Genomic DNA, 1,153,433 nt, shown 5'->3' with positions numbered 1-1,153,433 from the left:
GTACTGCGCTCGGTATATGTCGGCGCAGTGGTTCAAACACAGCGCGGGAAGCGGGTATTGGCGTATATCGCGCACCCACGATTTTGCCCTGATTTTCAGAGCAAAAAAGTGCGCGGTATACGCCGATAAATACAGTAGTTCTGTTATTTCCAAAAGCCCTTTTTCTTCTCCCCCTCTGTTTGAGACATTTTTTTTATATGCTATTTAGGGCTAAATAACAGGTATAACTTTAGATAAACATCGTGGTCTCTTCAAGCCTCTTTTACTAGTCCTTTAAACATTCAGACACTGGGTGGTAGGGTGGGGTGTACAAATTGCTACAGATACTTTTAACTGCTCTTTATCCATAGAACTATGCATACTTCCCAACTTTTTGAGATGGGAATGAGGGACACCTCTCAGCAAAAGTATGCAGGCATAAGACACATCCCTTGCTACGCCCCCTTAACCACTTAAGGACTGCCTCCTGCACATATACGTCGCCAGAATGGCACGGCTGGGCACAAGCACGTACAGGTACGTCCTCTTTAAGTGCCCAGTCGTGGGTCGTGGGCGCTCCCGCGACCCGGTCTGAAGCTCCGTGACCGCGGGACCCGCGGACCCGATCGCTGCTGGAGTCCCGCGATCTGTCCCCGGAGCTGAAGAACGGGGAGAGCTGTGTGTAAACACAGCTTCCCCGTTCTTCACTGTGGCGCCGTTATCGATCGTGTGTTCCCTTATATAGGGAACCACAATCAATGACGTCACACCTACAGCCACACCCCCTACAGTTAGAAACACAGATGGTCATCACCCCCTTGTGGTTAACTCCCAAACGCAATTGTCATTTTCACAGTAAACAATGCATTTTAAAAGCATTTTTTGCTGTGAAAATGACAATGGTCCCAAAAATGTGTCAAAATTGTCCGAAGTGTCCGCCATAATGTTGCAGTCACGAAAAAAATCGCTGATCGCCGCCATTAGTAGTAAAAAAAATTAAAATAATAAAAATGCAATAAAACTATCCCCTATTTTGTAAACGCTATAAATTTTGCGCAAACCAACCGATAAACGCTTATTGTGATTTTTTTTTACCAAAAATAGGTAGAAGAATACGTATCGGCCTAAACTGAGGATTTTTTTTTTTATATATATATATATATATATATATATATATATATATATATATATATTTTTGGGGGATATTTATTATAGCAAAAAGTAAAAAATATTGCATTTTTTTCAAAATTGTAAATGTTTATAGCGCAAAAAATAAAAACCGCAGAGGTGATCAAATACCACCAAAAGAAAGCTCTATTTGTGGGGAAAAAAAGGACGCCAATTTTGTTTGGGAGCCATGTCGCACGACCGCGCAATTGTCAGTTAAAGCAACACAGTGCCGAATCGCAAAAACTGGCCGGGTCCTTTAGCTGCCTAAAGGTCCGGGTCTTAAGTGGTTAAATGAGAATTGTAAAAAAAAAAAAAAAAAAACGAGATTGGTTAAACCTACAAGTGCTTTTTTTTTTACCATTTAGAAATCAGATGAAAGGTTTAGCAATTGGGAACACTTTTTGATAGATAAAAAGTGCATATTATATACAACTATATAGATCAGACCAAAATGAGGGACAGAGGGAGATTGCTTCAAATCAGGGACAGTCTCTTAAAATCAGGGACAGTTGGGAGCTATGACTATGTTGTATATCCCACTTGATGATTGCTGTTGGTGAAACTTACCTCCTTCTTTTCTCTCCATGAGAGGTATGTCTCATCGCTTGCTCCTTTACTTTTGTCATCCATTAGCATAGTAGGAGGAAGCAGAATGTCAGGTTTCCTGTATGATGTCAGCTCAGCTCGCAGGGTTTTAAGCTCAGTTTTTAAAGCAAACACATTATAAAGGAGTACAGCAGTAAGAGCTGTGAACATGAGCATGATGAAAGGTAGGAATGCCATCAATAAAATGCCTTTTGGGTAGATGTAATGGTAGTAAAAATAAATCCTTTTTCTTTTAATAGCAGAAGGAAAGTAATCCTTTGTCATAATTTCTGATTTCATTGTGTAGTTTCTTCCAAGAATGAGTACACTATGCTTCAGTAGTTATGCCAGAAATCTTGAAAGAGAGCATACCGATAGTATTTCCAATATCACCCAGCTCAGTGCAAAGTTCAGAACTCAGAAGTCGAGAAGTGTTTCATTTAAATGTTCACTACATTTTATCATAATCTGCTTTTTATATGGTTGCTTTCTTGCATTCACTTTCAATCACAATCATTCTTTGTAATCTATGTACAGTTAGCTAACACTCATGACTTCTTCTTTTTAGGAAGGAAGTAAAGTTTGTTAATAGAACAAGTTTATGCATGCCATGCATAGACTGTTCTATCACTTTTGTTTAGTCATTTGTGGACCTATAATAATGCAATAAGAGCTCATATATCTCCTGGCACCTATGCTGTCCAACTTGTGTAAAAAAGATGTATAAACGTACCTATTTTCAGACTGTTCCAGTCCAGACTCATGATCTCCTGCATCCGCCAGCTAAGCTGCAGGGGACATGAGGTTGTGCTGACAATGGATGGGCAACAAAGCCTATCTTGGTACTTGGATAGGTAGATTCAGAAAGAGTTAGGCCGGCTTATCAGTAGATAAGCCGACCTAACTCAGAATCTACGCCGACTTATGTTTAAGCGTATGCTCAAACAGAGATACGCTTAAACATATCTAAGATACGACGGCTTGCGCCGTCCTATCTTAGATTGCAATATTTCGGATGGCCGCTAGGTGGCGCTTCCATTGCGGTCGGCGTAGAATATGTAAATTAGTAGATACGCCGATTCACGAACGTACACCCGGCCGACGCAGTATTTTTATGCCGTTTACGTAAGAGATAGGCTGTGTAAAGTTAGAGCTAGGCCCTATTGGAATAATAATGTCAAGTATGGTCGCCGGTCCCGCGTCGAAATTCTAATTTTTTACGTTGTTTGCGTAAGTCGTCCGTGAATCGGGATTTACGTCGTTTACGTCCACGTCTAAATCAATAGGCCCGTGCGGCGTACTTAGCCGCAATGCACACTGGGAAATGTAGGCGCCCGGCGCATGCGCAGTAAAAAAAAAACGTAAAAAACGTGAGGTCAAGCCTCATTATCATAAAACACGCCCCCCTCAAACACATTTGAATTAGGCGCCCTTACGCCCGCCGATTTAGGCTACGCCGCCGTAACTTAGCAGGCAAGTACATTGTGAATCATGTACTTTCCTTGCTAACTTACGGCGGCGTAGCTTAAATTCCTTAAGCTACGGCGCCGCAAAGTTGCGGCAACGTACGTGAATCTACCCAGTAGTCTATTCATTCACAAAATCCTGTGAATGAATGATGCACCCGTGTGTGTGGAGCCCCGCACAGCTGCGCTCTTTTAAAAATGTGACAGTTGGTATGGGGAACTTCTCTTCGTACTGCTGTCACACACAGGGCCTGAGCCTCTGCAGGAGCTAGAACATGTTCCACCCTAAAAACTAGTGGGACATGCAACATGCTCCCAAAGCTAAACTTATCCTTTAAAGTGGATGTAAACCCACTCTCATCCTTTCTAAACTACTGCCATAGTGCTGATCTTTAAGGATACACATGCCTCCTGCATGTATCCTTACCTGTCAAATGTTTCCCCTCTGTCTGTTATAAGAACTGAAAAACTACAGATTCTGTGGGTAGATCTGTTGTCTGGAGATCGGTGGGTGGAGTCGTGATGTCAGTAGGCTCCCCGCCCCACCTCTACACTCCCCTTGTCAACTTGCATTTTCTCCTGTGTATTCCTTACACTAAATTCTGCTATGATCACTAACATCCAGTCAAAATCCAGAAAAGTAACCACATGACTTCAGAAAAGGAATGGGGGTGGGAATTAAAAAACAATGCCTGTCTCAAGCTAGTGCATGAGATATGTAAATAACCTGTCATTCACAGCAAGGGGGAAGAACGGACAAAAGTTTTCTCCTGTTTGTCCGTTTATCTCACTGAAAAAAGAAAAGAGGATAGCTCAGAGCTGGATTAACTCTTTGTGGCAAGACTGGGCACAGATGATAGGAAATCTTATTCTCTACATTGTGACAGCAAAAAAAAAAAATGGTCGAATCCAAAAGAAAAGTGAGACTCATAGTTGTTACTCGCAATATCACACAGAACTGCATGCTGTGTTGACCACGCATTGGTCACTGTTACAGGAGGATCCTGTTCTTGCTAAATATGTCGGCCCTAGGCCTGATATCACTTTCAGAAAGTCAAGATCCCTTCGTGATAAACTTATGTCAAGTTACTATTCTAACCATGTTATCTCTAAACGTCCCCAGAACGGCATTACCAAGTGTGGCAAATGTGCATTTTGCCCATGGGTAAATGCTGGCACCAAATTTAAACTCCCGAACGGTGAATCTATTGTCCCTAATTTTCATGCCGATTGTGACACTCAAGGTGTGGTATTAACTACAAGGGGGAAACAAGGGGAGGGAGTTGGCCTAAGAAGAGGCCTAAAGGGGTTACTATTAGCAACAATGAATGATCTGAATGAAGTTCTGATACAAAAGGATTTATTATAGTATCAAAAGATTAATAAAAAAAAGAGTACAGTAATATATGAACTACATGGAGAAAATGGTACCATTTAAAAGAATAATTTAACCATAAACATGTATAACAGACGGGACTCACAATGGACAACATAAATACACGACACTAGCCCGGACATACATTGGTTCAGCCACGAGTATCATGCACTGGGTGCAATCAATTAGTAAATTTGACTATCAAAGAGATGGGGGCTATAAGTAATCAGGAATAGACACATATATAGACCGATAGTCCCTTCTAAGTTGGGCCAAAATGAGTGCTATAACAAGTGGCTGGACCCTGTGTGTGGAGGGAGGAGTGGGGAGCAAAGCAAGGGTATCAACAAGGCCTAAATAAATACTACATTATCATGAATGGATAATGAAAGACAACATTTTTGTCCAGTTGGGCCGAGTTGAATGATGGTAATTCTAAAATGTAGGAGGCTGGGGAACTGTTTTGTCAGTTTGAATAGTTCAGCAAGGGTACATAATGATGTTAGCCAAAGCAATAGTGGTAAGCAAGCTTCTGTAAAGTCCTTAGTGCACGTCAAGCAGAAAGAGTTAGACAGCTTTAGATAATTGTCGCCATGCATAGATAGTCCTTTTGGTAATAAAGACAGGGGTACCGTTTCATTGGCTAGTCAAGACTGAATAGTCAGACCCTTTATAACTTTCCTAGGGAGATAAGCGGGCGCTAGTGGCAATAATATTACCAGAATCATAGGCAGAGCGCTATTGCATTTATAGATTTGCCATCTGTACTTTACCGGCCTCCGTCTTTGTCATCGAGGCGGGGACATCAAATCATACTGTTGGTAGAATGATTTTCCGCTGTTTACAGACCATTAGGAAAGTAGCTGTAGTGGATGTCCATAAAGTCCTTGTGTGGACAACAAATGGGAGCAGATCCAGGTTATGCGCTCCTCACTGCCTGCACTGTATAGCTGTGCTTACAATTGCAATGTGTTCCTCGGCTTCCCATTGCTCGCTCACTGCGGAGTATCTACATCCCACACACACGAGGAAGACGTCACGCGACTGCGCCAGGTGATGACGTCAATGCGTTTCGCCGTACTCAATGGTGTTGCTTCATCTCGTGTGGTATACCTGATGTCCTGCAAATGCAGTGCTTTCTATGTGGGCAAAACTGCTAGACACTTTCGATCTCGCATTAAGGACCATGTCTATTATTCTGCAAGTGGTAAAATGGTCACAACTGTGAGCAGACATCTTGATTTATACCTCAATTTTGATACCTCATTAATATCTTTTATTGCCCTTGCCGTGGTCCCTAAAAGACCCATGCGGTGGAGAATGGGACAAACAGATCCTCTGTAGGGAGACTCTGTGGATTGATCGTCTTAATGCCATTCATGAAGTTCAGTCCTGTAAAAAAAATTTAACTCGATCTGGTTTGTTAGTTTATTGGTTTGGTCTTATAGAGGTCTTTTGATAGGCTCGTAATTTCATGACTATATTACAGCATTCTTGTATAATTTAGTCTGTTGCATTCCTTCCTTTTCCCTGTCCACCTTACTAGGTCCATTATCTGTTTCTCTATTTGTACATAGTGTATATTTTTTTTTATTTAGCCGGTTTCTAATAACCTGGCATACATTACTAATTTTTTATTATGCTTACTTATTTAATTATGTATACTACTTTAGTGCTCTTTTTGGGCAGTCTGCTGTGTTTCCACATATGCTCTATTTATTTGTTCATGTTGGCCATTTAGGGACTTTTTTCATGGCATCATGCGGCCGCCCAGCTTTGCACCTTGCAGACTCTGCGGATGCAACGCAGACATTAAATAGCAGGGGAGCTTCCCTTTCTCCGCTGCTAATCGATGCACATCACTGTGCTGCCCATCCTCTCCCCGCTTCAGTGTCACTATGCCAACTGAGATGCTTGCGTGATGTGGGCACCGTGCGAATGCGCAGTGATGCTTTGGCCGGCCCGGATGACGTCACATCGACGCTGCCGTTTTGCTCATGACAGAGCGGCACGTGCATAAAAATAGCATGCTGTTTTAGCGTGTTCCTTCAGCCGCCGTTCAGGGCGGACTCTGATCAGATGAGTTGTCTATGAGGGGTCTCATTTTTCTCTGCCCCCTGGACTAACAGCTGATACCTTTATATTTTATTCCCTTTCAGGCTTTGGTTACTAGACATCTCTTGCCTACCTTATCATTCCAGTATTGATTTGTTTGAGCTTGATGATAACGCTCTAGGGCTACATTTACTATATCCCTTTATGAACCATTGCCCTTATTATACGGCTTGTGTACCCATAGTATCATCGCCTACCATAGCATTCATCTATATCTTGCTTCATTACTGGTTAGTTTTGTATATAATGTGTTTACTGTCTCAGCCTTTTACAGCTACTCTCAGCAATTGCCATTATTAAGCGAAGCATTACATCATTATTCTATAATTCTCTATATATGTTCCGATTTAGGCAATACATTTCCAGTTGCCGACCTGTTTTGAAATGTATACAATATCTACTACCCCCGTTTTGCCAACTGCTCATTCCCCTCCCTGATACTTTTATCAGGCAGTTGGTTTTATTTGGTTTATTTTCACTATATTTTCCACATCATGCAGTAAGTACCCCTCATGTTTATTTATTATAACTTAGTTCTGTTTCTTTTCAATGCTATATGAGCATAGTTACTAGGTTTCTACCATACATTGTCTGTTTTGGACTTTTTTTTTATATTGGCCATACACTGTTGGTTTATAATTTGTTGCTACTTATATGATGTTATGCACGCCCCCATGGTGACCTGATTTGTTCTCTTTTGGCCTTTATCATGATCACTTAGACCTTGCCTATGTGGTCACAGCTTCGATAGCTTATTATGTATACCTAATTTTTGTATATTTATCTGTATTTGTTGTATATATTATTAATTTGTGATTTCTCTTTACCCTTCTTGATAGTTAAATTTGTAAATGCTCCTGAGAAAGCGTGTCTGCATGCGTAACATGTTAAGCTTCTTGATTTTGCCAAAATCGTTTCACTGTTCATTCTGTTTTTCAACTACTCTCTTGGACTCTTCTTCTACTATGGATACTCTGGACAATTTTGAAAGGGTGCCGAGAATTTTGACCAGCCCATTTTTGGAGTTTTGTGTGACATTATGTCCAATTTGCTTTTTTTCCTCCCTTTTTTTGTTTTGTTCCAATACACACAAAGGGAATAAACGTGTATAGCAAAACATGTTAACACACAGTTTTACAATACTTTTCTGTGAGAAATACTTGATTTTCTGGAAAAATTTCTGGGGTGCCAACAATTTCAGCCATGACTGTAACACTCTAAAAAAGTATTAAGCATATTGGAATATATTTTGTCCGTAGCTTCAGGTCGCTATTGTTTGGCAAAACTGGGTAATAGTTTGCCATGTTGCCTAGATCCTTTTCTGGATCATGCATGTATCATGCAGATGTGGGCTCTATTGGAGTCTGCATCTCAAGAGGCACACTGCACCAAAGGGTGTTAAAAAAACTTAAGTAAATGGGGCACTAGAAAGGCCGAAATGCCATCAGGACCTGGGAATTTCGAGATAAAAGAGACAGGTTTGCTACAAAATCACCTATTTTACATGGCACCAGTGCCTCTGGGTATTATATAGTTTAGAGTAATAGGAATAGAAAAGACACAAGATCACATGGGAGTTTTGTGTAAAAGAACCACCAGGCTTACGAATTTAGGTTCCAGGTCAACAGTGTACCCAGGTGATCCGCTTGGGTGTAGAATTTCTCACATATCAGGCGAAGACTCTTCCTCTTTTATCATCAAAAATAAGTTTCAGCCTAGCAGGATTCTCTCATCTCTGAGGTCTAAGCCCGGGGCTTTGTTTGTGCATAGCCTTAAGTCAAATAACTTGTGCTTTTCTGCTTTGGAAGATTTTTTCAGTTGAGCTGCTATCTGAATAAGATAACCCCTTTCTGTGGCCTTGTGAGCCGCCCAGTTAATTACTTGAAAAGTGGCCAGGTTGTTCTGTGCAAAGAATTATTTAATTTGGTGTTAAATATCAAAATGTATGGAAGGATTGCTAAGGAGGGAATCATTCAGCCCTCCAAGGATATGAACTGAAGTGGCAACTTAGAAAGTCGCAGATCTAGGGAGAGTAGGTTTTGTGTACATGGGAATAAAATGTGTAGTCTTTACTGGATGGGTTAATTTCTCTCCAAATGTCTACTAAATCATAGTAGAAAAGCATTTTAGCAAATTTGGTTCAAATCTTAGGCAAATGTCTATATTGGGCTAAAGGTTGTTGAGTTTTGTCAAGAAACAGGTCCAAAGCTGTATTTGAGACCCCTTCAAGATCAGCAACTCCCTCAATCTCTGGGAACATCATATTTGGCAATTTTCAGAAAAAGGGTAGTTGGCCAGTATTCAGAGCATAATAGGAAATAAGAGTGACCAGAGATCACTCCAGATAGCCTTTCAGTAAAATGTATAATCCTTCAGACTCACTTGGAGAAACAAATCACCAACACCCCATTTTCCCTGGACCGTTGGCCAAAGAGAATTGAGGGTAGTATTTATACAAGAATTTAGAGTTATAAGAAGGTGGGAAATGTGTTTCCTGGAGAAGGAGGACATCTGCCTGTAAGGACTAATAATGCTTAAAGGCCTTAAATCTTTTAATAGGTGAATTCAGCCCCTTAAAGTGGTTGTAAACCCTTGTTTACAACTTTATGTTACAGGTAAGCCTATATTTAGGCTGGAGGGGGAGACCTGAACAGCTGTGGGGGCCTTGATCTGAGGTAAGGAATACATAATCAGCCAGTATGCTATGCATACTAGCTGATTATGCCTTTGCCTTGCAGGGTTTTTTGTCCATTCGGTTTCTTTTGGAGGGTTTACTTCCTCTTTAAGATTATGAGTGCAGAGTTTAAGAGGGAAATTGGTAAATTGATCAGCCATGGTGCACAATGGTAAAAACGGTCACTTATAAGCCAGTGGAAATAGGGTACAAGACTTCTCTAAACTAGTAAATCTTGTGGAGGAGACTGGGGGCCAAACAGGCAGCAGCAAGATAAAGGAAAATGTGAGCAGAGAGAGAGAGCAGTAGAACAGAAAAACCAGGAGCGGAGAGAGCTCCAGACAAATAGGAAAATAAAATGCCACTCCAGGTGAGTGATGAAACCAGGTAAGCTGGGGAATGGACTGGACTTGCCATTTGGATAAAAAAGAATGGATGACTGCACACCGAGGTAGCGATAAATCTCTTTATTGTAAAATCTGTAACATGAATAACACCACAGGACAGGCAAACAAGTACAGGCAGACACGTTTCACGCAGCGACGCTGCACTTATTCATTACCTCATTAGCTCCAGGCAGAGATAGTCCTGTAAAAACAACAGAACATAAGTTGAACATATTTAATTCAGCAGCAAACTAGAGCTTACAGTATTAACCTTGGGTTTCATACCCATACTTCACTGTATACCAGCGTAGGCACAAGAGCTAACATGAAAATTGAGTTCAGTCTCAACATCGAGAAGAGAGATCGAAGTCAAATAGGGTACATGGTTCGTCACTGCTTGCCTTAGCTGATGCCTATTAAAGAACTATATAATATGGTACATTGAAACATCAGCCAACTGGAAAAAATGCCTTCCAATGGTAAACCCAAAGTACTTCGGAACCATATCACAAACAAAATAACAGTGGTCTAAAGCAGGGGTCTCCAAACTTTGCCCCGCCAGCTGTTTAGGAACTAAAACTCCCATCATGCCTAGTCATGTCTGTGAATGTCAGAGTTTTACAATGCCTCATGGGATGTGTAGTTCCGCAACAGCTGGAGGGCTGTAGTTTGAAGATCCCTGGTCTAGAGGATAGAATTTATTTGGTCAGCTGCATATACTGAAGATACTTAGTCCCCTCCTTATATGGAGAAGTGAGTGATCCAAGCCATTACAGGTTCAAAGAGTCTATGCGACTAATGAGCAATCCCTTGATTTTAAGGTTGGTGTCACCCAGGTCATCCAAATAGCCAGTAATGTGGAGGTATACTCAATGTTTGGTTCCAAAACAATTATAAATGTAGGATCAGCAAGTCCAGCGACATCAGAAAAAATTGTAGCTAAACAGAACTAAAAAAAGTTTCTGTAGAAGGTACTCATAGTGATTCAAGTCAGGAACCTGCCCATAAGAAGAAAGCGTACACAGTCAGGTCGCAGGTCTGTTTTTACTATAATGGAGTTTGGCACAGCTTCTAGTGGTTCTTATGGTCATTGATCTTGTTAAAAGCATACACTTATTGCTGTGGCAGGTCCTAGATACAATTATTGCTCTGACTGGTTTTGTTTATAGTCTCATTTAGTTTCAATAGTCCCTAAACGGGAACCAATTGCCTTAAATGCATTTTTCAACTCAGATGTAATATGTTTACTGGCTTTCTCAAGGCTCTGTTCCAAGAGGGTGGAAAACCTGGCCAAAATAATTGGGTTCCCTGAGTAATTCAGAGGTAGAGCAGCCTGAATGCTAGGGGAAGAGAAAGGGCACACTATCGTCTATGCTCCCCTGAATAATCACAATTTCACATAGAGCATGGTCAAAGTTTTGTAAATGAAAAAGGCCTAGTTAGACTTACCGGTGACGGTATTTCTAAGAGCCTTTCAGGACAACCTTGGAGAGAGCGCAGCTCCGCCTCTTCTGTAGGAAACACCCACAGGCTTTAAATCCCTCCTCTTCCACCATGGCTTCAGTTATTGTGTGGCCTCCGGCACTGGAAAACAAAGCACAGAGAACCACAACACCATGATAGATATATACTTTACTTTTTTATACACATTTAGGGAGGGAAATAGCGGTTGTCCTGAAAGGCTCTTAGAAATACCGTCACCGGTAAGTCTAACTAGGCCTTTCTCAAATCGCCTTTCAGGACAACCTTGGAGAGGATAACCAAGTAACTTACCCTAGGGTGGGACTACTGCCTGCAGTACCTTCCTGCCGAAGGCTTGATCTGCGGCCGACAGCAAGTCCAACCTGTAGTGCCGAATAAAAGTTGAGAAACTGGACCAAGTAGCAGCCTTACAGATCTGATCAGGCGTAGCACCGGCCCTTTCGGCCCAGGAAACTGCGGTTGACCTTGTAGAGTGAGCAGCGATCCCAGAAGGAGGAACTTCTCCTTTTGCTTGATAGGCTTCAGAAATTGCTTGTCTAAGCCATCTACCGAGCGTACTCTTAGAAGCTTTTTCCCCTTTACGGGAACCAGAGAATACCACAAAAAGAGCGTTTGATTTCCTGAACTCCTTGGTGACGGAAAGGAACTGTAACAGACATCTCCTTACATCCAGTGTATGGAAAGCTTCTTCTCCTGCATTAGCCGGAACTGAGGAAAATGTTGGTAGAATTATTTCTTGCGACCGATGGAAAGTTGAGGCCACTTTCGGTAGGAAGGCTGGATCCGTTTGAAGGACCACTCGGTCTGGTAAAACTCTAAGGAAGGGTTCCTTAATTGCTAGAGCTTGGAGCTCACTGATTCTCCTTGCTGATGTAATGGCAACTAAAAAAATTGTTTTGAGAACTAAACTTTTTAACGATGCACTCTGTAAAGGTTCAAACGGAGCTCCCGTGAGACCTTGCAAAACAATAGATAAGTCCCAACAAGGGAAAACTTTGAGGGCTATCGGTCTATTTCGAGCCAGAGCCCTAAAAAATCTAGAAATTAAAGTTTCTTTGGATAAAGATCTTTCAAGATAAACTGAGAGAGCCGCTACCTGTGTTTTCAGGGTGCTGGCGGCTAGACCTTTCTCCATTCCTTCATGGAGAAATTCCAGAACTGAAATAGTACTCTTGATTTCGAAACTTTTGGAAGAACACCAAGAGTTAAATTTCTTCCATACCTTGAGGTAGATGGACCTAGTTACCTCTTTTCTACTTGATAGTAGAGTTTTAACTACTTTATCAGAAAGTCCTTTAGATTTTAGAAGGTCTTCTTCAGAAACCAAGCAGTTAGATGTAGCCTGCTTGCTTCCGGATGGCACACAGAGCCCTGTGTCAATAGATCCTTCCTGTATGGTAATCTCCAGGGAGGTTTTGAGGCCAGGTTCAAAAGTGTTGCAAACCAAGGCCTTTTTGGCCAAAAAGGAGCGATCAGGAGCAAGTTGGTGTTCTCCTCCCTGAATTTCCTTAGGACCAGAGGGATTAGTGGAAAAGGGGGAAAGGCGTAACACAGCCGGTAATTCCATGGGTGTGCCAGGGCATCTATCCCCACTGCCTGATCCATTCTGTGAATTGAAAAGAATTCCTGGACCTTCGCATTTTGTTGACTTGAAAATAGGTCCACTTGGGGATGTCCCCATTCCTCCGATATTATATCGAACACCTCCTGGTTCAGACTCCATTCTGCTTCCACCACTCTTTTTCTGCTTAGCAGATCTGCTAGGAGATTTTGTGATCCCTTCAGGTGGACTGCCGATAGGGAGGCCACATTTATTTCCGCCCATGACAGAAGTTGATTGGCTAAGTCCATGAGCCCTTGGCTCCTGGTTCCCCCTTGCTTTAACACATAGATCACTGCTGTCGTATTGTCTGACAGAATCTGTACATGATGTCCTTTGACCTCCTGTTGAAAAGCTATCAGACCCAAATGAATGGCTTTCAATTCTCGCCAATTTGACGATTTTCTTGCCTCTATTTTTGACCACTTGTCTTGAGCGGTTTGACCCTCCAGGTGGGCTCCCCAACCCCAGGAGCTTGCGTCGGTTGTTAGACGCTTGTCCAGGGGAAAAAACCATGGGAGACCCTTCGTTAGATTGGAAGGGTCCCTCCACCACCATAGTGCTCGTTTCACTTTCGTAGAAAGTCTGAAACGCTTCTCGAACGGCACCTGGTGTGACCAGACCTGCAAGATGTTTTTCTGAAGTGGTCTGGAATGCAGTCTTGCCCACTGGACTGCCGGAATTGTAGGTGTAAGAAGGCCCAGAACTGACATAACTGTTCTGACTGGTACTGAAAGGTTCGTCTGGATCTGACCCACTGCTGAAAAGATTTTGTCTATCTTTTCCTGAGGCAGGAACACTTTTTGCACTACTGAGTTTAGGGTGTAGCCCAGAAACCTCATCTCCCGAGAGGGATCTAGATGCGATTTTTCTAAGTTCAAAATCCAACCTAGATTTTTGAGATGAGTCTGTGACGTTTGGAGGTTCGTCACAAGCTGATCCCTGGAATCTGCGAAGAATAATAGGTCGTCCAGGTATGGCACGACCGAGATCCCCCTCAGTTTTAGAGGCTCCAGGGCTTCCGCCATAATCTTTGTGAAAACTCTGGGGGAAGATGACAGGCCAAATGGTAGGGCCCTGAATTGGAGATGCCATACTGATGTTCCCAGATTGATGGCTAGGCGAAGGAACTTTTGGGAGGCTGGTGCTATTGGCACATGTAAATAGGCATCCCTTAGGTCCAGGGATGCCATGAAGCAACCTGGAGACAACAGTTTTGTGATGGAGTAAATTGTGTCCATACGGAAGTGTTTGTACCGTATTGATCTGTTCAGGATCTTTAGATTCAGAATCAACCGGTATTTGCCTGAAGGTTTTTTTACAAGAAATATATGGGAATAAAACCCCCGAGCCTCCTGCTGTTTCGGGACCTGGACAATGACTTCTTGTTGAATCAGATCCTGTAAAAGGTTCATCATGGCCGAAGCCTTTTCTTGGTCTCTTGGAAGGGCTGTAATGTAAAACCTGCTTGGCGGACATTCCGAGAATTCCAGTTTGTAACCTTGTGAAATGATGTTCTTCACGAAAGGACTTGTGGATATTTGACTCCACTGAGGGAGAAAGGATGACAGTCTTCCCCCTACTGGAGTAGTTACGTCATTTGTCTTTAGGGTTTTGATCTGGAGGAGATCTGAAGAGAACCCCACCTCTTCCCCTACCCTTTTGAGGAATCCAACGTTTTTTGTTGACATCTTCTCTATTTTTGTAGGGTTGTTGAACAGCACGAAAATTCTTTTTAAACGTCTGTTTCTTCTTGGCTGGGAAAGCCTTCTTTTTATCGGCCGTTCTATCTAAGACTGTTTCCAGGTCTGGCCCAAAAAGAAAATCCCCTGAAAAAGGGATGCCACAAAGTTTAATCTTTGAGGCTGTATCCCCTGACCACGTTTTTAGCCAGACTGCACGCCTAGCTGAATTGACAAGTGCTGAGGATCTGGCTGCCATTTTAATTGATTCGGCTGATGCATCAGCCATGTATTTAATTGCATTAAGGATTAGAGGAAAGGAGTCTAAAAGGTCTTTCCTATGGGTGCCTGCTTCAATGTGGCCCTTCAGTTTCTCTACCCAGCATTCCAGGTTTCTTGCTACCACCGTGGAAGCCATGGCTGGTTTAAGGCTGGCGGATGCGGAGTCCCAAGCTTTTTTAAGGAGAGCATCTGCTCTTTTGTCCATCGCATCTTTCAAGACCCCCATGTCTTCAAAGGCCAGATCTGTCCTTCTAGAAACCTGTGAAAAGGCAGCATCCACTCTGGGTTTCTTATTCCAAACCTCAGTTTCTTTGTTTTCAAAGGGAAATCTTCTCTTAAGAGATTTAGGAAGGAAGGGACCTTTTTCCGGGTCTTTCCATTCTTTCTTAACTGTGTCAGATAACACTTTATGGACAGGAAAAAAACTATGTTTGGAGTCATCCATACCCTGGTACATTTTATCATGGACTGATAGTTGTACTCTTTCCTCCTGAATGTCAAGGGTAGTGTAGATTGCACCTAAAAGTTCATCCACATCCTCCAGGGATAATTTATATTTAGAGGTTCTGCCTGCATCCTCTTCTTCCTCTTCCTCAGAGTCTACAAGTGAGGGAAGAGTACTTGTCCCCTCATCCCCAGAGTCCACCACTACCGGCCTGGAGGTGGAAGCTCTTGGGCTTGCTGGTGGTTGCTGGGGCTCAGTATGGACCGCACTCTGCACTAGCATGGATTTCACTGAACTAAGTGAGTCCGAGAGTTCCTTGACAGATGAAAATAATTCTTTAATTTGTTGAGAAGATTCCTCTTCAACTAGGTCTTTAATACATGATCTACACATGGCTTTCTGCCAAGAGTCTCTCAAAGGGTTTTTACAGGAAGGACATTTCCTTTGGCTTGGTGGATTTGCTGGTTTAGATTTACTAGCAGTTTTCTCCTGAAACGAGAAATTAAACTGACTTAAATCAAAGCTCTCTTAGCTAAGCAAGGGAAACCACCACCGTGCTAATACCACCACCAGAGTGAAAAAAATGTCCCCTTTAATAAGAAAGATAGAACATAGCAACCACCAGAGTTTCTGCTAGATGGCCCAGCATAGGCTTCCATCAGAGCAGAGCAGGCTCCCATAAGGAGGAAAACAACCAAACACAATAGAAAGCCCATAAGGATAAGAATAAAGGCACCATTGTACCCCTCTTACCTGGGCCTGACCGGTGCTGACGGCGCCTGCATCCGCCATCGCTGTAACTCTTTCCTCCATTGCAGAGAGACAGCTGTAGAGGAAAACGCTGGGCTTTTGAATTTCCCGGGCTCCGCGTCATCAGTAGGAGCCGGAAACGGAAGCGCCGGTCAGAGAACCCGCCCTCCAGTCCCTGCGTTCCAGGCGCCAGGAGCCACGAGCGCCACGCCTCCACAGGAAACGCCGCGTCGCCGGCGTGACGTCACCCGCCAGACCGGGACCCGGAACCGACATGCAGGACATGTTTCTTGAAAGAAACGGTACCTGCCCGACCACCGGGGTCAAACCTGCGGACTCCGGGCACCAGACGCAGCGTCCCCTATGGATCCTAAAGCTCCCGTGAGCAGGCGAGACCAGAGGACTCCGGAGCATCCCCCCTTAAAGGTACAGCGGAGGAGCTGGGATGGTTCAGTCACCACCTTCAAAAAAGGTAAAACAATGAGGGAAAAGCCTGTCTCCAGCCTTGGAGAGAACGCAGCTCCCTGGCTCCAACCTGATGCTTCCACCATGGCGGAGGAAACACAATAACTGAAGCCATGGTGGAAGAGGAGGGATTTAAAGCCTGTGGGTGTTTCCTACAGAAGAGGCGGAGCTGCGCTCTCTCCAAGGTTGTCCTGAAAGGCGATTTGAGAAAGGTCTCCCCCCCCTGGGGACACAGGCATAGCTTGTGAAGCAGTTGCTTACCCTCCTGAAGCTGTAAAGAGCTTTTCTGGGTCTGCATCTGTGGATCAGGCTGTAGCTGTTGCAGTGGTAATGGAGATGGCACCATATTGCCTGCCTGTATGCTGTTCCAGTGGTCTTCCAGCAGTGGCTGTGGGGTGACTTTCCGCTTTCTTCTGGCCATGGAAATGTGCCCAAAAGATGCGAAAGTTGTATCAAGTGTTTGGGGAGATAGGGTGGGACCTGTATTGGTGGAAAGCAGCAATTTCAGACCAGCATGGAGCAGAGCTAAGGCCTCACACGTCTGCCATCTTAAGCTGTGCACATGTGCCCTCCTCCCATCCTGACTTATTCTCACCATGCCACCTAATGGCTAAAAAGGAGCATGAATGGGACCCAGAAGAAGATAGCATAGTGGGCAATAAATAAAGCCTGGTACTGTCACTGCTGCACATTGAGAGCATACTTGCAAACTGTAGCAATAAAACTCCTTAACCAGCAGAATTTAATTCTTCTTTAACCACTTCCTTACTGGGCACTTAAACCCCTTCCTGACCAGAGGACTTTTTGCGATTCGGCACTGCGTCGCTTTAACTGACAATTGCGCGGTCGTGCGACGTGGCTCCCAAACAAAATTAACATCCTTTTTTCCCCACAAATAGAGCTTTCTTTTGGTGGTATTTGATCACCTCTGCGGTTTTTATTTTTTGCGCTATAAACAAAAATAGAGCGACAATTTTGAAAAAAAAAAACATTTTTTTACTTGTTGCTATAATAAATAGCTCAATTTTTTTTTTACTTTTTATTTTTTATCCTCAGTCTAGGCCGATACGTATTCTACATATTTTTAGTAAAAAAAAAAAAAAAAAAATCGCAATAAGCGACTGGTTTGCGCAAAAGTTATAGCGCCTACAAAATAAGGGACAGAATTATTATTATTTTTTTTTTTTTTACTAGTAATGGCGGCGATCTGCGATTTTTATTGGGACTGCGACGTTATGGTGGACACTTTTGACACATTTTTGGCGCCATTCACATTTATACTGCAATCAGTGCTATAAATATGCACTAATTACTGTATAAATGTGACTGGCAGGGAAGGGGTTAACACTAGGGGGTGAGGAAGGGGTTAAATGTGTACCCTAATTAGTGTTCTAACTGTGGGGGAAGGGGGGTGACTGGGGGGGGTGACCGATCTGTGTCTCTATGTACAAGAGACACAGATCCGTCTCCTCTCTCCCCTGACAGCACCGCTGTCTGCGAGAGCCGGGAATGAGCGATGATCTCATATGTAAACATATGAGATCATCTCTCATTGGCCGCACAGATCGCCTAGGAAACGGCCGCTCCGATTGGCCGTTCACGGCGATCTGTGACTGGCTGTGTCCAAGGGACACGGCCAGCACAGCAGTTCCCCGCTGCGCGCTCGGGAACGTGCAAAGGGGAGGCCGTAAAAAGACGGCCTGTTAGAGTTTGGGAGCCGCGCTGAGGCCGTACAAAGTCGTACGGCCGTCAGCTAGTGGTTAAGTAATACAAATTATATAGGTGGGACACCACGCTCACACGCTCTGCGCATATGCGATCTCTTCTACACGACTTATTGAGGATTTTTTCAATTTGTAAGGAAGCTCCTTGTTTTTACCTTGTTTTATGCGAATTGGAGACTAGATGGAGTCAGATTACCTATATGCAGTATTCACATGTAGCATTGCACCTGTTTTATGTCATTAAATCTACTTAAAGAGAAAATATCGCACTATTTGGAGTTTTATTTTTTTTGCATGACTTGCACTTCCTTTGGATATTCGAGACTCTTGCTTTGAATACCGCCCAGGATATGGAGGCTCGTGGTGGGAGATGCTCAGGAGTTGTCACGTTATGTGTACCCCTGCATCTATTTACTTGGGGAGCAGCAAGAGATTAAATGTATTTACTAGCATAAGAACCTGAAGTTATGTTTAAAATACTCTTCAGTAATTCCCGACTGAGCAGGGCCAAGAGAGGGATTACTGGGCTTTAAACATTCTTAAATGAGGGGAGAACACTTGTGCTGCAGTTCTTTTACCCAAATATGGACTTGGATAAGCCCTTAATTGAGCTGAATGGCTTATCTGTATTTTAGTCAGCAGGTCTTTGACCTGGTTGTGCTGTCAGTGAGGAGTGCCTCGATTACCAGACCAGCTGAAAATAATTAACTGGTTCGACAAGTTTTACAGTTCATATATGTGTATTCCTGCTGGGTATTTTGCTGGTAGCCTAGTTGCATAAACACCCTTTGCCTCATTCATATATTTAGGCAATCTGATGCAAACAGAATTATTTTTTTTAAAGGCATCCAATATACTATTGATATATACCGATTTTGCAGAAAAAACAAAGTTACTTACTGGTAACGTTCTTTCCCGGAGTCTTTTAGGACAGCCACCTGAGAGACCTTGGCTCCTCCCCTCTGTAGGAAACACCGCGCCAGCCTTCTATAAATTTCCTCCTCCCCTGCTGGCTCCTCAGTTTCTTAACGAGCACCTCCAGTCGCTGGGGAGACACAACAATATATGATACAAATAGTTAACTATATCACATTTCCTGCAAGGAAATTATGTTTTTTAATATACCTTTGGGCGGGTACCCGGCTGTCCTGAAAGACTCAGAGAAAGAACGTTACCCGTAAGTAACTTTGTTTTTCCCCTAATCGTCTTTCAGGACAGTCACCTGAGAGGATAACCGAGCACGTAAGTAACGTAGGTAACCTTAGGGCGAGACCACAGCTTGTAAGACATTGCGTCCAAAGGTCTGATCTTTAGCTGACAAAAGATCCACCCTATAGTGTCTTACGAAGGTGGCGAAGCTGGACCATGTCGCCACTTTACAATTTGTTCCGGCGTTGCTCCAGCTCTTTCTGCCTGTGAGGCTGCCATTGATCTCGTGGAGTGCGCTCTGATACCCTCTGGGATCTGTATGCCTCCTAATTTGTAAGCCTGTTCAATGGCTTCTCTTAGCCATCTCGCTATGGTGCGTCTAGTGGCTCTGTGCCCTTTCTTAGCTCCAGAATGTAAAATAAATAAGGAATCCGTCTTTCTCAGTGTTTTTGTTACCTCTAAATAATGCAAGACGCATCTCCTGACGTCTAAATTATGAAACTTTACTTCTTGTTCTTTAGAAGGGTTCGTACAAAATGGAGGTAACACAACTTCTTGTTTCCTATGGAATCTCGAGACTACTTTTGGCAGGAATCCCGGATCCATTAAAAAAATTATGCGGTCTGCAAAAATCTGACAAAAGGGGGGTCTGATTGATAAGGCCTCTATCTCACAGACCCTTTTGGTTGTGGCAATTGCTACCAGGAAGACTGCTTTAAGTGTCAGCGTCTTTAGGTTGCAATTTTCTAGTGGTTCAAAAGGATCTGCTGTCAGAGTTTGCAGCACTAATGACAGGTCCCACTTTGGAATGACTGCACTCTGTATAGGTTTTTGGTCTGCTCAGGGATCTGAAGAGTCTTGTTATCCATGGGTCGGATGCTAATCTTTTTTTCTGAAAAACCGAAAGTGCCCACACTTGACTCTTTAAGGTACTGAGGCTTAATCCTTTCTCTACTCCACTCTGTAGAAATTCTAAGACTGCCACTGAGCTCTGTGTGTTGAGGGTGTTTTCTGTGCACCAATTGTTAAATCACTTCCACACTCTGATAGATGTTGCATGTCTCCACTTTCCTGCTTTTTAGCAGAGTCGCTATTAAGCGGCTTGAGAACCCTTTTGCTTTCAGCAGATGCTCCTCAGATATCAGGCGGCCAAGTTCCAACTTTTCACTTGGGGGCAGTATATTGGGCCCTGAGAGAGTAGATCTTCCTGGACTGGAAGTAACCAGGGGGGCTCTATAGCGAGTTCTTTCAGCATAGAGAACCACGGTCTCCAGGGCCAGTGAGGTGCTATGAGAATCAATGTTGTGTTCTCTATGAAGAGTTTTCTTATTACTGCTGGTATTAGTACTGGTGGAGGAAAGGCATAATATATTTTGAATGTCCATCTCTGTGCCAACGCATCCACCTCTAGCGCTCCATCCTCTTTTCAGAGAAAAGAACGCTCTGACTTTTTTGTTTTCTCTAGAGGCAAATAAGTCCACCTGAGGTGTTCCCCATCTTTGCGTAATTTGTTTGAACACCTCTAGGTTTAACGCCCAGTCGCCTTCTTTCACTTGTTTCCTGCTGAGAAAATCTGCCACTATGTTTAAATCTCCTTTTAAGTGGACTGTTGATAGAGAGAGTGTGTTTTTCTCTCCCCATTTCGGGATTTTCTCTGCTAACGCCCACAGGGTTCCACTTCTTGTTCCTCTCTGTTTGTTTATGTAGGCGATGACTGATGCGTTGTCGGACCTGGTCTGTAAGTGATGTCCTTTTAACTCTTTCTGGAAGGATTGGAGCGCAAGCCCCACTGCTTTCAATTCCTTCCAGTTGGATGATCTCATCCTCTCTTCCTTTTACCACATCCCTTGTGTTATCTGGGAGCCTAGATGCACTCCCCATCCTACGCCACTTGCGTCTGTGGTAAGGGTCTGGGAAATGGGAAGTGTCCACAGCCGTCCTTTGGTTACATTTTCTACTGTCCTCCTCCACCATAGGGTTCTTTTTACCTTTGCTGGTATTGGAACCTGAGTGTCCAAGGACTCCTGCTTGTGATCCCATATTTTTAATAGGAACATTTGCAGTGGCCGAAAATGTAGGGCTGCCCATTGTACTGCTGGGATTGCAGACGTTAGTAACCCCAGCATTGACATCACCTTTCTGATGGTGCATGGTAAGTTTGCCTGTATTGCACTTCTTTTTGGATTTTTTCTATTTTCTCCTTGGGCAGGAATATTTTTTGTTAGACTTAATCTATTACATATCCCAAGTATGGCATCTGTTGAGTGGGTTGTAGGTTGGATTTTTCTATATTTATTAGCCAACCCAGATTTTTTAGGAACGCCTGTGTGATCTTAAGGTTCTTTTGTAACTTTCCTGGAGATTCTGCAAAAAGAAGCAGATCGTCTAAATAGGCGATGATGGATATGCCTTGGACTCGCAAGGGTGACAAGGCCTCCGCCAGAACCTTTGTGAAGATTCTGGGTGAAGAGGAAAGGCCGAAGGGTAAGGCTCGGAATTGCAGGTGCATGTTTTTTTTTTTTTTTCTATTGCTAACCTTAGGAATTTGACAATTTTGTTGTATTGGGACATGTAGATATGCATCCTTTAAGTCTAAGGAAAATAGAAAACAGTTTGGGGGTAGTAAGGCCTTGACTGAGTATATTGCGTTTTCCCTAGTATCCAGGCACCTCTCTAACCCTTTGAACTTGGACCTAGAGAGACCGTGGGTCTATTAAGACTCCAACAGGGATTCAGGGTACTTTGGATTTGGGCAGGACGCACACTGGTATCATTACACCGGAAGGCCCTGGGCCCATCTACTCCTCATCTCCCTGGGCTGGAGGAACGCTCAGATGTAACCCTATCTCTATATATACCTGCAGCCAGGAAGGGTGTATATCCATGAAATGATTTCGTTCGTGTAAAAAGAACAACAATTGTACTACTCTTCACCTGTGGCCCCTGATGACGGTCTATTACCAGAAACGCGTCAGGGATTTGTGGATCATCAACTAGTAGAGTTTTTGTCTGTCACTTTTTGTGGCATATGTGCTGTTTTGTATTTGTACATTTGTCTTATTTATATATGCACACTGGGTGCTTGCTGCGTGTTTTATCATATCACAGCATATGCAGCTCCCTCCAGCCTCTGCCTGGCTCCGTTTTCATGATTCTCGCCTGAAACCGGAAGCCGCAAACCCGGAAGTGCACGCCCCCGTTTGCCGGACATGACGTCACCCGCCGTCCCGATACCCGGCGTGGCTGCGCTTTCTGGAATCGCCTTCCTGCTGCAGCAACACGCTGCTGAGGTATGTGACAGCTGGCTGTGCACCTCTCCTCACCGCACTCGGTGCTGAAAACCGGAGCCCCCCCGACCTACACCTGCACTCAGGGATGTGAGGGTGGTAATCTTCACCAGGTTAGTGACCTCGCCTGTCCCAGGCGCCTCTGCTCTCTTTCAGGACATGTCTGCCTGAGCCTCCCATGGCTCTCCTAGCTTGCTTCCTATGGTGTCTCCCCTCTGGAGGAAACACAAATAACTGAGGAGCCAGCGGGGGAAGAGGAAATTTATAGAAGGCTGGCGTGGTGTTTCCTACAGAGTGGAGGAGCCAAAGTCTCTCAGGTGGCTGTCCTGAAAGACGATTAGGGGAAATAAAAAGCTTTATATTTGTTCTAGGCTAGGCTTAACCTCAGTGTCCAGATTATTGTATAAAAAAAACTCCTCCATTACTTCCTGGAAGGCCTTTAGGTTATGAAAACCATTAAGACACAGGAAGAAGTTTACCAGCTGACCTCATTAACACACACCATGCAGGAAATCACTCTCACCCCCTTCTGTAGGTGCATGGTTTTCCAATACAATCAGCGATCACTGTTCTCACTAAATACACAGCCATCAATTTGAATATATCTTTCTTTCATCTTGCATAGATTGTTTATTTGCCAGAGTGTGCAGAAGCTGATTGATCAGATAACAGTCCATGTGGAGCAGAGCTTTAGTATTGAAAACAGAAATGCGTCATGGAAGTCTGTACAGCTCACCATAAACTATACAATCTGATTATACAATCTCTGTACAATTTTTTTTCGATTTACCAAAACCATGGAATAGGCGGACACACCTATACAATCCATTCAATTTGTATCAAATCAGACAGGCTCTTGCACTACATGATAGTAGATATAAAGGAGATTGTGCAGTTTGTACAGAAAGTGGGTGGAAATAACACTAGAGGTTGTGTAGTATTATGGGACATATAGTCCAGAGTGTAGAACACACAGCATCATGCCCTCTTCGGAGATGCAGCAAGCCAGTGATTGCTGGAATATGATCTTCAGGAAGTGATGGAATCAAAAAGCATTTTTAACAATCCAAATAGACAGATGAAAATGTAAAGCGTCTAAAGAGGAGGTATGTGATAGATAAGCAGATTGGGGTGGTTTGGGCTGAAATTACATTAAAAAAAGGCTTCTATTTATTATGAAAATGGAAATTCTGCTCGAAAGGGTAAATTTAGTCTTTAAAAAAAAAAAAACACTCACAGTAAACGTATATCATATGTAATTCAAGTCCTTTCCTATTATCAGTTACAAATCAATTAGGACATGATTATTTTGAGAGTGAAGTACTTTGTTTACCTGTTAGAAATGTTATTGACCGCTTTTATAGAGACACTTATAATTAGGTTTAAAATGATTTCCCCCCCTTACAATACATTTAGGACAATCATTTTTCATTAAGATGTCATTTTTGTGTAGTTGTTTACATACCATAATGGCAGAATCGATTCCCACATACCAGATTTTCATTACCAGGATGTCCAGCTGATTATATTTAAATAGAAAAATTACCATCTGAGTTATCCTTGATCCTGCATTAATAATGACAAGCGATGATAAAACCAGAGCAGTGAAATACAGAGCAGAACACATGCAAAAAAATTGGAAGAAACTATAAAAATATATATTTATTTAATATTATCTATAAAAGGGGTCTTTGCTCGCCTCCCCCTCCCCACTTACTGGGTGGTCTGTTACTTCCATTACCCACTCACCCAGAGGATCCAGGGTTTTCCCGCTGAGATTCTCTGCCACCTCTTGGTCATGCGCTGCCATGTTGCTTATGACATCATCAAGAAGCCTGCCAGCTCCTCCTGGTTCAGCGGGCACATCTTCTAATGCGGCACTGGTTACTCCCTCCTCATTTGTGAATGAAGAACAAGGCCTCCTGGGATATGTGACATTTAACTCCCTGGAGGCAAAGGGAGGTAAATGACTTGCCGGGGGTGGGGGGTCCCACATTCTTTAAAAAATATATAGATAGCCATAATGGTGTTAAGTCAACAATCACGACATGTGTATACTCCCTTTTGGCTGCCTTTGCAGCTTAGGAGTGGCGGGGCAGGGATAAAATATATATATATATATGTCTCAACTGCCCTAACCACAAGTGTAAACGAGGCCTTACTGAGTGTTAACAGCTCTACAATTAAGCTCATTTACCAAGTTAAATATCTATATTCACTTCAATTATCAAAGCATGTACAGATTAAATGAATAAACAGAAATTTGCTTTTCACATGACTGGATCATTTAAATAAATTAGTCACAGTTGGGGGAATGTTTATAAAAAATGTGCTTTAACATTTCATGTAACATTCCCCAACATTAAATTCTTAGAGGGAAAATAGCCTCAAGAACATTTAGCTGGCTGAACACGGTAACTGCTAGTGGCTATAGCCGCTGGCAGTAATCGCATGTAAAATATCTGACAGGCTGGTTGCACCCAAGTCAATCGATGGATCACCTTGAGTACAATCAGCCTTCCCATATATGGATTGAAACTTGACCAGTCCCTGCTGAACGGGCTGAATTTTGATCGAGGTATGGCTGGCTTTAGTCCAGTTTCACAAAGGAAGAATTCGATGCCCTGCTGATCAAAGCAGAGCGGGCAGATGACACCTTTGTGTCTGCTCAATTTCTGCAGAGATTGCTCTGCTCAATGGGCGGCCTGGAGTAAACGGACTCCACCTGACTACCCTCCAATCCATTCTAAATTCTGCCTGCACACAATGGTTGATTTACTAAAAGTGGAGAGGGCGAAATCTGGTGCAGCTGTGCATAGTAGCCAATAGGCTTCTAGCTTCAGCTTGTTCAATTAAGCTATGACATATGACTATGCAGAGCTACACCAGATTTTGCACTAGTAAATCAACCCCAATGTGTGTGAAAAGCAGTGGCTGTCAGAATTGTACCCTAGATCCAGGCAGTGGGTTTCCAGAATCGGCATGTCTGCACAGCTCTGGCCACACACAAACTGACCACAGCTAACCATACCGTTTACCCACATTTGCATGCAACAAACCCTGTGGCCCTGCCATCCCATGTAAACATAGTCTTAAAGTTGAAGTTTATTTTTTTATTTCTTGGATACAGCACCAAACACATTAGTTGTGTGTAATCGTGTATATTTCATTACCTGCAGGTGTTTGTTTCTGACAAAAGACTGCTCTAAACATTGGTCTTCCGGCACCGTGAAGGTTAAAGTGATTGTAAAGCTATGATCCATAGACCCTTGGTCCTGACAGTGATGGCCAAAGTAATTTGCATTTTATTTGTCCATTCCTGGGACGTACACTGCTAAGAGGGCTGGACAGTATTTCTCCTGCCATTGGATGATCAGACTCCTCTGAATTTCAGGATGTTGATAGGGAGCTTAGCTTTCTTGGGTGACTATGCTCCCTGAAGTGAGGGATTGGAACAGTCTGCTTTTATGACCCTCCAAGGGTGTGGTAGAAATGACTTGCCCATTGTTCGATATTTCCCCCAAATGATCAGATCTTCTACCTGCCAGACATATTTATAAAAACTAAATTTAAAGCCTCTGCTAAATTTGGCTCTAGAAGAACTTTTGATAAATCTGAGCAGAATATAGAAAAATTATATTTTCACTGTGAAAATATCTGGCATACTAAAGTCATTGGGGCAGATCCACATACAATTAGATGGGCGCAGAGTATGTGAGATACGCTACGTCTCTGTAACTTACTTTTGGCAGCTTTGAATCCACAAAGAATTGGCGGCGTAAGTTACGGCGGCGTAGTGTTTCTCTCGCGGCGTAACGGCGCCTAATTCAAATCGGCGAGTAGGGGGGCGCGTTTCATTTAAATGAAGCACGTGCCCGCGCCGAACGAACTGCGCATGCGCCGTCCCTAAATTTCCCACCGCGCATTGCGCTAAATGACGTCGCAAGGATGTTGCGACTTACGCAAATTTTTAAATTATACGCGGGAACGACGGCCATACTTAACATTGAGTACGCCATGAAGTAGCAGCTTTAACTATACGCCGAAAAAAGCCAACGTAAAAAAATGCGACGGCCGCTCGTACGTTCGTCGGAAATAGCTAATTTGCATACTCGACACGGAAAACGACAGGAACGCCACCCAGCAGACGCCGAAGAATTGCATCTTAGATCCGAAGACGTACAAAGACGTACGCCTGTCGGATCTAACCCAGATGCCGTTGTATCTTGTTTTGAGGATTCAAAACAACGATACGACGCAGGAAATTTTAAAGTACGCCGGCGTATCAGTAGATACGCCGGCGTACTCTCTCTGTGGATCTGCCCCATTGACTCCTGAAGAATGTAGGCTTCAGTGTATGAATTTCAGCAGTGCAATTATACTTTACTGAAAAAGTTTGTCATAGTCAGGGAGACTTCAAAAGCAGAAAAAACTCTTCAGTAAGCAGTTTGAAAACATGAATAATTTATTCTAAATATGTACATTGTCACATGAATAAAAGTGTGGAGTTAAAACAGCTTTCATACAAAGTGAACATTCTTACAATTATGTATAAGCCCTTGCAACTTGTTTATGACTACAGATTGACTTCAGCCATAATACTTCTGTTTTTCTGAGAGTGTGGTATAGGAAGGTATCATCAGTTACGTATAACTACAGGCAAACCCCCCTCCCGCTTGCTTCCCATTGAGTCTATTGGACGGGAAGGTAGGAAAATCTCCCTCGTGAGACATAAATTGCAAAAAACTCTCTCCTATTCCTTCCAAAATAGGAAAAGAAAAGTACTGTCAGTATCACATATAATTATATACCTTGCATATAGTGCTGGTATTCTTGATTTACTACAATGCCATGTGATTCACCATAACGTTAAATAATTATGAGATACAGATTAACAGTATAATAAACAAATGAATGAGACATAACTATGTAATGTAGAAAAAGTAATGTTCAATACTAAATCTCTATAACTGGTACACAGTTGAAAGGAAAGCCCACCTAGATTTGTAATTCAGTACAGCCAGTTTTGAGGTCGATCCACCCACCCCTGCCAGACAGCACCTATGCAAATTGGTTGCGGCCTAAACCGCATCCAATTTGCATAGCATAAAATACATTGATTTCAACGAGGCTGGTTCACATACGTGCGATGCATTCGCACTGTGCATTGCCGAAAAAACATGTGCGTTTTCTAGGCATTGCGGTGCAGCTCAGGTGCGAATTCAGGCCCATTATCTTCTATGGGCACGCATCTGATTCGCAGATCTGTTCATTTCTCTTCAGGATTTCTCTCATTCACCTCAATACACTCCCCCCCCCCCCCCTCTCCCAGGTCTCCAAATTCGCAGCTAAAATGGAGATGATCTGCTGAACAGTTCTCTTATCTCTCTACAGAGATAAGAGAGCTGAAATTCGCACCACACAAGTGTGAATCCAGCCTAAAGCAGGCCATACACGGTCGAATTTCGAACAAATTGTCTTTTCAAAATCAGAAAGTTCGTTTTTTGTGATCCGATGATGCCACCATTGATTTTCGAAATTCGGTCGACCAAACCTTCATGTTGCCGGGAAAATTTGTTTCTCTCTGGGAATATTCTTTTCTTGCACATGCGCATTTTTTTCTCTAGTACATTTCTCGCACGATTTTCCCATCATTGATCAGAAAAACGTTTGTTTTCCAAAAAATTTTCAACGTGTCGGATTCCTCAAATTTGTTTGCCGCATGAAAATGGGCTGTTGCTGCAGCCCACGAACGGTGCGAAATTCGTACGAAAATTCTTTGATACGATTTTCGAAAGAAAATTCGTTCAAAATTCGAACCGTGTATGGCCGCCTTTACTGCTGCATCAATAGCAGAGCTGTTGGACGACGAAAGAGCAGCACATGTGCATGCACTTGATTCTGATTGCCTCCTAGTGCTGGCCTCATATTTCACAGAGGAGATTGCAGAAGTTGATAAATAATTTGATAGCCCGGGATATTTTTATCGCAGTCTGGAGTTTTGGTTTAAGCTTGGAAAACAATGGGCTCATTGATTTTACAGGAATCTCCCCTATTTAAAAAATATGTTGCGTGTATGTATATATTTTTACGTGGATCAGAGCGGTGCATGCAAGAGGTTACCTAAAATTGCAAACTGTGTTAGTTCCAAACATTAACCTGGTGTAATAAAGAGCAATTTTCTTTACTGCATAATAAATAAGGTCTCACAACTCAGTTTGGAGTCCTACGCGTTGCACACTGCTGGCTGAGACTTCTCTATGCCTTCAAGTGTATTTAAATGTCGTAGTCTGCATATATTTATTTTACACAAACACAAATTATTGTACTATAGCAGTAAAGTAAAAAGCTGAATTCTTAAAGCAGTATTTTTTTTACATTTATTAGGTTGTACTTTGTCCCATCTTTCTAGGTGCTCTAATGTCATACAGGGTGCTGCCCTCCTCCATGGCGCATGGCACTACAGCTAGCAAGGAGATGGCTTCTTTGATAGCAGGCATCTGTCTCCAACAGCCAGCTCTTGCAGGAGGAATGCAGATGGAGGCAAGACATAGTCAGCCTCCAGTCTCCCTGCATTCCTCTTCCTGGTGCTTGCCTCAGACAAGTGTTGGAAGCTGAAGATGGGCACTCGCTATCAAAAAAGCCATTTGTTAGGCTTGGTTCACACATATACAAATTAGATGTGTTTTGAACCGCATCCAATTCGCATTACATGTGAAAGAACATTGCTTTCTATTGTGCCTGTTCACATATGTCTGATGCAGTGAAACTTGAAAAAGTTTTCTGAGCCGTGCGGTCCGGCTCAGGTGCGATTTCAGGCCCATTGAATTCCATGGGAACCCTTCTGAATCACACATCATTCAGTTGTGAACAGGATAAAATCCTGACCTAATGTAAACCTGACCTTATACTGATGCAATCCTGACCTGAACTGCTTAACTACCACCTAGTCATTTAGCTGTGAAAACAAAGCTTCAATTCACACTGCACATGTGCGAACCCAGTCTAAGCAGCAGTGCTGGGCAGCAAAGGATGGTACCCTGTCTGACATCAGCAGCTAGTGTTATGCCGCGTATACACGATCAGTCCATCCAATGAGAACGGACCGATGGATCGTTTTCATCGGTTAACCCATGAAGCTGACTGATGGTCCGTCGCGCCTACACACCATTGGTTAAAAAAAACGATAGTGTCAGAACGCGGTGACGTAAAACACAACGACGTGCTGAAAAAAATGAAGTTCAATGCTTCCAAGCATGCGTCGACTTGATTCTGAGCATGCCTGGATTTTTAACCGATGGTTGTGCCTACTAACGATTTTTTTTTCCCATCAGTTAGGAATTCATCGGTTAAATTTAAAGCAAGTTGGCTTTTTTTTTAAACCGATGGTTAAATAACCGATGGGGCCCACACACGATCGGTTTTGACCGATGAAAACGGTCCATCTGACCGTTGTCCTCTGTTTAACCTATCGTGTGTATGAGGCCTAACAGGACACTACATTTTGTTCTGTGGCAAAATCAATGTAAAAAAAATATTGATACTTGTCAGTAAATGTCAAACACATTTGCAAAAGAACTACACAGAGATTTTAGCAACCCCTTGCTGCTTCCCAACACTTTTTTCTATTGTCCACAAATGCAGGATATGCATAACAAAATTCCTTTTTACAAGAGAAAAGCATTTTAAAAGTAGAAATTAATTTGAGACCTCTGCAGACATTTTCTAAGATCTCAAGTTCAGTTTCTGACATTTCCTTTTTTTTCTAGAAAGGTTTAACTCGCGGACCATAGGTTCTCTCTTTTGAAGAGAAACATGTGTATTACATTTTTTCTTAAATCACCCAATGTAAAATAGGGGCAATAGGGGATTGCCGTGGACTGTTATCACCTCAGCTTACAATCTAGTACGGGGATATGCAATTAGTGGACCTCCAGCTGTTGCAGAACTACAAATCCCATGAGGCATAGCAAGGCTCTGACAGCCACGAGCATTCTAGTTCTTTAGATTCTAGTGCTTTAACACAGTAATGAATCCTTTCAGTGCCTGAATACATTTTTGTAACAGGGGTACACATCTCAGGACCTGTGCATGCATGCTAATAGGTAGAAGTAACTATTGCTTAAATTTCGGGATTTGGCCATTTATTGCAAGGGATAAAATAAAAAACAAAAGTTGTAACATACAAGTCAATTTAAACCACTTTATATTGTTCCAAAAAAATTCTAAATTTAACTCTTAAGAGGACATCATTAAACCAGCCCAGATAATCCCCAGGTAAATAGGTCCACACATGGATGAGGTGAAGAAGTAAGTTGTACAACAAAAACAAGGAAACCTGAAAATAATATGGAGCATGCATCATAACAGTTGGATGGATAGCAGACATAATATTATAACTGAATGGATGGCTTCCACAACACGTTGAAGAATGCAAAACGGTAGATAGATTTCACAAATTTTTAAACATTAGCTTGTCAACCTTGCGTCAAATAAATTATAATGCATACCTGGAAGTTCTAAAGAAGCATTGTTGTCACAGATTTGTTTTATTGCCATTGTCCTTTTATGATGTACGCATTTACAGAAAAAGTCTGCTTGGCTTCCCCCCCTCCCTTCCCAGGGCACAATTTACTTAATCTCAATACCTAAGCTCATGCATATGGGCGTAGAGGGCTGCTCAGCAAACAAAAATGGCTGTATTTTGCACAATGGGATTTACAGGCATTACATGCAACTAACAATAAAAATCAATGACAGGATGCAGCTATACGCTGGTAAAAACAGACGAGAGATTGTCTGAATCCAGGGGTGTTACATTTAGATCTGCTCTTACCAGAGCACAGCTGCAACTTGTCATTGATTTGTGCAAACGTCGGTTACTACCCAGCCCAAAATTACAGCTTTTTTTTTTTTACACTGTATGACCCTCTGTGCTCGAGCCTTAAGGGTGTACTATGTTTTGGTATAAGCTACCAATTTCTATTGAATATTGCACCTGTTATTTATTTTTTTAGTGTTTTATTTTTTCGGGCTTACTTAAAACGGAACCTGGCAGAACAGAGAAAAAAAAACTGCAAATTCCAGATGTTTTTTTTTTTTTTTTTAAAAAGGTACACGCACCAGGGCTGTCATCTTTAGGCTTGTTTCACTACAAAGAGCTGGAGGAAAGCAGCTACAGACACAGGTAATCAACATATATGGGAATTGGTTTATCTTTGCAGCCACTTTGACCTTGGACCAGAACACTGCCACGCACACCCATGCAAGTTGGGAAGCAGCACATTAAAGAGGCCATCTTTTCCTGTTAGCACGTCCACTGTAGGCACACATATTGGGCTGCCAACAGAGTTCAAATTGCTCTGGGGCTTCACTTCTATCTCCAAGTCTTAAGCCTCATACACACGGTTGGATTTTCCGACAACAAATGTGTGATGGCAGGGTTTTGCCGGAAAATCTGACCGTTTGTATGCTCCATCGGACAATTGCATGCTTTAAAATTATCCGATCGTGTGTCAGAAAACAAACCAAAAGTACAAACACGGAAGCTCAGAAGCAATGCTAGCCATAGCACAACATTAGCAGAAGTTACATACAAAAGAAAAGGTACAGCGCTAATAAATATGTGAAAATCCAAAATGTGTGAACAAATAAAAAAAGGATGAATACCAAATGAATGAATATTCAATATTAATGAGTGATGATAAAAATATAAATGTATAAAAATCCATAAAGTGTCCAATAGTGAAAAAACGAAATTGATAATCTTCCACCAAGAGAAAACACCCGTGTGGTAAAAATCCAATCTGCTTACCAGATCCACTGACCGTTTATTACAGCGGTCAGTTGAGCCCAGAGATATTTAAAGTCCTCTCAAGCAGACTAATATCCAGCAGGTGGAAAGAGGAAGAGTCAAATCATCAGCTTCAATCTCCAGTGAATAACAAATGAACGCTCATATGTTTAAGGGAAAAAAGAACAAGAATCCTCCATGGTGAAGTACTGCGAGTAAAAGGACTTTAATGTAAAGTATTGCACTTACAATTCAGTAGATGTAGAATGGCTTGTAAATAAACACAGCGTGTGCGGTCAATCGGATCCTAACAGCTGTTCTCCGTGTGTGTAGCTCTCTTCCGCACAAGCGATGACGAGATGCGAGTGGTGGAAGATTATCAAATTTCGTTTTTTCACTATTGGACACTTTATGGATATTTATACATTTATATTTTTATCATCACTCATTAATATTGAATATTCATTCATTTGGTATTCATCCTTTTTTTATTTGTTCACACATTTTGGATTTTCACATATTTATTAGCGCTGCACCTTTCTTTTGTATGTAATTTTTTTGCTTTAGGTATTTTGAGCAATAGGTACCAGCTGCTTTGTCACTTATTATATTTTAATATATTTATCGCTAGTTAGCGCAGTGTTTTTCCTAGGGTTTTTCCCAAGGTTTTTTCCATTAGCAGAAGTTACCCAAAGGGTGGCGCTAAAGAGCAGAAAAATGTTGTTTCTATTTGTTAGCCGACAACATTTTTGCCGTTTGTATGCAGAACAAGTTCATGGCCAACGCCCTTCGGCCAAAATTCCACGGCTTTGTCCAACGGAAATCAGATCGTGTGTATGAGGCTTTAGGGTCCATACACACTGGGCGTTAAAATAACGTTATAAAAACACCAAGCTTTGCAGTGAGTCTTTCAAAGTTTAATGTTTTTTTTCAAATGGATCAAAAGACTTAAAAAAAAAAAAAGAAAAAAGAAAACATTGGCGAGACGAGTTTTTTTGAGCGTTTGTCGTTTTTTGGTGGTGAGAAAAATGACTCCTGTACGCGATAGTAGGGCGTTCAGAAAACAGCCCATAAATGTCGAAAAACATGGACACAGGATAACAAGGGGGGGGGGGGGGGGGGGGGGGGGGGGGGTTTTATGGGCTGTTAAAAAAAAAAAAACACACAAAAACTGCGGTTTATGAACTTCAGAGTGCATGGAGCCTAAAGCCCACACACGATTTGTGGTACGAATGGTACAAAAATGCTTGGACAAAGTTTTTTTTTTTTTTATATTTGTTGTTTATGGTTTCTATCACAGGCTCTGGTTGGTATGAATTTGCATACGAAAAACAGTATACATTAAACAAAAATCATTAGTTCTGTTGACATGAATTTTTTTGGGCTGTCCCTGCAGAAATTTTCATTTGGAAATGCTGAATCTGATCTTGAAAGTTGTGTACACACTATACGAAAATTGTACCTCGTACAAAATTTGTTTTTCCGATTTTCTCATAGTGTGTACCACACTGTCTTTAAAGGACAAAATCATGACAAACTTAGGTACTAACCCTAATTGCATTAAAAAACTAAAATTTTTTCAACAGATGGATAACTACATGAAGCACATTTTTATAACTGCCTGAAGTTCAGTTTTAAGGAGTCTGAGCCACAACATGCATGTAGGAAGAAAAAGGATGTTCTTCCAACAAGCACAGTTTAAGGCTCAGCGACACACCAAGTACTAAAGCAAGGCTGAGGATGCTGATGATTGCAACATTTAACACTTACTAGTTAATATTTTTTTTATCTGATATGACAAAAATCTGGAAAGTTTTTACAATAATCTCATGGATAAGTAGCAAACTATGTCAATACATCTCTTTACAAAAGACAAAAATCATCAGTAAAAATTGAAAAAAATAATAATAATAACAAAAAAAAAAAAAAAAAAGCTACCGTAGGATTATTTAAAAGCACCAAGTAGCAAGAGTCACACTTTTTTGCAAGAAAGGAAAAAAAACAAAAAAAACGCAACATGCCTTCTATCTGGTCCTCACTGAAAAGGTGACTGAAGAAACAAAAAAAATACTGTTGCCCACAAATATCAGCAAGATGCTCCCTTTCATTTCTCCAGCATGGTGTAGAGCAATCAAAGGAAGTTTTCATGGTTTCCCCTGAAAATAAGCAGTTCCCTTAAACACTTTGGGCCAGATTCAGGTACCTTGGGCGTATCTCTGCGGCGGCGTAACGTATCCGATTTACGTTACGCCGCCGCAAGTTTTTCAGGCAAGTGCTTTATTCACAAAGCACTTGCCTGTAAAGTTGCGGCGGCGTAGTGCAAATCACCCGGCGGAATTCAAATTCGGCGGGTAGGGGCGTGTTTCATTTAAATGAAGCGCGTCCCCGCACCGAACGAACTGCGCATGCGCCGTCCCTAAAATATCCCAGGGTGCATTGCTCCAAATGACGTCGCAAGGACGTCATTGGTTTCGACGTGAACGTAAATGACGTCCAGCCCCATTCACGGACGACTTACGCAAACAACGTAACTTTTTAAAATTTTGACGCGGGAACGATGGCCATACTTAACATTGTCTGCGCCTCATATAGCAGGGGCAACTTTACGCCTGGAAAAGCCTAACGTAAACGTCATAAATTTACTGCGTCGGCCACGCGTACGTTCGGGAATTCGCGTATCTAGCTAATTTGCATACTCGACGTGGAAATCGACACCTAGCAGGCAAAAAAAAATTGCAGTTTAGATACGACGGCGTAAGAGACTTACGCCTGTCGGATCGAATGGATATCTATGCGTTTAAGAATCAGTCGCATAGATACGACGGCCCAGATTAGGACTTACGACGGCGTACATGGCGCTGCGCCGTCGTAAGTCCTTTGAGAATCTGGGCCTTTCAGTCTTGAGGCCATCTGCAGAATACCAAAATGAAAAAAAAAATAGCCATTTAAGTTAGCAGAAATATAGAATAAGCCCAATGTCAGCTTTTCACCTGGATCTGGGGCATTTACATTTAAGAATGTGGAACATAAAAAGACAACATTTGAGGGCATTCCAATGCTATCTTTGAAAACCAAAAGCAGCATTCTGGTGACAATGAAGGATATTATAAAACAGTGCATGCACTGAACATTAGTTTATGTAGAGGTCTATAGGGAAGTAGAAAAACCTCTAGGGAGTCGAAGCTGAAAGGTATCAGCTACCTCCTGGATGCACTCCCTCCTCTTCTGTTTAGATAACAAACAGTACAAATGACATTCTTTTCATCACTCAAAAACTTTATATACAACAAACAGTGCAAAGGAAGTTGGCATTCATATTATCGTCACATTTGAGGTCTTTGTATTTTCTTCTGGACAGTGATTACTGGTCAGTTCTTTTATAAATTGTTCAAGTGCAGCAAAGTAGCCTTGGCACTGCCAGGTATCGTTATGAGTCCCGTCAGGAAAGATGGCCAATCTTTTAGTCCGCGATGGGGAGAGTTCATAGAGCTGTTTCATCATAAAAGGAGGAATTAACTGGTCTGATAAGCCAGAGATAAACAAAGAAGGCATTCGGCATTGAGAGATTTTCCTGTAAGACAAGAACTTATTCTTGTAGCACCATAATGGAAGATAGCGCATGGGAAGAAAAGAAAACAGAGTGCTGGCCATATGAGGAATGCTAAGAAATGTATTTTCTAACATGACTCCTGAAATCCTGTGTGCATTTTCTGAGGCCAAATGAACAGCAACAGCTCCCCCTAGTGACCGTCCAAATAATATGATCTTTGTTTTATCAATGTCTGGTCTGGTCATGACATAGTCCAGCACAGCTTCAGAGTCGAGGTAAATGCCTTCTTCGCTTGGCTCTCCTTCGCATTTTCCATACCCTCTGTAGTCAACTAAAAGCAAGTTCACCTTAAGATTGACCAGCATTAACAATGCATTGGGTAACCTATGACCAATATTTCCAGCATTACCATGAAAATAAATGATAGTTGGAGAAAAGCTTGAGTTATCACCCGTGTATCTCAGAAGGATAAGATTGAGATGCAAGCCATCTTTTGTTTTAATGAATATATTTTCATGTGGTATTCCTGTGGGCATCGGGACATAAAGTCGTGATGAGGAAGGCTGATCAGGAAAGTACAGCAAAACATCCTGAAATTTAAATAATATTCCAGCTATTGAGACAAATATTAGGAGGAGCAAAATAATGCCACCATACATATTAAAAGTTAATATTAATGGCAGAAGACATATCCTACACAGTCCCCACGACCAGGATCCCAAAGTTAATAGCCATTTCTCTGCACAAGCCCAAAACACCCAGTGCTTTTCCATCTTTTTCTTCAATAGTTTACCTGTAAAACACAAAAAAATAAATAGATGATGACAACATACTGTATATATAAAAACACATTTACATAAGACTTACCGTAAGCCCTTGTGTGTATGTACACGAGAAGAGTTGCATCATCTGAAGCATACAGGTTGGCCAATAAACAAGGCCCTTATTCCTTCAGAGGACGCCATGTACTGTTAAACATTTTGGCATCCCAGCAGCCACCTTGTGTAAGAATGCATGATTTTAGTTACAGAAGTAAATGGTTGCCATCGGGTGCCAGCAGGTATCGATGCAGCAAGTTACAGTACATCGCTTCGCAAATTCAACTTTACCATTGGACGTGAGCCTTTAGAACAGGGGTCTCAAACTGGTGGCCCACCAGTTGTTGAAAAACTACAAATCCCACGAGGCATTGCAAGGCTGACAGTTACAAGCATGACTCCCACAGGCAGAGGCATGATGGGACTTGTAGTTTCACAACAGCTGGAGGGCCACCAGTTTGAGACCCCTGCTTTAGAAGGCACTCTACATTTGTGAGCTGTCATATCTCATCACCTCTTCCCATGCTTGTCTACAGGACTTTTCCAGAGCCTCTCCAAGCCTATGGAACTCCTTACCCCAAACTATCCGTCTATCTCCTTCTCTTTCAGCTTTTCGAGGATCCCTGAAAACCTTCCTCTTCAGAGAAGCCTATCCTACCCACATCTAACAACTGTATTTTAACTTTGCCCACCTGATCACCCCCCACATCTACTACCCTCTGTTCCACTTCACCCTCCCTTCTAGATTGTAAGCTCTAACGAGCAGGGCCCTCTGATCATTCCTGTATTAAATTGTACTGTAACTATAATGTCTTCCCTGATGTTGTAAAGCGCTGCGTAAACTGTTGGCGCTATATAAATCCTGTATAATAATAATACCTCTGCATGTGCACACTGTAGACTAACTGTACCCCATTTGTGGCTTTTAAGTCCCTTTGAAGATGCGTACTCTAGCCTCTGAGTAACTGGCTGTTATATGGTTACAATATGCATAAAGCCACACAGGGGTTGGGGGGGGGGGGACTAAAGGTTTATAGCCAAACAGCTGGCAATCCTGCTTTAGGGAAAAGCTGGACATAGGGGGCTTGATACAACTAACTCCAGGGTTTATGCTTATACAGTATATACACATACATACCCAATGCTGTATCTTGGCCCAGGCCTAGGGCAGCACGGAAAGTGTCCCCGCCGGCTTGCGCTACACTGTTTGTCAAGTTAGTCTAGTGCCCCCTTAAAATTGCCCGCACTGCTTCCAGTATGTGGGCGGTTAGCATTCCCCAACCGTGGGGGGGAGGGGCGTCGCTTCAATTTTTTTTTTTACCATCCCTGTCCCATTACAGAGATTTCCCTTCACTTCCTGCCCCATAGCCAAACAGGAAGTGAGAGGAAATATATTAAAATTAAGGGAAGCCATTGCGCCCCCCCCCCCCCCCAGGCCATCAGAACTAGTGTCCCCACTTGAACATTTCAGGGCGGGGTGTGACCTTGACAGGATAGGATGGGTCATATTTAAATTAGGGGGTAGTCAGGCCTAGGGCAGCACAAAACCTAAATACACCACTGTACATACCTACCTACACACCCCCACCCAGACACCTCGCTACAGACATTTGCCTGTATGCATGTTTGTATGTATGTACGTACGTACGTACGTACGTACGTACGTACGTACGTACGTACGTACACTCACATACGTTATTAAAAATAGCCTAGAAGCTTGTCTCATTTCTTAACTTACTGATAGCTATAAAAAGGGAAATCACTGACTTAATAAATAAACCAAAAAAGTATGCTGAATGTTTAATTGTATCAACATGAATGACAATACAAAACAAATAAAACACTTTTTAAATTTTAAAATGTGCTGGGTTATAAGGGGGATAAGTTGCATGCCACCTTGTGTATGTACCTCTTGTTATTTACAATTTCCTTCAGGTCTCCTCCACAGAAGCTGTGAAGTGATTTTAGGCTGCTCTGCCTGCCTCTCCTCCTATTCAATCATAGGGCAGTTTGTATTATATCAACCCATTGGCAAAATTCAAAGTATACTGTAAATGGACAACAGAGAAAAGGGGTGGGCAGAGCAGGTGCTTGTATCACAATGAATGAGCTTCTCCCTTCGAGAATCAGGCACATAAAAGGTATTTGGTGGGTTATAGGCAGAAATTTTGATTGCGAGAATTTAGGAGTGAAACACTGCCTTCTAAAAAGTGAATACTCAATCTAAAGCACAACGTAACAGTGGGAACTTGTAAAACTCATTAAAAAAAAAGATAAAAAAAACTAATAAAATAAATAATAATAATAATAATAATAATAATAATAATAAAATAATAATAATAATAATAGCGCCCATGATTATAAAAATGTGTATTTATAATTATTTTTGCATTGAGTAGATCTTGAGTGCAATGCTCTGGTTCCTGCAGATTCTTTCTACAGCTTAAAGCGGAGTTCCACCCGAAAATTGAGCTTTCGCTTTTCAGAACCCACCCCCGCCCCCCTCTAGTGTCACATTTGGCACCTTTCGGGGGGGGGGGAGGGGAGCCGATACCCATCTAATCCAGGTATTTGCTCCCACTTCCGGGCATAGATCGCCGCAGTATATCCACAGAGTTCTACGCTATGTCCAGCCACTCCGCTGTCTTCTGGGAGACACACATGTCCCAGAAGACAGCAGGGACCAGTGGGATCATGGAGCGTGACTCTCACATGCGCTGTAGGGAACCAGGAAGTGAAGCCACAAGGCTTCACTTCCTGATTCCCTTACCAAAGATTGCGGTGCCTCCACCCAAGAGCCAAGGGACAGATCGGCTTTGGGTGCCAACATTGTGGGCGCTCTGGACAGGCAAGTGGCCATGTATTAAAGTCAGCAGCTGCAGTATTTGTAGCTGCCGACTTATTTGTTTTCTGCGGAACTCCGCTTTAAGGTCTGTATCAAAATATGGACCATCGGTGATGAGGCTGGCGGAAGTATCAATGAACAAGTGCCCCACTGTTATATCTGTGAATGAATGATGTGGCTGTGTTGAGCAACGTTAAAGGGGTTGTAAAACCTCTTTTTTTTTTAAATAACAAACATGTCATACTTGCCTCCACTGTGCAGTTCGTTTTGCACAGAGTGGCACTGATCTGCCTCTTCTAGGGTGCCGGTGGCTCCTCCCGGCACCGAGTGCCCATGTTGGAGAAGGCTCTCCTAATGTGGACACCCGTGCGGGTGCGCTCCAGAGTCCTGCATCTGAGTCCATTCACACAAAATGCAGGACTCGCCCCCCCGCATCATTGGATTTGACAGCAGCGGAAGGCCAATGGCTGTCCTGCTATCACCCTATCCAATAAGGACACAAGACACCAGCTAGAGCTGGTGTGCTTGTTCCTGGCCAGAGAAAGATCGGGGTCAGGTAAGTAAAACGGGGGCTGCAGCACCACAGGTTTTTCACCTTAAAGCATAGAATGCATAAAGGTGAAAAACCATGAGGGTTTACTACCCCTTTAAAATGTAAATAAATGACAGGTTGGAACAAAACATGGATTCCTTAAGGGGAGAAGGGGAGCTGCAGACTGTAACTATGTTTCACGTTACACCCTGAATATGGGTGTAATATGAAACACTGACAGAAAACGGACGTTACTTACCGGTAACGGTGTTTCTATGAACCTTCCAGGACGGCACCCGAGAGATGATGGCTCCTCCCCACAGGAAACACAATCACTTAACAATTTAAAAGTCCCCACCCTTCCCCTTGATCCTCAGTATGAATTAGAGTAGTCCTGAACTGGTTCACAAGGGACATTGTTCCGTATAGGTACTTACCACCTAGCGTTTAGCTTATCTTTTCCCTCCATATAGGGCGGGAAGTAGGCCTGCCGTCCTGGAAGGTTCATAGAAACACCGTTACCGGTAAGTAACGTCCGTTTTCTCTCATCACCTTCCAGGACGGCACCCGAGAGGATAGACGAGTGACCAACAGGCCTACTTTAGGGTGGGACCCTTGCCTGCAAGGTCTTTTGCTAGATGTCAGAATCTGATTTTATTTCACCACTTCCACTTCCTAGTGTGTGATGAGGGTATCCTAGCTGGATCATGAAAATGACCTGCAGGTCTGCTCCACCTATGCTCCTGTCTCCTCTTTGGATGCAGAGTCTAGGTGGCACGTGCTCTTAAAGAAAAAAAATTCTGAGAGCTTGAGTATTCTTTAGGATAGAAAGGTTGGCTGCGCCAATATTCTAGCCATCATGGTTGATAGTGTCTGCAAAGCTGCATAAGACCATCCAAAGTTTAGTCAGAGATTTGTTCTGTGAAACAAAGACCTACTTTGATCAACCCAGAAAAAAAAACATGTGGTTTTAAGCCACTAGTCTGTACAGGAGAATGGTTTAGAAAGAAACAGGGTCTCCCGACGTACAATCCTTGTGGGTCCCCCTTTTTTGTTTGCCATAGTCCTGGTGAAACAAGGAAATAAACCCACTCAAGGATACTAGATTAAGGGAAGTCTATTCCCTTCACTCAAATGACTGGACAGGTATGTGACCAAGCAGGGCGTTTGGTGTGCTCCTGCACTCCCTTCAGTCCACCTGTCCACCTCCATTCATTGGAATGCATGTGACTTTATAGCGAGGACACTTATTGGTCAGTGTCAGGACCACAGGATGCCTTGGCGTGGCTCGTTCGTGCGTCCGCCAATACGCGTGGACAAACTCCTGTCTCCAACGTACACTGCTAGACCGGACAAAACAGCTGCTCTGCAAGCCGGTTGACAAGCAGGTCCCATCCTGGTCATTCCCCATTTCTGAGTTCCTTCCCATCTGAATACCGACATGTCAGATGTGAGATTGTTCTATATACCCTAGGCTCCTTATAACCCTGCGAGTCGATCATTAAACTACGCAGAAAAGAAGCCTGTTACAAAATTGCGAGTAACCACTGCATTCATTGGTATATAACAGAAAAGAACAAAGGTGTCGGGGAAAGAAAACTTTTCACCGCCCCCCGCGTATAATATGCAGATACATTTTACCCTATAATCTCAGGGTAAACCCATGAGTGCCACACGCCAACAGAATACAGTATTCTGTAAAAATCCAGTGTTTGAGGTCATGATCCACTCCACGCACCAAGGAGTGTTAAGTTAAGCAGATCCCTACCACAAGGGACCAATGCCATAGTAGGAGTAAAAGATGAATATTGGTTATTCATATCCAGTTCGTCCGAGGGGGTGACATGAAGGACATACACTGAGCTATAAAGCTCGGATCGGATCGGGAGAACCAGTCAGAAAAAATCCTGATGCTGAATTTTTTCAGGCAAACAGCCCCTAACAGCGTAACCCCTTTCCTACTAAAAAGAACCTACTAGGTGATTTTATGACCTCCTTCCAGTGTCCTATAACCCTACTGGGTTCAGGTCTAGGGAATGTCTCTGGCATGCCTAGAAGTAAAGGCCCGCAATCAGAAATCCTGTTCCTTCCATGTGAATGGAAAATAAGGTCTGAAATAAAGTGACCAAAATGTCCCAGATATACAGGTCCTAGATCTTGTATTTCCGAAGGACAGCAAGCTCAGACTTAATATGGAAAAACAGATAGACACCCCCAGCCTCCACTGCTGTGTTTTCTGATATACAGACACCTGTAGGATAGAGAAGACACAACCAACCTTAGGTGTGTATTTCTCATATGTAGTAAGATACCATATAACCTAAGCCCAGAGAAAGGACAGAAGCTCCAAGTGTGAGCTTCTGATGCTTAATAGGTTTATAGGTCCTACATTCAACAGAGAGGCCACTAGCCAATATGGTGTTTTTTCTGAGTAATAAAGAAAGCAGAGGACACAGACACCTTCTACTGCTGTGTTTTATTTATGTGCAGCGACCCAAGGTAATAGATTCAGGACAGGAGGACAAGAACCACTATAGTGTTGTCTATTCCTGACTGACCGCAGTACGGTCTTCCAATCAACAGAAAATAATACTAGCACCTATAGTATATCTCTGATGATCATAGAAAAAAGCAGTCGCATGGCCAGTATGACCAAAAGGACATATGCGGCCTCAACCGTGTATTGCTGGTGTTATACTCCCTGCAGTCATAACTAGCAGAGAGTGGTATTAGCATACTTCAGATAAACAATAGGGTATAGGACAAGGGACCGAAATGTTACAGACAGTAACATTGTGTATTCCAACACCCACAGTCATATACCTGATAGAAACGTCACTAGCAAGAAAACTCAATGCTGTGCGTTTCTGGATAGTAACAGTATACCGTCATGAACCCACAATACCAGTTGTGCATTATTTTGATTAGAAAAAAAAAAAAACTTGGAAAGTTTATATGACCAACAGCATGTTGTCGGCAACCCAATGTGTTACTTAATGCAACCTTGTCGGGTCATCTAATCAACAGAAATGTCACTAGCAAAAAAAGGACCCTTAAAGCAGTGCATATCTGAATTTATAAATATCCTTAACAATAATACAATGCTATGCGTTTCTGATCAGCAAAATTGTATAGTCATATAACCAGCAGAAGTGTCGCTATCAGTAACTCAGCGTCATGCGTTTCTGATAAGTAATAGTGTACCAACATGTAACCTCCAGAAATTTTTACCAACAGTAACTCAGTGTGGTATGTTTCTGAATAACCATAGTGTGCGGTTTATATAATAGAGGTGTCACCGACAAATCAATGTCATGCTTCTCTGATAAGCAATAATATACATGCATGTATCCGACAGAAATTACACCGACAGTAACTCAATGTGGTATGTTTCTGAATAACAATAGTGTGCGAATATACCATAGAGGCGTCACCACCATTCAGTGTTATGCGCTTGATAAGGAACAGAGTACCGTTATCTAATCAATTTTAGGCATTTCTGGTGAGTCATAGGATATCCCTTGATCATCAGTCTACATATATACACACAAATTATATTTATATATATATATATATATATATATATATATATATATATATATATATACACATACATATATATATATATATATATATACATATATATACATACACACACACACACACACACACACACACACACACATATATCTCAGAAATGACCCAAGATAAACCCATGTTGTGCATTTCTGATGTGCGGACAGACCAACGCTCTATCCTAGCATAACCTGAGTTTCAGATATTGATCCTTCATCCCAGTGAAGGAACATGGTAGTTCCAAATACTGGAAATCCGAGGTGTGTGACTATACCACAATAGTGGTAGCTGCTATTCTGCTATTGCAAAGGTCTGAGTAGGTGTAGCTGGTCCACACACAGGTGGGAGCTAGTCCAAGCCTTAAAGGTCTTAACGAGCACAGACTCAGAAATCAATTAGGTTTCTCATGAAGAGGTGACCATAGTCTCAGGCTGGAGGCAATCAGACACCTGTATGGCTGATTTTCATAGCTTTAACACAGGGGTTTGTACCAGAGAAACTCCCAATTAAGGGTTGCAGGCTAGCATTTTCAGCCTACAGCACCTGGTATTCCCAGGCGGTCTCCCATGCAGGTACTAACCAGGCCCGACACTGCTTAGCCTCCGAGATCAGACGAGATCGGGCGCTTTCAGGGTGATGTGGCCGTAGGCTTTATGCTTCTCACACCACCTAAATGGTTTGTTGCCTGAGCCACAAGAGGTTTAGATTAACTCTAACACACTGACAGATATACCAGCAGTGTAAGGAGGAAGTGATCGGTTGGAACTTGGGAGATATTGTAACCAATAAACAACCCCCACAAGGGTAATAAACCCACTAGTATGCCCCCTGTTGGGCCTATCCTAAGAGTTTAGGCCTGTGCTGGCTGGCTGGCCCCAGAGACTCAGACCCTGAAGACCAGGACTCTCACTCCCTTTCCTCGGGGGAATGTCCCTTCCGGGTTGCGCTGTGAGGCAAAAGCCCCACCTTCACTCAGAGAGGCTTGGAGCGCCATGTTTCCAAAAGTAGGAAGCAGTACCCGGGAAGAGAGAGCTCTTCAAATGGCGGCGTTTCTTCTGCACCCTAGCGATGGCAAGCCTCCCCGCAGCTCAGAGCGCTGGTGCACGCCTGGGGCGACCTGTGAGTTAGACCCGAAGGCCTACAGGTTAGTTCAGCCCTCCCCGGCCTCCCTAAGGCCTGTCTCAACAGGGGTACCTTCGACCCTCCCCGGTCTCTAGGTATTCAAACAAAACAAACGTGACGATGTGTTCGGGAGAAACACAATCAATACTGAGGATCAAGGGGAAGGGTGGGGACTTTTAAATTGTTAAGTGATTGTGTTTCCTGTGGGGAGGAGCCATCATCTCTCGGGTGCCGTCCTGGAAGGTGATGAGAGAAAGATGGACTTTTCTTTGGAAAAAAAAACTATACGATATGGGGCCAACTGAATGTTTGTTTTTTCGTTTTAGAAATAAACATTTGACATAAAGTATTTCCAGAACACTCATGTATGTAAACACTGGATGTTTTGCAACAAAGAAGAAAAGGAAAAAGGATGAAAACCAGAGTTAGACCTACCACAAACTATATTTCGAGTAGTCTTCCAGTACAGCCCATGAGACAAGAGTTTTACCCACTGGGACAGAAAACACACCATCATCAAGCGTTAAAAGTAGTTCCTTCAGGTGCACAACTCAAACTACTCAAGAACCAAAAGACGGTGCTACAGAAAACACAGCACAGAAGCGTAGAATCACGAGAACAGGGTGGGAATCCGGCTGTCCAGGAAGACTATTGTAGCCAACTTCAGTTTTCCCCAAGTCGTTTACCAGGACAGCACATGAGTCCATAAGCAAGAATTCACCAGGTTAGGGAGGGATCACCACCCGGAGGACCTTTCTGCCAAACGCTTGGGGCCAAATTCACATAGAACTGCGGCAGCGTAACGTATCGTAGATACGTTACACCGCCGCAAGTTTTCATCGCAAGTGCCTGATTCACAAAGCACTTGCAATGAAAACCTACGCTGACAGCCTCCGGCGTAAGCCAGCGTAATTCAAATGGGCGTGTGCCATTTAAATTAGGCGCGCTCCCGCGCCGGACCTACAGCACATGCTCCGTTTAGAAATTCCCGCCGTGCTTTGCGCGAAGTGACATAATTTTTTCGAACGGCGACGTGCGTAGCGTACTTCCGTATTCCCGGACGTCTTACGCAAAAGACGTGAATTTTTAAATTTCGACGCGGGAACGACGGCCATACTTTAAACAGCACATACGTGTGCTGTCTAAAGTTAGGGCAGGTCAAACGACGACTAAAATTGTGACGGGAAACTAGAGTAGCGGCGACGTAGCGAACGCGAAAAACCGGCGTGGATCGCCGCAACTGCTAATTTGCATACCCGACGCTGGAATACGACGCAAACTCCACCCAGCGGCGGCCGCGGTATTGCATCCTAAGATCCGACAGTGTAAAACAATTACACCTGTCGGATCTAAGGGCTATCTATGCGTAACTGATTCTATGAATCAGTCGCATAGATACTCAGAGATACGACGGAGTATCTGAGATACTCCGTCGTATCTCGACTGTGAATCTGGCCCAAGGTCTTTACTTGGTAATCCAACTGGTAGTGAAGACCATGCTGCTGCCTTAAATATCTAGTTAGAAAGTACCTGCAGCTCACCGACTGATGTAATAGCAATTTAAAAGGCATAAGAAGACTAATAGAAGTCTCTTCCAAATATTAAAAGAGAGCAAGCACAATGTCCTGAATAACTAAGGTTAGATCCCAAGATGGACAAGACCTAGATGGTACTGATCCGATTCTGATTTTTGGAAACGGCCCAAAAAAAAAAAAAAAAAAAAAAAAAAAAAAAAAAAATCGCACAACTCTAGAATCCTCTAAAAGCGATTTTGAAGAAATTCACCATCAAGCCGTTGAACCTTCAGCATACTGGGAGCAAAACCCCGACCAGCACCATCTTGAAAAAAAAAGTGTTAGCACAGGTCTTCTCATGTTCCCTCATCCACGAGATACATTGTTTCCAAATCTTTCCATCGAGTACTATAATAATGGACATGCTACTGTTTAGCAGAACACAGACTACTCTGTCAGTAAGTGCTCTAGATTTCTAAATCTGCCTTTCAAAAACCATGCTGAAAGATTCAGAGAGGAGACTCTGGCATACAGGACTGACCCCTGGAAAAATCAGGAGATGTCGAGGATATAGACTGTAAAAGGGAGAACCACAGCATTTTCCAGAAGAAGCCTAAAAGGGGGGGGGGGGGGACATGACACACAACTGTATTTAAATGTCCAGGGATTGTCTAGAGCACAGGTGTCAAATTGGCAGCCCTCCAGCTGTTGCAAAACTACAAGTCCCACAAGGCATTGCAAAGCAGACAGGCAGTGGTATGATGGGATTTGTAGTTTTGCAAAAGATGGAGGGCCACCAGTTTGATACCCCTTGTTTAGAGCATCTACTGCCACTGCTGAATCCCATGTACTTGGCAAAAATAAATTTTCTATCATTTTTTTTACCCGAGAAGCAAAATGATTTATCCTTGGCTGACCCCACACTGCTGTTAGAGAAGAGGGTGCTTCCTGATTTAAAGTACCATCCTGACGCACTTGGTGGCAGAGGAGAAATTCTGGCAAGGTCATCATAGTCGCTTTAAGGCAGTGGTCATCAACCCTGTCCTCAGGGCCCACTAACAGGCCAGGTTTTATGTATTACCTTGGGGAGATGCAGACTAGAATACTGCAATCACTGAGGCGCAAATGATATCACCTGTGCTGTATCTTGCAAACCTGGCCTGTTAGTGAGCCCTGAGGATAGGGTCGATGACCACTGATTTAAGGTGTATCTCAAATATTGAAGCCAGAATGTACTCTGCTCAAGATAGAAGAAATCTCTCTCCCACCTTCTGCAAAGCTAGACTCCTTGATTATTCCCATAAGTATCGGAAAGTATCTTGAGATGTTGACACTCTCTCGATAGAATTTGGCTTATGGTCGTTAGCTCCCTCTAGTTTGGCAAAACTCTGGCCTCTGGCCAGGGCTACCTCTTTTCTTTTTCTGGCCTCTTTCCAGGACCACTGACCCAGTGCCACTTGGTCTCCTAGATGAGCTCCCCAGACCCAGAGCGCCTACATCTGCGGTCATGCTTAAAGAAATGGACCAAACCATAGAGAAAGCGCCTTGAGAGAGGAGTCTGGAATCTCCACAACCACAGAGTGCATTTCACCCTGGTGGAAACACAAACCAGACTGTCTAAATAATCTCTGGAGCGGTCCTAAACTCTCAGCAGGAACAACTAAAGTGGTCCCTGATGTTTCAATAAAAATTGATTTTGTATAAAAAATAAAAAAAAATCTATCTCAAGTGTGGTGTCATTAAAGTCCCAGTTACCCAATATTAGGGATGGGGCACAGAATACCCATATATGTCCGCAGTACCACTCTGCGCTGACATGATATTTTGAATGATGCTGTTCGCAAATTGTCCACGTCTTCTATGGGATAACTTGTATTTAGACACCTTGGAGAACACATCCTCATCCCTGGATTCAGCTTCTCTATATGAATCTGCTTGTGAGGATGAGAAGGCAACGGATGCCTCTTCATCATTCTTACTAGACAAAACTTCCTCAAACACTGACAACGTACCAGCTATCAAGGACTTGGGCACTATAGATGGCTAGGAGGAATTGAAGGGGGTCTTCAAATCCACAAGAAAAGACCTGAAGGCATGGAATGTGGAGGCCAAGTCTTCCTTTACTGAAGATCCTAGCTTGCTACAAGCTTTAGTCATTTTCACTTGAGAAGACCACTTATTCAAGAGTGAAAAAGTGTGTCCTGTCTCATTGGGTGGAACTCTGTCTCATGGGCTGTCCTTAAAAGACAACTTGAGAAAACATGCAGAGAAGCCCCATTTGACATCTACAGGTCAAAAAGACGAATAAATGTTTATATGCAATATGATTACCCAACTAAAAATTATTATTTAGTCCACACCATTATAAAGAAAGAAAATATGAACACAGCCTATTCTCTTCTCCATCAACACATACCTGATAAGCAAAAATCCAGTATGGAAGAGTTTGTAATAGACAGAAATAATCTGGCTGTACAGGTCTTCAGCTTTGTGTAGTTACAATGATCGTTCTGAAGAGTTGTTTGCTCTGCAGCCTCAAAAGAATCAACTGCCACGGCGCCAGAACAGTTAACGGGACCTGTATTGATTAATGGAAAACAAGACGATATGAATAATATAACATTAGCTAGATATTTAGATTTGTAATATTACTGCATTGCATAGGTTATAAAACAAAAAGAGGAAAGCTGAAAGATAGCTCTGGACCTGTAGGTTTATATTTACTGTTATCTTAAAGTGGTTGTATACCTGTTTTTGTAACTTTTACCTACAGGTAAGCCTATAATAAGGCTTACCTGTAGGTATAGAGAATATCTCCTAAACCTGTACGGTTTAGGAGATATTCCCCCCCGCAATGTGCCGCTGATTGCAGCGGCGCATGCACAGCGGGGATCCTCGGCTAAAGGACCAGCAGCCGCCGGCCCTTGCCGGTTTGAAGTCTCCCGCAAGCATGCACGGGAGTGACGACATCACCACTCCAGCCAATGTTGGTGTAAATGATCTGGTTCCTGGGCAGGCAGCTTCTACACCCCAGAAGATCTCCACAGTCTCTGAAGCCCTGTACACACGATCGGTTTGTCTGATGAAAACGGACCAATGTACCGTTTTCATCGGACAAACCGATCGTGTGTGGGCCCCAATCGGTTTGTTTTCCATTGGTGAAAAAAAATAGAACATGTTTTAAAATTGTCCTATGGATGAAAAACCGATAGAAAAAAAAAAAAAAAAACAATCGTCTGTGTGGAAGTCCATCGGTTAAAAATCCACGCATGCTCAGAATCAAGTGGACGCATGCTCGGAAGCATTGAACTTAATTTTTCTCAGCACGTCGTAGTGTTTCACGTCACCGCGTTTGGACACGGTCAGATTTTTGACCGATGGTGTGTAGGCAAGACTGAGGAAAGTCAGCTTCATCGGATATCCGACGAAAAAATCCATCGGATTAGATTCCATCAGATATCCGATTGTGTGTACAGGGCTTTAGGCTTGTAGTGTAACGTAAGAAGGGTTGAAATTTAAGTGCCATACCACGCAACTGTCATGGTCAATGAGCCTGTGAAATTATAGCTAGGGGATATAACACCTTTTAAGCACATTATGTAAACATTTAGGCCTCATTCACACTGGCATTGTCAAACCTAGAGGACATTTCTAAAATGCATGTAATGATTTTTCAGTGGTGTCATTCACACTGAGCATTTAAAGGAGTTGTAAAGGCAGAAGGTGTATTATCTCAATGCATTAAGAGAAAAAGTCTTCTGTGTGCAGCAGACGCCCCAGTACTCCCCAATACTTACCTGAGCCCCATCTCTGTCCAGCGATGTCCCTCGGCTGTCCAAGACTCTCCCTGCTGATTGGCTGAGACACATCAGCGGCGCCATTGGCTCCCGCTGCTGTCAAAGTCAGCTAGCCAATCAGGAGAGAGAGGGGAGGTGAATGGGGCAAGGCCGCAGCTCTGTTACTGAGTGGAGACACATACCTGTGACTCGGCTCGGGTGCCCCCATAGCAATGTGCTTGCTGTGGGGGCATGCAACAGGAGGGAGGGGCCGGGAGCACCGAAGAGGGACTTGAGAAGAGGAGGATCCAAGCTGCTCTGTACAAATCCACTGCACAGAGCAGGTAGGTATAATTATTTTATTTTTTTCCAATAAAAATAACAAACAAGAGACTTTACAATCACGTTAAGTGCATTTAGGTGTAGGGCTGCAACTATTATATTCATAATCAATTAGTTGGCCGATTATTGTTTCGATTAATCGGCTAATAACCTTAAGAAAAGTGTGGTGTATAATTTAGTTAAAATGAAAAATATAAAATAAAAAAGTTAGACTGTTTTGCAGATTTTCAAACAGAACGGTAATATGTGTTATACTGCCCATACAAAAACAATATATTCTTTAAAAAAAAAAAAAAAAAAGGAAGACGTTTTAAGAACGTTCGTTCGATTTTCTAATCGTTAGTGGGGTCAAATCAACGTTCATTTTCAACCACAGTGACAATTTTTTTTTGAAATAATAGAAAACTTTTTGGTCAAAGGAATTTTCAGACAGTGTATGTGGTTTTCGTTCAGAAATCACATTCATTTTAAAAATAGAATGTTAAAAGCAACATTCTTTCATTCAGCGAATGTACAAAAAAAATTCGTATGAATATTCTCTTCTGAAAATTGATCCGTGTGGCCAGCATAAGGCTTGCTTCACACCTATGCAGTTTGCTTTTGATCTGTTTATGCCGTGCTTTTTAATGTGCGTTTTGATTTTTGCGCACGTGATTTTTCGGCGATTTGCTTTTTTGCATTTTGTTTATGCTTTTTTTTGCCAATTTGTTGTTGGGCAGATTTTGCTTTGAAAAAAATCCTTGACCCTTATCAAATACACAGCAGCTGAAAAAAGCATACATGTGAACGTGTGTGCCATAGAAAACCACGATAAGTGGAATGTAGTGCGTTTCTGCAAAAAGCACCAAAAAACGCATAGGCGTGAACCAGGCCCAAGACATTTAGTAACATAATGGGGTTAAAAATAAATAAATAGCCCTTTATAGTACAAAAAGAGAAAGTAATCGCTAATGTAAAGGCTTTATTTTTTTTTACTGTGGAACAGTGAAAGTAATATTTACAGTAGCGATTATTTGTTCTATTTGTACTATAAAGAGCTCATTTTAGTTTTTTTAACCCCATTATGTTTCTGCTAGGGTTGTCCTGTCCCGATACCACTTTTTTGAGACCGAGTACAAGTACCGATACTTTTTTTCAAGTACTCGCCGATACCGATTACCGATACTTTTTTTTAATGTCATGTGACAGTATTTTTTTTAGAATATTTTTTTACATTTTTTTTTTTTTTTTTTTTTTTAGGAGGGAGGGTGGATTGTTAGTGTGTGTTTTTTTTATTTATTTATTTACATTTAATTTTTATTTTTTTTTAAATATTTATTGCAATTTTTATTTTATTTTTTAATCAGCCCAGTTGGGGGTCTTTGGAGAGATATCAGGGGTCTTAACAGACCTCTCACATCTCCCCTTTAAGACAGAGAAAGGGACTAAGGACACAGATTCCCCAGTCCCTTTCTCTGCAGCCTCAGCTGAAATGAATGGAGGGAAGCTCCTCTCCATTCATAAACTGAAGCATCGTAAACACAGGTTACGATGCTCAGTTATATAGCACAGCGTGGGACACGGGGGGGGGGGGGGGGGGAAGAAGAGCACAGCGCGGGACACGGGGGGGGGGGGAAAGAAGAGCACAGCGCGGGACACGGGGGGGAAGAAGAGCACAGCGCGGGACACGGGGGGGGGGGAAGAAGAGCACAGCGCGGGACACGGGGGGGGGAAGAAGAGCACAGCGCGGGACACGGGGGGGGGGGGGGAAGAAGAGCACAGCGCGGGACACGGGGGGGGGGGGGAAGAAGAGCACAGCGCGGGACACGGGGGGGGGGGGGAAGAAGAGCACAGCGCGGGACACGGGGGGGGGAAGAAGAGCACAGCGCGGGACACGGGGGGGGGGGGGGGGGGAAAGAAGAGCACAGCGCGGGACACGGGGGGGGGGAGAAGAGCACAGCGCGGGACACGGGGGGGGGAAAGAAGAGCACAGCGCGGGACACGGGGGGGGGAAAAGAAGAGCACAGCGCGGGACACGGGGGGGGGGGAAAGAAGAGCACAGCGCGGGACACGGGGGGGGAAAGAAGAGCACAGCGCGGGACACGGGGGGGGGAAAGAAGAGCACAGCGCGGGACACGGGGGGGGGGGAAAGAAGAGCACAGCGCGGGACACGGGGGGGGGGGGAAAGAAGAGCACAGCGCGGGACACGGGGGGGGGAAAGAAGAGCACAGCGCGGGACACGGGGGGGAAAAGAAGAGCACAGCGCGGGACACGGGGGGGAAAAGAAGAGCACAGCGCGGGACACGGGGGGGGAAAGAAGAGCACAGCGCGGGACACGGGGGGGGAAAGAAGAGCACAGCGCGGGACACGGGGGGGAAAAGAAGAGCACAGCGCGGGACACGGGGGGGAAAAGAAGAGCACAGCGCGGGACACGGGGGGGGGGGGGGAAAGAAGAGCACAGCGCGGGACACGGGGGGGAAAAGAAGAGCACAGCGCGGGACACGGGGGGGGGGGGAGAAGAGCACAGCGCGGGACACGGGGGGGGGGGGGGAAGAAGAGCACAGCGCGGGACACGGGGGGGGAAAAGAAGAGCACAGCGCGGGACACGGGGGGGAAAAGAAGAGCACAGCGCGGGACACGGGGGGGGGGGGGAAGAAGAGCACAGCGCGGGACACGGGGGGGAAAAGAAGAGCACAGCGCGGGACACGGGGGGGAAAAGAAGAGCACAGCGCGGGACACGGGGGGGAAAAGAAGAGCACAGAGCGGGACACGGGGGGGGGGGGGGAAAGAAGAGCACAGCGCGGGACACGGGGGGGGGGGAAAGAAGAGCACAGCGCGGGACACGGGGGGGGGAAAGAAGAGCACAGCGCGGGACACGGGGGGGGAAAGAAGAGCACAGCGCGGGACACGGGGGGGAAAAGAAGAGCACAGCGCGGGACACGGGGGGGAAAAGAAGAGCACAGCGCGGGACACGGGGGGGGGGGGGGAAAGAAGAGCACAGCGCGGGACACGGGGGGGAAAGAAGAGCACAGCGCGGGACACGGGGGGGGAAGAAGAGCACAGCGCGGGACACGGGGGGGAAAGAAGAGCACAGCGCGGGACACGGGGGGGAAAGAAGAGCACAGCGCGGGACACGGGGGGGAAAGAAGAGCACAGCGCGGGACACGGGGGGGAAAGAAGAGCACAGCGCGGGACACGGGGGGGAAAGAAGAGCACAGCGCGGGACACGGGGGGGAAAGAAGAGCACAGCGCGGGACACGGGGGAAAGAAGAGCACAGCGCGGGACACGGGGGAAAGAAGAGCACAGCGCGGAACACGGCGGAAAGAGAGCACAGCGCGGAACACGGCGGAAAGAGAGCACAGCGCGGAACACGGGGGGGGGGGGGGAGAAGAGCACAGCACGCCCCTATTTCAGCTTGCGTATCGCAGTGCGAACCGATGGTTCCGACATGAATCAGATCACATATGTGTGAACACACATGCGATCCGAACAGAAAAAAGGGTCCTGTGCGTCTTTGGACTGAATGCGTTGCGATATCAGCCATACTATCTGTATGGCTGATATTGCACCCCACAGACATCGCATGTAATGTGAACAGCAATGCACTGTGGATTACATCCAAATTACATGCAATGTCTGGCATCACACAAGTGTGAAGCGGGCCTAATACGACATGAACAGCTACCCATAAGACCTCATGCACGCCTACATTATGGGCCGATTATGATTTCTTGTGGGACACTCTGCAAATTCTCCTGCACATGAGTGAGTTGACCCAATATACTGGCTGTTCTGCCTTGACCAATATGGATAATCCCTTGAGTACCTTGTGCCCTCTAGGACTGGGGCCATCCTGCAGAAATACAAGACAAGAGGCCCACAGGCCTAGTGCATTATCCAACATAAATGTATTATAAAACAAAAATGTATGAAGTGTCTACTCACAAACATAAATGTTAAAATCAGGCCACAAGCTTGGCTACACTCTCCCAATATTACTGGTGTCTCAATCCGGGAAAGGGAACCAAGCCCTGGTTCCTGCTGGTTGACGCATTTCAAAGGACAATCCTTCAGAGCCTCATTTATGTTTGTGAGTAGACACTTCATACATTTTTATTTTATAATAAATTGTGTTGAATAATGCACTAGGCCAGTGCACCCTCTTGTCTTAGGCCTCATTCACACAGGCAGACTCCGTCGATACGGAGTCCGCCTGCTCCCGTCAGCTCAGCGGGAGATCTGTCCGCAGATCTCCGCTGAGCCGACGGATGACAAGCTCTTCTCTGCTCACTGAGCGGGGAGGGGCATGTCGGGCACCGCTGTCTCCTATGGAGCGATCTGATGAAAACAGACAGCATGTCCGTTTTCATCAGATCTTACCCGATCCGATATGGACGGATGGGGACGTGTCCCCATACGTCTGTTTTTAGCAGATCGGAAGTCAGCGGACAGGTCTCCGTTGACATCCAACTCTCCATAGGGATGCATAGAGCGGCCGTTCAGGTCCGCCGTCAAAACTGACAGGCGGACCTGAACGGTCCGCCGTCAAAACTGACAGGCGGACCTGAACGGTCCGCCGTCAAAACTGACAGGCGGACCTGAACGGTCCGCCGTCAAAACTGACAGGCGGACCTGAACGGTCCGCCGTCAAAACTGACAGGCGGACCTGAACGGTCCGCCGTCAAAACTGACAGGCGGACCTCAACGGTCCGCCGTCAAAACTGACAGGCGGACCTGAACGGTCCGCCGTCAAAACTGACAGGCGGACCTGAACGGTCCGTCCGTGTGAATGAGGCCTTATATTTCATCAGAACTAGTGTCTCCATTGGAAGATTCCCCCTCTATTACCTTTCTGAGGATAGCCCAAAATTTGAGATTTTCTTTTAGTGTCAATGATAAATGGTAAACAGGACAAATAGAGAGAATGAATATCCCTAATGGGGACACAGACCGTAACAAAAAAAAAAAAACCTGACAGGGATTCTACTCTATCTCCTCTCTATCTAAAACTTAAAAAAAAAAAAAAGTTTTGCCTTTAGTTATACTTTAAAGTCTAAAATATTAAAACACGTGACGAGTTAAAAATGACCCACTAGATGTCGGTATGTAGCAAGCGGATGAACTCCAGAGCTTTGGCGATGGATTACATTTGTTTCAGACCATGCTAAATAATTGAAAGGTCTACAAGGGATGCTTCAGCCAAAGAATGTCAGTCAACTGTACCACCCGCCGCATAAATTAAGAACAATCAATGAAAAGGAAATAGAATAGAATTCATGGTCTTATCCAAGGTAAACAAACATGAATACAAATTCCCTGTAATGCATATCTACTTAACCGCTGTGTGTTCCTGTTACACTCATATTTAGGGTGTGACGTGAAACATGGTAACGCTCCCTGACATGAAACCGCCGCCCCCCCATCTCCCTACAGCACACGGTTTCTGTTTATTCAGTTTGGCTGTGCACATCTCACTCATTCACAGAACTAGTCACAGGAATCTGAATGGAAAGAGTACAAATCCACTCTTCCACCATGGCAGATGGAGTTGGAGCTCTCAATGGAGTACAATGTGGAGACACACACTGCTCACTGCACTTGTAGTCCACTGTGAGGCCCTTCAACCCCATAACAGAAAAGTCCAAACCTTCTGGAGCTGGAGGAATAGTCTGCAGAAGCCTGCACACTGCACCAGTGATGTACCGATCATACTTGCAATGCTTTGCACTAGAGCTGCATGATTAATCCTCAACAATTGTTATTGCAATCTTTTGCTGTTGCGATCTTGACAATGTATTTCCCTTTCTTTCTATGCAGAGAATAAAAAAAAATAAAAAAAAGACTAACCGGTAAAATTAGCCCATTTTTTTTTGTATAATGTGAAAGACTTAACGCAAAAAAAAATTGATTCTCAATTTTGCCAGAATCGTGCAGCTCTACTTTGCACACTGCAAAGCAATTTTATTTTAAAATTGGTGTATTTAATATTTATTTTTTAATGGTGGGCTGTGCCTTCAACCACTTGCCTACAGGCCACTTTTACCCACTTCCTGCCCAGGCCAATTTTCAGCCATCAGCGCTGTCGCACTTTGAATGACAATGGCATGGTCATGCAGCACTGTACATATGACATTTTACTCATTTTCTTTTTCAGACAAAAAGAGCTTTGGTGGTATTTAATCACCACTGGGGTGTTCTTTTTTTTTTATTATTCTAAGCAGGTGAAAAAATACCAAACATTAAAAAAAAAAGGAAAAAGTTTTTCTTAGTTTCTATTATATAATTTTGCAAACAGGTTATTTTTCTCCTTTACTGATGTGTGCTAATGAGGCTGCACAGATCGACACTGGTGAGGCAGCACTGATTATTAGGACACTGATGACCGGTACCCTGATTATCAATACAGATGTCCCCTTTCACACAAGCCGGTTACCTCCTCTCTCCTTATGCTGTGACAGCCTGAGGAAAGGAATGCTGATAACTGGCAAGTATATTTACATTGTGATTAGCTGTGATTGAATACCACTAATCACAGGGTAAAGAGCCGATTTGATTAGCCCTTTACCCCGATCTGTGATCAACTGTGTCCAATGGACACAGCGATCACAGAGTGCGCCGTGTGTGTGATCAAGGGTGGATGTTATACCACACCCTTCCAGAACTGTCCAACCACGCTGTAGCTGTCATTTTGCTATAGCGCGGTCGGCAAGTAGTTAAGAGCGGACAATGCTCTGACTGAGTTTCTATTGAGCTGAAATACCCAGTCCATTCAAAGAATAGATCTGCACATACCAGCACAACCAGTCTGTTCATATTTCTAGAACTTGTTTGAGTAAACCCCTACAAACGGCCCCTATGGCATCAGCATGACATAAAACATCTTAGCTTCTGTTTGATTTGCAACTGCCATGGTGTTGCACATATGAGCAGTTATGACACCAGACATTTGATGGTTTGACAGTTTTGTTGAGGACACAAGCAAATGTTACACAGTTAGCATTCCCAGCATGCCTGGAATGTAACCATTTTTTAAAACTGTTAAATCGATGGGTTTAATTCCACTTTAAGGGCTCATTCACACCATACGTGCATGAAAACGGAAGAAAACTGATGCGGAAAACCAACACCATGTCAGTTATGTGTGCTATTCACACCAATGTTAATGTCATGTCAGTTTTTTTTTCCTGTGCAGAAAAAAATCTGCAGGTGATACCAGTGTTGGTGTGAACAGGGCACCTAGAGAACAATTTTTTTTTGTGCCCTTCCAGATGGTCACCAGTCATCTCTATGACCGTCGGAGGTACCCGGAAGTAAACAAAGCCGCAATTGCGGCTGTCAGCATGTGATCGATTAATTTTTTTTCACCGATTTCATGCTTGTAAGCCTGGAGGAGAGATGTGGGGTCTTATTGACCCCACATATCTCCATAAAGAGGACCTGTCACAGTGATTCCTATTACAAGGGATGTTTACATTCCTTGTAATAGGAATAAAAGTGATAAAAAAAAAAAAAAAGTGTAAAAAAAAAAAATGAAGTAAAAAAAAAAATTATAAAAAAAAAATATGTTTTTATTAATTTTAACGCCCCTGTCCCGCAGAAGCGAACACGCATGCAAGTCCCGCCCACATATGTAAACGCCGTTCAAACCCCACATGTGAGGTATTTTCGCGTGCGTTAGAGCGTGTGCAACAGTTCTAGCACTAGACCTCTGTAACTCAAAAATAGTAACCTGTAAAAAAATGTAAAGCGTCGCCTATGGAGATTTTTAAGTACCGAAGTTTGGCGTCATTCCATGAGTGTGTGCAATTTTAAAGCGTGACATGTTGTTAGGTATCTATTTACTCTGCGCAACATCATCTTTCACATTATACAAAAGAATTGGGCTAACTTTACTGTTTTGTTATTTTTTAATTCATTAAACTGTTTTTTCCCTAAAAAATGGCGTTTGAAAAATGATTGCGCAAATACCGTGCAAGAAAAAAAAGTTGCAATGACCGCCATTTTATTCCCTAGGATGTCTGCTAAAAAAAAAAAATATATAATGTTTGGGGGTTCTGATTAATTTTCTAGCAAAAGAATTGAGATTTTTACATGAAGGAGAAAAGTGCCAAAATAGGCCCGGTTGTCAAGTGGTTAAAACAATAAAGACGTATTCAATAGCGTTTTAAGTTTGTGATGACCAGACACAGTTAAAGTAGTAGCAAACCTACTTTTTCCATCTTTCACCTACAGATAAGCCTGCAATAAAGCTTACCTGTAGGTACTGTGAATGAATATCTTCCTAAACTTGCACTGTTAAGGAGAAATTCAGAGTGCATGCAGCCGATGACATCACTGATGCATACGCTCTGAAGGTCCGGCATACTTTTTCGGATCAGAGTCCATCCTGTAAATGGTGGGGATACTCGTGTATCTGAAGGACCCAAACCCAGAAGGAAGACCTATCAGCGGTGACAGCACGACCTTGGAGGGCTCAGTTTTAAGGCAAGTCTCTCATAACGTGGTAGTATGCAATGCATACTAGCACATTATGACATTGCCTTACAGGTTTTTTTCCCCCCCTTTAACAGGCAGTTTACTACCACTTTAAGGGAATCCCTTGGGGACCCCCAGGTCACCAAAACTATGTCCCCATTGGAAGATTCCCCCTCTATTACTTTTCTGGGAACAATCCAAAACTTGGTATTTTCTTCTACTTTAAATGACAAAGGTAAAACGATGGCATGCACGGGATTGACGTTATCGCGCCCCAGGCCATTCATGTAGCTGGAGGCCGTGAACCTAGAAAGAAGACCGGGTAAAGACTAAGGATGACCTCTGGCGTGTTCGCATAGAACACGCGCAGAGCCCGCCAGGAAGTGAGCACGACGCTGTGCTAATCACAGCCAGGGAGACATTGTCCCGATGCTCGGCTGCAGGGATCGTGAAATGTCTCCCTGGCTGTTATTAGCGCAGCGCCGTGCACACTTCCTGGCGGGCTCTGCACGTGTTCTATGCGAACACGCCAGAGTTCATACTTAGTGAAGACAAAAGCCCTCTAAGCGGTGACAGTGCGACACTGGAGGGCTTTGTTTTAAAGGTAAGTCTCTCACAATGTGCTAGTATGTGATGCATAATAGTGCATTATGACATTGCCTTGCAGGGGATTTTCCTTCCCCCCCTTAACTGTGGTTTACTACCGCTTTAAGTTCCACTTTTAAAAGACTGCGCTTTCCAGACCCATATCAGATCTTGGACTGCACTTGCAGTCAGGTTACATCCGATTACCCTTGATCTGTCATGTTTAGGCCAAAAAAAAAAAAAAAGGGAAAGAGACCTGGACGTCCGCCTAATCAGGTCTGCCTTAAAAACTGTTCTGATCAGACCGCCGCCATAAAAAGGAGCCCTTGGGCCTCATTCACACAGTATTAATGCCAGCTTTGGCAAACAATCCAGCGTATTCCCAAGGCCGGATGTGCAGATGGATGTGGATAGTTGTCATTCTGCAGAAAGCAATGACTGGCTGACAGCAGTCCACATACACACATGGAACGATCATCTGCAATTAGGACAGACGATCGCCTCTGGATACAAACAGCTTGCAGATGTTGGTATAAAGAAAGCTTTTATTGTTATTTCTATACCTTTCCACTGATCTCCTGTAAATGGAGCATTAGCTGAGATCCTGCACACAGAACACTGTATAAAATGAAGGAAGCAGTGACAAAGCATGAGCCCAATGCCATCCTCAGTAGACCGGGGCCCGTGCACAGACATACACAGAGCTCGTGGGTGATCAGTGTGCCCCCACTATTACCCCCTCTCCCCACCCGGATCAGCTCACGTGACATGAAGGGTCGGCTCTGCGGCGTTCTCTCATCCCATCGCGCTGTATCTCGCCCCGATATCACGTCCCGCTGCTCTTCCGGGATCCGGATCCAAACGTCACTAAAGCTCAGCTGTCATCCACGCCACGTGATTCGCTCCGCGCCGCCATCTTGGTTAATGGATACTGCCAGCATTAATGATATTAACGCACGTCATATTAATATCCAATAAAGAATGTACTGGTTATATACACCATGTATGGTGACAACTATGTCCACCAGCCACCATAGCCTGATACAACAAGTTCCATTTTAGAGTAGGTCAGGATTTTCAAAGGTGGCCGAGTTGGGTGTCGCACGGGTGACGTCAGGAGGGTAAAGGTTGGCGGCCTAGGTGGGTGTTGGCGCTTAGTGAAAATGTAGTCTTCCGGGTTGCTCGTGTCAGTGATGAAGTACGGCCCTCTAGTGTGACAGATAAGAGAAGGGCAGCAGGTGAGAGGCGGAAGATGGGGGATTGGAATGGAAGCTTAGGGGGCGAGCCTGGGCATGTCTGTGTTCTATGTCATGCTGGTTGTTACCATAGTAACTGCTCCATCACATTCCTATTGTCTAATATTACCGTTCAGGCTGCGATTGGAGTTTTACTACTGCCACTTCATTCTGCTATATATTTATTAACCGCTTAACCCCCGGACCATTTTGGTGGTTAACCATTTAAGACCCGGACCACTACGCAGGTAAAGGACCTGGCCAGTGTTTGCGATTTGGCACTGCGTCGCTTTAACTGACAATTGCGCGGTCGTGCGACGTGGCTTCCAAACAAAATTGGTGTCCTTTTTTTCCCACAAGATGAGCTTTCTTTTGGTGGTATTTGATCACCTCTGCGGTTTTTATTTTTTGCACTATAAACAAAAATAAAGTGACAATTATGAAAAAAAAAAAATATGTTTTACTTTTTGCTATAATAAATATCCCCAAAAAAAGATATAAATTTTTTTTTTTTCTCAGTTTAGGCCGATACGTATTTTTGCACATATTTTTGGTAAAAAAATCGCAATAAGCGTTTATCGATTGGTTTGTGTGCAAAATTTATAGCGTTTACAAAATAGGGGATAGTTTTATTGCATTTTTATTAATATTTTTTTTTACGTGACTGCGGCATTATGGCGGATACATCGGACAATTTTGACAAATTTTTGGGACCATTGTCATAGCAAAAAGTGCTATAAAAATGCATTGTTTACTGTGAAAATGACAATTGCAGTTTGAGAGTTAACCACAAAGGGGCGCTGAAGTGGTTAATTGTGACCTCATCTGTGTTTCTAACTGTAGGGGGGCGGGGCTGGACGTGTGATGTCATTGATCACCTTTCCCTATATCAGGGAACAGACAATCAATGACAGCGCCACTGTGAAGAACAGGGAAGCTGTGTTTACACACACCTCTCCCCATTCTTCAGCTCCGGGGCCAGATCGCGGCACTCCGGCGGCGATCAGGTCCGCGGTCACGGAGCTTCGGGCGCGCCCACGGCTGGGCACTTAAAGAGGACGTACAGGTACGTGCTTGTGCCCAGCCGTGCCATTCTGCCGACGTATATGTGCAGGAGGCTGTCCTTAAGTGGTTAAAGACCATGCCACTTTTTGCGATTCGGCACTGCGCTGCTTTAACTGACATATGGGCGGTCGTGCGACGTGGCTCCCAAACAAAATTGATGTCCTTTTTTTCTCACAAATAGACCTTTCTTTTGGTGGTATTTGATCACCTCTGCTATAAACAAAAATAGAGTGACAATTTTGAAAAAAATCAATATTTTCAACTTTTTGCTATAATAAATATCCCTATATATATATATATATATATATATATATATATATATATATATATATATATATATATATATATATATATATAACAAATTTCCCTTAGTTTAGGCCGATACGTATTCTTCTACATATCTTTGGTAAAGAAAAAACGCAATAAGCGTTTATTAATGGGTTTGCGCACAAGTTATAGCTTCTATAAAAAAGGGGACTGTTTTATGGCATTTTTAATAATCTTTTTTTTTTTTTTTTTTTTTTTTACTAGTGATGGCGGCGATCAGCGTTTTTTTTTTTTTTATTAGTAAAGGTTTTTATTGAAAATGAAAAGTTTCCAGCATGTATACAGATAAGGCAGTCTGTGAATGCAACCAATGAAAAAGTGCATATTCGAGTAGACATACATCAAAATGATCAAGGTGTAACAATTATCATGCACAAAGTCGGTCAAATGCCCGAAGTCCATGACAGAAAACAATCATGTATAATATGAGAGCAACATTAAACAAATGAAGCAGATAAAAAAAAAAAAAAAAAGTAAAACAAAGGGAACAAGAAAATAAAATAAAATAAATCAAAAATCTCAGGTCATTCAGTTAAACGTAGCAGAAACCAAGGATTCCATTTAGCATCGTAAATTGGAATAGTATCTCGAAGTGTATGGTGAATTTTTTCCGTTAACATTATTTGGTCTACCCTCACCAAAACCTGTCGTGACTGCGACATTATGGTGAACACATCGGACACTTTTGACACCATTGTGGGACCATTGTCATTTTTACAGCGAACAGTGTTATAAAAATGCACTGATTGCTGTAAAAATGACACTGGCAGTGAAGGGGTTAACCACTAGGTGGCGCTGCAGGGGTTAAGTGTTCCCTAGGAAGTGATTCTTACTGTTGGGGGCGTGGCTACCTGTGACATGTCACTGATGACCATTCCCGACCCGTGGCCACACTCTAGAGCAGGGGTGGGCAATTATTTTTTCGATGGGGCCACATGAGAAACTAAAAATATTTTGGAGGGCCGGGCCAAAAGGCTAAACTCAATACTGCATAAAATCAATTGTATTTCTTTATAAAAAGCAGTAAATATCATTGTTGGACAACTGGTACGAGTACTTGTTATAGACATGGCACAGGAGGGGGACAGAGGCTGGGGACATGGCACAGGAGGGGGACAGAGGCTGGGGACATGGCACAGGAGGGGGACAGAGGCTGGGGACATGGCACAGGAGGGGGACAGAGGCTGGGGACATGGCACAGGAGGGGGACAGAGGCTGGGGACATGGCACAGGAGGGGGACAGAGGCTGGGGACATGGCACAGGAGGGGGACAGAGGCTGGGGACAGAGGCTGGGGACATGACACAGGAGGGGGACAGAGGCTGGGGACATGACACAGGAGGGGGACAGAGGCTGGGGACATGACACAGGAGGGGGGACAGAGGCTGGGGACATGGCACAGTAGGGGGACAGAGGCTGGGGACTTGACACAGTAGGGGGACAGAGGCTGGGGACTTGACACAGTAGGGGGACAGAGGCTGGGGACATGGCACAGGAGGGGGACAGAGGCTGGGGACATGGCACAGGAGGGGGACAGACGCTGGGGACATGGCACAGGAGGGGGACAGACGCTGGGGACATGGCACAGAGGCTGCAAATAAATTATCATATCACTTCTTCACATCAGTATGCTGTGTCTTCCTCCTGTGCCCCTTTCACCTCTCCACAGATCTGACCTATGGAGAGGTGAAAGGGGCACAGGAGGAGGACACAGCATACTGATGATGTCTAGGTAGGATAGCACTTTACACTCTGCTGCTGGACTGAGGAGGACTCACCAGACAAGGCCAGGGCAGTGGCACTAAGGGCAGGCAGCAGGCGTCGCGAGGAGTCCTACTCCAACGAAGAGAGTGGAGACCAGGGTCCACTCCAGGTCCGGGCACCAGCATGGCGGCTGGCCGACTGCTACAGTCAGTCAGTCGGGCGGGCAGAGCAGGCAGGCAGGCGCACTGGTCGGTCTCCGTCTGCCTTCACTCAGTCCACTCCGTCACAGTGGGGGTGCGTCTGCAGTGTGTCCACTACATCTGCTGCTGTGTGCTATCCCGCCGGTGCTGCTCTCCACAGAGTCCACACATTCTACGATGTTCCTCAGTTTCCCCGCGCTGCTCTTTTGAATAGGCTGGCAGCAGTGTTGTTAGCGCGAAAATGCGCTTTGATAATTGGCTGCGCGGCGGGTGGTGGTGGGCTGGGCGGTCAGAGAGGGCGAGGCTATGCATAATGTAGGAGGACTAGACGCTGCCTGCGCTGCGGCTCACATTCGGATCTTTTTACGGGCACATTTCCCTTATTACGGACTTTTACGAACAGGGAAAAAGTGCCTTTTATTTACGTACTGTCCGTAATTCTACGGACGGTTGGCAACTAGGGTTGTCCCGATACCACTTTTTTAGGACTGAGTACAAGTACCGATACTTTTTTTTAAATGTGTCCCCAAATGCAGCCATTGTCCCCCGTACAGCAGCCATTGTCCCCCGTACAGCAGCCATTGTCCCCCGTACAGCAGCCATTGTCCCCCGTACCTACTGTTATCACCGCGGCGGGGAACATTACAGACAGCGTTCGTTTGAACAGCTGTTTTCCCCGCCGCGCATAGACACTCCCCCTTGGACGGATTTGTCCAATCGCGAGCAAGGGGGAGTGTCTATGTGACTCCCCCTTGCTCGCTATTGGACAGATCCGTCCAAGGGGGAGTGTCTATGTGGCCGCGGTGATTAACGTGGCGGTTTCGGCAGCGGGAGGGGGGGGAAGTATTCTATTTTAGTATCGGGGGTATTAGCCGGAGTACGAGTACTCCCGCTAATACTCGGTATCGGTCCCGATACTGGTATCGGGACAACCCTATTGGCAACACTGCCCGGGGGCCGGATTAAAAGGTCCGCCGGGCCGTATACGGCCCGCGGGCCGTAGTTTGCCCAGGTCTGCTCTAGAGGCACCGAGTGCGTGCGCCCGCTGGGCGGCAGATTCAAATGGACATACCTGTACGCCAATCTGCCTGCCCGTGCCTTTCTGTCAACGTAAATAGGCGTGCGGCGGTTGGCAAGTGGTTAAACATTCGTAAAATGTATCTACATAGAAATAACAGAATCCTAACTAGAGGTCGACCGATATGGGTTTTTCTCTGGCCGATGCCGATGCCGATATTTCGAAATCGGGGCAGCCGATGGCCGATATATGATGCCGATTTTTGCGGCCGATATTTTGGGCCGATTTTTGGATTGGGATGCATTGTGGAGGAGGATGGATGGTGCTGGGCGTGGGTGGGAGATGCGCTGTGGAGGGGGAAAGATGGTGCTGGCTGTGCGTGGGGGATGCATTGTGGAGGGGGATGGCTGGATGTTGCTGGCGGTGGATGTGTTGTGGAGGGGGATGGATGATGCTGGCCGTGGATGGGGGATGCGTTGTGGAGGGGGATAGATGGATGGTGCTGGCCGTGGGTGGGAGATGCGTTGTGGAGGGGGATGGCTGGATGTTGCTGGCCGTGGAGGGGAAGAGATGGATGGTGCTGGCTGTGGATGGAGGGAAGGGGGTGGATGGATGGAGCTGGCCGTGAGTGGGAGATGCTTTGTAGAGGGGGGTGGATGGATGGAGCTGGCCGTGGGTGGGAGATGCTTTGTAGAGGGGGGTGGATGGATGGAGCTGGCCGTGGGTGGGAGATGCTTTGTAGAGGGGGTGGATGGATGGAGCTGGCCGTGGGTGGGAGATGCTTTGTAGAGGGGGGTGGATGGATGGAGCTGGCCGTGGGTGGGAGATGCTTTGTAGAGGGGGGTGGATGGATGGAGCTGGCCGTGGGTGGGAGATGCTTTGCAGAGGGGGGTGGATGGATGGAGCTGGCCGTGGGTGGGAGATGCTTTGTAGAGGGGGGTGGATGGATGGAGCTGGCCGTGGGTGGGAGATGCTTTGTAGAGGGGGGTGGATGGATGGAGCTGGCCGTGGGTGGGGGATGCATTGTGGAGGATGAGATGGATGGAGCTGGCCGTGGGTGCGAGATGCTTTGTAGAGGGGGATGGATGGATGGAGCTGGCCATGGGTGGGGGATGGATATATATAAAATGTGTGTGTATACAGGAGTATGTATATGAGTTTGTATACAGGAGAGGGGTGTGCTCTGACATGTACACACTGTTCCCTCCAGCACTGCCCATTGGATGACACCTGTGAGCTCCCACGTGAGTAGAGTACTATCACTAGAGAGCCGAGGCACCTATCATAGATAATATGAATACTGTACATTACCCCAGTATCAGGCTGCCAGCCTCCAGCAGCACGAGAAATGAATCCCTCAGCCACGCTGCTGGTAGCCTCAGCCTGCGCGCCGGCCCCGCCCCCTACCTCGGCAGCTGCAGTAGTTGTCTGTGCGAAGAGATCACAAAAGCTTCCTGCATGCTGGGACGGTGGCGAGATTACTGAACATGGACTCTAGGCTACGGCTGGAGCTGTAGCCTAGAGCCCATGTTCAGTAATCCCGCCACCGTCCCAGCATGCAGGAAGCATTACAAGTGTGATCTCCGCACAGACAACTACTGCAGCTGCTCGGGCTTGTGACATGTTTGCTTTCTGCTACAGCCCGCCGAGGTAAAGGGGGGGGCGGGGCCGGCGCGCAGACTACCAGCAGCGTGGCTGAGGGATTCATTTCTTGTGCTGCTGGAGGTGGAGCGGGACTTAGTGTGGCAGCCGAAAATCGGCCGATTTTTTTACAATAATCGGCCGATGCCGATCTCTTAAAAACGGTCAAATATCGGCCGATATATCGGCCGACCGATATATCGGTCGACCTCTAATCCTAACGTCAGTCTTCTGTCATCCTGGCAGATCACCTCACCATACACTATACAATCTGCTTTAGATCTACCTTGTACTTATTGAATGGATGGTTTAGATGTGTCCCCCTTTTACATCATTTTGGTACATCTGAAGGAGCTTGCACATGGATTGCTCAGTAGGATTATAAAGTGTATGGCCAGTTTAAAGGAGACCACACACTATACAATCAAATTGTACTATTGCCTTTAGATCTACCATCAACTATGTAGTGCCAGGGTCTGCCTGATGGGGTACTATTTCAATGGATTGTTTAGCTGTGTCCTCAAGCTACATAGGTTTAGTAAGTATCAATGAGATTGTATAGTGTATGGTTAGATTTGAATCTAACAACTGTTATAGGGAATGACAGAATGGAATGCCCATAGACTTTATTAGGGAGATGGAATGCCCATAGAGAATAATGGAACGTCATGGAATGCCCATAGAGAATAATGGAACAAAATGGAATTCCCATAGAGAATAATGGAACAAATAGAATGCCCATAGAGAATAATAGAACAAAATGGAATGCCCATAGAGAATAATGGAACAAATAGAATGCCCATAGAGAATAATAGAACAGAATGGAATGCCCATAGATAATAATGGAACAAAATGGAATGCCCATAGAGAATAATGGAACAAATAGAATGCCCATAGAGAATAATGGAACAAAATGGAATGCCCATAGAGAATAATGGAACAAAATAGAATGCCCATAGAGAATAATGGCACACAATGGAATGTCCATAGAGAATAATGGAACAAAATGGAATGCCCATAGAGAATAATGGAACAACATTGAATGCCTATAGAGAATAATGGAACACAATGAAATGCCCATTAGAGCTGCACGATTAATCGTCAAGAATCGTTATTGCGATTCTTGACACAGGGTTTCACGATCTTTGACATGAAAATTATTTTCTCTCTGCACTTTGGTATGCAAAGAATTTCCTGTCTGCTCTCAGCCAAAAGTCAAAGTCTGGGCAGCCTGCCAAGTTTAACTTTCTTTATCGGTGGAAAGTTAAAGCGGTGGTTCCCCCTTAAAAACAACTTTTTTTTTATTCCACTGCCCCCCCACATTACAATCGAATTAAGGCTCTTATTTTTTTTTTGCTGCTGTACATACCTTGATACAGCATCTTCACCCGTGCATCTGGGTTGCGAGTCCCGCGGGAGTGGGCGTTCCTCACATGCTGTTGATTGACGTTTTGCCCAAAAACGAGCTCTCCCCTGTCGCGTAAGCCGCGTCACGGTTGGCTAAAGGAGCCGAACGGCGAGTCGGCGCTATACTGCGCATGCGCATCGCCGTTCGGCTCCTTTCGCCAATCGAAAAAATTACTTTAACCACTTAAGACCCGGACCTTTAGGCAGCTAAAGGACCCGGACAGTTTTTTGCGATTTAGCACTGCGTCGCTTTAACTGACAATTGCGCGGTCGTGTGACGTGGCTCCCAAACAAAATTGGCATCCTATTTTTCCCACAAATGGAGCTTTCTTTTGGTGGTATTTGATCACCTCTGCGGTTTTTATTTTTTGCGCTATAAACAAAAATAGCGTGACAATTTTGAAAAAAAATCAATATTTTTTACTTTTTTCTATAATAAATATCCCCCAAAAATATATAAAACATAATTTTTTTTCCTCAGTTTAGGCCGATACGAATTCTTCTACCTATTTTTGGTAAAAAAAAATCGCAGTAAGCGTTTATCGATTGGTTTGCGCGAAATTTATAGCGTTTACAAAAAAGGGGATAGTTTTATTGCATTTTTATTATTTTTTTTTTTTTTTTTTTTACTACTAATGGCGGCGATCAGCGATTTTTTTTTTTTCATGACTGCGACATTATGGCAGACACTTCGGACAATTTTGACACATTTTTGGGACCATTGTAATTTTCACAGCAAAAAATGCATTCAAAATGCATTGTTTACTGTGAAAATGACAATTGCAGTTTGGGAGTTAACCCCATCACCGCCCCCTTGTGGTTATGTATGACCTCATTTGTGTTTCTAACTGTAGGGGGGTGTGGCTGTAGGTGTGACGTCATCGATTGTGGTTCCCTATAAAAGGTAACACACGATCGATGACAGCGCCACAGTGAAGAACGGGGAAGCTGTGTTTACACACAGCTCTCCCCGTTCTTCTGCCCCGGGGACCGATCGTGGGACTCCAGCAGCGATCGGGTCCGCGAGTACCGCGGCCACGGCTGGGCTTAAAGAGCCACGTACATGTACGTGGATGTGCCCAGCCGTGCTATTCTGCCGACGTATATCGGCGTAAATTGGTCCTTAAGTGGTTAATGAATTAAAAAAAAACTAGCCAGTAAAGCCCATTTTTTTTTTGTATTGATGTTAAAGATTTTACGCCATGAGAATCGTGATCTTCATTCTAAGCAAAAAAAATTGTGATTCTCATTTTGGCCAGAATCGTGCAGCTCTAATGCCCATAGAGAATAATGGAACAAAATGGAATGCCCTTGTCCCCTGTATAATCCTTTACAGCAGGGCTTGACAAACCCCGGGCGCCAGGTCGCAATTGCGACTAGAATTGGCGACCTGGCCACCTTTTACCCTTTAAAATCTCCATAGGCCACGTTAAAAAAATTATACAGGTTGCATGTTTTGAGTTACAGAGGAGGCTAGAATTATTGCTCTCGCTCTACCAATCGTGTCGATACCTCACGTGTGTGGTTTGAAAACCGTTTTTATATGCGGGAGCTACTCGCGTATCCTTTCGCTTCTGCACCCAAGCTCGGTGGGACGGGACGCGTTCCTGGCTCTTAACTTTTTTTTAGCTGGCTCCTAGATTCCAAGCAAATTTGTCAAGCCCTGCTTTACAGCCAAGGAAACTGCCTTCTTAGAGTCAGTTCACACCATAGAAATGCAGTCCGGATGCATTTCTGCATGTGCATTTTTGATGCTTTTCAGTGCATTTTTCCCCTCTCCGTGCTTCCTTCATCTTGAATGGGGACATGTGCGTTCCAGTGGGTTTAGGTGCATTTTGGTGTGTTTTTGATGCGTTTTACAGCATTCCAGTACAGTTCAGGGCAGAAAAAATGCAACACGTTCTACTTATTTTTTTTTTTTTTTTAAACTGGAACTGACAGCACTGGTGTGAACTATGCCATTGGAAGCCATATAACCTATTATCCAGGGTGGATAAAACTCAATCATCTTTAAAAAATAAATAAAATAAAAAATATTTTTTTATTTAACCCCTTCCCGACCGCCGCATGTACATATACGTCGGCAGAATGGCACGTACAGGCACATTGGCATACCTGTACGTCCCTGCCTTCTAGCGGGTGGGGGGTCCGATCTGGACCCCCCCCCCCGCTACACGCGGCGGTCGCGCGATCGTTCCCCGGAGTTGAAGAACGGGGAGAGCCGTATGTAAACACGGCTTTCCCGTGCTTCACTGTGGCGCTGCATCGATCGAGTGATCCCCTTTATAGGGGAGACTCGATCGATGACGTCATTCCTACAGCCACACCCCCCTACAGTTGTAAAGACACACTAAGTGTACACTAAATCCTACAGCGCCCCCTGTGGTTAACTCCCAAACTGCAACTGTCATTTTCACAATAAAGAATGCAATTTAAATGCATTTTTTGCTGTGAAAATGACAATGGTCCCAAAAATGTGTCAAAATTGTCCGAAGTGTCCGCCATAATGTCGCACGAAAAAAATCGCTGATCGCCGCCATTAGTAGTAAAAAAAAAAAAATTAATAAAAATGCAATAAAACTATCCCCTATTTTGTAAACGCTATAAATTTTGCGCAAACCAATCGATAAACGCTTATTGCGATTTTTTTTTTTACCAAAAATAGGTAGAAGAATACGTATCGGCCTAAACTGAGGAAAAAATAAATTTTATATATGTTTTTGGGGGATATTTATTATAGCAAAAAGTAAAAAAATATTGCATTTTTTTTCAAAACTGTCGCTCTATTTTTGTTTATAGCGCAAAAAATAAAAACCGCGGAGGTGATCAAATACCACCAAAAGAAAGCTCTATTTGTGGGGAAAAAAAGGACGCCAATTTTGTTTGGGAGCCACGTCGCACGACCGCGCAATTGTCTGTTAAAGCAACGCAGTCCCGAACTGTAAAAACACCTTGGGTCTTTAGGCAGCATATTGGTCCGGTCCTTAAGTGGTTAAATCAGATTTTTGGGGGATTTAAAGAGGAAGTAAACCCCAGACTTTAAAAAAAAAAATAATAATAACCTGCAATGTATTTATAAGTTGTACACATTAAAATGCCACAAAAACGAGCATTGGAAATACCTTTTATTGGTTTTATAAAATATTTCTTCTTCCGGCATCTTAACTAGTGATTGCTGGCTCTTGTTTCATTTCCGCCCTTCCTTTCCTTCCCTGTCTAGATCTCGTGTGTAAACCAAGCCTTTCTCTTGTTTGCCGTTACTATGGCAACCATGCTAATCTGTTCATAGCTGCAAATCACTTCCATAGAAGGTATTATATTTCATGAACAGCATAATTAACATCATTTTAGGACTATTATAAAATCGTTTACTTACATTAGCAAATGTTTTTCACAATGGCTTGTATTCTCCTTGCAGCTGCTTGCTTGTATGAATGTCTCTGCTGCTCTGGTTCACTCCCCCTGTGTGACGTCTTATACAGTCACAAGGGGAGAACCAGGAAGTAGAGGAGGAGGGCTTTTCTGTGCCGTTCTCAGTGCAACAAAATAACCCAGCATGCTAAGGATAGTGAAACGGCACACATAGCATGCCGTTAAAGATGCTACAGACAGAGCATGCACCGGAAGGATTTGCCCCCTTAATGACCAGGCCGTTTTTTGCGATGCGGTACTGCGTCACTTTAACTGACAGTTGCATGGTTGTACATCTCTGTACCCAGACAAAATGTCCCCCCCCCCACAAATAGAGCTTTATTTTTCTTCTTAATTGATCACCTCCTGTGTTTTTTAGTTTTCGCACTATAAACAAGAAATAAGCGTACATTTTGAAAAAAAACACTATTTTGTATATCTTAATATTCTAACTATCCACACACACACAAAAAAAAAAAATCTTCAGCAGTTTAGACCGATATGTATGTATTTATTGTACATATTTTTGGTAAAAAGAAAAATCGCAATAGGTGTATATTGATTGGTTTGCGCAAAAGTTATAGCGTCTACAAAATAGGGGATATATTTCTGACATTTTTATTACTATTATTTTTGTTGGCGCTTTTTTAGGACCATTGACATTTATACAGCGATCAGAGCTAAAAATAGACACTGATAACCCCTTCCCTGCCAGTGACATTTATACAGTTAACACTAGGGGGCGATTAAGAGGTTAAATGTGGGAGGACCTCTCCGTTAGACAAGGTTCTCTAAATATTTTTTTATTATTATCATTTTCAAGGGTCACACCTTTGCAGCTCTCTGCACAAATAGTTAAAGGCTAATTACTCAACGATTCCATGAGGGATTATTAGGTGATTCATTTATTTTCCAGATCTATTACCAACGACTTTCTCAATGCTCCGAGTATGGTACCCAGACTGCACTGGATGATGCAGGGGTGTCCTGTAAAGGTTCAGCACTGGACCCGGCAGAATGTGACTCTGTGCAATGATATATTGCCTGGTGGACCAGTAGGGTGCTATACAGGTCCAGGGTAGTGGTCCCATGTGGGTTCCTTAGTTCCAGAGCCCACTGTGATAGATAAGGTGGATAGTCCCCTGGATTAGTCTCTGCCTGTGAACCCCCCGCATGAGAGTGGCAGTGCAGACTCTCGGAAAACTAACAGTGTTGTTGACAAAGTGGTAGTACTGGAGATGTGTTGGACTACAGGTCTTAATAGTCAGGCCATGGAGGACTCCAGGTCACAAGAGGCTTCTTGGGTTTAGATGTGGAACTAGAGGTCACAGAAAACCATGAGTTGCTTGTGACTAATGGTCAAAGCAAGTATTAAAAGGGCCACACACCTTTCCTTGTGATATGGGGGAACTGACAGAATGTTTATAGGAATTCTCCCACGCTATCCAGTGCAATGTTTACTGGCACAGTGCCCTCTTGATTGGCTGGGACTACTGTCTTTTTTGCAAGGGATCCTGTAGGGTCAACAGGTCAGTGTCTCGCAGACAGCAGATAGAAGGGGGTGAGGGGTTTCAAATGCCTCCATCAGGTAGGAAGGTACTTGGATGCAAAGTCCCCCCCCCTTCCATGCAATGTATCCCCTGGGAGTCAGTATGTACTACTTTACTATTTTTGCCCCCCACCTAAATAGTATCTCTGCTGCATACAGTGGCACCTTTCTCCAGTGCCTTGGAAGAAATTTCCATCTGCCAATGCTGGGGTACAGCAGCAGATTTTGGAAATCTTGCCAGTTTAGACCACCTTGGTCGCAAATAAAAGTTTTCCTCCTCTACTCCCGCTTCTTATTAACAGGAGGCGGAACCAGTGGAGGATGAGACAAAGCAAGACAAGAATATTCTGGTAGAAAGATATGTTGCAAAGTCCTCATTTGAGGAATCTACGTTGGAAGAACCCAGGGTCCGGGTTTATCTCGGACCCCAAATTTTTTAGTTTTCTAGTGGAAATTGTCTGGACTAATTTCAAATTATCACTTCCCGAGCCTTCTATTTCAAAGGTTTCAGGATATAGATTCTTCCTGCCGTTGTACCATCCCCAATCCTTCCCTCTACATCCTCATTTAAAGAGTGTTTTGTACGTGGCCTGGGCTCACCCTAACAAGGGTGTTCATTTTATCAAATAAATTTGCTTAGCAATACCCCATAAAGATTAAACTCGCTACAAAATGTAATATGCGTTCAGTAGGTTCGGCAGGTTCATATCTCAGTAAGAATCTCTCATACCCAGTGGATAATGTTCCAGTGTTTAAAGATGTCTTGGACAAATGTTTGTCATTTTTAAAGCCTTGTTGGCCTCAATGTTTGAGCTCATTGCATGATGAGAGAGAGAGGAATCCGGCTAGTGGAGATGCTTATTTGAGCAGAAACATGGACAATTTCCCTCATGCCCTTAGGAGAATCTTTTAAAAGACTCATATATATATATATATATATATATATATATATATATATATATATATATATATATATATATATATATATACTGTATATAACACATTTCCCAAGTCATCTTCAAGTATGGCTTACGAGAGAGAGAGGCTCCTCACAGCTTGATTGGAGATCCACCCCTAGTTTCTTTGTACTAATCTCAGGGCCTAACAAAGACAAGAGTGCCTCAAAAAATACTATTTCGAGATGGATGAGGTCAACAATCACATATGCATATCGGGCCTCTTCATTGACTCCACTGTTGAAACTCAAGGCTCATTCCACCAAAGCTGTGGCTATGTCATGGGCTAAAAGGGCTGGCGTCTGTCCACTCCAGATCTTCAAAGTCGCAACCAGGTTCAGCTTCCTAACCTTCGTAAAATATTACAGTTTGGACCTGCTTTCTAGTCAAGAACAGGCCTTCGGGAGGAAGGTGCTGCAAGCTGGTTTCGCCCTAATCAGGTAGTTCTATTTTGTCCGCTCTCGAGTCGTAAGCTATCTTGGAAGATGACTTGGGTAAACAGAGTTATTACCTGTTAACTCGCTTTCCAGGAATCTTCCAGGACCACTCCATTTCCTGCCCTTTTTTTTATCATGGTGTAGATGTTGTTTTATGTATTATTCTGTATATGATATAACTATGGTTACTTGTTATGACTGAGGATACATGCTTTTTAGAATGTGGATCATGTGTTTCCTGTGCTGGGTGAGAGGAGCCTCTCTCCTGTAAGTTTTTCTGGAAGATTTATGTAAAGTGAGTTAACAGGTAATAACTGTTTCTTGGGCTATTTAACATTTGGCTTCCGTAGCTCAAGTTTGTAAAATTGCTATCTGGTCTTTTCATATTTTTACCTAGTGGATGTAAGAGCTGCTAAAGATGCTACAACCTTTTATGTGTTTTGTGGGCTGCTGTATGAGTGTTTAACCTGTTTGCTTTAGTTTGTTAGGCCCTGTTGGCTTTTTGCTGTGTGCCCTCTCCCCTTCATATTTAGTGCTTTGGGACATCTGTATTCTTAACGGGGTGGTAATGCTTCCCGTTTTTCTCATCTTGATGCATCTTAAGCATTAAGGTGAAAAAACACCTGATGCTTACAGGCCCCCAAGCCCCCCCGTTTACTTACCTGAGCCCTCGAAAGTCCCACGTCAAGAACGCGCTGGCTTCTCGCCCCGGGCTTCTCAGCTCTTTATTGGATAGATTGATAGCAGCGCAGCCATTGGCTCGTTTTCCGATGTTCCGTCCAATGTGCCCGCCGTCGAAAATGGTCGCGCATGTGCAGAGCGGCAGATGCGTCCCGTTCGTAAGTAGGAGTTGTTTCGTAAGTTGGGTACCCCCTGTATAAAGAGTCTCTGTGTCCCATGATGCACTCCAAGGAAAGGATTTTAAATCCAATTTTTTACCACTTTTTCCTTTTTTAGAATGGCTTTTTTTATGTGATAAAAAAAAGGTTTGTATGAAAGGTTTAGTGGTGTACCACTTTTACGTTGAGAAGTGCCAAAAAGGCAAAAAGTGAATTTTTTTTAACAGGTACTAAATATGAGGGGGAGGGCAACCTAATAAACTAAACCAAACAGGTTAAACACTCATGCAGCAGCCCACAAAACACATCAAAGGTAGCTCATGAGCTCCTGGAACGCTTTCAGAAGCAGCAACAGAGGACACCCCCCCCCCCCCAGCTGCTCACCAGTGCCTCCGGGGCTTACCCTTTTTGCCTTTTTGAGAAACGATCTGAAGGTGTGGGTTTCTGCTCCTATAGGCGATCAAAGAGTAGATCCTCTTTGATCGCCTCTATGGCCTTGGAGGACTGGAAGTAAATGTTTGGGGTTTCTAAGTAATTTTCTTTCACTTAAAGACCAGGCTCTTTTTTTGGTTAAGAGGGCAGTCTATAGTGTGGCATGGGAATGCACATTGGTCACGTTTCACTGATTATGTGGAGTACTAGTAGCATACCCACTACAAAGTAATCGCTCACCCTCTATCTTAGCATTAGTCACCCTCTAAAATCCTTACCCCATTTTAAAATGATTGTAAAGTCTCTTGTGGTTTATTATAAAAAAAATATTCCTTTTCGCTGCTCCTGGCCCCTCCCTCCTGTTGAGTACCTTCACAGCAAGCAGCTTGCTATGGGGTCACCTGAGACGGGCTGCGGCTCCCTATGTCCATTCAGACATAGAGCTGCGGTTCGGCCCCGCCCCCTCTCTCTCCTTTTTATCTTAATGCCTAGTGTGCATTAACCACTTCCCGACCGCCTCATGTAGATATACGTCGGCAGAATGGCACGGACAGGCACATCAACGTACCTGTACGTGCCTGCCTGCCGAGACGTCGCTACATGCGGCGGTCGGATCCCCTCGGGGAGCGATCTGGGACGACGGCGCGGCTATTCGTTTATAGCCGCTCCGTTGCGATCGCTCCCCGGAGCTGAAGAACGGGGAGAGCCGTATGTAAACACGGCTTCCCCGTGCTTCACTGTGGCGGCGTATCGATCGAGTGATCCCTTATATAAGGGAGACTCGATGACGTCAGTCCTACAGCCACACCCCCCTACAGTTGTAAACACACACAAAGTGAACACTAACTCCTACAGCGCCCCCTGTGGTTAACTCCCAATCTGCAACTGTCATTTTCACAATAAACAATGCAATTTAAATGCATTTTTTGCTGTGAAAATGACAGTGGTCCCAAAAATGTGTCAAAATTGTCCGAAGTCTCCGCCATAATGTCGCAGTCACAAAAAAAATCGCTGATCGCCGCCATTAGTAGTAAAAAATAAATAATTAATAAAAATGCAATAAAACTTACCCCTATTTTGTAAACGCTATAAATTTTGCGCAAACCAATCGATAAACGCTTATTGCGATTTTTTTTTACCAAAAATAGGTAAACGAATACGTATCGGCCTAAACTGAGGAAAAAAATAAATTTAGATATGTTTTTGGGGGATATTTATTATAGCAAAAAGTAAAAAAATATTGAATTTTTTTCAAAATTGTCGCTCTATTTTTGTTTATAGCGCAAAAAATAAAAACCGCAGAGGTGATCAAATACCACCAAAAGAAAGCTCTATTTGTGGGGAAAAAGGACGCCAATTTTGTTTGGGAGCCACGTCGCACGACCGCGCAATTGTCTGTTAAAGCGACGCAGTGCCGAATTGTAAAAACCCCTTGGGTCATTTAGCTGCATATTGGTCCGGTCGTTAAGTGGTTAAGATAACAAAATTTTTTTTTCCTTTACAACACCTTTAAACCTCTACTGTTGTTATATCATAAAGAAAGTGGGAATGATGGCCATAAGATACACTGCTTAGCTGAGCTATGTGAATGATGATTTAGGTGCCCCTCTTGGTATGGGGTAAATCTCACACAAATATTTTTGACTTTGTTTTCTTTCCAGGTTTTTGTGCCTGAGTGCCTGTTCTTTTGACACTAGAGATCCCCAGACATTAACCAACCACTACTACAGAAGAATCCCTCCTCATCAGGTTTGTCTCATCAATGTCATCTAAATTTTTATTTTTATTTTTTGCATTAGGAGAGCCTTAAAGAAGGGCAAAGCTGTTTTGTACTAATTGGATAATTGATAATTGATGGGGCAAGACATCTATTGTCCACTGGCTGTCAGCAACACAGTAGCAATTGCGCTCCCATGTTCAAATGGCATGCTTGCACAATGTGCTCTCTCTTCCCTTATCCTTACAATGCTGAGGTCAGCTGCTGCTACAGGGGAAAGAGGGGACACTACACATGTAAAGCATGTGAACATGGGAGTGTAATTTCTCCTGTGGTGTTGGGGACGAATGACCAGTGGGTTTCTTCTTTTGCCAATTATCCAGGATGGGACAATGCAAACAATGTGGGAGTTATTTAGCCAGGCTTCAGAGGTGAACTAAATGGCCTACAGGCAGGGCCGCCATAAGGGGGAACAGCCAATACAATTGTAAGGGGCCCCAGCATCTTGAGGTGCCAGACCAGGGCAGGAGTGGGTGAAGGAGAGCTGTGTTGTACAGAAAAGATCTTCGCAGCTTCTGGTGCTCTGTGTCATTGAGCTCAGCCATCAAAGCTCATTACTGACACCTCCTGGCTACTATGTGCTTGTGCACTTCATGTGAGCTGCCTGTACTGTTATGTAGTGTGATCGGCTGCCGCACTTCTGTCTCAACAACAATGTCAGCTTTTTGTAAACAAGAGCTGGGACTAGGTAGGAAGATCCCCCTCCTTTTAAAGTAGGGGATGTTAAGAAAAGGGAGGGGGGCTGTTTGTGTACAGGGAGGGGCCAGAGCTTGTGCGGAGATATATATATATATACATACACAGGTGGGGCTGACATATGTACAGGTGTGAGGGGGGGCTGACATATGTACAGGTGTGAGGGGGGGCTGACATATGTACAGGTGTGTGAGGGGGGGCTGACATATGTACAGGTGTGTGAGGGGGGCTGACCTATGTACAGGTGTATGACGAGGGCTGACATATGTACAGGCGTGTGACGAGAGCTGACATATGTACAGGTGTGTGACGAGGGCTGACATATGTACAGGTGTATGACGAGGGCTGACATATGTACAGGTGTGTGACGAGGGCTGACATATGTACAGGTGTGTGACGAGGGCTGACATATGTACAGGTGTGTGACGAGGGCTGACATATGTACAGGTGTGTGACGAGAGCTGACATATGTACAGGTGTGTGACGAGGGCTGACATATGTACAGGTGTATGACGAGGGCTGACATATGTACAGGTGTGTGACGAGGGCTGACATATGTACAGGTGTGTGACGAGGGCTGACATATGTACAGGTGTGTGACGAGGGCTGACATATGTACAGGTGTGTGACGAGGGCTGACATATGTACAGGTGTGTGACGAGGGCTGACATATGTACAGGTGTGTGACGAGGGCTGACATATGTACAGGTGTGTGACGAGGGCTGACATATGTACAGGTGTGTGACGAGGGCTGACATATGTACAGGTGTGTGACGAGGGCTGACATATGTACAGGTGTGTGACGAGGGCTGACATATGTACAGGTGTGTGACGAGGGCTGACATATGTACAGGTGTGTGACGAGGGCTGACATATGTACAGGTGTGTGACGAGGGCTGACATATGTACAGGTGTGTGACGAGGGCTGACATTTATACAGGGTTGAAGGTGGTGCTGACATATATACAGTGAGGGGGGGTATATATATATATATATATATATATATATATATATATATATATATATATATATATATATATATAGTGGGGGTCGAAAGTTTGGGCACCCCAGGTAAAAATTTGTATTAATGTGCATAATGAAGCCAAGGAAAGATGGAAAACTCTCCAAAAGGCATCAAATTACAGATTAGACATTCTTATAATATGTCAAAAAAAAAGTTAGATTTTATTTCCATCATTTACACTTTCAAAATTACAGAAAACAAAAAAATGGTGTCTGCAAAAGTTTGGGCACCCTGCAGAATTTATAGCATGCACTGCCCCCTTTGCAAAGCTGAGACTTGCCAGTGTCATGGATTGTTCTCAATCATCGTCTGGGAAGACCAGGTGATGTCAATCTCAAAGGTTTTAAATGCCCAGACTCATCTGACCTTGCCCCAACAATCAGCACCATGGGTTCTTCTAAGCAGTTGTCTAGAAAACTGAAACTGAAAATAGTTGACACTCACAAAGCTGGAGAAGGCTATAAGAAGATAGCAAAGCGTTTTCAGATGTCAATATCCTCTGTTCGGAATGTAATTAAGAAATGGCAGTCATCAGGAACAGTGGAAGTTAAAGCAAGATCTGGAAGACCAAGAAAAATATCAGACAGAACAGCTCGCAGGATTGTGAGAAAAGCAATTCAAAACCCACGTTTGACTGCACGATCCCTCCAGAAAGATCTGGCAGACACTGGAGTTGTGGTACACTATTCCACTATAAAGAGATACTTGTACAAATATGGTCTTCATGGAAGAGTCATCAGAAGAAAACCTCTTCTACGCCCTCACCACAAAAATCAGCGTTTGAACTTTGCAAATGAACATATACACAAGACTGATGCATTTTGGAAACAAGTTCTGTGGACCGATGAGGTTATAATATAACTTTTTGGCCGGAATGAGCAAAGGTACGTTTGGAGAAGAAAGGGCACAGAATTTAATGAAAATAACCTCTGTCCAACTGTTAAGCATGGGGCTGGATCAATCAGGCTTTGGGGTTGTATTGCAGCCAGTGGCACAGGGAACATTTCACGAGTAGAGGGAGAAATGGATTCAATAAAATTTCAGCAAATTTTGGATGGTAACTTGATGCCATCTGTGAAAAAGCTGAAGTTAATGAGAGTATGGCTTCTACAAATGGATAATAATCCTAAACACACCTCAAAATCCACAGGGGATTACATCAAGAGGCGTAAACTGAAGGTTTTACCATGGCCTTCACAATCTCCTGACCTCAACATAATTGAAAATCTATGGATAGACCTTAAAAGAGCAGTGCATGACAGACAGCCCAGAAATCTCAAAGAACTGGAAGACTTTTGTAAGGAAGAATGGGCAAAGATACCTCAAACAAGAATTGAAAGACTCTTGGCTGGCTACAAAAAGCGTTTACAAGCTGTGATACTTGCCAAAGGTGGCAGTACAAGATATTAACTCTGCAGGGTGCCCAAACTTTTGCAGACGCCATTTTTTTGTTTTCTGTAATGTTGAAAGTGTAAATGATGGAAAGAAAAATCTAACTTTTTTTTTAACATATTATAAGAATGTCTAATCTGTAATTTGATGCCTTTTGGAGATTTTTCCATCGTTCCTTGGTTTCGTTATGCACATTAATACAAATTTTTACCTGGGGTGCCCAAACTTTCGATCCCCACTGTGTGTATGTATGTGTATGTGTATGTATGTGTGTGTGTGTGTGTGTGTATGTGTATATGTATATGTATATGTATATGTGTGTATATATATATATATATACACATACACGTACGTACGTACGTACGTACGTACGTACGTACGTACGTACGTACGTACGTACGTACGTACGTACGTACATACATACACACACACACACACAGTGGGGATCGAAAGTTTGGGCACCCCAGGTAAAAATTTGTATTAATGTGCATAACGATTATATATATATATATATATATATATATATATATATATATATATATATATATATATATATATATATATATATATATATATATATATATATATATATATATATATATATATATATATATATATATAATGTGTGAGAGGGGCTGAGATATTTACAGGCTGATATATAATAGTATATTATACAGGAATGAGGAGAGGGCCAGAATGTGAGGTGTGAGGAGAGAGGCTGATGCATACAGTGTGTACAGGAGTTGGGGGGACTGACATATATGCAGGTGTGATATGGGGGTGCCGAGTGCGTACAGGTGTGAGGGGGGGCTGAGTGCGAATTCGGTGGCCCATGATCAGGCTGGGGGGGAGCTGTGTAAGGGGCCCAACATTTTCTGATGGCTGCCCTGCCTACAGTTAAACAAAAGTGCACAGTAATCTATTTGAATCCCTTGTCTGCATAGCATTTTTACTCAACAGGAAAACTTAGCTGGTGTATAAGACAACTTTTTAACTTTAAAAACGTTGTCTTATACAAGGAGTTTAAAATGTGAACCTTAAAGGGGTTGTAAAGGTAAAAAAAAACATCCCTAAATAGCTTCCTCCTTCACTTACCTCATCCTTCGATTTTGCTTTTAAATGTCCTTATTTCTTCTGAGAAATCCTCACTTCCTGTTCTTCTGTCTGTAACTACACACAGTAATGCAAGGCTTTCTCCCTGATGTGGAGAAAGCCTCGTGAGGGGGGAGGAGGTGAGCAGGAGGGTCAGGACACTCTCTACTTTGTGGATAGAGAAAGGAGATGTGTGTCCTGACACTCCTGCTCACCCCCTCAAGAGGCTTGCTCCACACCAGGGAGAAAGCCTTGCATTACTGTGTGGAGTTACAGACAGAAGAACAGGAAGTGAGGATTTCTCATAAGAAATAAAGACATTTTTTTTAAAGCAAAATGGAAGGATGAGGTACGTGGAGGACTGCACTAAGGTAAAGGAAGCTGTTTAGGGATTATTTTTTTTTTACCTTTACTACCCCTTTAAGAGACCACCAGGTTTAGGACTACTTTATATAGTTTGTTTAGGCTGTCCCTAATCTGTCAGCCCGCTGAATGTGCACTAATACTGTATGTAGCTTCGGCTACTTGCAGTATACTGCGCTGGACCAATCACAGCGAGCAATATATTCTATTAATATATTCTATTAATGAATACAAAGCCTGCTTGGATTGACTGAGTCAGAGAGGTGGGCTGATGTTACAACCTCTGACTCGGCTAACCTGAGCAGGCTTTGTATTCATTAATAGAATACATCGCTTGCTGTGATTGACTCGGTATACTGTATGTAGCTGAAACTACATACAGTATTACTGCACATCCAGCGGGCTGACTTATTAGTGGGTGTAAACATAACGGCTACTAGACAAGACCCCCTCATGGCTCCACTAGCAAAAAGAAGGAAATATGAAGCAAATTTCAAGCTGAAAGTTGTAAGCTTTGCCAGGGAACATAACTGTGCTGCTGCAAGACCATATGGAGTAACAGAAAAGCTAGTCCGAGATTGGAAAGCAAATGAAGATGCATTAAAGAGTATTCTAAGGAGTAAGTGTGCATTAAGAAGAGGCACACCACATTGGGCAGAACTCGAAAATCATGTAGCAGACATGGTGCATGAGCATCGTCAAAATGGTTATGTAGGGGGTAGTCTTGTACGGCGAGTATAGCCCAAAACCTATGTTTAAACTGGAAAATTAGGGGGTCATCTTATATGCCCAGTAACTTTTATATGCCGGCATATACGGTAGTATTCTGTTTACTTTGGGAAGACCTCCTCTTCCTGTTATGTCTTGAGATGGGAAGTGAAGAAAAATTAGAATGTAGAAAGCACACAGAAATGAAAGTTTGTAAGGGTTTTAACTATTCCCTATTCTATCCAAACTAAAAGTTTATTAAATTTAAATTTCATATGTGTGTGTTTGGCTGGAGACTCCATTTCAGACAAATATTTCAAACTGATTTTCTTTTAATTTACAGAATTCCTGATGTCTGCATCTTGCTCCTCAACTTCTTCGGTCAAGGGCACTGTAGCATCGGAAGTCCCATTTGCTGATCTTTGCCGTACTTTGGAAAAAGTTCAGGGGACAAAGAACCGAGCTGATAAAGTAAATATTTTAAAGCAGTTTGTCGACTCATGGAGGAAGTTTCATGATGCTCTACATAAAAATAACCCCAAGACAACAGACTCTTTCTATCCGGCAATGCGACTTATCCTGCCACAGTTGGAAAGGGAGAGAATGGCATATGGAATCAAAGAGACTATGCTTGCCAAACTATATATCAAAGTTCTGGGCTTGCCCAAAGAAGGTAAAGATGCTTTGAAACTTTTAAATTATAGAACTCCTACTGGCTCGAGTTCTGACGCTGGAGATTTTGCTGCGATTGCTTACTTTGTTCTTAAATCACGGTGTCGAAAAGATGGGAACTTGACCATAAAAGATGTCAATGATCAGTTGGATGCAATAGCAAGCAACAATGCAGCTAGAAAGAAAGAACTAATAGAGAAAAGCCTTCTGCATATGATTGCTAATACTACTGCCCTAGAACAGAAGTGGCTTATAAGAATGATTATTAAAGACATGAAACTTGGCTTTAGCCAACAAACTATGTTTTCCATCTTTCACCGTGATGCTGCAGAACTTCACAATGTCACCACAGATCTTGAGAAAGTGTGTATTCAACTACATGACCCCAATGTATGTCTAAGTGATGTGTCCATCTCTATGTTTTCTGCTTTTAAACCCATGCTTGCTGCTATTGCCAATATTCAACGAATAGAAAAACAGATGAACCACCAGAGCTTTTACATTGAAACTAAGCTTGATGGGGAGAGAATGCAGTTGCACAAAGATGGTGACGTGTACAAATACTTTTCCCGAAATGGATTTGATTACACGCAACAGTTTGGTGGGTCTCCCCTTGAAGGTTCCTTAACACCATTTATTCATAACGTGTTTTGTAAGGATTTGCAAAACTGCATTTTGGACGGAGAGATGATGGCTTACAATCCAAATACGAAGACATTTATGCAAAAAGGGAACAAATTTGATATAAAGAGAATGGTAGATGATTCTGAACTCCAAACTTGTTACTGTGTGTTTGATATCTTGATGTTTAATAACCAGAAATTAGCTCATGAAACACTGAGAAAAAGGTATGATATCCTTCATGAAATATTCACTCCAATTACTGGGAGATTTCACATTGTTCAGAGAAAAGAAGCTACCACCAGAAAAGAGGTTGTGGATGCACTAAATGAAGCCATTGATAATCGTGAAGAAGGTATAATGGTAAAAGATCCTATGTCCATTTATAAACCAGATAAACGTGGGGAAGGGTGGCTGAAGATCAAACCAGAATATGTTAATGGACTAATGGATGAGTTGGATCTTCTAATTGTTGGAGGTTACTGGGGCACGGGCCAGCGAGGTGGCATGATGTCTCATTTCTTATGTGCTGTAGCTGAAACCCCAGCACCTGGAGACAAGCCATCGGTTTTTCATACTGTGTGTCGCATAGGCTCTGGCTACACCATGAAAGAGTTATATGACCTTGGTTCAAAGTTGGCTCCACACTGGAAGGTTTACCGCAAGAGAGATGCTCCTTCTAATATTCTGTGTGGAATTGAGAAGCCTGAGGTTTATATCCAACCTTGTAACTCTGTCATTATTCAGGTAAAGGCTGCTGAAATTGTTCCCAGTGATATGTACAAAACTAACTGTACTCTCCGTTTTCCTCGAATTGAGAAGATCAGAGAGGACAAGGAATGGTATGACTGCATGACCGTTGACGACTTAGAGCAATTTCGAGAAAAGGCTTCTGGAAAGTTGGCTTCAAAGCACTTAGATTTAAATGATGAACCTCAGGAGAAAAAGCGGAAAATAGCCCCTAAAATTAGGAAGGTTATAAGAGTGGTTTCACATCTAAAAGCACCAGATTTGTCTAACATCACTAAACAGTCCAATATGTTTGAAGACGTTGAATTTTGCGTAATGAGCGGAACAGAAGAACATTCAAAGGCTGACCTGGAGAGCATGATCGCTGAATGTGATGGCATAGTTGTGCAAAATCCTGGGCAAGACACCTATTGTGTCATTGCTGGAGCTATAAACGTTCGAGTAAAGAACATAATTTCATCAGATAAGCATGATGTTGTTAAAGCAGCCTGGCTTCTTGAGTGTTTTAAAAGCAAAAACATTGTCCCTTGGCAGCCTCAGCATATGATTCATATGTGTCCATCCACCAAAGAGCACTTTGCCTCTGAATATGACTGCTACGGTGACAGCTATATCACAGATACTAATGAGAGTGAGCTGAAGGACCTGTTTAGCAGAATGCCTGACGCCAAGGAAAAAATTCCTCTAGACATGATTGCTGACCTAGAACAACGTTATTCGTGGGAGCAGACTGTCCACAGTATATTTCGCCAATGTGTTGTATACATAGACAAGTTTACAACTATTAATGATCCAGACACTAAAATTACAACTTCTAGTTTAAATATAACTGCATTACAGCTGCGATTTCATGGAGCCAAAGTGGTGAATCTCCTTCAAGAAGGAGTTTCTCATGTAATTGTAGGTGATGACAAGTCTCGATTAACAGAGATGAAAACTCAGAGAAGAACATTTCAAAGAAAATTTAAAATTGTTTTAGCTTCATGGGTTTTGGATTCACTGAAAATGGGGAAATTCCAGATGGAACAAAATTATTTATTGTAAAGCAATCTGATGTTTTAAAATTAAGATGTTTTAATAGTGTATTTGTTCAAAATATTTTATATTTTTTCATTATGTATTATAATTCTATTTTAATAGTTTTTGGACATTTGGATTTAGGGTGAATGTCTTATTTTGTCTATTATGCATTTATTCTTCCATTCATTTATATGTAAGCTTGTTTTATTTAACTTTCTTTGTATCTTAACCTTGAAGGAGCAAAAATGTGTTTCTGCCTTTAAAATATCTACATTTAATTGTATTTTGTGTTAACCTTTTAACTCCTCCTGTTTTTTAGAATGATCAAATAAAAGATTTTTTTTTTTTTATTATGAATGATGGTGACGCATAGCGTTATGGGTTCTCTTTATTTACCTGTCGTGTGTGTGTGTGGGATCACTAATGGTGCTGATTCATGAAAGATGAGTGTCCTATGAGCTGTGGGACCCCCAACCCTCTGGATAGTGCTAATTGGTCCTGTGCTCACACATACTCTCACTAGCAATACACACCAAACTGAGCATGTGCAGCTTGTCTCTAAGGCTCTGTGCTATCAACAGATTGGGGACTGTGGAATAAGTGGAGGATCAGCGAAGATGGGATCAAACAGCCTTTTTACACAATGCACAGCATTAACCCCTTCAGTGAGTATAACCAGCATGCTTTACTGCATATACAGACTGATGTTACTGGGGTGGGTTTAGTAACACTTTTGGACTTTTTTTTGTTTTTTATGATTCTTGTATGGTTTATTTAAGGTGACTATATGAAAGGTTCTTGGGTTTTAAACGCCTACTTTTTTGGTCTATGGAATCTGTCAAAAAATGCACTTACACAAGTGGTGTACAAGGGTAGACCTAAAATAGTTGTTTAATGTGTATCCAATTACACAAGCCCTTACAATATGTTTTTGGTAGACCTAAAGACAATTGTATAGTGGTCAACTTTGGACATGTGTGTTCTATATGGCAGGGATGTCTAAATCACAAGAAATACACTATATAGGGTTAAGGTAGTCTGGAAAATATGGTGGGCACACAAAATATTGACACTTTGGGCCCAATTTGGACATTTTCACTTAGGGGTTCACTTTTGTTGCCAACAGTTTAGACATTAATCGCTGTGTTGAGTTATTTTAAGAGGACAGCAAACTGACGCTGTTATACAAGCTGTATACTTTCTATGCATTTGCTTATTTACTTTTTCAGGGCTATGTTAGGGTATCTTGTTGTTTATATACATCTGTCACTCACTGGTGCAATTATAAACAAAGGTACTTTAAAGGGGTTGTAAAGGAATTTTTTTTTTCCATAACGAGCATCCTTTACCTGCAGACATTCCTCTTTTCACTTCCTCATTGTTCGTTTTTGCTCAGAAGTTGCTCTATTTCTTCTCTGTTCTGTTCACTTCCTGCTTGTCTGATTTTACTGACCACCGTGAAAGGGAGGCTAACGTCGGTAACGTGCTCACCCCCTCCTGGGAATTACATCTGTGTGGCAGGACACTCTCTACGTGTTAGAGACTTCAAGGAGGTGTGAATTACTGGGCGTGCCGCAGTTCATACTGGGAAATGTAGTTCTTACATGAAAAAACGATGCAAACCAGGAAGTGAATGAGAGAACAGAAACTAGAATTCCGGAGGTGATATAGATGAAGGTATTTACTAGTTTTTTAACAGAACAGAACATTACACTATTCTGTCTGTCTACCTTGCAGACATTAATTTTAGGCAAAACATTTTTTCCTTTAGTGACCCTTTAAAGATCTCCATAGGCGAAGCTTTAAAAATTCTAGAGGTTGCCAGTCTGAACATTTTTATTGCTGTCACAAGGAATGTAAACATCCCTTGTGACAGTAATAGTCAGTGACAGACTTATGGAGAGATCTGGGGTCTATAAGACCCCAAATCCCTCCTTTGCACTTGAGGTTTCAAAATACCAAGTTTGGCCATTTTGAATGCTATTTCTTTTTTTTTTATTTGGCGCCATTTAAGTTTTCAGTAAACCAGAAGTGATGTCATGACATTGCTTCCGGGTTACTAGATCCGAGACCCAATCAAAGCCGATTCTGGCTTTGTTTGGGTCCCTAGCCAGCCAGCGGATGTTTTGGCTGGTCGCTCTGGCCTACCGGTGGGAAGGGAGAACCCGGGTAAGTCGCGGAAGGAGGGGGGGTGAGGCGAATTGGATATTTATTTTGTAAAATATTTTGAAAATCATTTTTCTTCCACTTCACAATTATGTGCCACTTTGTGTTGGTCTATCACATAAAATCTCAATAAAATACATTTATGTTTTTGGTTGTAACATGATAAAATGTGGAACATTTCGAGGAGTATGAAAACTTTTTCAAGGCACTGTAAGTGCCATATTTAGTTATATGATGCACTGTACAAGCCTCATAATGCTGAAAAAAAACAAAAAACTTTTACCCTCCCTTCATTGCTTTCTCATGTGTTTCCTCTCTGACACTGAAGTTCTCAGTGGATGGGTTTCGCCAACAGAAGCAGTTCTGTCAATCCAGAAATCGGTGGGCAGGACTACATGTGTCCTGGCACTGATTGACATGCATACAGGCTGTGACAGTATTCTGTCCCTTCCAACATCTTCTCATCCTGCTGTACTGCATGCAGGTGTAACAAGTCCCCAGCAGTAGATTATTATAGTGCACTTCTCAGCTACTGAAAAAGATGAGCTTTGCATGTGTCAAACTGTTAGGTATGGGTCACCTACAAAGGTGCATGATAGAGTTGTGTTCATTCTGCTTAACTAATTAATTGGCATCCCACTCTGAGACCTTCACCTTTTTTTCTACTAGATTTTTTTTTCCTTGTAGCTCTCTGGGTTGACTTGAGCTCAATTACAGCACCTTCTGCTGGTGAAATCAGGTATTACATTTTCTACAAGCACCAATTTTCTGGTAAAACATCAGTAATAAAAACAAGGTAAGAGTTGCACCACAGGAGTTTGCTAAGCTTTACATTTAAGAGAAAAAAAATAGAGCCTTGCTGTGAGGCTCCCCCAGCACTGCAAGGCTTAAATGTTTATGTCAAATAGGGGGAAACAGAGTAAAGCAACAGTACTTGCCTTATCCCCCACTCCTCCTGCCACCTGCACTCATCTCTCTCTAATTCTGTAGGTTATGGGAAGGCCCCTGGTGGTCCTGCATTGTACATGATGATGTTCGAGTGCCTGCAGTGGTTGGAGCTGCAACTAGAAGTGGCTTTGGAGGAGCGGCTGTGCAGCTGGAGGAAGCCTGCTGAAGGGAGAAATAAATTGTGTACAATTAGTGTTTATGTTCCTTGACTAAACTAGCATATTTTTTTCCCTATGCGTTCCTCTTTAAACAGCAAATCCCCATTGAGAAGTTGCAGCAAATATCCAATGTTTCAGTGCAGCGAAAAGAGGTTTTAAGCGGTAATAGATGTGCATATATGGGTCACGAGTCCACCTTATTTCCGATCAGTTATTCACTGAGGTAAAGGATGATGGTATTGGAGGCTGTACCTTGTGCTATGTGAAACAATGCTGAAAACTTTTATTTCACGCAGGTTTGCACAATGTATTTATTTGACATGTTCAATTTACATGATGTTGCTTACAATCAATTGGGCCAGAGTGTCATTACATTAGGAATGGGGTTAATATAAAGGAGGAGTTGTAACAGGCACATATCAAGACTGTGAGCCGAGCCGAGTACACAAGAGGTCCGGCTCTGTCTATTCCCGCAATGACAAGGCTGCAGATGGGCACTGATCAGGCTGCAATGATGGGCAAGGCTGCAGATGGGCACTGATTAGGCTGCAATTATGAGCAATGGCAAGGCTGCAGATGGGCATTGGGCAATGGCAAGGCTGCAGATGGGCAATGATCAGGCTTCAGTAATGGGCGAAGAAGAGATCTCTCTAAAAAAAAAAAATCTGAATGAATCTCGTCAGCAAAAGCAAGGGAGAAGGTTATACTCGACAGAAGGTATGACTTTTCCTTAACCATATTTGGGTGAGTGGAGGGGGGTGTAATTTGGTGATCCAAAAACTACCACCCTTCTTTAGAACCTAGTGGAAATGAGAGGATATGAAAATGAATCTCCTCTGCAAGTAGGAAGCAAATGATATTCAACAAAAACAGTAGGACCTTTCTGGAACCATATCTCGGTGTGATAATTTTTTTGGGGGGTGGGAGGGGGTTGGGGGTTTGACTTGGGGACTGAGTGGAGTGAGTCAAGCAGCCCCTGTCAGTCCAGGGGAGAGTTGTGGATGGAGTGTACCTGCTACAGAGGTTTTGACATTTTATAAAATAAACTGGTGTCAGGGAAGGTTCTGAAGCAGTATAGAGGGTGTTGAGCACTGGCAGCACCTTGTTCCCCACCTAGAGTGTAATTATCTTTCCATGTGATAATCATTGTTGTTGGAGAAAGGGTGCATGTGGGGTATGTTGGATTATGACTGCATGTTTGAGCAAACCCAGTGTGGTCTTGCTACTAGTCAGGAGGCTAAATAACTTTTGCTGGATTTTGGTCTTGTTTTCTGCAATGCTTGTGAATAAACATGGGCAGGAAGCCTTTAAACATACTTTAGCATATGGGTTACCTCTCTGAAAGCTCTCTGCTTGAAGCTGATTGTTCATAAGTAATATATTGACTTTGCCATTCTGGACATTGACGATGTGATCTGGAAGCTATTTAATATTAATGTCAGACGTCACACACGGTTTTAAGAGGTTGGTCTATGCATTTTAGCACATTTAAACCTGGATGAGAAGTGAAGGCACTAACTTGGAAGATGTATTTTAATGTACAAATTTTATAGGGAAATGCATGCTTTGGAATGGACAAATACAATGAAGCATGCTGTTAAATCAAGTGTGCTTAAAAATCCAATTTTCTTACAGCCACCACACTTGGATAAAATGCAGTATCCATGGTAACAAGACATTAGCTAGATCAGTTTCTTAACAGATTTCACACAAGCCGAAGCACTGATGAAAATATGCAAAGCACTCTGAATTTCAATCACTAGATGGGGCTGTAGAGGTCAAGCAACATTACACATTTAAAGAACCACTTAGTATTTATTTTCCTAAGATCTTCCTGCTACAGAGTAACCCCACCTCTAAACAGTGCTGTCACGTGTTTCCTCTTCTACAAAGAGAACTAATCCGAAGACTAACCATTAATTAGAACCAGTAAGTATACATTTTTATTCATAATTGATCATTCTCATGTCCTTATTAATTTAGCCTCAAAAGTATGTCAGTAGCCAAAACTTTTTTTTCTTGTTTCAAATTGAATAGGGAAAGGTTAGACGTTTGTTAGGGTTTTTGTTAACCATTTACATAAAAAAAACCAGCAAACCACATGGGTGAAGCTCCAAAATACAAGCAAAACTTACAAGCGGTTGTCGAATTGCACTTTACAATTCTGCATTAAAAAAGTAACTTCAATACATTGCATTTTTGAGGTTCACGCATGTGGTGTGCTGGTTTTCTACGTGAACGGGCAACAATGTGCTGGCTTTTTATGTGAATAAGATATAATACAGCATCACCGTTGGCCATGCATCCCCTAAGGGGCAAGATAGGTGAGGTGCTGGGTGTATCGGACTTATTTTGTTTTTTATTGCTGTCTGTGACCCTGCTGTAGAGCTAAACAATATGGTTACCTAGGACCAAAAGAGATAGGAGGTTGAAATTTTTACTATTGTAACCAGAACTGGAGGTGAGGGGAAATCTTCAAATGGGAACACGTGTTCCAGTGCCAATTTTCTTAGCTGCGAGTTACCCCCCTTGTGGCAATGATGGGCCAGTCATCAATTGTAGAGCTGTCACATGCTGCTCCATAACAGGAGCTGAACAGCTCAGTGAAGGATCAAAATAAATATATGTATGTGCTCTTTGTGGAGAGGACATTAAAGTCCAGCATAGGCAAAGCACAGGTCTGCTTTTAATGATAATTAACCTTTTAGAAAATGTAAGTCTACCTGCCTCACTTGTCAATTCCATCTTTTATACCCAACAGTATTCATCATCTTGGAACAGCTGCGACCTCGTGGTTCTGCAGACCTACAGGGTGCTGTATAACTTTTAAATGTAGGCTCTAATGGAGAGGCTATGTCCCCACAGGCTTATTGGGGTCTAAAGTAAAAATCAGCACATCCACAGTACACATTGCCAACTACCTGAAGAGCACTGCAAAACAAGTCATAGGTGATTGCCACTGGAGGAGGTTACTAAGTGAGCTAAGGTGAGAAGTGTTAAATATATATAGAATGGGGGGGGGGGGGGATTTGGCACCAACTTTGTCTAAAAGGTGTGTTACCTTTTTAAATGTAATTGTCAACCCAGAACCTCATTTTCTATGTATTTATCTAATCGCCAAGAAACATTTCATTTTTTTTTGTGTCAGTTATCTTAATTGTGTGCTTTTCGCTTCTTTCAGTCTTGTGTGCAGCAGCCCTCAGACTGGATGAGATTGGTTCATGTAAATGTATACACAAACAGCAAACTGATAGGAGGCATCACTACTATATTCCTGGAAATTGCTCTAATAGGTTTGCTGCAGCTCTTTTACTACTCAATAAGTCCACTAGGGTCAGGGAAGTGTCATTATTATATTCCTTAAATTGAAAATGTATGTTACCCCAAGATTTTATATTCCTGATGCATGTTACCATGTGCTTGTAATAAAAAGTATCCTGTTCTCTTTGCATTATGTCCTTTGTGTGCAACACCTCATGATGGATCCTGCCAGTGCCCCTGCTTTACTCTTTCAAACTGACCACAGCATGGCATAGAAGTACATCCATTCCAGAGTGGTCAGTTTTTTTCTTTGCATTCCACTTGGGAGCACAGTCTGCCAGTACTTCAGTGGTCTGCATAGCTAATCATTGGGAAGATCGGTGCACTGCTTTTTCTCTGCCTCCTACTGACACGTCCCCCTGCACAGCCCTTCACTTTTTTATTATTATACAGTGTATATACACACACACACACACACACACACACACACACATGTTTTGCCTTGCATTTCTACTTTAAACTGACTGGGTTAAGGTCAGGGCTAAAAAAAAAACATCCACAGGGAGCTCTGATCTATATGGTGTGGTAAAATAGCAGGCTCACTAGATCATGTGCAAATTCATAGTTTATTAAAATGTGAAGCATGCTCGCAAAGATAGTTCCAGATGACCAGGGTGCAAAAACAAATGAGAGAACAAGTCAAACTCGCATAAGTGAGCCTGCTATCTTACCACAAAATTTGGATCAGCACCCCCATGGATGTTTTTATTGCTTCCTCATTTTGGTTACATGAGTTGGGGCAGCATTCTGTGTGGTCCTTTCAGCATATCTGCTTGGAAGTCATCCATTCGCCTGGTTTTGTGTTTTTTGTAGTTTGTTGTAGTTTCTAGTGCTGTTGTATGTGTTGTACGTCACTGTGTTCTTGACGTTCAGAATTTCCGACATTTGTGTGACCGTGTGTATGCAAGACAGGTTTGAGCCAACATCTGTCGAAAATGTATCCACTGTTTTGTTGTCAAAATGGCTCATCGTCTGTATGTGGCATTAGGAGTTTGATATTTGTGTGAGAAAGGCCTTTCTCGCCGATATGCATGTATTCAGTGGTGGGACAACTTTTTTAGAAAATATTTGGAATTTTTTAAATTACTTCTAGAGGTTTGAGAATCGAAATGCAGTGTGTGTTTTATTTAGATGTGGACCTTAAGAATGATTAGCATCCTTTTTTTCTAAATTTTGCACTATAAAGTAGATCCAACTCATTGTAAAACAAAGGGACAGGTAACTTGAGAAAGCTTAAAAAAAAAATTGTGGACCACAGAAATATATTCAATGCTTTGCATCTTTCTGTCTCTTTGAAACATGGTCCCAGGTCCTCACTCAAAATGTAAAAAAACTTGAGGGCAACCTGGTATATAAATTAAGGGTATATTTGAGTGTGATCTTAGAGACTATAACGAGGGTTACGTCTTCAACCGGAGACGCTCTTCACGTTCCTCTCAACCCATGTCCACCATGTCCAGGTTTTAACCCCGCTGCTCCCCATCCTCAGAAAACAATCAAGACCTATAAGCCCCCTCAAAAAAGATCAACCCGGGAACAAACACCAATGTCCCATCGTTGGTAGATTCACATATGGTTGCACAAACCCCTAACTCCACACCACCTGTTATGGAAGTTCCAGTACAGCTCAATGATCCCAGTACCAGGGACACTCCCCATACACATGATACGCCTGGTGCTTCTACAGATGTTTTGGCCAATTGTTTTCCAGCCCATACTACTCCCATTGAGGGATCTTTCTCTATTCCCACTTTACAAAAGAGGGTGCCTGTTCCAAGATCCCCATGTGTAAAGCTCTAGACCCATCAGTTCGGGGGGTGCACAATACCCCCAATAATCCTTTTTTTTAGAGAAGTCCCCCACAAATTTAATGGAAGAAAAATACATAGAGATAGATGTGGGAAAAGGCAAATTAAAATTCAACAAAAAAGACAGGAAGGTGAACAGTTAGACGCCACCAACAGTACCATAAAAAAACTATAATATTTTTTCCCATATATTGAGTGAAGCAGAACTTTTTTTGTTAATAAAGGGCATCAGTTTTGCTCCCCATGCCACAGCCAACACATTTAGTCTATTTAAAACTATTTTAAAAGTATTTTAAACTGCTTTATTAGTAACCTAACAGTTAAACATCATTATGGTTAAAGATCCAAACACTAATCTAGCGCCGCAGGATGATCTCTTGATGGATCATGATTTTAAGGTTCATAATGACACACCGTTCAACATTTTTGGGAAGATGGTCACATTGATAGCCAACCCCTTGAGGAATGTTTCGATTCACCTGTTAAGCACAGTTCCGCCCCAGTTCCACATTCTATCACTCCCAATCCAGCGGGCCCTTTTTTATGGACCTTTAGCTATAAATCAAATCTATCCCTTTCTGAGTGCCAAGCCTTACTCACTTTGGAGTGTAATTCCAACATTGTCATCAAGCAGGCAGATAAGGGGGGTAGCCTAGTTATTCGAGATCGCACAGACTATTTCAATGAATCCTAGACACCAACACCTACATGATACAGTCTAAAGACCCCCTTTCCTGAGTTCTAACAGAACTTAAGGAAAATTGTGAATGAGGAAAGGCAATTCCTTTTTTTGGAAAACTGCATTTATTTTTCAACATACCCCCCTGCTACATTGATACACTTATTTCAGCATTTAACTAATGCCTGGAAAGCTTCAGCATAGAAAGATTTGTCAGTTTGCCTGAACCATCCTAGGCTTGCTTCACTTTGTCATCCGTGCTGAAATGCTGACTTCTGGGGAACTCTTTTAGGGGGGTCAAACAGGTGAAATTACTCAGGGCGAGGTCCGTGCTGTAAGAGGGATGTGGCCATACCTCCCAGCCGAGTTGCTGTAATGTGCACATAGTGCAGTGAGCAGTATGAGCTTGTGCGTTTTTCCTGGAGAAACTGGACGCCCTTAGTGATTAAACCAGGCTGGTTTTTCCACAGACGCGCATGCACGTTACTCAGAATACGACAGTGGTGCCACTAATGTTAATAGTGGCACCACGAGGTAGAAAATCCACATGAAAGATTCATCTCTTGTGCAATTTCACGACTGCTGCGAGCTGCGAGAGACAATTCCTTTTACCTTCCAAATGCAGTCTCCCATAATTTTATCACCTACCAAAGGTGCATAAGTCCTTTAAAAAAAAAACGGGTAGATCCATTGTGGCAGGCACTAGCAGTTTAACTAGCGGGTTATCCCAATATATTAATGGGCTTCTTCAAGCACTCATCTAACAACTTCTCTCCTACATCCGTGACTCTGGATATGTTATTGAGGTTCTCCATAATTATTGTTGGGGGAGTTAATACATGTGGGTGTCCCTTTACATTAGTTTACTTTATACTTCAATCATTCTCAAGGTAGGTCTCTCAGGGCACTCAATCATTTTTTGTGTAAAGGTTATCAGATGAATTCCTGCCAGGCACAATTTTTACTAGATACAAAATGATGTTTAGAACATAGCTACTTATTTTTCCTTAACAAATTTTACCTTCAAACCAAAGGCACAGCAATGAATGCTAGCCTCGCCCCCTATTAAGCCAACATCATCATAGGGTTTTGGGAAGAACGTTCAATATGGAATAATAACCCCTATGCGAGAAACATCAAATTAATGGAAGATACATTGATGATCTCCTTATATGGGATGGTGGCACATTGCAGCAACAATGACCTACCCTTTAGCTTTACCCACGTTATCAATTCTGACCATCGGTTTCTGAATCTTAAATTAACACATGAAAATAGTTCCATTGTTGCTAAAAATCTTTCCAAGTTGGTTGGAGGGCAAATCTTATTTGCATTATGCCAGTTGCCACCATCCGACATGAAAGAATATTATACCCAAAGGTGAAATTCTGAGGTTTAAAAGGAATTGTTCTAGGATCCAAGATTATGTCACACAAAGTAAGACACTGATAACTGTAAAGAGAAGGGGTAACCTTAAGACATTTACAGCTCCCTCCGAACATGCCAGATTTATTACAGGTTTTAACTGTAATTTTAGGGCCATCTCCAGTAGTATGAAAAATAACTGGCATATTCTATGCGCCAATCCCAAACTAGGTCCCCACTCTACATCTGTACCTGTAAGTTGTATTCAGAAGCATGCAGACTTTGAAAAATTTAAATTTAATCTGAGTACCTTAAAAAAACTGAGACCAAGAGATCCACAGATATTAGATCAGTTATTTTGACAACCGTGTTGACATTTTTGAGTGCAGAAAACAAGGTGGTTTAACTTGCCAATTTATTACACATGGCCAGTCCTCCTTTAGTGACAGTTCTAGTAATCTTTATTCCATCAGACAGTTTATCACCTGTTTCACTCAATATGTAGTATATGTCCTAAGTTGAACTCTGTGGAGTTTACGCTTACAAGTGGGGGAACACCATTGGCTCATAAAGATGGGAAAAGGTAAACACAGCATGCCCTGTCATTTCACTGCACACCATGGTAAAATGTATAAAAAGCTGTCTGTATTAGAGATTGAGCATATAGCCAAGGGGTCTTTCATGGATAATCCTCCTGGGCTGAAAGATAAACTTGACATTCATACTGTCATGTGATTTACACATTCTTTGATTAACACCCCATCCCCTTCCCTTCTTTTTGGGCTGGTCCACATTTTCTAGAGTCAATTTTCTTCCTGTTTTGTTTGTTATACAAGATTTTATTGTTTGAGTTGTTTTTATAGCTAGTGCTTTTGTTTATTATGTCTATGCCGTTTATCAGCATATTAATCATGATGATATTTGACACACGTTGCCATATCTAAAAATGATTTATATGTACAGTGCCTTGAAAAAATATACATACCCCTTAACATTTTCCACATTTTATCATGTTACAACCAAAACGTAAATTTATTTTATTTGGATTTTATGTGATAGACCAACACAAAGTGGCACATAATTGTGAAGTGGAAGAAAAATGATAAATGGTTTTCATTTTTTTTTTTTAGAAACAAATATCTGAAAAGTGTGGCATACATTTGTATTCAGCGCCCTTTATTCTGATACCCCCAACTAAACGTATGTGGAACAAATTAACTTCAGAAGTCACCTAATTAGTAAAAAAGAGTCCACCTATGTGTAATTTAATCTCTGTATAAATACAGCTGTTCTGTGAAGCCCTCAGATGTTTGTTAGAGAACCTTTGTGAACAAACAGCATCACAAAGGCCAAGGAAAACACCAGACAGGTCAAGGATAAAGTTGTGAAGTTTTAAGCAGGGTTAGGTTAAAACATTAAAAATATCCCAAGCTTTGAACATCTCACAGAGCACTGTTCAATCTATCATCCAAAAATAGAAAGAGTATGGCACAACTGCAAACCTACCAAGACAAGGCCGTCCACCTAAACTGACAGGTTGGGCAAGGAGAAGCAGCCAAGAGGCCCACGGTATCTCTGGAGGAGCTACAGAGATCCACAGCTCAGGTGGGAGAATCTGTCCACAAGACAACTATTAGTTGTGCACTCCACAAATCTGGTCTTTATTGAAGAGTGGCAAGAAGAAAGCCATTGTTGAAAGTGTTAGACTTTTTGAGAAGAAATAATAATATCTTTTTAATTTTTTATATGTAATTATCCCAATGAGAAAAAAGTAAGAACAATGTGACAATGACTTCAGCTATTTCCAAACTTCTAAGGGCTTCTCAGGCCCTGAACACTCCAAACTGTTTGCAGAACTGGAAACAAAAGATATTTACATTCACTGGTTTGTTAAATAAAAGGACCTGATACCTCAATAAAAGTTGACGACGCATATACTTGACTGGATTATTCTCAAGGAGAAATCACACATCTCACATGCCGCTTACACACGGTCGGAATTTCCAACAACAAATGTTCAATGTGAGCTTTTTGTCGGAAATTCCGACCATGTGTAGGCTCCATCGGACATTTGCTGTCTGCATTTCTGACAACAAAATTTTGAGAGCTGGTTCTCAAATTTTCCGACATACGATCGTCTGTATGCAATTCCGACGCACAAAAATCCTACGCATGCTCAGAATCAATTTTGGCGCATGCTCGGAATCATTGAACTTAATTTTTCTCGTTTTTGACGTTCGAAATTTCCATCAACATTTGTGTTACCGTGGATATGCAACACAAGTTTGAGCAAAAACTCCGTAGGAAAAAAAATCCATGGTTTTGTCGGAATTTCCGATCTTGTGTACGCGCCATAAGAGTTGTTTATCCAGCTGAACTCTAAGTATTCAGTGATACTGTACAAAGTACATTTTAACTTAAAGGAAACAAATGAACTCTTTCTACCCAGAAGTATTTCAGAAAATATATGACGTTCCAATATGATAAATCATATTCTATCTCATAGATATAATTGTGATTTCAGTATCTACTGGTGCAAGAGTCATTCTGTATAATATAAAAATATATTATTTAGATCTAAAGCATATTAGAAGTAAGAATTGTTTTAAGCATACCAGTCATCCTTGTGAATGACATATATATATATATATATATATATATATATATATATATATATATATATCTCGTGACCATGTCTACATAAATATATAGCCATATAGCATGTGTTTTTACCTAGATGAATAAAGTATTTATAGCAGGGCTCAAAATTTCAAGCCCTGAGTGTTACTCGCCACCAGTTGCCTCACCTAACCCATACACTGCCCCGCCCCTAAAAACGCCCTTGTAGATTATCTCTTGGAATGATACTGTTAAATGTTTTATGCCGAATCAAGTTACACAATTAAATATTACCAACAACAACTTTAACAACATGGGACAGGGCACTGAGGCATACCAGAGGGACAGGGCACTGGGGCAAACCAGAGGGACAGGGCACTGGGGCAAACCAGAGGGACAGGGCACTGGGGCAAACCAGAGGGACAGGGCACTGGGGCAAACCAGAGGGACATGGCACTGGGGCAAACCAGAGGGACATGGACTTTTTTACTTCTGCAAATATTGCTCTCCCTCTTCTTATGTACAAGAGTCCCTCCTCCTCCTCTGCCTTCTCTCTAGAACCAGGTCTTTTCCCCCATTCTCTTGCTGTCTCCTCTGCAACCCCCATCCATCCTCCTCTCTCTCTCCCTCTCCTATTCTACCCACTCTCATAATCAGGAGCCCCTGTGTGCGGCTCCACACTTGCATGTCCCCACTTCCCCCTTTCATTGTTGGGCAGTGAGGAGAGGAGCTGCAGCACAGCGGGAGGGAGTACAATCCAGCACCGAGATTCACACACCTGCATAGCCATTGACACCACAACACAGCGCACACTGACACCGCACAGCATACTGCCGCTCTCTTGTCAGGGCAACTCTTGGTGAGCACTGCCTACCTGGGACACCCAGAGTGGTAATAATCGCAGTCCTCCAGCGCACTTGTTCCTTCCTGCTCTCTGCTCTCTGCTCTCCAGCTACATTGGTCAGGTTGGGAAGCCAGGCTCAGAGAGGTCATACTATCGGGTCCCATGGCTTAACGAGAATTGTAAGGAGAGCACCTGTGTACTGCTCTGCATATGTGCGGCTCACCCGACTACTTTTCCTGGGCACGCACCTTTCCTTTTCGGCCGCCAATCGCAGCGTGGCTCTAAGTGTAGGCACAGATTGGACTGTTGGTCATGCAGAACTGTTATCACTCGCCCCCAGCTTAAATCCACTCGCCAAATGCTAGCAGGCGAGTGGAAATTTTGAGGGCTGTTTATAGTATCTACAACAGGGGTATGCAATTAGCGGACCTCCAGCTGTTGCGAAACTACAAGTTCCATCATGCCTCTGCCTCTGGGTGTCATGTTTGTGGCTGTCAGAGTCTTGCTATGCCTCATGGGACTTGTAGTTCTGCAACAGCTGGAGGTCCGCTAATTGCATATCCCTGATCTACAAGAATAATACATTTATCTATATTCAGTAATTTTATGTGATATTGATGAGTAAAATTGTACCCTCACATTGTACTGGTTACCAGAATTCCTAAATATTTATATATACAGTATCTCACAGAAGTGAGTACACCCCTTAGAGCCGGTTCACACTGGGGCGACCTGGGATCCGACCTGAAGTCTCCCTAAGTCGCCCAAGTCGCGTGGTTGAGAAAATCAATGGAAGCGAATGGAGCCGTCCTAATACACACTACTGAAGTCGCTCCGACTTCAGAAAAGGTTCCTGTACTACTTCAATCCGACTTGTAGGCAACTTGTACTGTAGGCATCTTGTACGAATTGATTTCAATGGAAGTTGCCTCAGAAGTCTGATCACTGTCTTAACTGAAGCAACTTTCCAGGAAGATAACATAAATTTCTCAGGCAAACCCCTCCCTCCCACAGAGCTGATTGTTGTTTGATTGGCCACTGGAAAGCCTCCTGTCCTGGAGGCAACTTAAAGTTGCCTTGTACTGTCCAGAAGGCAACTTGAAGTTGCCTTGTAAGTTGCCTGATGATTCATACACAAGTCGTGTCCAAGTTGCCTCCCAAAGTCGTGCTGCCCCTGTGTGAACCGACTCTCACATTTTTGTAAATATTTTATTATATCTTTTCATATGACAACACTGAACAAATGACACTTTGCTACAATGTAAAGTAGCGAGTGTACAGCGTGTATAACAGTGTAAATTTTCTGTCCCCTCAAAATAACTGAACACACAGTCATTAATGTATAAACGGCTGGCAACAAAAGTGAGTATACCCCAAGTGAAAATGTCCAAATTGGGCCCAATTAGCCATTTCCCCTTCCCGGTGTCATGTGACTTGTTAGTGTTACAAGGTCTCAGGTGTGAATGGGGAGCAGGTGTTTTAAATTTGGTGTTATCACTCTCACTCTCTCATACTGGTCATTGAAAGATCAACATGGCACCTCCTGGCAAAGAACTCTCTGAGGATCTTAAAAAAAGAATAGTTGCTCTACATAAAGATGGCACAGGCTATAAGAAGATTGCCAAGACCCTAAAACTGAGTTGCAGCACGGTGGCCAAGACCATACAGCGGTTTAACATGACAGGTTCCACTCAGAACAGGAAGTTGCGTGCACGTGCTCAGTGTCCTATCCAGTGGTTGTCTTTGGGACATAGATGTATAAGTGCTGCCAACATTAATGCAGAGGTTGAAGAGGTGGGGAGTCAGCCTCTCAGTGCTCAGACCAGTGCTTCACACTGCATCAAATTGGTCTGCGTGGCTGTCGTCCCAGCGTCTCTTCTAAAGATGCTGCACAAGAAAGCCTGCAAACAATTTGCTGAAGACAAGAAGACTATAGACATGGATTACTGGAACCATGTCCTGTGGTCCGATGAGACCAAGATAACCTTATTTGATTCAGATGGCGTCAAGCGTGTGTGGCGGCAACCAGGTGAGGAGTACAAAGGCAAGTGTGTCTTGCCAACAGTCAAGCATGGTGGTGGGAGTGTCATGGTCTGGAGCTGCATGAGTGCTGCCAGCACTGGGGAGCTACAGTTCATTGAGGTAACCATAAATGCCAACATGTACTGTGACATACTTAAGCAGAGCATAATCCTCTCCTTTCAGAGACTGGGCCGCAGGGCAGTATTCCAACATAATAACCCCAAACACACCTCCAAGATGACAACTGCCTTGCTAAAGGACCTGATGGTAAAGGTGATGGATCTGGAAGCCCCCTTTAGCAAACCCCATGCCATTTTTTTTAAGTTTTGTGCGGGGGTTCCCCTTAATATCCATACCAGACCTGAAAGGGCCTGGTAATGGAGTGGGGGTGAACCCATGCTGTTTTTTTTCAATGATTTTTATCTGTATTTCCGGGACCCGAAAATTCATTATAGCCACAAGTAGTTTTAAATGATTTTTTCCTTTAGAAATGTCATTTTGCGCAGGGACTGTTCTAAACATGAGACAAATGTGCCACTTTACAGGTATACTATACACACCCCCCAGGTACGAAATTTAAAGGAATATTTCACTTTTAAAAAACGGCTGTTTTTAAAACTTTTTCTGCATCGATACATGTCCCCGGGGGCAGGACCCAGATCCCCAAACACTTTTTATGATAATAACTTACATATTCACCTTGGAAATTAGCACTTTTGATTTTTCATGTTTGTGTCCCATAGACTTTAACGGTGTTCGTGTGTTCGAACAAACTATTTGCTTGTTTGCATCTCTGAGGGGTGTTCGGCTCATCCCTACTTGTGGGTTAGGGCAGGGCTCAAAATTTCAAGTCCTGAACCTCAGGCCTCAAGGCGTACTCGCCACCAGTTACCCCGCCCAACCCCTACCATGTCCCATACCCTAATCCCGCCCCTAGCCACGGCCTGATAAATTATCTCATGAAATGATACTTAAATGTTTTATGCAGAATTAAGTTAAAAAAAAAATATTAACAACAACTTTATCCGTGGCCAAAAAATCAGCCTGCCCATGTCTACCAATGCAGCATGTGTCCCAAGTGCAGCCACATGTCCCCAGTGCAGCCACATGTCCCCAATACAGCAAAATGTCCCCAATGCAGCAAAATGTCCCCATTGGAGCCAGTGTCCCTATTTCAGCCAGTGTCCCCAATGCAGCAAAATGTCCCCATATTGCAGCCAGATGTCCCCATATTGCAGCCAGATGTCCCCATATCGCAGCCAAATGTCCCCATATCGCAGCCAAATGTCCCCATATCGCAGCTTACCTGTGCTGGGTAAGAGAGAGGAGCTGGAACCGCTGTTGCCTGGTTGTTCAAAGCACGGGCAACAGCTTTCAACTCAATAGCTGTGTTCCCCGCCACAAGCGTCATATACAGCCCCTCCCCCTTGTCCGGGAAACTTTGATAGACAGATCACCCGTCCAATCCTGGGATGGGTGATCTGTTTATCAAAGTGCGGACACACAGACACACACACTTCATTTATCAACTCATAACCCCACCCACATTCATGAAGATTCCTTGACACCTTATAATCTGAAACTCTGGGGATGCAAGATGTAATTCCCCTTTAAGCTGAAGCCATCTTGGAAACCACAGCAGCCATTTTAGAACTTTGGTAACCATTATTTTAGACCAGCAGCCATTTTGTAAAGGGTCATTCTATTGCATTGATTTCACATTATATTCAATTGTTTTATATAAAAAAAATCTTGATTATTGATTTTGATTATACAGTTGAATAACTATTTCTCTCAAGTTGATAACCACCTTGTAGATAAGCTTCTTTTTTTACATCAAATCATTTTTGTAGTTTCCTTTCTGTTGACATAGCAGATGTACAGTGCCTTGCAAAAGTATTCACCCCTTGACATTTTTTTTGTGTTTTGTTGCCTCACAACCTGGAATTAACATGGATTGTTTGAGGATTTGCATAATTTAATTTACAGAACATGCCCACAACTTTGTAACATTAACTCATGTTATCCTATAAGGTAGCCTTTCTTGTGGCCAACACTTTGGTTAGAAATGTCTGAGTTTTCGTATTGTTTTGTAAGGAGCCCCATTGATTTTACATAAAGACAGGGTTGTTTTGACACCAAGGACCTCTTTTTTTTGCCCAATGTGGTCTCTTCTTTTTCTCATTGAGGATTTTGTGTTATCATCGTTATGCCCAGCTCCAGTTTACCCAGGGAAATATCTCCATTGTTTTGATATTGTAAGGGCCATTGGTGTTACCTCTGACCTACTATTTCTTTTAGGCAGATGGATTCCTTTTTGTTTTTCCAGAAGATCCTCAAAAAAGGTTCTCTAGCCTCCATGTCCACTGTTTCTGAGTGGATTTGACAAGCTGTTTTGCCTATTAGTTTTGCGAGAAAAATGCCTCTTTTTACCGTTAAAGCCCACATCACTAGAGTAGTGATTACTTCTTATGCTTTTCTTTGTTAACCCTATGTGGCCTCAGATCTGTTAGACTGTGAACTAGTTTTCTGTTTGGATGTTCTCTAAGTTCAGCATGGTTGATACATCTGCCTCTGCCGTTTCTAGTTTCAGCTGGAAATATCTCTAAGTGGCTATTTTTTGCCGTCGTTTGCCCTTTGTTGTTTTTCTTGTTGGGCTGTTTTGCCAGTGTTGTTTTGGTGTGCCCATTGAATATTATAAATGTGTTTGTATAGACTGAATTTGGATGTTCCAGTTGTTTGTCTCTATGTTAAGGCTAGTTAGTGTATTGCGACAGTCATAACAGTTCATTAATTTAATGGAACATCTGGGGGGATTTGCTATGAGGAGGTCCAGGATGAAGAGGGACAGGTTGATCAATTAGTGTGTTTAAAAAAGACTGTATGGTTGACTGGAAAGGTTTTATTTAAGGTGCTCCCAGTATATGTGATACAAGGTACCTGTATGGGTATTGAATCTCCTGCAGATGGAGACAATCACCAGAGTTGGCATAAGAACAAGTTCAGGAGTGTGATACTGATGTGGGGACTTCCTTTTTTCTAACCTGACATTCCCTTAAAGTGTGAGATATTATTTTTTAGAAAGTGCTAAACAGCCGAAGAATAGTACAAGTATTAAAGGTGATTCAATATTTATTGTGGAAGATGCAGGCCAAAGTTAGTCAAGTTAGACATCTTCTTGCCTTTTGGATCTTTTTTGCAAAAGAGATATATGAATGAATAAGTATAAAGTATACTATTATACCAATCAGTGTTTTAATCTACCAGTTGGTAGGCTTGTAAAATATTTAAATGTAATGATCTTTTTTAATAATTTTATAATTCTATAAACTAATAAAGTGTACTTGCCCAAAACAACCAATAATTATTCAGTCTGTTGAGGCCAGACCAGGTACAGATGAGTTGCTTTCTTAGTTAACTGCATTAAAGAACTAACATGCTTATAGGTAGTAACTACGCTGCTAACATTACACAACATAATTGCTTGCAGACTATATTTTTGTTCTGTTAACATGATCATAGGGATTTGTTTTTGTAAAATATAAAAATATAGCAAAAAATATGTAATACCAAAATTAAAAGAAGTACATTAAACTTGTGAGATCATTTTCTGTGAATCGGTTAATTTTTGGAAGCAATGTATTTTTTTATTTTGTTTTTAGGTATATATGCAGTGCCCTCCAATGCATGTGTTAAATTTAGACATGGTGCATGACGAAAAAAATGTGCTTTGATTCGTTAATCTGGTTATTTTGTTTAGTTAAATTTGGTTGATTTGTTCAATTTGTTTTCGGAATTTGTATTCGGAATGTTCGAATTTCCTTCAAATTTACCAATTTTTTATGATTCGAAAAGATCAAATTGATACATTTTCGAATCAGCCAAAACAAAAAAATTATATTGTTTTGGATTTGAATGCAGCAAAGTGAACAAACAAAAGAAAAATCTTCATGAAATGATTACAATGACTCTTTAAATTACCTTTGGCTTAACAAAAACAGCATTATTTTTTAAATGGTACTCTAATAACACATACAGTCTTTGATTTCAGCAATATGTGTAGTGAGAATTCAACTGCAGTTCAATGTAAAATTAGGTTTGAATTTCAGTCCGAATTTCTGAAATTTGGACGAATTTCATTACGTTATTTGGAGCATTCGGTAAAAATTTGTTTATATTGTAATTCGGGTATTCAGATATATCCGAATCCCCAAATAACGAAAAATTTGTCCGAATATTAATTCGGAACCAAACAAAATGCACGTGTCTAGTTAAATTCTCATTTGGCTACAAAGGAAAGGAATACATATACACACTTACCTTAACCTTGCAAACTTCCTGTTCAATCTCCCCCTACGTTCTCTTAAAGCAGAAATGCCGTAACATTTTCTTAAAAAAAAGCAATATACAAAATCTAACAAATACACATTGCCCCCTTCTCTGCCACACTTTAAAACTTGATACAATTATTTATTACATAGTCTAATGTCTGGGTAAAGTTTTTGGTAACGTTTTGGTGTGTTCTGAATGCCGCCAAGCTCCACTTGCTAATTCATGAGAGTATGAAGGGTTGTGTAGGCTTCCAGATGTTTGTGGCTGCATAGTAGGGCTAGATGTATCACCACATGTAAGCCAATTGGAAGCAGTACCTTGAGCCTTCTGCTCACATGCCTGCCAAGTTGATCCATTCTCTATCCTTTAGGTGGCTGTTGATTTGCACAGAATTAGACAGACTCAAGTAAACTTTGAGTTGGTTTGTTGGCTTTCTTATCTTCACACACTGACCCCAGAAGAGGGCAGTTGTCGGCATTTCTTTTTTGATATAACAATATGGTTTTGCTTTGACCTGGTATCTCTCCACTCTAAGTTGCAGGCTTAGGATTTTTATTTTTTCCCTTTTTGGTGACTTCAAACTTGTCAGTGTGGCTCGTGGATCACAACTGCTGGTCCTGCAACTGGCTGAGCAGCGAAGTGAAGTAGCTTCAGGGGTCTAGTCACATGGAGAGGAATCCTGTGGGAGCAAGTAATACAATTCCTTTCCCCCTGAGCCAATTGAACATTTAACCCACGCAGTGTGGGGGGTCTCCTTGTATGGGTAAATTTAACCCAGAGTAACATAAACCCAGGACCCAGGATTTTGTTTGATGTTTTTACTTCAGCTCTACAGGCTGAACAGTCCACAGGTTAAAAGCTTCCTAACCCCTTTTTATAGTATGTCATTATATATCTGCATAAGGTGCAGAGACCATTACTGCACAGAACAGTGTGATTTCTCCCAGTTCAGTCCTGTGTTCTGCCTTCTCATTTGTAGACAGTTTTATTTAAAAACATGTAACGGATTAAGAGAAGGACGATTAGTTGAGGATAAAATTGCACTATTAAATGTCATATTTTTGGCAACAAATTAAAAAACAAATGTTCCTAAAGAGAAGATTCTGTAAGGAAATTATTGTATCACTTTCTTAGATGGCAGAACCCTTTCTTCACCTCCAACTAATGATAAATAACAGACTAGGCAAGATGTCATGTGGATAATTAAAAAGGCTGGATAATGCAAAAGTTAACACTGCTCTGCAAGATTGCGCGCCTGAACAATTTGTCTTTGCATTTTCAGAGTGTGCATTAAAAACAAAAAAAATAGGTGGGCAATGGGATTACAAGGAAAGATAGTTCCCTCTAGTGGTTAATGCAATTCTATACATTTAATACAATAAAAACATAGAAGAGCAAGCATGTAAAAATATTGCATTAAAGCAGAACTATATTTCAAAAAATAAAATAAAAAAAACAAGTATAGGGTGCAGGGATTTTTGGCCAAAGAGACAAGCAAAGGTTTTATGCCTAAAAAAACTTTTTCCTTTTTCCTCTTTACCCTTGCTCCCCATTCTGTAAATTGCTCCAGGGACGATGTAATGGCTATGTGCATGCACAGTAGTAACATCAACTGTTGTCCAGTGGCTGAAGAGAACAACTGGGAACCTGGAAGAAGCAGCAGAAGAGATGGCCAATGACTGACAGCTGCATCCGATGGTACTGGAGAAGGGTGAACTTGTAACTTGCATTTGCCATAATGTGTAGTTGTCAGGCAAGATGTCATGTGGATAGACTAGGCAAGATGTCACGTGGAATGTGGTTGCCTTTACCATATACCGTATTTATCGGCGTATATCGCGCACTATTTTCCCCTTAAAATAAGGGGAAAATCATGGGTGCGCGATATACTCCGATAGCCGCTTCCCGCGCTCAGTTTGAAATCCTGCGCCGACATATACCGAGTGCAGTACACTCGGGTACATTCGGCCAGGCTTGGCTTCGCTCGTGCTCACGCATTAAACATCACAGAGCGTGAGCGCGAGCTAAGCCGAGCCTTGCCGAATGCACCCGAGTGTACTGCACTCGGTATATGTCGGCGAAGGCGTTCGAACTGAGCGCGGGAAGCGGGGACTCGACTTGAGGCGCACGCTGAAGAAGCCGGGAGGACACCATCGAGGCCGCAGATGGACACCGGACCGGACGATGGACGCTGGGAAGACACCAAAACTGTAAGTAATAAAATCATATAACATTTTTTTTACAGGAATTTCGGGGGCAACTTTAGGGGTGCGCGGTATACGCGGGAGCGCGTTATACCGCGATAAATACGGTAACTAGGTTAAAATGCTTGCTTGTTCTAGAAAGGTTTTTTTTCTTAGACGATTCCTTACCTTATGCTATGGTCCCAGTGCCGGCCAAAGACATTGTGCTGCCTGGTACCAAGAATGAAATGCTGCCCCCCCCCCCCCCAAAAAAACAAAAATTACACCCACCAAAATGCCCCCACATGCATTATTTTATATCATGATAACTAAAGTGGACCTATCATGGCTCTATACATGTATATAGGAGTATAAAGAGGACCTGTTATGGTTGTTTACATGTATAGGAGTATAAAAAGGACCTGTTAAGGCTCTATTCATGCAATTAGCCCCACAGTGGAGTGGAGAGCGGAGCTGGCGGAATGGGATGGCGGGCGGGTGGAAATTTGCTGCCCCCCTGAAAGTGCTGCCTGGTACAATGGTACCATTGGGTCCCATGGTAGGGCCGGCCCTGTATGGTCCTGCAGGCTCCCAGTTCCTGTATTGATCACTTGTGCCTTAAATCTACTGCTCTTCTCCTGGTGATGTCATCGCCCTCTCATTGTCATCACTATGTAGTATGTGAGACCAGCAGCCAATGCTGTCCCTACATTGTGGGGCAGAAGTGAACAAGACTGGTGCCTTGGAGGCACTCTTCACATGCTCAGTTCAGTGTGTATTGTTAGAATTTTTTTTTTTTCCTTGGGAGGGAGCATATGATCAGCACAGTGCCAATCAGCACTGTCCAGATGGTCAGGGGTTATACAGCCTCATAGGACAGTCAGAAAATGAAAACTCCAAGCTTTAACCTGTGCCCAGCGGGACACTGATAGAAGTCACAAGACTGCTGTATACTGCTGATGAAATATTATAATATTTACTAATATAGATGCATTTCCATGTTCTGTGTACTGTGGGAGACCAGATATAGATAGTGAATGCATGGTCCTGGGTTTAGTAACACTAAAGATATTCTCAGATATTTGTGTGATCACTGGAGGACAATGAACAAATTATGGAATCGTTCATGTGATCTTACATTACCTGCCACTTATGGAGTGATGTATTAATGTAATGCAAAGAGCAATGAGGCTGTGAAAAGTGCAGTAACCTAAAGCATACTAATCAGATGTCAATTTACTAAAGTGGGATTAGTGGATGTTTTTTAGTTGTTGCCTATTAGTTATTTAGCTTTGTTCAATGGTGCAAAATAACAAAAATATTCTAAAAGAACACATGTGTACAGACTAGGGGCGTTAGGTCACTTCATTGTGTTTGTACACTTTCTGTCTTCCCTAGTCCACATTCACCCCCCCCCCCCACCTCCCATGGGTGCATGTTGCTGATTAGACTATGATTTCCAGTGAGCATTGTGTCAGTCTGGGTTCACACATGCTGCGGTCGCAGTTCACAGCATGGAGTCCGATGCATCCCTGTAAATAGAATGACACTCACACCTTGATGATATGATGTGATTGTATCTGGCCGCTGCTGTGTATGCTGTTCCCTTACAAGGGGGAACAAAATGTGGTGGTTAATTTGAACTAAACATCGCTTGCCCCACCCCAATTTTATCTAATAAAAGCTATACGCTTAATCAATAAATACACTGGTAGATGTCAAAAATAGAACTCATAACCAAGTGGCAAACTATAAATGAATAACTCTAATATTACATAAAAAAATAAAAATAGTGACTGGATTTAAATAATAAAGTGACTTGTGATAATATGTGCAAATTCAGCAAAACAAAGTGCTCCGTGCTCCAAAGGTGATTGTAATTCTATCACTGTGTGGCTTTGCACTCACCAGATGGGTTGGACTCCTCTGTCGTATGGCAAGAAGAGTCAACTGTGCTTTAAGTGGCACTCAAAATCCAGCATGTGCAGGCATGGAATGTACAAACAGAGGTCTTCTCATAGCGTAAGAAAAAAGAAAAAGAAAAAAATTGTTATTCAGCTTAGCTATCTTATAATAAAAGCTCATTTTAAAAGTAGTAAACAGCTTGGATAAAAACCTCTAGTAAGAAACATCTCAGTGCAGCTATCGGTATCTGTTGAATGGCGCTTTCAGCGTGTTTTCCAACATCCGTGATGAATATGATGTATCGGGACTTCAGGCTTGACGCGTTTCATCAAAGTGCAATATTATCAAAATTGCAGTGCTATTTCTTGCTTGTTAAATCAGCACATGAACCATGGGTGCATGTTGCTGATTAGACTATGATTTCCAGTGAGCATTGTGTCAGGCTGGGTTCACAGCATGGGGTCCGATACATCCTTGTTCACTGATTTAGGTGCGAATCATGTCAGAATTTTAGCCTAAATTTGCACCTGAATCTAAACCAAAGACACGCGGGACCCTTTCCAAATGCGAACTGCAGCCGCCCTGGATGTGTATGAACCGGCTCCATTGCGAGCCAGGCACACTCTCCTGTCATGCAAAATCCAGTTCACAGTGTGAACCCAGCCTCAAGGTGCAAGATATAAATGTGCAAGCATACTCCTGTTCCTCCTCTCACAGTCTGTACAGCAGAGGATCAGCCAATACTGAAATGGATGCGGCAGGGTTAGTGAGTGAGTGAGTGAGTGAGAAACTTATATAGCGCAACACATGCAAACTGAATCGCCTCTGGCCGCTTAGTATCCTTTCCCTACTGCCCTCAGAAAAGATGCGTTGACTGAGAAGAGGACTATGCCAAAAAGTTGGGGAGCAAATGCTTGTGAGACCCGCATTGGCACGTTAAAGTTTACTTCAGGAATGAACATCCCCGGGTAACAGCCATGCTTCTCTTAACTGGGTGGTGTCATTAGGGGAAAGAAAACAAGCATAGACAATATTATTAATGAGGAGTTAGGAAATACTTTAGGAGGATAAAAATCTGGTCTTTAGAAACACTTTACGCGCAAATGTATTTATTCTCAAAAATCACAACACAGACTCTATAGTTGAGTAACAAAAGTGTTAGCTGAGGTTCATTATTTTATCTTTTCCTTAAAGGTTCAGTTCACTTTTTTCTAAATTCCAGCTTCCCTATATACTAATATACCATTAACCACTTCAGCCCCGGACCAATTTGCTGGTCAATGACTGGGCCACTTTTTGCGATTCGGCACTGCGTCTCTTTAACTGACAATTGCGTGGTCGTGCGACGTGGCTCCCAAACAAAATTGGCGTCCTTTTTTTCCCACAAATAGAGCTTTCTTTTGGTGGTATTTGATCACCTCTGTGGTTTTTATTTTTTGCGCTATAAACAAAAATAGAGCACCAATTTTGAAAAAAAAAAGAATATTTTTTACTTTTTTGCTGTAATAAATATCCCCCAAAAATATATAAAAAAAAATTTTTCCTCAGTTTAGGCTGATACGTATTCTTCTACATATTTTTCATTAAAAAAATCTCAATAAGCGTTTATTGATTGGTTTGTGGAAAAATTATAGCGTCTACAAAATAGGGGATAGTTTTATGGCATTTTTATTAATATTTTTTTTTTACTAGTAATAGTGGCGATCAGCGATTTTTATCGGTACTGCGACCTTATGGCGGACACTTCGGACACTTTTGACACATTTTTGGGACCATTGGCATTTTTATAGCGATCAGTGCTATAAAAATGCATTGATTACTGTAAAAATGCCACTGGCAGGGAAGGGGTTAACGTTAGGGGCGAGGAAGGGGTTAATTATGTTCCCTAGGTGTGTTCTAACTGAAGGAGGGGTGGGACTGACTAGGGGAAATGACAGATCGCTGTTAATACATTGTATGAACAGACGAACAGGCATTTCTCCCCCTGACAGGACAGGGAGCTGTGTGTTTACACACACAGCTTCCGGTTCTCATTCTGTAACGAACGATCGCAGGTGCCCGACGCATTGGCACCAGGGGCGAGCAGGGGCGCGCGCACGCGCCTCCGGCGGCACGCACGCGCCCCCTAATGGCCGGAATGCGAAATGACGTATAGCTACGTGATTTCGCGCAGCCGAGCCGACCTGGCGCCGTATAACTGCCGCGGCTGGTCGGCTAGTGGTTAATGTACCTCTTTTGCAGAAAAGGAAAAGCTTTTCCTGTCTATTTTTTTTTTTTTTTTTAGGATTTTTTTAGGTGAGGCCTATCCTAAAAGACAGGGCTTTTCCTGTCTTTTAGGATAGGCCTCACCTCAGTCTCCAGTCTCCTTGAGACATTACCTGTCCTGAAATGTGCTATTTATGATGGAAAAACTGTTAGAGGGAAGAAATTCACCAGCTGACCTCATTAACACACACCCTGCTCCCCCTCCAGGAGATTTACCCCTCCCACCTCCACAGTTACATGATTTTCCAATGCAGACATTCAGTGTTCTCTATACACAGCCATCAATAGTTTTGTACTTTACCTTCATCTTGCCTAGATTGTTCATTTAGCAGAGTGTGCAGATGCCGAGTGATCAGTGATCACACACACTATGCAATCTGATTGTACAGTTTACCAAAACTATGGAATATGAGGACCTACCTGAACAATCTTTTCAATATGTATCAAATCAGACAGGCCTTTGTACTACATAGCTGATGGTAGATCTAAAGGAGATTGTAAAATCAAATTGTAAGGGTTCATGTACATGGGACGTCGTTCAACCTCTCTTGAATGATTTAACTTGACAGCTAGAAACCAGTGTCTAAAAATGGCAGTTTATCCGTGTTTACATGCCGCCTTTAGCCGCGTTTAGATGCATTTAGCTGCGTTTAGCCACATTTGCGTCTAGAAGCATTTGAAAATATATATATATTTTTGTTAAAGCGGAGTTCCACCCAAAAATTTTACTTTTCGGAACCCCCCCTCCGGTGTCACATTTGGCACCTTTCAGGGGGGAGGGGGAGCAGATACCTGTGTAATACAGGTATTTGCACCCACTTCCGGGGAGAGACTCCCACGAGAGTCACTGCGATTTCCGTCCCTCCTCGCTGCCTTCTGGGAAACACACTGGTCCCAGGAGACAGCGGGGACCACTGGGAAGGCGCTGCGCTACTCGAGCATGCGCAGTAGGGAACCGGGCAGTGAAGCCGCAAGGCTTCAGTTCCTGATTCCCTCACCGAGGATGGCGGGGGGCAGCAGAGAGATGAGCGATTGCTCTTCTTCTGCTGCCGACATTGCGGGCGCGCTGGACAGATACGTGTCCATTTATTAAAAGTCAGCAGCTGCAGTATTTGTAGCTGCTGGCAAAAAAAATTGCGGGACCTCAGCTTTAAATTTAAATATCTATAAGCATAACGCTGCAAAACACGAGTTGCAGCATTTAGCCACGTTTGGCGCTTCAACTGCCTCTAAACACAGCTTCTGAATGCATTTTTTTGGGGTTCAAGAAAAAGCCTCTAAACACAACTGCCTAGAAAGGACTATAAACAAACCAGTGTACATGTATTGATAAGATAATATAGAGGAAAGTTCAGGAGCAGTTTAAAAAAATGCCCAACTGCTCCTAAACGTCCGTTTACCAGCAGCAGTGTACATGAGGCCTAATGCCGGGTACACACGAGAGGATTTATCCGCGGAAATGGTTAAATCCGGATAAATCCTCTGGCGGATTTTGATCTCCTGGTTGTACTAACCAGGAGATCAAAATCCCCGCGGAATTCCATCCGCGGTGACGTGTCGCGCCGTCGCCGCGATGATGACGCGGCGACGTGCGCGACGCTGTCATATAAGGATATCCACGCATGCGTCGAATCATTACGACGCATGCGAGGGAGGGAATCGGACGGATCGATCCGGTGAGTCTGTACAGACCACTGGATCGATCCGCTGGAGCCGATTCCAGCGGATAGATTTCTTAGCATGCTAAATATCTGCTGGATCGTACACACCAGCGGATCTATCCGCTGAAACCGATCCGCGGATCAATTTCAGTGGATCGATCCTCTCGTGTGTACGGGGCCTAATATGTATGGTCAATTTAAGGGAAAAAGTAGGAAAGTGGGTTGACTTAAAACCAAGAGGTTGTGTAGTAATGAGGGAAGTGTGGTCCAGAGTAGTAATACTCTTGCCTATTCTGTGATGCATAAGCCAATGCATGATAGGATATGATCTACAGGTCATGAAAGCAGAAAGCATTTTTTTAAATTAAAAAAAAAATTGAGGTGAAAATTCAAAGCTGCCATGGACAAGGTAAGTGAGAGAGATAAGCACATTCTGATGGTTTCGGTTTGGCCAGAAATAACATTAGAAAAGTCATCTATTTATTATGAAACGTGAAATTCTGCCATAAAAGGTGAATGTAGCCTTTAAAGCAGAACCACTGTCAGCAGCACTTACCTCTCCTCCAGAGATGCAAAACCTGCAAGCTTCCATGTCACTGATGACCTTTGCTTTGCCTTCTCAGTTTAATGTTTCTGTCTATTATGATTGACTGGTCCAGACTGTGAAAAACTTTTTAACTAATTTATTTTTTATATGTATATGTGACAGACAGAATTGAGCCTTGAGAATTGAGCCTTGAGTAGTTGTTTCTTTCCAGAATACAAACAAAGGGGAGTAAATATGTAGCATGCAACCATTACATCCCATTGTGCTCAGTATAGATTTTTGCATTTTGCTCATATGTATATATTTTTAGTGCTGCCCTACTGAAATAGCCTGAAAATGTAAAGCAGTAAGTTGCTCATTGGAATCAGGAAGCAACCTAGTGTCATAGTTCTCACCTTGCTTGTGCTTTAAATAGAGGGAGCATATATTTAACATATTCACATTTAGAAACAGCAGCACTATCTCATATCTTAGCACGCAATATGTTTGTAGACATCTAAAGACACGCAGATGTTTTTCAATATCTAATGAAAGTTAAATATATCTTTTAATTCTAAGACCATATTTGAGAATATTCAAATCTATTGACTAGAAACATGTCTTTTATTTGGAGTTGTATTGAGTGCTGTATTCCTTGCAGCAAATTCAGAAATGATTTAAATGCACTTTCCTCTTGTATGGATTTAATTTAATAGTTAACATTAATGAAAACCTTTTTCTAATTGTGTTCTTTTTAGTCTAATGAGAAAATAATGTATCTTACCCCTGCATAGATTTCCAAGCACATATTTCCTTTCATTTCTCTTTCCTTGTGCTTCCTTTTTGAATTACCATAATGAAAGTCATTATTGCAGTCTGCAAATTAGCGATGTTAACTTGAGATGTACTCTGTTATACCAGATCCCACATGTAATAACTGTATAAGTTGTGCCAATCAAAAATGCATCCTACTCTAATTAAACAAAAATGTTGCATGTTAACCATATTTACTTCCATCTTTTCCAGCATCTTGCTTTATTTAAAGAATGTCTTCTTTAGCACCCCCAGAGATAATGCTGTATTTGCAATAGCAAAATCAAAAGTCTGGCAATGCTGTAGCTCTAAAATGGTATCCAATGTAGTTGGAGGATTTGCAGACTAGTTAGTCTCTATTTTGTACCTCATCCACCCTACCCTAAGCCCCATCTATGTAGAGGCACTTTTCATAGGAAGAGAAAAGGGGTAGGGGGGCAGGGGAAAAAACAAAATACAATGTATAGATAGTATAAAAAAGATTAATTAAAATCAGTCATTACCAAGTAGAAGAATACGAAAGCAGTCCAGATGAGGCTTCGTCGTCGCAACTAAGGAGGTCCGGCTGGTTCCCCGGAGAACGTTCCAACCTCAGTAGGCTCCTGCGTGGGCATCCTGTATTTGCTAGGTGATCGTGTGTGACACTACAAGGGGTCACCTGATCAGGGGTGATGCCCAACAAGGTGGTAGGCAAGGGGGGAGGGATCACAGGACGCCCACGCAGGAGCCTACTGAGGATGGAACGTTCCCTGGGGAACCAGCCGGACCTCCTTAGTTGCGACGACGAAGCCTCATCTGGACTGCTTTCGTATTCTTCTACTTGGTAATGACTGATTTTAATTAATCTTTTTTATACTATCTATACATTGTATTTTGTTTTTTCCCCTGCCCTTCTACACCTTTTCTTTTCCTATGAAAAGTGCCTCTACATAGATGGGGCTTAGGGTAGGGTGGATGACTAGGTAATAAAAAACATGTAATATCATTAAATAATATTTTGTAATTTCCTTTCAGTCACAACCAAAAACCTCTGAAGAAGACCCTTATGGTCAAAACGCGTTAGATCTAATTTGTATACATGCCATGTTCACTGTATCCAGCTGTATATTAACCTGTTGTGTACTGTAAATATTATATGGAAATATTATAATGTCCTTTGTAATACCGCAACTCCTATCTTATTTATACTCCCCATTCCCTTGTGTTGTATGTGACATTTCCCAATAAACCTTTTTACATATTGCATTACAACACTTTATTTAAGCTGCCTAAAAACCCCATTGGGGAAAACCTTCTCTGTCGGCCAGACTAAATTTACCTACACCAACAACTCTCACTCTAGCATCTACACTACTAGAGGGGGCTACAATTTGGAAATGACCCACAATCCTTGTCATGCCCAACTATAAAAGGTAAAACGTGTCCCAGAATAGAATGCACCAATAGGTGCATCAAATAGCAGACACTTACCCACAATGTTATGGTGTGGGATCCACTACCCACATGGTAGATGAGATTAGATGTGTGAGGTATAATCTGAGATGGCAAAGAGGAACGCCCCAGTGTGACATTCCCTAGGGTCAGAATTTAATGACATACATTGTCCATTTTTGGAGAGCTCTCTATTAGGGCCCTCCTCTCAATTTTTCTTTCAACATTTTAGTTTTGACTTGAGTGATCCTTGCTAGTTTAAAACACCAAGCTCTAGCCAAAATGTGTTAAAAAAAATAAGATAACCTCATATGGGTTTTTTAAATTCCTCTACCTAAGACTGTATAGATCAATTAATCTATACAGTTGATTTTATAGTCCCATCAGACATGGTTAAGGGTTCCCACTTCTTTAAACTCTTTAAAATACTGATTACATGTCCAGTCTTGGAATTTTGACAGTATTTATGGAATTCTATACCAGATTAGCAATTGGAGTTGGGAACCAAAGCCACATTCACATTTTTTATATATTCAAGGGCATAGTAGTGATTGGCTTCTAAGAGAGAGACATATTCACAGACACTATTTCCTTCTCTTGAGGGAAAGTATTTACATTTTCTAAATAAGCAGTTACCTCTACAGCTATAGGCATTGTGGAGAAATCCATATCAGAATTAGAAGAAGAGAACTGAAAATACAGCTTGCTTCCCCTTTACTATCCATGTTTACTATTCAGAACAAGTAACTAGTACATAAGAGTTCCTTAAAAAAATCATCATCAACTCTCACTTTAGATTTCCCCAAAAATTCCCCCCCCCCCAAAAAAAAGAAAAAGACTTCCTTACCGCAAAGACCAAAACACCATGACATCCTCTTCAGGGTTTTATTTTTTTTTAAGGTGGGGGAAATTGGAGTGAGTGCTCTGTATTTGAGTTACAATTTTGCGATCCTCCAGGGAAAGGGTGCACTCTTCTTTTACTGTTTGTGAGGTTCATCCCAGACATTTGAGAGGAGGAAGTTGGGAGGAGCTTAATCACTTCCCGCCCGGCCTATAGCAGAATGACAGCCGGGCGGTGGTTCAGTTATCCTGACAGGGTGTCATATGACGTCCAGCAGGATAACAGCCGTCGCACGCCCATGGGGGCACACATCGCGGCGATCGGTGGTGCGGCTTGTCAGTCTGACATACCGCTACACCGATCTTGGTAAAGAGCCTCTTACGGAGGCTCTTTACCACATAATCAGCCGTGTCCAATTACGGCTGATTGCGATGTAAACAGGAAGAGCCGCTGATCGGCTTTTCCTCACTTCCTTCACTTCTGACAGACATGAGTAGAGGAGAGCCGATCAGCTGCTCTCCTGACAGGGGTCTGTGCTGATTGTTTATCAGCGCAGCCCCCCTCGGATGCCCGCCCAGGACCACCAGGATGCCGCCAGGATCACCATTGATGGCGACCTACCCTGGATCACCAAGTATGCCACCCTAGACCACCAGGGATATGCCAATTAGTGCCCAGGCAGCTGCCAATCACTGCCCATACACAATGCCTGCTAGTGCCACCAGGGATGCCTATCAGTGCCATCTATCAGTGAGACATATCAGTGCCCATCAGTGCTGCCTGTCAGTGTCCATCAGTGCCCAGCAGTGCTGCCTACCAGTGCCACCCATAAGTACCCATCAGTGTCGCCTATCAGTGCCCACCAGTGAAACCCATGAGTGCCCATCAGTGCCGCCTATCAATGCCCATTAGTGCCAATCGTCAGTGCCCAGTGCCACCTAATCGGTGCCGCCTTATCAGTATCCATGAGTTCCACCTTATCAGTGCCATCAATGAAGGAGAAAACGTACTTATTTACAACATTTTATAACAGAAACAATAGAAAAACGTATTTTTTTCCCAAATTTTCAGTCTTTTTTTATTTGTTTAGCAAAAAATAAAAACTGCAGAGGTGATCAAATATCATCAAAATAAAGCTCTATTTTTATAAAAATTATAAAAATTCTCTTTGGGTACAGCATTGCATGATCGCGCAATTTTCACTGAAAATTGGCTTGGGCAGAAAGGGGATGTAAGTGCCTGGTATTGAAGTGGTTAAAAAGAGCAGTGTAGGTGGGAGAGGGGGAGTTTTGCTGGAGACTAATGCCTCGTACACACGATCGTGATTCCCGAAGAGAAAAGTGCGATGTGAGCTTTTTGTTGCAAATTCTGACCGTGTGTATGCTCCATCGCACTTTTTCTGTCAGAATTCTGGCCAAGAAAAGATTGAGAGCAGGATCTCAATTTTCGTGACAGGAAAAATTCCTGTAGCGAATCGCGTATCTCCCCCTGTCTTGTTTGCCATATACTGTATATATCTGGTGTTGTTTCTATCTTGCTAGAGAGAAGTCTGGAGAGAACATGTTGATTTGTTGCGTTTCAATGACCAAGGTGAAAAGACCTGTTTTTCTTATTTTTTGATTTACAAGTAATGCCTTTTTTTTAGGTCTGCGGAAACTAAAAATTAATTCCTCAATTAATCGTAAATTTTTTTGATCAATCAAAATTCTTTTGATCGGTACTCACCTCTCTGCCGGCTTCAGGGTCTTCAGGGAGTTCTGTTGGAAATCCGGTGACATCACGGACACCGGCGGGGCTTGCCATGTCCATCTGAAAGGCTCCTTTGCTGTGCCTTCATATCTGCATGCCGGCGGGACCTTCCTATCTGCCACACGCAAGGGCTGTTACACTTCCCTCTATCACTTCCCTCTATCAACCTGGGATTCTACAGCCATCCACTGGGAGTTGTGATAGTTCCCTTCCCGGGACAGCTACATGCCGAAGGACTGATGTTAACCCCTCCTCATCTGGATTCAGCAGTGGTATCGTTGTACACATTTTTACAGTATCATACTTAGCTACATGTTTTTATGACTGCTTTTGCTACCGTTTGGTATTACTCGCACCATTTTTACAGTTTATGTAGCTACATCAATTTTATCTCCAGTGCAATATTTATTTTGTTACCTACTTGAAGACTATAAAAGTTTTAATGCTATTCCCATCGAGCGCTGCCTTTGTGTGTTTTTTGTATTCTGCTATCAATTTTGCCAGTGGTTGGTAGCTGCACTGGGAATCAGCCTGCAAGGAGATCAGCTAAAAGTAGTTGGATCTGTATGTGTGTGTTATAATTAATTAAAATTAGTCGATTAATCGATTAAAAAAAAAAATTGATTAATCGAACACGAAAATTTTAATCACTAACAGCTCTACTTTTTGTTAATTCAACTTTTTTTTGTCTGGGCATCCTGTTGTTTATCAGCAATGACTTATGGGACTGTGCAGAGAGAATGCAACAAAGACCTTCACAAATCAGCTGCTGGGCCTATGAGGAGCTGATTACGTGGATTCCAAGTTGGACTTGAGGCATTGTCCAGGAGTTGTCCTCTGTGTCCACTGTTGGTGATTTGAGTTATTGTCTATGAAATAACCTCTGTGTTGCTGCCCTGAGACTTGAAGATCCTCTGTGTCTGAAAGTGTGACCTAAGTAATGTCCTCTGTGTCCTATATGTGATTTGAGAATAGACATGTGCACTGTTTTGGAATTTCAGTTTAGTCCGGCAAATTAATTAATTTAGTTACCCCCGAAATTCATTTTTATTTGATTTGTTGTGTTAAAAATGCATTCGTAAACGAAAATCTCAATGAATTAAGGTCGAATATGTCAATTGAAGGCTTATGGTGTCTGTCGGATGTTCTAAGAAGATTTGACAAAACAGATAACCTGTACGATGCCATGATAGAACATTACTGGTCAAATGCTCCGCCCACAAGCTATAATACAATTCTAATGTTGTTTGACTAGTAATGATTATAATTATTACTACTTATTACTAGTCAAACAACATTAGAATTGTTCTATAGCCTATGGGCCGAGCATTTGACTGTAAATGTCCGCTCGCGGCGATTGTATGTTTTTAACTTCTTTCGTTGAATCTTCATGTCTCTATAATGTCGAATATTTTCTCTCTATGTCGAATAATCTTAAACTAATAGATAGGCATTAGGATAGGCACATTCGACCGCAGGTTCGATAGGCACAGATCGCTATTGTCACCGTCATGTCAAATTTTCTATCTATATCGATACAAAAATACAGAATTATTTTTACTGTGGATCTTTTGGATTTCGGATTCTGTGCTCTCGTTATCGATTTTTTATCATTTTGAAAATCACAGAAATTCGGACAAAAATGCATTTGGACGATAACAAATGCACATGTCTACTTGAGAAGCTGTTAGTTTGTCCCCTGTGTCTGAGAAAGAGAAAGCCACAGAGTTCTAGGGAAGGACTCTGACTACTTAGAATTGCATTTTGGGAAATTGGTCATGCACTGCATGTGGACAGAAACACCATCACTTTTACATGCAGATCTGAAATTTTTACTTAGCTCTGATTATCTCAATCTGCATACTTGTCCTGAGTCAGTAATTAAGCAAATGTCGAATCCAGACACAGATGAAATACACATAAAGGGATATTTTTTTAAAAGCCAAAGGCTTATGTGCATCCAGTCCATAGATTTATATAACACAACTCTGACTAACGGAGCAGAAGACCTAATTTTTTCCCTGCTGAAACTAAGCAATGTAAACAGAGCTGGGTTGTTCCTTACATATTACTGGACAATTAAGGAGAAGCAGCAGACTGATTAACTCATCTTTCTGTCACTCTGCTATCTACTTCTATTAGGATTTCCATTGTTAGCATAAGTAGGTTTGGCTTGCTTTCTTACTCCTAATGCTGCTATAAGTCATATGCAGCTACTTACATTTCTTGCATTTAAAAACATACATTTGCATGTATTGATAAATGTGCCTTTTATATCTGCCTGGAGTTTGGATTTAATGCAGCTTTTCCTTGAGTTTTTTCTAAAGAGAAAATACTTCTTTTCACACTCTAGCAGTATGACAGTCTGTTCATACAAATCTTATCCAGCAGGATAGCAGAATGATGAAATAAATATATAGGGTAGCAATTTTCTTTTCAAAATATAGCCATCTTAGGTCTTCCTGAAAGGAATGGTTGAGTAAAAAAAAAAGGAATGCGTTTGGTTAACTTTATTATTTTTTATGATGAGGTCCATTAGAGTAAGATCTCACTTTAACTTCCTTGTCAGCCCATAAAGTGCAACAGTGACAAACCTGAAATGGAAACTATGGCGTGACATTTCATGTAACTGAAATCAATGGAATAATGCCACTGTGTGACAATGAAATCTTCATTGCTAAGAAAAAAGATCTCAAGCAGTAGAGACAAAATCATACGGTTCACATTTAACTTAATTAAATTAAAGGGCAACAGACATTCTTGACCCTTGGGACTGTGAACTTCCTAAAGTTTTTTTTTTTCATTCTTAGATGGGCTAGCATGCTTGCAGTGTTTTTCCATGCAGCTTATGATCATTTTTGCTAGCACGTACAGGAGCATCCATATGCTACTGACATAGGCCTCTATTTCTTTATGGAATTTCAGTTGGCTGTCTTAGTTATCCCAGATTGGGATAAAATCTTAGGAGAAAAGAACACAGAGAAAAAATGGGTATGCTTTAAGAGCATATTAAATAAGGGCATTACCCAGTGCATCCCAATGGGAAACACATTTAAAAGAGCTAATAAAAGTTCTTGGTGGCTTAACTCCAACGTAAAAATACATATAAAAACAAATGAGAAGGCTTTCAAAAATTACAAGGCTGAGGGATCATCATCAGCATTCCAACTTTACAAAGAATGCAACAAGCAATGTAAAGGTGCAATCAGGGCGTCCAAGATAGAATACAAAAGGCACATATCGGAGGAAAGTAAACAAATCCCAAGAAATTCTTTAAGTACATAAATAGTAAAAAAAAGGAGTTCAGATAATATTGGTACCATAAAGAATGATGAAGGGAATTGTTACGTACCTTACCGGAGGCCGAAGTGCTGAGAGGGCTTCCCTTGCGACTAAGTGCAGAGCGTCCCCTGGAGGTGACACAGGGAGTGCTCTGCCCAGAGATGCAGGAGTTGCCAGCTGTGACTTGCTGGAGATCAGCTGGAGACCAGGATAAGCAGTCAGGCAGGGGTACCTCGGAAGTACCAGATGAGACTGTGTAGCAGGGAAAACCAGGAGCGAAGTCAGGAGACAGGCTTGAGGTCATACACTGGTAGCAAGCAGAGGAGAAGTTACTAAGACAGGTCAGAGGACAAGCCGGGGTCATACACTGGATCAGGCAGACAGGAACAAGGTACGGGAACAAGCCAGGAATCAAGCCGGGGGTCATACACTGAGAAGACTGGTCAGACAAGCCGGGTTGACAACAGTAGTTCTTAGGTAGCAGGAACAGGAACTCAAGAAACACACCAGAGGGCTGAAGATCATGCAGCAGTTGGTAACTGCTGCAGCAGGCTTTAAATAGGGCACTGACACCAAGAGTCACTCCCAAATTGCAAGCGCAATGGTGCACGCGCGTGCACAATGAAGAATGCAGAGTTCAAGCTGCTGTTGCCCGTGTGCGTGCCCGTGCGCGCGCCTGTGCCCGCACGCGCCCTGTGCTCATTGGTTCATGACCCAGCTGATGGACAGACCTGCCAGTCTTTCTATGGATGGTTCCCTGACAGGAATCTGGTTACTAGGGATGGAGAGATGGCGAAGGTATTGAATTTATTCTTCAGGGGGCTTTGGGAGGATTCAGTAAAACGACATTATTTATCCTCGTGACACGTCACTGGAAGCACACTCATGGCTAACAGAGGACAGAATTAGAAATAGACTTGAAAAACTTAACATTAATAAGTCACCGGGACTAGATAGCTTGCACCCATGGGTCCTTAAAGCGGAGTTCCACCCAGGAAAACAACATTTGGCCAAAAGTACTAAAAAAATAAAATAAAATAAAAGTGAAAAAAAAAAAAAATTTATACTCACCCGAAATACCTGTTGCTATGCGGAAGTCCGTAATCTGCCTCTTCGGCACCGCGGAATGTTTTCTTCTTCTTCTTCTCCTAGTGAATGGGGCGCGCTGCTTTCTGGGAACTGTGTGTGTTCTCAGAGAGCAGCCGCCCATTCACAAGCCGGCACGAGACTCACACAGGCGTAGTAGGAAATGGGCAGTGAAGCCGTAAGGCTTCACTGCCTGTTTCCCCTAGTGTGAATGGCGGCGCGGGACCTGCATCGATCGTGGGATCGGCATCGGGGGGGCCATCAGCGCGGGCACGTAGGACAAGGTAAGTGTCCTTAGTAAATGTCAGCAGCTACACTGTTAGTAGCTGCTGACTTTAAAAAAAAAATTATTGCGGGTGGAATCCCGCTTTAAGGAACTCAGTCAAGTAATTGCCAGCCCATTGTTCCTAATTTTTTACAAACAGTCTATTGACTGGAATGGTACCAGCTGATTGGAGAAAAGCCTATGTACCACCAATATTTAAAAAAGGGGCAATATACATCCCTGGGAATTACAGACCAGTTAGCCTAACATCAATTGTATGCAAGCTCTTGCAGGGAATAAGGAACTACCGTATTTATCGGTGTATAACACGCACAGGCATATAACACGCACCCTAACTTTAAGATGGAAGTTTCCGGAAAAAAAAATTTCCACAGCCCCCTGCGTATAACACGCAGGCACAGTTTACCCTCTATTTTCAGGGTAAAAAAGTAAGTGTTATATGCCAATAAATACAGTATATATAGATAGATATGTCTACATTTATCAAGATATATATATAGATATATATATATCTATACATATATAATATTTTAGTAATGACAACGGTATCATTAGCAGTAATCAGCATGGATTCATGAAGAATCGTTCTTGCCAAACCAATCTATTAACCTTCTATGAGGAGTTGAGCTGCCATCTAGATAAAGGAAGGCCCGTAGATGTGGTGTATCTGGATTTTGCTAAAGCATTTGATACAGTTCCCCATAAATGTTTACTGTACAAAGTAAGGTCCGTTGGCATGGACCATAGGTTGAGTACATGGACTGAAAAGTTGCTACAGGGGCAAGTTCAGAGGGTAGTGATAAATGGGGAGTACTCAGAATGGTCTGGGGTGGAAAGTGGGGTCCCCCAGGGTTCTGTCCTGGGACAAATCCTATTTAATTTATTTCTAAACGACCTGGAGGATGGAATAAACAGCTCAATCTCTGTATTTTTACGACGATACTAAGCTAAGCAGGGAAATAACTTCTCTGCATGATGTGGAAACCTTGCAAGAAGATTTGAAAAAAAATAATGGGGTGGGCAACTACATAGCAAATTAGGTTTGATGTAGAAAAATGTAAAATAATGCATTTAGGTGGCAAAAATATGAATGCAATCTACTCACTAGAGGGAGAACCTAGAGAAATCTAGGATGGAAAAGGACCTGGGGGTCCTAGTAGATAACTCAATGGCGAGTAAAGCCAAGCTTCTGAAAGCAAAGCAAACAGAATATTGGCATGCATTAAAAAGGGGATTAACTCCAGAGATACAACAATAATTCTCCCACTCTACAAGAATCTGGTCCGGCTGCACCTGGAGTATGCTTTCTAGTTCTGGGCACCAGTCCTCAGGAAGGATGTGCTGGAGAGGGAGAGAGTCTAGAGAAGGGCAACCAAACAAATAAAGGGACAGCAGTTCATTGTACAAATTGTTCTTTCAGCCATCTTTTCACCTCACCCCAGCCAGGTCATCCTATGCAGATACTTTCCTTATGGCATATCTCTGCTGCTATGTTTTGCACTTCCATCGCATATTTCAGAATGGATTCTACTGCTGTCTACTTTTTTTTTACCTAAGGGTATTAAGGTCCCGTATTGTGAACTCCTTGCCTATGCATTGTTGTGGTTAACAATCTTGTTAAGCAAAACCTTTAACCTTGCTTCCTTCTCTAGGAATTGGATCCCAAATGATCCGATCAGACCTCTGATCTATTGACCCAATCACCCAAGTCCTGACCTGGCCCTGTGTACTTGGGTAATTTTTGCAGCATGAATCCAAACAGGAATCAGAGGATTACTATTGCCGGAGTGGTAGGTTGCCAGCTTCCTTCTGGAATAGTAATGCTGGACAATGCTATTGCATCATGCCATCATCACCATTGTTTGACTTATCCAGTCCTGTCATAGATGCCAAGTGAAACAGATTGGGTAATTGGGCGGAATATCAGACGAAGAGTAACTGTAGGTGAGGATAGAATAAATAATACAAACAATGAGTTATATACTACATAAAAATGTAAAACAGATTATGAAAGCTACACAAATATTAATGGTTCATAACAGTGGCGGAACTACCTCCATAGCGACCCACGCGGCCGCTATGGGGCCCGGCAGGGCCGGATTCCCGACAAGCCGCAGGGGCGGACTGACCATTCGGTCCGTCGGTCACTGCCCGAGGGGGGGCCCGGGTCGGCTCTGACTGCAGTCCCGACTCCCGACAGAGTCTCTCTCTCACATCGGTATAATCAGCGGCGGTGAGAGAGAGACTCTGTCATTATGCCGCGCTGGAGGGAGGAGGTGGGTGGAGCTGCGCCGCTGGTTGCTAACGCCTGTGCCGCTTGGCGTGTAGCAACCAGTGACGTCAGTCACGTCGGAGGCTGGAGCCTGGAGCCACTGCTGATGAGGAGGAGAGCCCCAGCAGAGCAGCTGCAGAGCCTTCTTCATTCTCCGCCCCGAGTGTGAGTGTTAACTCCACCCACCTCCTGCCTCCATCTTCTCCACTGTCCACAGCATGGCCTGAACACAGGAAGAAGCAGTGACTGTGTGTCACTGTCATCATACTGCCAGCTGCACTGCAGACAGTGATCTCCATTACTCCTGCATGGGAGCCCCCTCCCCCCCACCAGAGCACACCAAAAAAAAGTGAGTAAAATAATTATTGATTGTGTAAAATTGCGAAATATTGCGTGCCATACTGCCATTATTTATGAAAAACAAATGCTGCCTTTTTAGTTTTGTTCAATCTAAACCCCTTCAGCTCCGGGAAGTTTTACCCCCGTGAACAGGCCATTTTTTGCGATACTGCGATGCGTTACTGTAACTGACTGACAATTGCGTGGCCGTGCAACGCTGTACCCTAGTAAAATGTATGTCCTTTTTTTCCACTAATAGCACTTTACGTGATATTTTATTTTTTGCAATATAAACAAACTGATTTTTTTTTTTACTTTTTGCTATAAAAAAAAAAAAAACGTCTTCCTCAATTTAGGCCAATATATATTTTGCTACATATTTTTGGTAAAAAAAATCCCAATAAATGATGTATATTGATTGGTTTGCACAAAAGTTATTGCATGTACAAAATAGGGGATATATTTATGGTATTTTTTATTTATATTTTACTAGTAATGGCGGCCATCAGTAATTTTTTAGTGGGACTACAACATGATGGCGGACAGATCGGACACCTAACTGACACTTTCTGGGGATCAGTTACACTAATACAGTGATCAGTGCTAAAAAATATGCACTGTCACTTTACTGAAACTGGCTGGGAAGAGTTAACATCAAGGGTGATCAAAGAGTTAACTGTGTCCCTAGGGTGTGCTTGCTAACTGGGTGGGGGTGGACTCACTAGATGAACAGAGTGATCCGTGTTCCTGGTTAGCAGGAACACAAGATCACTCTGTTCATCTCTGACAGAACAGCGATCTGCTTGTTTACATCAGCAGACCGCTGTTCTATCTCTGTGGGGAGAGATTGCAGGTGGCCGGCGGACATCACGTCTGCTGGACCCGCTGATTGGCTCCCCCTCTGGCCAATCAGCACGTGTGCCTTTGCTGGCTATTGCACAATATGGCGTACAGGTACACCTTATTTTCTGGCAGTGCCCCTCCCGAGACTAGACTCTGGATCCACCCTTGCATCCACATTGACCTGCCTTGTGTGCAGCAGCACGTCAGTGTGATAATGAAATCACTGCAGTTACTGTGTCTGTGCTGTTATAAGTAGGGTTGTCCCGATACCGATACCAGTATCGGTATCGGGACCGATACCGAGTATTTGCGGGAGTACTCGTACTCCCGCAAATACCCCCGATACCTAAATAGAATACTTGTCCCAAGCGACCAGGAGTGTCTATACGCGGCGCAGCGGGGAATACTACAGCTATTCAAATGAAAGCTGTGATATTCCCCGTACGCTGTTTAACCCATGCGGCGGCTTCTCTTCCCCCGTGTTCCGTGCCCGGCTTCTCTTCCCCCGTGTTCTGTGCCCGGCTTCTCTTCCCCCGTGTTCCGTGCCCGGCTTCTCTTCCCCCGTGTTCCGTGCCCAGCTTCTCTTCCCCCGTGTTCCGTGCCCGGCTTCTCTTCCCCCCGTGTTCCGTGCCCGGCTTCTCTTCCCCCCTCAATCTGTCAGGATGGAGAGCAGAGGTAGGAGCCGCTAAACCCAGCTCCTACCTTTTCAGAATGAACAGAGTCAGTGATCACTGACTCTGTCCATTCATATAACTGAGCATCGTAAACTGTGTTTACGATGCTTCAGTTTATGAATGGATAGGAGCCTCTGTCTCCTCTCCATTCATTTCCAGTACAGCTGAGAAAGGGACTGGGGATCTGTGACCTTAGTCCCTTTCTCTGTCTTAAAGGGGAGATGTCAGAGGTCTCCAAAGACCCCCAACAGTGCTGATTAAAAAATAAATAAAAAAATTGCAATAAATATAAAAAAAAAAAAAAAAAAAAAAAAAATGTTAAAAAAAAAAAAAAAAAACACACTGACAATCCCCCTAAAAAAAAAAAAATCAATACTGCCACTGTCACATGAGATAAAAAAAAAAGTATCGGTATTCGGTATGGGCGAGTACTTGAAAAAAAGTATCGGTACTTGTACTCGGTCTCAAAAAAGTGGTATCGGGACAACCCTAGTTATAAGGGCCATGCTGAGTGTTACTGCCTGGTTCCTTCCTTCTTGCCCTGTGCTGTGTGCCTATTTACCAGGTGGCAGGTCAGGGCAGGTGCTATTCACTAGTGCACACTGATATCTGGTACACTGAATGCCACTCAATGCACACAGTGTATAGATATCAGTGTTATATAGGGAATAGCACTTAGCCCTGGTTCACATTGGAGCAATTTGCCATGCGATTTGACATGTCAAATCAGATGGCAATGGCACTACCTGAATCAGTGCGATGCCCCATTTGTGGCACCGCACCGATTCCCAAAAGTAGTTTCTGTACAACTTTTAGTGACTTCTGGGTGCAATTTCCATAGACATGTGTGCAGCGACCCCCACAGATGTCTCTGAAATCGCCCGCCAAACTCGCACTGACATGCGGGCATGAAATTGTGTGAGTTTAGCTGAACTTGCAGGATTTCATTCCCACTGTCAGTGTGAACCTGGGCTAAGTGAGTGTTATTTCCTATATATATATATATATGAAATGTATACACTGAGTGCTTTTCCCCAAGTCCCCTTTCACACTGGGAAGTTTTTCATGCGCTTTTGGGATAAAAATTGCGCCTGTAAAACGTCTCCCTTGTAGTGTAAATGTGAAAGCCGGAGTACTTTCACACTGAGGCGATGCGCTGGCAGGACGTTAAAATTTTTCCTGCAAACAGCATCTTTGGAGTGGTGCCCATTGAAATGTAGCGGCACTTTGCGGGTTGTTTTATCACTTTTTCCGACACTAGCGGGGGTTAAAAGCGCCCCACTATCGGCCGAATTCCTCCACAAAAATTACGGTAAAGCGCCTTACATTGGTGATCAGTGGGAAGAATGTTCCTTACATTGGTGATCAGTGGGAAGAATGTCCCTTACATTGGTGATCAGTGGGAAGAATGTCCCTTACATTGGTGATCAGTGAGAAGAATGTTCCTTACATTGGTGATCAGTGGGAAGAATGTTCCTTACATTGGTGATCAGTGAGAAGAATTTTCCTTACATTGGTGATCAGTGGGAAGAATGTTCCTTACATTGGTGATCAGTGGGAAGAATGTCCCTTACATTGGTGATCAGTGAGAAGAATGTTCCTTACATTGGTGATCAGTGAGAAGAATGTCTCTTACATTGGTGATCAGTGAGAAGAATGTCCCTTACATTGGTGATCAGTGAGAAGAATGTTCCTTACATTGGTGATCAGTGAGAAGAATGTCCCTTACATTGGTGATCAGTGAGAAGAATGTCCCTTACATTGGTGATCAGTGGGAAGAATGTCCCTTACATTGGTGATCAGTGAGAAGAATGTCCCTTACATTGGTGATCAGTGAGAAGAATGTCCCTTACATTGGTGATCAGTGGGAAGAATGTCCCTTACATTGGTGATCAGTGGGAAGAATGTCCCTTACATTGGTGATCAGTGGGAAGAATGTCCCTTACATTGGTGATCAGTGAGAAGAATGTTCCTTACATTGGTGATCAGTGGGAAGAATGTCCCTTACATTGGTGATCAGTGAGAAGAATGTCCCTTACATTGGTGATCAGTGGGAAGAATGTCCCTTACATTGGTGATCAGTGGGAAGAATGTCCCTTACATTGGTGATCAGTGGGAAGAATGTTCCTTACATTGGTGATCAGTGAGAAGAATGTTCCTTACATTGGTGATCAGTGAGAAGAATGTTCCTTACATTGGTGATCAGTGGGAAGAATGTCCCTTACATTGGTGATCAGTGAGAAGAATGTTCCTTACATTGGTGATCAGTGGGAAGAATGTCCCTTACATTGGTGATCAGTGAGAAGAATGAAGATTTTAATGCCAAGTTAAAGTGCATTGATTAGAATGTAAGACCTAATTTATACCTTCCCTTACAAGGTTGTCATCTTGTTAATCTTCCTCTTAAACCGCCTTGTTTGCCTTGGTTGCCCTTTACAAATCGTGAGTATAAAAAAGTAAAAGTAGTGCACACAATACTTTGAATTTTGCATTTTATTTATTATATGGTTATTTACATTTTTGTTTTGCTGTTCAAAATTTTTTGGAGGGGGGGGGGGGCCCATACAACATTTTGCTATGGGGCCCTGTGATTTCTAGTTACGCCCCTGGTTCATAGGTAAATATCTCTGTGGTGCAATCAGTTAACATGTGGCTACAGAGTTGGTATAAGTCTCTATGGCAACAGACAGTATAACTGAGAATCACAATTGGGAAAGGTCTTCCCATAGTAACCTCCAGAGAAGCTGCATGCTATTAGGCTCTGGCTCAGCTGCTCGCACATTGCTTCTGACAGTGAAGGGCCAATTGCCCGACTGCATATCACTTGCCCAGCTACTTATGCTTCATTATGTGTGTGACCTCTCTGAGCTGCCGAGGGCAGGAAGCAGATAAACATATTTTCTCTGGGTATGTCTAGGAAAGGTTTCCGGAGCATTTGCCTGTATCTGAGCATGATGAGTAATTTGATCTTTCACTGCATTGCCATAACACTATGCTTTGGTAGGACAAAGTAAGCATTTGAGAGCGGTTTTCAATTTCAAATGCCAATATATGCAATGACATACCTTCTTAGAAGTATTAATGAAAGGCAAATTCACTTTGCATTACAAGTGCAGTCACTGTAAATCTGAGGGGTAGATCTGAAATGAGGGGAAGCTCTACTGATTTTATCATCCAATCATGTGCAAGCTAAAATGCTGTTTTTTTTATTGTCCTTGCATTTCCCCCTCGGATCTACAGCGACTGCGCTTCCAAGTGCACGTTCAGTGCAATTTCAAGTGCACTTTGCACTTGTAGTTTGCACTTGTAGTGAAAAGTGGCTTTGCCTTTAGTAAATAACCCCCAATGAGTTTGAAGAGAAGACTGCTCAGTTGCTGAAGGCCTTGTTGTTCATGAAGATACTAGAGCCTATATTGCAGCTATGCACTCGCTCAAATGACATACCTCCTTGGACCCAGTATGTGCAGATAGGATGACCCCTTTTCTAAGTTGACACCATCCACAGGCAGCTTAACACTTTATTAAGAGGTTGAATCCAACTCAGTTTTCCAGTACAGAGGATGTTTTCCAGTCTTTAGGAGTTCAAGAAGACAATGAAGACTTTCTATACCTTGTCCATGTGATTGCTAATGTAGCGCTACCCCCGGAGGAGCCGCTGATTAGATTTGGGATTGGCGTATTTAAGTTACCTCTTCACTGTGTCTAGTGGCGATGGTGGTGCTGAGAGCAATGACAGAATGTCCAGAACTGTTGATTGCGTTTTCAAATGCTTTATTTTGCCGGTCAAACACGACCAACATGTAACTTGAGGTAGACAGGATAGGTTGGTGAAGGAAGAGCAACTTCACAGTATCAGGCTATGGATAATAAAGGCAGTCCTGCCCTTTAGCAATAATATTTGTATGCGTCGCCACTCCAGCCGGAGTGAGTGAAGTGCCCCTGGACAGACCTTTCTCACAGGCCTTGCAGCCAGAGTGCCACTTAAAGCGTCTGGGAAAAGGAAACAAGTCTCTGCCACAGACTTGGCTCTAAATTAGATCGGGATATCCAGATGAGACCTCTGCCACAGGCCTAGTGCTTGGAAGTTAGGACGGTAGAGCAAATCCTCCCAGTATGTCTTTTGGGGTCACCGACTGACAGCTTGAAAGTGACCTGTCAGTGTCCGGGGCCCAGATCCCCAATAGTTCGTTCAAGCCCTGTTGGATCACCTGCCTCTGGGTTCTCCTCAGACCGACCCCCCGCCGAACAGCACCCAGCTTGGGATCTTCTCAATAGAAGTGGAGCCCCAGTAAGTCACTAGGGCCCCTTTGGAGCATACGTTGCTCCGGGCTATGAGAGCCCAGAGTCAGGAACTCCACGTAGCACACGACCCGGCCTGGTAGGCCATAGTGGTGGGGCCCGTGATGTGCGCACACCCGCACCTGGAACCCGCGAAGAACCCCAAACAACGGCCTCCGCCACAGAAATACTCCTCCCCAGCATGCCTCGCAAGGGAAAACTCCTCCCATTGGCTGCTGGGAAAAAGCGGCTCCGCCTGGACCCCTCTGGTGCCACCTGCCACCCAGAGATGAGACTGCATCTCTGAGGCACAGACTGACCCACAGGACAAATCCAGAATTGGTGACAGCCAAATTTGTCAAATCAAAGAATGAGAGTAACTCTCTCATTCTCCCACTAAATTTGAATATAGCACCTGTACGAAAGTACACAGGCGCTACACTAATGACTGAAAAAACATGGAGGAAGCAGGGGAGGGTCTAGCTAGGACTGAACTAACTAGAACAGGAGGGGAGAACAGAGAAAGATTCCAAATACAGAAGATTAACACATTGTAGTGGCACTAATCCACTATTATATGTCAGCGTACATCAGAACATCAATAACATAATGCAGTTCAATGAAACAACAAACAATTCAACATAGGTGGAACAAAACAAAAGTTTACTTTAACTCTATTACAAGTTCCAAGTGCAAATGTGTGCTTTATATTTATTAAATTTAGCAGAGAAGCAAGACTTACTTTTTCCATAAAAGTTGGATAAAAACATGCACTTGTACCATGAAACATGTACGGTTTTTCAGATTATATAAAGTATGAAATACGAATCATAAAAAAAAAAAAATGAAATTAAGTTTTCTAGGCAAATAGCCATGCACAGTGTAAAAATTAGTCATTAGCATGCAGAAGACAGGGTCAGTTCTACATACCATACAGCACATCTGTGAAAGACAGAAGGGCAAATTCATTGTTATTAAAATAAAGTGATTTATTATAATGCTGGGATGTTTCATGTGCAAATACAACATTTTTAAATGGAAGACTTTAAATCAAATCACTGTGCCGATGATTTCACTGCAAAAATCTGCTAAACCCTATGCCAATTAACCTTTTCATTGCTGGGCCCAGCCTCCCATTTTTTTTACTGTTCCACTCCCATTTTTTAATTCAAACTATATTTTCAATAACAATAGTGCACACAAATACAACATGACTTAAAAAAATTCTTACTAAATCTAAAGAATAAAACTGGAATAAATTAGAACTACTGTGCCTCATAGCCAATGCAGGAAATGAGAGCAAATCCTTGCAAATTAGGGGCATCCCTTGGGGCCCTCCAGGTCACCACATCCAGTGTCCCAATTGGAAGATTTCCCTTGCATTACTTTTCTGAGGACAACCAAAAATATAGGATTTTCTGTTACTTTCAATGATAATGGTAAACAAGACAAAAATAACAACCCCGATCCTCCTCTGATTGGGTCCCCCGCCAGCGCTCCTGGCCCCCCTCCTGATGAGTGCTCCCAGAGCAAGCAGCTTGTAATGGGGCCCCCAAGAAGGCACGCTCCTGAGCTGCTGCCCTGCATGTCCATTCAGACACGGAGCCGTGGCTCTTCTCCACACTCTCCTACTTCTTATTGGCTCACTGGCTGTGATTGACAGCAGAAGGAGCCAATTACTCCCACTGCTCTTTGTCAGTGAGGAGGGAGAGTCCCTGGAGAGCAGAGACACTTGTGCACAACACTGGATCGCTATGGAGCTCAGCAGGGGTCAAGTCCTGGGGAAAAAAGTGTGGGAACTCCCACCCAAGATCCACTCCCCCACCAAAAAAAAAGAAAAATGATACGCTCATATGCATAATTACTAAACCACATGTTTTGCTTTTTTTTTTTTCGATCCACTGTACCTTAGTAATCCTGTATGTTACTGGCCACTTCCTGTATATGGATTCATTGGGTAGTGTGCGGGTATTCCGTCACTTCCTCGATGCCGCAATGTCTCCTGGGAGCTTTTGTCATTGTTCCCAGGAGACATTGCGGCATAGAGGAAGTGATGGATTAACCACACACTACCTGATGAATCCATATGCAGGAAGCCGCCAGTAACATAAAGGATTACTAAGGTTCGGCTGCCCCTGACAGTGACTCGAGCTGGGCATCGCCGCTTAGTGAAGGATCGGCTTGGGCGGCTCGGCTGCTCTAGTCCTGCAGAGGGAACCGTGTTCCTGCTGTAAAAAAAGTGCAGGAAATCCGTTCCCACGCGTTCCCGCAGGACTTGAGCCCTGGAGCTCAGTTAAGTATTAGGGGGGGCTGGTGGGCTGCTGCACACGGAAGGTTTTTTACCTTCATGCATAGAATGCCTTCAGAAAAACCTTCAGCCTTTAGAACCACTTTAATGTTAATAAATAACAAACATTTTGTTTGTTAAACGTGAGTTTTAGAGTAATGATTAGCAATCTTCTCCATTCTGAGAAAAAAAAAGCTGATGATGAAAAGAGAGACCAGGGTTTATCGGCAGGATGTAAACAAAGACACAGTGGACATTGAGCAATGGTGGGAGGTATGTAAAAAACTTTATGAATGGAAGTGAATCACATCCTTCCATAAAGCTTGTTGACCAGGGACACATCCATTCATAATTCTAGGCAATCCTGGATATCAGATGACTGTTATGCCGCGTACACACGATCATTTTTCAGGATGAAAAAAACATAGTTTTTCAAAAACTTCATTTAAAATGATCGTGTGTGGGCTTCACATCATTTTTCAGGTTCTGAAAAACGTAAAAAAAATTATTCGAACATGCTGCATTTTTTAACGTCGTTTTAACCACTTAAGACCCGTACCAAAATGCAGCTAAAGGACCCGGCCAGGTTTTGCTATTGGGCACTGCGTCGCTTTAACAGACAATTTCGCGGTCGTGCGACGTGGCTCCCAAACAAAATTGGCGTACTTTTTTCCCCACAAATAGAGCTTTCTTTTGGTGGTATTTGATCACCTCTGCGGTTTTTATTTTTTGCGCTATAAACAAAAATAGAGCGACAATTTTGAAAAAAAATGCAATATTTTTTACTTTTTGCTATAATAAATATCTTTATATCTTGCTATACCTGCACCCCATATTGCTTTTACTCTCCTTTTATACCGAAGTGATCACTTTTATGTTGTTGGTTTTATTACAATAAAACCTACCCTCTTTTACCTGCACCATCCGGAGCATTGTTTTCTTTCTCTTCCCTGCATGACTTGCTTGGATGCAAAGTTTTTTCAAACTCCATACCAGTGTGCACCTTGCATCAGTGGACACCACTGTTCACATCACCAGTTGGCGTTTAAATAAGCGGACCCTCTGTTCCTGTTCACGAATTGAAGTTGGAGCAAGCACACCTACGGTGAGGTTCCAGTCCAGGCTCACAGCCATCCAACAGGATACCCCGTGGTGAGTCTACCACTGTGCCATCATCCAGCCGAGCAGAGCCGAGTGGAGTCCTTACATGCCTTTATGATCTGTTGTCGCCGACAAGCAGATCCACGTCATCTGGTAAGAGTATTCCATCTACTTCTGATTTTACCGTGCAGAAAGTTTTTCCAATGATGAGGATGTGGTCATACACCCCCTATTGATGGACTTTTCTTCTGTGTTTCCTTTTGTGTTGGTTGTTTTAAATGGACACTCATTCACAGGTCACTGTGTTCTCATCACATTGATGCATAATTTGCTCTTTACAAGAATTTTTAGCGCTGCATATTTTTTCACTATAATAAATATCCCCAAAAATATATATATAAAAAACATTTTTTTTCCTCAGTTTAGGCCGATACGTATTCTTCTACCAATAAGCATTTATCGGTTGGTTTGAGCAAAATTTATAGCGTTTACAAAATAGGGGATAGTTTTATTGCATTTTTATAAAAGAAAAATGTTTTACTACTAATGGTGGCGATCAGCGATTTTTTTCGTGACTGCGACATTATGGCAGACACTTCGGACAATTTTGACACATTTTTGGGACCATTGTCATTTTCACAGCAAAAAATGCATTTAAAATGCATTGTTTACTGTGAAAATGACAGCTGCAATTTGGGAGTTAACCACAGGGGGCGCTGATGGGGTTATGTGTGACCTCATGTGTGTTTACAACTGTAGGGGGGTGTGGCTGTAGGTGTGACATCATCGATTGTGTATCCCTATAAAAGGGATCACATGATCGATGCCGCCGCCACAGTGAAGAATGGGAAAGCTGTGTTTACACACAGCTCTCCCCGTTCTTCAGCTCCGGGGACCAATCGCGGGACTCCAGCGGCGATCGTGTCCGCGGGTCCCGTGGTCCCGGAGCTTCGGACCGGGTCGTGGGAACGCAACGCGGGCGCGCGCCCGGGACCCACGGCTGGGTACTAGCACAGGATGTACCTGTACGTGCATGTGCCCAGCCGTGCTATTCTGCCGACGTAAATGTGCAGGTGGCGGTTCTTAAGTGGTTAAACGATGTCGTTTTTCGGGTTGTAAAAAATGATCGTGTGTGGGCTAAAACGTCAAAAAAAACCTGCGCATGCTCAGAAGCAAGTTATGAGACCGGAACGCTCGTTCTGGTAAAACTACCGTTCATAATGGAGTGAGCACATTCATCATGCTGTAACAGACAAAAAAGCGCAAATCGTCTTTTACTAACACGGAATCAGCTAAAGCAGCCCAAAGGCGAATAGAACTTCCCCTTTAAAGTGCCGTCGTACGTGTTGTACGTCACCGCGCTTTGCTAGATCATTGTTTAAAAACGATGGTGTGTAGGCAACATCGTTATAATGATGAAGTTGGGAAAACTATGTTTTTTAGACATGCTGAAAAACGACGTTTTTTTTCATGCTGAAAAATGATCGTGTGTACGCAGCATCAGTTATTGGTTCCTGAAGCAGTTCTGTTCCAACCCTTACATCCATGCCAGTAGAAGGGTTAAACCCTGACTCTAGCCAACACATTTCTTGTTTTGCTTTTCAGATTTGAAATGGTTTGAGCTTTTGTTGGTGTTCTATTGCTGTTTGTGTTAGGGAGATATCCCTTCACTTCCTATACTGGTGACAGGTACTCACCAGAAAAGGAAAGTGAAGGCACAATCTCTCTAATGGGAATAAAGACAGCAATAAAACAACACATTCTACCCTTAGCTCACTCTATCCATAGCTAAGGAGAAAAATGTTGTACACAGTAAAGCTCTACAAAATCATGCGTAAGGTTGTGACAGAAAAACAACAGGAAATATCTATACTTCACTGACTTTGTCAAAGCATTTGATCAAGCTGAGCATGACATTCTCATAGAAACACTCTTGAAAAGTATGTGTATGTGAAAAAGATGTCAGTCTTTTAGCCACCATATAAAACAAACAGCAAGAGTTTATGGATGCCAAACTCGAAAATGTGATAAAAGTAGAAAGAGATGTGTGCCAAGGATTTGTCCTGTCTCCACTACTATTCAATGCCTATACAGATGAAGCTTTTCAAAGTCATATAGCTAGAATCACATACATGGCCGCAACTTTAAGGCGGCGTAGCTTAAGGCATTTAAGCTATACCGCCGTAAGTTAGCGAGGAAAGTACATGATTCACAATGTACTTGCCTGCTAAGTTACGGCGGCGTAGCCTAAAGCGGGCGGGCGTAATGGCGCCTAATTCAAATTTAGCTAAGGGGGCGTGTTTTATGTTAATGGGGCTTGACCTGACCTTTTTTTACGTTTTTTTTTAACTGCGCATGTGCCGTGCGCCTACATTTCCCAGTGTGCATTGTGGCTACGTACAACGTAAATCCCTATTCACGGACGACTTACGCAAACAACGTAAAATTTTCGAATTTCGACGCGGGAACGGCAGCCATACTTAACATTACTATTCCATCTATTTGATGGAATAACTTTAGGCGGCCTATCTCTTACGTAAATGTACTGCGGCCAGGCATACGTTCGTGAATAGGCATATCTACGGATTTGCATATTCTACACCGACCGCAATGGAAGCGCCACCTAGCGGCCAGCAGAAATATTGCAACCTAAGATAGGACGGCGCAAGCCAAGCCGTCGTATCTTAGATATGTTTAAGCGTATCTCTGTTTGAGAATACACTTTAACATAGGTCGGCGCAGATTCTGAGTTAGGTCGGCGTATCTACTGATACGCCGACCTAACTCTTAGGCCTGGTACACACGAGAGGATTTATCCGCGGATACGGTCCACCGGACCGTTTCCGCGGATAAATCCTCTCGAGTATTTGCGAGGATTTTGATCCGATGGAGTGTACTCACCATCGGATCGAAATCCGTGCTGAAATCCCATCGCGATGATGTGTCGCGCCGTCGCCGCGATGATGACGCGGCGACGTGCGCGACGCTGTCATATAAGGAATTCCACGCATGCGTCTAATCATTACGACGCATGTGGGGGATTGATTCGGACGGATTGATCCGGTGAGTCTGTACAGACCAGCGGATCAATCCGTTGGGATGGATTCAAGCGGATAGATTTTAAAGCATGTCTTAAAATTTTTATCCGCTGGAAATCCATCCCAGGGGATAAAAATCCGCGGAAACAGATCCGCTGGATTGTACACACCAGGGGATCTATCCGCTGGAGGCGGTCCGCGGATCAATTCCAGCGGATGGATCCTCTCGTGTGTACGGGGCCTTACTGAATCTAGCTAATTGTGAAGATGTTGGAATTCCAACATATAAATCCAAGATCATACAGAAAAAGGATATGCAAACACTACAGTTTTGCTTGCAGAATGTGGGGAAGCCCTCAATAGCTTAATGAAATTACTGCAAATAAACATTCAAAAGCCAAAAGCATGGTTGTAACCACCAAAGGTGGTGACACTGGATGGTGTGTATTTTACATTGGTCAAGATTTGTTTTTGGATATGTATGGTCTTCCACTACACTTATTATTTAATTTATATATGTTAAAATGTATTTCACGTTGCTTACTTATTTAAAGTATTAAGCATTTCCTCATATAATATACTATAGTTGAAAAATTCTAGTTCTTCTTTCCACTATGGATTCGAAGAATCCTCTAAAAGCTGTAAGCAGATTGAGGAGTTTGCAAAGGCGGTGGTAATGTTTTCAAGTTTGCTGCACAAATACATGTGTTAAGCTGGCCATGCATTATACAATTTTCTTATTCAATTTCCTTTAGCTTTACCTTCAACTATGTAGTGGAAGGGCCTGTCTGGTTGCATACAAATTGAAAGTGTTTAGGTTTAGGCTCCTATTATATGGTTTTGGTAAATCTAAAGAAAATTGTATAATATATGGCCAGCCTTATTGTGAGCTTTGTAAAATGCTTGGTAGCTCTTTCTGATTTCTTACTTTCATAACCTTTTGATCCACATACTTGTTTCAAATCAGTTACTCATAAAGTAATGAAGCCAAGGGGACCTCATGACAACCAGGTAACTATTCAGATGAGGGCCACCTTTGATATCCTCCTTGTTTCTCTCAAGAAAGGTTTTCTTTAGACTTTGTATATCTAAAAGTTCTGGAAAAAGGAAAGCATAAACTTATTAAAAAAAAAAAAATCAGCACAAGGGACATTATGATCAATGCCTCCTTCTTGAGTAGAATCTCCTGTTAATTTCTATGTTGTCTCACTTTCTTTATGGCAAAGTACTCTTTTTTTTAACACTTTTATTTTGCCAGTGAAGCTATTTTGTTGGTGAAACATCCTGGAGTTTTAATTTCCAAGTTTGGGTTAACCCTCATTCCATTTGCTTTATTTGACATTTGAAGAAAAATGATTTGTTAGCTGACCAGTTAGTGTTTGTGAAAAAACATTTGCAAAAATGGTAAAATAATATATAATGATGCAAATATGATTACGTGTTTCATAATATACTACATGGCTATAGCCTTATAAGAGAAACACAATCATCTATTGTTTCATATTTATGTTGCATGGTTTTCTGTATATGCATATATTTACATCAGCAGAAAACCCTCAAAACACCGTTGATCAACTGAGGAGGTAGATCCATTTGTTTTCTTATTTTCTTTTTTTTTTTTAATCTGTTTATTTTTTTTTCAATTGCAAACAACAGGAAGAAGAAAACAAGACATGGATCAAACTCAGGGAGCAGTAGACCAACCGGATAAAACAAAGAAAATTGACGATCTTGGAGGTGAAAATGCTGCATGTGGAGGTCCTTTGTCTATTGTGGTTACACGTGGTCTGCGGTTGGTTGGATATACTGCCAAATTCTCTGAAACGCCTTTGGAAACGGCTTGCAGTAGAGAAACGAGCATTCGATTCAAGGGCAACAGCTGTGGTGGACATTCCTGCAGTCAGCATGCCAATTGCACGCTTCCTCAAAACTTGCAACATCTGTGGCATTGTCGTAAAATGAAGGATGGCCGCACTCCAAACCAAACAGGTTGTCTTTATTTAAACGAACAGCAAAAACATACCAGATCACAGCAACAGAAACAGGAGGATAACCGACGTTTCGCACTGACTTAGTGCTTATTCATGGCTAACATGCATTAAGACTGTTTTGGTTTACTTATATTTTGTTTTTCTTTTAAAAAATAAAATAAAAAATGTTTTCCTTTTTTTCCCTTTTGGTATGCACCAGCAGTCTGTGACCTGATATTGGCTTCTGGTGTGTCCAGTGATTGCGGGCCACCCCCAGCCAATCATTCAATCAGGTCACATGCCAGCTTTTGATCTCTATATATACTAAACAGTCTTAATGCATGTTAGCCATTAATAAGCACTAAGTCAGTGCGAAACGTCGGTTATCCTCCTGTTTCTGTTGCTGTGATCTGGTATGTTTTTGCTGTTCGTTTAAATAAAGACAACCTGTTTGGTTTGGAGTGCGGCCATCCATCCTTCATTTTACGCCAATGCTTGCCTAGTGCACTGCCAGCACCCTTGGAATCCTACACCTGTGTATGACCCTATAGCAGACCCACCTTGAGCGGTGATTTTCCTTCATCTGTGGCATTGTGCTGTGTTTTTGAAATTGCACATTTTAGAGTGGCCTTTTATTGTGGCCAGCCTAAGGCACAAAGGTGCTTATCAAATTTGTTTTAAACTATTAATGCCCCCCACTGAAACCACTGCCTGTGGAAGGGAATTCCACATCCTTGCCGCTCTTACAGTAAAGAACCCTCTAACACAGTTTAAGGTTAAACCTCTTTTCTTCTAATTTTAAGTGGCCACGTGTCTTATTAAACTCCCTTCCACAAAAAAGTTTTGGGGTCACCAGTCTGCTATTTGTAAATTCTCCAGCATCTCTACTCCAGAGAGAATAAGTTCAGTGCTCTCTACGTTTTTTCATAACTAATATCCTCCAGACCCTTTATTGGCTTTGTTGCCCTTCACTCCATTTCCAGTACATCCTTCCTGAGGACTGGTGCCCAGAACTGGACAGCATACTCCAGGTGAGGCCGGACCAAAATCTTGTGAATTATCGCTTTATCCCTGGAGTTAATCTCCATTTTAATGCATGCCAATATTCTGTTTGCTTTGTTAGCAGCATCTTGGCATTGCATGCCATTGCTGAGCCTATCATCTACTAGGACCCCCAGGTCCTTTTCCATCCTAGTTCCCCCAGAGGTTCACCCCCAAGTGAGTATATTGAGTAGATTGCATTCACATTTGCCACCCAAATGCATTATTTAAAATTTTTCTACATTATACCTCATTTGCCATGTATTTGCCCACCCCATTAATTTGTTCAGATCTTCTTGCAAAGTTTACACATCCTGGGAGAAGTTATTGCCCTGCTTAGCATAGTGTCATTCGCAAATACAGAGATTGAACTGTTTACCCCATCCTCCAGGTTGTTTATGAACAAATTAAACAGGATTGGTCCCAGCACAGAACACTGGGGGACTCCACTTTCCACCCCTGACCATTCCGAGTACTCCCCATTTATCACCACCCTCACCTTTGTAGCCAGTTTTAAATCCATGTTCTCACCCTATGGTCCATGCCAACGAACCTTACTTTGTACAGTAAACATTTATGGGGAACTGTGTCAAATGCTTTTGCAGAATCCATATACACTACGCATATGGGCCTTCCTTTATCTAGATGGCAGCTCACCTCCTCATAGATTGGTTTGGCAAGAATGATTCTTCATGAATCCATGCTGATTACTGCTAATGATACTGGCCTGGATTCTTAAAGCACTTACGTCGACATATCTACTGATGCGCCGCGTAAGTGCACGGATGCACCATTGTATCTATGCGCCTGATTCTTAAGACAAGATACGCCTGAAATTTGGCTTCATCTGACCGACGTAAGTTTCCTACGCCGTCGGAGCCTGGGCGCATATTTACGCTGGCCGCAAGGGGCGCTTCCATTGATTTACGCATCGAATATGCAAATGAGCGAGATACGCCGATTCACGAACGTACTTACGCCCGTCGCAGTAATCTACGTCGTTTTTGTAAGGCGTATGTCCGGCGTAAAGTTATTCCACATAAAGCAGGTGTCATGTTAGGGTATGGACCAGGGAACAGCCGTCGTATTTTACTTCGTTTACGTATGTCGTACGTGAATGGGGCTTGGCGTAGGTTATGTTCACGTCATAGGCATTGAGCCGTCGTATCTTAGGGAGTAAATTTGACGTGATTGTGAGCATGCGTGCGCATGCGCCGTTTGTTCGGACCATCATTTGCATGGGGTCAAGCTTCATTTAAATGGATCACGCCCACTTCCTTCCTACTTTGAATTAGGCGGTCTTACGCCGGACAATTTACGTTACGCTGGCGCAACGTTGGGAGCTTTGTGAATACTGTTCTTGCCTCTCAATGTTACGTCGACGTAGCGCATATGAGATGCGCTATGCCCGCACAAATATACGCCGCTCTACGTGAATCCGGGCCACTGTTTTTATTACTAAAATCTTGTATATAGTTCTTTATGAACCCCTCCAAGAGCTTGCATACTATTGATGTTAGGCTAACTGGTCTGTAATTCCCAGGGATGTATTTTGGCCCTTTTTTAAATATTGATGATACATTGGCTTTTCTCCAATTGGCTGGTACCAGTCCAGTCAGTAGACTGTCAGTAAAAATTAGGAACAATGGTCTGGCAATTACTTGACTTCCCTAAGTACCTACATATTTTGTTCTCCTCCGCTATGTGTCTTTTGTGTTCTCTTAGCCACCCTAATTGCACCCTTACATATGTTGTTGCATTCCTTGTAAAGTCTGAATGCTGATGATGATCCCTCAGCCTTGTATTTTTTGACAGTTTTCTCCTTTACTTTTATATTCATTTTTACATTGGAGTTAAGCCATCCAGGATTTTTGTTTGCTCTTTTAAATGTATTTCCCAATGGGGTGCACTGGCTAATGCCCTTATTTAATATGCTCTTAAAGCAAATCCATCTCTCCTCAGTGTTCTTTGTTTCTAAGATTTTATCCCAATTTATATCTTCTAACAAGGTTTGTAGTTTAGGGAAGTTGGCTCTTTTGAAATTCAGTGTCTTTGTGTTCCCCTTATGCTTCCTATTTGTGTGATTTATACTGAATCCAATTGACCTGTGATCGCTGTTTCCTAAATTGGCCCGTATTACCACATTCGTGATCAGTCTACTGCCACCATCCTCTACCAGCCCAAGCTGGCAGGTTTTAGGAGGAGCGAAGAATATTTGTGCAGCTGCATTGATAACATCAACCACTGCTCCCAAAAAAGATTGGATTTTAGGGCATGATTAGAAAATATAAAAAAGTCCCGCAGCACCAGCATGTGGAGGGGGGCTAGAATTGAGCCTAGGCATCAGTGGCGGCTGGTGATTATTGTTTTTTTTGGGGGGGCAGAAAACTTACCCCATCCATGGCGGGCATTCATGGGCGGCTTCCAGCAATTAAACCTTAGTTAACTCTAATAAGCTCAAATTAACTCCCCCATCTTCTTCCCTCAGCTATTGTTGTCTGCTGATTTTTTAGACTATTTTTTCCATTTATTATTTTATATTTTTGTTAATATTTAATCTTTCTTTGCATTTTTGTTCATTTTGTTTGTTAAATCTCACAGTGTCAATTTAACAGAATGTGCAAAATTAAATAACTTATTCACGCCTTGTATCAGAAATGTAATTTTAGTATCATTTTAAACAGGACAAATGAAAGCATTACATGTATACTTACTTTAAAACTAGCACTCTTTTTCTTTATAGATTTCATAGAAAATAAAATAATGTTGCCAGAAAAAAAATAGTTTTCCCCCCTCCCCCAACAAAAAAAAACAGCTTATGTATTACTTTGTTATCTTATACTATGATGACACTGTTATAGCTGAATAAACAGGCAGGAGTATAAAATTGCTATAGTCCTTTGGGGGTAAAAAAATGCATGAGCAAAAGGAGTTTAATATATTTTTATTGGTTTACCTTCTTCATTATTCCAATTCTTTTTATCAAAACTTTTAATTTACTCACCTCTGAAATACTGAATAGCCAGGAAAATCACTCACTTTAAAGGAGAAGGAGAAGTCCGGCCTGAGTTTGTTTGGCTGGGCTTCTCCTAAGGGTCACAAGAGTGCAATATGTTTTGCACTCCTATGATGCGTTTTCAGCAGAGAACAGTCTGAAGTCCGCTCTCTGCTGATGTCACTGGAATCAGTCCGGGCATCGCATCATCATGAAAAATGAAGTCTGGATCTGCCAGGTGCCTGGACTGATGCCTGTCTGAGCCACTGAGAGACCGAGATGGCTGATTCCTGCCCCATCCACAGCTCAGCGATCCAATGAGCATGGAGGAGCAGAGAGGAGAGCTGCTGATTGACAATCATTAGCAGTGTTTGATCGCTCTGTTCCCAGTGTAGAGACAGCAGAGGACAGATGTAGCATCAGTCCCATGCAGTATCCACCTAGGTAAGTATAAAAGGGGGGAAAACAAAACAAAACATACTTGTCTTTTAACATTCAGCTTTACTACTTCTGAGCCCACTTCCATGTGAATTGGACAGAAGTAATGTTACTGATTCATTGGCTGTGTTATATTTAGTGGTGTGTAGGGTAGTGGTGGAGAAATGTCCTAGGAAACTGCATTGCTGAACCAGGAAATAAGTGTTTCACCTACGCTATTGGCCAGTCTATTGAGTTATGAACCCTTTGGTTGCAAAGTCCATAAACAATTGTATTCAAATTGTATGTTTAGCTGTGCGCTAAGGTTACACTTTAAACTCCTTTTAAGGCTGCTGCACACATATCTTATTTATAAATGGAAAACTGAACGACACATGAGATGATGTCTAAGGCCGCATACACACGATCGGTTAAACCAATGAGAACGGTCTGATGGACCATTTTCACCAGTCCAAACCAATCGTGTGTGGGCCCCATCGGTTATTTATCCATCAATTAAAAAAAAGCCAACTTGTTTTAAATTTAACCAATGGATTCCTAACTGATAAAAAAAAACCAATCGTTAGTAGGCATGACCATCGGTTAAAAATCCACGCATGCTCAGAATCAAGTCGACGCATGCTTGGAAGCATTGAACTTAGTTTTTTTCAGCACGTCGTTGTGTTTTACGTCACCGCATTCTGACACGATTGTTTTTTTAACCGATGGTGTGTAGGCACGACTGACCATCAGTCAGCTTCATCGGATAACCGATGAAAACGGTCCATCAGACCGTTCTCATCGGATGGACCGATCGTGTGTACAGGGCTTAAATTATTACATATAGCCTTGGTAATATTTATTTTATACTTTGCGTAAAAAAAAGCAATCTCATTTGTGTGTTTTTTTTTTTGTAATCAAAATTAGTTTTCTGGTGCTGCATGTGAGGTGTTCTGATATGTTCATGTATGACACAGTAAAGTAGGTAAAAAATATTTGAAGAGCATATCATTAGACAGTAAATTTTGGATACCAAAACAGTTATGAATAGAGATCTATACAGTGCATTGCTCCATTATTCATTGACTAATATTTTACAGCTAAGAGAAGCACATTAAGCATTTTACGCAATGAAACAAGTTATTTATAGATATCGTCAACTGAAATAATAAAATAAGAAGGATGTTGCCAAATGACAGCTCCTGCAGTAGATAGTAAAAGAGTGATGTCAAACATGTCTAATGCATTAAACTGCAGCATTGTCTTCCACCCCAAGGACAGTGCAGAGGGCTAGATGCATTAGGATGATTATAAAGGAAAGGCTGAATTGACTCTACTAGCAGCTGCTTCTTTCTGCTAATCTGAAATCTACTGTATTGGCCAATGAGTAATTTTTTCTTTTGTAGTTTTGCCAGGAACTGTTATTTACTCTTTTTCATATAAAAATGAGCATTAACAACTCTTTTTGAAGTACTGAACAAGAGGGAGAGGAGCAGGTAAAAAAAAAAAGCATTAGCAAAGTCACAAGCAGAAAATATGAATTTATAGATGCTAAACATTACCAAAAAGCACAAATTGCTCATTGTGGGAAATTACTATTACCTTGAATCTTAACTGCTTCAATACAGGGCATTTTCACCCCCTTCCTGCCCAGACCAATTTTTAGTTTTGAGCGCTGTTGCACTTTGAATGACATGCAACACTGTACCCACTGTCTTTTCCCCCCCCACAAATAGAGCTTTTGTTTGGTGGTATTTGATCACCTTTGCGGTTTTTATTTTTTGCACTATAAACAAAAGAAGAGCGACAATTTTGGAAAAGAAAACACAATATTTTTTACTTTTTGATTTAATAAATATCACAATAAAAAAAAACAAAAAAAAACGTTTTTCCTCAGTTTAGACAGATACGTATTCTTTTACATATTTTTGGTAAAAAAAAAATCGCAATAAGCGTTTATTGATTGGTTTGCACAAAAGTTATAGCATCTACAAAATAATGGATAGATTTATGGTATTTTTTTCCCGCTAGTAATGGCGGCGATCTGCGATTTTTTATTGTGACCGTGACATTGGGACGGACACATCAGACACTTTTGACGCGTTTTTGGGACCATTCACATGTATAAAGCGATTAGTGCTATAAAACTGCACTGATTACTGTGTAAATGTAACTGGCAGGAAAGGGGTTAACACTAGGGGGCGATCAAAGGGTTAATATGTTCCCTAGTGAGTGATTTTAACTGTAGGGGGAGGGGACTCACAAGGGGAGGAGACCGATTTGTGTTCCTCTGAACTGGGAACACACATCGGTCTCCTCCCCTCTGACAGGATATGGATCTGTGTGTTTACACACACATATACATGCGGGCAATCGCGGATGCCCTGGCGGACATCACGGCCGCCGGGCACGTGCAGCGGGCCCCAAGCGATGCGGCGCACGCGCCCCCTAGCCGCCCTGGAAGCCCAGGATGTCATATGACATCATTTTACAATGACTCGATAGGGAAGGGGTTAAAAAACACAACACCCTTAGCCTCATGCTCTATCAAATGCCAGAGCCAATGGCAGGGTTTAAACTCAATGTAAAGTACAGCCTAGTCCTAAGATCCAGTTTAAAGATATAAGAAATTGCCCAGGACTTTAAATGAGGTGAATGTGGTTAGCTGTTTTGTCACTTCCTATTTCCTGTTTCACTCACACGCAGTAGTTTCATTTCATTCAAGTTGACATTATTAATGGATACTGGGAGATCTTTGGTGACACATTCCCCCATCCCGACCATGTCTGTCCCCGTTTGCGCTTTGTTGGGTTGATTTTTCCTCTGCCTCCTCAACTCCCGAGCATTTAGTAGTCTGATCCAGCCTTTGATGTACTACACACGCATCTGCCCCTGATGAAGCGAGCATGGTCTTGCAAAATGCGTTGGCATACTTTTCATGCCTGTGTACATTGCAATTTACATTTTATACAATGATACGTGTAATGACATTTTTTACTGCATGTATCATTTCAGTGGCTTGGCTATGATTCACGTTGTTTGTGTGCATGACAATTTGAATACATTTTGAGACTGAATTTACTCTGTCAATTGTTGGATAACCGCATTCACCTCATTTAAAGTCCCGGGGCGATTTCCTGTTTTTTGTGTGGCATATATTGGGATGGAGGTGGTTTGTGAGTGACACCGGACCTATTCCTTTTTAGATATAGACAGTTATCTCATGTCATCAAAAGGTACCTATACCTTGGCTTTTAATGTAGGGCAGCTTTTCTTAACCTCCTTACCTTGGAGGAACCCTTAAAAATTTCCCAGTCCAAGGAAACCCTACTTAAAATATATTTTTTTCTACAAATTACAGTATATTAACATGGATGGTACATTGGTACATGGATGGTACAGTGCAGTACATAGTATTACATTGTTTTAAATCCTTAGACATTGAAGATAAACAGCAGAGGGGAAAGCTGCAAAGTATGCAGGAAATCCAGGAAGTTGTGGATAGAGATGGTCAGCAAGTAAGCATATATTAGATTGTCAAAAATAACTATTGTTTGTATTTTTTAGCAGCAGTGATATCACCAAATCTCTCTTCAAATCTTATAAGGGGCAAGTAGGACATTCAAAATTAGAAGCGGCTCCCCCCTACTACAGTTGCGGATTGACGGCCGCCGGAAGCAGTGCGCCCACTTTATGAGGGCGCTAGACTAATTTGCCTCTCAGCCCAGTCCACCCCATAAGACTGGCGCTACACTAACAGTGTAGCGCAAGCCGGCGGGGACTCTTTCCGTGCTGCCCCCCTGCAGCACGGAAAGAGTCAAGAAATGCACTGTCTAGGTCTGGACCTTGTTGGCCTAGGCCAGGATACAGCCTTGAGAATAGGAGTGCCGAGACAAGAAATGCACTGTTATTTTTCAAGTGGGAATTCAAGGAAAAAGTTAGATTTCCACTTTAAGGACAAAGGGCCAGATTCACAAAGCACTTACGCCGGCTTATCTCGAGATGCGCGGCGTAATTGAAAAATGCGCCGCGCGTATCTTTGCGCTGTATACTCAAAACGAGATATGCCTGAAATCCATTTTTTTCCGTCCTACCTAAAAGAATTACACCGGCGCTTCTTCGAGCGCAAAATACGCTAGACACACCACTGTTTTGATAGGCAAAGATGCAAATGAGGGAGGTCAGCTAAAGCAACACCATTAAGGAAGAGCTGAGCACACACACTTGCAGGACAACAATCTGTATGCCAACATGCCAGGGGCATCCATGCTCATAACTATACTAGTGACTTTAGTAACCGAGGGTACCCCCTCTTCTGAGGGAACAGCAGTAAGGAGACGCCTCGCAGAATGCATCTTTGCACAGTAAGCACACACATTAATCATGGCACAATGAGAATGCATGCATGCACACCCACTGTGGTCCCTAGCACAGACACATCACATGCACATCTAATTGGATTAGATCCAAGTACCCCCAATGGTACTTGGGAGCAGTAACGCCACGCCTGTGCATTCATACACCATTCACATGGACCTGGGATCACTTCTCCCTGGTCCTGGGGATCCCTACTCCACCAAAACTGAGGGTGACACCCTTATTTAATCAGGAATGCTACCCCCACATTCATACATCATTCACACACATAAAACAAATCATAATCACAGTATAATAATAAAAAAAAAATGAAAAAATCAAAAGTACCCCCAAACAGCTACGCCTGGGCCGGCCACGGCCACGGCCAACCAGGGGAGACTCCTGGGGGGTAGAAAGCAGGGGAAGGAGGAGACTCATGGGGGGGGTGAGCAGGGGAAAGAGGAGCCTCCCCTGGTGACTGTCCTCCTGCTGGCCTGCCCTCCAAGGCCACTGCAATCCTGTTCAGACTCAGTGTGAGGGCAGCCGTATTGGCCTGGACAGCCCGGGTGTTGTCCTGGACAGCCTGGGTCAGGGCACTCACCTCCTGGGCCACGCCTGTTGTTGCGGTCTGCAGCTTACAAATGCATGTGATGACCGCCAAGGAGTTTGTGGCCACATCAGTGAGTGATTCCTTAATTGAGCCCAGGCTGTCCTCCATCTGGGTCAAAGTCCGGTTGATCTGACCCAGATGGCGGGTCTGAAGGGCATTGTCCCTCCGCAGACTGGCCGGAAGACACTCGGCCACCCCCCTGGTCTTATGGGTAGCCTTCCTGCCTGCAGCTGAGTCTTGTGGCCTGGGAGGAGGGGAGAGAGAGACCCTTGTGGGGGGAGGCCTGTTGGGGGAGGAGTGGGAGGGGCTACCCCTGATGGTGGCCTGACTGCTGCCAGCCTCAGGGGTAGCCTCAGGGGGAACCACATCCGAGGCCAAAAGGATTTCCCTGGCAATGTCCATATCTTCATCCTCATCCTCCCCCCACCTCATCCTCCTCCCCCTCAACCTCCTCATGATGTGAGGTGTGGCCACTCCCCTCCCCTGGGGACTCCTGCCATTCTTGGGCGTCTTCTGCAGCCTGTTGTCCTGGGGGTGGTGCAGCCTGTCCTGATGGCCCAGCAATCTCCTGGCCTGATGGCCCAGCAATCTCCTGGCCATCTGTGGAGGACACAAAACATTCACAGGTTGGAGGATCCACACACTTGGCACATATTCCCTTCCCCCACCCACACATGCTACTCACCAGATAGAAAAACCCCAAAATTACCTGTCCTCACAGGAGCATCAGATTCAAAGCCAGGCAGGCCCACCACCTGCTGGCTATGGAAGCACTGGGCCACTGCCCATTCCTCCTCAGTCAGCCTGACGGAGCAGGGTGGTCCTCCTCCAGTGTCCGTGGCATGGGCATTTATCTTGGCCATCTTCTCCCGAACCAGGCTCCTAAGATCGTTGATCTTCTTCTGAATCCCACTGGGGGTCCTCATCTCCCCCCCTCTCCGCATTGATCTGATCAGTAATTCGCTGAACGATCTCCTTCCTCCTGGCCGGGGTGGTGTCCCGGCTCTCAGGGCCATGCAAATAACGCCCGAAACGGGTGATGGCCCTAGCAAGTATCTGCTTTTCTCTCACAGAAAAATTCAACTTCCTGCGCTTCGGTGCCATAACACCCAACACTCAGCACCAAACACAAAAAACAAACACAACAAACAAACACAAATACTCACAGAACAAACAAACAAACACAAATACTCACAGAACAAACACACACAAAAATCAAACCACACAAGCAGACAGCTAATACAAATTCAAAAACAAACACCGAAAAAACAAACAGAAAAAGCACTCAGAAAAAAAACACAGCAACTACAATCTACTACTCCTCCAAATCTTTTATCTAACAATACACTCACCAACACACACCAACAGACGACAGAGCAAAAGCAACTTGCTTTAGGAAGGGGAAAACAAGGATGTACTTTTGCAAGGGAAGTGTGTTTGTCTGGGGCGATTTATACACAGGGCGATTCTCAAACTAAGTACGCTTGGCCTTTTACCTATCTCACTGATTGCGCCGAGCCGAGTTCTGAGCATGCCCAGTGAGGTGCAGATTCATGCATGCGCAGTAAGGCCGGCCCTTCATTTGCATGGGGTCACGGCTCATTACAATGGAGCACGCCCACTTCCTTCCCACTTGCAATAACCCCGCCTTACGCCTCGGGATTTAAGTTACGATGGCGCAAATTTGGGCGCATATGCGCTGTGGATACGGCACTTACGACACGAAATTAAGGCGCCGTAACTTAAATGACATACGTTTGGAGTAACTTAATTTACTCTACGTGAATCTGGCCCTAAATTTATAGGTTAGGTTTACAGTTAGGGTTAGGTTTAGGAATTGCATTAAATTATAAGTCATTAAGTAACTATTATTTCTTCAGCAATAATCATATTCATAACAGATAGGTATATAATACCTGTGATTAAAGCAAACTGTGCTTAAAATGTCTGTACTGGGGCTAGTTCATTGTTTCTCAATTCCAGTCCTCTAGGCGCACCAACAGATCTTGTTTTCAGGATTTCCCTCAGATGAAACGGCTGTGGTAATTACTAAGGCAGTGAAACTGATCAAATCATCTGTGCAAAATAATGGAAAGCCTGGAAACATGACCTGTGTGTGCACTTTGAGGACTGGAATTGAGAAACACTGGGCTATTTCATGCCAAACCTACCACACCAGATTTTTACAAGCCAGCTTTCTACTAAAATAGTTTAAAACCATATTTTTTATTATTAAGCAAGTGTTAAAATATTGTTTTTTTAATGAAAAAAATGATATTATATAAATGTATCTATGCACATGTCACCATAGTATATCACATGGCAAATATAAAATACTCTGTTAAAAAAAAAGCCCATATGATAGAGAGAACTGAGACTTAAGGTGTCTGATGCCGCGTACACGGTCGTTTTTCGGCATGAAAAAAAACGACGTTTTTAAAAACGTCATTTAAAATGATCGTGTGTGGGCTTCACATCTTTTTTCGGCTTCTGAAAAACGACCCAAAAAAAATTCGAACATGCTGCATTTTTTAACGTTGTTTTTTAAAATGTCGTTTTCCGGGTTGTAAAAAATGGTCGTGTGTGGGCTAAAACAACGTTTTAAACCCGCGCATGCCCAGAAGCGAGTTATGAGACGGGAGTGCTCGTTCTGGTAAAACTACCATTCATAATGGAGTAAGCACATTCATCACGCTGTAACAAACAAAAAAGCGCAAATCGTCTTTTACTAACAAGTAATCAGCTAAAAGCAGCCCAAAGGCAAATAGAACTTCCCCTTCAGAGTGCCGTCGTACGTGTTGTACGTCACCGCGCTTTGTTCATCATTTTTCAAAAACGATGGTGTGTGGGCAACATCGTTTTTAATGATGAAGTTGGAAAAACGTTGTTTTTTTGACATGCTGAAAAACGACCGTGTGTACGCGGCATGAAGGTTGCTTTCCTACAAGCTCCAGTTGGAATGTAAATATGACCTTGAATCCTTACAACACAAACATTTAAAGCGGTTCTCCACCCTAAAGTGGAGTCCCGCTGATCGGAACCCTCCCCCCCTCCGGTGTCACATTTGACACCTTTCAGGGGGAGGGGGGTGCAGATACCTGTCTAAAGACAGGTATTTGCACCCACTTCCGGCCACACGCTACGGGCAAAAGACAGGTTTTTCTGACTTCTTGTCTGTCGCCCGTTGCGTGCTGGGAACACTCGGCTCCCAGCACACAGCGTGTGAGCCAATCGGCGGGCGCAGCGCGACTCGCACATGCGCCGTAGGGAACCGGGCAGTGAAGCCGCAGCGCTTCACTTCCTGGTTCCCTGAGCGTGGATGGCGGGGGGAGCAGCAGAGAGACGAGCGATCACTCGTGCTCTGCTGCGATCGGCGCTGGACTCCAGGACAGGTAAGTGTCCTAATATTAAAAGTCAGCAGCTGCAGTATTTGTAGCTGCTGGCTTTTAATATTTTTTCCCCATGGCACATCCGCTTTAATGTTTGAGAAACTGAAAGTTCTTTTTTATTTTATTTTTTTAGTTTACACTTACAGCTTTATGAACTGTGAAGTTTGCCTTCTTTAATATAACTCATGTTATATTACAGCATTTGTCAGACAGAAGAAATGTTTGTCTTTCTATCCCAGCACTTATGTAAAGGTTTTAGGTTGACAGTTTCTGAAATGTTTCCAGAATTAATGGCTTAAGGATTTCACTTCTGAACTACAGCAGAGTCAGGAACTCAAAATGACACTGTAGTTACGATTAAGCAGAAAAAATGTTGGCGGATGTCAAATACAAAACCCATAGGTCGCACTGTGTATGTTTAGTTATCTTCTACTGTGCCCTAAGAGCCTAAAACCTGATGTGCTTATTTAAAATGTGTGTCAGTCAGGGCAAAATAGAAAAATGCATTACATTTCTGCAATGCATGCACATTTCCCCATATCTTTTTCAATGTAAAGTACAGACAAATACCAGTTGATGGGCCAGAAATGCACTCTACACATAATACTTTGTGTTGTCAGTTCACAAGTCTTAGGAGCTGAGCAGTGTCAGCCCTGACCAATATATTTTGCTAAAACTACTCAGACCTTCCCATCTCCACAACATAAAAGCTAATAATTCTGTAGTAGTAAGATAAGAACTCTCTTTGCGATAACACAGGAAATGTGGACAAGGAAAGCAAAAACGCATGGGAGAACTAATAACGTAGCCATTGAAACCACACAAACATACTCTATGCACTTAGGCCCAGATTCTCAAAGGGCTTACGATGGCGCAACGCAATGTGCGCCGTCGTAAGTCCTAATCTGGGCCGTCGTATCTATGCGACTGATTCCTAGAATCAGTTACGCATAGATAACCATTAGATCCGACAGGCGTAAGGCTCTTACGCTGTCGGATCTTAAATGCAATTTTTTTTTCGCCGCTAGGTGTCGCCTCCGTCGTTTTCCCGATCGAGTATGCAAATTAGCAAAATACGCGAATTCCCAAACGTACGCGCGGTCAACGCAGTGAAGATACGACGTTTACGTTAGATTTGCGATGCTATATGAGGGGCAACCAATGTTAAGTATGGCCGTCGTTCCCGCGTAGAAATTTAAAAATTTACGTCGTTTGCGTAAGTCGTCCGTGAATGGGGCTGGACGCCATTTACGTTCACGTCGAAACCAGTGATGTTCTTGTGACGTCATTTAGCGCAATGCACGTCGGAAAATTTTAGGGACGGCGCATGCGCAGTACGTTCGGCGCGGGAACGCGCCTAATTTAAATGATCCACGCCCCCTACCCGGATCATTTGAATTAGGCGGGCTTGCGCCGGGGGATTTGCGCTACGCCGCAGCAACTTTACAGGCAAGTGCTTTGTGAATCAAGCACTTGCCCGTAAAACTTGCGGCGGCGTAACGTAAATGAGATACGTTACGCCGCCGCAGAGATGCGGCGATCTACGAGAATCTGGCCCTTAGAATCTACAAATGCTAAAGTAGGGCTGGAATAGACCCATTTTCTAGATTGCTATAGATACTTTGATATCTTGCCTTCAAACTCCCCCAATCAGACCTGCTTATCCGACCGGTGACTGGCTGCACTTTTCACACATGTTACATGATGCAGAGCACAGAGAATGCCAGCACAGTGCACAAGGCAGTTGAAATCTTTCAAAGATTTATACTATACTTGGCCACTACTGGCTAAACACTATGGGCCGGATTTAGAGAGATTGGCGTATCTTTAGATAGGCGTAGCGCATCTCATATGCGCTACACCGACGTAACATTGAGAGGCAAGCTGAGTATTCACAAAGCACTTGCTCCCATATTTACGCCGGCGTAACGTAAATGGGCCGGCGTAAGCCCGCCTAATTCAAAGTAGCAAGGCAGTGGGCGTGTTGTATTATAATGAAGCATGACCCCATGTAAATGCATGGCCGAACGAACGGCGCATGTGCGCGCATGCTCACAATCACGTCAAATTTACTCCCTAAGATACGCCGGCTCAATGCCTGTGACGTGAACGTAACCTACGCCCAGCCCCATTCACGTATGACTTACGTAAACAATGTAAAATTCGACGCTTGTTCCGATGTCCATACCTTTGCATTACTTGCGCCTCATATAGCAGGGGTAACTTTACGCCGGATGTACGCCTTACGTAAACGGCGTAGCTTACTGCGACGGGCGCAAGTACGTTCGTGAATCGGCGTATCTAGCTCATTTACATATTCAACGCGTAAATTAACGGAAGCGCCTCTAGCGGCCAGCGTAAATACGATGGCATAGGAGACTTACGTCAGTCGTATCTTGGCAAAATTCAGGCGTATCTTGTTTCCTGAATACAGCGCATAGATACGACGGCGCATCCTTGAACTTACGCCGCGTATCAACAGATACGTCGGCGTAAGTTGTCTGTGAATCCGGGCCTATACCACCAACTGTTTACTAATGTGACATTGACCATATATATAGTGATGTCCATATATGTTAAATAACTTCACCCTTGAGACACCAACTGTTTACTACATACCACTTACTTATTCATTATTCATGAGGAGGCTGGTATCTGAGTGGCTCCTTATTGTTTCTGATTTCTAATAAGCTCCTTGCATGCGGACCTACACCACCACTAAACTAAGATTTTCAGGAAGAGGACCCTGTCCTTATCAACATGGGTACAAGATGCTTAGCCAAGTGGGCAAAGTGCACCCCCATGTTGAGCGAATATGGCCTGGTATAGTTTAAGGAGAAGGGGCATGTGCTGGCCTAACCTTCTCTTTGTGTCGGGTAAGGCTTTGGTGCAGATTTTTGTGGGACCTGACACCTTTTTTTGTTGATTTTTGCATGGGGTCCTACCGTAAAATATGGGTACAAAATATGTGAATGGACCTTATGCATTAACATTTTTTGCATGGGGTCGGTCCTTCATAAAATTCATGCCAGACCTGAAGGCCATGGTATGAAATAGGGGGGAAGCTCATGTAATTTTTTTGTTAGGAGTCTCTCATCTAACATAATGGTCTGGTATAGATGAAGGGAATCCCCATCTGCTTTGTTTATAAGAGAAGTAAAAGGCCTGGTACTTTCATTTTGCTTGAAATGTAAACACATATTTTTTCTTTGTAGGGGCCCATTTACACAGGGCACAGACATGCATCTATCATGCAGGGGCATCTTTTACTGACACAGGCATTCACAGTATTGCATGCATCCCTGTATTGATGTCCCACTCATACCTGTTGGGACACGCGGCTGCACAGGCACAGCCACGGTGTCCTAATATAACATGCAGGTGTGTGCAGGTGTGGGTCCCTGAACGTATACAGGGTTCCTACCCCCAGACATGCTAGCTAAAGGAATTTATTATTTTTCACTTTAAGATGACTATAACCACTACTCCCTTTCAATTAGAGTTTCTAATAATAGATTTTTAGTACACATCCCCTATGACAGTGTCCAGCTCCCAATGCCATTTTACATTCCTTTGCCAATTAGCCAATATTTTTTTATTTTTCTTTAGCATTCAGTTCCCATTGACTTCAATAGGGTTTGGATTTGAATGAATGAATGACTTGTATAACGCTACACATGTGAAGTGAATCGCCTCTTGGTGCTTTTTGCAGCCAGTGTCTTCCCGGCTGGTGCGGTCATTTACCCTTGTAGGATCTTAACACGCTTGGGACACACAGTCGTACACACATATATACTGGACCAATTTGGCCAGGATCCAATTAACCTACCAGCATGTTTTTGGAGTGTGGGAGGAAACTGGAGTACCCAGAGGAAACCCACGTAGACACAGGGAGAACATGCAAACTCCAAGCAGATGGTGTCGTGATCTGGATTCGAACCAGCGACCCTTTTGCTGCTAGGTGAAAGTGCTAACCACTACGCCACTGCGCTGCCCCTTTTTCACTTCAAGATGACTATACCACTACTCCCTTTACACTCAAACTTTAAAAGTGCCTTTTGAAAATGCACCAAACCAAACCCTGGCACATTCATTAGTTGCTGTGGAGAGGGGACTGTACATATGGCACGGGTCATGCAGTGGTGGAGAGAACAGTGGGGTTGATTTACCAAAATGCTAAATCTAGTGCAGTAGTCAATCAGCTTCTAACTTTTGAGGGGGGTGGGGGTTGTACTGCATACTTCCGATTAAAGCTGCGTTATTGTTTGCTTGAAATGTTTTGGAGTTGGCCCTTACATTTTGGAAAAATGTTAAAGCAAATGGTTGTTTATACCAGCCTTTTTTCAGCCTCGGGTGCTTTCAAGACTCTTCAGGGGTGCCTTGGCAAAAATGCCTAAAAATTGCCAAGAAAATGTATACCAGCCAGCAGGGGGATGAAGCCTGCATTTTAATTACAAAATGCCACCGATTTTCATTGTGCACCATTACCACCTTCCAGCCGCTGCTGTCCTAAAAACCAATGATGTCATCAGTTCAGGGGTCAAGTCCTGGGGAAAAAAGTGTGGGAACTCCCACCCAAGATCCACTCCCCCACAAAAAAAAAAAATGACACTCTCATATCAATAATTACTAAACCGCATGTTTTTATTTTTTTTAGCAAGTTCTTTCTAAATCCCGCGATAACTCGCGGCAGATCTCCGCAAAGTCTCCTGGGAACAATGACCAAAGCTCCCAGGAGACATTGCGGCATCGAAGAAGTGACGGAATACCCGCACACTACCCGATGAATCCATATACAGGAAGCGGCCAGTAACATAAAGGATTACTAAGGTTCGCCTGCCCCTGACAGTGACTCGAGCTGGGCATCGCCGCTTAGTGAAGGATTGGCTCAGGCGGCTCAGCTGCCCTCGGCTGCTCTTGTCCTGCAAAGGGAACTGCGTTCCTGCTGTGAAAAAAGTGCAGGAACTCCGATCCCATGCATTCCCGCAGGACTTGAGCCCTGCATCAGTTCATAAGGAGGACATTGCACAGCATCATTTTTTGCCCCACTCCATCAGAACTGGGGTCACATTAGCAGAGTGAGGAAGAGAAACTGAGGGAGAAGAGAAACATTGGAAAACTAGTCAGTACTAGTGCGCAAAGGTGTATTTGCTTTGGAAGAATAAATCACCTCTAACGTTGGATGTCCTACATGTGTGGATGTTGCTGCATTATTTAAAACTATTTGTTTAATTTTTTACATTTTAGAACGGGGTGCCTCAGGATTATGCAGAATTTTAAAGGGTGCATTGACTGAAAAAAGTGGGGAACCACTGGTTTATACGATATGTAGCAGAATATTCCCAATCATATTGAATTGTTATATATCGAGTTGGGGAATAGAAAAATTGAGTCTCACAGACATCCAGTGCATTCAGGTAAGTGTTGAATATATATTTTATATTCTATGCACCTGGAGTATATTACTATGTGGTGGTTGCAGACATGTTCTGTTATGAAAGCTAGTTGTAACTAAGGATGAACTCGAAAATTCTCAGCAAACGTTAGGAATGTTTCCAACTTGGGGAAATGTTGCCAATTTGTCTTTTTATTTAGCTTTGCAATACTACAAGGTATCATTGGGAAAAATGCAAGTAATTTAAAGTTTCACTGCAATTAAGAAAAATACTGATCCTGATTCAGAGTCTTATCATGGAACATCTTCTGAACTGCCTGTACACTCAGGTTCATTAATTAAACACAGAGAAGGTAAATGGGTACATGAGATGAATAATTCTCATGTGATAATATTAAACTAGGCTAAAGCCAGCCATACCTAAACTAAAATTCAGCCCTTTCAGCAGGAACTGGATACATTTTGATTTAAGTATGGGCAGGGTGGTTGCAAAGAAGCCAATCTACCAATCAACTTCTGTACAACCGCCCTGTTGGAAAATTGCTGCTCAATTGGTATATTCGATGGGGAAGTCTCCCCACTGTCAGAATACAAAGGCTCATTTAAAAGTGTATATAGGGGAAACAAGAAAAAAAAATATTCATCTACAGGCTGCCTTAATCAATGGGTGGCATTTTTTGACAAAACAAAACTTTTCAATGTTTTAAAGAAAATAAGTAATAACAATTTAATATGTATGTTAATTTTTTTTTTTTTTTTTAGATTTCTTCACTTTTTTGTGTCTTTTATTGTTGTAGTTTAAATGCTTTTTTTTCTTTTAAACAGTAACTAAAGGATGTGCTCAAGTAACTAAAGGAATAGTCCAGTGTTAATAGACCTTTTTGCTATTGTTTAAGAAACTCATATCAACAAATTACACCAAAAACAAGAAAACACAAATAATAATAATAATAATAATAATAAAAAAAACATAAGGGACAAAACATGTAAAAGAATATCTATTTTTTAGGAGTATTTATTTTTATGATTTTTGTTTTACAATCACAATCAGATTTTGTTGTGTTCATATTTACTGATCATGATCATGCATGCTATGCGGTGCATACAAGCTCATTATGCCTTTTGCCTTACAGGTGTACCAAAAAAAAAAGTGTCAGCGGGTATACAACCGCTTTAAAAACAATGTTTTGGTATGCATACTGGGCAATTGGATAAAATATATAAGAATTTTGGTAAGAAAAACATTTTGAAAAGATTTATCCTCCCAAATAAGATCAAGGGCAAGGTTTTCCAACTAGCGATTTTAGTTTTATATAAAGTAATGCAGGGGAGGAGGTTATTTGATACATAAGTAGATAATGGCAACTGTATTTAAATCCCCAGGTATCTAAAAGATGTAGTTAACTGCAAAGGACAATCTGACTGTAAAATAAGTGGGGTATTCAGATCTACAGAAAATGCGATAGATTTGGACCAATTAACCCTAAACCCAGAAAAGGTTCCAAAGTCCACCTTTTGCCTTTTTTTGTGTGGTTTGTTGTTTTCTTTTACGCCTTTTAGAGAATAATAAAAAATATAGGGCTGGGGAAATTAAAGATTAATTCCTTGATTAATCTTAAATTTTTTTGATTGATCAAAATTCTTTTGTATTTAAATGGAAAAAATGACTTACATCAGTGCTACAGTTTGAATTTAAAACATATTTGTGTGAACTGTGAAGTTAAGTCATGGGTTGTGGAAACTAACTAGTGTCAGGTGATTGTATATAGTGTATACCACATTTACCACTGACTAATGCAGAGTTGCAATGCAAGGAGATCAGCTAAAAGTAGTTGGATCTGTATGTGCATTATAATTAATCAAAATTAGTTGATTAATCGATTAAAAAAAAAAACGATTAATCGAACACGAAAATTTTAATCAGTAACAGCCCTAAAAAAATATTCAGCAACTTGAACATTTTAAAGACACAGGGCTCCATTCACAAAGCAGTATTTTCCTCTTTAAATCTTGAAGTAAAAAAGCTCATAGCGTTTTTCAAAAAGTTTTTGACATTCACAAAAAAATTCTATTAAAATAAGGTATGTGGTATTTCATCGGAATATGCAGTATTTATCTCATGACACCATACTAGGGATGAGCCAAACACCCCCCCGTTCGGTTCACACCAGAACCTTCGAACGGACCGAACGTTCGCGCAAACATTTAGAACCCCATTGACGTCAATGGGACTCGAACGTTCGAATTCAAAAGTGCTAATTCTTGCAAGTTATTGTTGGAAAACGTCTTTGAGAACCTGGGTCTTGCCCCAGGGAACATGTATCAATGGAAAAAAAAGTTTTAAAGACGGTTGTTTTTTCTGGAACAGCGATTTTAACGATGCTTAAAGTGAAAAAAAAAATTAAAAATTCCTTTAACCGCTTGGGATCCGCGCTATAGTCAAATGACGGCTACAGCGCGGATCCAAAAATCCAAGTGGACGTCAATTGTGGTCCGCCCCTTTGCGCGTTCCCCGCGCTCCAGAGCGTGCAGCGGGGAAACTCTGTGTTGGCCGTGTCCCTTGGACACAGCCAATTACAGATCGCCGCGAACGGCCAATCAGAGTGGCCGTTTGCGATGCGATCTGTGCGGCCAATGAGTGTAAACATATGAGATCATCTTTCATTGCCGTTTTACACAGAGACCGATCTGTGTCCCTTGTACATAGGGACATAGATCGGTCACCCCCCCCCCCCCAGTCACCCCCCCTCCACCTACAGTTAGAACACAATGCAGGGAATACATTTAACCCCTTCCTCACCCCCTAGTGTTTACCCCTTCAATGCCAGTCACATTTATACTGTAATTAGTGCATATTTATAGCACTGATCGCAGTATAAATGTGAATGGCGCCAAAAATGTGTCAAAAGTGTCCGATGTGTCCGCCATAATGTCGCAGTCCCAATAAAAATCGCAGATCGCCGCCATTTCTAGTAAAAAAAATAAAATAATAAAAAATAATAAATAAATAAATAATAATAATAAAAAATCTGTCCCCTATTTTGTAGGCGCTATAACTTTTGCGCAAACCAGTCGCTTATTGCGATTTTTTTTTTTAACCAAAAATATGTAGAAGAATACGTATCGGCCTAAACTGAGAAAAAAAATTGTTTTTGTTTTTTTAAATTGGGATATTTATTATAGCAACAAGTAAAAAATATTGTATTTTTTTCAAAATTGTCGCTCTTTTTTGTTTATAGCGCAAAAAAAAAAAAAAACGCACAGGCGATCAAATACCACCAAAAGAAAGCTCTATTTGTGGGGAAAAAAGGACATCAATTTTGTTTGGGAGCCACGTCGCACGACCGCACAATTGTTAGTTAAAGCGACGCAGTGCCGAAAGCTGAAATTTCACCTGGGCAGGAGGGGGGTATAAGTGCCCAGTAAGCAAGTAGTTAAATATCGTACCTGCTGTGTCTATAGTAGTGGCACGTGTTTAGAAATGTCCCTGCACAAAATGAGATTACTGTAAGAAATAAGTACTTTAAGACTGTTTGCGGCTTTAATGTAATGTCTGGTCCCTGCAATATGGATAAAAATCACTGAGAAAAATGGCATGGGTTTCTTTAGGTGCAAACTACAGAGCACAAGTGCAGTACACACCAAGTAACTTTAGATTCAAACTACAGAGCACAAGTGCAGTACTGGTACACACAAAGTAACATTAGGTGCAAACTACAGAGCATAAGTGCAGAACACATAGTATATTTAGGTGCAAACTACAGAGCACAAGTGCAGTACTGGTACACACAAAGTAACTTTAGGTGCAAACTGCAGAGCACAAGTGCAATACACACCAAGTAACATTAGGTGCAAACTACAGAGCACAAGTGCAGTACTGGTACACACAAAGTAACTTTAGGTGCAAACTACAGAGCACAAGTGCAGTACTGGTACACACAAAGTAACTTTAGGTGCAAACTACAGAGCACAAGTGCAGTACACACCAAGTAACATTAGGTGCAAACTACAGAGCATAAGTGCAGTACTGGTACACACAAAGTAACGTTAGGTGCAAACTACAGAGCACAAGTGCAGTACTGGTACACACAAAGTAACTTTAGGTGCAAACTACAGAGCACAAGTTCAGTACACACCAAGTAACATTAGGTGCAAACTACAGAGCACAAGTGCAGTACTGGTACACACCAAGTAGCTTTAGGTGCAAACTACAGAGCACAAGTGCAGTACTGGTACACACAAAGTAACTTTAGGTGCAAACTACAGAGCACAAGTGCAGTACTGGTACACACCAAGTAGCTTTAGGTGCAAACTACAGAGCACAAGTGCAGTACTGGTACACGCAAAGTAACTTTAGGTGCAAACTACAGAGCACAAGTGCAGTACTGGTACACACCAAGTAGCTTTAGGTGCAAACTACAGAGCACAAGTGCAGTACTGGTACACACAAAGTAACATTAGGTGCAAAACTACAGAGCACAAGTGCAGTACTGGTACACACAAAGTAACTTTAGGTGCAAACTACAGAGCACACTGGCAATGCACCATTTGAGAATACTGCAGCTAGCACAATCAACTGATAGACAGTAAATTAGGATAGGAAGAACTGATCTAGCTAAACTATACAGTGTATAAATATATGTACAACACCTGGGATGTATATATATCCTCTACACACTGTAACTTTAACTAAACTGAGTAGCCTGCCTGCTCTATCTTATCTATCTAGAAAAAAAGACACTGTCTCTCTCTCTAGGACTGATCTATTCACTAACACTGCCGCAACACACTACACAAGGCCGCCCTGCAGGCAGCCTTTTATAGTGTGGGGTGTGTACTAAAGCCCTGAGCCATAATTGGCTAAAGCCACCCTGGCTTTGGCCAATTAAGGCTCTCCGGGTCATAGTGCATGCTTGGCCAATCATCAGCGCGCAATGCCGCAGTGAATTATGGGCCGTGGCGCGTCACTCGAATTTGGCGCGAATGACCCGTTTTGTTCGTATTTCGATGAACGGTCGAACAGGCGATGTTTGAGTCGAACATACGTTCGAATCGAACGCGGAGCTCATTCCTACACCATACTGTATTTTATCTCATGCAATATTCAGTGTAATGGATACAGTGGGGAAGAATTAGAACCCCTGTCAGTTTTTAGTGCTAATGAAGAGGTAAAATGGTTTAAACAGTATAAATATGGCAATTCACTAAGTCAGTGCGGTCCCTGCAGCAAATGTGTTAATACAAAAACAAACACAAGAATATTAGTCAAAGTGAAGCTGCTTTCACAGAACACAACACATTATGTATCAAAAACAAGTACGTTAAATTAAGTAAATACAAAATATCTTTCTAAATGTCAAATATTGAAAGAAAATTGTATACAAAATCACACACCCTTCTTCTGCAATGTTGTCTTTATTATTGGTCGTAAAGGGGTATTTATACAGTATATATGTGTGTGATTTCGATACTATTTTCTTTCAAAATTTTACATTTAGAAAGAAATCTACTTTTCTGGGGACAACCCCAAATTTGGAGTTTTATTTTCATTTCACTTTCAACGAGAATGGTAAACAGGACAAATAGAGGGTGAATCTTCCTAACGGATTGTATTCTTTAAGTAAATCAACCCCAATGATTTACATATTTAGGTTTCTATGCATTTTTTTTTCAGAGAACTGATCCAAAAAGGCAGTAACTACTCAAAAGCTTTATAAAAAACCCTTACTATCCTAAACACCCCTAATTTCACATTCTCCATTGACCCTTGTATTTTGCTGAAACAGTGATATTGTCTGGAATGATGTTCATCCTTATGCCCCGTACACACGATCAGAATTTCTGATGTAGCCCCATCTGAATTCCGATAAATTCCATCGGAGTTTAGATATAGAACATGTTCTATTTTTTTCCGATGGAATTCCATCGGAATTCCGATGTGATTTGGCTAGGCAAAAGCCCGATCGTGTGTACGCGGCATTACTTGTAAGAAACCAGCCCTGGATACATGGACTAGATATAAGTGAATTGTATTCCCACTTTGCAGGGGAAATTTTACTTTGCTAGGGAATTTTTCTCACTTTGTAAAGAACACTCAATCATTGTGCAGAGAAGATATATATATATATATATATATATATATATATATATATATATATATATATATATATATATATATATATATATATATATATATATATAATATCTTGTGCATGATTGGATGATGGGTGTCAGCAGAGTTTCATCTCATTCACAGAGCAAAGTTAAAATTCCATTGCACAGTTAACAGCCTATTTGCCTTTAGTAAATCAACCCGTTAGTATCAAGCAACCATGTGGGCCATTGCATCATCTCAGACTCCTACCATCTGTAATAGAACTGGGTTTATTGGACTGTGTTTCTTTGGGTTTCTTGGGGCATATGCTGTGGATCTTGTCACTTATTAAAGGCAGACTAAAAACTATGGTCTGTATTAATCAGATCACCTGGGGGAATGTATGATCTTCAAGGGATCAGTGTACAATGCGTATATATATTCATCTGGCACACAGGCTGCAATGTCTGGCTGTTTTAACTCAATATAAATTGTATTGTGAAAGTAAACAAATACACCACCTACACTGAAATAAAATGCCATTATCAGAGCTCCACTGACCTCAAATTAAAATGTCAATAGAGCAAGTAAATTAAAAAAAACTTGTCCAAGCACCGCCCCTCCCCCTCCCTGTTTCACAGGCTGCACTAGAGGGACAGACTGAACCAAAGTCGTCTTAGAGCTGGGGGAGCTGGAATAGGGTGCCTGCAGAAAGGAACGCCTGAATGCCTTACCGTAGGTGTCCGGGGAGGCAATAAGCTGCACAACAGAACTGCGACAATGGAGGAAACATTTTACACCCCCCTAAACATTGCACAGGGGACAAGATGACTGTCTGCCCACCCCCCTGCCTACGGCACTGGCACTGATGCAAGGAAGGGAGCCTGCTCTTCCGTGACTGCACCTTCAGTGCAAGTGACTGCCTGGCTGGGGGATTCCCCTGGCATGCAAAAAAAAAAGGGTTTGGCGTGCCAGCTGCGGCACGCCTGCCATAGGTTCGTCATCACTGGCCTAAGGGCTATCACCATAATTCCATTCATTTATAGTGTATTGATGCAAAGTGTGGCACTGGTGTCAGTACAGCTCACTACATCTGGAAGATCGCCCACTGCCAAGAGAAAACTGAAGAGGAAGAGGGCCCTGCATATGACATGATTGGCCTGAAGACTTTGGAAAATGTATCATATTAAAAAAAAAAAAAGCATAACGTACAAAACAAAATACTAAAAAGTAGATATTTTTGTATTTTTATACATAGCAAAAAGCTAAAAAGCCTTGATATATGCTTTGCCTTATTGTTCTCTGCCCACTAATTTATATTTTTAATATAAATGTCATGCCTAAGCTATCATTTTAGTTTGGTATTAGAAAATTCCTTGTGTGAACTACCTCCAGTCAAAATTGAAAAATTACCTGTGAAAGAAAGATATGCAGCACTTACTATATCTAAAGGTAGCTCATCTTGAGTGTCTCAATCAGCACTGCAAACCTACAACAAGGGGTCTTCAAATTTATTCCACAGATTACACAAGCTGGAGCACTCAATGGTCCACTTCACTGTATTGTGAAGATGAATGAATCCGAAAGTATATGCTTACACAGGAAATGGTCATTGCCTGATCAGAAGAAATATGCAAAACTTAGAATTTTCATTTCCATTAAGTATCAGAGATTTCTGTAAGATTTTGTCATTTTGTCAAAATGCATTGGAGACACTGAAAAAGAATAAATTTAAGCTGCTCTCAAGGTTTTCAAAACGATAGACTTTAAAACAGGAACACAAAAAAAAAAAAGAAAAAAAAAAGAAAAACGACATACTGTATATGATGCAATCTGTCACTAACTAATTTTCTGAGTCCTCCCTGTCACATTAATACTATCCAATAATTTTTTTTTTTAAATTCTGACTTCAAATTCTGAAATTCAAACTCTGACTACTAGGATTGATCTATCAGATTTTTAGATTCCCTGGATTGAGTTCTCTGGTCTCTTGATTTTCTGTGATTGTTTCTCTATAAGTGACTGCTCCCTTTTTTACAATCTGCCCCAGCTTGCTACTGACTCACCTCCAAATATTCCCTGGATCACTGGACCACTTTCCTTGCCCTGCACTGGACCTTTGTTTTTTCACAATATGCCCCAACTTGCTGCTGACTCGCCTCCAAATCTTCTCTGGACCTCTTTCCTTGCACTGCACTGGACCTATTTCCTTGCACTGCACTGTAAAGCACTGGACATTTTATTTCCCCTACCGTACCCAGTTGTCTGTCATGCTGCTCAGGTACGCTGCACTACATGTAAAACAGAACTATTTGTTGTCTAAAGGTGCATATGATCTCTGCCGGAATATTGGCAGCGATACATGCATTAAGGCACAAGACACCATTTCCTCCCTTCAAGTACCTTGCATCTTAAACATCAGTGTAAGGCTGCAAGACAATCTCGCACTGGCACTGACCTCAAAATCCTACTTCCACTGAAATGCCCTGACTCCACTCTTATTCCCATGGATCCTCCTAGGAAAGTCAGATAAGCGCTCCTGAACACTCTCTCTGCACTACTTATTACTGACTTTATTGTAGACTTTTTGTCCTTAACTAAAACCTAGCAAAAAACTCTAGTTACATAGTAGGTAAGGTTGGATAAAGACAATAGTCTATCCAGTTCAACCTGTGTAGGCGCACATGTGTCAGTGTCTATAATTATTTCCCATATCCCTGTATGTTGTGATTTTTAAGATGCACATCCAAGAGTCTCTTAAAAAGATTTATACTCCCAGCAGCCACCACCAATTTTTTTTTTTGCTCCTAGACACTGACGCTAATAGCCTAAAGTAGTGTGCATTGACATACATATAAGATAACACTATTTATATTCTAGGAGCAGAAAAAATGCTTATACCAGCTTCTAAGAGCTTAAAAAAATGCTAGTGTGCATGGAGCCTAAGTCTGGCCACCCTATAATCTGCCTACCATCTTCTTTTTTTTTAACTTAGGTAGTTTTGACACAACCTAGAAGTATGTTTTGGGTCATAATTTGCTGTAGGATGAGCTCCTGACAAACTAGGCATATTCCAGTGGGTATTGCATGGCACTGCAAAATGATGTAGAGGTTTTGGTTCAGGGTGCCACTCACTCTGTGGAAATTGCAGACTCTGGATCCAGCAATAGAGCCCCAGACCATCAAGCTTCCTCCTACACGTTTGACAGTTGGTGTTACACATGGAGGAACAATTCTTTCACGACTAATAAACCAAAGTTCTCAAAGTTTGATTCATGGCCCAGGCAAGTTTTTCTTTCTTATTTTGCCATCTTAGCAATCTTTGCCATATTTCATACAGCTACTCGACCTGTCAAATCTGCAACTCAAATAGGTAGATTCAGAAAGAGTTAGCCCGGCTTATCAGTAGATAAGCCGACCTAACTCTGAATCTACACCGCCGTATGTTTAAGCGTATGCTCAAACAGAGATATGCTTAAACATATCTAAGACAGGCCGGCTTGCGCCGTCCTATCTTAGATTGCAATTTTTCGGATGGCCGCTAGGTGGCGCTTCCATTGCGGCCGGCGTAGATTATGTAAATGAGCTTGTATGCCGATTCACGAACGTACGCCCGGCCGCCGCATTTGAATTACGTTGTTTCCGTAAGGCCTTAGGCGGTCTAAATTTATTCCACCTATGAAGTGGAATAACAATGTTAAAGTATGGCCGCCGTCCACGAGGTTCGAATTTTTTACGTCATTTGCGTAAGTCGTCCGCGAATCGGGAGTTACGTCGTTTACGTCCACGTCTAAATCAATAGGCCCGTACGGCGTACTTAGCCGCAATGCGCACTGGGAAATGTAGGCGCCCGGCACATGCGCAGTAGCAAAAAACGTAAAAAAACGTGAGGTCAAGCCTCATTACCATACAACACGCCCCCTCCAACCAATTTGAATTAGGCGCCCTCTCGCCCGCCGCGATTACACTACGCCGCCCTAAGTAAGGAGGTAAGTGCTTTGAGAATCATGTACTTGCCTCTCTTACTTAAGGTGGCGTAGTGTAAACACGCTAGGCTACGCCGTCTTAAGATTGCACGGCCGTACCTGAATCTACCTAAAAGTCTTCTCTTCATAGTTGAACCTGAGATTGCTTACTTTCGATCAATGTTAAGCCATGCTTGAAGCTGTTGTCCTGTCATCTGCCTGTCACGTAAGCTGTTGACTCTCAGAAACTTGTCTTCTGGTTCTTTTTGGGTCTGCCAGACCTCCTCTTGTCAGAGTTTCCTCCAGTTTACAAGAGCTTTTTCATAGTGTAGAAAACTGTACTCACTAACACCTTGGCTAAGCTAAACTTCTCAATTTTAAGCCCTGAAATGAACAACAGGGAGTGGACTAACCACCTCTACATTTGATGCTAATCCCCTATTGTGTCTGCCTACCTCACAGTCCAAAGCTGCTTCTGATACTGCTTTTGTAACTTATGCAGAAAAAGAGAATGAAATAAATTAATATTTTAGGTATCAAAATGGCTTCAGTGTTACAAACTGTGTAAACCTTTGTAAAATATCAAATAAACTTCAACTGTTGTGCAAACTTTGAAAAAGGGGGGACGGGGAAGTGGGAATTTAAATGTAGCACATCAATACTAATAAAAAGTTTTAATATGTATAAAAATTGAATATGTCAATAACAAGGTACATAATGGTAATTATGGTACATGTAAAATCTACAATACAATTCATGTATATACACACATACATACACAAATAGTAGAGGCAAGTATTCACATGGTTACAAACAATTGATATAGTATAGCATATAAAAAGTAGCTGGTAGAGCACACAAGGATTGGAACACGGCATATATCAGTTCGACACGTTTCATGGATTGATCCAATCTTCTGGAGCCTGAACGTGATTGGGTTTTTTTTAGATGGTAGTAGATGGTAAAGAATTGTATTTGGTCTGACCCGTCAAGGAAAAAGATGGTAATAAAATAAAGATTAATAAACCCCCCAAAAAAACTCAGGCCTTGTACACCTGATAGGTTAACCAGGGGACAACAGTCTGATGGACCGTTTTCATCGGTCAAAACCGATCGTGTGTGGGCCCCATAGGTTATTTAACCATCGGTTAAAAAAAACAACTTGCTTTAAATTTAACCGATGGATTCCTAACCGATAGGTCAAAACCGATCGTTAGTAGGCATGCCCATCGGTTAAAAATCCATGCATGTCAGAATCAAGTCGACGCATGCTTGGAAGCATTGAACTTCGTTTTTTTCAGCACATCGTTGTGTTTTACGTCACCGCGTTCTGACATGATCGGTTATTTAACCAATGGTGTGTGGGTGCGACGGACCATCAGTCAGCTTCATCGGTTAACCGATGACAACGGTCCTTCAGACCGTTCTCACCGGATGGACTGATCGTTTGTACGAGGCTTAACTCTCAATAGTACCTACAGGGATGACTACATAATGGGGGTGTGGCACTAAATATCGTGGAACCCCCTAGGGTTTGTGAACTTTGTTCGCAAATACAGTTGTGTTCTTACGTGTTTTGCCTGTCTGGTCAGCTCTTTATTTCAAATTTGTCACTGAATAGGGTTACTTGGGGATCCTTTCTTATTTTACTTTGCTATAAAATGCACAGTAGTATTTCCCAGGTCTTGTATCTGCATATCATTTCCCCAGTGTCTACACTGTTAGTGGAAACCAACTCAAGGCCACAGCATAGGGCGAGAACCTTGTGTCATACTGAACTTAGAGCATGCCACTTTACACACAATTCCGATTGTGAGTCAAGAATCATTATAGCATTGTCCTTTGTGAACAATTAAATTATAGAAACTTTAGAAGTTAAAAACAGTACCTCTAAGGCCAGAATTATTAATAAATATGTGTTTGTATATTTTTAAACTTGTAGGAAATTTCCTTTTTAATTTTTAATGCAGATTATTTGGGGTGATTTTGATGGGCCTGAAAATTCCTTAGAGTGTTGCCCATGAAGAATAAGGTAATTTATACAAACTTTAATCTATTCTGATTCATCCTTAGACACTGATTTACATATCTGCCAGGCCTCAGTGACACTGAATGGGTTATACAAAATTTGCATGTATTTTGAAAATGCCATTGATGTATTTTTTATGCAATGCTCATTTTATTATTTGCATTAGGCATGTATGTTGAATGACTGACATCTCTTTTGGTTTTGAAAGTGTATAATCCTAATTTGTTAACTCCTTCTGCTTTATAGTCCACATATAATATAGAGAGGGATCATTATTTCATTACAAATAATTTGATAGTGGATTATAGAAAGATATGACAGGAAAAGCAGCATAATTTCATAATTCATTGATGATAATAAACAGACTGTGAATCTAACCATATTAAAAAAAAACAATTAGAAAGGTTATTACCGTATATACTCGAGTATAAGCCGAGTTTTTCAGCATGTTTTTTGGTGCTGAAAATGCCCCCCTCGGCTTATACTCCAGTCACCTTTTTGCGCCTGATCTCCCTGATTTTGGGGACCCGGTACTGGCCGGCTGTAGGTCCCCTGGACTCCAAACTTGGAGCCCCACTCTTCCTCTACAAGTGTGCAAAGTTTGTTGTCCGGGGGGACCTACGACCGGGGAGCACCGATTTTTCAAATCGGGCACCCCTTCCATAGACTCCCATGTTAAACAGTAATTTCTGCAGTAAGTTTGGGGACCCGGTACCGGCCGGACATAGGTCTCCTCTACAAGTGTGCAAAAAGTTTGCTGTCTAGGGGACCTACGACCAGGAAGCACAGATTTTTTTAAACCCGGGTACCCCTTCTATATACTCCCATGTAAACGTTAGTCTAGTCATGGAAAAAGTGAGGCATGGGCACAGTGAGGCATGGGCACAGTGAGGCATGGGCACAGTGAGGCATGGGTACAGTGAGGCATGGGCACAGTGAGGCATGCACATGGACACAGTGAGGCACAGTGAGGCATGCAGATGGACACCCTAGGCTTATACTCGAGTCAATAAGTTTTCCCATTTTTTTGTGGTAAAATTAGGTGCCTCGGCTTATATTCGGGTCGGCTTATACTTAAGTATATACGGTAATGGCAGCCCATGGTTTAATGTGGTAAATGTATGAAAACCTGAGGAAAGAACAGTGATTGTATTGTCCATAGGAGCCAATCAGATGATTGCCTTTATTCTAACTTGCACTAGAGAGATTTTCTCTGTAATGTGATTGGTTGAAATGATTGATAGAGATACTGTTCTTGTGTTCAGCTTTGGATCACCTACTCTAGACTCTCCATCTCTGTAGCTTGTGGACTTGAATTGTAATTTTTCCACTCAGAGTTCTCACAAGCAGAGCTAAAACTGAGTTTTTTGTGGATTTAAAAGGTTCCAGGAATAAACTGGGCATTGGTAAGCACTAATAATTCAACATAAATCACTCAATGTGTTTTTTAATAATTATTGAAGCATAATAAACAGTGTTTACTATGCTTCAGTTTGTGAATGAGCAGGAAGCTCTGCACAGAGCTATTTCTGTTTATTCATTCTATGCAGCTGAGGCAGCATAGATGTCTTAAAAGTGAAACATCAGGGGTCTGTTTAGATCCAACCATTTCACCAAAGAAAATTTGTAAAACATAATAAATAAAATTGTAACAATACAATTAAATTAAAAAATAAAGTAAAAAAATAATATAAAAAAATACTGACACCATTTTCTGCTCTACTGACCCCATCCTCTGCTCAACTAACAAAGTCCACTGCCATACTGACACCGTCCACCGCTCCTCTCAATCCTCCTTAGTAAGCACTAGAAACTCATCCCAACTGCTTTCCGATACATAAATGGGATTAGTGTCCAGTGTTTACTAGGGAGGATTAAGAGATGAACCCAAAAGGAACACCTGCAGTGGGATAAGCTTGTTATTATGCTATTGAGATGAGCAGGCTTTTCACCTGGTAGAGGATATGCACTTATAGTAAAGACACTTGATGTTTTTATTTTTTCCTATATATTTTTTGTGTATACACATATATTGGTGGACTTTGGACATTATATATATACATATACATATATATAAACTTTTTGTGCACTGATTATTCATATTGATATTTATCATTTTTTTTAATAGGTATTGCGCAACAGTTTATTTGGTCTATTGTATTTTGATATGTTGTGAAATCACTATACAGTGTTTGGCTGGGAAACAGATTTTATTCTTATTTGTATTTTTTATTTTGTGGTGATTTTGTTTGTACATGGATTAATTGCACTGATTGTGATTGTCAATTTATTTTTTCTCTACGGACTGACACCCTTCCGTTCACTGCCCTACTGACACCAGCCTCTGTCCTACTGGCACATCTTACTGCTTTACTGACACTAGCCAACGCCCTACTGACACTATCCTTTGCCCTACTGACACTATCCATTGCCCTACTGACATCATCCATTGCCCTACTGACACTATTTACTGCCCTACTGACACTGTCCACACACCGTCTACTGTCCTAACACTGTCCATTTATAAGGTAGGCTAAGTTTATATTTTTACAGTTACATTTGTTTTATTATATTTTTCCTTATTATTTAGTTAGGCCTTGCTAGTCAATTTCTTTAACCACTTCAGTTCCTCGCTATAGCCAAAAGACGGATACAGCGCGGTACTATAGTTCTGGGAAGGCGTCCATTGATGTCCTTCCAGAACCCCACCCGCATGCTCCATGTGATCAGCTGTGTCCAATTACAGCTGATCACATGTAAACAGACTTGCCAGTTATCGGCAGTCCATTCCTCACAGCTGTGTCTGTGTGAGGCAAGAGGGAACAATAACTGGCAAGGATATCAGCACAATGTTTACACTGACAATCAGGGCACTGATCAGTGACAATCAGTGCCCATCAGTTCTGCCTCATCAGTGCTCATCGGAAGAAGAATTACTTATATGCAACATTTTATAACAAACAATAAGAATTTTTTTTTTTCAAAATGTTATCATTTTTATATTTGTTTAGCATCCAAGGAGCCGACCGCTCATGCGAAAGTAGAAAGGGCAGGGGAGGGAGAAGAAAAGGGGGCACATCGCATAATTCCATACAACAAAATTTAATAAAAATACATAAAAACCATCGCTAAAAACTCACATGGGGCAGTCTAATGGCGGTCACCTATCCACGAGCGCCGCGCTCATCTACCGTCCGTCAGGTGCTGCTCCCGATCATTGCTCGCTGAGGGGATAGAGTTGTGGCAGTGAGAAGCTAGGGTGACGAGCTCGGCGCTCCTGGAGATAGGCACTCCTTTCCTACACATTGTGTAAGTTGTGTGAGTCTACATTCACTTACCCATTTGCAGAGCCCCCCTTTATTTGTGGCAGCAGGACAACGCTACAGTATCTCCATTATATCTCCCACATGTATGGTCGATCATTGAGATCTAACAGGAAGACATCCATCCAATGGGAGGCTGGAGCACTGGTATCTGATTTGGCTTTGAGTGACAGCCGGGAGGTAAGCTGCTAGGATCACTAACGGTGTGGGTTGCACGTTTTTGGATTCGATTGAGCTGCACACTTCCACCCATCTGGTTTTGGAACTTTTTCACTTCCGATCATTTACCCATCCACTTTTGCATCAGCTTTATTTGGAACTTTGGTGTTTCTTTTGTTTGATACAATCCGGGACTTTTTTATATGTTTGCCTTTCTCACTGTATTATTTTCACTGTGCTTATTGTTACTACAGTTCAGCCTAGGACTGTACTTATTTAATCACCGTTTTTAGGTTGCACTTCTACTGTGTCTGTACATCCTCCATTCCCCAGGCCCACGGACCCAGTTCATCCCTCCCCTCCCCTCTCTTCCCCCTCCCTCCTCCTCCCCCCCCCCCCCCCCCCCCCTCCACTTAGTAGTAATATTTCACAGCGCAGACATCATCACTTTTTTCACATTATTACCTGTGTCTTAATAGGACAGACCCCCTTTTGTTTGCTGCAGTGTCCACACCCACGTTCACCATCCCCCCTCCCCCTCCTTTTTCATTGATCCAATACAGCGCAGGAGTCTCACTTAGCTTTACACAATAAAAATATGTCAATTAAATAATAGTAAATTAATAATAAAAGTGCTCATGTGCACCCAAGTGCTTGGTAACACAAATCTAATGCCGCGTACACACGGTCGTTTTTCGGCATGAAAAAAAAATTACAGTTTTTCATCATGAAAAAAAACGAAGTTTTTCCAACTTCATCATTAAAAACGATGTTGCCCACACACCATCGCATCGTTTTGAAAAAATTATGAACAAAGCTCGGTGACGTACAACGCGTACAACGGAACTCTAAAGGGGAAGTTCTATTCGCCTTTGGCCTGCTTTTAGCTGATTCCTTGTTAGCAAAAGACGATTCATGCTTTTTTGTCTGTTACAGCGTGATGAATGTGCTTACTCCATTATGAATGGTAGTTTTACCTGAACGAGCGCTTCCGTCTCATAACTTGCTTCTGGGTATGCGCGGGTTTAAAACAAAGTTTTAGCCCACACACGATCATTTTTTACATCACGAAAAACGACATTTAAAAAAACGACATAAAAAAATGCAGCATGTTCGAATTTTTTTTTTCATGCCGAAAAAGCGACCGTGTGTACGCGGCATAAGTGTCCGGTGGTATATAGGGAAAAACAATAGTCCCACTTTGAATAGCAAAAAGTACTTTAGTGCAAAAAAAGTATTTTATGGAAAAACAATGCTGTGACAGTCCTGTTAGAAAAAAGTGCATATGCGTGGTATCCAGTAATAGCACTGCTGACATGCTTATATATCCATGCATCTGAAAATGATTGACGGGTGTTGCCGATCATGCAATTGGTGCTCCTATTCCAGTGCCCCCTAGGTATTAAATGCTCACCTAGGAACGTGTGCTATTATGCTCAGTCAATACACGCTTGTGAGCCACCCCTGGGTTCAATAATGGTAACAGGATCCTGGGCTTCTCACGCAGTATCTTGGGAAAAATAGGGAATGAAAAAGCTTTGATAGTGTTTTGACTGAGCGTAATAGTTAATTCACACGCTCCTGCATATAGGGACACTTTGTCCATTATTTTGCCCCTCTGAAATCCTACTATGGTGTCTTATTGTCGAATTGCTGCTGCTAAAGGATGTATTTCTAGCACAAATAGGAGTGGGGATAGTGGCCAACCTTGACGGTCAACTCTATGTAAAGGAAAAAGAGATGAAGCCATTCAATTGCATGCAGGCTCTGGGGGTCGAGCACATCAATTTATTCCAGTGCCTAGACCCAGCAACTCCAGAACTTCCCACAGGTACATTTATTCAATTCCGTCAAATGCTTTGGCTGTGTCTAGTGATAGTATTACTCTAGTATTACTCTAATGCCCTGGTTGTCATGGGAACTTGAGGGTTAAGAAACATTCGCCTTAAAGTGGAGTTTCCATCCCAATTTTTTTTTTTCATTATTGTGCTCATTAGACCTAAAAAAAAAAAAAAAAACCCATCTGGAAATGCCTGTTGCTATGCGGTCTCACAAAATCTGCCTTTGGAATCACCTAGGATTCTGACATCATCTCCCTCTAATGCTCCTGGGAAATGTGTGTCATCATTTCCCAGGATGCAGTGTGCTACCCAACTATCACTCCCCATCCAAGACTTCCAGGAAGTAAGTGCTTGTGGGCTTCACAATGCCCACAAGCAAAATTACAACGGTGTGGACATAGTTTTATAAACTATCTTTTTTGAATAACTATGCGGAGCAGCGGGGGCGGATTGTAAAACAGTAAGTGACCGGATTTATATTATAAAAACGCATGATGAAAGGACATACATTTAAAAAATGCTAATTGTGGTTGGAACCCCGCTTTAAGTTGATCAAAGTGGACTTGGTAGAGATAAAACCAGATTGCTCAGGGTATACTAGGCGTTGCATTACTTTACTTAATTTGAGTGCTAAAACTTCTGCTAGAATTTTGCTGTAAGAGTTTAGTAAAGAGATCGGGCAGTAGGATTCTGGATTGAACACATCTTTACCAGGTTTCAGGAGAACAACAATACTAGCATTTTTCATAGATTGTTCATGTATAAAGGTCTCATAGGCTTGATTAGGAACTGATAATAGTTCAGGGAGAAGCACTTCCCTATACGTTTTACATATTTCCAATGGGAGCCCATCTATGCCAGGGGCCTTGCTGGAAGGAACCTCTGCCACTGCTTGAAGCAAGTTGTCTAAAGTAAGAGTGGCATTTAAATATTTCCTATCGGGTAGGGACATCCAAGGAAGATGTATATGTTGTATGATTTTTTTTTACTTTAATACGGTATAAATCCCTGTAAAAGAAAAGAAAAGTACCAGTAATAACAGTTTTATGGATAGACACTGCACCCTCTGGTGTCATTATAAGGGCAATATAATCTGAGGGGGATTGAGAGCTTGCTACCACAGCTAACAGATGACCTGTTTGTTTGACGCTATTTTGCCACTGGATGACTTTTACAGGCAGTGGGAGGGGCAACAGCTGATTGCCATAGAGCTCGCCATGGACAGGATAGTCCCCGACCATATCTATGACCCTGGGAAGATGTAAACACTGCCAGATTTTTCCCCTGGAAAGCAGAGATTAAAGTTTGTTTTTTTTGATCTCTTGCTTTTCAGGGTAATCTGGGGTCTTATTGATCCCAGATGTCTCCATAAAGAGGACCTGTCATGCCTTGTTCCTATTACATGGGATGTTTACATACATAGGAATACAATTTAAAAAAAATTAAAATAAAGAGACAGTGTAAAAATAAAATATTAATAATATATATTTTTTTAAAGCACCCTGTCTCCTTGTGTTTGCATACAGAAGTGAATGCATACATAGGTTGCACCCGCATATGTAGATGACACCCGCACCACCCATATGAGGTATCGCTGTGGACATTAGAGTGAGTGAATTATATCACTAGATCTTCTCTGTAACTGCAAACTGGTAACCTGTAAAAATGTTTAATGCATAGCTTATGGAGGTCTTTAAGTACTGAAGAGTGTACACAATCTTAAAGCATGACATGTTAGATATCTATTTACTCTGCGTAACATCATCTTTTATGATTTAATAAAAAATTGGGTTATATATTGTGTTTTTTTGCATTTACATGAATTAAAGTGTATTGTTTGCAAAAAAATTGTGTTTGAAAAATTGCTGTGCAAATATTGTGTGACATAACAAATTGCAATTTTAATCTCCGGGGTCTTTGCTAAATAATGGGCCAGATTCACAGTGGACTTACGACGGCGTATTTCCACGTACGCCGTCGTAAGTCCGAATGTGAGCCGTCTTAGAATCAGTTACGCATAGATTTGGCCAAGATACGAGTGGCGTAAGTCTCCTACGCCATCGTATCTTGGGTGCATACTTACGCTGGTCGCAAGGGGCGCTTCCGTAGATTTACGCGTTGAATATGTAAATTAGGTAGATATGCCGATTCACAAACGTACTTGCGCCCGCTACGCCGTTTACATTAGGCTTACGTCCAGCGTAAAGTTACCCCTGCTATATGAGGCGCAGCCAATGCAAAGTATGGACGTCGGCAAGCGTATCTTTTTACGTTGTTTACGTAAGTCGTACGTGAATGGGGCTGTGCGTAGGTTACGTTCACATCACAGGCATTGGGCCTGGCGTATCTTATGGAGTAAATTCGACGTGATACTGAGCATGCGCGTGCATGCTCCGTACGATCGGCGCTTCATTTGCATGGGGTCACGGCTCATTTTAATAAAACACGCCCACCTCTTCCACATTTGAATTAGGCGGGCTTACGCCGGACGATTTACGCTACGCCGCCGCAACTTACGGAGAAAGTGCTTTGTGAATACTGCACTTGCCTGTCTAAGTTGCGGCGGCGTAGCGTAAATAGTATACGCTACGCCCAACTAAAGATACGCTCTCCTACGTGAATCTGGCCCATCATATATATATATATATATATATATATACCGTATTTATCGGCGTATACCGCACACTTTTTTGCCCTTAAAATCAGGGCAAAATCGTGGGTGCGAGATATACACCGATACCCTCTTCCCGCTCTGTGTTTGAACCACTCCGCCGACATATACCGAGCGCAGTACACTCGGGTATAGTCGGGCAGGCTCGGCTCGCGGTCACGTCCTGTACGTCCTTTACGCGAGAGGAGCCGAGCCTGCCCGAGTATACCCGAGTGTACTGCGCTCGGTATATGTCGGCGGAGTGGTTCAAACACAGCACGGGAAGCAGGGATCGGCTGAAAAACACAGCGGGGAGGACACCACGATGGCCACAGAAGGACGCTGGACCGGACAAGGCCGCCGATGGACGTGATGAACGCCGGGCAAGACACCGACGAGGGGTATCCAAACTGTAAGTATTTCTTTTTTTTCCAGGAATTTTCCTTCTAGGTTGGGGGTGCGTGCTATACGCTGGGGCGCGTTATATGAAGATAAATATGGTATATATAATGTTTGGAGGTAAAAAAAAAAAATGATTTTTAACATGTAACATGTAGACAAATGCCAGAACTGACCTGGGTGTGAAATGGTTAAAAATATCTGATTTCTTGATGGGGTCTTAAGCCCCTCTCACATTTTAGGAAGTTATGTAAATTTTAGCAGCCATGGTGTAAATTTTAAGTATAAAAAGAGACAGTGTGCAAGTCAATACGAGGGAAGACCATGGACCCCTGAAGGAGTCATGAGGTGCTACACATTTGACGCATTGGAAGAGCAGAATTCAGAGAAAGACATTATCGCAGGATTCAAAAAATAATAGTACTTGACAGGTGTTAAGCACACTAAATGTTCGGCAGTGACAGTCTATCCGAGACCACAATGGTGGACAGCAGAAAAAAACTGTTCCGAACAAGAACAAAAACCAAACAAAAAGAAAATTAAAAGAGTTGCCACAGTAATTCTGGAGGGGCAAGAGTAGTCACCTGAGCTCCTAAACAGGCAACACAATGCCCAGAAAGAAATTGCCTCAGTCAGAGGCAGTTGAGATAAAGACATAAAAAACAGCATTCTTAGTCCACTGCTCACCATTCTCTCTCTTGGAGTGATTTATCTCCACATTGCCTTTTGTGTAAGCCAAAGTTAGTAAGGTATCTCGATCTTTGTAATGTAGAAATTTCAGAATAAATGATCTAGGAAAGTTTCCGGGAAGGGGGGGCGGTCTGACCATTACCCTATGGGTTCATTCTGCTGCAAAGAGCGGAGTAAAATTATGTGATCAAAAGTATCAGCAAACCACCTTTCAATTCTGTGGGGTGCTTGCCTTCTATACATTCAGGAAAACCTAGTGTAGCGGCCTGCTACTTTCATAGCTGGTGCTGCCTTGAATTTAGAGGGTAGTTAGAGACCTAATTATCTCTGATTGTATGGTTTTACCAAATTTGGGCCTCTGGTCCAGCCATGGCTGTACTGTGAGTGACCACTATTGCTGTCTGGGGTGTTGGTACAACCCCTAGCCAAGAGTGGCAGCAGTCGAGTCAGGGTGTATTGGGTGTTTTTCCTCGGCAGCCAATCAGTGGGGGTTGATTGCCTCACTGTGCATGCTGGGGGAGAGTACTTAAGGGACATGAAAAAATAAGTGAGGGAAAATCTTTAATCTGAGCACAGACAGAAATGTAAAGCTGACAGGGATTGTAGCCTACTCCTACTCTACTAAAAGAAAAAGTTGAATCTGTTTTGCTGTACAAGTTAAGAAGAAAACAAAGTAGGTGAATGATGAATAATGGCTACAGTGTACATGTTTTATTCCATAGGGTTTTCCAGGTAAGTTTAATTGCTGGTTGACAATCGGGTGGCTTCAAAGTTGCCTGACTCTCTTCCGACTCTGAAGCCGCCCCATACAGCGTGACTTCAGCACGACTTGCAAAACGACTTCTGTATAGAAGTCAATGCAAGCCGCTTTGAAGTCGCCCCCAAGTAGTACAGGAACCTTTTTCTAAGTCGGAGCAACTTGACACGCTCCTATTAGAACTGTTTCATTGTACTGAATGGAGCGTGACTTGTCAACCGTGTGAACTGCCACTTAAGTAAAACTGAAGCATAAACGTTAAAAAAAATATGCAGGCAGGCTATTTATTGCAGAAGAGACATGATTTGTCTTATATTTTTATTTGATGCTATGCCACAGCAGTCATGTGTCTACTATGGGTTTGACTTGCTTGAATCATCAATCAATTATTTATATTACCTATCATGTTTTTACATATTTCTGAGTTTACTGCTGGTTTATCATGAATTATGTGTAACAATGTCTATTATGTTATCAATTTTATATTATGTGACAAACCAATCATGTTATATTTCAAGTCTGTACCATACATTGATTTACTATTGATGTTATATATCACACTATACTCAATTGTGTTATTTAATTAATATTAAAACTACTACCCTTGTTGATTAAATCTACCCGAATGTTGTGTTTCATTCAAAGTCCCATTATCCTTAATTTCCCCTTTTCCCCCTCCTCTATGTCTTATATGCAGTACAGCAAACATACCTGCTCCTTTGCAATCTGCTGTAGAATGCACATTTTCTCAGTACCAATTGAAAGCAGAATGAACTAATGTGCACATGCATAGGAGTAATGTTATTCCCAGAAATACAATCAAGGCAATCAAAGACCAGACATGTGGGAGAGGCCATGAAGAAAATGTTGATGCCAGAGAGGAAGCAAGGGAATGTGAGTATCTCTGGATTTTAGTTGTTTTAAGCTATATATAAAAACATGAAGCCATAGCTAATATACAGGTGGACTTATACCACCTGTATATTAGCTATGACTTCATGTTTTTATATATAGCTTAAAACAACTAAAATCAATTCCAATGTCGCCTTTGTATTTGTTCTAAATAAGCCCTGCTTTTAAATTGTGGCATCTGAGTGGAAAATATGTCATTATTGTGCACCAGTCAGGTACATTTGCAATTAACTCTTCTTCGGAAGTTTGCACTCCGTGGCAAAAATCTATATGAACTTATTGAAGATGTCATCCATCTTGTTGCACAAAACTCTATATTAATGCCCATGGTTCAAACCCATGTTATATCTCCTCCCCACTTTGCGGCTTCAATGCCACAAATTTTTCTAGAAAGGCTTACTGCAAGATTTAGGAATGTGTCTGTAGGAGTTTGTGCCTGCTCAGCCAAAAGAACACTTGTGAGGTCAGGCTCTGCTGTTGTCGTACGACGAGCTGCCTGATGATTTTCAGATCGTTAGTACGGTACTTTCGTCACTCAAAAGCTGGATGTGCAGACTATAAAATTTGTGTTGGATGTGAACTCAACCTCCAATTTTCATTTTATTAGAGCAAGATTATGCATGCAGAGAATACATACAAAACTATTCAACACATTACGTCACTTCTGGCGTATTTTGTTGTGCGAAAATTTTCGTATTGTGAGTAACCTCTTCACTTTCGACATGAGACTAGCATGCCACAAAAAATGGACATTCGGCTGTCCGAAAAGCTAAGCGTATGTACAAGGCTTTATTTATCCTAAAGGTGTTCAGCAGGGTTGAGTTCAGTACATGCAAGCAACATGTGTTTCACTACACCAGACATGTCATACAATGGCTTTATTGTGCTGACTTTGCTCACAGAGGCACATTCCTGCTAGAACAGAAAAGATCCTTCTCCAAGCTCTTGCCACAGTTGTCTAAAATGAAATTGCCTGTAGCATTTACAGTACCTGTCAACTTAATAACTTGGAGAAAGGGTTTCTGAGCTTTGTACATTTTTATTGAATACTTTTCAGCTACTTGACATAAATCAAAATATATATTTTGATGCAAAGATTAGTACATTGTAACTACACTCTATAGTAAATAAATGCTAATAGTTAGATTCAATGAAAAAAAATTATGAGACTAATACTTTCCACTTTATAAGCCAGATGCTTATAATCAGATGGTTTTCATTAGGAATACAAGTTAGAGCTTTATTGTACCACTGTTTATACATTTAAATTTAGATTTTAAACCACAATCACATGGTGCAGATGGAACATTATCATTTATGTTATTTATGTTTTTTTTAACTGTGGGCCTTGATGGTTTGCAACTGTCCTCCAAAATGTTATATTTAGCTGTATGTACCAAAAGAAACAGAAACTCAGCAAGTCTCTAGAAGTTCATCATGTGTTTACATTCTTTGGCAACCTTTACTGGGCTTTGCTTTTGCATTAACATCACTGAATGTAGTCTTTTTTAACTTTCTAAGTCTGCAGCTTGTCAAGATCTTATTTCCATATGGTTCTGATCACACTCAATGTTCTAGGTGGTATGTATGGCCATCTAGCAGTCTTACCTGAGGGATGCCTTTCCTCTATAAGGCTGCAAGACTAAACAATTAATACCCTGTTTTTCAGAAATAAAGAGAAGTGCAGTTTTTTCTTTAGCAGCTACCATTTCCTTTGAGGCAAATACGTTTAGGCAAGATGTTATATACACAGAACCCAGGTGCTCCCTATAGAAATAAAGATATATCATGTGCATGTCAGATAGCTTCAGGATAGTAGGTTCAGCAGGTGCTGTTTGCAGGAGAAGCTGGCTGGTCACTGAGGTAACAGCTAGCGGCAGATAGTAGCAAAGTCCATTATCCAGGCAAGAGTTAGCGCAGGTGGCAGTCAGAAGCATGATCAGAGGGATCTGTACCAAGACAGGGTCAGGCAATCAGACAGCAGACAGCAATCAGTAGCATAATATGTTTTCTAGGCAAGGGTCAGGGTCAGGGCAGTCAAGCAGAAGAGTAGTTTGTTATCCAGGCAAGAGTCAGTAACAAAGCAATTCCGAGACAAAGGCAAGCCAGGGTGCAGGGCACAGGAGGCAGGAAGCCAACACTAACACAAGCCCAAAGCTCTCAGCTTGTGCTGTACAAATGGAGCATCCCAGTGCCACAAAGCAATCAGGGCAAAGTGAGAGGAACAGGCAAAATTGGGCTACTACCTAGCAATGAGAATTCCACAGCGCCGCCAGCCAATCAGGGCTAAGTGGAAGCAACAGGGAACGTCAAGCAACTGCTTAGCAAAGAAGACATTACTCGCTTGTGAGAGTGGTGGGGAATTTGTTGGCTGAGAGAGAGGCTGTTTTGGAGCATGTCTCACATATGTGTGCATATATCATATAGTCAGGTGTATTATAGGTGATTGCCTAATTGATTCAACGGCGGTAGGGGTGGATACCATCATCCTATGATAATTGAAGGAAGGAAAATGGAGATATATCAGGGACTTCTCCTAAAGGGCCCCTGATCTCCAGTGGTGGTAGGACTGTTGCCGTATCCAGACTGTCTGGGTACCACAACAGTCCTACCGCCACTGGCGATCAGGGGCCCCTTAGGAGTAGTCCCTGATATATCTCCATATAGTCAGTTGTGTTGTTACCTAAAGTCCAAATTCAATTTACTCAGGGGTCTTGTTTTGCAGAAGGTGAGATGTGTGCATCACTAACTGAGAAATGTAGGGAACAATATGAGTATTCTCACCTAGATCATAAGGATATCATTTAAGACTCTTGGATGATTTACCTTATATGTTATGAAAAAATGGAATTAGTGGTTTTATATTAGTAGAATTACATATAAACATGCTGGTGGAAAAAAAACAAAACAAAAACAGCCCATCAAATGTTTCACAAATGCACAGATATATGCAGCTAACAAAATGCATTATTTTTCAATGTGAAAGTGTGACTGAGGTCTAAGACCATTATTAAAAGGGTATAGCCACATAAGTGGAAGGACAGAGATGTACACCCACTATATCTATAAAAACAGTAAGTTAAAAAGAAAGGAGTTGCTGTTGGCTTTCCATGTACTGACACAATGCCATTGGCTCTTTACACAGTTGGATATGAACTGCATTCTCTCAGATTTATGTTCATCACATTCTGTTCAGTCTTCTGATTGTAGATTGGTGTTATTCAGTTTATCCAACACTCATACTTGATGTAAAAAGGCTAAACAATATGAGATATCAAGGTAACCCTCCAGTCACTTGGTGTTTGTTGTGCTGCCCTTGGACCTCAGCATAGGGAATGCTGATTCGGAAAGGGGGTGTAATGGAAAAGATTTCCAGCATTCTGATGTAACATGTTCACATTCTCTGACTGTCTGCTTCAGTATGTCACCAATTATACTTTTTGTAGCATGTTCACAGTTTCGGACCTTTCCTTCTAGCAGTCTGTTAGTTTTATCTAGCATTACATACTGTATACTAAATATCATGTGTGACTTAGTGGTGACATTGCCAAAGGGTAAAATCTAGCTTTTTAATTGCATGACATCTCCATTTCTGCAAAACTCTATTTAAAACTAAATATATGTATTTGTGTAATACTTTCTATACTACTTATGATTCTAAGGAGTCCCTCACGACTTGATGAATTAAAGGAAACTGCAGTTTGATATGGCCAAATCAACCAACACCATTAAAAAAACAAGACAAGACTTATGTCTCACAAAGCAACAGGGACATTTGTTTTTGGCTTGCGAATCTTGCAAACTGTCAATTGTTATTTGCATCAACTGTTTATCGCAACATAATGAACATTGCTTCTTACATACATCCCTAATGTAATGTGTGACTTAATCACTTCATATCCTGTAGCTTTACGCCCCTTGTTAGCGAGCATTTTTATCTTCAGAGATGCTTATTTTTATTTATTTATTTGGCTTTTATACTAGCGAATTATGCATATAAACAAATAGTTCCAAAGAAGCCAAACAATAAGCACCCAAACTGCTGGGTTATCAGTCTGCACTGGAAATTCCATCCAATTTTTTATTTTTAGTTTAACTACAGTGGGGTTACAACCTCAGGCAAAAAACATTGACAGGGGTTCTGATTCTTCCCCAGGGACCACACAAAAAGTGAGGAAAACATCCTCAAAGAGGTATCACAACTCAGAGGTTAACCGCTTAACGACCGACTCATGTATAGTGAGGACTCGATGTCTGCGGGGATACCCGCGATCGTCTCACAGAGAGGAAGAACGGGAAAATGCTAATGTAAACAAGCATTTCCCCATTCTTCCTAGTGACAGGACACTGATCACGGCTCCCTGTATTCGGGAGCGGTGATCAGTGTTGCACAGCAAAGAGCACCTGTTGTGGACATTCTTTTACTTCTACTAAATGCAATACGCATCATTCACCCCTAGGAATTCGGAGGAGCCATGAGGTAAATGTGCCACCCAAAACAACCAGCAGCTCTTCCGGGGGTAATGCTACATTCACGTAACCTTTCAGTGACCATAAAGTTATGGTTGATCAGTGTATATACTGCCGAGTGCCGACACAGTTACTGTACATATTGTACATTTACATCAGTCCCTGCCTTCAAGGAGCTTTTAAATTAATGTCTCTATATCACACGCATGCATACACATACTAGGGCCAGTGTATATGTTAGCTAAATACCCTACCAGCATGTGTTTGGCCCAAACCCAAATTTCATCCCTAGTGCCAGGTATGCTAGATATGCCACTAGTATAATGGCCAAGAAATAGCAGCCATTCTGCAAGACCAGATTCTCCCCACATAATATTCTGAAATTGTTTAAAAATGAAATGGTATTTTCTTGCAATGTGGAAATATGGAGGCAAAATGTAATTTTCTGTTACATTATTTGTTTTTTAACTTTTTATCTGTGGAGTACTATGAAGTGTATTTGGTACACACATTTTTAATAAAAATCCGGAGTTTTGCGGTACTTCACTATCCGAGTATTTATTCCTTCTTGGGTACTTTATTGGCATTTGGAGCCTCGAGGAGACCCGAGTTTGTTCCTGAAGGAAGATTGGGATCTTTTAACCAGGCAAAGACCAGCTGATCGCAGTGGAGCATTGCAGTTCTCCCCCCCCACTCCCGGGGACTGAGTGGATCATTATGCTGTACTTGATTGGCTATCCGTAAGAGTTTAATACCTACCCCTTCTTTGGTGGATTTTCTACACTCTACTCAAACTTCACTCCGATCGGTGGTGGAAACTCTTCATCCCCCCTTTTTTTCAACCTACATCTGTGAAGTCGATATTTCTATTTTGGACAATTAATTCAGGAGTAATTTATTGTTTGGGGTCAATCCCCCTGTTTTTTTCACTTTATGTTTATGTTTTGACTGAATTTCAAATTTTTTCTAATTTATATGGCATCCATGCCTAATTTTGATATGTTAGCACATGGGTTACACTAAAGATTATTTGAAATGTATTTCAAATTTATTTCAAATGTTATTGTTTATTTAGTGGATAACTATATACAGTACACTCATTTGTTTTGTTTTTTCACACAAATCTATTTTTGTGATATTATTAGCGCAATCTTATCTTGGTATTTCTGTCTGTTACATTATTGGCTCATTGTTTTTGATTTCAGAAGTCTAAACTTAAATACAATTCAAGGTATCTCCTGCAATAGGAATTTTATTTTTTGTGAAATACTCTATGTGGCTTATCTACTTCTAAAGTGCAGACATGACAGTTTTTGTATCACAGCATTGATATTGCACCAGGTAGAGATAATAATGCACAACCTTCTGTTCAGAAATAAGGTGGTAAGTTCAGAGAGAGGTAAGAAACTGCAAAATGTCTGTTTAAGTCATTGCAATTAACATAGTTTACCTTGAGGAATTTATTTTTTATTTTTTCTCTCATCAAAGCTGGAGTTTCATTTTAAGTGCTCATATTTCCTACACTTTTAGGTTGCTGTCAAAGATACTGTTGAAATGTACATGATGTTTGAGCAAACTGAGTTCGGTAGATATTGTAGTTGTAGGAAGAAATGGATAGCATGCTTCAGTATGACAGATGCTGGTGACCCTAAAAAAGGTCACTGCATCTGTTTGCAGGATATGCTAATGTATAAGGATGGTAATAAAATGTAGACATAGCTTTTAAATACCAAGCTTAAAACCTGAATCATATAAATTTGGATCCAGTCTAAAAAAGCAAGTATGCTTCAATATTTAGCAATGGATGCATATAATAATATATTTTTGCAATCACTATTTCAATTATATTGTCTTAAGGAAGATCATGTAAAATGTAAAGCTTGTAAAGTAAAATAGTAGTAAAGGACAGCCAAGCTTCACACAGGCAGTCATTGGAAAAAAAAAATACTTCAGACATTTAAAGATAAGAGATAAGATATAAGTTGTAGGTTAGTGGAAAAGTAATCGCTTTGCTAGAGGACGCTAAAATCAATAGTGACATTTTATGGGAAAAAGCAGACACATTTTGCAGTTGTAGGACACAGCTTAATGATGATGAGAATTTAGTACCAGATGAATGTACCACTGGCATAGGGAACTCTGATTCTATGAGTTCAAAGGTTAAATGTGTCTCACCAAAAGGAGAGACAGATCAGAAGATTTAGTTCAATCCAGCTTTGATTCCTAAAGCCCTCTCCATGACAGAAGAATGCAGTCCATATTGAATAATCACTTGCAACAAAGGCACCTTGATTAATTTTCATGCAATATTCTGCAGTCATGGATACATTTTAATTATAAAAATAAATGGAAACTTAAGCACAAATTTGATAGAGATAGTAGTACTGTTATGGGACATATCTATACATTTCTAATTAGAATAAGTGTCACATAAGGCAGAGAGAAATTATAAATAGTCAGTTATACAATTGTGTACATGTATTTAAAGGAAGCAAGGTTCGGGCGTTGAAAGTTAGGAAAGCTAACAAATGGTAATGACAATGTATTTAAGCGTACCCCCCAACTTTTGAATATGACAAAGAGAGACACCTTGGTGTGGAGGTGATATGCCAAAAAAGTGAGTGTAGCCAATTGGATTTAAAGAAATGTGGTCATAAGGAGTATCATTTGACAAAATGACAAAACAGGGCAGAAATGAAAGGATGTCATATGCTTAAATTGAGTACTATAAATTTGTAAACAGAATGGGTCCTAAATAAAGAGTTCTGTTCTTTATAGTATGCATGGTAAAATGTGTAGTAGGCAAAATATGGCTGTGTGTTTAAGATTTCCGGTTAAATAATGATAAGCCATATAGCCTTTACATATCAGCAGCAAACCAACACTCCCATAGCAACAGTATTACCCATCCCATGAGCAGCATAACACAGAGGGCCAGATCCAGAGAGAGAGTACGCCGGTGTATCTACTGATACGCCGGCGTACTTTCAAATTTCCTGCGTCATATCTTTAGTTTGAATCCTCAAACCAAGATACAACGGCATCTGGGTTCGATCTGACAGGCGTACGGCTTCGGATCGTAGATGCAATACTTCGGCGTCCGCTGGGTGGAGTTTGCGTCGTTTTCCGCGTCGGGTATGCAAATTAGCCTTTTTCGACGATTCACGAACGTACGCGCGGCCATCGCATTCTCTTGCGTCGTCTCTAGTCGGCTTTTTCCGGCGTATAGTTAAAGCTGGTATTTTACGGCGTATAGATAGACTTGCCATGTTAAGTATGGCCGTCGTTCCCGTGTCGAAATGTGATTTTTTTTTATTTTTTGCGTAAGTCGTCCGTGAATAGGGATGGACGTAAGGCACATCTAAGTTCAAAAAATGACATTGTTGCAACGTCATTTCGCGCAAAGCACGACAGGAAATTTCGAAACGGAGCATGTGCAGTTCAATCGGCGCGGGGACGCGCTTCATTTAAGTGAATCACGCCCCCTAATCGCCGATTTGAATTCCGCCGCCAGAAATACACTACGCCGCCGTAACTTACGGCGCGAAATCTTCCAGGATTCGACTTAAAGGTAAGATACGGCTGCGTAGCGTATCTCTGATACGCTGCGCCTATCCATTTCTATGTGGATCTGGCCCAGAAATGTAAAAAATAGACAGCACTTTATTGGATGAAAAGGAAGTAAGGTAGTATAGAGAAAGTTAGCTTCAGCAAGCAACAGCATATTCAGAAGCATAAGATCTCTTCAACATACAATATTTCTTGCTTCAGCAGGTAATTGGGCCCTTCAGGTCAGCTATGAAATGCTAGACCTTACAGAGATGCAAACCTGGAGGATCACTTAAAGTATACTAGAAGTCTGTGATTAACAAGCAGACTATCGCATCATAGGCACTTCTGTATTTCCAAAAAATATCTATTTTAAAATAAAAATGGCAATTACCTTAAAAGGAATTTTATTTTGTGGTAGCATGACTCAAGATCTCTGCTCACATCCCTCTTCTGCATGGTTGGGAGGAGTAGTTAAAAATAATTTATCAGTCCTTGCTGTCTAACTAACTGAGCAGTACTGGGTAGGGGGGCATTAGTCAAGTGATGGAACTGCATCCCCATGCATCCCGTAGGCCTAATTAGAAGACAAGAGGATGCAAAATAATCACACTGGCACAGATATACTTCCATACTTAGCATGGTCAGTATTTAGTGTGGATTCAGTTCACTGTAGACTTCAAAGAAACTTGCATTTAGATTTATGAGGGACAGAGCAATGGAGTTGTAAACTTTTACTATTAGAGCCGGTTCACACTGGGGCGACTTGGGATCCGACTTGAAGTCGCCTCCAAGTCTGATCCAAGTCTGATCACTGTCTTAACTGAAGCGACTTTCCAGGAAGATAACATACATTTCTCAGGCAAACCTCTCCCTCCCCCTCCCTCCCCTAGAGCTGATTGTTGTTTGATTGGCCACTGGAAAGTCTCCTGTCCTGGAGACGACTTCAAGTCGTGTTGTAAATCGCCCCAGATTGCCCTGTGGTTCATGCTCAAGTCGTGTCGGAGTCACCTCTGAAAGTTGCGCTGGAAGTCGTGTCGCCCTAGTGTGAACCGACTCTGAAGGTTTCATACACTCTTGTATGTAAAGAGACTTAATGAGCCATGTTTAAATAGAGTCTGTGTCTTAGCCTAAATGCTGCACACAAATTTAGCAGTCTTTATACATACACAAAAATCCTTGAATGCTGTGTTACGAGTAAGAGTCCCCTAGACACACATAAACTTCAATACAAAGAATCATACTTTAAAAATGAAACCACTATCTACATGCTTTTCTGCGCACAAAATATAGACATAAAGCTAACATTTTGTTAGGCCTACCTTAAAAAACAACTAATGAAACAATTGGGGTCTATTTAAAACATAGCAACCAGCAACTGTTGAGGCAATAACTGCTGAATGAATGTAATGTACAGCACAGTTTACGCAGTGAAAAACTAGGGTCTTTGTAACATGCATTACTATATTCTGGAAACATCAGTATATTGTACAGTATGTTAAGATAGACTGCAGTAGGCAGAAGTATGTAATGTGCAACACAGTGTATGGAGTAAAGCTGCCAGAAATAGGTAACAGTCAACTCACTGTATAGTGTGTAGAAATTAGTAGTTTGTAATAGGCTACATGGTATAAAGTATGCATGCATTGCAGTGGGCAAGGTTGTATACAGTAAGCAAATAGCAAAAATAGTAAGTCCTGTAGTATGCTGCTATATAACACATTTCACATGAGGTTTTACAACACTTTAAGTTGCCAACAGAGATTAGACAATACTCATCCATTCAAATTACAAGGCGTGTTTATATGTACCTCTACAACCCTGGCTAAACCTGCTCAGGAGAAAGTTGGTTTCATCGAGAGGCCAGGCCTGAGACTGCAGCACTCCCCTTTCCCCTCCATAGCAACATACAATTTGCACAAAAATGTTTGTTAGAAAGAACAGCTAGGTCGTGCATGCATAGCCAAACACCATAGTACCTATTTACATGGAGTCCACACATACAGTACTGCGAATAAGTATTTGCCCTCTTCCTGATTTTTTATTTATTTGCATATTTGTCACACTTAAATGATTCAGATCATCAAATTTTTTTACCATTACACAAAAATAACTCAAGTAAATACAAAATACAGTTTTTAACCACTTAAGGACCGCCTCCTGCAGATATACGTTGGCAGAATGGCACGGCTGGGCACAAGCACGTACCTGTACGTCCTCCTAAAGTGCCCAGCAGTGGGTCGTGGGCGCGCGCCCGCGACCCGATCACCACCGGAGTGCCGCGATTGGTCCCCGGAGCTGATCACACGTCCAGCCCCGCCTCCCTACAGTTAGAAAAACATATGAGGTCACACATAACCCCTACAGCGCCCCCCCCAGTGGTTAACTCCCAAACTGCAATTGTCATTTTCACAGTAAACAATGCATTTTTATAGCATTTTTGCTGTGAAAATTACAATGGTCCCAAAAATGTGTCAAAATTGTCCGATGTGTCCGCTGATCGCCGCAGTAAAAAAACAAAAAATTATAAAAATGCTCCTATTTTGTAAACGCTATACATTTGGTGCAAACCAATCGATAAACGCTTAGTGCGATTTTTTTTTAGAAAAATATGTAGAAGAATACGTATCGGCCTAAACTGAGGAAAAAAAACGTTTTTTTATATCTTTTGGGGGGATATTTATTATAGCAAAAAGTAAAAAATATTGAAATGTTTTTTTTTTTCAAAATTGTCGCTCTATTTTTGTTTATAGCGCAAAAAATAAAAACTGCAGAGGTGATCAAATACCACCAAAAGAAAGCTCTATTTGTGGGAAAAAAAGGACACCAATTTTGTTTGGGAGCCACATCGCATGACTGCACAATTGTCAGTTAAAGCGACACAGTGCCGAATCGCAAACACTGGCCAGGTCCTTTACCTGCATAAAGGTCCGGGTCTTAAGTGGTTAAATAATGATTTAATTTACTAAGGTTAAAAAGCTGAAAAAAAAGTGAACAAGTAATTGCCCCCCCATGCTAAATCATGAATGAACTGTGATTAACCACATTTTTTTTTGGAAAGCTATGTTAACATTCACTTGCCACAAACAGGCCTGATTACTACCAGACCTATTGAATCAAGAAGTAACTTAAAAAAAAAAGATGTCTGACAAAGTGAAGCATGCTACAAGATCTAAAAAAAACAACACATCATGACGTGATCTTAAGAAATTAAGAACAGATGAGAAACAAACTAATTGACATGTATCAGTCTGGAAAGGGTTACAAAGCCATTTTTAAAGCTTTGGGACTCCAGTGAACCACGTGAGATCTATTATCCATAAAAGGAGAAAATTGGAACAGTGGTGAACCTTTCCCGGAGTGGCCGGCCTACCAAAATGACTCCAAGAGCCCAATGACAACTCCTCCAGGAGGTCATAAAAAAAAACAGAACAACATCTAAAGAACTGCAGGCCTCACTTGCTTCTGTTAAAGTCAATGTTCATGATTCAACAATAAGAAAGAGACTGGGCAAAAATAGCATCTATGGGAGAGTTTCAAGGCAAAAGCCACTGCTGACCAAAAAAGAACCCAAAGTTTCATCTCACATTTGCCAAAAAACATCTTGATTATCCCCAAGACTTTTGGGCACATATTCTGTGGATGATGATACAAAAGTTGAATTTTTTGGAAGGTGTGCGTCCTGTTACATCTGGTGTAAAACTAACACAGCATTTTATAAAAAGAACATCATCCCAACAGTCAAAACTGGTGGTGGTAGTATGATGGTCTGAGGCTGGGCGACTTGCCATAATTGACGGAACCATGAATTCTGCGCTCTACCATAAAATCCTGAAAGACAATGTCCGGGCCATCAGTTTGTGACCCCAAGCTCAAGCGCACTGGGTTATGCAGCAGGGGGTTTAAAATGTCTTTTTCACATAAGGCCAGGCAGGTTTGGACAGCTTTTGTTCCCTTAATAAATTAAATCATCATTTAAAATCAGCATTTTGCATTTACTCAGATTATTTTTGTGTAATATTGAAATTTGTTTGATGAACTGAATCATTTAAATGTGACAAATTAGCAAAAAAAAAAAATCAGGAAGGGGCAAATACTTTTTCACAGCACTGTATATGCAACACCACAGAAGTAGATCTCCTTCCAATACACTGCATATATGCGCTTAGCCGGGGCAGGACTTAGGGTGGTGGGGGCCCCTGGGCTTGAGTGTTGAAGGGGCCCCCTGGAGCCGAGAATTGGGGGGGATCGAAGTTGTTGAGCGGGGGGGGGCGAATTGAAGTTGTTGAGCGGGGGGGAGCGCATTAAAGTTGTTGAGCGGGGGGGGATTTTGCAGTTGTTGAGGGGGGGAGTGCCTCTCACCTGTGCCAACAGCCGGGGCCACAGACTGTCATTAGCCCGGCTCTCGGCTATCTTCCCTTCAGCAGCCACAGTCCTCCACACACCACTTGTGTGCGGGAAAATTAACCCTTTTGCGGGACTGCGGGAAGAAGCTGTCTGTGCGGGAAAGTCCCACAGAATCCGTGCGTGTTGGGAGGTATGCGCAGGGCCGCCATCAGGAATTTTGGGGCCCCTTGCACAGCTTAAGGCATGGGCCCCCTGAAGCAGAGAACCTAGGGGGGGGTGGGGGTGCTGCCGCCTGAAATTGAGAAGCGTGGGGGCTGCCGCAAATTGAGAAGCGGGGGGCCTTTACAAAAAAAAGAAGAAATAAAGAAGAAAACAAATATATATAAATATATGTAGCCATCCGGGGCCCTGGGGACCTCTGGGCCTTTTAATAAAAAGAAAAAATAAACCTCTGGGCCCTTTAATAATAAGAAAAAAAAACATTTATAAAAAATACATAAAAAAAGGGAGGTTGCCAAACCCCGGGGCCCTGGGGACCTCTGGGCCCCTGGGAACCTTTGGGCCTTTTAATAAAAAATAAAAAAATAAACAAAAATAAAAAAATAAACATTTATAAAAAAAATAAAAAAGGGGGGGTTGCCACATGGGGCCCTGGGGACCTCTGAGCCCTTTAATAAAAAAAAAAAAAAATATATATATATATATATATATATATATATATATATATATATATATATATATATATATAAAAATGTAATTTTTTTTATAAAAAAATAAAAAAGGTGGGTTGCCATCCGGGGGCCCTGGAGACCCCTGGGCCCTTTAATAATAATAATAATAATAATAATATATATATATATATATACATATATATATATTATATATATAAAAATAAAAAATATATAAAAAAAACATTTTTTTACAAAAAATAAATAAAAAAAAGGGGGGTTGCCATCCGGGGCCCTGGAGACCCCTGGGCCCTTTAATAATAATAATAATAATATATATATATATAATATTATATATATAAAAATAAAAAATATATAAAAAAAACATTTTTTTACAAAAAATTAATTAAAAAAAGGGGGGTTGCCGTCCGGGGCCCTGGGGGCCTCCGGGCCCCTGGGGACCTCCGGACCCCTAAAAAAAAAAAAAAAAAAAAAAAAAAAATTTTTTTTTTTTTTTTTTTTTTAAAGGGGGCCCCCTATTGGGTGGGGCCCCTGGGCTTGAGCCCAGTCAAGGCCAATGGTAAGTCCGGCCCTGCGCTTAGCGTTTGTGCAGAAAGTGAACACTCCCAGCATGGAGACCAAACTGTAATGCCGCGTACACACCATCACTTTATGTGATGAAAAAAAACGACGTTTTAAATCATGAAATAAAAAAAGTCTTTGAAACTTCATTTTCAAAAACGATGTTGCCTACACACCATCGTTTTTTCAAAATGCTCTAGCAAAGCGCGGTTATGTTCAGCACTCTTTTCCATTGAAGCTTGCTTCATAACTTGCTTCTGAGCATGCGCGGGTTTAAAAACGTAGTTTTAGCCTACACACGGTGATTTTTTGTGACACAAAAAACGACGTTTTGAAAAACGACACAAAAAATTGAAGCATGCTACAATTTTTTTGTCGTTTTTCACAAGAAATAAAACAAAGTTTTCCCCCATACACTGTTATTTTAATTGACGTTTTTAAAAACGTCGTTTTTTTTCATCACATAAAGTGATGGTGTGTACGTGGCATTATAGATACAATTAATCTTTTTCTCCAAGTCAAAGAAGTGTCAGGGTCGAGGTCAAAGATCAAGATCAGTGTCAAAAGCCAACAATGTGCTTTAGGTGTAATTTAAAAATGTTTTTTTTTTATTTTATTTTTTTGTGTCAGTGCTAGTGTGTTTAGGTAAAGAAAAAAGCAAAATTATTATTATACATATATATTTATATAGCACCATCAGTTTGTGCAGAATGAGAGCAGACATTACAGTTATGCCTTGTACACACGATCAGGCTTTTTCTCGGCCAAATCACATCGGAATTCCAACGGAATTCCATCGGAGTAAAATAGAACATGCTCTATATCTAAACTCCAATGGAATTCATCGGAATATCCAACGAAAAAACTCAGATGGGGCTACACACGATCGGAATATCCGATGGAAAAAATCCGACTGACTTATCCGATGGAAAAAGTCAGTCGGATTTTTTCCATTGGAAATTCAGATCGAGTGTACAAAGCATTACAATACAATTTGGTACAAGAGGAATCAGAAATCCCTGTCAAGTGATACAAACAGTAATAACTGTAGGAGATGAGCTGATGGATAAAGTAAAAACACCATTTATTAGTTAGACGCAGGATAGGCTTCTTTAAAGAGAAAGGTTTTTAGGGATTGTCTAAAGATGGATAGATTACCATATAGTTGGACAGATTTGGGTAAGGAGTTCCAAAGGGTGGGAGAAGCCCTGAAGACGAGCAATGGAGGAGGTGACAAGAAAGCTAGAGAGTAGGAGATCTTGGAAGAACCGAAGAGAGCAGTTTGGTTGATATTTTGAGACCAGCTTAGTGATGTAGCTGGAGGTATATTTGTGGATGGCTTTGTAAGTTGTTGTTAGTACTTGGAATTTTATTCGTTGGGCGGAAGCCAGTGGAGGGATTGGCAGACACTGATAACTTGGTAAGATGGATGGGTCTGGCAGCAGCATTCATGATGGACTGAAGGGGGTATAGCCTATGTAAAGGTAATCCAATGAGGAGGAATTTGAAGGAGTCGAGGTGAGAGATGACCAGGGAGTGAATTAAAAGCTTTGTGGTGTCATTGGTTAAAGAGGGGCATATTCTGGAGATGTTGAGGAGGTTGAGGCGACATGATTTGGACAAGGATTGGATGCCGGCTTGTTCAGAGTCCAGGGTTATCCCTAGCACCCTGGCTTGTGGGGACGGGCTGATAGTTGTGCCATTGATCTTGACAGAGAAGTCAGGGGAAGAGGCATGGGGGGAGGAAATATTATGAACTCAGTTTTGCATAGATTAAGTTTGAGGAAGTGGTGTGACATCCAGTCAGAGATGTCTGTTAGTAAATCAGTGATATGTAAGGAAACTGAAGAGGTGAGCTGAGGGGTAGAGAGATAGATTTGAGTGTCGTCAGCGTATAAATGATATTGAAAGCCATGGGAATCTATCAGCTGACCCAGGGAAGAGATGTAGATTGATAATAGGAGAGGTCCAAGGACAGAACCTTGGGGGACCTTAACAGTAAGAGGAATAAGAGAGGAGGAAGTAGAGTTGTAAGTGACACAGAAGGTGCAGTAAGATAGCTAAGATTTGAACCAATAGAGAATACAGTCACATAGACCAAGGAAATATCGTTTTTTGAGAAGAAGCGGGTGGTCAACTGTATCAGGCAGTGGAGAGGTCCAAGAGTAAGAGTACAGAATAGTAAAAATTAGTTTCAGCTGTTAGTAAGTGGTTTGTGGGTTTTAGGAGAGCAGTTTCTGTGTAGTGTTGCAAGCGGAAACCAAACTAAAGGGGACCAGGAAGGTTATTCTCAATGAGGTGGCAGCTCAGCCATTTGTAGACTAGACATTCAAGGAGTTTGGAGGCAAAAGGGAGTAAGGAGATTGGTCTTAGGTTGTTAAGATTTGTGGGGTGCAGTGAGGTCTTTTTAGGTATGGGAGTGGCTTGTGTATGTTTTAGAGGGTTGAGGAAGATGCCAGTTGCGAGGGAACAGGGTCCAGTGGCAGATGGTAAATGAGGGTTAGAAAAAAGTTTAGCGAATTCCTCTATATTAGCTGCACACTATTATTTCTTGGACCTACTATGGGAACAAACAACAAATAATAAACACATATGCGGTATCACCACAAACTATAGAAGTAAAAAAAATGTATTTCAGGGTTTTTTCTGGTGGTGGGTCATGGTAATGGCAATAAATTTACAGCTAATTTTAAAAATATATGGGCCAGTTTTCATTAGAAATTAGATCAAAAACAGGAGATATCCATTGAAATTTACCACCAAATGAAGGCCCAATTTGTTCTGAAGCAAACAATTTATAATTCACCTGAATACACTAAGTTGTTTTGATGATATGTATATGCATCGTTTTACTAGTACATGCCAAATGTGTAAAACTGTGCTCAGGCATTTAGATTTGTTTTTCCTTCAGGCATTAAAGTATAGGTTGACCTTTTTGGGCAGAATTTCACTTTTCATAATAAATAGGAGCATTTTCATATATATATTTAATTATTGCTAAAAACTAGGGCTGCGAAAATTAACGATTAATTGGTCGATTAATCGTTAATTTCTTTGATCGATTAAAATTATTTTGATCGAGGACGATCCGCGGAGTGAGCTCCGCGGTCTCACCCATAGGAAAGGCCGCGGCTTCAGCCTAGCTCCGGAGCTGCGGCCATCTTGGCCCACCCGGCGGCAGCCGAGTAGCGGCACGCTGACGTCATCATCACCCGCCCGCCTGCATGTATCATCTTCCCTTGCGCTATTGTCCATTAGCTACTCTGCGGACGGGTCTGCCTGCCTGATGTATAGTCAGGTAAGAGAGGACAACCATCCTGTGTGTGGTAACATTATGGGGGCAGATGTATATATTCCTGGAGTATGGGGGCAGATGCTTCATTTATACTTATGAGCCGGTGTATGTGTATTCTTGCAGTATGGGGGCAGATGTGTATATTAAAGCATGGGGGCAGATGTGTATATTAAAGCATGGGGGCAGATGTGGATATTAAAGCATGGGGGCAGATGCTGTAATATACACATCTGCCCCCATGCTGTAATATGCACATCTTCCCCCATGCTTTAATATACATATCTGCCCCCATACTGCAAGAATATACACATCTTCCCCCATACTTCAAGAATATACAAATCTGCCCCCATGCTGTAATGTACACATGGGGGCAGATGTGTATATTCTTGCAGTATGGGAGGCAGATGTGTATATTAAAGCATGGGGGTAGATGTGTATATTACAGCATGGGGGCAGATGTGTATATTACAGCATGGGGGCAGATGTGTATATTACAGTATCGGGGGCAGATGTGTATATTCTTGCAGTATGGGGGCAGATGTGGATATTACGGTATGAGGGGGAAGATGTGGATATTACGGTATGGGGGGGGGAGATGTGGATATTACGGTATGGGGGGGAAGATGTGGATATTACGGTATGGGGGGGAAGTCATGGATTGTGGAAACCAACTAGTGTCGAGTGTTTGTATATAGTGTATACCACATTTACCACTGACTAATGCAGAGTTGCAATGCAAGGAGATCAGCTAAAAGTAGTTGTATCTGCATGTGCGTTAATTAATCGAAATTAGTCGATTAATCGATAAATAAAAAAAAAACGATTAATCATACACAAAAATTGTATTCAGTAACAGCCCTACTAAAACCGCATCTCATTTAAAGTCCCAAAACCTTCTCTTCCTCTATCCATTAATAGGGATGGTGGCCTATGTTTGTTGATCATATGCCTCATGTAAAGTCCCAACCTTATTTCTTTTTTCTAAGACAGGAAGTATGTCACTGGCTGGATTGCCAGCAAGAATTGGTAGGCTGCAATATAATACATTTTTATTTTTGGATTAAACACTGCTTTAAGTTTGTAGGAAAATGTAGTTAGTGCATTAGGCAATTGGTAAATGCCAGAGCATGACACACCTAGACATTTCACTAGTACATGTATGCTTACATTTACCGGAAATACCCCACTTTTAAGTACACAATGAGGTTTATTTACTAAAACTGGAAAGCGCAAAATCCAGCTCACTTCTGCATAAAAACCAATAAGCTTCCAGGTTTTATTACCAAAGCTTAATTGAACAAACTAGGCTTAGAAGCTCATTGTTTTTTATGCAGAAGTGAGCCTGATTTTGCGCTTTCCAGCTTTAGTAAATACATCCCATTGTGTACTTAAAAGTGGGGTATGCCTGTATATATGCCATAAAATTGGAACATTTGACCATTTAGGAAGCCCTGGAACCTTGAGCCACTATAGTCTACAATATGTACTAGACTTGTTAAATATTTTTTTTTTTTTTGTTGCTAAGAGCTGAACCATGTTTACAGAGTCACACACAATACTGCATGCCACTAATAGCTGAATAAAATCAGTGTTTTTTTCACTCCTTTGAACCTGTCTGTAACTCTCTTGAGATATCTTTTCACTTCAGCGGCTTATAGAAATCTGACAAGGAGTTTTAGGCACACAAGGGAACATTTATGTAAACTATTGCTTGGACACAAGTAGCACATCTACTGTATAATTCTGCTGAAAAAATGACCAGTTTTTCTGTTCTATGTTTATAAAAATGTTGCACTATTGATATGAATGTGCCATATGATGAGCATAGCTTAACAAACAACATTTTCCATAAAAAAATTCATAGCACAGTAAAATGGAAACTCATATATGATGAAAAAAGACAAGCTAGAGTCCTTATTCATTATATCAGAGAGAAATCAGTTATACAGTAAATGGATGTGACCTGACACACACACTATAATAGAAGTAGAACACATGGCGGCCTCCATCCCTAATTTGGTATATAGAAGAGAGGAGTTTGTGGGACTTTAAATGAGGGAGCGCCATGTCACAAGGAATAATACCATAGAAATCAAGTTACAGTACATGATTTATTTTTTACAATCTTAAATACATGTCAAATATTTTGTATCAAATAGATAGGTAGTCACAAGACTTACTCTAGATATGCTGCTACATAGAATGCGATACAGACATAAAAAACAGACATGGCAGATATACATGATAAAATAGATAAATTAGAGAGTATATGAAGTATGAACAGGTGATTGTTGGCATCTAGGGGCACTCTACGTGTTTCCTGGCATTGCAGCCATTCATCAGGTGTGTTTTAGGGTGGTCTACTGGAAATAAAAAATAAAGAATTGCATTGCAGCCATTCATCAGGTGTGTTTTAGGGTGGTCTACTGGAAATAAAAAATAAAGAATAAATGATAATGCCTTCTAAATGAAGAAGGACGGGGAATGAGTCCCAACAGGATGGAGACAGTTGTTTGGCTCTGTTCCTTGCACATTTCCCTATGCAATCCCCTTTTGGGAACACAATGATATATCGCTACCCCACTCTTACATTTTTTAACATAACAATTTCTTTGATACATCTCTTTTAGGTACATTATGCACTTACTGTGCACACATATTAATATGGATCAGGCTGTGGCCACCTTGCATCACTCCTGGCGCTGTTCCTCGTCCTCCGGTGGGGGTTCCCCATCTCAACCCCGGGGGAGAGAAATCAGTGTTGAACTAACAGCAGTAAAAGGCACATTAAAGTGTGTATAAACCCAATATATATATTTTCAGTATGTTTGGCATCATGTTTTTTAGGCCCATTTCACATGGGCTGGATTCTTTTTTCTCAGCAGGTCTGTGTCTGCTCCACTTATGCAGAGTGCTTGTGTGAAAGGGGCCTTAGTCAATACAGTTTTCTTAAGCCTTTATTTTTTTAATAATTACATATTTTGTGAATCTATTGCCAAAAATTTGGAGCTCCTGCCAGTAAGCACGTCCTATGGTAGTCTGACAACATTTATTTCCTGCCTAACAATTATTGATGAGCTCAGTCATGTTCAGACACTCCCTTCCTGCAGCTGCACATATGCTTACCCCAAAGTGTAGTTGTAGGGATGGAAATTCCTCTGATGCCTATGATTGGCTGTCTGCTTTGACAGCCTCCTATTAGGATAGCCCAGGCGGGTTCAGACTTGTGTCCAAACAGTTCATCCTTACTCAAAATTATGAGCTGCAATGTCTGCCTGTTGTGCAAGCTGCTTTAGCTGACCAATGGGCTGTCTAGCCCTACAGCCAACTAAATGAGCTCACGTGACAGGCTGACAACTCTGCTACCAATTGCAAGGTAGTTTCTTAGCATTGTCAGCCTGCAACAGCAATTGCTGTTCATGGCTATGGATCAGACCAAACCTTGGCTATTTGAATACCCATTTACCTGTTCGACATGAGCCAAACATCATGCATAATAGCTCTATTATTACCACTATTACTACATGGCAGCTTCCTAATGTGAATGGATGTTAAGGGTGCTGGAAGGTGCAGGTCCTTAGCACTTACATGGCCAGGAATTCTTGTCCGTGTAAGTAAGAGGCTGGAGGGGCAATGACCAAATGTGGCCTTGTCCATATTTGGTCACAGATGTCACCACTTCCCTGCCCCCCTAGTATAAAATCATAATGGAAAGATGTCATTAGTAGTGAGAGTGTAGCACAAATGGATGGGTCAGCATATCAACTATTATTTTCTTTCAATGATTAGTAGGCAATAATAGGCAGGATGCATTCATTGTGAATAATGCTGGATTTTTTTTTAAGACTTGTCAAAACCTTGTGCTTTTTTGTTTTGTGAATAAGTAGGGGTACATTCCCATAGGTGTATGCTGGATATTTGGAAACCCCTTTTTATGTTAAGGGGGCTTCCAAATCCCCCCTTTAACACAACACCTGGGCCAGGATTATGGGGAATAGGCCCCTGTCCTCATCAAAATGAAACACTTCCATGTTAATGGCATGTGGCCTGACATGATTGAGGAGGGGTGGTGCTCGAAGGAGAAATAGAACATTTAGCTGAAGTATGTCCTTTACTTGAATTACTTTTTTATGACATATTTCCACAATAATACTTAAAACTAGACAGGTGTTTACCTGGAGGTACATTGGGTGCATGCGCCACACTCCCCAAATGCTGGAATAACACTAGCTAAGGCCTTCAGTATACCTAATTATGGGGAATGATATCTCCAGCAAACTGGGAAAATCTAAGCTGTCTCTATCTGGTAGAGTACATGCACAGCCTGAGTCTGTGTCTATGGTTCCATACCTATAAGCTCCGTGTGAACACACTGCCCAAGGTAATCGGTAGCTGATAAATGAAAATTAAGGGAGCACAGATAAAAATTAAGCCAACAATTATACAATGATTTTTTTAAACATTATAAACTATTTTTTTTTTTTTTTTTTACACAAATCTGCTTACCAGCAGGGAAATTACATTTTTCTCCAGTCCTCCTAAAAACTTCCACACAACATACACATCCATTCCTTATAGTAAATAATCACTGTGTCAGGGTATTGATGAACTATGGCTTACCCTCTCTATATAACAATTACATTTGTCATACAAAATCATAAGATTTGTTTTCCCAAGTGACATGAGATTAGCACTTAAAATAAACATGTGTGTTTTCTATTCACTGCAAAGCAACAGATTAATGACAGTCCCATCATCTCCACAAACTTTTCCTTTATTCACCTTCTAATTTGTTCAGCTGGTAGAGAGGTAGCATTCTCTCCACACCAAGGTGTTGTTTTATGAGAATGGATAACGTGACATATCCTCCATGCCTGAATGGAGGCAAGGGTATGAAGGCAGAGTCACTATGGTTTGCTGGTGGGCTCATTATTATAAGGAACCTGTTGCACAGGTTTGTTTTATGCCAACATTTTGTATGGGTAGGATATAACCTATAGATTTAAATTATTTCCCATATAATGATAGTTTTCTTTTATTCTGATATTGTGATGCTAAATACACATGGCCATATTCTGAGTATAGTTACGATGGAGTATCTCAGGATACTCCATTGTATCTCTCTTTTTTGGCCAGTATATCTATGCGAGTGATTCTTAGAATCATTTTCACATAGATACGCTTAAGATCCGACATGTGTAAGTCACTTACACTGTCGGATCTTAAATGTAATTACTCCGCCGGCCGCTAGGTGGCGTTTACGTTCAGGTCTCATTTGTTTATGCAAATGAGCCTGATACGCCGATTCCCGAAAGAATTTGTGTCGCGTAACCGTCGCTTACGTCGTTTGCGTAGGCGTAAGGTTACCCCTGCTATATGAGGGGGTAACCTTACGCCAGTCCCACGTAGGCCATGTTAAGTATGGCGTCGGGTCCGCGTCGTGTTTTCCCGTCGGGTACGTCGTTTTACTAAGTCGTTCTTGAATACGACTTTACGTCAATGACGCACACGTCGGCGTCATTGACGTTTTACGCCAAGAAATGGAGCATGCGCACTAGGCTATTTTAAGCCCGGCGCATGCGCAGTTCGTTAGAATCGGGGGCGCGCTTAATTTAAATAGAAGCCGCCCCCTTGGATTTACGTGGGGATACGCCGGGCCAAATACACTACGCCGCCCCAAACTACGGAGCAAGTGTTTGGGGAATACAGCACTTGCTCCTGTAGGTTGGGGCGGCGGAGTGTAAATGGCTTATGCGCCGCCCGCCCAAAAACTACGGGAATATGGCCCACAACAGACATCAGATTTTCACCATAATGATAAAATAAATGAATTGATTGCAAGCATGCTCAGAAAACAGAATGTTGACATTGCTTATCCTAAGTAATATAACAATAACATGAGGTTCTCTTGAATATAATTTTATAAAAGATCTTTTTATTTATTTGTGTACCATATGCACCCTGCTAATCTATTATACCTCTCTTATAGAGAAACTAGTCCCCAAAAGATATACAAATGTTTCTTTTTTTTTTAATACAGACCAGTAGACATAATTACTGTCTATTTATAGCTAAAGTACACAAGTACAGTTTTTATACTTACCATCTTTATTATGTTTAATGAACTTGGCACAGTTTACCTATGACAGGAAAGATCTCAAGTGATGACTAAAATGCTTTGGCTAGTATCCCATAGCTGTAACTTGTTGGACTGTTCTAGAAAGCAAATGACAAATAATGGTAATGCTTGAGTTCATGCATACAGTCTTTTAATATTTCATAGGTTTGTTTTTAACATTTTGGAAATGTTGCATATTTTATATTCAGCCTAAAACAATGAAATCCATTCTTCAATGGTGAACACATGGGAATGACTCAAGATAAACACAAGTCTTGCTTCAGTGCCTCTTGCTTTTCTCACCATTCCTCCCTTAAGCTACTGGTGAATCTGTGCAGCATAAAGATGTAAACACAGAGTGCAGAAGATTGCCACTAGGCACTATAGAGACAGGATATTGTGCTGCCATCTGATAATTCAATAAGCATCTAAAAAGACATCTATTTTAGTGGCATTTTGCAAGCATTGATACATTCAAAATATTTTATAAATGTATAGCACTGTGACCTAGTTGTTAAGTCTATACTAACTGCACAATCTAAGGCCCATTTTCCCAAGCTGCGGCCTGGGGGCTGCGTGTGGCCCTTTCATACTTGTTGTGTAGCCCTTGTTGCTAGTGATTTCCTTGCATAGTAGCATTATGTGAAGAATCACACGAACAGGAATTTCGGCAAAAATCAGTTTTCTTGCTGTTTTTTGCCGAGAAACCCGGTCGTGTGTACGAGGCCTAAATGTCCAAATTGGGCCCAAAGTGTCAATATTTTGTGTGGCCACCATTATTTATCAGCACTGCCTTAACCCTGTTGGGCATGGAATTCACTGGAGAGGAGGATGTTAGAGACCTTGCACTCCTCCACCTTCCATTTGAGGATGCTCCACAGATGCTCAATAGGGTTTAGGTCTGGAGACATGCTTGGCCAGTCCACCACCTTCACCCTCAGTTTTTTTTAGCAAGGCAGTGGTCGCCTTGGAGGTGTGTTTGGGGTCGTTTTCATGTTGGAATACTGCCCTGCGGCCCAGTCTCTGAACAGATGGGATCATGCTCTGCTTCAGAATGTCACAGTACATGTTTGCATTCATGGTTCCCTCAATGAACTATAGCTCCCCTGTGCCGGAAGCATTCATGCAGCCCCAGACCATGACACTCCCACCACCATGCTTGACTATATAAACTTGTCTTTGTACTCATCACCTGGTTGCCGCCGCACACGCTTGACACCATATGAACCAAATAAGGTTATCTTGGTCTCATCAGACCACAAGACATGGTTCCAGTAATCCATGTCCTTAGTCTGCTTGTCTTCAGCAAACTGTTTGTGGGCTTTCTTGTGCATCATCATTAGAAGAGGCTTCCTTCTGGAATGACCAATTTGGTGCAGTGTGTGTCGTATGGTCTGAGCACTGACAGGCTGACCCCCCACCCCTTCAACCTCTGCAGCAATGATGGCAGCACTCATACGTCTATTTCCCAAAGACAACCTCTGGATATGATGCTGAGTGTGTGCACTCAACTTTTTTGGTTGACCATGGCAAGGCCTGTCTTGAGTGTAACCTGTCCTGTTAAACCGCTATATGGTCTTGGGCACCATGCTGCAGCTCAGTTTCAGGGTCTTGGCAATCTTCTTATATTCTAGGCCATCTTTATGTAGAGCAATAATTCTTTTTTCAGATCCTCCATGAGTTCTTTGCCATGAGGTGCCATGTTGAACTTCCCGTGACCAGTATGAGGGAGTGAGAGCGATAACACCAAATGTAACCTGCTCCCTGTTCACACCTGAGACCTTTTAACACGAATGAGTCACATGACATTGGGGAGGGAAAATGGCTAATTGGGCCCAATTTTAACATTTTCCCTTAGGGATGTACTCACCCAGCGGTTGCCAGCGGTTTAGACATTAATGTCTGTGTGCATTATTTTGAGGGGACAGCAAACTTACACTGTTATACAAGCTATACACTCACTACTTTACATTGTAGCAAAGTGTAATTTATTAAGTCTTGTGACATGAAAAGATATAATAAAATATTTAAATAAATGTGAGGGGTATACTCACTTTTGTGAGATACTGTAATATATATGACAGGTGTTAAGAAATTCTGTAAAGTAAGAATACTTTAAAAAATACACATTTAAATTTTTTCTTTTTATGAATTTTTCAAAATGAAGTGAGTGAACAGAAGAAAAATCTAAATTAAATCAGTATTGTAATCACCCTTTGGCTTCAAAACAGCATTGGTTCTTCTAGGTACACTTGTACACAGTTTTTGAAGGAACTCATGAGGTAGGTTGCTCTAAATCTCTTGGGGAGCTAACCACATATCTTTTGGGAATGTAGGCTGACTCAAATCCTTCTTTCTCTTTGTGTAATCCCATGTAGACTCAATTATGTTGAAGTCAGGGCTCTATGGGTGTCAAACCAATACCTTCCAGGACTTCTTGTTCTTCTTTACAATAAAGATAGTTTTGATTGGCATTGGCTGTATCTTTGTGGTCATTGTCCTGCTGCAGAACACATTTAGGGCCAATCACACACCTCCCGAATGGTATGGCATGATGGATAAGAATCTGCCTGTATTTCTCAGCATTGAGGAAACCACTGATCAGGCAACCTCGAGGGCCATATATGCAGTGGTTGGCCAATGAAACTTAATGCTTACTTCCTTTTGACCAGTGCCTACAGCGCAGAACTGACGGAAACCTGTGGGACTCAGGTACATACATCTACTATCCAGAGAAGTCTGGCCAGAAGTGGTCTTCATAGAAGAATTGCAGCCTAAAAGCAATACCTCCAACAAGGCTAAGTGACCCAACTATGCACAAAAGCATAGGAACTGGGGTGCATTTTGTTACAATATTGAGTGTCTTCAGGCAACAGTGAAGCATGGTGGAGGCTTGGTTGGAGATGTTGTCCGAATCAATAGTCAAACATGTCAAAGAAAGGATTTTGTCCGAATCAATAGTCAAACATATCAAAGATAGGGTTTTTGACCCTTGTGCCTGCAAAGGCCACATACATATAACCCATTGTGGCAGCACAAGACAAAAACCTAATGAAGCCTAAATTCTGCATGCACTGATTGTTTGCAAGTAGGCTTCTTATTCTGCAGTTGCTAAGCTATTTTGTGTATTGTAGCACAAGGGACATTACAGTTTAACCACTTCAGCTTCAGAAGGATTTGTCCCCTTCCTGACCAGGCCATTTTTTTGCGATACGGCACAGTGTCGCTTTAACTGAAATCTGTGTGGTCGTGCAACATGGTACCCAAACAAAATGTATGTCCTTTTTTCCCCTTTTCCCTTTTCTCCTCCTTTGGTGGTATTTAATCACCTCTGTGGTTTTAATTTTTTGCACTTTAATCAAAAAAAGAGCAACAATTTAGAAAATAAAAAGCAATATTGTTTAGTTTTGCTATAATAAATATTCCCCTAATTTAAAAAATAAATAAAATGTCTTCATCAGTTTAGGCCGATATGTATTCTTCTACATATTTTTGGTAAACAAAATCGCAATAAGCGTATATTGATTGGTTTGCGCAAAAGTAATAGCGTCTAAAAAATAGGGGAAATATTGATGGCATTTTTTTTCTTTACTAGTAATGGCGGCGATCAGCAATTTTTATGTAGACTGCTAATATAGGGCGGACAGATCAGACACGTTGACACTTTTTTGGGACCATTGACATTTATACAGCGATCAGAGCTAAAAATAGCCACTGAATACTGTATAAATGTCACTGGCAGTGAGGGGTTAACAGTAGGGAGCGATCAAGGAGTTAAATGTGTTACCTCATTGTGTGTTCTAACTGTGGGGGGATAGGAGTGATTAGAGGAAGAGACCGATCACTGTTCCTAACTAATAGGAACACACAATCTGTCTCTCCTCTCCTGACACAACCGGGATTTGTGTGTTTACACACACAGATCCTGGTTCTGTCTTTCGTGCCCGCGATCGTGGGTGACCGTCGGTTCTCGTGACCACTGCCACGCACATTGTGTCCCCCACTGTGCAAGGCTCCTAAAGGAGCCAACGTACCTGTACATTGTTTTGCTCAGGGCTGCCAACCTGCTGACGTTTATGTACGTGAGAGGGTCGGGAAGTGATTAAAGCACAAAGCTCGGCTTAACCCCCACCCCTCGTTGATCCTCTTTCCTCCCTGTGTTTTTTGCTTTTAATTATACTTACCTTTTTTCAAAGTCTTCAGGATAGAGACAAGATGTTCAATACCCTCTTTCTATTTGATTCTTCTCCCAACTGTGGGTGGTTTTGCACAAAGCAAGGTCCATAAAGATATGGATGAGCAAGTTTGGGGTGGAGGAACTTGACTGGCCTGCACAGAGTCATGACCTCAACCCGATAGAATACATTTAGGATAAATTAGAATGGAGTCTGTGAGTCAGGCCTTCTTGTCCAACATCACAAATGTGCTTCTGGAAGAATGGTCAAACATTCCCATAGACATACTCCTGAACCTTATGGACAACCTTCCCAGAAGAGTTGAATCTGTTATAGCTGCAAAGAGTGGGCCAACTCAGTATTGAACCCTAAGGACTAAGACTGGGATGCCATAAAAATTCATGTGCGTGGTAAAGGCAGGCATCCCGACACCTTTGGTAATGTAGTGTATACAAGGCTGAAAGAGGAAAATGCCAACAATGCCATACAAAGGTTCTGGGTATTACTAAATTAGTAGAATAAAGAAACCATCAGATCATGTGTGTATGTGTAGCTATTACAACAAATTCAAAATGAAGAGAATCAAGTACTTCTTGCTGGGAATGAGAGACTTTTCAGGTAATTACAGCTGAAGAGAATTTAACTTATACTTTTGGTATTATAATCTATCTATCTATCTATCTATCTATCTATCTATCTATCTATCTATCTATCTATCTATCTATCTATATATATATATATATATATATATATATATACTGTATATATATTACCATAAGTATTGGGATGCCTGCCTTTACACGCACATGAACTTTTATGGCATCCCAGTCTTAGTCCGTAGGGTTCAATATTGAGTTGGCCCATCCTTTACAGCTTAACTCTTCTGGGAAGGCTGTCCACAAGGTTTAGGAGTGATATCTATGGGAACGTTTGACCATTCTTCCAGAAGGGCATTTGCGAGGTCAGACACTGATGTGAACAAGAAGGTCTGGCTCACACTCTCCGCTCTAATTAATTCCAATGGTGTTCAATCAGGTTGAGGTCAGGACTCTGTGCAGGTCAGTCAAGTTCCTCCACCCAAAACTTGGTTATCCATGTCTTTATAGATCTTGCTTTAATGCAGGGAGTGCCAAACGCATGGATTGCAATGTTTTTTTGTGTTCATCGCTATTGTCTTCCTGATTCTCCTCCTGATACCACCAGCCGCTGCTGCCTATAAATGTAAGTATCCAGTACATTTAGGAAAGAATCCAGGCCTTTCGTAAAGCATCTACTGAAATGGCCAGAACCTGCTTTTGAAAAGGCATGCATTTATATGCTGTTAGAAATGTCCTCTAAATACATAAAAACACATTTCAGAATGAAACCTTACAAAATCTACACTGGTGTTGGAAATACTAATAATATATATATATATATATATATATATATATATATATATATATATATATATATAATCTATATCTATATCTAGATAGATATATAGATAGATAGATAAATAAATATATATATATAGATATATATATATATATATATCTATCTATATCTATATATATATATATATATATATATATATATATATCTATATATATATATATATAGCAGTGTTGCCAACCGTCTGTATATTAACCCCTTTTCGGGCTGTCTGTTAAAGTCCGTTATGGGCATTGGGTGCCCGTAAAAAAGATGGCCGCGAGCCGACCATGTTACTGCGCATGCGCCGTTCCCGAAGCCGGCGCCGGCCTCGGGAAAGCTTGTAAGAGTTTGGCCGGGCGGGGCATGCGCAGTAACGTAATGGCACTCGGCGCCATTTTTGATTGATCGGCACTCAGGGACACTATGGCGGTCAGTGGCAGTGCACTCGAGGACTCGGGGGGCATGTGTGAGGAGGTGAGGAGGAGGAGGAGAGGAGGAGGAGGAGAGTAGAGTAGAGTACAACTGGTCTCAGTGTGGTGGGATAGGTGCTCCTAAAAATAAAACAATGATCATACACACAGCTAGGCTCCATGTTAGGCTCCATTCACACCTGCACAACGTGTCATTTTGTTTTAAGCATCTTTCTCTGAGTGTTTATTGTGCGACAGCATAGGGCAGCCTGCTTCACCACCTGTGCCAAAGTAGGTAATGCACATTTTAATCTGGTATAGAGGCAAGCGTATTTTACTTTCCATGTTATGTTCCTGAACTGCTACCCACGTTTGGGGTTAGGAAATAAATGGTACCACAAGCATGTTGTGCCACATTTCTGACCTACGTTTTTGCCTACGCTCCTGGAATGCTTAGGCGTGAATGTGGCCTTATGGGGTAATCCCCTGTACAAATCAGATATGGTGTCATATATTATAGTCTCATCAGTGTGACAGGGAAATCCTATGTGTGTGTGTATATATATATATATATATATATATATATATATATATATATACACATACACACAGAATAGGGACCCCCTATAATAGGCCCAGGTAGAATAGGATCTCTATACTGACAGATAAGCAGTGAGATAAGGCCCCTATCATCACTTTTTAACATATAAAAAAAAAATAATGATCATGCACGCAGTGTTTGGCTCCATTCACACCTGTGCAATGTGTCACTTTTATTAGCGTCTTTCTTGGCGCACTTGTCATGCAACAGCAAAGGACAGCCCATTTGCCTATGTGCGCCAAAGTAGCTTGTGCACCCATCAGGCACTGAGCCAAGCGAGTTTTACTTTCCACATATTGTTGCAGGACTGCTACCCGCATTTGGGGTACCATCAAGAAATAATGATACCACAAGCCTTTGGTAACTTTAACCCATGTTTCTCCCAGCGTCCCTGGAATACTTAAGTGTGAATGTGGCCTTATTTGGGGGTAATACACTGTCATCACGAGATATGATTTAATATAAAATAGTCTCATCAGACATTATATTGTATAGGTATCATCACACACACACACACACACAAACACACACACACACACACACACACACACACACAGTGTGATGGGACAGGAGCCCCTGTGACCAGGTAGAGTTCAATCTCTCTACTGACAGGTGAGCAGTGAGATGTCAAAATATAATATATATAATATATATTTATTAACAATCTGGGGTAATCATCATATATAAAACACACGCACACACATACATACAAGGCATAACGATAGCCTCTGTCCCCTTCCTGTGTCATGTCCGCAGCCTCTGTCCCCTTCTGTGTCATGTCTGCAGCCTCTGTCCCCCTCCTGTGTCATGTCCGCAGCCTCTGTCCCCTTCCTGTGTCATGTCTGCAGCCTCTGTCCCCCTCCTGTGTCATGTCCGCAGCCTCTGTCCCCCTCTTTTGTCATGTCCGCAGCCTCTGTCCCCTTCCTGTGTCATGTCCGCAGCCTCTGTCCCCTTCCTGTGTCATGTCCGCAGCCTCTGTCCCCTTCCTGTGTCATGTCCGCAGTCTCTGTCCCCCTCCTGTGTCATGTCCGCAGCCTCTGACCATTTCTTGTCTTTTATCATGTCTGCAGTCTCTGAGGGGATCCTAGAAAGGAGTCAAGAGTGGGGGAACCCCCGGGATGGGGGTTACGGGAAGAATCAGACGTGTGGACTGTGGAGAGGAGATCAGAGCCGCCAAGCTAGAGCCGTCTGACTGAGCCCCGTAAAGTGCACCTGAGAGGAGGTCAGTGACATTGCCGCCAGGCCAGTCTGAGGGGGAGGGGGGTCACTGATCTAAGGATGGGAGTAATTACAATAATGTAAGGGGGCACTGATATAAAGGTTCCCCCCTATATTAGTAACCCTCCCTTACCTTAGTGTATTCACTCTGCGTAAGGTGGTCTCTATTCACCAGAGCCCCTCCCCCCACATCAGAGTTCATCTTACATCATGATCTGCAGCGTTCCCCTTTACATAAGAGTTCCCTTGCACTGTAACGGGGCATCCTGCAGACTCTGATGTAAGAGGGAACTCTGTGCTGGCTGGGTTAAGTAACCCAACCTTCATGTAAATTGAGAAATATGTTTTTTTTTACTTTTGTTTAACTTAAAGTGGGGGTTCCGCGGGTTTTCATTTTTTTTTTTTTTTAAAGGCTTCTGCCGTTCTTACCTTGTGAAGGTAATCGCTCATGTGTCCCAGTCTCTTAGCCCGCTGCATTCTAAATCGCGATAAAAGAATATGTTTTAAAATTCCAAGATGGACGTTTCCATCTTTACTGTGGGCACTTTGAAGCCCAGCTCCTTTTCCTTCCGGGATGCGGCGAATGCTGAAGTCCCAGCATTCACCGCTCTATCCCGCGCATGTGCAGTGTTGACGGCGAGCGTCGCCGTCAACACTGCACTGTTGCCATCACAACGGCCGGCCTAGGTCACGCCCCCCGTTGTGAACACATAGGCCTTATCTATCAGCTCTCGCTCAGAACGTGAAATGAGCAGCTGATAGGAAGGTTAGTCACGTGACCTGCGAGATATCGCAGGATTTCAACACAGTGTGTCTCCTGGGATTCTCAAGACTCACTCCCAGGAGACATAGCGCTGATCGGGGAATTTTGGAAACCACGCCCACTCCCACAGGGAATAGTGAGTGACAGCTCACAAAAGGCACTAGTACTAAGGTAAGGAGGCTGATTAAAAAAAAAAAAAAATGGATACATAGCGAACAGTGGGTGCTGGTTTTAGACAGCCAAACTTGTAATTTAGGTTGCTTTAAACACATTGATAATAGCATTAGATATGTGTTTATAGTTCAAATATTGATATTTGCAATGTTTAGCACTAAAAACAGTAATGTTAGGTACTTTTTTGCAGTGCCAGTAAAAAATGTGGATTTGCCAGTAAATTTCATGATTTTTTTGCCAGTAAAAAATTGGTGCCGTTAATAAATGTTGTCGTTCTGCCAGTAAGTTTCACTTCACACACTGATTATATATATATATATATATACAGCTTACCTCTTATAACATCAGAGAGTTGTATAAGGTCACTTCAGGGGATTCTAAGACGTTGACTAACATGAGGAGGATGTTGTAATGCTGTATTGGTGTGCCTGCAGTGCAGAGGAGTAAACCATGAAGCCTGGGTAATGTATGTAATGAAGGTGTAAAGTCAGGAGTCATTGGCATGCATGTCAGTGCTGATTTAGAAATCCTCCATTCATGTAAAAGCATAGAGATCAGAGCCTAATCACAGCTCCAGCTTAGCACTTTGGGAGAAGAATGTGCATGAACAGCAGCAGCAGCAGAGGAGCAATCTGTAGTGGAATGCGACAAGCTGAGAAAGGGGCTTTCCCCTGCTCATCATTTGTGCTTTTCCGCTAATTTCCCGAGCGTTGTCACTCAGCCACTAATCTCTCCCATCAATAGCGTCACAGCGGAAAGAAAGTCAATCGGCTCGCCTGCTGCTCCTTTTAAGAAACAAACCTGCTAATAAAAAAAAAAAAGAAGAGGAACACACATAATAATAGATCATCATGACAACAAGGACACAGCAGCAGTAGATCATCTCGGGCATGACATAAGGATATCTTGCAGCACAGCCTTTGATAGAACTGCTGCTTGTGTGTAGTAGTACAGCTGTTTTTTTGTTGTTGTTGTTGTTGTTTCTTTTTTCTCCTGTTGATGGAACACTATGGGGCAGTAGAGAATTGGACTGCAGCAGCAAGCAAGCAGATGCTGCGGAAGTCTCTGGACAACTTGAAAGAAGGGAAATCTATAAGAAAAATGCCTTAATTAGTTGTTTTTTTGTAAACTTAGCAGCTGATGTCCAATCCCTCACACACACACAAACACACACACACCCTACACCGCCCCTGTCACCAGTGAAGCTGATCCATTCCATAATGTAGATTTGTGGAGCTGCCTTTCCATCCATCATCCTTGCATATGGCGTGTTTTATGGCACATCCTCCACAGAGAGAAGGTTTAGGAGCGCTCCTGAGGGACCTGCAAACTTCTGTAGTGCGCAGACAGCGGCGGTCATCCGCCTGCCCCGTGTCCGATGTGGAATAGTCTGATTGCAGCAAGTTGATGAGATGCGGCGGCTGCTGCCTGTGTGATTTCTGTGCTGCTGCTGCTACTGCTGCCTCCACCTCCTCTCTCTCTCTCTTTCTCTCTCTCCCTCTCTCTCTCTCTTGCTTCTCCCTCCAGCCCAGCGCTGCCAATGCGCCAGGATAGAGAGATCTCGGTGCCGGGGATGACGCAGAAGAGCGAGCTCCCCCCAAAAAGTGTTTCAGGACGAAGATGGCGGCAACTTAGCACAGGACCAAGATGACTGTGACCATCGGGAGGCAAAAGCCAGGCTATTCCGCCAAGGAGAAGACGCCCGGCTGAAGGAGCAGAGCAGCAGCCAGCCCAGGGAGCCGTGCCGTGCCGTGCCGTAATCTGTGTCAGTAGGAGGAAAGGGGGAAAGGCTCTGCGGTAAAAGCGGAGCTCTCGGCACGGACAAGAGGCATGCAGTCAGTGGCAAGTAGCAGCAGCAGCATTGTATGTGTGAGCGCTATGGAGAAGAAGCGCGATGTGCCCGTGCCTGCCTTCCTCTCTCTATTCCCTCTAATTGGATGGATCTAGCTGATCAGCGGCACTGCGAGAAGAACAAGAACAAGTCCCATCGTGTGCCGTCGGCAAAAACGCCGTCCAAGGCAGAAAAAACAAGGCAATCCATCCTCAAGTCAATGAATATTGGGGTCACACTGGCCAAGGAGCCGTCACGGTGGAGTCGGCCAGGGCAGCGCCTTCCCAAAATATGACCAGGGGTGCTTGGATGTGTCGGCAGTTTGATGACAGCTCCAAAATCTGGTTCGCACCCCGGGAGAACGAGAAACCTTTCACGGATTCAGAGAGGGCTCAGAAATGGCGACTGTCTTTAGCATCCCTCTTGTTTTTCACAGTTCTGCTCTCTGATCATTTGTGGTTCTGCGCCGAGGCGAAATTGACAAGGACCAGAGACAAAGAGCAGGGCACCTTAATGTCACCTACTAGCATGGCTGATCCATTGCCATCAGTGGAAGGACCTTCACTCTCACCTACCATTCAATCATCTCAAGAGAGCCTTAGCCAAGGCAAAAAAGCTATTTTTCTAGGAAATTCTACCAAACCTCTGTGGCCGCCACAAGCCTGTTCCCCACATAGTCCTTCTGGCCGATGTTTGGTGGTGGACGATGCTGAATCTGTCTGTAGGAACTTGAGTGAGGGGCCATGGAAGGAACATGAAGCCACTCACTACAACAACAACTTGAGTCATTTGTACCTACCCTTTTGTAATTCCTATACACTTTGGGATTTGTTTTCTGGCTTCTCCAATCCGGACACGTTGAACTGTAGTGGGGACCTGATGGAGAATGGGGATGTAGCTGGTTGCAGGCAATGTGTCCAGGCTTACAAAGGCTACGACCAGCAAGCTCAGGAGAAATACCAAGAATTTGAAATTTTGCTACAGAAATATTTACAATCGGAGGAGTATTCGGTCAAATCCTGCTCTGAAGACTGCAAGGTAGGACAACTGGCTTCTCCTACTTACTTCCTATGTAGGGGATGTAGCTGCTGGCCCAATGTTAAAGTTGGCTCTGGTTGAGGATGCCCAGGGGCTGGCAGCCGGTACCTATCAGTTGAGTCATTATGTACTGATGTGCAAGGCTTGACTTTGGCCTCAACACTTGATGTTTGCAAGCATTGTTGTCACGGTCTGCACTGCCTTTTAAGATCCATTCTGTGCTATTTTATTGGATCTTCCTTGCAATCAATGATTCTGATGCATTGGTGCACTTAGAGCGAAAAGTGCAGTTTGCATGTCTTGCACTGCAGGTTATTTTTAAGACCCCTGCACCGGTTTACAGGTGGTAGTGCTTGTGATCTGAAGAAATAGGCACTAAGCTGTTTATGACTTTGGTTGTACTGCGGTCTGCGTTCATTGATTGTCTTCTCCTTGTGTATTTCCAGTGTGAAGGGCTTTAGAGAGTGTATTATAATGATTATTAAACACAGGGACACCGTGAGTGGTGGGTTTGCAGTGCTACTTAATCTACAATACGCACACTGTCACAATAGGTCTTGAACTCCATAGATCTGCTGCTCTGTGGGATTTACAGTTCAGTGCTCCTGCAAGGAAAAGACTGTTGCAGAATTTCTAAAAGCTTTGCCTGTTGTAATAAATGACTATGTAGCAGTGGTGATAAGCAGATTATCCGAAATGTCCTTACCACCTATTAAGATATCTGAGGTTGTTAGTGCTTTGATACAAATGTGATAAGTTGGCATTTGTGATATAAAAGCAGTCTCAATTGTTTGCAGCATTCTTGTATTGATTGTGACAGCTGCGTATGTGTGTCTATGAGTAAACAGAAGCATGCACTCCTGTGTCACACTGGTGAGCTAGAATGCACAGGCGGAAGGCCTGCTTACCAGAATGTGCTATCAAGCCTCATTGTAATTATAGGCACATATCAGTGCTTCATCAGACAAGCCTGTCTCTGGAGGAGTGTAGCTTACTGTGTGTGCTGATTTATTACACCGTTTCTATATAATTAGAAGTGACATTTTGTATTTGTAGATATTTTTTTATCCTGTTTTTTTTTAAGTATTATTAGTATTTCTTATAATATTTCACAATGCGAAAAAATCAGTTCTCACATTTGCACTTGTCATGCCTTACCTATTAAATATTTACTGTGCATTATTGCTATTTACTGGCTTCTAGTGTAATTGCCAATCTAATCAACACATCAAGTCATAGGTGCTGATTGGAGTTCAGTCAATATACTTGTATTACTGCTGCCGAGCACTGTCCATGGTGCTGATTGGAGTTCACTCAGTGTACTTGTATTGCTGCTGCCGAGCACTGTCCATGGTGCTGATTGGAGTTCACTCAGTGTACTTGTATTGCTGCTGCCGAGCGCTGTCCATGGTGCTGATTGGAGTTCACTCAGTGTACTTGTATTGCTGCTGCCGAGCGCTGTCCATGGTGCTGATTGGAGTTCACTCAGTGTATTTGTATTGCTGCCGCCGAGCGCTGTCCATGGTGCTGATTGGAGTTCACTCAATGTGCTTGTATTACTGCTGCCGAGCACTGTCCATGGTGCTGATTGGAGTTCACTCAATGTGCTTGTATTGCTGCTGAGTGCTGTCCAAGATGCTGATTGGAGTTCACTCAGTGTACTTGTATTGCTGCTGAGTGCTGTCCAAGATACTGATTGGAGTTCACTCAGTGTACTTGTATTGCTGCTACCGAGCGATGTCCATGGTGCTCATTAGAGTTCACTCAATGTGCTTGTATTGCTGCTGAGTGCTGTCCAAGATGCTGATTGGAGTTCACTCAATGTACTTGTATTGCTGCTACCGAGCGATGTCCATGGTGCTCATTAGAGTTCACTCAATGTACTTGTATTTCTGCTGTTGAGCACTTGTCCATGGTGCTGATAGTTTTTCATGCAATGTATTTGTATTGATTCTGCTGAGTTCTGTCCATGGTACTGATAGTAATTCACACAATGTATTTGTATTGCTTCTGCTGAGTGCTGTCCATGGTACTGATAGTAATTCACACAATGTATTTGTATTGCTTCTACTGAGTGCTGTCCATGGTACTGATAGTAATTCACACAATGTATTTGTATTGCTTCTGCTGAGTGCTGTCCATGGTACTGATAGTAATTCACACAATGTATTTGTAGTGCTGCTACTGAGTGCTGTCCATGGTGCTGATGGGAGTTCAATCAATATACGTGTATTGCTGCTGAGTGCTGTCCATGGTGCTGATATTAGTTCACTCAATGTATTTGTATTGCTTCTGCTGAGTGCTGTCCATGGTGCTGATTGGAGTTCAGTCAATGGGGTTTATTTACTAAAGGCAAATCCACTGTGCACTACATGTGCACTTGGAAAAGTGCAGTCGCTGTAGATCTGAGGGGGACATACAAGGAAAAAAAACAGCATTTTTCCTTGCACATGATTAGATGATAAAAATCAGCAGAGCTTTGCATCACTTTAGATCTTCCCCTAAAATCTACAGCAACTGCACTTTCAAGTGCACTTGCAGTGCACTTGTAGTGCACAGTGGATTTGCCTTTAATAAATAAACCCCAATGTATTTGTATTGCTGCTGAGCGCTGTCCAAGGTGCTGATTAGAGTTCACTCAATGTACTTGTATTGCTGTTGCTGAGCGCTGTCCAAGGTGCTGATTAGAGTTCACTCGAAGTACTTGTATTGCTGCTGCTGAGCACTGTCCATGGTGCTGAAAGTTCAGCCTATGCAAAAAAATGAAGCTATCCCTTATCTGGGAAGCGAGGGATCACTTCAGGGACTTTATACTAATTTCCACCATTAGTAAAAACACAAAAGGTACTAAGATCATGTGGTAAGGCAGTCAACAAGTGGATTTTTTCATCAACACGTTTTTAAATAGTTTTAAATGGTGTTTAACACTTTTATGTGCAGATCTATTACATTAAAAATTCTTGTTGCTGCACAGTGGTCTGTTTGATATGACGGACGGTGATGCTTAGTCTGCTTTTTGGTTTAGCCAATGATGATTGATTAATATTGTTGTCTCCTAATGTTCATGCACTGGATGAAATTTCACTGCAACAAATGCTTCAATATTACAGTTTTGTTTTTTTGTTTGGCATTGCAATGAGTTCCTGAAAGTAATTTAGACATGTGTGGATCTCTATCAAATGGGACTTCAATAATACAATCAGATCATATACTAAAATGCCTACTTACTACAGAGCAATACAACTTGTAAAATGCATCTGGAGGTCTCTTGCCATTAAACCCCTTTGCTGATCAGAGTGGCTCACACAAGTTAAAGACCACAGAATACTTTTTTAAAGTGTGAAATGCTCTTTCAAAATATATACAAGCAAGAAATATAATACATGCCTCACTTTTTGGAAAACACCTTTTGCTTTGAATTTTGGCTCTGGTAAACAATAAAGAGCTGATAAACAATGCATGCATGAACATAAAGCACTCACATGCAACATACAAACCTGCTGCTCTGTTCATGCATAGAACAGTAGCCCATACTGCCAAATTAGCAACCACGATTCAACCATTTAATTGTTTTAAACTGATAAAAAGTACGATTTAATTGGTTGTTTTTTATTAGTACACTTCCAATATTATCATTCTTCCTTGCACTGCTTTAGAAAGAGCTTTAGAATGATGTGAGGGATGAAAATAAGGAAAGATAATATGTAACAAAATATGCAATAGGAACTGTAGCCATGCCTTGGGCAAAGACTATTTTCTGTTTATGATGTACAGCTTTACACATTATTAAAAAAATCATAAAGGCAATCTTTCTGAGATGCATTCATAATGCTCCTTTGGCACTCTTACACCACCCGTTTGTCCTTGCCCTCATCTTTGGTTCCATGTAATTAAATTCAAACTTTTTGTTGTATCCAGGTGCTTCTTTGAATGTATGGTGCTTTGCATTTGGACGATGTGTTGAAAGCAGTTATGGTATTTTTTTTTGGTTGAAATAGAAAGTAGTGCAATGTAAATGTTTGAATGAAAGTCATTACACAGTATACAGTATCAGATGCTGAATTTTTAGCAGAAGCTGCCGGAGGTGACTAATTTTGGTTTGCTGTAAGGCCTCGTCATGTAGGGTGCAGTTTACTATGGGAGTCATTTTCACAGTAAGGATAACCTGTGTAAATTACAAACAATAATTAATGTGCAGAGTTCCCTAACTAATTTATACCTTTGTACATGATTGACAGGGAACATGCTAATTTTACCAAGTGTTAATACTCCATTGAACTTCTTTACTAAATCAAACTCATGCAGTACTGGAGAACAGAGCAGTAAAAGGAAGTTTCCTGCATTAGGAAAGAGTTACTGTAACATGTCCTTGACTATAATGGCATAATTCCATTTCTTAGCCCTTAATTGGAACTACAGTTATATTTTTGCCAAGCAGTATATTATATGCAGGCGGTAATCATGTTAGAATGTCATAGTGGTAGTACTAATGCAATCATCTATTTTCATTTTAAGCCATCTTCATAGTCTTTTAGGTCTGTGCACTCCTTCCACTTTACATATCACCAAGACATGTTTATCTAAGAGTTTGCTGCATAGTCGTGCACACACACACTCTCATAATACAAATAGTGAATTATGCTTGTTGTAAATGGCCATATATATTTATATTATTTTATTATTTAATGTATTTTAGTTATACCTAGTTTAGTTAACCTTTAAAGGTATGTGTTTAGAAAGCTTAAGGCTCATTTACACTACTGTAATGCGATTTGTTGCAATTTACAGTGTGATTATGTGGAGCAACTTTGACGTGTCTTGCATATTCTATGGGGTCAAGTTGCACTGTAAATTGCACCAAAGTAGTGCATGAGCCTTTTCCAAAATCACAACGTTCTAAATCGCATTGAAAACAGATTTTCTTTAAAATTCGATTCTGTGCGACTCAAGTCACATCAAAAGTAGAACTAGTGTGAAGCAGGCCTAAACCTTACAAAGGAACAGTTGAAAAAAAATGCTGTTCTATGCAGCTGCAGATTACAATTACTTACAGGCAATTTGCCTTTAGCAAAAGCGACAGGTATGTTGAAAAGCAGCTCGGTGGGACAATTATCAGAACTGGATAGAGAAATCATTTAAGATCACTGCTTTTACTTTTTTGGTGATGGTAACTAAATATGTCAGTTGATGTACTTCAAATCTTCTACCATTGAGTATGGTGAAATCTGTACACATCTCTTAGCATACCCAATTCCTGGTTAAAAAATATATACACCAGATTTATTTTCTCCTTCAAAATATAGTTTTTGTCCTCCACCAATGCACAACCTTACCACAGTGTGCTCCTTTGCCATAGTAATTAGAAAAGTGCAGAAGGAGAATAGAAAGTAGGACATGACCTACCATAATTAGGACAACCTTTCATAACCCACCACCTACTGAGGATGGTTACAAGTCATTGCTAAGCAACTTAAATATGAAACACTCCTGAGGAAAATAAGTGGTTACAGCTTCGGTAGAGATGCTCTATATTAGTCAAATGCAAGGTATTAAATGATATGATTGTTGTTAGTATGACATGCTACAAAATAATTGCCTAGGAAAAAAATACTTTTTGATAAACAGTCAATACCAAAAAATATAGAAAATGGAGTTTAGCATACAAACATACCATGACACGATGTTAGGCCCTGACAGTTTATCATTGGTTTCATTATTTCAATATCAATACATTTTAAATGCGTATAATAAGTCATAAGACTCATTCATAAAATTTAGAAGAGAGTAAAGATGATGTGTTGTCTATGGCAACCAATCAGCTTTGATCTGGTAAATGGAAAGAATCAGCTCAAAGTCCAGAACAGCAGAAATTAACAGTCTTCATTTGCTCCATGCTTTATAAATTAAGCTTAATATGTAACTTAGTCTGCTTTTCTTTATATAGATATAGCTATAGATATGTGAAAACATGTATCTGTATTGTAGGCATAGGTATTACTCAGGGATTAGTGAGGACTAGATGTGCAGCCTTTATGAATTTCATCTGGGGAAATATATAATTAGTAAATTGTATAATGGGCACTTCCATTATAATAAATTGGAAGCTGATATAAAAATTACAGTGTTGATATTTTTATATGCTAAGTAATTAAATAATATGGTGTCTCTTTAGTTCAACTCAAATTTGTGTAATTAGATTGATTCACAATGACTGATCCAGTTTACTTCTTGTTAATATAAAATGTAGCTTTGTTTAATATCCCTGTAAAAAATACTTTGTAAAAGCTTTGTATTAAGTAGCTGACACTAATGTAATGTATCCCTGTAAACAAATTATAATAGTTAATTACGTTATATTAGGATAACATTCTATAGTAAACGAGTTTTAAAAATGAAATCATAAGCAGCAATATTTAGTGTTTTATTACAAATTATCTTTATTAGGTCAGAACTGTCATGGGATTTGGTCATCTATTCCTCTTAGCAGCCAATTAGTCATAAACTGGGTGCATCTTATGTGAAGAAGTAATTTGCCTTTGTTGTGTTATGTGAATCATGTAAATGATTTTGACTTTTATGTTATCTGTATAACATATATAATGTTAAGCCCCGTACACACGATTGGAATTTCCAAGTCCATTCCGACCATTGGAAATTCCGATGAATTTCATCGGAGTTTACATAGAGAACATGTTCTATTTTTCTCCGATGGAATTCCGATGAGAATTTGATCGGACATTTTTTTTAATGTGATGTTAAACCAGCAAATTATAACCTTAACATCAACTATGGACACATTTACATGTATGGTACATTCTGGCACTAGTATTAATGCAGCAGTTTTTGTTTTTCTAAGTCCCCACCATAACATCATTTAATTACTGTACTTGTTGATCCTGTCAGTAGAACCATAATTTAGACATTTCCTTTAAAGGTTGACACCATTGTTTGTTCTGTAATGAAATCACCAAGCGTATTGCCACTTTATGGACAGGGTAGTCTTAGATGGGAACGTAAACAAAAGTTGTGCAACTCATTGTACATTGTGCAACTCATTGTACATTCCTAGTGTAAGGATAATTAACTCCTGTGGCCAATCAAGATGAGTGAAGACTGCAATGTCAGCACTGGCGAGGGAGCTTGTGGATTTTGCATCACTGGAGCAGAGGTGAGTATAGGCATAGTTAAATTTACCTATAAGTAAGTGATAAATACATTTCAGTTCAATCCTATCTTACATTTTTAGGCAGTTACAGCAACTGTTTTGTGTTGTTTTGTTTTGGGGAAAATAGGTTCAACCCCTTCCCATCCCCTTCTGGTGGCCCTTTAAGTGGGTCTTAATCATGGAAGGCAGGACAGACATGTAATTGCCTGTCACAGTGGTCATATGATCAGGAACCTGTTCCATCAGCTCCCAGCCATAAACAGAGGATGGGTGCTATATTAGTGCTAGTGACAGACTGCAGAAAAATGTCCATAGTTACACTTTAAGCCTCAGTCGCATGGCAAAATCAGCTGTAGTGTGATTGGTTTGTACAGGCTTCTCGGCTGTGGCTGTCCAGCCAAACCTGGGCTCCCAGGTGCATTTTTTCACAACATACTTGCGGCTCAACAGACAATGTGGCCCTGTAAATGAGGCCTTCAAGCTAAGTGAGACTAGAGACTAGCAGCAACTCTGATAAAAAAAACAATGGTGTATGAGAACAAGTAGGCTGCTTATAAGTATATCCAGACTGCATGTTATGGCTAGGTGCTTTAAATTGCCATTAAGAAAAAATGGCATTGTCGCTCACAATACAATGTACCATGCAATATGATGCCGGAATGAACATGGAAATGCATGCATTCCTGCATTGCAGAGATCTGAATTTAGACTAAAACACAAGTTTGCACTACAAATAATGCACAATGTAGCAAAGTCCACAATCTCTCTGAGTAACATTCACCATACAAAAAAGTTCTCAAATCCACATCAGATGTCCTCTAGCTGCGTTATTGAAAACCACCTTTGAAAAGGCTCTCTCACCAGATAGGATGGACCTCAGATTATAAGTATTACACTATTAGACTGTACTATGTTTATTTTATTCCATGTTAAGACAATGGGGGTCATTTACTAAAGGCAAATCCACTCTGCACTACAAGTGCAGTGCAAGTGCACTTGAAAGAGCACTGGAAGTGCATTTGGAAGTGCAGTCGCTGTAGATCTGAGGGGAAGATCTTAAATGAGGGGAAGCTCTGCTGATTTTATCATCCAATCATGTACAAGCTGTTTTTTATTTTCCTTGCATGCCCCCCTCAGATCTACAGCAACTGCACTTCCAAGTGCACTTGTAGTGCAAAGTGGATTTTCTGCCCCTTATATGGAGATGAAGTTGGAATGATAGAAAGATATCCTTTATGAAATAATTGGGTATTCCTATCTTAATGTTTTTTTTTTCTGAGAGATCTTGAGACAACAGTGAAAATTCACATCTAATCTTTATAATTTGAGGTCCACCCCATGTGGAAAGTAGCCTTTCTGAAAGTGGCGGGGGAAAACACAGTTGGAGCCCATTTTATATGGAGTTCAGAACACGTGCAATGCTGTGGATAGTTTTAGCCACTTAAAGGTGGTAGATTTATTTCCAAGGACATTCTTTGTGAGGTGAATGAAACACAGCCACACAGAAAAATGTTGTTCTGGTTGTGTATGTGTATATAATATTACATGTATTAACAGTTGCTTTTCACATTATAAGGGTTTATATCACTTGCTGATTTATCGGATAACACACTTGTAGGGAAATTAAGTAGAGTTATTGGCTTTTACTTTGCATTTCTTCCCTTGTATACACTTCAAAATATTATTATATGCATATAAATATCACATTGAATAGTTTTTGTTGCATGTTTTGACTGTATGTTGCTGTATCTGGGATAGCAAGGAGCGGGCAGAGGGACATTACTACTTTGGGTGACACTGACCTTAAAAAAATCCCTGACCCTGGAACAAGTATTTGGATATTTATTTATTTTTTGTTTTTATATTTATTTTGTGACATCACTTGCTGTGTGCTTGTTCTTGATCCATTGCTTAGAAAGTGTTATAGCCAGAGAAGTAGGCTGATATTATTTTTAGAAAAGGGTGAGCAATGGTGGCCCTACATTTCTCTTATGTCAAATGTCTTTAAGTTACTCATGGTTCACAATGTGAATGACATGAGAACTACAGCTCTAAAGCAGAGCAAGCGTGTTGCAGGGTTTTTCCCCCCAAGACTTAGTTGATTTAAACGTTCCTGTTTGCTAAAGAAAATACTGTGTTGTAGGTTCATAATGGACATTTCAGAACATATATATGTAATAGATGCATCCTATGTTCAACCATAGTTGTAGATTTGGAAGAAATGCAATAGCAATGGATGTGCCATTGTTCAGTGTTGCTAGAATATGGTATACACCCTATTTAGGGCACCTGTGGTTTGATAATTTGGGGCCTTTTTGATGGTGTGGCCAGGGAGCATGCTTGGTGCTTTTGAGGCATAACTCAGTGCTCATGTAAAGAAAGGTAATTTCTTCTATACATCTGTAGACCTTTTGAAACCATTCTTCTGCCAGCTGAGTCTAGAAGTAAAGTCAGCATAAAAGATCAGTGATAAAGGTGCTTCTACATCCAGGATTTCTAGGAGACATTAAAAGACCCTTAGTCCTCTTTCACACAGACAGCAAAAGGGGGCAATACAAATCATTAATTTACTGTCCCCCTAACTGCTCATCTAAAACATAACTTGGCAGCCAAAGGGGCTGTATATTCTGCAGCTGTGATGTTTGCTTCTTAGCTGTGGCAAGTTTAACTTGGCATGCTGGGTTTGACTGGCACTGTCAAACCCAGGTAGCACTGTCTCTCAAATGTTCCTATTGACATTAATGTGGCCATGGGAGCCAAATGCTTGGTTGTGGCATGATTTGTCTATATGAAAACACCACCTCCAATAGAAGCAAAAAAAAACAAAACACATTCAGGGCAACACCCAGAAGCCACTGCTCTGCCACAATCTGAAAAGTTATCCACCCTCTGAAAAGTATCACAAGTGAAAGTGTTAAGCACTGTCACTGTGCAAGTATAGGCAGAAGATACATAAGATTCTCAAGGTTACATCTTGAGACACTCTGGAGTATTCTGTCTGATTGGGGAAGACTGGGTCTGAGTCTGTAGTTTGGAGAATTCAAGAAGATTTGGTTGGTAAGAAGTCTCCAATCCTGTGTCCAAGTCTTACTGAAGACCTGCAGGTTGTGTGAGTGTGCAGGTGTATACTCAATTGTTATAAACAAGGCTTGGCCAAAACTTCAGGGCTCCCATCAAGAGACAGTTGTTTGCTCCATCCAGGAGGCAGACATACTCTTATTAGGGCAGATGCTTTACTCAGGAGACAGTACTCCATGTTGGAGAGATTCCTTACCGATGGGACTGGGACAGCTGAGCAAGTCTAGAAGACTGGGAATGCTGAGGTGACTAGGTGAGTTTAGGGGACTAAGGGGGGGCCTGTATGTCTTGGAGGAGTGAGAGAACCTGGGGTGGCAGGATATCCCTATTGAGAGGTCAAGGAGTAGACATGTGCATCTGGATGTTTTTTAACAAAAGCCTGAGTAGGCCAGGAGAGCCAAAAGAGCTGATAGAACTGGGTCTGAAGGATCCTGACAAGAGCAAAGGAACGGCTGAAGTGAAAGCCAAGTGGCTTGGCATTTGGGTTACCTGTTTTGATAGTGAAAATATGAAATTTTTGTGAAAATACTCTAATTTTGTTCATTAAAAGTGGGACGGCAAGCCCCTAACCACAGTTCAGACTGGCAAAACATCTGCCACTGAACTAAGCAACCCCATATGCACAAGATAGATATATTTTTTGGACAACCAGAAGTGAAAATCTTGGCTCAAATGAGAGAACATTTGATAGATCTTTACAGTATTTATAATCTTTCTGGAAACAAGAAGATAACGTAATTGTCTGATTACTCTTTACATTTTTCTGTTGAGTTAAAAGGAAAGTTTTAGATTCCAGTTTTTGAAAAATACTTTCTGCATTAGTACCTGCAAAGGAAAAATACAACAGTAAAACCAGTTCGCACTTAAAGTTACAGTTATGTTATAGACTTTGCCTGTTCTAAATAAACCTTATTTTGGAACCATGGAAAAGAGTCTAATAACTTACCTGAAAAAATTTGTGCTGAAAAAAAAAAGTGCTTTGGGGTGCCATACAGAATGACATTACCACCGTGTTGTGTTATGTGTGAATGGGCCTGGGATGTCATATGTAGGAAGCAAGGAGATTTCTTTCCTTTCTTTCAGGAAAATAGACAGAAATAAACATTTTAATGCTGCTGGGAAGGGTTAGAACATCTGTCAGGTTTTATTGATTTCTCCCATTGAGCAAATTGCAGTTACTTCCTCTCGTGTCACTTGGACAAGAAGTGAGGGGGAAATTTCCCTAATTGGCACATAGAAAGCAATACAAACCTGACAGGGATGTTGCCTGATTTTTTAAATATTTTCTAAGAAAGCCTGATAATAACAGAGCATGTATTTTAGAAACATATTATATATCTTATGCTGTTTTGGGCCTAATGCACATGGACACTTCAATAGATAAAATCAGCTTTAACATAAAACCACAACATTTTTTTCCCTGCCCAGAGAGCTGGAGGTGGCAAGTTCAGCCAGCCATAGAAGTTCTCATCTCTGGATGGTGCAAGTGCCACCTGCAGCTCCCTGGGTGGAGAAAATGCCCACATTTTACAGTAGAGCAGATTTTAAGCCCCAAGCTCTCTATGTCCATTAGGTTTAAAACAGCATGGATATACAAGTTTCCTAAATACATGTTCTTTTATTATCAGGTTTTCTAAAAAAATATTTAAAGTCAGGCAACACAGCATATTGCTACATTACAATTTTGTTACTGCTACTTTGAAAATTTGCAGCATATCTAAACGCAGATTTTAACTGTTTATGTGCATCAGGTTTCTGAATTTAGAGAATATGTAATACATGAATTATGTGTGTTGACACCAATGCACAAAAACATCAGTGTTTGCATACAGCAATTAATTTCTATGGGCAGCTGTATGCACCACCTGCGACTCCCCGAGTAGGGAAGAACACCAGGATTTTAGGCTATGCAGATTTTAGGCCCTTAAACTGTCCATGTGCATGAGGCCTTACACTAAGGCTGCATTCACACTATAACGCGGCGTATTTTGCCGCGACAAATTGCGGCGTATTGTACCACGATTTGCCGCGACAAAACTGGTCTTTTTTTTTTGTAACAACACATTGTTGTCTATGCCGAACGCCGAAAGCCGCCTGGAAAAAAGGGTTCGTGACTTGTTTTCAGGCGGCAGGCGTAGAGCGTTTCGGCGTTCGGCGTGAGATGTGAACCATCTCCATAGACAAGAATGTAAAATCACCCCTCCAGCGGCACGAGCGTCGGGCATCGGGCGTAAATACGCGAAGGTGTGAATGCAGCCTTAGGAACAACAAACTTTTTCTCTGTAATAAAAGATTATAGGTATACACATTGGATGTCTCCAAAGCATACATGAGTCTACAATATCTAATGTTTTCTCATTAAGTTGAATATTGTAGACGTAAAAATAATATGTTTACAGTATACTGTAAAATATATGTATATCCTTAGGCAGGCAATTTATCATCATGCGGAGTGTAGTGAAGGCAGTTCTAATAGTGTTTAATATTGGAATATGTACCTATCACTGTAGATAAAATATGTGGGTTTATATGTGAATTTCTGTAGCAGAAAATGTGTAATTGCCATTATGAAATGACACAAGGAAGCAAATTTGGTCTCTGACATTATAAAATAAAGGGCATTTTAGAGGTCATTTCAGCATTTCCTTATCCTCAGAGGAGTTCCCTGTGACCCTTTATACTTGTACATACCGTATATATTGGAATTAGGAGGGAAAATAATAGAGGCCTACTCGCAATATATCATGAACTGTTATTCTGCTCCTGAAAAATAATTTTGTTTTGAATAGCTTTTATATCAATCACATTTCATATTGAAATATAGGCATACAATGGGTGAATAAAATCAAACGCTACCTTTGCAGTAGGGTTCCCCCCCCACACTGCAAGGGTTAAATGCTGATTTTTTTTTTCTTTAGGGATAACATTAAAATTAGTTTTATTTATCTTATTCTTTGCTCCCACAGGCTTCCTTTCAGCTGAACTGCACCACCAGCCTGTCAAAGTCTCTCCAAACTACCTATAGGAGTGATGCCCATTATTCGTATTACTACCTGGATTTTTCTTGAGGAAGCCATATTTATAGTTCTATCACCCACACTTGTGCACTTAACTCTTTATGTACTGTTATTTTGATTTGGGTGGGCATTACCTTTTTTTTGTTTAACTTTTGATTTTAACCAGAGTTTAACTTTAAACCTGGAACTATCTATAAATATGTGTGTATAAGTGTGGACATGAATTGAGTTTTTTTTCCTTACTGAATTTATGTGCATTGTGTACTCTCTGATGATCATCTCATTGTGCACTCTCTCTTCATGAGCTTATCAGTTGCAACACTGTGCATGTTCCCAAAAGAACAGGATGGAGCTCCTTCCATGGCACTAGGGGAGCTTGTCCCAACAGCCACACTGTCCCTGCTCTAACTATAAATGGAGCCATTGCAGACTGCAAAGGATTTTAAGATGCTTCTTTATATTCAGTTTTGGACAAAATTCTATAAATAGAAATAGAGACCTTGCTGATAGGTAGGTTTGGCACACTATGCTGCTATACTCATATGGTACAGCATAGCATGCTTTTTGGTAAAGCTGGACACAATTGGATAAAGAGAGCTTTTTTTTAGGCACAACACAAAAGTTACAAAAATAAAAATGTATTTAGAAAAAAAACATATATAAAACCACACTGATAAAATGAACCAATGAAGTAAATATATAGCTAAATATAACCGACTTATATATAGCTACATGGAATCTCACAACAAACACATTTGCCTTATAATGACAGTGAGTCCAAGAGTACCTCTCCATTGAAATAGATTGAAAGCGCTGTAAAAACGCCTTGCCCTTTCACACTGAGGCACTGCAAAAACGCCCTAAAATGTTAGGATCTTAGAAGTGCTTTATCAGCGTTTTTCGGGCGCTGGCAGTGTGAAAGGGCTCTGAAAGCACTCGGGGCTTTCACATTGGGATTGTAGATGAGGCTTCTTTCAGGCGCTTTACAGACTTTTTTTTAATGCCAAAGCGCATTAAAAACACTTGAATAATGCCTGAAAAACGCCCCAGTGTGAAAGGGGCCTAAAAGAGCAAAACTTTTGGTGTAATATGACTGGCTATCTCCTACTCCACTGTTAGACAATCTCCAAAAACTAATTTCTTTAGGAAAGCTTATCTCTCCCTTTCCTAACAACTGAACTTTTATAGCCAGATTCAGAGAGGTTTACGACGGCGTATCAGTAGATACGCCGTCGTAACTCTGAATCTGCGCCGTCGTACATTTAAGTGTATTCTCAAATTGAGATTCACTTAAATGTAGCTAAGATACAACTGCCTGCGCCGTCGTATCTTAGCTGTCTAGTTCCGCCGGCCGCTAGGGGCGTGAACGCTGATTTACGCCTAGAATGCGTAAATCAGCGAGATACGCCTATTCACGAATGTACGCTTGCCCGTCGCAGGAAAGATACGCCATTTACGTAAGGCGTTTTCAGGCGTAAAGTTATTCCACCAAAAAGCTGGCCTAGCCAATGTTAAGTATGGACGTCGTTCCCGCGTCAAATTTAGAAAATTTTACGTTGTTTGCGTAAACCGTCCGTGAATGGGGCAGGATGTAATTTCACGTCAAAACCACCAATAAGTCCTTGCGGCGTACTTTGGAGTAATGCACACTGGGATATGTCCACGGACGGCGCATGCGCCGTTCGTTAAAAACGTCAATCACGTCGGGTCACGATTCATTAACATAAAACTGTTCCTCATTTGAATTAGGCGCACTTAGGCCGGCACATTTACACTACACCACCGTAACTTAGGACGCAAGTGCTTTGTGAATACAGCACTTGACTCTCTAACTTACGGCGGCGTAGCGTAAATACGATACGCTACGCCGGCTGAAACATACGCCGCCCTACGTGAATTCAGCTATTACTCTTTAGCTTAACTCATCCCCAAGTATTACTTTGTGTATCACTTGCCTCTTCCTTTTAGATTGTAAATTCTCCCAAGCAAGGCACTCCTAACCCCCTTGTCTTGCAAATGGTTAACGCCGTATAAATCATGTATAATGGATATGTTGCATTAGGACAATAGAGTCTACATATATTACATACACTTTTTCTTTCTATTGTATTGAGGGAAACTGATGTAAGATTCTTGTTGATAATTTTTTTATTAGATATTGTGGACAAATCCAAAGCATACTTAAAATATATGTGAAAGCCTTGTCAGTGTGACACAAAGTTGAACTATTTGTAACAGATGTGGGCATATTAATCATCTGCAGTTCCTGCTACATGATCTAATCTGGCTGTGCCTGTCAGTGGTGTGCATAATTTATAAAGGATTATTTGAATGTGTAATAGAAATACATAAGATTGACAAGCAACTTAAAAATAAGGTTGTGAAGGTAAAGAATAGAGGTCATTAATTAGCAAGCATCTGTTAAACAAAACAGGTTTTAATTCTTAAAAAGACCCTTTCACCACACCATTATTTTCAATATTTTGGTCAACACTTGAAAAACATAGTTGTCAATGTAGAGCAATAGAATGCAAAGCAAAGTTCAATGTATATCAAGCGTATCATATTCTGTCCTGGCACAGTATCTATAGCATACATAACAGAAAATGTAAAGCTTGAGTTTAGTTACAAATACAAAATTGCTACAGCTGCAGTCGCATAACATACCTGTAATGAAGTATGTCTCATGCTCTGCAGGTTTATGCCGCGTACACACAATTGGACATTCCGACAACAAAACCGTGGATACATTTCCGACGGATGTTGGCTCAAACTTGTCTTGCATACACACGGTCACACGAACGTCAAGAACGCGGTCACGTACAGCACGTACGATGGCACAATAAAATGGAAGTTCCATAGCAAGTGTGTCACCCTTTGGGCTCCTTCTGCTAATCTTGTGTTAGTAGAAATTTGGTGAGAGACAATTCGCGTTTTTCAGATTTGTGCTTTTCAGTCCATTACAACTTGACGAATGTGCTATCTCCATTACGAACGCTAGTTTTACCAGACCGAGCGCTTCCGTCTTGTACTTGATTCAGATAATGCTTGGAATTGTGTGCGTTGGAATTGTCTATACATGCTCAGAATTTATGAGAATGGATTTTGTTGTCGGAAAATTTGAGAACCAGCTCTCAAATTCCGACAGAAAATGTCAGATGGGGCCTACACACGGTCGGAATGTCTGACCCAAAGCTCCCATTGAACATTTGTTGTTGGAAATTCCGAGCATGTGTACGCGGCATTATTGTTCCTGTAGAAACATTTTCTTTAGTGATGCCCAGTCCTCTTCAAAGTTCTGAACTTCAGGCGCTGTGGGGGTTATTAGCTTTGGGTCTAAGATTGTAGCACATTAAAGAAGGTCCCAATGGCTGGATGCCCCTTTCTGACCTATCCATTATTGACAAAATTCTTTGTATAGTGTACACAGAATTTAACACATTCTGTGAAAGGGGGAGAGATGGATGAATGACAGAACCCTCCCTCCATTCATAAAATGTGTTGCATTCTGTAAAAATAATGCAAGGACTTCTGTCAATGGAGTAAAAAATAAAAAGAGGAGGGCATAGTTTGGGACCTTTCTAAATGTACTGCAATGTTAGACCCAAAGCCTCTGCAACACTAGAAGTTCAGCTCTGTAAAGCAGATTTATTTTTCTGCTGCTGCTCTATTTATTTAATAATATTCTGTTAAAAGATCTTTGTTCTTAGTATAAACTCTGCACTGGCATGGCATGCGCATATATCTAAGTTTCTCCTGGGTCAAACCTGTTTTCCTAAGAAGCTTAGAGCAAGGCAACAGGTGCCATAAGTAAGAAAAATATACATTATGGACAACTCGCCTACTCTCTCTCTCTACAAACTGGAATTCATTAATTAGCAATTCCCAGCATTGCATGTAGATAGCAAGATGCTAGTAATTGGGTTTAGTTCCCTATGCCGACAGAGTAATTTTATTTAATGACTCCCAGTGTCCTTTAAATTCTCTTTTGTATTGTGTTTATCACTCTGGGATACATTTACAGGGGCATTACAGGGGCATTCCACTTTCAGTCAAGTTTATAATGCAATAAACTGATGTTCCTTTTTCTTGCTTGGACAGTACTAATTGGAAATGCACAAATACATCTATAAACATCAAATCCACCCCCATCAAATCATTCTCTGCAGCTATTACCTTTTGGACCACCCCCCTCCCTTTAGAATGTAAGCTCTATGACTAGGGCCCTCCTGTACCTTCTGTATTGTACAGTAATTTTGCTGTCCCTCCTCTGCATTGTAAAGCGCTGCGTAAACGGTTGGTGCTATATAAATCATGTATAATAATAATAATAATAATAATAATAATAATAATACACATTGTAAAGATCGGGGTGATTAAACTCAAGTGGTGCATGCATTTTTAAGAAGTTATGTCAGGCCAGAACTGCATTTTTAAGGGCATGGCAACCCACTTTTATTTAAAGGAACAGAAAAACTTCACAAAAGATAGCAATTCCCCATGCAGGGGTTCCACTATTAATGTAACTTGTACAATACTTCAGCCTCCTGGCTTACTCACTTGCCACACAGCTACTTCAAGCCTCAAGCCTAGGCCTTAGGTCTTCTCCTCAGACCAACACAAAGGTTTACTTCAGTCAAGCTCTCACATAGCTTACTTACGATCAGCTCGGTGCTGCTCTGTCGCGGACTACATCTGCCTCCTGCAAACCTGCATGCCCTGGCTTTCCCATGCAGTCTCTGTTACTCCTAATGAGGATAGGAGTCCTCCTGACTCCCATGCACAGACCCCATGGCTGTTGGGTGGAGCCCTGAGCTCTATGCCTGGGTCTAATATGAACTAGGGTGACCACATTTCCAAACTGCCATTCAGGGACACACCTCAGCATGCATCGGTCGGTGACATCACAAGGGGCGGTGCCACCATGTCACATCGCTGGGTGGCCCACCCCATACCTATTTAAGCATGTTTCATGTATGTTAGCCCAACATTGCAGGCGGCCACTTAGAGTCACAGAGTGTAATTGTTCTTACAATGTTGGGCTAACATACATGAATCAAATGCTTTTTATATCCAAGGCACTAAAGTTGTATATAAAACCCGTACTTTAATACCATGACCCAAGCCAAGATGGCTGCTATTGAATTGGACATGATCCCCAAGTTCGAGATAATGTGTTAGCCCTGGATTTCATATATTATGCCAACCTTGGACAATAGAGTACTACTGCCATGGTAGTTGAATCAGTGTGTTATAAATGCCATTGTTCAACATCTCTTGGATTGGAGCGGTGGCTCTTGGCTCGACCACCCGGACCCCCCTTATGGTTCCAGTACTCTCTTTTTTTCTCCATGTTATGTTCTTATAGTTATCGTTATAAATTTCTTTTTTCGTTTTTCTCTGTTATTTGCTATTTTACTATTATGATTTTGAAGCTCTCTTTGTATTGTTAATAACTCTTTGCTTCACAGAGGACAGTATATATGTCAGTAGTTACTAATAATTACATAAAACCTCTAAACTTAATAATCTTAATGTCATTAGTGACTAAATAGTATACCATACTTTGTCCACAAATATTTACTTTGTATATTTACATATTGGAATAAGAATATTTGAGCTTCTCTATTTTCAATGTATTTAATGTATCCCCTGTAATGTGTATTACAGGGAATACTCAATACTCAAAAAAATATTTTTGACAAAAGAAAACATACTTAGATAGGGTATACAAATAACCTGAGGGATCTGGAGTAAAAACTGGACATACACTGACCTAGCTGATCCCTACACTGACCATTACAATGACCTGCCTGATCACTACACTGACCACTATACTAACCTACCTGATCTCTACACTGACCTACCCTGATAATTACACTGACCACTATACTAACCTACCTGATCCCTACACTGACCATTACACTGACCTACCTGTTCCATACACTGACCATTACACTGACCTACCTGATCCCTACACTGACCACTATACTAACCTACCTGATCACTACACTGACCATTACACTAACCTACCTGATCCCTACACTGACCACTATACTAACCTGCCTGATCCCTACACTGACCATTACACTGACCCACCTGATCCCTACACTGACCACTATACTAACCTACCCGATCCCTATACTGACCACTATACTAACCTACCTGATCCCTACACTGACCACTATACTAACCTACCTGATCACTACACTGACCATTACACTGACCTACCTGATCCCTACACTGACCACTATACTAACCTACCTGATCCCTACACTGACCATTACACTAACCTACCTGATCCCTACACTGACCTACCTGATCCCTACACTGACCTACCTGATCACTACACTGACCATTACACTAACCTACCTGATCCCTACACTTGAACCACCTGATCCCTACACTGACCATTATACTGTCCTACCTGATCACCAAATGCAGCCTCACTGTGCCCATCAAACGTTGCCACTGTTCCATCAAATGCTCCCACTGTGCCCCCGCCCACTGTATGATAGAGGGGGCGGCCTTATGTACACACTAAGTAGATAAGTAGGGACCCCAATACAGGAATCCCCCTTTCTCCCCCCTCCAGTTATGAGGATTTCAGGGGGTGATATTGCGTGTATATCAGCAGAGCAGTGGACGGTGTAAGTAGAGCAAAGATTGGTGTCAAGAGGTGTATGCCTCCTGGATTGTTGCCTGTTATTTACAATTCACAATTTCATTGGGTGCCAGTAGTATAGCTTTCAATATACTTCTGGCACTTAAACACCAGACTTTTGACTAATATGGCCATGTGACCATATTAGGTCAATGATGTCATGAGCAGCCCTGCTCCTTAGTGTATGTGCAGCTGCATAGCAGGGAATGACCAGACCACAGCTGATTGAGTTGGCAATGACAGCTTCCCTCTGGGTTTTTTCGAACATGGGAATGAACCCAATGTCATCTCTGCCACTACAGAAAAACAATGGGCCAGATTTAGATACATTATCGTATCTATCGGCGGGCGTAGCGTATCTCAGATACATTACGCCGCCGTAACTTAGGGCGCAAGTTCCGTATTCAGAAAGAACTTGCGCCCTAAGTTACGGCGGCGTAGTGTAAATGTGTCGGCGTAAGCCCGCCTAATTCAAATTTGGCTGGTAGTGGGCGTGTTTTATGTTAAACTATCATGACCCCACGTAATTGACGCTGTTTTCGAACGGCTTACGCCAGTCGGATCTGAGCAAAATTCCGGCGTATCTTGTTTTCTGAATACAGAAATTATCTTTTTTAGCATCTTACAAATAAAATGTAAATATCACTTCTGAATGGACATACCTGTCAAAATTGTTTACAAAAGGTTACTATTAATGAACATTAATATACAATATAAGTAACATTACTATGGGTACATGAATAACTATGATGATGATGCTTTCTGATATAAGTGCTCTCTTTTAATCAAATTTTCTTACACAAGAACATTTGTTTAAAAGAGAACACAATAGAACAAGTGAAGTTCTATCTTAGCTATGAAATAAATCTGGAAATAAGAGTGGTGTCAAAATAACTGAAGTAACCTAGGGTAATACCTTTAGTCAGAAAGTCAGTGGAAATGATACTAGGCTTGCAAGGCATAAGGTCCCCTCATTAGTCAGTTATTAGTCAGATGAAGGTGCTTTGTGTCTTTGAAATCTTTCTATGATTTTCACTGCAGTTAGCTATTAAATGTATTACCCTCTGCTTGATGAAGGTTGAATAGAAGCTAGCCAGTGATGCAAATAGGGGACGTAATGCTTTCATTTCAGCATTGACTTTAAATCAGCAAGCATTGTATTACTCTCACTTAGCAACTGTATGTTTTATATATATATATATATATATATATATATATATATATATATATATATATATATATATATACAATATATATATATATATATATTGTATATATATATATATATATATATATATATATATATATATATATATATATATATATATATATATATATATATGAATATGAGACGTGCAAACTAGCAAACGTGCAAATCAATTTGTGCAGTAATAAAAATATAAATTAATCAAGTCTTTGATTCCTCAAGTGCTGAATAATCAGAATCGTGCTTGGTGACAGGTGAAAAACCGTTGCTATATGCCAAAAGTGATCACAGCAATCCGTGCTCTTATAAAATCCGCACTGACCGAATATTCCACCCCCTCTTGGGGTATGAAGTGTTCACAGTGTATGCCACTGTGTTGCACTCTGGCGATATCTCGTTCCCCCTGCGCTGCTGGTGATGGTTTTGAATCATGGATGGAGGACAGTATCTATTGCTTCTGTCTTATTATCTTATAGACCGTAGGTCATGACAGCTCAGTTTCAGGGTCTTGGCAATCTTCTTATAGCTTAGGCCATCTTTATGTAGAGCAACAATTCATTTTTTTTTCAGATCCTCAGAGAGTTCTTGAGGTGCCATGACGAACTTCCAGTGACCAGTATGAGAGAGTGAGAGCAATAACACTAAATTTAACACACCTTCTCCCCATTTACACCTGAGACCTTGTAACACTTAGGCCCCGTACACACGGTCGGACAAAACCGATGAGAATGGACCGAGGTTCAGTTTCATCGGTCCAAACCGACCGTGTGTATAGCCCATCGGTCTGTTTTCCTTCGGTCCAAAATTTTAAAACATGCTTCAAAACCGAACCGATGGACCGCTGCCCCATCGGACCAAACCGATGGTTAGTACAGAAAAGCATCGGTTCCAAACCCCGCGCATGCTCAGAATCAAGTCGAAAACATGCTTGGAAGCATTGAACTTTGTTTTATTCAGCACGTCGTGTGTTTGACGTCACCACGTTCTGACCCGATCGGTTTTTGAACTGATGGTGTGTACGCACATCAGACCATCAGGCCACTTCAGCGGTGAACCGATGAAAACGGTCCGTCAGACCATTCTCATCGGTTTGGAACAACCGTGTGTACAAGGCCTTATGAGTCACATGAGACCAGGAGGGAAACTGGCTAATTGGGCTCAATTTGAACATTTTCACTAGGGGGTGTACTCACTTTTTTTGTGGTTTAGACATTAATGGCTGTGAGTTATTTTGAGGGGGACAGAAAATGTACACTGTTATACAAGCTGTACACACACTACTTTACATTGGAGCACAGTGTCCTTTCTTCAGTGTTGTCACATGAAAAGATATATTAAAGATATATTAAAATATTTAGAACGATATTGTGTGTGTGTATATATATATATATATATATATATATAGAGAGAGAGAGAGAGAGATAATTTCATTAGAAGTTAGATAGGAATTCAAGCCTTAAGCCTCGTACACACGCACGGTTTTCTAGGCAAGAACCAGCAAGAAAACTGCTTGCAGAGCTTTCTTGCTGAGTATACCGTGCGTGTGTACAAGGCTTTCAGGTTTCTCGTCAAAAAAACTGCCCAAAATCTCAACGAGAAAAATAGAGAACCTGCTCTCTATTTTCTCGTCTTGATTCTCAGCAGTGTTTTTCTGCTGAGAAACCCGAGAGTGTGCATATTTACCTGTCGCCCTGGAAATCCGCGCATGCTCGAAATGACTTTGACGCACGCGTGGTAGCTTCCTAGGCATAGGTAGGGTGTAGCAAGATGGCGGCGATGGCATCGAATGTGATGAGCGCATGCTTGTCGTAGTCGATGACATCACCACGTTCGTTCCATTCAACGTGGTGATGTCTGAATGGAGTGTCTGTACACTCGGCCGGCAAGAGATTATTGTCAAGAATCTCGTCAGGAAAAACAACGTTTTTTTTCCTGACAAGATTCTGGGCCGTGTGTACAGGGCTTAACACTATTATTAAAAATGTTTTCTCCCTCCTCATACCTATCCTGCATACCCTGTGTAAAAGTGATCTGTATACTTACCTTTTTTAAGTCCACTCTGGTCTGATCATGTGATCCTGCAGTTCCAGCTCCCCTGTGTCATTGAGCATTCTACAATAGCTGGGCATTCCTGGGCATTTATAGACTCACATGGCCCAGTCATTGTTGGTATTGTCTTCTCTCCCCTGCAGCTGTCCATCACTGACACATGGGTGCCAAAGCTGCACGATCATGTAATGAGATTGGAGTTGGCTAAAAAAGGTAAGTATACAGATCTTCTTTTACACAGGGTACACAGGATAAATAGGAGGAGGGGAGAGGGAACATTTTAAAGAATATTTTAGTGCTAGGCTTGGATTCCACTTTGAATTCCAGACACAAATAAATTGGATATAACTCCATATTGTGTCCATAATGCCATAATGCCTTTTCATTTGCAAAAATAGCTTTTGTGGCTCTCATTGTGTTGTATGAACCTAGAAGCTCCACCTACTACAAGCTGCCTTCAAAAAACGACAGAGGGCAGGTACAAGACTGGTCACTCTGCACAAGGAGAGGGTGCAGCAGTGACCAGTCTTTTTTTTAAGGAAACTTGTACACATAGGCAAAGTGCAGGTGTTGTTTCATACTGGGTTACTGCACATAATTGGAAGAATTACAGCAAGGACACTAGGATTCAAGTAAAAGTACAAATGTCTCTTATGTTTAGACAACACTTTTTAGCCTGGAGTTCAGCTTTAAGATTGTTTTATATTGGCATTCTGGGGTCTCACTTATCCTACACAGAATGACAAATGTCAGGACATTTTTGACACTTGAAAGCCTCCCTCCTAGTAAATCCTCAACTATCTTTGGAGTAAGGAAGTATGCAGACTGGAGAGCAGTGGTGGGACAAGTTCAACTAGTGCCCAGGGCGAAAACGAAAAACTGCGCCCCCCCCCCCCCTGCGAATGAGTTGAGAGGGGTTAGAGAAGTATATGCAGCACTGAAATGTATGTACTGGTTACAGCAGGCTGCTGCAATGATTACAACTTACCAAATTTTCCAATGACCCCCTAATTGCAAAAACAGCTATATGGAGATCTCCATTCTAATACATATTAGGTCTGACATATTTCCTCTTATGCATGTCTTCATTTATCAGAGTATACACATATCATTATTCTTATGCCGCATACACACCATCACTTTATGTGATGAAATAAAATGACATTTTCTGTTAAGTAAAAAACGACGTTTTTGAAACTTCAATGTTCAAAGACGAAGTTGCCTACACACCATCGTTTTTCTCACAATGTTCTAGCAAAGCGAGGTTACGTTCCACCACGTTTTTCCATTGAAGCTCGCTTCATAAGTAGCTTCTGGGCATGCGCGGATGAAAAAACGTCGTTTTAAATGACGTTTTTGCTACACACGGTCAATTTCTGTGAAGTAAAAGTTGACGTTTTGAAAAACGACACATAACATTGAAGCATGCTTCAATTTTTTTTGGTCGTTTTTTAGAAGACATAAAACAACGTTTTCCCCCACACACAGTCAATTAAAGTGACGTTTTTAAAAACGTCATTTTTTTTCATCACATAAAACGACCGTGTGTACGCGGCATTAGAGTGTAGTAGTACGCATGTCAGACCTGATATACATTATAACGTGTAGATAGTCCTGGGTACAGATTATAGTAAATATTGGGGAAAATCTTGATAAATTGTTTTGTATATGGAGGTATACACATGCCAGGCTGTGATGCTTTGTATCATAGTATGGCAAAAAATAGTTCCCTGAAGTGTTTGGTGGGCAGTACTACCTGCAGAATATGACCTAATCTGCCATCCAAAAACCATGTGCAATTTGTGTACTTATAGCACAGTGGTGAAGACTTTTAGAGGTTCAGTCTGGGGTCTCACTGGTGTGATATGGGAAACCCAGCGATTCCTTTGCAGGTTCCTGCATTGCACCTAAATTGCCAGCAGTTTACACTGCGAACTGCTGCGGGTGTCAGTGTGAACACCTATGCCATCCTATTCCAGTGCGGACCAAAAAAAAAGGGTCCTGCATCATTTTGGTCCAAATGTGATGCAAATTCAGCCATACGAGCTGTATTGCTGAATTTGCATCACAAAGATGGAATCTGCACAGCAATGTGGTGCAAATCACATGTGATGTTTATCATTGCAATAGTGTGAACCCAGCCTAAAATAGGTAGAGAAGAGGTGACATAATGTCTCATAAGCACCTGCAATAAGGCATATTGCACTTTACTTATAGCACCCCTACCTCTTAGGAGAGTCCTGTGAATTTGTGTGTTTGGGAAAAGGGGAACTAGGTCTGATTAGTGAACTATAAGCCATTTTACTGCCAACCTCTTCCTGAGAATTGAAAGAGGGAGCTGCCGCTCCAGGTGAGTGCACTATACAATCAATGTCCTCTCAGAAGCGTGGGTGTCGGCAATGCATGGAGCAAACTTTAAGAGAAAAATTGGACAGCCACACTTCCACAAAAACCTTAAAAAGGTAGCCTTTTAATGATAAAAGAAAATGGAGCACTACAAAACACAGCAGGCAGTGGGGTGTAAAGCTGACGCATTTCACACTGTAATGTCAGTGCTTAGTCATAGCTAGTCAGTTGGTGTTATGCTGACCCACCATCTTTAATACATTCTGACCTTAAACATGTATGTCAGGAAAGTCTGCCAAAATGTACATGCCTCAATCTGTATACCTCCAATGAATCGGAACAATGCAGTCAGCATGACAACCAAGCAACTAGCATTTTTAGATAAAAAAACAGCAGTACCAACTTTCATGTTTCATGTTAGGTTTCCTTTAACCTGGCTAGTGTTACTTTAATTAGTAATAAAAAAGCACCATTTGTTGAGAAGAAGAAGCTCTTCAGGAATAGTGTATTTCCTTATTTCCATGCATTTCAACCCCCCCCCCCCCTCTTTCCACAATACATGCTATCAGTCTTTTTGAAGCAAGCTCTCCTCTGCTGCAACCATATAATATTCAGATGTAGGACGTTGAAGCTCTTTTCGCCCTCCTTTCAGTAACAACAATAGAGGGCAGTGGCTCAGCTCAGGTCTTCTGTGCTGCTATCCACTTCTAGGAATGCTGCCATTTGGTTCTCTGCAGCTTTGTCCCTCCATAGGACACACATATTCTGACTGTAGAGGTTAGCAGGAGCCTAACATGCAGGGATGTGGGCAGTGATTGCACACACATAAGTTTTGTTTTTTCCTCTTGTCATTAGCAAAAAGCTGAATTTCTCTGCTCTGTGGAAACAAACTGAAGGATGCTTTACCCTCACTCCCCAGCGCTCTATAAAGAGAAGCAGGCTGTCCTCCTCTCTTCTGCCCACTTGTTGCTATTGGAGGGAAGAGAGAGCCTTCCTGCTCTGCATGATAGTAATGACACTACCGTCACTTCTGTAAGTGAGGCAACTTTAGATCAGCGTGGCTCCAGTGCGCCCCTCCCTTTTCATGTAATACTCCCCCCATGGCACACGCTCCTTCTGCCCACCCCTTGTACCAGCCCTGCTGAAGAGAAAACTAGTGGTGTAGCTTTAAGTACTAAAGAGGTCTGGCTGTGACAGCAAACACATTAACAGCCATGACATCTTCAGAAAAAAAGAGAGATAATTACTCAACAAGAGTGTGTGTGCGTGACAGAGGAGCTGGGCAACTAATTGAAAGCTGGAAGCTGGAGTAAAGTGAAACACTGAATGAGATATTCATTATAAAGCCCACAGAAGCTGAGATGATACTAGTCAAGTTAGAACAGGGTATAAAAAGAAGAGGAAATATTTCTAGAAATACCTCTGTTGTTCAGATGTGTTTTACATTTCCGAGAACTTTGTTGTTGGAAAGATCTGCAACTGATTCTGTCTTCTCTGTAAAGAACTCCCGGGAGGTATACCTGATCCCTTAAAAAAAGGAACCTGTCACAATAAAATGTGTAGGCTGCCATTGCTGATGTCCTGCTAAAATTGCTAGTTGCCTATCTGCCATACAGTTGATTTGGGGTAAATGCTTTCTAAATCACTGAACTGGAACAAGACAAAAGCCTCGTACACACGCTTGGTTTACTCGGCAAGAACCAGCAAGAAAACTGCTGGCAGAGCTTTCTTGCCGAATATACTGTGCGTGTGTATGAGGCTTTCAGGTTTCTCGACAAGAAAACTGCCCAGAATCTAGACGAGAAAAATAGAGAACATGTTCTCTATTTTTCTCGTTGTGTAATTCTCAGCAGTTTTCCTGCCGAGAAACCCGAGAGTGTGTATACTTACCTGTCGCCGTGGAAACCTGGGCATGCTCGAAATGACTTTGATGCATGTGCGGTAGCTTCCTAGGCATAGGTAGAGTACAGAAAGATGGCGATGACACTATCGAATGTGACGAGCGCATGCTCGTCGTACGCAATGACGCGTTCTTGCCTTTCAAGGGAACCGCGGTTCTTTTGAAAGGAGAGCCTGTACACTCGGGTGGCAAGAGATTCTTGCCAAGAATCTCGGCAGGGAAAACTACGTTTTTTTCCTGACGAGATTCTTGCCCGTGTGTACAGGGCTAAAGATGAAGAAATCAAATTTTTTTAGTCTTTCTTTTGCTGTGTAAAACCAATTGAAATCCAGCGATGTATGGGTACGTCACTGGTCTGAAAGTGGTTATCAAAGGAAGAAAACAATATATATATATACTGTGTATATATATATATATATATATATATATATATACTGCCTATATATGTTGTTCAATCCAATATATAACATCACCCAGACTGGTGACCCAGCCTATCTGGTGCATGTGTATATACTGTACTAAGATGGAACAAGCTGATAGAAGGAAGGAAAGAGAAGAGAGATGACCTAATCAGTCAGCTGCTGCTTCTTTACTGTTAAGTCACATGCTGGGGGAAGTGTAGCATTGTATTCCTTAATAGCAGCATAGAAAAAGTGTAGTCCTACTTTTTGTGTTGTCTGACAGAGATACATAAATGTCAGAACTTAATGGGTAGAAATTTAAATATTGTAGCAAGTAAAGCAGTTGCCTTATATACTGTACATTTATTTTGTATATAATTCCTCCTCATTTTAAATAGCTGGTGAATCCCTAGCGTAAAAAACTAGGGGCCTGATCCACAAAAACCCGACGTAACTTAATTTTTCCCGTTTAAGTTACACCGCCGCAAAATCTCTACCTAAGTGCCCGATCCACAAAGCACTTACCTAGAAATTTTGAGCGGTGTAACTTAAATCCGTCCGGCGCAAGGCGTTCCTAATCTAATGGGGCGAGTCCCATTTAAATTAGGCGCGCTCCCGCGCCGGATTTACTGCGCATTTTCCCGACGTGCTTTGCGCGGTTTTACATTGCGCCGGGTTTTGAGAATCGCGACGGGCGTAAAAAAAAAAAAGAGTTGCGGCGGAAAAAAAAAAAAAAAAATGACAGCGACGCGGGATAGAAGGGTATACTTTTACAAGGTGTAAACAGTTTACACCTTGTAAAAGCATCCCTAATTATGCAATGGCAAACTAATACTTACGGAGAAAAAACAAAGCGTAAAAGCTTTGTGGATCTCCGTAAGTGCTAATTTGCATACCCGACGCTGGATTTCGACGAGAAATGCCCCCAGCGGCGGCTGCAGTACTGCATCCTAAGATCCGACAGTGTAAGTCCCTTACACATGTCGGATCTTCTGCCAATCTATGAGAAACTGATTCTGTGGATCAGTTCCATAGATAGAAACAGGGATACGACGGCGTATCAGTAGATACGCCGGCGTATCCCTTTTGTGGATCAGGCCCTAGGTCCATATGGATATTTGTTGTTATGTCATGACCAAATGGAGAGTGGATCTCACAGATTCAAAAAGTTTGAAACCAAACTAATTAAACAACACATGAGCATATAAAAAATATAAAAACACATTTTCATTCAAACAGTACACAATCAAATACAGGTAATAAATATCAAGAACATGTCATGTGATTTACAAGAGCAGATAACAGAATGTGGAGACATATGTATTCATTTTTCCAGGCACTTGATTGTTAGGTGTTAAGATTTATTTTAAATAAAAAAAATACAAAAACATTTCATGCACTATGACATTTATGTTCTTAGCACACAATTAATGTGATCTAATAACGGTAAGCCCTTTTTTTAAAGCTAAATTATAACGCCAAAACTAATGCCACATTTTTGGCCTTCTGGTGCTTTTTGCTATAAAGTGTACGTATACACAACATACTTTACAGTTTGCTGCATTAAGTTACCAAATAATATAAAATTTACTGATTGCAATAGACTGTCACAGTACAAGAAGCTGAAGTAGCACACGGGTTGACTTCTATGAGTGATCTTGCTTCTGTTTTAACATCTTATGGACACAATAATGAGTGTGCAAGAGTTCTGGGAAGTAAATGGCAATGCCCCTAAAAATATGTTTATGAGAACATATTCATGGCCATAACTTCATGTGTCAGCGAAGTTATAAAGTGAGCTTCTGTAATTTGCAGAGTATGGGGGGGTCAAGTCCGAATCTAATTTAGGGCAGTCTGGACAATGACTGCGCATCATGCATGTTTTGTGCTATGGGCAGAAAGCTGATGTTGTATTGAGATAATCTGTTACTGACAATTACTTTGTGAACCCTAAAGCCAGCCATACACATATCGATTTCTCCAATCACACACATGATGTAGATGGATGAATCTCTACTGTATTATGATAGCTGGTGCCACCAGCTGTCAAAATACCTGAACAGTGTGCCTGCATCTAATTAGGTGCAGGCATACGTCAGCCAACAATTGTTGCTAGTTTTTTTTATTAATAGTCAATTGAGCAATCAACTTTGAGCAGTGCCAGCGGGACCATACATTGCTTAGATTTCAGCCAAGCTAGCAGGAATCAAATGAAATTTGAGTAGTGTATGGCCTGCTTAAAACAAAAGGCAGGAGATTGAGTAAGAGGGCCTCAGATATAGTACAATTTAATTAAAGCCTACTGGCCTTAAATTGCCTGTTTAATTGGTAGTGCTTGGCTCCCTGGACTAGTGCATCCAGTATTTTATTCATTTAATATAATTTATTTTTTATTTTTTATTTATAACAGAGAAACTGGTCCGCACGGACTACAACAGAACAGTCATCATATCAACATCGGCATAGAGATAGGAATGTATACATAGAACACACAGCATTATACGTGGCATATACAACAATTGTCACACTGTTGGGTGCGTGTCTTCCAAAGATGACAGCAAGACCCCAATGGGATAGACCATTATGAGCCCAACCCTCCTCAGGGTTGTAGCCCTAACGGGCCGCCACCTCCCATCCCTGTTGAGGATTGGTGTTGCTTGTTAGCATGTTAGAAGATGGAGTATCTGTGTGCGGCCGGTCCAGTCTCCCCTCTTATTTTCCCTTTTTTCCCTGAGAAGATTGGAAGGAGAGCAAGAGCAGAAGAAAATAGAAAGAAAAGCAGAGAAGGGTGGGGTTGGGGAGGGGGGGGGGGGCATTTCATCTACTTTTATCTAATTTTGAGATATCCTGTGCTGCTCTTAACAACCAGTTAGATGCCTGTGATATAAGAAAAATCACTTGCCAAGTGCAAATTCCCATGCCTTTACTGTATTTAAATTCCGAGTAGTGTTGTCACCCATCCCATTTCTTCCCTACTGGCTTACAAAACACATCCATCACTACTAAACATAAAGGGTAGAGGAGCTCTGTAGTCCAGCAGAGAAGAACTCAAGCAGAGGCAGGAAAATCAGCATTATTAGCTTAAGAAAGTAAGTTAAGAGCGCTTTGGATTTTTAGCAGATCAACATGTATTTTTTTTGTACATTTAAAACAAGAGAGACATATGAAAATGTGCATTCACTTTTAGGTAGTGGCACCTTTATTGGATATGCTTTGTTTTTGTTCTTCATTTTATTGCATATATATTTTACTAAGTTTTCATATGTGTTTGTTCCTTTAAATGGTTACAGTGCTTATTAAGTAGCTGTTTACTAATCCTCCAAGCTTTATGGATTTGGTAAAGAAAATATGAACCTAAATCCATATTTTCCTCGGGTGAGACATAAATATGTGGACAATGACCTTTTAAACTGAAATTCCTCTTTAAATGAATACTTTCACAAGTGAGGACTGAAAGCCTTTTATGTACTAGAAAACATGTGTAGCCTAGAGTTGAAACAAAATAATCAGGACTGAAAACATCACAATTTCTTCTGATTAGGTTCTTATCAAATCACTTAGCTCTGTACTAGAGTAGGTGAACTGTCTTTCTTTATGAATAGTTTATCAAGATATGACATTAGTAAATATGACAGCTGCCAGTTTAGTATAAGCACATTGTATCTGCCTTTGATTGTCAGAGTTTATTATGAATCTATCCTAGGCTGAACACATTAATAAAAAAGATAACTGTGAAAGCATTTTGGTGGGTGCTGGAGAAGTAAAATATATTACAGGTTTATCATAGGCCATAAAATAATGTGTGTAAAAAAAAAACAATTCCATGAATAGGCAGGTGTACTTTTTATCTGCTTATACATAAATATTGCTGTTTTTTTTTTCCAACAAAGCATTTTTTGTTCACTATCAGCGATAAAGACACAAAAGTGGAAAATACTGAAAATTCAATTAGAATTTTCCCTATTAAAATAAATTGGAGGTTTTATTAAAGATTAACAAATATATGACAGAAGACTGTGGTTTCAGATTGATATTGAATAAACACTGTGAGTCACTGGAAAACCAAACTTGAAAAAGTATTAGCAGTGTGTTGACAGATTAATCAGAGGTTAGCCTTGGCAGTAAGCTTAATGTATATCATGATTACGCAGTCATACACATTAAGTACAGTAGGTTCAAATGCCCAGAGACTCTATATATTACTGAATTGCTGGGATTTAGGCCTGTTAGAGTGCTCTACCACTTGCTAAATTTGAGTTCTAAATAATTTGTGATAAGCCAGAAATTATTATGTCAGACAGACACAATACATTTTATAAACAATAGTTTGAGTTTACTAAGGTGTAGACAGCTGTTAACATTTATTTTTGTATATTATCCTGTGCTTTTGCTGGATGCGATACCAGGCAGCATGCAAGAGCAATCAGAAGGCTACTGATGCTATTCAGCAGACATTCTAATACTATCAGAATTTACTATCAGGCCAGTAGTGGTCATAGTGCAGATCAGGCATTTGCCCGGTGGCCTGGGGCCTCCCGATCCATGGCCTGTTGATGACCCGGTCATACAGCTGGAGGTAAGTGGCAATCGGTAGGACAGGGTTAACACAGTCCGCGGTCTCCGCTTACTTCCTGCTATGTGGCAATGCATGTGTCTCCTCTGACAGGACTACCAGTGAGGTTGCTGGGAGCAGGGCTGAGCTGAGTGTCTCTCTCACACACAGCTCAGCCTCAGAGCCAGCGCTGACAGTTCCCCCTCCTCTTCCCTCGGCACAGACGGAAACAATAAAAGTGAAATATTATTTAAATTTTGTACCTGGGGGTGTCTATAGTATGCCTGTAAAGTGGCACATGTTTTCCCTGCACAAAATTACATTTCTAAAGGAAAAAAAGTAATTTAAAACTACTTGCGACTATAATGAATTGTCAGGTCCTGACAGTACAGATAAAAGTCATTGAAAAAAATGGCATTGAGTTCCCCCCCATTCCATTACCAGGCCATTTGAGTCTGGTATGAATATTAAGGGGAACCCTGAACCAAAATTTAAAAAAAAATTGCGTGGGGGACCCCCAAATTCCATATCAGGCCCTTCAGGTCTGGTATGGATATTAAGGGGAACCCTGGGCCAATTTTTTTTAAATGCTGTAGGGGGTCTACCTCAAAATCCATACCGGACCCTTTAGGCCTAAAGGGTCTGGTATGGATTGTAAGGGGAACCATGCGCTACAATAAAAAAAAATGGCGTGGGGTTCCCCCAACAATCCACACAAGATCCTTATCTGAGAACGTAACCTGACAGGCCACAGCAAAAGAGGGGGGATTAGAGAGCACCCCCCCTCCTGAACGCTACCAGGCCACATGCCCTAAACATGGGGAGGATGTTTGGGGATCTGGACCCCCAAGCACCATGTCCCCATGTTGATGGGGACAAGGGCCTCATTCCCACAACTCTTGCCCGGTGGTTGTGGGGGTCTGTGGGCTGGGGGCTTATCGGAATCTGAATTTTTCTATACCCCTAAATTTTCCTTTAAGTAAATACAAAAAAATAGGAGTGATGAGATAAAATGCTTCCTGTCCCATTTCAGCAACTAATAATACCAACTTTGTTGGGGAGATGATTGCATCAGCTTGTGGTAGGGGCTGCCATTAAATCAAGAGAGCCCCTGGGGAAAAACAATGGCTTGAGCCACTACCTTCAGTGTCAATTATCTCACTATAAACATTGCCTCCATTTAGTAATATAGGTTATTATAGTATTCCCTATCTACACCAGTATTGGTTAATTTCTAACCAATTAATTAACAGCTATGTAACTATGGGGTTGATTTACTAAAACTGCAGAGTGCAAAATCTGGTGCAGCTGTACATGGTAGCCAATCAGATTCTAACTTCAGCTTTTTCAATTAAAACTTGGAAGCTGATTGGTTTCTATGCAGATCTGTATCAGATTTTGCACTCTCCAGTTTTAGTAAAGCAGCCCTTATGTTTCTTAGAACATTTCTGCGCCCTGGTCTTGAAGCATCTATCTGATGCTGGAAGTCATTAGCGTCATCCCACCAAATTCCTGTGAGGCAAGAAAATAATGACATTCCGCTGCTCATTGTACCATTAAGAATCCACCCACTGCCGAAAAAAATATTGTTTTATTGGTTAAGACTTGTGTCATTTTTCAACCTGACTAACTAAAGTGTAAAGTGGACTTACATATAGCTCTTTTTCTTGTTTTGTCACTCTGCATAATGGCACCTATTATTCATACATTTTGCTACTAATTCCTTGTGGAATCTTTCCTTCCATGTCTATAGGATTGAAATATTCACTTGTTAAATTCTGGACAAATTATTATTAAATCATCACAGTTCCTGGTGGTAGATGATATAGTGATGTAATTGTTTCATACATTCTTTAATAAACTTGCTTATATGGCAGCGATTTCCAGTACCAGCATTAAAGCTTATTACATTTTGTCATTTTTTACATTTTCAAATGAAGATTTTTATTCTTGTGAGCTGTAATATTTTTCATTGCTGCTACCATTAAGATATTTTAGCTATACGGTTCTCAGAATGTCATCACCCATAATGAATTTCAACACATATGCTTTGTAATAATCTGTATAAATCACAAGGGCAATGGTGCTTGCCACTGAATATCAAAATGTAAGGGCCAGATTGAATAACGCAGTGAATTTGATGACTTACTACATGCTACTCTGTAGAAAGAAAAATATATTAAAATACATATCCTATTGCATTCATTCACTGGGGTTTTAGTGGAGCTGGAAAGAAAACTCAAAAGTAATTTACTGTAAATTTGTGCTAAGTACAGAGTTTTCACTTTTCAGTACTATAGAGAAACTACAGGGAAATGCATTGTGTGAGTGAGAAGCTTAAAGTTACCCCCTGTGATCTTTACTTATAGAAATCAGTAGCGTAGTAAAACATATAAATCATAATAATGTCACAACTATAATAGCTGTAATTACTTTAAATAGTGAATGACAAGTGGAATACAAAGTCCCACAGATAATTATTACCATGGATTTAAAGTAATACATTTAAGATTTATGCTTTTTTTGTGACATCATAGCTATTAGCACATTAAACAATATGAATGGAAAATTATATAGATTGTGATATTGAGGTGTTACTACATTTGGGTTTGTCTGCTAGACTTCATCATATAAAAGAGCTAGGTGACCTGTATATAAATCAGAATCTACCACCTCATTACTTCCCCGACTGACAGTACTGACATTTTTGGTAATTTTCAAGCCAAGACCTGCTGCATGAAGCGTCTCTTAAGGTTCACTAAATGTGACGTTACTGTCTTGAAACTGAATTACCAAGGGGTCGAAGAGGCAGTTAAAGGCTTCTTAGGTAAATATAATAATTGCAGAGTCACCTAAAATCCCATCTTCAGCCAAGGTGTCCTATATTTTTTGGTAAACTAAGGCCGCGTACACACGATCGGTCCATCCGATGAGAATGGTCTGATGGACCGTTTTCATCGGTCCAAACCGATCGTGTGTGGGCCCCATCGGTTAGTTAACCTTCGGTCAAAAAATAGGAACTTGCTTTAAAATTGAACCGATGGACGCCTAACCGATAGGTCAAAACCGATAGTTAGTATGCAAAAGCATCGGTTAAAAACCCGTGCATGCTCAGAATCAAGTCGACGCATGCTTGGAAGCATTGAACTTCATTTTTTTCAGCACGTCGTTGTGTTTTACGACGCGTTGTGACACGATCGGTTAATTAACCGATGGTGTGTAGGCGCGATAGACCATCAGTCAGCTTCATCGGATGGATTGATCGTGTGTAGGAGGCCTAATAATGGGTAGAATCTCTGTCAACAGGACCAGAAAAAGGCTGACAATCCTTGCCACAGCCAAGTAATGGTGCCATCTTTGCTCTTAACACTAAATTTCAGGCAAACAGCTAAATGATAAGATTAAATACATATGTGAGAGTAATTTTACCTGGTGAAGGATTTGTATTTCTCTACTACCAGTCTTGATAATTATACAACTTTGTCCCACAGCACAGCCCTTACTTGCAGGGGAGGGGAACCTGACCTCTTTAACTTTGTCTACTGCTGTTTCAGTTTCACTTACAGGTCCTAAATTTTACTGGATGCCAAAGGGAGAAGCAGCACTCTACTCCTATCAGCATTCTCGTCTCACTGTAACGCATATGACTGGCTTCTTGTTCTGCTGCTCCCTCACATTCTCTGAGCTCTGCTGTACAGACTGTACAGCAGACGGCAAGAGGCTGATATCAACTCAAATTTTGATACTTACACTGCTTGCATTTAAAGATACATTTAATAATGCATTAATGAGATTGTAAAGGTTGTGGGGAGGGGGTCAAGCTGCACACAGAGGGCCAGATTCACAGAAGAAGTACGCCGGCGTATCTACTGATACACCGGCGTACTTTCAAATTTGCAGCGTCGTATCTTTAGTTTGAATCCTCAAACCAAGATACGACGGATTCTGGCTTCGATCCGACAGGCGTACGGCTGTCTTCTAAAAGACAACAAGCCATACCCCACCCAAAACCAACAAATTACTTCCTAACGGGTGACCCCATGAGGTTTCTGTTGAGGTGGAGTGTAGCAAAATCCTCTGCTGGTTTTGCGGACACAGCCGCTTCTTCAGGAGGAACATCTGTATAGCAAATAGTATAATAAACCAGAATATGATAAACAGCATACAAAACAGTAATACAAATAGTATAAACATTGTATATAATTATTGTTTAATAAAATGAGACCAGCTCACCCACTGATAGGACCGTGGACCAGTGAAGGCTCAAAAATGCCCCCCTTGGTGGACGAGGGGGAATATAAATGCCACTCTCTAGTAAGAATAAAATCATAGTGTTGATTAGTAATGGCCAATAAAAGGTTACACACCACGTGGATGGTGCAGGACAGGACTTGGTGGGGGAAGGGGGAAAAATACATATTGCCAAGGTATTGAACTTTTAAAATTCTTCCTTAACCATTTTCATTTCATTTTCAAAACATCATTTTTAGATAAGAAAGTGTTCTAGTCTTTTTTTAGGTAACTGAAGTCCATGCATACATATTTTTAATGAGTAATTACTAAATTCTTTTGGACAGCTCCAAAGGTAAATCTGTACTAAAGGTGCTAAATGTGAAATATGCAAATAGCTGCTATGCACTATGCCATGATAGCCAACATTACAGAAAATCAATATACAAACAGCGCAGATCCTAAATTAACAAACAATCAATAATCAGTAAGCAATCAAATCACATTGATAAGTGATGAAATAAATAAATGCATGACTCCAACTAAAGAGAAGAAAAGAACTGTAAAGTCCAAAATAAGAAGGATTTAAAACAGTTAATCAAGATGTTAAGAAGTGGAAATCACAGGGTAGCCTGTGTCACCAACCAAGTGTCACCAACCAAGCTCAGACTGTGTTTACCCGAACATATGTGACCCCCCTAATAAGAGTGGTCCACATGCACTTTGTTTACAACATCAAATGGAACCACCCTGTTATACCTCCAGATATGTCTTGTATATGATTCAGGCTCCCAAATAGGATAGCATTCCATTATGGATGGCATATAATTAAGAGTACTCCATTATGTGCATTACCATTTATAAGATCAATTTAATGCACAAGGGTTACAATCACAAACATGTATAGAAACATCAGGGCCCCTGATGATGTCATATGTGACGAAACGCATAGCCACGCACATAGGCTGCCACTCATGCGTGATGGATCGTCTGCCATTTTAGTCTCTGGAGGAAGTGCTACAACTGATGTTTCCATGCGTGTTTGTGATCTACCCATGTGAGTGTAACCCTTTTGAATTAAATTGATCTTATAAACGGTAATTCACTATATGGAGTATTCTTTTGTTTTAAGCCATCCAGAATGCTATCCTCTTTGGGAGCTGTGGTATTTGTTACCTAAAGGTGTAACAGGATGGTTCTGTGATCTGGGAGGCTGGCTGATGTTGTAAACAAAGTGCATGTAGACCACTCTCATTAAGGGAGTCACATATGTTCAGGTAAGTGCAGTATGAGCTTGGTTGGTGACACTCTGGCTATTCTGTGATTTCCACTTCTTAACAGGGCATGTGGAACTGTCATCTTGATTAACTGTTTTGATTAAGACATGTATTTATTTAATCACTTATCAATGTGATTTAATTGCTCACTAACTATTGATTGGTAATTTAAGCACTGCACTGTTTGTATATTAATATACCACATTAAAATACTGTAAAAATCCAAATACCTTAGCATTTGTAAAAAGGCATTGCTTGTACAGTATATACAGTATGTGCCCTTGGCATAAATAAGGCACAAATACATCAACCTGTGGACCAGTTAAGCTGATCATATTTATCCACTGGAACTGCTGCCCACTTAATTCTCTTTTGGAGACTAACAAGTCTAACATGTATAAGCTGTAATGACTTGTGCTGTCTTATTAACATGATTTTATTACTCTTATTATTAAAACAAGCTTAGTAGCTCCCAGCAGCCTACTGAAACTCTCATGCCGCGTACAGACGGTCATTTTTTGTGATGAAATAAAATGACATTTTTAAAAATGTCAATTAAAATGATAGTGTGTGGGCAAAATGTCATTTTATGTCTTCTGAAAAATGACAAAAAAAAAATTCGAACATGCTCGAATTTTTTGTGTCGTTTTTCAAAATGTCATTTTTTGTGTCAATGAAAATGATAGTGTGTGGGCAAAACGACGTTTTTAAACCCGCACATGCCCAGAAGCAAGTTTTGAGACGGGAGGTAAAACTACCATTCATAATGGAGTAAGCACATTCATCACGCTGTAACAGACAAAAAAGCACGAATCATCTTTTACTAACAAGTAACCAGCTAAAAGCAGCCTCAAGGCGAATAGAACTTCCCCTTTAGAGTGCCGTCACTTTGTTCATCATTTTTCAAAATGATGGTGTGTATGCTACATCGTTTTTGAAAATGAAGTTTCAAAAATGTTGTTTTTTTTCATCACTTCAAACGTCATTTTTTTTTCATCACAAAAAATGACCGTCTGTATGGGGCATCAGACAAAACCGCAATGTAGACATTATCAGATTGTCAGCCCTACTGTACTTGTGTGACCCTGTCGTGGAAAATTTATCTTTGTATGTAACAACATTCATTAGTATAATCTGTAATGTAAAAACATTGTTACTGTCACAAATATTGGTGGTGCATTTAAATATTCCAAAAATACAATAGTCAGTTTATTCACATGGGCAAATATGTATGTCTGAAGAGATGTCATTTGACATCCAGTCCTCTGAGACACATCACAAGCACATTCAAGATCGGCTGTTTTGCACACATAACAGTTTCAACTGACTCACATTGCATGAAGGATTCATTTGTCCACTGAGTTACTTTGTAGTTTTGTTCATCACTTCTTGTATATATAGTAAAATCTTGGATTGCGAGCATAATTCGTTCCAGAAACATGCTTGTAATCCAAAGCACTTGTATATCAATGCGAATTTCCCCATACGAAATAATTGGAACTCAAATGATTCGTTCCACAACCATTTATTCATTAGTCCTTCAGTTTATAGTCCATGTAAAAGGATTATAGCAATGTGACCAGGTTGTATAACCATAAAATGTCCATCCACAAATGGAAGTCTCTACAAGGGGATTAGATGCAAAATCCAGCAGGAGCTACAGAGTATAAAAGAGAAGAGAGGTAATATGTTGCTATATGTTGTACCTTCATTAATTGTAACCATATTGCTACACTTAGGCTGCATTCACACCTAGGCGTATTTATGCCCGACGCCCGACGCTCGTGCCACTGGAGGGGCGAATTTACATTGATGTCTATGAGATGGTTCACATCTCACGCCGAACGCCGAAACACCGTACGCCTGCCGCCTGAAAACAAGTCCCGGACCCTTTTTTTCAGGCGGCTTTCGGCGTTCGGCATAGACATCAATGCAAATGTTTTGTAAAAAAAAAAGTATGCAAATCGCGGCAAATGAATGAATGAATGAATGAAAACTTATATAGCGCAACACAGCTGCGTACGCCGCATTATAGTGTGAATGCAGCCTTAGAGGCGCTTCTCTTCCCTTTTATACTCAGTTGTGACATGACACTACTTGTATATCAAGACATCTCTTGTATATCAAGTCAAAAATTATTTAAATTGTTTGCTTGTCTTGCAAAACGCTCTCAAACCAAGTTACTCTCAAACCAAGGTTTTACTGTATCAGTTTAATGGAAAACAGAATGAATTGCACTTACAAGTTCCAAAGAATCAAATTCAGCCTCCAATAGTATAATATAATAGTATAATAGCAATATTGTGGTCTAACACCTTTAATAGTATAGTGAAGTCAAAGTGATAAAAGATAATTTCTGATTGCCTGTTTTATTTATTCGTACATTGTACATTGGCCCATGTATAAAAATGGTAGATGTTTCTTCCCTGGTCATCACTGCATAGAGAGATATACAATGTTGTATGTTGCTTCTACTTGTCCCATTTTTCCTGAATTGTGCAGCAGGTTAAATATGCAACATATATTTGTGAAATATGTACAGGTCATTCTCAAAAAATTAGCATATTGTGATAAAGTTCATTATTTTCTGTAATGTACTGATAAACATTAGACTTTCATATATTTTAGATTCATTACACACAACTGAAGTAGTTCAAGCCTTTTTATTGTTTTAATATTGATGATTTTGGCATACAGCTCATGAAAACCCAAAATTCCTATCTCAAAAAATTAGCATATCATGAAAAGGTTCTCTAAACGAGCTCTTAACCTAATCATCTGAATCAACTAATTAACTCTAAACACCTGCAAAAGATTCCTGAGGCTTTTAAAAACTCCCAGCCTGGTTCATTACTCCAAACCGCAATCATGGGTAAGACTGCCGACCTGACTGCTGTCCAGAAGGCCATCATTGACACCCTCAAGCAAGAGGGTAAAACACAGAAAGAAATTTCTGAACGAATAGGCTGTTTTTTTCAGAGTGCTGTATCAAGGCACCTCAGTGGGAAGTCTGTGGGAAGGAAAAAGTGTGGCAGAAAACGCTGCACAACGAGAAGAGGTGACCGGACCCTAAGGAAGATTGTGGAGAAGGACCGATTCCAGACCTTGGGGGACCTGCGGAAGCAGTGGACTGAGTCTGGAGTAGAAACATCCAGAGCCACAGTGTACAGGCGTGTGCAGGAAATGGGCTACAGGTGCCGCATTCCCCAGGTCAAGCCGCTTTTGAACCAGAAACAGCGGCAGAAGCGCCTGACCTGGGCTACAGAGAAGCAACACTGGACTGTTGCTCAGTGGTCCAAAGTACTTTTTTCGGATTAAAGCAAATTTTGCATGTCATTCGGTAATCAAGGTGCCAGAGTCTGGAGGAAGACTGGGGAGAGGGAAATGCCAAAATGCCTGAAGTCCAGTGTCAAGTACCCACAGTCAGTGATGGTCTGCTGGTGTTGGTCCACTGTGTTTTATCAAGGGCAGGGTGAATGCAGCTAGCTATCAGGAGATTTTGGAGCACTTCATGCTTCCATCTGCTGAAAAGCTTTATGGAGATGAAGATTTCATTTTTCAGCACGACCTGGCACCTGCTCACAGTGCCAAAACCACTGGTAAATGGTTTACTGACCATGGTATTACTGTGCTCAATTGGCCTGCCAACTCTCCTGACCTGTACCCCATAGAGAATCTGTGGGATATTGGGAAGAGAAAGTTGAGAGACGCAAGACCCAACACTCTGGATGAGCTTAAGGCCGCTACCGAAGCATCCTGGGCCTCCATAACACCTCAGCAGTGCCACAGGCTGATTGCCTCCATGCCACGCCGCATTGAAGCAGTCATTTCTGCAAAAGGATTCCCGACCAAGTATTGAGTGCATAACTGAACATAATTATTTAAAGGTTGACTTTTTTTTTATTAAAAACACTTTTCTTTTATTGGTCGGATGAAATATGCTAATTTTTTGAGATAGGAATTTGTTTTTTTTATGAGCTGTATGCCAAAATCATCAATATTAAAACAATAAAAAGGCTTGAACTACTTCAGTTGTGTGTAATGAATCTAAAATATATGAAAGTCTAATGTTTATCAGTACATTGCAGAAAATAATGAACTTTATCACAATATGCTAATTTTTTGAGAATGACCTGTATAATCCATCATTTCTCGCCCTATGAGCTAGACTTTCATACACGTCTAGTTATTTTGCTTACTAAATAAAGACCTTATATACTTTAAACCAGGGATCTTCAAACTGCTGTTGCAAAACTACACATCCCATGAGGCATTGTAAAACTCTGACATTCACCGACATGGCTAGGCATGATGGGAATAGTAGTTCCTGAACAACTGGATGGCCGTAGTTTGAAGACCCCTGCTTTAAACAGTGAAATACTTCTATTGGCAACATAAATAAAATAAGGAAAATGAATATCTTGACAAAGCATCTCTTTTGCATTTAATCTATGTGACCCGCTTGATTAAGGCTTGAGAAACAGGCTGTGGCCAGCTTTACCGTGCAAAGTCTGTAAGCATACAGATGCTGAGGAGAGCAAGAGGATGACCTTAGCTGTCCATGAGCGTGTTGCTTGTCCAAGCTGCATAATGAGGCTAGCTAAAGCTTTAGGGAGATCTCTGAAAAGAACGAGAGAGGAAAGTGACACAGATGCTGCACTTATTTGCATACACCAGTCAGAGTATGCAGCTTTGACACAGTAGTATGATTTAGAAACTGAAATTGGGTTGGGAAACCTCTGTGAATGGTGCCAGGCAAACAATTATTCTAGGTAAACAAATCTGATTGCTATAGCTTTTCTGTGTGACAGACAAAAGTTTCTTAAGCAATTCATTACTGGTTGCAACGTAACCTTGGAAATTATTACAAGAATATGCAGTGAAATTGTGTACATGTTCATCAATGAATCATGACATACAGCTTTACTGAATAAGGCAGAGGGAGACATAATACACAAAGCACAACAACCTGTAGCAACCAGAGCTGACTTTCTTGGAATCATGCCAGGAAAATCTTGATTGATTGCTGTACCTTTTGTGATTTTTTCATATTCCTCTTTGTCCAATATTGATTTATTAAATGGGGTAGTGCAGTAAAGATTTGCAGAGAGCGGTATCCCACAGCAACATGTCCAAATAATTGAATCACTTACCCAACAGCATTGTAAACAAGCACCTTGTAAAACAAACCCATTTAGTTTAAAATAGTAATGAAAGGCAGATAAAAAAAAACATTATAAATAAAAATAAAAGTGATCACATTCCTTCTGTTCTCAGCTGCATAAGAGCTGGGGGAGGAGAAGCAGCAGCACACTGAGCTTCTCAGAGAATGGCTGTGCAGCGGGGGCATGTCAGGAAAAGTCTGATCATTGGAGGAGAGCACAGTATAGATAGAGAACTGACCACAGTGTGCTCTCCTGCTTAGTGCAGTCAGTTTATAATGGGAAAGCAAGGGGACTAGCAGGAACACCAGGGATTTTACACAAAGGAAGCAATACAAAGAGAACAGGATACTTTCTCATACAAGTACATAGTACAGCAAGCACATATATCAGGAATATAAAGTGTTAGAGTAACAACAAATGCTTTAAAGCCTAATTCCACCCATATTGTGTGTTTTTTTTTTGTTATAAAGTGGGGAACAATTGACATTTTTTTTGTCTGTGGCCCTAGTGTGAAGATATACAGTATACCTTACTGTCCTGGTGACAATTGTTGGAAAAATGCGTTTTTGTCTGTTTGTCAGTAGAATTTCTATGATTTCCAGACCTGACAGCTAGTGAGGATAAATCTCTTCAAAAGGACCCATCCAGCAATCCCGAGGGATGTGCCCTTTTCTACCTTATATAAAATGACTAAAACGTTTTGACTGGGGATGAGCTTAGAACTGCAATCTGCTTTGTTGCACGTATTCATAACATTGTCTTTCAATCTCTCTGTGCCACTAGGGTTTATTGAAAGTCCCTGGCCTGCTTGCTTTTATTCCCCATCTTCTGCAGCAACTGACCCACTGGCTTCATCAAGATAGAAGCCTACCCTCTGCCTTTAAAACAGCTTCAGCCTTTGTTGGAATGCCATTGTTGAACTGTGGTTTGCAGTTTGTGAATGGACTGTGGTTTATCCTATAGTTCATAGGTGCTCAACCTGTGGCTCTCCAGCTGTTTCAGAACTACAATTCCCATGAGGCATTGCAAGCTACTGACTGTTACAAGCATGACTCCCAAAGGCAGAGGCATGATGGGACTTGAAGTTCTGCAACAGCTGGAGAGCCACAGGTTGAGCACCCATGCAAGTTGTTTGAGAAATGAAGTATGTAGAACTCTGTACTTCAGAACTTCCCATAAAGATTCAGTCATTAGATTAGGTTATTGGAGAGGCCATGAAACACTAATGACTATAACCTGGTGTCCATGAGATTTATGTTCACAAAATAGAATATGCAGTCCAAATGCCCCAGTAGTTAATAAACGTAGCAAGTTTTAAAATTCCATACGGCAGCTTTCATACCTCCAGGTCAGAGGTCTCCAAACAATGGCCTTGCAGTTGTTCAGAAACTGAAATTCCCATCATGCCTTGTCATGTCTGTGAATGTCAGTTTTACAATGCCTCATAGGACAAGTAGTTACGCAACAGTTGGATGGCCGCAGTTTGGAGATCCCTGCTCTAGGTCATTTGTGGCCCCAATAAAGCCTGCCAAAAAAGCTCCCATTATTCATTAGAGCTCCATCTTGTCCAGCTCCTAGGACAGGACAGCCGATAGATACTTGCCTCTAGCATCACAGGAGTGAGTCTTGTCCAATTTCAGAACTCCATGCATGCTCAGTGTGTTACCTCCCCTGTTGTCGCTGCTAAGCTTAAAGCCCCGTACACATGGACCGAATGTTGAGTGACATCAGTCAGTTCAATAAAAAACAGCCGATATTCGGCCCGACATTCTGTCCGATGAACATGCTGGAGAAGCAGCAGCTGACTGGATCCCAATTAGCACACTCTGCCAATGGTGGCGAGCGCTGATCAGAGTGTTCTGGCAAGGAGGCAGTCCCCCTGTTAGAACACCTCAGTGGGGGAGATCGCTGCACTAACGTTGGATCATTAGTATAGTGGCTCTGACCGGAGTTGTCAGTTCCTTTTCGTTCAACCCGCTGGGTTGAATGAAAAAAACTAGTAGCGTGTACCAGGCATAACTGTGATGACAGGGGAACTTCCCATAAAAGTTTAGTAATTTGATTAGGGGATTGGAGAGGCCATGTCAGGCGAATGACTATAACCTGGTTTCCATAACATTTTAAAGTGTTAGTTCACCTTTGAAACAAAAAAGTTTAGGCAATCTACATGCCCCAGTAGTTAACCATAAACACTTAACCATAAACTTACGGTAGCAGCTTTTTTTAAATGGGCTGTTCAGGGTATTATCTGCCTGTGTAGGGCCTTGCAGACTTTGTAAGTCTGTCAGTCCTGTGACTGTCCTGGAAATGGAGTACGGATGAACCTAAAATAGGATGACAATGAATGCGAGTTTCTTTTTAATTAATGTGAACTAAATTTGTGGTTGTTAAAATAAAACTGCTCTGTGTATAAGGGCCCCTTCACATATTTGTGGTATATTACCAAATGCAGGTGAAAGCACATTAAAATGCGCTGTGATAAGACAGCCTATTCATTGTGAATGGGCTGACAATGCACCCTAATGCACTAAAAATCACACAACATTTTTTTTTTAACTACTTGCTGCCCGGACCATTTCTGACATTTCCCACACACATGTAAAAATATGTTTTTTTTTTCTAGAAAATTACTTGTAACCCCAAAACATTATATATTTGCTGAATGCAACGGGCCTGGAGAATAAATTGGGGCTTTTGCAAATTTTTAAGTCACGCAATATTTGCGCAGCGGTTTATAAAATGCACGTTTTCAGGAAAAATACACTTTAACCACTTCCGGACAGCCTTCCGCACATTTACTGCGGCAAGGTGGCCTGGCTGCGTGAAAATATGTACCTGGACATCGCTTCATGCAGTAGCCTCTGGCATTGCTGATTGGACAGAGGGGGAGCCAATCAGCGTGTGCGGCTGACGCAATGCCCGCCGGCCACCCGTGATAATTCCCCAGGTAGGCAGAATGGTGATCTGCCTATGTAAACAAGGCAGATCACCGTTCTGACAGGGGAGAACATAGAGATCTTGTGTTCCTGCTAAGCAGCACACAGATCTCTGTGTTCTCCCAGTAAGAGTATTAGTGTCACTGGTCCCCAAAAAAGTTTTAAAAGTGTCAGTTAGGTGTCCGATTTGTCCATTGATTGTCATTGTCCAATGTCATAGACTCGCTAAAAATCGCTAATCACTGTCATTACCAGTAAAAAAAAAATCCATAAAAATATCTCATAGATTGTAGAGACTTTGGGCCAGATTCAGAGAGATCAGCGCATCTTTAGATAGGCGTAGCGCATCTCATATGCGCTACGCCGTCATAACATTGAGAGGCAAGTACAGTATTCACAAAGCACTTGCTCCCATATGTACGCCGGCGTAACGTAAATGGGCTGGCGTAAGCCCGCCTAATTCAAAGTAGGCAGGTAGTGGGTGTGTCCCCATGTAAATGAGGCGCCGACCGAACGGTGCATGCGCGCCCATGCTCAGAACCACATCGAATTTACTCCCTAACATACGCCAGCTCAATGCCTGTGACATGAACTTTACCTACGCCCAGCCCCATTCACGTATGACTTACGTAAACAATGTAAAATTCAACAGCTGTTCCGACGTCCATACCTTTGCATTACCTGCGCCTCATATAGCAGAGGTAACTTTACGCCAGACGTACACGCCTTACGTAAACGGCATAGCTTACTGCGACGGGCGCAAGTACATTCGTTAATTAGCGTATCTAGCTCATTTACATATTCAACGCGTAAATCAACGGAAGCGCCCCTAGCGGCCAGCGTAAATATGCACCCAAGATACGACGGCGTAGGAGACTTACGTTGGTCGTATCTTGGCAAAATTCAGGCGTATCTTGTTTCCTGAATACAGCGCATAGATACGACGGCGCATCCTTGAACTTACGCCGCGTATCAACAGATACGTCGGTGTAAGTTGTCTGTAAATCTGGCCCTATAACTTTTGCTCAAACCAGTCAATATACACCTATTGGGATTTGTTTTACCAAAAATATGTAGCAGAATACATCTTGGCCTAAATTGATGAAGAAATTACATTTTTTTAAAAAAAGATATTGAATATGTATTATAGCAGAATATAAAAAATATTGTTTTCTTTCCAAAATTGTCACTCTTTTTTTGTTTATAGCACAAAAAATAAAAAGCACAGAGGTGTTCAAATACCACCAAAAGAAATCACTATTTGTGGGAAAGAAAGGACATCAATTATATTTGGTTAAAGTGACGCATGTCTACGTAATTGTCAGTTAAAATGATGCAGTGCCGTATCGCAAAAAATGGCCTGGTCATGAAGAGGGTAAAACCTTCTGAGGCTGAAGTGGTTAATGAATTTTCATGCATGCAAACACAACATAGTACCCATTGTATTTAGTAAACTATAAAAGATTATGTTGCGCTGAATAAATGGATAACTAACATGTCATGCTTTAAAATTATGGATGCCTGCAGAGTGGCGACAAACTACGGTATACTACATTTTCAAAAGGCGTACATTTTTACAGGATACCAGTTTAGTGTTAAGCAGAAGATCTGGTGCTAAAATTATTGCTCTCACCTTGACATTTGTGGTGATACCTCATGACCGCTGCCTTACATACTAGTAAACAACAAACTGAAACCAAAAGTGAAAAAATCCACAAGAAGAGGAGAAACGGCCCGACCATGTGTGGTGGTCCCGGGAGAGCCTGGGAATGGCAACGGGCTGCGGTCGGGGGGACTCCTTCCGTTCCCTGTTAAAGTTATCAGGCAGCTGTGGAGCTGCTCATATCACTTTTTATAGGAAAACCCATTGCAAATTATGATACCAGGATTATGGTTGCAGCTGCAGTCATGATCCTGGTATAACTGCTTCCCAACCAGGACATATATATTTGTATAGCGGTCAGGAAGTGGTTAACACAGCATGCCATAATGCATGGCATGTGTCAGGACCTGGGCTTGAACCTGGGACCTCTTCTGTGTTTGGCATTGACTCTTCCCATTGAGCTATCTGGCATGCTGGACAGCTCCCTGTCTGATCTGCTGGACAAACCTACCTGATCCAATGGCATACTCTGCCTTGTGTCTTGATTGTTGTTGAACCTTGAACCCCTAGCTCCTCCCATGAACTTCCTATAAAAGCCTTGTCTCAGCAATTCCCCATTGCCAGGTTATTGTGCCTTCCCAGCCAGTGCCTTTGCGATTTGTCTGCTCTGCTGCCATTTGTACCTGCAACTACCCGTGTTTGACCCTCAGCCTGTTCCTGGACCACTCTTCTGCCTGATCCTAATCTGCAACCACCCGTGGTTGACCCTCAGCCTGTTCTTTGACTACTCCTCTGCCTGATCCCAACCTGCAGCCACTCGTGATTGATCCCTTGGCTTGTTTACTGACCACGCTGCTGTTTCATCCTTGTCTACTCTTCCGTACTGTACCCTGGCTTGCTCACACCCTGGTGGGGCAAACTTGAGGACTGCGACCTGGTACTAGCTTGCAGCTAAATCCATCTCCACCATCAGGAGCTCTGGGGAAAACCAGCTAGTACTTGGACTCCGCACCTCAGGGGAGCCTGTATTATCTGCCAGAAGTGACTGCCTGAATACCTGTCCTGCCACTGCTATAGCTATTGGCCTCTGAGCCTGACTCCAGATCGTGACAGCATGTGTGTTGTAATGTGCTGCAATGTGGGAGCATTGTCTGGTACTGTAACTGTTTGTTGGGGTGCCATTCCGATATGCACGCATTACTGTGAATTGTGGAAATGTATGGTAAAACGTATTTTATTACAAAATATCGCAACACAATTTTTTTATTACTATGTCATTGTGTGACCCTTTAGTCAGGTTAAGGGCCACACTTGAGGTCCCTTGAATTTACTAACCACAGGTGTAAATATGTATATATATTCAAAGGGCAACTAATTATATACAGATTACTGTATATACTCGAAAATAAGCTGATTTTTTCAGCCCTTTTTTTAAGGCTGAAAATACCCCCTTGGCTTATACTCGAGTGTACCTGAAATTCTTGACAGGCTGCTGGCGTCCATTGTTTAAACGTTGCGGTCTCCTCCTGGTCCCTTCTGTGATAGGCGTTTCGCAGCAGACACAGTTCCGCCTATCACAGACGTTCTCTCATCCTCTGACTCAGTTTCCCAGCAGACAATGTTTTCACTGTTCCGCCAATCATGGACATCCTCTTGTCTGAGAATGAAAGAACGTCCATGATAGGCGGAACTGTGTCTGCTGGGAAATTCCTATCACGGAAGGGACCAGGAGGAGACCGTGACTTTTAATCAATGAATGGACGCCCGCAGCCTGTCAAGAATTTCAGGTACACTGACTCGGGCACAGTGAGGTTGCAATGGGCACAGTGATGTTGCAATGGGCACAGTGAGGTTGCAATGGGCACAGTGAGGTTGGGCACAGTGAGGAGTGCAAATGGGCACAGTGAGGCATGCAAATGGGCATTATTGACCCTCTTTTCCGCTTACAATAGCTACTGCATTCTCACCCTAGGCTTATACTCGAGTCCATACGTTTTCAAATTTTTTTGTGGTAAAATTAGGTACTTCGGCTTATATTGCGGTTGGCTTATACTCGAGTATATACAGTAACATGAAATGACAAGCATTAACCAGTTTTCTTCTGTAGAAGTCAAGGAAAGAAAATCTAGTTATAAAAGCTATTTTTGCATTTTTATTATTTGTATGCATAGTCTCTTATAGCGATAATAAGTCTGTTTCTCATTAGTTCTTAGTGTGTCTTTTTTCACATATAACTTCCTCTTCTGTGTGAGGTATGTGACTGCCAGTCAGTATAGATTTTTGTTGGTGTATGATCATATATTCATGTTCTATATTTTTGATAAAATATGTTGCGTGTGAAAAAAAGCATTTTATGACATAAAGTTACCACGCCTTTCAGAGAACAGTGGTAGAAATGGGAGAACAGTTTATTTTTATTCTGTTAAAAATCTAGATGTAACAAGCATGTCGCAGCTTGTTAAGTAGAGACAAATAGTTTTGCAGAAGCAATTTACTTAATGCCATCTGCATTGCAGTCATCTCGAGTCATACTGAAAAATATTGTAGTATTTGCTTGCATAATAAAGTTTTCGTGCTTTGTACATGTCCAAAAAATATCAGCTATTACAGTATTGATTTCAGTGAAGGATAAAAATGTGTGTTATTCCATATATTGATCTTTGACTACATCATTGCACAGATCATTCTATGCAGGTGTAGTTTCAAGCCCCAGAGTCACAAATTCATTTTTCTCCACTGTGATATCTATAAACTTCACCTCGAGCTAGTATTCAATCATTGAAGAGGCGGAAGTGCACATTTGTATGAATGTTTGTGTCATTCTGATAGATGGTTAGAATTTAATAGCCATAATTTGTATTAAGCTTTCTATCATTTACATACTATATGCTTTATGGCTATCAACATAGATGAGATAATTGATGCCTAATATAGCCGTCAGTGACTATCAATTGGCTACCTATGAACTGACTGGATACTGCTGGGCTAATCAGCCTTGGAGGAATAACTGGCAGTTGCAATGGATTTTCTTGGCTCATTACTACTGTTCTCCCAAGATAAGGGCAGGGTTGGAGGTGTCTGCACAGAGCTAGTGGAACCATGCTTATTCATTGTGAGCTAGCAACTGCCTATGCGTTGCTCAGAGTAATCATACAGTGGTTGGATCTTCCATCTTGCTATTATTCACTCATACATCCTTAAACAAAACTTAATTTAAAAAAGAGATGGCAGGGAGGAGTTTATTGGTAGAAAAGTCTTGGGGCCAGATTCTCGTAGATCGGTGTATCTTTGTTCCGGCGTAGCGTATCCTATTTACGCTACGCCTCCGCAACTTAGACGGGCAAGTGCTGTATTCTCAAAGCGGCGTAGCGTAAATAGGCCGGCGTAAACCCGCGTAATTCAAATGTGGAACAGGGAGGCGTGTTTTATGTAAATGTTATGTGACCCGACGTGATTGACGTTTTTCACGAACGTCGCATGCGCTGTCCGTGGAATATCCCAGTGTGCATTGCTCCAAATTATGCCGCAAGGAAGTATTGGTTTCAACGTGAAGGTAAATGACGTCCAGCCCCATTCATGGATGACTTACGCAAACGACGTATCAAATTTTGACGCGGGAACGACGGCCATACTTAACATTGGTACGCCGCATGTACGCCACCATATAGCAGGGGTAACTTTATGCCGGGAAAAGCCTAATGTAAACGGCGTATCTGTACTGCGTCGGCCGGGCGTACGTTCGTGAATTCGCGTATCTAGCTGATTTACATATTTCTAGGCGTAAATCAGCGTACACGCCCCTAGCGGCCAGCGTAAATATGCATTTAAGATCAGACGGTGAAAGAGACTTACGCCGGTCGGATCTAATAGAAATCTATGCGTAACTGATTCTATGAATCAGGCGCATAGATACGACCACGCAACTCAGAGTTACGACGGCGTATCCGGAGATACGCCGTGGTAACTCCGTTGTGAATCCGGGTCTTGGTGTGTATCTTCTGCCCAAAAAAACTCTTTCCCCAGGTTTTTGCCAATTTTCTATCTATTTGTGCACTATGGCATATATGCAGAGCATTGTACACTCTGACAATGTACACTTTGACTCTACTCTCCCACATGAGAGCTGATGCTTCCCATATAGCACCACCTCCAGTCACAGGCGGAGTGATACCAAATATGGGCATATCTGTTCTGCAGTGGTTACTGGGCTGCTTTCAAACTGATGAGCAGGTGCACTGCCTAACTCCAATCCGATCCGCAAAATAAATAAATAAGGGGATCCATCCCCTTCCGCCTGGGTGCATCAGATCAAAGGGCCCATAGAATAGAGTGGGCTGTGTTTGTGTCTGCTCTCAATATGCAGAGTGGACACAGACCTGTGTCATCTGCCAGCTCCACTCATTGTGGCCCACGTACAGTTACCAAGTCACTTAAGTGGCCCTTGCTCTTCAAAAGGTTGGGCATCTCTGTTATAGACCCTAGTATGATCAAAGCACACTCAGGTATCAATGTGGGTAAGCGTATTCCTAAACATGAACAATTGCCCTAAGTAGACATGTTTAGCCTATGGAGAGAGGTAATAAAAGTAGGTGTACACCAAATTAATCTATGTGCCTTTTTCATTCTTATAGACAAAATGATTACTGGTCATTACAAGGCATAATTTTTTATAGTCATGTCTTTTTTCTTACACTTGTGCCCAATTGCAGTGGTGGACCACAAAATGGTCCCCCACATGATTGTGATTTATCAGCAACTGTGAGATTCGTTGAAGATCCTGTTCACCCAATATGCATATTCACTGGACAGTTCATGTCAGGTCAACTTCTTAGCATCCCCAGTAGGGATAAGCCAACGGTTCAGTCTGAAGCATCACTGCCTATACATGGCCACTGGCATATTTGGGCTCTGACCAGTTATGGCAATATTTAAGCAATGATGTTACCACTATCCCAACCCTTTAAGCCTTGTACACACGATCAGTCAATCCAATGAGAACGGTCTGATGGACCGTTGTCATCGGTTAACCGATGATGCTGACTGATGGTCCGTCACGCCTACACACCATCGGTTAAAAAAAACGATCGTGTCAGAACGCGGTGACGTAATACACAACGACGTGCTGAAAAAAAACGAAGTTCAATGCTTCCAAGCATGCGTCGACTTGATTCTAAGCATGCATGGATTTTTAACAGATGGTTGTGCCTACTAACAGTCGGTTTTCTCCCATCGGTTAGGAATCCATCGGTTAATATTAAAGCAAGTTGGCTTTTTTTAACCGATGGTTAAATAACCTATGGGGCCCACACACGATCGGTTTTGACCGATGAAAACGGTCCATAAGACCGTTGTCCTCTGGTTAACCTATCGTGTGTACGAGGCCTAAGTTTATGTTTTTTTTTTTTTTTTTTTTTTTTTTAATATAAGTGTAACAACTTACAGATATAACATTATGTACCGCCCACCGCTTCCTTTATGTAGATCTTGAGAAGCTAGCATTCTATGAGGAGTACTGTTCAGATTGGTTCATTGGGTTATGTCTTTTAGTGAATCAGCGGACAGCAGGCATTGTAAATGAAAATGGATTTACAATTAAGGACATGTTTGCATTTTTTTTTAATAAAGCCCTTGTTAAACTTTACCTGGTATAAATTATGAAGAAACACTGTGCCATTTTTTTTGTAAAAACACACCTTAACAAGAAAAACTATTAGATTTTCATGGTACCACAACCCACAAAGATGTAAATTATAAATTCACAGACAAATGTTCTAAAACATTGTCTAATTATGTTACCTTAGTGATGTGTAAGAAGCAAGCTGTTTAATACACACTTGTGTTCTAATCTTTGGTTTAATTCATACATCTTTTAAACAGACAAAGTGAATTACATATGATGCTAAAAGACTAAAACTGGTGTTTTTCAAATCCAGCCTTTAAACATTCATGTTTACTGCACCTGTCTCTTGAAAATCCCTTTTACTCGCTCAGTGCATGGCATTTGCTGTCATGTAAAACCTGGTATTAGCTTGGTGTGCTTTCATCGTCTCCTTAGAAACCTCTCTGAGTGATTTCCTGTAAAGGAAATTATCAGCCCACATTTAGTAAAGTACAGTTACAACTGAATACTGTTTTGACAGAATTATCAAAATGAAAGCACACTGCACAGCAGGACCATATTGAAGGGAGAAAAATCTGTATCATGGGCACTAATAGATCATGAAGGGACAGAGATCAAGTCTATTCTTATTTTGAGAAAACTTATAAATGATGGTTCATATGGTGGAATTAATAATTCTGGATATTTTTCATTTGAGCCAAACTGGAAATCTCTTTACTGTCACATAAAAAGATGAGCACAAAATGTTTCAGTAGCCAAATGTGACCTTATGAGTTGTATTTCATCCTGCTTAAGAGAGAAGCAGATTTGACATGTTATCATGTTAGCCCTGGCTGATGTCTGCTGGGGAAACCTGTCTAAATCACTGGTTCTCAAACCATTCATCAAAAAACGTTAACAAGTCCTGACATAGCCCTCATAGAAAGCAGGTGACTTAGTTATGGCTTGTCATTTAGATGGACTAAGGTCTTTTAAATATGGATATTGAATCAGGTATTTTTTTATAGTAATACATGTGAACAAACACAGCATACAGTATATATTTTATTTATGGTATGTATACACAATAAAATCAGTGTATAGATCAGTGCAATCAGTATCTATTGTGCCACTTACATCTATTATTACATCATTTCAGAACATGGGACATACTGTATTACTGCATGTGACTGTAATAAAGGCATTCTTAAAATATATTGGCTAAATCAACAAATGTTAAAGCGGAGTTTCGCCAAAACAATAAAAATAAGTCAGCAGCTACATATACTGCAGCTGCTAGCTTTTAATATATGGACACTTACCTGTCCTTGGCGCCCGCAATGTCGGCACCCAAAGCCTATCTGTTCCTCGGCTCTTGGGTGGAGGCGCCGCCATCTTCAGAAAGCCACCTTGCGGCTTCACTTTCCTGGTTCCCTACTGTGCATGCGCGAGTCGCGCTCCGTGATCCCACTGGTCCCTGCTGTCTTCGGGAACCTGTGTGTCTCCCAGAAGACGACGGGGGGATGGAGAAGGGGCCGGACTTTGCGTGGGTCGCCGCGGATACTGCAGCGATCTATGGCTGGAAGTGGGAGCAAATACCTGGATTACACAGGTATCTACGAAGCAAAGGATGGTCACATACTGGAACTCCAAATTAGCTTGATGTCATCTTTATTTACTCAGACAAACACAGGAACAGCAGTTAACGCGTTTCACACTTGATAGCTTGCTTGTTACACAGGTATCTACTCCCTCCTCCCCCCTGAAAGGTGACACCCGGAGGGGGTAGGGAATCCAAAAAAGCGGAAATTTCTGATTTTGGGTTTAAACTGGTTGTTAGGGCTGAAGTTTTTTTTACCTTAATGCATTCTCTGCATTAAGGTAAACTATTTTCTATTGTCAGCTCACATCCCCCCAAATACTTAACTGAGCTCAGTATCGATCCAGCATTGAGCCCAAGAGCAGCGGCGTGGTTCTCTCCCTCCTCACTGGACTCTGTGAGAGCAATTTAAGACACTGGCTCCTGCTGCTTTCATTCAAATCCAGTGATGAGGGAGGGCAGAGTTGAAAAGCACTATGTGGGTGTTAATGAACACACAGAACATGGCTCTGGTTTGAGCCTGCATGTGTGCCACTATAGGAAGTAGTTAGCTATGATGGCATGGTGGGGGACCCTAACAGAGTGGTATCAGAGCTGCTTTGTGCAAAACCATTGCACAGAGGAGATAAGTATGACATGTTTGTTATTTAAAAAAAAAACACTTTATAACCTCTTTATACACCAGGATAATTATTTTTGGTTTTCTTTCCTTTTTTTATGTTTTCAGCAGAATCTGAAAAGATTTGAAGGTTACAGTCACATGAATAAAAATACATGATTATTTTTCTTTTGTAAGGCTTTGTTAATTAAGCTTTTCGTGATTTATACCTTTATTTCTCATTAGAAAACAAATTGGGTGTAACTGCAGAAGACTAGGGAATATAAACTTGCTGGAGCTATTTAACAAAAGGCAGCATCAAGAAAATTGTTAAAGTGTTATCTGAGGGAATAATCCTTATATTTGTTTTTGAAAATCTTCTTTACAACAAAAAAAGTTACCATCCGATCGGCTGTTTTGAGCAGCAACTAAATTTAATTAATTTCAATCCATCCTGACAGATCCAGAACGGGGGGGGGGGGGGACCAGAGGTGGACAGAGGGGGACCAGAGAAGCATTGAGAACATGGAGGGGGACTGGAGGACACGGAAGGGGACTGAAGGAGCACACAGAGAAGGACACAGAGAAGGACACAGGGGATGATCGGTGCGGCAGTGGGGCGAATTACAGGCAACGATCTCCCTGTATAAATTTCAATAAAGCAGCTGAAAGCTGTGGGGGGGGGGGGAGTTGCTGTCACCTGCTTTATTGAAATCTATACAGGAAGATCAGTGTTTGTAATTCCCCCCACTGCCGCACCAATCACCCCTGACTGCCCAGGTATCAGGGCCAAGCATTGAAGCATTTGCACGAGTACAAGTACTCGTGTAAATGCTCGGTATCGGCTCCAATACCGATACTGGTATTGGTATCGGTGCAACCCTAGTCAGGGGTCCTGCATTCTCATATGACAATTATGGGGGAATGAATATTCCTCCTACAAGCTTTAGCTAAACACTCATAGAAGTCACAAGACTGCTCTAACTGCTGATGAAAAAAAGGTATTTAGCAGTTTATATATACTAAAACTATTGCATTTCCATGTTCTGTCTATTGTGGGAGACCATATATAGTAAATGCAAGGTACTGGGTTTGGTAACACTTTAGGTCAGAAAGTTCAATGAATTACCTTATTTTGAGTTCTGTTTAATCCCCTGTAGAATATGCATGTAATCCACTATATAGAATGTGTAGGGAGGCAAAAAGAGGGCAACTCCTAATGCCCCATTCACAAGATCGAAATTTCCGATTGGCCTAAAATCCGATGGAATTTTTCATCAGAATTCCATTCAAGCTGTCTTGCATACACACTATCAGACCAAATTCCGACCGTCCAAAACGCGGTGACGTAAAATACTACGACGAGCCGAGAAAAATGAAGTTCAATGCTTCCGAGCATGCGTCAACTTGATTCTGAGCATTCTTGATTCTCCGTTGGAGTTGCACACAGACGATCGGAATTTCCTATCGTTTTTTTTCCCATCGGAAAAAAATAAAACATGTTCTATTTCTAAACACTGATGGAAAAATGTTCGATGGGGCCCACCAATTGACACTGAGTGAGTGTTACGGAACCATGAACCAGACGTACAACAAGAGATAAGTGAAAAATAAGAAGGCTTTATTGAATATCAAGCATTAAAGCAAAAGTCCAAAACAGATGGTGAACCCGAATCAGAGTCTTGCGAAGCCAGAGGTCAGGAACCAGAAGGGTAGTCAGACGAAGCCAGGATCAGGAACCAGCAGGGATGTCAGACGAAGCCAGGATCAGGGACCAGCAGGGAAGTCAGACGAAGCCAGGATCGGAACCAGAAGCAGCAGCAGTCTTAGAAGCATGTGAACACAGGAGGACCAAGCAAGGAACTGAAGCCACAGAACTCCTATATATATGAGCCAGGCATCCAGCTCCTCCCAGTGGGAAGGAGGAGCCACAGGGTGGGAGGCTACAAGAGACCTGGAAACCAAGATGGCCGCCAGCACATGTCAAACGAAGGAGACAGGAGAGAGGTAAGACCATGACAGTACCTCCCCCTCAAGGGCCCCTCCTCCGCGGTGCAAAAAACGGTTTCTGAGGGAAGCGTGCGTGGAAGGCTCGGAGCAAGGCAGGAGCATGGACATCTGCGGAGGGAACCCAGGAACGCTCCTCTGGACCATAACCACGCCAGTGGACCAAAAACTGCACCCGACCGCGGACCAGGCGTGAGTCCAGGATATTGCTCACTTCATACTCCTCATGATTGCCCACTTGGACCGGACGAGGCCGAGGAACCGAGGAAGTGAAGCGATTGCACACCAGTGGCTTCAACAGGGAGACATGAAATACGTTGGAGATCCGCATGCCAGGAGGAAGCGCAAGGGCATAGGCTACCGGGTTTACCCTGCGAAGCACTCGGAAGGGACCAACAAAGCGAGGAGCCAGCTTGGGAGTGGGCACTCGAAGATTGAGGTTGCGAGTGGACAACCATACACGATCTCCAACCTGGTAGGAAGGAGCAGGCGCTCGTCTGCGATCAGCCTGGAGTTTCTGGCGCTGCGCAGAGACCTCAAGGGACCTCTGGATCTGTACCCAAGAAGCACGTAGAGCAGAAAGGTGATCCTCCACAGCCGGAATATCCTGGGGAGAGAATGCCTCCGGTAACACGGCAGGTTGGAACCCATAATTGGCCATGAAGGGAGACGTCCCAGAGGAAGAGTTCACAGCCGTGTTCCTGGCAAACTCAGCCCAAGGCAGGAGGTCAACCCAATTGTCCTGGTGATCGGAGACATAGCAACGAAGGAATTGCTCCAAGGCCTGATTGGATCGTTCTGCGGCCCCATTGGACTGAGGGTGGTAGGCTGAGGAGAAGGAGAGATGAATCCCCAACTGGGAGCAAAAGGCGCGCCAGAACCTGGACACAAACTGACTCCCCCGATCCGACACTATCTCTTTGGGCAAACCGTGCAACCGGAAGACCTCCCGGGCAAAAATCGTGGCCAACTCTTGTGCAGAGGGTAACTTCTTGAGAGGAACACAGTGGCACATTTTGGAAAACCGATCCACAATCATGAGAATGACCGTATGGCCTCGGGATGCAGGGAGGTCCACAATGAAATCCATCCCCAGGTGTGACCATGGGCGCTCCCCGGTGGCTATGGGTTGCAGCAGACCCAACGGAAGGTGCCGAGGGGACTTACTTTGGGCACAAACGGAGCATGCCGCTACATATGCGGCGATGTCGGAACGTAGGGAAGGCCACCAGAACAGACGTGAAACAGCCCAGGACAGCTGATTCTTACCAGGATGCCCCGCGGTCTTGGAGTTATGGTAGGTTCGCAACAACCGAGTGCGCAACTCCTCAGGCACAAAACATCTGCCGTTGGGTGTCCCAGAGGGAGCACCAGACTGAGCCGCCAAAATCTGCTCACCAAGGGGAGAGGTCAGGCTGGTGCGAATGGCGGCCAGGATCTGATTCGGAGGTATGACCGAAGTCGGTATAGATTCCTCCCTGGACAGCTCGGAGTACTGCCGTGATAAGGCATCCGCCCTGATGTTCTTGGAACCAGGTAGGTAGGAGACCACGTAATTAAAACGTGACAAGAACAGAGCCCATCTGGCCTGACGTGGTGTCAATCTCTTGGCCTCAGAAAGGTAGGTCAGATTCTTGTGGTCCGTCAGGATGAGAACCGGAACCACCGAGCCCTCGAGCAAGTGCCTCCACTCTTTGAGAGCCTGCACTATGGCCAATAACTCCCTGTCACCAATCTGATAGTTGCACTCCGCGGGTGACAGTTTCCGGGAGTAAAACCCACAAGGAAGCAGCGGACCCTCTGGTGTCCTACGCTGAGACAGAAGGGCGCCTACTCCCGTCTCGGACGCGTCCACCTCGAGGACAAAGGGCAACCCAGGGTTGGGATGAGACAGAATGGGAGCTGACACAAAGGCGGATTTTAGGGCCTCAAAAGCCCGGATGGCCTCGAGCGGCCAGACCTGGGAATTACTGCCCTTCCTGGTCAGATCCGTGAGAGGCTTGGCCAGCATGGAGAAGTCCCTGATGAACTTCCGATAATAATTGGCGAAGCCCAAAAAACGCTGCAAGGAACGAAGACCACTGGGCTGAGGCCACTGTAAGACAGCCGAAACCTTCTCAGGATCCATGGAGAACCCCTCAGCGGAAATGATGTAACCTAGGAAGGTTACCTGGGATCGGTGAAATTCGCATTTCTCAAGCTTACCGAACAGCTTGTTCTCTCGTAACCGTTGCAACACTCGTTTGACATCCAGAATGTGGGCCTCCCTGGATTCAGAATATACCAAGATGTCATCCAAATAGACCACCACACACTGCTGCAACAGGTCACGGAAAACATCGTTGATGAATTCCTGAAAGACTGCGGGCGCATTGCACAACCCAAAGGGCATAACCAAGGATTCATAATGACCGGTCCTGGTGTTAAAGGCGGTCTTCCACTCATCGCCCGCCTTGATCCTTACCAGGTTATATGCCGCCCTCAGGTCGAGTTTGGTAAAGACCGTGGCCCCTTTAAGGCGATCGAACAGCTCGGAAATCAAGGGTATCGGGTAAGCATTCTTGATCGTGATGCGATTGAGACCCCTGTAATCGATGCAAGGCCTCAACTCACCGCCCTTCTTTTTCACAAAGAAAAATCCAGCCCCTGCCGGGGACAAGGATTTGCGAATGTGACCACGGGACAGCGCCTCCATCACGTACTCCTCCATGGCCTCATTCTCCGCAACCGACAGTGGATAGACCTTGCCGCGAGGAGGAACGGCACCAGGTTGTAACTCAATGGCACAATCATATGGGCGGTGCGGAGGTAGGGCAACTGCGCGTACCTTATCGAATACATCCCGGTACTCCTCGTATTCAGGAGGCAACAGAGAGTCCGAGAAAGTACACAGCAACTTGACAGGCCCATGGATGCACTTAGCCCCACACTGTGGTGACCATGAGAGGATCTCGGCCGATCTCCAGTCAAAAGTCGGATTATGCTTCTGGAGCCAGGGGTACCCCAAGACCACCGAGTAGTGTGGAGACGAAATAACTTGGAAGCAGACCGACTCTCTGTGAGCGGCACCAATGGCTACCCCCACTGGAAGGGTCTCATGAGTCACGTGTGACGGTTGGAGGGGTCTGCCGTCTATCGCCTCTAGAGCCAGCGGGGAACCTCGAGCCTGTAGAGGAATGGAATTGGTGGCAGCGAACTCACTATCAATGAAAAAACCACCAGCACCAGAGTCCACCAACGCCTGGGTCGTCACCGAGCCCCCGACCCAGGAGAGGACAACAGTGATCAGTGGTTTATCAACACGGGAAACCGGGGACGAGGAGACTCCACCCAAGATCTGCCCCCGACAGGATCTCAGGTGCGAGCGTTTCCCGGACGGTTCGGACATGCCAACCGAAAATGCCCATCGAGACCACAGTACATGCATCGGCCCTCGCGTCTCCGGAGTACCCTCTCCCCCTCGGACAAGCGAGCAAACCCCAGCTGCGAGGGTTCACCCCCAGACAAGTCAACACCAGGAGGCGTGGGAGGAGAGGGAGGCACGGGTGGGACAGCAAACGTAGGCGCCAAACTGTTAGGAGGCCTCCGCAGGCTCACCTTAAAGGAAGGTCTCTCCCTGAGTCTGGTGTCAATCAAAATCAGGAAAGAAATAAGAGCCTCGAGCTCCACTGGTAGGTCCTTAGCTGCAACCTCATCCTTCAAGGCATCCGAGAGACCATGAGAGAAAGCAGCGACCAGGGCCTCATTATTCCAACCTACCTCTGCTGCCAGGGTACGAAACTCAATGGCGTATTCGGCTACGGATCGTGAACCCTGTCTGACGGACATAAGGAGCTTCGCAGCAGAGGCGGCGCGAGCCGGCACATCGAATACCTTCCGAAGAGAAGCAACAAAACCGGAAAACTCGGCAACTACCGGATTGTTGTTCTCCCATAAAGGACTGGCCCAGGCCAAGGCCTTGTCCGAGAGCAGCGAGATCAAGAACCCCACCTTTGATCTCTCAGTGGGAAAGGCATGTGGCAGCAACTCGAAATAAATGCCCACTTGGTTAAGGAAACCTCGGCACTGAGTTGGCTCTCCCCCAAATCGCTGTGGAAGGGGGGCAGAACCGGACATACCCCGAAACACCGCAGGCGCAACAACAGGTGTCGAGGTAGACTCTGGCGCAACAGTCGGATCGGCCGTAGGAGCGGGCCCAGGAGCGACGACCGACCCATCGGCAACGGAAGCGAAATGAGCCGTGCGTTCAAGCAGGGTTTGCAACGCCACGGCGAACTGACCCATCAGGGACTCCAGCTGATCAAGTCTGGCAACCAGCGTGGGTAGCAAGGATGGCTCTGTACCGTCAAAATTCATGGCTTGGTCCTAATGTTACGGAACCATGAACCAGACGTACAGCAAGAGATAAGTGAAAAATAAGAAGGCTTTATTGAATATCAAGCATTAAAGCAAAAGTCCAAAACAGATGGTGAACCCGAATCAGAGTCTTGCGAAGCCAGAGGTCAGGAACCAGAAGGGTAGTCAGACGAAGCCAGGATCAGGAACCAGCAGGGATGTCAGACGAAGCCAGGATCAGGGACCAGCAGGGAAGTCAGACGAAGCCAGGATCGGAACCAGAAGCAGCAGCAGTCTTAGAAGCATGTGAACACAGGAGGACCAAGCAAGGAACTGAAGCCACAGAACTCCTATATATATGAGCCAGGCATCCAGCTCCTCCCAGTGGGAAGGAGGAGCCGCAGGGTGGGAGGCTACAAGAGACCTGGAAACCAAGATGGCCGCCAGCACATGTCAAACGAAGGAGACAGGAGAGAGGTAAGACCATGACAGTGAGTGAGTGAGTGAGAAACTTGTAAAGCGCAACACATGCGAACTGAATCGCCTCTGGGCGCTGTATTCATTTCATGGGTAAGGAACCCCTTGACCTCAGAAGAGATGGGTTTTAATCTTTCTCCTGAAGGCCAAGTGGTCCGACTCCAGTCGGATGGTGGTTGGTAGTGCATTCCACAGCCGAGGTCCCTGGACTGCAAATCTTCGGTCTCCTTTGGACTTGTATCTGACTTTGGGTATCTGGAGTAGGTTTTGATTGGTGGATCGCAGAATGCGATTGAGGTTATGGGCTTTTATTTTTTCACATAGATATTGGGGGGCGTTACCTTGAATACACTTATGTATTAGGCAGAATGCCTTGAAAGTGATTCTGTCTTTTACTGGCAACCAATGAAGGGATCTCAGTGAAGGTGAGATTGATTCCCATGTTTTTTTACCGGTCACTAGTCGAGCGGCCGTATTTTGAACGACACTATACCCTGATTCTATAAAATATTCTATTCAAGTAAGTGTTTTGAATTCAAAGACGTATTCTATCTCAGTCACCTCCAAATCCTTATTTTTTTTTTGCTGGTGCGTTATCAAACTTCCTGCTATGTTTTTTCTCTATGGTCCCACTGTATGTAGAAATGTAGCCTACTTCTCTTTCTCACTCCTGAGATTAACTAGGGAATGCATTTGAAGTTCACATAGACCAGTTCAGATGTCTGCAACTACAGGGAGTGCAGAATTATTAGGCAAGTTGTATTTTTGAGGATTAATTTTATTATTGAACAACAACCATGTTCTCAATGAACCCAAAAAACTCATTAATATCAAAGCTGAATATTTTTGAAAGTAGTTTTTAGTTTGTTTTTAGTTTTAGCTATTTTAGGGGGATATCTGTGTGTGCAGGTGACTATTACTGTGCATAATTATTAGGCAACTTAACAAAAAACAATTATATACCCATTTCAATTATTTATTTTTACCAGTGAAACCAATATAACATCTCAACATTCACAAATATACATTTCTGACATTCAAAAACAAAACAAAAACAAATCAGGGACCAATATAGCCACCTTTCTTTGCAAGGACACTCAAAAGCCTGCCATCCATGGATTCTGTCAGTGTTTTGATCTGTTCACCATCAACATTGCGTGCAGCAGCAACCACAGCCTCCCAGACACTGTTCAGAGAGGTGTACTATTTTCCCTCCTTGTAAATCTCACATTTGATGATGGACCACAGGTTCTCAATGGGGTTCAGATCAGGTGAACAAGGAGGCCATGTCATTAGTTTTTCTTCTTTTATACCCTTTCTTGCCAGCCACGCTGTGGAGTACTTGGACGCGTGTGATGGAGCATTGTCCTGCATGAAAATCATGTTTTTCTTGAAGGATGCAGACTTCTTCCTGTACCACTGCTTGAAGAAGGTGTCTTCCAGAAACTGGCAGTAGGACTGGGAGTTGAGTTTGACTCCATCCTCAACCCGAAAAGGCCCCACAAGCTCATCTTTGATGATACCAGCCCAAACCAGTACTCCACCTCCACCTTGCTGGCGTCTGAGTCGGACTGGAGCTCTCTGCCCTTTACCAATCCAGCCACGGGCCCATCCATCTGGCCCATCAAGACTCACTCTCATTTCATCAGTCCATAAAACCTTAGAAAAATCAGTCTTGAGATATTTCTTGGCCCAGTCTTGACGTTTCAGCTTGTGTGTCTTGTTCAGTGGTGGTCGTCTTTCAGCCTTTCTTACCTTGGCCATGTCTCTGGGTATTGCACACCTTGTGCTTTTGGGCACTCCAGTGATGTTGCAGCTCTGAAATATGGCCAAACTGGTGGCAAGTGGCATCTTGGCAGCTGCACGCTTGACTTTTCTCAGTTCATGGGCAGTTATTTTGCGCCTTGGTTTTTCCACATGCTTCTTGCGACCCTGTTGACTATTTTGAATGAAACGCTTGATTGTTCGATGATCACGCTTCAGAAGCTTTGCAATTTTAAGAGTGCTGCATCCCTCTGCAAGATATCTCACTATTTTTGACTTTTCTGAGCCTGTCAAGTCCTTCTTTTGACCCATTTTGCCAAAGGAAAGGAAGTTGACTAATAATTATGCACACCTGATATAGGGTGTTGATGTCATTAGACCACACACCTTCTCATTACAGAGATGCACATCACCTAATATGCTTAATTGGTAGTAGGCTTTCGAGCCTATACAGCTTGGAGTAAGACAACATGCATAAAGAGGATGATGTGGTCAAAATACTCATTTGCCTAATAATTCTGCACTCCCTGTAATGTGCCCTGTTCGTTCCAAACACATGGAGGTGAGGGGGAAAGGTAGAGATTCAGGAATGCACAGAGGATGTTGCAAGGAGGCAGGAAAACTCAGTAAGAAACATTTTAATGAAGAATAGATTATAAGAGGGTAGTCGATGTGTACTGAATATATAAAAAAAAAAATTGGAATAAGGATATAGTTTAATGCCACTTTAATTTGATCGTTGGCTTCTTATATTGCTGTTATGTAGGAAGCAGCAAGGAGTCTTCTTTAATTTTGAAATGACATTAATTGCTAGGTTACTGAAACACTAATACAAAAAGGAGTGGCGTGGCCTAGGTTGGTGAAGCCATACCTAGATGAAAAACTGACCTGCTCAAGGGGAAGGCTGTGCCTTTACATCAAAAGGGTGTACCAACTCCTGGTACATAGAAGAGCATGTAAAAGTGTACCGGGGGTACCATATGTTGCAGAACCTTCTTCTCTTCTTTATAGAAAAGCTGTAAGGTTTTCCATGTCCCTAATATCATCTATATTAGCTAGCCAAAGAAAGATTGAGGGGGTAATTGATTGCTTCCACAGGGCTGAAATACATGCCCTGCAGCATTCAGAAGGTGAATTGCTAAAGAAGACTTATATTGAGTAAGCAGTACAGTTGTTTATGTTCATAATTATTGCTAAAAATGATTTTGATGAATGGGGGAGGGGGTGTTAAAAAATGTCTCATGTAAATCAGTACACCACTGCAGTACCTATATGCTTTTGAAAGGCAGTTGTAATTAAATCATAAAAGGCAGATCTTTGATTGGTTGGAATTTAGCACTGTGCTGTTCACTATTACAATTTAATCAAGTTCATAAAGAGCAATCTATCACAGTGGTCCCCAACCTTTTTGGCACCAGGGACCGGCTGCATGGAAGAAAATGTTGCCAAGGCCCGGTTGGGGGGAGGTTGGGGATGGCATGCGGGGGGTAAGCGATTTTTCGCGGGCAATTTGTCAGGGCATTATTTCTATTTATTACATTGTAGTAATAAATAAAGTTAAACCCACCATAATGCAGAATCAGTGGGAGCTTTGAGTGTGTCACTTGCCACGCTGCCTGCCACCAGATGCGGATTGTCACTTACCATGCTGCCTGCCACCAGATGCGGATTGTCACTTGCCATGCTGCCTGCCACCAGATGTGGATTGTCACTTGCCATGCTGCCTGCCACCAGATGTGGATTGTCACTTGCCATGCTGCCTGCCACCAGTGCGGATTGTCACTTGCCATGCTGCCTGCCACCAGATGTGGTAAGGCCCCAACAGGCCCTGCTCACACTCACCCTGTCACTGGTAGTGTTGTCATACTCTGGGCTCCCCCATTAACAGTACTGTCATTTGCCCCTATTTATATCATAACCTCACATTACAGCCCTCAGTCCCCCCCACACATTACAGTCCTCAGCCTCCCCCCCACACATTACAGTCCTCAGCCTTCCCCCCCCAAACATTACAGTCCTCAGTCCCCCCCACACATTACAGTCCTCAGTCCCCCCCCACACATTACAGTCCTCAGCTTTCCCCCCACACATTACAGTTCCCAGCCTCCCCCCAAACATTACAGTTCTCAGCCTTCCCCCCCAAACATTACAGTCCTCAGTCCCCCCCACACATTACAGTCCTCAGCCTTCCCCCCCCCACACATTACAGTCCTCAGCCTTCCACCCAGAAACATTACAGTCATCAGTCCCCCCCACACATTACAGTCCTCAGCCTTCCCCCCCTCACACATTACAGTCCTCAGCCTTCCCCCCCCCACACACACATTACAGTCCTCAGCCTTCCCCCCCACACATTACAGTCCTCAGCCTTCCCCCCCACACATTACAGTCCTCAGTTCCGTCCCCCACACATTACAGTCCTCAGTTCCGTCCCCCACACATTACAGTCATCGGTTCTGTCCCCCACACATTACAGTTCTCGGTTCCGTCCCCCACACATTACAGTCCTCGGTTCCATCCCCCACACATTACAGTCCTCAGTTCCATCCCCCACACATTACAGTCCTTGGTTCCATCCCCCACACATTACAGTCATCGGTTCCGTCCCCCACACATTACAGTCCTCGGTTCCATCCCCCACACATTACAGTCCTTGGTTCCGTCCCCCACACATTACAGTTCTCGGTTCCGTCCCCCACACATTACAGTCCTCGGTTCCATCCCCCACACTTAGGGACAGATCGGAGGGAGGCACAGTATGAGGAGAAAAATTGCAGGGAAGGAGGCGGGACAGTTCTGGTTGGAGGGCCGAGGTAACAAACATGTGATTGGCTGCTAGGATGAAGGACAGTCCTAGCAGCCAATCACGCAGTCCGCATGTGGGGCTCTCTCATGCCGCCTGCTCGCGGCCCGGCTACAGAAGTGCCGCGGCCCGGTAGTGGGCCGCGGACCGGGGGTTGGGGAACACTGATATATCATGCAGTATGATATTTAAAACTAAAAATATCTACAAATTACAAACTAAATATAAAGTATTCCTTGATTTTAGCATAACAATTGCTGAGTGAGATATACATAATTTGCTCCTTTAGGTTCTGTCAAACATAAAAAAAAAAAAAAACAAGTTAAAATTAGGACAAGGCATTTAGCTTGCGGAAGTATAAGACACTGTAAAGGATATTACTTTTCTCCAAAGTGAAGCAATTTAATGTGTATCACAGCATCACGAATTGTAGTGGGTGGTCAGCATGACTCATTGCTTGAGTGGTCTTCTCTTTACTCCCTCTTTTCTGATTTAATAGGGAAGAGTTTTCAAAATAGTTCACATAAAAATGGGTCATACTGTTACAGACAGAATTAAAACCTCATATTTGGCAGTGGTTTAATATCTTCAAGTGTGGGTGGAGGACTTGCATTAGGAAGACATTCGAGAAAGAGAGAGTATGTTTATTGATACTTTCGTGTCTCAATAATTAGCTCAACTGTTGTAATTTTGTGTTATTTAACCACTTAAGCCCCGGACCTTTAGGCAGCTTAATGCCCAGGCCAGGTTTTGCGATACGGCACTGCGTCGCTTTAACAGACAATTGCGCGGTCGTGCGATGTGGCTCCCAAACAAAATTGGCGTCCTTTTTTCCCCACAAATAGAGCTTTCTTTTGGTGGTATTTGATCACCTCTGCGGTTTTTATTTTTTGCGCTATAAACAAAAATAGAGCGACAATTTTGAAAAAAATTCAATATTTTTTACTTTTTACTATAATAAATATCCCCCAAAAACATATATAAAAATGTTTTTTTTCCTCAGTTTAGGCCGATACGTATTTTTCTACCTATTTTTGGTAAAAAAAATCGCAATAGGCGTTTATCGATTGGTTTGCGCAAAATTTATAGCGTTTACAAAATAGGGGATAGTTTTATTGCATTTGTATTAATTATTTTTTTTTACTACTAATGGCGGCGATCAGCGATTTTTTTCATGACTGCGACATTATGGCGGACACTTCGGACAATTTTGACACATTTTTGGGACCATTGTCATTTTCACAGCAAAAAATGCATTTAAATTGCATTGTTTATTGTGAAAATGACAGTTGCAGTTTGGGAGTTAACCACAGGGGGCGCTGTAGGAGTTAGTGTTCACTTAGTGTGTGTTTACAACTGTAGGGGGGTGTGGCTGTAGGACTGACGTCATCGATCGAGTCTCCCTACATAAGGGATCACTCGATCGATGCAGCGCCATAGTGAAGCACGGGGAAGCCGTGTTTACATACGGCTCTCCCCGTTCTTCAGCTCCGGGGAGCGATCGCAACGGAGCGGCTATAAACGAATAGCTGCGCCGTCGTCCCAGATCGCTCCCCGCGGGAATCCGACCGCCGCATGTAGCGGGGGGGGTCCCGATCGGACCCCTCACCCGCTAGAAGGCAAGGACATACATGTACGCCCATGTGCCTGTACGTGCCATTCTGTGGACGTACATTTACATGCGGCGGTCGGAAAGTGGTTAATTACATTTTTGTTGTTTAGGTCATTCCATGTTTGTCATAGAATCACATTATATCATATAGCGGGGTTTGACAAATTTGCTTGGAATCTAGGAGCCAGCTAAAAAAGTTAGGAGCCAGAAAACGCACCCCGTCCCGACGAGCTTGCGTGCAGAAGCCAACACATACGTGAGCAGCGCCCGCATATGTAAACGGTGTTCAAACCACACATGTGAGGTATCGCCGCGATTGGTAGAGCGAGAGCAATAATTCTAGCCCTAGACCTTCTCTGTAACTCAAAACATGCAACCTGTAGATTTTTTTAAACGTCGCCTATGAAGATTTTAAAGGTTAAAAGTTTGTCGGCATTCCACGAGCGGACGCAATTTTGAAGCGTGACATGTTGGGTATGAATTTACTCGGCGTAACATTATCTTTCATAATATAAAAAAAATGGGGATAACTTTACTGTTGTCTTATTTTTTTATTAAAAAAAGTGTAATTTTCCCCCAAAAAAGTGTGCTTGTAAGACCGCTGCGCAAATACGGCATGACAGAAAGTATTGCAACGAACGCCATTTTATTCTCTAGAGTGTTAGGATAAAAAATATATATAATGTTTGTGGGTTCTAATTAGAGGGAAGAAGATGACAGTGAAAATAGTGAAAAATGACATTAGAATTGCTGTTTTACTTGTAATGCTTTACTTCTAATACCAACGGCCACCACCAGATGGCGCCAGCTCACACAAGGAAGAGCTGGGGACTTCCCACCTTCCAAGCCAAGTCGCCAGGATGCTATTTCTAGTCGCCATGGCGACCTGGCGACCAGAATTTGTCAAGCCCTGTCATATAGTAATAAAAGAAAATAAAGTACACCTCTTTACTCTTTCTGTCAAATAAAATCTTGGGAAAATGGTTGGATAGAAACTAAACCTTCTATCCTCTTAAGGACCAGGCCTTTTTCTAACAATTGTTGTTTACAAGTCTAAATTAATATTTTTTTTCTGACAGTGCTCTGGTGCCCCAATTAGGGCCCTAGAATGCACTGTGAAGCGCACAGTGCATTCTAGAGCCCTAATTGGGACTGTCAGTGCCCCGATTGAACAAAGTGATGATGACTTTCTCCAATCACGGCTCAGTGCTCATAGTCCCACCCCACACTATAAAAGGTAACTTGCCATAGGAAAATTTTGCATTGTGTTGGAGTTTAGATAGATAGAGCAGTGCTCAGTTTGCTACTAGTGAGATAGTGTATTCACTTATTGTGACTCTGAATGTAGAATGTTAGAGTAGTGTATGAGTTTAGTGTGTCAGTGTAGTGTGTTAGTGTTGTGCAGTGTTTAACATAGCTTTACATAACATTTGACTGAGTGTAGTGTGTTAGTGTATTGTTAGTGTAGTGTATGAGTTTAGTGTGTCAGTGTAGTGTCAGTTTAGTGTGTTAGTGTTTTGCAGTGTATAACACAGCTTTACATAACATTTGACTATGAGTGTAGTGTGTTAGTGCAGTGTATGAGTTTAGTGTGCCAGTGTAGTGTCAGTGTAGTGTGTTAGTGTAGTGTATAAGTTTAGTGTGTCAGTGTAGTGTGTTAGTGTAGTGTATGAATTTAGTGTGTCAGTGTAGTGTCAGTGTAGAGTGTTAGTGTAGTGTATGAGTTTAGTGTGTCAGTGTAGTGTCAGTGTAGTGTGTTAGTGTAGTGTATAAGTGTAGTGTGTTAGTGTAATGTATGAGTTTAGTGTGTTAGTATAGTGTATAAATGTAGTGTGTCAGTGTAGTGTGTTAGTATAGTGTATGAGTTTAGTGTGTCAGTGTAGTGTGTTAGTGTAGTGCAGTGTTTAACACAGCTTTACATAACATTTGACTATGAGTGTAGAGTGTAGTGTTAGTGTAGTGTGTGAGTATAGTGTGTCAGTACAGTGCAGTCTCAGTGTAGTGTTTTAGTGTAGAGCAGTGTTAAACACAACATTGCATAAGATTTAGTGCTGTATACAGTGCCTGCCCCCCCCTTTTTTTTTCATTGTCAGCCACTGTAGGTGGAGTGGGCTACGATAAGGATATTGTCTGACTGTGATGCTGGTCTTCCCTCTTTTCTATTTTTTTTTATCGTTTTTACATTTTTTTTCAGCATCAGTCCTCAATTTAAAGCACATCAATCACCACTTTTCATTCAAAAAACTGCATCCAATTACACATTTCTATAACATTTGGGTCACAAGGCCATCATCATGTCTGGGGGGCCAGCAAGGAGAGGCAGATTTTCCCATGCCACTATGAGTGGGCTAGCAGCATCTGTGTCCACAGGCAAAGGTGGACGTGGTCCGTCTTCAGGCAGAGCACATCTATTGCACTGTTTAGTGATGTTTTCCGTGCTATCCAGCCACAGCATGCAGAGAAGGTGGTGGACTGGCTTACTAAACCATCCTCATCCTCTATGACTAAGGCTGACACTAATGTGCAGTCCACCATAGCTGCCAGAGTGGCCTATTCTGCTTCCTTGTGCACAGCTACTCCTGCCATAGCCCCAGCATCAGGCATGGAGGTGTCAGCTGAGTTATTTGAACACAGTGTCAGCCACTTGCTTCTTGAGGAAGCAAAGACATTACTTGATTCTGATGTTGGTTATGAGGTAAAGAAATGGAGTAATATGAGCCTACAGAGAGAGGAGAACACTGATAAACAGCAAATTGATAGTCATGTTCCCCCAACCGCAGCGTACTAACAAGTTGGCTCCAGAAATGATGAGGATTGAAGTCGCGCTACTTCAGCAGGACTTCAGATCAGTGCGATTTCATGTGCAGCTTGCTGATATCTTAACAGATGTCAATGTAGGTTGCACTGAAATGCACAAAAATAGTGCAGGAACCTTCTTCAAAGTCGCTTTGACTTTGGTTGCAGCAATTTGAACGATTCCATTGGCGTAAATAAGGTGCGACTTGTCATGCGACTTTGAACCTTCGCGTCGCATGACAAGTCGCACAGTGTGAACCAGGGCTTAAAGGTATATTTAACAGACTAAAAGGAAACAAAGAGAAGCTAAGGTTTATATATCTGTGCTTAGCAATATCTTTATCGTAGCCCTCTCCACCTACAGTTTGAAACACATCATTATATTAAAAAGTTTACCAGAAGCCTATTTATTGGATTAGGTTACATCTGCTATTTAATATTAAAGATGATCATATATGTGTTTTTTTTTCTTTGATCCTTAACCTGGCTGATCGAAAAAAAGAAAACAAAAATTCAAAGTGGATAAGGGATTGTGTTTTGTTAGTGGGGACTTCCCCCTGCCAGAATACACTGATCAGTTCCAGTTCAAGAACAGTCAGTCCTTAGATTGACTGTACTTGAACAGGAATGGACAAAAATGGATCAAAATGATCCCTGCTGAACCGACAGAATTTCAATCTATCTATGAATTTTTGAATTTTATATATACTTCTGTTCTTGCCAAATATGCTGCAGAAATCTTCCTCCACTGAGTCTGGCTGCAGCTATTTTAGCTGAAGCTGCTGCCTGTTCACTTCCTGGATATATACAGACACACAGAGGCACACCTCTAGCTCTGCAGCTCTCATTGGCCCTCTTATGACTCATCCCCCCCTCCCTTCCTGGCAAATTCTCATGAGAGTAAGAGAGAGCTGTGCATGATGTCATAAGCCTAGGCTAATGACCAGACAAGAAACAGGAAGTGGGCTTTAAAAGGTATTTACTGGTTTTACTATCCAAAGTTAAAACAAGGGCAGAAGATTTAATAAAAAAAAAGAAGAAAGGTCTGCTTTAAGACATTAGATGCACAATTGACATCAATTGTGAAGTAGTCACAGTAGTATACCAGAAAGGGAGACCTTTAAACTGTAAACTAAGGTAATTATGATCTCCAAGCAAGATTAACATACCCAACAGACATTTGCAAATAAAAGCAAGAATATTTAGATATTTTTTATATTAATGGATTTATTAAATTATAGAGTTAAAAGAAAAGATATTATGGCAATTTTAAAACCCCCATATAATGTAATAAAATGTGCTGTTTATTAGATGGTAAAACTTTGTCTGGTATTGTGGATGTAAAGCCACTCTCATCCTTTCTAAACTACTGCCATAGTGCTAATCTATAAGGATATACATGCCTCCTGCATGTATCCTTACCTGTCAAATGTCTCCCCTGTGTCTGTTATAAGAACCAAAAAACTGAAGATTCTGTGGGTGGATCTGTTGTCTGGAGCTCTGTGGTTGGAGTCGTGATGTCAGTAGACTCCCCGCCCACCTCTACACTCCCTTTGTCAACATGCATTTTTTCCTGTATATTCCTTACACTAAATTCTGCTATGATCCAGTCAAAATTCAGAAAAGTAACCACATGAATTCAGAAAAGGTGTGGGGGTGGGAATTAAAAAATAATGACTGTCTCCAGGCTATTGCATGAGATATGTAAATAACCTGTCACTCACAGCAAGGGGGCGGAACGGACTAAGGTTTTTCTCTGTAAGTCCGTTTTATTTCACTGAACAATAAAAGAGGATTGCTCAGAGCTGGATTAACTCTGTGTGGCAAGACTGGGCACAGATGATAGGAAATCCTATACTGGGCACAGATGATAGGAAATCTTAAAATGTACATTGTGACAGCAAAAAAAAAAAAAAATCGGGTTTACATCCACTTTAAAATTGTTATTTGTTTTATCTTTTGGTAGATATGTGTTAATAATTGCATTAGATTTAATGCAGAGCAGAACTAGATGGGTGTGATTTGCAGTTACAAGTTGCTGGGTTATGTTGTATCATACTGCCCCTTCAAGACACATAACAGCTTACAAACACAGGGTTATCTGTAAAATATGAGAAGGTCAGACATAAAATAAGATATGACATTTTAATCTCATTGTATTAGAATGTCCTTTCCCACTGTAATGTGTTTGCATGGTAAAGCAAGATTTAGTAAATATAAGTATGGAAATGACTCGTATTGCAGTATTATTGAATTATTATATAATCAGTAATAATGAAATAAAAAATAACATAAATGAATTGCTGTACTGAAAATTCAAACAAATAAAGCTATATTATTGGATTATGTTGATATATATCTACAGTATCTCACAAAAGTGAGTACATCCCTCACATTTTTGTAAATATTTTATTATGTTTTTCATGTGACAACACTGAAGAAATGACACTTTGCTAAAATGTAAAGTAGTGAGTGTACAGCTTGTATAACAGTGTAAATTTGCTGTCCCCTCAAAATAACGCAACACGCAATCATTAATGTCTAAACCGCTGGCAACAAAAATGAGTACACCCCTAAGTGAAAATTGGGCCCAAAGTGTCAATATTTTGTGTGGCCACATTTATTTTCCAGCACTGCCTTAAACCTCTTGGGCATGGAGTTCACCAGAGCTTCAGAGGTTGCCACTGGAGTCCTCTTCCACTCCTCCATGATGACATCACGGAGTTGGTGGATTTTAGAGACCTTTGCTCTCCTCCACCTTCTGTTTGAGGCTGTCAATAGGGTTCAGGTCTGGAGACATGCTTGGCCAGTCCATCACCTTTACCCTCAGCTTCTTTAGCAAGGCAGTGGTCATCTTGGAGGTGTGTTTGGGGTCATTATCATGTTGGAATACCTACCTGCGGCCCAGTCTCTGAAGGGAGGGTATCATGCTCTGCTTCAGTATGTCACAGTACATGTTGGCATTCATGGTGCCCTCAATGAACTGTAGCTCCCCAGTGCCAGCAGCACTCATGCAGCCCCAGACCATGACACTCCCACCACCATGCTTGACTGTAGGCAAGACATACTTGCCTTTGTATTCCTCCCCTGGTTGCTGCCACACACACTTGACACCATCTCAACCAAATACGTTTATCTTGGTCTCATCAGACCACAGGACATGGTTCCAATAATCCATGTCCTTCGTCTGCTTGTCTTCAGCAAACTGTTAGCGTGCTTCCTTGTGCATCATCTTTAGAAGAGGCTTCAATGCAGACCAATTTAATGCAGTGTGCAGCGTATGGTCTGAGCACTGATAGGCCGACCCCCATCCCTTCAACCTCTGCAGCAATGCTGGCAGCACTCATATGTCTATTTCCCAAAGACAACCTCTGGATATGATGTTGAGCACATGCACTTAACTTCTTTGGTCAACCATGGTGATGCCTGTTCTGAGTGTAACCTGTCCTGTTAAACCTTTGTATGTTCTTGGCCACTGTGCTGTAGCTCATTTTTAGGGTCTTGGCAATATTCTTATAGCCTAGGCCATCTTTATGTAGAGCAACAATTCCATTTTTCATATCCTCAGAGTGCTTTGCCAAGAGGTGCCATGTTGGACTTTCAGTCACCAGTATGAGAGAGTGAGAGTGATAACACCAAAATTTAACACACCTGCTCCCCATTCATACCCAAGGCCTTGTAACACTAATGAGTCACATGACACTGGAGAGGGACAATGGCTAATTGGGACCATTTTGGAAATTTTCCCTTAGGCGTGTACTCATTTTTGTTGCCAGCAGTTTAGACATTATTGGCTGTGTGTTGAGTTATTTTGAGAGGACAGCAAATTTACACTGTTATACAAGCTGTACACTTTGCTGTATACAGCAAAGTGTAATTTCTTCAGTGTTGTCACATGAAAAGTTATAATAAAATATTTACAAAAATGTGAGGTGTGTACTCACTTTTGTGACATACAGTGCCTGCCGCTGAGAATGTGTTTTTAGCACGACAGCATCGCGCTGATTCTCGGCGACAGGGTGCCGACATCTCGCACTCGCTGGAATAGTAAAAGCACATTCCAGCGAGCGCGTCATAGAAGCGACGGGGATCCAACTTGGATTCCCGCCAATTCTACACGTGTGCGGTGTTTGGTATGAATCCTGAGGAGGAACTCCCCGCCGGATTTTAAATAAAAATCCGGCATGGGTTCCCCCCTCAGGAGCATACCAGGCCCTTAGGTCTGCTATGGGTTGTAAGGATACCCCCCTATGTCGAAAAAATGGCGTAGGGGTCCCCCTACAATCCATACCAGACCCGTATCCAAAGCACGCTACCCGGCCGGCCAGGAAAGGAGTGGGGACGAGCGAGCGCCCCCCCCTCCTGAGCCTTACCAGGCCGCATGCCCTCAACATGGGGGGAGTTGGGTGCTCCTCTGGGGCAGGGGGGCGCACTGCGGGGCCCCCCCACCCCAGAGCACCCTGTCCCCATGTTAAGGACAGGGCCTCTTCCCGACAACCCTGGCCGTTGGTTGTCGGGGTCTGCGGGCGGGGGGCTTATCGGAATCTGGGAGCCCCTTCAAATAAGGGGGCCCCCAGATAACGGCCCCCCACCCTAAGTGAATGGATATGGGGTACATCGTACCCCTACCCATTCACCTAGAGGCAAAATGTTAAAGTTAATAAACACACGACACAAGGGTTTTTAAAATAATTTATTTGTCTGCTCCGGAGGCCCCCCCTGTCTTATTTAGCTCTTTTTGCAGGGGGGGCTTCTTCTTCCGCTATCCGGGGGTCTTCTCCAGTCTCCGGGGGTCTTCTCCGCTTTCCGGGGGTCTTCTCCACTCTCCGGGGGTCTTCTCCGCTTTCTGGGGGTCTTCTCCGCTGTCCGATGCCTTCTCCTTCAGGGCTGGCCGCCGCTATACTAGCGGTGGCCAGCCCGCTCTTCTGTGACGTCTTCTTCTTCACTTCTCTTCTTCTGCCTTCTCCCCATGTTGACACGTCGCCTCTTCTCGCTGCAATGACAGGTGCGCGGCTTGCATCCGACTTATATAGGCCTCACAGTCCCATCATGCTCCGGTACCTACCCACGTGGTACCAACCCACATGGGTAGGTACCGGAGCATGATGGGACTGTGAGGCCTATATAAGTCGGATGCAAGCCGTGCACCTGTCATTGTAGCGAGAAGACGCGTCTTGTCAACATCGGGAGAAGGCAGAAGAAGAGAAGTGAAGAAGATGACGTCACAGAAGAGCGGACTGGCCACCGCTAGTATAGCGGCGGCCAGCCCTGAAGGAGAAGGCACCGGACAGCGGGAGGAAGAACCGGGGTGCGCCAAGTCAACAGCGGAGAGCGGCGAACATAGAAGAAGACTCCTGGAGAGCGGAGAAGACCTCCGGAAAGCGGAGAAGACACCCGGAGACTGGAGAAGACCCCCCGGATAGCGGAAGAAGAAGCTCCCCCTGCAAAAAGAGCTAAAGAAGACAGGGGGGGCCTCCGGAGCAGACAAATAAATTATTTTAAAAACCCTTGTGTCGTGTGTTTATTAACTTTAACATTTTGCCTCCAGGTGAATAGGTAGGGGTACGATGTACCCCATATCCATTCACTTAGGGTGGGGGGCCGTTTTCTGGGGGCCCCCTTATTTGTGGGGGCTCCCAGATTCCGATAAGCCCCCCGCCCGCAGACCCCAACAACCAACGGCCAGGGTTGTCGGGAAGAGGCCCTGTCCTTATCAACATGGGGACAGGGTGCTCTGGGGTGGGGGGGCCCCGCAGTGCGCCCCCCTGCCCCAGAGCACCCAACTCCCCCCATGTTGAGGGCATGCGGCCTGGTATGGCTCAGGAGGGGGGGGCGCTCGCTCGTCCCCACTCCTTTCCTGGCCGGCCGGGTAGCGTGCTTTGGATACGGGTCTGGTATGGATTGTAGGGGGACCCCTACGCCGTTTTTTCGGCGTAGGGGGTCTCCTTACAACCCATAGCAGACCTAAGGGCCTGGTATGCTCCTGAGGGGGGAACCCATGCCGGATTTTTATTTAAAATCCATTGGGGAGTTCCTCCTCAGGATTCATACCAAACGCCGCACACGTGTAGAATTGGCGGGAATCCAAGTCGGATCTCCCGTCGCTTCTATGACGGCTTTGTCTCCATCGCGGCAAGCCAGCTCGGCGCTGGCTCCCGCGATGGGGCTCGTAGGTGGTCAATCTCGCCAAGAAAGGGAGCGAGATTGACACAATATCGCGGTCACCCACTGTACTGTATATCCACTTTGCAGACTTGATCCCATCTTTGAACAGTTTGAACTTTAGGCTCTGATGGAGTAAAAAATTGAGTAAATGGAGAGTGTGGTCCACATGTACCATATCATTAGGAAGGATTTAACAAAAGCGTGTGCAATGCCAATGGGGCTGCATAGCTGGAATCTTAATGAATAACAGGTAGGTATTAGGCCTCGTACACACGATATGTTAAACAGAGGACAACGGTTTGATGGACCATTTTCATCAGTCAAAACCGATCGTGTGTGGGCCCCATAGGTTATTCAACCATTGGTTAAAAAAAAGCCAACTTGCTTTAAATTTCCACGCAAATTTCCACACATGCTCAGAATCAAGTCGACGCATGCTTGGAAGCATTGAACTTCATTTTTTTCAGCACGTCGTTGTGTTTTACGTCACCGCGTTCTGACACAATCGTTTTTTTAACCGATGGTGTGTAGGTGCGACGGACCATCAGTCAGCTTCATCGGTTAACCAATGAAAACGGTCCATCGGTCTGTTCTCATCGGATGGACTGATCGTGTGTATGCGGCTTAAGACTAATGAGCTGGAGGAGGATGGGTTAGTAAAAACAAATGTAATTGATCTGAATGTGCAGTCATACTTTAATTTGTATGAGAGAGAAAAGGCAGTCCGCAAACTGATCCCTGGCTGACCTTAACTGATCTGAAAAGCCTGTGTACGCTATTCCTTAATCAGAAACAGCCTGTCTATTTTTCACCTCTTGCATTGTAGAAATAAGTATATTAGGAGTAAGGCAATAGAGGACCAATAAAGTAGATGTCCTAAAATTAGTTTGATTGCACTAAGTCTTATTTCTAAATGGCATAGTACAATAATATCTAATAATGGTAATAATATTACATGTATGCCTGAAAATTTTTAACTGCCAAAACATTTGTGCTTTTAGATTTGTATCTTAGATAGTACTACTATCTAGTAAATAGTAAAATATAATTCATCCTTTTAACAGGAGGCACTCAGGCTGATTGACTAAAGGGGGTTTTACCCATTTAACAGGAGACAGTAAGCTAAATTCACAAAGCTAACATTGCAAGATAAGGATGTTGATTTTCAAAAAATTTACAGTTATCAGCCAAGTCCAATAAAATCTGAAAAATGCAGTCACTATGTCTGAAAATAAGGATCCTTCTCATTTGTGAGTTTAGACTACTGTCTATAAAATATATACTATCATTTTAGCAGAAGGCAGTATCTCTAAAATATGTGTCACAGGAGGCACTGCCTCTAATGCAGTTGTAATGTTACCTTAGAAACCATTTGTTAAACCTTTGAAAACCCAAGCATGTGGTCATTAAATTAATGCAATTGTTTAGTTAAAGGGTGATCCACTTTTGGAAACAGATAGTTGTTACATATGATGGAAATTCTGTACTGGTTACTCATATTTCTTCATGTATTTTCTATTGTAATCACATTGATGTCCCTTTTTATTTTTGAAGTAGTTTAATGATTTCACTTGGATGAATAAAATACATAATATAAACATATAATAACATATATTAATGCGATTTAAGGTTAAGGAAAATGTACTGTAATACTCTATAGCTGATGAGAAGCATATAACAGAAAACAATGTATTTTATAGTTATTATCTAAATAAAAGTATTTAAATAGAAGTATATGATTGAAAAAAATGTAGTTTATATTTGTTATCTGATTAGAAGCATTTGATAGAAAACTTAGAATTTTACATATAAAATATATACTGTATATTTATTATATATTTTAATATTTTATAAAAACATATCTATTTTTCCTTCTGAGTTGCACCAGTGCAGTTATAATTATAGGCTAATTTTCAGCTTTGTGTAGGGATCTTAATTTAAGCAGTGAACACCGGCAAAGGGTTAAATGAGTTGTAAACACTCACGGTTTTTCACCTTAATGTGCTGCAGCTGCCCCCCCAGAGCCCACCTTTTTCTTATCTGAACCCAATCGTTCCAGCAAAGGGGGACAAGCACAGCAGCTCCAGCCGCTGTCTCGGTCCTCATTGGATAGATTGATAGCAGCATAAGCCATTGGTTCCCGCTGCTGTCAATCAAATCCTGTGACACGGGAGTCAGCGTACCCGTGAGATTGCCCTCATGGAAAGCAGCTCTCCATGGGGTCACTCGCCTGGGACCCCAGAAAAGATGGATCGGGCCACTCTTTGCAAAATCCTTGCACAGAGCAGGTAAGCATAACATGTTTGTTATTTAAAAAAAAAACTTCACAATCACTTTAAGATATAGTCAGTTTAGACTGGGGGTTAGAAATGTTTTGACATATCTTGTCTGAGTCTGGAATAGTTAAACCATTTGTATTAATCAGATTTGATTGATGTATGCTTAAATACAACCACATTGTATCTCGGGCACTGCAAACCCCCCACCACAGCCTGTCCCAGTGTTATTTTGTTTTTCCTTTACCTTGATCCTGCTAAAATTGCTTGTATTAATCCCTATGATATAATTTCCTGGCTTGTGAAACTTTTGTAGGGGCTTCTGAACACATAAGAACACCCCCAGAACTACATCTACCAAGAGCCCTTCCCTTATACACAGCATGGGGCCATGCCCCTGTGATTAAAGGCAGCAGCACTATTTAACCTTTGAAAAATAAGTAAATATTTTCATGTGCAATGGTACACATAAAAGTAGGTGGAGTTCTGTAGCCCAGTAGGCAGGGCTTAGAATGTTGGTTAAATTTAAGTACAGCAAATGCACTGTGTTGTAATTCCAAACAGAAAGTTAGCAACACACTATATTCCTGACAGATATACAGGTATTTGTCTGTATTTGCATTTGAGATGTACTGAATATGTTTTTGTTTTTTTTATGTTGCCCTGACATACACTGTAAGTCATGAAAGCAAGGTGATCCCTAAGGCCCCGTACACACGACCGAGTTTCTCGGCAGAATTCAGCCAGAAACTCGGTTCAGAGCTGAATTCTGCCGAGAAACCCGGCCGTGTGTACACGTGAACATGTTCTCTATTTCCTCGTTGTTCTATGGGAGAACTCGGCCCGCCGAGCTCCTCGGCGGCTCCAGGACTGAACACGCCGAGGAACTCGATGTGTTTGGCACGTCGAGTTCCTCGGCCGTGTGTACGGGGCCTTAGATTCTGCTGCAATCTTTTTTTTTTTTTTTTGGTACATAAGTTGTAGGCGATACCAGAGAAAATGTGCTGCAGGTAATCTTGGATCAGCTCTCTTTTACATGTCTTGTACAATAAGGGCAGAAGGTGTATTATGTCCAAGTTTTAGAATTTGTGTTGTGTCATTACCTTAAAAGAAAAGCATGGCCAAAGCTCTTTTGACCATACTTGTCTGACAGTCACTGCTCTCTTCTCAGAGCAGACCCAAGAACACAGGGGTGTTGCTAGGATTGCGAAAGACTTGAGGTACCCTGGGGCACTTAATTCACTTGGAAGGAAATTCAGTGGGTGTAGCTGTATTGCACCTAACAGTGGAAGTGGCTTAAAGGGAGGTGATTCAATAGATACTGAACCTATTTGCTGTATAGACTGCACACATGCACTGCAGTCCATGTACTTACAAAATTCTCCTTCAATACATGATCACAGGAAACAGTCCAACTGCCATGTTTTGGGGGTTATGTTCAGGTTCTTGCTTTTCTTATTATTATTGGGGGATTTTTTTGACTATATATTTTATTTTGTGATTGATTTATGAAAATGAAGTGCAAGAGTAATGTGCACCTAAACCAAATTGCAGTGTGTCACTCACATTCACTGCACCCTCCTATCCCTATAGATACAATTATAGTTATGCCTACAACAGTTAGGCCTATAATCCCTATTTAATGCTGGTGGAAAGTTTAAAACTACTGTATGCTTTGCAGTATGTTCATTATTGTAATAAAGTCCCAGTCTTTTCTCTTTGCCTCTAGTAAATCTGAGACCTAGACCTGCGTCTTCTGCGGTCTCTTAATTTTAGTAATGAACGCCTGCCTGTACTCTTTTTCTCTAGTACATTTCAGCCAATTCTGTTGTCAACAATTTTACTGTTCTGTTCTGTAATACCACGTGCAGCTTTAAGGCATCCCCCAAGCATTTTTAACCACTTAAGGACCAGAAAGATTTGTCCCCTTAATAACCAGGCCATTTTTTGCAATACAGCACTGCATTGTTTTAACTGACAATTGCTGGGTCATGTGACATTGTACCCTAACAAAATTGATGTCCTTTTTTCCCACATATTGAGCTTTCTTTTGGTGGTATTTAATCACCTCTGCGGTTTTTATTGTTTGCGCTATAAACAAAAAAAATACCAACAATTTTGACAATATAAAAATAGGGGATATATGTAATGCATTTTTATTACAAATTTTTATTTTACTAGTAATGGTGGTAATCAGTGATTTTTAGTGAGAATGCGACATTGCAGCACGCAGATCATACACTTTTGACACTTTTTTGTGACCATTGACATTTATACAGCGATCATAGCTAAAAATAGCCACTGTTTACTGTATAAATTTCACTGGCAGGGAAGGGGTTAACAATAGGGGCAATCAAGAGTTTAAATGTGTTCCCTGGCAGGTGTTTCTAACTATTTGGGGGATGGCATGCCTGGGAGTAGAGAGAGACCGCTATTCCTAATCACTAGGAATAGCAGATCACTCTCTACTTCCCTGTCAGAGCGGGGATCTGTCTGTTTACTGATCAAAAATTTTCTGTTCGATTAATCGTTTTTTTTTTTAAATCGATTAAGCGACTAATTTTGATTAATTATAACGCACATACAGATCCAACTACTTTTAGCTGATTTTTTTGCTGGCTGATTCACAGTGCAGCTACCAACCACTGGAAAAATGGATAGCAGGATACAAAAAACACACAAAGGCAGTGCTCGATGGGAATAGCATTAAAACTTTTATAGTCTTCAAGTAGGTAACCAAATAAATATTACACTGGAGATAAAATCGATGTAGCTTCATAAACTGTAAAAATGGTGTGAGTAATACCGAACGGTACCAAAAGCAGTCATAAAAACATGTAGCTAAGTATGATACTGGTATAAAAATGTGTACAACGATACCACTGCTGAATCCATATGAGGAGAAGTTAACATCAGTCCGTTGGCATGTAGATGTCCCATGAAGGGAACTATCACAACTCCCAGTGGATGGTTGTAGAATCCCAGGTAGATAGAGGGAAGTGATAGAGGGAAGTGTGTGGCAGATAGGAAGGTCTCGCCGGCATACAGATATGAAGGCACAGCAAAGTAGCCCTTCAGATGGACACGGCAAGCCCCGCCGGTGTCCGTGATGTTACTGGATCTCCGACCGAACTCCCTGAAGGCCCAAAAACCAGCAGAGAGGTGAGTACCAATCAAAAGAATTTTAATCGATCAAAAATATTTTGATCGATCAAAAAAATTAAAGATTAATCGATTAATTAAAAGTTAATTTGCACAGCCCTACTGTTTACATTAACAGATCCCCATTCTGGCTCTCTGTGGACCGATCGTGGGTGGCCAGTGGACATCGCGGCCGCTGGCCACGCGCAATCGGCGATGTGCAGCTACGACGATTCACCCAGGAGAGCCAACCTGCCATTGTATTATGATGGTGGCTGGTCGGAAAGTACTTAAATTTGCCCTTAAAGTCGCATGAAAATACTTTCTCCCCGGTATACAGTAGTTTCAAAACAATTCTCTTGCATTGGTACATTTTTCCATAGCAGTACCCAATGCCCAGTAGGTTTTCTATTAGCCCAAAAAATTTCCATAATGCATTCATCTCTACCATACAAGTTCTATGTCACTGAATTTTAAACAGTATTTGCCAAACCCTTACCAAAGTAAACCCACCCCTACCACACATGCTGTACATCTCAAGGCAAAATAATATTTTAAAAAAATAGGGACTCTGTACTGAACACTGAAGAAGCAACATCAGGCTTGATGTTCATTTGCAATGCCAGTCCTAGCTATATTTACCATTTTGTTTATCCACTACCACTCTGTATGGCCACTAGGAACAAAAAAAATAATTTATTTATGAGCTCCAAGTTGCAACTTGTGGCTTACGCAGAGCCGACTAAGCATGAAGTGACCCATATGCTTTGCTTTGCCTTGATGTACCGGGCATTTATCTTAGCTACTGATGACTAAAGAGAGTGTTAGGGGGGCTATGGTAAGCTGCTGGTGGTGTATTGACAAAGCACAGGTTCACTTTAGGTTTTTTAGTTCATAGCATATTTTCCAAACTAACTCCAGTTCTTGTCAGTTTAGGCACTTCAGCATCATTATCACTTGCTGAGTGTCTTGCTATAGGAGAAAGCCGTATAGTGTGATGTGAAAATCACATTTGCTTGAATCCTACAAATAAACAGGACACATCTGAGCTATTCTGTATAATGATCATTCTTTAATGGGTCCAGACATTATTTCCCTTTTTAAAGGGTAGGTTCACCTTTGTACACTTTTTTTTCTCTAAATTCCAGCTTCCCTTTAAAAATATCAAAGCTTTCCATTAAATCTAGCCACTTACTTTTCTTGCCCTAATCCACGTTTCCAGACGTTTCCATTAGTAATGTTGTTCTTCCTGATTAGACTTTAGGTCATGACATAGGAGGAGTTGACCAGCTGACCTCATTAGCACACTCCCTGCCTCATACACCACCCATTCCCAGGTGCATGTTCTTTTAAATGAAATGCAATCAATCAGTGATCACCCTTCTCACTAAATACACAATATACAAACAGATTGCATAGTGTATGGCCATGTTTATACACCGAAAATTACTAGTTGCCATTTTAATGGCACACTAAGCACAGAAGCAAACACACATTGTGTCATGTGAAACATATGAAAAAAGGAGGGGTAAATGGTGCAAATGCAAAAAGCATGTTTCACGCACAGTAAAAAAACACACAACCTACAAAACGCCAAAATGTCCCATTAACCACATGTAGTGCAGCCAATGGAAATCAACAGGCTGCCCTATGCGTGTCACTGGAAAAACGAGACACAAAATATGCACTCCCACTATGCTAGATGTGAATAAGGCCTGAAAGTGAAATTGATGCAGTAACACAAGAACAATCAGGCTCCATTCACATCTGTGCATTTCCTTGCATATCAGAAATGTGCTGCACCAAAGATCGCAGTAAAAAACGTGCCAAGCTCCACTCTAAAAAAAAGTTCTGAAACTTCTTTGGTGTGATTGGTGTGTGTAGGGCTGCCCATTCAGGTGGATGGACTGCCCTATATGTGATGAGGGAAAATGCTCCAAAACGCCTCCCCCCTCATTAAAAAAATTAGTTCCTGCTATGCAGAGTTGTGAACGGGGCTTGACAGCTGAGTGTTTCTGTCCACTCCCTCCTATGTACTTGTATAAAGATGGCCATACACTATGTAATCTGATTGTGTTTTTAGTGAAAAGGGTGATAACTGATTGATTGCATTTCATTTAAAAAACATGCATCTGGGAATGGATGGGTGGATGATGCAGGGAGTGTGCTAATGAGGTCAGCTGGTCAACTCCTACCTGTGTCATGACCTAAAGTCTGATCAGGAAGAAAGATATTGCTAATGGAAATGTCTGGAAATGTGGATTAGGACAAGAAAATTAAGTGACTGTAGAGTTAAGTGAAAGCTTTGATATGTTTGCAAAAAAAGTACATGAATGCTAAATTGGTACAGGGGGGCTGGAATAAAAAAAAAAGTGTACAAAGGTGAACTTACCCTTTTAGTAATCTGAGGCCTCGTACACACGACCATTTTCCTCGACAGAATCCATCAAGAAACTTGGTGGTAGAGCTTTTTTGCCGAGGAAAATGGTCGTGTGTATGTTTTTCGTCAAGAACAAGTTCTCTTTTTCCTTGTCGGAAGTCTCAATTTCCTCGTCGTGTTCCTCATCGGGCTGGTTTTCGATGAGAAACACGTTCGTGTGTATGCTTAGAAACCCACGCATGCTCAGAATAAAGTATGAGACGGGAGAGCACCTTCGGTAAAAGTAGCGTTCATAATGGAGATAGCACATTTGTCACGCTGTAACAGACTGAAAAGCATGAATCATTTCTCTTACCAAACTTTTACTTAACACGCAGTAACATGAGATAGCAAATGCAGCCCCAAGGGTTGTGCCAGTGGAATCAAACTTCCCCTTTATAGTGCCGTCGTACGTGTTGAACGTCACCGCGTTTGAGAACGACAAGATTTGGTCTTGACAGTGTGTATGCAAAGAAAGCTTGTCGAGAAGATTCTCGACAAGCCTGACAAGGAACTCGTCAAGGAAAACGATGTTTCATTTACGACGAGTTCCTCAGTCGTGTGTACGAGGTATATGTCCTGTTTTTGTCAGTTTGGGCACTTCAGCATCATTATCACTTGCTGAGTGTCTTGCTCTAGGAGAAAGCCGTAGAGTGTGATGTGAAAATCACATTTGCTTGAATCCTACAAAGAAACAGGACACATTTGAGCTATTCTGTAAAATTATCATTCTCTCATGGGTCCAGATATTATTTCCCCTTTTAAATATGTTTTGTGCTATTTCAAATATGCTGAAAAACACACTGAAACATTAGTGTATTCTTATATTATAGAGAGAAAATACTGAAAAAAACAGGGACTTCAAAAACAAAGTTGAGCAAAGCGAAACAATAATATTCAAAGTGCAGTAATCTGACAGATTTCACTTTACTGCTGTCATATCAGTAGGAGATTAAAATGGCACTCCAATCTAAACTTTTTGTTTTACAAAACTATTATGTCACGTAAACACGCTAGGAATTTCCGACAATAAAAGTTTCGATGGGAGCTTTTTGTCGGAAATTCTGACCGTATGTAGGCCCCATCCAACATTTTCTGTCGGAATTTCCGACAACAAAAATTTGAGAGCTGTTTCTCAAATTTTCTGACAACAAAATCCATTCTCGCCAATTCCGAACGAGTGTGTAGACAATTCGGACGCTCAAAATTCCACACGTACTCTGAATAAAGTACAAGACGGAAGCGCTCGGTCTTGTAAAACTAGCGTTCGTAATGGAGATAGCACATTCGTCACGCTGTAATGGACTAAAAAGCACAAGGCTGAAAAATGCAAATCGTCTCTCACCAAACTTCTACTAACATGAGATTAGCAGAAGGAGCCCAAAGGGTGGCGCAATTGGTATGGAACTTCTGTTTTATTGTGCCATCGCACGTGTTGTACGTGACCGCGTTCTTGACGTTTGCAATTTCCTACAACATTTGTATGCAAGACAAGTTTGAGCCAACATCCGTCAGAAATGTATTCACGGTTATGTTGTCGGAATGTCCCATCGCGTGTACGCGGCATTAGAGTTGCATGAGATTAGCAGAAGGAGCCCAAAGGGTGGCGCAATTGGTATGGACTTCTGTTTTATTGTGCCATCGTACGTGTTGTACGTGACCGCGTTCTTGACGTTTGCAATTTCCTACAACATTTGTATGCAAGACAAGTTTGAGCCAACATCCGTCAGAAATGTATTCACGGTTCTGTTGTCGGAATGTCCCATCGCGTGTACGCGGCATTAGAGTTGCATTTTACTCCTATCATTTCACGAAGGAAGTTCATTAAAAAAATGACGTTGTATAAAGTGCTTATAGCTCATCAATCAAAGGTCAATATAAAGTGCATACAAATGCAAACATTATCAAGTTCCATCCAGCAACTGCTGACTCATTAAGATTAATCCACCAGTCATGAGTACCGTATAATGAATGTCTACACAGAAGAGTCATATCTCAAAATGTATCTAAACCTGATGCTGCGTACACACAACCGTTTTCCGAGTTGTAAAAAATTATGTTTTTAATGGTCTAGAAAAAACAATGTTTTTTTCAACCCGATCATTAAAACGCCTTGCCTACACACAATTGTGAAAAAAATGCTCTAGCAAAGTGCTGTGACGTACAACACGTACGACAGCACTATAAAGGGGAAGTTCCATACGGATGGCGCCACCCTTTGGGCTGCTTTTGCTGATTTCGTGTTAGTAAAAGACATTTGCGCTTTTCAGTCTGTCTTTCAGCGTGATAAATGTGCTTACTCTATTACGAACGCTAGTTTTACCAGAACGAGCGCTCCCGTCTCATAACTTGCTTCTGAGCATGCGCGTTTTTTTCACGTGTTAAAGCCCACGCACGACCATTTTTTAAAAAGACAACGTTAAAAGCAACATGAAAAATTAGAGCATGTTCGAAATTTTTAATGGCCATTTTTACATCGTGAAAAATGCTCTGGAGCCCACACACGGTCATTTTTAATGACATTAAAAAAAAACTTAATTTTTTGCAAACCCGAAAAATGGTTGTGTGTACGCGGCATCAGAACAAAAACAGGATGTATTTATAAAACAGCAAATCTTGACTTTTACCAAACATTTATTGGTTTTAAATCAATCACTGTATATAAAACACGTGAACTTAGAAAATGTTTGGTTGATTTTGATTCACTGCTTTATATATATATATATATATATATATATATATATATATATATATATATATGCAACTATATTTCTGTTTACTGGAGGTTTGTGGTAGGTGCATTAATTTTCTTTTATGCTTTTTCCTTTATTTTTACCTGTGATCCTGTCTGTAAAACGCTTCCTGTCCTTGGTGACAATGTTAGCACTTTTGTCTGTTCTAATTTGAACTACAGAAAACCTTGACTTTCCTCATATTCATAATACAGACATGAGTTGTTCTGTATCCTAAAAAGAGAACTGGGAACACTGATAACATTTTGTGTTTGAAGATTTCAGTTCAGTGCACTGAAAGTTACAAGGGCACTTGTTTTCTGGCTGGGAAACAGATATATTTCTGTATTTGCAGAAAATGTGCTTAGCTTAAAATCAAGAAATAAATGTAGCTGCTACATCTGGTGGTAATCTTCAGTATAAAAAAATTGCTGTTTTTAGGTTAAGATATACTTTAGGCTAGGTTCACACTAGTGCAGCTGTGACCTCATCTGATTTTCAGTGCAATTTTGTACTTCAACATCAGTGTGTTTTAAAAAAAAAAATCCAGGAAAAGGAGACTGCTCAATACACAGATGCTTGATGTTACGGGACCAGCACCCCTCAGCATTGTGACAACCAGTTACTCATCCCTGCTCTCAGCCAGGAGTCTCAGCTGACAGCAGAATGTAAACAAAGGAGTTCATCAATAATAATACAAAAAACATATTGGGGTACCCCCACAATCCATACCAGGATCTTTGGGTATAGTATACATTTTAAGGGAACTTCATGCCTAAACAAACAAAAAATGGTATGAATTCATACCAGACCCTTATCTGAGCATGCAGCCTTGCAAGCCAGAAAAGGGGGGACGAGTGTGCACCCCTCCAAACCATACCAAGCCTTAACAGGCTTGGGGCCTCTCCGTGGTTAAAGCACCTTGCCCCCATGTTGATGAAGACAAGAGCCTCTTCCCCACAAAACTGCCCCAGTGCAGTTATATAGATCCATGTCGATCCTGATTAATGATAACCGCCAACCCACAAAAAAAAACCTTGTCCTACAACACACGACCAACCCTATTGCTTTCCTTGTCCTAAATAATATACCCATTCTCCTCACTGCTTAAGTAAACAAAGAGTTGTGGTGACCCAGTGGTGCCATTGATCATATATGTACATGTCCATAGTTGGTCAATGATGTCATAAGGAGGTAGGGTCACTCGGTGATGTAATTGACCATTTATAGGTGACACCTGACCCTTTGTTTACTTAAGCAGCGGGTAGAACCAGATATGTAATTCAGCAAAAGGGAAGTAACGGGATTAGTCTGTGTTGGTGGGGAGTATTTTTTTTGTGAGGTTGGTGCCCATCGTTGATCATGATTGACATGAATATGCATTTAGAATGACATGATGTATAACATGGGCATTTTTAAAACTTTTCTTAATAAAGGGCTTGTCAGAAACTGAGTTTATGTTTTTATTTACCACTGACTTTTTGTTAGTGAACAAGTATGGTACTATGTACCCCTTACTCATTCACATGGGGGGCAGTATCTGAGGCCCCCTTATTTTAAAGGGGGCTTCCAGATTCCAATATGCCCCACCATAGACCCCCACATCCACTGGCCAGGGTTGTGGGTAAGAGCCCCGTGTCCTCATTAACATGGCAGCAAAATACTCCCCACACACTGTCCTGGCATGGCAGAGTCTGGTATGGATTTTGGGGGGGACCTCATGCCATTTTATTTTGTTTCTTTGGCATGGGGACCCTCTTAAAATCCATATCAAAGAGCTATTACAAAGCATTTCTAAAGCATTTATTGTAATTTTTAATATAAAGGTGAAGTTCCTCTTTAACATTTAGTTTAGTAAAGGTGTAGTGAAAAAGTCATATCTATGTTATTTTTCACTTGCAAAGAGAATGAAAAAAACAGAATTTATGCTTGCATGGGATTGGATGATTTAAGTGGACAAAGCTTCATCTCATTTACTAAGCTTAGTAAACATTGATACCCATATACTATAGCAGTGTTCTCCCTATAGCATTTTTGATGGTCATTATATTAATTTATTTATTTACTTATTTGTTTTTAGTGGCTGCTCAGCTACTGCAAAGCTCAATTAAAATGTTAATTTTATTTGTGTAAAGTTTTAATTTCTCACTGATTTTACACTGCTTTTTCTTTTTCAACCCTCCAGCTAAAAAGAAGATTCTAGGCTAGGGTAAAAAATGTGGAAATGATTTGTCCTATCAGAGCGCCAGTGTGCCATTCTGCAGACTGTTAACATGTACTGTATGGCATGGCTAATAGTGTAAGAGATCCAGGTATTTGCTACTGATGCTTCCGAATCATAGGGAGAAAAACAGATTTGCACTGACTGCATACACTGGTAGATAAAGCAATCATAGAAGCAATGTTTGCATCACTTCATCTTAGGTATCTGAACAGATAGTGATCAGCTGTGGGAGCTGTTTCTATGCCATATGTGGAGTTGCAAGCACATTCATCTCTGTCTGGGGAGGGTTACACATTCCATTGCTGAATGCATCTAGTTTAGTGTATGCAGTGTCTGTGATGTGTTCACTGAACACAATGCAACCAATGTATACTGACAGCCGGGGTCAAGGTAGACCAGTGATCAGTGATATCTGACATAGACTTAAACTAGACTACACTCGAGATGCGGTGACCACAGCTCAACTGGATAAAGTTGAGGACATGCTGCCTCTGTTGCACATACTGTGCCTTTAGCTATAACAGCTCAGCCTGCCAGAATAATCTGACTATGCCTATGTACCTTGAAGTTAATGTATTCTAAACTATGATTTGTGTAAGCTGTTTTTTTTTTTCACACTGTTGTTTTGTAAATGCATTTTATTTAGTGTGACTAGCTTCTAAAGATGCCACTTCAAGATAAATAATGAATGTGCCATATATAATGTTCTGACTGGAGAGATTTACTCAAGTCAAGGAAATACAGGACTAAATGTCAGAGAATAACCGCTATTGAGCCAAAACATATGTTACATCATTGCTATTTATAGTATTGTGCCTTGTGTATAACAATGTACTGCTTACAGAGAAAAACACTGGTATGATGCCAGTGGATTTAGTGAATTGTGAAAGGTATGGCAATTTAATATAGTTGGCTAAATCAGCAAGCTAACATAGGCCAGGTTTTCAGTATGGTGTAAGCTCCAATTATAATAATTTAATATCACCGAGAATGAAAGAAAGCAAGGATTACTTTACAATAAACATGTGAAGCATTACCATCTTAACAGTTCCCTGAAACTGCGTACAGGCAAAAGTATGTACAATTCTACAATTTTTTGCTACATTCGATCTTAGCCAAAAGGCAAGAAAAGTGATACTCCAGCCATGTTTAAGTTTTAAGGACAGCCATACATGGTTCAAGAGCTCAAGCCTGTTCAGGCAGAACTGCGGGAGGACTTAGCCCCGTACAGCACGACCAGTTTCCTCGGCAGAATTCAGGCTTCCGACCGAGTTTCTGGCTGAATTCTGCCGAGGAAACTGGTCGTGTGTACACTTTCGGCCGAGTAAGCCGACGAGGAGCTCGACGAGGAAATAGAGAACATGTTCTCTATTCCTCGTTGTTCTATGGGAGCTCTCGGCCCGCCGAGCTCCTCGGCGGCTTCAGGGCTGAACTGGCCGAGGAACTCGATGTGTTTGGCACGTCGAGTTCCTCGGCCGTGTGTAACGAGGCCTTAAACTATTTAATGGGCAGGCCAAATGTACCAAGTTGACGTCGATCAGACTTGAGTACAACTAGCCAAAGGAATCGTAAAGCTACTCAAGGTGATATCAATCTGATAGATCAGGATGGGCTGTCTCTCCTTTAAACGATTGTGGGTGGCTGGCCATACAGGAAGTTAGGGGAAATCTTCTCATCGTGCCTCAGTAGCAATACATGGCTGACAGGGGCTTTAATCCTCACTCTATCCAAAACAAATAAAAAAAAGCTGCCATAGTTAAACATTAAATGTAAAGGCGGCCAAACGTGTATCAAAAATTGGCCCAGTTCAAATTTTGATCCATGTATCAACTGTCTGTACAACCAGTCTGTTGGGTTTCCTTGAAAGATAAGTGGCTGTAGACTCAGTGTATCTGATCGGTGTAATTCCGATGACGGGAAAGACTCCCCACTGTCAGAATACAATAACTTAGTGGGAAGGATTTCCCCCATCATATGTGGATGGGGGACATTTAGTCATTTTTTTCACATTACAATACACTGTTTGAATAAAAAAAAAAGACTAATATACAGCCTGCCTAGATAGAGGGGTTGTTTTATGGTAATATGCAAAAATAAAAAAAAAAAAAACACTGCTGGTTGATAAGTTGGTATGGGCAACAGCTTCACGTTGCTACAGCTTGCAATAAAGTTAGACAGTTAAATGTAGCAACAATCATCATGTCTCATCCTTTGCTCCCACTCTTGTGCCATGCACCCCCTTACAGGGCATGAACAATTTATTGGAAGGGATGAATGTAATGTGTGGACCCTATTTTCCCACTCTACCAAATTATGAGACTGTACTTAGTCCTAGATCTCCTTTTTAATAAATGTCCAGATATTTCCTGTAACACCCCTAAAAATGACAGGGGATCAGATTCTCGTATATGGGCGGAATAACGGCGGCGGCGTAATGTATGTCATTTACGTTACGCCGCCGCAAGGTTTTACAGCAAGTGCTTTATCACAAAGCATTTGCCTGTAAGTTGCGGCGGCGAAGCGTAAATCACCTAAGCCAAGCCCGCCTAATTCAAATTAGGCGGGTAGGGGGCGTATAGCATTTAAATTAAGCGCGTTCCCGTGCCAAACGTAATGCGCATGCGCCGTCCCTAAAATTTCACGATGTGCATTGCGCTAAATGACGTCGCAAGGACGTCATTGTTTCGACGTGAACGTAAATGGCGTCCAGCTCCATTCACGGACGACTTACCAAACTACGTACATTTTTTAAATTTCGAGCCGCAGGAACGACGGCCATACTTACATTGGTTTGCCCCTCATAAAGCAGGGTGCAACTTTATGCGTCGGGCAAATCTAATGTAAACGTCGTAACTATCACTGCGTCGACCGCGCGTATGTTCGGAATTCGCGTATTTTGCTAATTTGCATACTCGACGGGGAAAACGACGGAGGCGACACCTAGCGGGCAAAAAAAAATGCATTTAAGATCCAACAGCGTAAGAGCCTTACCTTGTCGGATCTAATGGATATCTATGCGTAACTGATTCTAAGAATCAGTCGCATAGATACGACGGCCCAGATTAGGGCTTACGAGGGCGTACATTGTGTGCGCCGTCGTAAGCCCTTTAGAATCTGGATCAGGGTTAATTGTAGCATGAATTATGCATATCCTTCAGACCATTTTATCAGCAGAAATGAGTGACCTTTATTTGTTTCAGGTCCATCAATGACATTAAATGGAGCTGCCTTTTTAAAAAAAATACATATTTTATGATTTAATACCTTAACAAAAAGTAGAAATCATCCATAGAACAAAAAGACGAAATCCCGCTGTTTGATAGACACATCAGAAAAATCTAACAAAACATTAAATTGCTGCATCATGTTGATAACATCTTTTAAATATTGCATGTTTTATTTTAGATGTGGCTTCATAAAACTTATATATGGCAGCATTTAGATGTATGACCTTGTCAGTCACACAAGATTTCAGCAATTTCATGTTGCTCATTACATGTTATAAAAACACAAGTTCATTGCCAGATTTCATATTCAGTAGAGGCGTTTCAGAACGAAAATGTTGTACTGAGTGTGACAATCAAGTGACAATACTTCAGGTTTACTGTGACATGAAATGAAAATAATTATCATTTCTGTGTCCAACGCAGGAAGAGTAATTTATAAGCACAGAGCATTAAGCAAAGTTTCAGAAAGGTATTAAAAGGTATTGCTTAGATTTTTCCATTGACATGTTTCATTAACTTAAAGCTTACTTAATGTGTCAAAGAGGAAAGTTTTCAGAATTAAAGTGAAGCTTCATGGATTTGTCAATTCCATTTGAAAGGTATGGCAGATGATGTAAATGAAATATTCTGTAAGGCAGGCCACACCAATGAAGATGAGTGGAAATATACAAGTCTGGTGGTGGTATAGAGAATTTTCAAGCTACTGGGAGACATCTTAAGCTAATCTACCCAATTGCAAGTTTTTTTCAAGAGAAAGATATACCAGTGCCATAGCGTTGTTGGGAGGAGTTTGGCAGTGTTTAAAACACAAGGGAAGTAGTCAGAGTATGTCTGTTGTGGTCTTCATTCTTGCCTTGTGTTTTTTTTTTAGTTTATAAGAGCCCTTCTCTCTTTTTAAAGGGGTTGTAAGGTCAGAAGGTTTTTTATCTTAATGCATTCTATGCATTTAGATAAAAAGCCGTCTGTGTGCCGCAGCCCCCCTAAGCCCCTCTCAGCCCCCCTAATACTTACCTGAGTCTCACCTCTGTCCAGCGATGTCCACGAGTGTCTTGGCTGTTCGAGACTCACCCTCCTGATTGGGTGAGACACAGCAGTGGTGCAATTGACTCCCGCTGCTGTCAATCAAAGTCAGCTAGCTAATAAGGAGAGAGAGGGGACGTGTCGTGCTTGCTGTGGGGGCACATAACAGGAGGGAGAGGCCAGGAGCACAGAAGAGGGACCTGAGAAGAGGAGGATACGGGCTGCTCTGAGCAAAACTGCTGAACGGGGCAGGTAAGTATAACATGTTTGTTATTTTTATAGAAAAAAAAAAAAAAACTTTACATTCACTTTAACCTCCCTGGCGGTATGATTCTGTCTGGAATTACGTACCAAAAGCGGTACAATTATTTTGCAAGGAAATTTGGCGTTTTATACTGTAGGCCTGTAATTTTTAGAAATAACTCACTTAAATCTGACCAAGCAAGAGTCTTGTAGGCATCCCGGGTATGATTTTTTTTTTAAAACAAAATTATAAATTATAATATAATAAATAATTATAAATAATTATAACAAATAATAATATAATTATAATAAAAATTATTCAATAATGTAATCAACTCAAAATCACTGAAATGTGCTCAGTTGCAGAATTGTCGCTGTCATTATTTTTTTTTTTATGACGAATTTCCCCACAAATCGCTATCGCACATTTCTGCAAGTGATTATAATTTATTATCGCTGTTTTCTAGCTGATCTAAAACCATTTTTGACATAAAGGGACACTTTTGGACAATCTACAGTTTTTAGGCAGAAATTCAATTTTTTATTTTTATAAAAGTACATGTAGGGCACTGGGCAGACCACTAGGGACAAGGGGTGTGTGTATTTTTTACATACAGTACTGTAATCTATAAGATTACAGTATACTGTATGTAAAGTGTTTGTTTACTTTTTTGAATTTGGCGCTGTTCTCCGCTCCTGTGCGTCGTAACGTCGCAGGGAACGGAGATCGGCGGCACACGGGGAGACTGTGAATCGAGCGAGGAAGTCCCGCTCGCTCACACAGCGGGGTGGCATCGCTGGATCCAGGGACAAGGTGAGTAACTTGCCTGTGGATCCAGCAAAAGGTAAGCCGCGCCGCTGCACGTCCACCACGAGCGTGACTCGGGGATACCGATCCTAACATTGAAAACCAACCCCGAGTCACGCTCGGGTTTACCGCCAGGGAGGTTAATGTGGAACTACATGGCTGACTCTTGGATATCTTTCAAGATGATTGACTAGCTTTATTGTACTCTTTGCTTCCACTTATAGGAATAAATAGAAAGTGTGGTAGCTACATATCAATTCATGGTTATTTTAATAGATGCAGGGAAGCAAATAATAAAAAAATACATATATGTTTCAAAATTTAAACCAGTGAGAAGCAATAATTTATTTTAAAAAGTTAACTTTTTCCTATGTGACACAATGGGAGCAAGACCTTGGATCTGGTATTGAGGGGAAGGACTGGAGTAAGGCCTGGACAACAATAACAACATTTTCATTCAACACTACCACCCTAGGGGCCGCTTATAAAGTGCTCCTGCAGTGGTACTGGGTCCCGGTTATGCCCTGTACACACGATAGGTTAGTCTGATGAAAACGTTCTGATGAATTTTTCCATCAGTTATCCGATGAAGCTGACTGATGATCAGTCGTGCCTACACACCATCAGTTAAAAAAACGATCATGTCTTAACGTGGTGACGTAAAACACAACAACGTGCTGGAAAAAATGAAGTTCAATGCTTCCAAGCATGCGTCGACTTGATTCTGAGCATGCGTGGATTTTTAACCGATGGACGTCCCCACACATCGTTTTTTCCATAGGTTTTTTTATCCATCAGATAATTTTAAAACAAGTTCCTATTTTTTTAACCTATGGATAAATAACCCATCAGACCGTTTTCATCAGACTAACCTATCGTGTGTACGCAGCATTAGGCTTGGTCAGGCTTATCCTGGCAGCAGTGACAGATGTTTTCGGAATTGTGGTCAACGTGGGGATGTCCTACATATATGGTGGTCTTGCCCACACTTGATCAGCTACTGGTCCATGGTCTTTGGCCTATTGCAGATGTTATTTCATATGACAGTCTGTAAGGATGCCCAATTGGCTCTCTTACATTTCCCTCTTTGCACCCCAGCAGGAATTGGCCACATACCTTTTTATCTCCGCCAAGAAAGCCATTGCCCAGGCCTGGAAGACTCAAGCCCTGTACACATGGGCCAGAATCTCGTCAGGAAAAAATCTTCAATTTTCCTGACGAGATTCTTGGCAAGAATCTCTTGCCGTCCGAGTCCATTCAAAAGAACCACGGTTCCTTTTAATGGCAAGAATGCAGTGACGTCATCACGTACAACGAGCATGCGCTCGTCACATTCGATGCCGTCGCCGCCATCTTGCTGCACCCTACCTAAAACACTGCCGAGAATCATGATGATAAAATAGAGAGCAGGTTCTCTATTTTTCTCGTCAAGATTTTCAGCAGTTTTCTGAGAAACTTGAGAGCCTCAGGCCTCGTACACGCGACCAAGGAACTCAGCGGGCGTTTTCCTCGTCGAGTTCTTGTTAGGCTTGTCGAGGAACTTGACGAGCCAATTTTCTCCATTCCCGTCGAGGAAAAAGAGAACATGCTCTCTTTTTGGCTCGACGAGTTCCTCGACAGTTTGCTCGATGAAAAATTTACACACGACCAGTTTCCTCGGTAAAAAAACTCTCCCACCAAGTTTCTTGATGGATTATGCTGAGGAAACCGGTCGTGTGTATGAGGCCTCACACACACGCACGGTATACTTGGCAAGAAAGCTCTGCCAGCCGTTTTCTTGCTGGTTTTTGCCGAGTAAACTGAGCGTGTGTACGAGACTTTAGTCTGTTTCTTTCCAGGGGGTGAAAACCAGAAGGATTATTCTGATGATTGATTAACAGATGTCCAGGATTCACATGCAAATTCTTTGAAAATTCTCTTTCCCATCCCTGCACCCAACTAGTTATGGTTGGCTTTAAACCTCGTTTCTGCAGGTCCTGTGCTCGTGGTACTCGCCCTCTCTTGGGGCCCCTATTTTCCTCAGTTTTCTTTGTCCCATTCTTTTTCTCTTTTTTCTCTGTTTCCTCCTTCTTCTCCTCCCTCCTGATATGAAGGCTAGCAATGTAGACTGCTTTACTCCAGGGTACAACGTAATATAGTCTATGACATATGCCTAATTTTCAACCTGGTACTCTATGGTCCTGGTAACTGTTTTTTTTTGTTATGTTACTCATTACACATTCACATGCTGCTTCTTTACATACCTGTTCGATGTCATCCCCTGCGTGGGTAAACCATGGCTTGTTATGACTTTTGAAATTTCAATACAAATATTGAAACAGAAAAAAACTTTAAAAAAGACAGCTGGAATCTGATCAATTGCTATGACCATGTTCCTTATTCTTGAATAAAAATTGAATGATTTAATATAGAACTGTTTTATCATGTGCCCTGTGTTTTGGAAGACACCTAAAAGCTGGCTAAACTCATGGTCTTGGCATTGACTTATACTGGGGGAAATAAATACAAGTAACCAAGCAGTGTTTTCTAACCTATTCCTTGCTTTGTCTCTAACATTGGCAGGGGCTGCCATATAGACCACTAGCCACAACTGTGTGGTTTAGTTAAGCTAACTTTTAGCCATATGTGGAAATGTTAAAATGTTTTCTGTTTTTGGGGTTGGATCTTTACTTTGTTTCTCCCCTTTCCTATATGACAAAAGAATCATAGTGTATCATTCAGCAACATATTTAATTCACATCAATTAATTCATTTACATTAAAAAAGAGCAAAACTACATAGTAAGCTAACATGGTTTAGGAAAATCAATGTTAATTAATGCAACTTCTAAAAGGTTGCGCTAGACAAATATTCCGAATCCAATAATTTGGTTCAGTAGCTGCTAATTTTTCAACCCATTTTATAAAATTTTTACTTGCTAACCTTCCTAAAATACCCTTTTAGTTGTATTGTATTAAAGGAAATCTATCACTTTACAGAAGGATTCTGTTTTAAAAGAGACTGTCACTTCAGGCTTCTGTCATGATTTAAGAGGCAGCAGGGTTTATTTACTAAAGGCATATAGGCTGTTCACTTTGCAAGGACATTTTTACTTAACTTAGTAAATGAGTTGAAGCTCTATTGATTTTCAAGATTTAATTATGTGCAGGCAAAAACACATTTTTTTTTCTTGCATTTGATTTGGTATTCTTTGTTAGTTAAGCTAAAGAAACAATCCCTTGCAAAGCTAAGGGCTGCCTAAATGTTATATGAAACTATTAGACTGTTTCTATGTTACAGAAGACAACGGGGTTGATTTACTAAAGGAAAATAGACCGTGCCCTTTGCAAATGCAATTGCACTGATTTTCCCAAGCATTTAGTGAATGTGGTGAATCTCTGCTGATTTCCATAACCCAATCATGACCCAATCATGAGCAAGCAAAAAGACTGTCTTTTATCTTCCTTGCACCTTATTGGGTATTCTTCACAAGTGAAACTTTACCACCTTCCCTAAGCACTACATAAAATGCGTGTGACTGCACTTGTAAAATGTAGTCTTTTTGCCTTTAGGCTATTGTTTTAATTAAAACAACAAATGTGTTATACTTACCTGCTCTGTGCAATGGTATTGCACAAAGTGACCCAATCCTCCTCTTCTCGGGTCTCCCACCGGCGATCTTGGCTCTTACTCTTGTTTGTGTGTCCTCATAGCAAGCTGTTTGAAGGCACATGGTGTCTGATCGCTTTTGAACTGTGCATTGACACACACAGCAGGGCTTAGCCCCACCCCCACTTCCACCTCACTGCATTTGGTTGACAGCAACTGGAGACAATGGCTGCTTTTCGAAGCCCTGTGTGAAGAGAAAGAGAGGAGCGAAGAGATACAGCTGTGCACAGCGCTGGATCTCTTCTCCCCTCCCTTCTCCTTCACACAGAACGGGGAGGACAGAGAAATATAAAATGTTTTTTACCTTAATGCATTGAATGCATTAAGGTTAAAAACATTTTTTTTAGCTTTAGTATCACTTTAATATATATAAGCACCAATATGGTTTCCTTTTGACATAGAATAACGATATTGGGGAAAACCTTTTTAACCACTTATATCTGGACACATCTTTTTTTAGACCATTTACAATCGTAACAGGAAAAAGATTTGGGCAGAAAAAATATTTCTGGATGTATGCAGTAAAATTAATACACAACATTTTGGAACAAGAGTTGTTACTATTACTGTAGAAGTGAAGGGACTATCTGTGCTTTCTAGCAGGGGTGTTGAAGTGTTTGGATCGTAAAACTGGGTGACTAAATATATATATATATGTAGCAAACCCCAGATGGAGCTGCTTTTGTTTGGTCAGTCCGTTACTCTGCCTTTCAACCCCAATGAACTGTCCCAGCCCCTCTGGCACACCTAGCAATGTGATTAATGGAATGATGCAACAGGAATACACAACACAGTTCTTCTTGTAGTTTACTTGAAGAAAAGTAAAATTCAGGTTAACATTAGTCAGCCAGGACCTGTGTAAGTACCCAGAACTTGGTTGAAACAGTTTAAAGAAAACAGTCAGGAACACTATGAAAACAGAAGCAATAGGTAACAATATGTACAGATTAAATACACTCCCCAATAACTTTTGGTGTGTGTGTGGGATGCTAGGACTAAAGGGGAACCCCAGGCCAGCCAATGCTTTTAGTATACACCCAGTGAAATGATCTCAATACCCGTGGTGTGTCCCCTTTAAGAGCAACCGCGGTAATGTCCTGGAGGCAAAGCTTTGCGTTTTATTATCTTCACCGGCAATGTAGGAGCTATGTGGACAATATTTGGATGTGGTATTCTATGAAAAGCATTAAAGGTCCTCTGGGCTGGAGCTGCATTAATAATCTGTCGCTCTGGGCTGGAGTTGCAGGCTGTGTGCCCCTTGGTAGGTCGCGATCACACACACACATAGAGTGCAGGAGATGCTCTCCTGATGGGGTGCAGGCAAAAAGAGGCTCTGGCCTAGTTCCTCTGGCTTTTTATCTCCTCCCCCACAGTCCTCTACTGCTGTCTGATTATTGCCTCAGGCTCTTTCAATAGGGAGTTACACACAACCTCCAATAGGGTGTTTACAAACAAGCAGTTCTGAGAGTCTGTGCGTGAAGAGAGAAAGGGGGGGTGAAAAAGCCCACACTTCTGCAGCAGACAGCTGTCCCCTAATAGATTAGATCAGTTTGGAGAAGTACCTTCTACATATATATATATATATATATATATATATATATATATATATATATATATATATATATATATATATATTAGGGCTGCGGAAATTAACGATTAATTGTTCGATTAATCGTTAATTTCTTTGATCGACTAAAATTACTTTGATCGACGATCCGCGGAGTGAGCTCCACGGTCTTGCCCATAGGAAATACCCCATGCTTTAATATACACATCTGCCCCCATGCTTTAATATACACATCTGCCCCCATACTGCAAGAATATACACATCTGCCCCCATACTGCAAGAATATACACATCTGCCCCCATGCTTTACATACACATTTGCCCCATGCTTTACATACACATTTGCCCCCATGCTTTACATACACATTTGCCCCCATGCTTTACATACACATTTGCCCCCATGCTTTACATACACATTTGCCCCCATGCTTTACATACACATTTTCCCCCATGCTTTACATACACATTTGCCCCCATTCTTTAATATACACATCTGCCCCCATGCTTGAATATAAACATCTGCCCCCATGCTTGAATATACACATCTGCCCCCATGCTGTAATATACACATCTGCCCCCATGCTACTGTAATGTACACATCTGCCCCCATGCTACTGTAATGTAAACATCTGCCCCCATGCTGCTGTAATGTACACATCTGCCCCCATGCTGCTGTAATGTACACATCTGCCCCCATGCTGCTGTAATGTACACATCTGCCTCCATGCTGCTGTAATGTACACATCTGCCCCCATGCTGCTGTAATGTACACATCTGCCCCCATGCTGCTGTAATGTACACATCTGCCCCCATGCTGCTGTAATGTACACATGGGGGCAGATGTGTATATTCTTGCAGTATGGGGGCAGATGTGTATATTACAGCATGGGGCAAATGTGTATAATCTTACAGCATCGGGGCAAATGTGTATATTCTTGCGATAATTAATCGAAATTAGTCGATTAATCGATTAAAAAAAAATGATTAATCAAACACAAAATTTTTAATCAGTAACAGCCCTAATATATATATATATATATATATATATATATATATATATATATATATATATATATATATATATATATATATATATGTGTGTGTATATGCTGTATATATCAGCTGTGTATTTAGTTGTTTTCGCTGGAGGTCAACTATATCAATGTGTAGATGTAATTGTCTGCAAAAGAGAACCTTGGGAAATTACTATCAGAATAGAGAGTGTCTATTGGGTTGAACAATTTTGCCATTTCCACGTTATCACTTAGAGGATAGGGTGCAAATGTGGAATCTTTGCTGTATACTTTCAATTCCAAAGTGGCATGACTTGTTAAAACGGATATGATTTGATAAAACTTGTGTATTTATGTAGAGGCAGGGTGATAAGTGTGTTCCAGTTAGAGATTTTCTGCCGCTGCCCATTATATTAATGTATTGTGGATGTATGAAAATGGGATTTCCCAAGTTTTCAAATAGCAATGAGATTCCTTTGTGCTTTACATGCTATAAGCAGAGAAATTGTCATCTGTGAACAACAAAACCTGGAATGTTTTCAAAATAATTATAAAAGTAAGGTTGGAATTCCCTATATACATCGGAAATAAAAGCATTGTTACAAACAAAGAGAATAATTTGAGATAAGTTGACCACTATGGAGTGGTTATCTGTGTGTTGAAAACAAAAGACTGTGGAGGCTGCTAACAAAGACTTGTTTCCCTGTGAAATGTATTCGAAATTGCCTTTTGGAAAATACCTTCAGATCTCTGTTTTTCAGCTCTGCATGATGTTGTCAAAGCTTGTTGCTGGTTGCAAAATGGAAAATTACTGAAGCTGTGTTGACTCCCTGTGCTGAGATGATTTTGTGCTTTTGGGGAAAAGTGTAATTTTCACCTCAGCAGCCATTTGTTCTAATTTTTCATAAACTAGAGAATGTTACGTTTTCCAGAGGGTGAAGGCATAGCCACTGTCAGTAAAGGGTGGGGGGGAGTCTCATCTCCTTCTTTTAATCTACCTGAAAAACATAAGAATTTTTGTGTGCGCACACTGGATAAAAAAGCTGGCTGTAGAAATAGAATGATCAGATCCAGTATTGTATGATCTGACCCTTGCTTACCTTAACTGATCCTATTTCCTTCCAATAGCACATTGTCTGTTCAGTGAATGATGCATTAGCTCTTCTGTTGTTATTCGCTGTAAGCAGAATAATATATCGGTTCTTGGTGAGCAGAGACAGACATTCACATATTTACAGTGCTAAAAATAATTTGTGATTCACATATATGCAGTCTTTCCCTGATGCGTTTTCCATTGCAATGGAAATGTATGTCAAGAAGAACTAGAATGGAAAGTCATACAATGATGGCATCTGACTGTATACAAGGTCACTATACAACCACTTATAGCATTGCTTGCATTATCTAAAAAGTTGCCTTTGGTTTTTAAGCATGAATGACAAAATCTGGCAAAGGTCCAATCTCCAAGATGTCTTTCTTTGAATATATGGACAATTTGCAAACACGCTAAAATGACTCAGCTTAACCTTAACAGGTTTAGAAATGACACAGATAGAATAAATGTACCCATGCATTGCTGCTATATACATGTATGTGTTACCAGCATCTTGCTGCGATAATTATCATTCAATGAAGTTATAATCCTATTCATACATTTTTGCAACAACAAATAAACATGCTCAGCTAAGTCCACAACAAGAAATATCCATATAAACCATAAAACATAGCATCCACTACACTCTATATGCAACAGAAACTTCTCATGTATCTTATCATATTAAAGAGGAGTTCCCCCCTCAAAATTGACCTCCGCTTAACCCACTCCTCGCCCCCTCCTCGCCTGTCCAATCAAACAGCGCAGCACCGGGCCGCGCCGTGCGCATGCACAGTGGCTGCCCAGCCGTGAAGCCGAAAGCTGTCACGGCCGGGTGCCCACAGTGACAATGAAGACGCCGGCTGGGGAGGGGGGGTGAGGAGCGGAGCCCCAGCCGGCGCGTCGCTGGAACGTGGAGCAGGTAAGTGTCAGTTTATTAAAAGCCAGCAGCTACACTTTTTGTAGCTGCTGACTTTTAATAAACTTAAAAAATGGGTGGAAAACCCCTTTAAGCTATTCATTGATGTTTTACTTTCAATAGTTTTTATTGAATTACATTTCAGATACATGGACAAACAGAAAAAAAAAGGGGCTCAACAGTCATACATCAGGGAAAAAATAGTCCAGTGTATACATTACATGGTTGCATGCAATAGTAATAACAAGAAGTAAATAGCTAAATAACAGTGAACATATGAAGATATGTATTTCACCTACTGGAGGGGGGTAATATATATATATTATTATAGGTAATGTTGATAACAAGAATAGTAACATTTCATCTCAACGATGTACTGGACCAAGTATTCTTTATAGGAGGGGTAATGTTTAACTAGGGTGTAGGTATTAAGTATAACTACTACTTCCCCAAGTAGTAGGGGAAGAGAAAATAGGACAGAAAGGGGGCAGGGTGAGGTGAACAGGTTTTGCACTGTGCATTTGGAGTTTAGTCATTAACTAACTTTTTATATGAGCGCTGTAGCAGAAAGACTGTGGTTCCCAAGCCTCAAACAGTTTAAGAAGGGTGTGTCTATTGGCCTCTAGGGTAGTTTCAAAGATATAATGATCCTGAACTTGCTTTATTACAGCCAGTACCGTTGGTGGTATGTGTGATTTCCAGCGTTTTTGTAATGTTCTGTCTGGTCGCCACCGCCAATAGTATGTGTGTTATCGTATTGCAAAATTTGTATGGGATATTTTCTATATTCAAATGTAGTAGTGCTAGGTCAGGCGATGGTGGTGTTGCAATCTCAAGGATATGAGTAATTAAAGGAACACTAAAGGAATTTTTTTTTTTGTAAAATAACAAACATGTTATACTTACCTCCACTGTGCAGCTCGTTTTGCACAGAGTGTCCCCGAACCCTGTCTTCTGGGGTCCCTCTGCGGCTGTCTAGGCTCCTCCCCGCAAGAGCTTTCCACCTTATTGCGAGCGAGCATAGCCGCTGACTGTATCACTCAGCCCTGCCCCCTGGCGCGTCACATCATCGGATGAGATTGACAGCAGCGCCAGCCAATGGCTGCGCTGCTATCAATCTGTCCAACCTAGCCAATCAACGGTCAGGCTGGGAACCAAAGAGGATGACAGGGACAAGTGCGGAACTTTCGAGGGGTGAGGTAAGTAAAACGGGGGTTCGGGGGTGGGGGGGGCGGTAAATTTGGATGCATTAAGGTGAAAAAACATTTACCTTTACAACCCCTTTAAGGTGTATACTTCCAGCCAGAAGGGGGTTAAGAGTGGGCACTCCCACAGAATATGGAATAGAGAGCCTGTGGTTCTACCGTTTCTCCAGCATTCTAGGGATAGTTTGTGGTCAAAGGTTGCAATTTTGAGAGGGGTTAGGTATATGTGTTGGGTTATGCTTTCTGTGAGTTCCCAGAGGGAAGTGCAGGTAGTGGCTTTGTATATAGATTGCAGTGCTCTCTCCCATTGGGTGGCAGAGTAGCTATGGTCTAGGTCCTGTTCCCATTTACGAAACATGTTGGAGTGTTGATAGGTCCTCTCTTCATGAAGCAAGTTGTAGCTAATGTTTTAATCCACATATCACACAACTGTAGCCCAAGGTTCATACTTTGTTTTTTAAATTCAAAATGTTTGAATCATGGGTAAAATCTGCAGTGAAAAAATTGTCCGCTAAGAGTGTGTCTGTTTTCCTTTTATGAACTTTAACTTGGCTCTTGCCACTAAATGTCTGAATTAGTCATATTTCACTATCTTGTGCATATGTAAACCTGTGAAAGACTCAATCACCCACTCATAAAGCGTGCTAAAATAGACAAATCTTTACTCATGTAGGCATAAAACAAGATAATTACTGTTCAACATTTGAAAGATTGTATTTTTCAATGGGGAGCTTCTATCAGCAATAATGTACAAGGGTTTCCTGTGCCCACCGACAGGGTCATCATTGTTGAACACATATGATAAAGTCATCATATAATTTTGTTAACATCATTATGATTTTTACTTTACTCTCAAACTTGTTAAATAAAACATGGATTAAATACATGTGTATAGTGTTCATATTTATGCAAGGACATTTTATGGAAATTTGCATAGCCTGTAGTATTGACCGTCTTTGGTTTTCGAGGAAAACCTCAGCAAATTGACTAAAGTAATGCTGTTTATTTTCTACTGACAGCTGCCAAGGTGCTCCCAAACACAGCTGTCGGATTATTCCCTCTTTTTCAATGCATTTCCTTGTCATTCCCTCTATTTAGGAGAAAAAAAAAACATATCAAAGCATTCCCAGCGACTTGGTTATAATTGCACCCTCTGTTCTGTGTAATTGCTCATTCATTCAAAAGCTTTGCTGCAATATTTTGAAACAAATTGACATCATTCTAGTGCTGCAGTTAATCGACTATTCAGTAAAAACACAGCACAGGGATATCTTCCAGCATTACCAACATGCCTGGGATTATTGCAGATGTGTGATTTGCAGGCAGTCATTTAACCTTTAATGTGCAGCAACTTTTTAAAAATTCCCTTCTATTTGTGTAATACTTTTTATTGACCTTTTTTTTATTTAAAGTAAGATCCAGATAAAATACAAAAACAAACCCACAAAATAAAGCAAAAAAATTTGTGTGTTGTTGACACATTTAGGTTGATTTACTAAAACTGGTGTGCGAAATTTTAATGCAGCTGTGCATGGTAGCCAATCAGCTTCTAACTTGTTCAATTAAGCTTTGAAAAAAAACTGGCGGCTGATTGGTTAATGCACAGCTGCACCAGATTCTGTATTCTCAAGTTTTAGTAAATCAACCCCATTGATCCCTTCCCATTTTGAATGTGTACATCTAAAGCCTCGTATGCACGACCGAGAATCTCGTCGTAAAAGAAACATCGTTTTCCTCGACAAGTTTCTTGTCAGGCTTGTCGAGAATCTTGTCAAGCTTTCTTTGCATACACACTGTCAAGACAAAATCTTGTTCTCAAATGCGGTGACGTACAACACGTACAACGGCACTATAAAGGGGAAGTTTGATTCCACTGGCAACACCCTTGGGGCTGCTTTTGCTAATCTCATGTTACTGCGTGTTAGTAAATGTTTGGTGAGAGACGATTCGCGCTTTTCAGTCTGTTACAGCGTGACGAATGTGCTATCTTTATTACGAACGCTACTTTTACTGAAGGTGCGCTCCCGTCTCATACTTTATTCTGAGCATGCGCAGGTTTCCAAGCATACACATGAACGTGTTTCGCGTCATAAACCAGCCCGACGAGAGACCCGACGAAAAAATTGAGACTCCCGACGAGAAAAAAAGAGAGCATGTTCTCTATTTTTCTCGTCGACATCCAAGACAGTTTTCTCGACAAAAAACATACACACGACCGTTTTTCTTGGCAAAAAAGCTCTGCCAGCATTTTTCTTGATGGATTTTGCAGAGGAAAACGATCGTGTGTACGACCTATTGGAAATAAATTTGTATGTGTAAGCACTGTCACTCCACATTAAAAATATAAATTCCAAATTCAGTGGCAGAAATTTCAGGTTACAAATTGTCATAACAGATAACTTGCAAATGGATATATATTTTTGTTTGAATTATATATTTGGCACTGACACAGACTTTTTTTATGTGCGTTTTTGCTACAAGTGAAGACATATGAAATCACACATGACAAACCAATACCAAATATGTTACGTAACATCAACCATGCCCCTAAACATGAAGAAGAACCTAAATAAAAAGCTAAAATTAATACTTGTTGGGCTTTAATTTCAATCTAAACCTTAAACCTAATAATTACCTTATGATAAATCATAGTGCTAATCCTTGATCTCAACCTAAACTGTACACCTTTAAACCTTAGTTGTAACCAAACACCTAACTACTATTTCTAATCTGTAACCTTGGTTTATTCCCAAACCCATTAACTTCAATAATTATTACAGTATATTCTCTGCAGACCAGAGAATATACAAACTTACGTAAACAAGAACAAAGAAAAGGCATTCTGCACCAATGTAGGGTAATACATTATCAAGCATTGTTAGGCAACTAACAATACATATAAAAGAGAAAAAGATATGTCCAAAAAGTAATTGAATCTATAACAGTTCTTCACATGGCACTATTCTTAGGACAATAAAACCGGAGCACAAATTCTAAAAACACGCCCCCATCAATATCATTATCAACAGTCTCTCAATTTGCTAAAGTGTAACATACAGGATCAGAGAAGTCCTGAATAGAGTCATAATGCAGTGTTACTCAGGTCTGAAGTCATTTCGGAAAAAAAAAATTAAACAGTGCATAATGAATTACCTGAGTTACTCAGGATGTATCATTCACTTGAGATATATGTACATATAAAGCATTGGAAGGTTTGGAGTAGATGCATCAGCTACTTTCAGGAACACGGTACAGGCATACCCCACTTTTAAGTACACAATTGAGTTTATTTACTAAAGCTGGAAAGTTCAAAATCAGGCTAACTTCTGCATAGAAACCAATGAACTGGGGTTAGAAGCTCATTGGTTTCTATGCAGAAGTGAGCCTGATTTTGCACTTTCCAGCTTTAGTAAATAAACCCCAGTGTGTCCTCACGTATCACTAATTTACTATCAGATATATCAGTTTGGATGTCACACCACTTCCTCAAACTCAATCTATCCAAAACCGAACTTATAATTTTTCCTCCCCCACGTGCCTCTTCCCCTGATCTCTCTGTCAAAATTGATGGCACAACTATCAGCCCATCCCCACATGTCAAGGTCCTAGAAGTAGTCCTGGACTCTGAACTCTCCTTTAAGCCTCACGTCCAATCACTTTCTAAATCTTGCCGCCTTAACCTCCGCAACATCTCCAAAATACGCCTCTTTCTAACCAATGACACAACAAAACTCCTAATTCACTCCTTGGTCATCTCTCGCCTAGATTACTGCAACTCCCTCCTCATTGGCTTACCTCTGCATACTCTATCCCCCCTTCAGTCCATCATGAATGCTGCTGCCAGACTCATCCACCTTACCAACCGCTCTGTCTCCACAACTCCCCTCGGTCAATCCCTCCACTGGCTTCCACTCACCAAATGAATTAAATTCAAAATACTAACAACTACCTATAAAGCCATCCACAGCTCTGCCCCCAGCTAAATCACTGACCTAGTCTCTAAATACCAACCTAATCATTCTCTCTGTTGGTTCTCAAGACCTCCTGCTCTCTAACTCTCTCATCACCTGCTCCCAACCTCATCTCCAGAACTTTTCCAGAGCCTCTCCAAGCCTATTTAATTCCTTACCCCAATCTATGCTTCTATTTCCTTCTCTATTAGCTTTTAGAGGATCCCTGAAAACCCTCCTCTTCAGAGAAGCCTGTCCTACCCACACCTAACAACTGTATTTTTGTTTTGTCCTTCTGATCATCCCCCACAGCTACTACCCTTTTTTTTATTTTTTTTCATGTTTATATTTTTTATTGAAAAATTTGCAAAAAAAATACAAAATAAGGCAAACAATGTCCAGATCAAAGAAGTTAGAACACGTCACCCTGAACAAGAGAATACAACAGAGCAGGGAATTCAATATCTAATGAGAAAACCAAGGGTTCCCACCCCACTCACCCTCCGCACCCCGTCGGGGATCAAGCTGTGGCTACTACCCTTTGTTCCACTTGACCCTCCCTTCTAGACTGTAAGCTCTAACGAGCAGTGCCCTCTGGTCCCTCCTGTATTGAATTGTATTGTAACTGTACTGTCTTCCCTGATGTTGTAAAGTGCTGCGCAAACTGTTGGCACTATATAAATCCTGTATAATAATAATAATAATAATAATAATACTTAAAAGTGGGGTATGCCTGTATTCTGCATCCATATTAGTTTAGTCGAGTTATTCAATGTTGCACAAAATACTATCACAAAAATAAACAAGCTCAAATATCCATAATGCTAAAAACTGGATTCAGTAAAATGTAGTGTCCTAATTTATTTATAGATATCCAGTTATTGTATAACAATCGACTGTTTGATAAGTACTTGAAAACCTGTCTACAAACATACATAACTTTCATGGAGAAAACATCAATTTTTCGTGGAATAATTTAAAATGACATCCAAAGTGGCTGAGAAGCTATCACACTGAGGCCTCGTACACACGTCCGAGGAACTCGACGGGCAAAACTCATCGTTTTGCTCGTCGAGTTCTGTGTGAAGCCGCAGAGGATCTCGGCGAGCCAACTTTCCTCATTGAACAACGAGGAAATAGAGAACATGTTCTCTATTTGGCTCGACGAGGAACTCGTCGGCTTCCTCGGCCGAAAGTGTACACATGCCGGGTTTCTCGGCAGAATTCAGCTCCGATCGAGTTTCTGGCTGAATTCTGCCGAGAAACTCGGTCTTGTGTACAGGGCCTCACAGCAAGACCAACTTCTAAACAATGGCTTTACCTGTCCCATAGGACCAGTTCAGGCTCCATAATCTAATATTTGTTAGTGTTTGATTGACACTGGTATCTTATTTTCCCCATTCTAACATATTTAAATATCCACCATTAATACATGGTATTTGTATTTATATTATTTCATTTATTGGAAACAATATTCCATTTAATGCTTTTTCTATAGCCACCACTTTTACTTTGGGGCAACTAAAGACTAGAAACAAGCTCACAGCTGCAATAACAACCATGACTTTGTTTGAAAATGTAACTTCTGACTTTCCTCTATTTAGTAGAAGTGGTTTGGGCAGCTGTAAAACCACCTAATAACCTCTACAGACTGAAAGGTAGTGGCTCTGCCCACTCCACCCCTCCCAATCTGCCCTTCTTCATTGTGAACACAAGACCTCTGCAGGGTGGATTCAAATTGGTGAGTGGCAGGAAATTAGTGAACCTCTGTTCACTGATCTCCCCTGTGAACCTGAATGCATGTATCTCCTAGTAAATCTGTGTTCATAGGCTCAGTTTATGGTAGCACTAGCTGGTTAACCTCCCTGGCGGAATGATTATTTCAGATTTTTGGTGCTGAAAGCGGTACCATTATTTTGCATGGAAATTTGGCGTTTTACATGTAGGCCTGTAATTCTTAGGAATAACTCACTTAAATCTGTCCAAACAAAGTCTAGTAGACATCCCGGGTATGATAAAGTTTGAAAAACAAAATCATAAATTATAATATAATAAATAACTATAAATAATTATAACAAATAATAATGTAATTATAATAAAAATTATTCAATAATGTAATCAACTCAAAATCACTGAAATTTGCTCAGTTGCATAATTGTCGCTGTCATTACTTTTATTTTTTTATGATGAATTTCCCCACAAATCACTATCGCTCAATTCTGCAAGTGATTATAATTTATTATCACTGTTTTCTAGCTGGTCTAAAACCACTTTTGACATAAAGGGACATTTTTGGTTGCTATGGACAATCTACAGTTTGCAGGCAGAAAGAACAGTTTTTATTATATAAAAGTGCATGTAGGACACTGGGCAAACCACTAGGGACAAAGGGGGTGTGTATTTTTTACATACAGTACTGTAATCTATAAAATGACAGTATACTGTATGTACTGTGTTTATTTACTTTTTTGAATTTAGCGCCGTTTTCCGCCCCCGTAACGTCGCAGGGAACTGAGATCGGCGGCACACTGTGTGAATTGAGCGAGGATGCCGCTCGCTCACACAGCGGGGATGCATAGCAGGATCCAGGGACAAGGTAAGTAGCTTAGTCTGTGGCTGCTGCGAGGCGATCCCGGGTTAAGCTCTGGGATACCGTTTTTGGTAAAGAAATCTTACCCCGAGCCAGACTCGGGAATACCGCCAGGTGGGTTAAGGGGCTAATAAGGAGACTTTCTGTAGTTGCTTACTTGCCTTACAATTTGTTGCCAACCATTTAATGTTTTTATTCACCTGTATTATTGTTTTGTGATTTATAGTGTTTAAAAAAGAATATATATGTATTTTACTATGTAGCCTTTAATACAATTTTTATTTGCCCTACATCGTGGTACTTTATGATGAATTATATGTGCATTACAGTTTGTTTTATTACTATTATTTGTTTAACTTTTTAAATGTATTAATAATATTACTATGAAAATATTATATGTTATATGCTATAACCATTTATCGGTATTGTAGGTTTCGTATGTAGTTTGTTAGAAGAGGAGTATGGGGGTCGTTATTGGAGGTCTAAGTGGAAAACATTTCGGAACACTTATCTATATTACATTATTTACTCTAATGTGGAATTGACTTAAATATTTGTTCTGAATTATTTTTTTATTGAAAAAAAAACACAGTAGATACATGTTTTGCATTTTCTGCATTCCTGTATGGCCTTTTCCTAAGTGATTCACTAGAATGTTTGTATAAGCTATCCTAAGTTGTTATAGCTAAATATGAAATCTTTTTATAACCCTATCAGATCACATTGTGGAGTTGATTGATGGTAAATTAGTACTTTCCCAGAGGTTAACAATTCCTTTAGAAGTTTTACAACTGTGCGAAAGCAGCAAACGTATAGAAAATCACCATAATTATTATGTACTCAAGATTGTTTGTCACTACTCTAATAATAGGTATTTGCAAGACTAGTTATCTGGATGCTGATTATAACTAAAGCTGAAAAATAAAATATGCAAGAAAAATAAAATGTGACTTGTTTAAAGCAGAGGTCCGCCCACCGCTGCAAAAATTAAAAGCCAGCAGGTACACATAAAGCAGCTGCTGCCTTTTATTAATAGGACACTTGCCTGTCCTGGAGTCCAGCGATGTCGGCACCGCAGCTGATGTTTCCATGAACTGTCGGGTGCTGCTGCCACCATTATGGGTAAGGCAGCCCGGCAGTGTAGCATTATGGCTTCACGCCGGGACCCTCCTGCGCATGCGCGAGTCTCCGCTGCGCTCTTCTACTGGCCCAGCGGCGGGGGAAGGAGGAGCAGGGAGCCGAGCTGCTGGCCAGAAGTCCTGCCCGGACTCCCAGAAGTGTGCACATGAAACCTGTCTAAGACAGGTATCCACTCCCGCCCGAAAGGTGCCAAATGTGGCACCGGAAAGAAGGAGGACACAAATTACTGGAAGTTTCACTTTTGGGTGGAACTCTGCTTTAAGTTCATGTAGTAATTTTATAAGTGTGCTTTTTGTACATCAATAAAGTTTGGCAGATATGTGTGTGTTTCGACATCTATATTCTTAGATACACTTATAGGGCCAGATTCTCATACATTAACGTTGCTCCTGGGCAGCGTAATGTATGTGCTGTACGCTACACCGCCGCAGGTTTACAGGTTTACATCCTGATTCTCAGAACACTTACCTGTAAACTCGTTAATTCGCTCGGCGCAAGCCCGCCCAATTCAAATGGGGCGGGCACCATTTAAATTAGGCGCGCTACCGCGCCGAGCATACTGCGCATGCTCCGTCGGGTAAATTACCTGACGTGCATTGCGCTAAATGACGTCGCCCCGACGTCATTTGCTTAGACGTTTACGTAAATGGCGTCCAGCGCCATTCACGGACGTCTTACGCAAACGACTTATTTTTTTTAAACTTCGACGCGGGAACGACGGCCATAGTTAACATTGGTTGCCCCTGCTATTAATAGCAGGGGCAACCTTACGCGTCGCGTACGCTACGGAAACAACGTAAATTCTCAGCGTCGGACGCGCGTAGGTTCGGGAATCTCGCGTACTTACCTCATTTGCATAGACGACGGGGAAAACGACGATGCGACACCTAGCGGCGGGAAAAAAAATTACTTTTAAGATCTGACAGCGTAACAGCCTTACGCATGTCAGATCTAATGGGTATCTATGCGCAACTGATTCTAAGAATCAGTCGCATAGATACCCGGGGCCAGATGAGGAGTTACAACGGCGCTAATGGTGTTGCGCGGTCGAAACGCCTTTGAGAATCTGGCCCATAATTTTTATCCTATTTATTCTGATGGTTCAATCATATTTCATTTTTTTTCTATCATTAGATAATTGTTTACCTTGCACTCTTCTTTATTTTGGCTTTATCTTCCTTCAGAAGGTTTTGGCTTAGACCAAAGTGAGGTTATGAACAAATATGACTGTTCAATGGCAGCGTTTGAACCCATCATTGGGCAGGGCTTAAAATTTTGCAGTAATAGACTTTAAAATATTGTCAAAACGACTTGGGGTTCTGCTATTCGGGTGTTGCAGGCTAACCACTGTACTCACCAACACATATTAAAGCGGTTCTCCACCCTAAAGTGGAGTCCCGCTGATCGGAACCCGCCCCCCCTCCGGTGTCACATTTGACACCTTTCAGGGGGGGTGCAGATACCTGTCTAAAGACAGGTATTTGCACCCACTTCCGGCCACACGCTACGGGCGAAAGACGGGTTTTTCTGACTTCCCGTCTGTCGCCCGTTGTGTGCTGGGAACACTCGGCTCCCAGCACACAGCGTGTGAGCCAATCGGCGGGCGCAGCGCGACTCGCGCATGCGCCGTAGGGAACCGGGCAATGAAGCCGCAGCGCTTCACTTCCTGGAAAAAAAACTGAATCTAATCAAAATTTGTGTCACAGGGGCAATCAATAGCTACACCAAAATGACTCTGTTGCTTCACCAAAATAATTTGAAGAATTGCTTCTTAAAATAAAAGATTGTAAATACTGGTCTTTCCAGCGGGGGGTGAGCCTGAACTCCAGTGTCTTCAGTAGAGCTTACAGCAAAATCTTCAGTATTCAACATTTCCTGGAGTGTTAAATGCCTGTGTCCTCTGCTATATCAATAGTCCCATGTTTTTATTGTGTGCTCTAGTGACATTGGAACAAAAGGAGAAACACAGTAAGCTATGGACAACATTACAGTGTTGACTGCTGAAGACTTTTTCATATGCTTTAGTGACTGAAGACAGAGTTCATACTTGCAACAATTCTTCGATATATTTGGTGAAGCAATATAATCACTTTTAAGTCTTTTCTAATTTCCCCCAAAAAATGCAAGTAAGACACTTCCTGTCCTAGAGTGACAATGCTCAATCATTGTACTGTATCTATAAGGGAAGGAGCAGCTTTATCCTTCTAGGCTGTTCTCTTAATTTGAGCTACATCACCTCTTATTTCCTTATCTCCATTACAACAGAAACAGATGCTGTGAAGTTTATAGTTAAAGCCCAACTCCAGGAAAATTTTAAATTATCCATTGCAATGGGGCTGCACTCACATTGCAGGGGTTAATTGCTCATTTAGGTCTAGGAAACACAGAAGATAAGATTTTCTTACCTGGTCTTCTGCACTTCTGTGATGATAGACTGGTTCCCACAGCATCTTCTTTCCACATGCCAGTGGTCTAAGATCCAATATGGGGTTCCGAGTCCTACATTGAATATGATGTAGTAGAGGGGACAGGCCACTGCAGGGGCACTATCTACCGGGGGAGCCGAGGTTCAGACTTCTCCTCTGTTCTAGATAAAATAAGCAAATAACCCTTGCAGTGTGGGCACAGCCCCTCTACAGAGATAATTGTAGCTGGGCTAAAAGTTTAGAGGAAGTTCAAAAAGAATAATGGATTGCTATAAGGTTCGACAGATATTGATCCTGGAGTCGAGATTAGAGCGGTAGTAATCCTCTGTTTTGTTTTTTTTGCTTTTGTTTTTTTACCTGTAAGGCAATGTCCTAATGTGCTAGTATGCATCACATACTATCACATTATGTGAAACTTACCTTGCAAGGAAGCCCTCCAGTGGTGTGCTGTCACCACTGAAGGGGCTTCCATTTTCACCTGGTATTCTTTCCGGGTTCATGGACTGTGGACCGGCTGTGTGAGTGGCCAGAGCCGCGATGATGTCACTCCCGCATATGCGTGCTGGAGCAGCCATTTACGACACAGGACTCTGAAGGAATGGCATTGGTATCCCCTTGCTTTAGAGTGCATGCGCCAGTGCCATCACCGACTAAATCTACAATAAATATCTCCTTAACGGCGCACGTTTAGGAGATATTTACAGTACCTATAGGTAAGCCTTATTATAGGCTTACCTAATTTTTGTTTCTAGGTACACTTTAATGTCTAGCACAGACATATTAGCATGGATTACAGCAAACCTCTGCTTTGTTCATTCAGGGCAAAAAACAACAGACTTGCTTTAATGCCCACCTTAACATTAACATGCTGGGAGTGTAAAATACCCAATTTCGAAAAGCATTTAACTCACTTCGCTTCCTCTCTTATAACAGCAATGCTGCCTGGAGATTGGCTCAACGCTGTCCCATGGGGACACTGAGACAGTCCTCTGTGTAAGCTCTGACTACAGTGACTTGGAACTTACATGGGTCTTAGTTTCTTTGCTCCTGGCAGCAGAGTAAAGTGCTGGAAATGGGGGCATGAAAGCAATTGTGTTGTTGAGCCCAGTATGTGAAAAGCAGTATGTATTGTAAGTGAGCTCTGTTGGTAACATATGGGTTATAAAAATCTGGTTCATTCATACTAGATGCCTACGTTTACAATGGCTAAAATAAAAGAGTAAAATATTTTATTCTGGCCTGCGCCTTTAACATTTCTGTTGTGATCTTTTCTTTTCTAAAGTCCTCTATGAAAAAACATTCTAAAATCCCCAAATAGCACAATATATAATCTATAGAGCTCTAGCTTGTTAAACTGTGTTCTATAATTACCCAGCATGAGCAATAGTGAAACAAAAGCTCTGGTCCCAAAACACTCTTTGTAGTCCATTATGTGCTGCTCTGTCATTGGCTAGTACACATTGTATTGCAGCATTGCAGGGAATAACACCTGCAATGCACTGAAAGAACACACACACGTTATGAGTAATGCTGTCAGTGCTCACTGTTTTCTAATAAACTAGTAATCAAGTAATTTAATGATTCAATTTCATAACAAGAATATTTGTTCTTCCCCACAGAGAATGTGCCGATCAGTAACAGCAGTTATATTAACTTGTACATCAATTATTTCTTACCTGGTCTGAGCTAACCGTTAGTTATGACAAAATTGCTAATTAGAAATGAAAGGTCAACATTAATAATTGATTGAAGATATAATTCTTTCTTAGAAACCTCTTAAGGAAGGCAGAATTTCAGGACTTTTGTTTGTTGCTTACAAACATCTTCCTTTCTTTATTTTTTTATTCTAAATTTCAATAAAAGGGTAATAAACCCAAAAACAAAAATGGATTATGTTGCAGCTTACCATACCAATCCTTAAAGGATCACTAAAGGAATTTTTTTTTTTGCTGAAATGACTGTTTACAGGGTATATAGACATACAAGTTAACTGATTCCTTTTAAAAATGATTAAAAATAGATTAAATTCAATCATATACAGGCATACCCCGGTTTTAAGTACACAATTGGGTTTATTTACTAAAGCTGGAAAGTGCAAAATCAGGCTCACTTCTGCATAGAAACCAATGAGCTTCTATCCCCAGCTTGTTCAATTAAGACTGGTAATAAAACCTGGAAGCTCATTGGTTTTTATGCAGAAGTGAGCCTGATTTTTTGCTTTTCAGCTTTAGTAAATAAACCCAATTGTGTACTTAAAACCGGGGTATGCCTGTAATGTGCCTCTAGTTTCACTTTCGGTTTTAAACTGGTTTCATGTTTCTGTGAAGTAAAGAGACCCACAGAACAAAAACAAACAAATCCAGGGCAGTGTTTTGTTTTTAAAATGAATCTGATTGGTTCTGTTAAGTTTTAGACACACAGTAATGACAGCTTAGACCACCGTGAAAAGCTCCCAGTATGATGGTTATAAGGAAACAGACAACCAGGAAGTGTGGAGATCATAGCAGAATTACAGCTACTTCAAAGCAAAAACGAATATTAAGGACATGAAACCAGTACTGCAGTAAGGTAAAGGAAGCTATTTAGCTAAAAAAAATCCTTTAGTGACCCTTTAAAGCCCCGTTCACATTAGGCGATTTGGAATTGCAGGCAAAATCTCAGTGCTTCCAACTGCAATTCCAAACCCTGGCAGAACCTGCAACATGAATTTGGGTTCCATTATTCCTAATGTCACCTCCAAATGTGGGGGGATTCTGCTGCAATTATCGTGCCACAGAATTGTGGGAAATACGTGTTTAAAAATCACGCTAAGCTTGTTACCCAACAAGGAGCTTCTTTTGGCCGAAAAACTTGCAAAGGGTTGCCCAAGTGAATGGGCTGCCCTATGTGCGACAGGAGGAAATGCATGTAAATTACGCTTTTAACCACTTAAGGACCTTGCCTGTTTTTCAGATTTGGTGTTTATAATACTTTTTGTCACACCGTATTTGTGCAGCGGTCTTACGCCCGCTCGTGGAATGGCGTCAAACTTTTACCCTTAAAATCTCCATAGGCGACGTTTAAAAAATTCTATAGGTTGCATCCTTTGAGTTACAGAGGAGGTCTAGGGCTAGAATTATTGCTCTCGCTCTAACGATCGCGGTGATACCTCACTTGTGTGGTTTGAACACCGTTTTCATATGCGGGCGCTACTCACGTATGCGTTCGCTTCTGCGCTCTCATTGAGACGGGGGCGCTTTAAAAAAAAAATCATATTTATTTTTATTTATTTTATACATTTTTTCACTAAAAAAATAAAAAATAAATGGGTCAGTTTTATTCCTATTACAAGAAATGTAAACATCCCTTGTAATAGAAAAAAGCATGACAGGTCCTCTTAAATATGAGATCTGGGGTCAAAAAGACCTCAGATCTCATATTTAGACTAAAATGCAAAAAAAAATATTTGTCATTTGAAAAAATTACAACAGAAAATACGCCTTTAAGAAGCATGGGCGGAAGTGACGTTTTGACCTTGCTTCCGCCCTGCTATGCTATGGAGACGGGTGGGGGCCATCTTGCCCTCACTCGTATCCCAGCTGAGCAGGAGACAGGACCTGATCGCCTCCGCCGCTGCCGACGGCTCCGGTAAGCCGAAAAAGGTGACCTTGCGGCGAATCCACCGCGGAGACCACCGTTATCGTTTAGTAGACCGCTCACTGAAAAGATGGATATCTCGGTTGTGTCAGCAGCTACTGCCGTTACCGAGATATCCATCTTTAAAAAAATGACATATATATACAGTAAGGGGTCCTTAAAGCAGAGGTTCACCCTAAAAAACATCTATGTACCATCTCATCCAGCATACTTGCGTCAGCTACAGTATGCTTTTTTTTTGTGCTGTATTTACCGTTTAATCCTTCAGTTTTGTTTCAGACTCCCGCGGGGAGTAGGCGTTCCTATGAGAAGGGGAACATGACTGACGTCCGGCTATGGCGCGTCACGCGTTCCCAAAATAGCCGGACTAGGTCTCGGCTCTTCATGGCGCTATACGGCGCCTGCGCACAGACTAGGAGCTTACTGCGCAGGCGCTGTATACAGCCGAGTCCTATTTCGGCTATTTTCGAAACGCGTGACGTGCCATAGCTGGACGTCGATCATGTCCCCCTCTTGATAGGAACGCCTACTCCCTGTAGGAGTCTAAAAAGAATCTGAGGGATTAAACGGTAAATACAGCGCAAAAAAAAAGCATACTGTAGCTGACGCAAGTATGCTGGACGGGATGGTATATAATTCTTTTAGGGTGAACCTCCGCTTTAAGTGGTTAAAATGCTTATTCCCGCAATGTGATATTTGAACTAAATGCTTTATTTTTCAATTATTTTTTCCTTTATATTCATCTGGTGATGCAACAGGTAACACACTTCCTGTCTTAGGGTGTCTCCACTATGGAATAGAGGCACCTTTGAATGGCAACATCATCTGGGGAGAGAGTAGTTTTATCTGCACACAGGCAGAAAAAAAATCCACTTTTAAGGGGATTTTTAATTTTTTATGCTTCTTATGGCAGCTCCATTTCAGCCAATGTGTCCATTGTTTAGATTTGTAACATCAGCAGAGTTCGGGAGCTTAAAAATTAAATGCCTCAAAACTTCTTTTGGAAATGAGCTTACTGCCATCATTTACATAAATAAACGTAGGAACGTGCAAAGCGGTTGCATATGCACATAAGAATAAGTAGAAAGTAGAATACAAATTAATGCGGAAATTATTATTAAATGTATACATAAATAAAACACTACTTAATCAATAATAAATGGATGATGAATATTACATGTGCAAAGAAAAATATATATAAATTAAAAATTCATCCAATATGGTACATTCACCAAAGACCATATTAATCTAAACGTAATAAAGTGCAAGTGCCATGAAAACTTCACAGTAAGTAAAAGTTCACAGTAAATAGTGTTTTCAAAGAGAGTGCTGGTGAGTTAAGGCGCTGGATTTCAACTAGCAAAAGTGACGATGTGACTTGGGTGATCCATTTCTTTAGTGCAATTTCACCGAAAGGTGCAGTGGCTCCTTACCTTACCGCTGCAAGGTAAACAGCATAGGAATACAGTTACGATCTGTATGGAGCCTGGTAAATGTTTCCTCTGTGTATATACCCTGTATTTCCTTTCTTTGGATAATTAACCGTAAGATTCCTCTCAGGATAGTGCATCAGGCAGATGAAGAAAGAAGGAAAAAACGGGGAACAGAAGTATATTGAACTAGTGTTTATTTATAACAGCAAACGATAAAGTACTTACGTTTAAAACAAGATAAAAAAATAACGAGCAGCGAGCTAACAACACTTCCGGTGCCCGTATGTTCCGACGCGTGTTGTCACGAGACTTCATCAGGAAATCACGTTCATCAGGGAATCTGTGACTTTATCATTCGTGACGACACGCATCGGAACATATGTGCACCGGAAGTGACGTTAGGCCGTGACCTATCCTATCTATTTATTTATCTATCTATTTATCTATCGATCTTTTTCATTTATATTATCTATTTAAGGTATAACTAATTATATGCACATTTTTTATTTGATGTACAGAACAACAAATTAAAAGCCAAGTTAAAGATGTTTTTGACATAGTCAAATCTGCAATTAAAGTGATTCTAGTCAAAATAAATTGTTTACAATAATGCATTCCCTGCATTAAATCGGAGTTCCACCCAAAAGTGGAACTTCCGCTCATCTTATTCCCCCCCCCTCCGGTGCCACAATTGGCACCTTTTGGGGGAGGGATGACAGGTATCTGACAGGTATCATTTCACACTTCCGGGAGTCCTTGCCGCGGAGCCATGACATCGCCGTGGGGCTCCCTCCTCCTCCCCCGGCCGCTGGGCCAATAGGAGAGAGGAGAGGGGCCTCGCGAATGCACAGTAGGGTTCCCGGCATGAAGCCGAAAAGACTACACTGCCGGGTTCCCACACCCGCAATGGAAACATCAGCTACGGGTGCCGACATCACTGGACTACAGGACAGGTAAGTGTCCATTTATTAAAAGCCAGCAGCTTTAAAAATGTAGTAGTATTTCGCACCACTCCCCTCCCCCCCATATACTTACATGAGTCCTCACTTGATCAAGCATTGTGCCCATCTGTAGTGGCTCTTTCCTCTCTCTCTGCATTCCATGGGAGCCATGGGCTCTTATTGCTGTTAATCAAATCCTGTAAGCAGTGAACAGGGGGAAGGGCCATGCTGCGCTTCACGTGTGTCTATAAACACACACAGCCCAGCTCAGAAGCAAGCTCACATGTCTACCCCCATAGCAAGTGGTGGAGTGCAGAGGAGCAGCAGAGCATGCCAGTGGGGGACCCCAGAAGAGGAGGTTTTGTGCCTCTGTGTAATACCTCTGGACAGATAAGTATAACATGTTTTTTTTTTTTTTAGATAAAACAAATTGTCCTTTTGAACCACTTTGAATCTAAAGGAAGAGGTGGCTAAAGGAATAAATAACAATACTGTATGTGTGATGGCTGGTTCTTTCCACAACACAAACATGGCTACAATCCTAAACATGTGGGGTCATTATTTTAACTTTTGCAAACCAACATATTCAAAAATGAACATGAGGCCCAAGTAAATGATTATGTGCACAGTGTATTCTTTCTTATTTTGTCTAGGGTTTGCTTTTGACTATAATTTACTACCAGTACCAGTAAAGCATTTCATTTGTTGTTAATTTGTGTCTGGAATGTGATTACTTTCAATGTGCATAATCTCTTCCTTTCTACTTCAAGTGTCTCAATTTCTAATTAAATCACATTAATTAAACTGTAATAAGTATCTGTAGTATCCATATTCTACAGGTTAAGTATTGCTCATTAGTACAATGTTTTGTTCTTTCAAAATTAAGAAATAAAGTCTCAAAATCATTTGATATTTAAAAACCAGTAATGTTCTAATTGTTTGAAACAAATATATCCACTTTTCACTGTTTTCAAAGCCTGTGACCTGGCTTATAGCACAGTTTGCCTAATGTAAAGAGACCAGCATTAATATTCATGTATACTAACAATAATAACAATATGTTAATATGGTCAAGCAGATGTAAGGCCAAATACAAATCATATGAATGTATAAATACAAAATCGATGCGCTTTAGAATGTAAAAATACCCAAAAGTAGTGCTGCTACTTAAATAGCATAAGCATAACAAGAGATGAAAAACATAAATATATAACAGTATATATATATATAATATAATCCACAGTGGCGCTCTTAAATGTGTCCAAAAAAGACAAAAAAAATCCTTAATAATGAATATATATATATACAGTGTGGATCGAAAGTTTGGGCACCCCAGGTAAAAAATTGTAATAATGTGCATAACGAAGCCAAGGAAAGATGAAAAAATCTCCAAAAGGCATCAAATTACAGATTAGACATTCTCATATGTCAAAAAAAGTTAGATTTTATTTTCATCATTTACACTTTTAAAATTACAGAAAACAAAAAAATGGCATATATATATATATATATATATATATATATATATATATATATATAATATATATATATATATATATATATATATATGTATGAGAAAGTCTTGTGAATCTACACCAAAAAGACAGTCTTTATTGAAAAGTGCAAAAACAATATGATAACACCATAAAAATAAAATAAATATATGAATATGAATGTATACTTATTTTCATATGGACCATCTGCGTTGACATGGACGGAGGCTGACAAGTTTTCAGAAAAGGGAATACGGATCTCTGTTTATATTGTTATTAAGAGGATATAAAGCAGTGACAGTATATGTTTTCTGTCAATTATTGTCTTGGTGACAAGGGCCATCAGCACAAATAGAGAGGGTGAATCTAGAGCAAACACAAAAAGCGAAAACTTTAACTTGAAAGAAAAAAAAAAGACAGGGACCTCTATGTTTTGCCAGCAATGGCCTTATGTACAGTGCAATGGAAACAAAAAAATATGGTACAGTTGATGGTGAGAGCTCTACTGCAATCTGGAGGACTAAAGCCTTAAAAAGACATAGATGGCTGAATGGTTCCTTCTGAATTGAAGTAGAGTCCTTAAACAATCGGTAAACCATATTTAGCAATACTAACTTGACAGTGAAAAAAAAAAAAAAGTTTGGCAAAAAATTCACATTAAATGACTGTTATGTCAAGGCCCCTTTTTGTCTTTTTATCTGATAGGGAAATAAAGAAAACATTTCAAGTACTAGCACCAAATCGTGTGACTTATTTTATCAGCAGATTATTTTATGAGGCAAGGAGGCAAGGTTGTATAATTGCACATATAGCACACTCTATTTAGGTATGGTTATGCATATGCTATACCTGTGGGACGGCTGTGGAAGCAAAGAATAGCTGTAATAGTCACTTCTAATATAGTGATCACTACTGTCTTCCATGTTCCTGGTTCCTGGCATAGTGAACACAGGGGATGCTATTCACAGAACACCTTACATTGTTCTCAATGTATGCAAAGCATTCTCTGATTGGATGAGGTGGAGATTGTGGCATTACTGCTCTGCCGACACAGGACCAAGGAGACTGTAGCGATCACTGGATTGATTCATACAGTGAACCTTTGCTTCCATAGTGATGACACAGGTATGGCTTGTGCATAATTACATTCATCCAAGCTAAACCTGAATCTAACTATGTGAAAAATACATACATTTATTTTTCCATACCAAGATATTTTTTTACCTTCATGCATTCCCTGCATATTGGCCAAGTGTTTGCATCACCCCCTCACTTCCCTATATATACGTACCTTTTCTGGCTCCAGTGTTGCACCCATCTGCAGTTGCACTGCTCTCTCTTCCTCTCATCACATGACACATATACAGCTACAGGAGCCACTGGTTCCTGCCGCTGTCAATGAAATCCTGTAAGGAAGGAGCAGGAGTGGGACCGAGCTGCTCTGTGTGTATCTATAGATGCAAACAGCCTGGTTTGGGAGCTAGCCTGCAGGTTTGCCACCATAGCAAGCAGCTTGCTATGGTGGCACACACAGAAGAAGAGTAGCCAAGAGTGCCTGTGGGGGACTCCAGAAGAGGAGGTTCATGGCTGCTCTGTGTAATACCATTGTATGACGCAGGTAAGTATAACATGTTACACTCTAGATTTAACACTCTGATATCTGTATCATAAATAGTCTACAATATATCCAAACAAGGCTATATCTGTGTTTAATGTGCGATTATATTAATTACCTACTGAGAGTTTATATTGTTCCATACAGCCTAATATAACCCTGCCAACTGAAAAACATTGTGAAATAGTCATTAAATTCTAAGTGGTAATGTTCTTCTAAATACCTCTGCATCTCATTAAGTGTATAAAAAAAAGCTACAAGTTTAGAGACAACATTCTGGCAGACATGGCCTATTTTAGGCACTAAAGCTAAAGTCGGAATAACAGCCATGTAAAAAAAAAAAAAAAAAAACAGCTGCAGGGTTTGAGAATAACACTTCTATTATTTTTCACTTCGGCTTTTCTTGACAAAAAGCTTTCTGCAAAATTGAAACTCCGATTAGAATTATACTGGCATTGCTAAACTCAAGGGAATTTCTGAAAAGTAATATGTACATATGTACATTTATGGGAATATACAAGGATTGTTCTTCATATCTTTTTTTTACAGGGGATGTTTGATTTAATAACAGCACAGAGAGCAATCAAATGTAGTTGTCTATAGTAAACATGTTTCAGCGCTCAGGTTTAGTGTAGTCACATTAATGAACTTGAGTTTCTGATTGGTGGCTTTGGGCTACTGAACGCTGCTGCAGATCTGGGCATTTAATAAAAGTGTGCTGTATTTAGCTGCAGTATGCCGTGCTGAGAAATGTGCAATTCAGTGGTAGTCTAAAATAATAATAAATAATAAAAATCGATGTAATCATTGGAAGACGTTCCCTGTAGCCATTTATGAATATACCAAGAGCCTGGCTTACTAAGTGTGAAATGTAACCCACATTCACTTCAAACATCCAATCACAAGCAAAAGAAGCTGCATTTTTTTTTAATTCTGCTGCACATGATTAAATGTTTCTGTCAGTGTTAATTCTCTTGAACGCACTTCACCTCACTTCACACTTTAGTAAATCAGATCCCAAGAGTAAACCGCCATTTTACTCAACACATAAAGACACAGGTGCACAAACGTTTTTTGTCTTTGTGTGCCAATGTGGGGAGAGTTTTCTTTACTTCCTGACTTAGGACACAATAAGAAGTGAGAGGAGATCTTAGGCCGCATAAACACGGTCGGACCAAACCGATGAAAACGGACCTAAGTTCAGTTTCATCGGTCCAAACCGACCGCGTGTACGGCCCATTGGTCTTTTGTCCGTCGGACAAAAATGATAGAACTTGCTTTAACCACTTAAAGACCTCAGGTGTTTTTCAGATTTGGTGTTTGCAAGACTAAAACATTTTTTTCTGCTAGAAAATTACTTAAAACCCCCAAACATTATATATTTTTTTTTTCTAACACCCTAGAGAATAAAATGGCGGTCATTGCAATACTTTTTGTCACACCGTATTTGCGCAGCAGTCTTACAAGCGCACTTTTTTTGGAAAAAATTCACTTTTTTGAATTAAAAAATAAGACAACAATAAATTTGGCCCAATTTTTTTATATATTGTGAAAGATAATGTTACGCCGAGTAAAATGATACCAACATGTCACGCTTTAAAATTGCGCCCGCTCGTGGCATGGCGTCAAACTTTTACCCTTAAAAATCTAGATAGGCGACGTTTAAAAAATTCTTTAAGTTGCATTTTTTGAGCTACAGAGTAGCTCTAGGGCTATAATTATTGCTCTCGCTCTAACGATCGCGGCAATACCTCACTTGTGTGATTTGAACACCGTTTTCATATGCGGGCGCTACTCACGTATGCGTTCGCTTCTGCGCGCGAGCTCGTCAGGACGGGGCGCTTTAAAAAAAATTTTTTTTTGTTTTCTTATTTAATTTTATTGATTTTATTATTTTTTACACTAAAATATAAAAAAAAAAAAAATGATCACTTTTATTCCTATTACAAGGAGTGTAAACATCCCTTGTAATAGAAAAAAGCATGACAGGTCCTCTTATATATGAGATCTGGGGTCAAAAAGACCTCACATCTCATAATTAGGCTTAAATGCAAAAAAAAAAAAAAAAAAAGGAAAATTTGTCATTTAAAAAAATGACAGAAAAAAAATTGTCTCTTTAAGAGGCTGGGCGGGACTGACGTTTTGACGTCACTTCCGCCCAGCAGAGCTATGAGGACGGGTGGGGGCCATCTTGCCCTCACTCAAGTCCTCACTCTCCTGGCGGCAGCATCGGATCTCCTCCGCCGCTACCGACGGCTCCGGTAAGCGGCGGAGGGCGCGGAAAAGCGGCGGGAGGGGGGGGCCCCTCTCCCGCCACCGATAACGGCGATCTCGCGGCGAATCCGCCGCGGAGACCGCCGTTATCGTTTACACGGCCGCCAGCTGAAAACATGGATATCTCAGTAACGGCAGCAGCTGCTGCCGTTACTGAGATATCCATGTTTAAAAAGAGGACGTATATATACAGTGGGGGGTCCTTAAGTGGTTAAAATCGACCCGATGGCCCGCTGACCGATAGGTCCAAACCGATGGTTAGTACACAAAAGCATCGGTTCAAAACCCACGCATGCTCAGAATCAAGTCGACGCATGCTTGGAAGCATTGAACTTAGTTTTTTCAGCACGTTGTGTGTTTTACGTCACCGCGTTCTGACCTGATCGGATTTTGAACTGATGGTGTGTACACACATCAGACCATCAGGCCACTTCAGCGATGGACCGATGAAAACTCATCGGATGAACCGGTCGTGTGTACAGGGCCTGAAGGGTCTCCAGGACCTGCAGGGGGCCCAGACAACAACAAATACCTCACATGAGGTCTAACCCTACTCTACTCTATCCAAGATGTACTTTAAAGCCTATCTCCAGGTTTGATTTGACTTTCATTTGTTCATTTGGACCAAGCTGGTCCAAACAAACTATTAACTTCACTAATTCATGTGTTTGCTGTGAGCACTGTATAAGTTGTATATAGTATCAACTATATACAGTATACAGAACTGTGTTCCGGAGACTTCCTGTCCCATTCCCAGAACAGAATCAAGTTGGGTTGAGCTCTGTGCAGCCATTCAGGGGTAGCTTTTTATTTTATGAATGATTACAAGACTTCCTTTGATTGGCAGAGGTGGAAAGTGTGACATCATCTGTCCAAATCTCCACCTCAGCCAGTCAGAGTGAGCCTTGTATTCATTCATAAAAATAAAAGGCTTTTTCTGAATGGCTGAGCAGCACTCAGCCTGACTCGATTTTGCTCTGGGAAATGGGAGGGGAAGTCTACAGTGCTCAAAGCAAGCACTTGTATTAAAAATAAATATTTTTTGGACAAGATCAATCAAAAGGAACAAATTAACTGTATAAGTACCACCCCACGTACATAAACTGTGGCAGGGCAGCCCTTAAGTGCAAAATCACGTACATTATTTTTTTCTTCGGCTCTGGGAGGTGTGCGCACACCGGCAGGGCCCTGCTCCCACTTGATTGGACACAGCAGGAGCCAACAAGCGGGTTTGGTGGACGCAATATACACTGGCCACCCACGATCGTTCGGAGGCGAGGCAGAATGTATAAAAGGTCTGCCATAGGAGAAAATGGAGATCTTGTGTTTCTGCTAAGCAAAACATACAGATCTTTGGTTTCCTTTAGTGAAAGCACATCCCCCACAGTTATAAAGCACTCACATTTAACCCTTTGACCACCCCTGATGTTAATCCCTACCCTGCCAGTGTTATTAGTACAGTAACCATGCATTTGTTTTAGCACTGATCACTGTATTAGTGTCAATGGTCCCCAAAAAGTGCCAAACATGAAGGTTAGGTGTCCAAATTGTCTGTCGCGATGTAACAGTCCCGCTAAAAATTGCTGATCCCACCATTACTAGTAAACATAAAATAAATATAAAAATACCATAAATATATCCCATAATTTGTAGATGCTATAACTTTTGCACAAACCAATCAATATACGATTATTGGGAATTTTTTTTACCAAAAATATGTAGCCTACATTTATGAAGCAATTAGATTTTTTACATTTTTTTATTGGGTATGTTTTAAAGCAGAAAGTAAAAAATATATTTTTTTATCAAAATTGGCAGATTTTGTTTTCTTTATTGCGCACAAAATAAAAACCGAGGTGATCAAATGCCACCAAAAGACAGCTCTATTTGAAGAAAAAAAAGGCATCAATCCACAATAGACAACTGTGTCTGAAACAGATATTTCCACTATAGGAATTCCCTCTGCTGCACTTTCTTTTGCATATTGCCTCTTTTTCTTTCATGGTATTTGCCACTAGGACAGAAAACGAGAGGTGATCTCTCCAACCTTCTTGCATACAGTCATCAATAACAACCTAACTGGCATTCTGACTCTTCCCTTACGCCATCTGAAATGAACAATTGCTGCATATGGGATCTTAGTGTTTACCGTGTATAAGTGGCACATGAATGTACAATTCCTTTTTTTTTTTGGTGAAAAGACAGTCATGCATGATAAACTTATATCAAGACAGAGTCAAAGATTATGATGTCTTCAGTGATTAATTGTTACAATTTTTTTTAATGTATGCATCAATGTACAACAAATATTACTAACACACAAGCCTCTAGGCTAGCATTTAGAAATGTTGCAATAAAAAGTATGAGGAAAATGTAATAAAACACATGCTTCCTATTAAATCATCCATCCACCCAAAACAGCCATGGTAAATCTTTGAAAAACAATAGAATACGGATGTATAGAGCCAAGCAAATTGGTAGCTAAGTTTGAGCTTGGCTGCCACATCTAAACAACTGATTTCTGGGAATTCCAAGTCGGACTCATCTGCTTCTCAGCAGTAGGGGACTTATTTAAAGGTTTTTGACTTGCACTAAAAGGAAAACAGCTCTTTGATCACAATAGGGAAACCAGTTTTGGGTTGTTTAGGAGTGAGAAACTATCTGGCTTGCCTTTTTACATTTGGAATGACCATATTATATTGGTTATATGCCTGTAAGTGTATGTTTATGCCCTTATACTTGAATACCCTGAAATAAAAGGAGAAAAAAGAACAAATTGCCTGGTTAAATTGGTAAGGTTTCCCATTTCTAAACCATATTTCCAATGTCTGATATATGAAGCAATTTGCATTCTGTCTGCTCTAAAGCCTACGGTTTGTTCCTAAAGGAAAATCTCTATTTTTATACTTAAGTAAATGACCTTTAATAGCTCAAAAATAAATAGATGCTTGCATGGAATTGCCTTTTTATCTCTGAGCTCCTACACATTATCTAAAAGTCCTCACCCCCTTCCTTCTTTCATTCAATCATTTCTTCCCACCTTCCTCCTAAATGTTATCTCTTTCCCAAGCTATGACTCATCATGTCTCCTGGTACCAAACAGAATACTAAATTGACCATTTTGAACAATTATTTTTGGTTTGTCATGCATTTGTACTCTCATTCTTTATTTCATATACTTATTTGCTGTTCTGTCTGTTACTATTTCCCTCTCTTTAAGTCCAACTCCAGCCCCACCCCAGTAGATGCTCCTTCATACCACATCTTATCCTGGTTGCATAACAGAGCTCATTTATTCCACTTTGCTCCCTTCTGCACTCTCCCTTAGGTGGTGATTAACTTCCAGGCTGTGTAACATCCAGCATTACTTAGTCATCTTGCCGGCCAGCGTCATCACGTTGCAGTTGGATATTATTGTAGTATGTATTGCAATGCAGCCAGCAATGTACACAATAAAGTTGATTGATGCTGCCATTACATCTGCCTGCCTGCCCTACCACTGAGGCAGGTGCAATGCATTTTTAGATTGCATAGTCCCAGAACAGTAATGCATATCTTTGCTGTATGTGCACCATTTCATCTATCCCTCTAGCTGATGCAGAGTGAGCGAAATAAACAGAAGTCACTATCACATGGCCATCACAAAAAGATATTTAAAGAATATTTAAGGACAAAATATTAAAGTGCAAGTGAAAAGGTGAGGAGTGAGCACAGGGGTTCATTCAGTTACATACACCCTAAAATGGGGCTTTAAGGTGGCTAGATTATATGATTGAATGAGAGAAACTAAGGGTGGGACTTTAAGGAAGAACATCACTGGCATATGAACCAAAAACATATGGTAAAAAATATTTATTATACAAACAAAGGAGGTATGACATATACACATTAAGATGATAAAATGATACAATTAGTAACCACCTAGAAATTATATAATAGTACAAATTAGTCCAACAAAACATACATGGTAATGCATAATAGTAATGGGTCTAGGTACATAATTCTAGAGGAAACAAGAGGGTACATGATGGTCTATGATAGGTACTCATAGTGGGGGCATCTGGTACATGGGAACCGGCTTTGTAGGGGTAGCATAGAAAAAATAAATAAAAATGAGTTGGTTCATAAAATTGCAATGTTAGAGGGTAAATATTATACATGTACACTGTGACATATCATTGTATAATGGCTCTACGCGTTTCGTGTTCACTTTAACACTCATCAGGAGCAGATACACAGTGTACGGGTATCTATAATAGAGAAAGAAATGCCATAGTAAAGTAATGGACATAATAGGGAACATAGAAAAGAGGGGAACAATAATAGTCCCAAACACTCTCACCTAGTTATAGTAAAATGGGTAGAATCATAAGATGGTACTGTAAGAGAGGGGCAGCTATAAATAGCATCATCCCCGGGAGCTGAATTGGTGACACCTTGGCACGGCAGTAGCAGCAACAGTAAACAGTATTGGCCATGAACATCGGATAGTGGATGTCAACAGTGGTAAAATTGATAAAGTCTGTGGTAAAACCCAGAGGTATCTGTGGGGAAAATAATAAATAATTAAAAATATGGGTGAGAAGTGAAGTGTAGGGTTGAAGAATTAGACATATGAGTGAAGACATGCACCAGATGTCCAAAGTGGACATAAATCAAAAAGTAGTAAGGGTGCAGATATAATGATGGAAGCACTGCAACAAAAATAGTGGGTAGGAAGTGAAGTGTAAAGTAGGAAAGGTAGACATGTGAATAAAGACATGCACCAGCATGTTCAAGATAAGCATAAGTCAAAAAGATAGTAAGGGTGCAGTGTATAGTGAAGAGCACTGCACCGTAGGTACCTACCCAGCGAGGGTGGATCAAGAGGTGGCACCATAAAGTGTGGTAGGGTCCCATGAAGATGATACAATCCGAAGATTATATGATTATCTTTCCCCCAGCCAGTGTCAACTACAGTGGCCCACTTTGCTGCCACTTATCAGTAGCTCCGAAAGTAAAATAATATTCTGTTTGTACAAAATCTCCAACCAGTTTGGTTATTTCTCATCTAAGGTCTCCTGAAATAATTTGTAATGTTCGATACAAGGAAGGTATTTTATTCAAATAGTAATTAAAAATCAAGCCTCACAAGTTCATAATATTTTGTAAGAAAAACTCTAGTATAATCTATTGTTGCCACTTCTTTATCCCAAACATTTTCCCAAATACTTTTTAAACACTCCCCAATTGTGGTTACATTATATCCATCTTCTGTATCTTGTCTCACTTGCTGCTGGGCCTTGTGGAGGGTTCAATATGAGCACTATGTCACTTGCCTTGACATGGGGTCTTCTGCCCAGAACTACCTCTCTTGGACATTTTTTTTACAACTCACAGGGAAGAGGGGTAGTAGGGTGTCACTACAACCTTCTATCTTTGGAGAGGCCTTAACTTCTGCCATTAAAACAGCTGAAATTTTAACACAAAAGTGAGGAGAACATTCATTAATCTAAGAGCATAGGTTGGTGTAATGGCCAGAATGTCACCTCCAGTGAAAAGGAAGTTCATCTCATGCAATTCCACCCTTTCAAAGCACTGCAAGCTGCTAGTATGGTTGCTGATGAGGAGAATTGCCACCATGTGCTTGCACCTATGCCAGAAAAAGGCCAGGAAAATTATTCAGTGCATTAACCCAGATTTTACTGACTACCATAAAGATAATGCACCCTTTCAAACCACAAAGATTAGATAGGAGGTATTGTGGCAATACTAGAAAAATACATTTATACCTTATGTCTAATGTCTCTTACTATCTTAAACACTGATATTTACCCTTTTGCCAACACGTCACTATTTAGATGTAGCACCCTCCTGGTCAGGTGCTAATTAGGATATTGAGAGTTACATTTGGTTGTAGGCTCTGCTGTAGCCATTGAGCTTGTGGATTGCTTTTTGTCTACAGGTGTAACCGTGCAGGCTTGCCTGTCTCCCACTGTCTTTCCCAAAGTCTCTGTGGGTGGAGAGGGTAGGTGTGTCTGAGCTGGCCCTGGATACAGCCTCAGCCAATCCCTGGTCCCAAAAAATGGCCAGCAGGGGGAACTGAGAGGGTGTATATAAGGGCTAGAGCAGAGAGTAGCAGGGTCCTTTGCTTGCTGGAGAATGACCTAGCCTGGAAATGCTGTTAAGCGTTTCCAAGGCTTAGGAAGGAAGCTTTATGAAGTTCTGGATGAGTATTCAAGGAGGCTGAAGATCACCCCCAATGTCGCAGGAATTACCTAAAGCAACAACTAAAGAGGACCCTCCTGGGAGACTTTGTGTTAGTTTCAGCTGAAGCTGGTGAAAGGCCTTCAGATTGCCTAGATCTCATTGAGTAAGCCATTAGAGAATTCTCAGAGAGAGGACTGTTGCCTCTACACTCTTTTGCTAGAGAGACTGTTCCAGACCTGCTGCCAGGGCTGCGTCCTCAGTGGAAGCCCTGTTGTGTTGAGCTATTGCTACTATCTGTTGCCATATGGTTTTTGGGTAATCAGATTAAATAGAGATATGTGGGTATATATATATATATATATAATATTATATATATATAAATATATATATATATATATATATATATATATATATATAATTTATATATATATAGTTGGTCTGTGTATGAATACAAATATATATATTGTAATTATGAATATATTTCTCTTAGGTAGCGGCTGAAGGACATTTCAGTCAGAGTACAGAGTATGTTGTTCATTTAGAATGCTAATCATGGCATTTAGCATATAGTAAAGCTGTTGTTAAGTTACTAGACAATACGGAGTCAGTGAGATAAAACCCCTTTCTGTGACTGACCCCATGCTGGGATGTTCAATCAAGATAGCCACACCCTGTTAACCTTGGGGAAAATTATAGTCACTCAGGATTTGCATGAAAGGGGGCTGACTTATGTAGTCAGGCCTCCAATCATTACCTAGCTAAGCCAACCAATGGGACGTCAGCATAGAGAGATATACTTGACTGCAGAGGGAAAGGGAATTCACTTTATGGAAGCATCACTTGATGGAAGGATGACTTGATGGAAGGATGACTTGATGGAGAGATGGCCTTAAAGGATTGGTCTTAGGTAAAAGGGTAACTATGGTATCGCATGTATACTTACATGCTAGCAACTGCACACGCTTGTAATCTAATGTTTTAGAGGAAATATGCTCTAGATTCCTTCATGTAAATGTATGTATTTTAACCTACGTCTTGTGTGAGACTATAGATAGGTTCTGTGTGTTAGATAGACTAATATCCTTTTCTCTAATAAATGTGTGTTATGTAAAGCTTTCGCTCTGGACAATAGAACTCTCTTATTTTAACCATATATCATATATGTGAAGATTACATCTTAAATATACAATTATAAGGTAACACTGGAAGTAGAATTCTGTTCTACTTCAGTAAACCATTGTAGAGATAGTCTCCTCCTTCAAGTTGTTAGTTTCTGGACATCCCAAAAAATGTTACAAATCCCTATCCCAGGCTCTACAAAACAAATAAAAACAACAAAAAATACACTTTGCCTGATTACTGTCTGAGGACTGAGTGAGATTTTATGCATCTGGCTAAAAATACCCCGTGCCTGGCAGCGTGCTCCACTAAGAGATCAGAACCTGGGTAAACAGCAGGACCAGACAAAGGAGGTCAGGCTTTTGGATGACATGAGGTTCACTATTCTTTCTCATTTTATCTATAATCAGTAATAACCAAAAAATGTAGCTTTTCCACAATAAACTGAAGCTTCTTCTTCTGCTGATCTTGTTCTGATAGCTTCCTCGGGCTATAGCTGGCAGTTTACAGTGGTCTATGACTAGTTCTGTCATATGTAAGAAAATTATTTTAAAACATTTCCCTTTGTTGCTAACAGAGCTCTAGTGGATCCTCACAAGTTTTGTAATACGATATTGTTTTTTTTTTTTTGTGCATTTCAAGCCAAGTTCATCAAGTAGGGTATCTTACATATCGGACCACTCTGCAGTGGCTGTCCCAGCTCTGTTTAAGGACTTATTAAATGCTAGTTTTTGCATTGATTTCAAACATGATATGAACACCCTCCATTTAAAACAAGTCATCTCTGCTTTCCTAGTGCCTAACAACCTAACCATTCAAGCTCTATTACCTTCAGATCCAGGTGTGCCTTAGCCCGATGGACCGGAATGAATGTCTTTTTGTCCCTTAAATTAAACAACCTTGTTTTTTTTAGATCATGTTTATGATGACTTATTTGAAGATGAGCAATGAACACAGACAAAATAATAGTTTACCTTTTTCCTGAAGTAAAATGGAAATATTGTTTTTTGAATTGAGATCAAAGGTTTTGTCTATGTATGCAGCAAATTTTACAACATAACCAATTGCAGTGTTTTTTCCCTGTTAAAGGTATTATTTTCATCAATATGTGTATATGGTAAGATATATATTTTTTTTATTGATAAACAAGAGGAAAATGTGCAACTGCGCCTTTGATTGTGATTTTAGTTTTAAAAAAATATATAAAATATATAAAAAAGTGGAGTTTCCTTAGTGTATCACCCCCATGTGTTTTAAAATTGTTATTGAGCAATACTGAAACAGTGTATTACTGTAATGCAGTTCAAGGCATGGGTCTAGATGTTAAGCAAAGCACTGTGGGACTTATTTTTAGTTTCAAACATTTTGTAACATTCCAGGTCGGGACTGTAACTCATATGGGAAAGTTGAATAGGTGCAAATAAATAACATGTTGCAGCAAATAGAATTGGAAAGTGGTGGAGTTATCTTTAAAAGAAGATGTTCTTAAATCTAGAGTTTTCTTTTAGTTCATTGCAAATTTTGCTAAGCTTGCTTGGCTTTGATCACTACAAGCCTTGTGTTTTTCCCAATCTGGTAATCCCTATATTACCTTGAATTGGATGTATGGCTATTAAGAAATGGGTAGCTTACAGATACTATGTAATGAAGCTTTGTGAAAGCAATTACTTCTGAATGGTCGGCTAACAAAACCATGTTTCAGCAGAATTTAGGGTTTATCTTTAAAAAAAAGTAAATTTTAAACACATTATTATATTGGTGTGTTAAACAAAAATACCAATAACTTTTATTACGCAGTAGAAGTATCATATAAAAACAAGTCTAACTGGGCTACAGTGAACATATTTTTCCATTACAATTACAGCCTCTGTGATTTTTTTAGGTTCATATAATAGTTTTAAAATGGATCCTAACAAGCTCCTCAATCTAGAGCAGTTGGCTGCAGTTGTCAGGCACTGGATGCTAATACATGTTGTACTTGCAGGTCAAGTCTGATAGAGGTGAGTAATGAGCATGTCTGTATGATATCTTTCTTGACTCATCACAATGAAACATTTACTTTCATGAGGTTATCAAAATAAAACACCTAAAAATTATACAATAGTTTAAAATATAGCTTTAAAATTTAATGAGTAAAAAATCAACATTTGCCTTTAGGTATTAAAAAAACAAAACATAAAAACAATACCTAACAGAAAATATATGTATGGTATTTAATATTTAAGGTATTATTAAGGTATATATTTAAGGTTTTTAGGTATATAACTGGCAATTGTTGCATATGATTATTTGTTGCTTGTATTTCAATTTTTGTTTTGCAAAAACGTTGGCCCATTGCCACCATCATCATTGTGGACTAAAATACATTTTTAAAATGTATGCAGGTTAGCATACAAAATGGAAATTATGTTCACCAAGAACCATTGCATTATTATAGCAAGCAGTATTATTTGTGTGATCACATATGCTGGGGTCATTGACTGTACATTTCTACAGAAAATAAATTATCTTTGCCATTTTCAATTTGGTTATCATTTCCAGTTACTCTTTGTAAATTTTGTGGTTCCTATACATACTCAATGCATAACATATAGCCCTTATATAGAGTACTCGTCTGAACAGAACAGGATCTCAGGTAAGATATAAGTAGTACGGTAATCCTAAACATATGATGATGATTTATTTTTCTTCTTCATGGTTTAGATGCTCTGATTGAGAGCTGAATGTCTAGAAAACTACCACAGAGCGTCATGGCCAGGGCTGCAGATACGGCAGGCAATGGTCCTGTTGCACTGGGCCCAGGAAGGCAAAAAATTAGAAGAAGTGCCAGGCAAATCCTAGTGCAGCTTTTTTTTTATTTGATTAAATAAAAATAGTTGACAGTATAAGGTGCACATACATAGTGCTAGTGAGGTACTTTTAGATCCAGCATAACAGACTAACAGAAAAGCTGTTGGGGTGTGAGAAGAGTCCACAAGCGCCGTGTGTCAGCGGGAGGCTGAAGCCTCAAGGGACCTGGGGAGGACACTGGCTGTGTAACTCTGTGTAGGACTGTTCCAGAGCTGTCAACGTGGGGAGCTGCCTACCACTATGTCTGGCCAATCAGAATGCATTTCCAAAGGCATGACCTCCTTGATACGACAGCAGTGGTCTTTTTGGACTTATTTTTTTTTTTCGGGAAGTAGGGGGATGAAGTCAGTGCCGCTGTTTTGATTCACCCCAGGGGGGAGGATGGGGTGTAGGCAGGGCCCTGTCAAGAAAGAAGGCTGTATGGGGCCACATGATTTCTAACAGCAGTCTATGGTTATAACCATTTGGGTTGCACAACCAAATGTGTTTTTGCATTGCCTATCTGTAACATTTCCATGAATATTTAATAACCTATTCACTGGAAAATGGCTGATGCATTGTAAATCACATTTGTATTATACATACTGTTCATGCAGCATATATTGTGAATGCGAAAAGTTACTTCCAAATAAATACATCCATAAGTGAGGAAGACATGCATAGCTATTGCTGCTGTTTGATTTGAGATGATGTTACGTTAGTCAACATTATAACAACATTATTAATACTTATTTTGTTGATAAGTTGCAGTAGAATAACCAGTAGACTTGTACTAATGTATTTTTCTTATTTACCTTAAATGATATGTAAAACCCAAGAACAAGATGTAATATATGTCAGCTTACTAGTCCTTAGTTTATGCTGGATTTTTTTTTTTTAGTCCTCTAATTTAGTTTCTAGGACTAGGACAAAAAATTTCACCATATTTGTTTCCTAGCAAATATTCTCTTATTGTAAAGCACTGAAAACAATTACTTTTAAAGGATGGTCATGGTGTGTGTTTTTATAAATTGTAGCTGCAGAACCAACAGGAGGAAGTGGATTGTGTTTAATAGTAGAGGAGTCAAGCTCAACATTTTTAATACACATTAACCATGAGAAGAAAAGGTTGAGGGCTAGAGATAATCTTACGTGTTTACTAGGTGTCATAAAGATTCACTTTCTCATATCTTGAAATCTGTTTGCAGCATTATAGTATCATCCAATTCATCTCAGTACCACAGTGATGATAATGATTATCATGACTACTACTAAAAATATAAATAATAACAATCTATGGACAAGATTCAAGTTGCCAATTCTTCAATTATTTGCATCTTTTTCAAAGTCAAGATGGTTTCTAAGATTTCTTTGATAATTAAAAAGAGAGAAAGCAGGGATGATCTAAAAATCCCTATTTTGAACACTCTCTATGTTGATAGCTATCCTTATGTGTAATAAATATCCCAAATAAAGTGCAAACAATACAGTACAGTGAAAAATAAAGGGCAAAACTGCTCAAAATCAATAACAATATGTGAAATATACAATAAATATCATGAAAACATAAACAGTAGTCCATAATTGTAGTGATCCAAAAAAAAAATAGAAAAAATCTGGTCAGATTATATAAAAATCTGTTTTTGAGTTAAGGGCTGGGTTCACACTTGTCCGACAAACGGCTCTGGCATTGGGAGCTCATGTCGCATGACATGTGAAGATCTATGTTTCCCTATGAGAGCTGTCTTAACTGGTGCGACACAAGTCCGACTTTGAAATGCTCCCTGTACTACTTTGTCCGGACTTTGATCCTACTTCAGCCCATTGAATATCATTGAAGTCAGATCAAAGTAGGATCCTTGTCCTAACCATCCAACTTTTGACATCCGACATTGTGATCACAACAGCAGTTAAAGGGAATTTATCTCACACTGGGATTGTTTTGATTGGTCAAAGACAAGTCACACCACACAAAGTTGGATCAAAGTAGTATCCTGTTCATTTAAGTCAGATGGATGTAGGACCAATGTAGGATCAATGTAGGACTGATGTCGCAGAGCAAAGTAGGATGAAAGTCGTATGACTGTTTGTGTTGTACCAGTGTGAACCCACCTAGGGCCCCTTTCACACGTACTGAACCGTATGTCCGCATTTTCATCCGTCCGTTTTGCGTCCCTATGTAATTACGGGTGTCAGCGGATGGAACATCCGCTGACACCCATAATTGTCCGCGCTCCGCAAAGATCCACATTTGTGGATGGAAGAAACCCTATTTTCTTCCTTCTGCCGGATCGGATCGGATGAACACGGACATACGGTCCGCGTTCATCCGATCCTCCATAGGGGAGAGCGGAGGAAAGACAGGGCGGTCCCTGCACAGTGTGCGGGGACCGCCCTGTCAACTGCCAGCTCAGCGGGGATTTTATGGAGGATCCCCGCTGAGCTTTTGAGGACACACGGAGCGGATCATTACTGATCCGCCTGTGTAAAAGGGCCCTAACAGCCAATTTTACAATGAATGGACAGGCCAGCTTGGGATGATTCACTTAAGACCAATAGATTTTTGGGAAGTTGCCCTTTGCAAGGGAATTTTTCCCAGAGCTTTTAGCTCTGCTAACTTCCATCATACAATCATATGTAAGCAAAAATGCCGTTTCTTTTTCTTGCATGCCTTTGTAAAGTGAAATTTCAACCACATTCATTAAACACTGGGGAAAATTCAGTTGCAAATTGTACCTTCCCTTGCAAGTGAACAGCCTATATGATTGTAGCAAATCAACCCAACTGTATCACCATACACAGACCAAGTCTGTGAACTGCAGTTGTGTGACCAGGGACCACGTAAACACAGCTGCGTGGTGCTGTCACTACTAACATATTAAAAAGTCTATCAAACCAAATTCTAATCCTAAAATTAAGCCAGTTAAAAAATAAAAAAAGTACTTGGGTTGGTCTATGGCTGCAAAAGAAAGAACCATTGTATCAGTTATCGTTTTTTCCTGTTCATCACCACAGCAAAGAGGTGAGGGTTCTAGGCACCCAGGAGAGAGTAAATGAGATAAAAGTAATTTGTTTTATCCATGCCTTGCATGCCAAAATTTCAGTTCCCCTGGGACCCTTATCACGAAGGATTCGCACCATGGATGCAATAAATTAAATTTATCCAATATATCTGCTTAATAGCATATCTAAGCAAATTTGACTTTTTATTGAACAGTTCATTTGACTCAAAAATGCCTGTTTTTCTATTAGACATTTAATTCTGTGAAGTAGTTATTAATTTTATTTTATTATTCCTTGTAAACATTGTCGCAGTCATTAGGAAGCAAGAGCCAGTTCGGCTGGTAATAGCAGCAGACTCGCTCATGCAAATATCACTAACCTATCTTGGGATTTCTTCTGGATTACCTCCTAACAAATGACATTTAATTAGTCTATTGTTGTGGTGTACTCTGCATTAAATTACTTTATTAATTAAATACTACAGTGACTTTACAGCCAGGGTATGTAGACATAACTTGGATTTCCTTTTTCTTTAAGTTGTTTTTATTTTTATATTACTAAAAGGCAGGCAAATAATTTATGTTGGAGAAAGCCTTTTTGTTTTCCCAAAAGTGTACAGTAGGAGAAATTAGTTTGTATGCATATTAAAATGTTATCATTCTCTATGAAATTCTGGAAAAGCCCTTGTGTGAATGATTTTCACTGCACATTGTTATACGAAAGGCTCTTTGATTCTTCTGAACCTGGAGCCACAATTGTAGATTTCCCCTGCAGTGCCACCTGCTGATGAAATCTGTTATTGCAGCCCAGTTATTTAGTCATAGTAACACAGTTATGTTATTATATTTGATTCAGGTGGCGGTGGTGTCTTGGGAACAAGAAGGTAGAAACTTTTTTTTGCAAAAAAACTTAGAGACATATTTATGTAGCAATAAATCTAACATTTACCAAACCTTAAACTGCAGGTGAATCTTCAAGGAGCATGTGTTTTAAATGACTGATTCACCACCAGTGAATGCTTGGTGAAAGTCACATTTACTGCTTTATATTATGCTTTAAAGTATGCTTCTACTGTAATTAAAACAAACTTACACAATGAAAACCCTTCTGCTTGTAAGTTTTTGTTTTTAAGGCAAGGTTGCCTTTTAACCACTTGCTTACTGGGCACATATACCCCCCCTCCTGCCCAGGTGAAATTTCAGCTTCCGGCACTGCATCGCTTTAACTGACAATTGCGCAGTCGTGCGACGTGGCTCCTAAACAAAATTGACGTTCTTTTTTCCCCACAAATAGAGATTTCTTTTGGTGGTATTTGATCACCTCTGCGTTTTTTATTTTTTGCGCTATAAAAAAAAAAAGAGCGACAATTTAAAAAAAAAATTTTTTACTTGTTGCTATAATAAATAGCTAGATTAAAAAAAAAAAAAAATTCTCAGTCTAGGCTGATACGTATTCTTCTACATATTTTTGGTAAAAAAAATTGCAACAAGCGACTGGTTTGCGCAAAAGTTAAAGCGCCTACAAAATAGGGGACAGAATTATTATTTTTTTTTATTATTTTTTTTTTACTAGTAATGGTGGCGATCTGTGATTTTTATTGGGACTGCGACACTATGGCGGACACATAGGACACTTTTGACACTTTTTGGCACCATTCACATTTATACTGCGATCAGTGCTATAAATATGCACTAATTACTGTATAAATGTGACTGGCAGGGAGGGGGTTAACACTAGGGGGCGAGGAAGGGGTTAAATGTGTACCCTGCATAGTGTTTCTAACTGTGGGGGAAGGGGACTGACTGGGGAGGTGACCAATCTGTGTCCCTATGTACAAGGACACAGCATTGGTCTCCTCTCTCCCTGACAGGACGTGGATCTGTGTGTTTACACACACAGATCCACGTCCTTGTCTGTGTAACCGCCGATCGCGGGTGCCTGGCGGACATCGCGGCCGCCAGGCACACGCATCGACAAAGTTGTACGGCCAGCAGCAAGTGGTTAAGAAGTACTAAAAACGATATGACCAACTTGTATGTTTGTCACCATAAGGTTCAATGATTACCCCTACATGTGAAGGTTTAGTGGAATTTTTTTATTGTGACCTGCCTAAGATACAAGTCAGATTTCAGGCATCCCCTGCAACATAAATGTCATTTTTGGTGAGATACTCCCAACATAAAGGGCCCAGCAGATTTCCTCATTACTGCTGTGCAGGTGCACAGCTGATAGAAATTATGAAACCACTCCCATTAGACCCACTCGGCCCATAGGCACAGTGGAACAAACAGGGATTTCTTCAGAAAAATAAAAGCTTGGAATCTGCAACAAAGGTTGTTAGAATCCTTGCAATGTACATAAATTACCCATAGGGGAATGTTTTCCACGCAATAAAAGTGGAGTTACGCCTTTTCTTTTAAAGGTTAAAGAAATATAGCAACATTATGATCACAACATTACATAAGATAAGGTTATGCCCTTTGTTTTTTTTAATGCCTCTTTACTGAATTATAACACCATATTCTTGCTTTACCCATTAATTGTCTAATCTTGGTGTTGACCATTTTTGAGTACCCACTACAGCAGACATACAGTATTGTGGGCAGGTTCATTATTTCATATGCTGGTATGTACAAATTGTGCTATTAGTGCACAGGGATCGTGTCTGCACAAAGATTTTTTCCTGATGCACTATTTGTACCGATTTGACTTTTCTTTTGGTTCATGTAGCATAATGCATTATTCAGCATTTGTTCAGTTTGTCTTTTGGTTTCTGATTTCCTCCTGTGTCCTGCTCTGATCTTTGGCTTGTGCATAGTTACTACCCTATCTTTCAAACTCTCTAGTTTATTTTAGTTTGTCAGTGGTCTCCAGTTGTAAAATCTGTCTCTTGTTGTACACTCTGACAGCTTAAACCAGAAAGTGTCAGTTGTGCAGTAATTATTGTAAGGGACAATGGTAAATGCTAAACATTCATTAGACCCCATATTTAGTATCAGTTGATGCTTACCACTTTTGAAAACAAAAACGTCACCAGTCTGGGCAGTCCTACCTAGATGGTCCTTGGAATTGCTGCTCTCCCTGCACTGAGGGACACTACTGGGTAGACATTTTTCATCGGTTATCATCCGAATGCATTTTCGTCCGAATTTCTGGTATTTTCGTTATCATTTTAACATACGAAACAAATGCGCAGAATCCAAAATCCGAAAGATTCCGACATAAAAAAATGCTTTATTTTAGTTTTCGTTGCTACAATAGTTCGATATAGATAGAAGATTCGACATGACACTCACAATAGCAATCTGTGTCTATCAAACCTGTGGTCGAATGTGCCTAACCTTAACTCTATTAGTCCAAGATTATTCTACATATAGAGGAAAGATTCGACATAGAGAGAAAAGATTTGACATTATAGAGACAGTGTTGAGGTAGACAATTCGGCATGAACAACCAATATTCAACAAAGCAGCGAAAAACATACAAACGTTGAATCTGTCATTGAAGGCTTATGGTGTCTGTCGAAAGTTCTAAGAAGATTCGACAAGCAGCTAAACTGTACAACGCTGCAATCGTACTTTTCCGGTCAAATGCTCCGCCCACAAGCTATAGAAGAATTTGACTAGTTGGTTGACTAGTAATAATAATTTATAAATAATTCATAAATATAATTATTGCTAGTGTCATTTAATATTTTAATTCTTCTATAGCTTGTAGGCGGAACACTGGTTCACTGGTGGTGAATCAGTCATTTAAAACACATGCTCCTTGAAGATTCACCTGGAGGTTAAGGTTTGGTAAATGTTACATTTATTTCTACATAAATATGTCTCTAAGTTTTTTTGCAAAAATGTGCTGCAGCACAGTGATGTGCCCCACAAATAAAGAGGACCTGTCACCAGCCCATCAGATGACCTGGTAACAGCCCATCTGAGTACCTGTCACCAGCCCATCTGAATACCCAAGTACCTATCATTGTTCAAAAGACTCATATTACCTCATAGATTATACGTTGGGGTGTTTGCTTTCCATAATGGGGTAATTCTGTGGGTACTTCCACTGTCCTGGTGCTCCAAGACCTTAAAAAGTATTGTAGGTAGGAATTAAATTAGATGTGTAATTTATGCTCCTAGAATGCCTGATGGTGCCCCCTGCATGTTGGGCAATTTTGGTGTAATTGAAGGTAAGCTTATACTGTGTGTGAGAAATAACTTGTGTTAAAAAAATCTTAATTTTCCAAAGAATTGTGGGAAAAATTACAACTTCAAAAAACTCACCATGCCTTTTACTAAATACATTGGACTTCCCAAAAAGGGGTCATTTGACGGGTATTTGTACTGTCCTAACATTTGAGGGCCTCAGGAATTGACATCAGTACATCAGGTGTGATCAGTTTTTTATGATTTGCACCAAAGCTTGTAGACTCCATAACTTTCACACAGACCAAATAATATACACCAGTTTGAGTTATTTTTAACTAAAGATATGTAGCAGTTTAAATTTGGCCCAAATTTATGAACAAAGATTACTTGTTTGCTAAATTTTATAAATGAAACTAATACAAATGTTTTTTTTATTTATTTCAAAATGTTTGCTCTATTTTTACTTATACCGCAAAACAAATTAAAACCCAGTGGTGATCAAATACCACCAAAAGAAAGCTCTATTTGTGTGATTTTTTTTTAAACTTTGTTTGGGTACAGTGTTCCATGACTGAGTAATTGTCATTCAAATTGTAAGAGCGCTGAAAGCTGAAAAGAATTCTGGGCAGGGAGGGGGTATATTTGCCCTGCATTGAAGTGGTTAAGTACAAGTTGGAAATAGCAGCTCCTTTATTGGCATCACCCAAAAGTGAACCTCTGCTTTTCGGAACCTTCCCCCCCTCTGGTGTCACATTTGACACCTTTCAGGGGGGAGGGGGTACAGATACCTGTATAAAACAGGTATTTGCACCACTTCCGGGTATAGACTCCCACGGGAGTCCGGCCCCTCCACGCCACCCCCCCCCCATTGTGTTCTGGGAAACACTCGGCTCACAGAACACAATGGGAACCAGTGGAAACGGCGCAACGGGACTCGCGAATGCGCAGTAGGGAACCGGGCAGTGAAGCCGCATCGCTTCACCTCCCGATTCCCTCACTCCTTTATTGGCATCACCCAAAAGTGAACCTCTGCTTTTCGGAACCCTCCCCCCCTCCGGTGTCACATTTGACACCTTTCAGGGGGGAGGGGATGCAGATACCTGTATAAAACAGGTATTTGCACCACTTCCGGGTATAGACTCCCACGGGAGTCTGGCCCCTCCATGTCACCCCCCCCCCCCCCATTGTGTTCTGGGAAACACTCGGCTCACAAAACACAACGGGAACCAGTGGAAACGGTGCAGCGTGACTGAGCAGAAGGGAACCAGGCAGTGAAGCCGCAGCGCTTCACTTCCCGATCCCCTCACGAGGATGGCGGCGGGGGAAGCCAAAAGCCGCCATGGCGCTCGGCTTCGGCTGCCGACCTGGACAGGTAAGTGTCCATGTTTTAAAAGCCAGCAATGCTTTATTTGTAGCTGCTGGCTTTAATTTTTTATTTTTTTTGCCAGGTGAACCCCCACTTTAATACAGTACTGTTCCTTACATTGTTGGCATATGTATAGAAGGTGTGTGTTGTAATATTCCACCCTTCCTTGATCCTTAGCCCACCTTCACTCACATCTGAACTGGAGTAATGGAGGCCTAGAAAGAGACAGTGATATACAGATTTCCTCCATGTTATTATTATGTTGCTTAAATGTCATTTTAGAAAGTAAGATCATAGCTCCCACATAGCACCACATAATTTCTGCTGGATTCTGTGTGTTTGTGCACACAGGGTTAACAGGTTTTGTTTCAGACATTTGATTTTGCATTTAAAGGTCTGCCAGTGGCCAGTGACGTACATTTGAAAATTATTATTCACAGATTAGAGGCCACATGGAATATATTAGTGGAAATACAGTCTCTAGAGATATTGATTTGCGCAAAAACCATGCAATTTTAAAAGGGAGGCTAAATGACAGATCAAAAACATTGAATGAATTTGAATCTGTGTGCTTGAGAAACCAGCTTCAACTAGTAACTGAAAAATAAGGCATATTCAGCTGTTGGTAAATTCAAAGTGTTAAAGCCAACATTCATATCTAAACTTAAAATTATACACTTGTTCTAAACTAGTGGGAAATATAAAATGTGTGTATGTGTGTGTGTGTATATATGTTTGTGTATATATATATATATATATATATAAACCCCAATTACAGAAAAGTTGGGATGCTGTGTAAAATCTACAAAAAAACAGGATGCAATGATTTGTAAACCTCAATATGTGACACTAGAAAACAAATATTCAAACTGAGAAAATGTACCATTTTAAGAAAAAAATAAGATCATTGTAAAATTGATGGCATCAACACATCTCCAAAAAGTTGGGAGAGGGACATGTCGACCACGATGTAGCATCCCCTCTGCTTTTAGCAACAATGTCTGGGAATGGCGAAGATCAGTTTCTGTCATTTTGGGAGAGGAATGTTTTCCTATTCTTGCCTGATACAGGATTCTAAGGCCTCGTACACACGATAGTTTTCCTCGACAGAATCCATCAAGAAACTTGGTGGGAGAGCTTTTTTGCCGAGGAAAACGGTCGTGTGTATGTTTTTCATCAAGAAAACTGTTGAGGAACTCAACGAGAAAAAAAGACAACAAGTTCTCTTTTTCCTCGTCGGGAGTCTCAATTTCCTCGTCGGGCTGTTTTTTGACGAGAAACACGATCGTGTGTATGCTAAGGAACCCGTGCATGCTCAGAATAAAGTATGAGACGGGAGCGCACCTTCGGTAAAAGTAGCGTTTGTAATGGAGATAGCACATTTGTCACGCTGTAACAGACTGAAAAGTGCAAATCGTCTCCTATCAAACTTTTACTTAACACGCAGTAGCATGAGATTAGCAAAAGCAGCCCCAAGGGTTGTGCCAGTGGAATCGAACTTCCCCTGTCGTCGTATGTGTTGTACGTCACCGCGTTTGAGAACAACGAGATTTGGTCTTGACAGTGTGTACGCAAAGCAAGCTTGTCAAGTTTCTCGACAAGCCTAACAAGGAACTCATAGAGGAAAACGATGTTTCATTTATGACGAGTTCCTCGGTCGTGTGTACAAGGCCTATCTGCTCAACAGTCCTGGGTTTTCTTTGTTGTGTTTTTTTCATTCAAACTGCTCCAAATATTTTCAATTGGTGAAAGGTCTGGACTACAGGCAAGCCAGTTAGGCACCTGAACTCTTCTACTGCAAAGCCACGCTAAGGTCATAGATGCAGTATGCGCTGTAGAATTGTCCTGCTGAAATATGCAAGACCTTCTTTGAAAAAGCATTCTGGATTTGAGCATATGCTGCTCTAAAACCTGGATATATCTTTCAGCATAGATGGTGAATTTCCAGATGTGCAAGTTGCCCATTTTATACACACTGATGCACCACCATACCATCAGAGATGCAGAAATTTAAACTGAGCACTTATAGAAAGCTAGAAGGTCTCTCACCTCTTTATTCTGGAGGATGCGGCTCCAATAGTTGCCAAAAAGAATATCAAATTTTAAATCGTCTGACCACAGACCAGTTTTCCACTTTGCAACAGACTCATTTAAATGAGCTTTGACCCAGAGAAGACGGTGGTGTTTCTAAATCATGTTCATATATGCCTTCTTCTTTGTATGATAGAACTTTAACTTGCATTTTTGAATGGCACAGTGAACTGTGTTCACAGACAGTGATTTTTTTTAAGTATTCTTGAGCCCATGCAGCGATGTCCATCACAGAATCATGCCTGTTTTTAAAGATCACAGCATCCAATATTGCGTTTTGGCCTTGTTCAAATCCTTGGAATTTTTTGATGGTATCATGTACTGTAGATATTTACATTATATATTTAAAGTCCTTGCAATTTTATATTGAGGAATATTATTCTGAAATAGTTTGACAATTTTAAGATGCAACTTTTTACAGATTGGTGAACCTCGGCCCATCTTTACTTATGAGACACTCTGACTCTCTAAGATTCCCTTTTTATACCCAGTAATCTAACTAATCTGTTGCCAATTACCTAATTAGTTGCAACATTTTCCTTGTTAGTACCACTTAATTTTTCCAGCTATTTGCTGCCATCAATTTCAAAATTATCTTATGTTTTTTCTTAAAATTGTACATTTTCTCAGTCTAAATGTTTGCTATGTTTTCTATTTTTTATTGTGAATAAATTATTAGTTTATGAGATTTGCAAATCATTGTATTCTGTTTTTATGTCCATTTTACACAGTGTCCCAACTTTTTGGAAATTGGGGTTTTACATACTAGGGGTTATTTACGAAAGGCAAATCCACTTTGCACTACAAGTGCAAAGTGCACTTGGAAGTGCAGTCGCTGTAAATCTGAGGGGAAGATCTGAAATGAGGGGAAGCTCTGCTGATGTTATTATCCAATCGTGTGCAAGCTAAAATGCTGTGTTTTTATTTTCCTTGCATGTCCCCCTTGGATCTACAGTGACTGTACTTCCAAGTGCACTTTACACTTGTAGTTTGCACTTGTAGTAAATAACTCCCACTGTATACATGCACCATTTTTTTTCTCATGGCATATGGAATGAGGTGGTGCAAATTAGGAATGTACAACATGGCAATTGGAATGAGGCATGTGGAAACAGTAAGTACAGCATGGAATATGAAATGAGTGGGTGTGGAATAGGGAATGTACAGCATGGTATTTAGAATGAAGCACTGTGAAAGAAGGAACAACAACATGGCATATAGATTGAAGTAGGGCAGAATAGGGAAGGTACAGCATAGTATACACACTGAGGGGATGCAGAAAATGTACCCCCTAGCAGGACTGTATTTATAGACCATGCTGTGCCAGGCTCTTGTGAATAATAATTGTTTAACTTTGTCTCTACAAGACCATCAATTTTGAACAGATTCCATACATTTTTAAAGGGTTTAGTACTTCTGTCTAACACCATGTTACATGACATTTGATCTAAGAGTGATACCTTAAAGGGGCTGTAAAGGCAGTGCAAACAATCACTGCCAGCCCCTCTGCTATTGTAACATGTAGTATACAGTGCATTTGTTTTTTTAAATTCTTCTAAATAACTTATTTCTCCTTACCGATCAGCGGTCACGTGACCGCCCGTCGCTTTCTTCCTACAATGTATGTATTACAGAAGGAGGGGCCAAGATCTCACTCTGACATCAGCCATGCGGTCACGCAAACTCCCTCTGTAGTGCATACATCAAAAGAAGAGAGCTAAGGGCAGTCACATGTCCGATGATCAAGGCACGTAAACTGATCACTGTGTCAGGTTTCAGCAGCCATGATTAACTGTGGGCAGTTTACAGGGGGGAAGGCAGAATCAGGCAGGATCAGCTAGGTTTTTCAGGTGATACAGGGGGCCAAATTACACAGCACAAGCACTGTGCTGTTATTCATGCTGTAAAGAACAGGATTCTTTTTTTAAGGGTAACAAACACTTTAATTATGCTATTGGTCGCAGCTTGCTGTCTGTGATTTATATACAGAGCTTGGGCTCAGCATTTGGCCTTAGAATAAGGTTAAAGGGTTTAGGCTACTTGCATGCATAACAATTTCTGATTACAGACTGCATTCTGAACTGCCCTATTCAATATTGATACCCTAGGTACTAGCTCACAGTATTGGCATATACATACTTGATGTTATTGGCATATACATTATAGGCCTCTACTACACTGTCGCCAGTTCCAGAGTTCACTATTCTGTTCAGCTGAGCTACTAGAGCTTAGGGGATAGAGTGGGAATATCTCATACTTACCAAAACATATGCCCATTGCAAGCAAAACTATTATTGTGGGCCTGTATACCAGCACAAGCAACTCTTTATGAATTATTAGTAAATATGACTGCAGGTGTACTGACATTTTGGGCTTTATGTAAAGACTACATGCATTTCAGCCCGAGGCATTGCTGGAGAGAACCACAAAGTTGCATATAAAAATATGCTTATGTGAATCTGCTAAGATGGATAGTTATTCCTGCTTTCAGATATAAAAGATTTTAATATAGCTGTGTTTTACAAATATTACATATTGAAGATGTCAGTGTTTAAGTGCACTTGTGATATTGAAAAGAGGTTTAAACAGAACTGAGAACTGTTTTGTGTAAAGTCGGCTACCTAAACCTTAGTAGCTAGATTCAGAGAGAGTTATGCCGGCGTATCAGTAGATACGCCGTTGTAACTCTGAATCTACGCCGTTGTAAATTTAGGCGTATTCAGATACGCTTAAATTAGGCTAAGATACGAGCGGCGTAAGTCTCCTATGCCGTCGTATCTTAGGGTGCATATTTACGCTGGCCGCTAGGTGGCGCTTCCGTTGAGTTCGGCGTAGGATATGCAAATGACTAGATACGCCGATTCAGAAACGTACGTGCGCCCGGCGCATTTATTTCAGTCGTTTACGTAAGGCTTTTTCCGGCATAAATTTAGTCGAACAAATAGCTGGCCTAGCCAATGTTACGTATGGCCGTCGTTCCCGCGTCGAAATTTGAAATTTTTACGTTATTTGCGTAAGTCGTCCGTGAATGAGGCTGGACGTAATTTACGTTCATGTCAAAACCAATACGTCCTTGCGGCGTACTTTGGAGCAATGCACACTGGGATATGTCCACGGACGGCGCATGCGCCGTTCGTAAAAAACGTCAATCACGTCAGGTCACGAATCATTTACATAAAACACGCCCCCCTGTTCTACATTTGAATTAGGCACGCTTAGGCCGGCCCATTTACGCTATGCCGCCGTAACTTAGGAGGCAAGTGCTTTGTGAATACAGCACTTGCCTCTCTGACTTACGGCGGCATAGCGTATATGCGATATGCTACGCCGCCTCAAAGATATGCCTGGCTATCTCAATCTAGCTATAGGTCTTTGTTTTCTTTCATCATAATAAAACATAATGTCCTTTGTGTCTAGGATGCATTCCGAACGTCATTCAGCCAGTGTTCATTTGCAGATTGAACAGTTTTCTGTTGTGTGAGTTTCTCTTGCGTAGTTGTCTATGGGTTAAACTTTACTGACTTCTTACATTCATCCTAGTCAAGTGTCTCATTTCTCTTTGTCAAATGAGCCTGTTTCAGTACCTGCTGACTCTGATTCTGTGTCCTCCAGTAGCCTGCTACTTACCAAGTGCCCCAATGCACATGTACACTTTCCTTATATGACCCCAGGCATGAAAGCCATTATTATACTTTCCATTGCCTTTTTTAATGGGCACTAGACTCCTGAGTCTAGCTTCCATTGTAAACTGGTATAGTTTGGATCCAGGATAAGCCGTTATAATTTTGTTAATGATTTGCATTGATGTCATTGAGTGTCCTGAGCAAAGTTTGCTTAACTATTCGCTGTGAAATTTTTCTGATCTGACTCCAAATCCTTTTACTGAACCTTGGCTTGATCATGAATGTGCTGTCCTTCTGTACTTCTTGACACTCTTCCCAACCTGCTGGCTTGACTTTTGGTTTCACTTTTAGCTTCCCTCATAGGACCCACTCAGGCCCCGTACACACCATAGAATCCATCCGCTGAAAAATCTCAGCGGATCGGTTTCAGCGGATAGATTCTATGGTGTGTACATTCCTGCGGATATTTATCCGCGGGAATTTCACGATTCCAGCAGATAAAAATTTGTAGACATGTCTACAAATCTATCCGCTTGAATCGATCCCAACGGATTGATCCGCTGGTCTGTACAGACTCACCGGATCAATCCGTCCGAAGGGATCCCCCGCATGCGTCGTAATGATTCGACGCATGCGTGGAATTCCTTATATGACAGCGTCGCGCTCGTCGCTGCGTCATCATCGCGGCGACGGCGCGACACGTCATCGCGAGGGGATTTCGGCGCGGATTTCGATCCTATGGTGAGTACACTCCATCGGATCCAAATCCGCTGAAATCCTCGAGAGGATTTATCCGCGGAAACAGTCCGCTGGACCGTATCCGCGGATAAATCCTCTCGTGTGTACTAGGCCTCACAGTTTTTGGGAATGACCAGTCAATTTTGGTCCCATAATACATATGTCATACTGTATTGCTACCTAACTTTTTTGGTAATCTTTTTTGTTAGTACTTCATGGATCCTAGGGACTTAAATGCACTTTTAGTATTAGCTCTTTTCCATCATACCATTCATTACCATAATAACAATAAATCCAATACTGCTTTTATTTGAAATTGTTTGGCAACTTACTCAGATTCTAAAAAACAAGCTGCCACATTCACCACCATCACTGTATAATACCACTAGTTACTGTAGTATAAACATGACTGTTTGATAAGTTCATTATATAGTAGTGAACATCTACAGAAGTAACTGTTTTCCTAATCATCAATACAATGGGCGCACTGAAAAGAAGAATTCTAAATAACATGTTGTACTAGTAAAAATGAACTGCATAGTGTGAAATATAATTTAACACATATCTATATAGAAATTCCCAATATAATTAAAGTCTTTGGTGTATTACATTTTAATTAAAGAAAAAAACAATAATATAGAAACAGCAGTCTAATATAGATATACTAACTTTCCGTATATGTTTTATTTGAAATTCGCTATAATATTTTAAGCTAAGATTAGATCTACCTGATCAGAAATACTGTATGTGTATAAGCATGTATGAATAGTGATCATTGAAAAAGGTATGTATTCAAGTATTGTTAATGCACTGTGTTATAATTTGATATATATAATCTTCTGGTAGGAATAAATAAAAAGCTTGAAAATAGCACTTATTTTTGAAGGTTTAAGTGGAGAATAGGCTGGGTCAGGAGATACTGACAATTACACCTTCATGCCAGTATTTTTCAGGATTGCAAGGTTCGTGCTACCGACATGTAACATTGTACCTTTTCCCATGTTTAAAGAAAGCTATTGGAGACTGTTTAAATGTTACTGTAACGGTCACCGTTTACGACCTTCCATCCCATCCAGGACAGCTTATTGACACTCCACAGTCAGGCAAACGAACACGGCCCATAAGAATTCCCCCCAGACACGAGACACACAGCTCTGTGTTCTGGTTTTAAATTTAAGAATGCTTTTTATGCAGTTACAAGCAGGTGACCGTAATCAAAGGGACACTGAAATCTCCACCCCCCTTCACACCATGGGGCTTCAATCACATACTTTTATCAATAGAATTCACACAAAATATCATCACACAATGAGTTCCCTTCAATCCACATCGTTAGACAGAGGTTCTGTCTCCGACAGACAGGTAGTCACACCTTTACACAATGGACAATGAAATGTCTAGGAGTAGATGCAATTAACACCTTCCAACAGAATGTGTCCCCACATTAAATAAGTCAACAACTTGTGATATCTCAAGACATCCTGCAAACATGAATTATTATTAATGTCCCATCTCATGTAATACATGAATTATGATTCACTTGCCACCCCATCTCCTGGCTCAATCTGTGCCCAAAAGTCACTCCTGTTACAGTTACTAGAGACCATTATAATTTGCCAGAAACTACTGATAAAATGCTAGAATGAGAATGTTGTTAGAGACAGTTGGAGACTGGTGACACATATTTTTTAGTCAAAGCGCAGATTTTATTTGTTTTTACATGGCTAGTAACATCATAAATGTGTAGCTGTTTTCCCATAACTTCATCCTAGGCAGAAATTTTGGCAAAGAGGAGAACCGGCACATCACAAAGACAGAAGAAGTATTTTTACATTAAGTTTTGAAATGGGGTGTGGAAACAAATCTATTTACCATAGTTTTTAGCATTTTGAATAGTTTATTGTTATATGTTGAATTTACTGCTTGTGTTCTTCCAGCTTTGAAAAATTGGGATATTTGCAAACCTGAAATGCATTTTGGATATCACATCTTGTGGCTTGATTAACCTCCCTGGCGGTAATCCCAAGTCTGGCTCGGGGTGGAAATCCTGTACCATAAGCGGTATCCCCGATCCCCTCGGGATTGCATCGCAGTATCCAGGCGGAGATTACTTCCCTAGTCCCCTGGATCCTGCGTTGTCTCCCCGCTGTGTGATTGAGCTGTCTCCTCGCTTGATTCACACAGTGCCCGAGTGCCACCGAGCTTCGTTCCCTGCAACGTTACAACGCACGGGGGCGGAGATCAGCGCCAAATTTAAACAAATAAAAACACAATACAGAAACAAACAGTATACTGTAATCTTACAGATTACAGTACTGTATAAAACAAATACACATCCCCTTTGTCCCTAATGGTCTGTCCAGTGCCCTGCATGCAGTTTTATCTAATAAAGGCTGTTCTTTCTGCCTGAAAACTGGAGATTGTCCATAGCAACCAAAAAGTGTCCCTTTACGTCAAAAGTGGTTTTAGACCAGCTAAAAAACAGCGATAATAAATTAGAATCATTAGAATCACTTGCAGAATTGAGCGATAACGATTTGTGGGGAAATTTGTCATCAAACACTGAAAGTAATAATTTTTATTATTATTATATTATTATTTGTTATAATTCTTTATAGTTATTTATTATGTTATAATTTATGATTTTGTGTTTCAAACTTTATCATACCCGGGATGTCTACTAGACTCCTGTTTGGACAGATTTAAGTGAGTTATTTCTAAGAATTACAGACCTACAATATAAAATGCCTAAAATCTGAAAGAATCATACCGCCAGGGAGGTTAAGGACTAATAAAGTTATATTTGGACTCTATTTAAATTGTGTGACACTCTTTTTGGGCATTGAAGTACTGTCAACCTTGTTACACTGTGCAGTTATAGAGCACAGCAGGAACTAAGCGATCATCAGAGAATGTACATTACTTTATAGATCTTTTAGCAGGTAGACTGGTATAAGCTGTATTTTAGCACAGTAGGGTTGGATAATCCACAAGAGTATGTATATTACTTTATAGCTTCTTTATCTGGTGAAGGAGTTCCTATAAATGTGTTTTAACTTCACATTTAGCTGTTTGGCCAGAACTGTCCTCTTAAGACTGCAAGCGTGCTTTCTTTCAGAATGTTACATAGTTAGTCAGGTTGAAAAAAGACACAAGTCCATCCAGTTCAACCACAAAAAAAATAAACAAACAAAATAAAAAACACAATACAATCCCATACACCCAACTCCATACCCACAGTTGATCCAGAGGAAGGCAAAAAACCCCAGCAGAGCATGATCCAATTTGCTACAGCAGGGGAAAAAATTCCCTCCTGATCCCCCGAGAGGCAATCGGATTTACCCTGGATCAACTTTACCTACAAATCTTAGTACTCTGTTATTTTATGTACATTTAGGAAAGAATCCAGGCCTTTCTTAAAGCAATCTACTGAGCTGGCCAGAACCACCTCTGGAGGGAGTCTGTTCCACATTTTCACAGCTCTTACTGTGAAAAAACCTTTCCGTATTTGGAGGTGAAATCTCTTTTCCTCTAGACGTAAAGAGTGCCCCCTTGTCCTCAGTGTTGACCGTAAAGTGAATAACTCAACACCAAGTACACTGTATGGACCTCTTATATATTTGTACATGTTGATCATATCCCCCCTAATTCTCCTCTTCTCAAGAGTGAATAGATTTAGTTCTTCTAATCTTTCCTCATAGCTGAGCTCCTCCATGCCTCTTATCAGTTTGGTTGCTCTTCTCTGCACTTTCTCCAGTTCTCCGATATCCTTTTTGAGAACTGGTGCCCAAAACTGAACTGCATATTCCAGATGAGGTCTTACTAATGATTTGTACAGGGGCAAAATGATATCTCGGTCTCTGGAGTCCATACCTCTCTTAATACAAGAAAGGACTTTGCTCGCTTTGGAAACCGCAGCTTGGCATTGCATGCCATTATTGAGCTTATGATCAACTAAAACCCCCAGATCCTTCTCCACTACAGATCCCCCCAGTTGTACTCCCCCTAGTATGTATGATGCATGCATATTCTTAGCCCCCAAGTGCATAACTTTACATTTATCAACATTAAACCTCATCTGCCACTCAGTCGCCCAATTAGACAGAGCATTGAGGTTGGCTTGTAAATTGGCGACATCCTGCAAGGACGTTATTCCACTGCATAGCTTGGTGTCATCTGCAAAGACAGAAATGTTACTTTTGATCCCAGACCCAATATCATTTATAAATATATTGAAAAGTAAGGGTCCCAGCACTGAACCTTGGGGTACACCACTGATAACATTGGATCATTCAGAGTAAGAATCATTAACCACGACTCTCTGAATTCTGTCTTTCAGCCAATTTTCTATCCATTTACAAACTGATATATCCAATCCTGTAGACCTTACCTTACACATGAGCCGTGTGTGCGGAACTGTATCGAACGCTTTTGCAAAATCCAAATATATCACGTCCACAGCCACGCCTCTGTCCAGGGTTTTACTTACCTCTTCATAAAAGGAAATCAGGTTTGTCTGACAACTTCTGTCTTTCATGAATCCATGTTGTCTGCTGCTTAAATAGTTTTTTTCCTGCAAGAACTCATCCATGTGGTCTTTTATTAAACGTTCCAGTATCTTCCCAACTATAGAAGTTAAACTAACAGGTCTATAGTTACTTGGTAAAGACTTTGTTCCCTTTTTAAATATAGGCACCACATTGGCTCTACGCCAATCCAGTGGTACTATTCCTGTCATTAATGAGTCCCTAAATATTAGATACAGTGGCTTTGAAATGACAGAGCTCAACTCACCTAGGATCCGTGGGTGGATGCCATCTGGTCCAGGTGCTTTATCCACCTTTATTCTGTCTAAATATTTCTGGACCATATCACTTTTGAGCCATTGTGGATTTGGGGCTGTGTCACTCCCACCCCCATTTTGGACATGAGCTCCCCCATGCTCCATTGTATACACAGAGCTGAAGAAAGCATTTAATAAATTTGCCTTCTCTTTGTCCCCAGTCACCCACTCTAGATTATTTTGTAAGGGGCCTACATGCTCAGACTTCACCTTTTTACTATTAATATATTTAAATAATTTTTTGGGGTTTGTCCTACTATCTTTTGCAATCTGTCGTTCATTTTGAATTTTTGCATCCTTGATTTCCTTTTTACATATCCTGTTATATTCTTTGTAACATTTAAACAACACTAGTGTTCCTTCATTTTTATATTTTTTAAAAGCTACTTTCTTATTGTTTATAGCTTTTTTAACTTTGCCCGTGAGCCACATAGGTTTTATTTTTAGCCTTTTAAACTTATTGCCCATGGGAACATACTTTGCAGTGAGGTTCCACACAGTCTTTTTGAAAAATTCCCATTTCTGTTCTGTGTTCATCTGTGTCAATAGTCCCTCCCAGTCCAAGTCCTGGAGAGCAGCCCTCATCCTTGGAAAATTTGCTCTCTTAAAATTTAGTGTTTTAATTAGTGCTGTCAGTTAAACGCGCTATTAACGGCGTTAACGCAAACCCACGTTAACGCCGTCAATTTTTTAATCGCGCGATTAACGAGGCGGCGTTCGGGGGTTATACCGGGATGATGCCTGCAGCCGCAGGCATCATCCCGGTACCGTTGTTTAGAGCGGGCGATCGGCTATCCAAACATAACAACCGATGCGGCTAAAAGCCGCTCGGTTGTTATGCCGGAGGAGCGGGAGGGGACATCCCCCCCTCCCGCCGCCATTCGCCGCTCTGACCGGGCCTCCCGTCCCACCGGGAGACCCGATCCTCCATCCGGCGCCTTCTGTGTCCAGGCGGAGACTGACACTAAGCCGTAAGCGGCTTTGATTCAGTCTCCGCATTGAAACCACGGAAGCGACGTCATGACGTCACTTCCGGGTTTCTCGGCTGCCAATGGCGCCGGATTTAAAAAAGTACACAGTATTCAGAATCGCCGTTTTCGGCGATCTGAATACTTTGAAGTGCAAAGGAGGGCTCGGAGGTCTTTTAGACCCCCGATCCCTCCATAAAGAGTACCTGTCACCACCTATTGCTGTCACAAGGGATGTTTACATTCCTTGTGACAGCAATAAAAGTGATCAAAATGTAAAAAAATTTAAAAAACACAATTTAATATTATAAAAAAATAAAAAATAAATAAGAAAACAAAAACAATTTTTTTTAAAGGGGAACCTCCTTAATGGCGCGATTAATCGTGAGTTAACTATGACATTAATGCGATTAATCGCGATTAAAAATTTTAATCGCTTGACAGCACTAGTTTTAATATTTCCTGTATGTATTTCTTGCTTATAGTTAACATTAAATGAAATCATGTTATGATCACTGCTACCCAGGTGTTCCTTTATCTGAACATTAGTAATAAGCTCTGCATGGTTTGAGATTATCAGGTCCAACAGAGCATCATTCCTAGTTGGGGCCTCAATAAACTGCACCATAAAATTGTCCTGCAATAGGTTTTTAAATGTTTGTCCTTTAACTGTCCCAGAAGTGCCATTAATCCAGTCAATTTCTGGGTAGTTAAAATCCCCCATTATTATCACCGTCCCAGCCCTTGCAGCCCTTTCCATCTGTGCAAAGAGCTGAGTCTCCACCTCCTCATTAACATTGGGTGGTTTATAACAAACTCCAATGATTAATTTTGAACTACGCACATCTGTATGCAGTTCCACCCATAATGCTTCAGCCTCATCACACTCTCCATCAACCAGGTTCTCTTTCACGCTTGCTTTGAGGTCACTTCTCACATAGAGACAGACCCCTCCACCTTTCCTTTTTACCCTGTCTTTCCGAAAGAGAGCATAGCCAGGAATATTAATAGCCCAGTCATGTGAGGATTGAAGCCAAGTTTCAGCAATACCGATTACATCATAGCTCTCCTCATGCACCAGAGCTTCTAACTCACCTGTTTTGCTTGGCAGACTTCTGGCATTGGTGAACAAACACTTAAATGTATTGTTACATTTTTCTCTAGTGTTTTTCATATAATTTATAGTAGTACAAATGGCACTATTATTTCCAATGGCTGTTTGCAACATGGGAACTTTCTTGTCACCTGCCATAACCCTCCCCCCATCTATCCCCATTCCACTCTCCATTAATGTCTGACCCCTAGCTGACCTGTGTACCCGATGTAATTCTAGTTCACCCTCCCCCCTCAATCCTAGTTTAAATACTCCTCCAGCATTCCCATAAACCTCTCCCCCAGCACAGCAGACCCCCTTCCATTCAAGTGCAAACCGTCCTTAGCATATAGGTTGCACCCCAATGAAAAGTCATCCCAGTGCTCTAGAAACCCAAATCCCTCCTTCCTACACCAGGTCTTTAGCCATGCATTCAGCTCTCTAATCTCCCGTTGCCTTTCCTGTGTTGCGCATGGCACAGGCAATATTTCAGAGAATATTACCTTGGAGGTCCTTCCCTTCATCTTGCAGCCTAGTTCTTTAAATTGATTCTTAAGGAGCCTCCACCTTCCATGTATACTGTCATTGGTTCCAACGTGGACCAAGACAGCTGGGTCATGCCCAGCCCCTCCCAGTAATTTATCCACCCGGTCCACCACATGCCGAACCCTGGCACCAGGGAGACAGCAAACCATTCGGTTGAAGCGATCCTGGCGACAAATTATTCTATCAGTCCTTCTGATTATAGAATCCCCTATTACCACCAACTGTCTAGGCCTACCTGCACTCCCCTCCCCACCTCTACTAGATGGGTTGCTCTCCCGGCTGTTAGGGGTAGCAGTAACATCTAGGGCTGCCACCTCTGTGTTTGCCACCTCAGCACATTCTGTGTAAAGAAATAGAGGTTTCAGCAAATTTCAATAATAAGGAATCTTTATATTCAGTGTCCTTAGTCTACACAGTGCTATTCAGACACTTTTCTCATTTTACTTTAGCTGGCTCACTTTGCAAAGTTAAATGTTACACATCACATACACCAATGAAATGCTTATTCATTTTTCTTTTTGGTGGCATAGTCTGAGGAGATATTTAGATTCAGGTGGATTCTGTAGTTGCTATAGAAATATGCCTCTGAATAGAAACTGATTCCTTTTCAATATATTTTTTTTTTGCAAAATTACACAAAGCAAATAGACTATGTGCAGCACTCATTGAAGCTCTATTCCTCGCTATAAGTTAGTACGTGAGGAGGATTTTACTACATAGCACTAATGTGTGACATGACTGGAAACAAGAATTCATTAGCTCTGGCTAATGGGAATGCTGTTGTCACATTTAACATACGTTCTGTTGCATGACAATGCACACCTCTGATATAATATCACTATAGCTACATCTTCAGAACAGAGAAAAACTCCTTTCTAACAGCCAGTCACCTAAGAAACCTAAAGCCATAGTGGTAATGCACCTTATCACTACGGTAATTTATTTATCTAATGATCAACCTATTGAACAGGAATGTTAGAAAACTCTTTTCGATCATTGGCTGCAGCCGTCAGCTGTCAGAATACAATGGCACAGTGAGAAGAATTCCCGCATCACCTCATTTGTGTGGATGGGGGGGGGGGGATTTCATCTTTTTTTCTTTCAACTTGCTGGCTGAATGGGAAAAAAATATTAATCTATGGGCAGCTTTATGGTATGGTTTCTGATTAATGGAAATATAGAATTGCAAGGTCAGTCACAGGGAAGTGCATAGTTTACATGCATGTAACCTTAGGCTGGATATAGATAGTAATTTTACCCCCATCCACACAAGTCGAACAGGAAGGGCCATACGCACACTGATTAAAATTCGGCCGAACCCTGCTGAACCGGTTGAATTTCGGTATTTATGTATCCAGCCTTAATTTGGCCAGACAGTTTACAGTCTCATTTAGCTTCACCAAAATGATGTACCATACAGAAAAACCTAAATAATCTATTCAATTAGTATTTCATCAGGGACACCTTTGTACTACATAGTTAATGGTAGATTTAATGGAGATCGCACAATCAAAGAACATAGGGCCAAATCCTCAGCCAGGCGGCGTAACTTAACTTTCAGCAGTTAAGTTACGCTGACTTAAAATTTCTACCTAAGTGCCTGATCCACAAAGCACTTACCTAGAAATTACACGCCGTGTAACTTAAGTGCCTCCGTCGCAAGGCGGTCCTCCTCTCCGGGGGGCGTTTAAAATTTAAATGAGGCGCGCTCCCGCGCCGGCCGTACTGCGCAATGCGTGTGACGTAATTTTCCCGACGTGCAGCGCGCGAACGTAATTTACGCCGGGCTTTGTGGATTGCGACGGGACACTAAAGTTGCGACAGGTGAAAAAAAATATACGCGCCGGGAAAACAAATAATTATTAAAAAAATTGACAGCGTCGCTCGGCATGCATTGCTGAGAGGGAGAACTCCATGCCAATTTTCAAATAAAAAACCGGCATGGGTTCCCCCCCCCAGGAGCATACCAGGCCCTTAGGTCTTCTCCGCTCTCCGGGGGGGCTTCTTCTTCCGCTCTCCGGGGGGGTCTTCTCCGCTCTCCGGGGGTCTTCTTCTATCTTCGCCGCTCTCCGCTGTTGACTCGGCGCACCCCGGTTCTTCTGCAGCTGTCCGGTGCCTTCTTCTTCAGCGCTGGCTGCCTGCTATCTTCGTGTGTTAGCTCAATTACTAACAGGCAGCCAGCGCGGTCTTCTGTGACGTCACCTTCTTCTCTTCTGTTCTTCTCCCCTCTTCCGATGTTGACACGTCGCCTCTTGTCACTGCAATGATGGAAGCGCGCCTTGCATCCCATTTATATAGGCATCACTGTCCCATCATGCTCCGGCAGGTACCCACGTGGTGGGTGCCTACCCACGTGCACCCACCACATGGGTACCTACCGGAGCATGATGGGACGGTGATGCCTATATAAATGGGATGCAAGGCGCGCTTCCATCATTGCAGTGACAAGAGGCGACGTGTCAACATCGGAAGAGGGGAGAAGAACAGAAGAGAAGAAGGTGACGTCACAGAAGACCGCGCTGGCTGCCTGTTAGTAATTGAGCTAACACACGAAGATAGCAGGCAGCCAGCGCTGAAGAAGAAGGCACCGGACACCTGCAGAAGAACCGGGGTGCGCCGAGTCAACAGCGGAGAGCGGCGAAGATAGAAGAAGACCCCCGGAGAGCGGAGAGGACACCCCCGGAGAGCGGAAGAAGAAGCCCCCCCCGGAGAGCGGAGAAGACCCCCGGAGAGCGGAAGAAGAAGCCCCCCCTGGTATTAGAGCTAATAAAGAAGACAGGGGGGGCCTCCGGAGCAGACTAATAAATTATTTTAAAAACCCTTGTGTTGTGTGTTTAATAACTTTAACTTTTTGCCTCCAGGTGAATGGGTAGGGGTACGATGTACCCCATATCCATTCACTTAGGGTGGGGGGCCGGTATCTGGGGGCCCCCTTATTAAAGGGGACTCCCAGATTCCGATAAGCCCCCGCCCGCAGACCCCGACAACCAACGGCAAGGGTTGTCGGGAAGAGGTCCTGTCCTCATCAACATGGGGACAGGGTGCTCTGGGGTGGGGGGGCCCGCAGTGCGCCCCCCTGCCCCAGAGCACCCAACCCCCCCATGTTGAGGGCATGCGGCCTGGCACGGCTCAGGAGGGGGGGCGCTCGCTCGTCCCCACTCCCTTTCCTGACCGGCCGGGTAGCGTGCTTTGGATACGGGTCTGGTATGGATTGTAGGGGGGTCTCGAAAATTCGACGTAGGGGGGTCTCCTTACAACCCATACCAGACCTAAGGGCCTGGTATGCTCCTGGGGGGGAACCCATGCCGGTTTTGATTTTACAAATTGCCGTGGAGTTCTCCCTCAGGAATGCATACCAAATGCCGTCGCTTGAATGTGCTTTTACATGGTGTTACTAACTTTACACCATGTAAAAGCAGCCCTAATTTTACACTTGCAAACTAAAACTTACGGCGAAAAAACGAAGCTGAAAAGCTTTGTGGATCGCCCTAAGTGCTAATTTGCATACCAGAAGCGGCATTTCGACTCGAAATGCCCCCAGCGGCGGATGCGGTACTGCATCCTAAGATTCGGCAGTGTAAGTCCCTTACAGATGTCGGATCTTCTGCCTAACTTTGGAAAACTGATTCTGTGGATCAGTTCCAAAGTTAGAACCAGGGATACGACGGCTTACGCCGGCGTATCCCTTTTGAGGATATGGCCCATAGTGTATATTCAAACTAATAGTGGAGATACACTTAATGATCTGATGGAATGAATCTTCACAGAATCGTATAATATGAATATCAAAAAATCACATACTGTGTCATCAATTGACAGGACGACTACAGTCTGTGACAAAATGCGAAGGGAGGATGACGTGCTGACGTCATCGCATACCACGAGTCCCCGAAGTGTGGATGTTCAATTTTACCCTGGCCGGTGAGATATTTTAAGCATATTGTGTCTGCATAACTGTAAGTGTGACTTTATTCTTGTTAATAAAGTGTTATTGGATTTCACACTATGTGGAGCATTTTTTTGTTTTGAGCCTGGCAACATGGGGACCATGGTTGTTGGATCTGAGTTATTGCGGCTCACGGAACACCATAGGAGCATCTCCAATAGACTCTTTCAGGGTATTTAGCCAAAAGCGCTACTGGCCTTTCTGTAGTTTCCCTGGAGGTATGATTATGTCAGATTTTTGAATCTCAAAGCCGTACATTGTTTTGCATAGAAATTTGGCATTTTATAGTGTATGCCTGTAATTCTTAGTAATAACACACTTAAATCTGTCCAAACAGGAGTCTAGTAGACATCCCAGGTATGAAACACAAAATCATAAATTATAATATAAAAAAAAAAAAATATAATTATAAAAAAATTATAATATAATAATAATACAATTAATTTCTCCACTAATCACTATCGCTCAATTCTTCAATTGTTCTCATTTACTATCGCTGTTTTCTAGCTGTTCTAAAAACACTTTTGATATAAAGGGACACTTTTTGGTTGCCATGGACAATCTCACGTTTCCAGGCAGAAAGAACAGTATATTTAATATAAAACTGCATGCAGAGCACTGGACAAAGCATTAGGGACAAAAGGGAGGTGAAATGATGTGATACAGTAATGTGATCTGTAAGATTACAGTGCACTGTATGTGTTATGTATTTTGTTCTTTTTGAATTTGCTGACGGGCTTCATCCCCATGTTTCACAACGCAGGGAATGGAGCCCAGCACACAGAGCATAGGGCGGATAATGTGGCGGGGACACAGCGGGGGGACATCACAGGATCCTGGTGGCAAGATAAGTTACCTGGACCAGGATTCTGCAATGCGATGCCGAGTGTGGCCCGGGGTTACCACTAATAATACTGAAATTTTACCCCGAGCCAAACTCGGGATTACCGCCAGGAGGCTTAAAGGTCCAGTCCTGCTGCTAAGCAGGCTTTTTTTTCCATTTAAGGTGGCGGTTTCTCTGGTGGATTGCTTCACAAGCAGATGCAAGTTGTCTGCATGTCTTTCTAACTGGGAATTACACATGGAGAAGATTTCAGCCTATTCTAAGAACATTGCTTAACTTTATCTCCTATTGAGAGTTTTTGACTCCTATTATAATTCTTTGGGCTTTTCTATCTGGAACTTTTTATAGATATGATTAAGAACCTTTACCTATATTTTTTTAAATTATATAAATTATTAGCACAACTGTTACAAATGTTACAAATGTTACTTTGATCCGTATTGTAGGGTTTCTGCTGAGAAGTTTAAAAGGACAAGGAGGGTCAACAATATACCATAGATGTCGAGAAAGGAGGGGGAAGGGGTGCAGCATGGCATTGAACCTTACCCCTGTCCATTAGACATGCTAGCAGTAACTATTTGACAATAACAGGAATTTCCAGAAACTCTAACCTTAGAAACAATAACAGGCATGACAAATAGCTTTCTTGTTATTTCAAAAATGACTAAATTAGCATTTCCTTGGTGGAGGGGATGGGACAACCACCTTCTGCTGGTGCTATTTTTACCCTTATGTCGCGTACATTTGATAATTTTTCGGCATGTAAAAAACAAAGTTTTTCAGCATGTAGAAAGAACAACGTTTTTTTCCACATTCATCATTAAAACAACGTTGCCCACACACGATCGTTTAAAAAAAATGCTCTAGCAAAGCGCGGTGACGTACAACACGTACGACGGCACTATAAAGGGGAAGTTCCATTCAGATGACGTCACCCTTTAGCTGATTTTGTGTTAGTAAAGGACGATTCACGCTTTTCTGTCTGTTACAGCGTGATAAATGTGCTTACTCCATTACGAACGGTAGTTTTACCAGAATGAACGTTCCCGTCTCATAACTTGCTTCTGAGCATGCGCGGGTTTTTAACGTCCACACACGATAATTTTCAGAACCCGAAAAATTACTCCTTTTTCAACTTACACTCCCTCATGTACTGTTTTTAAAGTATTATGTTATATATTTATATCCTTTGTTGATTATTAAAAAATACTATTTTTGTACTACTTTGACTACCTGAACTACTGTTGCCTCAAAAGCCCCATTTTGGGGGATTCTCCATATTTTCTTGTCTATCAGGGGTGTTGGCAACCATTTGAGATCATATAATCTAAGATGTTTCATTTATACGAAAAATTACTTGAAGCCCACACACGATCATTTTAAATGACATTTTTTTTTAAAAATCTTTTTTTTACATGCCGAAAAATGATCGTGTGTACGCGGCATTAGCCTCTTACATGCCTAACATCCCCAGTAAATACCCTCAAAAAATGAATTGTCTAAAATGTGAAATCTGCCCTAGTGTCCTTAGCAAAATAAAGTTTTGTCCTATAATGGTTTTTCCAGAACACATTTATTTGGACTGGGCAAGTGTGTGACTATTTTTCTTTGATCTTCATTGAATTACTATATTGCATATAAGAGAGGGGGAATAAGGGGGTCTCAAGGCATGTTTTATTTGAAACAAATGGCATTGGCACCCCCAAAATACATACCAGACCCTTTTTTACAAGCTGTATTTTGTTTTTACTGTTTTGATTGTCCACTAGGGTGAGGCCCAGATGCCCAATTTGTTTAAAACTCCCTTGATTTGAAAATGCTCAGCAACATGCTAATTATTTGGCTCCTATTTAATTCAATAGGGTTTGAATTAATGTTCAGTTTCAGCACAGTCTGGCAAATGTCCAGAAAACAAAACCCAGGTATGTTTGTCTGTATACCATAGACTTCTAACCCCTGCACCCCATATGTAGGATCAAGTTTTAGAACCCTCACACTTTTCATTCTTCTCCTCTAAGTGTCTGAGGGTGCCTCCAAATATTTTCAGACTTTGAGACGTCAGCTAAATTATCTTATAATTTCAAAGAGCTAAAACCCCCACCTCTTCAGCAGGAAAAAAAAATATCTATGGCCCGATGAATAAATCAACTATAAAAGATACTCTTCCTTCACAAAAACCAAAAGCTACTCACAAGTATAAAGGGATAATCTGAGGGCACCCAGATGCCTGCACATAGAGCAACGTTGAGTAACTCATGCTTTGTGCAAATGTTGGGCTTTTCTGGCAGACTAAACTCCAACATTTCCTGGTCGTGTCAAGGTTTGCCACTACCATTCCTTCTTGCCCATCATTATGATGGGCTGCCTTTCTTGGCCAAAGCAGAGGGTACTAAAGCTGTTCATGCATCTCTGGGTGCCTGTTCTGAATTCCTGTTAGCAGATTTTGACTTTCTTGAAATTACAGGGTATTTTTAAATCTATAAATAGCCATAGTTTAAAATTTGCTAAAGCCTTGTTCTGGCGTTAAGCAAATAAAAAGTGGAAAATTGTCCGCAATGCGAATTTCAAGAAATCCACTAATCAATGTCCATTCCAAATCTTGCTCAAATGATGAATATGTTGTATAAAATGCCAATGTCTTTGTTTCAAAATTGTAATTTCTTTTAATCTACTTATTCTGAAATTAAAGTCTAATAAAATAAGCTAAATCTATATATCTGACATAACTAATCTGCTGATAGTAGTTGATCTTCAATACTTCATCCTTCATTTTTTATATAGAGTGTTCTGAATATTAAACTGCTGTAACATGTTAAGCACTGCTTGTGTAAGAGCCTTGCTGGATGACTGAGTGATTTATTTTTACCCAGCGGGTCATTTCATTTTCGTTTGAACAAGATGGCCAGTACAAAGTCTTTATGCATTGGCTTATGAAGCATGAAGCCCTCTTCAGCCAAGCAGATCTCTATAATATATGTTAGGCTTTTTGCCCTAGTTTAATTGATGTCGTGTATTTTATTAATTTTTCATTTTGTCACTGATATTTATCAAGACAATAACAAATACTACTGTTAGTTGGTAATTGCATGTACTAAGGTAAGCACTCCTGTGGTGTGCTGTTTATTTTTATGTGATACAAACCAAACACATAATAATTACACAGGTTCTGTGGCTGATTAGGGCGGAAATGAATTCACTTAGTTCCTTTTGTGCATTAAGTTATCCTCAGAAATGGGGTAATTAATACGTGTTTTGTTTTAAAGGGATGATATGGCAACCATATCTGACACTGTGGCTGGTGTGGGGGTGATCAGAGAACTGTGACTGGCTGCACTATTAGGGCTTATTCACATGTGAGATTGGGAAGCAGAAAAACCTTAATGGTTGAGCCTTGGCTTTGCCATCCTCTACTGCTACCCCTTTCAGCAGCAGAGGCAGTGGCTGGGGGTGTACATAAGTGAATGGCGTTGCTTATGCAGAGTCCAAGGGGTTAAAGTAGGTGACAAGGAGGCAATACAGTGCCTCTTCGCTGCCTCTCAAATGCTCTCTGAAGAGTAATCCAAACATGGATGGCTCTTCTGAGAGCAGCACACATGGGAACAAGTACTTATGGTGACACTATGACTGGTGTGGAGGTGATCAGGGACACAGTGACTGGTGTGGGTGTAATTAGGGACAATATAACTGGTGTGGCAGTGATCAAGGACAATATGAGTGGTGTTGGAATTAAAGTGAGACATTAGGACTGGTGTGGTGGTGATTGAAGACATTGGGACTTGTGTGGCAGTGATCAGGGACACTGTAACTGATGTGGCAGTGATCAGGGACACTGTAACTGGTGTGGCAGTGATCAGGGACAATGTAACTGGTGTGGCGGGTATTAGAGACAATATGACTGATGTGGCGGTAATAAGGAACACTGTGACTGGTATGGGAGTGAATGGGACACTGTGAGTGGATGGCGTTGATTAGGGACACTGGTGACAGTATGTAAAAAATTCTGCTAGCATTGGTAAATAGATAGGAAAGTATATCATATTTATTTGTGTTAAACTTTTCTTTATTACATTTCTTCAGTTATTTGCTGGTTTCTTGCCTAGGCAAACAATGTCAGAGTCTTCAGGAGGGGGGGAGAGGAGGAGGGGTTTTATCAGCTAAGCACACTCTCCTGTATGCATGCTTGAGCTAAGGGAAGATGGATTCCAGGAAGTAAATGCAACATGGATCATCTGCCCTTATTCAAGATGGCCACAGCTGGAAATGTTACGGGGTGTTTTTAAAAGGGATTTCACAACAAAATAAAGCATAGAGACATGGATGGATGGTGGTGTTTGCTTTGAATATTAAAAATGTATCAAATAGTGTTTTGGTTTGTGGTGCTCAGATACAGTGAAGAAACTTGCTAATATTTTTGCAATCTTTATTAAACAATACATTTCTCAGAATTTTAAGATACGATACCTAAAATTGTGGTGTAGGGTGTCCCACAAGCCCTTTGGCAACTAACTTCTGCAGACTCTAGCTGTCTGCCATGTTCTTCTGTTTACAGATATTGACAAAAATTTGTGGACCATTGGGTTTAATATAAATTTGTCACCCCATGTCTATTTGTAATCATAACAGCTTCCACTTCACTCGGAGAGCTTTCCACAAGACCTCTGAGTATATGTGTGGGAATTTGTGCCCATTTAGCCAATAGAACATGTTTGAGTTATGGTAATATGTTAATTGAAAGACCTGGCTTGCAATCAGTACTCCAAATTATCACAAAGGTGACTGTTCAGTATTGTTGAGGTCAGGGCTCTGTGCTGGTCACTCCAGAATTTGTTCATCTGAACCTATTCATTTGGAAAGGTATCCATCCACTTTTGACCATATATTTTATGAAAGTATAGAGGCTGCCTTTGCTGACCTTCCCATCTGAAAATGATACCCGCCTGACTGTTATACTGGATCTGTTAACCTGGCTGGCGGTATTCCCGAGTCTGGCTCGGGGTGAGATTTTTGTGCTGCGATCGGTAACCCCGAGCCAGACTCGGGCTCGCCTCGCAGCATCCACAGGCACAAGTTACTTACCTTGTCCCTGGATCCTGCGATGCATCCCCGCTGTGTGAGCGAGCGGGTCCTCGCTCGATTCACACAGTGTCCCTGTCTGCCGTCGATCTCCGTTCCCTGCGACGTTACGACGCACGGGGGTGGAGAACGGCGCCAAATTCAAAAAAGTAAATGAACACATTACATACAGTATACTGTAATCTTACAGATTACAGTATTGTATGTAAAAAATACACACACCCCTTGTCCCTAGTGGTCTGCCCAGTGTCCTACATGCACTTTTATAAAATAAAAACTGTTCTTTCTGCCTGCAAACTGTAGATTGTCCATAGCAACCAAAAGTGTGCCTTTATGTCAAAAGTGATTTTAGAGCAGCTAGAAAACAGCGATAATAAATTATAATCACTTGCAGAATTGAGCGATAGTGATTTGTGGGGAAATTCGTCATAAAAAAATAAAAGTAATGACAGTGACAATTCTGCAACTGAGAAAATTTCAGTGATTTTGATTTGATTACATTATTGAATTTTTTTTATTATAATTACATTATTATTTGTTATAATTATTTATAGTTATTTATTATATTATAATTTATGGTTCTGTTTTTCAAACTTTATCATACCCAGGGATGTCTACTAGACTCTTGTTTGGACAGATTTAAGTGAGTTGTTCTTAAGGATTACAGGCCTACAATGTAAAACACCAAATTTCCATGCAAAATAATTATACCACTTTCAGCACCTAAAATCCTGAAATAATCATACCGCCAGGGAGGTTAAAGGGGTTTTTAAAATAACAAACATGTTATACTTACCTCCACTGTGCAGCTTGTTTTGCATAGAGTGGCCCCGATCCACGTCTTCTGGGGTCCCTTTGGCAGCTGTCTCTGGTCCTCCCCGCAAGAACTCACCACATTCATGCAAGCTCCCTCACATTGTGTGGAGTCCTTGCGGTCGCGCTCCTGTGATACAGCGAGCGGCCATAGCCGCTCACTGTATCACTTGGCCCCGCCCCTCGGTGTGCCGCGTCATTGGATGTGATTGACAGCAGCGCCAGCCAATGACTGCGCTGCTATCAATCCATCCACTCTAGCCAATCAACGGCCAGGCTGAGTGGCAAAGAGAATGTCTGGGCCGAGCGCAAGACTTTCGAGGGGTCAGGTAAGTATAACGGGGGGCCAGGGGGGGGGGGCGCTATAGTCTGAAGTTTTTTAACCTTAATGCATAGAATGCATTAAGGTGAAAAAACTTTTACCTTTACAACCCCTTTAAGTACTGTGAGTTACTGGCCCAAAATCTATGTGAAGATCACATGCTCTGAATGTATTTCAATGTTCCTTATCTATATCATTGTTGTTTATCAGCAACCTCAGAAAGTTAAGTGATGGTTGCTATTGTCACAAACACGGGTTATCTGAAAAATGCATAGCCAAAAGATACCTCTTGAATGCTGTGAAATAATGTGCATCCTACGGATGCAAAAGTGGAATCTTGTTTTGTTGTAAGCACATTTTTGGAACAGGAAACAAGAGTTCAGTTAGCACAAACAATTACGTTTCATTGTAATGTAGTGTTTCTTATTTTAGAGACCAAAATATTCCACCCATGTTCCCATTTGGTCCTGTTCATTAATCCTTTCATCTTCTGTGTGCACCACCACATGTTTTATTTTATACTGTTTAGAACAGCTTGCTGCAGAACAGAAACAGATGAAAACGGCGCTACTGAAATATCCTTTTTGTAGTACTTTTCCTTCTGAATTAATTATGTCTATTCTCCTTTCTGGGAGATAACTCATTCAAAAGTTATCATACCTCAAACCATATTTTCTAAGCTCTTGAACTAAAAGAAAACAGCCCAGTGATCACGCAGAATGTACAGCATGGATTCTTATCTCAATAATCACTACAAGTATGTGCAAAGATGCCCTTTGGCAGTAAAAGAAGATGCTGGACTCAGAGCCCCTGGACTTCCGAAGGAGGTTGTGTACTGATTTAGGAATGGAATATGGAGCGCTTAATCCAACATGAACTCAGAAGAGTTTATTAACTCACTGAGGGGTAGGGTTAATCATCTATCTATCTATATATATACTGTATATATATATATATATATATATATATATATATATATATATATATATAAAGAGAGAGAGAGAGAGATTTAGCTTCAAATGCAGACCTTTCATACTCCAGCTGTATTTGTTTTAGGACTGTTTGCCTACTTTGCTTCATCCAAACCTCAAAATAACATGCAGTGCAGGGGTTCTTTAGTATAGCGACGAACGCAAATGTTTCATCCCTGAGGCCCCTTTCACAATGAGGCGCGGAGCCGCGGTGACGGTATAGCCGCGCTATTTGTAGCACCGCTATACCGTCGTATTTTCCGCGATATTCGGGCGCTAGCGGTGAGGTTTTAACCCCCCGCTAGCGGCCGAAAAAGGGCGGTATTACCGCGGTATTACCGCGGTTTCCCATTGGTTTCAATAGGAAGGCGCGGTATAGGAGCGGTAAACACACCGCTCCTATACCGTTCCAAAGATGCGGCTAGCAGGACTTTTGGAGCGTTCCTGCTACCGCACCGCTTCAGTGTGAAAGTCTTCGGGCTTTCACATTGAAACCTGCAGGGCATGATTTTTTCATGCGGTATAGCAGCGCTATTTTTAGCGCTGTACCGCATGAAAAACGCCTCAATGTGAAAGGGGCCTGACTGTTTTGTTGAGCAGCTTTGCCTATTGCTCCCTAGGACAGACCTCCCCAATATTACCCTTTCTGACTAATTGGTTCCTGTAGTATCAAGACTATACACTGGCTATCTCCTGGCTAAACACTGATCAAAATTCCCTGAACCTGCTGAATTCCGGTCAATTCCTAGCTGTCCCTGCTTGACAGAAATCAATCGACTGATAGACTTCTATTGAAGGGACATGTGGCTACATCCAATGATCATTGTATTGTGACAGTAGAATACAGAATGCAATGCCCCAGCGGGAGGGATTCCTCCATCCACATTATTTCTGTGGATGGAAGAACTTGTTAGCTTCTTTTTTTTCAGCTTGCTGGCTGAACAAAAAAAATCTAGCCGTGTATAATCATCTTATGTCTGTCTTTTCGCAATCTCCAATTACCAGGTGTCATTCTGCCTCTGGTCTCCAATCTGTTCATACACATCGGGCTTCAAACTTTGCAGCACAAAGGAACAACGACCAGCTAGAGAATATTCTATTTTGTGGGCATTACCCCCCCTGACTCAGGAACCCTTTTATCTGCTAAAACAAGCACTATCTGAACATGAACATGAGTTTGCACATCTGGTATGTTTTCACCAACTGCAATAAAATTGTGCAAATGTTCTAATCCCTCTCCACTAGTGGCGGCTGGTGCTCAAATTTTTTGGGGGGGCGCAAAAAAAAAAAATTGCAGCCACTGGGCCCATCAAATGCAGCCACTATGCCATCAATTGTCACCACTGTGCCATGCCATCAAATGCAGTCACTGTGTCATGCCATCAAATGCAGCAACTGTGCCATCAATTGTCACCACTGTGCCATGCCATAAAACGGAGTCACTGTGCCTTGCCATCAAACACAGCCACTGTGCCATCAATTGTCACCACTGTGCCATGCCATCAAACGCAGTCACTGTGCCATGCCATCAAACACAGCCACTGTGCCATCAATTCTCACCACTGTGTCATGCTATCAAATGCAGCCACTGTGCCATGCAATCAAATGCAGCCACTGTGCCATGCCATCAAACGCAGCCACTGTGCCATTTGTCGCCACTGTGCCCTTTAATTGTCGCCACTGTGCCAATTGATGCCACTGTGCCCTTTAATTGTCGCCACTGTGCCCATTGTCGCCACTGTGCCCATTGATGCCACTGTGCCCATTGTCGCCACTGTGCCCATTGATGCCACTGTTCCCATTGTCGCCACTGTGCCCATTGCCGCCACTGTGCCCATTGTCGCAGCTGTGCCCTGTAAAATTATCTTTCTGGGGGTCAGCCATCCTCCTTCCACGTCCCTCGATGTCTTCTCCCACCCTCGATGACGCTTCAGCCAATCAGGTTACCGGTACGTCCCTTAGATACATTTCCGGAAGCCTGAGGGCTGTACTCGGAAAGCCTATCAGAGCTCTGATAGGCACTTCCACACAGCCAACCAGCTGCTGTTATTCAGGTGGCCGGCGCTCAACATCCGGCCATCTGAATAGTCGCGGCAGTGGCAACAATAACATAGATTCATGCAATGCACACATATAATTTATTTTTTATTATATTTTGGCTTTTGGATTTGATGTAACCCAGACTGAACAAGGTGTTCTATGCAGTGTGATAATAAGTCACATTTTTTTTTGTAACCTTGTTCTTTGGCCAGCTGTGTTCCAAGTTTTATTTTATTTTATCTTATGCTTCATTTAGTCGGTAAAAGATGATACCCTTGATTACCACAGCTTCTGACCACTGTTTTATATCTCCAGAAACACTTACCCCCCAGTAATGCTTTACTTTGTGGATATTCTTTTTTTTGAGCATGTAAGGATGTAGGATCAGAGAAACTGGAGCCCCTGTTAAAAATACAAGTAGGATGCCGATATGCTCCAGGCTCGTCTGTATCATAAGTATCCCCAATATAGTGTTGGAAATGTTAAGTGTATGTGTGTGGAGGTGAAAAACATTAAAGGTTCCTGGGCAAAGCCCCCTCACCAAATCCTGTACACAGTCAGCGGTCCTCCCCTGAGCAATCGATCGATCTTAGATGCAGGTGTGTCGCAGTGGCATTCAGACCTTGAGCTGTTGCAGGGTGTCCTTTTTTAGCATGGACAGTCTGTTTCTTTGGGCTGGAGCTGCATGAACAATCTGTTCCTTTGGGCTGAAGCTGCATAAACAATCTGTTCCTCGGGGCTGAAGCTGCATGAACAATCTGTTCCTCTGGGCTGGAGCTGTATGAACAATCTGTTCCTCTGGGCTGGAGTTGCAGGCTGTGTGCCCCTTGGTAGGCCGCAATTCCACACACACATAGAGTGCAGATGCTCTTCTGATGTGTTGCAGGAAAAAAGAGTCTCTGGCCTAGTTCCTCTGGCTTTTTATCTCCTCTGCCACAGTCCTTTGCTGCTGTCTCATGATTGGCTCAGGCTCTTCCAAGAGAGAGCTTACAGACAACCTCCAATAGGGAGTTTCCAAACAAGCAGTCCTGAGTGTCTGTGTGTGAAGAGAGAAAGCGGGGGGGGGGGGGGGGAAAGCCCACACTGCTGAAGCAGACAGCTGTCCCCTAATAAATTAGATCAGTCTGGAGAAGTACCTGCTAAATATCTATCTATCTATCTATCTATCTATCTATCTATCTATCTATCTATCTATGTCTATCTCCCTTACTAGAATTGTAACTTTGTGTTATATACTTTAATGTATGTTTTTATTCCTAGTGTTGTGGTTCTTACTGACCAGTATAATTATTGCACTGATCTTCTTACATTGAACCAGCTTGGGAATGTCCACTCGTCTTTTTCTTCAGAATGGTAATATCATATTGTGTCACATGCTGACAGATGTCACATCATATCGCGTTCACTGAAAGAAGTAAAAGCTGCGGGGAAAATCGACTGGACATTTGAACATTTAAATTTACTTTTGGTATAGTACATAAGCAATGCATGGATACAAATATTTAAAACGTCGTTTAAAACGTCGTTTTAGCCCACACACGATATTTTTTTATGACACAAAAAACAACATTTTGAAAAACGACATAAAAAATTGAAGCATGTTCGAATTTTTTTTTGGTCGTTTTTTAGAAGACAAAAAACGATGTGAAGCCCACACACGATAATTTTAAATGAGGTTTTTAAAAACGTAATTTTATTTAATCACAAAAAAAGACCATGTGTACGCGGCATCAGAGTCATCCATACAAGAAATGAAGGCAGTAGTCTGTTATCCTGACTGGTCGTCAGGATAACATGCCGGAACACGGCCTTGGGGGTGTTTATCGTGGTGATCGGAGGTGCTGTGTGTCAGTCTGTCACACTGCATATCCGATCGTGGCCAATCACAGCTGATCATCATATGAACCAGGAAGTGTTGGTAAATGGCATTCCTTGGTTTGCGCTGACAAGGAGAGCCGATCGGTGGCTCTTCTTGTCAGAGAGGGGGTCTGTGCTGATAATCAGCACATTAATTATCAGCACAGCCCCATCAGATGTGCCACCACATCTGCTAAAAAGGAGAGCCAGCTGTCAGTAAGTGCCCCATCAGAAACGGCTGTTGGTGCCAATCACAGTGCCAATCAGTGCCCATATCTGTGCCAATCAGTGCCCATCACAGTGCCAATCAGTGCCCTACAGTAACATCTGTCAGTACCTTATCAGTACCTCATCATCAGTGCTGCCCATAAGTGCCACCTGTCAGTGCCAATTTGTACCGCCTATCAGTGCCAGTCAGTGCCCATCACAGCCGCCTGTCAGTGCCCATTACAGCTGCCTGTCAGTGCCCATCAGTGCCATCTGGCAGTGCCCATTAGTGCCACCTATCAGTGCCCATCAGTGCCGCCTATCAGTGCACATCAGTGCTGCATATCAGTGCCACCTATTGGTGTCCATCAGTGTTGCATATCAGTGCCACCTATCAGTGCCCATCAATTCTACATATCAGTGCCTCCTCATCAGTGCCCATCAGTCCCACCTCATCAGTGCCGCCTCATCAGTGCCCATCAGTCCCACCTCATCAGTGCTGTCTCATCAGTGCCTGTCAGTGAAGGAGAAAACAACATTTTATAGCCAAAATGAAGAAACACTTATTTTTTTTCAATTTTTTTTATTGATTAGCAAAAAATAAAAACCCCAGTGGTGATCAAATACCACCAAAAGAAAGCTCTATTTATGGGAAGAAAATGATGACAAAATTTGTTTGGGTGCAGTGTTGCATGACTGCGCAATTGTCATTCAAAGTGCGACAGCACTGAAAGTTTAAAATTGTCCTGGGCAGGAAGGGGGTGGTTAAATGACAATTGCGCAGTCATGCAACAATATACCCATATGAAATGTTTATTATTTTTTTCACACAAAAAGAGCTTTCTTTTGGTGGTATTTAATCACCACTGTTTTTTTATTATTTTTTGCTAAAAAAACATAAAAATTACAATTAAAAAAAATATATATATGTTTTTCTTTGTTTCTGTTATACAATTTTGCAAATAAATAATCTTTCTTCATAAATTTAGGCCAAAATGTATTAGACGACAGTCTGAGATATTTATTATGAGGCGTGGCACATTTTTTGAAGTTGTAATTTTTCTCACAATTTTCGGGAAATGAAGAAACAAAATAGTTTTTTTTCCCCTTCTTTTTTTTTACATACTGTCACCAGTGCAATATAGTACCATCATATAACTGGTGTGGCGGTGACCAGGCACACTGACTGGTGGCAGTATGTCACATACTGTGACCAGAGCATTACCATTGTAACACTGTACCACTCTGGGGAAGTGATCCATTATTTTTTTTACATACTATGATTGCCTAGAGCATTTAATTTCACTGATATAAGAAAATATTTTTACTGAATGACAGTGTGTAGACATTGGGCTAGATTCACATAGATTAGCGGATCTTTAGATCCGCGTAATCTATGTGATTTACGATCCGCCGGCGCACTTTTGCGAGGCTAGTGCAGTATTCACAAAGCACTTACCTCCAAACTTGCGCCGGCGGATCGTAACTCCCCCGGCGGAATTCAAATTCCGTGGCTAGGGGGAGTGTACAATTTAAATCAGGCGCGTTCCCGCGCCGATTTAACTGTGCATGCGCCGCCGGCGATATTTCCCAGTGCGCATGCTCCAAATGACGTCGTTAGGACGTCATTGTTCTCGGCGGCAACGTAAATTCCGGCCATCCGTATTCTCGACCGACTTACGCAAATGACGTAAAAATTTGAAACTCGGCGCGGGAACGACGGCCATACTTAACATTAGCTACCCCTCATTTAGCAGGGGTAACTACCTGCCGGAAAAAGCCGAACGCAAACGACGTAAAAAAAAAGCGACGGGCGGGCGTTCGTTTCTGAATCGGCGGAAATCGGAATTTGCATATTCCTCGCATAAAAAACCGAAGCGACACCTAGCGGCCGGCGGGTTATTGCAGCCTAAGATCCGACGGTGTAAGTCACTTACACCAGTCGGATCTAAGGGAGATCTATGCGTAACTGATTCTTATGAATCAGTCGCATAGATCCGACCATCGGATCTCAGAGAGATACGCCGTCTTAATCTCTTTGTGAATCTGGCCCACTGTGTATTATTGTGATTATCTGTGATACCACAGCTAATCACGTGGTACAAATGAGCTATGATTGGCCCTATCTGTACCATGTGATCACTGTGACCAATCACAACTAGAAAAAGGGTCTTTCCTCTTTTGCAAGTCTTTGAATTCATAATATTATAATGATTACAGGAGTATTGCCTTGCCTGTTGAGCCATTGGAACGATTAGCTGTATGCCCTATTTGCCATCATGTTTTTAATTGCTTTATATGCAAGCACTATTGGTGTTATTTGGGGGGTGGTTAGTCAACTGCTCTCAGGTTATTTGTAAGTCTCATTTTTGATCTCTAAATAAATGTATTACTCTACTATTTGGTGCTAGTGTTGTTCTTATTTTCTACGGCTTCTATATCATTTTGGTTATTTAATATGTTTAGTAGTAGACTGAGCACCTAACTTGAGTCTGCACAAATCAGCTTAGATGAAAATGTAAAAAACTTACCATATAATTTTTTTTGTAAAGGACCATTTTTTTTTTCTACTATACTTTGTTCCCTGCCACATGCTCCTGTCCACTTGAAAGTCACAAAATCTTGTGCAGATCTGCAGAGAAACCAATCATCTTCCAGTTTTTTTCTTCAAAACTTAATTGAACAAGCTGAAGTTAGAAGTTGATTGGCTACCATGCACAGCTGCATTTTGCACTCTCCAGGTTTAGTAAATCAACCCCATCTGATAAAGAATCCTTTTTAAAACTTGCATCTTTACTAACTTACAGGCAAAGTACAGCCAAAGCTGTATTTCTCCTGTGGATCACAGGAGTGCAGTTAGCTATGCACTCCTATGACCCGTTTTCAGCAGACAGCGAGCTAAAGCCTACTGTCGGTTGGTATCACAGAGCCGGTCAAGGCTTGGGAAAGATTGCGCCCATATGGTTGGGATCCACCCACATGCCTGGAACGGCACTCAGCTTAACCTCTCAGCAAGTCACTAAGAGCCTGAGCTGGCTGCTCCCGCCCCCTCCACAGCTCAGCTCCAGTGAGCGCAGGAGGGGTAAAGCAGACAGGGGTGACTGACAGTTACCAGGTTTGTGCTCAGGGAGCTCTGAGAACTGAGCAATCAGCAGTGTTTGAATACTCAGTTCACAGCCTTAGAGCCGGTGGGAACAGATGAAGCATCAGGCTGATGCTGCATCCACCTAGATAAGTATTATTCTACGATAAAAAAATCCTATACTTTTAATTTAGCCAATGAAGGCTATCATTTAAATGCCAAAATAATCTAATAGATAAAATGAAAAAACATCTATACTTACCTTCCTGGTACTAATCATCAATCTTGGGTTCTGGACTATCATCAAGTATTCACCATCAAAGAGTAGTTTCTCCTCTAAAGCTGTTATCCTTGTCATTTCTTTCTGGTATCTACATGGTCTGCCATCAGATTAATAGGGGAAACAAAACAAAGGGAAAACCTGACTGTTTAATTTTTTTTCAAGTAGACTTCCATTTGGCAGATTTTAGAAATGGCTTGGGGATAACTCGATGAAATCATTTTGAATTGGCAACTAATGGATAGCTTCACTGATAGCTCTTTTATAGCTCTGTGCATCTGGAAGAAAAATCAACAACAAAGGGATCTCAAATGTGTTTATCATTACTTTGACTTTGTTTAGCAGATGTTTTTGGTGCCATGGTAACCTGCTTAATCTATCCCTGTGTAATGTGGTATTCACTTAATATACTGATTACCACTATAACACACTAAATTGACTGCACTTTTAATGTCACAGAGTTGAGCAATTTAGAAAGGTTCAATACAACATATCATTTAACTATGTTTAGTTGATCACAGAGTCTGAAATGTTCCATTTATTTAAGATCAGTTCCTAAAATTGTAAAAATGTATGTAGATGTAAAGTCCAGATTAATGACATAAGGTTTACTACAGCCCACTGAATCGTAAACAATTGCCAATTTTAGAAAGGTAAAATATATTTTTTCACCTGTTTTTCATTGTTTGTTACTTCTCAGTGCTGCGGATCGCCTGCACTCAGGGCAAGATTCTTGATGGTGACAATGTATCCAAGCATGCGTCGACTTGATTCTGAGCATGCGTGGATTTTTAACCGATGGTTGTGCCTACTAACGATCGTTTTTTTTCCCATCGGTTAGGAATCCATCGGTTAAATTTAAAGCAAGTTGGCTTTTTTTAACCAATGGTTAAATAACATATGGGGCCCACACACGATCGTTTTTGACCGAAGAAACCTATCGTGTGTACGGGGCCTATGATTATGTTTGTGTAATGGGTATTGTAATAGCCACATACAATTTAGCAAAAGACTCTTGGGCAGTTCCACAGAGAGAGTACGCCGGCGTATCTACGTATCTATCCTCAAAACAAGATACGACGGCATCTGGGTTAGATCCGACAGGCGTACGTCTTCGTACGCCTTTGGATCTAAGAAGCAATTCTTCGGCGTCCGCTGGGTGGCGTTCCCTTTGTTTTCCGCGTCAAGTATGCAAATTAGCTATTTCCGACGATCCACGAACGTACGAGCGGCCGGCGCATTCCTTTACGTCGTCTCTAGTCGGCTTTTTTCGGCGTATAGTTAAAGCTGCTATTTTCGCGGCGTACTCAATGTTCCGTATGGCCGTCGTTCCCGCATATAATTAATTTTTTTTTTTGCGTAAGTCGTTCGTGAATCGGGATGGACGTAATTTACGTCCAGGTCAAAACCAATGACATCCTTGCGACGTCATTTAGCGCAATGCACGGTGGTAAATTTAGGGACGGCGCATGCGCAGTTCGTTTGGCGCTGGGACGCGCTTCATTTAAATGAAACACGCCTCCTACCCGCCCAATTTGAATTCTGCGCCGTTACGCCACTTGAGATACACTACGCCACCGTAACTTACGGCACAAAATCTTTATGGATTCGAACCAAAGCCAGGTAAGGTACGGCGGCGTAGCGTATCTCAGATACGATGCGCCAGGGCAGATCTTTGTGGATCTGCCCCTTAATGACTATATGATTTCATGTCAGAGGTTTACAACCATGTAAGGCTTGATTCACATCTATGCATGTTGCTTTTGAACATTTCTGCAGTGCTTTTTGCTGTGCTTTCTGCATTTTTGTTACTGCGGTTTACCGCAATTTTACAGTGATTTGCATTTTGCGATTTGTGTTTTATCCTCGGATAAGGGTCTGACATGGATTTGGGGGGGGGGGGGGGGTCTCATGGCATTTTAAAAAAATGGCATGGTGGTGTCCTCTCCAAATGCATACCAGACTGAAGGGTCTGGTATGGTCTTTAGGGGAGGATCCCATGCCAAAAAATTTTTTTTTTACATTCACCTGTCAGCTGATGACTCATATCTGTTGTTAAGGATGCAGCAGCTGGCTTCCTGACCCACTCCTTAGCAGCCAGCTATATACAGTATAGCAAAAAAGACTGCGCTAAACAAATAAAAATAATAACATCAATAAAGATCAAAGGCAGCAATAAAATGAGATAAACATAGAAAAAATAATGCAAAAAATAAACTGCGCCAATGGAATAGACCAGCAACAGGGTGCCAGTACTTAATAAAATAATAAAGTCTTTGAACCCCAAATAAAAAATTAAATGGGGGTAGATACAATAAATTGATACAGTCCCAAGTAGTAATAAAGGGATTCACTATGTACAATGAATGTAAAGAAAAGCAAATTGCAAAATGCAAATTGCGGCAAAATTGTGGTAAAATTGCAGTAAAAACACAGTACTTGAGGTTTGGATGCAGATCCATTGAAGTCTATTACAAGCAAAATGCTGCGGGAAACATAGTCCCTGACCCTTTTCAAAATGGCAGAGGCACAAAAATGCATTGATGTGAACGTGTTCCATAGGAACCCATGTTAAAAAAAATCCATGTGAAAGAAGCCTTAAAGTATATGCAAACTCAATCAGTAAAACCTCACATAAGCTTTAACATGTAGATTCAAAGGTAATTTTCTTAATTTTTAAATCTTGAGCACCACAAACCAAAAACCTTATCTAATTATTTTCTAGTATTCAAAGCACACTCAGCCATCCATCTATGTCTCAATGTCTGCTATATTTTGTTGAGAAATCACTTTGAAAAACAACCCCCTAGCATTTCTGGCCATGCTCATCTTAAGTAAGGGCAAATGATTCATGTAGTATTTACTTCCTCCAATCCATCTGCCCTTAGCTCAGGCTTGCATGCAGTAGAGTGTGCTTAGCTGAGAAAACCTCTCCTCCTCTCCTCCCCTCCTGAAGACTCCTGGGTTGTATGATATAATTTGCCTAGGCAAAAAAACAGGAAGTAACTGAAGTAATGAAAAAAAAATGAATGTTTGAAAAAAGTAAATATAATATACTTTACTATCTATTTGCTAATGCTAGCAGCATTAGGATTAAAATCAATCAATGTTGATTGGGAGAGTGAAGTTCCACTTTAAGCTTTAACAAAAAAAAAGGAAGCCATTTGATTTCTAGGCAGAGCTGCACCAGATTTTAGACTCCCGAATTTTAGTAAATTAACCCCATTGCTTGTTTTGAAAGCTTGCATCTTTAACAACCATGAGTACAGAAAGTTTGAGTTTGGTGATACCCTTTATTGGGTACGTATTGCACTTTAGTAGTACAATCGTAAGGTGCCTTCATAGTTTTAGGCTTAGTCAACAAAGGGGTTTTACAAAATATAAACTTTATGTACTGACTGATGGCTTAAATGCAACACTTTGTTACCATGAATTGTATTTTATAAAAGTGTTTTTAGCAACTCTTTACTCATTCCACTATTTTTTTATGTGGTAACTGATATTAGAAGCAGGTACCTTTTTGCCACAAGACCCCTTAAAGTCCTGAGAAATCTGATATTGCAGATTTTGTCGAGCTGTTCCATTCCTGCCTCCTTTTTAATGCCTTCTGGACAGAGGCGGCTCTAGGCTTTGTGAGGCGTTAGGCAAATCTTAGACATGAGGCCCCACTCACTCCCATAGTGGGAAAAATAATTCAAGTGAAAAAAATGAACTGTATAAATTGCATATATTAAAGGGGTTGTAATACCTCAAGGACCTGGGGGAGGGGAGTACATGGAGCCACCCACTGACCCTGGAACCTCGGACAGTGCTCGAAAGGTCAGTCCACAGGCAGGGGAAAACTAGTTGCAGGCAGAGAGACAGCCCTGGGGACACCGACTGGAGGACATTCCCTCCCACTCTCACACACACGTCAGGCAAATTAGGTGGCCGTGAGGCCCCTGGTAATGCGAGGCCTAAGACGACCGCCTAATTTGCCTAATTAGAGAGCCGCCTCTGCTTCTGGATGAAGAGGTCACCAATCAGTTTGAGGAACCAAGAGAAGCTGTGGACGTTATTAGCCAAAATTTGCAATGTTAATTATATAGATTTTAGAGCACTGGGTTGACAGATTCTGATTTTCTTATGAGAATTATAAAAGGTACATAGTAGCCCCTTGAGAGTGCAAGCATTGTATTCAAGCTGTCGCATTAGTTGTAATGTAGTAAAGAAAGGGTTGCTTTTAAGAACAGTGAAAATTATAAATAACAGCCTCGCTCATATGGCACCCATAATGCCCCATACACACAATCTGGCTTTTGCCCGGCCAAACTCACATCAGAATTCCATCGGAGTAAAAGAGAACATGTTCTCTATCTAAACTCCGATGGAATTCCTTGGAAAAAAGTCTGATGGGGCATACACAGGGTCGAAATTTCCGTCGGAAATTCCGATCGTGTGTATGGGGCTTTGCAAGCCTATCGATACTGCTAGGAGCCAAGTCATCACACAAGAGAGCCTATCCCTGGAGCAACTCACAGGGAACTGGATTGCTAAAACAGCAGACAGAACATGCACCTGCTTCTACCTAAACACTGCTGTTAATGGTAAGTTCTCATTGGCATAAGAGTGTGAATTATCAGAACTGTTTTGAGGACCTAAACCCACCATTAGAACTGAACAACACTTCTGGGTTTCCAAGTGATGCAGAAGTCCTAAACTGTTTTTTTCTATTATAAAAATACAAGCAATAAAAATATGCAGAGTAAATCCCCAAAGCAGAAAATGCTAATGCTGTAACACATTTAGGCTAAGAAGAAAAATTTTGTGTAGAAGACAGTAATAACAAAGTACAAGAACACAGATTTCATTTATTATCCAATACATGCTTTGTTCAGGCTGCATTATGGAGACTGATGGGATATTTGATGATTTCACAGCATATGCAGAAAATGAAATATGAGAACATGTTGTCCTCTAAAATAAACAAAGTTTTCATGACAATGCATTTTGTTATAATTTATGCAGGAAATAAACAGATTTGTATGGCATTAGTAATATCTATCTATCTATCTATCTATCTATCTATCTATCTATCTATCTATCTATCTATCTATCTATCTATCTATCCATCTATCTATCTATCTATCTATCTATCTAACGATCGATCTATCTTTCTATCATGCATACATTTGGAGTATTAATATTGCAAAGTAATTTTTTTTTGAAAGAAGCTAAATGGGACTCCAACCGTCTCCTGGGTAATACTCAGGGTAAGGTGGAAGTCCCCCTAAAGAGTGGGAATTTAACCACTTCCATGCCAGGCCTGTTCTGGCACTCCTCTCCTACATGTAAAAATCATAATTTGTTTGCTAGAAAATTACTCAGACCGCCTAGGGAATAAAATGGCGGTCATTGCAATTTTATCTTGCACGGTATTTGCGCAATAATTTTTCAAACTCATAAAAAAAATTATTTTAACAAGACAGTAAAGTTAGCCCAATGTTTTTGTATAATGTAAAAGATGATGTTATGCTGAGTAAATAGATACCCAACATGTCACGCTTTAAAATTGCGCACACTCAGGGAATGGCGCCAAACGTTGGTACTTTACAGGTTACCAGTTTAGAGTTACAGAGGAGGTCTAGTGCTAGAATTGTTGTTGCTCACGCTCTAACACACGTGGCGATACCACACATGTGTGGTTTGAACAACGTTTACATATGTGGTGTGTGTTTGCTTCTGAGTGCGAGCTACCGGGGATAGGGGCGTTTTAAATAAATATTTTTTTTTTTACTTAATTATTTTTTTCTTTTTACACTTTATTTATTTTTTTGATCACTTTTATTCCTATTACAAGGAATGTAAACATCCCTTTTAATAGGAATCTACCATGACAGATCCTCATTATGGAGAGATGTGGGGTCAATAAGACCCCACATCTCTCCTCCAGGCTGTAAAGCATGAGATCGAAAAAAAAATCGAAATTCACCAATCTCTTGCTTACTAGCCATGATCGCGACTTTGTTTACATCCGGGGGCCGAGTGTGAGGTCGGGCCTCCGACGGTCTTAGAGATGATAGAGTGGGTCACCGTAAATCTCTATGGTCATCATCCGGTGCCGGCCGATTCTTTCTCCAGGTCTCCAATGGTATGGGAGAGCCCGGAGAAGCACCAGATGGCGGGGGAAGGGAGGACGTCCCCTCCCGTCCCCTGTAAGAACGATCAAGCAGCGGAACTGCTGCTATGATCATTCTTGCTGTGCACAGAATCTGCACAGAAAAAAATGATATCGGAATAATGCCTGTAGCTGTAGGCATCATTCAGATATCCCCCCGAAAGTCAAGGACATCATATGACGGCGTGCGGTAGGAAAGTGGTTAAATTGTGCCAATAATGAGTGATACAAAGTCACGCAAGAAAAAGAGTCAAGCAATTTTATTACAAAACATGGTTAAAATAGCATTACTTAAAAAATCCAAGATAAATACAATTACATCATTTCTCATATCTGCATATTATTTTCCAAACATGGATGATTACAACATTCTGTCAGTGTGTAAGATTGATATGTTTCGCATGACTTGCTTCCTCAGAATGCATGCTTGCATATACATAAATAAATATGACTAAAGCGACAATAAAAATCATATATATATATAAATCATATGTCAAATACAAATCTAATACCAAAAAACACATACAAGTGATCTGAGGGGGCAAGAAAGAAGAAAGACAAAAAAAGACCCAAACTAAAATGGCTTTAGCAGACTTCTAGGAACCAAGCACAATGGTATACCAAGAGCCAAAAAAACACAAAACCATTTATCATTAACATCTGGTGCGGGAGGGTGGTATGCACTATATCCCATCCTTCCCACCATTCATTATCAAAAGGGTCTTCCATTTGGAGTGTGCGCCTCTTAGGCCCCATACTCACGACCAAACATGTCTGCTGAAACTGGCCCGCAGGCCAGTTTCAGCAGACATGTTTGGTCGTGTGTGGGCGCGAGCGGGCCGAATTCCAGCAAACATTTGCCCGCCGGGCCTTTTCCCAGCAGACAAATATTCCTGGACTTGTTTTAAAACAGTCCGCTGGAATTCTGCCCGCTCGGACATGTACGGTCGTCAGTACAGACCTACCGTACATGTCCAGGCGCCCGCCGTCCCTCGCATGCGTCGAATGACTTTGACGCATGCGTGGAAGCATTTTAAAGGCGGGCCGCCCACGTCGCCGCGTCATTGTCGCGGCGACACCGCGTCATCGACGCGGCGACACCGCGGACACGCCCCGCGTATTGTTTACGCGCGGACTTCTGTACGATGGTGTGTACAACCATCGTACAGAAGCCCTCTGGCAGACATGTATGGTGAAAACGGTCCGACGGACCGCTTTCACCATACATGTTTGTCCGTGTGTACCCGGCCTTAAAATGACATGGATAATCAAACCCCATCACATCATCATCATTTATTATATATAATGAGCTCCCAAATGTACTTTGCAAAGTGGAGCCCTTCGAGGTATTAACATCAGTGAGTCCCCAGAGCCTAGAAAAACAGAAAATAAAGAAAAACAACAACAAAGAAAAACAAAAAAAAGCAACATAAATGAAATAATGTATCTGGATATACCTCACCAGTCAGTGTCATCCTACTCCTAAGATTTAAGAATTCCTTTTTTTTTTTCTTTTTTTTTTCGTGTTTAAAAAACAATATGCATACACACGTCCAGTTTTCCCGGCCAAAGGCTCTCCTGGCAGTTTTCCTGCCAGGAAAACCGGTCGCGTGTACAAGGCTTTATAGAATTTTCTTTTGTAAGCTGTCATCTCACAGGTGGGAGTCGTGGTGGGAACAATCATCAATTCCAGACTCGACAATGCCCTCTATCTAGGACTCCCCAAATACCAAATCACTCGTCTGCAAGTCGTTCAAAATACGGCCGCTCGACTAGTGACTGGAAAAAAAACATGGGAATCAATCTCACCTTCACTGAGATCCCTTCATTGGTTTCCAGTAAAAGACAGAATCACTTCAAGGCAACGCCCCCCAATATCTATGCGAAAAAATAAAAGCCTGTAACCCCAATCGCATTCTGCGATCCACCAATCAAAACCTAGTCCAGATACCCAAAGTCAGATACAAGTCCAAAGGAGATCGAAGATTTGCAGTCCAGGGACCTCGCCTGTGGAATGCACTACCAACCACCATCCGACTGGAGTCGGACCACTTGGCCTTCAGGAGAAAGATTAAAACCCATCTCTTCTGAGGTCAAGGGGTTCCTTACCCATGAAATGGATACAGCGCCCAGAGGCGATTCAGTTCGCATGTGTTGCGCTTTACAAGTCTCTCACTCACTCACTCACTCACTCAGGGAAATTAAAAGTGCAAAGGGCATCCCTTGACTCCCGTATTGTCACCTTAACTGCAAAAGCAGCTCCCTGCTTCTTTGCACTTTGCCTTGTATGGGCAAGGTGACAGTGTCTAACTACATTAGATGGTAAATCTGCTGCTAGAAGCACCACAGCAGTAACAGAATTGCTAAAAAAATTCAGCTCACATCATCCTATGGAGTGTTTGTTTGCTGTTCAGACCAATCATAAATAGCTGCACCTTTGCTAATAATTGAGTGTCAGCAGCATTTCAGGCAGGGACAGTGTTACTTATGCTAGTGATAATGGAAGCTGGGTTTCAGGGATTATGCTGCAAGTATTGTATTCCTGGGGCAGAGTCACCTTGGTCATGTGGCCATTGATGTGGCCCTTTGACAGGCTGCTGTAAATCACAGGGTTTGTAATACCTAGTGAAGATGTTTTTCTAATCTAAATGTTATTTAGCCTATACTGTATACTTACCAAGGAACAATACATTACCAATGCCTCACAATATCAGCTTGTTTTTGTAGAATATAATAAGCTTTCCCATTCACCTCAGTTCTTCCCTCCATCCTGTTATCGTAGACGGCCACTAACTCAACTTCAGAATAGTGAATTGCAATTTTTCAATTAGCCTCATAAGTGTGCTTAACTAGATTAATGTTCTAACATGAGAACAACAAGATTTCCTCTCCAAATTTCATTTCTGAAGGATGCTGCAAAAGAAAATGCATTCATAAATGAAGACTGGAGTACAGTGCATCTTCTACTGTATATTATGATTTACAAAATGGTAACTCTTCTTTTTACTGTAAAATGAGAATGATTTGCTAAAAAATTTATGAAAAAAACGATGATTGGGGAAACCAATAGCAACCAATGAGATTCATTGTTGGGTTTTAGAGATTAATCTGATTTGTTGCCATGGGCAATTGATACAGTTTACTTTATTTTCCCTTTCTTCTTGCTGTGCACAAAAATGCAATAATTTGTTCAGAAACAAAGATGTTTGTTCATTAAGACCCGTTTGGAGCACAGTGCCCTCAATGTTCTATAGAGATGTTAGTTAATCAATATCTTACAAATGATAACATAGAGAGAACATAAAGAGGATGCTCTGACGCAGAGGGACAGTGTACCATATGCTTGTACTAACAAATCAATATTTTAGTGTCTGGGGTATAATAAAGTCTTGTTTAAAATACAACACCTTTGTCTCCAATAGGCTATATAAAAATGTTTTGGTATGTGGTAAAATAATGCAGATAATACAACTGTTCTGGAACTTCTAGGTAAACTCCAAACAGCTAAATACACGGGCCTAGATTCAAGAAGCAATTGCGTCTGCGTAACCATAGTTACGCAGCGCAATTGCTTACTTGCGCCGGCGTTACGAATGCTCCTGATTCAGGAACCTCGTTACGCCGACGGCAGCCTAAGATATGACTAGCATAAGGCTCTTATGCCAGTCATATCGTAGGCTGCATTCTTACGTTGGCCGCTAGGGGGCGTTCCCATTGTGGTCAGCGTATAGTATGCAAATTGCATACTAACGCCGATTCACAACGTTACGCGAGCCCTGCGTACGTAGTTTACGTTGTTTCCGTCCGTCGGGTTTCGCGTAAGGCTGCTCCTTCTAATAGCAGGGGCAGCCAATGTTACGTATACCCGTCGTTCCCGCGTCGCAAAGTTTAAATTTTACGTTGTTTGCGTAAGTGAATCGTGAATGGCGCTGGACGCCATTTACGTTCACTTTGAAGCAAATGACGTCCTTGCGACGTCATTTGCCGCAATGCACGTCGGGAAAGTTTCCCGACGGAGCATGCGCCCTACGCTCGGCGCGGGAGCGCGCCTAATTTAAATGATTCCCGCCCCCTACGGGATCATTTAAATTATGCGCCCTTACGCTGGGCATTTTTGAGGAGCGCCCACGCAAATTACGTGGCTACTGCTTCGTGAATGAAGCGTAGCGCAAATAATTTGCGGGGGGGCAGGGCAAAAACGGGACACTGCGCCTCCGTAAGGAGTGCGCAGCGGTACCTGAATCTACCCCACAGATTACAAACATATATGAAATTTGTATTACCTGCTCTAAGATTTGCATTTCTGTCTTTCCAGTCCCAAGCTTCACACAGTTCTGTTACATATCACAGTCCTGTCTGATAGGGCAGTAGCCCTGTTTTTTTCTGTTGCAGTTAACAATCACAAGGCATGCCCCTCTTTCACTCTGCTCTCTACTCCTAATCTGCATGTTCTCGATTAGCAAATGAGCACTGCAGCACAACTGGCTTGCTCATTGTTCTGCTTCTTATCCTACCACTCTGCACTCTACTGGGTATTTTAAGAGGCCGATACCAAGTCACATTCAGATACTTACAGCACTTGCATTAAAAATACATTTTAAAATGTATTTATGAATCCAGAACTATATTAATGTGTGATTTTATATGTGCCTGGACTTTATCTTTAGTCCAGCTCTGCGAAATATAGAAGTTATCCCTGGCAGTGGGGCTATACCTTCACTGCAGGGGTTAATTGCTCATTTAGGTCTATTGGGCATGGTAGAGAAGATATATTACCTGACCCTCCACTCCTCCACCCTGCTATACCAGGCCCTGCATTCTTTTTCTCCCCATGCTCTAGCAGTCTAATGCCGCGTACACACGTTTTTCGGGTTGTAAAAAATTACGTTTTTTTTATGTCATTAAAAACGATTGTGTGTGGGTTCCAGAGCATTTTTTACAATGGTAAAAAATGGCTATTAAAATTTTCGTACATGCTCTAATTTTTCACAAGGTTTTCAACGTCGTAAAAAATGGTCGTGTGTGGGCTTTAACGACGTGAAAAAAACGCGCAGGCTCAGAAGCAAGTTTTGAGACGGGAGCGCTCGTTCTGGTAAAACTAGCATTTGTAATGGACATAGCACATTCATCATGCTGTAACAGACTGAAAAGCGCAAATCGTCTCTCACCAAACTCTTACTAACACGAAATCAGCAAAAGCAGCCCCAAGGGTGGCGCCAAACGCATGGAACTTCCCCTTTATAGTGCCGTCGTACGTTTTGTACGTCACCACGCTTTTTCACGATCGTGTGTAGGCAAGGCTGTTTTAATGATTGGGTTGAAAAAAACGTTGTTTTTTCTAGACCATTAAAAACGTAATTTTTTACAACCCAAAAAACGGTCGTGTGTACGCGGCATAAGGCCTCTAAAACAGGCACTGGTCATCCCTATCCACTTGCTTACTGGGCACATATACTCCCTTCCTGCCCAGGCAAAATTTCAGCTTTCAGCATTGTCACGCTTTGAATGTCAATTGTGTGGTCATGCGATATGGCTCCCAAACAAAATTGACGTCCTTTTTTCCCCACAAATAGAGTTTTCTTTTGGTAGCATTTGATCATCTCTGCATTTTTTTTTGCGCCATAAACAAAAAAAGAAAATTTTGAAAAAAAAACAATATTTTAACATTTTTGCTATAATAAATATCGCATTTTTTTTTTTAAAAGAACTATTTTTTTTCTCAGTTTAGGCCGATACGTATTCTTCTACATATTTTTCGTTAAAAAATCACAATAAGCATATAGTGATTTGCGCAAAAGTCATGGCGCCTACAAAATAAGGGATAGAATTATGACATTATTAAAACATTTTTTTTTACTAGTAATGGCGATTATCTGTGATTTTTGTCAGGACTGCGATATTACGGCAGACACATCGAACACTTTTGAAACATTTTTGGGACCATTCACATTTATGCAGCGAACAGTCCTATAAATAGGCACTGATTACTGTATAAATGTTTACACACAGAGATCCACGTCCCTGGCTCTGTAACTGACGATTGCGGGCACCTGGCAGACATCACGGCCACCAGGCACACACATCGGCACCTGAGTGACGCAGTGGGCACAGGGGCACGCCCCCAAGCGGCCGGGAGGCCCGAGGACATTGTAGAGACCTTGTAGCCATCATTTTACAATAGCCAGGATGGGAAGTGGCTATACTTAAAAAGCCCTCACTGGACTCCACCAATCTAAACAACCTAAGACTCATCTCCTTGCTCCCATTTGCCTCCAAACTCATTCAAGGCTTATTCTACAACCACCTGAGTTACCATTATTAATAACATTCTTGACTCACTTAAGTGTAGATTTTACATGGAACACTACACTGAAATTGCTCTTCTAATTCACAAACAACTTACTAACAGCTAAAGCCCATGGTCGCTATTCTGTACTCCTACTTTTGGATCTCTCTGCTGCCTTTGATGCAATTTGCCACCCACTTCTCCTAAAAAAAAAACGCAATTCCTGTGGTCTCTGTGACTACATACTCTTTGTTGGTTCTCATCTTACCTAAATCACCATACCTCAGGTGTCACTTACAACTCTACCTCTACCTCCTCACTTCTTTCTTTTTCTGTTATGGTCCCAAAAAGTTCTGTTCTTGGACCTTTCTTATTCTGGATCTTCACTTCCTCCCTGGGTCAGCTGATTGCTTCCCACAGCTTCCAATATCATTTATAGGCTGATTAGGATGAAGGAAAAAAGCTGGGACAGCCGCACTCCAAAAAAACTCCTCCTTTAATTAAAAATCACAAAATACATGCCACATGTGCTGTTTTTTGCTGTGGCATGTATTTTGTGATTTTTAATTAAAGGAGGAGTTTTGTTGGAGTGCGGCTGTCCCAGCTTTTTTCCTTCATCCTAACCTGCATTTTGATTGCACTGCCTGCACCCTTGGCTCAGACCACAGGAATCAGATTACCTGGTTCTCTTTGAGCGGTTACCCACTCTCTCATATCATTTATAGGCTGATGATACCCAAATCCATCTTTCTACTGCCATGGAGCTTTGGTCGGGAATCCCCGCCATGTGTATGCTCCATCGGCACTGCCTCACAGTCTTTCCCATAGGTGAGTAGTAGATCTGGCAGAAAAAAAAAGGCCAGGAATTCCGACGGGAAAATAGAGAGCAGGTTCTATATTTTCCCGAAAGGATTCCCAGCTGTTTTACTGATGGGAAAACTGCGAGGAAGCATACACACGTCCAGTTTTCCTGGCAAAAAGCTCTCCTGGCTGTTTTCCTGCTGTAACACTCCTGACAATTTATTAATAACAGGTATGATGGGAACTCAGCAGAAAGAGGTTTCTCAGGGTAACCACCAATGCACTCTCTTATGTATCAGAAAGTTTAGGGGTTAAATCATCACAACCTCATGTGAGTATAAAAGTATACGAGCTATCCCAGCAAAAGCTGAAGTATGGAGATGATATTAAAGTCAAAATCAAGATGAAATCAGACTGTATTAACTTTGATACACAGTATAATTGAGAAAAGTCTGTATGCAGCAAGTATTTAAACTCTGGCAGTCATATTGTTAATTCACAATATTATGGAGTAGTTTTATCTATAGAAAACAATCCCTCAGTTTGTGGTTAGAATAGAGCCCAAAAGGATCAGCATTCATTAGTACAATCCCAACAGCTTGAGGACAACAGATATCTGGTTACAATGCAGGGAACTATCGTAATTCAAGATACTTGCGGTTCAGCTGGTAGTAGTTGTTCACCAGAGGATGAATGTAGTTGCTAGGTAAAAGGGTCCAAGAATCCTGGAAGCAATGGTTCTCCTGTCAAGCTGAGGCTGGGTGTAGTAACAAACAGGCATGCAGCATGTGGATTAGAGAGGTAGAGATCTGAGGTATGGATATTGGCAGGAGAGGAGTACAGCAGTGGTTCCAGGGCTCGGTGCTGGGAGGTAGTGTTCCTTGAGTGGCGGCAGGGATCCGACAGAATAACCGAACACCCTACCGCCATCTCTAAGGAGTTTAAATAGCCCCGAATTCGCGGGGAAATCGAGGAAGGACGCAGAGTCGCACTTCCGCGTTCCACGCTGGAGCGCAAACGTCCGCGCACCGGAAATGACGCAGATGTCTTGCAGAACGGAGCGCAGCTGCTTGTAGAAGGCTCAGCTGTGCTCGTTCTGTACAGGGAAACATCAGAGATGTTACATACTCCCCTCCTCAAGGGGGCTCCAGCAGTGCTCCTAGAAAGAGAGGGGCGATTAGGATACCTAAGATGAAATTGTCTAATCAGGCGAGGAGCATGTATGTTTGAAGAATTCTCCCAAGAGTCATTAAGTTGATCATAACCTTTCCAACGTATCAGGTATTGAAGGGTGGAACCATGTTTCCTTGAATCTAGGATTCTTTCAACCTCGTATTCAATCTCACCATGTACCTCGACAGGAGGAGGAGGGTTTGGCTGTCTGTTAGGAAATGGGTTAGAAATAAAAGGTTTAATGAGGGAAACGTGAAATGAGGAATGTATCTTCCAATCTGGGGGTAGAAGTAATTTTACAGCGTTAGGATTGATCAAATGGGATATTTGGAATGGTCCAACGAATTGAGTGCCTAATTTTTTTGAAGGTACTTTAAGGTGAAGATTTCGGGTGGAAAGCCAAACCAAGTCGCCAACCTTATATTCAGGTGGTGTCGATCTGTGAGAGTCGTAGTATCGCTTTTGCCTTTGTTGGGCAAATTTTAAGTTAGACCGTAAGATGTCTAGTGTGTTCTTTAAAGTCGTGAGATATTGATTAACTGCTGGAACACTGTTTGGGGGGTGATTGGTTGGGAGACTGTTGGGGTGGAAACCATAATTGACAAAAAATGGTGTAAATCGAGAGGAAGAACTGGCAGAATTGTTATAAGAGAATTCAGCAAGGGGTAGTAATTGAAACCAATCATCTTGTAGATGTGTACAGTAACATCGTAAGTATTGTTCAAGGATTTGGTTAACTCGTTCAGTTTGTCCATTTGTTTGTGGGTGGTATGCAGTGGACATGCGGTGGTCAATTTGCAGAGTATTACATAAAGCCTTCCAAAATTTAGAAATAAATTGAGTTCCACGATCAGATATGATTTGAGAGGGTAGTCCATGTAATTTAAGAACATTGGAAATGAAAGCTTTTGCAGTTTCATGGGAAGTTGGTAACTTCTTCAAAGGAGTGAAGTGTGCCATTTTGGTCAAAAGGTCTACTGTGACCATGATAGTGTTAGCACCGTTTGATTTAGGGAGTTCAACAATAAAGTCCATCGACTCAACTTCTCACGGTCTGTTGGGCACTGGAATAGAAGTGAGTAGACCAGAAGGGGGTCTCCTAGAATGCTTGTTACGAGCACAAATCTCACATGAATTAACATAAGTGTGGATTGTTTTAGTCATATTAGGCCACCAGTAGTCTCTCTTAACAAGATGGATGGTTTTATTGATTCCGGGATGGCCGGCTAATGGTGAATCATGAAGATGTTTGAGAAGTGTAATTTGTAATTTAGGAGGAACAAAAATCTTATTATTGAAAGTATACACTCCATCTGGCAGTCTGGTAAGATTTTTTGGTAGACAAGAGAGATCTTTGGAGAGTGACTGTGAGATTAACTGTCTAAAAGACGAGGAGATTCCAATGAAACGGTCTGAAGGAATTATAGATAGAGGAGGAATCTCAGTGCTCTGGTTTTCATGCATGCGGGACAAAGAGTCAGCCTTGATGTTCTGTGAACCAGGCCTATAAGATATGTAAAAATTAAACCTGTCAAAGAATAAACTCCACCTAACTTGACGGGCAGAGAGTGTCTTACATGTTTTCAAATGCTGTAAATTACGGTGGTCTGTAAGGATGGTAATTGGGTGTGTACTACCCTCCAATAGGTGCCTCCAATTTTGTAGTGCATCTTTAATTGCAAGAAGTTCTTTTTCACCAATGGGGTAATTCTTCTCTGCTGAAGACAAGGTCCTTGAAAAAAAAGCTACTGGGTGTAGAGGCTCAGATAGACTTGGACGTTGAGAAAGTATAGCTCCAAGAGCATAATGAGAGGCGTCTACTTCCACAGTGAAGTGGTATTGTGGGTTGGGTAATTGTAAGATGGGAGCTGAAGTGTAGCATTGTTTAAGAGTGTCAAAAGAAATCTGGGCTTCCTTTGACCATGTAAAAGGTATCTTCGTGCTAGTAAGGGCACTCAATGGTTTGACAATTGCTGAAAAATCTTTGATGAATTTGCGATAGTAGTTTAAGAAACCGAGAAAACGTTGAAGGGCCTTCCTAGAGTTGGGAGTTGGCCAGGAGAGGATACATTCTACTTTAGAGGGTTCCATCTGGATGCCCTGAGGAGTAATATGGTATCCAAGGAAGGAAATACTTGACTGACTGAAAACGCATTTTTCTAGTTTGGCATATAAAGAATGCGTTCTGAGCCTGGCCAAAACCCAACGGACATGTTTAGTGTGTTCCTCAAGTGTATCAGAGTAAATCAGGATGTCATCCAAGTATATAACAACACAGATGTCAAGCAGATCTCGGAAAATGTCATTTATGAACCACTGAAAAGTGGCGGGTGCGTTACACAGACCGAATGGCATTACAGTGTATTCAAAGAGACCGTATCTAGTCTTGAAAGCGGTCTTCCACTCATCCCCTGGACGAATCCTGATCAGGTTATAGGCACCCCTAAGGTCTAGTTCTGTGAAAACTTTTGAAGTTTGAAGACGTTCGATGAGTTCTGGAATGAGAGGAAGAGGGTAGCGATTCTTAATAGTGATGCTATTTAGACGACGGTAGTCAATGATCGGACGTAGAGAACCATCTTTATTTTTAACGAAAAACATAGCTGCACTCGCAGGAGATGTGGATGGTCTGATAAAACCCCTTTTCAAGTTTTCATCAAGGTAATCCTTCAGGTGTACGAGTTCTGGTTGGGATAGAGGATAAATACGTGCAGTTGGAACAGGAGTATCAGGAATGAGATCTATAGGACAGTCGTAAATACGATGGGGCGGAAGAATCTCTGCCTTGGTTTTACTAAAAACATCTGAGAAATCTTGTAGATAGTTAGGGAGATCTATTGAGTCAACTGTTGTGGACAGAATCGAAAGAATAGGGTAGCAATTCTCCTGGCAATATGTAGAATTTAGATTAAGTGAGAGGTTAGTCCAAAGGAAAGTTGGCTGATGGAGTATTAACCAAGGTAATCCTAGGACTATTGGAAATAATGGAGATGGAATGACATCAAAGACAAGAGTCTCTGTATGGTTATTGCCACAAGTGACCAGTAGGGGTGAGGTTTGAGAGGAAATAGGGCCCGAAATGGAACTTGAACCGTCAATAAAAGTGACAGAGAGAGGATTTTGTTTAACCATACAAGGAATTTTATTAGACTTTACAATTCCTAAATCAATGAAATTTCCGCAGGCGCCGGTATCCACCATTGCATCAATGCTAAGTCTTTCTTGATCCCACTGTAAGGTAAGAGTGACATAAACAAAACGATTAGTAGTATTTCCTGTTGGATTAGTCTTACTTATGTTTAAAAAGTTACCTTCGGAATTCTTCTTGAGGAGTGGGCAAGTGGAGACCATGTGGTCTGGAGCGGAACAGTAGAGGCAGAGGTTATGAGCTCTGCGGCGTTGTTTCTCAGCAAATGATAAAGGAGCCCTGACAGCTCCAAGTTCCATTGGAACCTCTTTTGGGGGAGATTTAGATCTTCTGAATTGTGGGGGAAGATAAGTGTTGAAGCGTTCAGCCTTCCTTTCACGGAGACGTCGGTCAATGGTAAGGGATAAATGCATGAGGTCCTCAAGGGATGGAGGAAGCTCTACACGAGCTATCTCATCCTTCATAGATTCGGATAGTCCTAATCTGAATTGATTACGAAGAGCAATATCTGTCCATTGTGTTTCTCTACTCCAACACTTGAATTCCGAAATAAAATCCTCTACGGGTCTTTTCCCCTGTTTGAAGCTCCTGATAAAGTTCTCTGCAGTAAGTTGTTTGTTTGGATCTTCATATAGAAGTGACATCTCATCCAAAAATGTATTGAAAGCCCCCAATAAATCACCATGTTCTTCCACATATGCATCAGCCCAGATTCTAGGTTCTCCTTTTAGGTAGGATATAAGTGTAAGGATACGAACCCTATCTGAATGGTAGGTGCGGGGGCGTAAATCAAACATGAGACGGCAAGCACTAATGAATTGGCGAAAAATTTTCCGGTCCCCTGAAAAGGGTTCTGGGGGGCAGACCTTAGGTTCAGGTCTCTCTCGGGGTAATGCAAGGTTTTGGTTGCGTAATGTTTCATTTTCAAAACGTAATTCATTCATAGTAGTAGTGAGGTTATCCACTCTTTGTGTAAGTCCAACTAGGTGGTTAGCAAGATCTGCTGGATCCATGGTTCCTATCTTGTATGGTTTTAATGAGGTTTGGTTATTATGTAACACTCCTGACAATTTATTAATAACAGGTATGATGGGAACTCAGCAGAAAGAGGTTTCTCAGGGTAACCACCAATGCACTCTCTTATGTATCAGAAAGTTTAGGGGTTAAATCATCACAACCTCATGTGAGTATAAAAGTATACGAGCTATCCCAGCAAAAGCTGAAGTATGGAGATGATATTAAAGTCAAAATCAAGATGAAATCAGACTGTATTAACTTTGATACACAGTATAATTGAGAAAAGTCTGTATGCAGCAAGTATTTAAACTCTGGCAGTCATATTGTTAATTCACAATATTATGGAGTAGTTTTATCTATAGAAAACAATCCCTCAGTTTGTGGTTAGAATAGAGCCCAAAAGGATCAGCATTCATTAGTACAATCCCAACAGCTTGAGGACAACAGATATCTGGTTACAATGCAGGGAACTATCGTAATTCAAGATACTTGCGGTTCAGCTGGTAGTAGTTGTTCACCAGAGGATGAATGTAGTTGCTAGGTAAAAGGGTCCAAGAATCCTGGAAGCAATGGTTCTCCTGTCAAGCTGAGGCTGGGTGTAGTAACAAACAGGCATGCAGCATGTGGATTAGAGAGGTAGAGATCTGAGGTATGGATATTGGCAGGAGAGGAGTACAGCAGTGGTTCCAGGGCTCGGTGCTGGGAGGTAGTGTTCCTTGAGTGGCGGCAGGGATCCGACAGAATAACCGAACACCCTACCGCCATCTCTAAGGAGTTTAAATAGCCCCGAATTCGCGGGGAAATCGAGGAAGGACGCAGAGTCGCACTTCCGCGTTCCACGCTGGAGCGCAAACGTCCGCGCACCGGAAATGACGCAGATGTCTTGCAGAACGGAGCGCAGCTGCTTGTAGAAGGCTCAGCTGTGCTCGTTCTGTACAGGGAAACATCAGAGATGTTACACCTGCCGGGAAAACCGGTTGTTTGTACGAGGCTTTATAGAGTTTTCTTTTGTAGGATGTCACCTCACAGGGAAATTAAAAGTGCAAAGGGCATCCCTTGACTTCCGTATCTTCACCTTACCTGTGCTCAATAGCAGCTCCCTGCTTCTTTGCACTTTGCCTTATATGGGAAAGGTGACAGTGTCTCTTTAAGAACTACATTAGATGGTAAATCTGCTGCTAGAGCACCACAGCAGTAACAGAATTGCTAAAAAAATTCAACTCAATTTACCACCCACTTCTCCTCAAAAAAACGAAATTCCCGTGGTCTCTGTGACTATACTCTTTGTTGGTTCTCATCTTACCTAAATCACCATACCTCAAGTGTCACTTACAACTCTACCTCCTCCTCACTTCTTTCTTTTTCTGTCATGGTCCCCCAAAGTTCTGTTCTTGGATCTTTCTTATTCTGGATCTACACCTCCTCCCTGGGTCAGATGATAGCTTCCCACAGCTTCCAATATAATTTCTCAGCTGATGATGATGCCCAAATCCATCTTTCTACCCATCAGTTTCTTCTTGCTAATTTACTAGCAGACATATCAGTATGGATGTCATAGCACTCAAACTCAATATTTGCAAAACTGAGCGTAAAATATTTCTTCACCCATATGTCCCTTCCCTTGACAACTTCTGTCGAGATTGAAGGCACACCTATCAATCAGTCACTGCATACTAGAATATTAGGTGTAATCCTGGGTAATCCTGAAATTTGTGCTCTTCTTTTCGGCCCACATCCAATCCTTGCCACCTCAACCTCTGTAACATCTCGAAAGTATGCCCCTTCCAAACCAACAACCACAAAGCTTGTTCAAATTCACTCCCTGGTTATCTCTCGCCTATATTTTCCTCTTTATTGGCTTAGCTTTTGTAAAGATATCTACCCCTCCATCATAAATGCTGCTTCAAGACTCACCCACTTTACCAACCATTTGGTGTCTGCTACCTTTCTCTGCCAATCCCTCAATTTGCAAGGACTTACTTGCATTCAGTGCAAAGTGTCCATTGTGCTGCTAGCTGGTAAAATCCAGAAAGACGGGTTAGGCTGATTGTATTTACCTGGAAGTTTACAGCTGTGGAGGTATGGGGATGTGAGGGTCAGAGGACTTTGAATTTCAACTAAGAGAGCAGACGGCAGCACAAGGAATACTTCACATTAAATGCAAGTACAATCCCCTGTGATAAAAAAAATTAAGGCTTTAGCATTATGTGCTGCTGTGCAGGCACTGGTTGGTTTTGCCTCCCTCTCACTAAAATTTGCAAAGGTTTACTGAATCCCCCAAGTAGCTCCTAACATAGTTGCTAAAGCCTTTAAAGATTTTTCGGTCTTGCCTAATGTCGTTTTTTTCCATCCTGATGATCTGATCATAGCTGTACACATGGTCAGAGTGTGGTATAAATGTGTACTATATAATATAATCGTTTGATCTTTGCCCTAAGCACAGCACCAATTCCAGAGTGAAAATGTTGTTGTTTTCGTTGTAGAAACTGATAAACTGGGGTCATGATTGTCTTCATAGAGCCAGTAGGTTGGAACAAATCAAATCAAACATATGAGTTGCTTTGTGTTTTATTTGTTAGGAATGTATCTCAAAGTTTACCTCCTTGGTTGGCTTTCATCTCTGAGATTAATTTAGGAATGAATAGGATGCCCATAATGTCTGTAGATATTATTGTTTACACTGCAACCAAAATTGTGAATGCTCAGCTTGACTTAAATTAAGGTAAAATGTTTGTTTATGAAACAGAATGAGATGAGCAATAGCTTTGTATTTATTGCACCTGGAATTGTGGTGCTATTTTGGGAGATTAAGTAGCAGTTTATAAATAGAAAGGAGCAAATTACTTTTCTTGCTCAGCTGTTATTGCTAGCTGAACTGTCTGATTTCAGTTTTTTTTTCATGGAAAACAAACTATGCAGTGAATATTTAAAGCCCAAATAAACCTTTAGTTGAAATTACATAAATATATTACAGGTGCATAAAAACCAAAAAAATCCCTTTGTGAAATGATGCTTACTTTGTGACACTTTACTTGTATCTTCTTACCTGCAGTTTTATTTGTAAGAACGTTAATCCAGTTTTGATTTTATCTTAAAGTGGAGTTCCACCCATTTTTTTATGTTTGTCTGTGCTGCGTGCTCTAATCTCATAGTGTTCAGAATGGACAATTTTTATTTAATTTGTTGCTTGTAAATACCTTTATTTTGTAGTCCTTCATTACTTCCTCCTCCTTATTTGCCTAGGCTATTTGCAAGGGTTTCTGGGATAGGCATCATGTTTCCCAGTAGTCCTTGCAAACCTGACTGAAACCTATTACATTGCTTGTGCACTGAGCATGTGCGAGATATGCAAAGCTGAAATCCAGGAAGTCATACAGTCTGGCTTCATGATGCCCACACTTAAGATGGCCACGGTCTATTTCTAGATTATAAACTATCTAAATGCTGTAACAACCTAACAGAACGGACCTTAGTTTACAGACTAACTTTACTAGAATACATTAAGCTTGTGTATTACAGGGGTATTTATATTTAAAAAGTGAAATTGTGGGTGGAACTCCCCTTTAATGTATTGTATGAACACTGTTTTATGTATTTATTTACTTTTGCTGTTTTTTTTTCTCTGTCCTCCCCCCACCAGTTAACCTATGGGCTGAATGTCGGGAGACATTTGCCGGTTCAGAAAAAAAATGTCCTACATTTGGCTTATATGTATGTCGGTCTGTTATACAGCAGCCGGCTATTCAGGTTCTGTCAGACGAGCATGCTCGAAAGCCAGCAGCCGGCCGATTCCCGATCAGTGCTCTGGTGGGGGGCCACCCCCCTGCCTGAACACAACAGCTCAGCGGGGGAGATCTCTGTACTAAAACCTGTGTTGTCAGGGGCAGGGCTTGTATCTGTATGTATATAAATAATGCTGTTATTCTGAGGATGTTATAGCTATGATTAAAGCTACACACCGAAAGACGCAAGCCCTGTATTATTTTGTACCACACGAGGATTAATAAACTAATTTATTACGGAAGCTCGAGCTGCTGGCTTTCTTTCACCTACATGCTTGCTTGGATGCCAGGAGGACACTACACTGCTCACCACCTCAGGGAATTACAACAGGTGTTTTCCACTATATTTAAATAAGTTTCAGGGCATGGATTTTTTCTCAAGTCCTCCAGAAACATGCAAAGGGAGGCAGGAACAACCAAAACCGCAAAGGACAATCAAGAGAAAATTAATAATTAGATTAAAAGGATACAAGAACATAAGATAGAAAGAGTACAATAACAATGTTTTGCGTTACATTTAAACTAGGAGTAAACGAAAAGACAAAATAAAGGGGGTGAATACAAGGCACCCCAAAATGTGCTCAATAATCCAATAGTACAGAACATATCAGTAGGGTTAAAACCATAAACACGAAAGTCTAGTGCACTGTAGTGAATAAAACTACCAAATAATGTCTTGTCCCCCCCACCAAAAAAAAAATAACCCCTTAGCACAGATCGTACGCACATATGCAGACTCGGCTTGAAGGAATTATACCAGGGTAATGCAGCTGCAGGCATCAGCCCGGTACAATTCTTTAGAGCTGGCGGTCGGCTTTTTAGTGATAACAACTGATGTGGCTAAAGGCCACTCGGCTGTTATCCTAAAGGAGCAGGAAGAGACGTCCCTCCCCTCCCACCACCTTCCGCCGCTCTTCCTGGGCCTTCTGTCCCATCGGGAGTCCCCATCCACGATCCGGCACTTCCGCCGGCTAAGCTGTGATTGGAATGAAGCCAGAAGAAGCATTAATCTAGTCTCCTATGTAAAAACATGAAGAGATGTCACAACGTCACTTGTGGTTTACTCGGCTGCCGATGGCACAGATTAAAAAATAATTACAGTATTTAGAATCACCATTTTTGGCAATGTGAATACTTTGCAAAGGAGGGATTTGGAGTCTTTTAGACCCCCGATCCCTCCATAAAGAATACCTGTCACCACCTATTACTGTCACAAGGGATATTTGCATTGATCAGTGATCAGATTTTTTTTTTAGGGACAATGTAAAAAAATAAAAATAAATAAGAAAAAAAAATAAAATAAATTAAAGCGCCCCCATCCCTGCGTGCTCGCGCAGGAAAGAAAATACATGCGCAGGTCGCTCCCACATATGCAAACTATGTTCAAATCACACATGTGAGGTATCGCCGCTATCATCAGAGTGAGAGCAATAATTCTGGCAAAAGACCTTCTCTGCAACTCTAACCTGGCAACCGTTACATTTTTTTTGAGATTTTTAGGTACCATAGTTTGTCGCCATTCCACAAGTGTGCACAATTTCAAAGCATGACAAGTACCCCTGATGACGTTACATATAATGAAACGATCATAGGGCGATACACACACACTGTTTGCACAGGAGCACTTTAGTGATCAATTTATGAACTTTGCACTTTATGAATATATTATATTTTACACTTTTGCATAAGGAGATTTTTGGATTGAATAATATTTTGATTGGATTTTCTGTTCACTTGTTTTGCATATATGTCATATATGGTGTTTTACACATTGTAATTTATTTAGTGCTGCACTTTTAGGACATACATCAAAGCATGACATGTTAGGTATCCATTTACTCGGCATAACATCCTCTTTCACGTTATATTAATAAAATGGGCTAACATTACTGTTTAGTTTTTTTTTTCATTCATGAAAGTGTCTTTTTTTTTCCAATTAACTGCATTTGAAGACTGCTTCACAAATACCATGTGACATAAAATATTGCAATGTTCGCCATTTTATTCTCTATAGTCTTTGCTTAAAACATATACATAATGTTTGAGGTTTCTAAGTAATTTTCTAGCAAAAAATATGGATTTTAATTTGTAAGCAACACATGTCAGAAATAGGCTTAGACATGAAAGGGATAACTGAATGGGAAATAAGCATACTAAACGGCAAGAAAGAGACACATATGACCAATCTACATTAAGAGGCCTGGCAGCTAATAGACTTCATAGAAACACAGAAAAATCTGAAAAATGCTAATTTCAGCGTTAGAAATTATGCTTGGTACACAGCAGCAGTATATAATTATGAGCACAAAGACTGTCTGTAAGAGTCTTTCCAACAAAATCAATAATTCACCTAGAGAGAAAGAGGGGAAACAGGAAAAGGGTAAAAGATGAGCAGGAAAAGAGGAATGGAAGAATGGTGTAGGGAAGAGAAAGAAAGAGAGTAATGCCTGTCCACAAGTCCTCCACCACCCATCTGCGTGTCCGCCCCTTGCCATCCGTCACCTGCAAGTAAGTGAGCCAAGAATTCCAAATCTTGTTCAACATTGCCTGTACACTCACTATTTTTTCATTGAGCATGATCCATCTTAATTTGTGCTTTTAATAAAGCCAAATCAGCCGCAGGACTTTTCCAGGCTGTGGTGATTGCTATCTCTGCTGGCAAAAACATATCATAAATCAAGGTTTGAGTATGGCCTCGTACACACGGCCGAGGAACTCGACGTGCCAAACACATCGAGTTCCTCGGCCAGTTCAGCCCTGAAGCCGCCGAGGAGCTCGGCGGGACGAGAGCTCCCATAGAACAACGAGGAAATAGAGAACATGTTCTCTATTTCCTCGTCGAGCTCCTCGTCGGCTTCCTCGGCCGAAAGTGTAAACACGACCAGTTTCCTCGGCAGAATTCAGCCAGAAACTCGGTCGGAAGCTGAATTCTGCCGAGGAAACTGGTCGTGTGTACGGGGCCTTTGTCTTAGGATGTTCTCCACGGCTCATTTATAAGTGCATCCTGAGAATTTCTCGTAATATTAACCATGGTCACTGAATAGATTGAAGAACAGACTCTCGTCCAGAAGCATCTGACCTTGGGGCACGTCCACTATGAATATAAAAGCATTCCCACCTACCCACATCCCCAAAAGCAAGAGGAGGGGGAGCAAAGATACATTTTTGAAAGTTGCTCCAGTACTGAATACCATCTGGTTTTCATGACACCTATATAGATATGGGTATTCTAGGCTCCCCAATCCTTTTCCCCGATTTCCACATTGAGTTTTCCAAGCTATCTGATAAGAAAATTGGGAGGGTGGAGTCATACATAGCCTATACAACATGTATATGCCTCTCCCTGTTGCACTGTATCCTGAAAGCATCTGGTTTCAAATGTCATTCTCAGTGTAATATCAAGGCTTAGTTTTTGAAGAGAGCATAGGTAATGTAAATTGTGCAGTAAATGAAATTGTTCTGTAGGAGGCATCTCTAAATGTTGTACATAGTGTGAAGGAGGGTGTATGCCCCTATGATTAATGAAGTGTCCAGTATGATAAGATATAAGTTCTGTGTCAGTCCACCGCTGAAACTGTTGGTATTGGCAGCCTGGCAGGAACATAGGGCTATTAAAAAGAAGAGCCACGGGGCTATGAGGGGGAGTGAATGCACCATCTCCCACAGGAAGAGTTACATATATTTAGAGAATTTGGAAGTATAGAGCTTAGGATTGTTTTGCAAAATTTTGAGGAGACTCACAAGACCAAGTCAATTGATAAAGGAAGACAAGCCTGAGACTCAAGGAAGAACCAATCTGGTCGATAATGGGTGAAGTGGAGTTGAATTAGTTGAGTTAACTGAGCTGCAATATAATGCTTCTAGAAGTCTGGAACTCCCAAACCCCCTAAATCTTCAGGGACATGAGCGGGCATTGGCTAATATGCTTGCTCTGGTTCCCCAAATAAATAAAAAAATTCTAACTTGAAATTTATGAAGTGCGCACACCGGTACCAGGATAGGCAGGATTCGAAAATAATATAGACGGTTAGTAGAACCGTCATTTTGACCGAGGCAATTCTACCCATCCAAGATCAAGATGCATCAGACCATGTCTCCCCCTCCTCCAGTAGCTTATTGAAAAGAGTTGGGTATAAACGGAGGGCCTGTGGGGGGTACACTTGAAACCTAAGTAGGGCAGGAATGTGGATTGCCATGAAGAAGAGTATTGAGACTTAAGACTCTGTATTACAGAGTCCTCTAGGTTGATATTCATTGCTTCTAACTTGTCCCAGTTGACCAGTAATCCCGAAAGTTTTCCAAACCGGGTTAGGAGAGATAGTAGGTCTGGTAACATTGTGTGGGGAGAGGTAACAAATACTAATACATTGACAGCAAGCTCTGGGTCTGCTAGTTATACCCAATTTTTTTGAGCCTGTACGTATCGCTTTAGCCAGGGTCTCCATACAAATGATGAATAGAAGCATTCATAGCATACATCCCTGTCTAGTGCCTAAAGTTATAGTGATAGGTTCAGTTTTATATCCTCTCAGTGAAATTTGGGCTGTTGGGTAACTATATAAAGAATGTAGAGAGGCTAGAAATTTAGGGCCAAAGTTCCACTTAGCAAAGATTTGGAATAGATAGGACCAGGACATGGTATCAAACACTTTGGGTTGATTTACTAAAGCGAATCCACAAGTGCAGTTGCTGTAGATCTGAGGGGAAGATCTGAAAAGGAGGGGAAGCTCTGCTGATTTTATCATCTATTCACGTGCAAGCTAAAATGCTGTTTTTTATTTTCCTTGCATGTCCCCTTCAGATCTACAACGACTGCACTTCCAGTGCACTTTCAAGTGCACTTGTAGTGCAAAGTGGATTTGCCTTTAGTAAATAACCCCCTTTGTATTTATTTAGCAATAACAGGAGCTCCTTCCTGCATCCCTCCCCATCCCAAGGTACGTATAGTAATGAAATTAAATCAATTATTAATCGCACTTGGTCTGCCGTCTGTCTATGCAGGAGTAAGCCCACTTTATCTGTAAGAATATATTGTGCTATAAAATCATTACAAAAATAATAATAATGCCCTATCATTGGTGTCAGTGGGAGGAATAGTGCCCTGTCGGTGTCAGTGAGAGGAATGGTGCCCTATCATTGGTGTCATTGGGGGGGAATAGTGCCCCATTGGTAATGTCAGTGGGAGGAATAGTGGCCCAAAGGCCAGATAAAGCCAAGCGAATGGCTACATCCTGCCCCCGAGCCATATTTTGCAAACCATTGGCATACTGTATAGCGAGTGGAACTGAAAACCAGAGATTTTACAGTTAGGGTCTTTTAGATCACTATAGGGCTGCTGTCTGCACCAGTGTGTGTACACACCACTTGTTAGGGATTTGACAAAATTCTGCCTTGTGGAGACGAGGTGTTAGCAGAGTGAATCTTTTAATTACATCTTTAATTATCTCTTGACCAATTCCTTTTTTTTCATTTACATAGCTGTTACTTAAATGACTTACTTCTAAGAACAAAGAATTAGTTGCTTCTGAATATAATATACTGTAGTTCGCAACAGAAGTATTCTTGAATGAGTGTCCAGACCATTCCAAGCTAAGTGTAAAAGCATTTCAGCTAAGATAATATCACAGCAAACCCACATGGTGCTGATCTACATATTTCAAATCACATTTTTAAATATTATTGCAAACATTGTGCCATATAATGATGCAGAGGGCCTGAATTAAAGTATGCCAAATTTTAATAAGGCGATGTATTTCCTATTCTGAGATCCTTGAGAATAAGAATAAATTATTCATTTAGATTATTATACATTTTCCTGTCTGAGTGATGATCTCCGTAGCTGCACCATACTTGATTTCAGTTCACTGCCTCAACTTCTGCACTGAAATATTAAAGAAGCCAGTCATAAATATACTGCAGCAAGTGAAAAAAAAGGCTGGAGGCAGTTAACCACATGGAAAAGTCCTTTTTGTCATTTGTATGGTGATATAAGAATAAGAAAAAAACGATAGTCTCAGTTTAGCGAAGGTTGCCTTTTGCATATTTATCACATGTATTAAAAGTTAATGGAGGTAGGGAAGTAGGGATGTGCTGGCACAGTATATATTGTGGTACTTGGCTTCAAATTTCTGGAGGCTCTGTGTACAAATATACGAACAGTGAATCTCTGTCTTACAGAGCCTGGTGTTCTACAGACAGCAACTTACAGTTTGGGTAGAGAAAAATACAAGGTGGTTACTTTAGATTCGAAAAAAAATGCTTTACTGAAAGGAGTTAAAGTGGCTGTAAAGTGTAAACCCTTACATATACCATGTGAAGTGACTAGCCTCAGGTGATACGTAGATACGTAGAAATTAATCACATCCTCCGACATAAGTTGTACCTGTTTATCAACTTTATTCTCTAGAGCTGTCAGAAAACAGCCTGAAGTTACACTCTGCAGAACTCAGTGAGGAGAGCTCAGAAAGATTGGAGGATAGGGACACCCCCTCTCTCCCTTACACAGCACACAGGAACTCATGCAGATGGCAGAGAAATGAGGCAGCAGACAGAAATGACACAAGGTGCTCTGGATTGAGACAAGTACACACTATTGAGGTATATCCTTTGTTCATATTTCATGTCTGGGGTTTACAACCACTTTAATAAGGAGCGTGTTTTGGGAGAATGCTCTCTTTTCACTGGGGGGTGGGGGACACAAAAATTATAAAGAGACTTCCAAAAGGTAACTCATCCCCGATGGGTCTCTAAAGGAATACTTTTATTGAATGATTTATTTGTGGGTCCCTCCCTTAAAGGGACATTAAAGGTTCGTTTTTTATTAGATCAATTGATTGCTGTAAGCAAGAGCATTTAAATATCACTTACCTCGTTTTTCCTTTTGACCTCCAAAATACAGTAATCCAGGTTTGAAAATGCCATTTCCTGTCTCTCCTCTTCTTGCTTTCCACCAGCATCTGAGCCGTTTTGCATGGTGGAAAGCTGAATGTGCTCACCCCCTCCCTATGACTACAGCCCTGCGTGTAGATGCTCTCTTATCCCTCACAGGCATGGAGGCTAAGCCTAATGGGAACTGTAGTTCCCATTAGGCCGTGATGTAGCAAGAATGAATGCGCACCGCAAACCAGGAAGTCAGTGAGAATAATGATTCAGGAGTGACGGAGGTGAATAAAACAGCTCGATTTCAACAGGTATCAAACTAGTTATAATGCAAAACATTACTTTTTACTTTATCAGCTACTGTCAGACTTTAATTTAAGAGGAAAATATTTTTGTCTTTACAACCCCTTTAAAGCCTTTAGGACATTAAACTGGAATATGGAGTTTCACAAATACCTGCACATTGCACATTTTTTACACAATAACACACATTTTACTGCTCTCTTAACTTGGGTGCTGCTCAATATCATAAAACAACTAACACTAACATAAAAGATATGTCACCATTTTATTCCGTTCTTCACGATAAAGCTGAATTTATTAAATCATCATCCATTGTAGTCTGGTAACAGGAATTAGGGGTTGAATAACCTGCTGAGAAATGTCAGAAGGCTTTGTGTACCACTGTGCTTTGTGTATACAACAACTAGAAGCACAGATTTATGGGAATTATACCAGAAGTTCCTGCTACACTGGTTCTTGACCCCTTATCACATTGCCAAATTTTCCCCACATATATCCCCCAACTGCTGGAGAAATTGTGGTGCCCCCAGCATTTATTTCACATACTATGGGCATGCCCTTACCTTTCCAACTTTTGGCCAATGGATTTTCACACTATTGCACATGTGGTGAATTTTGTGATTCCTATATCCCTGGAAATGGCATTGCTCTCTTTGGGTATAGATACTGTCCCACCCTCCCATAGAAGTCTAGTGACTTATATATTGTTGGCAGCAAACCTAACTCCAGTTAGGCATGGGAAAGACTCCAATAATGGAGAAGTGATCCAAACAACTAATCTACATGCCCATTTTTGAAATATTCTTTGCATCATCTATTGGGAAAAACCAAGTAGCGCTTAACCTTTGGAACCCCTGATTACTGCAGTACTGTTGGTCCTCACATACTTGATTAATACATATTATTAGGTTTGATTTCCTAAATGATATGCGTGATATGGTCCTTGCCTGTGCTTTTATCTTTATCTTTGTCTGATCCCCTACTTTGCCCTGGGATTCAAACAGGTTTGCACTAATTTAGTATGTGACTACTGTTATACTCTCTTTAATTCTTGCTTATTGTTGCTTTTTCAGGCAAAAATGTTTGTACTTTTTATATAAAACTTTAATAAAGATATGTTGAAAATAAAAGTTAATTCATCTATGCATATATGTATAAAATGTGCTGAAGGGAAGTACATAAAAATATGCTAAATGAAAGAAGTTGAAGTTGTTAAAATCTTGATAATAAGCAGTTCACTTGTAGATACATGGGATACCTGTATACAGAATCAAAATCTGATTTTTTTGGCCAATATATACAGGCATATATCTTGTTTTAGATTTGTATTCCCTTTATTTTCACTTGGCAATCCAGCCTGCCACTTTTGCTGGACAGCTTGGTCTGTTAAAGGAAGGGGAAAAATAACAGAATTACTGGTTGGATCACTAGATGAACATGATGGGAATAAAAAAAGCACACAATGGATTTGAATGAAGCCTTCACATATAAGAATTGTTAAGCTACAAAATAATACATTTTTGTTTTTGGATTTAGTACAACTTTATGTCTGTACTGTACTGTAGGGGGGAAGTTGAAACACTTGTATGTAACACTTGTGTCCATTTAAAAAACACTTCTCAATGTTTTCATGTCATAGCAACTCATTACTCTGACGTTCCTTAAATATTTCTTAGTTCATGGTGCTGTTTATACAGCTAGGATGCAATTTTGACACTATACTCCCTTTCTGTATCAATATTTTCCTCTCCTCTGCCATCAAGTCTTGAACAGTTTGTATATGAAGCAATACTGCTAACATAACCAAAGGATATTTTTAGGATGAAATTTCCTGGTAGCATCCAGTCTTATTAATTCAGTTTTGAATATTGCCTCCAGAGCAGGCTGTCAAATGTCAAGCCAAGATATATGCTGTGGTAACATTTGCCAAGTTCTTTTTAACATTTCTGTATTAATTAGTAGACATTTATATTGCTATAATATTTGTAACTTTTTCTATATCTAACTAATATGTTGTGAAGGAGTGATTAGCTATTATGAGTGCACAAACCAATATAATCAGATGATCTGTCTATGTACTGTGGGTGTACTGTGACTGAGCGTGTGGTCTGTGTGCTGTTACCGAATGTGAAGCCTTTCTGTGGGCAGTGACTGAGCGTGTGGTCTGTGTTCTGTGCACTGAATATGCAACATTTCTGTGGACTGTGATTGAGCGTGCAGTCTGTCTGTGTGCTGTGACTGAATGCACAACCTTTCTGTGTTGTGACTGAGTGTATGGTTTGTCTGTGTGCTGTTACTGTACGTGCAACCTTTCTGTGGGCTGTTTCTGAGCATGTGGTCTGTCTGTGTGCTGTGACTGAATACACAACCTTTCTGTGTTGTGACTGAGTGTATGGTTTGTCTGTGTGCTGTTACTGTACGTGCAACCTTTCTGTGGGTTGTGTCTGAGCATGTGGTCTGTCTGTGTGCTGTGACTGATGTGCAACTTTTCTGTTGGCTGTATAGTCTGTCTAGGTGCTGTTTCTTTACATGCGTTCTCTTTAAGGCTGTGACTGAGAGTGTGGTCTGTCTGTGTGCTGTATTAAATGTACAGCCTGTCTATGGGCTGTGTCTGAGTATGTGGTCTGTCTGTGTGTTGTATTGAATGTACAGCCTTTCTATGGGCTGTGTCTGAGTGTTTGGTCTGTCTGTGTGTTGTATTGAATGTACAGCTTTTCTATGGGCTGTGTCTAAGTGTGTGGTCTGTCTGTGTGCTGTTACTAAATGTGCAGCCTTTCTGTGGGCTGTGTCTGAGTGTGTGGTCTGTCTGTGTGCTGTTACTGAATGTACAGCCTTTCTGTGGGCTGTGAATGAGCGTATGGTCTGTGTGTGTGCTACGACTGATGTGCAACCTCTGTGTAGACTGTAACTGAGAGTATGATCTCTGTGTGTGCTTTTACTGAATGTGGGGCCTTTCTGTGATTGGTGACTGAGAGTGTAGTCTGTCTGTGTGCCGTTACTGAACATGCAACCTATGTATGGACTGTGACTGAATGTGTGGTCTGTCTGTGTGCTGTTACAGAATGTGTGGCCTTTCTGTGGGCAGTGACCAGGCCCGTCGGAACCCGACAGGCAAAGCAAGAATTTGCCTCGGGCCCCCGAGCTGGCCAGGGGGCCCCCGAGCTGGCCAGGGGCCCCAGCAGGGAGGGCCCTTGCCGCACCGCTGCATCCTCCTGCAGTCCGGTCGGCCGTGTACCATAACCGCGCGGCACAGCAGAATCAGGTTCCTGTTCCCGGCCGGACTGACAGGAAGTGCACACATTTTTTTCAGTCCGGCCCCGGGAACAGCAAACTGAATCTCCTGTTCCGCGCGGTAATGTTACACGGCCGACCGGACTGCAGGAGGACGCAGCGATGCAGCAAGGGCCCTCCCTGCTGGGGCCCCTGTGCGGACACCAACATCTGCCGGCGTGTGCGTGGTGCGAGGATAGAGGTAAGTCGCCAACCCCCCCCGCTTCTCAACTTAAAAACTGAAATGTCACTTTTTTTTTTTGCCTGGGGCCCCCAAATGTCTTCAAACGGCCCTGGCAGTGACTGTGTGTGCAGTCTGTGTTTTAGGTGCATTTACGTTGACTCTGACTGAAGGTACATTTTCTCAGTGCTTGTGTGCACTTAATTTTATGTGTGCTGTAAGTGGTGGTTGCCCAGAAATTGTATTTCCTTTGTGTGTAGAGCCTGTGTGCAGGAAATCACAGGGTAAAAGATGACAACAAAAAGAAAGAGTAGAAGAGTAGTAGACACTTTGCAGGGGGAACGTAACATTGATTGGCCATTCACATGTTTCTGCATGCTGACATGTTAAACAATCATTCAGATTGAATGGGCTGTAACACATAGCTATGCACTTGAAATAGAACTTTTAACACAATGTGTTGTGCCTCACTGCATTGTGTTGCAGTGTACATGTATTTTGGAGGTGTTTTGGGGTGACATTCATAATAAATGGCACTACAGCAAGCCAATTCATGTAACGTGTGTCATCAAAGTGTCATGGTAAGAATAGAGGAGAGTGTATGTGGTAGTGCAACATTGAGGAGGAGAGCAGAGGAAGAGAGGTGTGAAGCTGAATAGGTGAAAGATGCCTTCTGTGCATGGCAGGGAAAAGGGTGGGATATTGAAAGATAACTGTGAAATGAAATGGCCATCTCACTGCTGGCATAGATAATAGGAAGTGTGGTGTGTGCGTATAGGATAAGCTATGGTAAAAATAGGAAAGTAATGTTAGTGTGGCATAGGATAGGATAATAAAAATATTAATATTATCTCATTCTGCCTAGGTTCCTTTGTACTCACCATTTATGCCTCTTGACACCATTGTTAGATGATTGACACAAACTAAGGCAAACTTGCAGGATCTGAAAGGTTAAAGAAATATATAAGGATTTTTTATTTTATTTTTTACAAGAAATACACACGTATACATGTACACATTTTCAGACTTATTGAAAGGGTAGAACAGGTGTAAGCATATTAGAAGAGAGGCATTAGGCTGAAGATGGTATAATGAAATGTTGTTAGAAGTGCACCATGCTGTGCTTTGTGCAGTAGCAGCAGTCTGTCTCATTTACAAACACTTATCTTTCTGCAGTTCAGATTTCCTTGCAGAGTTGATATATTCCACCCAGTCTTTTGAAAAACAAGAAAAATAAATGCGCCAACCTGGAACCAGATTTCTGTGTAGGACTGGGGAGCAACATCATCTGAGTGGTGAGATAAAGTCTGTGGGGTAGATTCAGATAGATTAGCGGATCTTTAGATCCGCGTAATCTATCTGATTTACGATCCGCCGGCGCAAGTTTTTGAGGCTAATGCTGTATTCAGAAAGCACTTACCTCAAAACTTGCGGCGGCGTATCGTAAATCCCCCGGCGGAATTCAAATTCTGCGGCTAGGGGGCGTCTACAATTTAAATCAGGCGCGTCCCCGCGCTGATCCAACAGCGCATGCGCCGTCCGCGATTTTTCCCAGCGTGCATTGCTCCAAATGATGTCGCTAGCTCATTAGCATATTCGACGCGTAAAAGACACGTAAGTGCCACCTAGCGGCCGGCCTGGAATTGCAGCCTAAGATCCGACGGTGTAAGTCACTTACACCTGTCGGATCTTAGGCATATCTATGCGTAACTGATTCTATGAATCAGTCGCATAGATACGACCAGCCGGCCTTAGAGATACGACGGCGTATCAGGAGATACGCCGTCGTATCTCTTATCTGAATCTGGGCCTGTGGGACTAAACGCCTCTTATTCAGTGTGACAGTCAGGTGTTTGGGCAGTGGTAGGCTGTTCCACACCAGATAGTCAGGTTTCCGGACTTTTTCAGTTAGATGCCCAACGTGGCAAGGGTTTATTTTCTGTTTTGTTTTATTTTTGCTGTTTTGATACCTGCACTTTGTAACCACAGACTTGTAAATAAACCACAGTTTTGTTTTTACAAAGATCCCGTTGTCTGTCTGTGCCTACTTTACTGTGCTGGGACCCATCCAGGAGGTCCTGCACACCCTGCTACTTAGCTAATCCCTCACACTACAGTATATATATATATATATATATATATGTATATATATATATATATATATATATATATATATATACACACACACACACACACAGTATCTCACGAAAGTGAGTACACCCTTCACATTTTTGTAAATATTTTATTCTATCTTATCATGTGACAACACTGATGAAATTACACTTTGCTACAATGTAAAGTAGTGAGTGTACAGATTGTATAACAGCTTACATTTTCGGTCCCCTCAAAATAAATCAACACACAGCCATTAATGTCTAAATTGCTGGCAACAAAATTGAGTACACTCCTAAGTGAAAATGTCCAAATTGGGCCCAAAGTGTCAATATTTTGTGTGGCCAACATTTTTTTTCAGCACTGCCTAAACCCTCTTGGGCATGGAGTTGACCAGAACTTCACAAGTTTCCACTGAAGTCCTCTTCCACTCCTCCATGATGACATCACCGAGATGATGAGCATTAGAGACCTTGCGCACAGATAGAATAAAATATTTACATATGTATGCCTTTATATGCACATGAACTTTAATGGCATCCGAGTCTTAGTCTGTAGGATTCAACATTGAGTTGGTCCACCCATTGCAGGTATAACAGTTTCAACTCTTCTGGGACTTCTGTCCACAAGGTTTAGGAGTATGTCTATGGGAATGGTTGACCATTCTTCCAGAAGCACATTTGTGAGGTCAGGCACTGATGTTGACGAGAAGGCCTGGCTCGCAGTCTCTGCTCTATTTCATGCCAAGGGTGCTCTATTGGGTTGAGGTCAGGACTCTGTGCAGGTCAGTCAAGTTCCTCCACTCCAAACTCACTCATCCATGTCTTTTTGGACCTTGATTCATGTTGGAACAGGAAGGGGCCATCTCCAAACTATTATAATAAAGTTGGGAGCATGACATTGTCCAAAATGTCTTGGTATGCTGATGCCTTAAGAGTTCCCTTCACTGGAACTAAGGGGCCAAGCCCAATCATTGAAAAACAACCCCACATCATAATCCCTCCTTCACCAAATGATTTGGACAAGTGCACAAAGAAAGTTCCATAAAGACATGGATGAGCGCGTTTGGGGTAGAGGAATGCCCTGCACAGAGTCCTGATCTCAACCTGATAGAACTTCTTTGGGATGAATTAGAGCAGAGACTGTGAGCCAGGCCTTCTCGTCCAACATCAGTGCCTGACCTCACAAATGCACTTTTGGAAGAATGGTCAAACATTCCCATAGACACACACCACTCCTAAACATTGTGGACAGCCTTCCCAGAAGAGTTGAAGCTGTTATACAAGAGAGAGAGAGAGAGAGAGAGAGAGACTGACTGTATATGGATCAGTGGTAGACTATGCACATGACAGATGCATCAAGGAGGTCTGAGCAGGATTGCCTGTCACTTTTATTCAGCAAGAGAGCAAAAAACACAATTTCAGTGCAGGAGAGAAACTCATAGTCCAAGCAAAACATCTGCTGGTCCAAGCAAGTAACAAACATCAGTTAAGTTTCTGGAGAGAGAGAGGGAGACCTGAGCTCCTTAAAGCTGAGTTTCACCCAAAAATGGAACTTCTGCTTTTCGTATCGCCCCCCCCCCCCCTCCGGTGTCACATTTGGCACCTTTCAGGTGGGAGAGGGAGCAGATACAGGTATTTGCTGCCACTTCAGTTGATAGGTCGCCACAGATTCCACAGCGACCTACGCCATGTACAGCACCCCCCCCCCCCCCCGCGCTGTCTTATGAGATACACACAGGTCCCAGAAGACAGCAGGGACCAGTCAGGACGCACAGCACGACTCGCAAATGCATAGTAGGGAACCAGGCTGTGAAGCCGCAAAGACTTCACTTTCTGATTCCCTTACCGAAGATGGCGGCGCCTCCACCCGAGAGCCGAGGGCCAGATTGGCTTTGGGTGAGGACATTGTGGGCGCCCTGGACAGGTAAGTGTCCATATTTTAAAAGTCAGCAGCTGAAGTATTTGTAGCTGCTGACTTTAAAAAAATAATAGCGGAACTCCGGTTTAATATGGATATTTTTTATAAACTTACATATTTGTGTTAAAGAACTTGTCGGGCAGCTTAGCGGGTAGTACATGTGACAATCAAGATGTGCATATAGCTTTCTATATCCCTGGATCTACTGACGATAATGTAAGCGAAAGTAATTTCTGTGTATGCACTTTTTCATCTTATGCTTCAATTGCTAAGGATTATGACATGATAGAATTACATAAACTTCTCTTTATCCCCATGAACTTAAATTTTAGTTGAGGCTGATGGTGGAGTTTCCTGCACTAGCATTTAAATGGGGGGGGGGGGGGGGATCAGTTCAGGAGTAATTGGCCAAAAAATAAATCATATCTGTAGTTTCTCCAGTCATCAGCCATATCATAGTACATGCACTTTTCCCAGCTGGAGCAGGTATGTACATAACATGCAAAAGGTCAGGTAGAGTTGACATTTCCTTTGAAAGTAATTGCAGCTTCTTAGAATGGGATTCTCAATCCTCCGGTTGCAGCCATTTTGCATTTGTGAATAGGTTATGTCCTTAATAAATGATTTGTATATTGATACGTCTGCTGTTGATTCTCTGTAGATACAATATCAAATAAATAATTACAAAGAACAAAGCTCATATAAAATTCTAATAAGTATGTAAATAGAATGTCATGAATCATGAGCAATAAACTGAACATTCTGCAACCAGTACAGAGAATCTGTAGTTTTGTGACAGTAGCTGAATGATAACACTCAGCATGTGCTGGCAGTGAACAGCTTGCTCTGAGCTTCAAGTGAAGTATAACAAATGTTCTTGGATGCTACCTGTAAGGTAAAAATAAGTTGGCTTCACATACACATTTTTTCCTAATGATGTAGTTAGTACTTGATTACTCACCCATGCTGACAGCATATTAGTAACTATAATTTTATGCATGGCATTATTTTACCTCCACAGTGCCCCGGCCCGCTAAAATCCTTCTGCCATTAATTTATCTTCTGCATGCTCCTGTAAGTGTGGGAATTGAGTTTAAATCTAATCATAAGGATATCATTATTCATACATCCTGATTTTAGATTGGTATGACACAGCAGATAGGGAGGACTGCTTGTTTTTTCTGCAGTAGCATATTTAAAACCATGGGAATTGGTGAAACTTTTTTAAATTTCATGTTGGATGTCTACAGTTCAGAGCAAGCATACCTTAAACACACGATCGGAATTTCCGATGAAAAAAGCCAGATGGCCTTTTTTCATCGGAAATTCCGATCATGTGTGTGCCCCATCTGACTTTTTTCCTTCGGTGTTTAGAAATAAAACATGTTTTATTTTTTTCCGATGTAAAAAAAACTATAGGAAATTCCTATCATCTGTGTTCAACTCCGACGGAGAAAAAACCCACGCATGCTCAGAATCAAGTCGACGAATGTTCGAAAGCATTGAACTTCATTTTTCTCGGCTCCTCGTAGTGTTTTACGTCTCCGGGTTTTGGACGGTCGGAAATTGGTCTGAGGCCCCGTACACACGTCCGAGAAACTCGACGGGCAAAACACATAGTTTTGCTCGTCGAGTTCCTTGTGAAGCCGCCGAGGATCTCGGTGAGCCAAGTTTCCTCATTGACTAACGAGGAAATAGAGAACATGTTCTCTATTTGGCCCGACGAGATCCTCGTTGGTTTCCTCAGCCAAAACTGTACACATGACCGGGTTTCTCGGCAGAATACGGCTCCGATCGAGTTTCTGGCTGAATTCTGCCGAGAAACTCGGTCGTGTGTACGGGGCCTCACAGTGTGTATGCAAGACAGCTTGAACGGAATTCCGATGAAAAATTCCATCGGATTTTAGGCCATCGGAGGCCATGTGGCCATGGCCATTTAGGCCATGTGTGTACGAGGCATACGTTATAATGGACACACAGCAAGTTTTTTCTACCATAGTTATTAACTATTTTTAACCCTTTTTTGGCATTCATGCCTACCTTTGCATGTTCTTGCTTCTGTAGTTAAATTTTTTATAATATAAAAAGAAAAAAACAAACAAAAAAAGTAGTGTGAGATCCCCAAAAGAGGCCTCAGCTGCAATACCCAGTACCTCAATCTCAACTATATACTGTAGGATTAAACAGTAAGTTAAAGTTATAAGAAACAGTCTGGTAGTTTATAGTGCATTGGTGGTTAGTGTAAGTGGGTTGAGTTAGTGTAACCCTAGTTGAGAAATGTTTTTTTCTAAAACCATTCAACAACAAGCACTTTTTTAAAGTTTTTTTTTTATTTAGCCGATAAATGTGACCCATTACAGCACAAAATACAAGGTGGTATCAAATCGTTTTGTAACAAGCCAACACATGGCTGCACGTACAGTCACAGGGAGCATCTACCTTCATAACCCAGTGTGCCAAAAGACATTGTTCAGTGTACAGTACATCCGGAGCTGCGCAACTGGTGCTATTCTGACCATGTGCGTTACCATATCTGCTATTTCATCATGAACAGCAAGTTAGAACAAGCAGAAACAACATAATCTCACTTCTGCACCCACCCACTATCCAGATTTGGCTCCTGTGCACTTAACCCTCTTCCCTTATATGAGGATCCAGCTCAATGGTCGTCATTTTGAGATCCAGCATGAATTGCAGAAGGTGTTTGATACACTTAGAAAAGAAGACTTCCAAGTCACATTTGAGAAGTGGCAGAAACACTGGGAGCGCTGTATTGCTGTGCAAGAGGACTATTTTGAATGTCATAGTGTGTACACGTAGATAAATACTTTCTTGTAAATGGAACAAGTCTCAAAACTTTTTGATACCACCTTGTTTGCTATAGAAATCATAATAAAGTTGATATTTTTTTCTTTATTACTTAAGGAGTAACATCCACCTAAAGAAGTCCCCTTATACCCCCCCAAAATGCTACATAGAAGTATCTGTGGGGGGAAGATATATTAGGTAATATACTCACCTTTGTCTGACTTCCATAGTGCAGGTGGTGACATCAATCTCCAGCCAATAAGATCCATAGGAATTCACAGTAGCCTTAGGCCCTGTACACACGATTGCTTTGTCCGATGAAAGCAGACCGATGGACTGTTTTCATCGGTCAAACTGATCGTGTGTGGGCCCCATGGGTTTGTTTTCCATCTGTGAAAAAAAATAGAAAATGTTTTAAATTTTTCCTATGGATAAAAAAATTATAGAAAAAAACAATCGTATGTATGGAAGTCCAGCGGTCAAAAATCCACGCATGCTCAGAATCAAGTCGACGCATGCTCGGAAGCATTGAACTTCATTTCTCTCAGCATGTTGTAGTGTTTTACATCACTGCGTTTGGACACGGTCGGATTTTTGACCGATGGTGTGTAGGCAAGACTGATGAAAGTCAGCTTCATCGGATATCTGACGAAAAAATCCATCGGATTAGATTCCATCAGATATCAGATCGTGTGTACAGGGCTTAAATCACTTTGGAAGACACCGCAGAAAAGTGCAGGCTCATCTCCTCAATTAGACTTCTCAACCTTCTCTGATATCAGACCGGAAGCAAGGTCACCCCCCCTAGGCACTGCAGCTGTAAGTTAGATAAGATTTTTAGATAAGGATTATCTAAAATTTCTCCTCCAGAGGTTATTTTAGGGAGGGGGCAACTTTAATAAGCAGACCTTTAAACTGAGGTGAAAGGTCCATTTTAAAGTGTATGCATAACCAAGTCAATGTTTTGGTGTTTTAGAGTGAGTGATGAGGGGTTGTAACTATGGGCCAGATTCACAGCCGAGATACGACGGAGTATCTCAGATACTCCGTCGTATCTCTCAGAGTATCTATGCGACTGATTCATAGAATCAGTTACGCATAGATAGCCCTTAGATCCGACAGGTGTAATTGTTTTACACTGTCGGATCTTAGGATGCAATACCGCGGCCGCCGCTGGGTGGAGTTTGCGTCGTATTCCAGCGTCGGGTATGCAAATGAGTATTTACGGCGATCCACAACGGTTTTCGCGTTCTCTATGTCGTCGCTAGTCTAGTTTCCCGTCGCAATTTTAGTCATTGTTTGACCTGCCCTAACTTTACACAGCACACGTATGTGCTGTATAAAGTATGGTCGTCGTTCCCGCGTCTAAATTTAAACATTTTTTCTTCTTGCGTAAGACGTCCGGGAATACGAAAGTACGCTACGCACGTCGCCGTTTGAAAAAATGACGTCACTTCGCGCAAAGCACGGCAGGAATTTCAAAACAGAGCATGCGCAGTAGGTCCGGAGCAGGAGCGCGCCTAATTTAAATGGCACACGCCCCTTTGAATTACGCGGGCTTATGCCGGAGGCCGCCGGCATAAGTTTTCACGCAAGTGCTTGGTGAATCAGGCACTTGCGATGAAAACTTGCGGCGGTGTAACGTATCTACGATACGTTACGCCGCCGCAGTTCTTTGTGAATCTGGCCCTATGTTCTTTTCTGTCTATGCCTCAGCTAGGTAGATCTACTGGTGTTTGTTGTGACTGTGAGGCCTCGTACAGACGACGGGACTGTCCGATGAATACGGTCCGCCGGACCGTTTTCATTGGACATGTCCGCTGGGAGAATTTGATCTGATGGCTGTACACACCATCAGACCAAATTCCGCGCGGACATAATACGCGGTGACGACGCGGCGACGTGACAGCGACAATGACGCGGCGACGTGCGCAAACCCGGAAGTTTAATGCTTCCACGCATGCGTCAAATCACTTTGACGCGATGCACGGGGTTCTCGGCCCAGCGGACATGTCCGATGAGTCGTACTGACCATCGGACATGTCCGGCGGACAGGCTTCCAGCGGACATGTTTCTTAGCTTGCTAAGAAACATTTGTCCCCTGGAAACCTGTCCGGTCGGGCGGAAAATTGTCCGCTCGGCCCTACACACGACCGAACATGTCTGCTGAAACTGGTCAGCGGACATGTTCGGTCGTGTGTACGAGGCCTCAAAGAAACTGATAGGTCCACAATGGCTGTCACCAAAGCTAAAGTAAAGGGGAAATCTTGCAAAAAGGACACATATTCCATTGACAGCCATCTAAGAGGGTACATTTTGTAGAGATTTTCTCTTACTTTCTGTTGTGTCTCTGGAACAGGAAGTGAAGGTAAATCTCCCCAAAGGGGCACAGGCAGCAAAACATAAATGAAAACGGGGTATTTCCCTTTCCCTATTATATTCAAAGTTAAAGAAAAGTGTTGGCTATACATGCACTTTAAAAATGATGTATGCCTCTTAAAGACAATCTTACACTTTAACTTTGATGTTAAAATTTGGTAACCCATGGGTCTATAGCAGGGGTCTCCAAACTTTTCAAACAAAGGGCCAGTTTATTGTTCTTCAGCCTTTAGGAGGGCCGGATTGTGGCTAGCGGGGAAGAAAATGCCCCGGGCCCAGCATCGGTGAGAATAAATATGGCCTCATAGTTTGCTAGGACCCTATTAGGAGTAATTGTATCTCATCATTGGTATCAGTGGAAGAAAAAGTGCCCCCTTGTTGGAGTCAGTGGGAAGAATAGTGCCTCATATCAGTGGGAGGAATAAAGCCCTGAGGGCCACATAAAGGCTAGCAAAGGGCCACATCTGGCCCTCCGGCCGCAGTTTGGAGACCCCTGGTCTATAGGAAGGATGTGATGGCTTGTAAAACAAAAGGGGTGCTCCTTCAATAGCATAAAGAAGCAAATGATTAATCTGTTATCTTTCCTGCCAAGGCTAAACAGTAACTTCTAACAAGCTTGAGACACAAAATACTCTCACAACATGAATAGATATCTTTGCATTGAACTAGCAATTAATTCTACAGAACATATGTATGTTTACTGCTTGACATTTGCTATTAGCTCAGCATAATTATCTAAATACCGATTGAAAAGTGGTGCCTATGATTTCCACAGCAATGACAAGTGACAAGATGTTATCTCAAGCTGTGATATAAGAGGTAATTTACTTTTTGCAGATCACTATTGTGTTTTTGAATTAATTTTTGAACTCTATGTCACATATTGTTACATATCGATGATTTCTTTGGCTTCAAAGATGGGAATTCAAACACATTTTTTTTTTTATCCCCTGGAAACATACAGTACATATAGGGCTAGATTCAGGTATCCCTGCGTAATATTGTGTGGGCATAACGTATCTCCGATACGTTACGCCGCCGTAAATTAGGACGCAAGTTCCGTATTCAGAAAGAACTTGCGCCCTAAGTTACGGCGGCGTAACGTATGTGCTCCGGCGTAAGCCCGCCTAATTCAAATTTGGATGATGTGGGCGTGTTTTATTAAAATTTAGTGTGACCCCACGTATTTGACGTTTTTTACGAACGGCGCATTGTTCTGTACGTAACTTACGTACAGCCCTATTCGCGAACGACTTACGCAAACGATGTAAAAATTTCAAAATTCGATGCGGGAACGACGTCCATACTTAACATTGCGTACGCCTCATAAGAGCAACCTTACGCCAAAAAAGCCTAACGTAAACGACGTAACAAAATAGCGCCGTGCGTACGTACGTTCGTGAATCGGCGTATCTACCTAATTAGCATATTCCTCACGGAAATCGACATAAGCGCCACCTAGCGGCCAGCATAAATATGCAGCCTAAGATACGACTGTGTAAGACACGTAAGTCGGATCTTAGGGAAATCTATGCGTAACTGATTCTATGAATCAGGCGCATAGATACGACGCCGCAACTCAGAGATACGACGGCGTATCTGGAGATACGCCGTCGTATCTCCTACCTGAATCCGGCCCTCAGTATCCAGGATAGTATTCTTCCATATGTAGAGTATCTGGAATAAGTAATTAGGTCATAGTTGTAGAATTATTTATCTATAAAAATAGTATTTAGAACTCACGGAACAGATAGATGGTCTAGAAATAGCGCGGCCTGGGTGACATTATGGGGCTGATATATAGAAAAGAAACTGAGCCAAGAAAATCAGAGCAAAACTAAAAGGGTTACCCACAGCAACCAACCAAATGTCTCACTTTCCCTAAAAGAATATACTTTTATTTTGTAACAAAAGTTAAAAAGCATGACACTAATCTTATTGTTGCTGTAGGCTACAATTTCAGCATTCTTCTAAGATGGTTTTGATAAATGAGCTCCATCAGAATTATTGTTCTAACCAAAGCAGTCTGAACAATAAGCAGTTAACCTGAAAGCCTAATATAGAACCCCTCTACCATGCATGCATGTAGGAAAGTGAAACAATCTTCAGTAAACTGTGGACATTTCCCAACAATCCTTCCAATCTAAATATTTACTGATGGTTAAACTGTCTACTTAACGATGATCATGTGTGTTTTCCTATGTACGTGGAAGAGAAATGTGCTTTTTAATGAGCATTTCACTGTTTACTAAATCCTGTTAATGTCACAATGTAGCTCTTTTTTTGGGGGGGGGGGGGGGGAGTGAAGAAGGCACAGCCTTTTAGACATCTGTATATATCAATAGCAGTGGAGGTTAAATTGGATCATAGTCTTTGATACCTACAGATTTATTGGGAAATGTTTGAACATTTGGGAAATTTTTCAAGATTATATTGGTAATGCTCATTGAAGCCTTAGGACTGTTTCACACTAGAATCACACTTTACTGTGTGTTCCCCTGCAGTGCAATTTGGCAGCCCATTAATTTTACTGGGCTGCAAAATGTACTGGACGACACAAAAAGTAGTGCACGCACTACTTTCGAAAAATGTGACGCATCAAATTGCATGTTACTGCAAAACTATGCGATCGACCTTTTTGTCTAGGTTGTTAGGCCTTTTACCCGGGCCTTTTTGGATTATGGTTTGCATGTCTTTTGCTTTCTGAGCTTTGGAAGGTCTGGCTTTTTGTTTCTTCTATATAAAATAAAATACTTTGAAAGTAAAACTATGCGATCGGGTGCCTGCAAACGCGGTGCACTCTGCATTTGGGGTATCAATAACAATGTATTGGCACTTACAGCAGATTGTACAGGCAGTGTGTTTTAACTTTGCTGCAGGAACGCACATGGAATGCATTGTGTTTTGGTGTGGACTGACCCTCAGTTTTTTGCTCCTAAATATAAGCTCCAGTCAAAATTTTAGAGCATATATTGCCTGTCCAACACAGTTTTGTTCTCAAGGCATTTCTGTATTACACCATAATGCCCCGTACACACCATCACTTTATGTGATGAAAAAAAACAACGTTTTTAAAAACGTCACTTTAATTGACCGTGTGTGGGGGAAAACGTCGTTTTATGTCTTGTAAAAAACGACCAAAAAAAATTGAAGCATGCTTCAATTTTATGTGTCGTTTTTCAAAACGTCGTTTTTTACTTCACAGAAATTGACCGTGTGTAGCAAAAAACGTAGTTTAAAAAGACGTTTTTACACCCGCGCATGCCCAGAAGCTAGTTATGAAGCGAGCTTCAATGGAAAAACGTGGTGAACGTAACCTCGCTTTGCTAGAACATTGTGAGAAAAACGATGGTGTGTAGGCAACTTCGTCTTTGAAAATTGAAGTTTCAAAAACGTAGTTTTTTACTTCACAGAAAATTTTGTTTTTTTTTCATCACATAAAGTGATGGTGTGTATGCGGCATAATACCTGTTATACCCCTCAGAAAGCTGGATTAAAAAACAATATGCCAGTACTAAGAAGTTTTACACAGACACCAATAACATCCAAATCTTCTACTGAGGTTTGAATATAATTGGTGATGAAGAAGCAGAGAGAAAGGGGAAGTTGCACTGCATAGATTCCAGTGAACACAATCCTATTATCCTTTATCTGGCTGGTGGAAATCTCACTGAAGTGGATAAGAGTGAATTCAGATTAAATTGAACCAATTATTAATGAACATGTAAGTCCTGCAAGAATACATCCCTGTACAGCCTTTAAAGACTCTGAGGCCCCGTACACACGACCGAGTTTCTCGGCAGAATTCAGCCAGAAACTCGATCGGAGCTGAATTCTGCCGAGAAACCCGGCGGTGTGTACACTTTCGGCCGAGGAAGCCGACGAGTTCCTCGTCGAGCCAAAAAGAGAACATGTTCTCTATTTCCTCATTGTTCAGATCCTCGGCGGCTTCACACAGAACTCGACGAGCAAAACGATGAGTTTTGCCCGTCGAGTTCCTCGGACGTGTGTACGGGGCCTAACAGTCTTTAATAGACATGAGCACACTGAAATATTTTGTTTCGGATTTTCGTCCGAAAAATAAATGTATTTAGTTACTGCCGAAATTCGTTTTATGTATTGCGTTTTTCATTGGAAATTGCATTCGTCCTAAAATCCGAACGAATTAAAGCGGGGGTTCCACAGCAAATCGTTTTTTTTTTTTTGGTTGCATTCAATGTATTTTTAGATCACAAATTAGTACTCACGTGTTTGGTGACTTCAAACCTCCCCTGTCTGTTTTTGGGCAAAAGATGAACTTTTAAAATCAGCTCTAGAAAGTTTCAATTTTGCTTGTGGGCATTGTGAAGCCCACAAGCACTGACTTCCTGGAAGTGGTGGACAGTGTTCTGCCAAAGAAGGCCCCCCCGGTGGATAAGGACCCCCCCTGTACTGCGCAGTCACAAACCTCAACGGAGTTTCCGAAAGTAGCCGAACATGTAGAGCTGCGAGTTAGCTCTACACAGCGCCTGCACAATGACTAGGAGCCGTGTAGAGCTGACTGCACAGGCGCCGTGTAGAGCTGACTCGCTGACTTACCTGGTCCACGCCAAGGGAGATGTCATCTTTCCTCGGCGTGTCTTCCGGGTATCGCCGCTCCAACGCTGTGATTAGCTGGAGCGGCGATGACGTCTCTCCCGCGCATGCGTGCGGGAGACTTCTGCGTCCGGCAGCTGCCGGGCCTTTAGCCGAAGATGCCCGCTGCGCATGCCTTGCTGCAGTCAGCGGCGCATTGCGAGGGGAATATCTCCTAAACCGTACAGGTTTAGGAGATATTCTTTATACTTACAGGTAAGCCTTATTTTAGGCTTACCTGTAAGTGAAAGTGGTAGTACAGAGTATACTACCACTTTAAAGGTTGATTACTTAAACACCCTCTGGGTTGCTGAAAAAGAGGAAAACTGTTTAGTTATCAAATCCTTTATTTTTCCCAATGTAGTTCTGCTGGCATCTTTATCAAATACCATATTTTTTTTTAGCTGGGTAGGAGATAAAATGCTTTTATAGTCTGAGGCCCCGTACACACGACAGAGGAACTCGACGTGCTTGGCACGTCGAGTTCCTCGTCTCGTTTTGGGATGAAGCCGCCGAGGACCTCGGCGGGCCGCCTTCTCCTATAGAACAACGCGGCCAACGAGAAAATAGAGAACATGTTCTCTATTTCCTCGTCGAGCTCCTCGGCGGCTCCATCGAGCCAAAACTGTACAGACGACAGAGTTTCTCGGCAGAATCCGGGTTTTGACCGAGTTTCTCGGTGAATTCTGCCGAGAAACTCTGTCGTGTGTACGAGGCCTGACACTCCTGCTCTGACAGGAAGAGTGTACAAGTAAATAATCATAAATCACATAATTCCTGAAAGGTATAAGACTGCAATGTTATATAAATGTTGCCTAAAATTGCTCTTTGACAGCAACTGAAATTGAGTTTTTCTGCTGTGTGACGCCCTCTTAAGCCTAGGTTCACACTGCTGCGAATTCAAAATCGCGGTAAAATGCGCGATTTTACCGCGATTTCGCGGCTGCGATTTTGCCGCGATTTTGCCTCGATTTCGGCCGCAATTTAATGTAAATCGCGTCCTGAAATCGCAAAAAGTAGTACAGGAACTACTTTTTGAAATCGCAGATGCGGCGTCGCACTGATTAGGACAGTGCCATTGCCGACAATTCCCGCCGATTTGAGATGCGATTTGACATGTCAAATCGCATCTCAAATCGTTCCAAATCGTACCCAGTGTGAACCAGGGCTCAAAGTTTAACCATTTAATTTCCTTCTTCACACCACAGCTGTAAAGATTAAACATTTGAGGAGTAATGGACTTGTTAGTTTGAATAAGTCTAGAGATCCTAAAGATGTTTCCTCTAGAAATATGCCTATGACCTTTGTCATTAACAAAGTGCTCTGCCCACAACACTCACTGAATGATATTTGCACCATTCTCTGTAAATTCTAGAACTTCAAGATATTGCTGGTTTCTAAGGGCCAGATTCTCGTACCTGCGGCGCAGCGTAACGTAACCCGTTTACGTTACACCGCCGCAAGTTTTCAGTCTAAGTGCCCGATCCACAAAGCACTTACCTGGAAACTTGCAGCGTTGTATCGTAAACACGTCCGGCGCAAGGCGGCCCAATTCAAATGGGGCGGGTACCATTTAAATTAGGCGCGCTCCCGCGCCGGACGTACTGCGCATGCTCCGGTCGCAAGTTTCCCGACGTGCTTTGCGTGAAATTACGACGCGCCGATGTGTTGAGAATCGCGACGTGCGTAACGTACTTACGCCGGGAAAACAAAAAAATTCAAAAGCGACGCGGGAAAGACGGGCATACTTTAACATGGTGGAGTAATTTTACACCATGTTAATAGCAGCCCTATCTTTGCGACGGGAATCTAAAACTTGCGACGACGTAACAACGGGAAAAACCTTTGTGGATCGCCGTAACTGCTAATTTGCATACCCGACGCTGGTTTACGACGTAAACTCCCCCCAGCGGCGGCCGAAGTATTGCATCCTAGGATCCGACAGTGTAATTCAATTACACCTGTCGGATCTTAAAGGCTAGCTATGCGTAACTGATTCTATGAATCAGTCGCATAGTTAGAACGGCCCTAAAACAGAGATACGACGGCGTATCAGGAGATACGCCGTCATATCTCTTTTGTGAATCTGGCCCTATGATGCTAGCATCACCAAGTCTGACATTGACTATTGGTCAGTTTCTTATGCTTAAGTATTGAATTGCAGTCCAATCATTTGCTTTTGGCTTTATGAATTAATGAGCAATCTTACCTAATAAAGGTAAAAGAGTTTACATTGTTAATAGTGGTGTGAAAAGCTATCACTAATACTCTTCCTCTTTTTCAAGCAGGGGAACTCTTGGTTACCAACTTATGGTAAATGTTTAAATTATTGATTAGAATATTATTACTAAGGATGAGCCAAACACCGCCCAGTTCGGTTCGCACCAGAACTTGCGAACACGCAAACATTTTTTTGAACCCTGTTAAAGTCTATGAGACACGAACATGAAAAATCAAAAGTGCTAATTTTTAAGGCTTATATGCATGTTATTGTCATAAAAAGTGTTTAGGGATCTGGGTCCTGCCCCAGGGGACATGTATCAATGCAAAAACAAGTTTTAAAAACTAAAGTTTTTTCGGGAGCAGTGATTTTAATAATGCTTAAAGTGAAACAATAAAAATGAAATATTCCTTTAAATTTCGTGCCTGGGGGGTGTCTATAATATGCCTGTAAATTGGCACATTTTCCCTGTGTTTAGAACAGTCCCACAGCAAAATGACATTTGTAAAGGACAAAAAGTCATTTAAAACTGATCGCGGCTGTAATATATAGTCAGGCCTCAGCAATACAGCTAAAACTCATTGAAAAAAACGGCATGGGTTCCCCACCCAGTCCATTACCAGGCCCTTCAGGGATGCGCCCATTAAAAAAAATGGCGTAGGGTCCTCCCCAAAATCTGCCGACGTATATCTGCAGGAGGTGGTCGGCAACCAGTTAAAATCACTGCTCCTGAAAAAAACTGCAGTTTTTAAAACTTTTTTTCTGCCATGATACATGTCCCCTGGTGCAGGACCCAGGTCCCCAAACACTTTTTATGACAATACCATACATATGAGGCCCCGTACACACGTCCGAGGAACTCGACGTGCCAAACACATCGAGTTCCTCGTCGAGTTCTGTGTTGAAGCCACCGAGGATCTCGGCGGGCCAACTTTCCAACTCGTCGGCTTCCTCTGTGAAAACTGTACACACGACCGAGTTTCTCGGCAGAATCCAGCTCCGATCGAGTTTCTGGCTGAATTCTGCCGAGAAACTCGGTCGTGTGTACGGGGCCTAAGACTTTAGAATTAGCACTTTTGATTTTCATGTTAATCTCCCTTAGACTTTTAAACAGTGTTCCGCGGCTTTTGAATTTGCCGTGAACACTGAATAATGTTCGCTATTCGGCTATTCGGCTATTCGGTGACTCGAACATCGGGCCCATCCCTAACTATTATATTAAAGCAGAATTCCATGGAAATATGTGTAAAAAAATGCACGTTGCCAGCTATGTATTACTTAAATATCAGTAAGGGTTAATTTACACTTCATTACACTTCATTGTAGTGTATTAATGCACATGTACTAATATGGGTTAATATGCATTGCGTCCAGATCAAAACCTACAAATCACCCTTTTTTAGCAGTGCAGAGCACCACAACACATCATGTAGGTGAATGGCATCTGTACTATGTAGCTATGTTGGCAAGACCCCATGTGATCCCACAATGCAATTCAGGGTGCCTGCATTCCTTTATAGAATGCACTGAGAGCAATATTGACTTGGGAAAAGTCAAAGAATGCACACTGTAGGTACCTGGGTGTGGGTGTGCCCCCATTGCCACTTCAATCATCATATGTATTCAATTGATGTTAATGCAAGTTTTTACACCTTTCATGGGTATTGTTAAAGTGGAAAATACGATATGCGTCTCTTTCATCTGATCAGTTTATGGTTCATATTTTGCCCTAGCTTTAAGCAGCTTGTGCCATTCAAGTTATTTCCCTTGGATAAAATAACACAGACCAAACTGCTGCAATAAGTGAAACAGTTGGAGTGGAAGATAATTAGTCTTGATCAGTAAACACCTCTGTTTTTTTTCCAGACATCTGACAGCACCCTAGAGCTACAAACTTCATGGTTTTCTTTGTGAAACGATAACCTGTATAAGGTCAACCCTATGAAATTACTGAGTAATGAAAGGATCATTTTATTTTTTTGACAAAACTTTAAGTCCGTTTCTAATTAGAAGTCCATTCCTGCATGAAGATAAGCCTTCTATTAGAAAGAATTATATGCAGCTGGCTGACAATATTAGCTACATGTAGGGGTTTCACCATTCACCAAAAGCTTTTCCTATGGGTATTAGTAGAAAATGTTTTCCTTTTAATTTTAGTACATATTTTATTATTGATTGTATTACTTTACAGCTAAGAATCTTTCCTGCATTTACCATTATCTTATTTTTTCCTCCTCAATGATTGCTTATAGAGAGTTAAACCTAAAGTGGGCCTAAATGTAAAGTTTAGGTCCACTTGAAAAAAATAATGAGATGGTATGTGCCTTCCATCACAGCAAGCACATCAGAGATGCTCTTATGTAAAGTTTAGATCCACTTGAAAAAATAGTACGATGGTATGTGCTTTCCATCACAGCAAGCATATTAGAGATGCTGTTTTGCCCATTCAGTGCAAAGTGACGGTGTCAACATAACATACAAATCCTTTTTGAATACCCATGATATGTGCTGTGGTTGAGAAATAATAAAAAAAAAATATTCTGTTTGTGCTGCCTGTCAGCACACACCGTACTATAAAGTGGATGTTTACTAGCAGCTGGCAGATAGATCACAAGGCCCTGGCAGTGTTGACTGATTCTTTACTATTGCAAGTGCTTGTGCTGTGATCCAAGCTAACACCTTCTCCCTGCTGTGCTGAGTAACATGTTCATCCTATTCTGAGCAGCATAGTTGAATAGCAATGGGCAGAGGGGGTGCTGATGACCACACTAACTCAGGTACCACAGCACAGATCAGAACGGAACTAAGTTCTAACTGCATTTGGCCCTATTGAATGTCCAATAAGGATTTTGTTTTTAAGTTGTGGTGATATCTGTTCTGTAGCTAGCTCAATACCCAGAGTTTATAGGATGGCATGTGACAGTGGGTTAAATGACCAGTCACAAGGATCGAGTCAAATGAAGGAAGGAGTGATGTCTTTGCTCCCTCTAGGCTCTGACAGCATCCAACATCAGAAATGTTGATGGCATCTGCGACAGAAAGGAGCAGTATCAAAATTGCTCAAAAGATAATGAGTCAAGAGGGGGCTGAAAGGGCAACATGACAGTGTCTCTTACTGTTCTTAATTTCATGTGTTAACGTTCATTGTGCTAAGGCAGCTTATTCATTTTGAATCAGAAGCAAGTTCGCCACAACACACGAATGAACATAAAGGGCCAGATTCACATACATTTAGATAGGCGCCGTATCTTACCTGGCTTTAAGTCGAATCCAGGAAGATTTTGCGCCGTAAGTTACGGCGGCGTAGTGTATTTCTGGTGGCGGAATTCAAATCGGCGATTAGGGGCCCAGATTCATTTAAATGAAGCGCGTCCCCGCGCCGATTGAACTGCGCATGCTCCGTTTCGAAATTTCCCGTTGTGCTTTGCGCAAAATGACGTTGCAACTACATAATTTTTTGAACTTAGACGTGACTTACGTCCATCCCTATTCACTGACGACTTACGCAAAAAAAAAATTCAAATTTTGACGCGGGAACAACGGCCATACTTAACATGGCAATTCTATCTATACGCCGCAAAATAGCAGCTTTAACTATACGCCGGAAAAAGCCGACTAGAGACGACATAAGAGAATGCGACGGCCGCGCGTACGTTCGTGGATCGTCGGAAAAAGCTCATTTGCATTTTTTTCTCTCCCGCTAGCGCATCGCCTCAGTGTGAAAGCCCTTGGGCTTTCACATTGAGAATGCAGTGCAGGAGTTTTTTAGGTGGTAATTATGCACTTTTTTTTAGCCCTAAACCGCCTGAAAAAAAACCCTTAGTGTGAAAGGGGCCTTATTTTCACAGTTTAATATTTATAAATATTTAGTATTTCTTAACTCTAAAATTAGCTTTAGTAAGAAGTAAGTTTTGTTTTTATTTGTTAATAATAATTTTAGTGGATTTTTAAAATTATTGTTTTGTTGAACATTTGCGCCGCTTTCACAGGACATATATTTAGTAGAACCATCTAATTTGATTAGATACTGCAGGTTTTGTGCCTTATAAGGCAGGGCCCAGCAGTGAAGAGGTTAAGCATTTAGATAGTTTGTTTTAATGATTTACCATTCATTCCCACTGAGAACTCCAACAAATGATCTTATTCACATTTGTTCATCAATTCTACATGCTACACATACTGTAGTTATCTTCAGCTTAAAACTTTAACTTGGATATGACGTTATAATAATAGCCATCATAACTCCCTTGAATACTAGCACTTGTTGGCATGAGAGTGGCCTTGATTCTGCCATATATATATATATATATATATATATATATATATATATATATATATATATATATACAGTATTATTTACATTTACAGCACATTTTTTATAGGCGTGAAATTAAATCCCTGATCTGGTTTATCACATTACAGTCTTTACACACTCCTAGTGCATAGTTACGGTAATCAAAAAGCTCCAGGTTTCTGTTTTATCAAATCATTTCCTAAAAATGTTTTGAAGGAAGATAGTCCAACAGTACTGAAATGTTTTCCCTGCAGGCTTCTTAGTCCTCTTGCAGGCTAGCTTGGAGCTCTATTCCCAGGGCTTAACCAGAGAATTCAAACATTCAGTATACTATAAAGCCTTGTACACACGTCCGAGGAACTCGACGGGTGAAACACATCGTTTTGCTCGTCGAGTTCCTTGTGAAGCCGCAGAGGATCTCGGCGAGCCAATTTTTCCCATTCCCGTAGAGGAAAAAGAAGACATGCTTTATTTTTGGCCCGACGAGATCCTCGACGGTTTCCTTTTAGAAAAGTGTACACACGACCGGTTTCCTCGGCAAAAAAAAACCCCAGCAAGTTTCTTGCTGTTTTTTGCCGAGAAACTCTGTCGTGTGTACGAGGCCTAAGAGTATAATGTCATGGTGGCTCTATAATAAAAACAATTGTTTATCCCTGTAATGTACTAAAATTTGTGTTCCTTTCCAACATGTAATGTGGCATGTAGTTCCAGATTGTAGTACACTTATGCATATGGCTGCAGGTCTATTTACTAGGCTAGAGAATAGTTACACTGTCCTAAAAGTCAAATAAAAAAGATTGTGAATTATTTAACCACAATAAAGACATTAATCAAAGTGCAAAAGCATGTGAAACTGCACAATAATTGATCCACCTTTTATACATTCCATGTGACATAAAATAATCGATATATATCAAAAAACATGAAACAGAAAGAAAGTGCAGCCACTATAAAGTCCACATATCATTTTACCAAAAAACAACTGCACTATCTCTTTAACCACTTCAGCCCCGGACTGTGCCCTTTTTGCGATACAGCACTGCGTCGCTTTAACTGACAATTTTCGCGATCATGCAATACTGTACCCAAACAATATTGAAGTCTTTTTTTTTCCAACAGATAGAGCTTTCTTTTGGTGGTATTTGATCACCTCTGCGGTTTTTATTTTTTGCGCTATAAACAAAGAAAGAGCGTAAATTTTGAAAAGAAAAAAGGAATATTTTTTACTTTTTGCTATAATAAATAGTCTCAAAAATATTTAAATAAAATATAATTTCTTCATCAGTTTTTGTCAATATATATTCTTCTACATATTTTTGGTAATACAACTCTCAATGAGAATATATTGATTGGTTTGCGCAAAAGTTATAGCGTCTACAAACTATGGGAAAGATTTATGGCATTTTTTGTTTTTTACTAGTAATGGCAGTGATCTGCGATCTTTATCAGGACTGCAACATTGCAGTGGACAGATCGAACATTTTTTACACATTTTTGGGAACGTTGGGAACAGCAATCAGTGCTATAAAATGCACTGGTTACTGTGTAAATGTCACTGGCAGGGAAGGGGAGAACACTAGGGGGTGATCAAGGGGTTAAATGTGTTCCCTCAGTGTGTGTTCTAACTGTAGGGGGAAGGAACTGAGTAGAGGAGAAGACAGATCATTGTTCCTAGCAAGTAGGAACACAGGATCTGCCTCTCCTCTGCTCACAGAACAGGGATTTGTGTGTTTATACATCCCTGTTCTGGCTCTCGTGCCCACGGTCACACATGACCGCCGGTGGTCATTTCAACCGCCGGCCATGTGCATTGGTTCTCCCGCAGTGCAGTGGGTGTGCATGCGCACCTGCTATCCCTGCTTAAAGGGCCGCCGTACAGCTACGACGGCTCGCAGGAATGTACCCACCTGCCGCAGTATAATAATGGCAGCTGGTCGGCCAGCGTTTAAACAATAGCAATATCTTTGTGATAATAAAGATTAAATATAAAAAAAAATGCAGTGGTATAAAAAATGCAGGAAACTTGTTAACTGCAAAAAAAATTCAATCATAATCAATGTGTTGAGTGTACATTAAGTGCTATCAATCCACTGTGCAGACAGTGTAGACTTCAGTACTCCAATACCAAAAATACACACCACCTCCTTACTAAATAGTTTGACCCTCCTAATGCTGATAAATGTGTGGATAAAACCATGCAACAAGGTCACCAGGCAGCTGTATGTAAGGATGGACGTGATCACTCAAGCATCATATATAAGGTAGAGCAGGTATAATTATTGGACGGACAACATTGCACTTTCACATACAGTATTTATGCACTTTCATTAATGTATTTATGGTGGTTCAATCACTCACAATCTTTTAGGGTTGACTTTGAAAGGGACAGTGCAACTAGTTTCATCTAGTCTATAACGGTTGCTGTATTCTGGCAATTATAGAGTGCAGCTTTACTAAAGTATACATTTTACTGGGTGATCTTTGGTGGCAGCCAAGGTACTGCCATTTAAATAATTGCTGCAATTTTTATATTAAGGAATATATAATACTTGGAAAAAATTGGTAGGTAATAGTTCTTTGGCTTCATGTATAAAAAGGGTCCCATGACAAAAAATGCTGCCGACCCCTAGCAACATGTTAGATGCCAGCCATCCTGTTTTGTTCTGTGTTCAAAAAAATAGAAAAATACTAAATGATTGCTAAGGGTAGAAAAACAATGTTTTCTCCTTAGATGTCCCCTTAAATATACCTTTTGTGAGAAAGAAATATAAGCTCCCTAGCATTTGTCCTTTAGGACCATTCATAAACTTAAAAAATATGTTTTTTTAATTACGTCTAGGTTTTCGCAATTATGCTACATTCTTCAGCTAAACTGCTCTGGGCCTAATTTTAATAGTGCACTGGGGCCTAAATAACATTTCATGATTAATCACACTTATTTATTAATATAGTACTTACCCTAAACAGGAATACTTTCTACAACGGAAAAAAAACATTTGAGTTTGACATTGTCCGGTGTCTGTTATTGAACATATAGTTCAGCGTTGAATTTGATTTCCAATACAGGTTTACTTCTGTAATTTTATATTGCCGTTTTAGGCATTGGACATATTGTAAAAAAAAAAAAAATTGCAATGTTTTTTATGCTTTGATATTGATTAGAAAAACCAAAAATGCAATCAGCGCAAAAACAATTTCCCTCCCCCCGATAATGCAAGCTGAACACTGACAGGATAATCACAAAATCCAAAAAAATTACAAAATAAAGAAGAAAATAGTGCAGCGCAAAAATAAATTTAAAATATATAAATATATATGTGATAAATAAGTCCAAAATTTGTGAAACAAATTCCGAAAAAATGTGCCAAGAAACTAATTCCAGAAATCTTCACCAGGTGATGTTTAAACTCCAAACTCAAAGTGATCCCTCCACCAGTAAGAATGGCTACTCTCACCTCCAAACATGGACTCCTGTCTTACCAGGTAGTCAATATATATTGATATTGATTAACTGCCATGCTTTAATGACAAAGTAACAGAATCCAGCAATCTTTACTGTGCAGCTGCAAGACAAAATCACAGTGAATAACCATTTTGTCAAGTTGAGGGGTAACATTTTTCTATTTTGTTATTAGTTGATTGACATAATTTGTAGAACCATTGAATCTGTAAAAAACACTTAAGTCCTGGGCGGTACATTGTATCTCTATCTCCCTTGTGCTCTCTTTCTGAGACTCTGGGGGATTGCATTGCATTGACCCCTTCAAGATGATTTACTAAAGGATTTTTTTTAATAGCCTGTGTTCCTATGGAATCCCACCCAGGTTCTGGAGAAATGAGTATGGTTTAAATACCTTTTGTGAGGTTCAGCACTAAACAACAATTATCATATAAATAGAATAATTGTGCAATCAAGACAATCGGCATAAATCAATAAAAAAAACATAACAAGAGACCATAAGAAAGTCTCAAACACACATAAGTGTTATTATGCATATAAATGAGGTGCAGTCCTGTGCACATCAAACAGTGTTATATGCATGTAGATAAGGTGCAGTCCTGTGCAAGCAAAATCATATGTAACAAATAACAAAAAGTCCATTAAAGAGATTCCTTGGGAGAATCCGTGCCAAAAATGAAGATCAAACACCCCCCGGCATGACACCTATCACCAGAGCACACTTTGGAGGCTTACCAGAGCCACTGCTCAAAAAAACAAAACAAAATAAATCATAAAAACAAACTAAAGACCTCTCTGGCATATGTATAAAGCACAATTATTTACAAACTAATTTGCTTGTGTAGCCTGGCCAGAAGCCTCTCAAAGGTGGAAGAAGCACAGTCTAGATATTTTTGTGGCCACATTGCAATTTACTTCTCTGCCCTGGCAATTTGATTGACAGGCCAGTGGGAAAGGAGAGAAAAAAGGGACATTGTATGCATCATTCGGTGAATCCGAATACTGTATATTTTTTTAAATCCAGCCATTGGAAGCCAAATAAACCGGAAGTGACGTCTTGACGTCACTTCCATGTTTACATTCAGGAGACTGTTCCAGTCTGTCACTAGGTGCCTGGATTGCGGATCAGGTCTCCCAGTGGGACGGGAGGCCCGTTCAGAGCGGAGGGGATGTCCCCTCCCGCTCCTCTGGGATAACAACCAAGTGTCTTTTAGCCACATTGCTTGTTATGCCTGGAAAGCCGATCGCCCGCTCTAAACAACGGTATCGGGATGATGCCTGCAGCTGCGGGCATCATCCCAGTAAAACCCCTGAAAGCCGAGGGCACATATATGCGTACGCTCGGCAGGGAGGGGTTAAAGGGTACCTCCACTTTTGTGGGAGAAAAAATTGCAAATAAAGAAAAAATAATATAGCGTGTACAATTGCGAAACAAGTCATATTGTAATTGAATGTTATTAAACATTACCTTTCCTTTTCAATCTGCAGCAGCTGTAATTTTCTATAAATGCAAAGCAATATGGCTACCTGGAGGTGCCCTGTACACAGAATGTGTACTGACCACTCCCCAGAAACATAATTTCCTGCTTGTGTGATTGGCTCACCAATTTTCCCAGAAGTCTGCCTAACATACAATTCAGATTTCAGGCATCCCTTGCAACACACATTTTTATTTTTGGTGAGATATTTCCAATAGGAACACATCTAAAGGGATGCAGGTCCAGCAGCCTTCCTTATTAGTGCCCTGCAACTGCCACAGCTGACTGATATTTATAAAACCACTCCCATTAGCCCAGAGGCACAGACAAACATACATAGATTTCTTAAAGCGGTGGTTCACCCACAATAACAACATTTTAGCATTAAATTAAGCATAGTAGCGCGAGCTACAGTATGCCTGTATTTATTTTTTTTGCTCCGTACTCACTGTGCCATCCTATAGTGAAGATTCCGACTCCCCGCGGGGAATGGGCGTTCCTATCCAGAGGGAAGATGATTGACGGCCGGCTATGGCACGTCACGCTCCCCGAAGATAGCCGGAGTAGGTCTCGGCTCTTCACGGCGCTATACGGCGCCTGCGCACAGACTATGCGCAGGCGCCGTGAAGAGCCAAGTCCTATTTCGGCTATTTCCGGAGAAGCGTGACGCGCCACAGCCGGCCGTCAATCATCTTCCCTCTGGATAGGATTGCACAGTGAGTACGGGGCAAAAAAAATAAATACAGGCATACTGTAGCTCGCGCTACTATGCTTAATTTAATGCTAGAAAAAATTAATTATAGGGTGAACCCCCTCTTTAAGAATAACAAATGTAGGAATCTGCAACAAAGGTTGTTATAATCCTTGCAATGTACATAGATCACCCAGGGGGGAATTATTATTTTTTCAACAAAGTTATGCTTTAACTGGTACCCTTCTGCAGGGCTTATTTCTGCTTTCATAGAACAGACCCTTTAAAGTATATGAGCACCATCTTTGATAACAAAGCCTTTGTGCAACACATGCACCCCAGGAGGGGACTATCTCCAAAAAGCCAGGGGACCCCTAAAAGATCACTATTCTAGTCTGTGAATTGAGTTAACTATTTAAAAAATATAAATACTTCCTCCAGTTTTTGGCTGCAGGAATATTTTCTTTTAACACTTAGCATATTTTCTCTTTGACACAGAAGGAAATTTTGCTATGTTACTCATTTGTCTCCAAGGCTTCCTGAGAATTCCCCATTGAGCTCCATGAAACAATGATTCTACCTGAAATTGTCTCTGTTAGTTTCAGTGAATGTTTCTTGCCTGATTGTTGCTATGGAAGCTTAACAAATAACCTTCTTTCATCACCATTTGGACTTTGGATATGTAATTAAAAGCTACTGTTTCAGTCTGTGTGTACACAAGCTTAGCACTTTCAACTTTACATATTTCACTGCTTTGTAAACTTTATTTGGCCATTGATTTCCTGATAAATACAATGAAATAAAGCTTTGTCCACATGGCTGTCAGCGGCAATGAAAATTCATTTTCTGCGTAAACAATGTTTTATGACGTTTTTATGAGGTCCACTTCCTATAATAATAACTGTTTTCCCAACTACTGTTTGTCTTATCTTCATAGTGACTGGGATCTGAAAAAAAATGGATGCATAAATTTTCCACTGAAAAAATATACTTTCATGTTTATAATAGAACATAATAGAAATGACAAGTTTTTTTTTTTTTATGCAATCTTGATAACCACAAATGAACTCAGTATTCACTCAGTGTTCTAAAACTGCAACACATATATGTGTTTGAAGCATATATGGTATCTTACAAAGGTACTCATTAACCAACAATACCACAATAGAACTTACCCAATGCAAACACTACTTGTAACCCACTCATTCAGTGAATTAAATGGTAATTACAGCAAAGACTTAAAATGCTTATTACATTTTTTAAATGTAGGATGTGTTATTGTGTGGAAATATTGTTACATGTATTTATTGGTATTGAAGTAATTTTTCATGTTTTCTTTAGAATTCTTTTAAAAGGATGTTTTTAGGTACATAAAATATAAATATATTTATGGTTTATGAGAGATAACATTGTACAGTGTTGGAGTTATCCAGTTGTAAATTGGGATCAAGAAGGATTTTGGTCCACACTTTAATTTTTATTTATTTTTGTCTTCTTTTGTGTTTAGGATTTGAAAGTTGAACTTCATGGGCATGTGCTTTTTTACCTTTAGTGCATCAGAACACCATATGCTCAAGATAGAGCCATTTAATAGTCACAGGCAAGCAATGTTTCAGAGCCCACACATCAGCTTCTTCCTCCTGGCAACAGGGATAGTGGCGTCATCTACTTTGCATCATTAGAGCCCTCGGTTTTGTTGAACTAGAAAATTGAGTGCACCATGTTCTGTTTTTTTTTTTTTACCTGAAACAATGGGCCTGATCTTTCCCAAATGTACTCGTAGAATTTAGTGTACATAGCAAACCCAGTCACTGAACCTATAGTGGGTCATCATTGGGAAGCAAAACAAATTTTGGTAAGTAAAATTGATTCAAGTTTTTTAGACATAAATGAGCAGTTAACCGTTGCAGTGTGAATGCAGCACTACTACTAGGGAGGGTTTTTAGATTTCCTGGAGTTGGGCTTTAAATTTAACAAAATCAGTTTCTACTGTAAATGTATAACCTTCTATGTATGTCACATACACTTAACTTAAGTAAATCTATGATTACGTCAAAAGTCTATTCAAGTTAAAGTGATGTTTCGAAATTTCCCTGTAGTACCTTACTCGAGAATAAGTCTGTCTAGTGGTTGAGATTCCCTGGGCCAAGAAAAACTATTTCTACCTAAGTAAACCATAGCAAGTATAAAATGTGAGATGCGTGCATTTTACATTTGCTGCCTAGATAAGTACAGATTAAAGGTTGTTTAGATGTTATGATATACATATGTGTAATAAGTCGTTTAAGCCTGAGGCCCCGTACACACGACCAGTTTCCTCGGCAGAATTCAGCTTCCGACCGAGTTTCTGGCTGAATTCTGCCGAGGAAACTGGTTGTGTGTACACTTTCGGCCGAGGAAGCCGACGAGGACCTCGGCGAGGAAATAGAGAACATGTTCTCTATTTCCTCGTTGTTCTATGGGAGCTCTCGTCCCGCCGAGCTCCTCGGCGGCTTCAGGGCTGAACTGGCCGAGGAACTCGATGTGTTTGGCACGTCGAGTTCCTCGGCCGTGTGTACGAGGCCTGACTGAATCAACCATTTACACCCAACACTGCTCCAATCAACAGTGCTCTCACAGATCTTTTGATTGGAGCAATGTAAGGGTGGGGAAAGGGGTGTCAGACCGATGGAGAGCTGGGTAGCTGCTTTGTGTAAGAGCTGCAATCTGACTCTCCTATGTGCTGGCAGCTCAGGGCATTTGAATACTTACTGAAGCACTTAGTAGTGTACAAACAGTGAGAGAGTCCCATGTTCAATACTATGTATGCAGCCTGGATGCATTACAGTAGTAAATAGTGAGAATAAAATAATACAATTTAAAGAGTCTCAATAAGACAATCAGGTTAGTGTGGAAAAATTGCTCCCCATAAATGTGTGAGTTTAAGGCATCATTTAAACAGGTGGTAAGTGGCTGATCTGCATTTTTACTGCCCGCTTATCGCCCACCTAAAGCCTAACATGGCAGGTGGGGGGGGGGGGATTGGTACACACGCTGTAGCCATTATGCTTGGCAAAGGAGTTTGCAACACTTCATTATTTATTTTTAAAATGTTCCCTGTTTTGTTGTAAATCTGTGTATGGCAAATTATTGAGTTATTACCTGGGAAGTTAAATATTTCCTTTACTATGACCTGTTTTGTTAAACTGACAGGCATTGCCTGGGGGTAATCAGCAGACTTGTATCTTCATTGTAGACATCGATAATTATCTGGTTATTGAATCTATTTTGGGACTGATAAACTGTTCAAATTGATTTAAGAGTTTATTTACCAGAGGTTTTCTTCACTGGAAGATAATGAAAAAAATTGTGGGAAATCCAATACAACTGTGAAAAAATGCACTAAGGAATATTAGAAATTCAGTGTGATATATATATGGGGTCAGATTCACGTACCTTGGCATATGTCTGTGCGGGCGTAGCGTATCCTATTTACGCTACGCCGCCGCAACTTAGACAGGCAAGTGCAGTATTCACAAAGCACTTGCTCCGTAAGTTGCGGCGGCGTAGCGTAAATTGGCCCGCGTAAGCCCACCTAATTCAAAGTAGGCTGGTAGGGGGCGTGTTGTATGGAAATGAATCCCTGACCCCACGTAAATGATGCGCCTAACGAACGGCGCATGCGCATGCTCAGTATCATGTAGAATTTTCTCCCTAAGTTACGCCGGCTCAATGCCTGTGACGTGAACGTAACCTACGCACAGCCCCATTCACGTACAACTTACATAAACGATGTAAAAAGATACGCTTGTTCCGATGTCCATACTTTGCATTACCTGCGCTTCATATATCAGGGGTAATGTTACGCCGGACGTAAGCCTTATGTAAACGGCGTAGCAGGCGCAAGTACATTCGTGAATCGGCGTATCTAGCTCATTTACATATTCGACGCGTAACTCTATGGAAGCGCCCCTAGCGGCCAGCGTAAATATGCACCCTAGATACGACGGCGTACTAAAACTTACGTCGGTCGGCTGAAGTCATATTTCAGGTGTATCTTGTTCCCAGAATACCGCGCATAGATACGACGGCACAACTTTTAAATTACGCGGCATATCAATAGATACGCCAGCGTAACTTGTTGATGAATCAGGCCCATAGTGTGTTTGTACTTTTCTGGAATTTTTTATTTGTTATATTTTGGCATTGTTGGTATTTTTCTCATTTTAAATAGTAAAATAATAAAAACTCCCATTGGTTATTAAATACATTAGAAAGAAAGCCATCCAAATTCTGGCCCCAGCTACATCACTAACCTAGTCTCAAAATACCAACCAAATCATTCTCTTCCCTCCTTCCAAGACTCCTGCTCTCAAGCTTCCTTGTCACCTCATCCCATGCTCACCTCCAGGACTTTTTCAGAGACTCTCCCATCCTCTGGAATGCTCTACCACATTCTGTCATGTGTGTGTGTGTGTATATATATATATATATATACAGTATATATACATATATATACTGCATATACACACATACACATGCACTATAATATATTTGCAACTTATTAAAACATTTAATTGTTTACGCTAGTGGCTGAGGGGCAGTAAAACTCTGTGGTTGAAAGGAAATATTATACTAACTGGAATTTCCCTTTTGGAGTAAAGCGATACAATATTTGCCTTCAGGTTAATATTCAAATCCTATTTAATGTACAGTTGTGCTTGGCAGCATCTGCCGACTGAGTATTTCAACCCAAGAAAGCATGAATGTGCAATTAGCAGCCACATTTACTAGAGAATGACTTACTAATCCTCGAGACAGGGGGTCAATATTTATTCCCTGCAGGATATGTTATGATATTTACACAGGATATGTACTTATACCCTCTAATTAGGCCCTTGTAAGGCCATTACTACAATAGGATGCCTATGGGTACAATAGGATGTACTATGGGTAGGTTACCCATGACATATCCTGGACTTCAGGTACAGAACATTGCATAGTGACTGGGAACCAAAGAGCATGTTGGCTTATATTCATGTGATGAGAAGAACATCCCTGTACATGGGAACAGTGATACACACTTCTTACTAGCTGTTCAATACAACAAATGAAAGAATTCAGAGGATAGATGAAAAGCACTACACCCCCCTCTCTACCTGCCTGCTGCAGAGCTGCGCACATACACTGCTAGAGTCTGTGCCCCCAACTCCCCCCTTACCAGTGACATTTCCTGAGTCCTGACGCATCCTCCTCACCTCAGGTTGTTGCGTTGTCGGCACTGCAGGGCCAAAGCTGGGAGGCGGGGGAACTCGGAGGCGGAGCATGGAAGAAAAAGTCACCTCCTCCTCCTCTGCCTTGGATGGTACTGACAACCAAAAATTTTCTCGGACAAAGGGCAGTGGGGGGCTGCGGAAGCTATGCAGTGGCAGCGGGCAGGTTTTGTTTAAAAACAGTGGGGTTAATCCAGTCCCGATGCTACCTCTATAGTTGTGGGTATAGTATCCCTGACAGCAGGCGACAGAATGATATTCAGCTGTCAGGGATGCAGTAGCCGGAACTATAGAAGTATGCCTGCTTACTCCGCATTCAGTGGCTGCACTCACAGGAGTTATACAGCCAAATGAAAAACAATCCCACTCACATAGTCACAGCGTTCCCATTGTCAATCAGCAGAGGTGCCAGAATAGAGATCCTGTCAGCAAAAAAGCCCAGGGGTGTGCCTAGGCAAACCCAGGACACCCCACGCCTATGGGGTAGTGTTAGATGTACTAGCAGACTTAGATGGGCTTGACTAACAATTTAAATCTGAATTCCATGTAACACTTTTGATATTATGGTTTATGTTATTAAACAAAGGCTGAGCATTGTAAGCATACCTGCCAGTATTAAATGGCTTGTCTCAACTGTTACATTTGCTGGACAGCTTAAATGGGTTGTAAAGGTTAATTTTTTATTTTCTTGGTTCACTTACCCTTTCCTTCGATTTCCCTTCTAAATGTTTTTTTTCTTTGTCTGAATTTCCCACTTCCTGTTTCTCCTCATTAAGCTTGCCCCCATCATCTGAGGGGGTTAGTCAGCCAGAACAGCTTACTAAGGAGGAACAGGAAGTGAGAAATTCAGACAAAGAAAACAAAGAAAAAAACATATAGAAGGGAAATCGAAGGAGAAGGTTAGTGAACCAACAATGCACTAGCTTAAAGGAACCTATTTAGATAATAAAAAACAAGCCTTTACAACCCCTTTAACCACTTAAGCCCCGGACCATTACTCTGGTCAAAGACCAGGCCACGTTTTGCGATTCGGCACTGCGTCGCTTTAACTGACAATTGCGCGGTCGAGCGACGTGGCTTCCAAACAAAATTGACGTGCCTCTTTCCATACAAATAGAGCTTTCTTTTAGTGGTATTTGATCACCTCTGCGATTTTTATTTTTTGCGCTATAAACAAAAATAGAGTGTCAATTTTGAAAATAAATCTATATTTTTTACTTTTTGCTATAATAAATATCCCCCAAAAAATATATAAAAAGGTTTTGTTTCCCTCAGTTTAGGCCAATACGTATTCTTCTACGTATTGTTGGTAAAAAATTGCAATAAGCGTTTATTGATCGGTTTGCACAAAAGTTATAGCGTCTACAAAATAGGGGATAGTTTTATGGCATTTTTATTATTATTTTTTTTTACTAGTAATGGCGGCGATCAGCGATTTTTATCATGACTGTGACATTATGGCAGACACTTTTGACACATTTTTGGGACCATTGTAATTTTTACAGCGATCAGTGCTACAAAAATGCACTGATTACTCTGAAAAAGACACTGGCAGTGAAGGGGTTAACAACTAGATGGCGCTGTAGGGGTTAAGTGTTCCCTAGGAAGTGATTCTTACTGTAGGGGGCGTGGCTACATGTGACACATCACTGATGACCGTTCCCGATCACGGGGGACAGCCATCAGTGACAGTGTCACTAGGCAGAATAGGGGAGTGCCTTGTTTACAAAGACACCCCTGCCTTTGCCAACCACAATAGCGGGCCACCCAGGAACATTGAGTTTCCGTGACCCGCGAACACACTCACAAAGCACGTGGCGGGCGCGGGCGCCAGCTGGGCGGCAGATTTAAAGGGACGTACCTGTACTCCAATCTGTCTGCCTGTGCCATTCTGCGTGCGGTGGTCGGCAAGCGGTTAATTTGTTAAATAAAATAAAAAAATAAAAGAATGATTGGCCAAATCATTAGGTGAAAATAAATAAATAAAAGCCTAAAAAAGCCATAAAAAACAAATGCAGCCACTACATCTAAGAACTGGTAAGCTGCAATATATTACATTTTTGTTTTGGTGATTAATACCAATTTAAACCGTACTGATAAAATAATTTGCATTAAGCTGTTCTGTTTCAGCAAAAAATGTACAGCACCAAGGGGATTTATTATCTGAGATTGTTTAAGGGATTGCGTTAATGTTTATTAACAAATTTAAGTGGAATTCTGACAAAAGCCTTTTCTTACCTCTGGGAGTCATTGCTGCCTGTGTTGCTACTTGGCAGATTCACTCCTACTTTTTGTATTGGTGAAAAATAAAATTCAAACATTTTCTCCAAAATAGTAGGAAAGAAAAAAATACCCAAATAGAAAAACCACTGTCAAAGGTGGGAGAAATTTCTCTTACTTTCTATTTTTCATTCAAAACAGAAAGTATGGTGTAATCTCGCCATTAGGGCAAGAAATAAAAAATCTAACCTTACCTATTCATCGCAAAATTATATATTAAAAAAAGTTTTGCCTGGGGTCTGCGGGGATTTCTAGCTCTTGATAGACATTGGTATTTTCGTGGGCCAAGGGATATGATAAGATAATGAACTTTGTAAAAGAGCCCTGTATGCTGATAAAATATTAGTGAGTACTGACCTCCAGTTACCATTGGGAACATTCTTCTGCTGATACACCTACACACTGTACCAAATATCATACACTATCTAAGAGCTTGCATGATTTGATACAAAATAAATGGTTAGATTTAGTTTTACATCGTTTTGATAAATTTAAAGAAGGTTGTACAGCGATTGTATATTCAGAGTGTAGTGTGTCTGGTCACAATTGTAGAGACATTGGGTTGAATAAAAAAAAAAAAACATGTTTGGGTAAAATACAAATTATGTTTTACCTAATTGATCTGCATGTGTTTAGAGTGAAAGTGCAAGTTACCTATAGCAACTAATCATTTTCTTTTTTTATAAAATACGTCACATAAATAAGCACTAAGGGCCAGATCCTCAAAAGGGATACGCCGGCGTATCTACTGATACGCCGTTGTATCCCTGTTTCTATCTTTGGAACTGATCCACAGAATCAGTTTCCAAAAGATAGGCAGAAGATCCGACATGTGTAAGGCACTTACACTGCCGGATCTTAGGATGCAGTACCGCATCCGCCGCTGGGGGTATTTCGAGGCGAAATGCCGCTGTGGGTATGCAAATTAGCACTTACGGAGATCCACGAAGCTTTTACGCTTCGTTTTTTCTCCGTAAGTATTAAGTTGCATGTGTAAAATTAGGGCTGCTTTTACAAAGTGTAAACTGTTTACACCTTGTAAAAGTAGACCCTTCTTACCAGCGACGCTGTTGTTTTTTATTTTTATTTTTAAAAAATTCCCACCGTATCTTTTTTTTTCCCGACGTAACTTTTTTTACCCGGCGCGATTCACAAAACTCGGCGTAACGTAAAACCGCGCTATGCACATTGGGAAAATTATGTTGTGAGCATGCGCAGTACGTCCGGCGCGGGAGCGTGCCTAATTTAAATGGGACTCGCCCCATGAAAATAGGAACGCCTTGCGCCGGACGGATTTAAGTTACACAGCCGAAAATTTCTAGGTAAGTGCTTTGTGGATCGGGCACTTAGGTAGAAATTTTGCGGCAGTGTAACTTAAATCAGAATATTTAAGTTACGGCGGCTCTTTGTGGATCTGGCCCTAAAATTCTTCTGGTTGCTTTGTACACTTGTAAAAAAGAAGCTTAGAATACATAGGTAAGTAGATACTACCCCTAGCTCTAAACAGGATATGTTGTAAAATGTATTTCTGTCTCCAGGTGTAATATTTTCTTTCCTACCTGTCATGGTGCACTTTAAAAATCCCAAAGATGCCTAAATTAAAGAAACACTTTAAGAATAGTTTTTGTCCAAACTGGTCCAACAACAAAACTTCACATCCATACATAATTTAAATTACTTATCGTAACCACAAGTACAAAACAGATATGAGTCCATAGGTCTGAAAGGCCTAAAATGTTTTTTTTTTCCCTGTACACATTGATAGTCTTAAAGAACACTGAGGCCTTGTACACACGACCGAGTTTCTCGGAAAAAAACAGCAAGAAACTTGCTTTTTTTTTTTTTTTTTTGCCGAGGAAACCAGTTGTGTGTACATTTTTCGACGAGGAAACTGTCGAGGAACTCGACGAGCCAAAAAGAGAGCATGTTTTCTTTTTCCTCGATGGTAATGGAGAAAATTGGCACGTCGAGTTCCTCGACAGCCTAACAGGGAACTCGACGAGCAAAATTATGTGTTTCGCTCCGTCAAGATCCTCGGTCGTGTGTACGAGGCCTCAAACAACATGAGACAATAACTTATAGTAGACATTGTGCAGCTGTCCTTTTTTCGGGCCAAATTTCTCATCCATTCTGCAGAAAAGTATGGATGTGAGGCAGCTGCCATATTAGTGTAGGTTATATTTATCACAAGGCAGCTTAACCAGTTCATAGAAGAAGGCCCCTGATATTACCATTAGTGAAATCCAGTGCCTAGAAACAGGAATAGGTAGGCTATGTCTCTGATTATATAAAACTGATAGGCTTAGAAGAGGTGGCTAGGCTAGTCACAAGTGCAAAAGTGCTCTGCTGCTTTTCATTTGTAATTATTTGCTAAAAGCATGTTGGCTTTGTCACATTAAACTGTGCTTTTGAATCTCTACTATACATTCAAACTTTATAGTTTAAATATAGGTCCATTTTCACGCTTTAGTTCTTTCATTGTCCTTACAATTGACCTGCTGTTAAACTATAGAGGGGTAGAGAAAGGAAGCGCCACCTAAATGCAGTATTAAATAGGTTATTTTAATGACACATTATACAAAACACACTTACAAGAAGGCAAGGAAAGAAGGCTGATCTGTAACATCCTGTAGTCCTCGTCCTGGATCCATGGGCTGCTTAGAAGTGAAGATAGCAGAATGTGTGGAGTCTTCAGGCTTGTCCTGTGGCCATCAGGATGAGGCCTGGTCCAGCCTCACGGGTCACGTGACAGGTCACGTGATTACTTCCAGGGAACACTTCCGGGAGGAGGGTCAGACAGGGAGAACAAAGGCTGATTGAGCTACACGCTCAGAGTCACTTCTATTGGCCTGATCAAACTATGGCTCAAATGTATGTGAATTATGCATGATATAGTTTAATTTATTTGATATTCACCAAATACCACATTGCAAGCAAAATGTTAATTAAGTGTATCTGTGCTCACGTTTAATATTAGGCTGTGTTAATGGTCTTGTTGGGTGGACAAAAAATATGCAATGAAAAAGACAAACGTTTAATTGTCCTGGAGAAAATGCTTTTGTAGGTTCCCTTCACTGCTGGCCACATGTCTGAAAATGTAGGTATTGGTTATGCAATCTCCAGTGAAGAGAAGGATTATATTAGAGTTTAAATTTAATAATGCTAAAATATCCAAAAGAAGCAGGTATAAAGTGACCCCAGACATTTATGCAGTATCAACATTGAATTCGTTTATTGGACACAAAATATTGCAAAGACAAACATCATAAAATGTATCAAACCTCCACCTGTCACCAATTTGGTTTGATACATTTTATGATGTTTGTCTTTGCAATATTCTGTGTCCAATAAACTGATTCAATTTTGATACTGCATAAACGTCTGGGGTCACTGTATACCTGCTTCTTTGGGATATGTTACCATTAATAAGTGTAGTCTCTCTTTTTTTTCTGGTATGTAGACGCAACCCTTTGTAGGGGGAATGACAAATGCTTTATAAGTCCCAAGTGATTACTCGTCTCTAGGGTCCTAGAGTCCTTTACTTTGCTGTTTAGCATATCAATTTATATAAAGCCTCATACACACGATCGGATATCTGATGGAATCTATTCCGATGCATTTTTCGTCGGATATCCGATGAAGCTGACTTTCATCAGTCTTGCCTACACACCATCAGTCAAAAATCTGACCGTGCCAAAACTCAATGACGTAAAACACTACGACGTGCTGAGAAAAATTAAGTTCAATGCTTCTGAGAATGCGTTGACTTGATTCTGAGCATGCGTGGATTTTTGACCGATGGACTTCCACACAGACGATTGTTTTTTTCTATCGTTTTTTTATCCATAGGAAAAATTTAAAACATGTTCTATTTTTTTTCACTGATGGAAAACAAACCGATGGGGCCCACACACGATCGGTTTGTCTGATGAAAACAGGTCCATCGGTCTGTTTTCATCGGACAAACCGATCGTGTGTACAGGGCTTTAGAGTTTGTATGATCCCCCTCTTCAATGGAAATCTTTCAGCTAACTTATTAACCATTAGTATTTGGTGAGATTACTCGATCAGCACGGGAACAAGCCTGGATCCACATTTGTACTAGTAAAAGTTAGTAATTCAGGCGTGTATTATGCTTTATTTATCCATCTTATGTTAACATATGTTCTCTGATCTTTATCTGTTTATTCACTGATAACATAATTTGAAGGGCTTGTATCTACCAGATGCTTCAACTGTGTTTTTTAAATGTGCCCTGAATGCATGCACAGAAAAATCAATGTTTTTCTGTCACCCTAGTCCACAACATTGTGTCCAGTTCCAGTGCTCTAAAAAAATGGTACAGCAGCATGCTTTTTTTTTCAGGGATGCACATATAAGCTAGCATACTCCTAAAAGTAAATACTTTTTCAACTGAAAAAAATGAAAAATGTATTTAAATGCATTACAAATGCACTAAAAATATATCAGAACCTCATTAAAAAATATATAAACATGCATGTGGAAACACACAATGAATGTGGGGTATGTGGTATAAACTAGCCTTTAAAGTGGCTGTAAATGTAATTTTTTTTTTTAAAGGTAAGGTAAAAAATATTTTACATGCAGCTCCCCCTGTAGCCCCCCCCCCAAATATCCACCTGAGCATCACTTCTACAACAGCTCGACCCCCCTCTCATTGCTCTCTCTGGTTTGGCTGAGAGCAGTGGAAGCCTTTGGCTCCTGCTGCTGTCAGTCAAAATTTGTGAGCAGAAATTGGGCAGTGGAAGCAAGCCAGACTGTGTGTCTGAATAGATGCAAAAAGCCTGGCACAGGAGTGTGGCCCGCACAAGTGGCTTTCTATGGTGGGCACTCAACAAGGGGGGGGGGCAGGAGCCCTGGGGACCACGCAAGAGGAGTATTGAGATAAGAAGATCCTTCCCCCTTGCAATTTTCCTTAGAATGTGCACTGAGCTGCACTTGTGTGCTCAATGTATGTTGTTTGCATGCCTTGGTGTCAGGTTTATTAATTCCCCTGGGCATTTTTGGGAGTTACATCATCCAGGGCCATCAATCGAGATAACTGATGATGCCAGAAGACTTAAGACTGGTCACGGATGTTGCATTACTGGAGGAGAGGTAAGTATAAAGGGAACTTGAGTCCCACTTTATGTAGGTTACATTGAATAAAAATTGGAGCTTATTGCATGCAAGCTTTGTCAACAAGCTTGTGCTTGCTTTATTCTTGCTAATGCATTACCTTATGTAAAAATATCACTTTACACTTATTTGAGCTAACTACAACCAGTATATTATGACTGTAATGCCTCATTGACTTTATATGCCAATATGTAATGGGAAATTAAGAGTTAAAAAGCAAAAGGGATGGCACATTTTCAGCTTTTCATTGTCCTTGAGTATATCAAACAGATGGCATTGCCTTTGAATGAGGTTACTGTGGGCCTGAAATCTGGTGTAGGTGATGATAAATGATTAGTTATTTCCAGTTTTAAAAGACTGTCCAGGAGGCTGAGTTGAAATGAATGATTTCTAAGATAAAAGAGTATTTCAAGATTCTACTACTTCTTTTTCAATTTTTTTTGCTGGCTAGATCTAAGATAAATTAATGTAACAAGTCTTTAGACTGACGTCTCATTTTTTAATATAAGACACCTAGTGATCATTGTAGTTATGAATAGTTGTACAAAATAATGAGCCAGATGAAAGTTTTTAGTAGTAATCATAAATACTGTCAACATTATAATTATTGAAAGGATTGGATTTGTGCCCATCTGCTGTCTTTTTCCTATTATTTTCTATGAGGATTAAAGCAGAACCTAAAGTGATTGTAAACCTATTTTCTTTAAATGCCAAACATTTTGTACTTATCTGCTTTGCGCAATGGTTTTGCACAGAGCAGCCTTGATCCTCGTCTTCTCAGGTCTCACTCTGATAAACCTGGCTCCTTCTCTTCTCGGTTTGCCACTATAGGAAGCCACTTTGTATTGTGGCACACCGGCAGGCTCGAGCCGGAGCTGTGCTGTCTGCATTTGTTGACACAGTCAGTGTGGCTCAGCCCCACCCCCTTCTCTCTCATCACAACGGCTCCTATTGCTATCAATCTGCCCTGTGAGGAGTGAGAGAGTGGAGAAAGCCACTGCTTTAGGGCACAGTGCTGGCCTTAAATTGGCCTTAGACAGGGGTCAAGTCCTGGGGAAAAAAGTGTGGGAACTCCCACCCAAGATCCACTCCCTCACCAAAAAAAAAATTATACGCTCATATGCATAATTACTAAACCGCATGTTTTTTTTTCTTCGATCCACTGTACCTTTCTAAATCCTGCGATAACTCGCGGCAGACCTCCGCAATGTCTCCTGGGATAATGTCAAAAGCTCCCAGGAGACATTGCGGCATCGAGAAAGTGCCAGAATACCCACACACTACCCGATGAATCCATATACAAGAAGCGGCCAGTAACATAAAGGATTACTAAGGTTCGCCTGCCCCTGACAGTGACTCTAGCTGGGCATCGCCGCTTAGTGAAGGATTTGCTTGGGCGGCTCGGCTGCTCTAGTCCTGCAAAGGGAACTGCGTTCCTGCTGTGAAAAAAGTGCAGGAACTCCGTTCCCACGCGTTCCCGCAGGACTTGAGCCCTGGCCTTAGGTAAGTATGGGGAAGCTGATGGGGGGAACTTCACACAGACATGTTTCTTATTTTAAAGGGGTTGTAAGGGTAAAAATGTTTTAACCTATAATTGATCTCTGTTATACACAGATATCGAAAAATGTTATCACTTCCATTAAAAAATGTTGATTACCTGTGAAAATAGTAGGTGTTTATCGTCCTCCTGCTTTCTTCTATCGTTTCTATGCTGTATTTCCAGGCTTGCAGTGCGCGTGCATTACATCGACGTCACAGTAACCATGAAACTACATTTCCCATTATGCTTAGTGGCATCGCGCATGCGCATTGCCGGTTTTTCCTAATCTTGCCTAACGAGAATGAGCAATGTTCTCGTCCACACGCCGCCCACTAGTAAACGCCCTTTGCTGCCTCCCCACCCTATGCAGCACCAACTTAACATTCAAATGGTAATGTGAACAAATTTATATAGTTTTTCTACTTTGACTCTGAAGGCAGCAAGGGGGCAGAGTTAAGGCGGGGCAGTAAAGCTTAGTGCGAAAGAAAACCAATGCACGAGAGGCGGAGCTACGGCATCGTAGACACGCCCACTTATCCCCTGCCTCCATGCCTGTGAAACACACAGCGTGTTCACGCAGGGCTGTAGTCCAAGGGAGGGGCGAGCACAGTCACTTTTCACCAGGCATAACTGCTCGGGGGAAGAGAAACAGGAAATTACTTTTTTAAAGAAGGATTAATGACATTTTCAGGGGAAATCGAAGGAACAAAAAGGTAAAGGTAAAAAAAAAAATCCCTAAATAGCTTCCTTTACCTTAGTGCAGTCCTCCTTCACTTACCTCATCCTTCCATTTTGCTTTTAAATGTCCTTATTTCTTCTGAGAAATCCTCACTTCCTGTTCTTCTGTCTGTAACTACACACAGTAATGCAAGGCTTTCTCCCTGGTGTGGAGAAAGCCTCTTGAGGGGGCGAGCAGGATAGTCAGGACGCCCACTAACACACAGCTCCTTTCTCTATCTGCAACGTAGAGAGTGTCCTGACCCTCCTGCTCGCCCCCTCCCCCTTCAAGAGGCTTTCTCCACACCTGAGTCTACAGGACAGGAGGTGAAGGGAAATGAGACATAGGCATCAAAACAACTTAGTACTTGTCAAAATGATGTTTGTATTTGAAATACACTGTGAGTTATTTAGATACTCATCTGCTATATATTTGGAGGTTTTTAGAGTCATATGCCAGCAGTTGATACAGTAGCTGGGAGTTTAAAACAGGTTTTTTTTTGTTTTGTTTTTTATCATCTGCGTCTTATCTATGCAAACCTAAAAAAAAAGTGTTGATTTTCTCTAAGCTTTAATCTAGCAGAAATTGTATTGTAGTAAAGAGTAGAAAAAAGTATCTGTATGTCTACCAAAGATATTGAAATGAAGACTATTGTGTATAACTACCTTCTGTTTCTGTGTTTGCTGGGTGACAGTATTCATTCCTACCTTCACTGGTGACCCTGTTGATCAGTCATTAAATGTGACAGGACATTAGTTCTCCCATACCAACAGTGACACTACTAAAGAAGATATAACAGTGTAGCCTAGGAATTCCGTCTGACTTGCCAGAATCTAATCGCTGGGAACACATTCACAATCCCAAATTCATCTAAAACACATTTTCCTTCTGCTTAAAGGCAACATAGCCTGGGAGACATAAGCTATGAATAAATATGCTTTTTTTGCACAATTATTGCTAGAAATCTCAACACTTATGTAATCAGTAACATATGCACATAATATATGCCTCATTGCTTATACAGTTGCAGGTAAGTGTGCTGCACTCTTTAGTTGCCTGTACATGTTAGACATAGATGTTAGACATCTGTGCTCCAGCACTCAAAAGTTCAACAACGTTATACAACTTGCAATCAGACACCAAGTACTACAAGAAATCTTTTCAAACTAGGAAAGTGTTTAATCTGTATTCATAATTTTTTAGCATTGCCTTTGCACCACCTTTTGGTTATCACTCATCTTTGCAAATACTTTATACTGTAGCACACATCTATCCTAATCAGAAGTGCTTAAGTGGATTGCTGGACATTAAGCAGTCTGTCTGCGGATGCCTTGGAGAGAAGTCTGTCTGACTCTGACTTCTGTCTGTCCATTCATGCCCTGAATTTCTCCAGTAATTTTTCTTTTTTTTTTATATAATCAGCTTTCCTGTGCTTACTCTGTAAACCTGTTAGCCTGTTACCTCAGCTACTGTGAGTCTATGCCTGGACTGACTCCAGCTTTGAAAGACTGAGAACTTAAAGGGGTTGTAAAGGTACAATTTATTTTCCCTAAATAGCTTCCTTTACCTTAGTGCAGTCCTCCTTCACTTACCTCATCCTTCGATTTTGCTTTTAAATGTCCTTATTTCTTCTGAGAAATCCTCACTTCCTGTTCTTCTGTCTGTAACTCCACACAGTAAAGCAAGGCTTTTTCCCTGATGTGGAGTGTCGTGCTCGCCCCCTCCATTGGACTACAGGAGAATCAGGAGACTCTCTATGTTGCAGATAGAGAAAGGAGCTATGTGTTAGTTGGCGTCCTGACTCTCCTGTAGTCCAAGGGAGGGGGCGAGCACGACACTCCACACCAGGGAGAAAGCCTTGCATTACTGTGTGTAGTTACAGACAGAAGAACAGGAAGTGAGGATTTCTCAGAAGAAATAAGGACATTTAATAGCAAAATAGAAGGATGAAGTAAGTAAAGGAGGACTGTACTAAGGTAAAGGAAGCTATTTGGGGGAAAAAATTGTACCTTTAAAAACTTTTTAAACTGCTCTAGCATTTGTTCTGCCTGTGAATTGGTTGTCCATTGGTGCCCTACTAGGTCCACCAAACACCATTCCATTTTCTGACTTTTTATCTTATACTCCATTTTACTCAAGGGTCAGGGTCTGTTTAGCAGACTGGTTGGACAGAGGTTGGGGATGTTTAAAGAGAAATGTTTAACTACTTTACCTGCCACAAAGCTGAAAACTAACATACCAAACCTGTGAGGACAGGCAACATTGTAATAATAAAGCCTTCCAGCCACAACCGGAATTTAAAAAATCAAACAAAATTCTAATGTCTCGTATACATGACCAGTTTTCCCATCGGGAAAACTGCCATGACAGTTTTTGGCAGGGAAAACTGGCCATGTGTATGCTCCATGGCAGTTTTCCCGACAGGAAAACCGCTGGGAATCCCAGCAGGAAAAATTAGAACATGTTCTCTTTTTTTCTTGCCCGATTCCCGGCGGTCTTTTTCCCGGCAGTTTTCCTATGGGAAACACTACGGGGGAGCATACACATGGCCAGGTTGCCCGACCAAAGTTCTCATGACAGTTTTCCTGCCAGGAAAACTGGCCGTGTGTAGGGGAAAAAGCTGCCGAGCAGGTTCTCGGCTTTCCCCTCGGTTTTCCTGGCTGACTTTTTACCACCGGGAAAACCGATCGTGTGTACAAGGCATCAGATCTATGTCAGGTTAAGGGATTGCACAGATCAGAAAAATTGTTTCAGTATTTTGATGAAGGATGTAATGCATGCATTCAAGTTGAGGTTTTAAAACAATTAGATAACTATGAATTAATCAACATCATTTAATTCGTTTTTAAAGGTTATCTCTATGGCATGTTCAGTATGGATTAATTTGTGCTATTTATTGAAGCCCGGATGGATAAAACAAATACAATTAGAATTATATGAGCAAATGCTATTTCTAAGACCTTCTAGCAGAAGGAAATAGCTTTATAACAAAATTACATAACAGCTGTTATTGCTAGGGACCAGCACAATAATATTTTTTTTTGTCTTTCCGTCTGTCTCTGTTTCCAGAGAGAATGATTTAACTAAAGTGACTTCAAGGATATGAGCTATAGAAGCAGGCAGGGAGAATTAATCTAAATTGTCGCCTATATAATATACAAATACATCAATCAGTATAGATAACAGAAAGTAATTACGGTAGTTGGAATGTTATGATAGGTTGTCCTGCACTTTTAAAACAGAGCCAAATATTACCTATATTACCTATCTTTTTTTTCTTCATTTATCATCTGCAGAATTTCATTTCGCTCTAAATTTGTCTTTGTAAATATCACAGCAAATGTAAAACAACGTCCAATATACAGCAAAGAAGAAGGTAGATTAGGTTATGTGTAGGCTACTGTGTATAACGGTTTAGTTCATGTGAAGATATGAGGGATGTAAACATCCTTTAAATATATATACACTATATTACCAAAAGTATTGGGATGCCTGCCTTTACACACTCATGCCCTTTAACCACTTCAACCCCAGAAAGTTTTACCCTCTTAATGACCAGAGTATTTTTTTGCGATTCGGCACTGCGTCGATTTAAATAACAATTGCTCGGTCGTGCGACACTGTACCCACCCAAATTTTTTCCCACAAAAATAGCTTTCTTTTGGTGGTATTTGATCACCCCTGTGGTTTTTATTTTTTGCGCTATAAACAAAAATAGAGCATAAATATATATATATATATATTTTACATTTTTTTTAAAGCAAATTTCTTTATCAGTTTAGGCTGATATGTATTCTTCTACATATTTTTGGAAAAAAAATCACAATGAGCGTATATTGATTGGTTTGTGTAAAAATTATAGCGTCTTTAAAATAGGGAATAGATGTATGGCATTTTTATTATTATTATTTTTTACTAGTGATTGCAGTGATTGGGATTTCGACATTGCGGCGGACAGATCGGACACTTTTGACACTTTTTTGGGACCAGTGACATTCTTACAGCGATCAGAGCTAAAAATAGCCGCTGATTACTGTGTAAATGTCACTGGCAGGGAAGGGGTTAACACTAGGGGTTCTAACCTCAACCCGATAGACCACCTTTGTGTTCTATTGGGTTGCACCATTAGAGCGGAGACTGCGAGCCAGGCCTTCTTGTCCACATTAGTGCCTGAGCTCACAAATGCACCTTGTGGACAACTTTCCCAGAAGAACTACAGACTAAGACTGGGATGCCATTAAAATTAATGTGTGTGTAAAGACAGGTATCCCAATACTTTAGTTAATATAGTATATATATATATATATATATATATATATATTATATATATATATATATATATGTGTGTGTATATAATATATATATATATATATATATATATATATATATATATATATAGAGAGAGAGAGAGAGAGAGAGAGAGAGAGAGAGAGAGAGAGAGAGAGAGAGAGAGAGAGAGAGAGACATGATTCAAAACCCAGACTGTCCAAAACCCAGACTAGTTTTGCTGTCCAATGTACCAAAACGTTATCATATTTCTGGAATTAAAAAATTAAATCAAACATCTCAACAGTTGCGATGAGCAAATCACTTCTTTACCTTCACTTGTTAATTATAGTGTTTCTAAAATCCCAAAACAAATATTTTATATATTGCAGCTTATTGGTCCTTCGATGTAGTGGCTGCATTTGTTTTTTCCTGTGTCTTCATGGTTATGTTCCTTTCTTCAGTGCATCTATGAAGAGAGGCATGGTTGTCACACAGGCTGAATTAAAAAAAAATATGGCATACACAGGTGCGCTTCCTACTGATATCAAATATAGACAACTAAATAACATACATGTTTTAAAAAGACTTCAGTCAAATAAATTGGTTCAAAACTCAGTATGTGTGTGCATATATGAAATAAATATCAATAAACATTTCTCAAGTAACTGTTTAAATAAACAGATGTGCAAACATATATATATATATATATATATATATATATATATATATATATATATCTGTGAATAAATCCGGACTAAATCATGTTTCTCTCAGTAAGCAGAAAGATGTTCCTCTACGTGATTCCTCCACCATAAAACACTCAGCCTCTTACCAGAAGAAGTTGATTTCCTATGTTCAATGAGATCAAAAAACGCTCAATGTGTATATGCCTTTAAGAGCCACCACTGCAAGTCGATGCGGACGTCAGGAACTCCAACCAGCCATACACTAAGAGGTTAATAGTGTGGCATATGCTGTACATGTATCCCCAAAAAAGAGCCAAAGGAGGCAGCATAGTGCTGCACCGCCACACAGGTTTATTTCAATAGTGCAATAGGCAAACCTAATGCCCTGTACACACTATCGGTCAATCCGATGAAAACGGTCTGATGGATTTTTCCATCAGTTATCCAATGAAGCTGACTGATGGTCAGTCGTGCCTACACACCATCGGTTAAAAAACAAATCGTGTCAGAACGCGGTCACGTAAACTACGTACGACGGCACTATAAAGGGGAAGTTCAGATCTAATGGCGCCACCCTTGGGGCTGCTTTCACTGATTTTGTGTTTTGTGTAAAAGACGATTTGCGCTTTTCTGTCTGTTACAGTGTGATGAATGTGACATCTCCATAATGAACGCTAGTTTTACCAGAACGAGCGCTCCCATCCCCTAATTTAGTCTGAGCATACGTGGATTTTTAACCGATGGACGTGCCTACAGACAATTTTTATCTGTCGGTTAGGTATCCATCAGATGATTTTAAAGCAAGTTCCATTTTTTTTAACCGATGGATAAATAACCGATGGGGCCCACACACGATCGGTTTGGTCTGATGAAAACGGTCCATCAGACCGTTTTCATCAGACAAACCGATCGTGTGTATGCGACATTACACAAAGATGGAGACAGAATTGCACAAACTGAAGCCACCACACCATCCAAACATGGCAGGCATGATAACGTGACCGGCTAGGCCCTGCCTGACATGTTTTGCTACCAGTAGGCATTGTTAGGGAGAATTGAGCAGTTGCACCATTTCTCCTGATGGATGGTATTGTGGCTTCAGTTTGTGTGAATCTGTCTGTAAATAGTTTACAAAAAAGTATTAGTCTACAGTCTTTCCAGCATAGTAAGTGTCAATTACGCTATATTTCTTGCAAGATCAAAAAGTTTTTTCTGTATTTACTAAAAATGTTCGTATCCCTTGTACACACAATCAGGCTTTTGCCCGGCCAAAAGCACATCGGAATTCCATCAGAGTAAAATAGAATATGTTCTATATTTAGACTCCGATGGAATTCATCGGAATTTCCGATGGAATTTCTCCAATGGGGCATACACACAGTCGGAATTTCCTATGGAAAAAGTATGTCTGACTTTTTCCACCTGAAATTCCGATCGTGTGTATGGGGCTTTAGCCTAGTTTTTAGTGGTCGGCATTACTGCATTGCAGCACTAGATCCCTGGTATGAATCCCAGTCAAGACATTGGGGCTGTTAATTACCAAGAAATCATAGCCAGGTTCCCACATCCAAGATGGTAGTGTCAGGGACCCAAAGACAGGCGAAGAACCAGTCCGAATGAGGACCAAGTTGGATCCCTGGACTGTTAAGTGCATGTTTGTTTATTTACTTTTTTACAGGGTAAAGTTCTTCTTTCACTTTATACTGTATACTCTGTAGTCGCTCAGTTTTTCTGTAAGCTCTGTAGCCATCACCCTGTCTACATATTAATATATCTTATAAGTAAGATCAGTTCATCTGGATTGTGCAGGGAATTGAATGGTTTGACCTTAAATAAGTATTTGGATTTTTTAATAATAAAAAAATTTCCATTCTTGTGTATATATAAATTAAAAACAGTATTTGTAATGTTTCTAATTGTAGAATAAAACCCACGAGTATTCCTTTTCTGGGTTGATTAGATAATAGAGAAATTAGCCAACTTGATCGATTCATTTATCTTGTTACCTCTAAAAGAGATAATTATAGCACAGCGGCAATCTCAGCACTTGGATGAGCTAACAGAAAGAAAGATGTCTAGTGCAACACCTTTAACAATAATAAAATGAGAAAAAAAAAAAAACCCTGCTAATTGAATTAAGATAACTCTCTATGTCATTAGCTGGCCTATTGTCTCTACAGCTATGCACATGTTAGGTATTCGTGACTATGGTTAGGACTTCAGACATTCCAGATCAATGCTTAGCATCCTTGTATTCTAATACTTTAGTTACTTTGCTGTTTATGCATTCTACAGTGCTACCCAACCACATTAAAATTCTGTCCCTGCAGTCAAACTGATTGTGTATTCTACAGGAGCAAGGACCTTCACTCCACTTCACAAATGGCAATATTTTTCATTATGCCCTTACATTGCAAGCAGCAGAAGAGAAAGCCACCCAAGCACCTTGCAAAACAACCAACAGAAATGTATTTAAAAAAAAAAAGAACCTACTGTATGCCAGATTTTTTTTTCCTTCCATAACCAAAATCAAATAATTTATGAGATTTGCTAGACAGAATGCTTGGATTGCAATGGCAGCTTAATGGATGTGGAATATTTGTATACCTTTTTATAATAATATTAATATAATATTTATATTTTACATATACCTGTTTAGCTGCCCACACGCCAGTTCGGTTTTTTGTTTTTAGCTTTCATCTGTTATGCTGCGTACACACGATCATTTTTCAGGTTGTAAAAAAACTATGTTTTTCAGGCTCTAGAAAAAAACTATTTTTTTTTCAACTTGATCATTAAAACAGTCTTGCCTACACACGATCGTGAAAAAAAAATGCTCTAGCAAAGCGCGGTGACGTACAACACGTACAACGGCACTATAAAGGGGAAGTTCCATTCGGATGACGCCACCCTTTGGGTTGCTTTAGCTGATTTTGTGTTAGTAAAAGACGATTCGCGCTTTTCTGTCTGTTACAGCGTGATGAATGTGCTCACTCCATTATGAACGGTAGTTTTACCAGAACGAGCGCTCCCGTCTCATAATCTGCTTCTGAGCATGCGCAGATTTTTTACGTCGTTAAAGCCCACACACGACCATTTTTTACAACCCAAAAATGACAACGTTAAAAACGTTGTGAAATAATAGAGCATGTTCGAAAAATTTGACCGTTTTTCAGAACCCGAAAAATGCTCTGAAGCCCAAACACGATAGTTTTTAATGACATTAAAAAAACGTCATTTTTTAGAACCCGAAAAACGGTCATGTGCACGCGGCATTAGGTTTGCAAATTTTAACAGTTTCTATGTAATGTAAAATCTTATTTAAACAATACGTTTTTTTTTTTTTGCTAAATCTGGTAGGCCACCACACAAAAACGTTTGTGGTAGAGTTTAAAACTAAAATAAAAATGGTGCATGGCCAGCTTAACTTAGTTTAGTTAATTTGATAACTAATAGGATAGTAGTTAGCTTTAGTATTATAAAGGAAATATGTGTCAGGATTGTGTATAAACTGGGTCAGATTGTTCTATCAGATCTTCAGGGTTTGAAGTTAAAGGTAAGACAGGGAATTTTGATGGAGAGGCACAATGCATGGACAGTGACCCCCTATGGCAGCCAATATGGAGGCTGACTTTCCCTTGAGAGAAGTAGTTGGAACTGCGTAGGCATCTAATGTGAGCTCACTGTCTCACATATGTTTCTTTGTGTGAGGTGGAGACAAGATATTTACAAAGGACAGTTTCTGAATATTACTAAAGGTCTGCATACAGAGACCCCTAGTAATGCATGCATGAAATAATCCATATATTCTTGCCACAGGGATCACAAAGCATTTGAAGGAGGCCTAAGAATCTAAACTGGATGTGTAGATATTGTCAAATATAGGTCTTCCCACAGTGGTGTCTTTCCCTAGCATAGCAGACTCTGCTACTTTTGTAAAGATGTTGAACCACAAAAAAAACTGCAATATAGTACATACTTCATAGGGCAGTATTGGTCCTAAGTGGTCAGTATGCCTTGCTGGATTTCTGGGTTCAATTTTTCTGGGACTGGAAATAAATACAATTTGTGGTGGTGCCATCTCTTGTACTACTCTGCAGGAAAGGTGTCTATTAAAATGTTGTAAGTAATTGGTTATATATGCTAGATAATGTACCGGTATATGCTGCTTTATTTTTATTTTTTTTATTAAAATAACAAACATGTTATAATTACCTCCTCTGTGCAATAGTATTGCACAGAGCAACCCTATACGCCCTCTTCGGAGGTCCTCGTTGGTGTTCTTGGCTCCTCCTCCTCTTTGCGTGTCCCCATAACAAGCTACTTGCTATAGGGGCACACCTGTGGGCTCAATTCCGAGCTGGACTGTGTGCATCCACACGGCATGGCTCAGCCCGGCTGTCTACTCACAGGATTTGACTGACAACAGCAGGAGCAAATGGCTTTTACTGTCACCTCCGTAAGCAGAGAGAGAGGGGAAAGCTGCTGCAGATAGGCACATCAATGGATCAAGATAGGACTTGAAGGGAATGTATCTAGGTAAACAATTTCCAGAATGTAGAACCACTTTAAAGTTTTAAACAGATATTCAGGCATTTGAGCAATTCTCTTTTTGAAAGCATTATTATGCATAGTAGCTAATTTCTTTTGGTAAATTCATTCGCATGAGATTGTTTGGAATTATTTTCACTGTTCAGTTGTTAGGTTTTGAGATGTGTATGGAAAACACATTTAACATCATAATTATGCACTTACATTTTATTGCAACGAAAAAGAATTGTCATTTTCATTCTAAGTAACAATTTGTAGAATCGCTTTCATAACTTCATAATTAGTATTACAAATTAGAGTTTGGTGTGTGATTTACATTTTTATTTAACTGGCTTTACTTTATTCTACTTAGATTTTTTAAACTGGTTTTATTAAGGGGACTTAAACTATGCCCAAACCATAACATTATGAGATTTATGTAGATTAATTTTAAGGACACATTCACAACATAACACATGTGGCAATGCAGATTGAGGTAATGCAAGTTAAGGGATCTTCCAAAGAAGAGGTATTTTAGTTTTGTAATAATATGCCTAATTCATTGTAAGGACATTTTTCATTTGAAAGCATTGCTATCTGCATTGCTCTACATTTTTCTTGCTTTGCACAATGTGGGATAACGCTACCAATTTGAATAAGCCCTGGGCTTTCTAATATTTTCGAAGAAAATTATTGAAATCTCAGGTTGACGTTCGGTTACTGTGGAAAATCTTTGAAGAAATTTACATTTTAGTCCAATCAAGGAGCTCTGTTACTACAGATATATCGCACCTTGACCCCTGAACTGAGAGTATGACACATGGGATCAAAATAATGCTATATACACTTTAAATATGGATTCATATTTCATAAAATTGTTATTGTTTTGAATTATTGAATTTATTTTTAATTAAATTAAATTATTGTATAGCGCTTATAAGTTTTGTCTTGCATTTTCTCTCTCTCTCTCTTTCCACTATATTACCAAAGGATGCCTACCTTTACGCACACATGCACTTTAATGGCATCCCAGTCTCCGTTCGTACAGTTCAATTTTCAGTTGACCCACTCTTTGCAGCTATAACAGCTTTAACTCTTTTGGGAAGGCTGTCCACAAGGTTTAGGAGTATGTCTATGGGAATATTTGACAATTCTTCCAGAAGCACATTTGTGAGGTCAGTCACTGATGGGGACGAGAAGACCCCGGCTCTCAGTCTCCGCTCTAATTCATCCCAAAGGTGTTCTATCGGGTTGAGGTCAGGACTCTGTGTAGGCCAGTCAAGTTACTCCACCCCAAACTCGCTCATCCATGTCGTTATAGACTTTGTTTGTGCACTGGTGCACAGTGATGTTAGAACAGGAGAGGGCCACCCCCAAACTGTTCCCACAAAGTTGGGTGCATGAAATTGTCCGAAATATCTTGTTATGCTGATGCCTTAAGAGTTCCCTTCATGGGAACTAAGGGGCTAAGCCTAACCCCTGAAAAAAAACACCATAATCCCCCTTCCACCAAATGATTTGAATCAGTGCACAAGAGAGAGAGGTTTATGGTCCAGATACTCAAGTATATGACACCAATTAGCAGTTCTGATTCCCATAGCTGTAATCCCTGATAAATCCCTCTTTTGAGCAGGCCCCCTCATATCCTCAGGATTTGCTATAGCTAATCCCGCTATGTTTAGGCTGTTTACTCACTTTAACCTGCTCTAATTGAGGCCCTTTCTTCCATATATAAGTGATTTGTATACCTGTACAACTGTTACCAGTTATGTTTTTATGGCCGTTGATCTTCTGATGACATACATTTGACATTTTTATAATTTTATTTTGACTAATACTAGTGTATAACATTTTGTTATGCCTCAATAAAATCTCTGAAATGAGTGGGGATTATATTAATTATTATATTTGTTTATATAGTATTTATCAATTTACTCTTTTGAAACTATTTCAAGTGCTGTGTAGGTTTTATTCTTTATTTTTTTGTTTTTGTTTTTTTATATTGGATGGTTGTTGAAAAAAGATGATAGCAATGTAGTAAGTGAGTGGATAAGAGTATTCTAATAGGTAAGAATCTGGATTTTCAAAGATCAGACACAAACTGTAGGAGGAACTAGTTTTTTTAAGGTCTGGACTTTTCCTCTCTTAATGGATCAGAGAAAAGTGAATTTTCACAAAGCTGTATTGTTGTTGGATTTAGCAAACTAGGTACTGTTTGAGGTGTTATCATGTATATTCAGCCTCTCATTTGTTTTAGTACCAGTGAGAAAATACGTTAAAGTTGGGAGTGCACGTGTGAGCGTCTGGAACGGATGCATTTCTGAACTGCTCCATACACTCCCAGCACTAATAGCTATATTTAGCGGCTCCCCACCTCACCCACTTCTGCTAACCACTTTCTAAGTTAGCAGTAACCCACTCTATGCCATTACAGCTGGTGGGGAATATTTGGGGCTGCTCCCATAACCTGACCCATGTAGCGGGGAGAGGAGGCAAGATGGCGACCGGCACTGGCTTCAGCATCCCCCCAGCCACAGAGAGGGAGGAAATACTGCCACAGAGGAACATATTAAATCCTCTGGTTCTGGGGATTGCAGTATGGGCTCTTCAAGTGCCATACAAATATACAGATGAGCTAGCTGTATGGTCCTAATCCTTTCCTAGCCCTGCCAGCCCCCACTGCAGGCCTCAGCTCCTTCACCAAGTTGTGAGTCACACACTTCCTCAGCTTTGGACAAGGACATGGCTGACATCTTTCTAAGCCAGACTGGTGTCCTGGAGCCTGACCCAGATAGTCCTGCGGGTTCCCCTGCTTCTCCACCTTCAGTTTTCAGATTCAGATTCAGTACTTATTGCCCGTTTTGTTGATCTTCTACATAGAGAGCTAGAGAAGGCCACAACTAAATTGACCTCTGAGCTGAAGCAGGACTTTCAGGAGCTATGCCAATGTTTGGACAGCATTGAATTTAAAGTTGATGAAACAGTCCACAGGGTGGCTCAAATTTCCAACAAGATCATCTTGAGGAAGCATATGCCAAAATTGATGATCTTGAAAATCGTGCTAGGCACTACATTTTCCATATTAGGGGGCCTTCCTGAAACAGTGAACGATATCACCTCCATCACCTAAGCTCTTATGTAATCTGTGGTACCAGACAATTATGACCTCTGTATGAAGATTGACCACATTCACAGGGCCGTAGTTCCTTCAAAACCAGATGGGCTTTCCAGGAATGTGATTGTTAAACCCCACCTCTTCAATAGTAAGGATACTGTTATGCAATATGCCAGAGAACATCTGGATTTGGAAGTTGATGCCTATAAGATCTCCGTTGAACGAGAGCTTAGTATGTCTGGGATTCTCCCTCCGCATTGGCTGAAACAGCAGCGGGTGTCATTGGCTCCCGTGCTGTCAATAAAAGTCTGTGAGCCAATAAAGAGAGAGACATGGCGGGGCTGAGCCATGGCTCCATGTGTGAATGGACACAGGGCAATGGCTCAGCTCAGGTGCCCCCATAGGAAGCTGATAACTGTGGGGCACTTGGCAGGAGGGAGGAACCAGAAACATGGAAAGGGACTCAAGAAAAGGATCTAGGCTGCCCTGTAGTACTCTGAAGTACAATGATATCTAACTCATGCTTGGCTCTTTTTTGAACTGTAAATTTCTGTAAAAAAAAAATGGGGGGCAAATATTCCCTTTCAGTGGGCTGTCAGATCTGGTGAATTTCAACTCCAAGGGGGTTATTTATGAAAGGCAAATCCACTTTGCACTACAAGTGCAAAGTGCACTTGAAATTTCACTGAAAGTGCACTTGGAAGTGCAGTCACTGTAAATCTGAGGGGTAGATCTGAAATGAGGAGAAGCTCTGCTGATTTTATCATCCAATCATGTGCAAGCTAAAATGCTGTTTTTTATTTTCCTTGCATGCCCCCCTCGGATCTACAGTGACTGCACTTCCAAGTGCACTTTCAGTGCAATTTCAGGTGCACTTTGCAGTTGTAGTTTGCACTTGTAGTGCAAAGTGGATTTGCCTTTAGTAAATAACCCCCTAAGTGTGTGTGTATGGATGTGTTTGTGAGTGTTTGTGTTGACATGATTATTCATTTTTAGAACCCACTACATGCTTGTTACCTATCTGCTACTGTCTTGTGCATACAAAAACAGGTTACCACTACAATTTATTGCTGAGAGTCTGAGAAACATTAATTTTAGAATTTGAAATAAAGCTGTGACAACTGAGCCACATGTTTCTTGAGACTGCTGTAAATACATGCATAAGGTAGCTCTGCAAAATAAATAAAATACTTTTTATACTGACCCCTGGAGTTCACAAATGTGGAATGTACACATTGTAATCTGTACTTTATTCCTCCCAGGAGTGAGATTTATTTTTATTAGGCCTTCAAATTATGCTTTTCGTACAATATTTTAGAAAATACGCAGCACAGTGACAGCAGTGGCTAGTAACATAAAATTCTAAAGAATAGAGATGAGGCAGCCTGCATAGCCTGAACAAACTAGGATGCTTTGGTAATAATAGAATGCATACAAACAACAGGAGCTGACGGTGAACGTATGTTCCATTCATATTCTGCCCTGTTACACTGAAAGAGAGTGCATTCAGATAACGTGACTCAGAATTCTATGTGTTTTGCTGACTGATTAAGGCTTTGTAGCAATTCTCTTAAATGCGGATGCCAGGTCCTGCCAGCTGAGTGGTATGAAGGCCTGCAATGTAGAAGGTCGGTAACTAAAAAGGAATTTATATTTTATTGTAATTTCAAGGGAATGTGGCTATAGTATCCAGGCTTCCTCAACAAAATTATGCAATGCTTCTTTTCTAACTAACCTTCCTACTGCTGCTGGTCATTCAGGTGCTCAGTCAATCTTTAAGGCAGAATGTATTCATATTTTTTCCTCATAAGAGAATGTTGATGCTGTTGCATAGCAGCCTGGAATCACGGAAGGTCTGAGAGGAGTACATTTCTCTTGTTTTATGCAGTGCCATAGTGCAGACTTCATGTCTCCATCCAGATAAATAAAATGTTTCCTCTCAATGCTGCTTTAAAAAATAAATAAAAATCAGACAAAAAACAAGACACATGCACAGGATTTTAATGTAATTGCCACCTGTTTTATTTTACTCAGTTGATATGTTTACAGAGCTTCCTTTACTAGAAAAAGAAAAGTGATTTGATGCATTAGTATGGACTCAGACATAAAACAGTGTTCCTTGTCTATAAATCAGGTCTGATAAATCTCTGAAATAATTTTGGTTACTTACTGTGTCCTTGACAGACTCTTTCAACATGGCTTCCATTGAACCCCAGTGTTCCTTCAGAGATGTGTAGGGGTTACTTGAACAATAAGCAGGTAATTAACAATAACCAATACTCTTATTAGCTGTCTCTAAGTGTGGCATGCCCATTGACCACTTATGTACGGGAACCCAACAAATATTTTATCTTGAGTGTCAAATACTCTAGGGATGCCACATTATTTATTCTTGTATTTATTAAATCTACTTATTGATGAGATTTAAATACAGTATAAATGTTTTTTTTTTTTTTTAGCAGAGGTTTCCTGAAAATAATTTTGTAATTCCTCTGGGGTACAAAGGTCGAGAAAGGCTGCTGTAGACCATTTGTTATATCTTAGATAAGCTTTAAAGTGGTTGTAAACCCCCCTCTCAACCTATTTTTTCATATATGTAATACGTTGATAAGGCTTACCTATATGTACTGAACATATCCCCTAAACGTGCGCCTTTAGGAGATATTTGCCTTGTAGTGCGTTGATGGTGTTATCTATGCATGCGCAGTGAAGAAACAGCCGTCTGTGTTGTTTCTTCCCCAGCATGTGCTGTGACTGGCCGCTCCAGCGCACATGTGTGAGATTGACGCCACGCGGTCTCTGGCCAGTCACAGAGCCGGAGTCCGCAGTCCTTGAAGGAAGAGGGGTGAAGATGGATGCTTCCACCAGCAGGGACATTGCGGGCTTCGGTTGCATGTACGTGCCACATAATGGATGCATATTAGCCCATTATGCTTTTACTTTGCAGGGGAATAAAAAGGAAGTAAAACCCATCAGAGTTTACTTCCTCTTTAAGATGCTATTGTGTAGCTTATAACTGCCCCCTTTGGACAATCTCCAGGCTCTAGTATTCAGACTGGGTTGCCTTGTGGATGATCTAGGCTTTGTACCCAATGTTTATGTGTTCTCACCTTTAAAGCTCATTTTGCTGGCTTGTGTCTTTCACTAAGGAAATGAATTCAGATACATTACAAAAAACTGCAGCACTCTCTGGAACTCTATATGTTATTGGTTTAGGAATATAATTCCGTTAGTCATGGTGCTCCTCGCTGATCTGAGTGACTTTGTGAGGTTGGGAATCAAAAAGTTTTTACTGTGAATTCTCAATTATCAGACTTAAATAAAATGTATATATTTTTACCATCAAGCCCTATTATGACCTTATTGTGACTAAAGTAACCCTGTTGGTCTTCCTGGTAGTCCTTTACCAGGGCTCTATTATATATTTCATGTCTGGTTACGGTGACAACACCTCAACAGGTGAGGGGTCTATGAGCAATCCATGAATTCTAATATTTACTAGGGCCCAATGTGTCATTGTTTTTAGGAATATAATAGTATGGTTTGCTATATGTAGAATAGATTCATTTTAGAATGATTCTGTATATACTGTATTTATTGGCGTATAACACTCACTTTTTTACCCTGAAAATAGAGGGTAAACTGTGCCTGTGTGTTATATGCAGGGGGCTGTGGAAAGTTTTTACCTGAAACTTCCCACTTAAAGTTAGGGTGCGTGTTATACGCCTGTGCATGTTATACGCCGATAAATACGGTAGTTTGCTTTTATTTCTAATTTCTAGATTTTTACAACCACTTCAGAGACTGGGAGAAAAACCTTTGTTACCCAATAGTCACTAACAAAGATATGCCACTGTGGGCATGGGAGGGTGCAAGATGATCTATGTCACCAAATACAGACTTTATTATTTCCACACATCCCTCCTGTGTTCAGAAAATAGAGACTTTTGCTACTTTATAATAAGTAAGTAGTTTAGGATGCACTGAACCTGATATAATGAAAATCTGGTAAATTTGTTATGCAACTTGAAAATATGTCTATGCCCTTTATGAGTAATTTATTTAATGTAATATTCTAATTCAGGTTTAAATGACTTTAATTATAGTTGAAAATTGTATGGCTTATATTTAACTAAGTCCCCATTAACATTTAATTAATATCATTATATAATATATATATTTTTTTTACATTAACAACTAAATCTTGCTGTGTATTCCACATCCATGTGTTTCTAAAATGTGTTTGCCAGCCATTGACAACAGCTTTTTTCAATAAATCTATAGAAAGGATCTCTGTAGGTGTGCATAAATGGTGTCAAACAGGTATAAATGAATGTGTATGCAAGCACAGTTTGAGGAGTCTTGCTCCATTGAAATCAATGACGTGGGCAGCCAGCAGTCAAATCAATTAAGTAACAAAAAGGTTATTGCAGTTTTATTTTTACTTACAGTAATTTAATTTGTTACCCATAGGAAACAAAAGTACTTTTTTTTATCCAGAAAATGTACTTATGTACTTATTTCAATTTTCTATAGCATTAACATTTTTGTTCACCTATAACAATAACAATAACAATATATATATAAGAAAAAAAGTTCAAGATTTGCTGCACTTAAAATCGTTTTATTTTTCAAATCTTCTCGTAAAGGTTACATACCAGAGTATTCAGACATGTATATATATATATATATACATTACTGATGTTAGAAGAGTATGTTACATGGTGCCAGTGTTGCTTGCATGCAGGCGCCACCCCCCATGCATGCATCTGGCCCCCTGATCTACATGCAGGGCGACGGATGCATGAATTCCAATCGGGGCTCTAATAGGCTTCAAAAAAGGGTGGGCTCATGTCACAGAACACTGTCCCTGAAGCCCACTCAGTTGTGTGACAATAGAAAATTATTTGTCACCATTGTAACACTGATTTCCCCCTCGGCCATTCAGGCCCCGTCACCCGATTGGCCGAAAGGAGATCCAATCAGATTGGCTAGGAGGAGGAGGAGGGAGGAGACGCAGAGGAACCAAGAAAGCAGCCACCCACAGCCTGGAGAGAAGCTGCCCCCACCGCCTGAAGCACTACCTGCGTGATGGGGTAAGTGCGGGGGCCCCCGACTGACTGAATGACTGGGGGGTACCACCTGTGAAGCGGCCGGCTGGCCGACCACAACTGGAGGGGTGGGAGCCATCTGTGACTCAAATGATTGGGGGGGTTGCAGCGGGTGAATTATTTCCTGCCCCCCCCCCAAAAAAAACACCAGCTGCCACTGGTTGCATGGTTGTGTTAGATGATGTTAGAGAGAGAGAGAGAGTGAGAGAAGGAAACAATATAAATAGAAAACCTCAAAAAGTTATGTTGTTATTCAGTGTCATTGCGGTGAATAAATATGTATATCCTTATTTATGACAGCATTTGCTATAACTAAAGGAGAAGGAAAAGTTATCTTAGAGTGGGGGCAGAGGAAACAGGGCTAGGGTGAGGAATATAATCCACTCCTCCAAACAATCAGCTCATTGTTATACTGGTAATATCTGCAATCACATTCTTTATATGAGGGCTTTACTACATAAGAGGATTTAAAGACTAAGGCTGGGTTCACACTGATGCGGTCACATGTCATTTGTACAGGAATTGCATCAGATTCTTGTATAAATTACTTTAAAATTAAGTGCGATGCAAATTAAGCCATACATTATGTATAGCTCAGTTTGCACTGGACCTGCACCAATAACATGCAGGACCCTCTTTTGTGTTTGCGATGGAATCAGATTTCATGGGTCTCCAGGTCCATCTGATCTGATTCCATCTGATTCCATAGTTTGCACTGCATTCTGCAAACCGATTTGGGGGTGTTGTTTATATTGACACCTGCAGTGGTCCACAGAGCACAGTGTGAACTGCCTGTGATTCTGATGCAGTGCGGGATCCGCACAGGAATCACTGTGGTTCCCTCACCGCATCAGTGAGAACCAGGCCTCAGTTCACCTTTTGGGGAAAAATAATAATTGCACATATTTCTGCAGGGATTTTTTTCCCACAGGAGCCTGGAAAGCATTGTACCTGTGATCAGTACTGTACATCACAGGTGCAATGCCAGGCTCCTGCAGACTGTAAGTATAGGTGTCTGTCTATACCTTTCATTCTGGCAGACACTTACTGAAAAGCAGATAGATCAATGATGCATGAGAGCACTAACCAGCACCTTCACGGTTCATTGAAAACTGTAAGCCATCAACTGCAATGGCAGATGGTAGTTGTAGTTCATTCATTCACACACGACTGCTGTTTTGGTTTCACAGTAAGAGAAATAACCTCTATCGAAAGCTTGTTCAGTTGAAGTATTCTAGAAAATACCACCTTATGGCCACTGTATTTGATTTTTTAATTTTGTACATCAAGGCTTTTTTGATATTAGAACCCAATACATCAGGAGGTATAAAGTTGTTACAAATAATAATTATTATTATTATTATTATTAGTATTATTGTACAGGATTTATATAGCTTCAACAGTTTGCACAGTGCTTAACAACTTCAGAGGGCCCTGCTCGTTAGAGCTTACAATCTAGAAGGGAGGGTCAAGTGGAACAAAGGGTAGTAGCTGTGGGGGATGATCAGATGGACTAGATGAAAATACAGGGCTGGATTCAGAAACGAGATACGACGGCGTATCTCCGGATACGCCATTGTATCTCTGAGTTGCGGCGTCGTATCTATGCACCTGATTCATAGAATCAGTTACGCATAGATTTCCCTAAGATCCGACTGGCGTAAGTGTCTTACACCGTCGTATCTTAGGCTGCATATTTACGCTGGCCGCTAGGAGGCGCTTCCGTATAGTTACGCGATGAATATGCTAATTAGGTATTTACGCCGATTCAGAAACGTACGTCTGGCCGGGGCATTTTTTTACGTCGTTTACGTTAGGCTTTTTCTGGCGTAAAGTTACCCCTGCTATATGAGGCGTAGCTAATGTTAAGTATGGACGTCGTTCCCGCGCCGAGTTTTGAAATTTTTACGTCGTTTGCGTAAGTCGTTCGCGAATAGGGCTGTACGTAAGTTACGTTCACGTCTAAAGCAATGACGACTTGCGGCGTAATTTCGAGGATGCGCACTGGGATTTTTTCACAAACGGCGCATGCGCCGTTCACAAAAAACGTAAAATACGCGGGGTCATCTTAAATTTAAATAAAACACGCCCACAACATCCCCATTTGAATTAGGCGGGCTTACGCAAGGCGGGCTTACGCAAGGCGTAACTTAGGGCGCAAGTTCTTTCTAAATACGGAACTTGCGCCCAAATTTACGGCGCATAAAGTATCTGAGATACGTTACGCCCGCAGAAAGATCCGCTCATCTTTCTGAATCCAGCCCACAGTTGTTAAGTGTGGGTAGCATAGGCTTCTCTGAAGAGAAGAATAACAAAGAATAACATTTAGTCTGCACTATAAAGTTATATGTATTTCTATTGCTGATATTGTAACATTATTATTACTAGTATCAAAAGTTTAAATATCCTACTATATATTTTGGAAAAACTTTAGTAATCTGCATTATCTGCCTGTCATCAACACATCAAAATAGTTGAGACTCCAGCAGTTTCTTGTTTTCCATATAGCATTAATTGTATGCAATACTTCCGTGTTGAAAGCTGAATATGTTTACATAAGCCTTCTCCTTTGATTATCCAGCACATGGGAAGTATTTAAATTAGTTTGTTCAGGAAAGCATAACTATTCCCTGATCGTTACAAAGTAGTTAACATTTGGTAAAATAAAAGGAGAATTTCCACAGTCTGCTTTAATCACATCTAAAGTACTGAATGTCATTAGCAGAGCTAATTCATGTATTTGTAATATATTATAAATAAGCATGACATCAGTAAAAAGGAACATACAGATTCAGTTATTTAAAAAAACATTGTAAAAGCTTACATTTTTCATATTCATGACTTTTAAAATGTGATCTAAGTTTAAAGTGGATCTTTCAGTAACTTGACATGTCTGCACAAAATAAACTCCTAACATCAAGGTAAAAAGATCAGGGCTGCGCTTTAATGGCATCAACCATTCAGTTTTATTACAAAAATATTGGCTTCTGCACAGTCCTTACCCTTGGCCATGACCAGGGCCACTGATAGGCCAGTACAACTGGCCCTGTTGTACTGGGCCCGGGCAGCAGGGGGGCCCAGGCAAACTGAACAGAGTAGTTTAATGCAAAAAAGAAAAAAATCATCCAGCCATTTCTTTAATGTCCCACCTATCACCCTCTGCCTCCAGCTCACCCCCCACCCCCCCCCCCCCCTGTTTACATTTAAAAAAACATTTTTTTTTATACCGATGTGGATGATTAGGTGGCGGCAGGGGAGGGACTACTTCTTGTATTTCGGGCGCGGAAGAGGCATTCTTCTGTGACCACTCCTCACGCTGGCTCAAGTCCCGGCCAGCGCGTCCTCTGTAGTGCCGTCCCCCTAGCGCAGCGGAGTGATTCTCCCCTCTCTCCTCGTGAAAAGTAAGTAGCCGTGAGCAGGGTGACTTAGGCGGCAGAGGCAAAAGCATCCCATGATTCCCATCTAAATGGAATATATTGTGGAGACACAAGTCCAGGCAGCAGCAGGGTCAGGATTCCTTGGGCCCAGCTAACAACACTACACAGGTGTGTGCTACTGTGCTTGCTTGGGGGGGGGGGCTGCAATATCTACTACTACTGCAGCCAGCAGCACCTATACATTATGGCATTAGCATCATGGATGGCACTGTCTGCAAGTAGCACATGCATTATGGCCCATAATGCATGTGCTGCCTGCAGAGACAGTGGAAAATAGGGGGGTTGCTCCTGCGCTAATCAGTATCAAGTGAAATTGATTAAACAAGTATTGAAAATAAAAGGTCTAAGCAGCAACATAAACATGTGATAATCATGAAACAGACAAAAAACAGAAATAAATAGTTGCGCTAAGTGATACCAAAAATAGTGACAAATAACATTAATATCAAATGAGTGAAAAAAATGTGTATATAATAACTCAACAGCAGATAGTCGGAATTACCGATAATCATGTCATTAGACATCTAAGTGCAAACACAAAAAATGGTAATAGATACAAAATATTGTGTAACGTAAAGTGTCCCAGGATGAAACAGCCAGTAGGTACAACAATATCAGATGGCATACATATGCAAGGGATGATCAAGCATTCAGAGAAAAAATAGTCCAATAAAGGGAGGAAAGACAAAAGCTTCAGGTGAAGACTGATAGATGTGTCTGTAGATGTAAAGTGAGATTGTCATCCACCACCACAGCGATACAATCTTCTCCCGTGCCACACAGAGTAGTAAAGGAGGGACCCTTACCAGAACCGTTGGACCTCAGAATATAAGGTCTAAACTCACGTTTGCAGATATAAACCTCTGCAGAGGTTATGGTAGATCCTCCAGCCTCCAGGCTCCTCAGTATCTCCACACGAAATCCCCCTCTGAGACCAACAGTGGAATGATGGTGATTAATCCACAGAACGCCAGTCCATGGATCATAGGGGATATAAAAAAATAGGCCACATGTGCATTACCTCCTTTCCAAGAATGGGTAATTTATTGTGAAGCTGTTATAGCATTATAGCAGTAAAAAACGAGCAAGTTGTAAAACGAGCAAGTTACAAGTAAAAAACCTGGCATAAATTTAAAACACAAAATTTGCGAAACACCCGTGCTTCCGGGGTCACGTGGGAGCATGATGATGTCACTGCGTAGCTCCGCCCTGACCAGTTTTGACACACCTGTCGTTTTCAAAGGGCACGGGCGACACATCAACATCACCACTTAATATAGAGAGAGGCTAACCAAGCCTCGTTTTCATATTCCGCAATGTGCTGCAGACAGTGCCACCCATGACGCTAATGCCATAACGCATGTGCTACCTGCAGAGACAGTGCCACCCATGCTGCCAATTGCATTATACTATTGGCAGCATGGGTGGCATTGTCTGCAGCACATTATGGCATTCGCGTCATGGGTGGCACTGTCTGCAGCACATAACGGCATTGACAGCATGGGTGGCACTGTCTCTGCAGACAGCACATGCGTTATGGGCCATAATGCATGTGCTACCTGCAGACAGTGCCACCCATGACGCTAATGCCATAACGCATGTGCTACCTGCAGAGACAGAGCCACCCATGCTGCCAATTGCATTATACTATTGGGTGGCTCTGTCTGCAGTGATAAATATCACTTGAAGACAAATCTGCACTTTGTTTCAAGGTGGGGTCTAGGGAGGGGCCAGGGGTGGGGCTGGAGGAGAGACCAGGGGTGGGGCCGAAGGGGGCCCCGTCAGGTAGACTGTACGGGTCCCCATGATTTCTATCAGCGGCCCTGGCCATGACCCCCTGATGCATTGGTAGAGTTAAGCCCAATCCGAGTGAGGCATCGCCAAGGGCAGAGACTGTGCAGACGTCAATAGATTTGTAATAAAATGGAATGATTAATGCCATTAGAGTGTGGCCCTATTGGCACATATGTGGAGTGGGATGTGCTCCTACCAGGAACAGAACCCAGCATGCACATTGAACTGAGGGGAAATACACAAGAGGCTTGGGATAATGCTGTCTTGTTCTTCTAAACTCCTGACATGTCACAATATACGGTAACAGTTTAAAGAGGATGCTCACATAATTTGTAATAAAAACATCTTTGCCATTCTAAAGCTTCCCTCCAACCACTTTGCATCTTATTGTATATATACTGTGATTCTGTACTTGCCAAATATGCTGCAGAACTCTCCCTCCACTAACACCTGCAGCTTTGAAGCCCTGCAGCTTTCATTGGCCCTCTTATGACTCATCCTGCTCCCTTCCTGGCGAACTCTCATGATAGTGAGAGAAAGAGATGTGCATGATGTCATAAGCCTAGGCTAATAACCAGACAAGAAACAGGAAGTGGCTGTATAAAGTATTTACTGACAGAAAAAAATATGTTTTACTATCCAGAGTTAAAACAACAAGGGCAGAAGATTTAATAGATGGAAAGTTGAAAAATTACAGAAGGTCCACTTTAAGTTTTCTGCTTTAAATCATTAAAAATAAGCCTTTTAGCCTAGAGACTTTGCCTAGGCTGAGATGATGTCATCAGTCTGCTGCATACAGTGCATGATTGAAGTGGTTCCTCAGTTTCCTCTCCCACATTGACCAGAATTGCACAAACACCAAAAAGTACATGCCAGCTTTGATAATCTCTGAGCTAGTATTACAATCTTTGAAGGAGATGCTAAATCTTGAACAATGGGAGGGCCATCCTGTTGAAAAAAGTGGGTGAAGACATTTTCAGTGGGAGTCTGCACCAGACGTAACACGTAACTGTAAGTGCAACACTTACACTTTACTTAGCATGTATACATTTAACATGAAAAATGTATTAAAGGCTAGGTCCACTTTAATCTCAGTCATGTTAATAACAGTGCTTTTTTTAAGAAACACACACACAGCATGCTGAACAAATAGATTCAATAATACAGGGAAAGCATGTGAAAAATTGCATCTTGAAATGAGGAGGATTTCAGATCAGCCCAATCCATCTAAGGGATTCAGTGTGCCGTGCCATGTAAAATAACATAGAATACAACTTTGTAAGGACAATTGAAGTACAAATAGTAATTAACAAGTGCTGGCGGTGGGACCAGTTGGGAATGTAATGTAAATTTTTGTGAATCTGGCTTTATTTGCTAATTAAATGTAAGATTGCATGTAGAGCAATTACTAGGACAATAAATGAATTAAGCCAACATCTCACACTGGAAGAGGTAGGGGTGTCACTCTGCTTTAAGCAGACCTTGCTTTCTTTGCACTGTGCCAGCAGGCTTAAGCTGGGTATACAAGGACCAAAAATCAGCTGTTTTAGCAGGAACTGGTCGAATTTTGATGTGTGTGTGCACCTGTCTCTTCAAAAGAAGTCTGTGGTTAGACTGGCTTCTGTCAAACGGTCCTGCTGGAAGACCAAAATTTGTTCAGTGCTTGCAGTCAATGTGCGTTCTGAGGGTGTTCCCGCTGTCAAAGTACATTGGTGCAGTGGGGAAGATCCCAGCATCCACATAAATTGTGTGGATGGGGGTAGCTGTGAATTAAATTTTCATTTGACCTGCTGGTCGAACGAAAAAAACAAAAAAACTCTCCATGCATACCACGTTTAACTGTAAACATGCCTTTAGGTGGAATCAGTAGGCAATGGTTGGCCTTTGGTCAAGCTCTACTGCTACAAACTACTTTGTAGGCCAATGATCTTTGTTAGGTTCCTCAAGTATAACATCAAACATATGATTGATGCTGCTCTGTTTGTCATCACACCTGATAAATGTCCCTGTTTATGTTGTGAACTCACCCTCCAGGGCCCAGGCAGTCTCTTCCCAGGCTTTAGATCCAGGATCTTTCTCCCTAAAGCTAGAAGGTCCTTCAGGCAACCTCTTTCCTAGTCCAGAGGGCCTCCAGGCAACCCCCACCTAGTCCAGTATCTCCCTTGTACCCCCTATCCAGGGGCCTTTGCTACACCAACCACCATTTTCTAGACAATGGCCTCCTCTGCACCCACCCCCCTAGTCCCAGGTCTCCTTCTCACTCCTCTCCTAGTTCAAGGCCTTCTTTACAGCCCGCCCAAAGTTAATAGCCTTCTCTGCACCCTGCTCTCCGAATCCAGGAACTTTATCAACCCCACTTTTCAAGTCCAGGGCCTCTTGTGCACCCCCAGTCCATGGCCTCCTGTGCACCCCCACTCGAGTACCTCTGCTGTACCCCCCAAGTCCAAGGCCTCCTCTGCATCCCCCAAGTCCAGGGTCTCCTTTATGCCCCCCCAGGTCAGGGCTTTCTCTACACCCCCCTATCCCAGGACCTTCTCTACATCCCCCAAGTCCAGGGTCTCCTCTGAACCCCCGCAGGTCAGGGTCTCCTCTGAACCCCCAAGCCCAGGGCCTCCTTCGCACTCTCCAGCCCAAGACCTCCTCCACACTCCCATCAGCCCAGAGCCTCCACTGAACCCTCCAGTCCAGGGTCTCCTCTAACCCCCCCAGTCTAGGGCCTGCTCTGCAACCCCTTAGCCCAGGGCCTTCTCTGCACCACCTTAACCCAGGGCATTCACTGCGCCCCCCAGTCCAGGGCCTTCTTTTCACCCCCCCAGCCCAGGGCCTCCTCAGCACTCCCCCCCCAGTCAAGGTCCTCCTTTGCACCCCACCGTCCAGTTCAGGACTTTATTTTGAAGCCATCCCTTCTCTGGGATGCCTCATGCAGAAAAGACATAGGCTGTTTGGGCACTGGGCGGGACTAGGAGGAAGACCTGCCTGTCCATTACACTTAATCAGGCAGCAGTGACACCCTGAGAGCAGCAGCTCCCAGTGTAGGTGAGGGTGCCCCCCTAGATGCCTCACCCAGGGCAGGCGGCCACCCTGCCCCCCTAGTTTTGTCCCTGTGTAAGTATGACATGTTTATTTTAATAAAAAACATAAAACCTTTACAATCACTTTAATACAAATCTCTGTACTATAAATAACTATGTGTAGAGATAGATAGATAGATAGATAGATAGATAGATAGATAGATAGATAGATAGATAGATTTATGTTTTTTTTTTTTTTTTTCATTTTTGAAAATCCCTGCTAATTTTTCAGAAACTACAGAGAATCTCCTCTGTTTTTTGCAAGAGTACAACAGCGGGGGGGGGGGGGGGTCTATAGAGATGACAGTGACATGTGAAAGTAGAGTTTGCCAGCATTTTATCTCAATATTTTAATCTCCTGCCGAGCTACAGTACACTTTGACACTCAGTACAGTCTAGTCTATAATGATATAGCAGTGTAGGGCATAGGTTGCTTACTGTATATACACAGAGATATAAAGACATGTTGTTATCTGTTATAAAAAGCACAAAATAAGATTTGCGTAGCAGAGAAAGCTATAATATTATATTGCTGAACTGAATGTAGAAAAGTTTATTTAAAGGAAAAATGTAACACATCTAGTATGATGCTTTATTTTGAAATAAAAATAAGTCAAGCTGTCCAGTTTGGGCACCACGTTGCAAAAGGACATATTGATTTTGAAAGGAATCCAGAGAAAGGGTTCAGGGAAAACCTTTCATGTAATGTAAGTTTTTAAGTTTAAATATATCCCAAGCCAGTCTAAAGATTTTCCAAATTAAAGGGGTGGTTCCCCCTAAAACACATTGCTAACAATAGATTCGTAAGACCCGTTACACTGCGGGTAGGCTGTCTTTTTTTTTTTTTTTTTTTAGTACATACCGATATCTCCCCGTCTCGTTCCTTGTCGGTGGGCGTTCCTAGTTGATTGACGTTCCTCGGAGGGGCGCGTACGTGACGTCACGACTTTCCGAAAGAAGCCGAACGTCGCTGCGCATGCGCCGTATAGAGCCGACTCTATACGGCGCATGCGCAGCGACGTTCGGCTTCTTTCGGAAAGTCGTGACGTCACGTACGCGCCCCTCCGAGGAACGTCAATCAACTAGTTCCGCCCACCGCCTAGGGACGAGACGGGGAGATCTCGGTATGTACGAAAAAAAAAAAAAAAAAGCCAGCCTACCCGCAGTGTAACGGGTCTTACGAATCTATTGTTAGAAATTAGTTTTAGGGGGAACCACCGCTTTAACTTATTGCAAAGACTATAGGGTAGGGGGACAGCAATTACTTGAATTACTAAAATTACTAAAAAGGAAAAGAGATTTTAACAACAATTGGGAAAAAGGTTCTTTAATAACTTCCCGCTCAGCCTATAGCAAAATGACGGCCGGGAAGTGGTTCAGTCATCCTGACTGGGAATCATATAATGTCAAGCAGGATAAGTCGCGATCGTGCGCACGCGGAGGCTAGCAGCGTGGCGATCATGGTAAAGAGCCTCCGATAAGCCCCCCACCTGCAGACCCTCACAGCCACCTGGCAAAGGTTGTGGCAATGAGGTTAAGAGCATGTTGCCTGACAAAGTTGAGGGCATGTGGCCTAGTATAGTTTGAGGGGAAGGGAGCTATACACTCTCCCCCACTTTCCTAGCTATTCAGGCTGCATGCTCAGAATAAGGGCAAGTTATGATTTTTTTGGGGCGGACCTCGTACTTTTTTTGTATGGTGTCCCCCTTAAAATCTCTACCAGACTCAATGGGTCTGGTATGCATTTTGGGGGGGGGGGGGGGTGGGTGCATTTGTTTCTATTCTTGCTGTAGGATGTGTTACGGCAGAAAATTACATTTTTATTTCTTCCAATTATTGTGTTCTAGCTTTATAATATACTATCATGAAGTAATATGACAGAGGAACTGTAGGAATCTATATATTATAGGTCAGGATCTACATTTCCCATGACAGGGAAAAGCACCCTCTCCAGGTGTCTGGGTCACAAAAAATCTTCTCCTTCTCAAAATGATGGTGCTGGCTCAGTATGCAAAGTAGCATATAGAAAGGAAATCAGTCCGGATGGCCGCACTCCAGCAACAATTTCTTTATTGGTTAAAAACCATACAGCAAATAATGCAATCAACAGCTCACATGTTTCACACCATAACTAGGGATGAGCTTTGTGTTCGACTCGAACGTATGTTCGACTCGAACATCGTCTGTTTGTACGTTCGACGAATTTTGTGAAACATGTGAGCTGTTGATTGCATCATTTGCTGTATGGTTTTTAACCAATAAAGAAATCGTTGTTGGAGTGCGGCCATCCGGACTGATTTCTTTTCTATATACATTTCCCATGAGGCATTGCAAGGCTGGCAGTTACAATTACTCCCAGAGGCAATTTGAGACTTGTAGTTCTGCAACAGCTGGAGGGCCCCAGGTTGCCTACCCATGTTCTAGGTGATCCATTCTGGTCTTTAGAAGATACTAATAGATGATACTGTTTCTTCTTTACATTGATTTGTGTTAAAAGATCTAAAACAATGTTTGGAAACAACTGTAATAGCTATGTGCAACCTCCCATTTCTGTGACATAGTAATAGAATATTTATATATCAATGCAATGCTACTGTAGCAAGAGTTTACTAAAAACAGCATCTTATTTAAGTCTACCAAAGATATTTATATATCATGGATCTTTGTGGAAGCCTTTCATTAGCGTAGACCTTAATTCATCTACATGCACTAATTTAATTAAGCTAATTGCCTATCAACTCATTAGTATTAGCACGGTATGTTGTTCTAGTATAATACCAGTAAGTTACTAATGAGCCATAGTTCATTTAAAGAACACAGCTCATACACACATTTACCATTTATATGAATCTACTGCCATGCACTTTCTGTGAGATCATGGCATGACAGTCTTTTTGGACTATGAGAGGTGATACTGTTTGCAGAAAAATATGTTATTCATTTGGATAAACTACACACATGTTATTTGGTTGATTTGTAACCATAAAGAGGGCTACTTTTAGGTAAAAAAAAATGTATGTTACATAATACTAAGTAAATAAACACTAATAGCTGGATTCAGGTATCCGTGCCTAACGTTAGGCTGGCGTAGCGTATCTCATATATGCTATGCCGCCGTAAGTTAGAGACGCAAGTGCTGTATTCACAAAGCACTTGTGTCCTAAGTTACGGCGGCGTAGCGTAAATGTGCCGGCGTAAGCGCGCCTAATTCAAATTGTGAAGAGGTGGGCATTTTTTATGTAAATAAAGCATGACCCCACGTAAATGATGTTTTGAACGAACAGCGCATGCGCCGTCCGTGGACGTATCCCAGTGCGCATGCTCCAAATTACGCCGCAAAGACTCATTGGTTTCGACGTGAACGTAAATTACGCCCAGCCCCATTCACGGACGACTTACGCAAACAACGTAAAAAATTAAAAATTCGACGCGGGTCCGACGTCCATACTTAACATTGGCTGCGCCATCTTTTTGGTGGAATATCTTTACGCCTGAAAACGCCTTACGTAAACGGCGTATCTTTACTGCGACGGGCAAGCGTACGTTCGTGAATAGGCGTATCTCGCTGATTTACGCATTCTAGTCGTAAATCAGCGTACACGCCCCTAGCGGCCGGCGTAAATATACAGCTAAGATACGACGGCGCCGGCGGTCGTATCTTAGCTACATTTAAGTGTATCTCAATTAGAGAATACACTTAAATATACGACGGTGCAGATTCGGAGTTACGACGGCGTATCTACTGATACACCGGCGTAACTCTACTTAAATCTGGCTATAAAAACTTTGATGTTTCGGTGTCTTAAAAAAAATACATAAAAACAACTTCAAAAGGATCAAAATAAGCCCACAGGGGTTGTTTATTGTAATATATATTATATACACTGCTCAAAAAAATTAAAGGCACACTTTGAAATCAGAACTCCTGAGATATTGATCCGGTCAGTCAAGTAGCAGAGGAGGAGGGGTGTATACAGAGGGGGTTGTTAATCAGTTTCAGCTGTTTTGCTGTTAATTGAAATTAACAACATGTGCACTAGATGGGCAACAATGAGACTACCTCCAAAACAGGAAAATTTTTATAGGTGGAGGTGTCTGACATTTTTTTCCCTACTCATCTTTTCTGGCTGTTTTCATTAGTTTTGCATTTGGCTAGGGTCAGTGACACTACTGGTAGCACGGGGTGGTACTTGGACCGTATAAAGGTTGCACAGGGAGTCCAACTCCTCCAGGATGGCACATCAATACGCGTCATTGCCAGAAGGTTTGCCGTGTCTCCCAGCACAGTCTCAAGAGCATGGAGGAGATTCCAGGAGACAAGCAGTTACTCTAGGATGGCTGGGAAGAGCCATAGAAGGTCCTTAACCCATCAGCAGGACCGGTATCTGCTCCTTTGTGCAAGGAGGAACAGGATGAGCACTGCCAGAGCCCTACAAAATGACCTCCAGCAGGCCACTGGTGTGAATGTCTCTGACCAAACAATCAGAAACAGACTTCATTGGGGTGGCCTGAGGGCCCGATGTCCTCTAGTGTGCTCTGTGCTCACTGCCGGACACTGTGGAGCTCGATTGGCATTTTCTATTGAACACCAGAATTGGCAGGTCCGCCACTGGTGCCCCATGCTTTTCACAGATGAGAGCAGGTTCACCCTGAGCATATGTGACAGACGTGAAAGGGTCTGGAGAAGCCGCAGAGAACTTTATGAAGCCTGTAACATCATTCAGCATGACCGGTTTGGTGGTGAGTCAGTGATGGTCTGGGGAGGCATATCCATGGAGGGACGCATAGACCTCTACAGGCCACACAATGGCACCCTGACTGCCATTAGGTATCGGGATGAAATCCTTGGACCCATTGTCAGACCCTACGCTGGTGCAATGGGTCCTGGGTTCCTCCTGGAACCCAGGCGAGAGCATGCAGCCAGTTCCTGGAGGATGAATAAATTGATACCATTGAATGGCCCCCACGCTCACCTGACCTAAATCCAAAAGAACACCTCTGGGACATTATGTTTAGGTCCATCCGGTGCCGCCAGGTTGCACCTCAGTCTGTTCAGGAGCTCAGTAATGCTCTGGTCCAGATCTGGGAGGAAATACCCCAGGACATCATCCGTCGTCTCAGGCCCTGTACACACGATCAAACATGTCTGCTGAAACTGGTCCGCAGACCAGTTTCAGCGGACAGATCTGACCGTGTGTACAGACTAGCAGACAGGTTTCCAGCAGACAAAAGTTTTAAAGCATGCTTTAAAACTTATCTGCTGGAAACCCGTCCGTCCGACATGTCCGCTGGTTAGTACACCTAACCAGCGGACAGAAATCTCCCGCATGCGTCGAATGGATTTGACGCATGCGTGGAAGTATTTTACTTCCTGGTTTGGTGACGTGGCGGCGTCAACTTCACCGCCACGTCACCGCGCTGTCTGTCCGCGGGGATTTCGGTTTGATGGTGTGTACAGCCATCAGACCATGTTCTATCGTGTGTACAGGGCCTAAGTAGGATGTCCTGATGTTGTCAGGCATGCATACAATCACTTGGGGGCCATACAAACTACTGAGGACCATTTTGAGTTGTTGCAATGACTTTTCAGCAAAATGGACTAGCTTGCTGCATAATTTTTTTCACTTTGATTTTCGGGGTGTCTTTGAATTCAGCCCTCTGTAGGTGGATAATTTTCATTTCCATCAAATGATGTGCCATTCTTTCATTCCTAACACATTACCCAGTCCATATCAGTATAGATATCCAGCATGAGATTTTTGCCCGTTGAGATCTGATATGTTTTCAAAGTGTTCCTTTAATGTTTTTGAGCAGTGTATATTATTATTAGCCCATATATTCCAGGATTCTCTAAACAGGATAAATAGCTTGTGCTTTAATAAGTGTGTGCTGAAGTGAATGGTATCTTCTTTTAGTTGAGCAGTGAAGCCACCTACTGCCTTTTGTAACAGCATAATCATTGAGCTAAACAAACAGAAAGATAAAAGATTAGACATTGAGGTAGAATTTACTGACTATGCCACTGACCTCTGCCTTATTTATGAATATATTTGTTTATTTTTTTCTTTATTTTTTTTTTAGGGATCCAAGAGATTGCAAAATGCAACCTTTCCATAGTTTTCTTTACAATAAAAATATAGTGAACTGGTAATGGTAATAAGAAAACAAGTAAACATCCCTAATGCTTAGGTATAACTATTCCATAAAACAAATTGATGCCAGATATTATAAACATATACTACCATAAATGTAATTTGTTTAAAACTCATATGGGCTAGATTCCCATAGAAGATATGACGGCGTATCTCCAGATACACCGTCGTATCTCTGAGTGTGCGGGGTCGTATCTATGCGCCTGATTCATAGAATCAGTTACGCATAGATTTCCCTAAGATCCGGCCGGCGTAAGTGTCTTACACCGTCGTATCTTAGGCTGCATATTTACGCTGGCCACTAGGTGGCGCTTCCGTATATTTACGCAAGGAATATGCAATGAGCTAGATACGCATGCAATGAAAAACAAATGTGCAAATTGGCAGATATGTGCAAATAACAATTAAGTACCTAACCAATAGGATGGAACAGCGTCCCTCCTAACTCAACCTTGTGCAAGTGCATAAACCAAAACCAAAGAAGACTGTATGTGATAAAGGTAGCAGAGTATTCGATACGATTCAACACTCACGAAACCCCCGATCAATCACAGCATTCAGCAAGGCAGTGTTTGAATAAGCCGCTCAGCGTTGCGATCTCCTCATTCGGACGGATCTCCCGTCGATCGCGTCACTAGGCTCCTCCCCCATGTGTTGCATCACTAGGCACGTGACTTAGTCATGGGTTATTTGCACATATCTGCCAATTTGCACATTTGTTTTTCATTGCATGCAATTTTTTATTTGCACATATTGATACCTCCTGAGAAGGTTGTGTATGAGGTATCATTAGCACTATTTGTACTCACAGCAGCAATTGTTGGTATTAGCGCAGCACCTATGTTAAGTATGGCCGTCGTTCCTGCGTCGAGTTTTGAACATTTTACGTCTTTTGCGTAAGTCGTTCGCGAATAGGGCTGGACGTAATTTACATTCACGTCGAAAGCAATGATGATTTGCGGCGGAATTTCGAGCATGCGCACTGGGATTTTTTCGCAAACGGCGCATGCGCCGTTCGTAAAAAACGTCAAATACGCGGGGTCACAGTTAATATACATAAAACACGCCCACATCATCCACATTTGAATTAGGCGGGCTTACGCCGACACAGATACGTTACGCCGCCGTAACTAAGGGTGCAAGTTGTTTCTGAATACAGAACTTGCGCCCTAAATTACGGCGGCGTAACGTATCTGAGATACGTTACGCCGGGCGGATAGAAACACCATTGTATCTGAATCCAGCCCATATGTCTTTCATTGCATACAGATCATTTACAACTTCATATAAAACCAATAGTGATCACTAGATTCCAACTTTCAGCTATACTTTTCATTTACAGTCATATTTTCACAATTCCTTCACATCATGTAAGCCCTATCATATCCCGTAGGGTCTGAGCGGGGGGTGGGTTGCAGGGAATAAAAACAGACCTGGGATACCAATTCTATCCACACTCAGCGATGTTTGTTTAATCACCAAATACTTTTTAAATTAATTAAGAACTTCAGCTTTTCTTCCCCAAAACAGGTGCATGTAAATGAATCACAACCCCATTGTCAGTTTATGTGTAACTTACAGTGCTTTGAAAAAGTATTCATACCCCTTGAAATTTTCCACATTCTGTCATGTTACACTCAAAAACATAAATGTATTTTATTGGGATTTTATGTGATAGACCAACACAAAGTGACACATAATTGTGAAGTGGAAGGCCCCATACACACGGGAGGATTTATCCGCGGATACGGTCCAGCGGACCGTTTCCACGGATAAATCCTCTCGAGGATTTCCGCGGATTTCTATGCGATGGCGTGTACACACCATCGCATTGAAATCCGCGCCGAAATCCTCTGGCGATGACGTGTCGCGCCGTCGCCGCGATTATGACGCGGCGACGTGCGCGACGCTGTCATATAAGGAATTCCACGCATGCGTCAAATCATTACGACGCATGCGGGGGATCCCTTCGGACGGATGGATCCGGTGAGTCTATACAGACCAGCGGATCCATCCGTTGGGATGGACTCCAGCAGATGGATATGTTCTGCATGTCAGCAAATATTCGATCTGCTGGAATCCATCCCAGGGGAGATATATCCGCGGAAACAGATCCGCTGGCGTGTACACACCATAGGATCTATCCGCTGAAACCCATTTGCTGGGATTTATCTGCGGATGGATTCTATGGTGTGTACGGGGCCGAAGAGAAATGATAAATGTTTTTTCAATTTTTTTTTTACAAATAAATATCTGAAAAGTGTGGCGTGCATTTGTTTTCAGCCTCCCTGAGTCAATACTTTTTAGAAACACCTTTTGCTGCAATTACAGCTGCAACTCTTTTTGGGGCGATCTCTACCAGCTTTGCACTACTAGAGAGTGAAATGTTTGCCCATTCTTCCTTGCAAAATAGCTCAAGCTCTGTCAGATTGGATGGAGAGTGTCTGTGAACAGCAATTTTCAAGTCTTGCCACAAATTCTCGGATTTGGATTTAGGTCTGGACTTTGACTGAGCCATTCTAACACATGAATATGGTTTGATCTAAACCATTTCATTAAAGCTCTGACTGTATGTTTAGCGTAATTTTCATGCTGGAAGGTGAACCTCTGCCCCAGTCTCAAGTCTTCTATAGACGCAAACAGGTTTTATTTTATGATTGCCCTTTATTTGGCTCCATTAATCTTCTTCCCATCAACTCTGACCAGATTCCCAGTTGTTGCTGAAGAAAAGCATCTCCACAACATGATGCTGCCACCACCATGTTTCACAGTGAGGATGGTGTGTTCAGGGTGTTGTGGGGTGTTCGTTTTCTGTCACGCATAGCGTTTTGCTTTTAGGCCAAAAAGTTCAATTTTGGTCTCATCTGACCAGAGTACCTTCTGCCACATGTTTGCTGTGTCCCCCACATGGCTTCTCCCTAACTACAAACAGGACTTCTTATGGTTTTCTTTCAACAGTAGCTTAATTTTTGCCACTCTTTCAAAAAGGTCAGATTTGTGAAGTGCACAACTAATGGTTGTCCTGTGGACAGATTGTCCAGCCTGAGCTGTGGATATCTGCAGCTCCTCCAGAGTTACCATGGGCCTCTTGGCTGCTTCTCTGATTAATGCTCTCCTTGCCCGACCTGTCAGTTTAGGTGGACAGCCATGTCTTGGTAGATTTGCAGTTGTGCCATACTCTTTCCAGATGATGGATTGAACAGTGCTCTGTGAATTGTTCAAAGCTTAGGATATTTTTTTATAACCTAACCCTGCTTTAAACTTCTCTACAACTTTATCCCTGATCTGTCTTGTGTGTTCCTTGGCCCTCATGATGCTATTTGTTCACTAAGGTTCTCTAACAAACCTCTGAGGGCTTTACAAAACAGCTGTATGTATACTGAGATTAAATAGGGGGACTCTATTTACTAATTAGGTGACTTCTGAATGCAATTGGTTGCACTAGATTTTAGTTAGGGGTATTAGAGTTAAGGGGTCTGAAAACAAATGCATGCCACACTTTCCAGAAAATTATTTGTAAAATGTAACATAAAAAAATGCGGAAAATGTCAAGCGGTATGAATACTTGTTCAATGCACTGTGCCTCCTTTAGCTTTATACAGCACGTTTCTGTGTCTGTGATGTCACTCCTCCTCCTGGCTGATTTTCAAAGTTCCCTGACTTCCTGTTTCCCTCCTTTTGCTGATACTACATATCCCATGATCCTTTGAGCCTCTATAGTTTCATGGAAGTCTATGGTAGTCACTTGTACCAGTTCTGGGAGTTGATATGGATGGGTCCTAGGATTACTGTGGGTGTTTCTGGGCCATCATGTGGGTGGTGAAAGGTATAAATGTGCCATACCTCCTCCTGTGTAATTCCTGTCTTGAAGCATGCCAAAGAATACTGGCTTACTGCAAGACTACAGAGGAAGGGTTATGGGAGCTTATTATGAAGGTGTTTCCTTCTTACAGGATGTAAATGAATCACTTCACAGAGAGCAGGGTACTGGGAGGGCGGGATCTGAGGGGTTGGACTCTCCCTGTTTACAATGGTCAACGTATTGGATTACATTCTAATTGTGATCCAATCAATTCTGCCCAGCAGCAGCATAGCTAGCTTTCAGAACAGGCTGTGTATGAAGCATTTCCTTCTTGAATAACACTGTGATCTGTGAGGTGGGAGTTGGGAGGTTTAAACTCTTCCTGTGGGTCTGATTGGGTGGGGTTGAATACTAAATAGGATGTATTCTCACCCACCATCAGAACTGTGAAGAAAGTTATATCATTTGCAGAGTCCGAAATACTACAAAGGGGGATTTTATTGGCTCTAGCTGCTGCAGGACGTGGCTATGGAAGGGACAGAGTCTATCAGCAGGATATACAGAGTATCACATGATGCAAAGCCACAACTAAACCCAGAATATCAGGGGATCTGCGGACAACAGAGCAACATGGTACAGAGGTAAGATCTATGCTGGGATTGATCTCCCCATTCAGTTCTAGTGAAAGTTGGAGTTCAACTTTAAATGTACAACTTTTCTACCAAAATTCTAGATACCATGTAAAGTATCACTGTAGATTGCTTAAGGCCCCTTTCACACTGGGGCGGTGGGTGCCTTGGCGGTAAAGCGCTGATAATTTTAGCCGTGCTTTACCGTCATTTTCACTTCACTATTCGGCTTCTAGCGGGGAGCTTTTACCCCCCCGCTAGCTGCCTAGAAAAGGTTAAAACCACCGCAAAGAGCCTCTGCAGTGGCGCTTTGCCAGCGGTATAGCAGCGGTGCCCATTCATTTCAATGGGCAGGAGCAGTGCAGGATTTTTTTGTACCGTCCTGCAGGATAATTCAGAAAAGTCACACATTAATAAAAAAAATCACTCTAACTGCTTGCTGACCAACGTCGACAGAATGGCACGGGCAGGCAGATTGGCTTACAGGAACATCCCTTTAGATCTGATGCCTGGCGGCCGCCCGCGTCCGCCGCATGCCTCCAGTGCCTGCCGTGTGCCTCGCGAGTGTGGCCGCGGGTCCCGGGAACTTGATGTTCCTGGGAGTCCCACGATTGCGGTCGGCAAGGGCAGAACAGGGGAATGCCTTTGTAAACAAGGCATTCCCCTATTCTGCCTAGTGACACTGTCACTGATCACTGTTCCCCGTGATCAGGAACGGTCATCAGTGACGTGTCACGTGTAGCCACGCCCCCTAACAGTAAAAATCACGTCCTAGGGAACACTCAACCCTTGCAGCGCCACCTAGTGGTTAACCCCTTCACTGTCATTTTTACAGTAATCAGTGCATTTTTATAGCACTGATCGCTGTAAAAATGACAATGGTCCCAAAATGGTGTCCAAAGTGTCCGATGTGTCCGCCATAATGTCGCAGTTCTGATAAAAATCACTGATCACCGCCATAACTAGTAAAAAAAAATTATTAATAAAAATGCCATAAAACAGTCCCTTATTTTGTAGACGCTATAACTTTTGTGCAAGCCAATCAATAAACGCTTATTGCAATTTTTTTACCAAAAATATGTAGAAGAATACGTATCGGCCTAAGCTGTGGAAAAAAAAACGTTTTTTAATATATTTTTGGGGACATTTATTATAGCAAAAAGCATTTTTTTCAAAATTGTCGCTCTTTTTTTGTTTATAGCGCAAAAAATAAAAATCGCAGAGGTGATCAAATACCACCAAAAGAAAGCTCTATTTGTGGGAAAAAAAGGATGTCAATTTTGTTTGGGAGCCACATCGCACAACTGCGCAATTGTCAGTTAAAGTGACGCAGTGCCGAATCGCAAAAAGTGGCCTGGTCTTTGACCACCAAAATGGTCCGGGGCTGAAGCGGTTAACAAGCATATTAGAACCCCTTTATAATTTAAAATATTTTAGTTAATTTGTGCCTTACTATGCTTTGCAGTTTGCTCTATGTTTCTCACGGTTTGACTTTTACTACACAAAGACTAATTTTAGGGTTTTGAAAGATAGTTGTAGCTTATATCAAATTATGCTATAAGCAATGAAGAAAACTGCTGGTTTGTCTAGCATGCAGATATTCCAAGATCTCACACAATTAGTACATTTATTATATCTGGATTTACATTCTCTAATGTTGTTATGCATGAAAACAAATTGCACATTCTCCGGATGTCTCTGCATCTTGGTTAATTCAGCTAAGATAAATGAGTTAACCGATATTGCGCTACACCTCTACCTAAAGCACTATATTAAGAGCACTTCTCATTTTCAGTAAGTAGGCCTCCAGGAAAATTTTTAATCAATTATAATAAGCATTAAATTGAAGCCAAATGCTCTGTCAACTCTGTGAGTCACATGTGCTAGGCAGGTTTCAAGTTAGAAGAAAAACAAACGTTTAAAAAGTACCTGTAACATACACAGAGCTTTAAATTAATCTGGAATCCTGTATATCTCGTATAGGTATGTTGTTTCCTATGTACTTACCTGTAGATATATACTGTATGAAGCCATCTTCTTGGGTTTATGAGAATATGAAAACACTGAGCTAGATTCAGCATTCTTTTATGTTGGCGTATCTATAGATACGCTGCGTAAGTAGAAAGATGCGCCGTCGTATCTATTCGTGCTATTCTGGTAGCTAGATACGCCTGAATTCTAGCTTCCTCCGACCAACGTAAGTGTTAGTACGCCGTCGTATCTAGGGTGCATATTTACGCTGGCCGCTAGGGGCGCTTCCGTAGATTTACCCGTAGAATATGTTAATGACCTAGATACGCCGATTCACAAACGTACTTGCGCCCGCTACGCCGTTTACGTAAGGCTTATGTCCGGCGTAACGTTACCCCTGCTATATGAGGCACAGCCAATGTTAAAGTATGGACGTTGGAACAGCTGTCGAATTTTACGTCGTTTACGTAAGTGGTACGTGAATGGGGCTGTGTGTAGGTTACGTTCACGTCGAAAGCATTGAGCCAACGTATCTTAGGGAGTATATGCGATGTGACTCTGAGCATGCGCGCGCATGCGCGGATTATTAGTGAAAACATTTACATGGGGTCACGGCTACTTTGAATACAACATGCCCACTACCTTCCACATTTGAATTAGGCGGGCTTACGCCTGCCTATTTACCCTACGCCGGCGCAACGTACGGCGCCAGATCTTTGTGAATAATGGTCTGGGCCCCTTATTTTACGCCGGCGTAGCGCATATGAGATGCGCTACGCCGGCCAAACTCTACGCCGGGCTACGTGAATCTAGCTCACTGTGTATAAACAGGGATGTGTTCACTTCTCTGTGGGAAACTGTACCAATATTTGACTACAAATGTGTATCTGAACTCAATAAATTGTAATAAATTCCAGTTCACCAGCCCTTAGATGTAGTGGCAATAGCTTTCTTTTAGAGTATTTATATTCCTTATTTTCACTTGGTGATTTTGCCTGTGACACATTTTCTGTCCTAAGGTGACAAATTGTTCTCATTGTATGCATGTAGAAGGAACATTGTCATCTTAGGGCAGGAAGTATGTTGGGAGTGGGACAACAGGACATTTGCCATTCCCCCACCCCTTTTTTGTAAATATTTTATTATATATTTTCATGTGACAACACTGAAGAAATTACACTTTTCTACAATGTAAATTAGTAAGAGCATAGCTTGTATAACAGTGTCAATTTGCTGTCCCTTCAAAATAACTCAACACACCGCTGGTAACAAAAGTGAGTACACTCCTAAGTGAAAATATCCCAATTGGGGTCCCAATTAGTCATTTTCCCTTCCCGTGTCATGTGACTCATTAGTGTTATAAGATCTTAGGTGTTAATGGGGAGAAGGTGTGTTAAATTTGGTGTTATCGCTCTCTCATACTGGTCACTGGAAGATGCACATGGCACCTCATGGCAAAGAACTTTCTGAGGATCTGAAAAAAATAATTGTTGCTCTACATGAAATTGGCCTAGGCTATAAGAAAATTGCCAAGATCCTGAAACTGAGCTGCACACAGGGCCGATCCTAGGCAGGGTGCACAGGGTGCTCCGCACCCAGGCGCCGCAGAGGTGGGGGCGCTGAAGCTCCAAAGTGCTCCCCTCCCTCCTCCTTGTCTGTGTCCAGAGGTGGAGCGCATGTAGCGGGTGCTGCGGTTCCCCATCCCGCTTAGTCTCTCCGCTGGCAACTGACAAGAGCGCATACCTCCCACTGCCCGCGGAATCCAGGCTGGGTAACACAGCGGAGTCTAGTACTGGAACACGTTCCAGTACTAGGCTCCACTAATTAATTCTGTCTGGTGCGCATGGAGCAGTCTCCTGTCTGCCCCGCCCCCTCTGCGTGTGTCGGCTCTTTTCCCATAGGCGGTGTGATGAGAGGCTTCTGGGTTGGCCGGAGCTGCTGTCAATCATCCTGTGCACTCCCAGAAATGCTCTCCGAGTGCCACTCTCCTAGTAACCAAAGATGCCACGTATGCCCCGTCCCCTGTAAAGTGCTTCTGCTCCCAGCACAACCGAGCTACAGGGATCTATTGGACAAGTACTGATCTATGGGGACACCTGATGTGGGGGGCTCTGATGGGGGACACCAGCTGTGTGGGGTCTCTGATGGGGGACACCTGCTGGGGGGGACTCTGAAGGGGAACACCTGCTGGGGGGGACTCTGATGGGGGACACCTGCTGGGGGGCTCTGATGGGGGACACCTGCTGGGGGGGACTCTGATGGGGGACACCTGCTGGGGGGACTCTGATGGGGGATACTAATGAAGATTTCTTAGGGGAGCATCTCTGTGTTTGAGTCCTAGCCATTAAAACATTTGTAAAGAGGAGTAGTTAGTAAGATGACCACGCCCATGTGGGGCCGCCAGAAATATTTCTGCACCCAGGCGTCTGTGACCCTAGGATCGGCCCGGGCTGCACAGCATTAGCCAAGACCATATAGCGGTTTAACAGGACAGGTTCCACCCAGAACAGGCCTCGCCATGGTCAACCAAAGAAGTTGATTGCATGTGCTCAGCAGAATATGCAGAGGTTGTCTTTGGGAAATAGATGTATGAGTGCTGCCTGCATTGCTGCAGAGGTTGAAGAGGTGGGGGGCCAGCCTGTCAGTGCACAGACCATATGCCACACACTGCATCAAATTGGTCTGCATGACTGTCGTCCCAGAAGGAAGCCTTTTCTAAACCAATAGTGTGGGAAGACCAGGCAGCATTTGTAATGGCTGATGTGTTTGAAGGGAGAAACCTCTGCATCAGGGCCAAAGTAGCGAGTAGTAGGTTCACTCAATATTCAAAAAGATTCTCAAACAAAATATATTTTAGTAATGCGCTTGGTTGTTGCACGCTTCTCTTGTTGTTTTAAATGTGTGCCTAACCAGTGTTTGTGTGTGCTGCTTTCTCTAAGGGATGTGCTGAATTGTATTCCCTGCTTTTCAGGGAAACAAAATCCAGACCACCCTGGCTGACAAGGCGAAGCTCTGCATTGTTTACATATGCAGAGCTCCATCCAGTGAGTCTCCTGACCAGCACCCACTGATCTGCTTCTGCTGTGACTAATCACAGCATAAGCAATGATTCAGTGGTGTGCGTGCATGCGCACCCCCTACCCGGAAGTGAAGAAACACATATAATTATATGTTATTCTGCATAGAGTGGCTGCCCTGTAGCATAACTAACTGGATATATTCATCCTTCCTTTGATTTTTCAATGCTATATTTAGAACCAGGAAGCCAAAGGTATACTTGGTACTTCCAGGTATGGAGGAACACACAACTCAACAAAGTGACAGCACTGTACCAATCAGTGTTGCTGTCACCGTGGACTAAATAGCTCTCTGTGAGCTCCAACTTCAGTGAATCATAGCTTACCCAGGTCTTTCAAGTTGCTCCTGGTGGCTGAATGTAGCTCCGGGGGGAGTGAAAGTAAGGTACATATATTTATCTGCAGAGGGCTGAGTAAAGGGATTGTAAAGTTAGAAGTTTTTGTTATCTTAATGCATTCTATGCATTAGGATAATAAGCCTTCTGTGTGCAGCAGCCTGTTGATGTCCATGAATGTCTCAGCTGTCCAAAATTCTCCCTCCTCATTGGCTGCTGTCAATCAAAATCAACTGGCTAATCAGAAGAGAGAGAGAGGGGGCAGGGCTGGTTCAGAGCTTCGTGTTTGAACAGACACATGGAGCTGTGACTTAGCTTGGGTGCCCCCATAGCAAACTGCTTTCTGTGGGGGCACTGAACAGGAGGGAGGGGGCAGGATCACAGAAATGAGGATCTGGGCTGCTTTGTGCAAATCCACCGCAAAACAAAGCAGGTAAGTATAACATGTTTGTTATTTTTATAGTAAAAAAAAACACTTTACGTTATCACTTTAAAAAGAAGAATTGCTTCGCCCTGTGTGGGCAAAGCACAAATTCACTTTTTAGTGAAATGATTACAAATGAGCAGACTTTTTTTTAAAGCTACATTCCATTTTAGCGCTAGTGGGCACTCACAGGGAAAACTAGTTATGAGTAAGTCATTGTACTTATGAATGATGCCTACTGCTATTTATTAGTAAAATGCACATCTCAAATAAAATCTGAGCAATACATATTTCCTTATATGAGTGTGTGATTTATTAGATTGTAAGCTCTTCTGAGCAGGGCCCTCTTGTATTTTATTGTATTGTAACTGTATTGTCTCCCTTTTATATTGTAAAGCGCTGCATAAACTGTTGGCGCTATATAAATCCTGTATAATAATAATAATAGTTGGGTAATCATGTGTTGTTAAGTGTCACATGAACTTAATTTTAATAATTCCATTTACAAGTATGTATTATCAGTAAAACAAAGCTTAATTGAGAAAATGCTGCCTATTTTTCATACACTGTTTTCTTGAAGAATGTATGAGTTTTATTGGTGAAGCATGTTTTTTTTTTTTGAGACGTAGAACTATTTATCTATTTTACTGATCAATGACAAGCAATGTGCTCTTGAAGAGTGAAGGAATGTTCTTGGAGAGGTTCTTTCATTACTGTTCAACAGAACAACATACATTTTAGTTCAATATGTCATAAAAGAATAAGAATATTTAATAATTCATCAAAGGCAGTAAATCTTTGTGGCTATTTGATGCAGGTGCAAGACTCTGTGAATTATATATTTAATGCATCAATAGAGCAAATTTATATGCATATTGTAGCTATGGATAAACCTGCTGGGATGACAGAAAAATACAAGACTTTTAAAACAGACTTGGCAAATATATAATTCATTTACAGGGGTCCTTTAATGAAGGGATAACATGCATCTCTAGGGACCTGTAAATGCTATTAATCTTTGCTGGCATTATCTGTTGCATACGTTTTCAGGTATATAGGACTTTGGGGCTGCAAGTGTTGCTACAGAGAACATGTCACTTCTGTATATATTTCCTTTTGGAGCTCAATACGGGTACAATAAGAAGAACGTGTAGTTCCTAAAAGGTATCAAAACAATTAGAGTAAACTTAACACATTAAGTGCACCCTAATTTCTAAGGCTATTTTATTCTGGACCTACCCATTGTTCTTGTGGCAATCTGATTATCTCGCCTCCTCCCATGCTCGCCTTCAGGACTTTTCAAGAGCCTCTCCAATCCTATGGAAGGCCTTACCCCAATCTGTCAGATTATTTCTTACTCTACTAGCTTTTAAATGATCCCTGAAAACTCTTCTCTTCAGAGAAGCCTATCCTACCCACACCTAATGCCTCATACACACGAGGCAAAAAAGCCAGGCAGGCTTTTTTTCTCGGAAAGTCCAGCCGTGTGTAGCCTCCATCTGATTTTTTTTCGCGGAACTCCGATGAACCTTAGATAGAGAACCTGTTCTCTATCTTTCCGTCAGATTTCCGACGGACTCACGGTGGACTTTTGCATGGTCAAAAGTCCGACCATGTGTACAAGGCATAACAACTGTATTTTCATTTTCTCCATCAGCTCACCCCCCACAGTTATTACCTTTCGTTCCACTTGACCTTCCCTTCTAGATTGTAATCTCTAATGAGCAGGGCCCTCTGATCCCTCCAGTATTGATTTGTATTGTAACTGTACTGTCTGCCCCCATTTTGTAAAGCACTGCGCAAACTGTTGGCGATATATAAATCCTGTATAATAATAATCATATCTGCTCTTCAGAAACCCACATGAGATATTTATCTCTCTTTTCTCACCTACAAGGTGATATTCCTTATAGCCATCACCTCTGCTAGTCCAGTGTCAATTGTATTTGTTTTATTTTTGTTTTTTTGCAAGTCAATAGACTGAGGACAGTTTTAAGCACCGTACACATGGGCCAAATGCCAGACGACGTTGGCTGCTTTAGTAAAAAACGGGCGACATTTGGCCAGTATGGTTTTCTGGCTTCTGTTGGACTAGTTCCTTGTGTGAAACCTCCTTTGAAACATCAGTATCCATCTTTTACATTAGGTTAACAGTACCTGTCTACACATGATCACTAGAGCCCTGTAATGCACTTAGCAAAAGCCAAATTAAAAGCTGTTTTACATTTGAGAATTTTGAGCTGATAACAACAAGATAACTCCTAAGGCCATCTGCATTAACATATAACCCTGCTAAGTCAGCATACAGACCTCTGGCTCTCAAGTGCATTTTATTTTGACATTGTATTAAATGTTTTTCAGTTGTGTCACTGGTCAGTTTGTATGAAGTTGAGTGCTTTAACATTCTTCTTTTATAAGAGTAAACTCTTCTATAGCTTTTAGGCCAGTTGTCGCTGCTACTTCCACTGTTCTAATAAAGCTTATTATCACTGGATCCAAACAAAAATAAAAAATGTAGCAGCCAAAACGACCAAAACTTTTTTCAAGTTTAATGAATGGAATTGGGATGTTGTTGCTTGTTCCAATCTATTCTATTCAACCCAAACAGTAATGTAAAAGCAAAATAATGTATTATATATGCAAAATTTGTGTTACCAGTATACACCCTCCCCCCCCCCATCGATTTTAGCTGGGTTTGGATTTAAGTTCACAATTTTCAAATGATGAAAGTCCAGCGAACCAAACCTAGAAACATTGAAACATTGGCTCAAAACTATAAAACTATTTGTAGGCAAAAACATAAAAGATACATATTGTGGCAAGACAGCAAGAATGCCAACAACTGTCCTGTCCAAAAATGATTTTAGCTGGGTTTGGATTTAAGTTCACAATTTTCAAATGATGAAAGTCCAGCGAACCAAACCTAGAAACATTGAAACATTGGCTCAAAACTATAAAACTATGTGTAGGCAAAAACATAAAAGATACATATTGTGGCAAGATAGCAAGAATGTCAACAACTGTCCTGTCTAAAAATTATTTTAGCTGGGTTTGGATTTAAGTTCACAATTTTCAAATGATGAAAGTCCAGCGAACCAAACCTAGAAACATTGAAACATTGGCTCAAAACTATAAAACTATTTGTAGGCAAAAACATAAAATATACATATTGTGGCAGGACAGCAAGAATGTCAACAACTGTCTTGTCCAAAAATGATTTCTGTGGTACCAAAGCCCATCCTTAAGGCAAATGTAAAATACCAACAATTACAGCACTACCATTTTAAATATACAGGTGCATATAAAAAAAAAATGAATAACATCAGAAGTTAATTAATCTCAGTAAAAAAAGTGAAACTCATATATTTCATATAGATGTGTTACACACAGAGTGATATATTTCAAGCATTTTTCATTTTTTTTATTATGGCTTACAGCTAGTGAAAACCCAAAAGGAAATATTTCATTTTTCTTCCTTCTGGAGCCATATTCTTCTTCATTCTTGCTGGAGTCATATTCTTCTTCCTTCTTGCTGGAGTTGGCGTCAATCACAGCGAGTGATGTATTCTATTAATGAATACACAGCCTGCTTGGATTGGCAGGGGCTGTAACATCATCAGCCCATGCCTCTCTGACTCTCAAAGCCAATCTGAGCAGGCTACTGTATGTAGACTGCCTGGATTGGCAGAGGTTGTAACTCCAATCCGAGCAGGCTCTGTATTCATTTGAATACATCGCTCACCAGGATTGGCTAAGCGGTATCCACATCCAGCAGGCATTCGAGCAGCTGACCCGGCGTATAAGATGACCCCTGCTTTTTGGCCAGTTTTTTTTTAAGTGTAAAAGTTAGTCTTATACGCCAGCAAATACAGTATATGGATTTCTGGAAGTGTGTGAGTTTATAATTGTTGCTTATGGTATATGTGACCAGTCAGCTAACTTCTTAACACAGGACAAGGAGAACATGCCAAAACCTAAAAGTATTGTCTGATCTAATGGTTGTCCTTTATTTTCAAAAACTGGTCTGTGAACAAAAACCTGCATTTCATCAGGTAATCTTACAACATCATTTAGGTCAAGAGGTTATTGTGGGCTGAAACTGGCCAAAGGCTGTTGTTGAGGATGAACATACTTGGAACCTTACGTTAAACAAGTGAATTCGCTTTTACAGCCACATGTGACATTTTGATAAAAAATTGTACTATGCTATTGTATAAAATATGTGTTGTTGTTGTTGTTAAAGATATGCATACTAGTCCACATAAATCTGAATTCACTGCAGAGCATTGTGATTCCTTTGCTGGTAAAGGATTAATGACTGACTGGAATTTCAATGATTAGGTCACCTCTATGCATATATTTTAAAGGCTGCATAATTTTAGTGGCCAGAAAAATAGAAACACTGCAGAAGTGGGCTTACCATTTCAGTTTGCATATGTGGAGCTACACAAACAGAGACATACAACATTAGCTTTTCTTTGTATGTAAACCAATTACCGAAAACCTCACACATTTAAAAAGACCTGGTCATCCGAACTAGGTATGTGATTTTGATTCTCACCTAACAGGTGAGTTGTAAGATGTTTGTTGGTTTGACTAATAGTGGGATTTGCTACATGGCAATCACAGCTAGATTTACCACTAGGGATGAGCTTCGAGTTCGAGTCGAACTCATGTTCGACTCGAACATTGCCTGTTCGCCTGTTCGGCGAACAGTGAACAATTTGGGGTGTTCGCAGCAAATTCGAAAAGCCGCGGAAACACCCTGTTAAAGTCTTTGGGAGAAATCTAAAGTGATAATTTTAAAGTCTAATATGTTATTGTCCTAAAAAGTGTTTGGGGACCTGGGACCTGCCCCAGGGGACATGTATCAATGCAAAAAAAAGTTTTAAAAACTGCAGTTTTTTCGGGAGCAGTGAATTTAATAATGCTTAAAGTGAAACAATAAAAGTGAAATATTCCTTTAAATTTTGTACCTGGGGGGGTGTCTAGTATGCCTGTGAAATAGCGCATGTTTACCGTGCTTAGAACTGTCCCTGCACAAAGTGTCATTTCTGAAGGAAAAAAAGTCATTTAAAAATCACTCGTCGGCTATAATGAATTGTCGGCTCCCGGCAATTGAGAGAAAATTCATTCATAAAAAGAAAAAAAGCGTGGGGGTCCCCCAAATTTATGTACCAGGCCCTTCAGGTCTGGTATGGATATTAAGGGGGAGCCCCGCGGTCAATTTAAAAAAAATGACGTGGGTTTCTCCCAAATATCCATTCCAGACCCTTTAGGTCTGGTGTGGATTTTAAGGGGAACTCCGCCCCAAATTTAAAAAAAAAACATGGTGTGGAGTTCCCCCAAAAATCCACACCAGGCCCCTTATCCGAGCACGTAACCTGGAAGGCCACAGAAAAGAGGGGGGGCAAGAGACGCCCCCCTCCTGAACCGTACCAGGCCACATGCCCTCAACATGGGGACAAGGGCCTCATCCCCACAACCCTGGCCGGTGGTTGTGAGGGTCTGCGGGCGGGGGGCTTATCAGAATCTGGAAGACCCCTTTAACGAAGGGGACCCCCAGATCCCGCCCCCTATGTGAATTGTAATGGGGTACATTGTACCTCTACCAATTCACTGAGGAAGTGTAAATAATAGAAAAAAACACACATTGTGGAAAAAGTCCTTTAATAAAAAAGAAAAAAAATCCAGCGGTGGTAATCCACTCACGATCGCCACTCCAGCGTTGTTATCCTGTGACGGGTGATCTCCTCTCCGCCAGGGTCCAGCAATGAGAAGATCCATCCAGGTCCGGGATCCAGAGCGCATGCATCGTCGGCCGCCTGTCTCCACCAGAGACAGTCCAGCTAATAATGTGGCTTGAGCCAGTGACAGCTCTTATATAGGTGAGGCGGGGCCACCCGTCATGTGACCCGTCCCCCTTTGACGCACCTCTGACTATGTCACTGGGGAAGCCCAGGCTTTCCCTTGAGCCAGAGGTGGGCGGGGTCACATGACGGGTGGCCCCGCCTCTCCTATATAAGAGCTGTCACTGGCTCAAGCCGCGTCATTCACCGGGCTGTCTCTGGTGGAGACAGGAGTCTGGCGATGCGTGCGCTCTGGATCCCGTACCTGGATGGATATTCTCATCGCTGGACCCAGGAGGAGAGGAGATCACCCGTCACTGGATACTGACAACGTTGGAGCGGGGATCGAGAGTAGATTACCACTGCTGGATTTTTTTTTTCTTTTTTAATAAAGGACTTTTTTCACGGTGTGTGTGTTTTTTTTACTATTATTTACACTTCTTTAGTGAATTGGTAGAGGTACAATGTACCCCATTACCAATTCACATGGGGGGGCTGGATCTGGGGGTCCCCTTTGTTAAAGGGGTCTTCCAGATTATGATAAGCCTCCCGCCCGCAGCCCCTCACAACCACTGGCCAGGGTTGTGGGGATGGGGCCCTTGTACCCATCAACATGGGGACATCCTCCCCATGTTGAGGGAGTGTGGCCTGGTACGGTTCAGGAGGGGGGGTGCTCTCTCGTCCCTCCCTCTTTTTTGTGGCCGGCCAGGTTACGTGCTCGGATAAGGGGTCTGGTGTGGATTTTTGGGGGAACTCCACGCCATTTTTTTTTTACATTTGGGGTGGAGTTCCCCTTAAAATCCACACCAGACCTGAAGGGTCTGGAATGGATATTTGGGGGGAACCCCACGTCATTTTTTTTTCAAATTGATGGCGGGGTTCTCCCTTAATATCCATGCCAGACCTGAAGGGACTGGTAATTAAATTTGGGGGGACCCCCACACTTTTTTTTTATGAATGAATTTTCTCTGAATTGCCGGGAGCCAACAATTCATTATAGCCACAAGTGATTTTTTAATTACTTTTTTTCCATCAGAAATGACACTTTGTGCAGGGACAGTTCTAAGCACGGGAAACATGCACTATTTCACAGGCATACTTTATACCCCTCCTAGGTACAAAATTTAAAGGAAGATTTCACTTTTATTGTTTCACTTTAAGCATTATTAAATTCACTGCTCCCAAAAAAACAGAAATTTTTAAAACTTTTTTTGCATTGATACATGTCCCCTGGGACAGGACCCAGGTCCCCAAACACTTTTTAGGACAATAACTTGCATATTACCCTTTAAAATTAGCACTTTAGATTTCAAACGTTCGAGTCCCATAGACTTTAACGGGGTTCTATAGTTCACACAAACTTGTGGTATGTTCGCAGATTCTGGTGTGAACCAAACGGGGGTGTGTTCGGGTCATCCCTATTTACCACTAGGCAGCGTAAGCATGTGCCTAAAGGTGTCAGATGCAAAAAGTTGGAATGAACTTATAAAAGAAAACATACGCCCATCAGCCCTACATTTTCAAAGTGCACTGATGTTTGCACTACAATGTGGGGTTACTGTAATCACAGAATAAACTAACCTCACCTGTTATTCATAGGCACCATTCATGGCTGAAACGTATAGTTATAATCATTAAAGTGCTGCCACTGCACCCTAAGAATCTTTTGGACTTCCTGACATTAGGGTTGATTTACTAAAGATAAATAGACTGTTAATTTTGCAAGGAAAGTTGCACTCTGCATGGGAATTTTCCTTGGAGCTTAGTGAATAAGGTGAAGCTCTGCTAATTTTCATCATCAAATTGTGTGTTTTTTTCTGTGCTTTCTGAATACTGCACTAGCCTCTCAAATTTGCGCCGGCGGATCGTAAATCAGATAGATTACGCAGATCTAAAGATCCGCTAATCTATCTGAATCTAGCCCAAGGACTTCTAAATGATAACACAGTAGCAATATGAAGGGAAGGGCAGTGAGTGTGTGGCAATGGGGCAACCAATGATCAGGAGGTGGGCACACTGTTGGAGAGCAAGGAGAGAAAGAGCTGATTCTGGTGCCCAATACATACAGGTAGGTGCTCAATATGACACATGATCACAACATGGCTGCTAAAAATCTTGCTGAACACTTAAAAATCTCAGAGCTGTAGATTAGGGTATTAATTTAACTAAAACATGGATTCATTTTAATTGAAAAAGTTGTCTACCTTTATTGCTCTGCTTTTCATGTTAAATTACCTGCTAAACATTATTTGTGTAGTTCCTAAAGTGGACCTTCCACTTCTCTGGAAAGGTCTGCTTATTCAAGTTGCCCTCCCTTTTTAAAACACTGCATAAAAAATCCCGTAAGGTGAAAAATAGATAATAATCTTACCTTTCTCCGACTTACTCCCACAGCACATGCGAGAGGGTGGGATCACCTTTCTTTCTGGCAGGTCACTAAAAATGTTGAGTACGGGTCTTTTGAAAGGGCTATTTTGCTCTGTGCTACAGCATCTTCTCGAAAGATCTGGGCTTTTTAGCATTCCCAGAGAGCTTTTCGGCAGGATGATGATGTCAACCTCTGCTCTATGGAAGTCAGGGAAGATGAGAATACTATTTACTTTCCCCACAAAATTACTTTTATGCAGCATTTAACCTGCCTGGCGGTATCCCCGAGCGTGACTCGGGGTGGGTTTTTTAGGCTGCGATCGTTATCCCCGAGTCACGCTCGGGGTAGCTATGCAGAGCCTGCAGCGTGCGCTGGCTTACCTTGTCCTGGATCCAGCGATGTCACCGCGCTGTGTGAGCGAGCGGGACCTCGCTCGATTCACACAGCGTCCTCCTGTGCCGCCGATCTCTGTTCCCTGCGACGTTACGACGCATGGGAGCGGAGATCGGCGCCAAATTCAAAAACGTAAACAAACACCTTACATACAGTATACTGTAATCTTATTGTATGTAAAAAATACACACACCCCTTGTCCCTAGTGGTCTGCCCAGTGCCCTACATCTTATTTTATATAATAAAAACGGTTCTTTCTCCCTGCAAACTGTAGATTGTCCATAGCAACCAAAAGTGTCCCTTTATGTCAAAAATGGTTTTAGAGCAGCTAGAAAACAGCGATAATAAATTATAATCACTTGCAGAATTGTGCGATAGCGATTTGTGGGGAAATTCGTCATAAAAAAAAAAAAAAATGACAGCGACAATTTTGCAACTGAGAACATTTCAGTGATTTTGATTTGATTACATTATTGAATAATTTTTATTAGAATTATATTATTATTTGTTATAATTATTTATAATTATTTATTATATTATAATTTATAATTTTGTTTTTAAAAAAATGTCATACCCGGGATGCCTATTAGATTCTTGTTTGGTCAGATTTAAGTGAGTTATTCCTAAAAATTACAGGCCTACAGTATTAAATGCCAAATTTCCTTGCAAATAATTGTACCGCTTTTGGTACGTAATTCCAGACAGAATCATACCGCCAGGGAGGTTTTTAAGGGAGGGGAGAGGGCAACTTAAATAGACCTTGTCATTGAGGTGGAAGATCTTTTTAAAGTGGTTCTAAAGTCATAACATCTTTTACCTTAATGTTTTTCCCGCATTAAGGTAATAAATGTCCCATTAACATTATGTTAGGTTAAAAAAAATGTATCCTTTAGAACCACTTTAAACAAGGTGAAAAGGCTACATGTTGTCATTGGATCAGAAGTTTTCCAGGCAGTCAGTTCAGGCTAGACTATAGCTTCTCCTGTCAAATATATATCAGCGACTCCCTCAGCATGTGTATAGTGGAACTACTGGATACCTCCAACACCATGCTGGGCTCACAGATTAATGCATGTGTCTATACTCAGGACAGATCATGTGTAATATTTCCAATGCATATGCTCCTGGAAATGACGCAGAGAGTAAATGAGTTCTGTAGCAATTACTAGCTGGAACCCAGTAACATCACAAGTTAAATATTGCTAGCATACCCTGGATCTTCAAAATAAAATTCACATTTTTATTAAAGTGATCACATCACATCAGTAAAGGTGCAGCATTTCAGGGCCCTGCAGTGTTCCTTCATTAGGCTTGTTATGATGGGGTCCCGTGTGGCTTCAAGCATCGTACCTTTACTGATGTGATGTGATCACTTTAATAAATGTTTGAGGCTGGGTTCACACTAGTTCGATGCGAATTGCAGCTCTGTTTCCTGTGCGAAGATAAAAATGATTCATTCAGTGGTTCCTGTCCATTGTAGCGGCGAATCAGCTGACCTGGAAGAGGAGGTGTAGGAGGAGGGGGACAGCATTCCTGTTCAGAACGGGACACATCTGCAAATAAGATGCGTTCCTATTGAAGATTATGTGCCTGCAATTTGCACTGCACTGCCTAGAAAATGCACACGATCTTTGTGCAATGCGGAGTGCGGATGCAACGCACATATGTGAACCATACCCATTGAAGATGACATGTTTGCAAATATTCTGTGAATTTGGTGTGGTGCAAGCCACATCCAATTCGCAATAGTGTGAACCCAGCCTAAATGTTACTTTCAAGATTCATAGTGTGCTGGCGCTATATATGCTTGGACATAATCAGGACAAAGGGGCCCATGCATGTTTCCAAAGCTAGCCCTGCTCGTGTTCTTTACATGTCCTCATGTATATTTATAACAGTATAAACAAAATACATAGTGTGTGCAGCCTGTACTAGTAATAATGTAGCATGCTGAAAGTGCACTCTTTATTTTCTGCAGAGCAATGGTAAGACTACAGGCCCCGGCATTACACTTTTGTGCACTTGTATAGCACAGCTACTTGAGGAAAGACGCAGTTTTCTGTCACATTAGTGGTACCACCAACACAGGAGGGCTAATATGAGGTCTGAAGTAAATGGACTGGGGTTGATCTGAGGTCTGAAGTATATGGACTGTGGCTGATTGAGGTGCGAAGTATATGGACTGGGGCTAAACTGAGGTCTGGAGCATAGGGACTGGGGTTGATCTGAGGTCTGAAGTATATGGGCTAAGGCTGATCTGAGGTCTGAAATATATGGACTGGGGCTGATCTGAGGTCTGAAGTTTATGGACTGGGGCTGATCTGAGGTCTGAAGTATATGGGCTGAGGCTGATCTGTGGTCTGAAGTATATGGACTGGGACTGATCTGAGGTCTGAAGCATAAGGACTGGGGTTGATCTGAGGTCTGAAGTATATGGGCTGAGGCTGATCTGAGGTCTGAAGTATATGGGCTGAGGCTGATCTGAGGTCTGAAGTATATGAACTGGGGCTGATCTGAGGTCTGAAGTATATGGGCTGAGGCTGATCTGAGGTCTGAAATATATGGACTGGGGCTGATCTGCTAATAATGTAGCATGCTGAAAGTGCACTCTTTATTTTCTGCAGAGCAATGGTAAGACTACAGGCCCCAGCATTACACTTTTGTGCACTTGTATAGCACAGCTACTTGAGGAAAGATGCAGTTTTCTGTCACATTAGTGCTACCACCAACACAGGAGGGCTAATATGAGGTCTGAAGTATATGTGCTGGGGTTGATCTGAGGTCTGAAGTATATGAACTGGGGCTGATCTGAGGTCTGAAATATATGGACTGGGACTGATCTGAGGTCTGAAGTGCATGGACTGGAGCTAATCTGTGGTCTGAAGAGTATGGACTAGGGCTCATCTGAGGTCTGAAGTATATAGACTGGGGCTAATCTGAGGTCTAAAATATATGAACTGGGGCAAATCTAACCCTAGACCTGAGGTCTGAAGTGTATAGACTGGGGCTGATCTGAGGTGTGAAGTATATGGACTGGGACTGATCTGAGGTGTGAAGTATATGGACTGGGGCTGAGCTGAGGTCGCAAGTGTTTGAACTGGAGCTGATCTGAGGTGTGAAGTATATGGACTGGGACTGAGCTGAGGTCTGAAGTGTATGGACTGGAGCTGATCTGAGGTCTGAAGTTTATGGACTGGGGCTCATCTGAGGTCTAAAGTGTATGGACTGGAGCTGATCTGAGGTCTGAAGTGTATAGACTGGGGCTAATCTGAGGTCTGAAGTGTATGGACTGGAGCTGATCTGAGGTCTGAAGTGTATGGACTGGAGCTGATCTGAAGTCTGAAGTGTATGAACTGGGGCTGATCTGAGGTGTGAAGTATATGGACTGGGACAGAGCTGAGGTCTGAAGTGTATAGACTGGAGCTGATCTGAGGTCTGAAGTTTATGGACTGGGGCTCATCTGAGGTCTAAAGTGTATGGGCTGGAGCTGATCTGAGGTCTGAAGTGTATGGGCTGGGGCTCATCTGAGGTCTGAAGTATATAGACTGGGGCTAATCTGAGGTCTAAAATATATGAACTGGGGCTAATCTAAGGTCTGAAGTATATGAACTGGGGCTCATCTGAGGTCTAAAGTGTATGGACTGGAGCTGATCTGAGGTCTGAAGTGTATCGACTGGAGCTGATCTGAAGTCTGAAGTGTATGGACTGGGGCTCATCTGAGGTCTGAAGTGTATGGACTGGAGCTGATCTGAGGTCTGAAGTGTATGGACTGGGGCTCATCTGAGGTCTGAAGTATATAGACTGGGGTTAATCTGAGGTCTAAAATATATGAACTGTGGGTAATCTAAGGTCTGAAGTATATGGAATTGGGCTGATCTGAGGTCCAAATTGTATAGATTGTGGCTAATTTGAGGTCTGAGGAGTATGGATTGTAACTAAAATTATAATTTAACAGTATAGCCAATTTATTTCAATTATTCTGGTTTATATCACCATCATTGAAGAAGACATTTTGTTTTATACATCTGACACTCTTAATTTATTAAATTTTTTTGGCACACTAGACTCAAAAAGTTGCTCTATGCCTATATTTTAAATATTCAAGAAATATATACAGGCCTTTCATTTGCCTTTTCACCATCAAATATTTTTTTTTTATACTTACCGGTGCTTACAGCAGGCGTGATTTACTTGACTACACACTTTAACGTAACAGCTTCACAGGAAAGGAAAAGGTTAATGTAAACAGTGTGTTGTGTCTATGCTTATCATGGTGATAATAGCCAGATCTACAGATTAACCTTTTATGCAGACTGAAGATAATTTTTGACCTTATGTTGGAGCAATACTGACATCTCATCAGTCAACAGCAGGCACAAAAACTGTCATAGTAATAAGCATAATTAATTACTTTTTATTCAAAGGTTTTTTTTATGAATTCGTTTCTGTTATAACTGCGCTTGGTGACTTCCATGTCCTGTGACAAATTGGATGCACAGCTGCTAGCAAGATGATTTAAAAAAATAAAAATACAGCAACCAGCAATTTAGTAAGATTATTGCTTTTATTGACTAGCCTAGGCCAGTCACGCCAGAGTATTATTATTATTATTTAGGTACTTATATAGCACTTTATGTATACATTGTACATTCACATCGGTCCCTACCCTCAAGGAGCATACCATCTAAGGCCCTAATTCACATTCATATACTAGGGCCAATTTTAGATAGAAGCCAATTAACCTATCAGCAAGACTTTGGAGTGAGCTCCACACTTCCACCTTAGGTTACTTGTAGACATAGGACTGTAGTCTGATAGACTACTGTATGTTGTTCTATAAATAGCAATCAATTTTATCAAATGAAAAAAAAAAAAAAGATAATGTTAAAAAAAATGTGCAACAATGCTACAAAGTTTCCAGGCAGGGGGCATACGTGGGTCATGCCAAACATCTCAGGGTGGGCCCCAGATCCTGCAGGAAAACAGGTACTATTTTCTACTATATGGCATTTTGGTATCCCTATTTAGTTAGGCATAGCAATAGATCACCATGATGATTATATCATGAATGATATAAATATGTTTCTAAAAATAGTGAGAATAAATTCAAATACACACACACACACACACACGCATGAGAGGGTCACACCATTATTGTTAATATGTATCCATGGTTAAAATATGTGTTTTTATTTATATTAACACGCTCATAATTTTGAGGTATATTACTAGAAGGCTATTGGGACACTTCTCTGTGGAAGGTATCACCCCTTTTCCTCACTACATATATTTTTATAATTTTTATTTTTTACACATTTTATTTATACTTGTATATACAGCTTAGTAGGTTGTTAGTGGGGTATCCATCACAAGTGTGGAGGCACATGTCAATGTTGGCAGCTATCCATATATTTACAATGATGTGATTGCAAAGGTTTTAATTTTTGTGTCTGTTATAGGAATTGGGGGGACTTTGCATTATTTCCTGACCTTATCACACCAGGAAAAGAAATGGGGTGAACTGTCTTTACTAAAGGTATATATATCTTTCCCCACTCCATCTTTTCCCACCCTTCTAAACTCGTCCTCACTAAAAAAAGTTTTGTTTTTTCCTCACTTGGGTAGATTTACCAACATTTCTATCCTTGCAGGACATGTTCCAAAAAACAGATAGCAAACCAAAGAAAAACAAACAAAAAGTAGTTGTATTCAACTGGGCTTGTTCTGTAATGTTAAAGCCATGTTAAGGCTAATCCAAGTTGAAGCAGTTGTGAAACATTTTCAACATTACAGAGCAAGTCCAGATGAATGCGACCAACTTCTACCAGATGTACCATGACCTGGATAAGTGAGTACTTTCTCATTGGTATGTTAATCTATATATATAACTAGCAGTGCAAGTGAGGTTCTGAGCACTGTAATGTTTGCTCTTTAAAGTGCATTGTTTTTTATTACAAGGTGATAGCTCAATACAAGGAGTAACAGAGCAAGGTAATTAATTGAAACCATAATCTATAATACAGTATAATGTTCTGTGGGGGCTGTGTTTACTTTGAGAGGGTTGTGATATGCTTTCTGTAAAGTATAGTTACATAATAGAAGCAAAGTAAAACAAACACATAACACTCCTCGGGGAATAACAAAACAGGGTTAAAACGTATCGCATTAATGTAATTTGTACCAGAGTTTCAATTTCAAAATATCCTCATATAGCTAGACATTGAAGGTAGAAGCTGATTGGTTGAAATGCACAGCTACTCCAAATTCTGCATGTTCCAGTATTAGTAAATTACTCCAACATGTCTTCCCAGATTGGTAATGTGATTCCTTGTACATCCTGCTCTATGTATGCGTTCCTGGAAAATAAGTTTGAAGATGAATACTGTTGTGCAACATGTGAGCAAGTTGTTAGTTTGGAAGTCCAGATCTTGGATCTAAAGCATCATCTGGTTACACTGCAGAGCATTAACAACTTGGAGAGCAGTGGGGACCTCATATATCAGATGCTGGCTGGAGGACTGGGTTGACAGACTGTTGGGTGGGGCTGGGTAAGACACAGCTGTAATTGTACACATTAGTACAAACCACAACATTTGTGAAAGATGAAGCATCCTAAAAAAGTTTCAGAAACACAGGTGCCAAGTCAAGGAAAAGGACCTCCAAGGTGCCATGGGCCACACCAGAGAGGCAATTGGAGCTTAGAGAGTTGAGCATGTGGTTACTGACTCTAATGTAGTGACCAACTGTGTCTAAATGGGAAGGCTGCAGCACCGTTGGGGAAAAAAATGGTTTGGAGGCTGGGGAGGAGTTTTGGATTAGGATGTGGGGGTGGGATCAGAAAATACAATGCCAAATGGAGAGCAAGGGTCTACATGGGAATGTAATATAGAGGGGGTGGAAAAGTGAGATTAGGTAAACAAAAGAAAGCCGCGCCACAGTCTATTTAGATACACATGTGATGATTGGGATATCAAAATTGCGCCCGACTGATAACCCACTACTGCGCCAGTATGGAAAGAAGTTGAAGCGCCTAGCTGCTGTTTAAATAAATACTATGTGAAAATAAAGGAATATATTATATACATCAAGTGCCAATATAAAACCACAGCGCTATGAGAATAAATAAATATTCAAATCTAAATATATACAAGTGTACAATGTGATATCACAATTATAAGTGAATAAACTCATAAAATTGTAAACATGCAAATAAGTGAAAAAAAGTCTGTGATGTTACAAAAAAACGTGAAGTATTAAGAGGAAAGTTCATATAACTTCAATATAGTTGATCCACTCTTCCAGGGCTTCCACCACACCTCAGTGTTCAGTGCTCCAATCCCCCCTCACAGTGGACACTCACCACAATACTATGCCTCCCACTCTCGTGTTTGGCTAACAAGCTTGTAATAAGAGTATCTCCAAGGTGTCACCAGTATATGAATTCCAGTGTTAGATTCAAGGATGTTCCAAATAGCAATGCAAAAAAAAAGAAAGGTGCACAATAGTGTAAAAACGTAAGACCAGTTTAATAAAAACACTCAAATGAACCTTCAAATATTGCACTCACAAACAAAATCAAATGCAAAACTTTGTGTGATAACAGATCGCTGCACACTTCAAAATCCTCAACTGCAGATAACAGTGGTCACGGCGGACCCTCGATCAACTGGACAATCTCACCACAATCCTTGGCACAGCACACCACTTCAAACGATAACTCTTTAACTCGGTAATTCAAAACAGCTAAGAGATGGCTGCAAACAGTCCTAGATGTAACTTGGAACTTTTTAAACATGGATTAGGCCACGCCCCGACATGTTTCGACTTCCTGTCTTATTCATGGGTATGGCCGAATCACGCCTTCCCCTCTTTTATATATACTCAGGGATACTAGCAGCGAATAGAATCAGAGAGTGACGATTAACACACCGCCTCTTGCGTGTGTGTATCGCACCATCTGAGACAGCGAAAACGTCACCCGGTCACGTGTGATTCAGTGTCCAATGGGGTGAGAGCATCGCCGTTTCTATGGGCGGGAGCTGTGTATAGCGTCTCACTCGTCACTTCAGCAACGAGGAGCGCAACCAATCATGCTGCACTCCTCTTGTATCCAATCGGTTTACCGCGGGATGACGAATGAGCATGAGCTATCATCAGGGTGCCGCGTTGTCCTAACAGCGTTGTCCTATTTAGATACACAGTCTATGAGGGTGTAATTTGGTCCGTAGTTGATTAGATGGCACTTGTAAGATCACGGGTTATTTAGATACAATCCTGGCAATGGTAGCTCCTACGTTCCACACCACCCAGTGACACATATACACAAAGTGACCCTCCACCGGAAAGAAAAGCCGCTTACCAGAAGGCAAGCGGTTAGGGCAGATGGCTATAACCCAGCCTAGGCCTTTAATCCTTGGATATTTTCACCAGGAAGCCCTCCGTCCCCTGAGCGTGATGTTCCTCAGCTCCACCGTTTAAATATGGACAAGAAAAGAGGCGCACATAGCGTTACTCTGCGACATACACTTTTATTTAAAAAAGGATAAAATATACTTACAAACGAGCGTGCAAAATGAGCATAACAATAAAATTGCCGGCCGGCATACAGGAGCCCTACTCCTTGGTGTGGTGACGTCACTGCGTGATCCTCCCGTTGGAGGTGATCCCCTTTTGTTTACCTTGTCTTTGTGTTTTCGCACGCCAGCTGCTGCCTAGGGTCAGAGGGCGGGGGGGCCATTAGTGCGGTTTCTTGTTTTTTGGTTGAAAAGTGAGATTACTGGGCACAAACTAGACAGAAGAGGAAATATATCACCTCCAAAAAGAATAGTGGCATCAAGTTATAGCCAAACAATGAGTAATAATAGGATATTAAATGCTAATACAAAATTAAAGATTTTGTTTACAAATGCAAGAAGCCTGACAAGCAAAATGTATTAAGTAGAACTTTTTTATTCAAGGAACGCTTTGACTTTGTGAGAATATCATAAACCTGTTTGCAGCTCACATGACTGTGCAGCAAATATCAAGGGGCACATTCTATGTCAGAGGAACGGAATTGGCAGAAGAGATAGAGGGGTAGGTATGTATGTATGTATTTGAAGAGAAATCCCTTCCCTTCTTTTTGGTCGATACATTTATATATATTTTAATAAGATTAAAACAAAGATTATTATTAGGGAGTATCATTTTCTGTCTGAGTAATGGTGTAAAACATATGTGATGATTTCACACAAATTGATTATATATTTTAAAATATTTTATTGTTCTAATAACCTGATTTTAATGGTAATGAAAATGTTAGAAGAATTGCTTCATGATGTTCAAGAATAGGTAATATGATCTGAGAATATGTAATATTGAACTTAGAAAAATAGCTTCTCCTGATACAAGTGCAGATTTGTTTTCACTAACTTTCAAAATATAGACATGAAGAATTATATCACAATACCAATGTAAGTTTTGATACAATTTAGTCATTCGTGAAAGTCTGTGATATTTCGGGACATTAGTGAATAATGTATCCTTGTGAAGTGATGAATTTGTGTCCAAAATATATATCACGGTATAGCAATGAAGTTTCTGACCTCATGAGCCATCCATAGAGTTAATTCATTGGTTTCAATGGTAGCAGGTGTGGGAACCTTGATATAAGGGCAGCTCTCACCATTTGATCTTAACCTATAAGTGAGCTCTGGTTAGAGTGAAACCTGTTGGGTTTCCTGTGAACAAAGTTGAACAAGTCTGTACGTTGAAGAGCTAAATAATCTTGAACAGTTTTTTTTAACAACTTACCCTTCTCTTATAAGTTTTTGGGATGGATTCTTTTGAGCGGCCAGTGACCGCTGGGAGCCAGCACTCTGAGTTGGAGGATTTGTGAGGAGGTGTGCCTGTTGCAGAAAATTATCCATGCACTACACTAATTTAACTATACAGTATATATATATATATATATATATATATATATATATATATATATATATATATATATATATATATATATATATATATATATATATATATATATATATATATATATATATATATATATATATAACTTTATTTATTTATTTAAAAAAAATGGTTCAAAGCAAGAGTATCTATGGAATTCCCTGTTCATTATTGCATCTGAGTTTGACATCTCTGACCTAGCTTGCATTGGAAAAATGCTGTAATTTAATTAGTTTTTATGTCTAAAACAAACCTTTTTTTTTCATTGCACCTTATTTTCACTGGAGAAAAATACATATAGAGGTCAGCCAGATGCCAGTGTCTCCAACAGTGGTGTTTTCATCTTATGTTTTACGTCATGAAAACATAATGACTCTAAATGGTGCAATTATATATTTTTTCCTGAGGTAAATCTATGCTAACAATGTCCATTTATTTTCACTTTTTCACATTATGATTGCAGGGGACACACATAAATTTAAACTTTGTCCAGAAGACAAGAGCGTAATGTAAATAATTTTAATGTATCCTAATGTTTTGTCTTTTACAAAACCAATAAAATGCAAGAAAACACGAATAGGATAATCAACTGCTTCCCTTCACATAGTCTTAAAGCAGACCTTGCATTAAAAATCAAAGATTGGCTATTTTGCAGCCCCCCATTCAGCATTTAAAAACACTAGTTAAAAAAATGTGCAAACAAAAACATCAGTATAATTTGAACCATGGCTTTTGGTTTTGATTGCAGGATCCTGAGAAAGCTGAAAATATCACATTTTGAGAGTGCACTCATGAGCTATGATTTACGTTACTTACTAACATTGACTTTAAAAGTATATAAAAAAGTATATAAAATATATGTGAAATTCATGAATATTCTCGATTTGCCAGGGATATGTTCCCTTTGCAAAGTGAACCATATTAAATAAGGTGTATTCACTTTGAATACCGAACAATGTGCTTAAAAAAAATGTTTTGTTAAAGTGATTGTAAAGCTTTGTTTCTTTTCTTACATTAAAATAATAAACATGTTGTACCTACCTGCTCTGTGCAGTGGTTTTACACAGAGCGTCCCAGATCCTCCACTTCTTGGTTCCCATGCCGACACTCCTGGCTCCTGCTTCCTGTCGGATGCCCCCACAGCAAGCACCTTGCTATGGGGGCACCCGAGTCGAGCCGCTGTTCCATGTTCATTCACATGCGCAACCACGGTTTGACCCCGCCCCTCCGTCTCCTGATTGGCTTACTGGCTGTGATCAACTCCCGCTGCTGCCAATAGCCAATCTGAAGTGTGAATCTTCGGAGAGGCAAAGCTCTCCTGGACATTGCTGGATCGAAAAGGGGCTCAGGTAAGTATTAGGGGGGTTGCTGCACACAGAAGTTTTTTTTTTTTACTTTGTGCCTTTATAACCACTTTAATTTCCCTCACACATGATTGGGTATTCAAAGAGAACAAAACGTTGCCTTTTTTGCTGTCTGTTAGCTGTCTGTCATTCTCCCTAGTAATGAAATTGATGACAATTAAAATCCTTGAAATAATTTTGAACCTTCCCCACTGTACTTCCTAGAAGGCTTTCTTACTGTATATGCCCTCAATGGAGATGTTTGGTCGCTGAGTTACCATATTTACTGATATTCACGTTGCAAGGTGAACAGACTCTAAATTATTTTGTAAAACAATCCATTTAGTATTGCTATAACAAAGTGGAATTGATTTACTTAAGGAGTAGAGACTGTTCACTTAGATACAGTGAACAACCTCTACTCCTTTATTCAATCAACCCTATTAGAGAGGTAGCAGAATAACATTGGGCCATATCTATTCTTCACATTTAAGATCCATGACATACACATTAAATCCTTATTTGTATTTAAAACAATGAAAGATACATTTATGTTATAATCTACAAGCTGGAATACTTTGAATTGGGGTCCTCCATACAGTTATTTGTTAATTATGTTTAGCATTAATATACATGGCGTTTTGGTAAACATATATTTTCTCTGTAACCAGTTGATTTCTAAGGTTACTTGTTGTTTGCTGTAAATCTCTTGTGCTCCACTTTATAGTATTTCTTTATTAGAAGTCTATAGGGAGCCTACATTTTCCATCTCTTTAAGCTGAATCTAGGTTAGGCTAAATATGCCACAAAATTCATTATTTTGACAACTGTACAAAGCATTTCTGGGATGATTTGTTTTAAGTGTGACAACATTACTGTAATCCCAATCCAGTTTAAACATTACTTAACTTCAGCATGTTTAAATTCTCTAGCAAAATAAAATCTTAACTTTTTTTGGAAATGCAGTAGAAAGTGATTTATTTAGGTACTTTTTAGCAATGAAAGAAAAAAATGTGTATAACAATTAATCTTTAATAAAATAAAACATAATGATAAAAATTATGAAAATGTTACTTTACTTTTTGAGTTAAAGAGAGTTGCTCAAAACCTGTTCAGTGGAAAGAGCATTTGGGAAGGTGGGTCCAATACCTCCATGCCTCTGCTCTTGCTGTGCCGCATTTTAAAGGTTCCGATATGAGGGCTTCAGGCTTTATAAGCCATATGCCACTCTGCCAATCAAAAGCTTCTGATAAAAACACAAATAAAAGAAAAAATCTTTAGAATGGAATATGTAGAATAAAACAAAACAAAAAACATGCTATTGGAACAAAGAAAAAGAACATGAATAAAGCAGGGGTGCTCGACCTGTGGCCTGGTGGTTATATTTGGCCCTCTGTGCTCTCTGATGTGTCTCTCAACCTTTAAGAGCTGAAGATACAGGACATAAGTGTAATGTGTTGGAGAAACCCATGAGTGCAATGGAAGAAACAAGTAATTGACACTCACTGGCCATTTGTCTTAGGTACAGCCAAATTCGTTGGCACAGGCAAAAGAAGAGGAAGGTATACTGTATAATTTGTTTTACATGCACATTTTATTGGGGAATATTTGTATGGTGACATATTCAAATTACATTCCACTTTTCATTGTTACAATTCACAGTCAGTTAACAATCATAGGTCTTATGAGATACACTGTAATTCAAATTCCAGCCAAGACAGGGATGAACACACTCCCATGGCCCAGAGATAGATAGGTAGTTGCTGGAAAATGTGCACTTCTCATCATATTCTACAAGTGAATGGAGGAAGATAGAAGTCTATTTGCTACTTTCATGACACACTTGATCTCTATGGAGTACCTAACAAGCAGCCTATCACATTTTCTAAGAAAATTTACATTACCTAGCTTTGAGCTATTGATCTGAAACTTCAGAAGAAGCAAAGACTGAATCCATTAGCTCTATTTATAACACAGTGAGCAGTGAAAATATTGCAGATCTGTGTTATTTAACCCTAGATTTTTACTGTTTGATTCCTATTCCAACGTGAACAAAAATAATTCTATTTTTTTACCCTAATTGAAATGTTCAATTTTTTTTTTACAAAGCCTACCTGTAAATGCTCCTAAACCTAATTAAGAATACCGGACCTGTTATTAGAGAATATAAAATGGTAATAATATAGGAATTTAAAGAAAAACTGTGTTGATCTCCTGTTAAAAACGCTACCTGCCTAACTGTCATTGTGATCCAATACAGATCAGAATTTGTGAGTTTGCTATGCTCCATTTGGAGATTTTCTTCCACTTGTTACAAAACCACACCAGTAAGTAAGAGAAAATATCTCCAAAGAGAGGGTTAATCTTGTCTGACCAGTGGCGGCTGGTGAAGTTTTAGGATGGGGGCAGACCCCACCCTTCCTTTTTTAACCCCACCCTTCCATTTTGACCCTTCCCATTTCTCATAAGCCTCACCCCTTATAGAATCCACCCACTCCGTATCCTGTATTCCACTTGCTTCCACCCATAGTATCAGGAGTATACAGCATCACAGGACAGAGTATACAGCCACAGAATCACAGAACAGGAGCATACACTCCAGCATCACAGGATAGAGTACACAGCTCAGCATCACAGGACAGTGTTTATAGCTTGGCCACACAGGTCAGGGTATATAGCTCAGACTCACAGATAAGGTTATATAGCTCTGTCTCACAGATCAGGATATATAGCTCAACATCACAGATCATGGTGTATAGCTCAGCCTCACAGATAAGGGTATATAGCCCAGCCTCACAGATCAGGCTATATAGCTCTGCCTCACAAATCAGGGTATATAGCTCAGCCTCACAGATCAGGGTATATAGCTCAACATCACAGATCAGGGTATATAGCTTAGCCTCACAGATCAGGGTATATAGCTCAGCATTACAGATCAGGGTATATAGCTCAGCATTACGGATCAGGGTATATAGCTCAACATAACAGATCAGGGTATATAGCTCAACCTCACAGATCAGGGTATATAGCTCAACATCACAGATCAGGGTATACAGATCAGCAGTACAGATTAGGGTATATAGCTCAGAATTGCAGATCAGGGTATATAGCTCAGCATCACAGATTAGGGTATATAGCGTAGCCTCACAGATCAGGGTATATAGCTCAGCATTACAGATCAGGGTATATATGAGGATGATGAAGATCATCATCATCATTGTATAATACACCCGTCATCGCTATCCTCATCATTGTAAAATACACCCATCATCATCCCATTGTATAATACACCCGGCATTATCGCTATCCTCATCTTGTGACCACTGCCAGGACATCCACCCTGGCCTGGGCCCAGTCTGCACTCACTTTGTGGGGAGACCTCATCGAGCAGAGAAGCACAGGAAAACTGAATGAGGGAAGTGCAGAGCAGAGGGGCAGCTTGCGGCTGTCAGACAGTCAGTTTACTCAGCTAGGACTCTGAGGAGAGGAGAGGGTGACTGAGCCTGATTTTGTTTTTTAATCTATTTTACTCTCTCTCCAAAGCTAAACAAAAAGGTTTTCACGAGAGATACACTTTCAATATAGGGGAAACTAAAACAAAGACAAGCTTAGGTACATGCATACCTGTATTTAATCTGCACTTTGATGATGCATACATTAGTGATTTTTTATTTTTAAAATCTTCTTGGAGTTTAGCTTTAAATAGAAATCATCCAGCCCCACATTTTTTCTCCACTTTGATACTATAGCGTTAATATAGATCTTCAATATTCCCTGACAGTTTTTAATACAGAGCTTCATTATAGTACCAGGAGTTTGTAACAACATTTCTTGTTGAGTGAATGAAGAAATTATTGAATAACAGAGTGGGGACTGGAATCTTCCAGTTAATATAATGAATGCTTATGAGCTTTATTCTTTATGTGATTAGTAACTCCAAACCCTCAGAGCGAAGACACCAGGGAAACCTGATGTGAAACAGGGAAGATTGAAAACTGCCCCTTAAAGATTTTTTAAAACTGATGTTTTTTTTTTACCCAGTGTCCAAGTATCTTTTTTAACTTAAAGAGGAACTGCAGTCTGCTCTCATAATTTGTAATAAAAATATTTTTGCGATTCTAAATCCCCCATCCAACCACTTTGCATATTATTTTATTTATATTGTGATTCTGTACTTGTCAAATATGCTGCAGAAATCTCCTTCCACTAAGTCTGGCTGCAGCCATTTTAACTGTGGTCAGCTGAAGCTGCTGCCTAATCACCTCCTGGATTTACACAGACACACAGAGGCACACTTTCAGCTCTGCAGCCCTGCAGCTTTCATTGGCCATCTTATGACACACCCACTCCCTTCCTGGCAAACTCTCATGAGAGTAAGAGAGAGAGCTGTGCATGATGTCATAAGCCTAGGCTAATGACCAGACAAGAAACAGGAAGTGTGCTGTATAAGGTATTTACTGGCAGAATTTTTTTTTTACTATCCAAAGTTAAAACAACAAGGGCAGAAGATGTAATAGATGGAAAGTTGAAAAAATGACTGAAGGTCCGCTTTAACTTCCATAAGGGAATATACATCACCTGCATTATTTGGTGTTTTGGGAGAGAGCTCTTTTTTATTGGGTGACTTCTTGTTGAAGAAATACAAACTTGTTTGTCTGGTTGGTATGCTGGGCTATTACCAATGGGAAGAGCACACTTTTTTATTTCAATAAATGCTAAAACTCTATTGAAATGGTGCTGGAAACTGTCAGGAATGGTGTGCGCCACATACATTAAGTACCAGTTTTGATTTAAGAGTGATATAGAAACGAATGCAGGTCCATATAGAAACCTGTTGCAGATTCCTGTCAGGTGTGATCTGTTGTATGAGATATGAGTTGTCAGTAGACTGCTGAAATCCTTCATGGGCTAGTACAGAGGTATTGAATAAGGAGACCAAACAACAATTTGATACAACATTTTTATTTAACTTTGGTAAAATTGGCCACGGTGTCATCCATAAAATGTGGGGGCGGGGTTACAAAAATTTTCTCAATAAATAAATTAAATTACAAAAGGCCAAATTGGCTAAACTTAAAACTTTAAAATCAAATTAATTTCTGTCCATCCAGCAAAAGCTGGACGACTACTCCCCCCATACAGACGACCCCATGACTTATTATGACAAACTGACAGGTAAGGGTGGGCGGGCGGGCGATGCTGCTTGTCAGGAGATGTGACTGAGCAAATCGCCTCAGCCTCTCCCTTATATAGGCTCGTCCAGTGCGGGTTTTACCTCACGCGAACGGACCTATCAGAGAAGGGGGCTGCCGCAGCTGACCAATCAGAGGCTGTTACTACCCCAGAGCGCGGCAGCCCACTTCTCCCTCTGCTCTATCCCATGCAGGCTCAGCATACTGCCGTAGCCTCACATGGGCTAGTACAGAGGTATTGAATAAGGAGACCAAACAACAATTTGATACAACATTTTTATTTAACTTTGGTAAAATTGGCCACGGTGTCATCCATAAAATGTGGGGGCGGGGTTACAAAAATTTTCTCAATAAATAAATTAAATTACAAAAGGCCAAATTGGCTAAACTTAAAACTTTAAAATCAAATTAATTTCTGTCCATCCAGCAAAAGCTGGACGACTACTCCCCACCGGCCGGGGCCAACCGCGAAGCTGTTGGCCGAGGCCCCCCCACCACCGTGGCTGATTCGATCATGGACTGGATACCCATATTAAAAATGTCCAGGCCAATGCCTGACAGATGAATTTGGTCAACCCGAAACAACCCAGGCAAAAAACCCTCTAACTCGGAATGACGAAAGGAAGAGCCACCAATTGAAGGCATAAAACTATGAATCGTCCTATTTAGCCGTCTGCGGATTCTATCCACGTAGAAAAGGGTGCCGTGCGGCGACCATAACAGCCTGGGAACCATCTCAGAATATACTAACACTGAACCTGGGAACATTTGAGTTATGGAATAGAGATCCCTTTTCATTTCACATAACAAGTCCCATGTGTTGAATTTACCCAAGTCATTAGCCCCCACGTGGATAACTATCACTTGGGGTTGAGGCCAGACAGAAGACAAATAAGCTAGGTGGTCTTTTAAATTGCGCCACCGCATACCTCTAACACCTGACCATAAAATTAAAAATAAATCAGGATCAAGCCCCAGGTTAGCAGAGTATGATCTGGATCCGGAGTGCTTGTAAGCCCAGAACACGTAGGAGTGACCTATGACCCAAGCGATATTCCTGGATAAATCTGAAAGAGAATCATAAAGTTAGAAGACTGGGACGAACATATAACTTATATCTATTGCTGCCCCACCTGCCCACTTTTTTAACCTTACTCTCTGAAAAACCTATAGAATCAGCTGTGGTGGCAGCGCCAATTCGGAAAGAATGGGAAGAAAATTGGTACCCAGATAAATTCAAGTGCTTCAAACAGGAGGCCAAAACAGCTGAGAACTGGTACCTAGTTAGAGAGGACAAGTCTTCATGAATAAAAAAGGAATCGTTACTCAATGGTCTGACCAAAAGATAATTACGAACATGAAACACGGGACAGATAGCCTCATTAGGAGAACTGGATAAAGAAAACCACTGGCCAACCTGAGAGGACTTTGATCTGGACAAAAACAGACGGACAGAACCGACGTCAAACTGAACATGAGAAAAACGGAGAAATGAAAAAGCGTTTCTATTTGCTGCAGTAAACTCACCTAACCGAAGGGCTCCAAAGAATGCTATAGAGAAAGCAGCCTTAAAAAGCAAAGATTCGAAATTGGATGAGCAGACATCTTGAAGGATCTGAAGAAGATCGATCAAAATGGGGATAGATATGGGACGCCTATTATCTAAAGAGGGCCTAGACTTTTTGAGGCCCTTCAAAACCTGGGTGACCTGAAAGAAAGAGGTAAGAGCAGGAAGGCCTGCAAACTTAAGGAAAAAAGAAACTCCAGCCAATATTTTACCTATGGAAGCCGGGGACAGATTAGACTGAATGAGAAAGGACAAAAAAGACAAAGCCACGTAAGAAGACACATCTAGTGGATCCAAACCCAATGGTTGACAGAAAGAGCACCATTTGTGCCATGAAAGCCTATAATCCCTCCAGGTGTTTTCCGCTACTGAAGCCTTGAGATTCCGGAATATTATTCCCAAATTAAGCCCCAGAGGAAGTCTGGGCAAGGGGTGCCATGTTGATCCGCTGATGGCGCCAACTCTCGGAATCTCTTGAACTGTGAACGAGATAAAGAATCTGCTATGTTATTTTCTTTACCTGCAATATGCTCAGCTCTCAACCATATATTACAGTTCATACAATGAAGTACAAGGAAACGCAATAACCTCAGAACGGGATCAGACTTAGAGGACAGAGTATTGATGGCAAAAAAGACACCTTTATTATCCGTATGAACTAAGATTCTACGATTCCTAAAGATGTCTTCCCACACAACCACCGACACAATCACTGGAAAGAGCTCCAACAGAACTAGATTTTGAAGTATCTCCTTCTGGAGCCAATCAGGGTGCCAGGACTGGGCGCACCAGCGCCCATCCAAGAAAGCCCCGAACCCAGCAGAGCCAGCTGCATCGGTGAAGAATTCCAACTGAGAACTATTAATAAAGTCCATTTGCCAGGCCGAGGAACCATTAAACTCATTTAAAAAAGCATCCCAAATTCTTAGATCATCCTTGATGCTTTTTGAAATTCGGAAATGAGCGTAAGGGTTCACCATACCTTTTATGGCTAACGAGAACCTGCGCGAAAATACCCTCGCCATAGGGATGACTCTGGCTGCAAAAGCAAAAAGACCCAGCAAAGATTGTGCCTCCTTTATTATTATTATTATTATTATACAGGATTTATATAGCGCCAACAGTTTGCGCAGCGCTTTACATCAGGGAAGACGGTACAGTCACAATACAATCAATACAGGAGGGATCAGAGGGCCCTGCTCGTTAGAGCTTACAATCTAGAAGGGAGGGTCAAGTGGAACAAAGGGTAGTTAGCTGTGGGGGATGATCAGATGGACTCAAATGAAAAAACAGTTATGTGTGGGAAGGGTAGGCTTCTCTGAAGAGAAGGGTTTTCAGGGATCCTCTAAAAGCTGATAGAGAAGGAGATAGATGGATAGATTGGGGTAAGGAGTTCCATAGGCATGGAGAGGCTCTAGAAAAGTCCTGGAGACGAGCATGGGAGCAGGTGATGAGAGAGCTAGAGAGTAGGAGGTCTTGAGAAGAACGAAGAGAACGTACAGGTTGGTATTTAGAAACTAGGTCAGTGATGTAGCTGGGGGCAGAGTTGTTGATGGCTTTGTAGGTAATTGTTAGTATTTTGAATTTAATTCGTTGGATGAGCGGAAGCCAGTGGAGGGATTGACAGAGAGGAGTAGCAGAGACAGAGCGGTTGGTAAGGTGGATTAGTCTGGCAGCAGCATTCATGATAGACTGAAGGGGGGATAGAGTATGCAGCGGTAAGCCAATGAGGAGGGAGTTGCAGTAATCGAGGCGAGAGATGACCAGGGAGTGAATTAAGAGTTTTGTGGTGTCATTGGTTAAAAATGGGCGTATTTTGGAGATGTTGCGAAGGTTGAGGCGGCAAGATTTGGACAGTGATTGAACGTGAGGCTTAAAGGAGAGTTCAGAGTCCAGGACTACTCCTAGGACCTTGACATGTGGGGATGGGCAGATAGTTGTACCATTAATTTTGACAGAGAGATCAGGGGAAGAGGCACGTGGGGGAGGAAAAATTATAAGTTCCGTTTTGGATAGGTTGAGTTTGAGGAAGTGGTGTGACATCCAAACTGATATATCCGATAGTAAATTAGTGATACGTGAGGAGAATGAAGAAGTGAGTTGAGGGGTAGAGAAGTAGATTTGAGTGTCATCAGCGTAAAGATGGTATTGGAAGCCGTGGGAGGCTATCAGCTGACCCAGGGAGGAGGTGTAGATAGAAAATAGGAGAGGTCCAAGAACAGAACCTTGGGGGACCCCAACAGAGAATGGAAGAGGAGAGGAGGAAGTAGAGTTGTAAGCAACGCTGAAGGTGCGGTTGGATAAGTAGGTGGAGAACCAGCGAAGAGTACAGTCACGGAGACCAAAATTGTGGAGTTTTTTGAGGAGGAGTGGGTGGTCAACCGTATCGAAGGCGGCAGAGAGGTCCAGGAGTAGGAGCACAGAATAGTGTCCCTTAGTTTTGGCTGTTAGTATATCGTTTGTTAGTTTTAGGAGAGCAGTTTCTGTGGAATGTTGAGGACGAAATCCAGACTGAAGGGGATCATGGAGGTTATTTTTAGCAAGGTGGACGCTCAGTTGTTTGTAGACTAGACGTTCAAGGAGTTTGGATAAAAAGGGGAGCAAGGAGATGGGGCGTAGGTTGTCAAGATTGGACGGGTCCAGTGAGGGCTTTTTAAGTATGGGGCTGACTAGTGCATGTTTCAAAGAGTTAGGGAAGATGCCAGAAGAGAGGGAGAGATTGAAGATGTGGGTTAGAGAGTGTAGAATCGAGTCAGAGGGCGAACGTAGCATTTGCGAGGGAACAGGATCCAGAGCACAGGTGGTAAGATGGACGTTAGCAAGTAATTTAGCGACCTCGTCTATAGTGGTGGGGTTAAAAGAGGGAAGTAATGACTGTACCTGTAGGCATGAGGCGTGAGGCGTGGAGGGTATCTGAACAGTAGAGATCTCGTTGCGAATTGTATCAATCTTCCGCTTGAAGTGATTGGCGATCTCCTGGGCGGTGAGTGAGTTAGTGGGTGGAGGCAATGGAGGACGAAGGAGAGAGTTGAAGGTAGAGAAGAGTTGACGGGGACGGGATGATAAGTTTTTAATAAGGGTGATAAAATAGGTCTGCTTGGCAGTGAAGAGGCTAGAATTGTATATTTGGAGGGCAGATTTATACTGGGCGAAGTCTTCCTGGGACTTAGTCTTGCGCCACAGGCGCTCGAGAGCACGGCTATGTTTTTTCAGACTTCTAGTATCATTTGTTTGCCAGGGTTGAAGGGGACGGGGCCTTATTCTGCGTGTAGTGAGAGGGGCCAGTCTGTCCAGTGATGCTAGAAGTGAAGTGTTGTAGACTGAAGTGGCTAGGTCGGTGCAGGACAGGGGTGCAATTTTGTCATAGAGGTGGTCAGTCTCAGAGTATAGAAGAGAAGGGTTGATATGGTCCAGGTTTCTACGAGTAACTGTTAGGCATTTGGGGGGAGAGGATGTGGAGGAGAGTGAGAGAGTAAAATTAATAAGGTAGTGATCAGAGAGGGGGTAAGGATAATTGGAGAGGTTGCATAGAGTGCATAGGTGGGAAAAGACAAGGTCAAGAGTGTTGCCTTCAGAGTGAGTAGGAGCATGTATCCATTGCTTCAGGTCAAAAGAGGAGGTTAGACTGAGAAGTTTGGAAGTTGCAGGAGTGTTAGCATTAGTAGGGATGTTGAAGTCGCCAAGAATGATTGTGGGGATTTCAGAAGAGAGAAAGTAGGGTAGCCAGGCAGAGAAATCATCAAGAAAGGAGGATACTGGACCGGGGGGGCGGTAGATGACAGCTATCCTTAGAGAAACTGGGGAGAAGAGACGAATGCAATGCGCCTCAAATGAGGAGAGTGACATAGAGGGAGGTGGCTGAAGCACCTGAAAGGTGCTATGTGGGGCCAATAGGATTCCAACACCCCCTCCTTTGCGTCCACTGGGTCTGGGGGAGTGAGTCCAAAGAAGACCACCGTGAGATAGAGCAGCAGAAGACGCGGTGTCGGATTCATGAAGCCAGGTTTCAGTAATGGCGAGAAGATTAAATGAGTTAGCGATAAAGAGATCATGGAGGGGGGTGAGTTTGTTACAGACGGAGCGAGCATTCCAAAGGGCGCAAGAGAAAGGAAGTCTGGTCTTGGGAAGAAGGGAAATGGGAATTAGATTGTGTGGATTGCGACTGCATTCAGAGGGTGTAGGGCAATGGGTGCGTTGAGCACAGTTAGATGGAGGGCCAGGGTTTGGGGAGACATCACCAGAGGATAGGAGAAGTAGAAGGGTGAGGGAGGTAATGTGAGACTGCGATTTATATGAGGGGACATGCCCCAGCGATTTGGAGTATTGGGCATTTTGTTTTAGAATTAGCATGAGTTGGTGAGTGCAGTAATAAGAAGAGGACAGAAGTGAGGGTGATATATACAAGGTGTGGGGTGGCGAAGAGGGGTGAAGGGAAGACAGTTTAAGGATAGAAGACACAGCTGTCAGAAGCAGTGGTAGACAGTGCATTTTAGAAAGGGGAGGAAAAGTAAAACCTTCCCTTAAAAAAAAAAAAAAAGTAGTGATACCTGTATTATAAAAGACAAGTCATTTAATACTTCACCGCCTTATACAATCGCTGAAGTGCAGAGCCGAAGTGCTTCCACTTATAGAAACGCCCCACTTGAAGAATGAGCCCCAGAAGCTAAGAGCCCCCTGCTAATGCTTCCCCCTAAAGGATGCTTACATTTATACTGACAGAGATAGGGGGTGGGTGCATTTCAATTAGCTAATCAGGAGGTATTAAAGTTAGGCTGATCAACAGGGCAAAATTCTTTGGTCAAAAACAGATAAGCAAGAGGGCAATAAAATTAATGGGCCGTGATTTTGGGTAAGTCAGAGGACATAATAAAACATTGTAAGGTGGACAGATCTACAGAGGGTTAAGCAAAAGCAACATGCCAGTATTATCAAAAAGACATAAACAAAACAGACAGCAATGTTTCAAATTCAGGGTGGATCTCAGACAGCTGAACATACCATAGTCATTTAAACTAGAGAAAACACATCAGTTTTCAATTCAGGGTGGATCTCAGACAGCTGAACATACCATAGTCATTTAAACTAGAGAAAACACATCAGTTTTCAATTCAGGGTGGATCTCAGACAGCTGAACATACCATAGTCATTTAAACTAGAGAAAACACATCAGTTTTCAATTCAGGGTGGATCTCAGACAGCTGAACATACCATAGTCATTTAAACTAGAGAAAACACATCAGTTTTCAATTCAGGGTGGATCTCAGACAGCTGAACATACCATAGTCATTTAAACTAGAGAAAACACATCAGTTTTCAATTCAGGGTGGATCTCAGACAGCTGAACATACCATAGTCATTTAAACTAGAGAAAACACATCAGTTTTCAATTCAGGGTGGATCTCAGACAGCTGAACATACCATAGTCATTTAAACTAGAGAAAACACATCAGTTTTCAATTCAGGGTGGATCTCAGACAGCTGAACATACCATAGTCATTTAAACTAGAGAAAACACATCAGTTTTCAATTCAGGGTGGATCTCAGACAGCTGAACATACCTGTGAAAAAACAGAGAAGAATTCTTCAGACAAGTGCAGAGCCGAAGTGCTTCCACTTATAGAAACGCCCCACTTGAAGAATGAGCCCCAGAAGCTAAGAGCCCCCTGCTAAGCACACCTTCTTACTGACAAGAAAGGTTGCAATCATAGACTTCATTTTATGTATCTTCTGTTGTGGCAATCTGAATTCCATTCGTTCGGAGTCAACCGTGATCCCCAAAAATTCAATAACTGTCGTGGGAAAAACTGTTTTCTCCTGGGCCAGAGGCACGCCAAAGTCATGACAAACGACAAAGAAAACCTGTAAAGCTTCCATACACACTGATGACCCCCGGGGACCTAAAAACAAGAAGTCATCTAGATAATGTAGGATAAGGCCTTGAGGGATAACGACTGACACGACCCAATGTAAGAAGGAGGAAAAGCCTCGAAATAAAAGCATGACATAGAAAACCCCATTGGCATGCATTTATCAAAATAATATTTATTCAAAAATTGAAAACCCAAAGAATTGAAGCCTTGTGGATGCACGGGAAGAAGGCGGAAAGCCGACTTAATATCAGCCTTTGCTAGCACAGCCCCTTGCCCTGCTTGCCTCAAAAGACACAAAGCCTCATCAAATGAGGCGTAGCAGACTGGAGCCTCCACAGAGGCAACTTCGTCATTGAGTGACGAATGCGGTGGGTAAGATAGGTGGTGGATCAGTCTGAACGCACCCAGCTCTTTCTTGGGTACGATGCCCAAAGGGGACAACCGGAAATTAGAGAATGGCGGGTCATTAAAGGGGCCAGCCACCCTACCCTCAGACAATTCTTTGCAAATTTTCTCAAGCACTAAGTTAGAGTGCATGGATACCGATAGTAAATTTTTAACTGGTGTACACCCTGAACCAGTAAAGGATGGCACTAAGAAACCATTGGCAAAACCTTCAGTTAGCAGAGCCGCCATCCTGTGGTCTGGATAGCGCTCGAGCCATGGGCGCATTCTTGCCAGGCTCACCGGAGTCGGGGCCTTTCCCATGTGTGTCCTTGGGTCCTGAATGAGAGGAACTAGCGGCAGCTTTACGAAAACATCTGCTCGCCGCGTGAGTACCGCCACAATAAGAACACTCATGTTTGTATCTACAATTCAATAAGAATTTACATTGACCCTCATTGAATGCAAAGCATACACCCTTCCTGACTGGACTCTGACCATTTGAAGCGGGGCGAGGGGTGAACTGGGGCCTAGGTGGCAGCATAAGGTTTAACCATAAACCAACGTCCTTAGCCCCCCAATGCAGCGATGGGTGCACAGCTAGTTTTTGACGGAAATTCTCGTCATATGAGAACCATGCGGAGCCGCCAAAGTGGCGAAAGGCCTCCGCAATAATATCCAGGTGTTGGAATAAACCTGAGCACTTCCCCGGGAAGCGTTCTCCCATAACTGCTGAATAGATACAGAACGCTTGCAGCCAGTTTTGAAATGTCTTAGGAACCGCTCTCCTCCTATCTTCCTCTGTTCTTTCGCTGGACTGCCTGTCAGATTTAGCCAAAAACTCCTTAGAAGCAGGGAGAAGTGATAATATATCGAGATATTCACCCCTCCAAATTTTTTCTTTGACTGACTTAGACAGATGAAAACCCAGCGGGGATAAACTGCAAGGGAGGGGTTCCTTAAAGGAAGACTCGCTGACCATAGCAGCCGAGGATCTGAGGGGTAAAGTATTATTAACAGCAGGACACCTCACACTCGATCTGACAGTAACATCCTTATTTAGCAGAGAGGGATGACCAGCCTCATGCCACACCACACCAACCTCCTCCATATCAATAGCATTATCGCTATTTCCAGCACCAGTCTCCTGTGCACTCTGACTTACTGTGCATGCCTGAGTACTCAGACTCTCACCTGGTTGCACATACATATTTACATTTTGTGAGGTAAAATCCGCATCATGTATACCTTTGAACTGCTGCACAATGACAGACAAAGATTCAATTAGACTAGAAAATGCAGATAACTGGTTAACATTACTGAAAACAACTTCAGGTAAAACATGCTCACCCAAGTCCCCAGGAGGGGGGGAAGAGGCAGCGCTGCTCCCTTGCTGGCAAGAAGCACCTCTTGTTGCAGCTCCCTCAGCTTGAGGAGCTAAATTATTGGTCTTACATTTCTTTTTTCTTCCAGGCTGTTTCCTGGGGGCGCCCACGCTCATCTCTGGTACTGCAGCTGGGCTGACAGATAAAACAGAGCCACTCTCCTCAGACAGGCAACGCTTCAGCCACTCTTCACCTCCCCTGCTCTCCGCCTTCTCTAGGAGTCTACATAAGAGCTCCTCACGGCTGTCCTGCACAGCGCGCTTCATCCTGAGAGAGAGGGAGAGGCGGGCGATGCTGCTTGTCAGGAGATGTGACTGAGCAAATCGCCTCAGCCTCTCCCTTATATAGGCTCGTCCAGTGCGGGTTTTACCTCACGCGAACCTATCAGAGAAGGGGGCTGCCGCAGCTGACCAATCAGAGGCTGTTACTACCCCAGAGCGCGGCAGCCCACTTCTCCCTCTGCTCTATCCCATGCAGGCTCAGCATACTGCCGTAGCCTCACACTCTGTTCATGCAGTGGTAACACTACATAAGCAGAGCCTGCAGTGTGCAACTTCATCTCTCATGTTTTCTGTGCTCTGTTTTTTAGACATGGCCGAACAGAGAACGTATTGCTCATAATTAATACAAGTGATGGTGCCCTTTTGTTAATTAGGTGCAACATCTGCTCAGTTTTTTATGTTTAGAAGAGTGGTGCAAGCCTTGTACTTGCATCACTCTTTGTTAATTCCTCCCTCCATGTCTGCAGTTATGGTCTGTATTATAAACTACATCTTGTGTAAATCTTGCACTATAGCACTGGAATATGTATTGATGCTGTTTCAAATAAAATAGTAAATACCAGTGACTTTGTTGGACTGGGGCACCTAGGATGCCTGCACACTTATCAGGCCATTAACCAGATGCCCCTTCTGTGAAGATCTAAAATGTTCCCTTATCCATAGTGATGTAGGCCTTTGGATATGAACATGTAAACATGTATGGCACATTGATATGTAGTAACAAAACCATCAACAGCAGAATTACATCAAATAAATATATACTTATATCATTTAGCTGCACTTTTCTCCAAGTTTTTTACCACTTTCCCTGGCTGCTCATGTATGTAGAGATCAGTGCCATATGACTGGAATGACACTGGAATGTCTTTTACATGAATGTTGGGATGGACAATTTGGCATCACTTTCTCTATGTTGTGTGAAAGCAATGTCCAAACCGAGAATAACTGGGTCATTGGGGACAGACTTGCGCTGATTTTTTGTGCATATATGTGCTTACAACCTGGATAGATCTCATTTAAAAAACTGTTTCTGTAAATAATGAAAAATAACAGGGTTCTGTGGTTTCCTTATACGTACATTATTTCAGTTCTTGAAATGAGTTCTGAAAGATTTTCTTTCCTGCAATAATTGTACTCATTTACATTTAAACTCTTTCTAACCATGTAAATGCAATTTGTTGCAAGGCACATTCGACTTTGCTGTAGGCAACAGAGATTCAGACCTGAGATCTAAAACCACAAACAACACATTGGTACTATTCATTTGGGAATATACAGGACATGATGCTGCTGCTTTAACACTTTTGGCACAAAATAAATAGTTAACTACATCAAACTGGCAAAAATCATAGAGATACGCATTCTGTAGGACGAACAGGAGTATTCATATTCATAAGCACCTAGCTGAGCAGTGGAAGCAACTTAGACACTGCAAGTACTTTTCACTTCCAGAGCTTTGACCAGTGTCAGTAAGCAAAGACACCCAAATCTATTTTAAAGTATAGTTGTCTTTAAGCTAACCTCAGTGTGGGTGCGTAGGAGACAAAGACAGGACATGTTGAAACCACATACTGTAAGTAAAAAAATTTAAATAAAAAAAAATAAGGCTTGTCCTGTATATAGGGAGCACAGCCTACCTGCACAGTGTGGGTTTTCCATACAGGAATAGTATAGAATTATGTATTTGATGCTTGGACACCATGATTTCTGTCTTTCATATACAGAAAGCCTTATGTAAAAAAAAAAATAATCTTACAGCAATCAATTAAATTAAATCCTACTCCTTTGCCTGTGGTATTGTTTTCAAACACACAAGCGCTAAGAGCCAGTTCCGACATGGGCGACCAGGGATCCAACTTGAAGTTGCCCCAAGTCGTCCCAAGTCGTGTGGTTGAGAAAATAAATGGAAGTGAATGGAGCCATCTTAATACACACTACTGAAGTCGCTCTGACTTCAGAAAAGGTTCCTGTACTACTTCAATCCGACTTGTAGGCAACTTGTAGGCAACTTGTACCCATTGATTTCAATGGAAGTTGCCTCAGAAGTCGGATCACTGTCTTAACTGAAGCAACAATACATTTCTCAGGCAAACCCCTCCCTCCCCCCTCCCTCCCACAGAGCTGATTGTTGTTTGATTGGCCACTGGAAAGCCTCCTGTCCTGGAGGCAACTTGAAGTTGCCTTGTACTGTCCTGGAGGCAACTTGAAGTTGCCTTGTAAGTTGCCTGATGATTCATACTCAAGTCGTGTCCAAGTTGCCTCCCAAAGTCGTGCTTGAAGTCGTGTTGCCCCTGTGTGAACCGGCTCTAAGCGAGCATTCCCTTGCCTACTCTGTAATGAAGGCAGCTGAAACCCTTCTCCTTTTAAAGTCCTTGACATCACCATTTTTTTTTTGACGAGAGCGATTTTAAATACCTGCTACAATCTCAAATATTTATTCTGGGTACCAAAAGCACACAGCTCCCGGTCCTGTCAGGGGGAGAAATTCCTGATCGTCTGTTCATACAATGTATGAACAGCGATCAGCCATTTCCCCAAGTCAGTCCCACCCCCCTTCAGTTAGAACACACACAGAGAACATAATTAACCCCTTCCTCGCTCCCTAGTGTTAACCCCTTCCCTGCCAGTGGCATTTTTATAGTAATCAATGCATTTTTATAGCACTGATCGCTATAAAAATGCCAATGGTCCCAAAAATGTGTCAAAAGTGTCTGAAGTGTCCGCCATAAGGTCGCAGTACCGATAAAAATCACTGATCACCGCTATTACTAGTAAAATAAATATATTAATAAAAATGCCATAAAACTATGCCCTATTTTGTAGACGCTATAACTTTTGCGCAAACCAATCAATAAACGCTTATTGCGATTTTTTTTACGAAATATATGTAGAAGAATACGTATCAACCTAAACTGTGGAAAAAAAAAGTTTTTTTATATATTTTTGGGGATATTTATTACAGCAAAAAGTAAAAATTTATTTTTTTTTTTCAAAATTGTCGCTCTATTTTTGTTTATAGCGCAAAAAATAAAAACCACAGTGGTGATAAAATACCACCAAAAGAAAGCTCTATTTGTGGGAAAAAAGGATGCCAATTTTGTTTGGGAGCCACGTCGCACGACCGCGCAATTGTCAGTTAAAGCGGCGCAGTGCCGAATCGCAAAAAGTGGCCCGTTTATTGACCAGCAATATGGTCCGGGGCTGAAATGGTTAAAGGAATATGGAAACATGAATTTCCTTGTTTTTCCTGCTTGTAAGGTTAGTATGGGTAGTGTTTGTACAAACTGTGTTTACAACACCATTGTCTATAATGATGTTTGTGGTAGACCATAGCTCAGTTGAGCAATATTAGTTAAAGCGGTGGTTCACCCTCCTTAACATCATTATAGCATTAAATTCGGCATCGTAGCGCGAGCTACAGTATGCCGGTCTTAAATTTTTAATCCCCGTACTCACTGTGCTATGGATCATTGAAGATTCCGACTCCCGCGGGGAATGGGCGTGCCTATGGAGAGGGAGGATGATTGACGGCCGACTCTGGCACGTCACGCTCCCTGAAGACAGCCGGAGTAGGTCTCGGCTCTTCACGGCGCCTGCGCACAGGCTATGCGCAGGCGCCGTGAAGAGCCAAGCCTATTTCGGCTATTTCCGGAGAAGCGTGACGTGCCAGGGCCGGCCGTCAATCACCTTCTCTCACCATAGGAACGCCCATTCCCCGGAATCTTCAATGATCCATAGCACAGTGAGTACGGGGATAAAAAATGTAAGACCGGCATACTGTAGCTCGCGCTACGATGCCGAATGTAATGGTAGAATAAAAAAAAAAATGTTTTTTTTTTTTTAATAGGGTGAACCCCCGCTTTAACAAAGAGAGTTTGGTCTCCCTTGGCCTTGAACACTGAATTGGGCCTGAGCTGCTGTGCCCTATAAAAAAGAAATTTGTGCCTCCAGATACTATAAATGTGGTTGGGAATCATTTCAGTAACCTAGCTTTGAGTCTTTCTCTTAGTGATGTCATACTACTTTCTTTGTGACATATAATGTCACATACTAATGTAGCATACTAATGATTTTTATATACCTGGAAATCAGATCGTATAATAGTTCTCCGTATGACATTGCTAAGTGCTGTCAATGATACCGTACTGATTTAGAGAAGTGGTTGCCTAGAAATGCACCATTTTAGTGTAACACCAGATGTATTGCAAATTAACAAAACAGTGGTGCTTCTCATTCTTCTGCTTAATGTATTATTTAGTTTCATATATATCAATTTTGACAAACTATTTAACCAATTACCCCACATACTCCACAGTTCGTACAAAAAGAATTCACAATCTGCCTTGCTTTGAAGTTCTAGCTGATATTCTTGATTATGAGCACATGTGATTGCCTATGCCTCTGAGTGCCCTGCATGAAGCCATTGTGATGATCAGCATTCAGAGGCCTATACATCAGGATGGGTATTCGTCAAAACACAGGTCATATTCCATATAAGATGAAACTCTTTCTGTACATTAAATCTCCTTTTGATATGTTAAAAGCTCTTTCATATCACCTAACCTCCATATCATTAAGTCTTTTATATACAGATCTCATTATGGCTGTATCACTTGCAGAATAAAATGCAAAATTCAAGAACAGTATAACAGGGACTTTTTTACAGTGTCATTACTCTTCCTTTTTATTTCTTGCGGACTTACCTTCCCATTTTCCTTTCCTTAACCACTTCAATACAGGGCTTTTATACCACTTCCATACCGGGCCTATTCTGGCACTTCTCTCCTACATGTACAAATCATAATTTAGAGAATTACTCAGAACCCACAAACATGATATATGTTTTTTAGCAGACACCCTAGGCAATACAATGACGGTCATTGCACAGCAATAAAATGACTTTTTATCTTGCACGGTATTTGCGCAATCATTTTTCAAACACCTTTTTTTTTTGAAAAAAATGGTTCATGAATTAAAAAATAACAAAACAGTAAAGTTAGCCTATTTTTTTGTAAAATATGAAAGATGATGTTATGCCGAGTAAATAGATACCTAACATGTCACGCTTTAAAATTGCGTACACTCATGGAATGGCGCCAAACATCGGTACTTAAAAATCTCCATGAATTTTTTTACAGGTTACCAGTTTAGAGTTACAGAGGAGGTCTAGTGCTAGAATTGTTGCTCTCGCTCTAACGCACGCGGCAATACCTCACATATGTGGTTTGAACGGCATTTACATATGTGGGCGGGACTTACGTGTGCGTTCGCTTCTGAGCGTGAGCTACCGGGGACAGGGGCATTTTAATTTTTTTTTTATTATTATAAAAAAAATTATTTTACTTAATTTTTTTTATTTTTACACTTTTTTAACATTTTTATCACTTTTATTCCTATTACAAGGAATGTAAACATCCCTTGTAATATGAATGGTGTGTGACAGGTCCTCTTTATGGAGAGATGCGGGGTCAATAAGACCACACATCTTTCCTCCAGGCTGGTAAGCATAAGATCGTGAAAAAAATTCACTGATCTCATGCTTACTAGCCGCAATCGCGGCTTTGTTTACTTCTGGGAACCCGGGCGTGACATCATCACGTCATTTCTAAAAAAAAAAGACTAAAAACTATTTTACCTGCATTCTCAGTGAACTTGTAAGGGGTCTGAGGAACCTCAGAATCCAGTCCACCAGGGAAGGGGCAACTACCTACTTGCCCTTCATCGTGAGCAGGTGGTGGTGCATAAGCCACCCTCCACCTTGCCAAGACCTTTTCCGGAGCACTGGGTGTGCCAAAGAGCCAGTGCTTTTAGCAGAGAAGACACATTTTAGGCCTCGTACAGACGACCAGACATGTCTGATGAAAATGGTCCGCGGACCGTTTTCATCGGACATGTCCGCTGGGATCATTTGGTCTGATGTGTGTACACACCATCAGACCAAATTCCCCGCGGACAGAATACGCTGTGACGTGGCGGCGACATGGCGGCGACGATGCCGCCGTGACCTGCGCGCACCAGGAAGTTCAATGCTTCCACGCATGCGTCGAATCACTTCGACGCATGCGTGGGATTTCGGGCCAGCGGACATGTCCGATGAGTTGTACTGACCATCGGACATGTCCGATGGACAGGCTTCCAGCGGACAAGTTTCTTAGCATGCTATGAAACTTTTGTCCGCTGGAAACCTGTCCGCTAGGCCAGGAAACTGTCCGGTCGGCCCTACACATGACTGAACATGTCCGCGGAAACTGGTCCGACGGACCAGTTTCAGCGAACATGTTCGGTCGTGTGTACAAGGCCTCAAAGGACCTCACCAATGTTTTAAGGTCAGGTTGCTGGTATCGGCATAGCATTGGAGGCTGATCCATTGCTATGGGGATACCAGCTTGCATGCTTGGTGTGTTGGGCTGGTTAGTTTTGGACCAAGGGAGACATGCTGTTTTTCTTTGCCTAATTTATATGACGTTTAAAAAAAAATGGTAATTAACATTCCTAATGCTGAAAATGTATACAGCCACAATTTTAGCACAATAGATACCTCCTGCATTTGTTTGATGCGCATTCTTCTTATTGTCAGTAGGATATGGTATATACCAAGACTATAGAATATCAGAATTGAAATGCTAGGCAAATCCTATTGAATTTAATGTGTGCAAATATTAATAAAGTACTCACTTGATGAATTTGCCAATGAATCTTTCATAAGTACACCCCTTAGTATTATTCAGTTCTTTTAATTAAAATGTTTCTGCATATTTGATGTTTATCTTCTTGGAAATGATTTTCCCTGGGTGAACTCAAGTTGGCCAGGTCAGTTGACTATAGAGTAAATGACATTTTTGCCAAAAAAAGAAGGTCAATACATTTATTACTGAAAAGTAAGCATACAATCAAAAATCTGACTGTTCCATTTAAAAATATTCTGTTTGTTTAATTAACTTTATGCAGTACTTTGTGTAATGGAATGTTATAATTCTTAGAAATACATGAGATAAGTGATAAGCTGAACATGCCTGGGTTTGTTTTAGGATGGATTTGGTGAACTTTACTGAAGTTTGGATGCAAAATTTTGCAGTTAAATTATTTGTGAACTAAGTGCTATTAAAACTCATAGCAGACATTATTTTTAATTAACATTTCATTAACTTTTATAAAACAATAATGGTTATGTACCTTTTTTAATCTTAAATTTTTAGTCACATGCAGGCACAGTCTCCCTTCATGTTAATTTCTCCAAAGCAGTTGCCATGTCTCTTTTAGAAGGTGGGCAGAGGGACAGGCTAGTGGGTGGGCAGAGTGACATCACATACAGTGGAAAAGTACATTCCCCATCTGTATATACTTTCAGCTTTGAGAGCAAGGATCCTGTTGGGAGCCACTGACAATCAAAACAGCAGTGTCGGGTGGGGAGTGTGGAAACCAAACAGACTATAGAGATACAGGCATCCAGTATCTCCTAGGAGGAACAAGAGATATGCAAACCAACTACACCAGCACAAATGTGCATCAATACTTGATATAGTCAGAATGATAGGGTACCAAAGGGGAAATAGCATGACCACCAGGTGTTTATTATCAAATAAAATTCTAACACAAAAAAGCTACATTAACAAAAAACAACATAAAACACAGCTGTATGTACAGTATAGGATTTGCATTTTGAGGTAACATACAATTTAACGTGAAGAAATAATTCGGACGGCTGCACTTCCAAAAATCCTTTTATTGAAGCTTCATATGACAAGTGGTTGACAGATGGAGCAGGGGACAAAGAGGTAGAGGCATTTCGTGCAAATATCAGCGCTTAGTAGTCATTACCTGGTACCACTTGTCATATGAAGCTTCCAGCCGTCTGGAAATATTTCTTCACGTTACACAGCATTCAAGCTGGGCTAGCACCTGACTAGTGTGTGTGGGGATTAACTCACTCACTTGGAGCAGCTTTTCTTGTTTCATGAAACATACAGTTTAACCCTTGGCAGTGCGGGTGCAGCACTACTGTAAGGTAGGACTTTTCATTTTCTTGGAGTTCAGCTTTAAAGAGGAAGTAAACCCTGATGGGTTTTACTTCCTCTTTATTCCCCTGCAAAGTAAAAGCATAATGGGCTAGTATGCATTGCAAACAAAGCCTGCAATGTCCACAATGTCCCTGTTTGTGGCCACATTCACCTTCACCCCTCTTTCTTCCGGGGGCGTGGACTTCTGCTCTGTGGAGTCTCACGTGATGTCACTCCCACGCATGCGCAGGGTAGCTTACCATCACGGCATGGGCCCTATAGAAACGGCATGATTGTGCCCTTTCTTTAGTGCACATGTGCCAGTGATGTCATCGCAAGAATATATGCTAAATATCTCCTAAACTGTGCAGGTTTAGAAGATATTTCCAGTACCTACAGATAACCCTGAAGCCACTGTATTAGGCCATCTTAGTCCACAAATTGTATTTTTATTGCTGTATGTTATATATACTGATGACTGCAGCCTTACTTTGGGGTTTGTAGGGCATCTCTTGATAAACTTTGGTAGAATGTATTATACACATAAGCTGTGTCCACAGACCAATATGATCCTTGTATTCATGGGCACTGTTATCAAATACATCTATTGATGAACATTACATTGTGAAAAATATAACGTGCGGCTATGGGATCAATTGCATGTGATTTATGGATGCAAACGTATAATGTAAGTTAGCGGAAATCCATTTTCACTGACTCACTGTTTGATATTTAATTAAAAATGTTCTTCGTTTTAATTATCTTATGGATATCTTTAAGTATAGTTAACATATAATGAAATTTGGGACTTGTGTGCTAAATAATATCATAATTAATTTTCCTCAGCCATACGTTAACAACCTCTAGAGGTATGCAAATCGTTATTGTGAAAATCAGTTGTTTGCTGTAGTCTGACATTAACCTTGCTTTTAAGAAGTACAAGGCACAGCATATGACACAGTCATTTGTTAGCACAATGAAATCAGGTATCAGTGTATTCCGCATGACCCACACTACTGTCAGTTATCCACTTAAGACCACTTTGAATAAAATTGTGTTGACATGCTCTGGCTGACTCCCACAGTGGTCCACATGAATCCTTCAACACATGTTATCTTGAAAAGCGGCATTCCTTTTCTGTCAGAAACTGATGCAATCAAGCTGCTCTGCCACTAGCACAGACTACCCACTTCCTGTGCAAGTGATGGAACACGTACATTTATTCAAGCTCATAGTCTGAATGCATCATTGTCATACACATCTGTCCTTGAACAAGGTAAAAGCTGCACGTAGCATTGCTAGATACAAATATGTTTTTGATTTACTGGGAATAGGATTTATTTCTAAAAACATACTTTAATGTTAAACATTGGAGTAATGGGACTATTTAAAGTGGTCCTGTCAGTATATCAAATCCTAATAAATTAGCTCTGCAAAAGAATAGCTCCTATACTCATATTATCATGTCTAAATTGGCCCTAGTATATGAATGTGAGTTAGGGACCTTAGATTGTAAGCTCATTGAGGGCAGGGACTGATATGAATGTACAATGTATATGTAAAGCACTGCGTAAATTGACAGCGCTATATAAATACCTAAAATAAATACAAATAAATAAAATCATGGAGATAGAAGACCCTCTGTATCACAAAACAAATGTAAGCCCTTAAGAGGGCCGGGGGACAGAGTCTAAGAAATTGTCTAGTCTTCGCCAGAACACCCTGCAAGGGATGAAGAATTGTTCTGCAGATTGCTGCCCTTGTTTATGTTCCAACTGTTTGACAGCAGGTAAAAATGAAGCATAAAACCTCGTACACACGATCAGTCCATCCGATGAGAACGCTCTGATGGACCGTTTTCATCGGTTAACCGATGAAGCTGACTGATGGTCCGTCGTGCCTACACACCATCGGTTAAAAAAACGATCGTGTCAGAACGCAGTGACATAAAACACGACGTGCTGAAAAAAATGAAGTTCAATGCTTCGAAGCATGCGTCGACTTGATTCTGAGCATGCGTGGATTTTTAACCGATGGTTGTGCCTACTAACGATCGTTTTTTTCCCATCGGTTAGGAATCCATCGGTTAAATTTAAAGCAAGTTGGCTTTTTTTTAACCGATGGTTAAATAACCTATGGGGCCCACACACGATCGGTTTTGACCGATGAAAACGGTCCATCAGAACGTTGTCCTCTGTTTAACCTATCGTGTGTACGAGGCCTGATACAAAATATAAAGGCAAGGATGTGGTCAAAAAGTCAAAAATGTGGTGTTGGAAGAGAAAAAGAATTTCCGAAAAACGGACAAAAGTCTAATTCGGGTAGCAGAACTATGCGGAAGGTCACATGCACGGGACCTTGAGATCAGATTCTCAGAGAGGTCTTTGGTCAGAGTAAATAAATAATGAAGCAAGTTTAAATTTTAAAACTATTAGATGTATTGCACATGTAACTGAAATTTTCTGTCTGGCAGAGGATTTTTTATTTAATTTAGCTTGTGGTTTACGTACCATACATTCCATAATGAATAACCAGACAAGGGACACCGCTTTTTTCTACTTTAATTTCTTCCTGCATAACCTGTACAAAAAATCATGTGTGTGATTAATCTGGTCTGTTGTTCATTGAATGGGCCAATGACACGGTAAGATGCAAAGCTAAAATAGAAAATTTTGCCTGATATCTTTTCTTTTAGTGTGAATAGAGGAGCCTGTTAATTTTTTTTCTGTTCAGCCGGCAGGCTGAACAAAAAATCTATTAGGCCTCTTCCACACGAGGTGGCTGAATAAGCACTAAGTCAGTGCGAAACGTCGGTTATCCTCCTGTTTCTGTTGCTGTGATCTGGTATGTTTTGCTGTTCGTTTAAATAAAGACAACCTGTTTGGTTTGGAGTGCGGCCATCCATCCTTCATTTTACGCCCATACTTTTACATTGGTAGTCACTGCCTCTTACCTTGGTTGTCATAGCCACTTACATTGGTGGTAGTAGTTGGTTATCTGTGGACACACACCTGAGAGAAAAGCGAAGAACCTTCCATGGGCCCATTCTGATAGTTTTGCAAAGTGGCATACCAGAATTTTTCAGGCACTCTCAAGCACTGCTGGCAGCTCCAGGAAAACCTATTAACCTTTGGAGGAACCTTAGGGTTACAAAGAAGTATAGCCGAGGAAGGCTGGTGTGGGGATTCTTTATTGGTTAGAAAAACACTTGGCAGCTATCGTTTGTCTTCCTTTTTCTTAGTGATGGGAGCCTTGCGCCAAAACCTTCCTTTTTTCATATTCCAAGCACCAAGCAAAATAGAGTTAGCTTGTAAAATTGAATGGTTATACACTTTACCACACAGAGCTGTTATCCTAACAGTCACACAGTCTAGGCTTTCAGAACAGTGACAGCTTTACGCTGCCCTGTATATAAACTGAAATACATTCCAGTTTTCCACAGTAACTACTGAATACACTAGGTTTAATTCATTACAGAGCACATTTTTCTTTAAACCTTTTGAGTGGTCAAAATTAATAGATTCAGTTGACCCTGATGTATGTTATAGTTGTGACAATGCTCCTTTGATGATAAATGATCAAGGGACATTTAGAGCAGGCACATTTATAATCAAAGATTCACAAAGTAAAGTACTTGTTAAAGTAGAGTGTCATCTTCTTTGACTTCTAAAGCACATTTAAACATCACAAGTCATGTACATCTCATCAATTTAATCTAAATTGTGGCATCCTTTTTCAGTCAGTATTCTGTGTGCTATAATGGTAAGGACTATTTTCAATAGATTAGCTAGTGATTACTGACAATGTTAGGAACATTTACAAGATACTCATTCCGTAAGAAGAGATATCAATCCAATACATTTTTCCTTAGTAACCTGCCCAAAAAGTGACAGATACTGTCCTTGCTGATTGAATGAACTTTAGGCAGCTTTCACATGTGATGGCTGCAGGGAAATAGGTATCACTTAACCACCACTGGAGAGACATTTGCACCCTATATATTGATGTACTTTATGTGGTTCTGAAAAGCCTAATAACTCATAACTACTATACATTGCTTTATACAGTTAAAATAACTAATGTTGAAGACTGATTTCATTCCGGAATTTAAAAAGAGTGTAACTATGCCTTGAAAGACCTGGCATATAGGAGAGCTATTCATATTTTTGTCTTTTCAGGACCAGCTACTAAGCATAACAACATATGTGTATCACAGTTCTGTAAAAGTGTGAAGGTTTAATGTTTTTGCCAAGTCTAAACATTCCTATAGAAATGAAATTAGCATGCAACTGATCGCTCCTTATATCAAATTGAAAAGTTGGGGCCCAGCAACTGTACAAAGTCAGCTGTTTGAAATTCAATAATGGCCATATTCATGGGATCCAGTTTCTGGAGCATAATGCTGCGTACACATCACGTTTTTCATGATAAGAAAATAAAAAAAATTAAATTGGTTGTGAAAAACGGTCATGTGTATGCTCCAGAACATTTTTCTCGATGAGAAAAATGGGCGTTAAAAATTTAGAACCTGCTCTATTTTTTATCGTCGTTTTTCACGTCGTGAAAAACGGTCATGTGTAGACGAGGGGGAAAAAAACGCCCATGCTCAGAAGCAAGTTATGAGACAGGAGCGCTCATTCTGGAAAAACTAGTATTTGTAATAGAGATAGCACATTCGTCACGCTGTAACAGACTGAAAAGCACGAAGACTGAAAAGCGTGAATCGTCTCTCACCAAACTTTTACTAACATGCGGTAACACAAAATCAGCAAAAGCAGCCCAAAGGGTGGCGCCATTCGAATGGAACTTTCCCTGTATAGTGCCATTGTACGTGTTGTCGTATGTGTTGTACGTCACCGCGCTTTTTTTCACAAACGTGTGTATGCAAGGCAGGCTTGAGAGGAATCACGTAGAGAAAAACTTTGTTTTATTTCCATGACATGAATAACGGTCGTGTGTATGCGGCATAAGAGTCCTTACGGAGTGAATTGACAGCGCTTGCTCCTCCTTAGGCCTCATGCACACTGGACGTTAAAAGCTTTGCAGTGAGCTTTTCAACTTTTTTCAACGTTTTTTCAATAGAGTTTTTTTAGCGTTTATTAGTCTTTTTTAGCGTTTTTTCGCGTTTTTTTGTTAAAGATTTTTTTTTTCAGTTGATCAAAAACGTTAAAAAACGATGAGTGACGTTTTTGAGCGTTTATCAGCGCTTATCAACGTTTATCAGCGTTTATCAGCGTTAGAGCGTTTTTACAGCTGAAAAACGTCTCTCAGAACCCAGTAGTTTTTTTATTTTTTTTACTGCTCAAAAACTTCACTGCCCAAAACTGCTGATAACAGCCTATGTGTGCATGGACACATAGGATAACGTGATGGAGAGTTTATTGACTGTAGAAAAAAACGACTACTGCCAAAAACAGCTGCTGTAAAAACTTCCAGTGTGCATGAGGCCTTAATGTTATTTTACTCTGTAATTAGTAACCTGTGAACTTATTGTAGAACTTGATAACTAATTATCAAATGAGTTAATCCTTATACCAACTTAATTGTTATAAACCAAATCAATTAAATAAGTAATACAGTGACAATATTACATCATAATGTAAAGTGCATATGTTAATAAACATTAACTAATATTTAGATTGTGACAAGATAAATGAAAAGATGATAAAGTGACAGTAGTACAACATATCTTTAAAGTGCATATAGTGGTACAGTGCAAATATTTTTTTTCTTTATGCCAACAAGTGCTATAGTGCTGCAAGTCCTATTGATGTGGTTATCCACCTCTTGGGGGTAGTGTAAAATTTGAAACTCACCGGATGTGTTGGACTTATATCAAACAGTCAGTCATGCCTGTAGGTCTTTTTTGGGAACCTAACCCAATACAATGGACTCTGGTTACTTCCAGTGTCCCCTCTGGGATGAATATCCTCTGGCTATGGCTCACCCCTCACCCCCAGACCTTGAGTTTATATGGGGTCTTGCTGATCCTTATTGCTTGACTTTGGTTCAACTGAGATGATTGGGCCATGAACTGCAAATCAAGAGTGGGTGATTGGGGAAACTTCCTCATCACCTGAACTTTCCAGAATACCCAGCAGCCCTCACAAGAATTTATCTTTTCACAATATAAATATTAATTATTGTTTATTAACAAATGTACTTTAAGGTATGATGTAATATTGTCACTGTATTACTTATTTAATTTATTTGGTTTACAACCATTACGTTGGTATAAGGATGAACTCCTTTAATATTTAGTTATCAAGTTCTACAATAAGTTCCTAGGTTATTAATTACAGCGTAAAATAACATTAGAACCCTGCCAATAAAATTAAATTTTTCTTACCCCACCCTGTGGGGATAATTTTGGGCAGCAGCGGCCCATACACATAGGCCACTTCAATTCCAAGGCGCGAGTGTCTCATTTGCAATAATAGTACTTAGGTAATCTTTCGTAATGTTTTTCCAGTTTAAACAGTTAAAGCTTAACGCCAGAAAAAGGCATTTTCTATGTAAAACTAAATTATCTCTAAGATTGGATGTGCTATGTGTTGATGTTCCTGCATTAGTTAAAACTCTTGGTTCCTTCATCCTGTTCAATGCCTTAAGCATTACTGAACTAGTAGAATAGTCATAGTAGGCCACTCACTTTCACCTCATCCATTCACAAATAAATGAATGGAATGGAATAAGGGAGAGGAGGAGTGAATAAATATCACAATCTCTCTTCGTCCATTCACATAATGCTTTGTATTCTTTGACAGGAATACAAGAAGCTGCAAGAATAGATGGGGTGGAGAGTGAGCGACCCACTATCATCACTATAGCTGGAACTGTAAGTCTTAGTGCCAACATTTTTCACTTACAGTAGTGGTTGGGATGAATGAATCTAATGCCTGGCACACACTACAAACTGGCAGTTCTGGTCAGAGCCACTGTACTAACCATCCAAAGTTAGTACAGCGATTTACCAAGCTGAGCTCCTCTGTTATGTCAGGGGGACAGCCCTCCCACCAGAACACTCTGATCAGCACTCTCAGCCATTGGCTGAGAGCACTGATCGGGAGTCATTTGGCTGCTGGCTTTCCAGCATGTTTATCTGACAGAAGCCGGCCAAATGGCTGGCTTCTGTCGGACAGACCGACATACACATGGGCCGAATGTCAGCTGCTTTTTATTGAACAAGCCGATGTCTCCCGACATTTGGCCTGTGTGTACGGGGCTTAAGGGGTTGCACTTTGCAAGTGCAGCTGCACTCTGTAAGGGCATTTGCTCCAGAGCCTAATACATGAGGTAAAGCTTCACTTTGCAAAGAATATCAAATCATGTGCAAGGAAAATAAAAAAAAAATGCATTATTGCTTGCACAAGATTGAATGATTGAAGTCAGCAAAGCTTCCCCTCATTTATTAAGCTCTGGAGAAAATGCCTTGCAGAGTGCACGTGCACTGGAAAAGTTTACCTTTAGTAAACCAACCCCTAAAAGTCACACAAGGGATACCCATCATTGGAGGTAATTTAATTATACACAGCAAATGTCAAAAAATAAATAAAAATCCAGCATAACTTTCAACTTATAGAGAATGCAGCGTGTGTGTTTACAAAAACCTGTCAACTATCCTGTTATCTGCAGAATAGAGGTGTCTGGTAGCTGCCTGTGTATGTGTTTGGTCACTGACACTAAAATGTTCCCCTTTTTCCTTTTTTGCTCCGTCCTGCCTGTGGCTGTGACAGATGAGAAGCCCCTGAATGAGGTGCACCAATGTGTTGGCTACACCAGCAACAGATAAGATGTTGTAAAGGCACCTAACTTTTTTTGAGGGGGGAGTAATGTACATCTGTATTATTTTTTTTAAAGCATAACTCTTACTCAACTTTTGTTGAGGAAAAAACATCCCCCTCTGGGTGATTTATGTAAATTGCAATGATTATAACAAACTTTGTTAAAGATTCCTACCTTTTGTTATTCTGAAAAAATCCCTGGGCCGGATTCAGATAGCCTGATACGCCACGTAAGTGCTACGAAGCGCCGGCGTATCTTCTTTCTGTATTCAGAAAGCTAGATACACCAGCATTTCCTTAAGATCCGACGGGCGTAAGTGTCTTACACCGTCGTATCTTAGGCTGCATATTTACGCTGGCCGCTAGGTGGCGCTTCCGTATATTTACGCAATGAATATGCTAATTAGGTAGATACGCCGATTCAGAAACGTACGTCCGCCCAGGGCATTTTTTTACGTCGTTTACGTTAGGCTTTTTCCGGCGTAAAGTTACCCCTGCTATATGAGGGGTATCCTATGTTAAGTATGGACGTCGTTCCCGCGTCGAGTTTTGAAAATGTTACGTCGTTTGCATAAGTCGTTCGCGAATAGGGCTGTACGTAAGTTACTTTCATGTCTAAAGCAATGATGATTTGCGGCGTAATTTTGAGCATGGGATTCTTTCACGAACGGCGCATGCGCCGTTTGTAAAATACGTCAAATGCGTGGGTCACAGTGAATTTGAATAAAACACGCCCCCATCATCCACATTTGAATTAGGCGGGCTTACGCCGGACCACAGACGTTACTAAGGGCGCAAGTTCTTTCTGAATACGGAACTTGCTCCCTAATTTACGGCGGCGTAACGTATCTGAGATACATTACACCCCGCCGAAAGATACTCCAATGTATCTGAATCCAGCCCCCTGTGCTGTGTTCTGAGTGGGTCTAATGGGAGTGGTTTCATAATTAACTGCCAGGTGTGAAGCTGCAGGGCACTAATGAGGAAATCTGCTGGGCCTGCATCCCTTTAGATGTGTTCCTATTGAAAGTATCTCTCAAAAATTGTATTTTTGTTACAGGGGATGCCTGAAATCTGATTTGTATCTTAGGCAGACTTCTGGGAAAATCAGTGAGCCAATCACATAAGCAGAAAATAATGTTTCTGTGGGGGGGGGGGTGGTCAGTGCACATTATATGTACAGAACAACTCCAGGTAGCCATATTGTAATGTATTCTCAGAAAATTACAGTGGCTGCAGATTGAAAAGAAAAGATAATTTTTAATAACATTCAATTACAATATTATTAGTGTCACAATTATATGTGCTATATTTTTTTTTCTTTATTTTCTATTTTTTTCCTACAAAGTGGAGTTACCCTTTAAATTCACCTTTGGGAACATGTTACATGTTCCATCCATTTTTAGGGTGGAACATGTAACATGTTCCAAGTGCTGCAGCTTTTCCCTGACCCTCTAGTGACAGAGAGCAGGGCATCTTCCTAAATTTACTGTCACGATTGAGGCTGGGTTTACACTATTGTAAATTGGATGCGGGTTCCCCATATACAATTCACAATAGCAGGAGATTTTTACTAGCTCTTTATGGAGTCAGTTCACATATCTCCGCTGTGGCTCCAGAGCAAATTTGCACAGGAGTCCTGTGTGTTGGTCCATTTCAGATCCGAATTCAGTCAAAATTTTGGGATGAAATAGGACCTGAAAGAGTGAACAGGGATGCAGAGGGCCCCTGCTGTAAACCGCATGCGGTGATAGTGTGAACCCACCTTAAAAAAAACCCTGGCTGTGTCATTCACAGAGGGGAGAACTACAAGTACCAATAGTCTTTGTGGCTGTCAGCTTATATTCCTAATGAACTACCAGGGCTCTAGGTAGTTCATTGTTTTTTTGTTCATTGTTTCTTCCTGTCGTTGTGTAACTGCATGTTTGTACAAGGTACGAGCAGACAGCTTACAGTGACAGTCTGCAGGAGTACTGCATTGCACCCGTGATTGCGGGTACGATAAAAAGATGCACTTTTTTTTTACCTGTGAATTTAGTATTATTTTTTACAAAGGTGAACTTATCCTTTAACAGACCCAGTTCATGAATCCCTGTCGGGTTCTGGCCTCTGTCCTCGCACATTGTGGGGATTTTATTTTAATGTAATTTTGTTTAATTGTATTTAATTTACTTTGATTTGATTTCATTTCATTTAGTTTACTTTAAAATAATATAATCTGTGGTGGATTTTAGCACACCGTCTCCTTATTCCCCACCCTTTACCCCTTCCTCCCCCCTCCCCCTCCTTTTCTTTCTTGAACTTTTCTTTATCTCCTTCCTCTTTTGCCTAGTACACACAAGAGGATTTATCCGCGGAAACGGTCCTCCAGACCGTTTCCGCGGATAAATCCTCTGGCGGATTTTGATCTCCTGGTTGTACTAACCAGAAGATCAAAATCCCCACGGAATTCCGTCCGTGGTGACGCGTCGCGCCGTCGCCGCGATGATGACGCGGCGACGTACGTGACGCTGTGATATAAGGACTTCCACGCATGCGTCGAATCATTACGATGCATGCGGGGGATGGATTCGGACGGATTGATCCGGTGAGTCTGTACAGACCAGCGGATCAATCCGTTGGAATGGATTCCAGCGGATAGATTTCTTAGCATGTTAGGAATTTTTTATCCGCTGGAAATCCATCCCCGGGGACAAAAATCCACGGAAACAGATCCGCTGGATTGTACACACCAGGGGATCTATCCGCTGAAACCGGTCAGCGGATCAATTTCAGCGGATCGATCCTCTCGTGTGTACGGGGCCTTTGTCTTCTCGTCCTCTTTCTGGGCCACTCTATTTGGCCTTACCGTTAACTCATTTGCACTCCGTTAGATTTATGTGTCAGTTGTGACTTTTGGGTGTTGTACAAACCCTTTACTGTCTTGATGCTACCTGCACTCCTGCCTTAGTTTTATTCCTTTTACTTCCCTGGGGCCTGGTTGCAGCAGGATCCCATTGGGGTGTCCAGGCTGGGGGTAGTCTTTACTGGATGTAGGTTAGCACTGTATACTTATATTTGTACTACTAATATACCTATGAGGTAACCGTTTGTACACACTTGCTTGTATGTTATGGAATGTACATGTTTTACATTTTGAAGATCAGGCTGCCCTTTGCCTGGCGTTTGGTCCAATTTCTTTAGTTTTCTGTTTAAACTTGACTGAAAAATTACAATAAAAACGTATTGAACCTCTTTAACCACTTGCCGTCGCCGCACCGTCGAAATACGTCCACAAGGTGGCTCTCCTAGGCGAGAGCACGTAATATGACGTCCTGCCTATTAGCCGCCACTAGGGGCGCACGCGCGCGCCCCCCGCTCGCCCCCGACTCCCGTGCGTGTGCCCGGCGGGCGCGATCGCCGCCGGGCACACGCGATCGCTCGGTACAGAGCGGGGAACGGGAGCTGTGTGTGTAAACACACAGCTCCCGGTCCTGTCAGCAGGGGAAATGCTGATTTTCTGTTCATACAATGTATGAACAGAAGATCAGTGTTTCCCCTAGTGAGGCCACCCCCCCCACAGTAAGAACACACCCAGGCATACTTAACCCCTTCCCCGCCCCCTAGTGTTAACCCCTTCACTGCCAGTGGCATTTTTATAGTAATCTAATGCATTTTTATAGCACTGATCGCTATAAAAATGCCAATGGTCCCAAAAATGTGTCAAAAATGTCCGAAGTGTCCGCCATAATGTCGCAATACCGAAAAAAAAATCGCTGATCGCCGCCATTACTAGTAAAAAAAAATATTAATAAAAATGCCATAAAAATACCCCCTATTTTGTAAACGCTATAACTTTTGCGCAAACCAATCAATAAACGCTTATTGCGATTTTTTTTATGAAAAATATGTAGAAGAATACGTATCGGCCTAAACTGAGGAAAAAAAATGTTTTTTTATATATTTTTGGGGGATATTTATTACAGCAATAAGTAAAAAATATTCATTTTTTTCAAAATTGTCGTTCTATTTTTGTTTATAGCGCAAAAAATAAAAAACGCAGAGGTGATCAAATACCACCAAAAGAAAGCTCTATTTGTGGGAAAAAAAGGACGCCAATTTTGTTTGGGAGCCACGTCGCACGACCGCGCAATTGTCTGTTAAAGCGACGCAGTCCCGAATCGCAAAAAGTACTCTGGTCTTTGGGCAGCAATATGGTCCGGGGGGTAAGTGGTTAACAGACCCAGTAAAGTGTTTATTTTGAAGCTATTTCATAGACTCCCATGTGATTTTGCATTTTCTAATTTGATTTTTAATTCAAGTTGATGATTTATTTCTATATTGTGTTGAACAGTTTTATTCTACAAAGGTGGATTGTTATATAAAGTTTTTTTTTCCTGAACATGTACTTCAGTTTTGCGGACCAGTCTGGATAATTGTCTCCCGTTGAGTTTTCCTCTAGCCTCAGGGACATGAATTGATTTCTAAAGGCACTTCACAGTGTGTGCAACATAATCCAGAGCTTCAGGGCTTCCAGCACAAACTATGATTCTTGACTCAGCTGGAAATGCTGGAAAATGAAATATAGCCTCCAGAGAACAGTAAGCTGTGAAATAATACACTCATTAATATCACTTTGATGGCTTTCTTTGTGTCTTGTGAAAAATGATTAAGGTAAGTTTATTATTGTTTTGGTGCACACTTTAGTGTTGTCTTAGGTTTTCACAGTAGACCCTAACATTTAGGACTTTAATGTTATCCAGCAAAGATTTTTTTTTTTTAATGTAAGGTTTTTTCCCCTTAAAATCCAACTATACGGGCTATTTAGAAGCAATTTTTGAAGTGTGACTAGAAATTGCTTCAGACTGAACATCCATTTCCATGTTTACTAGCTACAGCCTGTTGCCTCACTATTGACCTGTATTGTGATTACTTGGGGATGGTCCACCAGGGGCCGAGCACAATTCCATAGTCATATGTGATTATAATAGACGTCAGTAGATAGCAAACTGGAACAATTATTGTGGGGATTTGTGACCCATTAGGTTTGAACGCAATTTATAGTTACATGGCTCAAAAGCTCCTCAAAATTCTCTATGCAATTTGGAATAAAGACTAAGCTAGAATTTTTCTCTCCTAGACTTTAGTCATACTGCCTTTCCATCAAGTCAAGCCTACATACATTCCAGAAATGAATTATGTTGCACAGTTCTTTGGTTCACATTAGTGCAAACCTATTTTGGCATTAAAATTGCCCAAAGTAAAAATAGTGCCGGAGTTACAAGTTACCTTGTGGTACTGGAAGAATTTTCCAAATGAACCATTGTGTCCTTAAGAAAGCAACTTGGATCCCAAGCAGTACACAGCACCTTGAATTCTCTTCAAGTATAGATTAAAGTATATCAAACCCCAAAACTATATTTTTTAGTTTTGAATAAAGTAGGCAACCTGTCGTGTTCTAACAAAACCAAAGAAAATTTCCAGCCCAACTTACCGACCAGCCTACAACCAACCAAATTATCCTGTCTAACAGTATGCGTTAAAAACAGGGATTTAGTTTGCACACATTTGCAAATACATGCATAAGCTGCAGAACCACTTCAGAGCACCCCAGTATTATCTGCATAGTGCTAACTCTGTACATTTTTGAGAGCCTTCATAGTCTAAGCATATGCATTATAATGGATAGATAGAGGGCAGGTGAGCCTGGAGTGGCTATAGCCGCCAGCAGTGATCATTGTATTCTGATGATTGGGAAACCTCCAACTATCAAAATACAATAGGTCCATGGGAGGGATTCCCCCATCAATACTGCATAATGTATAGCCTGCTTAAAGAAGTTGTAAACCCCAAGAAAAAAAGGCATACTGAGCTAGTATGCACTGCATACTTGCTCATTATGATATACAGTGATACCTCGGTTCACAAACTTAATTCGTGAAGCGACCCTGGTCGCGAACTGTGGCAAATTTTCCCATATGTTTCAATGTGAATCAGGTTAATTCTTTCTGAACTTTTTTTGGTTTCTATATAAAATATGAAACGTATGTACAATAAAAGGATTGTAAACATATATTAGATACAGTCTTTTACATTAAGCTGACCTCTTTCATGTGTACATAAAAAAAAAAAAACTATAGCTCCTTTTTAACCCCCAATTTAAATGACTAATCTAGGGGCCAGAAAACAGCAATGTGAATCGAGGGAAAGATCATCTGAGAGCAGAATAAAGTTGTAGAATTCATATGAACTGTTTTCCCATGATTCCCAAACAAGTGAGCCCACCCACATTGTAGTTAGGGGGCAGAAACCCCTATCTGAGTGGACTGGTTCTCCTAAGACCTTGCACTGCTCTTTTCAATATGAACGTGTCAGAGCAGGGAAGATGGCTGCGTCTCGTGTTCGTGAACTGAAGCGGAGTTCGTGTACCGAAGCTAATTTTTGTAAACGCTTCTATTTGCAAACCGAGTTGTTCGTGAACAGAAGCGTTTGTGAACCGGGGTATCACTGTATTTATCTTAGAACGAAGCCCTCCAGCGGTGCCCACACACTACTGAGATTGCTTACATCTTCCCCTGTGATTCTTCTGGGTTTGTGGGCTCCGGCACTGTGAGTGGCCAGAGCCGCGATGAGGTCACTCCAGCGCATTCGCCTAGGAGCCACTGTTTACGGCACAGGCTCTGAAGGTTCGGCACAGTAAGCCAGACCTTGAGTGCTCATGGGCCAATTACGTCATCGGCTGCATGCATTCTGAATATCTACTAAACTGTGGAAGTTTAGGAGATATTCACAGTACCTACAGGTAAGCCTTATTATAGGCTTACCTGTGGGTACTATTCAAAAATAAGTCTTCACTTCCTCTTGAACAAACCCTTCCAGTTTTTTCTTGGCATACAGAATACATGCTATCAATATTGTGAAGATGGTGAGAGGGGGTAAAGAGTTAGCAGTTTATCAAAAGACAACTAAAGTTTTTTATTTCAGTCCACAGAATCATGTGTGTAGTCAGTGTACAACAGGAAATTAGTATCTGCCTCCATGTATGACAAATCAACAGATATCTTCTGTACTTGTAGGATAAAACATAGGAAATATTTTATAAAGATGTAATTGTTCCCTTTTTTCCTCCCAAGTCATAACCTTCTCCCATGCTCACCTCCAGGACTTTTCCAGAGCCACTCCCATCCTATGAAACTCCCTACCCCAATCTGTCTCCTACTCTATTTGCTTATAGATGATCCCTGAAAACCCTTTTCTTCATTGAACCGTATCCTGCCCACACCTAGCAAATGTACTTTCTTTTCTCCATCATCTCATCCCCCACAACTATTACCTTTTGTATCACTTGACCCTCCCACCTAGATTGTAAGCTCTAACGAGCAGGGCTCTCTGATTCTTCCTGTATTGAATTGTATTGTAACTGTACTGTCTGACGTCATGTTGTAAAGCGCTACGCAAACTGTTGACTCTATATAAATCATGTATAATAATAATAATAAAGATGTACTACATATTTTTATTATTATATGCATTCAGTACACTTTAATCTGTATTCCACTTCTAACTTTCTAAATGGGTGGTGAGGATGTGAGATTTCTCCTGTGATTAGGATTGCAGGAAGCTAAAGTAAACGTATATTAAGACTTTTATACTAGATTAAAATGGAGTAAACAGCATTTTAAAGGATACATATAGAATATTTGCCAGCTGTCCGTGCTTAGTTTTGCATGTAAAAAACCATATAAACATCCTGTCCATCACCTAAGAAAACATACATATATCTGGTAAAAAAAAAAAAAAAAAAGTAAAAAATATGATGCTAGACTGCTTTAATGTATATCCATGTCACAGTATATATTTATTAGCACGCTGAAGGTAGATTAGAAAAAATATGATTTCTGATTTGTTGCTTTGAATGATATTTGCATATGATCATTGCAGTTTGCACTGCTTAATTAATAAGATGATCATTTTCGTAGGATAATGCAAGACTGGATGAGTTTCAAGAGTCTGGAAACAAATCCATCTAAAAATAGAACCGGTTACTTTATTTCAGAGGCATTTCTATTACCAATGGAAGCATATTTGCTGGGTTCACATTATACTACTTTGCATATGAACTACATGCATTTCTGCACTAATGTGCTAGCTTGTGATCCACAATGTTTTTTTTTAACCTTGTTTCATATATAGGGTCATGGCTGTATGCTTCTAGAGCAGGATGAGTTCTTAAAATATTGGCACAGAATTTGATTCCTTTTTTTTTTTTAGAAAAGAGAGATATGTAGTTTTTCTGCAGCTCATTGGATTCGTTATTTATTTTTAACCACTTGCTTACTGGGCACATATACCCCCTTCCTGCCAAAGCGAAATTTCAGCTTTCAGCGCTGTCAGGCTTTAAATGACAATTGCGCTGTCGTGCGATGTGGCTCCCAAACAAAGTTGACGTAATTTTTTCCCCACAAATAGAGCTTTCTTTTTGTGGTATTTGATCATTTCTGCTGTTTTTATTTTTTGCGCTATAAACAAAAATAGAGTGTAAATTTTGAAAAAAAACTAAATTTTTTACTTTTTGCTATAATAAATAACCATTTTTTTTTAAAAAAACAACATTTTTTTTTCTCAGTTTAGGCCGATACATATTCTTCTACATATTTTTGGTAAAAAAAAAATCGCAATAAGCATATAGTGATTGGTTTTCGCAAACGTTATAGCACCTACAAAATAGGGGATTGAATTCTGACATTTTTTTTTTTGCTAGTAATTGCGGTTTTCTGCGATTTTTGTCAGGACTGCGATATTACGGCGGACACATCGGACACTTTTGACACATTTTTGGGACCATTCACATTTATACAGCAAACAGTGCTATAAATATGCAATGATTACTGTATAAATGTGACTGGCAGGGAAGGGGTTAACACTAGGGGGTGATCAAGGGGTTAATGTGTGCCCTGCTAGGTGATTCTAACTGTGGGGGGAGGGGACTGACTGGGGGAGGTGACCGATGGTTGTCCCTGTATACTAGGGACACACCATCGGTCTCCTCTCCCTGGCAGGACGTGGATTTCTGTGTTTACACACAGAGATCCACGTCCCTGTCTCTGTGACTGCTGATCGCGGGTGCCAGGCGGACATCGCGGCCGCCAGGCACGCGCATCGGCACCAGAGTAACGTGGCGGAGGTGCATGCACGCTGCTGGCGGCACGCCCTCCAGCAGCGGGAGGCCGTATATTGACGGCCTCCCGGCATTTTAGAGCCACCTTGTGGCCGTAAAAACACGACGGGCGGATGGGAAGAGGTTAATTTAGGCATTATAATATCCATTACCTAAACATAACTATGGATTATGTGTTATGATGTATATATCATATTTCAAAGTACAGTAGATATCAACTTTAACTTAGGCTGTTTGAATTTTTTTTTTTATTCCATTTTGCATTTGCCGATCTCCTCAAGCCTCTTTCAGACACTGAAAGTGCTACTTAGGGCTCTTTCACACGTCCGTTCCGTTCGTCCGTTTTTTGGACGTCCGTTAACGGACCGCAATGCTTCCCTATGGGCTGATCTGAAAAACTGAACGGATGTGTGAAAGAGCCCTTAGGGCTCTTTCACATGTCAGCTCAGTTTTTTAGATCAGTTTTTTTTTCATCAGTTGATCCGTTTTTCCATCAGTTTTTCGTCCGTTTTTCGTCCGTTTTCCGTCAGTTTTTCATAAGTTTTTCCATCAGTTTTTCCATCAGTTTTTCCATCCATTTTCCATCCGTTTTTTCATCCGTTTTTTTTTTTTTTTTGGGGGGCTTTTTACATATTTTGATGAAAAACGGATGTTAGCGGATCGGATGGTAAACGGATCATCCGCTAACGTCCGTTTTTCGTCCGTTCCGTTTTTTTGACGGAAGAAAAATAGGGTTTTCTTCCGTCCAAAAAAACGGAACTTAACGCAGACGGATGCTAACGGACGTTAGCGGATGCTCATTCGCTAACTGACGTTAACCCATAGGGAAGCATTGCGGTCCGTTAACGGACGTCCAAAAAACGGACGAACGGAACGGACGTGTGAAAGAGCCTTAAAGCTTTGTTTTTTTTCTGTTTTTTTTAAATAATAAACATATCATACTTACCTCCACTGTGCAGTTCGTTGCACAGAGTGGTCCCGATCATCCTCTTTTGGGATCCCACGGCGGCTCTCGTAGCTCCTCCCCGCAAGAGCTAACCCCCTCTGGGAAGCTCTGTCCCGAGGGCGTTAGCTTGCGGGCACACTCCCGTGCCATACAATCGGCGTCCATAGTCGCCGATTGTATGACTCGACCCCGCCCTGAGTGGCCGCGTCATTGGATTTGATTGACAGCAGCGAGAGCCAATGGCTTTGCTGCTATCAATCTATCCAATGAAGAGTCGGCAAGACCTGGGGAAATCAACGCAGGATCACGCCCACAAACATTTGGGGCTTGGGAAAGTAAAATGGGGGCTCGGGGGGGGGGGGGGCGGTGACTGCAAGTTTTTTTTTTCACCTTAATGCATAGGATGCATTAAGGCGAAAAAACACGAAAGTTTACAACCACTTTAATTTTCTACATGCAGTCACTTCATCATCGGCTTCACCCCATCTTTGCTGGAACCTTCTTGCTGATAGTGACAAAGGAGGACCATGCCCATGCAGTTTGTGTCAGTATGGCCAATTGTAGTCTCAACCGGAGGACAGTAGTCACCCCATAATAGAAAGTATAATAGAAAGGCATTCCTTCTTTTAATGGAAGCTGCAGAATTCAACACATCAGGGACATGCTGATATAGCAGGCAAAGTTATCATAATTACACTAAATAGAGATTTTCAAACTGTTTTTATTTCAGGTGGTGACAGAATCTCTTTAATAAGAAAACAGGTTTAAACATAAGGTAATATAAAGCTACACATTAATCATCATTTCACAACCTTAGATTCTCCTTATAGTTTTAAATTGTCTGTGGAGGTTATTATTTAAATCAGTCTTGGCCAATGTAAGATTCCTACCAGTAATAATTATAGGTCATAGGTCCTCACTATAAACCTGAATAGATTATGAAATAGTTATTCAATCCACCATAAAAATGCTTGCCAATATTTTTTTGGCATTCATTCAGTCATTTGATTTCATCTTTATTTTTGATGCATCTGGAAGGAAATCCTAGTATATTGCAGTGAAGTTTTTTCTTTCTGAAAACCTGTTAACATCTATGCACTATTAATTCCTTGATGTCTGTGTTATAAATATGGTAGTAGCATACCCTGATATGTTTCCCTTGACACTTGCAGTAAGATGTATATTTTAGTTTAGCCTTGAAATGGCTCCTTTGTTAAAAAAGGATCAGTGAGGTTTCTCCTGCATCTGGGCTCTGTGGAAATCCCCCTCCCCACTGACAGTACAACATTGGCTGTGCCGTGTTGAGGAAATCAATCTCATGAAAGATTTGACTAGCTCCCTTCAAAGGCCTTAACAGCAAGTTTTGTAACCCTTGGTTCTATTGGTTAGAATTTTCCTCTACAGATAAATTTAAAGACTTCTTGGTTGGCTGACTCAGATCTGATGTATCTTTCTGCTAACCTCTCCCCCTTACGAGCCTTTTAGCAACAAGCATGTTTCTGCCCATTTTGCTCCTCAAGTCACATTACCCCCTACCCAGAGATATCCCCCATACAGTCCCTATATCCATTGTACCCTCCTTTATTTAGCATTTAAGATATAGTGGACATCCCCACCTGGCCCACACCCTATCCCCCTATGTTTCACCTCCCATCCAGTTGTAATACCTTCCCTGCTTCCTTTTACTAATACCCTTCCCTTGACCAATATTATTATTATTTTGCAGGATTTATATAGCGCCAACAGTTTGTGCAGTGCTTAGATATTCAACCGCAGTTGGTTAATACCAAATCAGATAAGGGCTACACCTGCTGCCTTTCCCTTTTTCTTCTTTAGATAATTTCAGATACTATTTTCCAGCTAACTAATGTTCTGGTCACTACTCTAATGTACAGTACTTGCATTGCATCTTATTGTATTCCATAGTTGCATTTATAGGTCTGTGGATTGTGAAACATTATGTATGACCACAGTCTCTATTTTAAACTGTGATGTTGCTTTCCTGTGCCTATATTGCTAAAAAACAAATAATACATAATAACAGATCAGTGATACTTATTTTTTCATTCATAGTATGCTTCTATGCAAACAAAAATCTGTTTTGGGTATGCTTGCCATTCTCTGACATTTGGATGCCTTGCCCCATCCATTTCCTTGACATTTATGGGGAGCCTCTCTCTTGTGGATGCAGTCTATATAATTATTTCACCTAATATGGTAAAACTCCCTTGCTTGGCTTCTGTAAGACTTAGGCCTCATACACACGATAGGTTAAACAGAGGACAGCGGTCTGATGGACCGTTTTCAACGGTCAAAACCGATCGTGTGTGGGCCCCATAGGTTATTTAACCATCGGTTAAATAAAAGCCAACTTGCTTTAAATTTAACCGATGGATTCCTAACCGATAGGTCAAAACCGATTGTTAGTAGGCACAACCATCGGTTAAAAATCCACGCATGCTCAGAATCAAGTCGACGCATGCTTGGAAGCATTGAATTTCATTTTTTTTCAGCACGTCGTCGTGTTTTACGTCACCGCGTTCTGACACGATCGGTTATTTAACCGACGGTGTGTGGTCGCGACGGACCATCAGCCAGCCTTATCGGTTAACCGATGACAACGGTCCTTCAGACCGTTCTCATCGGATGGACTTATCGTGTGTATGAGGCTTTAGACCTGAATTAGAGTCTGGAACTCTCAATGGGAGATGTTGTTGCTGGAGATCCCAAGACATATAGGGGTAGATCCACAAAGAAATTACGCCGGCGTATATACTGATACGCCGGCGTAATTTCAAAATTCCCGCGTTGTATCTTTGTTTTGAATCCTCAAAACAAGATACGATGGCATCCCGGCTAGATCCGACAGAGGTACGTCTTTGTACGCCGTCGGATCTAAGATGCAATTTTTAGGCGTCCGCTAGGTGGCGTTCCCGTCGTAATCCGCGTCGAGTATGCAAATTAGCTATTTCTGACGATCCACAAACGTATGACCGGCCGTCGCATTTTTTTACGTCGTTTCCGTTCGGCTTTTTCCGGCGTATAGTTAAAGCTGCTATATGGTGGCGTACTCAATGTTAAGTATGGCCGTCGTTCCCGCCTCGTATTTTGAATTTTTTACATTGTTTGCGTAAGTCGTCCGTGAATGGGGCTGGACGCCATTTACGTTCACGTCGAAACCAATGACCTCCTTGCGACGTCATTTGGAGCAATGCACCCTGGGAGTTTTTACGGATGGCGCATGCGCAGTTCGTTTGGCGCGGGGACGCGCTTCATTTAAATGAAACACGCCCCCTACCCGCCGAATTTGAATTCCGCGCCCTTACGCCGCGAGAGATACGCTATGCCGCCGTAACTTATGGCGCGGATTCGTTGAGGATTCAAACCAACTAAAAGTAAGTTACAGCGGCGTAGCATATCTTAGATATGCTGCACCCAGCGCAGATGTATGTGGATCTGCCCCATAGGGTGTAAATAATTCAAACAAATGACATCTACTCAAAACTGAATAATTGTTGTGTAGAACCCACCTTTAACATGAAAGGTGCCTTTTTTTCCCAACAAAGGTTTCATTCATTAAAAAAAATATATTGCATTATAATTTAAATTTGGATAAAATTGGAACTACCATATATGTCTTTTTTTCATTTCTAAAAATGACTTACATCATGAAAATAATGAAAATAAAACAATCACAAACTGGAAATGTTTTTTTTTTTTTTTGCCCAGCTCATAGTTTTCGAAGCTTATTGGATGAGATCTCTGATTTTAAATTTTGAAAAGATTTAGGAACAAACAGGAGATCATTTCACTGAGGGTTACATAGTATATATACATAGTATATATTTTTATATTATTATTATTTTATATTATAAGTAAATTGGGGAATAAGGAGAATAGTTTTGTGTTTTTTTCAACAATGTACTATGGCATATATTTTAGGCCCGGTATTTTTTTCCATGCACCGAGGTGAACCCCATTAGCAGTTCACAAACCAGACAAAGTTTACTTTCCCTCAAAGGCGACAAGTATGTTTAGGAGAAACAGCGCATTACTTTTATTATTTTGTCAAAAAAAAAAAAAAAGTTTTAAAAAAGCAGCAGGTAGTGAAATGGAAAAAAGTTACAAGAGCACATTAAAGCTGAATTCCAGGAAGAATATTTTGAGGCATTTTCTGTGTAAAAAATAAATTACCTCAATTGATGCCTGGCTTACAATTGGCTGCTGCTTGTTGTAGAAAAACATCTGCTTTCCTTCGGTCCCCACAGTGCTGTAAGCACCAAATTTCCAGCTCCGGTACAAAGATCATAGCAGTTCACTCATTGCATACCTACTGCATTCAGAAAAAGCCTTGTATTATTTCCACTGAATGAAAGGCTTTCTGTGATTTTAGAAAGGTAGATTGTGATGTTTACCAGCTTCTCCTCTAATCACAGAAAGCCTTGCATTCCGTCAAAAAAATATATAGCTTTTTCTGAATGGAGGAGATGTACAACAAGTGACCATCTAGGATCAGTGCGCTGCAACTGGAAGCCGGTTGCTGGAACTACAATTCACAATTTTTGGCGCTTATAACACTGTAAGAGCTTAAATATAGTAAAAGCTTTATTGAATGGAGCAGAAATAAGATAAGCATCAATAGAGGTAACTTATTGTTAGAAGGCAAATAGGCCAACATTGATTTTTTTTCCTGATTTCAGCTTTAACCACTTTAACCACACGCCGATGTACGTCAGCAGAATGGCACGGCTTGGCACAAGGGCGTACAGGTACGTCCCCTTTAAGATCCCAGCTGTGGGTCGTGCACACGCCATCGGCGGCATGCTCGCGACCCGGTCCTGAGCTCCGTGACCGCGCCCGCGGGACCCACAGACCCGATCACCGCCGGTGTCCCGCAATCGGGTCACAGAGCTAAAGAGCAAGGAGAGGTGTATACAAACCTTTCCCTGTTCTTCCTAGTGACAGTGTCAGTGATCGTCTGTTCTCTGTCATAGGGAACGATGATCAGTGATGTCACATGCCAAGCCACACCCCCTACAGTAAGAATCACTTCCTAGGGAACACTTAACCCCGGCAGTGCCCACCTACAGGTTAACCTCTTCACTGCCAGTGTCATTTTCACATTTTTAGAGCACTGATCCCTGTAAAAATGACAATGGTCCCAAAATAGTGTCAAAAGTGTCCGATGTGTCTGCCATAATGTCCCAGTAACAATAAAAATCACTGATCGCCGCCATTACTAGTAAAAAAAATATATTAATACAATATTAATAAAAATGCCATAAAACTATCCCCTATTTTGTAGACGCTATAACTTTTGCACAAACCAATCAATAAACGCTTATTGCGATTTTTTACCAAAAATATGTAGAAGAATACGTATCGGCCTAAACTGAGGAAATGAGGATGTTTTTTTATATATTTTTTGAGGATATTTATTATAGCAAAAAGTAAAAAAATATTGTTTTTTTTTCAAAATTTACGCTCTATTTTTGTTTATAGCACAAAAAAATTAAAACTGCAGAGGTGATCAAATACCACCAAAAGAAAGCTCTATTTGTGGGAAAGAAAGGACACCAATTTTCTTTGGGAGCCACGTCGCACTTGTCAGTTAAAGCGACGCAGTGCCAAATCGCAAAAAGTGGCCTGGTCCTTTAGCTACAAAATGGTCCGGGGCTTAAGTGGTTAATATGTTAAAGTAAACAGATCTTGCAGGTGAAAATCTTATCCCAAGGACTGCACAAAAGACTAAAGATAGAACAAAAAAGATGCTTTTTGGGTCAGCACCATAAACCCAATGCGTTTGAAGAAATGATAGCAATGATATAGTTAGAACCAGGTAACCAGCTTACGAAGTTACATAGTTAGTAAAAAAGACACAAGTCCATCTAGTTCAACCCATAACAGGGAAAAAATCTATAAATAAACCAAAATAAATAAATTACAATCCTATTTACATAATCCTTTACCCACAGTTGATTCAGAGGAAGGCAAAAACCACAGCAAACAAAAACAATTTGCTACAGCAGGGGAAAAAAAATCCTTTCTGATCCCATAACAGGCAATCGGATATTGATTGGATCAACTTTATCTATAAATGTTAGCACCCAGTTATATGTACATTTAGGAAAGAATCCAGGTATTTTTTAAAGCAATCTACTGAGCTGGACAGCACCAACTCTTGAGGGAGACTAGTCCACATTTTCACAGCTCTTACTGTGAAGAAACCTTTCCGTATTTGTAGATTAAATCTCTTTTCCTCCAGATGTAAAGAGTGTCCCCTTGTCCTCTGTGATGACCTTAAAGTAAACAACTCAACACCAAGTTCATTATATGGACCACTTTTGTATCTGGACATGTTGATCATATGCCCACCTAATCTCCTCTTCTGAAGAGAAAATAAATTCAGTTCAAAGTCCACAGTAAGCCTGAAACCAATCCAATACGACCGATGGCTAGGCAGGAAGTCGAGTGAGGGCAAGGTAGCCCCCACTCGGGCTCTTTGCCCTTGTAGGATCGAAGCGACCTCCGATATCACAATTTATTTTTTTCTTAAGGCTACAATTTCTTCCTTTTTTCTTTTGCTTTTAAGGGTAATTTTTTTTTGCTGGAGAGGTATTGAAAATCTTATTGAGTTTTTAATGTTCTATTTTCCACCATTAGGGAGATCTTACATTTTAGGCTGTCACCAGAACAGGTTTAGAGGGGAAATCTTCCAATGGGGACACTAGCTCTGGATACCCTGGATGTTCGCTCACTTCCTGCTTTGACTATGGGACAGAAAGTATAGTAAAAGTGAAAGAAAATCTCCCCAATCGGAAGTAGATGTAAAAACAAAACAGAATAATAAATAAATAAATAACAGGAGTTTTAACCCTCTTCACAAAATAATAATAATTAAAAAAAAGTTTTGTCTTTAGTTCTACTGTAACATAATATAATAAATATGATGCTAGGATTATGTTACGAATGGTGATGAGGAGTTGGTATCTCTGTCAGGATTTATTTTCTGTGTCACCATAGAGCAAGTCTCCCTTCACCGTGCATCCTGATTGTCCATAGGACAGGAAGTAAGGGGATTTCTCCCAAACGGGAATACAGACAGCTACGAAAATCTCACAAAGGTTTTAACCTTTTTAATGCTATAAAAAAAAAATCGAAATGAAAAAGTTTTGGTTAGAGTTAAGCTTTAACTGCTGATTTTTAAAATGACTAATACATAGCAAAATGCTTTAGTAGGAGTGGTAAGAGATGCAAGGTGAGCAGTGTAGAAAGCTTCCCTGAATAAATCTCAGTTTTTACAAATTCTAATAAAGGTTTGCATAGCTGTTGCTTTGTTACACTCATAATATTGACATATCTTTCCAGCTGTTCCATATTCATGTCACTGAATTAACATAATGACTCGATCTCAAATTTGTGATGTGCATACACAGGTTTCCAGCATATGAACTTTTCACAACAGAGACTTCAACAGAATAATAACAATCCAAAGTATATCATTTACCAAAAGCACAATAGTGCAATTGTACGCTGCTTTGTAAAAGTCTCCTAAGAGTACTGTGAATTTCGAATGAAATGATTTACGGGGAGGAAAAGACATAGTAATGATCCTAACAAAATATTTCTTCTTCCAGTAACCTCTTATACTTCCAAAAATGTAGTAGCGTGTCCTTTGTGACTCCAATGAGCACCAAATTTTTCAACGTGTCATGAGAAAGCTTGGTACAATATATAAAACCTTTCAAAAAGGACCTTGATAGGCCTTTTGTCAAAAAGTAAGTGCATCAGGAAGGAAACTCCATTAACAAAGAACATAGCAGAATAACCAAAGGCAAGGTGTATCCTTAAAAGACAAATTGCAGTAGATCGCTGAGCTGAAAAGTAAGGTTGAGTTAATATTTGGACTTCTTCATAAAATGGTGAATAGAACATTCCCTGACTTTTTCTTTCTTTCTTTTTTTTCTTTCTTTCTTTTCTTTCTTTCTTTCTTTCTTTCTTTCTTTCTTTCTTTCTTTCTTTCTTTCTTTCTTTCTTTCTTTCTTTCTTTTCTTACACTTTCATGAGGAGCCAAACAAATGGACCTTAAAAGACTAAAGCCGCATACACACGATCAGTCCATCCGATGAGAACGGTCTGATGGACCGTTTTCATCGGTTAACCGATGAAGCTGACTGATGGTCCGTCGCGCCTACACACCATCGGTTAAAAAAACGATCATGTCAGAACGCGGTGATGTAAAACACAACGACGTGCTGAAAAATAGAAGTTCAATGCTTCCAAGCATGCGTCGACTTGATTCTGATCATGCGTGGATTTTTAACCGATGGACGTGCCTAAGGACTTTTGTCCTTAGGAATCCATCGGTTAAATTTAAAGCAAGTTGGCTCTTTTTTTAACCGATGGTTAAATAACCTATGGGGCCCACACACGATCGGTTTTAACCGATGAAAACGGTCCATCAGACCGTTGTCCTCTGTTTAACCTATCGTGTGTACGAGGCCTAACTCCAAAAAAACATTCCACTCTGGGTAATCTATGTACATTGCAAGGATTCTAACAACCTTTATTGCAGAGTCCTACCTTTTCTTATTCTGAAGGAATATCAGTTTGTTTGTCTGTGTCTAGGTGCATCCTTATGGGAGTGGTTTTATAATTACTGTATCAATTAGCTGCTGCACCTGCAGGGCTCTAATGAGAAAAATGGTAGGCTATGCATCCCTTTTAGATGTGATTTTTGGCAGTATCTCACCAAAAGTTCAATTTTAGTTGCAGGGGATGCTCAAAATTGGATTTGTGTCTTAGTGCAGACTTCTGCATAAGCAGGAAATTACATATCTGGGTGGGGTACTGTGCCATATTGCATTGCGTTTTAAAGAAAATTACAGCACTGCAGATCGAAAAGGAAATGACATGTTTAATAACATTCAATCACAATATGTATACTTATTTTTGCTAACTTTTTTTTCCCACGAAAGTGGAGTTGGCTTTTAAGGTACCCAATAAAACCTTTAAACTTAAAATGAATTTGTTTTAATAATATCACAATAAATATAGTAAACTCACATTACTCACTATGAATTGATATTACATTGCCTCAGTATTTATAATACCACAACAGATTGAAAAGGAACGGTCATTTTTAATAACATTAAATCACAATATGACTTGTGCCACAATTGTATACTATATTTAATATTTTTTTTTTCCAAAAAAGCGGAGTTACCCTTTAAGGTACACAACCAAACATCTAAAGTTAAAATCAATTACGGTAGTTTTACTAATATTACAATAAAATATAGTAAAATCACATTACTCACAGTATGAATTGATATAACATTGCCTCAGTATTTATAATACCATACCTATCCACTCTCTATATACTCATATAACATATATACTCGAGTATAAGCCAAGTTTTTCAGCACATTTTTTTGTGCTGAAAATGCCTCCCTCTGCTTATACTCGAGTCACCATTTTGCGCCTGATCTCCCGGACTTTGGGGACCGGGTACCGGCCGGTCGTAGGTCCCCTGGACCCCAAACTTGGCACACATGTAGCCCCACTCTACAAGTGTGCAACGTTTTTTGTCTGGGGGACCTACAGCCGGGGAGCACCGATTTTTCAAAGCCGGGCACCACTTCTATAGACTCCCATGTTAACTGGTCATTTCTCCAGTGATTTTGGAGACCCGGTACCGGCCAGTGGTAGGTCCTACACATGTAGCCTCAGTTCTCCTCTACAAGTGTGCAATGTTTTTTGTCTGGGGGACCACCGATTTTTCAAAGCTGGGCACCCCTTCCATAGAATCCCATGTTAAACATCAGTCTAGTCATGGACACAGTGAGGCATGGACACAGTGAGGCATGGGAACAGTGAGGCATGAATATAGTGAGGCATGGATACAGTGAGGCATGGGCACAGTGAGGCATGGGCACAGTGAGGCATGGACACAGTGAGGCATGGGCACATTGAGGCATGGGCACAGTGAGGCATGAACACAGTGAGGCATGGGCACAGTGAGGCATGGGCACAGTGAGGCATGAACACAGTGAGGCATGGGCACAGTGAGGCATGAACACAGTGAGGCATGGGCACAGTGAGGCATGGACACAGTGAGGCATGCACATGGACACAGTGAGGCAAAGTGAGGCACAGTGAGGCATGCAGATGGACACCCTAGTCTTATACTCGAGTCAACACGTTTTTTTCAGTTTTGTGTGGTAAAATGAGGTGCCTCGGATTATATTCGGGTCGGCTTATACTCAAGTATATACAGTAGCTTTTATCCAGTGGTCAAATGGCTTACAGTGCCAGCAGTATATATTGTACATCTGCTAGACAGGTAAAGGGTGTAGCAGTACAATATATACTGCTGACACTACAAGTAGTTTTGACTACTGGATAAAAACTATATGAGTATCTAGAGAGTGTATGGGTATGTGTTGAGAATTATTATACATCTTGAGGCAATACCATGAGTAATGTGATTTTACTATATCTTATTGTTTTAATAAAAGCTATTTGATATTATTTGTAAAGGTTTAGTTGGGTATTGTACAAGTCAGCTTTTGCAGGTTTACATTTAGCATTCCAGTGGGCAGCAAGTCCTAACTTTGCTCTTGTCAAATGGCATAATCTCTAACAGAATCTTTACATCTGACACACTTACAAGTATGCCTGGTTTCCCGCTGTGCACTGCCAGCCAATATGTCACTGTGGGCAGAAGATTGGACCCCAATGTGTAGCACAGGGGACACAGGATTTTGACATACCAGGAAGTGTCAAATATGGAAGATTCTGTGTTAACATTTAAGTGAAGGGAAGTAAGAGTCTTTTGCAGGAAAAATTTATTTAGAGTCCTCACATTAACATTGATTTCATCAGGCACCCATAAGTATACACTTTGGCTTTTATAATCTAATTGGTTAAATGTTTTATTATAGTGTTGTCCCCTGTTGTTTTTTTGTTTTTTTAGATCAACGTTCACTTCATTGCAATCTACAATTCTGTAGAAGCCTTCAATTATACAATTTTTTTTTTAGTACAATACATTTTTATTGAGTTTTGTAGTTATACAGAGCAAACAAAGGGTATCTCAGCATGTGAAATATAAAGTATACAGATTAAAAACAGCATTCAATAGTAAAAGTACCATAGGTATAAACAGTCAGTGTGTAGATAATAGATTAGGATTAACGGCAAGGGAGAGCAATATGTTGTTCCATATGCCCCATATTCGGGAGAATTCGGTGAGGCTTATAGAGTTAATCGCTAGTAATCACTCTAATGTGTAGTTATAGTTTACCATAGTCACTACATCTGATATGTTAAGGGGAAAAGGTTTGTTTTCCATTTCCTCAGAATAGTGAACTGAGCCTTTACCAGGATTTGGGTTACTACTTACGCAAAGAGGAGAAAGGAGTAATGCCGCGTACACGCAATCATTTTTTGGCATGAAAAAAACGTTGTTTTTAAAAAATGTAATTTAAAATGATCGTGTGTGGGCTTCACATCATTTTTCAGGTTCTGAAAAACGACAAAAAAAAATTCGAACATGTTGCATTTTTTAACAACGTTTTAAACAATGTCGTTTTTCGGGTTGTAAAAAATGATCGTGTGTGGGCTAAAACGACGTTAAAAACCCGCGCATTCTCAGAAGCAAGTTATGAGACGGGAGCGCTCGTTCTGGTAAAAACTACCATTCGTAATGGAGTAAGCACATTCATCATGCTGTAACAGACAGAAAAGCGTAAATCGTCTTTTACTAACACGGAATCAGCTAAAGCAGCCCCAAGGGTGGCGTCATCCGCATGGAACTTCCCTTTTAGAGTGCTGTCGTACGTGTTGTACGTCACCGCGCTTTGCTAGAGCATTTTTTTTAAAACGATGATGTGTGGGCAATGTCGTTTTAATGATGAAGTTGGAAAAACTTAGTTTTTTCTACATGCCAAAAAATTATCGTGTGTACACGGCATTAGACTTTACATGTAAATGAGGCATATAAATGCTGTAAGCAATGCATAGGGTATTAATAATTTATTATTCGATCACATATTTACTTAAAATTATCTAAAGTACATAAAATGCACTGAGTAGGTTACAAAACCATATGCAAAAGGACAGGCAAATACAATTATAGAGATACATATTCACAGAAATTACATATTTATACATAAATAGCAAACATGAGCCAGTTGAGTATGAAGATGAATCAAACTGTGCACCCTATAAACTCTATGCATTTCATGGCTCGTGACCATTCGTCAGGAGTTAGATGCAAAGATAGGCTATAAATATAGATGGACTTCAAAAAATTGTCTATTAATAAATCATACCCTTAAAAGGGGAACTAATAGGGAGCAAAAGGTCTAGTACTTACAAAAAAAGCTCAAAAACTATGCCCAGCCTGTTGAGAGAGAAAGGGAAGCATGGGGCCCCCAGACAAAATGTCTTACCCGGGGCTGAGGCAGGAAACTTTGTCCAGATCAAGGAAACAGTCAGGTATATGCCAGATTGCCAGGACACAATCCATATGTGTTATAGGTCATATGAGCTTATCTCAGCCCCTTAAATCTGGAAAAATGTGAAATAATAAAAAATTATGATGAATGAACACTTTTATAAAGAAGTGTTGATAAGTGTGGCAATTTTTTTTGTTAAATAAATAAATAAATAAATAAATATATATGTGTTTATAGATGGATAGATAGATAGATAGATAGATAGATATATAGATAGATAGATAGATAGATAGATAGATAGATAGATAGATAGATAGATAGATAGATAGATAGATAGATAGATAGATGTATAATAGTGTATGGAGTCAATTGAGGTTCCTCCATAGTGACTTTTTTTTGTACAAGTTGGTTGAGGAAATCACATTATGTAGATGGTAGGGACAATGGTGTGACATTATCTTTGAAAATTGTATTGATTTCTTTAATGTCAAGAGCCAGAAGGGGTTTGACCGTAATAGATGGAATCAGGGCTTCAAAAAGCTGAATGGGCTAAGAAATGTGGACTGGGGATCTAGGACTTGATGAAGCATGGATAAGATATCTCCAAGCCATCAGTGATGCCTGCATGGGATTAGAGAGGTTTGAGGTCCCATGGTTCCCAGGTGCCCCATAGATGAAATCGGTTCAGGTTTGAGTTGGGAGAAATGTTACTTTCTATGTCCATCCATAGTGGGGGTGATGTGGAAGAGAACCAGTTTTTAAGTTGGTCTAGTTGCACAGCTCAGTACTAGTCCTTTACATCCAGAAAGCCTGCTCCGCCAATCGTTTTGTGTTTAATTAGGCAAAGGTAAGGACATCTGGCCCTATGACCACCCCAAATGTAGGACTTGAGCGATCTAGATAGGGATGTTAAGTGTCAGGTAGGGAAGGGGATGGGAAGTGGTCTGAACATATAGAGAATTTGGGAAAGAATGTTCATCTTGGCTGCTGCCAGTCTGCCTCCCCAGGAGAGTTCACATTTGGCTATTCGGTTAAGTTCTTTGTAAATTTTGGAAAGCAGGGGTATGTAGTTGGCAGCCACCAAAGTGGTAGTGGAGGAAGTTAAGGTGATGCCGATATAAGGGAATCCTTCATCAGACCACTTTAATGAGAGTTGTCTTTGTAAATTTCATTTTGTGGAGGGCCAGACTCCTAGATCCAAGATTAGTGACTTAGTGTCATTAACCTTGTAGTATGATACATGGCTAAACTGAGTGAAGATTTGGAAGGCTTCTGGTAAAGAAGAATCAGGGTTTGTTAGGAGTGGTATGATGTCATCCGCAAAGAGGTTTATTTTGTGGGTAGATTTACCAAACTGTAAGCCAGTGACTCCTGGGTGTGAGCGGATCGCCTCTGCAAGATGTTCAATCATTAGATTGAAGATAAATGGAGGGGCACCCCTGTCTAGTCCCGTTTGTGATTTAGAAGGATTTGGATAGTAGGCCGGAGGTGTTCACCTGTGCAGGAGGGGTGGAATAGAGGGCCATTGATACGCCGGCGTAATTTTTAATTTCCTGCGTCGTATCTTTGTTTTGTATCCACAAAACAAGATACAACGGCATCTGGGTTAGATCCGACAGGTGTACGCCTTAGTACGCCGTCGGATCTTAAATGCAATTTTTCGGCGTCCGCTAGGTGGCGTTTCCACGTCGAGTATGCAAATTAGCTATTTCCGACGATCCACGAACGTACGAGCGGCTGTCGCATTTTTTTACGTCGTTTCCGTTCGGCTTTTTCCGGCGTATAGTTAAAGCTGCTATATGGTGGCGTACTCAATGTTAAGTATGGCCGTTGTTCCCGCGTCTAATTTTAATTTTTTTGCGTCGTTTGCGTAAGTCGTTCGTGAATAGGAATGTGACGTCATTTACTTTCACGTCGAAACCAATACATCCTTGCGGCGTACTTTGTCGCAATGCACCCTGGGATATTTTAAGGACGGCGCATGCGCCGTTCAAAAAAAACGTTGTTTACGTTGGGTCACAACGTATTTGCATAGAACACGCCCCCATCACTCCCATTTGAAATTGCGCGCCCTTGCGCCACAATAGATACACTACGCCGCCGTAACTTACCGCGCGGATTCTTTGAGAATTCACAAGAAGAAAAAGTTAGTTACAGCGGCGTAGTGTATCTTAGATACGCTATGCCTGCCTAAAGATAGGCAGATCTTTGTGGATCTGCCCCAATTGACTCTAATGTTATGGGAGGGGAGCTGTAATTTAGACAAAAAACTTTGGATGTCGGATGAGGAGGGCTGGGGGTAGTTGAGTCTTCTCAGAGGTTGTAAAGTGTGCTATAGTAGTTGGCAAACTCATCTGCCATGCCCTGAGGGTCAGTGATCCTACATTTGGAAGTAGGGTGTATAAGGTAGGAAATTCTGGTTTTGGTTTGGCAATTTTTTATCTACTAGCTAAGTGCTTCCCACCCCTTGCTGGTATTGGCATAATAGGTGAGTTTGAGGGAGCGGAGGTGTTTGTCATATTGTTCTGCGTGTATTTCTCTCAGTTTCCCTCGGAGAGGAATTCCATGTGTGTGAGTGAATGGGTCTGAAACAGAGTGGGTATGGTGTGAGAAAAAGGCCACAGATGCTGAGACACAATCTGAGATACCATTATTTCCTGTAACAGTTTAACATTGCATCGCTACAGAGGTGTTCTAGAAAGGGGGACCCGATCCTCAATTACGATGGAGATTTCTGCATGGTCTGGCCATGTAATATCATGGATGGAGGAGGAGGAAACCCTTTGGAGAAGCCAGTGATCAGCTACTGCTGATGCTATAGTATTGCTGTCATAAATATGGTGCCCCCCTCTGAGATTGTTTAAAAAAAGCTAGTTGTCTGTTTACTTCAATACTGATGTGTCTATCTGTAACAAACTTTTCCTCACAGGAGGATTATTTTCGGATTAATTAATGATTAAATTCCAACTCCTGGATCCCCCCTCCAACCTCCCAGTGTTATTTTTTCCCCTCCAAGACCACCTTTTCACCCCTTTGGTTGTATATATTTTTTTACTTTTTGTATATTGTTCATGTGACATGCTGGATTATTTTTCCCTTTTCTCTGGCAGACGTTGGTCTTATGTGATACAGAGAAGGGTACTAATATTATTAACTCAGTGTTGCACTCTGTATCATTGTATGTGGGTGCAAGGCATCATGATGAGGCCCCCTTGGGACTATTTCGTAATGCCCTGTACTCACAAAATGTCAAACGACGACAATAATCATTGAATCTGGAAGTCTGAAGACATGGAGTTACAGACATTTAATTTTGCCTTGACTTGGCTTCAAGATTTGAGGGATTATACTAAATTTGGATTTAACCCTAATGTCAAACAGTGAAAAGTTAGATTGAGTTATAAATTGAAAAGTGTTGTGGATGGAGTATGTTGAACAGAAAATAAAGATCTGAATAGAGTTTCCCTTTAACCCTTTCTAACCCATGCTCAGCCAACAAAAAAGCAATGGATTGTTGATTTTAAAGTTCTGTTAATGCATAAATTATAGCCTTTTCAGCCCACATGTTTTCACATTTAGAGCCAAATCACAGCTAATCATACATTTTTAGAACATTTTCTCCTACTCTGTTTTCTGTTTAGCAAATGGAATATTCCACCTGTTCAAAAATATTTTAATAAACTTGTTCAGTATTTTGCATAAAATAGCACCTCTACTAGCACAAGAGCCAATTTTCTTGCCAAGTATGCTTATAGATTATTATTGGATTCTAAAGGGGTTTATATTAAAACTTTTGATGTATAATAAAACCATAGCAAATATTGTGCTTAAAATGAGCATCCTATGTGTGAAAATCAGAAATGTGAAAAATGGCAGTTAGTCAACAATTTTCACAGTTCAAAGTTTTCATAAGTCTTTTGAAAACAGAATGTATTACCATTTAGTGCACAACACTTAAACTGAGATGTGTGTAATCTTTTGTTGATTGGATCCTAAAGAATTTAAAGGGGAGGTTCACCCTAAAAACGACTTTCTAGTATTACAATGGCCCCCCACATTACAACACAATTATGCCTATTATGTTTTTTTTTATGCTGTACATACCTTGGTACAGCTAATTCACCCGTGGCTTCCGGGTTGCGAGTCCCGCGGGAGTGGGCGTTCCTAACTTGCTGGTGATTGACGTGATGACCAAAAACGAGCTCCCCCCGTCGTGTAAGATGCGTCACGATTTCCGAAAGGACCCGAACGGCGGTGCGCAGGCGCAGTATAGCGCCGACTCGCTGTTCGGCTCCTTTCGCCATTTGTGACGCAGCTTCCGTGACGGGGGGAGCTCGTTTTTGGTCATCACGTCAATCACCAGCAAGTTAGGAACGCCCACTCCTGCGGGACTCGCAACCCGGAAGCCACTGGTGAATTAGCTGAATAATTGTATTGTAATGTGGGGGGCCATTGTAAAACTAGAAAGTCGTTTTTAGGGTGAACCTCCCCTTTAAAGTGGGAAAAGACTCTAAAAAGCTACATATTGCTTCTAGAAAATATTTTTTTTTATTGTGACATGCTCAGGTTTGCAGTCTTCTGGTCTGGTCTGGTCTGGTCTGGTCAGGTCATCAGGTCGTCTTTTTTATTTATTTATTTATTATTTTAGAAGAGTTGCAGAGTTTTTATTTATATCCAGCTCTGAGAGACTAATGAAAAAACAAAAACTACCTGTGCTGGATTCCGTGAGCTGAAGACAAGCATTCTGTTGCAGTAGTGCCACTTCAGCACCTCAAAATTGTTCACACCTATTGTGGGTTCATAAGACCTATATGGTAAGAGTCATTTAAATGTATGGCTGGGCAAATAACTTTCCATTTTAGCTAAAAATACAGTGCCCTGCTGCACTGAAAACCCAAACAGTTATGTCTGCCGTGCCCAGTTCTATTATGTTGGACAGCACCCCCCCCCCCCTTCTCCTCATCTCTATTACATAATAAAGAGAAATTATGTAGTGTAGGAAGGAAAACTCAGGTAGGACTGGTAACACTGGCTGGGATTCCAGTGCAGCAAAGGCATCAAAAAGCAAATTGGGAGCTCATTGGATTTCTGTCAGGATCACCAGGTATTTTTCTGTTCATGCAGCTTTTAATGAAGCCAAATATGGAGAATGTGTACACATTGTAGCATTGCAAATATGTACTGCATGTGTGTTTTTTTTTTGTTTTTTTTTACATTTTCCCCAGACATATGCCTCGTACACACGATCGCGATTCCTGAAGAGAAAGGTGCGATGTGAGCTTTTTGTCGCAAATTCTGACCGTGTGTATGCTCCATCGCACTTTTTTCTGTCAGAATTCCTGCCAAGAAAAGATTGAGGGCAGGATCTCAATTTTTGTGACAGGAAAAATTCCTATCTGGAATCGCAATCGTCTTTATGCTATTACGACATGAAAAAACCTGTGCATGCTCAAACAGAACAGCCAAACTGCCTATTGAACTTCATTGATCTCATTGATCTCAGCTCGTCATACGTGTTTTCATACATTTTTCTTGTCAGAAAGCACGATCGTGTGTACGAGGCATTACAGTTTAACAGGTCGGTTCAGTATGAACTTTCAAAATATTAAAGCAGTCTTAAAAGACCACTGTCAATTTGTTACTGGCTGTATGTGGAAATGTTTACCTGCTTTATCTAGGAATTTGTGTTATGCAATAGTGAGATTTCCTAACATGGGCAACTTGGCTGCCAACAGCTTAAAGGAGTTGTAAACCCTCATGTTTTTTCACTTTAATGCATAGGATGACAGTGATCGGCCCCACAGCCCCCCTCCCGTTTTACTCATCTGAGCCCTTTGTTCCCTCATCGGAGTCACGCTCTTCCTCTCTGTCCGAGGTTCTTGATTGGATAGATTTATAGCAGTGCAGCCATTGGCTCCCGCTGCTGTCAATCAAATCCAATGATGCGGACGCTGGGGGGCGGGGCTGAGTCCGGAATTCTGTGTCTATAGAGAGAGAAAGCTTCTTCCAGGGGGTTTACCGATGCCAGGAGGAGCTGTGAGGGCCACCGGGGGACCCCAGAAGACGAAGTTCAGGGCCACACTGTGCAAAAAAAAAACTGCACAGTGGAGGTAAATATGATATGTTTGTTATTTAAAAATAAAACAAAAAACAAAAAAAAACTATTTTTTAGTGTCACTTTAAAGTATACGTGTTGGCACAATTAGATATTTAGCAATGTAAAATATATTTACTGCAGATTTCAGAAATGTATTTGTTTTCTGTTTTATCCATTTCTTTCCTGATAAACATACCTGTTGATCCTGCTAGTACTATGGGAGAGATATTGTTTCATTCTCATATACGTTTTACAATGCTTTATACAGCCAAACTACTTACCCCTAGAATTGTTTAGTTAAATTAGTTGTAATTGTTAAACTCTAAGGCCCCATACACACGAGAGGATTTATTCGCGAATACGGTCCAGCGTAAATCCTCTCGAGGATTTGTGCGGATTTCCATGCGATGGAGTGTACTCACCATCGCATTGAAATCCGCGCCGAAATCCTCTGGCGATGACGTGTCACGCCGTCGCCGCGATTATGACGCGGCGACGTGCGCGACGCTGTCATATAAGGAATTCCACGCATGCGTCGAATCATTACGACGCATGCAGGGGATCCCTTCGGATGGATGGATCCGGTGAGTCTATAGAGACCAGCGGATCCACCCGTTGGGATGGATTCCAGCGGATAGATTTGTTTAGCATGTCAGCAAATATTTATCTGCTGGAATCCATCCCAGGGGATAAATATCCGCGGAAACAGATCCGCTGGAGTGTACACACCATAGGATCTATCCGCTGAAACCCATTCGCTGGGATTTTTCAGTGGATGGATTCTATCGTGTGTATGGGGCCTTATGCCGCGTACAGACGAGCATACATGGGATTTCAGCGGGCTGTTTTAAAAAAAGTCCAGAAATATTTGCCCGCTGGGAAAAGGCCCGGCGGGCAAATGTTTGCTGGAATCCTGCCCGCTCGGGCCTATACATGACCGAACATGTCTGCTGAAACTGGTCCCCGGACCAGTTTCAGCAGACATGTTCGGTCGTCTGTACGGGGCCTTATGTTTAGCCAATTCTGGACTTTAAGGCTGTGTGGTAATGCAGCCTTATCCCCCAGAAGCAAGGTGTTCCTAGCTCCACCACCATCTGCAGCAGTGATCAAACACAGACTAGGCTGTATGACAAATGTAGTACAGGACGCAACCAAAACACCAAAACACCATACTATGCAATGTCATGGTTTCGGCACTGCCTGCCCACTGACACAGTAAGTAAAATAGTGGAAGTGGCCATTTGTCAGGTTCCAAAAAAAGGAAAAAGGGTATGTTTGGACATTGTGAAATCAAAACACATCAACTATTAGGTACTGTGGATTCTTCCATATATTAGAGAATAATTTTTGGTTAGACTTGCATTTTACTTCACACAAAATTAAAAGGTTTAAAGGGGTTATAAAGGTTTCTTTTTTTCAATAACAAACATATCATACTTACCTCCACTGTGCTCGTCTTCTGGGGTCCCTCGGCGGCTGTCTCGGCTCCTCCCTGCAAGATCTAACCCCCTTCTGTGAAGCACTCTCCCAAGGGATTTAGCTTGCGGGTACACTCCCGTGATACAGTCGGCAGCCATAGCCACCGACTGTATCACCCGGACCCGCCCCCGGCCCGCCACGTAATTGATTTGATTGACAGCAGCGGAAGCCAATGGCTGCGCTGCTATCATTCATCCAATGAATGAGCCAAGATACCCGGCCGAAACGCCAGCACGTTCATGACACGGGACTTTCGAGGGCTCAGGTAAGTAAATGGGGGGGGGGGCGCTAATCATCAGAATTAGTTTTAGTCCCATTTTAGTCTTCTGCAATTGTTTTAGTTTTAGTTGTATTTAGTAGACTAAGGGCCAGATCCTCAAAAGGGATACGCCGGCGTAACTGCTGTTACGCCGTCGTATCCCTGTTTCTAACTATGGAACTGATCCACATAATCAGTTTTCCATAGCTAGGCAGAAGATCCGGGATGTGTCCGGATCTTAGGATGCAGTACCGCATCCGCCGCTGGGGGCATTTTGTGTCGAAATGCCGCCTCGGGTATGCAAATTAGCACTTACGGAGATCCACAAAGCTTTTCGGCTTCGTTTTTTTCTCCGTAAGTTTTAGTTTGCAAACGCAAAATTAGGGCTGCTTTTACAAAGTGTAAACTGTTTACACCTTGTAAAAACAGACCCTTCTGTCCAGCGACGCAATTTTTTTTTTGTTTTGAATTTTTTTTTCGCGCCGTATCTTTTTTTTTTCCCGACGCAACTTTATTGACCCGTCGCAATCCACAAAGCTCGGCGTAATGTAATTTTGCACTATGCACGTCGGGAAAATGACGTCACAAGCATGCGCAGTACGGCCGGCGCGGGAGTGCGCCTAACTTAAGTGGGAATCGCCCCCATGAAAATAGGAACGCCTTGCGCCGGCGGAATTTAAGTTACACAGCCAAAAATTTCTAGGTAAGTGCTTTGTGGATCGGGCACTTAGGTAGAAATTTTAAGGCAGTGTAACTTAACCACTTAAGCCCCGGACCAATATGCAGCCTAAAGACCCAAGGTGTTTTTACAGTTCGGGACTGCGTCGCTTTAACAGACAATTGCGCGGTCGTGCGACGTGGCTCCCAAACAAAATTGGCGTCCTTTTTTCCCCACAAATAGAGCTTTCTTTTGGTGGTATTTGATCACATCTGCGGTTTTTAGTTTTTGCGCTATAAACAAAAATAGAGCGACAATTTTGAAAAAAAAGCAATATTTTTTACTTTTTGCTGTAATAAATATCCCCCAAAAACATATATAAAAACATTTTTTTTCCTCAGTTTAGGCCGATACGTATTCTTCTACCTATTTTTAGTAAAAAAAATCGCAATAAGCGTTTATCGATTGGTTTGCACAAAATTTATAGTGTTTACAAAATAGGGGATAGTTTTATTGCATTTTTATTTTTTTTTTTTTTTTTACTACTAATGGCGGCGATCAGCAATTTTTTTCGTGACTGCGACATTATGGCGGACACTTCGGACAATTTTGACACATTTTTGGGACCATTGTCATTTTCACAGCAAAAAATGCATTTAAATTGCATTCTTTATTGTGAAAATGACAGTTGCAGTTTGGGAGTTAACCACAGGTGGCGCTGTAGGAGTTAGGGTGCACCTAGTATGTGTTTACAACTGTTTGGGGGTGTGGCTGTAGGAATGACGTCATCGATCGTGTCTTCCCTATAAAGGGAATGACGCGATCGATGCGCCGCCATAGTGAAGGACGGGGAAGCCGTGTTTACACACGGCTCTCCTCGTTCTTCAGCTCCGGGGAGCGATCGCGACGGAGCGGCTATAAACAAATAGCCGCGCCGTGGTCCCGGATCGCTCCCCGAGTGGACCCGACCTCCGCATGTAGCGGGGGGGGTCCCGATCGGACCCCCCACCCGCTAATAGGCGAGGACGTACGTGTACGCCCATGTGCCTGTACGTGCCATATTGTGGACGTATATGTACATGCGGGGGTCGGGAAGTGGTTAAATGGAAAAAATTAAGTTACGCCGGATCTTTGTGGATTACCCCCTAAATCTCCAGTACATTTTAGTTGACTAAAATGTAGGACATTTTAGTCGACTAAAATGTACTGGAGATTTAGGGCCAGATTCACGTAGCCCGGGCACAACGTAACTTAACCGATTTAGGTTACACCGCCGCAAATTTTCTGGCTAAGTGCTCGATCCACAAAGCACTTACCTGGAAATTTGCAGCGTTGTATCCTAAATCCGTCCAGCGCAAGGCGGGCCAATTCAAATGGGGTGGGTACCATTTAAATTAGGCGCGCTCCCGCACCGGACCTACTGCGCATGCTCTGTTTCTTAACTCCTGCCGTGCTTTGCATGACATCCGTGACGTCATTTTTTTGAACGGTGATGCGCGTAGCGTACTTCCGTATTCCCGGACGGCTTACGCAAACGACGTTAAATTTTGAATTTTGACGCGGGAACGACGGCCATACTTTAGACAGCAATACACTTGCTGACTAAAGTTAGGGCACCAAAAAAAATGACTAACTTTGCAACGGGAAACTAGACTAGCGGCGACGTAGCGAACGCGAAAATCTGTCGTGGATCGGCCGTAACTCCTAATTTGCATACCCGACGCTGGTTTACAACACAAACTCCCCCCAGCGGCGGCCGCGGTACTGCATCCTAAGATCCGTAAAACTATTACACCTGTCGGATCTTAGGGATATCTATGCGTAACTGATTCTATGAATCAGTCGCATAGATAGAAACAGAGATACGACGGCGTATCAGGAGAAACGCCGTCGTATCTCTTTTGTGAGTCTGGCCCATTGTCTACTAAATTCGACTAAAACTAAAACAATTGCAGAAGACGAAAATGGGACTAAAACTAAAATGCCATTTTAGTCCTAAGACTAAAACTAAAACTATATCGAAATTTGCTGCCAAAATTAACACTGAAGGCCAGGCGTACAACCTATCAACCAAGGAAGCCAGTGCATATCAGAGCCCTCTCCATATTGGGCACCAGGGGTACTTACTCATAGAAGTCACCTTGAGGTAAGTCAAGTCATCCCTGATTCCTATAGATCACAAAGCAGTTTATGATTCTTCCTGAAAATAACAATACATGTAGTCTACATCTGTAGGGGCACAAACATTTCTTACTCACTTTTTATAGAAATGTTTGAGCTTGGAAAGAGACCACTTTAAGCACTACATTGTAGGAGAGTTAATCTCCCCACATCAGGAGAACAGATTTAAAAAAGACTGAGAGCAACATTTAAAATTACATTATATGAGAGTGTATTGTTTGAGTTTAGATCTAATTTAGTAAAGATATATGTGGTTTAATAAGTTGTATAGTCTCTTGAGGTCTGTGAAAAGAATTTTCCAAAATTACACCTGCCACTGACTACCATTGTGTTAAATTCAAAATAACTCTTTACGTCTGGGGAAAAAAAGGTCTTACAGTTACGGTTCAATATGAATATGTGTTTGGCACTGAAACATATGCAAATTTCAAGGCCTTTAAAAATAGCATACAGAAATGAAAATGCTCATGCCAACTGGTGATAAGGATTTCTATGAAACTGTGTAAAGTGTGATTTAATAGAATCACATTTAATTGAATGAACCTTTTTGCACATCGCTAATAAACCAACTGGTTCTTCAATCTGTGGATTGTCAATTGAAAATGTTTAACTACGGTACTTGCCGACCAGCCGCTGTCATACTGCAGCAGGTTGGCTCCTCTGCGCAAATCGCCATAGCTGTACGGTGGACGCTTTAAGAGGTATAGGGGCACGCACCGCGCCACCCTGGAGCCGATGCGTGGGACTGGAAGCCGCAATGTCTGCCGGCCACCCGCGATCGCTTCTCAGAAAGCCAGAATGGGGATCTGTCAATGCAAACAGACAGATCTCTGTTCTGACAGGGAAGTAGAGCAAGATCAGGAACAGCGATCTCTGTCTACTTCCAGTCAGTACACCCCCCCCACAGTTAGAAACACCTCCCTAGGGAACACTTAACCCCTTGATCACACCCTAGTGTTAACCCCTTCCCTGCCAGTTACATTTATACAGTAATCAGTGGCTATTTTTAGCTCTGATTACTGTATAATTGTCACTGGTCCCAAAAAAAGTGTCAAAAATTAATGTCCAATCTGTCAGCCGCAATGTTGCAGTCCCGCTAAAAATTTCTGATCAGCGCCATTACTAGTAAAAAAATGTATAATACAAATATTCCATATTCCCTATTTTGTTGGCGCAATAACTTTTGTGCAAACCAATCAATATACACTTATTGCGATTTTTTTTACCAAAAATATGTAGACGAATATATATTGGCCTGAACTTATGAAGACATTTTTTTTTTTTTTATATTTATTATAGCAAAAAGTAAAAAATATAATTGTATTTATTTTTATAAATCGTCACACTTTTTTTGTTTATAAAGCAAAAAAAATACCTGCAAAGCTGATCAAATACTTCTACTTGTGGGAAAAAAAGAATGTAAAATTTGTCAGTTAAAGCGACGCAGTGCCGAAAGCTGAAATTTCGCCTGGGCAGGAAGGGGGTATTATGTGCCCAGTAAGCAAGTGGTTAAATGGTTTAATACTTTCAGGTTATTTTTTTAGTTATTACTATTATGCATAAATATGTCAAAGCTAGAAATATAATAGTTTTTTTCTTATATGCATAATAAACCAAATGAATGATGTTTTAAGGCATACACCATTCTAAAAAATGTGTTTAGCACTTAAAGGAGAAGTATGGGATAGGCTCATAGGCTTGCGCAGGGTGTGTGCTGGGTGTGCCTGGGCACACTCAAATCACCCCTGGGGCACAGATTCCCCCTGCTGAAATTCCACCAAAGTCCCCCGATGGGCTCCTAAGAAAATTGTAAAAAAATAAATAAAAGGTTTTAATATACTGTATTTATTGGCGTATAACACTCACTTTTTTTGCTATATACCGATAAATACGGTAATTGTAAATAATAATAATAATAATAATAATAATAATAATAATAATAATAATATAAAAATAAAAATGTAAAAAAATAATAAAATAATAAAAACACCGTCCACTGCCCTACTGATTTTTACATGTATTTATAAGTGTGTGTGTATGTATATATATGCCTGGGCACACCCTAATTACCCCTGGGGCACAGATCCCCCCTGCTGATATTTCACCAAAGCCCCCCAACAGGTGCTCCTAAAAAAACAAAATGTAAAAAAAATTAAGTAAAATTGTAAAAAATAATAATAAAAAAAATGCTGACACTATCCACTGCCCTACTGTTTTTTACATGTGTTTATAAGAGTGTGTGTATATATATATATATATATATATATATATATATATATATATATATATATATATATATATATTACACACGCACACACATGTGTTTGAGCTTTGGGGTGCACACCCTAATACAATAGGCTGCACACACCTATGGATAGGCTAAAATACTTACGAAATATTACCATAATCATGAAAAGGCTGTCACTTCTTTCCTCTCTTCTTTTATTTTTCCAGCAGGGGCAATAGGAAATGTTGGGTTACCATAACCTCTTATAAGTGTGTATTTATACAACTGAGAACCTGAAGCACGCAACTCTGTTAATATCCCTGTAAGCGTTGAAACAACACTGAGGAAAGAGTCGTTAAAAAATGAGTTATCAAGGTGGTTGTTGCTTAGTTCTAAAAGGCAACTGTCCATTTCATAACATTTAAATCAATACAGCAAACAATAAACATTATAAGCCACAGTACTGTAGGAATTGAAAGTCATGAGATGATTGAGCAGAAAATGCAGAGTGAGATTGTAAAATGGAATTGGATTCCTTGTTAATACCTTGTCACAACATCTCCAGACGCTGCTATAATCACAGATGACTGATCACTGAATGCAGACGATGGTGATTATCTTGCACTGTTAGAAAGAAGTGCACCAAAGCAGAACACTGTGGAAGGTCTGCCTCTGCTTTGCTGTACTATGGACTATCATTCTATCATCCATCCTTGTAGCAGAAATATAATTGATGTCAACTGACTTCTCTCTTTAAAACCTATATACAGTATTTATAGAGTGTCCCTCCGAGTTTAAACAGAACATGACAGTGTTTCTATGTATGGTGTATGTTTTTGTTGTGTCTCGTTATACATTTGTTGTTTCAAATGTTATTTTTCTACAAATCTACATTCTTCCTTATAATGCTTACTTTGCCTACTTACTCCAATAATGAGAATGGACATTGTCTTCATATTTTAGATGTACTGTACATATACATAAGATCAGATATATGCCAGGTATACACTGTATGTGAACCCTCACTTTGTTAAACAACCCATTCAGTATAATAAAGAAATGAAAGGCACAACATTTGCGTATACATATAAAAACATTATAAATACATTTTATATAAGTGATCATATAACCTCTGTTCTCAGCTGCATACCGTTCCTGGGGAAGGAGAGGCAGCAGCACACTGGTCTTCCCAGTGAATGGTTGTGCAGGGCAGTGTTTCATCACAAGTCTAATCATTGAGGAGAGATAGCTGCAGTCTCAGGACAGATAAAAGCAGAAAATCCCGGGAGACGCAGATCAGAACAAGACTTGCTGTGTGTAGACAAGCAATATCAGCCTGGACCCACGCCAGGCCACACACTCAATTTGTTTCACTCCGCCCACTGGAGCTTACACATGGGGATCCCATCTGATGTGTGGCTCCCAGGATCTTCTGCTCTTATCGGTCATTGTCTCCTTCCCAGCTAGCACTCACAGCAACAGGCACAGGAGTACATTTCCTAGCAGCCTGAGTGCCTCATATACATACCACTCATTCTCAGCACAGTCAGAGAACTGACCACACTGTGCTCTCAAGCCTAATGTAGTCAGTTTTTAATAGGAAAGCAGCAGCATATCCTCACAAAGAACATCTAGGGATGTAATCAGGGCACTGATCATCAGTGCTCTGATTACCAATAAGTGCCCACCAGTGCCAGCAATGTGTGCCCACCACTGCCAGCAATCAGTGCCCACATTTGCCCACAAGTGCCAGCAATCAGTGCCCACCACTGCCAGCAATCAGTGCCCACATTTGCCCACAAGTGCCAGCAATCAGTGCCCACAAATTCCAGAAATCAGTGCCCACAAGTGCCAGAAATCAGTGGTCATTTGTGATGCCAGTCAGTGCTGGCTATCAGTGCTGTACATCAATACCCATCAATGCTATCCATCAGTGCCACCTATTCAGGCTGCCTATCGGTGCCCACCAGTGCTGCCTATCAGTGTCCATCAGTGCCCACCAGTGCCACCCATCAGTGTCACATATCAGTACTCATCAGTGCCACATATCAGTACCACCTATCAATGCCCATAAGGGCGGCATATTAGTGGCTCCTCATCAGTGGCATCTCATCAGTGCCCATAAGTCCCGCCTCATCGGTGCCCATAAATGCCACCTCATCAGTGCCCATAAGTGCAGCCTATCAGTGCCCATCCATGCTGCCTCATCAGCGCCCATCAATTACTTACAGAAACTAAGAAAAACAATTTTTTTTTCAAAATGTTCGGTCTATTTTTTTTTTTTAAATACCACCAAAATAAAGCTCTATGGGAAGAAAATTATAACAATTTCACATGGTTGAATTGTAGCATAGCCGTGCAATTGTCATTCAAAGTGTGACAGCGCTGAAAGCTGAAAAATGGCTTGGACAAGGACAAGAAAGTGCACTCTATTGAGGCGGTTATAATCCTTGCACATGCCTTACCTATTGGTCTGCAGGGATCTAACATGTTAAGTCACAACTCAAATTCTGCAATTGGCTTTGTTCATGCTTCCCTAACATAAAGATCTAGGGCCAGATTCACGTAGGAGGGCGTATCTTTGTGCAGGCGCATAGATGTGACGCCTCACATTCGGACTTACGACGGCGTATTAGGAGATACGCCGTTGTAAGTCCTTTGTGAATCTGGGCCCTGTAGTCATGACAGGCAGAAGTCATGTTGTTCTGCTGCAGGTACCCTGCTGCGTTTACACATAGTTCATAGGGTTTTAACTGAAGCCTGTATAGGGGGACAGGCAGTTTTACTAGCACTGAGCTACTTTATGAGGTAATCAAAAGTAAGACATTGATAACTACTATTTGGCCTCATTATGAGTTTATATATACACTTTTAAGGAAAATATCAGCTGGGCTTTTAAAATCTTGGGGTGTATTTATAATATATTATCAGAGCCATTCTTCATGTGAAAGTGCGTGTGCAAGCATTCTGTGCGAATAAGGGCAAAAACAAATGTGTTTAGGCTATTTTCTCTCCAGGTCAAAAGTTATACATAGATTAGTAGTTGAATAGAGTGAATCAGGAAATTACCACACTATAGAATAGCACACTCATTACAGTAGGTCTATTTAGTGTCCATAATGTGGTATTTTCCTAATTTACTATTCTAAATGAAGACTAACATTCGACCTAGAAAGAAAATAGCATAATAACATTTATTTTTCCAACCAAACAATAAAAAGTGTGCTATCCTTGTGCTGGGTATAAGTTAATAAGGCTATTTTGGCTTAAGAGATCGTGGAACCTTTGCATGCAAGATCGTGATATACAGTATATGGCTGCTATGCAGCAAGGTGTCTGATGGTCTCCTTGTGGGATCAGAGCAGCTGGTAAGGAACTAATTGTGGTAATTCCTTTTGGGAGCACTCTTTCTTTGATGGTGCACATAATCATCATTCCTTTATGGCAAAGAAATTGAAGTGTAGAAAATCGGAGCACCTTTTTGCATATAATTTATTTTTTTTACACAGTATTTGCACATTTTATATGGACTTTATTTACACAGATATGTCAATTTAGGATAAGTTCATCATATGTTTAATGCACTCTTATGGTGTCTGTTATGTGATTTATTAACTTATACCTAGCACAAGGATAGCACACTTTTTTTGTTTGGTTGGAGCTTGTTACACATCCTATTCGGGTTGGTGATTAATGCCTTGTACACATGATTGGAATTTCTGATGGAAAAAGTCAGACGAAATTTTTTCATCGGATATTCCGACTGTGTGTGTGCCCCATCTGAGTTTTTCCATCGGAAATCCTGACGGACTTAGAAAGAGAACATGTTCTCTTTTTTTTCGATGAAGAAAAATTCTATCAGAAATTCCGTCTGTATGGAAACTCCGACGGAGAAAAAAACACGCATGCTCAGAATCAAATCGACGCATGCTCAGGAGCATTGAACTTCATTTTTCTCTGCTCGTCGTAGTGTTGTATGTCACCGTGTTTTAGACGGTCGGAATTTGGTGTGACAGTGTGTATGCAAGACAGCTTGAACGGAATTCCATCAGAAAAATCTGTCGGAGTTTATCCTGATGGAAATTCCGATCATGTGTACGAACATTAGTGTGTATGAACATTAGATGCTGCTATCCATTCAATCTAATAGATTTTTTATTGTGTTTGTTTTACTAAGTTTTTTGTCACTAAGGTCAGATTTTTTGCAAGCACACAAATATAATCTTGGGTTTAGTAACATTTATTTTTGCCCTCATTTGCACAAAATGAAGGGTACTTGTCAACAGTTCCAGATTTTCTTGGACAGTCCTACTTTTTACTTTTCTGTCCCTTATCCAAGCTGAGTCCCAGGAACACAGTGTGAGGTATAGGCATCCTTAGTTTCTGGAACTCAAAGCATGTACCCCTGATCTCTTCCCGAGACCACAAAATACAAATAACAGGCACATTTTAGGACAACCAGCAGCAGAAGGGCCCCCTCCAGCAACTGAGGGACCTCCCTTGCTTCTTTCTGATGCTGTCCTATGTCTCTCATGCTGCTGAGCAGACACTTCATGGCTTCGAAGAGCCATGCCTAGAAAGCAGCACTTCTTGGAGCTAAATAGGAATCACTGAGAGGATGTTAACCATGGTACCATCATTAGCAGAGGGAGTTTCTCAGAAGCCTAAAAAATAGTAAAGCTTGAGCCAGGTATTCAGTCTTCCACTGGGCACCACTGCCCCTCTGCCTCTGCCCCTCTTCATTGAGCACCTTGGTCCCCTGTCCACAGCACTGCCCCCTGGCCTCTCCACTGAGAACCACTGCCCTCTGTGCACCCAGTGTCTTCCTGTTCACTGCCTGCCTCTCTACCTCACTGATCACCTCTGCTCCCTGTACACACTACTCCCCCCTACTGCCAACACCAATGCTCCTTGTCTACCGCATTGAGCACCTCTGCCTCTATGTCAACACCACTGCCCCCTGGCCCTCTCACTAAACACCTCTGTGCTCCCACTGCCCACCTCATTGCCCCCTGTCCCTCCCACTGGACCCCTGTCTATCCTACTGAGCACCACAACCCCCTGTTCACCCAAATTACCACCACTGGCTACCTTTCCACCCCACTGCCTCCCTGGCCTTCCCACTGAGAACCGTTTCCCTCTGTCCACTCAATGCCTTCCTTTCCACTCAATTTCTTTCCTCTCTACCCCACTGATTGCCTCTGCCCCCTGTTCACACCCCCCCCCCACTGCCCACGTCAATGCTTCCCTGTCTACCTCATTGAGCACCTTTTCCACCCTGTCAACACCACTGCCCCTCTGTGTCTCCACACTGCCCATTCCACTGTCCCCTGTCCCTCCCAATGGTACCTGTCCATCCCACTGAGCACCACCAACCCCCATTTCACCCCAATGTCCACTAAAGTCCACCTTTCCACCTCACTTCCTCCCTGTATACTCCACTGCCCCCTTGTTCACCACACCAAACACCACTGCCCCCTTCTCCACCCCTTTCTCCTCTCCCGTTGACCCCTTGTCAACTCAATTGAGTACCACTGCCCCCTGCCCCCCTCCTGAACCCCACTACACCATTGTTTACCCCATTGCTCCCTCCAATATCACTGCTCCCCATCTTCCTATCGGCTAAATAAGAACCACTGGCGGAGGTCATCCTCACTAAACCACTGTCCCCTGTCCCTACCACTAATCATCAATGCTCACATGTCCAACCCTCTGTGCCCTGTCCTCACTGACCACCACTGGTCCCCTGGCATCACCTTATTCTGTACAATAGCTGCTGGGTTGCTTCACTTTAAACAGACTATACAGTACAAACTAAAAGTTGCACCTAACTAAACATTACATGAATCATTTTAAAAATGAGCAATACTTTATTGGCTTTGTTTCTGTCCTTATTATGATAATGTATCCTATACTTTAATATTCAATTGTACAATAGGTTAATAATATGACTTGTGTAGAACCATGTACATTTTAAATTAATTCCCAGCCCAAATGAAAGTAATTCTCTCTCCACAATGGCTTGCTGGATGCACAGCAATAGCAAAGGTGTCCCTGATTTTTTTTTTTTTATATTGCCAATTATGCATGTGTGTGTACAGGACCAATACATTGTTTTATAACTACACTGCTTGGTTTATAGGCAAAGGTATAGCATCTGATTTCTTTCTTCTGCTGTGTAGTAGTTCACAATTTATACTGTGCATGTTCCTTTTCTGTTATTTTTATGATTTATGTAATTTTTTAATTACTCCCAAAATGTTGTGCAGAGCAGATTATATGCCCAGGGTGTCAAATATGCTAGGTTTGCTGTATTATTTATTTTTACATACAAAATGTTTTACAAATTAGCGTTCACTTAAGTATACAGTATTTATTTTTAGCAGGGCTTCTCCAAGACCTGAAAAAAAAAATCAAGATTTCTCCGGGCTAAAAAAGTTGAGAAAGACTGTATTAAACTGTGAGCTGCTGAAATTGTTATAGTTGCATGATTCATCCCTGTCTGTGTAAAGTGTGGTTTAGTTAGCGTGTTGGCTGGCTGTAGAAAAATATAGTGTTCTGATGTCTATGACTTTCCCGTGTCTTACAGTACATATTATGTGGTCTATATAAGTCATTTGTCCTGCAGATTTTTTGTTATAAACCACCATCCAGTCAGCAATGCTATTTTACAATAAAAACGTTAACAATGGTTCCTTTTTCAGTAGATCCTATTAACATCTAAAAATAAATAAAAAATCCCAGTGTTTTAAATAGTAATTAATAACCCCATGCCATGCCTTATAACACTGTAGTTTAGAGAACTGTCACTTCACATCTGATGTAATGTTAACTGAATACATGCCCTAGTGAGTATTTCCTGTTAAGCTATTCATTGCTTTTCCTGATGGCAAAGCTAAAGAGCAGTATGTCAACCACAAGCATTTTGGCCAACATGCCTCTTAGCGTGAGCCCTGTGTTATTTACAACCAAAAGGAAGTTGAACAGAATGTAATGTTCCGTACTGGGAACTGCTGTTAAGTCATTATATAGTATACTATACAGAAAAAATTAAATTTGTGCAGCTTGTACTATAAAATTTCTTATGTTTTAAAACTAGAATAGACCTTTCAATGAAAAAAAAAGAAAAAAAAATACTATTTTTCAATTGTATAAGAATATTAAATTAACATTAATTTTATATAACTATATAATGATATTCAGTCATTAAATTAAAATTGTACATGTTGTATAGGAAATGTGTCACATTATTGGAAAGCCAGTGTGGCAACTGTTTGCATACTTACCTTAACTGTAGCATTGACAGAAAGCACTGGCAATACTGATGATTGACTACATGATGACTACAGACAATGATATTATTCAAATATGCACGTACAATTTGGTACAGAATTCATATCTGTCTTGTTCACTTTTCCATGCATAGTTGAAGCAAGCAGATTATGCACTTGCATCAGTTATGTTGAAATACCCGGGAGGAACTATGATCACTGTAGTGCACATTGCATCTGGATGAAAGTTTTCTGAATTCTCTTTCCTTTTTTTGGAGACATGCCAAAATGAGAATGGGAGGAAGTGCAAATATATGGTGTCTTGTACTGTTAGTTGTACCCGTAATCTGAAGTTTTTAAAAATCCACCAAATCCATGGGTAAAAATAAGGGACTGTTGAGAGAAGCATTATTTATTGTCTAGCATACGTAAGATTATTGCTTTACCATGGACTTGAAACATAATCAAAAACTGCAATCAGACATCTTTGATCCTATGATTTTTTTTTTTTTCAAATTTGTACCCATAATTTTAAATCATAACAGTAACAAAACAGCAGTAAATGCAACATTGGCTTGCATTGTAATAAGACATATTACTTTTTTTGTGCATATCTTTTATATATATATATATATATATATATATATATATATATATATATATATATATATATATATATATATATATATATATATATATGAGATAATGAAATCTGTGTACTGTGATTCCTCATTGTATGATTCTGAAATAGTAATCCTTGTGCTTTCTTACTAATCAACAGAAAACTGCTGTGTGGTGAGTTAGAACAAAATTAATAATTTCATGCCTGGCTAATCAAGCTCCATGTCCTAATGTAATCATGAAAGCAGCATTCTAAAAGGTCTGATAAGTTCAGTATTAAAAAGACCAACAATAGAGTAAAACAATCTTACTTCCCATCTTAAGTGATTGAGGAAGACTGTATTTAACCCCTGTATTTTATTCTTCATATTTTAATGCAAATATTAGTGTTGGATTTCTATGTATGTTGCATGAAGATAGTGTGGTAGAGCCAACAAAATTTGTGGCATCTTCTGTGTAGTCATATAAATGGAGAAAATAAACTTTCTCCATTTATAGACAATTTGTCTTACCGTGGACTGATGAACAGCAAGGCTTTTGAAGATACTTTTTATAACCCTTTCCAGCTTTATGCAAGTCAACAATTCTTAATCGTAGGTCTTCTGAGAGCTCTTTTGTGCAAGGCATCATTCACATCAGTCAATGCTTCTTGTGAAAAGCAAACCCAGAACTGGTGTGTGTTTTTTATAGGGCAGGGCAGCTGTAATCAACACCTCCAATCTCATCTCATTGATTGGACTCCAGTTGTCTGACACCTCACTCCAATTAGCTCTTGGAGATGTCATTAGTCTAGGGGGTTAACATACATAAAGAGGCACAGCACACCAATGAACTTTCTCCATTTATAGACAATTTATCTTACCATGGACTGATGAACAGCAAGGCTTTTGGAGATACTTTTTATAACCCTTTCCAGCTTTATGCAAGTCAACAATTCTTAATCGTAGGTCTTCTGAGAGCTCTTTTGTGCGAGGCATCATTCACATCAGGCAATGCTTCTTGCGAAAAGCAAACCCATAACTGGTGTGTGTTTTTTATAGGTCAGGGCAGCTGTAACCAACACCTCCAATCTCATCTCATTGATTGGACTCCAGTTGTCTGACACCTCACTCCAATTAGCTCTTGGAGATGTCATTAGTCTAGGGGTTCACATACTTTTTCCACGTGCACTGTGAATGTTTACATGATGTGTTCAATAAAAACATGGTAACATTTAATTATTTGTGTGTTATTAGTTTAAGCCAACTGTCTATTGTTGTGACTTAGATGAAGATCAGTTCACATTTTATGACCAATTTGTGCAGAAATCCATATCATTCCAAAGGGGTTCACATACTTTTTATGGCAACTGTATATACATGTGTCGGGGGGCTGACATATATACAGGTGTGAGGGGGGGCTGACATATATACATGTGTCAGGGGGCTGATATATATACAGGTGTAAAGGGGGACTGACATTCATACAGGTGTGAGGGGGCTGACATATATACAGGTGTGAGGGGGGGACTGACATTAATACAGGTGTGAGGGGGTACTGACATATATACAGGTGTGAGAGGTCTGACATATATACATGTGTGAGGGGGCTGACATATATAGATGTGTAAGGGGGCCTGACATATATACAGGTGTGGGGGGCTGACATATTTACATGTGTGAGGAGGGCTGACGTATATACACGTGTGAGAGGGGCTGACATATATACAGGTGTGGGGGGGCTGAGTGCGTACAGGTGGGGTGGCCGGTGTGCGGATTCAGTGGGATGGTCCGTGGGCAGGCCCTGGGGAATGTTGGTAGTCAGGCTAGGGGGGCCCAGGCTTCAAGTTGTGTAAGGGGCCCAAAAAGGTCTGATGACTGCCCTGTGTGTAGTTCTTGTGCTCTGTGGCAATAATATGAATAGAGTTGGGAAGCCAATGCTAATGTCTTGGTAACAGATCCACGCTGTAGCAAACCTGTGTTTTTCTCATTCAGGAAAAAGCAACAGCTTTAGTTCCCTATATCCTAAGCAGAACATTTTTACCTTTTCTTTTACACTTTTGAAATAGTATACGTGAAGAGAGTGTGGAAAGTTGACTGCACTCTGGTAGGTAATATTCCATTAACAGATGTGTATTGCATTCACGGTAGCCTTTTGTTGTGACCACTGTTTTTACACAGGGAGCAATGGTCCCTAGTTGCTGCATGATTGGAGGAGACAGACTTTTTCTTCTCAAGCTGTGGCTGCATTAAAAAAAAAATTGTTTTAGAGAAATATGGAATGCATTATGCTGCTTTAAACCAAAGGTTCAATTGAGCTTTCAAGTTACTGTAATCATGTCGGTACAGGCGAACTGTAATTGGTAGAAGTGGATCACTGCACTTAGCACATTGGTCTCGGCCCTAAAAAGACAAAAATTGCTTCTACAATAACTACTACAGTGGCGGCTGGTAAGTTCCCTGTCAGGTTGGAGGTTTGCTCTTCACATCCTTATAAACTTCAGTCTGCTTTCTTTGAAATACAATGTATTCTCAGCTGGAATATGCCTTTCGTTTCAGACAAAAAAAAAACTATTACTAAGCTGTAGGATTTTCCAAATGGGTTCACTCTGCAAATAGTTTTAAAAGCCATTCACTGTTTTTAATATTGTATTACTGTAGAGTGCAAGTAAATGAGATACTTGCAAAGTAATTAGAAATCATTGTATTGAAGGTATTAGTGAAGGCATTAAAATATACTGAGATTTTCTGAAAATGAGAGAGTATCATCTCTGGCAAGAACGGATTTCTGTAAAGCTGAGGAAATAAAAAAATATTGAAATGAGATTTCTGAGATGTAAAATAACGTATTTGACATCTGAAGTGTTTACTGATAATGCCAAGAATATTACACTTGGAAGCAGCTTTAACATATTACATGGGCATTACCTCCTATATACAATTAGGAAAATTTCACAGTACAGTTCTCATGACATGAAGCATATAATGTATAATGTACATAGTTATAATGTATTACTCCTCCTTCCCTGATGATCAAACCTGTTATCACCAGTAGTATGTTTGTGGTTCAATGAGAGTCCAAGGAATGTCCACTTGTATCCAAGATTCCCTGAAAAAACAGCATATGTTTTACCATGTAATGATTTTAAAGTGGAACTTCACCCTAAATGGGAAGTCCACTTTTAAGAATTCCCTCCTCCCTCTCTAACAATATTAGAGGTTTTTGTTTGTGGGGGGGGGGGGCAGATATCCACTCCAATTTCTACTGGAATCATCTAGGTGATTCCACTGGAAGTTGTCCCTCCTCCCCTCCATGCCTGCAACCTCTTGGGAGTCGGGACACATTATAGGCCCCAAGAGGCTGTGGGACCATTCAAAAGTGACTTACGCATGCTCAGTTGGAAGCCAGCTATGAAGCTGCAAGGAGTCACAGCTGGCTTCCCACGCTAAACATGCCAGGGACCCAAAGCCTGGCTCAGGTGAGGATGGCACTGGATTCCCTGGATCCCTGGACAGGTAAGTGCCCTTATATTTAAAGTCAACATCTACAGTATTTGTAGCTGCTGACTTTTATTTTTTTTCTAGAGAATGAAGAACTTCTTTAAGTCGCAACTCTCAGGTTCTCTGTCACGTACCACTTAGAATGGTAGACCCATTAATTGTAGAATATGTGGTGCAGGTATTGTTTAGGAAGAATCATAGCACACACAAGTAAGGATTGGCACTAGACAAATTGGAATAAGCAAGGACAGTCAGCAGACAAATTACAAACTCCAGAAGACAAACCCAAGATGGCAACAAAAAATAAACATTAGCAAAGCATCACAAAAGATGTTACAGGACTTTTTTTGCATAGACACTTTCCCAGAAATGTGTTGCAGTTTCCATAATAACTACTAAGTTGCGATAGAACATAACTAAGTAGTGTGTATGGGTCCAATTGTGGAAATGTTGGATTTTTTTTTTTTTTTATTAGTCCACGTCAGACTCTGCTCACATTTTAGCAGCGAGACAAGCTCACGGTTCGACCGCCCATAACGTATCTCTTGTGGCTTTGCATCATTCGTGAGATTTATTTATTTGTTTGAGTTTATTTTCTTCTGTACAATTGTAAGCTTGGCATTTTTAAACCATTAATTACCCTTTTACCGATTAACCAGTCTGGCTGAATTGCTTACTATTATAAGTGACTATCCCCCCTTTTTTTTTTTTTTTTTTTTTTTTTCCCCCTCTTTCCTCCCCCCCTTCCCCCTTTCCCCCCTTCCCCCCCTCTTATCCTCCCCCCTTTCCCCCCTCTCCCTAGATCTGTGTGCCATATTGTCTTCTATTTGGTTTCTCTCCTATCTGCTTCTGCCATTCCCTGGGCAAACTTTTCTGTAGATTTGAACACTTTCCATTTTTCCCACACCACTCTATATTTATCTTCGCCGCCTGTCTCTCTACAGGCAAGATACTCCATCTCTTCTATATATTCCACCCTTTCTATCCACTCTTTAATTGTTGGCCTCTTTGGGTGTAGCCAGTTCTTTGGAATCAGAGCCTTCGCTGCATTTAGTAGCACTGGGACCAACGTTGTTCCATACTGTTTTTTTGTTTTTTCAGTTGCGTGAAACATACAGGTCAGTGGGCTGCAAAGAATCCTCTCCCCCGTTATTTCTGCGATATATTCCAAAATTTCTTTCCAGTATTCTTGCACTCTCGGGCAGTCCCACCATATATGCATAGTTGTTCCTTTTTGCTTACAGTCTCTCCAACATAACTCTGAGTTATTTGGGTGGATCTTGCTCATTCTCGATGGGGTCAAGTGCCATCGGACCATACATTTGTAGTTTGCTTCGATGGTGATGTTGTCAGAGGCATGATTGTATACTGCACCTATCATTTGTTGTTTATCAATCCTTTTACCCAAGTCGTTTTCCCATTTTTCTACAAAGGGGAGAGTTTCCTGGGAATCGAGCTCCGTTAATATCCCGTATGCCTTTGATATGCCGTGTGTCAGGGGCTTACCCATATTACAAATTTTTTCTATTGGGTGTAGTGTCTTGTCTTCCCTAATTGGTTGTGGTAATGTGCTCACAAAGTGTTTTAACTGCATATACTCCCATTCACTCATCATGTGTTCCCCTTCTCCTATCTTTATATCTTGTCTTAATTTAATTTTCCCCCGTGTGACTATATCTTTTAATTTTTTTTCCCCCAGTAGCTTTCCAAAACGTGTTCCATTTCCTGGTGGAAAGAAATTTGTGCCTACTAAAGGAATCAATGGAGAGTTATACTCCCATTTTTCCCGTCTAAATATTGTGTCCCATATTCTGAGTACATTCCTTGTAATACTATGTGTATTTGTGCCCAATTCCCTCATTTTAGGTGGTATCCATACATTTCTATTTAATTGTGTGCTACTTAATATTTCTTCCATTCGAACCCATTTTTTTTTTGTGTATATATTTGACCATTCAACCAACCTAGCTAAATTAACAGCAGAGTAATATCTTTTTATATCAGGGAGCCCCAACCCCCCTCCTTTTTTTTTCATGCTCAACAATGAGTAACTTAATCTAGCCTTTTTACCTGTCCATATGTATTTTAAGATTACTGTTTTGATTACTTTAAAAAAACTTTGCGGTATTTTTATTGGGAGCATTTGAAGTTTATATATAATCTTCGGTAATATCATCATTTTAAACGCATTGATCTTACCTATCCAAGAAATGTGTTTTTTTGCAAGATTTTTCAGGTCTTGGTTAATTTCATTAATTAGGGGGACAAAATTAACCGAGTATAGTTTTTCAAATCTTGATGTAATTTTTATTCCTAAATACGTTATAGCTTCTTTTTCCCATGTAAATGGGAACTCTTTCTGTAGTTCTTCAGCTTCTTTTTTATCTATCCCCAGATTCAAAATAACTGTTTTTATCGGGTTTATTTTAAAATTTGAAAGTTCACCGTATCTTTTTATTTCCTTTATGATATTTGGGAGGGATACCCTAGGTTTGGTCAGATATAGGAGTATGTCGTCTGCGTAAGCCGCCACCTTGTGTTCTTCATCTCCCACTCTCACCCCCCCTATTTCCGGGTTTTCCCGGATTTTTGCTAACAAAGGTTCCAGAGCTATTACATATAGGAGAGGTGAGAGTGGGCACCCCTGTCTGGTTCCGTTTTTCATTTCGAACACAGACGACATACCCCCGTTGACCTTCACCCTTGCCGTCGGGTGGCTATATAGATTCTTTACCCATTTCATGAACCTTGGTCCTAGGCCTATACTTTGTAGGGTTTCCATCATAAACCCCCAGTCGACTCTGTCGAATGCTTTTTCGGCATCTAGCGACATGAGTACGACTGGGGGTTTCTTTTTTGGATCCTGTTGCATTAACAGCAGGGTCCTTATGCTATTGTCTCTTCCCTCTCTGCCTGTTACGAAACCTGCCTGGTCTGTGTTTATTAATTGCGGCATTAAACTTTTTATCCTGGTTGCTAATATTTTCGCATATACCTTCAAGTCTGCATTTAGCAATGCGATTGGTCGATAGTTAGAACACAGAGTTCCATCTTTTCCTGTTTTAGGGATAATAGTAATATTTGCCAATAGGGATTCTTTTCTTATTTCCTCTTCCTCCCCTATTTTATTAAAATAATTACACATCTCTGGGACCAAGAGTTCTTTAAATTTTTTGTAATATATGATCGGCAAACCATCCGGGCCTGGGCTCTTACCACCCGGTGTTTCCTGGAAAGCTCCATATACCTCGTCTTGAGTTATTGGAGCCTCCAGGGATTCAATGTCGTTTTGAGAGATTTTGGGTAATTTCACTTCTTCTAGGTATTCCCTAATTTTCTTTTTTCTAATATTTTCCTGCTCTTGAGTTTCGTTTATTCTTATTGCGTATAGTGAGCTGTAAAAAGTCCGAAAGGACTCAGCAATTTCAGACGTCCTATATTTCATTTGGCCGTCTTGGTTTTTTATTTTTTCTATGTAGTTTTTCTTTTTTTTTTCCCTGGATATTCTTGCTAAATATTTCCCTGGTTTGTTCCCCCATTTATACCTCTCTTTTCTAACGTTTTTGAATATGTCCCTTGTTTCAACCTTCATTAAATCTCTGAGCTGGGCCCTCTTTGCAACAATTTCTTGATAAATTTCATTTTCTCCTCGCTCTTTATGTGTTTGCTCCAATTCAAATAGCTCAGTTGTTAATTTTTCCATGTTTAATTTTCTTATTTTTTTTTTCCCTGCTCCTATCGAGATTAGTTTCCCTCTAATGTATGCCTTGTGGGCCTCCCATACAGTGGCTACCCTTACTTCAGGTGTATTATTGAGGGTGAAGTATTGCTCCAAATCAGTTCTCACTATGTTATTTACCTCGCTGTCCTCTAAAAGTTCTTCATTTAAGTTCCATGATCCTTTTCTTTGCTCTATCTCTTTGAATCTGATTTTTACTATTACCGGAGCATGGTCTGAAATTGTAGTTACCCCTATTGAAGTTTTAACTACCTCTTCCAGTAACTCGTGGTCTACCATTATATAGTCCAGTCTTGAGTATGTTCCATGCACGGAAGAGAAATAGGTGTAGTCCCTTTTATTTGGATATGTTATTCTCCAAGGATCTATTAAACAGTGACTGTGGATTTTTTTCTCTAATATTCTTAGCTGTTTAATATTTCGCCTCTGTGCCCCAGACGTACTATCTAGTTGATAGTCCATTGAAAGATTGAGGTCTCCTGCGAGTATTACATGTCCAAGTCTAAAATCCATTAAAGCATTCAAAATCCCCCTCAGGTATTTATGTGGTTGGCTGTTTGGGCAATATATATTTGCTAACGTATATTTTTTCCCTTGGAGTATTCCTTTTAAAAACAAATAACGGCCTTCCGGGTCCACTTTCCTATCTTCTACTATGAAGGAGATGTTCTTCCCTATTCCTATGGCGACCCCTTTGGCTCTCTTCTTTGGAGAATCCCCATAGTACCAGGTGGGGACTGCCCGAGAATACAGTCTAACACTAGAGTCCAATGTTATGTGAGTCTCTTGCAAAAAAACTATTTCCGCTGAGTACCTTTCAACCTCTCTTAATACCATATGCCTTTTTTCCGGGCAGTTGAGACCTCTTACATTATAAGTTAAGAAATTTATATTTGTCATATTTTCCTCTTTTTTTTTTTCCCCTGTACTTTTCTCGAGTGCATTTGTTTTTCCTTATTGCATGACACACAGATCTGGGTCCCTTTCCCTAATCTTCTCCTCCCCTCCCCCACCCTAACCCCTTCTCCCGCCCTCCCTCCCCTCCTCCCCCCTCCACCCCCCCCTCTCATACCTTGCCCCTATGATCTTTATTTGGGGCTTTCTCATCCCCTCCCTCCTCCCCCCTTCCCTTTGGTTGATCCTTGACCCTTTGGTCATATTGGAGCTTTTCTTGTTTGGCGCTCCAGGCGCTCTTTTGCTCCTCCGGCTGAGGTGGAATTCTATGTTAGCCCGGTCTCCTATCTCCCATACATGGGAGACTGGGGAAGGAGTACTCTCCAGGTCCTCCCTCTCCTCAACCCCACTCCTGTTGCTTACTATATTTATGCCTCCCCATCCCCCTCTCCCCCCCCCCCACACCCCCCCCCCCCCCCCCCCCCCCGCCGTCACTTCAACATTGTTAATCTTTTTTAGATGGTATTGGGATATCCAGTCGCTGACAAAACTCTGGAACTTCCTCTAAGAACCTTAATCTTGCAGAGATACCGTTTTTCCTGCCTATTAGGCAGGCTGGGAATCCCCAATTGTATTGTATACCATGTTCCTGTAAGGTTCCTAACAGGGGTTTTAAGCTTCTTCTTCTTTTTAACGTCTCTTGTGACAGGTCTTGGTATATTTGAATAATATGTTGGTCGTATTCTAATGGCGGCTTCCCTCTCAGTTTTCTCCATAGTTGGTTTTTCTCTTCCCAGCTTTCAAATCGAACAATAATATCCCTTGGGTAGTCCTGTACTCTCTCTCTAGGGCGTCTTATCCTATGTGCTCGTTCTATTTTTAGTGGAGAAGTTATTTCTCTCTCTAATATTGGATTACAGATCTTCCTTATTATTTCTGAGAGATCCTCATCTTGTGTCGTTTCTGGGATTCCACGTATCCTTATGTTCTTCCTTCTATCCCTGTTTTCTTGATCTTCTAATTTATATGCCTGTTCTCGCTGGTTTGTTTTTAATGCTTTTATTTCATCCTCTAGTTTTTTAACGGAGATTGCATTATGATCGACTTTTTTTTCCACTTCTTCCACTCTTTCCAGAATATACCCCATGTTTCTCTCCATTCTTTCCATTTGCGATTTGAGTGATCTTTCTAGTGACGCAAACATTCCTTCCATTTCCCTTTTTGTTGGGAGACGTGTCATGTCCTGCGTTTCCTCCTTATTTCTTTGTTCAAGGTCTATTTCTTTATCTTTATCTATTTCTCTATCTTGATCTATTCTACTCTCTAGGAGTGACTCCGAGAGTGTTTCTGGGTCCGCCAAAATATAAGCGACCCCCTTTTTCTTTTCCTTTTTTTTCTCCCTCTCCACTTGGGCTCCTCTGGTGGTTGTTGATTTTTCTATATGCTGATTATCCCCGTTTGTCCCGTGGGTCACAAATTTGCACATCGGGCCTGGACTTTGACTTAAGCGGGGGGCCTTTGGGATTGCCCCGCCTCTCACTCCTTTTCCCCTTGTGGTCATCCTTCACCCCTCTTGGTCCTGCAATAGTCCTGAATGTTTACCCGTGCTTCTCGCCGCTCCTGAGTTGTAACTGCGACACTTTACCGGGATTCTATAGAAAGTCCGTTTTACACTTGTGGGGGATGTATACTACACAAGACAATACCTTTTGGAGTTTCTAATATCCGAGCTTAAAGTTGCTATAGTATTTCTACTCTTTGGCTATGGCTATGGATTAGAGATATTCGGCGCACCAAACACGTATACTGACCCCGCCTTCTGTTAGTCTCAAGTGCCCGTCAATCTTGAAGACCTTCTTTTACCGGTTTCAGGGCTCTATAGTATGGTTAATTACACTATGTACTGTACTTTTACCATTATATCCATCGATTTTTAGTCCCGTTCTCTGTCCAACTCATCTGTATACTGTGGATACTAAAGTATCTTATCTTATAAAGTATCTTATAGACAGAATTCAATATGGATTGCGTGTATACTGTTGGGGAAAAAAAAAAAAAAAAAAAAAAAAAAAAGGGGGAGAGAGAAAAAAAAAAAACTCTCCCTATACTTTAATTAATCCCAATAAATCCCAATAAGGAGAGGGGAAATGTCAAGGGGGAGCTGCTAAAAGAACTATAAAATTACCGGCTTCTTTACAAACACATATAATTCATTAATGAGCTTGTATCCCTTATGTTGCGTCAGTCACTTTCAGTAGCCATTCTCCTCAGCAACATTGTCCCATGGATATATATTTCCTTTTTTTTTTTTCTTAGTTCTTGAATCTTAAATGAATCTTAAATGAAGACTGGTACTCACCATCCTGATGGGTGTAATAAGCTGAAAAATGTACTCACCAGTCTGGCAGCGTTATCACAGAAAAAAAGCAAAATAGTTGCTACAATGGGTTTCACCTTGTTTCAGCTTGTCTCTGGACAGACTATTGATGGCAGCCTGTGATCTTTCTTTTGGGTTGCAGGGCTGGCGTTGTATCTCCCCCTCCCTCAGCCCCCTCTCACGGAGCGGCGCACAGCCGCCTGCACGCTCCGGGGGGGAAAGAATCCACCGCACAGCTGACGCTACAGGGGAGGGCTCCGGCCCTCACTCGCCTCTACCACCCCCTCCCCCTGCTCGGCACGCCGTCCCAATGCGCCGTCCTATCGCGACCACACACCGCTGCAGCGCATCCATCCAGGGTAACCAGGGGAGCCACTCCGCCCACGTGACCACGTAGTGACGAATCTGGGAGACCCGTTTGAGGGCGATGCAAGCCCGCTCCAAGCACGGGCTTCGATCCGGGAGGGGGGACGGAGGAAAGGGGAGGAAAGGAGGATGCCCTAGTGGAGGGAGCGAGGGATCCGGCTCGCAAACATCTCCGGTCCTAGCGTATGCTCAGAGCAGGGCCGAGGAGCGAGCGGCGTGTCTAGCTACTCCTCCACTCTGACCGCGCCATCTCCAGACTCCTCCCTCTCAGCCCGCCTCGTGGAAATGTTGGATTAGCGTGAGTTGGGATTAGACAGGAATGGATGATAGTTGTCCATGTGATGTGTTTTGTAGTTGGCGGTTCCTTATATGTACAGGTTTCATTTACTGTACATGTAAAGTAAGTTGGAACGGTGAGACCAGATTATGCTATATCAAGTATAAATACAGAGCTGTTTCTAAGGCCTGGTTCACACTAGTGCGATTTCAGATATGACTTGGGTTGCACTGAAACGCATCATAGTTAAATTACATTGTTTTTAATTGTGTGCTTTCACATCAATGAGACTCAGCACTGAGCAATTTTGGAGAAGGTTCCTGCATTACTTTGGTGCAATTCCAATGTGATTTTGGCCCCATAGATTATACAAACCGTATAAAAGTTGCATCCAAGATCCACCCAAGTAACACTACATAATCACACTGAAAGTCAGATTGTAATCCTATCGCAGCAGTGTGAACCTAGCCTAAAAGTGTGTGAAATGGCCCTATAGCCATTCTGATCTCCCTCCCATCTACTTGATGTCCTCCTTCCACAGTACCCAGCAGGTTGACAGATTGTTAAAATTAGTTTTTAGTGGAATTACCACTGTACATTGACCTTCAGTGAAAATACCTGGTGCACCTCTGATGAAGCCACGTGACGTGGTGTAACATGTAAGGGACGGACTGATTTTTGAAGCAATACATCAGTAAGCTGTCATCAGTAGTGTTGAGCAGAATATGCCATATTCGATTTCGCGATATATCTCGAATATATATTCGAATATTCGAGATATATTCGCTAAATTCGAATATTCGTGATATTTTATCGAAATTAATTGAATGCGATTTTTCGCTATTGCGAATGCGAAAATAATTGCGATTTTTTTAATAACTGCGGTAGGAGCGCTCTGATTGGCTTAGAATATTCGTGATATTTTATCGAAATATCGCAACATGCGAATGCGATATTTATTGCGCAATTTCGAGATATGCTGGAGGAGCGCTCTGATTGGCTCAGAATATTCGTGATATTTTATCGAAATATCGCAACATGCGAATGCGATATTTATTGCGCAATTTCGAGATATGCTGGAGGAGCGCTCTGATTGGCTCAGAATATTCGTGATATTTTATCGAAATATCGCAACATGCGAATGCGATATTTATTGCGCAATTTCGAGATATGCTGGAGGAGCGCTCTGATTGGCTCAGAATATTCCTGATATTTTATCGAAATATCGCAACATGCGAATGCGATATTTATTGCGCAATTTCGAGATATGCTGGAGGAGCGCTCTGATTGGCTCAGAATATTCCTGATATTTTATCGAAATATCGCAACATGCGAATGCGAAATTTATTGCAGATATTTCGAAAACTGCTGTAGCAGCACTCTGAAATCGAATATGTATGATATTTTAACCAAAATACATATTGCGATTGCGATTTTTCGATCGCGCATGCGCAATTGCGCGAACAACACGCGACCATTTCCTGGAGCCTTGCCAGTTTCCCAATATTACAGCAACATGGTGGGAAGCAATTTCTCAAAGTCTGAGGAAAAGTTGCTGATTTGTGTAAGTATTTTGACCACTGTTATTTCATCATCTTCAACTGCATTTAAGTCTAGTTTAAAAGTTAGTATATATGATCAGATATTAGTATTTAACCAAAAATGTGTCTCCTGCTTTTACAAAACTACAAGTCCCAGCATGCCTGGACAGCTGCAGACACCCTGGTTGGCAAATGTGTATTTAGGCACTTTTCCTTGTTATTTAGCATAATGAATTTAAAATTTTTTTGGACATAGGACGTATGCGAACGTCCTGACTTCAGTGTCCTCAAGGCCCAAGGACGTTCGAATACATATTGCCCTTTAGATGTTGCAGAACTACAACTTCCAGCATGCCTGGGAATGCTGGCACTTCTAGTATTGTAAGTTCTGCAGGCCCACATTTTTCAGGCCTTTATGCACGGGTCTCTAAACTGTGGCACCCTAGATGCAGCAAAAGTAAAATTCTTAGCATGCACTGAAAGACCGTGGCTGATGGGAGTAGTAGTTTTGCAACAGCTGGAGGTGGACTGGTCTTGAAACCCAGAGTTAGGTAACAAACCCGTAGTGTTTTGCAACCATTCTGCCTCCAGCTGGTTATTTTCTGTTGAAAAGCCTGTGGCGTGCAAAACACAACCCAAAAACTCCACCCGGTGCAAGGAAAAATTTGCACACACCTAAAGAGTGACATCACAAAAAACTGCGACGGTTGCATACGTCAGTGGTCCTCCGAAAAGGTCCCGTCTCTGACCCCCCGGGGCGTTAGGCTCCTAGGCTCCTGACAGGGAAAAGAGTTACTGTGGTCCATACAGCCGAAGCCATATGGACCCATCTCGGTCCAAGCAGCGCAATCAACACGCGAACAACACGCGACCATTTCCTGGAGCCTTGCCAGTTTCCAACTTATGATCGCAGCGCAATCACACAGCAACATGGTTGGAAGCAATTTCACTAAGTCTGAGGAAAAGTTGCTGATTTGTGTAAGTATTTTGACCACTGTTATTTCATCATCTTCAACTGCATTTAAGTCTAGTTTAAAAGTTAGTATATATGATCAGATATTAGTATTTAACCAAAAATGTGTCTCCTGCTTTTACAAAACTACAAGTCCCAGCCCAGCCCAGCATTTAAGTCTAGTTTAAAAGTTAGTATATATGATCATATATTAGTATTTCACAAAAAATGTGTCTCCTGCTTTTACAAAACTACAAGTCCCAGCATGCCTGGACAGCTGCAGACACCCTGGTTGGCAAATGTGTATTTAGGCACTTTTCCTTGTTATTTAGCATAATGAATTTAAAATTTTTTTGGACATAGGACGTATGCGAACGTCCTGACTTCAGTGTCCTCAAGGCCCAAGGACGTTCGAATACATATTGCCCTTTAGATGTTGCAGAACTACAACTTCCAGCATGCCTGGGAATGCTGGCACTTCTAGTATTGTAAGTTCTGCAGGCCCACATTTTTCAGGCCTTTATGCACGGGTCTCTAAACTGTGGCACCCTAGATGCAGCAAAAGTAAAATTCTTAGCATGCACTGAAAGACCGTGGCTGATGGGAGTAGTAGTTTTGCAACAGCTGGAGGTGGACTGGTCTTGAAACCCAGAGTTAGGTAACAAACCCGTAGTGTTTTGCAACCATTCTGCCTCCAGCTGGTTATTTTCTGTTGAAAAGCCTGTGGCGTGCAAAACACAACCCAAAAACTCCACCCGGTGCAAGGAAAAATTTGCACACACCTAAAGAGTGACATCACAAAAAACTGCGACGGTTGCATACATCAGTGGTCCTCCGAAAAGGTCCCGTCTCTGACCCCCCGGGGCGTTAGGCTCCTAGGCTCCTGACAGGGAAAAGAGTTACTGTGGTCCATACAGCCGAAGCCATATGGACCCATCTCGGTCCAAGCAGCGCAATCAACACGCGAACAACACGCGACCATTTCCTGGAGCCTTGCCAGTTTCCAACTTATGATCGCAGCGCAATCACACAGCAACATGGTTGGAAGCAATTTCACTAAGTCTGAGGAAAAGTTGCTGATTTGTGTAAGTATTTTGACCACTGTTATTTCATCATCTTCAACTGCATTTAAGTCTAGTTTAAAAGTTAGTATATATGATCAGATATTAGTATTTAACCAAAAATGTGTCTCCTGCTTTTACAAAACTACAAGTCCCAGCCCAGCCCAGCATTTAAGTCTAGTTTAAAAGTTAGTATATATGATCATATATTAGTATTTCACAAAAAATGTGTCTCCTGCTTTTACAAAACTACAAGTCCCAGCATGCCTGGACAGCTGCAGACACCCTGGTTGGCAAATGTGTATTTAGGCACTTTTCCTTGTTATTTAGCATAATGAATTTAAAATTTTTTTGGACATAGGACGTATGCGAACGTCCTGACTTCAGTGTCCTCAAGGCCCAAGGACGTTCGAATACATATTGCCCTTTAGATGTTGCAGAACTACAACTTCCAGCATGCCTGGGAATGCTGGCACTTCTAGTATTGTAAGTTCTGCAGGCCCCCATTTTTCAGGCCTTTATGCACGGGTCTCTAAACTGTGGCACCCTAAATGCAGCAAAAGTAAAATTCTTAGCATGCACTGACAGACCGTGGCTGATGGGAGTAGTAGTTTTGCAACAGCTGGAGGTGGACTGGTCTTGAAACCCAGAGTTAAGTAACAAACACGTAGTGTTTTGCAACCATTCTGCCTCCAGCTGTTTTTTTCCTGTTGAAAAGCCTGTGGCGTGCAAAACACAACCCAAAAACTCCACCCGGATGCAGTGAAAAATGTGCACACACCTAAAGAGTGACATCACAAAAAACTGCGACTGGTACATACGTCAGTGGTCCTCCGAAAAAGGTCCCGTCTCTGACCCCCCGGGGCGTTAGGCTCCTGACAGGGAAAAGAGTTAGCAACGCATATCTCCCCTATACGTGTATCCTGTGTTGTTAATAATATATTCATAATTATGCAAATGATAATGGCTGCTATATTTATGCAAAAAAGGTGGCGACCGAAATGGCAGGATATAAAATCTTTCATGTTACCCCTGTCATTGATTAATAAGGCGAGAATGCTTCCAATTGTTGAATAGCATACATTTACGTCATATATCCATAAGGCTGTCAACAGAAGTATTACAATATACTTTGTTCTTCATCTTGCAGAAGTTCCTGGAAACAGGATACGATGACCTGCGGCGGCAGCCACAGAAAAGGGCTGTGGTCAGCGCCCTAATCGCTGACTTTGGCAGCCAACATGACCACAAGGCCATTGTTAAGAAGTGGTCTGACCTCAAGAGGCGCCAAATGGGTAATGTCAGACGTCTTCGGGCTAAATATCATCCAGGTAAGTTATTGTTGACAGTTATGTTTTTTTTTAAAAAAGTGTATTTTGTGCGTGAACTCGAAAGAGAGAGGAGCCGGCCTGCAGGAGTTGGGAGGCCTCCCCCAGAGGCAATCTGCCACCTTTCTCCATGCCCCGGTTGGCAATGGCGGGTGTGAGGGGGTCCTCCCAACCCAACCTCGCATAGCACACCCACCAGTGGCGGGGCTGAGACCACCAAACTCAATTCACAGGTAGCCGAGAGCGGGATCCGAACCCCTAGCTGCAGAGGTGAATCAGTTGTCAGTGCAGTGGCAATCGCGTGGAGCCACCGCAGCTCCTTTGGTGACAGTTATGTAAGGTCATATGTAATTCATGTAAGGTCAGATGTTGTTAACCAAGATGCCATGTTGTGCTAACATATATCACCACCGGCCAAGGTATTCATAGTACTGTTGAAAAAAGACATGGGGCAGCAGACAGGAACACAGAAGTTATGTGGGAACATAATTTTCCCATTGCTTTGCATGGGACTTTAAAGAAAAACCCCGACCATGGCAAGTGGGGGTGGGTAAGGTTTAAACCACCTATCCTATGTTTGTGGCTGACATATAAGTAACCTGTGTGCCAAGTTTCATATAAATATCTTTAGCCGTTTGTACGTGATGCTGGAACATACATACATACATACATACATACATACATTTATGCACACACACACGTTGAGTTTTATATATATAGATTACCACTAAATTCCTGTGTTAGGAGTGGGGTTGTTATAGTAATCCCGTGTGCTCCATCAGGCCCTTTTTTTAACATGAGATGGTCTGAACAAAACAAAGGAGACAAAAACAGCTCATTTTAACATGGTTGCATCCCAGCTCACGCTCAGTCCCCTGTAGTGCCCACAAGACCCTTTAATATAACATTGTCCCATTGGTTAACTGTCTATATAAATCAATTTGTATTCATATACAATACAGCACAGTACACAGAATTTGCATACGTCATTAGAAAACATTTTTATAATATATGAACATTGTGTTATTATAGGAGCTCCAATGCCAGTTGTCCGCGCCAAGCGCAGAAGGCGCCAGGCCGATGAGGAGGAGGAGGAGGATGCGGCAGAGGAGGATGCGGCAGAGGAGGACATGGATGAGGAGGAGCAGCCAGGGCCCTCCCACTCCCCAACCCCAGCTCCTGTTGAGGAGCAAGCTGAGGAGCTTCCCCCCCCCACCACCCCAACTTCTCAAGCAGAAGAGCAGGAGGAAGAGAGCGGTCCTGTGAGCCTCATTCAGGAAGGTAAATATGTGCACAATGATTAATAACATTTCAACAACAAAATGTAGATATAAAAATGGACAACATATAAAGCGCACCTGTCAGATTGTATAACCATAATATGGTATTGATGCTAGAAGTATACAGGTAGTGCATAATTATTAGGCAAGTTGTATTTTTTGAGGATTCATTTTATTATTGAACAACAACCATGTTCTCAATGAACCCCAAAAACTCATTAATATCAAAGCTGAATTTTTTTGGAAGTAGTTTTTAGTTTGTTTTTAGTGTTAGTTATTTTCGGGGGATATCTGTGTGTGCAGGTGACTACTATTACTGTGCAGAATTATTAGGCAACTTAACCAAAAAATAAATAGATAGCCATTTCAATGATTTATTTTTAACAGTGAAACCAATATAACATCTCAACATTCACAAATACACATTTCTGACATTTAAAAACAAAACAAAAACAAATCAGTGACCAATATAGCCACCTTTCTTTGCAAGGACACTCAAAAGCCTGACATCCATGGATTCTGTCAGTGTTTTGATCTGTTCACCATCAACATTGCGTGCAGCAGCAACCACAGCCTGCCAGACACTGTTCAGAGAGGTGTACTGTTTTCCCTCCTTGTAAATCCCACATTTGATGATGGACCACAGGTTCTCAATGGGGTTCAGATCAGGTGAACAAGGAGGCCATGTCATTACTTTTTTTTATTTAATACCCTTTCTTGCCAGCCACGCTGTGGAGTACTTTGACACGTGTGATGGAGCATTGTCCTGCATGAAAATCATGTTTTTCTTGAAGGATGGTGACTTTTTCCTGTACCACTGCTTGAAGAAGGTCTCTTCCATAATCTGGCAGTAGGACTGGGAGTTGAGCTTGACTCCATCCTCAATCCGAAAAGGCCCCACAAGCTCATCTTTGATGATACCAGCCCAAACCAGTACTCCACCACCACCTTGCTGGCGTCTGAGTCGGACTGGAGCTCCCTGCCCTTTACCAATCCAGCCACGGGCTCTTCCATCTGGCCCATCAAGACTCACTCTCATTTCAGCAGTCCATAAAACCTTAGAAAAATCTTTCTTGAGATATTTATTGGCACAGTCTTGACGTTGCAGCTTGTGTGTCTTGTTCAGTGGTCATCGTCTTTCAGCCTTTCTTACCTTGGCCATGTCTCTGGGTATTGCACACCTTGTGCTTTTGGGCACCCCAGTGATGTTGCAGCTCTGAAATATGGCCAATCTTGTGGCAAGTGGCATCTTGGCAGCTGCACGCTTAACTTTTCTCAGTTCATGGGCAGTTATTTTGCACCTTTGTTTTTCCACACGCTTCTTTTGTTTGATGATCACGCTTCAGAAGCTTTGCAACTTTAAGAGTGCTGCATCCCTCTGCTAGATATCTCTCTATTTTGGACTTTTCAGAGTCTGTCAAATCCTTCTTTTGGCCAATTTTGCCAAAGAAAAGGAAATTGACTAATAATTATGCACACCTGATATAGAGTGTTGATGTCATTAGACCACACACCTTCTCATTACAGAGATGTACATTACCTAATATGCCTAATCTGTAGTAGGCTTTCGAGCCTATACAGCTTGGAGTAAGACAACATGCATAAAGAGGATGATGTGGTCCAAATACTCATTTGCCTAATAATTCTGCACTCCCGGGATGTGTTAGACACATAACAAGTGTATACACATGATAATGATTGATTAATAAGCAAAAAAAAATATTTATTTATTTGGTAACGTTATTTGAAATCCAAATGTTTTTTTATTATATCCTAAAAGCATCAAGAGATCTGAAGAGGCAAAATATACTCATTGAAAAGACGCACCAGAAGATCCTTCAGAACCAGCGTAAGATGAGCTACCTCAACCAACAAAATGCTCTGCTAGAGCAGCAGCTATCGGGTCAGATTGCGGAAATGCACCGCATTCAAAAACGGATTGAGAGCTATATTTAAATTTATTTTTGTATTAAAAAAACTTATTTTTTGGAAATGTTTCATTTCTTTTTGAGATAGAGTTGTAGGTTTTTCAACACATCTAACTTCACATCAAACAAATCAACATCAACACATTTAACTTCATAATAAGCAAAAACATTTTATACTATTATTTTATTTAACATTAACCTAGGACAAACTAAAGCACACGACACAGACACGACGAACACAAAATAAACTGTTGAAAAATGAACATAACAAAAGCAACAATATATATATATATATATACAAAGAGAGAGAGAGGGAGAGCAAGAAAGAGAGAGAATGCAGATGAGCTCTTGCAGTCAGCCCAATGGTTGCAGTATAAATGCCGCAAAACAGGGTTTAACATAAGGTTCATTGTTATAGTTACACTTGCTGTTTAGATCCGGTCTGGTAGTCCGGTCTGGTAGCTTGTAGCGGAGGCTGTTGGTGGATCCGCTGTGCCAGAAAGCTCATGAAGCTTTACTCAGCATGGAGGCAGCAGCAGGAGTATTAAAATATAATATAACTAGACAATGCATTTCCTGAGGAAAATGCGAGTGGGAATGCTGAATAGCTTAATTGGTGAGCCCCTTGCCAAAGACATTCACCATAACCACTACACTATCTTTAGGACACACAGCTTCTTTCTCTATCTGCAAAGTATAGAGTATGCTGACTTCCTGGTCGCCCCTCCCCCCTCAATAGGTTTCCCCTCCCCCCCAGGTCAGTGAGGAGGAATATTGCACTGAGGTCAGGAAAGTTATTTATGGAAAGAAATAACATTACAAACGCTTTTAATTCACAGATCTAATACATGATTTAAGCCTCCAAACAAAGCTTAATAAATCCTCAAACGTACATGCAATTGATACAACGACTACACCGTTTGAAATACACGGCCCTTGTAAACGCATCGATATGAAATTTATGTAGATAAACTTAAAAATGTGGCCATTTCTGCGATTTAGAAAAGAGCGTCTTTGTGAGTTCTGCAGCAACATTTTTTAGATAATTTCACATGAGAGTCTATGAGACATAATTTCTGGCTGTTGCTCCAATAATTAAAACTAAAATACGTATCGCAGAATTGGTCACATTGCCATAAACCAGACAAGCATAGCTACGTTTTGATCTAAAAATTGTGTATGAAAAGTAGATCTTGTGGGCGTGAGACCAATTTGTTTCCCCTTTTTGTAAAGATATTTTTAATTACAAAGATCTCCAATGTTAAGGTCACCTGACAGACTCTAAATCCCCTCCATAGGATTACATTATAACCTATTGCATTTTTGTGAAAAATTCGCAAAACGTAAATTGCGTTTTCACCAAAAAATTGTAAACGATAACGATTTGAAAAGTCATAGCCGGATAGCTAAATATTTTGTGACCGCTTTAAAGTTTTTTCAGTGTCTGTAAGTGAAAGTATGAAGTAGCTGAAACTTTTGGCATGGCATGTGAATTCAAAGGGGAAAAGGATGTTCTCATTGACTTCAATGTTTAAAAAAAGGGTCTAAAAGCTTAAAATTTATAAAAGTGTAAAAAGTAGAAAAAAACTTGAAGAAGTCCCATCATTAGCTGAACGAGACGAACATTTTTACAGTTGAATGGTCTCAATAGTTGAAAGTATGCCGAAGTTACGCAGAACCAAAAAACTTAAGGAATAATAAGATTACTAAATTTACGGATATCAATACTGGAAATGTTTATTAAAGCATTCACACTAATTAAGATTAATACATTTACGGGTATCCATACTAGGAATGCTTATTAAAGCATTCCCACTAAGTATCACACAGGCATGATTTACAAGCAGTAGTGGTAATAGTAATACATAGCATAAAAACACTTGGGGAATACTTTACAGCATCAGTAGTGGTCATAGTAGTCAATAGTGTACCAAAAAATTGGGACACAGGTGTCTTGACTGAGCTGTAATAGTAGTAGTAGACATTGACAATACAGTGTCAAATCACTCGGGCAAGAGGTGCCATGATGAACAGCAGTCTTAATAAGAGTATATAGGGTGTGAAATAACTGCTGACATAGGTGTCTTGACTGGGCAGCAGAAGCAGCAGTAGTAGTATTAACAGTAGTAGTTGATACAGAGTCATATCACATGGGCAGGAGGTGCCATCATGAACAGCAGTAGGAATAGGAGTATATAGAGTGTCAAATAACTGCTGACATAGGTGTATTGACTGGGCAGCAGCAGCAGAAGCAGCAGTAGTATTAACAGTAGTAGTTGATACAGAGTCATATCACATGGGCAGGAGGTGCCATGATGAACAGCAGTAGGAATAGGAGTATATAGAGTGTCAAATAACTGCTGACATAGGTGTCTTGACTGGGCAGCAGCAGCAGAAGCAGCAGTAGTATTAACAGTAGTAGTTGATACAGAGTCATATCACATGGGCAGGAGGTGCCATCATGAACAGCAGTAAGAATAGGAGTATATAGAGTGTCAAATAACTGCTGACATAGGTGTCTTGACTGGGCAGCAGCAGCAGCAGAAGCAGCAGCAGTAGTATTAACAGTAGTAGTTGATACAGAGTCATATCACATGGGCAGGAGGTGCCATGATGAACAGCAGTAGGAATAGGAGTATATAGAGTGTCAAATAACTGCTGACATAGGTGTCTTGACTGGGCAGCAGCAGCAGCAGAAGCAGCAGCAGTAGTATTAACAGTAGTAGTTGATACAGAGTCATATCACATGGGCAGGAGGTGCCATGATGAACAGCAGTAGGAATAGGAGTATATAGAGTGTCAAATAACTGCTGACATAGGTGTCTTGACTGGGCAGCAGCAGCAGAAGCAGCAGTAGTATTAACAGTAGTAGTTGATACAGAGTCATATCACATGGGCAGGAGGTGCCATCATGAACAGCAGTAGGAATAGGAGTATATAGAGTGTCAAATAACTGCTGACATAGGTGTCTTGACTGGGCAGCAGCAGCAGAAGCAGCAGTAGTATTAACAGTAGTAGTTGATACAGAGTCATATCACATGGGCAGGAGGTGCCATGATGAACAGCAGTAGGAATAGGAGTATATAGAGTGTCAAATAACTGCTGACATAGGTGTCTTGACTGGGCAGCAGCAGCAGAAGCAGCAGTAGTATTAACAGTAGTAGTTGATACAGAGTCATATCACATGGGCAGGAGGTGCCATCATGAACAGCAGTAGGAATAGGAGTATATAGAGTGTCAAATAACTGCTGACATAGGTGTCTTGACTGGGCAGCAGCAGCAGCAGAAGCAGCAGCAGTAGTATTAACAGTAGTAGTTGATACAGAGTCATATCACATGGGCAGGAGGTGCCATGATGAACAGCAGTAGGAATAGGAGTATATAGAGTGTCAAATAACTGCTGACATAGGTGTCTTGACTGGGCAGCAGCAGCAGCAGAAGCAGCAGCAGTAGTATTAACAGTAGTAGTTGATACAGAGTCATATCACATGGGCAGGAGGTGCCATGATGAACAGCAGTAGGAATAGGAGTATATAGAGTGTCAAATAACTGCTGACATAGGTGTCTTGACTGGGCAGCAGCAGCAGAAGCAGCAGTAGTATTAACAGTAGTAGTTGATACAGAGTCATATCACATGGGCAGGAGGTGCCATCATGAACAGCAGTAGGAATAGGAGTATATAGAGTGTCAAATAACTGCTGACATAGGTGTCTTGACTGGGCAGCAGCAGCAGAAGCAGCAGTAGTATTAACAGTAGTAGTTGATACAGAGTCATATCACATGGGCAGGAGGTGCCATCATGAACAGCAGTAGGAATAGGAGTATATAGAGTGTCAAATAACTGCTGACATAGGTGTATTGACTGGGCAGCAGCAGCAGAAGCAGCAGTAGTATTAACAGTAGTAGTTGATACAGAGTCATATCACATGGGCAGGAGGTGCCATGATGAACAGCAGTAGGAATAGGAGTATATAGAGTGTCAAATAACTGCTGACATAGGTGTATTGACTGGGCAGCAGCAGCAGAAGCAGCAGTAGTATTAACAGTAGTAGTTGATACAGAGTCATATCACATGGGCAGGAGGTGCCATGATGAACAGCAGTAGGAATAGGAGTATATAGAGTGTCAAATAACTGCTGACATAGGTGTCTTGACTGGGCAGCAGCAGCAGAAGCAGCAGTAGTATTAACAGTAGTAGTTGATACAGAGTCATATCACATGGGCAGGAGGTGCCATCATGAACAGCAGTAGGAATAGGAGTATATAGAGTGTCAAATAACTGCTGACATAGGTGTCTTGACTGGGCAGCAGCAGCAGAAGCAGCAGTAGTATTAACAGTAGTAGTTGATACAGAGTCATATCACATGGGCAGGAGGTGCCATGATGAACAGCAGTAGGAATAGGAGTATATAGAGTGTCAAATAACTGCTGACATAGGTGTCTTGACTGGGCAGCAGCAGCAGAAGCAGCAGTAGTATTAACAGTAGTAGTTGATACAGAGTCATATCACATGGGCAGGAGGTGCCATCATGAACAGCAGTAGGAATAGGAGTATATAGAGTGTCAAATAACTGCTGACATAGGTGTCTTGACTGGGCAGCAGCAGCAGCAGAAGCAGCAGCAGTAGTATTAACAGTAGTAGTTGATACAGAGTCATATCACATGGGCAGGAGGTGCCATGATGAACAGCAGTAGGAATAGGAGTATATAGAGTGTCAAATAACTGCTGACATAGGTGTCTTGACTGGGCAGCAGCAGCAGAAGCAGCAGTAGTATTAACAGTAGTAGTTGATACAGAGTCATATCACATGGGCAGGAGGTGCCATCATGAACAGCAGTAGGAATAGGAGTATATAGAGTGTCAAATAACTGCTGACATAGGTGTCTTGACTGGGCAGCAGCAGCAGCAGAAGCAGCAGCAGTAGTATTAACAGTAGTAGTTGATACAGAGTCATATCACATGGGCAGGAGGTGCCATGATGAACAGCAGTAGGAATAGGAGTATATAGAGTGTCAAATAACTGCTGACATAGGTGTCTTGACTGGGCAGCAGCAGCAGCAGAAGCAGCAGCAGTAGTATTAACAGTAGTAGTTGATACAGAGTCATATCACATGGGCAGGAGGTGCCATGATGAACAGCAGTAGGAATAGGAGTATATAGAGTGTCAAATAACTGCTGACATAGGTGTCTTGACTGGGCAGCAGCAGCAGAAGCAGCAGTAGTATTAACAGTAGTAGTTGATACAGAGTCATATCACATGGGCAGGAGGTGCCATCATGAACAGCAGTAGGAATAGGAGTATATAGAGTGTCAAATAACTGCTGACATAGGTGTCTTGACTGGGCAGCAGCAGCAGAAGCAGCAGTAGTATTAACAGTAGTAGTTGATACAGAGTCATATCACATGGGCAGGAGGTGCCATCATGAACAGCAGTAGGAATAGGAGTATATAGAGTGTCAAATAACTGCTGACATAGGTGTATTGACTGGGCAGCAGCAGCAGAAGCAGCAGTAGTATTAACAGTAGTAGTTGATACAGAGTCATATCACATGGGCAGGAGGTGCCATGATGAACAGCAGTAGGAATAGGAGTATATAGAGTGTCAAATAACTGCTGACATAGGTGTCTTGACTGGGCAGCAGCAGCAGCAGAAGCAGCAGTAGTAGTATTAACAGTAGTAGTTGATACAGAGTCATATCACATGGGCAGGAGTTGCCATGATGTACAGCAGTCTTAATAAGAGTATATAGGGTGTGAAATAACTGCTGACATAATTGTCTTGACTGATCCAAAGGAGTCATGGGAGAAAATCATGTGGTCAGATGAGACTATAATATAATTTTTTGATCATAATTTCACTAACCGTGTTCGGAGGAAGAATAATGATGAGTACCATGCCAAGAACGCCATCCCTAATGTGAAGCATGGGGGTGGTAGCATCATGCTTTGGTGGTGTTTTTCTGCACATGGGACAGGGTGACTGCACTGTATTAAGGAGAGGATGACCGGGGCCATGTATTGCAAGATTTTGGGCAACAACCTCCTTCCCTGAGTTAGAGCTTTGAAGATGGGTCGAGGCTGGGTCTTCCAACATGACAATGACCCAAAGCACACAGCCAGGATAACCAAGGATTGGCTCTGTAAGGAGCATATCAAGGTTCTGGCGTGGCCTAGCCAGTCTCCAGACCTAAACCCAATAGAGAATCTTTGGAGGGAGCTCAAACTCCGTGTTTCTCAGCGATAGCCCAGAAACATGACTGATGTAGAGAAGATCTGTGTGGAGGAGTGGGCCAAAATCCCTCCTCCAGTGTGTGCAAAGCTGGTGTAAAACTACAAGAAATGTTTGACCGCTGTAATTGCAAAGAAAGCCTACTGTACCAAATATTAACATTGATTTTCTCTGATGTTGAAATAGTTATATTCAGCACTGTAAATACATCAGGTCCGGGGCTTCATCAGGGAATGCATGGCAAGGGACCCTTCAGCGCCCTGAACCGACGACGGGTGCCAGAAAGTCACCGCCGATCCAGGACTCATTCATCTTTATGAATGTGAGTCTGTCCACGGACTCCGTGGACAGACGGGTCCTCTTGTCCGTGACCACCCCACCTGCCGCGCTGAATGTCCGCTCAGATAGTACGCTGGAGGGGGGGCAAGACAATAACTCCAGCGCATACTGAGCGAGCTCGCGGCAGGTGTCCAATCTGGCAACCCAGTACTCCATGGGGTCGTCGGTGCTCATACTGTCAGAAGCACCGACGGACGCCATGTAGTCTGCCACCATGTGGGCCAGCCGCTGGTGGTGACTGCTGCTGCTGCTGCTGGTGGTGGTACTGGGTCGCTCGGTTTGGAAGAACATCCTCATCTCTTCCATTAGGTCCCCTGCTCGGCTGCAGCTGGGTGCAGCCACCTGCTGGGTGAGATGAGGGGGGACAACTGGAGGCCGGGGAGTTGCCTGCTCCAACCGTCTGACAATGGCTGCCTGCAGTTCCTCCATCCGGTGCTGCCTCCGGCTGGCTGGGATGAACTGCTCCAGTTTCCCCTTGCACCTGGGATCCAAAAGGGTGGCCATCCAGAAATCATCCCTCGTCTTGATGGTCTTAACCCGGGGGTCCCTCCTGAGGCATCTGAGCATGTGGGCAGCCATGGGGAAGAGCACAGCCCGCTGTGACTCCTCAATGCTGGCCAGGTGAATGAGGTGCGACTCTTCTTCCCTGAGGCGCTGCTGGTCAAACTCAGACATGCCCAACCCCCGGACTATCGGTGCCCCCAACACCGGCTCTCCCTCCTGACCAGGCCCTGACTCCGGGACGACACCAGCAACCACCTCCTCCTCCTCTTCATCATCATCCTCCTCCTCCTCCTCCTCCTCCTGGTCCTGGCCCTGGTCTCGGTGGAGCATTGCTGACTCCTCCTGCTCCACCAAGGCACTCTCCCCAGCCTCGAGCAGGCGATCTAGTGTCCTCTCCAGCATGAACAGTATTGGCAGCACGCTATTGAGGCCAATTTGCTCACTGCTGACCATCTTGGTCGCCTGCTCGAAGGAGGACAACACTTGGCAGACCTGGTTTATCTGCCCCCACTGCGCACAGGCGATGAAAGGGAGTTGTGGTGAAGCCCTCTGAGTGCCTAGTTCCATCAGGTACTCCCTCACCGCCCTTTGCTGCTCCCACAACCTCTTCAGCATGTGGAGGGTGGAGTTCCACCGCGTCACACTGTCCACAATCAGCCTGTGAAGGGGCAGATTGTACTTCCGCTGCAATTTGGACAGGGACGCGGTAGCGGTTGGGGAGCGCCTGAAGTGGCTGGCAATCCTACGCGCCTTTGCCACAATGTCACTCAACCCTGGATAAGTGCGCAGGAACTTCTGCACCACCAGGTTGAGGACATGTGCCAGACAGGGCACGTGCGTCAGACTGCCAGCATGGAGGGCGGCGAGTAGGTTGCTGCCGTTATCGCAGACAACCATACCTGGCTGGAGCCTTCGGGGTGTCAGCCACTTCTGGACCTGAGCTTGAAGTGCTTTCAGCACTTCTTCTGCAGTGTGTCTCCGGTCCCCTAAACTAACAAGCTGGAGCACGGCCTGACAGCGCACGTGCCCCACACTTGAGTAGCTACGGGGGCGCTTGCTGGGAGGCTCAGCAGCTGCGGAGACAGTGGCTTGAGGGAGACCAGCAGTTCTCCCCTGGACACCCCGGGGCGGCACCACAAGATCGGTTGCCGACGATCCCTCACCGACGCCTCGGAGGGAAACCCAATGGGCCGTGAAGCTGATGTAGCGTCCCTGCCCATGCCTGCTGGTCCAGCCATCCATTGTCAGATGAACCCTGTCGCTGACAGCGTGATCCAGCGACAGGGTTACATTCTGCACAATGTGCTGGTGTAGGGCAGGGACACCAGTCCTGGCAAAGAAATGGCGGCTGGGGACACGCCATTGGGGTTGGGCCTGCTCCAACATCTGCCTGAAGGGGTTGCTGTCAACTATGTTGAAGGGCAGCAGATGTTGGGCAATAACCCTTGCCAGGAGCCCATTGAGGGAACGCACACGTCGGTCTCCAGGGGGGAAGGGAGTGGTGCGGTCAAAGGCGTCTGAAATCGACGCCTGGCGCCGGACGGCAGTGCGGGACACAGACGTGGAGGGTGCTGTGGAAGTAGAGGTCTGGCTGCCGGTACCAGTACCTCTACTAGAGGGAGCGGGGGGGCATGACCTGCTGGAAACAGATGAAGATGTGGCAGGGGCTGCTGTACCCTGCTCACTTGTGGTGGTGGCGCTGCTACCACCACCACGCTTCATCTCGTCATACAACGCCCAGTGGTTTATCCTCAGGTGCTGGTTCAGGGCTGTGGTACCCACCCGAGCCAAACACTTCCCTCTCTTCACCCTCACTTTACAAATCCGGCAGATGGCCACGGTAGGGTTGTCTGCCACCAGGGTAAAGAAATTCCAGACAGGTGACTTCAGCACCGCCCTCCTGTCAGATGGGGTGACGCTTACTTGCACCTGCTGGGATTCGGTGCGCACAGGTGGAGCTGCCTGCTGCTGCTGCTGCTGCTGCTGCTCCTCCTCCTGACACCTCCTGCTGCCATCACCAGTGGAGACCCTGACGATGGTCTCCCTGGTGGTGACCTGGCGCACCGTTTCACCAGGGTGCCTACCTTCCCCGTCGTCACTGACGTAGTGAGCCGACGCGTCAGATGGCAACCATGATGGGTCACCCTCTTCGCCCCCAGAGATGTCAGACCAAGGGCTGAGATGTGTTGGTCTGAGGGAACCACGTGACATGGAGCCTCTAGCCTGGCTCCGCTGTCCCCTCACCCACGCCTGGGTCTGACTAGGTGCTGCTGTTTCCTGCACCAAAACAGCAGCACCAGTTTGAAGGGATGTCTCTGGGATACTGCCAGCAGGTATCCCATCCTCCTCATCCATCCCTTCAAAAAGGTCCTGACCATCAGGACAGAGCTGGAGGTCTGCCTGATGCATGGCCTCCCCCAAGAGATCCCTATCACTGTCGCTGTCGAACAGTAAGATGCTGGACTCTTGGGGGCTGGGGGGGGGTAGTACAGGCAACGGTGTAATGGTGGTACTACTGTGAGTCGGGACCGACGACTCAGTGGCACTGCTGTGCCCCATGTAGTCCACCACTACTTGAGCCTGAGATGGCAATATCGGGCGGCTGCCCGATGGGAAGAACTCCCGGATCAGGCGTACTCCCCTTGCACCCGATCCTCTACCACTAGTAGGGGCACGAGAGGTACCCCGTGCTGGCAGCGATCCAGCACTGGGAGTAACTCCCCTACCCCTGCTGCCACGGCCACGGATGCCGCTCATAATTGCTGATATGTGTGTGGGGGGGTTAAACTTTATTGGGGGGGAAAATGTGAACAAAATGTGTTTTTGTGTTTTTTTTACAAGACAGGCACGCAGACAAAGACGTACACAGACAGCTACTAAACTATAAGAAAAGTAGTACACCAGACAAGGACTACAAAATTAAAGAAAAAAAAAAAAGCACTAAACAAACACTAACTTTTTTTTTTTTTTAAACACAAAACACAGACACTAAACACACACTAAGCTAAGCTAGATGAAATAAATGTACACTAACAGTGTGTACACTTACTACACAAAATTTAACTAAACTGAACACAAAACTTAGCTTTTATAAAAGCTCTTTAGGGAAAACTAAACAAAATTTGAACTGAGATGCCTATCAAATATCACTGAACAGCGAACCTGCAAGATCTAACAGTAACACAAGATGAACAAAACTTAGCTTTTAGAAAAGCTCTTTTATAAAGCTCAGCAAAATGTGTTCTGAAATCTCTTGCAAATATAACTGAACAGGGAGGATTGCAGGATCAAACAGTAACACAAATGAAAAAAACAGCACAAAACAGCACAAAACGTAGCTTTGAAAAAAGCTCTTGGGTCTATTGCTTTGAAAAAAGCAGTTGATATACTGGAAAAGATCCACTGGAATCACTAAATAGCAATGCTGGTGATGATCTAAATCAATCAAGAACAAAGACACAGGAAACCAGGAACACAGAAACAGCCTCCACACTCTATAGCCAGCTTCTGAATCTGCAATGAAATGGTGCTGGGAGTGAGCTTATATAATGTCCATGCAGGCAGGTTCCTATTGGTTGCTAACCTGTGACGAGTGTGGAAGGAGAACTCTGATTGGCTCTGATGCAAAAGGGCGGAGCAAATAATCGCGCAATATTCCTATTGCCGAATATTCGCATTGCGAATATTCGGCAATATAAAATGATCGCTTCAGCTACTCGGCCCAATGGCTCTAATCATACCAGCAATGCTTTCAGACGTCTATGGAGATCACTAGGATGTGATCTGTTTTAAAAATGAAACTGTAAAAATCGCTCTGATGCGGAAGATCGGGGCGAGGAAAATAATCGCGCGATATTGCGTTTGCCGAATAATCGCATTGCGATCTTTCTGGAAAATTCAATGAACGCTTCAGCTACTCGGCCCAGGGTCTCTAATGATACCAGCAATGCTTTTAGACGTCGATGGAGATATCTAGGATGTGATCTGATTCAAAAAAAAATTTGTAAAAAATCGAATATTCGGAATTGCGAATATTCACCGCGAATTTCGAAATATAGCGCGATTTCTCGAATATGCTATATTCGAGTCGAATATTCGCAATGCGAATATTCGTGAGCAACACTAATTGGAAGCTGATGGCAGAAAATACCCTAAGTGCTCCATTCAATCTGAAAAAATAATAATATGTATATATATAAAGCATATGCTGTCAAAGTGCCTCACATTGTGAGTTAAGATGATGAAACTGGCCATACTTCACTGTGTTCTGTTACATTATATGCCTATTATTAGAATTCGCCAAAAGGCAAATTATCACAGAATGTGAGTTTTGATAAAGTCAGGATCTGTTAGTAGCAAGCTTTGCCCACCTGTCCTGCTTAATCCATTATATTAAATAATTCACATTTATATCTAGCTGATTTTAAATACATAACTTAATGCTAGCAGTATGACAGCTGGGAGCAGAAACATACTGTACTACAGTTTTTATTTTATTTCTAAATGCGCTACTTTTGAACTTTGATTATGATTTATTTATTATGATAGTGATAACACTATTACTGTATTTGATGGAGTATAAGACTACCTTTTACACTTAAAAAAAACTGCCCAAAAAGCAGGGGTCATCTTATACACCGGGTCAGCTGCTCGGATGCCTGCTGGATGTGCAGTAATACTGTATGTAGCTTTGGCTACATACAGTATATACCGCTTAGCCAATCCTGGTGAGCGATGCATTCAAATGAATACAGAGCCTTCTCGGAAGCATTGAACCTAATTTTTCTCGGCTCGTAGTAGTGTTTTATGTCACCGCGTTTTGGCTCAGTCGGAATTTAGTCTGATAGTGTGTACGCAAGACTGATGAAAGTCAGCTTCATCGGATTTCCGACTAAAAAATCCATCGGATTTTATCCCATCATAAATCCGATTGTGTGTACGCGGCATAACAATTCCTATTCTATCTGTTTTTTGTTTGTTCGTGTTGTGTTCAAGGCCAAGGGTACATTCCCTACTTTTATGTAATGCCTTCTTTATCCCATGTCTAATCACAGAATTGGGATATCCACGTGCCCTGAATCTGTGTCTAAGCTCTTTACTTTTTACAAATCACAACAGTAAACATAGGTGCCATTCATAAAATGTATTGCTTATAACAGAGATAACAGTGATCATCGCTGTTAAAAGCAATGATAGTACAAAAAAAATCTGATCACCTCCCTAGAGCAGTGCCGTGTCACTATGGTAACACTGTACTGCTCTGGCCACAGTGTGTAAAAAAAGAACTGTAAAAAAAAAAAAAAAAATTAAAAGTAAAAGTTATTGATGTTATTCTATAATTTTGCTCCATTTATAATAACACTGAAACTACATTACAAGATTTAGTATTGGTTTATGCAGCATTACAAAACTTAAACAAAATTATATAAAAAAAAGAACAACAATTATTTAAAACAATATAAATAAAAGAAAATGCTGTAAAAGAAATTCTGCAGTTTTATCTCAAGAATTGTTCCCAGTTCACTTGTGTGGACTACTGAACTCCACCCCCAATGTTATGGTGATGAAGAGAGTCATAGCACACTGTCTATTCTAGGGTGACAATGGTGATGCTCCATGGATACAGTGCCATTAATAAGCATTGCAACCATAAGACAGGAAGTATTTCTAACAGGATTACTCAATAAAAATGGGGGGAAATGAAAATCAAACAAATGCATCCATCATATCTAAAGTCTGTTAAGCTGCAATATATAAAGTGTTATTTAGTTATTGATCTAACTACACCCTATATACAGTGCCTTGCAAAAGTATTATCCCCCTTGGCTTTTTTCGTGTTTTGTTGCCTCACAACATGGAATTAACACAGATTCTTTGAGGATTTGCATTCTTTAATTTACAGAACATGCCCACAACTTTGAAGATTTTTTTTTATTGTGAAGCAAACCAACAAATAGGACAAAATAACAGAAAAAGTCAATGGCCCAGATTCAGGTAGATCGGCGCATTTTTGTGCTGGCGTAGCGCATCTTATATGCGCTACGCCAACGTAACTCTGAGAGGCAAAAGCAGTATTCACAAAGCGCTCGCTCCCTACGACCAACGGCTCAATGCCTACGACGTGAACGTAACCTACGCCCAGCCCCATTCACGTACGACTTACGTAAACAACGTAAAATCCGACGGCTGTTCCGTCGTCCATACCTTTGCATGGGATGCTCCTCCTATAGTTGGAATAACTTTTTCCCCCTGGATGTACGCCTTACGTAAACGGCGCAGATTACAGCGACGGGCCCAAGTACGTTTGTGAATCGGCGCATCTCTGTCATTTGCATATTCGGCGCGTAAAACAATGGAAGCACCCTTGCGGCCAGCGTACATATGCGCCCAAGATACAATGGCGTAGGAGACTTACATCGGTCGGATGGAGCCAAAATTCAGGCGTATCTTAATAGCAGAATCAGGCGCATAGATACGATGGCGCATCCCTGCACTTACGCAGCGTATCAGTAAATACGTTGGCGTAAGTGCTTTAAGAATCCGGGCCTAAGTGCGTAACTATTTACCCCCCCCCTAAAGTTAATACCTTGTAGAGCCACCTTTAGCGGCTACCACAGCTCCCAGTTGCTTTGGATAAGTCTCTATGAACTTGCCACATCTTAGCACCTGGATTTTTTCCCATTCCTCCTTGCAAAACTGCTCCAGCTCCTTCAAGTTGGATGGTTTGTGCTTGTGAACAGCAATCTTTAAGTCTGATCTAAGATTCTCTATTGGATTGAGGTCTGGGCTTTGACTAGGCCATTCCAACACAATTACACGTTTCCCCTTAAACCACTCAAGTGTTGCTTTAGCAGTGTGTTTGGGGTCATTGCCCTGCTAGAAGGTGAACCTCCGTCCTAGCCTCAAATCAGACACAGAGTGGTGCGGGTTTTGCTCAAGAATATCCCTGTATTTGGCACCATCCATCTTTCCCTCAACTCTGACCAGTTTTCCAGTCCTGACTGCTGATGGTGTTCTTTGAGTGATGTAATGTGTTGGGTTTGCGACAGACATAGTGTTTTCTTTGATGGCCAAAAAGTAAAATTTTAGTCTCATCAGACCAGAGCACCTTCCTCCTTACATTTTGGGAATCTCCCACATGCCTTTTCACAAACTCATTTTGCCATTTTTTTTTTGCTGAAAGTAATGGCTTTCTTCTGGCCACTCTGCCATAAAGCCCAATTCTATGGAGCATACGGCTTATTGTTGTCCTATGTACAGATACTCCAGTCTCTGCTATGGAACTCTGCAGCTCCTCCAGGGCTACCTTAGGTCTCTGTGCTGCCTCTCTGATTAAGTCCCTCCTTGCCCGGGCCGTGAGTTTTGGTGTGAGGCCGTCTCTTGGCAGGTTTGCTGTTGTGCCATGTTCTTTTCATTTGGGTATGATGGATGTGATGGTGCGCCTAGGGATCATCAAAGATTTGGATATTTGTTTATAACCTAACCCTGACTTGTACTTCTTAACCACATTGTCCCTTACTTGTTTGGAGAGTTCCTTGGTCTTCATGGCAGTGTTTGGTTAGTGGTGCCTCTTGCTTAGGTGTTGCAGGTGTTTCAGGCTCTGGGGGCCTTTCAAAAAGGTGTGTATATGTAATGACAGATCATGTGACACTTAAATTGCACACAGGTGAACATCATTTCACAAATTATGGGACTTTTGAAGGTAATTGGGTTGCACCAGAGCTTTTTATGGGATTCATAACAAAGGGGGTGAATACATACGCACGTGCCAATTATCAGTTTTTAATTTATGAAAAATTGTTTTATGTATATATTCTTCTAATTTTACTTCACCAACTTAGACTATTGTGTTCTAATCCATCACATATAATCCAGAAAAAAACAAAACATTGAACTAAAGGCTGTAATGTAACACAATAGGTAAAAAGCTAAGGGGGTGAATACTTTTGCAAGGCACTGTAACTTATGTTCTTACAATGTTTTGTACAGTCCTAGGCATTACAGGTAAACAAAAAACTAAACCCAGTTATTGTTTCAGCTAAGCATGGCATGCAAGGGTGCTAATGCTACATTAGCAATGTCATTATTTATTCAAAGAAATAATGCTTGTTTTTACTGTATCTAATAAATGGAAAAAAAAAGATTGTTATCCACTTTTACCCTCACTAAGCTGGTATTTGAGCTTCAGTTTATGTATTTGAACTCCTCAAATCATCTTTCATTCATCTTCCTGGTTGCTAGGCAACTGTTACAATGTTGTTGCTGAAACAGATTACATATTAGGCACGAGTTATTGATGCATTTCCATTTTTATTTTATTTGATAATCAATATGTGTAAATTGAGGTGAAAACTACATAATGATTTTTTGTATGCTTAAAATGAAATTATTTGTACAGTTCTGCAATGCAGAATAATTAAATGGATTAATGTAGGCTCTCTGCATTGTAGTACAGGCAATTAAGAGACGCATAGGATTCCACTAGTTGATTTAATTTGTCTCAACCTTCCCCAAATATAATTGTTTACTCCTATTCTTCATAATCTCCATCCAGATGTAAAAAGTAGTATGTGTAACCTTGCTTTCCAATTAACGTGGTATTAGAAGCTGGTGCAGGAAAGCCAAAAACTTTTAACATTTATTTATTACAGGTACTTATATAGTGCATATATATATATACACATACAGGCGTACTCCACTTTTAAGTACACAATGAGGTTTATTTACTAAAGCGGGAACATGCAAAATCAGGCTCACTTCTGTGTAGAAACCAACGAGCTTACAGGTTTTATTACCAGGCTTGATTGAACATGCTGGGGTTAGAAGCTCATTGGTTTCTATACAGAAGTGAACCTGATTTTTCACTTCCCAGCTTTAGTAAATAAACCCCATTGTGTACTTAAAAGTGGAGTATGCCTGTATATATATATATATATATATATATATATATATATATATATATATATATATATATATATATATATATGTACTGCTCAAAAAAATGTATGGAACACCTTTTAATCAGAATTTAGCATCAAGTCAATTAAACTCCTGGGATATTGATCTGGTCAGTTAAGTAGCAGAGGAGGTTATTAATCAGTTTCAGCTGCTTTGGTGTTAATGAAATTAACAACTGGTTTACTAGATGGTCAACAATGAGACGGTTACCAAAACAGGAATGCTTTTACAGGTGGGGGCCACTGAAAAAATTTTCCCCACTCATTCGGACCATTTATCAGTAGCTTTACATTTGGCTAGGGTCAGTGTCAATACTGGTAGCATGTGGCAATATCTGGACCCTATAGAGGTTGCACAGGCAGTACAACTCCTCCAGGATGACACATCAATCAGTGTCATTGCCAGAAAGTGCACTCCTGCACTTTATCACTGACTTGCCTCCGTCCCAGGGATGTTCCACGATCTGGGTGGTGGTAGACAGGTTCAGTAAGATGGCCCACTTTGTTCTGCTTCCGAAACTGCCATCTGCTAAAGAACTGGCATCTTTATTCATTAAACATGTTTTCGGGCTCCATGGGGCACCAATTAACATTGTCTCACACCGTGGCTCTCAGTTTATAGCCCAGTTTTGGAAGGCCCTTTGCTCTCAGCTGGGGATTAAGTTATGATATTCTTCAGCATATCATCCTGAGACAAATGGCCAAACAGAAAGGACTAATCAGACTTTAGAGAAAATGGTACATTGTCTGATGGCCAATGCTGAGGTGGAGTGGGTCAACATCCTTCCATGGGCAAAGTTTGTCTTTAATAATTGTGCCAGCTCATCTACAGGGACCTCTCCTTTCTTCTGTGTTTACGGGTTGCATCCTCGTGTGTGCTCCTTTGATCTTCCACCCTCTGATGTTCCAGATGCCAACACCACAATTGAAAATTTCTCCAAAATCTGGTCTGATGTTAATCGTGCTATTTCTCGCTCTGTGCAGGCTTTTAAGAAAACGACTGACAAGAGGCGCTCAAAGGCTCCAGGATATAAAGTTGGTGACATAGTGTGGCTATCATCTAGGAATCTGTCCCTGCATGTTCCATCCAAAAAACTTGGCCCAAAATTCATCGGGCCCTATGAAATTTTGGAGATTGTTAATTCTGTGTCCTATAGATTAAAACTTCCCCCGTCCATGCGCATTCCAAATGTCTTTCATGGTTCATTGTTGAAACCTGTTCATTCCAGCCTCCAAGTAAATGAACCAGAACATGTGGATGTGTTGGATAGTCAGGGATATGAAGTGGCATTTATTCTTGATTCCAGACGAGTACGCAATTCCTTACAATATCTCATTCATTGGAAAGGTTTCGGCCCAGAGGATCGATCCTGGGTCCCAGCTCATGATCTTCATGCTGACCGCCTTAAGAAGAAGTTCTATCTTTGTTATCCAAGTAAGCCTGGGGGTGCAGGAGCAACCCCTCGAGAAAAGGGTGGTACTGTCAGTACTAGGATTTCTTTAGGACCCAGCACAACTCACCTGACACAGCCCTTGCCTGGGAAACAACAGTGATTGGCCAGCTCACCTTTAAATCACCTGTGTCATCATCCAATCAGTGCTCGTGATAGAGTTACCTTTGTTTGCCACTATGTGAATCAGCCTGACATTCTGCTCTAAGTATTTCGTGTATGACCTGGCTCGTTTGACACTGTTTGTTCGCTTCTGATTCGGTACCATTTGAACTCTGATCTACCTGTGTATGACCCAACTTGCCTAGACTATGTTTTGCCTGATTCTCCTGTAGTACATCCATCTGCAGCGGTGAACTTCAAACACCAACAAACATCCATCTGCAGCAGTGACTACAAACACCAGCAAACATCCATCTGCAGCGGTGAACTACAAGTCCCAGCTGACCTGCTCATCTCAGACCTGCTCATGGTATGTGCTCTTGTTCTTGAACTGTTTACATAGTTAGCACACCTGAACTGTTATCTGCTCCTAGCCTGACATCTGTGACATGTGCATCCTGAGACATAGATACACATACTTCTTAAAGGAAAGTGAGTCATTATTCACGTCTACTCTTTGTGATGTGGTTTGGTGATGATCAGCCTTTTTGAGTGCTTTATATTTAATTATTTTGTGTTTTTGTATTTTTCTACTTTAGAATCTGATACTGTAAATTACCCTGAAGAAGAATATCATTCATTCTAAACGTGTCGGACTATCTGTCTTGCATGCCTACAGTCTGCTGATTACGGGCATGTTTTGATGGACAGTATCATTTGGATTGTTTTTATAATTATTGCTAATGTTTTTCTATTATATATATGTTTTGTAATAAATTTATACTTTTTTATGAATTGTTTTGCTTTATATTTGTTGCCTTGAAAATCCCACTCTCCCTGAGGTTTTTTCAGTTTATAAGCCCATATTACTTTGGATTGAGTAGGAACAGGTTAAACCCCCTCCTAGGTTATTCTTTGTTGTCAGTGTTCTGCTGGGAGGTTTCCCTTATTTTCCTGTACTGGTAATCAAACAGAAAAGGAGAGAAAATATATCTTCAAAGTTCTTGAGTCAGACAGTTATTACCAGAACAAATGTCCCCATCAGTTTATGCTTACCCCATGGTCTGGTGACACTTTTTTTTTATTTATTTCTGTTTTTCTATCTTGGTGACAACATCATGACAAGGAAAAGGGTACATTTTCCTAACGGGGGGGAAATACAGTAAAAATAAATGTACAGGTCTGAGTCTGATACATTTTATCCATATCCTTTATATACACGTTTAGCAACAGCAGGTAACCGTGTAACAGTCAGACAATCACAGTACAGAAAACAAAGTTTTGGGCCTTACATAAAAGTTCATCTTGGTAATAGGGCCAGATTGCAGCCATGTGAATATGGTCAACTTTTATATGTGAACACATACTTGACGTGATTGTAGCCGTATTATAACACCCCGAAAGCTTGTCCTGAAAAATTGTATGTTAGTGCAAATAAAAAAAGTATCACGGACAGTACTCAATTTTCTCTATATGTGAACACACAATCTAGTAAAATGTTATTTATGTAATGAAGCATAAGAAATAATGCTGAGCTGCCCTGGTTGCTGATCAGTTAGGTAAAACCAGAAAATGTAGCAATGCAATGCCTTAATTGCACATGTAATTTATTTATATCATCAATACATACAATGATGTGAATCATAAGTCATGTGAACCACAGTGACAGCTCATATGCTCAGTTTATTTGAATCAGTGATAAAACAGTGCTCCCATGCATCTATATTCAGCGACCAGAATACAAATACGATTGTGCCCAAATTAACATGTGGAAGAAATGCCACCAAATACATGTACACTACACCTCTGTGCCCACACGTCTCCTCACCTTCCTTTAATGCCCAAAAATCAATTCAGGTCATAAAATGTTAATGATAGTTGGAATGCATCAGCTTCCAATCTCCCAACTTCACCAGGCCCTCTTTCAGTATTAACCAATATATGCAGTATCTGGCATTTTAAGACTTGGGACCTCTCCACAGGGTAGTTCTATGTACACCCAGACAATATGGTAAGAGGGCAAGAGAAATGCTATAGTGTAGTACCTAATCAGTTTATTACTGAGCACTCCTCCCACCTACCTGCCCAGGCCAATTTTTAGCTTTTAGTGCTGTTGCAATTTGAATTGAGCAGTCATTCAACCGTGTACCCAAATTACATTTTAATCATTTTTTTTAAACAGATAGAGCTTTCTTTTGGTGATATTTATTCACAACTGTGTTTTCTATTTGTTGCTAAACAAACAAATAAATACCAAACATTTTGAAAATAAAAGCTTTATTAGTATCTTTTCTTAGTTCTGAGGCTGCACTGATGAGGCTGCACTAATGCGCACCGATGAGCCGGCACTAAAAGGCACAGATGAGGCGGCACTAATGAGCACTGATAGGTGGCACTGAAGGGTATTGATCGGCAGCACTGATTGGCAGCACTGATGGACACGGATAAGCTGCACTGGTGGGCACTGATTGGCACTAATGGGGATGCACTGATCATCAGGACAGTAATGATTAGTGTCCTGTTTATCAGTGCAAACAGTATGCTGACAGCATTGATGGTTATCAGCACTCCTTTCCTCACACAGATACAGCTCTTGAGGAAAGGACTGCCATTAACCGGCAAGTCTGTTTACATGTGATCAGCTGTGATTAGACACAGCTGATCACATGGTAAAGGGTCACTGTGATTGGTCCTTTTACACAGATCTGTGATCAGCTGTGCCTGAAAGATACATCAGTCACAGAACATGCCCGCTGCCTGCATGCCACGGGAGGGGGGGGGGTGTTCTGGAAGGACATATATGGACACAGTCTCAGAACTATGGTACCATGCTGTAGCCATCTTTTGTCTATAGCATGGTACTGACGTGCTTAAAATCACCTTCATTTATTTTACAAAAATGCACTTACATGTATAAAATAAGAACAAGCATAATGGCAGATAGTATAGCTTAAAAAATACCATCTGACCCTGTTCACTCTGAAGAAGTGAACATATAGGGAGAAGCCAGGTGACATCAAATGCGTGATCTGCTGCGGGTGGCAATAGATTCCTAACGGCACCCCATTTGTGGATCACAAATGCAGTTTGTTTGCCTGCACCAGATCACATGGTACTGCAATACCAAGCAATCTGGCTGCACTGTCTTTTTAAAAGTAGTGCATGCAATCGCACAATCGCACAGGAATCACACAGGGACGCCTTTTTTAAATGTTTCTCAAATATATATATATATATATATATATATATATATATATATATATATATATATATATATATATATATATAACTAAAAAATAAAAAGTAGTATAGACAATTGGAGACAATTGCTCAGCCACAATGAAATATGAAGATAGCTTCTGACAAGTTGATTTATTACTTCAAAGGCAAAGTATGTGGTGTCATGAGCTCTCTAGTGGTTATAAAAGAATATTATCATTATGTTTTGTAGTATAAGTAACATCACTTTCATTAAATATCATTTAAAGCTTAATGCCAGCAGATGCATTGTTCTAATATTCCAACTGGCCTTCAGATCATTTTAATTAGTGATTAGTTTGGATCACTGAAAGGTTAATGTTGTTCTTATAATTTATTGCAGCTAGTTAGCAGACCTTTATTTTGAAAATGACAGCAGCACCAGTGGCTTATTTATCAAATGGGGCTAAAAACAAACATTAAAAATTATGAAAATGTTTCTAGCATACTGTTTTGGGAATCATAACAGTCCCTTTACATCTAACTGTAATGTATAGTTACTGTACATTTACTGTTAAAGAGAAAAGTATTAACCCTAGAGCAGAAAGGCAGGCACACTCTGACTTCCTTTTTAATTGTCTGCATTCCTCCCCTTTTTCAGCCTCCCTAAGGTCGCATTCACACGTTTTCGGTAGTTTTTTCCGGCGTTTTGTCGCACGTTTCACACGTATTCACGCGTTTGCATACAGCGTTGTCCGACGTTTTTGAACTTCGTTGTTTTTTTATTTTAACCAATAGGAAACATTATCATCTCTTTCATCACTTGTTGCTATGTTTGTAGATTTTTTTCCTGGGTGAATGTTCTATTTCACAGAACAGATTAAAGCGACAAAACGCCCGTAGAAACGCTTGTTGTCGCTAGACGCTTGAATCAAGCGTTTCCATTCGTTTCTATGGGAATACAAACGTTCAAAAACGCCCAAATCCGCCCGATGAGCTTCAGGCGTTCGGCTTCAGGCGTTTTGGAGTGGAGATGTGAACCATCTCCATAGAGAATAATGTATTTTTTCCCCTCTAGCGTTTTATAGCTTCAGGCTTCAGGCTACAAAATGCTCAGGTGTGAATGCAGCCTAAGGCCTTACACAAATACTGACCTTTAACCTCCCTGGCGGTATGATTATTTCAGAAAAAAGGTGCTGAAAGCAGTACCATTATTTGCAAGGAAATTTGTTGTTTTATACTGTAGGCCTTTAATTTTTAGGAATAACTCACTTAAATCTGACCAAACAAGAAACTAGTAGGCATCCCGGGTATGACATTTTTTTTTAAAACAAAATTATAAATTATAATATAATAAATAATTATAAATAATTATAACAAGTAATAATATAATTCTAATAAAAATTATTCAATAATGTAATCAACTCAAAATCACTGAAATTTGCTCAGTTGCAGAATTGTCGCTGTCATTACTTTTATTTTTTTATGACGAATTTCCCCACAAATCAATATCGCACAATTCTGCAAGTGATTATAATTTATTATCGCTGTTTTCTAGCTGCTCAAAAACCATTTTTGACATAAAGGGACACTTTTGGTTGCTATGGACAATCTACAGTTTGCAGGCAGAAAGAACAGTTTTTATTATATAAAAGTACATGTAGGACACTGGGCAGACCACTAGGGACAAGGGGGGGGGGTGTATTTTTTACATACAGTACTGTAATCTATAAGATTACAGTATACTGTATGTAATGTGTTTGTTTACCTTTTTGAATTTGGCGCCATTCTCCGCTCCCGTGCGTCGTAACGTTGCAGGGAACGGAGATCGGCGGCACAGGAGGACACTGTGTTAATCGAGCGAGGTCCCGCTCGTTCACACAGTGCGGTGGCATCGCTGGATCCAGGGACAAGGTAAGTAACTTTGTCTGTGGCTGCAGCGAGGCAAGCCCGAGTCTGACTCTGGGTTACCGCTTTTGGTATAAAAATCTCACCCCGAGTCAGACTTGGTACTACCGCTAGGAGGGTTAAGAAGGCCTGATGAAGGATGTCATATGACGTCCACCCGGAATGACGAATGTCCCTTCCAGCCATTATTTGACAATAGACTGGGCGGAAAGTGGTTAAGACCTTGGTTTTAATGCTGTCTTGACCTTCATTAAAGTGGAGTTCCACCCAAAAATGTAACTTTCCCCTCCGGTGTCATATTTGGCACCTTTCAGGGGGAGGGGGAGCTAATACAGATATTTGCTCCCACTTCCGGGCATAGATATCCGCGGATATCTACACCACGTCCGGTGCCTCCCCCTGTCCCCCCCACTGTCTTCTGGGAGACACACAGGTCCCAGAAGACAACAGGGACCATTCAAATCGCACAGCGCAACTTGCGCATCTGCAGTAGGGAACCAGGAAGTTAAGCCGCAAGGATTCCCTTACCAAAGATGGCGGCGGCAGCACCCGAGAGCCGAGGGACAGGTAGGCTTCAGGTGCCGATATCGCAGGCGCCCTGGACAGGTAAGTGTCCATATTTTAAAAGTCGGCAGCTGCAGTATTTGTAGCTGCTGACTTAAAAAAAAAAAATGTTTAAAGAAGTTTACATCCACTTTATTTCTCAGTGACTAAAAGTAAGGGAAAATCTGCAACAGGGACATAAACATACATACAAATCTGACAGAGATTCTGGCTTTCCCCTTCTGTTTTAAAAATGTGTTTTTATTTTTATCTGTGTTGGTTTTGTCGAGTTTTCCCTACTGTGTGTCTTATAAAACGTTGTCAGTAAGAAAGGATGTAAGGAGACATCCTTTTATTGGCTTTGGATATCAGGTGGGATTTGAACTCTTCCCTACTCTACTAAAACTAGCAAAAAAAAGTTTGGCTAAAATGTTCATACACTTTAAATGTGACGTTATGAACAAGGGAGGGGACATTTTTGTTTATTACATAAAGGTTAACATAATAGAGCCTACTTGCTGCATTATACAAATGGTTGTACTTTACTGCAATTTCTTACAAAGCAAATCTATGAGATGGCTGACTTAATGAAATCAATTCCCTTGCTATGTGGCTAATATCATGTCACATCAGTTGTTAACCGCAAGTTTTTCAGGCAAGTGCTTTATTCACAAAGCACTTGCCTGTAAAGTTGAGGCGGCGTAGCGTAAATCACCCGGCGGAATTCAAATTCGGCGGGTAGGGGGCGTGTTTCATTTAAATCAAGTGCGTACCGCGCCGAACGAACAGCGCATGCTCCGTCCGTAAAATATCCCAGTGTGCATTGCTCCAAATGACGTCGCAAGGACGTCATTGGTTTCAACGTAAATGACGTCCAGCCCCATTCACGGACGACTTACGAAAACGACGTGACTTTTTAAAATTTTGACGCGAGAACGACAGCCATACTTAACATTGGCTGCGCCTCATATAGCAGGGGCAACTTTACGCTGGGAAAAGCCTAACGTAAACGTCGTAACTTTACTTGGGCGGCTGCGCGTACATTCGGGAATTCACGTATCTAGCTAATTTACATACTCGACGGGGAATTCAACGGAAGCGCCACCTAGCGGTCAAAAAGGAAAATGCAGTTAAGATCCGACGGCGTAAGAGACTTACGCCTGTCGGATCTAATGGATATCTATGCGTAACTGATTCTAAGAATCAGATGCATAGATACGACGGGTCGGATTAGGACTTACGACGGCGTACATGGCCCTGCGCCATCGTAAGTCCTTTAAGAATCTGGGCCTATGTGTCTTATGAATGCATACAGCAGGGCTCAGAAGTGAGCACGCACCAGTGCCCCCATAGCAAGCAGCTTGCTATTGGAGACACTGGTCAATGAAAAGGAACCAGGAGTGCCAATGGGGGACCAGAGAAGAAAAGGATTGAGTAGGTAAGTATAACCTTTAGGACCACTTTAAGCATAAAAGCTTACTCATATTCAGAGCCCCATCTAGTGGCTAGTATGAACATTTTGTATATATAATGCAAAAGTAATCGTACAAGCATGTTTAAATGTAAAATCAATGTTAAAATAGATTTTAGGTAGACGGGTGATCAGTTAAAATACACTATCATTTCCTTTTAACTGTCTAAAAATTGGGCTTTGTTTTTGCTAGCAGTATTTAGGGGATAGGTTTTCACAGATGAATCTGAAACCCTTTCAGGCTGTCTCTCTCTAAGGCAGGGTAACTATCTGAGGACTGGGCCTGGCTTTTTAGGGCCAGATATATAATTTCTGCCCTTTTAGGTCTTTTGCTTCCCATCCCCACCCAGTACTGTCTTTTGACGATTTTATAGGTATTTCCTACACACAGACCTGTCCAACCAAAAGTACTCCTCAGCCTCTGACTGAGAGGAGAGTTGGGTCTGACCAGTAATTACCGTATATTTCCTGTTTGTATCATTGAATGTAATGACATATTCAGAATTATACGTAATATGGCAAAATACCTAATATCGTGATTATTCTTATTATTATGTAAGTAGGTAACATGCGCAGAGATGCCTTTAGAACTGTTTCTTGGACAAAATTTCAGGCTCAAGTTTGGGAAGTGAAGAAGGACAACTTGAACGTCACGGTTATATAGTCTGACGGGGATTGTAAAAGATATCAGTTATTTAGGTGTAATCTATCATAAATCAGGTAAGTTTGAAATATTGTATATTAAAATGTAATTTACCACTTGCAGCCAGTAGTTGGTTATCCCAAGGCAACAGGACTGTTTTTTTCCCCCCAAGCTGACTTAAGCTGGCCGTAGACAGGTAGGAAGAAGGTGGACAGAAAAATCCCACAACACCCCCCCCCCCCTTCCTTCCCACGAGATGGAGTGAACCCTGTTCTGGTTCCAGGATCCTACTTTTTCTGATATTGATGTAGTAAACGCTCGCCAGATGGTAACGTTATGGATGTGTACTGAGTGCTTGGTACAAAAGTTTATCCCACTTCATGGACTTTTTGAAACAAATATTAGTTAAGAGCATCATATATATCCAACACATTTTGGGGGGGAAAAAAATGTTTCCCTCTTTTTCAGGGCTTGAGCAGTTGATGTTTATAAAATCCAGACAGGATGTACTAAGGAACCTGTGTTAACCGCTTCAGCCCCGGACCATTTTGGTGGTCAATGACCGGGCCACTTTTTGAGATTCGGCACTGCGTCGCTTTAACTGACAATTGCGCGGCAGTGCGACATGGTTAATAAACAAAATTTACGTTCTTTTTTTCCCCACAAATAGAGCTTTATTTTGGTGGTATTTGATCGCATCTGCGTTTTAAATTTTTTACGCTATAAACAAAAAAAGCGACAATTTGGAAAAAAATTCAATATTTTTATACTTTTTGCTATAATAAATATCCCCAAAAAATGTATAAAAACATTTTTTCCCACAGTTTAGGCCGATACATATTCTTCTAGATATTTGTGGTAAAAAAAAAAATACAATAAGCGTTTACTGATTGGTTTGCGCAAAAGTTATAGCTTCTACAACATAGGGGACTGTTTTATGGCATTTTTATTAATATTTTTGTTTTACTAGTTATGGCCGCGATCAGCGAATTTTTACCGGGACTGCGACATTATGGCAGACACATTGGACACTTTTGACACCCATTTTTACAGCGATCAGTGCTATGCAAATGCACTGATTTCTGTAAAAATGACACCAGCAGTGAAGGGGTTAACCACTAGGTGGCTCTGCAGGGGTTAAGTGTTCCCTAGGGAGTGATTCTTACTGTCAGGGGGCGTGGCTACACATTACATGTCACTGATGACCGTTCCTGATCACGGGGAACGGCCATCGGTGACAGTGTCACTAGGCAAAATTGTTTACAAAGGCATCCCCCTGTTCTGCCTTTGCCGACTGCAATTGCGGGACTCCCAGGAACATTGAGTTCCCGGGACACGCAGCCGCATTCGCGAGGCATGCGGCGGGAGCGTGCACGTGCCCGCTGGGCAGCAGATTTAAAGGGACGCACCTGTACACCAATCTGCCTGCCCGTGCCATTCTGTCTACGTAAATAGGCGGTCGGCAAGTGGTTAAGGCATAATGATGACTAGTGTCTCTGAATGGCTTCTCCTCACTTTGGAGAGGTTTCTTTCCACTTCCTGATGTGTCTACAGTAGACAAAGTAACGGGAAATCACCTAAATGGAAAAAACACAACAAAATAAAAAATTGACAGGGGTTATCCACTCTATACAAGACATAGAATGGACACAGTCCGAAAAAAAGCTCCTTATGCTGTCTATAAATGAATATACACAATATTAATTTACAATATTTCTAATTTAACAGGCTAATTTTTCAACATTGTATTTTTGAGTCATGAATATAATATATTATAATAAATAAACAAATAATAAAAAAATAATCAAATAGAACTGCAGATTCCCTTTCCTCCTATATTTGTAGATCACTGTACATATTTACATTCCCAGCTAACATTTTGCTTAGTTGTTATCCTTTCAAGAAATTCCTCAGAAAGCTCATAACTGCTGTTAGTTGATACTCACCTAGGGAGTGGCCCTTTTTCCTGTTTTACTGACATGTCATGTCTAACAGAGCTGTCACAAAGGTGTTCCCATGCAATTAAAAATTATAGTCCATCAGTGGCCGCTGCTTTGAAAGTAGTAAGCTAATGAAGCTGGGAAATAAACTGAAGTGTATGGATGAAGCCGTGCATTTATTTGTCAGCCCTTCATTAATAATATCCCAGTAATTCTGAACTTCTCATTAGATATGACAAGAGGTAATAGCTGTGTGTCTGGGAGGAAATGATTATGTGCTCAGGAAAGGATGTGGGCCAGGGATTTTCCATCTTTTGTGCAATCATGATATTTAATTAAGACATTCTAAATAAAATAAAAAAATTATTTCAAATTTGTATAACAACATATTGTTTTTTTTTTTTGTTTTGATTCTGGAACAAGAGTAAACAGAGCAGATTTTTTATCGTTTTATCTGACTAAACTAAACAGCTTTAATTTTTGCATACAATCTAATAGGTGTCATAGAAAACTATTTTAGAATTTATAAAGAAACTAGGGAGGACTTTTCAGCTATACTATAAATAAGAATTTGGTCTAGCAGTGGAGATAGCAGATTAACACTTTTTATCAGCCATTGAGAAAATAGCTATTAAGAAACCCAGTACCTGAAACCCTTGAAAATAATAGGTTTGTGCCTATTGCTTCCACCACATCACACTGATAGACAGTACAGCTTAAATATAGCAAAACATTGAAGCACTCATCACATTGCTTGGGCTGATTCAGAACCTGCTCAATTGTAAGATGATAAGGAGGAGTGGATGCTCATCTGAGCATTTAAATGTCTCCATGTTTCCTAGCAGTTTGAGCCATGGGCAACTCTGAAGCCTCGTACACATGACCAAGTTTCTCGGCAAAAACCAGCAAGAAACTTGCTGGGAGATATTTTTTTGCAGAGGAAACCGGTCGTGTGTACATTTTCGTCGAGAAAACTGTCGAGAAACTCGACGAGCCAAAAAGAGAGCAAGTTCTCTATTTCCTCGACGGGAATGGAGAAACTTGCCTTGTCGAGTTTCTCGACAGCCTAACAAGGAACTCGACGAGGAAAACGATGTGTTTTGCCTGTCGAGTTCCTCGGTCGTGTACGAGGCTTGAAAGTTCGATATAGCAAGCATTGATGGGCTGTGGTTCTTTATTTAACCCTGAATAGGGCTTCAAACTGCCCTTCATTGTCAATTCCCCTTTGCCATAGTCCAATGCTAATTATTATAAACATGCAGGCCCTCAGATCAGTTGAAACTGAAAGTCGTTATTGTTGTTCGTGACAATAAATAAAGCACCCTTTATACTAAAATGTAATCATATTATTTTAGAATATTTTTTATGATTAATAAACCTAAAACGTATTTTCTGGCATTTTAGGCCTTGGGTCAATGGACTTTGCGCTTGCAATCAGTCGCTGATTTCGAGGGACTTTCCCTGATTTGGAATTCCCTCTGTCCCTCTTTTTTCCTAATTTGTCCCTCATTTTGGTCTGATCTATATTGTTGTATATAAAATGCACTATTTATCTTTCAAAAAGGGTTTCACAGTGCTAAGACATTGATCATATTTCTAAATGTCTTCATTTGTAAATTTTAAAAGCCTTTATAAAGGAATACAGTAGTAGTGGTAAAAAAAAAATAACTTGTGGGTTTAACTTATAATTTTTTGTATATTTCTCCTTTAAATGGATGTGGCAGGGGGTGTGTCCTATGCCTACATGCTTTTGCTAATAGGTGTCCCTCGTTCCTATCGGACAAAGTTGGGAGTTATGCACTTGTTTCAATGGCATCAGTTTGACGTTAGCTTGAGATGCTTCTTAGATCATTCAGAATTTATTGACAAGTCCATTTGGCTTGCAGTTTACCTCCTTCTAACCTGCTATAACCACTTCACCCCCGGAAGAAATTACCCCCTTCCTGACCAGAGCACTTTTTGCGAGTCGGCACTGTGTCGCTTTAACTGACACTTGCGTGGTTGTGCAACGTGGTACCCAAACAAAATTGACGTCCTTTTTTTTCCATGAATAGAGCTTTCCTTTGGTGGTATTCGATCACCTCTGCATTTTTTTGCGCTATAGAATAAAAAAAAAGCGTACATTTTGGGAAAAAAAACTATATTTTTCACTTTTTGCTATAATAAATATCCCCAAAAATATATAAAAAACGAATTTTTGTGGTTACTGTGTAAATGACACTGGCAGGGAAGGGGTTAACCACTATGGGGCGAGGAAGGGGTTAAGTGTGTCCTAGGGTGTGATTCTAACTGTGTGGGGGCTGAGTTATGAGTGACACGACATTGATCACTACCACCCGATCAAAGGGAGCAGTAGATCACTGTCCTGTCACTAGGCAGAACAGGGAAATGCCCTGTTTACAAAAGTATCTCCCCGTTCTGCAGCTCTGTGACATGATCGTGGGACACCGAGTCTGCCCATCCCATGGGCACAATCTCGGAGCCCGCGGTGGGCGCGCAAGCACAGCGGAATTTTCAAAGCAACGTACAGGTACGTTGCTTTGCCCACACAAGCCATTCTGCTGACATATATGCTCGTTGGGCGGTTGGCAAGTGATTAAATGAGTTTTACCTTCCCATAGATTTCTATGTGACTGCAAAACCTATTTGAAGCAAACAAACCCTTTGACTTGGGCCCTTAGAATCACCAACTTACTTAATGTGGTGCATTAGGATGTTGAAAACTTTTCTGTAGCACTTATAATTTTGTTAATTGGTTCAGGATACTGTGTACAGTATACACCTAATTTTTAATGTACTCAGCTAAAAGTACAATATACAGTGCCTATGCACAAGCTCAGGTTTGGGCAGACTCTAGTTGTTTTATGCATATGCTGGGGGTGCTTGCTGCATGGCCAGTTCACTGACCAATGGTCACTGGTACTTTTTAGGAATCGACATGGAAACAGTGGCAGCAATGGGCAACGGGCAATGCTGATTTAGGACTCTAGATCAGCATGAACATGCAACCTTCTTTATATTGCTGACTAACAATGTTTTAATACTTTCACTTTCAAGGTTCACTTTTAATTCCTTTAGCTGGCAGCTGAGAAAGTCCTAGGAATTTATCACTTGAAATATCAGATTTTGAACTCAAATCTACTAAATCATTTTGATGTTAATTTCATTTTGTGACCTCTGCCAATATTATCTTGGACTCTTAAAGCTCAACTCTAACCAAAGGATATTTTTATTATTATTATTATTATTATTATTATTATTATTATTATTATTATTATTATTATGGGGAAGGGTTAGAGCCTCTGTTGTGTTTTATTGTGGTATGTGTTTCTGAGATTTATTGTAACTTTTAGAGCCCTGACAGGGACAGATTCAAAAGACTGACCATACATCAGGACTAGTGCTATAACTTTTACAGGTATATGTGAATTTTACTGGCATTGAAGTAAAAATAAAAATTCTGTTGTTACCAGAGGATAAAAGTACAAAATAACAGTGCCAATGCACAAGCTTAGATTTTGGCACACTCTGTTGTTTTGTGCATGTGCAGGGGGCACTTGCTGCATGACCAGTTCACTGACCAATGGGTAATGTGAAATGGAACTGGGTGTTGGGTTTGACAATCAATTGTTCTACCTATTAAGCCTCGTATCTCCCAGCAAGAAACTTGCTGGGAGATATTTTTTTGCCGAGGAAATCGGTCGTGTGTACATTTTCGTCGAGGAAACTGTCGAGAAACTCGACGAGCCAAATAGAGAACACGTTCTCTATTTCCTCGACGGGAATGGAGAAACTTGCCTTGTCAAGTTCCTCGACAGCCTAACAAGGAACTCGACGAGGAAAACGATGTGTTTCGCCCGTCGAGTTCCTCGGTCGTGTGTACGAGGCTTTAGAGGTAGTAATGATACATGTACCAGGTTGTTTTCTAAATGTATAGGTTCTGGAAAATTCTCTGCATTTCCTATTAATGAGTGTAATTATGACAAATCATCTGCATTTGAATTTGCCTTCTACAAGTTGCTAGAAAGCCTATATGATTAAAAATAAGTAAAAAAAAAAAATACCAATATTTGTATGTGTTAAGTCAGAATCATAATTCTCCCCTGTGCTTATACTCAGACTGATTACAGCTTATATAAATGCAAGTATTATCATGACTGTTAAGCAGAACTGATGCAGCATACTAATTTATTCATTAAAGTGTAAATGAGCAAATTATAATCTAAGGTAGTTGCATGTTATTTCTTGTCAGTATCCTTGTAGGAAGCTTGAGTATTTTCCCAGGCTATTATTAAAAGATTGCTCCAACCATGGACAAGCATTACAATGTTAGGAAAATGAAGGCATAATAACAAATCTCTTTGCTCCCATCAGTAATCATCTAAATATGGTACATCCATTAATATTATCAAACCTTGCAAGATGTTCAGATTCGTTTTTTTTTTTTCCTTTCAAGGAATTTTTGAAGTGATTGCTTCATTTGTGAGTTACAGTAATACTTATTGGGGGAGATGTACTGTATGACTAGTTTGTACTGGCAGCAGGTTGGGAAAACCTGACTTACAGCGCGACTTTGCTAAGTGACTACAGCGCGACTTGGAGCAACTTACAACGCAACTTAAAGTTGCCTCCAGGACAGGCGACTTTGGCTGTGGCCAATCACAGAATAATCAGCTTTGTGGGAGGGAGAGGTTTGCCTGAGTAAACTATTTCCTTTTCCTGTAAAGTTGCTTCAGTTAAGTTGGAGATCCGACTTTGGAGGCAACTTCCATTGAAATCAATGGGTACAAGTTGCCTAGAAGTCGCCTTGAAGTAGTAAAGGAACCTTTTCTGAAGTCGGAGCGACTTCAGTAGTATACATTAAGACGGCTCTCATTGACTAACATGGGATTACTGATGTCAAGCGACTCGGGGCGACTTGAGGTCTGACAAGTCACATCCCAAGTCGCTGTAGTGTGAACTTGCACTTAAGGCACACCTATTTTTTTATTTTTTTTATTAATGTACTGTACCAAAAAACAAATGTGTTGCAAACCTTGTTTCATAATATTTACTGCCCATTCGTCAAATGTTTATGAGAATCAAAGAACTGAGGCATTCTTTTTTCTATTATTGTCTGAGTTGTGCTCAGATCACTTTGTATTTTTTTTAACAAAACTACAGTATAATAGAAGACTAGCTGCATGTCCTGCAGGGCAATTTTTGGCCAGCATGGGGATGCACAGGAGATGCATCTTTGTCTATTGAGACACATGGCTCCATGGACACAGCCGCTGTGTCCCAATATGACATCCCAGAGCATGTGGGTGTAAGTCCTTGAGGACACACAAGATGAATTTGGGGACACACATCCACATGTGTCCACATATAATGTTGGGACACAGTGGCTGTGTCTGTGAGCCTTTGATAACACCCTAGGGGAGGGGGCAAAACACATCAGTTGACCGCTGATGGTGATGTAATTTCCGGACAGTGAGACCCATGCTTGCATTTTTCTTTTATACAAATTAGTGCAATTATTTTTAACTATGCTATTTTAATAAACATGATTTATGCTATTTTGAATCTTTTCTGCTATTTCCTCTATGTCCCTTCATGAGTTTAATATAACGGCATGGCATGCTGTTGTGGAATTATTAATTATTAAGGAGGACCACAAGTTCCAGAATAGCCAGGAACATCAGTAAGTGCTTATGAATCTTATAATACCAGTTGGTGAGTAAGTGGGCACACTGGAGGGGAGCACAATTTGCACTGTATTTAAAGAGACAACACCTGGCACAGTTAAAGACTGCACAATCGATTGTCACAATTTGAATGCAAGAAGAAACGCAAAGATATGGACTAATTTATGAATGTCACATGTTTATTTTATCAAAATTGTTTATTGTATATTTAATTTATTTTATGGATTCATGTTGGTATTTATATGATATTTAAGGGACAAGGCAGCGCTTAAACCAACATATTGTTATTGAAAAAGTACAGTAACTTAAGAGAGCTGCAGCTGGTCATTGTTGTGTTTGCACATTGGTACAGGTGTAGAATAATATCTTCCTAAGCACGGGAACACACAATTCATTTAAGATATAAATAATGCAAAGTATAACGTAGGTTTGGTGTGTTTTTTTTTAACGATTTCTACAATAGTAGATGATGGGCAACCTGCACTTCCATTCACTTGTAGCATCTGAGGTCTGAGATAGTATAGATGCTTGAAGAAGTAGTGTACCATTAATGCTACAAGTAAATATGTGTATTTGTCACTACACTATACCTGCACCTATAATCATAATCCTACTGCATGACACTACTTGCTGGAAAATCCAGCTTTGCATAGAGACATACACTATAAACCTTTTTTGGTGGCAGGAGACTAACATTTGGACATGGGTGGAAATACATGATTTTTATACTGGAAATCAAACCTAGTACCCATCTCTGCAAGGCCACTAGACAACTGAAGGGTCAGTATATAAAAACTTGAAAAGCCTCTAATCTTAGAGATAATGGGCCAGATTCAGAAAGACTGGCGTATTTTTACGCGGGTGTAGCACATCTCATATACGCTACACCGCCGTAACTTAAAGAGGCGAGTACCGTATTCAGAAAGAACTTGCGCCCTAAGTTACGGCGGCGTATCGTAAATGGGCCGGTGTAAGCCCGCCTAATTAAAATTATCAAGGCAGTGGGCGTGTTGTATTACAATGAGCCGTGACCCCATGCAAATTAGGGGACGTATCCCAGTGCGCATGCTCAAAATCACGTCGGCTAGAATGCCTAAGATACGTCGAACACTGCCTACGACGTAAACGTAACTTACGTACAGCCCTATTCACGTACGACTTACGTAAACAACGTAAATTTCTACGGGTGTTCTGACGTCCATACATTAACATGACTTACCCCTGCTTTATGTGGGGTAAAGTTACGCCAGTCGTACGCCTTACGTAAACAGCGTATAGTAATGTGCCGGGCGCAAGTACGTTTGTAAATCAGCGTATCTTGCTAATTTGCATATTCGACGCGTTAATCCATTTAAGTGCCCCTAGCGGCCAGCGTAAATATGCACCTAAGATAGGATGGCGTAGGAGACTTACGTCGGTCGTATTAAGCCAAAATTCAGGCGTAACTTGTATTAAGAATACCGCGTATAGATACGACGGCGCATCTTTTAACTTACGCGGCGTATCAATAGATACGCCGGCGTAAAACGTTCCTGAATCTGGCCCAATGTATCCAATTTTTCATAAAATAATAGAATGAGAGAAGTTCCATTGGGACATTGTGAATGACAGATGAATGATGTATGTGGACCCACTTATATAGACAATATAACTGACTAAATTCATATTTATTTTTCAAATTAAAAACGCTCATGTAATTACTGTATACTGTATCTAGTTTTATATTAACTTTAATTAAGGCAAGGTAATTTATTCACAATGAATACAAAGCCAGTTTTTGAACATATGTATATATGTTTGTGTGTACATATATTTTACTGTTGTGTATATATAATGGAAATAGATGGAAGAGGAGACAACACACATCATTAGTAATGCTGTATTTTTAGCATATGTGATGTCATTTAAAGAACAGACATATCGCTAAATGCTATCAGATCTTTTAAGATCACCTGCACTTAAACAGTTTGTAAATGGAAATGTGTCAAATCACATTACATATGTTATATTTAGCCTTTCTTGTCACTTGAGTGATTAAATTGGGAGTCGAAGGATGGTAAGGAACTGTCTGATAAAGTCAGTTCTGGTATGAATATTCAAGAACTGAGCTGCTGTTAATCATTAAAGTCAATAAACACATCTGGGGAATAAATTGGACAACTGCAAAACAAACAAGTCAGGTTAAATATATTTTATCAATGCTGGTTGGTATAATAACAATCTTTGAATAAGTAGGCCTAATATTCTAGAAGCTAAAGTATTCTCATTTGTCTATATGTAAAACGTCAAGGAATAATTAGCCAGATTCACATAGAATTACGTTGCTCCTGGGCAGCGTAGCGTATGTGATTTACGTTACACCGCCGCAGGTTTACAGCGTAAGTGCCTGATTCTCAGAACTCTTACCTGTTAACTTGCGGCGGTGTATCGTAAATGCGCTCGGCGCAACCCCGCCTAATTCAAATGGGGCGGGCACCATTTAAATTAGGCGCGTTCCCCGCGCCGAACGTACTGCGCATGCTCCGTCGGGTAAATAACCCGATGTGCATTGCGCTAAATGACGTCGCACCGACGTCATTTGCTTAGACGTTAACGTAAATGGCGTCCAGCGCCATTCACGGATTACTTACGCAAACGATGTTGTTTTTTAAATTTTTGACGCGGGAACGATGGCCATACATAACATGGCTTAGGACACCTAGGAGGTAGCCCTAATTTTACGCGATGTAACTCGACGGAAACAACGTAAAGTTAGATCGACGGGCAGCTCAGACGTTTGGGGATCGCCATAAGTATTCATTTGCATATTCTACGCCAACCGCAAGGGCCTCGCCACTTAGCGGCCGGCCTAGAATTGCATCCTTAAGATCCGACAGTGTAATTCAATTACACCTGTCGGATCTTAGGGCTAGCTATGAGTAACTGATTCTATGAATCAGTCGCATAGTTAGGACGGCCCTAACACAGAGATACGACGGCGTATCAGGAGATACGCCGTCGTATCTCTTTTGTGAATCTGGCCCAATATTTTTATAAGAAAAATGAAAGATATTCCTTTCCTAGTCACACATTGTATGTGATGACTTCAAAAAAACCTGCAGCCAATGAAACAGCAAAGAGAAGCAGTTTTGGGGTACTTGTCATGCAGCTGAGAGGAAGTCTGCGAAAGTGAGGCATAAGGTATAACTGATGTTTATGTTCTCCCTAGACAAAAGCGAACATTTAAAATGTAAATTCTGATTTTACCTAGAGTTCAGCTTAAAAGATAGAATATATAATGAAATATATGCTAAAAAAAAATCAAAGTAGAGGAAGGACCATGCAAATCATTCCTTTATGCCCCTGTAATCAAATATACATCCACAATAGCTGTGCCTGTACAGACACAGTCAGATATATTAGACACCTTTCACACTGGGTCGTTTTTCAGGCACTATTGCGCTAAAAATAGCGCCTGAAAAACGTCCTGAAACAGATCCTGCTGTGCCTCCAGTGTGAAAGCTCCAAGGGATTTCACACTGGAGCGGTGCGCTAGCAGGACGGTAAAAAAGTGGAGTGGTGAAGGAGTGTTATGTATACCGCTCCTCCACCGCTCCTGCTCATTGAAATCAATGGGACACCGCGGCTATACCTCCGGCAATGCGCCTCTGCAGAGACGCTTTGCAGTGGTTTTTAACCCTTTCTCGGCCGCTAGCGGGAGTAAAACCACCCGCTAGCAGCCAAATAGCATCGCAAAATTGGCGGTAAAGCACCGCTAAAAATTGCGTCACTTTACCGCTGAAGCCACCCCTGCCCCAGTGTGAAAGGGGTCTTAGAGCCATTTATTGCGAACATCACATAGCTGTTTCAGGCTACTTGACTTGATTAATTCTATGGATTAGAGTTTATGAACTGACATAATGGCAAAACTTGACACCTTATGGAGAGTGGGTTAAAAGAAGACAAAAATACCTCCACTTAATAGAGTCTCCCAAAAACAGATGCAGATCCAAAAAATAAGAAATGTATTCTTCATTTTGGATAATGGGCATATACATATGATTTCTTTGTCCCTGTGGTCAAATGTACATCCAAAACCCTTGGCTTATAGCAAGATACAGCCTAATATTATCTATATTATTATACCGTTAGGTTTTATGTGTATACAACCTCAGGTTCTGGATTTACATTTGGACACAGGGGCATAAAGGAATGCCTTCCTAAAATGAGGAATAAACCTTTTTTTGAACCTGAGATGGAAGTGAGATAAATAACATAACTATACTTTTAATTCCAATAAGTGTAAGTACCTGCATTTGAGATTTATCAGACCATTTTAAACCCTTGTATGGCAGCACTAATAATGAGAGAGGGAAGGGCAGTATTAGGTGTCAGTCACTTGTTCTGAAAAGTAACTGCTTTGCATTTGTGGGTGTGTGCGGGGCTACAGGGCTTACAATTAATTTAAAAAACAAATTTTAATATAATTGTATTTTTTTTATTGTATTTCCTTATTTTTAATGTAACTTTATTGCTATCACAAGGGGTTAACAAGCCCCAAGTGACACTTACCCTTTATGGAGAAATTGTGTGTCTAATAGCTCCCCTGATCTTTCTTGGGTTCCTCCCACTCACCAGCCTGAAGCAGTTGGATGTGGTCCTGTACTCCCAGTAAGAGCGGGAGAGCCCCGGGAACCATGTGGGGATGTAGGAAGGGGAAAGGGGGAAGCTGCCATGCAACCACCAGATCACTTTCACTTTCCAGCCAGGAGCAGCTCAGAAAATTAGCTGATCAGATTGTGCTTAAAAGTTTACTCTTTTGATGTACATAGTATGCAAAGATGGGCTTTAAAGAATATGCAAGTTCAACATTTCACATTCTTGATATAGGTATGCGCCTGCTGTACCATGTACTTGTATGAAACAATTCCTATTCTCTTTCTATTTAATAATTTGTGTGAAATCCCTGGTGTTCCTGCCAGTCCCTCTGCTTTCCTATTAAAAACTGACCACACTAAAACCACACCACGGTCAGATCTCTAGCTGTGCTGGGAACTCAGCCTGCTCCCCTCCAATGATCAGACTTGCCATGACAACCCCCCCCCACCCCCTAGAACAGACTTTAACTGGGAAGATCAGTGTGCTGCTGCTGCTTCTCCTCCCCCAGCTGTTAGGCCTCATTAATGTCTCGCAATATAGGATTGTGGACGGAATCGCTGCAATTCTGCCCACAATTACAAATTGTACTGCAATGGTGGCAAACGCAGCATGCTTATTCTGGTGCCATTCATTTCCAATGGCACCTAACCGCAGTGTTGTTGTTTTGCCACGATAAATAGCGCCGAAAACGCAGCAAAGCAGCACCGCGTTTAGGTGCCATAAAAAGTTATTGCCACTCAAACAAATGTGCTATGTTTTCCAAGCTTTGCAGTGCGATTTTGAATCAGGGGCAGATTTGTGACAATTTCACTCGCAATCCCAAATCTCTAGATGTAAACGGGGTTTTATGCAGCTGAGAACAGAGAATATGTGATCACCAATAAAAAAGGTAAAAAAAAAATATATTTATAATGTTTTTCTAAATCTATACACAAATATTTTTCTGCCTTTCATTTCTATTTTAAACCGCGTAAGTTGTTGTTTTACATGGTGATCATTTACAATCACTTTAAGCCAAAATTAAAGATGATTTTAACAATCATCTTCATACCCACTGATTTACAATTGCATACATTATTTAAATTCATTTAAATTCACTTTTAGCTAAAGCTTAAATGTATTCTGCTTATATATTGCTTTCTCTTGTTCCTCCCTTCTACCCTAATCAACATTAACCATATCAGCCCCAGAAGGTTTTACCCCCTTCTTGACCAGAGCAGTTTTTACAAATTGGCACTGCGTCGCTTTAAGTGACAATTGCGCGGTCGTGCGACGATGTACCCAAACAAAATTTGCATCCTTTTTTCCCCACAAATAAAGCTTTCTTTTGGTGGTATTTGATCACCTCTGCGTTTTTTGTGCACTATAAACAAAAAAATGAGCGACAATTTTGAAAAAAATCTATATTTTTAACTTTTTGCTATAATAAATAACCCCAAAAGTTAAAAAAAAAAAAAAAAAAAAATCTCAGTTTAGGCCAATATATAATCTTCGCATTGACTACATATTTTTGGTAAAAAAATAAATCGCAATAAGCGTATATTGATTGGTTTGTGCAACAGTTATAATGTCTGCAAACTATGGGAAAGATTTTTTATAGTAATGGTGGTGATCTGCGATTTTTAGCGGTACTGTGATAATTCGACGGACAGATCTGAGACTTTTGACACTTTTTTGGGACCATTGGCACTTATGCAGCGATCAGCGCTATAAAAATGCACTGATTACTGTGTAAATGTCACTGGCAGGGAAGGGGTTAACATTAGGGGGCATACAAGGGGTTATATATGTGTTCCCTCTGCATGTTCTAACTGTGTGGGGATATGAGCAACTAGGAGAGAAGCCCCATCGTTTTTCCTACTTTGTAGGACTAAACAATAGGGCTCCTCTCCTCTGACAGCACAGGGATTTCATTGTTCACACACACAAATCCCCATGCTGGCGCTGGTGCACACGATCACCCGTGGCTGGCAGCGATCGTGCGCACCCTCTGGTGGCTGAAAACGGGTAGGACGTACCCATACGGGATTTCGCCCAGCAGTGCCATTGTGCCACAGTATATCTGCGTGACACGGTCGGCAACTGGTTACATTTTTTTTTTCTTTTACATTACATACCTTGTTTCATGCCCAGTGATGTCATCACTTGGTCTCTGTCATTCTGTTTGCATTGTAGACAGATCAAGACTGGTGGGAAGGACTAACAAGGTGCTGTACACATCTTCCAGAAAACATTACAGCATTCTTCCTCGGTGCTCCTCTCATTGATTGTGAAAAGCGGACATTTTCTTGACGAGAAAAATGGGCATTAAAAATTTAGAACCTGCTCTATTTTTTCTCGTCGTTTTTCACGTCGTTGTTTTTCTCATCGTGAAAACCGGTCGTGTGTACGCTTCAATGAGGAGGAAAAAAACGTGCATGCTCAGAAGCAAGTTATGTGACGGGAAATTAGCATAATCAGCCCAAAGGGTGGCGCCATTCGAATGGAACTCCCCCTTTATAGTGCCGTCGTACGTGTTGTACGTCACCGGGCTTTGCTCAAGCATTTTTTATCACGATTGTGTGTATGCAAGGCAGGCTTGTGGGGAACCACAAAAAAAAAAAAATATTGTTTTTTTTCCATGGTATGAATAACAGTCGTTTCCCTTAGTATATGTTTAAGCAAATGTACAGGGAGTGCAGAATTATTAGGCAAATGAGTATTTTGACTACATCATCCTCTTTATGCATGTTGTCTTACTCCAAGCTGTATAGGCTCGAAAGCCTACTACCAATTAAGCATATTAGGTGATGTGCATCTCTGTAATGAGAAGGGGTGTGGTCTAATGACATCAACACCCTATATCAGGTGTGCATAATTATTAGTCAACTTCCTTTCCTTTGGCAAAATGGGTCAAAAGAAGGACTTGACAGGCTCAGAAAAGTCAAAAATAGTGAGATATCTTGCAGAGGGATGCAGCACTCTTAAAATTGCAACGCTTCTGAAGCGTGACCATTGAACAATCAAGCGTTTCATTCAAAATAGTCAACAGGGTCGCAAGAAGCGTGTGGAAAAACCAAGGCGCAAAATAACTGCCCATGAACTGAGAAAAGTCAAGCGTGCAGCTGCCAAGATGCCACTTGCCACCAGTTTGGCCATATTTCAGAGCTGCAACATCACTGGAGTGCCCAAAAGCACAAGGTGTGCAATACTCAGAGACATGGCCAAGGTAAGAAAGGCTGAAAGACGACCACCACTGAACAAGACACACAAGCTGAAACGTCAAGACTGGGCCAAGAAATATCTCAAGACTGATTTTTCTAAGGTTTTATGGACTGATGAAATGAGAGTGAGTCTTGATGGGCCAGATGGATGGGCCCGTGGCTGGATTGGTAAAGGGCAGAGAGCTCCAGTCCGACTCAGACGCCAGCAAGGTGGAGGTGGAGTACTGGTTTGGGCTGGTATCATCAAAGATGAGCTTGTGGGGCCTTTTCGGGTTGAGGATGGAGTCAAGCTCAACTCCCAGTCCTACTGCCAGTTTCTGGAAGACACCTTCTTCAAGCAGTGGTACAGGAAGAAGTCTGCATCCTTCAAGAAAAACATGATTTTCATGCAGGACAATGCTCCATCACACGCGTCCAAGTACTCCACAGCGTGGCTGGCAAGAAAGGGTATAAAAGAAGAAAAACTAATGACATGGCCTCCTTGTTCACCTGATCTGAACCCCATTGAGAACCTGTGGTCCATCATCAAATGTGAGATTTACAAGGAGGGAAAACAGTACACCTCTCTGAACAGTGTCTGGGAGGCTGTGGTTGCTGCTGCACGCAATGTTGATGGTGAACAGATCAAAACACTGACAGAATCCATGGATGGCAGGCTTTTGAGTGTCCTTGCAAAGAAAGGTGGCTATATTGGTCACTTATTTGTTTTTGTTTTGTTTTTGAATGTCAGAAATGTATATTTGTGAATGTTGAGATGTTATATTGGTTTCACTGGTAAAAATAAATAATTGAAATGGGTATATATTTTTTTTTTTGTTAAGTTGCCTAATAATTATGCACAGTAATAGTCACCTGCACACACAGATATCCCCCTAAAATAGCTAAAACTAAAAACAAACTAAAAACTACTTCCAAAAATATTCAGCTTTGATATTAATGAGTTTTTTGGGTTCATTGAGAACATGGTTGTTGTTCAATAATAAAATGAATCCTCAAAAATACAACTTGCCTAATAATTCTGCACTCCCTGTATAGGGTTCCTGCAATAATGTCTTAATTAATAAAGACTTGCGTAAGTTAACGTGGTTTAAAAGTTCCCTATCGTCATCTAGCCTTAGGTAAAGACAATGTATTCTTTTCCAGGCATCTTGTTACAATTTTGAGTTTGTTATGTATTTACCCTGCAGGTGGACAGTGTGTAAAAATTTCTGCTAATAATTAACATTTTAATTAAGAGTTTTTAAATTGGCTCTATTCCTTTCTCAGCAGGTTTATTTCGATCCGTATCCCCTTCAGGGTGGAAAGAACTATTTAGTATGACTTCACCGAAAGCCTTCCAGCATTTATTCATAGCATACTCAGACAGACCCCATCTACTTTCATTTGTGTATTTCAGACTCGTTATTAAGTATTTTATTGTATTAAAAAGAAAGAGAGTGATTTACTCAAATCAGGAGACTTTTTTGCCAGTACTCTGAATCCGCATAAGAAGTTATTCATTTTCTTTTCTTTTTTTTTTTAAGTGAGCCAAATACACTATATTGCCAAAAGTATTGGAACATCTGAATTTCCACTAACATACACTTTAAAGGCATCCCAGTCTTAGTCCGTAGGGTCCAATATTGAGTTGGCCTACCCTTTGCAGCTATAACTGCTTCAACTATTTTGGGAAGGCTGTCCACAAGGTTTAGGAGCGTGTCTATGGGAATGTTTGACTATTCTTCCAGAAGCACATTTGTGAGAAGGTCTGACTCGCAGTCTCCACTCTAACTTATTCCAAAGGTGTTCTATCGGGTTGAGGTTAGGACTCTGTGCAGGCCAGTCAATTTCCTCCATCCTTTTCTTTGTTCTCTGGTTCATATAATTTGGTGGAAGGGGATTATGGTGTAGGGTTGTTTTTCAAGGTTTGGGCTTGGCTCCTTAGTTCCAGTGAAGGGAAATCTTAAGGCATCAACATACCAAGATATTTTGGACATATTAATGCTCCCAACTTTGCAGGAACAGTTTGGGGATGGTCCCTTCCTGTTCCAACATGGCTGCCCACCAGTGCACAAAGCAAGATCCATAAAAACATGGATTTGCGAGTTTAAGGTGGTGAAACTTGACTGGCCTGGCCTGACCTCAACCCGATAGACTACCTTTGGGATGAATTAGAGTGGAGACTGTGAGTCAGGGCTTCTTGTCCACATCAGTGCATGACCTCACAAATGCGCTTTTGGAAGTATGGTCAAACATTCCCATAGACACACTCCTAAACCTTGTGGACAGCCTTCCCAGAAGAGTTGAAGCTGTTATAGCTGCAAAGGGTGGGCCAACACAATATTGAACCCTACGGACTAAGACTGTGATGCCATTAAAGTTCATGTGCATGTAAAGGCAGGTGTCCCAATACTTTTGGTAATATAGTGTATTTCTGGAAATAATGACACACAAAGTGCCTACAGACATAATTTCATATTTGCTGACTCTGGGCTGCCCACTTCTTGCTCCCTCGTCCTAAATATTTGGCCAATAGCAAGCCCCCATAGCACATTCTTGCACATATGAATCTTCAGTTAGACTGGGATGGGCATATCCTATGTGAATGTTGTTCAGTTAATGATGAACTGGCCCAATTTCCCTGTGTAGATTGCCCTGTTGGCCCCCTTGTGCCCTACATCTTTTGACAAAATGATTGAAGAAGCTAAACAGAAAATGTTCACCTGAGCAGCAGCTGCATCCAATCAGATGCAGCCACTGTTCATAAATTCTGACTACGGTCCTCAGTAGCCATCAGAATACAATAGCATGGATGGATGAATCTGATTTTTTTTCATTCGGCTCACAGGTTGTATGAAAAAAAATCTAACAGTGATTGACTAAGTGTGAGCAACCAGTGCTGGCCTTTCTCATCAGAAAAGTTGTTCCCAAAAAATTGCGTTTGTGACATAAAAAATTGCAACAATAGCCATTTTATTCCTTAGGGTGTCTGAGACAGAGCTCTGTTACTGGTTCCAAAATGAATGACCACTTTTAATGGTACCTTAGCTTTCTTATATACAGTACAAATAGGTTACAGTAATCAAAGGAACAAAGAAACTCTCCACCCACACATCACAAAATGGGGCTTCAATACACCTTCGTTTAGATAATGACATTCAGTTGAGTTAATTATTAGTCAACCCCAGACATCCCGTCTCCGCAATAATCTATTCACACCTGATCATCAATAGGCTTCTCACACCAACAGTGTCATTAGCATCACACAATGGAATGTCTTTCAGGAGCCATCCTCAATCAACACCTCAAAGTTAGACATCTGACCCTTACAGACTCAATCAGTACAATAGACACAGCACAGTATTAGCATCACACAATGGACAATGGGATATCTTAGGAGTCTATTGACCTAGTGTGGGTCAGCATGAAATAACTTGTAATATGTCCAGATCTCCTGCAATACATGAATTATCAGTAATGTCCCATCTCATGTAATTTATAATTATCATTTCTCAGTCACCCTATGCCCAAAAGGGGCATAGGATGACCCTAGACCCAAGAGCCATTAGTGACGCTGGCACAGGAGTACCCCACATCCTTCAAAGGTCTCTGGGTGTCACGGGCCATTCTGTTACAGGGGTTATAAGTAATTTTCTAGCAAAAAAAATCTGATTTAAACTTGTAAACAAAAAGTGCCAGAAAAGGCTTGATCTGGAAAATATGTGTTAGAAAAAAATATATAATGTTAAAAGAAAAAATAAATAAATAATGCCGCGTACACACGATCGGACGTTCCGACATCAAAACCGCAGATTTTTTTCCGACGGATTGTTCGCTCAAACTTGTGTTGCATACACACGGTCACACAAATGTTGTCGGAAATTCCGAACGTCAAGAACGCGGTGACGTACAACACTACGACGATCCGAGAAAAATTAAGTTCAATGATTCCGAGCATGCGTCAAATTGATTCAGAGAATGCGTAGGATTTGTGTGCGTCGGAATTGCATACAGACGATCAGAATTTCCAACAAGAACTTTTGTCGTCTGGAAAATTGAGAACCAGCTCTTAAACATTTGTGGTCAGACATTCTGACAGCAAATGTCCGATGGAGCATACACACGGTCAGATTTTCCGACAACAAGCTCACATCGAACATTTGTTGTCGGAAATTCCAAACGTGTGTATGCATCATAAGGCTCACTATACAACAATATATGCATGCATCAAGCAAATTGAAAACACCTGTATCCCATGCTCATTTTTTTTTAACTACACCATCACTTAGCTAGGGTATGTTTAAATGCTCAAGCATGAACTCCATAGAAAACCACAAGTTAGTAAATTCACTGTATGTACACTGTTGTTTGTGTGTACACACTCATTGTGGGTCCATAGTAAATATTGTAATGATACACTGCTTTTCTGCATACAACAAATACACTACATGCATACTATTTAGTATACCACACTGTATTAGCAGTAAAGGTTGGTTAGATGTGGTTCATCTTCTTTTTTTGTATTTAACATTAATGTGTATAATGATCTAACAGCTTGAGAAAATATATAATTATAACTTAAGTGCTACTTCAATGCATGTCAATATCAGGTGTTAAGGTGCCAGTGCTTTCAGTAATGATTATGGCTAATGTCTTCCAAATGTTTCAGTAGTACAAGAGAAAATTGCCTTTTAACCACTTGCCGACTGCCTCCTGTATATATGTCGGCAGAATGGCACGGCTGCGCAAAGCAATGTACAGGTACGTTGCTTTGAATATGGGCACGCGCGTGCCCCTGCCGAGAGATCCATGACCGTGGCCATGAACTCAATGTTTGCCGATGTCATGCGATCATGTCACGGAGCTGCAGAACAGGGGGTGCCTGTGTAAACAAGGCATTTCCCTGTTCTGCCTTGTGACAGGACACACTACTGTCATCGGGAGCAGTGATCGATGTCGTGTCACTGGTAGCCCAGCCCCCACACAGTTAGAATCACTCTCTATGACGCACTTAACCCCTTCCTCACCCCCTAGTGGTTAACATCTTCCCTACCAGTGTCATTTACACAGTACTGTAATTGGTGCATTTGTATAACTGTATAAATGACAAGGGGTCCCAAAATAGAGTCAATTTGCCTGCCATAATGTCGCAGTCGTGATAAAAATTGCAGATCGCCGCCATTACTAATAAAAAAAAATATAATAAAAATGTCATAAAATGATCCCCTGCTTTGTAGATGCTATAACTTTTGCGCAAACCAATAAATATATGCTTATTGCAAATTTACCAAAAATATGTAGGAAAATACATATTGGCCTAAACTGAGGAAAAATTTAGTTTTTTATATCTTTTTGGGGGATATTTGTTATAGCAAAAAATTTTAAATATTGTTTTTTTTTCCATTTTTTTGTTTATAGCGCAACAAATAAAAACCTCAGAGGTGATCAAATACAACCAAAAGGGGGGGGGGGGGGGGTGCTTCTAATTTTGACTGTTCTATCATCCTGGATCACAAACCTTCCTCACTGTGCTATATGTTTTCTGCTGTACCATTGCCAAGGGTTATATCTTCTTAGTCCTCTCCATAAAATTGTCAGACATTTGTGCTTAAAGTAGAACTATAGGCAACACTTTTTGTTTTCATTTTGGATAGAGTAAGGGAGGGTTAGAGCCCCTGTCATTTTATTTTTTACCCTTCCTGTCCCATTGCAGAGATTTCCCTTCACTTACTGCTCCATAGCCAAACAGGAAGTGAGAGGAAATCTATGCAAATTAAGGGAATTCATTGCCCCCTCCCCTCCCAGGCCCTCAGAACTAGTGTCCACACACAAAAATTTCAGGGCGGGTCTTAACAAGGGGTGTGGCCTTGACAGAAAGGGATGGGTAATATTTAAATTAGGGGGGTGCACGAGTTTAGTCAGGCCTAGGGCAGCACAAAACCTAAATACATCACTGTGTGTACATAGTATTTACTCACTTTAGCTGTTGCACCTGTGTATCCGTATGGACTAGAGCTAGTTGTTTACTTCTGCTATGGCCCTGTTTAAGTGAGACAAGAAAAAAATGAAAACACACACAGCTATTTCTTCTCTTATCAGTATTGGTATTAAAAATCTGTTGATACAGGATACATGCACAGGGGTGTATGAAAATATGGCAACTAGTACTCTGGATCTTGCTGGCAGCAAGATTCTGCATAAGAAGTGTAAGCATAATTTACATGCGTACAAGCATACAGTGTTAAAGAGGAAGTAAACCCTTATGGGTGTTACTTCCTTTTTGTTTCCCTGCAAAGGTAAAGCATAATGGGCGACAATGCATCGCATAGTAGCCATTATGTGACACTTTCCTGCAGGAGAAGCCCGCGATGTCCCCGTCTTCCTTGCAAGTAGCGAGCGGCCATTCTTCACCCCTCTTTCTTCCGGTGCCTCGAACTCTGGCTCTGTGAGTAGCCAGAGTCGAGTGACATTGCATGACATCACTCCCGTGCATGCGTCTCCACAGCATGCCCTTTCTAACTCTGGCGCATGTGCAGAACAAATCGCCGTACGGCGATTTGCCAATATCTCCTAGACCGTGCAGGTCTGGGAGATATTTCAAGCACCTACAGGTAAGCCTTAATCTTACCTGTAGGCTAAAGTGGTTGGAAAGGGTTTACAACCACTTTAATGCTGCAAATTGGACACCCTTGAATATTACCTCTTTGTATCCTGCTTTGCTAGGATGCAGGTGGCTGTTGATGCCTATTATCCTCTATTGCTAGGCCACAGGCAGCTATTGACACCTAGGGGTTGATTTACTAAAGCTGGAGAGTGCAAAATCTGATGCAGTTGTGCATGGTAACCAATTAACTTTTAACTTCAGCTTAAAAAAAAAAACTAGTAGCTTATTGGTTTCTCTGCAGAGCTGCACTAGGTTTTGCACTCTCAGATTTTAGTAAATCAAACCGCTAGTGTCCTTCATTGCCAATGCCAGTACACAGGCCGCTATTTTCACCTAGCTTCCTGCATTGCTAGAAAGCAGGAGACTGTTGAAGCCTGGAGTCCTCCATTGCTAATTATATAGTACATAGTTAGTGAAGTTGAAAAAAGAAACAAGTCTATCTAGTTCAACCAATAGAAAACAAATAAATTAATAGAAAACCTCCATATACAGAAGCATACACCCAAAGCTCCTAAGATGCAGGGGGCTCTGGTACTGCAATAGAGTACATTTTTACAGTACGCTTTGCACTTTATGCAAGTAAACATTGCAACACAAATGACCTTAGATGCAGATTTTTATAATGGGCCCATCGAAAACACACCTGCAATCAGATTACTGATAAAATGCTGCATTTTTGGCAGCTGTGTTCACAGGCCCAATTTCCCAATATAATTAATTTTTAATTGAACATTAAAAAGAAAATGGACAAACAAAGCTAATAAAAATTAACAAAGTTTAAATATTATTGGTTTAACCCTTTCATGACTAAGTCTATTTCTGACATTTGTTGCTTGTAAGTTAAAATCTGTATTTTTTTCTATATATATTTAGCAGAGAATCTAGAGAATAAAATGGCAATCATTGCAATATTTTATGTCACACTGTAGGAAAAAATACACTTTCATGAATAAAAAAAAACGAAATGGTAAAGTTAGCCCAATTTTTTGTATAATGTGAAAGATGATCAAGTCCCACCGATGACACTACATACATTATTTTAGAGGGATTATTACACGGGGGTTAGTTATGCGTTTAATTTCATGTATATTTGTTATTGGGGGACTTTAGAATGAGTAAACTATAGTGGCTAAGTGGTTAACACTTCCTGCCTTGCAACCAGTGGGTCATGGGATCAAATCCCATTCATTACGCTACGTGCATTATTTAGAGGGATTATTACATGGGGGTTATTGCTGCATTTAATTATATTTGTTATTAGGGGAATTATAAACAGGCTCAACTAGCTGTTGAATGGGAAATATTATATGTACTGTATTTATTTCTCTCCGGGTGGCTTCCTTCTTATGTGTCCTCCCCATCCTGTATTTAGTGAAGTTCTCCATATTATTTGTAATTAGCTTTGTTACTGTCATTTTTTGTTTATTTGGCCACAGATGTATTTTATCTTTTGGGTAGAACCACAGTAAAATGGTGCCTATGGCGGAGACTTGCAGCTTCATTAATATGGCCGTGGTTGTGGTTATCATTGGAATATACCTGCAACAAAATGGTGCATATCGCGGCTACACTTCAATGGCCTCTGGCATAGTATATATTCTAGTAATCTTCACCATCCAATCAGATCCCCCTGAGGAAGACACGTGATTAACCCTGTGTCGTCAAATGTAGGGGAGGGGCCAGAATGGTGGAGGAGCTAAGATACATGCTTGTTTGTACAAGCTGCTGACACATACAAGTTTGGAAGTGATTTGGAGAGGAATGCTTAATGATTTTATAATTTGGTGCGCTGGAATCACCTAAAATGTGTGAGTACCCTGATTATATGTTTTTTAAATACATTTTTAAACTAGCGATAATGCACTATCCAGCCTCTTTCTTGTTTTAAAATTGAGGACACTTTCTCTGGATTTTCCTGTGGGATATTTCTGAGCCAGTTTCACTTAGAGCCCAGGAGTGGTTCAACTGCTTATGTGGACCAAACTTAAGTGTGCGGTCACACTGTTGGAGGTGAGCACATTCACACGGGGGGGGATCATGTGTGAAGTCACCCTCTTCTGATGAGGATTATCATCAATTGAGTCACTTTTTGGACTGTAATACGTATAATACCCCAATTTGTATTTTTGTCTCTGTGGATTGATGAAAATTGGGAGAATTTTTTTTTTTGTACACTTGATATTAAGGAATTATACTAAATTTATTTCACTGCGAGCTTGCTTGTTACACAAAATATATATATATATTTTTTTTTATGTTCATAGCTACATTTTTTAGCAATGTTGATTTATAGTGTTTATGGCACTATCCTATGCATTTGTAAGGTTCAGTATGACACAGCGCTGCATTTTTTTTGTTTTTTGCATAAATGTGAAAGATATTATGCTGAGTAAATAGATACCCAACATGTCATGCTTTTAAATTGCGTACTTTCGTGGAAAGGCGACAAACTACAGTACCTTAAAATCTGGATAGGTGGCATTTAAAAAAAAAATTACGATTACCAGGTTAGAGATTCCGAGCAGGTCTAGAGCTAGAATTATTGATCTTGCTCTGACACATGTGTAATTTTAACACCTTTTAAAGTGTTTTCTTTGCTGCGCGAGCTCGCGGGGACTGGGGCGCTTGAAATTAAAAAAATGTCCTAATTTATTTTGTTTATTTTTTGTTACTATGAAAAAAATGTGATCACTTTTATTGCTGTCACAAGGAATGTAAACATCCCTTGTGACAGTAATAGGTGGTGACAGGTACTCTTTATAGAGGGATCGGGGGTCTAAAAGACCCCAAATCCCTCCTTTGCACTTCAAAGTATTCAGATCACCAAAAACTGCGATTCTGAATACTGTCACTTTTTTTAAAAACGGCGCCATTGACAGCTGAGCAAACCGGAAGTGACGTCATGGACGTTGCTTCCGTGTTTACAGAGAGAAGACTGGAACTAAGCCATTTTGAAAGTGCTGGTTTGTGAACCGGGTCCCCCAGTGGGACGGGAGGCCCGGTAAGAGTGGTGAAAAGTGGCGGGAGGGGGGACGTCCCCTCTCACTCCTCTGGTATAACAGTCGATTGACTTTTAGCCGCATCGGTTGATATCCCTGAAGAGCCAACTGCCCACTCAAAAAAACTGTACTGAGATGATGCCCACAGCTGCAGGCATCACCCTGGTATAACCCCTGAAAGCTGAGGCTGCATATATGCATACGCTTAGCGGGTAGGAGTTAAATAAATAGAAATGAAAAAAAAAATGAAAAATCAAGGTCTAATCTAATGTTTACTAAACCAGCTGTCAAGATCCTAGTACATGTTATAAAAGACCAATCTATCATATGTCAGTGGATTTAAATACACTCTCTAAATTTCATTGTCAAGTTGCTGTTCATTCACAAAGAAATGAAATAAGTAAAAATATTAATAAAACAAATAAGAGCAGGTTAAAGAGTAGGCTGATTATTATAGTAATTCCATGGTTGGTTGCTAATTATGGTGAGAACGTTGATAAGTCGATATCCTTGTCGTGACCTGACAATTTTATCTCTAATTTACACTTGCTGTCTACAACTATTATGAAGTTATCTAACATGTCCAAGCACATCAGTTTTTTGTGATGTGTCTCAAACATTCTATTTATATTTTATTTTATTTATCTAATTTTACCCTCATTTTTTTTTAAAGAACTCGACTGTGAGCACACAATGAGCTGACTGATCAGTGGTTATGTTATTGCTCAGTTCTAAAACCCAAATTATCTATTTACCCTAGTATTTGATCTACACAATTATTACCTAGCTTTAAATCAGAGACATGTATTATGATGGTTGATGCATGCCTTATCTGATGGACAAGATGGAGTCCTCATTTGGTCAAACACACATTGATGGCCACTCACTCTTCTCATGTAGCTGTGTTGTTCTCATCAAAAACCAACATGGCCAGGTGGACTCTTACCAATATTTCCACTTCATGTTTGAAGTTCATGATTGCTCACTTCCTGACAAAATATTTTTTTTGTTTAACCACTTAACCTCTGGAAGATTTACCTCCCTTTATGATCAGGCCATTTTTTTTTATAAAACACTGTGTTACTTTAACTGACAATTGCTGTACCCAATGCTGTACCCAAACAAAATGTATGTCATCTTTTCACCAAAAATAGAGCTTTATTTTGATATCATTTGATCACCTCTAGATTTATTTATTGTTGCACTATGAATGAAAAAAATTAAGCAAAAAAAAAAAAAAAACATTCTTTTTTAATTTGCTATAAAACATATCCCTATATAAAAAAAAGTAAAATTCCTTTATAAATTTAGGCCAATATGTATTCTGCTACAGATTTTTTGTAAAAGAAAAATCCCAATAAGCGTATATTGATTTGTTTGCACAAATATATGCATCTACAAACTATGATATATATACTGGAATTTTTTTTTTTTTTTATATACTAGTAATGATGGCAATCAGCTGCTTTAATCAGGACTGCAATGGTATGGTGGAAAGTATAACACTAACTGACATGTTTGACACTTTGTGGGAATCAGTGACACCAATACACTGATCTGTGCAAAAAATATACACTGTTACTGTACTAATGACAATTCATCATAGGGCCCTAACATCTAGGGCGATCAAAAGGTTAAATCAGTGCCTAACCAGTGTTTATGTGTTTACTGTAAGGTGCTTTCACTAAGGGATGTGCTGGTTTTTGTTCCTTGCCACTTTGAAGCCTTTGCTGCTTAGACTTTTAATGCTCTGCTTTTCAAATTATTTGCTTTGCTAGCCTATAACAAGAGGTGTAACTAGACACTTCAGGGCCCCAGTGCAAGATATTATGAAGGGCCCCCCTGGCCCTCGACTGGGCCCTTCCCACTGATCCCAGGGCCCTTTACTCCCATTGTGGGACCCTTTATTATGGTCCTGTAGTTTGCCACCTTCCTGACAACTTGGGGTCCCCCCATGGTGACGGAACGCTAAAGCCCAGTCACAAGTGCAATGTGTGTGACCCTGGTAGCTCCACCACAGTAGTTTTTTTTTTATCTTTGTTTTATTTTTTGCATTATTTTTTTACCATTTTATTATTGATTTTTTTATAATTACATTTTTTGTTTTTTTACATATTTTTCAGGACCCCCTTGGTGAAAGATCAGGGGTCCAAACAGACATTTGATGTCTCATATTTGAGACAGAGAAAGGGACTGAGCACAGATTCATCAGCCCCTTTCTATGTGAATGTACAGGAATGGCTCTGTAGAGAGCTTTCCATTTAAAAAAAAACGGAGGCATTGTAAACACAGTTTACAATGCCCCAGCTGTGAATAAAATAAAATAAAAAAAGTGATCATTGCCGATCACTGACTCTATTCATTAAGACAAGGAAGAGGCCAGTAAATTACACATTTACCGACTCCTTCCCCACTCTCCATCCTGACAAATCCCCAGCATCAGCCAGTGGGAGGTGGGAAGCCTGGCAGCACTGCAGGTGGTGAGGGGGCCAGGGTAGGACACAGGGGCCCATGGCAGCAGCCCAGAGATAGGGAGATAGCAGGGGCAGCATGTGGAGGAACCAATGCCCTCCATTTCCCTCCTGAAACTGCTGAATGTCTGCGGGAGGGAGAGAAGGAGGAGTGGGCATTCAGCAGCTGCATGGAGGGATCCTTTCCTCTACATGCTATGGCCCTCCTATTCAGGAAATGGCAACCCCTGCAACTCCTGTACGTATGCATAAAAGTCTTTGGGATAAAATCTGCAGAAAGATCTAAAACTCCATCACGCCCAGCTCTATTCAAAGGAGAGGCACATTTAACAAGCTCTTTTGCAACAGACATCCATAGACTGTCTCTTGCCCATAAAGGCAGGTTGCATGCCTCCTGCTTTTCACTGATTTTCTCTGCCTGCTTAATACCATATAACAATGTGCACATCATCTTTAATCAGTAGTTATCAAAAGTAATGCCCACTTCATCGATACTTTCAACTTTCAAAGTAAATTTACACTTTGTTTTTTTAATGAATTGGTTTGCATCCAAAAATTGCACCAGTGGCATAGGTAGTTTGTAAGACATCAGAGGTGGCCAAGAAAAGAGTAGTACATACGGCATAACATTTTATATGATAAACCACTAATTGAAGGGTGTTTTCTGCAATGATAAACAGTGTGGTACAGCAATGAGAACTTGTCAACGTTGCGACATGGGATATCCATTTGTTTCGTTGGTTCTCTATCAGCCATACAGTCAGAGCTAGAGTGCTCCAAAAGTTTTTAGATATTTTGTAATTTTTCACTTTACTGAGTACGTTTTTACTTATCTCAGTGAAAGAGGTTAATCAAAGTGAAAATATACTTGCATTTGCAAGGAGAATTAAAAAACAAACAAACAGGATTTTGCTTGCACAAATAAGATCATCACAACTTAATTTCATTCACTAAGCTAAGTGAAAATTAACTTTGTAAAGAAAAAATTAACTTGGGAATGTACTGGTCGTCTTAAAGCCTGTGCTGTATGAAACTCTTCTTTTCATCACCAATAGAATTCAAAGAACCAAGAAAAGAATATGATTAGCGGTTGTGAGACACATTTTTTACTTCAAAGGTGAGAGGTAGCCAGGAGCCTGTGGTATATGTCCCAACATCAAAGACAGGCATGTTTTAGGATCAGGTGTGTTTCGAAAGTGAGGTGGACTATTGCAGTACAGCTATGCCTAAATAAAAAAAATGAAGTATCGAGGCTGTGCCACCTGTGCGCATATAATATTTTATTTTCAATTTTCACTGTAAAAAATAAGTAAAATTCTTTGAGCCACACATTGAAATGCCCCTGGTTATTTTGCTAAGGCTATACTAACCTGGCCATCTGCTACGCTTGTTCATTATGTCCCAGGTTTATAGACATCAGGGTTGATTTACTAAAACTGGAGAGTCCAAAATCAGGTGCAGTTCTGCATAGAAGCATTATTGATTCTTGCATATGCTTATGGTCAATTTATCTGACTTGATCTGACTGAAGATAGGACCAGCTTATCCTGAACTTTGCTTTTCTATGCTCTTTTAATCCTCAGACTCATACCTGCCCATCATACACTTGTATCTCTTCTAACATTACTACTGGCTTCTCCTTGGCATGTAATTTTCTACACTGTACTGATCCTAGCCAAAACCTGACCCTTATGGATAGGCTAGTGTCTCTTATGTTCTGACCATTGTGTATTAACTCTGGCCTGTTTTGAATTTTATAATCCTCACCTCCTATCTTTTCTGAGGTAAAGGGTTTCCTTACAGAAGGAATGCAAACAGCGCCCAGAGGCGATTCAGTTCGCAAGTGTTGCGCTTTATAAGTTTTTCACTCACTCACTCACTCCTGCAGCTCAGTTCCAAAATGCCCATGTTATCAGTTACCAGAGACATGAGTCTGGTGGTTGAACTGTCATAAAGCTAAATTTCACCTCCACCATCCCACAATTTTATATTTTGAGTTTTATATATGCTTTAAGGAGAAGTGGATGATACCTGCATGGCTTAAAGAGTCATGACTGGAGACAATGAGGGTTCATAAGTTAGCAGCATGTGCAAACAGAGAGACCATATGTGGAGCGCTGAAATATGGGCATCAATATAAAGACAATAGATAAATCAATAAAAAGTCAAATTTATTTCCATAGAAACATTTAAAATTATCACAGCATTCCTCCGTAGCAATAATGGAAAATTAACAGTCAGCCAGCATTTCTCCGTAGTATAGATGGAACAATAACAGTCAAAAAGGCTTAGCAGTGGATGATACCTTGTGCAGCGTGCAGGACGCCAGGTGACAGGGGGCGTACTGCAAAGGATGAAACTCACGTGGGATCACTGTACTCTGTTCACGATGGAAAGGAGGGGGAGAAGCTCATCCAGATGGAGGTGGAGAGATGACAGGACAGAGCTGATAACAGCCCAATGCGTTTGTCGGTGGATCCCCGATGCAGAGTCTGGGTGCGCTCCCGTGTCAGCTGAGGCTTCCTGGGCGTGGCGTCAAAACGGCACCAGGAAGTAAAAACTAAAACAAGGCTTGGAGCCGAGGGTGGCAATAAGCTCACGCCGACCAATGTGGGAGCTTCGCTCTGCTGGAAGCTAGGCTGGCAGCTACAAGGGACAGCTGGGCTGAAGATGGTAGGACGGAGGAAGGTGAAAAATGTATTAGGCTGCAGTCATGACTACGCGTGTCGGAGCGTGGCCCTTCATCAGGCCCTTCATAAGTTAGCAGCAGAGGCCAGGACAGCAGCAAAGACAGAAGAGAGCTAAAATGTAGAGTTTGCCGGAGCTCTGGATCAGCTATGTGTAGAACATCTAAGATACTGTACTTTTATACAGTGTTGATGCCTAAAATCAGTCTTTTCCTCTTTATTTTATGACTGAATTCTTAGAAATAAAATTATAAAAAAAGGACTGTATTTGCTATTTTTGTGTTTAAGTTTCATGAACATGCAGTACTACAGTACACTGTGTCTAAATGCACTAGTATAAAACTCATAGTGGGTATTTTGGAAGTATTTCAATGAGAGAGCAAACTGTATCATTTTCCATTCAGACATCAATTTTCTGTTACATGCTTTGCTATGTGCACAGCATTCTTGGCAATAGAAAAAGTAAGTAATAATCTCCCATTCAACACAAAGATCTTATTGTACCATCACCTTTTATATCCTATCATTGTGTAAAATTGGATGGGAGAGTCAAGTGCAGACAATATTCTTTTTCCATTCATTTCTTTTTTTGTTTCTGTCTATTTTTATTTTCAGCAATAATTATTCTCAGACTTTTAAAAGACTGTGATTCACTGTCTCAATAACATTTGAATGTACTCTCATTGGAGTGATTTACATTTATTCTATTAACGGCAGTCTATGTCTCAATATGTTTGGTATCATGTTTCACAGTTTATACATTTTTTTTAAGCAATTTTTTTTTTTTACTGTGAGATCCTGCCAGTAGTAGCACTTTCTGTTTCAGGCTGACAACAATAGCAATTGGTGCTGTGGAAGAGGTACCTCAATAACATCCTCCTCCTGTGGGATGGCAGCCATTACTCCCTCTCATCTTTTATGCAAGAATAACATTCTAATGATAAGGGTATAGATTTACATTTTGAGGCTAGTTCCTCACAAATACATTTCTTTGAGTTACTGATTTCTGTGAATGAGAATAGATTCGATACCAGTCCCTTTTCAAACCTATAAATAGGAACTCCTTCATTCAAATGGGAAGTTGTCATCATGACTCATGGCTTCACTCAGTCCCCCAAAGCCAGTTTGTAGATTTGAGACAAAATTGTTCTCAACTACAAGATTTACATATACAAGCATAAATAAAAAACGCAGAGGTGATTAAATACCACCAAAAGAAAGCTCTATTTATAGGAAAAAAAGCATGTCAATTTTGTTTGGGTACAACGTCGCACGACCGCGCAATTGTCAGTTAAACTGACACAGTGCATAATTGCAAAAAATGCTCTGGTCATTGAGAAGCCAATTCTTCTGGGACTGAAGTGGTTAAAGTCTCAGGACCTCTATTATCCAATAAACCCAGAGCTGTATTTCAAGGTGTTTCAGGGTTGCAAGATAAGATTGCATGTTAAAGTAAGGGTGCAATGCCAAATAGATTGCATGTATTAATGTAGATTTCCCTCCAAGGCTTATAGATTGCATGTATTAATGTAGATTTCCCTCCAAGGCTTATGTTTTTCCAAGATCTAATTGTTTTTTATCCTTGCAAGAAGTGTTCTGTCTTAAAATTAATAAGACGGAAAATAGAATGGTTAATACCTTCCAATCTATGGTTACATCTAAGACATACTCTATTAGACCTTTCATCACATGTGCCACTCATAATGTAGTCTACTTATTGCAGTGCACTTGTTACCCGAAACATGTGGGCAGGACTACCTGTGCTTTACATGCTCGACTAAAAAAAATGTTGGCACCATAAAAGTTTGTCTAAACACTACGCTTTGGCACATGCTAAAATCCAGAATGTACATGTTTTTGGGGATAGATAAATATATACCCACTTGGTGACAAGGTTGGATTAGGAGAGAAATATCTAAAATGGAGACCAAGTGGATCTACAAATTGTGTGTTTTCTCCCCCATGGTTTAAAAGTGGAGTGGGGTGTTAATGCTATCATTAATAATAGTTAAAATTTGACACATCAGTAAAGAGTTGGTTTTTGATGATCCCTAATTTGCATTTTAATCATTGAAATTACATCTCCCAAGCTCTGCCACTAAGGCCCTGTACACACAAGGAGACATGTCCGATGAAAACGGTCCGCTGACTGTTTTCATCTGACATGTCTCCTGGGAGCTTTTGGTCTGATGTGTGTACACACCATCAGACCAAAATCCCAGCGGACAGAGAACACGGTGACGTAGAAGACACCAACGTTCTCAAACACGAAAGTGCAATGCTTCCACGCATGCGCCGAATCTATTCGACGCATGCGCGGGATTTCGGTCCGCTGGTTAGACGTACTAACCAGCGGACATGTCCGACGGACAGGTTTCCAGTGGACAAGTTTCTTAGCATGCTAAGAAACTTTTGTCCGCTGGAAACCTGTCCGCTAGGCCAGGAAACCTGTCCGCTAGGCCGTACACACGGTCGGACATGTCCGCGGAAACTGGTCCGCGGACCAGTTTCATCGGACATGTTTGGTCGTGTGTACGGGGCCTAAAAGTAACCAAAGAGGTGGGATTTTACAACGTGAGGATTTACAATCACTTTAATTTGCATTTTAATCTGCAGCCAACTAATTTCTAAAACTCCTCAAAGAAATACGATTTCTTCAACCATAACAACTATACCCGATACCGTATTGTACGAAATTTTCGAAAAATTTCACCATTTGTCTTACTCCATTTAAAAAAAGCCTGCACATTACTTTCAGTCATATTACATACATTCCCTGCAGTACATGTTATATCTTTAGTCTTTTAGTAAAATTTTAATAACATGATGGTTATAATGACAGACCATCCTACTTAGCTGTCAAATTCAGATAGTTTAAAAAAAAAAAACAATAATAGAAACAGGTAAGCATTTGAAAAAACGCAGGGGTAGGCAATTTTGGCACTTTGGCTGTTGTGAAACTAAAGTCTCCATGAGACATTATAAGAATCTGACAGCCACAGGCATGACTCCTAGAGGCAGAGGTACAGTACTTCAAAAGGGGATTTTTTCCTGCAAATCCTACTCATTACATCCTTGAACCTTTTGATTGTTAAAGTAAGGGTGCAATGCCAAATAGATTATGTTTTTTCATGCTATCATATACTGCTTCATTGATATATTTTTATTTTATCCCGAAGGATTGTATGTAGATATTTTCTTTCTTTTATTTTCCAAGAAAACAGATCACTATAATGAAGGCCGTCAAGAACACACATTGCAGAATACTAATGTTAATCATATAGAACAGTGAGCAGATATAACCTATAGATTTTATTGTAATCAATGTGCTTTTGAAAATACAGAATATGGTAGGTCTTTTTATTTCACAATACATTTACCATAAAATATGCTTCATACATTTAGAAAGGTTTTGCCTCTTTATTCAGGTTGATAATACTCAAGACGGTTAATGTTTTTTTAGTGTAAAAATCATTTACAGATTATTATGGAAATATATTTGTTATCAATTTATTTGTTGGCACATTTAAAAAAAAATAGGAAAAAAAAACATATAAGACAAAAAATCAGATACTTGTTTTTTGCTTTATATTTTTTTATTAAATTTAAATTCAGCTTCTTAATGTTCTCAAAATGGATATTATCCCACACTTAATTTACGTGTTACAGACAATCTCAATCCATCTTCCCTCATCATATTTTATATATTATATTGTAATCCTACTATATATATTTATATACTGTATTTATTGGCATATAACACTCACTTTTTTACCCTGAAAATAGAGGGTAAACTGTGCCTGCGTGTTATACGCAGGGGGATGTGGAAAGTTTTTTTCCTGAAACTTCCCTCTTAAAGTTAGGGTGCGTGTTATATGCCTGTGCATGTTATACGCAGATAAATATGTGTGTGTGTGTGTATATATATATATATATATATATATATATATATATATATATATATATATATATATATATATCCCAGTCCCAGTTTTGTTATTCTTTTAATGGGCTGTTTTTTATTTGTTTTGGCTGATTTCTGATTTTAAAGTTAATGATGATAAAATCTATCTATTTATCTATCTATCTATCTATCTATCTATCTATCTATCTATCTATCTATCTATCTATCTATCTATCTATCTATCTATCTATTGCTAAATCACCTAGGCTAATGCTGAAGGTTAAGTTGGGTTGAGTGAGCAAAATTCCACTTTTCTTACAACTATTCAAATGGGAACCAATATGTTCAACTTCAGCTGCTCCAATTTCATGTTTCCCTGATTGTGATTGAATGAAGAATAATGAATGTCATGCTATGATTCTTTGCTTTACAGAGGATCTATTCCACTCTGTGTTTAGAAAAGTTAGATGCGTTATGCCCACACATGCATAAGTATCCCAAAAAGCTCTGGTGCATACATCTCTGCAGGATAGTCTAAATATTACTTGTCTACATGTAAAAGAAATATATGTATTTTTATACTTTTTCCCACTTTCGGGTTTTGCTGAGACATTGGTAATATAGCAAGGTTGATCCCAACTGTAGATCTCAGGGAAAATACTTAGCTTGCTATTATGTGCTAGTGTTTAAACATTGCCATGGCTTCAGCAAATTGAGTGTTGGCTGGCATCATGAAGCTCATGTTGCTACAATGGGAAGGAACAAACATTACTAAATTATGCCTGATCCTATACGGCACATACAAAAGATCAGGTGCAGATATCATCGGTGGGCCAGAAGAAAAGAAAGAAGATGCCAGCCACCAATGAAGTTTCCTTTTTAAATGGCACAATGGTTTTCTGATCGGGGGGGGGGGGGGGGGGTACAGACCAAAGACACCCATAATATGGCAGAAAGAGGCAAGTTTCTATTACTATTATTATTGGTTTTACTCCCCCAATAGCATTAGGGCCTACCCACAGTAGTTTGCCTGGGTGATTTGCTGGGTGGGAATGAATCTATTATTTTACCAATTACTTGGGCAGTGAAGGGGACACTCAGACACGCTAGGTGGTTCTCAGAAAGTGTTGAAAGTTGCTACAGTATTTAGATAAGACGGTAGCTATCTCTGGCTCAGAGGGTTGAGTCTTTGTGAGTCACCTTTAAGGTTATATAAGGTACCAGAGTAGTCTGCAAATGAATCCGCAATTTCCTGAGGATTTCGAATTTTATGATTGGTGTGGGGGTGTAGTAGGTGGGAAATTGTCACCTTAAGTTTTTTATGTTTTAATCTTTTAGCCAAGAATTTTACTGGCATAAGGATAAGGATGATACTTTTTTTTATCTCTAGGGTTGGATTTGATCTCATGCTTCAAATCGTGTATGCCAGCTAGGACAATGTTAAGACGTGGATAGTATTTATTTTTGGTTCTTGCACTGTGTTGTATGATAATACCTCTTATGTACACTGAGTTATAAAGGGTGAAGTTGTCTAAGACTGATGGAGAGTTACAGTTTCAATATTCCCAGAGGTGCTGAAAGAGTACCTCCCTATTATCAGGAGTTTGGGTAACCTTGGAGTTTCAATACCAAATATACACAGGGGCACAGGTATCCTTCTCCTCCATGGTGATAGTAATTACTGCATGGTCTGACCAGTTTATATTAGAAATGGTGGAGGGTTATATGTTGTAATAACCACTTATCTACTACAACCACATCTTTTCATAAGTACGAATTATGTCTCGGCTAAAAAAGTGAAATCTTTTTAATTGGCATGGAGGCAACACCAGGCAACATATACATTTTCTATATAGAATAAAGCCCTTAAAGGCTAAGTATTTTTTTCTAAATTTCCAGCCTAATTACCAATATGCCATTTATGTATAAAGCTTTCTCTATCTTTTATGACAGACCCTACCACAGCCACCTGTATAAAACCCTGCAATTACCCATCTTGAACTGTGATATTTGTTACAGAAAAACCATTACAAAGAAATACTTGAGCATCTGACCGCATAAACACACACACCCTGCATCTGCTCTCCACCTCCAGGAGATTGCTCACATCCACCTCTGCAGTTACATGCTAATTCAATGCAGGCAATGTTTATCACTCTCCTCACTAAATACACATTCTGGATCTCTCTTGTTTTGTATGTTACATTCATCTTGCAAAAATTGCTGATTTGGGCAGACTGTGAAGGAGTTGAACTATCACATTACAGCCTATGTGTAGCATAGCTGGGTCTGTTTATATAACCTGGAGAGATTGTGGCATTAGGTGGAAGGTGGCGGCCGCTGCCATTATGTTGTAGCCCTCTGGGTAGCATCGGGAAAAAGTCATTACATTTTTGTGGCTGCGGGTTCTCTCTCCTCCTTCAGGGCATGGTGCTGCAGTGCCCAAGGTGCAGGGGTGAAGGAGAGCTGCTGGGCAGTGATCGGAGGCTCAGTAACAAAAGATCTGCGCGATGACAGAGCAGAGCTTCAGGATTATGCAGCTATCTCACCGCACATTTGCATAATCCTCCCCCACCATCTTTATTTTTAAAGAACATGGGTTCAAATGCACTGTATGTTTTAGATGTGCTTCTAGCCTTGTACCCAAAGAATGTGGTTAAATGTTCACTACAATCTGAGGTGGAAGGTGGAAGGTGGCAGGCACTGCTGTTTTGTTGTTTCCCTTTGGTATGGCATTGGGTAAAACCCATCCAGTTTTTGTAGCTGCATGTTCTTTCCAAGCAGGAGTCCTATTGTTTTGGGTGGACATTATGAGTGGATGTGGCCCATGTTTTGGTGCAATATTTCATCTGCGTGTCCACCGGACACAGCAGATGACAGATACGTGTGACGGCCCACTGCCGGTGTTATGTGATCGCTGTGACCAATCACAGCAGATCACAAGACAATTGTAAAAAAACGAATGGCTTTGATTCATGCCATTCATTGTGTACAATAGTGTTGCTAGCTCTGAGTGGTCACAGTGATCACATGATACAGACGGGGACAATCACAGTCCATCTGCATGTGATTAGCTGTGGCCAAACACAGCTAATCACAACAATACACACTGAATTAATCTATTTAATTCATTAAAAATTATTGTTTGTAATTCACTGCTTTAAGTAATTATAGTTTGTTAAAAAAATCATGATCACCTCCCCAGAGTAGTACCGTTTTAGTATGGTAACACTGTATTGCTTTGGTCACAGTAGGTAACATAAATCTATAGAAAGAAAAAAATATAAAAAAAAAAGAAAAGAAAATATTAAAAACATGTTTGAGTATTTTTACATGCTGTCACCAGTCAGTGTCTCTGCTCACTGCCACACTAGGTACATGATGATGCTGTACTGCACTGGTGACAGTATGTAAGAAAAAAGAAAAACAAAAAGTGATTTTTTTTTTGCATTTTTAAAAATTTTTGATAAAATAATTTCACATGACATGAAGTCAGTGGGAGGAATTAGTGAGAGTTGAAAGAGACCCAGTATATTGATACTCCTGGAAGGGTCGGTTTCCCAGTGGACCTCGGGGATATGGACCTTACAGCATAAATCTATCTTAAAGGGAAATTATTGTCAAACATCAAAGCATTTACTTTACTTATTTTACATGTATCGTATCTTTTAATAATTTTTTTTGTGACGTGATCACTTAAAATAAAACGTATGGACATGAAAGACAGGATGGTCTTGGGGTTAATGCAAGTAAATGTTTATGAAAATTTACGTGAATCTATTTCCATATTGAGATAAATTAGGTTTTAAATTATAATTCTGGCAGTAATTCCTAAGCTCATATCAAATTACCTACAGCTGTTGTTGTGCCAACAGTTTTTAAATGAAGAGAACTAATATACTTGGCCAGCCTTTCTACTCTTGAATATTATGTGAAAAGGCTGTAACAAATTTTAGTGAAAGACCCAAGACAGTTCTAAATTGAGTTGTAAAAATATTGCCTAAGGATAATAGAGTCCACCTGGTAGTTCACAAATTCATGCAAAAAAGACAGATCAATTTCAAATGTGTAGGTAAATAATTGAGTAAGAGAAACACACACACATTACTGTATGAATGTTATAACTGGGAAATTTCCTAAACTTTTCAGAAGCGTGGATGAATATTCAAAAACATATTTTCATAAAACAGTATCTTACTAACTCATAATATTTAGAGATTAGAAAAGCTGTGGTGGTGCCTGCTTTGCAATTCGAATCAAACATATTGCCATTAATGTCGAAAAAATAAAAAATGTAGTATTTTGTCTGGTGTTGTTTTAGCTTAGGCACTAGCACTAGTTTTTAGCTTAGTGTTTAAGAAAGAACAATATATATAATCATTATTGGGAAGGTAAAAGGTACTTGAGGTGATTGTGAACTTTATAAACTGACAGCAGCAGTTAAAGTGGGGGTTGTAATTGCTGACTTCTTTTGGTACAAGAGAGGAGCCTGTATGATTGTGCGTAACTGAAGATAAGACTAGAGTTCAGCTTTGGGAGCTAAGTAAGTGTTAGGAGTCAGCAGATTGGCTTTTAAGGCTTAGGTTAAGGTCTTTAGCATGAAAACACATATCTGTTTTGCCATGTTTAGGGGGTGTCATTAACAACGAATGGCACCACAAGCATGTTGTCTGCATGTTTTGTAATGGCTTATGAAACGCTCTAGTATAAATTCAGCTTTAGGAAGAATAACTACTTTTGTTAAGTTATTGTTGCTGTCTGTGACACTGATGTCACCTCATTTCTATCCTTGTTATAGAAGCCAGTAACAGCAGAACGAAAAGTTAAGGCACAAGTTAGTAATAAATGGACAGAGATGCTAACTTGTTGTTCTGTCCCCACATGAAGGCGAATGAAGGTATAACTGATAATAGATGTGTGACTTCCTACCTTCGTATCCAAGCAGTGGGGCAGACCAGACCGGCAGATGCTCAGGTTAGATGGATCCAGACTTAGACATGAGGATCAAATCAATGTGGGTTTATTCAGTCCAGATAAAGCAATAAACTGTGATACAATACTGTTCTGTAGTAGTGGTATCAATGCTGACTGTTGGTATCTATCCTGAGGCTAACTGCTGGTCAAAAACTGATGCCTTCTCAAGCCCAAAAAATGTGCAATGTCTAGTCACACAGCCATGAGGCACTGCGATGGCTGCCCCCACGTGATAAGGCCAGCCCTGCTTGAGTCCACGCCCCCCATGGAAAGAACTTTACTAACATAAAACAGAGGCGTGCGGCATGCAAATTCTGGCCAGCAGATGGCAGCAATACAAAAGATGCTTGAAAACAACATGGTGAAAGAAGCTTGATAATGCAATATACAAATAACTATAAGGCCCCATACACACCATAGAATCCATCCGCAGATAAATCCCAGCAAATGGGTTTCAGCGGATAGATCCTATGGTGTGTACACGCCAGCGGATCTGTTTCCGCGGATATTTCTCCCCTGGGATGGATTCCAGCAAATCGGATATTCGCTGACATGCAGAACAAATCCATCTGCTGGAATCCATCCCAACGGATGGATCCGCTGGTCTGTACAGACTCACCGAATCCATCCGTCCGAAGGGATCCCCCGCATGCGTCGCAATGATTCAACGCATGCGTGGAATTCCTTATATGACAGCGTCGCGCACGTCGCCGCGTCATAATCGCGGCGACGGCGCGACACGTCATCGCCAGAGGATTTCGGCGCGGATTTCAATGCGATGGTGAGTACACTCCATCGCATTAAAATCTGCTGAAATCCTCGAGATAAATACTCCTGTGTGTATGGGGCCTGAGGAGAACAGCACACTCGCATTTTAATTAGAAAAGTGTTTTATTGTAGTCTGTGTCTTTATGATGGGGTCACAGACCAGACCACAATTAAACACTGATAGGGGTTCTATTCCTTGCCCACTTTGTCCACAATGAAGAAATGTATTGGTGTCATGAAAGGAGATTCCGCAGTCCTGTCAATGTCAGGGGAATTCAGCCCCAGCGCGTGCGCATTGGCGCGCGTTTGCGCGCGCATGCTCGCGTCAGTGTGCGCGGCGCGCGGCGCGGGAATGCGCGCGGCGCGCGGCGCGGGAGTGCGCGCGGCGCGGGAGCGCGTGCGCTCGCTAACGGCGTTTGGCGCCAAGGAAACGCTATTTAAACTGGTCAGTCCCTCACCATCTTGCTGACGAGTCTACAGCGTTTTCCTGAGAACCTGCATCTGCTACCTATTGATTCACCTGTTTACCTGACCCGGCTTTCCTTGACCTTCCTCGTCTGCAACCCGCCTTTGACCCCGGCTTTTCCTGACCACGGCTCTGCTCAACCCCTGGCTTGTCGCTGCCCGCCCGTATTACTGACCCGGCTTGGACTACCACGATTCTCTGGACTTTCCTTGTTACCTGAACCACTTACCGGTGACCCGACCGGCTTACTTACCTGCCTGATCTCTGTACCTGCAAGTGCCCTGCCTGAACCAGCATACCTACCGGCTACCATTCCTGGACCACTGCTCAGCTTTACCACCAGGCACTTGTGTCCCTCCGGACCCTTGACCCTCTGTCCATTCTACCAGTAGGTCTTGGGTCGGAGGCTTACGAGAGGCTGCTCCCTGCACGTTGGGCTCTACAACCAGGTACGTGACAGTACTGGTCAGCCATGACCGAGCCCACGCAGGGAGCGTCTCCTATGGAGGACTTATGCCGCCATCTGGATGGTCTTACTACGGCTGTAAGGAACCTACAAGAGGGTTATACCCGTTTGGAGGAGCGCGTCCAAACTTTGGCTACAACCGCTCCTGCGGCATCCGGAACTTCAGCCACCCCTTCTGTAGTGATGTTGCCACCGGAACCCCGTGTGCCCACACCTGAAAGATTTTCTGGTGACCGCAGCAAATACAGAGCCTTCCGCAACGCCTGCGAACTTTTCTTTGCGCTACAACCTAGAACTTTTTCGCTCGAAGCTACAAAAGTGGGCTTCGTCATCTCGCTGTTATCCGGCGAACCCCAAACCTGGGCACATCGCCTGTTGGAACGCAAGGAAGAATGCCTTAACCATCTTGCTGCCTTTTTTCAAGCCATGGACCTTATTTATGAGGATACTCAGTTAGCGGCAACTGCTGAAGCAGCGTTATGTGTACTCCAACAAGGGCGCAGGGCAGTAGAGGACTATGTAGCTGAATTCAGACAGTGGAGTTCCGACACCAACTGGAACGATGTTGCCCTGCGTGACGCGTGACGCGTGCGGGCCTCTCGGACTCATTAAAGGACGAACTGGCTCGAGTGGGCATTCCCGCAACGCTTGACGCCCTCATCCTCCTCTCGGTACAGATCGACAGACGTTTAAGGGAACGGCGTGCTGAACGTACATCCGGTTCCGCACGACCCACATGGATGATGCCACGGGTACCAAGCTCTCCGCATATACCTCTTCCAAGTGCTGTATCGACCTTTGCCGATGCCCCAGAACCAATGCAACTAGGCCTACTGCGGCCCTCTCTAACACCAGAAGAGCGCCAGCGGCGCCGACGCAATAATCTCTGTCTGTATTGCGGAGGATCCGGGCACTATGTAAACACCTGCCCTGTCAAGTTCCGTAAGTGTTCAGTCTTGCCTTCTACCCTTTCATCTACTTTATGTAATAATGATACTCACCTGGTCATTTCAATCTCTCTGCAGCTCCCAGGAGGGGACGTCCAAGTACCCGTGATTATTGATTCCGGCGCTTGCAGCGGCTTCATGGATGCTTCCTTTGCCGCCCGACATGGAGTTCCTCTTCGACCTAGACGCTCGGAACTCACCGTTCATTTAGCCGACGGATCAGCCATCAGATCCGGCCCTGTCACTCAGGAAACTGCCCCCTTACACATGCTCATTGCTAACAACCATCGAGAAGTTCTTTGTTTTGATATCATTGTGTCACCTATCTTTCCCGTTATCTTGGGAATGCCCTGGTTAAAGACTCATAATCCCCAGATTGACTGGGAGTCCGGGGAGATCAACTTCCTTTCTTCTTACTGCCGCCTTAATGTGTCTAGACTCTGAAGTTGGAAACCGTCAACTGGTTCCGGAGGCGTATCATGGTTTCCTGGATGTTTTTAGTAAAAGAGGGGCAGAAACCTTACCTCCACACAGGTCCTACGACTGCCCAATTGAACTTTTACCTGGTGCAGAAATCCCGTTTGGTAGGATATTTCCCTTGACAGAACTGGAATTGGGCACGTTAAGATCCTATATTGACGAAAACCTTGAAAAAGGCTTCATACGCCCGTCCACATCCCCCGCGGGAGCCGGCATATTCTTTGTGGAGAAGAAAGACCATTCTCTACGCCCCTGCGTAGACTATCGGGATTTGAACAAAATCACAATTAAAAACAGATATCCCCTTCCTCTTGTCCCCGAATTATTCCAGAGACTAGGAGCAGCCGTCATCTTTACCAAACTCGATCTCCGCGGGGCCTACAACCTTGTCCGTATTAGAGACGGAGACGAGTGGAAGACAGCATTCCGCACCAGATTCGGGCACTTTGAATATTTAGTTATGCCCTTCGGTTTGTGCAACGCCCCAGCCACCTTCCAACATTTCGTAAACGATATATTTAGAGACTACCTTGATCTATTCGTCATTATCTATCTGGACGACATCCTGGTCTTCTCTTCCTCCCTGCCAGATCATCGGAAGCATGTCCAAAGAGTCCTAGCTCGGCTCCGTCAACATAGCCTATACGCTAAAGCCGAGAAATGCGAGTTTGAACAAGAAAGTATTCAGTTTCTGGGTCTTATAATCTCAATCGAAGGTGTCAGGATGGATCCTCAGAAGGTCACTGCTATCACAGAGTGGCCTGCTCCCACCGATAAGAAAGCAGTCCAACGCTTCGTGGGATTTGCGAATTTTTATCGTAAGTTCATCAAGGGCTTCTCTTCAATAATCGCCCCTATCACAAGTCTAACCAAACAGGGCACCCGTTTTCAGTGGTCTCCCGAGGCACAAGCTGCTTTTGTCACCTTGAAGGATCTGTTTATTTCAGCCTCTATCCTGAAGCATCCTGATCCGGTCCTACCCTATACATTGGAGGTGGATGCCTCTGAAGTGGCGGTCGGGGCAGTGCTCTCTCAAAGACAGGGGTCCAAATCGCTCCTACATCCAGTCGCTTTTTTTTCCCGCAAACTTTCAGAAGCCGAGAGGAATTATGATGTTGGGGACAGGGAGCTTTTGGCAATCAAAGCAGCCCTCGAAGAATGGCGATATCTTCTGGAGGGTGCTGCACACCCTATTCTGATCTTCACGGATCATAAGAACTTAGAGTATTTAAAGGTTGCCAAAAGACTGAAGCCACGCCAGGCCAGGTGGGCATTGTTCTTCACCCGTTTTTCGTTCCATATAACCTACAGACCTGGGTCGAAAAACACCAAGCCCGACGCCCTCTCCCGGATGTTCAGTGGTCTTGAAGTCCCTTCATCTTCAGACACCATCCTTACTCCTGGAAATTTTCTCATGTTACAAGGAGACCTTCTCTCTCAAATCAAGCAGGCTTCTTCAGGAAATTCCTTAGCCCCAGATCCTACTCTACAGTTAAGGGACGGCTTACTCTGGAACAAGGACAAGATTTTCGTCCCTCAACAGCTACGGGTAGCAGCTCTTAAGTCCTGCCATGACCATGAGCTAGCTGGTCATTTTGGGATACATAAGACGGCTGAGCTCCTCCAGCGCACCTTCTGGTGGCCCCAACTACTTCAGGACTGTAAAAATTACGTGGAATCCTGTATTACCTGTATTCAGCATAAGGGTAGCAGAACCAAAGCTTGGGGTTTACTCAAACCACTGCCTGTTCCAGAGAAACCGTGGAGAAGGATTTCAATGGACTTCATTGTTGAGCTACCCCCTTCGGAAGAATATACCACTATCTTTGTGGTGGTGGACAGGCTTTCAAAGATGGCGCACTTCTTACCAATGCTGGGGACACCTTCTGCGGCTGAAACAGCAAAAATTTTCATAAGAGAGATTGTGAGACTTCATGGCATACCTGCTAATATTGTATCGGACCGCGGGGTGCAATTCACCTCAAGGTTTTGGAAGGCTCTGTGCGGGGCATTGAAGATTGACCTTTCCTTTTCTTCTGCGTACCACCCGCAGACCAATGGCCAAACGGAGCGCACCAATCAGACGCTCGAGCAATATCTGCGATGCTTCTCCAGTTTTTCACAGGACGATTAGGCCTCTCTATTAGACAAGTGGGTGACTAAAGCGCTAGCCAACAGTGAAAATTAAAAGTGACCAGTGAAAAACAAAATGCTGCTCAAATCTAAAATGTGCTAACAACAAATAAAGGTCTGAATAAAGAATGATGAGCGCAAACTGAAAATCTAAAAGTGAATATAAAGACAGTCCATAGGGGACTGATAACAATCAATAAAGATATGCAGTGAATTCAAAATTAGTGAAATAACCCAAAAACTGATAATAAATCCAAAAATAAAAGTCCAAATATATAAATCAAAGTTTGGATAAATCAATCTAGTGTGCCAGTGATAAACAAAACTTCTGCACTTCGGGCATCAATGTGGACAATCTTGATAACTCTTTGCTTAGCCTGGGCTCGCAGTGCGCTTACCTCCAGACACTAGGTCATGCGTGTCAACGAAATCCTGGGTTTTGGGTTATTTCACTAATTTTGAATTCACTGCATATCTTTATTGATTGTTATCAGTCCCCTATGGACTGTCTTTATATTCACTTTTAGATTTTCAGTTTGCGCTCATCATTCTTTATTTAGGCCTCTCTATTGCCTCTGGCAGAGTTCGCCTACAACAACTCGGTCCATTCGGCCACCAACCAATCTCCATTTTTTGCTAATTATGGCTTCCACCCTCTCTTCCTATCCAACACTATCCCGGAATGCTCAGTACCAGCTGCCCAAGAAACCTTGGATTTTTTCGCCACTAATAATAAATTACTCCAAGAGACAATGGCAAAGGCCCAAGAACATAATAAAGAGGTATTCGACAGGAGGAGAAGGGGGGAACTTGATCTGGCTCCAGGAGACCAAGTTTGGCTGTCCACTTTGAACCTAAAACTAGCCTGCCCGTCCAAGAAACTTTGTCCCAAGTTTGTGGGGCCTTTCCAGATTCTCAGGAGGATTAACGAAGTGGCCTACGAGTTAAAACTACCTGCTTCTTTCCGGATCCATCCAGTTTTCCATGTGGCACTTCTCAAGCCTGCGATCCCGGATCCCTTCACCGACCGGAATGTCGGTCCCCCCGAGCCGGTACTTATCGACGGCGAGGAGGAATTTGAGGTGGAATCCATCCTAGATTGTCGGAAGAGACGTAACCTAGTGCAATACCTAGTGAAATGGAAGGGTTATGGTCCGGAAGAAAATTCCTGGGAACCAGAAGCCAACATTCATGCCCAGAGACTGATCCAAGCTTATAAAAGGGCACACCCAAGAAGATTGGCCCAGTTGGGCATCCGGAGGCTGCCCGTAGAGGGGGGGCAATGTCATGAAAGGAGATTCCGCAGTCCTGTCAATGTCAGGGGAATTCAGCCCCAGCGCGTGCGCATTGGCGCGCGTTTGCGCGCGTCAGTGTGCGCGTCGCGCGTCGCCGGAATGCGCGCAGCGCGCGGCACGGGAGTGCGCGCGGCGCGGGAGCGCGCGCGCCTGCTGACGGCGTTTGGCGCCAAGGAAACGCTATTTAAACTGGTCAGTCCCTCACCATCTTGCTGACGAGTCTACAGCGTTTTCCTGAGAACCTGCATCTGCTACCTATTGATTCACCTGTTTACCTGACCCGGCTTTCCTTGACCTTCCTCGTCTGCAACCCGCCTTTGACCCCGGCTTTTCCTGACCACGGCTCTGCTCAACCCCTGGCTTGTCGCTGCCCGCCCGTATTACTGACCCGGCTTGGACTACCACGATTCTCTGGACTTTCCTTGTTACCTGAACCACTTACCGGTGACCCGACCGGCTTACTTACCTGCCTGATCTCTGTACCTGCAAGTGCCCTGCCTGAACCAGCATACCTACCGGCTACCATTCCTGGACCACTACTCAGCTTTACCACCAGGCACTTGTGTCCCTCCGGACCCTTGACCCTCTGTCCATTCTACCAGTAGGTCTTGGGTCGGAGGCTTACGAGAGGCCGCTCCCTGCACGTTGGGCTCTACAACCAGGTACGTGACAATTGGCTAAAGTTGGGCATCATGGTTATTGAGAGGAATAGGGTTTTGTATTAGGGTCAGGCAATTATTAGATATAAGTCATAAATGTGGGAAATAGCTTCATACAACTTACATTTCTATTTGCCCCTAAAAGTCTTTATCACATTGTACTGTATTTAGAGAGTACTGGAATAATGATAAAGAATTTAGGAAATACTTGAGAAATTGAATGATGTTACCCATGATTTCCCATGATTTCTGACCGTTACAGCAGCTGGGGATTCAGACGGACACAATTGGACATTTTTGGCCTACTACTTTGCCAGCTCTGCAAACATCAAAGTCAAACAACCCAAATCTCATCCCCAATGCAAACTTTAGTTATGAGACTTATGCCCTGTACACACTATCGGTTCGTCTGATGAAAACGGACCGATGGATTTTTTCATCAGATATCCGATGAAGCCGACTTATCAGTCTTGCCCACACACCATCGGTTAAAAATCCAAACGTGTCCAACGCGGTGATGTAAAACACAATGACGTGCTGAGAAAAATTAAGTTCAATGCTTCCGAGCATGCGTCGACTTGATTCTGAGCATGCGTGTATTTTTGACCAATGGATTTCCCCACAGACGATAGTTTTTTTCTATCGGTTTTTAACCATATGAAAATTTTAAAACAGATTCTATTTTTTTTTCACCAATGGGAAAAAAATGATGGGGCCCACACACGATCGGTTCGTCTGATGAAAACGGTCCATCGGTCCGTTTTCATCAGACGAACCGATCGTGTGTACAGGGCAAAAGGGTTTTGAGTGTTTCTGTCCATCTTTGCATCTTCCAGCTGCACATGTTACATTTTCCATAATACAGAATGAATAAATAAAGCCAGGGAGAGGGATAATATCTTATAATGGCCAGGATAAGTGTACAAACAGAGGAGCTGCAGTGCAGAGATCTGACTAATAGTGTCCCTGATGGATATTAAAAATTGTCAGATATTTAATTCTTCACCACCTTCTAATGCCTGTAATATCAGTTTTGGACTAACCCTTTAAAAAAGAAACAAATCCAATCCTAATACTAAAACAAATATAACTGAGTTGTACTGAGTGGCTCTTTAAATAATTATTGTATCATGATGGTTTACTAACCATTTAAAAGTGAAAAATGTCATGTTACAATTCAAACATATGGCACATAGAGAAAGAATGTAAGATTTTGTAATCCGTAGGGTGAGATTACCATCAATATTTAGTATTATATATTAATGGTCCATGTCAGTGAACTTTTAATCCTGGAATTGTAACATCTAGCTGCTTGGATCTATCAATGGAACTAGAGCAGCAAATAAGAGAAAAGAAGATTATGCTGAAAGGAATTCAGCTTCAAGGATTTCATTGGCATATCATTTCCATGTATGACATTGTCACTGCTCTTTCTACTGAATATTGTCACTTGAAACAAAATAAGCACTGCATAATTATTAGAAGAGAATAAATGATCTCTGTGAGCAGAGTGGATATATTAAAATAGTGTGTCCAAAAGTACATCCCTTGCAAATGATACAAGAGGGTGATTTTTAGTATCTGTCAGAAAGGGAAATGTTGAATTGCTCAATCTTTGGCTAAGATCAAGTGTACTGTCTGTCCGTCTTAATGTCCAAAAGGGGTGATCTGCCATTATTCTGGTCTTTAGCCTTGGCTGGCAGTATAATATCTCTGTTGGTATGATGGGGGTTCTGATGGATCTCCCTTGTAGGAAGGAATATAAATCATATGCCCACCACATAAGATGGGGTCAGCAGTAGTCAGTAGTCAGCAATAGACATACTCTCTTTTGTGTACGTGTTTACATAATTTTTTACCAGTAATATATTTGTTGATGTTTTCAAATAACGTTTTCAAATAAAGTTTTTTACGACAAAGACTGCCCAACCATATGCAAGGAAGATTTAAAAAAATTGGATGTTTGCTTGCACTTGTTTAATGTTTAAAGTGATCACTTTATTCACTAAGTGTAATGAAAATTCCCTTTGCAAATAGGAAATCCATTTAACATAGTGAATTAAGTGATATTGTGTTGACTTCAATCATCCAGTCATGTATGCGCATTTATTTTTTATTTTTATTAAAATGTTTAATTTGTTTCACCGCTTTTACAAAGATAAGTGAAAATTCACTTTGTAAAGTCCTCTACTGCTTTTTCAGATCCTTAGAGAGTTCTTTACCATGAGGTGCTATGATGACCAGAATGAGAGAGTGAAATCGATAACACCAAATTTAACACACTGGCTCCCCATTCACACCTGAGACCTTGTAACACTAACCAGTCACATGATAACGGAGAGGGAAAATTACTAATTGGGCCCAATTTGGACATTTTCAAATGGGGAGGACTTCTCCCAGCCAGAGCAATCCCCACACAGTTAGCAAGCACCGCTTTGGGACACACTTAACCCTTTGATCATCCCTGATCTTAACCCCTTTCCCTGCCAGAGTCATTAGTACAGAACAGGGCATATTTTTAGCACTGATCACTGTATTAGTGACACTGGTCCCCCAAAAAATTTCAAAAGTGTCAGTTAGGTGTCTGATTTGTCTGCTGCAATGTCGCAGTCCCGCTAAAAATTGCTGATCGCCGCTAAAAAAAAAACACTTAAAAATATCCCATCATTTGTAAACGCTAAAACATTTGCGCAAACCAATCAATATATACTTATTGGATTTTTTTTTACCAAAAATATGCAGCAGAGTACATATTGGCCTAAATTGATGAAGAAATTCGATTTATTTTTTATTTTTTATTGGATATGTATTATAGCAGAAAGTAAAAAATGTTGTATTTTTTACTTTCTGCTATAATACATATCCAATAAAAAATACAACCAAAAATACAACCAAAATAAAGCTCTATTTGTGGGAAGAAAAGGACATACATTTTACTTGGGTACAGCGTCAAATGATCACGGAATTGTATAGTGCTGTATAGCAAAAAATGGCCTGGTCATGAAAGGGGTAAAACCTTCCGGGGCTGAAGTAGTTAAAGGTGTTTTTCATGTGTAGTTCATAATTCACTGTGTACATTGGGGCGCCTATATTTTCTCATTACATATTGTATGTGTCCATGTATTGGTATGCAATGGTTGTGCTTTGGATAATTTATTGAAAATAGTACACTCCTTGTGTGGCTGGCATTTTAGATGTATTCGGAATCCCACATTAAAGAGATTCTATTACATCCAATCAGAGAAAAATAAGATATATACCTCTACATCTGACCTATTGGCACTTAATACGTCTCCATCCCATACAGAGGGGCTACAGATCCTGGAACAATTGTACTCCAGCTCCAATAATTCTGATTCTACTGTGCTCACCCAGATGAATTTGTTTTAGCTTTGCTCATCCAAAACCTAAAAAGGTCCCCTTCTATCACCCCTTCACATGCAAAAGGTCCATATCTGGAAGCATTCTATAGAGTGGTGTATTCAGATTTCACAAAGCTGTGTGAAAATACCCCAAATAATAATAATAGAAAACCCATTAATAGTAATAGAAAAGCCAGGGAAACCACTGCTTTAAAAACCTTAATAAACAACGCACAGATTTGATCACCCAAAATGTTCTCCTACCAAAAATAATTCTCTGATAAGGGGTACCCTAATTCCCTGGTGAAAATAGCTTACTCTAAATGTGTTTACATTAAATTACCCATAACTCTTAAGCCTAGTACACACGACCGAGAATCTCGTCAGGAAAAACCCGTTGTTTTCCCTGACCAGATTCTTGGCAAGAAACTCTGTACTGACTGACTGTCATTTCAAAAGAACCACGGTTCTCTTTAAAGGAAAGAACGCAATGACGTTATCGCGTATGAGGAGCATGCGATTGTCACATTCGATGCCGTCGCCGCCATCTTGCTTCACCCTACCTATGCCGTGGAAGCTTCTGCGCATGCGTCAAAGTCATTTCGAGCATGCGCGGGTTTCCACGGCGACAGGTAAGTATACACACGTTCGGGTTTCTTGTCGGGAAACAGGCCGACAAGAATCTCGACGAGAAAATAGAGAGCAGGTTCTCTTTTTTTCTCGTCGAGATTCTGGACAGATTTCCTGACGAGAAACCTGAATGCCTCGTACACAAGAATGGGAATCTCAGCAAGAATTTTTTTTATGTTTAATAAATAATGTAAGGGGAATTTTTGAAAATGTTAACATCAGAAAGTCAGAAAATAGAATATGTGACTACCATAAATTTTGGTATTACCAGTTAAAATAATTAAATAATTATAGAATGAATCCTACATTTAGGTTTCAAAGCTGCAAGTTTTGAAAAATACAAAAACTAACAGGTAGACAAAACAAGCAGCTGATTTTTCTTTTATAGCTTTGGGCAAAACAGTTGAAATTGTAAACACTAAAGGGTGGTGATTCAGAGTCTGTTAACTATTTTTAGGGTACAATGCAAATTCACAACATTCACAGAAAAAAAAAAATATTACATTGTGCTGATCTGTCTTCTGTAGTGTTAAACAAATAAATGACTTATGACCACTTTTCAAGAACATTATTATCAGCTAAAGCTTTATATTCTCTAACTTCTGCAAGGTAGTGTTACCTGTTTATTATATTTAAGATTTAATATTTCAAAGATATGATGTGGGATAAATGAGAGTTCTTTGACCAAGAGTTAAAGCTTTAACCCAATAACAACATTTATTGCTGAGTAGTTGAAAGTCTTTCTAATACACAGCTATCTATCTATAGTCTACACCAAGGAAGAAAATATTACGTTAAAATAAAAGAATTACATTATAAGAAATACAAAGTATATTCCTTAAAACATTAATCTACAAACATATTTAGTTACAACAATCTAAATTGTATCGTGCAATACCACATGTGAACTAATGGTATCGGTGATAATTAAAGTCCATAAATCCTTGACTAGATAAATGAATTGAATCAAACTATGTTGAAAGACGTTCAATAACTGGATAAATAAACATAATCCAACTGTGAGAAGTGAGAAGTCCACCACCCCTTATGACAATGGGCTTACCGGATGGATTGGACCCAGAAAGGCATATACCTACTAGGCCAATCAAGCTTTGTTAAAGATGATACACTGAAGAGGGTACACCATGCACATCTTGCGATCCGGTATTATTGAAAAAGAGACCTCAGGCAGACAATTCAGGAATGGTTCCCAGCAAGCAGCGATATTCAACAGATCACAAGGAGGGCATATCGATTATTCAACCGAGATTGACTGCTGTTGTTCCTGCTACCCTAATTTTATGAGCTTGGTTTATCATTGCAAAATGTGAGTTACTCTCTTTTTAAAATAAATATTGATTTTTACGGAATTATGCTATGTGCGCCCCACTTTTTCTTTTACATACTCATCGGTTGAATAATCGATATGCCCTCCTTGTGATCTGTTGAATATCGCTGCTTGCTGGGAACCATTCCTGAATTGTCTGCCTGAGGTCTCTTTTTGCCATAGAGAGCCAGTCTCAATCTCCTGTCATGCAAATTGGATTGGAATTGCTCTCGAATTTGCATAGGTGTGAACCCAGCCTCAATTGTAAGAGGGGCTGTGGTTGCATATAAATCAATTAATTTGCCTAATATAATATGTTTAGGCAGCTAATACTCCTCCTCTTTTCTATTTTCCTTACTTTGTTTTTTAGACTTGGTTTACTTAGCGGTAGATTTGCTAAAGGCAAACAGACTGTGAGCTTTGCAAGTGCAGTTGCATTTCTTTTCTACAGAGCTTAGTAAATGTGGTAAAGATCTGCCGATTTCCATCATGCTTTTTTTCCCATTATGCTTTTTTTTTAGTGTCCTTGCACCTGAATTTTCACTGCATTACAAAGGAAAATTAGTGCAGAGTATATTTGCCTTTAGTGAATCAATCCCTTAGTGTTGCACTTTTAACCATTGGGTCAAACATTCGGTATAACATATACTAGGATATTTACAAAAAACTTTATTACCTGTGTATGCTAATAAAATATTGTCTCCTACTCAAGCATTTGCATTTATATTTAGGCTTTGCAGAATGGTAAGTAAACAAAATATACAATCTTTGACTTTAAGCATTAATTTACAGCACAGTGTATTTGTATAGCCACATTACAAGGCCAGTAAATGTAAAATATATTTGGCAGATGTTGGAGAGTTCAACCATCTAATTAGATTCCTAAATCTGTTAGGGATTCTGGTAGTGCCAGAATTGCTCTCACATTTCCAGGTCTGCATACCTGTGGTAGGCTTTAAGGAAGGGTCCAGCTATCCCTGCTGGATTTTATATTGTAGAGAATACAAAAGCAGAATACCCTACATTTCCAAGAGGGAAAAGGATAGAAACAAATTTTGAATGGCAAATGTTATGGCTGTAGGTCCTAAAGAAATTCAAATCCTGCAAGTGACTCAGCTCTACACGTGTACCCTATAATTAAAATATTAGTTTGGTGAGGACTGGCCCTTTAAGAAAAGGTTTTTACTTTTATCCACTTTATTTGACTGGAGATCAAAATGAAGTTTTATCTTGCCAGTTATACACACACTTATAAGTAGATGGACACTAGGGCTTAGACTGGCATTATACCATTCACAAACATACATAAAGTTGTGAATCATGTCACTCCACAGTAATTAATAAACTGCCTTTTTAAAGGGCTGTCTCCTTCATCACTAAGCAATGGATGAATAGGCATTTACACAATCTTGGCTGAGAGTCCTGCCTTTAACAAGTGTATTTGATGAGGCATGGATGTGGTCCGTTGGCTGTCTCTGTTCCTTCCCATCTGCTTGATCGGCAAGATGCCAATGTCAGTTAATTTTACGGGTAAGAGGGATGGAGAACTGCAATTTCAGCTACTTACTTTGAATAATGAAAGGCATGCAATGCATTCTTCCAAAACTCAACATGTGGCGTTATATAATTATGCAATTTGATAACTATTATTTTTATCAACTTGTGTATGGTGCCTATTTCCCAAGGATGTTGAGACCCTATTGATAATCCTAGCATCCTGTATTTAATTCTAAAGCCTTCTACATGTGCAGTGATATGTTCTGAGAGGATCTACAACTGCTAAAAATGATATATCCATTCCCATTATTAGAATATTACCACCTCATGGCCTTATGGTCATGTAAATAATGTACTTATTGGCATCAGTAAGTTGTCATTTTAAAATGATAGAAACATTTTTGTCCCCTTTTTTTCGCAAAAGCAATCCTAAACCAAAACCCGAACAATGCTAAGCAAAAAAATAAATAAAATACAGTTCCCATATGTGATAGCCAATCATGTTCCTCCTTAAAGAAGCTTTTCATTATGCTGATATATTTTTATATTTATTTTTTTCCACACTAAAAAGCAAACAATCACAGTTTATAAAAGTTTTAGGTTTAATATGATCCCATATCTTATCATGAATAAGATTTAAGCTGTGTAGAAAGGATTAATCCGAATTCTGGAGATCATAGTCTTTCCAAAACCTGTTTTCTCATGCTACTGTATATATGTATTTACAGGTTGAAATATTTTTGGGTACCTCTGTTGGTTCATGTCTAATTGTCTCATATATTTAACCTCCCTGGCGGTATGATTCTGTCTGGAATTACGTACCAAAAGCGGTACAATTATTTTGCAAGGAAATTTGGCGTTTTATACTGTAGGCCTGTAATTTTTAGGAATAACTCACTTAAATCTGACCAAACAAGAATCTTGTAGGCATCCAGGGTATGACATTTTTTTAAAAAACAAAATGATAAATTATAATATAATAAATAATTATAAATAATTATAACAAATAATAATATAATTATAATAAAAATTATTCAATAATGTAATCAACTCAAAATCACTGAAATTTGCTCAGTTGCAGAATTGTCGCTGTCATTACTTTTATTTTTTTATGACGTATTTCCCCACAAATCGCTATCGCACAATTCTGCAAGTGATTATAATTTATTATCGCTGTTTTCTAGCTGATCTAAAACCATTTTTGACATAAAGGGACACTTTTGGACAATCTACAGTTTGCAGGCAGAAAGAACAGTTTTTATTATATAAAAGTACATGTAGGACACTGGGCAGACCACTAGGGACAAGGGGGGTGTGTATTTTTTACATACAGTACTGTAATCTATAAGATTACAGTATACTGTATGTAAAGTGTTTGTTTACTTTTTTGAATTTGGCACCGTTCTCCTCTCCCGTGCGTCGTAACGTCGCAGGGAACGGAGATCGGCGGCACACGGGGACACGGTGAATCGAGCGAGGTCCCGTTCGCTCACACAGCGGGGATGCATCGCTGGATCCAGGGACAAGGTAAGTAACTTGCCTGTGGATTCAGCGAGCAGGTAAGCCGCGCCGCTGCACACTCTGCACGTCCACCCCGAGCGTGACTCGGGGATACCGATCCTAACATGGAAAACCCACCCCGAGTCACACTCGGGTTTACCGCTAAGGGGGTTAATAAGTATACAGGTATGAATTGCACTTCCCTCATAGTGTATATAGTTTTAATAGAATATGGGGGGCTTTAGAGGTGCATAGAATTTAATTAACAGTCAATTAGTATCTATTCTAGATAATATTTCTAAAATTCATATTTATTAATATTACACAATAAAACATTAGCTGTTTAAAAAATATTGTACAACATAATATCCATATCTTAAACACATAGGGCCAGATCCACGTACAGCGGCGCATTATTCTGCCGGGCGTAGCGTATCTAAGATACACTACGCCGCCGTAACTTTTTTTTTTGGAATCCTCAAAGAATTTGCGCCGTAAGTTACGGCGGCGTAGTGTATCTTTGGCGGCGTAAGGGTGCGAAATTCAAATGGTTGTGATGGGGGCGTGTTTTATGTAAATACGTCGTCACCCGACGTAAACAAATTTTTTTTTGAACGGCGCATGCGCCGTCCGTGGGGGTATCCCAGTGCGCATGCTCTAAATTAAACCGGAACAAGCCAATGCTTACGACGGTGACCTCATTCTACGCAAATCCCTATTCGCGAACGACTTACGCAAATGACGTAAAAAATTCAAAATTCGAGGCAGGAAGGACGGCCATACTTAACATTGAGTACGCCTCCATATAGCAGCTATTACTATACGCCGGAAAAAGCCGAGCGCAAACGACGTAAAAAAAATGCGCCGGCCGGACGTACGTTCGTGGATCGCCGTAACTAGCTAATTTGCATACTCGACGCGGAAATCGACGGAAACGCCACCTAGCAGCCGCCGAAAAAATATATCTAAGATCCGACGGCGTACTAAGACGTACGCCTGTCAGATCCATCCGAGAAGTACTCGTATCTTGTTTTGTAGATACAAAACAAGGATACGATGCGCAAAATTTGAAATTATGCGGCGTATCAAGAGATACGCCGGCGTAATTCTTTTGTGGATCTGCCCCATAATCTCCTAATAATACCCCCTAAATTGTGTTCACACAAGTTAGATGTTTTATTACAAAAAGTCTAATGCCCCTTACACATGGTTGGACTTTTGACCGGCCAAAATCACATCGGAATTCTGACGGAATTACAAATGAAAAAAGTCCGATGGGGCATACACACAGTCGGAATTTCCAATGGAAATTCCAATCGTGTGTACAGGGCATTACAATGTTAATCGCTGTATTACAAATTCAATAATGGGGTATAATAACATTATGCACATTTTGCCAAACAGTTCCACTTCTTCACAAAGGTTGCAAGTTCTAAAGAGAGTATATAATCATACATTTTAGTATAATATTGTACGTGCCATATACTTAGGTTTCTCTGATATGTGAATGTACACACTGCATGTTCAACATCATATCCATATCTGTCTATCACAAGGACAGGGGTCTGCAGAGAGTGTCCATGGAGGACTGCATGGGACCAGTGTAAAGGAATGGCTCACTCCTAGCACAACAATTTTGAGAGGATAAGATGCATCAACAGCATAAGGATTAAGTAATGCATACTTGCTTTAGGATGGTCAAAATACTCACCTTTGAGTTAAAACTGCCTCCTGTATATACCCTACAGTGTGAAAATCAATTTATTTGTTAGGTTCTCATGCCTGTTAGATGCTGAATCTTGAATCATGAAAATAAATGGACAATAAGGCTGTGGAGAGCAGTAGGATAATGTGTGAACTGGAATGCTGTATGGTAAGATTATACACAAAGCCTGTTCATTCTGAGTCTATCTTGCGCAGAGTACCTATACTTAGCCTATAAAAAAACATTAATTTTGAATACATTAATATTTTCCCTAATCATTTCTAAAGCCGCGTACACACGACCATTTTTCATGTCATTGAAAAAACAAAGTTTTTCTCAAAGTGATTCTTGTCAAGCTTGCCTTGCCTACACACGATCGTGAAAAAAAAAATGCTCGAGCAAAGCGCGGTGACGTACAACACGTACAATGACACTATAAAGGGGAAGTTCCATTCGATTGGTGACACCCTTTGGGCTGATTATGCAAATTTTCCTTCTCATAACCTGCTCCTGAGCATTCGTGTTTTTTTCTCCGTCGCTAAAGCCTATACACCACCGCTTTTCACAACGACGACGTGAAAAACGACGAGAAAAAATAGAGCATGTTCTAAATTTTTAATGCCCATTTTTCACGCCAAAAAAAAAAGTTTTGGAGCCTACACACGGTCGTTTTTTTTTTTTAAAGTGTATTTTGTGCGTGTACTCGAGAGAGGAGCCGGACTGCAGGAGTTGGGAGTAGGCAGGCCTCCCCCAGAGGCAATCTGCCACCTTTCTCCATGCCCCGGGTGGCAATGGCGGGTGTGTGAGGGGGTCCTCCCACACAGCCCGCCCTACCTGCTCCGCTTTAAGCCCAACGGGGCAGGACCCCCTCACACTCCCTATAAGGGAGTGAGAGGATTTGCCCGCTCAACCAGCCCCGTTAGTCCTTCGCCTCTCTTTTTAGAGACCGCATGGTCAAAGTGCGTGCATGTTAACCCAATTTTGAGTACGTGTGGTGGTTTTTGTGGGAGGGGGGTGGGCGTACTAAGCGCAGGCTTACCTCGCATAGCACACCCACCGGGAGCCGGGCTGAGACCACCAAACTCAATTCACATGTAGCCGAGATCGGGATCCGAACCCCTAGCTGCAGAGGTGAATGGCTTGTCAGCGCAGTGCCAATCGCGTTGAGCCACCGCAGCTCCCTTACACACGGTCGTTTTTAATGATCAATTTAAAAATTTGCATTTTTCTCGTCATGAAAAACGGTCGTGTTTACGTGGCATGTTTACCAGGTTCCCCCAGCTGCAGGGCAATTCAACATGGAAAACCCACCCCGAGTCACACTCGGGTTTACCGCTAAGGGGGTTAATAAGTATACAGGTATGAATTGCACTTCCCTCATAGTGTATATAGTTTTAATAGAATATGGGGGGCTTTAGAGGTGCATAGAATTTAATTAACAGTCAATTAGTATCTATTCTAGATAATATTTCTAAAATTCATATTTATTAATATTACACAATAAACCATTAGCTGTTTAAAAAATATTGTACCCGACGTAAACAAATTTTTTTTTGAACGGCGCATGCGCCGTCCGTGGGGGTATCCCAGTGCGCATGCTCTAAATTAAACCGGAACAAGCCAATGCTTACGACGGTGACCTCATTCTACGCAAATCCCTATTCGCGAACGACTTACGCAAATGACGTAAAAAATTCAAAATTCGAGGCAGGAAGGACGGCCATACTTAACATTGAGTACGCCTCCATATAGCAGCTATTACTATACGCCGGAAAAAGCCGAGCGCAAACGACGTAAAAAAAATGCGCCGGCCGGACGTACGTTCGTGGATCGCCGTAACTAGCTAATTTGCATACTCGACGCGGAAATCGACGGAAACGCCACCTAGCAGCCGCCGAAAAAATATATCTAAGATCCGACGGCGTACTAAGACGTACGCCTGTCAGATCCATCCGAGAAGTACTCGTATCTTGTTTTGTAGATACAAAACAAGGATACGATGCGCAAAATTTGAAATTATGCGGCGTATCAAGAGATACGCCGGCGTAATTCTTTTGTGGATCTGCCCCATAATCTCCTAATAATACCCCCTAAATTGTGTTCACACAAGTTAGATGTTTTATTACAAAAAGTCTAATGCCCCTTACACATGGTTGGACTTTTGACCGGCCAAAATCACATCGGAATTCTGACGGAATTACAAATGAAAAAAGTCCGATGGGGCATACACACAGTCGGAATTTCCAATGGAAATTCCAATCGTGTGTACAGGGCATTACAATGTTAATCGCTGTATTACAAATTCAATAATGGGGTATAATAACATTATGCACATTTTGCCAAACAGTTCCACTTCTTCACAAAGGTTGCAAGTTCTAAAGAGAGTATATAATCATACATTTTAGTATAATATTGTACGTGCCATATACTTAGGTTTCTCTGATATGTGAATGTACACACTGCATGTTCAACATCATATCCATATCTGTCTATCACAAGGACAGGGGTCTGCAGAGAGTGTCCATGGAGGACTGCATGGGACCAGTGTAAAGGAATGGCTCACTCCTAGCACAACAATTTTGAGAGGATAAGATGCATCAACAGCATAAGGATTAAGTAATGCATACTTGCTTTAGGATGGTCAAAATACTCACCTTTGAGTTAAAACTGCCTCCTGTATATACCCTACAGTGTGAAAATCAATTTATTTGTTAGGTTCTCATGCCTGTTAGATGCTGAATCTTGAATCATGAAAATAAATGGACAATAAGGCTGTGGAGAGCAGTAGGATAATGTGTGAACTGGAATGCTGTATGGTAAGATTATACACAAAGCCTGTTCATTCTGAGTCTATCTTGCGCAGAGTACCTATACTTAGCCTATAAAAAAACATTAATTTTGAATACATTAATATTTTCCCTAATCATTTCTAAAGCCGCGTACACACGACCATTTTTCATGTCATTGAAAAAACAAAGTTTTTCTCAAAGTGATTCTTGTCAAGCTTGCCTTGCCTACACACGATCGTGAAAAAAAAAATGCTCGAGCAAAGCGCGGTGACGTACAACACGTACAATGACACTATAAAGGGGAAGTTCCATTCGATTGGTGACACCCTTTGGGCTGATTATGCAAATTTTCCTTCTCATAACCTGCTCCTGAGCATTCGTGTTTTTTTTCTCCGTCGCTAAAGCCTATACACCACCGCTTTTCACAACGACGACGTGAAAAACGACGAGAAAAAATAGAGCATGTTCTAAATTTTTAATGCCCATTTTTCACGCCAAAAAAAAAAGTTTTGGAGCCTACACACGGTCGTTTTTTTTTTTTAAAGTGTATTTTGTGCGTGTACTCGAGAGAGGAGCCGGACTGCAGGAGTTGGGAGTAGGCAGGCCTCCCCCAGAGGCAATCTGCCACCTTTCTCCATGCCCCGGGTGGCAATGGCGGGTGTGTGAGGGGGTCCTCCCACACAGCCCGCCCTACCCGCTCCGCTTTAAGCCCAACGGGGCAGGACCCCCTCACACTCCCTATAAGGGAGTGAGAGGATTTGCCCGCTCAACCAGCCCCGTTAGTCCTTCGCCTCTCTTTTTAGAGACCGCATGGTCAAAGTGCGTGCATGTTAACCCAATTTTGAGTACGTGTGGTGGTTTTTGTGGGAGGGGGGTGGGCGTACTAAGCGCAGGCTTACCTCGCATAGCACACCCACCGGGAGCCGGGCTGAGACCACCAAACTCAATTCACATGTAGCCGAGATCGGGATCCGAACCCCTAGCTGCAGAGGTGAATGGCTTGTCAGCGCAGTGCCAATCGCGTTGAGCCACCGCAGCTCCCTTACACACGGTCGTTTTTAATGATCAATTTAAAAATTTGCATTTTTCTCGTCATGAAAAACGGTCGTGTTTACGTGGCATGTTTACCAGGTTCCCCCAGCTGCAGGGCAATTCAATTCTAACTTATGACTATGTGCAACCATCCGTGAGCTCTGAGTTATACAGTGATGCATTTACTTGTCAAGCCTCGTACACACGACCGAGGAACTCGACGGGCGAAACACATCATTTTCCTCGTCGAGTTCCTTGTTAGGCTGTCGAGGAACTTGACAAGGCAAGTTTCTCGATTCCCGTCGAGGAAAAAGAAGACATGCTCTCTTTTTGGCTCGACAGGATCCTCAACAGTTTCCTCGTCGAAAAATGTACACACGACCAGTTTACTCGGCAAAAAAATAAATCCCAGCAAGTTTCTTGCTGGTTTTTGCCGAGAAACTCGGTCGTGTGTACGAGGCCTCAGGCTGTTAAATTAGACATATAGGCTGTATTAGGAATCTACTAGGATGTAAACAACACTAATTAAATTTTCATCTAATGTTTTCATCGATTTCCTTTCAGTAAATGTTCAATTAATTTTATCTATGATGGAAGTGAAGTAAAGCACTGAGTTAAAACCTTTAACTAATATATGGAGTCAATGTATGCTTCATGTATGTGTTTGGATAGTTTAAAGTTGCAAAATGTTTCTTAAATTATTTTTATAAGTGCATTATAAAAGAAATATGTATTTTCTGTGAAGACTGTCAAATACATACAGTAGAAGCATGCAGTGACTATATATTAGGATTTTACAATCTACTGTTACATTATGAACTAATCCCATGTGGTTTATTGCCATAAATAAATAAATATGCTATAATGCACCAATATGTAATAAGCAGGAGACAACGCAGTGGAACAAATCATAAAACAGATGAATCAGAACACTTTAATTATTTTGCCAACAAAGCAGTGTGTGTATGTGTGTATATATATATATATATATATATATATATATATATATATATATATATATATATATTTATATATATATAGATACACACTGTATATAACAGGAAACGGTTCTATTACTGACCTGCTTCTTTAAATGCATGTTGCCTGGCATGGCTTGAAAAGTTTGTGATTCATTGACCCTACACAAACATGAAACAAATGAAGTCACAACTAAATGTCACTAGATCAGTATGACAGCCAGGCAAGTAGCATTTTCTATGTAGAAAGTCAGAAGAGAAGAAGAGATAGTACTTTTCCTACGGGATATGTTCTTTATTTTTTTTAAATAATAGAACTAGTGCCATTTGACATTTGGACATGTTTATATAGCAGTGAATAGCAGATTTGCCAAAGATTTACCCTATAGTCACCTCACATTTATGGATGGATTTACTAATTTTGAACTATTTAACCAGCACCTGGATTCCATAATGCCTTAATTTTGTAATTCCATATACAGATTGGAAAAATGAACATGCTACATATGAATTGTGCTATTGCCACCATGGGCTCACTTACACTTGCAATTGGGGGGTGGGCAAAAACCCTGGGATTGCGATGCACTTTTACTTCCCCTAAACTGCTCTCCCTTTTGCTACAGAGGCAGCGTCTTGGGGCGTATACATGCAAAAGGAATTATATCCTCTGAAGCCATGTTACAACCACTACACAGCCGTGCCAAAGGTATAGGCCTACAGCACAGTTGTCTAGTATTTAGAGGGTTAAAGCATTAAGGGGGTTAATGCATTTGACAGGTGGCATTGTTTGAACGCTGTGTAAACAAGCCCCAATGTTGTGCCTGCAAAGTCCTCACTGCTGTTCCTGCACAGGATAATGGTCCAGAAACTGGCCAAGTGACGAAACGCGTCAGGGCGTGGCTACAGTTAGACGCTACACGGAAGTCGAAAGTGCGTTCCACCGCGCTTCACCTTTTGTCCAACACAGCAGGAGAACGAGACCAGCTGATCTACAGTACTCGCGCGGCTCCCGGGGACAGAAGCTGATTGGTGAAACCATTTCAATATATGCATACCTTTGTTTACAATATTGTACGGGCATTAATCAAAAGGTTTTTTCCATGCTTAGGAGGGGTCATTGTTTAGTCATATTACACTATTATTTTTGTGTTTCTTTGCCTCCTATGTACCCCCGCCTGAGTTGGTTTAACCCGCACAGTACCTGAATACACAGATGGTTTGTTAGCAAATCTCACTTAGATTTGCTGTGGTAAGCCTATTTCCTCCTTTTTGGGCGACTTATCCACAATTTTGGTGCATTCACAAATCAAATTTTGTTTGGTATAAGGTGCTTATATACCATTGATCGATCACCTCCCTCACCATCACCTATTCAGGATATCCATCTGAACAGAGTATATCTGTTTATAGCGCTGTTTTATCACTTTGAACAACAGTTCACTTTTATTTGATAACTTTTTAGTTTACACTTTATAGATGGGTCACCATTTATTTTAAATAGCTGCTTTTAGAAACAACACCTTACATTATTGGTATTGTGTCTACACCTATAGATAGTGTGTCACCACCTCACTATCACTTTGGTTGAAAGATCGATTCGCTTCCTGGCGCCGGAAGTGCAGCAGTAGGCCTTGTTGTACTGCACCTTCTTTTATATATATATATATATTTATATGTGTATATATATATATATATATATATATATATATATATATATATATATATATATATATATATATATATACCTCTCAAGTTCTTAAATGGTCTTTTATCCTTGGGTGCCTGGCCCTGTGTAACTGAAATGTCACTCCAAATGGAGGAATTGTCCCATGAATATGTCTCCTAGACCCAAGTGTTTTGTTCAACTGTATAATTGCTAATTGATACCCTGTTTCTGGTTGCTGTCTATATAAACATTGCAAACATTTTACATGCATTCCTTCTGGCCTGAAGAAGTGAAGATCCCACATTAAATGTGGTTATTGTCTTATAATATATATATATATATATATATATATATATATATATATATATATATATATATATATATATATATATAGTGTATGTTTAGCTGTGTAGCACTAGTGTTCTGTGTGCATGAGACCTTTAAATGCATAACAGTTTTAACAAGGAACAGAGACTGCCTGCTTATTCATTCAGTTTTATAATTTATATAAAAACTTTGCTGTTATTCATCAATTCACTAGTTCACCCCACCTTCTTCTGCTGGTAACCTGGTCATTGTAGTATTTTTATTGCTTAACTGTTTGTAATGCAGTAAAGATATTCCCAAATAGTCCCTGTGGACTCTTAGCAGTCCCTCACATAGAGCAAATTGACATATGAAAATAGTACTAAGTCAGTACTAAGCCATTTCTCACAACCTGCAGTCAGATTTAAATCTAAAATCTAATTGTTGAGTCTTTAGACAGAATGAAAGGAAGTGATACTGCACATGCTTCAGAAAGAAGACCCAGTCATACCATATGCAATGAGTTGTCTGGAATCTGGCAGAGAATCACATAGACGTTAGATCAAGTTGATCTAAACCTGCAAGCATTGACGTTGTGTTTGCCAATCACTGCATTGAATAAACAATTGGTGTTTTTTTTTCTTAAAATATTTAAATATTTTTTTTTGTATTTCAGTGGTACTGATCTCCTCTATATTTCTTAGTCACACCTTATCTACATGCACAACCTCATCAGCAGCTGAATCTCATTACTCAGGGTCAGTTACCTGATAGTGGCAACAGTGAGCCTTGCCTACACATATTGTATCCATAAGGGGCACATGGGACAGGGTGACAATGCAAGAACCAATTAACAAACAGTTACACCTTCATACCAGTACTTGCCTAAACTAGGATCTCAATGGCATGATCACCAAGTATTTTTTTCAGGAAAACTGGTACATTTAAATAAGATTGAGAACAACTTTTGAAATTTGGAATTTAATGATTGGGTTTGGATATACCGTATTTATCGGCGTATAACACGCACAGGCATATAACACGCACCCTAACTTTAAGAGGGAAGTTTCAGGAAAAAACCTTTCCACAGCCCCCTGCGTATAACACGCAGGCACGGTTTACTCTGTATTTTCAGGATAAAAAAGTGAGTGTTATACGCCAATAAATACAGTACTTTAAATTAATTGCACTTTCTGATATTAGGCATTGTTGCATCTTATTGAACCATTAAGGGAGGTGTGCATAAGTTATCTGCAGATAAGCCAAAGGAAGGCCGAAGACATGAAGAAAAGGATGTGAGTAAACCTGATATTTTTTCCATAAATTTTTATAATTTTGTGACCATCTGGTCACCGGAAATCTCTATGCTCTTATTTCAGCGGCTGCCGATTCGTTCTACAGGCCTCTGATGGCACGGGAGAGCCCAGAGAAGCACCGGAAGGTAGCAGGAGGGGAGATGTCCCATCCCGCCGCCTGTAAGAACTAAACCGCCACTATGATCATTCTTATGGTGCGCACAATCGCCACCTGAAAAAAAGGATAACTGCAGGCATCATTCAGATATCCCCCACTGACGTTCAGGACGTCATATGACGTCATATGGTACGGAAGTGGTTAATAAATAATTTTTATTTAACCATTTTGTTATCCTGTTGGCTATGTAAAAAGGAAATGTATTTACTACTTGAAAATACTGGTATTGAAATAATTCCAGGCAAGGACAAAGACTTAAAATCAAACCTTTCATTTTTTCCTTGTCAAAGTATCTTTATTAGGCATTAGTAATGACAAATATGCAATCAAGTAACAGAATTAGAGAACTATTACATCATGTGGAAAGGAATTCCAAAGTTTGTTGATGTATAAACAAATAAATAAACAATTAAATGAATACTTAAGTAGAGGAGATGATGTAGCTAAGCCTAATGCACCTCATCCAGTGTAAGTAAAAAAAATAACTTAGAAATCTAAAGTCAGGAGGTGTAGTGTCCAACATGGCTACAATTGATTATATTCCAGGCTTCGCGGACATATAACGCCAGTCCCTAAATCTTAGTAGGGTGACCTTCTAGGAATTCCTGTTTGGCTCAATACTACAAGCTAAGCCAGCAATGTCCTGGTCATCCTTATTCTTCTAATTCCTTTACCTAGAAGGAAGCGTAAGGAAAAAGATCGAACTTGAAGGGTGAGATGATAGTTAAAATAAGTAAAATAAAAAGAGAAGGTAGTAAGAAAAATAAAAAATAAGAAAAATGGGGGGGGGGGAGGAGGGAGGGGGGAGGGAGTCTGCCGGTTCAGGTCGGGAGTTTAATAGCGCTGCTCATATCAATGGGTAGGACACCTCCTATGTGGCTGGGCTACCATGGCTTCAGAACTTCACCGTTGAATATGTTGTGCATGTTATAATCTAGCCATGGCTTCCATATGCTTTCAAACCTGGTGATTGTGTCTGCTTCGATTGCAGACATTTTTGCGAATACCATTGCCGTATTCATTCTGTTAATGACCTCAGTCAAGTTTAAGGTTGGTGATTTCCAGGCTTTCGCAATTGTTTGTTTAGCTGCCGTCAAGAGTTGTTTCGTTAAGCTGAAGTGAGCGTGTGAGATATTATGCGGTTTTAGGTTGAGTAAGGCTGTTTTAGGGTCCATGGGGACATTTTTATTCATAAGTACTGTAATTATTTTAAATATGTCTGTCCAAAATTTCCGCACTATTGGGCACAACCACCAGGTATGAAAGTAAGTCCCCTTTTCTGCACAATCTCTAAAACATAAGTCCGAGTAATTTCTAGAGAATTTGGCCACCCTAGTGGGAACCAAGTACCACCTGGAGAGTACCTTAAAATTTGTTTCTGCCACTAGGATGTTGACTGACACAGTTTTGGTGTTGTTCCATATTTGACCCCATTCCTCCGAACTCAGCTCTTCTCCCAAATCTTCTTCCCATTTACGAACATAAGATATTTTTTCCGGGCAGGAGTTCGAAAGCATAAGGTGGTATAATGTAGAAATCACATTCCTGGCGTGTGGGGCTTTATTGCATATAGTTTCGAATGCCGATAATCGGCCATTTGCTATTGCCAAGCTGGCTGAGGGTTGGAAAAAATTCTTTATCTGTAGATACCGAAAGATTTCCTTGGGAGGTATACCATAACGATTGCTCAAGATTGGGAAAGGGATCAACGTTGTTGATTCAAAGAATTTATGCTTTTGTGTGCAGTCTCGGTTCACCCAGTCTTTGAAGGATTTAGGGGAGACCCACGCCGGGTAGAAGGCCGGGTTTTTAATGAAAGACAGCAGGGGGTTTAAAGGGGACATCAGAAGATGTTTATTTTTAGCTTTGTCCCATAGGGATAGCGAATGTTTCATGACGGGGTTATTTATATGCTTCCGTTGTTTTGGGGTGACCCATAATAAATTTGAGGTTAAAATAGGATCGCTTTCTATTGCCTCAATGGACACCCACATCGGTACTTCTCTTGTAGCGTGGTATTTAGTCAGGATAGCCAATTGCGCTGCCTGATAGTATTTTGCAAAGTTGGGATAACCAAGCCCCCCTGCTGCCTTCGGAAGGTGTAATATTTGTGGTTTAATCCTCGGCCTAGAGGGCCCCCAGACAAAGGAGGAGACTCTTTTTTGAATTACCCGTAGGTAATGCGCAGGGACTGGTATGGGGAGTACTCTAAAAAGATACAGGAGTTTAGGCAGTAAGGTCATTTTTATTGCAGAGATTCTTCCAAACCAAGAAAGAGGGAGTTGTGTCCAGGATTTTAGTAAATTCGTCAATTGCTTCAGGAGGATTGGATAGTTGCATGCATAAAGATCTGAGTTGCAAGCGGATAAATGTATGCCCAGGTATGGGATGCTTTTGGCCGGCCATTCAAACGGGAGGCCCATTTTTGCAGCCGTCAGTTCCGTGTGAGAAAGGGAAACATTGAGTGCCAGGCATTTCTTGGGGTTTATTGCCAAGCCAGAGATTGACGCAAAGTGATGTAAAATTGGGAGTAAATTGGGCCCCGACACTTGGGGGGACGAGAGAAACAACAAGATATCATCAGCGTAAAGGCATAATTTATGCTTTACGCCTCCTAACTCAATGCCAAGTACCGTGGGGTCCAGCCTTATCTTTTGTGCCAGTGGCTCTATCAGGAGAGCGAATAGTAATGGGGAAAGTGGGCAACCCTGCCTGGTCCCTCTTTGGACATCAAACATTTCCGACTTATAGCCTGCATATTTCACATACGCTTTCGGGTTTTGGTAAAGTTGCAGGACCCATTTTATAAAGTTAGGGCCAAAGCCCCATTTTAACAGCGCGAATTCCATATATGACCAAGAGACTGAGTCAAATGCCTGTTTGATATCCAAAGAGAGGAAACAGACAGGGATTTTCCTCTTTTTTGCTATGCATGCCAATAGGCTTGCCCTTCTAATGTTATCTCCTGCTTGCCTGTTGGGAATAAAGCCCACCTGGTCCCGATGTATCAAAGTTCCTATTGTATTGTTTAGTCTATTGGCCAATATTTTACCGAGTAGCTTCACATCCGTGTTTAGCATGGATATCGGGCGATAGTTTTCACATAGGGTAGAGTCAGAATGGGGTTTAGGTATCATGCTTATAGTGGCTGTGAGGGATTCCTGCCTAAAGGATTTCTGATTTAATAATTCATTGAAGGCCATCACCATCATGGGGGAGAGTAGATCACCATACGTTTTGTAGTAACGTGCGGTGAATCCATCGGGTCCTGGCCTTTTATTCAACTTTAGTTCCCTAATGGCGCTCATGACATCCTCTTGCGTGATTGGTGCCTCCAGCATCCTTTTGTGAGAATCATTCAGTTGAGGCAGTTGCAAATTGGAAAAGAAAGCATCCGCATCTTGTTCAGTAAAGGTGCTCGAGTCATTATATAATTTTTTGAGGTGCGCACTAAATTTTTGCACAATTTTGACTGGGTTGCTAGAAATATTGCCTCTAGTTGTTTTAAGCTGAATCGGTTTATACTTCTTATTGATAGAATTGAGCGATCTCGCAAGAAGAGTACCTGATTTATTGGCTTTGTTGTAAAAGGTATGCCTATTTCTAAGTAACGCCTTATCAGCCGATTCTGTGAGGAATAAGTCTAATTCCGTTCGCGCCTTGTCCAGACGGGCTTTTGCCGCAGGTGTGTGTGCATATTGGAAAGCCTCAAAGGCTGAATCATGTTCTGTCTCTAATTTATTAAATATCTGTTTCCGCTCCCTTTTAAGGATTCCCAATTGTCTCTGTACTTTCCCTCGTAGTACCGGCTTATGCGCCTCCCAGAGCGTGAGCGCAGATACATCTGGGGTCGTATTGAGTGCTATATATTCAGCTAAATTCTGTTCTATTACCTTTCTATAGGATGGGTGTTTAAGGATTATATCAGGTAAGTACCATGTTGGATCATGTTTTTTGGGAATCATTGAGAATAGGGTGGTAAGAACTGCGTTGTGATCAGACCACGGGATAGGGATGATGTTTGAGTCCAGAACTTCTGGTAGCATACAAATCGTTAGGAATATATGGTCGATACGGCTCGACGATTTATGGGGGTTCGAGAAATAGGTATAGCTGCGTTTAGTTGGATTTGTTTCCCTCCATGAATCCACTAAGTTGTATTTTGCCAGCAAGTTGGAAAGATTCCATTTGGTCTGATGTGTTTGGGAAAAAGGCGTTTTGTCAAGGAAAGGGAGGAGTACTTGGTTAGAGTCTCCACAAATGAGGAGTGACCCTCCTTTCATTTTTTCAAAGCTGGAACACTGCCATGGTGGATGAAGTAAATATACCCTGTGAGACCACTATGCACCAGTTACTAAGTCTAATAGTGTTGCAGGACCCTGTTGATTTACTAAAGACTAATAGGATATTCACTTTGCAAGGGAATTTTCCCTTAGATTAGTGATGGAGGTGAAGATTTAAAGCTCTGAATCCCAAAGGATGTTTAACCCTCCTGGCGGTGTTCCCGTGTCTGACTCGGGGTTAGATTTCTCTGCTGCGATCGGTAACCCCGAGTCAGTCTCGGGCTTGCCTCACAGCATCCGCAGACAGTGTTTACTTACCTTGTCCCTGGATCCAGCGATGCCACCGCACTGTGTGAGCGAGCGGGACCTCGCTCGATTCACACAGCGTCCTCCTGTGCCGCCGATCTCCGTTCCCTGCGACGTTACGACGCACGGGAGCTGAGAACGGCGCCAAATTCAAAAATGTAAACAAACACAATGCACACAGTATACTGTAATCTTATAGATTACAGTACTGTATGTAAAAAATACACACCCCCCTTGTCCCTAGTGGTCTGCCCAGTGCCCTACATGCACTTTTATATAATAAAAACTGTTCTTTCTCCCTGCAAACTGTAGATTGTCCATATCAACCAAAAGTGTCCCTTTATGTCAAAAATGGTTTTAGAGCAGCTAGAAAACAGCGATAATAAATTATAATCACTTGCAGAATTGTGCGATAGTGATTTGTGGGGAAATCCGTCATAAAAAAATAAAAGTAATGACAGCGACAATTCTGCAATTGAGCAAATTTCAGTGATTTTGAGTTGATTACATTATTGAATAATTTTTATTATAATTATATTATTATTTGTTATAATTATTTATAATTATTTATTATATTATAATTTATAATATTGTTTTTAAAAAAATGTCATACCTGGGATGCCTACAAGACTCTTGTTTGGTCAGATTTAAGTGAGTTATTCCTAAAAATTACAGGCCTACAGTATAAAATGCCAAATTTCCTTGCAAATAATGGTACCGCTTTCAGCACCCTTTTTCTGAAAGAATCATACCGCCAGGGAGGTTAAGCAAAAATACTGTATGGTTTATTTTCCTTTCACACGATTGGAAATTTTTTGCAAACTGCATTTTCCCCAAATTCACTAAATGAAGGGAACATTTCCTTGCAAAGCGAACAGTATATTTGCCTTTAGTAAATCAACTCCTATATCTCGATTTTCTCATCAAAAGTCTGGTCATCTCCCTCCCACATCTGATTTTTGGAGTCTATCTGTTTGAAAAACTCGAGTAACCAGAGAATTTGATGGGTAATTTATTTTGCTTTTACTTAGAAAGTCAGGGGTTACATATAAGAACTGCAAGGTAAAATAAGGGGCCTGATGGCCTCATCCAGTCTGACAGTGATCTTCACCCCATGGACAACTTTTCTTTTATGTTAATATAATAATGTAAAAGTTTTGAATTATTTGAAGGAAAAATGTGTTCATTAACTGGCTGGGCTAGTTACAACCCATCTCTGACAACATCCTGCTCCTTTAAAAATGGCTAGTCCTTAAATACAGTACGGCTATGTCTTAAAGTGGACATTTGGCCACACCAAATGCTTTTAATAGAAACTTGCCCTCAGCTACAACGTTTTCTCCCTCTGTGTAGTTATTACTGCAGCTGACAGATGTACAAGACTAAGTTCACAGAACTAACATCAAGTAGACTTGCTGCTGACTTTTAAACTGATTGTAATTCTCCTTTCAAATAATTCATGTTACCCCACCTAAAGCCTACATTTCTACACATGCCCACTGTCACACATGTGCTCTGTAGTATTCTGCGTGACAACCACATGTATTGATATCTGTGCCTACTTTGTGCAGTATTCTTCCTTTATAAAATGCACATACAATAGCATACAATTGTCAAATAACCCCAAGAATAGAGAAAACAAAATTTCTTTATTTTCGGTGTGTCACCACTTAGTTGGTGTGCGTTCAGATGCTGGAATGTACACTGCTTAGCAAACCGTATTTGTTAGTGAATTTGCCATATGTAACTTTACATGATGTGTGTGTTTGGCCCCCGTAGTAAATATCAGAAGAAAAAGATTGGGTTGTTAATCTTGGTTTGTGAATGCAACAATGTGAAGGTGGACCCACATATTATTTAGTAAATCAGACTCTATGCCTCTTAATATACAAAGTATAATTCTGTTTATACAGTATAAGCTGCAGATAGGAATTGATTGGTAAGCCAAATTCTTATCCATCTTGCACACTTTTAACCATTAAAGATTGTATTGTGCATGCATGTTTTTAGCCCCAAGTGCATAAATCACATTCACCCACACTGTATCTCATTTGCCATATTTGCCCAATTAAACAGTGCATCCAGGGCAGTAATAAGCCAGACATATCTAGTAGGGAATGAATGCCACTACTTAACTTTGCATAATCTATGAACACACTTTTAGATTTCAATCTATTTATTTGTTGTAGACCTCTTAAAGTGATCATGAACCATATAACTAGGGTTCCTAAAATGTGGTCAATACAGAAAGTAAACCAGAAACAGGGATTGTTCAGGGATTGCCATGTTTTGTTAAATTTAGCTTGGTGGTTATGGAGGGTGCAAGCCATCTTACCTTTTTGAAAAAAAATAAAAAAAAATATTGTACAGTTTAAGCATATTCCTGCAGGTTATAAGGCAATACTGTAGAAATGCATATAACAAGGATATGTGGCTTATGTACATGTAAATACAACAAGTCAGGAACTCATACAGAATTAACAATGTGCTCAGCGAATCTCAATTGAGTGGAGCCCTTCCGTCAATGCTGTTCATGTGGTTCCATGCTGGGAGGGGTTATGGCTCTATGAACCACCAGTAAATGTGTCCACAGACGCAAGCCACCTGTCCCAGATTTTGTTGTACTTATCCAGACAACCTCTGTTAATGTATATACATTTCTGATAGGATAATGTGTTATTTATATCTATTTTCCAGTCATTGAGGCTGGGAGCCATCTTACCTTTAATCATAATCCAGTTTAATTTTTGTTTAGTCAAATGTTACTACTGACTGGTTCCAACAAGCGTCCAGGATTATGTATGAAATCAAGTGTATGGTTTGTTTAGAAAGACCCTTATGAAATTTGATAAATGGAAAACACATTTGAGAGATAGTGAGGCTGCACACCCTGAAAAATTGCAATATCGGATAGTTCCCCCAAGGGTTTTTTTTTTTATCAGCAAATTGAGTTGATCAAAATAAGTATTTTTATAAAAAATCTTTTTATTATACAAAATGGAATTCAAATTCATGTATATTGTTAAAATATGAGCTCTGGTTATAAATCATAGGACACATTTCATCATACATAGTGATGTTAACATAGTGGAGCAATGTGGTTGTGGTCTTCCTCAGGGGAATTATTTATTCACTAGAGAATGGAACATGTGAAGTTGGATGATACAGAAGCATCCACAAACTGTCCCCATCTCCCCAAGACAGAATCCAGCTCCAAAAGGCTTGCAAGAGGCCACACTCTTGGCACCTCTAGAGGAAGAGACAGACAACACCTTAACATGTGAAGTGGCTGGTATAACCAGCAATTGAATCTGAATTGATGCACAACTGCGATGTACAATCTAGGTGGTTCCATGGATGCTGTAGACACAGACGGGTGATACACATTTGCCTTATTATTGTACATCACCTAAATTGTACATCACAGTTTTGGGTCACTTCAGATTCAATTGCTGGTTATACGTTGTAATAAAGATTGTAAGTTGTAATCAAGATTGGGTTGAGACATAGATATCTGTGATCTGCAAATCCCAGTCCTGCAGACAATTCCTTCAACCCAACTATGTATTTCAAAAGTTATGGAATGTGGGAAAGAAAAAAGAAAAACAACTTGATCCAAACCTACAAAACAATAAAGTAAAAATATGTTCGGTCAGAATACAGTAAAATGGTTTGCAGGAAGAGATCAGATATGTTGCTAGCAAAACCAATTGTAAGATATTCATTCATCTCTGTTCTGGACCCTAGCTTAGAACCCACACTTTGTTTTCCATAACAACGGTTTTATACTTTCTCTGAATAATGCTAAGCTTGTAATAAAATTTAAATGAACTTTGTTACAAATCAAAATACGTAACTGTATGATTGGGCTCCTTAAGTCAAGTGCTATAAATCTCATTCCAGAGCAATGACTGCTTCACTGACCCATAACTGGTATGCAGTACATGATTCAGGTAATAGCTGCTTCCATAAGAACCTAATAATATATAAAGAGAAAAAGGGACCAGACTCTCCTTAACCATATAGCATATACCGATATACGGTGGGAGAATGGCAGTGGTGGGCAAATGGGCGTACCTGCACGTCCCCTTTAATTTGCGGGCTTGACCGTGCCTGCAGGTCCCGCAGATTCAATGTCTGCCAGTGTCCTGCTATCGTGGCACAGAGAGGCAGAATGGGGAGATGCCTATGTAAACAAGGCATTTCCCTGTTCTGCCTAGCAGCATTACAGGGATCTACTGCTCCCTGTCATCAAGAGCAGTGATCTCTCTCATGTTGTTGTGAGACCATCCTACAGTTAGAATCACTCCCTAGGACACATTTAACCCCTTGATCGCCCCTAGTGTTTAACCCCTTCCCTGCCATTGTCATTTACACAGTAATCAGTGCATTTTTATAGCACGGATCGCTGTATAAATGACAATGGTCCCAAAATAGTGTCAAAAGTGTCGGATGTGTCGGCCGCAATGTCCCAGTCATTACTGGTAAAAAAAAGTAATAATAATAAAAATGCCATAAATCTATTTCCTATTTTGTAGATGCTATAACTTTTGTGCAAACCAATCAATATACGTTTATTGCGATTATTTTTTACCAAAAATATGTAGAAGAATACATATCGGCCTAAACTGGGGGAAAAAATTATCGTATTTCTATGCAGGCTGTTTTTATCTTCAAACAGGTAAGTGCATTACCTTTATTAAAGCAAAGCTGTAAAAAATTTTACACTATTGGCATTACATTTTTTTATTGATATATAATATTGATTCTGGTGGTCTGAGACAAGAGGGATGTTGGCACGAGTGTGGCTGTTGTAGTGACTCCCATCATTTCATTCTGGCTGGATAACAACAGAAGATGAGATTCATTATATACTTGAGCTTTCTTTGACCTCCCGTAATGGGAGGTCCATGCTTTCTGGAAAGAGCACATCTATATGTGGTGGTGGTGTATTCACAAAGGTGGTCTTTGTGATCTTGGAAATTTTAAATATCATCTGTTTCACTGGTTTTGGAACTTGTGCTACTGTCAAGAAATTGACATTTGGACTCATTAAGAGAATTTACACCTTTTGTTTTCCATTTATTTCGTTTTTTGTTTAGCACAACACAGTTTACATTTGACTTTTGTAATAATATCTCACGGTAATGGTGCAGCTTGTCTTATTTTGTGTTTCTCAAGCACAGTATATCTTTGTTTACATTCTCTGCAAGATGGCATATAGCTAGCATAAAATATGCATAATATGAACAAAGCTAATTATAAGAAGCCTAATAGCAACATGTCTTCAGAAGTTGGCAAGGTTAAGAAGCGTGTAAATTATCAAGAGAGCTTGGTTTGACATATCTGACTTTTAATTCCTTTTCAGTCTAAAATAAAGATTTCTGTCTAATTTAGGGGATCGCTAGAAAAAGTAGGAAAGACCATGGGTGCTGCCCCCTTCATGTTGACCTCTGAAGCAGGTGAAACCTCTGAAGTAGGTGAAATGGGAAGCCCCACCTGCTGGGTTCTCTCACTTGGACGAAGCCAGTACCCTGAAGTGGTGACACAGGGCTTTGCCCCTTCCTCTCTGTAGTCTAACTAGACCTACTTTCTCACCCAGTACCCTCTCATTTCTGGGGGTTGCCCATGGACTCTGGGCTACGCAAAACTTTAAAGGGTTTGCTGTGGCCATAGGATAATATGCAACTATTTCCTTACAACTGTGAACATTTTCTTACACCCCCTGTGACACATTTGGGTGCACAATGGCTCATTCTGTGTTTACAGTCCCACACTTTTAAGGGCTCCTCTGCTTTTCTCAAGGTGCCATTTTGAGCATATTTTCTTCTACACATAAGACACAGCAGTTGTGACCCAGGTCTCTACATCAGCCTTCAATGAGTTACCCAGCAGCCTTCAGTCATGAGACTGACAATGAATGCACCCTGTCTACTATGCAGCAACGGGTTGTGAGTACCCCTCAGGGTAATCCTTTCACCCTCATGCATCAGGCTATAGGAAGATGGGATAAGGGTCAGGTCAACATACACTGGGCAGAAAGCCATGACTTAAAGTGCCACTGAACCCACATCATAAAAAACTATCAATAAACGTTGTATTACATGCTGTTCATATTTAGTCAGTCACTATGAGATTTGTTTTCTGTACTCTGCAAAAAACCTGGCTGATTTTGCTGCTCTCTATCTCTACCTTCTGTTGTTATGTACCCAATTCAGCTAGGGATGTTGCAGCTCTGGAAGAGATCAGATCTCTCTAACAATTATTTCTGTGCTGCCTAATTCTAGGAAATCAATCTCTCATAAGGTCTACCATCATACTTGGAAGGCTTACTTTGGATTGTGCATCTGGCATTAGGTACCCTGAAGGGTCAATTTTTTGCCTTGGCTATCTACTTTCATAGACCTCTGGCTGCTCATTTGCTGGTAAGCCCTTTTCCAGGGGAGGAACACATAGTGCCCTTCCCTGTTTGTTCACCAGTCTTGCCAAAGGATCTTATTCTAGTCCTGTATGCTCTACAGAAGTCTCCCTTTGAGCCCATTCAGGATATTCCCTTGACTACCCTTATTTGCAAGGTGGTCTTTCTGCTGGCTATCATGCCAGGAATCCCAGAACTGGTGGCCTTATCTTGTAAAGAACCCGTTCTTGTTTTTCATAGGGTTGACATGGTTTTGAGGTCTTGGGCTTTATTTATTTCCAAGGTGGTTTCTTCCTTCAACCTAGGACATCATTATGCCTTCTCTTTGTCAATGTAATTTCATTGTGAATTTGTCTCTATAATGACAATAAATCTTATCTATCATCGATCTATCTATCTATCCTGCTCCTAAGCATCCTATTTTGTTTCTACCTAGTGTAGAATTGGTATGCACAGTATAATTTCAGTTGGCTACTACTTCTCTGACTGGATCTGTGGCTCTTCTTACTATTACTATCTTACTATTTAACCATCTATAATCTTTCTATCAGGATGTCACATTTAAGTAAGCCTTTCTTTATAATACATGCCCTTCCTCTTTTTTTGTCTTTCTTCCACAGTCTCTTCTATACACAGCTGCAGTTGCAATCTTCTGTAATGCTTTATAGAGAATGTATCATGGTTTTGGATATATAAAATGTTCTTATTATGGTCACCACTTAAAAAAAGTATTTCAATCACATGTTTACCTGTTTATACCTAGCTGCACTACTAATAAGCACATTTGCTCAGACTGCAGGTTAGGCACCAAAATGAATAATCAGAGACCGCTCTATGCCTGATCTGTTCAGATCGGGCTGTACAGAGTTTTAGTTAGAAACAGAGAGCATAAGGAAAAACTGTTTTTGTTGAGCTCTCTTTTTAAAAAAACACAAACTTGTGTGTGAATCCTGGTCATATACTGTAAATGTGTAAAACAAATATATTATTACAATAGTACAACATTTTAAAAATGCAAGTATGAATTTTAAATACAACTGACCCACAATCATTATAATATCCCTTTAAGCTGATTTTGTAAATATTACTTACATTACAATATATCCCTTGGTAATTACAATGAAGAATGGAATCTATAAAACCTTTAATGGGCCAATATTCTTCTTTGGTTGGTCTTCTTTTGCAGCTTCTCCAAGACACTTCTGCAACTCTAATGAGATTCAGGAAGACAATCCAGCATTTATAGCTATACAAGTAGCACAGACACTTTAATCCAATCACCAGGGAATGTGTGCATGTTGATTGTCCAAGAACAGGATGGTAAGTATGAAAATTGTGGAACCACATTGTTCTAGTTACTTAATCCCATCCTTGGTATCAATAAGTCTGAAATCTGAGTTAACAACAATTCACACCTTTATCCATGTAAATCGAGGAATACAACCTATGTAATTATGTGTTGTTATGCCCAACAGCTTTATGTTATAAAATAATATGTTATAATAATCCTTTAGGATAAGAACAATATTAACTTTATCATCTACAATACACAACCAATTATCAAAACCATGTTAATTCCCTACAGTTAAAAACAAAATATTAACTGTGTTGTAACAGACCCGTAAAATAAACCCAACAAATCTAAATACTTTGAGAAACACTAAAAATTAAAAATAAGGGCCAACAATTTTATATTGTCAGAACATGAAAAAAGAAAAATAATTACTGGGGAAAGGAGTCAAAAGTTCACATTTTATAGCTACTTTACTAATCAGTGAAATGCCTTTATGCTTTTATTATATTAATTTAAATATACAAGTGTAAAACCATTATCATTGGGATAAATAAAAGGTTATCTTATAAAATCCTAAAATAAATGTATCATACAATGTGCTTGGTGTTGCACAATTTAGCTGATTTTCAACAAACCTCTTTACTTTTGCATATTGTTTATATTATAAAAATATAGTAGTCATAAATGGCTATAACTGTATTTCTGTAATTTGTTTATAACAGGTACCTAATTTTAACCGCTTGCTGACCGCCCTATAGAAGTTTTACTGCTACAAGGCGGGAGCTGTGCACAGCATCACGTGTGTATATATACTGTATATATATATATATATATATATATATATATATATATATATATATATATATATATATATATATATACAGCATCTCACAAAAGTGAGTACACCTCTCAAATTTTTTGTAAGTATTTTATTATATCTTTTCATGTGACAACACTGAAGAAATTACACTGTGCTACAATGTAAAGTAGTGAGTGTACAGCTTGTAGAACAGTGAAAAATAGTTTTTCCCTTTAAAATAACTCAAGACACAGCCATCAATGTCTAAACCGAAAGTGACAATGTCCAAATTGGGCCCAACATGTCAATATTTTGTGTGGCTACCATTATTTTCCAGCACTGCCCTAGCCCTCTTGGGCATGGAGTTCACCAGAGCTTCACAGGTTGCCACTGGAGTCCTCTTGCACGCCACCATGTGAACATCACAGAGCTGGTGGATGTTAGAGACCTTGCACTCCTACACCTTCCATTTGAGGATGTCCCACAGATGCTTAATAAGGTTTGAGTCTGGAGACATGCTTGGCCAGTCCATCACCTTTAACATCAGCTTCTTTAGCAAGGCAGTGATCGCCTTGGAGGTGTGTTTGGGGTCGTTATCATGTTGCAATACTGCCCTGCGGCCCAGTCTCCGAAGGGAGGGGATTATGCTCTGCTTCAGTATGTCACAGTACATGTTGGCATTCATGGTTCCCTCAATGAACTATTGCTCCCCAGTGCTGGCAACACTCATGACATTCCCACCACCATGCTTGACTGTAGGCAAGACACACTTATCTTTGAACTCCTGACCTGGTTGCCACCACACACGCTTGACACCATCTCAACCAAATACATTTATCTTGGTCTCATTAGACCACAGGACATGGATCCAGTAATCCATTTGCTTAGTCTGCTTGTCTTCAGCAAACTGTTTGCAGGCTTTCTTGTGCATCATCTTTAGAAAAGGCTTCCTTCTGGGACGACAGCCATGCAGACCAATTTTATGTAGTGTGCAGCGTATGGTCTGAGCATTGGCAGGCTGACCCCCCTCCCCCACCCCTTCAACCACTGCAGAAATGCTGGCAGAACTCATACGTCTATTTCCCAAAGACAACCTCTGGATATGACACTGAGCATGTGCACTCAACTTCTTCGGTTGACCATGGCAAGGACTGTTTTGAGTGGAACCTGCCCTGTTAAACAGCTGTATGGTCTTGGCCACCATGCTGCAGCTCAGTTTCAGGGTCTTGACAATCTTCTTATAGCCTAGGCCATCTTTATGTAGAGCAACAATTATTTTTTTCAGATCCTCAGAGAGTTCTTTGCTATGAGGTATGAGGTATGAGAGAGTGAGAGTTATAACACCAATTTTAACACACCCACTCCCCATTCACACCTGAGACCTTGTAACACTAATGAGTCACATGACACCGGGAAGGGAAAATGGCTAATTGGGACCAATATGGATATTTTTACTTAGGGGTTTACTCACTTTTGTTGCCAGTGGTTTACACATTAATAACTGTGTGTTGAGTTATTTTAAGGGGACAGCAAATGTACACTGTTATAGAAGCTTTACACTCACTATTTTACATTGTAGCAAAGTGTCAATTTTTCAGTGTTGTCATATGAAAAGATATAATAAAATATTTACAAAAATTTGAGGGGTGTACTCACTTTTGTGAGATAATTAATATATATATATATATATGATCCTGCACTTCTAAGTGCTTGCAGCGGCTCGCTCCCACTGTGATTACATACAGCAGGAGCTGATCTGCAGGGACAAGGATCCATGTATTCCCTTAGTAAAAGCACCTCCCACACTGCAGTAAAATACAGGCTAGGCACACAGTTAACCCTCTGATCGCCCCTCATGTTAACCCCTTCCTAGCCAGTGTCATTAGTACAGTGACAGTGCATATTTTTTTATCACTGATTACTGTATTAGTGTCACTGGTCACGTAATATCCCGCTTTAAGTCACTGATCACTGCCATTACAAATAAAAATATCCTATCGTTTGTAAACACCTTAACTTTTGCGCAAGCCAATCAATATGCACTCATTGGGATTTTTTACCAAAAATTGTATGAAGAATACAAGAAATTAGATTTTTCATATTTTTTATTGGATATGTTTTATAGCAGAAAGTTAAAATTGTAGTTATTTTTTCAAAATTGTTGGTCTTTTTTTTGTTTACAGCACAAAAAAATAAAGATGTAGAGGTTATCAAATACCACCAAAAAAAAGCTCCATTTGTGGGGAAAAAAAGGACATACATTTTATTTTGGGTACAGCATTGCACGACTGCGCAATTGTCAGTTAAAATAATGCAGTGCTGTATTCAGAGACATATCTAGTCAAAATGGTGCCTATGGCAAGCACTGAAACTGCGCCCCTGGGAACACACTGATACAAAAATCACTGATGATGCCAATACACTGACACACTCACACTCATCAAAATACATTGGTACACACAGTAACTCATACAAAATCAATGACACACTAACACACAATCAAGGGACAGACAGAGGGACACAGTGTGATGAGGACAGAGAGGGACTCAGTGTGACGAGTACAGAGACGGATGTCAGGGACAGAGAGGGACACTGGGGGGACCAGGAGAGTATCATGGTCCCCCACCATCATGGTCCCCCACCCGGTGTCTCTAGACTCCTGTAAAAAAAAAAAAGTACACAGCCTCACCTGATGCCTGTAATAAGACCTCTCACTGCACACGGCTCCCCATTGGCCCCTCCTATCTTCTCGTCCATCCCAGGTGATGTGATGTACAGTACAAGCACCTGGGGTGGATGGGAGGGAAGATGGGAACAGCGGGGAGCAGTGCGCCATGAGAGTTCTTATTACAGCCGCTGCTTGTGCTAGACTGTATGCATTGCAGTCTTTAAGAGCCTCTTATGGGACCCCCTAATGGCCCCCAGGCCCTTGGGCAGTGTCCGATGGGTCAGTCCACCCCTGCTCATTAAACAGTCCACATTCAGTGAACGTTCATGTACTGCCAAGTTTGCATGAGCTTGTTGCACAAATCACTTTATTACATTTTATTTATGACATATATGGCTGCTATGCATATTTATATAATTCATATTTAGCACTATATTTGATTGGCTGCTTCTGCTTTGCACACACGCACAATTGCACATGGTGATGACTTTAAGTCAGCATCATCATGTGCGATTGTGCATGTGTGCCAGGCCCAAGCAGAAGCAAGCAGCCAGTCAAGTATAGTGCTAAATATGGATTATAGAAATATGCATAGCAGCCATAGATATCATAAATAAAGTGTTATAAAGTGATTTGTGCAACAGGCACAGCAGGTACTACTTTTAAGTTGTACCTGTTGTTGCACAAATCACTTTATTACACTTTATCTTTGCTATCTATGGCTGCTATGAATATTTCTATAATCCATATTTAGCACTATATTTGACTGATTGCTTGCCTGGCACATACGCACATGATTATATTCATCTTCAAGATCAGTACCTGCTAGGCTGCAATGCTAATCCCTGCTGCTGCCTGGGGGTTTCCCTTCTTTCTCTCGTGACTCATCTCTTCTCCTCTTCACGTCACGTGACGTTGCAGACCCCGATCCAGGGAGAAGATGCCGACCACATAGAGGAGGGTAAGCGGAGCATTAGGCTCTGCCTCCGCCAGTTACCCTGCTCTTTTCCCTGCACCCAGTAAACTCATTGGCCATCATGGTGTGCACGCCTGTCGCTCCAAATCCAAGTAGCAAGTGCCGTGCCGGCGCCACGCTCCAGCTGGCCAGTGCGGGGGGGGGGGGGGGGGGGCGGCCAAAGGACGGATGGGGGTCTTTTTTGTGCGGGGGTGACTTTTTTATGGCTGCCATACCCTAGATAAATCTTCAGAAGGTCAAGTAGATAATGAGGTCTGTGGATAAACCAATATTTGGAAATCCAGGGACAAGTAACGCGTGTCTATAAATAACCATTTCTTGCTGCACTGGTGTGGCACATGTACATTCCATGTACATTCAGGTTCATTCTAAGCATGCAGAATACAGGCAGGTGGCAGGAACAATGTAACTCCTGTATGTCAAACAGAAGCATCACAAGACTCAGAAAAAAGCAGTGGGGAAGATGACAGTAGTGACAGATGGACAGGGGACACAAGGCTGGACCTGTTACTACTGGAGGAGGGCACACTCAGAAGTAAGTGTGCCATAATGTGCTAGTATGCTGTATATATACTTTACACACATTATGGTGAAAGCTCACATAGCTGAATTTATTTATTCACCTCAAAACATCAGCTAAAAAAAATATTTGTTTTTGGATAGTGTGGGTAAAAATAGAATCCTTGTCAAAATTTTAGTGTGACCTGTCGGGGCAGGAAATTAAGACACAGGCTGCATTGAGGCTCCATTCAGACTTGTTCGATTTGTCATGCCACTTTGACATGACAAGTCGCACCCCAGTCTTTTCAATTGCAACCATTTAAAAAATTGCAGCGGCTTTGAAAAGGTGCCTGCACTACTTTGGTGCTACTTTTGATGTACCTTTGATCCATAGAATGTAAATTCAGATCAAAATCGCACCAAAAGTTGCATTAAAGTCACACCCCAAAGTTGCACTGGGAATCATGTGACACGTTAATGTGAATGGAGCTTTAACCAAACTTTTTTTCAGTAATATGTGGAAGAGTTAGATTCTCCTTCTCGTTATTTTTACTGCTAGTATCTTTCTGTCTTAATGACAACTTCTATAATTTTTCCTGACTATAACAGTGACTAGGAATAAGATGAGATGTTCCTGAAAGAGCCAAGGACAGCAGATAAAAATGTGATAGAAGTATATATTTTTTTCAAATCTATCCAAAACTTAAAAAAATGTAATTCTAGAATTGAGGTTTTAAACAATTTCCAAAAAAAAAATATTCTTGTTCAGACCTGTTTTTATAATATTTAATATTTATTATAACAGGAAGCTGTTATTCTTAATACATTTTACTTTGCCAGGCATCCATATCTTCAGAAGCTGTCAAAATGACCTCTGAGCTCAATGCTCTAGTGTTTGAAACTTGTGTTGCATGTTACCTTTAGCCTGCAGTGTCATAGTAACATCCAGCTAGAGGAAAGCTGGCAGTTCTGAAGCATTGGGGTGGTGATGGATTATTTATTTTTTTTACTTTTCAGTAGTTAGAAAGCCAAAGCTTACAATACAACTTAAATTCACACACATTCACACTTTATTTATTCAACAAATTTATAGGAAATTATAATTTTACATTAAGTATTTTATAATTGGCTTAATATATTCATTTACCAGAGAAATAGTAATATGTTTTATTTGGATCAAACAACAAGTAAAAGGTTGTTAATACCACATATTACTTATTAGAATGTATATGGTGATTAAATGGGCAAGTTCACCAAAGGGCTTATGCAAACCTCAAAAACCAATTTATGGAATGGCTTTGTATGATTCAGTCTAAAAATACTTTACAAGATAGATAGTGTCCTAGATTTCAGTCTTTCATGCTCATGGGAATTTTGTAAATAATCTTCTGTTCTAATTTGTGTTTGTTTTTATTGAATTGTGTGCTATTTAATCACTACATCGTATTATTTTTAGATTAATATTTGTATTATTACCCCTCACCATATGTATTTGTGTCAATAATATAATCTTAGTGCAATAAAATGTGTGTCTTGTATTTAGTGGATAGCAAATACTAACCACAGCTGTTCAGAAACATTAATTGGCAGAATACATCTGAATAGGTAATCAAATGCCCAACAAAAGGCATACGAATACAAGTATATTCACCATGCACTTCTGTTTTTAAATTACATTTACTTTCTTTTATGTTTTTATGATATAAATTATAAAGGGCTCTGTAAGAATAACGTAAGCGGGTGGCCATTAATTTGCAGGTGATCCATTGTCAATGCATATTGTTACATTCAATTAAATCAACCAATTTTTACTTTTTAATAGTTTATCATTTTATTTCATAGAAAATCACTCTGCATGCTATATTAATGCTCTATTTGAGTTGTTTGTTTTGATAGTTTTTATATCATTTGCATTGTGATGATCACAGCTGTTATCACTTTTGGACGTTGTACTCCATGAAGAGAAATGAAAACATTTCTCAGCTTGTAGGGTTTTCCTCGAAAGATATGGAAGCAATAAATTATGTGAGTGATTCCTAAAGTAGTGAGATATGGAAGCAACAGATTCTGTGAGTGATTCCTAAAGAAGTCAGATTTGGAAGCAACCGATTCTGTGAGTAAGTTCTAAAGAAGTCAGATATGGAAGCAACACATTCTGTGTATGGTTCCTAAAGAAGTCAGATATGGAAGCAACATATTCTGCGTAGGGTCCCTTAAAGGGGTTGTAAAGGTAAAAGTTTTTTCACCTTAATGCATTCTATGCATTAAGGTGAAAAAAAAATCTGCGGATTAGAAGCCCCCCGAACCCCCCCCATTACTTACCTGACCCCTCGAAAGTCCCGCACCGTGAACGCGCAGGCTTCTCGGCCATCTTCCTGGCTCATTCATTGGTTGATTGAAAGCAGCGCAGCCGTTGGTTCACACTGCTGTCAATCACACCCAATGACGGGTCGCGCCGGGGGGAGCAAGTCCGCAAGAACTCAACACCATGCGAGCTTGCTTGCATGAAGGTGTTTAATCATTGTGGGCGGAGCCAAGACAGCTGCCGAGGGACCCCAGAAGACCAGGTTTGGGGCCACTCTGTGCAAAATGAGCTGCACAATGGAGGTAAGTATAACATGTTTGTTATTTAAAAAAAAAATACTTTAGTGATCTATTAAGAAGTCAGATATGGAAGCAACAGATTCTGTGAGTGATTTCTAAAGAAGTCAGATATGGAAGCAACCGATTCTGTGAGTGAGCCCTAAAGAAGTTAGATATGGAAGCAACACATTCTGTGTATGGTTCCTAAAGAAGTTAGATACAGTATGGAAGCAACAGATTCTGTGAGTGAGCCCTAAAGAAGTCAGATATGGAAGCAACACATTATGTGTATGGTTCCTAAAGAAGTTAGATATGGAAGCAACAGATTCTGTGAGTGAGCCCTAAAGAAGTCAGATATTGAAGCAACACATTATGTGTATGGTTCCTAACAGTGGCGGCTGGTGAAGTTTTAGGATGGGGGGGCGCAAGACCCCGCCCCTCCACATTTGGTCCCTCCCACATCTCATAAGCCACACCCCTTATATAATCCACCATTCCGTCCCCTGTATTCCACTTGCTTCCACTCATAGTGTCAGGAGTACACAGCTCAGCATCACAGCACAGAGTATATATCCCCAGCATCACAAATCATGGTATACAGCGCAGCCTTACAGATTGGCGCAAACAAACTAAAAAATGACACTGTTAGTAATGAAGGACTCTAAATGGGCACAAGATTACCAGAGACTGCGGACATACTGCACAAGATGACCAGAGACTGCGGACATACTACACAAGATGACCAGAGACTGCGGACATACTGCGCAAGATGACCAGAGACTGTGGACATACTGCACAAGATGTCCAGAGACTGCGGACATACTGCACAAGATTACCAGAGACAGCGGACATACTGCACAAGATGACCAGAGACTGCGGACATACTGCACAAGATGACCAGAGACTTTGGACATACTGCACAAGATGAACAGAGTCTGTGGACATACTGCACAAGATGACCAGAGACTGCGGACATACTGCACAAGATGACCAGAGACTGCGGACATACTGCACAAGATTACCAGAGACTGCGGACATACTGCACAAGATGACCAGAGACTGCGGACATACTGCACGAGATTACCAGATACTGCGGACATACTGCACAAGATTACCAGAGACTGCGGACATACTGCACAAGATTACCAGAGACTGCGGACATACTGCACAAGATTACCAGAGACTGCGGACATACTGCACAAGATTACCAGATACTGCGGACATACTGCACAAGATTACCAGATACTGCGGACATACTGCACAAGATTACCAGAGACTGCGGACATACTGCACAAGATTACCAGATACTGCGGACATACTGCACAAGATTACCAGATACTGCGGACATACTGCACAAGATTACCAGATACTGCGGACATACTGCACAAGATTACCAGAGACTGCAGACATACTGCACAAGATTACCAGAGACTGAAGTCATACTGTATTACTTGTCTTGCGACTTGGAACTTCAACATTGCATGACAAGTCGTACCCCATGATTTCCAATGAGAACCGTTCATATCTGTGCGACTTCAAGTCACAGCAACTTCAAAGTAGTCCCTGCACTACTTTGGTACCTCTTTGATGCAACTTGAGGTCCATAGACCTCCAGAATACACAAGCATTGCTTTAAGTCGCATCAAAATTGCGGCAGAATTGTGCAACTTTCAGACTGCGTTAGCCGCGATTTTGGCCGAATATTCACTATAAAAAAAAATTTGGAACACAGGTAATCTTTGAAGAAGGGGGTGGACCGCTGCTGCTGCCGCCGAAGTTTACAGAGAAAACAGTCCATTACAGAGGGGCAGAGGCAGGCGGCATAGCTCAGCTTACCTGTACTCGCACTGAGCGCCCCGAGTCCCGACATCACTTCCTGTTCTTCCAGGGACATCGAGACGGAATGAGCACAGATAGTAGATGCACCTGCCCGGCCATAACAATGCAGTCCATCGCGCCGGAAGCAAGTGGCGCGATGGACTGCGCCACAAAGGCATTTTTGGGCTGCCAATGTAGCGCCACGTCTGCAATTCTGTGATTGTACAGACGTGGCGCTACCCATACTGCACTGTGCCCGGCGCCCGACACTTGCACATAAGAACCTTTTTTGGAATTTTTTTTCCCTTAAAGGGACATGTTTAAATAATTATTATTATTTTTTTTTAGATTTTTTTTTTACTGACTGGGGGAGGGGGGGCAGCACCCGGGTGCCCTTTATGGGCGGGCCGCCACTGGTTCCTAAAGAAGTTAGATATGGAAGCAACAGATTCTGTAAGTGAGCCCTAAAGAAGTCAGATATGGAAGCAACACATTCTGTGTATGGTTCCTAAAGAAGTTAGATATGGAAGCAACAGATTCTATGAGTAAGCCCTAAAGAAGTCAGATATGGAAGCAACACATTATGTGTATGGTTCCTAAAGAAGTTAGATATGGAAGCAACAGATTCTGTGAGCGATTCCTAAAGAAGTCTGATATGGAAGCAACAGATTCTGTGAGTGATTGAGAAGTCATGAGGTATCAAAACAAAAATAAATAAATGACATATTCTGAAGTGAACACAGGCTAAAGTGTGAAGAACAAATTCAACAACACAGCAAATTCAACAAATATTATAGAACAAGAAAAAAAGTATATTTACATTTTCTTGAACTGGTTTTCAATAAAAATGTAATCTAGAATGAGCATATGTGTGCTTTTATGACTGTGGTAGGAGCATTCATATGTAAACTACTGTGGGAAGAATATAGGTGACAGCTCTATGTACTTTTTAAAATTCTGCTCAAATGGTTTGTTCTATATAAAGTAATAAAATATATTCTGATAGCACTGGGAGAGTCCTGCAGTTTTTCAACAATCTTAGTGTAAGAGCCGGTTCACACTGGGGCGGCACGACTTCGGGGGCGACTCGGCAAGGCGTCCTGAAGACGACTTCAGAGGCGACTTGCAAAATGACTTCTGTATAAAAGTCAATGCAAGTAGCCCCCGAAGTTGTACAAGAACCTTTTTCTAAGTCGGAGCGACTTGCGTCGCTCCTATTAGAACGGTTGTATTGAATACAATGGGACGTGACTTGTCAGGCGGCTGAGTCGCCTGACAAGTCGCCCCAGTGTGAACCGGCTCTAAATGTTTCTATTTGTATTTTAGATCTAAAACGTGTTCGTCAAATGTGCATGTGTCTAGTAAGCACATTGTTTATATTAGTATTAGAGTATTTATTTTGAGATCAGTGTAATCTGCAGACATCAGCATGTAAGCAATGCTCCACTTATGGAGTGAAATGCCTGTTCTATAAAGTTTTGATTTACAAATACATGCCTTTATGATGTTTAAAGTGCTATGATGGTGTGCAAAAAGCAGTAAGTCACTGTTATCCCTGACTCTGTAATAAGTTTACATGAAACTGTCAATAAATCTTGTCGGTAGGCAATTTATTAAAGGAAAAACTGAAAACATAAAAGTATTGCTGGAATAGTGCAGCCTAATGAACCAGGCAGGCATAACATGCTGTATTCTGCCTGCTGTACTCTATAATTAATCTTTATCTACATTTATATAATTACAATCCATGCTGTAGAGCATGCAATCTAAAAATGTAATTTACCTCAGCAGCATTTATAAACCGCTGCACACTCTTTTTGATCAGGGTAATTTAAGACATGAGTGTGAAAGCAAATCTTATTGGAGTAACATCCCTGTCACATCAACAAAGACAACACAGAAATGTTATTTGAAAAGACAGGGATAAAATAAACTGACAACAATTCTCTGCTGGAGAGACCTGAAAAGGAATTGTGGATCAGATTAATCCCTAAGGCCCCCCATTGAAGGGTTTCCCTGCATTATACAGTAGGAAAAAATGTGCTAAGCAATTTCTGCTTGTGTACATTTGCCAACGGCAGTTTTAAAAAGTCCCAATGTGTAACTGACAAGCATGTTAAATGGCATTAGTTTAAAGCAGGACTGCATAGCGTTGGCACTCAAGAGCAGGATGCCAGCCAGAATATTTGGATTCCATTTATCTGAGGTAATGAAAAAGTCAGATTGACCTCTTTATTAACTGACTTGGTTCTGATTTATGAAAATTACTGCAAATAAACAGTCAGTTGTGGGTCCTTCAAAGCAAATCTGTAGCACCTGTGTACATATAATAAATTCATATCATGCAAATACTTTTTACACTGGCTATTTTCTGCACTAATAGTTACAAGTAAGGGTTTGTACAGTGCTAGCTGTTTAACCATTTGCACACTTTTACCCCCTTCCTGACCAGGCAAATGTTCAGCTTTCAGCACTGTCACAATTTGAATGACAATTGTGCGATCATACAGCACTATGAACTTTTTATCATTTTTTTTTTAACATAAATAGAGCTTTCTTTTGGTGGTATTTAATCACCACAGTTTTCTAAACAAACGAAAATAGACTAAAGATTTATGGAATAAAAAAAAGTTTTTGATAGTTTCTGTTATACAATTATTCAACCAGTAATTCTTCTCCTTCACTGATGTGCGTTGATGAGGCTGCACTGATTGGCACTGATAGACTGCACTAATGGGCACTGGTGAGGTGTCACAATGCAGCCTCATCAGTGCCCATCAGTGCTGCTTCATCACTCATGGGCACTACTAGGCAGCACTGATGGCCACTGTTAAGTGGCGGTGATGGGCACTGATTTGCAGCACTGATGGGCACTGATTGGCATCACTGATGGGCGCTGATAGACAGCACTGATGCGCACTGTTGGGGCTGCACTGATTATCAGGACACTGATGATCAGTGCCCTAATTATCAGTGTGATAAAAGGAATGTCCATAACCTAAATGTGTTTACATCATGATCAGCTGTGATTGGACACAGCTGATCATGCGCTAAAGAGCTCTTTACCCTGATCTGTGATCAGCTGTGTCCAAAGGAGCGAACAAGGCACAGGTATGCACTGGACACCCAGCACATAGCACAATGGCAGAAAAGGTGTCCAGTTCATCCCCTCACCCATATTCCAACAGTACAAACAAATGGCCACTGCCCCCACCTATAACTGGCTTTTGCAGCAAGGAGCACATGGAAGGGCGACGCATGTCAAACATAACCAAAGAAAATTCCCAGCTCAACTCACCAACCAGCTTGCAAACAACCAAATTATCCTATAAACAAGGCCAAGGATAAATCCAAGGAAAAATTCCAAGCTTACTTACCAGCCAGCCTGCGGACAACCAAATCAATCTGTCTAACAGTATGTGTTAAAAAGAGGGGTTTAGTCTGCACACATTTGCAAATACATGCATAAGCTACAGGCCACGTCAAGGCACCCTGGTATCTGTAGTTCCTATTACTGGCTGATGAGTGACCTCACAGTGGAAGCACATGCATTCTGATGAGTAGGTTGAGGGCAGGTGGACCCTTCTTAAAGGTACAGGTGCACACTGAAACCCAGCAAATTGCACAATGGCTGCAAAGGTGTCAGTGTGCAGCCTGACCAATATAACATTGTTAAAAAAAAGGGGTTCACTACCCCCCACTAATTGACTGGTCATAACAGTAAGCAGCATTGAATGGGAAAATAGATACTGTTATGGCCAGGCTTACCTGCCCTCTATCTGTCCATTATTATGCATTAACTTCCACTGCTGTGGCTCTCAAAAATGTATAAAATATGTTAGGACTGCAGATAATACTGGGGTGCTGCAAAGTGTACGCATGTATTTGCAAATGTGTGCAAACTAAACCCTTGTTTTTAATGCAAACTGTTAGACAGGATAATTTGGTAATTTACAGGCTGGTTGGTGAGTTGAGCTGGGAATTTTCTTTGGTTTTGGTTGCCCTAATCCTGCCTGTGAAGAGGCGCATCTCTGTGATGTACAGGAACTGCTGCAGCACTGCACTTTAAATTTACAAAGGAATTTTATTGGCAGCTTCTTTAAAAGTATTTTGAGGGACCATTGAAGAAGTCTGTATGCTGTTTTTATATTTATTTTTTAAGAAGCAGGCAATTAATGTAATTTGTTGCCAATTTTAAAGTGTATTGTTTTGATTCTTTGTAACCATACTGCAGCAAGAATGAAAAAAAAAAAGATAAAACATTAGCATTCAGTCCATCTCAAATTCACACTAAACCCTTTGAGTCTTGCATGGATTTTTAAAGAGGAGGATGAACATTCACCCCCCCGAACCATACCACATCACACTACATGCCCTTAAAAGAGAAGTAGGGGAATCGGGTTTACTGAAGCTTTATACTTACCTAGGTGGATGCAGCATCAGTCCGATGCTGAATTTGTCCCCAGGTGCTTCTTTACTGAGAACCGAGCGATCGAACATCGCTGATGGCTCGGTTCTCTCAGCTCCCTGAGCAGGGAGCTGCTGCCTGTGAATCGGCAGCTCTCCTGCTCTGCTCCTCCATGCTTACTGGAGCAATGACCTGTGGAGGGGCAGGGAGCGGCCATCTCAGCGGCTCACTGAGAGACTGAGATGGCTATCAGTCCTGATATTGGTGACGCCAACAGAGAGCGGATTTCAGACCTCTCTCTGCTGAAAATGGGTCACAGGAGTGTAAAAAAAATTGCACTCGTGTGACCCATAGGAGAATCCCAGCCAAACAAGCTCAGTCTGGACTTCTCCTTTAACATGGGTTAGCTTGTCTCCATGTTGATGACGAGGAAAAGGGCCTCTACCCCACAACCCCAGCTGGTGGTTGTGGATCTCTGTGGATGAGGGCAGGAAGCCTCTTTAATAATAGGAGGACCACTAGATACCACTCCCTCTACATGAATGAGTCTATAGTATCCGTATTCCTTTAAAATAAAATAAAATTGAAACATAGAAAAGAAGACAAACATTTGACAAGTCCATTATTATGAAATAGAAATCCCCCAAAAAGTCCTCCTTTCTGTCCAGAGACAGCAGGAGGCTGTCCTGTATAGAAGTGGTAGAAATATTGCTTCTATATATAATTGTCGGCTTCCATCAAACAGGAGACTTAATGGGTAAAGTTTCAGGTATTCATCTGAATGCCCAAACAGCCAAGGTTCACAAACCTGGATTCACAGTAAACCATCAGCTCATCCCTACAGTTTTTATTCATTTTGATTCCTGCATTTTAATCCCAGTTATGCCGCGTGCACACAATCGGATTTTCTGTTGGAAAAACCTTGGGTGGTTTTTCCGATGGAATTCCGCTCGAGCTTGACTTGCATACACACAGTCACACAAAAGTTCTCAGAACTTTTGTCCGTCAAGAACGCGGTGACGTACAACACTACGATGAGCTGAGAATATTAAGTTCAATGCTTTCGAGCATGCGTCGAATTGTTTCCGAGCATGCGTTGGAATTTTGCGCGTCGGAATTTTTTCCATCTGAAAATTTGAGAACCAGCTCTCCATCTTTTGTTGGCGGAAATTCCGACAGCAAAAGTCCGATGGAGCATACACACGGTCAGAATTTCCGTTCAAAAGCTCACATCGGACTTTTGCTGTCGGAATTTCCGATCATGTGTACGGGGCATAAGGCTGAAAAATTAAATACACTATTTTAACTATTTACTTTCCATAATGTAGAAACTAAGCTTTTGTACTGCTCTCGGCACAGTTGCTTGCAAGTTTTATTTTTACTTTCTATCGCTTTACTACACATTACTTGAGGAATATCTCCCCCAGGGGTACAATACTAAAAATCTAACCTTTGACATTCTGCTTACAAAAATTATTTTATTGTCTGTTTACCCTTTAGAAAAAGTATGCTTGTTTCTTGAGCTAGTGAGCACAGGACACGAGAAAAAATTGTTTTAAAGCGTGGAGATGATTCTCTTCCCCATTCTATAAAAAATAGATAACAAAACAGAAATCTAATAAACTGATTTTTACTTACTCTTTCTAAGATCCCTAAAGTGACTCATGCCTATTCCAAAATGGGCTTACTTCCTTTTATTTTATACCCCCATTACCCATTGGTTGGAATTTTGGCCTCAGCCAAAGGAAAAGGACACATAATTTCATTCAAGAAATAAAAGATAAGGTCAATATGTCCACTTTTAAAGATAAAAGTCCAAAGTGCAGTTCTTGAAAATAATGATAAATACGTAATAGTCCAAATGACAACGGATTCCAAAGAAAAGATGATGAGGAAGATGAGGAAAACTTCCACCAAGCTTCAGGGTGTACAAAGTCAAAAGCACACCAACACCCAGTGCAATCAGCTTACCAGATAGATATGTAAAAGATTATTGGTAATTTAGTTACAGGTAAAAAAGGACAAAAACTCACATAAAACGAATGGATTGTAGTGCAGTCATCAACAGGGCATAAAACCAATATAAAGAGTAAAGCAAACAATAGTGAAGCCCGTAAGGTAAAGACACAAGCTTTATTGGTAATCTACTTACAGGTAAAAAAGGACATCATAGCTCATAAAAACTCTGCGGCTCTCAGCGTGCTTGCATCAGCCAGCCTGACATGTTTCATCCTAAATGGATGAAACATGTCTGATGATATCCATTTAGGATGAAACATGTCAGGTTGGCTGATGCAAGCACGCTGAGAGCCGCAGAGTTTTTATGAGCTATGATGTCCTTTTTTACCTGTAAGTAGATTACCAATAAAGCTTGTGTCTTTACCTTACGGGCTTCACTATTGTTTGCTTTACTCTTTATATTGGTTTTATGTCCTGTTGATGACTGCACTATAATCCATTCGTTTTATGTGAGTTCTGATGATCTTCTGATATTGGTGTTTTTGGATCAATCCAATCCTCCAAGTTTAGAAGTGTTGCCATCTACCACTGAACCTCTGCATCATATGATTACAGTACATGCTTGTTTTACATATCTATCTGGTAAGCAGATTGATTGCACTGTGCATTGTGTTGGTGTGCTTTTGTCTTTGTACACCCTGAAGCTTGGTGGAAGTTTTTCTTATTTTTTATCATTATTTTCAAGCGCTGCACTTTGGACTTTGCTTTTTATTTATTTCTATTGTTAGCGCATATATAGCGCATATATTTGTTCACCCTGTTTTACACTTTTGAAGATCAAGTTGATTTTTGCAAAGAGATTTTAAAGGTTGCCAAATACAGGGCAATCTTAGAGAAAAACCTGTTATGCCCCATACACACGAACGGAAATTCTGACAGCAAAGTCTGATGTGAGCTTTTGAACCGAAATTCTGACTGTGTGTATGCTCCATCGGACTTTTGCTTTCGGAATTTACGCCAGCAAAAGATTGAAAGGTGGTTCTCAAATTATCCGATGGAAAATCGGAAAATCCGGTCATCTGTAGCAATTCCGATGCACAAAATTCCGACACATGCTCCGAAACAATGCTCCGAAGCATTGAACTTCATTTTCTCGGTTCATCGTAGTGTTGTACGTCACTGCGTTCTTGATGGTTCAGAGAACTTTTATGTGACCGTGTGAATGCAAGCCAAGCTTGAGCGGAATTCCGTCGGAAAAACCATATATAGTTTTTCCGATGGAATTTCTGATCGTGTGTACGGGGCATTAGAGTCTGTAAAACACTTGAGACTGGGGAGGAGGTTCACCCTAAACATACAGCCAGAGCTACAATGGAATGGTTTAGATCAAAGCATATTCATGTGTTAGAATGGCCCAGACAAAGTCCAGACCTAATTCCATAAAAAATCTGTGGCAAGACTTGAAAATTGCTGTTCGCAGACGCTCTCCTTTCAATCCGACAGAGCTTGAACTAGTTTGCAAAAAAGAATGGTCAAAAAATCCACTCTCTAGATGTTCCTTCCACTTCACAGTTATGTGCAACTGTGTTTTGGTCTATCACATAAAATCCCAATAAAATCATTTTACGTTTTTGGATGTTACATGACCAAATGTGGAAAATTTAAAGGGGTATGAATACTTTTTCAAGGCACTGTACATATTTTCCTCTCCAGTACAAGCCAGCTTTATGATAATATATGATAGTACATGGGAAATTTATTCCAATAATCAGGACACATAAAAACTTCATCTTAATGTAATGGCAATATTTTATACAGAGATTTCTGTTTATAGCAACATGTGTGGTTTAATTTAGACTAGTGCTATTAAAGGAACGTTTATAACAGACTATAGACTTGATTTGCTATGCTTTTTTTCTTCATGTCATTGACATACTACACGGGTAGGTAAGCAGATGTGTTTGCATTACTTACTGTACATGACAGCCTGTGTAGTAGGTTTTACATACTGACATTAGACTTGTAGTTGAGAATATATTGTTGGTTTGGGTTGAATGATGGGATGAACAAGTGCTTGGAATAATATCCAATCTGTCACATCCCAGCTGGGTGGGAGTATTGAAGAAGAAGTTTCCTAATAATTCTTGAGTAATGAGGTCTTCAACCTTCACAGACTTAATATAAATCACATTCTGTAAAGGGAGCCATCAAAATTCAAGTCATAGCAGCATATATAGTATATGAATGACTTGGGCATTCGACTAAATGCATTTAAATCTGAAGAAGAGTATACAATCTATAAGCGGCAAAGGCTGCATTGCTTATTTATTTTTTCTAAGATAGCATTAAATAGGCCAACTTCCATTAACATTGGGAAATCATAAACTAAATGCAATATGTAACTAGGAGGTTTATCGCAGTGTTTAATGTTACAGAAATAAAACAAGTAAGAAAGTGACTGAAGTGTTAGTTTAGCTTAGTTAAAGAGAAACTACACAACTCACAGGGATATGTGTATACGTGTTACGTAGCCTTTAAAAACAAAAGTTATTAACCACTTCCTTACTGGGCACTTAAACCCCCTTCCTGCCCAGAGGACTTTTTGCGATTCGGCACTGCGTCGCTTTAACTGACAATTGCGCGGTCGTGCGACGTGGCTCCCAAACAAAATTGACGTCCTTTTTTTCCCACAAATAGAGCTTTCTTTTGGTGGTATTTGATCACCTCTGCGGTTTTTATTTTTTGCGCTATAAACAAAAATAGAGCGACAATTTTGAAAAAAAATAAAAATTGTTTTACTTGTTGCTATAATAAATAGCTCAATTTTTTTTTATTTTATTTTTTTTATCCTCAGTCTAGGCCGATACGTATTCTACACATTTTTAGTAAAAAAAAAAAAAAAATCGCAATAAGCGACTGGTTTATACAAAATAAGGGACAGAATTATTATTTTTTTTTTACTAGTAATGGCGGCGATCTGCGATTTTTATTGCGACTGCGACATTATGGCGGACACATCGGACACTTTTGACACATTTTTGGCACCATTCACATTTATACTGCAATCAGTGCTATAAATATGCACTAATTACTGTATAAATGTGACTGGCAGGGAAGGGGTTAACACTAGGGGGTGAGGAAGGGGTTAAATGTGTATACTGCTTAGTGTTCTAACTGTGGGGGGAGGGGGGTGACTGGGGGAGGTGACCAATCTGTGTCTCGATGTACAAGAGACACAGATCGGTCTCCTCTCTCCCTGACAGCACCGCTGTCTGTGAGAGCTGGCAATGAGAGATGATCTCATATGTAAACATATGAGATCATCTCTCATTGGCCGCACAGATCGCCTAGCAAACGACCACTCCGATTGGCCGTTCACGGCGATCTGTGATTGGCTGTGTGATTGGCCAGCACAGAAGTTCTAACTTAGACGTGAGTTACGTCCATCCCTATTCACGGACGACTTACGCCAAAAAAATAAAAAATGTAAAATTTCGACGCGGGAACGACGGCCATACTTAACATGGCAAGTCTATCTATAAAAAAAATAAAAATACCAGCTTTAACTATACACCGGAAAAAGCCGACTACAGACGACGTTAAAAAAATGCGACGGCCGCGCGTACGTTCGTGGATCGTCGTAAATCGCTAATTTGCATACTCGACTCGGAAAACATCGCGAACTCCACCCAGCGGGCGCCAAAGTATTGCATCTAAGATCCGAAGGCGTACGAAGCCGTACGTCTGTCGGATCTTACCCAAATGCCGTCATATCTTGGTTTGAGGATTCAAACTAAAGATACAACGCAGGAAATTCGAAAGTACGCCGGAGTATCAGCAGATACACCGGCGTACTTGCTCTGTGAATCTGGCCCAATATGTTTTACTTTCTGCTATAGTACATATCCCAATTTTTTTTTTCTCAGTTTAGGCCGATATGTATTCTTCTATATATTTTTGGTAAAAAAAATCGCAATAAGCATACAGTGATTGGTTTGCGCAAAAGTTATAGCGTCTACAAAATAGGGGATAGATTTATGACTTATTTTTTTTACTAGCAATGGCGGTTATCTGCGATTTTTGTCAGGACTGCGATTTTTGCCAGTTTGCTATTTTTTTTAGCCTGTTCTTTTCGTTTAATTCCTCTTCACAACTTGGTCCTGTCTCTGCTTGCTCTTTTCCACAACACGCAGGGACCCATGGAGACACAACTGCATGCAGGCTCCAGCTGGCTCCTATCACTCACCGTTCCACTCATACACATTCCCCAAACACAGGGTGCACAAACCCATACCTAGAAGTTCAAGGAAGTGGTACTCCAAGTCCAGCACCGGTGGCAGAGATCAGGGACAGCAGATACGTTTTTGGGTGCACTGGGTCATGGTGGAAAGGTACTGGAGAGTTTTTCTACTAAGCATGCATTTATGTAAAACATGCTAATGCCGCGCACACACGGTCGTTTTTCGGCATTAAAAAAATCACATTTTTAAAAACGTCATTTAAAATCATTGTGTGTGGGCTTCACATCGTTTTTCGGCTTCTGAAAAACGACAAAAAAAAAATTCGAACATGCGCAATTTTTTAATGTCGTTTTTGAAAATGTTGTTTTTCGGGTTGTAAAAAATGATCGTGTGTGGGCTAAAATGACGTTTTAAACCCGCGCATGCCCAGAAGCGAGTTATAAGACGGGAGCGCTCGTTCTGATAAAACGACCATTCGTAATGGAGTAAGCACATTCATCACGCTGTAACAGACAAAAAAGCGTGAATCGTCTTTTACTAACACAGAATCAGCTAAAAGCGCTTTGTTCATCATTTTTCAAAAACGATGGTGTGTGGGCAACATCGTTTTTAATGATGAAGTTGAAAAAACGTCGTTTTTTTGGACATGCTGAAAAATTTCATTTGTTTTCATGCCGAAAAACGACCGTGTGTACGTGGCATAAGCCTTTACGACTATATTAATAGTCTGTTGTGCAGCTCAAACAAAGGGAAGAGACACAGTGCACTGCAGAGTTGTATTAGTGGATATGGGTTATAACATCCTGAATACGCAGTGTAGTTTGGATAAACAAAATTGCTTATCTTTTTGCGGGTAACCCAGTATATATATATATATTTACAGCTATGTATTTGTTTGGTTGGCGGTATGCTTTAAAATCTTCATTATTCTGCTTCACTTACAAAATAAGGCTTTACCTGTAAAACAGTTTCAAATATAAAGCTACCAAAAACATGAATATAGTGTCTTTCTGGAGTAGTTTACTGGGCAGCAAAATGGTTAACTACTTCAGCTCCGGAAGGATTTGTCCCCATCTTGACCAGAGCCCTTTTTGCGATTCGGCAATGCGTCATTTTAACTGACAATTGCGCGGTCGTGTGACGCTGTACCCAAACAAAATTGATGTCCTTTTTTCCACTCAAATAGAGATTTCTTTTGGTGGTATTTGATCACCTTTACAGTTTTAATTTTTTTGCGCTAGTAACAAAAAAAGAGTTTTGAAAAAAATCGATATTTTTAACTTTTTGCTAAAATATATATCCCACGTTTAAAAAAAAAATGTCCTCAGTTTAGGCCGATATGTATTCTTCTACATATTTATGGTAAAAAAAAAAACGCAATAAGCGTATATTGATTGGTTTGCGCAAAAGTTATAGCGTCTACAAAATAGGGGGTAGTTTTATGTTATTTTTATTTATTTTTTTACTAGTAATGGCGGCAATCTGTGATTTTTATCGGGACTGCGACATTATGGCGGACATATTGGACACTTTTGACACATTTTTGGGACCATTGACAATTTTACAGCATCAGTGCTGTAAAAATGTCACTGGCAGGGAAGGGATTAATACAAGGGGGCGATCAAAGGGTTAACTGTGTTCCCTCACTGTGTTCTAACTGAAGGGGGGGTGGGACTTACTAGGGGAGGTGACAGATCGCTGTTCATAGTCTGTATGAACACACAATCAGTCATTTCTCCGCTGAAATAACCGGAATCGGTGTGTTTACACACACCGATCCCGGTTCTCGCTCTGTCACGAGCGATCGCGGGTGCCCGACAGTCATTGCTCCGGCGGCGAGCCTAGTGGCCACAATGGGAAGCGACGTAAGGTAACATCGATTTGCCCAGCCGAGCCAACTTGATCGGCAAGTGGTTAATGTATGACTTCACTTTAAATTTTGTTCTTACATTTTTATTTTAGGCGTTAATTTGAAAACGTAATAGTTTGTCCGTGTAGCTAATGAAGTCACATTCTTTTATAATCTTGAAATAATTACAATTAAAATAGAATTATATATTATAATTGTCTTGTGATTAACAATAATAAAGTGGCAGAATACTATAAACAGATGTTGACAAGTATAATTAGAGCTTTTTGTGATGACTTTAGAAGGCATACAAAACAGCACTGTTCAGCACATATTACTAATAAAGTACATTGAACATGTACATTTTGTTTCAATCGAACCAGTGAATTCACCTAATGCTCAGAGCTCCAGGGTAAAGCTGTCCACATTGACCATCCCCCACACCACTGGCTCTCACCGCTATTAGTCTGCAATCGTGACCGGGAAGACTACCTTGCAGTAGAGTGATGGACCCGCTTGTGGATGGTGGTGAGGAAGATGGTCTATGTGGACAGTTTTCCCCCCGGGTGCCTGCATACTTTGATGTACATGTTTTAATCATCAACCATATGAGTTGCTAAATGTTGTACCTTCATTAAATGTAACCATATTTATACTCAGTTGTGACATGAGGTTACTTGTATGTCAAGACATCGCTTGTATACCAAGTCGAAATTTATTTAAAAAATGTGCTTGTCTTGCAAAACGCTCTCAAACTAAGTTACTCTCAAACCAAGGTTTTACTGTAGATAGAATAAATTTGCAGTTTGGTATTTTGGATTTTTAAATTACTTTCAAATAAACCATTTGCTTTTAATTATGAATGGAATGATTCATACATTCCAATTTGAAAATAGTCCCCCCACTCTCACTATTTTATAGTTTTATATTTTTGATAATATTTATGTATCATAATGGGGTCTGTTTATGAAAGACTCACTGGGAAATACACCCAATAAATGCCTTATTGCTATTCAACCAAGTGTCATTTGAGAGCATTTGCCTGGCGTGCCTCAGTCACATTTAGCCTATATACAATATAATACATCGAAAACTAGTATAGAGGCTCTCACAGGTGTTGCAGAGGAGGTAGATCAAAGCAGCAGCATTTTTTTTTTTTTTTATTGTCAATGTTTCAATGAAGCTCAGTCCATCTTCCTCAAGATACTATCACATGGAAATGAACAGACAAATGTATTGAACATCCCACCTACCTACAACACACCCTTGACATCACTACTTACAGATACAGTAGGTGTTTGTGATATTGTGTTTTTAGCACGACAGCATCGCGCTGATTCTCGGCGACATGGTGCCGAGATCTCGCACTCACTGGAATAGTGACAGCACATCCCAGCAAGCGCGTCATAGAAGCGACGGGAGATCCGACTTGGATTCCCGCCAATTCTACACGTGTGCGGCGTTTGTTATGAATCCTGAGGGGGAAGTCCCCGCCGGATTTTAAATAAAAATCCGGCATGGGTTCCCCCTCAGGAGCATACCGGGCCCTTAGGTCTGTTATGGGTTGTAAGGAGACCCCCCTACGCCGAAAAAAACGGCGTAGGAGGCCCCCCTACAATCCATACCAGACCCTTATCCAAAGCACGCCCACCTCAGAGCACCCTGTCCCCATGTTGATGAGGACAGGGCCCCTTCCCGACAACCCTGGCCGTTGGTTGTCGGGGTATGCGGGCGGGAGGCTTATCGGAATCTGGGAGCCCCCTTTAATAAGGGGGCCCCCAGATACCGGCCCCCCACCCTAAGTGAATGGATATGGGGTACATCGTACCCCTAACCATTCACCTGTAGGAAAAATGTCAAAGTTAATAAACACACCACACAAGGGTTTTTAAAATAATTTATTTTTCTGCTCCGGAGGCCGCCCCCTGTCTTCTTTATTAGCTCTTTTACCAGGGGGAGCTTCTTCTTTGCCGTCTGGTTCTCTTCCACCGCCGGGGGGGCGCTTTTAAAAAAGCCCCCACCCCCCGGCGGGTTTCCTCCGGCGTCTTCGGCGGGGGGGCTTCTTCTTCCGCTATCCCGACGGGTCTTCTCCGGTATCCGGGGGGTCTTCTCAACTCTCCGGGGGTCTCCTTTTATGTTCGCCGCTCTCCGCTGTTGACTCGGCGCACCCCGGTTCTTCCTCTCGCTGTCCGGTGCCTTCTTCTTCCGTGCTGTACGTCTTCTTCTCCTTCTGTGCTGTGAGTTCTTCTTCCGTGCTGTGACGTCATGTTCTTCACTTCTCTTCTTCTCCCGATGTTGACACGTCGCCTTTCCTCGCTGCAATGACGTGTGCGCGGCTTGCATCGGATTTATATAGACCTCAATATCCCATCATGCTCTGGTACCTACCCATGTGATACCTACCCACGTGGGTAGGTATCACATGGGTAGGTACAGAGCATGATGGGACTGTGAGGCCTATATAGGTCCGATGCAAGCTGCGCATCCGTCATTTCAGCGAGAAGAGCCGGCGTGTCAACATCTGGAGAAGAGAAGAAGATGACGTCACAGCCTGGAAGAAGAAGAATACGTCACAGCACGGAAGAAGAAGATAGACGTTCAGCGCTGAAGGAGAAGGCACCGGACAGCTGGAGGAAGAACCGGGGTGCGCCGTGTCAACAGCGGAGAGCGGCGAACATAGCAGAAGACCCCCGGAGAGTGAAGAAGACCCCCCGGATAGCCGAAGAAGACCCCCCCGGATAGCGGAAGAAGAAGCACACCACCCCCCGCCGAAGACGTCGGAGGAAACCCGCCGAGGAGTGGGCGCTTTTATAAAAGCGACCCCCCCGGCGGTGGAAGAGAACCGGACTGCGGCGAAGAGCGGCCCCCACCCGAAGACGTCAAAGAAGAAGCCCCCTGGTAAACAGAGCTAAAGAAGACAGGGGGCGGCCTCCGGAGCAGACTAATAAATTATTTTAAAAACTCTTGTGTTGTGTTTATTGACTTTAACATTTTTCCTCCAGGTGAATGGGTAGGGGTACAATGTACCCCATATCCATTCACTTAGGGTGGGGGGCCGGTATCTGGGGGCCCCCTTATTAAAGGGGGCTCCCAGATTCCGATAAGCCTCCCGCCCGCATACCCCGACAACCAACGGCCAGGGTTGTCGGGAAGGGGCCCTGTCCTCATCAACATGGGGACAGGGTGCTCTGGGGTGGGGCCCCGCAGTGCGCCCCCCTGCCCCAGAGCACCCAACCCCCCCATGTTGAGGGCATGCAGCCTGGTACGGCTCAGGAGGGGGCGGGCGCTCGCTCGTCCCCACTCCTTTCCTGGCCGGCCGGGTAGCGTGCTTTGGATACGGGTCTGGTATGGATTGTAGGGGGACCCCCTACGCCGTTTTTTCGGCGTAGGGGGGGCTCTCCTTACAACTCATAACAGACCTAAGGGCCCGGTATGCTCCTGAGGGGGCAACCCATGCCGGATTTTTATTTAAAATCCGGCGGGGACTTCCCCCTCAGGATTCATAACAAACGCTGCACACGTGTAGAATTGGCGGGAATCCAAGTCGGATCTCCCGTCGCTTCTATGACAGCTTTGTCTCTATCGCAGCAAGCCAGCTCGGCGCTGGCTCCCGCCATGGGGCTCGTAGGTGCTCAATCTCGCCGAGAAAGGGAGCGAGATTGACACAATATCGCGTGCACCTACTGTATGTTAGTCAGCATTTGGTATAGTACTATACCTTATGGGTCCTGCACAAATAAATAAACAAAAATAGTTATAAATATGATTATAACATACGGCAATTATACTATATCATAAAAATAAATAATACACTTCTAATGCCATAAATGATGAGAAAGAAAAAGGAAAGAAAAGGGTATCAAGTAGAATTGATACAAGCATCTCAAAATAGATGAACGATTAAAGCAGATTATGATTATAATAGGATTTAATGATATATACTGTAAATCTCTGTTAGTCAAACATGTAGACCCCATAGGAGACTATCAGTATATATTGGGAAAGTGGTGAAAACCATAGGCAATAGCCATACATGTAGGTAGCATAGGAGACTATAGGTATATATTGGGGAAGTGATACAAAAGCACAGGCAAAACTACCTCTGGGCTGGCGGAGGCCTTTTACAACTCTATAGAATGGTGTTGATCTCCAACTCTTAACTTAAACCATCAGGGGCTAGGGTGTCCAGGGTATAAATCCAATAAATCTCTCTCTCACAGAGACATTTAAAGTGTTCAGCAGTTGGGAGATCCTGGGATATGGCTTTGATGACCAATACCCTCAGCCCTTGGGAGGATTGATCATGAAACATAAGGAAAAGTCAGGGGGACAAAGTGGGGTTAATTTACTAAAACTGGAGAGTGCAAAATCAGGTGCAGCACTGCATAGAAGCCAATGAGCTTCTAGGTCTTTTTTTTGTCAGCTTAATTAAAAGTTTATGTTAGAAGCTGATTGGCTACCATGCACAGCTGCACCAAATTTTGCACTCTGTAGTTTTAGTAAATCAACCCCTGTGTTTGTTAGAAACTTCTTCGCCATACCGCTGTGTTCCCCCCAACCTCTTCCTAAGGATGCAAATGGTAGATCCCACGTAAAAGCAAGTTTCACAGACAAGCAAGGCAATAAATAACAAACTTGGATGAACAAGAATAAAAACCCGGGTGTACATAATGTTTGCCTTTGGTGGTGAACTCTTTCTGTCCGTGTCTAACACGCTTACACCTTAGACATCTGGGTTTACAGGATTGAAACATGCCCTAGATATTAAAGAAGGTTAATGGGGCACTGATTTTGACACAAAGGGGGTTGACTTTACTGGGGGCTATGTTGGTTTTGATATTTCTTGCCCGTCTGTAGGAAACCTTTGGTTTGTTTATATGAGAGGGTTTTAAGTGAGAGTCTTCAAGCAGTATCGACCAATGTATTTGGAGTATGCGTTCCATATTTTTGAACTGGGTATGAAATTGTTTAGTAAACCTGAGGGGTTGTGGGCTGTGGGCAGATGTGCTCTCTCTGTTTACTCTGGCCTCATTAGTCATTAGACAGATAAAAGAAAAATGCCTATTATACATGTGTATTTGGATAGCCTTTTTCATGAAGTGCTCTGCGCCCAGAGCCCATCCTTTTTTTAAGCCTATTAGAGCTTCTGGCTCTAATCACGTAATTAAAAATAAAAAAATAAAAAATAAAACACCCCTTACATTTGAATCCATGTGTCAAGTGCCCTGAATGTAGATTAGGGGGCTGGACGTTGGATGGGAGGGCGCCCACAATTGTGATATGTAGTCCTTTAGAAATTGCATAGGAGAAGTTGCAAAGCATGTGGGGAATCCAGGAAATTGTTGAAAGAGATAGGCAGCATTCCCACCATGAAAGGAATTTTTCAAGTAAGATTATGCTGAATTGTCAAATATAACTACTAAAATGAAAGTGTATGCTGTTGCCACAGAACTTCTTTAATTACTCAGTAGACTTGCATGGGTAGATTGCTGGATGGAGAAAAAGAACTAATGCCACGTACACAGGGTCGGAATTTCCGACAACAAATGTTCGATGTGAGCTTGTTGTTGGAAAATCTGACCGTGTGTATGCTCCATTGGACATTTGCTGTCGGAATTTCCGACAACGAAAATTTGAGAGCTGGTTCTCAAATTTTCCGACAACAAAAGTTGTTGTCGGAAATTCCCACTGTGTGTACACAATTCAACGCACAAAAAAATCTACGCATGCTTGGAATCAATTAGACACATGTTCGGAATCATTGAACTTCATTTTTCTCAGCTCGTCATACTGTGTTCTTTACATTCGGAATTTCCGACAACAATTGTGTGACCGTGTGTATGCAAGACAAGTTTGAGCCAACATCCGTCAGAAATGTATTCACGGTTTTGTTGTCGGAATGTCCAATCATCTGTACGCAGCTGTAACGCTATTAGCGTTAATTTATGTACTAGGAGCGCAGCTTTACCTAATATGACAGCTGCGCTCCATTCACAAAGACATCCGCGTCACTTCCGGTACGCGGACGTCTGCGCTCCACGCTGGAACGCGGAAGTGCGTTCCAGTGTGCGGCGCTCGGCGTGCATGGGAGACCGGGCTATTTAAACCTCCAGCACTGGCGACAGGTTGTTGGAATATTCCTGTTGGACCCTGTCGCCACCTGGAGACCCTCCACCAACTCACACCAACCTTGAACTTCACTTTTGGGATACTTGGATCCTGATCTTAGTTGCTATACTAGATAGAAGGACCACCAGCGTTACACCTGTGCTTATTTTCCCAGTCTGGACTACCTCCTAACCGCAAGTATATAGAGTATATTACTGCATATTGGGATTACCATCTACTCCTGTGCAAACAGACCTGGTCCACACTACTTCTTAAACTGCATAAGGATATATAGCATATTACTGCATAAAGGGATTACCATCTACTCCTGTGCAAACAGACCTGGTCCACACTACTTCTTAAACTGCATAAGGATATATAGTATATTACTGCATAAAGGGATTACCATCTACTCCTGTGCAAACAGACCTGGTTCACACTACTTCTTAAACTGCATAAGGATATATAGCATATTACTGCATAAAGGGATTACCATCTACTCCTGTGCAAACAGACCTGGTTCACACTACTTCTTAAACTGCATAAGGATATATAGCATATTACTGCATAAAGGGATTACCATCTACTCCTGTGCAAACAGACCTGGTTCACACTACTTCTTAAACTGCATAATTATATAGAGCATATTATTGCACATTGGGATTACCATCTACTACTATGCAAACTGACCTGGTCCACACTACCTCTTTAACTGCTTGTGTTTAAAGACTATTTTGCCATATAGTTAGTGTTGTTGCCCATAGTCTGGACTACCTTCTTCTCTCTCTTTCAGAAATACATATTAACTATTGAGATACTTGCTCTAAATATATTGAGGTTTTGCTTCTATATGTTATATCAGGAGTGCTAATTTCCTACATGACTCAAGTTCAGTACCTATATATTCAAAAAGCACTTACTAAAGACTTATCCTTGTCATTGCTCTAGACAAAGGTTACTATATAGTTTAACAAGTATTAAACTATTTCTACATGTTTTGCTCCAATCAGAGGATATGATGATATAGACCCCATACTCTTATAGTTCAGTGAGAGTGAGCTGGTGGTTAATTCTGATAGGCCTCTACAGCTGGAGTCTAAACTTGAGACAGAGTGTTCTCAGAATCAGGGTCGTAACATAATATTCCAACCACTTTAAAAAAAAAAAAAAAAAAAAAAAAAAAAAAAGGGAAACATTCAAGATGGATCCAGCTGAACTTGCAAATCATTTAGTTACACTCTCCCAAAGAGTGGATAACCTGACTGCTAACATGAATGAATTGCGTGTTCAGAATGATACCTTACGCAATCTCAATCATGCACAAGCTAGAGACAGACCTGAAGCTAAGGTCTGCCCACCAGAACTTTTTTCTGGTGAAAGGAAGAATTATAAACAATTTATTAGTTCATGTCGTTTGATGTACGAATTACGTCCGCGCACTTATTACTCTGATAGAATAAAGATCCTCACTTTAGTTACCTATCTCAGAGGTGAACCCAGAGTGTGGGCTGATACATACATAGAAGAACATGGAGATCTTTTGGGAGCTTTTGATACTTTCATTAATGAGATGTCTCTCTTATATGAAGATCCTAACAAACAGCTAACAGCTGAAAATTCAATCAGAACCCTCAAACAGGGTAAGAGGCCTGTGGAGGACTTTATTTCAGAATTTAAATGCTGGAGCAGGGAGACCCAATGGTCAGAGATTGCTCTTAGAAATCAATTTCGTTTGGGTTTATCAGAGGCTATGAAGGATGAGCTTGCTCGCGTCGTGCTCCCTGATACTCTAGAAGACCTCATGCACCTATCAGTGACTATCGATCGCCGTCTGCGTGAGAGAAAGGCAGAACGTGCAAATACATACCCAGTCACTTCCTTCAGGAGATTCAGATCGCCTTCAAAAGAGTCTCCAATGGAACTTGGAACTATAAGAGGACCTTTGACTCCAGCAGAAAAGCAACGCCGTAGAGCCAATAATCTATGTCTTTATTGTTCAGCTCCAGACCACATTGTGTCTACCTGTCCTCTACTTAAGAAAAACTCTGAAGGTAAATTTTCCCACATTAATAAATTAGACTCATCCCTTTCCACGTCTAATCGATATATCTTTATCCTTCTTACTCTACAGTGGGATCAAGAAGAGATTTCCATTGAAGCAATGGTCGACAGCGGAGCCTGCGGCAACTTTATAGATTCAAGTATTGTAGAATCAAATAAAATTCCCTGTGTGTTTAAGCAAAATCCAGTGTCACTCACTTTTATTGATGGGTCCAGTTCAACTCATGGTCCTGTTATATCTCAGACATCTCCCCTAAAGGTTACATGTGCCACTGGTCATTCTGAGACCCTCAAATTTGATATTATTTCCTCACCTGTCTTTCCCATTGTTCTAGGCCTCCCATGGTTACTTCTTCATCAGCCTATTTTCTTATGGTCCACCAAATCAATTTCTTTACAGTCTGATTATTGTAAACAGTTCTGTTATTCCCCATGCATCATCTCTTTCTCTGACGCCATTCCACATGACCTACCTGAATATTTACATGATTTCCTTGATGTATTCAGTAAGACTAATGCAGATAAACTTCCTCCACATAGAATTTACGACTGTCCCATAGACCTTATTCCCGACAGTCCTATTCCTACTGCTCGAATCTACCCCCTCTCTCAACCAGAGCTTGTACATTTAAAAGAGTACCTCGATGAGAATCTAAAAAAGGGGTTTATTAGGAACTCCACCTCTTCAGCAAGTGCAGCTCTCTTTTTTGTAAAGAATAAAGATGGTTCACTCCGACCAATCATTGATTATCGTTCCCTCAATAATATCACTGTAAAAAATAGATACCCATTACCACTCATTCCGGAACTCATTGAGCGTCTACAGAACGCCAAGATCTATACAAAACTGGACCTCAGAGGTGCATATAATCTGATCAGAATCCGTTCGGGTGACGAATGGAAAACTGCCTTCAAAACCCGATATGGCCTTTTTGAGTATTGTGTGATGCCTTTTGGTTTGTGTAACGCTCCAGCAACTTTTCAGTGGTTCATTAATGATATTTTTCATGATCTACTTGATATTTGCGTTGTAATTTATTTGGACGACATCTTAATTTATTCTGAGAATCAGGATGAACATCACAAACATGTGCGCTGGGTTCTGGCTAGGCTTAGGACACACTCTTTGTATGCAAAACTTGAAAAGTGTGTATTCAGTCAAACTACTATTTCCTTCTTGGGTTACCAAATTACTCCTAGTGGAGTTCAGATGGATCGATCTAAGGTAGATTGTATTCTGTCCTGGCCTGCACCACAAACTAGGAAAGCTCTTCAGAGATTTCTCGGTTTTTCAAATTACTACAGAAAGTTCATAAAGAACTTTTCAGCTATTGTGAGACCATTAACCAGCTTAACCAGTTCAAAGATACCTTTTGTTTGGAATGATGATGCACAGAAATCTTTTGACACACTCAAGAATAGTTACACTTCTGCTCCTATTCTTCAATTGCCAAATCCATCATACCATTTTACATTAGAAGTAGATGCTTCGCATTTTGCTCTTGGCGCTGTACTCTCCCAACAACCTACATTATCGGAACCACTACATCCAGTTGCCTTTTTTTTCCAGGACACTCTCCTCAGCGGAAAAAAATTATCCTATTGGCGAGAAAGAATTACTAGCAATAAGAGATGCTCTCTCTAACTGGAGACATTTGCTGGAGGGTTCAACACATACTATCACCATCCTCACTGATCATCGAAATTTACAACACTTAAGATCTTGCAAAACTCTCTCTGCCCGTCAAGTCAGATGGAGTCTATTTTTCGATAGATTCAATTTTGTTATTTCCTACCTTCCTGGCACTCAAAATACTAAAGCAGACTCTTTGTCTCGTATGCATGAAGAACAAACATTGGAGATTCCACCATTTTCAATTATTCCATCCAATAGGATTCTGGGTACTACTATGACCTTCAATAAATTGCTTATTCAAACCCTCACTAAAGAGAGATCTCATTTACCTATGGGTTTACAACAAGAGTCTAACGGACTATTAACTTTTAACAACAAGATATATGTTCCACCAAAATTGCAACTTATGTTACTAAAACAACTTCATGATGCTCCACTTGCAGGACATCCTGGCATTACTAAGACCCTTCATCTAGTCAAGAGAAATTACTGGTGGCCAAATCTCACAAAGACAGTTCAGGACTATGTTAATTCTTGTCAGACCTGTGCCACCAACAAACATTCTAGAAAACCTCCCTATGGTCTATTAACTTCTATCCCAGTACCAAATAGACCTTGGGACGTTATTTCTATGGATTTCATAGTTGACCTCCCAAGGTCAAATGGAACAAACACCATCATGGTCACAGTTGATGTTTTAACAAAGATGGCCCATTTTGTACCTTTGAAGAGGTTACCAACCTCTCAAGAGACGGCAAAGGCTTTCATATCCAATATTCTTAAACTTCATGGCTTACCATCTCAGATCATTTCAGATAGAGGCTCACAATTCATTTCCAGATTCTGGAAAGCTCTCTGTCAAACGCTACAAATAGATCATCGCATGTCTACCGCCTATCACCCCCAAACTAATGGGCAAACAGAACGGGTAAATCAAACACTGGAACAATATCTGCGCTGTTACTGCACCCACCTCCAAGACGACTGGTTTCATTTACTTCCACATGCAGAATTTGCTTACAACAACGCCTCCAGTTCATCCTCCCAGTTTTCACCTTTTTACGCAAATTATGGTTTTCATCCTAATAATTTACCGTCTACTTTTCCTTCAACTAATGTCCCTGCTGTTCAGAATCTTTTATCAACCATAAAGGATACTCTAGATACTCTCCGTTCTAATCTTGAAGATGCGCAGATTAGACAAAAGAAGTACTACGATTCTCATAGAACAAAACCCCCATCTTATAAGATTGGAGATTTGGTATGGTTATCTACTAGGAATTTACGACTCAAGATTCCTTCTAAGAAACTTGGCCGTCAGTACACGGGACCTTTTCCAATTTCCCACATCATTAACAATAATGCTGTCAGATTAATTCTACCCTCCGATTGGAAGATTCATCCATCCTTCCATGTTTCATTAATTAAACCTTTCAAACCAAACCCTTTTCCAAACAGAGATCCACAACCTCCTCCACCAGTTCAAGTTTTTGGTGAGACTGAATATCAAGTAGAGAAAATTTTGGATTCTAGGAGGAGAGGTTCTTCCATTCAATACTTGATTCGTTGGAAAGGCTATTCTCCCACAGATGATTCCTGGGAATGCTCATCAGATATTCATGCCCCTAGACTTATTAAGCAGTTCCATCACAAATATCCTGATAAACCATCTCCTATTAGGCGCCCCGGATGGGCCCCCTTGAGGAGGGGAGTATGTAACGCTATTAGCGTTAATTTATGTACTAGGAGCGCAGCTTTACCTAATATGACAGCTGCGCTCCATTCACAAAGACATCCGCGTCACTTCCGGTACGCGGACGTCTGCGCTCCACGCTGGAACGCGGAAGTGCGTTCCAGTGTGCGGCGCTCGGCGTGCATGGGAGACCGGGCTATTTAAACCTCCAGCACTGGCGACAGGTTGTTGGAATATTCCTGTTGGACCCTGTCGCCACCTGGAGACCCTCCACCAACTCACACCAACCTTGAACTTCACTTTTGGGATACTTGGATCCTGATCTTAGTTGCTATACTAGATAGAAGGACCACCAGCGTTACACCTGTGCTTATTTTCCCAGTCTGGACTACCTCCTAACCGCAAGTATATAGAGTATATTACTGCATATTGGGATTACCATCTACTCCTGTGCAAACAGACCTGGTCCACACTACTTCTTAAACTGCATAAGGATATATAGCATATTACTGCATAAAGGGATTACCATCTACTCCTGTGCAAACAGACCTGGTCCACACTACTTCTTAAACTGCATAAGGATATATAGTATATTACTGCATAAAGGGATTACCATCTACTCCTGTGCAAACAGACCTGGTTCACACTACTTCTTAAACTGCATAAGGATATATAGCATATTACTGCATAAAGGGATTACCATCTACTCCTGTGCAAACAGACCTGGTTCACACTACTTCTTAAACTGCATAAGGATATATAGCATATTACTGCATAAAGGGATTACCATCTACTCCTGTGCAAACAGACCTGGTTCACACTACTTCTTAAACTGCATAATTATATAGAGCATATTATTGCACATTGGGATTACCATCTACTACTATGCAAACTGACCTGGTCCACACTACCTCTTTAACTGCTTGTGTTTAAAGACTATTTTGCCATATAGTTAGTGTTGTTGCCCATAGTCTGGACTACCTTCTTCTCTCTCTTTCAGAAATACATATTAACTATTGAGATACTTGCTCTAAATATATTGAGGTTTTGCTTCTATATGTTATATCAGGAGTGCTAATTTCCTACATGACTCAAGTTCAGTACCTATATATTCAAAAAGCACTTACTAAAGACTTATCCTTGTCATTGCTCTAGACAAAGGTTACTATATAGTTTAACAAGTATTAAACTATTTCTACATGTTTTGCTCCAATCAGAGGATATGATGATATAGACCCCATACTCTTATAGTTCAGTGAGAGTGAGCTGGTGGTTAATTCTGATAGGCCTCTACAGCTGGAGTCTAAACTTGAGACAGAGTGTTCTCAGAATCAGGGTCGTAACAGCAGCATAAGATAAGTCACAAATGGTCAGATGCAGAAACATAAAAACAATGTATTTGTTTTTTCAGTGTACTAGTACTCCCATCTATTGTTCTTCTGCTCTTCTCATGATGACCTCTACATCCTAGGCACCACAGTCATCCTGTATACTACTTCCTAATATGCTTGTGTAGAAATATTGATACCTAAATCTAACACAACTGGTTTTGTACAGACACTTTCATTTTGTTTGTGCTTTCCTACCATGTGGCGCTTTTGTTCACCCTTGTCAAACTACTGAATTACTTTTTCTCTTAAGCCCCATACCCACTATCAGTTTTCCTGCAGGTTTTTCTCTTCGGGTTTACCAAAACCATCTAATATGAGGTCAAACCTTAAGAGTTTCAATTCATATGCAATCAGGCAGGCCCTTACACTACATGGTTTTGGTAAACCCGAAGAGAAAAACCTACAGGAAAACTGATAGTGTGTATGGGGCTTTAGACTTTTACATCTTGCCTATTTTTCTGATAAAGATGAAATTCTGACAGAGCAGTTTCTGTCTAGAAAAGATACCCTTGCTAATAGAATTGTTTTGTAGGCCCCTTCTGCATATGGGGTCACATGTATTTCCATGGGGTGCTCCCATGTTCAATCCCTGTCTGCTATGACTTCTAATTCTATGCCTCGGACCATAATTGTTAGATATTGGGTATACTGTAATGATTGTGCATTACCTCCTAGTTTTGTATGTTTCCTTCACGGTTCATGAATTCTGTTTGTGATTTGTTAAAATGTTGAAGCAAATGTTGTTGTTTTTTCTTTGGAATTGAGCAGGAAAGAGTTGGACCATTTATTGTTGCTGATTGTGTTTTTGATTAGCAGAGTCACCCAACTATTTGTTCTGGTGGCCATTGTCTTCAAAAGAGAAAGTAAGAGAAAATATGAAATTTGTGATATGTCTTTGGACCAATAAGTAAGGGAAAATTCTTCAGTGCAAACACTGGTTACTATAACAACTTTCTAAGATGGGAATTCTGTTCAATTGGAGAGATTTGCTCTCATGTTCTGTTGTGTCTCTGGGAGAGGAAGTTAAGGGAAATTTCTCCAGATTGACATTGACTTTCAAATATAACGTGATAGGAGTTTTATCACTTCCTTACTTTGTCTAAAAAACTAAAAAGCTTTGACTTTTACTTACAGTACACTTTAAGGAGTTTGGGTGAAACATAAAATGAGAAGTTTGATGGGGGCCAATATCAGTTTCAACACTTTTTGTGAAATCTTAAATTCGGTAATGTGGCTTGTATATGTGCCTGGAGTGGTGCTACTAGGCAATAAGAATCTGTAAAATAGCTGAACGAGTATCATTAAGAATAGAACAATAATGATTAAGACATCAAGAGCCACAGGAAAAATATAACAGAAAGTCATAAACATTTTGTCCAGAAAAAGGGCTACAGAAGTTGGGAGTGTTTTTCATTTCCCTAAAGATCTGGGTGCAAATTGTGGTTTAGCTAATGTTGTGATGAATACATACATTTTTAACATGTACTGGTAATTAATTATGAAAGGAAAATTAGATCATACTAATGTTAATAGTGAGTAGCAAAGTCAAGCAATATACAGTGGAACCTTAATTGGCTTCTGTCTAAATTGGCCCTAGTATATAATTTTGAGTTAGGGACCTTAGATTGTAAGCTCCTTGAGGGTAGGGACTGATGTAAATGTACATTGTATATGCAAAGCGCTGCGTAAATTGATGGTGCTATATAAGTACCTAAATAATAATAATAATTTGTTCCAGGAGAATGCTCGTAATTCAAAGTACTCACACATCAAAGCGTGTTTCCCCATATAAGTCCGCCAACAAGACCAGCAATGTATTATGTGAAATTATTTTTTACAGTATGTTTAGCCATATTTTTCAAGGTGTCTTAAATCTCTGAAATTATTTAGTTTAATAACTAAATGACACCCCTGATTCCCAGATGCTGACAAACTAAAATGCCTTAAGATGTTATCAAACCTCAATGGGCTTTTTAAGGATAATGAATTCACAAGTGTGGGTCTCAAAGAAGTACAACAAGGTTTCATTATCAGCCCTGGCTGCATAAGTGGAAAGCAACATTAGATTTTTATTCACATTTATGAAAGCCATTAAAAGCACTGGCATACGTGTTTTTATTGATCCATTTTTGAGGTGAGTATTTAATATAGTTTTGGCTGAAACATTGAAGCTGAAATGGGCACACAATGATCAACAGTTCTAACCCTCTATATCTGATAAACCTCTTGTTTGCTCTTCTGACTTTATTACCCATTTCCTATAATCCAAAGCCTCATCTGTATTATATTTGTTTGCAGAAGTTATTCAAGACTCATATAAATAATGGAGGAAAAAATATATATTTACTACATATAAATTATATTCAAGCTTACAAAAGCACATCTAGACAGCATGTATATAAATGTATATAAAGGGCCAGATTCACGTAGCTCAGCGGATCTATAGATCCGCTCGATCTACGTGAATTAAGATCCGGTCCCGCAAGTTTAGGAGGCAAGTGGCTAATTCACAAACCACTTACCTCCAAACTTGCGACGGCGGATCCTAAATCCCCCAGCGGGATTCAAATTCCCGCGCCGATTTAAATGCGCAGGCGCCGTCCGCGAAATTTCCCGGCGTGCATTGCTCCCACTGACGTCGCTAGGACGTCAGTGGTTGCGACGCGTACGTAAACTACGTAGTTCCGTATTCGAGAACGACTTACGGAAACTACGTAAACAAATTCAAATTTGACACGGGAACGACGGCCATACTTAACATTGGCTGCGCCTGCTTTTAGAAAGGGTAAGTATACGACGGGTACCGCGCTACGGAAACGACGTAAGAACACAGCGTCGGGTCCGTGTACGTTCGTGAATTTGCGTATCTCGCTGATTTACATATTATTCAGTGTAAATCAGCGGGAACGCCCCCGGCGCCATTTTTAATAAAAAAAAAAGATCCGACAGTGTAACACAGTTACACCTGTCAGATCTTCGCCCTATCTATGCGTAACTGCTTCTATGAATCAGGCGCATAGATAGGACCTGTCTAAGTCAGAGATACGATGGTGTATCTGTAGATACACCGTCGTATCTCTTTGTGAATCTGGCCCAAAGACTATTAGGTAGATTCAGGTACCTGGGTGCAAACTTGCGGCGGCGTAGCTTAGCCTGTTTAGGCTACGCCGCCATAAGTTAGCTAGGCAAGTACATGATTCTCTATGTACTTGCCTGCTAATATACGGCGGCATAGCCTAAAGAGGGCGGGCGTAAGGGCGCCAAATTCAAATGTCTTGGAGGGGGACGTGTTTAATGGTAATGAGGCTTGACCTCACGTTTTTGACGTTTTTTTTATACGCCGAAAAAAGCCTTACGGAAACGACGTAAAAAAAATGCGCCGGCCGGACATGCATTCGTGGATCACCGTATCTACCTAATTTGCATACTCGATGCGGAAATCGACGGAAACGCCACCTAGCGGCCAGCGTAAATATGCACCTTAGATCCGACGGCGTACTAAGACGTACGCCAGTCGGATCTAGCACAGCTTCAGGCGTATCTTGTTTTGTGGATACAAAACAAAGATACGCCGGAGCTAATTAGAAGTTACGCGGCGTATCAATAGATACGCCAGCCTAACTTGTTTGTGGATCTGGCCCTATGTGTGTGTGTTTATATATATATATATATATATATATATATATATATATATATATATATATATATATATATATATATGTACAGTATCCCACAAAAGTGAGCACACCCCTCACATTTTTGTAAACTTATTTGGTATTAAACGTCTTTGGTTGACCATGGCAAGGACTGTTTAAATGGAACCTGTCCTGTTAAACCACTATATGGTCTTGGCCACCATGCTGCAGTTCAGTTTCAAATTTAACACATCTTCCCCCCATTCATGAATGAGTCACATGACACAGGGGAGAGAAATGGCTAATTGGGCCCAATTTGGACATTTTCGCCTAGGGCTGTACTTACTTTTGTTGCCAGCAGTTTAGAAATTAATGGTTGTGTGTTGAGTTATTATGAGGGGACAGTAAAGTTGCAAGCTGTACACTCACTACTTTACATTGTAGAAAAGTGTAATTTCTTCAGTGTTGTCACACACTGTATAAACTATGGACACAATTTAGCATGTTTTCCACACCTGCCTAAAACTTTTGCACACACATATATGTAGCGCCCCCCCCCCTTAAAATTAGTGGGGTGTTACGCTAAAGTTAGTGGGGAATGGGAGATTTCAGTTGCTCCCATTCACTAATTGTTAGTTTGTGCTGTTGCCAGTTCAGAACTGCCTCTTGGTCAGTCTGTGTGTCCAGGGGTGCGCTGCCACCCCTGGGCGACTGTTGGCGCTACAGGGGTTCTGACAGAACCATCCTTCCCCAGCAGCCAATCAGAGGAGTTTACCTCTTTAGGCATGCTGACGGGGGGTATATCTGGGGCACCGGCCATTTTGCTGAGTTAGTCTGCGGGGCCCGAGTTCCAGGTGCAGCATCCACCTTCAGGGTGCGCGCATCCACCAGGCCCCATCATCATGGCCTGCCAGGTTGAGGCTGTGCACCTTGCGTAGCCTTCTTTCGATGAAGAAAGGGACCCCAGCGGCTTGCTGGGTTCCAGATCCTAAGCTGGAGGCTGAACGGTGGGGGATTGGCTCGTGAGAACCTGAGTGCAGAGGTTGTCTGTGAGGCCTGGACGAACCACCGGGGATCCGATCACCAGGCTTCATGACAGGTACCTTATATTTGCTGTCAGTAGGTGATCCTACAGAGTGAGACTTACTGGGAGGATTCGCTATCCTTATACTCCGATTATACTAAGAAAATGTACTACGCCTGTGGCAGTGGTATTGTTTCCTCCCAGTGATCTGATTATTGCGAGTGACCCTTTGGCTGCCAGGTCCGAGTTAACTGCCTGTCCAGAGGGCACCTACCCACCCTGGCGAGGGTGGCGACGTTTGAATTAACGGTGCCGAGAGAAGGCTTGCTCTCTATGCTTCTGATATCCAAGGCCTGATGCTACAAGTTCTTCCTACTCATCAACCTTTTTCTCTACTGTGTGTACTGTTCATGTTGGCCTTGTTGGCCTAAGAATAAAGCATTGGAAACTCACGCTACCGGCTGGACACTTGTTCTTTCATCCACACTCACAAGTATCACCCGTAGACAGAAAAACTTGGTAACTTAATACGCCGATCCCAAATCAACCAGCGGCTCCTTCGGGGGTGAGCGCTACATATATATATATATATATATATATATATATATATATATATATATATATATATATATATATATATATATATATATATATACTGTATGCACAGTGGGTATAGAAAATAATTATCCAATTTAAAATAATCACATGTTGTTGCTTTGCAGACTGAAATGAAGACAGACACAGCTTCTTTTTTATCCAGCTGTATTTACTAGTGCAATTTATAACATCCAAGTGAAAGCTATAACACCAACATGTCAGAAAAAATATATAAAAAATTCAAAAACAGAATCACTGAATTAGAAAAAGAATCAGCCACCTTATGTTAGTATTTTGTTGAACCACATTTTCCTTTATTACAGCCTTTAGTCTATTGGGATATGTCTCTTCTAACTTTGAACATCTAGACTTGCAATATTTGCCCACTCTTCTATGCAGAACTGCTCAAGTTCAGTTACATTTGATGGTGACCGTTTGTGGACTGTATTGGATTTCCACCAGACATTTGGAGTTGAAGCCAAATAATTTAATTTTGGTCTCATCTGACCATAACACCTTTTTTCCATGTGGCCTCTTTTAAGGTGGTCGGATGAGACTGAAATTGAATTATTTGACGTCAGCACCAAACAATAAATCTGGCAAAAATCCAATACAACTTATCGTCTAAATAACACCATTCCTACAGTAAAGCATGGAGTTGGTAATATCATGTTATGGGTGTGTTTCTCTCCAGCAGGGACTGGAGCACTTGTAAGGATTGAAGAAAAATGGATGGTGCAAAATAGCATCAAATTCTTGAGGAAAATCTGCTGCCCTCTGCCAGAAAGTTGTCTATGGGAAGAAGGTTTACCTTCCAACATGACAATGAGCCAAAGCACACAGCAAAAATTACCACACAGTGGTTGAAGGAGAAAATAGTGAATGTATTTGCATGGCCCAGTCAGAGTCCAGACTTAAACCCCATTGCAAATCTGTGGAATGGCTTGATGACTGCAGTCCACAAGCTCACCTTTATAAATTTAAATTACTGAACTTGAGCAGTTCTGCAAAGAAGAGTGGGTAAATATTGCACAGTCTAGATGTGCAAAATTAGTAGAGACATATCTCAACAGACTAAAGCCTCCAATTAAAGAAAAAGGTGGTCCAACAAAATACTGACATGGGGGGTGATCATTTTTCCAACTCAGTGATTCTGTTTTAAAAATATTTTTCATGTGGATGTTATAAGTTGCACTAGTAAATACAGCTGGATAAAACAAAAGCTGTGTATGTCTTCATTTCAAGGTTGCAAAACAACAACATTTTATTATTTTAAGGGGGGGGGGTGATTCTCTTATATATCAACTGTATAAATCAGTGCAAAATATTCCTCAGCAGTCTAACTAGTCACCAAGAAAACCCTAATTATATTGTATATACTGTACAAAGGAATACTAGAATATAAATACATATTTATGTGCATATAAATCTTTTGTAACATAAAAAAAATTAACACTAAATTTTAGCGTGTGTTGCAAGTCAATACTGGACATGCTTTTAGATATGTATCTATTTGCCTAGCTGAATTTATCATTAAATGTATTTCGCAGAGCTATCAATCCATAGAAATTGTATTAAACTATGTCTCACCCCATGATCTGCCTGCTATGTTTCACTAGACGATATTGCTCTGATAGAGCTGATTAAAAGCCATTTAGATGCTTGTTATACTAAAAGATTCAACCTAACTACTGCATGGCTTGAAGCCAGCATATCTCTGTATTTTGTAGGTCTGCAGTTATGCTGACAGTGAAATGCTGAGGGGGAGCATTAGGATATGATGCTGTAAGTGTTTATCTGCATGCCATGTATAAACGCAGTGATAGAGCAGAACAAGTCATGTCTCCAGGGATAATAACTAGCAGATGAGGCATGCAGCATTTCCCAACAAATGGTAATGTTAAGCTGCCCGTGGGTGAGAAATACGGTTTGAAGTATTAGCTGGTTGCAGGTAATTGATTTGTATCTTGTGCTGTAGAAGTAATGAATTGGAATCACTGCTTCAGTCCTGTATAACACAACTTGGAAAAGCACATGCAGAACAATGTGGTGGCTGGCACAGATATATATATATATATATATATATATATATATATATATATATATATATATATATATATATATATATATATATATATATATATATAATAATTTTGCCCTGCCTTTGTATAGTGACTACTTTTATGAGTATGTATGTGTGTATTATATAATGATGAAACAGTACAATTTTTTTTTCATCAACGCTATGACATAAAGTATAACCATTGCTAGTGACAAGTGTAGGGTCGTATTGTGGTTTCACAGGGGGCAATAATGAGTGCTTTTAACAGCTGAAGCCTTGTTTATTATTTTCTTAATTTTCCAACACAACACTCATTAATGAAGAATGGTTTTTGCATATCATACATATATAGAATCAATCTTTTTATCAAGAATAACAATAAACATTTAAATATATGTTATAAGTATATTGAGTGTTCCAAATACTGTATATCAATCCTTTTATGGGTATCGTTGAAATATTGTAATGGTTTTTGTATTAAAATTGAAGGTCTTGGCTTTTATGTTAGGGAGGAATATGTTCCTATTTGTAGATTTAAGAAGGTGTTACATGTTGATGTTGTATATGCATAAATAGTTCCACCCCCCTTTTATAATTAAGCCTGGTGTCAAAGTGAGATGCACCCAGTGAGGACATAAGACTAATGAAGTGTAAAAAACAGGAAACAGGAAACCTCTCCACTGTGTCATTGTATTCTGACAGGTGAGAAACTCCCCTGTCAGAATACACACATATCGATGCTGCAGTGAGAGGGTGTTTGAACAGAAGTCTATCAGAAAAAAATTGAGTTCTGTTCAACCACAGTGGCCAAACATGGATTGGAATTCAGCTGAACCATGTACATTTTGTTCCATGTATGACCAACTAAAGGTTTTATTGAATGCTGCCCAGTACAGAGTGTGGCCTACATTTGTACTTACGTTTTTTAACTAGTTGGATATAGGGGGAAAAAATGGTTCCTTGTACACAAGATAGTGAACAATCAGTATAAGTGAATGTTTATGTTTTGCTTTTTGGGATAGACTAGGGAATGGTTAGACCCCTAGTATTTTTTTTTGAATCTGTGTCCCATTGAGAAGATTTTCTGTCATTTGCTACCCTGAAAGGTGAGAGCAAATATCTCCAAAAAGAGGTAAATCCTTTCTTAGATATCATCGTTACAAGTGCCATCTTTGTAAGTTTTCTCTCTAATTTACTTGCGCACATGCAAGCTGAACTTTATATTGCATTACAATTTTCTGTTGCAGAATCTATAGGAAAGTATTTGTTTCATATGATTGTGGCCCTAAAAGCCGTTATATGAAATCTGAAGTTTTCCCACAAACAAATTTAGGGAAGGAATTAGATTGTAAAAGTAGTTTTGTGGTAGCCTACATCTCTAATTTTTAGATTAGGCACCAGTACATGGTTTTTCCCAATGGCTTTTACTAACATAAATGAACTTGCAATCAAATCGATCAGGCTGCCACATGGTGTGTAACTCCAGAACTTTAGCTAGAAATGTATTTGTTTATAGACCTAAATATAATACTATAACTTCTTATTTGCATTCGGTTAGCCAAGGTATGACATTTTACCAGCATGTACGATTTTACATTTGATGATCTCTGTGAAGGAGTGTAAAAGTAATGTAGGGAATACTAATTGAATTTCAGAAACAAAACAAAGGAAACACCAGTAGAATGGAAATGTGGCAAATTGATTCAAGGCATCTGCTTGAAATGCAAGAATGATTCTTGTATTACAGACACAATAAACTAGTTAATAAGAGAATTCAACTCCACAACAAATGTGTAGAACATAGACAGTGAAAGCCAAGCCTGACGGTAATGGATTTGATGCAACAAGGAAAAAAGGTGAAACGGCTGTTCACTCCAACACGAGAGACTCATTAAAGATGTCATGTCACACAACTATAAAATGGATAGTGCAATCCATTCACAGCAATTGTGGATATTATGAATGGAACTGTTCTACTTAAAGTAAATCATGAACCCGGGCAATTCGAACCAAAGATAAGATGAAAAATCTATAAGGGAGGACTGCCTAATAGAATACTGTGTTGAACCAATTAGCTGGTCTATATGTTAAAAGCAAATATGGATATCTCCTGTAAGCATATTTGCATTACCAAGATTCCATATTGGCCAGTGGCCTCGCTGACCAACAAGGATGTTCAAGATGTAAGATAGAAATTAAGCTGAATTTACTAATGAATGCAAATGTTTAGTTTGATTTGCCAAGGTTTGTGGCATGTTTAGTTTAGCTTGCCCAATTTGATAAACTGGAAATTCTGCAGTGCTGTAACTAGAACCCGCGTATACGCCCTGTGGAAACAGTATATTAAACCTACATCCAAACAGTTTCCATGTATAACCAGTCTCTAGGCCCCCTTCGTTGACATCAGAAGTATTCCTTCTCATAAAAACAGTTTTATGCTGCTTTGTAATATTATACACATTTTGTCATCAGTATTATTGTATTAAAATAACAAAACTGACTGAACCTGAGTGCAGTGAGTTTATTGAAGACCCATATAGTAGAAGATAATATATTTGTTTCAGGTACTGTTTTTCCTAATGTCTTTCCAATATAAAAAATAAATGACATTTATATGATAAAAAAAAACAAAAACAAGAATAAAGACTAAAGCCCTGTGCACACAATCGGTTTGTCCGATGAAAACAGACCGATGGACTGTTTTCATCGGTCAAACCGATCGTGTGTGGGCCCTGTCGGTTTGTTTTCCATCGGTTAAAAAAAAATAGAACGTGTTTTAAATTTATCCTATGGATAAAAAAACGATAGAAAAAAACAATCGTCTGTGTGGAAGTCCATTGGTCAAAAATCCACGCATGCTCAGAATCAAGTCGACGCATGCTAGGAAGCATTGAACTTCATTTTTCTCAGCACATCGTAGTGTTTTACGTCACCGCGTTTGGACATGGTCGGATTTTTGACCGATGGTGTGTAGGCAAGACTGATTAAAGTCAGCTTCGTCGGATATCCGATGAAAAAATCCATCGGATTAGATTCCATCAGATATCCGATCATGTGTACAGGGCTTAAGATACTTGTTTGGAGGGTGACTGGACTAATATCCCCAGTTGTTTTCTGCCATAAAATATCATCCAAGAATCAAAATGTGCCTGTAAAGGGAGCGAGGCTGCTTCAGGGTGCTGGGGGACCTGATTACTATGGGAAAAGGAAGGCACAAAAAGGAAGAGAAGCACCAGGCAAATCCTAGTGCTACTAGGCTCTCTTGTTTCCTTTGTCCACCTTGCCCTTGTGACTAGAGGATATGAACACTTGCTTATGCTTGACGGGTCTTATTGGAAATCGGCAATGGTACTTGCACTGAAGATTTGTTTTTCCATCACCACCTGATAAGTATCCATTTACTCTCTTTCTACTTTGGACTATATGCTTTGATCCATGTATTGTCGCCCATGGTCCAGGACTGTCAACCTGCATGCACACTTTGGATATCAAATTATGGTTTGCAACAGTGAGAGGGAGGTTACAGGACATTATTTTGCAATCAAATATCTGATGTTTCATGCCACATATATAGTGTGACTGTACCTTTCAATTCCATATACCTCCTCTAGACCGCTGTTGACCCAGGCTGCCGTCCCCTTCCCCCTTTTCACATCTCAGCAATTCCCCACTTTTGGATACATCAAAGTATTACAACTAGGGATGAGCTTCGAGTTCGAGTCAAACTCATGTTCGACGCGAACATTGCCTGTTCGCTGAACAGCGAACAATTTGGGGTGTTTGCGGCAAATTCGAAAAGCTGCGGAACACCCTGTAAAAGTCTATGGGAGAAATCTAAAGTGCTAATTTTAAAGGCTTATATGCAAGTTATTGTCCCCTGGCCCAGGGGACATGTATCAATGCAAAAAAAAGTTTTAAAAACTGATGTGTTTTCGGGAGCAGTGATTTTAATAATGCTTAAAGTGAAACAATAAAAACGAAATATTCCTGCACAAACTGTAATTTCTGAAGGAAAATAAGTAATTTAAAACCACTCGCGGCTATAATGAATTGTCGGCTCCCAGCAATACAGAGAAAAGGCATTGAAAGTCATTGATAACAAATAGAATAGATTTAAAAAAAAATGTGTGGGGGTCCCCCCAAATTCAATTACCAGGCCCTTCAGGTCTGGTATGGATATTAAGGGGAACTCCCAAATTTAAAAATAAAAATGAAGTGGGGTTCCCCTTAATATCCATACCAGACCTGAAGGGCCTGGTAATTAAATTTGGGGGGATCCCCATGCATTTTATTTTTTATCAATTACTTTTCTCTGTATTGCCGGGGGCCGACAATTCATTATAACTTTGAGTGGTTTTAAATTACTTTTTCTCCTTCAGAAATTACATTTTGTGCAGGGACAGTTCTAAGCACGTGAAACAAGCGCTACTTCACAGGCATACTATACACCCCCCCCAGGTATGAAATTTAAAGGAATATTTAACTTTTATTGTTTCACTTTAAGCATTATTAAAATCACTGCTCCCGAAAAAACTGCTGTTTTTTTAAACTTTTTTTTTTGCATTGATACATGTTCCCTGGGGCAGGACCCAGGTCCCCAAACACTTTTTTGGTCAATAACTTGCATATTTGCCTTTGGATTTCAAACTTTTGAGTCCCATAGACTTTAACAGGGTTCTAAAGTTCACACAAACTTTTGGTCTATTTGCAGGTTTTGGTGCGAACCAAACGGGGGGGGGGGTGTATGGTGTTCGGCTCATCCCTAATTACAACATTCACTACAATATGCCAGTGTGCCTCTCTCCCAGGATCCAGGTCTGATCTTCCTAGGATCCATTTCCCATTGGGAGCCAACTTCCTATTCACATGCATGCAATTTCTACGTTTCAAGTAATTATTGCTGCTCAGGATTGAAGATATTATACTTTAACATTCCTATATATATATATATATATATATATATATATATATATATATATATATATATATATATATATATATATATATATATATATACCGTATTTGCCGGTGTATAAGATGCCTGGGCGTATAAGACGACCCCCTATTTTTCAAGGAAATGTTTGTTTTGGGATATACTCATGGTATAAGACTACCCCCTTCCTACTAGTCTTTCTGGAAGCTGAGGGGTAGCCAGAATAACCGCTGACAGGATCAACCACTGACAGAAACAGGCATTTTTCAGATCTCACTGTGCCATTACATTACATTACATGCCTCACTGTGCCATTACATGCCTCCACTGTGCCATCACATGCCTCCACTGTGCCATTACATGCCTCCGCTGTGCCACCACATGCCTCCACTGTGCCGACCAAGACGATGTCCCTACCTTACTTTCTTTTCAGATTTTGGCTTCCAGGCTGCGGGCATCCTCACCCATTTTCCCAGCAGGGCCTCTGTCCGAGGATGAGAAGGCATCCGTGATTGGCGGAACACTGAACAGAGGCCCTGCTGGGAAAATGAGAGTTCCGCCAATTGCGGAACAGTCTGAGGAGAAGGCACGGCTTTTAAATCATGGATGCCCACAGCCTGACGAAGATAGGTACCGGCGTATAAGATGACCCCCGACTTTGGATGCATTTTTTTGCATCCAAAAGGTCGTCTTATACGACGGAAAATACGGTATACATATATATATATATATATATATATATATATATATATATATATATATATATATATATTACTGTCACTGGATAGGGGAAAGAATGGTGGACATTGAGTTTTTATCACAATATTATTGACATGTTGTGAATGATTCAGTATTTATCATTGGCTATTCCATTTGTGTGTTTTGATATAATAAAATTTGACTTTTTGTACTTGCACAGTGGGCTGTGTATTTCCTTCCCCCTTTTCTTTATCCCCTTTATGTCATTGCAGTCGGTTGAGCCCAAACAGGGTTTTTATTATGAGTTTTTGATGAAATGATACCGATAGCTCCCACTCCAATCCTTTTACCTATTTCTCCCCTTTTTGCAGTTTCAAGTGTATAGGGTTTATTTATATATTTATAGAAGTATTCATTAGCAGGGTTTTGCACCTTGAGGGGTCCTTATTTTTTAGTTCTCAGGCCTTGAAATTCATCGAAGGACGCACGATTGCTGAAAGGCTGAGTGATGGTCGCCTGTCAGTTTTGAGTTCACAAGTTTGTTCAAGAGAGATCCGGGTGCTTAATCCTGTGTTGAGAAGGATTCTGGACCGAATACATCTCCACCTTTGGGAAGGTCTGTGGCAGAGACTTTACTAAAGTTTCTGTGTGACATTCTGGCTGCTAGGCTAGTGGGAGAGGCCTATCCAGGTGCACAATATCCGCTCTGGCTAGAGTGGCGACAAAAGTTACATTGCTGGAAGCAGGATTGTTTCCGAACAAAGTTTTACACCTAAACCTACTACCTATTACCCTTCTACCTCTTCAGCTACTACTTTTATTCTTCTACCCCGTTGGGTAATAAAGCACAGAAAAAGACACCTAAAGTGTGGACATTGCAGTTCTTCTCAACTCTCATTGTATACCCTAAACGGCGAAGGAATAGAGGTAACATGCCACCCAAATCAAATCAGCAGCTCCTTCAGGGGTAGTGCTACACATAACAAAAATAATTTGTCTGAAGTTACACTTAAAAAAAGTACTTGTTCCAACTTTCATGCAAATTCAACTTAAGAACAAACCTACAGGATCTATCTTGCTTGTAACCCGGGGACTGCCTGAATGGATTGCCCGGGGACTGCCTGAATGGATTGCCCGGGGACTGCCTGAATGTGTTAAAATAGCAATATCTGACATAGTGTCTATAAAAAAAGACAAAGTTATTACCACACTATTGGTTTAGAAGTCTCTTGACTATTCATCAGAGGGAAAACAGCCCATTTACTAACACAAGCAGGTTTGAAGTGCTACAGAGACCATTTCTGTGGCATTTCAGTGATTTGCTGACAGACTGAGTAATAAAGTAGAGCAAATAAGAATATTAATTTGCTAATCCACTTTAATATGTATGTACTATAATATGAAAAATGTAATGGTTTATTGAAAAGGAAGGGAAGGCAAAAATAGGCATAGTTCAGTAGAGATACTCCTATTACTTGCATGAAATACTTTTACATATACAAAAAAATAATTTGTGAATTTGTACCATAAAATTGGCTTCTAAAATGAGGTCCTAATTCTATTGGACAGCTTTCTATTTTAAAATCTGCAGGTTAGCCATCACTGAGCTAGCCTATACATGGATTCAATTTGGTAGGTCCTTGCTGAACAGGACAAATTTCGATCCATGCATGGTCGGTGTTACATTAATTTGCTTTTGGTGTTTTAAACAAACTGCATTATCCAAACCATCTCTAAATAAACTGAGCATAGTAAACATATAACACCCTCAGAGCACAACATATTTCAGCTTGATAGTCACTTTAAGGTGATTCAGACAGTTTTTGAATATTTTGTATTGTAACTGCTGATTAAAAATAATATGTAATAAAATACATTATGCTAGTTTGATGTTGAACAGGCGAAAAAAACATTGTACATAAAATAGGCGGGATCCTCTTTCTGTGTGTTTCAAAACAGACAGATCAAACACTAAAGTATTCATTTATATGAAATGCCCCAGCATTGTTTTCATAAATAACCTGTATGGCTGAGGGCTATCCTATCCTCTACTTTTTTGTTTACACATTTCAGTGCAGTATGGCTTAAAGGGGTTGTAAAGGTTAGTTTTTTTATTTTCTAAATAGGTTACTTTAACCCCCCTGGCGCTATTCCCGTGCCTGACTTGGGGTTACATTTTCGTGCTGCGATCGGTAACTCCGAGTCAGACTCGGGCTCGCCTCGCTGAATCCACAGGCAGTGTTTACTTACCTTGTCCCTGGATCCAGCGATGCCACCGCGCTGTGTGAGCGAGCGGGTGCTTGCTCGATTCACACAGTGCCTCTGTGTGCCGCCAATCTCCATTCCCTACGACGTTACGACGCATGGGGGCGGAGAACGGCGCCAAATTCAAAAACGTAAACAAACACATTACATACAGTATACTGTAATCTTATAGATTACAGTACTGTATGTAAAAAATACACACCCCCCTTGTCCCTAGTGGTCTGCCCAGTGCCCTACATGTTCTTTTATATAATAAAAACTGTTCTTTCTGCCTGCAAACTGTAGATTGTCCATAGCAACCAAGAGTGTCTCTATATGTCAAAAATGGTTTTGGAGCAGCTAGAAAACAGCGATAATAAATTATAATCACTTGCAGAATTTTGGGATAGCGATTTGTGGGGAAATTCGTCATAAAAAAATAAAAGTAATGACGGCGACAATTCTGCAACTGAGCACATTTCAGTGATTTTGAGTTGATTACATTATTGAATAATTTTTATTATAATTATATTATTTGTTATAATTATTTATAATTATTTATTATATTATAATTTATAATTTTGTTTTTAAAAAAAATTCATACCTTGGGATGCCTACTAGACTCTTGTTTGGTCAGATTTAAGTGAGTTATTCCTAAGAATTACAGGCCTACCGTATAAAACGCCAAATTTCCTTGCAAATAATGGTACCGCTTTCAGCACCTAAAATCTGAAATAATCATACCGCTAGGGAGGTTAAGTTAGTGCATTGTTGGTTCACTTACCATTTCCTTCAATTTCCCTTCTAAATGTTTTTTTTCTTTGTTTTCTTTGTCTGAATTTCTCACTTCCTGTTCCTCCTCAGTAAGCTGTTCAGTAAGCTGTTCTAAATGACTTTCCACCGCTCGGATGATGGCGGAAAGCTTACTGAGGAGAAACAGGAAGTGAGAAATTCAAACAAAGAAAAAACACATGTAGAAGGGAAATGGAAGGAAAAGGTAAGTGAACCAACATAGCACTAGCTTAAAGGAACCTATTTAGAAAATAGAAGACAAACATTTACAACCCCTTTAAGGTTTAATGCTTTACCTTGAAATTACCGGGGATGGGGCTTGCCTGCTTAACTAAAGGCAAAGTCAATCTTTTGCAAAAATTGGATAAATTAACCCATAATAATAAAATATAAATTAGGCATGTATTACATGTTTGCATTGAAGTCTGCAGAGCATTGCAACTGTGATCAGTGCATCTTGGGTGCCATGTACAGGCTCCTCATCGGCCCAGATGTATGAACCTTCTGTTCTAGGGCTGGAGTAAGTAAACCCGGGACTCCACTGCAATGGTGCTCAGTTGTGATCTAGGAGTCCCTGTGCTATAGTGGCAAATGAGACTTGTAGTGAATAATACAAACACTTAGGGAGAAGCATTCCACCATTAAGGTTAGTGTAGGGAGGCAGTTGGGGGGTTTGATCTTGTTTTAGGTTACACTACAAATGTAGATGTAACAAAAACATGGTCACAAAGGTTTACTCTGCTTTTAATCTTCAGTGGATCTGTTAATAGCTTTTCAAATCTCCATAAATTCCTAAAGTTTTACAATATACAGGAACAGTTTAAAGTTGAAAAAGCTTCACATTTAGCATTAAAGTATGTGTAAAAGCAAAACTTTTTTTCTTGTTTCCAATACAGTGAAGAAGGGTTACATTTTATATTTTTTTTTTACCAGTGTGTCCCTGCTGGAGAGGTTCACCCCTTTATTTGTCTTGGTCGCCAAGATAGAAAGTAAGGGGAAATGCAGAGTTTTACAGCTGTCACAAGAGGGAGAATTGAGGGTAAACGATCCAAAGGAGATTTATTTTCTGATGACGTGTTCCTGATGGGAATTACCCTTAGGCCTCGTACACACGACCAAGTTTCTCGGCAAAAACCAGCAAGAAACTTGCTGTTGTTTTTTTTTTGCCGAGGAAACCGGTCGTGTGTATACTTTTCGACGAGGAAACTGTCGAGGATCCCGTCGAGCCAAAAAGAAAGCATGTCTTATTTTTCCTCAACGGGAATGGAGAAACAAAGAACTCAAAGAACTCGACAAGCAAAACGATGTGCTTTGCCCGTCGAGTTTCTCGGTCGTGTGTACGAGGCATCACTTTAGGAAGATTTCCTCTCATTTCCTGTTGTTCCTGCGGGACAGAAAGCGAAGGACCACAAAAAATACCTGATAGGGTTGGTAACCCCTAATTACTTTTTCCCCAAAAAATGTTTTCCTTTACATACAGTATAAAAAACAGTCAGTGATTTTAAAGGGAAGGGAATTAGCTAGTACTATTTATTATTTTGTATGACTCTTTTTTTTTCATACTACTTTTTTTCATGCTACTTAAAGCGGACCTTCAATTATTTTTTGTTTCTCTTTCCATCTATTACATCTTCTGCCCTTGTTGTTTTAACTTTGGATAGTAAAACTTTTTTTTCTGCCAGTGAATACCTTATACAGCCCACTTCCTGTTTCTTGTCTGGTCATTAGCCTAGGCTTATGACATCATGCACATCTCTCTCACTCACTCTTGTGAGAGTTTTCCAGGAAGGGAGGGGGGATAAGTTATAAGAGGGCCAATGGGAGCTGCAGGGCTGCAGAGCTGGAGGTGGCCTCTGTCTAAATCCAGAAAGTGAACAGGCAGCAGCTTCAGCTTCCCACAGTTAAAATGGCTGCCACCAGACTCAGTGGAGGGAGATTTCTGCAGCATATTTGGCAAGTACAGAATCACAGTCTCTATATAATAATATCGGAGAAACCATGCTAATTTAGTCCAAATAGGAAGTCAGATTAATTACTGAAGAACATATGACTTGCTCCAGTGATTTGGAATGGTGAGATAAATTCATCTAGTATTAACACCACAGTAATTCATTCCATAAGGTGCACCGCCACTGTATAAAAACCTGCTTACCAGATGGTAAGCAAAACCGGGCATGTGTCTATAGCCCAGCCAGGGCCTTTGCTTGCACGGATGATCGTAAGGAAAACCCTGGTTGCACTGATTCTTACACCGATACCACCATAGAGTCTGTGATAGTAGCATACCCAAAGAGAGAAACTGACCATATCGTAATATTGTCTAGCTGATTGTTTATTAAGGTAAACAAATATATTGCACTTACATTTAAAGATTAAAATATGTCATAAAATTAAACTCCCGTCCTCTTAGTGAGACAGCATGGTGGAAGGTACGTGCTGACGTCACCATGCTGTCTAACTAGGAGGACGGGAGTTTGTTTGTAGCCGTCCGGCTTTTAATTTTATGCGCACATTTTAATCTTAAAGGCCCCTTTCATACTGGGGTGGGAGGTGCGGTGCTATTTTTAGCGGCGCTATACCGTCGGAATTGCGGCGGTATTCGGCCGCTAGCGATGCGGTTTAAACCCCGCTAGCAGCCGGAAAAGGGTTAATATCGCCCGCAATGTGCCTTTGTAGAGGCGCATTGCCGGCGGTATAGTCACGGTTTCCCATTGCTTTCAATTGGAAGGAGCGGTGGAGGAGCGGTAAACACAACGCTCCTCTCACCGCTCCAAAGATGCTGCTAGCAGGACTTTTGGAGTGGTCCTGCTAGCGCACCGCTCCAGTGTGGAGCGGTGGATACATTGTTGACTTAAAAGAGGTTTGAGTAAGCATGTTGGTCACAAAAAGTACATGCCACAGCAAAAGTTAGAACAGAAGCTGACGCATTTCACACCGTTACACAGTGCTTAATCATAGCTCTGTGTAACGGTGTGAAACGCGTCAGATTCTGTTCTAATTTTTGCTGTGGCATGTACTTTTTGTGAAGCCTTCAGGCTTTCACACTGGAGAAACAGAGCCGCTGTTTAGGGTCGGTTTGCAGGCGCTTTTATTAGCGCAATAGAGCCTGCAAACTGCCTCAGTGTGAAAGGGGCCTAAATGTCAGTTTTAAGTAGCATTTTTTATATTGTGGCGGTGCACTTGATGGAATGAATCACGGTGGTGTTAATACTAGATGAATTTATCTCACACATTCCAAATCACTGTAGCAAGTCATATGTTCTTCAATCAATTAATCTGACTTCCTATTTGGACTAACTTAGCGCGGCTTCTCCTATCTATTTACATATTTGTACATGTCTCACATTAAGCTGCTGTTTTTTCTGGACTTTTTAATTTTTCTTATTTATTTTTATATTAGTGCGCCTTTTTCCCCCTACATATAAAGTAATATGCAAAGTATAGAGGAAAACTTGGACAGCCGCACTCCAAAATACGTTCCTTTTAATAAAACTGGTCACAAAAAGTACATGCCACAGCAAAAATTAGAACAGAAGCTGACGCGTTTCACACCGTTACACAGAGCTATGATTAAGCACTGTGTAACGGTGTGAAATGCGTCAGCTTCTGTTCTAACTTTTGCTGTGGCATGTACTTTTTGTGACCAGTTTTAATAAAAAGGAACGTATTTTGGAGTGCGGCAGTCCAAGTTTTCTTCTATATTTTTGCATCGTCATTGCATTGCCGGTGACTTGTCCTTAAGGTTCCCCTAACGAGAAAGATCCTTCAAGGACTGCGCAGGCGCAAACTTGCAGACGGAAATCTCCGAACCTCGCCCGGCATCCAGGCTCATTCTTTAACATCCCCGTGGATTGGAGGATGTTAAAAAAAGAGCCAGGAGGCCGAGCAAGGCCACTTTCCTCAAAATCCACGTCGCCCTGGATGCCGGCCGAGGTTCGGAGATTTCCATCGGCAAGTTTGCGCCTGCGCAGTCCTTAAAGGAACTTTCTCGTTAGCCGGAACCATATCGGCAGATCAGATTGCGCCTGCGCAGGAACTTTCGCGTTAGCCGGAACCATATCGCCAGATCACCGGCACCCATGATTTGGATCCAGTGAGATGGTTCTTTGGTTCATCTGAGCGGTTACTCTTTCCTCTAATATGCAAAGTAGTTGGAGGGAAGCTTCAGAATGGCAAAGATGTTTTTATTACAAATTATGTGAGAAGACGGCAGTTTCTCTTTAAGACATGAATGTCCAGGTAATGTCTGGTATGGTTTATGGAGGATGGATACATTGTTGACTTAAAGAGGTTTGAGTAGGCATGTTGGTGGAGGTGCTGCATCTGTATTTGAGGGTCATCTGTTACACACATTTACAGATAGATTCTGTTATTTTACAGTTGACTTAAAATCCCTATGTTTGCTCTGGGATCATTTATAACTGTCATATGTGCTCATATGTACAATGCCCTACAGTGTATATTATCTAATGGCATACAGTTTTGTGAGCTTCAGAGAAATGCCAAGGTTTTTAATGTATATTTTAGTTTATATAACACTACAGTGTCAATCAGAATTATCTTGTGTTGTCTTTAACAACAGATCCATCCTGAGTCTCCTGATAGTGGATACCAGCTTCTTGCAGGTATAGGGGAAGTGAACAGAATACTAAAACTGTTAAATAATAGAGTGGTATTCCAGACCACAGCTTGCTTCAATGACAGACAATATTTGGAGTTGAAATGCTTCCTTGATAGTTTGAAACATCCCCTTAGGCACATAGACACTGATTGTATAACTAGAAGCATGTCTTTGCTGTGGAACAGCACCCGTGTGAACCTGGTCATCTAGACAGCTTGCGGACATAAGCAGACTTCTTCCCTGGATGTGAATATGAATGTTAGAAGTGGAAAAAGAATGGTGGTATAGCAGTATACGGTATGCAGCAGATGGGGAATCTGCAACCTTTGCTCTAGCATGATCAGCTTCTCCTGTTTTAAAAAAAAAAAAGAAAAAATCCATCCCAGCCTAAAGACAATGAATACTTACTTTAATCCCCTTCTGCCATACAAATGGCAATGAAGTCTTATAATAATAATATTGTGCATGGATTTACAGAGTATTTAGTTGTTTTAGTACCTGTAAATATCATGTAAGACAATTATGGTTAAAGTAAATGTAACATGTCTACAAATATGATATTCCCTGCAACCGTTCTGTTATGTCAAAAGTGATTTCTTAATGCACAAAATATTATGCAGATATATACATAAATCACACCTAGTAAAGTATAATGATCTCTATATTTATAACATATTATGCACAGAGTATTTTCACTGGACATATTGGTCTCTACCCAGAAGGAACTTGGAATTTTTAAACTCTGATATCATTCAACCTGGGATAATATTACCATGGTTACAGATCTTTGAGGAGTCTGTCGTGCGTTCAGTTAGAATGCAAGTTGTTCAAGAACTGATTACATATAAAATATTAATGTACAAAGTTTCTTTGGGGTTGATTTACTAAAGCTGGAGAGTGCAAAAGCTGGTACAGTTGTGTATCGTAGCCAATCAGCTTTAAACTTTAACCTGTTCAAATAAACTTTGATAAAAAAGCTGGGGGCCAGATTCACGTAGAAATGGGCTATGCTGCGGCGGCGTAACGTATCCCATTTACGTTACACCGCCGCAAGTTTATAGCGTAAGTGCCTGATTCACAAAGCACTTACCTGTAAACTTGCGGCGGCGTAGCGTAAATCCGCCCGGCGCAAGCCCGCCTAATTCAAATGAGGGGGGGGCCATTTAAATTAGGCGTGTTCCCGTGCCGAACGTACTGCGCATGCTCCGTCCCTAAAATTTCTCGACGTGCATTGCGCTAAATGACGTCGCAAGGACGGCATTGGTTTCGACGTTAACGTAAATGGCGTCTAGCGCCATTCACGGATGACTTACGCAAACGACGTGAAATTAAAAAATTTGACGCGGGAACGGCGGCCATACTTAACATTGGTTAGACCACCTAGAGGACATGCTTAGTTTTACGTGACGTATCTCTACGGAAACTACGTAAATTTAGAGCGACGGGCAAAGCGGACGTTCATAAATCGGCGTAACTAGTCATTTGCATATTCTACGCCGACCGCAATGGAATCGCCACCTAGCGGCCGGCCTAGAAAATTTCAGACAAAGAGGAGTGGAAAGAGCTGGTAGGAGACCCCAGAAGAGGAGGATTGAGGCACCTCTGTGCAATACCATTGCAATACCAATACCATTGCACAGAGCAGGTAGGTATAACATGTTTATTATTTAATTGAAGAAGAAACTGGGCTTTACAATCACTTTTAAAATGTAGCAATCACCTTACCTACCTTCCACTTCCCTCTCATCACCACATCATAGACTAGAATGCACAGGTGACCTAAATATTCATGTTAACACTGCATTTATGCAAAAAGATGTACAGACGTGTTTGGTTCATGCATGTCTGACACCTTCTGCATATTTAATAGGATTCGTCAGTAAAATTGATCTGATTACCATTGACTGGATCAAAAGGGAATGTTTCCCAGTGTAGTATAAATCATTGACCACACTTTTACTTAGTCTTCAGCACTGCAGTTCTAGAACAGTTTTAGAACAGCATTATGATTAAAATAGATTAATACTGATAGACTTTGGGCTATTTCTGCTTTATATTGTTTATTGTTAATGTTTCAAGTGCAAATACAGTAAAATATTATACAGTGCTCGAAAAAATTAAAGGAACACTTTGAAAACATATCAAATCTCAACGGGCAAAAATCTCATGCTGGATATCTTTACTGATATGGACTGGGTAATGTGTTAGGAATGAAAGGATGGCACATCATTTGATGGAAATGCAAATTATCCACCTACAGAGGGCTGAATTCAAAGACACCCCGAAAATCAAAGTGAAAAAATTATGCAGAAAGCTAGTCCATTTTGCTGAAATTTCATTGCAACAACTCAAAATGGTCCTCAGTAGTTTGTATGGCCCCAAGTGCTTGTATGCATGCCTGACAACATCAGGGCATGCCCCTAATGAGATGACGGATGGTGTCCTGGGGTATTTCCTCACAGATCTGGACCAGAGCATCACTGAACTCCTGAACAGACTGAGGTGCAACCTAGCAGCACCTGATGGACCGAAACATAATGTCCTAGAGGTGTTCTTTTGGATTTAGGTCAGGCGATCTTGGGGGCCATTCCATGGTATCAATTTCTTCATCCTCCAGGAACTGGCTGCATGCTCTCACCACATGAGGCCGGGCATTGTCGTACACCAGGAGGAACCCAGGACCCACTGCACCAGTGTATGGTCTGACAATGGGTCCAAGGATTTCATCCCGATACCTAATGGCAGTCAGGGTGCCATTGTGTAGCCTGGAGAGGTCTGTGCGTCCCTCCATGGATATGCCTCCCCAGACCATCACTGACCCACCACCAAACCGGTCATGCTGAATGATGTTACAGGCAGCATAAAGTTCTCTGCAGTTTCTCCAGACCATTTCATGTCTGTCACATATGCTCAGGGTGAACCTGCTCTCATCTGTGAAAAGCATGGGGCACCAGTGGCGGACCTGCCAATTCTGGTGTTCAATGGAAAATGCCAATTGAGCTCCACAGTGTCCGACAGTGAGCACAGAGCACACTAGAGGACGTGTGGCCCTCAGGCCACCTCCATGAAGTATGTTTCTGATTGTTTGGTCAGAGACATTTACACCAGTGGACTGCTGGAGGTAATTTTGTAGGGCTCTGGCAGTGCTCATCCTGTTCCTCCTTGCACAAAGGAGCAGATACCAGTCCTGCTGATAGGTTAAGAACCTTCTACGGCTCTTTCCAGCCTTCCTAGAGTAACTGTCTGTCTCCTGGAATCTCCTCCATGCTCTTGAGACTGTGCTGGGAGACATGGCAAACCTTCTGGCAATGACACGTATTGATGTGCCATCCTGGAGGAGTTGGACTGCCTGTGCAACCTTTATAGGGTCCAAGTATAGCCTTGTGCTACCAGTAGTGACACTGACCCTAGCCAAATGCAAATCTAGTGAAAAACAGTCAGAAAAGATGAGTTGGAAAAAAAAATGTCAGACACCTCCACCTGAAAAAACATTCCTGTTTTGGAGGTCGTCTCATTGTTGCCCATCTAGTGCACCGGTTGTTAATTTAAATTAACGGCAAAGCAGCTGAAACTGATTAACAACCCCCTCTGTATACACCCCCCCTCTGCTACTTAACTGACCAGATCAATATCCCAGGACTTCTCATTCAAAAGTGTTCCTTTAATTTTTGTGTAGTTTGCTCAATTACTAGTTCTCACAGCATGTGAAAAATGCAGTATTTCATGGAAATATGTACTTAGCCATAGTAAGACACAATATATATATATCCCCTCAAAGGCTTTATAGGCCTTGTCCACAACCATAGATCATTTTAATACAATTCTCTGACTCCAACTCATGGCCAAAATGTAATTGTGCAGACTTGTATATTTTTCATTGTTTGCAGGTATGCCCAAACAACATAGAAAACAATTTAATCTGAAAGCAGGTATAAGATGATAATTATGTGACTTTGCTGGGTTTGTATGCTTCTGCTACATGCTTAGCAGTACAAGCAATGTGTTAACTATGCTAAAAATAAAATAAGCACTAAGGTGGTTCTAAAGTCTAAATGTTTTTTACCTTAAAGCATTCTCCACACTAGCGTAAACAATACCCAGCTACTTCTCCTACCCCCCCTCCCTAAACATTTACCTAACTCTAGCCCTGTCTCCGGGTCCCGGTATCTTTCCCTTTACTTCCTGCAATCTCTAGAGAAACTGAGGACATAGGCTGCTGCTCTTATGCCGCGTACACATGATCGGAAATTCCGGCAAGAAAAGTCAGATGTGAGCTTTTGGTTGGAAATTCTGACGTGTGAATGCTCCATCGGACTTTTGCTGTCGGAAGTTCCACCAACAAAAGATTGAGAGCAAGTTCTCTATTTTTCTGACGGAAAAAGTTCCTATCGGAAAATCTGCTCGTCTGTATGCTCAGAATCAAGCAGAAGAGCCGAACTGCCTATTGAACTTCATTGATCTTGGCTCGTCGTACGTCTTGTACGTCACCGCGTTCTTGACGGTCAGAATTTCTGACAAGATTTGTGTGACCGTGTGTATGCAACACAAGTTTGAGCCAACATTCCGTCAAAAATTTTCCGATCGTGCATACACGGCATTAGGGTGTTATGTGTGTCTATGGGCACACACAGCCCAGCGTGGGGTGCCTCTTTAACACCTAGCTTTATACAGGAGGCACCCATAGGAGAGAGAAGCTGTCAGCGCTGGTGTGAACTGCCAGTAGATGAGGCATCACTTTAAGCATTACTACTGCTACAGTGAAATATGTTTCTTTAACCGCTTAACGACCACCGCATGTATATGTACGTCCACAGAATGGCACGTACAGGCATATGGGCGTACATGTACGTTCCTCGCCTTTCCGCGGGTCGGGGGTCCGATCGGGACCCCCCCGCTACATGCGGCAGTCGGAAACCCGCGGGGAGCGATCCGGGACGAGGGCGCAGCTATTCGTTTCTAGCCGCCCCCTCACGATCGCTCCCAGGAGCTGAAGAAAGGGGAGAGCCATATGTAAACACGGCTTCCCTGTGCTTCACTGTGGCGGCTGCATCGATCGTGTCATCCCTTTTATAGGGATGACACAATCGATGACGTCAGACCTACAGCCACACCCCCTTATAGTTGTAAACACACACTAGGTGAAGCATAACTCCTTCAGCGCCCTCTGTGGTTAACTCCCAAACTGCAACTGTCATTTTCACAATAAACAATGCAATTTAAATGCATTTTTTGCTGTGAAAATGACAATGGTCCAAAAAATGTTTAAAAATTGTCCGAAGTGTCCGCCATAATGTCACAGTCATGAAAAAAATCGCTGATCGCTGCCATTAGTCGTAAAAAAAATAAAAAAATAAAAATGCAATAAAACTATCCCCTATTTTGTAAACGCAATAAATTTTGCGCAAACCAATCGATAAACGCTTTTTTTTTTTTTTTACCAAAAATAGGTAGAAGAATACGTATCGGCCTAAACTGAGGAAAAAAAAATGATATATGTTTTTGGGGGATATTTATTATAGCAAAAAGTAAAAAATATTGCATTTTTTTCAAAATTGTCGCTCTATTTTTGTTTATAGGCAAAAAATAAAAACCGCAGAGGTGATCAAATACCACCAAAAGAAAGCTCTATTTGTGGGGAAAAAAGGACGCCAATTTTGTTTGGGAGCCACGTCGCACGACCGCGCAATTGTCAGTTAAAGCAAAGCAGTGCCGAATCGCAAAAACTGGCCTGGGCATTTAGCTGCCTAAAGGTCCGGGGCTTTAGTGGTTAAAGTAGACAAGGAAAATCTGTTATTGGTCACCTTGATGAACAATTGAATAGGACTGTATAGCAACTGAGCCTAACCTTACCAATGCAGATTATTTGATGGTGACTGGTTCTAGCGACTTTAGACAAGGCGCAATAGACAAGACACACAAAGTGAGAGAGAGCGTAACAATCTTGCGCAAAAAAAATTACTTTTAATATGAATGAAAAAATCAGCACAATCTGTGCACTTACATATGGCTAGGTAATGGAATGCAGTGTGCAAAGGGGGAGTGTAAACAAAATATCGAACGGCCTGCAATGCTTAAAGAGTCATGTTTTCTTCCTCTTCCACCTCCAGGAAAGTTGTCAGACCATGAAAATTAATTGGTCAAAGCTTGTGCTCTTACAGCATTCAATACTGGGGCTTCTGAATGCATTTCAGGGGCATATCCTTCTCTGTCAAGCCCCCAGATGCTTCACAAAGGGGACATCCCTCTGAAACGCATCACCTTGGATACTAGGAATTGAGTGGATGATATTAGTCAGAGAGATCAATATAGTCCAGAGGGAGCACTTGGCTGTGTGCACTGCTCCCATTACCTGGTCACATGTGAGTGCATTGATTGTGCTGTGTTATTCCTTCATATTAATCGTCATTGCACCAGATTGTTGCACACTATCCTCTTTTTTGTATTGTTTGAATCTTTTATGCATTTATTGTTATGTATTTGAGAGAGCTGAAGAATCTCTACTCCTGTGCCCTAAGGAGGGTTGTGTTAACTCAACAGCATAGATGGGATAAGGCTCCTTCCTTGTTTTTGTTTTTTTTCAATTAGACATTTGATTACAGTGCATTAAGAGCAATTATGGCATTCAGAGTGAAATAACCTAAAATATGTTACTTAGATGGATTCCCAAAGACCAACTAAGGGTGGTCATACATTGTTTTATCCAGTGCACAACGCTACAGCCGATTGGAACATTCTGGAGAGGATCAGGCCATTTAGAGCTTCTCCTGGGGGTGATAGAAAACGTTACCACATATCACTTTTCACGTTCTTCTGATAATGCCACAATATTGTACTTAATCACCTATACAAGTGCAGGGGTGCTCCTGGGGTTCAAGTGCAGTTGCTCCAGAGCTTAGTAAATGAGGTAGAGCTCTGCTGATTTCCATCATCCAATCATATGCAAGCAAACATGCTGTTTTTTTTCCCTTGCATGTGATTAGGTATTCTTTGTAAAGTACCAATTTTGTAAATTTACTAAGCTTTGGAGCAACTGCACTTGTAAAGTGCACAGTCTATTTGCCTTTAGTAAATCAACCCCACGGTGTTTATATTTCTTTAAATACCTACAGACCTGCTTTTTCTTTACAAAGTGCTCTATCAAAATGCAGACTTTTGCCCTGCAGTCACTGGGTGTAGAAGTAGTTATCTTGTTTAATGAATGTGAATAAATATGACCACTACATTTAAGATGACCACTCATGGCATTTTGAATGTCTCTTCAGTTAGTCTTGGCCTATAAACAGTCCTGACTACAGCATATACAGTATATCTTTTTGTTTTTCGTATACTGGCCCAGATTCAGGTAGATTGGAGCAATATTTGCGTGGGCAAAGAGCAAAGATTTTTCTCTGCGCCCACGCAAATATTTCGATTTGCCCAGCGATTCACGGAGCAGTAGCTCCGTAAATTGCGCGGGCGCAATGCTAATTAGCCCTGCGTAAGGGCGCCTAATGTAAATGATCCCGCCGGAGGCTATGCCTGCCGCTGTATCATGGGAGCGCGCTCGCAAAAGCTTTCCACCATGCGAGGGAGCTCGCATGAACGTGGAAAGCTTTTGCGAGGAGTAGCCAAGACAGCCGCCGAGGGACCCCAGAAGACACAGATCGGGGCCACTCTGTGCAAAACGAACTGCACAGCGGAGGTAAGTATAACATGTTTGTTATTTAAAAAAAAAATAATTCTGCCTTTAGTGTTCCTTTAAGGTCCGCCTAACGCCGATTTACGTCGGCAGAATGGCACGGCTGGGCACATGGACGTATATATACGTCCCCTTTAAGAGCCCAGCCATGGGTCGTGCGTGCACGCGACCTGGTCCGAAGCTTCGTGACCGCGCCCGCGGGACCCGCGGACCCCGATCGCCGCCAGTGTCCCGCGTTTGGTCACAGGAGCTGAAGAACGGGGAGAGGTGTGTGTAAACACACCTTCCCCGTTGTTCTGTGTGGCAGTGTCACTGATTGTCTGTTCAGTGTTATAGGGAACGACGATCAGTGACGTCACGCCTACAACCACACCCCCTACAGTAAGAATCACTCCCTTAGGGCACACTTAACCCCTTAGCACCCCCTAGTGGTTAACCCCTTCACTGCCATTGTCATTTTCACAGTAATCAGTTTACACACACCTTCCCCGTTCTTCACTGCGGCAATGTCAGTGATCGTCTGTTCCCTGATATAGGAAACGATGATCACTGATGTCACGTATCCAGCCCCGCCCCCTACAGTTGGAAACACACATGAGGTCACACTTAAGCCCTACAGTGCCCCCTAGTGGTTACCTCCTAAACTGCAATTGCCATTTTCACAGTAATCAGTACATTTTTATAGCACTTTTCGCTGTGAAAACGACAATGGTCCCAAAAATTTGTCAAAATTGTCCGATGTGTCCGCCATAATGTCGCAGTCACGAAAAAAATCGTTGATCGCCGCCATTAGTAGTAAAAAAAAAATATTAATAAAAATGCCTTAAAACTATCCCTTATTTTGTAAACGCTATAAATTTTGCAATTTTTTTTACCAAAATAGGTAGAAGAATACGTATCAGCCTAAACTGAGAAAAAATAATGTTTTTTTTATATCTTTTTTTGGGATATTTATTATAGCAAAAGGTAAAAAATATTGCATTTTTTTCAAACTTGTCGCTCTATTTTTGTTAATAGTGCAAAAAATAAAAACCGCAGAGGTGATCAAATACCACCAAAATAAATCTCTATTTGTGGGAAAAAATTTGACAGGTTGTGCCAACACCAAAGGATTGACAGAGACGGGGAAGGGATGCTCTAGCCTGTGATTCACAGCCTCAGCTGTGCATGTTTCCCTATGAGACTTTGCAGAGAGGGCTGTCCACTCAAGCCTCAAATGACACTCAGCTCTTCTCTCTGAGCTGTGCCGTGTGTAACATTAGATCCCTGCCCTCTGCCTCTGAAGATCTAGCTGTGTAAGTTCTGGACTTTAAACAAATGAAGAGATGGCTGCAGAGAAAGGGGTACAAAATATGTCGGAGGATTTGTTTTAACTCTGTGTATCACTTAAGGGTAGGGTTTATATACACTTTATTGTTATAACTTGTTATTTATCTTTTCATAAATAAGCAAGATAAGAAAATAGAAGAGATTTTTCCCCTCATAATTCATATTGTTAGTTGTTGTTCCCATGCCTAGATTAGTATAAACACTTGCCTTGTAATCAGTTCCACCGAAGGATCAGTAATTTGCCCCCCACACAACTTGCACTAAAGATCAAATATTGTCCTCAAGTCCCAACATGATTTTTTCTGCTAACAAACATTGCAGGCAGTAATCTTTAGTCTGCTATGTGTAAATTAATGCTAGGAAATGTTTAATCCTATTCATTTTAGCAAATTGATCCCTAGTGAATACAACATGTAATGATGGTCAAATTATCAGTATCGTGATGATAACCCAGACACACTGAATGAAGAAATCAGCAAGAAGATAAGGCAGATTTTCTTTAATTAAAAAAAAGCAATTGCCATAAAATGCATCTTTGGAAATCTATGCACCAACTGGTGGTATCTGTGATTGTATGTGAAAAAAATAATTGCATTTACATCGTAAAAAGTAAACACAAATGTGTTTCTTTGCCGACACCAAAAAAGTATTTCATTGATAGAAATAGATAGCATATTTCAATAAAGATTTAAAGCTTTCAGAGCTTAGAGGTAACTTATTCAAAGCATTTTGAGCAGAGAGGTATCTTGTAACAAATGCAAAGTACAGTCACATTAACTTTGATGTAAGAACGGGAGAAAAAAAGATATCGAAAATGTTGTTAAAGTAATCAGATGCTTGTTTTCTATTTCTGATCAGTGCTGACAAATTACAGAAGGGATGTGGTTCTTTCCACAGAGTTCTTCCACCTTTCCAAACTATATCTCCGCTAAAGAGTGTTTTACATACAAAAATTGATTTTTAAAGAGAATTGTTGGTGAAAAGGTAGATAACTTTCCAAACGCAGTAAGTACAAAGTAGGCAATAACAACTCCTACATCTTTTCACATACAGGTGAATATACAATATATATAAATACACATAAACACACTATATTAACAAAAGTATTAGGGCATCTGCCTTTACATGCACGTGAACTTTATTGGCATCCCAGTCATATATATATATATATCCCTCACATCTTTTTACCAGAATTCCCAACTCTGTTCCTGCCAGCACCAGAGGGTTGGGTCTTATTTGCATGTTCTAGCACTTTTTATTGCTTTCTCCAAAATATAAAGTAGGATAAAAAAATCGGCCCCAGATGATGACCTATGGGATGAAACGTGTTGGGTAAAAGCTACGCATGCGACACTGTCACTCTGCCACTAGAACCCTTGCTGTACAGCTTGAAATTATGAATTTTTATGTGGTTATCCACTCTATCTCATGTGAGTAGAATGTGTATCATGTGTTTACATAAAAGTTTGTTAGCCGATTTACACTATGTGGCTTTCCTTGCTTTGATTACATAGGGATATTCAATTATATATGGCCCCCATTGTCTCTACTAATCTACTAATCCAAGAGAAAGCCAGCCTGACATATTGGAACAAATGGGCGTGAACTGAATGTTCCCGGTTGAAGTGTTTACAACAGGTGAATCAGACTAGGTAGTGGAGTCATTTCAATTCTTTAATTGTGCATTTCTTATAATGGTGACTACATTCATGGAGTAGCACAACCTCCGCACAATATCAGTGGTGTTTTCCGCCAAAAAATGTTTGAATTTGGACTATTTCATATACTCTTTTTACCTTTGCCAGATCTCATGTTGATATGGACTTTTGTTTTTAGCAATTTATTTTCACGATATTAGCATGGCAACATATATGATATATGTATCATATAATTGGTGTGGCAGTGATTAGGGACACTGACTGGTGACAGTATGTAAAAAAAAAAAAAAACTTAGTAACACTGTACTACTCTTTTTTACACATTATGATTGAATATACCAATGAATTTCATTGGTATAAGCAACCATTTTTCCTGAATGAACTGTTTGGCCTCGTACACACGGCCGAGGAACTCGACGTGCCAAACACATCGAGTTCCTCGGCCAGTTCAGCCCTGAAGCCGCCGAGGAGCTCGGCGGGACGAGAGCTCCCATAGAACAACGAGGAAATAGAGAACATGTTCTCTATTTCCTCGCCGAGCTCCTCGTCGGCTTCCTCAGGCCGAAAGTGTACACACGGCCGGGTTTCTCGGCAGAATTCAGCCAGAAACTCGGTCGGAAGCTGAATTCTGCCGAGGAAACTGGTCGTGTGTACGGGGCCTTCCATTCAGTGTCTTTGTTGTGATTAGCTGTGATTGGTCAAAGCTAATCACACAGTACAGATGGGCTGTGGTTGACCTTGTCTGTACCATGTGATCACTGTGACCAATCACTGCTAGCAACACAATTGTATATTGAAAAGGAAGCCATCCATTGTTTACAAATGGCATGTGATCTGCTGTGATTGGTCAAAGCAATCACATGACACTGACAGCGGGCCGGTGCAGTGAGCAGTGGACACAACTATGGACACAGCCAGTGACAGATCGAGAATGCGCAAGCGGCATGTCATATGATGTTGTCCCAAAACATAGGTGTTAAAGCAAAGCAAACATGGACACTTCATGGCAATTTCTCTGTGGCTCAACCAAGGTAACTTGTGGCTACATAGCATAGTCTCTATAAAACGCTAAAACAACAGAGAGTCCAGCTGAGGATCAATTATTCATTAGTTCTGAATTCAAATAGCGACTTGCACTTATCCTCATAGACAGCATCTCTCCCAGTGAAATTTAGGGTAGCTCTGGTAACCAAGGTGAACATTTGAAGGGATCTCAGACCTAAGGACATAGAAGTGGCCACCCTATGGGAGCTGGAGTACTCTTGTAGCATTGCGGGTGGTGCTCACCATAGTAACTAGATTTTCTAGAGAAGCTGCATGCTATTAGGCTGCTGCCCACATGCCAGTTCACACAGTAGGGTGGGGCACTTATCTGCCTGCAGGTAATTTGCTTAGCTACTTCTGCCTCTGCAGGTGTGGCCTCTCTTAGCTGTTGAGGGAGGGAAGCAGAGAAACTTTTTTTGGTGTGTCCAGGAACCAAGGAAGTTGTGGGAAAAGCCACTTAGATCCTAAGCACTGGCTGTCCTGTTATTTGTTTGTCAAATAACATAGTCTCAATGGCCATGAAAGGCAGTGGCATGCAAAAATTGAAAGACAGGTGTGAATTCTAATCAGATTATTTTTAGAGTTTGCAATACCTCCATTACAAGGACATATTATTGTTTAGACTAGAGTTTTTCTCTAAAGAGCCACATGCCACTTTGCCTAAGTTGGGAAAAATTACAGTATTTCTGCAAAGGGCCTTGCCCCCACTCCCCTTAAACTCACTTTGCCAGTCCTTGCTTGCCACTCCCTGGATGAAGGAGTGATGAAGCCGTGCAGGCCAGTTGAGTAAAGGGAATTTAGAAGGGCCCATTGCAGAGACGCTGTCACTTTGCCCTTTATGAGTAAGGTGATCTTGGGATTGATTTACTAAAGACAAATAGACTGTGCACTTTGAAAGTGTAGTTGCACTCATTTTTCTTATTAATTTTAATGTAGTAAAGCTTCACTTTGTAAAGAATACCCAATCAGGTGCAAGGCAAATAAATAAAAAGCAGCTTTGCCACATTTACTAAGCTCTGTGTTAAATGAGTACAACTGCATTAGTTTACAGTTTCACAGTTTATTTGCCTTTAGTATACCAATCCCATTGACTCTTAAAATAGGCCAAAAATATGATGAAGAAGATTTAACCTTGCATACAAGAGACATGTTTTTGAGTAAGCCCAGAACATTCATCATCTGCCATTTGAATGAAAACCACATATTTTACTGCTAATTTCTTTTTAGTGATATATATTGTTACATATTTGAAACACATAGCTTGGCAGATGTGTGATTTGTACAATATCCTACATGTTTGATGTCAACAAATCAAACCAAGTAAAAACAGTATAACACACAAAACATAAAAGGTAAATATTACCTCTTTGCTAAAGGATATACATAAATTCCGACATTTATAGAACACACAACATGCAAAACTCCTCATTGTAGTCAAGAGCTTCTTAGTGCTTTAAGCAAGCTAGTTCCCAAAGGAAGAACACAATTTGCAGCAGTCACTGTCAGATTAAATCACATCCAGACTGTCTTGCCTTTCAGTGTTTTAATAATGACATATTTGTACAGAGTATGCAGTTCATTTGTAAGCTTTGTATATAAATATATTGTAGGGTATATCCTTGGGATTTAAAGGGGTTGTAAAGGTAAAAAAAAAATGTCCCTAAATAGCTTCCTTTACCTTAGTGCAGTCCTCCTTCACTTACCTCATCCGTCCTTATTTCTTCTGAGAAATCCTCACTTCCTGTTCTTCTGTCTGTAACTCCACACAGTAATGCAAGGCTTTCTCCCTGGTGTGGAGTGTTGTGCTTGACCCCTCCCTTGAGGTAAAGGAAGCTTTTTTTACCTTTACAACCCCTTTAACAAAAATTTTCAAACCCAAAATTAAAGGTGAGGATCAGAATTAAGTAATGACTTTGAGAATCCTTGTCAAATACTAATGTTTTTTGGGCAATATATTAAATATGAGCATTTAAAGCATTAATTAATCCCTTTAAATATCCCTGTCTTAAATAAATCAATCATTTTAGTTGGACTTGCTCATTTAATCTCCAACTGTACTGAAACTGGGTTCTTACCTGAGCATCCCAAAGGGACATGGGTCCAGCAATGTTTGTTATCTCAAATAAAGCAACAAAGGAAATGTAAACGTACAAGTATCATTCTTTTTTAATTTTCGTGTCAGATGCAGAAATGTGAAGTTGTATTGTATCTGTTGTACTTCTTATAGACTTGCCCACAGTTCGTGTTTGAAGTTGTAGTGAATTGATGGATATTGCCACCATACAATCATAGGAAAGTAATGATCTTCACCAGCACCCCTTAGCATATTGATAGCAACAGGCATCACAGGCCGGAAGCAGGGCTGTGACTGTGTAATAAGATCTCTTTCATTTCTATCCCAAAGGCTATTCCTCTAGTGATATAGAGTACTAATTACATTCATAGCAACTGGTCTAAAACTATAAATACATACACATTTATTTAATCACAATGTATTTCCAAAATGCTATTGCTAAGTGCATGAATTACTGGGTAGCCAGACTGTGCTGTGTTCCTTCTGCATATGGACCCCATATCATTAACATGGTCTGCTGTGCCTAAAGTTACACACTTGGTCAGTTGTTTTCCTAATTATCAAACAGAGAAACTGTCTGACACAAAAATGTTCTGAAACCAGATTCACCTTGTAATTAGTTTAATATAGTTATAGGCATCAAAAGATGGTTTCATTTCTTACACTTGTAGGTTTCCTGACCTTTGCCCTGCCAAACATGCACATGTGGAGTGCATTCCTTTAAAAACGGAAAGTACTGTATATACTTGAGTATAAGCCGACCCGAATATAAGCCGAGACACCTAATTTTACCACAAAAAAACTGGGAAAACATATTGACTCGAGTATAAGCATATGGTGGGGAAATGCAGTAGCTACTGGGTAGAAAATATCCATCTACAGCCTCACTGTGCCCATTTTCAGTTTAATTGTGCCCAGTTGCAGTCTCACTGTGCCCAGTTTCAGTCTCACTGTGCTCAGTTGCAGTCTCACTGTGCTCAGTTGCTGTCTCACTGTGCCCATTTGCAGTCTCTTACTGTGCCTATATGCAGTCTCTTACTTTGCCCATTTGCAGTCTCTCACTGTGCCCACATGTAGTCTCACTGTGCCAATTTCAAGCTGTACCTTTCATTAGTAAAATAAGGTGGCAGTAGTGGTAGTGGTGTGGGGGGGGGGGGTCAGTGGCAGTGTTGATATTGAGGGATAGGTGCCACTTACTTGCAGATCACTTGGTTCCCCCTCCTTGTTAAGTCTTGCTTGGGCGAGCAGAGAGGATTGGCAGGGCCTGTGAGTACCATTGAGTGCAGGTGGAGTCGTAGAAGATGGGCAGAGCGGGCAGGGACTGTGCCCATGAGTGCAGATGGCAAAGGTTGGTCGTAGCGCACCAAGAGAAGGGGCGGAGAAGTTGGGCAGAGCAGGCGGAGAGGATGGGCGGAGCGGGTGGGGACTGTGCCCGTGAGTCCGGGAGGAGAGAATGAGCGGAGAGGATGGACGGAGCGGGCGGGGACTTCAGTGTGCCCGTGAGTGCGGGCAGAGACTCCCGTGAATGACCAGTGTACCGTCTCCCAGGTGGCCACAGCGTGTGTCTCCCACTGTGTAATGCAGTCTGTTTGGCCGTCCATTGAAACAAAGCCCCGCCTCCTCCTCATCCGTCCGTGATAGAGAAACACTAATACGATGCTGGGAAACTGTATCAGTGTTCCGCCTATCACAGACGAGGAAGGAGGCGGGGCTTTCTTACAATGGACGGCCAAACAGACTGCATTACACAGTTGAGTATAAACCGAGGGGGAGTTTTTCAACCAAAAAAATGGGCTAAAAAACTTGGCTTACACTCGAGTATATACGGTATACAGTATATTGAAGCTGATATTAGTCATGTCATTCCACACTATCAAAGAAACATTGTTCATAAAAAAAGATACTCGATTTAACTTTTCTTATATCTATTGACTGTTGTCAAAAGATCATATGCCTTCAGTTTCAAAATGTCACAAACAATTTTTCTGTTTTCATTGTGTTGTGCTTTGCTAGGCTATATACTGTAGATGCTATATGCATTTTGTAAAACTAGTTTTGGAATCTCACAGCATTTACAGGTTATGCTTTTTAGATAGAAAAAAGGTATGCCGCTCTAGGTCCAAAACCCTGAGAGCATACGCCCTATGGAACGTTCGGGTGCAGGCTCTGCTGCAAATTAGGATAGTGAAAAAACAAAGGGCCAGATTCACAGAAGAAGTACGCCGGCGTATCTACTGATACACCGGCGTACTTTCAAATTTGCCACGTCATATCTTTAGTTTGAATCCTCAAACCAAGATACGACGGCTTCTGGCTTTGATCCGACAGGCGTACGGCTTCGTACGGCTTCGGATCGTAGGTGCAATACTTCGGCGCCCGCTGGGTGGAGTTTGCGTCGTTTTCCGCGTCAGGTATGCTAATTAGCTTTTTCAGGCGATCCACAAAGGTACGCACGGCCGTCGCATTCTCTTACGTCGTCGCTAGTCGGCGTTTCCCCGCGTATAGTTAAAGTATGGCTGTCGTTCCCGCGTCAAATTTTAAATTTGTTTTTTTTTGCGTAAGTCGTCCGTGAATAGTAAAGGACGTAACGCACGTCGAAGTTCAAAAAATGACGTTGGTGCGACGTCATTTCGCGCAAAGCACGGCGGGAAATTTCAAAACGGAGCATGCGCATTTCAATCAGCGCGGGGAGGCGCTTCATTTAAATGAATGACGCCCCCCTACCCGCCCAATTTGAAATACGCGCCGAGAAATACAATACGCCGCCGTAACTTACTGCGCAAAATCTTCCTGGATTCGAAATTCCGCCAGGTAAGATACGGCGGCGTAGCGTATCTCTGATACGCTGCGCCTGGGCAATTGTCTGTGAATCTGGCCCAAAATATGTAGCGACTGTTTTGGATTTTATCTGCTTTTTCAAGATTTAATAAAGATGCCCTCAACGGTGTGCGGCCGTTCAGGATATGTTTTTTGTATGAGGAACTCTGTATGCTTAAATAACAAGATACTATATGAATATTTACACACAGACTTCTGCGCTGACTGTGTTTGGCTTAACTACAATATACTGAGCTAAACTGAATGACCATGGTTGTTAATTTCTCACCAATAGCAGGACATCACATGCCCCAAACAAATATTGCTGCTACAAATTGTTACTACAAAACACCCAGAAATTAATATATAAAAAATAGACCATGGAAATATAAGGCCCATAACAAGGAATAATTATTGATCTTCTGACGGCCACTGGAAAAGTGGCACATGGAATTGAATTGGTTGTAATTGACGCAGTCCAATCTTCTTTTTGCTAGTTTTTATTACTGCTCTGACTGCTGGTACATTATGGATCAATATTGCTTTGTTTGTATTATGGTCTGCTGAGAAAACCATCCATGTGTAATCCAAATAATGCTTGAGTATTTAATGTGAAATTGATGAGCATCAAAACAAAAAGAGCAGCACTCATAGGAATTGTACGTTGGCATATATCTCACAACAAGCTAGTTTTCATGATTTGAAGCCTGTGAGGGAGCAGATGGCAGGCAATGTAGACTACCTGCTTCTGACAGGTGGTTAGCATAATATGGTTGCTATTACTGGACTGTTGCACCCTGGAAGATGTTCATTGTGGGTCTAGGCTCTGCTGGCTATAACTTTCACAGTACACAGATTAATACATAATGCTTTGTACATAATGTTTGGATCGCTGAAGTAATGGTTTTATTGCATTCACACAATCGGCATAAGCGCACGTTGCATGATTTATAAATTAGGCTGAGAATAGCGTTTTTTTTGTAAAATTAGTGTGCCATTAAATAATATTAAATAAACAGTGTTTCACAGAGATATAGGTCTTTAATATGATAATATGAGCCTACATTATTATTATTGTTTCCATAAACCTACATTCTATAAGCATCAGAATATGGATGTCAAAATGAGATATACTATATTTATTGGCGTATAACACTCACTTTTTTACCCTGAAAATGGAGGGTAAATTGTGCCTGCTTGTTATATGCAGGGGGCTGTGGTAAGTTTTTTCCTGAAACCTCCCTCTTAGGCCCCGTACACACGTCCGAGAAACTCGACGGGCAAAACACATTGTTTTGCTCATCGAGTTCCTTGTGAAGCCGCCGAGGATCTCGGCGAGCCAAGTTTCCTCATTGACTAACGAGGAAATAGAGAACATGTTCTCTATTTGGCTCGACGAGTTCCTCGTCGGTTTCCTCGGCCAAAAGTGTACACACGACCGGGTTTTCTCGGCAGAATACAGCTCCGATCGAGTTTCTGGCTGAATTCTGCCGAGAAACTCGGTCGTGTGTACGGGGCCTTAAAGTTAGGGTGCGTGTTATACGCCTGTGCGTGTTATACGCCGATAAATACGGTAATACCTAAATACATATTGGTGTGGCAAGGTGTTTGCTTCTTGCTTTGCTGTATCAATATGGATTGTCGTATCTGACCTTATTTGACATTGCAATCCAGACCATTTGAAATGCTCCTGACTGGGTAAGAGACTACACGATCTGAATACATTTCTTCCTCTCTTGCTGTATTTTGTTTTCTGATGAACAAATCAGTAAAATCATGTTGATTTTATTAGTTTCTCTTACAGTGTAAATATATTAGAACCTTACAGCCACACTTCACTTTTCTGGAAATTGTGATATCAATAAGCAGCGCTGCAATCAAATCAATGCGGAAACCATATTAATTATCTGTCTTGTTCCTTTATGGTTCTTTGGGCTCTTATCCAGGGTAATTTATGAGGAATAATTACATTTGATTGTTGTGGGGTATTTGTGGACACATAGGACCTTAAGTTATGAAAACAAAAACAGATCTCTTTCAAATGTCTACATTTACTCTGGCAACAATACCATTTTATACCTTTAATTTGCCTGTTTTATTGACTGCCATTTCACCTTTTGCTGCCCTTTAAATATAATATTTTCCAAAAAGTGGAGCTATACTGTAAGCATATATTGAATTTTGAAAATGTGTGCTGAATGACCATGACTGCTTGCTATGCTTCGCCAGGGACTGTTGGTATCAGTTGTGTTATGTTCCATGCTTCCAATAGATTCATAATATGCAAATAATTGTGGATCAAACAGTTGCACAGTAGTAGCCATTAGACTCATTAAAGGAATGGATATGCAGTCTTTGTTGCACTGGCATTGTATGCAGGCTAATATATCATGTAAATTAGCTGATATTCCAGATAAAAAATACAATTAGTTGAGGCGCTAAATTGCACAGTGGACATGTCAAAATAATGATTATTATAAATCCCTTGTTTGATGATTACTTATCGTTTTTTAAAGCTTAGTTGCATTAATGTATTTAGAGTTAAAGTAAACAAAACAAATTGCTATATAACATTACCTTACAGTTTTTTTTTTCTTTCCAGACTGTCTATAAGTCCTGGCTGTGTTCCCAGTATTTTCAAGTTACACAATTCGAATGCAGTAGCAAAATTCCTTGCAAGCAATACTGTTTGGAGGTTCAAACGCGGTGTCCATTTATATTACCAGACAACGATGATGTCGTGTATGGTGGACTATCAAGTTTCATTTGTACAGGTAAGATGTATTTGTAAATATAGAAAGATATCATCTGAAGCCATAAAAAAATTAAAACCATTACCATTGGTGACCTTTTATTCTGCAAAAGAGAATTGTCTGGCTAGACCTTATGCTTTAGCACTGCTGTGCAAAGGGTGTCAAGGCATTTTGTGAATACAGTAATCATTTTCATCATAATGATACTTTGATCAAAAACACACTAGTTTCTGCATCTGGCCATTAACAGATAATTTATTCATACTCAAATATATAGTTAAGATTGTGTTATGCTGCTAAAGACGGGAAAAGGCTAAGTTCTTGAACCAGTACTGGTGAGGGTGTCTGTTGGTTCCACCAAACAGTGTTAGTTTCACCAGTATCATCCCTATTTTCCTCAGTATACATTAGTTTGTTTTCCTTTAAGAAAGTAAGAATACTGTAAATATATACTGCATATACTATACAGAATAAAGGTATGGTTCATGTTATAAGTGATACTAAGTAGTACCACTACTAGCAGTATAAACAGTTTCTGCTGTTATTTTTCTAATGAAACACAGAAAAATGAAAGGGATAATCTGGTATAGCATTAAGAACAACACTTGTTTCAGACATATTTAATGCTAAAGCTCATTATTCTTAGCATCTATTTACATTTAAGGCAGTACCAGTTGGTAGTAGTGTTGGTCGAGCATTTCGGGCCAAGGAAAAGTTTGACTGTTTGGCGAACACCCAAATTTGCGTGCATTCTAAGCCCTGATTGGGCAAAGCTTTTGCCCAATCAGGGCACAGTGAATTGCTGTTTTTTTAAAGAGAAGGCCAGGAAGCCTTAACAATGGATATGTCATCAGCTGTCAACGGGCTTCCCCACTGACAGCTGAATAAAAAAAGACATGGCATGGGGTCCCCAAAGATCCGTACCAGACCTATATCTGAGTATGCAGCCTGGCAGGCCAGGAAAGGGGGGGGGAAACAAGCAAGCACCAGATTTGTATAAGCTCCCTGCCCCAGACCCCCACAACCACAGCCCAGTGTTGTTGGGAAGAGGCCCTTGTCCCCATCAACATGGGGACAAGGTGCCTTGGGGCAGGGGGCAGAGATCCCCTGCCCCAAAGCACCCCCCATGTTGACAACATGTAACCTGGTATGGTTCAGGAGGGGGCAGTCGCTTTTCTCCCCTTTCCTGGCCTGCCAAGCTGCATGCTCAGATAATGCTGGTATGGATTTTGGGGGAGGCCACACACAATTTTTTTTTGCCGTGGGGTTCCCCTTAAAATCCATACCAGACCCAAAAGTTCTGGTATGGATTAGGGGAACTCCACACTTTTTTTTAAAACATCTTTCTATCGCTGGCAATGGTATTGTATTGCTGGCAATTTAAATGTCATTTTGTTTTCTCTATAGATGTCAGTTTTGCTGCAGCAGGTTCTATACATGGTACAGATGCACCATTTTACAGTCAGACAAAGGGAATGCCCCAAGCACTATAGTTAAAGGAATGTTTCATTTTTATTGTTTCACTTCAAGCCTCATTAAAATCACTGCTTCTGTAAAAATATTTTTTTTAAATAATTTTGTGCATTCATACATTTCACCCAGTGCAGTACCCAGGCCCTCATACCATTTTTATGGGCAATAACTTGCATATAATCCTTCTAAATGGGGACTTTTTATTTTTCAACTTCGGGTCCCATAGACTTCAATAGAGTTTGTGACTCGCCTCCAAACCTTTTACATGTTTTGGGGATGTTCGGCGCAACTCTATTGTGTAGATTTGCTATTCTTTGATACGCTATAATAATATAAATATTTAATTCAATAATGTTTTTTTTATTTTGTACTGAGGTGCATATATGAATGATACACTCCCATAGGCAACCTATTGTGTTATGATTGATATAACCACATATTTTTATGCTAACACTTTTTTTATATCTTTCACATTAAATTATTGCAATGCAATACTTTTCCTCATTTTTTATCAAACCTGCAAGGCCAAATGAGAAAGATCATGTTCATGTCCCATAGACTTTAACAGTGTTCGAACAAATTTTTTGCTTGTTTGCATGTTCTGCTGCAAACCGAACCGGGGAGTGTTTGGCTCATCCCCACTCTTGACCGTTCATTACAGATATTTGACCTGTTTTATATTAGTGGGGAAAAAAAAGTGTAATAATACAGGTGCAAGAAAACTTTCCACTGTGATATGTTTCAATGAATGGAGGAGTGCTCAAATGTTGTTGCAGTCTTTCTTCCACGGTAAAATTGAGTAAACAGGGTAAATAGGCAGTACAATGCTTATTGGGGAGATTAGAGCTTTACATTATGTTACTCTTAAAGCGGTGTAACTACTTTCTTGTAATTCTGGTTTTACCAAGTTATTGGCTACTCTTCCCTACTATTTTCCACATGGTTGCTACATCAATATGGTGTGATTTAGCACCACCATGAAGGGTTGTGATAGGATTGCCAAAGATCTGTACCACTCATGGGCACTACAAATCTGGGTGTGCATAACAAAAGATGCAATGGGGCTTCCACCCCTGTTGAATCCCCCTTTCCAGTAAAATATCTGATAAATATGGAATTGTGCAGGGCTAATAGCAGGCCAATTTTACTTCTAGTGGACAGTGACCTATATTGAGAACTAATATACCTTCTACATACTGGTGCTCTGTATTGGCTGCTGTCTTCACCCCTTTTATCTTGATTACATGTGAACAACCCACCCCCAATAAAATCCCCATGAACATTGATAGGCAGAAAAATACTGCACATCTGTGGTCACTGTTATTGTCCTAGTTACATTATAGTTAACACCCTGATTATATTGGTGTTCAGTGTATAATCCCCATGTAGTAGTAGTAGGTACTGTAGGTGGACAGAGTAAATGACACTTTCAGTTTTGGTATTCATACACCAGTCACCCAACAATATGAAAACCTTGAATTTCACACCTTGAATTTCACACATAAAAATGTATAAGTAATAACTTTCATCTGCCAAACACATCCAGGTTTTTATATTGATGACTGACTGCTTGTCTCTTTTAAGCAGTTAATAAACCTATAATCGAGTAGAAGAGCAGCATGGACTCTTTTTTGCTTAGACACTTAGCCAGATATTACATGCTGGTGCAAGGGTGGTAAATTTGGGCCTGGTGGGATCTACAGACAAATACCCTAAAGATCTAAAGATACTATAGAGTTTGAAGGAAAAAGGAATGGCTGCACACCAAGGTAGCAAAAGAAGTCCTTTTATCCTGTTCCATAAAAGCAAAAGTTACACACCACAGGACAGTAGCAATGCATTAATGTGCATCAAGGTGGACGCGTTTCACACAGTTGTATGTGCTTATTCATGAAGATGAATAAGCACATGCAACTGTGTGAAACGCGTCCACCTTGATGCACATCAATGCATTGCTACTGCCCTGTGGTGTGTAACATTTGCTTTTATGGAACAAGATTAAAGGACTTCTTTTGCTACCTTGGTGTGCAGCCATTCCGTTTTCCTTGTATCTCGTACGGCAGGAGAGACAGAGCAGTGTTTCACTGTTCCCTTCTACTATAAAGTTTGCACAGTGAAAAAAATTCTGACTAACACCCAAATTTGTACACTATAAACAGTTTATTCATAAAGTATTCAGCCCCCTTCCCCCTTTTTTTAATGTTGTTATGTTGCATCCCGATACTACAGTTGTTTAAATTGCTTTTTTCCCCTTCTCATTACCCCATAATGACAAAGTAAAAACTGAATTTCAGAAATGTGAATTTATTAAAAATTAAAAAAATTAATATCCCATACTTAAGTATTCAGACCATTTACTCTGAACTTTGTTGAAGCACCTTTAGCAGCAATTGCAGCCTCAAGTCTTTTTGGGTATGACACAACAAGCTTTGTGCACCTGTATTGGGTGATTTTCTGCCATGCTTCTTTGCAAATCCTCTCAAGCTCAGTCAGGTTTGATTGGGACCATTGAGGGACAGCCATTTTCAGGTCTCTCCAAAGACATTCAATAGGATTGAAGTCAGGCCATTCCAGGACTTTCACAGAGTTATCCCTAAGTCACCTCTGTGTTGTCTTGGCTGTGTGCATAGGATCTTTGTCATGTTTGGCCCAGTCTGAGGTCCTAAGCACTGTTGAACACGTTTTAATTGAGGATATATCTGTACTTTGCTCCATTCAGCTTTACCTCAACGCTCACCAGCCTCCCAGTCCACGCTGCTGAAAAACACCCTCACAGCATGATGCTGCCAGATTATGATTCTGCCACCACCATGCTTCACTGTTGGAATGGTATTGGGTAGGTAATGAGCTATGTCTGGTTTCCTCCAGATGTAGGATTTATAATTGAGGCCTAACAGTTCAATCTTGGTTTCATCAGACCAGAGAATCTTGTTCCATAAAGTCTGAGAGTCCATCAGGTGCTTTTTTTTGCAAACTCCAAGCAGGCTTTTATGTGTGTAAAAGCAACCACAGTAAACATCATGGACGACTGCAAGTATATATGCAATACACTATAAAGTTGGAATATTTTGGAACTGGGTTCACTATGCATTTCATGGAGCAGGGTCCACTTCATCAGGAGACAACCAAAGCATTTTTTCATATGTGGGAAAACCATGTAAAGGGTAAATATAGGGGGGGGGGGGGAATTCACCTACTTACATACAAGTACAGGTGCAAACATCAATGCACAAAACAGTCACCGCAAGGTGGAAAAAATCATGGACCAGTTTAGCATGAAGGATAAACTCTGTCTGGAAGCTGATAACGAGACAGACCCAGGGCCAGAGCATGGTAAGAGACTAAAAAAGGGAATTACGTAGTACAAAGTAAATAAAGAGGTAAAAAAAATATATACTGTATATACAAAACCATTCTTCATTCACATTTATTTTGTCCAAATGTATCCTCCTAGTAGCTGTTTCCATGGGCACATGAACAAGGAATAGTGCAGACAGACATTTAATTCTTACATTTACCACATATTTTTATTAATTAAAAATGTTGTATCCTATTTATTTTCTCATATTCTATCCCATATGTATGTGGTGTAAGCTGTTTTTCTTAAATTGTAAGATCACATCTTGGCACCACACTCTGATAGGGATTGCTGGGTTAGAACAGTCGTTGAACAAAATCACATATTTTTTGGCAGGTAAAGCAGGTCATACTTATTCAACTGTGCATTTAGCCATATGTATTATTTCCATTTTAAGCTATTATAATTATTCATCCATTAAAAAGTGATGAGGAGGCTAAATCTGTGTGTATGGGAAAATGCTTCATGTGTTGAGTGCTAAGGACAAAAGAATGTCTTTCCACCAATATGACAGAGAATCAAAACAGATACATGCTGCTGACTAAATACTGTTCTAGCTGGTGTATATGAAAAACTAAAACAGGATTTAAAAGAGTTGTTTCGCTGAATAAACTCTTAAACAGAGCTGGACAAATTCCATGACCCAGATAGCAAATACAGCTTAAAAAATACAATTTCTTGTCAATAGAAGCACATAGACCTTGGCATATAAAACTGTCTGCTGGTTCCTAGATCAGGTTAAGCTGTCACTGTGGTCTACATTCATTTGTCTCTACACTCAAAACAAATAGATTTAATGATACATATCATATAAAAGAGCTTTTGATAATACCCGCACGTAAAAGAAATACAAAAAAAAATCCATCAATATACATAGCAGTTATTTTGCATTTAAATCTGAACTCCAGGTATTTTTAAAAGTTCACCTTGCCGTGTTTCCACGCCTACACTGCAAGGGTTAAATGCTCTTTTCGTTTATGGGGATTAGAATAAGAACACTACTGATCTAATGATTTGCTCCCTCATCAGCTGGCACTATTCTTCACTCTTTGGGTGTTACGGAGCCCTTGGTATCCCAATGCAGAACCACTGGGGCGGCACCATGACAACTGCAGATTGAAAAAGAGGCTAAGATGGCACTAGCCTTTGCAGACAGGAGTTTAGGAGAGTTTACTTCTGTTTTAAATGAACCTGTTACTTTGCAGCACTTCATAGCACAGGCTTATTTTAAACACAGACTTTACTGTCAGGTCTCGTACACACGATAGGTTAACCAGAGGACAATGGTCTGATGGGCGGTTTTCATCGGTCAAAACCGATCGTGTGTGGGCCCCATAGGTTATTTAACCATCGGTTAAAAAAAAGCCAACTTGCTTGAAATTTAACCGATGGATTCCTAACTGATAGGTCAAAACCGATCGTTAGTAGGCACGACCATCGGTTAAAAATCCACGCATGATCAGAATCAAGTCGACGCATGCTTGGAAGCATTGAACTTCATTTTTTTTCAGCACATTGTTGTGTTTTACGTCACCGCGTTCTGACACGATCGGTTATTTAACCGATGGTGTATGGGCGCGACGGACCATCCGTCAGCTTCATCGGTTAACCGATGACAACAGTCCTTCAGACCATTCTCAACGGATGGACTGATCGTGTGTACAAGGCTTTACAGTTTTTAAAAGTATGCAAGCAAGAAATGTTTAGAAAATATATTTTTCCACTAACAACTTGGATATTTGACACTAGATAGGCCTCGTACACACGATAGGATAACCAACGGACAACGGTCTGAAGGACCGTTGTCTTAGGTTAACCGATGAAGCTGACTGATGGTCCGTCACGCCTACACACCATAGGTTAAATAACCAATCGTGTCAGAACGCGGTGACGTAAAACACAATGACGTGCTGAAAAAACGAAGTTCAATGCTTCCAAGCATGCGTCAACTTGATTCTGAGCATGCGCAGGTTTTTAAATTTTAAAGCAAGTTCCTATTTTTTTAACCGAAAGTTAAATAACCTATGGGGCCCACATACGATCGGTTTTGACCGATGAAAACGGTCCTTCAGACCGTTGTCCTCTGGCTATCCTATCGTGTGTACGAGGCCTAAGTCCCAGTGATACAATTCTACAATTCTTTTTCTTTGATTGATACAATTCCTTCAGCTGAGTTATACATCAAATTTCCTGCATTTCGATATTCCTTTTGTGCATGAATTTATAAAATGTCCAATCTAACAGAAATACGGTTTCATGCAGAGCTGGAAATAATCCCAGGGTCCAGTTTGGAATACAAATGAAGGACTGAATGTATATACTGTACATGTGTATATATCTATAGCTATATATATATTATTATTATTATACAGGATTTATATAGCGCCAACGGTTTGTGCAACACTTTACAACATCAGGGAAGACAGTACAGTTACAATAAAATTCAATACAGGAGGGATCAGAGGGCCCTGCTCGTTAGAGCTTACAGTCTAGAAGGGAGGGTCAAGTGGAACAAAGGGTAGGGGATGATCAGATGGAAATTACAGTTGTTAGGTGTGGGTAGGATAGGCTCCTCTGAAGAGGAGGGTTTTCAGGGATCCTCTAAAAGCTAATAGAGAAAGAGGTAGATGGACAGATTGGGGTAAGGAGTTCCATAGGCTTGGAGAGGTTCTGGAAAAGTCCTGGAGACGAGCATGGAAGCAGGTGATGAGAGAGCTAGAGAGTAGGAGGTCTTGAGAAGAACGAATAGAACGATTAGGTTGGTATTTAGAGACTAGGTCAGTGATGTAGCTGGGGGCAGAGTGGTGGATGGCTTTGTAGGTAGTTGTTAGTATTTTGAACTTAATTCATTGGGTGAGCAGAAGCCAGTGGAGGGATTGAGAGAGAGTGGGAGCAGAGACAGAGCGGTTGGTAAGGTGGATGAATCTGCCAGCAGCATTCATGATGGACTGAAGGGGGGATAGAGTATACAGAGGTAAGCCAATGAGGAGGGAGTTTCAGTAATCGAGGCGAAAGATGACCAGGGAGTAAATTAAGAGTTTTGTTTATATATATTCACAGTATCTCACAAAAGTGAGTACACCCTTCACATTTTTGTAAATATTTTATTATATCTCTTCATGTTACAACATTGAAAAAATTCAACTTTGGTACAACGTAATGTAGTGAGTGTACAGCTTGTATAACAGTGTAAATTTGCTCTTCCCTGACTGAAAATGTCTAAATTGGGCCCAATTAGCCATTTTCCCTTCTCTGTGTCATGTGACTTGTTAGTGTTACAAGGTCTTACACGTGAGGGGGGAGCAGGTGTGTTAAATTTAGAGTTATCACTCTCACTATCTCATACTGGTCACTGTAAGTTTTCACATGGCACCTCATGGCAAAGAACTCTCTGAGGATCTGACAAAAAAAATTGCTGCTCTACATAAAGATAACCTAGGAGATAAGAAGATTGCCAGGACCCTGAAACTGAGCTGCAGCATGGTGGCCAAGACCATACAGTGGTTTAACAGGCCAGGTTCCACTCAGAACAGGCCTCGCCATGGTCAACCAATGCAGTTGAGTGCACGTGCTCAGCGCTATATCCAGAGGTTGTCTTTGGGAAATAGACATATGAGTGCTGCCAGCATTGCTGTAGAGGTTGAAGGGGTGGGGTGTAAGCTTGTCAGTGCTCAGACCATACGCCACACTCTGCATCAAATTGGTCTGCATATCTGTCATCCCAGAAGGAAGCCTCTTCTAAAGATGATGCACAAGAAAGTCTGCAATCAGTTTGCTGAAGACAAGCAGACTAAGGACATGAATTATTGGAACCATGTCCTGTGGTCTGATGAGACCAAGATAAACCTATTTGGTTCAGATGGTGTCAAGCGTGTGTGGCAGCATCCAGGTGAGGAGTACAAAGACAAATGTGTCTTTACTACAGTCAAGCATGGTGGTGGGAGTGTCATGGTCTGGGGATGCATGAGTTTATTGAGGGAACCATGAATGCCAACATGTACTGTGACATACTGAAGCAGAGCATGACACCTTCCTTTTGGACACTGGGCCGCAGGGCAATATTCCAACATCATAATGACCACAAACACACCTCCAAGACAACCATTGCCTTGCTAAAGGAGCTGAGGGTAAAGGTGATGGACTGGCGAAACATGTCTCCATAACTAAACCCTATTGAGCATCTGTAGGGCATCCTCAAATGGAGGGTGGAGGAGCACTGGGGAGCTGCAGTTCATTGAGGGAACCATGAATGCCAACATGTACTGTGACATACTGAAGCAGAGCATAATCCCTCCAACATCACAAACACACCTCCAAGATTACCACTGCCTTACTAAAGGAGCTGAGGGTAAAGGTGATGGACTGGCCAAGCATGTCTTGAGACTTAAACGCTATTGAGCATCTGTAGGGTATCCTCATACAGAAGGTGGGGGAGCACAAGATCCACCAGCTCTGTGATGTTGTCAAGAACGAGTGGAAGAGGACTCCAGTGGCAATCTGTGAAGCTCTAGTAAACTCCATGCCCAAGAGGGTTAAGGCAGTGCTGGAAAATAATGGTGGCCACACAAAATATTGACACTTTGGGCCCAATTTGGACATTTTCACTAAGGGGTGTACTCACTTTTGTTGCCAGCGGTTTAAACATTAATGGTGTGTTGAGTTATTTTGAGGGGACAGCAAATTTACACTGTACACGCTGTACACTCACTACTTTACATTGTAGCAAAGTGTCATTTCTTCAGTGTTGTGACATGAAAAGATAGAATAAAATATATACAAAAATGTGAGGGGTGTACTCACTTTTGTGAGATACTGTGTGTGTATATATACACAGATATATAGATATATATATCTATATTTATGACTTGCAAGTTTTTTCCTTATGCCGCGTACACACGATTGGTCAATCCGATGAGAAGGGTCTGAAGACCAAACCGATTGTGTGAAGGCCCCATCGGTTATTTATCCATTGGTTAAAACATTTGAAACTTGTTTTAAAATTAACCGATGGATACCTAACCGATAGAAAAAAACTATTTGTTTGTAGGCACGTCCATCAGTTAAAAATCCATGCATGCTCAGAATCAAGTCGACGCATGCTTGGAAGCATTGAACTTTTTCAGCACATCGTTGTGTTTTACGTCACCGCGTTCTGACACGGTCGTTTTTTTAACTGATGGTGTGTAGGCACGACTGACCATCAGTCAGCTTCATCGGTTAACTGATGGAAAAATCCATCAGACCGTTCTCATCGGATTGACCGATCGTGTGTACAGGGCATAAGACTGCAAATTTTCTAACATGGTAATCTAAGATTTAAAATATCAAGATACATACTAATCTTTTCATAGGCAAACGCAGATATTAAGGGCCAGATTCACAGAAAAAGTACGCCGGCGTATCTACTGATACACCGGCGTGCTTTCAAATTTGCCGCGTCATATCTTTAGTTTGAATCCTCAAACCAAGATATGACGGCTTCTGGCTTCGATCCGACAGGCGTACGGCTTCGTACGCCTTCGGATCGTAGGTGCAATACTTCGGCGCCTGCTGGGTGGAGTTTGAGTCGTTTTCTGCGTCGGGTATGCTAATTAGCTTTTTCCGGCGATCCACGAAGGTACGCGCGGCCGTCGCATTCTCTTACGTCGTCGCTAGTTGGCTTTTCCCGGCGTATAGTTAAAGCTGCTATTTCGTGGCGTATAGATAGACCTGCCATGTTAAAGTATGGGCGTCGTTCCCGCGTCAAATTCATTTTTTTTTTTTTTGTGTAAGTCGTCTGTGAATAGGAAAGGACGTAACTCATGTCTACGTTCAAAAAATGACGTCGGTGCGACGTCATTTCGTGCAAAGCACGGCGGGAAATTTCAAAACGGAGCATGCGCATTTCAATCGGCGCGGGGACGTGCTTCGTTTAAATGAATCACGCCCCCTACCCGCCCAATTTGAAATACGCGCCGAGAAATACACTACGCCGCCGTAACTTACGTAGCAAAATCTTCCTGGATTCAAAATTCCGCCAGGTAAGATACGGCGGCGTAGCGTATCTCTGATACGCTGCGCCAGGGTAAATGATTGTAAATCTGGCCCTAATTTTTTTGACCACTAATCTTTATGGAATTGTATATTAATAATGAGACCACACTTTTTAACCCTTGATAAAGTAATCCACTAAACCTCATAAAAAGGTGACAAAATTAAGGTAGCTCTTGATCATCACATTGTGTTAAATATTGTGTTAAATATAATAAATAATAAGCAATTTTGGCTCAGCTCACTTCATTTTCACCTTTGCTACAGTACAGCAATCTCCGATTCTTCTTTCACTGGCTCAGCCCTATAAATCTAAGATCAATCCATGCATTTAATCATTTAAGTACAACATCAACAATAGCTTTAAGGAATGGGACACTTTATGGGGTCTATTTATGTGTTTTCACCCATGATTTACAACCTTTGTTATACATTTTTAAAGTGATTTTTTTTTAAATCCACTGAGGAAAATGTGTGAAATGTGTAAAATTTGTGTGAAAAAATATATACAGTAAATAGACCCCTTACTGTGCCTGCCTCTATAGCCCTGTACACACGATCGGTTCGCCTGATGAAAACGGACTGATGAAAAAAAAATAGAACCTGTTTTAAATTTTTCTTATAGTTAATACTTGACGTGATTGTAGCCGTATTAGTGCAATTGTGATAGAGAAAATTGAGTACTGTCCGTGATACTTTTTTTATTTGCACTAACATACAATTTTTCAGGACAAGCTTTCGGGGTGTTACCCCTTCTTCAAGGTCCAAGCAGTACTGATTCACAATTTTTTGGCAGAATGTTAAAACAAAACAAGGAAAAAAAAAAAAAAAAAAAAAAATCTCAGAGGGAAAGGAAAAAAAAACAAACACATACAAATCAATGGTAATAAAGATAACATCAGAGTTAGTGAGATAAGACAGAGGGAGAGCTAAAGACTTGAGGGGGGGGGGGGTTGTTAGTCACAGAGGGGGGTCATAAAACTGTAGTATAATGGGTAAGGAAACCAATATCTAAATTTAGGCCATTAGTTTTTGTGTCAAAAAGAATTATCATTCTTAGTTCAAACGTTTTCCTTTCCTGGATAGTTCTGAAATTCCCTTTAAGAACTAAAACATTATAGTTAAAAAAACGATAGAAAAAAATGATCGTCTGTGGGGAAATCCATCATCAAAAATCCACGCATGCTAAGAATCAAGTCGACGCATGCTCGGAAGCATTGAACTTCATTTTTCTCAGCACGTCGTTGTGTTTTACGCCACCGCGTTGGATCGGATTTTTAACCGATGGTGTGTAGGCAAGACTGATGAAAGTCAGCTTCATCGGATATCCGATGAAAAAATCCATCGGATTAGATTCCATCAGATATCCGATCGTGTGTACAGGGCTTAAGTTGCTCTGTACCTTGCCAACAACTTACTGAAATTGATGTTCTGCAGGTGAGGCTACTGGTGGAATATTGCATATTGGGCAGCTGTATTGACATTTCCATATTGCTACACTGTAACACAAGAGCATACCATGCATGGCTAGCCACATTAAGGCTGATCTCTGTTCACAGACTCAAGTATAAAAGTGTAGCTGTTACTATATCAGAAGTACACTAAGCAAAGTAAAAGGCTGAGTAAAATGTCACTACAGTGCTGAAGAATGTGATGCCAGGATCTGGATAACTTCAAATCCAAGTCAGTAACAACTACTGCTATATTGCAAAAAATTGTTAGGAGAACCCACTCTCCTGCCTGCTAATGGGACTTTAATTGGGTCACACATAATCAATATTTTGTAATTGGTGAGCACTTAATACATGACATATTTATCTTGAAAAAAACATTGTAAATTTTGTTAATGTGACTATAATAATGTCCTTTGTAATCTGATTGATACATCTAGATGCATGTAGAGCTGTCCAGAAGAAGCAGACTTATGGATCTGCGAAAACACGTTGGAATACTCCATGCACCAGCATCTTTCAAGTTTTAATATTATATACCGTATTTATCGCGGTATAACGTGCTCTGGCGTATACCGCGCACCCCCAAAGTGGCCCCCAATCCTGTGGGAAAAAAAGATTTTTTGTTTTTTTGTACTTACAGTTTTGGTGTCTTGCGCGGCGTCCATCTGCGGCCTCGTCGGGTCCGGCGTCCTTCTGCGGCCTCGTCGGGTCCGGCGTCCTTCTGCGGCTTCGGGTGTCCTCTTCGGCGGGTCGGGCGTCCATCTTCGGCGGGTCCGGTGTCCATCTTCGGCGGGTCCGGTGTCCATCTTCGGCGGGTCCGGCGTCCTTCTGCGGCGTCCTCCCGCTCGTTTCCCGCCACGACTTTGAATACTGCGCCCGCATATAGCGAGCGCAGTACACTCGTGAATCTTCGGGCAGGCTCGGGCGCCTCTCGCACTGACGTCCTGTACGCTCAGGACGTCAGGACGTCAGTACGAGAGGTGCCGAGACTGCCCGAAGATTCACGAGTGTACTGCGCTCGCTATATGCGGGCGCAGTATTCAAACTCGTGGCGGGAAAGCGGGTATCGGCGTATATCGCGCACCCACAATTTTGCCCTGATTTTCAGAGCAAAATAGTGCACGGTATACGCCGATAAATACGGTAAGCATTATCACTGGCAATTGCCATATGCAACTTAGTGTTTTTGTCGATTTTTTTTATGTTATTGATTTAATGTACAATAAAATACATTTTTATCATTATATATTTGTGTGCTCACCTCAGTGACTACTATAGGTCCATTAAAGTCCAATTATCTGGTGGAAGAGTGGGTTCTCCTAACAATTTTTCCAAATATTTTACAGGGATTTGGATGTGACCGGTTGCCCCTAGAATAGGTCTAAGGCCCCATACACACGGGAGAATTTATCCGCGAATACGGTCCAGCGGACCGTTTCCGCGGATAAATCCTCTCGAGGATTTCAGCAGATTTCTATGCGATGGCGTGTACACACCATCACATTGAAATCCGCGCCGAAATCCTCTGGCGATGACGTGTCGCGCCGTCGCCGCGATTATGACGCGGCGACATGCGCGACGCTGTCATATAAGGAATTCCATGCATGCGTCAAATCATTACGACGCATGCGGGGGATCCCTTAGGACGGATGGATCCGGTGAGTCTGTGCAGACCAGCGGATCCATCCGTTGGGATGGATTCCAGCAGATGGATTTGTTCTGCATGTCAGCGAATATCCGATCTGCTGGAATCCATCCCAGGGGATAAATATCCGCGGATAAAGATCCGCTGGCGTGTACACACCATAGGATCTATCCGCTGAAACCCATTTGCTGGGATTTATCTGCGGATGGATTCTATGGTGTGTATGGGGCCTTACACTTTTATATATGTACTGCTATATTGCTGTCACCATAAGTCCCAATAATGTTGAAATCCAGGCAGTTATACAGTATATTATATAAACACAGAGTGAGTGGAGTTACAAACAAATGTAAACTATATTTATTAAATATATTTTACTTCACAAATTTGTCTTGACTTTGGCTCATGTGATGCCCTGCACAGCAGAACTCAGATTAGGACAGGGGGGGGCATCACTTGAAACCAGTAAGATTCTCCTGTAGTACACTCATGCTGACAGACAGGGGGTGTTTTGATCAGTGTTTTGGACAGCTGTTAAGCTGCTGTAGTAGAATTGTAGGATCTGGATATGCTTCAGAGCTGTGAGCAGGTGCATAGAATTACAAATCCTGTGGCAGATACTGTAAAAATGGCTATGTTTAAACTGCATTTTGCTGCTTTCTTGGAATTTTCACTAGTTGTTTTAAAAAATAACAGTGATGGGGGGCATGACCTACCATCCATGTAGCTGGATGCATAGTACAGAGCTCCTGCTACTGATCCTGATCTACAGCCTGACACTCCTGCATTGATCCTGCTGTTGGTCTCCCACCTACATTGGCACTCTCTCACCTGCCCACCAACACCTTTGCTCCATATTACTTGCTAGAAAGAAAAACTCTGTAATTCCTCAGCCACAGGCTTTGTATCCCAAAATTACACCAGCTCCCACTCAAACACGAAAATACCAAATCCTCTGTATCCCCAGAATGCCTTGTACACATAACTGAGGAACCTGAACACCATTGAGGTGGGTGGAACAAAGTAAGGGAGTGTATTAATGAGTATCCTAAATACCCTGACATTTCCACTGCCTGGGCTGGTCTGCCTAATTTAGCAGAAGTCCTGCTCTCAGTTAAAAAGGGGGACTCCTCTGCTCTGGGAAGTCTGTTAGGAGATTTTGAGAGCAATGCTATACCATAAAAACAAGATGTGACCATACTCAGATTAAAGACAAATACACATGATATCAAAATTGAAAGATCTGGAAAATATTTAGATTTATTGGTTTAAATGAGCATGTACACATCCCTCTGAATTTATTGAGACTTGCTTACGCAAAATACCTTTGACAGCAAATATCTTTCAGTCTGCAGTGGAGAGGGTCCATAGAGCATAGGGTCAACCACACCAGAAAATTCCCCTAAACCCTTCTTTTTTATTTCCTCTGAGTTATAGAGTCAAACTCTTGTATATTAAACACAGTTTGTGGAATTTCCCTACTTCACGTATATCCTTTTTAAACTGAGTGGCTGTCAATAAAGAAGGGTATTTATTTGGCTCTGCTTCTGATACCTTGTCTTGACTTAACAAAAGAACCCTAATGCCTCGTACACACGATCGATCGGAATTTCCGTCGGCATAAACATTGGCGGATTTTTCCGATGGAATTCCATTCAAGCTGTCTTGCATACACACTGTCACACCAAATTTCGACCATCAAGAACGCGGTGACGTAAAACACTACGACGAGCCGAGAAAAATAAAAGTTCAATGCTTCCGAGCATGCATCGACTTGACTCAGAGCATGCATGTTTTTTCCCCCGTCTGAGTTCCATACAGGCAAATGGAATTTCAGGCGAACATGTTCTCTTTCTAAGTCCATTGGAATTTCTCAGATGGGGCACACACACAGTCCGAATATCCGATGAAAAAATTCTGTCTGACTTTTTTCATTGGAAATTCTGATTGTGTGTACAAGGCATAAGGCATGTTCTTTGTCCACCCATCTTACACTGTTGGTTGGACCTTGTCTGAGACACCAAGTAAAAGATGAATCCCTTTTAAAGTACTTAGATGAAGAAGTTTCTTCCTGATACTGTGGTCACCATTGATAAATATGTATATTGGGATCCTATCCCTTCTTAAGCGCTTCTACTCTGGGTAGAAAAAGTTATGTTTTTGTAGTCATTCCTCAAAACTGAGATCTTATATTTTCTTACCCTTTTCTGAACTCTCTGCAGTTCAAGAACATCCTTTCCGAGGATTGGTGCCTAATCTGAACTTCATACTCAAGATGAGGTTGAACCAGAGTTTTAGAGTTATATGTGATAGAGTTATTGTTTTATCTCTTGAGTAAATACCCTTTTTAATATATGATAGCAGTCTGCTAGCCTTACTTGTTGCTGCTTGTTATTGCTTGCTCTCCATGATCTACTAGGACCCCAGTTCTTTTTCCATTCTTAATTCCCCCAGAGGATTTTCCTTTAAAGAGTGTCTTGCATTCATATTTTTAGCCCCAACGTGCATAACTTTACACATTTCTGTAATAAACCTCTTCTGCCACTTAGCTGTCCACTCCTCTATTTTACCAAGATGCTTTATCCTTTGGCAAAATAATTGCCTTTCATACCTGTGCATCATTTATCAAGAGCACTAAAATGGAACAATTTATTCCAACCGCTATATTATTTATAAACAAGTTAAACATTATTGGTCCCAGGACAAGGTTCACAACTCTAGACCATTTCCAGTAAGAAGTGTTCCATCCATGTGTATACAATTTCTTCAATGTCAATAGATCTTAGTTTATAAATTAAACAGTTGAGGGAGGTGTATGGAATGCTTGAGCAAAATCCAAGAAAACTATGTCCACTGACCTTCCTTTATCTATGTTACTGCTCACCTCCTCAAAGAATGTTGAAAAGTTGTTATGACAAGAACAGTCTTTCATAAATACATATTGGTTGCTACCAATAATACAATTTACACTGGCAAATTCGTGCATATGGTCCCTTACAATTCCTCCCAATATGTCACATACTATGGATGTGGGGTTGACTGGTCTGTAGTTTCCCGGTATATATCTTGGACCTTTTTTTTCGTATTATTGGCACCCCATTTGCAATTACCGTATTTATCGGCGTATAACACAGGCAGGGGTATAAAACCCACCCTAACTTTAAGAGGGAAGTTTCAGGAAAAAAACCTTTCCACAGCCCCCTGCATATAACTCGCAGGCACAGTTTACCCTCTATTTTCAGGGTAAAAAAATGAGTGTTATACGCCAATAAATACAGTACTTTTCTTCATTAGTTGGTACCATCTGCCTTGTGTTGTTTGAAATAATCGATGCAAGGGAGCATTCGTGATGTTTCTACCTTCCACCATTTGACCCATATGTTTAAAAATGTCAAGCCCCACTTTAGTGTGCAGTGCCTTCTGTCCAAACAATATCTGTACATTTAAAGTTCCCCATAATAATACAATTGCCCTGTCCCCCCTCCATTTATAATTGTAAAAAGAGATGTATTTCATCCTCATCCTTGAGGTTAGGGGGCCTATAACATGCACTCACAATTAACTTACTGTTTGTTTAATAACTTTGAGGTGCCAGTCATAAAGACTTTGCACAGCAACTCCTTAATTGTGATGTCATCTTTCACACTAACTTTCAGATTATTTTTGGCATACTCCTTCCCCTCTTCCATCCACCCCATAACAAATGTGACAGCTTTCCACATAGGGTTCTACATATAGCCCCTTTCACTGTCAGCCAGAGGATTGCCAGGCTGACAGCTAAGTGTAAACTTAAGCCTCGTACACACGATCAGTCCATCTGGTCTGAAGGACCGTTGTCATCGGTTAACCGATGAAGCTGACTGATGGTCCGTCGCGCCTACACACCATCGGTAAAAAATACGATTGTGTCAGAACGCGCTGACGTAAAACACAACGACGTGCTGAAAAAAAACGAAGTTCAATGCTTCCATACATGCATTGACTTGATTCTGAGCATGCGTGGATTTTTAACCGATGGTCGTGCCTATTAACGATCGGTTTTGACCTATCGGTTAGGAATCTATCGGTTAAATTTAAAGCAAGTTGGCTTTTTTTTAACCGATGGTTAAATAACCTATGGGGCCCACACACGATCGGTTTTGACCAATAAAAACGGTCCATCAGACCGTTGTCCTCTGGTTAACCTATCGTGTGTACGAGGCCTAAGTGGCCCAAGATACTAGTGGCAATGCCCATGAAGTCATAGGGGAGGTGGACCTGATGGGCAACTAGTCTCCACAGCTGTAGCGCCTGTTGCGTGGGCAGAGCCTAGATAGGGGAACTGACAGACTAGTTCCTTATTAGGTTTGGGTTGCCTTTGATTAACAGCACACAGCAGTGGGCAAATATTGAATTCACCCACTGCTATGTGCTGTCAATCAGAAGCAAGGTGGACCTAAGGTGGCTAAACAACAACAATTTCAGTGTGACAGAATTCAAATTATTTAATATTTCCACAAATGATATTTTGTTATGTTCTTTTTTCTCTCATTCTTCTGTAGAACAAACTATGTAAAAAAGTATTAACATTATTATGTTCAAATAAAAACTTATTGGTGAAAAAAATGATTGTCAATAACATAAAATATAGCTATTAGTGTATAATCAATATATATTTATTTGCATTAATTGGCATAACACATCTCTTTTCCGCATTTTAAATATTTCAGTCTTTTATTCTAAAATCCAACTAAGTATGCATGTAGCACCACCGTGTGGACAAGGATGATAAAGCAAAACTAGATAAAACACATTGTGCACATAATCAAATTCCCAAACAGAAAATCTAGACTACATTTGGAATCATTGATCTGTAAAAAATTTGTTTAGCATATAGTTTGAGTTGAGGGCTCAGTAGCTACCTTTTGTTTGCTGTCTCACTGCAGATTGCTTTCAAGATGTGTGCTGTTATTTTTAACAAAGAATTATTTTTTTATTTTTATTTATTTATTTTATTTTTATTTATTTATTTTTATTTGTTGCATTTGAAGCTTCAACTACAGAAAATTGTATTGAGTTAATAAGGTAATGAGTTATGAGTTAATGGTCATTACCCATACAGATTCTATTAAATATTGTAGATTTCATTAATAGTAGTATCTAAAGCCTTTTTTTTTATAAAATCGAGAAGGGTTAAAAACACTGTCAGAATATAACCAAAATATATATTTTTTGTTTTAAGTTGAGTGGAGAGGGATTAGAACACCTGTTATGTTTTTATTGCTGTCTGTGTCCCCGTTAGGGACATTCATTATTTCATTATGTCCTGGAAATCCCACATTTTGGGTTGTCACCAGAACAGGAATAAAGGGGAAATCAATCTTCCTTACACAGAAATCATCATTACATAGGGGAGTCAGAGTTGTAGGATCAAGTGACTGGACCGGAGTGGATTAAAAAGAAGTAGGTACACAGATATTTTTATACAGGTTATGCAGGATAGATAAGAGGAGAATGTTTTTTTAAGAATAGTTAGAGTTAAGATGGCTATAGGTGTATTGGGAATTGGCCATTTCAGCAAAGACCAGTCGAATTTCAATCCATTTATGCAGTAGTGTATTAAGGTTTTGTGCTGCCCCAGGCTTGACTAAACTTGTGCACCCCTACTTTAAATATGAAACACCTCTTTCTGTCAAGACCACACCCCTTGCTGTGGGGCAATGGATTCCCTTAATTTGCATAGATTTCCTCTCACTTCCTGTTTGGCTATGGGGCAGGAAGTGAAGGGAAATCTCTGCAATAGGACATGGATGGTAAAAAATAAACCGACAGGGGCTATAACCCTCCCTTACTCTATTCACAATGAAAAAAAAAACAATGTTGCTTATAGTTCTACTATAAGCACACATTTCTGATACTTTTATGGAGAGGACTAAAAAGATATAACCATGCCAATGGTACAGCAGAAAACATATAGCACAGTGAGGAAGATTTGTGGTCCAGGCTCCTAACAGTGTAGCACAAGCCAGCGGGGACTTTTTCCGTTCTGCTCTCCTACAAAGTGCTGCCCTAGGCCTGGGCCTTGTTGGTCTAGGCCAGGATACAGCGTTGGTTCCAGTAGAGATTAAGAAGTATGGATAAGCCGCATCAGCGACAGCTCCCTTGGAAGTTGAAAGAAACTCTGGAAGACAAGGTAAAAATAAACAAGGTGTGCCAAACTAAGTGCAGTATATCTGGAACAATTTATTAAAAAACAGAGTTAATTAGCTACTCACACAACATCGGTGAGGAACACGCATGTAAGGTAAAGGTGAAGGTGTCCATGGTCACTATGGGGTCACTGTGGGGTCTGGAACTGTGTCCATTGGAGCATACCAGCGGCCTGCAGCAAGTAGGTCAGCAGGGCGATGGACAGGACCAGCCTGGTTCCTACTTTTTGACGTGCGCACCAGCGTGGAACGCACTCGATGGAGTCCGTGAACCGGAAGTTACGCCTGGGTGTGTCAGATGATGCGTCTCACAACTTCCATACACCTTTACCTTACATGCCTGTTCCTCACTGATGTTGTGTGAGTAACTAACTGACTCTGTTTTTGAATAAATTGTTCCTGATATACTGCACTTAGTTTGGTGCACCCTGTTCCTTTTACACTGTCCAGGTACAGGATAGAGGAGGGACAAGCCACAAATATGTTCAAATCAGATAATAGTGTAGCGCTTGTATAACAAAATTAAACATATAAATCTATTTATATTCCACCAAGTATTAATATTCCACAGACAGATAATCCCTCCTATGTATCAGTTAAATTATTCCACCACGGTCTTATAAGTCTGTGTCAGTTCATAAATCATTTACTAATAATTCCAATAAAACTGGTGACTTCCGCCACTCATCCACACCGTGTGCCTAACTACCACCAGATGTGCTCTTATTTGAACAATTTGACGCACAATAAATGCAAGGTTAACCACTTCAGCCCCGGACCATATTGCTGCTCAATGACCGGGCCCCTTTTTGCGATTCGGCACTGCGTTGCTTTAACTTACAATTGCGCGGTTGTGCGACGAGGCTCCCAAACAAAATTGGCGTTGTTTTTTCCCCACAAATAGAGCTTTATTTTGGTGGTATTTGATCACCTCTGCGGTTTTTATTTTTTGCACTATAACAAAAATAGAGCGTCAATTAAAAAAAAAAATAATATTTTTCCTCAGTTTAGGCCGATACGTATTCTTCTACATATTTTTCGTAAAGAAAATTGCAATAAGCGTTTATTGATTGGTTTGCGCAAAAGTTATAGCGTTTACAAAATAGGGGATAGTTTTATGGCATTTTTATTAATATTTTTTATTTTTACTAGTAATGGCGGCGATCAGCGATTTTTATCAGTACTGCGACCTTATGGCGGACACTTCGGACACTTTTGACACATTTTTGGGATCATTGTCATTTTTATAGCGATCAGTGCTATAAAAATGCATTGATTGCTATAAAAATGCCACTGGCAGGGAAGGGGTTAACACTAGGGGGCGAGGAAGGGGTTAAGTATGTTCCCTGTGTGTGTGTTCTAACTGAAGGGGGGTGGGACTGACTTGGGGAAATGGCAGATCACTGTTCATACATTACACACACAGCTCCCGGTTCTTGCTCTGTAACGAGCGATCGCAGGTGCCCGGCGGTGATCGCCCCCGCCGGCACCAGGGGCGCGCGCCCCTATTGGTTGAAACGCGAGATGGCGTAAAAATAGCCAAAAAGGCAAAAGAAAAAAATGTATACTAACCAGAAATGGCTGTTACTAGGAAGATCGTCCTAATCTGCCTCTTCCTCATCCGTGGTGAGGTTCTGTGTTCTCCTCCTTGCGTTGCCTTCTGGGAAATGGAGGCGCGCTGCCTTCTGGGACACACAGGACGTGTGCCCATTCACAAAGCGCTGCATGCTCGCGCATGCGCAGTAGGAAACGGGCAGTGAGGCCGCAAGAATTCACTGCCTGTTTCCCTTAATAAGGATGGCGGCGCCAGGCCCTGGTCCGAGGGACGGATTGGCCTCAGGCGGCCGACATCATGGGCAACCTGGACAGGTAAGTCTGCTTATTAAAAATCACAGCTACAGTGTTTGTAGGTGCTGACTTTTAATCTTTTATTTATTTTTTACCGCCGGACCTCCGCTTTAAAATCCTATTAACAGGTATTAAAACCACCAACCAGTACAAAATATGTTTGACACCCTCAAATGATATTAATAGTTACTAATACAACAATTCAAGTCACATTCTATGTTTAATTCAACCTGTGAATCCACCATGATTCTCTTTTAATTAATTCCATAACCTTATTGCTACCCCTCTAATTCCTTTTATGTGTTACTTAATTGCAACAGAGAAAAATATGATCCCTTGCCCTTCCAGACAGTGCTATACAGTACTATATAAATCTCAGGACCAAGGGATTGTTTACACTTGTGGTTGAAGGGCAGTGAATTCAAAAGGAGCCAGACTGGGTTGTACATATGCCATGCCCATTAATGTGGCCACATGGCAACTGTCCTGCAACCACATGTAATGCACATGGTTGCTGCACAATGTTGTGGCAATTACAATGTAAAGCAGGTGATGAGAAGGCAACATATAACCTCCTCAGTGCCTGTAAAATGCCTCTTAAAAACAATCCACAGCAGATCACTTTTCAGAGAGGCAGCATGTCCAAACTTAGCCTAAATGGATACAAATTCCCATGTATGCATTATATGTTTATTTAGCTGTTTGCCTGGAGTTCAGCTTTATTGGTGGCTTATTGGTGGCTTTATTGGTGGCTGCCTGTAGAGCTCAGGTGTACAGAAAACTGCCTGTAGAGCTCAGGTGTACAGAAAACCACAACTGCTCAGTAAAAAATAAATTCCCAGGAAAGTGCTTTGTTGCTGCCATGTTAAAAAGGCCACAGGCTATACTGTTTATCACTATCCAGCTTCACAGCAGAGATTTTTTTTTTTCAAACCTAGACATGGAGATGTTTTTGGAAATAAAAAGCACTGACTTATGTTATCTTGCTTTACAGGGCTGTATGAACCCTATCCAACCAATGCAGAACCAGAATGCTGTGATGTCAGATGGGAATTATCAACAGATAACCAATCCAAAGGGACTAAAAAATCACATGATTCAACGTTGTGTCACAGGACGTCACTCACAGCTTCATCAGCATCCAGACTATGTAATAGCAGACTTAAACTGTGTGTTCTTGTACTGATACTATTACATACTGTACTAGCAGTCTCAGCAGCACAAAACTCAACAGGACTGGGTTTTGAAAACTTAAGAATTTTGGAAGACCGTTCAACACATGAGGAATAGAATAATGGAAGTCTTCAATTGGATAGACATGCCACTGGCCCACTCCAGCAAAACGCTACAGTCACATGTAACAGAAACGAGGTGCTTGTACCTTACAACCAATTTTTACAAGTCAGTCCGAATAAAAATGTCAAGATGGGCCAGACTCCAAACTTCAAGGACAACATGGGACAGCTTTTTATTGACTAAAAGGCTGTATGGTGACTTAAATTTCTCACACCATTTTATACACTGTGTTTTAATGTATGGATTCTTCTTTTTTGTTTGATTTTGCACTTGTTAATACAGGATTTTATTTTTGGGATGGTTTCTCAAAGCTATACTGAGTCTTTTCACTGTCTATATATTTCTAGTCATTGTACTCATCATTTATGTCCTGTCAGTTTCTACTCTAATGGCAGTGCTATGAATGCAAGCATAGCAAACAATAACAGCACCAATATCCATTTTGCCCATCTGTATCATTGTTATACCCATCTCTTTAAAGCAAAAAAGTGAAAACCATACAAAACTTAGGAAACAGCATAGTTTCAACTGTTTATTTGTAAGCAAAGGGCACACCTACAGTAGGGTGTCTGTTTGCTAGTAGGATCAGACAACTGATCAAGCAAACGACATGCCTTAGGGCTGAAGGATGGTGAAAACAGTGAGACTAATGCTCTCCTTAAAGAGTTGGGCAATTATCCCATTTTTACGTGAACCTATAACAAACTGTGTTGTTCCAGGTCCCATCTAAGAAAAATAAAATGTCCAGTCTCTCTGCTGGTCAGTTGAACAGGAGCAGCCTTTTGATTCAGTATGTTGAACCAGTTAAGCTCAGTGAGTAATATAGTTGAAGGCCTTCACATTGGAGGTAAACTTTTGGCATTCATTGTGAATTACATTTTTATTTCTGATGTAGTTGCAGTTTTTTTTATCAAATGTCAATATTTATTAGTTTACTGTAGATATGATGAAAACATATCAGGATGGGAAGTCTTGCCCAGGAAAACCTTGAAGCTTATTTAAACTACAATTAAATTGTTAGAACAATGAGAATTAAGCCTAATGTGTTCAGTAAAAACAGCTTAAAAATGTTAATTACCGTATTTATCGGTGTATCACATGCACAGGCGTATAACATGCACCCTAACTTTAAAGCCGCGTACACACGATCGGTTTGTCCACTGAAAACAGACCGGTGGACTGTTTTCATTGGACAAACCGGTCGTGTGTGGGCCTCATTGTTTTTTTTTTCCATCGGTGTAAAAAAATAGAACATGTTTTAACTTTTTCCTATGGATAAAAAAACAATAGAAAAATCTGATCGTCTGTATGGAACTCCATCGGTCAAAAATCCACGCATGTTCAAAATCAAGTCGACGCATGCTTGGAAGCATTGAACTTCATTTTTTCGGCTCTTCGTAGGGTTGTACGTCACAGCGTTTTGGCACGATCAGATTTTTGACTGATGGTGTGTAGGCAACACTGATGAAAGTCAGCTTCATTGGATATGCGACAAAAAACCCAATCGGATTACATTCCATCAGATATCCGATCATGTGTACAGGGCTTAAGAGGGAAGTTTCAGGAAAAAAACTTTCCACAGCCCCCTGCATATAACAAGCAGGCACAGTTTACCCTCTATTTTCAGGGTAAAAAAATTTGTGTTATACACCAATAAATACAGTAGCTTTTGATTTGGTTGACAGGGTGACTCGTTTGCTGATTTTACTGGCCTCCCCCCCATCAAGAGAACCTGTACTCAAATAAATATGGAAACTGCCACTGCTGATGATATCTTCTGACAATGCTGGTAGCTGGGTTTTCATGCTGAACCAATGGATTCAACAAATAGAATTAATGACCCAAAAAAATATGCAGATCAGAAGTAGTGACTTTGCCTTGACCTCACAGGCTGCATACAAAGCCACTAGCATTTTTAGGAGGAGGTCAGCATTGGAAGTTAATCTATTTTGCTTAGTTTAGCTTTGTGCTAAAGTGACAATGTCAGGATTTTTTAAACCAGAAACTAGCACCACTGAAAAGCAAAACAAGTTTACTTGTCTGGCTTTCTGCACTGCCAAACTCTGTTGTAGAAAAAAAGCTTAATAAAATATATTCTACATTTAACCCTTCTCAATGTGACAAATTCTGGTGGGTTCCATCTGTTGATCCCTATGTCAGTACAGGATTCAATAGTGATGTAGGGTTGGTGGAATAAACCACAGAGTAGAGGGGAATCATCCATTCAACTCTTATGGAAGTTTAAGCTTTCAGCAAGCTTCCCTTTTGAGTGTAGTTCAGTTTGGTGGTGGAGGCAGGAGGACAGGTACGTATAAACAGTGTTCTTTGCAGAGAGATCATTTCAGGTTTAAAAATTCCTGACAGGGTTGCTCTAAGCAACTATATATACCTGCTATGTATCTATAAAATTGAATTAAAAGTTATAAACCGCCAAATTCGGCCTATAGATTACCAAAAAAACTGATGGACCCCTTGATGCAGCAAGTAATACATAGAGTAAGGACTCTATTAACGAAAAAAAAAAATCCAATTACCAGTAACTCAGCACTTTTTAAATGTTCTTGCAATTATCTTGCCATGTCCTGGCAATTTTAGTGATCTGATATTTTGTTAAACACTGGTGACTGACCCATCTATATGTTTCTGTGAATGTTGATTTTCATTGTAACCGGAAAGGCTCAGTGCATTCTTACAGAAAGAACATTGTGTAGGTTTTTTTTTTATGTTCCTGACTAGTAAACCATTACATTTACATATTGATTAGTATTGCTACCATGTTAGAAATATTGTTGTTAGGTTGTTTATTGTTTCCAGTAATATTAAAGGAAGGAAGATTTATAAGGGCTGTTAAAATAAATAAACTCAGTTTCCTTCCTATTCTCTTTCTACACTTGGGAAGTGCACTTCAAACATGTTTGCTGTGTAGCAGGGATACGAAGGAAAATACTTTAAAGCAAAAAAACAACTTCTTTGCTAAAAGGCATCCCCTTCTTAAGACTAGTCTTTTCTTTTAGTCTCTGCCTCATCTACTACCTGAGATTATGTAGAAAGGACCAATACTATGCATACATCATTTTAATTCTTCTCCTGATTTTAGTCATAAAAATGCGCTAATAAAAATAAAATCAAAGCATTTGCACATATTAGCGCAATATTAAGAAAATGCACCAGAAAAAAATATATGTATATTTATATATAATGTTGTCCAGTGTTTTATTTTCAATAACAGCTTTATGTTTGGGAATACATGGTGCTTTTTCTTGGTTTTAGGATACATTGTAATTTTATTTACACATTGCAAAAATAAGACTAATAGAATGAATAATTATAAAAAGCCTTAAATAATGGTAGAATGTAGATTTTAGGTAGGTAGAATATTTAAATATAGTGGAGCAATAACTGGGTGGTACACTAGTTCTTTAGAAAAGAGCAAAGGGGGAGCAATGTATAAAAAGCACTTACTGGCTGAGCTCTTGTTCAACTGATCTACTGTTTAAGTACCTGTATGTATGGTCAGTAAACAGTTTGTTATAACCTTTATCTACCTCTGCTGGGCAAAGGCCATTCAACGTCTTTTCTTTCTGTGTTGTGCTGTGTATATTATGTGTCATATCAATTCCATGTTCATTTACCTTTTTACATATTGCACCACGACAGTAGCAAGGTTCTTATAAATTCATATCAATAAATGGTATTTTGGATTGTCAAAAGACAAATATACTTTTGAATACTATGGAACTGCTGTATATTTCTATGGTATTACTGGTAAATAAGACTTTACAGGAATTTTTAAGACACTTTTTGCTTCTGCTAAAAAAAATGTGAAACATTTTGCCATGACATTGCAAAACGTATCTTATTTATGGTGTTTATTTATTGTTTTTTATTTAATAATTGTAATGGCACTCAAATGTTAAAAAACAAAACATTTTATATTTTTTTGAATTCCTTATATATTTACACTAAACTACAAAAAGAGATTTTTTATTACCTGGATGTAATATTGTATACTGACTGCTGGTGTTCATGACTATCTAAGTTTGTTTGGTGATTTGGGCAAACTGTCATCTTTTTTGCCCCACCCCCCGCCACTTAATGGATTCTCCATAGGAGTTAGTAAAGGAGATGTAATTGTCCCACAAAATTATAAGCTAAGGAGTGTTTCAAACCATATAATCAAGAAAAATGAACAGTTTTAGTTGGATGTATCTTAAAGTTGCAAATGTGCACATAAAGTGCAAATCACCCAACAATCTTGAGAAGATGCAGATAGTCAACTGGTATGTTTAAGTTTTTGATGAGATTATTGGTGTCATATTTTTTGCAAAGTGACAGAAAAATAGCATTATGACATTGTAAGAAAGCAATCATGGTACCAGATGAGTACAATTACATCTTGAAAAGTCACATAGGAAAAAAGACAGTTGCTTTCAACGGATTACAATCGCTACAGCACTGGATCGAAAATAACTTGTGTATATTAGCCCATTTTTCTGCAATCTGCCTTTCATGTGCCTGCTGAGCACTGTTAAGTAGATGTCAATCAAACTGGTAAAATTGCTCAGAAAAAGATGAAGTAGATAACTAAAGTTTCAACTGGGCTCCATTAATTTTAAACCGCTAAGGCAAAGAACTAAACTATATTCATGAATGTAAACACTATTTTGTTTAGACCTTTGTTTATTATGTCAAATATATTTTATATAATAGTTTAGATTAGCCAATAAAATACATTTTTAATAGAAGTAAAGCTACTTCTTAAATTCCTCACAACTTGAATCTACAAAGATAAGTCTACCACAATACGTTAAGGCCGCGTACACACGATCAGTCCATCCGATGAGAACGGTCCGAAGGACCGTTGTCATCGGGGAACCGATGAAGCTGACTGATGGTCTGATGTGCCTACACACCATCAGTTAAAAACCGATCGTGTCAGAACGCGGTGACATAAAACACATTGACGTGCAGAAAAAAAACGAAGTTCAATGCTTCCAAGCATGCGTCGACTTGATTGTGAGCATGCGCGGGTTTTTAACCGACGCTTTTGCATACTAACCATCGGTTTTGACCTATCGGTTATCAGTCCATCGGTTCAATTCTAAAACAAGTCCTACATTTTTAGACCGATCGGTTTGGACAGATGAAAAGGTCCTTCAGCCCATTTTCATCGGTTTTGACCGATCGTGTGTACGCGGCCTGAGGATAACTACAAATACATATCAAACATTCAAAACTGGGTGGAGTTTAAAGAGCTAAATAGAAAAAAAAATTATACTTCCCTCCGTGGCCTTGTTCTTAGAATCTGCTGCTGTGGGGGGGTTGCATATTGACAAATATCACTACATTAAATAGGATGTGGTTAGCAGTTACAGTTTATGTAATTGTGTTTAGTTAGATGAGATTTAGAAAATATTTTTATATGAAAATATAAACCAGGTTCTATCACCTACAAGTGATGTGTTTTAGAAAATATAGAATACATTTTGCTTTTGAATATATGTTTCTTCTTGCACTTACAGTTAGTGCAGATTTCAATTTTTGAGAGAGAAATAATGAAGTATTTTTATACTATATATAAATATATAAGGAAAGGATCATCTTTTTCATAGACACATCCTTTAAATGTGGGTGTAGTTCCAAGTATATGCCTCATTGTTGGCTCTGTACGTCATGCTACATAGATCATGCTATATTTCCTAAAGTTGTAGTCAATTAATCTTCTTATAACAGTCATTATTCTATAGAGCATAGATTTGTTGTGATGTTTATTATTTTTATTTAATTTTTTTATCTCTGTGGAAAATTTCAAAATACACATTTGATATAACTATATAAAAACCTATTTGTAAATTATAGAGAAAATATAATAAGGTTCACATTCCAGATCTGCAGGAAGTAAACTTTTTTTCCCAATGTATTACACTGCTATCAGGATTCCAAAGAAAGTCTTTGTCAGTGCTGGATGGATATTTCTCCAAAGATCATTTTAACATATTTTAAAGTGGGGCTTGGTCTTTGGTATATGTTGAAAGCATAACTGTTATTAATAACTTGTAACACACCTATGCTGCTGCATAAGCATGTGCATTTATCAACCTGTGTCTTGCATGCATGTCTTCTAACAAGACAAGGTTGCCAAAGACAGAGCAGCATAAATCCATTCTAAATAAGTACAATTCTATTTCCTGTGTAAAAGTAAAAAATTATCATTTACTACAAAATACCAAATGACCTGTGCAGAAGCCTGAAGGCATTGCAGTTCAAATCACTAAAGTAAAATGTGAATAATACATAATGATGTTCTTAAATTGGCAGTAAACCTCAGTTACAAATTAGTTTAAGCAACAGATTGACTACTAATATCAACAGATATGAATCTAAAATATACTAAAAGATAACTTAGATACCATTCTGGACCTGATAACAAACAAGATTCTTTAGTGAGAATATTTTTCACATGATAATCCTTGCTTATTTGTTTGTTATTTTTTTTACAATTTGTATATATATATTTTTTATTTAGGTTTATTGGCCTTTATATTATTTTGCATATTTTATATAAGTTCTAATTCTCTTAAATTGCATGCACAAGTTGTAAAGCATCACAATTCAATATTCAGTTAATTACCGTTCTAATTAGAATGCAGATAACCTTAAATTATGTATTAAAAGAAAATAAAGATTATACCACATCAGTTAACTTATCCTAATTACCTAGCTTAAACAAACATCCCCACAAGTTAGGAAGCACATACATTTTTAGATTTTAAATTTTTTACTTTAAATGTAAATGGAGGCAGCCATTTCCAGGCACATGTACCACATGCTAATTCTAGATGAGCAAAACAGGACCTGTGCATTGGGATACTGCGCCCTAACTAGAATGCATTCAATATCACTTAATGTGCCTAAATCAGATCATCAGTGCATAAACTGGCTTGGTTGCTCTTTAGCCAACAATAACACACCCCAGATATTGTTTTTTTCTGTGTTAAAAACATTTCAAAATGTGAACTAAGCTGTATTATCAAAATGTTATTTAAACAGAAGCTAACAGTGTTCATAGTCTTATTTACCAGTTGAGATTTGTCATACTATATGTTATGCCTAATGCCTTTTATGTCTGATCAACAATTCCTTCTGTATCTTTAATGCTTAAACTGAAATTGTATGTCTTTTTTTCCTGTTTTGTCTTTTTACATTGGATTTGTTAACCCGGAAATGTTTATTTTTGTTTTTTTATTTTTTTCATTGACGTTAAAGGAATGGCTACTGCTTTATAACGTGTTCTCTTTTAACAAAGTACTTCCAGTGTAGCAGTGAGACCAGCACCTTCCTTTGGGAGATGGCTCTAAAACTGCAAACAGACAAGTACCTGCATTTGAAATGAAAAAAACAATAATCATGTATGATGCAGATCTCATTCCATCCCTTTGCCATCAGTAATATTTGTATGGCACAGATTTGAGCATGCTTGTGTTGTGTGCATCTTACTTTGCCAGAATGAATTTGCATCTAGCCACCATTGTAACCACAATCCTTTTCCACTTCCCCTCATGCTGTATGCCTATACATACATGATTAAAATGGTTAAAGAAATCAAGAAACAAAATACAAAACAATATTTCTGAAACAAAATCATAATAATGGTTTTTATTTTTGTATTTTTGTGGTACAGATTATTGCCAATGTCTCTTATGTCTTATTTTCAGCAATAGGGAAAATCCACATTTTGTGCAATATGTTAAAACTGCTAAGCCAAATGTCATTCTACACAATCAGAGCTATATGTTATTATTATTTATTGGCATTCACATTGGTATTACATTATACTGGGAGTTTTGTCCATTAAAGAGACAGTATTCATTTTTAAAAATGGCAGCTGAAGGGTGTCCTTCCTTACCATGCGAGTAGAGCACTGGGCTTTGTGAGTTAACAATATTCAGGTTTATATTAGCCCAATCCATAAGATAGTGCTTGAACCTAACACTGCTGTACACATATTCTTGTAAATGACAGTAAATAACAGTACCACTCTTATCATGCAGTAATGAGGGGCGAACAGTTATCTATTGGCCAAAATTGTCCTGTAGAATTTTCCTGAGATGAGGTCTCTTCAAAGCTTAAGAGATATTGTTGTTTTGTTATTTAGGTAAGTAAAAACCACAGCTCTGTATTAAGGTGCACATAATGAGGTTTAGAGACTGATCAATTAGGAAAGCGAAAGTTCACTTTAAAGGAACACTAAAGGTTCGTTTTTTATTAGATCAATTGATTGCTGTAAGCTAGAGCATTTAAATATCACTTACCTCGTTTTTCCTTTTGACCTCCAAAATACAGTAATCCAGGTTTGAAAATGCCATTTCCTGTCACTTCTCTTCTTGCTTTCCACCAGCATCTGAGCCGTTTTGCATGGTGGAAAGCAGAATGTGTTTACCACCTCCTTATGACTACAGCCCTGCATGAAGATGCTCTCTTATCCCTCACAGGCATGGAGGCTAAGCCTAATGGGAACTGTAGTTCCCATTAGGCCGTGATGTAGCAAGAATGAATGCGCACCGCAAACCAGGAAGTCAGTGAGAATAATGATTCAGGAGTGACGGAGGTGAATAAAACAGCTCGATTTCAACAGGTATCAAACTAGTTATAATGCAAAACATTACTTTTTACTTTATCAGCTACTGTCAGACTTTAATTTAGGAGGAAAGTATTTTTGTCTTTACAACCCCTTTAAATACATAATCAAATGCAAGGTACATTTTTTTTGCATGCATATGATTGAGTTAACTTAACACAGCTTCACCAGAATCAATAAACTAGTTGAACATTCAGTTATCTTAAGTGAGCAGTCTACACTCATTTAATCAACCCCAGTGTCTTTTAGTAGGTACAGTGGGGATCGAAAGTTTAGGCACCCCAGGTAAAAATTTGTATTAATGTGCATAACGAAGCCAAGGAAAGATGGAAAAATCTCCAAAAGGCATCAAATTACAGATTAGACATTCTTATAATATGTCAAACAAAGTTAGATGTTATTTCCATCATTTACACTTTCAAAATGACAGAAAACAAAAAAATGGCATCTGCAAAAGTTTAGGCACCCTGCAGAATTTATAGCATGCACTGCCCCCTTTGCAAAGCCGAGCCCTGCCAGTGTCATGGATTGTTCTCAATCATCATCTGGGAAGACCAGGTGATGTCAATCTCAAAGGTTTTAAATGCCCAGACTCATATGACCTTGCCCCAACAATCAGCACCATGGGTTCTTCTAAGCTGTCTAGAAAACTGAAACTGAAAATAGTTGACGCTCACAAAGCTGGAGAAGGCTATAAGAAGATAGTAAAGCGTTTTTAGATGTCAATATCCTCTGTTCGGAATGTAATTAGGAAATGGCAGTCATCAGGAACAGTGGAAGTTAAAGCAAGATCTGGAAGACCAAGAAAAATATCAGACAGAACAGCTCGCAGGATTGTGAGAAAAGCAATTCATAACCCACGTTTGACTGTACAATCCCTCCAGAAAGATCTGGCAGACACTGGAGTTGTGGTACACTATTCCACTATAAAGAGATACTTGTACAAATATGGTCTTCATGGAAGAGTCATCAGAAGAAAACCTCTTCTACGTCCTCACCACAAAAATCAGCGTTTGAACTTTGCAAAGGAACATATAGACAAGCCTGATGTATTTTGGAAACAAGTTCTGTGGACCAATGAGGTTAAAATAGAACTTTTTGGAATGAGCAAAGGTACGTTTGGAGAAGAAAGGGCACAGAATTCAATGAAAAGAACCTCTGTCCAACTGTTAAGCATGGGGGTGGATCAATCATGCTTTGGGGTTGTATTGCAGCCAGTGGCACAGGGAACATTTCACGAGTAGAAGGAAAAATGGATTCAATAAAATTTCAGCAAATTTTGGATGGTAACTTAATGCCATCTGTGAAAAAGCTGAAGTTAAAGAGAGGATGGCTTCTACAAATGGATAATGATCCTAAACACACCTCAAAATCCACTGGGGATTACATCAAGAGGTGTAAACTGAAGGTTTTGCCATGGCCTTCACAATCTCCTGACCTCAACATAATTGAAAATCTATGGATAGACCTTAAAAGAGCAGTGCGTGACAGACAGCCCAGAGATATCAAAGAACTGGAAGACTTTTTTAAGGAAGAATGGGCAAAGATACCTCAAACAAGAATTGAAAGACTCTTGGCTGGCTACAAAAAGCGTTTACAAGCTGTGATACTTGCCAAAGGGGGCAGTACAAGATAATAACTCTGCAGGGTGCCCAAACTTTTGCAGACACCATTTTTTTGTTTTCTGTCATTTTGAAAGTGTAAATCAGGGGTGGCAAACCTGTGGTCCGTGGGCCACATGTGGCCCGTGGAGCCCTCTGATGTGGCCCGTGACCTCCTGCTCTGGATTGGTGGGTTGGCAAGCCCAGATCGCAGGTTGCTGACCTGCCATACCACAGAATCAGTGTTGTAAATGAAGCTGGTGGTAGAGGAACAAAGCGGCTGCTGAGCAGAGCCCCATAAGCCAATGCTTCCTCTACAGCGCTGGTTTTGTCACAGGTGGAGTCTATGTAACAGTTCAGCTAACCCATAGGATGGACACAGGTGCACTACACTGCACCCGTGGTGTGGGTAAACTGCAGCACATCAGTGTGAAAGCAGTCTTAGACCCTTTTCACACGATCAGCCCAACCAAATGGGAGCCTCCATTCACCAGATCTCCGCACATTAATACAAATTTTTACCTGGGGTGCCCAAACTTTCGATCCCCACTGTATACCACCACCCCCCCCAAAAAAAATGATTGTCTAATAGGGCTGAAAGGTAAAAATAAGTGGATTGTAGAAAGCCCCAGCAATACACTGATTCGTCAAAGAATTGCAAATGGGAATTCCAAATGAACTCTGGAAAAAATAGTCCTTTTATTGTGCACTTCATACTCATAAACCTTGCATAATCTAAATTGAAAGTCACAACTGTATAGACATCCAGATGACACCAAAATATCTTCCTGAGGTATAAATCTCATACTAAATTAAGGGTCCACTGTGGAAACATAAAAGGTGTGCACTTTGGCAAACAGTTTCTATGAGGACATTGCAAAGTCCAGTAATTAGCAACTACCCCTTTTACATAACTACATATAGCAATGTAGATAATACGAGTGACAACAAATGACCAGATAAGCCTTTTGTGACAAGCACAATAATAAAAAATAAATTATATAAAACCACATCACACATACTTTATACCAATGATATTAAAAGCAAGCTGCCATAGGATCTCTCTGTGAAAACTCAGATGGCATCTGCCATTCTCTGACTCTTATGCCGCGTACACATGATCGGTTTGTCTGAAGAAAACAGTCTGATGGACCATTTCATCAGACTAACCAATCGTGTGTGGGCACCATCGGTTTTTTATCCATCGGTTAAAAACTAGGAACTTGTTTTAAAATTATCTGATGGTTAACTAACCGATAGGAAAAAAACGATCGTCTGTAGGCACGTCCATCTGTTAAAAATCCATGCATGCTCAGACTAAATTAGGGGACGGGAGCGCTCGTTCTGGTAAAACTAGCGTTTGTTATGGAGATAGCACATTCATCACGCTGTAACAGACAGAAAAGCGCAAATCGTCTTTTACTAACACGAAATCAGCTAAAGCAGCCCCAAGGGTGGGGCCATTGGATTTGAACTTCCCCTTTATAGTGCCGTCGTACGTGGTTTACGTGACCGCGTTCTGACAAGATCGTTTTTTAACCGATGGTTTGTAGGCACGACTGATCATCAGTCAACATCATGGTATAACTGATGAAAAAATCTATCAGTCCGTTTTCATCGGATGGACCGATCGTGTGTACAGGGCATTAGATTGGAGAGAGACTTGTATATGGGCAATAAGCATGACCTGTTCAGCTTCATTACACGTTATGTTGATACTTTTTATCATGTGACAGGTAGAATCTATCATATTTCAAAAAATAATATTTTTTTTCTTTTTGTTATTTATTCTTGCATGAAAGTGTTGCTGTATTTTACAGTACAATGTCTAAACTCCCAAACTGTAATTTTTAAGCCTGCTCTATTTTTGTGTTCTTTTTAAGGAATGGGGGTTCAACCAAATAACTTAGACAATCAGAATTATTTACACTTTGTTCCAAATCATCATAATGCCTGAGTCTCCACTAGGAGAAACTTCTGCAAAAACTGTCAGAAACAATTCGGCCCCGTACACACGACCGAACATGTCTGATGAAACTGGTCCGCAGACCAGTTTCAGCGGACATGTTCGGTCGTCTGTACGTCCGACCGGACAATTTTCCAGCGGATCGGACAGGTTTCCAGCGGATAAATATTTCTTAGCATGCTAAGATACATGTCTGCTGAAAGCCTGTCCGTCGGACATGTTCGGTCGTCTGTACAGACTCACCGGACATGTCCGCTCGGCCGAAAGCCCAGGCATGCGTCAAAGTGATTCGACGCATGCGTGGAAGCATTGACCTTCCAGGGTCGCGCACGTCGCCGCGGCGATGGCGCGGCCACGTCACCGCGTATCCTGTCTGCGGGGATTTTGGTTTCATGGTGTGTACAACCATCAGACCAAAATCCGGCAGCGGACATGTCCGATGAAAACGGTCCGGCGGACCGTTTTCATCGGACAGTCCGTCCGTGTGTACGGGGCCTTCCACTAAGCACCAAGCAGAAATGCATGGATTGTATATATTATTTTTTGCACTATTGAAGGTTTATCTTCTAGTTAATTCCATATGGTGCAACAGGCAACACATCCCATAGGTGAATAGTAAAAAACTCTGTCTCTGAGACACTAACATATCGTTAAAGAATCCTGCCTAGTTAATTCTTAAATGCATTTGAAGTTTTTTGTCTTCTTTAACCACTTCAATACAGGGCATTTTCACCCCCTTCCTGCCCAGACAAATTTTTAGTTTTCAGCGCTGTCACACTTTGAATGACAATTGCGCAGTCATGCAACACTACTCAAATGAAATCTTTATGTTTTTTCCCCCACACATAGAGCTTTCGTTTGGTGGTATTTGATCACCTCTTCGGATTTTATTTTTTGCGGTATAAACAAAAGAAGAGCGACAATTTTGAAAAAAAAACACAATATTTTTTACTTTTTGATTTATTAAATATAATAATAATAAAATATATATATATATATATATATATATATATATATATATATATATATATATATATATATATATATATATATATATATATATTGTAAGGTTGGGGGTTGTTAGCTCAAGTGGGATATGCGATTTTTAAGCGATTCACTCCAGCCAGAAACTATGTTTAAGGGCATGGTAGCCCATTTTTATTAAAAAGGCAAAAATAAGTCCAAACAAATGTTTTCCCACGCAGGGGTTCTTCTCCATGGAATACACAACAGAAAAATGCTAGCGCACCTGTCTCTCTGTAGCAGTACTTCTGCTCGTTGTCCTGGTCACCCAGACCAGCAGACTCCTCAACACAGACCGCTTCCCTTCAGCGTCTACAGCTCTGCCTCTTGCAGTCACCGTTCTGGCTGTCTCCTACAGCCTCTCTGATTCCTGGAGACCTCCTGTCTCTTCCAGGAGCTGTCTCCAACTGGGAGCCATGAGGTCTTCCCACACACTCATTATAAAGGGCTGTGCTCACCTGAGCACACACACCCTGCTGGTAATGAGCAAAGCCTGGATTACCAAAACCTGGAGAAAGCTGCAAAAGCAGTCTTCTCCAGTCCACAGCTATGTTCTGTAGTTTTGCACATCTCAAGTGTGCATACCCTGGGTCCATTTTACCATCACAGTAGCTCCTACTGTTACAATATATATATATTTTCCCCTCAGTTTAGGCCGATACTACATATTTTTGGTAAAATAAAAACACAATAAGTGTATAATGATTGGTTTGCGCAAAAGTAATAGCGTCCACAAATAGGGGATAGTTTTATTGCATTTTTATTTATTTAAAATTATTTTACTAGTAAAGGCGGCAATCTGTGATTTTTATTGTGACTGACATTGTGACGAACATATTGGACACTTTTGACATATGTCCTACTGTCTTTAGAGGGGATTTTTGCTTACTTTGGGGAGGCTTTCTCCTACTTCCCGTGTCTCTGTGACAGGATGTGATGGAAAATATTTCCAAAGGGAGACAGACACTAATACAATTAGATGCAAGTTTTTACAATTTCACATTTATGCATTAAACACAAAGGCCCAGATTCACGTAGGAGATACGACGGCGTATCTCCAGATACGCCGTCGTATCTCTGAGTCTGAGGCGTCGTATCTTGGCGTCTGATTCAAAGAATCAGATACACCAGAATTTCTCTAAGATACGACCAGCGTAAGTCTCCAACGCCGTCGTATCTTAACTGCATATTTACGCTGGCTGCTAGGGGCGTGTACACTGATTTACGCCTAGAAAATGTAAATCAGCTAGATACGCCTATTCACGAACGTACGCCCGGCCGACGCAGTACAGATACGCCATTTACGTTAGGCTTTTTCCAGCGTAAAGTTACCCCTGCTCTATGAGGTGTAGATGAGGCGTACCAATATTAGGTATGGACGTCGGAACAGCGTCAAATTTTGACGACGCAAATTTGTTTTGGGAATACTGCACTTGCCTGTCAAAGTTGCGGAGGCGTAGCGTAAATAGGATATGTTACGCCCGCTCACAAATACGCGCTCCCTACGTGAATCTGGCCAAAAGTGTGAGATTTACTAAGACTGATGCACACAGAATCTGGTGCAACTATGCATAGTTTGGACCTAAGATATACTTGAAGAAATTATTATCAAGCACACGGTGAAGTGACAGTTACAGTAACTATCAATTAGCAAATCTGTAACTGTAAAGAATGATGATAATAATACTAAAGAAAGGAAAGCATGGCAGCTCCTTGGGACAAACTTGGTGGCCACAGGGGAATATGGGTTGGCATGGAAGTCAACATGATCAACTCAGAAAGAAAAATAATTGAAAATGGTATTTATGGATATCCACTTTAGGCAAAACCTAAAATGATACCACCTAATGGCAAGGTTGAGTGTTAGGATCTGAAAGTGAAGGGCTAATATAACTAAAAGACATACAGCTTTTTTCCTTCATATGAAAGAAAAAAACAGGGGAAATAACTCCCCGGTGCTTTAGCACAAAAGAAGATAAAGGGAATAGAATTAACACTTAGACAGACTACTGTTAAAAGAAATACATAGTGGAACCCATGTGCAGCATTAGTTTGTGTGCTGTGTGCTACAAGTTGCAGCAAACGTATATGGCGTTCTCTAAGGCCCCGTACACACGAGGGGATCTCCGCTGGAAATGGTCCGCCGGACCGTTTCCAGCGGAGATTCCTCCTCCGGATTTGGATCCGATGGCTTGTACTCACCATCGGATCAAAATCAGCGCGGAATTCATCCACGGTGACGTGTCGCGCCGTCGCCGCGATGATGATGCGGCGACGTGCACAACGCAGGAAGGTAAGTACTTCCATGCATGCGTCGAATCATTACGACGCATGCGAGGGAGGGGAGCGGACGGATTGATCCGGTGAGTCTGTACAGACCACCAGATCAATCCGCTGGTCCAGATTCAAGCGGATAAATTTCTTAGCATGCTAAGAAATTTCTATCCGCTTTAAATGGTCCGGCTCGAGGAATCTCTGCTGATAAATATCCGCTAGGCTATACATACGACCGAATTTGTCCGCTGGAACTGATCCGCGGATCAATTCCAGCGGATAGATCCGGTCGTGTGTACGAGGCCTAATATCTGTGCACTGAGGATGGCTGTACTGTATCCCAAACACTATACTGTATCCTGAACATTGGACTTGATCAATTTAATATTTATAGACTAAGGTAAGTGGTGAACCACCAAGGTCCAGATTTGCATATGTTTTTCATAGCATACATACATATGTGTAAGGAGTGGCTAGTGGAGGCTGACCCCAAAAGTGTAGTGCTATCATAATATTCACAACAAAATATTGTAAGATAAGCCTGTTGTGTTTTAGAGATTTTAATGAAGAGAAAGCCTTTGTTAATAATTAATGAAGTCCATCCATTGCTTGTTAAATGTACACCTCTAGGTACTGGGCTATATAGAGTTATGGTAATGGGAACTTATGATTAATCCCTATCACACTAAATAATCCCAGACATTTGGAAAATGTTTTTGCCATTAATATATTCTATATATATGTGTAATGAAGGAAACTTTGTATTCTGCATCCATCCATTGGCTGAATTTGGAAGAAGAATGAGGCAGACTCTACATCCGTGTAAGTACTTTCAAAATGAGAAAATATCCCACCATCTAATGTTTTGAAGATAGGGTGATTCCTCACCATCTGTGACTTCTGTCTGTCTAAAAAAACCAAAACAATTTTAGTGTAAACTAAAATAATGTTTTTTAAATGCATTATTATAGTCATCAACAAGAACAATTGCGAACAACTCATCTTGGTGTGGAGACTTCATACTGAAAGCAAAGTACCAAATGGGATCACACATTTTGTATGTTTAAATAATCTTCACTCAGGAGGGGGTATATTAACTCAGGAGAGCGGTGCGGCTATCATTCTGGGTAGACGTCATATGCCCGCAGGGGGTTCAGCAATGTGTTCGTGGCCGCGCCGATCTCTGTAAAGAACCAATGACGCAGCTCTTTAACCATGTGATCAGCTGTGTCCAATCACAACCAGTCACATGTAAAAACAGAAGTGCCGATAATCGGCTCTCATTGCCTCACACTAAGTGAGGAGAGCTGATCAGTGGCATCTGCTCGCAGAAGACACCCTGACAGGTAATCAGGGCACTGTCTATCAGTGCCCTCATTACAGTAAAGCCCCCCAGTGCCACCAATCAGTGCCCATCAGTGACACCATTGGTGATGCAAGTCAGTGCTGCATTTCAGTGCCCATCAGTGTCTGCTTATAAGTGCTGCTCATCAATGCCCATCAGTGCCACCCTTTAGCGTCCATCAGTGCTGCCTATCCATGCCCCTCAGTGCCACCTATTCATGTCACCTATCAATGCCCACCATTGCTGCCTATCAGTGCCTATCAGTGCCCACCAGTGCTGTCCATCATTGTTGCCTATCTGTTCTCAACAGTGCTGCATATTGGTGCCACCTATCAGTGCCCATCAGTGCGGCATATTAGTGCCTCCTCATCAATGCCACCTAATCAGCGCCCATAAGTGCCAACTCATCAGTGCCCATAAGTGCCACCTCATCAGTGCCCATCAGTGTAGCCTATCAGTACCAATCAGTACAGCCACATCAGCGCACATCAGAGAAAAATTACTTATTTACTAAATTTACTGACAGAAACTAAGAAAAACTTTTTATGTAAAAAAAACAGCAGTGAATAAATATCACCAAAAGTAGGATCTATTTGTGTGAAAAAAGGGATTCAAAATTAATTTGGGTACAGTGTTGCATGACCGCGCAGTTGTCATTCAAAGTGTGACAGTGCTGAAAGCTGAAAAATGGCCTGGGCAGGATGGGGGTGAAAGTGCACAGCATTGACGTGCTCAGCATTGATACTAAATTGTTACTAAAAATTTGTATAATAACCTTGGCAAAGTCCAGAAAGGTTTTTGAATCAGCCATTATAAACTGTCCCATAATCAAATCTTGAAATAATTTCAAACACTGTATTGCAAAACAAGAAATATTGTACAAATTACTGTTAAGGCAGATGTATCCTAGTATATAACTGAGTTCCTTCTCTTTCAGGTGTTTTATTATAGTTTGGCAATTACCTAAATGTCAATGCTGTTTTACAAAATGTTTACACAGAGCAGCTTACATACAGTGCTGTGAAAAAATATTTCCCCCCTTCCTGATTTTTTCTTTTTTTGCATATTTCTCACACTTAAATTATTCAGATCATCAAACAAATTTTAATATCACACACATATAACCAGAGTAATTCCAAGATACAGTTTTTTTTAATTATTATTTATTAAGGGAAAAAAGAATTTGCCCCCTCCCATGCTGAATCATGAATGAACTGTGACTAACCACAATTTTTGGGAAAGCTGAGTTAAATTTCCCTTGCCACACCCAGGCCTGATTACTGCCAGACCTGTTGAATCAAGAAATCACATAAATAGAAGCTGTCTGACAAAGTGAAATATGCTAACAGATCATATAAAGCCACACATCATGCCACAATCTGAAAAAATCAAGAACTGATTATAAACAAACATGTATTGGTCAAGGAAGGGCTTCAAAGCCATTTCTGATGCCTTGTACACACAATTTGTTTTCCCGGCGTTATAAAGTCCGCCGGAAAGACCAAGGGGAAAACAGAGAACCTGCTCGGTAGCTTTTTCCCCCCTACACGTGGCCCGTTTTCCTGGCAGGAAAATTGCCATGAGAGCTTTGGTTGGGAAACCCGGCCGTGTGTATGCTCCACGGCAGGCTTTCCCATAGAAAAACTGCCAGCTTAAAAAACGCCTGGAATCCCGTCAGGAAAAAAGAAAACATCTTCTAATTTTTCCCGCCCGGACTCCCGGCATTTTTCATGTCGGTAAAACTGCCATGGAGCATACACACGGACAGTTTTTCCGGCCGATGGGAAAACTGGTTGTGTGTACTAGGCAATAGGCTTTGGAACTCCAGTAAACCACAGGGAGAGCCATTATCCACAAATGGAGATAACTTGGAACAGTGGTGAAGCTTCCCAGGAGTGTTCGGCCTACGAAAATTACTCCAAAAGCATGACGACGACTCATCCAGTAGGTCATAAAAGAACCCATAACAACAGCTAAAGAACTGCAGGACTCACTTGCCCCAAGTAAGATCTGTGTTCATGATTTAACAATAAGAAGGAGACTGGGCAAAACTGGCATCTATGGGAGAGTTCCAAGGCCAAAGCCACTGCTGACTAAAAATGACACAAAGGCTCAACTCACATTTACCAAAAAAAATCTTGATAATTTCCAAGACTTTTAGGAAAATATTCTGTGTACTTATGAGACAAAAACATTACTTTTTGGAAGGTGTGCATCCCCTTACATCTGGCATAAAACAAATAAAGCTTTTCATACCAAGAACATCATACCAACAGTCAGACATGGTGGTGGCAGTATGATGGTCTAGGGCAGTGATGGCGAACCTTGGCACCCCAGATGTTTTGGAACTACATTTCCCATGATGCTCATGCACTCTGAAGAGTAGCTGAGCATCATGGGAAATGTAGTTCCAAAACATCTGGGGTGCCAAGGTTCGCCATCACTGGTCTAGGGGCTGCTTTGCAGCTTCAGAATCTGGACGACTTCCCATAATTGATGGAACTATGAATTCTGAGCTCTACCAGAAAATCCTAAAGGAGAATGTCCGGCCATCAGTTTGTGACCTCAAGCTCAAGTGGTCCTGGGTTATGCAGCATTACAATGATCTGAAACACAACAGCGAGTCCACCTCCAAATGGTTCAAACAAAGCAAAATTTAGGTTTTGGAGTGGCCTAGTCAAAGCCCAGCCTTAAATCCAATTGAGGTGCTGTATCATGACCTTACACAGGCCATTCACGATGAAAACCCTCCAATGTGGCTGAATTAAAACAACTCTGCAAAGAAGAGTGGGCCAAATTTGCTCCACAGCAATGTGAAAGACTCATTGCCAGTTATCGCAAATGTTTCATTGCAATTGTTGCCGCAACCAGTTATTAGGTTTAGGGGGCACACATAAAGCCAGGCAGGTTTGGACAGCGTTTTTGTCTTAACCACTTGCCAACCTGGTCAACACGATCCCACGAGCCATTGTAGCTGTACGTCGGCTCCTTTAACCACTTAAGCCCCGGACCAATATGCAGCCTAAAGACCCAAGGTGTTTTTACAGTTCGGGACTGCGTCGCTTTAACAGACAATTGCGCGGTCGTGCGATGTGGCTCCCAAACAAAATTGGCGTCCTTTTTTCCCCACAAATAGAGCTTTCTTTTGGTGGTATTTGATCACATCTGCGGTTTTTAGTTTTTGCGCTATAAACAAAAATATTTTTTACTTTTTGCTATAATAAATATCCCCCAAAAACATATATAAAAACATTTTTTTCCCTCAGTTTAGGCCGATACGTATTCTTCTACATATTTTTAGTAAAAAAAATCACAATAAGCGTTTATCGATTGGTTTGCGCAAAATTTATAGCGTTTACAAAATAGGGGATAGTTTTATTGCATTTTTATTAATTTTTTTTTTTTTATGGCGGACACTTCGGACAATTTTGACACATTTTTGGGACCATTGTCATTTTCACAGCAAAAAATGCATTTAAATTGCATTCTTTATTGTGAAAATGACAGTTGCAGTTTGGGAGTTAACCACAGGTGGCGCTGTAGGAGTTAGGGTGCACCTAGTATGTGTTTACAACTGTAGGGGGGTGTGGCTGTAGGAATGACGTCATCGATCGTGTCTTCCCTATAAAGGGAATGACGCGATCGATGCGCCGACACAGTGAAGCACGGGGAAGCCGTGTTTACACACGGCTCTCCCCGTTCTTCAGCTCCGGGGAGCGATCGCGACGGAGCGGCTATAAACAAATAGCCGCGCCGTGGTCCCGGATCGCTCCCCGAGCGGACCAGACCTCCGCATGTAGCGGGGGGGTCCCGATCGGACCCCCCACCCGCTAATAGGCGAGGACGTACATGTACGCCCATGTGCCTGTACGTGCCATATTGTGGACGTATATGTACATGCGGGGGTCGGGAACTGGTTAAGCAGGATAGCAGGTGCTCGTGCACTGCCATAGGCGCGCGCGCCCGCTGCACTGCGGGGGAGCAGATGGGCGTGACCACCGGCCACGAGCGTTCATGGGCACGAGAACCAGAACAGGGACGTGTGTGTAAACACACTTCCCAGTTCTGTGAGAAGAGGAGAGAGAGATCGTGAGTTCCTACTAACTAGGAACCATGATCTCTCATTTCCTCCAGTCATTCCCATCCCCCTACAGTTAGAACACACACTAGGGAACACCATTAACCCCTTGATCGCCCCCTAGTTTTAACCCCTTCCCTGACAGTGACATTTACACAGTAATCAGTGCATTTTTATAGCACTGTTTGCTGTATAAATGGCAATGGTCCCAAAAATGTGTCAAGAATGTCAGATCTGTCTGCCATAATGTCGCAGTCCTGATAAAAATCCCAGATCACCGCCATTACAAATGTGTGAAAAAATCAGCGCCACCCTAATAATTAATCAAATGCAAAACTGCAGCTGCTATACACTTTAAGTAAAATCACTACACTTATATATATTATGATATGGGGGTGTTTAACTCAAGTGGTAAATGCGTTTTTTTAGCAAGTCCACAGCAGTCAGTTGTCAGATTTGAGGGCATGGCAGCCCATTTTTATTAAAAGAAAACAAAATAAAAGTTCACACATAGGATTTCCCACACAGGGGTTCTTCTCCAATAAAGTTCACGTAACCAAAACATGCCAAGCCTCCTGGCTCCTAGGCTTACTTTTCCTTGCAGTTACCTGCTAAACCTGGCCCACTCCTGGCCTCAACAGGATTCTCCCGCCCACTGTCTCCCAGACTTCAGGACTTCCTTCAGCCCCCCTTGGACTTGCTAGTCACCTCAGGTCTACCAGCCTCCCAGTTCGTCAGGCACAAAGTCTCCCCACACCAGGGATGTAGTCTTCCACAGGGCAGACAGCCTTCCACACGCAGTGTCTTGAACCAGCAGCCAGCTGCACACACTCCACCTTCCTCCCCTCTCTATTCTGACCAGTTCCTCATTATATGGGCTGTGTGCACCTGGGCACACAACCTACTGGCTATTTATAAGACCTGGACACAGGGTTGAAGATCCCATCCCACCCAAGTCTCTGCCAAGGGCGGATCCAGAGTCTAGTCTCGGGAGGGGCACTGCCAGAAAATAAGGTGTTGTTTACAGAACTCAATTAGGTGTCCGATGTGTCCGCTGCAATGTTGCAGTACCGCTAAAAAACAATGATCGCCGCCATTACTATATGAATGCAGCCCCACTTTGTATATTAATGCAGCCCCACTTTGTATATTAATGCAGCCCCACTATTAATGCAGCCCCACTTTGTATATTAATGCAGCCCTACTTTGTATATTAATGCAGCCCCACTTTAATTTTTTTTTTTTTAAAGCCAATGTGACATGATTGTCTCGGGGGGGGGGCAATTCCCCTGTTGCCCCCCCCCTGGATCCGCCGTTGGTCTCTGTGGGATCTCCAAACTACATAGCCCCATATATGTATGTATGTGTACCAAAAGACACACACATACACAGTGCAGCGCTACTACAGTGAAAATGCAATGCAACACTTAGTGCTATTTATACATGCAATAAAATTCAAATTCCTAAAGAATTCATAATAAATATCCCATAAATCAATATAAATCTTGATAATAGTGCTCCAGTGTTATTATCATACCACCGTGATTCTCAATAATTCTTATTGCTTGTGCACACCACCACCAGCTATTTGATCTGCTCACCTCAAGGATGAATCAGGAAGACTCAAATTAACTCTTTATTTTCTCTCCCCAAACGTCTTTTCTTTCTATCAGGACTAAGCTGTTAAATTTCTCCCTTTCACAATCTCCACTCCACACAATGTGACCCAATGGTGGTGGTATGCACAAGCAATAAAAATTATTGAGAAGCACGGTGATATGATAATAACACTGGAGCACTACTATCAAGATTAAGGTTGGGCCAAAAATTTGTTCGAACACAAAAACACAGTTAAAGTCTTTGGGACACGAACATGAAAAATCAAAAGTGCTAATTTTGAAGGCTTATATGCATGGTATTGTCATAAAAAGTGTTTTGGGGACCTGGGTCCTGCACCAGGGGACATGTATCAATGCAAAAAAAAGTTTTAAAAACAGATTTTTTTTCGGGAATGTAACCACTTCCATACAGGGCACTTTCCCGCCCAGACCAATTTTTAGCTTTCAGCGCTGTTGCACTTTGAATGACAATTGCACGGTCATGCTACACTGTACCCAAACTAAATTTTTTATCATTTTGTACCCACAAATAGAGCTTTCTTTTGGTGGTATTTGATCACCTCTGGGATATTTATTTTCTGCAAAAAAAATTAAAAAATGACCAAACATTTAGAAAAAAAAGTTTTTTTTGTTTCTGTTATAAAACATTGTAAATAAGTACGTTTTCTCCTTCACTGATGGGCACTGATGGTACTGCACTGACGGGCACTGATAAGGCGGCACTGATGGGTACCGATGAGGTGGCACTGATGTGGTGGCATTGATGGGCACTAATATGCGGCACTGATGGGCGGCACATATGGGCACTGATAGGCGGCACGGATAGGCGGCATGAATGGGCTTGGATAGGTAGCACGGATGGGCATGGATAGGTGGCACAGATGAGCACAGATAGGCGGCACAGATAGGCGGCTCGGATGGGCACGGATAGGCGGCACAGGTAGGCGGCACGGATGGGCACTGATAGGCGGCATGGATGGGCACTGATAGGTGGCATGGATGGGCACTGATAGGCAGCATGGATGGGCACTGATAGGTGGCACGGATAGGCATAGGTGGGCACTATCATATGTGTTGTACTAATGGATGCCAATCAGTGCCAAACAATGCCTGCCAATCAGTGATGCCCATTGTGGGCACTGATTGGCATCCATTGCGGCACTGATTGGCATTCATTTTTTGTGTCCTTCTCATCCCTGGTGGTCTAGGGTGGCATACGTTTTTTTTTTTGCATCCCTGGTGGTCTAGTGGGCATCCCTGGTGGTCCAGTGGGCATCCTCGGGGGGGCTGTGCTGATAATCGATCAGCACAAACCCCCCTGTCACAGGAGCAGCCGACCGGCTCTCCTCTACTCGTGTCTGACAGACGGGAGTGAGGAAAAGCCGATTACCGGCTTTTCCTGTTTACATCGTGATCAGCCGTGATTGGACATGGCTGATCACGTGGTAAAGAGTCTCCGTGAGAGACTCTTTACCTTGATCGGTGTTGCGGGGTGTCAGACTGACACCCTGCAACAACGATCGCCGCGATGCGCGCCCCCTGAGGACGTTATATGACGTCCAGTCATGATTCTACAACCACTTTGCCGACGTCAATTTGTCATTGGCGGGCGGCAAGTGGTTAATAATGCTAAAGGTGAAACAATAAAAGTGAAATATTCCTTTAAATTTCGTACCTGGGGGGTGTCTATAGTATTTAAACAGAAAAAAAAACGTAATCTAAATAGGTGTAAGAAAATTGCAGCGCTAATTGATATAATACAAAATAAATAATCAATAACATATAAACTCAATAACACCACGTGACAAGTGATATAAAGTCCTTAAAAAATTGATGAACAAATTCGATGAGAAAATTCCTTATTCTGTGAATCTTCCACCACACCACTGTGCTGTGATAACTCCCCTCTGAAAAACGCACTCACCAGACTTGCCTTTCACTCTCATGTTAGGCTAAATCACTTGTGTATGATCCCACAAATGTATAAACAAATCTCAGCTGGACCACCGTGATAATCCCTCAATAATGTACATGAAAACAAAAGAAGTGCTACAATAGTGTAAAATTGTACCACCAGTTTCATTCAAAATCACAGCAACACTTCATTCATTAAACTAACATGTAAAAAAATAAAAGTCAGCTTCAAACAAATCACAGCAAACATCAGTGTTTAGTAGGCTCTGCAGTGCTAGGCAGTCACGGCGGACCTGAGGTGTGTGCTCAGTTGGTATAGGCTCACCACACTCCAGATTCCCGGCTCCCAGTAGTGGCAAGTTGTCTAAACAGCAGCGGTGTGATTAGAAGGGACTCTCTCCCACCCATCCAGGAATACTGACAAATACAGAGAAAGGCCCATCAAGGAATACATAAATCTCCTTCCAGTTAAAGAAGACCCCTGACCAGGAGGACTACAGGAGGACTACAGGGTGGTGATAACATGGGTCCCCCATCCAGGTATACAGGAACCCCCTTCCTCCAGTTAATGGGACCCCTGAATAATATGACTTCAGAGGGCGATCAGAAGGGAACTTCCACCCAGGAATAAAAGAACTCCCCTCCCTCCCCCTCTAGATAAGAAAGACTTGCTGCTCGGACTACAGGGGGTGGTCAAATGGGACCCTCATCCAGGAATTCTCCTCCCTCTCCCCTCCAGATAAAGAAGACCCATAGCTAGGAGGAATGCAGGGGGTGATAAGAGGAGACTCTAATCTAGGAACTCCCTTCCCACTCCAGTTAAAGAAGACCTCCAGGTGGGAGCACTGCAGGGGGTGATAAGAGGAGACCCCAATCCAGGAATACAGGAAATCCCCCTCCATCACCCCTCTAGTTAAAGAATACCTCCAGCTAGGAGGACTGCAGGGAGGTAATAAGAGGGGGATCCCCATCCAGGAACATAGGACCCCCCGCCAGTAATGAAGATTCCCAGATGGGGGGGGGGGTGATAAGAGGGGATCCCCATCCAGGAACTTAGGAACTCCCCTTCCTCCCTCACAAGTTAAAAAAAGACCCCCATTTAGAATTTAGGATTGAAGGGGTGATAAGGGGGACACCCATCCAGGAATAGGTGAGTGAGTGAGAAACTTATATAGCGCAACGCATGCGAACTGAATCGCCTCTGGGCATTGGTATCCATTCCCTGGGCCCTCAGAAGAGATGGGTCTTCATCTTTCTCCTGAAGGCCAGGTGGTTTACCTCCAATCGGATGGTGGTTGGTAGAGCGTTCCATAGTCTGGGTCCTTGGACCGCAAATCTTCGTTCTCCTTTGGACTTGTATCTGGCTTTGGGTATCTGGAGTAGATTTTGGTTGGTGGATCGCAGAATTCGATTGGTGTTGTGAGCTTTTAGTTTCTCGCATAGATATTGGGGGGCATTTCCCAGAATACACTTATGCATTAGACAGAGTGCGGGGTGACAGGAGGGAACCTTGCTAACCCCCCTCTGGCAGAAAGAGACCACCTGTAAGGACTGTTAATAAGGTGAATGGTAGTGTAGTGAGTGAAGACATTCAGAGAGCTGTACACAGACAGCAGCCCTGGTCACAGTGCAGAGGGGGAGGGGGCGACTCACAGCAGATAAGGAGCAAGAAATCCCTGTGCAGCTCCGATGTCTGTGAAGGAGCTCTAGGCTGTCACTGCTGCTTCTACTCTTTGCCCGGTCCCCTTGCTGCTGAAACTCTCACTCTCAGCAGAGGCGGCGAGGATTCACAGGCTGGCTGACTGGCGGGGTGAGTAGGTTGGACAGCAGGCTTCTTGTGGGGGAAAAGGCAAAGTGAGGGAGATGGTTGTGACTGGAGGTATGCTGCTGTGTCCGGGATAGAGGAGGACAAAAACCCGGGAACAAGTGTCAAAAACCGGACTGTCCGAGTCATTCCCGTATGGGCGGCAACCCTAGGTTAGAAGCTGATTAGCTACCATGCACATCTGCACCAGATTGTCTTCCCCATTGTTTATCCTCAGCCGAGAAAGACACGGTATATATATATATATATATATATATATATATATATATATATATATATATTGGCAACACTACACTACAATCTACTATTATAGCAATAAGTATGCTAAGGCAAACATTTATGTACACGATTGAAATGTTGTCTGTCCTCAGCCGAAGAAGACAATTATCTGTCAAGCAAAACAAAAACACAGGAAGCCTTGTGGAGACGCCACGACTATATCCATTTCTTAGTACACCGCGCATTACGAACCTCAATATTGTAAGTGTGATTTTATACATTTTCTGGTTTAATAAACCCTGTAGTACAGTATTACACCATGGGGTTTCTCTTGTTTTTATCTCTCTGAGATGCAAAGATTGGTCACTAATCTCTGGTATCCAGACACCAACATAGGTCTATTGGGAGACTTTAAACCCCTGTGCCTGAAGAGACCGCCGTAACAACGGTCATCCATTTGTGTTAAGGAGACTACATACTCAATTCCGGGTGTCTTCTTAGTGGATGAAGGTTCTATTATTACAAGTTTTTTTTCATCTTCTGCACGTCTATGGAATTACATCTTTAATATTTCAACACACAGTTTTTCTTATGATTATTTTCAAGTTATTCACAATTGGGACTTTGAAATTATTATATTATATTTTTTTTACCTGTGATTGGTTTTGGATTCTGGGATTTTGATATTCATTATTTTTTTGATCAGTGCTCTAGCCATTCATTTTGGATTTTGGATTTCATTAATTTATACCAATTTTCATTTTTTTTACAATCCTTTTTCCTCACTTTGATGGTTATTATTTCACGTTGATATTAAATTTATACACTGATATTCACATATTCTTTCTCATTCAATTATTGCCTTTTTAAATGTTATTTGCTTAAATTGCAGTAGCAACTTCATTCATTATTCACTTGCCCTTCATATGGGGATTTGATCATATTTCTCCACTTCTTAATATACAGTTTTTTAAGTTTTAAATATTATAATTTTCTAGCGCAGCGTTGACCTTTTTTGTTTTTTATAATATCGATATATACATATTTAGAATAATGTTTACTTTCAGCCGAGGAAGACAAAAATGTATCAGGTCATCTCACATTAGCATATCTTAACATACTTTAATCTTTTAGCAAATAACTGCACATTAGCAATTTTTCTTCTAGACACTAGAAAGAAGGCCCCACTCCCTAGAAAGTAACACATTCTTTCAAAAAGTATATATACAGTATATAAACATACTTAAACCATTACATTCCTAAGCATCTCACTATAAAGAAATAACGTACTGCTCACTCAGATCACTACTGCCCTCTGGTGACAATAAAACAGAGGAAATTCACTGGAATATACTTTTCAGTCCATAAAGTGTAGGTTTCAGATGTAAACTGGCCCCGGGATCTAAAAAAAACAGAGGGCCAGATCCTCAAAAGAGATACTCCGACTTAAGTGCTGTTCAGTCTGTGTGTAACTTTGGAAACGATCCTCAAAAGGCTTTTTCCAAAGTTACACAGAAGATCCGGCATGTGTAATTGATTTACACTGCCTAATTTTAGGATGCAGTACCGCATCCGCCGCTGGGGGCATTTCGAGTCGAAATGCCGTTGCTAGTATGCAAATTAGCACTTAAGGCGATCCACAAAGCTTTCTAGCTTCTTTTTTGCGCCGTAAGTGTTATTTTGCAAGTGTAAAATTAGGGCTCGTTTTACAAAGTGTAAAGTTAGTCACACCTTGTAAAGGCCCATTGCAGCGACGGCATTTGGTATGCTTTCCCGAGGGAGAACTCCACGTCAATTTGTAAAAAACAAAACCGGCATGGGTTCCCCCCCAGGAGCATACCAGGCCCTTAGGTCTGGTATGGGTTGTAAGGAGACCCCCCTACGCCGAAAAATTGACGTAGGGGGTCCCCCTACAATCCATACCAGACCCGTATCCAAAGCACGCTACCCGGCCGGCCAGGAAGGGAGTGGGGACGAGCGAGCGCCCCCCCCCCCCTCCTGAGCCGTGCCAGGCCGCGTGCCCTCAACATGGGGGGGTTGGGTGCTCTGGGGCAGGGGGGCGCACTGCGGGCCCCCCCACCCCAGAGCACCCTGTCCCCATGTTGATGAGGACAGGACCTCTTCCCGACAACCCTTGCCATTGGTTGTCGGGGTCTGCGGGCGGAGGCTTATCGGAATCTGGGAGTCCCCTTTAATAAGGGGGCCCCCAGATACCGGCCCCCCACCCTAAGTGAATGGATATGGGGTACATCGTACCCCTATCCATTCACCTGGAGGCAAAAAGTAAAAGTTAATAAACACACAACACAAGGCTTTTTAAAATATTTTATTATTCTGCTCCGGACGCCCCCCCTGTCTTCGTTATTAGCTCAATTACCAGGGGGGGCTTCTTCTTCCACTCTCCGGGGGTCTTCTCCGCTCTCCGGGGGTCTTCCGCTCTCCGGGGGGGCTTCTCCGGACTCCGGGGGGGCTTCTCCGGACTCCGGGGGGCTTCTTCCATCTTCTCCCCTCTTCCGCTCTTGACTCGGCGAACCCCGGTTCTTCTGCAACTCTCCGGTGCCTTCTTCTTCAGCGCTGGCTGCCTGCTATGTTTGTGTGTTAGCTCGATTTCAAACAGGCAGCCGGCGCGGTCTTCTGTGACGTCAGGGTCTTCTGGTCTTCTCCCCTCTTCCGATGTTGCCTCGTCGCCTGTTGTCGCTGTAATGATGGAAGCGCGCCTTGCATCCCATTTATATAGGCATCACCGTCCCATCATGCTCCGGCAGCTACCCACGTGGTGGGTGCCTACCCACGTGCACCCACCACGTGGGTACCTACCGGAGCATGATGGGACGGTGATGCCTATATAAATGTGATGCAAGGCGCGCTTCCATCATTACAGCGACAACAGGCGACAAGGCAACATCGGAAGAGGGGAGAAGACCAGAAGACCCTGGCGTCACAGAAGACCGCGCCGGCTGCCTGTTTGAAATCGAGCTAACACACAAACATAGCAGGCAGCCAGCGCTGAAGAAGAAGGCACCGGAGAGCTGCAGAAGAACCGGGGTTCGCCGAGTCAAGAGCGGAAGAGGGGAGAAGATGGAAGAAGCCCCCCGGAGTCCGGAGAAGCCCCCCCGGAGAGCGGAGAAGACCCCCGGAGAGTGGAAGAAGAAGCCCCCCCTGGTAATTGAGCTAATAACGAAGACAGGGGGGGCGTCCGGAGCAGAATAATAAAATATTTTAAAAAGCCTTGTGTTGTGTGTTTATTAACTTTTACTTTTTGCCTCCAGGTGAATGGATAGGGGTACGATGTACCCCATATCCATTCACTTAGGGTGGGGGGCCGGTATCTGGGGGCCCCCTTATTAAAGGGGACTCCCAGATTCCGATAAGCCTCCGCCCGCAGACCCCGACAACCAATGGCAAGGGTTGTCGGGAAGAGGTCCTGTCCTCATCAACATGGGGACAGGGTGCTCTGGGGTGGGGGGGCCCGCAGTGCGCCCCCCTGCCCCAGAGCACCCAACCCCCCCATGTTGAGGGCACGCGGCCTGGCACGGCTCAGGAGGGGGGGGGCGCTCGCTCGTCCCCACTCCCTTCCTGGCCGGCCGGGTAGCGTGCTTTGGATACGGGTCTGGTATGGATTGTAGGGGGACCCCCTACGTCAATTTTTCGGCGTGGGGGGGTCTCCTTACAACCCATGCCAGACCTAAGGACCTGGTATGCTCCTGGGGGGGGAACCCATGCCGGTTTTTTCTTTGAAAATTGGCATGGAGTTCTCCCTCAGGAATGCATGCCGCTGTCATTTTTTTTTTCCCCGACGCAACTTTAAGCCGTCGCGATCCTCAAAACTCGGCGTAACGTAACTTCGCGCATGCGCAGTACGGCCGACGCGCATGCGCAGTACGGCCGGCGCGGGAGCGCGCCTCATTTAAATGGGACTCGCCCCATTTGAATAGGAACGCCTTGCGCCGGCGGAATTTTAGTTACACAGCCTGAAATTTCTAGATAAGTGCTTTGTGGATCAGGCACTTAGGTAGAAACTTTAAGCCAGTGTAACTTAAATTGGATTTTTTAAGTTACGTCAGGTTTTTGTGGATCTGGCCCAGAATGACTACCTAAGTAGACTAATACATTGTCTTTGGAACCCTGGAGTCCAGTGGGCACACCTTTAAGTTTATTAACTGAAGATTCATATTGCCTCTATATCCCCAGAATTCAGTAGGTACAAACTTTAGTGTGAACATTCTTGTTGGCTCTGTCACACCAAAGTCTGACAGATACTTTCCTTGGTTTTGAGTATCACAAAGCTCCATTGTAAAGTAACAATCAGTTGTTTTCCCTAGTCACAGATTCCAGGGACTAAAGACTTGAACTGTAATGTAATGTGCCAAAACTCTTCTGGTGTCTGCCTTAACCCCTTCAGCACTGGCGCAAAGTGACAAAAGACAAGGCTGACACTCTTTCAAGAGCAAAAAGACAATTTGGTTCATCCCCACATGGTTTAAAAGAACAATAGCACAGTCTCTAAGGTACATCACTTGCCACTCTCCCACAGAATCAAATAAAATTCCTGTGTAATTGCAGTCCGTTGCTACAGGCGACCACAGCAAAAATATAATGATATCCACGTTGGGCGCCAAATGCAGCAGTCTCTTTGACCTCTAAGGGCTTGGTGGTGACTCCCAGGAACAGGGAGGGCCGAAATTCATACTTAGTGTGCAGCCTACTAGGCATGGTGGGTGCCAGTCACTTTTATGCTTGAACAAAGAGAAGTTTATTTTGCACTAAATAATAAAAAATGCAGGAGAGGGGTAGGGCATAGGACACCCTTAGTCAAAAATAGTAACGATCAGCAGACAGGCAGACTTCTAAGCCAAAAAAATGTGAGATAAGGTAGACAGCAATACAGGAAAAAGAGCCTTTAAGCTGGAACCAGCGATCTGTACTTTGTAGAATAGTCTGTCTCCTATAGAAACTGAACTTTACTCAAAGCATAATACAGAATTTTCTTGGATAAATTCCCTCTTGAAGCTCTCCCAGCCACCTCATGGGTCCCCGGTCCATGAAGTCACCTCTGGTACTTCTCTAGAACTCCATCCCTCTCAGCATTGTTTCCAGGTATTAAGCAGGCTCTCCTCTGCAAAATCTTGAACACCTGGATAGGCCTCAAACAGATCTAGCAGCCAGGAGACTCCTGGATAGACCTTGGGCTTCAAGCCTAGCAGCCAGGAACTGTTCCAAACACTCCCACCCATATTGCAGTATGGGCAGAGAAGACCTAGATCACATGACTCTCTCCAAATAAATACCTTCTCCCAACATGCATAGCAGCCAACCTGATTGTAAAAATGGGATATTGTGGAGGAAATATGGACTTTCGTGGTACGGTATGAATTACAAAGTCAATTTACAAAAATATACATTTATTTTACAAAATAATACATAATAAAATCATCCTTAAATACATAGGCCCGGATTCACATACATCGGCGCATATATATGCCGCCGTAGCGTATCTTCTTTACGCTACACCGACGCAGCGCAGAGAGGCAAGCACTGGATTCACAAAGCACTTGCCACCAAATCTGCGCTGGGTTTCTTAGGCGTAAGTCGTCGACCGTTTCATCGGTCCAAAACGATCGTGTGTGGGCCCCATCGGTCAGTTATCCTTCTATCAAAAAAAAGAGAACTTGCTTTAACATTTAACCGATGGACTGATACCTGATAGGTCAAAACCGATAGTTAGTATGCAAAAGCATCGGTTAAAAACCCGCGCATGCTCAGAATCAAGTCGATGCATGCTTGGAAGCACTGAACTTCGTTTTTCTCTGCACATTGTTGTGTTTTACGTCACAGTGTTCTGACACGATCGTTTTTTTTTAACTGATGGTGTGTAGGCACATCAGACCATAAGTCAGCTTCATCGGTTAACCGATGACAATGGTCCTTCGGACCGTTCTCATCGGATGGACCGACCGTGTGTACGCGGCCTAAGTAATCAAGAAGTCAAATCTATCAAAGAAAAGGCTTCATCGAAGCTGTCTATGATAGGTCTGAGACTACCATCTTTTGCTAGATTCAGGTAGGGGCGCGCAGAGAGGCAAGTACTGTATTCACAAAGTACTTGCCTCCTAACTTACGGTGGCGTATCGTAAATGCGGCGGGCGCAGGCGCGCCTAATTCAAAATAGGCTGAGGGGGCGTGTTTTATGATAATTTTGTTTGACCTGACATGATTGACGTTTTTTTGGAACGGCGCATGCGCCGTCCGCCTACATTTCCCAGTGTGCATTGCGGCTAAGTACGCTGCATGGTCCTATTGATTTTGACGTGGACGTAAATGACGTAAATCCCTATTCACGGACGACTTACGCAAACAACGTAACATTTTTGAATTTCGACGCGGGAACGGCGGCCATACTTTAACATTACTCTTCCAACTACCATGTCTCCCCAAAAATAAGACCTACCCTGAAAATAAGACCTAGCATTATTTTCCAGGAGGGCTGCAATATAAGCCCTACCCCGAAAATAAGCCCTAGTTAAAAATGCTTGTAAAATCCTATAATCCACTCTATTACAGTAGTATATAATGTACAATGTGTGTTTCTGTAATATAATTGCGGGGGAAGAGAGCTCCGGTGGGTAACAGAAGCACAGAGCGGCTCTATAACAAAGGTATTTGGCACAATTATATTACAGAAACGCACACATTGTACATTATATAATACTGTAATTGAGTGGATTATAGGATTTTACAAGCATTTTAACTCAGTTCACACTGGGGATTCCTGACAGGCAGGGAGGGAGAGGGGGAGAGAAGACATCACATTACATAGTAAGACCTACCCCGAAAATAAGCCCTACTGTGTCTTTTGTTGGCATAATTAATATAAGACCCGGGCTTATTTTCGGGGAAACACAGTATTTGATGGAATATCTTTAGGCCTGATAATGCGTTACGTAAACGGCGTATCTGTACTGCGTCGGCCGGGCGTACGTTCGTGAATAGGCGTATCTAGTGATTTACATATTCTACGTCGACCGCAATGGAAGCGCCACCTAGCGGCCAGCCTAAATATTGCACCCTAAGATAGGACGGCGCAAGCCGTCTTATCTTAGATAGTTTTAAGTGTATCTCTGTTTGAGAATACACTTAAACTTAGGTCAGCGCAGATTCCGAGTTAGGTTGGCGTATCTACTGATACGCCAACCTAACTCTATGTGAATCTAGCTATTTGTTTGTAACAAAAAACATACCAGCACTGGCAGGAGAAGTAGAAGGTTTAATAAAACCCTTTTTTTAATTATCTTGTAAATATTTCTTCAAATGTTGAAGTTCTGGTTGAGAAAGGGAATACATTTTACCGGTAGGTATAGGGGTACTTGGGACTAACTCAATAGGACAGTCATATATCCTATGAGGAGGCAATGTCTCCGCATTCTTCCCACTGAATACATCGGAAAATTCAAGGTACTGGAATGGTATCTCTTGAGGGCCAAGATGAAGTAGTGGAGTAACTTGAAAACAAGTTATTTTACAATACATGTAGCAGAACAGTTGATTGTTCGCAGAGGAAAGTAGGCATATGCTGTTTAAGCCAAGGTAACCCCAACACAATAAGGGAATAACGGAGATGGTATAACATCATAGGTCAAGAATTCACCATGGTTATCTCTAGGGATGCACCGATATATCGGTGCCGATACATATCGGCCGAAAACAGCTGTTTTGGCGACATGCCGAAACAGCTTTAAAATTGCCGATATGGGCATCGGGTGCCCGTAAAAAAAATGGTCGCTGGGCTGTCACGGCTCCGTCCTCTGCACGAGCCAACGAGTGTCACTGCCTTCTAAGTCCTCCTGACTCGATCGGCTATTCAAAAATGGCGCCGGGTGGCACCATTACGGATCTGCTTATGCGCCGCTCGGCCAAGCGGATACTAGCTTTCCCGAGCCTGGCCAGCTTCAGGCTCGGGAAAGCTCGTATCCGCTCGGCCGGGCGGCACATAAGCAGATATGTCGGCTGGGGGAGGGGGCGCTTTCCACGCGCTGATTCCACCTTGGCAATGAAGGCCTCTAGGATTGCCGACATATCATCCACCGATACATCAGGTACAGGGGCATCAATTGCCAGCTCAGGTGTTTCAGGGAAAGAAACGTCTGTTTCTGACGCCATGCTGCCCACACAGGGATTCCAAGCAAGGTGGACAACCCACCCTCCTAACTGCAGCAGAGGACTCACCACCCTAGAACCAGCAGTGCAGTGCCGTTTAGCTGAGCTGCTTCTTGTCCGCTGAATATAACTGTCAGTCTGCTGAATGGCTGCTATCTACAAGGCTGTTGTCCTTATCAGCTTGTTTGCTAGTCAGCAGCGTGTCTCTGTTTGGCTGCTGAGGCCCCAAAAGCATGGCCACCAGTGCTTTAATACTTGCATGGGCTACAAAAAAATGGCCTCCGAGCAGGACCTAGAGGCCCCAGTTTCACGGCGAGATGCTGCTGCTGGAGGAAAGCCGTTCTAAGCGCCCTTCTTGGGGCGCACCGCGCAGGCCGCTGAGCGGCCAGGAGATGCAGTACAGCCCCCCTTGGGCGCCGTGTGAGCAACATCTCCAGCGCTGGGCGGCTACAAGAAAATGGCATATAGACCCCAGAAGTATGGCCGCCGAGCTCTGAGTAGAGGCCAAGTGGCTAAAAGAAAATGGCCGCCGTAGTGTATATAGACCACAGAAGTATGGCCGCTGAGCTCTGAGTAGAGGCTACAAGAAAATGGCCACCAGGTATACAAACAATCCAGCATGGTGCAAACACACAGCCGCAGAATCTCTTATGCAGCTCTCTACATTGAAAGAGGGAAGCAGCAGCTGACAACATGGACACAAGTAAGCAATATCTATGCACTTATACTTTATATTGGTTCTCAGGTGGGGCTCCCCATGGCAACCCCCACCTCAGCAGTCTAGGGAGGAGGGAAGGGGAAGGAGGGGAGAAGGGAAATATATAGCCCTTTACTCACCTCTCCAGGGATGCCCAGCTCTGTTTTCTTGCCGAAGCAAGGTAGTAATACTTACCCTCCTGTGGTTTTATGCTGGAAGCATCCTGGACAGTGCATCTTCCGCATGGTAACGGAGATGACTGCCGGCCAGGCTACTGCGACTCGGTCCTGCAGACCGGTATGCAAGCCCTGGAGCGTATAGCTCACCGGCCACCTGTAGAGCGACGGGCATGTCGTGGACAATCCAGCGCACAGCTACGGTCGGCACACGCTCGATGGCCGAAACTGGGAAGAATACAAGGATCCAAGATCCAGCCTGTCGCCAGTCGACAGTTGATCGAAGATCGCAGGAAAAAAATAAAAAATAAAAATCCAGCATCTTGAACTAACAGCCTCCAAGCCATGGGCCTGAAGGGAGCCATGTCTTCTCCTGAACTAGGCAGAAAAAAACTCTGGGTTATACCCAGAGGGCCCGCCCCCTGGGCTGGGCTATAGGGTGTGTATGATAAGTTAACCTTTTAGATACGTTTCTGCCTAGTCAACTCCTAATGGAAGGCTAATACCCACTAAGTCAAGATTAAGGCTGTGTCCGTCCATGAACGAAAGAGAAATACACACCCCCCTTGTCCCTAGTGGTCTGCCCAGGGTCCTACATGCAGTTTTATCAAATAAAAACTGTTCTTTCTGCCTGGAAACTTGAGATTGTCCATAGCAACCAAAAAGTGTCCCTTTATGTCAAAAGTGGTTTTAGACGAGCTAGAAAACAGCGATAATAAATTAGAATCACTTGCAGAATTGAGCGATAGTGATTTGTGGGGAAATTTGTCATCAAAAAATTTAAAGTAATAATTTTTATTTATTTATTGTATTATAATTTATGATTTTGTGTTTCAAATTTTATTATACCCGGGATGTCTACTAGACTCTTGTTTGGACAGATTTAAGTGAGTTATTTCTAAGAATCACAGGCCTACAATATAAAACGCCAAATTTCCATGCAAAATAATGGTACCGCTTTCAGCACCTAAAATCTGAAATAATCATACCGCCCGATAACTTAAAAACACATGCCATCATGCACGGTAACAACCATAACTTACACACTTTGGGCCAGATTCAGGTAGATCAGCGGATCTTTAGATCCGCGTGATCTATCTGATTTAATATACGCTGCCGCAAGTTTGAGAGGCAAGTGGGTAATTCACAAACCACTTACCTCCAAACTTGCGGCGGCGTATCGCAAATCCCCCAGCGGAATTCAAATTCCGCGGCTAGGGGGAGTGTACTATTTAAATCAGGCGCGTCCCCGCGCCGATTTAAATGAGCATGCGCCGTCCGCGATATTTCCCGGTGTGCATTGCTCCCACTGACGTCACTAGGACGTCAGTGGTTTCGACGTGAGCGTAACTTGCGACGCGCGGGTTTCTGAATCGGCGTACGCAAACGACGTAAAAAAATTCAAAATCAACGCGGGAACGACAGCTATACTTAACATTGGCTGCGCCTCATAGAAGCAGGGGTAAGTATATGCCGGGAAAAACGCTACGGAAACGTCGTAACCACACTGCGTCGGGTCCGCGTACGTTCGTGAATTCGCGTATGTCGCTGATTTACATATTTCTCAGTGTAAATCAGCGGGAACGCCCCCCGCGCCATTTTCAAATTGAAAATAAGATCCGACGGTGTAACACAGTTACACCTGTCGGATCTTAGCCATATCTATGCGTAACTGATTCAATGAATCAGGCGCATAAATACGACCAGTGTAAGTCAGAGATACGACGGCGTATCAGGAGATACACCTGTGTAAAGGGGAAAACTAAAGCGCTGGTCAATACTCTCACCGTGAGGAAAAGATAATAAAACAATAATGTGAATAAATTAATAAATGCAGCTCAAATCTAAAATGTACTAACGACAAAGAATGATTTGAATAAAGTGAAATGATGAGCGCAAAAATTGATGAATAGTAAATAATAAACAATAATGAATATACATAAGATCCCCAATCAAGGGGAAAGAGCCAATGAGTGAATAAATTGTGTCCTCAATAAAATTATCACTCAAATCACTGTAGCAGTGATAACAAACAATAGAGCAGTGTCCTGTGTTTATAAATAAAAGGAAAAATAAATGTCCCAAAGTAATCCACAATGAACTTGTGCATCCAAATAGAAGTGATCAAACATATGTGTCCCAAAGTGATCGACAATGAACTTGTGCATCAAAATAGAGATGTTAAAACACGATCCCACCGGCAGCTGAGCTCACGGAGCGCTTACCTTTCCAATGTGTTAAATCAGCGTGTGGAAACTCGGATGGAGACTTTCAAAACTTCCCTCTACTCAGATGAGTTAATACGATCCTCTGTGATGTTGCTTGGAGAACGTCAGCCCTCACTCTGGGTGGTCCGGGGCTACACCAAAATGGAGGCTCCGTATACGGAGCATGCACAGGCAATCAACGAGGTGTATAAAAGGAGGAAAAGAAAGAGGGGGCTCCAAATGGTGAAATACTTCTTGGCAAACAGAAATTTATTGGTCCAAATAGTAAAATGCTCAACAGGAGCTTTAAAAATCAAACGTAAAAACGGCAAGTATCGAATGTGCGGACGGGACTAAACGTCACTTCCGGTCACGTCTAAACAGGGCCTTACGCGTTGCGTCACGTCACGTGACTTCATCAGAGGCTGGTGATTGGCTAGACGGAATCTCTTTAAATAGGCTAAGAAACGGAAGTTAATAGCGGCCATTTTTAAAGATAAAATGACCATCGAATCTACCGCGGCCATCTTGCATATGGGAAACATATAAATGGCAGGTTAACAGGTCATATTAAAACAAGTATTGGCAAGCAAAATGGTATAAGAACATCTTAATCCTCACATAAATTTAATAACTCATATGGGGAATATAGCCTTATAGTAATAATATTAAAATAGTATGAGTTAAATATATATATTAAAATAATATGGAGCAAGGATTAGAATAAATTGCAAAAATAATAAAATGATTATAAAATTATGTTGTAATTAAAATAGGTATGGACCATATAAAAGTTGCACGGATCAAAAGCTTAAACCCCGTGATGCTTATAGTTTATATTCACGTGGGGGCTAGCTAGATAACTTCAATGGGAGGGATTTACAGGAACTAGATGACTAGACCAACCATGATGTTAAATCCCATCCTATACAATAAAATTCATAGAGGTTAAAAATTACTTATAAAACAGTTGACATCAAAGTCCACATTCAATCCATCAGGTACTAGAGTATGTAAAGTGTGTATCCATAGGGATTCTTTTTGGCTGATAGTTCTAACTAAATGTGCCCCTCTCCATGGTTTTTTGAACTTATCAATCGCCCAAAAGGATAAATCACGTGGATTTTTATTGTGGAACTTTTCAAAGTGTCTACTGACATTGTGTTTATCAGAACCCTTCAAAATATTCTTGATGTGTTCTTTAATGCGGACCATTAATGGCCTTTTGGTTCTGCCTACGTATTGTAAATTACATGTACACTGTAATACGTACACCACACCCTCAGTGTGGCAACTAATAAAGTCTTTTATGGGGTGTATTACATTGGTGTGAGTACCCAAAAATTCCGTTCTCTTTACTTGAGGACCCCTTGCGTGCAAACATGCAAAACAATATTTGCACGGAAAGAAGCCCTTTTTATTAAAAAATGTGTAGCCACTCCTAGGAGGAGGGTCAATCACGTTTTTGACCAGCATGTCTCGAACAGTCGGAGCTCTTTTATAAATGATATTTGGTCGAGCAGGCAGAATCTTCTTTAGGTGTTTATCTGCTGTCAATACATGCCAATATTTCTTAAATACTTTTTCCACATCTTTGTATTGGACATTGTAGTCCAAAATGATAACTGGTGCTTCCATTTTGCAATGTGTTCTGATATCTCCTCGTAACATCGAATTCCTGTCAAGTCCTGCTACTGTTTGGATTTGTTGCTGAATAAAATGTTCAGAGTAGCCTTTCTTTCGGAATCTATCTCCAATAAATTCAGCTTGGGTTAGAAAGTCTGTCTCATTCGTGCAGTTCCGCCGAATGCGTACTAACTGCCCTTTCGGGATATTTAATAGCCATGATTTATAGTGGCAGCTTTTTAATGATAAATAGCTGTTGGTGTCAACGCTTTTGAAATGCGTTTTAGTGTAAAGTGTGTTTTCTGTAATCGTGATATCCAGATCAAGAAAACTGACTGTTTTCTCACTGATATTGACCACCAACTTAATGTTTTGGTCATTTGAGTTGAGTCGTATGAAGAATTCTTCCAAAGAATTTTTTGAACCTTTCCAAACAATCAGCACATCATCGATGTATCTTTTGTACAGGATTAATTCTGGTGGGGTGTTAGAGTACACTGCATTTTCTTCCCACTGTGCCATAAAGGCGTTTGCCACCGACGGAGCAAATTTAGCTCCCATGGCTATGCCTGTTTGTTGATTGTAATAAGATTGGTTATACCAAAAATAATTGGATTTTAAACAGAACTCTAAGCACTTAATCAAATATTTACGTTGCTTGCAGGCTAAGATGGTATAGTTTTTCAAGAGCCACTTGGTTGCACTGCAGGCTTGATGATGTTTCACGATGGTGTACAGAGATGACACATCTGCAGTGGCTAGTATTGTATTCCCTTCTGAGACAGGAATTTCTTCTAATATTTGGAGAACATGTTTTGTATCTCTCAAATAGGCCTTTGTTTGCTGAACAGCTGGTTGCAAGAAATGGTCCAAATATTGACCCATCCTTGCAGTCAGGGAATCAATCCCATTAACGATCGGCCTACCCGGAGGATTGTTCTTATCCTTATGTAATTTTGGGATAGTGTAAATGACAGGGATTCTGCAGGTTTCAGGTAACAAATAAATGGCCTCTTTTTTGTTTAGGATATCCTTTTTCTTGCCTAAATGAATGAGTTGTTTCAGTTGTGTTTTATATTTAGCAATGGGATTTCCTAATAATTTTATATAAGTATCCTCATCTTCAACAACTTAAACAACTTGAAGATGAGGATACTTATATAAAATTATTAGGAAATCCCATTGCTAAATATAAAACACAACTGAAACAACTCATTCATTTAGGCAAGAAAAAGGATATCCTAAACAAAAAAGAGGCCATTTATTTGTTACCTGAAACCTGCAGAATCCCTGTCATTTACACTATCCCAAAATTACATAAGGATAAGAACAATCCTCCGGGTAGGCCGATCGTTAATGGGATTGATTCCCTGACTGCAAGGATGGGTCAATATTTGGACCATTTCTTGCAACCAGCTGTTCAGCAAACAAAGGCCTATTTGAGAGATACAAAACATGTTCTCCAAATATTAGAAGACATTCCTGTCTCAGAAGGGAATACAATACTAGCCACTGCAGATGTGTCATCTCTGTACACCATCGTGAAACATCATCAAGCCTGCAGTGCAACCAAGTGGCTCTTGAAAAACTATACCATCTTAGCCTGCAAGCAACGTAAATATTTGATTAAGTGCTTAGAGTTCTGTTTAAAATCCAATTATTTTTGGTATAACCAATCTTATTACAATCAACAAACAGGCATAGCCATGGGAGCTAAATTTGCTCCGTCGGTGGCAAACGCCTTTATGGCACAGTGGGAAGAAAATGCAGTGTACTCTAACACCCCACCAGAATTAATCCTGTACAAAAGATACATCGATGATGTGCTGATTGTTTGGAAAGGTTCAAAAAATTCTTTGGAAGAATTCTTCATACGACTCAACTCAAATGACCAAAACATTAAGTTGGTGGTCAATATCAGTGAGAAAACAGTCAGTTTTCTTGATGTGGATATCACGATTACAGAAAACACACTTTACACTAAAACGCATTTCAAAAGCGTTGACACCAACAGCTATTTATCATTAAAAAGCTGCCACTATAAATCATGGCTATTAAATATCCCGAAAGGGCAGTTAGTACGCATTCGGCGGAACTGCACGAATGAGACAGACTTTCTAACCCAAGCTGAATTTATTGGAGATAGATTCCGAAAGAAAGGCTACTCTGAACATTTTATTCAGCAACAAATCCAAACAGTAGCAGGACTTGACAGGAATTCGATGTTACGAGGAGATATCAGAACACATTGCAAAATGGAAGCACCAGTTATCATTTTGGACTACAATGTCCAATACAAAGATGTGGAAAAAGTATTTAAGAAATATTGGCATGTATTGACAGCAGATAAACACCTAAAGAAGATTCTGCCTGCTCGACCAAATATCATTTATAAAAGAGCTCCGACTGTTCGAGACATGCTGGTCAAAAACGTGATTGACCCTCCTCCTAGGAGTGGCTACACATTTTTTAATAAAAAGGGCTTCTTTCCGTGCAAATATTGTTTTGCATGTTTGCACGCAAGGGGTCCTCAAGTAAAGAGAACGGAATTTTTGGGTACTCACACCAATGTAATACACCCCATAAAAGACTTTATTAGTTGCCACACTGAGGGTGTGGTGTACGTATTACAGTGTACATGTAATTTACAATACGTAGGCAGAACCAAAAGGCCATTAATGGTCCGCATTAAAGAACACATCAAGAATATTTTGAAGGGTTCTGATAAACACAATGTCAGTAGACACTTTGAAAAGTTCCACAATAAAAATCCACGTGATTTATCCTTTTGGGCGATTGATAAGTTCAAAAAACCATGGAGAGGGGCACATTTAGTTAGAACTATCAGCCAAAAAGAATCCCTATGGATACACACTTTACATACTCTAGTACCTGATGGATTGAATGTGGACTTTGATGTCAACTGTTTTATAAGTAATTTTTAACCTCTATGAATTTTATTGTATAGGATGGGATTTAACATCATGGTTGGCCTAGTCATCTAGTTCCTGTAAATCCCTCCCATTGAAGTTATCTAGCTAGCCCCCACGTGAATATAAACTATAAGCATCACGGGGTTTAAGCTTTTGATCCGTGCAACTTTTATATGGTCCATACCTATTTTAATTACAACATAATTTTATAATCATTTTATTATTTTTGCAATTTATTCTAATCCTTGCTCCATATTATTTTAATATAAATATTTAACTCATACTATTTTAATATTATTACTATAAGGCTATATTCCCCATATGAGTTATTAAATTTATGTGAGGATTAAGATGTTCTTATACCATTTTGCTTGCCAATACTTGTTTTAATATGACCTGTTAACCTGCCATTTATATGTTTCCCATATGCAAGATGGCCGCGGTAGATTCGATGGTCATTTTATCTTTAAAAATGGCCGCTATTAACTTCCGTTTCTTAGCCTATTTAAAGAGATTCCGTCTAGCCAATCACCAGCCTCTGATGAAGTCACGTGACGTGACGCAACGCGTAAGGCCCTGTTTAGACGTGACCGGAAGTGACGTTTAGTCCCGTCCGCACATTCGATACTTGCCGTTTTTACGTTTGATTTTTAAAGCTCCTGTTGAGCATTTTACTATTTGGACCAATAAATTTCTGTTTGCCAAGAAGTATTTCACCATTTGGAGCCCCCTCTTTCTTTTCCTCCTTTTATACACCTCGTTGACTGCCTGTGCATGCTCCGTATACGGAGCCTCCATTTTGGTGTAGCCCCGGACCACCCACAGTGAGGGCTGACGTTCTCCAAGCAACATCACAGAGGATCGTATTACCTCATCTGAGTAGAGGGAAGTTTTGAAAGTCTCCATCCGAGTTTCCACACGCTGATTTAACACATTGGAAAGGTAAGCGCTCCGTGAGCTCAGCTGCCGGTGGGATCGTGTTTTAACATCTCTATTTTGATGCACAAGTTCATTGTCGATCACTTTGGGACACATATGTTTGATCACTTCTATTTGGATGCACAAGTTCATTGTGGATTACTTTGGGACATTTATTTTTCCTTTTATTTATAAACACAGGACACTGCTCTATTGTTTGTTATCACTGCTACAGTGATTTGAGTGATAATTTTATTGAGGACACAATTTATTCACTCATTGGCTCTTTCCCCTTGATTGGGGATCTTATGTATATTCATTATTGTTTATTATTTACTATTCATCAATTTTTGCGCTCATCATTTCACTTTATTCAGGAGATACACCGTCGTATCTCTCTGTGAATCTGGCCCATAATTTTTTTATATTTTACAGGCACACCAGGACATTCCAGAAGATGCCTTCATTTCATAGCTACATTACAGCATTCAAGTTTTGTATCCTGTTCTACAGAGACTGTTAATGGAAACAGCCAAGCTTCTTTTCCTGTTCTGCAGAGACTTTTGATGGAAACCGACAAAGCATATTGTACCCTGTTCTACAGAGAAACCACCTAGCTCTGTGTGTGTAGTGTGTCGTGTGTGTGTGTGTAGTGTGTCGTGTGGCGTGTGGTTTGTAGTGTGTAGTGTGTGGTGTGTAATGTGTGTTTGTAGAGTAGAGTAGTGTAAGCACTGGCCAGAGAGGGATTACTTTGACGCAGTTGGCCAGCTTAAACATGTATTGCAACGCATGTGAACCAAAAATCCCTATTTTTGTGCAAAGTTTCCAAGAATTGTGTAAAAATATATAGCAGTGTGCAGCGGATCGATGCACATGATAGGTTATGCATACAGTATGTGTAAAGCTAATTAGATTTGAGCACAGACATATTTCTATTTTTGTTCTACCGAAAAGTTAGCTTGATAGAAACCACCAAACGTATGTACCCTGTTCTATAGAGAGTGTATATTATCTAATAAAAATTTGTTTTTACCATTTATTAGCAGGGGATTGTAAGAAAAAAACTGGGGAACAGCCTGTTTATTTCACTTGTCAAACACACATGGGAAGCTCTCCTCCAAGCACAGAGCAACTCTGTGAAATACCATGCCGCGTTTCACATGTAGCCGCACACCAAGCGTTCACCTGTGGATGTCCTGGCTAGACACAGCTGACTGCATCAAGACTTGGACATCCGCAGCTAAACATGCACTGTGTGGCTATATGCGAATAGTGGTGGCCATTGTCCGCCTGTCATTAGTTTAAAGAAGCTCACTGGCTGCTGCTATTCACATTACCTGGTCATTGTTACCGAGTCTTTCTTAAAAAGACTAGGGGCGGGGCCACTCTGCGAATCCCCTGGTAGCACTGCCCCCTGGGATGTCACCGACCCAGCATTCACTGGTTGGTGACATCACTGGGGGTGGTGCCACCAGGTAATGTCGCCGGGTGGCCCCCGCCCCTTAGCTGTTTGATACTGTCACACAACACATGCAGAGCCTTTAGCTTTCGATGTGATTGACGATAGATCTACACTGGGGGACATTGTTTTTTATTTTTAATAAAGGAATGGTCAAAAACTGTGTCTGTGTTTTTATTTCTTTTGTGACACTCTTTTTGGTGAATGAGTAGGAATGAGTAGGGGGGGGGTCAGGATCTGGGGGCCCCCTGGTTAAAGGGGGCTTCCAGATTGAGATAAGCCCCCCGCCCACAGGGTTGTGGGAAAAGGCCCTTGTCCCCATCAACAAGGAGACTGGATGTTTAGCTTTGGAATCATAAAGGAGAGATTATCATCTTAAGCCACGTACACACGGTCGGTCCATCCGATGAGAACGGTCCGAAGAAGCTGACTGATGGTCTTATGTGCCTACACACCATCAGTTAAAAAAACAATTGAGTCCAACGCGGTGACGTAAAACACAACGACGTGCAGAGAAAAATTAAGTTCAATGCTTGCAAGCATGCGTCGACTTGATTCTGAGCATGCGCGGGTTTTTAACCGATGCTTTTGCATACTAACCATCGGTTTTGACCTATCAGTTAGGCGTCCATCGGTTCAATTTTAAAGCAAGTTCTAAAATTTTTGACCAAAGTTTTACAGACCGATGGGGCCCACACACAATCGGTTTGGACCAATGAAAGGGTCCTTAAGTCCGTTTTCATCGGTTTGGACCGACCGTGTGTACGCGGCCTTAGCCTTGCAAGCTCAAGTGAACCTGGTAGTGTCAATGATCAGTGGAATGAAATCAAATGTAAGGTACACTTCACCGTCTTTAAGGAGGTGTTAACTTTCCCAACTTTATCACAATAGGATATAATATACTAGCATATATGTAACACAGAGATAGGGCTCTCTGGGGTAGAGTATTTTAACAAGGGGCAGGGAGGTAGAAGCACATTCAGCCCCTGCTAGAAGAGATACAGGCACCATATCAATGTAAAGGGGTAAGGTATTATTATTTTAATGTGGTTGGAGTTTTGAAGCTCCTTTAACCACTGTCATGTCTCATCTATGTGTACATGTGATTAAAAATGTTTGCGTTGTGGAAGGTATCTGGGTGCTCAGAATGGAACTCCTTCCAGCTAAGGCCCAAGTCTCCCCCCCCCCCCACTCATCCGCTATAGAAAGCATAAGTGCAGTGAAATCAGCATAACATGTTGTAGTAATAAGAGAAAAAATATATATATGGGTCGTAAAGCTGCCACAGCTCACATGAGCCTTGCGTCATATGTGGTAAAATCACTATCTCCATTTACATAGCAGACATACTCAGCTGGGTTTTATGGTCAAAAGTGGTATTGGTAGGTTTGAGGGAGTATTGTCTCTGCAAGGCAAAGTGGTATCAGAAACATCTCATGGCATCAATGTGGATGCTAACAGTCTGAAGCTTAATATGGGGACATGGGCAAGTATTACCTGCACGTATGTTAAAGTTCAATTCCAGGGGCTCATTCGGCATCATGCGTGTGCCAATGCAGTAGGAATTCCGGTATGCATAAGGGCCTCAATAAAGTTAACAAAGGAGCAAAAAAGAAAAACAAAAAACAAAAAAACAAAAAAGAGGAAGTCAAAACCAGGAACAATCTATAGTACCACTTACAGGCAGATTGATATGCGTAGGTTTAAACCTTTTGGCGGTCCCGGCGAGGGGTCACGGATGGCCCTGAACTGCATCCTGGTAGATCTCAATGTGAAATCCGTCGTTAGGTGAAGAAGGATACAGTCTGCGCCTTCTGGAGCGCTGTCTTTGAGCCAACTGTGTACGGAAGACCTCAGGGTTGCCAAATTACATTGCATTTTACAGTAAAATAAAAGTGCAGCAGATTACAAAGGAAAGGTAATTTTAAACAACACAGCTTGTATAGCAGTTGTATATGCTGTATTATTATTTTGTTATTTGCTATGTTTTTTCCAAAGTAAATAATCTAATCTGAATGCCCTCCATGGAATCTCTCAGAATACTGGTGCAACTGGAAGCACCTGCCAGCATCCCTTACTGATAGTTAAAGTAGACCATAACAACAATTTCTCCATCTTTGTTTCCTTCCTTTTACAATATAATTACTGAAACAAAACACAATTTTTAAGGCAGCACTTTCTTCCTTTGTTATATTATTATATTGTTTTGGACTGCTGGAGGAAATAACAGCATTGGAGTGGCTGCAAACCCTTACATACAGTATACCCAGTGATGTGACTGGTCTCAGGTAATACACAGAGATGAAACAAGTCCTCCTACATAAGTTATACCTGTTTATCTGCAGTCTTCTCTTCTCTAAATCAGTTCAAAGTGCCGAGAGCTGATTGGAGGGAAGCGACACCCCCCTCCAAACAGAACACTGGAACAGAGCTGAGGCAGTCACTGGCTAGAGATCCCTCTCTTGTCATCTTTTTTCTTTTTGTGTCAGGAAAACTTGTCAGAATTGACTCATGCTAATTGCAGAGGAATGAATCAGCAGGTAGAAATGACGCTTAGTGCTCTTAATTGAAACAAGTACACATATGCTTTGTTCGTATTTCATGTCTGAGGTTTACACTACTTTAATGGACATTTATCAAACTGATTAGTGACAACATTAAATGCAAAGTAGGCTACCTTTCAGTTAGCAAAGTCTATTTGACAGATTTTATGTGCATTTGTGACACATTGGCTGTAATTTTGAGCAGATTTATTACTGAAGATGGGACACATTTATATTAAGATGAAACAGATTTTTATTCAAAACAGACCCCAAATTAAGAAGGGGTCAGGGGCAGGTTTTATTCTGTTGCGGCGCATACAATGTTCATGTGATGTAACTCAACATTGGTGGTTTATGCTGCCCTGTAGGTAAAAGATGGGAATGTGCATGCATTGTCAAAAAGGCAATTTTATGCCTTTACACACATACACACATACTGTACATACATGTATCAAGGTTAAATGATCTACTGAGATAGTCTGATCTAATGAGAGTTTTTTTTATAATAGATTGGTTCTTACATTTAAAATATACTAAGCATCCTGTTATATACAGAAAGCAAAGCTGTTGCATCTCTTAAATGAAGAACAATTGTATCTAGCCCAAATGCTAGCACAGTTATAATTAACATTTATCTGCAAGCTTTTAACTTATGACAGGTTGATTCACTTACCGTATTTGCTGGTGTATAAGACGACTGGGTGTATAAGACGACCCCCTAATTTTCCAGGAAAAATGTTGGTTTTGGGATATACTCGCCATATAAGACTACCCCCTTCATACTAGTCTTTCTGGAAGCTGAGGGGTAGCTGGAACCGCTGACAGAAACAGGCTTTTTTCAAATCTCACTGTGCCATTACATTACATGCCTCACTGTGCCATTACATTACATGCCCCAACTGTGCCATCACTTGCCCCCACTGTGCCATCACTTGCCTACACTGTGCCATCACTTTCCTACACTGTGCCATCACGTGCCCCCACTGTGCCATTACGTGCCCCCACTGTGCCATCACTTGCCCCCACTGTGCCATCACTTGCCTACACTGTGCCATCACTTGCCCACACTGTGCCATCACTTGCCCCCACTGTGCCATCACTTGCCCCCACTGTGCCATCACTTTCCCCCCACTGGGCCATTACTTTCCCCCACTGTGCCAACAGTGCCATCACTCACATTTTGCTGATTTGTTTCCAGGCCGGTGACAGTCTCCGTGCTGCGAGCGTCCATGATTTGAAAGCCGCGCCTTCTTCTCAGCGTGTCCTGTGATAGGCAGAACACAAATTTTCCCAGCAGCGCCTCTGTTCTGTGTTCCACCTATCACGGACGTCCTCTCGTCCGAGGATGAGAAGGCATCTGTGATAGGAGGAACACAGAACAGAGGCGCTGCTGGGAAGATTTGTGTTCCGCCTATCACAGGACATTCTGAGAAGAAGGAGCGGCTTTTAAATCATTGTCACTCGCAGCACGGAGACTGTCACCGGCGTATAAAACAACCCCCGACTTTGGATGCATTTTTTTGCATCCAAAAAGTCGTCTTATACGCCGGGAAATACGGTATTCTATATTTATTATGCACTGACAGCTTTTTGCCTTTAAAATATAATTATTAAAAAAAAAAATACAAATTAAAAAATCAAGTTATAATCAAATGAAAAATTCAGTTATAATCAACATTTATCTGCAAGCTTTTAACTTATGACAGGTTGATTCACGTATTCTATATTTATTATGCACTGACAACTTTTTGCCTTTAAAATATAACAATGGTATTTAAAAAAATATATGCATTAAAAAATAATTATTAAATATAATTATTTTTTGTGTTTTTATTGTTCTTTATTGAGTAAAATTTACATGCCAAGGTAATACAGTTATGGTTCCATCATGTATTACGTCAGATAACAAATATTGTTAGACACAATAGATATTGCAGGAATTCTGGATCACAGTAGTTCAGGATCAGAGAGAGGTGATGTCAAACTGCTAAGCAGCATATCTCATGTATCCTTGTACTTTAGGAGAGGCTACATACAGTACACAGCATTGGTCGTGCAAATTATGAGAATGAAAATGGAACAATCATATAGTGCAGCATGGGTGAACGAGCCATGGCTTCAATTTCAAGGAGTATTTGGGTAAATCAAATGTATATTTTAAAAGCATAAAAAAGTATACATAAATGTACTTGGTCAGAATTATTAGGGAAAACATAACCACTATTGCCGTTTTGCCTTTTATTCCTGTAAGAAAAAAAAGGAACTTGTCTTATGATAAATATAACACTAGATGGCAGTATTGTATTGCATAAACCTACTACACTTGACTTAAATTTTGTAAATCACACAACTAAAATAGCTGAAATGCAGAAGTAATTACCAGCTACAACTTAGATCTGCATAGGGATATGGATACATTGTGTAAATGAAAAAGGCATTTTTTTAACACTGATTGCATCAGATACCATTTTGATAAAGTTCTTTTGAACAGCATTTGTTTTAAACTTCATTGTACTATCAAAATTATTAAAGCTTTTGCAAAGCTGTAACTCTAAGTTCAGATTAGAAAAATACAAAAAACATTTTCCCTGCAAGATCTTACCTACTTAACTTTAATGGACCTAAGGGTCCATTCACTAAAGCATAATGTATGCAGCGTTTTCATTACCGTGTTCATTCTTAGAGTAGAAAATATGATTTAAAACTCACTAAATGTTTTATTGCGCAAAAAGAAATTAGTTCTATTAAAAACATGTATTACTTATGAAATGGTATATTTTTCCACGTGAATCATTATTTTATATCCACCAAAAATTATTATTTTCCCTGTTCTTCTCTAGAAACGTCACAGAATCCCACAGTTATTGGCAACCAGAAGCTAGCAATATTTTACAGAAAAAAAATGGTTTAACACTTTTATGCAAATTTGCATATAGGATACTGAGCAATATATTATATAATGAAAATAATATTCATATTTAGCTGCTACTTGAGTTGATTCAATTTTCATTTGTATTTGATGCGTTTTTTATGCTACCGCAGATTTCTGTTGGGAGGGGACTGCTCAAAACACAAATGCTAGTTGTTAAGGAGCTGGCATCCTCCAGCATCCTAACAACCAGTCACTCAGGGATTACAAACTGACAGGAGAGTGTAAACAAAAGAGCCATCATTTAAAAAAAATTGGTTTACTATGGATTTTAGAGGGACCCTACACCAAAAAACAACAAAAGAATGGCATGCCCCCCCCCCCCCCCCAAATTCCATACCAGACCCTTACTTATGCATCATGCAGACTAGCAGATCAGGGAAGCAAGGGCAGCAAGCATGTGGCCCCTCCACCTCCTGAAGCATAACAGGCCATGTGCTCTCAATATGGAGGGGTACTTTATGTTGATGGGGAACAACCTGGTGGTTGTGGGGATCTGGCATAGAGGGTTTATCAGAATCTGTAAGCCCCCTTTAACAATAAGAGGGATCCCAATATTGGCCCCTAAACTTAATGAGTATGCCCCACCCTCACTCCTTACACAAAAATGTCAGTGGTAAATAAAAACCCAAAAAGTTTTTGACAAGTTCGTTATTTTAAAAAGTTAAAAAGATTGTCCCATGTTGTACATTCATTGTGAATCACGCCATCCAGCAATGCAGATCCACATGCAGATGAACGTCGACTGCCGGCCTGCACAAAAAACATACCACCTGCCAACACCCGACCGATCCTGTTGCTTTCCTCGCAAAAAATCATACCTGTGATTCTCCCTGCCACTTAAGTAAAAAAGGAGCGTGGCCACCTGGTGATGTCATTGACCAACATGTCCAAGTTTGGTAAATTACATCATAAGAGGACGGGGTCATCTTTTTATAAAGGACTTATCAACTGTGTTTGTGTCTTTATTTACCACTGCTAAACTGCATGCTCAAAATGTGTCTGGTGCAGATTTTGGGGGACCTCCATACCATTTTTTTTGCCGTGGGGTCTCCCTTAAAATCCATACCATACCTAAGGGCTTGGTATAGAGTGTGTGGGGACCCCCCATGCCATTTTTGTTTTTTATCATTCATTTTAATGACAGCCCCTTTGTTTGCATTCTGTTGTCAACTGGGAATACCTGGCTGACAGCATGAATGAGTCACTGTTTGATAGGACAACAGGTTCCAGCTCCTAACAACCAACACAAAACACAATTAAACACAATAAAAAATACATGAACATGCGTTTTACATGAGTTTTTGGTGTATTTCTATTGAAATCAATGGGCTAAAATCATGCAACAACCATGCAGCAGTACATCTGTCACCTTTTCCAAACACATGCCATGCTGTATCGATGCAAATGGGAACCATAGAAAATAATGGTTTCTAGTGTCATGAAACACAAGTCACATCCAAAAATTGCACCAGTGTAAACCAGGCCTAAATTAAACTGGTGTCATCTGAAAAATAATGGTTAGCAACAACAAAGACAAATAAAATTACAGTACTTGTGCATATTCATTTATTGACCAACAAAAGAGTAATGATAAATAAAGTGCAAATACAGTAGATAGTGCCAACAAGACAGGACAGGACTTACCAGGCTAGCAAAGCATATTTTCTACAAACAATATTTTTACAGAAAGTAACAATTTTACTTGTCAAAAAGGGTTTAGACCCAAAAATATTTATGTAGCTGTGTCAGATGATCAAAATGATGCTTCCAAGTGCCAGGCAAAACAACTGGTTTACATCATTCATGGCCCCATCAGCAAGTTATCCTTCCCTTCCCCCTATCAGCTCCATTTTAACCCCCACATTGTGTAATATATATATATATATATATATATATATATATATATATATATATATATATATATATATATATATATACATACAGTGGGCCATATTCTTGTACATTTTAGGCGGACGGCGCGTAAGCCATTTACACTACGCCACCCCAACCTACAGGAGCAAGTGCTGTATTCCCCAAACACTTGCTCCGTAGTTTGGGGCGGCGTAGTGTAATTGGCCCGGCGTATCCCCGCGTAAATCCAAGGGGGCGGCTTGTATTTAAATTAAGCGCGCCCCCGATTCGAACGAACTGCGCATGCGCCGGGCTTAAAATAGCCCAGTGCGCATGCTCCAGTTCTCGGCGTAAAACGTCAATGACGCTGACGTGTGCGTCATTGATGTAAAGTCGTATTCAAAAACGACTTAGGGAAACGACGTACCCGACGGGAAAAGACGACGCGGACCCGACGCCATACTAAACATGCCATACGTGGGACTAGCGTAAGGTTACCCCTCATATAGCAGGGGTAACCTTATGCTTACGCAAACGACGTTAGCGACGGTTACGCAACGCAAATTTGTTCGGGAAGCGTAAACGCCACCTAGCAGCCGGCTGGGTAATTACATTTAAGATCCGACAGTGTAAGTGACTTACACATGTCGGATCTTAAGCGTATCTATGCGAAAATTATTCTAAGAATCACTTGCATAGATACGCGGGCCAAAAAAGAGAGATACGACGGAGTATCCTGAGATACCCTGTCGTAACTATACTCAGAATATGGCCCACTATATATATATATATATATATATATATATATATATATCCTCAGTATTTGAATGGTTAAAGCCTAAAGATAAACCAGACAAACAGCTAAATATGCAGAATATATACATCAATCAGTCAGTCAGTCAGTCAGTGTCAGAGGTGGAGTAGGGTGCTTCGGACCTTCCGTTACGAGCCTGCTCCCACCCAGACCTGACAGTCAGCTACTAGGCAGACTACCATTACCTGTCCTGCACAGGGAACAGCTACTAGGAACTACTAGGATCCAGGAATCCAGGAATCCAGCTCTCTTCTCTCCTCGTGGACTCCTTCATTCGCCGCAGGTAAGACCCTGCCTCTCAGGGCCTACCATCCAGGGGAACCACTGACGGCCGTCCTTCTCAGGGCAGCCGTCCCTCAGACCCCTCACTGCGGCTCTCTATTCCCCTCTTGGGCTCGGCATCCCCACTCGCACGGCCACCCACGATTGTGGTGGCCCCTAGACACCCCACCTGGGTGTATTTTCGGCGCTTCTCGGCGTTTTTTACACGCCCGCGCCAGCCTGCTACTTTCCGCGGCCGCCGCGCCTCAGGAAAGTCCGCGGCTTCAGCCGCGGCCTACCGGCGCTCCGTCCGTTTTCTCCCTGCGCCTGCCACCAATAGTGCGGGTCTTTCTGATTATCGCCCCTGCACCCCCAGTGGTCCCCTCCACCCCCCTGCTAAGCAACCAGATCGGTGGAATCATTTTCTTACCAACCTGGTTGCCCCCCCAGCCTGGGTCCTGTGTCTTTGCCTGGCGGCCATCTTGGTGCACCCCAGCAACAGTGACACCCAGCATCCCCCCCCCTCTTTTTCCCCTCATTAAGTTCAGCTGTCTTTGATCCAGGGCTTGAGCCGATCGCCTTTGGGATCAGGAAGGAATTTTTTTCCCTGCCGCAGCACATTGGCCAGCTTGCCCAGGGTTTTTTTGCCTTCCTCTGGACCAAGGATTGCTGAGAGCGAGGATTCTGCGAATCCTCTCTCACCGATCACCCCCACCCCCGCCCACGGTGACTGGCAACAATGGTTAAATTGCGATACTCTGCGGAAACCATTTGGGGGCTGAGACAATTCGCAACAATATTACCTGCCGTCACCAAAAAAGCCTTAAAATCAGATCAACTTTTGAGAATCGATCGACGATCGATCATCAAAAATTTCAACCATTCAACACAGCTCAAGCACATATCATGTGCGTTGCTTAACACTAGATCAGCAGTTAAACACCGATCAGAAATCCATGATTTCTTACTACAAAATGATCTAGACTGCCTCTTCATTACAGAAAGTTGGCTGTCAGACGATTGCAACACCATTCTTGGAGAACTGGTACCAGCAAATTATCATATCCTAACGGAAAATAGAATAGGGCAAAGAGGAGGAGGCCTGGCGGTGATTCATAAGTCTCATATTGCAATCACTAAACCGGTCCTTCAAAATCCTCTACCTTTTATGGAAACCCTCACGCTTCAACTTCAAGCTCACTCTCAGGAGACCGTTCACATTCTCCTCTGCTATAGGCCCCCTGGGCCAAAATCGCATTTGATTTCAGCATTAACGGAGTTCATATCCACTTACTCCCTTAACAGCAATCATCTTTTGCTACTCGGGGATTTCAATTTGTGGGCCAACTCCTCACAGGATCCCATCGCGGATGCCTGCATCGACCACCTGGAAGGGTTAGGTCTTCAGCAACTTATATGCGGACCCACGCATGCTTCAGGTCACACTCTCGACCTAATTTTCAGACAAAATCTGAAAATAAACATTCTGGGTATTGAACCTCTGCCATGGACAGACCACCATGCAATTAGCTTCATAATTCCCAGAATTCCACTAGTCATGAAAGTACCCATGCCGGTGACAATACACTGGGCTAGATCTCAGGGGAAGCTCCACTCGGAACTCTTCAGATCTACCCTGGGAAACCGAATTGGGGCTATTCCTCCTCAGCTAGCAGCCTCAGATACATTGGATGCCATAAATGCAGCTCTGTTACAGTCAGCCGACTTAGCAGCACCAAAGCGCAAAGTCCGCAGCCGGGCAAAAAAGTCCAGCTGGTTCAATAACCAGCTGTCGCTATTGAAGCAAGAGCGCAGAAGGGCGGAAGCCGCCTGGATAAGAAGTCCTTCAGAAGACCGCCTCAACTTCTACAAAGCAGTAACTACACGATATCACAAGGAAATTTTCAAAGCCAAGAAACTTCACTTTTCCACGGTGATTAATAGCGCAATGAATCGCCCACGTGAACTCTTCAAGATGGTCACCCAGACCATGAATCCGGGATGTCTTGAAGTCCCCACTTCAGACACCCAAGAGTTCTGCAATGAACTATCGGATTTCTTCATCAACAAAATTGAAAAAATTCGGGTAAGTATTCGGCAAAACAATACTCCACTCAGCCCCCTCTTCAATCAAAACACCGACGGAACGCCTCTACAATCAACTAAGTTCACTTTGGAACCCATCTCCATTGATACCACAAAAAAATTCATTGGTGCGCTGCGCAACAGCACAGCACCCAATGACATCATTCCCACCAAGCTACTGAAGGAATGTGCCGACATCCTGGCGCCTCCGATCACACAGCTTATAAATCAGTCATTTAAGGAAGGCATAGTGCCTTCCCTGCTGAAAGAGGGCACAATCCTGCCGATCTTGAAAAAACCTAATTTGGATCCCATGGACCCAACTCACCGCCGTCCCATAACAGGTCTAAATGCTCTGTCCAAGATAATGGAGAAAGTGGTGGTAAATCAGCTGCAACAGCATCTGGATACCCACAACCTACTCGATCCATTTCAATCCGGGTTCCGTCCCGGACACGGGACAGAAACGGCCTTACTGAAAATATGGGATGATGCGCTCGAGGCCGCAGACGAAGGAGAATCGTGTCTCCTGGTTCTGCTGGACCTAAGCGCAGCCTTTGACACAGTAGACCATAAATTGCTACTGAGACGACTAACAGAAGTCGCCGGAGTCTCAGAAGATGCCTTACCATGGTTCTCCTCTTTTCTCGGAAACCGTTCACAAACAGTGAAACTGGGATCTTTCACGTCAGAAAAACGCGCGGTGCCATGTGGGGTCCCCCAAGGATCCCCCCTATCACCGGTGCTGTTTAATATCTATCTTCGTCCTCTCTTTGATATTATCAGTAGCCAAGAACTACTCTATCACTCTTATGCAGACGACACGCAGTTGTACTTTCGCATCTGCCAAAAAAAGGATCATCATCTCAGATTAGAGAAATGTCTCTCTTCAATAGAAAACTGGATGACTAAGAGTTATCTCAAACTCAATAGCGCTAAAACAGAACTCTTTATGTTCAATGCCAGTCGGAAGAGTCAACCGACAACAAACTGGACACCTTCGCCCATCCTGGGTCAGACCATCTCCCCTAGCTCCAAAGTCAGAAGTCTAGGAGTCACGTTTGACACCTTCATGACAATGGACGCACAAATAGGGTCAGTAGTCAGCGGGACGCACCATTTGATGCGCCTTCTACGCAGACTTATTCCATTTATTCCCAAAGAAGACATAGCAGTCGTGGTGGGAACAATCGTGAATTCCAGACTGGACTATGCAAATGCCCTTTACCTCGGGCTCCCCAAGTACCAAATCGCTCGTCTTCAAGTCGTACAGAATACGGCCGCTAGACTTGTGACTGGGAAAAAATCTTGGGAATCAATCTCACCTTCGCTGAGATCCCTTCACTGGTTGCCAGTGAAAGACAGAATTGCATTCAAAGCACTCTGCCTGACACATAAGTGCATCCATGGGAAGGCTCCTAGATATCTATGCGACAAGATCAAACCGCACAATTGCAACCGCATTCTGCGATCCACCGACCAAAATCTGGTCAAGGTTCCTAAAACCAAATACAAGTCCAAAGGAGAAAGAAGGTTTGCTTTTCAGGGCCCCAGGCTTTGGAATGCTTTACCAACCAGCATTCGGTTGGAGCAAAACCACCTGTCTTTCAGAAGGCAGATCAAAACCCTGCTTTTCTGATAGGCATGAGACACAAACAACAAGCGCCCAGAGGCGATTCAGTTCGCATGTGCCGCGCTATATAAATTTTTCATTCATTCATTCATTCATTCAATGGACACTGTTTTACCTTCCAAGTGATTTGCATTACTGTTCTTCCAGACATGAGATTTACATAGCCCTGTCCTATTTGCCTGGACAGTCCTGTTTTTAAGTTGTTCCTGGAATGTTGTGTCCTGGGATCACAGCATTGAGCTAAGTCTGTCTGTCTCTACCTCTACCCAGCAGCCCTGTCCCTGTTATGCTGTGGCCACAGCACTTTCTTATGCAAGTTCTATGGTGGCTCATTGATACGCAAAAATCATCAAAGCTAATTCATATGCAAGCCAATAAGTGGCTCATTTATATTTACATCTTTCCCCCACTCCAAGGCTATTCAGCTTAGTCTATGCTTTTGTGTGGTGGGTGGACCGGACAGTGCCTCCTCAGCGATGAAAGCTGATTTCTGTAAGTCAGGCCCCGTACACACGACCAGTTTCCTCGGCAGAATTCAGCTTCCGACCGAGTTTCTGGCTGAATTCTGCCGAGAAACCCGGCCATGTGTACAATTTCGCCGAGGAAGCCGACGAGGAGCTCGACGAGGAAATAGAGAACATGTTCTCTATTTCGTCGTTGTTCTATGGGAGCTCTCGTCCCGCCGAGCTCCTCGGCGGCTTCAGGACTGAACTGGCCGAGGAACTCGATGTGTTTGGCACGTCGAGTTCCTCGGCCGTGTGTACGGGGCCTAAGAAATGAAAGAGCTGGTGAGAGGGAGATTGCTGAGTTTTCTAGCAAGTGCTTGGTGAATCAGGCACTTGCGATAAAAACTTGCGGCAGTGTAACGTATCTACGATACATTACGCCGCCGCGATTCTACGTGAATCTGGCCCACTGTGACTATTACAAATAACCCCACGTGACATATGGCAAATAAATAATACAATTATATAAATAATAGTCCATAAGGTGAAGTGATAATCCAAGCAAGATTCAATCTTCTTAAATCTTAAAATCTTCCACCACACCGCTCCCACACTCCCCTCTGAAATTGCACTCACCAGCTGTTAATGCCTCCCACTCTCGTGTTCGGCTCAAGAGCTTACTAATTACACCTCTAGAGGGTTAAACGACCATCAACCATATACTTGTGTTTCAGCTCAAGGTATATCTACACATGTAAAGTGAAAAAAAGTGTTCCAATAGTGTAAAATAGTAATGACCAATTTATTAAAAATCACACTTCTTTTCATTGGCGCAGTGGTGGTATATAATATCAGGGTCGGTTATATTGTAGATTATACTCCTGACCCCTGCTACACTGTATATGCTGTATATGCTATGTTGTGTGTATTACTCCTGATCCCTGCACTGCATATGCTACTGTAGATTTTACATTTTACTTCTGCCCTGTGCTGTTATGTTCCTAATTAAATTGAGTGTGCATTGTTGCTAGGATTTGTTGAGTTGTTATTTACCTATTTCTAAGCTCTAGTCTATAGGCATTTCCTCATCTCAGTAGGTGGACTGTTCCTGCTTGTTACTGTGTAGGAGGTGTTAGTAAGAAGTATGGGATGGGAAATCTATGAATCATAATAAAGTATCTGACCCAATGTTGTTGTTAGAGGGATATGGTTTGGGAGATAATACATATTTGAAGCACTTTCTCCTTGTCTATGCCTGGGAAGGATGTGTATTTAAAGTGTCTCATAACTTGGGCCTTTACTCAGCCTGGGGCATGTGCCAGGGACCAGAGGATTTCTGATAGAGTGGATATCTGAAAGTTGAGATGAAAGAAAGAATCTTCTTGCTAAAGAGTGTCATGGAAGGAACTGGGTAGAAACTGCCATGTAGACCATGTACAACATAAGTAGGATTCATTGCCTGCAGAGCAAGGTATGTTTGACTACTCTAAAAATGTAGATAACCAGATCTAGTAGAGAGAGATCCACCTAGAAAACACAGTGGGGTAGATTCAGGAACAATTTCCGCCGGTGTAGACTGAGATGCGCGGCGTAAATGCCAATTTGCGCCGGCGTATCTCCGCGCCGTATTCAGCAAACAATATTACGCCGTAACGTAGATTTTTTTTTTTCGTTTGGACATTTCCACGCGTGGGCGCCCATTTACGCTGGTCTGAACTAGCGCGGCCCTGGGTTTTCTATTTTAAATATGCAAATGAGGGAGTTGGTCCGATTCAGCAAATTACGAATTGCCGGCGCAGGCTACTCCCGGTGCGTGTAACTCTGGTTTGCAGCGGAAAGTTACCCTTTATAAAGCAGGGGTAACTTTACGCCAAACTTGCAGAGGTCAGCTGGAGAGCAGCTAAAGCAGCAGCGTTACAAACGACCTGAGCAACAACACTTGCTGGACAACACATAGAGGCGGTCCCCATGTTGGGAGAGGCCCTCAATAATTACAGCCCTCTCCTCTGGGCTGAAATTGGTCATCCGCCCACCTGAGGATTCCTCATCAGCCATAACTGCCCCACCACAATGCAAACCACCTAGCTTGGAAAAAAAAAGCTTCAGTACATTTGCACCTGCAGGGCGGAAGTCTGGGCTGATTCATGGACTGGGCTTTGGTAGTGGGTCGGCGGAGCTCAGGGATCACGCCGGGGCGCAGTTCTGAGCATGTGCAGATTGGGGCATTTACCCCTGGATGTCACTGAGCATGTGCGGTCTAAGATGCGCCCCGGCGTGACCCCTGCGCCACGCTCCCCGCTTCATTAGTCCCGCTTCATTACTCCAAAGACATGCTGGTAGGTAAATTGGATCTCATCCAAATTGGCCCAGTATATATGTATATATGTGTGTATGACTGTGTGTCCCTAGCGTGTCATGATCCTACGGGGTAAAAATGACCGCACCAGCCAAGCAAATACCGGCTGGAAAAAGTGCCCAGAGGCAATTCAGTTTGCATGCGTTGCGCTATACAAGTCATTCATTCATTCATTCATTCATTAGCATAGGGAGCCACCCATTTTATTCTACCCCGCCTTACACCGCGCTACGCCGCCTTACGCCGTGTAAAATCCGCCACGCCGGGGCAAGAGACAGGAAAAAAGTTTCCTGAATCACTAGCATGCCTCTCTGCGCTGCTCCGGCGCAGTGTAAAAAAGATGCACTGCGCCGGACCAAAGATCCGCTGATGTTCCTGAATCTGGCCCAGTGACTTCTCAAACAGTCAAGAGGCTGCTCTTAGAGGACCTATTGTACCTATCTTATTTTTGTGGATATCCTGCACTCCTAAATCCTCTCTCCTAGTTTTGAGTTCAGCAGTGAAATGTAAAAAGACTAAAGGGGGTAATCCACAAAAGAGATACGACGGCGTATCTACTGATACGCCGTCGTATCCCTGTTTCTATCTTTGGAACTGATCCACAGAATCAGTTTCCAAGAGATAGACAGAAGATCCGACATGTGTAATTGAATTACACTGTCGGATCTTAAGGATGCAATTTTAGGCCGGCCGCTAGGTGGCGAGGCCATTGCGGCCAGCCTAGAATATGCAAATGAACACTTACGGCGATCCACGAATGTTCCGACCGGCCCATCGCGCTAATTCTACGTCGTTTACGTCGAGTTACGCCGTGTAAAAATAGGGCTGAGTCCTATTTGACTAAGCCCTATTAAGTATGGCCGTCGTTCCCGCATCAAAAATTCAAACTCTACGTTGTTTGCGTAAGACGTCCGTGAATGGCGCTGGACGCCATTTACGTTACCGTCTAAGCAAATGACGTCGGAGCGACGTCTGTTAGCGCAATGCACGTCGGGTAATTTACCCGATGGAGCATGCGCAGTACGTCCGGCGCGGGAGCGCGCCTAATTTAAATGGGACTCGCCCATTTGAATTGGCCCGCCTTGCGCCGGACGGATTTAAGTTACACCGCCGCAAATTTCCAGGTAAGTGCTTTGTGGATCGGCACCTAACTTGGCAACTTTGCGGCAGTGTAACTTAAATGGAAAAATTTACGTTGCGCTGACTGGCTGTGGATCTGGCCCAAAGTATCTATGGAGCAACTTATTTTCCATCCTACAATACACCAAGGACCAGACCTTGATATTAAAATATTAGCTTGCCCGATTACTTTCGGGGTCATTTCATACCTCTCAAAGGAAGGGGTGCTATACTATGGTGCACATTATACTTCTGACCCCAGCACTGCATTCACTATGTGGCATGACATACTCCTGACCAATACACTGTATATGCTATGTTGTACATTATACTCCTGACCCCTGCACCGTACACAGTATGTTGTATATTATTTTACCTAGTTTTTATTACACAGGATTTTTGCCACCAGCAAAACCTTCAACCCATCGGCAGCTGCAACAGGCATTGCAGTACACAACAGAAAGGTCAGTGTCAAATTATGATTTCTAGAGTACATATTTTATACTAAATGTGTTTTCAGTGTAATTGGTGTTTTTCAATCTACTTCTCAGCAAGGGCTGTTGGGTTGCATTACTTTAAATAGACTGTAAAGGCAAAAAGATGCAACTAACTAAACAAATACATAAACAACTTTACTAATGAACAATACAATCTTGGTTGTTGTGATTCTGTCCTTATTATGAGAAATCATTCTGTATGCACAGTATTTTAATAATAAGTTGTACAACAGGTTAATGAGATGCCTTTTGTTGTACCATAACCATTATAAATTGATCCCCTGACCCTATTTAAATGTAATCTCCAAATAGCTTGCTGGACACAAAGCAAAAAAAACGAAAAAAGAAAAAACTGTATGCGCAGCTCTAGACTCCTGTAAATACAAGTAATGCAGGTATGTGTTTGTGATAAACGTGAACATCCTGCGAGCGCTAAATAAGTGTTTCACACCCACAACTAGGGATGAGCTTCGTATTCGAGTCAAACTAATGTTCGACTCAAACATCGTATGTTCGATCGTTCGTCGAATTACGAACGTTTTGGGCCGTTCGCGCCAAATTCGAGTTGCGTTTTACGGCCCATAATTCACTGCGGCATTGCAGTGCATTGCTAGCTGATGATTGGCCAAGCATGCACTATGACCCGCATGCTTGGCCAATCACAGCTTGCAAATAACGGAAAGCCATAATTGGCCAAAGCCAGGGTGGCTTTGGCCAATCATGGCTCAGGGGGTTTAGTACACGCCCCACACTATAAAAGGCCGCCTGCAGGTCGACCTTGTGTAGTGTGTTGCGGTGGTTCAAGAGAGAAGATAGAGAGAGGGAGAGAGTGTCATTTTTAGTAGGTAGATAGAGCAGGCAGGCTAGTCAGTTAAAGTTACAGGCCCGGATTCTTAAAGCACTTACGCCGGCGTATATTTATATACGCCGCGTAAGTGCACTGATGGGCCGTCGTACCTATGCGCCTGATTCCTAAAGCTAGATACGCCTGAACTGTGGCTTCATTCGATCGACGTAAGTTTCCTACGCCGTTGGAGCCTGGGCGCATATTTACGCTGGCCGCAAGGGGCGCTTCCATTGATTTACGCGTTGAATATGCCAATTACCTAGATACGCCGATTCACGAACGTACTTGCGCCCGTCGCTGTAATCTACGCCGTTTACGTAAGCCGTACGCCCGGCGTAAAAGTTATTCCACCTATAGGAGGCGCATCCCATGCAAAGGTATGGACGACGGAACAGCCGTCGTATTTTACGTCGTTTACGTAAGTCGTACGTGAATGGGGCTGGGCGTAGGTTACGTTCACGTTGTAGGCATTGAGTCGTCGTATCTTAGGGAGTATATTCGACGTGATTCTCAGCATGCGCCATTTGTTCGGCCATTCATTTGCATGGGGTCACGCTTTATTTAAATGTATCACGCCCACTTCCTTCCTACTTTGAATTAGGCGGGCTTACGCCGACCAATTTACGCTACGCCGGCGCAACGTAGGGAGCAAGTGCTTTGTGAATACTGTTCTTGCCTCTCTATGTTACGTCGGCGTAGCGCATTTGAGATGCGCTAAGCCCGCAAAAATGTACGCCGCTCTACCTGAATCCGGGCCATAGTGTGTAGAGGATATATATGCATCCCAGGTGTTATATATATATTTATACACTGTATAGTTTAGCTAGATCAGCTCTTCCTAATTTACTGGCAGGCAGGTGATTGTGCTAGCTGCAGTATTCTCACGTGGTGTATTGCCCGTGTCCTCTGCAGATTGCACCTAAAGCTACGTAGTGTGTGTCCTGCCTTTGTCTTCTGCAGTGTGCACCTAAAGCTACGTGGTGTGTGTACTGCCCGTGTCCTCTGCAGATTGCACCTAAAGCTATGTAGTGTGCACTGCCCGTGTCCTCTGCAGTGTGCACCTAAAGCTACGTGGTGTGTGTACTGTCTGTTTCTGTGCTATTTTTCTCAATGATTTTCATCCATATTGCAGGGACCAGACATTACATTAAAGCCACAAGCAGTTTTAAATTACTTTGTTCTTATAGTAATCTCATTTTGTGCAGTTCTAAACACGTGCCACTTCACAGACATACTATAGACAACCAGCAGGTACGATATTTAAAGGAATTTTTTTATTTTTTTTATTTAAGCATCATTAAAATCACTGCTCCAGAAAAACGACCGTTTTTAAAACTTTTTTTCCATTAATACATGTTCCCTGGGGCAAGACCCGGGTTCTCAAAGACTAAAATACTCTGGTTTGTGTTCCCTGGTGCAGACCTTTGCATGTCTGTTGCTGGGTTGCACCTCCTTTATGGGGAATAACTTTACGCCGGACGTACAACTTACACGCACCTCGCGTAGCCTGCGTTGGGCGCACGCAGGTTTGTGAATCGCCGTAATTCCCTTATTTGCATGTTTGAATGGCTAATCAATGGGAGCGGCAACATGCACCCAGCCTAAATGTGCACCCACCCTACTCCGGCATAAGCAAGATACGTCAGCGGGGTGTAGCCTGGTTTTAGGCGCATATCTGTTTGTGGGTTGATCGCACAGATACGACGGCGCACATTTGCACTTACGTCGGCGTAACTTGTTATACGTAGGCGTAAGTGCTTTGTGAATCTGGGCCATAGTGTCCACAGCCATCTTCAATATCCAAGATAGTGGCACCAGTGATCCCCAGCAGTAAGAAGAACTGGCTACAGGACAGAGCTGGACCCAGGTACTGTTAAGTATCTAAGTCAGCAGTTACAGAAATTGTGGCTGCTGACTTAAAGAAAAAATCAAACTTAAGTTCCTTTTCCAACTCATCCACAAGATGTCTTTCAGGTCGGAACCTTAAAACCTGCATGGTCCAGGGTTGTTCAAGTAATACTTACACTGGTGACATTGGTGACATCTCTATATGAAGTCTGTGTGTGGCTGACCTAAGTCAAACAGATTTGAAACTTAGCTCTTTTTCTCCTTGTTATAATTTTAGTTGTATTACATTTCTTGAAGAGAAACTATGAAAACACCGCCCTGCAACTAAGGAAAACATGCAAGTAAAATAATGACATCCAGATATAGGCCACAGCACAAGGGAGAAGGTCAGCAGATCGGCAAGATTAAACTCTTTGATAATTCAATTATAAACAAAAGGTAACTTTATTGTGATATCCAATTACAGATATACTAACTATGTAGCATTACTAAAATGACCTGTGAAAACAGATTTAAAATGTCATTAGGCTAAATCTGTCACAATTAATTACCATAGTTTTTTTGGGAGTTTACAGTATAACACTGTGAACTTACCTGTGTAATTCTTATATATATACCCTAGATAGATATGCATATCTATCTACAGTATATGTACTGTGTGTGTATATATATATATATATATATATATATATATATATATATATATATATATATATATATATATATATATATATATATATATATATATTTTTTTTACATTTTTGAAAGCCAGTGTACTAGTAGTGTAACAGGGTATACAACCACTTTAAGGTTGCCTACCCCTGCTCTAGATTATCTCCATTGTGTCTATGATGCTCTATAGTATTGTTTTAATTATTTTACCATTAGAAGCATATGTTTTATCAGTATATGTATTTACAAAATCTTTCCTTTGGAACATAATTTTTTTTCTGAGGCAGATCTAAACCAAAGACAAGCTTAAGGCAAACAAATAGGGCTAGATTCAGGTAGCCGGGCGCATTGTTACGGCAGCGTAGCGTATCGTATTTACGATACGCCGCCGTAAATCAGAGAGGCAAGTGCTGTATTCACAAAGCACCTCCTAAGTTACGGCGGCGTAGCGTAAATGGGGCCGGCGTAAGCGCGCCTAATTCAAATGAGGATGAGGGGGGCGTGTTTTATGTAAATGGGTGGTGACCCGACGTGATTAACGTTTTTTACGAACGGCGCATGCGCCGTCCGTGTACATATCCCATTGTGCATTGCTCCAAAGTACGCCGCAAGGACGTATTGGTTTTGACGTGAACGTCAATGTGAATCTATATATATCTATAGATACGCCGGCGTAAATTCTTGCTGAATCTGGCCCATACTGTGTAAGTGAAAATTCTAATACTGTAGATTAGCCAAACAGAGAGGAATAAATTTAGGGCTCTTTCACACAGGGCGGATCATTGATGATCCGCCCCATGAACCTCCGCTTGCTCAGCGGGGATCGCTCCGTTTATCCCCGCTGAGTCGGCGGATGACAGGGTGGTCCCCGCAAACTGTGCAGGGACCACCCTGTCTTTTCTCCGCTCTCCCCTATGGGAAGGATCGGATGAACACGGACCGTCTGTCCGTGTTCGCCCGATCGGATCCGCAGACTGATGGAAAAATAGGGTTTTCCTCCGTCTGCAGAATCGAAGGATTGCGGCACCGGACGAGATAAGGTGTCAGCGGATGTTCATCCGCTGACACCCGCAATATCATAGGGACCAATGTATGTCCCTTTTTCATCCGTACACGGATGGATGAAAAAAGCAGACATACATTGGTGTGAAAGAGCCCTAAGACAACAATGCAGGTAAATGCTATTTTATTAAGATATTTTACTTTATATTAATAAGCATTTAAATCTATACTGTTATTGATAGCTTAAAAATAAAGAAAACGGAAAAGGGAGAGTCAAATGAAGCAACACATAGCCAATTAAATATGTATAGTTTGAAACATTTACATGGTAAAGAATAATCTATGAAAATATAAACCAAATTTGTGGAGTCTTCTCAAATCTCTAATGTTAAATACAATCCATAAAGGGCAGCTAGCTACCCCTTTTTGTGAAAAATAAATCCACAATTTCCAAAATAATAACATGTGAAGGTATGGTGCTTACACACTGAAACTCAAATCCAACGTGATACTGTATATGATGCAATAAAAGAATAAAAAAATAAAAATAAAGTCCAGTATCATGAAATAGCCAACACCCTTCTGTAATACAAGAGTGATTGGTTCTTCACTCCTAAGTTCACAAAGCAAATGCACACACCAGAACTTTGTGACCCCCCTTTTTATAGGTAGGTCAAGTAGCGCTTATGGTTTTCAAGAGTCCTTCCTCTATAATGTTTTCCCCAATCCTCATTCTCTATGATAACCAGTATAGTAATAAAGCAGGAGATACCATATAACAGCATCATAGTGTAGTATTTATTATAAAGGATAAACAATATATATGAAGAAAGAATAAAACTCACATCTTACAGTACCTCTAGATTGGCACCAGTGTATACAGCTTTTACTAGCAATGTCGCCTGCTGTAATACTCTCCCTGATATGCGTACGTTCCAAGCCTTGGTTTCTAATATATACAGTATCTCACATAAGTGAGTACACCTCTCACATTTTTGTAAATATTTTATTATATCTTTTCATGTGACAACACTGAAGAAATTATACTTTGCTACAATATAAACAGTGTGCATTTGCTGTCCCCTCAACATAACTCAACACACAGCCATTAATGTCTAAACCTCTGGCAACAAAAGTGAGTACACCCCTAAGTGAAAATGTCCAAATTGGGCCCAAAGTGTCAATATTTTGTGTGGCCACCATTATTTTCCAGCACTGTCTTAACCCCTTTGGCATGGAGTTCACCAGAGCATCACAGTTTTCCACTGGAGTCCTCTTCCACTCCTCCATGATGACATCACGGAGCTGGTGGATGTTAGAGATCTTGCGCTCTTCCACCTTCCATTTGAGGAAGCCCCACAGATGCTCAATAGGGTTTAGGTCTGGGACATGCTTGGCCAGTCCATCACCTTTACCCTCAGCTTCTTTAGCAAGGCAGTGGTCGTCGTTGAGGTGTGTTTGGAGTCGTTATCATGTTGAAATACTGCCCTGTGGCCCAGTCTCCAAAGGGAGGGGATCAAGCTCTGCTTCAGTATGTCACAGTACATGTTGGTATTCATGGTCCCCTCAATAAACTGTAGCTCCCCAGTGTCGGCAGCACTCATGCAGCCCCAGACCATGACACTCCCACCACCATGCTTGACTGTAGGCAAGACACACTTGTCTTTGTACTCCTCATCTGGTTGCCGCCAGACATGCTTGACACCATCTGAACCAAATACGGTTATCTTGGTCTCATCAGACCACAGGACATGGTTCCAGTAATCCATGTCCTTAGTCTGTTTGTCTTTAGAAAACTGTTTGTGTGCTTTCTTGTGCATAATCTTTAGAAGAGGTTTCCTTCTGGGACAACAGCAATGCAGATCAATTTGATGCAGTGTGTGGCGTATGGTCTGAGCACTGACAGGCTGACCCCCCACCCCTTCAACTGCTGCAGCAATGCTGGCAGAACCCATACATTTATTTCCCAAAGACAACCTCTGGATATGACTCTGAGCATGTGCATTCAATTCCTTTGGTGGACCATGGTGAGGCCTGTTCTGAGTGGAACCTGTTTTGTTAAACGCTGTATGGTCTTGGCCACCATGCTGCATCTCAGTTTTGGGGTCTTGGCAATCTTCTTATAGCCTAGGCTATCTTTATGTAGTGCAACAATTCTTTTTTTCAGATCCTCAGAGAGTTCTTTGCCATGAGGTGCCATTTCGAACTTCCAGTGACCAGATGAGAGAGTGAGAGTGATAACACCAAATTTAACACACCTGCTTCCCATTAACATCTCAGACCCTGTAACACCAACAAGTCACATGACACCAGGGAGGAAAAATGGCTAATTAGGCCCAATTTGGACATTTTAACTTAGTGGTGTACTCACTTTAGTTGCCAGCGGTTTAGACATTAATGGCTGTGTGTTGAGTTATTTTGAGGGGACAGCAAATGTAAACTGTTATACAAGCTGTACACTCACTACTTTACATTGTAGCATAGTGTCATTTCTTCAGTGTTGTGACATAAAAAGATATAATGAAATATTTACAAAAATGTGAGGGGTGTACTCACTTCTGTGAGATACTGTAGGTATTGCTTTACTGTTTTGTGTTCCAACTGTGCAGCATCCAGGTGTTTACACACAAACACACAAATAATTACAGGCCAAGTGCAGTAAGCCTTACCAACCAATCCACTGTTATTTTACTGCAATGAGATTTTGACTGTTTGCCATATGTTACTGCACTTTGTACATTTTTTTCCTTTTCCTTTCCTTTTTCCCAGTGCTGCCGTAGTGATAAATCTGGGAATGAGTAACGTAAACATGTTCTGATAGGAGATACTGATAAAGCAGCCATCCACCTATGACATAACTGTTATTTGATTTAGTACCAAAGCCTGACATTTATGTTAGTAACATGTCAAGCAGCAGCCAAGGAATTGATGCTGAGCATGCCTACATTTTATCCATGTACAATGCCTGGCAGATGTGTTTAATAAGAATTCCATACTTTGTCTCTAATGTTCCCTGAAAAGCCCACATACTTATCAGATGTGTAAAACAGAGTATAGCGAGATCCAGTATTCCATTTAACTCCTGCTGTAAATTGAAGAAGTTTTAGCAATTTTCTTATAAATAAAGAAGTCCTTATAATTAGCAGGAATTCCCATCATAAAATGCAGGATGAGTGTTGTTGAGATGAACATGAGAAAATGTCCTCCTGGCTGGCATCATAACCACAACATCAATAGTCCACAATAAAGCTATAAAGCTGTTATTGTGAAAACTATAAAGAAATACTGGGGGTTATTTACTAAAGGCAAATCAACTTTGCAATACAAGTGCAAACTACACTTGAAATTGCACTGAAAGTGCACTTGGAAGTGCAGTCGCTGTAGATCTGAGGGGGACATGCAAGGAAAATAAAAAACAGCATTTTAGCTTGCACATGATTGGATGATAAAATCAGCAGAGTTTACCCTCTTTACAGATCTACCCCTCAGATTTACAGCGACTTCACTTCCAAGTGCACTTTCAATGCAATTTCAAGTGCACTTTGCACTTGTAGTTTGCACTTGTAGTGCAAAGTGGATTTGCCTTTCGTAAATAACCCCCATAAACTGTGTTTCAGAACTCACTCATCTTGAAAAACATGTTAGTCCACAGTATTGTTTAGTTTTGGATAGAGTTGGACAGAATTATAATCCCTTTGGCCCGGATTCACGTAGAGCGGTGCATCTTTTGGCCGGCGTAGCACATCTCATATGCGCTACGCCGACGTAACATAGAGAGGCAAGACCAGTATTCACAAAGCACTTGCTCCATAAGTTGCGGTGGCGTAGTGTAAATTGGCCAGCGTAAGCCCGCCTAATTCAAAGTAGCAAGGAAGTGGGCGTGATGTATTAAAATGAAGCGTGACCCCATGTAAATGAGGGGCCGAACGAACGCCCAACCCCAACGCCCAACCCCATTTACGTACAACTTACGCAAACGACGTAAAATACGACGGCTGTTCCGACGTCCATACCCTAACATGACTTACACCTGCTATTTGGTGGTTTAACTTTACGCCGGACGTACGCCTTACGTAAACAGCGTAGATTACTGCGACGGGCGTAAGTACGTTCGTGAATCGGCGTATCTAGGTCATTTACATATTCAATGCGTAAATCAATGGTAGCGCCCCTTGCGGCCAGCGTAAATATGCGCCCAAGATACGACAGCGTAGGAGACTTACGTCGGTCGGATGAGGCCAAAATTCAGGCGTATCTTCTATTAAGAATTCAGCGCAGAGATACGATGGCGCATCCGTGCACTTACGCGGCGTATCAGAAGATACGTTGGCGTAAGTGTCTGTAAATTCCCCGGCTTAGATGGGGTAGGCGGTACGCTTTGGTGGGGGTGGGTCAGCCACACCTCATGACCTTTGATCTCTGGAAACCCACCTTCTGACCTTTGACCTCTGGGGGAGGTCCCTGTTCCAATTCCTGAGTCCTAGCCTTATTCTTCAAGGGGAAACCCCTATCCCTAACTCTCTGGGAACCCGCCTTCTGACCTTTGACCTCTGGGGAGGTCCCTGTCCAATTCCTAGCCTAGCCTTATTCTTCAAGGGTAAACCCTAACCCTAACTCTAGTGTTTTAATTTAAGTAATTGTTTTTGTTATTGTTTTAAATAGTCTCCCTTACTTACCGTCTGGTGAAACCATTGTAAGCAGAAGTGCAGGAAAATTTCTCTAATGGAGCCCTGTATACCAATAAAACCAGACAGGAGTCCCTTCCCCATTCTACCAAGACAGAGAAATTTTTTTTTTAGTTTCAAATACACTTTGAGGATGAGCAGTGTATACTACGTAAAAAATAACTTGTAAAAATAGTGTTTTTAAGAGATGCGGGAGATGTTCACTTGTCATAACACAACAGATAGCAGGAAAAGTATCTCCACTAATGGTAACAGGTTAGCAGTTTGCAGTAACAGACCTTTTATGTGTGATACTAAAAATGTAGCTTTCTATTAGGATGTGGATGTTGACTAAAGTACGTACAAGGGACCACTTGCAAGCGACTTAAAGAGCATAAAAAAATCCAGAAGGGTAATAAAGATAATTTTTAAAGAACAGACATGTCTTACTTGCCTGCTCTGTAAAATGGCTTTGCACGGAGCAGTTTCAATCTTCCTCTTCTGGGGTCCCCCACTGGTACTCCTGGATTTTTCTGACTCAAAGTGACCGCATAGCAAGTTACTCATGTGGTCTCGATCCCAAGCCAGGCTCTGTGTATCTATTGTAACACATAGCACAGCTCAAAATGTCTCCAGCTCTCTCCTCACAGGCTGTGATTGACAGCATCAGGAGCTTATGTCTCCCACTGCTGCCTCCATGTCCAGTGATGAGAGAGAGAGAGGAGAGAGCTGCTGCTCTTGGGCACAATGCTGGATCAATATCAAGCTTAAGTAAGTATTTCGGGGGACCGGGTGGTGAGGCAAACTCTGAAGTTTTTTACCTTAATGCAGAGAATGCATGAAAGCTGAATTCTAGGGAATTCAGCAACTTAAAAAAAAAGTATAAGCACACTATGAGGTATGTCCAGGGAGCTGCATGACATCTCCTGGGCTTGTCTCTATTATTTACATTTGACAGGTTTATTACTCTGCCAGAAAGACACTCTTGGGATCTAACAGGAGAGAATCACATTGAGAAGCTATGCTCGCCCCTCCCCTCTGCTGCCCATTAACGGAAGCCTTTGTATTTTGTGATTGTGTTTACATAATACTAAGGCTTCTGTGTTTGGGCAGGAGGAGGGTAGGGGTGAGTATAGCAGCTGCAGTGACTCTCCTGTTCAAGGTGCATATCTCAGAAGGATCAGCATTATTTTCCCCAAAATACAATGATAGATGTGCCCAGGAGGGTTCATGTATGTGTCTTCATTTTTTACAAAATAGCTGAATTCCTGAAATTATTCTGTCTAGAGGCCCCATTCACAACTCACACACTACGCGATTTTCAAATTGCAATTGCTATGCGATTCTACTGGTTGCATAAGGCCAGCCCATTCCCCTGAATGGGCTGCCCTATACCTGTTTGTTTGCCCCAAAAAGGCTCCTGCTCTAGTTTGGGTGACACGAGTTACGCAATTTTTAAAGGCGATGTTTGCCGCAATTGCCACATGATCCTGTTGCGCTGCAATCTTGGTAGAATCACATCCTGTTTGGGGTGCCATTGAAGGATTATAACACCCAAATGTGCATTGCGCATTTTTCAGCAATTGCCACGTGATTTTGGGTTGCAGGCAGAATTGCGCCGATTCCATATCGCAAAGTGCGAATATGACCTTACAAGCAATTTAATGTGGATTTTGATTTAAAGTGTTTTAGAAAGTAACAACTCTATGTTAACATTAAATAACTATTTTAAGTTGTTACATTTTATTACTTTATGTTGGAATTTAATTCAGCATAAGAAAGGTTAACACTATAACAAAAAAAAAAACTGTGCAGAATAATTCTAGGACTAAATGAAAGAAAATAGAATGGGTAGCCTACTTGGTGAATGGCCAACCTACCCAATGAAGAACTTCCTAGTCAGGGGTCAAGTCCTGGGGAAAAAAGTGTGGGAACTCCCACCCAAGATCCACTCCTCCACCAAAAAAAAAAAAATGATACGCTCGTATGCAAAATTACTAAACCGCATGTTTTTTTGTACCTTAGTAATCCTTTGTTAGTGGCTGCTTCCTGTATATGGATTCATCGGGTAGTGTGCGGGTATTCCGTCACTTCCTCAATGCCGCAATGTCTCCTGGGAGCTTTTGTCATTGTTCCCAGGAGACATTGCGGAGGTCTGCCTTTAAGCAAGTTATTTCTAAATCCCGCGATAACTCACAGCAGACCTCCGCAATGTCTCCCGGGAACAATGACAAAAGCTCCCAGGAGACATTGCGGCATTGAGGAAGTGACGGAATACCCGCACACTACCCGATGAATCCATATACAGGGAGTGCAGAATTATTAGGCAAATGAGTATTTTGACCACATCATCCTCTTTATGCATGTTGTCTTACTCCAAGCTGTATAGGCTCGAAAGCCTACTACCAATTAAGCATATTAGGTGATGTGCATCTCTGTAATGAGAAGGTGTGTGGTCTAATGACAGCAACACCCTATATCAGGTGTGCATAATTATTAGTCAACTTCCTTTCCTTTGGCAAAATGGGTCAAAAGAAGGACTTGACAGGCTCAGAAAAGTCAAAAATAGTGAGATATCTTGCAGAGGGATGCAGCACTCTTAAAATTGCAAAGCTTCTGAAGCGTGATCATCGAACAATCAAGCGTTTCATTCAAAATAGTCAACAGGGTCGCAAGAAGCGTGTGGAAAAACCAAGGCGCAAAATAACTGCCCATGAACTGAGAAAAGTCAAGCGTGCAGCTGCCAAGATGCCACTTGCCACCAGTTTGGCCATATTTCAGAGCTGCAACATCACTGGAGTGCCCAAAAGCACAAGGTGTGCAATACTCAGAGACATGGCCAAGGTAAGAAAGGCTGAAAGACGACCACCACTGAACAAGACACACAAGCTGTAACGTCAAGACTGGGCCAAGAAATATCTCAAGACTGATTTTTCTAAGGTTTTATGGACTGATGAAATGAGAGTGAGTCTTGATGGGCCAGATGGATGGGCCCGTGGCTGGAATGGTAAAGGGCAGAGAGCTCCAGTCCGACTCAGACGCCAGCAAGGTGGAGGTGGAGTACTGGTTTGGGCTGGTATCATCAAAGATGAGCTTGTGGGGCCTTTTCGGGTTGAGGATGGAGTCAAGCTCAACTCCCAGTCCTACTGCCAGTTTCTGGAAGAGACCTTCTTCAAGCAGTGGTACAGGAAGAAGTCTGCATCCTTCAAGAAAAACATGATTTTCATGCAGGACAATGCTCCATCACACGCGTCCAAGTACTCCACAGCGTGGCTGGCAAGAAAGGGTATAAAAGAAGAAAAACTAATGACATGGCCTCCTTGTTCACCTGATCTGAACCCCATTGAGAACCTGTGGTCCATCATCAAATGTGAGATTTACAAGGAGGGAAAACAGTACACCTCTCTGAACAGTGTCTGGGAGGCTGTGGTTGCTGCTGCACGCAATGTTGATGGTGAACAGATCAAAACACTGACAGAATCCATGGATGGCAGGCTTTTGAGTGTCCTTGCAAAGGAAGGTGGCTATATTGGTCACTGATTTGTTTTTGTTTTGTTTTTGAATGTCAGAAATGTATATTTGTGAATGTTGAGATGTTATATTGGTTTCACTGGTAAAAATAAATAATTGAAATGGGTATATATATTTTTTTTTGTTAAGTTGCCTAATAATTATGCACAGTAATAGTCACCTGCACACACAGATATCCCCCTAAAATAGCTAAAACTAAAAACAAACTAAAAACTACTTCCAAAAATATTCAGCTTTGATATTAATGAGTTTTTTGGGTTCATTGAGAACATGGTTGTTGTTCAATAATAAAATTAATCCTCAAAAATACAACTTGCCTAATAATTCTGCACTCCCTGTACAGGAAGCGCCCAGTAACATAAAGGATTACTAAGGTTCGCCTGCACCTGACAGTGACTCGAGCTGGGCATCGCCGCTTAGTGAAGGATTGGTTCGGGCGGCTCGGGCGGCTCGGCTGCTCTAGTCCTGCAAAGGGAACTGCGTTCCTGCTGTAAAAAAAAGTGCAGGGACTCCGTTCCCATGCGTTCCCGCAGGACTTGAGCCCTGTTCCTAGTTCTGAAAACACTAAAAGAATGGCAAAGTGATAATAAATAACATACAGGTCACATACTTACCTGCTCAGTGAAGTAGTTTTGCACAGAGAAGGCCCAATCCTCCTTTTCTCAGTTCCCCCGCAGACGCTCCTGGCCTCTCCCTCCTGCCCCCATAGCAAGCAGCTTGCAATCGGGGCACCCGAGCAGGTGCGCTCCCGAGCCGCTGCTCTGCATGTCCATTTACACACAGAGCCATGGCTTGCCCGTGCCCCCTCTCTCTCCTCATTGGCTCACTGGCCAAAGGCTCCTGTTGCTGTCTCTGCCAATAAGAAGGGAGAGATCCAGCAGAGCTGATGCTCCAATGCACAGCGGAACAGAAAGATCAGGCTCGGGTAAGTATTAGGGGGGGCTGGGGGGTTTTCTGCACTAAGATAGTTTTTTACCTTCATGCATAGAATGCATGAGGGTAAAAAACGTTGCGCCTTTAGAACCACTTTCAGTCATGTATTAATAGGAAAACATGGGTGCCTAGTATGAGCCAGTCAGCAAAGTGTGCAGGCTTCCAAAAGTGATACCCTGAGGTATTTGGGGGCAGATTCACATAGAATTACGCCGGCGTATCAGCAGATACTCCAACGTAACTCTGAATTTAAGCCCGTCGTATGTTTAAGTGTATTCTCAAACTGAGATACACTTAAACATGCCTAAGATACGACGGCCAGCGCCGTCGCATCTTAGGGTGCAATATCTACGCTGACCACTAGGTGGCGCTTCCATTGCGGTCGGCGTAGAATATGCAAATGACTAGTTACGCCGATTCACGAACGTACGCTTGCCCGTCGTAGTGAATTTACGTTGTTTCCGTAAGAGATACGCGGCGTAAAGATAAACATGCCCCCTAGGTGGCGTATCCAATGTTAAGTATGGCCGTCGTTCCCACGTCGCAATTTGAAAATTTTACGTTGTTTGCGTAAGTCGTCCGTGAATGGTGCTGGACGCCATTTACGTTAACGTCAAAACCAATGACGTATTTACGACGTAATTTCGCACAATGCACGGCGGGAAATTTAGAGACGGAGCATGCGCAGTACGATCAGCGCGGGAACGCGCCTAATTTAAATGATCCACGCCCCCTACCTGGATCATTTGAATTAGGCGGGCTTGCGCCGGTGGACTTTATGCTACGCCGCCGCAACTTTACAGGCAAGTGCTTTGTGAATCAAGCACTTGCCTGTAATACTTGCGGCGGTGTAACGTAAAGGAGATACGTTACGCCGCCGCAGTTCTACATGAATCTGCCCCTTGGTTCTTTATAAACAAACTTGCAAACCACGTGGAGATAACAATATAAGGAGAGAATAATGGACTCAATTGTGTTTGTTTTGCAATTGCTGTAAACTGCTGGAATTTCAACTGAGCATGAAACTTTTTTTTTTTTTGCAGTGATAGACTGTGGATGTGATATTGGTGTGTTAGAAGCTCCAATGCTACTAGAAATGCTTAACCAGGCATCATAACCAGATAAATTCTAGAACAACTTTTTCATGCATAGCCTTGCTATCTTGCTATAGAACTAATGTCTTAAATTTGTTTTTAGAATTAACAAAATAATAAAAAGAAAAACCCAACAGAGCAGATTTTGCATGTATGAAACAATATTCGGGGACATCCACTAGGTACTGTACAAATCAGCCTGGTGTACTGCAGATCTCAAACCCAACTAGATAGCTCACTAATTTCTGTTACAAAAATTAAAAAATAATAGTCTTTGTATGCCCACTTAAAGGTAAAGCTTTAACCAGCGACCCCGGACCCTTTATTACCTATATGCCTGAATGTTACCATCTCCTTGTGAGTAGCCATTTGGCTTGTTTGTCCAATTAAATGAATTCTTAAATACTACACTGAGTCTGGCGCACCTTGTTCTTGTTCTTTTTCTATTTTGTCTTCTAGAGTTGTGCTTCCAGTCCCAAGGCTGCTGCCGCCAATGTACATCTGAATTGACTATACCTTACCTCACCTATACAGGGAGTGCAGAATTATTAGGCAAGTTGTATTTTTGAGGATTAATTTTATTATTGAACAACAACCATGTTCTCAATGAACCCAAAAAAACTCATTAATATCAAAGCTGAATATTTTTGGAAGTAGTTTTTAGTTTGAGCTATTTTAGGGGGATATCTGTGTGTACAGGTGACTATTACTGTGCATAATTATTAGGCAACTTAACAAAAAAAAAATATATACCCATTTCAATTATTTATTTTTTACCAGTGAAACCAATATAACATCTCAACATTCACAAATATACATTTCTGACATTCAAAAACAAAACAAAAACAAATCAGTGACCAATATAGCCACCTTTCTTTGCAAGGACACTCAAAAGCCTGCCATCCATGGATTCTGTCAGTGTTTTGATCTGTTCACCATCAACATTGCGTGCAGCAGCAACCACAGCCTCCCAGACACTGTTCAGAGAGGTGTACTGTTTTCCCTCCTTGTAAATCTCACATTTGATGATGGACCACAGGTTCTCAATGGGGTTCAGATCAGGTGAACAAGGAGGCCATGTCATTAGTTTTTCTTCTTTTATACCCTTTCTTGCCAGCCACGCTGTGGAGTACTTGGACGCGTGTGATGGAGCATTGTCCTGCATGAAAATCATGTTTTTCTTGAAGGATGCAGACTTCTTCCTGTACCACTGCTTGAAGAAGGTGTCTTCCAGAAACTGGCAGTAGGACTGGGAGTTGAGCTTGACTCCATTCTCAACCCGAAAAGGCCCCACAAGCTCATCTTTGATGATACCAGCCCAAACCAGTACTCCACCTCCACCTTGCTGGCGTCTGAGTCGGACTGGAGCTCTCTGCCCTTTACCAATCCAGCCACGGGCTCTTCCATCTGGCCCATCAAGACTCACTCTCATTTCATCAGTCCATAAAACCTTGGAAAAATCAGTCTTGAGATATTTCTTGGCCCAGTCTTGACGTTTCCGCTTGTGTGTCTTGTTCAGTGGTCGTCGTCTTTCAGCCTTTCTTACCTTGGCCATGTCTCTGAGTATTGCACACCTTGTGCTTTTGGGCACTCCAGTGATGTTGCAGCTCTGAAATATGGCCAAACTGGTGGCAAGTGGCATCTTGGCAGCTGCACGCTTGACTTTTCTCAGTTCATGGGCAGTTATTTTGCGCCTTGGTTTTTCCACACGCTTCTTGCGACCCTGTTGACTATTTTGAATGAAACGCTTGATTGTTCGATGATCACGCTTCAGAAGCTTTGCAATTTTAAGAGTACTGCATCCATCTGCAAGATATCTCACTATTTTTGACTTTTCTGAGCCTGTCAAGTCCTTCTTTTGACCCATTTTGCCAAAGGAAAGGAAGTTGACTAATAATTCTGCACACCTGATATAGGGTGTTGATGTCATTAGACCACACCCCTTCTCATTACAGAGATGCACATCACCTAATATGCTTAATTGGTAGTAGGCTTTCGAGCCTATACAGCTTGGAGTAAGACAACATGCATAAAGAGGATGATGTGGTCAAAATACTCATTTGCCTAATAATTATGCACTCCCTGTATATACATTGGGCCAGATTCAGGTACATTGGCGCATCTTTGAGCCGGCGTAGCGCATCTCATATGCGCTACGCCGACGTAACATTGAGAGGCAAGCTGAGTATTCACAAAGCACTTGCTCCCATATTTATGCCAGCGTGTAAATAGGCCGGCGTATGCCCGCCTAATTCAAAGTAGGCAGGTAGTGGGCATGTTGTATTAAAATGAGTCGTGACCCCATGTGAATGCATGGCCGTATGAACGGCGCATGCGCGCGCATGCTCAGGATCACATCGCATATACTCCCTAAGATACGTCGGCTCAATGCTTTCGACGTGAATGTAACCTACGCCCAGCCCCATTCACGTACGACTTACGCAAACGACGTAAAAATCTGACGGCTGTTCCGACGTCCATACCCTACACGAATTAGACCAGCTATTTGGAGGTTTATCTTTACGCCGGACGTATGCCTTATGTAAATGGCGTAGCTTACTGCGACGGGCGCAAGTACGTTCGTGAATTGGCGTATCTAGGTCATTTACATATTCGACGCGTAAATCAACGGAAGCGCCCCTTGCGGCCAGTGTAAATATGCACCCAAGATACGACGGCGTAGGAGACTTACGTTGGTCGTATCTTGCCACAATTCAGTCGTATCTGATTTAGAGAATCAGCGCATAGATACGACGGCGCACATTTAGACTTACGACGGCGTATCAACAGATACGTCAGCGAAAGTCTCTGTGAATCTGGCCCATTGTTTTAACCAATTTTGAGACTTTTTAGCTTTACTACAGACATTACTTAGTTGGTTATTGCGCCATCTCCTCTTTTGTCTGATGTAAAATACCACAGCAATGAGACAGCATTTCTCAGAATAACCAAAGGACATGTAAAACATAACTTTTTCAATTTGTGGCTCACCATAGCCAACAGAAGAGAAAACTATTGTTCACCCCACTAATACTACTGCATAGGACTGAACAAAGAACTGCAGACCAGCAGAATATGGAGATTTCATTGGCATATCCAAACATTACCTGTATGTTCAAGAATGTATATGTATACATTTTAAAAATGACATCAGTATACAACAATGTCTTGAATCAAATGACTTTGATTCAGGCACTTGCCTTTAGAGTGACATGTTAAGACAGATTTATTGAGGGGATTATAACATTGCTGTATTTACTATAACTATATTCCACCATATGAGTTTCTATTATTATGTTTTATTCATTTCTATAATGGTTAATGTAGTAACATTAATTCTTCTGCTATCTTGAGTACTAATGAAATATCCATTGTTAATTTTGTGTATGTTTCATATTGTTATTATTTATTTCAACATGAATCCACGTACAGATGATTCATAGTAGTTTTATTTAAATCACATGTTTCACTACTGTGTAATCTAAAAGGAAAAAAAAATATTAATTCTAAAGAGGTAATACAAGTTTCTCATCTTGGATATCCGAGAAACTCAGACTGATTGTAATCGTGTCTGTCTCTTTTTCCTTCATCCCCTCCTCATCTTTCAACGAGTGATCATCATCATCCTTCCCAGAGCACTCTGCACTGAATGATCATTTCAGGTAAAACTGGTCATCTTAGACAATTTAGAAAAAAGGAGGTATAGAAGACTACACTGTGTTATGATTATGGAGATCTGAAACATTGTAATTGTCTTATTTTATGTTTAAAAAACCATTGACGCCAACCTATCAATTACATAGGAAAGGATTTAGCAAGGCACTGCAAATGCAATGTTATGCAAATTGCAGTAACCCATAGAAAGCAATCAGGATTCGGGTGAATATAGTCAAATAGGTGAAACATTCATGCCGCGTACACACAATCATTTTTCAGCATGAAAAAAAAACGTTGTTTTTCAGCATGTCCAAAAAATTAAGTTTTCCCAACTTCATCATTAAAACGACGTTGCCAACACACCATTGTTTAAAAAAAATGATCTAGCAAAGCGCGGTGACGTACAACACGTACGACGGCACTATAAAGGGGAAGTTCCATTCGCCTTTGGGCTGCTTTAGGTGATTCCGTGTTAGTAAAAGACGATTTGCGCTTTTCTGTCTGTTACAGCGCGATTAATGTGCTTACTCCATTATGAACGGTAGTTTTACCAGAACGAGCGCTCCCGTCTCATAACTTGCTTCTGAGCATGTGCAGGTTTTTTACGTCGTTTTAGCCCACACACAATCATTTTTTACAACCTGAAAAACGACATTGTTTAAAACAATGTTTAAAAATGCAGCATGTTCGAATTATTTTTTTGTAGTTTTTCAGAACCTGAAAAATTATGTGTAGCCCACACACGATCATTTTAAATGACGTTTTTGAAAAACAAAGTTTTTTTAATGCCGAAAAATGATCCTGTGTACGCGGCATAAGACTTATTAAAGAAGTTGACACTCTTTATCTAAGCACACACATTTGTGAATATTAACATCAATTACTCAAGTGAAACACATTTGCATTTAATTACAGGTCGCAGGTATTCAAAGTGATCGGAAATTTTCACATGAGCTGCTGCATAGTCACACATTTTTCAGTGAAGATTCTCAACTACTTTATAGCTAGCTTTATATGTGTCATAAACTGGCTATACATGGATTGAGATTCAGACAGTTCTGCAGGGACCGGCTGAGATTCGAGCCATCTATAGGCAGGCTGATCATACCCAAGTCGATTCATTGATTGACTTGGGTACAACCAGCTTGTCAGATTTTTGGCTTGTGATTACTGCCAGCCAGGGACTATAGCTGCTAGCAGTAATCACTGTGTTTTACCAGCCTGAAAGGCTCCCCCCATCCCACCAGCAGAACACAGTAGCGCTGTGAGAGGCGTTCTACCACTCCAACACTGACCGTGTTGATGTCGGAAACAAGCATTTTCTTTCCTTCCACCTGTCATATCATCTATGGGCTGCTTTACAAATAGCAAAATTGAATATAAAGAATACCTGTTCATTGTAAAGGACCTATCATGAACACAAAACAGCAGATTGCGACTATGTCTCATCAGATTACAGGCTATTCAATTTTACCTAGCATGCCCAACCTGCTTTTGATAACAGTTACTGGGTTTGGAGAAATCTTAGAGAAATCGGATTATTGACAAGCTTTTCACTGTCATGTATAGCTCCGTGCTAAAGCATAACACCCTCCAAATGTTTTTAGTAGTTTTGAATAGTGTGGGGAATATCTAAAACTTTTTATTTCTGTGATCCCATCGAGGGAATATCACCTCAGTTCCTGTCTCTGTGACACTCATGCTATGGCAAAATTAAACCTTAAGAATCGCGTAATTGATTTATTGTAAATAACAACATTTGAAGTTTAATGATGGATCTGTTAGGATAGAGATATAGAAGTTGCTCATTCTGAGTTAATTTTAGCACCCTTTAAGCTTGTGTATGAATAAATCAGGGGTTGCCAATCAGAGCCCTCTGATGTGGCCCGCGACCTCCTGCTCTGGAATGGTGGGTTGGCAAGCTCAGATCGCAGGTTGCGACCCGCCATACCACAGCATCAGTGTTGTAAATGAAGCTGGTGGAAGAGGAAGAAAGTGGCTGCAGAGCAGAGCCCCATAAGCCGATGCTTCCTCTACAACGTCGGCTTTTGCCACAGGCGGAATCTATGGCAAAGTTTAGCTAACCCGCAGGATAGACACAGGTGCACTACGTTGCACCTGCGGTGTGGGTAAACCGCAGCACATCAGTGTGAAAGCAGTCTTAGGCCCTTTTTCACACGACCAGCCCAACCAAATGGGACCCTCAATTCCCCTCTATAGAGCGACAGATGTCCATTTACCCCGCCTACCTCCAATCTGAAAAACAGAAGGGAATTCGTCCCCTTCCATCTGGGCGGATCGGAGGGCATATAGAGTAGCCGTGACCTGTCACTGCCCGCTCTGCTCATTGTGGCCCTCGACTGGTTACCAAGTTGCTTAAGTGGCCCTCGCTCTTCAAAAGGTTGGGCACCCCTGGAATAAATACACACACCTGAAATTTCATTTTAAATAACCAGCTAATGAACCTCAAGCAACATAAAACCTACAAGCAGCACTAAACTTGAAGGCTGTAAATTGATTTTGTTTTTTAATTCAGTCGATATTGCCCCAAAAAGTAAAATAACAGTTTTATTAAAGATGCAACAATTAGGAAAAGTGGATCACCATAGCAGAAAATTATCAAACAGCATTACAATAGATCATACACAATACCTAGGAAAGTGGAAGTAGATTTCACACCCTGGTGTCTTTGGGTTAAAGAAGGGCCTTAATTAAAGAGGTAAAGTCCCTCCCTATGCCACTGGCCAGTGGTCCATTAGCTACTGTTGGCCAGTGTTGGGGCCTATAGTCCTGGGTTAGTGTGCTCACCCCTTTCCCCTGGGGGAGAGCATTTATTATCCAAAGTTTATTAAACAACAGGAACGTGTGGCCAAAGACCTCTCACCATTCCAGTCACTTTGGGCGTGCACTGTGATGAACCAGTGAGAGGTATGAGGGGTCCATTCTCAAGCCAGTGATGATTGAAGAATACCACTCTCCCTTCCTGGGGTGGGGGTTCTCTCAGGGATGTTGTGGATGAAGCTATTCCCTAGAAACAGCAGGCCCAAACCAGTGGAAGTAACTGAACTTACAAATTTTAAATATCAGTCATTTACAATACGCTGGACTGGCCAGGATGCTGAGTCTTCCCTGTACATACTCATGTGTCTCATCTTCAGGCCCCTTTTTTTTTTTTATTTTGGCAGCAGAGCAGCCAGCATATGTCACAACAGGAAAAGTACTTTCTTTGCAGCTCTGCACACAGGCTCCTATCTCACACTAGCCCAAGCCAGGTTAGCAAGATCAGCCCCAAGCCCTGGCACGCATACTTCCAGCTCACACTATACTTTGTACAGCAGCAGCAGTCTGGATAAGCTCTCTAAAGAAGCAGCACCTATGTCCTCTCTCTACCCAGCAACAGCTTGTATGTGTTCTTTCAAAGTCACGGAAAAAGCCCCCATAGCAAAGGTAGATCTAGAAGCATCCATTGACTAAAAATTCTAAAAACCAGCCCATATTAACTTTATCTTCTCTTTCTTCAATGTCATCCGTTTCTTTGGTAGATTAGAATGTCTGGGATCTGGTCATTTGGCCTTGTCTTGAGGAATGTGACCTAATCAAGAGTGGTTCAGCTCACTGGTATGTCAGAAAGGTCTCACTCAAGGGCAGAAGATTATTTTGGCACCAAACCTTTATGGGTTTTGTTTTACTCATAAGAACACCACTAGTCAGATAGTTTGTGCTCTCTGAGAACACCCAAATTTCCTCAGCAACACTCGATAACATGGCTGCACATCCTGAACTCTCAGGTCACAATTTCTCTTGTTGTGCTGACTTCAAACATCTGAAACAGCTTGGGCCTTTTCAAAAGCAAACTTCAGATTTCTAAGCTGGTCGACATATCTTCTGTGCGTTGTAACAGAGTTAATGAAGGTCAGGTTCACCAGAAATTGGGTCTCTCTCTCAAATATGAACATGTATCATGAGTAATCAATAGCATCATTCACTGTACTCTTATATGCATACATTACTGCAGAGATATGCCTGCTCCAATGCTGCTTCTTTTTTTGCTGTCAGAGTCCCTAGCATAGAGGGTATAGTTGAATGTTCTTTGAGTGATAGAGGGTCATTTTTATGGGTGGGAATAGCAGGTGAAGTGGTCTGCCAACACCAAGACATTTCCCTGGCCATTCGTTTTGGACACCAGATTCAGGAAATCAGTAAACACCATCTCCATGGGACCTTGACGTTGCATATGGCTCATCAGGAGTTCTAGGGGTAACGTTTTCTTCTGGATACATCATACATAAGAGTGACAGAAACGTTTAACTTTAGATCTAATACAGGGTCAGGAGAATCAGTTTCTCCCTAATTTCAAAGTCCTTTTTTGGTCCCATGTGACTTAACATGTAAGGATGCCAATACTGTTTCCTTGTGCTAGAAGAAATAGTTCCCACTTGGCTTCTAGATTGACTGAGTGGCCTCTTCTGTAAACCACCCCACCATGAAGCTGTAAATGATCTCCTCTTCCTAGACCAGTCATACCTCCTTAGGTGAGTTCATCGGCAAAAACTCTGGCTTATGGCTCTCTAGAGTTCTGAGCGTTAAATTACATAAGGGGTGTTTGATTTGGCCCTCTATTTACCTCCCACTTACTAAGCATAGGCAGACATTAGAGATTTGAGTCATATCCCTCTTACTCTTTCCGAGTATTAGCAGACCTTCATCTCTTAGGCCCCGTACACACGATAGAATCCATCCGCAGATAAATCCCAGCAAATGGGTTTCTGCGGATAGATTCTATGGTGTGTACACGCCAGTGGATCTCTTTCCGCGGAGAAATCTCCTCTGGGATGGATTCCAGCAGATCGAATATTTGTTGTGCTGCACAACAAATCCATCTGCTGGAATCCATTCCAACGGATGGATCCGCTCGTCTGTACAGACTTACCGGATCCATCCGTCGAAAAGGATTCCCCGCACGCGTCGTAATGATTTGACGCATGCGTGGAATTCCTTATATGACAGCGTCGCGCCCGTCGCCGCGTCATAATCGCGGCGACGGCGCGACACGTCATCGCCAGAGGATTTCCGCGCGGATTTCAATGGGATGGTGTGTACACTCCATCCCATCGAAATCAGCGGATATCTTTGAGAGGATTTATCCGTGGAAACGGTCCGCTGGACCGTATTCGCGGATAAATTCTCCCGTGTGTATGGGGCCTAACTTGCATCATGTTATAATAGAGCCTCTCCAAGGACTAGATGCTCAACCTCTTGATATAGGGCTTGGACTCCTTCTTGTGTCATTTGAGTCCACTCTTCCTTGGAAGTCTCAGAGTTGTGAGCATCAGCATCCATACTCCAGGTTTCCAGATGGTATTTCAAGTTTAAGCAAAAGTCAGATAGGGCTGCCAACCATTCATGTTTCATGGTGTCTTACTTGGCTGTTATACGAATATATGTGAGTGGATCTGTTTTGAAATTGAAGTCTTCACCAGCTTGTGGGAGGGGATAATTTCTCTCATAAGGCTCTGGCCCATATAGGCACAGGCCTTAGATGTCCAATATTCCCCTGATACAATACTCCAGCGAGTCCTTCATTTAAAGCATTAGCATATAGGTTGTAGAGTCAGCATAGGCTTTTTGGGGTTATGCTCTTATTACTGAAGGTATGTGAAGCATTTCCCCAAATTGGCCAAGTCGATCAATGACCAACTGAGAAATGGGGAGGGGGTGGCCCAGAGCCATCTGCACTTATCAGTCAAGGGCCTAGAAAATCTTAAGAGTCAATAAAAGTGAAGTTGTATGACTCTTGTGAGGAGGCTTTTCTCCAGATGAAGAGGAGCTTGACCAATGTTCCTGTTCTATGAACTAAAAACCTGCTACAACATGTAAAGTGCATGCATGCATATTCCTCTCTTCAAAGTTGCCAACTCATGGTATCTGGTAAGTGGCACTGCAGACTATTTGTTCAGCCAAATACTAAGCTGAGCAGGTCCCCCCTGGGGAATAAACAGGATTAATTTATAAAGGTAGCTGTGCACATAGGGCTGCTATAGTTGTGGTACCACTGACATAACTAAACACCAATTATGGAGCAGCATAAAGTCCTGTAGGAGAAGACATATAACCAGATATGATTTCTTATGCAAGGCGGTTCAGTATGTCAGTCACAGTTGAAGCCAGGCATATAAAAAGCTGAAGCAGCAGCAGGATAACAGCAGAATGTGATGAGGCAAGTCCCAAAGTGTATATAGCTGAGAATGAGTAAACTCAAAGGGCTGTAATAAATATGTAGCCAATTTTAAACAGATACACAAGGACCAACGGTCTTCTCACCCAGCCTGGTTAGCAGAGAGGTAGTGTTGATATCCAAGTTACTCAGTCTCTCCATGCTCATCCATAAGGAGCTGGCAGTCACAGACTGCATTGCAGTTGATGCAGCTGGGTTTGGTAGGTGAATATGTATCCTTCCCAGAGCTCCTGGCTGGGGATCCTGCTGTATGGTGGGGGGCGCAATTCGTTGGATACAAAGTCCCGCTTATAGTTGGCTCAAACGAGCATATCAGTTTCTGGCCTCAGAGCCGTACATAGCGCGAAGAGCCTGTACACAGCACATGCACCGACGTGACGCAAACAGTCAGATACAAGCAGTCTTCTCTTGGTCCTTTAGCTGGGAAGGCATTTGATGATACCCATCTTTTAGGTCCAACACACTAAACCACTTGGCCCCAAACAGACACTGCAGATCATCTTCTATTTGTTGAGTAGTGTATTGATCTGGAAAAGTCCTTCTATTGAGAGTTCAGTAGTCAATGCATATCCTTAGGGAAACTCTTCTTCGAGACCACTACTATATATAAAGTACAAAAATTTCAGGGGGCTTAAAAAAGGCAAAACAAAGACTAAACGGAATCTGTCAAGATCTTTCTCTGAACAGCTTGTCTTCTTGCAGACAGATTTGGCCCTGGGTACTCTCCATGCACCTCACATCAAATGTGTTCTTAAAAAAAAGTTTACACTATCCCAAAAGTTGAGCTTGAGCTTTCCAGACATGAGTATTTGGATTCCCTTGGGGTAAAACTGTTTTGCCAGAATCTCACCTTTGCTTCCCCCTGCCAGATCAGATAGCAATATGGGGTATATGGACTTTCAGTCAGTAACATCACAGATGCTGGCTGAAATTCTTCGATGTGTCCGTTACAATGCCCTTGTTGAAACTACAGTTCTACCTCCCTGTGTCAGCTTCAACCCGGCTTGTCCCCACTCAACTTGACTGAAGCTCAGGCCAATTTTCCTGCCCATGCCAATTTTCGGTCATGCAACACTGTACCCAAATTATTATTTGTTTTCACACAAATATAGCTTTCTTTTGGTGGTATTTAATAGCTGATGTGTTTTTTTATTTTTTGCTAAAAACAAAAAAGAAAAAAAGATGAAAATTTGGAAAAACAAAATGTTGCAAACAGATAATTTAATCCTTCATTGATGTGTGCTGATGAGGCTGCACTGATGGGCACTGATAGGCTTCACTGATGGGCACTGATAGGCTGCACTGATGGGCACTGATAAGGCGGCACTGATGGGTGACACTGATGGGCAGCACTAAAGGACCCTGGTAGATGACACTGATAGGTGGCACTGATTGGCAGCACTGATGGCCACTGATAGGTGGCACTGGTGGGTATTGATAGGTGGCACTGGTGGGCACTGCTTAGCAGCAGTGAGTGTTCATGTGTGGGACTGATGTTCCTCTGACAGAAGCCGATAATAAGCTTTTTTGTCAATTATGTGATCTTCTGTTTACATCACGTGATCAGCTGATCACGTGGTAAGGGGCCGGGATCAACCCCTTACGCCGATCTTTGTTCAGCCGAGTCTCATTGACTTGCTGATCAGAGCGTGCTGCCATGCCCCGCAGGGGGCACGCAGGCAGCTGATGCACAGGAGAATGTACATGGACACCCTCCTGCCAATTTAGGCCCACACTTTCAGCTATAGCGTGGGTGTGAGGAGGTTAAACAATATTATTTATTAGAATAGCAAACTGAAAGTCAGTGACTCTTTCCAATCCTTACCCTTTGCATTAAATATACATTTTGGTGCATACCCTTGAAATCTCTGATAGCATAAATACTTGCATAGAGTCATCCAAATTTATTCAGTAACACATGACCACAACAACCTTCCCTGGTCAATATGATATCAACAATATAGGCACGGGTCAGCAACCAAGAGAACACACTGGAAATACACAAGACGCATGGAACAACTGAAGACCAGTCAGCATTTGAGCATTTGTAACGTATATTATTTTACTTTCAAGTCACTCTCTCAGTGCCTAAACAGCAATATGTTGCACCACCACTAATTTCAGTGATTATTGAGATTTAGCATTGATTCATGCAGTTACAGAATAACTACCAACAATTATAATTTATAATGACCTGACATGACCCCCTACTAGGGTAAAACAAGCCTATACCTACCTAATAATAAGCATACCAATAGGTTAGCTTAAATAATAATAACAAGCATGTAATATATTACAGCTTACAGTTCTTAGATATGGTGGCTGCGTCGTTTAATTTTTTTCAAGCTAAAAACATTTTTGGCAAGTACAGAAAGTACCTGATAATTTGCCAAAAAGGCAGTGTCCTTTCTAGATATCCTCTGTAAACGAACAATTTCCCTGCTCCAAAAGGAGAAATATGGGCATGCAGTTATATATATATATATATATATATATATATATATATATATATATATATATATATATATATATATATATATATATATATATATATATATATATATATATATATTACATTTTAGCTTTTGGGTTTAGATGCACTTTAAATTTAATGTATAAAAAGTACTATTAAATGAAGCACCTTTCCAAGCTTTTCTGGAGGACATTACTATTGTTCTGTGACCTTTAAATGTATCTTAATAGCCACATTCCAAGTACATCCCTAACTTTTAATATGCATGTGTACAATATATTATAACTTGACAACTTTTGATAAAATGGATCTACCTCGAGTTCTCTGTTATACAAGAAGTAAATTGTGTACAGAGCATATACTGTACATAGAAGCCATAGAAGACGGAAATACCCTACACTTAACTAGTAAAAAGTGCTTATGGTATTTCATCATGAAATAACACAGAATTTCTGCATCTCCGGCTACCATCCTATTGACTAATGGACTGTAAATATTGAATATTATACATGTCATGGAAGGAAAAGGCTTTTATAATTCATATGTTTAAATACATGTAAAGCCAGATAAAAGCATGTCATGTTTTTGTTTTGTTTTTACCTATGCTTTTAACCATATCTGTAACTGATTTTCCTGATATGTTTACATATATTTTAAAGACACATAATTAGGGTTATAAGGTTATCTCCTGTGCACTGTAATTTTTCTTTTGCCATTATTTGAAAATAGGAAAATTAAAGAAAGTAATAATTCCTATAAAGTTACTAAAAAGAACAGTTGTTACCATCTATTTAGTAAAGGATAAACATGTTTTTCTCTTTTTGCAGTATTAAAGTATCAGCAAACATAGGTACACTACGTACTGTACAACTGACATAATAAAGAGTTAGAGAAAGGCATTGGTGGGTGTTACAAAATAATAAAAAAACAACAACAATATCACAAGAATAATACAAGCAGGAGCATACATAGGATACAGCACATGATATCATGTCACACATCAGAACATAAGGTAAGAAAACCACAAAGATTTAAAAAAACAAAAATCAAAACAAAAAAAAACATATTACCCACTTTAGATCCGGAAGAATTTACCCCCTTCCTGACCAGGCCGTTTTTTTGCCATACGGCACTGCGCTTTAACCACTTAAGCCCTGGACCATTTCACTGGCCAAAGACCAGTCCACTTTTTGTGATTCGGCACTGCATTGTTTTAACTGACAATTGCGCGGTCGTGCAAACGAAATGTATGTCCTTTTTTTCCCACAAATAGAGCTTTCTTTTGGTGGTATTTGATCACCTGTGCGGTTTTAATTTTTTGCGCTATAAACAAAAATAGAGTGACAATTTTGAAAAAAATTCTATATTTTTTACTTTTTGCTATAATGAATATCTCCAAAAAATATATAATAAAACATTTTTTTCCTCAGTTTAGACCGATAAGTATTCTTCTACATATTTTTGGTAAAAAAAAATCGCAATAAGCGTTTATTGATTGATTTGCTCAAAAGTTATAGCGTCTACAAAATAGGGGATAATTTTATGGCATTTTTATTAATATTTTTTTTACTAGTAATAGCGGTGATCAGCGTTTTTTATCATGACTGTGACATTATGGCGGACACATCGGACACTTTTGACACCATTTTGTGATCATTGTCATTTTTAGAGCGATCAGTGCTATAAAAATGCACTGATTACTGTAAAAATGACACTGGCAGTGAAGGGGTTAACCTGTAGGGGACGCTGAAGGGGTTAAGTGTGACCTAGGGAGTATTTCTAACTCTTAGGCTCCATTCACATCTATGCGACAAAACGCCCGACGCCGGACGCTTCTGCCGCTAGAGGGGAGAATTCCCATTGCTGTCTATGGAGATGTCGCCTGAAAAAAAGTCCCGGACCCTTTTTTTCAGGCGACATTGGCATTCGCCCATTGACAGCAATGGGAATGCTTTGTCAAAAAAAAAAAAAAAGTTTCACACTCGCTGCAAAATACGCCGCGTACGCCGTACGCCGTTGTCGCATAGATGTGAATGGAGCATTAGGGAGTGTGGCTTGCCGTGATATGTCACTGATCGCTTTTCCCGATGACAGGGAACAGACGATCAGCGACATGTCTCTAGGCAGAACGGGGAGATGTTGTGTTTACACTAACATCTCCCCGTTCTTCAGCTCTGTGACCTGATAGCATTCATTTGCCCAGCCGTGCCACTCTGTCAACGTAAAAGTGTGTGCAGAGGTCGGCAAATGGTTAATTGACAATTGTGCAGTCGTGCGACACTGTACCAAGCAAAGTTTAATTTTTTTTTTCCACAAATAGAGCTTTCTTTTGGTGGTATTTGATCATCTCTGCTTTTTGTTATAATAAATATCCCAAAAAATAAATAAAAAATTCCTCAGTTTAGGCCAATAGGTATTCTTTTTATGAGTAATGACAGCGGACTGCGATTTTTATCAGGACTGTGATATTGTGGCAGACAAATTGGACACTTTTGACACTTTTTTGGGACCATTGACATTTATACAGCGATTAAAGCTAAAAATGGTTGCTGTATAAATGTCACTGGCAGGGAAGGGATTAACACTATGGGGCGATGAAGGAATTAACTGTGTTCCCTAGGTGTGTTCTAACTGTAGAGGGGGTGGGACTGACTAGGGGAGGAGACCGTTCGGTGTTCATACTTAGTATGAACACACGATCTGTCTCCTCTCTCCTGAGAGAACCGGAATTTGTGTGTTTGATGGGCACAGTGGTTGCATTTGATGACGCAACTTACTTACAGGGCTAGGCCAAGGGTCAGGTACTATGATCGTGGCCTGGTGCAGTGCAGTCACTCACAGCAAGGCAGGCTCAGGCAGCTCTCTTCGGAAGTGCTCCGCTCCCCTCCCTCTGAGCCACGCTGTCTGAAGAGCATGGCAGAGGTGGGTAGAGCTAGTTTACTAGCCATGGAGGCGGTGTGCTATGAATGTTTTGGCGGCCACAGCATGTCTTTGAATGTTGGGGCGGCCGCGGCGCACTCTGAATGCTAGGGCAGCCGCTGACATCACTGGTTGCTAGACGCCGAGCGGCTGACGATCTAGCAACCAGTGCAGTCAAGTGAGTGAGTGCCACAGCTTCGGCGCCCCTCCTCTGTAGAAACTTGCCGCGCTGAGCACAGGGCACCCTGTGCACCCGCCCAGGATCGGCCCTGCATACACGGCTGGATGAGGGTGTGTCAGGATCTGGCTCTGATGAAAACTGCAAAGAAATTAAAAATAATTTAAAAATACATTGAAAATGTCTTGATAGACAGACAGATAGATAGATATGTTGACTCATCTGTGGCCCTAGGTGTTGTTTGGGAAGCTTGGGCAATGCTGGCGGAGGCGCTGATTCCCCTACCTGCCCTAGATCTGGTTTGCACTTCCCCTCAGCCTCGCTCTCATCTCAAAGTTTGGATATTGTCCTAAAAAGATAAAAGATACAGTATATGTTTTCTAAAAAAAAAAGCGGAAAAAAAAATACAAAAATAAGAAAAAGCCGCAGGAAAATTTGCAAACAAAATTAAATCTACAGTATATCATATAAAAAATAAAATAAAGATTTTTTTTTACAAAATGCTGTAGAAATGTTTGAAGCTCAGGTTCCACAATTCTAATAGAAGCTAAAACCTTGATGACCCTTTTGTTTAGCTTACGAAGGTGGGAATGATATTCAGTGACCCATTGGTGTAAAGGCATCTAGCACAAGGTGATAAGGAATGTGAAGAATATGATTATGTGTCAGGTCCTATTTCAAAAGCTTCCAGTCTATTCTAAAGTATTTTTCTCCTTCTCTGTCAATGTACTGTGTAGCACACTGGAATTCCTGACCATACATAGAAAAAAAAATATCCTGTTTTATGGAGACTTAAATAGGTGCATTCTTCGCATATTTTATGTAGTCTTGAATGGTGGGTCATTTGTGCTCTGCTGTTGATAGAAATATAAGCATATAATTATTTCCTTTCGGTTGTTGATACTCACTGTATCACTGCTTGACAAAGAATACTGCATCTATCATCTCTATCTGGCTTGAAAATCGTTAGATCAGTTAACTTCTGTTTAACATTAACATTATTCCATATATGTTAAATACCGTATTTATCTTCATATAGCGCGCCCCGGCGTATAGCGCGCACCCCCAACCTGGAAGGGAAATTTCAGGAAAAAAAAAGAAAATACTTACAGTTTGAATGCACCTCGTCGGTGTCTTGCCTGGCGTCCATCAGCGGCCTTGTCCGGTCCAGCGTCCGTCTGCGGCCTTGGTGGTGTCCTCCCCGCTTCTCACGCTGTGTTTGAAGGCCACCGCCGACATATACTGAGCGCAGTACACTCGGGCACGCTCGGCTCCTCTCGCATAGGGCGTGACCGCGAGTGGAGTCGAGCATGGCCGAGTGTACCCGAGTGTACTGCGCTCGGTATATGTCGGCAGCGGCATTCAAACACAGCGCGGGAGACGGGGATCGGTGTATATCACGCACCCACGATTTCCCCCTGATTTTAAGGGGAACAAAGTGCGCGGTATATGCCGATAAATGCGGTAATATACCGCATTTGCTGGCGTATAAGACGACTGGGCGTATAAGACGACCCCCTAATTTTCCAGCTAAAATGTTGGTTTTGGGATATACTCGCCGTATAAGACGATCCCCTTCATACTAGTCTGTCTGGAAGCTGAGGGGTAGCCAGAACAACCGCTGACAGAAACAGGCTTCAGATCTACCTGTGCCATTACATTACATTACATGCCTCACTGTGCCATTACATGCCTCACGGTGCCATTGCCTACCTCACTGTGCCGTTATACATGCCTCACTGTGCCATTAGTAACATGCCTCACTGTGCCATGAGTAACATGCCTCACTGTGCCATGAGTAACATGCCTCACTGTGCCATGCCTCACTGTGCCATTAGTAACATGCCTCACTGTGCCATTAGTAACATGCCTCACTGTGCCATTAGTAACATGCCTCACTGTGCCATTCCATTCCCTGCCTCGACGATCTACCTACCTTCTCCTGTTTGCAGAGTATGTCAGACGGCGGGCATCCATAATTCAAAAGCCGCGACTCCTCCTCAGGCTGTTCCGTGATAGGCAGAACACTCATTTTCCCAGCAGAGCCTCTGTTCAGTGTTCCGCCTATCACAGATGTCCTCTCGTCCGAGGCTGAGGATGAGAAGGCATCCGTGATAGGCGGAACACTGAACAGAGGCTCTGTTGGGAAAATTAGTGTTCCGCCTATCATGGAACAGCCTGGAGGAGGAGGCGCGGCTTTGGAATCATGGATGGCCGCCGTCTGACAGACAGGTACCTGGCATATAAGACGACCCCCGACTTTTGGGGCATTATTTTACATGCAATAGGTCGTCTTATACGCCGGAAAATACGGTACAAACATGTCTCACACTGTTCTTAAATCTAATGCCTAGTACACACAATGAGATTATCGGACGAGTGATTGTCCTTTTTTTTGTATGCTAGTCTCATATCGAAAATGAAGAGGCTACTAAAGTTATGAAAATTCTCATACGACAGAACAAAAATGTGGAAGTGATTTAATGTATTATATTGTATGTATATTGTATTTTTGGCCGAAAACTGTACTAATTACGAAAATCATTGCAGAAAAATTATTGTGCTTGTCCTATTTGATAATATTGGATGAACTGTCATGATCGGCTCTCAAAATCTGTGTACCAACAATCAGATCATACGATCCCTTAGAAAGCAGTATTTTTGATCTGATTTTATTATCGTGTGTACGGGCCTTAGAAGTGATCTTGTGTTTTGTCCATGCAAGCCAAAAAGATTTGCCCCGTACACACAACCGATTTTCCCGTCGTAAAAAAAAAAACTTTTGTTTTCCCGACGGGATTCCACTCAAGCTTGTCTTGCGTACACACGGTCACACCAAATTCTGACAGTCAAAAACGAGGTGACGTACAACACTACGATGAGCCGAGAAAAATTAAGTTAAATGCTTCCGAGCATGAATCGTCTTGATTCTGAGCATGCACGCTTTTTTTTTTTTGCACCTTGAAATTGCATACAGGCAAGCGGTTTTCCCGCTATGATTTTTCCTGATAGGAAAAAAGAGATCCTGCTCTCTTTTTTTTCTGGCGAAGGGTCACAGCAGACGTCACGTTGTGACCCTTTCACCCTAATACTGGGCGGTGGGCGCTTGAAACCCTTCACACCCGGGGCATTTCCTGAAAGCAGAGGTGCTCTCTCTCCTTTTATTTTTATACTGGTATACTGGATCCCTGGAGAATTTTCACCGCTACTAAGAACATCACCATCATACGTTCCTGGTTCCTGGTTTGATCGGAGTGGGAAAGCCCTGCTGGAAAGTGCAACAGGAGTGTCCGGAAGGTGACCCTGGTAAGGCAATCGGCCTACACAAGACTTGAGGACCCCCCGCCGTATAGTGAGATGTGGGTCTACAACATCCGGTAAGGGCAATTTATTTCTACTACTGATCAGTTTCGGGGATGAGATACCACTGACCAAAAAGATTGATGTTCCTTTTTTGGACTGTATATCTATGAGATCACAAGTTACCTCCATGCAGGAAATGGGACTATGTGTTTTATGACATCTAACCATCCATTTAACACACGAATTGCACTTATTGAATACCACAGAAATTTGTTTTAATTCATGTGTGCATTTTTCTTTCCCTTTTTTTTTTTTGTGATTCTTCATCCCAGCAGGTCTGGGATTTTTTAGGTTGCTGTACCTAGAAGTTCACACTAACACTGGTTTGGGGAGCACCCCACTGACCCTTGTAACTTAGGAGGACATCTTTGTCACTCCCTGTGTATTTACTATTCACCAACACTGATCTTGTTGTTGAGTTTACTTATAATATTGCCCAACAGGGCATATTTGTTTTTATTGGCGCTGCACTTTTTCTTTATATTCATCCTGCTCTAAGCAACACAGATCACACAAATCAGAAGCATACAGGCTCATACAGACGGACAGACTGTACGCTGAAAACGGTCCACCGGACCGTTTTCATCGGACATGTCCGCCCGGAGATTTCTGTCTGATGGTTGTACACACCATCAGACAGAAATCTGCGCATAAACAATACGCGGGGATGTGGCCGTGCCGTCGCGGCGACGTGGGCGGCCCTGGAAGTTCAAAGCTTCCACGAATGCGTCAAATCACTTTGACGCATGCGAGGGATGGCGGCCGGTCGGACATGTACGGTGAGTCTGTACAGACAACCAAACATGTCCGACGGACAGGGTTCCAGCGGACATGTTTCTTAGCATGCTAAGAAACATTTGTCCGCTGGAAACCTGTCCGATCCGCCGGAAATTTGTCCGATCGGCCATACAGACGACCGAACATGTCTGCTGAAACTGGTCAGCGGACCAGTTTCAGCAGACATGTTCGGTCGTCTGTACGAGGCCTACCAGGTAGCAATGGACTGGCAAAAAGGACAATATTTAATTTTATGAAGGTTTTATAGACAGGAGAAAGGGCAATGGGATGTAATTAGGACACACACCAAAAGCAAAAAACAAACCTAGTGCACATAGGCACAGCATAACCCCTCAGGATTTTTAGGACAGATAAGGTGAGTATTTTTTTTAAAAGTATTGTTTATTAGAAACATTTAATAATCTATACAGTAGAAAAAAGTAAGATCAATTGCAGTACAAAAATACAGGCATGAATGTAAATGCCCTCTGGTATGAAGGGCTATTGCACGTAGCTGTAGGAGATGACCCCTGACATGTTTCAGACCCCTAGGTCCTTCTTCATAGGCTGAATGTCACCTAAAGCATACACACGTTTATAAAATAAACATATTTAGACATTAGTATAATAGTACAATTTTAACATTGATAAACCTATTGTATGGAATAGAACATCCATGCAAGTACAAAAAATAGGCATGGAAAACTGATACTAACTGCCTTTTGTTGTTTGGTGCCTTGTTATTTGTGAGCTTACCACCTGTCCCACCGTGCAACAACTACAGTGAAGGCCAATTCCATCCCTGCCAGGTCCCCCTCATGGTTCATTGGTGATCGACTCATGCAAGTGAGTATCAGTTTTCCAGCCTATTTTTTGTACTTGCATGGATGTTTGTAGTGTATTCACACTGAGGTGATGCACTGGCAGGACATTTTTTTAATCCTGCAGGCAGCATATTTGGGGCGAGGAAGGAGCGGTGTATACACCGCTCCTTCCCATTGAAATAAGTGGGCGCCGCTGCCAAAGTGCCTGCAAAGTACCCCTTCATCAGCTGGTAGCCGGGGTTAAAACCACACTGCTAGCGCCAAATAGTGCATCTAAAATGACAGTAAAGCCCCGCTAAAAAAAGTTTTACCATTAATGCCCGCCCCAGTGTGAAAGCAGCCTTAAAATCCATAACAAGACCTGAAGGGCTATGGATTTTGAGGGGACCTCCACGCCATTAAAAAAAAAATCTTGGTGTGGGGTTCCCCTTAATGTCCATACCAGACCTAAAGGGCCTGGTATGTAATTTAGGGGGACCCCCACACCATTTTTTTTTATTTTGGCATAGGGTTCCCCCTAATATCCATACCAGACCCAAAGGGCAAGGTTATGGACTGGGGGAGGGAACCCATGCCGTTTTTTTTCAATGATTTTTATCTATATTGCCGGGATCCAGAATTACATTACAACCGCGAGCAGGTTTAAATGAAATTTTTTCCTTTACAAATGCAATTTTGTTGCTCTCATTCATCAAACTATGTACGGTCGCTATGTAAGCAGCCTAACATAGTGGGGGGCGTGGACTAAGCCCCATGAGCCATAATTGACCATCAGAGCGTGCTGTGATTGGCCAAAGCATGCAGGTCAAGTGCATGCTTTGGCCAATCAGCAGCCATCAATGCACTGCGATCATTATGGGGCTTTCCGCGGGCACTTGAATTTCCCGCAAACGCCCCATAATGTTCTAAACTCGACTCGAACATCAGGACAAAAATTTGTCCCTGGACATCATCCAGACCGGCCCACTTTAATTTTGCAAATGCACAAAAACAGTATTTATACTGTTGGGGGAGGGGGGTGGAGGACAACAACAAATGAATATTCGCTGTTGTAACACTGCTCCTCCTCCCGGCAAATCAGGAAGTGGGCTTTGACACCGGTCACCCGGTTGCTGAATGGACAGGCAATCCTACTGGATGCCTAGGAAGAGGAGGGGAGGAGCTGGAAGCCGCCATGGAGAAGATGACACGGAACCGCTGCACCATGCTGCCTGCTGCCTGCCACAATGGGGTAAGTGGTTGTTTTCCACCCCCCCCCCAAATAAAACACCAGCCGCCACTGTTGTTAGGGACAGTGGCATGTGTAAGTTGCAACTTACACAGGACTTCCTCTCTTCACTCTCAAAAGAAAAACGGCGAGGCGGAATATCACAAATGAAAGCACATGCAGCTGTAGAGGCTGACAGTAAAAGTAACCTGGTATGCCCCGTACACATGACCGGTTTTCCCATCGTAAAAAGTCAGATGAGAACTTTTGGCCAGTAAATCTGACCGTGTGTATGCTCCATCCGACTTTTTCCCTCAAGAAAACTGCCAGAAAAAAAAGAGAGCAGGATCTCTTTTTTCCTATCAGGAAAAATCATAGCGGGAAAACCGTTTGCCTGTATGCAATTTCAAGGTGCAAAAAAAAAAAAAGCGTGCATGCTCAGAATCAAGACGATTCATGCTCGGAAGCATTTAACTTAATTTTTCTCGGCTCATCCTAGTGTTGTACGTCACCTCGTTTTTGACTGTCGGAATTTGGTGTGACCGTGTGTACGCAAGACAAGCTTGAGTGGAATCCCGTCGGGAAAACAAACGTGACGTCTGCTGTGACCCTTTCACCCTAATACTGGGCGGTGGGCGCTTGAAACCCTTCACACCCGGGGCATTTCCTGAAAGCAGAGGTGCTCTCTCTCCTTTTATTTTTATACTGGTATACTGGATCCCTGGAGAATTTTCACCGCTACTAAGAACATCACCATCACCATCATACGTTCCTGGTTTGATCGGAGTGGGAAAGCCCTGCTGGAAAGTGCAACAGGAGTGTCCGGAAGGTGACCCTGGTAAGGCAATCGGCCTACACAAGCCTTGAGGACCCCCCGCCGTATGGTGAGATGTGGGTCTACAACATCCGGTAAGGGCAATTTATTTCTACTACTGATCAGTTTCGGGGATGAGATACCACTGACCAAAAAGATTGATGTTCCTTTTTTTGGACTGTATATCTATGAGATCACAAGTTACCTCCATGCAGGAAATGGGACTATGTGTTTTATGACATCTAACCATCCATTTAACACACGAATTGCACTTATTGAATACCACAGAAATTTGTTTTAATTCATGTGTGCATTTTTCTTTCCCTTTTTTTTTTTTTTTGTGATTCTTCATCCCAGCAGGTCTGGGATTTTTTAGGTTGCTGTACCTAGAAGTTCACACTAACACTGGTGTGGGGAGCACCCCACTGACCCGTGTAACTTAGGAGGACATCTTTGTCACTCCCTGTGTATTTACTATTCACCAACACTGATCTTGTTGTTGAGTTTACTTATAATATTGCCCAACAGGGCATATTTGTTTTTATTGGTGCTGCACTTTTTCTTTATATTTATTTTTCACAGTTTTCCATGTTGTGCTGGCGGCCTTACATTTTGGATTTTTCACATTGTTTTCTATATCACCTTGTATTAGAGCGCAGTATAATTTAATTTTATTTACTTTACCTTTAGAGCAGGATGAACCTAGTGTCAAAACTCAGCTAATGGGTCCAAACATCTGGGAAGGGGTCTCTAATGAACAGTGGCTGACCTTTAGACTCCACACCATGCGGGATCCTGTGTCACCTACTTTCACCTGGAGTGACATAGATTCAGTGAGGGCCATGTACTGCATCTACCAGCTCATTTCTCCTGTGCTTTTCTTCCCCTGTGAACCAGCTGTTGACATATACTTCTCAGGTACATCTACCATCCCCTGTGGGGTATCATGTACTCTTCAGTTAAATGGCCCACATCAGTGTTAAACATCAGTGACATCTGTCTTTGTATATCAGTTAGAAAGATTATCCCGATTGTGCCTCGTACAACCAATCACCTTATATTTTTTAGCCAGCATTAGTCTCTCACTTAGTCCATTATGCTACAACTCATGAAGAAGTTTGGCCTGATTTTAAGTTAACCAAATAAACAAAAATAAACAATTTTTAAAGAACAGAGCTTAAGCCCCGAGCCCAACCCCCAACCTGGACAACTAAGGCATCTCTTTTTGTCTGAGCCATTCTTTGACACCATCAACAACTTATATTTAATCACTATTTCTTATGTTAAGAAGGTGAACCAAGGATTCAATTCTGTCCCTACCAGAGACAAGACACTTGTCATATAGCAGCTGTGAATATAAAATGTTATAAGCTGCACAGTACTTGCTGCTGATTAATATACTTATTGTAGAACCATTAAAAATATTCATGTTTTACAATGCCATGCTTAGTCATTGAGCTACATGGCATTAAAGCCACAAGGTTATGTATTGAACACAACCCATCATAGCTGAAACTCATAATAAAGTAACTGATTTAATTCTTCATATAAAACTACAACATCATTCACCCTAGCTATAATCATATCAAACTTATAAAAGATCTTGACTTCCAATGGCAACACCTTATTCGTAAAATATATATCATGAGTATTCTGAAAAAGTTACATTAACCAGTATGTATGTGATATGCCAAATTTAAGTGCAAGTTGTAAAAAGTTCAAGGACAATGTTTTTATCAGCAACTAACACTTTTTGTAAGTGCTTTTCTCCATGAGCTTATTTATTCTAAAGCATGCTCTTTTTGATCCAATTGATTTATTCAAGTTATCTTTTTTATACATTTGTATACTCTTGTCTTACCAAGTTCTGCCCATATAGAAGTCCAGATTGCTTTATTTGAGCCAAAATCAATACTGCAAATGGAATAAAGTAGGAAATAGAGAGCTGCTATCATCATAACTAAATATCCTGGCTGACCACTTTAGAAGTAATACTGTTAACAGTGCCATTCAGTGTCACTTTTATTCATATGAATGCATTTATCAGTTGATGGAATTGCTACTAATTGTTCTTTGAGATGGCTGAAGCAATAACCATTGGTGTCGTGAATTGCAAGCAGTAGATTAATCTCAAAGTACGATTTTAGGTAGATTGCTTTCAGGTGCTTTCCTTAACCTTGTTCTCTGACGGAGCTTTAATTGGCTAAATATATTTTCCAAGATGCTACAGGTTAAAATGAGAACTGTCTGTAAAAGATAAGGGAACAAATACCATAATTACATTCTGTGTTTATTATTTTATTTAGAAGAAAAGCTAGGACTTCTTTGTTTTGCTCGTATGTGTTTTGCTCAAAAATTAAGTTTGTTAGGATTTCTGAAAGTTGATGAACAATAAACATTATAATCAAGCACATTTATTCAAAACAAAATAATAAAAAAAGATAAAGAAGGATAATTGAATTAAAATATGTCCTTTTGTAATTTGTGTTTTATTATTTCTTTTGACACAAAGTATTTTAATTGTAGGTGTGTCTAAGCCATCCTCCTACCTATGCACTTTCTATTGTTTTGTGGATAAAAGAGAAAAGAACAAAAAGACGAGTGCGCAAAGAAGATGGCTGCCTGAGCAAGGAGCTCCTCACCACCCCGTCGGTCAAGAGAAACCTCAGACTGCAATTGGGCAGCACAGACACACATGGTGGATCCAAGATGGCGGCCACGCCGAAGCCTCTTGCTCCCAGTACTGAGGATCCCCAGGATCACAGACAGATGATAGCCTTGGCTACTCTAAACTTAACCCCTTTGGTCCATGTGAGTACCCAGCAGACTATGTCACCAACCCCTGCCTCCACAGAGTCCCTGATAGGCCACACCATGGAGGAATATGTCTTCTCCCCTATGGGGCCTAATACAACCAGTCATCAGACTCCTTGCCTACTGACTACCAGGCCACAGCCTCTGCTTTCCCAGCAGCTGATCTGTACCAGAAACTGTCAGAACCTCTGGAAAGGGATCTATATCAAACAGCTGCCAAGATTACAGGGGATTTAAAATCAGATTTCCAGAATCTGGGAGCCAGAATGGAAACAATTGAAAACAAACTAGACAGAACTGTTGTAGCTACAAACCAAAACTCAGACCATATTCAGACATTACAGGAACAACTGGATGTTGCCCTATTCAGTATCGATGATTTCGAGAACAGATCCAGGGGATACAATATCAGAGTCCATCACTAACATCCCAGCAGCTGTGCAGGACGTAATCCAGAATCTGATCCCAAATATCCTGCAGCAGGATGTTGTTGCCCTATCTTTCTAGAATAGTTTCTTCCTATATCCTTTTTATATAATTTTTTATATTTTTATATGGTTTTATTATGTATATATAGTGATCATAAATACGTATTATCACCATTCATTCGTCTTTTTGATATGTAATGTATTAAGTTTTTTAGGATGAGTTTAGCATAATTTGTTAATAATCATTCATTATTATTCAACTATTCGCGCTACAGCATAGCTTGGTGCTGATTTGCAATATCACAAGTTAAATTATGTCTAAGCTAAATGAAAATAGAGTACTTTTTATTTGAATATGGTAGCTCCTTATGAAAGGATCTATGTTCCATCTTGTACTGACATGGTGTTCGGAATATTGTGGACACGGAGACACAAGGTGAACGCATGCACCATTGAATAGCCTTCACCAGTGGTTCACGTGGGGGGTATAAGAGGATAGATTGCCATGGCGTTTGGCCGAATCCCATGAATAGGTCTGTATGATGAAACATGTTGGGGGCGTGGCTAAACAGCAACCATCTGTAAGCACTTCATGCTGTACACCAGATCAGAGAGTTAGGCCGCGTACACACAATCAGTCCATCCGATGAGAACGGTCCGAAGGACCGTTGTCATCGGTTAACCGATGAAGCTGACTGATGGTCTGATGTGCCTACACACCATCGGTTAAAAAAACGATTGTGTCAGAACGCGGTGACGTAAAACACAACGAAGTGCTGAAAAAAACGAAGTTCAATGCTTCTAAGCATGCGTCGACTTGATTCTGAGCATGCGCGGGTTTTTAACCGATGCTTTTGCATACTAACGATCGGTTTTGACCTATCGGTTAGGCTTCCATCGGTTAAATTTTAAAGCAAGTTCTCATTTTTTTGACCGAAGGTTAACTGACTGATGGGGCCCACACACGATCGGTTTGGACCGATGAAAGGGTCCTTCAGTCCGTTTTCATCGGTTTTGACCGATCGTGTGTACGCGGCCTAACAGTTGGAGCTAGAGTAGCGGGTGAGAGTGATATCGAAGCTGTACACCACGGGTCCGCCGTGACCACACTATACACTACTACAGATGTTTTCTCCAAGAGTTATTGCTGTGATTGCTGGCTTTGAAGTGATGTGAGTGCAATGGTTGAAGTTTTTCACATAGCTTTTTATTAAACTGGTTTTGCAATATTACACTATTTGGAGCAATTTTTATTTACATGTGGAGAGATCCTATTTACATGCTTGAGGCTGGATAGCAGAGATCAGCTAAACCTGGCTGTGTGGTTTAAAGCGATTTTGCCAAGCACGAGAGTGTAAGGCATAAATATCTGGTGAGTGTGTCATCCAAAGGGAGTGGAATCACTGGCACTGAGTGGTGTGGTGGAAGATCAGAACATTTTTTCACTGGATCAACCTTCTTTTCGGATAAATTTCATTATGCTTATAAACTTTTTATTGAATGTAGTTTATTTCACTTGTCAAGGGGTGATTTTGTTACACTGATAATTTGAATGATCACATTGTCATCATCTTTAGCGATACGTTAAAGTGTACCACGTATGAAGTTGTCTTTATTTCACTTTATTTTTAGGTTTTTCTTTGCACTCGCTTGTAGGTCCATACACATAAGTGCAATTTAGCGCAACTTATTTGTTCACTATTGAGTTCAGATAGAGGTAAAAAATACAATCATATATCCTGCAACACCGCCTAGAACTGGACAGAACCCACAGAGCCCTGGGGCCCCCCCAGGAAGAACGGCTCATAGGGAGACATAATTTCCAAACCCCATTAATATGTAGTAAAGGAGGAAGTCATGAAGCAATCACGGTCTATGCCCCGAGTGCAGTGTCAGGGTCACCCTATTCAATCTTAGCAGACCTATCCCCCTCCACAATGCAACGCAGAAGATCACTGAAACAGCTGCTCTCGGTCCTCTCACAAAAGGACATTGTATACAAATGGGCCTTCCTGTTCACAATGAAGTTCTCCGATATAGGAAATAACTACTCTTTCTCAAATTTTCCTGATAGTGAAAAACTACTCCTTTACCTCAAGTAAATCTTCCAAGTAGCTGCCATGGACACATCCCACAACATTCCTGGATCAACCAAAAGACCGACACCTACCAGCCCCCAATCACCGCTCTGGAACAAGATGAGGACCAAGAAGGCTAAAGACAACGGAGCCCCTTGACCGCCTGTCAGCTAACTCAAGTTGATCCTCGCTCAGTACCCAGAAATGGACTCCTGATTTAACTGTTCCATCTCTTAAATGTTCTAATTGTGTACCTCCTGAGATTACATTTTTTTATGACCCTCGCACTGTCAAGCCTGGGTCCCATTTTTTCTACTACCTTTTTTTTGTTGTTCCCGGTTTTATTAATCACTTATTTAACATTACCAGGGACGGTTTTGGCATGTCAGGAAAACCGGTCGTGTGTACAGGGCATTACTGTTCTACCTGTGTAATGGTTATTAGGGGGTATCCCCCCAAGTACAGCTCTCTTATGCTAGGAGATCTTTATCCATCTTCTTTTTCCTTTTCTCCCTTCTTCTCCTTCCCTCTTCTTTTCTTCACCCACATGTGTCTAACTTATACATCATTTGCAGCCCACTTCACTTCTGTTCAAATGATGTGCTCCATGAAGCCAGGCGATCAGACAGGAGAGACAGAGACATTGCCCATCCTGAACCCCATGGCTGATCCCACAAAGAGTGCCCTTAAAATTGCCACCCACAATGTCCAGGGCCTTAATACTCCCCTCAAACAGAGAAAAGTTTTTGACAGTTATAAATCCCTTAAACTAGACATTCTTATGATCCAGGAGACCCACTTTCCTAGGCAGTACAGTCCCAAGTTCCTTCACCCACATTTCCCCAATTTTTAAGGGTAGAAATTAGGGTTGTCCCGATACCACTTTTTTAGGACCGAGTACAAGTACCGATACTTTTTTTCAAGTAGTCGCCGATACCGAATACCGATACTTTTTTTTGTCATGTGACCGTTTTCAAACCACAATACAGACCAAAGATATTTTCTTTAGAATTATGAAGAACTGGTACATAATGGTGTGGGGCTGTTTTTTAGCATACGGTACTGGAAAACTACATATCATTGAAGGAGTGATCACTGTCAGTGCAGCTCATCGGTGCCAGTGCCCAAAAGTGCAGCTAGCCAGTGCCACCTATCAGTGCAGATCAGTGCCCATTAGTGCATCAGTGCAGGGAGGCAGCTTATTAGTGCATCTCATCAGTGCCACCCAATCAATGCCAGTGCCCCCTTTCAGTGCCATCCATTTATGAGTGCCATTCAATCAATGCCAGTGCCACCTATCAGTGCCATCCAATGGTGCCATCCAATTTGTGTTCGATGTCACAAAAAAAAAAAAAAAAGTATTCTATTTTGGTATCGGGAGTATTTGCGCGAGTACGAGTACTAGCGCAAATACTCGGTATCGGTCCCGATACCGATACTGGTATCGGTATCTGGACAACCCTAGTAGAAATCCTCATCTCCAAATTCTGTCATTTTGAGTGTCTATCTGAATTCAAAGACTCAGAGGGAAAGTTTCTCCTGGTAAAAGGCACATTAGAGGGACACATATAATCCCTGGTTTCATATTACTCCACCAATAAAGATCAAGAAAAATTCTTTCAACTCCTATTGGACACCCTAAATCCCCTTTTGGAAGGCACAATAGTATTGGGCGGGGACTCCAACGCAGCATTTGACCAGGGGTTAGACAAGTACAAGCCTCTTTTGGCTCAACTAACCTGACCCATCAGGGCAAGCCTTAAAATTGCCAAACTACTCCATGCCCGGGGACTAACAGATGCCTGGCGAGAATTAAACCCCTCCAAGAGGGGTTTCACTCATTACTCCCTCCCACACAATACATACGTCAGGATTGACCATACCTGGTCCCCTCATACCTTCTTTCGTCAGTTTTCAAATTTCAAATTAGAGATACGCCCTATCAGACCACTCTATGGTAATCATGGCACCGGAGACTGAATGAATACATTCTCTCCAACCCTATTAAAGCCACGGAAATAAATAACTCACTTCAGAAATACTTCACTCTCAATAACGTAGAGGGAATCTCACCAGAAACATAGTGGGCCTTCATCAGAGGCAAGATCATTCAGCTAGCCACACAAATCAAAAGAGAACACAAAGTTGACATTGAGAGATTGGAGAAGTCATATACGGCCCTGCAGGTGCAACACAAGAAGAACCCCTTTAACACCTTAATAGCCCAAATAGACAAAGCAAGACTTGAACTCAATTTGGCCCTCACAACAAAAGCAGAGAAATCCTTATGCTGCAGTGGCAATACATTTTACACACAAAAAGACAAGATAGGTCCATTACTATCTGCCAAATTAACCCCCAGATCAAGGGTCTACACCATGCCGAAGATTTGAATTGCAGGACAGGAACCCATAGCCAATCCGACCAAGATCCTGGAGGCATTCCAAGACTTTTATTCTAAACTTTAGAGCGTCCAACCACAGCCTGTCAGAGACTCGATACCAAATTTCTAGATAGCCTGCCTATCCCATCCCTATATACTGAACACAGAGATATCTTGGAGGCAGACTTCATGGTGGAGGAGGTAATATCAGTCATTAAGTGCCTCAAAAAGGATCGGCCCCTGGACCTGAAAGCCGCCCCCTACGTCAAGGTCTTTGCAGGCACCCTAGCTCCACATATGACAAAAAAATGTAACGCCAAAACTCAGGACAGCCGCTTGGGCACTCAACTCAACACAACAAACATCATGGTCATACCCAAACCAGACAAAAACCCAGTAGAAGTCAGCAATTATCGCCCCATTCCCCTCATAAATAGTGAGATGAGCAGTTGAGATTGTCTCAATACTGCAAACTAATTGTTACGGTGGACCAAAACAACAGGGTTTTCTCCTTGCTCTTGATCTACAGAAAGCCTTCGACTCCATGTCTTGGCCATACATCTTCTCCCTATTGGAGTGGTGGGGCTTCGGCCTGTGCTTCATGGGGTTGATGCAAGCCCTCTATTTCCAGCCTAAGGCTCAAATCTGCTTACAAGGTCACTACTCATCCCCGATAGACATAGACAGAGGTACCAAACAGCGTTGTCCACTTTCCTCAATTATATTTGCCATGGCCATTGAAACTCTAACCATAGCTATATGACAAAATCCTGACATTAAAGGAGTAGCATCTTTTCGTGGATGATATACTCTTGTTCCTGACCTTTACCTAACCTCTCTACCCAACCTATATAAAGTACTATCAGAATTCTCTAAAATTTTAGGGCTCCAGGTCAACTACTCTAAATTGCAAGCATTAAATATTTCTCTTCCGCCTCCCACAGTCTCCCTTATCCAACAGTCCTTCAAATTTGAATGGAGTATAACCTCTATCAATCCATTGGGATTACCGTGACGGTGCACACAGACTCCCTTTACGCCAAAAACTACCCGCCCCTATACCAAAAACTGGAAGCAGAACTTAACAAATGGTCTAAAAACGACTTTTCCTGGCTTGGGAGAATAAACTCCATTAAAATTACTTTACTCCCTAGAATCCTTTACTTATTTCGCACCTTCCCCATCCCCATGAGGAAAGACCAGTTACGTTAATTTCAGAGTAAAATAATCAAATCAGAAAAAAAAATACCTCCAATTTTGTCCCCTACCTTATCCCACTCCTATACCCTTTGGGACAACATCCAAAACCTGCCAGCTCTGGTGTCAACAGGGCACCCTCTTGACCACATATTTCACAACCCAGACTTCCCCCATAGTCTAGACATCATATCCTTCAAATGGTGGCTGGACAAAGGCCTGTACCGCATAAGAATTTTTTTCACCTCTAAGGGTCCCCTTACCCTAGGTCACTGCATTAGTAAATTAGACCTCCCAGACTCTGAAAAGTTTGGATTTTGGCAGATTTTGAACTTTCTACACAAAATCTGGACAGACAAACCACCCAAATTTACAGATTACGAACATTTGTGTGGACAAGACATGGGGCAAGGGGGAGGCATCTCAGCAATCTACTCATCGCTTATCCTCACGGCAGCTAAATCCTCCTACATGACAGCATGGGAGGCTGACCTCAAACACGAGTGTGACCTGGAGACCTGGCAAGCAGCATGTTGCAAATCATTCAAGGGCATCCTAAACATTTCCCTGGTGGAAGCCAACTTAAAGGTTCTCACAAGACGGTACCTGACCCCCACTAGACTTGTGTCCATTTACCCCTCAGCAGATCCACGTTGCTTCAGGGGCTGCCAACTCCTGGATGAATCAGATCATTCTGGAAGAAAATTTTCAACCTAATTTACAGGGTCACCAATTGCACGGTCCCCAGGTTCTCAACGTTTGCCCTTCTAAACACCCATATTCACATATCTCCAAGCCTAAACAGAAACTGATCCACTTTATTCTCCTGGGAGCAAAGCTCACTGCTGCTAGGGCCTGGAAACAGCCCAAGAGATCAATAACATCAGTGCAACACAAGATCTCATGGATTATGGCTCAAAAAAATTAGCCAGCATCCTCATGGACACAACCCAAAATTTTGAAACAGCCTGGGAACCTTGGGCCACATTCCAAGGAGTCTCACTCACTCCAGGGGTTTTCCCCAACCACCTAGAACCTGCAAACTAAGGTTCGGCACATGCTCCTTTTCCTATTATTCTCTTCCTCCCTTCCTTTCACTCTCTTTCTCTCCCTTGTTATAATGGTATGTTTTTGGGGGAAGTTCAAATATGTTTTAAACAATGGGCATTGATAGTAATGAAGGTCTAGTAGCTTTCCTATTATAGCAAAGAAGGTTTCCTGAAGCCAACTCCCTCTCTGCATGTTTGCTCATTTGTAGGCTTCGGGGTGATAATGAGGTAGTGGGAGGAAGGTTGATCCCACTAGGTGTGCCCAGGTCAAGGATGACCCCCTCATCCACCCGTCCCTTCAACCATCTTGTTGCTTGCAAGCTTTTAGCTGACATGCCAGGGGAAGTAACCCTGTCGACTGTCGCACCGCTCCCAAAAGAACCTTGAAAGACCTTATAGGGCCTTGTTGCTATTGGTTTGTCCCAATACAATTTACTCAATATATGTCAAGTTAATATTCTGTTTTGTTTTTCTTCTGCAATGAAAAATAAAATAAAAAAGTTAGCAGTTAAAGCCCATCTCTTGGGAAAGAAAAATGCTTTCTTGCAGTGGGTTGGTTAAATTCCCATTTAGATATAGTAAAACGGGAGCAGCACTTTTACATACCCGATCCTCCTCTTCCCCAGCAGCAGGCACTCTCCTGTACTCCCCTGCACTCAGCAGTTAACCTCTGTGAGGTGAGTGTCTGAGCTGGTGGCCTCGTCTTGCATGGAGCCCTTTCTGGTTTTGCATAAGAACAAGGTGATGTTGAGGCCTAGGACTTTCTTTTTACCTCACATAGTACGTGTTCATTGCCAACCTTGCCTGTGTTCTGCTTGACCAGGGCAGGGATGACTGTTCAAAAGAAAAAAATGGAAATGAAAGTATATATAATTTTGTAAACAAAAACATATGTAATTAAATTGTATATACTTAACACAGATAGAAGAAAACCTTTAGTCTATGCCTGCTGTTCCAGAATTCCAGATTTTCAGAAGAGTGGTCAGTCTATGGCCTGATTCGAATTATATTAAAATAAAATTAAAATACAACTGGCTGAAGGTTTAGGAGGAAAGGAGGAAAAAGATGATACTGGCAAAGCAGAGGAAGTGCAGATGTGCCTGTTCTCTGCTGAGTGCAGCCCATTACAGCTCACTATGAAAAAAATAAAATCTTAAGAAAATAGAAAAATTTAATATAACATATATAAAAACACAAAAACAAATTGTGGATGTGAATATGTCACTCTGGGGCAACGCAGGCCAGGAAAATTCCATTGGGAGGATTTGCAATGCAAGGAACTTCAACAAAGTATGTTCTCAGGCCATGAACTTCGTTATAGTATAGCTGCAGATGACAGCTGATGCCCATTGCCATTTGGAGTTACACTGTCCAGTCACTGTACAAAATGTATTGTAATTTTTTCTAATGTTATACTTTAATTTATATTTGGAAATAAAACCTGTCTTGTCTCATCCTCTTATATTGTGGCCTAACCAAACTGTTTACATACAATTACAATTTACATACAATTTACAATTACAATTTACAGCAATTGTACAATAGTTGTGGCTATTGTCTTTCAGATATTGCTTTCTAATTTGTTTTGCAGAATAAAACCTGTCTTATCTCTTTCTATTTGTTGCCTATTAGAGGGTATATACACTGCCCTGAAGCTAGCCAATTTTTGCTAGACACTAACCTGAAGAATATCCGGTATCTAGAATGAGGTTGTGGTATAGTATTTTTGTGTACTGTGTTTTAGCATTTAGCATTTAGCAAAAAAGAAGCTCAGAAATTATGCTATGAACTGTTTAGTCACTGGACAATTTTTAAAAAGTTAAGAGCTGTAGCTTTATTTTTTAAAAGTTACATTTCTTATAGATTGTAGACCTTTGGCTGTCAAAACTATATATAAAAACTTTTTTGTCAAGCTGAAATAATAAAAAAAAGGGGGTGTTGCTCTTGTATGTAAACAAAGCTAAACGTAAAGATTAACAAATCAATTAAGCATCCAAAATATGTGATGCCAGGATATGGTATTGCTAATCCTGTCCTTAAATATCATACTGTTTTGTAACACCACATCCAGCTTAAAGGCATCCCCCAAGCATGTAATTTAAAGGATTAGTGCTTTTTCATGTCATCCTTGAAGTTGCAGGCTACAGCTGTATTAAAGGGATTGTGAAGTCAGAAGGGTTTTTATCTTAATGCATGCAATGCATTAAGATAAAAAGCCTTCTGTGTGCAGGAGCCCCCCTCAGCCCCTCAGCCCCCTAATACTTACCCGAGGTCCCTCTCTTTCCAGCAATGTCCATGAGTGTCTCACCTGTCCAAGATTCTCCCTTCTGATTGGCCAATGGCATTGCTGCTTTCAATCAAAGTCAGCTAGCCAATCAGGAGAGAGAGGAGACAGGGTCAGATCAGGGCTGCTTGCTGCGGGGGCACTGAACAGGAGGGAGGGGCCAGGGTCACAGAAGAGGGACCCGAGAAGAGAAGGATCCGGTCTGCTCTGCGCAAATCCACTGCAGCAGGTAAGTATAACATGTTTGTTATTTTTATAGGAAAAAAAACAAGACTTTACAATCACGTTAACTTTATTAAATGTCCCCTATTGGCAGTGCTTAGCTGCCAGTGGCCTTTCTTGACGATATACACTTACACCAAATAATTATAGCTTTAGCGATCACCCCTCCTATCCTTTACACAGCACTGTTCACTCATATTTTTATGCTCATCTACACAAAGTAACCACTATATTTACAAATAATTGGGAAGGGAAGGAAAGAAAAGGGAAGGGACGTGAGCTTCTCCTTGTGTAATATATTAACAGTATCAGTCTTTATTTACAAATGCATTCAGGTTGTTGTTTTTTTCATTCACATATCAACCTTCCACACAAGGTGTGGACTTTATCCATTCAGATCCACAGCTGTCGGCTATCACCATGTGACCTCGGATTTGGCATTTGTTCCCAGAAGATTTTACAAAGTGATATGGTTTCAAAAGTCCATCTGAGAGTTAAATAAAACACTTTCACATAAAAATACTTAGTCTGTTTAGACTTATTATAAAAATCATAACCACAAGTACTATTGTGTAAAATGTAACCACTTGCTTACTGGGCACATATACCCCCTTCCTGCCCAAACAAAATTTCAGCTTTCGGCACTGTCACACTTTAAATGAAAATTGTGTGGCTTTGCGACGTGGCTCCCAAACAACATTTATGTCCTTTTTTTTCCCACAAATAGAGCTTTCTTTTTGTGGTATTTGATCACCTCTGCGGTTTTTATTTTTTGCGCTATAACCAAAGAAAGTGTAAATTTTGAAAAAAAACACAATATTTTTAACTTTTTGCTATAATAAATATCCCAATTTTTTTTCAATTTAGGCCGATACGTATTCTTCTACATTTTGGGGGAAAAAATTGCAATAAGCGTATAGTGATTGGTTTGCGCAAAAGTTATAGCGGCTACGAAATAGTGGATAGAATTCTGACATTTTCTTTTTATTATTTATTTTTTACTAGTAATGGCAGTTATCTGCGATTTTTATCGGGACTGCGATATTATGGCGGACACATCGGACACTTTTGACACATTTTTGGGACCATTCACGATTATACAGCGAACAGTACTATAAATATGCACTGATTACTGTATACATGTGACTGGCAGGGAAGGGGTTAACACTAGGGGATGAGGAAGGGGTTAAATGTGTACCCTGGGAGTGATTCTAACTGTGGGTGAAGGGGACTGACTGGGGGAGACAGAAAAACAAACAAGGCGCCTCTAAGTGCAGAAGTATACAACTTTTAATATCCCCTAAAGGGGTTAAAAACACTTACAAGATGGTGGATGAAACAGACATGTAGCAGGTAAGTGTGTCCAGAAGATGTTTCAGTGGCAGGGCAGTCCCAGTCTGTGATGGTAAAGCTTCCAGGGAAGTCCACAAGATAACAATCAACTTGTGCTGTAAGTGTTCAGCGGACACAATAGTGCTGGAGCCTGGGGATGATGTCAGAGGAAGCGAGACAAAAACCAGCATGGAACACAAACAGGAAGTGTGTCATAGAGGCGGGACGCATTTCGGAACAGCTCATTGGTTCCTTCTTCAGCCAGTGGCTGAAGAAGAAACCAGTGAGCTATTCCGAAATGCGTCTTAGAGGCGCCTTGTTTGTTTTTCTGTTTCCATTAGAGATTGCTTGTCTCCCTGAATGCTGCCTAAAGTGTGTGAAGATTTGCTACCCTCTTCAACACAAACTTTATCTGTCAGGATTCAAATGCTTGGAGCGCCCTGAATATACACATTTTTCTGGACTGACTGGGGGAGGTAACCGATCTGTGTCCCTATGTACAAGGGACACAGCATCGGTCTCCTCTCCCTGACAGGACATGGATCTCTGTGTTTACATTGTGGCCGCCAGGCTAGCGCATCGGCATCTCAGTAACACGCCAGGCACGCACGTGCCCCCCAGTGGCCAGAGTACCAGAGGCCGTAAAAAGTAGGCCTCTCTGATCTATAGAGCCACCTTGTGGCCGTCTTTTTACTTCGGCCCGGGTCTCAACAATTTAAACTGATACTAAAATCTAATTTTTTTCCTATAAAAATAACACGATATACTTACCTGCTCTATGCAGTGGTTTTGCACTTTTCTTCTCGGATCCCTCATCGATGCTCCTGGCCCCTCCCTCCTGTTGCGTGCCCCCATAGCAAGACACAGTGCTGCTGTTCGGCCCTGCCCCCTCTCTCTATTCATTGGCAGCGGGAGCCAATGCCGCTGTTGCTGTGTCTCTTCAATCAGGAGGGAGATGGCAAAGGAACTCATAGACATCACTGGACCAAGAGAAGGCTCAAGTAAGTATTAGGGGGGGCGAGGGGGGCTACTGCACACAGAAGGTTTTATCTCAATGCACAGAATGCAATAAGATAACAAACTTTCTTCCTTCACAACCCCTTTAAAAAAACAACAACATAGATACTTAATTGATGTGTTTTAGATACCTTCTATGTGTTTCCTCAGAAAACAAGTAATCTTTATGATTGTTAAACCTACATTTTTTAGTGAGTTAGAATCAGTCATTACTTTGAATATTAGAATATCATTATCAGGATTATCAGAATATCATTAAAAATCAGCGTACGCAGTGCAGCATGCAAAACAAGAGAGGTGATTGCTAAAGCTACGGGTGGTATTTTTCTTGTTTGTAAAAATAGTGGTTACTCTGTGAATATGAACATAACATTTTGAGGGAACAGTGCTGTGTAACGGAAAGGAGGGGTGATCACTAAAACTACAATTGTCTGTTGTATGTGCATATAGAAGTAAAGCATTGAGAGAGCAGTGCAGAAATTGCAGCGATCCCTAGTGGTGTGCTCTGACATCGAAATAATTTTACTGGTGTCAGTGTATACCTTTATTGACTATATCTTGGTTATTAGCCTTGAAAATCTGCAGAATTTAGTATCAAGATTAGCCCCCCTCTTAGACTTTAATGGGGTTTACTACGTAGGGTTCACAGATTTCAAGAAGGATTTGATAACCCCCATGAATTGAACCAAGGCAGATTTGCCCATCCTTAATGGCTGCCAAACATTTAGCCTCACGCTGAGTTTTCCAACCTAGATCATTACCATTAAAGTCTGCTACACATGAAATGGTTGTGAAAGGCAACATTTAATACCCCACTACTGTTATACTTGGGACACACTCTATACTTTAATAAAAGCATTGACATCTGGTTACTCTTAAGCACTGCCATCTATTTTTTACAATGTCATAGCTAGTCCAAACTGCTATAATAAACTTATTGACCATGTACTCATGGTTTCTCTGCAGGAGGAGGAATGACTATTTGTACATAACTCTATGGGGAAGCTTTACTAAAACTGGTGCAAACAGAATCTGGTTTGGCTGTACATAGTTACCAATCAGTTTCTAGGTGTCAAAGCTTATGTGAACAAATTGAAGTTAGAAGCTGATTGGTTACTATGCACAGCTGCACCAAATTATGTGTGCTGCAGTTTTAGCAAATCTCCCCCAGTGTGTTATTAAAAAATAACCTGACCTACAGATTTTTCACACTTTTCCAGAAGCCTTTTTAAAGAGAGTGGACTACTAATCTTTAGGGATGAGCTCTTTTGGTCTGAACATTGAGGGCATTTGGCATGAAAGAATATGACAGCTTCTGGCTGCCAATGGTTGCTAAGAAAGCAGTAGGTGTTGGCCCCTGGGAACATTCTTACCAACTACTGACGTCACGTAACTATTCACTTACATGGCCAGGACTCCCTGGCTACTTAAACAAATGGGCAGAAAATGTAGCAGTTACATTGTTGCCTAATTATGGCCACATGGTCATATTTTGGAAATAACATTGCCCAAATATTGCCATAGGCATATTTGGGCAATGATGTCACTACTACCTCCACTCATACTTTTTTTAGTTAATGACAGCTCAGGAGGAGTAAACATGTGTCAGTCATGTTCAGGTCCATTCTCTGAATAGTTAAGAGGACTAATGTTACTATATGGAATCCCAGGCTGCTTCTGGATTGGTAATAGACAATCTCACATATAAAGAGGCGCGGTCATGAAAGTAAGAAGCACATTTACAAATATACTGTACATACTTATAGAGTATTTGTGTATTGCATGTATTTTTTTTTTAAATACCTATTGAACAATGTATTCTATGTGGCTTGTCCATTAACCACTTCATTACCGGCCCATAGTCAAATGACATCTGCAGGAGGGATCTCCCATCCTGGGGGGGGGCGTCATATGATGTCCTGGGCTTCCCAGCCATCTAGGGCACACATTCCCGCCGTGTTGCTCGGGACCCGGTGCACGTGCCCGGCGGCCGCGATGTCCGCCGGGCACCCGCGATTGCCCGTGAACACAGCAGGACCATGAATCTGTGTGTGTAAACACACAGATCCATGTCCTGTCAGAGAGAGGAGACCGATGGTGTGTTCCCGATGGTGTGTTCCCAGTACAGAGAAACACATATCGGTCTTCTCCCCTTGTGAGACCCTGTCCCCTACAGTTAGAATCACTCCCTAGGAAACATAATGAACCCCTTGATCGTCTCATAGTGTTAACCCCTTCCCTGCCAGTCACATTTACACAGTAATAAGTGCATTTTTATAGCACCATTTACATCTTAGCATACAGAATGTTCACCATGGTAGACATACTACTAACAATAGCATTGCATGTGCTAGTATCTGTATATGTTCCACTCTTTTCCCATATTATGTAGAAGCTCACAAATGCACACAAACAAAAAAACATGTACCCATATACAAATCTTGTTTTAATAAAACATACTTGCACTATTCAATTATATTATGTGAATTCATATGTTTACATAGTGATGCCAATCAGCAAAACAAAACAAAAAATGAATACCCTACCAAAGGGATCTTTGTTGCCTTTTACACTATGAGAGCATTTAACATTTTTTTTAAGCCTTAAAAATCACTGTGTAACGAAATAAGTTGCAAAATCATAATATTTTTCAGTACAATTTCTTTCAAAGCAAACATCTGTATAAATCAAATTATAGCCATTGATATGCTACATTTCATACACAGTTATGAAAAGAGCAGTTCTTGAGCATGTTGAACCAGGTCTCTTCACAGAATATTAATTTGATATCAGTGTTAACAGCAGAATTGCATAGGTCACACTTCATTACTAAAAGACCATGGAGGCCTTTTCTCTCAGTAAATCTCTTTGACTTTTTCTTGTCTTACGACACAAAAGCCCTATTTGTATACATATAAGCATGAATTTAAAGAAATAGATAAGGAAAACATCATAGGCAGTCCTGAAAAAGCAAAAACCTCTTCTCTTAGGGTAACATCATTTATAATCATAAATCAAGTTGAAGCCAAGCTTATTTATCTATTTCCGAAACTGGATCTGAGGGGAAATGGAAACTAACTGTGGTGTTATAAACATAGAGTTTTCTTGTACTGCTGTTCCTAAGAAGAACAAAGATTCAATTAATCAAATGACTTGAAGTGGATTGGACATTTATTTGTGGAAGCTTGCAGGGTAAAACTAGCCACGCTTATTAGACTAGGTATGAGTACTGTGATAAATAGTTCTTGTGGCATGTTGGATCTCATAACACTAAGCAATCTCAGAATAAAGCTGGGAGGGAATAAAAGTGATTATTGTTATCCAGCAAGGTGGCAGTCTTGCAATCTCTGAATTATGTTTATTTTTTTGGGGTCAACAGCTAAAGATACATAGTACTTTTTAACCACTTCCTGCTTGGCCTATTGTGAAATGACAGGTCAGACAGGAGCACTGCCATCTTAGCTAGACATCATATGACACCCTAGGGGGTGCACAGCAGTGCAATGTGTCCACCAGACACAGCGACAGACCCGATTCCATGTGATCGCTGTGACCAATCACAGTGATCACATGTCAATACTACACAATGACTTTCATGCATAGCCACTCATTTTGCACTTGTCAGGGACATGCTGGCCATAGCGCAAGTGAAGCTCTGAGGGCCTGCGGGTGCTTGTACTATTGTGTGCAGGCGCACGCATATGCGCATTGGCTAATTCTGGTGCCAAATGGCCTATATATGTTCAGCAGGTACACTAGTGAATTGATGTCTGATCTGCAGCTATTCACAAATTCCTGTATCTGCTTCTGTATTTGATGTCTGTGATTGACCTGTCTTTCCCTGACCTTGCTTGAACACTACCTGTCCTGACCTCAGCTTGTCTCAGGATATTGCTCTACATCCTGCTCATCTACATGATCCTACATTGCTGACCTCTACTTCTACCCTGACCATTCTCTGCCTGTCATTCATGCCTGTATCTGACCGTCTTTTGGTGACCTGGCTCATCTGACCTTGCATCCTGTTATCCACCTGTCCTGCTCTCCATGATACCTGGTTCCTGCTGGTCCTTCACCTGCTGAGTGATGCCAGTCCTCTTACACCTGCTATCTGCTAGCTGCTTGTCAAGTACCTGCCACCTGCTGTCTGGCCAGTCCTGTCTCTGCTGTGCCCACTGCCTCTGTTCCAGCGATCTGACCTGTCTCTGGTGATGCATCTGCTATCCACTGCCTCGGCTGGAACTTCTTACAGGCACTCATATCTAGTCACGCTCTCATGGCCCTGTCGCAACATCATTGGTCCTTGAGCCGGGACTGTAAGAGAGGCCTTCCTCTACATGTCAGGCTCTGCCACAAGGTACATGACAGCACTATTGTGATCTCTGTGATTGTTCACAGTGATAACATGGTAAAGGGGACAATCACAGCGGACTTGTACCATGTGATAGCTGTAGCCAATCAAAGCTATCACAATAGTACACAATGGCACATGAATGGATGCCATTCACAAAAATTACTGCTTATAACAGTGAACATATCATCACTGTAATAAGCAATCATAGTGAAAACTCTGTACTGCTCTGGTCACAGTATGTAGGAAAAAAAATAAACAATAGAAAAAAGTTAAAAAGTTGAAAAATGATGTCCTGACCATCACCATACCAGTCATATAGTGACATTTAAAAAAAAATAGTTTATTTAATTTCTTAATTTTGCAAAACATTGTGACAAAAAATGACAGCTTAAAAAAAAATTGACTTTTCCTCTTACTAAATACCTTGGAATGTCTACTTTCTAAAACAGGGTTATTTGCATAATTTGTAGACTTTATAACTTTCACACAGACTAAATAATATACACAAATACACTAATATACACTGATCTGAGTTCTTTTTACCAAAGGAATGTAGTAGAATACATTTTGGCCTAAATTTATGGAGAAATATTATTTATTTGCAATTTTTTTTCAAAAGTTTCTGTATTTTTTCACTTATATAGCAAAAAAAATTAAAAATATTAATAAATCCAGTGGTGATTAAATACCCCCAAAAGAAAGCTATATTTATATATAAAAAAATAAAAAATATATAAAAAAATATATATAAAACTTAAATTCCCCTACAACTTTAGACCTGTCATTTCCCATATTCTACTAGCTGCTCGCACATTGGTACTCCGCAACTTTAAAGAAGCTCCCTCTATTAAAGTTTCAGATGTAACAAAAATAGTCTAACACAATCACAACTTTGAACGCTTACCTTCGATCAGTTCCCTCTCATGTACGAACTTTGATAGGAACTGGAAAATATGGACAGACAAATATAAGAGCACATAATACTCAGAACCAAGACAATAAGTACCTTTTTTAAGTCAGTTATTACCTGTAATGAATATGCTGAAATCTCTTCCTATCCATGTTTGTCTCAAATATGAGCACGCTTACAAGTTTACTTGTTAAAATTGGAAAACCCAATAAAATCCTATTGGAAAAAAAAAAAAAAATTACATTTACAAATTACATGTGGGCACATCACTGTGTAACTGTTATTGAAAGTGTGACAGTGCTGAAAGTTAAAAGTTGGCCTGGACAGGAATTGGGTGAAAGTGTCCAATATTAGGGTGGTTAAAATATCATTAGGTTCTATCTCATCTAAAACTGTAGGACACATGAATTATGCGTATATGCATTTTATTTTCTCCAATATTGGATGTTTCATATAATTTAGAAAAATCAGTCCATACGTGTAATTGCATAATGAGCTATAGTTCTAAATTGGAAATTTTTTTTTTTTAAATCACAAATATCTTTTATTGAACAAATTCAAGCATACAGATTCCATAAATGCTCACAATGCAGTACAGAACTGAGATATATATAAACAAATAGACAAACACAGCATCCAATATTGCAAAGTTGTGTTCAAGTATTAGTCATCTGAAAAGAACATAAAATTCAGACCTAGGGGCCAAAAATGTAAATTATGTAAATTACGGTACAGTTGCAACTTTATGTCATACTCAAGAAACAGATATTCTTACCAGGGCCATAGCTCTATATTGCAAATAAATATCAGCAGGCCAAATCCCCCTTCTCTTTCAGGCCTCCGCAAGGTTCAGTGTGCCATACATAGTCCAAAATAATTTTTCAAATTTGTGCCAAAAAGGATCTCAGGAGTGCTATGTGTATTGTGTGAAGATATAATAGAATTCTTAGAATGTATAGAATAGAATATAAAAGACATTCAGTTTGAGGACAGATTGATTTGTAAGACTTTCAGTAGCTGATCTTAATTTTCCATATACAGTGGAACCTTGGATTACGAGCATAATCTGTTACAGGAGAATGCTTGTAATCCAAAGCACTCGCATATCAAAGTGAGTTTCCCCATAGAAGTCAACAGAGACGAAGATAATTCGTTCTGCATTGACTTCTAAGGCATGCAATACCACATGTGGCCAGAGGTGGGGGGCGCCGGAGAGCCTCGGAAATACTCAGAGACAGCACAGCTGATCTTGTAAACCCTCGGAAAGGTCCAAAAACACTCTGGAACTGAGTATTTCCAAGTATTTCCGAGTGATTCCATGTGAGTATTTCCGAATGGCTTCAAACTGTGTCACCGGCGTCCCCGCACCTCTGGCCAAATGCAGTACTGCACACCCCATTAGCTTGGATTCTGCTTGTTTTGCAAGACAACACTCGCAAACCGAGTCAGAATTTTTTTTTAAAATTGCTTGTTATTCAAAACGCTTGTTAACCGCATTACTCGTAAACCAAGGTTCCACTGTACAGTCTCTTTGGGTCTGTGGAGATACATATTCCCAGGTATCGCATTATGTTCTTAACCCATATGAATGGCAGAAATATTTGTAGTTGCTGTTGAATATTGTTAGGAATTTTAGCTGGTAAGATCTCAGATTTATTGGATTACAATTTAATTTTGATAAACATTCCATAATAATTCAAACTTGTCATTAGTATGTACAAGGGTGCAACAGGATCAGCAATATAAAAATATATATATATTAGCATAATCAGATTATATTCCTGCATCCCTATAGAAATACCTTTTACATCAGAGTTTTCTTCCTTCTGGGTTTGTGTATAATGATAAAATCCATTCCCTCATTCATACTCCTACGTCCAAGTACTGTAAAAGCTCCTCTAAGAAAGTACAGTTCACCCTGTCAAAAGCATTGCATCTGTGGATAATATTAACATAGGCAGGAAGGATAGTTTTGTGAGGCCCAGTGTATTGCATTTATTGCCCATATAATGTCATCCCTGCCAGAGATAAACTCTGTTTGATCAGGGTGGACTAGACTAACAACTAGAAGTTCCTTTCGCTGGGCCAGTATTTTAGAAAAACATTTTATATTACTAATTAAGGAGTGAAATGGATCTATAATTTTGACATACTGTATCATCATTCCCCGCCTTGCGGATTTCAGTTATATCAGCTAATAAAGATTTTTTAGGGAGTGGTGATCCTGATGTACTAGAGTTAAGATACACAATCATGAGACCTATTAATATCCATATTTCTTTCCAGAAATTGTATTCAATTTTACATCAAAATTACAAAGAGACAATAGTATACAAAGTAGTGGGATACATTAATGATCAAAAAAAGAGGCAAAATAAAGTACAAGACATGACAGGAAAACCGTGTCAGGAGTAACAATCTGGTATATGGACTTTGTGAGGAATGGTATAATAAGTATTGTGCTGGGGTGAAGTCAAGCTTATAAGTGATAACCTTGGTTATAGTGTCATGTACAGTATGCGTTTCCAGAAAGTTTTGTGTATCGGCATGACCACCAAATGTATAGGGGAGAACCAGGTTCAGATCCTTTTTCAGCATAGCGGGGAAGTTGAAGGATAATATTAATGGAGCTGTGTGGGTGTTCTATATGCTATCCATAAAAGTAACTGATAGGCAGCGCTCTATGAACTGAATCCAAAAAGGTAAAGCAGTCAGTTGGGACCATACAAATTCAATCGTTTATTACACCGATAGCAGAGTCATAGATGAACAATTAAAACGTAATAAGTTAATAAATAAAGGCCAACAATACCACTGGAAGCCTATTGACATGGAGGGGTTAACACTACCTGGATGGCCCACTGGTGTACCATGGAAGGGCATCAGTAACCATGCTGGGAAGAATGGAGACCCGATCTGAAGGTGATGAACCTCATGGCTGGAGGTAGAGACACGGCCATGTCCAGGGGGTGGTGGTGCTGCGGATTGCAGAAGGACGTTGGGCCGACGTAGGCTAAGCTGAGGGTCCGGTATGTCAACAGGCGGAGCTCTGCAGAGGGAGAGGGGGCCTTTTGCATAAAGCTTTGTATTTTGTAAATGAATACAAGGCTTTCTCTGATTGACTGAGATTGAGAGGCAGGCAGACAACATCCTAATCTCCACCTCAGCCTATCACAGAAAGCCTTGAATTCTTTAAAAAAAATACCAAACTTCCTGTAAACGGCTGAGCAGCGCTCAGCCCAACTTGATCTTGTTCTGTGAACAGGACAGGAAGTTCCCATACTGCTGCTGGAGGACACTGCTGTATACTGCATTTAGCTGATACTACATACAGTTTATACAGTGTTGACAAGGGCATGAGTGTTAAGGAAATAAATAGTCTGTTTACTGTTTAGACCAATTTGGTCAAACTAAATATTAAAAGTTAAATTAAACCCGAAATCCAACTTTAAGACTAAGCACTTATGAATAGGAACCAGTTGTGGAATCGGAACAAAACTAATGCTGTATACTGCATTTAGCTGATACTACATACAGTTTATACAGTGTTGACAAGGGCATGAGTGTTAAGGAAATAAATAGTCTGTTTACTGTTTAGACCAATTTGGTCAAACTAAATATTAAAAGTTAAATTAAACCCGAAATCCAACTTTAAGACTAAGCACTTATGAATAGGAACCAGTTGTGGAATCGGAACAAAACTGTGTTATGGGTTGCTTTATCCTTATATGCACTATGCATTATATACCTATACATTTTATAACATATTTTGTGCATACTTTATTGATATCGACTAAATAGCATTTAGTATATAGTGTGTTCATTATTATCATTATTGAAGGTGTTTACAGATGAGAAAATGTGCTTTACAATGATGAAAATACGGGGTATATACGTATGTACAGAGGCAGTGTTGCAAACATAAATAGTAAATATACTTCAGAAAGACACAGTATAGAAAGTGTTAACATGTTTTATAAAAAAATTATCTTGAGACATGATGGGTTGGTTGAATCTTCAGGACAAGTTCAAAATAAAAAATTATATCAATGGCCTCTTCATTGTTCAGACATTTTTATGCATCACTTTAACTGCTTGCCAACCAGCCGCTGTAGTTTTACTGCGGCAGAATGGAACGGCCAGGCAAAGCGACATTACCTTACATCGCTTCGCCTGTGGCTTGCCGCCAGAGCCGATCCGAGTGCCCGGTGGGCACCCACGATGGTTTGTGACAGAGTGAGAACCGGGATTTTTCAGGGAAGAGGAGACTGATGTATGCTAATTGTATGAATGAATGTATGAACACCAATCTCTCTCTTCCCCTAGTTGGTCCCATCCCCCTAAAGTTAGAAAACAGCAAGGGAAACATAGTTAACCCCTTGATCGCCCCCTAGTGTTAACCCCTTCACTACCAGTGACATTTATAATCAGTGTATTTTTATAGCACTAATCGCTGTATAATTGTCAATGGTCCCAAAAATGTGTCAAAAGTGTCTGATGTGTCTGCCGAAATATCGCAGCCCGATAAAAATCGCAGATCACTGCCATTACTAGTGAAAAAAAAAGAATAATGATAAAATTGCCATAAATCTATCCCCTATTTTGTAGACGCTATAACTTTTGTGCAAACCAATCAATATATACGCTTATTGCAATTTGTTTTACCATCAATGGGCCAGATCCACAAAGAAGTTACGCTGGCGTATCTATTGATACGCTGCGTAACTTCTAGTTTGCTCCGGTGTATCTTTGTTTTGTATCCACGAAACAAGATATGCCTGAAGCTGGGCTAGATCCGACTGGTGTACGTCTTATCTGAGATACACTACGCCGGCCGTAAAGAAGCGCCGCGCTTCGTAGATCTGGCCCAATATGTAGAAAAATACATATCGGCCTAAACTGAGGATAAAATTCATTTAAAAAAATGAATAAAAAAATGTGGGATATTTATTATAGCAAAAAGTAAAAGATATTGGGGTCATTTTCTAAAGGCAAATCCACTTTGCACTACAAGTGCAGACTACAAGTGCGCTTGGAATTGCAGTCAATGTAGATCCGAGGGGGACATGCAAGGAAAATAAAAAACAGCATTTTGGCTTGTACATGATTGGATGATAAAATCAGCAGAGCTTCCACTCATTTGAGATCTACTCCTCAGATTTACAGCAACTGCCCTTCCAAGTGCACTTTTAGTACAAGTTCAAGTGCACTTTGCACTTGTTGTTTGCACTTGCAGTGCAAACTGGATTTTCCTTTCATAAATAATCCCCATCGTGTTTTTTTCTAGATTGTCACTCTTCTTTTGTTTATAGCGCAAAAAAATAAAAACAGCAGAGGTGATCAAATACCACCAAAATAAAGCTCTATTTGTGGGAAAAAAAGGACGTCAATTTTGTTTGGGTCCAGCATTGCACGACCGTGCAATTGTCAGTTAAAGCAACGCAGTGCCGTATAGCAAAAAATGGTCTGGTCATTGAGCAACCAAGTCTTCTGGGGCTTAAGTGGTTAAAACAAACTAGGACAAACAGCATTTATATGAGGCATTAACTGCATAATGCTCAGATGTATATACCAGGGAAAAAAACAGAGGAGCCCTAAACACCTCATATAAATGTTTTTTCACAGTTTAGAAATTATTCATATCTCTGCTTTTTAGATTGGAAACACTTAGTATTATTCAGTCTGTTCTAAGTCATAATGTAACCAATATGTAAAGTGGAAAGTGGAAGAGCTAATGACCATATAGAATAATTTTTTTTCTAGACTTCCACTTCCAAGGCCTCGGAAAGAGGCCTTGCATGGTTCAGCAAATTGCCACTTAAAATGAGAGTACAGGCAATTGACAATTGATAACATAGTTCTACAAAAAGTACAAAGAGTTTTTAAATCTAAATGCAGCTTATAAAATTTTACCATGGAGTAAAGATTATGCCAGAGACATATACTGAACTTTAAATGCATGCCAGTTAAATTTATATAATTGCGTGTTGTATTCCGAGAAGTAATTTTCTAAACAAACAGCATAAAGCTTTAAATCTGCTAAAATGTCTAGTTTTGGGTTTCATCAGAGGAATCTCCAAACCACAAAATGGAAAGCAACTCTTCCAGTGTACAAGGTGCTGAATAGCTAAATCTTAATATTGCACATTTTAAAATTAATGAACTCTGGAACTTATAAGAAGAAGATTAGTATCACTCTCTGCTCTAAACCTGTAGTCATCATTAAAACCAATTATTTTTTGATACTTGAACAACTCATGGTTTCATTAAGTTGAAACTATAAGGCTTATGCAAAATTGTGGAGATAATCCCTAAAATAGCTTTAATCTTATTAGTGCTACAAGAAGCATCCAGCATGGCTCAAAACACAGACAAATGTAAAATATAATTAATTAGAAAATATAATTGGTAATATTTTTAAGGTACTTACTGTATATGTAGCAATTTACAAAGTGTTAAGATTAGACCATGCCTTTTATTTAGGTATGTTGCCAGTCCATAACTTTTGGCATCAGGGAGAGAAGACAATTGGTCAAGCTTAATTCTGCCTGACCAGTCACTACAATTTGCCAGACATAGGGCAAAGCTGGCGATGTCTTCACAGGCTCTGCTCATTATGTGAAAATCCACACTCAGAAACATGTGCTCTGATCTTTTAAAAACAGATTATTCAGCAGCTGGATCATGTTTTCACATCTGACTGCCATGTTACATCAATGCAGTGACTGTGCAAAGTGCAGTAAATCAATAGCAACAGGTCACATTCCATCATTTAGTGATGTGGACACATACATGTGAAACCTAAAATTATTACTTAAAGTGTTTTTAAAGGCTCACAGTTTTTTACCTTCATGCATTCTATGCAGCACTCTGGTCTCCCCTAGTACTTACCTGAGCTCCATCACGACCCAGTGATGTGTACAAGAGCCTCAGCTTTCCACGGACTCTCCCTCCTCATTGGCTCCCACTGCTGTCAAACACAGCCAATGAGCCAATGAGGAGAGAGAGGGATGTGGGCTGAGTCGTGGCTCTGTGTGTGAATGAACACGCAGAGCAGTGGTTTGGGAGCAAGCTTGCTTGGGTGTCCCCACAGTAAGCTGATTGCACTGGAGGCCCTCAGCAGGAATAGGGGCCAGAAGCGCAGCAGGGGACCTGAGAAGAGAAGGATCTGGGCTGCTCTGTGCGAAACCACTGCACAGAGCAGGTGAGTATGACATGCTTATTATTTAAAAAAAAATGCCTTTAATATCACTTTAATATTTCCTGCGAATTAAAAAAAGAAAGGAAAATCTGCAATTAGCATGTGATGAGATTCACTTTAGTGGACCTTTGCTGTATGCCCAGTCCATAGTATAGTAGTAGAAAGGGTACATCAGGATTCCTTCCTGCACCTAAACTTTTGTCCTGAGGGATGAGAGGTAGGGAAGCTTCGAACGGACCGACCGTTCGCGCAAACATTTAGAACCCCATTGACGACTATAGGACTCGAACGTTCGAATTCAAAAGTGCTAATTTTAAAGCCTAATATGCAAGTTATTGTCTTAAAACAGTCTTTGAGAACCTGGGTCTTGCCCCAGGGAACATGTATCAATGGAAAAAAAGTTTTAAAAACGGTCGTTTTTTCTGGAGCAGTGATTTTAATGATGCTTAAATTAAAAAAAAAATATTGTACCTGCTGGGTGTCTATAGTATGCCTGTGAAGTGGCACATGTTTACAACTGTCCCTGCACAAAATGAGATTACTATAAGAAAAAAGTAATTTAAAAATGCTTGCGGCTTTAATGTAATGTCTGGTCCCGGCAATATGGATAAAAATCATTGAGAAAAATAGCACAGACACAGACAGTACACACACCACGTAGCTTTAGGTGCACACTGCAGAGGACACGGGCAGTACAGACTATGTAGCTTTAGGTGCAATCTGCATAGGACACGGGCAGTACACACCAAGTAGCTTTAGGTGCAAACTGCAGAGGACCAAGGCAGTACACACACTACGTAGCTTTTGGTGCAAACTGCAGAGGACAAAGTCAGTACACACACTACGTAGCTTTAGGTGCAAACTGCAGAGGACACGGGCAGTACACATCAAGTAGCTTGAGGTGCAAACTACAGAGGACAAAGGCAGTACACACACCACGTAGCTTTATGGTGCACACTGCAGAGGACACAGGCAATACACCATGTGAGAATACTGCAGCTAGCACAATCAGTAAATTAGGAAGAGCTGATCTAGCTAAACTATACAGTGTATAAATATATATACAACACCTGGGATGCATATATATCCTCTACACACTGTAACTTTAACTGACTAGCTTGCCTGCTCTATCTACCTGCAAAAAATTACACTCTATCTGTCTCTCTCTGTTCTCTCTTAACCACCGCAACACACTACACAAGGCCGACCTGCAGGCGGCCTTTTATAATGTGGGGCGTGTACTAAACCCCCTGAGCCATAATTGGCCAAAGCCACCCTGGTTTTGGCCAATTATGGCTCTCCGTTTTTTGCAAGCTGTGATTGGCCAAGCATGCGGGTCATAGTGCATGCTTGGCCAATCATCAGCCAGCAATGCACTGCGATGCCGCAGTAAATTATGGGCTGTGAAACGTAACTCGAATTTGGTGCGAACGGCACGACGAACGATCGAACATACGATGTTCGAGTTGAACATGAGTTTGACTCGAATACGAAGCTCATCCCTAATGAGGGGTGAAGGATCCTGCTTTCAATTTATTTACATGCTAGTGCAACACCTAAAAATAGTGGGGTTGATTTACAAAAGGCAGACAGTATACTTTTCAAGGGAAGTTACACTGTGCAAGGGAAATAGCCCTAGAACTTAGTAAATGAGGTAAAGCTCTGCTATTGCCCATCATCCAATCATGTGCAAGAAAAAAACATTTTTTTTCTGTTTTTTTTTATGTAATTGTGTATTCTTTGCAAAGTGAAATTTCACCATATTCACTAAGTTTTGGGGCTAATTCCCTTGCACAGTGTGACTTCCTTTGCAAAGTGAACAGTCTATTTGCCTTTAGTGAATCAAGGCCAATACATCTAAGAATACCAAAATAAGAATATTGTAAGTGCACTATGTTACATATTTTAGATCGTAAGCTCTGTATTGAATTGTATTGTAACTGTATGGTTTGCCCCGATGCTGTAAAGCGCTGCACAAACTGTTGGCACTATATAAATCCTGTATAATAATAATAATATTTAATAATGCTCTTTATTTTATTTTATCTGTTATTTTTTCATACAAAGAAGAACTGTCTTTTATTCCCTTTGAAAGAGGTTTGGAAAGGAGCAATCACATATACAAGTCATGTGGAGTATTGTGTAGCAGAATCAAAAGCTGAGAAGCTGTCATTAATACTAATACTACTAATACTAATATGGTAACTCCCCCAATCTAAATGTAATACAATATATTACAGCAGGTAGATATTTCTATCCTCTGTTTTTATTACTCTTCACAAAGTTCTCTTTACCGCAGCTGAGAGTGCTCCATGATTGGAGGACAGCTGGTGATGTGACTTTGTCAGGTTACATGGCTGAGACCCCCCTAACCTTTTTTCATTAATTTTACTGCACTCTGCTTCCTTTATATTCGAGCTGTATAAATGTGCAAAGCTTTTTTTTTAACCTTTTCATGTAGAAGGGCATGGTGGGTGAAGCCTAACACAACTCACAGAGCATAACACGTCATGCAGTTCTATAGGCAGAGCATTTGGGTGTTAGAAACATAGAAAAGTGACAGAAGAAAAAAGACCAAGTGGTCCTTTAAGACTGCTCCATTTTTTTGTAATTTACACATACTTTTGTTTTTTGTTAATTTGTCTGAATATAGATCTATGTTAGTCCCAAGCATGCTTGAATCCACTTACTATTCACTGACTCACTACCTCTGCTGGAAACATCAACTACTCTTTCGGTAAAATAGTACTTTCTAATATTAGTTCTAAACTTTTCTCCTGCTAGTTTAAAGTGTGTAGCACCATGCTCCCATTGAGTGGCGCTATGTGTTAAATTATAGTTGTCTGAGCAGTAGTTTGGCTCAGAAGGATTATGCTAAATTGTTGGTTCTGTTTCAGTTTCGCAGGCCCAAATCTAAACCAGCAGCTCCTTCGGGGGTAGTGCAAAACATGGGGGCTCCTCCGGGATTTGTCATTACCTTTCGCAACTCAAACAAACTGTTCCTCTGAGACCTATATCACAGAGGGGGGAACTTTGCGGTCACTCTTAGCTGTGTGCAAAAACAAAAATAAATCTGCGCTATCCAAATACTTAGCAGCCACAAACAATCCAGTGAAACAAGAAAGCAGTGAAAAAACAGAAAACAATTTTGTGGCGCTAAAAATAATAATAATGATAATGATATGGTACTAATAGTCTGTGTTAACACCAATTGACAGTGTAATCAAATGAAAAAGTCCATATATAATAAATCAATGACAGTGGATAGTTAAAAATAAACTGTTGATGGATGAGTAATCAAGTGAATGGTTCCAAACACCACGGTGAATCAAAGTAAATGATTTGTGAAAATGACCACCACCAGAAGCGGAGGCTTACCAGAGGTATTGAACCCAAATAAGCATACGCTTAAAGGGTCAATACAAGCTGAATGTAAGTTGGTGAAGACCACATCAACCGGATCTGGATATACGATTGGGAGGATACCCTGAAGACATCACGTAAACCAGCACAGGGGGGAATGGCAGCAACTTGGAGGTAATTCTCAAAGGATCAGGCCGTATCCAAAGTGCATAAAGGAAAACGAAGGCACATAGTGTGATACCGTAACAATGTTGAGATTTAATAACGGTTAAAAACACTTACAGTTTTGCTGAATAAAAAGGACATCAATAAGAAATAGTGCATGGCAGCAGTAGAGTCCCGACGCATTTCGCAATAGTTTGCATCATCTGGGGAACTTTGCGGTCACTCTTAGCCGTGTGGGCTGTGGGCGGAGCCAGGAAAAGAAAGCCTGCAAGCTACGTGCTAAGGGGAGCAAGTGGGCGGATTTCTCGCCTACTTGCCGCGTGAGACGTCACAGCACTCAGAAAATCAGAACCCTGCCATGTCTTCAATGCTATCGCTACAGTCTGCTATTGGGCCCAGGATGTTTCTTGTGGGTACCGCTACAAGTACCATTATGCCAGGGACCGTGCTGACGGACACTGGCATTCGTCTAAAACCACATGGACGGTTCGTGCTCTATACAATTGGTGATGTGGAGGCACTGAGTATGCTGTGCAACAGGTGCGAAGAACTGGTCATACATCCCCATCCATTTGTTCGATTGTCTACGTTGCGGGGAGTACTGTTTGCTGTGGAGCAACCCACTATACCGCTCGTGCCTACAGAGTGGACTGGGCCACAGGCAATGTAACCGGCAGAGGAATTAGGAGATTCGGAGATAGAATCTTTATCAGACATCTCCGGGGATGACGATTTATTTGAAACTTTGTCGCAAGAACTGTTTTTGGCAAACAGTGATGATGTCTCCTTGGCCTTTACTTTCTCCGAGTACACAGCTATGGACTCAGGGAGACAACACCCAGGGTGGAAACCCCACTTGTTGCTGATGAGGTCCTGGCCCGCGGTACCAGTTTGCTGGGCTCGGGAAAACTTTCCGCCAGTGCTATGGTGCACAAATATGCAAATTTATGTGTACCCCCTGGATCCCTGCCAAGGCTTGCTCGGTCACAGAGATTATTAAATATGTGGGTGGCCACAAAATATGGACTGGAGTTCCCCTATGTTCCCAGGGAAATTATGCAAGAGATTGAGTCTCGCAGGGAGCAGTGGTACAGAGAGGCTGTTTGGGAATATCTTTCAGTACCAAAACCGTTCCGGAATATAGGCCATTCCCACGAAATGGATGATCGGTTTAAGGGATGCCTGCTGTACTGGAGCTATGGCAGGCATATTCGTGCAGATAAAGTGGCCATTTGTCGACCAGGAAAAGACAATGTGGTATACTTTATCACCACTCTGGACAAACAAGGGAAAAGCCTGACTTTACCAGACCCCTAGTTTTACTGGTGATGAGTTAAGGTGACTGTCCTGAGTTTTTTTTTTCTTTCCCCATCTTGCCAGGAGAGGAAGATTTTTCTGTTTTTTTCTCTTTTTGGAAGGACTGTGGGGTATATAGCTAGGTAGTACTAGGCTGCCGGAAGACGTCAGAGTCAAGATCCCCTACCCAGGTTCAGCACTTAAAACTAAGAACTTTGCCTGGACTTGCTAGTGACAGCAGCGCCACAAGTGGAGACACATTGCCTCCTAGAGCGATACAACAGTTTGAGGGTATATTGTGTTTCTGCCACTAAGGTGGTGGGAGTTTGAAAAAAAAAGAGAAACAATTTTTTTTCTTTTTGCAATTAGCCACCTACACTTTATGATACAGATATATGGAGAAAGAGAGGCTAATTTCCCCGGAAGTGAGGCCCTGCTTCTTCTTGTGTGGGGAGGTGTTATATTGTTGCCTATGTTGGTTGTTTTTTTTTCTTTCAGGTACAGTTGGATCTTCTATCAAGCCAACGGAGAATGGGTGGGTAAGACAGAGAGATAGGAATACTGTGAGGTGATGTTATTGTATGTGTATGTTAAATTATATTTTCTTGTATTGTCTTGCCATTCTCTTCCCCATCCAAGTTTTTGGGACTCAGGTACTGACTCTCAGGAGTGAGAGTCAAAACATTTTCACGACGATGAGGACATCGTCTTTTTGTGTGGGGGGAGTGTGTAGCGCCATGCTCCCATTGAGTGGGCGCTATGTGTTAAATTATAGTTGTCTGAGCAGTAGTTTGGCTCGAAAGGATTATGCTAAATATCTGTTTAAGTTCAGCTGGGTTGCACAAGTTTCCCCTTGACGGTGGGTGTCACTGTTACCACATGTCAAGGTTGGAAAGGCAGCAGGCTAGAGGCATTGGGTATCTCTTTCCCAGAAGTAGCTCAGGGGGGCGTGGTCAACCCGCTGTGCATTCTGGGGAGGGGTACTTAAAGGACAGACGGCGGTTTGGCAGAGTTCATCTCCCGATCCCGACCTGATGGCCCTCCTGGCCTCAGGGGTGTGTGAGCTGTTTCATAGCCTCAGGGCCTAGCAACTGAGAGTAGGCCCAGGAGTTTCTGGGGCCTACTGATCCAGGGATGGTCCTTTGCTACCTTATCTTCAGAAGGAAGCTGAACCAATGGGATTCAATTAATGGACGTACCCTGGCGGATCTGCCTCACAGCGCTGCCGGTCCGGCTGAAAGATTCTTGGCACCGTGAGTCGTGTAACTTTTGTTGGAACTATACCAAGTGTGCAGTTGGCTACACAATCTTGTGGCAGAAGATCATGGGACGGCCTGACAACACTTATCAAGTCTGTGGCAGAGACTTTGACGAGCTTCACACCAGCTGCTAGGCCGGTGAGTGTTGGCCTATCTGGTGGTTACTGAAACCCAGTTTGGAGCTGAGTTAATCCTCTGAATCTAAGTTGAACCCATGATCCGCAAAGCAAAAGTACCTGAGTCTTTCCCTATCTCTCTACCCCTCTGTTGAAGAACTTTGTTTAATAAAATCATTGAAAGAGACTTTGTGTTTGGTGCAGACATTCTTATGGACAACTCTTCAAGGAGAACCCCTGAAACGAGCGTATGGAACAGTAAGGTAACAACAGGCCCAAATCTAAACCAGCAGCTCCTTCGGGGGTAGTGCTACACATGTCTCCATATTGTTTATCTTGGCTTCATATTGAAAATACTGCCCTCCTAAACATTATAATGTATTTGAAGGTTTCAGTCATGTATTTTTCTAGTATGAACCTGTGCAATATTACTATGTGAATATACTTGCGGGTAGCTGCTATTGATGCGCTTACATTAACATATTTCTCAACTAATAAATAAAAGCCACGCTTGCCCTACCTTATGATTACAAATCAAAACCAATACTCCATCATCCATGTAAATATATAAAAAAAAAACATAAAACAAAAGTAATGTGAAAAATCAAAATTAAATTTGTGCAAAGATAAATGTGCCAAAATTTGTAAAAAAAAAAAACGTAAACATGTGTATGAAATAGTCCCCTCCAATAATGCAAAAAGTCCAAATTAATTTGATACAATTTGAGCGAAGATAAACTTGCATAGTTAATCCAAACAATAATTAATCCAAAAAAATGTAAACAGCTGTATAAAATGTATCTAATTTCTTTGTATTGTTTGTATTATTCACATTTTATGTTTTTTTAATATATATTTACATGGATGACAAAGTATTGGTTTTGATTAGGGATGGGCCGAACACCCCCCAGTTCGGTTCACACCAGAACATGCAAACAAGCAAAAAACATGTGTGAACATTTGAACCCTATTAAAGTCTATGGGACACGGACATGAAAAATCAAAGTGCTCACTTAAAGGCTTATATACAAGTGTATGAGGACCCAGGTCCTCCCGCAGGGCACATGTATCAATGCAAAAAAAGGTTTTCAAAACTGCTCAATTTTCATGAGCAGTGATTTTAATAGTGCTTAAAGTGAAACAATAAAAATTAAATATTAATTTAAATTTCCTGTCTTGGGTCCCCTTAGTCTGCCTGTAAAGTGGCACATCTGTGTGATGTGTACAACAGTGCCGCGGAAAAATGACATTTCTATAGGAAAAAAAAATATTCAAACTTGCTTGTGGCTGTAATGTATTGCCGGCTCCCGGCAATATAGATAAAACATCAAGGAAAAAATCCACGCCAAAATTTTTAAAACAATTGGTGTGGGGTCCTCCCTTGACTGCTGTGCAAGATAGAGGAGGAAAGGTTTATATAATTCTCATCGCACAAATGGGTCTAAAAGAGCAGGGTACACAGGCATACCCTAACTTCTAATGAACAAACCTTGGCCTCTTCCAAACAGGCCAGACCTACAAGCCCTAGGTCCCCCATTTTTATCTTGCTTTTCATTCCTTGGCTTTAACTGCATGGCTGATGAAACCCAAGTCCTAAAGGATAGGGGTATTTCTGACTCTGCTACTCCTATCTTACTCAAATATCAGAGATATTCTGTTGAAAGGCCTCACTTGTAAGGCTGCCTTCGTGGCAGCCATTGCAAATGTTAGGTGTGTGTCTGAATTGGTAACTCTTTCCTGTAAAGAGCCCTTTCTTGTTTTATACACAGGCAAAGTAGTTTTAAGACAAAAAAAACTTTCTTCCTATTCAATGTCATCTCTTCTTTCCACCTCCCCTTCCCTTTGTCCTGACCAAATACATAATAAGGAAATCTCCCTCCATTGCTTAGATGACGTCAGGGTTGTCAGGGTCTACCTTTAATTTATATCCGTTCTTTACAAGACTGAGTCCCTGTTTGTCCCACCTGTGGGCCCTCGTAGAGCCACCATTGCGAGGTTGATTAGGCTACTAATTTCTAGGGCATACACCCTTAGAGACAGAGTATCTCCTTTGCCTATCAGAGCTCATTTCACCAGGCGTGTTGGTGTCTCTTGGACTTTTCAGCATCAAGCATCTGCTTCCCAGATGGACCAGGATGGTCCTCTTTTCACACAATTCAAAGCTCTACCAGATTGATATTCAAGCCTCTGCTGATTCAAACTTTAGGCATAGGGTGTTTCAAGTTGTTGTCTTATTGTTTTTGTTCAAGGTCCTTAAACCTTGTCTATTCCTCAGTTTATTATTCGGGTATGTCTTATGGTCTAAGGATACAAGTCCTGTGCTGTACAATTAAAGAGACTGTCCTCAGGTGAGACACAGAGATGAAGCAAATAATCCTTCATAAGTTATACCTGTTTATCTGCAGTGTTCTCAGAACACAGGCTTCACCCCTCTGTAACTTTGTCACTCCTTATTGCTTGTTTAAAAACTGTAGTCTCGTGTAGTGGGAGGGGTTGTATGGTGTGCTCTGGCGGTGGCCTTAGCAGTTTTTGTTCAATTGCTCAATCACCTGAAAGTAGCTGAATATAACCCATGGTCAAAGAATACACTTCCTGTGTCCTACTTTGAACAACAAGCTACGGAATTTTCAAGTAAATCAAAATTCTAATTTTTCTTCTTTTATTTTTTTTTTTTACATTTTTTGTTTGTTTTTATGCCTTCATTGCACTGCTGTGACACAGCTATGGCTGTGGCAGAGAAAGAGTTACCAATAGACCATACAAAGTTTAACTTGTGCCTTTGAAGATTCCTCCCAATAGTCACTATATTTGATCATATGTAAGATAAACTATTTCTGTGGAGAATAGTGTAGCTAAAAGTCCAAGATTGACTGCCCAAATGTTGTAAATGACTAGCAATCATAAAGCTGTACAGAAATAAAATAGGACAAAGCATTGAGTGCATTGCTGGTTCAGTATGCTTACACAACAGTAATGTGACAAATGATAGGCAACAAAATACTCCAAAACTCCTCTTTCCATACTCTACAATATAAATGCATCTCATGTCAGTTTTCACATCCAGGGTGTGCTTCCTGTGGTAAAGGTTGTTTGATTGCCACAGTAAAATGTATGTTCTCGATATTCCTTGGAAGGAACTCTATAGAGTTGCTTTAACTCAAAACACATATAAAACCACAATAGGGAATTAAAGAAGATCAAATACTAAATACAAAGAAAATATGATTAAACTCATATGTAAAATGTAAAGCAAAGTACTGTAAAGGCCTTTAATGTCACCTCTGTTGATGTCACCTCTGCAGTCTGTTGTGGCCAGCATACAGGTTGCTCATCCATTCCTGAGTTTCCCATCATGCTGAGGGCTACAACAGTCCTAACTCCTCTCTAAGCACTACCCTTGACCAAGCTCTTGACCAAGGGTAGTAACCTGAAAAGCCAGTAATCCAAAACCCAGAAGCAATCCTGTCTCAGAGTCCACTGAACATAATCCATTGTTCTGCTGCTGGCAGGCTATTGCAACATGTAGTGCAGGGAGCAACTCTGTAGTGTCCCTACCAAGGAGTATCAAGATTTGGTTTCCTATGGCAACCAAGTGACCTTTACCACAGGGATCTCACCCTAGATCTTTAACATGAGAAGCGTTTATATTGTGGAGAAAGGAATTAGGACCATGATGGCTCTCAGCATGTGGTGTAGAGTATGGGCTGTATCAGCAGTCTGTTGGCCACAGCAGGCTGCAGAGGTGACATCAGACACATTTACAGGGGATTCTTGTAGGCTATTACAAATAAATGCAATCCTATTTTTTACTTACAGTGGATCTTCACCCTGGAAAGAAAATTAAAAGTCAATAGCTACAAATACTGTAGCTGCTGACTTTTAATAAAAACGTCATTTGGCTGTCCAGGCATAAAGAACTGTCCTCACCTGGACCAGTTGCTGGTCATCAGATCCCTGGCACCGACATGTTTTCTGTGGGAAGGTGTCTGTGACTCCCTGCAGCTTCACAGACACTACCCACATGTGTAAGTAGCGGTGCGCTTTCTCAATGTCACCTACTGGGAGGGACCTGTGATGTGTACTAGGAGGTTACAGGCAGGGGTGGGGGGTAAAGGTAAAGTGGAAGCAGCTTCCTGCCAGAAATAGGTACCTGATCAATTCAAATAAAGTACCAAAAGTGGAAGAGGAGGGGGGGATAAGCAGAATTTCTCTTTTTAGGTAAAGTTCCACTTTAGTATTTGATTTCTATTATTTCACTCTTATGGTTTTATACTGTATGTGTTTTGCGTTAGTGCAACTCTATAGCGTCCCTATTAAGGAATATCGAGATGTGGTTTCCTATGGCAACCAAGTGACCTTTTATTTACCACAGGGTGCTTGCTCACTTTGGATGTGAAAATTGACATGAAGTCATTTATACTATGGAATGTTTGTTCATTGATTTTTTTTTAACAGAGATGTTTTATTGAGACAAAAAAAGCAGGGTTACATAGACACATGTATACAAAAGCACAGTACTGCACAAACATCAGGGGGAGTTTGTAGGGCTCATAGCGAGTCCAAGATCCTAGCCACTGCACATTGTCAGGGTGAAAAACAGGATGTCCGTTCATTGATTTAAATTTTTCATCTGTGTTAGTTTATTGTACCAGGGGTGTTCTTGATACTTTGTCCTTTTTTGTTAAGGGGTTAACCAAACCCATGAATCTTTCTCCTGGAGACCAGATAGATCCACAACTGCAAACACAGATCATTCATAAATGTACTTCTGGCAAGGGGCACTTGCTGGGAGGATATTTATGTACAAATGTTGGGCAGGTGAAAATGGGTTAAATCAGTTGTATGGCTGCTGTATAATCCCCTAGGTTTAAACATACAACAACAAATATATAATAATGAATAAATAAATAAACATTTGACTTAATTCTAAAATTGGAAGCTGGAGGGGTTACTATATAATTGTTATGTTTAGGTAAAAAGTACCCCTTGAATTCAACTCAGCACGATAACTTGGTTTTATCAAATAATACTTTGCATGTTAAACTGAATAAGTAATACAAATCTGACATTTCAGATTGTTTTTACTGAAATATTAACAGAGGATGCTAAACCAAATCAAATATTAAAAGAAAAATGAAAAGGTTCTGAGCAGCATTCAATAATCCCCTCTAGTACATTGAAAAATCCTTTAATAAGATTTTTTATTTTTTATACTTCAGTAGCGATGCATTGAGTTTTGCTTTGAACATAATTATGCTTGTACATTATATATAGATAAAAAAAAACTGAGCAAATATATTAATAATATAAATTCTAAATTTACTTTTTTTATCGCACATTGATTTTTACTTATAAAAGGGAGTTTGGAAAACATGTTGAACTTGCTGTAATGGCATTAAATGCACACATGTTAGGATATATATGAGATAAACTGAGGTGACCGACACAGGGAGCAAATTGTAACAATGATTGTTATGAAGAACTGCATACTATTAAAAATGTGATAACCATTGAGATAATCTAAATTTTTTATTAAAGAAACCAACCCAGGGTGGGAGATGTTTTTGTAAGGTTGTTAGAATTAACCTTACAACTTTGTTTTATTTCTGATAAAGTTCCCTGTTTTCACAAGGTGGTAAATTATTATTGGAGGTAACAGCTAACTGCAGAGTGCAACAGGAGAAAATTAAATTATAGCTTACTGTATGTCAGGTACAATTTTTAAAACATATAATCTATCCAGATGTGTAATTAAGAGGTGAGATCACAGGTCAAGCCCAAGGCTTATATTGTGGCCTCTACTGTATTAACGCCTAAGAGATTTAAAGTTCACCTTCTGTATGCAAGCTAACAGTGGTGCTTCATGTTGTGTTATCCCCAGTAATCAGCTCGTTGAATTTAATTATATACTACCCAAGCAGTCTTCCTAGTATGTAATATTAGTCACAGTGAATATCAAAGGAGTCAAACATGGGTTATTTTATAAAGGAAATTCAATTTCATAAATCATGTGATTTTCACAACAAACATATCACCTGGATTTATTTTATTTATTTGATCATATCAGCTAAAAAAAACTGTGTACTGTTTCATAATTTAAATGCAAAATAAAGACTTAAGAAACAGTCAAAGATTATTAAATGAATTAAGGCAAAAATTATATTTTTATAAAAAATGCAGTAACTACACAACTTACAGTAAGCAACAGATACAACTGACCTCCAATCTTCTAAGTTAGAAGGCCGAGCAGCAGCCTGCATTTATGGGAGGAGCCCGGCAGCCTATTTAGCCCCCTCACCCGGCTGCAGGCTCCGTCGGCTTCCTGTCCAGCACAGGGTCCTGGCACACATCGCCCACCCCCCCATCCCATTTTACAGGAATTCCCAGGTTCATTGCTCTCCACAACATCCATCATTTTACAGGGTATGCCCCCTTATTTTGGCATACCGTCCGTTAGGCCAGGGCACACTTCAGGCCTATTGTATGTTGTGAGTCCTTGTCAGTCTCTGTCCTCCATGTCCGTATCGGCCATAGGGCTCCAACCATAAATGTTAAACTCTGTAAACACTTCACATCACATTTGCAACATTTCTTACATTATACATAATATGGGTTTATCAAATCTTAAAAGGCGATGCACATCCCTACGTGAAGGAATCACAGATCAGTTAACCCACGGTTACTGCTTTCAAGTCCATTAAAAATAAATATGACAATGGCATAGCAAAAAACTCAACAGAATTAAAAATTGCTCCCAGATTCATGGCTCAGGTAGCCTCAGGTGTAATTAAATAATATATGTCTCTTCCTACATTGTTCACCAACAGAAGCATCTTGCCTGTGTGTTTAGAAGATCCCACCGCCTCTGGTTTACATTTTGCATCAGGCTAGATTCAAGTTTAGCTATTAGCTTGGATTATTGTATAGTATAGTAAGAATCTTTTTTTATCTAAATTAAAATTATATCATCAGTTTTCATAGCATTGCCACACATACTTGAGCACTAACCTGTCTTAAAGACTGCCTACAAGTTCTGAATATTTGTGTGTAAGCTGAAAAGAAGGCTAAAAAATAATGATTTTAGCAGTTGCAGGTCATTTAGACTTCCTAATAGCTGGATGGAGATATAATTATGTATGAATGCTCTGACATTGTACAAGAATTTAAAGCAGTATGAAAGCAAGAAAAAAAATCAGCATTTTCCAAAAGGGCTGTCTTTTTCAGTGCTATTATAGTCAAACTCCAAAGTCAATCTATTAACAATCACGGTGGGAGATATTGTTTAGTGAAGAGTTTCTGAGTTAAGACTGATAGAGATGTGCAAAGCAGATTCTGATCTAGATTGTGCTGATTCACTCAGTATGGATATCCCCCTTCTATTTAGTTTTTAGCGGCCACTTCTTGGTTCATTAAATTCCTTGCTCCTCTGTAATTGCCCCCCTTTGACAAAAATCAATAAGATATAGTTGTGTTTTCAGGAAGTGTAAGCTATTTTTTTCCAGTGAATACACTGGTGCTGGACAGCTACTCTTATGTCGAGTACACGCGATCGGAATTTCCAACAACAAATGTTCGACGTATGCTTTTGGTCGCATATTCCGACTGTGTGTAGGCTCCATCGGACATTTGCTGTCAGAATTTCCGACAACAAATGTTTGAGAGCTGGTTCTCAATTTTTCACAAAAATCCTATGAATGCTCGGAATCAATTCAACGCATGCTCGGATTTATTGAACTTAGTTTTTCTCGGTTCGTTGTAGTGTTGTACGTGACTGCGTTCTTGACGTTTGTAATTTCCGACAACATTTGTGTGACCGTGTGTATGCAACACAAGTTTGTGCCAACATTCCGTCGGAAAAAAATCCACGGGTTTGTTGTCGGAATGTCCGATTGTGTGTACGTGGCATTAGTGCTACTTAGTACCATATTCAGATATTGTCACAGAAACAGTAAATTTGGGACTGCTCCCCATTGTGATAAAATGTAATTATCATTATTTATTATATTGTCCTAGATGTGCGTAGTTGTTTTCATCTTCATATTCCATACACTGTCAGCAGATTCAGGGTTGCTGTCACATTACATTACACACATAAGCAAGTAGCAGTAGTTTGGTAGGTTCCATTTAAGGATATGTTAGTGAGAGGGCCAGAGTTAGTCAAGCTGGCCATACATGACTTGAGTTTTGGATGATTCTTGTAAATCAGAGGTCCTGCTGACACCACCGGGCTTGACAACCACCGGCTTGTCAATTGAACATGTGAAGGATCTGGGGGAAAAATTGAGCAGAACAGTAACTTCAGCCACTCTTTGGGTATTAAACAAAAGAGGATGGGGGAAAAGGGAACAAGGGACAGTGGCTGAGGTTGACCCCATAGTATTCCCTCCCCCTAAAAATTAGGGACTGTCTTGGTACGATAAAATTAACATACATATGGTGTAAAAGGAAAATTTATTACATGTAAAAAACTATACAATTAATACATAATTAAAATTGGAAAGCCAGAAGCCTGGGGTGACTCCAGGCAAATTCTGTAATTACAAACATATGGAATGGTCTGAGTCTCGACGAGTTTTGTGGTATAACTACTTCTTCGGGAGAACCATTCTATAAAACAAACAATACAGTAAGACAAAGAAAATTGGTAGACAAAAGAGATACAGCATAAAAGTTAATAATAATAATAATAATAAAAATAATTGGCTTACCCAATTTATGGTGGTCATGCGCGGCTTCAAACCGCCAGGTTCTGGCCGTTTGAAGCCGCGCATGACCACCATAAATTGGGTAAGCCAATTATTATTATTATCTTTATTAACTTTTATGCTGTATCTCTTTTGTATACCAATTATCTTACTGTATTGTTTGTTTTATAGAATGGTTCTCCCAAAGAAGTGGTTATACCATGAAACTAGTCGAGACTCAGACCATTCCATATGTTTGTAATTACAGAATTTGCCTGGAGTCACCCCAGGCTTCTGTCTTTCCAATTTTAATTATGTAATAATTGTATAGTTTTTTACATGTAATAAATATTCCATTTACACCATATGTATGTTAATTTTATTGTACCAAGACAGTCCTTCATTTTTAGGGGGAGGGAATACTATGGGGTCAACCCCAGCCACTGTCCCTTGTTGCATTTTTCCCCATCCTCTTTTGTTGTTTCATACTTTCCCGGATGATGGTACACCCATACTGACTATTAATCTGTTTACATGAGGCTATACTCAAAACTCTTGCACTCTTTGGGTATTCCTACAACTGCAGGTACCATCTGTCAGAATACTATAGCCATCGCATCTGGATATTTTTCCATAAATGTTGTTTGGAGTCTATGGAAATCTTTGCATATAAAGCCAGCTTTAGCTCTAACGAGGACAGAGTTGGGATATTCAGTCTTAATTTGTTGTTTGTCATTTGTGTTGTACAAAAACTCAACCTTTACTTTTTTTATGTAATTGTAAATTACAATTAACTGACTGTATAATTTGTTTTATGATGATTCAGTGACACAAATGGTCTATTCCATTCTAAAATACATATTTTTCCTCACTAATTGGAGTGTTAATACACCATATTTCTTGCTTAGTTCAAGATTGCTGTTTTTATTTTGTTTGTGGGTCCTACTACACATTTGTACATCACAGATCAGGCTAGATTCGGCCTTGTGGTTGATTTATGTTTGTCTATATACTCCAGCCCACTTATTGGGAGAAGGTAAGGGAACAGCATACTTTCTTACACTCTAAAGTGAAATGCACAAATTGGCTACCAATTTCCAGTTTTAAGGGGAACAGCTTGCACATCCTTCAGTCTCTCCAGCCATCCTCCAGTCATTCAGCCCTTGTATCCCACTATGTGCTGCACCCCATATAAAAGAAAAAAGGTACTTTAACCACTTCAGCCCCAGAAGGTTTTAGCCACTTCCCGACCAGGCCAATTTTAGCGATACAGCACTGCATTTCTTTAACTAACAATTGAATGGTCGAGAGATGCTGTACCCAAATAAAATTGATGTCCTTTTTTTTGGTGACCAGTGACACAATACAGTGATCAGTGCTATAAAATTTCACCAATCACTGTATAAATGGCACTGGCAGGGAAGAGGTTAACAATAGGAGGCAATCAAGGGGTTAAATGTGTTCCCTGGGAGATGTTTCTAACTGTACGGGGAAGTGTTACACTGGTGGAAAGATCGTGATTCAGCTTAGCTGAAACACAATCTCTCACTTTTCCTCACTGACAGATCAGCGCTGTGCTTTGCTTACATCAGCACCCCGCTGATCCATCTCTCCTTTGAATGATAGGCGGGTCACGGTGTCTGCGATCCACTAATTGGCTCCCGCTGTTTCCAATCACAGCAGGAGCGACGTGCCGGCGGCGTGCGCGGCCCCCTAAACTGCGTTGAAATCACGTACAGGTATGTGATTTTGCACACCTGGACCACCCTGCCACAGTAAAATTTTGTAGTGTGGTCTGGAAGTGGTTAAAAGAGAAGTTTGGACTTGGAAAAAGTGATCATACACAGCTGATCGCTCAGTTCTCCCCCTCCACTCCGAGCAGAGGACTTGGACTATCAGTCTCTGGCTCTCTGCTTTGCTCCGCTCCTCCAGCGTTCACTGAAGCCTGGGCTGTGGAGGGAGTGGGAGGGGCTAATTCATGCTCTCAGTGGATCAGTTAACAGCTAAACCAGTTGCCGGTTCAGGGTTCTGGGTGCACCTGGACTATATGGTCGGGATCTTTTCAGAGCCTGGACCAGCTCTGTGACGTCAGCCGACAGCAAGCTTCAGCCCGCTATCAACTGAAAACAGTTTACAGGAGTGTAGCTTGCAAAACAAACTGCACTCCTGTGATCCATAGAAGAAGTATGACCAAAAAAGCTATGGTAGTACACCACTTCCAAAGGCCTACAGGTTTAGGCACATAGGCAATGTGTTGATGATTGTACTTTGTAATTAATTTTAACACTTTGTTTTAGATTATTGCTTGCCTTTTGTGGTTACAGTAGGTTTTCCTTAATGGTTTGTTTATCTCTCTTACATGCATATTTAATATTTCTTACTTCATTCCCTTAGTCATAGGAATCTATATCATCTTTTTTTTTGTCTTGGTTTTAAAAATCACTCTTATTGCAGAAGTTTAATCCTAAGGTATTGACCCACTGGCATATTCCTTATATTAGTCATTTGGAATTGGCATTCAGTGCATATAAAATAGTTTAATTTATTTAAACAACCATTGCACAACACAGTTGGCCTTCCAGTTTTAGCTGTTGAACTATTGAGTTCATCACTATTGAATATTGCATTTTTTCAGTTTGCATCTGCTCTTCCACAGCATAATCAGTCATCCAAAAAAAAAGTACTGTCTAAGGCTAGGTTAACACTTGTGTGGGCTGTGCAGCCCACATTTGCTCAGGCATGACAGCCCTTTCATTTGAATGGGCTGCTGAACCCTGTGATGTGCAGGAAAGAAGCCCCTGCACTACTTTGGAAATTGAAGCCCGCACTAAAACTGCGAGTACATCGTGGTTCTAAGTGCGGGTGCGATTTAGGATTAATGCCACCTGCCCACGGGTCCCGCGTTTCACTCTGCTGGTGGTTGCAGATGGAGTTTGTGCTGGTCCAAGTGTGAACCTAGCCTAATGTTTAAAAGATCAGCAGACAACAGTTTTTTATACCAGTCAGCATTGTTGAAAATGTCAAAACACATATTTTCATATTGATAATTATCAAGCATAACCACATTTCAACCCTTGCCTGAAGTTTTTTTCTACAATATTAACATTTTCTTTAAAGCGGACATTCAATCACCAACATGGAAGTCCTGCATATTTTTCAGACCTTCCCTTGTAAAAAAAAAGTTAAATACAAAAAAAAAATTAAACACTTGAAATCAAATCAATGGTAATAGATTCCAGAAGGTGCTAGAACAATGCTAGAAATTAAATGCATGAAGTATTAAAATTTATAAAAAAAAGTCTGTGCAAAGGTTCCACACATAATATAACTACAGATAGCCGTGTTCCAATCATGCAGGAATGATGTGATTATCCCACTCCGTAAATAGCCTCTTGTACTCTGTTTATTCATCATTCAAATCATGATAGCCTTTGTTAATGTAGGTCCTGCAGTCTCCTCTTGTGATATTGATGGCTGCATAGTGCACAGTATGTTTTATATTGATATTTGTATTATGGATCTTCCCCTTGGTGACTTCCTTATCCCACCCCCCCTTCTTTTTCTTTCTATCGTACTTCCCTCTTCTCTCCTCTCTTTTTGATAGTTTTCTAACTACTGAACCAGGTTGTCTCTAACTATCATTGTGGCTAGGCTCCCCTGCCCTGCTGGTCCCCAGTGGTTGAATGTCTCTAGATCAGAGTTGGAGTCATTGGACTCCATCCTTAATATTACTTAACCCTGCTGGGGGTATGAGGGGCAGGGATGCCTTTGGACCGCTTATTGAGAAAGCAGTTAAAGGGGAGGTTCACCCTAAAAACGACTTTCTCTTATTACACTGGCCCCCCACATTACAATACGATTATGCCTATTAGTTTTTTTTTTATGCTGTACATACCTTGGTACAGCTAATTCACCCGTGGCTTCCGGGTTGCGAGTCCCGTGGGAGTGGGCGTTCCTAACATGCTGGTGATTGACGTTTTGACAAAAAAATGAGCTCCCCCCCGTCGCGTAAGCCGCGTCATGATTGCCGAAAGGAACCGAACAGCGATGCACAGGCGCAGTATAGCGCCGACTCGCCGTTCGGCTCCTTTCACCAATCGTGACACAGCTTACGCGATGGGGGGAGCTCGTTTTTTGTCAAAACGTCAATCACCAGCATGTTAGGAACGTCCACTCCCGCGGGACTCGCAACCTGGAAGCCACGGGTGAATTAGCTGTACCAAGGTATGTACAGCATAAAAAAAACTAATAGGCATAATCGTATTGTAATGTGGGGGGCCAGTGTAATAAGAAAAAGTCATTTTTAGGGTCAACCTCCCCTTTAAGCTTTTACAGGTCCTAGGTGACCGTGGCTATTTTAAGCTCTTTGGTCTCTCTGTTCTTGGGGGGGTGGACCCGATGGACCGTATGTGTCACAACCATTCAATTGGTGCACGGCCCCTCATGATCCCCCTCACGGTACTGAGACCTCTGTTTTGGCTAATATTCACAGCTGCAATAGATTTATTCCTATAATTATGGTTGCTTATGGTTCGGAGGATGACTTGGTACAATTTATCATATGTTTTGAACTTTCTATGTTCTGTGTTTTACAACAATATGTTTAATGACATTCTGATGGTGGTTCAGTACTTGACTCTATTGACTTGAGAATTTTTGAATAAAAATGATTGAAACTAGAAATAAAATATATAATTTATTTTCTAGCAAAAAACAGCTCTATATGGTCCCTTTATTAACTGCCCTGCTTGTTCTGGGATGACGTAATTTGACGTCGCCCAGTCTCACCACGATCGCACGCCCGCGGGGGTGCGTAGTGTGGCTTTCATGTATGCGATGTGTCCCTGGGTCGCTGTTTCCCTGGGATGTGGTGCGACCCCAATCTCAGTAAAGAGCTGATGACACGGCTCTTTATCCATGTGATTGACTGTGTCCAATCACAGCCAATCACATGTAAACACAGAAGTGCCAGTGATTGGCTCTCCTCTTACCACACTGACAGAGTGTTTGGAGAGGAGAGCTGATCAGCAGAATCTCCTCATAAGGGAGACCTGTGCCAGCCTGTGCCCATCAGTGACACCAATATGTGCCCATCAGTCACACCAATATGTGTCCATCAGTGACACCAATATGTGCCCATCAGTAATGCCAATTTATGCCCATAAATGAAACCATTATGTGCTCATCAGTAATGCAAGTCAGTGCTGCCTTTCCGTGCCTGCTCATCAGTGCTGCCTATCTGTGCCATCTATCATTGCCCATCAGTGCCACCTATCAGTGCCCACCAGTGCCACCTATTAGTGCTCATCAGTGCTGCCAATCACTCACACATCAGTGAAGGAAAAAAATTACCTACCGTATTTGCCGGCGTATAAGACGACTGGGCGTATAAGACGACCCCCTAATTTTTCAGCAAAAATTCGGTTTTTGGGATATACTTGCCGTATAAGACGACCCCCTTCCTACTAGTCTGTCTGGAAGCTGAGGGGAAGCCAGAACAACTGCCGGCAGGAAAAATCGCTGACAGAAACATGCTTTATTCAGCTTTTTCAAATATTTGCCCATTACATGCCTCACTGTGCCATTACATGCCTCACTGTGCCATCAACATGCCTCACTGTGCCATCAACATGCCTCACTGTGCCATTACATGCCTCCCTGCCATCCAAATGCCTCACTGTGCCATCCAAATGCCTCACTGTGCCATCCAAATGCCTCACTGTGCCATTACATGCCTCACTGTGCCATCAACATGCCTCGCTGAGCCATCAACATGACTCACTGTGCCATCAACATGCCTCACTGTGCCATCCCATGCCTCACTGTGCCACCCCATGCCTCACTCTGCCACCCCATGACTCACTGTGCCATACCTTTAGTCCTGTACAGCGGGCATCCATTATTCAAAAGACGCGCCTCCTCCTCATGCTGTTCCGTGATAGGCGCCTGTGTTCCGCCTATCACGGAGGTCCTCTCATCCGAAGCCGAGGATGAGAAGACATCCGTATTAGGCGGAACACCGAACAGAGGCTCTGCTGGGAAACCAAGTGTTCCGCCTATCACGGAACACCACAAGGAGGATGCAGGGCTTTTAAATAAGGGGGGTTTCCAAAAAGTGGAAGTTCAATTTTGGGGTGGAACTCCACTTTAAGAAGAAATGTATCTATTGCTGTGTTTGTCTCAGAATTGAAGCTTTGTTAGATTAAGGCTGGGTTCACACTAGAACACGCAGCCGCTCACAGCAGGGGTCTGGTGCATCTCCATTCACGTTTCAGGTAATATTTCAGCCCAAATTTTGGACTGAATTCGAACTTGAAACGGACTAAAAGACAGGCAGAGCTCCTGTGCAATTCAGTACTGGAGCTGCTGCAGAGCTGTGTGAACCAACTCCATAGAGAGACGGTCACAATCTCCTGCTATGCGAATTGGATGTGGGGAAACCTGCATCCAATTTGCATAGGTGTGAACCCAGCCTAAGAGTCGGTTCACACTAGGGCGACACGACTTCCAGTGCGACTTTCAGAGGCGACTCCGACACGACTTGAGCATGAACCACAGGGCGATCTGGGGCGATTTACAACACGACTTGAAGTCGTCTCCAGGACAGGAGACTTTCAAGTGGCCAATCAAACAACAATCAGCTCTAGGGGAGGGAGGGGGAGGGAGAGGTTTGCCTGAGAAATGTATGTTATCTTCCTGGGAAGTCGCTTCAGTTAAGACAGTGAGCAGACTTGGAGGCGACTTCCATTGAAATCAATGGGTAAAAATCACCTACAAGTCGGATTGAAGTAGTACAGGAACCTCTTCTGAAGTCGGAGCGACTTGAGTAGTGTGTATTAACACCGCTCCCATTCACTTACATTGTTTTTCTCTACAGCGCGACTTGGGACGACTTGAGGCGACCTCAAGTCGGATCCCAAGTCGCCCCAGTGTGAACCGACTCTAAAGAAGCCCACTTCACACCTGAACAATTTGATTTGTCATGCTTTTCCCTATGCACCACAACACTCAACAGCCACAGTTTCATTGTTTTAAATTGTGTCTGTTTACATCTGAGCACTTGTAGTGTGATATCTGGTTTGCAAAAAGTTACATTAGCAATTTTTGGAGCATAATCAGGCATTTTTGGCCCCATAGACTTCAATGGGAGTGCCTGTAAACCTGCAGCACACATGTTTTGATCTCTTAAACAACTACCCCCCCCCCCCCCCCCCAGCAAGTCAAGCCAAGGAAACGGAAATGGATGATTCAAAATTGGCATGCCTGGATGTTAAAAGATTCATTCATGTTGTGAGGCCCCACTTAAATCTATATGATCCCATTGATTTCCAATATAAGAGTAAAAGCATGAGGTAGAGGTCCTGGGGAGATAACAAAAAAAATAATTCTGCAACACAGAAAACCAGCCAAGGTAAAGCTCTGTAAATATGCCTGTAGGACCCAGTATGCTTTGAAATGGACACCGCAATGCATACTGAAATATGTTTATTTTCATTATGCATAGCTAGCTAGAACTGTTTATGTTTGCAGATGCATGCTTTGCAGACATGTGAGCCATGCCTAGACTTTGTTTTGAGGTATTTATTGTAGCTATGAGACAACATTCCTACCTTTGCACTATGCAAAGCTGCCTAGACCTGTGACTACCTGTGCTCATTTTTGGTGAGAGTTAGTTATGGAAGCTATAAATTATCCTGTTGATAAGTGATGACTTTTACAGAAAATTATGTAAAGAAATAACAATTGTCATTGTTCAATATAGCAAAAGAACAGTAGAGTAGAGCATCAAAGTGTACATTTTCTTATTTTTACAATTTGTATTCAGCAGATTCTAGCTGCCAGGGTAGAAGTCCTGTAGAACACATGACCAAGACTGATTCCAGGTGTTTGTAACATGCATGCTGCCCCAAGTTACAGTCCAACAAGCCCTTTCTAAGTTTTCAAAAGGGATAGCATTCTACATATTTAAAGAGGAAGTAAACCCTGATGGGTTTTATTTCCTCTTTATTTCCCTGCAAAGTAAAAGCATAATGGGCTAGTATGCATCCCATACTCGCCCATTATGTGGCACTTACCTACAAATGAAGTCTGTGATGTCCCCGCTGGTGGAAGCATCCGTCATTGGCCCTCTTCCTTCCGGGGCCGCAGACTCCGGTTCTGTGACTGTCCGGAGCCGCATGACATCACTCCTGCACATGCGTGCGGAAGCCACCAGTCACTGCACATGCTGGGGAACAAACGGCTCGGAGGGCTGTTTCTTCATTGCGCATGCGCCGATGACATCATTGGCGCACTAAAATGGAAAATATCTCCTAAACGGCGCATATTTATGAGATATTTTCAGTACATATAGGTAAGTCTTATTATAGGCTTACCTATATGTAAAAATGTCTCAGGGGGGTTTACAGCCACTTTAAGTTGAAGGTGTGAAAGAAACTCCACTTACTGGAAAGAATTGCAAAAGCACACTCTACAACTCTTTGTGCTCTGATGAGGCAATAATAGAAAATTATCTTCTGTAAATTTATTGAACGATTTAAATAGTGCCACAGCAGGTACTCACCCAAGGCAAAAGCCTCTCCCCAACAAACATATGAGGTAGATCAGTACTTGTTGTTCCTGATAATGGACATTTCTCCAGAAAGTTAAATCCATCTTCCTGCAGCATGCAATATCTGTTACCATTTCTCCCTTGTACATTTTGTCATGACCACTAGACATGTGCACAGAATTTTTTTTCGTTTTTTTTTGTTCTGTTTCGTATCGTTCCGTAGGTTCGTTTCCGTTCGTTTTTCGTAAGACGCCCGTTTTCCTGTTCGTTCCCGTTCGTTTTTCGTACGACGAGATTTTTTCGTATTCCGATCGTTTCGTATTTTCGTTACCGTTTTACTTTCTTACATGCGGGATGGTTCGTTATTCTGTTTAATTCATGTTCGTTACTTGTTAGACAATAATTTTCGTGAATTTTCGTCAATGATTTGCATTCTGTGTTTTGGATTCCCTTTTCTGTTCGTGTTTTCGGTCGTGTGTTCGTGTGACATCTATGACAATTTGTTGTGGATGTCATGTGGGCATGCGACTGAAGATACGAACAGAAAAAGGATTTTCGTCATTTTGTACTTTCGTAAATATATCGCGGGATTCGCGTCACTTTCAACACGCGGCTCATCCATATTAACGAATGTTAAGCCCCATACACTTGGTCAGACTTTTTTAACAACAAACATAAAAACGTACGTTTTCCGTTCGTTCTCAGAAAATTTGTTCGTTTTTAAACTCCATCAGAAAACCATTTTTGGGTTAAAAAGTCTGGCCAACTGATCTCCCTTCAGATGAAAATCCACAGAAAAGTTTATTTGGCTTTACTGTACTACTGTACTCAGCACAAAAGAGAAGCTGCTTCACTAACTACACTCACTGCCCATTCAAAAAAACGAAAATGACATCTATAATAAAAGATTTCTATTCTGTATTTTGGGTCCTTTTTCTTTTGGTGTTTTCGGTTGTGTGTTCGTGTGACATCTGTGGCAAAAGATTTGCATTCTGTTGAATCCAAAATACAAACAGAAAAAAGGAATTCAAAATACAGGGTGCAGGTCTTTTGTTGTGGATGTCGTGTGAACATACGGTTGAGGATACGAGCAGAGAGGAGATTCAAACAGGATACAGAATGCAAATCTTTTGTTGTGGATGTCGTGTGAACATACGGCTGAGGATACGAGCAGAGAGGGGATTCAAACAGGATACAGAGTGCAAATCTTTTGTTATAGATGTAATTTTTGTTCTTTTGCCGTTTTCGTTTTTTCATATTTTCGTCGGATCGTTCGTTCGTATTTGCGGTTGTTCGTTATGCAGCTCATTCGTAATCCTGTCGTTTTCGTATTTTGGTGCTTTATTTTTTTCGTATGTACACATTATTCTGCGGGTACGAAAATGAACATTTTCGTACGAAAATAACATTCGTACGAACGGGAATGCACATATCTAATGACCACATCCCATATAACAGTGAAGGAGTTATGGATTATGTAATTTGCCATTTTCCCATAAAATTTAAATACAAACTACACAAGGATTGACCAGCGTCTAAGTACCTAAAAAAATAAAAATGATACTTATTATTGTTTTTTATATTTTGCATTAAAAATGTAAATACAGAATGGAAGAGCCTGAAGACCACTTATGGGTGACATTGGAAGGCAGTGGGAGAGATGAAAAATGGGTCCACAGTAGTGATGGGCTAAACACCCACCAGTTCAGTTTGCACCATAGAAAAAGTTCGGACCCAAACTTCGAACCCTATTAACCACTTCAGCCCCGGAAGGATTTGCCCCCTTCCTGAACAGATCCATACCACAATGTACCCGTTATAAATTCAAATATGGGGGTGGGATCTGGGGGTCTCCTTGTTAAAGGGGGCTTCCAGATTCCAATAAATCCCCCGCCCGCAGACCCCTGGGCAAGGGTTGTGGGGATGAGGCCCTTGTCCCCATCAACAGACCCTAAAGGGGTCTGGTATGGATTTTGAGGGGGACCCCTACGCCATTTTTTTTATTTGGCGCAGGGTTCCCCTTAATATCCATACCAGACCTGAAGGGCCATACCCAGAAAAAAATCCACCACTTTACAGACATGCTATAGACACCCCCAGGTATGATAGTTAACCTCCCTGGCGGTATGATTCTTTCTGGTTTTAGGTGCTGAAAGCGGTACAATTATTTTGCATGAAAATTTGGCATTTTATATTGTAGGCCTATAATTCTTAGGAATAACTCATTTAAATCTGACCAAACAGGAGTCTAGTAGACATCCTGGGTATGATACATTTTGAAACACAAAATCATAAATGATAATTTAATAAATAACTATAAATAATTATAACAAATAATAATGTAATTATAAAATTATTCAATAATGTAATCAAATCAAAAACACTGAAATTTGATCAGTTGCAGAATTGTCGCTGTCATTTCTTTCAGTGTTTGATGATGAATTTCCCCACAAATCACTATTGCTCAATTCTGCAAGCGATTCTAATTTATTATCGCTGTTTTCTAGATGGTCTAAAACCACTTTTGACATACAGGGAGACTTTTTGGTTGCTATGGACAATCTATAGTTTCCAGGCAGAAAGAAAAGTATTTATTATATAAAAGTGCATGTAGGACACTGGGCAGACCACTAGGGACAAAGGGGGTGTGTATTTTTTTATACAGTACTGTAATCTGTACAATTACAGTATACTGTATATGTACTGTGTATTTCCTTTTTTGAATTTGGCGCCGATCTCTGCCCCCGTGCGTCGTAACGTCGCAGGGAACATAGCTCTGCGGCACGCGGGCACTGTGTGAATCGAGCGAGGAGACAGCTCGATCACACAGCAGGGAGACATCGTAGGATCCAGGGACAAGGTAACTAACTCTGCCTGCCTGAATACTGCGATGCAATCCCAAGTCTGGCTCGGGGATATCGTTAATGGTACAGGATTTCCACCCCGACTCGGGAATACCGCCAGGGGGGTTAAAGGAATAATTAACTTTTATTGTTTCACTTTAAGCATTATTAAAAGCACTGCTCCCGAAAAAACTGCAGTTTTTAAAACTTTTTTGTGCACTGATACATGTCCCCTGGGGCAGGACCCAGGTGCCCAAACACTTTTTATCACGCTTCCTGACGACGTGGCAATCACGAAACGTACGTCGAGGCGTACTGGTCACGCACGACTGATGTACTTCCTGGTCTTGCTGGCTCTCCTTCCTTGAGAGCTGGAACGCACGCTACACACGGCTCTGCAGGCTTCATTGCAAGCGTGGGACCGTCTCTCTCCACTTATTACCAACACCCTTAACCTCAGTGCCAGGGCAAGGCACTCCTTCAAGTAAGAGGCCATTTGGCATTGTTCTTTCATTTTAAACTTTTAAATAAATGGTATTATTCTATGGCGATCACTTTTTTCTTTTTGAATACTTCATGTGGTGTGGAGTGTGTTGGTATTAAGACAGCAAGAATCTAGCCTGGAATCTGATTTTTTACCTATGCCTTATTTGACCTCTTTTTAACCACTTCCAGACCTTAGGTGTTTTTCAGATTCGGTGTTTGCAAGACTAAAACACTTTTTTCTGCTAGAAAATTACCTAAAACCCCCAAACATTATATATATTTTTTTCTAACACCCTAGAGAATAAAATAGTGGTCATTCCAATACTTTTTGTCACACCGTATATGCGCAGCGGTCTTACAAGCGCACTTTTTTTGGAAAAAATTCACTTTTTTGAATTAAAAAATAAGACAACAATAAATTTGGCCCAATTTTTTTATATATTTTGAAAGATAATGTTACGCCGAGTAAAATGATGCCCAACATGTCACGCTTAAAAATTGCGCCCGCTCGTGGCATGGCGTCAAACTTTTACCCTTAAAAATCTCGATAGGCGATGTTTAAAAAATTCTAGAGATTTAATTTTTTGATTTTCAGAGTAGCTCTAGGGCTATAATTATTGCTCTCACTCTAACGATCGCGGTGATACCTCACTTGTGTGATTTGAACACCGTTTTCATATGCGGGCGCTACTCGCATATGCGTTCGCTTCTGCGCGCGAGCTCGTCGGGATGGGGCGCTTTAAAAAAATTTTTTTTTGTTTTCTTATTTATTTTTATTTATTTTATTATTTTTTACACTGAAAAAAAAATAATAATAATTTGATCACTTTTATTCCTATTACAAGGAATGTAAACATCCCTTGTAATAGAAAAAAGCATGACAGGTCCTCTTAAATATGAGATCTGGGGTCAAAAAGACCTCAGTTCTCATATTTGGGCTTAAATGCAAAAAATAAAAATAAAATAAAAAATGTCATTTTTTCAAATGACCAAAAAAAAAATTTGTCTCTTTAAGAGGCTGTGCGGGACTGACGTTTTGACGTCACTTCCGCCCAGCCGAGCTATGGGGACGGGCGAAGGAGATTTTTCCTTCAGTCTCGCCCCCGCTCACCAGCCGACAGCATCCGATCGCCTCCGCCGCTACCGACGGCTCCGGTAAGCGGCGGAGGGCGCAGGAGAGCGGCGGGAGGGGGGGGCCCTCTCCCGCCACCGATAACGGCGATCTCACGGTGAATCCGCCGCGGAGACCGCCATTATCGGATTCCAGACCGCGCACACTAAAGATTGATACCTCGGTTGTGACAGCAGCTGCTGCCGTTACCGAGATATCAATCTTTAAAAACAGGACGTACATCGTCGTGCGCAGGTCTGGAAGTGGTTAATTAAAGTGGTCAACAGCTTGCGGTAAGGTGCCATCCATGAGCACTTATGTGGTGATTTATCTTGTTCTGGTGAAGGCGGAAATCTCTACTAATTAAGTTGAATCATCCTTCAAACATTTGCTATTCATTTACTTTTAGCCTCTGATTGGCAAAGATAAAATTAAACAAAAATCAATTACTGTGTGAATTACCCACTCCTGTGTATGCTGAAAGACTTACGACTTTCTACTATCTACTATCAGTAGATACGCCGTCGTAAGTCCGAATGCGCGCCGTCGTATCTTTAAGCGTATTCTTAAACTGAGATATGCTTCACTGTTGCTAAGATATGACCGGCGTAAGTCTCCTAGGCCGTTGTATCATAGCTGCATATTTACGCTGGCCGCTAGGGGCATGTACGTGGATTTACACCTAGAATATGTAAATTATCAAGATACGCCGATTCACGAACGTACTTGCGCCCGATACGCTGTTTACATAAGGCGTTTTTCCGGCGTAAAGATAAACCGCCAAAAAGATGGCGCAGTCCATGCAAGGTATGGACGACGGAACAGCCGTCGTATTTTACGTCGTTTGCGTAAGCGTACGTGAATGGGGCTGGGCGTAGGTGACGTTCACGTCGAAAGCATTGAGTATTTCCGACACGATTCTGAGCATGCGCGCGCATGCGCCGTACAAACGGCCCTCATTTACATGGGGTCACGGCTACTTTACATGTAGCACGCCCACTACCTGCCTAATTTGAATTAGGCGCGGTTACGCCGGGCCATTTGCGCTACGCCGACGTAACTTAGGAGGCAAGTGCTTTGTGAATACAGTACTTGCCTCACTATGTTACGTCGGCGTAGTGCAAATGGGATGCGCTACGCCGGCATAAAGTTACGCCGCCATACGTGAATCTGGCTAATTGTATCTTTCTCTACTTTCGGAAGGAGAAAATGTAAACAAAGTGTTTGTAAAAAAAAAAAATAGATCAAGATTTGATGTAAGTCAATGTAAGGATTAAAGTTAGGGTCAAGGTCAGAGTCAAATGTCAAGGGTAGAGTCAAATATTATTGTCAAAGGTTAGCAAATTTTAGGTAGGGTTTTAAAAAAGCATTTTTTTAATTAGTATCAGTGTCAGTTATTCAAAATGTACACCATTGTTTCTGGGACTTACTATGGGTACAAACAACAAATACCATACACATTGGCATCACTGAAATCACCATAAGCAGAAGAATTTATTTCCAGTTGTTGTTTGGTGGCAAGTTACGATAGTTGCAGAATATAGCTCAATGTAAAAAAAATATATATATATTTACTATTCTGGGCCAATTTTCTTTTGATAATAAAAAAAAAAAATAGGAGATATCCATTACCATTTACCACTAAAGGAAAGCCCAATTGGTCATGAAACAAAAATAAGGTATAAGTCACCTGGGTGCATGAAGTAGTTATGATGATATGTACAGTTTGTCAAAGGTGCATAATTGTGTTGAGGCGTTAACATTTTTTTTACCCTCCATTTTGAAGGGGTTAAAGAGTGTTGTGTGATTCTAAACAACACACTCATATATAAAGCTTGGCAGTTGGTAGTTTATATGGGCATACAAGCAGGGGAATTCAGTTAAAACTTGCAAACTGGGGTTCAAGTTAGACTAAAAAACAAAATTGGTCACCCCACCTCCAATTCCAATTATTGTGCCAAGATTTGTTTTTGTGACCAGTACACAGTTGGAAAGTCATATTAGAAAAAATACCTGAAAATTGTATATCTGGAGTTGATTTACTAAGACTGGAGACTGCAAAATCTGGTGCAGCTGTGCATGGTAGCCAATCAGCGTCTAGCTTCAGCTTGTTCAATTAAACTTTGACAAAAAAACAAAAACAAACTGGACGCTGATTGGTTTCTATGCAGAGCTGCACCAGATTTTGTGCTCTCCAGTTTTAGTAAATCAACTAGTTGTGTTAGCATTTTATGGATTAACCTTGGGGTCCTACATTATTCTAAGCTAATCTCTACATCTCATTACAGAATTAAGACTATATTGATTGGCATTAACATTTTTTATGTTATGTTTTTTTTTTTTTTTAAACAGCCCTGCGTGGTACAGTAAGGAACGGGTTAGGCTTTCATACGGATCTTTTGATTGCTTGCATTATTTCACGTCAGGAAAAAGTTCATCCTTTCATATATTGAGCCAAGATTTTGATCTGAAGCATAAATAAGAAGATTCCCCTCATAACTTTGGGACATCTAATGCTATCATTTGTTATTATGTCTGGAAAATGTCTGTCTCAGGCTGACAGAGACCACCTTCCTGATTTATATATTATTATCGGGCAAAGCATCACTGAGTTAGAGCTGCTACAAAGTAAGAATGAGGAACTTCTTTGTAATCTCAAAACGAAGCTACATGACATGAATCTATCAGTATACATTAGCACAATCAGTGTAGACTGATAATAATCCATCAAAAACATTTTACTGACATCTTGTGAAAGGAGCTGTATACATTAAAAGGATTCATTTACTTCTTATTTCATTGTGTGCACAAATGCTTATGTAGGGCACCTTGTTTAAATAAGCAGAAAAAAATGCATTTAGCGAAAAGTAATTGTTGTTGGTAGAAACATACAATTGCTGTCTTTTTGCCTCAGTCAAGGGCACGCATAGACTATATAGACATGCATATCTTTAACCAAGAATATCCAGCATTAACCTCCCTGGCGGTATAATTATTTCAGATTTAGGTGCTGAAAGCAGTACCATTATTTTGCATGGAAATTTGGCGTTTTATATTGTAGGCCTGCAATTCTTAGGAATAACTCACTTAAATCTGTCCAAACAAGAGTCCAGTAGACATCCTGGGTATAATAAAATTTGAAACACAAAATCATAAATTCTAATATAATTAATACATATAAATAATTATAACAAATAATATAATAATAATAAAAAAATGTACTGCAAATTTTTTGATGACGAAGTTCCCCACAAATCACTATCACTCAATTCTGCAACTGATTCTAATTTATTATCGCTGTTTTTTAGCTGGTCTAAAACCACTTTTGACATAAAGGGACACTTTTTGGTTGCTATGGACAATCTCCAGTTTCCAGGCAGAAAGAACAGTTTTTATTATATAAAAGTACATGTAGGACACTGGGCAGACCACTAGGGACAAAGAGGGTGTGTATTTTTCTCATACAGTACTGTAATCTATAAGATTACAGTATACTGTATGTATTGTGTTTATTTACTTTTTTAACCACTTCCATACAGGGCATTTTCACCCCCCTCCTGCCCAGACCAATTTTTAGTTTTCAGCGCTGTTGCACTTTGAATGACAATTGCGCGGTCACACTGTATCCAAACTTTATGTTTTCCCCCCACAAATAGAGCTTTCGTTTGGTGGTATTTGATCATCTCTGCAACAAGAAGAGCAACAATTTTGAAAAAACACCATATTTTTTACTTTTTGAGTTAATAAATATCAATAAAAAAAAAAAAATAATTTTTCCTCAGTTTAGACCGATACGTATTCTTCTACATATTTTTGGTAAAAAGTTATAGTGTCCACAAAATAGGGGATAGATTTATGCCATTTTTTTTTTTTTTTTTTTTTTTTTACTAGTATTGGCGGCGATCTGCGATTTTTATTGTGACCGTGACATTGCGGCGGACATATCGGACACTTTTGACAAGTTTTTGGGACCATTCACATTTAAACAGCGATTAGTGCTATAAAACTGCACTGATTACTGTGTAAATGTGACTGGCAGGAAAGGGGTTAACACTAGGGGGCGCTGAAGGGGTTAATATGTTCCCTGGGAGTGATTTCTAACTGTAGGGGCAGGGGGACTCACAAGGGGAGGAGACCGATGTGTGTTCCTCTGTTCTGGGAACACACATCGGTCTCCTCACCTCTGACAGGAGGTGGATCTGTGTGTTTACACACACAGATCCACACTCCTGCCGTGTTTGGTGGCAATCGCGGGTGCCCGGCGGACATCGCGGCCGCTGGGCATGTGCACCGGGTCGGGAGCTTTGCCGCGGGCGCGTGTGCGCCCCCTAGCGGCCACGATACACAGGACGTCATATAACATGCACTCTGAAGGACGGACAGTTCCTGCTGACGTCATATTATTATGGCTTGGTAGGGAACTGGTTAAATTTGGCGCCGATCTCCGCCCCCGTGCGTCATTATGTCGCAGAGAACGGAGCTCGGTGGCACTCGGCACTGTGAATCGAGCGAGGAGGACACAGCTTGATCACACAGCGGGGAGGCATTGCAGGATCCAGGGGACAAGGTAAGTAACTCTGCCTGTGGACACTGCGAGGCAGTCCTGAGTCTGGCTTGGGGTTACCGCTTTTGGTCCTAAAATTCCACCCCGAGCCAGACTCGAGAATACCACTCAGGGGGTTAAAGGTTTATTTAGACCAGTGGTTCTCATTCCTATCCCAAGTACCCCCAACAGGCCATGTTTGCAGGTTTTCCTTTATCTTGCACAGGTGCTTTAAATCACAGTCAATGGCTTGGTATTTTGGACATCTATTTTATCTAAGTAAAATTCCCAAAACATGACCTGTTGGGGGTACTTGAGGATAGGGTTGAGAACCACTGATTTAGACTTCAAGGGGTAGAGCGCTACTATACATGAATACTCTGATTAGTGTGCCTAACATAACTGAACTATAAAGAAAAAGGTTTGGTTCAATTTTTTTTAAAGCTTATACATGAATATACAATCTATAGTTTACAAATCAAAATTTAGTACACAGTGCATTCATATATTAGTGTTGCAGAACATTGTGGTTTCTTTTTAGATTGACTCTATACAGCCTTTATAAGCAGAGCCAGTGGGGAAGTGACTCATTTAGTTGTGTTTGAAATTTCATCTTGATCTATTGACCTAAAAAAACAACAAATGAGTCTGGAAAGCATATGAAATGAAGCTTAGATCTCCACCTGCTGGCTGGAAATGTATATTTAAAATGTTAATGTGCAATATATCCATTTTTTAAAAAAAAAAACAATAAAACATATATTTTTTTTAAAGTTCAAACATTTAAAAAACAATGATAAAAACACTTTGCTTTGCCTTTAAACAGCCACAGTCATTATGTCACAGTATTCTTGTTTTATGTTATGCTGTAAACAGTTGCACCCACCTGTTATTATCAATCCCTATATTTCTGATGGTATTCAAGAACAGGCCAGGAAAAGCTCAAAGCTGTAAAGCAAATTCATTCCAGAACCTTGTCTAGTATGGAGCTTGGATTCTCAGTGGCTGCACTTTAGAAAGACAGGTCTGAAACATCACTGCTTTATAAACCTGCAACAGTCAGCTAGTAAGCAGTCTGTTGCTGGGTATAGGGGTGTACAAATATCTTAAATTGTGATTAAACCTAGTACCCTGCATTCACTATACCTGGTCTCCCACATTACACAGAACATGGAAGTGCAATTATTTTACTAAATTTAAACTGCTAAATAACATTTCTCATCAGCAGTATATAGCAGTCTTGTGAGTTCTATCAGTGTTCAGCCAAGATCTGATTAAAGCTTGTAGGAGGAGTTTTCATTCTCCTCTGACTGTTCTATGAGGCTGTATGACCCCTGACCCTCTGTCTGGACAGTGCTGATTGGCTCTGTGCTGATCACATGCACCCTTCCAAAAAAAAAAAAACTCTCCAGCAATACACACCAAACTGAGCATGTGTATCATGCCCCAGGGCTCTGTACTATCAGAGGATGGATTGGGGACTGCGGAAGAAGGGGAGAATCAGTGAAGACAGGGTCAAACTGTTTTTTTTACATAATGCAGAGGATTAACCCCCGTAGGTTCCACAGTGAGTATAACAAGCATGCGTTACTGCATTCACAGACTGATTTTACTGGTGTGGGTTTAATAACACTTTAAGGGGACCCTAACAATGGTAAACAATCAGACAGCAGCAGTTAGGTGGCATGACAAGTAAGTATTATTAAACAATAAAATATAAAAAGTTAAAACAATAAAATCTATTCACAAAGCTGGCGGTATCATATAAAAATAAATGTTGCACGTTCAATACTACACCTAACATGCTGTGGCCAATAAGCCATCACCAGGGCTTCTCCTGTGAGAATGAGTGCTTTGAAAAGTATAAAATGTGCTACAATAAAGCTAAACTTTGTGAGATTGGCCAAATTGTCTAGTATAAAAATGACAGCAATATCATTATCCCTTTTTCTGGAAAAGTATGCCAGGTGGATTAGATCCTATACAGATATGTTACCAAATGGATTGGATTCTTTATAGCGATGTCACCTGGTGGAATGTCCAAGAGAGAAAGACCCAACAAATCACCTTATAATGGTGCCTTATCAGCAAAAAATCTATTTTGTGTGCAGCAGCCCCCTTAGCCCCTCTAAGGCCCCGTACACACGGTCGGTTTGGTCCGATGAGAATGAACCGAAGTTCATTTTCATCGGCCAAACCGACCGTGTGTATAGGCTATCGGTCTGGTTTCCTTCGGTCCAAAATTTCTAAACATGCTTCAAAACCGAACTGATCGACCGCTGCCCCAAACTGATGGTTAGTACAGAAAAGCATCGGTTCAAAACCTGCGCATGCTCAGAATCAAGTCGACGCATGCTTGGAAGCATTGAACTTTGTTTTATTCAGCACGTTGTGTGTTTGACGTCACCGCGTTCTGACCCGCTCGGATTTTGGACTGATGGTGTGTACACATATCAGGCTGTACGGCCACTTCAGAGGTGAACCGATGAAAACGGTCCGACGGGCCAGTCTCATCGGTTTGGTCCGACCGTGTGTACGGGGCCTAATACTTACCTGATCCCCATCTCTATCCAGCAATGTTGTAGGAGTGTCTCAGCTGCCCAGGACTCCTCTCCCTATTGGCTGAGACAGAGTACGGTACCATTGGCTCTCACTGCTGTCAATCAAAGTCAGTCAGCCAATGATGAGAGAAAGGGGGCTGGGCCAGAACTTGGGCTCCATGTATGAATTGAGCCCCCATAGCAAGCTGCTAGCTGTAGGGGCACTCAACAGGAGGGGAGGGGGGGGCAGGAGCACCAAAGAAAGACCTGAGAAGAGAAGGATCTGGGCGGCTCTGTGAAAATCCACTCCACAGGGCAGGTAAGTATAACACGTTTGTTATTTTTACCCAAAAAATTAATAAATCTGACTTTAGTATCACTTTAAGGATCAAAAGTGTGCTATTTATTTTACTGTCCATACAAGGTAGCTGTTGAAGAATATATATCAGATTATAGTTTCAGAGAAATTCAGAATTCTGTCTAGGCTTAAAAATAAATAACCCCTCCACATAACTATAGTATAAGGTACCTGTCAATGTTGACTAATTGGTTTACTTAGGAAAAAATCCATTTCACATTCTGCTAGATCTTGTGCTTTGAAAGCTGTCAACATTTCAAAAGGTAATGTAACAGAGAAACTGTCTCAGGAGGGTTTAATGCCAAGATCGCTGGTGCAACACAATTTGGGGGGATTTACTAAATCTGGTGCACACAGCATCTGGTGCAGCTGTGCATGGTAACCAATTTGCTTTTTAGAAAGCTCAATTGAATAAGATGAAGCTGATTGTTTACTGATTGCTCTTTGTCTCCCCTAATTATTTGCATTGTACTTAGAGTATATCAAAATCCTTAAGATAAAATGCTTACCAGTCCATAGATGAAGTACCTTTGAAAACATTTGTTTTACATTTTTTCAGACTTTTTTATTTTATGTTCATCTGGTAATCCTTCTATCGACACACTTCCTGTCCATGGGTGGCTATGCTCATTCCTCCACTGTATCTTTGGAGAGTAATGGTTGCCACTGCAGCTGGACATGTCTGACTTTGATCATCTCAAGTATATGTATATCAGTTCTCATCCAACATTCAGGGTATTACTAAAATCGCTGCTCCCCACAAGTGGAATTTAACAACAAAAAAAAATGTTTGCTTTGGTACATCTCTCCCTGGAAAGTGCCCAGCCCTTGCCTATTGAGCTATGGAATAGGCATTAATGTTTTTTTTAACATTCAGCTCCCATTGATTTCAGTGGTGTTTGGCATCCAAATTTTAGTAATGTTCGCCAAACCCCATTCGAACCAAAGCCAGATATACTTGGCTCATCGTTAGCAGCAAGCACATCTAAAGGACCAGTAAGCTGCATTATATAACATTTTTTTTATTGCTTTAAGTTATCCTTTAATTGAAAAGTATTTTGGCCTCACTGCAACTTCTTGTGAGCTTCAGAAACTATGGGGCAGATCCACAGAGATCTGCACCGGCGCAGCGTATGGGAGATACGCTACGCCGCTGTAACTTACTTTTTGTTGCTTCGAATCCAGAAAGAATTTGCGCTGTAAATTACGGCGGCGTAGTGTATCTCTTGCGGCGTAAGGGCGCCTAATTCAAATTGGCGAGTAGGGGGGCGTGTTTCATTTAAATGAAGCGCGTCCCCGCGCCGAATGAACTGCGCATGCGCCGTCCCTAAATTTCCTGCCGTGCATTGCGCTAAATGACGTCACAAGGACATCATTGTTTTGAACTTAGACGTGAATTACGTCCATCCCGATTCACGGACGACTTACGCAAAAAAAAAAAAAAAATCAAAATAAACGCGGGAACGATGGCCATACTTAACATGGCAAGTCTAACTATACGCCGCAAAAAAGCAGCTTTAACTATACGCCGGAAAAAGCCGACTAGAGACGACGTAAGAGAATGCGACGGCCGCGCGTACGTTCGTGGATCGTCGGAAATAGCTAATTTGCATACTCGATGCAGAAAACGACGAGAACTCCACCCAGCGGACACCGAAGTATTGCATCTATGATCCGAAGGCGTACGAAGCCGTACGCCTGTCGGATCTAATCCAGATGCCATCGTATCTTAGTTTGAGGATTCAAACCAAAGATACGACGCAGGAAATTTGAAAGTACGCCGGCGTATCAGTACTCTCCAACGGAATTCCACTCAAGACTGCCTTGCATACACATGGTCACACAAAAGTTTGGTGAACTTTTGACTGCCAAGAACGCGGTGACGTAAAAGACTACGACGAACTGAGAAAATTAAGTTCTATTCTTCTGAGCATGCGTCGATTTGCTTCCGAACATGTGTCGGAATTTAGAGAAAATAGAGAACCTGCTCTCTATCTTTTTCCAATGGACCAAAAGCTCTTATGTGACTTTTTCCGACGGGAAAACCGATCATGTGTACAGGGCATTAAGTGGCAAACATAAGTAAATCTTGGCCTTTTAAGCTGTGTTGCTGTGGTAATTTTTATAAATAATTGAAGTGTTCTGTGTACAGTTAGTTTATTTCCCTTTAAACGAGTGGAAGAATTTTGCTTAAACAATATAAAATGATTGTGTAACATCCTGTTGTAGTGTTTTCTTAATTTAGTACAATTAAGGTGATGAGCTATTCATACTCTTTTTTTATGTTTCTTTTAATGAAAACCATGCTGTATTAACTTTCTTAGTACAAAAATGGCTACATTAGTTGTAATTTGGTGTCAGTTCATTTACCATAACAATATACTATCAAATCTGAACTAATGAAATAACATGGTTTTTAACAATAGCATAACACTGAATTTCCCCAGCTTCTCGTTAGCCCATAAATGATGTCAATTTTCGAACATGTGTTACAACACCCAATCAGCAAAGCCAACAATGAGTCTGTAGTGATTTCCTGCTTCATAGCTGCCTTAGAAAAGTCAGGTGCATGTCTCATTTAGCGCATTTTGACAAGACATGTTAAATCTTTTTATTTGTTTTGTCCATATGTTCCAGTAATTAAGCAGCTGCAAAAAGAACCTAATTGCCAGTACTGCACAAAACATTTTGCAATAAAGGGATTTCTATGAATGGTCCAAGAGATGTTTTTTATACACTCAAATTTAGGAAAAAAGACTTTGGAATTTGCAATAACCTTTTCATGGACTGTATCTAGGTTAGTAAAAAGTAACCTAATTGTATTATTGCTTTAAATGTGGCAGAAAGAATGTTGTATTGGGGCATATTTATAAAATGTGGGCTGGTACAACTACTTTGGTACCATCTTCACAAAAGGCATGCCAGTTCAAATGCAATGACCACCGTAGCCTGGCAAATTTTATTTTAAGTGTCTGTGGCAAACTTTATTTTAGGTGTCTGTGTAGTGAATGTGCTAATACCAGTTTTCATGCTTTTCAGTACTGGGAGTATGATTTTAGACAGGTGCTCCAAAAACTGGCTACCTCTCTCAAAGCGCCAGTGCTAATGCGGATGGTAACTGGACTCTTCAGCACCTCCAACTTCCCAATGAAATAGTACCAGCAAGGAAGGCTTAAGGCCCCGTACACACGACCGAGTTTCTCGGCAGAATTCAGCCAGAAACTCGGTTCAGAGCTGAATTCTGCCGAGAAACCCGGCCGTGTGTACACTTTCGGCCGAGGATGCCGACGAGGACCTCGGCGAGGAAATAGAGAACATGTTCTCTATTTCCTCGTTGTTCAATGGCAAAAGTCGGCCCGCCGAGTTCCTCGGCGGCTTCCACACTGAACTCGACGAGGAACTCGATGTGTTTGGCACGTCGAGTTCCTCGGTCGTGTGTACGGGGCCTGAGGAGGGTGGTTGCAGGAAAGAAAACTGCACCATCTATGGACAGCTTTAGTGAACTGGTTTTAGAGGTTTTTAGGAACCTTAAAATGTTTATAAACCCTTACACACCACTTTTACCTACAGGTAAGCCTGTATTAAGGCTTACCTGTAGGTACAGTGAATATCTCCTAAGCTTCTGATTTAGAAGCTTTTGCTGAATCATGTCCATGTTGAGATGGATGGGAAGGGTTCATGAGCCACTACACTGACACATTAAAGTGTGTCAGTTTAGTGTGTCAGGGAAGTTTTACTGTAGTGTCAGTGTAATGGGTCCATGCAGTTTTACTGCAGTATATTGAAGTGTGTCAGTGTAGTGCATCAGGGCAGTTTTACTGCAGTATATTGAAGTGTGTCAGTGCAGTTTTACTGCAGTGTATTGAAGTGTGTCAGTGCATTTTTACTGCAGTATATTGATGTGCATCAGTGCAGTGTGTCTGTGTAGTGCAGTGTTTTACACCACATTACATAACATTTAGTGCTGTATACAGTGCTGATACCCTCCTTTTTTTTTGGTTGCTGTGTTATTTTTTATGTTTTTTTTGTCCAATGTCTGCCCCTTTTTTGAAATTGAGAGCCACAGTTTTTCTGACAGTGGCGCGGTTGCCCCCCTCCCCTTTTTATAATTTTTACATTTCTGTCAGTGGCAGTCCTCAAGTTAAAGTGTACCAAACACCACTTCCCATTGAATAAAGTGCATCTAATTACACATTTTCCTGTCTCTATTACATTTGGGTAATAAGCTCCCCATCATGTCTGGAAGGCCAACAAGGAGAGGCAGACGTTCCCATGCCACTATGAGGGGTCCACAGGCAAAGGTGGACGTGGTCAGTCCACAGGCAGGACACATTTTCTCTGTTTAGTGATGTTGCCCGTGCTGTCCAGCCACAGCAGCAGAGGAGGTATTGGACTGGCTTACTAAACCATTCTCCTCGTCCTCTATCACCCAAGCAGAGACTAGTGCGCAGTCCACTGCAGTTGCCAGAGTGGCTTATCAAGTGGAAGGCAATGTTGTGGCATCAAATGTGCCAATAAATACAATCAGTGCAACCTCCACTTCTTGTAAATGTAATACAAAATAATATAACAATTCTAAATACAACACAACACAACACACTAAGTGCTATTTACTGAATCAAGTACACACTATATGAGGATAAGGATAGGCAGAACACCCCGGCCGCCCCCCCCCCCCTTTTGGTTCACAGCACTCCTGAACAGGGGAAATGTTCTAACCCAAACCAGAACAATTTAAAAGTGCCCATTTTGAAGGCTTATATGCAAGTAATTGTGAATGTGAATGGTACATAATACCCCTAACCATTCACCAACAAAAGTGACAAATGCTTTATTAAATAATACAAAATAAAAAAATATTGTCCCTCAATGTAAATCCATCATCAATCATGCCACCCGCCAGACCGAAGAAAAAAAAAACGATTTTACCTACTGGCAGGCATCCAAAAGACTGCCTGCCAGGCGTTGACATTTCTTATATAAGTAAGTGGCTGGGTCACCTAGCTACTTCCCATTGGCACCGCCCCCTTCTTACATCACAGACTGGTGCATGCTGGGCATGTGATGTCATGTGGGGGTGGGGCCACCAAGTGATGTAGATGGGTGTTCGGCAAATGGTTTATATCTTAACTTACTTAGTCAAGTGCAAATAAAAGGTATGTTATACTTCAATTGAAACTTGTGTGTAAGAAAAACCATCTACTAGGGTTCAATTACATTAGCATGCGGCTTGTTTTAGATTATTTTGTGGGATTAATGTCAAATTAATGAGCTTCATTATTTATATAATTTGTTTTTTTTAGCCTTAAAAGAGAGGAACTTTAGAACAAGTGTTTTCCTTAGCTACATGGTTTTGCTTTGTATGCTTCACCTTCTTATTTGCATTAAAATATCCAGAAGATGCAGCTGCAGGTTTTTTTCTTTTTTAACAAATTATGAAGGTCACAAACAACAATGATTTATTCCTTTTGTAGGGCTGCCAAATAAATAAAACATGTTGTTCATTTCCATTGTAGATGTCCGTGCATATCATTTCACTGTTCTATGCCTTGTCATGCAGTGATTTTACAGTGAAATGTCACTGGCAATTGGATACATTTATTAAAGTTATAACGTTTTTGTTTTAAACTTGAAAACGAAAACCAACGCTGATATTATACTAAGGAATCTAAAATGCTAATTGTGGCTATGTAAGGCCATGTAATTTAAAATAGCTTACAAATAGGGTTGGTCAAACCTAGTTGAGCTTGGTTTGAGCAGAGTTTGCTGAACCCAGCAAGAAAACCATGAAACCCAGCAAACCTAACAAAGCGCTGAATCACATTAAAGTCCATAGAGGACTAAACTGGCTATTTTACTGGTCTTTTTTAAAGTATTTTTTTTTTTATAAAAAACACATCATACTTACCTCCTCGTCTAGGGCCCCTCGCTGATGCTCCACCTCTTCTACAAGTGCCCCCATGGGAAGCAACTTCCTATGGGGGCACTGATGTGGGCTCGATCCCGTTTCACCCTGCCTGCATCTGTTGACACAGACAGTGTGTCTCACCCCAGCCCCAACCCTTGTCCCTGTTATTGATAGCAGCAGGAGCCAATGGCTTCCATTGCTATCAATCTGCCCTATGAGGAGGGAGAGAGCCTGAGAGAGCCACGGCTCTTGGGCACAATGCTGGGCTGAGTTCAGGCTCAGGTAAGTATTTGGAGGGGGCTGTGGGGGAGCTACATTACTTAAGGTTTTTTACCTTAATGCAGATAATGCATTAAGTTAAAAAAAACATAAGTCTTTACAACCACTTTAAGACTAATTGACAAAATATTGTGTAGCATTACCCCCAGTGGAGCTGCTGGATTTTTGGGTGGCGTGTTACCTTGTGGCTCCTCCGAAATTCCTAGGGGTGAATGATGTGTATTGCATGTAGTAGAAGCAAAGGAATGTCCAGACAGGTGCTCTTTGCTGTGCTCTTTATTACCCAGCCAGGTAAAAAACTGTAAACTTGTGGTGAGGAAAGTAAAGCTGAAGAAGATAGGAGAATAGCAGATTCAGGCATAATGATAGGAAACAGTCCTGCTACCAAATGTAACACTTCTTATCACCACTCCCGCCGGAATGGGTTTAGTGTACCAGGACAGGCCCCTCTCACTGACCTGGCAGCCGGAGTATCACTCAGACAATTGTAGGATAAAGTCTCTGCCACAGACTCTCCTTGGTGAACTTGAACTTGGGAGAAAGTCTCTGCCACAGACCCCTCTCAAGGAGCCTCAGAAAGATACCTCTGCCACAGGTCCCCTCTGGGTTGAATTCTTGGAGATATGCCTCCTTAAATGAGTTACGTCTGGATCTCCTTCAACTTGTCGCCCAGGTACCGACCGACAGGTGATCAATCCCTCGGTGTCCGGATACCTCGATCCCCGGTGGTTTGTCCAGGCCCTTTGTCCAGGCCCTTTTGGACTGCCAGCCTCTCAATGGCGCTCCTCAGACTGACTCCCCACCGAACAGCAGTACAGCTTCAAAGTGGGAACCCAGTCACTCACTGGGCCCCCATCGCTGTTCAGATGCTCTGGGCCAGCAGGGCCCCGTAACCAGGAACACCACGTGGCACGCACACCCCCGGCCAGGTAGGCCATAATGCCGGGGTGCCGTGATGTGGCTACCCTAAAGGTGGGTGCCACACTGGACGAAGAATACCCAGAACCAATGGCGTCTGCCCCATAAATACCCCTCCCCAGCATGCCCAGCGAGGACAAACCCTTGTGATAGGCTGCTGGGAAAAAGCACCCAAACCTTAACTCCACTGCTGCCACCTGCAGCACCGGGGCTGGAAGAACACCCCAGCACAGCAGAATGGGCTCAAGGACCTTTCCAAGCATGAAACCTGGGTGGCCAGGAAAGGACAGCAAGTGTGTGCCTCCCTTGCAAGGCACCTAGTCCCAGTGTTGAAACAAACAAAACACACACATCAAAATACCTTATTTTAGATGGAGAAGGGTTTTAAACTTTGTCAGGTTTATGTTGCTATGCACACTGGAGAGATTTTCCCTCACTTTCTTTGCTTGTGACATCCTGTGTATCAAGACTTTAGAGGGTATCATAAGTACCTGAAATAAGGGAAATTCTTAATAGGGGAAATTGCATTTCTTTATGTGTGCCTTAAAGTGTGTATAAAGCAAAACAGTTTTGTTTAAGATACAATAGGGACAACTAAACTGAAACACCTGTTCCACTGACAACTGCCTAAGAGGGAAATTCTCTTTACCTTAGAATATTCCTGAACTTTTCCATCTTTAACACAGGAAGTCAGGAGAAGTCTCTCCAAAGAAAATAGAGACGATTTTAACCCTTGTCTACTTTACCCAAAACAAAAAATGTTTTGTTATACATACACTTTACGTTATGTCCTAATTGGCTCATGAACCCTTCCCATCCATCTCAACATGGACATGATTTAGTAAAAGCTTCTAAATTTTAGCTTTCTGCAGCACACACTTGCTCCAATCAGGGATGTGCCTAATAAGACTACTGGATATCCATCCTCTGTCTGATCAACAGGTTAATCAGTTTGCACATGCTCTAGATCAGCGATTCTTAACCCTCTAGTGCCGTGACCCGTTGGTAACATTTCCCAAGTTGTGGGGACCCCTAACAGTAAAATTATTTTCGCAGCGTGGGTTGTCAGCAAGGCAAGACAAGTAATTTGCGCCCCTAACTCACGGAAATTTAGCACTCCCTGAGTCCCTTTTACGCATACAGTATTAAACCCCTTATGGTACATTTTAGGATGCACCACTCTCTTTGTTCTCCTTTCTTTCCCTTTTATCTCTCTCTATCCTAATTTCTTGTTTTTTTCCCCATCCCTCTCTCTAGCTGCCTTTCTTATTCTCTTATTCTTTCTCTACCTTTTTTCATTCTTCCTTCCCCTCTTTTCCTCTTCCTTCCATGTATTCTCTATTTGTATCCCTTCTCTTACTCCTTTGTGGTGGTGGGGGGGGTGGTATGAGTTGAAATGCTAGGGGGAGTTCTGATCAGCCAGCTTGGGTGCTCTTGATCAAGGTCATCTGCTAATCTGAGAACTGTAGTGGGGACTTTTAATGGCAACTATAATCACAGGTAGTGTTACTCACTGTGTCTCTGACTTTGTGGTGTCTCGCAGTGACACCTATTCTGAAATCAGGAGATAGTGTCTCCTCCAGCCCCTCCCACTTCACACTCCTCACCAGTCAGCTGACCTCTAGTCTCTGCCACCCACCCATGCCGTGAACTGAAACCAGAAACAGCCTAGCTGGGTGGCCACATACTCCTGGGACAGCCCTGCTGGGTGGCCGCAAAATGGCTGGGAGAGGAGTGCGGGCTTCAGGAACAGCTCAGAATCTGGTGACCCCTGGAAAATCATCATTTGACCCCAAGGGGTTCTCGACCCCCCAGGTTGAAAACCACTGCTCTAGATAAAGGTTCTCTCTGACTCTGACTTCTCTTTGACCCTACAGGCTCTAAATTATTTCTGGTAATTGTTTGGACTGTATTTGTATTATTGTATTTTTGTCTGTGATGCTTGTCTGTGCTTATGTTCACCTGCTTGAACTCCGGAGTCTGTTTTACAATCTGTGCTTATTCGGCATGCTGACTTTGCCAGTTTTCTGTAATCTCCATCTGTCTGTAGACTTATACCTTTCCTGCCTGTTGGTCAGCTGTCTTTCCTGGTGATTTAGTGGCTCCTGCATGGCCTCTACCTAAGCCAGACAGGTCATTTGGTAGGACATCATAATGAGGAACAGCAGTTGGAAGGTGTGGTAGACTTTCTAAAGCCCTGTACACACATTAGAATTTTCCATGGACAAAGCCTCAGACTTTTGTCCGAAATGCGTTGGCTAGAGACTTGTCTTGCATACGAATGGCACACAACTGTCAGCCAACAAACATGAACGTAGTTACGTACTTTTCAGCTTTTTAGCGCCACCTTCTGCTAATGTTGTGTTTGGTGAGCATTGCTTCCGAGCATGCGTGTTTGTACTTTGGACTTTTGTCCAACGGACTTGTGTACACACGATCGGAAAATCTGACAACAGACCGTTGTCCACAGACAATTTTAAAGCCTGCCATCCAACATTTGTAAATGGAAAATCCAACAACAATTGTCCGATGGAGCGTACAAATGGACGGATTTTCCGCCAACAGGCTGTCAACACACAATTCCCGTCGGAAAATCTGATCGTGTGTACGAGGCTTAAGAGTGGTAAACAAACCCCAGGGGAGTTAACAAAAAGGGAACATTGTAGGTCTCCAAGGACAGAGAGGTTAATCATGGTGTTGACAACCACACTACCAAGGAGAATTTAATGGGGCAGGCATGAGTACGATGAGTTGTACATGAGTACTATGAGATCGCCTAGGATATTGTTTTTCTCAGCGACACCAATGACTTAAAGTGGTTCTAAAGCCTAAACATGTTTTACCTTAATGCAATCCTTTGATTAAGATATTTTTTTTTATTTTTTTATTTTTTGGTATCTGCATCCCCCTCACCCCCTCTTTTACTTACTTGAGCCCTCATTCAATCCAGCACCATGCACATCTGTACCTCTTCTCTTCTGTCACTTCTGGGTCCCGCTGGCTTAGCTGCGGCACCGGGAGCCAATGGCTCCCAGTGCTGTCAATCAAAGCCAGTGATGAAGGAGTGGGGGGCAGGGCCGAGTCCTGCTGTATGTGTCAATAAACGCAGCAGCAGGGTTTAGGAGCGAGCATGTGTGAGTGTCACCATGGGAAGTGGCTTCCCATGGGGGCACTGTACAGAAAGGTGGGACTAGGAGACCCGAAAAGAGGAGGCTCGCGGTCGCTCTATAAAATTCTATTGCACAGAGCAGGTAAGTATAGATATGTTTGTTATTGTATTAAATTTTTTAACTTTACAATCACTTTAAGGTCCTCTGCTGCAGGCTGTTGTGGAGAATAGGCTCATTCAGGCAGGGATGACTGGACAAGGTCAAAAGTCTTTAAAGCAGACCTTGCGAGGGAATGCAAGTTCTGTTTACCTCATAGGTCCCCACCCAAAATGCTAATGTAGCACTACCCCCGGAGGAGCTGCTGGTTGTGTTGGGTCTACGCTCTGTGATTAACCCCTTAAAGTGGCTCAAAACCCTCCTTTGACACACCTGGTAATATGGGAGTTGTGGGCCCCAGTAGCTTGTGGGGAAGCACAATATCCCGTTACACTACAACAGATTATGCAAATAAAAGGGGTTACCTAAATGGAAGGGACCTTGTAATATGAAAGATAGGCTGCACACAAGCTTCAAAATAACCAAAGTGATGCTTTACTTAAAGAAGAAACAAAGGAACATGAGCAGCAGTGATACTCTATTTGCAGGTCCCTGCAATATCAATAACAATATTAAGGCTTCAGTGTTAGCTAGGCTACAATGTCATATAAAATAGTAGAACTGCTTAAAGTAGTAGAACTGATTACTCGGTCAATGAGCAATGCAATGAATATAGTGAATATACAACTCTAAATAGATAACCCTTGGGTACTATAGCTATAGCTAATTCGGATGGCCCGGCGTCCCAGGCCAAACTTCAATACAGTCTCCTGCTAACAGTTCGTGCACTTGTACATTGGCATGCGGTGGCGCGCAAAGAGCAATTTATAATCCAAAGAGGGAAATAATAAATTGTTAAAAGTTTCCTGAATAGTCAAACCGCAAAGATGGATATCAACGATCCGCCCAAGACAATCAGTACTTTCAGGCAAGTGCCCGTCTCACCCAACCGGATCAGGCCTTTTCCTTCTATGGCACACCGTTCGGTCAGTTAGCAGTCTCTGGTCCTCAGACAGGTTGCAGGGTTACTGGGATCCCGTCCGATGACTCCGGCGGAAACTCTGTCCTTCCTTCTCAAAGCCGCTCTGCCCAGGCGTATGTGGGCCTCAACTGCGGCCTACTCCCCGTGGAGACACTCCTGACAGTGTCCTCCTGGGTTGAGGAGGCGTTCCCGAGAGAGCGCGCCAAACACGTCCTCTCACTTAAATTACCTCCCTTAGCAGGCGGTGTGGAAGGCAAAGCATCTTGGTGTTGCCCAGTTGCTCTCTGGGTAATGTAGTTCATTACAGTCCAGGGCGAATGGAGTCTCTTCTCCTTCTGAACTCAATTCCCCAATATTCACTGCGGTACCAGGATGAATTGTAAACAACAGGTGGCTCTAACCCAACTTGGCCACAGGAGGGAGCTGAGATCCTTCACGATCAGCAATGGTAGTCTTTTGTATCACATCAGAAAGAGTGATACCCCGCTATACAAAAATAAAACCCCAAAAATATTAAAAAAAAATAATATTATAAGAAAAAAAAGGAAAAAATACATGCCTTACATGTATACATGATGCAGAGGAATTGTCAGCCATGTGTAACAGACTGACAATTTCTTTCAGCAAATTAATTAGGTAATAGGCCTGCAGAGGGAAACAAAAGTTGGAAAAGTACAATAGTGCAATAAAAATATCACGTTTCCAGGAATGTATATGTAGATATCTAGATATTTAGGTATTTGTATTTATATTGGCACTACCTAGTTTGCAACCTTTATAGTTCTGCTTGATATTAATGCACACAATATTGTTGTTGTTGCATGTAATAACTAGGAATGCTGGAGCATGTACCTGTCTTTGTTCAGTATGCCTACCTTTTGTGTGTGTCTTTATCTTCAACAAAACTTTTAATGGTAAAAAAATCATAATCACACCAAACTTTGGGCAGTAAGAGAGGGTATCACAAGCCACAGAAAATAATCCAATGGCACCAGTTGATGGTCCAGAATTCAGACTGTAGACACTCAGCAGTATGTAACCTGGTAGTGATATACTTACCTAAAGCTTGTCCCTGGAGTTTGGGTACCGCATTATTTTTCATTTTAGGGATTTTTTTCTTCACTGTCACCTGGTGATCCACAATCACTTTAAGTGTACATAAACTAGATGTGGCCAGCTTAAACCTTGAACCTTATCAGATATTTCACATGGTTTGTAGCAAACCCCCAAATGCTTTCTGATGTCTTCTTTGAGGGACTTGGCCTAATCCAGGCCAAAATCTACTTTGCTTATCTGTGTGTTTAACATAATACATGCAGTTATAATGAACCTGTCACAGTCAAAATAACTCCAACCTGGTCTTTCCATATATGTTGCTTTTATTGCTTCCAGCAAAAAAAAATATTGTTTGTAAGACTAATTGATTATATTAATGTGATTGCTAATGAGGGTAGTTAGATGGCACCATGCAGGGACAGATACTTTAACGGCATTTATGCTTATTACTGTAACCATCATTTAGCTGGAGATACAAATCTATAAAACAGTTGCCCAAGGGAATATAGAATGCCATTTAAAGCAACTTAATTTATATCTGCATGCTATATTATTGAAAAACAGCATGAGAGCAAATCAGCAATATAATGAAATTTATCGAGTGTGTAGCATAACAAATAGGCTGTTTTGTTTATTTTGTAGCAATCATTTATTAATTAAAATTTTTTACATTTTTCTTAAGGCCTAATAATATTAGTTTTGAAACTAAAAGTTATGGACAAAGGTCAGAGGAAGGATGATTAGCATAGTCCAAGGGGTGAGAAAGAGGCAGTCAGATTCAGTGTCGGCTGATGCTCAATTTTTTGGGGGGCGATAAAAAACTACTCACCACCCCCCTTGGTGGCTTCACATCGGCTTCCCCTGCATCTCCTACTCCTGCATCTCCTCCTCCAATATGATTGCATCTTCTCTCAGCCAAGACCCACTTACTGTTTGGCCGGGAGAAGAATCAGGAAGACAATAGCGAATATTATTTTGCTATTGTCACACAACTGGGTGAGCCCACCCTTTTTTTAAGCCAATTATACCCTTAGGCTCTAATAATGTGCTTCTAAAAAAAAAGCCCATTGGAATCCATGTGTCCGGCGCCCTGCATGTAGATTAGGAGCCTGGGGGCATGGATTAGGGGTGTAGCGCCCCTGCATCCCTAATAAACGGGTCTCCACTGGTAGGATTCAAGTATGTCATGGTTTGGAAATTGGTCTAGAATATGGGATCCAATTAAATTATACATTGTTTATGAGCTTTGTACGGGGGAGTAAGGCCCTTGTCCTGCCCATGTTGAGGGCATGTGGCCTGGCACGGTTGAGGAGAGGGGGCGCTCTCTCGTCCCCCCTCTTCTCCTGCGGCCTGCCAGGTTGCGTGCTTGAATAAGGGTCTGGTATGGATTTTTGGGGGGGAACCCCAGGCAATTTCTTTTAATTGTGCAGGGTTCCCCTTAATATCCATACCAGACCTGAAGGGCCTGAAATGGAATTTGGGGGGGACCCCCACGCATTTTTTTTACCAGACCCAAAGGGTCTTGTAATGTACTAAGAAGGGAAGCCATGCTGTTTTTTTTTAATGACTATCTGTATTTCTGGGACCCGACAAATTCATTATAGCTGCAAGTAGTTTTAAATGACTTTTTTCCTTTAGAAGTTTTGTGCAGAGACTTTTCTAAGCATGGGAACACATGCGCTACTTTACAGGCATACTATAGACACCCCCCCCAGGTATGAAATTTAAAGGAATATTTTACTTTTATTGTTTCACTTTAAGCATTGTTAAAATCACTGCTCCCGAAAAAAGGACTGTTTTTAAAACTTTTTTTTGCATTGATACATGTCCCCTGGGGCAGGACCCAGGTCCCCAAACACTTTTTTATGACAATAACTTGAATATTAACTGTTAAAATTAGCACTTTTGATTTCTCCCATAGACTTTTAAAGGCTTTTCGAATTTTCCCGTGAACACCCCAAATTGTTCGCTGTTCGGCGAACAGCCAATGTTCGAGTCGAACTCATGTTCGACTCGAACATAAAGCCCATCCCAAATGGTGATTCTATTCCCCGTACTGCCTCTCCTCAAGAGAGAACATATTCAGTTTAGTTATGCCTTCCTCAAAGCTGAGCTTCTCCATGTCTATTTTTAGTTTGGTTGCCCTACTCTCACTTTTTCCAGTTCCCCAATATCCTTTCTGTGAACTGGTGCCCAAAACTGAACTGCATATTCCAAATAAAGTTTTACTAATGATATGTATAGGTGCAAAATTATGTTTCTCTCTCAGGAGTCTATTGCACTTTTAAATCAGGAAAGTATTTGCTAGCGTTGAAAACTGCAGCTTGATCACTATGATTAAAATCATTTAACCTTAAAGTAGTTGTAAAGCCTTAAGGGTTTTCACCTTAAAGCAGAGTTACAATGTAAGCACTCCTTAGCCCCTTACATGCCACATTTGGCATGTTATTTTTGGAGTGGGTGCCTAGTTTTTTCAGGTACCCAGCTCCCACTTCCACTAGGGCTGGAGGTTCTCCTCTCCCCCTCCCTCCCTGCAATCATGTGGGACACATCACAGGTCCCAGAAGGTTGCAAGTAGGGATGAGCTGAACACCCCCTTGTTCGGTTCACACCAGAACTTGCGAACACACCAAATGTTCGTGTGAACTTTAGAACCCTGTTAAAGTCTATGGGACTCGAACATTTGAAATCTAAAGTGCTAATTTTAAAGGCAGGCTAATATGCAATTTATTGTCCTAAAAAGTGTTTGGGGACCTGGGTCCTGTCCCAGGGGACATGTATCAATGCAAAAAAAAGTTTTAAAAACGGCAGTTTTTTCGGGAGCAGTGCAGTTTTTTCGGGAGCAGTGAATTTAATAATGCTAAAAGTGAAACAATAAAAGTGAAATATTACTTTAAATTTCATACCTAGGGGGGGGGGGGTGTAAAGTTAGCATGTGAAATAGCGCATGTTTCCAGTACATAGAACTGTCCCTGCACAAAGTGTCATTTCTGAAAGGGAAAAAAGTCTTTAAAAACCGGACTTGTGACTATAATGAACTGTCGGCTCTGGCAATTCAGAGAGGATTCATTCATAAAAAAAATAAATAAATAGCGTGGGGGTCCCCCCAAATTCCATTACCAGGCCCTTCAGGTCTGGAATGGATATTAAGGGGAGCCCCGCCATCAATTTAAAAAAAAATGACGTGGGGTTCCCCCCAAATATCCATTCCAGACCCTTCAGGTCTGGTGTGGATTTTAAGGGGAACTACACCCCAAATTTAAAAAAAAAATGGCGTGGAGTTCCCCCAAAAATTCACACCAGACCCCTTATCCGAGCACGTTAACCTGGCCGGCCGCAGAAAAGAGGGGGGACAGAGTGCGGCCCCCCCTCTCCTGAACCGTACCAGGCCACATGCCCTTAACATGGGGAGGATGTCCCCATGTTGATGGGGACAAGGGCTTCATCCCCACAACCCTTGCCCGGTGGTTGTGGGGGTCTGCGGGCGGGGGGCTTATTAGAATCTGGAAGACCCCTTTAACAGGAGCATTGTACCCCTACCATTTCACAAAGGAAGTGTAAATAGTTGGGAAAAAAACACACACACACCGTAGAAAAAAGTCATTTATTAATAAAAAATAAATAAAAATCCAGCAGTGGTAATCTACTCGGTCCCAGCTCCCTGCTCCAACAGTGTCTGAATCCAGCGACGGGTGATGATCTCCGGTCCAGCGATGAGAAGATCCATCCATCCAGAGCGCAGCCACGCCGACCTCCTCTCTCCACTGGACACAGCCCATCGAATGACGCGGCTGAAGCTGTGACATTTCTTATATAGGGGAGGCGGGGCCACCTGTCACGTGACCCCGCCCCCTCTAACGCACCCTCTGCTACGTCACTGGGGAAGCGTCATTCGCTGGGCTGTGTCCAGCAGAGAGATGAGGTCGGCATGGCTGCGCTCTGGATGGATGGATCTTCTCATCGCTTTATGTTGAGGGCATGTGACCTGGTATGGTTCAGGAGAGGGGGGCCGCACTCTGTCCCCCCCCTCTTTTCTGCGGCCAGCCAGGTTAACGTGCTTGGATAAGGGGTCTGGTGTGAATTTTTGGGGGAACTCCACGCCATTTTTTAAAAAAAATTGATGGCGGGGTTCCCCTTAATATCCATTCCAGACCTGAAGGGCCTGGCAATGGAATTTGGGGGGACCCCCACGCTATTTTTTTTTTTTTTTATGAATGAATCCTCTCTGAATTGCCAGAGCCCACAATTTATTATAGCCGCAAGTCCGGTTTTTAAAGACTTTTTTTCCTTTCAGAAATGACACTTTGTGCAGGGACAGTTCTATGTACGGGAAACATGCGATATTTCACATGCAAACTTTACACCCCGCCTAGGTACGAAATTTAAAGTAATATTTCACTTTTATTGTTTCACTTTTAGCATTATTAAATTCACTGCTCCCAAAAAAACGTTAGTTTTAAAAACTTATTTTTGCATTGATACATGTCCCCTGGGGCAGGACCCAGGTCCCCAAACACTATTTAGGACAATAAATTGCATATTAGCCTTTAAAATTAGCAATTTAGATTTCTCCCTTAGACTTTAACAGGGTGTTCCGCGGCTTTTCGAATTTGCCGCGAACACCCCTAATTGTTCGTTGTTCGCCGAACAGGCGAACAGGCAATGTTCGAGTTGAACATGAGTTCGACTCGAACTCGAAGCTCATCCCTAGTTGCAAGGCCACTGAGGAGACGCAGCGCAAGCTGTCACAACTGGGTGTTCACATTTGTGATGCCTGTACCGGGGAGAGGCGAGGGAGATGAGCGAGGCTTTGGGCAACTGCATCACGGGACAGATGAGTGTCTGTTTATTAAAAGTCAGCAGCTACACTTTTTGGAGCTGCTGAGTTTTAATGAACTTAAAAAAGACTGGAACTCTGCTTTGATGCAATCTATGCATTAAGGTGAAAAACCTTTTGTGCTGCAGCTCCCCCAGACCCCCTTTTTTACCTGAGCCCAATCCAATCCAGCGGTGTGTACGAGTGCAGCAGCTCCAGCTGTTGTTGCTATCCTCATTGTACAGATTGACAACAGCAAGAGCCATTGGCTCCCACTGGTGTCAATTAAAAGCTGTGACACGGGAACATGGGGTGGGGCCGAGTCACGCTGTCTGTGTCAATGGATGCAGCAGCAGGACTTGGGATGAGCTTTCATGGGTGCCCCCATGAAAATCGGATTTCCGTGGGGGCAACTGATGAAAAGGAGGGGCTTGGAACACCAGCGGCAGACCCCAGAAGAAGAGGATCAGTGCTGCTCTGTGCAAAACCATTGCATAGAGCAGTTAAGTATAGGCATGTTTGCTAATTAAAAAAAAAAAATCTTTACGACCACTTTAATTTCAAATTATCTTATGGGTAGCCTTAAGCTATACATTAGTTTATCACTAATCATAACATTTATGTAGGAGGAAGTTTTTCACTGGATGATCCAAAGCACACTATGGCCAGGATTAACAAAGCACTTACGCCGACGAATCTCGAGATACGCCGCGTAAGTGCAAATATGCGCCGTGCCCACAAACTGAGATACGCCTAAAAATAATCTTCATCCGACCGACGTAACTTGCCTACGCCGGTGTATCGTGGGCGCATATTTATGCTGGACGCATGTTGCGCTCCCATTGTTTTCCTATTCAAATATGGAAATGAGGGAGATACGTCGATTCACGAACGTACTTGCACCCGGCGCATAATGTATGCGGTTTGCGTAAGTCGTACGTCCGGCGTAAAGTTATTCCCCATATATGAGGCGCAACCCATGCAAAGGTATGGACCAGGGAACACAAGCCGTCATATATTTTGTCGTTTACGTTGTACGTGAATATGACTAGGCGTAGGTTACGTTCACGTCATAGGCAGTGATCCGGCGTATCTTAGGGAGTAGTTCCAACATGATTCTGAGCATGCGCACTGGATGCGTCCACGGGACGGCGCATGCGCCATTTGTTATTCGTATCTTTATGGCGCTCGGCCCATCATTTGCATGGGGTCACGCCTTATTTGCATGGCTCACGCCTACTTCCACTTACGACGACTTACGCCTAAGAAACCCAGCGCAGATTTGGTGGCAAGTGCTTTGTGAATTCGGTGCTTGCCTCTCTGCGCTGCGTCGGCGTAGCGTAAAGAAGATACGCTACGGCGGCATAAATATGCGCCGATGTATGTGAATCCGGGCCTATATTTTTTGGGGACTTTGCTCTAATTATCAATTATATATTTATTTCACATACATGCCTGTTTAGATTTGTTTATTAATTGTTGCGTGTTATTTGTCTTTGGCCCTGATTTCGGAAAACTTTCATGCGGTGAGCGGGGAGTTTGTTTGTTAAGATAGTCCCTCTGCTCAATCGCAATATTTGAAATGTATTATTTTTCACATTGTATGTTTTACTTTACTATGAAGTTACACATTTTCACAGTAATAATTTTGGAATTTTGATGTTAGCAAGCGCTGTTTGCACATAGTGTTTTTGTGCACAATTTGATCAACAAAACTGTTAGTGCATCTGCACACAATTACTTTTTTAACTCTAAAAAAAAAAAAAAAATCAGACCTAAAACCTCATCAACCTTATCAGGTTCTTGTTGCACAGGCACTCTGGTATTTTTTACAGAAGACTAGTTCAAAGTGGCAGAAATTGTGAAGGCGATGTATCTACAATGCTAAAACAGATATATAAATGCTCCCTACTGAACAGATAAAGCAAAGGGTATCTGGGGACAGTCCTAATGACTTCTTCTAAGCATTTGATATCAGTTCTTTTAGACTGGAGACTTCACAGTGGGTCAGGGTCGGTTTCATCTATAGCCTCAACTCCTAGATACAGTACTGGGACTGCATTATCTTTATATGCACAGGGCTTTTCTATTTTTGTTTGCCTCAATAGCCTCCCTAATGGGGCCTCTCTCCCAGGTCCCATAGCAGCCATGTAGGCTGATATGGGTAAAGTTAAGCCACATATGTTCACTAGATCAAACACCTTTTCCATAACCCTTCTGATGACCTGAAGATTAAACTTGCTGCTGCATGATAGAATACAGGGTTGTATTTTAGGATAATATGACATATTGATTTTTTTTATTATTATTTTTTTTGCAGTAAAGAAAATATATTATTAATGCCAAACATGTTATCTGCAGGTAAGATACAAACTTCTATAAATATATAACATAGCCATGTACGCTTTGCAATGTTGGATGCGCTAAATGGAAAAGAGGTATAAATTTATTTGCATTTTGTAAAAAGATGTAAATAAAAGCAGAACAATTAATCATCTGTTTTAGTGAAACACTTTCTAATACAAAGTTAACCTACACGCATTTGGTAAATTTTTGTTAAAAGTAAAAACGTGGCTTGCCTATATTTACCAATTGAAATATCTATTACATAGTTAGTCTGGCTGAAAAAAAAGACACAAGTCCATCTAGTTCAACCAATAAAATGACAGGACTGGTAAACAGACTTCTTTATAGCATCTCAAACAAACAAATAAAAAGACAGAATACATCAATTCATAATTCCTTACCAAAACATGTACATAGATTGTTATCTGATGGCTATGCCCAGGTTTGCTTAGAAATTGCTCCTTGCACAGAAGGTTATCTCGTAGGGACTTGGGAAGAATGTGTAGTAATTTCCAACTAGACATTAACAGAATGTTTACCTAAAGACTTGTGTATTTAAGATTATCTCTAGTGATCCTGTACAAAGGAAAGACAATAAACAATGATAGGGTGTTGATAGCTATCAGCTTCACCAACCTGTCTATGCAAGAAATATGTGATCTTGTATCACCCCAAAACCAAGGGCACACTCCATAACAATAGGAGAAGATATGATACATTATGATGTACAATGAAAAAAATTAAAATATGCAGCTGTGTAAATATTCAGAAGTCTCAACAACCTGGTAATGGTTTGCAAGTTCCAACATCCCAGTGCAGGTAAGGTGTACATTACTTAGAAAATGTGCCTACACAACATAGGTGTACATGATGAGTTTGTTCTGACCTTTCTTAGTCATTGGAGGTTATTTACGAAAGGCAAATCCACTTTGCACTACAAGTACACTTGGAAGTGCAGTAGCTGTAAATCCGAGGGGAAGATCTGAAATGAGGGGAAGCTCTGCTGATTTTATCATCCAATCATGTGCAAGCTAAAATGCTGTTTTTTATTTAGTAAATAACCCCCATTGTGTAATTATTGTATTTTCAAACTCAGGTCTTCAGCTCTTAGAGCCGGTTCACACTGGGGCGACCTGAGATCCGACTTCAAGATGCCCCAAGTTGTACCAAGTTGCGCGGTCGAGAAAATTAATGAAAGTAAATGGGAGCTGTCTTAATGTACACTACTGAGGTCGCTCCGACTTCAGAAAAGGTTCCTGTACTACTTCAATCTGACTTCTAGGTGATTTCAATGAAAGTCGCCTTGAAGTCGGATCCCCGTTCACAGGTGAGCGCCCTGTGGCCCCCCCACCCCAAAGCACCTTGTCCCCATGTTTATGGAGACAAGGGCCTCTTCCCGACAACCCTGGCCGTTGGTTGTCGGGGTCTGCAGGCGGGGGGGCTTATCGGAATCTGGGAGACCCCTTTAATAAGGGGGCCCCCAGATCCTGGCCCTATGTGAATGAGTATGGGGTATAACGTACCCCTACCCATTCACCTGGTGGTAGAAAAATGTAAATAAAAAAAACACTACACAGGTTTTTAAAGTAGTTTATTAGGCAGCTCCTGGGGTCTTCTTCCGACTTTGGGGGTCTTCTGCCGGGCACCACCGCTGTCTTCTTTCAGCTCTTTTACCAGCGGTGGCGCCTTCTTCTCCCTTCTTCCGACTTCAGGGGGGTCTTCTTCCGACTTCGGGGGGTCTTCTGACTTCTCCGCTTTCTTCTCCCGCTCTCCGGTTCTTTTTCTCTTCTGCCGGGCACCACCGCTGTGTTCTTTCAGCTCTTTCACCAGCGGGGGGCCGGTCTTCTGCATCGCCTTCTTCTCTTCTTCTTCTCCTCTTCGATGTTGACTCGATGCTCCCTCCCGCTGTAATGGCCGGTGTGCGGTGCGCGGCGATTTATATAGGCTTCTTATGACGTCACAGTCCCAGCATGCTTCGGGTGGTGGCGCCCCCATTCCCCCAAATCACCCCTACCATGTTAAGGGCATTCCACCTAGTACGGGTCAGGAGGGGGGGCGCTCACCCGTCCCACCCCCTTTCCTGTCCGGCTGGGCTGCGTGCTCGGATAAGGGTCTGGTATGGATTTGGGGGGAACCCCCATGCAGTTTTTTCGGCGTAGGGGGTTCCCCTTGAAGTCCATACCAGACCTAAGGGCCTGGTATGCTCCCAGAGGGGGAACCCATGCCAGTTTTTTATTTAAAATTTGGCGTGGAGTTCCCCCCCTCCTGGAGGCGACCTCAAGTCGTGTTGTGGTCGCGTTGTGATTCATACTCAAGTTGTGTTGAAGTTGCCTCACAAAGTCGTGCTGAAAGTCATGTTGCCCCTGTGTGAACCGGCTCTTACGAACTGAAACTTCAAATGGAAACTATAATAGGAGACAATGTATTGTAAAATTAAACCTTCGTTTTTTTTTTGTTAACTAAAACAACAAACATGTCATACTTAACTGCTCTGTACAATGGTTTTGAGAGCAAACCCCCATCCTCCCCAGATAGCAAAGACACATTTGAGGCAGTGTTAAATTGTAAGTCTGTTAACTTGTTGCACATTTTTGCTGCCAAGTTGTACACTTACAGATCACTTGAAGCACAAGTTCTAGTTGACACTTTTCCAATTTGTACCAAATTTTCATGGCAAGGCTCTAGCAAGAGCAAAGTTGCAGTGGTGAGTCTACAGCAAGAGCCCTGCAAGTCTACAGCATGACAATTCAGACACAGTGACCCCTGTGGTTGGATGACTATTGCACAACATAAGTGAACCAGAACTGGCAACAGACTTTCAGAATGTTTACAAAGAAAATTGATCTGGAGACATGCAATGTGGACTTGCTGTAATTGTGCAACAAACTTGTGAAGCCTGCCAAGTCTAGCAATAGCTTAGCAAGTCGTTTTTAAACTTGCAGCACACTTGCTTGCTATCTCCTTTTCTGGGGTCCCCCACCAGTGCTCCAGGCCCCTCATCTTTGGCGAGTACCCCTAAGAAAATCCACTTTCCCTGGGGGCAACGGTTCATGCTAGCTCCTGTGCCATCCAGTCTACATCTATTGACACAGACTGGGTGAAGCGGGCCTGCCCCCCCCCACCCCCTTGACAGCAGTGGGAGCCAATGGCTGACGCTGCTATCAGTCTGCCCAGTGCAGATGGAGACAGTGGTGAAAGCATTGGGCTTGGATAAGAACAATAAGGGGGCTGGGTGGTTCCTGAAACATAGAAGGTTATTTACCTTATTGCATAGAAAAACCTTTAGGCTTTAGAACCACTTTAAGTTTATATTTAACTATCTTTACTAATTGTTTTTGTCCACTTTACAAATAAATATTTACTACAGCTTTGTACCGATGAAACATCTTCTTATCAGATAAAGCAGAGAAGAGTATAAGTCACTCTTAACGCTGGGTTTACACTAGAGCGGACAGCTGTCGGAGTGCTTTACCTGTCCATCAGCTGTCCACTCCTGACCACGCCAGGGGTCAGGCCATGTACACACGGTCAGTTAAAACCAGTGAAAACGGACTGAAGGACTGTTTCATCAGTCCAAACTGATGGTGTGTGGGCCCCATCGGTCAGTTATCCTTCGGTCAAAAAAAGAAAGAACTTGCTTTAAAATTGAACCGATGGATGCCTAACCGATAGGTCAAAACCGACGGTTAGTATGCAAAAGCATCGGTAAAAAATCCAGGCATGCTCAGAATCAAGTCGACGCATGCTTGGAAGCATTGAACTTCGTTTTTTTCAGCACGTCGTTGTGTATTACGTCATCACGTTCTGACCCGCTCGTTTATTTAACCTATGGTGTATAGGCACATCAGACCATCGGTCAGCTTCATCGGTTAACCAATGAGAATGGTCCGAAGGACCATTCTCATCGAATGGACTGATCTTGTGTACAGGGCTTTAGAGTGGTGCACGATTCAGCACATCATATGGCTTCCCTTCCCATTCATGGCTCTGTACAGCATTGTGATATGCTGGGTTATCCTACTGTACAGTGCCATGCAGGGGTCAAGTCCTGGGGAAAAAAGTGTGGGAACTCCCACCCAAGATCCACTTCCCCACCAAAAAAAAAAATGATACGCTCATATGCATAATTACTAAACCACATGTTTTTTCTAAATCCCGCGATAACTTGCAGCAGACCTCCGCAATGTCTCCTGGGAACAATGACAAAAGCTCCCTGGTGACATTGCGGCATCGAGGAAGTGACGGAATACCCGCACACTTCCCGTTGAATCCATATACAGGAAGCGGCCAGTAACATAAAGGGTTACTAAGTTTCGCCTGCCCCTGACAGGGACTCGAGCTGGGCATCGCCACTTAGTGAAGGATTGGCTCGGGCGGCTCGGCTGCTCTCGACTGCTCTAGTCCTGCAAAGGGAACTAAGTTCCTGCTGTGAAAAAAGTGCAGGAACTCCGTTCCCATGCGTTCCCGCAGGACTTGAGCCTTGGTGCCATGTGATTCTGTATTGCAATAAAATGCAGCATGTCCTGTTATGCGTTGTAGAATGAATTAGACACACAGGAAACAATGCAGTAAAATATCTGTCATCTCGCAATGCGTGAATTAGGTCTTAGCTCCCATTCACATTGGAGCGATTTGTCATGTGATTTAACAGATCAAATGGCATGACAAGTGTCATAGAAAAATTAATAACGCACGTACATAATTAATAATCAGCGATTCATAAAAATATTAATATCGCACGTAACTAATTAAAGTAAACTATGAAAACCTTTTTGTCTATATAAAAATTAAAGCAAAGAATATCGCTGCGGAAAAGGGAAAAGTATTACATTTATTGATACATAGAAGAAACTTGTATTACTCCAATATTTACAACTATAACATCACACAATTATACAAACAATAAGATGGCTAGATCAGTATCTCAAGACAATTCATAGGAGAAGAAAAGTTACAGAGAATAAGTTAAGGGAGAGAGAGACAGAGAGACAGAGAGACAGAGAGAGAGAGAGAGAGAGAGAGAGAGAGAGAGAGAGACAGAGAGACAGAGAGATAGAGAGAGAGAGAGAGAGAGGGAGAGAGAGAGAGAGAGAGAGAGAGAGAGGGAGAAAGAGAGAGAGAGAGAGAAAAAGAGAAAATATATTTGCAGAGTACTTCACCAAATGTTCCCAATCAGCTCATGATCCAGTCTGCCTCTACTCAACCTAGGACTTGTCTCTATATACCCTTCCGATGTAACTTTTCCCGCTCTGAGAATGCCCCTCAAATGTACCTTTTTCCCGCTCTAAGAATGCCTCTCAAATGTACCATTTCCCCGCTCTAAGAATGCCTCTCAAATGTACCTTTTTCCCGCTCTAAGAATGCCCCTCAAATGTACCTTTTCCCGCTCTAAGCTTATCAGATCCCCATTCCTTTGAGATAACCTCCCTATGTTATTATAGGTTTAAAATCGTTTTGTTAGTTGAACTCTAACAACGAGTCAGGACAGTTGACCAACGACATCTCAGTCTCATTAATAAGAAAAGCCTTATAAAAGAATGACATATACATCTTCATATATATGGTTTTGAAAAGTCTCTACCACAGTTCCCCCTGAAGTTCATTCTTGAACTTATGTCCTCCTTCAATGATCCGGTACCCACCCACAACGGCCCAGACGCCCCGACCCTTCCCCCACCACCACTGCGGCCTTTTCCTTTCTTGAACTCGCCGTAACTCATCAAGGTAGATTTGAGACAGTCCTGGTGCCTTTGAGACTTCCGATCCGAACCCTGAGTGTCTGTACTGCAATGTTTCATCGCCCCTCTGCATTGGAGGAGTGGAATTCCAACATTGATGGCGGGATCCTTATATTTAGTCCTGTATCTTGGAAAGATGGTGTTCTGATTGTCCCCATTGGATCGGACCGCGAGACAGCACTTTTTCAGCATGATGAAGAAGGGTTTCGGAGTGTCTTATTCATGGCACGTTTGTCTTCAAAAAGATGACTTGGTTGTCGTTGTTTCTTCAGGTGGTGGTTGGGTGGGCCTCCAGACAGTCATGTATGAATACAAAAGGAGAAAGGAGAACGTCAGTGTACAGTTATTGGAGGAATGTCGGACAGGAGCCGTGGGGTGGCCTTTATGACTATAAAGCCGTAGGTAGACTAGGGGAGGTAGAATTTCTTTAAGACATGAAAACCTGGATGTCCAGGGATACTTCAAATGGGTGTACAATATTGCGCTGGCGGGCAGGCATGCTCACGCGCCTTAATATGACTAAAGTTCTAGTTACATTATCCTGAGAAGATGTATGATAGAAGCCAAAAAATAAAAACTTAGAGAGCATAATATTAAAGGAGGAAAGGAAGAGAGGTGAGTAATGAAAAAGAATATGGAGAATAGAAAAAAAACACAAAAAAAATAAAAACTACAGATTTAATGCTGCTCCAACCAAGCTCTCCAGTTTAGATTCCACTTTCGATTGTTAAAAGAGCATTGAATCGGTATTTCAAAAAAACTTAATACCTAGTTGCCCTGTCAATTTTAGCTGACAGCGAGAAAAAAATAAAAAGAATAAAAAATAAAAATAGTAAAAATAGAACATTGTTCCTTTAAAAAAACGACTCCTCTCTCCTACTAGTAATTGGTGGTATTTTTGCTGGTCAGGTATACAGATAATAACGAGAGAGAGATGATTTAAATTTGTAGAATTTGGGTAAACCTGACCACACGTTATTACTACAAATTGAAGAGGCTTATTCCTAGATCAACAGGTTCTAGGGTCCTCTCTTAAAAAAAAAAACAAGAACAAAACAAAAAACAAAAAAAAATAGACTCTTCTGCCCTATTGGTGATCAACAGGTGAACATGATCATGGTCACTTAACAACGTACGAGTCGAATGCATTATTTATTTTTTTCCTTCCAGGTCTATGCACTACTCCCCCCTTCAGGTGGACAAAGTTCAAAGCTTTTGGAACTTTTCTCACCTGAATGGAATGAGAGAGAAAAAAAATAATAATAATGAAAAAAACTATAACCATAACATTTCAGGGAGAAAAATGAGAGAAGAAAAAAAAAAAAAAAAATAAATAAATAAAATAAAAAAGAATAAAAAATAAAACTGACAAAAATAAAAAAATGAGAAAAATTGATTAAAAAATTCCTAATTTTTTTTTAATAAAACCGAGAGAGAATAACTTTTACAAAAATTAAAAAAATGTATAAAAATGAAAAGTAAAAAAATTGTAATGGATAAAAAAAAATGAGAAGAAAGAAAAAAAAAATTACATGTCCATGATAAAAATTTAAACTAGGAGTATTAAAAAAAAACGGTACGTTTGTACTGGTCTGGATTTGGACAGGCTTCTTCGGAAATTTGTTTCTGAGTTAGTGGCTTTTCCTTGAGAGAAGATACCTCGTTGAGGTGCACATTCTCATAGTTTTGGCGTTCATTCTCCTGATAGTAATGCACATCATTACTTGCATCAGGGAGAGCAGTAGAGCTACACAGATTAGGACAACGACAGGGTGGAGCAAAATGTCTAGGAAAGCTGACGCGTTAGGACTATACCCAAATATACTTTCCCACCAGGAAATCTTAGCGTCTTCCTCTAAAGCGTGGGATACTTGGATCAACTTATTTTGATCATGGGTGAGTCGTATAGTGGCTTGTTTCTCAGCATCTCTCAGCACATTTAATATTTCATCCTGTTGTCCAAAATCTACCAGCCAAGCCTTTAACTCAGCCCCAAATCCCAGAGGAAGTTTCTGTAGATGTATGGGGGTGTCAGGTTTGATATCAAGCTTTTTCTCTGGGGTAACAGGGGTACGTCCTTGTGTCCCGGCTATATCTATTCCCAGGACCGGGGAAGATGTACAGTAGACTCCCTGAGGTAATGTACCCCGTTGAGTACAGTTCAACCCGTAGGCAGAATATAGGGCATCATTGGGCATTTGATACCAGCACCAATACCCTTGCCCCAAGTATTTTACATAAGGTTGGGACAATTCCTCGGCATCCAGGAGACACGACCCTTCCTTGTGCCAGAATTGTTGTCTCATGATCCTATCCTGTTTCCCTTGACATAACACCACCCCTTCCTTTCTCCAGCACCCATCCGTATCAATCATTTGAGGTTGTTTGGACTCATAAACCATCAGATCATGATGGACTCGGGGGTGTAACACGGTAGCCCGCTATCTGTCCGGTGAACTTCTGTTTCATTATCTCAGACAATGAGGCAGTAGCATCAATATGAGCATGTTGTAGATTTTCAAGAATATGATTCACATCTAGCTGCCCCTCAACCCGTTCCCCAACCTGCTGTGCCAACCTACCTAGCTTGTTTATGAGTACCTCTAAATCCCTTGAGACAGGCCTTTTTATTCACACCTTGCACAAACTGTTGGCACCATTTAAATCCTGTTGCCCGAAGTTTAACTACCTAACTTTTAATTCCTCCCCGAATCCCAACGGAAGTTTCAATAAGTGTAAAGGGGATGTCAGGTTTGCTATAAAACCTTTCTTCAGGGCAACTCGGGGTGTAACCCGGGGTTCCGTCTATATCCATCCCAAGGACAAGAGAATAGGTACAATAGACTCCCCGAGGTAGCGTGCCCAGCTTGGTACAGTTCAACCTAGTGCTGATAACCGTGCATCATTAGACATGTGATACCATCATTCGGTATTGAGTCCCACAGCACATATACCATTGAAACAATGACAAAACCCACAAAAACTCCATCCCTGTGACTTGATTTCAGTGACCATGCCCCACTACCACCAGGTAGGTCCAAGGAACACCCTAGTTCCATGACTAACACCCCATCGGTATCCTCTAGGACAAAGAAACAAAACCCGCCTATGTCCTAAATTATACCTAGGTGTTTCCTCCCCCGTAATGATCTTCCCATCCAGAACCCACAGTGAAATACCTTCCCAACATTCCTCCTTCACTACCGGGTATTGACCTGGAATGCAAAAGACATCGTGGTCACACTTCTGACAAGGGGAAATATCAACCTGCTCTCAGCTTCCGTGCCCTCTGATCACATGTGGGTCACTTAGCCCCAAATGCACCAAGATAGAATCCCCAGTCAGTAAGCTCATTGATGCCAACCTATCTACAGACCGAGTCTGCACTTCCGTATATGGGATCATACAGCACCTCATTTCTCACAATCCAAACCAGTACAGCCCATCCCGGCATTTGACTACCATTTTGGATTAGTGTACGCGACAAGTTTTGTCAAAGTCTTACTGAATGGTGATGCTAACTCCTCAGGCTACCGCCCATCATACAGAGATTTGGACACTCAGCATGATCCTGGTCAATAACTCCGCCTGCCCCTGCATGTACGCCAGAGCCAATGACATATTTTTGTTCTATACCCTTTCATACTCTCTTCCAACCTCTTAACATGGTCGATAAAATCGTGAGCCATATTGAACTGGGTTTTCATGTAACTTTGTTGCATGTTGTCACAATTGTCACCAATCTCTCTGAGCAACAAAGCCGTGCTTATTGTCTGAAGCCATGGCTGCGGGTCTGTTCCTCAGGAGACCGCTGTCCACTCTATTACTAACACCCATCCCAGCTCCTATTCCCCCTATATAGTGCTGAATACCCTCCTCCTTTGTTGGGTTACTCCCCAGAAAGAAGCGTCCTGCGTGAACCTTATGCTGTGTCTGCACATCTCTGGGAGAAAGCCACTGGTCACTTAACAATCACTTGATTCAGCGTATACTCAGCACATACAGGGTAATAGTCTTATCAACCACTCTGTACCCTGTTAGCCCGCGTGTATTCCCTTTATTTGACAGGGCATGTTCCTGTATGTAGTTACTGGCATTACTTGTGCAGGGATTCAACCTCTCAGGTGAGACCTTAACTAGGTGTACCTCTCCCATGTCCAGTAACTGAAAGCTTCTTTATAGGACTGATAAGCATGAGACACCGCCTCTACGAGGAAGTTTTCACCCCATTGATGTATCACCTGGCACCCTCTAGTTTGGCCAACAGACACCCTATTAGGCATAGATGCCAGTCTCCTGGGTACCTGCACCACATACATTTATGTCATACTAGTCACCCATTCCAATATTTCTTTCAATTCCTGTCTAGACTCACGACCCTCAGAACAGGAATGGACTCCAGGGTATAACCCAGTAGAGTCAGATAGGATAGTACCCAAATTGACCGTGATATATGCACAAAGTTCCGTCCATGCCCAAAGTTCCTTCCCTGCCCTTAGGGATGAGAATAGAATGAGTTAGATTTTTCTAACCCTTCCTTGATATGTAGCCCAGGGCCTCTCAATGTGTTCTTGATTATCTCCAGCTCTATAGTGATTACGGTATCCAATTACCCACCTCCCGCTCCAAAGACAGGCGCCATTGAGCCTCTTTTAAGTATGGGAAATAGTCTGGATACCCGGATTGAAAACCACCTGCCACCAGGTACACCCGATCCCTCATAGAGGCTGCACACCTTCTCCCTCCTCTATCAATTCAGTAATTAGACTATGTTATCCTTCACCCCTACAAAACAAACTGCCTTCACCATTCAGATAGGACTCCCATGAAAGACAGGAGTCTAGTGCCACCCTGGGGCACTGATATTCTTGGCATGCAAGTCACAGACCACCAGTTAAGGTACCCAAGTAATCTAGGACAGGAAGGACACCTATGGATATTAACTGAGGAGAATACTGCATGCCCACATATATATCGGAAGTGAGGGCCTCTGGAACAGCCAAGAGCTGATATCACCTCATACAATCTTCTTGCACACCTTTTCTCCAGACTCAACCCAAAAACTATACAATACGAGGCCATACCTATGCACTTTCAACTCGTATGCCACCAGGCAGGCCCTCGTACTACATGTCTGCCGGTAACTCTAAAAGAAATTGGAAAACAAGAATTGCATAATGTGTATCCAGCTCAAGGCAACGGGTGCTGACCAATAGACTAAGAAAATTCCCTTGTAGCACTGAGGCAATGCAACCTTGTACAGCCAGGCTTAACAGCGGGGGGGAGTTTAAGAAGTCCTAAAAACACAAGTCTGGCCAAAGTAACATCAGGATTTTACCTATTGGATCTATGGAACTACACGTGTCAGCATGGCTGATCTTGGGTAAATAAGAAAACCATATGCCACGGATCTATGGCCGATCCATTTCAACCGCTGGAGAATACCCCAAAACCCTTGTAACACTAAGTGTGGTACCCCTGAATGCTACTTAGCCTAATATATGTGTTAGAGTGCCAATTATCCCTTGCAGTCTTACTCAATTTTTCATAAAAAACTAATACCCGGACCTCAGTTAGTTGGTTCTGCTATTCAGTGGATCAGCACATGTAACCCCCACTAGGTGGTCCAAAAACATAGCCAAATGGACTGACCACTAGACGTTCCAACTAGATAATGGTCATGAAAACTTAAACCTTGTGAAACCCGACCGACTAACCAACCTAAAGATTTCCTCTTATTCTGAAATCCTGAAAAACACAGTTATCGATTCTGAGGGATAAAACACAAAATAAAAGTTTAGTAATAAACATTCAATTTTTTCTTAACCTGGAAACAAAAAACAATGGTTATATATCTGTAACAAGACATTATCATATAAAACACAAATATACATTACATTATATTACATAAACCGTGCACTTTCTTTTAAAATACCAAAAATTGTTGAGCTCAACGTTTCATTAATATGTATTACTATAATACATATTAATGCCATATGGATTTTTGTTCTATGGTATACCAATAATTCCCCCCTAAAAATGTATTCACCATGGTTAAAAATGAGCAGTTTTAAAACAAACACATTTTTTATAAGTTTCCCTTTTGTCTTGCAAGACAATCCTACTTACCTATTCTGAGTACATTGGAAAACTTCAAAAAGAAACTTCTATGGAAACAAAGATTACCGTTAATACAAAAAAAAAAATACACACACATATATATATATATATATATATATATATATATATATATATACATACACATAAGGCATCTTACTTTCGCTTTACCATTCACTCGGCTCACTCAATTTGCATGACAATACAGCTGTTTCACACACCCTCACAAAATAGAAGGGGGGGTCATTCGGGCTGTCAGCAGCTGAGAACACACGTCACACACTCTCACAATCCATTTATCTAGGTCAAATATGACCTCAAGACCTTACATGTTCTATATCCTACTTACCCATAAACTCTGTTCATCATCACTTCTCTGGGGATGTGGATTCCCTATTAAAAATACTCACCTCATCAGTTCTGATATCCTACCATCCCTGCCCTCCAAGCATCTTTTTTCATTTGTTCGTATCATCTTCCCGTGGTGACTGCACCACAGGGCTTCCCAAGCGCTTGGCTTGAAAGTACCCTTTTTCGAATATTGCTTTCCTGTCCACTGATCCCAATCTTTTATATATTTCACAACCCAAGGTCCATATTCATCTATCATTTCTTCCTTCGGAGTCACGTGGTAAGGCTCCCCCCGGTTCGACATCCGTTTTGAAGCGATTTGATTTCCCATCCTTTTTGCGGACGAAGGACCTTGAGCTGATCCCGCAAACCCTTAAAGGTCGCTTTTTCCCAAAGTTAGCTACGCTTTGACCCCTGATTGAGTGGACCGGTACTGCCCCTCTGCTGATCTTTTTTCACTACTTGTCAGAACAATGACTGACTATAGTCCTTCAAAAAATTAGCCCGGGGATTTTCCCAACTAAATTAGTTGTCCTCCCGTGAACTTTTCTGCAACATTCTAAAAGAAATGCTTACTTATTAGATCGTTATGATTGCTTGCAGTGCAAGAGGCACCTAATTGCACTAATTTAACTGACGCTTACCTAATAATGATTTTTAGCAGTTACAATATAGTCAGTGTTTACAGATCTTATTACACCGCTTACCATCCCCAGTTATTTGATTAAACAGAGGAATAGATTCACATACATCCAGATAATTCAGTGTGATTTTAGTCTCCGTTTCCACTGATGTGATTTGCCATGCGACTTTGGACCCAAAGTCGCATTACAACTCGCAGCCCATTGATTTCAATAGCACCCATTCCACTCTATGTGGCTCAAGGCTGCAGCGACCGATAAAGGTACCTGCACCATTTTGATGCGACTTCTGGATAAAAAAAAACGCATTCAAAGCCACATCACAGTCGCACTAAAGCTGCATTTCCAAATCGCACCTTGAATCAGGCCACATTGGAGTTGCACCAGTGGAAACGCAGCCCAAAAGCATAGGTGCTGACAACAACTGAAAATTAACATTTGTGAGATGGATAGGGAAGCTTTGCTCAACAAGAAAAAGCTTCATTAAGCACCTACTATGGATCTGGCCTTTATCACAGTATACAGCAACCAATACCAACAATTGGAAAAGATCTTCAAAAAGTGTTGGCCCATTTTCAGAGAGCACAGAACTTTAGTAGCGGTATTGCCATCACGACCCAGACTCACCCACCGCAGAGCACCAAACACCACTAACACACCCCGTCCACAATGCACTCGATCCCCCCAGGGAAGCGAACACCTGTCCAGAATCTGAAGGACTCCACGGATGCCAGAGATGTCCACCGTGCAAAACAAATAAACCCCAGCCTCTGAGAAAAAAACAACATTCAAGGCCCCTGTACATAATAGAGAGGTTTAATAACCACTACACCCACACCTTATTGAATATTAATCATTATAGCGGCGCCATCGCCCCACTGTTTATTTACCAAAGCATAGGTGTGTTTCACTCACAAAGATTGGCCTAATCTCATTCAAAGGGTCAGCTGCATAGACGCACACAGGCCCAGATTCACAGTCAGCGGGGTAAATTTGTGCGGGTGTAACGTATCCGCTCTACGCTACGCCTCTGCAACCCAGACGGGCAAGCGCTGTATTCTCAAAGCACTAGCTCTGTAAGTTGCGGCGGCGTAGCGCAAATCAGCCGGCGCAAGCCCGCCTAATTCAAATTTGGATCAGGGGGCGTGTTTTTTTTTAAATCTACTGTGACTCGACGTGATAGACGTTTTTGCCGAACGGCGCATGCGCCGTCCGTGGAATTTCCCAGTGTACATTGCTCCAAAGTATGCTGCAAGGACGTCATTGATTTTGACGTGAACGTAGATGACGTCCAGCCCCATTCACGGATGACTTACGCAAACTACGTAACTTTTTCAAATTTCGACGCGGGAACGACAGCCATACTTATGCTTCATATACCAGGGGCAACTATACACCGGGAACAGCCTAACGTAACTTTACTGCGTCGGCCGGGCGTACTTTCGGGAATTCGCGTATCTAGCTAATTTGCATACTCAACGCGGAATTCGACGGAAGCGCCACCTAGTGGTCAGGAAAAAAAATAAAAATAATAATATGCAGTTACGATCCGACGGTGTAAGAGACCTGCGCCTGTCGGATCTTATGGATATCTATGCGTGAGCGATTCTAAGAATCAGGCGTATAGATACGACGGCTCGGATTAGGACCCACGGCTGCGCACCTGGCGTTGCGCCGTTTTAAGTCCTTTCTGAACCTGGGCCACTGTCTCCAAGATTCCAAACAGAAATCCCTGCTACAATTTCATTCTATATATATATCTACATTATTCAAAATCAGTCTCATAAACACATTCGCATAGACAAAAAGAAAAGGTTAAGTTCTGAAGAGTAAGTTTGTTAGGTATTCAGACAGGTTAAGACCTAAACCAGTTCTGTCTACCATACAATAAATCATATCTATCCAAACTTTAAACCCTCCTCACACGGGGCACCATCTTGTCATAGAAAAATTAATAACGCACGTACATAATTAATAATCAGCGATTCATAAAAATATTAATATCGCACGTAACTAATTAAAGTAAACTATGAAAACCTTTTTGTCTATATAAAAATTAAAGCAAAGAATATCGCTGCGGAAAAGGGAAAAGTATTACATTTATTGATACATAGAAGAAACTTGTATTACTCCAATATTTACAACTATAACATCACACAATTATACAAACAATAAGATGGCTAGATCAGTATCTCAAGACAATTCATAGGAGAAGAAAAGTTACAGAGAATAAGTTAAGGGAGAGAGAGACAGAGAGACAGAGAGACAGAGAGAGAGAGAGAGAGAGAGAGAGAGAGAGAGAGAGAGAGAGAGACAGAGAGATAGAGAGAGAGAGAGAGGGAGAGAGAGAGAGAGAGAGAGAGAGAGAGGGAGAAAGAGAGAGAGAGAGAGAAAAAGAGAAAATATATTTGCAGAGTACTTCACCAAATGTTCCCAATCAGCTCATGATCCAGTCTGCCTCTACTCAACCTAGGACTTGTCTCTATATACCCTTCCGATGTAACTTTTCCCGCTCTGAGAATGCCCCTCAAATGTACCTTTTTCCCGCTCTAAGAATGCCTCTCAAATGTACCATTTCCCCGCTCTAAGAATGCCTCTCAAATGTACCTTTTTCCCGCTCTAAGAATGCCCCTCAAATGTACCTTTTCCCGCTCTAAGCTTATCAGATCCCCATTCCTTTGAGATAACCTCCCTATGTTATTATAGGTTTAAAATCGTTTTGTTAGTTGAACTCTAACAACGAGTCAGGACAGTTGACCAACGACATCTCAGTCTCATTAATAAGAAAAGCCTTATAAAAGAATGACATATACATCTTCATATATATGGTTTTGAAAAGTCTCTACCACACAAGTCGCACTCTATTTCTGGCAATCACAGTGTTCAAATCAGTGCAACCCCTACTTTGTGCTGCCGCACTAAATTGAAAAAGTAGTTCCTGGACTACCTTTGGCGATTCCAGGTGCGACTTGCATAGACATCTGTGCATGAAGCCACACAGAAGTCTTCCAAGTCATACCCAAAATCACATTGACATGCGACTTTGACATCATGCGATTTCAGATGAAGTCACACAATTTCAAAGCCGCAGTCAATGTGAACGGGGACTCAAACTCATTCACTTGTGTTTGTAAATTTGAGTTACAACTACTGATCTCCAAAAAATGTTTAAGCAGAGCAGCTAAGAAAAGACATGCAAACATGTGAAAAAAGGGTAGATATCCACATTCTGTCAGGATTTTTTTTTTTTTTACATTTTAAAACATTTCACCATAGAAGTTCTGCTCCATGACCAGATATTGAAGCGCTACAATACAAACTGGTGATGAAAATTGTAAGTAGTGACAGGAACATCATAGCACTGCCCAATATCACCTCCCAGTTTTCTAGGAAACGCCCTCTGATTCAATGTGGATCACTTTTCAGAGGGGTGGTAAAGGTTGTCATAAGTGTAAAAGAGCCATTACAGTTACATCAGTTTACGGATATACACCTATCACCATTTCATATATTGTATTCTCTGATCCTTAAGTTCAGCTTTAAACCCCCATCTCTTCTGAAGTAAAGCATACAATGAAATAAAAAGCAGCACACACAAATATAACTTACAGCATTGAAATGTGCGAGTAATTTTGCCGTAGGGTAATGAGACAATAAACATATAGACATATCATAGCAATTTTAAGAAATACAAAATACAATATGGCCATTCAGTATATTCATAGAGCTTTTATGAAAAAAATCTCTACACGGTTCTTAGCTATGGGTCTGGTACCATAAATTGTAAAGGATCATTAAAACATATACAGTGTTCCATTTGTTTTGTATTAGGGAGCATTACATTTCTTTATTCATTCAGAACAAGAAGGGAAGTCACAAAACAGCTCGCAGGTGATTCCAATTTAGCAAGATAACATAATAGCTGTGTATCCACAGTTCTGTTTAACTCCTTAATGACTAATCCCCTGTTAAGATACAATATATAAATATGATTTGTGAAATGCTGCTTTCCAGTAATGAAGTAATCATTTGGAAGTGTAAGGTTATGCAGAAGGTTACCACCTGAATACAAGCTGTAAAAAATAAAAGACAATACTTTGGCAATGTTTCTGGAAAACAGACTGAATCATAAACATGCCACATAAACAGAATTCAGAGGCCGTTAAAAATGAGAGCAAAAATACAACTTATTTCAACTAAGAATTGATATACACAGTATATACACACAGTATATATATATATATATATATATATATATATATATATATATATATATATATATATATATATATATACAGTATCTCACAAAAGTGAGTACACCCCTCACATTTTTGTAAATATTTTATTATATCTTTTCATGTGACAACACTGAAGAAAGGACACTTTGCTACAATGTAAAGTAGTGAGTGTACAGCTTGTATAACAGTGTAAATTTGCCCAATTGGGCCCAATTAACCATTTTCCCTCCCCGGTGTCATGTGACCCGTTAGTGTTACAAGGTCTCATGTGTGAATGGGGAGCAGGTGTGTTAAATTTGGTGTTAATGCTCTCACTCTTTCATACTGGTCACTGGAGGTTCAACATGGCACCTCATGGCAAAGAACTCTCTGAGGATCTGAAAAAAATAATTGTTGCTCTACATAAAGATGGCCTAGGCCAGCGATGGCGAACCTTGGCACCCCAGATGTTTTGGAACTACATTTCCCATGATACTTGTGCACTCTGCAGTGTACAATGTAGATATCATGGGAAATGTAGAGCATCATGGGAAATGTAGTTTCAAAACATCTGGGGTGCCAAGGTTCGCCATCACTGGCCTAGGCTATAAGAAGATGACAAAGACCCTGAAACTGAGTTGCAGCACAGTGACCAAGACCATACAGCGGTTTAATAGTACAGGTTTCATTTAGAAAAGGCCTTGCCTTGGTCGACCAAAGAAGTTGAGTGCACATGCTCAGCGTCATATACAGAGGTTGTCTTTGGGAAATAGACGTATGAGTGCTGCCGGCATTGCAGAGGTTGAAGGGGTGGGGGGTCAGCCTGTCAGTGCTTAGGCCATTCGCCACACACTGCATAAAAGTGGTCTGCAGAGCTGTCATCCCAGAAGTAAGCCTCTAAGGATGATGCACAAGAAAGCCTGCAAACAGTTTGCTGAAAACAAGCAGACTAAGGACATGGATTGCTGGAGACCAAGGAAAACTTATTTGGTTCAGATGGTTTTAAGCAGGTGTGGCGGTAATTAGGTGAGAAGTACAAAGACAATTGTGTCTTGCCGACAGTCAAGCATGGTGGTGGGAGTGTCATGGTCTGGGGCTGCATGAGTGCTGCTGGCATTGGGGAGCTACAGTTTATTGAGGGAACCATGAATGCCAACATGTACTGTGACATACTGAAGCAGAGCATGATCCCCTCCCTTCGGAGACTGGGTTGGAGGGCAGTATTCCAACATGATAATTACCCCAAACACACCTGCAAGATGACCACTGCCTTGCTAAAGAAGCTGAGGGTAAAGGGGATTGACTAGCCAAGCATGTCTCCAGCCCTAAACCTTATTGAGCATCTGTGGGGCATCCTCAAATGGAAGGTGGAGGAGCACAAGGTCTCTAACATCCACCAGCTCAGTTATGTCATCATAGAGGAGTGGAAAAGAACTCCAGTGGCAACCTGTGAAGCTCTGGTGAACTCCATGCCCAAAAGGATTAAGGCAGTGCTGATAAATAATGGTGGCCACACAAAATATTGACACTTTTGGCCCAATTTGGACATTTTCACTTAGGGGTCTACTCACTTTTGATGCCAGCAGTTTAGACATTAATGGTTGTGTGTTTAGTTATTTTGAGGGGACAGCAAATTTGCACTGTTATACAAACTGTATACTCACTACTTTACATTGTAGCAAAGTGTCATTTCTTCAGTGTTGTTACATGAAAAGATCTAATAAAACATTTACAAAAATGTGAGGGATGTACTCACTTTCGTGAGATACTGTATATATATTCTCATAACCTAAATCCAGTTTGTTTCTCCACTTTTTTGTGTCATACAAAAACAAATAAAATAAATAAACATGAGAATTCCTAAACATTTGTAATTGCCATTGTCAATTATCTGACAGAAATGCAGGGGTGCCAACATTTTTGTCCATGACTGTATAATTCCAACTATTCCAATTCTGTCCAGCCAGTTCTGATGTCTACATCAGCCCTGTCAGCATGCAAAGTGAGGCTGGTGACCTGACTTTTGTAAGCTGCAATTAATCAATCCAGTTGATCACCTCTCTGTTCCCAGTCTGTGATTTGACAAAAAGAGAGCAGCAATAGACTAATCATCTGCTTACTCTGCTTTATCCTCCTGTAAGCATGTCACCTTTTGCCACATATTCACTGTAGCATACCTGACTGACTGCTAGTGCTCTCTTTCATTGTGTTATTTTAAACTCTTTTTTTACATGGGATTGTAAGATTGTAATGACATTTTTAATGTTCTAGAAAAAAAACTAATTTTTATTCAACCTGATCATTAAAATGGCCTTGCCTACACACGATCGTAAAATAAAATGCTCTAGCAAAGCACGGTGACGTACAACACGTACAACGGCACTATAAAGGGGAAGTTCCATTCGGATGGCGCCACCCTTGGGGCTGCTTTTGCTAATTTTGTGTTAGTAAAAGACGATTCACGCTTTTCAGTCTGTTACATCATGATGAATGTGCATTACGAACGCTAGTTTTACCAGAACGAGCGCTCCCGTCTCATAACTTGCTTCTGAGCATGCGCTTTTTTTTTCACATCGTTAAAGCCCACACACGACCATTTTTACAACATTAAAAACGTTGTGTAAAATTAGCGCATGTTCTAAATTTTTAATGCCCATTTTTTACATTGTTAAAAATTCTCTGGAGCCCACACACGAACGTTTTTAATGACATTAAAAAAAACTGAATTTTTTACAACCCGAAAAACGGACGTGTGTACGCGGCATCATACCTCCATTGTGAAACAAGGCCAAGCTACTTTGTTATGAGTAAAAACACAAGAACTTGTGTGCAGAAAAATTGCAACAGGTGCCTTGTCTGTTGCAATTTTTTGGTTGTAACATATAGCAATTCGGTTGCAATGTAAGGCAATTTGTTTGTGAAAGCCTGGAGAGATTTACAAAGATGAGTATTTACAGACAACAATGATGGAGGTCTCTTGTAGATATGGGCTGCCTACATGCTTTATAGAGCTGATCCAGCCATGATTTTACACTGAGCCTCTAGATACCCTTGTCAGTGTATGTATAATATCTGAATACAAAAACGACTACCCCTTTTCAAAAAATCGACTTCAATTTTATGCTTCCCATTTATATTGAATTATATTAAATCCTGTATAATAATAATAATAATAATAATAATAATAATAATAATAATAATAATAATTTGAGGTAGTCTCAGTGCACAACTGACTGGGGAGTGGCAGTTGGTCTATGAGGAGGGTGGCAAATGTGTTGTTTCACATGTTGTTTTTACATGATCGCTTATTATTTCCACTTGTTTAAGAACACTTTATCACACCATACTATTCGCAGGTTTGTCCCTGAAGAAGAAGCCAGTTGGACACAATATGCAACCTCTGCATAAACATTAGTCTATATGTATCATATTATATGATCCTGTGTTCGCTTTACTATATGGAATTTAAATATTGTTCTGTGTACCCAATTTTACAGTATCTTTAATAAAATGTATACATCTTTACAATAAAAAAAAAAAAAATTCTTGAGCCTTTAAAGTCCCACCCCATGGGGAATTATAATTCTTGGTAAAGCTTGTAGATATGGGCTGCATTTCTGCACATTAAGTTAGGAATTTGGTCTGTTCAATGCTAAAAACTGTAGACCGTTCCTTACCGTATCTATCATGCAATAACAACAGCAAGGCATCTAATTGGTCCCAGATTCATTCTGAAGCGGGATAATAACCCCAAATGTGATGCCGAAGTAAAAAACACCTGTCTTCAGTGAAAAAAGAACATGGAATCCTGGCAGAGGTGGTATGGGTCCAAAAGAGCCCTGCTCTTAACATCTTTAAATATGTCTGGAGTTACATGAAGAAATTCAAACTAAGTCTAAATCCACAGAAGAACCATAGTTAGTTCTCTTAGATGTTTGGAACAACTTATCAGTCAAGTTCCTTAAAACTGTATGCAAATATATCTAAAAATGTATGCTGTTCAAAAGGCAAAGGGTGAGCATAAGAAAAATAGATTTAATTTCGTTTTTTTTTCTTTTCTGTTATGCTCTTTGTTGCTGTTTAATCAATGAATAACAACATTTTTTTACATTATTTTTAAAACCATCCTAATTTTACAGCTTTTTATTTTACCTAAACTTGTGCACAGTAATGTGTAAGTATTGAAAATGATAGTTGTCCTTTAAGCTTGGATGTTCTGAATTTCTCTTAGCAGGCGTATTCATCTTTATTCAACTGGATTTTCTATTATCCAGAGCGGGTATTGATCAGGAGTGAATATTGATCCAGAGAGCCGGTTGTTTCCTAAACATCTATTAGCTATTTATTATCAGATTAGGTCTAACCTGCCAAATAATTATGCCTTGTATGGATTTCTTAATTTGTATTGGCATTTGAGATTTGCTATGTGGTTAGTTTCCTTAAGTAGATATGCCCTTTTGTGATCATTTGAACTAACATAATTTCTAATTCTAATTTCTCATTTTATGCAGGGTATACAAAGAGTTTTTTACATGACCTAACACATAATAGTGAATAACCTAAAATAATTACCAATTCTTAACAAGAAAAACAACCAGAACACGATTTTTTACAACTATACTAAAGTTCTGGATTTACCAGGAAACAAAATAGATGTGCAATAACTACATACAGGTGTCAGGGCAAACACGATGTACCAAGATTTTACATCCTGTATAGTTGATATCCAGACATACAATGTTTAAGCAAGAGAGTCATTCAATTCCATACACAGGTGGTTTATTGGTATTTTCAGTTTGAAGAGGGTGATAATATTTCCAAACACTAATTTATACATAGATAGCTCAATATGTCACATGTGATGAAAAATCCCAACTTTGTAGAGCAGACATTCTAAAAATTTCTTGCCCAGGCCAATTCTGACATTTCTCGCATACATACAAAATGTGCATTTTTTTGGCTACAAAATTATTTAGAACCCTTAATATTAAATATTTTGTGACAGCAGATGACCTGGAAAATAAAATGGTGGTTGTTTAAAATTTTTATGTCACAAGATATTTTGACAACACCTTAAAAGCCTTTACAGGTTACTAGTTTACAGTTAGATGTAAGTTCTAGTGCTAGAATGATTGTTTTCGGATATTCACATTTCTGCATGAGCACGGAGGGGTGGGGGGCACTTAATTTTTTTAGCATGTTATTTTTTTTTTAAATGCCTTCTTTTTTATTTCTTTTTTATTCAACTATATGGCTATCACAAGGGATGAACAAAGAGCTTAGCTCATCTTTTGGAACTCCCTACCCCAATCTGTCCGACTATCCCCTAATCTATCCATATTTAGACGATCCCTGAAAATCCTTCTTTTTAAAGAAGCTTATGCTGCTTCTAACTAATATGCCTTACACACGATCGGTGAGCCTACTCAGTAGCTTTTTCCCCCTACACGCGGCCGGGTTTCCCAACAGGAAAACTGCCATGAGAGCTTTGGTCTGCAATGGAACTGTTGGCTTGCCCCTCATCCAGTGTCCTGTCCGAAAGGACGTTCAGCGCAGCAGGGGGGGGTCATGACCAATAAGCGCACTCGCCTAGCTCACAACAGTGTTGACTACCTCACATTTATAAAAATGAATGAAGCATGGATCTCTGAGGAATTCAACACATGTGACCAGTAGACCATGTTTCATTCAAATTCTGGTGAACGCCTGTGGGCTGATTTTTTTGGGCCTGTACTAGCCGACACTTTATTCTGTATCCGGTGAATGCCTAATGTACCACCAGCCACAGAATAAAAAGTTGTTTGCTGTCCGGTGAACGCCTGTGGCCGGGCTTTAATTTTTGGGGCCTGTAATGGCCGACACTTACTTCTGTATCTGTTGAATGCCTAATGTACCACCAGCCACAGAATACAAAGTTATTTGCTGTCCGGTGAACGCCTGTGGCCTTGCGCTAATTTTTGGGGCCTGTAATGGCCAACACTTACTTCTGTATCCGGTAAATGCCTAATGTACCACCAGCCACATAATACAAGGTTGTTTGCTGTCAGGTGAACGCATTTGGGCTAATTTTTAGGGCCTGTAATTACCGACACTTACTTCTGTATCCGGTGAATGTCTTAATGTACCACCAGCCACAGAATACAAAGTTGTTTGCTGTCCGGTGAACACCTGAGGTTGTGGGCTAATTTTTGGGGCCTGTAATGGCCGACACTTACTTCTGTATCCGATGAATGCCTAATGTACCACCAGCCACAGAATATAAAGTTGTTTGCTGTCCGGTGAACGCCTGTGGCTGTGCGCAAATCTTTGAAGCCTGTAATGGCCGACACTTACTTCTGTATCCGATGAATGCCTAATGTACCACCAGCCACAGAATACAAGGTTGTTTGCTGTCAGGTGAACCCCTGTCGGCAAATTTTTGGGGCTTGTAATGGCCGGCACTTAATACTTCTGGTAGGTCAGTGTCCCTGTTGTGGGACTATTTGTGCACACCTAGTAAGTATTTTGTGGCTGCAAATATGACCTGCAGGTTTTTAATATTTGCCTGCCATTAAAGTCAATGGGGCCCGCCGCAAACTTGTGGTTCGCGAACCGTCCCGTCGGATGTTTGTCCATCACTACTCCCCCACACCCCCCAGCACAGTGTAGTTCCCTTTTAGGTCCATAACAACAACAAAAATGTATGCTTACACATTTTTCAAGTGCACAGAAACTACCATAGATTTATGGTATTTTAAGTGCTCTATTTCTAGTTTTAATGTGAGCAGGGGATGTTATGAACAGACAGTCTAACTACTCCAGATATGTAGTATGAATATTCCTGCACCTTTCTCTGAAGATGATATCTGATCATGCTAACCATCAAACCATAAAATATAAAGATTGTGATGACTGTTATCTATGTCTCCACAACTTTTATATTTGAGCCTCCTAATTAAACATACTGAGGTAAAACATGTAGAAAACAAAACAATAGCCCCTAAAATTCATCCTGTTTCTTATACAGTATCTGTAAAACTTAGTTTTGTGTTGTCTAGTATTTCATGTAATTTGCTATTTCATCAGGGAAAATAATTATAAACTTCAATAATTGCCGTTTGCATGCAAAATTTTCATTACCTCTGGTTTTCCGAAGACAGATAAAAAAAATTTGACAACAGATTTTCATAATTTTAGAACATTTGCTTGCAATCACTCCTTACCCATAAGCCTCGTACACACGACCGAGAATCTCGTCATAAAAGAAACGTCGTTTTCCTCAACGAGTTTCTTGACAGGCATGTGGAGAATCTTGTCAAGCTTTCCTTGCATACAAACTGTCAAGACAAATCTTGTCGTTCTCAAACGCAGTGACGTACAACACGTATGACGGCACTATAAAGAAGTTTGATTCCACTGGCGCCACCCTTGGGGCTGCTTTTGCTAATCTCATGTTACTGCGTGTTAAGTAAAAGTTTGGTGAGAGACGATTCGCGCTTTTCAGTCTGTTACAGCATGACGAATGTGCTATCTCCATTACGAAAACTACTTTTACCGAAGGTGCGCTCCCGTCTCATACTTTATTCTGAGCATGTGCGGGTTTCTAAGCATACACACGAACGTGTTTCTCATCATAAACCAGCCCGACGAGAAACACGACAACATATTCTCTTTTTTTCTCGTCGAGATCCACGACAGTTTTCTCGACGAAAAACATACACACGACCGTTTTTATCTGCAAAAATGCTCTGCCAGAATTTTTCTTGATGGATTTTGCAGAGGAAAACGGTCGTGTGTACGAGGCCACACACACAATGATTATTGTAACAAATACCTAAATCATGACCAACAAAAACCATTCCCTTTAAAGCTAGAATTTTATTAATAAATAACATTTAATTCATCGAAAAATTAATTAGATATGACACCGAAAATTCACCAAAAACTAGAAAATTTAATATGCTCCTGTTTTCATTTTAGTTTGTTAAAAATAGTCATGTTTCAAATCATTTAAATGTTTAGCATAGCAGAAGCTCCGGCTTCACTGCCCGGTTCCCTACGGCGCATGCGCGAGTCGCGCTGCGCCCGCCGATTGGCTCCCGCTGTGTGCTGGGAGCCGAGTGTTCCCAGCATACAACGGGGGACGGACGGGAAGGAAGGAAAAAACCCGTCCTTTGCCCGTATCGTAGGGCCGGAAGTGGGTGCAGATACCTGTCTGTAGACAGGTATCTGCACCCCCCTCCCCCCTGAAAGGTGTCAAATGTGACACCGGAGGGGGGGAGGGTTCCGATCAGCGGGACTCCACTTTAGAGTGGAGATCCGCTTTAAGTAAAATAACTCTATCACACCGGTGAACTCCTTTCTTTTTAGTTTGAGAGTGTTTGTTTAGTACTGTATATACTCTGGCATAAATAGGGGAAAACTTCATTTTTTTGGCTTTATTAAATGTTGCTGCATCCGGCAACATTTAATAATGGCGACCAGATGCAGCAAATACAGTATGTAGCCCCAGAGACACAAATATTTCACATATTTCTTTCTGTCATAAAATGTATTGAGGTTGATTTACTAAATACCGTAAGTAAAACCATGTTCACGTTGATTAGCCATCCTTAAACAAGGATTTTATTCCCCCATAAACTGGCCTACATATGACTGGGTATTCAAAGTGAATGCAGCTTCACCTTATTTACTAAGATAAGTTAACATTCAGTTTGCAAAGGGAACACTCACTACTCCTTTAATAAAGGAATCCCATTTATTAAATATGTTTGAATATTCTGTATTTTTGCAGGTTAAATTGGTAATAATGCTTCTAGTTTTCAGTGTAGTATATTTCTGAATACCCAATATCACCTACCTTAATTGACATTATTGTGTTTGTTATTTCATTTAAAATTAAACTTTCATGTTGTATGTCATTTTTTGTATCTGCATATGTAGCTATAAAATTGATATACTGTATGTTTGAAATTATGTGATTATTAATGTGAAAAAAAAACCAGGCTGTATTAATCCACTAGTTAGTCTGCATGAATACATTCTTGACATATCACAATGGGGCAGATTTACTAAAGCTGGAGAGTGCAAAATCTGGTGCAGCTGTGCATGGTAGCCAATCAGCTTCTAACTTCAGCTTGTTCAATTAAGCTTTCACAAAAAAAATGGAAGCTGATTGGTTTCTATGCATATCTGCACCAGATTTTGCAAGTTTAAGTTTTAGTAAATAACCCCCAAATGTAATTTCTGTCTGCTGCTTTGTTCCTCTGCTGTCTGAATGCCTAGCAATTGTCCCACCCTCTTAGATTGGGGTGTCTTATGAGCAGGGACCTCTTAAAGCAGAGCTTCACCAAAAAGGAGAAGCTCCGCTTGTTTGCTTCCTCCCCCCTCTGCTGCCACATTTGGCACCTTTTGGTGGGAGAAACAAATACCTGTGTAGCACCTGGTTACTTCCTAGTACCGGTGCTAGTTAAATTTAGAGGGGAATCAGAGTGTTAACTGACTTTGATCCAATTATTATGTTCAAAGTTGGGTCTCTGTTTCAGCTTGGCTGTGCTGTGGGCTCATTCTGTAGTTTCTGGGGTGCTGTTCCCACCCCAGGGCGATAGGTGGCAGCAGTGGAGTCGAGGTTTGGGTGCTCTTCCCCAGCAGCCTATCAGGAGGGTTTTTCCTCGCTGTGCATGCTGGGGGAGGGCATTTATGGAACAGACGCCATTGGTCTGGGTTCTTCTTCTTCAGAGTGCGGCACCCACCTTTAGGGTGACTGCATCACGGCGCCCCCGGCGAAATGGCCTTCCAGGCCAGGGTGCGCATGCCATGCGGTGTTCCTGGTTCCCGGGACCATGTTGGTCTGGAACATTTGAGCTGTGGCGGGGAGCCTAGTAGTCGACTGGGTTCCCAATCTTGAAAGATCCCAAGCGAGGAAGCTGTTTGGTGGGGAGTCCATCTGAGGAGAGCCAATGAGAGGCTGGTGATCCAATAGGGTCTCGACAAATCACTGGGATCAAGGTAAGGACACTGAGAGGCTGGTCACCTGTCAGTCGGTAACTCTCCAAACTACCTGAAGGAGATCCAGGCAAAAAATCTATTAAGGAGGATCATCTCCACCATCACAATTCTGGGGAGGGTCTGTGGCAGAGACTTTTTTCCTAAGTTCATTCCAGGAGGGTCTGTGGCAGAGACTTTTCCTTCAAGTTCTGAGTGCTACCAAGGAGGGTCTGTGGCAGAGACTTTTCCTCTAAGTTCCAAGCGATACTCTGGCTGCCAGGCCAGTGAGAGAGGCCTGTCCAGGTACGCTATACCCACTCTGGCTAGAGTGGCGAAGAATTCAAAGTGTTATTGGAAGCAGGACTGTTTCCTATTGTTACGCCTGAGTCTGCTATTTCTCCTTCTACTTCATCTCTACTCTTCACCTCAAGTTTTATTGTTTTTACCCGGCTGGGTAATAAAGAGCACAGAAAAAGACACCTGTCGTGGATATTCCGTTACTGTTACATTCACCATACACCCTTAGGACGGCAGAGGAGCCACGAGGTAGCGTGCCACCCAAAACAAACCAGCTGCTCCTTCGGGGGTAGTGCTACACCTGTTTTCAACAGTTCGGCCCCCTTCTCCTGCCCCCGCTGCCAGGGCATTCAAAAAGTGCAGCGTGCTTTGCGCATGCAAAGTAGAGAGCTTGCAGTGAAGCCTTGCAAGGAATGACGATTAATATTCACATAATTTTTTGTGTGAAGGTTATCAACTTCTGGTATTAAACCCAAAAGCAAGCATTTTTTTTATTTTGCAGCTTACCAATTCTTAAATGTGATGACTGTATTAGTTTCCTTTTTAACAGGCATTCTTTCTTCTATTTTCATCTGTTGATCCATCCAGCAAGTCTGTTGTTGTGCAGTCATGTAGGAACAGGTAGGGGCCATCCGCAAACTGTTCCCACAAAGTTGGGAGCATGAAATTGCCCAAAATATCTGGTATGCTGATTCCTTTAAGAGTTCCCTTCACTGAAACTAAGGGGCCAAGCTCAACCCCTGAAAAACAACTCCACGCCATAATCCCCCCTCCACCAAATGATTTGGTTTGGACCAGTGCACAAAGTAAGGTCCATAAAGACATGGATGAGTGAATTTGGAGTGGAGAAACTTGGCTGAGTCCTGACCTCAACCCGATATAATGATATGAATTATAAAGGAGACTGTGCGCCAGACCTTCTCGTCCAACATCAGTGCCTGACCTCACAAGTGTGCTTCTGGAAGAATGTCCAATATATTCCCAGAGACACACTCCTAAACCTTGTGGACAGAGCCATCTTTAATGAGGGGTACATGGGGAAGCTGCCCTGGGCACTGTCAGTGTTGTGGGGCATGACTTCCTAACAATCGCTCCCTGGCACATGTAGCTGTAGCTGAAGGGAAAGGGAAGCAGTGATCGGAGGTGTCCATGCCTGACAGTGGAGCTGGCAGAGCGAAGAGACACACTAACAAGCAGTGGCAGAGAATGGAGGAGTGAGGGAGGATTGCATAGAGGAGATAATGACATTCCTAAGGCAGCAAAGATAAGGAAAGATGGTGGTGCGAAAGTTACAATGTGAATTAAAACATGTGTTTGGCTGAGCTGACATTTGCTTGCTATTAACATTACTAGGAATGCCTGTACATACACTGGTCAGCATGAACGAGCAGACAGCCGGTATGTTTTGTGATTAGCAATCTGAATTTGCTAGTTTGCTCTGCTGAGTTGAACTTTTACTATTTTAGCAGCTAAAGTCACTTATCTCTGCCTCTCTGCTTGCTATGCTCTTTGACAGTACTGTTTTGATGTAATCCTGGTCAGCTCTATTAACCCCATCTTTTCTGCCACATGTTAAAATCTGCTGCAATGTAAGACAACACATCTACTCTGGCAGGGGGACTGCTGTGTGAGTTTGTAGAATACTCTATCTAGCAATCAATCAGTGAGCAGTAATTATGTGAAGTAACCTCTAGCAATCAATCAGTTAACAGTAATGATGTTCAGTAATCTCCAGCAACCAATCAGCGAGTGGTAATTTTGTGTAGTAACCTCTAGCAACCAATGGGTGAGCAGTAATTATGTGCAGTAACATCTAGCAACCAATCAGTGAGCGGTATTGATTTGCAGTAACCTCTAGCAACCAATCAGTGAGCAGGATCAGTAAGGATTTGTCATAACCACTAGCAACCAGTGAATGTTTATGGTGTGCAGTAACCTCTAGCAACCAGTCGCAGTTCAAAATGCATCAAATTTGCATATTAATGTCTTCTTCTGCAGGCAAAATGAAGCATTTCCTCAGTCCTCTCTCCTCCAGTGTTCATACTGCAAAAGTGTCTCTTTTTAACAAGTTTAGGGTCTGCCTGTTTAGACATTGTCGTCCATACACCCAACATGACATTTTTTTTATCTTATACTGTGTCCAGTTTAAGACATGTTTTTTTTTATAATCACCTTTTTCCTTTATTATAACAAATCTCATTTTACAATCAAAGTAGAAAAGAAACAATAAACAGACAGACAAAAACAATGCATACAGTTTCTCCCTATAAAATCCTTTTAACATATAACCCTCATTCCCCTTTCCCCTTGGATTGCTCTGGATCTTTGCTCCTGTTTTACCCCTTTCATTCTATTCTATTTTCTTTTCTTTTTTTTTTTTTTTTAAGGAACTTAATAATGCCCTATATTTCTCTTTTCCCCTCAGGAAGGAGAGCAAGAAAGTAAGGCGGGGGGAAACCGAAAAAGTTCCAAAGTTCCACCTTAATCTAATAAAATTCTTTTGAACCTCTCCCCCTCCCCCCAATCTTTTCATTACTTGAAATTTTCCTCTTCATTCTAATTTTGCTCTCGTCCTGAGCATGTATAAACATACTCCGCGCCTATCCTGTGCAGATCCCCCTAAGGCCTCGGAGATTTCTGTCTGATGGTTGTACACACCATCAGATAGAAATCCGCGCGGACAGATTGCGCGGTGATGTGTCCACGCCGTCGCCGCGACGATGACGCGGCGACGTGCGCGACGCTGGAAGGTCAATGCTTCCACGCATGCGTCAAAGTGATTCGACGCATGCGAGGGATGGCGACCACTCGGACATGTACGGTGAGTCTGTACAGACGACCGAACATGTCCAACGGACAGGATTCCAGCGGACATGTTTCTTAGCATGCTAAGAAACATGTGTCCGCTCGAAAACGGTCGGGTGGACAAATGTCCGCTGGAAACCTGTCCGGTCGGCCGTACACACGACCAAACATGTCTGCTGAAACTGGTCAGCGGACCAGTTTCAGCAGACATGTTCGGTCGTCTGTACGAGGCCTAAAAGAGAGAGGAAGAGAAAGAAAGGGGAACAAAAAAAGAAAAAGGAATTTCTCTTCTCCTCTCTCCCCCCTCCTCCCCCTCCAGAGCAAGTAACCCTCTTGCCCCTCACATATCCTTACTCTTCCCTCCAGAGCACCCTTGGGTGGCGGGAAACACTCACATACACACAGTATCCCCAAATCTCCAAAAAGAAGAAGAGGGAAACACCAACTAAACAGGACAAACAAACAAACAAACAAACAAAAAACTCCCTGGCTTGGCTCTCCTCCCCTCGCCCCACCCCCAGGGTCAGTCCGTCACTATCTTGGAGGAATAGTATTACCATCCTGCCCATATTTCCTTAAATTTGTCCTGTTGATCTCTCACTGTATGTACCCATCTCTCCACCTCCATAATCCTCTCTACCTCCCCCTTCCAATCCTTTATCGTGTGGCATCTCGATTGTTCCAGAATCTAGGAATTAGTGCCTTAGCTGCATTTAGCAAGTGTGGAGTGACACTTCTTTTATAAAATGTAATAGATGATGGCATTCCATGAAAAAGGAAATGTAGTGGGGAGGGCTCTATAGCTCTAAGTGTTAACTTTTTTATCCAGGGAGTTATCTCATCCCAAAATTTCTTAATCTTGGGACAGTGCCATCATAGATGTAAAAAAGACCCCTTCTGGTTGCATCCCCTCCAGCAGTTAGTATCTGCGGACGGGTACATCTGCCCCAGGTGGGTCGGAGTCCGGTACCATCTAGTGAGAAATTTATAGGACATCTCTTGTATATAAGAACTAATTGAGGAATGGTGTGTTGTCTCCATCAATCTATCCACTTGTTCTGTCGTAAAATTATGGCCCAATTCCCTTTCCCACTCACGAATGTAGTAGGGAGTTGTATGACCATAAGCACTCAACACCAGCTTATACAATCGAGATAACATATGGCCCGGCTCTGATAAATTAACACACCACTCCTCAAAGGTGTTCAATGGATTTGCGGGTCTCATCTGATATTTACATTTATTGAACCAGTCCCTCAACTGACCGTATTTCCATTCTGCCATTACTAACTCCCCCATATTCTTTACTAAATCCCCCAATGGAAGAACTTTCCCTTGTGGTGCCACTCCTGCACAGTTCCCTTTCCCCTCCCTACCCCAGCTTCCAAAACTACCTCTTTCCTCCCCTGAAGGAAACCAGGGAAAACCTTCCAGGGGTGTCAAGGGTGATATCGGGGGAGCGAATCTTCCTGTCTTATTCATTCTATCCCATATTATAAGTGTTGCTTTGGTCAGAGGTGATACATATTCTGACAACCCCCTATGAACGGCCGGTATCCATAGTGCCCCTGCCAAATTCATTCTTGCCAACGTTTTCTCCACTGATACCCATCCTTTACTATCTGTATCATGGCACCAGTTCATAATACGAACCAGGGCCATGGCTCTGTAGTAGATCCCTATATCCGGGAGGCCTACCCCTCCCTCCCCCTTTGGTCTCCTCAGCATCTCATATGCCAGTCTGGGGTGTTTATCTCCCCATACAAAAGTTGTAAGGGCACTCCTTATTTGCTTGAAAAAAATCTGTGGCAGAGTTATCGGAATGGCATGCAAAACATAGATAAGCCTAGGGATTATATTCATTTTAAGCGCATTTACCCTCCCAAACCACGTCAAAGTGTGGCCTCTCCATTTCTTCAAGTCTTGTATTATCGAAGCAACCAATGGACCATAATTTAGATTGTATAACCGTTTTATATCTGGAGTCATATAGGTCCCCAGATACGATAGAGCGTCTGTACGCCATTCAAAGGGGAGAGCTCTCTGTAACTTTTTTTCTCATCCTCAGGGATACATGAATTGTCATAACTACCGACTTTTCAATATTTATTTTGAAATTTGATAAAAAAGCTAATTTCTCTATCTCCTTCATTAATTCCGTCATGGATTCCTGAGGTGAGGAAAGGTACAGTAATAAATCATCTGCATACGCTGATATCTTATGTTCCATAGATCCAATTACTATCCCCTTGATCTTCCTATTTCCCCTAATTGTATATAAAAAGGGCTCCAACACCAGAGCAAATAACAGTGGGGACAGAGGGCACCCCTGCCTAGTCCCATTCCGTATCTCAAAATAATCTGATAATCTCCTGTTTACTTTTACCCTTGCTCTGGGATTTGCATACAATGCCATCACCCATCCCATCATCCTTTCTTTCAAGCCCATCTCCCTCAGAACTCCCACCATGAACCCCCAGCCCACCCTATCAAAAGCTTTCTCTGCATCCATTGAGATTACTACACTCGGTTTCTGATTTGGTCCTTTATGCATCCAGTGCATAACATGGAGGGCGCGAATGGTATTGTCCCTCGCCTCTCGGCCCTTCATGAACCCTGTTTGATCCAAATGAATAAATTTAACTATATATTCCTGTAACCTCAAGGCCAATATTTTGGACAAGAGCTTCACGTCGGAGTTCAAAAGGGAGATGGGCCTGTAGCTGGAACAACTCTGGGGATCCTTCCCCTCTTTTGGGAGAACTGTTACATATGCCAGCAGAGCCTCTGCCTGCAAAGGTTTAGAATTTGAGACCTCATTGAAATATCTACCCAGCGGGGCCAGCAGGATTGGGGCAAACTTCCTATAATACATATTTGTGAGGCCGTCCGGTCCCGGACTTTTGCCCAAGCTTGAGGCTGAAATCACTTCCCCCAGCTCTTCGTTGGAGATTTCTTTTTCCAGCTCCTCCAGGGCTTCTGGCGGTATACCCTGTAGTCCTGAGGCCACTATATATTCTCTGAATTTATCCTCCTGCCCTCCATCCGTTACCCCCCTCGATGCCTGATCTATATTATACAGCGATGAATAGAAACGGTGAAATTCAGCTGCTATTGCTTGGGAGTCTATCATTTGCTTATTTACTGCTCTAATATTATGAACATGATGTTGTTCCTGTTGTTTCTTTAGTTGTCTAGCTAATAGTCTCCCACTCTTGTTTCCCTGTTCGTAAAAACGATGGGCAAAGTATCTCTGCTTGTTTTGAACTTTTCGATCCAGTAGTTGTTTTAGGTCTATCCTTAACTTTTCCAACTTCTGCACCTCTTCTAACTTCCGATGAACCTTATGTTTAATTTCCCTTTTATGTATCTCATCCAGTATCGTGACAATCTCTTTTTGTCTCTCTCTCTTAATACTTGCTCCCAAAGATATAAGTTTCCCTCGGATAACCGCATTGTGGGCCTCCCATACCACCTGGTCTGATACCCCTTCAGTCATATTAGACTCAAAATATTGTGTTAATTTATGGGAAAGGTACTGCACGTTCTTTTTATCGTCCAAGATGGATTCATTCAATCTCCATGTTCTTTCCACATCCCCCATTGATACCGGATTTACCGTTAAACTTATAGGTGCGTGGTCAGATATGGTGATTGATTCAATAGATGAACAAGCTACTTGACTCAGATACTATTGGTCTATCATCAACATATCAATCCTTGAATAAGTGTTGTGTGTTTTGGAATAATAACTAGTCCCTCTCCCATTCATGCAATACTCTCCACGTATCCACCAAATGCATGGAGCGAAGGCGCTTTTTAACACATCTCAATGCTCTGTATGATATAAAAGTTTTCCCCTCTAAGGTGTCCAGACTAGGCTCAAGGGTTATATTAAAATCCCCTCCCATTATCAATACAATTTCTTTGAACTTTTCCAGAGCGTTCAAAGTTTTAATCAAAAAGTTGACTGTCTTGCTATTAGGAGCATAGATCGTGGCTAAAGTATAATACTGGCCCTGAATCTCTCCCTTAACGAAAATAAACCAGCCTTCTGGATCCTCCGGTGTCTCTATATTCATTAGGGGACATTGTTTATGTATTGCTATTGTCACCCCTCTGGCTCTAGGAATAGGTGAGGGCGAGTGGAACCACTGATTATATGTAACGAGAGGATTGCGAGGGGTCGCCTCTGCCACGAAGTGTGTTTCCTGCAAGAAAACAATCTCTGCCTTCATATGATTCAGTTCGTGCCAGAGACGACCCCCCTTACCACTTGAACAAAAACCTCTCACATTGTATGAAATTATTTTCATTCTACTTGCCATTCTTCTTGTTCCTTCCCTATGACTCCCCTGTCAAACGCCTCTCTTAGAAAAGGAAAAGCGACCCGAGGGGGGGCACCAGGGAGGAGAAAGCCAAAACCAAAAAAAAACACACACACAAAAAAAAAAAACTCCCACCCCCACCCTATTCGGGAGAGAACTCGTTGCGGGGGTATCATCCCAAACCCCGACCTCTCCTTCTTTCTGCCTACTGCAGATTACTAGTCCATTTTCTCTGACCTTTCCTACTGGTGAGCTCTTATTTCACTCAAAGACGGTGTGTGTCTCCCCCCCCCCCCCCGGGCAGTTTAATCTCCCCTCCCATCTCCCCCCTTATAATACTCCTGGGTTTCCTCTTTAATTAAAGTCAAACCCCCCAAAAAAGGGGCATAAACACAGATTCTCCTCTCTCCTCTCCCCTTTACCCCCCAAACTTCTCAATTGTCCGAAGCCCCTCCTACATTTCTATACCTTACACCTATTTATGTACTCAAAATTTCCATAATATTTACATATCATATGCATACATCCATGACATCTAATCCACTGAATCCTCCCCACTCATGTACACAAAAGATAAAACACCAAAAAAAAAAAAAAAATAGTAGAGACAATGAAAATTATAGTGCCAGGCTCCCTTTTATCCAAAAATCCCAACACTCCCTCCCTCTCATCTCCCATCAACACCCGTCAACAACACACTTATATATTCCCTTCAGAGGGGGAACTCCCCCCATTCTCACCCTTAAAGTGTATAGCTATGCTCCCCCCTTCCCCCTCCCTGCCCCCTTTTTTCTTCTATAAGTGGACCCCCTTTAACCCCTTTTACCGTGTCCATGTAAACCTTCCCAAATATGTGAACCCCTTCCTGGACCCCTACCTACATCCCGTGTATTCCGACCCCATGCTTATACTCAAATAAAGACTCCTTGGAAATAAAAAAAAAGGACATGGTTACTTAGATTTCAAGTTGTCTAAATAAGATATGTCTACTAATTTCAACCAAAAACATTGCATCCTTAGAAGTCTTAAACCCAAATATTTATCAAGCAGAATGCACAGAATACCTATGAAATATGGTCCTCTCTGTTTTACACTATTCTGTGTGCTAAAATGCAGCAATCTACCAATTAGCCATCTGTCAGTATGAGGTCTGGCAGGGAGTGATGCAATGTGCTTTTTCAGGGCATCACACGTTTTACTTTTTTTTTTTTTACTTTATTTATAGTGTCACATAATGACACTTCATTTATGTCTCCACACAGCAGCATGGTGTGTTTCACTGCAGCGTTGTATGATGTAGACACATAGAAAACAATTGTTTTCTATATTTCTTGCAGTGAATGGTGTTTATTCAGTGCAGAAAAACTCCAGCCACTACACATTGTGTGAATAAGCCCTAGCAGGGAAAAAAAACCTTCCTGATCTCAAAAGTCACAGTGATAATTAACTGGATCATCATTCTACAATGTGCTTCTTATAAATATTAATAACAATATAGATTGTCTTTCTTTATAAACACATCTACTGAATATTTTGAAATAAACTGCTGCAGAAAATGAACCTATAATTCCAAAGCTCTAATGCCCCGTACACATGATCGGAATTTCCGATGGAAAAAGTCAGATGGACTTTTTCCATCGGATTTTCCGATCATGTGTAGTAGCCCCATCCAGTGCTTTAACTGGGCCGGAACGCGGCGGTACTCAGTACCGCCACTTCCAAAAATGGCCCTGGAGAGTACCAGCACCTCTCCGTGCGCCCAGTACGTGGGTTTACAGTACCGGAACGCAGCCGGTGGGCTTGTCGAGTTGCGGGCTGGTAATGTGTGTCAGACAGGCAGCGCAGTCACAATAGAAACTGTATGCCGCCCCGCCGGAGCCGACTCACTGCTGCAGAGTGCGCTCCTGGCTCCCTTTCCTCTGTCCTGTCACTCCTGTCCTGTGCATTTCCTCGACCCCCCCCCCCCCCCCTGGAGGAGAGTTGGTTCATTTCCCGGCGTGCACCGCGTGACGTCACGCCGGAGGCGAGGTGAGAGGTGAGAGGAGGACTCGCGCAGGGAGCTGTGTCGGCGGCAAGGAAAGAAGCCCAAGTCACGAGGAGCCTCAGCTCAGCCTGCGTCTACAGTTCCTAGTGCTGCTACTGTCTGGATCCTGGACTCAGGACTGCAACAGAAGAAAGTAAGAAAATAATTGACTGTATTGGAGGGAGGGGGGGTTGGACTGAGGTGACCATCAGTTTTTTAATAAAAAAATGGCAGAAAAAAAATATTTTTGAGTTATTTTGAGCTTGCCTTCTCTAACTAAAAAACCCCCCCATTAATTGCAGCCTCACTGTGCCACCAAACGCAGCCACTGTGCCCATCAAACGCAGCCACTGTGCCCATCAAACGCAGCCACTGTGCCCATCAAACGCAGCCACTGTGCCATCAATTGTCGCCACTCTGCCCATCACACGCAGTCACTGTGCCACCAAACGCAGCCACTGTGCCATCACATGCAGCCACTGTGCGAACACACGCAGCCACAGTGCCATCAATTGTCGCCACTGTGCCATCACATGCAGCCACTGTGCCAACTCACACTGCCACTGTGCCATCAATTGTCTCCACTGTGCCATCACATGCAGCCACTGTGCCCATCAAACGCAGCCACTGTGCCATCACATGCAGCCAAGGGTATTTTCATGTTCAGTATTGGGGGGGGGGGGAGCACCGGCGCCTAATAGAGTACCGGCACCTCTTTTGGCCCACTTAAAGCACTGGCCCCATCAGAGTTTTTTCATCAGAAATTCCGATGAATTCCATTGGACTTTATAAATAGAACATGTTCTATATTTTTCCGATGGAATTCCGTCGGAATTCCGATGTGATTTTGTCGGGCAAAAGCCTGATCGTGTGTACGCGATATTACCAGAGAAAAACACATTCTTTATGTAAGGTTACAATTCTTTTTTTTTTTTTGCCAAAAAGTGTCTTTTGTGGTGAGTGACCTTGAAGTGCCCACGTCACCATGACTGATCAGATAGTGGAAGGATGTTCTATGGTTGCATTTGTATGACAATACAATTTATTGGCCTGTATGAGTGCCTTTGTCCTAATCATAGCACATGAACTTTAGTCATTTTTTTCTTCTCAGTCTTGTTTACCCATAATTATTATTCATTTTTTGGTTATTAATAAGTTTGATTGGCTTATTACAGGATAGTATCACTTGGGTATAATTAATGCATTTACAATTCCTTTCAAATTTTAATGATGTGTTGCTAAGCTTTAAAAAAGCTGTTCATCATAGAAATACATTTTTCCTGTTTGTGTTGGGAAGAAAATAATTAGGTTATGGATTGACAGGTTAAAAAATAAATCTTAATTGGAAGTGCGAGCTGAGACGGGATCTTCCTCAAGTGGAATCAGTGACAAGCATTATAAAGATACAATTTGTGTAAGATGAGAAGAATCCTTTGTTTATTTAACCCATCCTTTATAGGGAGGTGAATCAGTAACTTAAGCTTTATCCCTTTTTATAAACACATTTTCTTTGAAAAGAGAACTCCTTTATTTACGCAATGGATTGTTGCCCCAGGCATTTCAGCTTATTCTATTTGCTTGATTTAAATCCCATTTGGTGGAAGTGGTTTCTTAAGTGCTCCCAATCACACTCACATGCACAAGAGACACATCCCTCTTTCATGTGTAACACTCAAAAAAAAGCCTCCAGCAAACAGGAAATATTTCGAGGGTCTCAGTTATGCTATATAGGGCAAAGGGGGGGTTATTATGAGACAAACACAAATATACATGCTTAAAAGCCATTAACTAATACCAGTTTCAGCCTCTGTGGATATCAGTCACGGCATAATGTCCGCTTTCCTTTAATAATGGTATTGAACTCATTAGGAATATGATGTCCAGTGTAAATGTTTTTAAAAAGTGACAATTGTCCAATTCAACTTTTAATACCAGAAAAAGTTTTAGGTATGTTTCATTTTTAATTTATGTCAAGACAAATTAAAAAAAATGTAATACATATTTACACTACATTCAAATTGTTCTGTGTTTTATCCCTTTAAAGACCCTATATTATTATAAAAAAAAAATCACAAATTTGGGTTGAGACATTAACCACTAGCTGACCAGCTGCTGTCATTCTACTGTACTTTGGACCTTTAAACAGCTAGAGCAGATGAGTGGCGGACACACGCCCGCTGCTCAGCGGGGGAGCCGATGTGTGTGGCTGGCAGTCGCGACGACCATCAGCCACGCATTATTGCGGGCACGAGAGACAGAACGGGCATTTGCACGTGTAAACACACAAATCCCAGTTTTGTCAGGAGAGGAGAAACAGATAGTCTGTTCCTACTAGATAGGAACAATGATCTGGCTTCTTCTCTAGTCAGTCCCCTCCCCCCAGAGTAAGAAACACACAGAGGGAACACATTTAACCCCTTGATCACCCCCTAGTGTTAACCCCTTCCATGCCAGTGACATTTACACAGTAATTAGTGCATTTTTATAGCACTGATCACTATATAAATGTCAGGGATCCCAAAAATATGTCAACAGTGTCTGATCTGTCCGCCACAATGTTGCAGTCCCGATAAAAATTGCTGATCGTCGTCATTACTAGTAAAAAATCAATAAATAATAAAAATGGCATAAACCTATCCCATATTTTGTAGATGCTATAAATTTTGCGCAAACTAATCAATATACTCTTGTTGCGATTTTTTTTACCAAAAATATGTAGAAGAATATATATTGGCCTAGACTTATGAAGAAATTTGTTTTTGTTTTTGTTTTTTTAATTGGGATATTTATTATAGCAACAACAAAAAAATATTTTTTTTTTTCAAAATTGTCGCAATTTTTTGTTTATAGAGCAAAAAATAAAAACTGCAGAGGTGATCAAATAACACCAAAAGAAAGCTCTATTTGTGGGCAAAAAAAGGACGTCAATTTTGTTTGGGTACTATGTCGCACGACCGCACAATTGTCAGTTAAAACAACACAGTGACGTTTTGCAAAAGAAATGGCTTGGTCATTAAGGGGACAAATCCTACCAGGGCTGAAGTGGTTAAAAAGAGAGCTTACTAGCAGAAAAGTGGCACAGAAACTTTATTTAATTTTCCTACAGTGTCTTTTCTGGACTGAAACCATAAGGGTGTCAGCCCTGCCCAGTTGTATTTTGTTTAACAACTGAATCTCTCCCTGTCTCCTCATCTCCACAACAGGAGAAATGTTTTTGTTATCCCAAGATAAGATGTAGGGGGGATAGATAGAGTCATTGAGATAACACAGGAAGTGTGCACTAGACAAAGAATAGCTCTAAATGTAAATGTTTGACTTGATCAAGTTGTATTTATTAGCTCTTACTAAAGCGATATAAAAAAAAATCTCAGAATATTTCACAAAAATCTAGGAGTAACAATAAAGTAGTTTAACGCTAGTTAGGGGGGTTACATTAGCCAATGCATAGAACCTCCTATTTGCATTTTTTGTTCCCCTGACCAACCCTCTGAACCCAACCAAATAAATGTTGTGCTTAGTCCATAGCGCCCTTCCACCCCTCCCCCTTTTGTTTTTGTCCTTTAAATACCCTTTTCATTACCTACTGGTTTGGGCTTAAGCCAGTTGTTTGAAGTTCATTATTAATTGCTTGATACTTCCAGCCTTCCTTGATTTAGGGCACTGATAGCCCTTAGGCAGGCAAACTGTTGTACCTGTTACATTTATCCAACTGATTGTTACAACACATTGATTGTATAACAATATGCTTGACATATTTTTGAACTGTATGCTTGAAATTTCTTTTCGACAATAAATCTTGTTCGAAAAAAAAAAAAAAAAACAATAAAGGACCCACTTAGATCTATGCATTTCAACAGTAAAATATGCATTTTACAATGCATTAACACAGTGCATGACAATCATCATACTGCAATGCATTGCCTGGTGGTGCCATAAATCAGTAGTACAGTAGCAGTCTATGGAATTGCACTCTAGTGCATGTTTATTTTCCCTATGTTGCTGTGCATTCACAGCCCATTCAAAATGAATATCCTGTTTTACTACAATTCACATTAATGTGCGACACAGCACACTTTAATGTGCAATTGTTAATGCACCGGAACGCCTGAATGTGAATGCCATCAAAGTGTCAGGTCAAAATCCAAAATGAAGTTCATGTTTAGGAAATGAGATGATGTTAGGCAAGTGTAGACCTGTCTGTGATGCTTTACAAACAGAGACAGCTATCCAGGAGGCTAAAAAAATATATTTTTTTGTTTATTTTGTTGGATACCCTTGCACAATAAAATCTGCTATGAACATCTTATGAGTGAACAAAAGGGGGCAGAAAAAAAATCTGAATCCAACATAAATGCGTCGACTGTCTTTAGTGTATCTATCCATTTCAACCTTCACAATATCTATTTGCGGGCTGCCAAATTTGCTCATTATATGAGCATAATCCTTTTTAGTAGCTACAAAGACTATGGCCGCGTACACACGATAGGATCGCCAGAGGAGAACGGTCTGAAGGACCTTTTTCATCAGTCCAAACCGATCGTGTGTAGGCCCCATAGGTTCTTTAACCTTCGGTCCAAAAAATTAGAACCTGCTTTAAAGTTGAACCGATGGACGCCTAACCGATAGGTCAAAACCGATCATTAGTATGCAAAAGCATTGGTTAAAAACCTGCGCATGCTCAGAATCAAGTCGACGCATGCTTGGAAGCATTGAACTTTGTTTTTTTCAGCATGTCATTGTGTTTTACGTCACCACGTTCTGACACAATCGTTTTTTTAACCAATGGTGTGTAGGCGCGATGGACCATCAGTCAGGTTCATCGGTTAACCGATTACAATGGTCCTTCGGACCGTTGTCATCGGATGGACCGATCGTGTGTACGCGGCCTATTTAGTGACTGACTTTTAGGCTATCGGATAGCTAATTCAGATTTTTCTGACTGCAAACATTGGAATCTTAAATAAAACTGGCCATAGTCTTCAGAAGACCGTCAGAGAGATAAACACAATACAGGCTGAATATTTCTATAGTTTTGCAAAGCACACTATACATTTTTAGAAGAAATGGGAATTGGTGACAATATGGTTACTACCCCCTATAATGGATGACCATAGGGCTTAGGTCACTTATAGCCATGATAAATCAGGTAGCTTTCATTTTATGTCTATGGGTTATCTCAACAGTCAATAAATAGTTAGCTCCCCTTTACCTAAAAAACTGCCTATGCAGGTATAGGGTGCATGCAAATAGAAACAAACTACACAGCTTAAAGCGGTGGTTCACCCTCCTTAACATCATTATAGCATTACATTCGGCATCGTAGCGCGAGCTACAGTATGCCGGTCTTACATTTTTTATCCCCGTACTCACTGTGCTATTGATCATTGAAGATTCCGACTCCCGCGGGGAATGGGCGTGCCTATGGAGAGGGAGGATGATTGACGGCCGGCTCTGGCACGTCACGCTCCCCGAAGACAGCCGGAGTAGGTCTCGGCTCTTCACGGCGCCTGCGCACAGGCTATGCGCAGGCGCCGTGAAGAGCCAAGCCTATTTCGGCTATTTCCGGAGAAGCGTGACGTGCCAGGGCCGGCCGTCAATCACCTTCTCTCACCATAGGAACGCCCATTCCCCGGAATCTTCAATGTGGAATAGCACAGTGAGTACGGGGATAAAAAATGTAAGACCGGCATACTGTAGCTCGCGCTACAATGCCGAATGTAATGCTAGAATAAAAAAACATTATTTTTTTTTTAATAGGGTGAACCCCCGCTTTAACAAAAGTTAAAGAGGTTGTAAAGGTTCATTTTTAGTTTTCAATTTTTTTAAGCTAGTGCATTGTTGGTTCACTTACCTTTTCCTTTGATTTCCCTTGTAAATGTTTGTTTCTTTGTCTGAATTCCTCACTTCCTGTTTTTCTTCAGTAAGCTGTTCAGTAAGCTGTTCTGCCTGACTAAACACCGCTCGGATGATGGTGTGAAGTTAACTGAGGAGAAACAGGAAGTGAGAAATTCAGACAAAGAAAGAAAAACATTTAGAAGGGAAATTGAAGGAAAAGGTAAGTGAACCAAAAATGCACTAGCTTTAAAGGAACCTATTTAGAAAATAAAAAACAAACCTTTACAACCGCTTTAAATAATGCCATTGTTATAGATAATGTATATTATTATTATTATTATTATTATTATTATTATTATTATTATTATTATTATTATTATTATCATTTCTATTATTATTAATATTATACAGGATTTATATAGCGCTAACAGTTTGCGCAGCAGTACAGTTACAATACAATTCAGTCTAGGAGGAATCAGAGGGCCCTGCTGCTCCTTAGAGCTTACAATCTTGGGGATGCCATTTATATACCTTCCAAAGTCAAGCCAAGAGATGGCATCATTCCATCATGCCTTGTTGCTAGCACATTGGTAAGACAATTCCAGCTGATTCAAACCCCCTTTCTTACACTCTCTCTTCCCTGTCACATTAGCTCTGAGTTCAGTAATGCAGACCACACATGTGCGTGGGGTATGAAAGTTCTCTCCTGTTTTGGAGGAGGTGAGCAGTAATGTCTGGCAATGTCTTAGCAATGTCCTAGCAGCAAGGCAGGGCAGAATGATGCCATGTCTGGGAGGTTTTTGAACAAGCTTCAAGAGGTATGTCAATGGCCTACACCTATAGCAAGGGCATTATCCAGCGTTAGTCAAAGCTGCAAAGTTTGTTTTTATCTGCAAAAACTTTTTTTTGGTAAAGGTGAACTTAAAGTGGAGGTTCACCCAAAAAACAAGTATATAACATTACATTCAGTATACCTCAAACATGTACAGTATGCCGTTTTTTTTTTTTGGGGGGGGTGTACATACGGTATTATCGGTATTTTCCTTCCAGCTTCCGGGTACACACTCCAGCGGGAGTGGGCGTTCCTGTGCAGTGCCGCAATGTCATCTGGGACTTCGCCCATATGATTGACGTGCCTAAGAAAAACTCCCCCCAGCGGATAAGGTGCGTCACGACTTTCCGAAAGTAGCCGAACTGCGAGTCGGGTCTATACGGCCGTATAGAGCCGACTCGTAGTTCGGCTACCTTTGGAAATATTGCTAATACCTGTAAAGTAAAAAGGGGCCTTGGATACAGATGCCGTCTGAATAAAATGAAAGCTAGTTTTGTCAACTTTGACTCACCATACACTGCCAACACCATATTAATGCACATAAAATACATATTTGATGTTCAATAAAGATTATTAGGATCTGTAAAACAATTATTTGATATTTATAATATAATTTGAATAGCTCTTCTTTTCTTCATTTTTTTCCGTCATGTGACCTGCACTTTTTCACTTAGGGGTGTACTCATATTTTGTTGCCAGCGGTTTAGACATTAATGGCTGTGTGTTAAGTTATTTTAGGGGGGGCAGCAAATTTACTGTTATACAAGCTGTACACTCACTACTTTACATTGTAGCAACGTGTCATTTCTTCAGTGTTGTCACATAAAAGATATAATAAAATATTTACAAAAATGTGAGTAGTGTACTCACCTTTGTGAGATACTGTATGTAATTGACAATAAGGTGGGGAGATTTTAATACCAGGGTCCTTAGACAATACAAGAATATAATGAGTGATTTAAACCACCAGTTTGTACAAAATCTAAATTATCTGCCCCCATTGACAATCTGCTACTTATCATCATTTGTACTTTTTTAAGTGCGGAAGCCTGACAACAATTAATAAGTTTAATGTGTTAATATATTTATCTTCTCTTTATATCATCATACATCTGAGCTTGCTTATATTAACGTGTGTATGTGAGAATTTTAGCTTGTGTTGTGTTGCTTGCTGATACTTTGTCATGCAATGTAACTGACTCAGCTATATAAGAATTCTATATTCAATTTAATCAATGTTTGCATTCCTGTAGGACCAATTAGCAGTAGTAAATTCATGCAGGGATGCTGCGAAGAATTATTAGCATGGATTGATTGCTAGAAAATCTAGCTCATATGTGAACCACATGTACCCAGATTAGTGTATGTCTCTCCAACTCCCTATACATTATTTTACAGTAACTTTTTAGTTTGGCCAAACACTTAAATACAATTGCAAGACACACAATGGATAATAAATATTAAAATCATTTACATTTTACGGGTCAGTAGAATACTCATGAAAATAGACATGGTTACTTTTCATTTAACAGGGACTGACTGTTTTTATAGTCCCCAAACAGCTGGATCTACTGAATTATCATGCTCTTGTGTGTTGCTTGGAGACTTTCCAATTGCATTCTGAGTTTGCGGTCTTCAACTAAGAACGTGTAAAGGTAATTATTCATATAAATATGTTTTACAGAATATTGTAAGAGTCAGAATGTGGCACATGTAGAGGATCAATCTATAACAGAAGACATAAGGTATTTATAAAGTAATAGGGTTAATGCAAAAAGAAAATGTATTTAGGCACATACTGTAATTACCTAGCACCAGTCTACCATAGCTACAGCAGTGTTGTAGCTGAGGTTGTCTAATGTCACTATTCAAACTGTGAACGTCACAATCATGTGATTGACAGTAGATGCTGCAATTGGTGTAATCACATGTGGATCATAGGAAGTGCTATCACATTGTCTTAGGGGCCCATTTGTTTTTTTGTTTTGTTTTTCAATCAAAAAGGTTTTTATTAAACAAGTTCAAACAATTTCCATTGCACAGACAGTGTTGAATATGTTAACATGTGCAATGTATATTCCTCCCAGCACCCATCCTACGTATTAGGGGCCAATTTGCAAAGCAGCAGTATGGCCTTACTGCAATAAAAAGAAAAAAAAACTTGGGTAAATTGTGCTTTACAAATGAACTTCCCACTACACCAAGCAAAGCCCAATTTATTTTAATGAACGGGTAAAGAAAAAGACACACGGGCAAGAATCTCGTCAGGAAAAAAACATTGTTTTTCTCGACGAGATCCTTGGCAAGAGTCTCTTGCCGTCCGAGTGTACACACACTCTTTTTCAAAATAACCGCGGTTCTCTTGAAAAGCAAGAACGCTGTGACGTCATTGCGTACGACGAGCATGCGCTCGTCACATTCGATGCCGTCGCCGCCATCTTGCATCACCCTACCTATGCCGTGGAAGCTACCACGCATGCGTCAAAGTCATTTCGAGCATGCGCAGGTTTCAACGGCGACAGGTACGTATACACACTCTCGGGTTTCTTGTCGAGAAACAGGCCGACAAGAATCTCAACGAGAAAATAGAGCGCAGGTTCTCTATTTTTCTCGTCGAGATTCTGGCCAGATTTCCTGATGAGAAACCTGAAAGCCTCGTACACACAAACGTTTTTCTCGGCAAGACAGCCCTGCCAGCAGTTTTCTTGCTGGTTCTTGCCAAGAAAACTGGTCGTGTGTACGAGGCCTGAGAGAAAAAATAAATGGATCATATGACTTTGACAGGTTAGGTGACCAAATATATACTCCTATATTCTTCCTTCTTGGCTGCATTATGCAAAGAACAGTTCAATGAACATTACAGGATCCATGCCACATATTTGATTTTATTATTGATTTGTAAAATTTAAGCACAGTGTGCATTGTTCTGAGAGGGAGCAATTAGAGATGTTTGCTCCCTGTTATAAAGAGCCCTCAAAGTCAATAATGATTACGGTATAGCCCGTATTAAACAAAAAAGGGTACAGTAGGACATTGCAAAGATTGTGAAAGACCAAGGGCATCTTGAGGAAAGCAGTGATGTGCTTTGTGTACCATGCTGCAATAAATTGCATGTGTGGTCAAATTGGATTAGCGGTTAAATAAAACCTGAAATCGCTCAATATATACTGTACATGACACACATATATAGCACAACCCTTTAGTAACCACTTCCTAAAAATAGTCAGGGAATGCTTAGCAAGCAGAAACTAGTCGGGAGCAGGAAAATAAAATGTAAAAAAGGAGCGCAAGTATTAGGAGTATAAAATTTACTTAGTAGAAGGGTCGAGCGTATGTATTAAAAACAACGTTTTTACTGTATAGTGATGGAGTCAGGAGTATGTAATGCACAAAGTGCAGGGGTTAGGAGTACAAAACACATATTATGTAGGGGTCAGGAGTACAGAATGTACAAAGTGCAGAGGTTATGTGCAATGCATAAGGGTCAATAGTATGTAAAGCACAGTCAGGCATGCATAATTCATAGAATGCAGGGGCCAGCAGTATGTAACACAGGGGTCATAAATATGTAATGCACAGTCCAGCATACAGTGTGATGGAATTGGGCATATAGCATGCATAGCCCTGTGTACAAAGTGCAAAAATCAGGGTATGTAATGTACAGAATTTAGCCACACAATTCCAACCCCCAGAAAATATCCCCCAGCTCAAAAAAAAAAAAAAAAAAAAACAATTCCAGGGCTCTTATCACAGTTCACACCCCTTGCTCTCTGTACTTACCCAACCTCTAGATGGGGCAGTGTCTATCAGAGCAAGATTAAGTACTCCTAAACCTCTCCTTGACTGTGTCAAATTACACATCAGAGCAGATGAGAGGGGTTGTAGTGCGTCACTAAGTTTTGGGTTGCAGCTCTGACAGGCAGGTGGGCATGAAAAGACCTGGTCACTGAGAAAGTAGCTAAATGTTTTAAAAATGCAGGTGGTGATGTTGAGACCCTGTACACCAGCAGGAGATGCATGGCATATGCCCTGGGTGCCTGGCACTAGTTGCACCCCTTAAGATACCACTGAATATTATAATAACAAGCTCTTCACACATAAAGTGATATGTTCCAGCATTCGATAGCCCATAAATAGCCCTAAATTATACTTTGGACCTTTTCTGTGCAATAAGGATATTCACTATTTATCATTCCTATGGTAAGTAATTCCTCTGTTATATGTCTTACACATTGGGGTAGATTCAGTAAAGAATTATGCCGGCGTATCCATAGATACGCCGCGTAATCCAAAAGCTGCGCCGGCGTATCTATTTTCTGTATTCAGAAAGCTAGATACGCCGACTGTAGCCTAAGATAAGACTGGCATAAGTCTTTTACGCCGTCGTATCTTAGAGTGCATTCTGACGCTGGCCGCTAGGTGGCGTTCCCGTAGTTGTCAGCGTAGAGTATGCAAATTGCATACTTACGCCGATTCACAAACGTACGCGCGCCCGGCGGTAGTTTTTTACGTCGTTTGCGTATGTTGGTTTCGTCATAAAGGTTGCTCCTGCTATTAGGAGGCGCAGCCACTGGTAAGTATGGACGTCGTTCCCGCGTCGCGATTTTCAAAATTTACGTCGTTTGCGTAAGTCGTTCGTGAATGGCGCTGGACGCCATTTACGTTCACGTCGAAGCGAAAGACGTCCTTGCGACGTCATTTGCCGCAATGCACGTCGGGAAATTTTAGGGACGGTGCATGCGCAGTACGTTCGGCGCGGGAACGCGCCTAATTTAATGATCCACGCCCCCTACGGGATCATTTGAATTACGCGCGCTTACGCCGGCCCCTTTTACGCTACGCCGCCGCAAATTACGGAGCAAGTGCTTCGTGAATACAGCATTGCTCATGTAATTTACGGCGGCGTAGCGTAAAAACGATACGCTGCGCTGCCGTATCAGTGCGCGCCCCTAGCTGAATCGGGCCCATTGTCTATTATACCTTATGATGCTGTGTTATCTTTACTAATACCTTCTGTTGTTTAGCTTGATTTTTTATAAGCAGGCATGAATTAAGGGAAATTGTCCAGCCTGATAGATATAGATGCCTATTTTCTGTCATTATTGTACCATACAGGGGTACTGTAATGCAATCAGCCATATCATAAATTCTCTATGTGCGTTACAATTCTGTTTGCCTTACAACGTATACCTAGAATGCATGTACATTAAATGGCATTTCATAATTAGTGGAAACTAAAGCCAGAACTATTTTTCTAATTTTGGACAAAGAGGTGAAGGGTTAGATCTTCTGTCAGAAATGTTTGCTGTCTGTGCTCATATTGATGAGATGTCACCTTCATTTTTTTTTTTCAAAGACAGAGGAAGTGAGAGGAGATCTCCACAAAATAAAGGACATTCCACCTTTAAGAGCTGTCACTGGATCAATTGAACCCCATCAGAAATATCCCTTCTATTCCTGTTGAAACTCAAACATTTTAGATAACCCCTCACTTTCTGTTCTGGTGACAACAGGCACAGAGACAAAGAGGGTTTCTTAAAAGGAACCCAACATGCCTCACAACTTTGTCAGTGCAAATGAACTTTATTTCAGTGAACATTAAATAACTAATGAAGTTTATTAATTCACTTAGGAAAAATATGACTACAGTAACAAAGATAGAATAGCCAGAGGATTAGGCAGCATTTGTACTTTGAAGATGCACATTACTTCCTTAGTTCCTAAAAAAACAAAACCAAAAAACACCACTACCACTACATTGTTTTATATTCATTTTACTCCTTTATTTGATTCTGAAGTGTGCAATTTCTTTAAAAACTTTTTAGGAACATTCCTAAAAATATCACTAGTCATAAATATGTTTCACCTGGAATATCAAAATTAATATATTTGTACCACGTTTCATATTGAGCCATCATGGAAAAGAGAATAAAATGCTAGTTATTCCATTTTTTTCTTATTTCAGGCAATATTAGTGCAATATAAATATTTGTTTTCAATATTTTTTTTCAACAATAAGTTTTTATAAAATTTTTACTTTACAGACAATAATCGCTCATTCAAGCAATGGGCAAACAAAATAAATATAAAAAGAAAACAAGAGCGTCTAGTGGCGGTAAAACAACACCACATGGAAACCCACACATATACCCAGCGAAGTAAATAGCCTCAGATGATACACAGAGATTAAAAAAATCTCCCTACATAACTATACCATGTCTTTAGCTTTATATTTTCTTTAGAAAGTGCATATTGTATTAGAAATGTTTCTTCCTGTTTCAGCAGTGGGAGGGGAGTCTGGGCATACACTGTGTGGCAGATGATTGGAGTAAAGGCACACCCCTCCCCCTCCACATAGGCAGAGGAACAAAGAAACTTGCAAAGCTGTGCTGTGCTGTGAATAGACCAGCTCTCTGCTAATCTATTTATAGCATACTCCCCGATACAAATTTTCAGCTGCTTTTTATCCCCTGTGTCTGAGAACTTGTCAGAAGAACTTGTCAGAAGTTATCATGCTAAGGAACGGAGAAGCAGAAAGACACAGGACTTTGAGCTTTGGAGAGAGAAAAGTAAACACAGATACTGTATATGTGCCCAGGTCAGATTTAATGAATGGGGTTAACATCCACTTGAAGTGCTCCCATAAAATGGCAACACACCACAGTACTCTAAATTTTCCATGGACAATTCTTTAAACTCCCCTTTAGCTTACCAGTTTGAAATTAACCATAAAAATGGCACTAAAATTATTGCTCCCACTCTGATATGTTCAACAACATGTAACATATATAGCAAAATAAGCGTTTTCATATGTAAGCGCCCCCAACACTTGTGTTTACTTTTAGGTAGATTCACAAAGAGTTAGGCCGGCTTATCTACAGATAAGCCGACCTAACTCTGAATCTAAGCCGACCTATGTTTAAGTGTATTCTCAAACAGAGATACACTTAAACATACCTAAGATAGGCTGGCTTGCGCCATTCTATCTTAGGCTGCAATGTTTCTTTTGCCCGCTAGATGGCGCTGCCATTGCGGCCGGCCTAGATTATGTAAATGAGGGGATACGCCGATTCCCGATGATTTACGAGCGTATGCCGGGCCTACACTGTCGAGTTACGTCGTTTCCGTACGCGATAGGCCGCCTAAAGTTATTCCACCTATGAGGTGGAATAACAATGTTAAGTATGGCCGCCGTTCCCGCCGCGAGGTTCGAATTTTTTATGTCGTTTGCGCAAGTCGTCCGCGAATCGGGATTTACGTAGTTTACGTACGCGTCAAAATCAATAGGCCCGTACGGCCTACTTAGCCGCAATGCGCACTGGGAAATGTAGTCGCCCGGCGCATGCGCAGTGTAAAAAACGTCAAAAAACTTGAGGTCAAGCCTCATTTCAATAATACACGCCCCCCTCCCAGTCATTTGAATTAGGCACGCTTACGCCCGCTCGTTTTAGGCTACGCCGCCGAAAATTTGAAGGTAAGTGGTTTGAGAATCACTTCTAACCTAAATAATTTTCGGCGGTGTAGCCTAAAAAAAGTAGGCTAGGCCGTCCTAATTTTAGGCCATTGTGTGTGAATCTACCCAATTGTGTTTACATCCTTTGTGTGTGTAGGTAGGGTGGGGTTTAAAAAAAAAACATTTTGGAGGGGTTACAGTTTTCCATTAAATTTTATTTTTTGTATGTTATACTATTTTGATGTGACAGCTTCTCTTTAATGATACTTTAGAGGTCTCTAATGACCTTTTGATGTCTCACTTGCCCTACACTGAAGCTAATAGAGCTGGTCTACCTCCCCTGTACCTAGTGGCAACCGCCATGCCAGCCCCAGGTCTACAGGTGGGACAGCAGAGCTAAGAAAACAGGATGGGGAAGAAAACGTACTGTGGGTGTGTGTAAGTGATCGGATGGCCATAAAGGCACTAAATCACTTCCATGAGACAGTGAAAAGTTGTAGCAGTCGAGAATGTAAAACCCCCTGCTCTTGCTATTGTATGCTGTACATATGTCGGTGGCAGTAAAAGAGTTAAAGAAAGAATTAAAAAATTTGCAGAGGACTGGGCTGGGAGCAGGCAGGCGTTCACCTCCCCCAGGCTAGTGCAAATCATATAAGTTGTGCTGCTAGTCCTGGTTGGAGATACACCCCTATCCATACCTCAATCGTTATAGGACCTACGATGAGTGGCAACAGCTATGTATTAAACCCATGATTACAGTGCTTAAACTGGGAATTTCTTCATTAATTTGTGGCTCTGAGATGCAATGTGACAAAATGTAGAGAATCGCAAAAGAAGTTGAGGCTGGAAGTTTTCTTTATGTGAGGTGCTGTGAATGCAAGTCTTGACAGAGAGCAAGTAGCTATATAAGGCCCCATACTCACGACCAAACATGTCTGCTGAAACTGGTCCGCGGACCAGTTTCAGCGGACATGTTCGTTCGTGTGTAGGCAGTAACGGACAGGATTCCAGCAAACATTCGTCGGCCAGACCGTTTTCCAACGAACAACTGTTTCCTGGTCTTGCTTTAAAACAGTCTGCTGGAATCGTGTCCGTCAGACATGTTCGGTCGTCTGTACACAAAAGCAGCGTACAAAAATCCCGCGCATGCTCAGTCCAAATGAGGAGACGGGAGCGCTCGTTCAGGTAAAACTCGCGTTTGTTTGGGATATGGCACATTCGTCATTAGAAACCTTTTATTCTAGCAAGAGAACAATGTCTTAAAAAGGCGCACTAAACCACATTTTCTTGCCTCGTTTTATTAATTCTTCTCTTGCTAGAATAACCCCGTTCTAAAAGCTGATGCAATTTCAATAGAGTTGTCCCATACTGAAATGTCACATTTCTTGCTTGTGATGTAATCCTTTAATAATGTTTTCTATGCCAGACGTGTGTTTTGGTTGGTGGTCCTCCATAATTTATAGTAGTCATTTTTGTAAAGGAATGTGCATCTTTTTTTGTTTTTTGTTGTTTCTAGTTATGTCACCATTTAGTTTAATATTTTTTAACATGTTTTTTTATTTGTAATTTTTTATTTTTATTTTTTGGTGTTTCATTTGAGAATATTAAACCATGTTGGCACACCAAATGTCCCCCCCCCCCCCCCCAAGGAGTGTGTCCTTTGTAAATGACCCATTGTATATTTATTAAAGGTTTGCTGCCTAATAATCCCCACAGTATAACAAACAATAGACATGTTTTCAAATGAAAGCAAAAAGCCTTTTATTTAGGCAAATGTCATCACAAAAAAAAAACAGAACGGCAGCACTAGAATAGATAGCAAACTATATGCAAACTTGCATTTCCAACATGGTGAAGGATAAACTTCCAAGCCTCAGGAGCCAAACCCAAAAATATGAAGCAGCAGCACAGAAACAAAGGAACCCAAACTGTGGTAGTCCAAACAATATGTCCTTTATGTGGAAGGAAATGGAAGGCAGAGAATCAACGTTTCCTCCTCTTTCCAGCCTTCCCTCCAGGCAGCCTTCCAGCGGATCTAACACGGGGTCTTGCAGGTGGGGTCGATGTGGCAGCAGGAGGATGGTGTTCCGCAAGCCGGGCCGGGTCACATAGCCCAGTGTCTGGGGTCAGCAGGCCCTTCTGCATCCACCAAAGGACCTGGTTCATCAGGGCCTTTGCCAGTCTTCTCTGGTCCTCCTCCCCTTCATTCAAATCGTGGGCCAATGAGGCACTGAAGGCCTCTGTGGGGTTGAGGGGGGCCCTCATGATGGCGCTTGCCTCCTGTATCATGCGGAGGCTTGCCTCCTCCACAGGCCTCAACTGCCTCCTTCGGCCTGATGGCCTCACCTGGGGGGGAGAAGACTGGCTGGTGGTGGTTCTCCTGGCCGGGGGGACCTGCTGCAGGCCACTGGGCCCAGCCTCCTCCTGGCTGCCACTGACCCCGGCCTCCTCCTGGCTGCCACTGACCCCGGCCTCCTCCTGGCTGCCACTGACCCCGGCCTCCTCCTGGCTGACAGACACGTGAGGATCTGCCACCTCCTGGCTGATCTCTTCTTCCTGTGTGCCAAAAAAAGGACATTTTTTACAATTTCGCAAAATAAAACCACACTCATTTTCATGCTTTTCGTTTAGTATTTTCTGTTCATTATTACTTGAATACACTCTACTTCTGACCCCTGCAGTTGTCATCCCTGACACCTATTTGTCTGTACACCTTTTTTTTTTGGCTTTTTCCCAGCTTGACTTTTCTTTTACAATATCAAATCATTAATCCACCAAGAATTATTTACGCCAGAAATATAGAGGAAACTACTATACCTCCTCATCGAAGGGTGGCAGATCTGCATCTCTGTCAGCCAGGCCCTCTTCCTCCGACTCTGCAGGGCTGTGGTCATCTGGGGAATGTCCGCTGGAAGGTAGCATGGAGGAAAGGTTGGAAGAAAGACTCGACATCGTTTTCCTGCCTTCCATTTCGTCCCGCAAAAAAGCCATCTGTTTATAATACCACAGTTTGGGTTCCTTTGCTTGTGTTGCTGCTGCTCCCGATTTTTTGCTTTTATTAGCTTTGTATGCTCTCCTGTATGTGCTTCTGAGGTTGGCAAGTTTATCCTTCACCATGTTGGCAGTGCATCCTGGCACCCATGTTTGCATATAGTTTGCTAGCTCTTCTAGTGCTGCCGCTCGTACATCTTTATTACAATATAACGAGTGCTTGGAATTCCACAGGATGGGCGTCTCCTGATATTTTTGGAGTAAGGCCTCTATAGCTTCCTTTGTTTGTAGGAGGTCCATTTCACTTTTTGAAAAATGATATTTCTTTTGGAGTCTAGATTCGCAAAACATAAACCAAAGAAAAATAAATATTCAAAAGGATCAGCGTTGACCTTGATATAATATGTGTCTTCAAATTTATTACCTATATCTAATTACAAACACAGTCTATCTTGTTTAAACAATGATTGGCAGCTCGGCCGCATTGGTTGTACCAAACATTGATTTGCTAGATGCAGAGCCATTGTTAACATTGCAGTAAATATTTTTAATATAGAAAAATAAACAATGCTTACAAATGACAGTATTCATCTAGGCACTCTTTCATGTGTAAATCTCATGCCCCTGACAATGGATGACATAAAAGACACTTCCTAATGACCTCTGTACAACCAACACTTGAACAATACTTTGCCTGATCTGAATACACCATTCAAAAACTTGTCAATGTGGTACAGCATTGTTCACATCTCTATTTTGTGAGTTGTCCAAAAGCATTTGGATACCAAAATAACATTGTGGTACCCCATAGACAGAATAGCTTAAAAAGGGTGCAACCAACAGCCCAAACCCCCATCCCATGTGTCTACATTTTCCAGGCCTCTGCTGATCCCATTTTTAATTTCCTTACCTTCCTGTCTCTCGCTCCTCGTTTCTCACGCTCGCCTAATTACCGCGTAAGATGCGTAATCACGGCGTGCACCTTTTAAACACTCCGCGTATTTATTAAACCCCGCCCTCGTCACCTTTGCTAGGCCCCTAATCAATGAGTTTAGGAAATATGGCGTTAACTGTGTATGTTCAGGATGCGATCGAAGATTCTCCGCGTAACCTACGTAAACACGTTGTTTGCATTCTCTACACTCCGCGTATGTATTAAACGCCGCCCTCTTCTCCGCCCATGGCGTAAGAATTCATCTTTTCCACGCCCATAATCTCTGTGGGAAAGGAAAGATGGCGATGTCACACGAGCGGGCACGATGCTCTCATGCCACAAGTGAAGGGACAGAGGCAGGGACGTCCCAATCAAGGCCAAGAAGATACAAAGCCACTAATATGCGGTTCCAGGAAATGGTGGAGTTAGTTTACATCATGCGAAAGAAGGACTATGATGGTGAATTAGGGCCATACAAGACCCCTAACCGCCGAAAGGCACATATTATGGACAAGGTGGCGAGGAGAATGCAGAGGATGTTTGGGATCACCAGGTCCAAGGAACAGCTGAGGAAACGCTGGTCAGACTTAAAATTGAGGGAGCCACATCAGATGAAGAAAATACTTAAAATTCTGCGTAAAAGTAAGTAAATATATATTGGGGTTGGGGGGGGGGGTGGGTGATTGTCTGCAATAATGTGTTGCCATGTATATTTCACCATCTGCCACCTTGGCCTGCTTGTAATTTTAAAGACATGTTGTCATTTATTTTTTATGACATAAATACCTACATATTTACAAATAGTGTTCTTAGTAAACCACGTAACATCACATAGTTTCTCAGAAAGGCTCGGTTATTCCAGGAACAACACACCTGGACATGGCTCACTGGCCAAAAACTTTGTTTGTAAACATTGTGTAAAAGCTAGTTCTAAAAATTAAAATTAGGAGAATGGGAAAGGCAAACAGGATTCATTCTAAAAACAGTGGTAATAAAGCAGATGTTTTCACATCTGCAATGCAGAGCACCTGTGTCTCCCCAAATCAAAAATGTGTTTTGGTAGGGTCTCCCAGAAATACAGTTTAGGGGGGACATCCATGTGTGTCACTTTGCTAAAAAGGGGCAGGATCAGAGCTTGCCATAGAAGTAATTCCAAAATGTAGGTTTGGTGAAAGATAAAAGTAACTAAATGAAAGCATCTTCTAAGCAATGTATGCGATTTATGCTCTCCAATATCTGTGTGCTGATGAGTCTACATTTTTTTTTTTTATTTCAGGGGAAAGAAGTCGCCAGCATTTGGAGGAGGCAGAGAGGGCCAGACAAGGCCAAAATCTTCCATCTCAACATGTGGAGGAGGAGGAGGATGTGGAAGGAGAAGAGGATGTGGAAGGAGAAGAGGATGTGGAAGGAGAAGAGGATGTGGAAGGAGAAGAGGATGTGGAAGGAGAGGAGGAAGGAAGAAAGGAGGAAGGAAGAGAGGAGGAAGAAGTAATTTTGGACTTAGAATTTATAGCAGATGAAGGGCAAGTGGCGGAAGAACAATTTGGCGAATTGAAAGAAGGTGGATTGATGGATGAAGGAGGAGTCCAAGATGATGGTGAAGTGGTGGAAGAAGGAGGAGTGATAGAAGATGATGGGGAGGTGGTGGAAGAAGGAGGAGTGATAGAAGATGTCGAAGAGGTGGAAAGGAGAAGCCCATCAGGTCAGTGTCACCCTAGCTTGATTAAAAAAAACATATGTAGATAGGCCTCATCGAAAACTAATTTTGGAAATGACCATTTTTTTTTTTTTTTAGGGGAGGAGGATGGTGTGTCAATATTTTCACGTGCAAGTGCTGCTATAATTATTCAGCAGGTAATGGAGTGCAGCACTGAAATGCACAATATGCATGAAAGGATGTTTCTCATGGAACAGAATGTAACAAATGTCCTTTTGGAATGCAGCACGGAAATGGACAATATGCGGCAAAGAATGATGGTCATCGAATCTAATTTTAAAAATATTATTGACATGATGGGCCGTGTCAAAGACTGAAACACCCCCCGCCCATCCCCCGCCCCCACAAACATTTTTACTGTTTTAATAATGAATACGCCAAAATTTGAAGATACACACACAGTGTGCCAACATGTGCTATCTGCCATCACAGAATATCTAGTGTCTGTGCTTTGTGGGTCCAACCCCCTCCTCCATCCTCAAGTAGTTGAGAGGAAGGGTTTGCTCCCACAAAACACAGACATTGATCACCCATGATGTCAGATAGCACATGTGGCCATTTGTCTGTTGAACCAATGACATTTGGCGAGTTTGCACTGAATGTGTGTATCTTCAAATTTTGGCGTGTTCCAGTGTGAAAGCACACCATGACTGACTGCTGTTGTGAGTTTTTATATTTTTATAATTTTATTTTTTTACTTTTTGACCATGTTGGACATTTTTGGATACTATAAAGTTTAGACCATAAAGAATAAACACCAAAAAAAAAAAAAAATAAATAAAAAAAAAAATGTAAGAAATATTGGTTTTGGTGCATAAAAAATATGCCGAGAATAAAAAATACTAAGGCGGTAAACACCCCACCAAAAATATTCTAGATATATATATATATATATGTAAACAATAAATCGAACTATATTTGATAAACAAAACTGTGAAATTGTTAAAAAATGTATAATCTTCATAATATTTTTTGTTGAATTACCTGAAAAAAAAAATAAAAAAAAAAATTTTTTTGTAGACTCCTAAGTACAAAAGCAGGGAGTAATGAAAAAAATATAAAATAATTTTTGGGGTCATGAACAAGCAAAAATTAAAAAACTTGACCTCAAAATTTACAAATGGAGTTGCTTCTTATTTCTAGACTCAATACCCTGTTTGTAGATGAGTGAATACTGTGCTAAATGTGGTTATTTACTAAAAGTGGAGAAATCAATTATGCAGTAAAATTGAAGAAGTTAGTTAGAGAACCAGGAAGACAGATAAAAAGAGAAAAAGCATTAATGACAAACAACTGTATAAAGTCCAATGGTCTAATTATTTATTATTTGTGAGAATATTCCTTTCTTTGGGGGCCGAATTAGAAAGAAATATGATCTGGCATAGCAATGGCCCCCCGACCCATGAAGTACTCAACATATTTGTCGCGTACCTCACGAGCTGATTGGGGGGCCAAGCCAGCGCGACCAGTGTCCAGCCCGGGAAGGGGATCTGAGGGTAGTCTTGCCTCAGAACCGATGTCGGGTAGGTACGTCTGGGAGTGCCTGCGTAAAAAGTTGTGCAAAATGCAGCAGGCAAATACAACGGTGTCCAATTTATATTCCGCCAGATGTATCGATGTCCTGAACAGGCGGAACCGGTTGGTGAGTATCCCAAAGGCATTCTCGACTACCCTCCGAGCCCTGGCCAACCGAAAATTAAACACACTCCTCTCTGAGGTGAGGGTCCTCTGGGGAAAAGGCCGCATGAGGTGAGGACCAAGCCCGAAAGCCTCGTCCGCTAGGAACACAAACGGAAGTCCTTCCACATTATCTTCATCTGGTGGCAATGCCAGACCACCAGCTTGGAGACGATCATAGAAATCAGTCCGTGCGAACACTCCCCCATCAGACATCCGGCCATTCTTCCCCACGTCCACATATAGAAACTCATACTGTGCCGACACCACCGCCATCAACACAATACTATGATAACCCTTGTGATTATAATAGTAGGACCCCGAGTGGGGTGGGGGCACAATGCGGACGTGTTTCCCATCTATTGCTCCACCGCAGTTCGGAAAATCCCACCGCTGGGCAAATTGGGAAGCCACAGACTGCCATTCCTGTGGTGTGGAGGGTAGCTGTGGGGACAAACAAAAAAAGAGATTTAGTACTTTGGAACAAAAACATCCTACAAGCATCCTTGTGACACTTCAAAGTATTAAAATTGCATTAGAAAAATGTGCATGGAGAATTTGGGAAATGAAATATATAGGGCCACTTCATTAAGAGACTCCACAGCCCTCTGATGGGGACAATAAAAGTTTGAAGGGGGGGGGGGGGACACAAAAACCAAAAAGTCCTGTTTTAAAAAATGGCAAGGTGGGTTTGTCCCTAGGATAGCATGCTGGACAGGTTAATATTGGGTAAGGGACAAATATGCAGGTAGGCCAAGAATAAAACATGTAAAGCTTATATCAACATGCATAGGGAGAAAAGGGAACGTTAGTTAAACACACAGCATATCTGGGAAATTAAAAATAAAGTTAGTTGGCAACATTATTACAGCCAGGAAACTTACCTTAATATACTCCTCATGCAGAACTTTGATGATGGCAGCACACGTGTCCGGTATGATGACCCCAAGCGCCTGCGGAGAGATGCCTGTCGAGAACTTGAGGTCCTGCAGGCTCCTCCCAGTCGCCAGGTACCGCAACGTGGCAATAAGCCTCTGCTCGGCCGTGATGGCTTGGCGCATCACAGTGTCCTGCCTCGTGATATAGGGGGACAGAAGTTCCAGCAGACTGTTGAATACGGGGTCCGTCATGCGGAGAAAATTCCTAAAGTCATTAGGATTATTCTCCTGGAGTTCCCTAAGCAGAGGCATATGTGAGAACTGGTCACGCTGGCGCAACCAATTCTTGGTCCAGAAACGCCTCCGCCCCCTGTTTCTGGCCAAAGTACTGGAAAAATTAACATATCCAGCAGCCATCCCATAAACAGCACCAACTCGCGAAAATTGACGCTGCTGCTCCATCATGGCTTCAAACCGGCCGGCTGGTCAGTCAAGAACACACTCAAACAGAAAGCACTCGCAAATCCAGCACTACCTGCGACGAACGCGTGACAAACAGATACGAGCGCACAGGATGCAACTGCAAAAGCAGAAATAACCTGCTAGCCTATAGCCGAATGACAACTACGATCCCGCAAGCACACGCACTGAACCCGTGAATACACGCTGTCAAAGCCTGGAGACCGAGAAGCGCGAATCAGCTCTAACCAAACCTTCACTAACACGAGCAAACCCGTAACTAGCAAAAGAGGAACAGAGGGCGGCGCCATTAAGTTTGGTCTTCCCCTTTATAGTGACGTCGTACGTAGTTTACGTGCACGCGTTCCGGTACGACGGTAATTTGGTCCGCTGGTGTGTACAAGCCAGCGGAACCAAACAAAAATCAGCCTTGTACGCCGGAAACTGTCCGGCAGACAGTTTCCAGCGCACAGATCCGGTCGTGAGTACAAGGCCTCATACTTAGAATCTGTCAGTGATTGTAAGTTGTGGTCTGATTGAGGTCCAAATGGGGACTGAACAGAAGGCTGATCTGTGTCAAAAGCTATATAGACACTGTGACACTGAGATTTAAAGTATTACAATGCAAAGAAAAGATATGAAACGCACTTGCTACAAATAACAGACATATATAAATTAATATATGAATTATAAAAAACAAATAGAAAATAATTTCAAAAAATATGTACTTTCCATTGCCCTGTCATAGTAGAAAGAGAGAAAAGAAAATAAGTAGAATAGAGATATAAATTAATCATATATAGTTATATAGTATATGGTATAAGACCAAAAAAAAGGGACAAGCCAAGGGTTAAGGGAGGGGGGGGGGTGTTATGGAGGTTAGTACCCCTGAACCAATCAGGAAGAATAATTGCTCCATATATATATATATATATATATATATATATATATATATATATATATATATATATATATATATATATATTAAAAACGATTTTATATAGGCGATGAAAGATGCAAACAAAGGGCCAGATTCACGTAGAAGTGTGGCGGCGTAACGTATCGTAGATACGTTACACCGCCGCAAGTTTTCATCGCAAGTGCCTGATTCACAAAGCACTTGCAATGAAAACCTACGCCGGCGGCCTCCGGAGTAAGCCCGCGTAATTCAAAGGGGCACATGCTCCCTTTTGAATTTCCCGCCGTGCTTTTCTGCGAAGTGACGTCATTTTTTTGAACGGCGACGTGCGTAGCGTACTTCCATATTCCCGGACATCTTACGCAAGAAGGAAAACATTTTAAATTTCGACGCGGGAACGACGGCCATACTTTATACAGCAATACGTGTGCTGTGTAAAGTTAGGGCACCGAAAACGACCACTAACTTTGCGACGGGAAACTAGACTAGCAGCGACGTAGCGAATGCGAAAAACCGTCGTGGATCGCCGTAACTCCTAATTTGAATACCCGACGCTGGTTTACGCCGCAAACTCCCCCCAGCCGCGGTATTGCATCCTAAGATCCGACAGTGTAAAACAATTACACCTGTCGGATCTAAGGGCTATCTATGTGTAACTGATTCTATGAATCAGTCGCATAGATACTCTGAGACCTAGTACACACGAGAGGATTTATCCGCGGATACGGTCCAACAGACCGTTTCCGCGGATAAATCCTCTCGAGGATTTCCGCGGATTTGGATCCGATGGAGTGTACTCACCATAGGATCGAAATCCGCACCGAAATCCCATCGCGATGACGTGTCGCGCCGTCGCCGCGATGATGACGCGGCGACGTGCGCGACGCAGTCATATAATGAATTCCACGAATGCGTCGAATCACTACGACGCATGGGGGGGATCCATTCGGACGGATTGATCCAGTGAGTCTGTACAGACCAGCGGATCAATCCGTTTGGATGGATTCAAGCGGATAGATTTGAAAGCATGTCTTCAAATTTTTTCCGCTTGAAATCCATCCCAGGGGATAAAAATCCGTGGAAACAGATCCGCTGGGTTGTACACACCAGCGGATCTATCCGCTGGAACTGATCCGCAGATCAATTCCAGCGGATAGATCCTCTCGTGTGTACGGGGCCTCAGAGATACGACGGAGTATCTGAGATACTCCGTTGTATCTCCTTTGTGAATCTGGGCCAAAATCTATAAGCCAGGATTTCAGTCAAGAAAGTGACTGCTGACACGGCATAGTACCTGAGCAAAGATGACTCTACACTTCTGGAAAATAACATTTAGGATATTTTCAATGTGAGTTCTAATCTCTGAGAGATACTAAATGCCTGTAAGTGATATACTTACACATTGCTTAGCATATATGCACTCAAAAATATATGATGCTAGGTCCACTTTAAAGCCCAATTAAAGCTTTTTTTTTTCTGTAATGCAGTCAGGCTGCGGTAGTCCTTTTTAAATTGACACATTACTGTGCTGAAGCTAGATTAAAATGCTCTGTGCTGGCAAAAGGGGTGGTGTTAGCTTCGGGCACCCATGGAATGCTCCCATCATCTCTTACTTGGCTCCCTGACTATGGAGGCCTCTCTACCTTATCTGTTGGCTGCTGAACACCCTGATTTATAGGTACTCACAAATTGCTGCACTGATTCTGGAACTGGGGGAGTGTGGCTGCACTAAAGATGTCATGATGCCCCCCCCCCCCCAACATTGCTTCTTGCTAGTGTGCGAATTCCTGCTGGCAGTAACAGTGACACCAAGAAGCACATACAGTATGTTGCATGTTAATGAGGGCTTGGAGTTCTGCAGGGGATGTACTGTCCATGCCACTGCTCTAAACCTGCAAGTCAGGACAGAAACTGCAAACCAACAAGGAACCTATTCATTACTTTTATGGCATTACAGGCTTGTGGGTGTGAATGTGGGGAGGGGGAAAAAATGTCATGGAGCTGCTGCTGACTGTGAATAGGGGAAAGTAAATTGGCCCATGATGACCACTTTTCCATCCTTCAGTTATGTCCTCATTCAAAGACAGCTACATTTCCAGGACCACCTTGGCCCCCTCCACTCAGTAACTGCCACCAGTAGCCCACCTTTGCTATAATTTGTGCCTCCATTTTTTCTGCCATTTGTTCCTACATGGTCAGCTTGACTCCCCTCCCAATCACAGCCAGCAGTACCTTCCATGAGCCATGTCACCACAGTGTACACCGCATAGAGGTAAAGAGTCCCTTGGAACCATGTCACACATCTGATCCCGATACTGGCAAAAATTTACAAGTGACAGAATCCTTATAGAAGTTAGAAAATCTACTCCCCTGTTTCCACAGTGTTACTCCTTTACTAGTCAGAACACAAAGGTATCACTTCTTTGCTGATGCCTTGCTGTTTTGCCTAGTGAGTGAGTGATACCTTGGAAACAGGTGATTATTTCTTTGCCCTCTAAAGTGATCCTGACACTAGTGGGTTGTCCCCAGTAATGGGACCAAAGTTGGCCTTAGACATTTCCAAATTTGACAGCACACACATTTGCTGGTGCCCTGAAATCTCCCAGGTCAAATACAATCCTAGCAAAGCTCCTGGATGGCATCACTGCTCAACACCGAGATCTGGGTCTCCAATGATCCAACACATCCTCTGCACAGTGCAACAATCAACAGCACTGCTCAACAAAGAAAATGCAAAAACACTATTATTTTGTTTTTGTTAGAATTTGAAATCTTGACTCATCATGTGGCTTAAAGTGATATTAACCTCTTGACCACCGCCCCATGTCCAAAAGACGTCCTGTTTTTAAAGATGGCTATCTCGGTAACGGCAGCAGCTGCTGCCAAAACCGAGGTATCCATCTTTTCAGTGGGCGGTGGTGTACACGATAATGGCGGTCTCCGCGGCGGATTCGCCGCGAGATCGCCGTTATCGGTGGCGGGAGAGGGCCCCCCCTCCCTCCGCTCTCCCGCGCCCTCCGCCGCTTACCGGAGCAGTCGGTAGCGGCGGAGGCGATCGGGACTGTTCGGAAGCTGACTGGGGTTGCGAGTGAAGGAAAAATTTCCTTCACCCGTCCCCATAGCTCTGCTGGGCGGAAGTGACGTCAAAACGTCAGTCCCGCCCAGCGTCTTAAAGCAACATTTTTTTTTGTCATTTGAAAAAATTAGTTTCAATTATTTTTTGCATTTAAGTCTAAATATAAGATCTGAGGTCTTTTTGATCCCAGATCTTATATTTAAGAGGACCTGTCATGCTTTTTTCTATTACAAGGGATGTTTACATTCCTTGTAATAGGAATAAAAGTGATATTTTTTTTTTTTTTAATTTCAGTGTAAAATATTATTAACTAAATAAAAAAAATAAAAAAAAAAAACATTTTTTTTTTAAAGCGCCCCGTCCCGACGAGCTCGCGCACAGAAGCGAACGCATACGCGAGTAGCGCCCGCATATGAAAACGGTGGTCAAACCACACAAGTGAGGTATCGCCGCGATCGCTAGAGCGGGAGCAATAATTCTAGCCCTAGATCTACTCTGTAACTCAAAAAATGCAACCTGTAGAATTTTTTAAACGTCGCCTATCGAGATTTTTAAGGGTAAAAGTTTGACGTCATGCCACGAGCGGGCGCAATTTTTAAGCGTGACATGTTGGGTATCATTTTACTCGGCATAACATTATCTTTCACAATATGTAAAAAATTGGGCCAAATTTATTGTTGTCTTATTTTTTAATTCAAAAAAGTGTTTTTTTTCAAGAAAAGTGTGCTTGTAAGACCGCTGCGCAAATACGGTGTGACAAAAATTATTGCAATGACTGCCATTTTATTCTCTAGGGTGTTAGAAAAAAATATATATAATGTTTGGGGGTTTTAAGTAATTTTCTAGCAAAAAAAACTGTTTTAGTCTCGTAAACACCGAATCTGAAAAACAAGCCCGGTGGTAAAGAGGTTAAAGATTCACGTTTTGAAAAAAAAAATGTTAATACATTCACTATATTGCCAAAAGTTTTGGGACACCGGCCTTTACATGCACATGAACTTTAATGGCATCCCAGTCTTAGTCGGTAGGGTTCAATATTGCATTGGCCCACCCTTTGTAGGTATAAGCAGCTTCAACTATTCTTGGAATGCTGTCCACAAGGTTTAGAAGTGTGTTTATGGGAATGTTTGACCATTCTTCCAGAAGCGCATTTGTGAGGTCAGGCACTGATGTGGGCAAGAAGACCTGGCTCGCAGACTCTGCTCTGATTCATCCCAAAGGTGTTCTATCGGGATGAGGTCAGAATGAGGTGCAGGCCAGTCAAGTTCCTCCACCCCAAACTCACTCATCCATGTCTTTATGGACCATGCTTTGTGCACTGGTCCAAATCATTTGGTGGAGGGGGGATTATGGTGTGGGGTTGTTTTTCAGGGGTTGGGCTTGGTCCCTTAGTTCCAGTGAAGGGAACTCTTAAGGCATCAGCATACCAAGATATTTTGGACATTTTCATGCTCCCAACTCTGTGGGAACAGTTTGAGGATGGTCCCTTCCTGTTGTAACACAACTGCATGCGTCGTACGGACTTGACAGTGGGGGGGGTTTCACACACAATCCACTGGCTGCAGCGAAAATCTTTGCGGTACCCTCATTTATGCACATACAAATGAAAACTCATGCATTGGGGCACTTACTACTGCATTACACATGTTACATATCACCGCGCATGCTGGAGTGAGACCAATAATTCTAGCACAAGAACTCCTCTGTAACACTAAACTGATACCTATAAGGGAATTTTGAAGCATTGCCTATAGAAAATATAGGGTACTGAAGTTTGTCGCTATTTCACAATGCACACAGATTTAAGATTTGACATGTTGGGTGTCTTTTTGCTTGGTGCAAGCTCATCTTTTATATTTTACCAAAAACGTGGGTAGTTTATTCTGTTTGTTTGCTCTAAAATTCACTTCAGTGGGTCTTTTTTTAAAAAAATGCATTTCCTACACCTTAGCGGTAATATTGTTTGACATAAACAATTGAAACTACACAAATTTATTCTCTAGAGTGTCTGCTTTCAGAAAATATATAATGTTTGTGGGTTTTGTGTAATCTTCATGCCTAAAAAGAAATTCCAAACATGTGTGCAAAAAACGCAAAAACGGCTCAGGCAGCGAAAGGGTTAAAGCCCACCTTCTTTACCTCTGCACATTGCATGGGCAGCAAGAGATTAAAGTGAACCCAGTGGTAATGTGTGTCCTAGTTTGAGACAAGCACGCATGAATTACGTCTCTAATGACAGCCATCATATTTTGTTCATGACAAGTACATTTGAAGCTCAAGAAACGTCAGGTGATTTCACTTCACCTGATTGTGCTGAAATTTCCCTCTACCAATCATATGTTTATGGGTTATGCTGTCAGCCATGTTATTCTGCTGGTTGTTTAGTATTCTTTCCCCTCCAGCAGGTTTCCTTTAAGTTTGTGATTAAATATATAAACATGCATCTAGTTATACTTTTTATGTAAATTCAGTGGCGGCTCATGGCTTTTTGTTTAGGGGGGCAGCAAATAAACCAAACCACCCCCCCCACGTCACCTGTCTGCCGGCCGGTTCACTTACCCCATCTAGGCAGTGGGGATCGGGCAGCAGCAGAAATCAAGGAGTGGCGGGGATAGGGGCCTCTGGCTCTAATCAGGTCCTTAAAAAAAAAACATTGCTGTAATTTATGCGCCTGGTGTCCTGAAAGGGGTGGGATGTATGAATAGGGGGTGGCGGCAATGAATAGAGCATGAATAGGGGGTGGCGGCAATGAATAGAGCATGAATAGGGGGTGGCGGCAGTGAATAGAGCATGAATAGGGGGTGGCAGCCATGAATAGAGGGGGCAGTGCATGGACGTCCCTAGTGCAAATTTGTAAATAGCTGATGCTTTATTTAATGCTTATCAAACTATTGAAACCGTGTCTCCTTCATCCAGCTCCGTTAAGGCTTATTTAGAAAATATTTATTTATAACATTAAAATAATAAAATGAAGGCAAACTGAAGCCCAGTGATGAGAAAAACTTAACTGTGAAGCCTCGTACACACGGCCGAGGAACTCGACGTGCCAAACACATCGAGTTCCTCGGCCAGTTCAGCACTGAAGCCGCCGAGGAGCTCGGCGGGACGAGAGCTCCCATAGAACAACGAGGAAATAGAGAACATGTTCTCTATTTCCTCGCCGAGCTCCTCGTCGGCTTCCTCGGCCGAAAGTGTACACACGACCAGTTTCCTCGGCAGAATTCAGCCAGAAACTCGGTCGGAAGCTGAATTCTGCCGAGGAAACTGGTCGTGTGTATGGGGCCTGTGACATTGAGCTTTATTTACTTTTTTATTTATTTTCCTGGCATATGATTGAGTATTGTTTGCAAAGTGAAGCTTTACCTCATTTACTAAGCTCTGGAGCAAGAGGACCTAAAGTGCACAGTATATTTGCCTTTAGTAAATCAACCCCATCTTTGCTAGTTTTCAGAGTGGCAGATTTCAGAGTCAGTAGCTTTTTAAAGGCATGGTACACGTTCAAATGATTTAGTTGATTTAACTAGATATTAGTGTAATTATATTCCCTGTGTTTGCCTTACCTTCCCTTTATGGGCTTACATGGCTGATTGATTTCTCTATGTCCATGTATTTATTCACTTAGCTTGTCCCAGGGACAGGCAATGTCTTGTTCTGGTTTACACAGCATCAAATTTACGACTCACAATTTACTCTGTGTTGGGTCACAAATGTGAGAGGGCTAATGTGATATAAACATATCTCTTCCAGCATGGATGGCCGAGAGGAGAAGCGATCCTATCGGCCATGAGAAGGAGGAGGGAGGAGACCCAGGGGGAGCCCTAAGAAGCACAAGGAGGAGGAGATGCCGCCTGGAGAAAGTGCTGCTAGATGACTGACTGGAGGAGAAGGTGGAGGCTTGTGGATTGTTTGCCGCCCCCCCAAAATAAATATACATGCAGCCGTCACTGCCTTTAACCACCTCAATACTGGACACTTTGACCCATCTTCCTACCCAGGCGATGTCACATTTTGAATAACAATTACTCAGTTGTGCAAAACTATACCCACATTTTTATAATTTTATTTAGGACACTTAAAGCTTTTTTGATGGTAGTAAATCTCCCGCTTCTGTCAATCAAATCCAATGACGTGGGCACCGGGAGATGGGACCGAGTCCTGCTGTCTGTGTTAATAGACACATCAGCAGGACACGGGAACGGGCCTGCACGATTGTCGTGAAGGAGAGTGCTTTTCCAACGGGGAACTCGAGAAGAAGAGGAGACACAAGCACCACTGAGGGACCCCAGAAGAGGAGGATTAGGGTCACTCTGTGCAAAACCAACTGCATAGAGGAGGTAAGTGTGACATGTTTGTTATTTAAAAAAAAGAAAAGAAAACCCTTCTTGACAAAGCTAAAATAAATCTTAATGCATGAGCACAGTTTTGCAACTTTGACATGTTTTACAGTAAGGTCTTATGCAGTTGGTTGTTTTTTTTCATCAGCCCCTGAACTCTCCTCTGTTATCTTCTCTGTATATCAGTGTTTCTCAATTCCAGTCCTCAGGCCCCCCCAACAGGTCAGGTTTTCAGGATTTCCATTATTTTGCACAGGTGATTTGATCAGTTTCACTGCCTTAGTAATCACCACAGCCTTTTCATCTGAGGGAAATCCTGAAAACCTGACCTGTTGGGGGGGCCTGAGGACTGGAATTGAGAAACACTGCTGTATATGTACACTCAGTCTTTTATAGAAGTTTAGAGGCAGTTGAGTTTACTGGCATTTTTTTGAAAGCAGATAAAATCACCTTCAGGATGGTAGTTTATTTTCATTTCAAATGCCAAATGCGGGGAACAGGGGGAGAAAGAGAGAGACAGACAGAGAGAGACAGACACAGGCCGAGAGAGAGATATAGACATACACACAGACACATACACAGAGAGATAGAGACAGATAAAGAAAGAGCGAGAGACAGACAAAGAGAGACAGAGAGACAGACAGACAGAGAGACAGACAGACAGACAAAGAAAGACAGACAGAGAGAGAGAGAAAGACAGTGACACAGAGAGAGAGAGACAGACAGAGGGAGACAGACAGAGAGAGACACAAAGAGAGAGACAAAGAGAGTGAGAGACAGACAGAGAGAGAGAAGAAGACAGTGAGAGAGAGAGAAAGACAGACAGACAGAGACAGAGAAAGAGAGACAAACACAGTGAGAGAGAGACACAGACAAAGAGAGAGACAGACAGAGACAGAGAGGGAGAGACAGACAGAGAGAGAGAGAGCGACGCAGAGAGAGAGAGAGAGAAAGACGGTGGGCATTTGGGAGGGTCTCCTGAGGATATCTTTAAAAAATGTTTCTAAACTGAAATGCTCATAACTGCTGCTAATTTTCTAAACTCACATAAACTCAGTATGTAAAAGCTGTGAGATGGAAGTTTTTCGCTGTCGGTTATCAGCTGTCAGTATCCAGCATTCATAAGAGGTTTTCAACTGGCCCGTGTACAGAGACCTTAAACTGTACCTACCATCGCAACTACTTAGCCATTTTGTCTGATAATATTCAGACAGCCTAAGTCTTATGTGTGATTACAATTAATTTTATGAGATGTTCAGCTTTATTAACACAATAGTTTCATTAACAAAACAAACGTTATATTTTCCCCAAATATGTGATATTCCGTTTTTTTCTCATGCTTAAATCCCAAGAGCGATATTTATAGAAAATTGTTAGACTTTTAATGTACGTTACTGTAATTTCACAGAGCATATGTGACACATCAGCATTATCTGTTAAGCATATTCACTGCCTTTATTGGTAATAAAGAATACATTTAAGAAGCCATTTAAATACATTTAACAAGCTGTACATGTAAACATATTGTTTTTGGTATTCACAGTCATACCAGATGCATCTTCCTTAAATCAATCCACACAGCCATTAGGGAAAAAGAATAGGACAGGATGATAATTAGTATAAGTGCATCAACCATATGGCAGCTTTTATGATACTAAAGATATTCAATAATGTGTGGTTAAGACAAATGCTGCAAGACAGCTCTACTTTCGACATGAAAAGACTGGGGAGTGCATAAAACCTTACAGTATAATTTATGTAGCAAAACCAAATCCTTTTGCAGCCTATGCACTTCACACATGCTTCCAATAATCTATTTATTCAAGAAAACCTGTCAGGGAAGAAATTAAGGGTTACCATAGCTGCCCACCTTTTGAACGTGCTAGTCATCTAGTTGTTACCCACTGGCTTCTATTCTTTCAGATTCACTAATCTAGAAAAAGTTTACATTTCACGAAAATGTCAGAAAAAGTCTTTATCTATATACTTGTTCTAGTCATTTCAAAAGATGTAATACAGACATGGTCCACTGTTCTCACCATCAGGAAACCCAGTCCAAAAAATGCCATGAAGCAATCATTGGAATACATGTATGTAGACAAGAAGTTGTTTTAAAAAGCTTGCAAGAGGTCAACAGCACTGAGATGCAACAAGGGAAGAAAAATGAACATAAGTATTTTATTTAACAAAAAACATGCAAATTTTTTATGACACACATTGTTCTAGCAAATTAAATCTCATTCAGTAAGGGTTTACATCTACTTTAAGCATAATAATCCAGACTGGCATATCTTTACACTTTAGGCGCAGGCATGATTTGCCTGTCACACCACCCACATAAATTCCTGTCTAACATAATGGCATATCACTGTGCTCTTTGTATAGAGTAGGCAAGGGTTAAACCCTTCCAGTTTTATATTTTTTTCTTCACAATAAATATTTTATTGAAACTGAAAACAGCACAAATACTTGTACAAAGTACAGTATTACCTCAGTTTACGAGTAACCCGGTATACAAGTGTTTTGAAAGACGAACAACATATGTACAGTAAACAGCACTGTATGTGGCCAGAGGCTTGGGGGAAATGGTGGCTCCCAGTGCTTCCTGGAGACACTCAGAGACACTCAGAGACACTCCCACCTGGGTGGGGTGGGCGTAATGTGTGTTCGGAGCACCTGGAAGTGATTTACTTTACTGTACATATACACCACAGTTTTACACGGATGAACACCAGACACAAGACAAAACTGTGATTCTTCTTTTTTTTCTTTTACTGTACAGTATTAAAGACAAAGTAAACCCTGATGGGTTTTACTTCCTCTTTATTTCCCTGAAAAGGTAAAGCATAATCGCACATGCGCAGAAGAGGACAGCGTTCGGTGACATTGTAAATATCTCCTAAACTGTGTATTACAAATTTCAGAAAACTGATTAAAAAAATACATCTTTTGTGGTAACCCGCCATGGATTTGTTCTCCATGCTGTTTGTTTGCGACCACAACAGCTTAAAGCGGGAGTTCACCCGAAAAAAATGTTTTAACATTAGATTCGTGCTCATTTTGTCAAGGGTAATTGGGTAGTTTTTTTAAAAACGAAGCAGTACTTACCGTTTTAGAGAGCGATCTTCTCCGCCGCTTCCGGGTATGGTCTTCGGGACTGGGCGTTCCTATTTGATTGACAGTCTTCCGACAGGCTTCCGGCGGTCGCATACATCACGTCACGAGTAGCCGAAAGAAGCCGAACGTCGGTGCGGCTCTATACGGCGCCTGCGCACCGACGTTCGGCTACTTTCGAAAAATCATGACGCGATAGATGCGATCGTCGGAAGCCTGTCAGAAGACTGTCAATCAAATAGGAACGCCCAGTCCCGCAGCCCATACCCAGAAGCGGCTGAGAAGATGTATCTCTAAAACGGTAAGTACGGCTTTGATTTTTAAAAAACTACCCGATTCCCCTTGACAAAATGAGCATGAATCTAATGTTAAAAATTAACATTTCCTGGTGAACCTCCACTTTAAACAGTAAAGAATGTTTGATGTTTGGTGCCAATTTGAGGGCAACATCGACATTAATACAATCACTGTTTGCTGGAGATGAGCATTTTGTAGCGGTAACTTTAGAGTATTTTAGAACGTTCAAAGTTTTCAACATTAAGACATTTACTAAAAGGGTCAGATTGAGTAGACTAATCAGTAAGATAGTATTGTTTTCTAAACGCTAAATCAAAAGTCTTAATATTTCCAAATAAAACACCAAAAAAATGCTGAAATAATCATATACAGAAACATATAATATAAAAAAGGTGATCAAACATTGTTATGTGCAATAAATGTTAATGAAAAAAACACAGTGATCATCAGTTCATAATAGCCCAGCATTCTTAATAGAGTGCTGCAAAAATATTTTAAACCCAGTCATATATAAAGAAATCATGCAATCCAGTGCTCAATCCAAGTGCTCCACCATGATGTACAATGACCGCTCTCCTTGAGATTTAATGTAACACGCTTTAATTAAATCACAGATCTCCATGGGGTACATATCACTCAATGGTTATTGGTATTCAAATGACCAGCATATGAAATATGAATGAGAATCCTCATAGTGTAGTATTGGTAACAAGTTTATTAAAAATGTAGAGACTTTGTTAAAATTACTGTTAACATCCAAAGAATGAAACCGTGGGGTCACATAGCAAATGATCGCTAACACATACAAACTTCTAGTCTTGGCCGCGACCGGAAGTGACGTCACCCAACTTACACAGCAATGGATTTTGGAGGCACTGCCTATCAGGGCTGTTATGAACTAATAATCACTGTGTTTTTTTTTTATTAACATTTATTGAACATAGCAATGTTTGATTAACTGCTTCATATTATATTTCTGTATATGATTATTTCAGTATTTGGGGTTTTATTTGGAAATATTAACACTTTTGATTTAGCGCCACTCATATTTATGTTAAAAATACTGATTGTGTATGTTGTGACACTACAGTTGTTGGCAGTTTTATATTTACATTTTCGGATATTACTTATTCATGATTTTTGGTTCTTACTCTTCCTGATATTCTTTCACGTTCATTAGTGATAAGTTTAATTTTTGACACCTACTTGTTTTAACACGGTATAGCACATACTTTTTATACCCCTTTATAAAGATCCTATTGTTATATCTAACGTTAGGCAGTGGGTATTTAATATAAGCAGTGGGAGATAAAATTATGTATATATGTGAAATATCATTGATCTCTATGCTGAACAGAAGATCTATACACAAGAAAAAGTATGACAGAGCACTGATCACTGATGCAGCATGCAGTCGTTTTCTCCTTCGATGCACCCATTTTGACAACTGTTTGTGCTAAGCAAGCCTTTAACATCAATTTTGCAAATCCATTAATTATCTTCTCTTCCCTGGCAATCAACAGATTTTGAAGAAATGTAACTGAAATAGAACTGAAATAAACTACATTATATAATTGTATTCAAAAAAAGAAGAAGCTTGCAGTGCACATATGTACACTGGTGTTACAACACAAGGGTCAGAGGTTGCAATCATACATAGATCCAGAAGTAATAGGATGTAGATATGTTGAACTTATGTTCCATACTATTGTTTGTTACATATTACCACTTGGTTTTCTTTTCTTACTTACAGCTGTCATCTATTGCCATAGTGACAGCTTAGAAATTTATTAGGATCCTACATACTAAATCAAGTGCATGTTTACAAGATTCAGGAATCAATAATGACTGTTTAAAGTGCGTTCCTTAAGTGCTAATTGACAGATAAATGTCATTAGTTGTGTTGTTAAGGTTTTCCTATAGCACATTTAAAAAAAAAACAGCAATATGTGCAAATCATTAGCATTCTATTTATACTTTTTTTGGGCATTTTCTTAAAACAAGAACTTTACTAATGGTTATATATTTAACCATTGACAGTTCTTGTCTATTGAGGTGTGCCTATTGCATCTGGTGGAGCCCTGGCTACTACCAGGGCTATACTCACTCTCCTTACCCTATTGCTATTTTATGCCAAAAAACGTATTATCCTATTGTAGAAGAGCTCGGTGACTCCTACTATGGAGGCCTGGAAGGCGTTGGTCAACAAGGTAGTATGTGTTTGGGATGATGGAGGACTAGTGGGTAATTGAGGGGGTTTAATACTAACCATTTGGGGTACGGGAGACTGTTTCCTCTCAGTAGAACTTTTTCTTGTGTAGGTGGGGGGGGGACACCGCTTTCCTGCTGTTATCCGGTAAGTCTACTTGGAGAGCCACGTGACTGTGTCCCATATCCGGAAGGACCGCCTCTGGCTGGAGGTTCATGACAACTGTGTAACTATCTAGGCAAGGTTTTGGGGAGGGTGTATCACCAGTTCAGTGTGATACCTTCTGTGTTGTTTAATACCCCCCCTTTTTTTTTTTACTTATGTAATGTGTACCGGTGATCTGTGGCCGGTTGTTTTCCACGTTGTGTGGACTCTTGTAACATGAACAATGAACCAAATTGAAGTTTATGGGAGCCGAACAGGAAAAACCAAAAGTGCCCATTTTGAAGGCTTATATGCAAGTATGTAAGTAGTTGGCCATAAAAGGGGTATGGGGGGCCGGGTACTGCCCTAGGGGACATTTATCAATGCAATATATATTTAAAAAAATCATCTTTTTATAAGCAGTTATTTTTATCGATGCTTAAAGTGCAACAATAAAAATGAAACATGTCTTTAAGTGTCTGGGGGTCCCCTTAGCCTGCCTGTAAAGTGGCTCATCTTTAGCATGCATAGAACATAAGTCTGGGCTGTGGTTGTGGGGGTCTGAAGGTGAGGGGCTTATCAGGATCTGAAAGCCCCTTTAAAAAGAAGGCCCCCAGATAGGGTACATAAATAATACCCCTACCTATTCACCAAAAAAGTGGCAGAAAGTAATAAAAGGAAAAGAGACACTTTTTGACAATTCCTTTATAAAAAAAAAAAAAAAAAAACAGTGTCCCCAGATGTAAATCCATTGTCAATCATGCTGCCTGCCTCACCCGAAAAAGAACAAAAAAGTCCAACTTTATTGACGGCTGACCGCCGAATGCCTCCTCCGCTCTTTGACAGATCTTATGTAGGTATGAGAGGGGCCAACTGGCAACGCCACCTGGTGGCACAGTCCCCCTTGTGACATCACCGAGCGGTGAATGCTGGGCCACTGACATCACAGGGGGGAGCGTTTGTCATTAATGGACCTCTTTTTTTTTTTTTTTTCGGGTGTGGCTGTACGATGAGCGTTGTGATTTAGGATGGATCTAAATTGGAGGATATGTTTTTTATTTTTTAATAAACGATTTGTCAAAAACTTGTCTTCTGTCTTTATTAACTTTGTACACTTTTTTGTTAAATTGGTAGGGGTACTATGTACCCCATACCCATTCACATAGGGGGGTGGGATCTGGGGTCCCCTTCTTTTTTTCTGCCATCTCTCTTCTTTGTTTCTATGGGATTATAAGAATCAGAATCAATTGTAGCAGTGCTTCATTATAATGTTTGTTGTTTTTTCACATTAGTGCATTCACTGTAATGTGCATTTGACATGTATTACTGCAAGTTTTTGTGAATTTTGTGCACACTGTTTTGGTAATTTGTTCTGCAAAGACAGGAGAAACCATTTAGAATAGGTATGTGAAAATACATGTGATGTATGGATTTTTGTATGTTCACCATTTTAACAGGACAACTTAAGGTACATGCACACAAATGTAGCATGTTTTTATATTTTGAAATATTTAGAAAATTAGATATAATGCAGCACATAGATACGTATTAACCAGGGCTGGCCCAAGACATTGTGCTGCCTGGGTCCAAGAATGAAATGTTGCGCCCCCTGAAAAAAAAAATTCAGTGAGAAGAACGGCCCTTACATTGGTGATCAGTGGGAAGAATGATCCTTACATTGGTGGTCAGTGGCAAGAATGATCCTTACATTGATGGTTAGTGGCAAGAATGATCCTTACATTGGTGGTCAGTGGTCAGTGGGAAGAATGCTCCTTATATTTGTGGTCAGTGGGAAGAATGCTCTTTACATTGGCGGTCAGTGAGAACAATGCTCCTTACATCGGTGATCAGTGGGAAGAATGCTCCTTACATTAGTGTTCAGTGGGAAGAATTCTCCTTACATTGGTGGTCAGTGGGAAGAATGCTCCTTACATTGGTGATCAGTTGGAAAAACAGGGGGCCCCAGGATCTCCTATTGCCCGGGGGCTCCATGAGTTGTCAGTCCGCCCCTGCCCACATCTGTTATTTTATATCATGATGAATAAAACTAAAACTTAATTTATCAGCCAATTAAATTTGCCATGAATGCAGCACCCTTTCCATTGCCATTAATGCAGCACCCTCCGTATTTCCATAAATGCAGCACCCACTCCATTGGCATGAAAGCAGCACCGACTCCATTGCCATGAATGCTACCCACTCCATTGCCATGAATGCAGCACCCACTGTATTGCCATGAATGCAGCACCCACGTATTGCCATGAATGCAGCACCCACTCCATTGCCATGAATGCAGCACCCACTCCATTGCCATAAGAGCAGCACCCACTGTATTGCCATGAATGCAGCACCCACTGTATTGCCATGACTGCAGCACCCACTGTATTGCCATGAATGCAGCACCAACTGTATTGCCATGAATGCAGCACCCACTCTGTTGCCATGAATGCAGCACCCACTGCATTGCCATGAATGCAGCACCCACTGTATTGCCATGAATGCAGCACCCACTGTATTGCCATGAATGCAGCACCCACTGTATTTCCATGAATGCAGCACTCACTGTATTGCCATGAATGCAGCACCCACTGTATTGCCATGAATGCAGACTCACCATTGCCATCAGTGCAGCTTGCAGAGGAGACAGGGAGGGGGCGGTATGAGCACCAACAGACAAACAGGATAATCTCCTGTTTTCTCGACGGACCTCTTTACACAGGACGCTGTGTAAACAGGAAATACTCTCCTGTCTGCACGCCACTTGTCCCTCTCCTCCAAGGCAGCCGGCGCTCGGGGATTCGTTGGGGGCCACAAAAGATATACATGTCAAGATCGTCCGAAACCGGCCCACGGGCTGTGATTGGCAGGCTGGGCCGGACTTTGGACATGCCTGGTTTATGTGAATGAGAATCTTATGACAACATGTAAACTGATGTTCAAAGAGGCAAACAAAGGTGTAGATGGTGCAGAAGTAGCAGTGACGTAGGATGATCAACCTAATGATGGATGAAAACCAGACAGAGAGTCATAATATGCAGAAAATATAGAAAAAAAGACAAGAAACCCTCCACTGCAGATTACTCTAATTGCTTATATTACATTATCCCTTGTTTCCCAGGTTATATATTTCTCCCTTGGTGCCACCTTGCTAGAGTTTTGGGCAATGAAAAAGCAAGTTCTACAAGTGATAATATAACTTATGTAATCGAATTTTAATCTAACAAAGCCTTTATTGCACAGTGAGATTTTCCACAATTCACTGCAATCTGGTGCCAATCATTTGCTTACTCACTGGGGAAAAGAGTGAAGGATCCATGTGCACCACTGGGAGAATACTGCAGCAGATCCCAGCACTGTGGGAGGTAAGCGAGGATAGGCAGATAACTTTCTGCCTGGTGGTCTTGTGGCTTGAACTGTCCATAGCCAGATTTGTCCTTTTACAATAATCACTATGTGGATTAAGAAGTCAAACGTGATACATATTAGTTTGTTATAGGAATGTTACAAGGATCTTCCTATAATAGGATATCAGAGAGGACTGTACTACTTACCCTTAGACAGCGGTGGTGCGTCAATAGTGGGTGCAGGAACGCCACCCCCTCTCTCCCCTGCGCTGTCAGGTGTACAATACATAGAGATTCATGCAATGCATGAATCTCTATGTAGTGTCACCGCTGCCGCCCACTAATCAGATGACCGCCCCCCTGGTGAGTGCCGGCCATCTGAATAACAGCAGTTTGTTGGTGTTTGGAAGTGCCTATCAGAGCCAGCTTTCTGGTTACAGCCTGTTGGCTCTAATCGGCTTCCAAATAGTTAACCAAGGGACGCAGGGGGTGTGCGTTCCCTGGTTAACACTGACACTTGTCTTAGCCAATCAGGTTCACTGGGTCTGGTTACCGGTAACCTGATTGGCTGAAGCGACAACGAGGGCGGGACTTGGGAGAAGACATCGAGGGAGCGTGACTGACCTGAGAAAGGTAAGTGCTGGGGGACGGGGAAGCAATCTGGCGCCAATTGCTGGGCACAGTGGTGACAATTGCTGGACACAGTGGTGACAATTGAAGGGCACAGTGGTGACAATTGCTGGGCACAGTGCAGTGGTGACAATTGCTGGGCACAGTGGCTGCTTTTTTTGGCACAGTGGCTGTGTTTGATGGAATGGCACGTTTGATGGCACAGTGGCAACGTTTGATAGCACAGTGAGGCTGCAATTTATGTTTTTTTTTGTTTGTTTGTTTGCGCCCCCCCAAAAATTTTGCGCACCAGCCGCCACTGCCCTTAGGTCTTGTTCACCTGGTGACAGATAGGTGGTAAAAACAGTTGGTTACTATGCGCTTCTACTGCTCCTGATTGCCTACTAGCACGTCAACAAGCAGACATGGTTGTGTACATTGTCGTGGTCGGCAACCTTCTATAGCATGAAGCAATTTGGGGTTCTAACAAAATACATAGTCAGCAAGTCACAATGACATTGCCATTACAGCATAATATGTTTTTAAGTATCTCTTCTTTGATTACTAAACTGTCATGTCCCTACAATGATAGACACAGTATAAGGGGTAAATAAGTTCAATCAAAGATATACATAAACACTTTTTGATGATTATAATGATGACAGAGCTTGGTACATATCTTTAGCGTACTTTTCAGGCTGTTCTTCTCTTACAAATCTATAAAGACACTTTCATTTGTTCACATTAGCATACCTTCAAACTTTTCAAAATCAATAAAGGCATTTGAAAGAAATAGTAGAGGAAAAGCCAGCAGCAATCAATAGATGTAAATGTTGTTTTAACTTTGTAAATCACTTTATAATTTCCTGTCTATTTGCTTTGCCACATTTAAACTTGTGTATGCTGAAAATTCTAAAAAACACTCTCTGCCTTAGATCAAATTAGAGAAGTGTGTCTATTGTGGATGATACAAATTGACTTTGTAAGAAAAGCATTTCAGATTTCCCTAGCTATACTGTATATGGAGAGGTTTCCTTTAAAATTTAACTAAAGCCAAAACTTTTCCTTTTTTTTTTTATAGAGTGGATAGGGATTAGAACCCCTGTTTTTGTTATTGCTGTTTGTGCCCCGATTAGGGAGATCCTCCCACACTCCAAAGACATGCTGGTAGGTTAATCGGCTCCTGTCTAAATTGGCCCTAGTATGTGTATGTATGAATGTAACTTAGGGACCTCAGATTACAAGCACTGTGTAAATTGACAGCGCTACATAAGTGCTTGTAATAAATAAATTCACCCCCTCAATTTGTCCTGTTTACTATTATCATCAAAAGGCAAATTAAAAGAAAATCCTGAATTTTGGGTTGACACCAAAACAGAAATAGAGGGGAAATATTCAAATGGAGACACTAGTTTTGGTGACCATGGTGACACACTGGGATTCTCTCACTTTGGAGGGATTTCCTCTCACTTCCTGTTTTTGCTCTGGGACAGGGAGTGAATGAAAATGTCTCCTATGGGAAACAGATGGCAGAAAACTGACTGGGGCTAAGAAAAAAAAAAAGTTGTGCCTTTAGTTACACTTTAACCACTTCAACCCCGAAAGAATTTGCCAACTTAATGACCAGAGCATTTTTTGCGATACGACATTGCGTCGCTTTAACTGACAATTACGTGGTCATGCGATGCTGTACCCAAACAAAATTGATGGCCTTTTTTCCTACAAATAGTTTTTTTTTTGTATTTGATCACCTCTGCGGTTTTAAATTTTTGCATTTTTCACCAACTGAGACATGGTCAGCAGGTTTTGCTCATATTTATACTTCCTCACAACCGGGGTGAAGTAGCCAATGTACAGTGTACATAGTCATTGACAAATGTTATGGTGGTAACATTATATGGTAAAAAAAGCACCTTTCAGGTAAAAGCCTTATGCCACGTACACACAATCATTTTTCGGCTTGTAAAAAACAATGTTTTTCAGCCTCTAGAAAAAACGACTTTTTTTCAACTTCATCAGTAAAACGATGTTCTCTACACACGATAGTGAAAAAAAAATGCTCTAGCAAAGCGCAGTGACGTACGACGGCACTATAAAGGGGAAGTTCCATGCGGATAACGCCACCCTTGGGGCTGCTTTAGCTGATTTTGTGTTAGTAAAAGACGATTCGTGCTTTTCTGTCTGTTACAGTGTGATGAGTGTGCTTACTCCATTACAAACAGTAGTTTTACCAGAACAAGCGCTCCCGTTTTATAACTTGCTTCTGAGCACGCATGGGTTTTTCACGTCGTTTAAGCCCCCACACGATAATTTTTTACAACCCGAAAAACGACATAGTTTAAAACGTTGTTTAAAAATGCAGCATGTTCAAATTTTTTTTTTGGCGTTTTTCAGAACCTGAAAAATGATGTGAAGCCCACACACGATCATTTTAAATTACATTTTAAAAAAACTACGTTTTTTACAAGCCGAAAAACGATCGTGTGTACACGGCATTAGAGTGCACACTTTAGTTGTCAGGAAAATCCCATGAGAATGGTATGGTAACAAACACAACTGGCAGAGGTGCTAAGCCTTTCTTAACAACATTTTTGGTTGGAACTATGCTTTAACCACTTAGCAACCGGCCCATAGCCAAAGTACGGCTACAGGGCAGTTTCTTAACTCTGGGAGGCCGTTAATTATGGCCTTCCAGAATCACGCTCCCGCGTGCCCCCTGGGGCGCGCACATGGGAGTGTCTGTGACCGCCGGGTCCAGAGGACACGGCGCATCACGGATCACGGTAAATCGCCACTGATACCCGTTTACCACGTGATCGCTCCGTCCAATGACAGAGAGATCACTTGTAAACAAACTGGGGTCATGTGAAGATGCCGGTTCCTCCCTCCCCTCTCTGTACCGATCGGTACAGTGTGAGAGGAGAGGGGAAGAGAGCGGAGGCAGCAGCAGTGTGAGCTGGATCTGTGACAACTGCAATCACAGATCCAGTCATCCTTGATCTGCAATACTCTGCAATACCCCGCAATACTCCGCAATACTCAGCAATACAATGCAATACTCCGCAATACTCTGCAATACCCTGCAATACCATGCAATACTCTGCAATACTCCGCAATACCCTCCATTATCCTGAAATACTCCACAATACTCCGCAATACTCTGCAATACTCTGCAATACCCCGCAATACTCTGTAATTCCCTGCATAACCCTGCAATACTCTGCAATACCCTGCAATACCATGCAATATTCTGCAATACTCCGCAATACCCTCCAATACCCTGCAATACTCTGCAATACTCTGCAATACCCCGCAATACCCTGCAATACCCTGCAATACTCCGCAATACCCTGCAATACTCCGCAATACTCTGAAATACTCCGCAATACCCTACAATACTCCGCAATACTCCACACTACTCCACAATACTCTGAAATACTCTGAAATACCCTGCAATACTCCGCAATACCCTGCAATACTCCACAATACTCTGCAATACCATGCAATACTCTGCAATACCCCGCAATACTCCGCAATACCCTGCAATACTCCGCAATACTCTGCAATACCCTGCAATACTCTGCAATACCCTGCAATACTCCGCAATATTCTGCAATACCATGCAATACTCTGCAATACCCTGCAATACCCTGCAATACTCCGCAATACTCTGCAATACCATGCAATACTCTGCAATACCCCGCAATACTCAGCAATAACCTGCAATACTCTGCAATACTCCCCAATACTCTGCAATACACTTGATCATTCTTACAGGAGGCGAGGCGAGAGGGGGCGCCCCCCCCCTCACGCCATCCTCCGGTGCTTCTAGCAACTTACCGCTACGATCGAAGCCAGGATAGTTTTTTTTACTTCATTTTTTATTTCAGGCTTCCCAGCCTAGAGATGAGAAGTAAGGTCTTATTGACCCCATATCTCACTGTAAAGAGGACCTTTCATGCTGTATTCCTTTTACAAGGGATGTTTACATTCCTTGCAATAGGAATAAAAGTGATCAACAAATACATTTTTGCGGAAAAACGTGTCAAACTAAAATAAATAAAGAAAAATTAACAATAAAATATATTTTTTTTTTTAAAGCGCCCCTGTCCCTGTGTGCTCGCATGCAGAATCGAACGCATACGTAAGTTCCGCCCACATATGAAAACGGTGTTCAAACCACACATGTGAGGTATCTCTGCGAACGTTAGAGCGAGAGCAGTAATTTTGACCCTAGACCTCCTCTGTAATTTAAAAAATTTAACCAGTAAAAATATTTAAAGCGTCGCCTATGGGGATTTTTAAGTATCAAAGTTTGGCGCCATTCCACGAGCGTGTGCAATTTTGAAGGGCGACATGTTGGGTATCTATTTACTCGGCGTAACTTCATCTTTTATATTATGCAAAAACATTAAGCTAACTTTACAGTTTGTTTTTTTCAAGCACAAAACGTTTTTTTTCCCGTAAAAAACACGTTAGAAAATTGTTGCGCAAATACAGTGCGAGATAAAAAGTTGCAACGACCACCATTGTATTCTCTAAGGTCTTTTCTAAAAAACACATATATAATGTTTTGGGTTCTAGGTAATTTTCTAGCAAATAAATGATGATTTTTACATGTAGGAGAGAAATGTCAGAATTGGCCTGGGTGCTCCAGAACGCCTGATGGTGCTCCCTGCACAAAAATGTGTTTTGGGGTGTAATTTGTGGTATGCATATGTTGTGTGAGAAATAACCTGCTAATATGACAATTGTGTGAAAAAAAATAAAAGAAAAAAAATCTTGATTTTGCAAAGAATTGTGGGGAAAAAATGACAACTTCAAAAAACTCGCAATGCCTCTTTCTAAATACCTTGGAATGTCTTCTTTCCAAAAAGGGGTCATTTGGGGGGTATTTGTACTTTTCTGGCATGTTAGGGTCTCAAGAAATTAGATAGGCCGTCAGTACTCGAGGTGTGATATATTTTCAGATATTGGCACCATAGCTTTTGGACTCTATAAATTTCACGAAGATCAAATAATATACACCAATTTGTACTATGTAGCAGTATAAATTTTGGCCAAAATTTATGAAGAAAAAATAAGAATTTGCTAAATCTTATAACAGAAACAAAGAAAATTGACTTTTTTACAGTCTTTTTTCTCTTATAGCGCAAAAATAAAAAACTCAACGGTGATTAAATACCATCAAAGAAAGCTCTATTTGTGTGAAAAAAAGGATGAAAATTTCATTTGGGTACAATGTTGTATGACTGAGTAATTGTCATTCAAATTGTGAGAGCACCGAAAGCTGAAAATTGGTCTGGTTATTAAGGTGGTTTAAGTGCGCAGTTGTCAAGTGGTTAACTCGTTTGCTGTCAGAGCCATTTCTGCATTTTTTGCACACATTTAAAAAAATATATATTTTAGACCCTAAAGATTACTTAAAACCACCAAAACATAAAATATATTTTGAAAGCAGAGACCCTGGAGAATAAAATTGTGGTAGTTCACAATGTTTATGAGACACAATGTTAGTCAAAGAGTTTATCAAGTGCAAAATTTCTTTAATAAAAAAGTTAGTTTTAGGGCAAAGAAAAACAATATATTACCCAATTTTAAATATACCACAAAACACTGGAGATAAAAGACACCTACATCCAAGAAGAGAACATGTTTAGAAGCAATGATGAAGGGACTTAACACAGACTATGCTGTTACAACTGGGTTGAGAGTTTAGACTGATAACATTTACCCCATATTTTGGAAAACTTCAGGGTAAAGGTCCTATTCTCATAAATAATATGTTCACAAAGGAGACTTTAGTAACTAAAGATAATCAAGTGTGTGTGTGATGATGACAATATATATTTAAACAATATCACTTTTGAGCTTCAAAAATAGTGTTTCTCTCGGAAAACTTCTAATGTAATGTAGCTATATTTCCTCATCTGTTATACCAAAAAACAAAATTCAGGAATACAAGGAATTGGTATTTGCAGTAAGGAAGACAACATGCTGGTCAACTGAGTCCAAAATGTATGACCAGACAGGTCCATTGTAAATATATGTTTGCCTTTAAACATCCCAGATATTTTGTGGTGGTTACACTATATAGTTAGACTGGAGGTACGGAAGTTTTAATAATTATATACAACTGAATAAGATTGTTTTTGCTGCAGGTAAAACTAACAAATGCAAGAAACATACAGTATGTCATCCCACTGCTCTACTGACATATTTGTTGGAAGTATCTGTCACCTAGATTTATCCTTTAAAGGAGTCTTACCTAGCTTAACCCAAAAAAAATATTTTTTAGATTCTGGTCCCTTAAAGCAGATTAGACAGCATAGTGCTTGTGTTGTCTAATATGTACCCCTCTAAACTGTAAAAAAAAAAGTGAACCTGGCACTTCCTTCCTGTATCCCCTCTCTAAACAGACCACGATAACCAGGGCAGCACTGCCCTGATCACTGTGGTCAAAGTGCGTCCCTCCGTCTGATGTAGCTGTCCCCTCTGCTCTCCTCTCTTCCCCCTCACCCCCTCCTTCCTGCATGTCAGCTTCTTCTGTGTCTCTGTCTCTGCCCGTCCCCCCTGCCGCTACTATTACAAATAAAAACACACGCCCCCCCATCCTCATTTGAATTAGGCGCACTTAAGCCGGCCCCATTTACGCTACGCCGCCGTAAGTTAGGAGGCAAGTGCTTTGTGAATACAGTAGTTGCCTCTCTGACTTAAGGCGGCGTATCGTAAATACGATACGCTGCGCCACCTTAAAGATACGTGCCCCTACCTGAATCCGGCTATGTCTAGAATCATAAGGCACATGGAAGACCTATTGGTGAGAAATATATGACATTTGTTTTTTTAAGATATTAAATTGAAGTGCATGTGTTTATGTTGTTTATGTGAAATTAAGTCTGTAGCAGTTGCATAGACAGGGGTGGGATCGTTTTAAATATATTTTGTTCAGAGTAACTCCAGGCTCAATATGTAGTGGTACCTTATACCCCTGGTTGTGAGGTTTCCTCTTGGAAACTAATATAGTACTTTTATGTACTTTAATGCAGCGTACACACGGTCGTTTTTCGGCATTAAAAAAAAATGTCATTTTTTAAAACGTCATTTAAAATGATCATGTGTGGGCTTCACATCGTTTTTCGGCATTTTTCAAAATGTCGTTTTTCGTGTTGTAAAAAATGATCGTGTGTGGGCAAAAACGACGTTTTAAACCCACGCATGCCCAGAAGCAAGTTATGAGACGGGAGCGTTCGTTCAGGTAAAACTACCATTCATAATGGAGTAAGCACATTCATCACGCTGTAACAGACAAAAAAGCGCAAATCGTCTTTTACTAACAAGTAATCAGCTAAAAGCAGCCCAAAGGCGAATAGAACTTTCCCTTTAGAGTGCCGTCGTACGTGTTGTAAGTCACCGTGCTTTGTTCATCATTTTTCAAAAACGATGGTGTGTGGGCAACGCCGTTTTTAATGATGAAGTTGGAAAAATTACGTTTTTTGGACATGCTAAAAAATGAAATTTTTTTTCATGCCGAAAAACTACCGTATGTTCGCGGCATAAGAACTATTGTGTAAATATAAGTGCCGTGTAATTATTCCCAGTAGGAAATCAGGCTGTCCACTAACTATAACACCCAGACATGAAATGTTTAAAATTGTTGACAACTGTGTCTATCAAAATACCCATGATGTGTCCCAGTAAGCCCTAGATCATAGACAATGACATTATAAATCCCTTTCAAGAGAATCTGATCAAATATCCCAGAAGGCACAGGTTTTGTCAGCTCCTCAAACTCATTTCCACATGTCTGCAAGCTTTCACGTTCCTCTGTATTTAGCAAATCCCAAAACTGATTTTTTTTTTATGTCACCATTCCAAATAACAGCATTCTATCCAGTTATTTATCTGAAAATACATTGTGTTACTACCCCATACAACAATGGAGGATATAAATCAATACTGTGCAGTACGCTAGTCCTCCTAGTGATATAAGATCATAACACTAAGAGTTGAAGATGCACATAATAGAAAGATTAATGAAGCTTTGCTGAAAACCTTCAAATGGATTAAGATAAAAAAGATTTGGTTTAACAGCAAGCTTCCAGATATAACAATGAATGGCTAGAAATGAAAAAAATCTATCATATATATATATATATATATATATATATATATATATATATATACAGTATATATCACTAGGCATTGCTTCAAGCTTAGCAATTTCATTTTCATTTGGACCTTAACAGAAATGAGTTTACCTATTGCTTTAATATAAAAATCACTCATGTGTCTTCATAGCTATAAGATGATTTACGTTCATTTTTGATAGTTAATACAGCAATAAAAATGGACCCCCAAGGCAGCATAAAATAAAGCCCTGTTCATGTTTGACTATAGTAGTTGTACCGCCATTTGACTTCTAGCACAGGGAAGTTTATTACCGCTGACACATCCAAGGGGAATCTACACATGCCTGAAATCCTTCTTGACTCCTCACCAGTCCAGGCAGTTGTCCAAAATATTCTTATATATCATCATCTGATTTCATTACAGAAATGCTTCTATTCGACATGTATAGTTAGTGTCAAATATTGAAGGTAATAGGTATATAATAGAAATACAAACCATGCCAATGCATAAGTAGTTATTCATAGATTATAGCATATGTCAAGGAAAAGTTGAAAAAAATATTTAGTAAATATCTGCAATATACACACATTTCTCCATGGTTTATTATTTTAAGCTTGTAAGTACAGAAGCATAATTGTTGCGTGTCATAAATAAAGTGTGCACCTACCTCTCTGTTTAGCATGACAACACTGTATATTTTTAGCTCTGAATTTCTAAGTATGTGGTTTTAGCCCTGCCTACTTCATTTCTGAAAGGATAACTAATAGTGAAGAATGAACCAAGACATTTTGGATTGCTGAACATTCACCCAACACTTGAAAAACCCCATAGTCATTCACCTAGGGTAGGGGGCCGGGATCTGGGGGCCCCCTTATTAAAGCCAGGTAAGGTACGGAGGCGTAGCGTATCTCTGATACGCTGCGCGGGTGCAGATCTCTTTGGATCTGCCCCACTAACTATATATATATATATATATATATATATATATATATATATATATATACACATTTGTGTTTTAGCTTTGGCAAGGCTTTGGCAAGGCTCGAACTCAGGATCCAAAGCACTGTAAATCAGCAGTGATGACTACCATGTTGTTTATTTAGCCATTTCTCACTTTTATGGAATTGGTTCACATGTTTTTTTTTTTTCACTTGTGTCTTCTAAATTAATAGTATTCACTAAAGGCTTCAATGAATGTAATATGACACTGTTCTAGGATGATAACGATATAGACATTTTGGTATTTTAATTCAATTCACATTTGATTCATTGCAAGGCGATAACTAGACATTATTAGGATTAAACTCAGCTGTAACTTCACATGTTATAAAGCTAAAATACACATATTACTTGGCCAAGACAAATACAAAATGGTTATATTTATTTTAGTTAATCATAGATTAATTATACAAGAACAATAAATCTGTCAGCAAGCTGGAACAGGCCTTGTATAGATTTCCCAGAGCTGCTATTATAATAAACTGGGAGTTTAAATAAATTATCTGCTAAATCATCTGACTATCACTCACTGATATCAAATAATTTGATAAAAATCAATCTTTTAGCTGATAGAGGCATATTAGGACATATTGTGCTGACAATAAATAAACTTGTTTAAAGTGACCTAGTATAGAACTAGCATAAATTGTATAATAAAATATACAAAGGCATAAATATATTAAGTATTTTTCTTCGGAGACAATAAAATAAATACGTAAAATATAAAATAAACAGCACCTAGCTGCCTTTCCCCTTGATGTGTTGGCAACGTAAAAAAAAAAAAAACTTTGGCATTTTCCCACAGTGTGATAGACGTGAACCTAATGTGAGATAATCCAAAACAAAGCTGAATCACAAAGGTTGTCGAAATCTTCTAAAAGGTGAGAGCTTTGAACAAGACCATCTTTGATGTTGTTCAGATTAAAAAATACTGGGTTTAATCTGACATATTTTTGTTGCACATCATAAAGCCTAAATATTTGTCTTGAACCCACCTAATCTGTTTCACAATCACATTTACACATTTGAAGTACAAAGCTGAGCGAGAAACTCCTGAAACCTGATTTAGGTTTGTTAACCACTACACAGTAAAATGTAAAAAATGTCTTGTGTTATTGTGCTTATTCCTAAAAATGTAGATGGAATATACAGTATATATATATATAAAAATTATATATATACACTATATTACCAAAAGTATTTGGATGCCTGCCTTTACACACATGAACTTTAATGGCACACGAGTCAGTCTGTAGGGTAGCACACTTGCACACAGTTAAGGATTTTGTAGGCATATGGTCTGGTGCATGGTTAAACAATTCTACTAAACGAGGTGTTATAGACCAATAATGTAGTTTAAAATACACTGTAATCACTAAATAGCCAGCTCCAACCATGTATGGGAAAGCTCCACAGGGATTCAACATGGTTTTTTGAACCCGTGGTTGCAGAAAATAAATTTGCTCCATCTACGGCCAGCCTAACAATGTTTTTCTCTTGCTTGCTCTATTTCAGTTTGTTAAATACACCACTGAAAGTCTTTTGCTATATCTGTTTTATAAGTACTGTATTTATCGGCGTATAACACGCACAGGCGTATAACACGCACCCTAACTTTAAGAGGGAAGTTTGAGGAAAAAAACTCTCCACAGCCCCCTGCGTATAACACGCTGGCACAGTTTACCCTCTATTTTCAGGGTAAAAAAGTGAGTGTTATACGCCAATAAATACAGTACATTAAAAATCCAAAATCCATTCCGGACCAGCTAGAATACACCCCCTTACCCTAAGGTGACCAGATTTTTTAAATTAAATCCGGCGGGGACATGTTTTTTTTTTATTGGCAAATGGCACAGGACTCCATAATACGCAGAGCACTGGGTTAAGGACTGCATAATACACAGAGCGCTGGGTAAAGGACTGCATAATACACAGAGCGCTGGGTAAAGGACTGCATAATACACAGAGAGCTGGGCATAGGACTGCATAATACACAGAGCACTGGGCACAGGACTATATAATACACAGAGTGCTGGGCACAGGACTACATAATACATAGAGCCCTGGGCACGGGACTGCATAATACACAAAGCCCTGGGCACAGGACTGCATAATACACAGAGCACTGGACACAGGACTGGATAATACACAGAGCCCTGGGCACAGGACTGCATAATACACAGAGCACTGGGCACAGGACTACATAATGCACAGAGTGCTGGGCACAGGACTGCATAATACACAGAGCACTGGACACAGGACTGGATAATACACAGAGCCCTGGGCACAGGACTGCATAATACACAGAGCACTGGGCACAGGACTACATAATACACAGAGCGCTGGGTACAGGACTGCATAATACACAGATCACTGGGCACAGGACTACATAATACACAGAGCGCTGGGTACAGGACTGCATAATACACAGATCACTGGGCACAGGACTACATAATACACAGAGCGCTGGGTAAAGGACTGCATAATACACAGAGAGCTGGGCATAGGACTGCATAATACACAGAGCACTGGGCACAGGACTATATAATACACAGAGTGCTGGGCGCAGGACTACATAATACATAGAGCCCTGGGCACGGGACTGCATAATACACAAAGCCCTGGGCACAGGACTGCATAATACACAGAGCACTGGACACAGGACTGGATAATACACAGAGCCCTGGGCACAGGACTGCATAATACACAGAGCACTGGGCACAGGACTACATAATACACAGAGCGCTGGGTACAGGACTGCATAATACACAGATCACTGGGCACAGGACTACATAATACACAGAGCGCTGGGTACAGGACTGCATAATACACAGATCACTGGGCACAGGACTACATAATACACAGAGCGCTGGGTACAGGACTGCATAATACACAGTGCGCTGGGCACAGGGCTGCATAAAACACAGAAGGGTGTTAGGCATAGAGTACAGAGGTTTGCTATGCACAGAGTACACTTCTGCCCCCACATCCATAGCTCACTTCTGCACCCTTCTCTCACAGATTATCTCTGCAGCCACCTTTTAGCCCTTGCCCCAGAACAGCTAAACTCTCCATCTCTCAATGCAGCTGAGTCAGCTCTGGCCCCTGCTCCTCCACTGCCCTCACCTGTGTTCAAAAGGCCCCCCCCATCTGCTCATCTCCTGTCTCAGCCCTTCACACAGTCAAATTTGGGCTCTGCCTTTCCTCCACTGGACAGCAGCAGGAGCGGCAGTGAGGTCGTCCAGCAGGGGGTGTCAGCATTCAAGCCACCAGGCTGCTTCTCAGCTAGCATGGGATGCCCTGTCTATGTTAATCCAGCTCTGAATCTGGGGACAAAACCGAGGACAGACTTGGTCCCGGGACAGTGCCCTCAGTCCAGGCACTGTCCCCGCAAACCGGGGATGTCTGGTCACCCTACTTTACCCAAAGAAAAGGAAGGTTAAATATAAGAAATCTATATGTGTATTACCAGCTTTTATTCAATACATGTTCAGCTGGCAGGCAGCTGCATTCAATAGGTATGAGGTTAAGAAACTGTAATAACAGACAGTGAAAATAGCTATAATTAGTGAAGTAATAGATATCATGATTCTGTAAGAATGCAGGCCATCAGCAACTATGGAGCTGTATTCACAACAAATGCAAATTATGTTGAAAACAAATCATTCAACTGTTAGATCATTGTGTCCTCGCTTTACAGAATTGTCCCCTCTTGAGATGTCCCAGCAAAATGTTCTTCTTTTACCTTGTTCCTGTAACAAGAAACAGCTTTTGTTTCTATTTCTCATTGTCACCAGGCTTGTAAAAGTCATGCAAGTGCAGCTGCTATAAACTTAGGGGGTAATCCACAAAAGGTATACGCCGGCGTATCTACTGATACGCCGTCGTATCCCTGTTTCTATCTTTGGAACTGCCTCACAGAATCAGTTTCCAAGAGATAGACAGAAGATCCGACATGTGTAATTGAATTACACTGTCGGATCTTAAGGATGCAATTCTAGGCCGGCCGCTAGGTGGCGAGGCCATTGCAGCCGGCCTAGAATATGCAAATGAACACTTACGACGATCCACGAACGCTCCGACGGGCCCGTCGCTCTAATGCTACGTCGTTTACGTCGGGTTACGCCGTGTAAAAATAGGGCTGAGTCCTATTTGACTAAGCCCTATTAAGTATGGCCGTCGTTCCCGTGTCGAAAATTCAAACTCTACGTTGTTTGCGTAAGACGTCCGTGAATGGCGCTGGATGCCATTTACGTTACTGTCTAAGCAAATGACGTCGAAGCGACGTCAGTTAGCGCAATGCACGTCGGGTAAGTTACCCGACGGAGCATGCGCAGTACGTCCGGCGCGGGAGCGCGCCTAATTTAAATGGGACTCGCCCCATTAGATTCGGCACGCCTTGCGCCGGACGGATTTGAGTTACACCGCCGCAAATTTCCAGGTAAGTGTGTTGTGGATCGATACCTAACTTAGGAAATTTGTGGCAGTGTAACTTAAATCACTTAAGTTACGTTGCGCTGCGGGGCTGTGGATTTGGCCCTTAGTTCTTTCTGATGTAGGCAAGCCCCTGGAATTACACCTCCCAAGAGCCCTTTCCCCACATACATTGTGGGGACAGGCTGGTATAACCAACTTACAAGCGTCAATAAATCTTTCAGGTTTCCACTCAAGTTTCAATTATTTGTTAGATCTAAACAACATGACCAAGTGTCTGAGTAATACTTTGCAATTGTCACCCTACTGACTTTAAACAGTTTGACAGACTTTCCATTGATTGTACAGATTTATTCATTGGCAGGGCTATTATTTAGTGGTAATTGCAAATGGTTTAAATTCTGAGCAATAACAAACACATACGTGCAACTTTCCATTGTATGTATATTTGTATATATCTATAAAATAGTACTTGTTAGGATCATAGATATCTGTTTTTACTTTTTTAGTAAATTGAGTAAATTTCATTACAAGACATACTGCAATATATATTCCAATGACCTAAAGGTATTACTTACCAATAACAATCAAATGGTTATGGCTGGGTAGTGTCGTTCTGAGGCCTCGTACACACGGCCGAGTTTCTCGGCAAAAACCAGCAAGAAGCTTGCTGTTTTTTTTTTTGCCGAGGAAACAGGTCGTGTGTACACTTTTCGACAAGGACACCGACGAGGATCTCGTCGGGCCAAAAAGAGAACATGTTCTCTATTTCCTTGATGGCAATGGGAAAATTTGGCTCGCCGAGATTCTTCACAAGGAACTTGACGAGCAAAACAATGTGTTTTGCCCGTCGAGTTTCTCGCCCGTGTGTACGCCGCCTAAGGCCCCGTACACACCATAGAATCCATCCGCAGATAAATCCCAGCAAATGGGTTTCAGCGGATAGATCCTATGGTGTGTACACGCCAGCGGATCTGTTTTCGCGGATATATCTCCCCTGGGATGGATTCCAGCAGATCGAATATTCGCTGACATGCAGAACATATCCATCTGCTGGAGTCCATCCCAACGGATGGATCCGCTGGTCTGTATAGACTCACCGGATCCATCCGTCCGAAGGGATCCCCCGCATGCGTCGCAATGATTAGACGCATGCGTGGAATTCCTTATATGACAGCGTCGCGCACGTCGCCGCGTCATAATCGCGGCGACGGCGCGACACGTAATCGCCAGAGGATTTCGGCGCGGATTTCAATGCGATGGTGTGTACACTCCATCGCATGAAAATCCGCCGAAATCCTCGAGAGGATTTATCCGCGGAAACGGTCCGCTGGACTGTATTTGCGGATAAATTCTATCGTGTGTATGGGGCCTAAGAGTTTACCGAAAAATCCTCGTAGACACGGTACAATTGTTGGCTAAACAAGCGTCTGATTTTTGTCAAAAGGGCGTGTGTCGGGATCTTGTCTTGCATACTAACGTTACTCAATTATAGTGCCACAAACACAAACGCAGTGACGTACTACGAGGAATTTCAGCTCTTGAGTGCCACCCTTTGGGCACCTTCTGCTAATTTTGTGTTTAGTGAGCATTGATTCCGAGCATGTGTGTTTGTACTTTCGACTTTTATGTGACGGATTTGTATACTGACCATACATAAATCAGACGTGGAGCCGCTGTTCACCGAAAATGTATTAGCCTGCCATCCAACATTTGAAAATTGGAAAACAATTGTCTAAAGGAGCGTACTAATGGTAAGAATTTAGGACAACAGTCTTTCAACAGACAATCCCCTTCCAACAATCAAACCATGTGTACAAGGCTTAAGAGACAGTGGGGGAGATTTTTCTAAAACTGAAGCACTCAAAATCTGGTGAAACTGTGCATGGTAGCCAATCAGCTTCTAACTTCAGCTTGTTCAATCAAGCTTTGGCAATAAAACCTGAAAGCTGATTTTGCACCAGATTTTGCACTCTCCAGCTTTAGTAAATAAGTAAATTTTTATCTCAGCATAAGTTAAACTGCTGTATCCTCTACTCAGAATAATCTATACAAATCTAATAAATTATAATATGTATTTAAACTATTTTAGTAATTCTTTATAACCCATCATGTTCTAGTCTATAGATTATTTGCATATACTCTCGTTATCATGACTTCCTATGATTCAATTTCAACATCATTATTGTTACTTACAAACAAGCAGCTCTCATTATTAAACAACAATATAACCACATTAGTGACAGACTGATATTTGGCAGTTGACAGGAAATGAGTTGGTGGTCCCAGCCCAGTGTGTCTAGTGTCTACATTAGAACAGAACATAATTACTTATGATGTTCCAATTGGCAGTCCCTGCGCAGATTAAACCAAAGTGATGAATAATCCTATCACTTTTACAGACAAACACTTCCTAATGTTTAATGGGCAGCGTGGGAAGTTTTTAGTTTTGTGCCACAGATCATTCTTTGCAAACATAAAAAAGATCGAGTAGGCACAATACTAATGATAACAAATTAGGGGGAAAAAACACAATGTGTGAACATTCAATAACAAGGTGTTTGTTGTTTGATTATTTGATAACTAAAGCTTATAAAATGCAAAAAACAAAAATGTAAAACTGCAGCTTCTCAGTTACTTGATATGGTTGTCGCATTAGTTTTCTTTTTTTTTTAAGGCTTTCTGTATTTTCACCTGGTAGTCTGGCCAGTAACATACTTTGGGCCAGATCCTCAAAGAAGTTACGCTGGCGTATCTATTTATATGCCGCGTAACTTCTATTTTGCTCTGGCGTATATCTTTGTTTTGTATCCACAAAACAAGATACGCCAGAAGCTGTGCTAGATCCGACTGGCGTACGTCTTAGTACGCCGTCCGATCTAAGGTGCATATTTACGCTGCCCGCTAGGTGGCGTTTCCGTCGATTTCCGCGTTGAGTATGCAAATTAGCTAGATACGCAAATCCACAAACCTATGTCCGGCCGGCGCATTTTTTTACAATGTTTCCGTAAGGCTTTTTTCGGCGTATAGTTACCCCTGCTATATGAGGCGTATCCTATGTAAAGTATGGCCGTTGATCATTTTACGTCGTTTGCGTAAGTCGTTCGCGAATAGGGCTTTGCGTAGAATGACGTTCACGTCGTAAGCATTGGCTTGTTGCGGGTTAATTTCGAGCATGCGCACTGGGATACCCCCATGAACGGCGCATGCGCAGTTAAAAAAAACATAATTTACGTTGGATCAAGACGTATTAACATAAAATACGCCCCCATCACATACATTTGAATCGCGCGCCCTTACGCCGCCAAAGTTACACTACGCCGCCGTAACTTACGGCGCAAATTCTTTCAGGATACAAAAAAAAGCTATAAGTTACGGTGGCGTAGTGTATCAGAGATACGCTACGCCGGACGGATAGAAGCGCCGCGCTTCGTGGATCTGGCCCTTTCTTTCTTAAGGCCGCTATGCTTACTCTTTCCCTGGATCTTAGAAGGATTAGTGTTGAATGGTTTATCCTAACCCTTTAACTGCTGGACAGCTTGGTCTGCTAAAGGAGGTTAAAAAAATACCAGACCCACCGGCAGGATCAACAGGCAATACTTATATGTTACAAAGGGGCTCAAAAACGCAAAAGCTGCCATGTTAATTCTGTTGACAGACTGCATAATATATTTCATTTTTTATTCTACCCATAATTGCACATGGTTGCCCTAATTAATTATTTTGTGGTTCACCCATATTCAGCTGTTCACGACTTCAACAGAAAAAAAGAGGCAGGCATCCAATGTAAATTTAGGATACACACTAGTAAAATATTTAATTCCGAGTAAAAAATTAACTTCAGTTTGTGAATGGGGAAATAAATGAGAATTTATAGCAATATACCCAAATTATGAACTGTGTGATCTTTCATTAATTGTGCTGAATAATTAGTTGTTCCATCTTGAACTGGCAGTGTCTACATTTATTCAGTAGCATAACTTTGTGCCTAATATATTAGTTTTCTGCTGATTAATAATGTGCTCTGGAGCACAATGAAGTCTTGTAATCCCCTTCTCAACCAAAATAATTGAACTAAAAAGAAAAATGTTTAACATATCCAATGGAAATGACCCATATCAATCTCCAAGAGGCATGACAGACTGTCTGCTGCTTCTGAAAATCGCATTATTCTGTCAGAATTTATTTTCACAGCTTTATCTCTTGATGTTTTTATATCTTAACAACATCTGATTTGTAGTGAGCTGTATTAAGAGGAATTAATATTTTTTTAGATAAGTATGTGAGAAGAATAAACTAAAAAGGTAACTCCATTAAAAACTTTTTTTTTTTTAGTTTGGAAAGTGTGAGGAAAGATTAGAAACTCTGCAATATTTTTCTGTTGTTGGTATGCCTGTTGGGGCAATTTCCCCTCACTTCCTGCCCTGTGATGGGGATGTACACAAAAGTAAAAAAATAAATATGCAGATGTTCTAATTGTGACCCTTCCCCACCAAAGGAAAATAATAATAAAATGTTGCTACTTAGTGGAGTAATTTCCCTTCAATTCCTATCTTTAAGGCCTTGTACAAACGAGCAGACATGTCCGATGAAAACGGTCCGCGGACCGTTTTCATCAGACATGTCTGCTGGGATGTTTTGGTCTGATGTGTGTACACACCATCAGACCAAAATCCCAGCGGACAGAGAATGCGGTGAAGTAGACGACACCGACGTTCTCTGACACGGAAGGTCAATGCTTCCACGCATGCGTCAAATCAATTCGACGCATTCACGGGATTTCGAGCCAGCGGACATGTCCGATGAGTTGTACTAACCATCGGACATGTCCGACGGACAGGCTTCCAGCGGACAGGTTTCTTAGCATGCTAAGAAACTTTTGTCCACTGGAAACCTGTCCGCTAGGCCGGAAAACTGTCCGGTAGGCCCTACACACGGTCGGACATGTCCGCGGAAACTGGTCCGACGGACCAGATCAATATCTGATCTGATCAGATCTATACTAGCGTACCCAGGAGTTTAGGGTTCCCAAAAGTGCATTATTAGCGGGATCAGCCCAGATATCTGCTAGCACCTGCATTTTGCCCCTCCGCCCAGCCTAGCCCAGCCCACCCAAGTGCAGTATCGATCAATCACTGTCACTTACAAAACACAACACACATAACTGCAGCGTTCACAGAGACAGACCTGATCCCTGTGATCGCTAACAGTTTTTTTTTAAGGGTTTTCTACATTTGCTGACAGATCAGGTGCTTTTTTACCTGTGAATCCTTACTAGTGTACCACTAAATTTAGAGCCCAAAATGGCAAAGCAAATGTACAAAAGAGGCCTACGAGTTTCTGAGCCTGACAGATAGTGAAGAAGAGGTCACGCATCTGTCAGATTCTGGCTCAGAATACATGCCCAGCGACTCCATGTCAGATATCTCTGTCAATGAAGTTTTGGTCCTTGCTAAGGGCAGGCGTACCCCATTCTGCTGTTTTTGAGGTGCAAGAACCTCAGGACCCTCGTATGGAGCAGAGAGCCAGTACTAGCACCGATATTCCTTCTAGTGAACTGGCAAGCACCAGTGGCTTAGTACACCCTGGTCGTTCCTCCAACACTGCAGTATCACGTGGTGACGTGGCGAGTCCCATAAGTGCAGTGCAAGCTGGCGAGGTGGCAAGCACAAGTAGTGTCCCGCTGCCACCAAGAAGAAGACAAAGACAGGCCCGTCATGCCCATAGTGCCCTTCCTGCATAATTCACCTATCTTGATTGGGTCCCCACCACTTCTGAAGAACCCGTACTGCCCCCATTCACTGGCCAACGCGGTATTCAGGTGGAAACAGCTGATTTTACGCCACTTGATTTTTATTCACTGTTTTTCACGGAAGATCTCTATAGATCTATTGTGGACCAGAGTAATTTATATGCTGGTAATTTCATCACGTGTTTTCGTTCTTACCACCCTTCACGCAGACACGACAGTCCAAATTCGTACAGCGGCTGGTGTTGTGGAGAAACCCCTCTGGGTCCATGAATATAACCAAAATATGGGAGGGGTGGACCTCAACATCCAGTTGTTGGCGCTGTATCATATTGCCCATAAGGCGAGACGCTGGTTCAAAAAAGTGTCCCTATACTTATTTCATTTGGCTTTGCTGAACGCTCATGTGATATACATAGCTTCAAGACGGACTGGATCCTTCCCTCAATTCCAGCATGAGATAATCATAGAACTCCTGTATCCAGTCGGTTCTGCACCTCACCATTCCCAACCAAATGCAGTAATCCGACTGCATAAGAGGCACTTTTCTTTTGTCCTCGAGAGTACCCCTACCCAACGAGCCCCCCAAGGAAGATGTCGTGTCTGTCGCAAGCGCGGATATAGGCGTGACACCAGTTATTATTGTCCCCGCTGTCCTGACAATCCTGGTCTTTGCATTGGGAAATGTTTTGAACTCTTTCACACACAAGTGAGGTTTTAGCGTAGGGTAAAGCATTTCACAGGCTAGGACACACTTACACAGGGTCTCCCAAGATGCCATTGAATTTTGAGAGACCCAAACCTGGAACTGAAAAGTTGAACAGTTACAGTTACAAAAAAATTGTTAAAAAAAAAGTAAAAAATAAAAAACACAAAAAATTAAATAAAAACAAAAAACAAAAATAGTTGTTGTTTTATTGTTCTCTCCCTCTCTATTCTCTCTCTATTGTTCTGCTCTTTTTTTACTGTATTCTATTCTGCAATTTTTTATCATGCTTGCTTTTCAGGTATGTAATTTACTTTACTGTTTTCAGGTACGTCATTCAGCTGTTGCACGGATTTATTTATCTTGACAGCAACAGTGTTTGCTCCCACGATACATAAAGCCGTGACTCCAGTGTTGTAGGAGGTGATTTCGCCACCACAGTTAAAAAAAAGAGCATATATGCCAAAGCATGGGGGCATTAGGGGCGGAGGAGCGTTTTTGCTCCTAATGCTGCGTACATACGGTCGACATTCCGACGGAGGCTTGTCTGTGGAAAAGTCTGTCCGTGTGTACGTGGCATAACTTTTTATGCCGCGTACATACAATTAAAATTCCGACGGAGGCTTGGGGGGGTTTTGTGCTATTTTGGCATTTTATGGCCTTCGAAACTGTGATAGGTAGTGAGGAGTGAAATCAAAAATTTGCGCCCTTAGAAATCCTGAAGCCGGTGCTTGGATTTCGGGGCCCCTTACGCTAGGCTCCCAAAAAGTCCCACACATGTGGTATCCCTGTACTCAGGAGAAGCAGAAAATGTATTTTAGGGTGCAATTCCACATGGCATGTGTAAGCAATATATAATTTAGTGACAACTTTTAGGTTTGTTTTGTTTTTTGTCATTATTCAATCACTTGGGACAAAAAAAAAAAATATTCAATGGGCTCAACATTCCTCTCAGCAATTTCCTTGGGGTGTCTACTTTCCAAAATGGGGTCATTTGGGGGGGGGGGGGGGTTTGTACTGCCCTGCCATTTTAGCACCTCAAGAATTGACAGTCATAAATTAAAAGCTGTTTAAATTCCAGAAAATGTACCCTAGTTTGTAGACGTTATAACTTTTGCAAAAACCAATAAATATACGCTTATTGACATTTGTTTTCCTAAAGACATGTGGCTGAATACATTTTGGCATAAATGTATGACTAAAGTTGAGTTTATTCGATTTTTCTTATAACAAAAAGTAGAAAATATAATTTCTTTTCAAAATTTTCAGTCTTTTTTCATTTATATCGCCAAAAATAAAAATCGCAGAGGCAATCAAATACCATCAAAAGAAAGCTCTATTTGTGGGAAGAAAAGCACGCAAATTTTGTTTGGGTACAACATTGCATGACCGTGCAATTACCAGTTAAAGCAACGCAGTGCCAAATTGAAAAAACACCTCGGGTCCTTAACCTGCATAATGGTCCGGGTCTTAAGTGGTTAATAGTCACTGATAAAGCAGTTGATATCTAATTCTACATTCAAACCCGTAGGGGCAGATATATTTAGCATATAGTTCCATATGGTTTCTCTTTAAGAAAGTCCTCTAACCAAATTGAACACCCTCCATGAGGGGTGGATAGAGTTTACCCCTCGTGGAGGGGGCCAATTTGGTTAGAGAACTTTTGGTATTACACTATGTAGGCCACTTTTTCTTCCTAATCCTTGTCATAAACTGAGAATATGGTGAGCTGATTGCTTATTTCTAAAGGATCTGAGCTACATAAAAGGAGATTGCCTTTTTGCCAATCAATAAAATGAGAGGCAAATCATTTTGGTGAGTGGGGTGACCTGTGGAAGTGGTTTGCACTTTATGCAACATGGTGGTGGATAAGACCATTGCACAAGTCATAAAGAATAAGAATATTGTTGGTCTATGTCCATGAAGATATCACGAGTCAATGTGCGCATGTATTTGTGAACTGTATTTGAATCACATAAGGACTTCACTGTAATTTAAACTTTTGATTTAGTTTTTTGCACTTTTTGATGTATTATTTGGGTTGCGCTACTGGAGAGTTTAATATTAGGTTATTCTCGTATAAGTTTGTATTAAGCCACAGTGCACTGCTATACACCTGGATGAAAGCTTGTGGCAGTGTATGCTGCATTGCTCTGAAAAAAATCATGCAGGACCTTTTTTGTTTTTGCCTTGATTTGCATCAATATCCCATTTTCTATGAATGACTGCCTAGCAGAATGCTATTTCTATTCTATTTGTGTGTATCACAATGCCAATGATGATAATAACACTTGTATAAGTAAAGTTTTTTTTTTTTACTGATATGCCGTTGTTGATGGGAGAGTGATAGAAGTGGTGCTGGGCTGTCTGCTCTGAAGATACTGTAGACATGCTTGCCCATTGCATCACAGGACCATGCATGCCTGTGTTTCTAGAATAAAAACAGACTTTAAGCCTAGCTTCACACATGCATTTTTGGATCAGTGCACATTTCCCACACCACAGTCCAATAGCACCGCTCTTGTAATCCGCTGCTGATGTCAGTACAAAGTTAACAACACCCCAAATGCAGGTCGCATGCACAGTGCATTTGCCTGCACTGGATTATACTTGATCACATGGTACAAAATGACCATGATATCCTGTTGCAGTGCAGCTCCGAAAAAGCTCAGAAAAAGATGCATGCAAGTCTTTTTTTGTGATGTGGTGCAATTTGAGCCCATTCAAAATGAATTAATTCAAATTGCACCACACTGAATTGCATGTGAATTGCACAGACATGCGGTGTGGTTCCTGTGCGATTCACAGTGTGAACCAAGGCTGAAATCTTAAGATCGTCTAGTCTTTAACTGTTGTTCCTGAAAATAGCTTTTGCCCCCAAGCTCTGTGATATATCCTAAATTGACGACCTTCTTATCACATTCCTCTATTTTATCTGTACATATTGATCAGCTTGTTGTGTTTACTGTATTCTAATAAAAATTGTTGTGAGGCAACACTTGTCCTGAGAGGTCCCATTTGCTGTAATTACAGTGAAAGCATGTTTTTAGTATTGGGAACAGTGGCCTGATGCTTGATACAGTAAATGAAAACAGCTCATAAATGCGAAAAACAACCTTAAACAGGCTTGTAAAAAAAGCAAGACTCCACTTTCCAATGTCAAAGTTGGCACTGTAGGGATAAAATTGGAGAAGAATTCCTATATGACTTTCTACACTTGACAAATGCACCCTTGTATGTTTATCTTTTAGTTTCCAAAGAAATAAGAGCCGGTGTTGTTATATATATTATTTTCAAAGGAAATTAGAAGTAAAATTATCTCCACTAAGGCAACTTATTTTTCATCACTAACTGTACAAAAAAAAAGCTTAATTTATTTATGTTCTCAAACTGAGAGTAACAGATCAATACAGATAAACAACTAAATAGAAGAGAAAGGAAAATGATGAATAAAAAGAATTGAATTAGTTCAGCAACTAATGACTATTACTTTATGTGAAACATATAAAGCATAAAAAAAAATCGTATTTATTGAGTGATATACATAAGGTTAAAGCTAGTAAAGATGTACCTATTGTTTCTTTAATTTTCTTGAAGAGCTCACATCTGTTCCAAAGTACTATTCAGTATTAATGGTAGTGAAACATGAATCATATAAGCGATATCATCTAAAGGAAGTGGTCAGACGTAAGACAAAAACCTCCCCTTCTCGCTGAAATAATCTTTCAGGTGCTGACGAGTATCTCATCTAAGACAAAGGAAGAATGTTGAGTATTGTTAAAAGATTCAAGCAGTTTATCTGCAATAAGATCTCTCCTATGAAACTGATCTTTTGCTTTTGTGAATGTACCCGAGTGTCTGCAAGAAAAAAGTGTTGAAATGGATGAAGGGAACATGCTATGTTTTATAACTTAATCTCCAGTTAACTATTTTAGTATATAATGACAAATTTGATTTGGCCATGCTAATCCGATGTAATCCTCTAGATGAACAACTTTCCTTGAATGAAAATGATGACAAGATTACTGTTTACTTACACTTTGTGTTTTTAAGGGTATACAGCTGTTAGCACATTGTCTAATTATAACATCACATTTAAGGCCCCTTATATAAAAGTTAAAATAGCTCCTGCTCATCTTTTGTTCTAAAGAGGTAATCCTGCTCAAATGTGATTGTAAGCACCCAAAGGATCTATGTACGTAAACCAAGTAGTCCTATGTCCTAGAGATAGACCTTTAACTTACATTGCTGGGAACCATACTAACCAATTAACCAACTGGGATTGTGAAGATACCTTTTTAACTAAAGATGTAGCTACATGACGACTAGCTAAGATAGTCTGTCCCAATTATAGCAATGCTACCATAGGAGCTTAAAGCGGGGGTTCACCCTAAAAAAAAAAAAAACTGTATCTACTATTCCATCCAGCATACTTGCGTCAGCTATAGTATGTTTTTTTTTTTTTTTTGTCGCTGTATTTACCGTTTAATCGTCCAGTTTCGTTTCAGACTCCGGCGGGGAAATAGGCGTTCCTATGAAGAGGGGAACATGATTGACGTCCGGCTATGGCGCGTCATGCGTTCCAAAAATAGCCGAAATAGGACTCGGATATATACGGCGCCTGCGCAGTCAGCTCCTAGTCTGTGCGCAGGCGCCGTATATCGCCGTGAAGAGCCGAGTCCTACTCCTGCTATTTTTGGAACGCGTGACGCGCCATAGCCGGACGTCAATCATGTTCCCCTCTTCATAGGAACGCCTACTCCCCGCCGGAGTCTGAAACTAAACTGAAGGATTAAACTGTAAATACAGCGGAAAAAAAAAAAACATACTATAGCTGACACAAGTATGCTGTATGGGATGGTTCATAGATGTTTTTTAGGGTGAACCTCCGCTTTAAGAGAACCATGTATGTATAGGTCATCAAAAGTTATTGATTACTCTATAGTAGGACTGTTACTGATCAAAATTTTCGATTAATCGATTAATTTCGATTAATTATAACGCACATACATTTTTTGGATCACCACCATAAATAGTCCCCACTGTAATATCCACAGACATCTCCCCCACTGTAATATTCACAGACATCTCCCCACTGTAATATCCACAATCACCTCCACTGTAATATCCACAGACATCTACCCCACTGTAATATACACAGACATCTCCCCCACTGTAATATCCACAATCTCCCCCACTGTAATATCCACAGACATCTCCCCCACTGTAATATCCACATACATCTCCTCCACTGTAATATCCACAGACATCTCCCCACTGTAATATCCACAGACATCTCCCCCACTGTAATATTCACAATCACTCCCACTGTAATATCCACAGACATCTCCCCCACTGTAATATCCACAGACATCTCCCCACTCCCCCACTGTAATATCCACAGACATCTCCCTCACTGTAATATCCACAGACATCTCCCCACTGTAATCCACAGACATCTCCCCACTGTAATATGGTCCACATCTCCCCCACTGTATAGGAAGATTAGTGCTTGCTTAGTCTTACCAGAGCAGCCAGCCGAACACAAGCAATTGAGGCCGGTGATGACGTCAGTGCACCGCTCTAGGCTCACCTAGGCCGCCGCCGGGTGTACCAAGATGGCTGTTGCTCCGGGAGCTAGGCCGAAGCCGCAGCCTTTCCTATGGCCGAGGCAGCAGCGGAATACCGCGGATCACGTTATGATCCATTGCACCACTAGTACCGATCAAAATAATGTTGATTGATCAAAAAAAATTGACGATTAATCAAGGAATTAATCTTTAATTTCCACAGCCCTATAGCAAGCCACCATCACAGATAATAAGGATAACTTGCCACAAATTTGAACAAAAAAGGTTGAACAAAAGGAACATGAGCCGCGCAGGAAGCCTATACATTGTGATATCTAGCTACTATTGACCTCTTTTTAATTAAAAAGGTCAACATCATCTGGTAAGGTGCCACCCTTTGAGCACAGTTGTGGGTGATTTTACAGTTGGTGGAGGTGGAGATTGTTCACAGTGGATTTGAAGAAATCGTTTGAGCACAAGCACTTTATTAATGGACTTTTGCACATACATTTTTATTAATAAATACACCATTTTTGGTGGTGCTTCTGGTCATTATTCACACTATTAATTGTCGGTTATGTCATACACTTGTTTGATGTATTAGCATTTAGTTTAACATAGTATTATTATCACTTATTTTATTTGTAGCGCCCTCTTTCCATTTTTCCAACATTACACTGACCTACCTGACCCACACTGACCTACCTGACCATTACACTGACTTACACTGCCCTACACTGACCCACACTGACGATTACACTGACCTATCTGACCCACACTGAGCTATGTGATGCACACTGATCTACCTAACATACACTGATCCATACCCACACTTACCTACCTGACCCACACTGACCTACCTAATGCACACTGGCCATTGCACTGACCTACCTGACCCACACTGACCTACATGATGCACACTGACCTACCTGACACACACAGACCTACCTGATGCACAATGACCTACCTGACATACACTGACCCAGACCCACACTGACCTACCTGACCCACACTGACCTACCTGACCCACACTGACCTACCTGACCGACACTGACCATTGCACTGACCCACCTGATGCACACTGACCTACTTGACATACACTGACCATTACAATACCCAGACCCACACTGACCTACCTGACCCACACTGACTTACCTGACCATTACACTGACCTACCTGACACACACTGACCTACGATGACCCACACTGACCTACCTGACCCACACTGACCCAGATCCACACTGACCTACCTGACCTACACTGACATGCACTGACCTACCTGATTCACACTGACCTACCTGACCCACACTGACCATTACACTGACCTACCTGACCCACACTGACCTACTTGACCCACACTGACCTACCTGACACACACTGACCTACCTGATGCACACTGACCCACCTGATTCACACTGACCTACTTGACATACCCAGACCATTACACTACCCAGACCCACACTGACCTACCTGACCCACACTGACCTACCTGACCATTACACTGACCCAGATCCACACTGACCTACCTGACACACACTGACATGCACTGACCTACCTGAACCTTACATGTGACGTCAGACTTCAGGTGACCATGACCTCTGGCTCCTCCTGCAGCTCAGCTCTTGTATGCGGTGCCACCGCGCCCATCCCAGTAGACAGCAGCCAGAGACAGGAGAGGAGAGCAGCCCACCAGAGCGCCGAGTGGGGATCTTCTCATAGTGACACCACCACATTGTAATTCTCGCCTTCTAGAGTCTGCAGCGCCTATGATGGACATCACACGTCCTGCGGTCCCGGCATTGATCCAGTGGGAAGTCCCATCATAGGCTGCAGGATCTAGAATGCGGGAATTTCAATGCGGCCGCTGCGCCACATCCCCGCTCAGCGATCAGGATCAAATTAGTCTCAATATTAGATCTTCATCAAGGAAGGAGTCTGGTATGTATTTTTAGGGGAAACCTCATACTTTTTTTTGCAAGCAAGGGGACCTCCTTAACATCTATACCAGACCCTCATCTAGTAAAAAGGCCTGGTATATATGAAGAGAATCCCTGGGCGTTTTGTTTACAAGCTCCCAGTAAATTAAACAGCTTTTTTGTATACAGTATATAATACAGATGAGGCACTTAACAGGCAGGTTCAGGGCATCCATGAAGCATGTTAGTTATTTATAAATTTTGCTTTTTTAACCACTTCCCCGCTAGAGCATTTTAAATGTTTTCACACATGTTAAAATGTAAATTTTTGGCTATAAAACTACTTAAAAGAACATGATATAATTTCTGAAATCAGAGGCCTTTTAGAATAATAAGATGCAACTGTATATCAAATCTATATTTTCAAGAAAAAAACACAAACACAATTTATTGCCATTTTTTCATACAAAATAAAAGACAATGTTGTGTAGAATAAATAGATACCAAATGTGTTAAGCCTCAAAAATGTCTGTCTGTGAAATGGGAAAAAAATGTTGTACTCAAAATTATCAGTGTTATATGCTTTAAATGGCTTTACAGCTCATCAGTTTATAGAAAACCATAAATAACTGGGCAGCTCCACAGCCCCTAGGATTTCTTGTAAATCAAATCCCAGAGCCCACTGATAACAAAAGAAAAAAAAAATAGCTCATGGCTGCTACTGCAGTTGTAGGCTTGTTTAACCTTGGAGGCACCCAACGTGTCCGAAGAGGTGAACTAGTTAATGTTTAATTTAAACATTATTAAAATCGCTGCTTCCTGCTAAATGGAATTAAAGAAAAAATGCTATGCTTTGGTACATGTCTCCAGGATCAGGGCCGCTGTTAGGAATCATGGGGCCCCGTACAGCCTACCTGACAGGGCCCACACACACACACACCTGATGTTTTTTTATACAATATTTTCACACAAAAAACACGAAAACCATTTTTAATGGGACACAAATGCCACCCCAGTTCCCCCTCCTAGTACAAATCTCACTCACCCCAAAAATCTTCTTCCACCAAATCTCCCCCGCCTGCAATGCGATATACAGTACAAACGGTCTGGTCTCATGTGTTGTATGTGGAACACTCTTCTGACAGGAAGGTAAGCACAACACAACGCACCTCCTCCTGGATGTCTCCTCTCTGCTCTAGCCTCCGGTCTCCTTGTCCCAGCTGTGAGTGTTCGCGTGGCAGGGGAAGGACTTCAGCGGTGGCAGGCCAGGTTCATTATCCCTCCGTGTCTCTCACCCAGCAGCTAAAAAACAGTGGGAGAAATCTGGGTGAGAGACTTGGAGGGCATTGTTCTCCACCGATCCTCCTGCTCTCAGGGCCCCTCTGTGTGCCGGGGCCCCCTACAGGAGGGCTGGTGGTCCCCCCCCTATCAGCGGCCCTGTCCAGGATACTGCTCAACTTCCCATGCCCTTTATTTGACAACCCCTTGCCTATTAGCCTAAAAAATGGCCATTGCTGATTTCAAAGATTTGGATTTCTTTGACTTCACCTCAACTTAGATAAAGTTTGTCAAACACCCTGAACCAAATCCAGAATGGTTAGCTAATCATTAATTAATGTAAACTTTCATATTAAATTGGATAGAACTAAAATATGATTTTTTTCTTTTACAAAGCAACAGTCCTGTAGAACAAACAGAGCATTGAAATGAGCAGTACCTGCTCTAACCAATCAGTTCAGTGAAATATTTCCACATTTGGGAACACTGAGAGGAATCTGGAAAGTTTTGACCCATGAACACTTTATATTGTATTTAACATAAATATAAAAACTGTCACATATATATCAATTAAATGTAACATTGTCCTTTTACTGTCAAAAAAAAAATGTAACATTGTCAGTGAATGAAAGGTGATATTCATATAAGCTTGAATTCAAAACATCATTGACGATCTGTCTTTCTTGATGCCTAGCTACATTCATCTCCGTTGTCCCTGAACAGTGAATATTTCTAGCACTTCTCTTTATTTTAGTGAGGTAGAGTGGCATGGATGAACAATGCTATAGTGATGACTGACATATTATACTGGCATTATGAATCGCCATCAATGACAACATTCAGGTTTTTATTGTTCGTTCTAAAAAAAAACTCATACCAAAACAGAAACCTGAGATTTCCTAAACCATGAAAAAGAATGGGAGTTGATTGGTGACTGAAAATGTCTTTTCCAGGCATTCTGAAAGCAGCAGTCACTAGGACTTGACCTCTAGATTCATTCTGGCAGACATGAAATTTAATATCGTAGTTTCAGTTTATAGCTGTCTGATATCATGTTGTGTCATTAATAACATTTATTGATTTTGTTAAGAATTGTAATAAAGAGGTGGACTGATACAAGTGTTCACATTTACAGAATTTGTAAGATACCAGACCTCAAGTGACTTGGTGACAAAGTGAAGACTTCTTGTTCATACATAATGTGTTCCATGTATCATATGTAACACTAGGTATGTCTGCAGCAGTTCACTAAGAAATATTTAGCTCAGGAATACAAACATCAGATTAAATTTCCTTCCATAGACATTCTTTAACAAAATCATTTCCTATGCCCATGGTTATGTTGATAGATGAGCTTAGTCTAACATGTGGGCAGCTAATTCTATACATTTCCTAATTAAGTGTTAAGATTGACTAAAGAATGAACAAAATAATACTCATTAATTTTGGAGGCGGACATAGGTTATTATGTTTATTATAAAAACAAACATTAACCAGACATATAATGTAAGCAGAGCGTGTTTTAGCATTGTATAAAATACTTATTTAAATTTGTTAACCACTTCACCTCCGGAAGATTTACCCCCATTATGACCAGACCATTTTTTTGAGATACGGCACTGTGTTACCTTAATTGTACCCAAACATAACTTGTGTCCTTAATTTTTGCCTACAAAAATCGTTTTTTTTTTTTTGGTGGTATTTAATCACCTCTTTTGTTTTTTTGTTTTTTGCGCTATAAACAAAAAAGAACAACAATTTTGAAAAAAAAAACAATATTTTTTACTTTCTTCTCTAAGGCCCTTTTCACACTACAAAATAAATCCGTTTTAATAATCTGTATTAAAATCCGTCAGATAATGTTAAAAAACTGAAGTTATACGTCCTTTATTAAATATCATTAAAGTCTATGGGATTTTTTTATGTTCCGTAAAGATCCGTAATAGTCCGTTATAACGTACGGACGTTAGTTATAACGGAATATGTGACGGGTCTTGCACTATTTTTTGTCCATTTTTTGTCCGTTGCAAGTAACGCATATATTAACGTCCGTTATATTTTAACATTGAAGTCTATGGCGCACGGACGTTAGTAAATGTCTCCGTAAATGTCCTTTATGTTAACGGACGTTAATTTTACTGAGCATGCTCAGTAAAGACTTCTGGAGCTGGACTTCAAGAAAGGGTGAAATGGTTTTTATTAACGGACGTTAGAAAGGAATGATATAACGGATGTATACGGATATATACGGATAAACATTATCCGTTTTCTATAAAGGAAGAATGGTAAAATATTTATCTGTATGTATCCGTTATTAAATCCGTTAATAAACGTCCGTTAATAGGTGTAATACGGATATTATAAAACGGACATACAATCCATAGTGTGAAAGAAGCCTAAGACATATCCAATAAAAAAATGTAAACAATCACATTTATTCAACAATTTAGGGCAATATGTATTCTGCTACATATGTTTGGTAAAAAAAAATCCCAATAAGTCTATATTGATTGGTTTGTTTATAATGTCTACAAACTATGGGATATATGCATAGAATTATTTTTTTTCTTTTACTAGTAATGGTGGCGACCAGCGGCTTATAGCTGGACTGCAATATTGTGGCAGACAAATTAGACACCTAACTGACACTTTGTTGGGAACCAATGACACTAATACAGTCATCAGTGCTAAAAATATGCATTGTCATCGTACAAATGGCACTGGCTGGGAAGGGGTTAACATTGGGGCAATCAAATGGTTAACTGTATGCCTAAAATGTGTTTTCTAACTATGGAGGAAGTGCTTTTACTAGTGGAAGGCATGGATCGATGTTCCTGATTTGCAGGAACAAAGGTTCCATGCCTTCTGTACTGACAGAACAGCAATCTGCCTTGTTTACATAGGCAGACTCCCACTCTGCCTCTGTACAGAACGGTCAGTGGGTGTCGGCGGACATCAGGTTCACGGGACCTGCTGATCAGCTCCTGCTGTGTAGAATCACAACAGGAGCGAGGCGCTGGCAGCACACACTAGAGCCTGATACCCAGAACTGCAGGATCACGTATATATTAGTGATTCTGCACAGCGAGGCCGTCCTGTAGCAGTAAATGTGCTATGGGGTGGTCGGCAAGTGGTTAAATATAATATGTTACTCACAAAAGTGCTTGATGTAATCGCATAAAACAAATAGGTACAAACTACCGAATGTCGAATTCTTACAGAAAGCCTAGCCTCTATCCCAAGCATGCATGATGGCTTACCCAAGGGAGTACCCTCTTCATTAGAACCAACTCAAATATTCACCTGCCAGCAGGGAAGGACACCAAACAAACATTTAAATAATCATTCTATATTCCAACAGGTCTTAATGAATGACTTCCTTATAGCTGAAGCCTGATGGGAAATAGAGGGATTATTTAAAGATTGGTTTGGTGTTCTCTGATGAAGAGGGTAAACCCTTGAAACGTGTAAGCCATCATGCATATTTTATACAGTTTTACTGTGAGAGCTCAACAGTCAGTAATTGTACCTATTGGTTGATGGGTTCTTGAGTGATATTATGTATGTATTTATTACAGATACTAATATAGTGCATTTGATTCATGTAGTGCTTTATATCTATATATATATATATATATATATATTGTATATTCACATCAGTCCTTGCCCTCAAAGAGCTTACAATCTAAGGTGCCTAGCTCACATTCACACAGACGCATATTAAGGCCAATTTACACTGGAGCCAATTAACCTACCAGTATGTTTTTAAAGTGTGTGCGGAAACTGGAGTACCCAGAGGAAACCCATGCAGGCACAGGGAGAAAATGCAAATTCCATGCAGGTAGTGCCATGGTTGGAATTCAAACTGATGACCCTAGCTACTAGGCAGAAGTGCTAAGCACTTAGCCACTGTAATATGGATGTATATGGAAATATATCAAGCACTTTTGTGATTACAATATATCAGTCTATATATCAGTCTAGAAGGAGCTAGAAGGAGCTAAGGGCCATGGATAGCCTTCTGCAATCAGCAGTTACTGAAAGAGAATCCAAATGGACTTTTGGACATTGGTGGCTTTAACAGTTTGTACCCTTTGTTTACACTTGACTGATGATGGTTGTATTCTTATTTATTAACCAAACATAACTAGAAGAAATACTTGGTTCCATTGCACCTGAAACACTGAAGCACCTCTGGGTAGATTTGAGGAGAATAAAGAAATTACTGGACACACTTGAAAATCTGCACCTATGGAGAAAGTTATTCCCCTTGTTGCAGAAGAGAGAGGGAGAAGGTTGAGTATTCACCTGCCAGTGGGAATGCAAGCCTGAGACTGAGGACACCTGGGGGCAGTGCAGCACCGCCCACATCACAGATTCTGCGCTGTTGCTGCTGCAGAAAGGCTAGAACATCCACTCACCCTCTGCTTCCCACTGCTCATTACTCTGGGCTGTCAGGGAGAAACTAAGAGGGGGCATCCACAGAAGCATCCTAGGAAGTGATGAGAGGGCTATCCGTTCATTATTGACAGTGCTAACAGGGACTGAGCCACTGAGGGTAGGACACCAAGTGTACCCAATCCATACTGCACACATACTGCACTCCTAAAGGGCCCCAACAATATCTGGCAGAAGAATATCTCAAAGGACTGCCCCTCCCATAATAACTATTCTGCAAGCCAGCTTGTTCCCTTGCCCCCTCTACCATCGTCCTTTTCTTTTGGACGGTGCATACCCAGTCTGTCTAGGACTAGCATTGCCACCATAAATGACTCTGGCAGTATAGTTACATCACTTGGTAGATTGCACTTGAGGTGGCCTTGCTACTGTGTTTATGCTAATCTGGACGCTGAATGTCACCTTATGCCAAGTTCTTACTGCTAATGACTTTGTATGCTAAATTATGTTATTACCATTAGTGTTGAGCGGAATACGCCATATTCGATTTCGCGATATATCACGAATATATAGCCGAATATTCGTGAAATATTCGCTAAAATCGAATATTCGTGATATTTTTTTAAAAAAAAAAAATTGCGAAATTTCGCTAATGCGAATTTATTGCGAACATTTTGCGATTTTTTTTTTTTTTTTCTGATTGGCTCTGATGCAAAAGAAGGGCGGAGAAAGTATTCTCGAATATTCGGAAATCGAATATTCGGAATATTTTATCAAAAAAAAAAAATGTTGTGAAATATTTTGACAACTGTGGTAGGAGAACTCTGATTGGCTCTGATGCAAAAGAAGGGTGGAGAAAGTATTTGCGAATATTCGGAAATCGAATATTCGCGAATACTTTCTCCACCCTTTTTTTGCATCAGAGCCAATCAGAGTTGTCAAAATCTCGCAATCAATTTCGCATTCGCATTAGCGAAATTTCGATAAAATATCACCAATATTCGATTTCAGAATATTCGCGAATACTTTCTCCGCCCTTCTTTTGCATCAGAGCCAATCAGAGTTCTCCTACCACAGTTGTCAAAATATTTCACAACATTTTTTTTTTGATAAAATATTCCGAATATTCGATTTCCGAATATTCGAGAATACTTTCTCCGCCCTTCTTTTGCATCAGAGCCAATCAGAAAAAAATAAATAAAATTTGCAAAATGTTCGCAATAAATTCGCATTAGCAAAATTTCGCAATTTTTTTTTTTATATTCGGAATAGCGAATATTGGCCGCGAAATTCGAGATTTTCGCGAATACTCGAATATGCCATATTCGAGCCGAATATTCGCAATACGAATATTCGTGAGCAACACTAATTACCATTGGTAATCCACTTTATGCTTGCCTAGTTAACAAGCAAATTGGGTGACAATATTAAGATTTCCTTAACCTACCTGGTTTGGTGTCTGTTTTCTATGATATAGCATTGCTGTTGGGTACTAAGTGTTACATTGAGTGCTTTCCTGAGATATTGTATATTTATACACTCAGCTTATTGTGTCAGAGGAGCTGGGTTCTTGAGAAGGTCGAGACAAAGAACAGAGGACCATCCTATCCTACAAGGGTAGTGCTACATGTGTTTAAACATCTTGTCATGCATTGGTAGGGTGACAGCGCCCCCTTTAGGATGCTTAGATTAGATTTATTAAATCATGGTTAAATATTGCACACATTGATACACTCAAGAATATATATCCAATCCCAAAATTGCTCTGCGCATGAACAAACACATTATACAAAAATACGAAAATAAAATCTCAAATAATTTTCATCAACCGTAATTCCTAATTGAACTTTCTGTTTAAATCAGCTAAATAAGTTCTAGTTGCATGAAAATTAGGGTTGTCCCGATACCGATACTAGTATCGGTATCGGGACCAATACTGAGCATTTGCATGAGTACTTGTACTCGCGCAAATGCTCCCGATGCTTCTGCCGATACTTTTATTTTTTTTCTCAGGTGACGAGCGGGTGCAGAGAGGGGGCGGAGAGAGGGGCGGAGAGGGCGGAGAGCGAGGGGCTGAGAAGGGGTGGGGAGACAGCAGAGATCATTGTAATTGCTTAGAGGGGCGGAGAGCGGGTCTGAGAAGGGGCGGAGAGCTAGCAGCGGAGATCGTGCTAACTGCTGAGAGTGGGCAGAAAGGGGCGGAGAGTGGGCGGAGAGGGGCTGAGAGTGTTCTAAGAGTGGGCGGAGAGTGGGCGGAGAGCGGGCGGAGATCAGGACGAGCAGGGCGGACATCGTAGCAGGCAAGTAAAAGATTGTGTCAACTGTGAAGTGTCTATAGCTGAATGAATACTGTCACTAGTAGGACACAGTAATACACACCATCACAGTTGCAAGCTGTGACGAGACCCTCGCTCGCTCGGTTCTGCTCTCCCGACACTCCTCTGCTTCTATTGGATCAGATTGCCGATTGCAACGTCTGATGGTCCAGTCATCCAAGGTTCCGGGATCCGAACTACAGCTATGTGCCGTTCGGACCCATTAAGAACACACACCAGGCAGGCTGTATGTATGTTCAAACATGACTCTCTTTAATGGCAGCATTCTGCTGGTTATATACAGTTTACAAGCTTATCATCAATCAAAGAACAATGAAATCTCCACCCCCTTTTCACACACTGGGGCTTCCATACAGATTTTAGGTAGACACTCTGGTGCCGACCCTGACAAGACACATTTCTTTAGATAATTACATCAGTGAAGTTAATTACTAATTGTAACAGAATACGTTATCTAGACAGCTTGGCTCCGCATATAGAAGAGGTAATTACTACAGCGTTATATAAGGTACAACGAAGCAATCAGAATAATTAACATGAGCCAATTATCTAATCATTTAGCCTGACGAGGTGACTAGGCATCTCGTCTGCAATTCCCCACTATACAATACACATACAATGAACTTCAATCACATTCTAAAAGACATTTAGTTGAGGTAATTATCTCCCAGAGACATCCCGTCTGTGACAACAGCTATTCACCTGCAGAACACAATAAAAGGTATTTCACAAGCCGGCTCCACTTAGCATTTCAATAGCCTGAGCTAAGCATTGAAGGGTCATTATCCTATTGACCTAGTCAGGACAAAATAAACCACTTGTAATATGTCCCTTTTCATGTAATACATGAATTATGATTTATTAGCCACCCTCTCCTGTGTAACAGATGTCAAGTAGAAACACTTTAGCATCCCAAGGTCCATGACACAAGCTATGTGCAGTTGGCAGAAGTGTAGTGTGTCACTGTCTAGTGTCTACTGCATTGCATGTTTTCTGTGTCAGTATAGACTCAGTCACATAAAAAATAGAGCATTATCAATTGGACTTTAGAAAAGTATAGTTTTATTATAAATAACATTGCTCATTTAGAAAAAAATTATCAATTTATTTATAGATTTGTATTTTATTTTAGATCCGATTTTTTAAGCAAAGTTCATTTTTGATAAGCTCAGCATGGCCCAGGGGGAGGGAAGAGCTGGGAGGGGGCTGCCTTTCTCTCATGAATAAGAAGATAAGAATTAACTCTTGAGGACAGTGCCACCCGCTGATAGTTATTCTGTATTGCACCTATAGTGCTTAATAGAAGTTTAAAATCCAAAAAGCAGCATTGATTAATTTCCAACTCACAAAATAGTGACCCCAATGCATGTTTTCGCTATCTGTAAAGGGGCATTCTTCTCACTGACCACCAATGTAATGGGCATTCTTCCCACCGACCACCAATGTAAAGAGCATTCTTCATATCATTAGTCTGTATTGTGGTTTGAAAACTGTCACATGACATTAAAAAAAGTATCGTAATCGGTATCGGCGAGTACATGAAAAAAGTATCGGTACTTGTACTCGGTCCTAAAAAAGTGGTATCGGGACAACCCTAATGAAAATAAAAGGTGTACAAAGTTTTAAAGATTGTTTTTCCTAGAAAACAACTGCAGATTAAAGTAGAATAGCATGTCCCCTACCAGAATGCTGCAGAGAACAATCCTTGCTCTCCACAGTATGTGGAAGCAGTGGTCTCTCTGCCCAGGTCTCCCCTGCTGAGTCACAGCTAGAGTTCTCCAATCAGGAAGGTGCGTGAGCTTTGCTGGATGGCAAGTGCTTGCTCTGATATAGCAAGGGTAACTTCTGCAGAAAGATCACTGTTTCCACACGGAGAGGAAGGATCATTTTCTGTATCATTCTGGCAGATGACAGTCTTTTCGCCTCAGGCTATTACTGCATTCTTAAAAAAAAAATTGTGATACTTTGCACATCTTTTGTTTTGAAGCACCTTTAATTTATTTAGCTGATTTAAGTTGAAAGCTGGAACCAGGCTTTTAGCATATTTACATGAAAAATGCACTCTTAAAGCTGAATCTTTGCTATAATTATTATTTTTTGAACATTTAAAAAACAGTTTTTGGAATGCTCTACATTACGTTTCATTTAGGCTGTGATTCTTATGCACATGTTTATGTAAAAGGTGAACATCAGTCTTGGATAACATCCAAACTGCACACTTACTATGCTGAGCCAAATAAGATGCAGCATCACATCCTATTGTCACATGAAATGGGAAGGGGAATTTAGCCATAGTGAATATCTGAAGGTTACTTTTTTCCCACAATAGAAGACTCCTTTCTTGGGGATTAACCAGGAATCACAAACGTAAACAGGGTTTGTTTCTGCTTACAGAAAAAAAAAAAATACAATGTGCAATAAGATTCTGTTGTTTGCTTGTTTGGATGAACATGGTTAAATCTGGAAAGCTCCGATGCTTGTCACTATATAAGATATTTTACATAACTTACATAAGATGTTTTCTTCTAACATGTACACATTAAAAGAAAGGCAGACTCGATGGACCATTTGGTCTTTTTTGCAATTGTCACTTTGCTATGTTTCTATCCGCTGCTGCTCTATGCTTTTCCACTACTTATAGAATGGATTTGAACAACTATAGAACTCTATGCATGCCTTTGAGGCACTTATAGATTTCACTTAGACCCCTTTCACTCCAGGCGTTGTAGCGATAAAAATAGCACCTGAAAAGTGCCTCCCATGCCGTCCAAATGTGAAAGCCTGAGTTCTTTCACACTGGGTAAACAGCACTCCCAAAACACAACTGCCCATTGCAATGGATGAGCGGCACATCCGAAGCGCTGCAACATGGGCATTTCTAAGCCCTTCTTTGACTGCTAGTGGGGGTTAAAAGTGCTGCTTAAACAGTGCTTTAGCGCTAAAGCATGGGCGGCCCCAGTGTAAAAGGGGTCATAGCCTTTCTGCAAAGTCTTGCAAATACCTATTGAGCCTGCCCCTGAAGTCCAGCTTTTGCAGCTTCCTGTGATGTGGTGGCAACGATGCTGCACTGCTCCTAAATTAAGAGCAGTGTTAGCTCTGAGCCTTTTGGTACCACTGTGGGATGGAAAAATATTGCAGGGGCATGTCATAGTAGCATGCTGTTAGAATCTCATTAGACTGTCCTAAAATAGCTTTTATAGGTCATCAGTGCAGCAATCATGTATATTTATTCAAATTGTCATAAATGTAAATTGGTAAATGTTTACATTTCCAAGTAATTTATACACAAATAGCACCTTGCAAAAGCATTAGCCACTATTTCTCCTACTGAAAAGAGCAGTAGTTTAGCCTAAGGATTTTAAAAGGATCAAGGCTTTTTTCAGCTGAAACTGCCTATGAGCCACAAAATGTGTTATGCCGTGTACACTCGATCGGTTCATCCGATGAAAATGGACCGATGGATTTTTTCATCAGATGCTTCCGAGCATGCGTCGACTTGATTCTGAGCATGCATGGATTTTTAACCGATGGATTTCCCCACAGACGATCGTTTTTTTCTATCGGTTTTTTAACCATCAGATAATTTTAAAACAATGGATAAATGGATGGATAATGGATGGATAAAAAAACGATGGGGCCCACACATGATCGGTTCGTCTGATGAAAACGGTCCATCAGACCGTTTTTATCAGAAGAACCGATCGCGTGTACGCGGCATTAGAGGACCATGTGCTATTATTGTTATTGTTCTTATTCTTCTACTTGCTGTTTAAAGGTTAAATAATCCAAAAATGCCTCTCCAGAAAGTGTCTGCTTGTATATGACAAGCTCATCCTACATAGTCAGATCCTTCTCATATAACAGATGTGATAGAAAAAAAAGTTTTTTTCATTGCATGTGGGCAAATCCATCCATCAGTCAATCAAATGGAACACTTGCTTACTGTAAGCATAAACTAACAGCTTACACTGGCAGTCTTCAAATTTAACAGAATTTATGGCTCCTGTTCTATTTCTGATGTATGTACAACAGTTACTGAATCAATCTTTTTTTTTTGCATTGTGCATGCTGTAAGTATTTAATGTACAGTGGAAATAACTTTTAATCCAAAGGCAAACGTTATGCAAAATGGAACAGTTTTAAGGCACACACAGCATGATAATATACTTAAAGGATATGTAAAGGTTTATTTAACCACTTAACCCCCGGACCATATTGCTGCCCAAAGACCAGAGCACTTTTTGCGATTCGGGACTGCGTCGGTTTAACTGACAATTGCGCGGTCGTGCGACGTGGCTCCAAAAAAAAATTGGCGTCCTTTTTTTTCCACAAATAGAGCTTTCTTTTGGTGGTATTTGATCACCTCTGCGGTTTTTATTTTTTGCGCTATAAACAAAAATAGAGCGACAATTTTGAAAAAAATTAATATTTTTTACTTTTTGCTGTAATAAATATCCCCCAAAAATATATGAAAAAAAAAATGTCAGTTTAGGCCGATGCGTATTCTTCTACATATTTTTCATAAAAAAAAATCGCAATAAGCGTTTATTGATCGGTTTGCGCAAAAGTTATAGCGTTTACAAAATAGGGGGTATTTTTATGGCATTTTTATTAATATTTTTTTTTACTAGTAATGGCGGCGATCAGCAATTTCTTTTCGGTACTGCGACCTTATGGCGGACACTTTGGACACTTTTGACACATTTTTGGGACCATTGGCATTTTTATAGCGATCAGTGCTATAAAAATGCATTGGATTACTATAAAAATGCCACTGGCAGTGAAGGGGTTAACACTAGGGGCGGTAAGGGGTTAAGTATGTTCCCTGGGTGTGTTCTTACTGTGGGGGGGTGGCCTAGGGGAAATCACTGATCTTCTGTTCATACGTTGTATGAACAGAGGATCAGCATTTCCCCCCTCAGACAGGACCTGGAGCTGTGTGTTTACACACACAGCTCCCGGTCCCCGCTCTGTAACGAGCAATCACGGGTGCCCGGCGGCGATCGCGCCTGCCGGGCACGCGCACGGGACTCGGGGGCGAGCGGGGGGTGCGCCCGCACGCCCCTAGTGGCCTGCGAGAGAGCCGATGTAGAGCTACGGGCTCTTGCGCAGGGGAGCAACCTTCCGCCGTAAAACGACGGCGGCAGGTCGGCAAGTAGTTAAAGAAAAAAAAAGTCAAGTAATGTCCTCTGTGCAGTTGGTTTTGCACAGAGTGGCTCCAATACTCCTCTTCTGGGGTCGCTCAGCAGCGCTCCTCCTCTTCTCAAATGCCCTGTTGGAAAACTGCTCTCCCTCGGGGCACCCGTGTGGGCGTGCTCCTGTGTCCTGATGCTATTGACATAGACAGCAGGACTCTGCCCCTCCCCTGCCTCCTGAGTCATTGGATTTGATTTACAGCAGTGGTAGCCAATGGCTGCGCTGCTATCAATCTATTCAATCAGGACCCGAGACCCTGGCTTGAGCTGGTGTGCTCGTCCCCGTCGCTGGAAAGAATGGGTTTGGGTAAGTAAAAGGGTGGGGGTCTGGGGGGGCTGCTGCATCACAGGATATTTTTCACATTAATGCATTGAGGGCATTAAGGTGAAAAAACTTGAGGGTTTACAACCCCTTGAACCACATGCAGACCAGCCGCCACAGTTTTACTGCGGCAGGTTGGCTCAGCTGAGCGAAACAACCCTACCTTACGTCACTTCGCCTTATGGCCACTAGGGGTGTTTTTCAGGGGTTGGGCTTGGACCTTTAGCTCCAGTGAAGGGAACTCTTAAGGCGTCAGCATACCAAGATATTTTGGACAATTTCATGCTCCCAACTTTGTGGGAATAGTTTGGGGATGGTCCCTTCCTGTTCCAATATGACTGTGCACCAGTGCACAAAGCAAAGGCCATAAAGGCAAGGATGAGAGAGTTTGGGGTGGAGATACTTGACTGGCCTGCTCAGAATCCTGACCTCAACCCAATAGAACACCTTTGGGATGAATTAGAGCGGAGATTGCGAGCCAGGCCTGCTTGTCCAACATCAGTGCCTAACCTTACAAATGCGCTTCTGGAAGAATGGTCAAAAATTCCCAGAAACACGCTCCTAAACCTTGTGGACAGCCTTCCCAGAAGAGTTGAAGCTGTTATACCTGCAAAGGGTGGGCCAACTCAATATTAAAGTTCATGTGCGTGTAAAGTCAGGAATCCCAATACTTTTGACAATATAGTGTATTTTCTCCCAATGATCAGCACTCAGGGACACAATATTGCTGATCATTGCACTCTGTGCACAGGGGTTGATTTACTAAAACTGGAGAGTTCAAAATCTGATGCAGGTGTGCATAGGAAACCTATCAGCTTCCATTTTTTTTTTGGTCAAAGCTTAATTGAACAAGCTGAAGTTTTAGTAAATCAATCCCACAGTGCTGTATCTTACATGGCCCTGGCCCCTGTACTCACCATGTTGTACATTATACTCCTGACCCCTGCATGGCACTTGCTATAATGTACATTATACCCCTGACCCCTGCACTGTACACGTCATGTTGTATGCTAAACTCCTGACCCCAATGCTGCATTATGCTGTTAAGGTAGGCAAAACAGTCCTAACTATTTTGATTACATAAAACCTATCTTTGGCACCTACAAAAATCTTCAACTCATCAGCAGTCAGGAAAGGTCAGTGTCAAATTAAGTGTTTTAAATATTTGAAGCCAAATGTGATTGCAGTGTACTTGGTGCTTATCTCTGTATTCTCTGCAAGAGCTGCTGGGTTGCTGTAAATAGACACGTTAAATAGAACGTACAGGCTAAAAGTTGTAGCTAGTTTAACACTTGCTGACCTCCGCACGCAGATGTACGTTGACACAATGGCACGTGCAGGTAAATGGGCGTACGCGTACATCCCTTTAAATTTGCCGCCCAGCAGGTGCACGCTCACGCCCGCTCGCCACGTGCCTCACAAGTGTGCTCGCGGGTCCCGGGAACTCGATGTTCCTGGGCAGCCCGCGATTGCAATTGGCAAAGACAGAACAGGGGGATGCCTTTGTAAACAAGGCATTCCCCTATTCTGCCTAGTGACATGTCACTGATGGCTGTTCCCCCGTGATCGGGAACGGTCATCAGTGATGTGTCACTCGTAGCCATGCCCCCTAACAGTAAGAATCACTCCCTAGTACTGACTTAACCCATCCAGCGCCACCTAGTGGTTAACCCACTCATCACTCCCAGTGTCATTTTTACAGTAATCAGTGCATTTTTATAGCACCGATCGCTGTAAAAATTACAATGGCCCCAAAAATGTGTCAAAAGTGTCCGATGTGTCCCCCATAAAGTCGTAGTCACAATAAAAATCGCAGATCGCTGCCATTACTAGTAAAAAAATAAATTATAAAAATGCCATAAAACTATCCCCTATTTTGTAGATGCTATAACTTTTGCGCAAACCAATCAATAAACGCTTATTGCGATTTTTTTTTACCCAAAATATGTAGAATAATACGTATTGGCCAAAACTGAGGAAAAAATATGTTTTTTTATATATTTTTAGGGGATATTTATTATAGCAAAAAGTGAAACATATAGCATTTTTTTCAAAATTGTCGCTCTATTTTTGTTTATAGCGCAAAAAATAAACTAGATATTAGTGCGAAACGCGTCAGCTATGTATCCCACTCTTTCCGGTATTTTGTTGTGCTTTTATTCTTTTACCAATAAAGGCAACCAAAATTTTTTTTTTTTTTGGAGTGCGGCTGTCCATATTTCCTCCTATTTTTGCATTGCCAGCACCCGTGGTTTCTGAGAGGACACTGATTGCCAATTGTATCCATCTGGAGCGGTAACTCCCTTTTCTCCAGAGGTGATCAAATACCACCAAAAGAAAGCTCTATTTGTGGGGGAAAAAATACGTCGATTTTGTTTGGAAGCCACGTTGCACGACCGCGCAATTGTCAGTTAAAGCGACGCAGTGCCGAATCGCAAAAAGAGGCCTCGTCTTTGGCCAGCAAAATGGTCCGGGGCTGAAGCAGTTGAATTAATACATAAATCGTTTACTAAGGAACAATACCTTATTGGCTGTGTTTCTGTTAGGCCTCGTACACACGATAGGTTAAACAGAGGACAACGGTCCGATGGACCGTTTTCATCGGTCAAAAACGATCGTGTGTGGGCCCCATAGGTTATTTAACCATCGGTTAAATAAAAGCCAACTTGCTTTAAATTTAACCAATGGGTCAAAACCGATCGTTAGTAGGCATAACCATCGGCTAAAAATCCATGCATGCTCAGAATCAAGTCGACGCATGCTTGGAAGCATTGAACTTCGTTTTTTTCAGCACATCGTTGTGTTCGCGTTCTGACAAGATAGTTTTTTTAACCGATGGTGTGTAGGCGCGACGGACCATCAGTCAGCTTCATCGGTTAACCGATGACAACGGTCCATCAGACCGTTCTCATCGGATGGACTGATCGTGTGTACACGGCTTTAGTATTATGATAATTCTTTTCTAATTTTCTAATTATATTGTACAGTAGTTTAAAAATATGCCTCTTGTGAAACCACACCCATTTTACATGAATGCACTTCTCCTAATTGAATTACCGTATATATCGGTGTATAACACGCACAGGCGTATAACATGCACCCTAACTTTAAAAGGGAAGTTTCAGGAAAAAAACTTTCCACGGCCCCCTGCGTATAACGCGCAGGCACAGTTTACCCTCTATTTTCAGGGTAAAAAAATGAGTGTTATATGCCAATAAATATAGTATATTCTCTGCCTGAAATTACTTGCTGGATTTACAGCAAAAAGGTTCCACTGGAATTTTTGTTTTTGACTTGTTGGCAATTATGCATTTTTGAACTGCAGTAAACACCTATCATTATAACTGCGCCTTAAAATTTACAATAGCTGTTCTTCATAAGAACATTGCTGGAATGCATATTTGAATCCAAAAACATTAGCTGAAAGAGTGTTACAAGATGACTTGTATAGTCTGTCAATGCACTGAAAAGAACTCAATTCAAATTTAAAAAGAAACAAGATTTTTTTTTTTGGAAAGAAGCTGGTTACACGACAAATGTGCTTTTAGTTCATCATATCGTACATCTGAAAGTACAATGAGAGAACATAGTCAATACATTGACATTGCCCTCCACTGCTGGCTCTGAGCATAAACCCTGCTGTGTTATGAAGCATTACCATTCAGTAGCAGAATTAATAATACACATTCATTTTTTCACTTCTCAGTGGGATGTCTGTATAAAGTGGTCATTCTCAATGGAAGGTATATCCTGTGGATGCATGAAATTAATCATTGCCGCTGGATGTCAGAAAAGCCCATTAGGTATTAAAGATTGTCTTCCTCAGTATAAATCAGGAATCTTAGCTTCCTAAGGAACTGGGGATTTTTCTTTCTTTTAGCAACTCATTCTTTTTATTTATGGACCATAACAAATAGCTTTAGTAAGTTTTCAATTGCTTTACAACAGGTTTTCTCTGCTAGTTGGCAGCTTAGAAACGTTGCAATAATACAGAGAAGTGAAGCTACAAATAAAGTGAAGTCTATAGGCTAGTGTGTATTTTTTGCAATACGCTGCTTAAAATATAGTTTAATGTGAGGCTGAAGGTGGGGAAAAAATGCCAGTAAATATCTGTGAAAAGTGCAGTGACAGGTCCTTGGACAAGAATGGCACAGTTATATGGAGCTCTTATTGGGGACAGACATGATTAGGCTACTGTCTGCACAGGGTCCTAGGAAGGAAGTCTCCTGAGGTCGGATAAACGAGGACTCTTTCACAGATTACAAAGCGCACAGGAGTAGGCAGGACTTCGACCCTGTGAGAATCAATCTAAGGAAGCGAAACGCCATAGAATGGTTTCCTGTGTACTGCGTGGGAAAAACAACTAAGTGCAAATTCAAGGCAACAATGAGACAATTAAAAATGATAAACAGGAAAATAGCATGAGATCACAAAATCAATAGTGTGAGTTTGCAGCAAACAGGGAGACCTAGCAGAAGGAATAAGAACATGTAATCCAACTCTGTAATGCTGCTAACGGCAATGACCGCCCTTTCCCAGGCACTAGTACATTGTATAACATTGTGTAGTTACCTATTCTATTTACTGGGCTTGCAGGAGTTCAGCAACTATTCAAAAGGACAGATTTGATTGCAATTACAGAGCATAGCTCTCTCATTACACTGTCTTCCAAAATTACATTTCAAGCACTTGGTACTTAAAGGAAAAGGGCTGAATAATTAAAAGTAATAATGTGTAGCTGCTTGACACCTGCACGGCCATTTAGACCCTTGTTAAGTGTGTGGCAGCAGAATTAAAAGTATACGAAATACTTGTAATTGCCAAAGAGTGTAGAATGGTGACCACATTTAATGTGCTGAAAGGTAGTCGGAGAAGGACATCTGTCACAGTAGTTGGAAACACAATCACAGATCTTATTTCACCTGTAGTTTAAACCACACTTATTCTGGCCATATGTGCTGGTTGACCCGGCATAATCCCCTATTCACCTGACATACACATCCATTAGCAGTTTCTGGAGGGGAATTGTCCAACATAAATATTCAGTGTATGTTCAGAGCATGCTGTGGAATCCTCCATTACTATTTATACAAGTAAGTACATGTGGAGCTGGCTCATTTCTCAATATATAAGCACAAATTAAACCCTACTGGGCATCATTTTCCTGCTGGATTGTGATCGAGTTGTTAAATTGTCTGTCATACAATGTCTTGCCAGCCATAGTTTTTTACACAAGCCAACCTACCAACAATAAAAAAAAAAGTTAGCTTTTTCATTATTTTTACTGTCTCTTAAAGTGTAAGGCCCCATACACACGACCGAGTTTCTCGGAGCTGGATTCTGCCGAGAAACTCGGTCGTGTGTACACTTTTTAGCAAAGAAGCTGACGAGGAACTCGTCGGGCCGAAAAGAGAACATGTTCTCTATTTCCTCATTGTTCAATGAGGAAAGTCGGCCCGCCGAGATCCTCGGCGGCTTCCACACTGAACTCGACGAGGAACTCGATGTGTTTGGCACGTCGAGTTCCTCGGACGTGTGTACGGGGCCTAAGTCTACCCAACAGTTATATTTCACTTATAGTCACAGTGTGTAGGCTGAATTAGCTGGTGGCTTCTTATGCTTCTTTAGGAGATCCAATGACATGACCTCCCTGTCATAGTTCCTGGCTTTATTCCCACACGTTGTGAAGTTTTAGGTGTTCCCATCCATCCAAAATAAAAAATAAATGCACAACTCCAAAGGATGTTGAAGAAGGACTGCTTTGTTCTTGCTGGGATGTGTGAATACAGGGCTGCCATCAGGGGGGTACAGGCATTACACCTGTAAGGGGCACGATGGTCCCCAGGGACCCGGCTGGCCTCCCTCCTGTTTTTTTTTTTGTTTGCATTACACCTGTAATGGGCCCCCCTTTTTTTAAATGTATTTATTTTTTGCATTACACCTGTAAGGGGCACAATGGTCCCCAGCTGATATGGCTGATATCGCACCGCATTAGGTTATTATCTATTCACAGAACATCTCTGCAAGTATATTCGTTCATCTGCCTATGTGGAGAGGGGGTGTGCCTTTCCTCCAATCATTTGTCACACAGTGTATGCCTAGACTCAGGGCTGTCTTAATAGCATCGTGGGCCCCTGGGCAAAGTAATGCTCTGGGGCCTCTACAATGATTACAATGCAGGTAAACGGACATCAAGTAGGTAGGAGGCAGACTGCCTTCCCTGTGTGTCTATCACTCTCAGTGCCATCATGGGGGCAGCGCGGGCTCAAGGACTACCTGATATGGGGAAAGTGCAGGGCCCCCCCATGCAGCGGGGGCCCCTGGGCAGTGCCCAGGTGTGCCCTCTCATTATGACAGCCCTGACTAGACTCCACACCCACTGCTGGAACAGGAAGAAACATTTCTAATGGGATGTGCTCTTTCTAAAGCAGATATACATGTACAACTTATGTAGGGAGATTTGTTCATCTCTGTGTACCATCGGAGGCTGTTCACTTCACTGGGTATAGGATGGTGTCATTTATGACAAGGTTAGTAGGGTGTAGTTTATGCTAGCTTGGTGTGAAAGAGCTAATTGTATTCATGTCTTGTTGGACAGTTTTATGCTATGTTGGCAATCTTTCCCTTTATACCTGGGAGTGAGAGACAAAAGAGAGTAACCAGTGGAGTGGATATCAACATTATCCTGTCTATATCCAGAGGATGGTTCCTATAATGTGGAGTCTAGCCATCTGGTAAGGGCTTAGCCTTTTCTTATCATGGTGATAGGTGCACTTTGGGTGTTTAGTCATATGGCATCCTTGAGAAAAGACCACTAAGGATATTTCACATATCATTTATTTTGGACTTTTTCAAGGACTGATTACTGTTATTTATTTCAGTTGGTTATCATTTTACATTACCGCAACATTTATTTTTCATGGGAGAGGGTTTACATCCACTATAAGGGTCTTTCTCTGCAGCATGCTGGTAGGGGACAGACTTTTCTACTCAGGCTGCTTTCTAAAGAAAAGAGATTCTAAAACAATGCACACCTTTTGTTTTGATGCACCTGGAATGTAACTCATTTAAACTAAAAATTCATGTTGGACTTTTATCTACCAACCACTGAAATATCAGTTTTGGTTAGATTGATTGATAAACATTAATTTATCTTTGATGAGAACACAGTCTTACTTAGGCCCTGTTGATTTGGTTATGCTGGTAGCACAAATCAAAATAGTGCCACTGTTTTCAGTGCGTTCAAGCCTATGGTATCTACTCACCTGGGCTATAAAAAGTTTGATTTTTGTAAAGCAACCTCTATTTTTTTTACTGATCTGTGGGAATAAGCATTCATCTTGATAGAGGACAAATACAGCATTACGGGACAGATTCACAGAAGAGATACAACGGCAAATCTCTGATACGCCGTCGTATCTCTCAGAGTATCTATGCGACTGATTCATAGAATCAGTTCCACATAGATAGCCCTAAGATCCGACAGGTGTAATTTACTTACACCGTCGGATCTTAGGATGCAGTACCTCGGCCGCCGCTGGGTGGAGTTTTCGTCGTTTTTCTTCGTCGGGTATGCTAATGAGCATTTACGGCGATCCACGATGGTTTTCGCGTTCGTTACGTCGTCGCTAGTAATTTTTTCCCGTCGCAAATTTACACCTGCTTTAACATGGCTTAACTTTAGTCGAGCCATGTTAAAGTATGGCCGTCGTTCCTGGGTCGAATTTCAATTTTTTTTTGTTTTGGCGTAAGACGTCTGGGAATACGAATGGAAGCTACGCACGTCGCCGTTTTAAAAAATGACGTCACATCGTGCAAAGTACAGCGGGAATTTCCAAACTGAGCATGCGCAGTACGTCCGGCGCGGGAGCGCGCCTAATTTAAATGGTACACGCCCCATTTGAATTGGGCAGGCTTGCGTCGGACGTGTTTACGATTCACCGCCGCAAGTTTGCAGGTAAGTGCTTTGTGGATCAGGCACTTACACTGAAAACGTGTGGCGGTGTAACGTAAACGGGTTACGTTGCGCCGCTGCAAAGGTACGAGAATCTGGCCCTACGTTCCTAAAATAATTGCATATACAGTAAATAACTGTGGCTTCAATGTTATACTGTAGTATGCAGAGTTACGTAGCCAAGCAGCAATTTAATATACACACTGAACAGAAGTGGAGGCATTCCAGAGTGCTTATATTATCTGTACTGTCTGCACCCCATATCGTAAATTCTGTAAGTGCTGAGATAAAACTACACAGTAAAGAGTTTATTGATGTTGCTGGAAGCGTTAACGTAATGGAATCATCTCAGATATTTTCTTTTTAAAGCACCCTGGTAATTAATTCATAAGGTGAGGCTCTTGGAATAGTGTCTGAAAACATTTTCACTTCAATTTAAACTGATACACAGAAAAGTGTACAGCAGCCTTGACCTGAGGATCCTATAAGGGGGGGATTGTTTGTCTTTTAAATCACCAGGGAATACAGTGGAGCTATGAATTATGGCTAATATATTTATAGAAGCTTGACACCGAAAGATAAGTTGAAAGTGATAATGTGCATACATATGTTATCAGAAATAATGATAGATAAGCTTTCTTCTATGATAAAGAGCCCGAGGGGATTGCAACAAAGATCTTGCAGTCAAAACAAATGTTTAAGAAGGGTGGGAATATGTTTCACAGGCATTACTTGCTAAATAATGGTTTCCAGGATGGCTAGTATAGTCTATAGGGTTCAATTAAAAATGAAAAGCTGTTTTAATTAACCATACTCAGCTGATATCCAGCGTCATAAAAGAAAATATTATTGTAATGCTATGTTAGCAGGGCTTCTAGGATGGATAGTTAAAGAGTAATAGAAAGTCTGAAATTGAAACTTTTTCTGGAGAAAATGGTGCTGCAATTTTCCACCAGTGCTGGTTAAAGGGTTCGTCTTTTATTTTCTAAATTGGTTTCTTTAACCACTTAAGCCCCGGGCCAAAATACAGCTAAAGGACCTGGCCAGGTTTTGCGATTCGGCACTGTGTCGCTTTAACAGACAATTGCGCGGTCGTGCGACGTGGCTCCCAAACAAAATCGACGTCCTCTTTTTTCCACAAATAGAGCTTTTTTGGTGGTATTTGATCAGCGTTTTTTTTTTTTTTTTGCGCTATCAACAAAAATAGAGCGACAGTTTTGAAAAAAATCCAATATTTTTTACTTTTTTCTATAATAAATATCCCCAAAAAATATATAAAAAAAAATGTTTTCCTCAGTTTAGGCCGATACGCATTCTTCTACATATTTTTGGTAAAAAAAATCGCAATAAGCGTTTATCGCTTGGTTTGCGCAAAATTTATAGCGTTTACAAAATAGGGGATAGTTTTATTGCATTTTTATAATGCAATAAAACTATTTTTTTCGTGACTGCGACATTATGGCGGACACTTCGCACAATTTTGACACATTTTTGGGACCATTGTCATTTTCACAGCAAAAAATGCATTTAAATTGCATTGTTTATTGTGAAAATGACAGTTGCAGTTTGGGAGTTAACCACAGGGGGCGCTGAAGGGGTCATGTTTCACCTAGTGTGTGTTTACAACTGTAGGGGGGTGTGGCTGTAGGAGTGACGTCATCGATCGAGTCTCCCTATAAAGGGGATGACACGATCGATGCAGCCGCCACAGTGAAGCACGGGGAAGCCGTGTTTACACGCGGCTTTCCCCATTCTTCAGTTCCCGGGGATCGATCGCGGGACCCCAACGGTGATCGGGTCCGCGGGTCCCACGGTCCCGGAGCTTCGGACCGGGCCGCGGGCGTGCGCCCGCGACCCACGGCTGGGTAGGTGTACAGGACGTGCTGGTACGTCCATCTGCCCAGCCGTGCCATACAGTGGGTGGTCCTCAAGTGGTTAAGATAGTGCATTGTTGGTTCACTTGACTTTTCCTTCGATTTCCCTTCTAAATGTTTTTTTCTGTGTCTGAATTTCTCACTTCCTGTTTCTCCTCAGTAAGTCATTTAGAACAGCTTACTTAACACCTTACTGAGGAGGAACAGGAAGTGAGAAATTCAGACAAAGAAAACAAAGGAAAAAAAAATTTTTAGAAGGGAAATGGAAGGAAAAGGTAAGTGAAACAACAATGCACTAACTTAAAAGAACCTATTTAGAAAATAAAAAACGAACCATTACAACCCCTTTAAGTGACCCAGTGATAAGGTCTTTGGTCACATGATCCCTAAACTAATCACTCTGATTCTCCCCACTCTAATGCCATCTAAAGAGTAAGTCCACTGGGTGATCAATGAGCAATGCAGGGATTTTAACAAACGTTGTTGCAGATTCTTACCTGTTTCTGCTCTTAAGAAAAAGCTGTTCTTCTATGTATTTTGTATGCTGATTCTGAACGGGAGTGCTTTTTTTTTTTTTTTCACTTTTAATTAGCTGGTGCCTTTGCAGTGCTCTAATGAATACAATGGCAGGGTCTGCATCATCAAGCGATTACCCTTTCAGGAGCATATCACCAAAAATTAAACTTTTGTTGTAGAGGATGCCTAAAATCAGACTTGTATCTTGGTGTAGACTTCTGAGAAAATCAGTGATCCAATCACACAAGCAGAAAATGATCTGGTGGCATATCCTACACCAACTGTGGAGAGAATGAGTCTAAATTGTTATTACAGGTACTTATATTGTGCTGTCAATTTATGCAGCGCTTTACAAATATAGGCCCAGATCCACAAAGAAATTACGCTGGTGTATCTATTGATATGCCGCGTAATTTCTACGATGCCCCGTCGTATCTTTGTTTTGTATCCACAAAACAAGATACGACTGAATGTGGGCTCGATCCGACTGGCGTACGTCTTAGTATGCCGTCGGATCTCAGGTGCATAGTTACGCTGGCCGCTAGGTGGCGCTTCTGTTGATTTCCGCGTAGAGTATGCAAATGAGCTAGATACGGCGATCCACAAACTTACGTCCGCCCAGCACATTTTTTTACGTCGTTTACGTAAGGCTTTTTTCGGCGTAACGTTACCCCTGCTCTATGAGGCGTACACAATGTTAAGTATGGACGTCCGGCCAGCGTAAAATTTTCCGTCGTTTACGTTGTTTGCGTGAAACATTCGCGAATAGGGCTTTGCGTAAATTACGTTCACGTCGAAAGCATTGACTATTTGCGACGTGATTTCGAGCATGCGCACTGGGATACCCCCACGGACGGCGCATGCGCCGTTCAAAAAAACGTCATTTACGTGGGGTCAAGATGTATTAACATAAAACACGCCCACATCTTAGTCATTTGAATTCCGCGCCCTTACGCCGACACATTTACACTAAGCCGCCGTAACTTACGGCGCAAATTCTTTGTGGATACGGAAAATACGCTGTAAGTTATGGCGGCGTAGTGTATCTGAGATACGCTACGCCGGCCTTATATATGCGCCGAGGTACGTGGATCTGGCCCATATTGTACATTCAATTAATTCCTGCCCTCAAGGAGCTTACAATCTAAGGTCCCTAAGTCTCTTTCATACATACTAGGGTCAATTTAGACAGGAGCCAATTCACTTACCAGCATTAGATAAAATGTGATAGCGCTGCTGAACATTAAATAGCAAATAATAAAGATAGATGAACAAAAATATCAATACGGTGCAAATACAATTGTGAGTGTTAAATGCAAAAAACAAAGGTCCATGCAAAATAGTGATAGTGGTCCAACAAAAGACCATGTACTTCTCTTTTAATGATGCCTCTGTGATGGCCAACAGCAACGCCAAACCAACATGAAAATATAAAATTGCTTCCAATAGTGCAGTACCAAGTGTTAAGTGGAATAAAACCTCACTAACCCAGTTTCATACGTTAAACTTACATTTAATACGAATAAAAACAGCATAAATAAAATTCAACAGGTCTCACGTATATCACCGCCAGGCTCTTCCTCTGCGCGTCATGCCACCATTCTCGTGGCTTGATCTGGAGGGCAAGCAGAGCAGTTGTGGCTGGGTGTATATATATATGACATAAATGCATATAATTTTAAAGGCCATTGGGGTGAATGGGTTCTAATATTTGCACTTAAAGTGCAAGTAAAGTCTGCTATAAAATTTGTGTTTTAGCTCTGTCAAAGTCAAAGTTTTTGCCCTGGTTCACAGTGCTACACTTTGACATGTGATTTGACATGTTTAATTGCATGTCAAATCGACTGCATTTGCCGGCAATTTCCGGCAATGACATCGTCCTAATTGGTGCGATGCTGCATCTGCGGCATTGCACCAATTTCAAAAAGTAGTTTCTGTAATACTTTTTGCGATTTCGGCCCGCAATTTACATTGACATCTGTGCAGAAAACATGTCTCTGCAATCGCGGCCGAAATCGGGACTGCCAGCAGGAGTGAAATCATGCGAGTTCAGATGAACTTGCATGGCTTCACTCCCGCAGCCCAGTGTGAACCTGGGCTCCAGGCCCCCCAGGTGGGTTATGCCATTAAGTGCTAGTATGCACAGCATATTAGTACATTATGGCAGACCTACCTGTCATATGATGAGGGAGGGTATGCCAGCTTACCTTTAGAAGAAGGCAATACAGACTGGCTGGTAGAAATCCAGCCAACCAAATGTTGTTTTTAAAACAATGCTCAGCAAGGAGATGTCTGCCATAAAAAGGAATAATTATAGCTGGTGAAAGTTTGCCTGTGATTGTACAGGTTAGAACTGGGAATTTGCCCCATGGGCCTGTACAAAGGATACATGTTGACCTGGTGGTCTTCTTGGGTAGAAATACTCTCCCATTCAGACCTCAGAAAAAGAAAAAACTGTAGTCAGTGACATTAAAGGGTCACTAAAGGAAAAAAATGTTTTAGCTGAAATGACTGTTTACAGGGTATAGAGACATAATAGTTAACTGATTCCTTTTAAAAATGATTAAAAATAGATAAAAAACAATCATATAATGTACCTACAGTTTAGTTTCATTTTTGCTGTTGTTTCCTGGTTCTCTGATGTACAGAGCCAGAGAGCCAATAGAGGGCAGTGATGGTTTGTAAAACGAAACTGGATTGGTGCTGTGGGGTTTTAGACACACAGTAATCACACCTCCTTGATTAGTGACCACAGTGAGAAATCTCCCAGAAATCTCCCAGAAATCTCCCAGTACTGTGGTTATCAGGAAACAGACAACCAGGAAGTGTCCAGAACAGAGAGGAATTACAGCAACATCAAAGCAAAAACGAACAATGAGGACATGAAACCAGGACTGCAGTAAGATAAAGGAAGCTATTTAGCTAAAAAAAAAATTCCTTTAGTGACCCTTTAAGTGGGCATGCAAAAGCTATCTGCTCCCCGGTCAGACCTGACATTGCAGGACATGGCAAAGGGAAATATTCCAGCATCAGCTTTTTTTTACAGCTCTGAAATATTATGTGCCCAAATGTGGAGAGCTGGGAAATGTGTTTTTCTCATTTGTTTTTGGAAGTTGAATAGCAAGGACCATTTATGAAGATGGGCCAGATTCAGATAGATCAGCGGATCTTTAGATCCGCGTAATCTATCTGATTTAAGATCCGCCACCGCAAGTTTTAGAGGCAAGTGGGTAATTCACAAAACACTTACCTCCAAACTTGCGGCGGCGGATCGTAATTCCTCCGGCGGAATTCAAATTCCGCGGCTAGGGGGAGTGTGCTATTCAAATCAGGCGCGTTCCTGCGCCGATCGAATAGCGCATGCGCCGTCCGGAAATTTTCCCAGCGTGCATTGCTCCAAATGACGTCGCAACAACGTCATTGGTTTCGACGCTTACGTAAATGATGTCCATCCGTATTCGCAAACGACTTACGCAAACGACGTAAAAAATTCAAATTTCGTCACGGGAACGACGGCCATACTTAACATTGGCTGCGCCTCATAGAAGCAGGGGTAACTATGCGCCGGGAAAACACTTACGTAAACGTCGTAAAAACACTGCGTCGGGCCCGCGTACGTTCATGAATTGGCGTATCTCGCTGATTTACATATTCTCTGCGTAAATCAGCGAGAACGCCCCCAGTGGCCATTTTTAAATTGCAGTTAAGATCCGACGGTGTAACACAGTTACACCTGTCGGATCTTAGGCATATCTATGCGTAACTGATTCGATGAATCAGTCGCATAGATACGACCGGCCTAACTCAGAGATACGACGGTGTATCAGGAGATACACCGTCGTATCTCTTTGAGAATCTGGCCCGATGTTTTATTTTATTTAGTGTTTTAGCAAGGTGAGTGCACCCCATCGTCCAACATGTCTGTAGGTACCTTTAGGTAACATTGCCTAAACACAAACTATAGTACAAACTATGGTATAAAAAGTCTCAAATTTCTGAAAACTGCCCAGGTAATTATATTTCTTTGAAAGAGTTAAACTAGAAACAGTCTCCAGAGTGAATGGAGTGTTCAGAAACAGTCTGCAGACTGTTCTATTTTAGAATTGGAACAGTATGTTTATAACAAAACTATTAAATCCTATCAAATCCTTCAATGCAAGTGCAGTTTACTGAGTTAGGGCATTATCTCAGTACCAGTTAGAAATCATTACTGACATAAAATACTTTGATTTTGTCATTGTTTTTATTGTTTGCCAGTCGGGGGAATGTTTCATACCATAACACTGACTGATTTACTTTCAGATTTAAATACAGCTTTTGAGGCAATAAATTGAATTGTGAAGTAAATGACAGATGTTCACAATCACAATGCTAAAAAAATGCATATTTGTCTTTTTTATGATAGAGATCGGCAATAAAGAGCTGAAAAGGCAAGTTATATAATGATTCAGTGGATGGTTTGTAATACGGATTTTTTTTTTTTACATTTGAAGACAGCTGCAAATAAAATGTATTATGTTCAGAGGAAAGTCATATTTTATATGCAGATATCGGCAGTTCCAACTGTATTTCAGTACGTAATACCGAGCTTTGATTTCCAAGGAAAGGCTATACCAGATCACCTTCAAAGTCGAGCAGAAGGATACAGCAAAGACAAGAATCTATCATGTGGAAAAGATTTATATTTTCACATTTTTATTTGGTATGCGCCACTTACTTAGTATCCCAGTAAAAACCATTGATCTGGTTTACATGCTCGTGATTGACTCACATCATAGCGAGAACGCTATAGAATTACAGGCCTGGTAAACCACTGAAAGCGAAGATTAGATTTGCAGACATATGACAGGTAGGCATATATTCTGTCATCATAACCACACCTGTATTTTTGATATCTTTGCACAATTCTGCATGAAGAGATGGTTTTACAGTTAGAATGAAATCTTTATAAAAGGGCTACATTTAAACTGAGTCTCTGGTATCAACTAAAACCTGGGAAAGCGCATGGCGTTTTAAGATAAAGGCATGCTTTCCTTTCATAACCACCTCTTAAATAAACTGCTGGATCACTATCTTGCTGTTTTTACAATTTGCTAGGTGGACCTAGCCAAACTTTGAAATGAAAAAAAATGCTCATACAGTATCATTACATAATATCAATAGCTAGCTACAGTAGTAGGTGGTACTATAGGCGCTAACTGAAATAAAAAAGATTACTGGACCCAGTAAAGTGTGGTAGGTACGAAAGGGGAGCCTTTATTTTACTATATGGATGGATGGATGTTTGGTAGCGGTTACATTTACTGTGTATCTAAGCCCAAAAACAAAAAAGTTATATGACTTACTAGTCCTTAGTTGCAGTGGAAGCATTAGGTTTATTTTTAAGGCTTTTTTTTTACTTTATTTATGCCAAAAAAAGTCAGAAGCAATATCTTCATGAAGAATCCATTCTGTTCATTGAAATAAAGCAAGCTGCAATACCCAGGTGTCTACTACCAAACAGCATAGATATACTGTAACCAGGGCCGCTGATAGGGGGGGACCACCAGCCCTCCTGTAGGGGGCCTGGGCAAACAGGGGGGCCCAAACAGCAGGGGGAATTAGTGCAGTTCGGCAGAAGGGTGGTTACAAAAGGATGCCCTATGCGGCTCTCTGCAGCAGCTGAAAGACAGTTTCACCCCCTCCTGCCGACTTTCAGCTGCTGCAGGGAGAGACACATGGCATCGTTCCTCTAACTAATTCCCCTTCCTGCTCTGCCCGCTTCTGATCCCTCGTCACTGTGAACATATTTTTTTTTATGTAAAAAAACAAATACCAAATAATGATTTTAGGATATTTTAAGTGAAAATATGGTCTTGATATATTGGGGGGCCCTGCCAAGTAGGCTGTATGGGGCCCCATGATTTCTAACAGCAGCCCTGACTGTAACTATCTGAAATAGAATGTAAAGTGATTGTAAAGGCTGAAGGTGTTTTACCTTCATGCATTCTATACATGAAGGTAAAAAACGTTCAGTATGCAGCTCCTCCCTTAGCCCCCCCCCCTTATACTTACGTAGGACCGATCTCAATCCAGTGATGATCAAGAGACCTGAGCCTCTTCCTCCTGATTGGCTGAGATGCAGCAGCAGGAGGCCCGCGCTGCTCTCAATCACAGACAGTGAGGTGGGAGCAGGGGGTGGGGTGAGCCATGCTGTGTCTTATGGACACAGAGAGACAGTTCAGGAGCAAGCATGCACGAGTGCCCCCACAGCAAGCAGCTTGCTATGGGGGCACTCAGCAAGGGGGAGGGGTTCAGTGTCCCGGGAGGGGACCCAAAAAGAGGAGCATCAGGCTGCTCTGAGCAAAAACACTGCACAGAGCAGGTAAGTATAACATGTTTGTTATTTTTTTTAAATAAAAATTATTTCTTTACAATCACTTTAAGTACCAGCTGTTCTAGAACACCAAAGCTTTATACTCTTCATCAATTGTTCTCATTAAATGTAAAATGGGGGGGCAGAGCAACAAGTGTGATTTCCAGTTGCCCTATATATATATTAATAAATGTGTATGGCATGGACATCTCTGTTAATGTAAACCTATACTGAAAAAATACAAAGTCTGCTATTGCTAAAGCAAAAATGATAGTTGTCTGGCTGCTAATGCCATGATAACCAGGGCCGGATTTGCTCTCCCTGCCGCCCCAAGGCCAGGTTCCGCAATGCACCCCCTCCCACCTAACCACCCCCCCACCCCCCCCAAATCAACGGAGAATGGCAACCGGATGGCAAGGGCGGCACAGTTAGTTCTAATAGTTTTTATTTTGTAGCTTTTCGTTTACTTTTTTATTTCTGTATAATTTTCTTATTTTTTATATTGTTTTTCTTATTCTTTACTTTTTAATTACTTTTTTATTTTAATAATTTAATTATTTCTTATGTTTTTATCAATTTTTTTTTTCACTTGGCAATAAAGTTATCGCACAGGAGAAAACAATTCCCTGTGTGATAGCAATTGGAGGTGACAGGTTCTCTTTTTTGACCCTGTCACCTCCAAAACAGGAGTCCTAGCACTGTGCTAGAACTCCTGTCACAGCTCACCCCTCTCATTGTGTACATCGGTGGCAGGGACAGTCACAGGAGACAGACTCAGCAGCCTGGGGTAGGATGGAGTCCCGAAGACAGAGCCAGTAGAGAGAGGTATGTGGGGGGACGGGGACGGCAGCACACATCAACGCAATCACTTAAGGAGCAAGTAGATTCCAGAAAGCAACTTGCCGCCCTTAACTGGCCGTCGAGGGACTCAATGCCGCTGCCCCCCCTCGGCGCCCTGCCGCCCCGAGGCCTGGCCTTGTGGGAAATCTGGGCCTGATGATAACCATCTGGTTTCAACTCTTTTTGAGCCACTCAAGGTAAGGTAAAAAAAAAATCTGATCTGTGGAGTCATTCCAAGTTGATGATTCATTAAATCCAGGCTGCCAGGCCACTAGAATTTTTGGAAGGGAGCTTGCAATGGCATACTCTATACAGTACACAGTACAGCATTCCTTAAAGTGGTTTTAAACCTCAGACATGAAAAAATGAAAAAGCACATCTCACGTGTACTAACATGATTCCAAAGTGCTGAGTGTTACTTCTCTCTGATCTCTCTGCTATCTGCATGATGTTCTCATAATAGATTGAGCCAACACTTCGGCCTCCTGGGAGATGCCCTATCCCCCAGCACACAGCAGTTGACCCATACTCTTAGCTCAATGTTTCTCTAAGCCTGTTTAGAGGTTGGCATGCCACTTTCCTCCATTCAGCTCTCAGATTACACTCAGCTCTGTGCTCTAGCTCTGCAGTATGTGTGATGTCAGATCCCTGCCCCCTGCTTTCTATTTGTTGAGAAAAAATATTTTATCAGTGTGTTGCAGAAGGCTGTACAGGACAGATGGCTGCAGATCAATGGGTACAACTTACATAGAAGGATTTGTTTAATCTCTGGGTATCATCTGAGGCTAGTAATTTCACTGGTATATATAAGGGTTTGCAATCACTTTAAAATCAGAGCAGGATTACAAAAATACTGTATAACCCCAGACAAAGCTAAAAGTCATTCTTTAGGATATTGTATTTTTTTGCAGACTTTAAATACATTAAGAGACTGAAAACCACAAACATCTCTAAGGGCAGTTTATCCTTCACTGGATAGCACATAATGAATGCAAGCTCATGTTTGTTCTTGGTATTAGTAATCAGGTTTCTATCAGTTGGGATCATTATGATTTAACATTATGCAGCTGCAAATAGTGTATGACACTTATAAACACTACAAATACATGCAGCAAAATAAAATAACAAATTACCTTCTTCTTAGTTATGTACTAAATTGACATAATTCTATTCTTTGTAAAGCTCTATAAAATTCAGAAACTGGCATCACTTTTGTGCCATTACCTCTGTTTGCATCTTTCTGCTCTTAGACATGCTAAGCTCCAGGACTGACATCCAATGATGCTAAGTGTTAGCTAGTTTACCAAAAAGCATGAACCGCTTTCTCTACTGATAGGGAAAAGGAAAGATTCCTTGGTTACACTGGGCCAGATTCAGGTAGAATCGCGGCGGCGTAACATATCGTAGATACGTTACACCGCCGCAATTTTTCATCGCAAGTGCCTGATTCACCAAGCACTTGCGTGAAAAATTACGCTGGCGTAAGCCCGCGTAATTTAAAGGGGCGTGTGCCATTTAAATTAGGCGCGCTCCTGCGCCGGACCTACTGCGCATGCTCCGTTTCTAAATTCCCGCCGTGCTTTGCGCGAACTGACGTCATTTTTCGATCTGCGACGTGCGTAGCGTACTTCCGTATTCCCGGACGTCTTACGCAAACAACGTGAAATTTTAAAATTTGACGCGGGAATGACGGCCATACTTTATACAGCACATACGTGTGCTGTGTAAAGTTAAGGCACCAAAAACGACGACTAACTTTGCGACGGGAAACTAGACTAGCGCCGACTTAGCGAACGCGAAAATCCATCGTGGATCGCCATAACTCCTAATTTGCATACCCGACGCTGGTTTACGACGCGAACTCCCCCCATCGGCGGCCGCGGTACTGCATCCTAAGATCCGACAGTGTAAAACAATTACACCTGTCGGATCTTAGGGCTATCTATGCGTAACTGATTCTATGAATCAGTCGCATAGATACTCTGAGAGATACGACGGAGTATCTGAGATACTCCGTCGTATCTCCTTTGTGAAACTGGCCCAAAGTTCCTAACATAGCCACCCTCTCTTGCTCACTCCCGTAATGGACTATGGAGTTTGTGCTGTGCATAGAGCAGTGTACATGACCGCAACTAAGGCCTCGTACACACGACGGGACATGTCTGATGAAAACGGTCCGTGGACCGTTTTCATCGGACATGTCCACTGGCGGATTTTGGTCTGATGGTTGTACACACCATCAGACCAAATTTCCCGCGGACAGCGAACGCGGTGACGTGGCCGAGCTGTCGCGGCGACGTGCGCGACCCTGGAAGGTCAATGCTTCCACGCATGCGTCAAATCACTTCGACGCATGCGAGGGCTTTCGGCCGAGCGGACATGTCTGGTGAGTCGTACAGACGACCAAACATGTCCGACGGACAGGCTTCCAGCGGACATGTTTCATAGCATGCTATGAAACATTTGTCCGCTGGAAACCTGTCCGCTAGGCCGGGAATCCGGTCCGGTCGGCCGTACACACGACCGAACATGTTTGCTGAAACTGGTCCGCAGATCAGTTTCAGCAGACATGTTCGGTCATGTGTACGAGGCCTTACATGCACGCCTTTGTCCAAACAAATGGAGGTAAGGGGGAAAAGGTAACATCCGGAAGCTCACAGAGGATGTTACAAAGAGGCAGAAAAACAGAAAAAAAAAATATTTCATGAAAAATAGATTCCAAGGCCATTAAGTAGTACATGTGCATGGATTATTTTTGGAGAATAAAGGCCCGTACACACGATCGGAATTTCCGACGGGAAAAGTGTGATGACAGGCTGTTTGTATGCTCCATCGGACAATTGTCGGATTTTCCGCCAGCAAATGTTGGATAGCATGCTTTAAAACTATCCGACAACAAATGTGTGTTGTCGGATTATCCGATCGTATGTACGCAAGTCATTCAGACAAAACTCCAAAGTACAAACACCCATGCTCAGAAGCAATGCTAACCATAACAAAACATTAGCAGAAGTTGTCCAAATGGTGGCACTAAAGAGCTGAAAAACCATGTTGTTTCGACAATTCTTTGCCCTTTGTATGCAAGACAAGTTCATGGCCAACGCCCTTCGGACAAAAGTCCTACGCTTTGTCCGCAGAAAATCCGATCGTGTGTATGAGGCTTAAGAATACCATTCAGTGTCATGTAAATAAATAGACCTTCTGCCTTGCAGGACTGGGGTCCCTGGCTCAAAACCTAGTAAAGACACGATCTGTACTGAGTTTGCATGTTCTTCTTGTGCTTGCATGGGTTTCATCCTATTCTTCAAAGACATGCTGGTAGGTTAGTTGGCTCCTGTCTAAATTGGTCCCAGTGCATGTATGTATGTATGGTCCGGCCGCATCTTGAGAATATGCTGGTCAGTTCTGGGCACCAGTCCTCAGGAAGGATGTGCTGGAACTGGAGTTCAAAGAAGGCCAACAAAGCTAATAAATGTACTGGAGAAGCTCAGTTATGGGGAAAGACTACTAGCAAAAGATGCTTGAGAGGAGATATGATAGTGATATTATAATACCTTACTGGTGACCTTAGCAAAGGGAAAAAAAAATTTCAGTGGGAGGGAGTTTAAAAAGACACGTGGCCGTTCACAGAGAAGCGGTTTAATCACAAACTGCGTAGAGGGATCTTTTCTGTCAGAGCAGTAAGGATGTCTAATTGTATTCCACAAGCAGTGGTATCAGCAGGGAGCATTGATAGTTTTAAAAAATATATTATATGGGCATCTTAACGCTCACAACATACAGGGATATGTGATTTACTATTGACACACACACACCACAGGTTGAACTAGTTGGACTGGTGTCTTTATTCAACCTTACTAATTATATATAACTACGAATGTGAGTTAGGCACCTTAGATTGTAAGCTCCTTGAAGACAAGGACTGATATAAATGTACAGTATGTAAAATGCTGCATAAAATTTGTCAGTGAATATCAATACCTGTAAAAATAATCAGACAGGGTTTTGTGGGACTTTCTGGTACCTGTATTCAAAGGGGTGCGCAAAAGAAGATCCCTAAAAAGGGATACTAAATGTGCCAATATACACAAAATAATAATATGGATGTGATACACACAAAATGCAAATAGTGGATGGGCACCGAGTGACCAATATCTAATGTGGGAATAAACAAACTTATTTATATAGAAAGGGGGTGACAGTCCTAGATAAAGAGAGATCCTCCTATGTGGCTTGTGGCTCTCAAAGTCATGGAATGGTGATAGCTAAACTTCTTCCCTGGAGATATCCATGTTGGGAACGATGCAATCACGCAACTTTATCCATGCCCAGTCTCCTAGGACTCTTACCTTGGTAGCGTAATAAATCGCATGTAGCATAAATGATAAGGGCCTTAAGGAATGATATCTCACACTTCTCTCCAAATCCTCTCCAATGGTGTGTGTAGTAGTCACGCTGGTCCCAAAGTTTCCTATTTACCTATCGTAGTATTCCATATACTGTACAGAGATAGGGAGGAAGAGGAGAAAGAAATGCCTCCAATAGTGAAATACTGTATCAAACTGAGGTGCTTTATTAATAGTGTGTGTGGACTCTTATATTAAAAGTAATACAATCAGCGAAATAATAAGACGCAGCGTTTACAGCGTCGTCTTACGCCTCCTCTGGTCACTTCCGGTCGGCGTCAGTCTCACGTGATCCCTTTGACGTTACGTCACGTGTCTCGTGACTTCATGAGGGTAACCTGATTGGTTTTCAAGACTGAATATATATATCATGTGGACCGGAAATGACCGTTTAGCTATTTTCTTGTGGTCCGTTGTGGATATACCTATTGCATTAGGGTGTGCACCTCAAAACTCCAACACACATGTGACATTTACCGGCCTCTTCCCCGCTCTCCATCCTAGAACAATGCAGGACCCAGGCAGCAGAAAGAGGGACAGGAGGGGTGGCATATATTGGTATCAATCCCCTGTATTTTTCTCCTCTGGCAGCTGAATGTCAGCAAGAGGGAGAGGAGGAGAAGTCTACTTTCAGCTGCTGCAGGAGGAAAATACAGATCGGTTCCACTAAATTCCCCCCTGCCGCCTCTCTTGTCCAGGTTCTGGGGGTTGGCAATGAAGGATAGCGGTCACCTGCCCTCGATCGCCGGGGAGCTCACAATTGACAGTTTGCCTACCCCAGAATAAGGGTGTGCCCAGGCACACCTGGCACACCTCTTGCGCACGCCTATGCTTGTATTATATTTCAAAGAAAAATCATCCCAAAACAACAGTCAATAACCATCATATTAGAGACACCAGGGATATTGGCATCTATGAAGGGTGGGGACAAATTTCAGACATGTCTTTAGTCAATAAGTGATGTAGGGGAATTAGCCATTCACAAATGTTTGGTTTGCTTGAATATTTGCTATGGATATAACTGATGTTTAAAAAAATCACACATATTACTGGCATCACACAGTATTACTGGCGTCATCCAGTATTAGTTAACGAAAGCTACTGTACATGCTGGTATTGTGTATGTTGATTGTGTGGCTTCAGTCTTTCACAGCAGAGCTGAGAAGTGTGACAGTGCTGTGCCACATCGGGGGCAGATGTGTGAGTGTTGTCACCTTTGAAAATGATCACAGCTCAATATATGCACAGGCAAAAACTGGCAAAATCACCAGGTGATATTTATTGTATTAAAATGCAAAACAAGCAAAAGTTTACACTGTACATCTGTATAGGTCTGTGCCCTACTATTTGGTTGATTTTTACTTTTTATTGTACTTTAATATTACTTTAATACTAATATTAATATAGTAAAATAATAATATTAAAATCAGGCATTTTGTTGATAAGAGTAAGTGATCAGATCATAGAATAAAGAAGAATGGGTTAACTAGCGTGTACAGGATTTGTGCAAAATATGACAGGTAATCATTTATTTATTTTTGGTAATTGTAAGAGAAGGGAAAATGAATGCATAGGTAGTAAGCATGTAATGAAAAAAAAAGAATGTCCCTGCTGAAAAGGAAGCAAATAGAAACTGTACTAAAAAGGGTATTTTAATGTTCAATGATTGAATGCCTTGGTTTAAGAAACCGGTAAAGAAAGAGTAGTGCTGAAAAAAAAAAAAACACTTTAAGGTTAATCCAATCATTTTTTTGCACTATAATTCTTTGTGGTCCACATAATTGGTGTATTGTAGGAATGTGTCCTTTGCCTACATACTTTACTCTAAAAGGTGTCCTTCTTTATCATCTCAGAAAGTTCTGCAAATAACAAAAGCATACTGTTCCCAAGCACACAATGACCCTGCTTTTGTATAGAAACATAACTTCCTTATGTATTTATCCTTGTTGAAAATACATTTGTGCAACTGCATGTGTATGCTTATCTATCATTCACCGAATGCACTAGAATATAAGCTTAAAATGATACTAAATGATATCGTTCTTTTTTCTTTTTGGTTAAAATAAAAAAGAGTTCATACCTACCTACCTAAAGTCATTTACATCCTTTTTTTGCAGTCCCTTGCAGGCATTATCAGTTTCTCGTTCCTCCGGGTGCCCACTCATCAAGCCGGGTTTTTAAAGAGGCACTCATGCATGTTTGGTCTTAAGCCGCGCTGCGTGCATCCATAGACACACACAGCGCCAGTAAGCCACGCCTCTGTTCCCTCTTCACAGGAGTTTGACTGGCAGTAGCAGGAGCCTAAAGATCCCCCATGCTCATTGTCTTCTTTGAGACCAGCAGTGCTGCAGCAAAACAGCGCTGAAGTGGTGACAGGAACCAGGTAAGGCTTCATTTACACTTGTCCGACTTGTCATGCAACTTTGGACACTAAGGTTGCATGACAAGTCGCACCCCATGTTTTTCGAATGCCAACCATTCAAATATGTGCGACATAGCCGGTTCCCGACTGGCTCATGTCTTTTTACGGGGGCAGAACGGCACCCCTAGGCAAAACCCCATACAGGTACGGGGTATCCCTTTAAGAGCTGCCAAAGGGCGCACACGTGCCCGCTGCACGTGGCCATCTGTCACGATTGCCACCGGCCACGTGCGATCAGAGCCAGTGCATGAGAGCCAGTATGGGGATTTGTTGGTCATCAGTCAAAGCCAAAGTCGCAATCAAAGCTGCGTAGAAGTTGCATCGAAGTGGTATCAAAGTTGCACTCCAAAGTCGTGCAACTTTTGAGCCGCAAAAGTATCAATGGAGCCTAAGTGTTTAGGGACAGGAAGTGGGTGGGACAGGTTGTCAGAATTTTTGTTACCTTAGTGTAGTAAATGCAATAAGGTAAAAAAAAAAAAAAAAACTTTAGACTTTATAACCACTTCAAAGCATATTTCCACTTTTGCGTTCAAATATCAGGAAAAAAAAACAATATACAGTATGTTATGTCTCTTCTTTTTTTTTTTTCTTACGTTTCAGACATTTCTAATGGGAATGGGCCATAGCTGATTTAAAGAATTTCTGAACAGTGTCCTTGTCCCCTCACAGAGTGAGCTATACCTCAATAATATACAATAACGTAATGTAACCCTTTACTAAGACAGACAGTGTTCAAATCTAGTTTACAGCTGATAAAGAGAAACTGTGAACACAGTAAAGACAGGGTTAATTAAGTTAAAGGATAAGTTCTTCTTTGTTAATATGTGACATGTTCCATCCATCTTTAGGGTGTAAAATGTTACATGTTACTATGCAGCATCATGTCCTCACCCCCCTCACCTTCCGAGACAGTGGGAAGGGGATCCTCTCCCTGCACCTGCTGTCACATTTGAAAAACAGCATGGTTGTGCTGGGTTCCAGCTGCACAGCTGCATCATTCATTCACATTAATGAGTGAATGAAGACACTACACGCCCCCTCTGTCACTGGGGCCCCCAGACAATAGATTATGGGGCCACACAGTACTGTATACATACATACAGTATACACACACAGTATACATACACACAGAATACACATACAAACACACAGTACACACACACACACACACACAGTATACATACACACCCTGGGAAGGTACTGGAGAGGCAGGGCAGCTATAATCTTGGGATTTTTAGACCAAAAGGATGTCGGTAAGTGACATTTCAGAACCAGATGCAAAAAAACAAAGATTTTTACATGTTGTCCCTGTTTTTACTGAGGCTGGCAACCCTGATGGGGCCCCCTAGTGCCATGGGGCCCTCGGGCAGTGCCTGAGTGCCCAACTGGTTCAGTCTGCCCGTGGCCTGCACACACATTCCGAAAATCGGACGACTGATCGACCGTTTTTTTTTTGCACGCTAGTCACATTTCAAAAATGAAGAGTTTACTAAAGATACGAAAATTCTCGTACGACAGAATAAAAAATTAGAAGTGATGTCATGTGTTGTAGTGTATTTGTGTTGTATTTTTGCACAACTGTACTGATAAAATTAAAATCGTATGATCTGGTATCGTACGAGAAAACATTTTGTGCTTGTCCCATCTGATAATATCGAATGAACTGTCATGATCGGCTCTCGAAAGCTCTGTACTAAAAATCTGATTATCGTACGTGTCAAAATCTGTATTTTTCATCCGATTTTCTGATCGTGTAGACGGTCTATTAGTCTATTCAGTCTTCTTGCAGCTCTGAAACTGATAACCCATATAGAGGTATCAGCAGAGAGCTGTAGAAAGGCTATGCAGGAGGACGGCGTTGTACCAATGATTATTGATTGTTGTTGCAATGTCCTAAAGGCTCCTGAAAAAAGCTAAAAAATAAATGCACACTTTTTTTACCCGCAAAAATATGCATTTATTTTTATTTTATTTTTTAAAGGTAAACGTAGCCTTTATACTTTACTCCGCAGCCCCCTCCTAAACATGACGAGGCAAGTTAAGCCTCGTACACACGTCCGAGGAACTCGACGGGCGAAACACATCGTTTTGCTCGTCGAGTTCCTTGTGAAGCCGCCGAGGATCTCGGCGAGCCAAATTTTCCCATTCCCTTCAAAGAAAAAGAAGACATGCTTTCTTTTTGGCCCGACGAGATCCTCGACGGTTTCCTCGTCGAAAAGTGTACACACAAGCGGTTTCCTCGGCAAAAAGAAACTCGGTCGTTTGTACGAGGCTTAAGGCTTTTTTAGAAAGTAAAAAGCTTTTAATAAGTTAACCCGCAATTTTTAAATATTTGTTCCTGTGTTAATGGGAACATGTAACAAATATAAAGTTATCCTAGTTTGGTTGAAAAAGTAAAGAAAAATGTTTGGCCGATTTTGTTGTAATTGTGTTCACATTGACCACCAGATGGCAGTATGTCACACAGAATTGGTCTTGGTGCAGGAAAACTCCTTCCAACCTTTAACAAAATCCTTCCTAAAAAAAAAAAAACACTCTGCAGTAAAACATTGTTTCTTTTTTATACAAAAACCACCTACTTACTTGTGCTCAGCAATTCATGTACTATATATATATATATATATATATATATATATATAAAAAAAAAGAATAAATAAAATGATCTTCAGTCTGTTGCTTTAGTTACCTAGGTAAAAAAAAATGTAAAGCATTTTAAAGAATAAAAGAACATTTTGTATAAAGATGTTTTGATAATCTACAAAACATCTTGAACATTCTAGAACAAGTCCAGTTGAATGTGACTAACTACTACTAGCTATACATTTCGTATGAGTAATCATGTTGGTATTCGCACTCGATTAAGGTAATATTTAAAGGTTTTTAAAAAGTAAATAGCGGCAAAAGCGTTCATGACACATAGGCTTAAAAAAGTGATGCATGTGTAATGCTTTTAGGAATTTAGTCAAAACATAGGCAGACATTTTAGCGTGAGTCACAAGCTGCCATGGTGCCTTTGTTGTACTCACTTATCTGTTATACATTTCAAAGACAAAATGTTTGGCTTCTGTGTTCACAGATTCAAACTAAGTGACTTGGAAATGACAAGGGACAAACATTGCCGCTTGCTGTAACAGAACACATTTCCTGATGCAGGTGATTGGCAGCTCGGTGATTTCTGCATTAATGGCTCCTGAGGGAGAAAAGCTACTCAATAATAGGCTCAGTACCCCAGAAATAGGCCGATGGGGGTTTTTGATGAGAAGCAGGGACACACCAGGGCTCAGAAAGGGATATTTTCATTCACAAAGATAAAAAGTAATCCCCATCACTTCCCCTTTCTCTGCTTTCCTATTTGTTTATGTCTCAATGAGAAATGTTTTATAGGGAAGTTTTTTGTACTTTTCTGTCTAGTCTTTCTTATATGGGGCATGGCTGCTCTCCGGCTGTGTGTTTATCTTGTTGATTAGGATCACATTATGTATAGCTCTCCAAAACATGCATGGATGTTATGGGTAGCGTCAGGTAAGCTGGATAATGTCAGCACATTCCAGGACTGCTAGGGCTGCATTCAAGAGTGCAAACATTTCAAACAGTGACAATCAAGTACATTTTAGGCCTCATGCAAACTGAACATTATAAAAACACCAGTAGTGTTAGCTGTAGAAAGCTGTAGCTATAGAATGAGTTTTTCAGAAGTAGCTTTTTTTTTAGCAAAACTATACTCCCACATAAGGTTATGGCTCGAAAACACTGATAAATACTAAATAGCAGGGATTTTCAGCATTTCTAAGCTTTAATCACAGTTTTTAGAGTTGAAAAACTCCTCTTAAAGGAGAAGTATAGCCAGATAGCCACTAAGAGATTCTCTCCCCTCCATAGCTCATCGCTGAGCATGGAGGAGCAGAGCAGGAGAGCTGCTGATTGAAAGTCGGCAGGTCTCTGCTCGGGATGCTGAGAGAAATGAGCCATTAGCGGTGTTTGATGGCTTGGTTCTCAGTGCACAGACATCGGGGGACAGATACAGAATCCGAACGATGCTGCACCCACCTAGGTAAGTATAATGGGCAAAATAAATTACAAAAAAAAAAAAAAAAAACATACTTCTCTTTTTAAACGCACTAGTTCTGTTTTTTTATTATTATTATTTGTTATTATACAGGATTAGGATTTATATAGCACCACCAGTTTGCGCAGTGCTTTACAACATGAGGGCAGACAGTACAGTTACAATACAAATCAATACAAGACGAATCATAGGACCCTGCTCGTTAGAGCTTACAATCTAGAAGGGAGGGTCAAATGAAACAAAAGGTAATAATAGTGGGGGATGAACTGATGGAGAAAATGAAAATGCATTTGTTAGGTGTGGGTAGGATAGGCTTCTCTGAAGAGGAGGGTTTTCAGGGATTGTCTAAAAGCTAATAGAGTAGGAGATAATCACACAGGTTCTGGTAAGGAGTTCCATAGGTTTAGAGAGGCTCTGGAAAAGTCCCGGAGGCGAACAAAGGATGAGGTTACGAGGGAGCTAGAGAGCAGGAGGTCTTGAGAGGAACGATTTTGACAGAAAGAAGGGAAGGTGCACGTGGTGGAGGAAAAATTATAAGTTTGGTTTTGGATAGATTGAGTTTGAGGAAGTGGTGTGACTGATATATCTGTTAGTAAATTAGTGATATGTGAGGAGGTGGAGGGGTAGAGAAATAGATTTGGGTGTCGTCAGCATAGAGATGGTATTTGAAGCCATGGGAGGCTATCAGCTGACCCAGGGAGGAGGTGTAGATTGAAAATAGGAGAGGCCTAAAAACAGAACCTTGGATCCCAACAGGAAAAGGAAGAGGAGGAAGTAGAGTTGTAAATAATGCTAAAGGAAGATAGGAAGAGAACCAGAGAAGAGTACAGTCACAGAGACCAACAGTTTGGAGTTTTTGGAGGAGGAGGGGGTGGTCAAACGTATCAAAGGCAGCAAAAAGGTCCAAGCCTAGGAGGACAGAATAGTGTCCATTGGTTTTGGCTAGTAGTAGATCGTTTGTTAGTTTTAAGAGAACAGTTTCTGTGCATTGTTGAGGATGAAAGAAGGCTATTCCCGGCAAGGTGGTTGCTCAGTTGGTTGTAGACCAGACGTTCAATGAGTTTGAATAAAAAGGGGAGCAAGGAGATGGGGCATAGGATGTTAAGATTGGTTGGGTCCAGTGAAGGCTTTTTAAGTATGGGGCTGACTAGTGCGTGTTTTAGAGAGTTGAGGAAGATGCCAGAAGAAAGGGAGATATTGAAGATGTGGGTTAGAGAGTGTAGAATAGAGTCAGAGGGTGAATGTAGCATTTTCGAGGGAACAGGATCCAGAGGGCAGATGGTTAGTTGGACATTAGCAAGTAGTTTATCAATCTTGTCTATAGTGGTGGGTTTAAATGAGGGAAGTAATGGTTGTACCTGTGGGCATGAAGTGTAAAGCCTGGAAGGTATCTGAAGTGATTGGCGATCTCCTGGGCAGTAAGTTGGTTAGTGAGTGGAGGCAGTGGAGAGTTGAAGGTGAAGAAAAGTTGACGGGAATGGGATGATAAGTTGTTAATGAGAGTGATAAAATAGGTCTGCTTGGCAGTGAGGAGGCAGGAGTTGTATTTTTGGAGGGCAGATTTATATTGGTTGAAATGTTTCTGAGACTTTGTCGTACGCCACATGCACTCAAGAGTAAGGCTATGTTTTTTCAGACTTCTAATGTCATCTGTTTGCCAGGGTTGAAGGGGATGGGGCCTTATTCTGTGTGTAGTGAGGGGGGTCAGTGTGTCCAGGGAGGCTAAAAATGAAGCGGTGTAGGCAGAAGTGGCTAGGTCTGTGCAGGACAGCTATAATTCATTACAGGCATACCCCACTTTTAAGTACACAATGGTGTTTATTTACTAAAGGTGAAAAGCACAAAATCTTCTAACCCCATCTT

At 41.4% G+C, this 1,153,433-nt stretch overlaps 3 protein-coding genes and 1 non-coding gene across 4 annotated transcripts; 2 read left to right on the top strand and 2 right to left on the bottom strand.

The window, feature by feature from the left end:
* Positions 1–35,664: 35,664 nt before the first annotated feature.
* Positions 35,665–60,558, bottom strand: ABHD13 (abhydrolase domain containing 13). The gene is made up of 3 exons (XM_040336200.1): positions 60,288–60,558; positions 48,783–48,944; positions 35,665–36,752 (listed from the first exon to the last, which is right to left on the bottom strand). Exons 1-3 carry the CDS (start codon positions 60,292–60,294, stop codon positions 35,722–35,724), a joined length of 1,200 nt encoding a protein of 399 aa, XP_040192134.1. The 5' UTR covers positions 60,295–60,558; the 3' UTR covers positions 35,665–35,721.
* Positions 44,262–44,380, bottom strand: LOC120929710. Its single transcript, XR_005747419.1, has one exon. It is a non-coding gene; the product is annotated as a 5S ribosomal RNA (ribosomal RNA).
* Positions 60,559–60,664: 106 nt separating the features above from the next.
* LIG4 (DNA ligase 4) lies at positions 60,665–86,216 on the top strand. Its single transcript, XM_040336199.1, has 3 exons — positions 60,665–60,762; positions 77,406–77,493; positions 83,140–86,216. The coding sequence occupies exon 3, from the start codon at positions 83,148–83,150 to the stop codon at positions 85,881–85,883; it is 2,736 nt and encodes a 911-aa protein (XP_040192133.1). The 5' UTR covers positions 60,665–60,762; positions 77,406–77,493; positions 83,140–83,147; the 3' UTR covers positions 85,884–86,216.
* A 128,720-nt stretch (positions 86,217–214,936) lies between these two features.
* Positions 214,937–825,585, top strand: FAM155A (family with sequence similarity 155 member A). Its single transcript, XM_040336198.1, has 3 exons — positions 214,937–216,628; positions 801,012–801,183; positions 824,153–825,585. The coding sequence occupies exons 1-3, from the start codon at positions 215,882–215,884 to the stop codon at positions 824,446–824,448; spliced, it is 1,215 nt and encodes a 404-aa protein (XP_040192132.1). The 5' UTR covers positions 214,937–215,881; the 3' UTR covers positions 824,449–825,585.
* Positions 825,586–1,153,433: the final 327,848 nt, after the last annotated feature.

Source organism: Rana temporaria, chromosome 2 (assembly GCF_905171775.1).
Source record: "Rana temporaria chromosome 2, aRanTem1.1, whole genome shotgun sequence".
Taxonomy (NCBI): Eukaryota; Metazoa; Chordata; class Amphibia; order Anura; family Ranidae; genus Rana; species Rana temporaria.
The sequence above is the reverse complement of the archived record's forward strand: the minus strand, read 5'-3'. Positions and strand labels throughout refer to the sequence as shown.

Coding starts and splice junctions, on each gene's coding strand:
- ABHD13 (XM_040336200.1), bottom strand. Junction 36,753..48,782: donor ACTGGATTTTTGCTTATCAG/GTATGTGTTGAT, acceptor TGTGTTTTACAG/GTAAACTATTGAAGAAAAAG.
- LIG4 (XM_040336199.1), top strand. CDS start 83,148: ATGTCTGCATCTTGCTCCTCAACTTCTTCGGTCAAGGGCACTGTAGCA.
- FAM155A (XM_040336198.1), top strand. CDS start 215,882: ATGACCAGGGGTGCTTGGATGTGTCGGCAGTTTGATGACAGCTCCAAA. Junction 216,629..801,011: donor CCTGCTCTGAAGACTGCAAG/GTAGGACAACTG, acceptor TTTTCTTTCCAG/ACTGTCTATAAGTCCTGGCT. Junction 801,184..824,152: donor ATCAAGTTTCATTTGTACAG/GTAAGATGTATT, acceptor CTTGCTTTACAG/GGCTGTATGAACCCTATCCA.